A 1,006,296-nucleotide genomic window follows, 5' to 3' on the forward strand; every position below is an offset into this window, starting at 1 on the left:
TTGATGACATCACTGATGACATCACATGTCTGGCTCCCCCTTTTTTCCTTTACTGACATATCTAGGCCACATGGTTTTCTTCAGTAACAGTCAGGAATTAAAAGTGGAAAAGTTTGTATATTTGTAGACTTATCCTTCAAGTATGTTCTTACAGTACTTCCCTTAGGGTCCAGTCAAATCATGTGATACATATACATAGGGTAAGTAGCAGCTTTGAAACAGAGCAATCATTTCTCTACATAAAGGTAATCAGATAGGTTATGAACACTTTCTGCTACTACTGCTGTTTTTTTTCTTACTTCAATTTCCTTGTATTTACACCTATTTGTATGTGGTGTTGTCTCTTTTTGTTTTGTCCATAATAATGCAATTATGTAGTAAGTGGGTTTTATTACCTACTTATCACATTTTTCACAGTACGCAAAACTCCAATAAGAAAACAGTTATCATTTCACTATTCAACATGGCAAGCTTATGAATATTGCACCTCCAACATGTATGCTGTACACAATGCCTATGTTTCTACATGAGTACCTTAGTATACTGGATGGAACTTCATAATAGAATGCTATTTATATCAATGCATTGCTTAATGCACTAATTAGCACTTGATATTTATTCCAATGATCCTTGACACTTTTTTTATTAACATTACAATAAGAATCCCTTGTACAGATTTTTCATGAAAGGTAAATGCACATGTGATGTCATCAATGACATTTGTGATGTCATCTTTGATGTCCTGGGTGTTAGTCTTAGCAGTGCACAGTGGTGGCGCGAGTTATGGTTGCTTAGCTTACCATAAATGGCTATTTTCTGGGGTTTTTCGGTTTTACTTGGAACCATAACGTCCCTTTAACAAAGTTTTTTCATTGAATTTCATAGGTTTTTATTAGTGCAACTTAACCATAACGTCCCTTTAACCAAGTTTTATCAGTGAACTTCATAGGTTTTTATTAGTCCAACTTAACCATAACGTCCTTCTAACAAAGTTTTTTCAGTGAATTTCATTGGTTTTTATTAGTGCAACTTAACCATAACATCCCCTTAACAAAGTTGTTTCATTGAATTTCATAGGTTTTTATTAGTGCATGTTATTTTCCTTCAACTTACTAATATCATACTTACCAAATATAACAATATTTGTGTCCAATTTACAAAGTGTCACCTTAAAACTCTGCCATTTCCCACCTTCTAGAATCATTTCTAACACTTCTATACACTTTCTTCAACTATTTCAACTAGTTTTGCATCCGTAGATGTCTACGAACCTTTGACTTCATTGCGGACCTTCCGGACAGTGCCACATGATCATACGCTAGCGCGCGGCATGATGACGTGTCTAAGAACCCGTCCGCACTTCACAATAAGGTCCGTCCTTTGCGGACAGTTCGGAACTGCATTTTCTACTGATCTAGGAACTTTCAACCCTTGCACAGCTCCAACACCTATTCCTACTCATCCATTAACAATCTAGTACACAGTACATACTTTTAGCAAAACTGCTATTTCTCTTAAAATGGAATCAGCTAATGCCATCCCTCCTCCCCAAGAGACACCACTACGGCTGTAATCAAGGAGCATGAGAAACACTGCCTCCTACCTTAGAAATAACACACGCGCAACATTTTCCCCTGTCCACCTGCCCCTCCATATTAGTGTTTGGTGCCTCTTCCCTCATTTCCCATCCAAAAACAATAAAATGAATGTTCCTGTAGGAACCACCTTTCACAGTTAAAAAATAGAACTTCCTCTACCTCATCTTCTTTAACAAATAATGTAACCACACAGCCTGATGTCTGCGGGCATTGGTACGTTATAAATGAATGAATAAGGAGGGCTACAGACCATTATCGTCCTTTGCAGCCCCTGAAATGGAGGATAAAGGCTGTTAGCACCCCTGGTTCCCAAAGCGGGAACCCAAGGTGCTAAAACATAGATTTTTCTTCCTACAGCGGGACGCTTGCGGCATCCCACTCTAGGAAGGAAACTCCTTTTCCAAGACAGCCAACATGGAAAAAGAAGGCGGGGCTCCGAACACAGCCCCTCTTCCCTTGCCATGGCAGCCTGCAAAACCCTATGAACATATTACCACAAGCACCTTTTTCCCCTTTCAAACCTATCCTACCTTCGAATAACTTTACCACATAGCCGGTCCCAGGTAGACATAGCCACTTTAACACCATTTTTCGTCCCTAGTGGTCATGGCCAGTAGCCAGATATCCGCGTCATGACCTTATGCTATGACCCAGACAATCGGGCAACTGCCCACGGCCACAGGCTATACCTCAGACACCAAAGGTATATGACTATTTTTTGTACCTACATTATTACACTTGTCAAAACATAAAACACAGCTACATTTGCAAAACCATGCTTTAATGTCCTTGCCAATGCTCCTCACAAGTTTGCTCAAAACCCGCCCATGTTTTATTTTTTAAAAAGTGTCAAAATATATGTACATACAATAGTCATATAACTTAGTTCCCACTTGACAAAATCCATTCAGTCTTTACACAAACATTGAAGGAGGGGTCTATAATCTTTCTCAAAACCTTTGTCCACATTCGTCAAATAGCAACAAAGTTATGAGCCATCTAAAAATTTTGAGACCCCCCCTCTAATTTCGCCCCCTCTTGAGAAAATTCCACCAAACTTTAGAAAACCATTTATTTCTAGATCCAAAATCGTTTTGCCAAATGTTGTGCAGATTCGTCAAATGACACCTTATTTATATGCCTTTACAATATTTTGGGACCCCCCTCTAATTTTGCCCCCTCTTGACAGAATCCCACAAAACTTTGCAAAACCATTCAGGATTAGTCCTAGAATAAAAGTACAAAATAACATGCAGTTTCACTGAGTGGCGCAAAAGTTATAAGCCATGCAAAAACTTCTTTTCCCCAACCCTGTAATGCAGAAATAGGTACAGATGTCCCCGAACACCACAGGACTGTCCCAGGACATCTGGGGTGTTCACAAACACCACATGACTGTCCCAGTGCATCTGGAGTGTTTGCGAACACCACAGGACTGTTCCAGGACATCTGGAGTGTTTGCGGACTTTCGGGGGTGAAACAACCCGTTTTTGGCTTCTTATGGTCATATGCCATCCCATCCTCATCCCCCCACCTCCCCAGAGATTGTTTGTTGAGTTTGAAAAGTGAAATGCTGTTTTTTTTTTTAAATTCACCGTGCTGTTCACGGACCTCAAAAAAGTCAGCGAATCCAAGATGGCGGGCGTTTCAAGAAAACAGACGCATTTCACGTTTTCTCAGCATCCAATCAGCGGACACGTCCCGTTGTTTGCGGACTACGCAAAAGTCTGTGAATTTTTCGGCCAATCAGAGGCCAGTCCACGGACAGCACAGCCAATCAGAGGCCAGTCCGCGGACCGAACAGAGAAGTGAGTCCGCGGACCGAACATAGATATCTGTCATGATGCCTACCCCCGGGCATCCGGATCGAGTCCATCAGTCCCGGGAGCAAGCATCCAGATATTTATTAAAACCCTAACAGCCCGGCAGGGGGCTGTTTGGATTCAGTCCTGGCGCCTTAGGCGCCAGGCTCATCATAGAAATCAGTGCTGGCACCATAGGCGCCAGGCTCATAGAATTTACTTACCTTATGCAGACCATGCTGCAAACGAGTCCAAGCCAACATGAGGCCTGGATGTCACTATTTTATTACAGGGACTATTTTTCACTAAGGCGTGGTTCTGGGGAACTTCTTACCTGGGACTACTTTGCAGGCTATTTAAACCACGCCCGAACAGCAGCCCATGCTTCGTGTTATTCTGCATCCAGCAGCGTAACGCTCACCGTGTCTGCAAGTCAGCATCCAGTCTTCTGCCACGCCCACCTCGAATCCGGAGCTCCTAGACAAAAGGAAAAGAAAGGTGAAGAGGTTAGATCACGGACATTATTTGATTCCTTACCTGATTTCGGACCCAACACAGCTCCGAGCCTGGAAAGGACATTATTTCAGCACGCGTCACTTCGCCAGCAGCAACGCCACGTTATACTCACCAGTCCACAGCATCTTTCGACTCGGCGCTGCCTCCATCATTTTCTTCGTCGAAACCCAGCACCTGGGGGGAAAATAAAAGGAATAACAAGGTGAGCTGAGAAAACCGACAAAGACAATCTCGTACCACCATAGGCTTACCTGCTTTACCACCGGAGGTATTGTCCTTTAATTCACCGCATCTTCCTATGCCGCACCTATAAAGGGAGATCAAACAGCAAGTTAAACTCATGCAACTTTTACCGGACAGTGTTTGGTAATACAGACTCTTACCTGAACCCCATCAGCTGCCTCCAGGCAATATTCTTTTGGACCCAGCTGCAACCTAACGAGGGAATGGAACAAGAGTGAACATCGGACATATTGAACTCTTTGAACTTTATAGACACTGGGGTCAATATTCCTCCGGAACTCCTCCAGTACCTTCAAACCAGTGAAGTAACTGGTATCTACGCGTCCCTGCATGCCATGCAGGATGGAGAGCTCATCATTTAAAAACATAAGGTGAGGTTACCAAGAGGGGATATCGGAGGTGATTAGTGGGGAGAACGAGAACAGTTGGGGGGCCATCACTAAAGTCCACGGGTGGCTAAATCCCTTTCTCCACTTGTAGGAGAATACTTCTATGAGTCCAGCAGACAAGATTAGGCGGCCCAGTCCAGACAGTCATCTCTGCACTACGCATCACGTTGGTGGAGACCGCAGCTGTCCGGGTCCTATCGACGCCCCTGTGGGAACCAGGTGAGCGTAACAATATTACTAATTTTTTGTGACCTACTTTTTGTTCATTTTAAAATAAACTACTGGACGGATTTTCACCAAATTTGCAAAAGCATGCTTTTGGGACCAAGCCGCCACTCCTGCCGCAAATTTGGTGTAAATCCGTCCAGCGGTTTGGGCTGTAGGCGTCAATACATTTTTTCCCCATTCAGTCTATGGGAAAAAAGAAGTTTTGGGACCTCCCCTATAACTTTGCCCCCCCTAGACCAAACCTCACCAAACGTTGCAAAAAAATTCAGAGTGGGCCAAATACTTTTTTGCAAAGATTGGTGAGGATTAGTCCAGGGGGAGCAAAGTTATAAGCCGCCCAAAAAGTGCTCTTCCTATGGAAACAGCATCTTAACCATAACTACATGGCCACTAGTGTGGCCATGTAATATATATAATATATATTTGTTTCTGCTTTGTTTTTTGGGCGGGGGTTTCCACAGTGTAAATCTCACTCTTTATTTCACACAGTTATCCCTACAGAAATGTTTGCTCAGTCCTTGGTGTCTCTAGGGAAATCAGTGTCCCTTTTAATCTTCTAGCTGCTGATTGGCCATGGATCTCGTCTGCACTCTTCTCATTTCGTCTTCACCTTCATGCTCTAGAGGGTCTGGCAGGTGGTCTCTTCTTTGTAGTGCTTGGAGTTACTGAGGCAGATCCAGGCTCTTCTTCACTGAAGATTCACTGCTGTCGTAGAAACTTCTTCCACCAAAAAAGGTTAATTGAAGCGTGGCTGATGCCACTTCCCACAAAAGCTCTTGCAGACGATCTTGTCCCCTGGGAATAAAAATTGAGGTTTTAGCAACATTGCTGAATCAACTTGTTCAATGTCTTCATCAGTCTTCTTCCCCTGCCGTGCCCGCAGCTGTCACAACACAGATTTAACAGACTCCTACATAGCCATCCTATAATCATGCATTTCATTGCCAAGTACAATAGCTGCATTCTCTGTATCAGTGTGAGGTTGAATGGGAGGAGCAAGAGGTGTGTGCATTCGGCATCCCGTCACCAGATGATGAGGAGTCAGGTGATGGTCAGAGCCAGGCTGATTGTTTAATGCAAATAGGGATAGAGGAAGGCAATGGAGCCAACCCTTTTTCAGTGTCACTTTTAACTTGGCAATGCACTCCTTTAGTAGACTGTTGAGGCATTTGCAAATTCTGTTTGCTTGGAGGTGATTCGTGGATGAAAATGTATGCTTAACAGAATGTTAATGTGCTCAAATACTTAATTTACAAAATGCGGTCCACTGTCGGATCAGAGTACTTCACGCACTTCCCACCTTGGGAAGACCTCACGTATAAGGATCTTCACTGCACATTTGGTATCAGGATGTGTGTATGGGCCTGCTTAAATACATCAGGAAAAGGGAAAAACGACCACTAGCATATATCTATAGCCGTCGCAAATTTTGATCTTATCGACCTAATATACATGCAAATGCTGGAATGATCCATTAGGACGGGGTATTGTTTGCAACGTATGTCCAGCAGTAACCTACTGGCAAACAAAACAATGTATACAAAATTCTACCAGATGTTCTGCCCGGTTTGGAATAAAGCAACACTGCAAGATCGTTGCTGCAAGACAGTCTCTTGATGTTTGTGCTGGGTAATGCAGTTGGTCTAGTGCTATTTTGAGCAGCCCTAGAGACATGAATCATTTCTCTGTGCTGTACAGTCGGTGCTGTACAGTCGCAGCATTGCATCTGTGGGAGATAACATGGAATCATTTCCATAATTCTTGCTCTTCTGGTGGTGTTTTTCCCTGTAGTTCTACAATTTGGCCTCTGGGTAGTGTATTAAACCCTTCTCTCATCACCATGTTGCTTGCCTGTGTGTATCTTTTTGTGGCAGTCACAAAATCAGATACTACAGAAAAATATGCTGCTCTTTTGGCTTCAATTTTGGCAACCTTGTTACTGCAGGAAATCTAATCTGCACCTTTGGTGTGCGCTGTGCACTTCACCAAGGCGATGGCCGATGGGAGATGGGAGATGGAGTGTGTCTATGAGCTTGTCCAATAATGGCACATGCTGCACTGTTGTGCCATCTATGCCTAAGAAGCCACGCCTCTTCCATCGTGACAGTCATGTGTGTACTGTTGACATCATGTAGGTGGAGTCGAAATACAGTGTTACTGCCTCATCCTTATGTGCTTCAAGTGCCAAAATCAGCGCTGCCAATTCTGCTGCCCTTGCAGAGGAATGTGATGGAAATATTGCACTTGTCACTGTTTCAAAGTTGTCAGTCAGTGTTCATTTTATCACTCTCCCACTATGTCGCTCGCTTACCTTTGCTCTGATCAATCGACGAGGACCCGTCAATGAAGAGGATTGTCCCCCCTTATAGGACATTTGTCCACATAATCCCCTTCCTCCACTGGCTCTGCTACAAATGCGGCTGGATATACCACTTGACATCTGACCATTTTAATTGATGGGCTGGATATGATTACCTCATACCCAGAGGCTCTCTGTGTGGTCAGTGTGATTTTGGACCTTTCAAGGATGGCGAATAGGGCATGCTCCACATATAATGTGACTGCGCATCCCATGGTTATGCTGGCAGATTTCTCAATTGCAAAGGCTACTGCCGCCAATCCTTGTTTGCATGGATAATGGCCTCTCAATAATGGGTCTAGGATCCCACTGTAAAATATGAATGGTTTGTGTCCCATTGTAGTCTTTTGTGAAAGAACTCGCTGTCATCACTACTCCTTTTAAATGAGAAAATAGAAACAATTCCGCATTGTAGTCTGTGATCCCTAACACGGGGGCTGTGCCTTTTTCCATTTTTAATTCATCAAAAGCATCTATCATTTCACCTGTCCAGGCTATGTCACCGTTGTCTTCCTATGTTTCCTTGAGTCCTTTTAAAAGTGGCCTGACATACATACTGTAGTCAAAGAAACACAAATATAAAAACATTAAAAATGTACATTACTGTACTGTCAAGCTGTACCTTTTCTAAGTCCATCTGGTATTTAAAAGGCACCTATACAGCAGATGGTGTTTCAAGACACAACAAGACAAAGAGGGTGCAGGATGTGGGGGGGTTTAATCTTTAAATCATACACTGTGAAATATTTAACAGTGGAAAGAATATTACATAACATTGTAGCTGGGTTCGGGACCTCAACTATATTATTCAGAAAGTGTGTGAGGAGTGAGGAATGTGAGGCGGACAACTTTGTAATGAGTTTTCAACGTTTGCCATTTTATTAAATAAACAGGTTGAATAAAGTCCTCGCTATCCCTAGCCTAACGAGGATGTCCCTGCCTAAAACAAACTAAGGGAAACACTCTAACCAAAGGATATCTAACCCTAACACTTATAAAATAATCAAAGTAACAATGAATTATATGGCCTGTCAATCCAAAAAAATATAGAACATATGACTGGCTTCACAATGCGATTAATGTCTCTTGTAATAGTCTTGGTGAACTTCCCTTCCTCAGATCCAAACAAGGGTTTTCTCCGCAGTTCAAAGGGAAAACAAGGAAATCCATTGTTAACACTAATTCATAAGTTCTCACCCCTTGTGTGATAGGAATTATCGCAACAAAATAATTTGATCCGGATGGCCCACCACAATTTCAGAAAGAATTGTAACTTATCTTCAACCAGCTCTTAGAATTCTTCTCCAAATGTCACAACTCCACATGTTGTTTTCAATCAGTACAACTCTTTAGCACTTGCACCCTCCACTACCTGGTTTATCCTTTCACTAGATTTCTTCGTGGCAATCACCTCCTGCCCTAAGGGTACATTCGCCTTCCCGTTTACTTCTTCAACATGTAAGGCAGGCATGCTATCACAAGTATGACACTGACACAAGAGTTACAATTTCAAAACCTTTATGCAATTTTAGTAGTTTGGAAAAACGCCTATGTTGCCCTATAGCGGTGATGGGAGTAGTCTCTACCATCAAATAATAAAGAAAACACAGTCCTAGTCACTCTATGTTAAATCAAAATGGCATATACTAACAACACCTAATGCCTGCCCTATTTCTTATACAAAAAGTGTGTAAAGGGGAATGTGTATGCAAAGAAAAGTCAATGTTATAACATAAAGGAACAATGTGGCGGGGTCAGCTCTCCACCCCCATGTTGAACAGCACAGAGTAAGATGGCCCCCATTAACAGGATCACACACTCTGCCTCAGTTTATCAAAGAAGGCAGTTCAAAACGTGGGTCGAGGCCCGCCTGGTCTTCCATGTTAATGTCACTTATTCCAGCTTTCCAAAAGTACTTTCACAGTTCAACAAATGTTCACGTAGGTCTCCCTCTGTCGGGCCGGACCTCTCAAGGCATCAATAGTTCACATAGACCTCCATGAGTCGAGCTCTGACCTATCAATCAAAAAGTACCTGATTCAACATAAATCTCTCTCAGCCGGGCTAGGACCTTTCACAGATGTCAAAGACATTCCATTGTGTGAGGCTTTTACCATAGACCTCTGCATGACCACTTTGACTTTCACTTAAGCTTTCCATTAATGTTATTTGCCACAATTTCTCATTAGTGATTCAATAGCTCAATCAGAACCATTTAAAGAAATTGTCCTCTTCAAGCAATCACATTTTAACTTCCCCTTTCATCTGGGTTAATCTTGACCATTGCGCATTTAAGAGTTTGTTCACTTTGCCACTTTATAACCAGACATCAAACATTTCGTGAAGACTTTCAAGTGGGCTATTTCCTTTTGCCGGACCACTCTGCTACTCTGTATCACTGGCTTCACAATTATCTGTAACTTACAATTTCGTTACTGGTTAGCTTTCTTTCGCGTCTCATCAGCATGTGTGCAACCTTCAATCATGCAATACACTGTTGCATCTTCCATTTTTTGTTGACAAAAACCAGTCTTTCATTTCTTTCGCTAACTCACTGGTTGTATGCATTATTTTCTTGTCTTTGCAGCTTTGATTCATGAGTCCCTTTCCCGGCGGCCATTTTTATTAGCTTTTCATTTTTTTCTGTTTCGAAACGCATTTCGAAACAGAAAAAAATGCCATTAGTACCCTGGTCCAACGGGCCAGGGTACTAATGGCAATAAGACCCTTGGCGGTGGGCCAATACCGCCCACGGTAATGCCCCTGGGGCTTTGTTAAGGCCCTCGCTATGCTTGGGCCTGTAGCTATGGCAATACCTGGTGCGGTATTGGCCTGCTGCTTCGGGTCTTATTGCCACAATAAGCCATCAGGAGACCAGTGTCTCAGAGAACATTGAATGAATGAATGAATGAATGAATGAATGAATGAATGAATGTTTATTTTGGTAAGCAAAGCAAACCATGAAAACACAACAATAATAAATCAACAACATATTACAAACAATAATAAAAAATAATTAAAACTAGTTGCACATGCGTAAAACCTCCTAAAAACATCACCATGCACAGATTTAAACCAGCTTTAATAGAACACTTCTCAAAGAAAGGCACACTTTAAAAACATTAAATCCACCCACCACACCTGGACTGAGTCTGCCAATAACATATAATGAAAGGGCACCTTATAACATCGAATACCTTGACCATGCAAAACTATCTTCAATGTAAGCATTCCGATTAATGAGAAAATGGTGCAAAACAGAAGAAAACGCACTAAGTCTTCTTTCAGCGCATCACAAAATAGACATGATTGATCCACCATACCCTTGGATCCCCCATCCCCAACGCCACCACTGCTCTCACATTAATAGAGTTGAAATAGGCCCTGGTAAGAAGAATCATCTGTGAGGGATTCTGAGCCCAGCCCAGGTACTTCTGGAAAGTTAAACAGAGGATTTTCCCCTTCCTTCTGTCCTGTTTCCTCCCCTTGTGATCCTACTGCATAACACCAGTCCCTGGGTCATGATCAGGAAGCGACTGCCTTTCCCTGGCAACATAATGGAGGTCCCAGGCCAAGGTATTGGAGAGATCGCTACTGAGTCATCACAGGTGCAAATCCTGAATAAATCTCCATGACCGCCTGGTGCCATTTTCACTGGGTACACAGCCATTTTACATGGGGATTCTGATGACACTTATATTCCCGAGGGCAGCAATGGTGTCATAAATGCCTTCATCTGCTTCAATCGACATGGGATACTGTTTCACTCAAGGTAAAATAGCTCCTTGCTTCATTTTTATTTTGACTGCCCCCACCCCTTTCAGTAGCCCAACGTCTTATGGACTGCTATTCCACAATGTGATTGGTAAATGTGCCAAATCTTCCAAGACGAAGGTTGGTATCTTTTTTACCTGTGACATTCTCTGGGGTACTTCTCTGTTCTCAACTTTCAGCTAATATGTAAGACATATTAAACACTACTTCATCATCTGAATCATCATCTGTGAATAAGTCTTCATCTGTCAAATCAGTTAGTCTGTGTCCCTCATCAAGAGCTATCACTGTTCCTAGTGTATTCCCTCTTCATCAACTCTGTGCAAAATCACCCTGTCTTCTCCTACTACTGCTGATTTTAGCTCTATTGTGATCACTTGCCCTTTCTCCTCATCCATGGGTACTTCTAATCTGAATAAAAATTCAATAGGCAGTTGTAATACTCTACCCTGTATTCTTGCGAGTCATGCTAGCAGTATGGGTACTCCTAAAGCAACACTTCCGGGTCTAATGGCAAACGGCTTTGTACTTCATGACCATACATGAATCCCTGGGGGTTGAACATATTATTCCCTGGTCAGTGAATGATATGGTCATGTTCAGTTTGCTCATGAAATCTCTCCCCAGTATGTTAGTTGGTGTCTTGCAGGAATATAATAATGGCATGGAAAGGTTGTGCCCCCCTATAGTGATCGGCAAGTCATCAGTAAAAGGAGCCATACATGTTGCCCCAGGGAAGCCTTGTATGTTCATGGCAATGCCTAGGATTGGGTATTTTCCTTCTCTAACACAAGATCGAGTTGCCCGTGTATCTACTAAAAAGAAAAAAAATGTGTCACCTATTGTCACCCCAATCCTTGGATACTCTTGTTGGTCTGGTGTAACAGGTAGGACGTGGGCTGTCCTACTGTGGGTACATGTCCAATCTCATGCCAATTAAAGGATTGCCTCCCATTACTGCCACATCCCCTATCCTGGGTATAGGTGTTGTGTCACTGTGTGTTCCATGATGGCACAGCATTCTGGGGTTCTGGTGCCTGTGTCGGTGCAGGTGCTTGCATTTATGCTGGGGTCTGCAGTGTCTGCATTGCGGTTTGTTGTGCATGTATTGGTGCTGGTTGCATGTGGATCAGCATTCCTTTCTGCGCAGGTTGTATTTGTGGTGCTTGTGTCTGATACTGTGTCTAAACTTGGGCATAATACTCATGTGGTTCTGAGCTGTATGGGGTGGGTATGATTTCCCCTCTCTTGGGTTGGCCTCTTGCCAGTTTGGTGCATCCCTCCCCTACTTCTACATGTATGTGAAATGTCCTCCATCTTCCCGCATGTCCAACATTGCTGTGTCTGTCCCCCAAATCTAAGTTGGCCCCCATTAAATCCTCCTCCTGGCGTAGCTTCAAATCCAAACCCTCTGCCTCTGGGCTGCCCCCCTCACCTTTGTGGGTAATAGTTCTATTCTCCTCTTCCTGAAAATTCCTGTTAGCTGCTGGCTGTACCTGCTGTGCCCTTTGTGTGTAGAAATGTTCCCCTCCACTGGTCAATACTGCACCTTCCATTGACAATTTTGACAATTTCTTCTGCACTAGCTTTGCTTCCTCCATCTTCCTCTCCTCCTCATTCTTTCTGCTTCTCTTGCTTTAATCAACAATGATGAACAACAGTCAATTGAATCTCTGGCCATGGCTTCACTTCCACCCCGAACAATTTTTTCAATTGCATTTGTGCTACGTCGGGAAGCCCTTGGCATACAATCTGATATAAAATCATGATATTATTGTCCCACGCACGGTTGTCTTATTTCTAGCCTCCATTTCTCCTGAATTTCGTGAATATGCACTGTCAGATCTTCCTCTGGTCTCATTTTGCATGTCTATATAGCGCTTGTCTGGTGAGTCTAGGGATAGAGCCCTAAGTGCCCTCCACATGTTAGCGCAACAATTATTAAAGCGTGGACCATAATGGTAAGTGTTTTGTGCAGTCACTCCAGGATAGCCCGCCGAAGTCCAAATGTCGTCTTATCTCTCCCCTAATATAACAGCAAGCAAACTTTTCATGTCACCTCTTGCTGACGTCATTCCAGCTGTCATTATTTCTAATTCATAAATCCATTTTCCTGCCCCCGACATTAGGGTTGGGAGTTTGTAAACCAAATTATTTGTGTCCATTTGTGGCCACAGAATATACTGTGGCAGTCCTGCCCCTTCCACTAATAGGGGGAACTGTGTTCTCCCTGCACTCTGTCTGAGCGCAGTCATGCCCTTCATATGTGTCACTGCATCTGTCATGCTAACTTCTCAACCTATTTACATATGGTGTTTCATTCTCCAAACTGCTTAATCGCTTTTTTGGATGTTTAGGAAATTGACTAAGCTCTGTCCTACGCACTGGTTCTTCCAGAGCTAACCACACTACCTCTTTTCCTTGCCCCATGCTTGAAGAAGGGTCTTTTTCCAATGGGACTCAATCTATATGTTCCACCCATTGTTTCCTCCAATATGCTCCTTCTCCTACCTTGCAGAGACCCTTTCCTACTCTCCATCATGTTGTTCATACCATCCCTTCTGCTCCTGTACAGATTACTAACTATGTGTCGTATTGCTGCTTCTTCTTCTTCATCTAGAAGAGTATGGTTCTCAATGATTACATCGCCTTCCTTCTGACGTCTCTCTAAACTCCTTTCTCTTTCTCTCTGTTGTCGTCTTTGGTCCATCTCCTTGTCTGGGAATGTACATCCTCTAATAATATCCTCAACTTCTTTTCTCTGTCTTTCTCTACTTCTTTCTATTTTTCATTGCCTTTCGTTGTCCCTCTTTTCATCCTTCCTTCTTTCTCTTCCCCATTCCTCATATTTCCTTCTCTCCCTTTCTCTGTTTGCTCATCTCTTTTCTCTTTATCTGCCTCTCGCTTCTTTTCTCTGTCTTGCTCTTCTTCATTCCTTCTCTCTCTCCTCTCTTTTCCTGTTCTCTTTTTCTCTTCTCATGCTCCTTTTTCTCTTGCCTTTTTCTGTCATGGCCACAGGCCCCAGAACACAAAAACCACACCATCTAGTGGTGGGGGCAATGGGTCACTTGACTCACTTATGTCCCTTTGGCACCCATAAACACAGAGACCCTAGCTGGACTCAGTCCTGGCGCCCTTGGCACCAGGCTCATATAGAGATGTGAGCAGGAACACTTTATTTCAGTGCAGGAGTGCTTTTACTTTATTTCAGTGCAGGAGTGCTTTTATTTTACAAGAACTTTCCAGGAGTTGAAAGCCTTTATTCCAGAGACCATCCTCATGTGCTCCCTAGGCTTGGTCTTCATGTGCTGACTCATTGGGTGTAGCAAGGTGTGGCAGACAGGCTGAACCTGGTGGGTGTGGCTTCAGAAGCTCAGCTATATAAGCTACTCCATCCTTAAGGCCGGTGCTTCGCGTTACTGTGCACTCACATGCAACGTGACGCTCACTGCCACTTGGACCAGTTTACTTAGCTTTGAAACAAGGTGTTCCCCTACATACTCACCTCCAGGAAACCGGTGCTTCATCACTTTATCTGCAGACTCATCTCTTGACATCCAATCATCTTGATTTCAATGCCGCAGCACCGCGCTCCGCACCCATGAACTCGGACCCTGTGAAGAAGAAGACAGACAAGGTTAGAACATCCGTCCGAGGGCTGCGCCGCATTTGAACCCTACGCGCCCCCTAGTTAACAACTTACCAGCTACTGTACCATTGCAGCTTTGTTCCTCGTTCCCTCTGGCTGCCGCCTCGAGCTACGCAGATTCTGCCGGGCCGGCAACATCACCTGCAAGAGAAGAAAGCAAAAGCGGAACGGACAGCAATACAAGACAACAAACTTTACAATACAACAAAAACAGATGAGGAAAGACAAAGGCAAACAGGAACGCTTACCTGAAGTATAATGGCTTAGTCGCAACAGGACTGGACTACCACGTGCAAGAGACCAGTGAAGGAACTCGGTATAGATCATACAAGCGCCCCTGCCAGATGCAGCAGGATGGAGTGCTCGCCAAAACTAATCAACAGGTGAGCTTTCCAGAGCAGCGCATCCCACGGGTACCATGGTTTGGGAGAAGGGGTCTGGAAGGGGATCAGGCACACAAGCTGGCATACTCACGCGCCCTATTCTCCATTTAGGAGCAGTTCCGAGCAGCATCACCTATTACAACCAGTCACCACATAAGCTCAGAGGGCGAAGTCGGACCCGAGTGACCTCACCCCCAGGAAGGCTGCAACCGTGCCCCAACTCCTCTGCAGAGACCAGGTGAGCGTAACATTCTATGACTCCCATTCTCTTTCTTTAAAATCGTCCATGCCCTTTTCATCCAGTTTGAGCATTACCTGTCCTCCGACCCACTCATTCAGCACCATCGCTACATCGTCGCTGTCACCCTGCCCGTCTCTCATTCTCCGGACCTCCTCGGCTTCTGTCAGTTTTGCCTGCAGATCACTGCGCTCATCATATTCCCCATGTGTGGACACTGGCCTTTATCTGGTTTACTCTATTCATAATATCTTGACTGCTATACACGGGGGACACATATGTGGTGTTAGTGTATCCTGCCACTGCTTTTAAAACTCATAATGGGTATAATACCTGTGCTTCAGGGGATGGATCGCTACTATGGGGAGGAAGTGCCATGGGTGTTGTGTTCCCCCACCCCCGGTCATGCTGATTAAGCATTCATTCTTTTACACACCATTCCTCTGTCTATTCTCCATACACCTTCCACAATTTCAAAATGGCTGGTCTATTCTGTGACTTTTTCCCTTGTATGCATCATGCAAATATGTTGTCATGTGTTGCAGCACTGATTTGGAGTGAGTGCCCTCCTGTGGCCAGGGCATGAACTTTTTTAGGCCGATTCATGTAATATTTGTGCGCCGAAATGTGTGGCGCAAGCGTGAAAAAGCCAGCGCACGCGCGCGATTCGCACGCACGCGATTCATGGAAGGCTATGCGCGTGGCTTTCCCGGGAGCTCTGCCAAATCCACGCTTACCCTACATGTCACTGCGACTATCCAAATGCTGTGCGCGACACGCACAGCGAAAGCGCACAACTCCTAGCGCACACACCTAAAAAGGGGACCGAACCCGTGTAATGGGAAACAACTCATGAAAATTTAGGCATAACGGGGGAAGTACCACTGGGAAATACACGCAACGCCCACACAGTGTCACACACACCTATTCATGGAATCGAATAGGGAAAGCCTGCACCCGCCAAAAGACATGCACACGTGTAAATATGTCCGCCACACGAAAGCAGGCAGAAGCACCCCCACGCAGTATAAAAGTGTGCACAAACAACAAACAAGCATATACAGCTACAATGAATGTCCCATTTCTCGCAGCAGTGATCTTGGGACACCGCAGGAGGAGGAGAATAGCCAGGCCCCACATTTTTTTCCCCAGGACCAGCCTTTTTGGGATGCCTGATGACCAGGTCTATGGCAGGTATAGTTTTCCACCTCATATCATCCTAGATCTGGTTATTGAGTGGGAGGATACCTCACATCACCCACCTTGTGCTCCCAAGCACTGAGCACCTTGAAAGAGGTGCTCAATGTCCTGCATTTTTTGGCCACTGGGTCATTTCAGCGAACAACTGCCAGAGTCGGGGGCATCTCACAGCCCACGCAGTTACGCTGCCTACACCAGGTGGTGGCAATCATGACTTGCGCCCCTCAGTCCGCAGGCACATATACATGCCCAGAACACCCGCAGAAAGGCAGGCCGTGGTACAGGACTTCTATAGGTGGCACACTTCCCCAAAGTGTTTGGTGCCATAGATTGCACCCATGTGGCCCTACATCCACCTAGGGCCACTGAGAACATCTACCGCAACCGCAAGCTCTGGCATTCCCTCAACGTGCAGGTTGTATGCGATGCCAAGGGAATCATCACCTCTGTCTATGCAAACTACACAGAGTCCACCCATGACAGTTTCATATACAGAATGTCCACCCTGAGCCGGGACCTAGAAGCTGGGAATCATGGCAACACATGGCTCATTGGTGAGTACAAATGCCTGTGCACATGCATGCATGTCACACACAGACAAATACACCAGCCCAACTAATGACAACAATTATCACCTCCTCAGAGGACAGTGCCTACCCTCTGAGCAGCTACTTGATGACGCCAATATGGAACCCCACCACACCACCCCAGGAAAGATACAATGCAGCCCATATTGCAACTAGGACCATAGTGGAGCGCACATTCGGAGCGCTCAAGTCACGCTTCCGTTCCCTTGACCGCTCTGGCGGCCAGCTACTATATGCACCCCCAGTAGTGTGCAGGAGCATTGTGGCAGCATGTGTCCTGCACAATGTTGCAACACAGCGGGCGTACCAGTGGGCATGGCGGTGCCCCCACATCACCAACCAAATGCACAGGCGCTGCTCATGGGAGGGGAAAGGGCACGTGGAGAGGCAGCCCGTACCCAGCTTGTGGCCACATTCTTCACCTAAACTCCCACCTCAGCAGAGTGCACACAGGCCTGGAACAAACCAGGTGACAATCGATGATGACAAAGGGACAGTCAACTGTCACAACCTTACCACCCTGAGAATGTGTCCACGGAAGTGCTACATTGTGTGCATCCCTAGCTACTTAAACATAACCAATCCCGTGTGACCAAAAGGAACACGTGCCAGGTGCATATCCCACCACCCCCCCCCCTGCAAAACAGACCATGAAAATACTGGTATGTCACCTAACGCCTCCCAACCCTCATGACCCCCCATCTGCCACACCATGCCATGGCATGCAACGGCAAAACAGAAAACCAAATGCACAACACATGGCACAATTGTCATGTAGTGCCACGTGAGAAAAGTAAACAAGCAGTAGACAATTACACCTGACATGGAATCTGATGAAATGAGTGACCAAAGCCTCCCACCCACAAAAAGTGTGGCACAAATGCATGCCACCAGTGGTACTAGCAACAAAAGTCAAAATGCCTGTTGCCATGCACATTGACCAATAGAAATTTGCCAATAGAAACACTGTGTGCTGTGTGTATCCCCTGCAACACATTTCTCACCAAATAGCACAGTGAGTCTGCTGTGCATTGGTGAAAGCCCTTGAGCCTCATGAAGAATAAGCACAATCAACCAAAATTACCCTGTGATGCATGTACACGATCAAGGAATTGAAAGTGATCATACACTGCAGGGACACAGCATGCCTGAGAAGGCAATCTGGATGCACGTGTGTGCATGTAGTTGTCGTTGTTGGTGTGGGGGTGTGTTGTCTAAGTGTATGTGTCAGTAGCAACATACACTGAATACATGCATGTGAAAAGAAGTGACCCCCAGTGTTCTGTACAACGCACATGTGAACATTGCACCTGTGTACCCCTCAGTGTGTTAAACCAAACCAATCCCCTGACACCTCAAAAGCAAACACAACACAGGATCATCCATTGACCAACAGAACACATCATGTACAGAGTACCCCACATTGACCATGTCAGACAGTGACCAATCACTTTAGCCGTGTCCCAATGTGACATTGATACCACAAGAACCCCTCCCATCATCAGTGTGTGTTGCACATCCAAAGGGTGCACGGTACCGCCTACAGCAGGAAGTGCATCAACAACATAGACAGGTAAGTCACGAAAAACATCACAAGCAACATAATGAAATGCATAGCCAACAAAATACACACAAAAATGAAGTGCAGACATGCATTGGAGAAACTATCTGGAATACCCACTAGGGGTGTATACACAAGTAGGTCTGCAGACTGGCCACAGATATGACGGAAGCTCAATGTCCCTGTGTAAGATGCTGTCACGCCAAGCCATCCTTGCGAGCCCATGGAAAGGGGAAGCAGGAGTGGCATATGTGTCAGGACCCCAAGCCACAAACACATACACAAGACTGTATGGGCCCAGCTGGAACACACAGTGGATGCTTTCAAATGCCACAAAGCACCACACTGTCACATGAATGCACAATAGACAAACAATAATAGAAAACAAAAATAAAAATGGCCTCATACAACCCAGGGGGGGCACCCTGGAGGGGGGAGGTACAGGGTGCATCTCAACACCCACATGAGTAGATGTTGAGATAAAAAAGATCCTCCATGGGCTCAACGCCTGCACGGCCCGACCTATGTGAGAGATAAATCGTCGTCAACGTCACCCTCTGGATCTAAATCAGAAGGTAGACGTGGCACAGTTGCCTCACCATGCCTATCCGCAGCAAGCGTGCAGGTCTGGTAAGCCTGGTCCTACATGGCTATGGCACATAGGTCTGCATGCATCACATCACATGATACATGTGCATCCTCCTGCAAGGTCTCACGTGTATGATGGAGTCTGCCTGCATGGCCTCACATGACATACGGAGCATCTCCCTGGTTGCACGGAGTTCAGCCAAGATGGTGTTTTCAAGCTGCTCCATCCTCTCCTCTGTCCGCGTCCTCTGGGTCATCATGAGCACACCCAGAGTAGATCTGAGGGATTGGTGTTCTTCCTTCAGGGCCTCCCTGTGTGCCTCTGACTGAGCAGCAATTGCTTGGCGCAGAGCCACCATTTCAGCCCGGCGTGCTCTGTCGGAGGCCACCATGCCCAGCCTGAGTCAGCAGCACATGGACCACGTTGCCTGCTGCTGGAGCTGAACCTGCCTTGCAGGGTTGAGGATAGAACGGGCCACACTTTCCATGCCTTCAGCTATCATCTCAACTGCTCCCCCCTGTTGCTGCGCGATGGCATACATGGCCTTCTCCCACTCAGTGGTCCTCAGTGGTGCATGGCCACCGTGTTGCCGGACTCTACACCTGCCGGGCCCATGGAGCTGTGGTTCTTGCTGGGTTGGCACCACCTGCGGCTGCAGGACTGCATCCCTCTGTCCACCTGATGCCCCAGGAACATGAGCAACTGGTGTGGAGTGTGACCGTGCACCCATAACCACCACAAGCGGATGTTCCAACACTGCCTGGCCCCTTGAGGGCACTACCCTCACTGCAGGTGTCGCGGACAGAAGATCATGCACTGCAGGATCACTCACCAGCGACGACATGTCATGATGCACATCCAACTCAACATTGTGGTCAGAGAGTTCATCAGAGCTTGACTCATGGTCAGCCCTGGACACGATGGCCTGGAGCAAAAATGGGTTTTCGTGGTCTACCACCCCAAAAGCACCACTGGCGTCAGGTTGGTGATGTAAACCCACGACCATGTCTGGAATCACATCCTCATCCTCTGCCTCCAGTGTGTCATCACCTGTAACATAAACAAAAGAAACATGAGCACACATGTCCACAGCACATACCACACACATAGACATCACAACATCAACAGCCAACACTTGAAGCAGACATGTCACACACAACTCAAACTCTGACATGCATCCAGTCGCATTGCAATGCAAGGGAATCCCGAAAGCAGAAATGGATGTGTGTAAAATGTTAAATCCTACACATGTACTAAATGTTGCATCTCACCTGGATCACACACAATCTCTGGCAGGCACAGATCCAAGCAGGAAATGAGAGATGGCAACAAAGAGACGGCAGGTAGCATAAGCATAAGAACATGCATAAGCATGTGAACATGTAATATGCATGTTCACATGCAGCACTCACATCCATCACCAGTACAGAGTACATGATGCACCTACGCTAGTATGTTTCAATACAGTGAAGGGATGAACATGGGAACATACATGCCAGGTCATTTTGACATAGCAACATTCAGTAGGCATGTTGAAGGCCAGAACATGGTACAGAAGTGGGTGGGTGCAGTGCATGTATACCGCCTCAACTTCCAACATCAACACGTAAGTAGTGATGTCAATCCCTAAACATGACAGCAGTGTAAGGGCAAGTGCAGCCATCATGTGCAAAGTGCATGCACTGGGTTGCATAAATACAGTGAACCCACCACCCTTTGGGGAATTGCAGGGAGGCAGTGCATGGCAATGAAAGGTTGACCAGAGAACAGTGCATTGGCAGACAGTGTTGGCATGCATCAATTGCATCTCGTAAGTCAAATTACACTACAGCAGATGAGATGTGGACATGTGAGGAACCATCAGTAGCACACCCATGCATGCAGAAGCCACAACGCCAGTTGAACAGAGGCAGGGGACCTGTAACAGGGTGAGGCCTCTGTACAACACAGACGAGGAGACCTTAAACATGTACGTGATGAGGGACTGACCCAGAGTGAGCATCGAATGGATGACCAAATACCATGACACTAAAATAATCCTGGAGGCGTACCATGATGATATGCCTGTCAAGGACCCATTGGGGCATACATGGAATGCACATGGAGCATATATGGGCACTCATGTCCACGGGGAGCCACTGCCATCTGCACAGTCCGAGTGAGATACACTGCACCAAGGACGAAGTATGTACACTATAGTACGTGTTTTGCAGGACTGCAGAGGGAAGTGTGAATGTACACAGGAACGGGGAACAGGCAATACCAGTAGTCTAACATGTAACTCACCAGTGCCATGTTGAAATTGAGCTGCAGGGTTTTTGAGAGGCTAGGAAGCGTGCCCGTAAGGAGGACCACCTTGCAGGCTGTCCACACATACACGGCACTCATGTTATCAGATAGGCCGAGTGCTGAGTGCAACAACATCACTGGCCACATGCAGACATGTGAGTGAGCAGGAACATGATATGACATGAAATACTAATTAATTCATATCACGCTCAGACACAGGTGTTTCAGAGCGCAACCAGGCAAAGGGAGGGGAACGGGGGAGAAAACAGAAACAACGATCTTACTGGGCCCAGTGACATTGAGAATGCCCAAGTGCATGAGGAGTGAAAGGGGGGAAGTGCATGCGGGGGACACATTGGAGAGTGCAAAGCATATAAGAGGACAAGATAAAAAATGAATACATAAATACACATGGTGATCCAAAACAGTGGAAGTGCAGCCTGTGAGTGGCCAAGTGCAGGGTTAGAAAGGGAGTATCTGATAAGTGCAGAAAAAGAGGGGGGCCTGTTTGGGTACAGATACAAGCCCCAGTGCGAGGGGTGGCCAGGAGGCAATGCAGGAGGGTGGCAGGGTGAGCAGGTACCTGGGCCCAAGGGGCAGAAGGTGGCCAGGTGCAGCATTGCTGAGAGAGAAAGCAGATCAGCAGGGGAGAAGAAGGGCAAAGGCAGAGGCGAAGAGGAAGGTCTTGAGGAGCCTCCTGAACCATAGATGGTTCTCCTCAAGTTTCAAGGTGGCAGGTAGGCAGTTCCAGGTGGAGGCCCCCGCAGAAGATAAGGACCTACCACCAGCTCGTTCCTTTGAAAAAACGGCTGACACTGAGGGAGTTTGAGGTGGAGTAGCAAAGGGCTCTAAAGGGGAGGTATATACGGAGGGATAGTTGAAGGTAATTAGGACCCAGGCCCCAGAAAGCCTTGTGGACAATGCAACCACAGGGAGACAATGAAGGGATTTCAGAGGCAGAGCGATACGATGCCAGGGCTTGAGGCCTAGGACAAGTCTCCCAGTCTTGTTCTGGATTAGTTGTAAAGGGCGGTGAGTGGAGGAAGGTAGATTTAGAAAGAGGCTGTTAGATCAGCCCAACCTTGAGAGAATCTGAGCTTGGGAGACAAGGAGCTTCTGTGGAAAGGAGAGGAAAGGAAGAGTGCCCTTAAGGAGTTGCAGTAAGACGTTTGACTTTTTGGTGGCATCAGAGATGTGTGCAGAGAAGGAAAGTGTGGAGTCAAAGATGACCTTGAGGTCCTTAGCTTCGCTGGTAGGGGCAGGAGGAGTGCCAAGGGATGCCAGACAGAGAGTGAGGGGAAAGGATGGAGGGGGTGTACCAATGAGGGGGATCTCAATTTTGTTGGCATATACACAAAGATCATTTGCGGCACACCAATTTTGAATGGCGATTAGGCAGTAAGATATGAAGGAAGGAGAGGAGGTAGCTGGGGGAAGACTAAAAATTAGTTGGGTGTCGTCAGCATAGCACTGGAAATTTGAGGATAAAATGGAAGTGCAGTAGGCGAGAGTTGCCCGGTATTGATTGAATAGTCAGAGTGAGAGGTTAGACCCCTGGGGAACACCAGAGGTAGGGAAGGAGATAGAGGATAGGAAGGACCCAAGTTGTACCTGGGAGGGTCGATCAGAGTGAAAAGAGATCAGCCAGGCCAGAGCCTGATCAGTGATGCCTAGGTTGTCACAGAGACGATTTAGCAGGATGGAATGGTTGACTGTGTCAAAAGCAGAGGAGAGAACAAGTAGGATGAGGACAGAGGGAGTGTAAGAGTCAAGGTTGGAGAGCAGAACATGTACCAGAGGGGCAACCGAGTGACTTGCATGTGAGTAGGGTGCATGTGTGGTGATGAGGACAGTCCCTGTGTGCATCACATATCCTGCATGCATCACAACAGGCAAGCATCAGTGAAGCATTGCATGACTCACACATGACAACCATTTATACATAGCATGTAGTGGCAGTCAAGCACATCACATCACACAAGTCAAACACACATGTTCTGGACAAACACGCATCGACACTCACTGGAGGATGCATCATAATCCATCATCTCTCCCACTCCACGGATTAGTTCTGCCTCGATGAACTCTGCAGCAATCTCCTCATGCTGAGTGAGTGCATCCTCCTCTGGTGCTGGCCCACTGCCAGTCACCTGAGTCATGGCATAATTGGAGGCACGCTTTTGTTTTGCACAGTGTTGGAGGTCATTCCAACGCTTGTAGCAGTCTTGAGCTGTGCGCACCTTGAATCCCGCAGCATTCACACCATCTGCAATATGCTGCCAGTGGGCCCAATGCTGGGCAGGCGTAGTATGGCACTGTGGGCCCACTAGTATATCGCGTTTGTGTGCCCACACATAGCCCACAAGGAAGCCCAGTTCCTTCTTGTTGAAAGGCTTCTTCCTCGATGTGTCGGAGACCAGAGCCGTGTCTGGGGTCCCAGCCTCTTGCGCAGGAGCACACTTCCTACTCTTGGGCGGTGGCACGGACCTTGAGTGTCCAATGTCTCCCTGATCAGTAGGGGCAGTGGCGCTGGTGGACTGGACCAAGGGAGTGGTTGGTGGAACCAGGATGGAAGGCCTGGCTTGAGTCAGTGGCTGCTGTTGCCAGGACCCAGTGCCACATCTGCCGCAGTGCCAAGGTCTGTGACCAACACAGTCCTGGCTGGCAGACTCACAGCCGGGGTGGTGTTGGCTGCATCTGCCGATGCAGTTACCACCACCTGGCTGCTTCGGGCAGCAGATGTCACCACTGCCCTAGATACGTCTGCCTCAGTCACAGCAACCCTGGACACACGTGACATGTGCTTCCTGGCCACCTGGAATTCTGTCTGAGAGTCCACAGTTTCTAGCGCATCATGCACTGGCCGACCCTAAGCGTGGGTGGTGGTCGCCACAGCTTCACCAGCAGCTACCACAACCAGTGAGCCCATGACAGCAGATGTTACTGACTGTTGGGTCATATGGGCGCATGGGTCGGATGCAACAGCTGCATCTCCCTGAGCTACAGGGGGTGGTGGCATGGCTGCACCAACACATGGCTGGACATCCTGTCCCAGTGGTGCATCCCTGCCTCTTCCCCCTCTGTGGCCACCCTGGACTCCCTCTCCCCCCTGGTCAGCCCAGCCATGTCCTCAACCACACACAACACTGGGAGGATGCCCAACTTTGCCGCCTTGTACCTTTGGTGGCCTCCCAACCATGGCACAGATGGTATATTGCCAATGGGAGGTGCACTCAACAATTGTCCTGGGCAATTGGTATATAGTGGGCAGGGTACGTGATGTTAGGCGCACCCCTGTGCTCATGCAAGGCTGTTTGTGACCCTTGGTGATAAATGATGGGTTGCGCAACGTTCAGGCACCCCAAAAATGATGATAAACATGCACGCAACCCCGGTAGCCCACGTGCGTGGAATAAACCTCTCGTAGTACGCTGTGGCACCCAGGGACACAAAAACGTGTACGCGTGGAACACGCGGGCTACTATGACCTCGAAAATGGGTACGCGATATCCAGGGGAACCCACAGTGGGAAAAATAGCGTGCTCGACTCACCGTCTGCCTTGCATGGAATAGAAAAACACATCCGCTTGTGCGTGTAGGCAACACCCCTGCCAAAAGAAGAAGTACGAACTCTATCCGCTGTGAAGTAATCGCGTGTGAAACCACAAGAAGAGTACACACACGCATCAGTCTCCACAAAAATCACGTACAGCGAACTGTTGCCCACGCTCACCTTTTACCCGTGCCGAGGGAAATGCCCATGGCGTAACATCACGCACACGCTTACACGCTAAGGGCCTTTCCTCAGATTTCACGCAATCTCATGCTGATTTGCTGTTTTTGCACATGGGGATTCACTCTGCATCAAGCTGGCCACGCGACAACACACAGAAGACCACGCTCCTGCCCAGAAGGCCATTTACCTGCCCCTCAGAACCTTGGGGAGCCTCCTACGAGCCATCTGCTGCTGCCTGCCTGCCTGCCTGCTGCCAACATGCCCTGCTATTTGGTGCCTACACATCAGCCATCGCCAGGGGTCCAGTTGCTGTGACCATCCCTGCTGGAACAGAAGACTCCCGACTGGTGTGCCATCACTCCACAGCCCAGCCCCAGGACCCAGTTGCCCACTCACACCTGCCTCAGGGGTTGCCATGTCGGGCCAAACTCCATCTGGGACCAGTGGCGACCCCCCGGCAGAGAGGCAGAGGGCTGTCAGCTTCAGTGCAAATGAAGTTGCCATCCTGGTGGAGCAAGCCCTGGGAAATTATGATGCCCTCTTGACACCATCGCACGCCGACAAGGAAGGACGGGGGAGGATCTGGGAGTTAATTGTGGGTGCCATCAACGCTGAGGGGCTTGAACCATGCGACTTGAAACACATCCTGAAGCGCTGGGAGGACTACAATTCCAGGACCCTCAGGAAGGCCCTGCGCCTCTTGGATGCAGAGGATGCAGTGGGGTGCCAGGTCCTGCTTACCACTGACCAGATGAGGGTCCTGGAGCACTTTCGCCCATCGCTTCACCTCCAGGTCCTCGAGAGGCAGACCCGTCCGAAGTCGAGCAGTAAGTGTCCGTGCATTCTCAATCACCAATGTGCATGTTGAGGTGTGGCAGGAGTGTGCAGCTTGGACATATGTCTGACATGGCCAATGTATGGATGTGTGTGTATGTGCAGGAACATGACCGTTCTGCATGTGAGTCCAGTCATGTGTGGTGCAAAAAATGGTGTATGTGTACCGATGCATGATGTACAACTGCATGTGAGGATGCACACATGTTTGCAGCCTGTGTATGTCCTCAGCCATGTTTAGGGTGTGACACATGGATGCTCGTCCCACCTTCATGTACATGAAAAGTGTACATGTGTGTGTGTGTGTGTTTGGTATGTGTGTGACTGTGAGATGCCATGGATGCATGTGACACAGACATCTAGGTACCCGATTGGCAGATGTGACATAGTTGACGATGATTGCACTGTGACAGGAGGTAGAGATGGCTAGATGCATGTCTGTCTGGTGGCGTGTGTGCATGTGAATAGCATGCTCCATGATGCATGTGACGTCATGCCACCCTTAAGATGTTCATGCAGTTCCATGTGAATGGATGCAGATGCCTGTTGCATGTTCCCTGCTTGTCTGTGCATGTGTGTGGGTTTAATTGACCTGAGTGATGGGGAGTGTGAGGCCGTCTGTGATGTTTGACACTGCCACTCATGTGCAATAGTTATGTGTCTATCAGACCACAGTATGGTGCCCTGATGCCTGTGTTCTGTCTCTTCCTGTCTGCAGCGTTGACTGATGAAGAGAGTGGAGACAGCTCTGTGGAGCACAGCAGCAGGGATGCCACCGCCAGCCGGAGACACAAGGCCCTGCATCCCTCCCAGGTAATAATATCTTCCAGGAGTGAGTGAACTGGTGCTGTGTCCATGGCCGCAGCTGCTGAGGGGAGGGTCCAAGAGGCCAAGGTTGGATGTGGACTCCTCGGCAGATGAAGGGGCAGGTAAGCCCCCACAGGGGCATAGTACGGAAGACGGCACAGAGTCATCCAGGTTGGTGGGGGGGTGTGGTTGATGAGGAGACTGTATCAGACCCATGCATGAGCCCTGGAGGGGGTGGTTCCACTGGTGCAAGTGGTGCAGTCCAGGGACAGGGGCAGGAGGCAGCACAGGTCACCGTGGAGGTGCCTGTGTGTAATCCTGTCCCTGATCCTGTGACTGCATCATCCTGCACCAGCAGGGATGCCTATGTCCAGGCCCGTTCGCAGGTAGGGGATATGTCTACACCAACTGAAATTCCTCTACCTGCGGACGAGGCAAACCATGACAGGGTTGAGCCTGTCCTAGTCGGTGTCGCGTTGCGCACACGGGTGATTCGGTATGATGTGCGTGGTTCCAGGCAGGACAACGCACATCATTTCAGACACCTGTGTGGCCGCGTCGACTTGGTAGGACAGGTCGTTGGCACAGGGTTCCTCTGTGTGCTTGATGCTCTTGCGACCCCCTCCTCAACCACGACTGCCCCCAGGATGATGGAAACACCCTATGTGCCAGTTGTCCCTTGTGCCGGCTTCCCGGCCATGTCTCACCCAGACACCCTGTGGACCTGCCCCATCCACCGTGGCAAGGCTGTGTCAGGCTGAGAGGTCCTGTGTCCGCGGAAGCTGCTGAACCCCCGACAATCCCCCTGAAATGTAATTCTCAGAACTAGGTTTCAATTCAGCTCTGCTAACTACACCCCAAAGGGAAAGGGGGAAGTGGATAACAAAACAACACCAGGCTGACTGCGTCAAGACTAACCAAAGCTGAACCTGCAGAGGATATAAGAAAAGCAGATACAAATCCTTTTATTACTTACTCAACCTTAAGAGTGGAAAGACTTTAAATCCTTAACTAATAATTAAGAATCATACCTGGTTCTTCTCTTGAAATTTCTTAGAGAAGCTTGTAAAGAAGCTGAAAATCTCTCTTACTTGAGACTCTTGAAATTAACAGCAACTTCTTAATTTAAGCAAACCTGGAAAGTTTTGCTCTTTGCCTTTTTTCCAGAATTCACTAGTTGTGCAGTTAAATAGTCTTTATTTTTTCTTTCTTTTTCTTTCAAACTTTTCTTTTGTTTTCAAACTTTTTACAATTCAATAAAGTTTGTGAATTCTTGAGGAAACACGAGCAAAACACAAATGCGGATAATCACAGTACAGAAGATTTGCACGTTAAAAACGTCCTGTGTTGAAGAACACGCGCACTGTAAAGAAAGTCCATGCTCAAAAAAAACACACGCGCTTGTAAAAACACGCAAAGCGGAATTCACGCGCAAACGGAATATGCGCAAATAACACACGCACTTGTAAACTCCTCGCTGAAGAATTGCCGCGCCTATTCACACGCGCCTTATAACCCACGCGCAAAAAAGTTCACACGCGGTCGAGTACACGCATTAAAACACACGCTCAGGTAACCACACGCGCAATTGAGTCCTCGCGCTGAAGCACACGCGCTTGAAAACACACGCGCTAAAGAGTTCTCACGCGGCAAACAGATCCTCGCGCTTGGAAGCACACGTGCTAAGAGAACACACGCGCGAAAGAGTTCTCACGCGGCAAACAGATCCTCGCGCTTGGAAGCACACGCGCTAAGAAAACACACGCGCTTTAGAGTTCTCACGCGGCTAACAAATCATCGCGCTTGGAAGCACACGCGCTAAGAAACACACGCGCTATAGAGTTCTCACGCGGCAAACAGATCCTCGCGCTTGGAAGCACACGCGCTAAGAAAACACACGCGCTAGAAAACACTCGCTCGCGCAAAGTTCAAAAAATATAAATTTAAAAGTTAAATTTTACGAGTTCTCACTTAAATGTCATTAAGATAAACAGAGACGCAGTTTAAAACAAAGTCACTTATCTCCAGCACAATTTCTTAAAGATCTTCAGAGTTTCTTGTCTTCAAAAACGAATTCCTGTCAGCTGATAGCTTCTCCTGAAACCCCCAAGAAAGTAGTCGCTCAACTGCTAACGCCTGAAAGGTTAAAATCCGCCAGGCCCAAGTCTAAAGCAGGAGCAGCCACTAAACACGTCCTCTCAGCTGGGGTTTAGATGATGAAAGGCAAAGAGTGACAGTTTAGAATGTTCATTGTTGTTCAGCAGTGTTTTCCAACCAATCAGAGCTGTCACTCCATTTTGCCTTGGGTCAGAACCAGGATTCTGAATTAGGAAGTTAAGGCCAAACCAACTACAATAGAAAACTTCCCACCCACACAAGGCTAATCTAAAAAGGATAATAAAAGAGAAATAATGGGAAAGAAACTTGAATAAGGGAAAATAGCCTGAATAGGGGAAGGAAACCTGACAGTACCCCCCTCCTAATGCCCAGTCTCTGGGCCTACCTTATGTGGATTTTTAGCATGAAACTTAGCAACTAAACGGGGAGCATGTACATCAACGGAATCTTCCCATGATCGTTCTTCAGGTCCATATTCCTCCCAATCAATTAAATACTGCAACCTTCCCCTCACTTTCCTGGAATCCAAAATTTGTTTAACCACAAATTCCTCACATGAATCCTCCAAAATCACAGGGGAAGGTGGTGTTCTAAATCTAGTTCCTGAACAAACCGGTTTTAAAAGGCTAACATGGAAAGTAGGATGTACCTTCAAATGCTTGGGTAATTTCAATCATACTGCCACAGGGTTGATGATTCTCTCTACCTCGAATGGGCCTACAAATCGTGGACTGAATTTATTCTTCCCCTTAATTTTTAGGTACCGGGTAGAAATCCAAACTAAGTCTCCCTCCTTATAACTCCAAAGTTAAAGAACCAGTTCTGTGAGTAATAGGACCAGAAGATAGAGACGTACCATCAACAGCCCTAGCCTGCTCTACTACCTCTTTCTGAAGAATTGGAATTCCCAAAGATTTTGCCAGACCCCAATCCATGAAATTCCCGGTGGCACCTGAGTCAAGCATAACGGGACCATTTCCCTTACACTCCAACCCAAAGAACAAGGATACATTTACGGTTATATGGGGAACCGCTGTCTGCACAGTATTGGCGATCTGTTGTACCTTGACCGCTGAAGTAGAAGTCTTCTTGGGAGTGTAAGGACAGTTCCCTAAAAAGTGTCCACCTCTCCCACAATATAAACACAGATTGTTATCTCTCCTCCTAGCCTTTTCTTCCACAGTTAAAGGACCTTGGACCCTGGGAGGTGGATTATTCCCTTTGGATCTACTCTCTAATTTAGATCTATCCACTCTAAATAGAGACTTTACGTCACTCTGACAATGACGCCTCTCTGCCTTCCTTTCACTCAAACGAAAGTCCAATTGAACAACCAAATCAATCAGACCTTCACAAGTAGAAGGGCGTTCAACCACTCCAGACAATGCATCCTTTAACTCATCTCTAAGGCCCCGATAAAACAACGAGACCTGCTTATCCTCGGGCCACTTGCTTTCTAACACAAGGGACTTAAATTGTGTTATATAAGCAATCAAGTCTCTATTACCTTGTTTGAGTTCTAAAAGTTCACCATCCACTTCCAGAGATAACTGTCTTCTATCAAACATCTTTCGGAATATCTCTAAAAAACTGGTGTAATTTCCTAAGACCGTACTCTTTTGACTCACCAACAACCCTGCCCAAGCAGATGCCTCCCCAGAAAGATAGGACAACATAAAAGTTATCTTAGATGCATCCGAGGGAAATAATTCTGGTCTACTCATAAAATGTAATTCACATTGCGTTAAAAACACCCTAAACCTCTTGGGGTCCCCATGATAACGTTCTGGAGGCGCCAAAGGAACTGGCATAATTAAACTCCTTACCCCTTCTGCCACTGGAGGGGCCGGTTGTGTTTGTGGTAATTGATCTCCACCTTCCCTTTCTAACTCAGGTGGAGAACCAGCACCCCCTGAAACCTCATCCTCTCACCTTTCTCCCCTCTGTTGAATTTGTTTTACTTTAACACTCAAGTCATCCACCTTTTGACTAAGTAATGCATTTTCATCCCGATATATTTTCAACTCCTCCCGTAACTCCCTGATCAAAGATCCTAACGCCTCCATGGATTCGTCAGGGTTCATGACAGCTCGGGCGGACACAATTATTGGCCTTTCATTCTGTCAGGCTGAGAGGTCCTGTGTCCGCGGAAGCTGCTGAACCCCCGACAATCCCCCTGAAATGTAATTCTCAGAACTAGGTTTCAATTCAGCTCTGCTAACTACACCCCAAAGGGAACGGGGGAAGTGGATAACAAAACAACACCAGGCTGACTGTGTCAAGACTAACCAAAGCTGAACCTGCAGAGGATATAAGAAAAGCAGATGCAAATCCTTTTATTACTTACTCAACCTTAAGAGTGGAAAGACTTTAAATCCTTAACTAAAAATTAAGAATCATACCTGGTTCTTCTCTTGAAATTTCTTAGAGAAGCTTGTAAAGAAGCTGAAAATCTCTCTTACTTGAGACTCTTGAAATTCACAGCAACTTCTTAATTCAAGCAAACCTGGAAAGTTTTGCTCTTTGCCTTTTTTCCAGAATTCACTAGTTGTCCAGTTAAATAGTCTTTATTTTTTCTTTCTTTTTCTTTCAAACTTTTCTTTTGTTTTCAAACATTTTACAATTCAGTAAAGTTTGTGAATTCTTGAAGAAACACGTGCAAAACACACACGCGGATAATCTCAGTACAGAAGATTTGCACGTTAAAAACTTCCTGCGTTGAAGAACACGCGCACTGTAAAGAAAGTACACGCGCAAAAAAAACACACGCGCTTGTAAAAACACACGAAGCGGAATTCACTCGCAAACGGAATCACGCGCAGATAACACACGCACTTGTAAACTCCTCGCTGAAGAATTTTTGTGCCTATTCACACGCGCCTTATAACCCATGCGCAAAAAAGTTCACACGCGGTCGAGTACACGCGTTAAAACACACGCGCAGGTAACCACACGCGCAATTGAGTCCTCGCGCTGAAGCACACGCGCTTGAAAACACACGCGCTAAAGACTTCTCACGCGGCAAACAGATCCCTGCGCTTGGAAGCACACGCGCTAAGAAAACACACGCGCGATAGAGTTCTCACGCGGCAAACAGATCCTCGCGCTTGGAAGCACACGCGCTAAGAAAACACACGCGCTATAGAGTTCGCACGCGGCAAACAGATCCTCGCGCTTGGAAGCACACGCGCTAAGAAAACACACGCGCTCGAAAACACTTGCTCGCGCAAAGTTCAAAAAATATAAATTTAAAAGTTAAATTTTACGAGTTCTCACTTAAATGTCATTAAGATAAACAGAGCCGCAGTTTAAAACAAAGGGCCTCATTACGACCCAGGCGGTAAATTACCGCCTGGGTCGTACCTTTACCACCATGGCCTAAACTACGTTTAGGCCATGGTGGTTGGCGGACTTACCGCCCCATTCCGAGGTTGGCGGGGCGGTAAGTCCCCAATCCCCATTTACCCTTCCCCATTCCCATTTTTGCCCCATAGGGCATAATGGGAGTGGGGAAGGCGTTAATTACGCCACCGTAAATTACGGTGGCGTAATTAACAACAAGGTCCCTTAGCGCCATGGATTTTAACACCTGCTAAAAGCAGGTGTTAAATCCTCCATGGCGCTAAGGGACCTCGGAATCAGGCGGTAAGGGTCGGCGCTGTTTACGCCGCCGTAAACCCCTTACCGCCTGGGTCCTAATGAGGCCCAAAGTCACTTATCTCCAGCACAATTTCTTAAAGATCTTCAGAGTTTCTTGTCTTCAAAAACGAATTCCTGTCAGCTGATAGCTTCTTCTGAAACCCCCAAGAAAGTAGCCGCTCAACTGCTAACGCCTGAAGGATAAAATCCGCCAGGCCCAAGTCTAAAGCAGGAGCAGCCACTAAACACGTCCTCTCAGCTGGGGTTTAGATGATGAAAGGCAAAGAGTGACAGTTTAGAATGTTCATTGTTGTTCAGCAGTGTTTTCCAACCAATCAGAGCTGTCACTGTGAAACTCCATTTTGCCTTGGGTCAGAACCAGGATTCTGAATCAGGAAGTTAAGGCCAAACCAACTACAATAGAAAACTTCCCACCCACACAAGGCTAATCTAAAAAAGATAATAAAAGAGAAATAATGGGAAAGAAACTTGAATAAGGGAAAATAGCCTGAATAGGGGAAGGAAACCTGACAGTCTGGTAGAGAACACATCCCTGCCACAGTTGGGAGTTGGAGGACCAGCAGAGGTGGTCACCCCAGCAACTGTACCCCAGCCAGTGGAGGATGTGCAGGCACCATCAAAATAGGCACGTGCACTAAGGCCCCGGGTGTTTCCATCATCCTGGGGGCAGTCGTGGTTGCAGAGGCAGTTGGCATTGAGACAGCGGCAGGCTCGACGTGGGAGGCATCAGGCCTCAGGGCCATCTACATCACAGGGACAGGCATCAGCCTATGGGCAGGTGGACCCTGGACTACGTGTGTCTTCCGTGTGGCAGAGGTTGGGCCAGCAGATAGATGCAGAGCGGCGGCGGGCGGAGAGGGCACGGCTCACGATGGTCAGGGCAGATAACTCCATGCACTGGGCATTGAGGCGGGCAGCATTCCTTGAGGAGACTCGCAGGGAGTTGGTGGAGACCATGGCAACATTCCTGCGAGCCCTCGGGGACACATCCCAGGCCCGCCACCGGGACATCAACATGGAGTTCGATGATGCCCTGGCCAAAGACATTAACATCAAGAAACGAGCCATAGGACTAGCCCGCCGCCTCTGTAAATAGTTCCTTAGTGTTAAGTTTCCTTTCTATTTTCTTTATTTTATTTTGGAGGACATGGACATTGTTTTTGTACATAGTTGGACTTGTGTGGATTGTTTTTTTTATTTTTTCTTTCTCATGGAGTGATGGGTTTCCTTTTTTTATTACTATTTGGAACTGACTGCATTTATTTTGTGGAAGTGCATTTTCATCATTTACTTAGATACTTTTGATTCTATACTTCATGTGGATATGCCATTTCGTTTTGTTTCAGTTCATTGTATTTTTATTTGCATTTTTAATTTTTGTAAGGTGTCGTTTCTGATTTCACAATACATTTTCATTTGGTCCAATCACAGTGTTGTGTGCTCACATTTGTTTGTTGCATATATCATTCACCACTGGCTCAGGCATTTGTCAGTGCTGTGTGGCTATGTTGTGCATTTATATGCATGCATGCATGTGTGCTTCTGGGTATGGCATGCCATGGGGCCAGTACTGTGAGGTAGGGGCAATGGATGGGTATGGAATAGCATGGGGGGGGCAGTGGGTGGAGCCATTTTGGGGGATATTTGATATATGGTTTTATGTAATGACTATGGGTTTGGTAGGGGACATGAGTTGGGGCCTGCTGGCAGGTTGCCGTCACTGGGGGTGGGATGGGGGCCACATGAGTTGGGGCTTGCTGGCAGGTTGCCGTCACTGGGGTGGGGTGGGGCCACATGAGTCAGGGCCTGTTGGCAGGTGCCCGTCACTGGTGGGGGGGCATGAGTCGGGGCTTGCAGGTGCATGGTGCCATGTGGGCTGCCTTCGGGGCATGGTCAGGGGTGAGGGGCTGCCTGCGGGGCATGGTCGGGGTGTAGGGGGGTCCCTGTGGTATGGGCTGCCTCTGGCACATGGTCAGGGGTGTGCGGCTGCCTGCGGGGCATGGTCAGGGGGTAGGGGGGCCCCTGTGGTGTGGGCTGCCTGTGGGCCATGGTCAGGGGTGTAGGGGGGACCCCTGTGGTGTGGGCTGCCTGCGGGCCATGGTCAGGGGTGAGGGGCTGCCTGCGGGGCATGGTCAGGGGCGTAGAGGGGTCCTCTGTGGGGTGGGCTGCCTGCAGGCCATGGTCAGGGGTGAGGGGCAGCCTGCGGGACATGATCAAGGGTTTAGGGGGGCCCCTGTGGTGTGGGCTGCCTGCGGCCCATGGTCAGGGGAGTAGGGGGGACCCCTGTGGTGTGGGCTGCCTGCGGGCCATGGTCAGGGGTGAGGGGCTGCCTGAGGGGCATGGTCAGGGGCGTAGATGGGGCCCCTGTGGTGTGGGCTGCCTGCGTGCCATGGTCAAGGATGAGGGGCTGCCTGCAGGGCATGGTTAGTGGTGTAGGGGGGTCCACTGTAGTGTGGGATGCCTGCGGGCCATGGTCAGGGGCGTAGGGGGGACCTCTGTGGTGTGGGCTGGCTGCGGGCCATGGTCAGGGGTGAGAGGCTGCCTGTGGGGCATGGTCAGGGATGTAGGGGGGCCCCTGTGGTATGGGCTGCCTGCGGGCCATAGTCAGGGGTGAGGGGCTGCCTGCCGGGCATGGACAGGGTTGTAGGGGGCTGCCCTGTGGTGTGGGCTGCCTGAGGGCCGTGGTCAGAGGTGAGGGGCTGCCTGCGGGGCATGTTCAGGGGTGTAGGGGTCCCCTGTGGTGTGGGCTGCCTGGTGGCATGTGCACGGGTGATGGGGGGTCCGTTGTGGTGTGGCTGCCTGCTGGCATGTGCACAGGGGTTGGGGGAGTCGACTGTGGCATGGGCTGCCTGCTGGCATGTGCACGGGTGATGGGGGGTCGGCCGTGATGTCGGCTGCCTGGTGGCATGTGCACGGGTGATGGGGGGTTTGTTGTGGTGTGGCTGCCTGCTGGCATGTGCACAGGGGTTGGGGGGGTCGGCTGTGGCATGGGCTGCCTGCTGGCATGTGCACGGGTGATAGGGGGTCGGCCGTGATGTCGGCTGCCTGCTGGCATGTGCACGGGTGATGAGGGGTCAGCTGTGGCGTGGGCTGCCTGCTGGCATGTGCACCGGTGATGGGGTGTCGGCTGTGGCGTGGGCTGCCTGCTGGCATGTGCATGGGTGATGGGGGGGTCCGTTGTGGTGTGGGCTGCATGCTGGCATGTGCACGGGTATTGGGGGATCCGTTGTGGTGTGGGCTGCCTGCTGGCATGTGCACAGGTGTTGGGGGGGTCCGTTGTGGCGTGGGCTGCTTGCGAGATGCGTTCGCTGGTAATCCGAGCATGCAGAGCCTTTTTCACATGATTTGGCTGGCGCGAGCATGGTACGCGTATTCCGAGGGGTGTGTGTGGAGTTTTACACGCGATTGGGCTGGCGCGAGCATGGTACGCGTATTCTGGGGGAGCACAAGCAGTTTTACACGCGATTGGGCTGGCACGAGCGGGGTACGCGTATCATGGGGGTGCGTGAGGAGTTTTACACACGATTGGGCTGCCGCAAGCAGAATACGCATATCCGAGGGGTGCGCAAGGAAATCGTACGCCGCTCACGACAGCCAAATCACGTGTAAAACTCCTTGTGCACCCCTCAGAATATGCATACATGTATTCCGGGGTGCGCGAGGAGTTTTACACGCGATTGGGCTGGCACGAGCAGTGTACGCGTATTCCCAGGGAGCGCATGGAGTTTTACATGCGATTGGGCTGGCGCGAGTGGGGTACGTGTATTCCGGGGGTGCGTAAGGAGTTTTACGCACGATTGGGCTGGTGCGGTTGGGGTATGCATACCCAGCTTGCGGCAGCCAAATCGTGTGTAAAACTCCTTGCGTGCCCCTCAGAATATGCATACACGTATTCCGGGGGGGTGTGAGGAGTTTCACACGCGATTGGGCTGGTGCAAGCGGGGTACACGTACTCCGGGGGTGCACGAGGAGTTTTACACACGATTGGGCTAGTGCGAGCGCGGTATGAATACCCAGCTCGCGCAGCCAAATCGCATGTAAAACTCCTTGTGCACCCCTCAGAATATGCGTACACGTATTCCTGGGGTGTGCAAGGAGTTTCACACGCGATTGGGCTGGCGCGAGCAGGATACGCATATCCCGAGGGGTGCGCGACGAATGCGTACCCCACTCATGCCAGCCAAATCGTGTGTAAAACTCCTTGTGCACCCCTCAGAATATGCGTACAAGTATTCCGGGGTGCGCAAGGAGTTTTACATGCGATTGGGCTGGCGCGAGCGGTGTACGTGTATTCCGGGGGTGCGTGAGGAGTTTTACACTGGATTGGGCTTGTGCGAGCGGGGTATGCATACACAGCTCGCGGCAGCCAAATCGCGTGTAAAACTCCTTGCACACCCCTCAGAATACATGTACACGTATTCCGGGGGTGTGCAAGGAGTTTTACATGCGATTGGGCTGGCACGAGCGGGGTATGCATATTCTGAGGGGTGCACGAAGAACACGTGCCCCGCTAGCACCAGCTAAATCGCATGTAAAACTCCTCCCATACCCCTCAGAATATGCGTACCCTGCTCAAGCCAGCCAAATTGCATGTAAAACTCCTCGTACAACCCTTGGAATTTTATCACAATTCCACCAATATACAACATATCCCCTCTCCCTTCACGTTTTGCCAGACCTATGCTATACTTACTTTCCGTGGATCAACTGAGGGCCTTGAGTATCGGGTCTCCCCTAATCAGCCAGCTGCCCTCTGCCCTACGGTGGGTCGCACAGGGAGGGGACAGGAATTTTCTGGAAGGGGGCTCCTGTCGACCTCTCTCTAATCACGTGTGATACTGCTCTCCACAGGTCACCTCGTAGTTCTTCGAGCCACGGCGGAGAATCTTCGACAATGCAATGGCACCTAGCTAACCATCTATACTAAACAAGAGTGATGCCCTATGGAAATGAAACATCAATATTATGTTTCAAAAAAAGCGTGATGAGGGAAAGAGACTGCATCCTTTAAAAGTCATTTTATTCTATTATAATTTCATAAAACACATGGATAAAACATTTCCAAACATGTAATTAGAATGATTAAGACGACAATTCATTTTATTAATAATGCCCATTTTCAGCGTTTTTTTGCGCAAAGCGCATTTTTTGTGCAAAACAAAACATTATTTATGCAAAACAAGGACATACAACAGACATTTATTTGTGCTAACTGAAATTCTTACTAAATTCAGTGTGGCTCCTACTACTAGACCACAATTCATCAAAGGTTTACAATTGCCTAATTTTTAAATCATACTGCAAGTCCACCTTTGTACATCAACTATAGGTGTCCAAAGTTATTTTAACAATACTCCTTCGTATTTGGACTTCCTTATTTCATAGTTTCGACTTGACATCAGTTGGCTAGATCTTTCACAACCACTGGTCAACGTCTTCTTCAGGATTAGCCGACTTTAGCCCAGTTGTTACTCAAAGGCTTTGCCAATACTAAAATACAAAAATGACAATACCATAATGTTAAAACACTTAAAAAACACTTTAAAAAAAACAGTCTCTTAATCCTCATCATAGCCATCTCATTTTTCAATCAATCAAAAAGCAGGGAACAACAACTAATTTTATTGCTCAAAACCCAAATTCTAGGGGTCAAGCGACCTCCATGGACGGTAAATAAACTAATTACACTCTTAAGTACCGAATGGTTCAATCAGTCCCAAGACGCTTCATACTGAACGCAGGCACATTCAAATGCATACTCAAAAGCAGCTCATTCTAAATTTCTAATGTCCATTAATAACAATACAAGTCATTGCATTGTCCCACCAACTGCATTCAATAGAGGTGGATTAGCAACACCATTATGTCACATATGGAACGGTAGGGTTTCTTGTTCATTTCTAAATCTCAGGTTCCTAAACCCTAAGGGATCTATAAGTTCTAAAAGATACCTTAGTGATCTCTTTTATCAGTTCTTTTAATTATTCAATATAGAGGCTGGTACTGCGAATCTGTGCCAGAATGTAGAGCACTTTAGAGTTCTGCATAAATTTCTAGATCGTAGGCATCCGACTCGTCATTTTTTATTTCCTATCTGTAACACCATAAGGGCAATATATGCTAGGTTAAACTATTTCACATATTCTCTTTAACATAAATGATATAATTAGATTGTGTACGTTACTTAATAGCGAGGATCAACATTTTAAAAAAAACTTTTTTCTCGCTACTTGCAGTCTCTTCTCCCATCTATGTACCCTTTCAACTGATAAGGCAAAAACATGAGAAATTGCTTTTGGATTCCTACTGATAAGGCAAAAACATGAGAAAGTTGCTTTTGGATTCCTATGGTCTTATATTTCTCCATTATATATACTAAAGCAAGAAAACCCCAGAACAATTACCTTAGAGCGCTTCTGTTATTTTCTCTTGAGCGGAATTGCCCAAGTGAGCTTTTAAACTTGCTGCTAGAGATGTTTGCTCCCGTCTGCGTGCTAGCTAAATGAGAAAAAACATAAAATCTACATTTAGGTTCCTACGATCTAGCGATTCTCAATGTAGAATGCTAAGGTGAAGTCGTTACCTTGGTAAACTTTGGTTATTTTCTCCACGTTCTTGTCTCCTAGGCGTCCTCTTCCTAGGCACCGATGTGTTGCTGCTTTTAGATAGCCACGTTTACAAACCTGCGCGGCACAGAGATATCACTTCCATGTCGAGGCGACCTACTTTCTGACATCTATACGATTTTATTGCCGTATGAGGTTCCTGCGTAACGGCGGTCATAGAGTCGAACACAAAGGGCGACTCTCTAGAACAACAGTAGAAAGAGGACTATGCCTCTATTTCTTGTATATTTATTCGTAATGTGTTCCAAACACTACATATCTCAAGGCAAGAAACATACACATGTAAATACCTGGCCAGGGATTAACCCATTTGTTCCACATTGTTCCCAAAAGTGAACTTTAAATTGAATTTTGAAATGCAAAGCGAAACAAAGTAAACGTGCCGCATATAACTTGGAATATTTCTGAAATGCCAGATGTTTAGTCTAATTACACAACGGGCTGACGAATCCATGTGTCAGTTCCACTCTTCCTGTAAATTCAGGCCATCAGTGTAGCTCCGAGTATGGTAGAGCCACCATTGCTCCCTCTGTGACAACCTATTAGTGGTGTTAGGTGAATCTGTACCTATTACTTTTTCTATTTCCCACCATTTTAGGGCGTCAGGGCTATGATTGTATTCCAAGAAATGTGCCACAAGGGGTGCATTCAGTTGTTTATTCCTAATCTAAGATCTATGCTCAGTGATTCTTAGTTTCACTGGGCGCAACGTCTTTCCGATGTATGTTTTGTCACAAGGACATATAACTGCATAGATAACATTATTACTTTTGCATATTGTATGATCCCTCAGCATCCATTTTCTTTTGTTAATTGTGACATTGGTGCAAGCTACAGTCAACGCGCAATTGCAGCAACTCCTGCAAGGGTAATGGCCCAAAATGGGCAACATTCCCAACGTGGCTGTGATGGACAGTTGTTTATCTTGTATTGTATTCCTGTTTGCTTTTGAAACCCAATTTTCTTAGTTTTTTGCTTTTTTAAAAGCATACATGGGTTTGGCCAATGAAGGAAGATTCAGTTGGAGTAAATGCCAATGCTTGGCTATAATCTTCTTTATTTTGTTATGATGTGTATTATATGTTAATGCACATACAAGTCAATCACTTGAGGGTCTAGGTTTACCATCCTTCTTGGATAGTAATTCCTCCCGATGCTGATATCTAGTTCTTTTCCTTGAGTCTCTTATCAATTTAGTAGAGTACCTTCTGTTCTTTAGTCGTTCTTCTATAATGTCTGATTGTTTGACAAAGTCTTCTAACTTAGAAAAGTTTTGACGAGCTCTCAAAAACTGTCCATAAAGAATATTAGATCTAAGTGCTTGCGAATGAAAACTTTCATGGTGCAAGATAGTGTTCCTGTCTGAGTCCTTCCTATACAGGTCAGCTAATAAGACACTGTTATCTTCTTTAATTGGTTAATCCAAAAATGGAATCTCTTTGTTGTTAGATTGCATAGTCAATTTCAAATTAGGATTCAATTGGTTCAGCCAATCAAAAATGACATGATGGTTGTCTATTTTACCATCCCATATTTTCCGTATGTCGTCAATATACCTCTTCTAAAACTTCAATGCTTTTTTTAAGGGATTGGTATTGGCCAAAATATTGCATTCTTCAAAGGCACACATATATAATGTGGCGTAATTTGGGGCAAATGCAGCCCCCATTGCAGTGCCTTTGATCTGCATAAAATGAGACTTCTTAAATCGAAAAAAAAATTCTTGTCAATGCAATCTCAAGTAACTCCACAAGAGAATTACTAGGTATTGTGTCTCTATCTATCCTTTCCTCCAGGCATTTCTTAATCACTCTGAGAGAGAGAGAATCCAGTTGAGGAATATTAGAATACAAAGATTCTACATCTAGAGTGATCAACAAATCACAATCTGGATCAAAAGACAAAAGTTCTATAGCTCTAATCACATCAGTAGAATCTGCTAGATAGGTAGGTGTCTGTTTAGCCAACAGTTTCATAAAGAAGTCTAAATACTGGCCAATTGGTTCTAAAATATATCCACAAAGGGATATAATTGGCCTGCCTGGGGGATCAGTAGTGCTTTTATGTATTTTAGGCAAAATGTAAATAAAAGGAGTCCTGGTCTTATTTGGGTTCAAAAACATATAAATTCTTTTTTATTCAGAATCCCTTTTTCCAATGCTGCATTGCGCAATTTTTGAATTTCCTTTAAGATCAATTCTGTTGGATCTCCTTTTAATTTAACATATATCTCTGTATTATTTAACTGCCTCATCATTTCTTGATCATACTGCAATGTACTGCAGGTTTGAGCACTAAGGGCCAGGGGGACAGAACCACAATATATCTGGTGCTTGAGGTCTGGGTCAAGAATTGTTGTCTCGGTGCAAGTTGCCTGATCTGGAATGCTGGAATGCTGGTCGAGGTGCCTCGGACAGCGTTAGTGACTGCAGTGTGACAACAGTCAGTGGTGCAGCCGGTCACGGTTCAAGGGCTTGACTGTCTCAAAAATGTCCTTAAAAGATGGACGCTGGTTGATGATTGTTGTGGCACTACTCCTTCTTCGCAGGGCTTATGTCGTCCTTTAAGGCAGACAGCCTAAAGCTGAGGAGAGTGTTTGCAGGCAACAGCCTTGTCCTTTGTTCAGAAACTCTCTAGCTCTTCCCAGCTAGGAAGCTTGCTGGCAGAACCTAGCAGGACACGCTGTGTGCTGGCTGGGTAAAGGTTTTGGTGCTGCTGGACGGGTCCTGAGTCTGGTATCCCCCACTGTTCCCTGGGAAATGTTTAGGGGAGGGATCTTGCTTTCCTCTTGGAAATCCTGGCCTTCCTTCCATGGTGAAAGCTGTAAGACAATCTATAATTCCGCCAGGGTCCAAATTAGTCCTTGTTACACCTTTCAAAGTCGTCGGATGATCTGCAATGTGACAGGGCCAGCCCTCTTTCAAAGCCAAATGGGCCCCAGTGATTGGTGCAGACTAAGCCTACTTTAATGAACCAATCCTGGGTCCCCACCAGCAATCTTCTGTTATGCGTGAGGTCATAACCAGAGTGCTTTGTAACAGGAAAGGTAAGGGGTGACAATATGTAACACCAAGTCCCACCCATCTTCCTGTCTTTTATGGATCAAAGTGTCTCTCTGGTTAATTGAGCTGTCTGTGACTCCTGATCAAAGCGCAGGTCTAACTTGAAGTCTGTATCGAGAACAGACTTTCTGTTTCCTCAAATCACATACTTCTTCCCTCTGAAAGGGGGTCATCATGCAGGGATTGCCTACTATAAACAGTTGTACCAGACATGATGTTCACTACTCTTCATACAGAGGGGTGGGGAGCTAGCTTCAAGCTGACACATTGCATATCAAAAAGGTGTTGGGGGTTTACTGCCGTTTTTTAGTTCTGTGAAAAGGCCTCTTCGCAGGCCTGCTTCAATTAACTCTCATCAGTATGCGCTGACACCACAGAGAATTTAATATGCAGGGCGGATCCATGGAGCCTTTGATATTTTAATTAGGCTGGCCATGGCCGGAGGAAGGTGTTGCCTGACCCCTTCTTAAGATGCTTTGATGTACCCTTGGCTGTCACGTTCCAGCTGAACATCACAGGAGGACTACGCCGGTAGGCTGTGTCCCCCAAAGTACACTTGAATATGTTTTTGTAGTGCAGTGAGCATTGGTAAATGTGTACAGATTATCCCCACACATTTCGCTGACGTTTATCAACCAAAATTCCATTCCATTTCTTTAAAAAAATATCAAAACAGCCCAGTCAAGTGCACACTCCCTGTGCGGATGGTCGGATTCCTCACAAGGTGTGCAGGCATTAGCTTACCAAGCAGTACCGGATTACCCATTAGGCCCAATTACCAAAAAGGGGCCTTACAGCAGCGGATCACAATAAAGCATTGCAAGAAATTAAAAACGGATTGGGAGATAATTTGCAAGGGGGGGTACATTTCGATTGCCTAAGGGCCTCCTCATGGCTTAATTCGGCACTGTTTCCAAGGAACCAATGACATAATGTATTGCAAGTACAGCTGCAACAGCTTAAGCGGTTACATGCCTACCATGATACAGTACACACTCTAAACACTAAACCTACCGCATAATACAACAGGTAGGACACTCGAATGGCAAAGCATAGGCTGTCGGGTCGCTAACGAAATTCAGGTACGTCTTTAGACACCCATAATTTGAAATTCTGGAGCTCCCAGTTATGACATAAAGCGCTATGTACATGTAAACTAGAAATTGCCTGACCTTTAGTCCTAGTGTAAGCTAAAGGCCAATTGGCAATTTAATTCAACGGGTGTGGGACGTTCACGTGCAGATTGTCAGGTGGGAAGTGGAGATGTGTATTGTGGCTACACAGAGGCCTAAAGATCATACACATATCTTTCCTGCGTACAGCATTTTACAAAGCATTAATCATTTCTTTCTCCAAACCTACACTGTGAAGAATCTTAAGGCAGTAAAAGCCCTTCTCAACCTCTCTGGTATGTAACAGCTACTTTTCACAGCAACATTAAAACCACAGGTTGTAAAATGCATTCCTCAGGTCTGCTGTTTAAAGAAAAAATAACAAATATTCAACAAAATGTTAAATGTTAAAAAGTAGTATTTGAGCTTACTTTCCTATTGACAGGTTGGATGTTGGCTTTTGCTTGGGTTTGTGACTATAGGGCAATATCTAAAATAGTAGTTACAAAGAAAAAAATCATGTCAAAAGGACCTTTTTTGAAGAAAAAAAAATGGAGTCATATTTAACAGCTCCCTTTAAGAATGTTCAGGATTGATTTTCAAGGAGCCTTGTAAAACACTAGCCACTGCATCTTTGACTGAAGCCAGAAGTTAACCTTTGCTTGTGGAGAGGGGTATTCTCAGTTCCGTGTTCTGGGCCTCAGCAGAGGTCTTCAGGGGATGTGCACTTTATATTGATGCTACTCAAGGAGGTGTCTTGCCTGCATCCCTTTAAGGCTCCTCGGATATTAAGCCATCAGACTGAAATGTCGCTGCCATGGAAGGTATCAAGCGATTTTAACGAAAACGATAACATCGAATCACATTGAAAGTGATTCGATATTTTTTTTCAAAGGCACTATTCAACACTTTGCCCGAATATTCTAGGACTGGATTTTGATTATGTTGCTACGCCAGTCCTAAAATATGCTGGGGAGGGTGTTTAGTGTTTTAAACAAAATATCGAATCACTTTCGATGTGATTTGGTGTTATCGTTTTCAATAATATCACACAGATCTGCCATGGAAGTCTAGCAGAGGGTCTCTGGGCAGGGGAGGGTATACAGAGAGGACATTGTCGACAACAGACTGACGGGCAAACATCCAATCCAGAGCCATCCAAAGTGAAGAGGGCGTGTCAAAGGGAGTCTTCACATGACCATCTTACATTAGCCCTCCAGCTGGGTCGGAAAAAACACTGACAATCAGGATCTACCGTGGAGAAACTGGTGGCGCATCAATAATTTCTAACACATTAAGGCCAGCGATGTCAGTGAGAGTAAAAGGTTCTTGCTAACTGGAATGGGAGGTAGTACTGGGTGTATCCTAAGAGTAGGTTCTGTGGGAAAACATGAAACCTGGTTTGTTTTAGATGTGCCAGTCAGCGTAGCACAATACATGGATCTTCTCAAAGGAGGAGAATGTCTGCAATCATTGTGAGTGGGGCATTGTATAATTGATGGCTTTGTAACACAGACAAGAGGCCAATTTAAAGTAAACATTGTTTTTGGTTGCCTTTCCTGGCAAAGGAGATGGAGGGTATTCATTCCTCATTCCTCTTGTCCTCATTCCCATATGCACTGCCTGTAGTGCATGGCCCGCTGCACACTCATTCCGGTTCACGTTCCTCCGCGCATTGCTCCTCTACACCGATTAGAATCACAAAAGGGTTACTCATCTTACTCTTTGCCCGACTATGTGATCATCACTTTTCACCGGATTGTGCCCTAACAACATTGCCCAACCGTCATGTCTGTTACATGCCACTAACCAGTAATTGCTATGCTTGTACTTGACTATGCTTTCAAATATGCCTACTGTGTCCCAGTCGTCTATTATTGGCTGTGCTGCTATAACTCCAGGGAAGACATCTCGCACTGTGGCTACATTGATCTAACATGCTGCTAGCTATGCTGTAACCAGCCCCTCGGCAAGAGCCACTTAGTGTACCCAAGTCATAACGCATCTAGCCTACGGTAAAATTGACTATTGCTTGCATTTTTGGTAACATCTAACACCTATTGGCATTCATTATCCACTGACTCTGCCATTTGATTGTAGCATTTAGCACCTACCTGTACTGCCATTTGATTGTTGCATTTAGCACCTAGCTGCACTGCCATTTGATTATTGCATTTAGCACCTAGCTGCACTGCCATTTGATTGTTGCATTTAGCACCTACCTGCACTGCCATTTGATTGTTGCATTTAGCACCTACCTGTACTGCCATTTGATTATTGCATTTAGCACCTAGCTGCACTGCCATTTGATTATTGCATTTAGCACCTAGCTGCACTGCCATTTGACTGTAGCGTTTAGCACCTACCTGTACTGCCATTTGATGGTTGCATTTAGCACCTACCTGTACTGCCATTTGATTGTTGCATTTAGCACCTACCTGTACTGCCATTTGATTATTGCATTTAGCACCTAGCTGCACTGCCATTTGATTATTGCATTTAGCACCTAGCTGCACTGCCATTGGACTGTAGCGTTTAGCACCTACCTGTACTGCCATTTGATTGTTGCATTTAGGACCTACCTGTACTGCCATTTGATTATTGCATTTAGCACCTAGCTGCACTGCCATTTGATTATTGCATTTAGCACCTAGCTGCACTGCCATTTGACTGTAGTGTTTAGCACCTACCTGTACTGCCATGTGATTGTTGCATTTAGCACCTACCTGTACTGCCATTTGATTATTGCATTTAGCACCTAGCTGCACTGCCATTTGATTATTGCATTTAGCACCTAGCTGCACTGCCATTTGATTATTGCATTTAGCACTTATCTGCACTGCCATCTGATTATTGCATTTAGCACCTAGCTGCACTGCCATTTGATTATTGCATTTAGCACCTAGCTGCACTGCCATTTGATTGATGCGGTTAGTACCTAGCCGCACCGCCTTTTGATTGTTGCTCCTAGTATCTAGCTGCACTGCCATCTGATCGCGGCACTCAATATCTATGTTGCATTCAGCCTCTCCATGCCCTGACATCTGACTGTTGCATTCCACCTATACCCAACAGAATGTACCTACCAGGCATCCTCTCAGCACTGCTGAGAGTAATTCTCCACCTCATCTACTCATCCAGTGTAACAAGGCGCACCTCAAGCCTTGCCGCCACAGGCACCACCCCCATACCATCATGCCTTATTGTCATGATCTCTGCTTCCAAAAGATCAGGACTTGCCCGACTCCCTTGGAAGCAGACCCATAACCCCGGTTCCGAGTGCCAGCCAGTCCCAATTGGGACCTTTTGGACCCTGTCCTGGTGCCAGTGGCACCAGGCTCATAAAGATGCCCAGTCCCAGCGCTGGAAGCGCCGGGCTCATAATGCTTGGGTGGACTTACCTGCAGCAGACCATGCTGCTTACTTACCTGCCAGTTGAACCCCTGATCCTCTTCTGTTTGGGACTACTTTTCCTGTTGGGTGGGGCAGGAGCCACTCCCTAGGTTCAGAACACTGGAACTCTTCTGGAAAGCAGGAACTCTTTTCTTACCTAGGCGTGGCTGTGGAAGGAGACACCTAAGCACTACAGGAGGCTATTTAAACCACACCCGATGGATGAATCTTGCTTTGCGTTATTCTGCATTCTATGCAGCAGAACGCTCATTGTGTCTTCTGCTTCTGATCCTGGGCCTAAGGGAACAAAGGCTTACCATCCTGGAATCCAGTCTTCAGCAGCACCTGTAAAGACAAAGAAAGAACAGGTTAGCACTACGGTCTTCAGTGGCAGCGCATCTCTTACCTGGTCCATCGGCTGTCACCAACGCCTCGCGCTGCATTCCGACATCTGAAAGACAAAGGCTTACCTACTCTTTGCATGCTCCGGAGGTCTTCGCACTGCATTCCGGCATCTGAAAGACAAAAGCTTACCAGCTCTTCGCACGCTCCGGAGGCCTTCGGCGCTGCATCCCGCATCTGAAAGACAAAAGAAGGTGCGTTTAAAGACATTGGGCAACTTTATTACTCACGTGCCATTACTCCTTCCCACGCCGAATCCAGTGGGTATTCCAGCACCCTTCAGCTTCTCTAAAGCTCCGAACTTGTACCTGCAAGATAAAAGGGACAGTTAGTGCGCATCGTGAAGCAGGCTACAAGCGCTTACTTACGTGCTTCCAGGCGCTTCTATTCCTCACGCGGGTTCAATCCTCAACTCTCATCAGCCCGCCATCCGCCATCGCCGGAACCCTGCAAAACAAGAGATATCATTACAAAAGACTTTTAAGACATTTGAAGTGCCCAGAACTTACCGTTCGTGCAGTTAACGACGGACAGCAGTCCTCTGAGGTCAAGAGGCCTGCACCCTTATCCAGTGAAGAAACTGATTACGGCACCATGCCCCGAGGCAGATGGAGAGCTCGGCGTTCACTTACCTAAGGTGAGGGCGTTAACCTTTGGGGTTCTACAGGAGAAGAGAAAGGGAAGAGGAGAGAGGCACCCAATAACCCCAGTTCATTAATCCCATATTTTATATCTGCAGACATCTTACTCTTCGAGTCAGACATACAGTGCACAGAGGTCCAGCCCAAAGAGCCAACCGTGTGTTACACATCACCTTTGAAGATACGGCATTCACCCAGTCAAGACCGGCGCCTCTGCGGGAATCAGGTGAGCGTTACAGAACGCAAAGCCTACCGCTATGGAAACCTCGGATACCGACCAGCTAGCCCAGTTACTTGGGGAACTAAGAGCAGAAGTGCATGCAGCCCGTCAGGAAACGAATGCTCTAAGAAGGGAACTGATTATTTCCAAGGAGCGAACAGACGATCTCGCTAGACAATTGTTACAGTCACAAGCCGGACAAACTCCGTTACCCGCATCAGGGGCAAATCTTCCTTCAACATCCTCTACGAACCCAGTGCAGATCAACCTACCTGGGAATGTACCTCTGGCTCCGCCCGAACGATTTTCTGGTGACCCAAAGAGGTTTGCAGTATTTATTAATCAGTGCCGGTTGCACTTCTTATGCCGGCCAGCAGCCTTTCCAACTGATCAAGCTAAGGTAGCTTTCGTGCTTTCGTACTTTAGTGGCAATGCGGCAGACTGGTCGATCCCTCTAGTTAATCAAGATGATCCGGTTCTCCATGATTTTCAAGCTTTTCAGCTCAGTATGGAAAAACTGTTTGCAAGACATTCATAGGGGCAGGCCTTGGACAATGAGCTCCTTTCATTGCGACAGGGTAATCAAGACCTTTTGGCTTATATTGCGTCTTTCAACAGACTGATAGTGGAAACTCGATGGCCTGAGGACAAAAGGATTACGCTGTTTTATAGAGGTCTACGTGGAGAGCTCAAAAATGTGTTAGCCCAAGTAGTGAATCCCCCGCAAGACTGTTCGGACTATATTGACTTAGTCGTTCAAATTGACCACAGACTGCAGAACAGGAAGGCCGATCGTTCCAAGTTTGATGCTCGAATATTTTCCAAACCACCAACTCCTACCAAAGGAGTAGACTCCGGGGAACCCATGCAAATAGGGGGCCTGAAAGGACCACTAACACAAAAGGAGCAGGAAAGGAGAAAACAGCTGCAATTATGCCTCTATTGCGGAAACTCGGGGCACTTTCTTCGAGACTGTCCGGTGAAACCAGCCAAGAAGGCAGTAGGAGCTGCAGTTACCAGGGTCACAAACTCTGAGCAGGGAAACGACCTCGCCCGACAAGAATAGAGGTCCTCTTGCCGAGTGTTAAAACCAGTTCCGTGACCTCGCATTTCGTGATACCTATGGTCCTCATTAGCCCTGAACATCCGGATCGATTACATGCGATTGAAGCTTACGTCGACAGCGGTGCCATCGGCAATTATGTGGATCATGAAATGGTTTTGAGGATGAATCTGACTCTTTGTCCAAAGGCTGTAAAGGACGTCATTACTACGGTGGATGGTACGGAGATAGCCTCCGGACCAGTAACGCATACCACCCAAGAAGTGACGCTAGTAAGTCAAGATGGACACCATGAGAAGATCGTGTTCGATGTGATCAAGGCCCCTCAGTTCCAGATTATTCTAGGAATTCCTTGGTTAGAGAAGCACAATCCTCAGATCGATTGGCGAGCAAGAACGGTTCAGTTTCCAGAATGTGTCTCTACTTGTCACCCTCGACCTGGTGTTGCACTGGCAGCAATTTCCTCGGAGGCTCCCCAGTTACCTCCTGAATACCTAGAATTCCAAGATGTTTTCCGGAAGGATAAGGCTAACTCTCTACCTCCTCATAGGTCTGCGACTGCCAGATAGACCTGATACCTGGATCTACTCCTCCTTGTAGTAGAATTTATGCCCTCACCGAGCCTGAGAATCTTCACCTCCGACAATACCTGGATCAATACCTAGCGAATGGGTTTATTCGTCCTTCCAAGTCCCCTGCTTCCTCAGCTTTGTTCTTCGTTCCAAAAAAAGAAGGGGACCTTAGAACTTGTATAGATTATCGCGCCCTGAACCAGATCACCGTTAAGAATAGATATCCGTTACCTTTGATCCCTGAACTCCTGGACCAAGTCAGAAAAGCATGCATATATACAAAGCTGGATCTTAGAGGAGCCTACCACTTGGTACGAGTAAAAGAGGGCGATGAATGGAAGACAGCCTTCCGCACCAAGTATGGGCTATTTGAATATCAGGTCATGCCCTTCGGACTTTGCAATGCCCCGGCCGCCTTTCAATATTTTATGAACGATGTCCTCAGAGAGCTCATAGATGTGTGTGTTGTTGTTTACATTGACGACATCCTCGTTTATTCTTCATCGGAAACTGAACATCGGAAACATGTGAAAATGGTCCTCGAGAGATTGCGTCAACACAAACTTTTCGCTAAGTTGGAAAAATGTGTTTTCAACGTGACTGAAGTTGAATTCTTGGGATTCATATTATCACCTAGCGGAGTGCGTATGGATTCAAAGAAGGTCGATGCAATTCTCAAATGGCCATCGCCATCCTCCGTAAAAGGTGTTCAAAGCATGTTAGGCTTCGCTAACTTTTACCGCAGGTTTATCCCCGAATTCTCTCGAATAGTCCAGCCCATCACCGCCTTGTTAAAGAAAAACAAACGTTTTGAATGGTCTACCGAGGCGGAACAAGCTTTCCAGAATTTGAAGACTAGATTTATCTCTGCACCGATCTTAAAACATCCTCGCCCAGAACTCCCCTACATCGTTGAAACTGATGCTTCGAGCCTTGCCATGGGGGCAGTTCTATCACAAAAGGACCCAGTAACCAATCAGTTGCATCCCGTGGCATTTTGGTCCCGCAAATTCTCGCCTCCTGAAATCAATTACACTATTACTGATAAGGAACTTCTAGCTATCAAGTCCGCCTTTAAGGCTTGGCGGCATTATCTTCTGGGGGCCCGACACACCGTTACTGTGATTACAGATCACCGAAACCTGCAATATTTGAAAACCGCAAAAGCTCAATCCTCTAGGCAACTCCATTGGGCACTATTCTTTGCCGAGTTTGACTTCATAATTACCTATCGACTTGGTACAAAAAACGGTAAAGCTGATGCCCTTTCTCGGATGGGAGTAGAAGAACATTTGATCAATCCTAAACCTGTACCTATCATTCCCGAACAAAGAATTCTAGGTGTAATCGCCACACAATCCATTGAGGAAGTTAAGGATAAAGCCAGGCTACTGGTAATTCCAGCAGACATACAGAATTGGCATCTGCAGGGAAAGGACTTTATGGTGAAGGACAACCTATTATATTTCCAAGAACGGTTATACCTGCCCAGCACAGATTTACAGAAAAAGGTAATCTCTTGTTATCACGATTCTTTAAAGGAAGGACATCCCGGTATGACCAAGACCTACCTCGGAAAAGATCAAGCGCTACTTCTGGTGGCCGTCTTGGAAAAAAGATATCAGAGACTTTATAATGTCCTGTGGAGTATGCGCCCAAAACAAGAGTCAAAAGGAAAAACCAGCCGGCCTCTTACGCCCTATTGGCATCCCGCCTCGCCCTTGACATACGCTTCTATGGACTTCATCACCGATCTACCTCCATGCTCCGGATACAATACGATCCTAGTAATCGTGGACCTATTCTCCAAGATGGCGCATTTCATTCCACTCAAAGGCTTACCAACAGCAGCAACTCTGGCCCGAGAATTTCTCGAAAACATCGTCCGACTGCACGGTTTTCCTTCAGTTCTAATTTCGGATCGAGGTAGTCAATTTATTTCTCATTTTTGGCGAAGTTGCTGTCGGTCGGCTCAAATTGATGTGAGACTTTCGACCAGCCACCATCCTCAAACCGACGGACAAACCGAGAGGACCAATCAAACTCTGGAACAGTATTTACGCTGCATGCTACAACAAACTGAAAAAACTTGGAAAGATATCCTTTGGATAGCCGAATATGCCTACAATAACTCTGTCCACTCGGGAACTGGGAAGACCCCGTTTTTTCTTTTATACGTTAGTCACCCTCGAACCTCGGCGTTGGATCCACTCCAAGATCTTGGAACACCAGCAGTAGACCACCTGCATTCTACAATCACCCAAGCCTTTAAGGAAGCCATTTGTCACCTTCAAAGGGCTAAAGAACAATACAAGAAAGGAGCAGACCAACATCGGAAGGAATCCCCCCAATATCAAGTAGGAGATCAAGTCTGGTTATCCACCAAATATCTACCTCTAAAAGGACCACGCACATTCAACCCAAGATACCTTGGTCCCTATTCCATCACTACCATAGTAAATCCAGTAGCGGTCAAGTTGGACTTGCCCCCTCACATGAAGATAAATCCGGTCTTCCACGTCTCTCTATCAAAACCCGTGCAACCTCAAACCCGACTAACTACATCTCCAAAACCTATTCTAGTTGATGGAGAACTCGAGTTTGAAGTCAAAAGCATCCTGGATTCCAAGATCTCCAAATCTAAACTATTTTACCTGATTGACTGGAAAGGCTACGGTCCCCAAGAAAGATCCTGGGAACCTGCAGAATATGTCCACGCGCCTCGTCTAATCAAAAGATTTCATCGAACATTTCCTAACAAGCCCAAACCCCCGGAGAAGCCCGGTTTGGGAGGGGCCTTGAGGGGGTGTGCTGTCATGATCTCTGCTTCCAAAAGATCAGGACTTGCCCGACTCCCTTGGAAGCAGACCCATAACCCCGGTTCCGAGTGCCAGCCAGTCCCAATTGGGACCTTTTGGACCCTGTCCTGGCGCCAGTGGCACCAGGCTCATAAAGATGCCCAGTCCCAGCGCTGGAAGCGCCGGGCTCATAATGCTTGGGTGGACTTACCTGCAGCAGACCATGCTGCTTACTTACCTGCCAGTTGAACCCCTGATCCTCTTCTGTTTGGGACTACATTTCCTGTTGGGTGGGGCAGGAGCCATTCCCTAGGTTCAGAACACTGGAACTCTTCTGGAAAGCAGGAACTCTTTTCTTACCTAGGCGTGGCTGTGGAAGGAGACACCTAAGCACTACAGGAGGCTATTTAAACCACACCCGATGGATGAATCTTGCTTTGCGTTATTCTGCATTCTCTGCAGCAGAACGCTCATCGTGTCTTCTGCTTCTGATCCTGGGCCTAAGGGAACAAAGGCTTACCATCCTGGAATCCAGTCTTCAGCAGCACCTGTAAAGACAAAGAAAGAACAGGTTAGCACCACGGTCTTCAGTGGCAGCGCATCTCTTACCTGGTCCATCGGCTGTCACCAACGCCTCGCGCTGCATTCCGGCATCTGAAAGACAAAGGCTTACCTACTCTTCGCATGCTCCGGAGGTCTTCGCACTGCATTCCGGCATCTGAAAGACAAAAGCTTACCAGCTCTTCGCACGCTCCGGAGGCCTTCGGCGCTGCATCCCGCATCTGAAAGACAAAAGAAGGTGCGTTTAAAGACATTGGGCAACTTTATTACTCACGTGCCATTACTCCTTCCCACGCCGAATCCAGTGGGTATTCCAGCACCCTTCAGCTTCTCTAAAGCTCCGAACTTGTACCTGCAAGATAAAAGGGACAGTTAGTGTGCATCGTGAAGCAGGCTACAAGCGCTTACTTACGTGCTTCGAGGCGCTTCTATTCCTCACGCGGGTTCGATCCTCAACTCTCATCAGCCCGCCATCCGCCATCGCCGGAACCCTGCAAAACAAGAGATATCATTACAAAAGACTTTTAAGACATTTGAAGTGCCCAGAATTTACCGTTCGTGCAGTTAACGACGGACAGCAGTCCTCTGAGGTCAAGAGGCCTGCACCCTTATCCAGTGAAGAAACTGATTACGGCACCCTGCCCCGAGGCAGATGGAGAGCTCCTCGTTCACTTACCTAAGGTGAGGGCGTTAACCTTTGGGGTTCTACAGGAGAAGAGAAAGGGAAGAGGAGAGAGGCACCCAATAACCCCAGTTCATTAATCCCATATTTTCTATCTGCAGACATCTTACTCTTCGAGTCAGACATACAGTGCACAGAGGTCCAGCCCAAAGAGCCAACCGTGTGTTACACATCACCTTTGAAGATACGGCATTCACCCAGTCAAGACCGGCGCCTCTGCGGGAATCAGGTGAGCGTTACACTTATGTCCACCATCCACCGACCACGCTCTCCAGTATACCCACTCTGCCCCACCTCTCCATGCCATGCAGTCTAGCCACCAGAAATATCAGATCACGAGCCAGATTACCCAAAATAAATGAGCCTTTTGCCAGGGATTCAACCCAGTCTAAACTGACTAACCGAACCCTTCCTCTGTACAAGGACACTCCCACCAACCCTCCCTCGAACAATCCCAAGCACAACCTAACCAATAATATGACCAAATATAAGGCTCACAATACAGCCACCACACCTTCTAGTACAAAAACTACTGCCCCGCCCATTAAAGGCGCCTTAATTAATGCGCAATCTGTAGTAGCCCATGCTACACATATAGCAGACCTAATCCTAGAGGAAAATCTAGACTTTCTAGCCATCACTGAGTCCTGGCTCCATGCAGCCGCTGGCCCAGCCCTTTCGCTAGCTATCCCTGATGACTATACTATCCTCTGAGCGGACAAAATAGAATCCAGAGGCGGAGGCCTTGCCATAATTGCCAAAACACTCAACTTTAGACTTGACACCACAAACAACCTCACATCGTGCGAATCGCTCACAGCTAAGCTGCCTACTGCCAATTCTCAAACTATCACCATACATTTATTCTACAGAGCTCCCGGACCCTTAGGCTCCTTCGAGGAAGACTTCACCACTATCCTCACCAAAAGTCTAAAAAATACTTCACAAAGTCTCATTTTAGGTGATTTTAACCTAGGCCTTAAAGACCCCAAAGACCTCCAGGCTACCCCCATTGACAATACCTTGTCAGAATTGGCTTTACCCAAAGATTGTACACTCCTACCCACAATAAAGGGAGAACCCTTGACTGGGTAGCAGACCATAACTGTGTGGTTTCCATCACTGCCATCTCCCCTCAACGGTGGCCCGACCATCACCTCCTCACCTTCGCCCTCAAAGCCTCCCGCCCCACTTCCAATAACCTACTAGCCACAACTTCTTCCAAGGCTATTTAAACCCCACCCGAACAGCCACCCGTGCTTCGCGTTGTTCTGCATCTAGCTGCTGGACGCTCACCGTGTCTGCTCCTGCATCCTGACTTCTGCCACGCCTGCCAGCATCCTGGATCACCTGCAAAGGAAGAGAAGAAGAGAACAGAAGAAGAAAAAGTCCTTACCTGCTAAAATCCGCATCCCGGAGACATCTCGCCGACAATCCTGAAAAGGAAGACTTTTATTTAAAAGCTCATCGCGTCGATCGCTGCAGCGCCGCATTCCACTCACCTTTGCAGGGCGCCTCCATGTTCAGCAGCGATCATCCGGATACGCAGTCACGCCCCAGCGCCTAGGGAGAAAAAGACCAGAACAAAAGGTGAGAGAGAGAAGGGAATAAGGAAAGCTAAATCTCCATGTTAACACTTACCTGTTGATTCATTCCCTCTTCATTTCGGGTCTGCGCCGCATCCTGGCATTTCCGGACCCCGGCCCCTAAGGAGAAAAAGAGACATCAGCGTTAATGAGCGAATGAAAAGACATTACCAAAAAACGCTCATTAAAGACTTACCTGATTTCTACAAGGATTTCACCTCTCATCTCGGGTCGGTGCCTGTTCCCCGGCATTCCGTACCCCGGCCCCTATTCGGAAAAAGACACTAGCATTAGTACATTAATGCATGGACACAGGGGGAACCTCTTATCAAAAAAACTTACCTGGACGCCAAGCAAGTTTGGTTCTCACCAATCTGAAAATACAGTGAAGTAACTGGATACCAACGCGCCCCTGCATCAGAAGCAGGATGGAGAGCTCGTCCTTCCAGACCCTAAGGTGAGACGCTACGAGGAATCACATAAGGGTTTCGAGGAGGGTGAGAGGGGAAAGTGGGAGGCTGATTGCATTACCCCGCAGACAGTTAATCCCCTATTTTCACCTACAGAAGGATACTTCTGCGAGCCAGACAAGCCAGATTTGGGGGCCCGGTCCAGTCCGTCTTCCGAACCCTGCGCATCACCTTAGAAGAGGTCACAGCAGCGCAAACCAGGCCAGCGCCTCCGTGGGAGTCAGGTGAGCGTTACAGAACGCGAAGCCTTCCTACAAATTCCCACCCAGGCGCTATGGAAAGTTCTGAGACTGATCAGTTGGCCCAATTACTGGGGGAATTACGGCCCGATGTACATGCCGCTCGTCAAGAGACTAATGCCCTCAGGAGGGAATTAATAATATCAAAGGAAAGAACTGATGACCTGGCCAGACAGCTTTTGCAAGGTCAAGCTGGGCAAACTCCTCTGCCCGGTTCCGGAGGGAACCCCGCTCCTGTGGTTTCCAGTAACCCTTGCAGATTAATCTACCTGGAAACATGCCGCTGGCCCCACCCGAACGCTTTGCTGGGGACCCCAAACGATTCACCGTATTCATGAATCAGTGTCGTTTGCACTTCCTATGCAGACCTGGGGCCTTCCCTAATGATCAGACCAAGGTAGCCTTTGTATTGTCATATCTCAGCGGCTGCGCTGCTGATTGGTCAGTTCCACTGGTTACTCAAGATGACCCGATTCTCCGTGATTTTCAAAGGTTTCAAGCAAGCATGGAAAGGTTATTTGCTCGACACTCTCAGGGGCAGGCTCTGGATGACGAACTTCTATCCCTGCGACAGGGCAATCAGGACCTCCTATCCTATATTGCAACCTTTAATAGACTAATTGTGGAAATGGGATGGCCAGAGGATAAAAGAGTCACATTGTTTTATCGAGGCCTACGCGGAGAACTTAAAGATGTCTTGGCCCAAGTTGTAAATCCGCCCCAAGAATGCACAGAGTATATAGACTTAGTGGTCCAATTGGATCACAGACTTCAAAACAGAAAAGCAGATCGGTCCAGGTTTGAGACCCGGGTGTTGGTCAAGACCCATGCTAATCCCAAGGGAGTTGATGTCTCTGAGCCTATGCAAATTGGAGGGGTTAAAGGACCCTTAACTCAAAAGGAACGTGAAAGGAGGCGGCAGTTAAAATTATGTCTTTATTGTGGGAATTCTGGACACTTTCTACGAGATTGCCCGGCAAAACCGCCCCGAAAGGAGGAGCCACTGATAAAAACCATGAAGACTCTGTTTCGGAAAACGACTCCGCCCGACAAGTGGAGGGGTCCGCTTGCCGAGCTTGAAAACTAACTCTCAGACCTCGCATTTCATTGTGCCAATGGTTCTCGTAGATCCAGAACAGCCTAAGCGGTTGCATGCAATAAAGGCATACATCGATAGTGGGGCTATTGGAAACTATGTGGATCATGAATTGGTCTCTAGGATTAACCTCCCTCTCCGTCCTAAAACCAGCAAAGATGTCATCACCGCAGTCGATGGAACTGAAATTGCCTCTGGACCGGTAACACATTCCACTACTGAGGTGACTCTTATTGGTCCCGACGGCCATCTGGAGGGTGTTGTGTTTGATGTAATCAAGGCTCCACAGTTTCAGTTTATTCTTGGAATCCCTTGGTTAGAGACACATAATCCTCAAATTGATTGGTGAGCTAAGAGAATAACCTTCCCGGATTGTACACAAACCTGCTACCCAGAAAACCTGAAGATTAATCTAGCATCTGTAACCTCTGCCTCCATGCAACTACCTCCGGAATACCAAGACTTTCAGGGCGTCTTCCAAAAGGAACAGGCCAACACGTTACCTCCTCACAGATCGTACGATTGCCAAATCGATCTGGTGCCCGGTGCACAACCCCCTTGTAGCAGGATTTATGCCCTTACCGAACCTGAGAATCTGCATTTGAGACAATATTTGGATCAATACCTAGCTAATGGTTTTATTCGCCCGTCAAAGTCCCCGGTATCCTCGGCTTTGTTCTTCGTGCCCAAAAAAGAAGGCGACCTTAGAACTTGTATCGATTACCGCGCATTGAACCAGATAACGGTTAAAAAACGTTATCCTCTGCCTCTGATCCCTGAACTCCTTGACCAGGTGAAGGACGCTTGCATATACACCAAGTTAGATCTCCGGGGGGCTTATCATCTGGTACGAGTTAAAGAAGGCGACGAATGGAAAACTGCCTTCCGTACTAAATACGGATTATTCGAGTACCAGGTGATGCCTTTCGGATTGTGTAATGCGCCGGCTGCCTTCCAATACTTCATGAATGATGTCCTTCGGGAACTCATCGATGTTTGTGTTGTCGTATATATCGATGACATTCTGGTGTACTCCTCTTCGGAATCTGATCACAGAAAACACTTCAGGGCAGTACTTGAAAAACTGTGCCAACACAAACTATTTGCTAAATTGGAGAAATGTGTTTTCCATACCACAGAAGTCGAGTTTCTAGGTTTCATCCTGACACCCAAAGGAGTCCGAATGGACTCAAGAAAAGTGGATGCTATCCTCAAATGGCCATCACCTAGCTCTGTAAAAGGGGTTCAAAGCATGCTCGGCTTTGCCAATTTCTATCGCAGGTTTATCCCAGAATTTTCACGGATGGTACAACCCATTACTGCACTCTTGAGGAAAAATAAACGTTTTGAATGGTCTGAAGAAGCCGAGCAGGCCTTTCAGGATTTAAAAGCTAAGTTTACCTCCGCACCTATATTGAAACACCCGCGTCCAGATCTCCCTTATGTCGTCGAGACTGACGCATCCAGCCTAGCCATGGGAGCTGTCCTGTCCCAAAGAGATCCCGAAACCAACCAAGTGCAGCCCGTAGCATTTTGGTCCAGAAAATTCTCGGCACCCGAGGTTAATTATGCAATCACGGACAAAGAACTGTTAGCCATTAAGTCCGCTTTTAAAGCCTGGCGGCGTTATCTGCTTGGTGCTCGACATACCATCACAGTGATCACTGATCACCGGAATTTACAGTATTTGAAAACCGCCAAGTCTCAGTCATCACGGCAGCTCCGATGGGCTTTGTTTTTCGCTGAATTTGATTTTGTGATTACCTATCGACCTGGCTGCAAGAACAGCAAAGCAGACGCCTTATCCCGAATTGGAATGGGAGAATCTGATACAAACTGAGAACCAGTACCAATAATTCCCGAACAGAGGATTCTAGGCATGACTTTGTTACAGACGCTTGAAGACATTCAAGCCAGAGTGAAACAACTCCTGGACCCTACAACCTTACAGGATTGGATACAAAAGGGATCAGACTTTACCATAGATAATGGTTTACCTTATTTCCAAGGACGCTTATTCCTGCCACATAAGGAATTACACAAACTAGTTATTTCCGGTTATCATGATGCATTAATAGAGGGACACCCCGGTATTGCCAAGACAGAGGAAAAGGTGAAACGACAATTTTGGTGGCCCTCTTGGCGAAAAGATATTAAAACTTTTGTGATGTCCTGTGGTGTTTGTGCCCAAAATAAAAGTCAAAAGAAAAGACCAGCCGGTCTCCTTCAACCTCTAGACATACCGCCAGCACCCTGGCACACCCTATCAATGGATTTTATTACGGACCTGCCTCCTTATTCCGGGTACAATACTATTCTGGTAATTGTGGATTTGTTTTCCAAAATGGCCCACTTTATTCCTTTGAAAGGTTTACCTTCAGCTTCTGTCCTAGCCAAAGAATTCCTCGAAAATATTGTTCGGCTACATGGATTCCCATCTATACTAATCTCTGACCGGGGAAGCCAATTCATTTCCCACTTCTGGCGCAAATGTTGTCAAATGGCGCAGATCGACGTAAGATTATCGACCAGTCACCACCCTCAGACCGATGGTCAGACCGAGAGGACAAATCAGACCCTTGAGCAATACTTACGGTGTATGTTACAGCAATCTGAAAGCAACTGGAAAGACATTCTTTGGATAGCCGAATACGCATATAATAATTCGGTACACTCTGGAACTGGCCACAGTCCTTTTTATACTTTGTTTGGGCATCACCCTCGAACCTCAAACCTTGACTCACCTCAGAACCTCGGAATGCCTGCAGTAGAACATCTGCATTCTACAATTACCCAAGCCTTCAAAGAGGCAACTACGCATTTACAACAAGCCAAGAGAAAATACAAGGAGAATGCTGATCTACATTGGAGTGAAGCACCTCCGTATCAGATTGGGGATCAAGTGTGGTTAGCTACCAGACATTTACCACTCAAAGGGCCTCGAACTTTTAACCCAAAATATCTGGGACCTTATTCTATTACGGCAATAATTAACCCAGTGGCTGTTAAACTTGATTTACCAGCTAGTATGCGAATTCACCCTGTTTTTCATGTGTCACTTCTGAAACCAGTGGTACCCAGAACCCGACTACTCAAACCTCCAGAACCTATTCTAATAGATGGGGAGCCCGAATTCGAAGTGAAGAACATTTTAGACTCAAAAATGTTTAGGTCAAAACTGTTCTACCTAATTGATTGGAAGGGGTACGGACCTCAGGAGAGGTCGTGGGAACCCAGCGACCATGTGCATGCACCTCGATTAGTCAGGAAATTCCACCAACTCTTCCCAGACAAACCAAAACCCCCGGAGGGAACAACCTTGGGAGGGGCCTTGGGGGGGAGTGCTGTCATGATGCCCGCTCCCGGGGAGCCGGTTCAAGCCCTGTGTCCCCGAAAGCGGAAATCCAGTCCCCAAGGAAGGACCCAGCAACCCCATATAGGGGCCCTTTGGACTGTGTCCTGGCGCCTATGGCGCCAGGCTCATAAAAGACATCAGTCCTGGCGCCATAGGCGCCAGGCTCATTATGGAAGTGCTTGGGTGCACTTACCTGATGCAGACCATGCTGCAGGATCCCGGCCTCCTTGAGGCCTGAAAGGAACTACTTTACCTGTGGGACTAATTTACCATCTGGGCGTGGTCGGGGAAGGATACATACCTGGAACTTCTTCCAAGGCTATTTAAACCCCACCCGAACAGCCACACGTGATTCGCGTTGTTCTGCATCTAGCAGCTGGACGCTCACCGTATCTGCTCCTGCATCCTGACTTCTGCCACGCCTGCCAGCATCCTGGATCACCTGCAAAGGCAGAGAAGAAGAGAACAGAAGAAGGAAAAGTCCTTACCTGCTAAATCCGCATCCCAGAGACATCTCGCCGACAATCCTGAAAAGGAAGACTTTTATTTAAAAGCTCATCGCGTCGATCGCTGCAGCGCCGCATTCCACTCACCTTTGCAGGGCGCCTCCATGTTCAGCAGCGATCATCCGGATTCGCAGTCACGTCCCAGCGCCTAGGGAGAAAAAGACCAGAACAAAAGGTGAGAGAGAGAAGGGAATAAGGAAAGCTTAATCTCCATGTTAAGACTTACCTGTTGATTCATTCCCTCTTCATTTCGGGTCCGCGCCGCATCCTGGCATTTCCGGACCCCGGCCCCTAAGGGGAAAAAGAGACATCAGTGTTAATGAGCGAATGAAAAGACATTACCAAAAAACGCTCATTAAAGACTTACCTGATTTCTGCAAGGATTTCACCTCTCATCTCGGGTCGGTGCCTGTTCCCCGGCATTCCGTACCCCGGCCCCTATGGGGAAAAAGACACTAGTATTAGTACATTAATGCATGGACACAAGGGGAACCTCTTATCAATAAAACTTACCAGGAAGCCAAGCAAGTTTGGTTCTCACCAATCCGAAAATCCAGTGAAGTAACTGGATACCAACGCGCCCCTGCATCAGAAGCAGGATGGAGAGCTTGTCCTTCCAGACCCTAAGGTGAGACGCTACAAGGAATCACAGAAGGGTTTCGAGGAGGGTGAGAGGGGAAAGTGGGAGGCTGATTGCATTACCCCGCAGACAGTTAATCCCCTATTTTCGCCTACAGAAGGATACTTCTGCGAGCCAGACAAGCCAGATTTGGGGGCCCGGTCCAGTCCGTCTTCCGAACCCTGCGCATCACCTTAAAAGAGGTCACAGCAGCGCGAACCAGGCCAGCGCCTCCGTGGGAGACAGGTGAGCGTTACACATCACAGGTAATGAGCTACTTACCTGGTTGTTCTCTAGGCTCCCCCCTGTTGCGACTGATGTGGTAATGGAGTTGGGGGAGGAGGATAGGAAAGAGTACGAAAGTGTGAAACTAGCATTGATAGCTATATTCGGGAAGACCCCTTTCCAGTATTTTAAGAGGTTTAGAACCCTCAAAAAGCCTGATGGTACCCCTTGGGCTACTTGCGTGAGTGAAGGGTTGAAAATCTTAGAGGGATGGATTAAGGGTTACAAGGTGAACACTTATGAGGGTATGAAGAATATTTTTATGTTGGAGTCCATTTATGATGCCTGTTCTCCGGAGCTCAGACAGCACTTGGCTGATTCGAAGGAATTGGATTCCAGGAAGCTAGCTAAGGCTGCTGACTTGTGGGTTGCCAACAGGGCTACTCATAAGGATTCTGGGGCAACTCAGAAAAAGGATGAGGGAAAACAGCCTAAAAAAGACTCAAAAGAGAATTCTAATAACTCAAATCCCAAAGAGGGCCCCAAACAAAACCATAAGGGTAAGCCACAAGGAAAACCACAGCAGAATAGTGTACCTACTGGTGCCAAACCGGAAGGAGGCCAGAACAAGCCACCATTCCAGAAAGCATTCGGAAAATGCTTTGTTTGTGGCTCGACTGACCATGTGAAAGGAGATCCCAGATGTAAGGGTAAACCTTCAGGGGTCCAGCTTGTCTCCTTAGCCTTCGCTCCAGAGGAGGAAGTCCAAATGGCAAGTGGAAACTTTCTACTGCTGGCTGATGAACCCATTGGAGTCTCAGCCAGTGTTTCTTTAGTGTCTCTGGGTTTGTGGGAACAACAGAATTTAGATGTCTATAACTCCATCCCCGATAATACTAAAGAGTATTATAAGGACAGTGTCCAGGTGAATGGTCAGGAGACTCCTGCCATTAGGGACACTGGGGCCAGCATAACTGTGGTGGATAAATCTTTTTTTCAGGCTGAGGATGTTGCTAAGGCACCCAAACGCCTCACCAAGTTAGCTGGAGGGCCTGTGCAGATGCTTCCCCAATTACCAGTTCTCTCCAGTGTAACAACATAACTGTGAAGATACCTGTTAGCATACAGAGTGAGGTACCAGGACGTGTTCTGTTGGGTAACGATTTGAAACTCTCGGAGTTGTGTCGCACCCCCCCAGACCTCCTAGTAAACGGTTACAGGAGCTAACCAGACCTGCAAGGGAGAGAACCATGCGAGGTACTCTCCAGGAGATGATGAAGAAAGAGATCACTCCTGCTCCACTGGAATTGTCAGCTGCTGTCTCCAAGAAACCAGAAGCGAAAGGGAAACCTAAGACTTCTATACCGAAACCACCAGCCAGCATTTCAGTGCAGCCAACAAGGACTTCCCCGCGGTTGTCCAAAGTTACACCCATAGCTCCACCTCCAGCTGAGGCTGAGAGGGTGCTACAACCCTGTGTGGTAGAATTAGACTCTGAAGAAGAGCTAATGGAAGGCCAGGAACTAATTGGAGATATGGATCCTGTTGACCATCCTGAGCTGCAGTCTTTACTGGCAGAAGGTGGACCCAACCGGGCAGACTTCAGTAAGGGACAGAGAGAATGTCCAACTCTGGAAGGTCTTCGCCACCAGGCAGAAGCTCAGGCTGAAGGGCAAGAGCCTGGGAAATACAGGTTACACTGGGAAGATGGCCTCTTCTACAGTGAACTGACCGAGTCTGCACCTGGAGACTACAAACGACTTGTAGTACCCCAAGAGAACAGACCACAGTTCTTGCAGTTAGCCCACGAGATTCCTTTGGCTGGTCACTTGAGTTTCAAGAAGACTAAGGAAAGGCTCTCTCTCTACTTTTATTGGACGAAGAAGTAGAGAAACACTGCAGGAGCTGCCACACCTGCCAGACCTCTGGTAAGGTTGGCGCCAAGAATGTGGCACCTTTAGTGCCTCTCCCAGTTGTGGGAGTCCCATTTGAGAGAGTAGGGATTGACATTGTTGTCCCCTTGATCCTCCAACTTCCTCAGGCAACAGGTTTATACTTGTTGTAGTAGACCATGCTACTAGGTATCCTGAGGTAATTCCTATGAGGACTGTTACAGCTCCGCTTAACATACGTGTATTTCAGGGGTGCGCGGGAATTTCCACACGCGTTTGTCCTGGGTACGTGTATTCCAGGGGTGCGCGGGAAGTATCGCATGCAAATTCAGCAGGGTACGTGTATTGCAGGGGTGCGCAGGAAGTGTCATACGCGATTTCATCAGGGCACATGTATTTCAGGGGTGCGCGTGAAGTTTCACACGCGAATTCAGCAGGGTACGTGTCTTTCAGGGGTGCGTGGGAAGTTTCACATGCGATCGTCCTGGGTACGTATATTCCAGGGGTGCGTGGGAAGTATCACACGCGAATCCAGCAGGGTACATGTATTTCAGGGGTGCGCGGGGAGTACTACACGTGAATTGGCCGTATGGGTCCTCCCAGGTGGTCCCTCTACACCCTCCACGGCCCCTGCAGGCAGCCCACACCACAGGGGACTACCCTGCACCCCTGCTCATGTCCCGCAGGCAGCCCATCCACCATGGGCATGCCCCCCATCCCAGCCACATGTCACCTTGCACTACTGATCAACAACGCATGTCTCCCAGCACCCTCACCCCCCAGCACTGTGGGGCACCTGCCAGCTGACCCCCACTCATGTCCAACTCATGTCCCTCTGCACCCCCATCCCCCATCATCCAGGGGCACCCTCCACCATGCCCCCACTCATGTCTCCCAGCAGCCCCATCCCCAGCATCCAGGGGCACCCTCCACCAGGCCCCCACTCATGTCCCCCTGCCCCTCCACCCCCCAGCAGTGCACCTCCACCATGCCCCCACTCATGTCTCCCAGCACCCCCACCCCCTGCAGTGCAGGGCACCCACCACCATGCCCCCACTCATGTCTCCCAGCACCCCCACCCCCCGCAGTACAGGGCACCCTCCACCATGCCCCCACTCATGTCTCCCAGCACCCCCACCCACCAGCATCCAGGGGCACCCTCCACCAGGCCCCCACTCATGTCCCCCTGCACCCCCACCCCCAGCAGTGCAGGGGCACCCTCCACCATGCCCCCACTCATGTCTCCCAGCACCCCCACCCGCCCGCAGTGCAGGGCACCCTCCACCATGCCCCCACTCATGTCTCCCAGCACCCCCACCCCACCGCAGTGCAGGGCACCCTCCAACATGCCCCCACTCATGTATCCCAGCACCCCCACCCCCCAGCACTGTGGGGCACCTGCCAGCAGGCCCCCACTCATGTCCAACTCATGTCCCTCTGCACCCCCACGCCCCAGCATCCAGGGGCACCCTCCACCATGCCCCCACTCATGTCTCCCAGCACCCCCACCCCCCAGCATCCAGGGGCACCCTCCACCAGGCCCCACCCATGTCTCCCAGCACCCCCACCCCCCAGCACTGTGGGGCACCTGCCAGCAGGCCCCCACTCATGTCCAACTCATGTCCCTCTGCACCCCCACCCCCCAGCATCCAGGGGCAACCTCCACCATGCCCCCACTCATGTCTACCAGCACCCCCACCCCCCGCAGTGCAGGGCACCCTCCACCATGCCCCCACTCATGTCTCCCAGCACCCCCACCCCCCCGCAGTGCAGGGCACCCTCCACCATGCCCCCACTCATGTCTCCCAGCACCCCCACTCCCCAGCAGTGCAGGGGCACCCTCCACCAGGCCCCCACTCATGTCTCCCAGCACCCCCACCCCCCACCACTGTGGGGCACCTGCCAGAAGGCCCCCACTCATGTCCAACTCATGTCCCTCTGCACCCCCACCCCCCAGCATCCAGGGGCACCCTCCACCATGCCCCCACTCATGTCTCCCAGCACCCCACCCCCCAGCATCCAGGGGCACCCTCCACCAGCCCCCACTCATGTCCCCCTGCACCCCCACCCCCAGCAGTGCAGGGGCACCCTCCACCAGGCCACCACTCAATGTCCCTGCACCCCCACCCCCCCCCCCGCAGTGCAGGGCACCCTCAACCATGCCCCCACTCATGTCTCCCAGCACCCCCATCCCCCAGCAGTGCAGGGCACCCTCCACCATGCCCCCACTCATCTCTCCCAGCACACCCACCCCCAGCAGTGCAGGGGCACCCTCCACCAGGCCCCCACTCATGTCTCCCAGCACCCCCACGCCCCAGCACTGTGGGGCACCTGCCAGCAGGCCCCCACTCATGTCCAACTCATGTCCCTCTGCACCCCCAGCATCCAGGGGCACCCTCCACCAGGCCCCCACTCATGTCCCCCTGCACCCCTACCCCCCAGCAGTGCAGGGGCACCGTCCACCAGGCCCCCACTCATGTCTCCCAGCACCCACCGCAGTGCAGGGCACCCTCCACCATGCCCCCACTCATGTCTCCCAGCACCCCCACCCCCCGCAGTCCAGGGCACCCTCCACCATGCCCCCACTCATGTCTCCCAGCACCCCCCACCCCCCCGCAGTGCAGGGCACCCTCCACCATGCCCCCACTCATGTCTCCCAGCACCCCCACACCCCAGCATCCAGGGGCACCCTCCACCAGGCCCCCACTCATGTCTCCCAGCACCCCCACCCCCCGCAGTACAGGGCACCCTCCACCATGCCCCCACTCATGTCGCCCAGCACCCACACCCCCCTGCAGTGCAGGGCACCCTCCACCATGCCCCCACTCATGTCTCCCAGCACCCCCACCCCCCAGCAGTGCAGGGGCACCCTCCACCAGGCCCCCACTCATGTCTCCCAGCACCCCCACCCCCCGCAGTGCAGGGCACCCTCCACCATGCCCCGACTCATGTCTCCCAGCACCCCCACCCCCCCAGCAGTGCAGGGCACCCTCCGCCAGGCCCCCACTCATGTCTCTCAGCACCCCCACCCCCCAGCACTGTGGGGCACCTGCCAGCGGGCCCCCACTCATGTCCAGCTCATGTCCCTCTGCACCCCCACCCCCCCAGCATCCAGGGGCACCCTCCACCATGCCCCCACTCATGTCTCCCAGCACCCCCACCCCCAGCATCCAAGAGCACCCTCCACCAGGCCCCCACTCATGTCTCCCAGCACCCCCACCCCCCAGCACTGTGGGGCACCTGCCAGAAGGCCCCCACTCATGTCCAACTCATGTCCCTCTGCACCCCCATCCCCCAGCATCCAGAGGCACCCTCCACCATGCCCCCACTCATGTCTCCCAGCACCCCCACCCCCCTGCTGTTCAGGGCACCCTCCACCATGCCCCCACTCATGTCTCCCAGCACCCCCACCCCCCCCGCAGTGCAGGGTACCCTCCACCATGCACCCACTCATGTCTCCCAGCACCCCACCCCCCGCAGTGCAGGCCACCCTCCACCATGCCCCCACTCATGTCTCCCAGCACCCCACCCCCCTGCATGCAGGGCACCCTCCACCATGCCCCCACTCATGTCTCCCAGCACCTCCAACCCCCCGCAGTGCAGGGCACCCCCCACCATGCCCCCACTCATGTCTCCCAGCACCCCCACCCCCCAGCAGTGCAGGGGCACCCTCCACCAGGCCCCCACTCATGTCTCCCAGCACCCCCACCCCCCAGCACTGTGGGGCACCTGCCAGCAGGCCCCCACTCATGTCCAACTCATGTTCCTCTGCACCGCCACCCCCCAGCATCCGGGGGCACCCTCCACCATGCCCCCACTCATGTCTCCCAGCACCCCCAGCATCCAGGGGCACCCTCCACCAGGCTCCCACTCATGTCCCCCTGCACCCCCACCCCCCAGCAGTGCAGGGGCACCCTCCACCAGGCCACCACTCATGTCTTCCAGCACCCCCACCCCCCGCAGTGCAGGGCACCCTCCACCATTCCCCCACTCATGTCTCCCAGCACCCCCCAGCAGTGCAGGGGCACCCTCCACCAGACCCCCACTCATGTCTCCCAGCACCTCCACCGCCCAGCACTGTGGGGCACCTGCCAGCAGGCCCTCACTCATGTCCAACTCATGTCCCTCTGCACCCCCACCCCCCAGCATCCAGGGGCACCCTCCACCATGCCCCACTCATGTCTCCCAGCACCCCACCCCCCAGCATCCAGGGGCACCCTCCACCAGCCCCCACTCATGTCCCCCTGCACCCCCACCCCCAGCAGTGCAGGGGCACCCTCCACCAGGCCACCACTCATGTCTCCCAGCACCCCCATCCCCCCGCAGTCCAGGGCACCCTCCACCATGCCCACACTCATCTCTCCCAGCACCCCCACCCCCCAGCAGTGCAGGGGCACCTCCACCAGGCCCCCACTCATGTCTCCCAGCACCCCCACCCCCCAGCACTGTGGGGCACCTGCCAGCAGGCCCCCACTCATGTCCAACTCATGTCCCTCTGCACCCCCACCCCCCAGCATCCAGGGGCACCCTCCACCAGGCCCCCACTCATGTCCCCCTGCACCCCTAACCCCCAGCAGTGCAGGGGCACCGTCCACCAGGCACCCACTCATGTCTCCCAGCACCCCCCCCCGCAGTGCAGGGCACCCTCCACCATGCCCCCACTCATGTCTCCCAGCACCCCCACCCCCCGCAGTGCAGGGCACCCTCCACCATGCCACCACTCATGTCTCCCAGCACCCCACCCCCCGCAGTGCAGGGCACCCTCCACCATGCCCCCACTCATGTCTCCCAGCACCCCCAACCCCCAGCATCCAGGGGCACCCTCCACTAGGCCCCCACTCATGTCCCCCTGCACTGCTACCCCCCAGCAGTGCAGGGGCACCGTCCACCAGGCACCCACTCATGTCTCCCAGCACCCCCCCGCAGTGCAGGGCACCCTCCACCATGCCCCCACTCATGTCTCCCAGCACCCCCACCCCCCGCAGTGCAGGGCACCCTCCACCATGCCCCCACTCATGTCTCCCAGCACCCCCACCTCCCGCACTGCATGGCACCCTCCACCATGCCCCCACTCATGTCTCCCAGCACCCCCACCCCCCGCAGTGCAGGGCACCCTCCACCATGCCCCCACTCATGTCTCCCAGCACCCCCACCCCCCAGCATCCAGGGGCACCCTCCACCAGGCCCCCACTCATGTCCCCCTGCACCCCCACCCCCAGCAGTGCAGGGGCACCCTCCACCAGGCCCCCACTCATGTTTCCCAGCACCCCCACCCCCCTGCAGTGCAAGGCACCCTCCACCATGCCCCCACTCATGTCTCCCAGCACCCACCCCCCCCGCAGTGCAGGGCACCCTCCACCATGCCCCCACTCATGTCTCCCAGGACCCCCACCCCCCAGCAGTGCAGGGGCACCCTCCACCAGGCCCCCGCTCATGTCTCCCAGCACCCCCGCCCCCCCGCAGTGCAGGGCACCCTCCACCAGGCCCCCACTCATGTCTCCCAGCACCCCCACCCCCCCAGCAGTGCAGGGCACCCTCCACCAGGCCCCCACTCATGTCTCCCAGCACTCCCACCCCCCAGCACTGTGGGGCACCTGCCAGCGGGCCCCCACTCATGTCCAGTTATATCCCTCTGCACCCCCACCCCCAGCCTCCAGGGGCACCCTCCACCATGCCCCCACTCATGTCTCCCAGCACCCCCACCCCCCAGCATCCAGGGGCACCCTCCACCAGGCCCCCACTCATGTCTCCCAGCACCCCCACCCCACAGCACTGTGGGCCTCTGCCAGCAGGCCCCCACTCATGTCCAACTCATGTCCCTCTGCACCCCCACCCCCCAGCATCCAGGGGCACCTTCCACCATGCCCCCACTCATGTCTCCCAGCACCCCCACCCCCCTGCAGTGCAGGGCACCCTCCACCATGCCCCCACTCATGTCTCCCAGCACCCCCACCCCCCGCAGTGCAGGGCACCCTCCACCATGCCCCCACTCATGTCTCCCAGCACCCCACCCCCCGCAGTGCAGGGCACCCTTCACCATGCCCCCACTCATGTCTCCCAGCACCCCCACCCCCCTGCAGTGCAGGGCACCCTCAGCCAAGCCCCCACTCATGTCTCCCAGCACCCCCACCCCCCAGCAGTGCAGTGGCACCCTCCACCAGGCCCCCATTCATGTCTCTCAGCACCCCCACCCCTGCATCAATGTGGGGCACCTGCCAGCAGGCCCCCACTCATGTCCAACTCATGTCCCTCTGCACCCCCAGTATCCAGGGGCACCCTCCATCATGCGCCCACTCATGTCTCCCAGCACCCCGACCCCCCAGCATCCAGGGGCACCCTCCACCAGGCCCCACTCATGTCCCCCTGCACCCCCACCCCCCAGCAATGCAGGGGCACCCTCCACCAGGCCCCCACTCATGTCTCCCAGCACCCCCACACCCCCTGCAGTTCAGGGCACCCTCCACCATGCCCCCACTCATGTCTCCCAGCACCCCCACCCCCCCGCAGTGCAGGGCACCCTCCACCATGCCCCCACTCATGTCTCCCAGCACCCCCACCCCCCAGCAGTGAAGGGGCACCCTCCACCATGCCCCCACTCATGTCTCCCAGCACCCCCACCCCCCCCAGCATCCAGGGGCACCCTCCCCCAAGCCCCCAATCATGTCCCCCTGCACCCCCAGGCCCCAGCCGTGCAGGGGCACTCTCCACCAGGCCCCCACTCATATCTCCCAGCACCCCCACCCCCCTGCAGTGCAGGGCACCCTCCACCATGCCCCCACTCATGTCTCCCAGAACCCCCACCCCCGCAGTGCAGGGCACCCTCCACCATGCCCCCACTCATGTCTCACAGCACCCCCACCCCCCCGCAGTGCAGGCACCCTCCACCAGGCCCCCACTCATGTCTCCCAGCACCCCCACCCCCCAGCACTGTGGGGCACCTGCCAGCAGGCCCACACTCATGTCCAACTCATGTCCCTCTGCACCCCCACCCCCCAGCATTCAGGGGCACCCTCCACCATGCCACCACGTCATCAGAATCTAGATCCCTGGCCCTTATGGGCTGCCTCCACATGGCAAACACCCAGCCAAGTATTGCATCCACCCACGTAGAAATGCCAATTACATGATACAACCCCACACAATGGGTGCCAGTGAATGTCAAAACACATATCATGACATGCATGAAACCAATGAGTTTCACTACACATTGAAGTTTGATGAAGAAAATGTATTAAAAGCAACATAAATGGAATCAAAAATAAACAAACGACAATGGGAATTAAAAACAAAAAGCAGCATGTCTGTAAAATAATGTAAAACCACAAATCCTAATCCAAAGGAAAGGTGTCCAAAGTCACAGTTCAAAAAAGTAAATCGAAAGGAAAATCAAAACCGAAAACCATTGCTCCATGGGTAAATTCCAAATAAAAAAATAAAATCCAACAGTCAACTATATACAGCTTAACCAATCCAGGGTCCATGATCCCAACAGAAGAAATTAAACCTATCTACTAATACTACCTAATTTTAAAAATATTTACAAAAATGTGGTCCATTGTCCAAAATAAAACAGAAAAACCAAAGGAAACCTAACACTAACTACATAACTATTTACAAGGGCAGCGGGCTAGTCCGACGGCTCACTTCGGGATGTTCCGGGCCAGGGCATCATCGAACTCCTGCTCAATGTCCCGGAGGCGGTCCTCCTCCATGGCCCCGAGGGTCCGCAGGGCCCACGACATGTTCTCCTCCAACTCCCTGCGGATTGCCTCGAGGCACTTGGCCCGCCTCAGGGCCCTCCGCATGGAGTTCTCCGCCCTGACCATTGTGAGCCGTGCCTCTTCTGCCCGCTGCCGCTCCGCATCTATGGCGTGGCCCAACCGCTGCCACATGGAAGACACTTCCCCGTCCTGGGTCCTCCTGCCCTCCGGCCGATGTCTGCCCCTCTGATGCCAAAGGCCCCGAGCCATCATGGCTCCCACCTCGTTGCTGCTGCTGCTGTGCCCGTGCCCTGGCTCCTGCTGCCTGCACATCCTCCACCGGCCGGGGTGCAGTCGTTAATGTGGCCACCCCTGCTGGACGTCCGACTCCCGACTGTGGCAGGGATGTGTCCTCCACCAGCCTGGCCGCACCGTCAGAGGCAGCTCCACAGGGCACCCAGGTGACAAATGGGTGGAAAGATGGCACGGAGGACGACTGGCGCATAGGGTGTTCAGTTGAGGAGGGGGTCGGAACAAGCTCCAGCAAACGGAGGAATCCGGCCTGGGTGACCTGTCCCAGTAGGCCGACTCGGTCAATGAGCCATTCGAGATGACGTGCGGTCTCCTCATGAAAAGACAGCAGGTCACCTCGCATGGCCCGTTGACGCAACGCCACACCAGTCAGGACAGGCTCAACTTGTACCTGGATAGCTACGTCCGCAGGCAGAGGAAGGCCAGTTGTTGTAAGCTCATCCCCTGCCTGAAAACAGGTCTGGACGTAGGACGTAGGCATCCCTGCTGGTGCAAGATGATGCAGTGACAGGATCAGGGACAAGATTGCACACAGGAACCTCCGCAGCGGCCTGTGCTGCCTGCTGTCCCTGGTCCTGCACTGCACCACTAGCACCAGTGGAAACCCCACCTCCAGACCCCGTCTCTGTCGCTTGCACGGCCTCCTCCTCCACTAAACCCCCCACCAACCTGGATGACTCCGTGCCATCTTCCCCCGTTGGGCCCTGTGGGGTCCCAGCTGCCCCTTCTGCTGCCGAGGAGTCCAACTCCGACCTCCGCCTCTTGGACCTCGCCCCGGCAGCTGCGGCCTGGGACGCGGCACCGGACTCCTCACTCCCCGACGAGATGACAACCTGGGAGGGGAGCCGGGCCTTGCATCTCCGGCTGGCGGTGCGATCCCCGCCGCTGTGCTCCACAGCACCTTCTCCGCCCTCTTCATCAGTTGACGCCGCAGACAGGGAAAAATAAAACACAGGCATCAGGGCACTGTACAATGGACACATACACACATGACAGTTGTACATGAGTGGCATTGGCAAACCTCAGACATGGCATCACAATCGCCAACACACATGTCATTTCAACTCGCACACATGAGCCATACCGCAACCATATCGCAACAGCCAGCACCATCCATACACATACAACAGCATGAGCAGGCAAAGGTGACCCAGACATCACATGCAACACAGGGAGTGCACTACACATACACACACACCACCACACTTGCATGCATGTGTACACCTTTGCCAACTGTCACAGTGTTCAGAATGGCATCCATGTCACATCTGCCAATCAGGCTTCCACATCCCGCTGTCACATGCATCTATGCTGCATTACTGTTGCACCCTTGTCAAATACACACACATGCACATGTACACAGTGCTGATACATGCAGCTGAAACCAACATCCATGTGTGACATCACGAACACGCCTACTTACATACACATTCATCCAAACATGTGTGCCCACACAACTGCATTTGGCATGCAAGCCTACACACACAAGCACCATCCATGTCTCACACATGAGAGCCCTCGCATGTGTTAGCCTCACGGCCCTGTACATACTTGGCCCCATAAAAACACATGTGCAACCTGCACACTACTGGCACATCATCACACGAACAGCTTACAATGATGATGCATGTACACTTACCGCTCGACTCCAGACGGGTCTGCCTCTTAAGGACCTGGACGTGGAGCGCTGGGGATATGCGTTCCAGGACCCTCATCTGATCGTCCGACAAGTGGCCCCTTAGCATCCTCTGCCTTTAAGAGGCGCCGGGCCTTGTTGAGGGTCCTGGACCTGAAGTCCTCCCAGCGCTTCTTGACATGATGGAATAGTCGGACTGCCACCCCTCCACGTTGATGGCAGTCACAATGTCCGTCCAGATCCGAGTCCATCCTTCCTTGTCGGCGCGCAAACATCCGAAGAGGGCATCATACTGCCCCAGGACTTGCTCCACCAGGACACCAACTTCGGTGGCAGTGAAGCTGGTGCCCCTCTGCCTCTCTGGCCGGGGGTTGCCAGTGGTGCCAGATGTTGCATTGCCCGACATGACAACCCCAGAGGCAGGAGGCGGTGGGCAACTGGGTCCTGGGGCTGGTCTGTGGAGCGATGGAATCCCAGTCGGGAGTCTTCGGTTCCAGCAGGGGTGGTCACAGCAACAGCACCCCTGGCTGATGTGCAGGCAGCAAATGGCAGGGCACGTGGGCAGTAGGCAATCAGACAGCAGCAGATGGCAGGTGGGAGCGTGCTCGGGGCTCTGGGGGGCAGTAATTCGGCCTTCTGGGCAGGAGTGTGGTCTTCCATGTGCTTATGCGTGGCCAGCTTGATATGGAGTGAATTGGCACGTGAAAATCCAGCACGTCTGCGTGTAATTCGAGGAAAGGGCCTTAGCGCGTAAGCGCTTCAGCACACGTACGCGAATTCATTGGCCCAAAGGCCACCAGCGCGTATGCGCGTCTGTGACGTGTGCGCGGGCGTTTCCCTGTACCGGGTGCATGTTACACGTCCAATGACTGCACGTCAGAGTGTCGCCTCGTGTAATTGGAGGATGGGGCCTTAGCGCGTACACGCGGAAGTGATGCTGGACGTGTGGGCATGTTTAAAAGGTACGTGTAGAACGCCATTTCATTGTACGTGCTTTTCATGGAGAGCGAGTGGGTGAAATCTGTACTTCTTGTCGGTTCACACGCGATTTACTTCACAGCGTTCCAAGTTCGTACTCCCTGTTACCTCTGACAGCTTTTTCTCTTTTTTCTTTTTCCTGGGCCTGTTTCCTCAAACAGCGTTCACTTCTCCTGTTGTCCTGTCTCCTCAGACAGGGTACAATTCTTCTTTTGGCAGGGTTGCCAACGCGCACACGCGCATATTTTTCCCACGATTTTCCTTAGCAGACGGTCAGTCTAAGCTGCGTGTGACATGCATACGTTAATTTTTGTGTTTCTGGGTGCCACAGCGTAGTGCAGGTTTATTTTTCCACGCACGTGGTCTAGGAGGGGTTGCGTGCACATTATCTCCCTTTTTTGGGGTGCCTGTGCGTTGCGTGACCCGTCATCTTTCCCCAGGGGTCACATACAGCCTTGCTAGAGCACTAGGGTACGAATTCCATCTAGTACCCTACCCCTTTCACCCCCAATTGCCCAGGACAATAGTTTACTGCAACTCCCATACACACAACAACATCAGTGCTATGGTTGGGAGGCGAGCACGCGGTAAGGGTGGCAAAGGTGGCCGAGCCACAAGAGGTGGCCGTGGTGGATACAGTAGGGGACGTTGCCGGAACTTGCAGGGTGCCCCTAGCCCCCCATGTGTGGGTGACAAGTCAGGGACACCCATGCCCCCCTTCTGGTTGAGGGTAACGTGGCTGACACCATCCCTGCTCAGCCCTTGTTGGACCAGCCCATTGTGGCACCAGACCTGGCACAGGGTGACTCCATGGCTGACTTCCAGGTCAGCAGGTCTAGGCCACGTGTGCCGGTGCACGTTGGTGTCACCAGGCCACGTGGATCAGGGGCAGCTATGTCATCTGCTGCCCCGAGTAGGCAGGGTGGGGAGGCTGCAGGCTCCATCCACCCCAGCTCTGAGTCTCCCAGCCAGGACAGTGTCGGTCCCAGTCCATCCTGCTGACGTTCCCCCAGACTACATCACACTTCAGCTAATGCCTGCACCAAGTCCCATGGTGAGTGTTCATTCCCACACTCCTAGTCCACAGTCCACCTGGGCTCCTGCCCCTAGTGTCCAGATCAGGCACACTGGCAGACCATCGCAGACCTCCTAAGTGCACAGCTAATGATTGCTACAAGCGCTGGAATAACCTGAAGCGCAGGGCAAAGAAAAAGCTGGCCTCAAGTCATGCCGCAACTCTAGTGACTGGCGGTGGGTCTCCAGCAGAGGACATAGAACTCACTCCACATGAGTATGTTGCTGGGACCTACGTCACGGAGGAACAGATCCAAGGCGTGGGAGACCTGCCAGATTACGAGGCATTGTCCGGTGAGTGCACATGCATGTGTGTGTCATCCATGTGCAGTGTGTGTGTGTGAGGGCTTCTGATTGAGTGCCAGGTGAGGGTGTGTGTGCCTGAGTGGTTTGGGTCACCCATGTGCTTCATCCAATACATTCTGCGCACCAGGATTTGGGTATTGCAGTATCCCTTCTGGCAACAGTAGACATTCAGCCCAACCTCACGCCAGTTGCCCTTGAAGTGTCATCTTGCCACAACATAGTTGCGTATTGTTCTGTGTTCATTCAGGCTGATTGTCTGCATTCCACCACTTTCAATAGGCATTTATCAGTCCTATTGTCACATGTGTGACATGGCTATGGTGCATGCCATCTGTGTATTGGCATGTGTCATGTATGTGTATTGGACATGCCAATCACAGGCCAATGTGTGATGGCACTGCTAGCCAGCATGCAGCAAATGTGTTGGTCTTCCATCTTGGTGTCATCAATGTGTGTCATTTGCCTCCCCTTCATACTCAGTGACGGTGCATGCATGGGAGGGTTACAGTCATGTGGGACATGGGGCAATGAAGTACTGTTTCTGTTGCTTCTCAGCCCTAATTGTGTGCCATGGTGCTAATGCCTGTTCCCATTTCTTTTCTTTCATGTCTTTGCAGGGGATGACGCACTTGATACTGCTGGGGTTGTGGAGATGGTGCAGACCCAGGAGGGGTCTCAGGCCCGACCGGGCACCAGTGAGGGACATGGTGTGGTAGTGGGTGAGAACCCACACTTGCTGCAGAGCATCATCTCAAGGGGTGGCTCTGGGTGCACCTCTCCCGGGCTCTATTCAGGTGTCGATTCAGATGATGAGACCTATGTGCCGTCGCAGGTAAGTGTTTCTGGGAGGGATTCTGTACTGTCCAATCCACCTGCACCAGGGGTAGAACCCTCAATGGGGATGTCAGTGTTGGTAGGTCCGCCTTTGGTGGTTACGGATGCAGGGTCACACTCCGCAACATCTGATCCTGTTCCTGGGCCAGCAGATCAGAGGGGGAATGCAGTCCTGCAGCCTCAGGCAGTGCTGGCACAGCAAGGCGCAGTTCATCTTGCCCCAGACAGGTGTGGTGCCCGCCGACGCGGTGGCCGTACGCCACCTGGCAATACTGCATGGGAGCAATCCATATATGGTATGGCAAACCAACAGGCAGCATCATCTGAGATGATGGCTCAGGCCATGGATAGGGTGGCCACTTCCATTGTCCCCCAAGAAAGGCTGATTGAACAACTACAGCAGGCAACAGACTCCATTTGCCAGTCACACAGAGAGGACATGTTGGCGTCCAACAGGGACAGGCGGGCGGCACTGGAGACTCTGCGGGAAGCCATTTCTATTGGGTCCCAGGGCCACAGAGAAGCCCTGAGGGTGGAACTCTGTCAGCTCAGGGTAACTCTTGTTGAGCTTGAGGCTTCAACTAACACAAGGACAGAACAGCAGCTGGAGCGGCTCACATGTACGCTCTCAGCTGAGATGCAGGCAACTAGGGAGGAGGTCCGGGCATCCCGTGAGTTGTTGCATGGGGACCTCCGCACGATTATCCTCCAGAACCAGACCTTCCACACCTGCATGCTTGCTGCCATGGAGAACCAGACTAGGGCTTTGCGTGGGCTGCCTCCCATAGTGCCACCACCTCCTGATGCAGCTGCAGAGGGTGAGGAGAGCGACAGCAGCGAATCTCTCACAATAGGGTAGCCGTGCAGGCCATGATCCCATGGAGGTGTTTTTTTTTTCGCAAGATCCACACAGGTGGGTTTTGGTGTGCACCCTGTCCTCGGACCTCCTGGGTGGCCTCCCCCACCCTCCCTGGCCCATTCATGGGCATTTTTGATTTTTGATTTTTTGGACAGTGTGTTGCCTTGTGTGGCTCCCGTGGGCATACGCTGTATTGTGGCTGGGCACATGCAGGCTTGTCCTGAATTTGGGTCAGATGCTTGGGTTTGTGTGACACACACCCCTCCTGCTTCCCGTTTCCATGGGCTTGTAAAGGGTGTGCCCAAGTGGCATTGACTTACACAGTGACGTTGGACTCCCATTTGATGTGTGGGCAGTCTGTAGTCAATACTGTATATACATTCCTAGTGCATATTGTTGTTGTATTGTACACTGCATGGTGTATTGATATGTGCCTCTGCATCCATCTCATCCTCCTAATTTGCAGGTCCATTTCTCATGTCTTCACAAGGCGGGCTACTTTGGAAATGGAGTCATGTTGTAAGCAGTGCACCTACACTTTTGCGTGGCGCTAACACTGTACAGTTGGAAGTGTTCAAAGTGCTGGCATTATCAGGTAGTGAGGCTACCAATTTTTTAAGTCCGTACTGTCATGTTTATGGTAGGTTGGAGGTTGTGTAGGTGATTAGTATTATTGGTAAACATTTGGTAATGTGTGTTGTTGGTCCTGCATTACTGTGAGCATTTCATGTGTGGCCAGTTTCCATTAGGGACACTGTAGTTTGTGACACTTGTGTCATGTTGTGGGGATTAATTTGTTTGCTCTCACATAGCATGACATGCCATGGTGTGTTGTGTGGTGGTGCCGGGGAGGGTTTGGGTGACATGGCACTGTTCTCATGTTGTATTTTGCAAGTGGGTATTCATTTTTGCTGCATAGAAGTGTGTCTTTTAATGACACTGCATTGGTGGTGTTTGTGTAGGTAGGGATGCACACATTGTGACACTTCCAGATGAAAAATCTCAGGCTGCTATGGTTCTGACAGTTGACTGTCCCTTAATTCATCATAATTGTCAGATTGAGTCATCATTGATTGTCAGATGGTATGTGCCAGGGCTGTGTGCACTCCACAGGGGTGTGATTTCTATGTGAAGTCATTAGCCACCAGCTGCGTATGGGCTGCCTCACCCCGTGCCCTTTCCCCTCCCATGCGCAGCGGGCGTGCATGTGGTTGGGGATGTGGGGGCACCACCATGTCTACAGCCAGGCCCCGGCGTGTTGCAACATTGTGCAGGACACATGCTGCCACTATGATCCTGCCCACTACTGGGGAGCGTATAACAGCTGCCCGCCAGAACGGTCAAGGGAGCGAAAGTGTGACTTGAGCACTCCGAATGTGCGCTCCACTATGCCCCGGGTTGCAATATGGGCTGTGTTGTATCTTACCTCGGGAGGCGTGATGGGGTTCCGAATTGGCGTCATCATGTGGGTGCTCAGAGGGTAGGCACTGTCCCCTGGGGAGGTGGTGCTGGGGATCATTAGTGGGGTAGTGACATTACTCTGTATCTGTCATGCATGCGTGTGCTGTGGCATTTATACTCACCAAACAGCCATGCATCGCCATGCCGCCCAGCTTCCATGTCCCGGTTTAGGGTTGACATCCTGTAAATGAAGCTGTCGTGGGTGGACCCTGGATAGTTGGCATATACTGAGGTGATGATTCCCTTGGCATCACATACTACCTAGACGTTGATGGAATACCAGTGCTTGCGGTTTCTATAGATGTGCTCAGATGCCCTGGGGGGACGTAGAGCCACATGGGTGCAATCAATGGCACCTAGCATTTTGGGGAATTGTGCCACCCTGTAGAAATCCTGGCTGACAGCCTGCCTTTCTGCAGGTGTTCTGGGCAGGTATATGTGCCTGCGGACTGATGGGCGTGCAGTGATGATGGCCAACACCTGGTGTAGGCACTGTGACTGCGTGGCCTGTGACACCACCCCCCCACTATGGCACTTGTCCGCTGAAATGATCCGGTAGCCAAGAAGTGCAGTACATTGAGGACCTTCTCCAGGGGGCTGAGTGCTTGGGAGCACAGGGTGGGTGATGTGAGGTCATCCTCCCACTCACTGACCAGGTCGAATATTATGTGTGGTGGAAACCTGTACCTCCCATACACCTGGTCATCAGGCATTCCAAATAGGCTGGTTCTGGGTGTAAAGATTCTGGCCCTGACTATCCTTCTCCTCCTCCTGCGGTATCCCATGGCCACTGCTGCTAGGAACGGTATATTCATCCTGGCGTCTGAGCTTGTTTGTTGTTTGCGCACTCTTTTATGCTGCGCGGGACGTGCGCCTGCTTCATGCTGGCGTACGTGTTTCCGGATTGGACCTTTTTTTTTGGCGCGCTGTAGGCGACCGTGTAAATCTTCCCGCCCACCCCAGGAATACACGTAACACGCTCTCCCAGGCCCAGTCGCGAGTAAATATTCGCGCCCACCCCTGGAATACACGTACCCCACTCTCACAGGCCCAGTCGCGTGTGGAATTTCACACGAAACCCATAATACACGTACCCTGCTGATATCGCGTGTGGAAGTTCACCCGTAATACATGGACCCTGATGAAATCACGTGTAAGACTACCCGCGCACCCCTGAAATACACGTACCCAGGGAAATCGCACTGCTGGGGGGTGGGGGGTTGGGAGACATGAGTGGGGGCCTGGTGGAGGGTGCCCCACAGTGCTGGGGGTGGGGGTGCAGGGGGACATGAAGTGGGGGCCTGGTGGAGGGTGCCCCACAGTGCTGGGGGGTGGGGGTGCATGGGGAAATGAAGTGGGGGCCTGGTGGAGGGTGCCCCACAGTGCTGGGGGGTGGGGGTGCAGGGGGACATGAGTGGGGGCCTGGTGGAGGGTGCCCCACAGTGCTGGGGGGTGAGGGTGCAGGGGGACATGAGTGGGGGCCTGGTGGAGGGTGCCCCACAGTGCTGGGGGTGGGGGTGCAGGGAGACAGGAGTGGGGGCCTGGTGGAGGGTGCCCTACAGTGCTGGCGGGTGGGGGTGCAGGGAGACAGGAGTGGGGGCCTGGTGGAGGGTGCCCCTGGATGCAGGGGGGTGGGGGTGCAGGGGGACATGAGTTGGACATGAGTGGGGGCCTGGTGGAGGGTGCCCCTGGATGCTGGGGGGTGGGGGTGCAGAGGGACATGAGTTGGACATGAGTGGGGGCCTGCTGGCAGGTGCTCCACAGTGGGGTGTGGGGGTGCTGGGAGACATGAGTGGGGGCCTGGTGGAGGGTGCCCCTGCACTGCTGGGGGGGTGAGGGTGCTGGGAAACATGAGTGGGGGCATGGTGGAGGGTGCCCTGCACTGCAGGGGGGTGGGGGTGCTAGGAGACACGAGTGGGGGCATGGTGGAGGGTGCCCTGCACTGCGGAGGGGTAGGGGTGCTGGGAGACATGAGTGGGGGCATGGTGGAGGGTGCCCTGCACTGCAGGGGGTGGGAGTGCAGGGGGACATGAGTTGGACATGAGTGGGGGCCTGGTGGAGGGTGCCCCTGCACTGCTGGGGTGGTGGGGGTCCAGGGGGACATGAGTTGGACATGAGTGGGGCCTGGTGGAGGGTGCCCCACAGTGCTGGGGGGTGGGGGTGCAGGGGGACATGAAGTGGGGGCCTGGTGGAGGGTGCCCCACAGTGCTGGGGGGTGGGGGTGCATGGGGAAATGAAGTGGGGGCCTGGTGGAGGGTGCCCCACAGTGCTGGGGGGTGGGGGTGCAGGGGGACATGAGTGGGGGCCTGGTGGAGGGTGCCCCACAGTGCTGGGGGGTGAGGGTGCAGGGGGACATGAGTGGGGGCCTGGTGGAGGGTGCCCCACAGTGCTGGGGGTGGGGGTGCAGGGAGACAGGAGTGGGGGCCTGGTGGAGGGTGCCCTACAGTGCTGGCGGGTGGGGGTGCAGGGAGACAGGAGTGGGGGCCTGGTGGAGGGTGCCCCTGGATGCAGGGGGGTGGGGGTGCAGGTGGACATGAGTTGGACATGAGTGGGGGCCTGGTGGAGGGTGCCCCTGGATGCTGGGGGGTGGGGGTGCAGAGGGACATGAGTTGGACATGAGTGGGGGCCTGCTGGCAGGTGCTCCACAGTGGGGTGTGGGGGTGCTGGGAGACATGAGTGGGGGCATGGTGGAGGGTGCCCGGCACTGCAGGGGGGTGGGGGTGCTAGGAGACACGAGTGGGGGCATGGTGGAGGGTGCCATGCACTGCGGAGGGGTAGGGGTGCTGGGAGACATGAGTGGGGGCATGGTGGAGGGTGCCCTGCACTGCAGGGGGTGGGAGTGCAGGGGGACATGAGTTGGACATGAGTGGGGGCCTGGTGGAGGGTGCCCCTGCACTGCTGGGGTGGTGGGGGTCCAGGGGGACATGAGTTGGACATGAGTGGGGCCTGGTGGAGGGTGCCCCACAGTGCTGGGGGGTGGGGGTGCAGGGGGACATGAAGTGGGGGCCTGGTGGAGGGTGCCCCACAGTGCTGGGGGGTGCGGGTGCAGGGGGACATGAGTGGGGGCCTGGTGGAGGGTGCCCCACAGTGCTGGGGGTGGGGGTGCAGGGAGACAGGAGTGGGGGCCTGGTGGAGGGTGCCCTACAGTGCTGGGGGGTGGGGGTGCAGGGAGACAGGTGTGGGGGCCTGGTGGAGGGTGCCCCTGGATGCAGGGGGGTAGGGGTGCAGGGGGACATGAGTTGGACATGAGTGGGGGCCTGGTGGAGGGTGCCCCTGCACTGCTGGGGGGTGGGGGTGCAGGGGGACATGAGTTGGACATGAGTGGGGGCCTGGTGGAGGGTGCCCCACAGTGCTGGGGTTTGGGGGTGCAGGTGGATATGAAGTGGGGGCCTGGTGGAGGGTGCCCCACAGTGCTGGGGGGTGGGGGTGCAGATGGGACATGAAGTGGGGGCCTGGTGGAGGGTGCCCCACAGTGCTGGGGGGTGTGGGTGCAGGGGGGACATGAAGTGGGGGCCTGGTGGAGGGTGCCCCACAGTGCTGGGGGGTGGGGGTGCAGGGGGACATGAGTGAGGGCCTTGTGGGGGGTGCCCCACAGTGCTGGGGGTGGGGGTGCAGGGAGACAGGAGTGCGGGTCTGGTGGAGGGTGCCCCTGGATGCTGGGGGGTGGGGGTGCTGGGAGACATGCGTTGGTGGGCAGTAGTGCAAGGTGACATGTGGATTGGCTGGGGGGCATGGCCATGGTGGATGGGCTGCCTGCGGGACATGTGCAGGGATGCAGGGTAGTCCCCTGTGGTGTTGGCCGCCTGCAGGAGCCGTGGAGGGTGTAGAGGGAACAGCTGGGAGGACCCACACGGCCAATTCACGTGTAGGACTCCCCGGCACCCCCGAAATACACGTAGGCTGCTGGATTCGCGTGTGGAATTTCCCACGCACCTTGGAATACACATACTCTACTGAAATTGCGTGTGGAACTTCACGCGCACACCGAAATACACGTACCCTGCAAATTTGCGTGTGAAACTTCACGCGCACCTTGGAATACACGTACCCTGCTGAAATTGCGTGTGGAACTTCACGCACACCTTGGAATACACGTACCCTGCTGAAATCGCGTGTGGAACTTCCCGCGCATCCCGAAATACACGTGCCCAGGCCAATCGCGTGTGGAACGCACACGCTATTTTTCACACAGCGGGTGTCTGTGTTTGTCGGTACCCATTTGCACCTCATTTGTCCTAGAGGGCCACAGTATGGATCATTCATCATAGCTGTATATGGGTGCTTTTTGTTAGCGCACATTTTGGCGCACATTTATTTCAGGCGCAGGGACGCTAGCGCCTGCTTTCTTTTGGCGTACTTGTTTGGCCCTGTGCGTGTCTTTGACCGTGCGCTGGTTTGCCCTATTCGATTCCATTAATACGAGTTGTAGGCGAGCGTGTGGGCGTTCCGCGCACTTGCCTCTTGTAGTTGCCCCGTGACGCCCATATTTTCACGCGTTATTCCCCATTCCGAGTGTTACGCCCCGTGTTCCGCCTACTTTTGTTATGTGCGCCGCGCTATGTGCGATTTCGCAGCGGCCGTGGCGCACGTCGTTGGATGACCTGTGCGCCGGCGTGCGGCGCGCACTTTTTCAGCACACATCCAATATTTTTCTCGCGCACAGACTTCCATGAATCGATGTGCGCTGGTTTCCCTGCGATTTTCGCAGTTGCACTGTGATTTTCGCACTTTTACTGCGAATCGCACCTTTTGGCACCTCTGCGCCGGAATTTTCGGCGCACATTAATTCCATGAATCGGCCTGTGAAACTCTTGGTTCTCCACCCACTTAAAAGCTCTTAGATTAGAGAAACGCAAAAAGGAACAAGCTTGGAGACAATCACTCACAGAGAACAACAAGTTGATCCTCAATAAAATAGCCTCCACATACAAAAAAGAAATCACAATCGCTAAACAAGATTCTTATAACCAGAGAATAGCACAAGCTAACTCCAGTACCAAAGAATTGTTTAACATTATCAAAGAGCTGGAAACACCTGTCCCTATCCCAGAAACATGTGTGAAAGATAAACAATGGTGCACCAGTGTCCAAAACGCCCTCTCCAACAAAGTCGCAGGCCTGCAAATCAAAATTAACAACAAGAAAGAATCCCTAACTAATGCGGCCAATTCCACCAACACCCCCCCCGCCCTACACCCCATAACCCTACACCCAACCCACCTCCCCACTTCAGCTTCTCCAAAGTCTCCACGTTAGAAGTGGAAAAAATGGTCGTCGGTCTCAAACCTTCCAACTGCCAAGGTGACCCGTGCCCATTACAAGAGAGCACTCTCCATTCATTACCAAACTTATTAACGCCTCCTTCTCCTCAGGCATCATCCCCAACAATCTCAAAGAGTCTTGGGTTCTCCCTCTACTAAAAAAACTCTCCCTAGACCCGTCCACACCTACTAACTACAGACCCATCACTACCGTCCGTTTCTTGCTCAAAATACTAGACAAGACAGCGTACCTACGAATACAACAATACCTCAAACTAAACCCTCTCCTAGGAATCCGGCAATCAGCTTTTAGGCCCCAACACGGGACAGAGACTGCCCTCATCAATTTTAAGGCTCAAATTGATACCCTTAGAGATAATGGGAAAACTGCTCTACTACTTCTTCTTGACCTCTCTGCAGCATTTGATTTAGTAGACCACAAAATTCTCTGCAACCACCTAGACTCAGCAGCCCACTTCTCCCAAGAAGCCATTGGCTGGATTGAGTCCTTCCTGAACAACAGGTCTATGCATGTCTTTTCTGCCTCAGCATCCGCTGACCCCATCCCTATCACTTGCGGGGTCCCTCAGGGGTCTTGCGTCTCCCCCACATTTTACAACATGTTCACGAAGCCCCTGTTTGATGATCTCGATGGTCTGGGTATCATCTACACCAATTACGCCGATGATACCCAGATCCTCATCCCGCCGACGGGAAATTACAACAAGGATTTGGCCTTGGTGAACAGGGTGTACCTCATCATCCAGGCATGGATGGCCTCCCACAGTCTATGCCTGAATGATGACAAGACTGAACTCATTATCCTCGGGTCTACCCCCATCCTAAATAAATTGACCACAACTACACCAGCCTGATCATAGAGGGCAACCCTATCAAGGTAGCCAAGGAAGTGAAAACCCTAGTAATCTATCTAGACTCTTCTCTCTCCTTCCACAAACAGGTTAGCTCCATGGCCTCCTCTACAGCCTACACATGTAAGCCAATAAGAGTAGCCAAAACTTTCCTATCCACCCAGAGCTGCATTACCCTAGCCAGAGGCCTTGTACTATCAAAACTGGACTATTGTAACACCCTATACGTAGGAGCCAATAAATATGTTACTAATAAAATCCAGACTGTGCAAAACAATGCTCTTAGAGCAGCGCTCAGCATCCCTAAGAGAGAACACATTTCCAACATTAAAAGAGCCCATAATTGGCTCACCACCACCGACAAAATTCAACTCAAAGTAGCCTCCTTGACTCATAAATGCCTTAACAATGCAGCCCCCCGCTACTTAGTCGACAGAATAAAAAGACATACCTATAACCGTCCCACCAGAACCGCCAATGCCAACTTGCTCTCAGTTCCCAGGTTTAAACGAACCAAAACAGGTGGTAACAGCTTCCAGGTGAAAGCAGCCCAACACTGGAACTCCCTGCCACCTTCCTTAAGGACACCTCAAACCTACCCCCACTTTAGACGCAACTACGTTCAGTGGATAAAGGAAAACGACCGATAACTTATCTGCCTACCCTATGTATACTATGTAAATATGCTCAACCGTAAAATGTTTATCACTGCATCTGTCGTAACTGCCTTAACCATTTACACACTGTAAATATGTATCTATGTACACACTGTAACTATTGTACAGCAATGTAACCAAGCTGAGGATAACCTTGCTGCTCCTGCACCCTTATACCCTCGGGTCTGGCGTGCAATATAAATAAATAAACAAACAAACAAACAAACATTGGAATCACCGGAGTGGACATTCCTCTAATTTGGGAGGCCATAATATTTGGCAATGTGACCAATGATCCTGAACAAATACCTTGTAAAGTATTTCCTGCACTTGAAATGGTTCCTTTAAGGCAAGGGTGTCCAACCTTTGCATTAGCAAGAGCTACTTGTAGTTAATGGCCAATAGGCGGGAGCTACTGACGAGAGCTATTGAGGTGGTGAAGACTCTGAGTATGAGAATTTGTACCAGAATATTTTGTGCGGTTTATTTGCTCCTTATATAAACAAGAATTGGCAAAGCCAACAGTTTTAGCTTTTGTGTAGGCAAAAGACGGCAATACCATTATGGTATGACCTGACCATAAAATGGCAACAGCTTGAAACTGCTGCGAGTACCTGGGCATATGATGTCAGTGTGTCGCAAATGCCTGTCTACTACCTATAAACAAGAAGCCGAAACTGTTGGTATATCCACTGTTAGTTTTGAACTGAACTTCAGTGCAAGGTGCATATGCAAGGACACACATACTGAATATGAATCAAGTGGCTGGAGGCACACTTGATTAAGACATTTTATTAAGCGATCATCATGTTTACAACTGCAACTAAGCCACAAGCTCTCAGACGACTGTTTTGAAATAACTTTGGCAGGCCCTTAGAGGACGTTTGATGTTATTGCTTATTAGATCTTCCTCAAAGATATCCCTGAAAGATATGCTTTGGGTGGATAGCGGTAGGTAATGGGTAGTAATGGCCATATGGGTTAGCATAGACATGGACAGTCAATGGTAGGATAAATATCCAAAAATGACCCATAAACTGTGTGTTCCTCCTCATATCACATTTCGCTTCCCTATGTATTCCATTGCAATGTTTTGGTTTATATCGGGTGCTTCAGTGCCACCTAATAGCAAAACTGACAACCAGTAGTACAAAGATGGAGAAAACCGACACCTATTAACTTGCAAATTAACAATTCAGTTTATAAGGTAAGCATTTCATTTAATATTTTCACTCTGCTAAGCATTTTTACCTGCACCACCCGACCAGTGCAAAGTTCTCACACTGCCCTCTACCAGGGCTGTCACAGGGTGAGGTGTAGTCTGGGGCAAAAGATTTAGTGAGGCTCCATTATTTTTTGCACTTGGCCAGTGGCGCTGCAAACAAGTATATATGGAAGCACTCAGCAAGTTTTTAACTCCAATTAAGCCATTCACTCTCAGAAGACTGCTTTGAAAAATCACTGGTGGGCAGTTTGATGGTAAGGATTGAAAAAGGGTAGGTCAAAGACTACCCACAAGGAGGTGTTTTGGGCGATGAGGGGCAGGAATGGCCTTAGGTATTAGCATGGTCATGGGCAGTCAACGGGTGAGCAAATAACCTACCAAAAAACACCTACAGACTGTGCCCCATATGCCATTCCTCCCCATCTTTACTCAAATTCATTAGTGTTGGCTTAATAGCCCAAACTAACAAGAGTGTTTCCAGGAGGAGGCTTGTAACGTTCACAACTCACAAGTGCCCATGATGGAACATTTTGTTGTGCTGCTCTTTGCAGGTTTTCTCTCACAGGAATTGTCGCATAGAAGTAATTGATGTTTGCAAGTTTGTAAGTCTCGGGAGAATAGCTCAGGGGCAACGTGCTCGCCCTGGAAGCAAGACAACACAGAGCAATGCAGGTTCAATCTCTGGGTCTACGCTTAGAAACCTCTGGGTACTAAGCGCATTTTAAATAAGCTATCATATCATTACAAAGCGTGAGGGGATGACTTTTATTTAATAGCCGATGAGAACAACTCACCTCTAAGTTGTGTTCTGAGTTGCCTCGTTCTGTCAAGTCCTGAACTAGAGAATCACTAACAATTCAACACACACATTCTAACTGCATAATTCATAGTGTTTTAGAAACAACACACCTGCAGTGCTGGGATCCAGCCAGACCACTTTCAGAGTATGTGTGCGCTTGAATTATAACGGATTGGGATAATTTTTTGTACACCATATTTTGAAGATGTTTTTAGCCGTAATGTCACTCAAAGGAAAGGCTGACAATTTACTGTATGTTTTGATGTACTGTGTGCAAAGGGCTGAGGATACTGCTGTTTGCTGTGGCGAGCGTTACTTTCCATTGAAGAGGAGACTAAAGAGCTTTAAGAAGAGGAAAAGAGAGGTGCGTGTGCCTGTGCCTTTATTTGCCTGACTCACTTGGTCACCAGACTCAGGCTAACTGGTATTTAAGGCCGCCTCTTCCGCCCTTGTGGCGCTAAGCCCTGAGTGCAAAGGGCTGAGGATACCGCTGTTTGCTGTGGGCGAGCGTTACTTTCCATTGAAGAGGAGACTAAAGAGCTTTAAGAAGAGGAAAAGAGAGGTGCGTGTGCCTGTGCCTTTATTTGCCTGACTCACTTGGTCACCTGACTCAGGCTAAGTGGTATTTAAGGCCGCCTCTTCCGCCCTTGTGGCGCTAAGCCCTGAGTGCAAAGGTCTGAGGATACCGCTGTCTGCTGTGGAGAGCGTTACTTTCCATTGAAGAGGAGACTAAAGAGCTTTAAGAAGAGGAAAAGAGAGGTGCGTGTGCCTGTGCCTTTATTTGCCTGACTCACTTGGTCACCTGACTCAGGCTAACTGGTATTTAAGGCCGCCTCTTCCGCCCTTGTGGCGCTAAGCCCTGAGTGCAAAGGGCTGAGGATACCGCTGTTTGCTGTGGCGAGCGTTACTTTCCATTGAAGAGGAGACTAAAGAGCTTTAAGAAGAGGAAAAGAGAGGTGCTTGTGCCTGTGCCTTTATTTGCCTGACTCACTTGGTCACCTGACTCAGGCTAACTGGTATTTAAGGCTGCCTCTTCTGCCCTTGTGGCGCTAAGCCCTGAGTGCAAAGGGCCGAGGATACCGCTGTTTGCTGTTTGGCGAGCGGCGTAAGGAGTAAGGAACAGACTGTTGCACTGGGAAGTCATGGACCCATCTAACTTAAAGTCGTCATTTCAGATTTCCAGAACTAGAGCCCAAGTGAAAAGGGCCGCTAACTCTGATGTAATGCATGAAAAACAATCGAGAACCAAACAGCAGAGTCAATATTTTTCCTGTGGATCAGCTCATGACCAAACAGAGTCATCAAAATTTCCAGCTGTAGATTTAGCTACGGAGCAGATGGGAGAGGTGTTTGAACCCTCAGGTCACGAGGAGGAGAGCCAGGCTCCAAAGGCTCCAAAGCATACTGATTCAACGCCTTCACCCTCGCCCACACACTTAAAATCAATCCCTACCGCCACAGTGTCCCCCCCGGACTCCCTAATTGATCAAGAGGTGGAGGAGGGCTTGTTGATCACATCGGACAAGTCCCATAGAAAGGCCGATAAAGTGTTCGTCCCTGCGTGCAACAGGGAAATGAACTTACCGAGTAGGGGGGATGCGGTGCAGCGGCCCCTATGTATGGATGAGAGGTTGGTTGGATCGGCACCTGTGGCGGGGGACGTTGTTGCTGAGCAGCCGACAGAGGACGCGGCGTGGCCGCTGGAGGCGGCGCCCGCAGGTGACGTAGGAGGGCTTGGTCGGGGGGAGAGGCCAGCGACGTTGCGTGAGGCCGGCGCTGCTGTGGAGGCCTCGCGCGGAGAGGGCTTCGCGCTGCGCCAGGATGTCCCGCTGGATGTGAGTGTGAGCGTTGGTGCGGCTGCGCACCTCGGGTCCGCCCTTGACTCGACCAGCCCGTTGTGTGAGTCGGGCGTTGCCGGAGCGGTCCCGGTACTTGAAGTAAGGGATACTGACATGTCGCCCAGTTTATTGAATAATGAGATAAACGCTACTGAGAGCAAATCTTCTGCCTTTATTCCATATGCTGCTAGCCACACCCCCAAGCCGTCCCTTTCAGACAATCTGCAAAAAGACTGCCTTTCAAATAGAATAGGGCAGAGGGAAAGTGTTCAGAAAGAGACAGGCAAGTGTTCTTCCTCTGTGGTAAATGACGACCCCGTTTCTTAGCAAAAGAAACTCGTTAGAGGTGGTATCAGCAGTCTTACAAAATTTGATAAATTTGAATAAATCTAGAAGTTCTGATCGATTGGTTGTTTCTACTCCAATAAATGAAACTCCACATAAAGCCGCCCAGAAAAGGCCCTGTACGCATGTCACAGATACCAATCGAGATATTTGGGGATCGGATAATTATAAAAGATACAAACCACGAGAGACCGTGTCTCCTGCCAGCTCAGTACAGTCACAAGAGGGAATTGTGGCTGACTCCCAGAAAAGGGTGCCTACCCATTATCAAGCTAGACCATCTACAAGGAAAAAGAGTCAACTTAATAGAAGTATGAGTTCCCACCGCGAAGACTCATCAGATGAGTCAGAAACAACAGACTCTTCGATTGGTTAACGTCCATTTCCAAAGATTAGGAGAGAAGGGGTACGTTCCAGACAAAACACACGAGAGGCACTCGAGAAAAAGGAAAGTACGTATCCAGCTACGTGTGTCCACGTCCCCTCTAACGATCTACTAATGGCGCTAACATCTGCAGTGGCAATTTCCCTTACTCCATTCACTAAACTGTATGAAACATTAAACAACAATTTGAAGGATGTCACGACCTTGTTAGCAATGATGAACTCAAAACCTGTCCACTTAGAGGCAAAACAGGGGACGGATGGACTTAAACAAAATGAAGTGAACCATCAAATATTGTCAGGTATACAAGCAGTGAATGAAGCCAAACAAAATTACATGATTGACAAAAAACTATTCGCAGAAGTGGCGAAGGAAGCATTGGCTTTATTTCATCAGTCACATGTAGTGTAAAAATGTGAAGAGTTGAAGGTTGATGGAAAACAAAAAGACATAGGAAGTAAAGCCGCAATTTCAAACTTTGTTGCCGTAGTAAACTCTTCAAAGAGGCCCAGGAAACCTGTTTCCCAAATATAGTTGGATCAACCGTACAATTCTACTCTCCAACCTAACATCTCAACTGAAACTTCGCAGACTGAAGTGCCTGAATTGGTTAATGAAGGAGCTAAGGTGGCTGCTTTATTGACGGAGCCTGAGGTGGGAAAGCTGATGACGGCTAATAACTCATATGAGAAACATGACAATCAAACGAACCTGCTCGAAATTTTGTTCAATTCTGCTTTCTTACAGGCTCAAAATGTACTGAATCCAGCATTGGTGGATTTTCAAATGGCCTCCGGTTCATCCTCTGGTCAGGAAATAGTAGACTTGGTTGACGGCCCACAAAATGAGCTGCTTGCGTCATCAAAGCCAGCAGGACTATTACTCATTTTTGGAAATTCAGACGTAGAAGCTCAATCTACTCCGATGGTGGGTGTAAAGAAAAATCCTCCACAAACCAAAAAACTAAAGAATATGCCTGCTCGGAAAAAATCGCAACAAAAAGGACCCCGAAAATTTTTCCGGAATCTAAACATGTTTCAATTAGTTGACAAAGCTATTTCCACAAGCTTAAAATTAGCTGATACAATTAAAGAGACCAAAATCGTTCACCTCGATCAAGAGGATTTAAATACAAAGGTTAAGGAGAGTTTGCTTAACGAAGAGGACTTGACAATACAGGTGGACTTAATGGAATGATCAGTCTACGAAGACAAGGCTGAGGATGAAGTCGAACTGATGAAAGTTCCTGTGGAAATAAGTGACATTCAAAGAGCTGATGGAGTATCGGTGGACCCAAAATCTAATAACCAAATTCAGATATCGAGTGTCGCACAGAAGCGGCAGGTGCTCCTAAACAATAAAACACGAGAAATTAAAAATAGAGTGCGTGAGATAATTCCTCCTGTTATTGAGTCTAAGGATGAAAACAACAAACCTAGGAGTCCGGAGTTTATCACACTACAAGAAAAAAGAGAAAGACAAAGGACCCAAAATCAGGTGAAAACTGTGACTGTTGATGGGTCAAGTCAGGGTTGTCAAATGTGACAACTTTGGAGAGGAGAATTGAATCAGGGGAGAGTGCTAATCTAAACATTAAAGCACCCAAGCCTCAGATTCTAGACTTCCACCAGTCGGAATTGCATGCACAAAACCAGAAAAATAGGAACCAGTGGCCTCCGGCACGGTCAGTGGAGTTGTTGTCTCTTATTTAATTGATGATAGAGCGAATGGAGGGAACCGATAAACTTATTCTGAATCGAACAAATGTGCTAAGGTTGTTACATCATGTTCCGCGACTCCGCTCTCTCGAGTCGAAAGACTTGAAAATCATTGAATTCCCAGATGACTTGTGCACTGACAAGGTGATCATACACCTAAACTCTAATCTAATTGCAAACGTAATCCTGGACGCAGATGAAGAATTGCTGTCACTAGGTTTTGATTCCTACAAAGTGATGGACCCTGAACGATGTGGCAAAAAGAAGAAGAAAAATTCTATCAAGGGGAGCCATTGTCTTCTTGTAAGAGCGATTCCGCACCTGTGGAGGCCTTGAGAAAGAGTGATCAAACGCCCCAAAAATGGCAGCCGCAATTCGGAAAGAGCAAACTAATTCGTAAGGTCAATCAAACCGCTTCCCCTCTGCAAAGTTCGGCGGCAGTAATACAGGACACAAACATCAGAACATGTCCAATGGAGAAAATCAAAATCACCATAGACAACGGGAGATTATCTGATAAATCCTCTTTTCCACAACTCAGCAACCAAACTGCACAGACTCCCGGGGAAGACTGGAATTGGATGGCCTCTGCGTTAAATATGAATTTGAACAGTTAATGCCCAAAGTCTAATGTATCTCAGGAATTCACTTTTGCTTCATGGAATACACGTGGTTTTGTACATCTTTTTAACAACTGGGCCAATGAGTTACAATTGATCTGCCTCCAGGAAACCTGGATGTGTGAATTACCAACTATCACAGACTTTGAATGTGCACTGAACCCTGCTGTTAAGGCAGAGAAAGGCTGCCCGTTAGCTGGTCTTTTGACAATGATCAATCGGTCTTCAGGATACCGGTTGTTGAAAGCAGTGAAGCACACGCCTTACAGTCAAGTATGCGAGATAAGAAAATCCGCCGCTACTTCTCAGGCTTGCGATGTGATTCATATCATTAATATATATTGGAATCACCAACTTTGGGACACAACCCTTTATTGATCAGTTTACCACAATTCTTAATAATTTATTAGAATCCAGCACTGGAAGTGACTTGATTGTCTGTGGAGACCTGAATATTGAATTTTTTAACCCACAGAGCTCCCTTAAAGGTAATTTAGCAAAATCATGGTTAGACGAAATGGAAGTAAGGGGCTTCTCAATGCTAAATGGCTGTACGCAAGGTGATATTCCGGCAATGCCGACGTGGCAGCGAGAAGGCCAAAGTTCCATCATTGATTATATCTTCGTTTCTGACACCATGCACGGAAAAATCAAGTCTATGAAAATCCGGTCGATGAACAACAGTGACCATGAAATGCTGGAACTAATATTCCAAGAATTAAGAGGTGCGCAGAGTGAAAAATGGTGTGCAAAAATCTCAGTGGAACCAAATTGCCTCCGCTTAAAGTTGGATGAAAAGGAGGTAATCACAATTTGCAATCAATTTAAGTCAACAGGGAAGGAGATTGATTATGTGCCAATACTGTCGCAGTTCAAAACAAAGAATATTGGTATGAAAAATTGGTCTTTTCAGAAAAAGCATAGTTTTGACATTATGATAAAACAACGAAAAAGAATGATGAGAGCTGAAATTCGAAAAAATAATCACGGGCCATTGGGAGAAATATCAGCGAAAAATAAAGCAGCGAGACAATCCTATAAAAACTGGATTAAAAGCCATCAAGCAATACTACATCAGAATGACGCTGAAGCAATGATGAAGATTCTAATGAACAAAAACAGCGGGGAGTTTTGGTGAATAATCAATGGCATGGAAGCCCCACAAGTTGCTTTGCAAGCTTGCCCGGTTCCAGAAAAAGAGTGGGTGAATCACTTCACAGCCTTTTATCATAAAGATCTCGCTCCAAATAAGTCAATTTCCAATATAACATCATGGAATCTACAGTTCCCAAAAGACGAAATCCGTGAGACAATCGTGAGAGCAAAAAACTCTCGGGCACCTGGACCTGATGGGTTGTCGAACTGTATGATTAAACAGTTTCCTGACTTATGGGCCGATCTGTGTGGTGATCTATTTGCAAGAATTAACCTGCAAAAACAAATACCTGCCTCATGGAAGACTGGGATAATAGTACCCATATTCAAGAAAGGTAACAGATTATCACCAAAAAACTATCGGTGGCCTTACTTGACGGTCTGGGCAAGATTTTTTCATCTCTGCTGTAAAAAAAACTGATTGCATGGCCAAAAACATCAAATAGAGTGGATGAAAGACAGGTGGGTTTTGCGAAATCTGTTGGCTGCTCTTTGAACCTGCTTGTACTAAATCTGCTGAAAATGGAAGCCCTTAGAACAAACACGAGAGTGTATCTTGCCTTTGTCGACTTTTCCATGGCATTTGACATGATCGACCGTGAAATGTTGTGGCAAAAGTTAGAATTGTGGGGCTGTCCAGCTGGATTACTTGCAGCAATTAAAGAACTTCACAATGACACTTCAATTTTCATTTGGCTCGATCAATCTGGGACTTTATCAGCTCAAATCAGGATGTATAAAGGTGTCAAGCAGGGGTGCCCGTTAGCAGCAGCAATTTTCAGCCTCTTTATCTCTGACATTGGTGCCACGATTCAATCTGTGAGATCTTTTCCGCCAAAACTCAATTCATTGAAGGCAGGCTGGCTATTATATGCTGACGATTTGGTAATCCTAGACCTGACACCAATTGGGCTTCAACGTAAACTGGAAGCAGTTCAAAAATACGTGTGTCAGAACAATTTAAAGATCAATACTGCAAAAACTGAAATACTGGTCTTTGAGAACCTAAAAATAAGCCGGCTACAAAAAGGATCAAGACAGGTGTGGTCTTTAAATCAAGAGAAACTGCACATTTCAAAAAGCGTTAAATATCTTGCGATGATTTTGAATTCCAGTATTTGCGATGAACCTTGGGTAGCAGACTCAAAACGAAAGTGTGGCCAGCTGGCTTGTCAGGGCCTAGTGTTGCATAGAAAATATGGGCGCTTCTCAATGCAACCACTTTGCAACTTCTATGAACAAAAAGTGGTGCCGATCCTGGCCTACGGTGAGGAAAATGCTTTTGGCTGCCCGTCAACTCACTGGGCCTCACTAGAACACATGTTCTGGACTAAGTCCTTAAGCTTACCGCCCGGAATTTCATCAGCGTGTATAAAATATGAATTTGCTCTAATCTCATTGCATGCCAGCATATGCTGGAATCAGCTCACATTGTTTCAGAAAACAAGAGCAGAGGAAGGAATACTCCAATTCCATATTTTCCATCATGCTTCATCTAAAGGACCAGATATCCTTTCGCAATGGGTAAAACGATGTGAAGATCTTTTAGCAACGAATAACATCAACTTGAAAACTCTTCACACAAATCCAACGGCAGCCATAGTGACATTATGGCGTGCTGATTGGATAAATACGTGTACTGAACGTATTGACGCACACGCGATGAAAGATTCTCCCGCTGAAGCAAGAGGGTATGGTATCCTTCAAAAATATCTGACTCGCTTTCCGAATCCGAAAGCTAGAAGATCATTTATGCTATTCAGGCTAAATGCAATGAAAGCCAAAGATAGAATCTGTCACTGGGCTGGCAATGCAGGTCTAAATCCCATTTGTCGGTTGTGCAAAAAGGAGCCGGAGTCCCTTAGACATTTAGTTCTTTCTTGTGCAGCGTTGAAAGATGTAAGATCAATTCACTTGGGACGATGGCACGATGACCATCAGTCGACATGCGCTGATGAGTGGTGGCAGAGTATGTGGAACTGCTTGGATATGAAACTAATTATACCATTGACCTCCTTCCTGGCCGTCATAGAAGAGAGACTAAAAGACACTAATGAGTAATTAAGAGACGGCTAGCCCTAATGTTGTATGTTCTATACACAACAAAAAATTATTGAGTAATATTTAGATTTAGGGACAAAAGGGAGGAGGTTAATTTGGGGAGAAATGACAAAGTTCAATGTGTTATTTTTTATTTTTTGATGTAAAATATTTTGAAGGTTTGAATTTAAACCAATAAAATAAAAAAAAATATAAAAAGATGTACTGTGTTTAAACCTTGATGTTTTTCGTTGGTTCTTTGCTTCACTTGCACCCAGCATATTTCTGTGGGTATCACATTTCCTGTATGTGTTTTCATAATGAGAATGCTTTGCGTTTTATTGAATAAATGTGAAAGTTCATACACATTTTGGAGATTTAGCACAACAAATGCTGTGTTCTAATAAAATACAGAACAAACATATGGCCCGGTAATAAGTGAAACATATTTTTTGCCTAGATTCCTCTGCTTTTTTACACTGCAAGTAATTTTTCGGTTGTTTCCTGTTGGGACTCTTTCCGTTATATATATTCTTTATGACCTGACTTCAAACTCATTTGGATGCAGCAGTAAACTTACGTATTGTTGTGTAGTAAACCTCCCATGTGTGTTGCCCTTTAAGGGGATGTATCCCTCCCATGTGTATTGCCCTTTTAAGATGGGCCATGACTGGGTCATGGCCCAAGCTAATAAAAGGGAGCCCTGCAGGCACGTGGACAGAACGGCTGCAGACTCCAGAAGAGGAGCGACTGATTCTGTGTCTCCTTTCATGTGGGAGTCACAGGCCAGCATGCCCTGATGCCATGGGACCCTCGTTCCAGCACGTTGGCAGAGGCCCGCACGGTCAGGGGCATAGCTGGCTGTGCCCCCACCCCCATTGGTGCTGGTGTCCTGTAGTACCATGGGGCCTGCTGGATGTCCATATCGGCCCCCATAACACGTATTTTTGTTGTTATCTTTGCAAAATAACGTTCCGTTGTCAAGTCGACGACAGGGAGCTCAGCTAGCACTGCACCTGCATTTATAGTTGGAGAGTCCCACAAAATTGCATACCCATTGCCTCACATTTCATGTTTATTTTCACTTGTCTGGAGACTTCTATTCATATTAGTGTAATGATAACTTTTATATAACCCTGACTAACACATTATTGGCATTTCATGGAACTAAAATGCCTATGCCTATTCCAGGTGCCAGTATGACCCAGTTAAACGATACTTATTTCATTGGCCTGATGACGGTGTTGAAGGTGACGACGGAAAAGACCCAAAATGGAGACGGCACCCGATAACCGGGGCAGGCGCCTCACTCCTCTTCCCTCCCCACTGCCCTCCTGGGTAGGGGGGAGGTATTAGCCAAAAGAGTGCCAAACCGCTCGGAAAGCCCGCGAAGGGCAACAAAAGAAAGGGGCGGGGCAAGCCCCATATAAGCGGCGGGCATCCTGCTGGAAAGGACTTTTCGTTGGGATGTGCTGCCGGATTTTGTGAGAAGGAGCTAAGTGTGGGAGCACAGCGTTAGAGAGAGAACAGCCGTCCCTGCCCATAATCGTGAAGAGGCGGGGAGCAGGAGCAGCCATCGCCGCCTGAAGTACGGAGGAAACAGGAAGAAGGAGCAGCCCATCGGAGCCGGCGTAAAGATCAGCAGGAGCCGCGGTGCCAAAGCAAGAGTATGCGGACTTGGGGGAGGAGCCAAAAGGAACGCAGCTGCAGCAGGAACAGTCGGTTGTCGGCGAAGAGCTCGGAGCGGTCCCGGTAAGGCACAGTGTCAATCAAGTAAGGCATAATTTAAAAGCAAGAATTGAGCGGTGAGTGCCTGCCCGACCAGACATCCAGGCCGCTGAGGGGTGAAACTTTTTAAAGGGGTGAATCAACAAGGGCAAACTACTTTAAAAATAAGAATTGAACTGTGAGTGCCTGCCCGACCAGACACCCGGGCCGCCCAGGGGTGAAACTTTTAAAGAGGTGAACAGAGCAAAGGCATATACTTGTGACTGCATCAGGCAGCCTCTGGGAAGCATCCGGAATATTTTATGGGCGTGGGACTATTGTTGTGAACAATACAGGACAATACAATACAATACAAGGCTTGGTGAACAGCACGAGCATTCAGGGATTATTGTGAGCTGCGCAAAGCGGGCTGAGCTGGGTGAAGCCCTGCAGCACTAATCTGCTAGGGCTAAGGGGAGATGTGCAAAGCGGACTCAGCTGGGTGAAGCCCTCCAGCACGAATATTACAGGACTAGTGTGAACTGAGCAAAGCGGGCTCAGCGGGGTGAAGCCATCCAGCATGTGTTAGCCAGGAGTAGTGTCGAGCTGCGCAAAGTGGGCTCAGCTGGGTGAAGCCCTCCAAGGGGACAGCTGGTATATTTTTACTGCCTTGTGAGCAAAGAAGATGGAGGCACAGGGCTAAGGCTCTAAGGGGCTTACTTACCCTCAGAAGGACCTGGAGGCCTTCCTTGCCATCGCACGGATGGCTGCTGCCAAGCATGGCACAAACTGGATGGAGCTGGTGACATCTCAAATGGGGGCAGAGGTTGCTGGGCGCAACCAAAAGGCTGAATCACCTCTGTTGTTCCCATCCACATTGAATGAGGAGGCTTGGGTGGAAATACATTCCTTGGAAGAGGGTGAAGAAGAGCACCTTGAGGAAGAGGAGCCAGTCTACAAGAGGAGCCAGTCTCCAAGAGGAAGAGGGTCATGACAGAGAAAGCCAAGGCCAGCAGGCAACAGGCGGAAGCTGTTAGAAGACACAAAATGGCGGGCCCTAAAAGAAAGGGGAGGGTGCAGGAGGTTGAAGCCGCAATTGAAGCCGCAATGGCGCCTGTACCTACTGAGGCTCCAAGGAATCGTGGCGGCGCTCCCAGCGCTCCTGTAGCCAACCCGGCGGTAGCAGCAGAGGGCCCAACCACCCTGGAGACAGTAAAAGGTATGTTAATGCAGTGTATGCAAGCATGGGGAAATGGGAGCAATGGGCAAATGTTATGTAATAATATTAATGCATTTAACCAGTTGAGTAGAAATGCTGAGGCTGTTCACCTCCAAGGGGAAACCCTGGCATCAAGAGAGGTGGGCCCCGGGGCAGGTCATGTGGTAGGAGTGGGGCAGTTGGCGAATGGGAGGCCACCGCCAACAGCCCCTCAGGTGGTAGGACAGTCTTGGTGGGGACAAGGGTCAGCATAATCCTGGGATCCCCACTGGGTCGCCCCTTGTGGTGTGGATGGTCAGGGAGTGCAGCCAATAGCGACACCAACAGCCAGTCAGGTTCAGGGTGGAATGGCGAACAATATTGCGGTGTACAGGAGGCCTATGCCAGGCTTTGCCCCTGCAAGAGTTGCAGTGAATGCATTGGTATGGCATACACCCTTGGCATACAAGGAGAGGGTATGGTGGAAAGAATTCTTGGAAATCCTGCATTTGGTGGGGATGGAACCCGAGGGTGGAGGGTTAAAGGAATTAAGGGTGAGAGAGAGGGAAAAGAAAGACAGAGAGAGACCAATGGTGGAGGTCACTAGTCACAATTGGGTGAGGGCTTTTAGGATGTATGCTACCATCATGCTAGAGAAATTTCCACAGGATGAGGTGGCAATGATCGCATATGAGCAATGCATTCATGAGCTGTATCTAAAACATGGAAGGGATGCCTGGCTCAACTATGATAGGGGGTTTAGACTTAAGATGCAGGTGTGGCCAGCTATAACCTGGGACGAAGTGGATGTGGGCGGGTACATAGATAAGATGGTACCTGCCAGGGCGTCGGGAGAAAAGGTTCAAGTGGAGAAGCCACAATACGGAAAAAAACAAAAGGAAGCAAGCGTGACAATGACCCCTTTCAAGACACAAAGGTGTGGCATGATTGGGGGGATCTGAGTTCCCTGATCAATACCTTGCTGGCACCTGGCACAGCAAGGAGATACAAAGGGTGCTGGGAGCAGTTCGTGGCCTTTCAGAGCGAAATGTTAGAATCACTTAGGGATTTGCCAGTCCGGGCTTTTGTGGGATGGTGTTGGCAATCTGGGAGGTCCAGATCTTGCATGGCATATCACTTGGCGGCGATAGCGCACTACTACAAGTTGGGGGGTAGGACAGATTCCACAAAAGAGCACTACATTGTCCTGGCAATGAAAGGTTGGGCCAAGCAGGCCGAGAGGAAGCCTGATGACAGGCGGCCCATTGATGTGGGGAAATTGCACAGTATGATCGGATGCGTGGGAGGAGTGTGCCGGAATGAGTACGAGAAGGTCTTGTTTACAGCTGCCTTCACATTGGCTTTCTTTGGGGCGTTCAGGGTGAGCGAGCTGGTACTGGAGAATAAGGAAGGCAGAGGTTCTGGGTTCCTTAGGATGGGTGACGTACTCTTAGATGGAGGGCGGTTGAGCATCCGCCTTAGAAAATCCAAGACAGATCAGAGAGGGAAAGGTAGGATTATTACACTCAGCAGCACACAAGGCAGCAAGGTTTGCACGGTAGGGTGCGTGGCGGCGTATCTCCACCTGAGAGTTCCTACAGGCAAAGGGTCCCCTTTTCTCGTTCACAGTGATGGGGCAGCTTTGAGCCATTTCCAATTCAGGAGGGTCATGGACATGGCGCTGGTAAAAGCAGGAGTTACAGAAGGGGTGTTTGGGTCCCACTCCTTTAGGATAGGGGCAGCCACCTCGGCAGCAGAGATGGACCTAAGCGCTGAGGCGATCAAGTGAATTGGGGGATGGAAATCGGGATGTTTGAATAGGTACATAAGGTCTGAAAAAATATAGTGCTAACAGCTTCCCTCTCATCTCCTCCCTAGTAGCTGCGGCACAAAGAAGGAGGCGGTCTGTCTGGGTGGTGGGGCATTCATTTGAGTCAAGGGCTGGGGTGAGCTGGACGGCCGACCAGGAGGAGTTGACCGCTGGTGAATACCGGATATGGTGGCACGAGGTGCCCGGCATGAGATGGTAACAGCTGCAGGGGCACATGCACAAATTGCTGGGTAAGCAGCAAAAACCTGAGGTGCTGATCATACATTTCGGGGACAAAGACTTAACGAGTTTGGGGAGAAGGAGACTGATGAGGGAGATGATGTTATCCTTGCAGGAATTGGCGGAACAGCTGCGGGAGACCGAGATTGTATGGTCGGAAATCATTCCAAGACAGGAATGGAGGTGTGCTGAGAGTCACTCCAATGTGTTGAGTCTACACTACTGAGATCCGAACATGTGGTCTCGGCACAGGAGCGTAACTCATTGAACTACCGGTCATAGTCTGCGTTTTATGATGAACGTAGACATACATGCACAAACAATTTTGAACAGAAACCCCTTTGAATGCCTCCATTATTGGAAAAATCGGTTTTCGCAATCCTTATGGAATCCCAGCGACCATGCCTCTCCTGCCTATTGCATTTGACATTTTCTCAGGAATATCAAAGCAGGCACGGTCAGGCTGGGGAAGACTTCCTTAATGTGATTATTTCGCTATTCTGAAAAGCAATGCTGATCTGAGTTAAAAAGTTGGCATATTTCACCAAGTACGTGACTTTGTATTGTTTACATGAATAAACCACACATCTTTAAAAAGATCGCTTCATTTGAAAACGAACAGGGAGGTCTCAATGGGCTCCCATCAGCAGCAGCCAGCAAGAGCCCGGTCACCTCTGACCAGCGAACGGCAGAAAAATGGCAAATGCAACTCCCCAAATGGTGATTGGACTCACCCGATGCATGCGCAGAAGGGCGCCATCCACGCAGAGCAGCATGCAGGGCTAATTAGAAAGTCTGGTGCAGGCTATCTCGGGGGCCATCCACGCAGAGCAGAATGCAGGGCTAATTAGAAAGTCTAGTGCAGACTATCCCAGCAGCAGCAAGTGCTGTTTTATGCTGTCATTATTCAGTACCCTGCCATGGCATCAGAGCCACTCTCTTCCCCTACGTGAGCCTGTCTTCCCCACTGCAGCATTTCATGCAACCTATCACCATATCTGGTCGGTGGAAGTTACTGCCCCCTCCTACTTCTCTGATTGCACGCTCACTGGATCTGCAGTGCCTTCCGCAAGTACTGTCTGGAAAGCTGGTGTTGGTCAACTCATTACAAAAACAAAACATTTGCTTGTGATACACTCACCAGCCACACATGCATCCCAATAACTCACAAATACAGACTCAATGCCATGCCATGCTCACAATCTGACTGTGAACACACAACCCATAAACACGATGTATACCAACACACACACCTCAACACTAAGCACACGACATGCACAACAAAACCACCTACACGCAGCCCAGCCCCACCAACAAGCTGACCACACACACACACACTAACAGGTTGCCATTAACCAAATTTGGTGGGTGGGGAGTAGGTAGGGGCAGTGGGCGAAGTGTACGAAAAGAAATAGTGGAACTATGTTCCCTGCTGGCCTGCACCCACTCCCCCCCAACCCCATCATCACGTCCCCTCCCACGCACAATACAAACCCCCAAACACTTGCACCTGCTTTTTAAGGGAACGTTCAGTGCAGTGCACTGAAAGAGCAATCTGCAACGTCTTCCTACACTTTTATTTTAAAACGAAACCATTCCGGAACGGTTTCTTTTTAAAATAAAAGTATAGGAGCTGTAAAACGTAATTTAAAAAAGTAGAGGAGCACCGCTCCCGACCGCTCCCGCTCACTTCGACCACTGGGTAGGGGTACCTACCTTACTTGCTGCTGGATACTGCACATCCTCAGTACCTTAGGCCTATAGGCCCCTGCAGGCGCTGTTGTACTCATCCAAGGAGGGAAGGACCAGGCGACAACTCCGGCACACAACAACACGGCGCAAGTCCAGAGAATGTTGTAAAGGAACCAGGGTGCTCCTGCACCCCCAAGCGCTTTAGAATTAGGCAAGACCTCTTTTAGGTGCTATAATGGACTGGGGGGAGGAGTGGCACTTTGAAGGCTCTCATGAAAATATAATCACATACACAGACATGGACAGGCACTGAAAAAGGCAGTTATTGTTTAAATATAAGGTGCAATTAACTATTAACTGGATAGATTTGTAATGTCAGATCCTAGGCATTCTAAAATCTCAGTGCGGTAGATGCAAACTCCCCCTCCTTCCCGGAAAGAATGCAGCCTACGCTAAAAATGGACTACAGGCAATTCCACTGTGTTCACCACTAAGGCTGGCAGTACACAAAGTGACTCACCAGCTGTCTACTGACACTCAAGGGTCTATGCAGGCTAAGAATAGGGATTACATATTCTGTACGACAAATTGCAAAATGGGACAGATTATGAAAAGAAGGTGTGAATGAGACTACAGGGCCCAGATAGCATTAGCAGGAGGAGTGAAATATGGACAGAATGAATGAAAATTAGTTATAAAAATGTTTTATTTTTCAATTGGGCTAGGCTTCAAGGTTTGTAAAAGTCTGCACGGCTGCAGTGTGTTTCTGTATAAGGAAGCAAAATGTAGAGCAGCATGTTCTGACAAAACCGCTGACAATGAAGGAAGGAGGCTTGGGAGCATCCCTGTTATGGAATAAGGGCGGTTTGGGATGGAGCCATGGTCTGTATCCAGTGACGCCACCACAGCAAAACAGGACTATATACACCCCTGCCTAAAATCACTTTGGAAAGGAAGGAACAGAAGAGGGACAAGAGAAGACAGTTCAGGCAGTCCTTTGCTACCATACTCATTTTTGTAAGATTAAACTTGTTATCCTTACAAGATAGACTTTTTGCCTTATTTCCCTAGAGGGGTGTATCCTTTCTGGTGTGAGCGTAATTAGGGACACCCTTACAAGGGTTTGCCTCCACTCCAGAGTCCAGACACTCATTCACTTTCTGGTCTCCAACGCCTGCATCTGGGTCCCTACTGAGCTTTCCACCCATCACAACACTGAAGATTGTCATATTGCAGACCAGTGCTAGCTTCTCACACTGTTCACCAATGTGACAGTCGTACCCTGCATCATCAGCACCAACACTGCAGGTTTGTCCCCAAATCTCATTGTTTGAATAAAAGGTACACTCCTTTAATCCACGTAATGATACATCTGTGAAAGAAATGGTATGCAATTCACTAGAAAGTGTGGTCAAAACCAATCTTTGCACCAACTTGAGGTGACCACTGCCAGTCTTCATCTGAAGAGCACTGCAAGTTTCCATCCGTAGGACTGTGCCACTCTGAGGAGATTCTTGACATTTTAAGGGAAAATTTCAAGCAGCGTCATGTTAAACAGTGGCCCCAAGGCTTCCTAAAACCTTACAGTGAAGCGAGAAGGGGGAGTTGAGCAAGAATTTGATCTTTGATCTACACCCAGTCTGTTGTGGACAAAAATACACCCAGGAAATCAAACTGGTTGCTTCTGGGATAGAGGGAGCTGTAAACTGCATTCCTCACTTCAGCAACAGGGAAAGCAGCTGCTACAGAAAGCAAAACTCATGTGCTAATTTCAGCTGATCCTCTCCACCCCCACCTCCCACCAGCCTATCTAGCAACAACCGGAGTGGTGCTAAGGAGAAAGGTTCAGATTTTTCTTTTTTGCTTTATCAGACTTGCTCCTCTATACACATTCAGCTTTCACCTAACAAGGACCTTCAGGGTGCTGCTTTTACCAAGAGGGTTATCCCATCCACTGACCACTATAGCGTCCAAAAATGAGGATATGCCCCTGGGGAGAGTGCAGGAATGTGAGGCTTCATAGGGGATGTGGTGTCCAACAGAGAAATGGAACATGCACTATCTGCAGAAAGCATTGGCGAGGCCTCATCTAGGACCTTGTATCCAGTCCTGGTAGGGGCACCTGTGCAGTATTTTGCCCGGTTCTGGATGCCACACAATTGTGGAGGCTTCATATAGAATATGGCCTCGAGTTCTGAAGGCCACACCTGCAATATTGTGGCCAGTTCTGGAAAGTTATGTCCAATTGTGAAGGCCTCGACTAGAGTGTTGTCACCAGGTTTGGAGGCCACATCTTCAGTGTTGTGCCCATTTATGAGGAAAAAATCAAGTATTATGCCCAGTTCTTGTGGCCTTATATAAGCTAATGCATGGAGCCCTGGAGACCTTTATTGTAGCAGTATTTCCAGTTCTGTGGCTACAGGTATTTGTAACGGTTTATTGAGGGACCACCCTTAACACAGGGAGTTCCTTCCCTCCCCACCAAAGGTATCACGCAAACTAACTATTTAACAGATTATTTTCTTCAGCCCTATTTCAGACACTTAGCATGTCCCATGGTTACACCCCCCAGAGCTACAAATGAGGCAAGAACCAGGCTGGTGTACAGGAAATATATTGGTATTTATTTAAATAAAAGTAATAGAAATTAGCACAAAAATGTCAAACACCACTTTATCCATGGCACAACAAAATCAATTTGTCTCAGCATAAATAAATCACAAAAGTGAATTAAAAAGAACAGAATCACTATTCTTCAATTTCTTCCAATTTCACTTCAAGAAATAATGAATTATAAATGTAGTGGTGTGTGATTTTGATTTCCCTGTGGGCTTAAAGGACTAGCAGTAGGATTTCAAGATTGGTACAAATACATATAGCAATTATAATTCCGCCCACACTTTTGGTTTAAAATAAACACAGGGAGATTTAGCGGTTTGTTTTTCAGACCTCCCTTGCTATGGTCTATGTTGGGAAGTCAGACAGAAACATTGAAATTATTTGGGGAATTTTAGATTTCAGTGCCCCCTTACTGAAAGGCCTGTGTTCGGGATGCTGGATAAATAGGTTGGACTGATTTAAGAACAAAGACACCCCTCTTCCTTAAAGAAGTCGGGGCCAGCAGCACAAAAAGGATTAACCAATTAAATTATAGGGTATAGTTTTCAGCGCACACTGGGAAGTGAGCTTTGTTAATTTTGTATTTTGACAAAAGTCACCCCGTAGTGTTCTGCCAAATGTGGAATTAATTAATTAATACATTTAGTTGAATAGGCTAAGGAACTACACAGTTTTGTCCCCCCACTCCTCCCCACTCACTATAAAGGGAAAGGATTCAAGGCAAGCAGACTCCCCCAACTTTTGGTTTCCCAGGGCTCAGTTCTACTTACACAGAAAGCCTCTGTTTACAGTTCAGGAAATCCAGCTGCATCTCAGGACACTCTGAAAAGATATGGCAGGGGTCTTGTCACTACATTCTCAAAGATGCCCTTCCGCTTTCTAACATAGGACCCAGTCAGCTTTGAGGCCTTCCTAGAAATAGACAGCTACACCCATATGCACTTTCATCAATCTCCTCTGTTGTCTCCTTACAGGTGGTAAGTTTCAGCAGCCATCCTGATGGTCTGTCTCTTGTCTCCTCTCCTGTGTGTCTCCCTAATATAGCAGCAATGAAACCACCAATTTACAATCCTGGGGAAGTACCCTGCAATACAATAATTTCCGCAACTAGGATTGGACAGTTATCCTTCTCTCTCCTCCCAAACCCTTCCTCCAAGTCAGGATTGGTTTAGGGGTCTGGAGCAATTTATGGAAATTCCCATTTGCAATCTCCATTCGTCCTCCTTTCAACTTTTTGGCAACAACTAGTTATGTATCACAACTTCATAATTTTACTAACAACTACCATAATAAACTTAATTCAGCTAATCATGGAGAATTAGATAAGACAACCACCAAGTCTGTACCCTGCAGAACGGCCATGTGGCACCTTTCTGCTGTTCACATAAAAACCATAACAGTCACAAATATGTAAGTTATTACCCATATGCCTAATTGTGTTCTCCACGTGCTCACCAACTCTCACATTTGGAACATGTTCAAATCAGCCAGAAACAAATTTTAGATAGCCATTACAGTTCCATGAGTCGCAGGTGGATGAATTTTATATCTCCAAAATCGCCTGGAAATTACATAAAGAATGATACATAGATGAAATCCATCTGCATTATAATTGCTGAGAAAAAGGCCTCAATGATAATACTCCTTTTAAATTAATTGTGAATCTTTTTGTGGGACAAATGGCCCTCCTCCTGCCTTCTGGCCATTTGTTTTCACTGGGTCAGCCTCTACCCAGAGTTTTTTAATCAGTCTCCTTTGTGCTGGAAGCTTGCTCTTTGAAGCGGCTGCCCCCGTTTTCACGCATATTAGTCATGATGTAGCCAATCGGAACTTCTCCTACAGTCAATGGTTCAGAGCCAGCATGTCTGGAGAACACTGAATTTTGGCACCATTAGCAGGACACATTATTGGGAGATTTCCTTGTGAAGTTTCCCACCATAGCAAATCAAACACACTAACATGCTCCCTCTGCTAGGCCCAATCACTGAGTACACCCACCAATCGGTTAATCCAGCCACTCTGGTAGATCTATACAATGCCACCATCCTACAGGCCATTGACAATATTGCACAACTCAAACACTGCAAACCTAAACCTACAGTTCACCTCAATTCCTGGTTTATTCCTAACCTTAAAAGTCTAAGATCCAATAAACGTGCTGCCAAATCTCTCTCGAAAGACTCATCTACCAAAGCCAACAGTGAACTCTTCCTCACCTCTGCTAAAAAATACAAGCAAGCTATACTCCAAGCAAAGAGCCTAACGTACAATGAGCGAATAGCTAATGCCAAATCTGGGAGAAAAAAACTCTTTACCATAATGAGGGAACTCGAGTCACCAACCAGTCCACCAGAAACATGTCACAAAGATGAAACCCGGTGCACCTACATCCAGAATGCACTCATGGATAAAGTTGCAATGTGCCAAACTAAAATTACCAACAAAAAACACAAGGTAGTCACTCCAGATACTGTCATTGACACCCATAATTTAGGCATACCCCTCTCATCATTTGAATTTAGGCCTGTCTCCATCACAGAGGTTACCAAGATCATCTCCAGCTTGAAACCCTCTAGATGTCAAGGCGACATCTGTCTGGCAGAACGTGTCACAGAACTTGCCCCATTCATCACCTCTCTAATCAACAAATCATTTGCACAACACACCGTCCCCAAGAATTTAAAAGATGCTTCGGTCCTCCCACTCTTAAAAAAACCATTGCCGACCCTAACATCACGACAAACTACCGCCCCATTCCTACAGACTCATATCTCCTGAAAATCCTAGACCGTGCCACTTACCTTCAGATTCAAGAACACCTAGAAACAAATAACCTCATGGGCCTACGCCAATCGGGTTTCCGACCCAGGCATTGTACGGAAATGGTGCTCCTTGGCCTCAAATACCAAATGGACGTTATCATTGGCAATGGAAATCTAGTTATTTTAGTTCCCCTACACCTCTCTTCGGCCTTTGATCTAGTGAACCATAAAATTCTATGCCATCACCTAGCTAGTGCTGCCCAATTCTCCTCGAAAGCCATTACTTGGATAGAGTTCTTCCTCTCAGAACGCACAACAAGAATTTTTCCCAACATAGCAAATGCTGCCCCATCCACAGTTCTCTGTGGCATGTGCCAAGGATCCTGCGTGTCACCCACTCTACACAATATTTTTACCCAGCCTTTGTTTGACCGTCTAGACAAATTTGGAGTGTCCTATACCAACTACTGCATCACCCAAGAGACTACGACAAAGACACCACCAAACTCAACAATATCTATCAGACGATCCAAATGTGGATGGCTCAACATGAACTCTGTTTAAACAACTAAAAAACAGAGTTACTACTGGTTGGCACCCAAACGTGCCTTAAAAACTAGCATATTGCAAACTGTATATTGTAAATTGTATACACTGTAAATAACTGTAAAACTGTAAATACTGTCAAATTTGTAAATTCTACTACTGTACTTGTTCGCCTCTATGCAACCTATGTATAATGTCTTACCTCTGCCTGTCCAGCACTCAGATACCTATGGGTTAGGCGCACTTTACAAATGCTAAATAAATAATTAAATAGCAAAAGGGTTTGTCTTGGGCTGACATTTTTTCATGAACACAAAGTGGCTTTTCAAAATGTTACTTGAGTTTTGTATGTGAAACCTAATATACATTGCTATTTGTCAACCCGCATATCACATTTTTTTCCTGACATTTCTCTGTTGGCAGTGGCACATTTTCACCTTTAAACTGCTTTTATATGCACACACTTGTGCAAGCCATTTTTGGTGTCACTGTTTAAAAATCATTTTTTCCATGTGAAAGGGATCTTTGATTTTTCCTTATTTTTTAAATTAAAATGCTGCTTTTCCTTTGTTAGGCCCCTTTTTTATTTTTTATTTTTTTATTGTGTTTTAGTTTCCACAAACAACATGGTAGGCCCCTTTTCCACATGGCTCTTCAATTATACTTGAAAAAAATAAAGGCCAAGCCGTTTTTGCTTCTGTGTTTAAATTCCTGCTGCTCATGTGAAAGGGACTACATGCCCCTCCCCTGTTCTTTCATGACTCTTTGTTGGGGAAGAGAAGGGCAGAGTGTAACTTCATTAGGTGTCATTTCCTTCATCAGGGAGTGGGTACTCCAGACTCCCCTTTGGTCTCTGGTTTGGGTGGTATGATATGGCACCCCCTTTTCTTCCTTCTTTTGGGAGTAGGCACTCCAGCCTCCCCTTCCATCTTTGGGTTGGAGGGTATGGCACGGCACCCCCTTTCTTACTTTCAAGGTCCCTGGGGTTCTCACCGGACTCCACTCTCACCTCCAGGCTGGAAGTTAAGGAGGTTAGTTCTCTAATAAAAGATAGAAAAAGAGTTACATAGAATTTACAACAACAACAGCATACAATTATTACCTGACATTTTCACCATTTCACAAAACACATTTTATTTATTTTCTTAATTTGTACAGTTACACCAAGTAAATGAATCCCTGATATATATATATATATATATATATATATATATATATATATATATATATATATATATATATATATATATATATATATTAGTTTCCACCCAATTTTTCATCCTTCCTTTTCATTCATTCTTCAGATGGTTCCTCTGCTCGACTTTCATTTGGCTCATCAATCCTAAATCGTGTCTGGGATGACAGCTTTTCTACTGATTGATGTGGACCCATTTTACTTCCATCTGTTCTTGTAAGCAACAGGTGGTATTGTATCGACAATTTCAAAGGCACCCCGCCAGGATCAGAGGAATTACCGCTCCTTGGCCTGATTCCTTTGAAAATTGTACAGGTTAACCTTGTCACCTACTTCATATTCTTTCTTGGTGGTCTTTAGATCACAGTAGGTCTTCATTCCTTCAGCTGACTTTTCTAAATTGTGCTGAGCATCAGCAAAAGCATGCTGGAGGTGCTTCCCTACATTTTTTATGTACTCATGAGCAGTCCTATAAAGTAGATGCTGCAGGAACACCATTTTGCATCTGGTCATGAGCTCAAATGGAGACATCTTTGTTGCAGAAGATGGTGTAGACCTAATAGCCATCAGGACAAGCAGCAATCGAATGTCCTAACTGGGCCCAGAGTCTGCCAAAAACGTCTTTAAGATACTCACAATTGTGTTGTATCTCTCTACCCCTCCCACTTGAGGCTGGGCAATAGGAAATGTGGAGTTTTCTTTTTAACCCTAGAATCTCCCACACCTTTGCCATCACCTCACTGGTAAAATGGCTTCCTCATCCGACTCAATCATTTGCGGAAGGCCGAAACGAGAGTAGATGTGGTTGATCATTAGTGCATCAGCTGTCTCCACCTTATAATTTGGGGCTCGAAGACATTCTACCCACTTTGTGAAAAACATGTCACAATTAACATGTACTTGTTTCCTCTAGAGGAGTGAATCACTGGCCCGAAGAAATCGACTTGCAAATGTGACCATGGCAATGTCATTCCCCTTTTTGTAAGGGAGCTCTCTGTGTGAGTGAACTGGGTTGAAATTGCGCACACGCAAGACACCCTGTTAGGTAAGTGTTGAGGTACTGGCCCATGTGTGGCCAGTAGGCAACCTTGTGCAAGATTTTCCATGTCGTATGAAACCCCCTATGACTGGAAGTGGCCGCATCATGGGCGTGGTTCAACATCAAGCTTCGGAATGAGGTAGGTACCACCCACTGATCACTGCCAGGTAGGGCTCTCCTTACCAACAAACCATCTTGGATCTGGAACATCTTGGAAAACTTCAGCACCCGGATATCCTCTTTACCAGCATAATCCGACTCTCTTAGGGGAAAGCTTACAGGGTGTTCAATGTGTCGGTAACATTTCCCAATGTTCGTGTCCTCTTTCTGTGCAGTGATCAAATCTGCATCTGGGGTATCTTTACTCCACTGGGCTGTTGAGAGTTTGCTGTTAGGCTGAGTTTCTGTCCTGGTGACAGCTGCCATTTGGATTTCACCCAGCAGGGATTCCGTTTCTATGAAATCCCCATGCAGAGCTCTGTTTTTAGCCAGCTGGTCTGCCAGGCCATTCCCATTCTTATCTGGCACCTCTATCTTGGAATGACCTCTTATCTTCTTCCAACAGATGGTCATCTCATTGGAGGTCACCAGATCGTCGATTGATCAGTTTGGGATGCTTTAGTGGTTGTTGTTGGCACAAAGCATGCCTCAATTCTTCCAGTTAATCAGATGCTCCACAAACCCATTCCTGACATAATCAGAGTCAGTGATTATGACCAGTTCATTGAGTTGGTGGTGCACTGCAGTGAGGATGACTTGATAAACAGCCATCAACTCTGCAACCCGACTACTTCAGGGTCCTATTTTATAACCAGTAGAGGGTTCCGGGATGTCATTCACCCATGCATTCCCAATGGCAGCCACCAGTTCTTGTTCCTCGTAGTTATCAACATGGTAGGAGCAACCATCCACATAAACTGTGGGTATCACCTGACACATGTCCCCTTCATAGACCTTTGTTGGGGAAGTTAAGTACACTTCCATGTTGTTGTTGGTTATTAGACCTTCGTCCTCGAGAAAGTTTTCGTGAGCACAATCATGCATGTCCGCTAACCCTTGCGGTAGGGGGCATGTCTTGTTTTGGCCATATCTGACCTCAACAGTAAAGCATGGACAGAATCCAGAAAGTAATTCTGAAATGACTAACGTTGCCTGCCCGGATTCTGTCAGTTTGTAGATATTGCAACGGTTGGAGAGGAGTCTCGACAATGATGTGCTCCCCCTGTATGAATGGGGGGGTAATTCCTCAGTGCCTTCTCGCAGACATTGACATTTTCCTCAACAGAGGACAAAGTCTTGCTCGTGTATGAGATGACTTTGCTGACCTTGTCATGCTTTTGGTACAATAACGCTGTTAGGCAAGTATCTGAGAACCCCGTCTCCAAGAAGAACTCCCTGTTCTTTATGGGGTGGCCAAACAAGGAGCCTGGGAGAGGCTTTTTTTCAGTTGTTTAACTGCCTCAGATTATTCTGGACCCCACTCCCACTTGACTCTGGCCTTTAATAAATGGATAAAGGGTCGAGTGACCTCTGCGTAGTCTTCAATGAACTTTCGATTATAATTAGCAAATCCCAAGAAGGCTTCTTAATTCTCGCAGAGTGGTAGGGTCTTTTAATTTCAAATAATCTTCCACCTTCTTTGCCTGGAGATTAAGACCGTCAGGTGTGATCTCGTACCCTAAGATGTTCACTCTGGTCTTACACCACTGTGCCTTCTGAAAGGACAGTTTTGCTCCGGCCTTCTGCAACTGGGCTATAACATAGCGGATTTCTGCTATATGTTCACAGTTGGGCTATTGATAAAAACATCATCCACATAAGCCCGGTTTCCTCTTTTGCCCAAATCAGGCATGGCCTTATGTAGGAAGATGTTGAACTCATTGCCGGAGTTTAAGTATCCAAAGGGGGTTCGGGTCTATGTGTACTGTTGCCCCCCCAAAGGTAAAGGCAAACTTGTACTGGTCTTCCCTACTCACGGGTACTGTCCAGTAACCGTTGGTCAGGTCAATAGTGGTGTACACCTTTCACCCTTGGATCTGGGCCAGTCCCTGATCGATGTAAGGAAGGGGCCATCTTGACATGTGGACCCATTTGTTCAACTCCCTCAGGTCTGCACATAGTCTCCATTGGCCATTTGGTTTGATGATCCCCAGGACCGGGTTGCTGAAGGTACTTTGGATCAGACGAATTATCCCATAGGATTCTGAATCATTTCTGTGAGTGAGTCCATGGATGCAAGAGGTAACCGGTACTGTTTCACACATAGTGGAGCCATTGTATGGTCCATCCGAATTTGTATTTGTATTTTATCATTTATATAGCGCTTTACACCAAAGCGCTTTACAGCATAACAACAAAAATACATTAAACATGAAACATAGAAGCAATAAAATAAACATGATTCAAACCAGAAAAACAGCATGTAGAACAATTTACATTTGGGAAGGAAGAGAAGAGGAGAGGTATGGGAAGGAAGAAGGGGAGAGGGAGTAGAGGGAGTAGAAGGGAGGGTGGAAGTCAAAGGGGGGACACAGAAAGAGATAAAGGAACATGAAGGTGGAGTGGGGAGGAGAAAGAAGAGGAGGAAGGGGAGAGGAGTCAGTGTGGGGGGAGAAGAAGGAGTGTTTTTAAGGAGGAACGGAAGGAGGAATAGGTGGAGATGAAGTGTATAGAGAAAGGCAGCGAGTTGCAATGTAAGGGGGCAAGGAGTTGGAAGAAGCGGAAACGAGAGAAGGCACGGGGGAACAGATAGTAAAAACAGAGAGGAATGGTGGTTGAATGAATGGATGTGCGTCCACAGTCAAATGAGTCCACTGAAAAAATATCTTGGAATTCCAGTAAGACCTGTTTTAGCATTTGCCTTTGCTCCTCGGTCTCACAGGCATCAGCAAGATTGATCCTTTCCACAGCCATCTGCTTGATACCTGGAAAGACCTCGGGCTTGGCAATTTCAGCGGTTTCCTCCAGTTGGAGATTCAAGATAGTGGTCTTTGACTCTGAACACTACCTCCTCCCTTCTAATGTCACAGGTCAACTCTTCCACACCGTAAGGGCAGGAAGAGTACACCAGGAAATTCCACCCATGCCTAGTAAAACTCTTTTCTGGAGGAATACCGTCGCTGATGTCAATACAGTCGTTTGGGATTGGTCCCATGATTTCATTACCTAAATCAATAGAATAATGTTGGGCATCAACCGCCATTCCAATAAAGGTGTCTGCACCCAAATGGATAATTCGAGGGTCGCTGTTATCCACCAATATTCGAATGGTGTTGTGTCCTAGGTCTACTAGAGGTGTTGAATTTAAATACAAACCTTATTGTTGGAGAATGGAATTTAGATTTATATATCCATCCTGTTGTTTGAGGTTCTGCCTTGCTTAATTTTGAGGTGAAGAGTACATTGTCGCACCTGTTCTGGGAGGGTAACCTTTTCTCGCACTTGAACTTCAACCGCATAAGGCAGCAATTGAGATGACCGGAATGCTTTTTCAATGTTGTCAAAACCCATGGGGCTACTCCCCAGTCGGGACCATGCTTCATTATTAATGAGGTCCAAATTGATTGCAAATCGGTTGAGAATGGCACTCCCAGATAAAAAACAGATGGGACTTCTCTCACATCCCAACAATTATGGTCCATACTTTTGTTGGCAAAGGATATTTTTAGAATTTGGGGTTTCCAGACCTACTTCCCATTTGTCAATCAATTTAAACATGGGAATAGTCTGATCTTTTGGGCATTTCCTGAATATTTATTCGCTGACGAAGCTCCATCCATTATTCAGACATACTGGTTCCTCCCCCTCAATTACCTGAATGGGGAAAAACAACTGCTTGCTCTTTTTCTGAATGTCCATCAGACTTTCAGCAGACTCCTTGCCTGGTTTCACGAGACTCAAGGTTTCTCCTGATGTTGGACCGGTGTAAAATTGTAGGGTGTTCCCTTCCAGTGTGGATTGCCACTTAAAACTGGGAGGAAGGTTGATTTTCAAGAATGGAGAAGGCTTCCCATCACCAGTTTGTTCTCCTACAGAAATTACAGTGATGTATGGGACTTGGTTATTTTTTAAATGGAACTCTACATTCTTAGAGCTTTGATCAATTATGTGACAGGTAGCATTCAGGCTTACATAATTGGTACTCATTTTTAATTTGATAGGGCAGTTAGTCTGAGTCCAGAGTACCTTGTTTACACAGTCGATCAGAGGGGATAAACTCCTCAGGGGATCACTCCACTTTAAACAAGGTGTGCCCTCTGGAGTCACAAATATCATCAGATGTTTCAGCCGGTGCCGTCCAAATTTTATGTCCAGATCTGCAGTCCCTTCGACGAAAATATCATTCCCGTTGAAATTTTAGAGTTGTCCGGTAAGTGGGGTGAGTGGAACCTGGTGGCCCTCTCCCTGTCCTGAGTTTAGTTGGTCAAAGGTCCTTTTTTTTTTTTTTAACTTGTATTTATTAGTTTTACATAAATAATACATGAAGAAGTTAACATTGAATCTTATAACATTCCCTTCCCCCTCCCTCCTCCCTCCCCACGGGACGGATGGAGTCTTTTGTCCAGGGATCCTTTTATGCGTTGAATATATCTGAGATTTTTATGTTATGGGGGCACCATTGTTGCATAAAGTCTGACTGGAGGTATTGCAGGGTCCCTTCCCATTCCTTTACAAATTTGTCTCCTGTTCCTTGAAGTTTGTGGGTAATTTTCTCCATTGTTATATGGGCCCATACTTTCTGTAGCCAGGTGTAGGTCAATGGGGTATTTTTATTTTTCCAGTTCTGTGCAATGGTGGTCCAGGCTGCAATGAGTAGTCCCATGAATGATCTCCATTGCGTTTTGGTGTATTGCCTTGCTGTGTCGTCTTTGATTCCACAGAGCCACACCTCCTCCCCCATCAGCCCCACATCCGGGAATATTTTGCCCATCTCGTTTTTCACTTCTTCCCAAAAGGGTCTGATGCCTTTACAGTCATGCCATATGTGTCTCCATGTTCCCACTTCGTCACATCCTCTCCAGCAGTGGTTGGACGTGTTGGGGTACATTGAGTGGAGCCTCTCTGGGGTGTAGTGCCACTGTGTCATTATTTTGACCCACATCTCCCTAGTTTGTGCCGAGCGGGTCATTCTGGGGATCTGTTTCCATAGGTCCTCCCATTGTTTATCCGTTGGTTCCTCCCCCAATGTTCTGCCCCATTTTATTCTGTATGACCATTTAATGCTTTCCCCTTGTGAGTTTATGCATTTGTATAATGTTGATACCCATTTTCTCTCCCCCGTGTTGGATGTGATGTATGTTTCGAACCCTGTAAGGTCCCTGGTTGCTGCCTCGATGATTGTCGGAGAGTTTAGCCAGTGCTTTAGCTGTTCATATCTGTATCTATCACTTTTAGGGATTCTCGTGCCAGCCACGCACGACTCCAGGGGGATGATTTCCTTGTCCATAAACATCTCTCCTATTTTAGTAATGCCCGCCTTCTCCCAGGTGTCATATGCCCCTTGTTCCATCCCCGGTGGAAATAGTGGATTTCTACAGATGGGTGTAAAGGGTCCAATCGCTGTGGTCATTATGCCTTTTTTTGTTTGGCTATCCCATGCTTCTAACGTGGTCTTCATAATTTCGCTTAACCTTAGATTTTCGTGCCTGTGCTGCCTCTGTTTCCAGAGAAGTTCTACCAGTGGGGTCCTTGCTACTGCTCTGTCTTGTTTGGCCCATATCTGTTGCGGATCCTCCCCCACCCACTCCCTTAGAACTTTAAGCTGTGCTGCCTGGTAGTATTTTCTAAAGTGGGGTAGCGCCATTCCTCCTTCTCTGGTTGGGGCCGTGAGGACCTTCCTGGCTATTCTCTGTGTTTTCCCTTTCCATATGAAGGACGATACCAGTTTTGTTAAGGTTTTGAAGAACGTGTTTGGGACCCCCACTGGGAGAGCCTGAAAATAACATAGTACCTTTGGGAGGATGGTCATCTTGATTGATTGTATTCTACCCCACCAGGATATCTGTAGTGGGTTCCATCTGTTTAATTCCCTTCGGATGTTTATAATTAGCGACGGGTAGTTTTCCCCGTAGAATTGTTCTATTTTTGGGGGTACATTTATTCCTAGATATTTAATGCCTTTCTGTACTATCTTGAGGTCCAGTATTTTTGCCTGCCTTTCTATGTTCGTTCTATCCCCTGCCAGGATGAGGATCTCTGATTTTTTTCTATTTATTTTTAGGCCAGAGATGGTCCCATAGTTTTCTAGTTCTCTAACTGTGGCCGATAAAGTGGATTCAGGGTCCTCTAAGGTTATTAGCATATCATCTGCATACGCAATTACTTTGTGTTGCTGACCCGCCATTTCTATCCCTTTGATGTGTATTGATTCCCGTATTTTAATTAGGAGGGGTTCTAAGAAAAGAGCGTATAGTAGTGGTGATAGGGGGCAGCCCTGTTTCGTTCCTCTCGTTATCGTTACCTTGCCAGTGAGTTCGCCATTAATGGCTATTCTACTGGATGGGGAATTGTAGTTTGCTCTAATACTCGCGATAAATTTTTCCCCAAACCCCATGGATTCCAGAACCCTAAACAGTATGGACCACTCCACTCTATCGAAAGCCTTCTCGGCATCTACTGACAGTAGTATCGCTGGGGTGCGGGTTATCCCTATTTTTTCGATCAGGTGGGCTAGCCTCCTAGTATTATCGTGGGTTTGCCTGCCTGGAATGAAGCCTGATTGATCCTCGCTAATCAATTTAGGGAGGAGCGGGGATAGCCTTGTTGCCAGGATTTTGGTATATATTTTTGCATCTAGGTTGATTAGGGAGATTGGTCTGTATGATGCGGGGTTAGTTGGATCTTTGCCTGGTTTGTGAAACACCAGCACCTTCGCTTCATTCATTGTGGGGGTCACATTACCGGTGTCTTTGAATGAGTTTAGGAGTCTTGTTAGGATCGGGGTTAGTATGTCTGCATATTTTTTATAAAATGGTGCCGTAAACCCATCCGGGCCTGGAGCTTTGTTACTTGGGAGTTCTTTTATGGCTTTATTGACTTCTTCTTCACTGATAGGGGTCTCTAGTGACTGTTTGTCTTCTTCTGAGATTTTCGGGATCTTTAGGGCCTCTAAGTATGAAGTTTGGGCGTTTGTATCGGGGTGCTCTGTGGAGTAGAGCGTTTGATAAAATTGCCTCATTGTTTCCCCCATGTCGTGCGTAGAGGTTTGAGTGGCACCTTTCGTATCGCATATGGCCTTAATTGTTGTTTCTTTTTGTTTCGCCCTTAGTTGTCGCGCCAGGAGTCTGTCTGCTTTGTTCGCTCTTATATAATATCTCTGTTTCAGATAGAGTAGATTCCTTTCTGCGCCCTTTGTACGTAACATCTCTAGTTGGCCTTGTGTATGTTTCAGAGATTTTTTCAATATCTTTGTGGGTTGAGTCGTCAATTTCTCTTGGATCTCCTCGATTGTTTTTTCCAGCTCTTTTTCCCACTGATCCCTTTGTTTATCTCTCGTGATTTTCATCGCTATCATCTTCCCCCTCAAGACTGCTTTAAACGCGTCCCAGACTGCGCTCATTGCGACCTCCCCCGTGTCATTTTGTAAGAAGTATTCCGCTATCATTTCCCTTATGGCCTCCCATGGCACTGGGTCATGGATCAACTCCTGCGGTAACCTCCATTTCCATAGCCCGCTCTTCCTCCCTGGGAGAGTCACGTCCAACCATAGAGGGGCATGGTCCGAGAGGGCTATAGAGCCCTTATCTAGTCCTTGTATCTTTCCCAGTAGTCCCACTGACACCCATAGATAGTCGATCCTGGACATAGAGCTGTGAACATGTGAGAAATAGGTGTACCCCCTTTGTTCACCCTTCAGTTCCCTCCAGACATCATTCAGAGCCATTTGGTCCATTTGCTGTTTCAAACGTTTTGATGGCGCCCCCTGTCCATGTGTGTTTCCTGTGCTCCTATCTAGCTTTGGGTTCCACGCCAAATTAAAGTCCCCCCCCAGTATCACCTCCCCTCTAGCGAAATCTTCCAGTTTCGATAGTGCGTTTCTGAGAAAGCCATCCTGTCCCTGATTGGGTGCATATATTGAGGCGAGCGTTATGCGCCATCCTTCGATCTCTACGTTGGCAAAGGCGTACCTTCCTTCCTTATCAGTCATAGTGTCTATTGGTTTTATGTCCTTTCCTTCTTTTATCGCTATCAGGGCTCCTGCTTTTTTTTCTGTTGTCGTTGCCTGTGCCCATATTTTATATCCTTTTATCCGTATTTTGTGCTTATCTTTAGTTTTGATATGGGTTTCCTGGAGGAGTAGTACATCCGCCTTCTCCCTTTTGAATTGTTTCTCCAGTTTCGTTCTTTTTGTTGGGTGGTTCATGCCCCTGATATTGTAGGTCATAAAGCGTATCATCCCCATTCTATTTTGTTTGTATGCCATTGCCTCTGGTCCCCTCCTGTTCCTGATTTAGCTCTTTGTTTCTTCCGATCCCTTCCCTTCCCTTGAACTTCCCTTCCCCCCCAACTTTGAACTTTAAACCAACCAAACTTTCCCCCGAGTAGGGCGAGGGTTCCTATTGACGCTAGGGCGTTGCACCCTTCGCTCCCTGCCCTCCATACCCTCGGGGGGTATGTTATGGGGATTCCTAAACCCCACTGATCCATTTGTCTTTACCTGGTTCCCGACCGTTGGGTCTCGACCAGGCCGCCCTCCTTGAATTGTCCGTTCCGGTCCGTTCCCATGTTCCCCCCCGACTGGGTCTTCAGTGGCAACGTATCCATGTCTGTTCCCCAGGCATGTGTTTTTCTTATACTCCTCATGGTACCTTTCTCCGGGTGTCTCTCCCTGGATTTGCCTTCTTCTGCTTGCTGGATTCCCAGCCCATAGGTTTTCTCGTTCGTTCTCTCCTGTTTGTGGCCTCCCCCTGCTCCATCTGCTTCATCTCTTCATCTTGTAGTCCCATCGTGCTGAGGCCTTCTTCCAGCGTGGTCACTCTTTTCTGTTTTCCTTCCCATGTGAACAGCAGCCCAAACGGGAAGGTCCATTTGTAGCGGATTTGTTTTCCTATTAGCACTTTCACCAGTGGGGCCATTGCTCTTCTTTTTTGGAGGGTTATTAGTGCTAGGTCCTGATACAGTTGGATGTCTTGCCCATTCATTTTAATATGTTCCAATTCCCTGGCTCTCCTGAGGATCTGTTCTTTCTGCGGGTAGGAGGATAGCGCCACCAGAACATCACGTGGTCTTTCCCCTGGGGCCCCCGCTCTTTTCGGTCCCACCCTGTGGATTCTGTCGATTCCGATATCCTCGATATCTTGTGTTCCCAGGATGTCTCTGAACACCTCCTTCACCGCCTCCTTCAGATCTTTGTCCAGCACTGATTCCACCATATTCTTGATTCGGATGTTGGAGCGTCTAGAGCGGTTCTCTAAATCCTCACATTGTAGTTCCAAGTTGTGAGTGAGTGTCACCAGGTGTTCTTGCGTTTCGCTTGTTTGTCTCGTGTCTTCTTCAAGACTTTGCACCGTTTTTTCCACAATATCTGTTCTTTCTTCTAGGTTGTTTATGTCTGTTCTCATGTCTTGTACCGCTTGTTTCATTTCGTTCTTCATGGATGTAAATTGTTCCTGAACTGTGGACATGAATTTTTCCTGCAGGTCCATGAACCAGGTTTGCATGTCCTCCCTGGTCAGTGGTTGCTGTTGTTGGGATAGTGTTTCTGCTTCTCCCGTGGGGTCTCCCTGGGTTCTTCCTCTCGGTTGTGGTGTCCCCTCTGTTGACCACATCTGCAGAATGTCGGCCCCTTGTTTTGCTGTTTGGGGAGTTTGCTGGATGGGGTTCCCCTTTCCTTTTGCCCTAGACATGATAGGGCGCTCCGTCTAGTAGACTATATGGTTCCTTCGCCCTCTTGTAACCCTTCGATGGGGCCTCTCGCTTTCTTGTCCTCCGAGGTGTTCTTCACTGTTGGGGGTCCTGCTGTATTATGTTTCACCTTCCTGGGTTTCCCCCCTTTCCACCCCCTGTCTTGTTGGGGGACTTGTGAGGTGAGTCCTTATGTCCCAGGGGGAATCTGGTTGGTGCCGGGGAGAGGTTTTTTTTTTTTTTTTTTTTTCTTCCTGTGAGTCCCCCCCCCCCTGGGGTATGTGCGCCTGGGCTGGCGCTTAATTCCTGGCCCCCCCCCGGGCCTGCTCACCTTTGCCTCTGTGTCCTCCTGTGCGCTCCGTGCAGGGCGGCCCCCGCGGCCCCTCTCCCGCGGTCCGCCCTGCTCGCGCTGCTTTCTCCCGGCGCCGCAGCTGCTCCGCTGCACGCCGCTCTCCCCTCACCTCGGGGCGGCGCGAGGGCGGCTCCGTTCCTCGATCCCGCTCACTCGCTGGTCGATGCCTTCCAATCTCCCGGCGCCGCGCCGGAGGGCCCCCTGCGACGCGGGAGAAACTCTTTCGGTCCCGATGGGGGAGGGGGCGGTTGCCTCGCTCCTCGTGTGTTCGGCGGCGCACGTCTATTCACAGCGCCTGCTTCTTCGCTGGGGGGGGGTGTATGGGGGCAGCTTGGTAGTCGGGGGGGGGCCGAGGGACGGCCCGTCACGGCTTCGGTCGTGCTACTTTCGGCGGCCCGGGCGGAGCGCGGTTTAGCTGCGACTCCTCACCCCGGCGGCCATCTTGGATCTCTCCCAAAGGTCCTTTTTAACAGGAGGGTGGCTTGTGATCCAGTATCCACCAGAGCTGATAATTAACATTGACCCTGCACCTTAACCGGTGCATAGAATTGCCCTTCTTTCTCCTCCAAGGTGCAAAGAAAGTGTAAGTTATTTGACAGCCGGGTGGTCATTTTCTTAATATTGAACTCCAACACTGTGATCTTGGTCAATTTTCTGTGTCGGAGTTCGGGAATCTGTAAAAAGAAAACTTAGCAACTCTCAATGGGAGTTGTTGGGGAAGCCTACCTTTCCCCGGCTCCTTGGGTGTCCCCCGTTACCTGGCAACAGTTCTCAGAACCTGTTTGGAGACAGGACACCCCCTCTGTTTCACTTCTGTGTGGCTCACATGTTTGGGTTTGAAATGTTTCAGGTTCGGTCTCCATACTTACCCTGTCCCACTCAGGGTCTTTTCGGACCCATTTTTCTTTGGGAGGGATCCCCCCATTTTTGAAAGAGAAGGTCTGCTTACCTGAATCCTCCAGGGATTCTTGTCTTTCAAAGGGGATTATCTGGAGTTCCTACACAAAGTGGGCTCTTCATTGGCCTCTCCTACTTACCCTTTGCTTTTTGGGTTTTAACATTTCAGGGGTAGAAGAGACTCTTTCAGGCTGAGAGATTTTCAGGGGTTCTGTTTGAATGAGAAGGTAAGCTTCCTCAAGAGCTTGTCATCTCTCCTCCACAAAACCTGTGGTTTGGCAGAGGTTTCCTCCCGTCATTTCCCCATGGGGCATCAGACCTCAGTGTTGAGGAATTCTGGGAAGCAGGGTTCGGTTGAGAGATGGACTGAGCCCTCAGCATGCACCCCAGATCATTGGCCAGTTGCTGGACCTGTCGCTCCAGTTGCAAGATCTTGTCTGGGTTGTAGGAAGGTCTCAGGTCATACCTCTGCTGCTCCTGAAAGGGGTAACTGTCCCTTCTGCCGGAGTAGCTCCGGTACTGGGAATTCCCCCATAATTTTCCATCCTGAATCCCACTTCTCCCACGTTCAGGGATGTATTTTCCTGGAACCGGAGAGAGAGAGAGAGAGAGAGAGGGAGGGAGAGAGAGGGAGGGAGAGAGTGAGAGAGAGTGAGAGAGAGAGAGAGAGAGAGAGAGAGAGAGAGAGAGAGAGAGAGAGAGAGAGAGAGAGAGAGAGAGAGAGAGAGAGAGAGGATTGTTTTGGAAGTTCTGGTTTGTGGGATATCTGGGGCAAAAGTTCAGATTGGGAGGTGGAGTGATACTTATCTCCTGAGGGAAGTTTGGAGGAAAGTTTCCCGGGCAGTACTTACCTGATTAGTCCTCCCTCCTTGGGTGGGGGAGTGTTTACATACCAGGATTGGTTTAGTACCCTTGTACCTAGGACATATATAGTTGGCAGGGTCAGAGGAGTCATTGTTCTGGGCCCCCGCCTGACTACCATTCGATTGGGCTTGGTTGGGGGCAGTGGCGGCTGGTGAATTTTTTGCCTGCAGGGCCATAAATATGTTTCCCTGATATGGCTGAGGGACCGAGAGTAACGAGTGAGCCCACACCACGCAAGGTCGGTTGGGGGGGTTCTCCCCCCAAGGTTATTTTTAAATAATGGGTGAAAATGGTGCATTTTAGAGCACACTTTTTTAGAAAAATTGGGTAAAAAGCCAAACAGTTTGCAATTGGGTTTTGTAAGTTAACTCATGAAAAAAAATCCAATAGATGCAAGTCACCAACAGTGCACAGGAGCATTTCTCCAACACATTTTCATAATGCCTTTTCTCACATTGTGTGCCAGTATAAAACATTTACACGATCCACCAGGGGGCGCAGAGATGGACTGATGCATCTCGGCTCGTCTCCCCAGCAGGGCACTGATCGAGGGACCTGAGCCCCCCACGACACCCCCGGAGTGAAGAGCCGACACCACCCACGCCAGTACGAGGGTGCCGGGCACCCCTGGTCCAATTTTGAGCCTCGGACGAGGTGCGGAGCCGGAGATCGGAACCCTCGAGTTTCGAAGGTCGGAAGCCCCTCCCCTCTGCGGCCCCGCGGCTCCGCGGAAATCTAAGGCGAGCCCGGGCCTGAGTGAGGCCTGTAGAGGGCCCTGGCGACCCCCGGCCGGCAGTTCCCGCCCCGGCCCTGAACCACCTGGCGGCGGGACGACCCTGGGGGCAGACGCGGCTGACCCGGGTGCGGGAGGTGTACGGAAAAGCGGAGGACCTCCTTTAAAAAAAAAAAAAAAAAAAAAAAAAAAGGAGAAAGGAGCGAGCGGATCCCGGCGAGCCCGTGAAGAGTGATCATACGGCCCAGGCGGCGGCGCAGGAGACAGGCGGTGCCTCCCGCATGCCAGAACGTGCCACATGCGAACTCCCACAGGGAGGTAAGGAGGATCGGTCCGGGGCTAGGTAACCTCCGGTAGAGTGAGATTTTCATAGGGGGAAGCAGGAGAAAGGCGGAGGTGAATCCCCGGCGTGCAGGTGAACCCCGAAGGGGCCTGGGGCAACGAGGCTTCCACCGTGCAGCGCACTCCCCAGCCGTGCTCGGGGGGGCATACGAGGCCCGGCTGAAAGAGAGCACCCCCAGTAAGTCACGCGAAGAGACAGGCTGAGGGCCCTGAGACTTCTCCTTCACGCGAACACCCCCGGGGGCAACAAACACTGTCACGGCTTCCGAGGGAGGGAAGTCGAACCATTTGAGGATCGAGAGGTGCGGGGGGTCCCCTGTGGAGACGAAACTTCCGGGGCTGCGACCCAGCCCTTTTGCCCCAAAGCAGACAGGGCCCCCCCCCACGAGGGTGATAAGCAGGCTGCATCACCCACGAACATCTGGGGGTAGCCCCCGGGGAACAGAGGAACCCAGGGAGAGCCTATGAACTGGAGAGAATCCTTACAGAAGTTTCACCGCCCGCCTCCCGTGCCCCTGACAGCCCCTGAAATGGCGTCTCAAACGCAACAGGAATCTGCGGATGCAAGCACGGTCACCAGGGGTATGGCGGCCCTATTGGAGGAAATCAGAGGCTTCAGGGCAGATATTACCCTAAGACTGGATACCCTAGACAAAAAGGTGGACAATATCGATGACAGGGTCCAGGCATTGGAGAACACTACAGCCTCGAACGACATCTTCGAGACACAATTTGACTTGCGCCTGTCCGAGCTCGAGAGAAGAGAAGAGAAATGTTCCTTAAAAATTGACGATTTGGAGAATAGGGAACGCCGCTGTAACCTGCGCTTCCTAGGCTTCCCGGAACACGACGGTGAAACGCAAGCAGACATTATCAAGGCCGTTAACGAGGTAATAAGAGTACTTTTTGAGGGGGCCAACACCAACGAACCTACCATCGACAGGGCCCACAGAGCGGGGGCATCATCCAGAGGCCCCAGATCGGTCTTGGTCCGCTTTCACTATTTCTCTGAAAAAAGCAGGATCCTCGAACTGGCTCGCAAGCAGGGCCCAGTGGAATGGGAGGGGGCCCAGATCTCGGTGTATCAAGACCTGTCGGCCTTCACCCTCGCAAGACGCCGCCTTTGCTCCCCGCTGACAAAAATGCTCCAAGCTAAGGGAGTCCGATATAGGTGGGGGTACCCTTTTTCACTCTCTTTCGAGTTCGAGGGCTATAAATACGCCTTGATCACTGAAGGCGATATCCAGAGAGTATCCGGCGAACTATTAGACAATGCAAACACGGAGCTGGGAGACCGGGATCAGGAGCGTGCCCCGACGGGCCCAAAAGGGAATAAAGCTCAAAAAGAAAGGCACAGAGTGCGAGGCCAAAGGAAATTCAGGAGAGTGGCCCCAGCGTCGCCGGACCAGCAAGGTAGCTGAAAAGCGCTAATGGAGCCCGACGAATAACTCCACGATTGACACTGTGAAGGGAGGGTGGTGTTTCGATTCATGAATCTCATTGACCCTGGGGGTGGGGGGGGCTCGAGTTGTTGTTTATGTAGAGTTAATGAGCCCGGAGGGGGGAGACATTGGTGGCCTGGTTGGGGTTTCTGGACGATGCCACGACACAACCAGGCGATTAGGGGGAAGGGGGGAGGGGGGGAGGAGGGGGGGTTGGGTTGTTGGGGGTACAGTTATGGTGCACCAAGTTTTAGGGATTCTCTTGCACCCCAGGGGCGGTCTCGAGCCGTCTACGGGTTGCTAAAGCATTGGGGGAGTAATAACGCTTGCTGTGTTGAAAGAGGTATGAGCCTCGATCCGCATTCTAATGGATGATTCTCTCCAATCCTTGACAGTGGGGTCACTGAATGTCCGTGGACTCAACTCGCCCACAAAAAGGTCACTACTTATAAGGGAATTTGTGAGGAGGAGGCTACACTTCCTCTTCGTGCAAGAGACTCACTGGGTTCGGGGGAAGGAGCCTAAGCTCAGGGCTAAAACCATAGACCAGGTGTATATGGCTTCTACCCAGGCAAAGAAAAGAGGAGTAGCTCTACTGGTGTCCCCCGGGGCCCATTTTGGGTTTAAAGCTTCAAAGACAGACCCTGAGGGGCGGTATCTCATGGTAAAGGGGGATGTACGGGGCCGGTTGTTCACCTTGGTTTGCATATACGCCCCAAACGAAGCGCAGGACACCTTCTGGGAGAGTATGAAAGGGAAAATAATGGCATTCGCTGAGGGTACCCTTCTGGTGGGGGGGGATTTCAATATGGTGCTTTGTCCCGAGAGGGATAGGAAATCAGTTAATTCTTGCCCTAACATCGTTCACTACAAAAAGCTGGCGCTGACCTTTCTGGAAGTGAATGGAGAACTGGGCTTATGTGACACCTGTACACCTGAGAAAGGTCGGCACCCTGGTTACACATTCTATTCGAAGCCACATGCTGTCTTTTCACGTATAGACTACATCCTGGTAGATTCCTCGCTGCAGGGAGAGGTCTCGAGCATAGGAGTAGAGACCGTCCCTTGGACGGACCATGATATGGTAAGGATTGGGATTGGCCTCCCCCCTCCCCCGGCAGCTGGATCTAGGTGGAGCTGTAACGACCTTCTCCTACAGGACAGGGAGATACGCCAAACCCTCCTAACAGCCATAGAAGACTACTTTACCCTTAACGACAACGGGGAGGTTGGCACCATGGGAGTATGGGAGGCATTTAAGGCAACTATTAGAGGCACCCTTATAGGCATAGGGGCGGGGAGGAAGAGGGAGAGGGACCGCGAAGAGAAGGTGCTTAAGGGCAAGATAGAGGCTATTCAACCGGGAGGGAAGTTGAAAACACAGATGTTTCCTGGGCAGTGGGAGGAATTGCAGGGGCTGCAAGACAGGTTGGCCGACCTTCAGGTGGGACAAATGGAAAGGAAGCTCTCATTTTTGAAACAAAAGTATATGGAAAAGGGGGAAAAGGCCGACAAGATATTGGCCTGGAGACTCCGTGAACTTAGGAAAAGCAGGAGGGTGAATTCAATCCACACCCCGGAAGGGGACTCAACCGTGAGGGACTCCAAAATAGCAGAACAATTCAGGTTATATTATGAAAAGCTATATTGCACAGAATATTCGGGGGATGGGAGGGACATTGACAGATTCTTGGATTCTCTCCCGGTCCCGGGCCTCCTCCCCGACAAAGCCGAGGCGCTAGAAATACCCATTTCCCCTGAAGAGGTAATAGATACTATAACTTCTTTAAAGAGCGGCACTGCCCCGGGAGATGATGGCTTCACAGTCAAGTTTTATAAGACCTATAGGTCAACACTTGCCCCATTCTTGGCTAAGATGTTCAACGCTGCACTGGACCAGGGTACTCTCCCGCCCACGATGATGTCAGCCTTAATTGTAGTCCTACCTAAAGAGGGCAAGGATCCCGCTTATTGCCAATCGTATCGCCCCATATCACTCCTTAATACTGACGTTAAAATATTGGCCAAACTCCTGGCGAATAGATTAGCGAAGCACCTCCCGACCCTAGTGCATGGGGATCAAGTGGGCTTCATCCCGGGGCGCCAGGGGTCAGATAATATAAGGAAAACCCTCGACCTTATGCACGAGGCATCTAGACAGGGAGTGGAGGGGTACCTCCTCTCGCTAGACTCAGAAAAGGCCTTCGACCGCGTCGAGTGGCCTTACATGGGCAAGGTTCTCCGGAAGATGGGTCTGGGAGAAAACTTTTGTGGGTGGGTTGCGACTCTATACAACTCGCCCTCGGCGAGAGTGTTGGTTAACGGGGGTACCTCAGAGCCTTTTTCCCTTTCCAGAGGCACCCGGCAAGGCTGTCCCCTGTCACCTCTATTGTATGCCCTGGCAATGGAGCCCCTGGCCATAGCGGTCAGGAACGACTCGGAAATCACGGGAATACAGTGCGGTGAGTGTGACTTTAAACTTTCCCTATTTGCAGACGACATACTGAGTTATTTAACCAATATTACAAAATCCCTACCGCGGTTGTTCGATCTCATACATTATTTTGGCTCCTTCTCTGGGCTGAGAATAAACACATCTAAATCAAGTGTCATGCCTATGGGCGCGCTGGACCAAGACATCGGGAGCAGAGAGGATATTCTGGGGGTCAAAATTGAACGAAAATCCACTAGATACCTGGGCATCACCATCCCCAGAGATTTATCACAACTATACCTGTGCAACTTCCCGGGGATCCTCGCCCAGGTCAGCAGCGATCTTAAAAGATGGGCACCCCTCACACTTTCTTGGTTGGGGCGCATGGTCACGATAAAGATGAATATCCTGCCACGCCTACTCTATCTTTTCACAGCTCTTCCCGCTGTGATACCCGAGACCCTTTTTGAAGTGCTCCAATCCCGTATCCTCCATTTTATTTGGAACGGTAAAAGGCCAAGGGTTAAAACATCCACCCTGACCCTCCCAAAGACTCATGGTGGCTTTGGACTCCCCGACTTCAGGATATACTACAAAGCAGCGCAGCTCAGGGTGATGTTGGAGCATATGCGGGACGAAATGCGAACGTACTGGACGTATGTCGAAGACATTCACGCTCACCCGAGAAAGGTTAGGGATTTTTTTTGGACCGCTCCTAGGGCTATCCCCTCACAGCTCAGAGGGCATCCTACCCTAGCAGCCCTGTGGGCGCTATGGAAACCCAGTAAAGCTAATAAACTACTGTCCACTTGGCCTTCGCCGCTTTCTTCGCTCTGGGGGCCTCCCATTGACCTGGGCACAAAGGGATTCCGCGACACTCAGGCCTGGTCTGATATGGGGTTGGAAAGAGTCTCCCAACTCTCACGCGAAGAGGGCTTCATAGAGTATGACGCCTTGGCCGAGGCTCTGGTGGATAGGCCCCCCACGGTCTTCGAATACTTGCGGTTGAAAGGGATTTTGACCCAACCCCGGTGGAACGAACAGCTTAGTCGCCCCCTCACCCCATTTGAACTCATATTGGCTAAAAGTACGTCTCGAAAGGGCTCTCTGTCCAAGCTTTATAGTGTATTGATAACATCAGATCTAGAGGGTAGGCAACCCTTCAAACGCATATGGGAAGAGAGGTTGGGGATGACACTGGATGATCACACTTGGAGGGCGGTTTTTAAATGCATCTTTATGGGTTCCCTGTACACGGCTGCCATGGAACACAGCTTTAAAATCCTCCACTCTTGGCATCGCCCCCCGTCCCTGTTGTCCAGGATGTGTCCCCCTTCTGCCCTAGGGGATGTCACCAAAGGGGAACCTGGTTTCATATGTGGTGGAGCTGCCCTGTAATACAGGTTTACTGGACGGAATTACTTAGTTGGATCAAAGACATTGAGGGGTTTGGTCCGTCCCTGCACCCGCTGGAGGGCCTACTGGGTATCCCCATGCCCGAGTCGGAAGTAAATGTTTACCCCAAGGTCATCGGTGCCATGCTGCGGGCAGGGAGGTTGGCGCTTGCCCAAAAATGGAAGAGTGTCTCGGCCCCCTCCAAAGAGGAATGGCTCTGCAAACTCAGGGTGATTTTTACATATGAAAAACTCACGGCAATAGTAAATGACACCATGTCGGATTTTGCACAAGAATGGACTGCAGTTCTATTGCATGATGACTGTGTTTCCATGCGCCTGTAAAGGGGAGATTGTACGGGAGAGAACAGGGCACATCCCTTCATAGCCCTCAAAGTCCCGGTCTGGCCCTCACCTAATGGTTTCCCGGTTATACCCCACTGTTTCAAGGAATACTCCTAGCAACCACGTGGTACGCAAGCGTTCTTCCTTATGTTATAACTACTAGCAACATTTCTAAACTTGGCATGTTAATCGTTTGGGGGGGAGGGACGGGAGGGGGGAAATGGGGAAGGGAGTTAAGGAAATGAAAAAGGAAAAAGTTACTGATAATGTGATTCATTTTGCTGTTTTTGCCGGTTGGGTCGGCCGTTAGGCCCAGCCTAATTTGTAAATTGTCAATAAAAAAAAATTAAAAAAAAATTAAAAAACATTTACACACTGGCTGTGCCCATACATTTGAATGCAACATTATACCCTATTATTCACATGTAAGAACATGCTCATGTTTGCTTTGTGCATAATGTCAGTAATGATACTATAAGAAAACAAATCCATGTTTGTTCTGCCAAGTGCAGAAAAGTGACATCTTGCTTCATAATAACACTTATCATGTTTACTTTACCAACTGGCTACCTCAGGCTATCACCTCTCCCAGGCCTCCTGTAGTATCCAGCAGCGTTCATATCACCACTCTGGTTTTGACTGCATTAGCATCTTGATGACAAAGAGCTGACTGGCTTTTCAGCTGACATTTAGTGTTTCAGCAACCAGTTGGCTACCTGTCCTGTGGTATTCTGATTATTAACCCCCATTCCCTTTGCATTCCTTTATCTCTATAATACATGCACTGCATGGGTGCCTCAGACTGGATTTCCCAGCTGTAGGCACGGGGAACCCCAAGCATCATTTTAAAATGGGCCTCCATTAGCCAGACACATCTGCAGCCAGACCTGCTTTTGGCGCAAGTGGTGATTTACTACAACAGTGTAGGTAAGCATCTGCACTGGAAATATGACGGATTGGGATGAAATCCTAGTAGCCGAACACTTGAGCGATCACTTTGTTTCTTAATTCTGGCCTCAAAAACACCTAAAAAGGGTTGCGTTCAACCCCTTAAAAAAGTGGGCGGACGCTGTACACCCACGTAACATGTATCGTAAATTTATGCCCTGACAATCAGCACAGGGCCAGAACCAGGGGAAACAACCCCTCTGATCTCCAAAACTACAACCTCTAAAGCCACAATACTCTGTTTTATAAAGAGAACTTGAAAAACACACAAACCACGGTAAAGTACCCACAGAAATATATACATTCTTATAGAAATATGCTAGGCAAAAGGTTTACAATTGTGGCATTAATCACCCCACCTTAAATACAAATATCAGAATGCAATTCAGCAGAAAGCAAACCAAAGGTAATGTGTGAAAAGGTTAAGTGTTTGAGTTTCAATGTTTGACAAAGGCATGCTTCACACATGTGAGTAAAATGTTACATTCTACCCAAAATGTACGTGTTTGGCATGGTAAATATGAACATGTGGTAATAAGACCGATAGTTTAAAACGGTGTTCTGTGATATGCTTAATCATCCTTGAGGAAGGCACAGATTTTTACTAAGGCAGTTGAGCTAACTGGTGCTTTCCCTACAGCGAGGAATTTCTGGGCCGCATAACCTACGCCTGACTAGGGGCACTGCATATTTATTGACTGTGGCATTCCTGTTGGCGAGATTAGGGGGCTGGGGAGGGTGTTCCAAGAAGTTGAGAGACGTATAGAGAGATGCGTTGAGGAGACTGTGCAAAGTGACTGCAAGGTTGGGAGCTGCCGACTTCAGTGTTTCTACAAGGAGAAATAGCTTGTTGTAGGGCTGTCCGTACCCCCGCGATGTCCCATGAGCCCCACACCCGCCACAGACTCACACAAGAGACATCCGTTCAGTTCGGGCTTCCCGGTCGCACTGACCACTGGGGCACGCTCCCTTTATTTAAAGGCACGTGACGGAGTGCAACATCACTCTGCCACGTGCCAAAGCCCTTAAGGGGCAGCACCAGACTCCTCTTTTTGCATACACAGAGGGGTGGGGGCAGGGCAGGGGGGATTTGGGGGGGGGGGGGGGTGTGTGTGTGTGTGTGTGTGTGTGTGTGTGTGTGTGTGTGTGTGTTATATATATATATGTATATATATATATATATTAGTAGTAGTAGTAAAAGAGACAAATGGGAGCAGCTCGCTGTAAGAGCCATCAACAACGCCAATTGACCTTTTTAACTGTTCGCAATAATGTGTTGTCTGCAAACATTTCTGATAGGAAGCAGAGGCAGCTGCGGTTGTAAAACATTCTTTCATTGGCTTATTCAGACAATTGCAAAATAAAGTGTTGTTAATGTGCATAGCACTTGTACAAAAGTACATCAAATTATGAGTAACAAAAGTATAAGTTCGTGCACTTTCTGAATGTAAACTTTGCCACCGAAGTCTTTTGAAATCCCCCCTCAGCAGGGCGAATTTAAAAAGACTTTAGTGCTGATAATATATCGCTAAATTAATGAGTACTGAGAACAGATCCAATTGCTGTGTTAACTTGAAAGTAAGAACAGAGGATGCTAAACAACACTGTGTTAGCTTAGATATCTCTAAGAATCGACCTTACCGCCTTGCTATCAACACAACCTGAATGCAGGATTCACTGATAGCATCTGCGCTATTTACATTACTATAGTGAAGACTGATCTTCAATATATAATTGTGCCATGTCTTGAGAACGACCAAGGGTCGAAACACGCGTCAGCAATGGCAAACAAGGAATATGCAAAGAGAATATTGAAACACTAAATTCAATATTTTGAATTTGTATTCATGGCATCCAACGGTTGCTATATGTTTTCTAGATAAGCGCACACATCAGGAAGCACCACTCTTTCAGGGTAATTCATAGAATTTCGCAGAAAAGTGTCGCAAGCGGCTGGCGCAGAGTGTCCGCGTGCGATTGACTGCGCCAGGCACGTGCGCTAAAACCGATTTCCGCGCACAGCGTATTCATGGATTTCAGGCTCCCAAACCAGCCGTGGCGCAGAGTATCGCAGCGACCCTGCAGCAGCGCCAGTAACGCCCCCAAGAACGCCCTCGCGCAAGGAAAAGCCATCAAAATCGCTAAATCATCGCAAAGGGCAGCGCTAACCCTGGACCAGTCCACAGGGCTGCCAAACAAGGAACGCAAAGCGGGTAACGTGCATATCAGGGGTACGCGTGAAGTTTTACACGCGATTAGCCAGGGCACGTGTATCACAGGGGTACGCAGGAATTATCACACGCGATTTGGCTGGGTACGTATATTACAGGGGTGCGCGGGAATTATCACACGCGATTTGGCTGGGTACGTGTATTCCAGGGGTGCGCGGGAATTATCACACGCGATTTGGCTGGGTACGTGTATTCCAGGGGTGCGCGGGAATTATCACACGCGATTTGGCTGGGCAGGTGTATTACAGGGGTACACGGGAAGTTCTACACGCGATTCGGCTGGGTACGTGTATTACAGGGGTGCGCGGGAATTCTCACATGCGATTTGGCCAGGTACGTGTATTACAGGGGTGCGTGGGAATTATCACACGCGATTTGGCTTGGTACGTGTATTACAGGGGTGCGTGGGAAGTTGTACACGCGATTGGCCAGGGTACGTGTATTACAGGGGTATGTGGGAATTATCACACGCGATTTGGCTGGGTACGTGTATTACAGGGGTACACGGGAAGTTCTACACGCGATTCGGCTGGGTACGTGTATTACAGGGGTGCGCGGGAATTCTCACATGCGATTTGGCCAGGTACGTGTATTACAGGGGTGCGTGGGAATTATCACACGCGATTTGGCTTGGTACGTGTATTACAGGGGTGCGTGGGAAGTTCTACACGCGATTGGACAGGGTACGTGTATTACAGGGGTATGTGGGAATGATCACACGCGATTTGGCTGGGTACGTGTATTACAGGGGTACACGGGAAGTTCTACACGCGATTCGGCTGGGTACGTGTATTACAGGGGTGCGCGGGAATTCTCACATGCGATTTGGCCAGGTACGTGTATTACAGGGGTGTGCGGGAATTATCACACGCAATTAGGCTGGGTGGGTCCTCACAGGTGTTCCCTGTACACCCTCCACAGCCCCTGCAGGCAGCCCACAAAACAGGGGACTACCCTGCACACCTGCTCATGTCCCCCTGCACCCCCACCCCCCAGCCACCAGGGTCACCCTCCACCAGGCCCCCACTCATGTCACCCACCACCCCCACCCCCCAGCCACCAGGGTCACCCTCCACCAGGCCCCCACTCATGTCTCCCACCACCCCCACCCCCCAGCAGTGCAGGGGCAGCCTCCACCAGGCCCCCACTCATGTCACCCACCACCCCCACCCCCCAGCCACCAGGGTCACCCTCCACCAGGCCCCCACTCATGTCACCCACCACCCCCACCCCCCAGCCACCAGGGTCACCCTCCACCAGGCCCCCACTCATGTCTCCCACCACCCCCACCCCCCAGCAGTGCAGGGGCACCCTCCACCAGGCCCCCACTCATGTCTACCACCACCCCCACCCCCCCGCCACCAGGGGCACCCTCCACCAGGCCCCCACTCATGTCTCCCACCACCCCCACCCCCCAGCCACCAGGGTCACCCTCCACCAGGCCCCCACTCATGTCTCCCACCACCCCCACACACCAGCAGTGCAGGGTCACCCTCCACCAGGCCCCCACTCATGTCTCCCACCACCCCCACCCCCCAGCAGTGCAGGGGCAGCCTCCACCAGGCCCCCACTCATGTCACCCACCACCCCCACCCCCCAGCAGTGCAGGGGCAGCCTCCACCAGGCCCCCACTCATGTCTCCCACCACCCCCACCCCCCAGCAGTGCAGGGGCAGCCTCCACCAGGCCCCCACTCATGTCTCCCACCACCCCCACCCCCCAGCCACCAGGGTCACCCTCCACCAGGCCCCCACTCATGTCACCCACCACCCCCACCCCCCAGCCACCAGGGTCACCCTCCACCAGGCCCCCACTCATGTCTCCCACCACCCCCACCCCCCAGCAGTGCAGGGTCACCCTCCACCAGGCCCCCACTCATGTCACCCACCACCCCCACCCCCCAGCCACCAGGGTCACCCTCCACCAGGCCCCCACTCATGTCACCCACCACCCCCACCCCCCAGCCACCAGGGTCACCCTCCACCAGGCCCCCACTCATGTCTCCCACCACCCCCACCCCCCAGCAGTGCAGGGGCAGCCTCCACCAGGCCCCCACTCATGTCACCCACCACCCCCACCCCCCAGCCACCAGGGTCACCCTCCACCAGGCCCCCACTCATGTCACCCACCACCCCCACCCCCCAGCCACCAGGGTCACCCTCCACCAGGCCCCCACTCATGTCTCCCACCACCCCCACCCCCCAGCCACCAGGGTCACCCTCCACCAGGCCCCCACTCATGTCTCCCACCACCCCCACCCCCCAGCAGTGCAGGGGCAGCCTCCACCAGGCCCCCACCCATGTCCCCTATCACCCCCACCCCCCCGCCACCAGGGGCACCCTCCACCAGGCCCCCACTCATGTCTCCCACCACCCCGACCCCCCAGCAGTGCAGGGGCAGCCTCCACCAGGCCCCCACTCATGTCCCCTATCACCCCCACCCCCCCGCCACCAGGGGCACCCTCCACCAGGCCCCCACTCATGTCTCCCACCACCCCCACCCCCCAGCCACCAGGGTCACCCTCCACCAGGCCCCCTCTCATGTCACCCACCACCCCCACCCCCCAGCCACCAGGGTCACCCTCCACCAGGCCCCCACTCATGTCTCCCACCACCCCCACCCCCCAGCCACCAGGGTCACCCTCCACCAGGCCCCCACTCATGTCTCCCACCACCCCCACCCCCCAGCCACCAGGGTCACCCTCCACCAGGCCCCCACTCATGTCTCCCACCACCCCCACCCCCCAGCCACCAGGGTCACCCTCCACCAGGCCCCCACTCATGTCTCCCACCACCCCCACCCCCCAGCCACCAGGGTCACCCTCCACCAGGCCCCCACTCATGTCTCCCACCACCCCCACCCCCCAGCAGTGCAGGGGCAGCCTCCACCAGGCCCCCACTCATGTCTCCCACCACCCCCACCCCCCAGCAGTGCAGGGGCAGCCTCCACCAGGCCCCCACTCATGTCACCCACCACCCCCACCCCCCAGCCACCAGGGTCACCCTCCACCAGGCCCCCACTCATGTCACCCACCACCCCCACCCCCCAGCCACCAGGGTCACCCTCCACCAGGCCCCCACTCATGTCTCCCACCACCCCCACCCCCCAGCCACCAGGGTCACCCTCCACCAGGCCCCCACTCATGTCTCCCACCACCCCCACCCCCCAGCAGTGCAGGGGCAGCCTCCACCAGGCCCCCACTCATGTCTCCCACCACCCCCACCCCCCTGCCACCATGTGCAGCCCCCACCAGGTCCTCACAATGTGCGTAATGGTCAGCCTCCACAGCCAAAAAGCCCTACCAAGTAACCCATTCACCCACATGGAAATGGAAATCACATGTTACACCCCCAATGTTCATGAAGCAAATGAACCCATGTCCGTCACACACATATTTTCCAATTGAATGGGAAAACACACAACATGACATGCATGAAACCAATGAGATGAAACCACACAGTGAACAATGTAAAAAAAAATGTATTAGAAAAAAATACGAATGCTAAAGAAAGAAAACTAACTACAATGTAAATGTGAAAAAAGAAGCTGCATGTCCGCATAAAAACACAAAACTAGAAAATCTAATCCAAAAAATTTTGTCCAAAGTCAAATGTCAAAACTCTCCGTGCAACAAAGAACTATGTACAAAAATAACAAGGGTCCATCATCACAACAGAACTAAGGAAACCTCCTAAAAAACCTACCTAAATATCAACTATATACAAAAAGTGGAGCAGTGTCCGTCGACTCCAAATCATAAGAAAAAACAAAGGAAACCTAAAACTAAAGAACTATATACAAAGGCGGCGGGCAAGTCCAGCGGCTCACTCTGTGGTGTTCCGGGCCAGGGCATCATCGAACTCCTGTTCGATGTCCCGGAGGCGGTCCAGTTCCATGGCCCCGAGGGTCCGCAGGGACGACGCCGTGTCCTCCTCCAACCCCCTGCGGATAGCCTCGAGGCACTCGGCCCGCCTCAGGGCCCTCCGCATGGAGTTCTCCGCCCTGACCATTGTGAGCCGCGCCTCTTCCGCCCGCCGCCGCTCCGCACCTATGGCGTGGCCCAACCGCTGCCACACGGAAGACACTCTCTGTCCTGGGTCCTCCTGCCCTCCGGCCGATGCCTGCCCCTCCGATGTCGAAGGCCCCGAGCCTTCATGGCTCCCACCATCTTGCTGCTGCTGCTGCTCTGCCTCTGCCCGTGCACTGCCTCCTGCTGCCTGCACATCCTCCGCCGGCTGGGGTGCACCTGTTGATGTGGCCACCCCTGCTGGACGTCCGACTCCCGACTGTGGCAGGGATGCCTCCTCCACCAGCCTGGCCGCACTGTCAGAGGCAGCTCCACAGGGCACCCAGGTGACTGATGGGTGGGAAGATGGCACAGAGGACGACTGGCGCGTAGGGGGTCCAGTTGAGGAGGGGGTCGGAACAAGCCCCATCAGACGGAGGAATCCGGTCTGGGTGACCTGTCCCAGCAGGCTGACGTGGTCAACGAGCCATTCGAGATGACGTGCAGTCTCTCCATGAAAAGACTGCAGGTCACCTCGCATGGCCCGTTGACGCAACGCCACACCAGCCAGGACAGGCTCAACCCGGACCTGGATAGCCACGTCCGCAGGCAGAGGAAGGCCAGTTGACGTCAGCTCATCCCCTGCCTGAAAACGGGTCTGGACGTAGGCATCCCTGCTGGTGCAAGATGATGCAGGGACAGGATCGGGGACAGGATTGCACACAGGCACCTCCGCGGCCGCCTGTGCTGCCTCCTGTCCCTGGTCCTGGACTGCACCACTAGCACCAGTGGGATCCCCACCTCCAGACCCCGTCTCTGGTGCTTGCACGGCCTCCTCCTCCACCAGACCCCCCACCAACCTGGATGACTCCGTGCCATCTTCCCCTGTTGGGCCCTGTGGGGTCCCAGCTGCCCCTTCTGCTGCCGAGGAGTCCAACTGCAACCTCCGCCTCTTGGACCTCCCCCCGGCAGCTGCGGCCTGGGACGCGGCACCGGACTCCTCACTCCCCGACGAGATGACAACACGGGAGGGGAGCCGGGCCTTGCGTCTCCGGCTGGCGGTCGGATCCCCGCCGCTGTGCTCCACAGCACCTTCTCCGCCCTCTTCATCAGTTGACGCTGCAGACAGGGAGAAACAAAACACAGGCATCAGGGCACTGTACAATGGACACATACACGCATGACAGTTGCACATGAGTGGCATTGGCAAACCTCAGACATGTCATCACAATCCCCAACACACATGTCATTGCAACTGGCACACATGAGCCATACCACAGCCATATCGCAACTGCCACCACCATCCCTACACATACAACAGCATCAGCAGCCAAAGGGGAGCCATACATCACATGCAACACAGGAAGTGCACCACACATGTACACACACCACCACACTTGCATGCATGTCTACACCTCTGCCAAGTGTCGCACTGTTCAGACGGGCATCCATGTCACATCTGCCAATCAGGCTTCCACATACCGCTGTCACATGCATCCATGTAGCATCACTGTTGCACCTTTGACAAATACACACACATGCACATGTACACAGTGCTCATACATGCAGCCGAAAACAACATACATGCCTGACATCACGGACATGTCTACTTACATACACATTCATCCAAACATGTGTGCACGCACAACTGCATTTGCCATGCAAGCCCACACACACAAGCACCATCCATGTCTCACACATTACAGCCCTCGCATGTGTCAGCCCCACGGCCCTGTACACCCCCACCCATACTCCACCCCATACAAACAGATGTGCAACCGGCACAATGGGGAATGATCACCACACGCCCTGCTCACAACCAGGATGCATGTACACTCACCGCTCGACTCCAGACGGCTCTGCTTCTCTAGGACCTGGACGTGGAGCGCTGGGGATATGCGTTCCAGGACCCCCATCTGTTCTTCCGACAAGTGGCCCCGGCGCCCCTTGGCATCCGGTGCCTTCAAGAGGCGCCGGGCCTTGTTCAGGGTCCTGGACCTGAAGTCCTCCCAGCGCTTCCTGACATGTTGTAAGTCCCGGACTGCCACCCCCTCCGCGTTGATGGCAGTCACGATGTCAGTCCAGATCCGAGTCCGTCCTTCCTTGTCGGCGCGGGAACTTCCAAAGAGGGCATCATACTGCCCCAGGACTTGCTCCACCAGGACACCAACTTCGGTGGCACTGAAGCTGGTGCCCCTCTGCCTCTCTGGCCGGGGGTTGTCAGTGGTCGCAGATGGTGTTAGCCCCGACATGACAACCCCAGAGGCAGGAGTGGGTGGGCAACTGGGTCCTGGGGCTGGGCTGTGGAGCGATGGAATTCCAGTCGGGAGTCTTCTGTTCCAGCAGGGGTGGTCACAGCAACAGCACCCCTGGCTGATGTGCAGGCAGCAAATGGCAGTGCACGTGGGCAGCAGGCAGTCAGGCAGCAGCAGATAGCAGGTGGGAGCGTGCTCGGGGCTCTGGGGGGCAGTAATTCGGCCTTCTGGGCAGGAGCGTGGTCTCCCGTGTGCTCACGCGTGGCCAGCTTGGTACGGAGTGAATTGGCACGTGAAAATCCTGCACGTCAGCGTGAAAACCGAGGAAAGGCCCTTAGCGCGTAAGCGCGTCAGCACGCATACGCGATTCCATTGGACCAAAGGCCCTCAGCGCGTAGGCGCGTCTGTGACGTGACCCGCACGGGTGTTTCCCACACAGCACGTGATGACAGCACACGTGGAAAGACTGCACGTCAGAGTCTCATTGCGTGTGATTGGTGGAAATGGCCGTACACCGGGATACAGGTGCGCTGACGTACTTGCGTGTGTAAGTGTCCGCGCACACCTCATATACACGTACATAGGCCAATCGCGTGTACACGCACTTTTGTCCAATTACACGCGATGAGACTCTGACGTGCAGTCTTTCCACGTGTGCTCTGTCATCACGTGCTGTGTGGGAAACACCCGTGCGGGTCACGTCACAGACGCGCCTACGCGCTGAGGGCCTTTGGTCCAATGGAATCGCGTATGCGTGCTGACGCGCTTACGCGCTAAGGGCCTTTCCTCGGTTTTCACGCTGACGTGCAGGATTTTCACGTGCCAATTCACTCCGTACCAAGCTGGCCACGCGTGAGCACACGGGAGACCACGCTCCTGCCCAGAAGGCCGAATTACTGCCCCCCAGAGCCCCGAGCACGCTCCCACCTGCTATCTGCTGCTGCCTGACTGCCTGCTGCCCACGTGCACTGCCATTTGCTGCCTGCACATCAGCCAGGGGTGCTGTTGCTGTGACCACCCCTGCTGGAACAGAAGACTCCCGACTGGAATTCCATCGCTCCACAGCCCAGCCCCAGGACCCAGTTGCCCACCCACTCCTGCCTCTGGGGTTGTCATGTCGGGGCTAACACCATCTGTGACCACTGACAACCCCCGGCCAGAGAGGCAGAGGGGCACCAGCTTCAGTGCCACCGAAGTTGGTGTCCTGGTGGAGCAAGTCCTGGGGCAGTATGATGCCCTCTTTGGAAGTTCCCGCGCCGACAAGGAAGGACGGACTCGGATCTGGACTGACATCGTGACTGCCATCAACGCGGAGGGGGTGGCAGTCCGGGACTTACAACATGTCAGGAAGCGCTGGGAGGACTTCAGGTCCAGGACCCTGAACAAGGCCCGGCGCCTCTTGAAGGCAGCGGATGCCAAGGGGCGCCGGGGCCACTTGTCGGAAGAACAGATGGGGGTCCTGGAACGCATATCCCCAGCGCTCCACGTCCAGGTCCTAGAGAAGCAGAGCCGTCTGGAGTCGAGCGGTGAGTGTACATGCATCCTGGTTGTGAGCAGGGCGTGTGGTGATCATTCCCCATTGTGCCGGTTGCACATCTGTTTGTATGGGGTGGAGTATGGGTGGGGGTGTACAGGGCCGTGGGGCTGACACATGCGAGGGCTGTAATGTGTGAGACATGGATGGTGCTTGTGTGTGTGGGCTTGCATGGCAAATGCAGTTGTGCGTGCACACATGTTTGGATGAATGTGTATGTAAGTAGACATGTCCGTGATGTCAGGCATGTATGTTGTTTTCGGCTGCATGTATGAGCACTGTGTACATGTGCATGTGTGTGTATTTGTCAAAGGTGCAACAGTGATGCTACATGGATGCATGTGACAGCGGTATGTGGAAGCCTGATTGGCAGATGTGACATGGATGCCCGTCTGAACAGTGCGACACTTGGCAGAGGTGTAGACATGCATGCAAGTGTGGTGGTGTGTGTACATGTGTGGTGCACTTCCTGTGTTGCATGTGATGTATGGCTCCCCTTTGGCTGCTGATGCTGTTGTATGTGTAGGGATGGTGGTGGCAGTTGCGATATGGCTGTGGTATGGCTCATGTGTGCCAGTTGCAATGACATGTGTGTTGGGGATTGTGATGACATGTCTGAGGTTTGCCAATGCCACTCATGTGCAACTGTCGTGCGTGTATGTGTCCATTGTACAGTGCCCTGATGCCTGTGTTTTGTTTCTCCCTGTCTGCAGCGTCAACTGATGAAGAGGGCGGAGAAGGTGCTGTGGAGCACAGCGGCGGGGATCCGACCGCCAGCCGGAGACGCAAGGCCCGGCTCCCCTCCCGTGTTGTCATCTCGTCGGGGAGTGAGGAGTCCGGTGCCGCGTCCCAGGCCGCAGCTGCCGGGGGGAGGTCCAAGAGGCGGAGGTTGCAGTTGGACTCCTCGGCAGCAGAAGGGGCAGCTGGGACCCCACAGGGCCCAACAGGGGAAGATGGCACGGAGTCATCCAGGTTGGTGGGGGGTTTGGTGGAGGAGGGGGCCGCGCAAGCACCAGAGACAGGGTCTGGAGGTGGGGATCCCACTGGTGCTAGTGGTGCAGTGCAGGACCAGGGACAGGAGGCAGCACAAGCGGCCGCGGAGGTGCCTGTGTGCAATCCTGTCCCCGATCCTGTCCCTGCATCATCTTGCACCAGCAGGGATGCCTACGTCCAGACCCGTTTTCAGGCAGGGGATGAGCTGACGTCAACTGGCCTTCCTCTGCCTGCGGACGTGGCCATCCAGGTCCGGGTTGAGCCTGTCCTGGCTGGTGTGGCGTTGCGTCAACGGGCCATGCGAGGTGACCTGCAGTCTTTTCATGGAGAGACTGCACGTCATCTCGAATGGCTCGTTGACCACGTCAGCCTGCTGGGACAGGTCACCCAGGCCGGATTCCGCTGTCTGATGGGGCTTGCTCCGACCCCCTCCTCAACTGGACCCCCTACGCGCCAGTCGTCCTCTGTGCCATCTTCCCACCCATCAGTCACCTGGGTGCCCTGTGGAGCTGCCTCTGACAGTGCGGCCAGGCTGGTGGAGGAGGCATCCCTGCCACAGTCGGGAGTCGGACGTCCAGCAGGGGTGGCCACATCAACAGGTGCACCCCAGCCGGCGGAGGATGTGCAGGCAGCAGGAGGCAGTGCACGGGCAGAGGCAGAGCAGCAGCAGCAGCAAGATGGTGGGAGCCATGAAGGCTCGGGGCCTTCGACATCGGAGGGGCAGGCATCGGCCGGAGGGCAGGAGGACCCAGGACAGAGAGTGTCTTCCGTGTGGCAGCGGTTGGGCCACGCCATAGGTGCGGAGCAACGGCGGGCGGAAGAGGCGCGGCTCACAATGGTCAGGGCGGAGAACTCCATGCGGAGGGCCCTGAGGCGGGCCGAGTGCCTCGAGGCAATCCGCAGGGGGTTGGAGGAGGACACGGCGTCGTCCCTGCGGACCCTCGGGGCCATGGAACTGGACCGCCTCCGGGACATCGAACAGGAGTTCGATGATGCCCTGGCCCGGAACACCACAGAGTGAGCCGCTGGACTTGCCCGCCGCCTTTGTATATAGTTCTTTAGTTTTAGGTTTCCTTTCGTTCTTATTATTATTTGGAGTCGACGGACACTGCTCCACTTTTTGTATATAGTTGATATTTAGGTAGGTTTTTTAGGAGGTTTCCTTAGTTCAGTTGTGATGATGGACCCTTGTTATTTTTGTACATAGTTCTTTGTTGCATGGAGAGTTTTTACATTTCACTTTGGACATATTTTTTTTATTTGATTTTCTAGTTTTGTGTTATTATGCGGACATGCAGCTTATTTTTTCACATTTACATTGTAGTTAGTTTTCTTTCTTTGGCATTTGTATTTTTTTCAATACATTTTTTTTTCCATTGTTCACTGTGTGGTTTCATCTCATTGGTTTCATGCATGTCATGTTGTGTGTTTTCCCATTCAATTTGAAAATATGTGTGTGACGGACATGGGTTCATTTGCTTCATGTACATTAGGGGTGTAACATGTGATTTCCATTTCCATGTGGGTGAATGGGTTACTTGGTAGGGCTTTTTGGCTGTGGAGGCTGACCATTACGCACATAATTGGGGATTGTGAGGACCTGGTGGGGGCTGCACATGGTGGCAGGGGGGTGGGGGTGCAGGGGGACATGAGTGGGGGCCTGGTGGAGGGTGCCCCTGGTGGCTGGGGGGTGGGGTGGTGGGAGACATGAGTGGGGGCCTGGTGGAGGGTGACCCTGCACTGCTGCGGTGTGGGGGTGATGGGAGACATGAGTGGGGGCCTGGTGGAGGGTGACCCTGGTGGCTGGGGGTGATAGGGGACATGAGTGGGGGCCTGGTGGAGGGTGACCCTGGTGGCTGGGGGTTGGGGGTGGTGGTAGACATGAGTGGGGGCCTGGTGGAGGGTGACCCTGCACTGCTGGGGTGTGGGGGTGGTGGGAGACATGAGTGGGGCCCTGGTGGAGGGTGACCCTGCACTGCTGGGGGATGGGGGTGGTGGTAGACATGAGTGGGGGCCTGCTGGAGGGTGACCCTGCACTGCTGGGGTGTGGGGGTGGTGGGTGACATGAGTTGGACATGGGTGGGGGCCTGCTGGCAGGTGCCCCACAGTGCTGGGTGGTGGGGGTGGTGGGAGACATGAGTTGGACATGGGTGGGGGCCTACTGGCAGGTGCCCCACAGTGCTGGGGGGTGGGGGTGGTGGGGGACATGAGTTGGACATGGGTGGGGGCCTACTGGCAGGTGCCCCACAGTGCTGGGGGGTGGGGGTGGTGGGGGACATGAGTTGGACATGGGTGGGGGACTGCTGGCAGGTGCCCCACAGTGCTGGGGGGTGGGGGTGGTGGGAGACATGAGTTGGACATGGGTGGGGGCCTGCTGGCAGGTGCCCCACAGTGCTGGGGGGTGGGGGTGGTGGGAGACATGAGTGGGGCCCTGGTGGAGGGTGACCCTGGTGGCTGGGGGGTGGGGGTGGTGGGAGACATGAGTTGGACATGGGTGGGGGCCTACTGGCAGGTGCCCCACAGTGCTGGGGGGTGGGGGTGGTGGGAGACATGAGTTGGACATGGGTGGGGGCCTACTGGCGGGTGCCCCACAGTGCTGGGGGGTGGGGGTGGTGGGAGACATGAGTTGGACATGGGTGGGGGCCTGCTGGCAGGTGCCCCACAGTGCTGGGGGGTGGGGGTGGTGGGAGACATGAGTGGGGCCCTGGTGGAGGGTGACCCTGGTGGCTGGGGGGTGGGGGTGGTGGGAGACATGAGTTGGACATGGGTGGGGGCCTACTGGCAGGTGCCCCACAGTGCTGGGGGGTGGGGGTGGTGGGAGACATGAGTTGGACATGGGTGGGGGCCTGCTGGCAGGTGCCCCACAGTGCTGGGGGGTGGGGGTGGTGGGAGACATGAGTGGGGCCCTGGTGGAGGGTGACCCTGGTGGCTGGGGGGTGGGGGTGGTGGGAGACATGAGTTGGACATGGGTGGGGGCCTGCTGGCAGGTGCCCCACAGTGCTGGGGGGTGGGGGTGGTGGGAGACATGAGTGGGGCCCTGGTGGAGGGTGACCCTGGTGGCTGGGGGGTGGGGGTGGTGGGAAACATGAGTTGGACATGGGTGGGGGCCTACTGGCAGGTGCCCCACAGTGCTGGGGGGTGGGGGTGGTGGGAGACATGAGTTGGACATGGGTGGGGGCCTGCTGGCAGGTGCCCCACAGTGCTGGGGGGTGGGGGTGGTGGGAGACATGAGTGGGGCCCTGGTGGAGGGTGACCCTGGTGGCTGGGGGGTGGGGGTGGTGGGAGACATGAGTTGGACATGGGTGGGGGCCTACTGGCAGGTGCCCCACAGTGCTGGGGGGTGGGGGTGGTGGGAGACATGAGTTGGACATGGGTGGGGGCCTGCTGGCAGGTGCCCCACAGTGCTGGGGGGTGGGGGCGGTGGGAGACATGAGTGGGGCCCTGGTGGAGGGTGACCCTGGTGGCTGGGGGGTGGGGGTGGTGGGAGACATGAGTTGGACATGGGTGGGGGCCTACTGGCAGGTGCCCCACAGTGCTGGGGGGTGGGGGTGTTGGGGGACATGAGTTGGACATGGGTGGGGGACTGCTGGCATGTGCCCCACAGTGCTGGGGGGTGGGGGTGCAAGGGGACATGTGTTGGTGTTCATTAGTTCAAGGAGACATGTGCCTTTGCTGGGGGGCATGCCCATGTTGGGTGGGCTGCCTGCGGGACATGACCAGGGATGCAGGGTAGTCCCCTGTGGTGTGGGCTGCCTGCAGGGGCCGTGGAGGGTGTACAGGGTACACCTGGGAGGACCCACACTGTCAAATCACATGTGGGACTCCCCGGCACCCCTGAAATACACGTACCGTGCAGAAATCGCGTGTAAAACTTCCCGCGCACCCCTGAAATACACGCGCCAGGCTATTCGCGTGTAAAACTTCCCGCGCACCCCGAAATACACGCGCCCAGGCTATTCGCGTGTAAAACTTCCCGCGCACCCCTGAAATACACGCGCCCAGGCTATTCGCGTGTGGAACTTCCCGCGCACCCCTGAAATGCATGGGCCCAGGCTATTCGCGTGTGGAACTCCCCGCGCACCCCTGAAATACACGCGCCCAGGCTATTCGCGTGTGGAACTTCCCGCACACCCCTGAAATACACGCGCCCAGGCTATTCGCGTGTGGAACTTCCCGCGCACCCCTCAAATTCACGCGCCCAGGCTATTCGCGTGTGGAACTTCCCGCGAACCCCTGAAATACACGCGCCCAGGCTATTCGCGTGTGGAACTTCCCGCGCACCCCTGAAATACACGCGCCCAGGCTATTCGCGTGTGGAACTTCCCGCGCACCCCTGAAATACACGCGCCCAGGCTATTCGCGTGTGGAACTTCCCGCGAACCCCTGAAATACATGCGCCCAGGCTATTCGCGTGTGGAACTTCCCGCGAACCCCTGTAATACACGTAGCCCGCTCCCCCAGGCCCGATCGCGTGAGGAACTTCCCGCGCACCCCTCAAATTCACGCGCCCAGGCTATTCGCGTGTGAAACTTCACGTGAACCCCTGAAATACACGTAGCACGCTCCCCCAGGCCCGATCGCGTGAGGAACTTCACGCGAACCCCTGTAATACACGTAGCCCGCTCCCCCAGGCCCGATCGCGTGTGGAACTTCCCGCGCACCCCTCAAATTCACGCGCCCAGGCTATTCGCGTGTGAAACTTCACGCGAACCCCTGAAATACACGTAGCACGCTCCCCCAGGCCCGATCGCGTGAGGAACTTCACGCGAACCCCTGTAATACACGTAGCCCGCTCCCCCAGGCCCGATCGCGTGTGGAACTTCACGCGAACCTCTGAAATACACGTAGCCCGCTCCCCCAGGCCCGATCGCGTGAGGAACTTCACGCGAACCCCTGTAATACACGTAGCCCGCTCCCCCAGGCCCGATCGCGTGTGGAACTTCCCGCGCACCCCTCAAATTCACGTCCCCAGGCTATTCGCGTGTGAAACTTCACGCGAACCCCTGAAATACACGTAGCACGCTCCCCCAGGCCCGATCGCGTGAGGAACTTCACGCGAACCCCTGTAATACACGTAGCCCGCTCCCCCAGGCCCGATCGCGTGTGGAACTTCACGCGAACCCCTGTAATACACGTAGCCCGCTCCCCCAGGCCCGATCGCGTGAGGAACTTCACGCGAACCCCTGTAATACACGTAGCCCGCTCCCCCAGGCCCGATCGCGTGAGGAACTTCACGCGAACCCCTGTAATACACGTAGCCCGCTCCCCCAGGCCCGATCGCGTGAGGAACTTCACGCGAACCCCTGTAATACACGTAGCCCGCTCCCCCAGGCCCGATCGCGTGAATAACTTCACGCGAACCCCTGTGATGCACGTACCCTGCAAATCGCGTGTGACACTTCCCGCGCACCCCGGTATACATGCACACGTATTTTTTGTCAGCGGGTGTCCGTGTTTGTGGGTACCCCTTTGCACGTCATTTTTCCTGGAGGGCCACAGTATGGGACATTCATCATGGCAGTATATAGGTGCTATTTGTTGGAGCACCTTTTGGCGCACATTTCTTACAGCCGCAGAGACGCTACCGCCTCCTTTCTTGTGGCGGTCGTGTTTGTGCCTGTGCGCTGGTTTGAGCGTGCGCTTTTTTCCCCTATTCTATTCCATGAATACGTGTTGTAGGCGAGCGTGTGGGCGTTCCGCGCACTTGTGCCCTGTACTTCCCCCGTGACGCCCACGTTTTGGCAAGTTGTTCCCCATTCCGAGTGTTACGCCCGTGTTCCGCCTACTTTTATTGCGTGCGCTGCGCTATGTGCGAATTTCGCTGTGGCCTGTGCGATTTTCGCTGTGACCTGGCGCACGCTGTTAGATGGCCTGTGCGCCAACGTGCGCCAACGTGCGCCGCGCACTTTTTTATCGCACATCCGCTGGTTTTCTCGCGCACGGCCTTCCATGAATCGACGTGCGCTGCTTTTCGTGCGATTTTCGCACTTGCACTGCGATTTTCGCTATTCCACTGCGATTCGCACGTTTTTGCCCACTTGCGCCGCGCTAATTATTCCATGAATCGGCCTCTTTGTGTTTTCAATTCGTAGAGATTTAGGGGTAAATCTCAGCTTTCATACAATTGTGCAGCTGTTTTACATATCAGACACCTGAGCGCATCCAATCCAGATGTCCCCATCCCTCCAATCAGGTACTGCTTCATCAGAACACACTAGCCACACACCCACGAATAAGTACATGGAAATGTTTACAGACATTTTGCCAAAAATGTATTTATAACAGTAACTTGTTTATTTGTATTGCAAAATACATTACAATATGTAACATAACTAAAATCAAGTCAAATAACTTTTTAATAACATCAAAACATGGCGGCCACCATTTTGGAAGAAAGAATGGCTAGCAAAGTCACCACACTGCTAAATAGTGCAAAAATAGGTGTGTTGTGGGTGGAGATGGGTGGGAATGTGAGGAAAACCCTATAGATTCACTTGGTGATGGGCATTAAATGTGTGGGACACATAGCAAAACTACATGATAATCATCCTCATATGTCAGCCTGCTTCCAGGGCCCCTATTTCAAGCTCTCATGTTAAAGCTCTTACTTTAACGACAATAGTTTTGGCTTTATAAGTAGCACTTTCAGGGCCACCTTATAGCCAAAACTAAAAAGGAATAACATATGCATTTACCATGATATTAATAACATCAAAAACAACATTATTTCATTCTTTTGTATTAGTAATCTCCTAAAAATTGTCAAGCATATCAGGATGAAGGAATGAAGGAAACCATTCGAGACATTCGATGTGAAGACTGACACTTCATGCTATCACCAGTGCTCAGCAATCTCGTGTGTATCTTGAAACAGCAAGAGCACTCAGATGCTGTCAGATGGGATCAAAGATTTCAGTCTGAAAATGGCAGATTCGCAGAGATAGGCAAACACATTGGCTGACAGTTAAGATAAAAAAACTTGTCATAGTTTTTGCACATAACTGCACACCAATACGGCAGACATAAATTCAGGACAGTTTTTAAAATCTCTTCCAATAGACTAAGCGACAGGAGTCACTGCGCCCTTCACAAATGCACCATCTGTAAAAGCACATACATTAAGGAAATTCAAAACCATCTGGAAATCCGTGGAATTGATTACAAGGACAGGGGGTGCAACAATGCATTGCTTCCTTCAGTGCTAGGAAACTGACAAAGTAAATGTGGCCAAAGCTGACGTGATGATTCTTCGGCCATCTTAGAACAGTAATCAAGAGCAATAAACACCAATCTATGAAACAATTCTGCATTACTTTCGAAAAATCCTCAGAAAACACAAGGCACTCCATCTTTAAAGAAACATAAAATGCTAGCCTTTCCTCAAGTTTGTGATTTTTTTAACAAACAGAATTTGTATTAATGGATAACTGATTAAATGTACAATGTTATCAAGGGTTTGTGTTGTATCCCTCTGACCAGTTTTGGTAAACCACCAACACCTCTTTCTGAAGACAAAAGCTTGAGTAGAATCTTCTGGGATCCAACGGGTAAGTAGTGTATCAAAGTCCTGCGTCCAGCTGACCAGAATGATGCAGAGAGTACAATCGTTTACCACCCTGCAAAATGACCCACAGCCATAGGAGCAATAGTTCATAGTAGAATCATCTGGTGCTGTGGTCTCCAAATTCAGAACAACACACCATGCCAGGTTTTCAAAGTAACCACTGGGTAGGAAAATAACTCCTGATTATATTCAATATATTCTGGGTGAACATCATGAAAATATGGAGTAGATTTGGCTCTTGGGAACTCATCTTGGATACCCTGGGACTAGAATAATGCCCTTTATGCGTTATTACCAAAAAAGAAATTGCAAAACACAGAATGACACGGTTGGATTGGCCACATGTCTCTAGAAACATGATCATATTTTTTAGGCTAGAGCTAATTCCCAATGGCTGCTGGAAGAAGATCAAATTATGGGTGTCCCTCTGTACTCATCCCTAGACATAGATTCAGGAGGATCCTGTAAGCAACATTTGTCTCACCTTTGGCAGCATCTGAACCAAACTGAGACTAGAAAAGACAGACTCTTCTTAGCCCAGGTTTATGGTACAGCCACCCACTCATTACGTCTTGAAATAATTTGCCAGCCTTCAAGGGAAAAGCTGAAGAGCCACCTTATTTTTTTTTTATTATCTTTTTATTAGTGCAACATTTCATTAGCCAACTATCTATCTTTTCATAAATAGCTGTAAGGAAGGCATGGTATCAAAGTAAGACAGACACAAGTGACCACAGTTCAAGGGTGTTTATTGAACCTTATCAAGAGTGTGCAAAATGCCTATCTAAACCTAAATCTAAGATGGGAGCAAGCTACGACCATCAAATAATAATAATACAGTCCTAGTGGAGTCTTGTCAAAATAAAAGGGCCTATACTAAAAAAAAAACTACTGCCATTCCTTACTGATAAGTTACAAATAGTGTTGGGTGTCATCTAAGTCCAACCGTAGATACCTTTCTGAAGTACACTCTTGACCGTTTTTATTGTGTATCGGCTGTGCGGGTGGAGCCCTCGCCTCAATTTTCTTGGTTAGTTGAAGTAGTGAATGGGAAACGTCCTATAGTCAGGAAAAGAGTTTTGTAGTAGAAAAGGCTGTACTAGTGATGAAGTGAGCTAGAGCAGCAGTGCTATAGTGGAAAGCATTGCGCCCCTTCTATGCTCGAGTGGTGGGGATATCTCAGAAATATTGGCCGGCAAGAGTTTTTGATAAGATGCTGTCTTTTGGGTAAGACTGAGAAGTAGAATTAAAGCAAGTAGCTGAGTGAGGTAATTGCGGTATAAACGAGTATGGTGAGTGATTGTGGAGAATGACTAAGAAACTGTTACGCTCACCTGGTATCCACAGGGACGCCACTCAGCCCTGGTTGGTTGCCGGAACCTTCTCCCGATTTCCGGATGGTGTCTTCGGAGGAGGTCTAGCCTGAGGACACAGGAGACTGGGTTCAAAACTGGCCGACTCAGGTAAGTATCACCCCCACACCCTTTTGGCTTCAGCCCCTTAGGCCCTCTCCTCACCTTGTTACTGTATTAGGCGTGCTCTCCGTCCTGCCTTCTTAGCAGGGGTGCGTAGTCTTCAGTGGACGTGGGAGGCTGAGTTACTTCACTGGCGCGTGCCTGTTCAAGTGTCTTTAAGGTAGGTCTTATTGCAGCATTTTTGTATAGCGCTGATTGCCCTTGCCTGCCTTTCTTTTGTGATTAACAATGTCCTTTCTTTCTCTCTGGGTGTGCGGGAGATTTGGCGTGGTGTACTGGTTGGTTAGAGCACCGCCGGTAATGATGCCGCAGGATGTGCGCTGTAATGCGGTAAGTAATGCGCTGCGCTGTTCTGCTTTTGTCTTGCCTTGCTAACCTGTGTTTCTTCTCTTCCTTACAGGTCTCGGTCCTTTCCCAGCGGGTGAGGAACTCCAGAGCCATGCCGGCCGTAAGGTGAAAAGCCAGGTAAGCTTCCTATAATGTTCGGGGCTTAAGTGATGCCAGAATATGTCTTTTCTAATGTTGTCTTTCTCCTTTTCCTTTTCAGGTTGCTTTGTTACGGTAGGTGTGCGGAGCCCAGAAGAAGCTGTTCACTGGAGAGCGGATGACAGGATGGAGATTTCAGGTAATATTCGATTAAAGATGTTCCTTTTGTCTCTTCTGCAGGCTTGTTGCTCTGAGGCTCGTGGGTATCACAGGACACAGTGAGCGTCACGTTGCAGTCTGCAAAGTAACGGGAAGCGTGCTCTGTTGCTTGGGTGTGGTTTAAATAGCCTCCCAACAAAATAGTCCAGGTAAAGTAGTCCCAGGCCACCACACCCAAAACACTATACCACATAGCTTAGTTCTTTAGGAACCAAGCAATGCGAATGCCTCCATGTTAACTGCAGGCTTAATGAAAAGTATTCCCCCTTCAAACATGTTCTCCATAATGAATATGAGCCTGGTGCCAGCGGAGCCAGGACTGACTCCAAGAGAGTCTTGGGAGTGGATGCAAGGCCTTCAAGGCCTTGATGGAGTCCTGAACCCTGACCTTATCTGGGAAGAGGGCTTGCCAGTGGGGGTCTGGGGTAAGGGTTGTGACAGAAACTGGGTGAAGGTAAAAAGGGGTTCTTTTAGTGAAACTTTTTTGTGCCGCGGGTTCGGCTCAATATTTGTTCTGTGAAATTAATTTTGATAACTTGGGGTGGCGTACGGAAAATCCATTGAATCTTTTGTGCCAGGTGTTGCCCGGCTATAAGGTGAACATTCTAAAGTACCATAGGGAATGTTTGCGGGAAAGTAAGGGGAAAATGATCAATTATTCACCTGTCGAGGGAACCTATGATACAGGGATATTGCAGAACCTGCATACCTTTTTGACTACAAAGCACTAGGCCTGAAGTTAGAGAAGAGGTTAAATACCTTGGAATTATGGATCATGTATGAAAAAGGTAGGAAGGGCCACAATGCTGATATCGAGGACGGAGAGCCAAAAAAGGAGGGTGCAGGAATTCCTTCTGCACCACCCTTATATGGGTGCTTATGGGTGCTATCCTTTATCACCAGCAGAGAGGTACAAAGACCCCGAGTTTGTGCCAACATTTTCTCCAGTGCCTACTCCAGTGGTTGCGAGACAGACACAAGTAACGTTCCCATCAGTTACGATTTTTAAGAACTGGGTTCTTGAGGAAAATGGAAGGGTTAGTCCCTCAATTGTTAGGGCTGCAGAGAGGTTGAAAATGGAGAGTGGGAAGGGGATAACTCCCTGACTGCTTGCTTAGCAGGTAGATTAAGGGTGGAGGAGCAAGAAAGAGTGCGGCTGCAAGTCAGAGGCGTGGACGAAGGATTGAAAATGGGAGAAAAAGAAGAGCTTAGGCCTTTTCATGCTAGGATAGAGGATAGGCTGCAGAGAGTGGTAGAGACACAAGAACGGGGAAAAATGAAGGAAGCGCTAAGGCTAGCGGAGGAAGAGGTAGTGTTGCTCCAGTGGCAAAGAGATGAAGAGCGGAAAAAAGTGAGAAGATAGGTAAGAGATGTCGAAGAAGGTGGAGATATGGGCAGGCTCTTGTTAGGTTGAAAAAATCGGTTATGCCACAGGTGCAGGATTTGGGCAGGGAGGGTGGGAGATGGCACCCTATGGCAGTGCTGATTATGCTTCCGTGCCTTTAGAAGGGTCAGGGGATGTAGTCGTAAGAGGAGAAGATGAAGAGGGAAGGGAATCCGATGATGAGCAGGGAGAGCAGGGTGTAGGTGCCCTAGATCCCACTTCAGTAGCAGTGATAGAGAGCACACCATGGAGCCATAGGACGCAACAGGGCACTTGCATGGCTGTAGCAAGTAGTAGGAGAGAGATGGGGAAGCCCCAGTAAAAACGGGTGTAACTCAGTTTCCGTTGCTCCAGAAGGGTCTGGGAAAGGTGCATTATGTCCTGTGGTCACACATCGACTGGAACAACTTGAAAACACTCCCTTCTCTCAATGCAGGGGCAGGGAAGTGGATTTATGCATTAGAGAAACACACTGCTGGTGTCACATGAAGAGCTTATTCACAGTCCTAATGGGGTAGCGGTCAGATGAGCTTTGTAGGAGATCAGGGTATCCAGGAGTTCAGTTGGATACAAATGCCCATATATATTACAGGGTGCAGGTATGGAGGGTTTGCAGATTACATATCCTGATACGGTTGATATAAATTTGATATAGCCAAAATGATGAACGATGAAATTTGATGATGATCCTGCTGCACACATCCAGTCATTTCAGGAGATGTGGAAGGCAGAGACGGGAGAAGCGTGCAACAAAGCTGTGGCGATTTTCTACCACATGTTAAAGAAGGGACTTCTGTAGGAAGTCCAGCATGATTTAGGTAAAGTGGTGGGAATGGAGGCCAAGAGCTGGCCAGAAATTCAAGCACATTTTGTGTATTTTGTGTGAAAGAAGACAAGAAAAAGAAAAGGAGGGCATAGAACAGGCACAAAAAGCAGAGGCTACGCTTGTTCAGAAGAAATTGGAAAAGATTTGTTTGGAAGGGGCAGTAATTATGAATTCTATGGAAGGCAATTGGGACAATAGGCACAGGTTCAATCAGGCATGTCACAGGGGTGGATGGGTGGGTATGCTCCCGGTCCAAGGCCAATGAAAGGACTTCCGTGGGGCAGGGGAGGATTTCTACGGGGTACTGGGTCTTTTGGCAGGTTCGGAGGAATGAGTCCTCAGTTTAATGGGCCGATGGGAAATAATTATGGAGGATCGTGTTGGGTTGTGTGGAAGGTTGGGACAAGTGTCACAAGATTGTCATGGCAGGCCACAGTATTTTAACATTGGAGCTCAACAGATGCAATCCCTGACCCTGCCATATGCCCCGGGCAATCGCAGCAGGCATGGGTTGAACAGAACCCAGTGACTGGGGCTGCACAGACCTTTGGGCTCCCACCAACCATGCCAGTACAAGTATTGGTGCAGACATGGGACAAGAATCCTTTACCCCCAAGGAACTGTCACTCACCATACTGGAGCAAGTTTTTTTGGACGGAGTCCTTTTCCTCTCCCCAGTGCTAATATGTACCAGGAGTAGAACAGCCCACAGGGTTCTCTGATGTGTCCAGTCTTGTTCGTTACCACCAATATGGAAGAGGAAGCCCAGGTAGGTGTGCAGGTAGGTGACTGAACGTTCTGATGCATGGTCGACACAGGTACTACAAACTCTTGCATTAATGAAGGTGAGTTCCCCTCGTCAGGCAGAACGAGGGACAAACAGGGATTCTCTGTGGGTATCCTGTTGGTTCCTTATACTGAAGATCTTCGTATTAAGGTAGGTACTAAATATTGATCTGCCCCTTTGTTGTATTGTAAAGACACTTCAGAAAATCTTTTGGGAAGAGGCCTCCTGAGAAAACTGCAGATGTTGATTGCCTTAAAAGAGGAAGATATATTATGCTCGACTCCAGGTTTGAATCTGGTAATAGAAGCAGCGCGTTTGCATGCCTATTGTAGTGACAGCGCAATCAGGGTGAGTTTCTGTCCATTCAACATTGTTTCTTTATGGGCTGATTCTTTTGTTGAGTTGGGTCCCAGGGATCAGAAACCAGACATGCTGGGTACCGATGGAGGTTTTATTTAATCCAATAGCTCTCAGGAATGATGACACAGACAAAGCAGTGAAGGAAGCAGTTTATTTACCGCTTACAGATTCCCAGAAAACAGAAGCCATGTCCCAGCAGGTACAGTTAGCCTCATACACCGCAGTCCTGTTGCTTCAGATCGTAGAAATACAAGCGAAATCCTCTAGAGAAGAACAGGAGATCTGGAGAAAGAGAGGATGTGTTCTCTCACCCATGGATTTGCTGTGGAGACAGGAGGTGACGGGGAAGGTAGTAATGCCCGTAGAGCTGCTTCTTTTGGCTCTAGAGCAACTACGCTACCCATTGCATACTTCTCGGTGACAAATTGCAGCAGAACTCCAGGAGGAATGGTTTATCCCGAACTTACAAGGACAGGTAAGTAGTTTCATTGGGAATTGTGTAGTGTGCAAGGAATTCAATCCGGAAATACCATGAGGTCGGTAAGAGGGGGGGGTCCTGCCTAGGCCCTCTGGGCCATTCAAGGAGCTCCACATTGACTTTGTGGACATGATTACGAGGTGCAGTAATTATAGATATTTGATTGTGGTTGCTTGTCCATTCTCCTGGTGGCTTGAGGTTGGTCCCTGCGTACATCCGGATGCTAAATCCGCAGCGAGATTTCTGGTGAGAGTGGTATTTCCACGGAGGGGAATTTGTGAGGTTCTAAAATCCGACAATGGTAGCCACTTCTTTAATGTCTTGCTTGCAGAAATTACTTCACCTTTAGGGATCAAGCACAGGTTATACCTGGTTTACCACCAGGAGGCCTACAGGATTGTGAAGAGGCTCAAAGGGGTCCTTACATCCCATTTAGCCATACTGTGTAATGGCTTAAAAAAGTCCTGGTACCACTGCCTTCAGCTTGCACTGTTTTATTTGAGAAATCAGCCAGGGAAAGACCATCATTAAGCCCTCATGAAATCATGATGGGACGTAGGCTAACCACACCTCTCTCACCTGCATGCACAGCATCAGACACACTCAAGACCGCATAGGTCCTAGGAGAAGAATATAGGGAGTACATTAGGGCTTTAACGAAAAGTGTTAACATTATATCTTCACAGGTTGTGTCTTCTCACCAACAGACAACAGGAGAAAACAGCAAAGCTACCGACAATTAACCCAAGATACCGCTGTTCCTGGCAGATTGCATCTTTATCTGCACCTTTGTGCAAGCATGGAACGAACAGCGTTTCCATGGGCCTCACCAAGTTATCTACTCAACTCCAACTGCTGTGATGGTGGAGGGCAAGAAGAATTGGATTAATCTCAGTGATACCAGTACCCATCCACCGACACAGGAGCAGGCATAAATTTAAGTACGCCTGAAAAAGACTCACTATTCATTCCAGTGCAAAGGCGGGTGTGAACAAACATCTGGAATTTGAATCTTTTTGTTTAGGAAGGAAATGTCTAAACTTGTAAATGGTGTGAACATTTATGTTTTTATGGTCCTTACGATTGATTTCTCATCATGTCTGAAGATGGCAACCAGTGTAAATACAGAAACTTTACATTTGTCTAGTTCTGTGCAATACAAAGAAATAATGTTAAGAGAAAGAAGAAATATTAATAATTATGTTTTGTATAATGGGGATGAGGAACTAGATCCCACAACAATTGTACATGATTTCGCAGCAGATAATATATGTTATAGCCACGTGAGGAAGGTGGGGGAAGAGAGAGATCCGTAGGATATTGCTACATCTGCTTTCTCAACTTCCATGCTTCTAGTATCCCTATGGGGTTTATCCAGAGTGAGGTAGAGTTAGCAAATGCGATATGTCTAGTGCACATAGCCTTTTGCAGGGTCAAAGGGCAGTTCAAAGGGCAGTCAATTACGGCATTAATCATACCAACCGATGACGACTGTTCAGTTGCCGAGTGTTAAGAGCAGAAAAACATACTGTGTATTCAACGAGCCCAAATGAATCTGGAAGGGGCTGTTTTTTCTAAAAGATCAATGGAAGTAAGGGGTGAAGGGTTGCAGAACTGGAGGAATGAGGGGATTCTCAGAAGAAGGGGTGCCACAATTAAACCAAGAATGTAGGAATGTGCTGAGAAGTTACTTGCAACATCTGATATGGCTCAAGGTTAAGATACAGACCTTTACCCATTGTTCCCTGTGTTTTAAGGGGGATGGCATGGTACCCTTTGGCACAGATGGGAACTGTAGCTGCATGCTGTGCATCGCTGATGTAGCTGGAGGTACGGCTGCCCTTCTTGACAATTTCTGGACCTGTGGACCAAATGCACAGGCCTCCAGCCTGGCAAGGTGTCTGCAGTTTCTCTAACCTTTAAGTGGCAGCTCTTGTCATCCCTGAGGAACATCTAGTTTTGACTCATCCAATGCCTGAAGTTAAATCTGTGCCCCCTTTGTCCCCTGTCCCTTGTTTCCCCTTCATCAACTTACATGGACAAACCAATGACTATGATTGACGATGAAAATCAGGAACAATTGCAACATAGAAGGCAGTTCAATTATCTTTCACCCACATCATCAAAAGCGGAATTCCTGAACGATACCGGCTGTTCAGCCACATCAATGTGAATCTGCATTTTCTTGGTTAGCATAAAGTAAATCCATTCATTCATTAATGTAAACTCTGTTTAGCAGTATGGTTTGTTTTGAGCTATCATGGATCAAGATTTGCTGAGAGCCATGCAGAAATATATCATGTATTATAGCAAATTCTAGTTTCTAAGTGCTAAATGTGTTCCTCTGCCAATGCTAAAATGCTGAACGCAGCTGAACAGTGAAGAGATGTTATTTAGAAGACTGTGTCTTTTGGCGGACTGTCAACTATTCTCAAGCAGAGAAAACAGCCTTGACTGCGGAGAAAGAGATAGCATGACTTCAAATGTTTTCATTTTAGTCAGGATTAGAATGTCTTATACCAAAGACAAAATGCTCACACAATATCTCTTGCTTTCTCAGAATATTTCAGAACACATCATTGTGTTCCAGTACAGCAGATGTTATAAGGAAATGTATGTATGTAAGGAAAAGCAATGGTGTTTCTCTGAAATTCTTCTACGCATGTAATGTACATCATTGCCACTATAAAGAGTGAATTTCTTTCCTGTAGCAGGGGTGGGGTGCTTAGCTTATTAGTGAGCAGCTGACTTCCCCTGCTATGCATAATAAACTGTGTTTCATTTACCATCTATCTCTGTGCCTCTTGTGATCTTATTTTATATTCATAGGTTTATAATTGTAGGACTTACATGAAGACTTTTTTCACTTCTCTTCTGGCACCTGGTGTCCAAGCAGCGGCAAATACCAAATGGCTCCAGGTGACCAGATACTGACTCTCCTATTTTTGTCTTTGTTCTTATTCCTTTCTGTTCCTGTCAATTGCTCTTATGGTGTTGCTCTGCCCAGGTACCGAAAGCAGCTGCCATGATGACTGTGACCCTATCCAAGGCTAGGCTAACTGCCATTTCATCTCACTTAGGAACTCAGACTAAAGCGGTTTTGTGTCCTCCACCAAGTCGTGAGAATTGTGTGGAGTAGTGGGTAGATTGCGGGCATGGTGAGGGGATATGTTGGGGTTGTTCAGTGGAGGAGTAGGCTCATATTGGGAACGGTGTGAGAGATGGTTATGGAATTGTTCCCCAAGATGATTATCATGATTTATTAAAGTATTAACTAAAGGAGGACTGTTGGGGTGGTCATGAAAGGTCCCCATGAGCAAGGGGGTTTATGTCCCATACACCATATAGATGACTAGGGTTGCGGCGTACTGAGCACTATGTTGCAACTGCATATGTATCTGCAGTGTTACTTTTTGTTTAGAGCGGATACATATTAGCTTGCACGTCAGCAGAAAGATAAAATGTTAAAACCACCAAATGTAACAAACACGATTCACGCATGGGGTGCTTTGAAATACATGGAAACAGAGACTGTGAATGTTTTGAATGCGCATGCAAGGTAGAGGACTGCTCATAGAGAACTGTAAGGGAGGCATGGTATCAAGAATAGACAGACAAAAATGATCACAGTTCAAGGGTGTTTATTAAACTGTATATGCGGGTTGGAAAAATGGCTAATCTAAACCTAAATCTAAGATGGGAGCAAGCTACAACCATCAAATAATAATAAAGCAGTCCTAGTGGTGTCTTGTCAAAATATAAAGGACCAATACTAAGTAAAACCTACTACCAATCCTTACGCTAAATACAAAAAGAGTGTGGGATAAGGTTCACAAGAAAGAAAGAGTGTTCCCAAAGGATAAGTCAGGATGCGTCAGCCGGGGGTCTCCTTTCCCCATGTTTTTGAGCACGGGACAAGGCAGGCCTCCTGAGCACAGCACACTCTCAAGCTTTCCCAGCACGAGACGACAGTTCTGTTCTCAGCTATCAGAACCGTCGATGGTCTCTTTTCTACAAAAAGTCTTTTGCCTTCAAGGACCTGATGTATTCAAAAATAACAAATAAAAGTTCCTTTCCAAATGTACGTGTGTTGATGACTTTTCATCCCAGGATCCCCCTCTTCCGGACTCAGATCCACAAACAGTTTCTATTGATATCAGGACCTTTGAAAGGTTAGCTTTCTTGCTTCCGATGGCCTGATGGTTTACACAATAACAAAAAAAGTTCCTGGTGGATTGCACTCGAGGTGATGATTCTTCACCCCTGGTTCCCCTTCATCTGGGCTCAGACTCCTCTCGAATACCAGCCTCCCTCATGTCTGATTCACTCTGGCTTATATTCAAAGTGATTTCTCAGTTGCATTCATGTGTCCTTGGGGTGATTGCTTCTCACCCCTGGATCCCGCTCTTCCGGGCTCAGACTTTTCAAACATTTGCCTCCCTCCGTCGGGTTCACTATGGCATTTCACAAATCAATTTGTCTTTTGGCACTCACGAATCTTAATGTCTTTTTAAACAGTTCACCTTGGACATCCCTCTATTGGGTTCACTTTTGTCAACACACTGTTCCTTGGGACTTTAGACTTCACCCCTCATTATTGGCATCCCCCGTTGGGTTCACTCTTGCCACTTCACAATTTTGTATCAGAAGAAAGTAAAAGGAATTCACTTCCCTTACTTTCTCCATGGTTTGTTGGGCAAATACTTTCGACCAAGGGATTTGCTAGACCCCTGTATGACCATTTTGACCTTTTTCATGCGGCTCCCCTAGGGCCTTCTGGTATCAGTAATTTCATTCAATGCGGGATCAACTAGTGTCTCTCGAGTGAGCACCCACATGGTGCCGGACCCCTCTGCAGCTGGTATTCCCTTAACAATTTACAGTTCTTTGAACTTTCCTCCATGTGCCACTTTGTGACTTTCATTCAACACAGTTTGGTTTCTTTATCGGTTCCCCTTTGACTCACCGGCTGTGATGAACTACTTGGCTTTCCAGAATATCTTGAGTCAAAGCCGGTACCACGGTAGCAGGCATCTTCCCCTGTCCTGCTTATCAGTGGAGGCACGCTACATGTACTGTTGACATCTGCTGCAACACACTTGGACTATTATTTGTGGTTTTACAATACCTTCCACGGAGGTCTCGCGGGTCTGGGTCAGAAAGGGCAAGGTTTCTTCTCTCCTTGTCAGCCTTTTGGTTCTCACTGCCTTTCTCCTCCTCTTGAACAGCCGTGCTTGGATAGCTGTCTTGGCGTGTGGTCTGCCTTGTTCGTATTGTGCTCTCGTGCTCCACCTTTTATCCTGTGGGGAAGGGAACGGGCCGTCATGTGTGTGTGATCCTGGTCAATTCCCTGATTTTGCTTGACCCCTGTGTTGGGACATGTCAGGTAAACAGCTTAGGTGTTTGTCCGTCGTCTTTCGCTGTGTGTAAAATTGTTTGTGTCGGAAAAGGGGCACGGATAGAGTGTTTCAGTATCCTATATGGTGGGTTGGGAAAAAGGTGTTACAAGAAGAGGGATACCGCGTCCAACCCGTCGGTGTCCCACTTCCACTCCCTGAGGACCCCCCATCCAGTTGATCCTCCCTCACTAGTCAACCCCCAGGAACTGGATCCAATAGCGATGGTCGTGTCCTGGCCACCTAGATGACAGACTTCGGGGACTAGTCAGGAAGACACCTTCAGATTTCTCACAGAACGCACTGTGAAGAAAATATGACAGTTGTTAAACACAAATGCACACTGATACAAATACATAGGGAATTCATGAAACTAAATGTAGTGAGCTTTTTACAAATGATTGCAAACAGCTCTGACTGCCGTGTTTTAAAGTGAACTTTGACTTTTGAGAAACTGCTTCTTCAGAGTTCAGATGCCAGAGGACAGGTAATAAGTAACTTCAACCTTCACAGTCAGCTCAGAAGAGCCAGCCATAAGTTTTTATTTTGCTATTTTGTTCTGACCAGCATTAAACAATGGGGTGACTCAGCGCTCAAGGCTAAAGTGATTGAAACCCAGGAGTTTCAATTGTATTTTCAGATGTGTTGTGTGCAATGAAATGGCAGTTATTTAGATTAGAATGTTCAAATGGAACCAGTGACCTGGGCAATGAGATAGTTATCATTAATTTAAAGAGACATTATTTACCCAGCCTTCTTCATATTGCTTGAAATATTAATGTGAACCATCTGCAATTAAAAGCTAAGGTTAAAAGGGCTTAGACCAGTTCTTAACAGTAATGAATTATGTTTGCATACAAATGTTTAACCATGTGCTGATGTCATGACCTACCACAGACGAATCCTAAGAGGAGGTGTGTTCTACACAATGAGCTGAAGATGGTAGCTAAGATAATGGCTGCCAAAAAGAGTGTAGGAATTGGAGAAAGATGGGATTTCTTTGTGGAGGTTTCGGTCAAATGGCATGTGGGGGTGGATTCTAATAGAGTATCTGGGAGTGTTTTAACTGTTGCAAAAATGTTATATGAGATGTCAACTGATGTGGTTCATTGGAACTTGGATTAGATTGGTTCTACAGCACCATCTACGTGCTCCCCGGACGATTGTACAATAAACTTGCTTTACGTACAAAACGTGCACTCGTTCCTCAGGTGGTGGGCCCGCTTGGGTTAAGGTAACTAAGGGGTCTGCCCCTACAGGACCAATATCCCTTATGTACTGAGGCGAGGGAGAGACCAACTCACTCAATGGGAATCCTTGAGATCAGTGCTGGGATGAGGAAGAAATGCGGAAGCATAGAGAACACTAATGAAAACCTGAGTGAACGGTCAAGTCTTTTCCAACCTCTGATTGGGCAGAACCCATTCAAAAGAGAAGAGGGAAATGATGGCTGTGAGAGAGATCCTCCCTGGAGAAACTGGGTGATTCAGAGGCAATCAGAGAGTGAGAGTTGGTCAGAAAGCAGAGATCGGACTCTTTAGAGCCATCACGGAAGGGTTCGCCAAGCACGGACCAAGAAGCGGGAGTCCAGCTGAGCAAGAGAGTTGGTACGTGCAGCCCGAGGGACTGCAAGCCGCAGAACAAGAAATGCTGCGCCGATGCTGCCTCAACGGGATAAGCCATAAGAGAACTAGATAAAAAGAAAGGGAAGCCTGCAACTGACAGGAGATCACCGACAAGGATCTCACAGGTATCTGGGCTGCTGGGGTGGTTGCTGGGACCCACAAAAAGCTCAGAAGCCATAGTCAGTGGGTCAGAGACCTATACCCAATAATGAGTAGCATCCCCAGGCATCTTCACAGTCACAGTACCTGGTGGATTGCTAGGTCGGGTCTGCCCAAGTACAGAGCGGAAGAACCACTGGTCTGGAACCCGACAAAGAGAATACCTGGCAGGATAGTGAATCAGGTATGTGTATTGGGATCCTTGAAGAGCCAAGAATGGTCAGAGGTTCACACCCAATAACAATCTACTTCTAAACTTATCTTCATAGTCACAGTACCTGGCAGGGTAGTGAACCAGGTGGACTGTGAACACTCTGAACATTGTGAAAGGTGCCAAGGGAAGGGAGCCATTCTCTTGGCATTGTGAAGAGCCTGAGAAAGGCCAGGTGTAGGATGGCATTCTCCCTGATGTTGAACATTGTGTAAGAAGCTAAGAGAAGGGAGTCACTCTCATGGCATTATGAATTACACTGCAAAGGTTAGGAAAAGGTCCTAGCATTGGGAAAATCACTGTGAAAGTTTAGGGGAGGAAGTTATCCCCCTAACACTGGGAAGATACAAGACTTTCTATCTGCCTTGCAGGAACCCCAATGTAAGGAATATTTCGAGACTTTCTTTAAGAAGAACATTTTATTTGCATCATCAAGAAGTGAACTTTGGGCTGTCGTCCAGAATAGGGTAGCCATTCTTCTGGACAAAGAATATCACCTCTTTTCCTTTGTTTAGTTTATGATGTAAGGTTCGGAAATAGGTTTGGACACAGGACGATGGACTCTTTTGCTTTAGACGGACATATGGACTCCTTAGTATTTAGTTGAGGAAGAGAAACGCCTTCTTAGAACTAGTGTCAGATAGGGTCTTCTCTTTCATTTGCTTACTGAAAAAAACATTTAGCCATACATATGCCACCTGTGAGTCAGTTGCCTACTTCTACACCCTTACAAAACGGACATATGGGTGGACTGTGACCAAGTCAGGGTTGGCTTTTAAACACTCCTTAGATGTGGGAGCTAGGGTCATCGATGGGGACTACGGAGGGGAGGTGAATGTAGCCCTCTTTAACCAGGGAACTCTCACCTACATCATAAAACCCAGCCAGCTGATAGCCCAATTGGTATGTGAAAAGATGTGAATCCCAGAGATTGATGAAGCAGATCTTGACACCAGAAGACTCCCAATCCCTAGGAAGCCCAGGCCTTTCATTATGGGGGGTCACAGAATGCAGACCTCTTCTGGAGCAGGTTTGTAAGAACGTGGTCTGTAAAGCTGAGAGCCGAACTCTGAATACCCCCACCCCCTTTTTTATTCGCAGGAGAGGGCTCTTGTACCAAGTGTACATGAATCCAAAGGGGAAGGTGGTACCAATTATTACCAGCTCTTGTTCCTGAAACAGTTCCTGAAAGAGGCAATCTAATTAGACCACTCCAACATGACACCTTGGGCTAGAGAAGATGCAGAAAAATATCCTCAGCAGAGTCTAATGCCCAGTGTGCATGCCCAGGTCAACAGGGTCTGTGTACTCTGCCCTATCTGCACGAAGACCCCGCTGGATGCGATTATCAAAATCCTTTCTAAAGAATCAGCATTGACATCATGGAGCCCATCTGGGACTTCCAGGGCTGGGGACAAGTACATTGTAGCAATCCTGGATTACGCTACCAGATACCGGGGGATTTTTCCTTGAGGAACAACACCACCAAGGCTATCCTCAAGGTGCTTATCCCATTCTTCATCTGAGTTGGCTTCCCAACAGAGATACTCACTGATCAAGGCAGCAGTTTCAAGTCAAAGCTGATGGGGGAAATGAAAGACCTAATGAAGGCCCACAGAATGTTGGTATACCATCCTCAGACAGACAGTCTGGAGGAGAGGTTTAACCAAAATCTTAAGCGCATCCTGAGAAGGTTGGTCACCATCGATGGAAACTTCTCAGATGCTTTGAAACCACAGCCATGTTTGCTGTAAGGAAGACACCTTAATCATCCACAGGATTCTATGGCCAGTACCCCAAAGATGTGCTGGATATTAAGAGAGAAGAGTGTGAAGACCTTGGTGTAGACAGACCAATGATAACCTCATAGTACAGAACACTGGGGAATATCTTTTGAAGTTTCACACATTTTCATAGTTTCATAAAATTGAAACTAAAAAAAATCTTATCTCAGACACTGATCCCATTCAGGTCCCATCCCATCCCATTAGGAAGGCACTGCCCCAATTTAACTTCACTCCCCTCTCTATCAAAGAAGTCGAGACCATCATCTTGAAACTCAAACCATCCATTTTGCAAGGGAGACACCTGTGCAGCCCCACTCATCAAGGAGGCAGCCAAAGAATTGGCTCCATTCATCACCTCTCATCAATGCATCATTCAAATCTAGTATAGTACCTAATAATCTCAAAGACGCCTGGGTACTCCCATTGCTAAAGAAACCTTCACTAGACCCAAACAACCCTTAAAACCACAGATCCATCACAATGGTTCCTTTCTTGTTAAAAATTCTGGACCGAGCAGCTTACCTCCAGATACAGCAACATCTGGAAACTAATAACCTGCTAGGACTGACACAATCTGGATTCAGACCCAAACACGGGACAGAAACAGCACTTATTGATCTCAAGACTCAAATCCAGACCTTGAAAGACAAGGGAAAACTCGCCCTGCTACTTTTACTTGACCTATCAGCGGCATTTGATCTGGTGAACCATAAAATACTATGTAAACACCTCTCATCTGCTGCACACTTCTCAAACCAAGTGAACGCTTGGATTGAGTCCTTCCTCAATAATAGATTTAGGAGGGTCTTTGCTCCTTCAGCCTCTGCCTCACCTTCTCCAGTGGCTTGTGGGGTTCCACAAGGGTCATGTGTGTCCCCTACTCTCTGTAATGTGTTCACTAAGCTTCTATTTGATAGACTTGACTATCTGGGTGTCACATACACTAATTACGCGGATGACACCCAGATACTCATCCCTATCACTGGTGATCACATTGTAGACAGTAAGACCCTCAACAACATTTACCTCATTATACAAGCATGGATGGCGAAGCATGGACTCTGCCTCAATGATGAGAAGACAGAGCTGCTTCTCCTAGGATCCTCAACTAACCTGAATAAACTGGGTGTAACATTCTCCTCCTTCAATATTGATGGCAATATAATCAAAGTTGCAAATTAACAAGAGGGTCCTGGGAGTCTCTCTGCCAGACATTAGTCCTGGTTGGGAGAGCCTTACTCAGATTCTTTAGCTCACTATCTTTCACAGAGGAGAAATTTCCAAAACATATCAGTCTTTGTCCTGCCCTGGGGCAGTCCAGCACCAAAATGCTAGGCAATTATCCTCTGAACAAGAGAACCAATAGCAACCCCAGACACGTGTTTCAGTCTGGTTGGACCTCGTCAGTAGGGTGGAGCTGTGCCTCTAAGAATAGTGAGCAAGGGGTCAACGTCTGGATTCCCCTAGTAAATTAGGGTGAAACCCAAAGCTACTTAAATTATGCAAATTAACAAGGGAGGTCCTGGGAGTCTCTCTGACAGACATTAGTCCTGGTTGCGAGAGCCTTGCCCAGATTCTTTAGCTCACTATCTTTCTCAGAGGAGACATTTCCAAACAAATCAGTCTTTGTCCTGCCCTGGGGCAGTCCAGCACCAAAATGCTAGGCAAATATCCTCTGAACAAGAGTACCAACCGCAACCTCAGACACGTGTTTCAGTCTGGTTGGACCTCGTCAGTAGGGTGGAGCTGTGCCTCTCTAAGAATAGTGAGCAAGGGGACCACGTCTGGATTCCCCTAGTAATTTAGGGTGAGACCCAAAGCTACTTAAATTATGCAAATCACTATTGTAGGCCTGTCTGTATTACTAGTTGTATTCCTGTAATGTGTATGAAAAGCGCCCTGATGCCCATGGGCTTGGCTGTCCTATAAAAATAAATAAACTAAACTACATGGAGAAGGTAGGAAGCCTGGTGAAAGCCCACTTGTAAACAACCCAGGACGCCAGGAGAAAGCATTCCAGAGAGAGGCCAAGCTACGCACCTTTCAAGTAGGGGAAAGGTTATGGCACTACTCACCACCACTCAGAAAAAGCTACTAATTACAGAGGTTGTGTCTCGCCTCACCTACAATGCACAACAGGCCAATAGATGAAAACCACTACAACTTAATACAGCTCCTGGCTATATATCAGAATACCAAAAGGGAAACTCCTTTACTAACTCAAGTCCAAGGGGGTGTCACCATTTCTCCAGGTGTCTAGACATCCAGACACAAAGAACAGGGCAGAATTACTGGGAAGATATACGGATGTCTTCTCCATGAAGCCATGAATGGTACCAGGAGTGGTACACAAGATCCAAATGCCATCCAGAAGAGTGATCAGACTGAAACCGCACTGGCTGCTTGAGGCCATAAAGAAAATAGTCAAAGAATAGCTCAAGTAAATGCTAGACATACGAGTAATGGAAAGATACGTCAGTGAGTGGTCATCTCCAATTGTTCTAGCACCTCAGCCTGACAACAGCTGGTAGTTTTGTATCAACTTTCAAATTCTAAATTAAATATCTATGTTTGATACATACTCTATGCTTTGGATCAACACACTGGTGTAGACCCTGCTGGCTGCCAAAGGTAATTGGCTGGTGCCTTGCCCTGGATGAAGATGCCAAGTGAACGACTGGCTTCTCAACACCAGAAGAGCTATTTCAATTCTTGTTCCTACCGTTTGGCCTGCATGGGGCTCCAGCCACATTCCAGCAATTAATGGACACCTTTTCACTCCATGTCGGACCTTCGTGGGCATCTACCAAGACCTCGGAGATCACTTAAAACATCTGACAGTGGTCTGTAAACAACTAAGAAAGTCCTACCTAATAGCTAACTCATTGAAATGCCATCTGGCCCAGTCATCCATAAAATACCTTTAATTCAAGGTGGGAAATGAATTGGTGATGCCTCAGCACAGCAAGGTGGAAGTGGGTCAGAGTCCCTCAACAAACAAGGACATTCCGGTTTTCCTCAGGCTGGTGGGATACTACCAGAGGTTCATTCACACCTTTTCAGAACTCGCACCACCTTTGACAGATAAACTGATCAAGACACATCCCAATCAGGAGCGCTGGATTCAAGAGCTTTGGAGAAACTAAAGACAGCACTATGTAAGAATCTGGTGTTGATCATGCCTAATTTTACAAAGGAGTTCTTGTTTCCGACTGACACCTTCTCAGTAGGATTGGGTGCAGTCTCGTCACTGGTCCAAGGTGCAGAGAAGACGTCCATATTGTATTTCAGTGGAAAGCTCCTGAAAGAGAAATTATTCAGTGGGGGAAATGGAGTATCTTGTTAAAAGATAGGCCACTGATAGCCTTCGATACTACCTTACAAGATGAAAGTGCAAATTAATCGTGGACCATGCTTCCTTGGTCCCAATGGCCTTGAAAAAAGACACCAACCCTTTCTTTTTGACATAATTATTGGCCTAAAGGAATCCAGTCTCAATTTCCCCCCCCAGGATCCCCATGCAGTCAGATTTCCAGAGGAGGGGACTTGGAGGAAAGGGCAGAGGCAAACATGTGATATGGCCAGAGACCTAACCCCATCAAGAGAGGATGGGGCCCCACCGAACATGGGGCAGGAGGACTACCATGGGGTTACTCAGAGGCTGTCCCGCCACAGAGAATGGGCATGGGAGTTGGGAGGGCACCAGTCTTCGTCCCATCTACCTGTGACTACCTGTTCTGCACGATGCTCATCTGTGTTCTCCCTGTCCTCTCCCAGGACCAGTGTTCCTAGGCGTGGAGACATGGGTCAGCAGCTCACCAGAGAGAGATGTAGCAGCAAGTGGAGTGGCTCAGGAATGGTGCATGTATCAAATTTAAATGAACCAGTGGTCGAAGTGCATAGGAGCGGTTGGGAGCATTGCTCCTCTACTTTAAAGTTTTTTTCATTCCTATACTTTTATTTTAAAAAGAAACAGTTCTGGGGTGAATGTAAAGGAAGAGCTTGCCCCTCTTCAGTGTACTGTATGATCTGATAAGCAAGGGCCAGCCTTAAGGCAGGGCCGCCCGGGCGACCGCGCCGGGCCCTATTATCCCCCGTCACACTAGCTCGTGGGGAGTCTTTCAAGGTCTAGTCAGGTGCCCTATTAGAATTAAATGCACCCGCCCTTAGGCACGGTGAGCATTTAATGACAATAGGGCGCTAATGCTTTCGCATTGGTGCCGATTGAAAAATGTGGCACCTCCTCCTGCCCCGCATGACATTGGTCATGCGTGGTGAGGGGGGGTTGCCAGATATTTGTTTTTCTGCCCGGGTCGCTGTCGCTGCTAAGGCTAGCTCTGCCTGCGAATTGAGCAAAGGGTCCGGCTTTAGCAGCATGTGTGGCATGCCCTCACAGTGCGCATATGTGACCACACCCGGCTCAACCACTGTGGCATGCATTGCACAAGCTTAGATTGAGTTTACCCGCGGGCACTCAGGTCTGTCGCACAGATAACAGGAAAGTTCACCTGGCCCGCCCCAGCATGGTGATAATTTAATCTATTAAGAAAGTCTTTATTAGGCTTTTTCTTCTGCTGAGATAAGGGGATACATTGCTTCTTTGTATTCCTAAACTCTTTTTCACACGCTGTAAACAGATTCCTGAAATCTTACAACTGCCTTTGATTGTCTTTGACTTCCCACAAATGCCCATCCATTGCTGTAAACCTGTGAACGTATGCAAGGGGTCATGTCTGGGGCCTGGGACCCCGCTGCATCCAATTCTCACTCCCTAAATACCTTCCTGCTAGAGCCCCTGGGTCTACTAGCTCCAACTCTCTGCAGATCCGACGCTTTTCCAAGCAGAGACTGGGGGGTAGATCTCTCTCCACCATAGGTGCCTCCCTCCGAAATGGCCTCCGTGCCCCTTTCAGACTTGAGCCGGATCTCCTTAATTTCCAGAAGCTTCTCAAGACCTTCCTTTTCACTTCCTCCTTCCATCTCCCCCTCCCCTGCAAATTTCCCCATCTGCCTCTTCACTGGCTGCTTGTTTCCTTCCGATTCTTCAGGGTACCGGCCCTCCTCATCCAGTCCACCCCTGCACTTGTCTGTCCTAACCCCGCCGACCACCCTAACCTGCACTTGCCCTTCCAGTCCCCCTCCCCTGCACTAGCCTGTCTGGGCCTGCACCCCTTGAGCCGTTCCAGCCACCTACCTCGTACTTTCTCGTGGACCCTCCTTCGCCTGCACTCTCTGCATTCCACTGGCTCTGTCCACCTGCCTTCCCCTGGCACTTGCTTTCTTATGTGCCCTCCGCCCTGACCGGCACTTAGCCCCCTTCCCTCTCCCCCGCACTTCTTGTTTACTGCACTTGCACAATCCGAATGACAATAAATGTCAAGGGAACACACAAGTGCAACAAATCGACTCAGAAGAGGCATCAAGGTGCTCAAGGCAGATTTTAGTTGCAGGCCAAGGCAAACTCTGGGGAACAGCCAGGAAATGTTTTGTGAAGATGTAGTGGACAGACTCATCACAAATTGTAAAAGGAAGAGAATTTCAAAGAGTTGAGGCCCGGAGAGCAAAGGTGTAGCCACCCCATTAATGTCTTTTGAATTTAGGAGTAGTAAAGAGTTTAACAGAGTCGGAACAGAGATGTTGTCCAGGAAAATGGGCCCTTATTAAGGGTGAACTTGTTTTGTAGTAGGCCTTATGCGTTAAGCACAGGGCTTTGAATTCCACTCTTAAATACGGTATTACCCAAGTTGACCGGGGCTGATTTGCCCCCAACCGATTTGGCCGAATTGTTCACAACCATTTTGGCCGCAAATATATGTGGGTGGTGGGTTTGAGGTAATAAATGATATAGAGGGTTGGGGGTGGCTCAGGGGGTTTCCCCCCACATATATGTGCGTTCAAAATGGTCAACAACAAAAAAATAGCCAAATCGGCCCCAGGCAAATTGATACGAATAAATACAGGTGGCCAATGCAAAGACCGAAGAGAAGGGGATGGGTGATCATATTTCCTAAGATAAAAATTCTGCCTTACAGTCTCATTTTGGATACATTGTCATTTAGATAGAGATTTCTTAGCAAGCCCCCAAATGGAAAATATTACAGTAATCAAGATGGCTGAATAAAAATGCATTTATAAGCCGCACTCTCAGAAAACGAGAAATAGCCCAAGAAGTTTGTCAGAGTTTTTAACTTGAATTAGTAGCTACTCAACAATGTACTAATCTGTCCCTCGTACTAATCTGTCCCTCTAAGGACAGTTCAGGGTCTAACCAGACTCTTACATTGCATACTGAGTGTGAAGGCTTTGGATAGGATGTCATTGCAGATGGTCATAAATCCCACTTTCCTATAGATTCTTGTGTGGGTGAGTTAACCTTATTTGGTTTGCAGAGAAGATTTCTGCTTTTGGTTTGTTTAATTCTAGACAGGTTGTTGTCATCGATCTCTTCAGTAATTCAAGGAAACTCTTGAATTGATCAATCAGGTTTGTACTTGAATTGCCCAATCGCAGAATTAACTGGGTGTCGTCTGCGTACATATAACAAATCATGTTAAAGCTACACACTAGTTCTGCCGGAGGAGTCATGTAGAGATTAATAAGTGAGGGTCTAAAGGAGGATCCCTAATGGGCCCAGCAGGAGACATCACTCATGGGTGAGGAAATGAGGGGGTGTACACTATTTGTATGCGGTTGATCAGAAACGCTTGTACCCATTCCCACATGTTTCCCTGTAATCCAAGCTTTTTGGATTGTAAGGAAGGCATGGTATCAAACAGTAAGACAGACACAAGTGATCACAGCTCGAATGTTTATTGAACTTCAGTTTGGTTTGAAAAACATCTATCTAATTCTAAATGTAAAGATCGGAGCGAGCTACGCCCATCAATAATAACGCACTCCTAGTCGGGTCTGTCAAAATAAAAGGGCCTGTACTAATAAACCTACTGCCAATCCTTACGTCTAAATACAAAGTGTGAGAAAGAATGTTATGCAAAAAGAAAAGTGTTCCAGAAATGATATGTTAGGATATTCAAGCCGTTGGCTTCCCCTTCCCACGTTTTCAGCACGGGACAAGGCAACACACTTGAACTTAACACACTTAGCACCTTAAAACCTTCCTTTTTAAATAGTAGCCTTCGAATCTGTGGTACCACTCTTACTGATCCCCCGGTTTCTTCAAGTCTTTTCTTGTCGTGTCTGCACCCTCACACCCATGGGTTTATGGTTGCGCAATATAAATGTTATAAAGTAAAGTAAAAGTAAAGCTTAGCACACTCTCTGGCTTCTCTAGCACGAGGATGCAGTTCAAAACTCCAACATCAGGGGCTTCTGGGCCAAAGTCTCTTTGCCATTCAAAGTCTCTTATTTCAGAGGGCCTGATGCAACACAACAAACATTAAAGTTTCTTTCTTCTTAGGATTTCAAATATACAACTTCTCGGATGCTTTACTGTTGTCCCCAGGTCCCCCTCTGCTGGGCTCAGACCCACTTTGACAAAAATCTTGGGCTAGTACCCAATATTTCACATATACAATTTCTCGTTTGATGTACTTTTCATCCCGGGTACCCTCTGCCTGGCTCAGAACCACTTTAAACACAAAACCTTCAATTGGTCTCCCTCCGCCAGACCTCAGACCCGCTTTGACACAAAATCTACAATTGGTCTCCCTCCACCGGGCTCAGACCGAATATTTCACATATACAATTTCTCAGGTTATTTACTGTTCACCCCACGTACCCTCAGACCCACTTTCACTTTAACACAAAACCTTCAATTGGTCTCCCTCCTCTGGGCTTGGACCAAATTTCTCTACTTCATCAAAATCGAAGACTTTCAACTGTGCGCAGGGTTTTGCTTGACCTGTCGCAAAACCACTTCGATTCACAATTACTCGTTCTCTTCTTGACTTTTTTCTCACTTTCACTCTTGCCACTTCTCAGCTGGATACCTTACAGAGACCTTCGATTGAACACCCATGCGGTGCCTGACCACTCTGTCAAAGGTATTGTATCTCATTTTCAAAGCTCAGTCACCCATCAGAAGTTCAACTTGACTTGCGTCTCTTATTACACACGCTTTCACAATGTTTGTTCCAGCGCCCGCCATACAATGTTGCCACTTGCAACTTTGGCTTCAACACAGACTGGTCTGTATCGGTCTCCCCAACTCTCTGGCTGTGTTGATTTCACCTATGCTCTTTGTTGTTAGAGCCAAGGACGGCACCACGCAGTAGGTGATTCTCCCCGCCTTGATTGTTGACACGGGAGGGTCTCGGGCATCTCTGACACAAAATGCGGGATTCTTCGGCCTGGTTTACTGGTCTTATGCTTTCTATTCTCAAAGTTTCTGGAAAGTATTGTTTCCTTGTTGAAAAGGTCAAGGGAACGACCCTCCTTGTGATCCCCTTCTGTTTTGCCATCTTTCCTCTCTCATTCAGCTTCTGTCTCGAAACTGCGGTTTCCTCATGTGCTTTTCCTCACTCCGAGTGTGCTCTTGTGCTCCGCCTTTTATTCGTGTGGGGAAGCTTAATGTAAGTCAGGTGTGTGTTATGCTCGGTAATTGCCTGACCATTGTATTGGGACATGTCAGGAATATTGCTCTGGTGTTAGTCTGTTTTCTCTCATAATGGGCTGTCCGCGAGAAAGAGTTCATGTTGTAAAGGGGGGATAGAGTTCCTAAATATCAGAACTGGCAGGATGGGGTAAAGGTATTACAGGGAAGAGGATACCACATCTCACCATTAAGTGTCCCACTCCCAGAAGACCCCTCACCCAGGTGTTCCTCCCGCACTGGTCCACCCCCAGGAACTGGATCCAAAAGTGATGGCCGTGTCCTGGCCACCTGGATGACAGAGCCCTGGGGACTAGTGGGGGAGACACATTCTGGTTTCTCACAGGATAAATTTAAAGAGAATATTTTAGTCAACCGTATCAAAGGCTGTACATAGGTCGAATAAGATAAGTATGCCAGTACCTCTTGCAGCCACCCAAGATCTTAGATCATCTAACACGGCTAACAAGACTGATTTGGTATTATATCCCGGGCAAAAATCTTTCTGAAAGTCACAAAGCCAGGCAGCTTCTTAGACAAAAGATTGGAGTTGTGATGTTACCACATCCTCTAATAGTTTCCCCAATATCAATATAAGGGCATTGTGAGATCAGCTGGTAATTATGGCCTGTGTAAGGCCCAACGAGAGTTTATTTTAGAAGAGCAGACATTGCATCTTAAATGGGTCAGCAACTTTGTTCATTAGCAAATAAGTGATTATTAAGGAGACATAGGTTGGCGATTACAAATTATCTTAATTGTTTGAGTATTCTGGCTGGGCAGATGTTAAGAGGTAAGCGTGAGGAATTGCAAGATTTCAACAATTTAAAAAAAGCAGAATGTTTTTCGTTGCTCACAATCTCATACAGAGCAGAAGTAGATGCAGGTACAGAAAGTGAAAAATGAATAGATTGAATTTATTTTCATAAAATTGATAAAGATCCTCACAGAGCTTTTGAGGTGGGGGTACTGTACTATTCAAAGGAGCAGAGGTGCGTAGTTCACTTAGAACATTAAACAGCTCTTTACTTATGGTGGAGCCAGTTAGATCATAATTAACACAAAGGTATTTACAAGACCATGGTTTGCCCTAACAGTCAGGTTTTACCACAAAAGAAGGCAAAACACATATGTACAATAGTACTAACCAACAGGCTTCTTTTATAAACCCCTCATTAAACAGTCTAAACATGCTAACTATTCCAATTGCAATCTAACTGGCTCTGCATTCAAATGGTGGTCATCAGAGGAAATGGATGTACAACTACTAGTAGAGACACAAGGATAATAAGAGTTTTTCATTTCCACTGCCTAGTTGGTAACTAATTCTAGGTGACGCTGGTGTGGCGATTATCTAAAAGTAGATAGAAAAAGAAAAGAAAACAGGCAATTGGTTGCTGGATACTCCCAAAATCACTGTCTTGAGGTTTTTCCTCTTAGACCACTCTCTTTCACTCATAAATCAAAAAGAGAACATATATGGCATTGTTCAGTAGTCTATTTGTATGTACAATTCAATGTATTAGCCTATAGACAAACTGAGTTTGTTTCCTAAGTTCTCTAAAATTAAAATTAATGTTCATTCTTACAGTACCCTTGGCTGGGGCTTCCCTCTGGAACAGCCTCCCTGCCTCTCTGAAACTTGAGGAGAACCATCTTCAGTTCCAGAAGCACCTCAAGACCTTTGTTTTTGCTTCGGCCTTTGTTCTTCCTCGCCCCTGCTAATCTGTCCGCTTTGGCACCGGGCACCTAGTTACCCTCTGATTTCAGGCCCAGACCCCTGCCCTCCCAGTCACACACCCACACTGCCTCCTGGCAACCCCTGCACTTGGGTCTGTATCTGCAACCCCACAGTCCACTTCTAACACTTATCAGACACCCATTGTCTACACCTTACTCTTGCACTTACCACCTGCAGGCCGCACTGCCTGTTGTTCTATCACAGGTTCAGTACTTTCCACTCCCCCTTCTCTCTCCCCTGCACTAGCACATTCTCAATCTCACTGCGCCTAGTAAGATTGTTGTTTTGTCCTCCCTTGTTTCCCGTCCCTTGCCTCATCGCACTCTGAAACACTTTTGTATGGGGCGATACAAATAAAATATCATATCATATCAGTAGGCTCAATTAGTTATGTTGAAGACATTAACTCTAGGCTCTCTCGCATTGATTACTAACAATCCACGAGAAGCAGAGTCGGAAATTCTTGGTAATTTTCTGAACACTATGAACACTATGGATTATGAAAAAATGGTAACAACATTACTTGATACCAGAGAAAATTACCAACTCTTAGCAGGCAATCCTACACCTCATTTGAGAATACTCATTACAGGAATAGTGGAAGAGGCCCCATATGAAGGCTATATCAGCTCTAAAGAAGGTGATTTTTTTATGCCGCAAATTTCCCAAAATATCAGCATTCTATGCTTTACCTAAAGTCCATAAAGGCATATCTCCACCACCTAGCCGTCCTATAGTGGCTGGTATAAACTTCATCTTAGAGACACTATCTCTAGTTTGTGGATTTGTTTCTGAAAACAGAAGTGCCCAAAATGCGTTCATATTTAAAAGACACAACTGGCATTCTTAATTTTCATTAAAGAACTACAATTCAATCCACAGACACAGTCCCTTATCACTTTGGATATTGAGTCATTATACAAAAACATCCCCCAGATGGAGACATTGTTGATTATCAATAAGGTACTCCAGTGTCTAACACCTCCCTTAGAGATTCCAAGAATATACATTTTACAATTGGCAGAAATGTCACTAACCAGAAAGCTTTTTATGTATAAGGACAGTTCTTACAACAATGTTCTGGGACTGCAACATTGTCACCCTCACTGGTCAATCTATATGTGGCAGACTTTGAGGACAGACATTTACCAAGATGATAACCCCTTGTAAAACCACATTTCGCTATGGACACGATACATAGACGATATATTGGCTGTATTCACTGAAGATGAGAAGTCTGTCAATGACATTATGGGATGGCTTAATTCATGCAACAGATATCTAAAATGTTCCCATACTCACATTAAAGATGTCACCCATTTTGTCGATGTTGAAATACGAGCAGCCGACGACGGTTCGACCACCACCATTTTCCGTAAACCAACCGATCGGAATTCCCTTTTGGAATACTCAAGTTTTCACCCAAAAAGCCTCAGAGACAATTTACCATTTGGCCAATTCCTAAAATATAGGAGGAATTGCTCAACATTTCAGGAAAATGACACAAAGGCCAGTGTCCTAACTAATTGCTTACAAGAGAGGGGATCCCCAGGCAAAATTATCAAACATGCCAGGAAATGAGCTAGGAACATCCCTTGAGACATTACACTATTGAAGCAAAAAAAACAGAGGGACCACAGCACATCACAGCAGTGTTTAGCCATTCCAATAAAATCAACAGAGTAAAAAAGGAAATTTTGAAATGAAGGCCAATACTGAATGTGGGATCTATCAATCTACCAACACCCAGATTTGCGATTAAAAAGAGAAACAATCTATGGGATACACTAGCACATTCATATCAACCACCAGATCCGATTGTGCAGCAGGGCACGCTATGGGATGTTGCACCACCTTCTGGATACTCAGAGTGCGGGCAATGCAATGTATGTCCATTGACCACATGTTCAAAAACCTTAGACCTTGGACTGAAAAGACCATGGAAACAGAATTCCTTCACAAATTGTAAGACTTCAAATGTGATATATCCGATTAAGTGTCCGTGTAAATTAAAGTTTATTGGGATGACGAGCAGGCCCATCAAGAAATGTATCCAGGAGCACATGTCCTGTATCAGACTGAACTGGGAACATGCGTCGTTGGTGGCCCATTTTCAACAAAAACAACATGTAACCACAGATATCCAATGCGCATGGAGAGAAGGGGACATCCAATCTATGCTACTTAAAAGAGAGCAAAATTGGATATTTTGCCTGAACACCGACTATATTGGTCTTAAGGAAGCAATACCGTGGCAGACATTAGCCAAACAACAGTAAACTGACCCCGAATCCTGGTGTTCAAACATCTGCATCTGGTATTCATCTAATTTGTGGAGGACAATAGAACATGAACCGGGACAAATATGTCCCACATAGTGCACCCCCTAAAAATCAGCATGCACAATTTCTGACTGTTGCAATGCAGTTTTTAGGAAATGATCTGGATTGGCCAAAATATTTAAAACATCTAAAATAATTTAAATCTTTAATTTCTTCCCACAGCATTGCAGCAAGTGCCATAGAATTCTCACCTTTATGAAATTAGCCAATATGTGTTTATATCCACTATACAGCAGCTTTTTTCGGCAAATGCATTTTGCCTGACTTGCGTGTCCTTTCAAGACGCTCCCTTGCGAAGCGTTAGTCACGTTTCACAGACCGTAAGGTATGGAGCATGTGACTACGTCTCGATCTAAATACGGAAATAAAAGAAGTTTTCTGTTTGGATGCGCTGCTCAGTTTACCATCGAGATGGCAACTGTGGAATGACACCAGGAGAGATCCCATAAAAAGTAAGGAAATATGCGAAGCGGCTTACCCATGCTAACACTCCTGGTATACTGTCAGCGTTGAGCTGCATTAATTGAATTAGCCATGTTATTTTTACATATTGATGCAGAGTAGTAGAAGCAATTGGATTCAATGTCGGAAGGGCACACTAATTTAACTGAATGTGGCGCGCTTCTCCCATTGTCTTTCTGCTATATAGGGAACGTGTATGGGTAGAAGAACCATTGCGGTTGCAGCACATGCCTTTAAAATTATCTTCCATTATAATCCAGCAACCTGTCACACGGGTGTGATCCAGATTAGCAATTTCCCTACATTTGTTCTATTTTGAAGACAATAGACATCCTGTAAGCTGCATGACAGCCATTCCCTTCTAAATCTTATGGGAGAAAAGGTGGATGTATTCCACTCATGCATTTACAAAGTTGAACAGTTACTGGATGGTGTGTTTTATGTGTTTTCTGAGACATAATTGTGCTGTTAGGAAATACACACTTGAAGCTCATTTTCCTTAGCTAATTTATTTTGCCTTTGCAATTGAGCCGTGAACCTGCATTATATTTTGTGCTTCTTAAGTATGGCAACAGAGGATGGGGCGGTAACATATTAAACATCTATCAGCTCCCTTAGACATCAGTGAGCATACCACTGGTTATATAGAACACTGTCCTGAAGAAAGTGGTTCTAATGAGCATACACCACTGAAACCGGTAGACAGTAGAAGTTGCAATAGGAGGCAGTAATTTGCTTACCTAGCCAAGCAGCTCTGACTCTACGCTCCTCGTGGATTGTTAATAATCAATCAGAGAGAGCCTAGAGTTAATGTCTTCAACATAATAATTGAGTCTACTGTAAGAGTGAACATTCATTTTAATTTGAAAGAACTTAGGAAACAAGCTCAGTTTGTCTATATGCTAATAAATAGTATGTTTACCTACAAATAGACTACTGAACATTGCCACAGATGTTCTCTTTTTAATTTATGACTGAAAGAGAGTGGTCTAAGAGGGAGCTGTAAGGAAAAACCCCAGGACAGTGATTTTGGGAGTATCCAGCAACCAATTGCCTGTTTTCTTTTCTTTTTCTATCTACTTTTAGATAATCGGCACACCAGCGTCACCTAGAATTAGTTACCAACTAGGAAGGAGTAGATAGAAAATCCTGCTCTCCTTGTGTCTCTACTGGTAGTTGTACATCCTGTTCCTCTGATGACCACTGTTTGAATGCAGAGCCAGTTAGATTGCAATTGGAATAGTAAGCACGGTAAGACCGTTTAATAAGGGGTTTATAAATCTGCAGCTGGTGTGAATAGGACAGCCCGAGATTGTTAGCATGTGCTTTTCTCTAGGCTATTTCTAACTTGCCTGGACTGCTAGTGTATAGTAAATCTAAAATTTCAATTTCACCCAGTTCTATCACAACATATTTGTCCAGTTAAATGTATTTAATATTTATATAAGACATTTTTCTTTACAATTCAACAGTTCAGATATTTCTCAAACAATTATACATTTAAAACCTTATTATAAAACCAATCTTAAGTGCAATGTGCAATATAAAGTGTCACTGTGTGCATCTAATTCTATTCACCTCTCCTATTGCAAATCTTACATTTTAATCACAGATCTATTTCATAAATCTGATATCAATAAAAATTGCCCAACATGTTTCATTCCACTATCTTTGAGTTTGAATCTAGGGAACTTCTTCAGGGGCTTGGTACATGCTTCTACTAAGCTGTGATATCTGAAAACTTCAGTCGCCTTTGACTTTTCTATTTCCGTTTTACTAAGGCTACTTCTCTGTGCTGCTGGGAGCCCCACATTCTATGGTGCTTCTTTTTGGTTGTGGTTTTGCACGTTTATACTACACTGACTTAGGGTTCACCTACTGCAATCTTTTGTATTGCTTCAGTTGCTTCCTTAATAGGACTTAACCTGTCATTATTTACAACTAGGTGTCTTATTCCATATTGGTAAAGCCTGCATTGTGGCATATTCTTCTACTTCTTTGCTGTATGCCTTTTTTGACTCTCTGTGGGCAAAACATATAGAAACAATAATTTTATGTACTGAATCATTCGGTCTGTCTCTTATATCCATTATCAGGTTATTTTAAAACTTACTACTGTTCTCTTGATTCTTGTATTTAGCTGGTCTTGGTCTAGTCTTTGCAGTCCGCTTTATTGCTCCATCAATATGAAAAATTAGATATGGCACACTTACATATAATTTAATTATAATCATCCAGCCTCGAGCACACAGTTTAGTGCAAGTGTATTCTGATTTGACTTACTCGTCACTTTGGCGATCTGTATGTGTTTATTGTGGTCTGTATCTCACTTCTACATTTGCTTGAGATGGTCTACCTGAGACTCGGTTCCTCATCACTCTCTTCCTTGTCCTGTTTACCCACGGTCGTCTATCTGGGATTAAAACAATGTGTTACTTAAATATTCTAATCAAGAAGATACATTCCCTCGAGGTGACCTAATTCATCACGGTTAGTAGTTCACTTACTCGATATTTTGTGAGGTTGACTGCGTGTCACGCTTACTCTGCGGCTTCTCGTTCTCCCGGTCTACTATCTCGAAATCTCATCAGAGTGTTTTGTTTCCCTAAGTAACGTTGTCATGTGCCAGGGGGAAGTGCGGAAGCTAGTTGGTCTTCTAACATGGGGGCCATCTTTTGACAGTTTACTCCTCACTCTACTATATAGAAGGATGAAATCTGTGGTTGTTATATTCCTCTAGAGGCTCACTAATCCGTAGTTAGCATAAATGATATGATCCTTATCTCTGTGCTCTTTTTTTATTAGATTTTTAACATAAGATAATTGCACACATTTTATTTTTGTAGTTGTAGCAGTAATACTACCCTTGCTGTGTTTTGATATAAATATTCCTCCAATTAGTCAGACCGCATTTTTTGCCTCCGTTCATGAGCTTCTTCCTGCATGGTTTTTAATCCATCTTCTTTTTCCAGTCTGATTTTACTCAAATCTGTACTAGCATTGCCATGGCTACTTCAGGACGGATCGAGGGTGTATCTGGTTACTGTCTCGTTATGTTATGGACTTCATTAATTGCAGTCTGGATACTTGTAATATTCCCTTATTGATTGAAACATATTTCTCTCTCTGTACCTTCTAATATAATTAATGCAATGCCTGTCTAATGTTGTACATTCTTCTAGGGGATTGGCACTATTGTATAGTGGTTGCATATCTTTTCATAACTATTTTCTATACTGTAACTTATTGTCATCCTTTCAAAATCCAAAGGCCATCTTTTTGATCTACCATTTCGATCCTGTCTTATAGTTGGATCTTATTCCATTCAATATTTTATTCAGCCCTATCTGGTCGCATTTGGTCAGTAAAATTAGTTCTTGCTCCTTCCTAAAAAGCGATCTTTGTCAGCACTGGTCTCTTTACTTCTTATTATTCTGTATAGCACTGTCCATTTTATTTCTTCACAGGTGTGTTCTAATCATGGGAAGTGATCTACCATCAGTGCTTCTTTTATTTTATTTTGAATACAACTCTTAAGTTCACTTATCGTTTTGTAAATTGTTCTTAAAGTCAATGATACCATTTTATCAGAGTTTTTTCTCTATTGCTCTTATATTCCAGAATTGCTTCCCTATTATTGTTCTTGGCTCTTTGCAGGATTCTTTTACTAGAAGTTTAGGATATCCTCGTTTTAGCAATTTACATTTGAGAAGATCTGCATCTTATTCGTGGTCAATTTTTGCCATGCAGTTCCTTTTTATCCTCAAAAATTGCCCAAAGGGGAGGTTTTCTCTAGTGTGTTTTGAGTGAAACCTCTCGTTGTTCAGTAGGGCGTTTTTATCTGTTTATTGTGATGGGGTTCAACCGCAAGTTGTTTCTTTTCAATGTTCGCGTAGATGGTGATGTCCAGATAGACAATCTGCGAAATGTTATAATTCATTGTGAATTGCAGACATTTATTCTAGTTATTAAGCCACTTCACAAAGTTGGTTGTTTATTCCACTTCACTCCCTTCCCATATTAAGAATACATCAACGATGTTTTTCTTTAAAAAAATTTTATTGGTTTGTAATTCAACCTTTAAAATACATAAATGTTACAAAACAGACAAACAACATTCATCCATTTCCCTTTCCCTCATTGATCTACAGAAGTATAGTTTCCCACTGTCCCAGGAGAGATGTAACACATCCTCAGCCGTTATTTATGGCTACATTAGGGGTCAGCAATCGATCTTCAATTATTGCTAAAAGATGTGTTACAGGCAAGACTAGTTTCATATCCCTTCCATTAAACATTTGTTGCCACCAATCTTCAGCGTCCATTGACGGATGGGAGTCACTCCAAGGGCCCAAGAGACGAGTTCTTTCCGTTCTTAGCCCAACGCAGAAGAGCATCAAATGTTTCAAAGTTTCAGGTGCTTGAAGACAACAGCGGCAGGTTGGATCTAAGTTTGCATATGTTGTCCAGGCCCGTAGCCGCTCTTTTGTTTTAAACCCATTTAGCCTGAACCACATGAGCAGTCTTCGGGCGTGCGGGTCTGGAAACAATTCAACGTATTTTTGTGGGTTGTTATATGCCCGAGCTTCAGTAGGAACCTCACACATTATTTTAGAGGACGTTCTTTTTGAACATGTTCGTTCTCAATCCTCTCGCCATATTTTTATTTTTGCTGCATTCGGGTTTCCTTGGAGAGTATCTATCTTAATGTCATATTCAGACATAAGAGCTTCACAGCGTTTCATCCATAATGCCAGGATCCCAGGTCCGGAGGAGGTCGCACTGTGGAGTACGCCAAATTGCAGAATCTGTTCACTAGTTCTCGTTTTCCGATAAAGTGATAACAGATTCCAACAAACTCTCGCATGAATTGAGATCAATGATAGTTCGTATCTTATCGAGGACGTAGCCTTTCCTTTTGGCAATTTAAGGACTTTGGTCCAAAAGATGTTCTCAAGAGTAGACCATATCTCCCAAGTACAACCCAACGCATTTTCTGCCCCATATGTAAGTATAGGTATCACCTTTTGCTCATAAAAACGTAAGACTGCTTTCAGAGAAAATTTCCCATATTTATTGTTTATCACCTGCGCTTGACACGCCAATTGTTTGCATTTACGTTTAATCTCAATTTTCCATGGTTCGTCACTGAGGCTGGAACTGAGCATCATTCCAAGGTATTTCACATTAGGCGAGATAGTTAGCTTTTCTAGGTTTAATGACCATGTTAGATTTTTTGCAAGCCTAGTTTTGCCACTTTTTGAGTCTTTCAAAACCAGTATTTCACACTTCTTTGTGTTGATAGACAGGTGGTTTTCGATCACATATTTCTGGATTGCATTAATTTTCCTCTGTAAAATAATCGGTGTTAAATCCAACAATATAAGATCGTCCGCATACAACATCCAGCTCAACCGGGATTTATGGATCTTCGGCGGAAAGATGTTTAAGCCTTCAAAGGAGTAGCCAATATCAGAAATGAACAACCCAAATAATGCCGCCGCCAGCGGGCAGCCTTGCTTGACTCCCTTAAAGGTGTTAATTGGATGAGACAGCGTACCAGTTTGATCCAGACAAACTCTTATAGAGGTTCCAGTGTGTAAATCTTTTATTGCGGCAACTAGGTCTTTCGGGCAGCCCCATTCTCTCATTTTGTTCCATAGCCGTGCACAATCTATTGTATCAAATGCATGAGAAAAATCAATGAAAGCAAGATAAACCATTGTTTGGGTTCTAATTGCTTCCATTTTAAGTATATTTAACAACAATAGATTCAACGAGCATCCAACTTGCTTGACAAAACCAGTTTGTCTAACATCTACGTGTTTCGAATGAGTTGCTCATTTGACTAACTTATGCTGCAACATGGTCGCGTACACCTTCCCTAAGAAGTCAAGCAAGGGGATCGGCCGGTAATTTTTAGGGCATGTTCTGTCCCTTTTTTTAAATATGGGGACAATCACTGCTGATTTCCAGGATTGCGGTGTCTTTCTTTGGAGATTCACTCTCGCAAAGAGATCCACACAGAAGTCTGCCCATAGGTCTGGATGTTGCTTGATCGTGAAGTTAGTCAAACCGTCAGGACCAGGAGCCCTGGAATTTTTGGCTTTCTTGATTATACTCATGATCTCCTCTCTCGGAAAAGTTAATGACCAACCTGCAGCACAGTGATCGTCCAGGTTAGCGTCACCTCCAGAGTCTTTATATAGTTCTTTGAAGTGTGAAATCCATGTTGTTTCAGATACCATGGAAGCTTGTAAAGCTGACTGGGATGCCGGTGTGTTGTTAATGAGCTTCCAAAAATCACGGGATTTCTTGGTATGCAGATTTCTTAACATACATTCTCAGTCGCCTTGGGTCATAATCACTTTGTAAGATTTAAGCCAGTTTTTGTAGTGTTGCTTCGCCTTTCTTATCTTCATGCAACGTGTCTCTGGGGCGTCAGAGCGTGCCTGCCGTATTATCCTTCTCATACCCCGTTTCTGTTGTAATACAGCCAAATCAAAGCAATGGGTTCGGTTCGACATAGTATGTTTAGAGCCACCATTCTTGGTTCTAAAGTTTGCCAGTAGCTGAGCATATTCTAATGTCGCAGTATCGCTATTGAATTTGTTTGTTATGAGTTCAACGTCCTTTTCAGCTAAACACAGGCGGACTCTACTTGCTCCCACATCGACTTTCACCTGCCATTTTGGTTTAGCACTTACATTTGTACTTTTGAATTCCATCTTTAATATTCCATGGTCGCTGTTTGAATTTCGTTGCACTTTTAATGAAGTTACCAATTGATGGAAATCGGCAGTGACAAATATATAGTCAATGGTAGAACCCTGATTTCCACGGTTCCACGTCAAAGCCGGCGGTATGTCGCCTAGCGTGCAGCCATTAAGCACCTGCAAATTTCTTACGCCCAATTCTTTCATCCATTTAGTTGCCAAATTCTTTGTCTGACGAGATTTAGATTGAAAGCAGTCTATATTCAGATCGCCACAAAGGACTATATTGGCTCCTTCTTGCTCAACCAGTAGGCGATCAATGAGACATGTGACCTCGTCAATAAACACATTGGTTCCAGCCCTCACATGATTCCAATATAAGTTCAAGATAGTTATTTGTTCTTTGTTACTTGAGTGTTTGGCCAATTTGACAATCGTGGACTCTTGGATGAAAGGTGAGTGATTAGTCGATTTTTCAATGCTATATCCGGATGATCGTCTTACTAAAGTTATAAGACCAGCCATAGGACGGCCTTTCACTGCTTTTATAGCTGGATTTATAGCTATCTCAAAATCTGATGCGACAGGGCTACTGCTTAACCATGTCTCTTGCAAGCATACTATGTCCAAACCTCCCAACCACTCAGTATTCATCAAATGTGTGAAGCCCCGTGAATTCCAAGAGCCTAGTACGCAGTGCTTCACGGCGTCAGCATCCTGGCGTTATCGTTCACAACTATTATTTAGCGTGCCGACCAACCATTGCCATTCAAATATTTCACCCTGAATGCAGGTATTTGTAGGTGAATTGGGCTCTGCGACGCCTTGTCGCATTTTACCTTGTATTGTTATAGTGAGTTTGTCGCTTTCACTTTCAGGTACATATTTTTTATCTTCGTCCGACAAGACCTGTTTTTTTCCACGTTTTATGGTCTTGTTTTGAGCCATGTTTTCGCCAGAATTTTTATCTTCGTCCATCAAGACCCCTTTTTTTTCATAATTTGAGGCCTTGTTTTGATCACTGTGTTCGCCAGGCATGCTATGTTTTGTCGTAGTTGGCCCAATCAGTCGTGTATTGGCTAATTCAGTTGATAATACTGCCCGATTTAATAGGATAGAGGTACTTAAGGCTTGGGGCTCTGTCGCCATTTTAGGCTCACGATAGGCTCCAGAATCCCCATCGTCTAATTTATAGACATCAAAACCCAATGAAAAAAGTGATACATTTGCCTCCAAAATGGAGGTAGCTATTAAGGACGAAGTGATGTGTAAAATCACTTTATCGTTCTTTTGCTCGTCTGGAAATTCCACAATCTTTAGATCCTCAGTGGTAACTGCACGTAAACTCGGTACATGATGAAGTAGCTTAATAATGTTACGCCTGTTTAAAATCAACCTGTCAGATGAGTTTAATCTCTCAACCATCAATCTGACCTGAGGCGCTAGACCATTGGCCGTAAGGGCTTTGTTCCTTACACCCGTGTCACATTCGTTAGTGGTGTGTTTAGCCCGATCGAGCCTGTGCCTGTCATTTTGCATTACAAGCTGCATTTCTTGCAATTTAACATGTCTATATGATTGTTTTCCGTATAGTTCAATCTCAGTCTGGTCTTCGGGCCCCCTCCTTCCAGGATTAGTAGTACAGGATCGAAACTTCTTATCCCTTTTTTCCTGCGTGGTCCGGAGGGTCTGGTTGTTTAAATTTCCCTTTATCGGCGTTAATGCTGTTTTCACTTCGTGGTTACTAGCCAACCTTTCAAACAGCTGCACTGGCTTTATCATGACGTCTGGCATGTACTTTAAGCAGGTTCCGTGTAGCTTGTTACGTTTTTCTTGTAGAGTCAAAAACATTGGACTTTTTACCTTCTCAGTCATATGCGCTGATTGTATTGCCGTTTCGTTGGTATAAAGGGCACTGTCAGGACACTGAACTATTGCAACCTGACTTGCTGCAGTAGGCTGTACCTTCCGTTTCACTTTTTGTAAAACGACAAATCTGCCGTCTATGCAGTCTTTCTCCAGGAAGAAGGCTTTAGGACTCTCTTTGTTGTTGCTTTGGACTTTATCAACAAGAACAGTTGGCTCTTCAAGATCTTCATATTCTGGCTCATTATAAGTTGACATATTTAGCAATTCTGATGATATTTCAGACACCTCTATGATTTCATCGCTTGAGCCTTCTTTCGTTGCGCTTTCGTTCGTGGGTAGAATGAGTGATTTTTTTGATTCAGTCGAAACAGACTCAATCTTTCCATTGGCAAGTACGTGTACCACTTTAATATTCCTTAAAAATTTTCTTGCACCGTGCATTTTTTTTTTCTTTTTTGCTGGTTGATTTTTTGTTTTTTTGCACTGCTGAATTATCTTATTTTTTACAGGTTCCATACTAAGTGGTTTCGCAACTTGTTTTTCAAATAATGGAAATAACTTTGGCGCTGGATTTGAGATCGCTATTTCCTCACCTAAGCCAACTTTATTCCGTCCAATATTACTATTAGACGTAGATTCGTCTCGAGTAATTTCAAGTGCCGGATTTGCTGAGCTGCGTGCTTGCACAAACGCAGTGTGAAAAGACACATCAACAATTTCCTCAATCGGCAGTATAACCGGGCCCAAATTTCCTGCACTCGACAACCTTATAGAGTCTCTTGCTGCACTATTCTCTGGTTTATCTATAATTGAAATCGGATCTGACTGCCGGGTAGACGACTCTTGAAGATTAAGTTTTACACCGTCAGACTTTACATGATTATCCTGAATCACCATGTTTGCAGTCTGTAAAACGTTGTTAGGTACACATTTGTTGGGAGCCTTGATGTTAACTTTTAGTAGAGTTTGTTCAGAATGTATTTCAGGATTGGGTACTTTGTTTATAGGATTCGGAGACTCTATTGCTTTCGTGTTACAGGTTAGGGCAGGTTGTACACTGGCCACAGATTTCTCACTCAACTCTCCGTTTTGAAGGCCACGTGTGTCTTTTTTGAACAAGGCAAGAGCTTCTTTAGCGACCTCTGCAAACAATTTTTTGTCAATTGTATCATTCTTTTTTTGCTCTGGTAACAGCTTATGCCATTCGTTGCACTTTCCAAAACCCTCGTGCATTGAGCGGTTAGTGTTGGCACAAATTTGTTCCAATTCTACAACTTTCGAATTTAGCAAAGCCACTACTGTAGTTCAATCTCTTGTAGCATCATATAAATGTTCATACAACTTTGTGAATGGGGCCAAGGAGATAGCTAGTGAGGACAAAATCAATGATTGTAAATCTGAAGAGGGCATAGCATTACTTGTTTCGGGACCCTGTGTCAATCTTTTTGTACACTTGGGTAAAAGGTCGAAACTACATCTTTTTCTCCTAATTTTAGGGAATGGTCGTTCCATAAACAACGAGTTTGTTGTCTCGTCTCCATCAGAGTCATCAGTATTAGAAACCACAGATCCATTAGCGTTACTTGTACTTTGATTTCTGCGATAGGCACAGTGTTTGCCACTAAGCAGACTTTTCTGTGATGATAATGGTAAGCCTGAAGTGTCGTGAGCATATGCAGACAATGTTTCATTTTTCGACATTTTTGCACATTTGAAGGGAACATCCACCAGGGTCATCTCACATGGATCAAGTAACACGTTATTAGACCTTTTCAAAAGAGCTTTTGAGCTTCCTTCATCAATAGGAGGTGTGGCCGCACTCGCACAATTTTTGTTGCCCTTAGTCAGGCTAAATAGAGTTTTCAAAACATTGTTTGCGATTTCCAATGAATCGCGTCGCATATTGGGTTTTGATGTTAGTTTTGGAGATGTTAACAAATCAGATACCATCTCTTTATTTAAGCCGGTGACCATGTCTGCACCCCACTCTTCACCAGTATTGGTATTATCATTGGGCTTAGAGGTTCTTAGCAAGTCTAGTGGTGAACCGACGGATGTCATCGGGGCAGCCGGGGGTCGTGGGACCAATCGACAGTTGACTCTAGGAGAACTCGTCTCCAACGGAAGCTCGACGCAGGAGTCTCCATCGATTTTGCTGCACTTGGCAGCTCTGGTCTCAGTCCTCAAACCGTCTCAGTTGACGCCCCCAACTACGCACCTAGGTGGCTCACACAGCGTCGACAAAGATCTGTCATCAGCGTCAGCCGGCACATCCCCGACGCACAGAGTCTCTCCGTGCTCCGCGACTTCTACGGCCTCCCACGGCAACCCTCCGGGCTCCACAGGGCAGTCCACACTCACCGCCACCACCTCAGCACCGACACACCCCAGAGGTAAGATTACCGGTGATTGTGAAGTTTCGGATGGGGACTTTATTGGATTTTGTGATGGATTTAAAGTTCCGCACGTACTCGATGCCACATCCCCGTATGCTGTCTTATGAATATTATTATAAAGACTAAGCGTAACTTCATCAGGATCAAACTCAAATTGTGTGATCTTGTTTTGTGTGCATCTATCCTTGCTTTTTGTCGGGGAGTCATGCAAGACAGCGAGATTATCATTTAAAGACGTAGGCACTCTAACAAACACATCATTGGCCATATTAGCCAAATCTGACTGTTGCAATGGTGACAGTGTGGTCGAACAATTGTGTGTATTTGGGATGAAAAGGGGAGCAGTCAGTTCACTTGTGACCTCACATGTAGATGTACACGAGTGATAATTACTTTCTTTTCTTGCGTGGGTATGCTGTGACTCGAGAGTTTTAGTGCTGTCTGCGTGAACCTCGCGTCTCTTTTGTGCCCGTGTTTTCAACATTAAGTGGCAGGGCGTACCTTTTACTTGTGTTTGTTGTGTTTTCTCCGCCACACTCATGATGGAAACCGTCGTCGGGGGCACTCCGTCACCCGCCACTCGCCAAACAGCCCAACAGCTTTCCTTGTCAGCCCTTCGCTCCTCAGGGCTTAGCGCCGCAAGGGCGGCGGAGGCGGCATCTTAACCCCTGACCCAGCTGACCACCTGACCAGGCAGCTATGGGGTTAAAGGGGTAGGCACACGCACCTCCCGTCAGGTCCGATGGTCCTCCGATGTTTTTCCGCAGCAAATGCCGAAGAGCAGCACAGAATAGGCACTCGCCACAGCCCAACAGCTTTCCTTGTCAGCCCTTCGCTCCTCAGGGCTTAGCGCCACAAGGGCGGCGGAGGCGGCCTCTTAACCCCTGACCCAGCTGACCACCTGACCAGGCAGCTATGGGGTTAAAGGGGTAGGCACACGCACCTCCCGTCAGGTCCGATGGTCCTCCGATGTTTTTCCGCAGCAAATGCCGAAGAGCAGCACAGAATAGGCACTCGCCACAGCCCAACAGCTTTCCTTGTCAGCCCTTCGCTCCTCAGGGCTTAGCGCCACAAGGGCGGCGGAGGCGGCCTCTTAACCCCTGACCCAGCTGACCACCTGACCAGGCAGCTATGGGGTTAAAGGTGTAGGCACACGCACCTCCCGTCAGGTCCGATGGTCCTCCGATGTTTTTCCGCAGCAAATGCCGAACAGCAGCACAGAATAGGCACTCGCCACAGCCCAACAGCTTTCCTTGTCAGCCCTTCGCTCCTCAGGGCTTAGCGCCGCAAGGGCGGCGGAGGCGGCCTCTTAACCCCTGACCCAGCTGACCACCTGACCAGGCAGCTATGGGGTTAAATGGGTAGGCACACGCACCTCCCGTCAGGTCCGATGGTCCTCCGATGTTTTTCCGCAGCAAATGCCGAACAGCAGCACAGAATAGGCACTCGCAACAGCCCAACAGCTTTCCTTGTCAGCCCTTCGCTCCTCAGGGCTTAGCACCGCAAGGGCGGCGGAGGCGGCCTCTTAATCCCTGACCCAGCTGACCACCTGACCAGGCAGCTATGGGGTTAAAGGGGTAGGCACACGCACCTCCCGTCAGGTCTGATGGTCCTCCGATGTTTTTCCGCAGCAAATGCCGAACAGCAGCACAGAATAGGCACTCGCCACAGCCCAACAGCTTTCCTTGTCAGCCCTTCGCTCCTCAGGGCTTAGCGCCGCAAGGGCGGCGGAGGCGGCCTCTTAACCCCTGACCCAGCTGACCACCTGACCAGGCAGCTATGGGGTTAAAGGGGTAGGCACACGCACCTCCCGTCAGGTCCGATGGTCCTCCGATGTTTTTCCACAGCAAATGCCGAACAGCAGCACAGAATAGGCACTCGCCACAGCCCAACAGCTTTCCTTGTCAGCCCTTCGCTCCTCAGGGCTGTACCTTTTCCATGTTTTGATTTTATTTTTGAAAGGCTTCAGGTCTGTATTTATATTTTAGTCTCCTCTAGAGTTTCTACATATAAATTAGCTAGACTTGGTGCTACTGTTGCCCCCATTGTGGCTCTGTGGATTTGTCTGTAAGATGGATCTAGAAACAAAGTAATTTTCCGTCAGGGTCATCTCTAAACTTCACATTATGAACGAATTTGGGGTTTCATGCGATATAATAGTTCTTCTACCATTAGGAGAGAATTTGCTTGTGGAATCATAGTGTATAATGACTCAATGGGGCTCATTATGAGTCCGGCAGTAGCCGTGCTGGAAGAAACGGCACAGCTGCCGCCGGGGTCACTTTTTTTCCGGCGTCTGGCAATGTGGAATCACTGGGGCATTACAGCCCCAACGGTCCATCCGGCCAGGCGCCAGAAACAAAATATTCCCCATTCCCATCGAGTCACACAGGACTCGATGGGAATGGGAAGGATGGTAGCACCGGCACTGTTACTAACGGTGCCGGTGCTACCGTCATGGTCAGCGAGTGGGTGCCGTTCCGTACACCAGGTCAGACCTGGCGGGCAGAAAGGCACCCGCTCGTAGAACTAGTATGGTGGTACGGTAACAACGGTGCCGGTAGCTTACTACCGTACCTCCATACTTATAATGAGGTCAAATGTCTAGGCTGACCAAGGTTTCTTTACTCTGGTTGTATGGCATACCTTCTACTTCTTTGATTATGGCCGTGGTATCTTGCACATATGACTTCATTTGTGTTACATATGGTCTGAGGTAAACATCTGAAAATTTGAATAGTGGTTCAAGGACAGAGTTGATTCCTGAAACAATTAGTCTTCCAGGTGGGTTATTTACTCTTGTGTATTTTAGGTAACGTATAGAATAGAGGTACTCTGGATGTTTCTTTCACCAAGAAGGTTGCATCTTTTTTGCAGAGTCAAGATCTAAAGCTTTTTCTACCTTAACCTTGATCATACTTTGTAATCCTTTCACAGGGTTGGTTTCTAACTTCTCGTGTGTGCTCCAGGCTGGATGATTACAATTAAATTATAAGTAAGTGAGCCATATCTCATTTTTAATAGTGATGGAGCAATAAAGCGGACTGCAAAGACTAGACCTAGACCAGCTAAATACAAGAATCAAGAGATTAGTAGTATGTGTTAAAATAACCAGATAATGGATATAAGAGACAGACTGAATGATTCAGTACATAAAATGATTGTTTCTATATTTTTTGCCCACTTAGTCAAAAAAGGCATACATCAATAAAGCTGAAGAATATGCCGCAATGCAGGCTTTACCAATATGGATTAAGAAACCTAGTTGTAAATAATGACAGTTTAAGTCCTATTGAGGGAGCAAACAAAGCAATACAAAAGATTGCAGTAGGTGAACCCTATGTCAGTATAGTATAAACATGCAAAAGAATGACCAAAAAGAAGCACCATAGAATGTGCAGCTCCCAGTAGCACAGAGAAGTAGCCTTAGTAAAAACGGAACTAGAAAAGACAGAGATGACTGACGTTTTCAGATATCACAGCTTAGTAGAAGCAAGTACCAACCCCTGAAAAAGTTCCCTAGATTCAAACACAAAAATAGTGGAATGAAACATGTCGGGCATTTTTTTGTTGGTATCAGATTCATAAAATAGATCTGTGATTTAAATGTAAGATTTCCACTAGGAGAGGTGAATAGAATTAGAAGCACTTTAACACGAGAGACACTTTATATTGCACTTAGATTGGTTTTATAACAATGTTTTAAATGTATAATTGTTTGAGAAATATGTGTTGATATCTGAACTGTTGAATTATAGGAACAAAGGTCTTAAATGAATATTAAATACATTTAACTGGACAAATGTTGTGATAGAACTGGGTAAAATTAAATTTTAGATTTACACACTAGCTGTCCAGGAGGGGACCCCCTTGCTGTGTGAAGAAAAGGTACCCTGGGATCTCCCATAGTTTAAGTGAGTATTTTTAACTGGCGACAACGTTTTTTGGCCTCTCTCACTTGGTCGTGGTACCAAGGTTTAGTAGATTGTGAGATCTTTCCAGAAACAATCTATTTTGCGGGCACAAGAATCTTAGTGTTTGATGTAGATAATCAGTAAAAGCTGTTACTAAATTTGACACATATTGTGGTACCAGATCTGACCGATTTAAAAAGGCAGGAGAAAGGTTCTGAAAAGCCAGACCAAAGCGTGACCAAAGTTTTCAACAGAAACATTGGACAATTTGCACATCGTAGTTGACATGTGTTGGTATGGCTTATTGAAAGTTAAGTTAGAAGCCTAAGTTTAAAGAGAAGTAAGGTTTAAGTTAATTACCTGCAACTATTGTTCTCCAGCATGGGTCTGGCATGAATTCACATGCTCATGATTATTCCCCGTCGTCAGGCCGGGAATCCTCGGTAAAAGAAAAAACAGTTTCACTTTCACTTAAAAACTGCATTTCTCCTCTAAACCAATCACTGTCCTCTGAGTCATACTGCCCCCATCCAATGACAGTCCTCTCCCTAAGCCCCTCCTCTGGCAGCCATCTTCAGATTTCATAAGCATGTAAAGTGGCAGTATGACCAAGAAGAGCTGCAGAGGGGCGGGAGGGAGGGTTTGCATGTAAATCCATGCCAGACCCATGCTGGAGAACAATAGTTACAGGTAAACAACTTAAACCTTCTCCAGCATGAGGTCTGGCATGGATTCACATGCTCATGAATAACAAATACATAGCAGTACAACATTACACAACCATGGGAGGCTCAACAGAAGCAATTAACTCTTACCTCTGGAACAAGCTCACCTAAGCGAACATGTTGCGTAGCACTGCTTGGCTGACTCTGGACTCCTCCTGGGAATCCCTGTCAGCGCAGTATAACTTTGTGAAGTTGTGCGTGGACCTCCACGTAGCAGCCCTGCAGATGTCCAGCAGGGCACAACAGACAGGAGCGCCGTCATTGCAGCAATCACTCTGGTGGAGTGGGCTACAGACGGCCGGGCAGCACTTGGTTCACCAACTGATGACAGTGTGTGATGCAGCTGGAGAGCCACCTTGAAATGGAGACTTGGACAAGGCCTTGCCATGGTTCACAGGACCAAAGTTCACAAACAGTTGTGAAGTCTTCCAAAAAATCTTTGTGCGTGTCATGTAGAACTTCAGGGCATGAGCAACGTCCAGCGAGACAAAGGTTTCGGGAAAAAAACAGGTAACACCAAAGGCTCGTTGAGGTGGAATTCCGACGGAACCTTCGGCATGAAAGAGGGGTGCATACACAGCACCACCCTTGATTCATGAAAAGTCAGGTACGGTTGCTTGCAGGATAGGGCCTGGATGTCACCAACCCTTCTGCCAGAGGTTATGGTCTCAAGGAAAGCCGCTTTCCACGAGAGGAACTTGAGAGGGGCGTGATGCATAGGCTCGAAGATGGCCCCCACGAGCCTCGTCAGATACACATTTAGTTCCCACGCCAGGGCACAAGCCTTCACCGGCGGGAAAGATCAGAAAGGTTTTTTGAGAAATTCCTTGATGAGTCGGTGGGACCAAAGTGAATATCTTCCTGGAGACCTGTTGTAGCGGGAGATAGCCACCAGATGTACCTTGATGGAGACGTGCGCCAGTCCGGCCTTGGCCAAGGATAGAAAGTATGGAAGGATCTGTGGGGCCGGCACCCTCACTACCCATCCTTCGGCCAGCTATTCCGAGAGGGCACGAATCAGCCATTCCTCCAGGTACGGGTATACGTGTATGCCCTGTAGACGCAGATGGGCTTCCACTGGTGCCAGGCATTTCATGAACACTGTGGGGGCTGACTTCAAGCCGAAAGGTAGGGCCTTGAACTGGTGGTGCTGTCCCTGCACCACGAAACGTAGAAAGGTCTGGTGAATGGGGACATGGAAGTAGGCATCCTCCAGGTCCAACAACATCACACCCTTTTTCCAGTTGGCCGAGCATGTGTTGCAATGTTGCCGGTTGAGAATGCTTGTGCTGCGCAGCTTTCTTCTCCTCCATCCGCGGCTTCTCGGATTTCTCACATAGTTTAGCCGGGGTAGATTACTTCCTCTTTGAAGAGGAGCTTGATGATAGGCTGGCAATGGAGGCGGAAGGTGATGCTGATCGAGCCCTATCCACTTTGGGACCCGCTTCCCCTGCAAACCTGGTGGACTCGGACTTGCGATTCTTGGCCTTGTCTTGGGCCCCCTGGATGAAGCAAACTCAAAGGACTTAGAAGACCGCTCCTCAGACCGGCCGGTCCTGGACGAGGCATGACCCTGCTCGGAGCACGGGTCAAGGGCCTTGGCGTTAAGCCATGCCACCAGCCTACTGTGCCTGTCCTTTGTCGTTTTCTTGGAGAAACCAAGGCATATCTCACACTCTGATTCCTTGTTCCCTGGGGTCCAGGTGCAGGCAGTGGAGGCATTTCAGGTGTTTGTCCTCCACAAATACATTCTGTAACCCGTGCAGGGCCTGAAGAGGGTCGTTCCCTCCTTCTCCTCCATCATGGTCGGAGGGCACAAAGTAGGCCCAAGAGGCCATGTAGAATCTTCGATGCATCTTCATCCTGGAGGGGCGCAGAACTTCACAGACAACGGTTCCCTGCTGTCGGCAGATGAAGAAAAGTGCACACAGGCTTCTTTGAAACAAAAATAGAACTTTTCCTGTTGAAAACGCGAAATAATGTACAAATAGCTCAGAGAGCAAATTCGAGGACTCCCAACACTGAAGCGTGCAGTAGAAATCTGAAGATGGCTGCCAGAGGAGGGGCTTAAGGAAAGGACTGTCATTGGATGTGGGCAGAATGACCCAGAGGACAGTGATTAGTTTAGAGGAGAAATACAGTTTTTAAGTGAAAGGTAAAGTGTTTTTTCTTTTGCCAAGGATTCCCAGCCTGACGACAGGGAATATTCATGAGCATGTGAAGCCATGCTGGAGAACACATGATCAGACCAAGCCATGGTAAATTGTTCTCCCATCACTAGTAGAATTACAGAAAATACACATCAAGATTACGTCCAGAATAATGTTTTGGGAACTTCACCTACTGAGACAAGCCTAATACAGACATGCAATCTATCCAAGGGGAAACGCCGGCATGAGGAGGACCAAGATAGGTGGAAGAAGGATGTGTGTGTGTGTGTGTGTGTGTGAGAGGTGAGAAAAACGAAGGGAGATTGTAGGAGGTGTAAATGAGAGTGATTGAGAAGGGTGACAGAGTGAAAGGAGGGTTACTGTGGGAGAAGGTGTGTGTGGAGTGTAATATAGTGGAGCGTAGGGGGAGGAGAGTGTAGTGGAGAGCAGGAGTAGGAGGGTATAGTAGAGAGTAGTGGGAGGTGAGAGCTGAACACAGAGTAGTGGGAGGAGAAAGTAGTAGAGAGTAGTGGGAGATTGGGAGAGTAGAGGGTAGAGAGTGTAGAGAATGAGGTCTGAGGGTGGAGGAAGGCAGTAGTGGCAGTGAGAGTAACATCAGAGGGACAGAAAAGAAAGGGAGGAGAGACAGTGGGAGAAAGAGAAGGAAAGGGAGGGAGTAGGAGGAAGGGAGAGGAGACAGAGAGAAGCTTATGTTAAGGAGCACAAAGGTTTGAGAGGAATGGAAAGTGGAGCCTGGGTATTTGGAAAGCACTTAACTCAGTTTCTAAAGATCATTGTGACTTTTGTGGACCCCGTGTATAAGAACCACCTAGGAATCCCCAGCCAGAGGAAGTGAGATTGAAAAAGCATTTGGCTTCATGCCATCTTAAATGCTAAATCAGACCTCAGATAGTAGGGGGCTACCGATCTCTAGTGACAATCTTGGGGTCTAGGGAAGCCTGGGCTGAAGAGGGAAAAGCACATGAGAGACAAGATATAGAGAGAGACTGTCCTTAGTGTGCCCTTGTGTGTTCGGTATGTTCTTGAGGCCATCTGTGACACTTGTTATTAAGCACATTGATGGGAGAATGATAAATTAGCAACTGGGGCTGGCACCACATCCAAACAGCTAGCTTGAATCGCAGGCTGAATCTCACAATCCAAGCCTGCGTTCCGAGCAAGCTGAGAACTGCGGCCGTCTGGCCCTGCCATTTTGCTACCACCTCCCTTTCCCTACAGGCTCCACTCACCCACACAGCTCCCACCCCATCTGATTCATCTGGCGGCTGCGCCACCACCCCTGTGTCACAATAGAACTGGAAGACGGGCTCTGCATGGAGCGCTACCTTCCATTTCCATGGCAGCCATGTTAGGTAAGTATTTCTTTGAATTAACAGGACGCAACAAACGTGTGTCCCGTTCATCCAAACAAATTGATTGCCATCAGCACCCGGATTAAAAACCCAGAGTGCTAATAGCAATAACATCCTCGCTGGTACAGTGGAACGAGTGGTAACAGCACCAGGGACTATCGTTTGGCCCTGGGCTGTTACCACCCAATCGGGTACGCTGGCTCGGGTGTGATTCTTAAATAAACTAAAATTCTCTGGTGACAATCTTGGGGTCTAGAAAAAAGAGAAACAAAGTTGCAAATTGTGGCCATATTGAACAGACTATGATTGGTGCACTGGCAAAAAGAAAGTAATAGTGGTAAGTGAAAGTGGAAAATTATAGATACACATGTCCAAATGGCTCTGAGAAACTTCAGACTCAATGGCATGTGAGTAAGACAACATAAAATAATGTTACACTAACATTGCTTAAATTGTAGGATTTAAACAATGAGAGGGGCTTGTTAAATTTTGGTGAATTTAAAACTGAAGTAGGGAAACATGGTGATATGGGATTACATAGAGACTGAACCTAAAATGTCCCCTTGTGGGAAATAAAGTACCAAAGAACTATGAACAGACTGAGTCTGAAACTGTAATGCCAAAGAACTATGGAGAAACTGTGACCTTGAAACTTTGTTCATAGTGCTAGACAACTAAGTAGAGACTGTGAGCCTAAAATGGTCCATTCTGGGAAACCAAATACCAAAAAACTATATACAGATCAAATGTGAAAGTGTAAATTCAGGGAAGTGCCATGCCAAATAACTATACACATGTGAATCTGAAACTGTGCATTCTGGGAAATGTAGTTCCAAAGTATTGCATATAGGCTAGATCTGAAATTGTACTTTCGAGGAAGCAAAGTAACTATGTAGAAACTTTGAACCGAAAACTCTGCATTCTGGGATATGTAGTGCCGGAGAACTATGCAGAGATTTAAAATGAAACCGTGCACCCTGGAACATACAGTGCAGATGAACTTCGTGAAGACAGGAAACGACATCTTACACATCATGCCACAGAACAAACAAGGGGAACTGTGATGATAGCAGTTACAAAAGTCACCCTGAATAAACCCATTTTTAAAAAGTTTCTATTAATAAACTTTTTTACATTTTGAGAGTGGATACCAGAATGCCACAGCTACTTATATTCCAATTATGTTGGCATATTTCCATAATTGTATTGTTAATCATGTATAGGTTTCATTTACCCTTCACGCAATGGGCTGACCATTCTGTCTTTACCTCCCTATGTTGGCAGCTATTTCGTTTCCTTGAACACTGCAAGGGTTTAGCATTCATGTTATTTCTGTTTCCAATCCAAAGTTAAATCCTCTGATTCAACCATTGCAGCCAACTATAATACATTATGAGGCCTTGCCATGAGAATCCAGAAAAGAATCCATGTTAGAAAGGAAACATGGAACATCCTACCCCGCCTGCAAGACTCGATGCAGAGGGGACTCCGATTAGGACAGGCAAGGCTGCATCAACTCTTGCAGCTCGGGGAAACACGTGGGAAGTGCTGAGAAGCAGAAACCATTTTCTGGAATGGGCAGGTCATGTTGGAAGAAATGAGGGGAATGCTGTTTGAGGTCGCAACATCAGAGGATATACTGAAAGACTAGAGAAGGGATAAGTGGGGGAAGTTGTAATTGGGGACTGAAGTAGCAAGTAGGGGACGCAGAGTCAATCCTTTGAAAGCAAGTCGCCCCCAGCCATTGGGGGGTCGGGTTTTTTCTGTAGCAGGTTCTTTACTTTGGAACTCCCTTCCTCTAGCCTTGAGACTGACAGATGATTATGTTAAGGTCTGAAAGGCTCCAAAGACCTTTCTTTATCCTCAATAGTCTTTTTTTTGCCTTGGCTGTATGTTCTAAGCTATTTTCCTCCTTCTTCCTTTTGTTCTGTAGGGTTTCCCTTGCACCTACAGCGCCAACATACCTCCGGGTGTTAGTTGCGCTTTATCATAACTTAACATATTTCTTGAAAGATGATATGGCTACCTGTAATTGCCCAATGAGATCCAACATATATGGCTTATGAAAGTACGGCCGGGAGGATAGTTGACATGTTACGCACTCGCCTCAGACATGGGGATGGCCTGCACTTTGTAAGTTCGAATACCAAGAGTGTCAACTCATCCATTCATCCATCTGAGGTCGATGGACTGGGTAATAGCAACAGCTATTATGGCAGTGCTTAGACGCTGAAAGAATCCGCCCTAGCGCACTGCCATGATTAGTTATTTGTTTGGTGTGAGACCACTGTGCAGCAATGGCAAGTCAGGAGATTGAAGGATGATGTGGTACCTTGCCTCTCGCAAGGTGTGCCTGAGCCAGCGACGACAAGGAGCAGGAACCAGGCTGACTCAGGTATGTAGAAAACGGAAGATGCTTTATTTAACTCTTAGTTGCATAGATACAGTTAGGAAAGCGAGAGAGAAGATCACATGCATCTGTTCTGGTTCCCTGCCCAGCTCCCAGTCTCTAACCGTCAACCTTGGAATCCCCAGACCCCAAACACTCCACCACGCTTGCTTACACAGACACACTAGCATTCAAGATACAACAGATGACATAGCACTCCAGTGCCAGGTGACAGAGGTAAAATATGGATTGTGGAGCCTGGTCCTCCCTTATATGGGGTGGTTATGACGAAGTTTGTGTCATGATTGAAAGACTGATGGAAGAGGAGTGTGTTTGGAGTCTTCTTGACGGATATGCTTCCTGAGGCCTAGCACAGTTGTGGGCCCAATAATTGGATGTTTTTAGTGAGCGACAGTGCTACTTATACTACATATTGAGAGTAATAATTACCTATACAGGCCCATGGGTGTCGCTACTACTATACTGTCTAGTGGAGGTCCTATTTTTCCTTCCTATTTCTGGTCATTATTACCTATCCTGCCTTATGGTGTCCTGCATATTTATTTATTTATTTATTTTAATTCTTGTAATGCGCCAACATGCCCGTAGGCCTCAGGGCGCACATAAAACTGAACAAAACAAACAGACACACATGGCAGAGAAAGAAGAAGGGTCAAAGAGTTATTCCAGATTGAAGAAGTGGGTTTTTACAGCACGTTTGAATACAGTGTAGTCCTGGATCTGCCGCATCTGGGCTGGGAGTTTGTTCCATAGAAGGGGACCTTGAGCGTCAAGAGTGGTACCTCCAAATTTGGCTGTCCTGTATTTTGGTTGCTTGAGAATAGTAGCAGAGGATGAATGAAGGTTCCTCACGTTGGATTTAATGCTAATGCGGGCTGACAGATAAGTAGGGCTACAGAGGCTGAGGCATTTGTGGGTCATGGTCAATATCTTGTGCGTTATCCGATGTTTAACGGGAAGCCAGTGAAGTTTTTTCCTAAAAGTGGATATGTGTGTACGACGGGACTGATTGAAGATATTACGCACAGCATTGTTCTGAGCCACTTGTAGTGATTGGATGTTGGAGGCTGTGGTGCCCGCTAGGAGGCTGTTGCAATAATCCAATCTTGAATTGATCAATGCAGTGGACAGAAGGGCACAGTTTTCTTCCGAAATGAATGGTCGAATATAGCCTATTCTTTTATTCATAAGACCGCAACTAGATTTAATGCTGGAGACATGGGACTTCATAGAGAGTTCTTCGTCAAGATCGACGCCCAGGGTCTTGACTTTCTTCTGGACGAGAATGGTATTGTCGGCAATATGGAAACTAGCATAGTTGGAGTCGAGTTTCGCCCAAGTGTTTTTGATGCCACGATGAGGAGTTCAGTTTTTTTGTCGTTCAGGGCGAGAGAATTGCAGGCCATCCGGTCTTGTATGGCTTTGTATATTTTATTGATGGTTACTGTATCGCTGCTATAGGAGCCACTCAGCTGTATGACCACCTGAGTATCATCAGCGTAGTTCGTGTATTGCACTCCTAATTTGTTTAAGAGGTCAAGAAGGGGACGGATATAAAGATTGAAAAGTAGAGGCGATAGACAGGAGACCTGAGGAACTCCGCATGTCTGAGATATTGGAGAAGATTGATTATCGCCAACACAGACCCTCACCATTCTGGGACCCAGAAAGGAAGCAATCCATCTGGATGCAATTACGGAGCAGTTGGCGACCTCGCCGAGCCTTGACACCAGTAAACTGTGATCAACTAGGTCGAAGGCTGCGGAGAGGTCTAGTAACATGAGCAAAGCAGCTTGATTATTATCAGCTATGCTAGCTAAGGTAGATTTAAGATCTAGCATTGCTGTCTCAGTCCCGTGACGAGCCCTATAGCCCGACTGACGGGTACCCAAGATGTTATATTTTTCGACATGGGCTTGTAACTGTAAATAGGCAAGTTTGTCAATTATCTTGAGAACATATGGCACGTTGGTAATGGGGCTGTAATTGTCTTTGTTCGCTGGGTCAAGATTTTCCTTTTTCAATAAGGGTGTAATCCACGCTGATTTTAACAGTTCCGGTACCAGGCCCTCATCAAAAGAGAGATTGACCAGTTTGGTAATCCATGGAACCAGAATTTCTAAGGACTCCTTAAGAGTGCTTGTGGGGCAGTCGTCAGCAAGACAGGACGTGTCTTTAAGGTCCTTTATGATTTTGAGTACTTCATCTTCGGTGTAGTGTGTGAAAGAGAATTGAGGGATATTGTTTTTGCAGGTATTGGGAAGAACAGTGTCTGTGGGGGTTTGCGGGGATGTTACAATGCCTAGGGCTTTGTTTATTTTTTCTTTGTGAGAATCAACCGTGAGTAGAAAGGCATCGTGTATGCCCTGACACCATTTATTGTCCTTAATGATATTATTAGGGATTGGGGGCTGATTTTGGAACTCCGCTAAGATTTTGAAAAGCTCCCCAGTGTTGGATTGAGCATTCACTATCCTTGCGTTATAATGTGTGACCTTAGCTTCTGTGATGAGTTTTTTGTAATTGAGGATGGATTTTATGTAATTGATTAGAGTGTTGTCGTTGGGATCTTTCCTCCAAACTCTTTCGAGGGCTCTTTTTTCTTGTCTGGCCACAAGAATTTCATTAGTGAACCAGGTGTTCTTTGTGGTTTCGGTCTTTATTGTCTTCATTTTCAGTGGGGCAAGGTCGTTAACTGCTTCTTGGATGTTAGTAGACAGATGATTGATATGTTTCGAGGAGTCAACAAAGTTGTCAAGGGGTTGAAGTTTAGAAGACAGCAGTGTGGCAAAATGTGGAGCTGTTAAATTTTTAAGGTTGCGAGACATTTTCTGGATGCATGGGTTGGCATTAAGTTTAGGAGGAGGGGAGGGTAGTGAAGTCTTGGCTTGAATAAGAAAGTGGTCAGACCAAATACATGGTGTGGCTGAGATGTCAGAAATATTGGCATTTTGGGACAGGAGCCAATCTAAGGTATGACCCTTACTTTGTGTGGGGGATTTCATCCACTGGGTAAGGCCAAAGGAGGTGATAGTATCCATCAGATTGGTGCCTGCTTTATCCTGTTGGTCGTTGGTATATAGACTAGCAGGAGTCATCACTATCTATGTCTCACAAAGGAATGATATTGAATGCCAAGTTTAGGAAATCATAATTATCGATACTGTCCAATGGGTGACATTATCTAAACTGCCTGAAATGGTGTATACTAGAGGTTATTATCTCTAGTGCCAACAGGGCCGTTGGTATATTGCCTAAAAGCGGAGGGGCCTTAATTCCCTATATTGCATAATGGGTCCACAAGCATAGCTCCTGATCAGGTGCCAGCTCACAGCTACTTGTGTTGACTAATGGGGCAAAGCCTATGCGACTTGATGGCTTCTCACATTACCTATATTTCTTGGTAAGTGGCATGGCTACCTACACTTGCCTAATGAGGCCATACTTATAGGGATTATCAATGTATGTCCAGGAGGATAGCACACAGGTTAAGTGCTCGCTTTCCTCACAGACTGCACTTGGCAAGTTCAAGTGCCAGTAGGGTCAGTTCATCCATTCATCCTACCAAGGTCGAACAACTGTTACTGGACAATAGTAACAGCCATTGTTTCACTGCTTAGAAGTGGGGGTAATCAAGCATTGCACCCCACTTCTCACAGAGCATCCCACCAGGTCACTCCGCACTGCCTACCATCAAACATATCTTCTTGCTGAAATCAGAGTCTCTACACTATGCCTATGGATGCATAAACAGCTGGAGTTGTGCACCACATAAACCCATTAGTTTCCATTTAAGGTGGACATGGGGACAGAATGATGCTGCTGAGATGTTAGCGGAGGGCGGTAAGATGATCTGTAATGCATGGACTTCTACACATCTGTACCTCAGGCGCACTGCCGTGTTTCATTCTCAAGCTTCTGATGGTCGATTTATAGTGGCTCTTTGATACAAAGGTTATATTCCTGGAATGTTTCTGCCTGTGGCACATTATAAAACTGCTGTTGTAATTTGACAACTTTGTGTTTAATAACAAACCTTAACTGATTTATTACAATCTTTTATGCATAACCTTCATAGGGTGCCCGTGCATTGCTAACTGATTGGTAATTAGCACTGATGGGGAGACATAATAGCAGGGTTAGAAATTGAGGAGGCCTGGGAGCTATTAAGCTCCTGCTTGTAGCCTACTAGTGAACTGGGAGCTATTTAGCTCCTACTTGTAGTCTAGAAGTGAACTGGGAGCTATATAGCTCCTGCTTGTAGCCTAGAAGGGCCTGGTTAACTTGACACCAGCAGCTACCAGGAGCTTCGTTTGGCTCCCCATGCCAACTGGTGCCAAACATACATATATTTGGCACGAGATTAAAATTAGCGTTAGGGCACATCTATACGACATTTAAAGCGTAAGGGGTCATACAGAATGAACAAGATATTACCTTAGATTGACAGAACCTTATGTACTAGGTCCTCGTTCTCCAGTGGGAGATACTGTTTGCTGGTTGGGGCCGAATACCAGGAGTTGCCTTTAGCTCCTGCTTATCCAATCTTAATGTCGATCCCTGTAAGAACATGGTGGCGGGAACAGTCAGCATACAGATTGGGGCAAGCAAACTTGCCTTCAGCAACAAAACCTCTTATCACTAAATAGGTCAAAAAATGGACGCTCATTGCGTCCAGGGCCTGGACAGACTCCTCAGAACAGTATAGCCCTTGGGTAACATTTAGGGGTTGGCCAAATGGACGAATTACACTGTGCAGAATCGATGGCAAATGTCAACCGCTTCACCATTTCGCGAGCAAAATAGGCATCTTCGTTAGGTTTTTATATGCAGAATTTCCTATTTTGTGGTGTTTGCATCGGGTGCGCAGATTTATTAATTTTTTAATGCCTTTATCTGTACTTTCCAATTCATAGCATCATTTTGCATCATAACACAATGGGCCTCATTACAAGTGTGTTGGTCTGGAAATAAGGGTGCCGGTAGCAACGTACCAGCACCCTTTCCGGACTACCACACTACAAGTCTGCCTGCAGGGGCCATTGCGCCCGGCAGGTCTCACCTGCTAGGCCCAACGGTCCCGGTAGGCAGACTTGTCACAGAAGCACCTGCACCGTTAGTCCTATGGGACTTTATGGGAATGGGGACATATACTTTCCCCTGCCTGATATCCCGAGCCGCCGGGACTTGTAATGTCCCAGTGGCAACGGGATATCAGGCGGCGGAAACAGTGTTACGAGTTCGGCGGCAACCCAGCAGTAGCACCGGCGGGCTACCGCAGAACTCGTAATGAGCCCCATTAATGATTCTTATCTCACCTATGTCGACACCTTGCTAAAATGTGAGCCATGACAATCAATTAAAAAAACTTTTTTTTAAAACTGAATCAGCCCAAAAGTTAGTGTAAGATTTTCTCCTAGTAGGATCTTTGACCACCAATTGTTTATCGAGTAAGTCGTCATTTCTGTAAAGCATCGCCCCATGTGTCTGGATCTTAACCTGGTCAGGCCTGTGCATAGCAGGACCATGTGCTTCAATGTTTCTGCCGTCCCTTCCAGCTTGCAAAATATGCAGCTAGGATTATCATCCATCTTTTTGTTGACCAACAAGATCTCCTTTGTCAGGAACATGTTTAAGCGAAATCTTAAGAATTGCTCTTGGTATTGTTTGCTTGGGAATTTGACCAAGTATTTCAGGATGGAGTTGTAATCCTAGTTTCACTATTCAGGCTCGCGTATAGTTTGTCTTTTTTTCTTGTGAAGTCTGTCTCGATCCAGTCATGTTCCCATAGCTTTTATTTGGCATAATCTGGTTTTCTCTCTAGCATTTCCTGAGAAACTCCCAGGTATTCGAGAGTTTTAAAGCATCTTTCTTTCCACTGTTATAAGGGAAATCTTTTCTCATGTTATCGGTGCGTAGCATCTGATATGGAAGAGGCGTTTCTTTTGTAAGACATTTCCTGTATAGGGCAAGGTGTTCCCAGATTGTCATGGCATAGATTGATGTCAGGCCTGGTTCGTATATGATGATTGAAATCAGAATCCAGGTGCAAGATTTGCCTTCAAAATATACCCTTTAGTGATGGCCATGAGTCGCAAGGAGTAGACAGGAAGGACTCTGCCCCACATGTTAGTACCGGAATTACTTTTGCTTTCTAAAAAGTACTGAAATTATTGAAATTTTCCATATTTATCATTGATCACCATTCCTTGAGCTGTTAGACTCTTAATTTTGGTTCTTAGTTTTAGTTTTCGTGTTTGCTGTTAATGCTGGAATTCATGCAGGTTGCCAGTTAAGTTATTTAATTTGTTTGAGTCAATTCGTTCCGCCATACATACCATCTAAATGAAGGTCCACATCTTCCTCTTAGTGATCTAAATATCAGGATGTTTGTCTTTTTGCGTTAATCTGAAGACCATTTTTGATAACGTACTCTTGTAGATTATACAGGCTTCATTGGAGGCCCATCAAAGTCTGACCAATTATTACCAGATCGTTGGCGTACATGACCCATTGTAGAGTTTTACCGTTAACTTATGGAGGAAAGACTCAACGATTTGTGGGGTGCATTTAAAGGCCATAAACAGAAATCCCTTTCACCTGAAAAACTGCATATGAGCACTGCCACCAAAAATGGCCATGCTTTGCTTGCCCTGTCACATGAGTGGCAAGCAGTTGAACACTGTAATCCAAAAAAAGGCCCTGCATTGCATTTGTTTCACCTGAATTACAATGGGTATGCACTTCATCCAAAAACGGCCGTACGTTGCTTTTGTTTCACCTGAATGACATGAAGTTATGCACTGTATCTTAAAACGGCCCTGTGTTGCTGTCGTTTCACCTGAATGACATGAAGTTATGCACTGAATCCTAAAATGGCCCTAGGTTGCTTTTGTTTCACCTGAATGACATGAAGTTATGCACTGCATTGTACTTTTAATTCACATGAGGGCAAGAATTTTAATCCTACAACCACACATTTCTGGTCAACGGCTGTGGGGGATAAAGCACCCCTCCCACAGAGGGGGACAGATCCTCCCAAATGACATTAAAAGTCTGATTCCATTTTTAGGCATTTTTGCAGCAATTAGAATGAGAAATAATTCAATTTTATGCTATGTTTTAATGCAATTTCCAGGTGCATTTTCCTAGGACTTTAGGGACTGAAATGGCCAGTTAAGACTAGTTTCTGGCTGCTCCGAACATGTGACAATTTTGAGATTTTGAAATTAGGAACATGCTTGATCCCTTGCGGAGTCATACTGTTACACATTTTATGAAAATGACAAAAATGTGCCAAAGGAGCATGCTACCTCATACGGAGTTGGCGATCAGCTTACCTAAATCCCTATGACCCACAAAAAATGCATATCTATTTTATATGGCCGGAGCTAGTAGAAGTATGAAGTTATGGGATATAACTGGTTTTAACTAAAATGTGGCCAGGAGGACATGTAATAGTAATAATTGCAAATAGACAGATGGTGCTCTCTTCCCTTGAACCAATCATGCCAGGGGGCTGAGAGAGGAATGGTAAACTGTCCTATCCGAGCAGTAGGGGTAATTACAGAGTACTCCCCCTAGATTGTAACATGAGTGATGTCATTTGTGCTATATAAAGGGGACTTTACTAGGTTAGGACAAAAATCTGGGGAGACAGGAGGAGGTGGCTGAACCATACCATCTTTGAGAGTGCAGTGACCAGACCCCTTGCCTAGCTGTCCAGAGTGTCCTGAGATCCAGCTGGCTTTTAAGAATCCCAAACCAAGGCTTACTTTGCAAGTAGCAAATACCCCAGCCTTAAATTGCTTAAGCCCTTCCTTTTGTAGCTTTGCACCCAATAATTCCCCAATTGAAACCCCCATAGAAACCCCCAATTGAAAACCCCTATTAAAAACCCCACATTGCTAGTGTAATTCAGGCTTCCGTCACCTTCCTATAGAAGAAACTGTGTGTAGCCTGTGTATGTTCGCATATTCCCTTTGGTAAACCTCTCACTGTCTGTGTAAATCCATAGCATATTTTTAAGTAAATCAATTAATTCCCCCATTGAAATTCACAGTACAAGTTGGTTGAAATTCTAAATGAACCACCTTGTCCTTGGTGTCTTTCTTTAATTACTATAGTCATTAAAGAATCAGCCTTCTTGCAACTGAAAAATGAGTTTGTCCGTGTATTGTGTGCATCCCCACACAAATTCCTATTTGCATCTGTCCTATTAATAACCCAAACCGTAGTCTCATTGAGAGCATTCCCTTTTGCCTGTTAGGTGCCTCTTTCCATGTCATTGAAAACCAATTTTCCTATTCTGAGCTATACCCCTTCCCTGAGCTGCCTGTCCTTGTAAATCCAGTGTAAAACAAATTTCCATTGCCATTGTATTTTTTCCTTTTGCATTTGTTCCTCCCAAAACCGATTTTCCTACTTTATTTCTCCGTTGCCCTGGTGTGCTGATTAGTAGTCTCTAGGCTTCCCTATCTCCTCAAGTGCAGCAACACAAATTTACTTTCATTCTGTCCTATAGCAGTTGTGAGTAATAATCAAAATCCCATTGTGCCGTTTTGCTCCAAAAACAGATTTTCACTTTCTTTGCTGGCTTCCCATCTTGGGGTGGTGGGCTTTAACCCAAATCCAATTTTCTCTTTCTATCCCTACTCCTTGCCACTGCCTTCCATTCAAAGGAATCAAGTTAGCTGATGTTTGAGGGTGAGTGCTGCAGGGCGAAGTGCTAAACCGTTGGTGTTATCTCGTTATACATTTTTTCTTTTTCTGTGGTGACATTAAAGATTGTGAGAATTGTAACAGGATATCTTAACCTAATTGTTTTGTAGAGATTAGTGCATTGTGTTACCACAACATTATTGGCGGTGAAATTGTTTAATTTTCCTTAAATAATAAATTCATAAAAATCTTACTGATACATACCAGCCTGATTCCTAATCCATTGTGACACAGGGTGTTTGTGGAGGCTGGGTGCGAGACTGGTTGGAGGCCTACTAAACAAAAGAATCTGCAGTTTATTAAAAATTAAAAGCGCTTTATTGAACGCCACATTAATTGTCGGGGAAGGAGTCCCTGGCTGGAGTGTGCCATGTAATAAAACCATGACACAGTAGTCATTGTGTCATGTAGGTCCGATAGAAAAAGATTGAATAAAATTGGGGCCAATGGGCATCCTTGTTTCAGTCCTTTAGATGCATGCATTTCTTTGGATAAATGACCCTGAGAATTCAATCTTATCTGGACTTTAATCATGGAATAAAGGGCCTTAATGGCCGTCAACAGGTGCGAAGGGCAGTTCCATGCCTCCAGTTTTGCCCATATAATGTGCCTATCTATGCTATCGAAGGCTTTCTTGATGTCTATGAAGGCCAAGTAGATTTTGGTGTTATTTTTTATGGTGTTTAGCTTCAAGAGATTTAGGAGGAAGAGATTTAGTTGGGTTCCCACACCTTTTATAAAGACAGATTGACAGGGGTCACATTTAGTCTCATTAGTTACCCAATCTAAAGATGTTTTAGAACTATTGCCGCAAACAGCTTGCTCAAGAGGGCAGTAGGGCGGTAGTTGTTTGGATCCGCCATATTGCGTCTTTTAAATATTAGGACTATAATTGCTGTCCTGCACGAATCAGGCAGTTCTCTCGTTCGCATTATGTTTGTTTGTTTGTTTATTCATTTGTATTGCGTGCCAGACCCGAGGGTATCAGGGCGCAGAAGGTTACAGGAAAGTTCACAGCTTGGTTACAGACAAAATACAGTGCAGTAGAGGCAAAATACAGTAAAAATAAAATGCATTACAGATAAAGATCAGTATGGGACGTACAATCAGAACAGTGATATGCAGTTTACAGGTCCTGCAAACTGGTAAAAGGCCATGGGGGTTGAAGGAAGTAGGGCAAGGGTCCTGCCTTACTGGTCATGGGCTCTGATCCAACCGATAAGATTCTGCCTGAAGTGAGGAAGTGTCTGGTCTGTTCGTAGGGAGGGGGGTAAAGAGTTCCATAACTGAGCCGCTTTCACTGGAAAGCTACAGCCTCCCACCTTAGAAAGTTTAGTTCTTGGTACAGTGAGGCAGTTCTTATTAGCTGCTCTAGTGGGCCGAGTAGAGGATTTTCTGCAGAATCGTTCGCTGAGGTAGAGGGGGGCTGCATTATTGAGAAATTTGTAAGTTAGTTTAGCAATTTTAAGTTGTATTTTGTCATTAGTCGTGAGCCAGTTGTTTTGTCTTCTTAATTCGGAAATGTGTTCTCTCCTGGAAATCCCCAAGGCTGCTCTAGGGGAATTATTCTGGAGGGTTTGAATTCAATTGGTAATGTGTTTATTAGAGCCAATGTAGAGAGTGTTACAATAGTCTAGTTTAGACAATATAAGGGCTCTGGCGAGGGTGGAGCAGCTATCTGTAGAGAGAAACGCTTTGGCAGCTCTAATGAGTTTACAGGTGTATGCAGTCGTGGATGCCATGGAGTTGACTTGTTTGGTGAATGATAGTGTGGAGTCAAGGTAATAACCTAACATTTTAACCTCTTTGGCTACCTTGATGTAATTGCCGTCGATTATAAAGGTGGAGCAGTCAGGTTCTAATTTTTTCAAGTTGTGAGTGGTGCCCAGGACGAGTTCTGTCTTGTCGTCATTCAGGCGTAGACCATGTGTAGCCATCCATACCTGGATGACGAGGTACACCCTGTTCACCAAGGCCATATCCTCTTTGTAATCTCCAGAACGTGGAAAGAGAATCTGAGTATCATCTGCATAATTAGTGTAGGTGATACCAAGATGGTCCAAATCATCAAAAAGGGGCTTAGTGAAGATGTTATACAAGGTAGGCGAGACACATGATCCCTGGGGGGACACCGCAGGTAATGGGGGTAGGGTCAGCCGCAGCTGAGGGAGAGATGACTCTCATGGTCCTGTTAGGGAGAAAGGATTCAATCTAAGTAAGGACTTCCTTAGGGAAATGCACAGCTGTTTTTAGGTGACAGCAAAGGACCTTGCGGTCAACAAGGTCAAATGTGGCTGAGAGATCTAAAAGGAGGAGAAGTGCTGATTTCCCTTTACCCCTAAGTACATCAATTTGGGTCTTAAGGTCAATTAAAGCGGTTTCTGTTCCGTGTTGGGGATGGAAGCCTGATTGTTGAACTCCTAATAGATGGTTGCATTCATGAAATCTTTGGATTTGTGAATATGCGACCTTGTCTATTATTTTAAGGAGGAAGGGCACTGTAGTAATGGGTCGATAGTCGGGATGGTGGGGTCTAGCATTTGTTTTTTCAAAATTGGGAGTACCCAGAATTCTTTGAGGTTGCTAGGGATGGAGCCAGATGTGAAGGAGGTATTAATGAGCTTTGAAATGAAAGGTGCCACATCTCTTGCTGCATCCTTAATGAGTTGAGCTGGGCATTGGTCGCCCTGACAGTTCGAGGGCTTAAGTGACAATATTATTTTTTCCGTCTCTAGAATGGTGACCTTGGAAAAGTTAAAGTGAGTTAAGGGGTTGAAGAGGGTGGTAGATGTAGGAATGGAAAAGGGCATAGTGGTGATGGAAGCTTTTTTTGTTGTAATTTTGTCTTGGAGGGATGTTATTTTGTTGGCAAGGGCAGCTTGAATGTTAGTACACCATATTTCATCTTTCGTGCAGCTGTCTTTTACTGGGATGGGCGTTTCTAATTCTTTGAGAATTACAAAGAGTTCTTTCATGCTAGATTTAGCTTGTGAAATTCTGTTGTTGGAAGACTCACATTTGACAAAATATATTTCTTTTTTGTAAACAGCTAAAATCTTGTTAAGATTGGTTCTGTTTTCTGGGGAGGGAAGTAGACGCCAAGTTGTCTCACATTTTCGTTTCTCCAGGCGTAAGGTTTTCAACTATGGTGTAAACCAGGAGTTAATGTGTTTTTTAGGTTTGCAGTGTCTCATTTTGAGGGGAGCGATGGTATCAAGTGGAGCCGTCAGGATCTTATTGTGTTCTGCGACTAGCGTTTTATGGTTGATGTTGTCTGGTAAGGCATTGAGGGTGGGGAGAATCAGAGGTAGGAAAGTATCCGTAGTTATATTGTTTTTATTCCTCGTTGCAGTTGGAGCAGCAATGATTGCGTTATTAGATAAGGGTTTGGTGGTGGTGGTGAGATTAAAGGATACTAGTAAATGGTCTGTCCAGATTAGAGTGGTGATGGCAGCAATAGTAGCGTTGCAGTTGTAGTCTGCCACCTAGTGCTCGAATACTTTGCTGATTAATGTAATGCATGCTTCTGGAGCGGTCTTTCAATCTCCAAATTGGCCAAAACAATAATGCCCCTCAAAGCAAAAACCGGACAAAACGAAATCAGCAGTAGTTTCACCACTCTGGAAAAGTGAGACTTTAGGCAAATTTCGGAGCAGTATATTTCACCCTTGCCCAGCAGTGTCCACTCTCTGCCTTCTCATAACATTAATGCCAATGGAGAGGAGATGATGGAAAGGTTGAAGGAGCAAAGTGCTCATCCCCTCTGAAGCACCGTCGGGGAAAGTCCTCAAGATCAAAGCCAGCAAAATATGAAAATGAACTACTCGGCTCTTCCAAATATATGTGGCTCAATCACACCTTTCCAAAATTGCAGTGTTTTCTTCTTGGCGGCCAGTAAATCTTTGCAAAGAAGCTCTTTCAATGCCTTCTTTATTTGTGACAGCACCTAATCCTAATGCAGCATCATATCGCACAAACTCAAGCTTCAGTACGTTCTTGTATTTTATTTTTATTTTATTGTTAAAAGCGCAGACCTAGCTTGAGAGAAGCAGAGGGATGTACCGGGTGTGGGTAGCCAGTGTATGGGTGTGATGATACACAGGGACGTCATTTGGGGGTCTCCAGAGGTCGCAAGTGCGACCACTGAGGTCTCCCTTGCGACCTCTAAAAAAAAAAGAAAAAAAAAATGTTTACTTTTTTTTGGCAATGCAAGCTCCTGGGCTGTGGCCAGCACCATGTGGCTCTTTAATTCAATTCTGGAGTGGCTAGCTTTCTTGTTCGGGCCCCTTAAAATAGAAGAAAAATAAGAACATGAGGGCCACAAGTCTAAGACTTTCAGCACTGAACCTAAATAAGAAAGAAAAGGAATGCCAAAAAATGTGTCTTTCTGCTATTCTATACAATAATTGCTAGACTCATTAAAGGTTTATTTCAGGCACACTTCAGGGGGTGAGTCACTGATTTAGTCTGTTCTCAAACGCGTCAACTCAGCCTTTCATCCTTCTGAGGTCGATAAATGGGTACCAACACAGGTTGGGTGATATTGGGTGTGTATTTCTTCTATGTAAAGCGCTTAAGCGTAAGTGCTATATAATAACACATCATTATCATTTGGTCATGGACGTCTGCTTGCAATCACAGTAATTTGGTAATATGGGCCTATACACACTGATCATATGGCGATCCATTCAGGTATGGAATGCACATTACATTATACATTATAGTGATATCGTAGCCATATTTTTCGTAGTGTACAATGCTATGTGATGCCACTTCCTGTTTTGTCAACGGGTGAAAGGTTGTGTTCCATCGCTTCCTGCAATATCACTTTGGGGTGGGGTCAAATGACATCACTTCCTGTGATGTCATCAAGGGTCTAGGGTCATGTGATGTCACTTCTGCTACCCCAGGTATTTTGGTGAAAGGACGTCCCTGATGATACATGCAGTTTTGAACAATCTCCTGGCCTGAAGAAGAAGACCATGTAGTTTGCATAGGAAGGGGGAAGTTTCGGTAAAATCTTCTCACGCCCGTTATATGATGTGCTGCAGGGTGGTGGACTGCTTTTAGGGGAGCCAAGTGAGCAACTGGGATCCCGGTAAGGAGGGCATTTCCCCCATCGATGTATGAGACCACCAGGTCGTGCACCATGGTCCCGAATTCCTGCAGCCGGGTGAAGGGTTCAATTTTGCAAAGGGTGGAGATTTGGATTTGTGTTTCTGAAAGGACAGGTTGCTGTCAATGTCGACTCCCCAGGAATTTACTGAATACAAAAGTTACGGATCAAATTCTTCTAGGTGCATATCATTGAGCCACTGTTGGTTAATTTGTTGTTTAGCGGGAGGACCGATGAGGACGAATCTGGTCTCTTGTTTCTTAGGAATTGACCTAGATGTGTTATTTACAGTAGTGATATTGGCAGCTGCATACGTTTAAGACCCACATTTGTGGGCAAGCTTGGCCGTCAAATGGAACTATTAGCATCCTGTCTTGTTGCTTGGTGTGGTAACACTTTTAAAAAAATAAACATTCCTTTGATGGAGTGGGTAGGGATGTGTGACCCTTTATCAAAGGGGTAGTGAAACAGTCTTAACATGGCCTACATGGAGGCGCCCATGGTAGGGGAGTCAGTCCCTTGTCGCTGTCCATGGAGGCTGGTGAGTGGCGGGAGGTGGTTTGGTGGCAAAGACCAGGTAATTGCTGAGAGATCAGTTAGATCTGAGAACGGGGCGGAGAAGGGAAGGCAAGGCCTGGGGGGGGGGACATGCAAAGGTGGTGCAGAGACAAGAGTGGTGGCACACCGATAACTGCAGGGGGAGAATGGCGTCAATAGCAGCCAGAAGCTCTCTTTCAACACAGATGTTTCTGTGCGTGCATGCCCACTGTTGGAGGCGCTGATTGGCTTCTCCCCCGCTCCAGGTGCTAATGCTCCCGCACACTGGCGAGAATGACTGGATGCTGCTATCTGGCTCATTAGCTCTTGTACTGGTGACTTTTCACAATAGAAGAGATATTATAAGCAGCTTTGTACCTTCACACAAGCGATAATGTCTGGATGCTGACTTCTGGCTTATCTCAAATGTATATCTTATCATCGCCCAATCATACATCCCTGCCCCGACTGTTAGACACCAATTATTCCTGTGATAGTATGACATCTGGCAAGTGAAGGAAAGTCCTGGAGTTTTAGATGTCTGTACAAAATACAATGATGTGGGTAAATTTGTTTCTGAAAGGGGAGTCTGCTAATCAGACCCCCTTTCATGAAGCGTTATGCCAAAAGCATAGTGCATACATGTGCCCCAGATGCACCAGTTCCCTGACAATGGAAACACCTGCTCTTCAACTGGCAGGTTCAACGGTCAAATGGACATTCCAGACAACTGCTGTGACCTAAAGTCTCTGCAGTCAGAGGTGACATTTCAACCTCTGATTGTTGGCGTATTTGTCTGGTGGCAAGTTAATCTATATGAATAAGCTATTATCTGTTTATGGTACGGTGACTTATAACTGAACACAATTATTAAAGCTGCAACAGTCTGATATCATAACTGTCAGCTCTGTATACCCAGCACAGATACATGAGGGAAATATGCATTCATGGCAGCCTATCTTCACTGCTCCCAGTGAGACAATAGGCAGGATGCAGGCCTCTTCTGATCCCCAGGGAAGGAAGGTAGCACCTCCCCTACAGGAGCTCCAACCAGATCATCTCCTGGAAACTCTGATTTAAAGGGCCACTTACATAACAAAGGCCAGTCTCATACCAGTGTGCTGCACACCAGTGCTGATGTCGCCAGTATGTGAAGGGTTACAGTAGCCAGAGAAGAAAAGCTGGGTCTAAGAAAGGGTTCCATAACCCCATGGGGTTATCTGTGCTTCCCTCCATTTCCTGCAGAACATGGCCCTCTGGGTATGATGCAAGGGTCACTTGTTACAGCGACATGGATTTGACCCCATAAAGCAGACATGCTTCTGTCCAATTTCCTGTGAAATTTAAACTTTATAACAAAGGGTCTCCCACTTCAACCCTTGTTCTTTCGTGTACACCAAGAATAATACATCTCTGGGACCCTATTGGGAATGCAGTCTATCCCCAAGTCCTCTGTCATAAAGGTGAAGGCAGGAGCTATCCAAGACAGAGGAAATCTCTGCTCACTAACCATCCAAAGGGCACATTGGGTGAACTGCTGCTTGGACCAGGATCTGCCACTCTGCCAGCTGTAATGTCTCTGGAGAATAGCTCATGGGAAACGTGCTCGCCTTGGAAGCAAGTCGACGTGGAGGAACACAGGTTCGATCCCTGGGGCCGCGCTTAGAAACCTCTGGGTATTAAGCATGTTATAAATAACAATTAAAAATTACAATGCAACCAGGGTCTTTACGGAGGGGTAAGGAACACCTGTATGTGCCAGCCTAACTCCCTGGACTGGGAAGTCTGGGGCTTCTAGCAACCACAAGCCCAATAAGAGCTGGATAATGTTTTTGCATAGCTTCCAACCACATTTAACACCCTTTGAGCCGCCAGGACCTGTGGTGCTACTTTGGCATTTGATGATGCCAAACTACCCCACCTGCACCATAGAACCAGCTCGATGCCATATTGGACCAGCAGCGCTCCTCGCTGCCTCGGTTCGAACAACAGCATACCATTACAGAAGCCTTCGAAGTGCCACTTCTTTGACCTGCTTCAAACCTTAACTCGAACCGCTGGTAGCCATTGCGACACACATCGACTTGATTTGGCTGTAACCTCGTCTTGAACTGACTCGACCGCTGACCAAAGCCTATTGGACCGTTTAAACCGCATCACTTCAAATGCTGTATCGAATTGATAGGCCCCTATCTCGAAGCAAACTCACCACATGGATCAAGGCCACTCACCACATCTCGAAACCGGTTCGACCTCAAGGACAGCCCAGAGAAGCCCAGTTTGACACAGTCAAAAAACCTAATATCAAGAACAATGTACTGTGGAGAGGCCCTGTCTCCCTGGTCTACTTCCTGTGACCATGGTGACTGTAAGCCCCTTTTCTTTAAAAGATATATGTTAGACTAACACTGCTGCAATTGCTTGCCTAGTCACCCCTACTGAAGCACCCAAATTGCTACTCTGTACAGGTTTTGCATTTTCTGTGTTCTCTTACAGGGGTGGGATTTTGCTTAAATTGGCTAAAGTATGTATATTTTTATATAACCTCGATTGGACTTTCTTTAATTTTGGAGTCTTTGTATTATTGCTTTTTGGGTTGCTACTGAGATCACTTCACACCGTTTCTAAGAGTATCACCCACCCTCGGCTCACATTACCACAAATGGCAAGGGGGTATATGTTTTATTTTTGTGATTGGGATCACTGCTGGGTTAGTGGGGCTGAGAAGGCAGTTTAACCACTACACATCCCTGTACACTTGCAGTGCAGGAATCATTTCCTCACAGTTCCCCTTTTACAACTCATTGACATGAGGGATTCACCTTATAATGGTTTATTTGTTCAATCTCTACTAGTCATCACATGTGTACCCATCATCAGTTGTGGAAATGGAAAAATGTAAAGGAGGATCCCACAATGGCCAGGGTGGGGGTGGAGCTTGGATGAGGGGTGGAGTTCCAAGGGGGCGGAGTTGGAATTTGAAGTCCACTCAAAGGAAATGTTCAAAATAATAATTTTTAAATGGGGCCGTTTTTGTTCATGCTGCTTCTATCCAAACTCCACATCGGTTCCAATTGAAAACACGTCCATGGCAGTGGTGCACCCAAAATACTGTTGGTAATGCAGTGATTTTTAGTACATTAAGGGATCCATAGACACGCTCTACAGTAGAAGGTTACCAGGGTAGCTCGGTAGGTTGACAGTCTGTTGCTGAGATGTTATACATTACAAACTGTTTGTTAATCTTATGAATTTTTGCAATTCCTTATAAAAAAAACAAATGATATACAATGTGTTTGGTCAGAGCAGGGGTTAGCTGGTCGTTTGCTTATATTTAGGGCAGAGGTGGGGGTATTTCTGCTCCTGTAGTGAAAATCAAAGGTTGGCACCCATGAACCCACAGTTTAATTTCCTAATAACTGCTGTCAGCACAACAGATGCATTTATTTGTGATTCATCAGTTTGATAAGCATATAACATCTTTATAAATATAACCTGTGATAAAATACAAAGGAAGGGGCACAATAATTACAGGGTATGTGTGTGGTAGTCCGATAAAAAAATAAACACATTTCAAAGAAAACTAGTGAATGCAGGTTTAAGCACTGTTTTGGAGTTTGGAAATTACTTTTTTTCCCCCTTCTATTAAAGTGTAAGCTGCACATTTTAAAAACAACAGTGTTCCCAGCAGGTAGAAAGCCTGTGTTTAACTGTGATGCCCCCCCCCCACCCCCCTCCCCCTCCCACCCCACCCCAGTTATAGTCACGGCCCATTAATTCCCGTGGTGTCCCTTTCAGACCAGAAGAAAGAAACATGCTCAGCAAATATAGCCTGCAAACCCGCGAGTGACGGCTGGAGAAAAGAGGACAGCGCAGATTAGTCCACCCAGCCCCCAGCTTCCCTGGGCGAACGGGCGAGGCTAGGGGAGCTGGGGGCTCCGTAACATCTTCTCCCGGCTGAGGCAGACATCTGATGCTGGATCTCGGACCCGCAATAGCCGGCCCATTGACGCTGCCGATCTTTAATGTTTCCAGTGCTTAGTATCATTGCTTTGTCGATCCTCCATGTCAGGTCCTGACTCTTTATGTCCATTTCCCCCCATCATCTTCAATCTGCACCTTTTTTTTTTCTAAATCAGAGTACGTCCGAGCCCCCAAATAATGCGCCCTTCAATGGCCTCAATTTTAGCCCAAACTCCTGCCCATCAGCATGCGCCGTGACTTACCGTCCCCTTTCCCATGACATGCTTCCTATGTTGAGGCAACCCACAGTTTCTTTCTTTGTGTGATTGAGGTGGAGAACGTGCCCCCACCCACGTTCTCCACCTCAATCACACACACTTTCCGACTGCCTCACAGTGTAAACTCGCCGAGTGAGTGCTGATGGGGTCCTGACTGTGCTCACCCGTGTGCAGCCACTAAAGGGGGAGACGGAACCTCAATCCCCTACCCAGCAGGCAAGCGAAACAGCCTGCAACTCAGGGTGAAGGCAATTTGATGAGAATGATGAAATACGTTTAACAAAATATCACGCACGCTTCATAGGAGCAGGTAGATTATATAAATACAATAATGTGGTCAGGTCCCAAAAATAAAAGTAGGGGTACTCATTAACATGGGTCATGGGATGTGACGTCACCAGAAATTAACATATCAAGGTGAAATATGCACATTTCAATTAATTCGCTTAGCATAACCATACACATTTCACAGGACGAATGGGCATTTGTCTTTCGTAAAATCACACACAAAAAAACAAGAGAGGACATTTTCTCCTAGTGTCGAAAAATGTTAAAAGGCGTCCACGTTTTAAACTCCAAGAATCAATGCCAATATTTTCCTTGGAGAGTGTAGTCACGAAATGTGACATTTCACCTTTACTCGTTTGTCATTTTTCACCTGGTCACATGGTGCAGTCATGAAGTACCCAACCTACTAACCTGAAGACCGCGGTTTGAATCCCCAGGTCGTGTTTACATTCCAATAAGTTACTTGTTTTATACATGGCTCTTAAATACCAGGGGGTTTGGAGTCGCCGCCCACCCACTGAAGAAATTGAAGTGTTTTTTTTTTTTCAACCAGTCTAATGTAGCTATGAAAATGAACCGTAGGTCATCTCTTGTACTGGTGAGTTCCCCTTAAAAAAAGAGATACAATGGGGCATTCTGTACCTTCACACAGGTGATCACGACTGGAGTAACTTGGCCGAAAATGCTGGGGTGGGGCGGGGGGATGGGGTGTAGAATAGAACATGACTTCTAAAGGAAAGGGGCCCCTACCAAATGAGGGGAACAAAATGGCGTGCCACGAAAGTTGAGGGGGGACAAACACCCTTGTCTCCGCCTTAAATTTCGCCCATGTGCTGACCTCTGCATCATCATCCTCTCTTGGATTAAGAAGTTTTCATTAGGGATGGGCATGTCAGTGTGCCAAATTGTAAACTTCAGTCATGGTTGTCCGGATATGATATGGCATCTATAGCTACAGTACATATGTATTGACGTCATTCCCATCATGATTAGGCACCCTTGACCCCAGCACAGAAACTGGTGAATTACCTACTAAAACAACATTTCAGCAACCTTTTCTTCCTACAAAACAACAGCTCTGTATGGAATCTCCACTAAACACACAAAACATGACGGCAGACCTGGTTAAGATCACCTGATCTTTCCTGGTCATATGAACCAGGCACAGGGCCTCATTCCGAGTAATCCTAAATACTGCCAAGCCGGTTTTAGCATCTCCGGCCGTGCGTGCAGCGGAAACCCCGCCAAACTACGAGTAGACGGACACGCGTATAAACCCATGTCAGATGCATCAATACCAGATTTGCGGTAGCAACGGATGAATGGATAAAACATCCGGCATTAGTGGACAAGAAACGTCGTCCCTACCGGATCCACTTTTTCTTCCAGCCTGTGTGCTACTTCTCCCCAAAATTTCTCAATTACTGGACATTTCCAGAACATGTGCACCATTCCAGCATTTTCTTCGTCACATTTGGGGCATGATTGTCGTCCTGCATTTTTAAATTTGCCTATCTTTTGAGGTGTCATATGATATGATAAGGCATTTGTAACGCGCCTATACACAAGTGTTTCAAGGCGCGAGTGGGTTATATATAATTGTATCTGTTGTAGCCTTGCATTCCTTGACACTTTATTATGGTGCCCTTGTGCTCGCTCCCACATCCCATCACTCATTTTGGCACCCACTTCTTCCTCCCAGTCCTGTCTCAGTTGTACCACTTCCTTCCCCACTTTGGTCATCATCATCTCATATATCCTGGATATCTCATGTCCACCTTCTGCTATGTCATATATTGTATCAATGGTGGCGTCCGGTTCATCTTTTAGTACTTCTTCAGACCATGTCTCTTTGATTCGCCGTACCACCCTATGATACGTAATATATTGTCCCGTATGTAACCCCGTTTCTCTTTCAACATCTCAAAGTCTTTTATCTTTCCCATCTGCCATATGTCTCCCATTGTTACTATACCCACCGATTCCCAGTGCTTCCTGATCGTCATCCTTAATTGCCTGTCTTTTCCCGACAGTGCAACCAGTGGCACTTGTGGGGAGCACGGGGATGGGTTCTCCATTACCTGGCAGGCCTTACGCCATATCTCCCACCCTAGTATCATCTTTGGGCGCTCTTCCATATCCCCTCTGGGCAGCCACATCATTTCTTTCAGGAAAAATGGGGCGCAATCCAGTCGAAACAACCTGGATTGAGAAGTTGGCCCTTCTGAGAGCCATTTTGTTACATATTGCAGCTGGCTTGCTATGTTTTAGAGTTCATAGTTTGGCAACTTTATGCCCCCTTTATCGTGTGAGTTTTGTAGCTTTCACACGCCAACTTTAATCCTGGTCCCCTGCCAAAGAAATTCCCTACATATACCCTGTATCCTAGCAAAGAATCACCTTGGTATCAGGTATGGGATGTTCCCAAAATAATGCAATAGTCTTGGGAGAACCACCATTTTCAGCATTTCCCCCTGTCCCATCATCGCCAAGGGGCGCTTTGCCCAGAACTTCATACTATTTTCTATACTCTTAATCGCTTCCTCAGTGTTATGTTGGTGCTCTGCCTCCACCGTATTATAGATATCTATCCCCAAATATCAGAACGTGTTGACCTCCCATGGTATCTGTAAAACAGGTAATTGATCTAACGGGATCCCTTTGTATCTGCCCCGAGGAAATATACAAGATTTCCTAGGATTCACTGTTATGACAGACAGCCCTGCAAATCGCTCCATCGCTTCCAAGACATATTGGAGGTTTTCTTCAGGGTAGCGTAGATACAACAGCATATCGTCTGCGTACAAGGAGACTAATTGTGGTTCACCTTCTATGTCAATGCCCATCATGTCATACTGCTGCCTCAGGTATATCGCCAGGGGTTCCAGGGCTAAGATGTATAGCATCGGGGACCACAGGCATCCCTGTCTAGTACCTCAACTGAGTTGCCACCTCTCTGATATTACTGCTCCTGTTTTAACCCTGGCTAGCGGCGTACTATATAATAGTCTGACCCATTGGAGGTATCCCGGTCCTATACCATAATTAGTCAGGGATGCAATCAGCCAGGGCCATTGGACGGAGTCAATGGCCTTTATTGCGTCCAACGATACAATTGCTAATTCGCCCGCATCCCCATTCGCGTGTTCAATGACTTGGTGGAGGCGTCTGAGGTTGTTGGATATATTCCTATTAGGGACATAACTGGTCTGGTCAGGGTGTTTTAGTTTACTAATAATCCTCTTCATTCTATTTGCCAGAACCGCTTATTCAGCATTGAGAGCGGTCTGTATGAGCTGCAGTCGTTACCAGGTTTATTGGGTTTAGGGAGCGGTATGATGATCGCCTCTCTAAGGGATTCCGGTAGCATGCCCACTTCGTATGCATCATTTAACATCGCTAAAAGCGGGGGGAGCACCTCATTTCTATACATTTTATAGAATTCACTAGGGAGTCCATCAGCCCCTGGAGTCTTGCAGGTGGGTAGTTGCACCACTACCTCCTCTAATTCCTCTAAAGTAATCAGGGCTTCCAGTTCCTCTCGCTCCTCTGCGCTAATTTGCAGCAACCCTATATCCTCCAGTGTTTCACTTATATTACTGTAGTCGCTTCCCTTCTCGTCTCCGTACAGGAGTTGGTCATTTTCTACAAATTCCTGATTAACACCTTCTTGGGTGTCCACTATGCGCCCATCTTCTTTCGTTATTGTTCTGATTGTGGTTCTCGGTGTTGGTACCACCAAGACCAGTGTCCTTCCCCAGCTTGGTTACCAGGGGAGGAGGGTCTTGCGTACCAAAGACATCTGCTGCAACACACTTTGGCTATTGTTCACAGTCTTATAATTCCTTCTACAGAGGTTTCACAGGCCTTGTTTGCCTGCGCCGTCTTTCTCCTCCTCTTGAACTGCCATGCTGAGTTAGCTATCACGTTGTATGGTCTGCCTTGCTCTTTGTGCGCTTTCGTGCTCCACCTTTTATCCCTGTGGGGAAGAGAAAGGGCAGTCAGGTGTGTGTGATTCTGGTCAATTGCCCGACTTTGCCTAGCCCTCGTATTGGGACATGTCAGGTAAAAACGCCTCTGGTGTTAGTCCGTTGTCTTCCATGTTGTGCAAAGGTGTTTGTGTCGGAAAGGGGAGGTGGGGGCAGTGTTTTCGAATGTCATACGTGGTAGGATGGGGAAAAAGTATTGGAAGAAGGGGGATACTGCATTTCACCCATCGGTGTCCCACTCCCCAAGGACCCCCCCCCCATCCAGGTGATCCTCCCTCAATGGTCACTGATCACCAGGAACTGGATCCAATAGCGATGACCGTGTCCTGGCCACCTGGATGACAGATCCCTGGGGACTAGCTAGGCAGACACCTTCAGGTTTCTCACAGCACCTAGAGTGTTATCATATGCATGGAAAATGCCTAGTTACACAGAAGCAGAAACTGTTGGACTTGCCAATGCTTGTTAGAATGTGTACCCTTGTCGTGGGCGGCTCATGTTGGTCTTGAAATGCCACTTGTTTATTATTCTGAGGTATGGTGATGGCAAGGGAGAACCCACACATTTGGATTTCTGTTGGGCAGCATTTTATCACATTGAATGAGGGGCCGGGCAAGACCAGAGACATATGATCCCTTCATTTATTCGGTTTGGAGGGGGGCCCAAAGGTATCTGTGTCCTGAGCCCCAAAATTCCTTAATATGGCCCTGTCTCTAGGCCATGAGGTGTAAAACCTATAATGGCCGCATTGTGGCAAATTGTGCATTGAAATAACATGTTCGTGGGGGTGGAGGCCATGTCAGCTACATATAAGTTGTAAAGTAGGACCCCTGTTTATTACCAAGATTCGGGGCAATAAAGTCAGAGATGAGACCCACCTGATTTAATCTGACTGCCACAGCAGTTAGTATACATCTCCTTGATGTAGTGGAGGATAGTAAGATCAATTCCCCAACTAGTCAATTGATCCCAAAGTCTCAAGCGGTGGACGCAGTCCAACGCACTTGACTAATGAATGAAGCATAAATCTAGCCAAGTGCCAGGATTTCTATGAATTTCTGCCATCAAATACTTCATTGCTCATATATTATGGGTAGTAGAGAGACCATGCTTGAAGTCAGTTTGGAACTTGCTTAAAAGCCGTTTCTCTTCAACCCATTTATTCATTTTAACTAGGAGGAGAGAGGCAACGATTTTACAGCTGGAATCAATCATTGCAAGCAGTCTGTAGTTACAATGAATTGTCCCTACACCCTTCTTAAATACAGGAATCAAAATAGACCTCCTCCAGCTATCGGGTATGATGCCACAAGAATAAAAGCAAATATCCTGAATAATAACTGTAACCATAGCTCCGGATTTTCTTTGATGACTATATTGGCTACACTGTCAGGGCAAGGGGCTCTTGAAACCTTCAGCTTTAGTATAACCTCTTTAACCTCTTCCATTCCAAATCCTGCGACTGGTTTGCTAAATATAAATTCATTCATATTTGGCACTTTATTAGAATCCGGTGAAGTCTCCCAACTGCTCATTTCAAACAGTGTTTCAACAAGATTCCTCGTCTTTGATTCTTGTGAAATAAGTTCCTCTGGAACACTGGGATTCCCAAATTCGTACCCAAATGGAGCCTGGCCCTCCTCTTCCTCAAAGATAGACACCATGGATTTAAAGAAATCCGGTCTAGGCAATGGTTTATATGACTTCGAAGAGTCAGTCGAGGTCTTTGTAGGCTTCAAAGACACTGAATGTGCCGATGGCGTTGAGGGCTTCGATGACTTCAAATAAGCGGTCAGTGAATGTCTCAATGACTTGCTTGAGTTACTCGATGGCTTCAACAGTTTAGGAAGCCTCGAGACCGGAGTTGAAGACCCTGAACCCTTTGCCTTTGAGGAGAAAGAGGACTTCACTCTTGATGCTCAGCAGCGTCAAATTGGTTCCAGGAAGCTTCTCAGCTCCTGCGACAGAGTTCAAGATGGGAGACCGCTGCGGGTATCCGGCGGCAAGCAGTTCGGCAAGCGAGGCCGGACGGACAGCTGCAGGCTCGCCTACACAGTGCATAAAAATTAAGGGATACCTGGTGTTTTGTCTATGGTCCTCCAGGTAAGTATATACAGAACAAACAAAATGTGGACCAACTAGACCAAAGATGACAGGATTCAGATTCAGTTTTCAATTCTTGCTAGTACATAATATTTATTTCACGTGTTCAATACAAAATTTAACAATCTTCTAATAAAACAGGTTCAACAAAAAGAAAAAGTTTCTCCCATCACACCTTGTTCACTCATAACTCAAACATACCATTTTCATACCAACATACATTGCCAACAAGAACTGGGTAAATTTCTATTCCCATAACATAATCCAGCATATAAATGTAAATTTGACACTCTTATATTTGTAGATGTGGCCCCCTGTATTTTTCCAGGGGTTAAATGTCTATCGTCGACACGTGTTTCGGTTGAAGTTCAAAAAATGGGCAGGACGATTAATGGGGGAAGTGGAGTCCTGCCCATTTTTTGAACTTCAACCGAAACACGTGTCGACGATAGACATTTAACCCCTGGAAAAATACAGAGGGCCACATCTACAAATATAAGAGTAAAATTTACATTTATATGCTGGATTATGTTATGGGAATACAAATTTACCCAGTTTCTATTTGGAATGTATGTTGGTATGAAAATGGTATGTTTGAGTTATGAGTGAACAAGGTGTGATGGGGAAAACCTTTTTCTTTTTGTAGAGCCTGTTTTATTAGAAGATTATTAAATTTTGTATTGAACACGTGAAATAAATATTATGTACTAGCAAGAATTGAAAACTGAATCGGAATCCTGTACTCTTTAGTCTAGTTGGTCCACATTTTGTTTCTTCTGGCCTACACGGTGGCTCGGGTCAGGAATCGGTGTATCTATGCTGGTTGGCGGATTTGGAACGCTGGTCGAGGACTCACGGTTCGACTGCTTCAAAAATGACCTTTAAAGATGGACGCTGGTTGATGCTTGTGTGGCACTACTACCTTCTTCGCAGGGCTCGTGGCGACCTTTCAAGGCGGATGACCAAAAGCTGAGGAGAGTGCTTGCAGGCAACAGCCTTTTCCTTTGTTCAGAGACTCTCTGGCACTTCACCGCTAGGCAGCTTGCTGGCAGAACCTAGCAGGGCATGCTGTGTTATGGCTACGTACTGGTTCTGCAGCTGCTAGACGGGTCCTCTGAGTCTGGTATCTGCCTCTGTTGCCTGGGAGAGGTTTTGGGGAGGGATCTTGCTTCCCTCTTTGAAATCCTGGCCTTCCATCACTGGCAGAAGCTGTAAGGTAGACTGTACCTTCAGCCAGAGTCCAATGCTGAGTTCTTATTTCCTGCTTCCAGTGAAGCCTTCAGTTGATCTAAGTGAGGGGCTCAGCCCTCTTTTAAAGCCAAATGAGCCCCAGTGATTGGTGCAGGCTAAGCCTACCTTAAGGAACCAATCCGGGGTCCCCACCAACAATTTTCTGTTACACGTGAGGTCAAGACCAGAGTGCTTTGCAACAGGAAAGGAAAGAGGTGACAACATGTACTCCTAAGTCCCCCCCCCCCATCTTCCTTTCTGTTGTAGATCAAAGTGTCTCTCTGGTTAAATGAGCCCTCTGTGGCTCTTGATCAAAGTGCAGGTCTCCCTTGAAGTTTGTGACGAGAGCAGACTTCCTGTCTCCCTTAAATCACATACTTCTCCCTCTGAAAGGGGTCCACTCTGCAGGGGTTTACTACGGTAAATAGTGGACCCAGACATGCCATTCACTGTCCTTCATACAGAGGGGCGGGAACTAGCTTCACGTTGACACATTGCATATCAAAGAAGTGTTAGTTTTCCTGCCCATTGTTAAGTTCTGTGACCAGACCTATTCACAGGCCTGCATGAATTAACTGTCGTCAGTATGCACGGCCACCACACAGAACTTAGACAATAGCAAAGGGTGGATACATGAAGCCTTTGATATTTCATTAGGCTGGCCATGGGAGGAGGAAGGTGTTGCCCTTCTCCTCTGGATGTTTTCGTGCACCCCTCGCTGTCACCTGTCAAATAAATGTGACAGGGAGGACTGGGGCTGTAGGCTGTGTCCCTCAGAGTACACTGGACTATGTGTTTGTTGTGCAGCAATCATTACAAAATGTGGGCGGATTAGCCCGAAACATTTTCGGAGGTAGATCTCCCATCATTCATTTTAATTTTTAAAAAAATCGAAAAGCCCAGGCGAGTGTACACTCCCTGTACGCATGGTCGAATTCCTCAGTCGCTTCTGATTTTTTTTTTGTGAGAGAATGACGAGCGTCGTGACCTCGATCTCGAGCGCTTCTGATGCCCAGAGTACTTTTTCTGAGTCAGAGGAGGATTTCCTTTTTCGAAGGGATAATGGAGGGGGATTTGGGAGAGGGCTTACCTGCTTCGAGTTTTCCCTTTCTTTTCCCGCAAGGCTTTGACCGTCATGGATTGGTACGAGCCACAGTAATCAACCTTGTGGCATACACCATAGGCAGAATCAGTGCGTGTGTCTGTGATGGACGTTTTTGCCCCACAATCTGCAAATCAATTTAAACCGGTCTTCGGTGTCAAGGACATGTCGAGTAGATGATACCGACTGATGAAGTAATACGTTATTTGAAATTTTGCGGCGGCAATGTAGCTCCAAAGCATGCTAGCATGCGGGAAAAACAGAACAGAGGTAACTGTCACCCAGTGTGCTACATATGCCAGCATCAAAGCCACGGCCAAGGACAGTATGGAGGCCATCAAGGGCCATAACACAATGCTGCACGATGCTCGACTATGAAAAACAAAATTTTGAAGAAGCAGACTTGGATATATCAAAGATGAGGAATATGTGAGAGAACACAATACATATATGCCTTTCAACTCCATTAAAGCCAAAAGATGAGTAATCTAATGTTTTGTTGGATGAGAAATCTAACAAAACAGGTATGTGATTAATTTGGGGTTACCCAATTAATCCTACCCCTATTTGGTTGGACTTCTAAAAGTTCACACTGGCATTTCAACTTTGTGTGCGTTTTGAGACTGATGGGATGGCATCGTCATACAACCCAATTAACCCTCTTACAGTTTTCCAATGCCAACATCCCCACCATACAAAGAAAAATGCATTTCCAGAGGCACATTATTTTCTGCCATCCCACTAACATTCCTCTTGTAGCGTCTCCTTTTGTCTACTTTGGGGCCAGAGGATGGGAAGCCATGTCCTGGCAATTTTACATCTGCTCTGCTGGAGAAAGGCACTAGTCTTTGGCTTTAACGGAGGCGAGAGTGCTGTGTCCATGGGTAAATGTACCGAGACAAGATGAACTCCTTGATATTATGCCTCCGCACACAAAGCTTACATGTGCCATTGGAGCCTTTGGTATGTATGAAAGGAGAAAATAATTAGATAATTAATTCTGTCGTTGAACTCAATACATTTACAAACACAAATCATATTATCCGACAAAAGATAAATAAGACTTTTAAGAGTGCAGGAAACAACTGTGAACCAATCATGCTTCTAAGGAGCCAAATCGTGCTGATTAACTGCTTGCAACCAAACCAGTGTTTTGCTCCCGTTTAGGTGCAAGAAGCTGTCGGCCATTCATCCCTCAACTTGTTGAAGATATCCAATAATGTTGAGGTGGTTGTACATGTGCATGGCCGAGATCAGTAATGTTGGTCACGGCAATGTGACATCCTGGCCAGTATTACAGTGCATCACTATAGACTCCACTTACTCGCTGCATGGGGTAGTAAGCAGGTACAGTCCAATAGGGATCCCTGCTTCTCCAACTGCCTCACAATTGGACAGACACGGTACCATACCATTGCCTACAAAATTCCACAGATTCAGGAACAGCCACACAAGTTTCTTTGCACAGCTTCTTAGACATATGAGCCATTTTACCAATTCATCTAAATGAGACCCATGCATACATTTTGTTTTCTGTACACACTCACCGTGTTTGCATGAGTGCAACTGACACAATGCTTCGCAGGTGAACAGATTGAGGTATTCGTTTTCTGACAGCAACAGCACTAGTAGTGGTGGTGAGCGGCCTCATGTGGTGAAGCAATACCTGTAGTCAGCATTGACCAGCTTCAGGACCTGCCTCCACAAGTCCTGCCAGTGCTTCTTGACTTCTTCAAAGCCGTGAGGTTTTCTGATCTCAGCGTTCAAAGCGCCATGCAAACCATCACATAGCTTGTTGTATTGGCAGGTCAAGGCCTTCTGTGCCGCTGACCCGAAGAGGCGGGCGACTCCTTCCTTCACCATGGTCCTGGGTGACAACCGATGGGTGTGGGAGGGCAGCTAGTTTGACAACAAGAAGGATACAGGCTCTTGACACACGAGCAGGGAGTTGGTGCACCAGGAGGCATCAGGCTGGACACCGGAATGAGAGGAGGGGAACATGGGGAAAGGAGGGCAGGTTGACAGCACCAGGAACCAGATGGTTCTGCCAAGAGCTTGGGAAGAGGGTGGTACAAAAGTCAGGGAGAAAAAAAAAAAAAAGAGGCTTCCAATCTGCAGCGGGGCTGGTTTGGGACTTTATTTTCCTTGTGGGGAGTTCATCTTACTATTTGGAGGGGCAGCCAGAGTGTTGTTCCTTGACCTCAAAACATGCAGAAGCAGAACTGCAGCAGTCAGTGTTTCAGGCAGACTTTCCGCCTTCAAACACGATGCACTTTCTCTGATCGGTTTGAAACTGCTGGTCGCTATTTAGCTCTTGCTTGCTGTCTAGACAGACAGCGCTACAGCTCCCAGGAGCTACTTTTGACTCCCCTTGCCAACGTGCACCATACACACATATCTATTGATATTATTCTGTATGTTTGGGAATGTGTATAGAGGAGCATATACAACATGTCAAAAGGATATGTAAAGCATGAACACATATAGCAGTAAAACATGTAGATTTGCAGCATCTAGTGCGCAAGTCACATTTACGGCACACTAGTAAGCTCCTGCATCCTCAGAGGTAACTTCAACTCACTGATTGACGCCCAATTCCCAGGTGCTGCTATGATCTCCAGTTCATAAAATCTTAATTTCGATACCTGCTCTGTGTATACACACTTTGCACGCAGTTCCACGTGCATGGCCAAATCTGATGGAAAATGGAAATCTGATGGAAAATGAAGAAAATTTGATGGGAAGAATGCCTACAACTGAAGCCAGCCTTGCAGCTCCCTGAGGATTTTCCACCAGCGACAAAATAAGGTGGAATGTGTGCATCGCTAAACTGATAGTGGGGGAGGGGTCTTTATACATGGGTACAATCACTCACACAGGTATGTGCAGTGCAAAAAAATATGGGTAGCTGTTTTAATGTGCTGTAAAACGCGCCAAGCCTAAGTGATGATTTTGCTAAGATTCATAACAATAAATGCACATTGTATCCGTCTCCTGGCATGATGAGGAAATTGGAGTGTTGTATTGTGCACCGCTAGACAAAGCCACAGGAGGACTGATTATGTCCTAGAGTCAACAATCTAGACAGGGACAGGTTTTGAAGTGATATAATTTCAAAGGCTCAGCAAATGACATGAGTCCTATAAATACTCTGGACCCAATAAAAAACAAAATACAAACAGGCCAAAATACAATTTAAAAATACAATTGAACTTTCTTCAATTTGGATATTATTTTCGACAGGTTTTGTTGATTATTTTTAGAATGTGTAGGAGATCATGTGATATAAAGCGAGGCTCGACATTAAAAGTCAATTTCAGCTCCCTGGGTAGTAGTGTTCGTCTGGGTCTCCACTCATTGGCAGTCCTGCGTGGCCTTTGCAAGGTTTGTATAGTCTAGAGTCTGCATTCATTGAGCATAGTTAAGTGGGACGGCTTTCAAACATAAAACACAAATCCATTGACTGGAATAAGCAAGGGCCAGAGCTCGAAAATCTCCCAGGGTAATGAGCTCGCACAGCCGAGATGCTACAAAGGACAAACATCCCAAGACTGAACAAATGCGTCCTTCCAAACGGTGCTGAGCCAGCAGCACAGGTGCAAAACAAGCACGTCGACAGGTTAAGAAGCCCTTCAGACACACGTCTGATGCCACAGTCACCGGGCTGGAATCTGGACCTTATCCGGAGCCAGCCATGCTGTGCTTCTTCACAAACTGCTTCATGCGTTTACACTTCTTCCTCTGGGACGTGCTGCCTCGAAGGACAACAAAAGTAAAATACTTTGAACCTGCAATAAAGGAGACAGGAAGCGTTATTTATTTTTTTTAAATTGCATTTCATTTTATTCAGACCACCTAACTGCAAAGAAAAATGAGCCCAATGGGATTCTCTGTGCACCTAGGAGGAGCAATCTCGTGCTTGGCACTTCCGGCCACGCCCTTATGAGTAATATGAAGTGCTCTTCTATAACATGTCTGACCTTTTAGGTGTGCCTTTGCCATGGTCCTGAAAGAGAAGGATGAGAGCGGTTACTGGGGGGGTACAAGCTGAGGGAGCAACAGGTGCAAAGCCTGTCGTGCTGAGTGCACCTACCAGAGCCCAGTTTCACATGATGTTTCTAGGTGGTTTGTAGCAAAGACATTTGGATGGTCGGGTGCACAAGATCGGTTAGATGCCCGAGCAGGATTACCTTGAGAGCTGCCGGTCTAAACCAAGGGCGAGGGTGCCGGGGTAATTACAAGCGGACAGAGATGCTCCAGGACTGTGCAGTGGGACCAATCCATGGAAACAAGGTGGTTAGCGTGGTGGGGTGCAAGCAGTATCAGAAGGTGGCAAGAGGTTAAAAAGGTGTGCAGGTTAGCTGGGGTGTACCCGCATCTTGTGCTATAGATACGGCGCAGGAGGGGGAAACGTGGTTACATCCAATTACAATATTGCATTAGCTTGCCTGAATCACGTTGTGCCTAACTGGATTATGTCAATTTACTGCTGATTTGCACAGTCAAGCTCCTTGTACTTAATATTGCATTCCTACACACTCCTTGTGACCTAATGTGTACTAACTAACGATCACTTCTAGCAATGTTTCTATCACTACTGCATGCAGTGCGCATGTTCTAGACCGCTCCCCCATCTAAGGTGACCAAATATAACTGCGTAGGATCGAAGTACATTCATATAGTAGTATTCCTCTTCTCTCACCTATAGCAAAGTATGTTATGCATATTACTAGCCATCATGTTCCCGTTTTGTGTAATGTACAATACAGTACTCTTCACAGGAGGTGCGTACATCGCACATGATAACGGTCTATCTAGAATTGGATGCCAGCGTCATCACCCTGCCCCACCCCATTCCTACCAACCACCTCACCTTTTCCTCCCCCCTCAGGAACAGGATACTAATAGCTCTCATATAGCCGCCACCAACCCAGAGCTGTCCGGTTGATACCCCCTAAGATTACTCCAAATGAAGTGACTATCAGTTCAAGCACCCCTATTCAGGGTAATGCTAGACGCACTAGACTCGGATCACAAACTAAACTTCTTCACCTAGACACCAGTCCACTACCAGCCGTCACCAACGTCCTTAAAACCAATGTAAAATCCACATTTTATCAGCCCAAGTCACCACCTAAAGCACTAACCAAACTGAACAGAGGTACTAAAGCCCCACCAATCTCTACTTCAGTCGACACACCACCATCAAATATCACTCCCAACCTCAAAGGTGCACTCATTAACGCACGCTCACTTGGAGCCCATGCCATTGAAATCCATGACCTCATTATCAACCAACTACTAGACATCCTAGTTGTAACTGAAACTTGGTTACACCCACCTTCAGGTCCACTGCTAACCCTCGCCATTCCACCTGGATTTAGCATTCTTAGGACCGATAGCTCCAGCACTCAAGGAGGCGGAGTTGCAATAATAGCTAAATCAACTCTGCAAATTAGGGCTTGCCCCCTTGAAGAAATAAATGGGTACAAACTCCTCCTAGCCAAATTTACCTCCAATCCAAAAACTACAATCAATTTCCTGGTCTTACACAGATCACCTAACAAAAACACTCACCCTGACCTAGACATCCCGCTCTTACTCTCCCCCATATCAAACCCAATACCAAATGTATCATACTCGGTGACATAAACCTAGGATACAATGATCACCAAGGTCATAAAGCTGCAGCCCTTCATGCGGCCCTCAAAGATATGAATTTCAAACAACTAGTCAATGCCCCCACCCACAACAAAGGTAGAATACTTGACTAGATCCTCGCTCTCAATTCACAAGTATCCATCGACTCTGTTCTACCTCTTGATTGGTCCGACCACCATATCATCAACTTCTCTATAATTAGCAATGCTACAGACCCCACTACTACTAAAAAATCTGATACCTATGAAAAAAGAGATACCAGAAAAGTCACAGCAGACAACCTTTCCACTGTTCTAAATGAAGCCCTGGTCTCCACCACCCTAACAGGTAACAATCCTAATTACCTGGCAGATTGCTATCAGAAATGTCTCTTAACCACCATCGACTTAGTAGCTCCTGTCACAACTAAAACTCGTCGCGCAAACAAACATACACGTTTTTGGTTCAATGATGAACTAGTAAATCTGAGACGCAAAAAAAATCACTAGAGCACATCCATAAAAAAACGAATACTCCAGACTCAGCTAATGCCTTTAATGAAGCCAACAAAGCCTATAAATTATCCATAATAACCCATAAGGCTGAGGCATTCTATTTGTGCATCAACAAGGCCTCATCCAACTCAAAGTAGTTGTTTACTATACTCAAAGAATTAGAAAATCCAAGTCAAGACATGTCACCTGTCAACGCCAGTAAATCATGGTGTACTACAATCCAGAATGCGCTAGCATAAAAAATACTACTCCTACAAAAGAAAATGATCTCGAAAAGACAACTCTTAGCAAACAAAAACCCACCTACCCTTACCGAGTACTTACCGAAAGAGAACGACTGCAAACCTTTCCACTTTACCCCGATCACACAAGAGGTTGTATTGGACACCATATCCAAACTAAAATCCTCCAATTGCAAAGGAGACCAATTTCCCGCTCACTTAGTAAAACTCTGTGCCCCCACGCTGACACCTATCATTACCAAATTTGTTAATGCCTCGCTCAATTCTAACATGGTCCCTGCTAGAATTAAAAAAGCTTGGGTGACCCCCCCCTCCTGAAAAAGCCAACACTAGACCCATTAATCCTCACCAATTACCGATCGATAACAACGGTGCCATTTTTACTGAAAATAATAGACAAAATAGCATATACCCAAATCCAGAGCCATCTAGAGCAACACCAACTCCTGGATGCCCGACAATCGGGTTTCACCCTAACCATAGCACAGAAACTGCACTCCTTGATTTAAAAATCCAAATGGATTCCACAAGGGAGGCAGGCAATCTTTGTCTTCTAATGCTGTTAGATCTTTCTGCCGCATTTGATTTAGTTGACCATGATAAACTCTGTGCCACACTATCCAATGACTTCAGATTCTCTAAGGAGGCAACCCAATGGGTTAAATCCTTCTTAGCAGATCGTACATCACGAGTGTGTATTGGGAAAGAGTCGGCCGACCCCATACCAGTCCCCATAGGTGTTCCCCAAGGATCTTGCCTATCGCCCACCCTCTACAATGCCTACACAAAGCTTCTATTTGCAGCACTGGATGCTATGGGTGTCATCTACACCAACTTCGCTGATGACACCCAGATCCTCATCCCCCTATCAAGTAACTATGAGCAGGATACCGTCCTCATTAGTCAAATCTATGCACTAATCCAAAACTGGATGGCCCATAATAGTCTCTGTCTTAATGACAAAAAAACAGAGCTTCTCATAGTAGGGTCCACAACTAAAATCAATGCCCTACAGCCTGAAGGCTCGACATTCAAGATTGATGGTACCAGGATACCAGTACTCAAACAGGTTAAAACCCTTGGTGTCTACTTAGACGCTAATCTAACAATGACAAAACAAGTTTATGCACTCGCCTCAGCCACATCTTACTCTGCTAAACGTAATGCTCTAAGTCGCCAATTTCTCGCGCCTAAAATGGTGTCACCCTCTCAAGAGCCTTAATACTTTCGAAGTTGGACTACTGTAATGTACTCCTACTAGGCACATTCAACACCAACCTTGCTAAATTGCAACTTATGCAGAATAAAGCACTACGTGCTGTGTTAGGAATAAACAAGTCTGACCACATCTCGCACATTAGGAGAGCTACCCACTGGTTACCTATCAAGGCAAGAATCATTTCCAAAACCCTATGCATTGCACATAAATGCATCGCCAATAAGGCCCCTAAATACATCAATAATTCAGTAACCAAAAAATCCTCTACTAGAACACTCAGATCTAGCAGAAATGCACTCCTTGATATCCCACGCTACAAAAGTTCCAAAGCTGGGGGCAGCAGCTTCAAAGCCCTGGCCCCTAAACACTTGAACACACTCCTGACAAATATAAGGAATGAAGAATCATTCCAGTGCTTTAAAAAATCTTTAAAAACTTGGTTATTCAACCAATTTGAACTGACCAGGACTACACTGAGCAGAGCCGTATTTATGCTAGCCTGGATAATAATTTGTCCCTGCATTATGTAACGACTATGTATTTTTTTGCTTGATGAAACTATGACTGTATTGCTTGACCTATACTCCTTTAATTGTAACCTAACTGTCTGTAACTACGCTGTGATACCTCTGGGTCTGGGCGTATAAGAAATGTTATAAATATAAATGAATAATACAATTACCAGGTTACTCACCGTAGTGACCACCTTACTCCTAGTCCATAGTCCAATTTCTTCCATACTTATGGGACATCTTTCCGTCCTGTGGGACGGGACCGGAGCACTTTTGTAAAAAGCATCCAATTTTTTTTCCAAAAATGTGTCCCTCCTCTCTTTCCTGCGCAGGGCCCGGCACGCAGCCGTCACCCCGCCCACCTTGGCTCCGCCCCGCGCATCGCCCACCAGTCCTTTTCTATCGCAGAGTCCAAGACCCATTAGCGGAACCTTATTAGAGGGGACGGCGGGCGGGCGTATGGAGGAAAGGGGACTATAGACTAGGAGTAAGGTGGTCACTAAGGTGAGTAACCTGGTAATAATCCTACGTCCCGTCCCCTTTCCTCCATACTTATGGGAGATTCCCAAGCACTCCTTACAGGAACTATGGGTGGATGGAAATACCCCTTACTGAAACAGGTTCTTCAGCACAGCCTGGCCGAACTGAGCGTCAGCCCTAGAGCTCATATCGAGGCAGTAATGCTTACAGAAAGCAGATGGGGAGGCCCAAGTAGCCGCTCTAGCGATGGACTCCCAGGGAACATACTTCTGAAAAGCAACCACAGCTGCCTTGTCTCGCACCTGATGTGCATGGATACCCTTAGGAGGTTTCAGCTTTTGGACAGTGAAAGATTCCGTGATACAGGCAGCAATCCATCTGGAAATGGATGCCTTAGACGCTGGCCTGCCCTGGGGTTTACCGAAGGTCACAAACAGTTGGGAAGAACTCCAAAGCTTGGCAGTCCTGTCCAGGTAGAACATAAGAGCTCTTCGGACATCCAGGCAGTGAGGAACCCTTTCCGCCTCCGAGGCAGGGTTCGGAAAAAAGACCGGAAGGGAAATCGACTGATTCAGATGGAATTCGGTCACTACCTTTGGTAGGAAAGCTGGGTTCGTCCGAAGGACCTCCTTGTCCTTGTGAAAGACCAAGAAAGGATGCTCCACCGACAATGCCTGGAGCTCACTCACTCTCCTCGCTGACTTAACGGCTACCAGAAAGGAAACTTTCCAGGACACGTACTTGAGGTCAACCGTAGCCATTGGCTCAAAAGGTTTATGGCACAGCGCCGTCAGGAGTACATTTAGGTCCCAAGGTGGGTGCAGACTACGAACCGGAGGGTAGAGCCATGTCAAACCAGCAAAATGTCTCTTCACCACCGGGTTAGTTAACAAATAAGAACACCGGTCTGTAGAGAGGTAGGCGGAAATCGCAGAGAGATAAGCCCTGCAGGACAAGACATGAACCCCTGAGTCTGCTAGGGAGGAGACAAAGGACAGCACTGTGTCAATTGTCGCCACCCTCGGGTCCAATTCTTTCTCCAAACACCAATGACAGAACCTGAGCCATTTACTCTTGTATTGGGATCTGGTTGAGGGTTTCCTGGCTGCCTGGATAATGCGCGTGTTATCCGCAGACAGACCCAAAGGCTCTAGAGCCGTGAACTCAGGCACCATGCCGCCAAGCTGGGCGATTGTTGGGAGGGGTGCCACATCTGCTGTTCCCCTTGGTGAAGAAGATCGGGAGTTACTGGTAACCTGATCGGCGGACACACCGACAGGTGTTGAAGTTCTGAGAACCAAAACCTGGCCGGCCACCACAGAACTATCAGTAGAAGAGAACAGTTGACAGAACTCTTCAACTTCCAAATTGCTCAATGAACCAGAGGAAGAGGCGGGAAGGCGCAAGCTCTCATGTTGTGCCATGGTATCTCGAGTGCGTCCCCCAGAGAGGAGGCTCCCAGCCCTCCTCTGGAGGCGTACTGAGGAAGCTTCTTGTTTACCGCCGTGGCGAAGAGGTCCACCTCCGGTGTGCCCCAACGTGAGAAAATCCATGATAGGATCTCCGCCTTCAACTCCCACTCGTAGCTGACCACTGTCCGCCGGCTGAGGGCATCCACAGTGACATTCAGCCGGGCCGGGATATGCACTGCAAGCAGCCAGACCCCATGAAGCATGGCCCACTCCCAAATCTGGATGGACAGATCCACGAGAGGGGGAGACTTCGTTCCCCCTTGCTTGTTTATGTAGTACATTGACACCGCATTGTCTGTTATTATGCGGACCACCTTGTTGACAATGAGAGGTCTGAACGCCTTCAGCGCCAGGAAAATCGCCAGAAGCTCCAATCGATTTATGTGCAGGAGCTTGTCCTGAGGTGACCAGAGGTCCGAGACCTGAAGAAGATCTAACGTCGCACCCCACCCGAAAAGGGAGGAGTCTGTCGTGATCATCACCATGGGGCTTGGGTCCTGGAACCCGACACCCACTGACAGGTTGCTGAGAGAAGACCACCAGTCCAGGTCCACTCCCATGGAATCCGGAATCATTATCCGTTTGGAATCCGGGTCCACAGCCTGACGCCAGGAATTCCGAAGAGCCATCTGGGTCCGTCTCATTTTGAGACGAGCAAGATGAAGAGCCAGCAGACACACGAGGCCATGAGGCCCAGAAGCCTCTGGAACCACCAGGCCGACATGCTCTCCGACTGCGTAAACATCTGACACAAGGCCAACAGATCCGCCATTCTGTCTCCGGTCAGATACACTCGGCAGTCTATCGTGTTCCAACGAAAACCCAGGAAAGTCAGGTCCTGTGAGACTGTCATGGAGGATTTCCGCCAGTTCACTGACAGCCCAAGATGGAACAGGAGCTGAAGGAGAGACTGGAGATTGCCCGCTGCTGCCAACGGGCAAGGGCTGCGTAGGAGCCAGTCGTCCAAATAGGGATACACATGGATACCCTGGAGACGAAGATGGGCCGCGATCACCGATATCATCTTCGTGAAGACACGCGGCGCCGAACTGAGGCCAAAAGGAAGCACCCGAAACTGGAAGTGCTCCTCTCCCAAAGAGAAACGGAGGTATTTCCTGTGTGGGTTCCAAATCAGGATATGCATGTACGCATCCTGAAGATCCACCACGCTGAGCCAATCGCCCACCTGCAACGAGGAGCGAATCTGGCCAGGCGTGATCATCTTGAATTTCTCTTGGGGTAGGGAAAGATTGAACTGGGAAAGGTCTAGGATGGTGCACAGGCCAGCCTGGTTGGGTTTGGGCACCGTAAACAGCCGGGAGTAGTAGCCCTCCCCTCGTTCCCCAAGGGGAACGGATTCCACAGCTCTGAGGAGCAGAAGTTTCTGAACCTCAGCCTTGAGGGAGGGTGAGCCTGACAGCTGAAAAGGAGGGTTGAGGGGTGGGGTAGGGGGTAAAGGTAAGCGGAAGCCCGCTCGAGCGACTGACAAGACCCATCTGTCTTCTGTGATGGTCTGCCGCGTCTCCAAATGAGACGCAATGCGTCCTCCCACCGGGGTCTCCTGCGAGCGCGGAAAACCCTCATTTGGCAGGTTTATCGGTGGCGGTGCCACCTGAACCTGATGAGGAGGCTGAGGAGCTGGAGACTACCGCGTACGCTGTTGTCTACGGTGGTTATTCCCCGCAGGAGTATCCACTCTGCGATTTTTGCAGTAGAGGAAGCCCCTAAAACCAGAGGAAGGTCGACCTTTGCGACAACGGCCTTTGAGTCTTGAAGGGAGGTTTAACCAGAACAGACAATGATTTGGCCGTCTGAGTGCTGTCTTTGGTTTTGGTGAGCTCTACATCAGTAGAAGAGTGAAAAAGCTCCTTACCATCAAATGGAAGGTCCAGAACCTTGTCTTGCACCTCCTTCGAGGACTTAGTGGCATGTAGCCATGCTTGCCGTGAGGTATCAACCCCTAGCATCAGACCCTGAGCCGAGGTGTCTACGTGATGAGCCGCAGCCTCCATGAGATCCTGGGCCAAGACCCTGGCATCGGAAAGGCCTCCTCTGAAATCCTCCAGCTTCTCGACCGGAATGTGCTCCTCAAACTCTGACAGACCTCTCCACATCCGCATCTAAGCTCCCGCCAAAATCAATTCTGCACTGGCCTGCCTGAGCTGCAAGGCTGAATTGGCAAAGATTTTCCTCCCTAGGGAGTCCAGGAGCTTGTCCTCCTTTCCCAAGACCTGAGTCGCCGTCGCGGAGGAGGGAGCTGCAGGTCTGGATTGCAACGTGGCCGCAGCCACCACTGTGGAGGAGGGAGGCAGACAAGACGACAAGGCCACTTCTTCCGAGGAATGTTGCCTGTACCTCGCATCAATCGTTTTATTTACAAAAAGTCCCGAGTGTGGCTTTTCCCAAACTCTTCGGACCTCGGCCAGAACGTCCTTCTGCAAGAACAGGCCAGTACGCTCCAAAGGAGACAAGGTGAACGCCCCAGAAAGCACACCCTCCTGCGGAGCAGGTGCCTCGGGCACCGGAACATCTAAGAAGCTCATCATGTCCAGTACCCGGTCATGGAAAGCTCTGGTAGAGCGGGGCAGGTCCTCGTTGTCCTGATCACCTTGAGGGTCATCTGACAGGTCCGGCTCCTGCTGAGCCGAGTCAGGCACTGCCTTGTCCACTGGGGACAATGGTCGCACAGGCGGAAGCGCAGGGGGAGGCACCACAGGTAAAGGAGGCGCCGGCAGAACCACCGACGGGACGGGTGGAGCCGGAGGCGCGGTGGACATTTCTCCTTGAAAAGCCCCTTGAAATATTCCCTCATGGGGTCGGTGCGCATAAGCGCTTAAAATTTACCGAAAAAGGCGTCCTCAGGAGACTGTTTCGGAACCTGAGGAGGCCTCTGATGAGGTGGACAAATCCAGGGACGCAACGGGGAAGGGTGCCACACCGGCCCCTCCGCCGATGTATCCACATAAATCACGGGAGCCGCCCCCGCGGGCGACGAAACGTTGTGCAGAAGAGGCATCCGGGCGTTCTAATCATAAACCGGCTGGTAAGGATGCGCACAAGGGACCTTAGGTTCACCCGAAGGACCGAACCCTACACCAGGGGCCGATGGCGTAGTTGTAGGGGTAGTACCTAAAATGGCCACTGTGGTCGTGGCGGGAACGGGCGCCATTTTGTCCTCATCTGAGGGGAACTGCGGCACGTGAGGAAGTGAGGCAGGGGTCCCCGTCGATGGATCAGGGGTCTTAATTTTAGCCTTTACGTAAGGAACCTCGGCAGAGCCGGTACTATGAGGCCTGGAATGTTTCTGCGACATACCAACCGCCAACTGAGCCTTCGAAGGAAGAGCCTCGGCACTGCCGGTAAAAGAAGAAACTTTCTTCTTTGCCCCCTCAACAGATCTGGTGTCACCACAAGAGCGGGAACGGTGCGCTGTCACCGACAGGGCTTTGCCCGGCCCCTCAGAACTGTTGGTAGCCTTAGCCTCTGTACGAGGGACTTCGGACCTAGGCCCGGTAGAAGCCTTATCGGCACGGGCCTCAAACATCCGTTCGGTAACCTCAAGCGCAGCCAAGACCTCGGGGCGTAGCCCGGTTTTGTTTTTGAGGAAAGCCGAAAGAGCGGCCTCAGAGCAAGCTCTGGTACCCCACGACTCAGTAGAACTGGGTCTACACACAGCCCCCACAGGAGGGGCCTCGGAGTGTACTCCGGTGATCACAGGCCCCTTACGGAGACCCTCGGAGAAAACTCCGGTAGAATTATTAGGCCCGACAGGCACCTCAGGGCGAACCCCGGTAACAGAGCGATCAACGCCCCTCCCGGCTCGAGAGGAACCCGGGAAGGTATCTTATCCCCCGGCCGGGGTGCTCTGAAAATTAAAGAACTTACCGGGCGTTTTTTCTTCTCGTCGATGAACGCCTGAAAATGAGAAGGAGGAGTCCGTCCGAACACCTACTCCCACCGCTCCAACCGACGTTGAAGTGCCCGGACCGAAAGGGAGTCGCAGTAAAAGCAGGAGTCCCAACGGTGTTCCGGACTCAAACACTCTAAACAACGAGGATGGGGATCCGCCCTCGCGAAGCGACGGTGACACGAACAGTCTGGAAAATCTAGTTTAAAAGACATAGAAAGACTAGTAAATGAACACTAGCGAGAGCCAGAGAGGGAAAAAAAGGGAAGAAAATCTTCCGAGGATGCAAGTGCGTCCGGCCCCGATCGTGTGGAGAAAAGGACTGATGGGCGATGCAGAGCCAAGGTGAGCGGGGTTACGGCCGCGTGCCGGGCCCCGCGCAGGAAAGAGAGGAGGGACACATTTTTAAAAAAATTTGGATGCTTTTTACAAAAGTGCTCTGGTCCCGTCCCACAGGACGGAGAAATGTCCCATAAGTATGGAGGAAAGGGGACAGGACGTAGGAGTATCATCGATACAGAGCATACTGAGTTGCGCATTACCAAATTGAAGGTGATATTTTTACAATTTGTATGGAGATGATAAGCAATTTAGAGACCAGGAATGGGTTGCAGAGATGTGCAATGTTCTCTCGTGGAAATATCAAATGGAACAAGACCTTCAGGTGGCAGGGCACCTTCTCTGAGAGATGGAGGGAAGCACGACTTATCCGAGCATGGCCCACCATAGCTAGAAAATCAAACAAGCACTATAGAAAATGATTATAAGCTGCCTCCATATAGAAAGACAATAGAACAACTATTGTTTGCCAGGAACATTGAAAGAAGGTTGAAGATTTTATTTCTTCAAAATGGAATGTTAACCCATTGCAACAGATTATGTTGGTTCAGTCAGCTGGTCTGAAACAATAAGAACGCACTGAGCAAAAGAACGGCCTTGGCATCTTGCGATCAACGAGGATGCCTGAACCAGTATTGATTGGCAATAAGAATGGCCATATTTAAAATCTAAACAATGTGCCTCATCACGAGTTTGGCGATAGCCCTTAAATCCGGCGGTAGCGCTGTTAACGCCAGATTTAAGGGTCCGCCAAATCACGGCTTCGGCTGATTTCCCCCCAGCTCTGAGCTGGGTGGAAATCCGCCAAGATTTTTCCGATTTTCCGTGCTTTTACCGCTGGCGGGAAATCTGCCGGAGGTAAAAGCGCAAAATTTCCCCATTGAGCCCAATGGGGAATGGGGAATTCCTGAATGGGCTCAATGGGGAATGGGGATTTCACATTCCGCCAAACCCATGATCCGGCGCTAATAGCGACAGTGGGTTTGGCGGTAGGGCTAATAACGCCAGCGCTATTAGTGCCGGCATTACTGCCCAACTCATGATGAGGCCCAATGTCTTGGATTGCTCCTGAAGAAGGTATGATTGAAGATTTAGAGCGTGCACCAGAGGGCTCTAATGATTGGTAGGTGACTTGTATATGTTATTGGTCCTGAGTGGAGTGCGAGGGCCTCTAAGAAGGGTGAAAGTCATCTAGCACACAATAGAGTCAAATGGGAAGGGCTCTAGTGATATTGTCCATGAGAAAAAAGGCAGTTTCACCTGTGACAGCGTGTCCATGCCACATTGCCTAGTTGGTACACATCACAAAGGGAAGCTTGCAAAGTAGTCTTTACAGGCGGTTAGAGTCTCCAGTGCAAGCTTGCTGATTGGCTAGCGAGCTAACAGTGAAAAGAAAAACCGAGTTGCAATGAATGCAGGCTTCTTTTGGCAGCTGGAATCTGCATTCTACGCAAGAATTGTTTAAAATAAGAAACCCCTTTCTAAAGCAACGTAGCATTAAAATAGGTCAAGTGATCTCTGTCTAAAGGGACCGAAGTGTACCACAAAATGGTGTACTTTAAACATCTTTAATGTATTTGTATTATTTGTATTATTTGTATGATGTATATGCTACTGTGCAATGAAACATTACGTGTTTGCTTAGCTTCGTATCAGATTACTTCTTACTAAACATAAAATACAATGTCTTTCATTATATCAAGCAAACCATGTGGGGCTTACGTAAAAGGTTTAAAAGGTACACAGAAGGTAACTATTATGGTATTTCCCTTGGACCGTGGGACCTTGGGGGGAATGGGGGGGGATTAATGTTAACATTTAAAAATGTTGTTATAAATCAGAAGACTCATCCCAAGGGAAGACATATCTTTGAGAAATTATAACGTTGACCATTAATTATAGAGGTTAAGAAAATGGCAGAACAGAGAGCATAGTTCGATAATCCATGGAGAAATTAACATTTATCAACACGAAAAAATAAAACTCAAGTTAACGTAAGTCACCCATCAGACCTGTAATGCACCATGACCAGCAACAAGAAGTCTTTCAGTTGCTAAGGAATTACAATTATCACGTAGACCGTATAGTGACCCCTGGCCTCTGGTCAAGGTAGCAGGCTCAGGAGGCAACTCACCAGACACCCTTCATGGGCTCCATACGGCAGTGTGTCAGAACGGTATAGGGCACCTGGGAGTCTGACAGGTTGGACGATCCGCCTGATATTTTCTGACCAGACTGAACCTGCTGAACTGACTGAGCAGGTACTCTGGGACTTTGCACTTTCCAACTATCCACTAATGATGAACTGCCAACTTTTTAAAATATGTAATGTAACAATGTAAAGTGTCTTGTGTAGACCCAGTGCGAGTGACCAAGCTGGGGGGGGGGGGGGTGGAGGGGTTAGGGGTATCTTTACAGTTAACATCTTTCCTTTTGTGTTAGTGACATTCAGCAGGGTTGTCTCAACAGTATCACTTGCTTCATACGGGTGTCCGTTTTGTAGCAGGATTTGGTGTCAAGTGCAGGATGGGCAACTCCTTGTCAAGTTGTCTGATAGTCATTTACTCATTTCCTCCTCATTCTCTTTTCCTTCTTTTGCCCAGTTGACTCGTTCACTAGGAGTCAAGGGGGCAAGTGCAGGTATTGTCGATGTAAGAGGGCAATGATTAAGGAGGGTTGCCTGGGCACAAGTGAAGAAGTGGAGAGTATTATATTTCTCAGAAACCTGCATAGTTCAAGTTCTTAACCAATACAAAGAACTCTCAGCATGCACATTTGCCAGAGGTTGGCATCTGTTGATGCAGGTATGTATGACACCAAGGTGGTCTAGGTAGTTCTGAAGTTCTCTGCATTGGAAAGGTGGCCCATTGCCCGTTTTTTATTGCCTGGTGTACTGCATGCCCGGTGCCAGAATCTTCATCTGTTTCGAGATCACATGATCCACATGGGTGGATAACACTAACTTCTAAAACTAGATATCTAGAATAGTCACCTATTACTACCAATAAATGCGCACCTCCAGGTAATGAACAATAATCTGAATTGACATTTCCCCACTGTGTGAATTCTTGCTGATAAGTGCAAATGGGTTAAGGATGATCTGGAGAGCCAGTAGCCCAACAGGAGACACAGATGACTATCACTTTTCCCAGTTTACCGTCCTTGAATTAGACCTCTTCTTGCAGGAATGCTTTGGGCCTTGCTGACCCATTGATGCCCCTCAAGGTTTAGCAAAACAACCATAAACAGAGATGCTGGGAGAACAATTTGCATCCCTCTGCGTAGTAGACCTTTTGTACAAAACCACTCTACAGATATGGCGGCGGTGGCAGAAAAGGTTGTGTTGACTTGAAAGGTCCCTTGATGCATCTGGTTGAGAAACATCTTCCACTGACCTGACTCCATCCAGAGAGCCTAGAAAGATCTATATGGATTATTTCTTCTCAGTTTCTTTCCAGGTCCCATACAGGCTGAAATGCTTTAGTAAGCTCCATCTATTTGCTCCATCTATTTCACCATGGGCACTTCCCTGTTCTTACACATTCACTTCTTGTTGTGTCGCTGGTTGTGGGTGTTAGGGAAAGGAAGTTTGCTGGGTTAGTATTCAAAATCTAAATTGTGGCCTAGATGGACAGAGATACTTCTCGATGCGTCCAGTTATCTGGGGCCTGTGCCTCGAAATATTGGTGCTTTACATCTGTTTCTGCTGCGAATTACTGTCAGAATGTGGTGCAATTCCTTGACCTGATTTAGATGTTAGTATCTGGTCTAGATTTGGAGAGACTGTGTTCCCGATTAATCTGCAATCAGGCCATTGACTGTGGGTGTGATGTGTCTTTCCTCATGGATTTCCTGATTTGGTAAGAGCAGATCTATGCCAATGAGAACCTGTCCTTATTTAGTTTTCTTTGTGGCCATTAAAATTGACCCCCACCAAGGGTCTTTTATACTTCCTTTATGATGCCAGCCAAGTTACTTACTGCACCTTGCCTCGCATGTGGAATGCTACTCTTCAGTGCCATATGGCACTAGTAGATATAACAAAGCAATTGCTCCACCTGGAATAATTTGCAATTCAGTACAAATCAAAGCATATTTTTAATCATTCGTTAAGTTGTGGTGCTATATCTCCAGAATCAATCCAAGAAAGCATCATCATCTGTGATGTCAACTTGAACCTCCTGGACACTTTCCACAAAGTGAGAACACTAAACAAAAAAGAAAAGAACTAAGCACACTAAAGAACAGCTCAGTAGTCAGTCCAGCACTAGTCAAACAATGATTAATAATTGATACAAAATCTCGCAAACATATAATCACAATAGAACCATAAACAGAACAGTTATAACTTATTGAAATGCCTTTTACACTGCACATTGTAAAAATACCTATTTTCAGGGGATGGGGGATCCCCGAGCCCCCTTTACCTCTCCTACTCTTAAACTCTCCTAGTCTCCTTCCTCTTTATCAAAATTTTAACTTAAATCTGTTTTTTTCTTTTTGTTTTTACACCTAAAACCCACCCCTATTATTACATTTTCTTTTCTTTATTTCGATATATTTTTTCTGCTTTTAGGTATTTTTTACCCACTCTGTTATTTCTTGCAATATCTTTTCATCTTTGTAAATTAATTCTTTATAATTTCCTCCAATACTATCACTGGATACCAAATCTATCAAGTCATCAATGGGTATATGCGAGCACTATGCCATCTCGTATTTAGGCTGTTGATGATAGACATGGAACACTTCCTCTTTGATGGAAGGCACCTTTGTCTCACGTAGGTTTGTGTCATCGTCCTCAGACCTGGATGCTTGGTTCTGGTCTGCAGACCGAAGCAACATGGTGGAGCTTACAAAACAGCAACGTGCAAGGAGTAAAGCAGGCATCAGACAGGACCCCCGATGATCTGGGACATCTTGCCACTGCAGGATCTGCATGGCACCATGGTCTTTGGGTGCCATTTATCACATATGTAAACCACTTTCTGAAGTAGAGTCTGAGATTTTGTGCTGCGTTGGTCTCCCTCAACATTCGGGATATTGCATTATCTGTGGTGGAACCTTTGGCTGCCCACCACTTGTGGTTGAGCATCTTTTACAATATCTTTTGCAACAAGATTCTGGGCTCTCGAAGAATGTGTTTTTGGGAGCTAAACTGACCCATCCGAGGATAACTTGGGAGCAAATTCCATCTTCTGTGTTATTGTTAATAGAAACTGGTGTTCAAAAACGAGTTTCCTTTTGTACCATTTGTACTCCGAAAAGGCAGTAAAATTCGAAAAATGAGGTTAGTTCAGTTTGCCTAGACACCTCCAGACGCATGTCTTGGAGTATTATACAAACCATTGGTCAACAAAGCCCATTATTAGTGGGACTGGAAAGGGATTCTGCATAATATAGTCAGAGTGCCAGTCTCTGATAAAAATACACATTTATATCATCTAAAGAACATTCTAAGTTTGAGTACTAAAGGAATGTCTAAAGGGAAATTACATTGCAGCCCGTACATTGGCAGAAGACGCTGCGGGCTGCACTATCTGACCCATGATATCCACAACTGTTCCTCCTAGCTTACCAGTGCATGCCACTGGTGGGCATACCAAGTTTGTTGTCTTAAACTAGTTTTTCACACGAGGTGTCCTCACTTGAAGCTGGTTTGAAAATGCACTATTATCCATTTTAAAAAGAATGTCAGAATGCATCCAACTCCATAAACTAGGGAGAGGTAGGGTGGGAGCCTGGATTGCCCTGGTGTACATTAAGAATATTGGAGGAACCCCCGTCTGAATTTGGCCACAAAAAAACTCTGACTTCTTTTGTCCATGGCTGGAGTCAGATGGTGCAGCCTGCAGCACAAACCCCGACTGAAAAACTCAGTTTAGAGGTATGGTTGGGGTCATCAACCTGCTGGAAAAAGCCATGTGGGGGGGGGGGGAATACCATGTGTAGCATCAGCGACAAGAGTGGGAACCTAACACATTGCACTGCGGTCTTAACTACAGAAGAAGATCCAAGCACTGGTGACAGCAGCAGAGTACCCACTGGATATCTGCTATCATTCCTGTCAACGCTGAGAACAAGGATCATGGGAAGAGACCAGAAGAAGGAAAGGATGAACTGCAATAATTGAGCTTAGTTCCCTAGAGAAACCCACCATCACCTGTGAAGCCAGGAGAGAGCACACAGCGAGAAAGTAAAAACTGGCGATAATCTGATCAGGCTCGTGGCAGATATCCCATAGAACTGCACCTGAATCATGGGTAAGAAGAGGGAGAATAGCTGGTAAGTCGACAGGAGAGTCCAAGGAGTAAAGCTGGACATCAGGGTTGTAAGGAAGGCATGGTATCATGGATCAAGATAGACACAAATGAGGCACAGTTCAAGGGTGTTTATTTAGCAAAGATGGTAGAACACCCATCTAGCCCTATATCTAAGGATGGGAGCAGGCTCACCATCATATAATAAATAACACAGTCCTAGTAGTGTCTTGTCAAATCAAAATGACCTATACTAAAAAAAACTATTCCCAATCCTTACGCTATAACAAATGTGTGAGGGTGTATGCGAGAGAAAACAGTGTTCAAGAAAGTGTGTGCGAGGATGACTGAACAGTGGAGTTCCCTTCCCCACGTTTTCATCATGAGACAAGGTGACACACTCAGGCTTTGGAACACTCTCTCGCTTCATCGGCTCGAGGATGTAGTTCAGGACATAAGGCAGGGCCTTCCGCGACAATGTCTCTTTCCAAAACAAAGTCTCTCATTCGCAGAATGCTTGGGCACACACAAAACAAAGTTCCTTCTCTTTAGGATCTTAAAGTTCTCAAGTCTGAGGTTCACAGTTCATATTGGGTCGCCCTCGGTCGGGTTCGGACCCCTTTTAAGCACAAAGTCTGAATAGGTCTCTCTCGGTCAGGCTCAGACCCTTTTAAAACACAAAGTTCACGTAGGTCACCTTCAGTTGGGCGCAGACTTTTCAAAGCACAATGTTTATTTACAGGTGTCCCTCAGTCGGGCTTGGCCCTTTCACAAGATTTAAAAGGTCCTGTAGGTCTCCCTCAGTCGGGCTCAGACCTCGCACTCACAACATTGGTATGAGTTTCCTTCCCCTAAACTTCCAATCCTTTCAATTCACAGTTTCTCACAGTCTTTAAATGTTAGTCTAAACATATTTTCGTTTGGGCACTTTCACTATGCCAGACCACTATGTTACTCTGTAGCATCTATAAACAGTTCACAAGTGTAAGGGGCAGACGTCTTCGAGGTTGTATTTCCACTATATGTCCCATAATGCACCTTTCCTGATGGTTAAATAGTGGATTTCATGCTCACAAGAAAAGTTCATATATTTCTGACAGGTTCCAGCTTCAGCCTCACACACGTGCCAGGTTTCCCCCTCACTCAGAAGTTCACCGGCCACGCAACGCTGTCGGAAAAAGACTCACCACTCCCAGATCGGAGGTCAGGGTCTCACCACCTGCCCCTCTGTCTCCCGGGGATCAACATCCACCCAGGGAAAGCAGCACTGGCCTGCATCTGGCCTGCCTCGAGCAGCTCTCCTCGCTTTTTGGCTCTCTCTCCAGGTGGCAAGCCTCCAGCCACACTGGGTCAGCTTTCCGGCGTCTCACTTTTCCTTGGGCCAAGTAACAAGTGGGGCTGGGATTGAGAAGGGGTCCACAATGTGCATTATCTAATGAACATTGTGGACCTCTCCTTTATGCTGTCCACTTTTGTTTTTTGTTTTCCACCATTTGACTTGGGACTCTTTTGCAGAGGGAATTAGCCATGTCACCCTTTGTCAAAATAAGTGTGGTTGAATTTCTATAACAGAAAGATTGCTGTTTTTATAAACCTTAAATTAATTTAAAAAAAAACAAACAGCAGTATAAAAAGCTAAACTACAGTACTAAAATATAGTGTGTGTTTATATATTGTACGTTGGTTCATTACATGGCATAAAGCAATATGGGCCGTGGATGTTTTTGACACAGTTAAATTAATTTGCATCCAAATAATGAAATCAGTAACTACTACAGACAGGATGCCCCCCCTAGAATGAATCTATTCATAGCCCACAGACCTGACCCTCTATTGAGTCATCCCTTCAGTTACCCCTGCACTCAGCCGCACAGCCTCCCATCATGTTGTCCCAACTGCTGCTCTCTGTTCTGCCAGGAACTCCACCTTTTATACACCCAAGTTTCTTTAAAAAGCTGCAGGTGTGAGTTCTGGGCTGGGTCTGCCTGTCCTTCCCTGACTATTAGTGGGACAGTCCAGTATTAACATGGGGCAGTCTGTTTTCTGTCTCTTAGTGTGGTTTTCAGTAATCTCTATTCTTCTTAGTCACCTCCTCTTCTTCTTAGTGATTATCGAAATTGGGGAGGGGGAGTTGTGATGGAAAATTTGTCCTTTAAAGGCAGAATGGGTGTGATTGTGATTGAGCACTTGACCCGGCTTGGTCACAGTGGGGCAGAGCCACTGCATATTACTAGAGGTATTAATTCTAGTTGTAGTACATGGGTAACTCAGTGGGGTAAGGGAATTATGGGAGTTGTAGTTTCCTGTCGTGACGGTAGATAGTTCTTGTACGGTCACGTCTGAAAAGGAGGGATGTTTTAAATGTCCTCTGTGTTAGAAGAGGGGGGACTAGGTTACTTTTAAGGGTCAAAAGATGGTTTGATTTCCCATGGTGTTCTCTTTTCATTTTGTAAGTTAAAGAGTTGGGGTACGACAGGATTCTGCTTACAATAACCTCCAAAGACAGAGGGGATATCGGGTAGGGGCGTGTCAGACAAAAGGGGGGGAAATACTGCATTCCACCCCCTATGCAGGTGATCCTCCAGCAGTGTCCACCACCAGGGTCTGATTCCAAAGGCGATGGCCATGCCCTGGCCACCTCAACAAAGAAGCGATGGGGTCTATATGTGAAACCAGCCTCCGGTTTCTCACAGGGACAATTGGGATTTGAACTATGAAGTCCAAAGCATTTTTTCGCCAGGACATTTTGAAAGTAAAAATCTGAAAAATAAATACCTTCATGGCAATTCAGGTTCTCTTAGTCCCTCCTTCACAACTGGTTGGGTATGCCTGCATGCAGGCGGGTCAGAAAGTGGCGACTTAAAAAAACACATGCTCTTTATTAGACGGAACTATATTGCACATGTGCGTCCCTCCACGCACCATCCCCAATCTTCATCCCTTGACCTGCTAGACCCGTGGATGAGGATAAAGGAAACCAAGTGCTCCCAAACGCTGAAGGACTGCCGATACTGCTGGGAAGAAGAAGCGGGAGAGTCAGAACTCTCACACTGCAAAGGCAGTGACAGCAGAACGCTGTCCCCAGAACTCTGAAGCCAGGCGAACAGCAGAGAAAGGCCGGGACACTTCTACAATCTGCTGGCGAATTGCAGCATACATGGAAGCTCGCGATGAAGCCACATATAGCCAGTGAGCCCAGCTGGGGAAAGTGGGATGCCGGGGAGCTTCACCGCAAGTGCCACGCACCACGGAAGAGGTGACAAAAGTAACACGCTGGTAAGGGGAGGGTCGCTAACCCATTGGGCATGAAAAGAATGGCACAGGCTGAAGTCTGGTGTTAGTCTAAGACCCACACCCCAAACTGAGAAACCTGTGAACTTTTGTGAGAAGCCCTGGCAATATTGTAAACCCAGCACGTGTGAACTTTTGTGAGACGCCCCGGCCGGACAGTAAAGCAGGCACTTGTGAACTTTTGTGAGAAGCCACAGCAGGATAGTAAACGAGGCACTTTTGAAGGAACCTGGCAGGGGAGTACACCAGGTGTTATGTGAGTCTGGGACCCACATGCAAATAGTGGAACTTTGCAAAGAGAATCCCAAGGAAGATACATGCCCTAGGATTTTTTTTTGTATTTGTTACACTGTCAAAGAACAATCCTACGGAAGATTCATGCAGTTAGGATTTTGAACTACTACTACAGTAAATTGCAACACCAAGAGGAGAGGGTTATGGGCTACAAGGAACTTGAGTTTTTTTTTGAACTATTTGTTTTGCTGGAAAGAAATCTAGGGAAGGGAGCCATTCCCAGTGTTCGGAAAGTGTTTCTAAAGTCCAATTGGTATTGAGCTCTACAAGACCTATCCCTTGGTTTTAGGGCCCCAACTTCTAATGTAGGCCTGTACTACCCAAGGTTGCTAAAGTGGCAGAGCAGACAGCCTTATCTTAAGAGGAGGAATGTGAGCTGTAAATCAGTACAGTGAAATCAGGACATACATAGACCCAAAGAAACACTTAAACACTTGTAGTTCTATCAAAAATATTGACTCTGGGACAAGCATTGTAGCACAGAATGTGGAAGATGGTGGGACGACAGGACCCATACTCTACTAATATACCCCTAGCAGCAGTTTGTGGCAGGAGGTGGGAAGAGGTCCACACTATCAGACAACACTGGGAACCATACAGGATAATTACATTCGGGTATCTGAACCAAGAAGGGGTACTGCAGAGCTTCCCTAAATTGACGAGCAGTATGATATCCCGGCGAGACAGTTCCCGACACATCACAGGGTGGACAGGATGGTTGTGAGTAGATGGCCAGCAGCGAGAAAGGGGATTACTGGGGACGCCATGCTAGACACGATATATGACTTGACGAAGGGCTGCAATGTTATCTCCAGGCTTTATGAATTAATATTGGACTCACTCAGTAAGCCGGAGCTCCGGGAAGGGCCAAGTGGAAGGAGGACATTGGGCGTGCTTTAACAGATGGGGAATGGGCTAGAGTGCTGTTGTATAAGAGGAAGGTGTCGAGGAATGCCAGATTCAAGTTAACACAGCTGCAGGTCACCCATAGCGCATATATGAAACCACACCCCATTTCATTATTTACAGGAGATGGGGAGCAGAAAGGCCTGAGGTGTGAGGACACTCTGTCAGACATACAACACATGTTCTGGTCATGCCCGGTAGTTCCTAGGTTCTGGCAGGGCATAGCTGACAGAGTCCAGAGAGCGGGGATAAATAATATGCATGAGTGGCCGCCTGAGGTGGGCTTACTGGGGCTGTTCAAACGTAGGCAGAATGAGACATATCTCTAGAATGAAAGACCTCATTTGTGTCCTAGCTAAGCGTAGGATTGCCATGGCAGGGAAATCAGTGGAGGGGAGGTTTGAAGAAATCGGCAGAGGCAGGGACTGTGGTGTGGCACAGAGCGGTGCGAAGTGGACAGAACAAAGGCTGTGATGGTATTTGAGCGTGGAATGCACTGGTCCAAAGGATGTTTGCGCGTTCAGATTATTGGCCCCGATTAAGCCTAGCTAGGTTGCCACAGACCGAACATATGAAGCATGAGAGCGGAACGTGACAAGGGTGCGTAGTAGGGGGCAATGGGGTATAAAGGCAGGGGCGGGCGGGACACAGGGGAAGCATGCATAGTTGGCAGTTTTCTCATTTGTTGGGGTTTGGCGGGAGGAGGGCACTGCACGGCAGGGAGCGTAGCGTTTCTGGGGAGGAAGACTGTCCCAGAGAGTGGCACCGCTGCAAGCAAAGAAGACATGTGGAGAACTGATTGCATGGACGGACAAGCATAGAGGTTGCAATCTGCACGTGTGATAGGGTTTTCTCTGAGTCACACTGGGCAATCTGTTGGTGGGTTGTATTGTTGAAATGCCAATAAAAAAAGTTTTGATTTTTTTTAAAGTTGTATCAAAAATAGTGGTTTATTTTATATACACACACACTGCAGTTATAAACTAAAGTAATATTGTACCAACTAACAATATCAAACATACATTTAGAATAACGAAAAATAAAGCAGGTGAGTACATTGTTATGTACTTTTCTTATCCACACACAGGGTGATGTCAGTCAGTTAAGTAAAAAAGCGACTCTGCATTATTAGGTAATAAGTCAGCTCAAAAATGTAAAGAGCAACAATTACAGGTAAGCAATACTGTAGCAACTCTTATAAGGCTTAGGCAGTAGTTTCCCTAAAAAGAAAGGAGTTCAGGTTTTGGAGGGAAACAAGCTATGCCAAAGCCAAAAGGATTAGAAGATTTACTGTAAGGGAAACAGCAATGCCAATGGGAAAGCAACAGTTCTGATGGAAATCATCTTAGCACAGGTATGTAACAAGTTAGTTGGTCTTTGTAAAAGTTCAGGAGCTTAGGAAAAGCCTTCCTGGAGGGGCACAGGCAGTTCGGCCTGGAGAACTGAAAATGAGTGAACACTCAAACAGTAGAAACAGTGTTTGGAGTTTGGAGTAGAAACTCCAAAAGCAAAGGAGCGACTCAAACTTCTCAAGATAAGTTTATTAAGAGCCCCAGAGTGTAGAAGATGATGCATCTGGATGCCTTCTGGATACACGGACGTAACCCGGTCTTCTAGTACTTGGTTAAGGTGACAAAAGGGGGAACCTGGATGAGCTCCTGCAGCAGTAGTCAAGAGAGGGACTCGCCAGCAAACAATTCTTCTTCCTCCTGCGTTGGTTCGTGGTTTTGGCGCCCTTTTCTCAGCACCAGTAGCTAATGATCACTGCCGGTTGGAATCTTCAGATTTTCTCGGTCCTGTACTATGGTGAGGGGACTCTGGGCGAGAATTTGTGCATCCGAAGTTCCAGCGAGATTCGTCAACGGCAAGGTAATGCAATGCACTTCAAGGTGGTCGAGGTACCCCAGGTATTAGGATTCTGCATCCCAGGAAGGCCGTAGGCCGTCGGAGATTGCTCACATTGAGGAGTGTCTTCAGGCTGGTTATGCCCACCAGCTCAGAGGAGGAAGTCGCCCTTGGCAGAGCTTCCCGATAAAAGAAACTGGGTCAGGACAGCAGTGGTACTTCAGCAGTGAATCTGCAGTTACTGGAGGTGCTACGGGCATCTGTTGAAGTGTTATTCTTCAGAGCTTCAGTTCCAGTGGACGACTTAGCCTTCTATCCCAAAAGCCTTGCCTGGACTGCAGGAACCCATTCATTCAGTCTTATGGACCTGTCATGCAAAACTCAAAGAGGACCCATCCGCACCTGGAATGGTAAAAGGGCCAACAAGGAACACAGATACAGAATATGGGGATGAGAGGACTGGGGCCTTTTTGGGACAATGGTCACCCATGGGTGCTGTACTGCAGTAGTGGAAACAATCTGCAAGTAACAAACACAAAAATGGTAGAAAAGTATCCACTGCCACCAGCCATTTAGGTTTGTCTGTTACTGGAACTATACAAGTTACAGGAGCGGTGGGAAAGGAGTTAACAGTGTAACCCCTCAGCACGCCACATAGGGTGGTGTGTGCTGGTCCCACAAAAAGAAAGTGGAGTAAGATGAACAACATCCTACTTTCCTTGATAACAGTAGTTCTCGTGGAAAAGTAATAAGAACATAAAAAGAGAAGCCCAAGGGACTCCCTAGCAACACTGCGCATAGGGTGCCTGGTGCTGTAATAATCCATTACAGATGCCTGTAGTGAAATACTTGTGGAAAGCATGACTCCATTGAAAGTAAAAAGAATTACAGTATCAGAAACATAGGGTTCCCATCTCAGAGCAAAAATAATGAGTGAGTAGTAAATGGTCCCACTAATTCAGGAGAAGAAAGCAAACAATCCTAGAAGTCCTGCAAAAGTGCTGGCGGTCTCTCTGGTTCAGGGGAACTGGCATAAGAACTGAACATTCTCCCTAAAACCCAAGAACTGTGAATACCATCGAAGTGGAAGTATTTTATGGGAGTTGTACTTTTTGTTGAACTTGCACTTTTCAAGCCAGAGACAATACCCTTAACTCCTTAGAGTTAGTTTTAGTATGCGAGGGCTAGGATAAGAATTCAGAGACACGGTATTTGTTTGCTCTGGACATCTTGACATAGGAAAGGCCCTTAGTTTTTGGTTGAGGTAGGGACAGTAAGACATTTCCCCAAACAACCCCTTTTATTATTTGAATAGTCCTCTCTGTCCGTGTCTCATTCCTGGTTCCTCACGATATAGACTCCGGTAGGTAAATGTTAGTGTATAATCGCACTAGAATTTACAAGTCAATTAAATTGACTGAATGGGGTCGGGACCAAGATTCAATGGAATGAGTTGGGTTATTCCAAATGGAGGCATCTGGGCAAGATGGCACAGACCTCCTGGAACTCTTCCCAAGTGCCTTACACACTTTCAAGACCGTTTTTTCTGTCAAGTGTATATGTATTTCTGCTTTAATCTATTGGCACCTTGCACAGCTCAGGGCCCATTAGGGGCCTCTCCATGGAATCTTTGACTTTACGTCTTTGTAAAGATAGGAAGCAATGTGAATCGCTAAAGCACTGGGTGATTGAGTGTCCTGCCATTTCGTCTCTTCGATTTCAATTATTTTTACTTTTTTCAATTTGTTTTTATTTTCACAACAGCAAATAATAACAAAATATGGTATTAATCTTTAAATCATGCTCCTAGTCAATCAAAGTCAAAACATACTAAGCAGTTCATCATAAACTATCACTAAATACCCAGTACAAGAGAAAGAATAGAAGTGTAAGAAGGGGAGAGAAGAAAAAGAAAAGGAAGAAAGGAAAAAGAAAGAAAACATCGAAGCCAAAGACAGAAAAAATCACAAATGTTAATAACCATGCAGCAGATACAAGAATATTAGAAAAACATTGTATAAAACTATAAGTAAATATACATAACAATAATATACAAAGCTAGGGATACATCATTCTTGAACAAAAGTCCAAACTCAACCATAGGCATCAAGAAAATAGCGCCAAATGTCCCAAAATTTGTCAATTTCATACTTGTTCTTGTAAATGGCTTTTTCATACGTTGAGACAGTAAGAAGCTCCTCCACCCAATCATCAATATTAAAGGAATGACTTGATTTCCAAGACCTCAATATTATTTTTTTTAGCAACCATGCATGCGTGCAAGAACCAAACTTTCCTGCCAAAGTCAATTTCATCCAGCAAAGAAATATCACCTAAAATGAATAAAGAGGCATTCATTGGAATTGCAATGTTTTAGACTAAACTCAATCGTTCACAAACCTTTGCCCAGAACTGCAAGACCAAAGCAAGTGACCAAGGGAACCTCTGGAGCATTTACACTTCCAACATAGATCAGTGTCCAACAGCTGCCTCCTGAACAACCTCTCCGGAGTCCAATAGGCCCTAGATAGAAATTGTGTTTGAGAAGCTCTGAGGACCCAATCCAAACTCACCAGACGAGTGTTTTCACAGCACTTACGCCAACATCTCAAGCCAACATCATCTCCTAATTCCTCTGTCCAAATGGTCGGCAGCCTTGGATCTCCTTTCCGATTAGCTTTCATGAATCCGTACATGGTGGAAGCAGGGTGTGCTGCACTCGAGCATATCTCAATATCTGCCCAAGCAGTACTTTGAATAGTCAATTGTGGCACCTCAACACAAGCTGAAATTATAATCTTCAATTTCCTATATTCAGCAAATGAACAGTCTGTCATGTCATACATCCGTGCAAGTTGAGTGTACGGCATCCAATTGCCACCTTCAAACAAATCTTTAAAATATTTTATACCAGCCACAAACCATTCTGTCCAAAAGAGGGACTTACCCTGGTATTTCAATGCTGGGTTATTCCAAATGGAGGCATCTGGGTGTAAGTAGGGATCAGTACCCATACGGCTCGAGAGTTCACACCTGCAGTCTTGCAAAAACGAAGTGAGTGCACTGGTCATTCTGGATTTGCATATTTTAGAAGTTAGCAGGGCTTTAGGGTCTAGCTGGGAAACCGCACCACACTCCCAAGACAACAGATTGGACTGTTCAGACTGATCATTGATAGAGTCAACAACCTTGCACAAGTGGCGAGCGGAGAATGATAAATAGTAATCTAGGAAGTTAGGCAAGTTCCTCCCCCCCCCCCCCCCCCCCCAAGTTTAATGGGAGTTGAAGTTTCCAAATCGCGAGCCTCGGAGGTTTGCAAAATTCTATCGACCTCCTTGAAAATCCTTCTTGGTATCTTAACAGGGAGCATGCTTAAGATGTCATTTATCCGAGGTGTCAGATTCATTTTTATTTCAATTATTTGAGAAGTTTGTAAATAGCTACTAGGATATATTGATTCAGAGTTTCTGGGAACGCTTGATGAGTGGGAATATGAACTTGAATAACATTGCTTTGGTTCATTATTTAATTAGGGTTATGTAATAATTTCAACAGCGATCACTTTTATTATGTTTTATATTTGTTGTATATTTCGGTGATATGAATTTTATCCTGTTTGTATGTTATTGTTTCTATTTTGTATCTTAGTGTAAAAATTTAAATAAACGGTAAACACTTTAAAACATCTATATTGACATTAAACTGCTGCAAGCGTGCAAAACTGGAAATCATGCAGTGAGATGTACAAATCAAATTGCACTGACCTATGGACAATACAACTGCTATGTTCTTGAATGGAACACAAACCAGGTTGCCACAGCTGCCCATGCATGCTTATTCCGATCTTTATATATAAAGCTGAACCAATGTTATTCCTATCTTTATATATAAAGCTGAATGTATGTATGTGTGTATGTTAGTCCGGCTATACAAATCCACAACGTTGAACCCACTGCTACCAACCTTTGTATGGATTCCTCATTTGTCTGGGGCATGATTGTAGTCTATGTTTGGATGCAGAAAATTCACTCCGTAGAAACCCTAATTTACTGATGCTCACCCCGATTCACTACAGTAGGTACTAGAAGGTGGCAAAATTTGGAAAAGTGTCTGAAGCAAAATGTTCGATATGTTGGTTATTCCTTTAAAATGCATTACTACTGTATACAGTTCGAAACTGTTTATTAAAGCATTTTTAAAGGGAACAAAAAAAAAAGAATGTTACTTTTTTTTATCCGCCACTCCAAATATGGGAAACAGCAAGGTTACAGTTTACTTAAGTTCATTCACGAGAAGAGAGCACAATCAATCAATCAATCTTTGACATTTTCTCAAATGTGCTGAAGCCATTGGGCCTCATTACGAGGTAGGTGGTAAAGGATTACCGGCACCCGTAAGGACACCGGTGCCGGTAATCCCTTACCACCCTATTCCAAGGTCCCTTAGCGGGTCCCTTCCTTAACGCCTGGTTTTACCGTTAAGGGACTTCAGAGCTAATAACGGTACCGCAAATTGCGGTACCGTTATTTGCTCCATCCCCATTCCCATTGAGCCCTATGGGGGCTCGAATGGGAATGGGGAATGGTTCCCGGAATGGGGACTTACCGGGTCCTCCAAGGTTGGAATGACCCGGTAAGTCCCTATTTCGGGAACTCGGACCCGGAATGCTAAAAGCACCATGGCCCTCCTACCTCGTAATGAGGCCCATTGAGTGACAAACATGCTGCACAAAAAACAAGCATGACTTGGAAAAGCTCCATCTGACGCAAAGCGAAATTCAATATCAAGAGCTTCTGAAACACAACAAACAGCAGCACGACTTGCCGACCAGAGGACAAGAGCAACTCTCGCCAGGGCAAATGAGATGCCAGAGCAAACTGAAGCAAGACTTGCCGACATGAGGACACAAGCAACATCCTCCAGGGCACATGAGACACCATTCGATCAGGACACCCCAGCTAGTATCAGAACAGTAGAAAGCAGTGTGTGCCATTAAATGAACAGTGGATGTTTTTTTAAGTTCAATCTGGTTGTGCTACACATTGCTTATAAATCAAGTGGCCACAGGCACACTCCCTAAAACCTTTATATTACATCAGGAGCAGATTTAAAACTGAAATTGATATATTGGTTATCAGAAGACTGCTTCAAATAATGATGACGGCCCCACAACAGAAGAGCTTGCTGTGAAAGGAGACCCTTGTGGGCGAGGATGGGTACCAAGTGGGCTAAAAACACACTCCCTTTAGAAAGCACCTAGGCGTGCACTGGGTGAGATCCTGCAGGTTGTGTGGCCCTCCTTTTATGCCATCACCCCCTCCCTCCTGGATTCTCTTTTTAAGCCAATAGTGTTGCCTTATAGACGGCACAAGGGCGCCACCTAATAACTGAAAATAAAGAATAAAAGGATTTATCATCCATGACAAGGCGTTTACACATCACCAGAAATGTGCCCTTTAACCACTTTTAAAACCTCTTGGCCAGTGGGTCTTTGTGGTTGCCTACTAGCACTAATATTAGGCAGAATGTGTAATTTAAGTGAGATTATATTTTCTTTGTGAGAATATGCCCTCGTGTATCTCTTGTTGAGACAACAGAGTACTGGAGGGAAGTCTGCTCATGAATGCTGTTGGGTGGGAAGGTAATGAAGGTTCGGGAGACAAGGAGTTGGTTTGGAGTTCGCAATGGGTGTAATGAAGATGTAGTCTGATTCTGATGGCCTGTAGGGCCAAACTACAAGCAAATTCCCCAATTCAGCATTTCTTGCTGCTTCTCGAGATCACCTCAGGGGATGGCTTCTCTATCCACTGGTTCTCAAATATCTCAAGATGATATCATCCAAAATGCCTGGGGCCCACCTGCCTTCACGCTTTGCCTCAGTTGCTGAATTGTTTGCATGTGGGCCAGCATGAAATGTCTTAATTGGCACATCATGTCGACAGGGCATATTCTGTATGTGTCCAGGGCCACTGCATGTGCTTCAAAGTATTTTCAATGTGTTCCTGAACCTCAAGAGGACGCACTCTAGGACTTTTTTCCTGGTGTGGATTACATTGCATTACCCCTGGTGTGTCTCAACAAGGTTCACCCAGGCTACTTGGTGGATGGTATGCTGGTGTGGTAGGGTGTTTGAAAGCATGGATAGGGGTTTCTACACTTGACCAAGACATTCCCAGGGTAGATTTTACGGTAGGAATACATCAAATAAATGCTCCATGTGCTTTACTTTCGGCAATTAGGTTGTGACCATTTTTAGGTTGTGGCCTGCAAATGGGATGGATTTGTCTTTGGCACCAATATGGACCGGAATCTCTGCTTTAGTGCTGTTAGGCAGAGGTAATTCATCCAGCCGAATATTAGAACATTCTTGTTTCCTTTGTTCGTAATGTAAACGCAAAGGATTTGAATGAGCCTTTATAGATCTGGGCTGAGCGGCATAGTGGGTGTTTTGAAACCTGAAGACCAACTTAAAGGCGAGAGTCCGAACAATGGTATGTAATAAGGTTTGAGGGCCCATAATGCCGGATACGACCAGAGGTCGGTGGTGGCACCATTGTAAGTAGGCACTGCCTGCTTACGCTGGTCTTATTGCCCTTAGCTCTATGGCTCGAATGTCTGCAGTGCTAAGGGGGATTAAGCCCTTCATTTGCCCGAAACGCCATGCGCTCCGAAAATCAGCTAAAAAAATAAAACCTTTTTGCCACGAAAAAGCAAAATAGCTATTTCATAAAAGCAAAAGCTTATGTTCCACTTACACACAGCAAAAAAGCTGGCGGAAGAAGACAGATGAAAAGTGAGAGAGGAGAAGAAACAGAAGCAAGCAAGTCATGTAGGAGCAGGTGTTTGACAGAAGAGGCGAATAGCTGGGTGCTAATCTCAGAGCGCTCTGTATGCTCATGAACACTCTGTTGCTCTACTGGACTGCAGCGTCTGACCCTCCTTTGCCAAACTCCAACACTTGCAGGTCAGAGAGTTTGGCATGGTAGAGGGAGAGGTAGGGGCTTAAATCAGAGCGAAACTGAGCAACCTTCCCAATGGAACAATGCTGCCATTCAGCTAGTTAGACCCTTGGAAGACCAGAGCTCTGTTTTAGAAGCTGGCCATTCTGTAGTAATCAAAACATCAGCATCGGTGCAAAAGTAACCTTCGGAGTTCATCAGTTGCAGGTAAGAAATAGGAAAATAATTCTTGTTGGGAAGCTCCCACCAGAGGAAAGGAGGAAAGGAAGAGGCAGGGGATAGCATGAAGGTGAAAGCAGGCTTCACCCATCCCTCTACTCAAGGCTGCAGTTGTAATGCACAGCAAGGAGACAAAGATGAAGGAAAAGTGAAATTTCTCTCCTCTGCCCTCTTGAATGTCCTTGCTCCAAATGTTGGCAGGGGCTGGGTGGTGATAAGGAAGATTCCTACCCCAATCTCTTCACCTATAGATCTGTTTGTAACCGAGTGGTAGTTTCAGTTGGGCTGCATGCAATATCATGTGCGGCTCTGTGAGTCACTCAAATACACTCAGCAAACAGGTGGAGTGCGGCAGAGATGCCAGGAGGTGGAGCCAGAGAACCCCCACCCCTGAAGCCCACTGCAAGGTGTCCACCACAGGGTTCTACTATCAGTACATCCTGTGCTGAGTTTAATAGCTATGAACACACAATTAGATGTAGAATAAATTGATACAGTAATATGATATGATACAATATGATATGGCATTTGTAACGCGCCTATACACAGTGTTAATAGGACACAATACTATAGATAGCATTAAAAGGAGGGATAGGGGATGTCTGAACCTGGGGCAGGAGGCTTGCCGGGCTGTTTGTCGAAGCCAGCTCTGCCCAAGAGGCAGGTGAGGGGGCTGACCCCTCCACATGTACATGGTTGAATGTACAGAGTACAACTTGGTCTCAACACCATACCTACCACCTCAGGTGTTGGCCAGTCATTTCTCTCCAAGAAGATCAGAAACCATGTAGCAATTAATGGCACCGGCAATCCAGCTGAGAGAGAGGCAGCATTGAGCCTACAGCAAGCTGATAAGTGCTCTTGGAACACATTGCATTTTTAAAATACTCCCAAACAAGCCCATCAAAAGCACCCAATGTTGCTATTGGTTGCTAGGCCGATAATCTGCTTTTTGGTGTCAACCTAATATACGATTCTTTAGGACTTGTATTTATGATAAATCATGTTTCAGAAGAGTAGTGGTACAGTGACCTGAGTATGCTCCCAGAATCGAACTTCAGAGGCTCCTCCCACAAGGCCCAGCGAAATTCTGATGCAGAGGAGATTAATGTTGATTTAATGTTGTAGTTGTTTTGTCTTTATTTGTAGTGAGAGGAGTTTTGACAAAAATCTCTGTGTATGAGGACATATGGACTGGCAGAGAAATCCTAGGTCTAGGTGGCTTCTGGCACAATACAAGAATAATGAGCACGGGTTGGCATACAAAGAGATTACCATTTATAGAATGCACATGTATGTACAGGTGGTGGGTCAAAGTGGAGGATCCTGGTTGGCAAAAGTAGGCAAGATAATTCTGCCAGATGACTCTGGTGTTCCTTCAAGGGAGAGAAAGTGCTTTCCATGGCAGTCTAGACTGCTGATGCAATGGGAATGCATTTGATAGGTATCCAACATGGGGGTGGCAGTAGGACAAAGAAGCAAAAACAGGAAATAGGGCACAGAGATTAGACAGGGAAGGGAGGTCCGGGAGCTCAGATTGAAAAGGAGTGGGGGGAGAGAGGCTGGGGGGGAGCAGAGTTGGATTTACTGCAGAGGAGAAATAACCTCCTGCGGAACTCAGAAAAGGGGAAGGGGAGACAAGAGCACATCTTCTATGGTGCCTGATCGATGGACAAAAGTTGTGGCAATTCTTTAATCTAAACTACAGGAAAATGCCTGAAGGGCTGCAGCGGAAATTGCCAGCTTGGTGAAATAACATAACAATCCTGCAGCACCTGAGATGGGGGGGGAGGGCATTAATTTATCATGGCGTCCTTTTTGTCCTCGTTTCTGAGTAGGTCTATAACTGGTGGTATGCCATGTGGAAACAACACATTTTGCAGGGGGTGCAATTAATTTTCAGTTACACCACAGCAGGACTTAAAAATTCAAATGGCGAACAGAAAAAAATGTGACCTTTTCCCAACAAGATTCCAGCCACAAGTGCTTTCTTCATTGCAAGCCTTTCACTTTGCTGCCAATCCTTCTTCGCCAGGTAGTGGCTGAAGTGGAAGGCTGGCCACCAGTCCTCCCTGGAACTCCACTCCGCCTGCAGCCATTCAGAGTGCTTTCTAGGACAGAACAAAGTAGACAGACATTAGGAGTAACCGACATTCAGTGGATGCTCTAGCTGGCTCACATTCAGTGGATGCTCTAGCTGGCTCACATTCAGTCACATTCAGTGGATGCTCTAGCTGGCTCACATTCAGTGGGTGCTCTAGCTGGCTCACATTCAGTCACATGGCTCACATTCAGGGGGCGCTCTAGCTGGCTCACATTCAGTCCCATTCAGTCACATTCAGTGGGTGCTCTAGCTGGCTCACATTCAGTCACATTCAGTGGATGCTCTAGCTGGCTCACATTCAGTCACATTCAGTGGGTGCTCTAGCTGGCTCACATTCAGTCACATTCAGTGGGTGCTCTAGCTGGCTCACATTCAGTCACATTCAGTGGGTGCTCTAGCTGGCTCACATTCAGTCAGATTCAGTGGGTGCTCTAGCTGGCTCACATTCAGTCACATGGCTCACATTCAGTGGGCGCTCTAGCTGGCTCACATTCAGTCCCATTCAGTCACATTCAGTGGGTGCTCTAGCTGGCTCACATTCAGTCACATTCAGTGGATGCTCTAGCTGGCTCACATTCAGTCACATTCAGTGGGTGCTCTAGCTGGCTCACATTCAGTCACATTCAGTGGGTGCTCTAGCTGGCTCACATTCAGTCACATTCAGTGGATGCTCTAGCTGGCTCACATTCAGTCACATTCAGTGGATGCTCTAGCTGGCTCACATTCAGTGGGTGCTCTAGCTGGCTCACATTCAGTCACATGGCTCACATTCAGTGGGCGCTCTAGCTGGCTCACATTCAGTCCCATTCAGTCACATTCAGTGGGTGCTCTAGCTGGCTCACATTCAGTCACATTCAGTGGATGCTCTAGCTGGCTCACATTCAGTCACATTCAGTGGGTGCTCTAGCTGGCTCACATTCAGTCACATTCAGTGGGTGCTCTAGCTGGCTCACATTCAGTCACATTCAGTGGATGCTCTAGCTGGCTCACATTCAGTCACATTCAGTGGATGCTCTAGCTGGCTCACATTCAGTGGGTGCTCTAGCTGGCTCACATTCAGTCACATGGCTCACATTCAGTGGGCGCTCTAGCTGGCTCACATTCAGTCCCATTCAGTCACATTCAGTGGGTGCTCTAGCTGGCTCACATTCAGTCACATTCAGTGGATGCTCTAGCTGGCTCACATTCAGTCACATTCAGTGGGTGCTCTAGCTGGCTCACATTCAGTCACATTCAGTGGGTGCTCTAGCTGGCTCACATTCAGTCACATTCAGTGGATGCTCTAGCTGGCTCACATTCAGTCAGATTCAGTGGATGCTCTAGCTGGCTCACATTCAGTCACGGTTACTGTCTATTTGTGCTATCATTTTAGTAGCCAATCATCGTCAAAAGAAATCAAACAATGCACAGGAACGTAGTGGGAGATGGTAACAGAAAGCCAGAGTGGTACATAAAATATATAACACTGTATATCCAACTATACATTAGAAGACACTTCAAATTTGTGCCAGGTCAGGGATGAAAAGGATTTGATGAGCAGCAACTAAAAGCAGCTCCTGGGTATCAGGCTTCAACAAGTAAGCAGGCGCTCTCTATGTGGCACAAGGAGCTTGTTTTTACATGCTGCAAATCTAATATTCACACGAAATGCATTTTGTCCATTATGTGTAAGCTTTAAATGACTTCAAAATGTGTCCTAAGCACTTTTATACAATTTACCAAACACTTAGTTAATGTTACATGGTTATGCAGCATTAGTTGGTCTGGTGAGTCACAAGTAAAGTCCTCTCTATATAAATGAAATTAAACTACTAATTATGCTGCAAGTTCACAAAATACATAGTACCAACAGGGGTTTGGCTGTAAACAATTAAGTACTGTGAGGTACATGCTGCAATGATACATTTCACTATTGACTTATGGTTCAGCAAATCTTCATTTTGGTTTGCGTAATGGTCAGTGTTAAGGTTAGATAAACGCCTAACGGGTACTTGGGGAAACTCTAAAAATTGACTTCTAAATTAAAGCGAGTCAGGATGGGTTGATCTTCCTAGTGATCTCTTCGTGCTTCCAGTGCTCCCCTCGAGGTCCAAAACCTATTATAACAAGTCTTTGCCTTTCCAGGGATGCTCTAATCTACAAAGAAATCACCAAATGATGTGACCAACAGAAATGTCTCAATCGTAAGCTTAATGGGTCTTTAGCTTCCCCGACTCTCCTGTGCTAATAAAACAAAACCTTCCAATGATTTAGCTAAAGCAAAAGTTCAAAATCTACTCTGCAAAGTCCTTCCCTATTCTAATGCAAAACAAAGAAGCGTGTTTCTCGCGTCTCTCACGGTTTTCAAAAGGCCCCCCTGAACCTTAGATTTCTGTATTCACCACAGATCCCTCCTGGACCTTAGAGTCAGGATTCATAATAAGCTCTCTCATAGGCCATGGGTTATGTAAGAAACGTGAGGGTATTCTCCCAAGCAGACCTCGCTAAGCCCTTCAGGTGGCTGGGAGGGACCGACACTCTCAGACCTCAACCCTAGGAATGAGCGAGCAAGAGAGGATCACCTGGATGGGGGAGCCCGGGGTTATGCTCAGGGGTATGGCCCAGGTGAGATGCAGTACTATACTGAAGAAATGGACAAGGAAGACTAGGTCCTCGAAGCTTTTATGGGCTGTATCAACTCGCCCTCCCTTCCACCCAATGAAACTCCTTTTCGAGAATCATCCATCCCCCTCTGCATCTGGTAAAACTATTAGACACCCTGTTACACTTAGAGGCCACATTCCCCAGAATCCCTATTTCCCTGTTTCCTACCTGAATACTCCCAGTCATTCTTGTTAACGTCCCTTTGATTATTCGTTCCTGAAACCCCAGTAAACCCCAGACAACACACTACCATTCCCACAATCCCCCCTGTTCAGGTCACGATAAAAACTATGGTCGTTTTCGTTCATTCCACAACCCCTACCAATCTCACTCTTGCTAAATTTACCCAACCCCATAATACGGGGCCTATAATCCCGTATAACACCTTTATTCAATCCTACCCCATATGATATTCAAACAAGGAGGAGGACAAACACCAGAGCCATTTACCTGATGTGTCACAACACAAGGGAAGGGGAAAGTCAGGCAACTGACCAGAATCACACACACCTGACAGCTCTTTCCCTTCCCAACAGGGATAAAAGGTGGAGCACGAGAGCACCATACGAGCAAGGCAGACCGCACGACAAAACAGCTATCCAGGAACAGCAGTTCAAGAGGAGGAGAAAGACCGTGCAAACTGAGAGGGTGACAAGGAGAGAAGCAACCTTGCCCTTTCCGACCAAGGCCCGTGAAACCCCTGTGGAAGGAATTGTAAGACTGCGAACAGTAGCCCAAGTGTGTTGCAGCAGATGTCAACGGTACATGGAGCGTACCTATGCTGAAAAGCAGGAGATACTCGCTACCGTGGTACCGGCCTTTACTCCTGATACGAAGAAGGCCAATCGGTTCATCACAGCCGGTGAGTCCAGGGGAGAACTGATAAAGAAACCGAACTGTGTTGAGCAAAAGTAGCAAACGGCTGATTGCAGAATGTACAAAGAACTGTTGATGTAAAAGGGGAAAAAAGCCAGCAGCAAAACTCTCGGCGATTACACGATTGTTGAAACTACTGTTAGCAGAAGGCCTTGGGAAAGGCGAGAAGAGGGTCAAAGTGGTCATACTGGGGTCTACTAAAATCCTCTGTACAGTCAAAAGTCTTTGACCGGCAGATGATCGTAAAGAAGGGAAGTGAATCCCACATCATAAGAAAATAGAAGGAACTGTGAGATGAGCAAAAGTGAACCCGAAGGACGGATGCCGATGAAAAGGGGGAAAATTCTAAAGTCCCAAAGAACAGTGTGTTGACAAGAGTGAAACTGGCAGAGGGTGGTCCTCATTGAACTGTTTAAATAGACATTAAGATTTGAGAATATAAGCAGATGAGATTGTGTTGAAAGCCATAGTGAAGAAACCGAGGGAAGAAAACAGTTGAGCGGGATCTGCGCCTGGAAGAGGGGGATCCAGGGGTGAGAAACTCACACCCCAACAATACGTGAATGCAACTGAGAAATAGTTTTTGAATGCAAGCCAAACTGAACCAGACGGAGGGAGGCGGATATTCGAGAGGGGTCTGAGGCCCAGAAGAGGGGGACCCAAGGGGTGAAGAATCAGCACCTCAAGTGCAATACAAAAGGTTTGTTTGTTGACTTGAAATCTATCAAGCCTTTGGATGTAGGAAATCTAACCATTGAAGGACCTGATATTGTTAAGAACTATTTGGGGATCTGAGCCCGGAAGAGGGTGAATCCTCTGGTGAAAAGTCATTACCCAATGTACATACCAAGACAAACTTGTGTTGTTATTTTGAGTACATCAGGCCCTCTAAGGCAAGAGACTTCTTTCAGGGCAAGAGACTTGGCCATCGACGGTCCTGATAGCCTCTCGAACTGTTGTCTCGTGCTAGGAAAGCTTGAGCATGTGCTGTGCTCCAGAGTCTGCCTTGTCCCGTGCTCAAAACGTGGGGAAGGGAGACCATGACTACCACATCCTGAAATATTATTTGTGAACGCTTCTTTATTTCTTATGAGCCCTATCCCACACTCTTATATATTTGGCATAAGGATTGGAAATAGGTTTTTCTTAGTATAGGCCTTTGTATTTGACAAGACGTCAGTAGGACTGCCTTATTTTGATTTGATGGTCGTAGCTTGCTCCCATCTTACATTTAGGCTTAGATTAGGCATTTTTCCACCCTACATATACAGTCCAATAAACACCCTTGAACTGTGATCACTTGTGTCTGCCTATTCTTGATACCATGCAATCCTTGCAGCATACACAAAAAACCTCCCTCCTAGGTCTTGGCTTACAGTGTCCACAACATGCCTCTCGCCTCCGACTTGAGTACAGGACTTACAGTAGGCCTCTCTCATAGGCCTCATATGGAAGCATTCACAACAGGCCTCTCTCCTAGGTCATGGGTTATATAACTCACAGTAGGTCTCTCCCATAGGCCTTGATATTAGATTCAGCTGTCCAGTCCCCCAAGGAGTTGAGTGGGGCAGTGGTGGCTTTCTGGGCAGCCCTTCCCCTCCAGGGCTTAACAGCTATCCACCTCTCCTACCGGCCCTTCTAAGCTTACATTGCCTTGCTCCCTGCAGAGCTCCAGAATCCCCTCTTGCTTCAAGGGAGCATCAGTATGTACATCTGTGTAGAGGAGGAGCCAAGTACCCCCACTCCACCTACCACGCCTATATTACCTTAGAAGTATGAACCAAAGTATGTGACTTATATTACACCAATCAGAAGGCAAGAAGAAGAGCAGCGACTCTGTGCAGTACCCATAAGAATACCTATACCTAAGAGAATATGTGAAGTAAAGTATCCATTAAGGAAACCATACCTACATCCAAGACAATATGATGGCCATTTGAATGCGATTACTGATGAAACAAAGAAACTGGATGACCAGGATGAATGGTGACGTCGTACGAAACTGAATCAATTCCATGTGTAGAAGATAATCCGACCCGAGAGGCAGACAATTTATGAAGAATGAAGAAGTACTAAGGATAAGTGGCATTTTGAGATCAATATGAAGAGATTAATGCCATATGCATGATGAAGATACTTAGTTAAACTTCTACAGATGCATGAAACGCAAGCAGCAAAGCAATCATGAAGCTAGCCAAATGCTTATAGTGAATAGATTGCGGCAAGCGCCAACATATACATATATACCTCAGATACATATGGATTGAATAAAGAATGAAGGTTCCACTACGTATATAGCAGTCTTGAACAAATGAGGAAGGCCTCAAATTCAGTATCGCAGTTACAAAAACAATTGAATTAAACAGAATATATTTCAGCTAAGGAGTTGGATGAGCCAAAGAGCCAAGGTCTTATCATAACTAAAATTGGCTGACATTAGATACAATTAACGTGAAAGAACAGAAGCTCCTGTTCAAGAAGGTCAAGTGAAAACAACAGACGTCAGAGGACTCTTGGGGGGGAAAAAAATCGAAAACAAAAAAGGCTCAATTCATGGTGTCCAGTCACGTGATGGAAGAGAGTTGGACGCATGAGGAGATCACACCTACGCATGGAAGCCAGACAGTACCCATACTCCTTAAAATAATCCCAGATAACAGTACAGACTCAAGGCCAACGTCAAACACTAATTGCCACTGAAACATTGAGGTGATGAAGGAAATGTTATTTTAATTGGTGGGAAGCTGGTAGCAAGACAAGCTCACCCGCACCTGGTTGTTCAGTTTGCATGCTGCGCATGCAGGTGGAAAGTTATTGACGGGGTTAGAAGCCAACCAATTGTAGAGGACCACGTCGCTGGGGTCTTATAGTTTGTGTAGCCAATGGGACATCATACATTTAGTGACATTCATAGTGGCCATCTTGAAGGGAGGGCTTAGTTGCCCCCACCTGATTTATATCCAATTCTTTCTCTTTTACTCTATACAGATATTACACCTATACTTAGTAGTTCAATTAGAGCCAATCCCGCTTCCCGATAAGTTTTAGAAGTTTGCCTAGTAGGATGACGTTAGTAATGATGCAGGTCTACACGTCAGTAGTGACACATGTGACCTATAGAAATACTGTTTTTTCTTAAATTAGTTGAGAGTTGAGTATCCAGCAATTGCTGATGTTCGTTCTACTCCCTGTTTTACTTACTTACATTAAAACAGACTAACTTTTACCAAGCTATTTATGTCGTCTGAATTATTGATGTTTGATTAAAATCTGCATCCCCATCCATCTCAAGGGTATTGCTACTCATCTTAAAGGGTTGGAAAGTCTCCAGTTCACTTGGTAGTAGAGGATGGTTAGATAAGATACCATCGGCCATCGACATAAGTGAACTTTATGGTCTCTGCAATATCGCACAACCTTTGCCATTCGGCTGACAGGACGTGAAGCTCCCCATAGATTGTGGTTAGAATAGAAACCAAATCTTGCAAGTTGGGTGTGACGGGACCCCTATTTTGAAATAGGAACCCCTCCCACATCTATGCGAAGCCGATCAAAAAGCAGCTCAAAGAGGCGGTAAGAAAGGCGGTGATCCCGAGGGTCTGAAGATGAAAAGATGCGAACGGTGAGTGAATAAGACCAAAGAGAGTGGCAAAAGGGATGCATGCGTAGTAAATAACGGAGAGTAACGGAGGGAGGCAGGATAAAATATAATGCAAGAATAAGAGAGTAAAATATATGTATATGGGAAAGATACTGACTTGAGTGTTTCCAAGTAATATATGAGGAAAATAGTCGTGAGGTGTAGCCACGCTATAAGGATACGCCCTGTTCCTAGATTTTAAAGAATGCTAGCAGACGCCTCAATTCAGAGGGCCCTTTTATGAGGGACATATAGGAGACGAGATAAGTTTAAAGACTTTAAGGGAATTGGCTTAAATTCCAGTCAGAACAAGAATTGTAGAGGGTAAGACGAGTCCTAAGGAAAAGGATTGTGAGGTGCACGTATATGTGACCGGTCAAGTCTGTCTGTTTTGTTTTATGTGGTTGAAAAATGTGATGACCTAAGAGCTGGAAAAATAAATGTTTTAATTGATAAAGAAAAGTGAAAAGTTAAGACGCGAAAAATGAATATTTTAAGATTAAACTTTGATGGGTTTTTAGCAAGATTAAAGTAAAATATTGTATTATAACAGGATTGGAGCCTGCGACAATTGGTGCTTGCTCATAAGTGTATGTTGATTGAAATATGAAATTGAAAACTGTAACTAGAGCATAAGAAAAGTGATAATAAAAAGAGAAAAGTTAGAAATGGAAGAAGTTACGCCATTAGTGCATCTTTGCAAACAGCTACCAAAGCATGCGCTTAAACTTAAACAGTACAGTGCAGAATGGGTTAAAGGGACTGCAGACAAAATGTGTATGCTGTGGCCCCAAGGCGGGTCATTATCGAGAACAGTGCTACAGCATATGACGACATATGTACATGCTGCGTACACAGGAAAAAAGTTAGAAAAGCGCATAGCGAGTCTAGAGCTTTAGAAAATGTATGAACACGAGAAGGAGGAGGAGCCTCCTTTAGATTAGATACTCAATATATGCAAGGAGGGGGGTGAAGAGCCTTCTGCTCTGCCTGCCCCATCTGAAGTGAAAGACGAGATGAAGAAAGACGAAGGGTTATACCCATTAAGAGAACTTAAAGCAGCAACAGGATATAATAATCCGTCATATGAGTCACCTGCACAAAGTAGTGACGAGGGCCCAGAAAAAGACAAAGAGAAAGATATAACCTCCAAAGTCCTCAGGGACAAGGAGAGACGTGATAAGGAGAGAAGTGATCAAGCAAGCACATCTCTGGACAAATGGAGAGAAATAAATAGATGGAAAGGAGATCAGGATAAAACTGATGAGATAGCACTCGTACAGAACAAGTGGATGGGAGGTCAGATTTTACTTAAACTCGATGGTAAAGGCATCAAAGATATAGAGAAAGGGGAGATCAAGATGAACAAAACAGAAAAGACAAAGAAAGGGAGGAACGATTGAGAGACGAAGGAGCGAGAAGAAAAGATAAAGACAAGAACAGTTATATCAAGATGAGCAAGCTAAAAAACAAGAGCAGAAGAACAAAGAAAGCATGATAATAAAAGAAGAACAGCTGAGGAAAAAGAAAGACTAAAGGAGAAAAGAATAGAAGCCGATGAACAGGAAAGGATAAGAGAAAAAAGAATACAAAGGCGAAGGGATGGGGAAAGGCAAAGGGCAAATGAACAAAGGTATATGAAAAAGAAAGAGGAAGATAAAATAAGAGAAGAGGCGATAAAGCGCAGAGAAGTCGATGATGACATAGAACACAAAAGGAGACAGAGCACACAATCTTGAGTATTTGGAAAGGGAAGTAGCAGATCCCAATCCACGGGTAGACTGGGAAGACAGAGGAATTCTTTCCCAAATCATTTCCAGGCACGTCTGGAGTAAATTTAGAAGACGAATTTGATTCGCAAAGCATTGAGGAAATGATCGATAAAGTATATCATGAAATGCAAGCCCAGAAAGAAGCACAAAGGAAGGGAAATAATGAGCGTCTTAAGAGTATGCAGTTGTATGACACAGAGGAAGCCTCCTGTAGTACGAGACAGAAGGAGCTGTCTTTAGACAGGTTAACATTAAACAGAGATAACGATGAGAGAAGTTGTATAAATTGGGCACAAGTAGTATCAGACAAAGAAAGGGAAACCTACTCGAGGGAAATTAGGAGTTTCATATGTGAGCTAGAAGAACATCCACCTTTGGATAAAGTAGTAAGATGGTCGGATTTAAAATGACCTATGTCTAAGGCATCAGAGCCACTGACACAGTCAGAGCAACATAAGGGGCAACCCCATGGTCAGAGGGGGGAGTTTCCACCCTATGTAAGCAGGCTAAGGTCATTGCCAGTTAGACGGTGATGTGGGAATATTACTCCAGCAGTAGATAGACAAATGATGAGAGATGAGAATGAATTTGGAGCATCGCAGTTCCCCTCGTTAGAAAACAGAGGAGCAAGGCCACAGTGTATACCATGGCCCCAAATGGACAGGGAAAACTTAAAATGTAAACTCCCTTTACTTTAACTTCCGGCGCTGGAAAATGGATCTTCTAATACTCCTAATTGGTGAAAGAGCTGATGACATATGGATGCGAGCAGGTTACCCTAGTGTGACTACAGTCAACACTGTGCATGATGGAGCACTGGTTAATAACTGTAGAGCATCGATTTGGAAAGTGCTTCGTGTGCTATATGCGGACAGGTCCGATATGGGAGCTATAATGACAAGAAAGATGAAAGAAGGAGAGGATCCGTTGCTATATATTCAAAGTTTTCAAGACGCATGAGCGCATGAAACACAGGAGGCTTGGGGGACTTCTATACCTTTATTTTACCATATATTATGCCAAGGGCTGCCACAGCAGGTGCAAAAGCAGCTCAAGAAATTGGTGGGGATAGAAGCAAAACCATGGTCGGAAATTCAGTTGGCCATTGCACATTATTACAGACTCCTACAGGATAAGGATCGCAAAAAAGACGATGCACGAAAAGGTGAAGAAGCAAAGTTAGTGCAGAAGAAGTTATCCAAATATGCCATTGAAGGGGCAATGTTAACTAATGTGGGCGATTCAAATCCACAGCAAATAGTAGATATGCTGAAAGTAAATATCCAAAGACATTTTGATCAGACAAATAATGGATATGCTCCAAGAGGAAGGGGAGATCAAGGGAGAGCTTGGCAAGGTAATCAAGGATATTGCCAGAATAATCAAGGACGTTTTCAGAATAACCAACAAGGGTTTCAGAGTTTTCAAAATGGTAGTCAAAACATGCAAAATGGGCAGATGGGAAGACAACCGCTTGTATGTTGGACGTGTGGAATGACAGGGCACATAGCTCGTATATGTAGAAGCCAAGGGATGGTACAGAATGCTCAGTTTTCTAGACAGGGAATGCCAACTCCCCCTGCATATTCACAGCAGATCGGAAATGGAGTTGAGCAAGATTAAACAGTGCAGCAAACAACGCTGAGAGTGCACATCAAGTGACAGGTAATCAACTGCAAGGACAATCGCAGCAATCTCCTATGCAACTTCAGCAAAACACAAACACAGAGCAGCCTACGACGCATAGAATAGGAGGTGTCACTGTTGATGGTGGAAATCCATTCACGAGTGATGTAGTGGGGCTGTACCCGCAATAGGACAGCTCACTGGGGGACCTGATGTGTTCAGTGCTATCTATTACGCCAAATCTTCGTGAGGAGCCGAGGACAGACGTAGTTATAGGCGGCAAAGCTTACTCCTTAGTGGACACGGGTGCAACGCGCTCGTGTATACCTGAGGCCACATTTTTAATGTCTGGCGATACGATGAATACTCAGGGCTTTACAGGAGCTACAAGCCGTGATCCTTTTACAGAAGAATTACCAGTCTCCATAGGAGAGTGTGATATGAAGGTGCCACTGCTTTATTCAAGGCAAATACCTGTCAACATATTAGGACGAGATTTAATGACAAAAATGAATATGACCATTTCATTTACAGATGATGGCATAGTATGCTCGACACTGGGAATGCATTATTTAAACGTGTGAAAAATGATCAGGGCATACGCCGGATAAATAGCGCCTAAGAGCAATACCTTTGGAACCCGAAGTGTTCCATTATGGGATATGCATTCTGCTAACATGGCTGCCAGGTCTAGTATGCAGAACCATGAGAATACCAGATGAGTTTCTATTTAGACCACAGATACCTATGGATGAAGAAGAAGGGCAAATTTCCCCTTTAGACATAGTTAGTCCGAGGAAATATGGCTTTGCTCGATGCAACTGATGACAAAGGTCGACAATGGTGTACAGTAATTGCCATTGAGGAAGGCAGCTGAGTGACTGACATCACTGATGACAATTTGTTCGGAGATGACAAATCTGACGATTTTGTAATATTTTAAATTTGCATTACTTATTGAGTCAAAGCGATTAAGAGAGGTCCTGCAGTGAATGATGCTAGCAAAGAAGCGTCCTGAATATTTTGATGAAGATATGGCAAAAGTGGCAATTTCATTATGGACTACTGTCCCCTATGACGTAGGCTTACTGAAAGGAGTCGGGGAAGTGAAGATTAAACTGAAACCGGGAACAATTTTACCTCAAGCACGGCAATATCCCATGTCTCGAGAGGCAGATGAAGGAATTTTCAAGACGATTTCCGCCATGATGGACCAAGGTATCTTAGTGACATCAAAATCACTATGTAATACATCAGTTTATCCTATTAAAAAAAATCAAAGGGGGGTGATAGCATTTAATACAAGATTTAAGACCAATAAACAAGATCGTAGAGGCTGAAATCCCTCTAGTTCCTAACCCGTCCACGATTCTATGTAATATACCTGTTGATGCACGATATTTCATGGTGATTGAATTAAAAAATGTGTTTTTCTCAATCAAATTGCATAAAGACTCACAAGATTTGACATTGTTCACTTTTAGCCAAGTGCGATTAAAAAGCACAAGGCTGCCCCAGGGGTACTGTGAGTCCCTATCGAGTCCTCCAGGTGGACTTGAGCAATATTTCTTTAGAAAGCATTGTGCTGTAATACGTAGATGACATTTTAGTTTGCAGCACCACAGAGGAAGAGTGCAGACACGATTCTGTTCAGCTGATGATAATACTTGCTGTCAAAGGCTATAAAGTTGACAAGGAAAAGTTACAATATTGTCAACAAGTGTTGCACATAGGCCAATTGATTTCACATGAGGCAAAGAAAGTTACTTCTATAAGAGCCAAGGCCATTTTAAAAACAGCCAAGCCACACACGATAAAACAACAAAGGATTATGCAATTATGTCCGAGCATGGGTCTTTGACTACAGTTCGTACACTAGGCCGCTTTTGCAGGCCTTAAAAAAGGTACAGGCTACGAAAGAGAAAATCGTGTGGACTGAGGCAATGGAAAAAGGGTTTGACAAACTGACAAACTGAAAAACGCCATTTGCATGGCTCCAGTTTTAGGGATTCCCAATTATGCAGAGGAATTATTTTTATTCTCGCACACAGATGGTACTTTTATGACAGCAGTACTTACACTGAGTACTACATTGGGGTACAAACCCCTTGAATACTACAGTGGAATTTTGGACCCAATAATGAGAGATCACTTTCCATGCGAACAAAGTTTAGTAGCCGCTGCGTTCGCCATAGAGAAAGCTACAAACATAGTGAAGGGATGTTCCATGACATTATTTGTTGAACATGCATTATTCGCAATTTTAAAAAAAACAAAAAGGCACGTTGACTACTCAAAGGGCTTCTGCATATGAGGTAATCAGAACGACTCCAGCGATTAAAATCGTCCGATGTAAAATAGTGAATCCAGCTATGTTTATAGCTGAGCCAATCACAGAAGGAGAGCCTATGCACGATTGCGCAAACTATGAAGAGTTCTGTGATGAGCTCCCTAGAGTAAAGGAGAATGCACTCGTAGGGGGAGAAATTTTCTTCATTGACGGTTCTTCAATAATCGATCAAAATGACGGGCAAAGATATACAGGCGCTGTGGTAGTGAAACATTTGACAAATGGAGAATTTCGAGTGTTCGTAAGTACTCGATTACCATCTCATTATTCAGCCCAAACTGCAGAATTATTGGCGTTGATACTTGCAGTCGAGAATCACGCAGACCAGGAAGTGACAGTGTACAGCGACTCGGTTTATGTGATGTTGACGGTACGTAGAGGATTAGCACACTAGAAAAGGAGGGGCTACCTCCGAGCGGACAGCACGCCAGTGCAGCACACAGCCTTTTTGGATAGGCTCATTAAGGCACTACAAACCCCATTGGGCATAGCAGTCATTAAACGCGCAGCTCACACAAAAGTGACTGATTTTATCTCAAGCGGAAATCAAGCAGCAGACGCTGAAGCCAAGCGCATAGCCAATACAGATATAGAAATGGTGAATGTTCAAACTATTGATATAAATTAAAGAATGATTGTATTGTTAAATATGGACGAGCGATATAATGCCTAAAACACAGATAACAGAGCTCCAAGGTGAGGCACCGCAAGAAGAAAAGAACTTGTGGAAGTGAAGAGGGTGTTCTTTAAACCCCTCTAAAGCATTGTGGTGACAAGACAGCATTGGCAAACCAGTAATGCATATAGCCTTATTAAAGATAGCACTAGAACAACTACACTATCCAGCACATACAACTAGGAAGAATCTTGCTTTAACCATTGCTGAGGATTGGTTTGTACCAAACCTAATGGAACATGTTGCATTTTCTATGGTAAATTGTATTATTTTCCTGCAGTTCACGACTGGGTATATGCTATGCATAGTGAGGGGGATGATCCCAAAACCAAATGGCCCTTTTCAGCCCTTACATATCGACTATGTTGATATGATACAAGTTTGTAATGGATACAGATACCTTTTAGTTGTAGTATGTCCTTTCTCCAGATGGATAGAGGCAGGTCCATGCACACACCCAGACTCTACGTCTGCAGTCAAGTTTTTGGTGCGTGAAGTGTTTCCCAGATGGCAGGCGTGTGAAGTAATGAGATCGGATAATGGACCTCATTTTGTAAATGCAGTTTTCGAGCCGATCACTTTGCTGCTCGGAATAAAACATACGTTTTCTTTGGCTTATCCGCAAGGAAATGGTATCTGACAAAAGCTCAATGGCCTGTTAAAGGGAAGAATCAGTAAATTGAAGCTTACGTTGAAAAAAGGGTGGTTGCACTGCCTACCACTTGCATTGTATGCATTAAGGAACCAACCAGGTTCTGACCACCATCTCACGCCGCATGAGATTGTGACTGTCAGAAAAATGAGAACGCCTTTAATGCCTCCATCCAGAGTTAGAAGTGATGCTCAGCCAACATCAGAAGTGTTAGGACTTGAATTACAAAACTACTTTAACTGTTTAACATCTAGTTTTTCTGTGATTTCAGGACAGTTGCAGAGATGAGGGTGTACAGCAGTACAGAACACAGAAGGAGATGCTTCAACAATCCAAACTCCCAAATTTATACGCCCAAGAATTAACCCAGGTGACAAGATCCTGATTCGTAATCACACAAGGAAAAAGTGGGACGAGCCCCGCTTTCAGGGTCCTTTCATTGTCAAGGACGTCACACCATCTGCTGTCAAAGTGCAGGGTAGGTGAGCTTGGATCTTCCTGGCCAATACAAAGATCTACGCCGGAGAGAGACCTCTGCTTACAAACCACTGTGAAGAAGCTACAATCATCGGGGAAGAACCACAGCACATGCAGACGAGATCCATGACGAGGAAGGACGACGCATAACCTGCCAAGTGGAAAGCGTGAAAAACACGTTAGTGGACTGTGGCTTGATTTGGACACTCCATTTTTAGCTACAAATAAAAGGGTAAAAGGACACATTCGAACACTGTGTATCTTAGTTGCAGGGTTAAGGGAAGATCTGCATTCTTGAAAGCCGCAGTAGGTTATTTAACTTTGAACTGAGGCATGTTTAAAGCCTTGATAAGAAAAATTGAAAAAGGTTATTAACTTTGGTCTGAGGCACACTTAAGCCTTGATAAGAATAAGGATATGCCAAACTTTGATCGTGGACACAGCAAATGGAAAAGAATACAGTATCCAGATTCATTCCACAAAGAGCTTTTGTTTGGAGTTACTCCTGGTGCTACCCAGTGATGACCTTTCTAGGCACATACTTACGTACTTTGAGTTGATATTACGTACGTATCCGTGACTGGTGGGGAGAACTTGTCGCATTACAAATTTTTATTGTCAATACTGACAACGGAAAAAATAGTTAAAAGACTGCTTCTAATCATCGCTGAAGAGTTTTTGAAATTGCCGGAGTACAGTGAAGAAAACACAAATGCCCCTATCACCCGACGCAGCACATAGAGTGGTCAGTGTGGTGTTCCTTCGTTTAATTGAAGACTACCCAAGAAATACTACAAATGTGAATGCGATCCTGGAGGGCATCATAATCCAGGTGGTGATCTATTAAGAAAGAAACCACAGAGCTTTAGAGAAACTTCTCCGAGGGACAGATTGAGGACGTGATAAAACTTAAAACTTTATTCATGCTGAAAGTGAAGCTACAACGTCATCTGGTCTGAAGCAGATTCGATGCATCGATTGGGAACTGGTTAATGAAGCAGAGTTCATCGCACCCACAGAAATCATCTTTTTTCACTATAAAGGAACATTTGCACCGCAACTGGTGGAGAAATTGTTTCCAGAAAGCAGCTAGTGATCAAGGACGAATGCTGTTTCCAGAAACAAATCTAAAAATGCAGGGCCATTAAAGATATTTTTCCTTCCTTTGCATCAAATGATCGAGATGGGCAACCAGAGCAGCAATTTCATGCTGTCCCAAGAGGAGAGGCGGTCACACTAGAACCAGATGCTGTAAACATACCATTGTATTGTTTACACATGTATTGTACAGACCCTCCAGTTAATTGCGTTTTTGCTATCCCGCAAAATGCTGTGAAAAACGGCTGTTTTAAAAAAGTGCAAAAATTGCCATTTTTGTAAAAACACCCATAAAATTGCCATTTTTGCAAAACAAATTTAAAAATGAAAAAATACCTAAGGGGCCAGTTTCTCAACTTTTTTTTTTTTACTCACGAAATGAAATGTGCAAGAACATTTCATCTCTTGTGCAAAAAAAAGCAGTCCAATCCACAAAGGACATCCGAATGAACGCATCTTATATGTGCCCATTCAGATGTCCTTTTTCACCCCTTCACACAAATCATGGGCGTTTCTGCCCATTTAAAAGTGCATCCCAAACTGACAAACAAGATGCACTTTTAAATGTGCAGATATTGTAGGCAACCCTATGTGCCAACTTTGAATAGGTGCATGAGGGGTGCCACTGAATTACACGGTCTTTACTGACCCTAGTGACTCTACTTTACTGCCCTAGCAATACTTTTTTTTTAATTCATTTTTTTAAATGTGACAGCTGCTGTCTCACTTGCATTTCTGTTCCCCAAATGGGATAGAAATGTGTTTTTTGGGTTGCATTTTACAGTGGCAGGACCCTTAAGGGCCAGTCACAGTGAAATGCATGGGGAGCCTGTAGACTATTGTCGGGAGAGCAATTCCAACACAATCTCCAGTGAACCTCCAGTAAACCTCCAGTGATATTTTTTGGGTGGGGCTCTGGCATGTGTGGATTAGCTTAAGTGTCTTTTTCTGCTTTCATGTTGCAGGTGGAAGAGTTAGTAACTAACTAGAGCCTCATGGGTATAAAAGGGGGTGGTGTTGAATAATTAAATGTCTTGGACACAAGGGAAGCAGATGAACTGGAGACTTTCCAGCCCTTTAAGATGAGTAGCAAAACCCTTGAGATGGATGGGGATGCAGATTTTAATCAAACACAATTCAGACGACACAAACAGCTTGGCAAAAAATGTGTCTGTTTTCATGATATTAAGTAAAACAGGGAGTACAATGAACATCAGCAATCGCTCGATACTCAACTATCAACTGATTTAAGAAAAAACTATTTTAATAGACCCCATGTGTCACTACTGACATGTAGACCTGTGTCATTACCAACGTCATCCTACGTGGCAAACTTCTAAAACCTATCGGGAAGCGGGATTGGCTCTAAGTGAACTACTTAGTATAGGTGTAATATCTGTATAGCGTAACAGAGAAATAATTGGATATTCAAAAGGAGGTGGGGCAACTAAGCCCTCCATTCAAGATGGCCACTATGAACCTCACTAAATGTACGACGTTCCATAGGCTACACAAACTATAGGACCTCAACTACATGGTTCTCTACAATTGGTTGGCTTCTAACCCCCGTCAATAACTTTCCACCTATGTGAGCAGCAAGCAGACTGAACAACCAGGTGCGGGTGAGCTTGTCTTGCTACCAGCTTCCCACCAATTAAAAGAACATTTCCTTCATCACCTCAATGTTTCAGTGGCAATTAGTGTTTGAAGTTGGCCTTGAGTCTGTACTGTTCTCTGGGATTTTTTTAAGGAGTATGTATCCCATACTCCTTAAAAAAATCCTAGCTTCCATGCGTAGGTGTGATCTCCTCATGCATTCAACTGTCTTCCAGCACGTGACTGGACACCATGAATTGAGCCTTTTTGTATTCGATTTTATTCCCCAACAGTCCTCTGATGTCTGTTTACACTTGACCTTCTTGAACAGGAGCTTCTGTTCTTTCACGTTAATTGTATCTAATGTCAGCCAATTTTAGTAATAAGACCTTGGCTCGTTGGCTCATCCAACTCCTTAGTTGAATTATATTCTGTTTAATTCAATTGCTTTTGTAACTGCGACACTGAATTTGAGGCCTTCCTTGTTTGTTCAAGACTGCTATATACATAGTTTCTTCTTGCCTTCTGATTGGTGTAGTATATGTCACATACTTTGGTTCATACTTCTCAGGTAATGTAGGCGGGGTAGGTGGAGTGGGGGTACTTGGCTCCCCCTTTACACTCCCCCCCCTGGTCTGAAAAGGTGCCTCTTAGGGATCCATATTTTTATGACTCCCTTCAGGCATCCACCTGACTTCACATGCTCATCTTTGTTCCATGTCATGAGTGTGCGCTGTCAACTTGGACTGCAGTAGATCATTTTACCACATATTTCCTATGGTCCTTTGGATACAGGAGCTTTGTTCCCTCAGGTGCATGGATGCTAGTCTTCACAAAGTCTATGATCTCTTCATGAGTCGAGTCTTTAGGTTACCATCCTGGTTCAACATTGATCATGATCTTCATTCCTATGGCTTTATTTGCTGCCTTTTTGCATTGTGAGATTATTATCTTGATCACACAGAATCCAAGCATCACTAATAATAGCAACACTCCAAGAAATTTGAACATATCTGCCATCCATTGTGGAAACCGTGAGAAGAGATTTCCAAACCAGCTGTCATCAGCAATATCTTCTACTTCTTCTATCATCTGACCATGAAGTTTCGTCAGCATGTTTATGGCCTCTGTCAAAGTTCCATTCTCGTCATCGTGAGAAGGTATACATGTGCAACATGATTCTCCAATTTTGGCACAAATACCTCCATCCATGGCTGTAATCATATCCAGGACGTATCTGTTCTGGAGAGCCATTAGTCTTACAGCTCTCAGTTCTTCTTGGATTACATTAAATCCTTTTATAGTTGTGTTAATTGTCTGCAGCAATTCCCATCTGGTGATTTGTAACCACTTGGTATTTACTCTAACCTGGAATCCTGGCATAAGATCATCGTGAACACTGATGAGGTCTGGCTGAACAGCCTGTGTTCATAAGGAATGGCATCAAAGGCTTCTATTGATTTAGCAGAGAACTAATTCTCTCTCTTTATTCGACTTATCAGTTCCACAGATCTCTTCTTCCTTAGATAAGCATCTGCTTTGGGAAAACTGTCAATGTTCAGGTCACCTTTAGGAATTCGCCAATGCAGGAACATGCACATTCACCAATGTGCAAATTCCTCCCCAGTCTTTAGGCAGTCTGATGTAGGCTTTTGATCCACAAGCCCAATAGTGATCCATGATTACTGCTGTTCCATGCACCATTCATGGTGCATCGAATATTTGTCCACAGTTCTGATGTTCTCCCATTTTTCTTGTACCATTGTTTCTGAAGCAAAACTTAGAACTTTCTAATGGTACTATCTAAAATGGTTCTCCCCTGTCTTCGACCCATGTCAGTAGTTTAGCAAGGCTTGGCCATAATGGTTTGCATCCATTCTGTACTTTATCAATAGTTGGTTGGCAACAGCCAATAACTACCCATGCTCTGCAGATTACTACTCCTTTTCCCCATTCGTCTGGTGAGAATACTGTTCCCCAAATTTGCATTTGTCCTCTGTTCTTCCATCTGCAAGCTTCTTCTGCAGATTTTCCTTTCATATGAAGTTTTTCATTCAATTTTCATCTAATACCAGCTCCTTTCATTCCTGGCTTCTCAGATCTGATCACGTGATTTCTCGTATGGGCTCTGTTTCTTGTCTTTATATCTTGTATGTAGTCATCTTCATCTGGATCTGTCTTTTCAGTTGCCCATTTAAGAGAAGCATCGCTTACCATAAATTGACCTCTTGTTTTACAAAGTGCTATGTGCCATAGGCAATGCGCTGTCTGGACAACAATTTCAATTGCTATGAAGATTTTTGACTTCCCCATGCTATATGGCAGTAGTGCACACACGAAGCAGTCTTCATCTGATGTCCTTCTTCGAACTTCTTTCATGTGTTGGTACCATATGTTGCTTCCCAAGTGTACTGTGCTGTCTACATAATCATTCAGTTCATAATTGTCTTCTTGGGTGCTTCCTTGAATTCTCAAAGTCTTTTTGTAGTTCGCTATAACCACATCTGTAAACACATCGGTACAACTTCTTCTGGCTGGTTGATTTGCAGGAACATCCATCCGGGTTCCCCGAGTAGAAGAAAGTTCAGCAAGTCTTTCTTTATCCCTCTGTCTCTTTCTGGCAATGGCTATGAACGGCCATGTTGACTCTGCTATCATCTGTGCACGTGATTGTCTTGTGGGACTTGTGCTTGGGCTTCTTGTCACTGGATCAGGTGTGTCTGCATGCATTATCTGTGTTGGCCCAACCTTTGTCAATCCCTTATTTTGCTCGTTTTGCTGACCCTGTCTCTGGCGTTCAAAAGTAGTGTTTGAAACACGTGCTATGTGTGATGTATTACTAATAACATCCATTTCAATCTCAGGTATGTATCCATTTTTTCCCAGGACGGGAATGACTACCAATGGCCTGGGTTGTTTTGTAGTTGCCACGTTTACTTTTTCCTTCTGCTCAGACACATATATAGGAACCTTTGCTTCGTTTGCTCCTATATATAAAACAGTTCTTACTGCTCTGCTAGTGAAAGTAATATTAGTATGAATACAAATGTAATGCAGTTACTTAAACTATGGGTTTGCTGAATGAGAGGCATGCCTTTCACCTTCGCAAAACTTCGAAAAGAAGATTGCACCAAAGGATTTTAATAGCAAATACCTGACCACAGAAGTGGGGACAGCACATTGCACAGTACAGGGTTGAACTAAAGTAATATTAGCACTGAAAAAATGTGCATAGCTCTGTAATACTAATATTCAATGTGACACTTACAAAAGAAAATGTTAACCTGGTCTGGCTCGAAGCACAATAACACTGCTGTAAAGTGGCCTTGGGCCAATGGGGGAAGACATTAAGGACTTGGGAATGGTGCGGGCCTTAAACTGTTATGCTATTTGATGACTCCCATGGTATTGTCACTGCTTCCACAGGGGAAGCCCCTTCTCATGGAGCCAAAGAGGAGCGGATGCTACTGAAAGTCCCCCTGGGGGTGCTACTCAGTGGGTGGATCTCATGGGGAGGGGAAACCCTCCAAGGGACCAGTGAAAAGAACACTGTATTCACCCCCACCATTGTTGTCCCTGTTGTCCTTATGTCCCACTCAGTCCCCTGTGGTCCCCCATACCTCTATGTGTTTCAGTAGTGTACAGAGTTTCATTAAACATACTGGGATGAGGAAGAGTGAAGTTTACCCCGGTAAAATAGAAGTCACAACTGACAAGAGGAAGATGGAGCCAGGAGGCATAAGTCCACTGCAGCACCAACACGCACGGTACAGCTTACAAGAGGCAGCTTCAATCATAAAAAGGGAAGAAGGACTCAGGGCGTCAAGCCAGCCCTGGAGGAGGGAGAGAAGAGATGCCCGACCGGTGAAAGCGAACCAAGAATGAGAACGCACGCAGCCAACGACATAGGGAGAGCCTAACGATACGCAGCAGCTGCAGACAGGATGCCGAGCGTGGCAGCGACACAGAAGCCCCACTTTGCCTCCAGGAGAGACCAGAGACCACACCCAGACTTCCCAAAAGTAGGGAAAGGGTCGACTAATGGGGCCCAAAGAGAGCAAAAAGGGGATAACACAGGGATTATACAATTGGATATGAACTTTGTGAAAAGGACTGTCAACAAGTACCTGGCAGGAGAGTACACCAGGTATGTTCAAGTGGGCACCAGGTGAAACCAGTATATGGGTCCCACAGAAACAGAAGATTAGGGTCTGGGACCCATATGAAAACAGGGTAGACCCGCCAGGAAAGTATACAAGGGTCAAGGACCCAGACCAGCACAAAGATATATATATATAATCAGTGAGCTGAAGCCCAGAGTGAATCGGGGAGACACAGAGAAAGTGTAAAACGATCTGGAGCTCAAAGAAAAGAGAAACCAGCGAGACCCAGAAACAGTCCCGAGAGATTTGGGGTCGAGAATAGGCGCTAGAGATTCGAACAAGGTGTTGGGGAACCCTTTGCCAAAACGAGAAATACGTTTTGGAACTCTAAAGTATATAATCAAGTCTGGCAAGATAGTGAACCAGACTTGATGCTACATTGGTGACCTGGAGATATTTGCAACGTTGAGTTTTTGTAGAGAATATAGTCTACGGTCAGGTCTGGCAGGCTAGTGTACCAGACTTGATGGAACATTTATGAACTGAAGAGCAGACAGAAGAAGAGAATCCCTCCAGAGGCCTGGGGGCAACGGTGTTGTTTATATGTTGGAATTAACATTCAAGAAGTGAACTCTGAAGTTAAAGATTATTTTACAAGATCGAGCCCTTGGAGTCTATATCCAGATTGAGAAGGGTCTCTTTCTGGATTAATAAGACACCCAGTTTGCTTTAGTTAGTTTAGAGTGTAAGGGAAGGAAATAGGTTTGGACACAGGACGGTGGACATTTTACTATACGGACATCATGACAAAGTCCTTAGTATTTTTGTTGAAGTAGGGCAACCCCTCATAGTAATAGGACAATATAGGCTTTTCTTTTTCCTTCACTTTTATTAATAAAAGTCTTTGCCAACAAACATGCCACCACTGTGTCAGACTTGCTTCTGCACCCTTACAGCTAGCATAACAATCCAGCTAAAACTGGGAAGACAAATTGCCCATTAAAAAGGTAAAAAAACACACCTATACAAGAGACTGAAAGACAGATTGCATGAGACCTCAAATACCAGGCACGTTGCAGGAGAACACATGGCTACCTATCAGCTCAGTCAGTATTAGAATGGCATGTTATAAAGACATCAAAGCATTGACATTGAGCCTTGACACAACACTCACTGGCCCATCATACAGTGCACCGTGCCTTACAGGGAGCAGATAGAGAATTTAGCACTGGTCAAAAGGTTAATAGTAGCCACTGTAGAGAGTTTGTGGTCCCGGGATCGAGGTGATCTCGGATTGGCACGGCCCCGGTTTTCTCTCCACAATGCATTATTGGTTGTTAAAAAAAGAAAACCGGTAGGGGTGTGATCAAGATGGCGCAAGGACTGATCTCAGAGCGAGAAGTGACCGCAGGAACAAAGGGGTGCATTCTTGTGGAGGGCCAGGCGGCTAGGAGAGGCGTGAAGTGCAGATCCCCACCCTAGGGGGTTTCGGCCCCTGGATGTGGGGAGTGTGACCAGTGCTGGAAATGTAAAACAATTTACTTGGATAACTCTCTCATCCTTGGAGGGGTGGGGACGATGGGCGTGGCCACAGGCCAGGTCATGCAATACAGTATCTCTTCATAGAACCCAATTCATGGTGATTTGTATAAAAGCAAAGAGCATTTTTTTGTAACTTAGTTTAGAAAAGAAAAACAAACTTTTTGTCACAGTTTACACAATTTTCACAATTGACATGTTGCTTTCTTCACTTCTAATTGACATTTCTGCATGCATCAAGATGCTGTTAACCAGGATTTAGTGGTTCCTTTGGGTCTGGCATAATACTATCCATAAAATGTATTACTCCACATGTCAATTGCTGATTTATACCTGAAAGTAACTCCACCACTCCTCCATATTAACGTTCTTGGGTGCATATTGACCAATGTGTAATTTGCATGGATTGGAGATTGCTGTACAGCTTGTCACCAGGTGTTTCACAGACTATTTTGTGATTGCAAAAGCGGCATAAGTTATCTGTTGTATTGCTGTCTCGCGTCAGAATCAGTATCTCTTTAGTTCTATAGAGATTCAATCGCAATCTGATAAACTGATCTCGATGGTAACGGGAGGGAAATCGACACAGATATTTTGGAAGGACACCGATTTCATGCAGAGAAAGGCCAAAATCACATCTTGTCTTCAATTGCATACGTTTCTCTTCGTTTATAATTCAATTCCATCAAAGCCATTTTTTTGCGATTTGTGGCATGTATAGCACTTTGTCTAACGGTATCTCTGCTTCATTTAGTATCTTTAGTAATTTGTTTTCCCATGTTTTTAGGAGATCATTCAGGCTATGCGTTGATTTAATTCTTAGAATCTCATAGGGTTTTACTGTGGGTTCAATTCGCATCTTACGAAGAATCATTATAGATTTCCATAGGACTGTCCTGTATAATGAGACAATACTTAGCTCGTGACGAATGGCAATCATTGATACATTTTGAGGAAGCTTCAGCACCTTCCGCCAAAACTTAGCTTCTAATTGGTCCCAGAATTGAGCATTGATGTTCCATCCTGCTTCGCTGCCGAATGTTATTGCAGGGACCACTTTTTGCTGATAAAATGTTAACCCTGGGCACAGAATAAATTTCCCAAACTTGGCGTGGAGCTTAGCTCTTTGTAAGGCGAACATCTGCATTCTGGACATCAGGACTTGCTTCCAACTCCAGTCCTGGAGTGAAGTGTTAAAGATTACTCCTAGATAGTGTATTCTATCAATTTGTTGCAGGGGTATATTATTTACTGTCCAGATGAAATTCTTGGATAGCGGATGTGATTTTCGACCAAAGGATATTATCTTTGATTTTTGTACGTTGATTTCTAGCTCATTTTCTAGAAGGTAGCGTTGTAGAGCTGTGAGTAATAGTTGTAGGCCTATTTGTGTTAGATCTAAAAGCACAATGTCGTTGGCATATATCATCCAACTAATTTGCTCGCCATTGACTTTGGGAGGAAAGGTCCTGGGTTGCAATAAATTCTTAGGTAGATCTGAAATGAAGAGTTTAAACAGGAGTGCCGCTAAAGGGCATCCCTGTTTTACTCACCGTTCGGTCGATAGATCTTCAATAAGGCCTCCTTGTTTGTTTAACCTTACTCTTATCGAAGTGTTTGAATATAGTGCTATGATCGGCTGCAGTAGGCTATCCGGACATTCCCAGGCCTTCAATTTCTTCCATAAAGTCTGTCTATTAATGCGATCAAAGGCCTGTTTTAGGTCGATGAATGCAAAAAATAGTTGCTTGTTGTTTTTCAGGGTTTCAAGTTTGGTTATATTGAGCAGCGTCAGATTTAGCTCGACTCCTACTCCTTTGGTAAATCCCGTTTGCCGATTATCTGTCACTTCTGCGACTTCTGCCCATCGTGCCAGTTTTCTTGCAAGAAAGTCGCAAACACTTTCCCCAAGGTATCAAGAAGGGCAATTGGACGGTAGTTTGCATGGTCGTCACGATTGCCCTTCTTGAATATCGGTACAATCACCGCTTTCTTCCAAGATTCAGGGATTAATCTTAACCTCACAATCTGGTCAACCAGTTGCTTGATGAATGCAGCCCATTGCGGTTTGTTTTGTTTAAGTGTCATGTTTGAAATGCCATCAGGGCCTGGCGCTCTTGAGTTTTAAAATTTTTGAATGGCCCTTTCTATGGAGTCTTGTGTTTCTATTACGTCCCAAAACGATGTTATCTGGTACCAAGATGGCTTTTCTAAAGATGTTTTAAATGCAAAAACAGACGAGAAGTGTTTGATCCAAATTGCTACGTTTACACCATTTGACACTGAGAAAGTTTGCTTTAGGTGCCCAGTGTTTAATATTTCCCATATATGTCGACTGTCCTTTAACATGTTTTATTCATATTTATATAGCGCACAACAGCCCGAGGACATCGTGGCACTTGTTACAGTACAAAGCTTAGTTACTTAGTTACATGGTCATTAGCAATATATATACACAGGTTGCAATATAGCTACATAGTCATTAGCAGTATATATACAGCCAAACAAATAAATAAATAAAAAGTTATATTACAATATACATGGCAGAAGTGGAGGAGGCAGTCCTCCACTTGCTAGTTGAGGAGAGTGGCCTTGAGGTCGTTGCGGAAGACAGAGATGGAAGTTTCAGCTCTAAGGGTGGCAGGGAGTGAGTTCCAGAGTTTCGGTGCAATATAGGAGAAGCCTAGACCTCCTGCCGTGGCTCTCTTTATGCGTGGTATGTGTAGCTGGTTGGTGTACTGAGCTCTGGTGGGGCGAGTGGATGTGGTCCTTGATATTGCTTCAGATAGGTATGCTGGAGCGGTTTTGTTGATGCACCTGTGAGTGATGGTGAGGATTTTCAGAGTAATACAGTCTTTGACCTGGAGCCACCATGCTTCACGTCTGGCGTGGGATATATGGTCTCTTCTAGGGATGCTCATGGCGGCTCTGAGGGCATTGGTTTGTGTGGTTTGCAGTCTGTGAATGTTTTTGGCGGAGATGCCAGCTAGAAGGGCGTTGCAATAATCGAGTTTGGCTCCAATAGTTGCTCTAGCTATGGCCAAGCAGTTGGGCGTGGATAAGTAGGGTTTAATGGCATTGATGAGTTTGGTGCTGAACGCTGATGCAGAGGCTATGGCGCTGACTTCTTTGTTCATCGATAGATTTGCATCAATGTGAACACCTAGAGTCTTGACAGAGGATGATACGGAGATGGTTGAGTTGTCTATGTTGAAGTTGTTGTATTGGGGGCTTAGTTTAGATAATGTGTTTGTGTGGCCCAGGATGAGAATTTCAGTCTTCTCCCCGTTAAGACAGAGGCCATTGATTGCCATCCAAGCTTGGATAGTGGCATAGATGTTGTGAAGGGCCGTGGCGTCTTGGGGATAGAGTCCAGATAGGGGTAAAAGTACTGCCGTCTGCATAGTTTGTATATGCAACACCCCTGGAGTCAAGTAGGTCGAAGAGGGGTTTTGTGAAGAGGTTATAGAGGGTGGGGGCTGTACAAGATCCTTGGGGGACACCGCAGTTTATAGTGGTCGGATCTGTGTTAGCTGTGTCGGAGTAGACCTTCATGGCTCTTCCTTCAAGGAAGGAAGTGATCCAGGATGCTGCTTGATTAGAGATATGGGCTGCACATGATCAATTGTAACATTTCTTCGGCCTGATCTTGCTCTCGAATCTTGTTAAATGATTTGAGCCAGTTACGATAACGCTAGCGTCGTTTTTTTGCCAGTTCTATGTGGTTTTTGTTTTTCGATTTTCTTAGGGTTCAGAGATCACTGGCTAGTTCTTTTTTTGCTTCCGCTACAGTTGTACTGTAAGGATTATTTGGTGCCAGTGTCTCTGTCTTATTACCAATTGTTCTTGTTGTGAATTGATGCAATAAAGGTTCATAATTCACTTCGAGACCGTGGTCATTCCTACTATCCATTTTGGCAGTCAAATATGTTATTCGATTTGCATTTATTCTGAGTCTGTTTCCATTATTGATGGTCAAGGTTTTCGTTAGACCAACGCCAAGATAGCAATAATGGATCATGATCACTTTTCAGTGTTTTTATTGTTGTTAGTTTGGCTAAATTGTTCAGCAGGTTTCTCGAGGTCCAAATGTAATCGAGTGTTTTAGTAATTTTACCTCTGTGCCACGTTTTTGCTGCTGGGATGTCTCCTCGAATGCAGCCGTTCAGCATTTCGCATTGTCGTAAGGCCATCTCTTCTGACCAACGTTGTCCACAGTTTGTCTGATTCTCTGACTGACGGTGATCTCTTACAGTGATCAATTCATTGGTTTCGTTGAACCAGGAGAAGTTTAGGTCGCCACATATCACGATAAAGGGATCTTCAAAGGTCAGTAATCCATTATCAATTTGATTAGTTACTGTTGAGATTAATTCATGTTGTGAAATCATTGCTGGATTACAGTACAGATTTATAATAATTAACTGTTTTGCACCTTTTAGGTTCAGATTACTTTGTTCTAATATATTAACTTGTGTGAATAATTTTGGATTTAAGGAACTTATCACTTTCAAGTTATTGTTATGCTTGATCATGGTGATTAGCCTGAATACGGTCTTCCGAATAGGTTTTTCCCTGCAATAATTGGTAGATTGAGTAGCCATCGCAGCCATGTCTCTTGCACGCAAATTATAAAATGATCGTTATTTATCGGCAAGTCATCATCATGAAACAGATGGGTGAATCCTCGAGTGTTCCAGGACGTTAGCAGGTGAGTGACCTTAGAAATTTCCTTTTTATGCTAATTATGGCTTTGCTGTTCTTTGTGTCGCGCTGATTGGGAGTTTGACTGTGTTTTATGCGTTTTTTTCTGTCGAACCTGGGAGATCGTTAAATTGGTTCCACAGCTCTTGTCGTTGTGCGTGTGAGGTATTTGAGGGCTGTAATCGCTGATTAGCTGCTTGTGGTTCAGCGGGGATTCAACATCGAAGCCAAAGAATATTAGATCTTCCTTGGCTTCAATTATGGATTTAGCAACAAACTTGGATCTCATATGGAAAATCACCCAATCTGAGCGACATTCAGTTTTGTATTCTACAATCACGATTTCGTGCGATCTTATGGTCCAGAGAGCTGGGATGCTGTGCAGTAACTTCATTATGTTATTTCTATTTAGGTTCACCTCATTTTTCTCTTCTAAGATGTACTCCAATTGTATTTTCCAGAATCCATTTTTGGAGTTAGAAGTTTGTCTCTTCCCTGACTTTTTTGCTGTATATCTTTCTTTTTGCAGTCGTCCTAGTGTTTGTTTTGCGTTTAGTTTTGAGAATTTCAGGGGACTCGTGTGCCTGACATTTTTCAGATGTGGAACTTCTTTTTCGCAAAGGCTACCCTCCAAGATTTTTACTTTGACGTTTGGTCTCTCTAGTTTGTTCAGTTCCACTTCTTTGAAGCGTTCTTTTGGTAAGATTTTATGAAATTTAAGACTTTCAGGCCGCGTTTTCTGTGTGCCTTGTTTATGGACTGGTGCATTTTCTGTTTCCTCCACGATTTCTGAGTCATCGTCTATGGAGTAAGTTGAAAATTTGCATAAGTCAATCGAGGCGTAGGAATTTGAGGATTCGGAATCTTCAACCTCGAGTCTTGGTATTTTGTTGGGATTTGGAAAGACTTGGGACACAACTGGCTCGATTGGCATTTGTGCTGGCTTGGTAGTTTTTCTTGCAACATCAGTGTGGTCAAAAAGCCCAAGCTTCGGCGGAGTTGTAAGATTTCTGATGAACTTTTTTGCATTGTTAGTTTGGGCTTTTTTTTACCATTGGTTTCTGATTGTTTTTTTGAGGAGGCTCTCTATGTTTGACTTTTGCAGAAGATTTTAAATCTGCATGCTTCAATATCAATAGAGCGGTTCCAGTGAAGATTCCGAATGACGCTTTGTTTGATGTTATCTGTTTTTCTTGATTCGACATACCATATTTGGTGTTTTCATTTCCAGCCAAAATTGAGGTTTTCTGGACATCCTTGCTTGGCATCATTGTGATTAAATCAACGCCAGCTCCAGTGGTTTCAGCAGCAGTACTGCCACTTGCACTCGCGTGTTCCTCTGTAGCACGCGAGTTCAGCTGGACTTCAATTCCTTCATTTGGTATTACTGGTATCTTTGATGATTTAATCACTATCGTCTGGCAAGATTTTGCTGCTGTCCTGTTAGCCAAAGAGGACGTATCAATCGGTGGCAAGATCGTTTTCCCTGCTTCTCTTTGACAATTGCACTCGTATAGATTACATGCTGATTGTGTGGGTATATTATGTCTGAGCCACTTCGTGCATTCAATTACTGCTTCAATTAGATCAGCCTTTTCGCAGGCTTCACGCTTTGTTAGCTCGTTTATTCAGGATTGCCATTGTCTCGATGTTTCTGTTTCATAATCCAGTCTGTGTGTAAGGTGTTCAGAGAGTTTTTCTAGAGACTGCAGCTTGTTATTGATCGTAACTAGTAATGAGCTTTGGCCTTGGATTGAGTCATTTATTGGCTTGTAAAGCTTCATGAAGGGTATTAAGGCAATAGAGGTTGCTGCAAGTATGTTGTTATGAATCTGCACACTTGCAGCTATTGATAAGTTTCCATTAATATTTGCCTCTTTGTCTGTTTGACTTGTTAACAAAGTTGTTTGTTGTTGTTCTGATGAATTTCTATTCGCGTTAACTTCTGGTGTCGTATTTAGAGTGCTTCGCGTTATTTCAGCTTGAGAGTCCACTTGTGGTTTAGTTGCTTGTGGCCTGAAAAGTGTATTTGCTTGGATTTTGTCCTGTGGTTCCTCTCTAGCCGGGTGTTGGGGCATTAGTTCTCTCAGGGGTGGACAGTTTGATCGAGCCAATCTCTCTTTGGTCCGTGGGGAATTGGCATATTTCTGAGTGTAGCTGGCCTCTAGGCATTCATGCATGGTTAGGAAGTCAGCTTTTAGCCGCTCAGTCAGTCTTGCTTCACGTGCAGCTGCCTCGATTCCAGCTATGTTTTTCAAGTGTGAAGGTAAAGTTTGAGTAGAGATCACTCTGGCTACGTTGTGTCCATTTGTTGAACATTTCGTTGTGTTTTTGGTAGTTTCATGGTGCCCTACACGTTCTTTATCGTTTGGGATAGGGAGAGTATTTTGTGGATTTGAGCTGTGACGCTCTATTGAGCTGCAGCAGTACTCGCTCTCCATCTCCCTAATTCCCTCGATGTTGGATGGGGCATTTAATCCTGTGTTGATTTTCTCATTTGCCGCATTCAAGCGATGTGATTTGGATTGCATCGGGGTCAAATGACCGACTTCTGCAGCATGATGGTTATCGATTAGTGCACTGATGTTGCTCTCATTCAGTACGATTTCTTGAGAACGTTTCTCCAAGGCAGAACACACACGCAGACGCGCACAAGGGTCACAAGAATCGCTGATTGAGGGTTCTGCTTCAAACGGCGAGCACAGTTCCAACAGGTCTCGATCAGTGATATCCGTAACATCAAAATCAAAGGGATTTTCTTGTGCATCAGCATAGACTGAGGAAGGGGGAGGGTCATGAAGAGGTGGTGGTTTAGTAGACGCGACCGCACAGTTTATCTGATCGCTTAACTCGCATATGGCACGGCTTGTTGGAACATTGCGACCATGCCCTCCCCCATGCTGGCATAAAACTGACGATGCCAGAGAGGCCAACGAGGGAACCATACAATCACCGATCGCAGGGATTGTCTGGTCTTTGTTAATGTTAATATCATTAGTAGGCAAATGTGTGCTTACCTCCAGCGTTAAGTCGCTTTGATTTTCGCTTTGATTTTCAAGTCTACACCGTTGTTGCAAATGTTTGTAGCGTGTTTGAGGGTCCTATGAGCAACACAGTATGCTTCATAGTGGGGAGAGAGACCGCTTCCTGACGCGGGCTGAAGCAGACTGAACTCTGCCAAGAACTCCGCGCCACGCTCCGCGCGGGGAGTTCACTTATGAAGGCTGGCCTTAGGATTAAAGGTACAGGAACACAGAGAATGCCCAGTCGCTGCAGCTCCTCACAATAGTCTCCAAGCAGGAAGCAGACAACCCTGCCACGAATTCCGTGCCGCGCTCCGCGTGGGGAGTTCACTTATGAAGGCTGCCCTTAGGATTAAAGGGACAGGAACACAGAGAATGTCCAGTCGCGGCAGCTCCTCACAATAGTCTCCAAGCAGGAAGCAGACTGAACTCTGCCACGAACTCCGCCTTTATGAGCATTGTGGGAACATAAGAATGTCCACAATTTAAAATTTGAAACATGTCTTATAGTGATTCAGTAAAAAAACACTTCTGAGCAAATAATGGAAGTTGGGCTCTGCAGTTTTAATTGGTCATACTACTCACCCTAGGAAAAAAATGTTGTACATTACAGGCCATATATACTAGTTTGGACAGCTGCAACAAGTATGTGAGCCTTTGGTTGTTTCTCTATTCAGCATTCCATGCCAAGTCTACTGAAAGTGTCTGCTTTTTTAAATGTGGGTTGCTCGTGCAAGTGATAACTCGGCTGCAGGACAGATCTCACTGGGAGTATCCTGTTCTAAAGCAGAGTTATCACACACAGGAGCAACCCACGTTTCAACTAGCAGACCGCTTTAAAAAGACTCAGCAGCGCTGCATAGCCTTCTGAAAGGCGTCTGCTCGCTGAAGCATGGGTTGCACATGCGTGCGATAACATGGCTTCAGAGCAGATCCATTGAGTGTTGCGAGTCTGGCGACAGGGCAGCGCTCTGGCAAGGCAAGTCTTGCCGGAGCGCCGCTCTGTCTTGCTCAGGCACATTTCCTGTGCAGAGTGTGACCTCCTACAAGTTGGCAGGGAGAGGGGCCATAGCCCACTCACAAAACTAAGCTTGGTCCCCAACGGGCTGGATTTGAAGCCGAGAAGTGTAAGCAAGAGTTTATGGTAAAAAGAAACTGCAGCTTCGGCCTGGCCCCATGAGACCCAGATAGGAGCAAAGAGTGAAAGAGGTTGGCTGACCAGGCATGCAGACCCAGTGCTGGCTGGATGCACACATCCCCAGCCGGGGCTCTGAGGGACTGGCAACAGGCACAAGGGCCTAAAGGCACCTCTGTAGTAAGGGAAAAAAAGTATGATGTGAAGAAGCCGTGCAGGGGGGAAATGGAGAGAAAAGGAAGAATTTAAATTAAGCCTCTATGAATAAACTATTGTCTGATGCAGACTGGGCCTTGTCAAGAGGAAGTCAATAGAATGAAAATAAAAGATTGCAGAATAAGGGGACAGAAGTAGATTGGTTGGAGAGATCGATCTGTACGCTAAAGGAGAACGTCCCTAGGATATTGCAAGAGATAAAGTAGCTGTGAGAGGCAAATCTATCCCTACAAATAAAATAAGAACTTAAGGGTGATGTTCCTAAAGGAAGACTCTAAGGTGAATGATATGAAATCGTTTATAGGACACATATTTCAACAGATATTGAAGAGCACTGAAGACTAAGTGATTAAGGTGGCGACGATGAGGCGACCCCCAAAATATTGTGGTTAAGTTTCAAGAGTATGCAGTGCAAGAAGAAATTCTGAGCTAAGCTAGGAAAGCCATGCATATTATCACAACAGTACCATTCAGATTTTCCAGGCCAGCTCCCCAGATGAAGATCAATTAGACCTGTGACTGCAGAACTGAACTAACGTTGAATTAGAGATAAATTATTATGGCCCAATAGCCTCCAATTCCAGAACAACAAGGGGATTAGCTTTTACACTGCAGAAGGGCCAAAAGTGAGGGGGTTACAATCAAAGAGGCAGCAAGATATAGTGCAACTTTCGATTCAGTTACTCCTTTGGGCGACATAAGAGAAAAGTAAGAGTCGAAAAATTTAGATGGGTTCATACACAGACTCAGAACCAGGACCGGAGTTAACTTTAGTGAAGTTGCATCAACATTTTGGCTATTATTCTCAATGACGCATTATGGAGAAGTAACCTGTGAGGAGAACGAAATAGGAAAACCCAAAATGGGGCTTCTCTGTCCTTTGTTTGTTGTGCTCCTTCACAGATTACTAAAACAATTGCTAATGTTGCCCACCATGTATGGGCATGGCGGGCAGCATTAATTAGAATCCTTGGGAATGTCATCATCTGCCGACATGCATTACACAGAGTTCCTGGAGGAGGCAGGAGCAGACCTTCCTGCCATCCCGCAGCGCTGTAATCTACTGATGGAAAATATGTGCCCATCAGTAAATGATGGTCCATATCCCTTCTCCAACCAGATCAAATGTACCTCCGTTGCGTGTTCTTGCTCACCTCTGGGGATAGAATAATTAAAAAGGCTCTGCATAGTATGTGCCGCCATTTCTTCAATGAACTCCAGATTTGCGGTATCAAAAACCTTCCTTCTACCGGCAAGGAAGCAATAGGAAGAATGTATGTATGTATGTGGAAGAGAAGATGGAGGCATAATTTACTCTACCCAGGTTCCAACAAGAGCCCACCCCCAGGCAATGAAATTAACTGAGGAAAAGAAGAATCAGGAGATGCCTTAGAAGAGAGCTGCGTAGCTAAGTGCTAGGCTTAACCCCAACAGAGGTGCTAACCTCAACAAACACAATGTAAAGTGGTCAGAGATTAAGAGGTTGGGGTCCGTGCAAGTGAGGCAAAAATAGTACGTATGTATTAATCAAATGGCATGACCACCTGACTGTCAAAATAGAAGCAATCAGAAGAAAAAACACATTTTATATATGCGCAGCCATTTATTTTCCAAGTTTACTGAACGGATGATGGAAACTGTTCAGAAATCGGATCCTAAGCTGCGATTGTCCCTGGTCGTACTTAAAAGAGCTCGTCCTGCTTGAAAAAATGTCGAGCTAATTTCAACTAGGTGAGCTGCCTCCTTCACTTACACGAGTTACCATTTAGTACACATTCCTACCTATATTCGCATCAGTCTTACGTTCTTTATTTGAAGGGCCTCTGCAATCTGTGCTGTTGCTATTATAAAAGCATACTTGCGTTGCCGCATAGAACTGGGTGGCCTTTTTTTCGGATTGGATCACAAGCTGTAATTGAATAACAGGAGTAAGCGAGTCTGCAAGGAAATCAAAAACTCAAAATCATGGCAGTCGATGTGAGTGGAGTTATTTGGCAACCACAGAAGCCCAATCATTATAGCAGAAAGTACTATGATCTTTAAGGGACCATTCCATACTGGTGTGACACAAGTTTACAACGCTCAGATAACAGCAAGCTAATCAGAGAGGCACTAGCAGCTATGTGTGCTCTCCACTCACTGCTGTGTGCTTTTTAAAGAGGACACAATAACGACATTACTTGAATCCCTGTGGTCCACCAAAGAAAGCTTCGTCATGTTCTTCTTTTGCCCATTAAAGTAAAGTTGCAGACATACATTAAACGGATGTAACACGGTAACCGTGTCTTCACAAACAGCGGTTATTGTGTAAGGCTTCATAAAAAGAAAAAACAACTACTGTCGCAGGATATTTACCCGTGAAGGGCAGCTTTCATTTGCTTTGCTAAACTGTTCCAGGCGCCCACGTGCTCCTTCCAGCTAGAGAAATCCAAGAGACTGAAGAGGACCTGCAGCCCCTGCTGGCGGTGTTCCTCCTTTCCTGAAATTGTGAGAATAGCCGAGGTCATTGGAACACGCATTAGTTAATGTAAAGAGCTGTTCGTGAAGAGGTTTTGCATTACATTTGCCTAGTGTCACCCTGAAAGCACACTGGATTTCCTCTCTTTGATGATCCAATGCACTGTTAAGGTTCCACTGGAGGGGCATACATGTTTCGCCCCAAATGTGTCCGAGTAACTGAGCAGTGTGAGGGAATTCGAACCAACCAATCGGGGAAGACGGTGGTCTCTGCCTTCGAACATTTTTTTAAATAATGGGTTATATAGCGTATTTTACAGCACACAGTTTGCAATAAATTGGCAAAAAACTTTGCAATTTACAATTGGTTCTGTAGGGTAGCATGGAAAAATCCAATATACGCTGGATTATCAAGCGTGTATTCAAAATATTTTAATGACAAATGTGCTCACAATATGCCTGCACTGACAGTGTAAAGCATATTTTCATGTTGCATGTGCCCACATTATATGCAGCAATGTCGCCACTGTAAAATCTTTTCATGCTGACTGTGCCAAATATAAATCAGCATACTACTTTTCCAAGCTTGCCTTCCTCAATAAATGACAGCATGCTACTGTAAACACGCACTAATTCTGACACTGGGCAATACGTGCCAGCATTATCCGTTAAATAGTTTTGCAGCCAGTGCCAATATATGCCAGCCTTGCTTGTAAAACACATTATTGTGATCCCTCCACACAAACACACACACCTGCACATCCACCCATATACCACTCATGCCAGAGTGCTTCACACCTTTCTTTTTTGCTCTTTTTGTGATCTAATCTCTATGCTTTGCTCCGAAAATCCTCTGACCATAGGCTGCACTCAAAGTAGAACGACGAAGGGAGTGAAGCTCGTTGTCACCTCCCTCTCAGAGTGCCACCTCCACAAAGCCAACAGTAAGACGTATGGAGGGGTCTAGTAACACATGACAGAGAAGTGATAACCAGTAGATAATTGGGCACCTCAAAGCAATTGTATTGCAGTAGGTGCTTTATACATGAATACATAAATAAATAAAAGAAGAGATGCTGTTCACCAACACCCATTATGCACCAGCCTCCACTTGCTCATCACCCATGCTATTACATCGCATTCCGTTTTAAAAGATCTGCTTTTGTGATGGCCATTTGATTTAATTCCTCTCAAGGTGGCACCCGAATGGATAGCTATTTTTTGAATCCATTTCCTGGAATATATTGTGTATTGCGTCTGTGGCGTAACTACCAATCAGCCACAACTTTCAAAGCATTACAACCAAGTATGAGCAGGGACGCCATTTCGCCAAAATGCCAAGGGTAGCGGAAGTGATATCACCGGACCCATGACCTCTGATGACATCACAGAAAGTGATCTCATTTGACCACACCCCAAAGTGATATTGCGGGAAGTGATGGGACACGACATTTGACCCCTTGGCAAAACAGGAAGTGGCATCACATAGCATTGTTCGTACGTACACTATGAAAAATATGGTTAGGATATTACTATAATGTGATATATATTTCATACAAGAATGGATCGCCATATGTATCGTTAAGATCAGTGTGTATAGGGCCATATTACCAAATTACTGTGAATGCAAGCAGACTTCCATGGCCAAATGATAATGTGTTATTATATAGCACTTGCGCTTAAGCGCTTTACATAGAAAAATATACATACAATATCACCCAACCTTTGTTGGTACTCATTTATCGACCTCAGAAGGATGAAAGGCTGAGTTGAGGTGTTTAAGAATAGACTAAATCAGTGACTTACCCCCTGAAGTGCGCCCGAAATACACCTTTAATGAGTCTAATAATTATGGCATAGATTTCCAGAAAGACACATTATTTGGTATTCCTATTCTTTCTTATTTAGGGTCACCGCTGAAAGTGTTAGACTTGTGGAACCCCTGTTCTTATTTTATTTTTAAGAGGCCTGAGCAAGAAAGCCAGCCAGTCCAGAACAAAAGAGCCACATGGCGCTGGCCACAGCCCAGGGGCTTGCACTAAAAAAAAAAAGACCTTTTTTAAACTTTTTGTTTTTAGGTGTAGCAAGGGAGACCTCAGGGGTCGCAGTTGCGACCCCTCGATGACGTCCCTGAGTATGAGCACAAAGCATCAGTGTAGGAGCAGCCAGTAAGTGCAGAGCGCAGGGTTTACCTACTGATCAAAGCTCACACACTTTGCTCCCTGGCACCTGCACATCAGCAAGGTTCTCCCTCCAAGCAGTGCCATGCTCTCTTCCACTATAACCACTCTCTGGCATCACCCCTGCCAAATCCCATCCCCGCCTAGCACTTCCTGCCAAATCCAACCCGGGCCTGGTTTGCATCACCTCTGCCTTGAAGTGGCAGCCAGGTCAAAAGAAACTGGGCTCCATTTTTTAGCTGCCTTTCCATTTTCCCTGGTGGGTGCTTTCCCAGGAGCCTTTAATTCATAAATGGAAAGCATTCTCAGGAGCTACCCGCCATGTCGTGGCTTATTAAGCGGTCACCCTCAACTCAGGGAGTTCCTTTCCACCCCAATCAATGTGGGGCACAACAAAGGACTATGATTTTGATTCCGCTTCTATTTTTCAAGGCCTTCAACCCGTCTCACACCCAACCTCAACAAATACCCGGTGCCACAATGGACTAGGAAGCAGGCCGCTATGTAGTAAGAATATATATTTATTAATTTATTTAAACCAAATTTGACAGATTAACATCAGCCACCAGTGCCGTGGCAACACAAGAACAAAAATGACTTCTGTAAAGCAACAACACAGAGATAATACTGAGATATGCAGTGACAATTTCCCACCGCTTTCTTTTAAAATCACCCACCAATACAGAAAAAGAACAATTCAAGACACACAGTGATTGCTGATTTGGTTATAATACTTTTTCTCCCAGCAACCCTCACCCCACCCTCCAAACATCAATTAGACTTGACCCCTCTGAACTGAAGGCCAGTGGCAGAGAGCGGGGAACACAATGGGAAAACCATTTTGGGATTCTGATAAAATGCACTCTTTGGAAAAAAGGATTCAAGGGGAAAAATCGTCTTTCTACTTATTACCAAAGATGCAATATGAGGGAAAGAAAAGCAATGGGAAAATTCGTTTTGCCACACTAAAAAGAACAGGCAGTGCTTTTGTGGTTTGGGTCGTTTTGCACCCTGCACACTCACATGGAAACAGGGTTTTGGGATTCATTCTTTTGGCAAATCTTTAGGTCTATATCAGCTCAAAACACACTTGGAAGAGCTTGTTCGTTTCGAATGCCAACAAAACACATCCCGCAATTTCTATAGGGGAATTAATTGATTTACTTTAATTAAATATACTAAGGATCTACACAGACAAACAGGATATTTATATATGGGGAAATAACTAAAATAATACTTGAAAAATGCAGGACCTACACACTATGGCATTGGGGATAGTTTTACTTACAGGAGAGGCCTTGTAATGGTAACCAGGGAACAGCAGGGCACCTCTGGGACAGCAAGGGTGTCAGTCAAGGATAGACTCCTCTGAATCCTCCAAGGGGTCTCAGTCCGCTTCTATGTCTTCTGGTCCCTGTCTCCAATGCAAGATTTGGGGCCTCTCTGCTTGGATGTTTCTCGCAAGAGTTCAGCAGCAGGTTATCTCCCGGAATAAGTAGGAAAAGCACAGTTCTAATGCAAACTGTTCTACTTATAGGGCAAATTACATCACACTCTTGTCATTATTCCCGTGAAAGGGATGGGTTGGTTTTCTCTACCCACCTCCCACCTGTGTGTTAATAGGACAAGGAGATGAGGGGTGTGAGTTAGGAAAGCAGTGTGAGGATAACGCTTTGTCATCCCAAACTGACATGTGGGCTCAGCCTGTTTCAACTCTAAAAATCTATCAACATGGCAAATACCTTAATTTTTCTAATCTTCACATGTACGGATATATATATTATATATATATATATATATATATACATATATAAGAACTACATTTGAAAACAAATCAGATGATGCTAATCTGAAGTCGGCACGCCCTTCCTATGCAGAGATACGGGTTTTGTTAATTTACTCAGGAGCCGTATCAGTGAAAAATATGCCACTTCTTAGTTCCCATGTTAATAATTTCCTTCACCCTCACGCCAACTTTCAAATCCCTCGGAATCGAGGGAAGGCCCAAATCAAATTTTCATTAATAATTGAAGTTATGTTTATCACACAAACATCGTTTTAGTATGGTTCAAAGGGGGTTACTATCATCTTTACTAAAAGTCTGGAATGACAGTTGTGACATATACGCTGCCCTTTTTATGCAATAATATGTATTTTTCTATTAACCTATTAACTCAACTCCAGCCTTTTCCTTTGTTCTCTTAAGTTGCATTTACCCTTAAACATGTGATCAACCAGAGGCTGGCTCATGTTTCGCCTCCCCCTTCAAGGCCTGTAATGGACCCGATTGCAACTCTAATGGAAATTTGATGGGAATTGTGACCTCAAGGCCCCTTCTGCTGGTCCCTTCTGCTGAAAGAACAGGCATGGCCTTATGTGTTTCAACCATGGTTTCAATCTAGGCAGTGTTTCTCTTTATATATTTCTAAGCAATGGCCCTGATTGATGGTTGACACACAGACCTCCAAACCCTGAGCCAGCAGAGGAAAGGTCTTTGAGGTTTAGTTTCATCTCTAGAAGACATGACCGATTGCATGTAAGATTCTGCAAGCAATAGCTTTTAAACTCACACACAATGCATTTTACATTACATTTTATAAGGCACCTGGGCCTTATATCCATATGTAATGTACTTCTTTAATCTCACAGTTGCAAAATACATGTGCATCACATCTGAATTGTCCATATGTATAGGGCAGTTATATGAGAAAGCCATGTTCAAACTCTGAAAGTCTAATGAGCACTTCTCTTAGCATACTGTCATTTGGATGAGGAAAAACAGAAAGGAAGTTCTTTTATTTCTTGTAAATGCAAGAAGCTTGGCTTCAATTATGATTTTGTGGTCATAGTCTCATGGTGCATAAAGATATTGTACACGCTGCGGTCTGTCTCTTTAGGTAAAAGTGCAGCACTCCATGGATTTAGTAAAACAGCATTGTCAGCCACATGTCTTTCTTTTCCTTGCTGAAATGCATTGCCCATATCTTCACACTTTTCAGATTTAAGCCCATTTTCTTTCCTTTGAGATTTAGGCTGCTAAATTACCCCTCTCCTAGTCTACCTTTAGAAGGAGTCAGAAGAAACAAACGCAACTGGATAGATTATCCAATTCATCTGTCCAGGTAATTATGCCAAACAGGTAATCATTTAAAAACACGTTTAATCTACATTTAATTCAATACAAAATCGTGCTGTGTGTGCCATCCAAAAGGCATCACAAACATTTAAGAAGAATTTTATAAAAAGAACAATTTCAGGAGAAAACAGTCCAGAATTATCCCATTTTTATACCAATCTTGACTTGTGTTAGTAGGTGACATTCATAATTTATCACATTGACAACAAAATGTGTTACCAAAAACTAATAATAGCAGGGGAGAACTCAATGTACAGCATTAGCTGAAAGTTCGTTTGAAAGAAAGACAGCTTAGTTTGGGTGTCTGTGAGATGTCTACATTTGTTTCGGCTGAACAGATGTCGTCTACACCTTCCCTGGTGTTCCGCTGTTTATGTTATGGCCCTCTTCAGGACGGTATGTGGTTATTGGTGAGTTGACAAAAAAGTTCAATATCGATCCCCGATGTGTCAGATAATAGTTGGAAACTTTTTTAATCATAAAATGGTTAGACTAGAACATTTGTCATTTGCACCAGGATGTCACTTCCTTCTTGGTGATTGCATTTTGTGCGTTAATGGAAATCCTGTTTTCATTGTTTATTCTGGTTGGTAATTACTCAGAGGTTCTTCAAAATAGTAGCGCAGGACCTGCATAGATCCGGCGGACTTTTTGAAGATTGCTGCGTCGTTATTTGGGTGGAGATAGGGCTGGAATGCCGGCATTTCGAGAACGAGGATCTTGGAAGACCTTTCCATCACAGATCGAATGCGAAGAGAGAGGAAGCAGCGAGGCAAGACGGGAGTTCCTTCGAACTCTAATCCGCTTAAGTGGGGACTTTCCAGCCCTATCTCCACCCAAATAACGGCGCTAGGTCCTACCATCCATGGGTAGGAGAGAACAAGGTATGAAAGCAGAGAGCCCCAGTTACTCAGTGTGGGTTCAAGAAGTTTGTGGCAAGTGGTAGGAGAGTGTTAGAGTGCAATACGAGGATCAATACGGTGGTTTTGGAGGTGAGAAGGGGCAAAGGCAATGGTAGAGGTGGTAGTAAGATAGGAGGAAGTGGTGATAACAACAGAGGAATAGGCGTTATAGGTGAAACCCCAACATCTGAGAAAGAGGGAAATGCGCTAGCTAGAATGGTTGGCCAAAGGCAGGGTGAGGAAGCAGGTGGAGGTATGAAACCCAGACAAGGAGGGCAGAGGAGGAGCAGTAGGCAGGTTATCTGTGTAGGGTCCCTGAGATTTGAGGCAGGATAGACCCCAGAATCGTGAAATTAAAGAGGCCAACATTCAGTGGCAGACACACCTGGACCCTCCATACATCAACGTAAATACTGCAGAAGCGTCAGCAAGTAGTCTAACAGACAATCCAACTGACTGACATTTAGGGCCTATAAACAAGGTCAAAAGATAATGTTTGGGAATCACTTGGAAACCCCACACCACCACTGGGAGGTAAGATGTTACCACACCCAGAGCAAGGGACTTAGCTATTTTTTACCCTAATTTTCATTGACTTGTGTATCAAATGTATCAGAGGTTTGTAAACTATCCTTCTAGAGTCAGTCTTGCGCGAATCCCAGGTGGGTCCCAGGACACACTTCAAACAAACTTGCTTCTGGAATGGCCAGGATAACTTCTCCTTCCCTACTTCATTGGTGTCTATCAAAATCATAACAAAAAGGTTCCATACTTTCAAGGGTCTCCTTACAAAGTTCACAAGGCTTCAGGGTACAACTCACAGCACCTGACGTATGCTGCTTGGCTTTCATTCATTTTGTATCTGGTTGACCCCGAGACACAGATATCCCAGTCCTCCTAGAGCTCCTATATGTGCCACTGTCCACCATCAGTTCTAGATCTAGTTGGAGCATCTCTTCAATTTGAGGACAAAGCTAACTGGAGTTGGCTTCTCCAGTGCCCACAGACAATATCAAGATACTCATCGGCTCACATTCTTGGGGTCCCAATTTCTTCACTCTCCTCAACCTCTATATAACATAAGGCCTCATGTATAAAAACAGTACAAATGTAATAGACCCTACATACTCTTAAGCTTCCTGTACGCCCAATATTGGTGGTAAGCACAGCACATATACAGGTAAGTGGTGGGAAGAGAAAAAGGAAACAGACAACAGTAAAGACATATCGTGACAGCATCATGGATTGGATGACCCTGTGAGGGGGGACCCAGGATGTTGGAAGAGTGAGGAAATAAGGGCTCCAGGCAGCAGTGATGAAGAAACAGTAATTTATTTTATTACAGCGACAGCGGCCTATGAGAGCCGAGTGCCAACATGGCTCTCTCCCTGCAGTCTCTACTGTCTCTCATCCACATTCTTAGAATAACATTCTTAGAACCTAATGAGCTCATAGTGCAGCTCAATGTTTAACTAGGATCTGGTAATACATTTTTATGAACTTGTGTTATGATGTAAGTGCAAGTTAAAACATCTCATCCCTTATGTGCATACAGCTGTTTACTCCACATAATAATCCTGAAACCAGCCGGGTTTGTTCTTGACTCTATTTGAATGTGTCTCTGCTGCAGACCTTGAATTGTTGTCATCCTTGGAGCACTTTCTATGACACTAGACTCTCTGATACTGTTATTAGCAAATTCACCATTGTCATGTTCACCATTGTCATGTTTATCATGTGCATTGTCCTTCATGCATTCTGGACATTTCACAATTCTGGACATTGACCAACACTTCCCCCCCCTTCTACAATTACTACATTGTTTCTTACCGCAGATATTTTCTTGGGACCAATGTATTTGCTTTCTACACATTTGGGAGTGAATCTAGGGTTCTTTATGAGAATACAATCTCCCACTTTCCAGGTATTACTTTTGACACTCTTGTCCTCATCAAATCTTTCTTTGTACACATCCTGTGCTTCTTTGATGAGTCATAATTCTCTTGCGATCAATGTTGGAACTCTTGGCTAAGTCCATCCACCCTGGACATAGTTTTGTTCCAGGTTGTCTCCCTCTCAATGACATGAACGGAGATACATTTGTAACCGAGTGTGGTGTGGTACAGTAGTTCCATATCATTTCTCTTACTACACCAAACCATCTTAGATTAGAAGCCATGGCCAATTGCAAACCACCCTTTATGAACCTATTGGCTCTCTCAAGGAGGCCGTTGGCCCTTGGATGATATAAAGCAGTTCTAGTGTGTTTGATGCAAAATTTCTTCAAGAAAGTTAACATCCTTTCAGAACAGAATTGTACTCCGTTATCAGTGATTAATTCTGTCGGGAAACCCTCCCTGTAAAACACTTCCTCGAAGAATAACACCATCTCTGCAGTGGTTGCCTCACGCAAAGCCTTCCATTCAATCCATTTGGAATGGTAGTCTACTAACACAACAATGTATTTATACCCATTGTCAAGGTTTTGTAATGGTCCCATCAAATCAACTGCAACTTTTTGCCATAGTTCACTCGGTACTTTGACAGGATTTATTGGTACTTCTCTAACCATCTTGGTCTTGTCACTCTTACCACACTCTCTACAACCCCTAACACACTTCTCTGCATCGCTGTCAATCCCGGGCCACCAGAAATATTGCCGCAAATATCTCTTTGTTCCTCCCATGCCCAGGTGACCTTGATGTGCTATATTCACTAAATGAGATCTGACTCCACTGGGGGGTATTATCCTATTTCCTTTTCTAAGTTTACATCCGTCCTCAGACATACTTAGCTCGTCCTTCACACCAAAATATCTGTCAAACTCTTTTCCCACAATATTCTTGTGAGGCCATCCTTCTCTGGTCCAAATCATAACTTGATTCAATATTAAATCCTGCTCACCAGATCTTATCCACATCTCTTTATCAATGGCATCATGCTCAATTTCTGCAATGCTCACATCTTGAAATTCAGGTGCTCCCTCCAATTCACCATCACACACAGGTAATCTGGATAAACAATCTGGTACCACATTCTCCCTCCCGGGAATGTAACACACCTTGAAATTATAACCCAAGAGTTCTACCATCCACCTCGAAACTCTTGGAGACCCTTTGCCCCACTCAGAACCGTTCATCAATTGAACCAAAGGCTTGTGATCTGATCTGACAATAAAGGGCGACCCCATAGAAAGAACTTGAAGTGCGTGACTGCCCAAAATACTGCTAGTGCCTCTCTTTCAATGACCGAGTAATTTTTTTCTGCTCCTCTAAGTGGCCTGGATGCAAATGCAATTGTGTATTCAGTTTTACCTCAGTCAAACTGAGTCAAAACTGCTCCTAAACCAAGGGTACTAGCATCAACTGAAAGCAACATTTTCCTGCCAAACATGAATCCACTTAAGGATGGGGCCTTGACTATACAATCTTTGATTTGCAAGAATGCTTCCTGACACTCTTTGGACCATGTGTACTTCACGTTCTTTTTTAGTAACTCCCTCGATGGAGATGAGATGGATGCAAAGCCATTCACAAATTTATGGTAATATTCCGCTAGTCCCATGAAAGAACGTAGTTGGTCCTTGTCTTGGGGCTGAGGAGTATTACTAATGCTTTCTATGAGTGACTTTATGGGAGAAATACCTTCTTTCGAAACTTTGTGTCCCAGATACTCCACTTCAACACTTATTTTACATTTGCTTCTTTGGACCATTAACCCAGCCTCTTTCAGTCTGCATAGTACTGCCCTAAGTACTCTGTCATGCTCATGCTCATTACTTGCAAAAATCAGAATGTCATCTTGAAACACCTTAACATTTTCCAACCCCTTTAACACTTCCTCCATCACCTTTTGGAACACAGATGCGGCCGAGGCCAACCCAAATGGCATGCGATTGTATTTATAAGTGCCTTCAGGTGTGATAAAGGCAGTGAGATGTTGCGATTCTCGGGAAAGGGGAACTTGGTGATAGGCAGCAGAGAGATCAATGACAGAGAACAATTTGGGTTCGCCAAGAGTGGAGAGTGTCTCGGAAATGTTGGGAAGGGGATGTCTCTCCACCAGAATATTGTGATTAAGACTGCGCAAATCTACACACACTCTTAATTTACCATTATTTTTGGCCACTAAAACAATGGGGGACAACCACTCTGTGGCCTCAACAGGTTCAATGACACCCTTATCTACTAAGTTATTGAGTTCACTGCGTAGTTGCGCTCTCATGTTTAACGGCACATGTCTCACTTTATGAACAATAGGCTGAGATTCTTTCTTTAGTCTAATATGGTGTTCGAAGTTCTTGAGTCTGCCCAGACCTTCGGTGAAGACCTCTGGGAACTCTCTTGACCACATATCATCAATCTCGGCAATGGTGACAGGCTCAGTGGCGCTAGCTTGCACCCCGACTCTCAACTTCCTTTGTTCCTCCCAACCTAAAAGGGAGGCTCCCTTTCTTGCAACCAAAATGTCAGCTATGCATTCTCCACCTCTGTATTGCACACTTGCAGTAAACTGTCCCAGCATCTCAATTGGGGATTCCGCATAGCCACAGGGCCGAATTCTTGGTGGATCCAGCATTGATTCATCTTTTTTTAGAACATCTTTAAATGTCTCTTTAGAAATGATGGTCCATGGGGAACATGTGTCAACTTTCATGAGTATTTCTTGACCATCAATTACAAAAACATCTGTTGGACCTTTGCCGTCTCCTCCTCCAATGGTCGAAACCTCGAAGACATGTTGGGGTTGTCTTGCGAGGAATACACCTCCTGTATGTTGTAAGCTGAGTGAGCACCACCTTCTTAGTTGTCTCTGGTTTCTAAGAGATTTATTGATGACCTCTTGCATACATTAGCGAAATGTCCTCTGGTCCTACACTTGAAACATTCAGCATTCCTTGCTGGGCACGAAGGGTAATTCGGACCATGCTTGACACTGCCACATCTGGTACACTTCGCACCCCATGTTCCTTTCCTGCTTGTATTGACATTAAGTCTCTTCTTGTGATCAACTGCGCACACAGCTTGGGTACTCTGTTGGTCAGACTTCAGTTCTTTGACACATTGTGAGGTTTGTTCTATGCTTCTGGCTAGGTCCACTGCTTCATCCAACTTCATGTCTTTTGCCAACAATTTCTCCTGTATCCTAATATTATTTGTGCACCTCACTAACTGATCTCTAATTAACGAGTCAGATAGATGTTCGAATTCACAGGAGTGGCTTAATGTTCTTAATGAGGCTATGTACGATTCCAAGGATTCTGAGGACTCCTGCGTACGCTGAAAGAACTTGTGCCTCTCGAATGTAACCTTTTTCTTAGGCTCAAAATGATCCTTGAGTTGTTTAATCGCAAGGGCATATTCATCTGTGTCCTCAGCTTCACCAGCTTGTGCACTGCCTAACCCATCAAACACTGCATGGCCTTCCACACCAAGATTGTGAAGTAATAATGCCTTTTTGCGAGTTGAGCTGAATCTCTCTCCTCCCATTGCCACCAGGTAGTTTTCAAACATGTCTTTCCACCTGTCCCACCTAACTTGGGGGCGTCCAGGTTCATTCAAAAATGACATTGGCGGAGGTATTGAAGCTGCCATGTCTGAAGCGGTAAAAAGGTGGTAAAGAGTGGGCTTGCTGGATGCAACCAATAGACTCTGGATCAGTTCAAGTATGCCCAGTGGATGCACAGACTGAGCAGTGACAGTGCTGTGCTATGCAGACAAAGGGATCAGTCTTGTATGAGTACAATCCCTTGTGTATGATGTCACAATCCTCCTTACATCAGTCTGAATTGGAACATGATGGCTGCTCATCCACAGAATGGATACATGTCATAATGGCTGGCTCCTGAAACTTGCCAGAACTGCATGGGCAGGTTGCTCAGCAACGATAATGTCAATGCTAGGGATCCTTGAAAGTAAACACTGTTGCTTTGAGACAGAGTCAATACAGTAATGGGGAAGGCAAGATTACCCCCCAGGGGACGCGCCTGCTGACCTGTTCCGCTCCTCCTGACCTTCCTGCAGCGTCCGCTGTCGCACGGGAGTGTGGAATAATGCAGGCCGCGCTATGACGAGACTTCAAAGGAGTAGGGAGACAATGCTGAGAGCCATCCTCGTCGCCAATGAGGAAATAAGGGCTCCAGGCAGCAGTGATGAAGAAACAGTAATTTATTTCATTACAGCGACAGCGGCCTATGAGAGCCGAGTGCCAACATGGCTCTCTCCCTGCAGTCTCTACTGTCTCTCATCCACATTCTTAGAATAACATTCTTAGAACTTAATGAGCTCATAGTGCAGCTCAATGTTTAACTATGATCTGGTAATACATTTTTATGAACTTGTTTTAACTTGCACTTACATCATAACACAGAGCCCCCGCATCTGAGCCCCCAGATGTGTGGCGATGTGTGTATGACTTAGCACCCCTTCCCATGCCCTGGTGTCTACCAGCATCTGTTCTGGCTAGGTCTCTCTCTCGCTCTCTATAATCTTTCAGATGGTTCCTAGGAGGCACCAACATCCAGATAAAGTGGCACAACCAGCATCACATTGCACCTGGACCAAATGGAGAAGACTCAGCCTGAAACTGGAGGAACAGGTTGTTTAGCCAAATAGAAATTGACCCAGGCATGCTACAGGGGAGCAGCAGAGCTGAATCCACAAGTGAATAACACAGCCATAGGGGAGACCAGAGTACCCTGCAACAGGGCCTTGGTGGACTGTGACTTACTTGGTGCAGGAAAGAACAACCAACAATCAACCACAGTGACCAATAGCGCAGAGAGCTGTGACTTACGTAGGACACAGAGTGGGTGGCAATAAGAGATAGCTTCTCCAGGCCAATGTGCGGGCAGTGATGGACTGGGATATCCCCACTACACAGACTGAAGTGATAGCCTTCCTGTGCCTCACGTGTTACTAGAAGCCTTTCATCAAGGGGTACGGGACCCTTGTCTTCCCCCTTAATGATGTCACATCTACAAAGTTGCTAAAGAAGGTCACCTGCACCAAATGTGGCAGAGCTGGAACCAGGAGAGAACAACACAGCTCTGCCTGCCGGACATCCTTCCAGAGCTTGAATGATGGCTTATGCAAGACTCTAGTGTTAAATAACACGGATTATGGGCAGGAATGCATCATTCAGATGCCTGTGAATTTGGAATTGGTGCACTGCTAGCAGAATAACTCTGAAGAGTCTGACGAATCGCAGGATTTAGTCACTTGTCCCCGGGAAGGAGCCTTTCCATATGAGGCTAGGGATGTGAGTCCGCTCCGCAATACTCCCCCCTAGGGGAAGAGGCCAGCAGCACCTCACTGGGCGAGATTCCCCCCATGGTGACAAGGACTCCCGCTCCGATGAGAAACTCCCTGCCCAACTCACTCAACAACCCAACTTGATCAATCCTGTTGGGAGAAGACAAGAAGAAACACTATACATCTGCTACTGTGATGTGCCATATGAGGAAAGGTACCCGTCTGGTACTGTAACGAATAAAACCAATGGATGAATAACGAGAACCAGTCCAACACAGAATAAGGACTAACATTGCACAGGGGAATCCGCAGCACAACGTCATAAGCATTGAAGGAGACTCCGGGGAGAGAGAAGCTCAGGAAGTTCAAAGCTGCACTGGCAGCAGAATGAGTGAAGCAGAGAAGGCTACACGGCTTCCTACGAGCAGAGGAGGCTTACGCTCAAAAGTGCCTGAGCTGCACCAAATGGGAGCAAGGCCCTGGAAAGCCAAGCAAGTGAGTCCACGCCGTGAGGACGAGCCAGGAGAAGCCATTGGGGAACATTCCCCAGACAAGGAAGCCAAACACAAAGTAACTACACAGAGGGTGTCAAGGAGAGAGGAAGAGACTACCAGACTTGCCACCCTGACCCAGGGAGAAGAGTCTTTGTGACGCAGTCCCAAGACCACAAAGGTAACGGGAAGAGCGGGAGGCCCATGGAGGGTAGTAAGTATAACGAATATGATACTCGTATGTGTCTTACTAAGACGCAGAGAAACCAGAACAGTGAGAATCACTACTGGGCCCACCATAGCACAGCAACGAGAAGACTGCAAAACATTATTGGGACAATTATACTCGTCCCAGCTGGAGGACAAGTAATCAAGAGATTGAGAATCAGTACTGGAACCATCATACTGGTCCCAGTGAGAGAAAAAGGAACCAGAACAGTGAGATTCATTACTGGGCACTTCATTCTCATCCCAGTGGGAGACCAGATACTGAGAACAGTGAGAATCGTCAATGGGATCATCATACCGGTCTCAGTGAAAAGCAAAGCAATAACAGGGTAGATAACTGTAATCATAAGAAGATTGTTTATAATTTCCAAGATATAAGTTTGCCATCAGAGAAAGAGAAACTTTCAAGTACATGTAAGAAAGACAGATTGAAAGAACCTCCAACCTCCAGAAAAGGAGGACCTCTGAAGAGGATCTTACAAAACCAGCGGAAGGGAAAGTCCCCTAAGTGAACTGAACGGACTGTTGCAGTTGATCGTCAAGAACTATTTAAAGATCTTTAATTGAGAAGACATTTCTAAGAAAGCAGTCCCAGGAGAAGGGAGTCATTCTGTGGGTCTTTAATCATTTTGTAATAAGTGGTAGGGTCAGAGTAGCTTAATTTTGGACAGACTATTACCTGGACAAGCACCCTAGTTAGTTGCGTTAGGAAGGGAAAGCACAGCATTTTTCTTATGATTTGAATAAAACCTTGTTAAAAATGGAAACAGCTAGTCAGTCTCCTTCTGACCACCCACAAGCGGTAGAGCAACATTGCGCAACCCTTAATAGGTGCTTGACCAAGCAAGAGCACAACAGGGCCACATTTGAAAAAGTTGTCTTGGCGGTAGTTTGGCCCTCACGTCACTGTTCAAACAGATCACAGGCTTCTTAGGTGGTGTGTGGCCACTGCAGTTTGTCAATCAGGATATAGGTAAGGTGTCACTTTGTGTTTACTGGTTTCTTTATTAAAAAATAGATCTAACTGTCCTTAAATGCCTTTTATTCCCATCTCAAAGAAAATAAAAAGAAGTCAAAAGGGTGCTCTCCAGGCGGTCCTACAACATAACCTCTGTACGTCATCGAGAAAACCAGATCTATCCTGATCTCGTTCCCTACCACCATAACAAAACAGAAGCCAACATGAAAAAAGTTTGGGGTCCCACGTGAGGAAACTGAGGTGGGTTTCTGGTCCAATGGGTCTATTTCTCAAGAGACAGGCCCCTGTTCAGTTCAAACAACCAGGCAGCAAAATGCCTCTCTCACCTTTTTCCAACTGAGTTGTTGCACTTGCTGAAAGAAAATTCATTTTCTTCCCTCTTCGGACTTCGTCTGATAGTTAATTTCCATCTCAGGCTTCTGATACCCGTAGCACTGATGTGATTGGAAAGCCCTGTCTCGGGTACTCCACTGGACATACTTTCTAGGGCTTTGCACAATTAACTCTCCACTCCTGATGTCCATCTCCCCTCCCTGCAGTGTCTGGTTGTACACCCTAACCTGTGGTGCTCGTTCTTTGATCGAACTCCAGTAGCACTGCCTCTTACGTCGCCTTGGTGTCATCTGGCCCTCACACTGCCTTGCAGTCATTTGCTTTTCTCCGCCTTGGGGTGGTCTGATTCTCACCCCATCTTTGGCCCGTTGGTTTTCACCCCACCTTGGGGTTGTCAGTTTCTCACCCTGTCTAGGGTAGTTTTGTTTTCCCCCCCCGAACTGGGGTCATTTGGTGGTACCACGGCTTAGGGTTACCTGCTTCTCAACCCACCATGGGGTAGTTTGGTTTTCACTCCACTATGAGGTTGTCTTTGACCTTGCCACCCACCTCCCGGTTTCCCAGAGCATCTGCTGTGAAGTCATCCGGAAGTAGACTCAGACAATTGAATAATGTTTGGGCTATAAACCTTTATTAAATCAAAAGGAGGGTTGGAAAAAAGGGCTAACTTTCCCTATGCTAAGGTGGAGTTTCCCTACCCAAAGGAAACTAAGGATAGTATGTGTCAGGAAGTCCAAAGCAAATGTCTGTCCTTGTCCAAAACCTATACTTGCCCACACATCTAATTGTATACAATGTGTAGGGATGTCAGAATCAAAACAAGTAGTGTTCAATAAAAGCTCAGCGTTTCTTCCAGCTCTCGTTTTGTTAAGGAGATTCCCTTCCCCAAGCTTTCAAGTCTTTCAACTTTCCAAAACAACAATTCCTTGGGACACTTCCCAGATCTTCTGATTTGGTTACCTATCACCAATTTCATATCGATCAGTTCGTTTATATGTGATTTTACCAATGGAAAATTCAGTGGTACATTTAATTGCAACCAAAATACCGGAAAAAAAAACAATTTTTTATTTTTATTTGGGGTGTTCCCCACAAAGGCCCCCGATTTTCTACCCTTATACAGCCACCGCAACCCCATCCCGACTCATTTTAACCCCTTACTCCACTGTTTTTCTGTATTATGGTATTCAGTGAAATGTATTTCCAGTTAATTGACTGGATAACATTCAGTTCCTTAATTCAGATCACACAAGATTTCCTTGCTATTCAACCCAAGCTTTTTTGTGGGTGCTTTCAGTGGCGTTTGCATTAAGTGCACTCGGTCTAGGCGCAGTTGTCGGACCACACAGTCCACCCATTACAGGTGACACAACCAACACACCTTTCTTGCTTCTTTTTCATAGGCATATTGTCACTGCTTCAGCTTTACAGTGGTGCTTGATTCATTATCATTTCACATCCTCATGATACCTTACCATGGCTTGTTTGGCATCATTCACTTGTTGCTCTTTCACATATTCTCCTGGCTCTTGCCAATGCTTGCTCACTCAAGTTACACAGTTCTTTATACGCTTATCGCTCTTGCCAATGCTTGTTTGTCAATGCTTCTTTTCTCAAATCACACAGTTCCGCATCAGGAAGTGCCACAAACTTGCTTTCAATCAGATCAGTATTCAAAAAGTATTTGCTTTCATTCAAGTCTGCATTCATTAAAGGTTTTGTGTGCTCTCCTGCTGTCCCGGGTGACCAGCTTCCTCAGTTGACTCACTGGTCTGAGCTTATTGCGGTCCAGCGAGGCCTCCAGCCGCCACAAGCTCTTTCTCTCTCGTGTGGCGCCTTGCTCCGTCTTCCCAGCAGCTCTCCATGGCTTTGCTCACACCACCGATTCTAGGCTCGCAGCTCGGGCTTCACACTGCAGCTTTGCCTGGTCACGCCGGTTCCCTTCCACGGTCTGCCACCAGCCTCCAGCTTCCTTCAGCCTCACTTCCTGCTGCATACATCTTAGAGGGTTTCTCAAGCACTCTGTCTGCCACTCCGCTTTGCAGGAGAGGTCTGCAGTTGTCCAGCAGTCAGCAGACCTGCTTCCACAGTGGACTACATTTTTGATGTAATTCTGGCTTTTAAACCTCCCGCCAGGTTGATTGGTTCAAAAGGGACTAGACCACTCATTGCTGAATCAGGAGACCAATTATCAAAAAGGGCACCTGGTTGATGCCTTGCTCTACCCAAGTGGGTAATAACGTATCAAGAACAAAATTGAGCAAGGTCATGAGCTTACCTGACTGCTGAACGGAGAGCGAACACACTCCTTTGTGGGTTACACCTTCGCGTGGTGGTGTGACTGAATAGATTCTGGCAAAAATGTACCAGGGCATTTCTGAGCACTGCAATTGGATTTTTAATGGAATTGCAGTTAGTGTTAAAGATACACTTGACTAGGAGCAACATAAGATATATCAGCATTTACAAATTTTCACGGTGTAGTACCCAATTCATAGGGAACAAATGTTGAATATTTGTATTGTCTTTCTATTGCTTCTACGTCCACTAAGGAGTCCTTGGGAAGGAGACTAGTGGACTTAGTGAGGTAACAGCATATTAACCAGCACAAATGCATCAAAACAATCTAGGGTTTAACAACAACAACACACACAATATAACAAGTCAACACGACAGTGTTTCGGCCAAAAGGTGAGCTGGACTGAGCTCTGATGGTGTGGCCTTCATCAGGACGAGATATGCCATAGACAGAAGTATCTTATGAGGTCTGTTGGAGTAAAGAGACAAGAGTGTTTTAGGAGTGAGTACATTCACATGTATCTAGCAGAGGTAGGTGACTAAGTACAAAAAGGAACCAGTGCTTACCGGATCTTGGGAGTGCAGTGGCTCGAGGAGTTGCAGTGTCAAAATACACTGGGAGGATTTCAGGGTCCTAGGTGTGGCCATTCCTGTGGAAGTAGGATGGACACATGGGCTGTGATAGGCAGTTAATGCTGAGAGTGGACTATAGGCCTGAGAAGAGTGGAACAGGCTTACCTATGGGTGGCCTGTTACCAGGAGACACTTCATGGCACAGGCTAGCATAAGGAATATGCTGTGGTTGTCCGCGGGCGTGGATGGTTGCGGGAAGATAGACAATGGAGGCTCAAGTAATGAGCTTCAGGGTATTGCGAGTACTGAGGTGCACGTGACAGCTGGTGATGCGTGCGGGGTCTCGATCTTGTTGTACCAGGAGCAATGAATGGCAGTGGATGCGCCATACGTGTAGTGTTTAGGGAAAGTGCATGCAGGCCATGGATGGTTTTAAAAGGTGACTATGCAAGGATCCATAAAAAGGATGTGTGCTAGGATGCACTGTGCGTAGTGCATCCTAGCACACGTGGTGTTCGTTCTCCGTTCAGCAGTCAGGTAGCTCATGACCTTGCTCAATTTTGTTCTCGATATATATGAATCAAGAGACCTGCATTACTCTTGCTGGCCTCCTCCTCGTCCCAGTACATAACTGGTATTTGTATGTGTGTTTCTCTAGTTGGTCTCTTCCTCGTCCCAGCACCAAACTGGTGTCTATTGGGGAATGTTTTAGAGGAAAAATAGGGAAAGGATTGACAATGGCCTATAAAGGCTTGGTGGTAGCAGACTCATTCTAAAAGAGGAATGGGGATACCATGTCTCACCCAAGAGTGCCTCATCCCCACTCACCAAGTCTCCTCCATCCGGGTGATCCTCCCTCACATATCCACCCCCAGGGTCAGGATCCGATAGCGCCAGCCTCTCCATGCCCACCTGGGAGAAGGATATATTGGGAAAAGAAGTGAGGACGCCCTCAGATTCCTCACACTGCATACCTTTGTCCTTGGCGGCGCTCCTCTGGTCAGATGTTTTGAGAATGTGGTGCAGCCTAGGTCATTCAGATTCCTTTGACTCTCCTGGAGCTGGGGCTCCCTTCCTGCCAGCTCCTGGCACGCTATCAGTGGCAGCTTCACATCTCGCTGCCATTCGGGTTATCAAGCTCCTTCCGCTGGATCTCTAGTCCCCTAGACTTCTCTTTCTTGGTTGCAGCAACTTTCCAGGAGGCGTCCTCTCCCAGAGGGAGGGTTCTACCAGTATTGGGACCCAGTGCGGTGATGTGTGCCCTGTACCACATACTGGTTAGCTATTGGCATCAGTAGTTAACATGCCCCTTAGTCAATCTTGGCCCTGCCCCTTCCCCATACAAGGACTGAGGCATCACTCTACCTTCGGAAATACCTTCCTACTCGAGCTCTTTGCTCCTCCAGCTCCAACTCCCTCAGGGTCAGTTACTTCTCTAAGCAACAATTTGGGGGTAGATCTCTTTCTTTGGCTGGGGCCTCCCTCTGGAACAGCCTCCCTGCCTCACTGAAACTTGAGGAGAACCATCTTTGGTTCCAGAAGCACCTCAAGACCTTCCTCTTTGCTTCTTTCTTCCTCTCCCTGCTGATCTCGGTTTCAGCACTGAGCACCTGGCTACTCTCTGATTTCAGGCCCAGATCCTTGCCCACCCAGCGGCACACCCGCACTGCCTCCTGGCAACCCTTGTCTGGGGTCTGTCTCTGCAATCCGACAGTCCCTTTCCTGCACTTATTAGACACCCGTTGTCTGTGCCTTATTTTTGCACTTGTCACCTGCTGGCTGCACTACTTGTTGTTTTTGATCACATGTTCAGCACTTTCCACTCCTTCCCCTGCCCCTTGCACTTTACCCCTCCCTCTCACATACACTTGTGTGTTCTCAAGGTCACTGGGCCTAGTAAGATCATAGTTTTTGTTTCTCCCTTGTACCCCTCCCTTGCCTCGCCGCGCTCTGACGTATGAGCGTAATATAAATAAAATGTCATAACATCAATGTAAAAATCCCAGAGAATACAGCATTAGTGCTGGGATGCTCAGGACAGAGGGTACGATATGCAAAAGGTAAATGTCCCCAACACTCGTAAAGGAGGAACAACTGCTTCCCTGCAAGTGTCCTCTAAATCCTGCATTTGTTCGAGCTAAACAAAGCTACCACTGGCATTTCAAGTGGAACCCTGTAGGCATGTTTGGCACAGGTGCCTAAGAAAAATGTAGTCCACAGAGTAGTAGTAGGCATTATTACAAATTCTGCAGCACTCAGCAATGTCACCCAATAGTCTCGTTATTGATTGATGGTGCATTTAAGGCATTGTTCTAGAAAGCGATTCAACCCCTCTGTTTTCCCATCCTTCTGAGTGCTGTGGAATAGGCTTTTTCAATCTGTAACAAATGGCAGGTTGCTTTCCAGAATCAGGATGTGAATGGACTTCCTCAGGCAGTGCTGTTAACTGGGGAAGTCATAAGATATTGAGCATCATTACAGCGGCGTGGTTAAAAAACAGAGGAATCAGAATGGTTATTCTGTAAACGCTGCATTACCGCACCACCATACTACAATTATGGCAGTGAAGTGAGGATTTGCCTCCAGCAAAAAACTGGAGGTAAATCCGCCACTTTACAGCTAAAAATCGGCGTAATTACTGCTGGCGGTAATTCCACCAAATTCCCCATGGAGTACTACTGACTTCAATAAATGGTGACTAACATCACCGACCACCACTTGTAATCAAGAGGTAAAACCGCCGACCAAGTGGCAGTAACAGGAATTCTGTTTGGCGGTATTCTGGTTGATTCACCTCTGGAATACCGCCAAACTCGTAATGAGGCCCATTGTGAAGCAAGAATGTTGCAAGTTCAGAGGCTTTGGAAACACCTGCAAAAGGAACAAAATGTGCCATCTTTGTCAAATAATATGTTATACACTCCAATGCTGGCGAATCAGTAATGTTGATATGTGATGCTAAGGTTCTCTTGGAGTAGACAGTGGGATCAATTAATTGATTAACTGTAACCCTGAAAGAATGTGGGGATCTCAGTTTTCACTACAGACCACCAAAAATAATGCTGAATATGCCTGAATGTCTTTTGTACCCTTCCATGTCCAGTGATCATAGAATCATGGTATAATTCCATCAGAGCCTCCTGTAACACAGTCCTAACTGGATACTTAAACCACAAATTATGCAAATGATGTAACCAGGGAATCTTGGTAGTTGTTGATAACAGTTTAAGATTAATAGGGGTAGAGGGTGCCTGAACTTTAGCTTCTTGATCTTGTAGGCAGAGATCTGGCACTTTTTGCATCACAGGGACATACTTGATCAGGAAAGTAAAATGAGGGGGAAAAAACAAAAGCCTCCTTGCAAGTGTCTATTTGAGGCAACAAATATTCTTCAGATGTTGTAGGTTCTTGTGGTCTGAAAAGGCCTGTGTAGGTTCCTTTTTTTTCTTAGAGCAAATTACGCCAATTAATAAAGGTTTCCATTAATGCCAACAATCCCTTTTCTAAGATGGTGCAATTACACTCCAAATTGTTTAATTGGCTTGCATCATATTTCACTGTAATGGCCTCTCCTCCTCCTCCATCTTTGCACCAATCGCAACATCATAGGTATCTGCTTCTATGATGTATGGAAGCATTGGATCTGGGAATTGATGCTGAAACAAAAGTGCCTGCAAATCTTATGCATCTGGAGTCAAGTGACAATTGCGCCTTGTGCTTTGCGTGAAGTGTGCCATAATTCCATAAAACCTCTCATGAATCCCCTATAATAGGAGGCAAAACCCATGAGTCTATAGAAATCCTTAACATCTGATAGTGAGGGCCAATCCAAGATCCCTTGGACCTGCGATCTGCCTTTCTCTGTGCCTTCCTTATTGTGCTAACTGCATTGCTGACCTGGTCAAAGGGAGGTGTTTTTCTAGATTAACAGGGGGTTTGATAAAAAGGGTTTTGAGGCGAGGCAAAGCAAAGGGGCATTCCTCTTCTGGCACTGACGGACGCAGGAGGCAGAAGTGCTGGTTGCTGAGCAGACTCAGTCCGGTGCTTGCAAGCTGACTGTCTGCTGGGCTAGCTAAGGCTGATATTGAGGCTGTCACTCTCCTGGGTTGACGATCCTAAGAAAAACTACAACCTCGAGAATCCTTATCTGGGTTGACCCTGTGCAAGGCAGGCAGAAGGGCTGAGGAAGACTGCACCCCAAAGCTGGGCCGGGAATATCACCAACAGATTTAGGTAAATATGAGGCGAATTGAGTTCAGTTCATTTTAGGTGCTGCATTAGAGATTCGAATTTAAATGTACATGTCATTCTGTGTTCCTACTTCTCAAAGTCTTGCTGTTTTTTTTACAAACAGTATTTGTCTTGCCAAGTCTCACAAAACCAAGGTCAATTGGCAGAACTTTGCACAGATAGAGAGTTGAAAGCCACTGCAAAATAGATTTGCTCAGACTGTGACTTATAACATGGGTGTATGGGTCATTCTGTGCAACTTGTATACCAGTGTATTTCTTTTTGCATTCAGTCTCATTGATTTGACATGCATAGAGAGATGCAGACGTGCAATAAGAAATAGCTCAAAGAAAAGTAGCCGCTGTGCATTGTTTTATCTAGACAGACTGAATGAACGGGCTGTATTTCAGTTGCATGCTTTACATTTGTTGAAAGTCAACCAAAAGGGCATAATGTGGTATTGTACATAAGATACCAAAGGAGGGCATGAGCCATCTATTAAGAGTGTATTAAGTCTAGTATTTGTTTTTTGTTAGTGACCCTAGTAAAGATGATTACTAGGCACTATTCTGAAAGGTATCAGGTAATAATAGCCCTATATATATGGTTGCTGTATATAATGTTGCCGGGAAACATTTGTGGTGACATTATTTAGAGGACCATATGGGATATATTACTCACCGTAATCGTATTTCCGATGCTTGTATCTGCTTAGATTCACATGCTGTGCATAGGCCGACATCTAGTGGAAGCTGTGCAGTATTACAGTTTGTTTTTCGAAACTCGAAAAGGGGCGTCAAACTAGGGTGTGCCAGTAATACTATCCCTAGTGTGACGTCCACTGTACCCATGATCCCTCATGCGTATAGGACCCTCAGACAGTATTTTTTCTGACATGAGGTAGCATGAGGAGTAGCGTGAGTACAGAGTATCCAAGCAGATAGATAGATAAGACTACAAGCATCCATGCGCCTTCTCTCAGAGGGGAGGAAGGGCGGGCGCATGTGAATCTAAGCAGATACAAGCATCAGAAATACGATTACGGTGAGTAATGTATCCCTTCTGAGGCTTGTGGAATCTGCTTAGATCACATGCTGTGCACGATTAGCGAGCAGTGTTAGAAGAAGGAGGTGGGATGTGAGAAGGGTCAGGAGCGAACAAATGTCTTAGAACCGCTTGTCCCACTTGAGTATCTGTCTTGGAATGCGTGTCAATGCAATAGTGCTGAGTAAAAGTGTGAATAGAGCTCCATGTAGCTGCTTTGCAAATTGTGTCAAGGGTTACATTTGCAATGAAATCCAGAGTGGCCCCTGTGTCTCTTTTAGAGTGGGCCCTTGGTGTAAAAGGCAGAGTTATCAGAAAGGGAGTAACACAGTTGGATACAGTTGACTATCCATTTAGAGATGGCACCTTTAGAGACGCAATCTTCTTCTCTGCCTGTAGCTACGGAGACAAACAGCTGATCTCTCTTTCTTAGCGGTTTGGTCTTGTCTACATAGTAGAGGACTGCTCTTCGCACATCTAGTGTGTGTAGTTTCACCTCAGCAGAGCTTTTGGGTTCTTGGAAGAAGGTTGGCAGTTAAATGGACTGATTAACATGGAATTTTGAAACAAACTTAGGTGAGAACCTAGGGTGAGTCCGTAGAACCAGTTTATCCTTATGAACAGTAAAGAAAGGATCCTGCACTGACAGAGCCTCAATCACTGACCCTTCTTATGGATGTAATGGTTACTAAGAAGGCAGTTTTGTAAGTCAGGTATTTGAGACTAGGTTTAAGCATGGGTTCAAAGGGGGGTCCCATGAGTTTAGCAAGCACCACATTAAGGTCCCATCATGGTGGTGGTCTAGAAATTGGAGGGTGGAGTCTCTTCACCCCTTCCATAAAGGCTTTGACAACTGGCATTTTCCACCATGACACCTTGTTATGGAAGGCGGTGTAGGCTGACAGCGCCGCCAGGTGTACTTTGAGTGAATTAAATAGCAACCCTGCATCCAGTAAGTGGAGCATATAGGTGACAATATTGGAAGGGGTGCAATCAACTGGGTTGATTTTGTTTATTCTGGCACCAAATAACAAATCTTTTCCACTTATCAAAGTAACAGTGCCTTGTGTTAGGTTTCCTTGATTCTTTTAAAATATCCATACATCTCTGTGGTAAATTGAGATGGCCAAACTCTATGACTTCAGGAGCCATGCTGCCAAGTTCATCGAGTTGGGTTGAGGATGCACTGTTTGCCCTCTGTGCTGGGAAAGTAGGCTGTACCAGCATGGGAGTCTCATGGGTTCGCACACCGCCAGTTTGCGCAAGTGTGGGAACCACGTTTGTCTCACCCACATGGGAGCAACTAGGATGAGCGTCATCGATTCCCTGAGTATCTTGTTGACCACCTTCCTTATCAGAGGGGTTTGTGGAAAATCGTAGGCAAACATCCCTGACCAGTTCATCCATAGGGCGTTCCCCCTGCAGCCTGGCTGGGGGAACCTGGATGCGAATCCGGGGCATTGTCTGTTTTCGCTTGTGGCGAATAGGTCTATAGTGAGGAAACCCCAGTTTCTACTGGGAGGGGGTCTCTGCTCAAAGCGTCCGCTAGTGAATTGAGATCCCCAGTAACATGTTGAGATGACAGGTAAATGTTCCGTCTGAGTGCCCATATCCAAATTTTCTAGGCAATCCTGGACAGATTTGGTGAACGAGTGCCCCCGTTGCTTTATGTAAAACATCACTGTCGTGCTGTCTGTTAGGATCTGCACTGACAAGTTCGATAGGTGGGGTTCGAACGCTCGAAGCGCTCTGAAGACTGCCAGAAGCTCTAGCAGGTTGATGTGATTCTTGGCCACTCTGTGAGACCAGAGGCCCTGAGCTGTGTGGTGAAGCAGGTGTGCTCCCCACCCTGACAGGGATGTGTCTGTAGTGAGTACGCCTGTATATCTGGATCGTAAGAGGGTTGCTCCTTTGAAAGATTTTCTTTTGTCCATCAGCGAAGACTCTGGACTAGTGTTGGCGAAACGACCACTAGATCGTCCCACTGACCACTTGCCTGAGACCACTGTTTCACCAACTATTCCTGCATAGGTCGCATGCGCAGACGTGCGTGGGGAACCAGGTAAATGCATGACGCCATCATGCCTAGCAAACAACGCTTTGCGATGACCTTATCTGGCGACCGGACTGATATTGAGGAATTTGCCACAATAGATTCCGAATTCTTTCCTCTGATGGAAAGGCCAACCCCTCTTGAGTGTCTAGGACGGCTCCTAGGAATTGTTTGGAGGTGCTTGGCACCAGGCTTGATTTTTTCTCATTGATTGAGAAGCCCAATCGGAAGAGGAGGTTGATCGTTCTTTGAATGTTGGATCTGCAAATAACGGGGGTTTCCCCTGTGATGAGCCAGTCATCCAGGTAAGGGTACACTGGGATAGCTTCCCTGCGTAGGTGCGCCACCAACACCGCCGCCAATACCTTGGTGAATACCCTTGGAGCCGAGGCTATACCGAAGGGCAGCACCTTGAACTGGTAGTGCTGACTGTCCACCTTGAAGCGAAAGAATCTTCTGTGCGCTGGGAACATGGAAATATGAAAATAGGCATCTTTTATGTCCAATGTTGCCATGTAATCTACTCTCTTTAGTAGGGGGATTACCTCTTGGAGTGTAGTCATGCAAAATTTTTGAGGCTTGACATACTTGTTTGCAGGGCGTAAGTCTAATACTGGGCGCATTGTTAGATCTTTTTTTTGGCACAAGGAAGAAAGTTGAATAAATACCCTTGTTTACCTGGTTGCCCAGGACGAGTTCCATCGCGTCCATTGCAGATAGAATGACGATTTCCTCGAGGAGGATTCTTTGGTGTTCCAAGGAGTGTATTTTCTGTCTTGGAGGATGGTTTTGAGGCGTTCCAACAGTTCAGTAAAGTATCCCGCGGACACTGTGGACAGCACCCATCTGTCCGAAGTGATCCCTTCCCATGCCTGGGTGAAGGTGGAAATGCGCCCCCCTACTGGGGATGCATGGGAAGGGAACCAGAGCGGAATGTCACTGTTTGTTGGGGGGTGTAGCGCCTCTACCTGGGCTGCCTCTCTCCCTACCACAGCCCCTCTTTTGACCTCTGGCGAAACCCTGTGAAGCCTGTTGGTTGCCTCCCCACGATGCTCCTTGCCCTTGAAAGTAATTAGACCCTCTCTGGGAATATTGCCCGCGAGAGCAACGAAAATTATTATTCCCTCGTTGGTTAGTGGGTTTATTAGTTAATTGTCCAAGGGACTTTAGAGTATCGTATTCGTCCTTGGCTGTTTTGAGTGCTTCCTCCACCGCTTTCCCGAACATGCCGGTTCCACCGGCATGTCGATGAGTGTAGCTTGGGTCTGGGGTTTAAACCCAGACTGTCTCAGCCAAGCGTGTCTCTTGATGACTGTGCTCTCTGCGATGCGCCAGCCTGCATTTTCTACTGCATCAAAGGTCACTTTGAGAATGCACCCGGACACCGATCTCCCTTCCGACGCAATCTGGGCCAACTGGCCCTTTAGAGGTTCAGGTGCGGAGGCAATGAGGACAGCTACCTGTTCCCATTGGTGACAGTTGTAACTTGCCAGCAGAGTGGTGGTATTAGCCATTCTTGCCTGGTAAGCGGAAGTGGAAGCCACTTTCCTTCCTAGCCCAAAAATCTTTTTGCTCTCCTTGTCTGGGGGAGCTTCAGAGGATGCTAGAGGTGTCCCTGCCCTCTTCCTGGTGGTTGTAACCACCAATGAGTGGGGTTTAAGCTGACCTCTTATATATGGTGGGTCAGAGGGGGTGGCCCTGAATAATATTTCTATTCTTGGGTTAACTGCCCGGGTAAGATTAGGGGTGAGTAGAGAGGGGTCAATTCTACGTTGAATAGACTTCAGAATATGTATGGCTTGGGCAATGGATTTTCTATCCCCCATAATTTGCTCTGCAAAGTCCCTCTCTTCTTGAGCCCCTTGAGTGTCTATCTGAAAATGGTCTGCAGCTCTAGCTAAGACCTCGTTCAGTAACGGTTGATTGTCCACATGTGAGTCATTCACTGGTGGGTCCTTGGGAATAGGAGAGTCGAGACCATAGGCCCCTGCCTCGAATTCCTCCTTCTCATCCTGGTCCTCATCGTCTCTGTAATATTCCACCCCTGCCTGGTCGGCCAGTATTTGTATGTCTAAATCTTCAAGATACTGATAAGGTTCAATAGTGTGTGGGTCTGAAATCAGGCCCTGAACTGGCGTCTTAGTACGGGGCTTTTTGCTAGGAGGCTGAAGGTCTTTGGATCCGGAAGGAGTAGAGTTAGCAGGGGTGTTCTGATAGTTTAGGAAGTAATCAGGATTTTTCTCATAAAAATTTGCCATAAAATACATTCTCCTCATCACTCTGTCAATGTCTTCAGAGCTCCATTCTTTGGAACTGGGAATGACCACTTCCTGCTGTGGTTCCTCTTCTATTCCCATATCCTGGAGAGTGGGAGGGACAACTTTAGGCCTAGTGACAGGGGTCTTGGAGATGTGTTTCTCCTTCTGGACTTGGTGTACAGAAGCTTTTTTCTGTTTGTCCCCTTTCCCGTGTGTAGAGGCATGTTTCCCTGACTCTTTGGCTTTCCCCTAATCTTTCGACGTCTGGCGTCAAGATTCGGAGGTTCTGGAATCTTAGAGGAGGGACGTCGAGACTCGGAGGCAGACGTAGAACGAACTGCCGGAGTCGACTTTGAATGTGCTGTTTGGGGGTAGAGGTCGGATTTGTCTTCTGATGACCATACCTCTGTGACCTTAGATAGTGTGGCACTCTTAGCAATCAAAGATGGTTGCTGCATGTCATGGGGCGACCGTGACTTGGAGCGCCCAGAGGATACCGATTCTGCGGACCGCTCTCTTTGTGCCTTTTTCTGCCGATCACTCGACACACGTGTCGAGTCTCGGGTGGGGTTAGTGTGTTTAGATGAAGGTGTGTGGGAGTGCTCTTGCCGCCGGGTGTGGTCCCCATAACTGCCCCACCGGACAGTCCTCCGAGGTCGGGGGCTTGCGCTCGGGCGTCGAACGACACCCCTGTGCCCTTGCCATCCGATACGGCGGCGTTGCTGCCATCACTGAAGGAACCCACCGCGTCCATGGCCTCGAGCTGCCTGGCGTAATGGGCCCAACGTTTGGTGGAGCTGTCCTTAAGTATTTTAGCTTTAAAGAGCTTACACGCTCTGCAATTTGCTTCCGGGTTGTCCCTAGGCAGACACAGATTACAGGTGTTATGCTTATCTACCCAAGGGAACTTACGGTTGCACTTGGGGCAGAATTTAAATGGAGTACTCTCCATATGTTAATATATGGCTGTGGGCGAGTGTATGTAGGAAAATAGCGAGTGCGAGTATGTCCACCCCCCACTCTCCCTACTTGCAGGGCCGAGGCCAGAGGCCTTCCGAGGCCCGGGCCGAAGCCAGAGGCCTTCCGAGGCCCAAAGTCCATCATACAGTCTCGACGGCTGTTCGCTCTCCAGTACCAGCGTCGATCTTCGCAGTCTTGACGTGGGATTTAAAGAACAGGAATTTTAGATTAATTTATGATAAATGCCTGAAAGCCAGGGAACTCCGCAACTATGCTTCCGACAAGTATGGTGAAAAAAACAATCTGAGGGTCCTTCTTACACGCGTGAGGGATCATGGGTACAGTGGACATCACACTAGGGATAGTATTACTGGCACGCCCTAGTTTGACGCCCCTTTTCGAGTTTCGAAAAACAAACTAATACTCTGCAGTTTACACTATAGATCGGCCTATGCACAGCATGTGATCTAAGCAGATTCCACAAGCCTCCGAAATATATATATATATATATATAGGGACAGGGGAAGCAGGGGTTGCGGGAGTGTCCCCCGCATGTTCCGTGTAACAATGTCCCCTCAAAAACCAGCCTTTTTTCCGCAATTGTTTTGGATGGCGATATTGTTGAGGGGACATTATTACATGGAACCATCTGAAATTTGTCTCCCCACTATAAAAATACCCCAACAAAGTTAACCACAATATATTGCCAAGGACTATAAAAATATACCACAAAAATACCACCATAGCCAAAATACCACAATGTAATAGATATAAACCCAAAATATATCTACCACTTCCCAGTTTGCACTTACTCTCTTTTGTAGAGTGACATGAAAAGGTAGGATTGGATCCCTTTGAGGACCTTTGTCCAGGATATCTTTGAGGTCATCCTGTTTGAACGGGGGGCAGGCCTGCTCCATCCCAGAAAATCAGTGACCCTGGTCATTAATTGTCTGTAAGAGGCACCGGTGTGAGCACCTGGGTCCAGCGTGCCAAAATGCAACTCTGGTGAGGTGTCCACCCCACTAGCTGTTTGTCCTGCAACCTAGATTCCTCCAATATAAAACTACCAGGATCATTAGGTGAGCCATAGTGTAATCCAAAAGGTGGATCATTGTCGTCTGAAGGCTCATAGTCTTCATAAATCGACGCAAGAGATTTAAAAAAAATCCATTCTTGGCAATGGTGTAACGGACTTTTGAATGTTTGATAACGGCATCTATGGCTTCGATGGTTTTGAGCCAGATGACAATGGAGTTGTTGGCATCGATTTCTTCGATGACAACGTCGTGGGCGTCAATGGCACTGAGGACATTGATGGCTTTGACATCGACTTGTCCGTGGACTTTGTCCGTGACGGACTTCGATGACTCGACAGATGACTTTTCATCATGTCGAGGCCTGGACGGCTCTCAATGAGAATCTGGCCATCGTCCTGGGCTCGAGGATGTGCAGGATTTGGCTCGAGCCCTTTCTTTACTGGCTTCAGAAGGCGCGGTAGGAGCAAGGCCTACTTGATTCGAGGGATTCTGACTCTCGAAAATGTTAAGCATTTCCTGCCTGAATTATTTCCATTCAGGCGGAGTAGAGGCCTTAGTAGGGTAAAATATACTCCTCTCTGGAGATGAGTCGGACGAGGAAGACGAAGCAGGCGATTTATGATGCCTTTTCTTCTTCGTGGTGAGAGCCACTCCGCAATCTACACCTTTTAGTTTTCTTACGTCGAGGAGAGTGGTCTCTCGCTTCGTCAGAGGATTGTTTTTTTTGACGGGGTAGTCGAAAGAGATTATTTGGGGAGTCTACCTACCTGCAATTTCCCTTGACGCTCCTTCAGAGCTTTTCTGGTCATTGATAGACACGATTGATAGGTCAAGGTCTTGTGCTCCAACCCAAGGAACCACAAGCACACCCAACGTGGGTCAGTCAGCGAGGTTTTTAGCGCTGCAGTCTTGGCATTTCTTAAACCCCGTCTTTGCCGAAGACAAAGACATTTTTCACAATTTCGAAGTAATAATGTGAAGCGTGCCATAGTTCACAAAGCAAAAACTTACTTGGAAAAATGTAACTGAAGCCAACGGGTGCAGCACGTTCCATATATACCTTCGAAGACATCCTCGAGACCGAGGTCCTCGAGGGACATTGAGTCGACCGCATCGACGCACAGTGCCCTCTGCCGAAAAATGTTTCCGAAGCAGCTGTAGCTGGATATAGGAAATATCATAGATGAGGAACACGTGGGAGGGCACAATCCATTTGAAAATATCCTTCCAGGTGGGACAGGTGAAATTGGATAAAGAAGGTCGCTATCTATTGGTTTCAGGGCAATTGGAGGAAACACAGGTTATCCTAGCTTCAGTATAAGGACCGAACTGCACAAAACGATTCTCCGTAAAATGCTGGGGGAGCTCATAGCATTTGCGATGCAACATACTCCAAGAGGGAGATTTTAATCTTCTGTTGCATCCTAACTGTGATGCATCTAAGGGGTGATACTGGGCAGTGGCGAGGCCCTTGTTGAGCAGATTGCTGACTCCAACATGCTGAATGCATGGAAGCATACCACATCCAGCGATTCAGGAATATACTTTCTTCTAACATACTCTCTGTATATATTATAGAATTGATTATTTCTGGGTTGTGGAGGAGCTAGTCCCAAGGGTTAAACGCGTGAGCATTGGTACAACAGATTTTTCAGATCACGCCCCAGTTCTAATTAACATTGATATTCCCTCCAGAGAATCAGGGCACAGATACTAGAAACTCAACAATCCCTCCTTAGCGATCCGGTAGTGAGGAGACAGAAAAGGCAATTAAGGATTTATTTTCTTTCAAACCCTTGGCCAAGTGCCAGAGATGGTGAGATGGGACGACTTTAAGACCTACATAAGGGGCATAATCCTTTATAAAAGCTGTGGCACTCAAACGCAGAAGGGAACAGACCACAGCTCTGACCCAAGAGGTTCAAGAGAGGGAAAGCGAGTATAGGGAGACAGGCTTGCATAAAGCCTTTGAGCTATGCAGGCGGCTAAGAGGCAAGTCAATATGCTTGAGACGCCTAGGGCCGAGTACTCTATGATTCGCTCAAAACAAAGATACTTTGAAGAAGGCAACAAGGCTTGGAAGCTTAAACAAAGAGCTAGTTCATCTCGAATTACAGGAGATAAGGGGTGTAATGGTAATATGGTACTTGGAAGCAAGGCGATCTTGGTTGAGTTTGACAAGTTCTACAGAGCCTTGTACAGGACTGAGCAACCAGAGTCTGAGAATATAGAGACATTTTTGAACAGCTGCTCCTTGTCTAGGTTTACAGAAGAGCAGACTGTCAGTCTAGAAAAATCGATACCTCCACTTTGTGACCGCAAACGAATTTTGGTGGCCGTGGGCCAACCGTCTCATGCACGATATGACAGAATATAGGTTTTCGAGTTTGCCAATGAACGGCCATTTTGATTTAACAAGAATCGCAATTTTGTTTTTGTAACGCTCACCTAATTCCCGTAGAGGCGCCGGTCTTGACTGGGCGTATGCCATATCTTCAAAGGTGATGTGTAACACACGGCTGGCTCTTTGGGCTGGACCTCTGTGCACTGTATGTCTGACTCGAAGGGTAAGATGTCTTAGGTAAGTGAACGCCGTGCTCTCCATCTGCCTCGGGGCAGGGTGCTGTAACCAGTTTCTTCACTGGATAAGGGGAGCAGGCCTCTTGACTTCAGAGGACTGCTGTCCGTCGTTTACTGCACGAACGTTAAGTTTCGAGTAATTCTAATGTCTTTAAAAGTCTTTAGTAATGATGTCTCTTGTTTTGCAGGGTTCCGGCGATGGCGGATGACGGGCTGAAGTGAGTTGAAGATGGAGCCCGTGTGATGAATAGAAGCGCCTGGAAGCACGTAAGTAAGCGCTTGTTGCCTGCTTCACGATGCGCTCTAACTGTCTTTTTATTTTGCAGGTACAAGTTCGGAGCGGCTGCAGGGTGCCGGAATACCCATTAGGTTAGATGTGGAAAGGAGTAATCGCACGTGAGTATTAAAGTTCCCCAATGTCTTTAAACGCACCTTGTTTTGTCTTTCAGATGCCGGAATGCAGTGCGAAGACCTCCGGAGCGCACGAAGAGTAGGTAAGCCTTTGTCTTTCAGATGCCGGAATGCAGCGCGAGGCGTTGGTGACAGCCGATGGACCAGGTAAGTGAAGCACTGTCACTGAAGACCGTAATGCTAACCTGTTCTTTCTTGTCTTTATAGGTGTTGCTGAAGACTGGATTCAGGATGGTAAGCCTTTTTCCTTAGGCCCAGGATCAGATGCAGAAGACACGATGAGCGTTCTGCTGCAGAGGATGCAGAATAACGCAAAGCAAGATTCATCCATCGGGTGTGGTTTAAATAGCCTCCTGTAGTGCTTAGTGTCTCCTTCCACAGCCACGCCTAGGTAAGAAAAGAGTTCCTGCTTTCCAGAAGAGTTCCAGTGTTCTGAACCTAGGGAGTGGCTCCTGCCCCACCCAACAGGAAAAGTAGTTCCAAACAGAAGAGGATCAGAGGCTCAACTGGCAGGCAAGTAAGCAGCATGGTCTGCTGCAGGTAAGTCCACCCAAGCATTATGAGCCCGGCGATTCCAGCGCTGGGACTGGGCATATTTATGAGCCTGGTGCCACTGGCGCCAGGACTGGGTCCAAAAGGTCCCAATTGGGACTGGTTGGCCCTCGGAACCTGTGTTATGGATCTGCTTCCAAGGGAGTTGGGAAAACCCTGACCTTTTGGAAGCAGAGATCATGACAGTTTTCTAACCATTGCTCATTGCTTTCTGTTCCTATTGCTTTGCAGTATATTTTCCGCTTACACTGCTCGACTGTAAAACATTGTTGTCTGTATGTGAAAAGGACAAGGCCGCAGGGCCGAGAGGATAACAAGAGTTCGTTGAAACACAAACGTAGGCAGCGCCAGGAAGAATGCCCGGCCCCCTCCCGAATGTAGCCTTGAAGCAGAGCTGCAGGGCTTTTAATCATTTCGCAGCTGCCAGCCAGTCTCGTTATATGGTAGAATATGTTAGAATAATACCGCTAAAGGCTTGAATTATGCTTTTCTTACGGCCCCCCCTTTGCTGAGCCCGCTAGAGCAGGTCGGCTCCCAGGACGCGAATAGCACCTAATAGATAGCATGGTCCGGAATGCAACTCCCCCCCCCCCCCCGCCGTATGTAGCTCGCTTCCAAGAACAGAAGCGCTGTGTTCTATTCAACAACTGAAAGATGCCTTCGCACTCACAAATTGCAAATTGTTACTAGAATAGATGTTTGAAGGTGTCATAGTAGTCGGAGATGTCCATCATCACACCAAGTTCAAAGAAACCCAATAAAGGGGGGTGTTAAACATGTCATAGCTGATTGTTTGATATGCATTTTGTATATATGTAACTGATGTACGTAATTCACTCTCTTGCGTCCCTTGAGGTCTAGAGATACACGTTGCGGGGCGTGAGACCGAGTTCGCCAACTGAGACTTTTGCTTTGTAATAAACCCTAGCTTTGGGAATACAACCTCGTGTCTGGCGTATCTATCGTGTGTGGTGACTCGCCTTGTTTCCATAGATGTCAGGGTCCCCTAGGGCCCCCTTTCAAGATGGCGCCCTAATAGGGACCCTCCCCCACTTGTTCCATCGCATAACGTTGTAATTGAGTAAGGCGGAGAACGGCGAGGACGGGACGATCGAGCCGGGATCAAGAGGTGTTCGGGGCGCCCTGTAAAAGTGATGAGACTCCTTTGCAGATCTGCACACATCTGATCGACGTGCCTGGCTAGAGAACAAGGAGGCGAGTGTCCCAAAACGAGGCGGAAGCCAAGAAACGCAGACACGACGTCCTTTGGTGTGTCAGTATACAGACAACTTGATTTATCAGGTAAGTCATTCCCCGATTCAAAGTGATCTGGTATTGGTTGAGAGTTGACTTTGCAAAATCAAACGCCCTAGGTAAGGTTGATTAACCAGGGGGATGGTTGAAACATGCCTGGGGTATTGTCCACCTTAGCAGGGTTTTTCCGCTGTTGTAGACAATCTTTGGAAGATGGCCAAATTGTACCACCTGGGGGAACGCCAGCGTATGAGATGTATGTGAAGTATCGAGTGGGTGCGATAATATTCTGTGAGACTTGGCATAGGCAAACCAGAAAGTAACAAGACCATCAGTGGCCGATTAATGGTAGTTTTGAGATAGCGAGGATAGACAACCTGGAAAGGGTGTTGATAAGAAAGAAAGCGCGTCCTGCAGCGTTTGAGACTATTAAAGACTGGAGAAAGGAAGCAATGCTCCGATTTAAAAGCAGAGCAAAGCATGCGCGCAGGCATAAATCGAAAGGTGAAGTAGCGGAAGAGAAAGAAGAGGAGGAGTGGACTGAGAGTCTAAGAAGGGCAGGTAGGTGTGACCAGTTGAATATACAAAAGATATACCCACAACGAGAATTACACATAGCAGATGAATTGATAGAAAATATATTGACCCATACAAAACAAGGCCCAAGATCAGAAGTAAGACCAGACACGTCAGTAGCTATTGCCCAGACCCCGCCCGTAGCTCAAGCTCCCCATCCGGTAGCTCAAACCCTCCCACAGCCACAGACCGCGCACGTAACACTTCCTATTAGCCAACCAGGCCCACAACAGACACTCCCTGTTCCCATTGTCCCATCAGCACCTCCCGCCTCAGGCACAGACTCGGTACCGTCCGTTCCTCCCGGGGTTGAAGTTGAAACCACGGGGGCAAGAGGCGGGACTGACCAACAGGGATGCACGAGGGTAACTCGCAGCGCAATCAGCAAAGAAAGGAAGGTGGAATTGCAACAACAGGCAAAGATGTACACAGACGGGAATGATGGGACGGCAGCAGTGGCTTCGATATAGGACTTCCGTAGAAGCAACGAAAGACAGGTAGTGTTGGAATGCATGGGTGAATATTTGGTGGAGAAATGGAAACAGCTAATTGGGAAATTACCACTGCAGCTATTAGCACACTGTAGGGAGAGGGATGAAGAAGGGAGAGAACATGTATATAGACTTTTTGAGCTTAGAGATGAATTAGATAATGATAATGGCGAAATGTTTCTACACCTATCAAAATGTTTACTACACCTGCGTACAGGAGTAGGGATATTGGGAGACTTGGGAAGGGGGAAAAGGGGTCGCATAATAAACGGCAGCAGTTACCATCGCCGGGGCATAAGGAGATGGTGAACGAATTATCGTTGCTAAAACAGTTGGGGGCAGACTTGAAAGAATGTCTAATAAGAACATAGGTACTATTGCAGCAAGTAACAGGACATAATGTTTGTTGTTTGTTTGTTTATTTATTTGTAGAGCACAGCATACCTTAGGGTAACAGGGCGCAACAGAACAAGTATATGCGAAGCTTAGTTACACAAAGAGATATACAGTTTGCATACAGGTAATAATTAGTTACATAAGGAGATATTCGGTTTACAAGCAGGTAATAATTACAATGAAATTGCAATGAAATATATCTATAGGGTACTTAATTGCAAGGATGGTGTGCAATAGGAGAGTGTACAGACAGTCTCCGGAGAGGTATTGTGTTCAGAGTTTGGTTAGAAAGTGCACATATGTGACGAGAGTGAGAGGAGGATAGGTGAGAGATAGTTAAGGAGGCTGGAATAGAGTGAAGATGTCGAGTCACTACAAGTAGCGAGTACTTTAGGCAGAATCCAGTCGATACTATCTCTGTTCAAGTAGAGGGTCAGTTACAAGTTGTTGTTTTTAACCATGTAATGGTGTTGGATCTAAACTTGCGGTAGGGTTGGTCTGCTCTCATGGTGGGAGGTAGGGAGTTCCACAATTTAGCCGCTTTCACCGGGAAGCTATTACCTCCAATAGTGGAGCGTTTGAAGCTGGGTATAGAAAGCTGGTCTTTGTTGGCTGTTCTCATTGGTCTAGAGGAGGTTTGTTTGTGGAATCTCTCCGCCAGGTAGGTAGGTGCGGCATTGTTGAGGGATTTGTGCGTCAGTGATAGTGTTTTAGGAGGATTTTGTCATTAGTTGGGAGCCAATTATTTTGTCAGGAAGTCTCTGAGATATGGTCTCTTTTAGAAATGCCTAAGGCTGCTCTAAGGGCATTATTTTGTAATGTTTGGATTCTTTTAATTATAGTTTTAGTCTATCCTAGGTAGAGGGCATTACAGTAGTCAAGGCGCGACAGGATGAGGGCTCTGGCCAAAGTAATGCAGCTACTGTCCGATAGGAAAGGCTTACCAGTGCGTATGAGTTTGCACGTGTAGGCGGTGGAGGATGCTAGGGAATTAACCTGCTTGGAGAATGTGAGTCGAGGTAGAAACCGAGTGTTTTCACCTCGCGCTCCACCTTGATGATGTTGCCGTCGATTATAAATGAAGAATAGTCGGGGCCTAGTTTTTTTAGGTTGGATGGAGTACCCAGAATGATGAGTTCAGTTTTATCATCATTCAGGCATAGACCATGAGTGGCCATCCATGCCTGGATGATGATGTACACTCTATTCACCAAGGCCAAATCCTTTTCATAATCCCCTGAAAGTGGGAGAAGGATCTGGGTATCGTCTGCATAGTTAGTGTAGGTGATACCGAGATGATCCAGATCATCGAAAAGGGGCTTAGTGAAAATGTTGTAGAGTGTGGGTGAGACGCATGAACCTTGGGGCACACCGCAGGTGATGGGTATGGGGTCTGCAGCTGCTGTCGGAGAGAAAACTCTCATGGTTCTGCCATTCAGGAAGGATCTGATCCAAGTAACAGCGTCATCAGAGAAGTGTGCTGCTGTGTTTAGATGGTTACAGAGAATAGTATGGTCGACTAGGTCGAACGCAGCTGAGAGATCTAAAAGGAGGAGTAGGGCTGATTTGCCGTTATCTTTAAGCTCGTCAATTTGAGTCTTGAGATCGATAAGGGCAGTTTACGTGCCGTGCTGGGGACAGAAACCTGATTGTCTGGCCCCTGCCAATTGGTGACGTTCCAAGTGCTTTTGTATTTGTGTGTATGCTACCTTATCCAGGATTTTCAATAGGAAGGGCACCGTGGTAATTGGTCTATAGTTGGTCGGTATGGATGGGTCAAGGGTAGGTTTCTTTAGGAGGGGGAGTACCCAAGATTGTTTCAGGTTAGTAGGGATGATGACGGTAGCAAAGGATGCATTAATGAGGTTGGCTATGAATGGCGATCGGTCTCGGGCGGCATCCTTGATAAGCTGCGCGGGACATAGGTCGCCTTGGCAATTGGAGGGTTTAAGGGATAGAATAATTCTTTCCACTTCACAAATGGAGACTTTAGTAAAGTTGAATCTGGTAGATTCATCTATGTTGGCATTGCCAATTGTTTTGGAAGGAGGCAGGTGGTTTAGGGTGTTTTTTTTGCAGGTGATTTTGTTTTGAAGGGTAGCTATTTTATTAGCTAAGGCATGTTGGATGCCTTCACACCATTTCTTATCTTTCGTACAGGTGTCAGGTGGAGCTATCGGGGTCTCAATTTCTTTAAGGATGGTGAAGAGTTCCTTTAAATTTGATTTGGCGTGGGATATGCGAGGGTCAAAGGATAAACGTTTCGCTAGGCAGATTTCTTTTTTATAGAGGGAGGACAATTTGGAGAGTTTCAGCTTATTGGCTTCTGTCGGGTGTTTTTTCCATGTGGCCTTGCAGTTTCTTTTTTGTTGTCTTAACGTTTTTAAAAGAGGAGTAAACCATTTGTTCAGGTGGTTTTTTTGCTTACTTGGTCTGAGTTTGGCAGGTGCGATTTGGTCAAGGGAGGTGGTCATGATTTTATTATACTCATCGACCAATTTCTCAGGTTCTGTATTATCTGGGAGTGAATTAAGGGTGGGGAGTAATACTGGGATGAGCCTGTCCACAGTGATGCACTTTTTGTTTCTCGTTAGAGTCGGTGGAGCCCTAACGGTGGGAGTCGGTGGGGGTCTGTTGGTGGAAAGCGTAAAAGATACAAGGTTATGGTCGGTCCAGGCCAGTGGTGATATAGACAGAATGTTAGCCTGACAATTGTAGTCTGCCACCCAGTCTAGAATTCTGCCTTTGTTATGGGTGGCGGTATTACTTCTTTGGGTGAATCCCAATTCTGATAGAGCATTAGCTGTTTTGGTGGCAAGCTGGTCGGACTGGTCATTAAAGCCCATGTTGAAGTCTCCGAGTAGAAGTACCTGGGAGGAGCTTTTAAGGTTGCTCGATAGGATAGCATTTAGACCATCAACAAAAGTTGCAGATGGGCCTGGGGGGCGGTATAACAGATGGCTATTCAGGGTTTGATCATTGGTCAGAGGGACTTTTACAGATAAGGATTCACATGAAGGAGTAACGATGGGGGTGGAAGGTCTCATGGCAAGGCAGCATTTGTTGATAATAGCGATGCCGCCTCCTCTGGACTGAAGTCTGTCATGTCTCAGGATGGAGTAGCCATCAGGGACAGCTAGCATGAGCATAGGGCCTGCAGCGGGATGTAGCCACGTCTCGGTGATAGCGAGGAAGTCTAGGTCATCCTTCTGAATCAGGTCAGCTATTTCCGTGGCATGTGCTACCAGTGATCTTGAGTTTATTAGGGCTCCTTTTATCTGTGGGCTTGTCGTTGTTGGTGTGGCTGGTTGAGGTGTTTGTAGAGGTTTTGGTTTGCAAGGATTAACTAAGTGTTTTGATGGCCTAAGGCCGTAAGAGGAAGGCGAGATATTTAGGGTCCTTGTGGCTCGGGGAGTACAGAGGGACCTAATGGGAGGCTCGTAAATTTTGGCTAGTCTCGCTCGGAGGCGTAGATTCCTGTCTATAGTAAGGCAGGGCTTGCATAGGAAGTTTGAGGAATCTTCCATGCTTGTGGGAGATGTGGTAATAGGGTTGGACACAGTGGAGGATGTCAGGATGGGCAGTGTCCTATTAGTAGGGAAGTTGAGTGCCATGGTGTGGAGTGTTATACTTAATGTGAGGAGTAACATATGAGTGGTTTGGAAGGTTACTGAGGGGGGCATGCTGATGCTCGGTGCCTTGAGGGCTGCGCACCGCTGGCATGTGAGGTAGGTGTTGCAATATTGTGTAGGGGAGCCGTGTGATGATAGACAAGGATGTAATGGATACTACGGTTCGGAGCATCCGACTAGAGGCTAGATATGTGTGTTGCGAGCAGCAGAGGGTTAGCATTGACTGTGGCTAGTGAGCAACATGAAAGTTATCTGCCAAAGTAATATAGTGGTGTAGTATCAACTAGACTATGGACTGCAGGAAAAGTAGACAACCTAGGCAGAGGCAACAGGAGTAACACATGCTAAATAACACATGCTAAATAAGATCAGTACCAAGTGAGATACAGTGGGCAGCCTGGCAGGGCAGCAAGAGTAATACATGCTAAGTAACACATGCTAGTAGCACCGGGCAGCAAGAGTAGCACGTACTAGGTAAGATCAGTGCACATGCTAAATACAATCAATGCTGAGTAGGATGCGATAGGCGCCCTAGGCAACAGGGCAACAGGAGTAATGCATGCTAAATAAGTTCAATGCTGAATAAGATACAATAATATAGGGCGAGGGAACGCACAAGGAAGGAGTAATTCGAGTATGCATGGGGGAACAGTGGGACCGAATCAGTGTGCGTATTGTAAGGAGGAAGGACATTGGCGAGCGCAATGTCCGCATCTACAGAATAGAAATGGGTCTGGTCAGAGGAGACAGCATAGAGGACACCCAGGAGCGAATGGACCAAATAGGAATAGTATGCAGCAGCATCACAATAACGGAGGTAATCAAAACCAAGGCCAAAACCAAAATGCCCCAACCCAGAGTCAGGGACAGCAAAATCAACAATATGGAAACCAGAGAGGGGGAAATAGAGGAAAGAGTGGGAACGTTTTCGATACACAGCCAAACACGTATTACAGTAATAGTAATGATTACACATCGGACGATGTGTTATTTCCCCAATAGGACAGCCCAGGACAGGGTTCGGAACCAGTGTCTATTCCCGTGAATCAGAGAGGACCCTACGTAGAAATGAGAGTCGGGAATGAGGAGCTCTGCTTTCTTGTAGATACCGGAGCACAGAAGTGTTCAATAGACCATCACTTGGTTCCGGATATACCACTGTCAGGGCAAAAGAATATTTCCGTAGGGGTCGCAGGTACACCAGTCATAAACCCAGTGTCCAAACCAGTCCCAGTTACTATAGGACCATTCACTGAACATTGTCCTTTCCTTTTAACAGAAAATTGTGGGGAGAACTTGTTGGGATTGAACTTGTTGAAAAAACTAGGTTCCGTTATACATTGCACGGCAGACGGAGTGTTACTAACTACTTGGCCATACGATGCCCCTGTGTCAGAATTCATGTCCGAAGCGTTACCAGGGGAACTAAGTAAAGTACCAACCTGTATATGGGCAATGCATGACAATGATGTAGGATGTTTAAAGATAGAGCCAGTAAAGATCATTTTGAAAGAAGGTGTTATCCTACCGCGAATACCCCAATACAGAATTTCGGCTGAAGGTGAGAAAGGATTGAAGAGATTTGGTGAAATTAGGGGTAATCGAGGAAATTACAGGCAGTACATGCAACGGCCCGATTCTTCCGGTTTATAAAAAAGGAGGTAATGAGGTACCATACCGTTTCATAATTTATTTACGCGCATTGAATAAGGTAGTAGATCCACAATTTCCTCTAGTGCCAGACGTCACTACAATATTGACAATGATACCTGTTTCAGCAGAATATTTTAGCGCTCTTCAGTATTCCAGTGGACAAGGACAGCAGATATTTGTTTGCGTTCACATTAGGAGGACGATCATTTACATTCACGCGGATTCCGCAAGGTTACACGGAAAGTCCAAGTATTTACAGTAGAGCATTAAAAGAGCAGCTAGACATGCTGGAATTACCTGTGGGTTGTGTACTCTTGCAATACATAGACAATCTATTGCTAGCTGCAGACACAGAGGAGATTTGTAAAGAAAGCACTGTATTACTACTGTCACACCTAGCGGCACATGGCCATAAAGATAGTTTGAAGAAATTTCAGTATAATCAAAAGGAGGTGGCCTATTTGGGCTACCTACTTTCAAAAGGAGGGAGAAGACTAACGCCAGAACGCATAGAAAGTATTTCTTTTATGCCTATTCCAAAGACACAAAAAGGAGTCAGAGCCATAATAGGCATGGCTTCCTATTCCCGACAATGGATTGGTAATTTTGCGTTAATTGTGAAGCCGTTGGTGAATTTAACTAGAAAGGATGCGGTTATGAGGAATGTCAGAAAGCATTTGATGGATTGAAAACTGCATTATGCCCGGCTCCAGTTTTGGGTATGTCGAACTATGGGAACATTTTTAGACTATTTGTGTGTGAGAGTGAAGGATGTGCATTGGCGTTTTTTGACACAGGAACAAGGTGGAAGAAATAGGCCGTGCGGCTATTTTTCTTCTGCGCTGGACCCTGAGCGGACGCACTACCACGATGTTTGCGATCTGTCGCGGCGGCTGCTGCGTCAGTGAAACAAACGGAAGGGATGGTATTGGGGCACACTTTAATTTTGATGGTGCCACATGCCATAGACGTTCTATTTAATAGGACACGGACGCAACACCTCACCTCTGCTAGATTGACAAGATATGAGATTATCTTGTTCGCGCCCCATATCCAAATTATGAGGTGTAGCGCTTTGAACCCCGCAGAATTAATGCCACCAACCATAAAAGAAATTGGCAAGAATGAATCACCCACCCCCCCCCCCCACGATTGCTTAATGGTCACTGAGGAAGAAACCAAGGGGAGAGTTGATTTAAGTGATATCCCACAGAAAGAGCCAGATGGAGAGTTATTTTGTGACGGCTCATGTTTTAAATTACCAGATGGCACGACAACTGCCGCGTATGCTATCACTAGCCTAGAGAGCGTTGTAGAAAGCAAAAGAATTCCCTATAATTCAGCACAAGCCGCAGAAATAATAGCATTAACTAGAGCCTGCGAGATTTCTGAAAATTTGAATGTGAATATATATACTGATAGTCAGTATGCTTTTGGAGTGGTTCATAACTTCGGTCGACTCTGGGCTGAGAGAGGGTTTTTGACATCACATGGCGCCAGAATTCAACATGGCCCTTTGATTGTACGATTGCTGTCTGCACTCACGTTTCCAAAGCGCCTAGCAATAGTGAACTGCAAGCACATAAAAAAGTAACATGCAAAGTAGGAGAGGGAAACACGTTTGCAGACAGAATTGCGAAACAGACGGCCACTGATTTGAATACCAAAATGATGACGGTTCAGACAGAGGAAGTACCCTGTATGATAGAAGATGGAGTTGCCACTGTCAAAGAAATGCAGGCCGAAGCTACGGCCAATGAAATACAGGGGTGGGCAGAGGGATCTGCTGAGTTGGATCTGGAGGGTTGTTGGGTGGCCAAGGGAACTAGAAACTAGATGTTGCCAAATTCATACGTGACTGCAATGGTCACAATGGCCCACAGCCCTACGCACATCTGTGCAAAGAAAATACAGCAACTTTCTACAGTTTGGCAAGAATGTAAACATAAAAAAGAATGCAGAGAGGTTGGTGCAGAACTGTATCACGTGTTTGCAACACAATGTAGGGAAGGGAACAGTGACTCCAACAGGCAGTTTTGGCCCGCCCTCCATGCCATTTGAGGCGATTCATTTTGATTTCATAGAGATGGAGAGGTGCCAAAACTTAAAATACGTCTTGGTTGTGATCTGTGCATTCAGTAAGTGGGTGGAGGCATATCCCTTGAAGGACTGCACAGCAATGAGCACGGCAAAAGTAATGTTGAAGGAATACTTTTCCAGATTTGGCTTGCCCCGTGTCCTATGGTCTGATAATGGACCACATTTTGTGGGTGCAGTGGTATTACAGATATGTGCTGGTCTACAGATTGATAAGAGATTCCATAGTTCAAGGCATCCGAGTTCTGCCGGTCTTGTGGAGAGGCACAACGGGATTCTTAAATCAAAGATTAGCAAGATTTGTGCGGGAAGCAAGTTGAGTTGGGTGGATGCATTATCAATAGCACTATTATGCATGCGTACGTCTGTACAGGCTAAAACTGGGCTCTCCCCGTACGAGATCGTGATGGTGAGGCTGGCAATTGTTTGGTGCGCACCTCAGCCAAAACTACTTAGTGAGATAGAACATCCTGTGCTTAGTACTTATTGTGGCCTTTTAATGCAGAAATTGCGTTTGATTCATCAGCAGGTGCAGGAGGCATTACCAGTGAGATACACCGGTCCAGGGCACGCGCTGGAGCCAGGAGACTGGATGCTGCTAAAGAATTTTTAAAGAAAGTCAACATTAGCACCCAGGTGGCGCGGGCCCTATCAAGTACTCTTGGCGACGCAGACGGCAATACGGGTGGATGGAAGGAAGTCGTGGATCCATGCTAAGAAGATTCCAACTGCACTGAAAGACTTGCCTGACACTGAAGACCGGAAAGAGACAGCGGTCCCAGAAACGAAAGAAACTGTTGCCAGTAAGCAGCCACCTAATCTGCCAAAACGAGAAGTGAAACTCGAAACAAAGCCTGAGACGATTGCCAAAGAGAGGGAAGGGCAAAGAGTGCCCCAACGTTGCCCAGCAGAATCGACATCACTGCTGGCCGACGCGAAATCTGCCTTGCAAATACCAGCAGAAACAAATCGTGTACCCCTTTGGCGCCCACCAGCACTTGCCAGCATGCCAAAAAACGGATCTGCATCATTGGTGCGGCGCACACCAGCACCTGCAGTAGCGCCACAGGCTGACTTTGAGCCTGAATCTGGAAGTGCACCGGCACTGTTCACGGATCATACGATACCAGGAGCAAGGCGATACAACTTGCGGCCTCGGAAGACAAAGTGATCCTCAGTTCTTTTTGGTGTTTATGTCAACCTCTGGTTCAGCTCATGGACGGAGAAGGAACCAGAGGTGTAAAGGAGAGAAGCGTGAGAATTGTGTAAATCGGACAATTCTAGACTCGCGGCTCCTCAGTGCGATCATAACAAGTACATGTGTCCTGAACCAGAGCGGACAAGCTGGGCGCACATGATACTAAGGCGATAAGATAACTGATCAAAGGTCCTCTGAGCAGTATAAGAAAGGACAAGTGATCTCGCCTAAAAACGAATAATCAAATCCAGGCTAAAAAGGACAGGCAGAACTGAACTGTGACAATTCCATTGAACTTATTAACATCAGAGCAAGCGCGACGAAGAGAGATATCCACAACGAACTGTGATAACAAAGAAGGACGACGACGGGAAACATGCCGGGACCGGTTCCAGCCTCCTCCTGCACCACCACCGCTGAGAATGAGTCAATTATAAAGACTGTAAGCTTAAGAAAAATGCATGGTAAAACAAATTGTATGCTGGTACTGACAATAATAATGTGCTTTATGAGCGTGGCAGCACCAATATCGACAGCCCTAATTATTATGGTGGGTGGAAACAATACACCCATTAGAAATGTTTTTACCAATAATTAATATATCCACTACTGAAAGCCCGGTTCAGGTGATCACTTATACCCTGCCCAGAATGGAAGAAAGACACAGGGAAGGTTTTGGAAATAACACTTTGCTGTTGATCATGAACATGACACATGCAATTCTGAAGAAAACAAATTGCTGGGTATGTGCCCATTTACCACAGCATGCTGGGAAAGGAATAGGGTGGGTTGTGCAGCCACTACCATTAAGTTCTGCATGTAGTGCATCTTTAGGTGCAATGTTCTATGGGAAATGTAATGAGAGTAATACGGGTCAATTAGACAGAACCAACATGAATGAGTTTGAGGAGATAATAATGAAGCCTGTGGGCTGTTCCATTTTCCATAAAGCACAAGTAATAGCCCCAGAGCCCACGAGGAAAAGTACACGAAAGAGAACACGACAAAATAGACGAGATAGATTGTCCTCACCAGAAAAAACATCTGTAATGACGTTTCGTGTAAGAACAGAAGGGGACAAAGATGCAATTCCCCCATTTTACACAGTGAATTATAGCCGAAGAACTGTCCCTTTTTGTCTAAAAAAGAAAGGCTCTTTTTCAGTCGGAACATATACTGGTTGCATGAATACAGTGGTATTAAAATGGGAAATAGAACCAGTATATGTAGGTGATCCAGTTTATTTTATATGTGGAGAGAAAGCATATCCTTGGTTGCCCAGAAACTGGGGAGCTACAGGTTACCTAGGGCTACTGTTCCCAGGAGTATTCCTCTTAGAAACAGCAGCAATGGTCAGATTATCCAGAACTAGAGTCAAAAGGACTGACAAGGGTGTTTTAATAGCAACTGATGTAGCAAAATCATTCATTCCATTCTTAGGGCAGATAGTGAACTCCTATAATATAAGGCAACTGTCCAGAATCCTAAAAAATACAATAAACACAACAACAGATATATTATTTAACATGACGTTGGAAGAAAGAGGAATCAGGTTAATGACACTGCAAAATAGAATGGCTCTCGATGTGATCCTGGTTGATCGTGGGGGAATTTGCAAAATAGTGGGATCAGCATGTTGCGTTTATGTCGATGACTATTCCCCCACGATCTTTGAAGCAATAAAGAAAATGCACGTCCTAAGCTCTGAATTCCCTACTGGAGAAGGGAGCTGGGGAATAGGATCTTGGTTTTGGGAAATACTACGTTCTTGGGGATGGAAGTTGATCTCAATATTAGTAGTGGTGTTTGAAATATTCCTAACGTGCTGTTGTTGTATACATTGTTTACCCATAGTTTGCGCTGAGGTAACTGAGGGATGTACGGAAGGATGTATGCATATGACGACAAAGAAAAAACAACCTCATGATCGAACTGACACAGACCCAAATGAGATGAGAGCAGTAAAAGAGTTGATGGCAATAGATATTGATGAAGAAGATGATGATGTCTACGATAGCATGCAAAATTCAGACATAAGTACTTCAGATTCATCATCACTAGAGGAGGTTTCAATAAATAGATGAGATGTTTGGCATACGGCCAAAGGAGGGTTTGTCAGTCTAGAAAAATGGATACCTCCACTTTGTGACCGCAAATGTATTTTGGTGGCCGTGGGCCAACCGTCTCATGCACGATATGACAGAATATAGGTTTTCGAGTTTGCCAATGAACGGCCATTTTGATTTAACAAGAATCGCCATTTTGTTTTCTAACCATTGCTCATTGCTTTCTGTTCCTGTTGCTTTGCAGTATATTTTCCGCTTACACTGCTCGACTGTAAAACATTGTTGTCTGTATGTGAAAAGGACAAGGCCGCAGGGCCGAGAGGATAACAAGAGTTCGTTGAAACACAAACGTAGGCAGTGCCAGGAAAAATGCCTGGCCCACTCCCGGATGTAGCCTTGAAGCAGAGCTGCAAGGCATTTAATCATTTCGCAGCTGCCAGCCAGTCTCGTTATATGGTAGAATATGTTAGAATAATACTGCTAAAGGCTTGAATTATGGTTTTCTTACGGCCCCCCTTTGCTGAGCCCGCTAGAGCGTGTCGGCTCCCAGGACGCGAATAGCACCTAATAAATAGCAAGGTCCGGAATGCAACTCTTCCCCCCGTATGTAGCTCGCTTCGAAGAACAGAAGCGCTGTGTTCTATTCAACAACTGAATGATGCCTTCGTACTCACAAATTGCAAATTTTTACTAGAATAGATGTTTGAAGGTGCAATAGTAGTCGGAAATGTCCATCATCACAACAAGTTCAAAGAAACCCAAAAAAGGGGGGTGTTGAACATGTCATAGCTGATTGGTTGATATGCATTTTGTATATATGTAACTGATGTACGTAATTCACTCTCTTGCGTCCCTCGAGGTCTAGAGATACACGTCGCGGGGCGCGAGACCGAGTTGGCCAACTGAGACTTTTGCTTTGCAATAAACCCTAGCTTTGGGAATACAACCTCTTGTCTGGCGTATCTATTGCGTGTGGTGACTCGCCTTGTTTCCATAGACGTCAGGGTCCCCTAGGGGCCCCTTTCAAGACAATGCAGCTTAATCAGGAAATCACTAAGGGAGAAATGTTGAAGTTGAGCTCATCGCTGAGGGTGGGCAAGGTCCCAGGCTTGGACGGTTTTATAGCTTCCTACTTGAAACAGTTCAACAGTTTACTAATCCCTCTTCATAGCCTATTTAATACTATGTTCACATAGTGTGCCTCTGCTCACTCCATGGGGGAGGCTAAAATATTGTTGATGGCTAAACCAGGCAAGCACCCTAGCCTCCTATAGACCTATAGCTGTGCTTAACACAGACATTAAGCTATATGCTAAAATCCTAGCTTCCAGACTTGATAGAATCCTTTATGCGAGGGAGGCAGGAGTCCAATTATGTGCAGAAGATTGTTGATCTCATTGATATTGCACGCACATAGAACGGGAACCCTGTCTCTGCTCCTGAGTTTAGATGCCAAAAAGACGTTTGATCATGTTGCGTGGCCTTTCCTGCGGAAAGTACTTCAGAGGTTTAACATGGGGGAAGGTTTCATTAGGTGGATCTTTGTTTTATACTCATGTCCAGTTGCTAGGGTCGCCGCTATGGGGGCTTTGTCTTTGGAATTTGCACTCTTGCGTGGTACTATCCAGGGGTGCCCCCTTCGCTGTTACTGTTTGCCCTCATCGTGGAGCCACTGGCGTGGAGAATTAGAGCTGAAAAGGGAGTACATAGTATCCTGTATCATGGCAAAACTTTCAAGTTGGAGCTATTTGCGGATGATGTGATCCTAACTCTCTCAGAAGCGGAGACCACAGTTGCTTGACTGTTTGGGATTTTAGAGTCCTTTTGAGAGATTTGTAGGTTCAAGGTGAACCTAGATAAAAGTGAGGCACTTAATATTAAAGCCAGCACAGAGACAGTGGCTCTCCTGCGAAGTACAGAAACTATCCGGAGCTGTTTGCAGAAATCAAAACAGATTTACAGTCATGGGGGATGAGGGCAATCTCATGGTTTGGCAGAGTCGCCGCAATGAAGATGAACATCCTTCCGAATCTCGTATATTACTTTCGGGCTCTCCCGGTTGCAATTCTCGCTCAAACTCTGAAGAGGTTGCAGCAGAACATCCTGGAGTATTTGTGGAAGAATGGGAGGGATAGGATTTCCAGGGCAACTGTGTGCAGGCCCAGAGAGGGGTGGTGGGATGGCGCTCCCAAACGTAAGGAGGTACTACCAAGCGGCACAGCTGAGGACAATTCATGAATCGGTTAATACACGTACATCCAGGAGTTGGTGTAATATTGAGGATTAGGAGGTCGCCAGTAAACCAGTTAGATTCCTTCCGTGGCTCGCGAGGCATGCCAGGCCCCTGAGTTTATATGAATGACCTGCTACTAAAGGGGACCATGCAGGTTTGGGGTGGTCCGGTTGTGGGATTGGGTCTATCATCTTTTCTTTCTCCACTCACTCCTATCCATCATAACTCTAACTTCCAACGAGAATGGCCAAATTCGGTCCTTTGAATCCTATAAGGAAACATTTGGGATTGGCAAGAAGGACAGGTTCCAGTACTGCAGCGCCGACCATGGGCAAAAGAGCCACTACAGAGAAAAGCACCCAGTAGGCCATTAAAAGAATTCCCAAAAATATTTTTGTACTGGGTGGCTCCACTAGGCTTATTTCTCGTCTTTATGCTAGTCTCTGCAATAAGGGGCTTCAGTCTCTGCCATCATACCTCCAAGCCTAGCATAAGGAGCTGGGTTTAGAGCTTCCATTAGAGAGCTGGAAAGAGGCATCCAAGGGGTTGACTAGGAGCGTACGTTATGCAGAAAGGATTCAAGTTTCTGGCTAGAGGGTACCTTTCCCCGAATAGACTTAAGCACATCAGGGAGGAGCAAGGGGACAGTTTGTGAAGGAGTGGATGTGGTGCGTAAGGAAAATACTTGCATATCTGGTGGCAAGGTCCAAAGGTCAGCCGATATCGGTTTGAGGCGCTGACTGTACTGAATGCTAAAACCGGAGCGTCATTACCCCGGGACCCAGTAGTATGTCTGCTAGGGGTGTTCAGAGGCGGTAGGGGGTTCTCACGCTGTTGAAATCCATCCTTAATGAGAACCATGCTTTTGATCGCAAAAGCTACAATAGCAGCATATTGGAAGTAACTGAGGCCACCTACGGTGGAGGATTTGTGGTGGGCATGTATGTGGTCGGTGGTAGCGACTGAGAAGGTTATGTACTATTCAGAAGATCAAATATGGGCGTTCTCTGGGAGGTGAGGGACCTTTCTGTCATGTGCTCGGATGCACAATAGAGACTTTACTTGCCCTACAAGACTGAGGATTAAGGGGCTACTCAAATGCTCTTAATGTCCGTAGCAACCCTTTCCGTGGACATAGGAGGAGGCAAGGATGGAACACGGTGGGTTGCTGTTGGGAAAGGGGAACAGCTAAGGTTTCCATGTTATGGTTTTATTTCTATTTGTTTCACGTTCTGTTCACACACCCGTTGGGTTATTTGAACAGCAGAGGAATGAGCACTGTCTATATCTATCTTGTGCTTTTATGAAATGTCAATAAAAAAATATTTCAATACAAAAAAAGAGTTTGTGTTTTCAAATCAGCTATTCTCCCTTTGTTTAACCAATAAGGCACTTTTCTGTACAGCGCAGACCCAGAGATTCAATTTACCACTGGGACCACTTCTGCTTTAATGCAAGGTTCAGGGAGTGTTGAACAGTTTGCAATTTCATTTTCAAAAGGAACCCCTCCCCATTAGAGGATTTTTGGGTTTGGCAAAAAGGGATATAGGTGATCCACAATTACTTTAAACACTATCATTATCAGCACTGTGAAAGATATCGGAGATTTCAAATTTCCCAGAGATCGCTGCCGTGCCCCTATGGCTATTTGGGAGTTAATTAAATCATTAACTAATCAGGAAATGCTATGGATCTACTTCTGGATGCCCATCCCATTAATGTCTATATAGGGGGAAGATCTTAATGCAAGTAGACCCCTACCAATGGTTTGTTCTGTTGGAATAATGCACTTACTTTGAATCTCTCTGGGTTCTGCACAGGAGCATCAGGAAGCCATCTTAGGTCATCTCATGGGAAGCATAGGGGCTTGGTTGGACTGCCTCTCTTGGTTTCTGACATGGATGGCAATCCAGCAACAACCCTTCTGTCTGCCTCTTCTGGTCCCAGTCATGAATGGCCCTCCAGCATCCCCTCCTGTCTTTCCAGATTTTAGTTCCACCTTTCTTCATGGACATTTTAGTTCCCCTTGTCCTCGTCTGATCCGGTCTGCTCCTTCTGTCCAACCATTTCCCTTTTCCACTGTGCATCCCATTTTAAAACCTCATAGCCACCCTCCAAACTATCTAAATTAGGGTGTACCAGCTTATTGGCTGATTATTTTTATTGGACATCTATTGTTCTTCCCCCTCAACAAGGTCTAGCCTCTTCCCGATGATTGGTCATCTGGTCTGCAGGCCCCATTTCTGGGAGTTCTTACTGTGCCCATCTGAAATTACATTTCTAAACAACTCAAATATGAAGTTGAGAAAATCGTTAAAAATGTTGCTCTTTAACTAAATCGTTGACCTTTCTGGAGAACCCGGTCCCAGAGATGCTCTCCTGAGTCTCTGGATCCACCACAGTCACAATGTTATTTCCGTGCAAGTATACGTTATGTGTAACTGGTTCGCAACCGCGCCTGGATGCCTTCGAGTTTAGGCGCGTTACAAATGTAAAAATAAAATCCATAAAAATCTTCCACATGTCACCACCCATACATTTTTAAATTGGTCTGATCATACCGATCGCAATGAACTAGGTCTGGTGTTGGCAGGTGGTTGCCTGCGCAAACACCTTTTGTGATTTCCACAAAATGGATTAAAGTTAGAATCTTATTTTACCTCATAACTTTGGTTCCCACAGTCGACTTTTGAGGAGAGTCCTATCAACACATAGTGCTCTTTATGTGCCTTTCAGGAAGATATGAACCATCACTGTATCTGTCACGGTTCCCCATTTTATGGGCAAAATATGATTTCCCATTGAGCCTGTTGTAATCTAATTATATGCATACTTGTAGCTTCAATGAAATAGAATATTTCTGTTCCCAAGACCTGTGAGACAGCCTAGTTTTCTCCTCTGTTGACATAGTCTGCAATAAAACCCCTTTACATTCTTCCACGGCTAATGACCTGAACATTTATTTCCTCATCTCATTGGGCAGAGAGACTACAACTCCGCCTCCTGGGATCATATTATCTGCGGTTGCATGTCAAATAGGTTTCAGGCCCCAGACCCCATCACTGAACTGAATTCAATGTTGGATATTTTAGAAAGCTCACATCCATGGGTTGTATTTTTGTTTACTCAATGGACACCAGTCCACCCCAATAGACGTCTGTCCCATGCCCAAGCTACGCCCGATTCCTGGCTCTGCTTAACTTCAAAGGGGTTTGACCACATGGTTTTTGTAAGTGAAGTGGGGAGGTGAACAGTGTCTGACCTTTGCGATTTGATGGAACAGGTTCCTTGTGTGTCCAGGCAGAGCTTTTAAAGTCAGCTTCTCATGAACAAAATTATGTTTTTTAAAATACATCCTGTTACATTTGGCCTGTTTTCACATCTCGAAGTAACTACAACACAACACATTTCACTTCCATTTCCCTCATGCTGCTTATCTCAATATTTTTCAACAGGTTAACAGAGTCACTCCTTCCTTGCAGTATGCCTTTGAATTACTCTGACATTTTTGATTGTGCCCTGTTCAATCAATGCTGCAGAATGCACAGAGTTCTCCATACCAGTGCATTGTCTTTTTGGCAAAGCAGTACTCCAGTGCATCAGTCATCTGTTTGAAAAATGCATGTAACTTCTGGCCCGGTCACGTGAACACGGGACCCAGTTAGTTTTCCATATTTCAGCACCTTTGGCCTAGCTTAGCCTGATGCAGTTCACTTGTATCCTGGGACTGAATATAACCCACACTATACTGTAATACATTACCAGTAATTTAGAAGGTTATCTAAACAGGTTTAATTTTGTGCTTGAACATCATGGTACATCTCATGTGTAAGATTGAACGATGGGACACTTTGTACTAACCCCCGCTCACTCAGTATCCCCCTCAATGCTCAGGAGCTATATTTAAAGTCATTTCTGATCTTCAAATGTTTACTTTGAACCCTGCTCTGTACTCAAATGATGCATTTTCAAAAACAAACCTGATTCTTGAAGCAGCATGTTCAACTCCAACATCAGTTCATGAGACGGAACCAGCTGGTGCAGTATCTGAAAAACAGATCTTATTATTTATTAATTTAATTTATTTTCGCATTTATAGAGCGCGCACAAGCCCACAGGCATGTTAGTGGGTTTAAACTCCATCACTCCACACACCTTTTACCGACTGATTACACTTCTCTCCTCTTTGCTTCTAAACCCAGCTTAGTCTGCGTGTGGTACTTCAGCCTGTTTTTGCTTCAGCCCCTCTAAATGTATTTCGGCAACCCAGCAGCTTTTTTTTAGTTAAGAAGGTGCACACATTTTATATAGAATGATCACTGGAATATTTGACAAACCAATGGACATCACAATTTTTTGCTTTTTCTGCAACCTGCGTCTGCACGAAGGAATTACACTCTAAAAACAGTAACAAGTTGCACCACATTACCACAGAAAAATAATGGGTTCTGTAAATAGCAAGAGTGCCACGCTGCTAACCCCCTACAACCATCTCCTGAGTGCAGACATTTTTTTTTAAAGAAACGCATTATCTTCATAAAAGAGTATTACACATTAAACAATTAAAATCAATATAAGAAATATTTCCCATCCAGTGCCCCTCTTGCAGTTCTTTGACTAGACAGTGTCACCACCCTTGTCATGATAGTATGCATAAAAGAATGTAAACGAAAGATGCTCAATTAGCCAGATAAAATGAAGGTGGTGAACTCTATTGGTAATCATATATATAATACTTGCAGAAGTCACCCATACATTTTTGTCTTGTGTGGCTTGCAATGAGAGTTCTCAAAGTTCTAAAGTTACAATAGCCTTTTGACAGAACATTCATTAATACAACAGTTCAGTACATTTAGCCTATTTTCAGCAGTTGCATCTTAGAAACAGGGCACACATTAACAGATATGGAAAATGCAGTATATTAGGAAAAGGTGATTACAAAGCAAGACTGGCCGGGCCGGTCTAATTCCCCATGCTCCTACAAATAGAGAAGGAACAGTAGAGGGGCTCTCACACTCTTCATTACTTGTGTAAAGGGTAATCCAGATGTGAACCCCTTGCTCACTGTGCCTTGGAGAGGCTCAGCTTCACCTCAATGAGGAGGCCCAACAAGGCCAAAACACAGGTCTGGGGTTGCTGATGGTACTCTTGTTCAGAGGGGAATTGCCTAGCATTTTAATGTGAGTGGGACCAGACGGATATGCAAATCTATATTTCTCCTCTGTGAAGGGTGCAGTGAGGTAAAATGTGGGGGCGTAGACCCTACTGAATGGATGAAATTCCATAGAACAGGTATTTTATTTATTTTATTAATTGTGCATTTGTAAGGCACTTATACATCAAGAATATGTGTTTCAAACTACTCACAGGGCAGAGGGGAGGTAACATGGGAACAAACGCAAACAGAACACTGTTGAACAGGAAAAGGGTGGTCCTACTAGGCCTTGTGAGCATTCAGAACGTGCAAGTGAAGGGAAAGAGAGAAGGTGAAGTGCTAGCAGTTCCACAGAGGGAAGTGCCAAGGAGTCAGTTGAGTGCAGGTAGTGCCTGGCAGAGATTGCTTGGTACAGAGTGATCACCTGCCATAGTAAGCGCAGGCCAGTGAGAACTTTAAGGAATGCATGGTACCAAAAGTATGACGCACACAATGAAGCACAGTTCAAGGGTGTTTATTCAACTGTAAAATGGTTGACATAAACGCCTAATCTAAACCTAATATGGGAGCAAGTTCCGACCATCAAATAATAAAGATAACGCAGTCCTATTGGAGTCAGGTCAAAACAAAAGGACCTATACTAAAAAAACCTATTGCCAATCTTACTCTAAAGAACAAAAGGGTGTGGAACAACGAGGTGTGGAACAAAACCGTCTGAAACAATATATCCAGATAATGGGTAGTTAAGGATTGCTGAACTTTGACTTTCCCTTCCCCACGTTTTCAGCACGGGGCAAGGCGGAATACTTGAGCTTGGCATCCACTCCAAAACCTCCCGAGCAAGAGGAGCCAGTCTGTGGGGTAGGCCAAGGCCTTCTAGGCTAGTGTCTCTTTTGATTAACAATTTTTTTTTAATAACAAATCAAAGTTCCATGGGTTTTCTTTCTTCTTTCTTTCTCCAGTAGACAACATCGGGTGGAACGTCCACCCCGGGTCTCCCTCAGCCGGGCACGGACCCCTCTTTACTTCACTGCTACTATAGGCTCGCCTCAGCTGGGTGCGAGCCTAGTTTTCACTTTCCTGCCACTCGTTTCACAGATCTCCCTCAGTCGGGCTTGGACCCGTCAAGGGCCTTTAAAGGTTCATGTAGGTCTCCCTCTGCCAGGTTTGGACCGCCTCAATCGAAGTCTTCCGAGTGTACATGGGATTTTCATTGACCCCCGTATGACCACTTCGATCACTTTTCACAGTTCACTTCCACATTCACTTTTACTTTCCCTCAGTAATATTCTTATCAGAGACCTTCTACTGGACACGCATGGGTTCCGGACCACTCTGATTTAAGGTAATCCCTCCATGTACAGTTCAAAGGATGCCTTTCCAACACTTTTGCCGCTCTCAACCTTCTTTTGACAGACCGGTATTGCAAAGTTTCTTCCGACTCACCGACTGTATTGAAGGCTTGGTCTGCAGCCTCGATCATGGAGCCAAAGACGATACTCCGGTGGCTGGAGCTCCTCCCTGACTGGGTTAGCTGTGCAGGAGGGCCCCGACATCATGCACAGTCTATGTAACAATTCCTGGTTTCCCGCTTCGGCCAGATTTGCGCTACTTGCCACGCTCTCTGAGACATCTGATCAGCCGGGATATGGGGCAAGGGCTCCACCCTCCTTGCACACCGTCTTGGTTCCACCGTCTCTCTCTCTGGGCTCAGCCTCTGCCTGGGAAACCTTGCTCCACCATGTGCTCTGCCTCGCTCCTGCTCCCTGAGTGCATGGGTCTGAAGTAGGGATCCTCTGACGGTCTCAGCCCTGCAGCCACCCTCCTGGCTTCCCACGAGCAACTGATTTCTCTGTCCTTTTAAGGACCTGTGTGATGTTAACAGGCTGCAGGTGTGTGGTTAGGGTTGGGCCTGCCCGACTCTGCTTGGCCTTCTTAGGGTGACAAAATGGCGGTCGTCCATAGGAGTCAATGGCCCAGGGATTCCTATGGGTAATCCTCATTGCTCCCGATTTGTTCTTCCACTTCTCCGTCATGTCGGCAGGGTACGAAGGGTGAGGATTGTGGGAGTTGTAGTGGTTTGTATAATGGGGTGGAAAATTAGCTTGAAAGGGTTACAAATAGAAAGAACCTTTCGGATAATGTTTCTTAGGGTTCTGACTTGGAGTGGGGAATTGGGAATAGTGAGTGGGGAACTTCATATGGATATATGTGGGAACGGTTCTGCATCGAAAAGGACCTGGTCAGGATGAGGTTCAAGTAGAATGAAAAAGCTGAGAGGATATCGGGTGAGGGCATTGGAAGTGGGGAGGGAGAATAGCATGTCTCGCCTAATGGTGTTCTTGCCAGTGTCCCCAGAGGTCCTCAACCCAAGTGATCCTACCTCGCTTGTCCTCCCGCAGGATTGGAATCCAACAGCAATGGTCTGCCCCGGCCACCTGGGTTTCAAGTTTTCATAGGGAGAACACCCCTAGGTTTCTCACAGAACACAGGCCAGTGGGTGCCTGAAGGCAAGTGCTGCGGTGGGGCGGAAGGCTGAGGGTGATTGGGAGGAAGGCCGGGACCCAGAGGGACACATAAGGTCCCAGGCCGCCAATCTCAGCAACTGTGGGGTTATTAGCAAGGGAGTGGGAGGGGGAAGGAGGAGGTGAAGAGGAAAGTCTTGTGGAGCTTCCGGAATGTGAGATCTGGCTCAAGACAGAGAGGAAGGGGGGGTTGTTCCAGAGGAGGGCGACAGCCGAGGAAAGAGATCTGCCACCATCTTGCTGCTTAGAAAAGCACCTGACACAGAGTTGGAGCCAGAGGAGAGTACAAATCTGGAAGGGAAGTATTTAGTGAGAGCAAGTTGTAGATAGATTGGTCCTTGGCCAACAACCTTATGGATGATGCAGAGGGGTTTGAATTTGATCCTTGCAGCAACTGGGAGCCAGTGGAAGGATTTAAGGACTGCAGAGATACAGTCCCAGAGTTTGAGAGCAACGATAAGTCTTGCAGCCCTATTCTGGGCAAGCTAGAAGGGGCGGAGAAAGGAAAAGGATGAGGCTGTTGCAATAGTCCAGCCTAGAGAGTACCAAAGCTCTGGAGACATTGAGCTTCTGAGGGAAAAGTGAGGAAACGAAGGATACCTCTGGGGCGGTGCAGTTGAAATTGGGCCTTCTTGGCAAGGTCCAAGATGTGAGGGTGGAAGGAGTTAGAGGAGTTGAAGAGGACTCCAAGTTGTCTGGCTTTAGCTGCAGGAGAAGGCGCAGAGCCCATGGAGGGTGGCCAGAGTGAGGGGAGGAAAAAGGGAGTGGGGATCCCAATAGGAAGGATCTCAGTCTTGCTGGCATGGAGGCACAAATCGCTGGATGCATACCAGGACTGAACGGCAGATAGGCAGTCGGGAATGATGGAGGAAGTAGTGAGAGCCTCAGAGGGAAGTTTGAAGAAGAGTTGGGTGTCATCTGCATAGCACTGGACATGAGGGGAGAAAGTGGAGATAAGGTGAGCAAGCGGGGCGAAATAGATGTTAAAAAGCCAGGGTGAAAGGTTAGAGCCCCGGGCAATGCCACAGGTGGAGATGGAGGTAGAAGAGGAGAATGTGCCCTGGATGACCTGGGAGGGATGGTCAGTGAGGAAGGAGGTCAGCCAAGCCAGTTCAGTGCCCGTTCCCAGATACCAAGGGTATCATGTAGCCCTTTTATGAGGATGGAGTGGGTGACCGTATCGAATGCAGGGGAGAGATCGAGTAGAATGAGAACAGCAGGAGAGTTTGTGTCAAGAGATGCAAGCAGTTCTTCACAGGTGTTCAGAAGAGCAGTTTCCGTGTTTCTCGATGCTCGTAATCCAGATTGATGGTCATGTAGGCAACCAACGAGTTCAGTATGCTGGGCCAGTTGGGGCCAAACCAGCTCCTCCAAGAGTTTCCCAAGGAAGGGAGTGGTAGAGATGGGACGGTAGTTGGCCGGACTTGAAGGGTCGGTGGAAGGCTTTTCAGGAGGGTGCGCACAAGAGAGTGCTTGAGGGAAGAGGGGAAAGACCCAGTAGCAAGGGAGTGATTGCATAAATCAGCAAGTGCAGGGGCAAGGGAGCCTATGTTGTCCTCAATAGTTCTGGAAGAACAGGGGGAGACCTACATAGAGTGGATAACCATAGTGATCTAGAGAAGGAGGAGAGAGGCTGAGGGAGGTTGGGGGCCAGGTGGATGGGAGGAGGGAAGGAAGAAAGAGTGCTCAGGATGTCCTGAGTTTTAGCAGTGAGGTGAGTATTCAGAGCAGTGCAGAGGGCTTGAGAGTGAAAAGGTGAGGCAGGGACTGTAGTGGGATTGGCTAGCTCCTTACAGATTTTAAAGAGTTCAGCCGTGTTATTGGATGTTCCAGAGACATGGGCCTGGATGTGGGCCCTTTTCTTAAAACGAATGGTGAGATGATATTGCCTTTTGAGAAGGCTGCAGTTTCAGAGGATGAGCCTGTGGTCTGCCACTTCCGTTCTACAGCTCTGCATTTGCGCTTCAAGTGTAATAGTTCCGAGTCGTACCAAGTGTTTCAGACAGATCCTCATGACTGGGGCGAGAATGTCAAAGAGTGTTAGAAATGGCTAGATTGTTAAGGATTTCAATCAGGTGATACACCCTGGTATCAGCCTAGTATGCAGTGCAGAACTGAAATGCTTATTTTGTTATACATAGGTTCAATATTTGAGAGATACACCACTCATATCAGACCCCCTTTTCAAATACCCCTGGTCACAATGGACCAGGAACCAGGCTGGTAGGTAAAGGTAATATTTATTTAGAAATTCAAGAAAATCATACACTTTTTATTATATGGAGCAGCATTTGCCAATGGGGTGATAAAAACAATATGAATGTAAGCAATGTACTTAGTTTAACCTTCGATTAACACAACTACAAAACACCAGGGAATAGAGACACTTTTGAATTTTGGGAAAGATGGCACTCAAGTTAGGATTTCCCCCTGCAATATTCCTCAACCCACAAATAATCAATTCTAAATAGATATAAAGAAGCTTCAGGTAATCAGGAGTGAGGAATAAGAAACAGAATTCGAATCCAACCTTCCCTCCCCAAACGAGAGAGAAAAACGGATTTGAACCCTTGCAATGTTAAAGTGACACTCGGAAATGGATGAATAAAACAATGAATGTGTGCAAAAATCCTTAAAGAAGTACAATTCTCTACGGGAGCAACACTGGAAAGTTACAAGCAATCATAAGCAATAGATTGAGCCAAAGCATACAATTGGAAAATGAATGGAAGGTTTAAAACAATTGAAAGTAAAAATAACACGTAAAACTTTGCAAAAATGCTCATTCCCGCTTGAAATTAACCAAACGGTTTTTAATAAAAATGTGTAAAATATTGTGGTTTTTGGGTTGGGGGGGAGCGATGGATCCTAGGTACCATATGAAAGTGAAATGAGGTCTCTAGCTGTTAAATTGAGTGAGTTATGCAGGATCTATTGAGGTGCGTTTTAGGAAAATAAAGGCAAGAAAAAGGAACAAATCCATTTTTTACAAGGACGGTTTTACTTTACACTAGGGCATTTAGGCTAGGCTACCAGCTTGAGACACAGTAAGCTCTGGAGTTGATCCGCGGAATCAACCCCAGCACCTCCACGCCTGCCCTTGCGGACCCAGTCCGATTACCCAAGGGAGGATTAAGGGTTTAGGATTTCACAAGACAAAATTATTAAAGATATTGGCACTAGCACAAGGAATCAAAGGCAGGGTTTCAAGAATGATTGTGACAACATTACAGTTATCAGGATAAGGATTGGATGACTTAGAGATTGGGATGGAACAAAGCAAGGCAAGGTTTACTATGTTTCTATGGTTCCTATTGATACTCACAGTCCACTTTTAGTTTGGATTTTGGACAGTCAGCGCTCTGGATCACCCACGGATCTGGTCTAACACAGGGCACCCAGTCAAACTCAGCTGGGCAGGGACTGGATACCAATGGATAGTTCTTCTGGATTGGCAGTTCTGGTTACTGGATACTATAGGGCATCAGGATAGCAGTGAGTGGCAACAAACCAGGTAACTTCAGGATGCTTCCTCAAAACATCACAGCGCTTCCCATGGTTATGGGGATTATTTTAGAATGGAGGCCTAGCTGAAGCAGGATCAGCAATTGCTTGGCCTTGTGGTTGGGATCTGGAGCTTAGATGCAAGATGAAGACAGGAACAGACAGGAACAGGCCGCCGGCGTAGGAATCAGGAATCAGTGTGTGTGTCCTGAGTGCTAGTCAGGGGCCCTTATTTATAATGCCAGATGACATCATTACAGTATATGACAGGGGCAGGATTCACTACCCACACCCTTAACAATAGGATTGGGCAAGGGCATAGTCTCCGCCTTGCTCACAATTGGTTGGATAATAGAAAACTGATGCCATGTTTATGAGGTGATTTTTACTGTATCTAGAAACTCCCACATTTTCTTTACTGAAAATCCAATTTTGCCAAAAACAGATGTTTATGCAGTCGCCACCTCTTAGTAAATCAGAAACACAGGTTAGATGTTTTGTGCAGCACAGATTAGTCCAAACCTCCAGTCTGTGTGACCTTGCTTCACCTTTGACACATTTTGGTAATTTTACACATTAAAGATTTGGCCCAAAATTCCCCAATTTTATACACAGATGTGAATTGTCGCATGGGATGTATGTACAAAATTTGACATTTGCAACATGGATGCTTTTCTGATAATACAACATATTTGACAGTTTCTGTCCAGAGTGTGTCACGACATTCTACCAAGTTTTCAAACACAGCCCACAATTCCACTTTTACGCTGGGAAAAGTCCAAATTTTCACCAATTTTGACAGCTGAGAAGTCTTTTTAAAGTTCTTTCTACAATAGTCTTAAGACAAATGGGAGTCATTGTCTGTAATTTGTTCGTCCCAGCTAACACCACCTGGTAGTTTCTTTCAAGCAGGATGGGGGCCTCTCTCTTAATTGAAGGTTTTATTGCCCTGCTCACCCAGGACTGCTATTGTCCTAGCCTGGAGCAAAGACGATTGTCTGATGAGCATGTGAAATCCCTTTGTCCTCGTCCATTCAAAGTCTTTCAAGCTGGCAATTAGTGCTTTCCTGTGCCAGGACTTTATGGTGTGCCTCTCTTCCTGAAGGAAGTTACAGGGCTGTAACTTGAAGAGCAGAATTTTTTTTAAAGCTTGCCAACTTAGCAGCCCCCATCTGCCTTTGCAAACACTGCCTTTGCAACCAAAGGTCCTTTTCCTGGAAGCATGTGTTTTATCAGCACAATGATACATGACACTAACCAGGCGCAGATATTTAGAAGTTCTTTGAAGACGGCTGATGTTTGATACATTGTAGAAAAATATGCATGCTTTTCCTTGCGAGTGAAAGCAGAGTCCTTGGTTGATTTTTCAAAGTTGCTTTTTGACTGGAGCGGTCATTCAAATGAGGCCCGGTTCCTCTGAGACATAATCAATGATCCTGGACATGGCAGGGCTTTTTAAATCACAGTAGTTTTATGAAAAATTGATAGCGCCAAGCAGCGCTTTTAAGGTTGAAAAAGGTGTCATTTTGAAATGGGAATTTTGAGATTTCCAGCAAGGCAATGCTGCCTCTTTCACTTAATTTGTAGAAGAATATTGCAGAGCACACTGGCACACTCATGCAGTGTGTACTCTGTTACTCCCCGCCTGAAATGTGTGAGGCAGGGTGATGCAGCCATTATTTTGGTGGTTGTAAAACGCAATTTTGAGATCCTGGTGCTGTTTCTTGCACCAATGCAGCAAGTGATGTGGTAAGGCACATCTGAGTGGGTCAATATATCCCACACGATGGAGGTTGTGGAGAGCAGACTTGGAGGACGAGTCTGCAGGAGGAGGGGAAGGTAAGATGAAGGTGGATGCGAAGGCAGCAACTGACACTTGTTTCATCTGGAGTATGTCCGTGAACGAGGTTGGCAGAGATGGCAGAGGTGTGGTCAGAGTGTTGAGAGGGCCCAGGTGGAAGGAGGGAGTGGTCAGACCGGGAGAGCCAAGTGGTGGGAGGGGCAGAGAGAAAAGGATCTGTGGATAAATGCATTAAGGGTGTGTCCAGCCGAGTGAGTAGAACCAGAAGACGGAGAGCGAGTTGCAGAGGTCACAGAAGAGCTTGGACACCATGCTCGAGTCAAGGTGGAGGTTGATGTTACCCAGTAGAAGGAGTTTAGAAGAAGATCTAAGGAGAAAGGAGGAGAAATAAGCCCATTCAGAGAGGAACAATTTGATAGAGCCAGGTGGCCTATAGATAGTGGCAATGGTTGGGGAGGAGATACGAGAGATGACCAGCTTGCAGACCAGGCTCTCGAAGGAGGAGTATGACTGGGTGGGTATGAGGGAAGTAGGGACCCACTCACAGAAGATCAGGGCAACCCCACCACCGGAACTGCTAGGGCGAGGAGTAGGAATGAGTAGAAATGATCTTGTAGCCAACAGAGTCAAAAGCAGTGACTGAGCTGGTATTGAACCACATTGCGGTAAGAGCGAAGATATTGAGGTCAATGTCTTCAAGGCGGAGGCAGATTCCGCAGAGTGTTTTATAGCGGAGTAATCATTAAGCGTGGCCAGATGAAGCAGGTCTCTGCCTTTGAAGGTTTTCTGAGGACGGGTACAGGGGCGTGGTACTCCAGTCAGAGGAAGGGGAGGAGGGACAGAAAGAGAGAAGGAGTAGCAGGCACAGCAAGGAAATCAATGAGGGACAGCCGGCGGGTCAAAGAGGAGGAGGTTAGGTTGAGGACCCTGGGCCATGACAGTGCCATTGTGATAGACATTAATGATAAACCTGGATGATGAGAAGCCTGACAACAGTACTTCCCATCTAGTGCCCCCATTAATGGGTGAGGATAGGAAAGGAGAGAGAGCAGAGATAAGAAGGGTCTAGAGATCTGGAGAAGGGACAGAAAAGAGAATATCAGTAACAATCTGTCTGGAAGTTGCGCTGACATATGTGTCTGCAATGGGTAGACCAGGGTTGGTGGTCAGGAACTCTTTTTTAAACTTTTTCCTTCCAGTCTTTGTGAGAGAAGGAGGATAGGTCATAGTAAAGCAGTTAGAGTAGATAGGAGAGATAGTGAGTGTCATAGGGTGGAGGAGAGAAGGATGAAGGATGAAGGATGAAGGGGATGGGCACAAACTCACCAGGCGGACTAGTAGCCAGAAAAGGAGAGCAAGCAGATGCAGTAGAAACACTTGCGTCCAAAAATGGGTGGGATGTACAGTTTTTAAAAACACACCTAGATTTGAAATTACCCAATCAGCACACTAATATAATGCAAAATAAGGGAGTGTACAGTTGGTAAAACACACCTAGATTCGAAATTTCCCAAATGGGGTAAGATAAAGAAGGTATAGGTTCTGCAATGGGGGGGGAGGGGGCAAGGCTCCAGGATAGTCACAAGTTCTTGAAGTAGCCGGCTGCATGATGGGGGACTCATCCATGAGGTTGGAGGTGGTAGAGCGTGAGGTACTGCGTTGGACAACAGGGCGTTCCCTCCGATCCTTCCCAGGCACAGAAGGGGCCTTTGAAGAGGGCCTTGGGGGCGGGGGCGGCTAAGATGCCTGGCAGCTCTCCCATTGGCCATATGATGAGGAAGTGGGCCAATCACGGCTGTTGCGGTGCTCGAGGAAGGTGAGGCACTACGGGCGGGGGCCATGATGCACAGAGTGCTCACTGATGGTAAAGCCCAAGTGGGCACCGTGCGCACTCTGTAGCAACAAAGTTAGAATAACGCTAAAGCGCGTTGCTGTGTGCACAAGAAATAAAATAGCTTAGAATGCCCCCATATGCCCTCTGACATGGAAGCGCCAATGAAATTGCCCAGAAATGGAACGATAGCCCTCCTGGGCTTACCTAGCAGTATGGATTATGCTGCAACAACGATGCCGCCTCGTGGAGTTGAAATGGCAGAGGTGAACTCCCCCCCAGAGATGTAGGTGGAAGGAGAGGAAGTGTAAAGTCCAGGGCTCCCACACTTCTTTGAAATGCTTCTAAAGACATCTCCTCCATTTTCACAATAGAAATGTGCTATCGGAGCATATTGTGTTTAATTTATTAGTGTTTCGTCTTTATTGACCTCTGCAACTACAGTGAGCGGCAAACCATTTTGATATATCGATTCAGACAGGCTTTCAGCAGTAGACCAGTTTCCTCCCAAACATTAACAATGCACATTTTATCGGAGTACATTAAGAGCATTGAAAATCATCAACAGAAAATGGAGGAAGGAGGGTCCAAGTCTCTTAGAACAATACAATGTGCCTCCTATGTCTACACCCTCTACTTTAAACCTTAAGTGGGACTGGGTGAGCTGCTCCCCACTGTTTCCTCCCCTCGTTGCTTGTAGATCCCTTGCTACCAAATTGCCCACCCTCCTCCTCCCCTCTCCGTTATCTCTGCTTGCCTCACCGCGTCCAACGCCATATGATTTGTAAAGTGTTCAGTTGCTTCCCGAAGCAAGACCTGCACACAATAAACACCCTGATATTATTACCAATAATAAGAATAAGAATTTCGACCTTGCTACACATTATGATATCAAAGTCTCTCAACTTGCTCTGTAGCCTGACACTGTTCCAGGAAACTACACGCATGATACTCCCATCTACAAAGGAAAGGAAATCGCATCTGGCAAACTGTGAGACCTACATATGGAGAGAGTGGAGGAAAACTGCTCAAAGAAGTACAAAAAGCCGATGTCAAGATCTCTGCTTCCAAAAGGTCAGGGTTTTCCCAACTCCCTTGGAAGCAGATCCATAACACAGGTTCCGAGGGCCAACCAGTCCCAATTGGGACCTTTTGGACCCAGTCCTGGCGCCAGTGGCACCAGGCTCATAAATATGCCCAGTCCCAGCGCTGGAAGCGCCGGGCTCATAATGCTTGGGTGGACTTACCTGCAGCAGACCATGCTGCTTACTTGCCTGCCAGTTGAGCCTCTGATCCTCTTCTGTTTGGAACTACTTTTCCTGTTGGGTGGGGCAGGAGCCACTCCCTAGGTTCAGAACACTGGAACTCTTCTGGAAAGCAGGAACTCTTTTCTTACCTAGGCGTGGCTGTGGAAGGAGACACCTAAGCACTACAGGAGGCTATTTAAACCACACCCGATGGATGAATCTTGCTTTGCGTTATTCTGCATCCTCTGCAGCAGAACGCTCATCGTGTCTTCTGCATCTGATCCTGGGCCTAAGGAAAAAGGCTTACCATCCTGAATAAAGTCTTCAGCAACACCTATAAAGACAAGAAAGAACAGGTTAGCATTACGGTCTTCAGTGACAGCGCTTCACTTACCTGGTCCATCGGCTGTCACCAACGCCTCGCGCTGCATTCCGGCATCTGAAAGACAAAAGCTTACCAACTCTTCGCACGCTCCAGAGGCCTTCGGCGCTGCATCCCGCATCTGAAAGACAAAACAAGGTGCGTTTAAAGACATTGGGGAACTTTAATACTCACGTGCCATTACTCCTTTCCACATCTAACCCAGTGGGTATTCCGGCACCCTGCAGCCGCTCCGAACTTGTACCTGCAAAATAAAAAGGCAGTTAGAGCGCATCGTGAAGCAGGCAACAAGCGCTTACTTACGTGCTTCCAGGCGCTTCTATTCATCACACGGGCTCCATCTTCAACTCACTTCAGCCCGTCATCCGCCATCGCCGGAACCCTGCAAAACAAGAGACATCATTACTAAAGACTTTTAAAGACATTAGAATTACTCGAAACTTACCGTTCGTGCAGTAAACGACGGACAGCAGTCCTCTGATGTCAAGAGGCCTGCTCCCCTTATCCAGTGAAGAAACTGGTTACAGCACCCTGCCCCGAGGCAGATGGAGAGCACGGCGTTCACTTACCTAAGGTGAGAGCGTTAACCTTTGGGGTTCTACAGGAGAAGAGAAAGGGAAGAAGAGAGAGACATTCAATAACCCAGTTCATTAATCCCATATTTTCTATCTGCAGACATCTTACCCTTCGAGTCAGACATACAGTGCACAGAGGTCCAGCCCAAAGAGCCAGCCGTGTGTTAGACATCACCTTTGAAGATACGGTATACGCCCAGTCAAGACTGGCGCCTCTACGGGAATCAGGTGAGCGTTACAGCCGAATGGGTGAAAAGGATCCCACCCCATACGAAGCCATGTTGAAGAACTGAGGTAGCATAAACACCACATCTGAGGCTTGCCCTATTCTGCACTTGTATCTTTGGCTTATCTTCACCCATTAGCGTAATTCTGCTGTATGCCATAGCATTACTTCCAGTAATGTCTAGAGTAACCTTTGTAACGATGTACCTGTATGTAACATGTTTTCTGCCTTAAGTTATTTATTTATGACTTTTTTTTTATTCAGGAGATCCCTGATAAATTTATCGAAAGCTTCAGTGCTTTACTAGTTAAGCAAACGTCGCTTTTCTACATTTCGTGCTTCCCAGGTGCGCTATGTTTTTAACTTCCACGTGACAGATGACAGCTCTGAGGTCATCAAGACTTTGCCTCTGTCCCTATAGTCTGGACTCCGTTGATTTTCTGCGTGGGTGAGGTTCTGTCGCCGATCTGTCTGAAAGTTGCCTCAATTAAATTCACCATTGCCACCGACCACCTAGTGGATTCCCCTGATATTAATCTGTTCCACAGCTCGTTCTCTTGGAACATCCATGGATTCTCCATCAACGGTAGTAGGTGAATTGTTCCGTTATGTTTGTTGTTTTGACAGTCAAGTATTAAATGCTTCAGAGTTTCTTTCACTTCCGTTTTTTTGCATAGTCTACATTTGAAGTTGTCAGAGGCAGCTCTGATGGTTTTTATTTCCCGAGTCAGAAGTAGGTTTAGTCTTGCTTTCATGAGCAGCTTTCTTTTGTCGGGAAATTTTTTACAGTACTTAATTGGGGATTTTACTTTGTTGAAAGTCGGAGGGAGATGAGTAAGGAGTTTGTTATTTGTTGCGAGATCGAGAGTTTGTGTCCAATCCGTTGTTACGATTTTTTGCTTGATTGTCAGGGTTTTCTTTGAGCTCTTTGACTGAGCACGCTATTTCCTGCAGTTTCTCTCTCCTTTTATTCGTCCATTTTTCCAGGGATGCGCATTTTGCATTGTCCATCTCGTCTTTGATAATGTTGAAGGCTGGGAGAGACTCTTCTAAGATAGATTTCCTAAAGAAATTCATGGCGGCTTGGTCAACCATGGATTCGAGAGAAACTAGGCCAGCTCCCTTCTGATTGCCGCCATTGAAGTTGATTTGGGAGCTCCCAACACTGCTTTCCAAATTAGGCATTCTAATCTGGTCAAAATTTTGGCTGGGATGGAGAGCGAGACTTCCATTCCGTAGATCAGGGCAGGGGCCACTTTACACCCTTGTAAAAGTTTATGGCAGGAGTCAGGGAGAACTTGCCAAACTTTTTATCGATGAGACGCATTTGCGGTGTTAGTCTTTTTGCTTTGTCCCATAGGGTCTTTTGCATCGTCAAGGATGTATTTGAACTGTCCAGGTCAACTCCCAAATATCTGATGGATTTTACTGATTCGATTTTGACGTTTTCCAAGAACCATGCTGGTTTCTTCGATTTTTTATTCAGCGCTTTCTCGATCGTCAAAACTTTCGTTTTGTTTTTGTTGACGACGAGGCAGTTTTGGTCGATGTAATTGGCCAAGTTGTTCAGTTTTCGCTGTAGACCAATTATGGTCTAGTCGATTAAGATGATATCATCTGCGTATAGAAGTCTCAGTATGGTTGAATTGCCTATTTTAGGCGGGAAGCACCTGACTTCAGTTTCGGAGCATTGGAAGTCGCCTAGGAAAGAGATGAAAAGGGCTGGTGCCAGGGGGCAGCCTTGTTTGACCCCGCGGGTTACCTTAATCTCTTCAGATAAGAGTTCCTTGTTGGCTGAGTTTCACTCTTACAGTGTTTTCTGAGTGAAGTGCTTTAATCGGATCCAAAACTGGTTGAGGCCTGTAATTTGGCCCACAGAGTGTTGCGGTCAATTTTGAAATGATCCAAGAGAAGGGAAGCATAAATCTTGCCGATGACGTCCAGTAAGGCGATAGGCGTGTAATTGGCCGGATCTTCGCGGCAACCCTTTTTGTAAATTGGCACGATTACTGCTTTCAGCCATGACTCTGGAATTTGCTTTTTGTTCTTGCATTCGGCAAAGATTTTGCTAATCACCGCGGTCCATTGGTCAGGAAATTGCTTCAGTGTTACGTTTGTCAGGCCATCGGGGCCGGGTGCTCTGGAAGACTTTAATTTCTTGATTTTTGCTTCTATGTCTTCTTGATTAGTTAGTTAAATTTACACAGCTTAAGTTCGTGTTTGTTTGTTTTGGCGGTGATGGTTTTTTGGCCTCTTTGAATTCCGACGTTATGTAGGATATCCATTTCTTCTGCGTTACACAGTTGAGAGGTCTGTGAATGGGCCAACTTTTTTATCAGTTACCAGAATTCACTTGATTTTTTTGATGCAAGTCTTTTCATCATATGCTCTGCGTCATGTTGGTATTGGAGTGCCTTATGTTGCCTTAGCCAGTTGCGGTACCTTTTCATCTCCTGCTGCCAGATCTCCCAGTCCTCTATGCTGTTCGATTTTTTTGCTCTTCTTTTCAGACAGCGACTCATTTTTCTTTGTTTGACCACTTCTTCGTTAAAGGCGTGGGATGGCTGGGCTATTTTATGGTTTTTTCCCCAAGGTTTTTTGTATGGCAATAGGAGCGGTGTGTAGTCCGGTCTTTCTCTTATGTTTTTCTGCTTGTCGGACCCAACTTTCTTCTCCCATGCGAGCCCGATTTCCAGAATGTCGTTTTCCGTTAGCCTTAGTCGAGAACTCTGGCTGCTAACTTCAACTATATCGGTTTTGCTGTTCTCAATCCCTGCCAAGAGCATGTGATCAGATTGTGGTCGCTATTGTTGGTTCTTTCAACTCGGAACCTTGTTATGAATTCAATTAGACCCGACGAAATACAGATGTGGTCTAGTGTAGCGCTCGACGATTCGCGCTCCCGGTTGGGATATTTATTTGGTTCGGGAACAGGATGTCAATATTTTGAATATCTCTTCCTGTAATTAGCTCCTGCCAAGCTTTCCCTCTGTTCCTGGTGGAGTCTGATATTGTAGAGTGTTTATCAGTAGGGGGATTTGACTTTTGGAGGTTGCTGCAGTTTGCGTTAAGGTCTCTGCAGATTATGATTTCAATGTCTTCGAAGTCCTCGTAGAGCTGGTCAATCGTGTTGCCCATGTTTGAGCAAAACGTTTCGGTTGACATACGCTGTGGATTCCAGTAACAGTTGATGGCTAACTTTTTTGCGAGACCTCCGCCGTGTTTGATGTCCTGTCGGAACCAAGTGGTCAAAGACACCATCATTTCATATGCTTCCTTCCACTTCCTCAGTTCTTCCAGGCCCAAACCTATTTTGAATGCCGTCAATAGGCCCGCTGATGGTCTTCCCAACAGACCTTTCACTGCTGGCGAGATTTGTACTGTGAAGCCGTCGAGTGTTGGTTTAGCCATCAACCATGTCTCTTGTAAGCATATTATGTCAAAACTGCCAAGGTTCACGTCGCTCAACTGAGTAAGGTGTGCGTGGCCTCGGGTGTTCCACGATCACAGGCAGAAAACTTCTTTTGTGGCCCATTCCTCTTTAACGTTTGAGACGTGGCAGTCTGAGAGGGCTGGCCCGGGTCGTTGCTATTTTTTGCTGTTCTTGTTCCACGTTGATCTCAGCCAATTCCAGAGGCCTTGTGTTTTGCCCAATTCAAATGTTTTTTTTGTACGTTTACTCTCGTCTGGCTTTACTGATGAGTCCTCTTGTGAGCGGTAATGGTGCTGGTCCTTTCTCTGGCTTTTGTCTTGAAGCTGGACAGGATGGTTGACGATTGTTTCCTGACCTTTTGTGAGGGCTGGATGCTTTTCGTCTTTATTTCTTCCCTGTTTCTTTATTTCTGTCAGATAGAAGCCCACGTCTTTTAGTTCTTGAAAAGCGTGCTGATTGACTTTTTTCCCGCTGTCTGATTCTATATGGATAAAAGCTTTGGCTCTTTTGTTGCTGTGGTATGGTTCTACTAGTTTGATATCTTCTGATTTCAAGTGCCTTAACATTTCAGATTTGTTCATTATCTGAAGTATCGCCGGACGGTTGAGAGGAACGTGGTCCTTCTTTGGGTCTAGTTCTAATTTAAGTAGACAAGACCATGTGTTTCCTGGATGGCTGTCTTCGCCTGTTTCCGCCGGTTTTCTTGTTTTCCTTCGTGTTTCTGAGTGTCCAGGTGATTCTTTGTGTTTATGCTCCTGCTGCTCTTGTCGTTTAATTGGGATTGAGTGACTCGTGTGATAGTCTTGATAACTCGTCGTGTTGGTGGAGTTACGCCTTTCATTTGGCGAGGTTATATGCCTTGTTTTTTCTTGTGATCCCCAGTTTGGTTTTTCTCTCTCTTCTTTTTTATCTGAGGATTTTAATTCCGTTAAGAGGAAGCCCATCTGTTTGATTTCTTTGAAAGAAAGGTAGTCGATGTTTTCAATGGCTTCAGCTTTAACGTGTAAGTATGCTTTGGCTAAATTTCCACTGTGGTAAGGTTCAACACGCTTTAAGTCTTCTGTTCCGATCTTCCTTAGGGATTTAGTTTTTCTCATTAGTTGAATTACGGTCGAACGGTTTAGGATGATAATCTTTTTCTCTTTCTTGTTGTTCAAGTTTAAAGAGACGGGTCCCTCCCTTTATATTTTGATGATGGACATCGGTGCTACTTCTCCATCTAGTCTTTGATTTTTCTTGTTCCTTATGTGCGTCTTGTTTTTTTCCCTGGGCGTCTTAGCATGATGCTTTTCTTGACGTCCTCCTCTGTTTGTTTCGAGGTGGGGGTTCTCTTTTAGTTATTTGGTGGGGTCGTCCCTCTTGGGTGTCACTTTGGTTATTCTCTGTGGGGTAAAATAGTCTTCTGTATTGATTGAAACATTCATAAATTGAGATAAGTTCATTAGGACTTTGTCTAACATAAAATCTTCTGTGGTTCCTGGGGAGATTATAATGATTATTTCTTCTGTTTGGGTCTCGGTCGGAAGTACTATCTGTTCTTTGGGTGTTGATACCAAGTGTACCGTTTTAGCCCTTGTTTTTTCCAAGTCAATGTTTTTGTTCTGAACCGCTTTGGTTTGGCTTTGTTCCGACACTAAATTCGGGCAGGATATGTTAGTTTTATCTAACAGCTGTTCGTGAACCAACTGGGTTGTTGATGGCCTGTCCCGTGGAATGTGCTGGACATTGGAAAGCCGTTCCAAGTTGGCGATCTTATTTTCCAATTCTTCGATTCTTGTATTTCGCGTTTGCCCGTTTTTCTGATCTTCAATCGCCGTTAGGTAACTCTCAACATGGGCAATTTTCGTAATCATGTTTGTCAAGATGGCCGTATTGTCTCGAATATCTTCTTTTATTGCCTCGTACAATTTGCAGAAGGGTGCTAGTACTGCTGACATGATTGTGATCATGTCCGGCTTGTCGTTTGTGGTGGCTTTCTGCATTCCTGCTGCTATGTTACTGGGGCGGCGGTTTTTTGGCATAGAATAAGTATTGTCCAACCTTTTTTGTGGAATCAAAGGATCTTGGTTTGGGTGTTCCGTTGAAGCACTTTGATCGTGGTCTGTTTTTAGGCTTTTGGAGAGTTTTTGATTAGGTAATTCAAGGCCATGTTGGCGCGCCTCGCCTTCCATAGTCGTTGCTGGCGGCGTCTTTAGTAAACCTGTCACCAAATGTGGTTTGGTCCATGCATATCTTCGCTCTTTCACTCCTGTTGAAGGGTTTAGGTCATGATCGTTTTTAGAGCTTTGCAGTAGGGTGATTGTGTTCGTTGCTTGTTCTTTCTCTGGGAGGTTTTCGAGTAGTGGTTGTGCTGTTTGTGGTTGAGTTAAATCTAAGTTGTCGTTTGTTTTTTCCAGAATTGCCTGAGGAGTGGCGGTTTTTCTGGCTTTTTTGGGTCCAAATTGAGTCAGTAGTTTTCCGCTTGCTGCCTGGGGGCAGATCGTGTGCTATTTCCAGCATCTCCGCATCGGAGACTTCGAGCTCTGAGGTTAGTTTCCTTTTGTATTGTTGTGTGAAGAAGGCCTTTAAGGGGCATGAAAGAAGGGGGTTTGGTAGGGTGTTAAGCTTTCTCCTTCTTTTGTTGACTGACTAGTTTGTACTCCTTTGTGACCTGTTTTGATTAGTTTGCGAGCTTTCCCAACCCTTTTTTGGGTACTAGTTTTTTTTGTAGTGTTTGTTTTACGTCTTTTTTTGGTTTTGATTTCTTATTGTTTTTTTTCTTTGAAACGTTTAGTGTTGATTTTGACTGTCCTTCCTCAAAGTTGTTTGCAGAGTTTTCCGAATCGTTGGCTGACTCTGGGTTGGAAATGTCTTCTATCGTCGAGCTTGTGACCACGCAGTTATTGGGTGTGTTAGAGACCTGCTCTTTAGCACTCGTCGTTAGATTAGTCTGCATGGTGGTCTAAGGTTTCTGTTGCTGTGCAGGCGGTATGGAGGCGACTTTGTCTTTTTCCAGCCGGTGCATCAGTGCCTTTGTTGTTGGGCCCGTTCGAGGCTGGTCGATGTTGTGGAGTTTCAGGACTGGGTTAACGTTTTTTCCCCTCATTTTGTCGGCCGCTATGGCCTCTAAGGGTCTCTGTGTGCTTGAGATCTTTGCCCCTCCTTCATCTCTTGCATGTTTTGCCGGAGGGGGGCGCAGTGGGGTGGGCTATTCCCCCACTGCTTCGCATGGGGAGTGACTCCTGTTCCCCAGCTTCTTTCGTGGACTCCGGACTATTTTCACCATTTTGCAAGAGCAGTCCTTTGGTGGGTTCACTTTTCCCCGCTCCGCCTACGGCGTTCTGATCCGCCTCGAACAGGGGCCGTCCTCCGACAGCTCCTGCGTCGAGGTCGCTCACCAAGGAGGTGGGTGGAGAATTGCTTGCGGCTGCGGGCGGGGGAAAGGGAGGCTGTTCTGTCAGTTTGACAAACTCCGTGGGCCTCCGCTCCTGGATTGCGCCCGCGATGGTTCCCCGTGGTCGTTCCGGCTCAGACCTGACCGCACGGGAGTCGTCAGACATCGCAACTGGTGTTGCTGGGGCCGGGCGAAAGACCTCGCTGGTATCGGTAAGGTTAAGTGCACTGTTTCTTATTTCTCTTATCTTTATAGTCTCAACGGGCTTGTGAACTTGGTTTGCCGTTGTTGTCGACATAGGGTGAATAGTTTTGGACTTTGTTGGGATTATCCCATCTTGGATGGTCGGCGTAGTAAGCGTGTTTTGAGACTCCTCGCACCACTTCACAGAGTCATTGTTCATTATGCTAGATTGTGCGGGGTATACGGAAGCCGTACTAGGTTTTCTAGCGGATTTCGTCCTGGGGCGCACTTCGGGGACCATTTGGGTTCTGCTACGCATCTGCAGTGGACTGCTGCAGACTGCTCCACGAACTCAGCTCCCGAACTCCGCTCACCACTCCGCGGTAGGATTGGGCTGATAAAGGCTACTTCCGCAAAAAGAGGCAGATGGGCTGCAAGACTGCTGCAGACTGCTCCACGAACTCAGCTCACCGCTCTGCGGTAGGATTGGGCTGATAAAGGCTACTTCCGCAAAAAGAGGCAGATGGGCTGCAAGACTGCTGATGACTGCTCCACGAACTCAGCTCCCGAACTCCCACTTTGTTAAAACCGTGTCTCCCTTATGGGAAACTTGCTATCCTGTATGTAACCATTTCCTTGCAAACTATGCGCCCAGATGCCCCAGGGCAAGGTGCGCAATACAAATAAAATAAATACAAAAATACAAATACAAATCAGACCCTACAGCATATTGTGGTCCTGCTTTCCACATTTTGCGGCAAGAAAAAAGGAAATACTGATGCAAATATATATTCTGCTGCATTTATGTTTAAGTAAAATAGTTTTAGGTAGATACTCATTTCATTTCAAAAGGTACATCTCTCACAAAGGGAGTTCCTTCATATAAATGATATGTGGCGCTTTGGGCCAGCTCTCCTGTGGGAAGTGGGCATCAGAAATCAACATGGATTTGTCAGTCTAATTATAAGTGGCAGATGGGTAAAATACTATCAGGCCGATACATGGAAATACAGTCAAAAGTATCGCACGCGGCTGGCGCAGAGTGTTCCCGTGCGAATGTCTGCGCCAGCCGCGTGCGATAAAATCCATTTCAGCGCACATCGTATTCATGGATTAATCCTCCAAAACAAGCCGTGGCGCAGAGTATCGCAGCGACCCTGCAGCAGCGCCAGTTACGCCCCCAAGAACCCCCTCGCGCAAGGAAAAGCTATCAAGATCGCAAAACCATCGCAAAGGGCTGCGCCAACCCTGTACCAGTGCGAGAAGCAACACACGCGACCTGGGGGAGCGTGTAATTCAGGGGTGCGCGAGAAGTTCCACACGCGATTGGCCTGGGCGCGTGTATTTCAAGGGCTCGCGGGTGCTACCACACGCGATCGGGCCTGGGGGGAGCGTGTGCGTGTAATTCAGGGGTGCGTGAGAAGTTCCACACGCGATTGGCCTGGGCGCGTGTATTCCAGGGGCTCGCGGGTGCTTCCAAACGCGATCGGGCCTGGGGGGAGCGTGTGCGTGTAATTCAGGGGTGCGCGAGAAGTTCCACACGCGATTGGCCTGGGCGCGTGCATTTCAGGGGCTCGCGGGTGGTTTCACACGCGATCGGCCCTGGGGGAGCGTGTGCGTGTATTTCAGGGGTGCGTGAGAAGTACCACACGCGATTGGCCTGGGCGCGTGTATTTCAGGGGCTCGCGGGTGCTTCCACACGAGATCGGCCTGGGCGCGTGTATTTCAGGGGTGCGCGGGAAGTTCCACACGCGATTGGCCTGGGCGCGTGCATTTCAGGGGTGCGCGGGAAGTTCCACACGCGATTGGCCTGGGCGCGTGTATTTCAGGGGTGCGCGGGAAGTTCCACACGCGATTGGGCTGCGTGCGGGTATTAGGGGTGCGTGCAAAGTTTTACACGCGATTGGGCTGCGTGCGGGTATCAGGGGTGCGCGCGAAGTTACACACGCGATTGGGCTGCGTGCGGGTATTAGGGGTGCGCGCAAAGTTCTACACGCGATTGGGCTGCGTGCGGGTATTAGGGGTGCGCGCGAAGTTTCACACGCGATTGGGCTGCGTGCGGGTATCAGGGGTGCGCGCGAAGTTTCACACGCGATTTCAGCAGGGTACGTGTATTTCAGGGGTGCCGGAGAGTCCTACATGTGATTTGCCAGTGTGGGTCCTCCCAGGTGTTCCCTGTACACGCTCCACGGCCCCTGCAGGCAGCCCACACCACAGGGGACTACCCTGCATCCCTGGTCATGTCCCGCAGGCAGCCCACCCAACATGGGCATGCCCCCCAGCAAAGGCACATGTCTCCTTGCACCAATGATCACCAACTCATGTCCCCTTGCACCCCCACCCCCAGCATTGCGGGGCACCTGCCAGCAGGCCCCCACCCATGTCTCCCAGCACCCCCCACCCCCCAGCAGTGCAGGGGCACCCACCACCAGGCCCCCACCCATGTCTCCCACCACCCCCACCCCCACCCCCCAGCAGTGCAGGGGCACCCACCACCAGGCCCCCACCCATGTCTCCCACCACCCCCAGCCCCCAGCAGTGCAGGGGCACCCACCACCAGGCCCCCACCCATGTCTCCCACTACCCCCACCCCCCCAGTCACCAGGGGCAGCCTCCACCAGGCCCCCACCCATGTCTCCCACCACCCCCACCCCCCAGCAGTGCAGGGGCACCCACCACCAGGCCCCCACCCATGTCTCCCAGCACCCCCACCCCCCAGTCACCAGGGGCAGCCTCCACCAGGCCCCCACCCATGTCTCCCACCACCCCCACCCCCCAGCAGTGCAGGGGCACCCACCACCAGGCCCCCACCCATGTCTCCCAGCACCCCCACCCCCCAGTCACCAGGGGCAGCCTCCACCAGGCCCCCACCCATGTCTCCCAGCACCCCCACCCCCCAGCACTGTGGGGCACCTGCCAGCAGGCCCCCACCCATGTCCAACTCATGTTCCCCACCACCCCCACCCCCCAGCACTGTGGGGCACCTGCCAGCAGGCCCCCACTCATGTCCCACTCATGTCCCCTTGCACCCCCACCCCCCAGCACTGTGGGGCACCTGCCAGCAGGCCCCCAACCATGTCCCCCTGCCCCCAGGTCCTGACGATACACAATCATGGCAGTAATGGGCAGCATACCCAGCACAAACACCCAGCCAAGGATTGCATCCACCCACATAACAAATGCAATTACATGATACAACCCCAATGGCAAGTATGTAAATGAACACATGTCCGTCACACACACATACACAATGGGTGCAAGTGAATGTCAAAACCTATATCATCATCATCATCATCATCATCATCATCATCATCATATCATGACATGCATGAAACCAATGAGAAAATACCACAAAAGAAAGTTATAAAAACATGTATTCTCGAAGAAAATGAAGTAAACAAATCAAACATACAACAATGGGGATAACAAAATAAATTGTCCATGTCCGATAAGTAATGTAAAAATCCAAAAAACAAAGGAATCCAAAAACTAATGTTGTCCAAAGCAAAATCATGGTGAAACAAATAAGGGAAAACCATTGCCTCATGGTGAACACAAATATAAATCAAAAAAATGTATTTTAAAAAATCCAACTGTACACAAGAATATTCCAGGGTCCATGAGCCCAACACTATAAATGAAACCTACCTAATAAAAAAACTATATACAGAAAAGTGGCCATTGTCCGAGCGGTCCAAAAAAATCTCAAAAAATAAAGGAAACCTAACACTAACTAACTAAAGAACTATATACAATGGCAGCAGGCAAGTCCTGCGGCTCACTCTGTGATGTTGCCGGCCAGGGCATCATCGAACTCCATGTCGATGTCCTGGAGGCGGGACTCTGTCCTGGCCCCGAGGTCTCGCAGGGATAACCCCATGTTCACCTCAAACTCCCTGCGAGCTTCCTCGAGGCACTCAGCCCGCCTCAACGCCCGACGCATGGAGAACTCCGCCCTGACCATGGTGAGCCGCTCCTCTTCCGCCCGCTGCCGCTCCGCACCTATCCGCTGGACCAACTGCTCCCACACGGAAGACACTACCATCCAAGGGTTCTCCTGCCCTCCGGCCGATGCCTGCCCCTCTGATCTTGATGGCCCCGAGCCATGATGCCTCCCACGTCGAGCCTGCTGCTGCCTCCGACGCCACTGCCTCTGCCAGCACGACGGCATCCAGGCTGATGGAAACCACCGACGCCGTCGTGCACGTGCCCTGCCCGATGATGCCGTCACATCCTCCATCTGCTGGGGTCCAGTTGCTGTGGTGTCCACCCCTGCTGGACCTCTGACTCCCGACTGTGGCAGGGATGGGATCCCCACCGAGCTGGCTGCATTGGTCAGGGCAGGTCCACAGGGGGCCCTGGTGGCATCTGGGCCGGAAGACGGCAAGGAGAACGACTGGCGTATAGTCTCCACAGAGGAGGAGAGGGCCGCCAGATTGGCCGACACATGCAGGAAACCCCCGAACATGGACGATCCCAATTGGGCCACGTCGGCACGGTGCTCTTCGTGATGACGTGCGTGCTCCTCCTGGGAAGCACGCACGGCATCACGAATCACAGCTGTGCGCATCGCGACCCCAATCAGGACCTTCTCCACACGGCCAGGGGTCCCCTCGTCCGCAGGTGGAGGGGAGTCAGATGACATGGACATCCCCTCTACCTGCGGACGGGCCTGGGACGGGGCATCCCTGCTGGTGCAAGGTGGTGCACCCACAGGTTCAGGGACAGCGACATGCACAGGCCCCTCCACAGTGACCTGTGCTGCCTCCTGCCCCTGCCCCTGGACTGTACCACTTGCACCAGCAGGGATGCCCCCACCAGGCCCCATGTGCGCCTCAGTGGCGGCCTCCTCCTCCTCTGTGGAAACTACCAACCTGGATGGCTTCTCACCGTCTACCGCCGTGGCAGTGTAACGCTCACCTGATTCCCGTAGAGGCGCCGGTCTTGACTGGGCCTATACCGTATCTTCAAAGGTGATGTGTAACACACGGCTGGCTCTTTGGGCTGGACCTCTGTGCACTGTATGTCTGACTCGAAGGGTAAGATGTCTGCAGATAGAAAATATGGGATTAAAGAACTGGATTATTGAATGTCTCTCTCTTCTTCCCTTTCTCTTCTCCTGTAGAACCCCAAAGGTTAACGCTCTCACCTTAGGTAAGTGAACGCCGTGCTCTCCATCTGCCTCAGGGCAGGGTGCTGTAACCAGTTTCTTCACTGGATAAGGGGAGCAGGCCTCTTGACTTCAGAGGACTGCTGTCCGTCGTTTACTGCACGAACGGTAAGTTTCGAGTAATTCTAATGTCTTTAAAAGTCTTTAGTAATGATGTCTCTTGTTTTTGCAGGGTTCCGGCGATGGCGGATGACGGGCTGAAGTGAGTTGAAGATGGAGCCCGTGTGATGAATGGAAGCGCCTGGAAGCACGTAAGTAAGCGCTTGTTGCCTGCTTCACGATGCGCTCTAACTGTCTTTTTATTTTGCAGGTACAAGTTCGGAGCGGCTGCAGGGTGCCGGAATACCCACTGGGTTAGATGTGGAAAGGAGTAATGGCACGTGAGTATTAAAGTTCTCCAATGTCTTTAAACGCACCTTGTTTTGTCTTTCAGATGCGGGATGCAGCGCCGAAGGCCTCCGGAGCATGCGAAGAGCTGGTAAGCTTTTGTCTTTCAGATGCCGGAATGCAGTGCGAAGACCTCCGGAGCGCACGAAGAGTAGGTAAGGCCTTTGTCTTTCAGATGCCGGAATGCAGCGCGAGGCGTTGGTGACAGCCGATGGACCAGGTGAAGCGCTATCACTGAAGACCGTAATGCTAACCTGTTCTTTCTTGTCTTTATAGGTGTTGCTGAAGACTGGATTCAGGATGGTAAGCCTTTTTCCTGAGGCCCAGGATCAGATGCAGAAGACACGATGAGCGTTCTGCTGCAGAGGATGCAGAATAACGCAAAGCAAGATTCATCCATCGGGTGTGGTTTAAATAGCCTCCAGCAGTGCTTAGGTGTCTCCTTCCACAGCCATGCCTAGGTAAGAAAAGAGTTCCTGCTTTCCAGAAGAGTTCCAGTGTTCTGAACCTAGGGAGTGGCTCCTGCCCCACCCAACAGGAAAAGTAGTTCCAAACAGAAGAGGATCAGAGGCTCAACTGGCAGGCAAGTAAGCAGCATGGTCTGCTGCAGGTAAGTCCACCCAAGCATTATGAGCCCGGCGCTTCCAGCGCTGGGACTGGGCATATTTATGAGCCTGGTGCCACTGGCGCCAGGACTGGGTCCAAAAGGTCCCAATTGGGACTGGTTGGCACTCGGAACCTGGGTTATGGATCTGCTTCCAAGGGAGTTGGGAAAACCCTGACCTTTTGGAAGCAGAGATCATGACAGTCAGGCCCCTGTGGGGGCTCACCGACCCCTTCCGCTGCAGCCGTGGGGGCATCCCCGCCGCCTTGCTCCACAGCGCCGTCTCCGCCCTCTCCTTCACTAGCCGCTGCGTAGAGGGAGACATAGAACACAAGCATCAGGGTACTGTACAATGGTCCCCTAGACAGGAAGCAATAGCAGATGAGTGCCACTGTCAAAGTACACTTCCATCATGTCACACCACAACACATGTGTCAGTCCAGGCAAAACACACACAGTGACAGTCATGGTGCGTGCCATGGACATTTCAATACATGTCCAATGGACTCTCGAATCATACAATGTTATTGTTATTGTTATTGTTATTTTGCATTTATATAGCGCCTTATATACCATTGGTATGGTCTGAAGGCGCTGGTAGGTTGAACGCCCTTGGGAACCGAGGTTCTGGTCAGTGGAGAGATTAGAGAGGGTCAAAGGTGCGTGTGCGCACCAGGTATGTGTGCAGCTGGTGCGGCATTTTTGTGGTAGCTGCTTCCTAGCGATAGGTGTGGTGGTTGAGGAATCAGGAGTATGTGTTCGGTCTGGCGGGAGTTATCCAGTCCGATTGAGGCAGCGTTAGACCTGACGAGAACGCTTGGCTGGGGGTGGGAAACCAGCAATGTTTATTTAGAGTGATGGGGAGTGAGTGGTGGATGTTGATATGAGAACAGTTATACCGAATGGTGTCATAGTATCTCTGTGTTCTACTTGAGTGGTGGTGTAAGGAGAGAGTAAGCGTGGGCTGTGAAATGAAGTATGCTCTTACAATGGTTCCTTGCGTTCCACATCAAAGACTGCACATCACGCAATCCACAGGGGTCAGGTCCGGTCCGTGCGATGTGTTTTGTTTCTCATCTGCTCTTGTGCTCTATTCATCGGGTCAGCGGGTTCATCCGTATAGCGTACTCCTCCATCTAGCATAATCATGCGTTCTGGTCCATTCATTCATTTGTTTCGTGCGTTCACCCGCTCCCCAGGCTCATCTGTTATGCACTCATTCGCATCAGATGCTCATCCGCCACTTTGTCAGTTCTGCATTCGTCAGCTCCGTTCACTCTTCCGTACAATGTACTTATCTGTTTTGTGTACTCGTTTTCTCGCTCTTATTTCTCGTTCGTTTGACGCATACGCGTTCTCTCGCCATACTCAGTCGCTTACTACACTCGGTCGCCCGGCATACTCAGCTGCTTGCCATACTCAGCCGCTCGCTACATTCCGTCGTTCGCCAGATTCAGCCGATAGCTGTACTCAGTCGTCCCCCAAGCTCCTCCGCGGTCCATGTTCATCCCCACATTACACTCAACCGTTTTCTACATTCATGTGCTCTCCAAATTCACTCAGCCGTATTCTACACTCATGTGTTCTCCACATTCATCTGTTCAGCACATTAATTGGCTCTTCGTATTCGTTCGTTCTGTACGCTCACCGTCCTTCCGCAGTCATCCGCCCTCCGCAGTCATCCGCCCTCCTGCAGTCATCCGCCCTCCTGCAGTCATCCGCCCTCCTGCAGTCATCCGCCCTCCCGCAGTCATCCAACCTCCCGCAGTCATCCAACCTCCCGCAGTCATCCAACCTCCCGCAGTCATCCAACCTCCCGCAGTCATCCGCCCTCCGCAGTCATCCGCCCTCCGCAGGCATCCGCCCTCCGCAGGCATCCGCCCTCCACAGTCTTCCGCCATCCACACCCATCTTCCAAGGGCATTCGCCCTCCGCCGTCATCCGCCCTCCGCCGTCATCCGCCCTCCGCCGTCATCCGCCCTCCGCCGTCATCCGCCCTCCGCCGTCATCCGCCCTCCGCCGTCATCCGCCCTCCGCCGTCATCCGCCCTCCGCCGTCATCCGCCCTCCGCCGTCATCCGCCCTCCGCCGTCATCCGCCCTCCGCCGTCATCCGCCCTCCTCCGCCCTCCACAGTCATCTTCCACAGGCATCCACCTTCCAACAATCATCCGCCCTCCGCGGTCATCCGCCCTCCGCGGTCATCCGCCCTCCGCGGTCATCCGCCCTCCGCGGTCATCCGCCCTCCGCGTTGATCTACCCTCCACAGTCATCCGTCCTCAGCGTTCATCCGCCCTCCACCGTCATCCGCCCTCCACAGTCATCCGCCCTCCACAGTCATCCGCCCTCCACAGTCATCCGCCCTCCACAGTCATCCGCCCTCCACAGTCATCCGCCCTCCACAGTCACCGTCATCCGCCCCCACAGTCACCGTCATCCGCCCCCACAGTCACCGTCATCCGCCCTCCACAGTCATCCGCCCTGCACAGTCATTCGCCCTCCACAGTCAACTGTCAGCAGCGTTCATCTTCCACTCGCATTCCATTCGTTGGTACTCGGTCGGTCTCCCACTTCAGGCCTCTCACCCTCCACATTCCTCGGCTTTCCACATTCTTCCGTTCTCCATACCCTGTCGCTCCCCCAATCAGTCGCTGCTACTTTTCTTTACTCATTACGCGCATCTGCTTTCCACGTTCTTCTGCTCTTTGTTCTCTCTTCGCTCAACAAGCTCCTTCGCTCTGCATGCTCTTCCATTCTCCACCTTCCTCCACTTTTTACACATGGCCGCTCTCCATACTCGGACCGCTTTCTACAGTCAATTGGTTTACACACTCATCCGTCACCTCTATTGATTTTGCTCGTATTATTCATCGGGTCTCCAGACCCAAACGTCTTCTAGACGCACTTGTCAACCGCTTCCATCCTCCCCATTCATTTATACTTGTCTAGTCTCATCTTTATTCATTCGCCCTTCTCACTCATCCGTTCAACACACTCATCGGCTTTCCAAGCTCGTCCACGCTCTATATTTTTTTTTTTTTTTTTTTTTCCCAGTGATCAATTCGTGTTATTGACTTCACTGTTTAGATCTACCTTACTCGTTTTAATTTCATTTTGTGAATATTTGATACAATCGGTTTTTGTTATTGCTTTAGGTGCTTCGCTGGGTCGGTGTTATTTTGATGATGCTAGAACGGAGCCGGTTGGGTTTAGGGAAAGAGCCAGGTTTTCAGTAGTTTGCGGAAAGCTGTTAGCTCCTCGGTTAGCCTGATGTGGGGTGGGAGAGAGTTCCACAGGGTTGGGGCTAGGGCTGAGAATGATGCTCCGCCTAGCCTGACTGAGTTAGTCTTAGGAATTACTAGGAGGCCGGCTGTGCTTGATCTGAGGGTGCGAGTGGGGTGATAAGCTATTAGTTTTTCTTGAAGGTATTGTGGTCCAGTTTTATGTACTGCTCGATGGGTGAGGCATAAGGTTTTGAAAGCTACCCTACGGGCTACTGGAAGCCAGTGCAGTGTCTTGAGGGCTGGGGATACATGGTCTCTTGGACCAAGCGAAAGTAACACCTTGGCCGCCGCGTTTTGTGTTCTTTGAAGTTTGTTCATTTGGTAGGCATGGATTCCGAGGTATAGGGGGTTGCCGTAATCCAGCCGTGAGATGACGATTGATTGTACCGCAGAGACTGTTAGGAAATGATAGATATGGAAAGATGCGCCTAAGGTTTTTGAGGTGGTAGTGGCAGGACTTTGAGACATTGTTGACTTGGCGCGAGAGTGTTAGGTCAGAGTCTAGGGTGCATCCAAGATTTTTCACTGTGTTGGAGGGTATCGGTGAGTTGCCCATGGCGGTTGGCCAGGGTAGGGGGTAAGGGAGAAGATCTGGGTTGCCGCATATCATGATTTCTGTTTTGGAGGGGTTTAACAGGAGGTGGTTTTGGGTCATCCATCGTTCAATGTTAAGGAGGCAGGTTGCCAGGTCTGGTCGTGAGTTAGGATTCGTGTTCAAGAGTTTTAGAATTAGTTATGTGTCATCGGCGTAATTGTAACATAGGATGTTGTGTGCACGAATTATCGGTGGGAGGGTGGTCAGGTAGAGATTGAAGAGGAGGGCAGATAGACACGCTCCTTGTGGGACTCCTGTGTTGACTGGTCGTGCTTGGGAGGTATAGTTGGAGTGTCGTTACTTGGTGCCTGTCCTTGAGGAATGAGGCTATCCATTTGAGGGCGGTTCCACGTATTCCTAGGGAGTGGAGGCGATCAAGGAGTATTGAGTGATTGATCGTGTCAAAGGTGGCTGATAGGTCGAGGAGGATTAGAGCGGCGCATCCCGCGGCGTCAGCAGTCATTTTAAGGTCGTCCCAGATATAGGTTAGGGTGGTTTCAGTTCCGTGACAAGTTCTGAAGCCTGATTGGGCGGGGTCTAGGAGTTTGTTGGCTTCAACAAAGGCGTTAAGTTGAGAGTGGGCGGTTCGATCAATGAGTTTGGCGAGGAACCTGGTGTTTGATATGGGGCGGTAGTTTTTGGGCTCGAGCGGATCGAGCGAGGGTTTTTTTTATCAGGGGTTTGACGTGCGCCAGTTTGAAAGCGTCTGGAAAGGTACCGGAAGTGAGGGAAGCATTTATGATAGATCTTGCGTGTTCTCCTGCGCAGGTGGAGGCAAAGATTTCTTTAAGGGTAGTGGCTGGGCATGGATCCTGTGGTGATCCGGATGGTTTGCGGGCAGATAGGAGTTTGAGAAAATGTTCTGTTGTTAATGGACTGAAGGAATCGAACGTTGGTTGCGTGGGGGTTGCAGTTGACGGGTTGGGTGGTACGGGCTGAGGATTGTCTGGTGGCTGTAAGAGTGCTAGTTTGGAGGTTAGAGTATTTGTCCTTTCTATAGCCGTGGAGTAGAAGTGGAGGGAGAGTGAGTCGCAGAGTGATTGTGATGCAGTCGGGATGGTTGTGTTACAAGCTGGATTGGTGAATTCGGAGATAATTTTGTGGAGTTCTTTACTTGGGTTTTTGCAGTTTAGGATTCGTGAGTTGTAGTGGGCCTTTTTTGTTTTCCGGATTTCGGCTTTGTACCGATACAGGTGTCGGGCCAAGGTGGTCCTGCTCTCATGGGTTTTCTCTTTATGCCATTTGCGTTCTAGGTGTTTGTATAGTCGTTTAGTGGTCTTCAGCTCAGGAGTGAACCATCTGGGGAAAGGGCCACGGCGGGTTGATGGTTTGCAGGAGGGGGTGAGGCGCATCAGAGATGCGCTAAGCCAAGAATCAAGGGCCTCAGGGGTGAGATGGTTGTTGAGAGGGCAGGATGGTGGTGGAGACTGGAGGAGAGCCTCGGCTAAGTCTGGGGTGATTATTAGTTTCTTCCAGCATTTGCCTATATTCGGAGGTTCGGATATGAGTAGGGGGAGGGGTTTGGGTGAGTGGATGGTGAAGGAGAGAATGAAGTGATCAGACCAGATAATAGGGGTGGGCGGCATTAGCTGAATCAGGTTGTTGGAGCTAAAGATGGCATCAAGAGTGTGTCCTTTATAGTGGGTTGGTCCGTTTATGTGGGGTTGGAGGTTAATTGCATCTAATCCGTCAGCCAGGGAGTATGTCATAGGGTTGGTGGGGATGTCGAGCCATATGTTGAAGTCTCCAAGAAGGGTGAGGTTGGGATGGTTTAGTTTGAGGGTGGCAATAGAGTCGCAAAGGTTATTTGCGAAGTGTCTATCGTAGCCTGGGGGCCTGTAGATTATTAGGAAGCTATGTGTGAGCGATGGGGAGAGGGATAGTTTAACGAGGAGAGATTCGCAGGATGGAATGGAGGGTTGGTTATCGATGATTGAGGCGCGGAAGAGAGATTTGTAGACGAGTGCTACCCCTCCTCCCCTGGACGGACGGTTCATTGGGATGAGGGCGTAGTTGGGGGGGAAAGGCTTCATTGGCGATTGGGCCGAAGTCGTCAGAGAACCAGGTTTCGGTGATGAAAACTAGGTCTGGTTTGTCAGAGGTGAGGAGGTCAAAGATGGCATGTCTGTTTTTTGCTATTGATCGGGCGTTAAATAGGATGCAGTTCACAACGGCAGTCGGGGATGATCTTTGTGGTGGAGGGGGAGGGTGCAGTGGTGGAGAGTTTGGGGGGGGGGTAGGTTGGGTGGTGATAGATGGGAATAGTGGGCGAGCAGAGAGATTGGCAGGCTTTGGGAGGGGTTGGGAGGCTGCGTGTGATAGGATGGACGGGTTTTGGAAGGGGGATTTGAGGGAGGGATGTTGCCGGTTAGGAGTTTCAGTTGCAGCTGATGAGAAATCGAGGGAGAGGGGTTTCAGGCGGGGGGAAGCCACGGGGGAGAGGGGGGATTGCAGGATAGATGTGATTGTTCGAGATAGGGGGGGCGAGGAGTGCTGTGAGATTGAGGGGGACCAAGAACGTTTCCTCTTTAGTTTCCTTGCTGCGACTGGTGTGTGGGAGAGGGTGGGGGGGTCGGAGGGTGATTGGGAGGCAGCTTCGGTTCTTGCTAGGGCTAGTCGTGCAGTTTTTAGGGAGGGGAAGGGGTGAGGTCGAGAGGGGATGATGGCAGGGGTATAAGGGGAGGGCGGGAGTCGGGTGATTGCAGGGTGGGGTGTGTCAGGTATGATAGCGAGGGGAGCGGGTATGGGTAATGCAGGTGGGTCGGGGGTGGGGTTCAGGGGATGAGTGGTCTTGGGGTGGGTGGCTCGCCATCGTGCCCCCCTTGCTTGGTGTTTGGAGAGGGGGAAAAGCAGGGGGTGCGAGAGAGGGAGGGGGGTTTGGGAGAGGTGGGCAGGGACGGAAGACAGATCGGAGATGGTGTTTCTGACTGATTCTGGTGGAGTGGGTGCACTCATGATTGGTGCGAGTTTTATGATTGGTTTAGGAGGGTTTTCTGATTGTAGTTCTAAGGTCGGTGATGTCACGCTTTTAGGCACACTTCTGGGTTCAACTGTTCAAACCTGAGATCCTTCCTACAACATGAGATGTGACATCCAACTCCCTCCCACTCCAGACCGGAGACCCTTCCTATAGCATGAGATTTTCAGAGAGGATATTGGGCGCAGCTTCTAATTGCAATTTTGGGGAACAATTTTAAATCCTAGTTTCTTAGAGAGGCTATTGGGGCAGCTTCAGAATACAATTGGGAATATTTCTAAATGCAGTTTTCTTAGAGAGGCTAATTGGCACAGCACCTAATGCAGTTAGGTTTAGGATTCTAAATGGAATTGGGGACACTCCTAAATGCAGTTTTCTTCAGGGAGGCTATTGGGTGCAACACCTAAATGCAATTGGGAGCACTTTTAAATGCAGTTGCGAATGCTATTAACTGGTATTAGGAATATTTCTAAAGTGCTACTTTCCACAGAGAGGCTATTGGGCGCAACACCTAAATGTAATTTGGGAGCACTATTAAATGCAGTTGTGGACACTACTAAATGGTGTTGGGAACGCTTCTAATATGCAACATTCCTCAGAGAGGCTATTGGGCGCAACACCTAGATGCAATTGGGAACATCATTAAATGTAATTGAGGACACTTCTGGATGCAATTTTTTATTAGAGAGGCTAATGGGCGTAACTTCAGAATGCAGTTGGGATTACTTACTAAATGCAATTGGGATTAGGTGAGCGGCTATTCTAAGAGCAATTGGGAACACTTCTAAATGCAACTTTCCTGCGGGAGGCTATTGGGCGCAGCTTCAGGATGCAATTTGGAACATAGCTAGATGCATTTGTGAATACTTCTAAATGCAGCTTTCCTCAGAGAGGCTAATGGGCACAATACCTAAATGCAATTGGGAACACTATTAAATACAGTTGGGCACACTACTGAATGTACTTGGGAACACTTCTAAATGTGAATTTTCCTCAGAGAGGCTGTTGGGTGCAGCTCCTGAATGCAATTGGGAACACTTCTAATCCAATTTTCCTTAGAGGCTATTGGGCACAATATCAAATGCAATTGGGAACACTTCTGAATGCAATTTTCCTCAGAGAGGCTATTGGGCGCAATTCCTGAATGCAATTGGGAACATTTCTAATCCAATTTCCTTAGAGAGGCTATTGGGCACAATATCAAATGCAATTGGGAACACTTCTGAATGCAATTTTCCTCAGAGAGGCTATTGGGCGCAATTCCTGAATGCAATTGTGAACATTTCTAATCCAATTTTCCTTAGAGAGGCTATTGGGCACAGTATCAAATGCAATTGGGAACACTTCTGAATGCAATTTTCCTCAGAGAGGCTATTGGGCGCAATTCCTGAATGCAATTGGGAACATTTCTAATCCAATTTTCCTAAGAGAGGCTAGTGGGCACAATATCAAATGCAGTTGGGAACACTTCTAAATGCAATGCAATTTTCTTCAGAGAGGTTATTGGACGCAATACGTAAATGCAATTGGGAACACTTCTAGATGCAACTTTCTTCAGAGAGGCTATTGGGCACAACACCTAACCGCAATTGTCAGACATACAGTGCACAGAGGTCCAGCCCAAAGAGCCAGCCGTGTGTTACACATCACCTTTGAAGATACGGTATACGCCCAGTCAAGACCGGCGCCTCTACAGGAATCAGTGAGCGTTACAGCGCCCCCCCCCCGCTTTCTTCCTGGCCGCCGCAGAGACAACCGAGTCATGGGACTCACATGCATCATGGGTCATGGGTCATGCCTATCACATGCACACACTTCACCTCAGTCACATCCATCTGGCCCCGTACACCCCAATCACAGTGCATACAAGGATGACTAGGCTGCATCAGTGAATCTGTACATTGTCACAGACATGTGTCATGCATCCGTGGCACTCAAGTCACAGACACGCAGGTCAGGCACACAGACATGGATACCACATATGTATCTGGCATCAGCACCCATCCCTCGCCCCCACCCATGTCCAGGAACAGAGACTGCCATGCTCTCATGTGTGCAATCTGCACAGGGCTCCCCATGTCGCATTCAAACACATGCAACAACCGTGCGATTCACACATTACAGGTCGCACATGCATTCCCATGATGTCCCTGCACACATACATGCGTACATGGCCTATGTCACACATGCAGGCAAGTATCAGACAACCAGCACACTGCAACACGCCCTGTCTCACACAGCAATGCTTGGCCACTTACCGCTCAACTCCAGACGGGTCTCCCTCTCAAGGACCTGGGCGTGGAGCGCTGGGTGTACGCGTTCCAGGACCTTCAACTGGATGGAACTCATGCGGCCCCGGCTCCCCTCCACGAGGCGCCGGGCCTTCATGAGGGTCCTGGACCTCAAGTCCTCCCAGCGCTTCTTGACCTTCTGGATGGTGCGGGTTGCCACCCCCTCCGCGTTGATGGCAACCACACAGTCGGCCCAGATCCTCTCCTATCCTTCCCTGTTGGCGCGGGACGATCCGAAGAGGGCATCATACTGCCCCAGGACTTGCTCCACCAGGACACCAACTTCGGTGGCAGTGAAGCTGGTGCCCCTCTGCCCCTCTGGCCGGGGGTTGCCACTGGTGTCAGATGTAGATGTGCCCGACATGGCAACCCCAGGGGCAGGAGTGGGTGGGCAACTGGGTCCTGGGGTTGGGCTGTGGAGCGATGTTATTCGAGTCGGGAGTCTTCTGTACCAGCAGGGGTGGACACAGCAACTGGACCCCTGCAGATAGCTGATGTGCAGGCACCAAATGGCAGGGCACGGTGGCAGCAGGCAGGCAGCAGCAGATGGCACGTGGGAGGCTGCTCGGGGCACTGGGGGGCAGTGATTCGGCCTTCTGGGCAGGAGCGTGGTCTTCCGTGTGTTTTCGCGTGGCCAGCTTTATACGGAGTGATCTGGCACGTGAAAATCCTGCACGTCAGCGTGAAATTCGAGGAAAGGGCCTTAGCGCGTAAGCGCGTCAGCACGCGTACGCGATTTCATTGGACCAAAGGCCCTTACAGCGTAAGCGCGTCTGTGCAGTTTCGCGCACGGGCGTTGCCCTGGCAGGGCTTCTCTGTACGTGCTTTTCGTGCGGTGCGTGCGTTTTCCATCCGTTGGGGTTCACTCGCTATTACTTAGCAGCGGGTGTTGGCTACGCGTTCTTCTACATGCAAAGCAGACGGTGAGTGGTACCCCGCTCCCCCAGGCCCCATCGCGTGTGAAACCACCCGCAGGCCCCTGAAATACACGCACCCCGCTCCCCCAGGCCCCATCGCGTGTGAAAACACCCGCAGGCCCCTGAAATACACGCACCCCGCTCCCCCAGGCCCCATCGCGTGCGAAACCACCCGCAGGCCCCTGAAATACACGCACCCCGCTCCCCCAGGCCCCATCGTGTGTGAAACCACCTGCAGGCCCCTGAAATACACGCACCCCGCTCCCCCAGGCCCCATCGCGTGTGAAACCACCCGCAGGCCCCTGAAATACATGCACCCCGCTCCCCCAGGCCCCATCGCGTATGAAACCACCCACAGGCCCCTGAAATACACGCACCCCGCTCCCCCAGGCCCCATCGCGTGTGAAACTTCTCGCGCACCCCTGATATACACGCACCCAGCCAAAACGCGTGTGAAACTTCTCGCGCACCCCTGATATACACGCACCCAGCCAAAACGCGTGTGAATCTTCTCGCGCACCCCTGATATACACGCACCCAGCCAAAACGCGTGTGAAACTTCTCACGCACCCCTGATATACACGCACCCAGCCGAAACGCGTGTGAAACTTCTCGCGCACCCCTGATATACACGCACCCAGCCAAAACGCGAGTGAAACTTCTCACGCACCCCTGATATACACGCACCCAGCTGAAACGCGTGTGAAACTTCTCGCGCACCCCTGATATACACGCACACGCTCCCCCAGGCCCCATCGCATGTGAAACCACCCGCAGGCCCCTGAAATACACGCACCCCGCTCCCCCAGGCCCCATCGGGTGTGAAACCACCCGCAGGCCCCTGAAATACACGCACCCCGCTCCCCCAGGCCCCATCGCGTGTGAAACCACCCGCAGGCCCCTGAAATACATGCACCCCGCTCCCCCAGGCCCCATCGCGTGTGAAACTTCTCGCGCACCCCTGATATACACGCACCCAGCCAAAACGCGTGTGAAACTTCTCACGCACCCCTGATATACACGCACCCAGCCAAAACGCGTGTGAATCTTCTCGCGCACCCCTGATATACACGCACCCAGCCGAAACGCGAGTGAAACTTCTCACGCACCCAGCCAAAACGCGTGTGAAACTTCTCACGCACCCCTGATATGCACGCACCCAGCCAAAACGCGTGTGAATCTTCTCGCGCACCCCTGATATACACGCACCCAGCCGAAACGCGTGTGAAACTTCTCGCGCACCCCTGATATACACGCACCCAGCCAAAACGCGTGTGAAACTTCTCGCGCACCCCTGATATACACGCACCCAGCCAAAACGTGTGTAGAACTTCTCGCGCACCCCTGGAATACACGCGCCCAGGACAATCGCGTGTGAAAACACCCGCGAGCCCCTGAAATACACGCGCCCAGGCCAATCGCGTGTGGAACTTCACGCGCATCCCTGAAATACACGCACACGCTCCTCCAGGCCCGATCGCGTGTGAAACCACCCGCGAGCCCATGGAATGCACGCGCCCAGGCCAATCGCGTGTGAGATACTTCTCGCGCACCCCTGAAATACACGCACACGCTCCCCCATGCCCGATCGCGTGTGGGCCTTCTCGCGCGTGTAGGACTTTGGCACACATTTTTTTTCCTGCGCAGGGACGCTACCACCTGCTTTCGTGTGGCGGACATGTATGGGCCTTTGCGCGTCTTTGGCCGTGCGCTGTTTTTCCTTATTCGATTCCATGAATACGTGTTGTAGGCGAGCGTGTGGGCGTTCTGCGCACTTGCCTCCTGTACTTCCCCCGTGACGCCCACATTTTCACGAGTTGTTCCCCATTCTGCGTGTGACGCCCCGTGTTACGTCTACTTTTGTTCTGTGCGCCGCGCTATGTGCGAATTTGCTGGGGCCTTATCACACGGCGTTCGATGAAATGTGCGCCAGCGTGCGCCGCGCACTTTCTCAGCGCACATCCCACATTTCACGCGTGCCTGTGCTTCCATGAATGGATGTGCGCTGTTTTCTGTGCGATTTTCTGCGATTTTTTCTGTGCCACTGCGAATCGCACGTTTTCGCACGCGTGCACCGGTTTTTCCGCGCACATTATTTCCATGAATCGGCCTGTATATTTTGCCCCCTCATAGCAGCAAATCAAAAAATTTGTGGCACATTTAAAGATGACAAATCGTGTGCTTTTTTGTTGCAGGCGGAAAATCAATATAAACTGGATGGTCTGTTTAAAGTACCAAAGCATAGCCATTCCCAAAAAATGTTTCGTCATACACAAACCAATAATACTTCCAGAAAGAGGGATTCCGAGAACAAGAAGCAGGCAAACGCACGTCAATGAAGGTGAGCAGCTCAGGCTGCTATACGCACTGCATAGCTGCATTACATGGCATCGTGGCCAGAAAGGTCTGCGCCAAATGGATGCAAAGAGAACTCTGCACTCTATTTGGGCATCATTTTGTTAAAGCCATCCATAACCATGGAAGCAAAAATACTTTGTGTAGGTCACAAAACGTCCAAACTTTATACTGTCGAGTAACACCAGCCAGCCAGGGTGAGAGGTCCGGTGATCGAGAGATGAGGCTCTTTGTGTCTAGTGCTAGGGAGACAGGCAAGCCCAGTCCATGTTGCACCTGCCAAATACATTCTCTCACTCGCACACATATATGAAGCCAACAGGAAGCACTTTCCAAGTTATACAACGGCAAGCCACTCTGGACAAATGGCATTTCCTGGCCATGCTGCAGGCCATATTCACCTGTATTCCCAACCGTTCGCCTACTGTCAGGATGGGAGGGCAATGCTTTCAAGGATTAAGTTTATACTTTCCAAAAAAGTCACTGTTTTCCAATTTTAAAGAAAGTAGACTTTTCAGCATAGAACCATAAAAAGACATGATATTTAAGTTCACATCCTATAGGACAAGTTAGTGGATCCCTCAAGTGTCAAATCCACTCACTTTCCCCCCCAAAAAAATATCTTGACATCATGGTGAAAGCAATGACACCGAGAGATTGGTTTTAATACAATTGCAATATGAAAAATATGACAAGAAAGTGTTCTCAATGGGCGAGTTCTCCAAAATGTTTTTTTGTCCAGGGATTTCGGCCGGTAAACTACAAAGAAATTATCAACTTAAAAATACTTTAAATAAAAAGGGTGATATAGAAAAGGAATAGTGACACTTTAACAACGTAAGATTTTCAAAGTAAAAAGAACCATACATAAACTGAAGGAGAAAAAAAGTGGAAAAGGTAACAGCATATGTTTTGAATCAAAAATGCATTAAACAGTGGGAGGGGGAGAGGGACGAAGCAGAGGTGTGGGGTTTTACGCCGCCACCAGCTCGAGACAGTTAAAATAAAGGTTTTACTTGTTTTTGGCATGATGGAACTTTAACCGTTTCATTATGTGCACACACTTTCAAATAGACTTTGCAGAGAATTTCTCCTCGTTAATATAAAGCTTCAAACAAATGTTTCAAACGGTTTAGTTTGCCAACACAATATTTCAATAAATTCTCCCAAATTAATTTCCATATCGGAGGTGTTTCAACGAGTGCATTCATTTCTGCAAAGTTTACATCTGATGCGCTTTACAGCTCCGCCTGCGTTTGGCCTCCCATTATGTATGTGTCTGGAGCATGGGCGCGTCTCCACTTAAAAAGCTTACGAAGAACTAAGTGCTAAAGGGTTATTCTAAGATGTAGATGGCAGGTGCCTATAACAGCAGAGCAATGCGTGAGCACCATGGGGGCAGGTACAGCCCGCCTCCATGGCCCCCGCAGACAGGCGCACATCTCACCAGATTGCAAGCTGCAGCTGATTGAAGACTCAACTTTCTAGACTTGTCCCTCTGCCAGGTGTTGACACGCCTTCTGTTAATGGGGTCTTCGGGGAAGATTTTGTCTGAGGCGGCCTCTTGCAACGTTCGCATTTGTGCCTGTTGCGTGGAGGTGCGGCTTGACGTATTCTGTGTGCTCACTGCAGAGGACGCCAAGGGTTTTTTTTTCCAACTCGCCGCGGCGTTCCCGCATCGGACCTGTATCTCGAGGCGGTCCTGCTTCCCAAGGCGGAATCCCGGCGTATGTCTCTAGAATGGCACCCGTATGCGTTCCATAGCGGGGGGGCCGAGGGGAGACCTTAACAACGACGGCAGCTGCAGAGGCGCTGGGGGGTCAGACCTGAGCGTACTACGGTGTGGCAGTACAGTGTGGCCATTGTTTGGAGCAGGCTGATTAAGCTACGGTGCTGAATCTGAGCACTTTGATTTAGCTGGCTCGCTTCACTGGGCCAGTTCTCCTTTGAGCTAGAAGGAGAGGTGAGTTGAGCAGGGTGATATATTTGGGGGGCGGTCCTCTTCCTGCTTGGTTCTATTTTTTCTATAAGTGCAACTTATGCACATATATAGTTTCTTGGCTGTCAAGGTGATTCACCATTCCTAGCTGCATTTGTTTACTGACTTTTCCCATCGGCCCTTAGCAAGGACTATTGGCTTGGGGTCAGGCAGGGAGGAACATTGGGCTTGGTGTTTAAGCCCCGGAGACTGCAGGCTTCTGCCTTTGATCTGGGGCAATTGACCATTGTCATTCACCGTTGACTTTGGTCGCCGAGTGAGAGGAACTGCCTGGCCAACTTGGGAGGACGCTGGCATACCATTTTCTTTCTCCTCGGCACTCTGAGGAATAATTACTCCTCGCTTTGATTTTAGTAACCTCTCTGCAATCTTGATCAGAATATTTCCTTATCTCTGACTAGTGAACTCTTGGTGACCACTGGTCTACAGCGCCAACATGCAGCGGGGGAAACGGTCTGCCCACTCTATCTACAATTAGCGGAAAACTAAGATCCAACCTATAAAGGAGAACCGGGAAAACCCATAAGAATGGTGCCAAACCAAAGAAAAATGCTAAATACGCCAAGCCGGTGGTGCAAGGTGCTATCGCCAAATTTTTCCCAGTGAATCCTCCCCCTGAAATTAATTCCACCGCCATTGAGGAAACTGCAGCCCTCGTCCCAAGTGACTGCATTTCTCTGAACACCACAAACTTTGACGACATTGATAACAACTCCCTCCTAGATCTTTGTTTGAACATACAGAGAGGGATGTCGGCACAAACACCACAATTGGCAACAAGTGGTATAATACCCCCCCACTGGAAATAACATGAGCACTCCCCCCGGCCTGCACAATTCAGTGGGGAGTAGTGGCCGATTATCTGCTTCGCCCAATCTAGCTATGGCATCTATGGAGGATGTTCCGGACAATGAGGATGACGTGAATATTAGACCACATCCTGGCGCAACTGAGATAGCAGAGCTGCAATCATCAGTTGCTGCTCTACAATTTGCGCTTAAGATTCTGTTGCAAATGGCTGGGCGTATTTTGACAAATACCAACATCCTCACCCAGGCAATAGAACTGAAGGAACATCCCCGTGAAGAGGCCGAAGTCAATTTATCTACCGCCATACATCTAGTGGAGGGGAGGGGAGGGGACGGAGGACCAGGGAAATATAGTAGGGGCTACCGCTGGGACACTTGAATCCATTCCCAGTGTGGCAGCCTCTGATGTACCCTTCGAGATTGAAGATGATCCAGAGTCAGAAATAAGTGCCTATGCGTTCCCTTCACGAAAAAAACGTATATTGGCGAAAAAGGCACTTAAAAATAAGAAAGCCAAAATAAAGATTGCTCCCTCCATGGTGGTGCCACAGATAGCGCAGGAGACGCGCACAACAAAAAAAAAGCTAGGAAAAGACTAGCGAGAGCGGCAGTACGGGCGGCAACGACTAAAGGTCTTCTCACTGACTGGCTTGTGCCGGGAGAGAAATCTATCAGTATGGACTCAGATGAACCCCTCATAGTTGCCGCGGAACCGGGGATCGAACTCAGCTCGCCTACAAGATCTGTGCCACACTCGGGGTCGGTTGAGGAGGAAGACACATTAGTTCCTGTACTGCCTGACTCACAGAGCGAACCCAAGGACACCAATGATAAACGCATTTGTTTTATTAAGAACTTATATTTGAGCAGCAAAAACACGCTCAGAATTATTACTCAGACTCTATTATATTCCTCAACTTCGTGTCTTGAAATCTGACGATTTCCTGTTTGTCGAGCCTCTGAATGGTCCCAATCCCTGCGTCTCTGCCCTACACTGCACTTTTTTATCGACAGCTCGACTGATCAGGAAATATAAAGAGGAATTGAGGGCAGTGGACATTGACATTGATGTGGATCCGAATGAGAGTGAGCAGGGCAAAGACCTTGAGGACATTACCACTCTGAGCTCCTCAACGAATGATCCTGAGCTTGTGGCAGGGAACAATTTAGCACTGGCCGAAATACAACAAGTCCTAAAAACATTTTTGGAATCCCTCCCAAGAGCCCTTCAGAACCTCTGATCCTTCTCTCTTCTCACTTGGAACTGTAGAGGCTTTGCCCATTTACTGAGGCCTGACGGTTTTGTAGACTTATTGTCTAAGCACAGCTGTATCTGTCTTCAGGAGACCTGGGCACTGGACCCTTTATTATTGGACGGTTTTGTTATGCATCAATCTTCTGCAAAAGGGGGTATTAAGGGTCGCCCATACGGGGGTTTACTTACAGGGGTGGTTAACACAGTTGTATCTCGTAGGATCCAGTGTAAATGTGAGTAGAATCTTTTGGCAGTAGAGGTGGAATACAGGGAAGAAAGTGGTCTCTGTAGGTTCCTTCTCATAAATGTGTACAATCCACCTTGGGCGGTAGTTAGAGAACTCTTACAAGAAGCTTTACAGGAACTAATGTCTTCTTGGTCACTGACGCCTGGTAATGATATAGTGGCTGTTCTGGGGGATTTTAATTGCCATATGACAGGCAATATACTTGCATCTTCCAACCCTAAACTCCATGCAACATGCTTAATGACCCATGATAAAAGGGAGACTGAAGGATTAGGATGGCTTAAGCTGTTTGATTCCTGGACCTAGGGATGATCAATGGACGCACTCCCGGGGATAGGCCTGGGAAACACACTTGGTCCAATGGTATTTCTTCCAGCACGCTGGACTACATATTCATGTGCCCCACGATGCAAAAGTTGTTGATATGAGGGTGATGAACAATAACTAGAGTGACCACGCGTTGCTTCACTGTGCAATTTGTCTCCCTAGCCCTCCTGTTTTATTATCGAATATTGGCAGTATCAACCTTAATCATGCAGGGTCTAGAATAGCCTGGTCTGAACAGAACATTAGATCGGCCACTGAAGCCCTTCAACTTACTTTTCCTGGTGGTCTCCCTGATTTCAACTCTATGACCGTCAATGCCATTGAGGATTGGATACTGGCATTCTCGGCCAAGCATGCCACAGTGAAAATGGGATATATGCTAAGAACTGAGGGCAGTAACCCTCCTTATAATAAAGGAATTAGGGATGCCAAGAGAGGGATGAGAGCGGAGATACGGGGTATCAAGACCTTGAACTTGCCGGTCATCCTCTAAATTCTTAATCGGTCGTAACTCAGGGGAGACGGAGCCCTTTATCTCTTAATAAGGTGCCCTGTTATCCTCCCTTTGATGTTTCCGCTGAGGCCATTCTGAATAAGATAACAGGTCTGAAGTCTCCCAGAGCACCTGGCCATAACGTGCTGGCAAACGTAGTTATTAAGAACTTCCCTGAACTCTGGGCCGACATATTCTCCCTACTCTTTGTAACAATCCTAGCACAGGGGGTTATTCCCCAATCTTGGCAAACAGCTATTCTCATTCCGGTGTTTAAAAAGGGCAACCGTGCTGATATGAATAATTACAGGCTTCTTTCCATGTTAGATATTTCAGGCAAGCTTTTTGCCTCCTAATTGCTAAGTGAATTGCAGAAATGGGCAGAGGAGGCAAACATTCTCAGTAGATTTCAGTGTGGATTCCGGCGGAACTTCTCCACCTCGCACAATCTACTGGTGATGGATATACTTCGCACACGGGCACTCCATAAGGGACAACCTCCATTATATAAACTATACATAGACTTTAAGGCTGCCTTTGATTCTATCCACAGAGCTAGACTTTGGGTGAAGCTTGAAGCAATGGGTTGCCCCGCTGGTCTCCTTTACTATCTGAGACTCCTGCATCAGGATACCACTGCCCGTCTCAGACTCAATCAGGAAGGTTCGATGACCAGAAAAGTAATTCAAAATAGGGGGGTAAAACAGGGATGCATCACTGCACCCCTTATTTACAATCTGTATGTGCACGACATTCCGGCCGCTTTGGCTGGTGCAGAGAACTGCCCTCCTAAAATAGGTGAGGCACCTTGCGTAGTTTTAGCGTACGCAGACGATCTGGTTGTATTTGATAACACCATAAGTGGGCTTCGGCGCTCTGCGAATATTCTGTGGGAATATGCTAGGACTAATGGATTTACCATTAATTTAGATAAGACTAAGGTGCTTAGATTCAACAGGAAAAGAGCATCCCGAGTAAATCTGATGGTGCAACTAAATCATATACCATATGCTCCTTCCTATCGTTATCTGGGAGTGGAAATCGAGCCCAATGGTGATTACCATCAATGTAGACAAGGGCGTAAAATCAGGGCGACGCAAGTTACAGCATTTATAGCTACATTTACTAATAAACAGGGGGGCTTCACACTTTGGGGGACACGTCACCTATACCTTCAAGTGTTTACCCCCATGATCATTATGGTCTCGAGTCCCTCCTCTCATTTGATCTAACTTGGCTCCAAGTGATGAAGGGCAAATTTTGGCGTTGGTTATTGGGATTGTGCCCGGGAGTTCCTATGGCCGTAATAAGACTCGAATTGGGCCTTCCATCATTGAAAGCCACGGTACTCAAAAGAAGGGCAGAGCTGTATCACAAAGATGATCAGCAGGGCTACCAATCCCTTATTGACAGTGATCCACCAGGAAATGGCCAAAAAGTATACCACTTCACCTTTAATCAAAGATATGGAAAATATTTTGGCCGACATAGGCTGGACACACAGAGGGATAGCCTTTTCCAAGGAAGTTCAAAATGCTCTTGGGAAAAGGGTAGACCTATGGGACTGGCTCAAGAATTTTGCACATTTGAGCACTCTAAAGTCCTATCATTTCATAAAATATAGATTATACACTTTTATGAAACCCCAAGCGTACCTTAATCTTTGTCCCACAAAAAGGCTCAGACGTTTTATTATTCTGCTCAGATTAGAACAGCTGCCCACTTGGAGCAAATTGGGAGCTAGGGAAAATATCCCAGCCCTAGAGCGAGTCTGTCGCCTGTGTAAATTAACAAAATGCCTGGAAACAGCCAAACATCTCCTGACGGAATGCTACTCATTAAATTGCATAATACTATTACATCTTGGTGAATTTGAACATAATCCTTTAACTATATGTGAAACCCCATTCTGGCTCTATTGCACAAATTCCTGCAATATGCATCTGCTCATTGCACTCAATAACGTCTGGCAACAGATCGAAGTAAGATTGGGTTCTCTGATCTGAACAATGTGAGAATGGCAGAGCTTAGAAAAGATATGCTAATATGGACTTGGTGTAGGCTCTTCGCTAACTTTTGGTTCCTTAAGAACTTGATTAAGTAACTCTGTGGAGAGTTGTGCTTTTTCTTCTTTTTAATTTAATTTTATTAGTGTATGTCCTCAAGTGTGTACAGAATTCTAGGAAAATTAGTAATATAGACACATTTTTTGATGTAATATGAGATGTATTAATATCTGCCTATTTAAACATCCGCTTTTACTTCTTTACTTATCTATCTATAATATTCTTTTAGGGCTTGTTTTTGCCTGATTTGGTATTTATGTATTAATGTATATAACATTTGTTGTTTCTTCTTTTTAACATGTGTAAAGTTTGAATTTATTTTCAACCTATATCACATTAAAGAAAACATTTTTTTTAAAAATGGGGTCTTCTCTGCGATGGCCACAGCCCTTTCAACTAGGGGTTCCCATGGCCGGGTAAAGTAGAAGGATGCCTCTGGAGCAGAATACACACAGTACTGGCTCTGAAGGATGCTTCATAAAACAGGCCAAAACCGGGACTGAATGCAGCCCTGCAGCCCTGTGTGTGATGATCGCTACCGCTGAGATCATTTTACGGCACATACATTACATAAGGATGATACATTACTGTAAAATGTGTTAGAACAACTAATTAAATGTACACCCTATGTAAAATACATCAAACAAGGCGTATAAGTTCGTTTCCATTACAGGGGGGAAAACAATGGGAAAGAATAGGCCAGACATACCAGTCCAATCATACTCACAAACAACAATACAAGATCATTACCCTTTAGCATTCAACAAACATTGAGAACATGTTTTCACATTATGTAAAGGTTTTCCTTCCAAAAATAAAAATCAACCATACGACAGTATGACAGGCAGACAAACATTGATATTCACGTTCACTGACCACAAACAAACTAATCTACTCAATTCAGTAATTGGCCCAATCAACGGTGGACTACCCTAACAGCCTTCTAAATGGGCTACCCAAGAAATAATACAAACAAATATAGTCTGCTGTCCACCTGCAGACCATAACAGGGTGCCTTAAAAAGCCTAAGCGGACTCCGGAACCCACAGCAAGTCAACTTCAAGATCCTGTGTACAACTAGGAGAGTAGCTTGCAACTTGGGAGCACCTGGAGACCAAAATACATCCTCAAGACACCAGAGACCCTGCTCCTGGAACACAGAACCCCCCTGGATCCACTAGATTCAGAAAAAGGACCCAGTCGGGAGCTGGCTGGCTTTAAATGCCCTATCCCAGTAACTAAAAACTGCAACACAATCGTCTGAAACAAAAAGCATAAAAAACTCCGGCTTTCAAGAGGGCCTTTCCGTGAAAGCTAACAACCCAGTGCTATAGAACCTCTGGTCAATTGGAACACACTTATACGGATCCAAAACAATTACCAACCAAGCCAGGTGTAGCGTCTTGAACAGCATGTGTAAGGTCTTGCCAAGCACACGCTCACCTCCCCTCCCTTCCCTTCTCTTCCAAATAGCCTTGTCCAATATGGGCTCAGAATGATGCATACATACAACGCTTTACAAAATATCAAATACCAGAACAAAAAGAAGAATCAAGCTACAGATCCAAACCATCTGTAGGATGTTTTTTTTCAGTCTTAGAGGGCTTGAAGATTTTTCTATGCCCATTGGGTCCCTTTACATCAAGCAGCAGGAAATTGACCTGCCTCAATCAAGATCGTAATTTATAGTATGACATCTTTTTTATAGCGCTTCATAATTTTTCCCACATGCTTTTATGCACTGACAAAAGAGTTTTGACTAGGATTCGTACCCGTGACAAAGTGCTGAGCCATCGTGTTGCTTATAATCAAAAACAGCAAAGATTTTGCAGAGTTTGTTTACTGGGCTCAGATCAATCCCTGGAAAACCGGTCACAGTCCTTTCTCCCTCCAACAATACCAACAGGTAGTTCGCAGTGTACCCTCACTATATTCACTTGACCAATACCAGTCATTCTTTTTCAATTCTAATTTATAAATTTTAGTTCGGGAGCATTATAAATAAAAAAAGAACAATAACTTTGCATAGGACAACCTAGATTCCGGTTCCCTTGTTTAATGCTAACGCTAAGTAGGCTACACTGAAGGGCTCACTATATTTTCAAAGCAGTCATTACTTATTGTTAGTTTTCAAGTTCACAAAACACAACTGGCATGTATCCAACAGCTTTACAATTAGAAGACAGCAATTGCTATGTTTAATTCATGAATAATACAAAACAGTTATAAGGTGTCAAAATATTAAAGTATTCCAATGTGGCTGACCTAGAATTGTTTAAAGGCTATTTCCAATGTATTACAAGCAAAGATTACCCCTCCAGAGAGGTGAGTGGGAGCTTTAGATAATCACGTGTGCTCTTGTATAGCTCGTCATGCCGGACGCTTTGACCGACTAAGAGCTTTCCTAAAAGTTCTTATTATTACCCCCATTGAATGGCACTCAATTTGCTGTACTCAAAGGGATTAAAGGATACATCAGCCATTCCCTGGTATTCTAACTTACAAAGGGCAGCCTGGCAGCATTTGAGAGGTGAGCATTCTACCCATGAACTATCCACTCTGACAAGATACTAAAAGCAGATTCAGGGAAGAAATTAGCAGTTGTATGAACTTTCTTATATTTGCATACATTCTCTGAGGGTTGAGTGTTCACAGCAGGAAGGAGTAGAAGGGAGAATAACCCAAAGCTAAGCAACAGAGTTTCCCCGCAACATGCCTGGCCTCACCCAGAACGAGACGTGGCAGCGCAAGATGCCAATGTGTGGCTAAGATACAGTGTAACAAAATGTATAGCATTGGACAGGGAGGATAGCTCAGGGACAACGTGTTTGCCAGTGCAGAACAACACAGGTTCGAATCCCGGTCACTCAGCTTAGAGACTGGTCCCCGGTATTAAACACGTTATAAAAGATTAACAAATTCAAACATCCTACTAATTATCGCCTCATTACAACAGTCCCATTTCTACTCAAAATATTAGACAGAGCAGCCTACCTTCAGATACAAAAACATTTGGAATCCAACAACTTCCTCGGACTGCGCCAATCTGGATTCTGGCCAGGTCACCGCACTGAATCAGCACTTCTAGACCTAAACATCCAAATAGAGGAGTTTAAAGACCATAGCAAACTAGCTCTCCTTCTCTTACTGGACCTTTCAGCAGCCTTTGATGTGGGAGAGCATCACATTCTCTGGCACCACCTCTCATTGCCAGGCTACCTCTCTCCCACAGCTACAGCCTGGATCTCATCCTTCCTCTCAAACAGAACAATGAGCGTGTTCTCAAGACTCAGGTGCATCTCCCACGCTATATAATATCTTCACAAAACTGCTCTTCGACCTCCTCAACACCCTGGGCATAACTATGCAGACGATATCCAGATTATTTTACCCATCTCAGGCACTTATGATAAGGACGCAAATACACTGAGTTCGATCTACTAAACTATTCAGGCATGGATGACCTTATACTCACTATGCCTCAACGATAACAAAACGGAGCTGCTCCTGATTGGCTCGCAGTCACTGCTAAATAAAATGGATGGAGCATACAAGTCATTTATCACTGACAGAATCACCATACCAGTTTCCAAAGAAGTGAAAACTCTGAGGGGTACCTCGACTTCTCTCTTTCACTAACCAGGCATGTAAACGCTATTGCCTCTTATGCAGCCTACACCACAAAACCTACTAATGCCTGCAGACCATTCCTCTCCGCAGACTGCTGCATTACTATTGCAAGAACCCTCAGTCTCCAGATTAGACTATTGCAACGCCCTCTTAGCTGGAACTGCCTCCTGTAGTATTAAACAACTTCAGGTCATACAGAATAATGCGCTAAGAGCAGCTCTTAACATCCCTAAAAGAGACCCTATCTCCTCAGCCAGAAGAAACGTACACTGGCTGCCTGTTCGAGAACGCATTCTATTCCAAACACTTATTACGGCTCTGAAACACTGTACCTAAATACCCGTCACAAAAATCTGCCAAACCACAATCTACCAGGCCCACTCAGACTACCTACTCACAACGCCTTTCTACACCCAGGTTCAGACTACAAAAACAGGGGGCCTCAGTTTCAGACTGTGGACGCTAAACACTGGCGTGCACTTCCCTTTCCCCTTTCCTCCAAGTTTAGAACCCTTATTTTGGACCTTCCGTAAATGCCTAAAAACATGGCTTTTCTCACAAAGCCTATAAGTCTGTTTTAGCCCTACAGGACCTGCATCATTCTTGTGTGTTCTCTGATCGGACAATGTTGTATGCATTAGTGTTCACTGATTACTTAACAATATAATTATGCCGTCTGCGCTCTTATCACCAGGTTATGTTTACTGTAAGCAGCGCCTAGATGCCTCTGGGTGCGGTGCACTCTACAAGTGCCAAAATAAAATAAATAAATACATAAATAAGAGATTGTTCACAGAAAGTGGTTTTTAAAACGTATACTATCTTCTGTGAAGTATCGGTTTGCTGGTTGCAGGTAAGTACCTGTTAATAAGATTATTTTAGTGAACAGAGATTGTTTTTATACCAGTTAGTCACCCACAGTGTTCGATGTCCAGCAGATAATTTGGGGATCAAAGCAAATCGGCAAGAGAACCTAGGATTTCAAGCCCTTTCTGCTGGGACTATGCTTCTCCAAGGTATTGGCTTCTGATTGGTTGAGCTGGATGGGCCTCATTACAAGTTTGGAGGTATTACAGAGGAAAATCCTCTGAAATACCACCAAACAGATTTCCCATTAGCGCCACTTGTTCAAGCAGAATTTCCGCCTGATCACAAGTGGTGGTAGCAGTGTAAATCCCAATTTATATTGGGTCCATATGGACCCAAAGGGGCTTTTTTTTGCAGAATTATCACGGCAGTAATTCTACCAGTTCTGCTGATTTTTTGGCGTTGAGTGGCAATATTTACCTCCATGGTTTTGCTAGAGGTAAATCTTCCACTCAAAGCCAAAACTCCTAATTTGGTATGGTGGTAAAATTGGAGGTAATTACGTTACTTCCAATCTTACCACTTACTGCCATACTCGTAATGAGGCCAACAGTCTTGATGCTGTGGTACCGCCCACTAATGTCAAAGATGGGTTCAATGCTAAGCACTGACCTCAATCTCGTATGGCATTATTTGAGAGTGTACCGCTAAATGGCAAACATTGTAAGCTTGAGAAGTCCAAGTTCACCAGTGGCAGGGATTGTTTTTGGTTTCTCAGCCGGTTCAGGTAGCTACACAAATGCTACAGGCAAGCAGGATGACAGGAGGCCATCTGGAGAAGGTGCTGAAGAATAGGCATGGTGAAGTGTCACATGTGGGATACAGTGCACCTGTGCTGTTCGCTGTTGGTACGGACATGGTACCAGACAGATTAAGTCATAGTCCAACTCTGACTAGGGAACACCGCTCAGTGCAACCGAACCCTGTAGAGTTCTTTTTGGTTCTTCAATTCTTTAGAAACAGGACTTGCCCTTAATTCGTTAGCAGTGCTCCGTTTTTCAGTTTTCTCACCTCTCTGTGTCTGATCTGTGCAGGAATGAGGACAAGGCTTCTTCTGGGGATAATGACTCCTCAGGACTTTCAGCCCAATTATGCCAACACGGGAAAGGGCACCTTTCTGCCATTAAACGCTGCCCCCTCCAGCAATGTGGCATCTGCAGACACAGGCAGACCTGTACTGTTAGGCTAGTTTAAGCAAGTTGTTTTGGAGGAGAGGTTTCTCATAGGTTTCTTTGGTTTGGTTACCTGTTCTTTGTACCTTAGGAGTTGTTCAAGGGTAAGACAGTTTACTGGAGCAAACTCAAAGGTTAAATAAGACTATTAGGAACATAAGGCAAAATCATCATCCTATAAGAAGGGTGCATCCATTCTAAAATATGGCAGCCACCACAGTGAAACGTTAAGGAGTTCATGCTCCGGCAAACAATCACAATGTGGATTCTGTTGAGGAATTCCAGCCATCATTCACATACCTGAGCAGAACTGGACCTCACTCTTCCGAGGCTGGCTAAGACCACATGTGGCCTTCTGCGCTGGTTTCCTTTGTGTGAAAGGGTGTATCTGTTCATACTGGATTTCTAACAAAAGGATGCCAATCAGGGCATTTATAAAGTAATGTCTACCACCAAACAAATAGAGCACAGCTAACTGTGATGTGACTCGCACAGGAAGACCGTCCCCGATTATGCATCATAGGGAGAAAGGGGTTAGTAAACCAATCAAGGAAAATATATAAGATATCTCACCAGTCAGAGTCTAGAACCCCTCCATCACACAAATGAAAATCTGGTAGAAGGAAAAAAACAGTAGACAGGCTGTCAAGTGTACACCAACTAGGGTGCTGAAAAATGTACATTAACCTTCTGGAGTAATTTATGTAAAGATTTAACAGGGTTGACCAGTTTGCTTCCCAACCAGTAACCAGTCAGTCCTGATGACCTAATTCAGTCCACAAGGCGGCAGGACTTGTTCAGACGTTTCCAAACTACTTGTTGACAATAACTTATACGATTAAGAGCTACTAGTAGAACCCTAAATAAACATTATTCAAATGTGCTTATGTATTCCCCACAGTCTCCTCCTACTCACCCCCAAGGAGCTGCCCCCTACTGCTCTCTGGCAAGCATCCCAGAGTCACTCTCCATTCCACTCAATCCACTGTCTCATCCTGCCCATTTACACCACAATCCCGGCACCCCTTCAAGATCTCATTTGTAGTAAGGGTGTGTTAAGGACGAGTCGGTTTGTTTATTTTATTTCTATAGCGCTCCGGACCCGGGAGTAAAAGGGTGCTTAGTACAAGTTACAAGGCACAGTACATGATAGTAAGCAGTAATAGTTGAACACAGTTATATACAGAGTGGAGGTAATAGCAACCAATAATGACAAAAATGAGACATGTGCAATATGTACAGTTTATAGCGAAGTCTAACTTCAAGGTTGACTTTTTGTCAGAAGCCACCCAATGCCAAGTTTTCTGAACGACTGGAAGGAGTTGGATGATTTAATATTCAGTGGCAGGGCGTTCCAGACTTGGGAGGCGAGGACAGTGAAGCTCGAGCCTCCAGCTCTTTTAGAGGTAAATCTGGGTACTGTGAGACATAAGGTATTGGAAGATCTCGTTGTTCTGATGGAAGATTTCATGGTGAATTTGTTAGTAAGGTAGGTGGGGGCTAGATGGTTGAGAGCTCTGTAAGTGAGGCAGAGAGTTTTTAGATCGATTTTATGTTGGATAGTGAGCCATTTGCATGTAGTTCTGGTGGCAGAGATGTGCTCACACCTGGGAATGTTTAGCGCTGCCCGTAGCGCATTGTTTTGAAGGACTTGGAGTTTACTAATTATCGCTTGGTTGGCCCCTAAGTAGAGGCTATTACAGTAGTCTCACTTAGATTGTATAAGAGCTCTAGCTAGCGTGAGGCCACTGTTGGGGGAAAGAAATGGTCTAGAAGCTCTAATTAGTTTTCCTGTGTAGGCAGTGGCTGAAGCGGTCGAGTTGACTTGCTTAGTGAGGTTAATATTGGCATCGAGGTAGCAGCCAAGTGTTTTCACGTTTTTGGCAACCGGGATGGTATTGCCATCAATTATGATGTTGGAGTAGTTGGGACTTAGTTTTTGCAAGGTGTTAGGTGAGCCAACAATGACCAATTCAGTCTTCTCGTCATTCAGACAGAGGCCATGTGTGGCCATTCATGCCTGAATGACAGAGAAGATTTCGTTGATCCTGGCTACATCAGTATTGTAGTTGCTCGAGGTGGTAAGGAGTATCTGGGTGTCATCCGCGTAGTATGTGTAGGTGACACCCAGACGATCCAGTTTATCAAAGAGGGGCTTTGTAAAGATATTGTATAGGGTGGGTGAAACATGTGAGCCTTGTGGGACACCGCAAGTGATAGGGATGGGGTCTGCTGCTGCCACCGGAGAGAAGACTCTCATAGTTCTATTGGCCAGGAAGAACTGTATCCACGTGACAGCAGAGGGGGAAAAGTGGGCGGCTGAGGAGAGGTGGTTGCAGAGTATTTTATGGTCGACCAAGTCGAAGGCTGCTGAGAGATCTAAAAGGAGTAGGATGGCAGCCTTGCCCTTGTCTTCAATTTCATCAATCTGACTTTTAAGACCAACAAGGGCCGTTTCTGTTCCATGTTGAGGCCGGAAGCCAGACTGACACAATCCGAGTAATTGGTTGGACTCTAGGTAATGCTGAATTTGCAAGTAAGCAACATTGTCAAGGATTTTTAACAGGAAGGGAACGGTTGTGATAGGCCTGTAATTTGTGGGGATGGCTGGGTCCAAGGTCTGTTTTTTTTAGTAGCGGGAGGACCCATGATTGTTTCAAATTGTTGGGTACCGAACTGGTGGAGAATGATACGTTTATGAGCTTGGAAATGAAGGGGGCGAGGTCTCTTGCTGCATCTTTTATAATCTGTTCGGGGCAACTGTCCCCTTTGCAGTTTGACGGTTTGAGGGAGGTTATGATTTGTTTGCACTTCTAGTACGGTTACTTTTTTTAAGGTGAAGCTATGGTTAGTGTTAGTGGTGGTGGGTGGGCTAGGGATAGGGGGGCTAGGGGTGGGGCTACTATTAGAAAGTTGTAGTCTTTTATTTTGTTTGCAAGGGCATCTTGGATACTAGTGCACCAGAGTTGGTCCTTCATGGACAAGTCCGTAGGTGGATTGGGGTTTTCTAACTCCTTCAGGATGGTGAATAATTATTTGGTACTGGAGCTTGCATTACTTATTCTTGTATTGTAGGCTTCCTTTTTGGTGCAAATTATTTCTTTTTTATAAAGGGAGGATGCATTTGTGAGATTGATTTTGTGTTCCTCTGATGGGTTCATTTTCCAAAGGGTTTCCATTTTGGACTTTTTATTTCTTAGTATTTTAAGTTCTGGTGTGTACCAGGAGTTAAGATGTGCTTTGGGTTTACCATTACGTAGTTTTAGAGGGGCAACAGGGTCAATAGCTTTTGTCATGGCATTATTGTAGGTCTCCACTAGTAAGTTAAGGTCCGATGTGTTGGGGATCATGTTTAGGGTGGGTAGAACCAATGGGATGAGGGCTTCAGCGGTAATGTTCCGCTTGTTTCTCGTCAGACATGCTGGTGCAGGAGGGCACTGTGTGTGGTGTGTGTTATTAGTGCTAATGTCAAATGAAAGTAGGAAGTGGTCGTTCCATATAAGTGGTTGGGGGTCTTTGCAGGTAATGTTACAGTTGTGGGCAGCAAGCCAGTCTAAGGTTCTGCCTTTCTGATGTGTAGGTAAGGTGTTGAGTTGAATGTAGTTGTGTTCGCAAAGTGCATTAGCAAGGGAGGATGCTGGGGTGTCGTGAGGATCATTGTATCCCAGGTTAAAGTCACCTAGAATAATATTCTGTGATAAAGGTTTAGATTTTTCAGCTATGAGGGAGGTTATATCTTCCTCGAAGGAACCTATGGGACCAGGGGGTCTGTATAGTAGTTTCAGGGCGATAGTATTCTTAGGAGTGGTTTGAATTTTAATGGATAGGTGTTCACAAGAATTTAGAGGAGGGGAGGTCACAGATCTAATGTCAAGCGCGGATTTGAATATAAGTGCTACACCTCCTCCACGGGCATTAGGTCTGTCTGCCCTGAGGATGGAGTAGTTGTCTGGAACCGCGAGGGTTAGAGAGGGACCTGCTGCTGCACGAAGCCAAGTTTCTGTGGTGGCGAGGAAATCCAGGTCTGCTGAACGGATGATGTCGGCAATTTCCGTAGGGTGGGCCACAAGGGATCTAACATTAAGTAGGGCTCCTTTCAGTGGCACAGTGTTTGCAATGGAGTTTTTATTAGTGACTTTAGTTGTAGGATTGTTGGTCATTTTGCTGAGTAGTATGGGGAGTCTACAGCCTAGTCTGTCGTTCCGGGTCATGAGGTTAGGGTAGGCTGTAGGGCGATATTCTAGCATATTGCGGGAGTTCTGGATATTGTCAGAATGGTCATCTGTGGCGAGGTTAGGTGGAGGGTTACCTAAAGTAACCTAAAGATATGGGGAGGCAGGGGTGTAGGAGTAACGGCGTGTGTGTGGAGGGTGGGGTTTGTGTGGGTGCTTGCCAGGTGCACACACTTGAGAACATGGCCTTTAGCACTTTCAGAGATGAAATAGACAGATGGCCTCTATGTTTTGGGAAAATGTCTAGAGCCAAACGTTAACATTCATCCCAGAATTCACATAGAGAAAAATAGAAAAGAGTACATTGAATTACAACATGGTAAACACACATCCTCTGTTAACCTATCCAGTGAATGAGTACCTACTTGATTCCTTTCTAGTAGGTCAGTATATCAAAGTAACAAACAAATACTATTCACATTTGGGCACTTTCCCAAAGACCGTAGGAAGCACCAACTAAGACACCAAAGCAATTGATGGATAGTGTCTCGATTGTGGTTTTACAATCACCCAGGATGAGGAATAAACAAAAGATGACCGCTAACAATGGTTGAACTGTAAATAAAAGAGGCCTGTTGCAGATGTATCCCCCACCTCTTTCCTTGAAAGTTCTATACTAATTAGGCTTCCATCCCCTTTCCACCTGTAAGGGCACAACAAGTCTTTAGTCAGGATATCGATGTTATTAGCAATTTTCTTTGGAATTCTCTTTTTTCACACGTTATATAAACAACAACAAAATCTTGCTTGGTTTTCCCAGGATGTCATATTACTATTATGTTAATAGGGTTGCCTTGGTCATTTCTTGTGTGGTCCCCGTCCCCAATCCTGATTTGCCTGCTGGTGAATGGAACCCCATGTAAGCAAATTTCACAAATCAGTTCTTTCCTGCTGCATAAGGCAATAAGGCAAGGTCTCTGGTACCAATCATCCCTATACGGTTCTATCCCGGTCTGACTAGCAGCCCTTTTTCACAAAGCATGTCTCTAGTTCAAATAGCCACTGTTGGGGACATGACTTGTGTTACTCAGTCTATTGCTCCATGCTGGCCTCTAGATGGATAGCATCGCCAAGCTGAATCGAGGACTCTTGTTGCAGAATGTGCGCGCCTTGAAACACTTGTGTACAGGTGCGTTAAAAATGCCATATCATATCACATATTTCTTGAGTAAGTTCCACAGCATCTCCCAAAAGTAAGGAATGCCCAAAGGATGACTAGGTGCAAGTATGGGTCCTCGTTCACCTCCTTGACTTGGAGCCCTTAGCCCGCTACCTCAAAGCCCAGTCTTGCTCCCCTCTTTGTTGCGGTGACTCACTTTTACCTGGCCCGAAACTAGCCCACACTTCTAGCCCTGAAACTGGCTGTAGTCTAACATCATTGAGATTCTAGCACTTGTATGTTCCTCCTCATTTCTCCACGATAACAACTATGCTTGTGCTGTCTGACCTTCTTTTTGGCACTCTCCCTGCATCTCCAAAGGACTTCCCACTGACCGCATCTCTCACTGTTTTTCTTCTCCGACTACCTAGCATTCACCCTTCTAACTTCTTATATTCCTTTCTTCTGAGGTTTTACATTTTCCTCTTCTTCCCCTCCTTCACTGCCTCTGCTTCCTTCCCTCCTCTTGGCTCTTTAACTTCTTCACACTCATGTCTCCCCTCTTCCTGCACCCTCAAATCCTCACACTCCCAACTGTCCTGCTCCTTCACTCCCTGCTTCACTACTCCAAACTCCGACATCACTGTGTTCCCTGTGTGGGCTTTTATAGCGGTTCCTTCCCTCCAGCTGTGCTAGGCTTGTGTTTAGGTAGTTCAACTGGGCATGATCCTTTTCCCTACTTAGGCATTGGTTGAATTGCCTGGGCCTCCACATACCAGTTGTATCTGCTCTAATTTTCGCTTCAATGCTAGCCAAGCCTCTAAAAGGCTGGTCTGCCATCTTGGATCTTGCTGAACCACATGCATACTGGGATGCGCTAAGCTCCTTGAACAGAGCATCTAGGATCTGCGACTACTGCATGGTCCACTGCTTATTCGCGGTGGGAGCGACCCAAAACGAGGGAACTTGTTATTACTAGATTGTACCTTGGAAAGATTGACAGATCTAAAAACACGCGAAATATTCCTGGTCATCACCAGGCCATCACATGTTCTGCAGCATATTCTACACTTGGATATATCGCTGCAAAGGAATGCCACTCTGAGACACCACTGGTTTTTGGGGGTATTGCAGTTAGATTTAGCCAACTCACGGGTGTGAATAGCCTGAGCACTCGGGCTAAGTGGAATTATGGCATTACTATCTGACGTTTTGACAAACGTAAGTTCAAGAGAAAAATAGTCATGGATCAATCCAATCATCTCATCTTGGTTGGCCTCCACATTCAATGAAGGAGCATTAAGCCTCCAGTCTCTTGTCCTCGATTTCATGTGGCCCCCCAGCTTAATTATAGTACTAATCAGACCGGGACCTAAGAATGCAACTGAGAAAATAGCTGAACAAGTGCATATAATGAAGCAGGAAATGAGGAAAGCCCAGCCTGACATTGCTGTGATAGCAACCACTAGAGATAAGCGTATTTCCGGTTGATGCACATATCGAACAAGTTACTTTCTTACCTGGTAACGTTCTTTCGATGGGATGGTCCGACGACGTATTCCATATCTATGACAGGTAATGTCCACAGCTGTGCTTCTTCGGAAAATCTTTGGCGTCTGCGTCGATGACGTCGATGCGCCGTCCCCGAGGACCTCCTCCGACGGCACCCGATGTGATGTGATAAGTAGGACGCACAACGCCCATAGCCTCAGTTCCGTTTTTTCCGCGAACGTGTTCGCTTCGTGAATCTCGGTACGCCTCGACTCGGAGTTGCTGTTTTCTTTCTCGGTTCGTTGAACCTGTTCGGTTGGTGTGAAGACCTGTTCATGGCGATGTCTTTCTCATCTTCGACCCCGCGTCCGGGCTTCAAGAACTGCAGGGACTGTTGGTCCAAGATGTCGGTTACGGACTCGCACAACGCCTGCCTCTGGTGCCTCGGGAAGGCCCGCGATACGGACGACTGTGTCGACTGCCAGTCGCTCACTGCGAAGGCCTTGCGGGAACGCAAGAAGAAACTGTCGTTAGGTCGGGTGTCTAAGCCCCGGAAGTCGAGGTCTTTCGACCGATGACTCGAGGGGTGAGACTCTGCGTCGTCGTCAGACGTCCGGTGGGTCTCCTTCCAGGAGTCGGTCTCGCCACTCCTCCGCCTCTTCTAGTCATTCCAGGAAGCGCCGGCATAGGTCGCCTTCCCCTTCCCCGTCCTCTTCCGAGGACTCCGCCCATCGGCAGGTCGCTTATCCCACCATGCAAGCGACACCGGAGGAATGGGCTGTGTACATTACCTGTCATAGATATGGAATACGTCGGAGGACCCAATCCCCTCGAAGCTATATTACTTAAACAAAAGTCCTGCACCATTATAGAAATAGATGCGCAGATCTTAGTATGTATCTCAGCCAGAGGACCTGGGACAGATCTATAAATGTGAAATTTTAGTCCCCACCAATCACTGAAGGTGAATGAGAGATCAAAAGCAAAAATGAATCTAGGGCAAGACTGTCATCAGCAACAAGGTAAGACACAAACACAAAACATCCCCACTAAGCATACAGTTCCAAGACCCATATTCCTTTTTAACACACAGTTTTTAAGCATCAGACAGTCTTGTTTCTGGATCAAAATACCAAAAACCCAGACAGTGGTGTGAACAACCTCCATGGCTTTGGAAACTGACATTAGAAATACTGATGCCTGCCATAGCCATTCGTGGGGCTCTTCCAACAGGCAGATTAGAGCTATAGATCTGGCCAAACAAAACATGATCATAGGGCGTTTCCTAAGAGAGACCACATTATTTACATTTAGAGTCTACATTTTAGGCAGACAAGCTCTATTCCCCTTGTAGACATCGGAGACAAATGCATGCTCAGGTTAAGGATTATACATTGCAATCTGGCATCCAAAACTTAATAACTATTGCTTGAACCACCATCTTGCCCGGGCCAACCCTTTATACATTCAGAATTCCTTCTCCTCCATTGACATCACCCAAACAACCCACCGCTTGCCATTTCCTGTGCCCCTTTTATTCCTCCCTCTTGCCCCTCTATTGGTTCTCTTCCTAAGTTGGTTCCCCAGGCCAACTGCTGCCTTGCTTGTCCCTAGGGGTGGGTAACAGATAGGGAAATGCATACAATGGGCTGTAACCCCCCCCCCCATCCTTGGAGCGCACCTACCCAGGCATTTGATAATGGCAGACAACTCTGAATGCAATCAATGTCCCAATTCGTGCCAGGTCTGAACGAAGACTCGTCAATGCTGGATTGATATGGAAACTGCTCTGTGGTCCTGCTGAAGATAAGAATATTGCTGCAGTTTGTGTCGCACTAAGCCTTAGGATTGCCAGCTTGATGTGCAGGCCACTCCATGGTTTTGGTGCAGGTAAAAGACTTGGCACAGTTCATGATGCATAGAGCGCTGGGATTGCTGGTTTGCTGTGCAGACCGCTCTGCAGTTTTGCTGCAGGTAAGATAATGTCCACAGTTCTTGTCGCTGAGAGCACAGGGATTTCTGGTTTGTTGTGCTGGTTGCTCCACAGGCCTACAGTTCCTCGCTACTCCTATCCAGGTCGGCCTTTTAGGCGATGTAGAGTTATGGGAAAAAGAGAAACAAACTGGCCAGCATACTGCAATACATGTGTGGGGCAAAAAAGGTGGAAAAAAGGTGGTACTTATTTCAGTCATGCAGGCAGAGGTAAAAGGGACAGAGACTGAGTTTCTCCCAACTCTCACACCCCCACCTCTGAGGCAGGAGTGGCTATGGTGAAAAACCTCTTAGGCCTCCCACCACAGGTTGAGAGGGATCCCCTGTAACAGTATGTATATATGATAGGTTGCTTAAAATTGGGCCACATCACCAAAGGCGTAGACAGGATAGGGTCGGAGGGGACAAGGCCTACCCATAATCTGTAAATGCCCACTCAAGAGCGCGGTGTGGGCATTTACAGATGAATTTTACTGCGGTGGGCCAACCAACCTTCGATTCAGGCCCCTCTTGTTAGACAATCCTGGCTACGCCTCTGCACATCACTACTCTCTGCTTACATCCTTTCACAAATGTTAGTTTTTCACCAAATAACAGTAACCCTCAGTAGCACACTTTCACATTGGCGCTCCCTTCCTTTTCACCACCGTAGGAGGAGCAAAGCAAAGAGGAATAAAAACGAGAGCCAGGAATTGTGATCGGCCGAAGGGAAAAAAACCAAGGCATAAATCTAGGAGAATTAAGAACATAGGCACTGTTACTTTTATTCACTCCCTTCAGAGCCTCAGCCAGAGGTTTTAAAATGGACGCAGGAGTCTTTTGACCATCCCAGATCCATTGGGCCGCGGTGCTTAACTTTTGGTAACCTAGGGTGAGACACCAGTCTCCTACGATAAGCAATCGGTTAAGAACTGCAAGAATCGAAAGACATCTGAGGTGTGGGTGGTCAGGGCAAGTATCTGGGTACAGACAGACATGTGGTCTGACCCTGTGTTAACTTCAAACCACTGAACCCCCTCAGATTGCTCGATCTGGGAAGATAACTCCCAACAGGCCACAGTCCTCTAGAAACCTTATAGTAGCCCATGCAAACATGCCCAAATGGATAAAAATGGGCCACCATCTTTGTGCAGGGGAAGAAGCCTGAAAAGCTTGCTGGAAATTCTACTGTTATCCAAACAATTCATATGCCAAAACCGATAAAATGGGCTCCCATTTTCCTGCAGCGGAAAAAGCTGGATCCCCAGGCCACGATGGGCAGCAGCCGATTGCTAACTTCTGAAGGGCCCAATCACATATGGAGTACTACCTGTAGGGGTGGCTCATCCCCTGGGATTGACATTTTTGGGGACCTGTTCATCGGTTAATGAAAGGTGTGAAGAGGTAGATCCTCCGGCCATTAATCAGTGGCTGAGGATGTGGAGATAGCTCCCTTTTCTATTCCAAGACTATGGCTGAGGTGCTCTGTGAAAGGCAGTGAAATAACCCTTTGAATCGCAGAGCCATTTTAAACTTTTCCAGGGAAATTCTGGATCTGGATCTTTTCTCCACTAACAACAATGAGTTTGTCCAGTTCCCCTTTGATGACACTGTTTCACTGGTGGAGTTGGGATTGCGATCAAAGATTGGGGCAAATGCCTTCCTGTGGTTTGTGGCGACCTTGGGAAGCAGGGCTTGGAGGTTTACACAACTCTACTGGTTAGGGAATCAAGGGTGACATCCGGGGGGTCCCTTGACAGAGGAGACACAAACTGGGAAGTCCCCCAGTAAAATACATATACTTGAGTTAGCTTTAGTAAATGGGAGGTCTGATCCACAATGCGAGTCACAAATGAACGTCTGGTTTTTGCTTCCCAAAATCTTGAGTCAAGTTTTTCAGAAGTTGGGGGTGTGGGTTGAGTTCCTCTAGTTAAAAAGGAGTGGCGGTTCGCAAGCTGGAATACGAGGGGTTCCAGTTCTTTTAAGAACAGGACCATGAAAGGGGCAATTTTTGGTTGCAATGATCTGATATTCTTCCAAGAAACGTGGTTTGTTAACTCATTCTAGATGGGGGCTTTACTATCACACATCAAGCAGCATTGCATCAGTGGGTGGAGGAGTCCTTCAAGTGGGCTCATTATTGCCACTCGTAACTCTATAATAACAGAGATGAACAAGTTACATCTTACCTTGTAACGTTCTTTCGATGGGATGTTCCTCCGACGTATTCCTTCTCTTAGATATTTCTTTCCAGCTTTGCTGGCCTCGGAAATTTTTTCTCTCTAGAGGGCGCTGTGCGTCGACGTCTGCCGAGTCGATGTCCCTCAACAGCCGCCGTGTCGACGTCATCCTGCCTATAAAGGCCGCGCGCAGCGTCCGTTGCTCAGTTCCGTTTTGTAGCCCACAATAATTCTTTCTGGACTCAACTAATCACCCTGAAGGAGCGTAAGCTGCAACAACAAGGGAAGTAGTACTGCGGGGATGGATGGGAGGGTCGATAAGGAATACGTTGGAGGAACATCCCATCGAAAGAACATTACAAGGTAAGAAGTAACTTGTTCTTCGAAGGGATTGTGTCCTCCGACGTATTCCTTATCTTAGATAGGCTCCCATAGCAGTATTCTGTTATTGGAGGTGGGAGTACTGACTTCATGCTTCCTCTTATTGATGAATAGAGTGCAATACTGCCCTTCCAAACCTAGTTTCCTGAATGGAGGAGGAATCCAAGTTGTAAAACCGTGTAAAGGTATGGACGGATGACCATGTGGCAGCCGCACAAATGTCTCGAACTGGCACTCCTCTTTTGAGGGCCGATGAAGCTGCGATACCTCTGGTCGAATGAGCCCTAAGATTTTGAGGGGGCTCTTTTCCTGCTAGTTTATAACATTCCAAAATGGCTAAAATAATCCATCTGGAAATGGTCTGCTTAGTTATCGGTAGCCCCAGCTTGTGACCTCCGTAGCCTACAAACATCTGGTCTGCTTGTCTTATCCTAGCCAGTCTACTAATGTAAAAACTTAAAGCCCTTCTTGGGTCCAGCCTGTGTAACCTCTCTTCCTCTTTCCCCGGATGGGGAGGAGGATAGAAAGATGGAAGGGTAATCTTCTGTGTGATATGAAATTCAGAAACCACATTTGGGAGGAAATTAGGCTTCACTTGCAGAACAACTTTGTCTTTGTGAAAGATTGTATTAGGGGGTTTACAAGAAAGAGCTTGTAACTCGCTCACCCTTCTAGCAGATGTAAGTGCTACTAATAAAACAGTCTTAAGGGTAAGAAATCTTAACAAACAAGAGTGGAGTGGTTCGAAAGGTGTGCCCATCTGGAAAGTTAGGACTAAATTTAAATCCCATAGGGGAACCTGGAATGGTCTTGGGGGATAAACGTTAGTTAACCCCTTTAGAAACTGTATTACCAAGGGTAACTTGAAATAGGATGGTTCTTCCGCAGTGCGCTTAAAGATGGATAACGCTGCGAGATAGCCCTTGATGGTGCCAACTTGAAGGCCTGAATTCGCTAAATAAAGTAGGAACGACAAAACCATTGGTGTACCACATGAAAAGGGATCGATATTCTTTTCCCTACACCAGCTGCAAAATCTGTTCCAACGGCAGCGGTATAAAGATTTTGTTGCTGGCCTTCTTGCCGAAAGCAACAACTCCATAACGTCATCAGGGAGGTCCCAATCCTTGTACCTCAGCCTTTCAGAAGCCAAGCGTGAAGGTTGAGGGTTTTGATGTCTGGATGGAGAACCTGACCTCCCTTCTGTGAGAGCAGATTCTCTCTGAGTGGAAGTCGAATTGGAGGGCAGATGGACAAGTCTAGAAGGTCCGGGTACCACGTTCTCCTGGCCCAATCCGGGGCAATTAGGATCATGGTTTTCCGGAATCTTCTCAACCTCCTGATCATTTGAGGAATGACAGGGACCGGTGGAAACGTGTACAGGAGTGGAAACTCCCAGTCCACTATGAATGCGTCTCCCAGAGCTCCTCTCGGGGGAAATTCCCTTGAACAGAACAGATCGCACTTCCTGTGGACACTGGTGGCGAGCAGAGCCACCTGAGGGGTTCCCCAAAGGGCGAAGATCTCTTGAAGGACTTTCTGAGCTAGTTCCCACTCGTGGGAGACTGTGCTCTGCCTGCTCAGAGCGTCCACTGTCAAGTTCTTCTCTCCGGCTAGGTGAACTGCCGATAGAGCGATTCCTTCTTGGATTGCCCAAAACCAGAGCTGCATCGCCTCTCTGCACAGAGGTAGTGATCCTACGCCTCCTCTTTTGTTGAGGTAATGCATGGCCACTGTGTTGTCCGTCATTATCAGGACATTCTTTCCTTGTACAGATGGCAGAAAAGCCTTCAGCGCAAGTCTGATGGCCCTCAGCTCTAACAGGTTGATATGTAGTCTGGACTCCGATGGAGACCAACGACCGCTGATGGTCAAGTCGTTGGCGTGGGCTCCCCACCCCGTGAGTGAGGCATCCGTGACTACTGTTATCTCCGGCCAAGGTTGCCAAAACTGCTCTCCTTTCAGAATGTTCTCCTGACAGGCCCACCACTGAAGGTCTCGAGCCACCCTGTCGGGAACCTGAAGAAGATCTGTCATTCTCCCTGAGAATTGTGACCACTGAGTTCTCAGTGCCCACTGGAGAGATCTCATTCTCAGGCGAGCCTCTGGCACTAGGAAAATGCAGGATGCCATGAGGCCTAGCAACCTCAAAAAGTCGAAGGCTGGGAGACTTTGGGCATTTTGAAACTTGGTGACCATCTGTAGAATATCTTGAGCCCTCACCTCTGGTGGCGAGGCTTTTCCCAGGGAAGTGTCCAGGATCGCTCCAATGAACGGGAGTCTCTGCGATGGTATCATTTGTGACTTCTTTAAATTGAGGGAGAAGCCCAGTCTGTGAAGGGAGTGGCAAACATGATCTAGCTGGATCTGAGGTTGTTCCGAAGATACAGCTCTGATCAACCAATCGTCCAGGTAGGGGTAGACAAGAATCCCTTCCCTCCTTAGACTTGCACCCACTACCGACATTAACTTGGTGAAGACCCTCGGGGCGGAGGTCAGCCCAAATGGCAGCACTCGAAATTGATAATGAGAGTTGCCAATTGCGAACCTCAGGTATTTCCTGTGTTTGAGATGGATTGGCACATGAAAATAAGCGTCCTGAAGGTCCAGAGATACCAACCAGTCCTGGAACTGAAGGGCCTGAAGGATCTGAGAGAGAGTTACCATCTTGAATTTGTCTTTCCTGAGGAATTTGTTCAATTCTCGCAAGTCCAAGATGGGTCTCAGTCCTCCGTCTTTCTTTGGTATGAGAAAGTAAGGGGAGTACCAGCCCTTGTTCCTCTCCGCTACAGGTACCGGTTCTATGGCACCTTTCTCTAGCAGGTCTAAAATTTCCTGCAAGAGGAGTGGATCTGGAGCTTTTTGAGAGCTGATCCCCGGTGGATGATCCTCTGAGGTATGCGTAGGAGAGGCAGGCAGTAACCTTGTGCAACTGTCTCCAATGCCCAAGCATCTGACGTGATAGCCTGCCATTCCACCAAATGTTGAGTTAACCTGCCTCCTACAGGTGTCTTGTGAGGGAAGTTCTCAGAGTGGTTTTGGGGCGGCTGATGCAGATGCCGATGGTAAAGAGGCACCTGCTGTTGCTGCGGCTTTTGAATATCTACCCCGTCCACCTCGGGTAGTTCTTCTTTGTCCCCTTTGAGCCGGTCGTCCTCTACCTCTTCCGAATGCGGAGTAGAAGCGAAAGGACTTGCCTCTCGCTGAGGTTCCTGTGGGGCGAAAAGGTGTCTGACGGATTGCAGCGCCTAGGGATTTTGCTGCTGCCTTTGATATTTGCAGTTTTTCTAAACTGTCATCCGACTTTTTCCCAAACAAAGAAGAGCCATCAAATGGCATGTTCAAGAGCCTGGCTTGCACATCTGGGGCAAAACCAGACTTTCTCAACCAAGCAAATCTCCTGGTTGTTGTACTTGCCGCCATTGCTCTGCTGATACTGTCAGCCGAATCAATGCCCGTCTGGAGGGATTCGCACATAGCGTCTTTACCGTCCTTTATATTTAGGAACGCCTCCCTTTCTTCTCCCTCCGGGATGCAGTCAGCCGCTGTAGAAGCACACTCCCAAAGTGTATGGCTAAATCTAGCAAGGGTGCAAGTAGCATTAATAGATTTTAACGTCATGCTACATGCCGAAAAGACTTTCTTAGCCAGAGCATCGTATTTTTTATCGACCCTGTCCTGTGGGACGGTAGGGTAAGAAGTCTTGATGTCAGTAGAAGATGCTGCCTGTACCACCAGACTTTCTGGGTATGGGTGTTTGGACAAAAACTCAGGGTCTGCAGAAGATACCCTGTATTTAGTAGACAGTTTATTTACTGCCGGGACGACATCTGGGGTTTCCCAGTTCGTCATTATTTTTCTTTGAAGAGCTTTATGAAAAGGTACTACAGGATCCTCCTGTGGACCTTTATCAAGAATATCCGTGAGGTCATCCTGTTGGAAAGCCTGTGAAGGTGTTGACCACCCCATAAATTCTGTAATCCTGGCCATTACGGCTCTATAAGGGGTTTCAGCATGCTCCCCCGGGTCTGGCCTAGCGAACTCCACATCTGGGGAAGTGTCTAAACCACTTGCCTGATGTAAGGAATCATGGAGTTCCTTTAATCTGTGTTCCTCTGAGGATAACTCCTCTTGAACTGGGGTTGCAGATCCCTGCAACTCAAATGTCTCTTCTTGGTCAGACAGTTCTCCCTCTTCCATAATTGAGGACATTGTTCTCAATTGGTCTGAACTCACAAAGGGTGTGAAACCCATCTCCAAGGCAGAGGGTGCCAAACTTGTCGTAATCGGCCTCGAAAACGTCGATGTCGTCGACGCCGAAGGCTTCGAACGTGGTGTCGAAAACAAAGGTGGAGGCCTCGAGGTCCTCGATAGAATCGGAATTCTGCTTGAGGATATCGACAATCTCGACGACATCGTCATCGAAGACCTGGGAATAGCCACTGGGTGTGCCGCAACCGTGACTTTCCTTGGCGTCGACGCCGGTGTTGAGGATGGCGTCGAGTCGACAGACCCGTGTGTCGAAGGTCCCTTCGACTACGGCGTCGAAGACACCGACCTCGGCGTCGACGGAACCTTCGAAGAAGGATTCGAGGTCTTTGCTTTACTCGAGGGTTCGTGACGCACTCGAGAAGCTTCCTTCGCCGGGTGCTACGACTCGCGGCGTTTTGGACCTTCGGGTCTTTCGACCAGAGCATCGCTCTCGGCAGTCTTCGAGGGGGTCGAGGCCGCTTTCTCGAAGACGCTCATCATATTTTTTCGGAATTCCTCCCATTCAGCCCGGGAACTATGTTTCGTGGGGCAGGGGATTCTCTTAGGTGAAACAGAGGAAGAGGAGGACGAAGAAGGGGATCTTCGGCGTCTCCTTTTCGAGTGCTTCGATCTCGAGGAGTGATGGGACCCGCTTCGAGACCTGGAGCGCGAATGGTGACGAGGAGACTAATGTCTCGACTTCGTCGAGGAAGAAGAAGCTTTAGAAGTCTTACCTTTTTCCAGCTTCCCCCTACACTCCTTCAGGGCCTTAGCTGTCATGGACATACAGTCCTCGCACTCCGAACAATGGTGTTCAGCTCCCAAACACCACAGACAGACCCTGTGAGGGTCCGTCAGCGACATCTTTTTTCCACAGTCTCGGCATTTTTTAAAGCCGGACCGAGGGGTCGTCGGTTCAGACGAGGAAGCCATCGAGTATGGCTCGAATATCTCGAGGAAAATGGAATAATATCTCTACGAAACTGAGCAACGATATTCCGAGGCACTGAGTAAGCGCGGAAAAACGGAACTGAGCAACGGACGCTGCGCGCGGCCTTTATAGGCAGGATGACGTCGACACGGCGGCGGCATCACTCCATCGACTCGGCGGACGTCGACGCGCAGCGCCCTCTAGAGAGAAAAAATTTCCGAGGCCAGCAAAGCTGGAAAGAGATATCTAAGATAAGGAATACGTCGGAGGACACAATCCCTTCGAATGAAGCCTTTCCCTCCAAACCAAAAGGAATATTGGCAGCCACATTGGAGATACGATGCACAGATCAGGTGCAGACACTGATAATTATGAACTTATATTGGAACCCTGCATGCTCAGAGCAGACAACCTTCATGAATTACGTATCAGACCTACTGGTTAGGGTAAATTCAGATAATTCAGGAGCCAACATTCTCCTGGCTAGGGATTTTAAATGCAGAGTGCATTGTTACACCAACCTGTCAGGGTAGATCGGCCACAAAGCGAGTAATGGCCGGAGGGGGGATAGGTATCTTTCTTCTCAGAATGGAATTTGGTAATGGTGAATGATGCAATAGAGGGGGGATGTTCCCCCGGCTGCAACCTGGAGAAGGTGACTCTCCAGTTCGACCATTGATTATCTGTTCCTGTCCCTTATGCTTTTTGAGATACGTAATAATTTCCAAGCCAAGGACTGGGGAAGCAGTGATCATGGTTGCCTGGAGGCCACTGTGACCTGGGGTCTATCGAGGCAACGGCTAGCCCAATGCAAGCAGTAATCGTCAATAATGGGAGGAACAGGTACATGAAGTTTGAACGGCATGGCATCCACTTAATTAGTGAGCTCCAAAGATCCTGTAAGGGGATGCCCGATTCTAGGCTAAAGTTTAATTGCAGTCCATTAAACTTTCAGGAGTTTTTGTGGGCTATAGACTAACCCCCTAGGACGAAGTTTCGCAAGCGCCCCACACATCAACATACATTTGATGAAGCAACATGGGCAAGAAGAGGGAGTTGGGTAGAGCAGTAAAGGAACTGGGGCGTGGAATTTTGGAGTCTGAGGAATACATGGTAAGACTGGGCAATCTCATGAGGGACTATAGGAACTGGTCCCGGCAACCAAGATTCCTCCGCCTCCAAAAAGATAGCAAGCTGATGTTCGGAACGTTGAGTAAGAACAGCTCGTACACTTTTTGGGCCCTCCTTAAACATTGAGAGGTCCCACAGGTAAGCCTCCAAAGTAATGTGATGGCAGAGTTAAAATGGTGTATACATTTTAGTGCCCTCTACAAAAAGGTTTCCAAAAAGTCCTGCTTCAGGATCCCCAATACATCCTGGGAGCTGGAGTATTCGGAGAGTCTCTTATTCAACCTGATCTGCAAATCATCTTCCTCTAGAGCGGCAGGGCCAAATTGTTTGACCCATCAAGTCCTCAAGGAAATGTAACTATGTGGTTGTGGATGTTAGCTCCTGGCCAAAAGACAGTTTCCTCCGTCTTGGAAAACCTAAATAATGATTCCAATCTTCAAGGGGGAGATCGGACAGATGCAGCGAATTATCCATCCGATCGCCCTTAGAGGACGTAGAGAGTAAAATATTTGTCGGGCTACTGCTGAGAGAGCTGGAGCAGTGGGCCAGGCAAAATAACATATTGTCAAGATTCCAGAGAGGTCTTTCCACGGCATTGACTGGGATAGCCCTGGGTATACTCTACGAAACATCCTGAGTGATGGCTGGTCCGGCGCCTTATGGAACGTGGATAGACCTCTCCAAAGCATTCAATACAGTCAATAGGGATCGGCTTTGGGGAAAAACTGGAGACTTGGGGCGGGGGCGGGGGGGTTGGCGCAAGGCTCTGTTGGTCATGTTGTCAATTTTGCATGAGGACATTTATCTGAGGGTTAGGTTAGACACCAGGGGGCACCTGTCTGACTTGGTAGAGGTTGAGAGGGGAGTTAGACAGGGGTGCTTAATTGCTCCCTTCCTCTTCAACCTTTACCTTGCAGATTTGGGGAAGGTACTAGATTTGTCTGCATTGGCCAGCCCCAAATTAGGTTTCTGACCCATTAGATGGCTGGCTTATGCCAACGATATCGTCCTCTTTGATTACACTGCAGGTGGCCTGCAGCATCTTTTGGTTTTCCTGGGTCGATAAGCAAAAGAGAATGATATGCTAATTGACTCGGGGAAATCAGAAATATTGGTCTTTAAAAGACCAGGTAGGCAGATGGCCAATTGCAAGTGGACCTTGGGCGAACATATGATCCCGGTGAGGTGGTGCACTTGGGTTTCTCACTATAGACTTCCCCCGAAATGAGCCAAATTGCCATGGACTTCATTGGGAAGGCTTCCCAATTAACATGCCAGATGGGGAAACTCATGACCACATTTTGTAAATATTCCCTATTGCCTTTGATCAAGTTCTATACCGCCAACGTCATTCCAATTATTCTGTATGGTCTCGAAGCCAAACCTCTCACATGGAAAACCAACTGATTAAGACTGGAGGGTCGAATATGGAAGAGGGTGTTGGGCCTCCCCCAGAATTTACCAATGGCCATTTTAAGATAAGAGTTAGGTTTAAGGTCTCTCCGGTCGCAAGTAGAATGGAGGCTCATTTCACTTTACAGATCGATCATGGACCCACAGGCAAACTCTCTTTATGAGGATAATGGTATGCATTTTGAACATCTATCATCACCATTCCTGCTCAACCTGAAGTCTCTTGTGTCCGGGGTATTGCCGGAATGGGACGGTGATGTTGAAACTCTAATCACCAATCCAATGAAGGTGAAGGGCACCTTGACGCGAACGGATTGGATCCGTACGATTAACAGCATGCGCAAGTTGACCCTGGCTTAATCACTATTGCCTTTTGATAAAAAGATTGGTTTCTTACCCAGATATCTGAGACGTTTCCCTATATCAAGGGAACAATGGGTATTCCTGAGAGTCAGACTTCGCCTGATACACACAGGTGAAATGTTTTCCCATTGGGATTTGAACACAGAGGCAATAAAACACTGCCCATTTTGAGAGGAAAAAGAGTACTGTCGCTCAGACTCATCCTGGTGGAGTGCCGGGGTACGCAGGACATAGGGTGAAGTTTCTCTCGCAATTTGTGAACAGGGAAGATTGGTTGTCATCAGAAATCTTTCGGGATAGGCTAATAGCGGCCCACGAGACCACATTGACTATACATGATATTCAAGTTCTGCAGGCTTGTGGCCTAATATATACTCAATATTCTGCGTTTAGTGGCGTGCCTTGAATCATCTTACCCGCTTCGTGTTCCTAATAAAAGAGGAAACGTCTAGGCTTAGACTGGATTGTTTATGTGAATTGTGTTTTTTAATGAATTTCTTTAATTAATCTTTTTTTTTGTAATGTGAAAAGTCGATGTTCGGCTATGGCGCAATAATAAAAATAAAAAAATAAAAAAGTACCCCTCAGTATCACACTTAGACATTGGAGCTCCCTTCCTTTTCAGCTGCGATGCCAACCTTTGTTCATGGAACCCAAATACCTTTGTATTCTGCATCTTGCTTAAGGGCATTTAAACGTTCTCACAGGCAATTTATAATGCATCCGTTTCCCTTTCCAAAACCCTGTTTCCCTTCCCCTTCAATTACTCCCTCTTTACCCCGCCCCTTCTCTTTGTAAGGGAGAAATGTTTCAAACCCACTGTTTATTCTTCTGTATAAAATGTTCTGACATTGCTTTGGGTGCACTTGCACTATAAGAACTAAAATAAAAAATACAGATGGTTCTTTTGCAGTGTTCTGAATGCTCACTCTAGGTGAGGTGCTCAACACTGACAATTGGGTTCAGTGCAGGAAAACATCTTGAAATTGAGATATAAGCCATTAATATATCAAATGATTTAGGCCTCGAATCACAGAAGTGTTTAAATGTGTTGCAATGAGAAAGCATGAAGCCATTTTTCTGGGTGGTGCCATTTTTGCCAAATCAAAACACTTAAGGAAAACAAACTCTGCACGTCTTACCATCAGGACTTTTATCAAAGACTCTGTGGGTTCCCCACTTCTCTTCAGGAATGCATACAAAAACACATGCGCATTAGGGTTGGCTGGGTACTTGCTGTCATAAGCATAATCGTTCAGCAGTCGCTGGACACCTTCTGGGTCCCCATAGAACTCGAGAAGCTGTAAGAAACGGAAAAAGAATATCAAACACCAAAAACTGCTGGATGATCTAGTGACAATCATAGTTTTCTTCTGATCTGTCTTTTGCTATTGGGGTCCCAGATCCTCTGGTTCTCAAGTGGGTGCTGGTGCCAGACACACAATATGTGGTCTCAAGAGCTTGGTTTTTCTCTCTTGCCAAGCATATGCTTCCTTTTGGACTGTCTGTTTCTCTCAGGATACCAGAGCTTCTTATTCTCTGGCTGTCATATGGGTGCGGGTCCTAGACGTGCAATAATGTCTCTTGCCTGCTTGCTTTACTCTCCTGCCAAGCATACAAGTATTTTTTTCTTTCTCTCATATTCTGGGAGTGCCAGACCCTCTTATCTCGTGTTCGGTCGATGTTCCCAATCTCCTCCCAGACCTCTAGCACCTCTCTGTCTGCCTGCGTACCTGTGATTTGCGTCTTCCAAGCACCGGTGCTCCGATGTGTAGCACCAGCAGCGCTCCGGTGTTCCTCTCGGGCCGGCGGCGGTCAATAATTCTTCCTCTGGCTGGATCTTCCATCTCCAGCTTAATTCGGGTTCCTCTCCTCGTCGGCTGTTGCTACGCAAATCGCTGCTCCCCTCTCAAGCTGCGCTTTTGCTTTCCAGCAGCTTGAGGGACGTTGGGACGTGTGGAAGGTTAGTCAGGCAGCGTACGAAGTAGCTCCTTCTCCCTGGACTATCTTTGTGCTTAGCGCCTCCTGGTGCGTTTCTGTGTTCGCCGGGTTGGCGTCTCCTGAGGTTTCCTCGTCGGAGGATGGCTCTTCCCATGTTGGTTTCCCTCTGCTATTTTATACTTCCTTTGACCACTCAAATGACATGAGAGACTAGACGGTTCACTCTGGTCCTCTTGAGGGGTCTTCATACTCCTGCTCATCATCTTCTTCACCGTACTTGAATTGGAGCTAGAGGGAAAGCAATTTGTATTTTCAGGGCCACTAATCGGGTCTAACATACTAAGATGGTTGATCTTACAATAAAACATATTGGCAATGGTTGGAAAAAGGGAAGGAGAGTCGGCGTGGGGAAAGAGGGAGGATCTAACAAAGCGGAGCTATACCGTGTTCTCAGGTGAAGTTGTCCCTAGTCCCATAAGGAGCTTCCTCTCCCATGTGATCCTCTCCCAGTGCACCAAATCCAGGGGGACTATTATACGGTGGACGCACTTCCTGAAAGGTCACCCACTAGGGGAGAAGTGAAAACTCACAGATTTATCACACTGGTTAATGTTAGTCCTGTCAGCCCTTGAATGAGGCTTAACCTAAACCATTTATTTTATGCTAATGGATTTTATTCCTATTACCTCATTAAAGTATCACTTCATCTACATTACTCTTTTGAAGACTAACGTCATGTAAAAATATATGATCAACATATTTGCTTTTCTAGACAACATGGAACAACTTCTGACATTGTTTTATAACCCACTTAATCCCAACTTCTCATTCTAGTTCTAATTAAATGCGGCATCAAGCCCTTTGATACAGATATGTCCATTACCCTCCTTAAAAAACAAAAAACATTGCACACATTTATTTTAAACCATACTTACCCCTGTGCCCCACAGGAGTAGTAAAAGAAGCTAATTACAAACTACCACCCCCCACCTTTGCCTGTTTTGGACAGACTGATGCCTTGCTTTCCTCACCTCTAGGTATATTCTTAGAACAAAGGGGCCTTGAAATTAACAGTGAAACGATGAAGCGCAAGCAGCGTTTGCAGTTGTGCGAGTCTTATAATGTGCATCATCACAGGAAGCCTTCAACAACTGGGACGCAGGCTGGGCTCAAATGAGGGAGGTGGAAGAGGTATGTTTTTCTTTATTTCTAAATGTATTGGGCACGGACCCTACTGGCGTGTATTGTTCAAGATGTATTGATTTATGTATATACTTTTGCTCTTAATATGCCTGAACAGAATCAGGTATTTGTTTATTATTATATGTTCCTTTGTATGGCTGTTTTGTCTGAGTGTGACCTTACTATGTCTTACTATTCTATTTTAGATCAAGTCTATTTTTCCACTGGCTCCACATCATACACTGACCTATTTCTGACCTATTTCTTTTACTTGTTATTGCTTTAGAAATGGAGAGAAATTAAAAAATGGAAAGACTGTTCTAGTTGAGCTATGAAGCCATTATCATTTGTAGCTCGGAATGTAAACGGATTGAATTGCCCGCTTAAGAGGGAAAATAATTATCAAGGATTTGGAGGAGTAGGACGGATATTGTGTTTCTACAGGAAACTAATTTGCTTGGGTGCTCCCAAGATTTTCTGTCTCCTTCCAGATACACACATGAACTATGATTCAAAATGAAGATTGGCGAGCATATTGTTCAGGAGAGGTTTGAATGTACTGGTGGAAAAGTTAGTAAAAGATGATGAGGATCGAGTGTTGCTACCTGATATGGTTTATGATGAGAGAATGACTATAGGCTCTGTTTGTGGTACTTGCTCCCCTAGAGTACCTTTCTTTAGAGATTTCAGTTCCATATGTGTGGCTTACAAGGTGAGAATATGTTTTATTTATTTATTGTTTACTTGTTAGGCACTTATACAATAAGAATATACTGTTTCAAAGGCACGGAGGGAGGGTACATTACAACACGATATTAAGAGCTGAAGGGAAGAGGGACGAACCTACTATGCCTTGTGAGTATTCAGAATGTGCAAGTACAGAAAGGAAGAGGGAAGAGGCGGTAAGTGCTGGAGAGTCTGAGCTCGTAGAAGAGCCATGGAGGAAGTGCTAGGAATGTGGAGTGCTGCACGGCCTTGTGGATGATGCAGAGGGGTCTGAATTTGATCTGTGCAACAACCAGGAGCCAGTGAAGACTTTTTAGAGCAGGAGAGATGCGGTCCCTGGGCTTTAGGCCAAGGATGAGTCTTGCTGCTCTATTCTGGATAAGCTGAAGGGGTTCCAGAGTGGAGGAAGGAAGATTCAGGAGAAGACTATAGCGTACTGGGGGGGATTGTAATTGTGTACTGGACTGTAAAATAGACAGGTCTGCACAGTGTCAATTCACGGGTTTGGGAGTGAGTAAGGAATTTGGAAAGTTTTTTCAAAAGTATGATGTAGTTGACATCTACAGGATAATGCACCCAACGGGGAGAGAATTTACATGTTACTCACCTGTGCACAATTCGGATTCAAGAATCGACTGCTCGTTAGTTTCAGATAGGCACATTAGTCGAACTGTTTGTACTGAGATAAGGGAGAGGGTGATCTCAGATCATGCGCAGATTGATTAGCAGTTGCATCTCACGGATATGGGATCTACAACTGTCAGGTGGAAAGTGCGTACAGGAATTCTCATTGATTCATCAGTGACTACAGGCATGATGACTTATTTAAATATATATTTAACGAAAATAACAAGACAACTGATAGACTTGTAGTTTGGAATTGTTTTACAGCAGTAGTGAGATGTGAATTGATCAGATTATTTCATAACAGGAAAGTGGGGCTAAAGGAGTTGAAATTATTAGAAGACCATCTCAAATATCTACAACAGAGATGTGCTATTTCAAGCTCGGAACATGACAACTGAAGAGAGTGAGAAAAAATTAACTTTAGAAAATAAGATCGATTAATTGAAAGGGATTTTTTGGTGAAACAAATATTCTAGGAGACTGGTGACAGAAGTGGAAGACTATTGGCTAACCCACTTAGAGGCTCCAGGTGGAAAAATGTTGAAGAATTTAGACATTTGTAATCGTTTTCAATCGTTTTATGAACTATTGTATAAAGAGGATACATTTTCGAGCCAGACAGATCGACACCTTTTTCAGCAAGATTGAACTCCCAAAACTATCTGCTGAAGGAAAGGATAAGATTGATGTGACAATAGACATTGCTGAGGTCCTAGCTGCTTTTAAGCAATTTAAAGCAGGGAAATCGCCGGGGCCCCAACGGTCTACTGACTTAATTTTATATTTATTTTGCAGCCCAATTGTCGCTTCTTTTATGTGACTTGTTTTATCAAAAATATTTTAACGGGTCAATGTGCCAGAAAATAAAAAATAATCTTTCACCACACTGATCCCAAAAACGGGTTAAAACAATAGACAATGCAGTAATTAAAGGCCGATTTCGCTTCAAAATGTAGATGTTAAAATCTTCACACAAATATTGGGTAATAGGCTGTGATTATATTGGGAGGCTGATTGATGAATCTCTGGAAGGTTTTACGTCAGGTAGGTATGGTTATAACATTTGGATGGTTCTGGATGTACTGAAGCTCCATAGCAATGTAATGTCAGACTCTGTGTTGGCCTTTTTTGATGCAGAGAAGGAATTTGATTGAGTGAATTGGAGGTTTTTAGAATATACATTAGGTAGAATGGGATTAGGTTTGGTGTTTATGAAGGCCATGAACTACTTACATTGTGGTATAAGTCCAAGCCAATGGTATAATATTGGATTCGTTCCTGCGATCACGAGGCCGGGATGTCCATTATCACCATATTTGTTTAATTTACCCTTAGAACCGTTAACAGTTTATATTCGGCAGGCCAGAGGGATACCTGGGATTCATGTGGGTGATCAACAGATTAAGATATTAATATATGCTGATATGACAATGCTCCTAACTATTCCAGAACACTGCAGCTCACTAGTCAAGTCTATTTTGAGGAAGTAGGGAAATTGTCAGGACATAAAATCAATTGGGGTAAAATATTCCCTCTAACAATCACGCGATGGGGGAATTCTATTGTCATGGAATTGCAGATGGTCGCCAGTTGTGGTGCGATATTTAGAGATACACATTATACGCGACCTGAAGAAATGTGTTGAATTTAATGTTGACAAAGTGGTGGAGAAGATCTTGAATGATGTTAGGAAATGGGAGGGATTGACAGTGTGTCAGCCAAGGTGATCGCTATAAAATTTGTTTTGTTGCCAAAGGTTTTATACATAATGCAATCGCTTCCGCTGCCATTCTCTAAAATGTTGCTGCAGAGAATTGATAAGGTCTTCCAAAACATTTTGTAGGGGGATTGGTAAATGTCCAAATATTCCTAGGTTTATTTTATTACGTAGCATCAAAGAGGGGGGGGTTGGTTTGGCTACCCGGATCTTGTGAAATATCACAGAGAATTTCTTACTTAGAAAGGCAACTCACTATTTTCAGGTATGAATTGCTATGCAACCACTCTGGTTGAAATTAAAAAGAGAAGTATGTAAGTCTTACGCACTGGATAATCTATACTCAATGGAAAAACTGATAGGAATGAAAATTAGATTGATACCTGTGACTGCCACAAGAGCGGTTTTAGTGACATGGTTTGTGGAGAATTATCAGCCTATGGCTACATTGCGATGCGTTGCTGGGTTTTGCCTTGCACATCTTTTGAAAACATTAAATACTCTTCTAGTTGCTGATTATTTACTAGCTCCTGTGGCCCTTCTTTCCCCAACAATCGCAGGAGCAGCTGTGATTCCCCCTTGGCCTGGGCTGCTGCTCCATCTGCTCTCATTCTAAGTCTGAGTTCAAGAGTTGAAGCAGACTATGGACACTATAAACATGGTGTTGGATGCTGCACTTGTCTCGCCAACTCTCTCCCAAATTATGAAGTCGAGTTTGGTTTCATCCAATAAATCTTGACCGGACTAAAGGCAATAAAGTAAATTGCGATAGCTATGGCAATTTCTAAGGCAGATGATGGTGGATAAGGTAGCCCTGCACGCGGACCAGTCTATGTTGAAAGATTTTCAGTCTCGTTACACCTCTAGTAGTGGGGTGCAATTATCAAACATCCAGGACATGTTTGTGAAGGAAATCATGCTGGCCCCTGATGTCTCCTGACAATATGTCTGGTGTTGCTGGCAGAAGACCCGTCTGGCTTAGGATTTGAGAGAAACCTCCACAAAGCCTTTACTCTGGAAACTACCCTTTCTGGGTCCGAAGAAATGTAGCCAGAAAATTGGTCATGCAAGCGGCTGAAGTAATCCATACCTGTGCGATCCTGGAAAAAGTGGGGGGGTTGAAAGGGCAGGTCTAGGGTACCAATTTCTCTATACCCCCTTTGCAGAATCTCGAGGTCCCCAGAGGGGCAGATTCAATGGCAGTAGAACCAATCGCTTGGTGAGGATTCTCCATGGTCATCAGGTTCAGGTGCTATGGAGGATTTGAAGAGCCCAAGCAATTCCCTAGAGGAACCTGTTGATCAGGAAATAGCAAATGACCAGTCATACGCTTCAACAGATGACAACAGATGACTCAGTAACTAATATGGAACCCCTATTGTCTACACTGAAATCGCAAGCAGCCTCATTGAAAAATGGCAACAATCTGGCCAGGGTGAAACAGCTTTACAATAGAAAGCTAAAAGAAAATGTCTCACAAACAGGTCTACACCGAGGGAGAAAAGTAAAGCGCATGGCCCAAATCACCCATGACCTCGGCAAAGTTAGGGGGAAGCTAGCCACGCTAAAAAACACTACTCTTCCACGATCGGTCTCCCCCAAAAAACCAGCCCACGCGGCATTCACAGAAGTGCAACAAAAGTTTCAGAATCAAACACCAATTTAGCGCTACACCTCCAAAGAGGGGGGCTCACCAAATTCTTTCCTATATAAATTAGCATGGGAGGAAATTTAAGAAGCGAAATCTCTGACGCCGAGCTGTTAGAGAGTTCCCTGGATGAGCCGCCAACCCCTGACCTAGCTTCAGAGCCAAATCAATCTACTCATAAACGGGCTCCAAATCATGACAACACATCAAGACATAAGCCATTCCATCTTCAACTGTGGCACTTTAAGTCGGCTTTGATTGCAGACACGGCAAGGTGTATACTCTCCACTGGCCCGAAGAAATCGCCTAAACCAACTAACATTAACATGCCCTCACACAGGGTCATTAGCGAAAGACAAACAAATGGCACAGCCTGCCCTATAAACACCAACTCGGCACGGAGACCTGACATAGATGAGCGGGAAGGGCGATTAAAGGAAATTAAAACCCAGCCACCACCAGAGCTCAGCCCCTCTTGGGACCCCACTTTGGAAAAACAACCAAAAGGACTTGCTTGAGGATACTTATGACGTAAACACGATGGGGAAGCCTGATACTCTTTCCACTAAAGACAACCAACAAAGTGATGATCAGAGCCACATCCCCCTGAATTCTCCTAAAATCGCCCAGTCAAAACCTCAAAAGAATACGACTACATTCAGCCAAGAAACTCAAACACCATCTTCACCTATTAAACCTCTCAGAAGAGGTCAGAGACCCAGTGACCCGCTACGAGCCAAAGATTACGATACTCCAAATAAAAAGCTGGACTTGTTTTTCATCATGTCTACACCAACTATCGCCCTGGCTCCCTTCACAAAACTATATGAGGCACTGAACGATACTCTAAAAGACCACCTGACAATGGTGGCTTACATTCAACCAGATTATCCGTTGTTAAAGGATATATTACTGCAATTGAACAAAAAAAGTAATTAACACAAGATTAGACTACTCAAACCCAATTATGGAGGTCGCCGGCCCAAGTAATCGCCTACACTCAAACAGACTTTCCAATACCAAAACCATACATCTTCACAGCTCTCCGGACCCGAGAAAAGACAGACGATGTCCGAGAAGTCCAGCCTTTACATCCACCGTCGAGTCTCCCGAAAAAGCCCTCGAAAGTGCAATCAAAACCCCAGCAACAAATTTGGATTAGTCCTTCCAAGAGTGTGGAACCCGACAAGCTTCACCCTGGCTTGAAGCTTCTTTTGCCGAATAAAGGGAGTCAATTAGTACCAAAACCTAACACCACACAAAAGCGCCTGAGAAAAAATGGTTGTATGCTCCCAGAGCAGGATTTAACCATACAGCCCATAACTGAGGACCTACTCAAAACGAAACCCATAGACCAATGAACGATACTCCCTCCAGCGATGGGAGCCAAACTGCAAAAATCTAATATGGTAAAACAACCAGTGCTTTCCTTTAAAAAAAGAACCATGCTTAAAGTTCATAGACAACTGCAAACTGCGCGGTCTGGATCACCTACATGTACTCAACCCGACATAGCGCCGATTTCACCAACAGAAAGCGATCTGATGGAAGCAGCCCTCGACTTACACGCCTGCTCTCTACAGTCTGAGGAAAAAGAGCCGGACAAGAGACAACGTGGCAAAAGGAAAGCGGTCTCCCCACCTCCAAGCCCTTTGCTCTTGAAATCTGACCTGGAGAACTCTGTTGGAGCTTCAGGAAGATTAAGCGGCCTCCTCTCGGAAGAAAGAACACCACGCTGAGTAAACATGAGGTTCTATACTCCAGTGGTAAACAAGCTACGAGAGACTTTACTCCCATAAAGAAGTTGGGTACAGCACGTTCGAAAACTGAATTCCCATAAGGAGGAAGAGGCCTGTGAGCACTGACCGACCACTAGACAGGAGGCCAAGGGCAGCTTTAGATGGAAATCGAAGGTTCATGACACTCGAAGATCAAACTCCTCTCTGAAGATAAGAAAGAGGCATGACCATAAAACCACCAATCCTATCGAGATAAATGAGGGGGAAAGACGTAGATCTGCTAGAACAATGAGATCAAGAACGCCAACACGAAAAAAGCCGTCATCAAGTCGCCCATCTGGCTTCTCAGTTAGAGGTTGGGACCCTACAAGTACAAGGTCCCGGCAAACTGTAGCAGAGAAAAGGAGAAAGTTAACGGGATCAGCAAGATCTACTAAAACACGCTCATTCATCCTCGAGCGCCTGCTAGATGACGGAGAACACATCATATTAAACAGGACGAGGATGGTGGCTCTCCTTCACCACATTCCCTCGCTGAAAACTCTCATGTCTGAGGATATTGACATCTTCGAATTTCACAATGACAAGGAGGTGGATAGAGTGTATCTACACAGAGAGGCCCCCGGAGTCAAAAAACTGTTACTAGAAGCCAGAAATTAAGAACATTGGGATACGACCTTGAGGAAATAAAGCATCGGCCTAACGACAAGAAATCGCCCTCAAGAGATTCACCAAGCCCCAATCAGGACAAACAAAAATCGTCTGCTAACAGATATGTTAAAACTCAAGTCGCCGCCAATTCTATGGCAACGGATGATAGAAACTCTGTTTACCAGAATCATAGGCTCCATGCGGCAAGAACAAAGAAGACGAAGTCAATACGGAAAGAGCAAAGACAAGGCAATTAAATCTCTGTTTCCGTAGCCCACAAACACATGTGAAAGAAGAAAGGTCGGGGGTATCGATCAACCCCCCATAGCCCAGATCAACAAGTTGCCCGCTACGAAGGCACCACAAGGAGAGCGGAGGGAAGTTCAACGCAACATGCTCGCCTCTTGCGATTTGGTCAGCAGCGACAAAGATAACCTTTGGCTAATAAAAGCCTCCAAAATGGACTATGACAAGTCGTTCAAAAACGAACGAATCCCAAGTGGCCCTGGAATATCACAATAACTCAAGACAAACCAATCTCCATGAACAGAGATACAGCAACAAGAACTGTTTGCTCGAAATGGGACTGGTTGCCAGAAGTTCTAAGCAGAGCCAAGCGATCCTAGCAACCAAACTCCCTGTCGGATGACATTTCTTCAGCTCCATCGAAGCTCAAATCAACTTTTCTGTCCACTCAAATAACCATAGGATCATGGAATACGCGATGCTTTGCGCACCTAACAAGCACTTCCGACGTTAATCTGGGCAGTTTCGATATTCTCTGTCTCCAAGAGACATGGTCTACAAAGGAACCGACCATTGACGGATGCGACTTGGCCTTTTCTCCAGCAATTAAATGAACTCTTGGAAGACCAAGGGCCGGCCTGATCACAGCCATTCGCACTGGCAGAGCTCTGCACCTCGAGAAAATTCTCATATGTGAACCACACATATTGGCCACCATCATTTTATGAACACCGACCTATCATCTCAAAAATTCCTAGAAGAATGAAAAGTTCTTGCTGATCAACCTCTACTGGAATCCGAAAGACCCACCTTACAACTTTATTAATCCAAAAAATGAAGCTCTAATGATCAACTTTAGAGACAAGCATCAAGCAGACCACATTATAATATGCAGTGACCTGAACAACGACTCTACATATGTAAATTTGACCATTGGATCTTTCAACTTGATCTTGGAAGCAAGAGGCAAACCCTGACGGCTTGTATGGAGGCTAATGATATGCACAACCTGCACTGCTTCTTGACGCCAGGACCCCCCTCAATCGCCACATGGGAAAGTCAAGGCCACAAAGCAATGATTGACCATATCTATGTCTCTCGATACCTCCTGGCAAGATGGCAAGAATGAAGGCCTTCGAGATCATACATACTTGGAACAGTGACCACACCCTCTTGAAGGCAAGTTGGACTCAAGGGTACTTGGAGAATCAATATATGACATCCAGTGGGACACTAACAAAGGAGGAACCAGACTACGATTAAAGACACGAACAATAAACGTCATTACAAAAGAATACTTGCAGGCCAGAGCAAAGATCAACGACGCCACAGAAATGGCCAATCTCGACTACTCTCCTCTCCTAGTACCTTACATGTTTCCAACAAAGGGGGGGCCAAAGGAATACTTGTCATCAACACTCTAACAACCAAATCCTGAAAATACAAAGAAGAGCACTTCGTAAGCACGTGAGGAAAGCCAAAAACTTTCCTCCGAGGTGTAACATCGAAGAAGCTAGCAAAGCCAAAAAGGGGTACAAAATCTGGCTGAAAGGGTATAAAATTACCTTGTACCAAGAAGACTCTGAATGTATGTTACGAACACTGAGTGGTAATCAAAAGCATTCTAGTCACTAATATCTGCGGTGGGCCAAGTAACCCAAGCCTCTCTCAAACAGTGTGAGCAAGAAGTTATGGATATCACACTTTTCAAACTTATTTAGTCAATTACCAACAACATCTAAGAGAGAAAAATTCACTGCAGAAAGAGGAGACATTGAGCTAGACAAAACTACGATTGCAGACAAAATCGGCAAACTAAAATCATTCCGAGCCCCAGGTCCGGATGGGCTTTCAAATGTCGACCTCAAGACTAATGTCGAGGCCTGGGCCCTGTTGATATCAGAAATCTTCAAAGTTTCATCTCTAGAACGACCCCCCCTTTCATGGAAGACAGCTAACATTGTTCCGATATTTAAAAAGGGAGACAAAGGGGATCCATGCAACTATCAGCCGATAGCTTTGCTGGATAGCATCGGGAAAATCTTTGGCTCATTCCTCTTAGACAGATTTAAACTCTGGGTGACATCTTCAGCCGGTTTCGACCATTTTCAAACTGGTTTTACTCAAAACATGGGAACTACAGCGGACAGCATGATGCTCAGCATACTGAAGGCCAAAGTGGTCGAAGGTGCGCCAAGTATTGTCCCAAGCCTTCGACAGAGTCAACAGGGACAAATTGTGGGAGAAACTCTACAACTGGAAGTGTCCAGGATCCATTCTATCTCCTATCATAAAACTTTACTCAGAAACATCGATGAAAGTATGTCTCAGTGGCTCGGGCATCCTTTCAGAGAACATCTCAACGTATAGACGAGCACTTTATAATGCATATACAGGTGATTATCAAGACGCAGAAAAAGCTATCAGAATCTTCTCGCCAATAGTGGGGAAGGAAAAAATAAGCAGGCTATTATATGCCGACGATATCATCCTGATAGATCAAACGGCTGTGGGATTACAAAGAAAACTAGACAACTTTGTACTATATCTGCAAACTAACGACCTCGAGATTAACATCAATAAAACGAAAGGGATGTCTCTGGAAAAATCAGCTAAAAGGAGGGACACAAAGACCTGGCACCTAGGAGGAATTCCTCTTGAAAAAGTCTAATCCTTCCGGTACTTGGTGGCTATGTTTAGCAAAAACAATCTTGAAGTAGCAATGCAAGATTTCATGCATACAAAGACCAAAAGCTTGATCAACCAAATGAGAATGCTCGACAAGAAATGTGGTTGCTTTTCCATCTAAGTGGCTTTGAATTTCTATAAAGCAAAATTAATTCCTGCGATCGTTTACGGTGCAGAGGCCATGCCAGGGATACCCACCTGCATCTAGAGAAAGCTGGAAGGTTCCTTTTGGAGTGCAGTGTTAGGTCTTCCATCTTCGACACCAGTAACATTAGTCAGGAGGGAACTAGGACTAACTTCATTGGAAGCCACAGTAGACCTCAACAGTCTAATGCTCTTCAGGAAAGTCCACAGCTCAAAAGAAAGAATGTAGGAGATCATCCACGAAGAACTAACAAAATGTTAGTTAAATGGTCACTCAAAAACCTGACACGTTTAGAAGAAATCTGAAGCTCGCAAAACGAACTAATCAACAACCCTACGAAAACATTGTGAAGACTAAAAGAACAAGATTGGTGCAATACTCAGGACGTGGCCATGAAATATAACTCCACAAGTCACTTACCAGTCAATATTCAAAAACTCAATGAACCAGTGAGATACCTGTTGAAATTTCAGAACAAAAAACTGCGTTCAACCTTTATGCGAGCCCGATTGAACATCTTAAAAACAAACTAAATCATTACTACCAGAGACAAAACTAGAGCGAGTGGATGCAGATTCTGCAACCAGACAAATGTGTGCGAAACCTTGACACATTTGCTCCTCGAATGTAAGGACTTGGCAACAAAACGAAAGTCCACCTTGACCACCTAATCACAGACTACTTTAGCATGAACGAGGAACATTGGTGGAAACACCTAATGAATGGGGCCAACAGGAAAGCCGTCATAGCAGTTGGGAACTTCAGACAGAGCCACGACTTGGACCAACAAAAGGAAAAGAAAAAATGGGTGACTGGTTACCAAAAACGGATAAAGGACTTAACAAAACAAAGCGAAGGCTATAGTAGGGGAAATAAAATAAACTCAAGTCAACCTTGTAAAAACTGGTAAAACAGTTAAATCAAGTTAAAAAATAAAAAATATACTAATGTAGTCTAAGTCAATTGCCCTTAGCAAATCTAAAGGGAGGCCAAGAAGAAAGGGACATTGGAGAAACTCCCCATCCTATATGGGGCTGAGTCACAGGGAACTGGGTTGGTCCATCATCTACCAGACACATCTCCCATAGGCTGGATGAAGTCAGATTCCCTGTGATCATCCTCGCATCAGTGATGCTGCATTTCCTTAAAGCACAAGGCTAGGTATTTGCCTGAAAAGTTGGTCCGGGACAACAGGTCTGGCCACACCGACCATTTGTCATGGAGTAGAATTAGATATTTTATTATATTATCTTCAATCCCAGGTTTCTCTTCCTCCAGGAGTGCAAGCTCATTTCATCATAGGTTTCTAAGCCTCCTGGATTTCTCCAAAGGGGGTTGCACGTGGTGAGTAGGGAGGCCTTGTCTAATACATTTATTTCTTACTACAGGCTGTACGTGGTTTACATTGCATCTGCTGTCCAGTCTTGCATAAATGAATGATTAATCGATTTAGATGTGTGATTAAAGCATAATGCCCTAGGCACTGCACCGCTGCTGTTGGTCAATTTAATAGGGTAATCTGGCAATATGTTTTTTTTTTTAAATAATTGTATTGGTTTTTACAACAATCAACATTCAACAAAACCAGCAGTATTTATCATAATACTTTTAGCATCATGTACATATCGTTAAGTCTCTACCGCTTACCCCTTTCCCTCCCCACAACTTGAGCCTACTCCACTTCGCAATCTGCTCCTCCTTCCTCCGGGGGAACCTCCCCTTGCGTATTCTCGAAGGTTTCCTGATCGCTTAGCACTCCTGGGTGGACCCATACAATGTGGCCACTAAGTGTTTCCAGGCCGCCAGGGTTCCTGCTTCCCCCTCCCCTCCCCTTCTGACCGCTTCATGCCATACTGCCATTTCGGCTTCGGTCCATTTCTGGAGGTCACTCCACCAAGTTCTACCTTTGGTCTTTTGCATGCTTTCCACCCCATGGCAATTCTGCGCTTGGCCAGTATATATGTCAAGTCCTTAAGCTTGCTCACGTTTCAATTGGCGCGGTCTAGGGAACACCCCTACCATGCATGGACACACTGATTCAACGTTTAGTTTGATCCCTTTCTCCTTTAATCAGTGGCCTACTTCTCCCCAGAACTTCCCAATTTCTAGACATGCCCAAAACATGTGCGTCATCCCCGCGTTTTCTTCCCCGCATTTGGGGCATGTCTGTCATGCAGCGTTCTTAAACCGAGCTATCCTCTGGGGGGTCATGTATGCCCTGTGGGTTACATATAGCTGTATTTGTTGTAGCCTCATGTTCCTAGACACTTTTTATGGTACCCTTGAGCCTGCTCCCATAGCCCGTCACTCATGAGTTTCCCGGCTTCCTCTTCCCAGTCTTGTCTTAACTAGCCCACTTCCTTTTCCACCCTGGACATCAGCAGCTCATAGATTGGAGAAACCTCATGCCCTCCCTCTGCTATATCATAGATCGTTTCTATGGCTGTGTCAGGTTGATCTTCCAGTATTATTTCAGACCATGTCTCTCTGATCCGCCGTACCATTCTAGTATAAGTAATATACTGCCCTACGTGTAAACCCGTTTCCTCTACCAGCACCCCGAATTCCTTTACTTCTCCGTCCTGCCATATGTCTCCCACTGTTGCAATCCCTGCAGGTTCCCAGTGCCTATGAATCGTCTTCCTCAGTTGATCTGGCAATATATGTTGTACTGGTTTCAGAGTCCTCATTTCTTAAAGACGAAGAAATAGGATGAAGGGATAATATCTAGTTTCATAATGATAATCCTCGCTACTTTGACTCGTACTCTTCGGCATCCCAGCCCTACATCCCAAACTTCCACCCAGGAGGTGGTATTGCAGACTGTGTACAAGTAGTTCTGTGGCAAAGGGCATTTCATACTACTCGCCATGGTTTGGAGGGGGTTAGTTGTTAGGGCAGTATGGCACCTGGGCCGAAGCACTGGATGCCTCAGTAAGGACCTAGGAAAAAAGGGGAGGACTCAGATTAATGAGGGTTGCTGGTAACTCTATGCATTCCCTTAATCTAAGCATCAGCAAAAACCCTACACATTGCATTTTTCTTGGCCAAAGAGTAATGGTGCCTGAGGGTTGTTGGCCATCTATGGTGGATAGGAGCCGGTTACACTTACAACAGTAACCCATTCACCAATATTTTGCATTGTATTGTATCATGCATGAGCTTCCAGCTAAGCCTAACACTAAAGTAATTGTGGCTTCCATATGGGATAGGGCCAAAACAATGTCATTAAACAGACACATTAAACATTTTGCAGTAAGTGAAAGTAAGTGACACACAATAATTAAATGGTAAGCACTGCAATGTTTCTTTATTCAAACTCCTGCCAATAAATATTATTCAGAGAAAATAGTATTCCAATAATACATGTTATGAATGCTCCTCTAAATGGATAGTCCGTAGAGTCACGTCTTTTTTAGAGAACTGGAATTTAAGGTGGCAGTCAAGCGAATGATGAGGAATCAGATATCAAACAAAGCCACCATTCAGGAAACTTATTATTGGAGATTTTTATAATGACTAAGGGCAAAGATCTGGGATTTATTTTCATGAGACAGCCTCTTTCACAGTCTTAGCTTTTCTGTGTAAGCAAAGACATACATACTTCAACATAATTCTCCAATGGTAATATTATATGGACTACCGAGATGGTAATAGTTCCTAAATTGGTAAATCTTCAGTCCCTCAAATCTATGTTTGTTTCAGATAACTGTATGCCCTTAATTGGATCAGCGAGACCCCCTGCAAAAAGTCACACCAACCACCATCTCCTACTTCTTTCAGGATTGCTACTTACCTCCGCTCACTAATCAGCAATCTGTTTCTTCAAAATATCATTTTTTTGAATTCCAAGCCCACCATATGCTTTGGGAAAATGACTAACCCCTACACTTCATGCTGGCTATATATTCCATGTATCGGGCAGACATCAGAAATAGTCTGCCTGTGGGAAATAGCAACCAACATTGCAACCTTCTGTGTGAAAATGAAAGCACCAAGGTATGTTATGTTAACTCTGCTTATAAAGCCTAACTGTTATAACCTCAAAGACACCCTTGAACAGTGCTAGGGAGAAAGTTCTACAGTTGGTTACTTTGTGAACAGCCAGGATTTTAACCTAATACGAATATTCAGCAGCTATCACTGATTTAAAGCCCAGAGGAAGGGAATTTCAAAAATAGGCGACTTAGTCTTTTCAATTCAGGTCACCTATTTGGCTGCAACAGAGGGAATGGGGAAAATCAGTAATCTGAGGTTGGGAGCCTGTCTGCATCTGGCTGGCAGCACACAACACTGCATGGTACCCTGAAACTGAACTACGTGTGAAGCATAACGTTAGGTCAGGAATTTCTTTTGTTGTTATCTTTTGACTAACTCTGGTAGTTGCTAGTCTTTTTTGCTGGCCGTAAAGTATGTTTTCCTATTTTTCCATCACTGAAGACTGCAAATCACTTTTAAATGTGCGTTACTGGCAGCCCATGCAGCTAAACAGGACATGGTTACTGTAAAAGTGCCACATTTTGTCCCTGGGAGAGTTGAATTTGGCAGAACTGTATACTTTTATGTGGTTTCACTGTGGAATATCTTTTTTTGCGGCCATGAACATGATCAAAATGGCTACCTAGCGTTTTTAGAAGTCCTGTGACCTGGCCATTGTCTTTGTGTACCTTCTTTGAGATTTCCATCAGGAATGGCCATCCATGCCCATTTGCCTAAGTTAACCCACAAAAACCTGCCAAAATTAATGGAATCCAGTTTAGGGTGGGCAAAGGTCTACAAGCCACTGTCAATCCAAATATCTTTGTGTTTGTATGTGAAGCACGAGTGAGGTTGGCCCCCAGTTTGAAAAATGGCATCACACGTCACAAACCTTTCCAGTCTTATTACCCGGAACTGCTCTTGAAAAAACTGGAAAAAGAGAGAATGCAGAGAATCCTGCTGGACCTTCTGTACCTGGACTTCTAAGCCTCCTGAAGGGAAAGCTCTGCTCCTTCCTGACCAGAGTAAACCAATCTCAGGTGGTCCCTTCCATGATCTAACATTCAGATCCTCCTCCTCTGTAGCCTTTGTTTGCTTCCCTGAAGCCTCTGGAGGATATGCATTAGTGAGCCAGATATTGGAGCCAATGTTGCGTTGATGGAGACCAGACAGCATTGCTGTTCACAAGTGCTGATCCATCCCAGGACCCACCAGACACTGGCTGCATCTGTCCATCCTCTGAGGGAACTCCTTTGCAGTGCAAAGTTCCGAATGCAATCTCTGCTGACCAAAACCAAAGGTCAGCACTGTGATCTCACTGCTGCTGTGCCTGGATCCATCAACTTGGGGGTTATCTCACTGGGTTCTTGAGGTTCGTGAGTTCTGTTGCTAGTGTCTCCTCCTGCTGTCCTTGTGCCTGGAACCATGACCGGTGGAAATCAGACGTTAGATCCAACCTCTGCACTCTCGACCCTTGCACCTGTTCTTTGCAGAAGCCTCGTCAACAACTTGAGAATTTTCTCTCCTGAATCTGTTGGTGGTTCCTTCTTTCAATACTTAGTGGCTGCTCCCTCCTGCAGACTCTTCCTATGTATTGTAAGGAACTCATGGTGGCAACAGTAAAGACAGACACAAGTGATCACAGTTCAAGGGTGTTTATTAAACTGCATAAAATGGGGGAGAAAAACGCCTAAGCTAAACCTAAATCTAAGATGGGAGCAAGGTATGAGCATCAAATAATAATAAGGCAGTCCTAGTGGCGTCTTGTCAAAGTAAAAGGGCATATAATAAAAATAAACATTGCCAATCCTTATAGCTATGCTACAAAACAGTGCGGGATAATGGTCACAAGGATGCCATGGACGGGGTCTCCCTTACCCATGTTTTTTAGCACGGGACAAAGCAGGCCTACTGAGCACAGCACACTCCTGAGCTCCTGCAGTACGAGGCTACAGTTTCTTGTAGCTAAATCCAGACCTTAAGTGGCCAAATCTCTTTCCTAAAGTCTCTTGCCTCTGAGGGCTTGATATTTCAAATTTACAAAACATCTGCAGGGGCCGTGTGCAAGCCCGCAGCACTAAAGCCTGCTCTGAATACCATGCTGGCACCACCCCGACCCTTTGTACGCAGGGATGACTGCTCAGGAGGTCGTCACTCCACGTGCAGGAGCCCCCCTGGTGCGATTGCTGGGATCCCCGAGCCACAGGATCCAGACAGGCCGATAAGATCCAAACTTCTGGGACCAACGGACAACTCGTGAAACAGACCCGGACCCACCCCAGAAGTTTGAGGGACATCAAGACGACGCAAGAGTGTGGAGGTGTGGGTTCCATTGATTGGGGCGTGTGCCCGACTCTGACACGTAAGGCCCTGGACAGAAGGCACAGCTTGGTGAACAGATTGTGATTGGGTCTCCTAGAACTTTGCCTCGGAAAGACCCACAGAAAAAGTGGTGCCCCCAGTACAATCAGCTCGCAGGAGAACAAGTGGTCCTTCTTGGAGCCAACGGCAGCCACTGTTAGGGTGGGTGGGCTGGAAAAGAAGCCTATTGACCCCAGAACTCGATTAGCGAGATACACCTATAGACCAGAGGCAGTCTCAGAGGATTTATGAACACCTGGCACCATGTCGCAGGGCAATGATGAATCAGCCGCAACCAAAAAAGATGTTGCAGCTCTTATGGAAGAGATAAGGAACCTGAGAGCCTATATCGGGGGAAGAGTGGACAAGATCACTCAGAGGATTGATAAGATGCAAGAAAGGCTTGAGGGAGTGGAGCACAATCAGACCTCTTTTGACACCCTCTAGACACAAATGAACGCTCGACTCTCAGAGGTGGGGCAAAGAGAAGAGGAGACACTCCTAAAGATGGACGATTTGGAAAACCGGGAGAGGCGCAACAATCTCTGCATCTTTGGGATACAGGAAAGGTAGGTCGAGTCCGACGCGAATCTCAGGAGAGTTCTATATGAGATCACAAAACTCATTTTTGATAATGATCCAGTGGACAAAGCAAAGAGTGAAAGGATCCACAGAGCAGGAGCTGCAGCAGGAGGTCCTAGGTCGGTCCTGGCCTGATTCCACAGCTATGGTGACAGATTGAAGATCCTGGAGACGGCGAGGACAAAGGGCCTGGTTTTGCAGGGCACTTCAAGGATCACGGTTTATCAGGACCTCACGAAGTGGCTCAATGAGAAGGGGGTGCGCTACAGGTGGGGGTTCCCATTCTCTCTATCCTTCGAGTTTGGTGTTCACAAGTACCGGCTGTCCTTGACGGATGATATACACAGGGCCACCAGGGAGCTCACAGGCTCGGGGGAGTCACCACACACCTTGAGGGAAATTAATGATGAGGGTCATTGGCAGTTGAAGGGCCCGAAGGAGAGGTGTCCGGGCTCCCGGAAATACAGGAAGCTGTGCACCCCACCGGGATTGGATCCATGAATCTGAGATGTCATATGGCTAGAAAATTGACAAGCTTGCTGTGTGGTTGACACTTGGAGAGGGTCTTGGGGGTGGTAGAGGCAATTCAATCTGTCACTGTTGATTGGTTGGAGAGTTGTTTTCTCACAAGCTTTTTCACGTGGGGGGGTCTTCAAAATAAAGGAGGCTATGTTTTGTTATGTTGAGCGATTGATGGGGCATATGTGTGGTTAGGAGGTTTATTTAGACTGGGTTCGGGGATCGAGATTCCTGGTGGTTTGGTCTTGACCTGGCGCTGAGTCCTGGGAGGAAGTGGACGCCCGAGGGGGAGGGCGGGGGTAGGGAAAACCATCGGTATAGGTCCCACTTCACCATTTAAAACTGCACAGTACAGTTCACCTCGAAACCCACTCACTTGTTGAGTGGCAAAAAATGGGATCACAAACAGACGCCTGGATGGCTTTAACCGAAGGGGTCCCCAGTGGGGACACATTAAAAGTGGGCAATCTCAATGTCAAGGGGCTCAACTTACCCACGAGGAGGGCACTGGGGGCAAGGGAGCTCTGGCAGGCGGGACTTGACATTGTTTTTGCATGAGACCAGACTCTCCAAAGGGGAGGAGGGGCAGATCCCTAGTGCGCAAATAGGCAGCCAATATTGGGGTTCGGGCCCTTTGAGGAAGGCTGGGGTAGGGATCCTAGTGAATAAGGCATTGAGAATGGAGATCAGCAGGGTTTTGTCAGATGCAGAGGGGCAGACCCTGGTGGTTTCGGGAAACCTAAGGGGAGAACACATCTCGCTGGCCACAGTCTATGCCCCAAACCAGGGACAGCTCAGATTCTTGAAAAATGCTATGGCAAAGATACTGGTTGAGTGTACAGGCCACCTCATTCTTGGGGGATACTTCAACTTCTGGGCAGAGAAGGAACTCGATAGATTGACACTACGGGACACAGAACAAGACCTGCCCGGACCGGGAAACCATGCATTCCAGGCAGCTCTAGCTGGCCAAAAGATGAGAGATATATGGCGGCACTTCCATCCCCGGGAAAGGGGATACACCTTTAACTCACCACCACACAGAACGTATACCCGGATTGATTATATCTACATATCTAGGGAATTGTGGGAGGAAGCCAAAGACTGAGATCTCACAGATCTCATGGTCTGACCGTGACATGGTCACAGTGGATCTCTATTGGGGGGGGGCTGACACCCAAGGGGACGAAGTGGAGGTGCAATGAGTCCCTCTGGAAGGATCCCTTATTCAGTACAGAGATGATGGAGGAGATCAGGGAATATTTTAAAACAAACCACACTGGGGAGGTGGCGAGGGACATTGTCTGGGAGGCGGGTAAGGCTACGTGGAGAGGGATCCTGATCAGAGATGGTTCATGGAGAAATAGGGTACAGTGATTAATAGAGGGCAGGCTACGGGAAGACATCTTAGTACTAGACAAAAAAGCGCATGAGGAGTCAGGTAGACGAATGGAACACATTATGTCTGCAAGGGGTAAGCAGGAGGAGTTGAGACTATTGGAAGAGGGGAAGATAGTCTGGAAGCTCCAATAACTAAAGCAAAAATTATATGAGAAAGGGGATAAAGCGGATGCCCTATTCACTGCTAGGTTGAGGGGGCAACCGGCTGAAAAGGGGGTCACCGATATAGATGGGGCGGCGGGAGACTGTACGGCAGGTGCTTTCTCCACCTTCTACGAGTCCCTGTACGCTTCGGAGGTGACCGAGGACGCGACGACTCAGACCGGTACCTCAGAGAGATTCACCTGCCAAAACTCTCCCAGACAGATTGAGAGATATTAAATGCGCCCATTTCAGAGGAAGAGTCAAGAGAGCAGTGGGCAGACTAACACTTGGTAAAGCCCCCGGGGAGGACGGATACACAGCAGGGTTCAACAAGTCCTTTCTCCCAGCCCTGTTACCCTTCATGATGGAACTGTTTAACGACATATTGAATACAGGGAAGGCCCCAGATTCTTTTGGGAGGGCACTCATTACTGTGATCCATAAGGCCGGGAGGGATCCCCGGAGCTGCGCCCCTTACCGTCTGATTTCCCTATTGAATATAGACGCAAACATTTTTACCCAGATCATAGCATCCAGACTAGAAGGGCACATGCCGACATGGATCTACCCGGACAAGGTATGGTTTATTAATGGCAAACAGGGGGCAGACACAATGAGGAAGACTCTCCACATGATCCAGGCAGCCCAGAACATGGCCGGGGACCCAACGCTCCTATCGGTCAAAGCAGAAAAATCATTTGATAGGGTTGAGTGGAGCTTCCAAAGAGCCGTCCTAGTCAAATTTGGGATAGGAGGACATCTTCACTGGGGAATACTTTCTCTCTATGAATCCCCTGGTGCCTGTGTTGCAGTAAATGGGGGATACTCCCGCTGGTTCGAACTGGGGAGAGGAACGAGGCAATGCTGCCCTTTATCCCCGATATTGTACGCCCTCTCGATAGAACCTTTAGCCCAAAGGATCAGGGACGACCTAGGGGTAGAAGGATTCCGGGTGGGTGGGGTGGAATATAAAACCCACATACGCCGACGACATGCTTCTGTATGTCAGGAACCCGTTGCAATCTATACCGGTGGCACTCTCACTAATTGAGCAGTACGGTCAAAGAGCGGGATTAAAAATATAACACGGCCAAATTGGTACTTCCCCCCCATACAACTGACTGAAGACGGGGCAATAAAAAGGTTCACCCCCCTGGGAATGCAGACAAGGCTGGATAAAATGAGATACCTGGGCATTGAGGTTACTAGATCCTGTGGGGGACTAGTCAAGGCTAACTCCCCACCCCTTAAGAATAAAATCCAAGAAGAACTGTTGAAGTGCCTGGGAAGTGCTGTGGCTGTTTGGCTGTGGAACGCTGCCTCCCTACCTGCATCGTTATTGTTGTACTCTTCTTTGCCTTGGGCCGCGCAACAAAGCAGTCGGCAAGAAGAAGCGTGAGGGAAAACACCCAAGTAAATATAGACTTCACGTACTTAGTACGACTCTTTGGACTTGTTGGACTTGTGCTCGCTACTGCTCTGCACGCATTCATTTTTTAATTAGGCGCCAAAATGTGTTTCTTTTTTTTTTCTCCAGCTCCGCCCTCTGATCCGCCCACTGCATCCCGGCCTTTCCCATATATACTCCGGTGCCCGCGCATCTGGCGCGCGCATCCGGAAGTGCTGTGGCTGTTTGGCTGTTCGGCTGTTCGGCGGTGCGGGGGGTGCCCGTATAGTGATTTTTTTCCTTCACAGAGGTATTGGTGTTGTCCGTTTAGAACTGTTAACTGACTGTGATAGATGGGAATCGTGCTATTACATGATACATCACCAAAGGTTCCCCTGTTAGCCTGACAATTTGTTGTAGGGAATGTGTGTGCTTATTGCGAATTAATTCCACTTCCCGGGGATAGATTAAGTCACTATCTATATACACTCCCTAATTTAGTGATAACAACCAGCAGACTCCAAATGTTTTCTTTCATTATGGCTACTGGTCTGAGGAGTTTGAAGAAACTACAGGACCCACATTGCCTCACGGGGACAATCCATACCAGTGGGGTGTGCCCGTCCTCTACTATGGATGATGATATGCTGCCACTATATTTACATAGTGAGATGGTGGATGAGGCTGATAAAAAAGACTCAGGCATACCAGCAGATCACAAAGGGGGGATTCTAAATGAAATGGGAAAAATCCCAAAAAATCTGGTAACTGCACAGGTGCATACCTCCCCTATTAGCCTCGTCAAATATGACTCAATACCCAAATATGCCGTAAAGGACCTTAATGATATCTTGCATTCGGGTGAGTCGTATGATGACCCCGTTGTGGAACTTAGGAGACAGATGAATAATGACATATCTGTTGTATCAATTAAAGGGTCGAAAGATAATGCAATGGATTGTTCTATGATGGGTCCCACCATTGAAGCCGAACTGGGGAAAAGGGTGCGGCTTTCGCTGGGCCCCTCGACCCCAGTGAATTCCAGAAACATGGGTCGTGAAGACGTATTTATGCTTAGCAATCCGTTAATAAAAAAATCTAAGGTAATACTCCCCTATCTGAAATCAGAGGATGGTGTCAATACAATGGCACAATGGGATCCTGATTTGGCATCAGATTACCATATAGAAAAACCTAAAATGATCTCCTTAAAAAAGAACAGTCCCCAATCGGTCATTGATGCTCGAATGAAACTCGATATACAGGAGTTCCAGTCGACCTCAAATGATAAAGACAAGGAGTTCTCGTCCCCTGTGGTTCAATCAGATTTATTAGAAGGGCAATCACTAAACACTGACTTTCCTGTAATAGCAAGAATTCTAGACCTATCCGATAAAGGACATGAACGGTCACACTGTGAGATTGGTCTTTTGAGAAGATCAATTGAAGAACTTGTGAACAAAACAAATCGAATTGAGGGACTATTATTCACGTGTGAAGCAGTTGCCACCCTAACAGGGAAGTCTTGCACAGGGAAAACCTGGGTGGATAAAACAACCCAATCCCACAGTGAGCCTGACTTATCGGGTAAGGAGAAGAAAACCTTTGCTGAGGTTACCACCGTGAAAGTGATGCAAACTATATATTGTCAGACGGATCCTTTTCCCCAGATTGAGGCGGGGTCCATAAACATGGCTACTTCAATGCAAAAAATAGAACATGATTTTAACGACCTGAAGGATCTTTTTGGGACCTTGAAACATATGGGGTCTGAAGCTTCTTCAGGTCAGGTTCCATCTAATAATGAGTCCCGATAGCCCCTCTCCCTTGACGGACCTAATTGATCTTACAGATGATTGTGTTGTGAGAGACGGCTCGCAAGTGCAGGCTGTAAGAGAGGTCGATGACCAAGAGAAATCTATAGTTGTACTGACAAGAAGAGAAAAAAGATTAGCTATGAGAGCTCAGAAAAGAAGGGCCAAAGCCAATGCCACAATAAAAAAAAAGAAAATGGTGAATGAGACTATAAAATCTGATCAGGACCGCCCCTCGCAGGAATCTCCGGGTACTCATAGCGAAGAGGGGGTCATTGATTTATCCCAATTAAATGAGGAATCGAGAGTTCATCTTGATCATAAACCTAATGGTACGGCGGTTGCAGTAAAGGGCCAAAACATCTCCAGTTTAATTTCCAAAAAGGCGATGGTCCCTGATCTAAGCATTCCCAATAGAAATTCTAAAAAAAAATTACTGCAGGCCTCAGATGTGGTGATTGCTACCGCTCAATCTTCACTCTCACAATTTTATCCTATGGTCCACAAAACCACTTCTATGAATAAAAATAAAAAGCTCTCTAATGAGCACTTGGCAATTAAGCAGATCTTAAATTCACAGAATGAGTTGGGTGAACCCTGGATGATGGGGTTTCTGGGCAAAGATGAACAATGTGTTGTACCTAGTACACATATAATTCTGTACAGTCTCATAACAAAGTGGCCTCAAATATTGCAGATTCTAAAAATAATGTAACCCCGCCTGTAGCAGCAGGGGAAGTGTTGCCTAAATCATCTCCTGATCTAGCGGCTAGTGAGGGGGTAGTACTTGAGACTCAAAATGTTGATGTGAACCAAATGGAAAACAGGGAAATACTAATCACACCTGAGATGCCGCTCATCCTGGGATGGGAAAACGACCCAAAAATTAATGGTAAAATCAATCTAAACCACTCCTTATTAAAAGCATTTCATTCTATTCCATCGTTGAGAACGCTGTGTTCGGATGATATTGACTGGGTGAGACTAACCCATGCCACAATAATAGAATGATTTGTGGATTTCACTCATTGCTGATTATGAAACTGGTATGGGAGCAGAGGGAAAACCTTAGGTATGTTGGTTTATTACCCTGCCTGTTTCAAACCGATTTGGAAGCTAAAACATTTCTTGAAATGCCAGTCATGAAGGTTGTTAACGACCAAGCAAATGGAGCAACGGGTATATCAATGCTTTCTAATGATAATATGATCAAACAATTAATGGCATTGACTGCCGCTTTGAATGGTTTGAATAGTACTCTCTCTAAGGCTGTCTCGAAAATAACTATGCCACCTACCTAATCAAAACTGTAATGAGTTTAATATCCTGTGCCGCTCATGGAACAGCTGTGGCCTGGCTAATTTTTTCAGATGGTGGGACACAGCGAAAGATACATGTCATTTGGATGTCATTATATTACAACAGACAATGCATATGTCGCATTTTAATGTTGAAGGTTTTGTATGCCACTCTCAATCTGCTAAAAGGGGGAATTTGGGGAGGCCTTCAGGAGGTTTGGCCATTCTTATCAATAACTCCTGTAAGCTTAATTCAAAAATGGTATTCATCAGGTGATCGAAGTTGGTGATCAAACATCCCTGTATACATGGTCTCGAGGAGGGTTATTCTCCCATATTGATCATTTTTATTTGTCAACTTCATTGTATAACCTCTGCGATCCGATCACAATTGAAGATTTGGGTTTTGGAGATCATTGTGCTATTTCCATTAAACTTGAATTCAGTGAATGGGATTATACTACTTGTCCCGTTCTTACTCTTGTGGATACGGACAGACCGGGTCTGTCAGTTAGATGGTCTGCATCCACATGTCATCAGCTTATCTGGCGGATGAAAAATGATCCTATAATCATGGATAATCTGTCTCATGAAAACATGGACGCACCCTATATGGATGCACTTCTAACCAAGCAAACTAACTTTCATGTATTGGCCTTGGTTAAGAAGACGGCTCCTGTCAGTACCGATAAAATACATGAGCATAAATTTAGCATTGATATATTTAATCTAAAGAAAGTAATCTTAGATATCTTGCAAAAACCGTTACTGACGGGAACTCCTATGGGGTCTCAAAATTCAGAATTTTGCAGACATACAGAAATTCATTGAAGAGTCTCAAAGTTACTCAATACCTAATAGACAACCAAAATATGATGTACCATCTGCTGAAATGTGACACACGCAACATTTGGGCTATACTAAGATCTATAAATCATGAAAAGACTGGCCTAAAGGAAAATGCAATTGTGGGTTCTGTATGGGAGGATCACTTCAAGTCAAAATTTACATTGCCTACTGATATTGTGAAAATAAAAATACCTCGTACCTCAATTGTTTGGTTAGCCAGCAGTCCTTGGTCCCATAATGATGTTGAAAGGGCAACCATGAAACTAAATGCATCTAGAGCGGTTGGCCCGGATGGAATTCCAGCATGCCTTTTAAAATCAGATATAAAGTTCTGGGCTAGTATTATAAAATATAAAATTGATATGGTATTTGCTATTCAATCTTTACCTCAGGCATGGTGTGCCGCTACGATCAGTCCAATCTATAAAAAGGGCCCTATTAATGATCCAAATAACTTTAGGCCGATAGCCCTCACGGATGCCTCCTCGAAAGTATTTTGTCATCTTATCTTAGAGGAGCTCCTGGAGTACATGTATGTTAATGCTACCCTATCAAAATACCAAACTGGTTTTCGTCGCTCGATGGGGTGCTCCCTAAATGCTACAATTATATCTCACATTCAATGGAACACCAAACATAATCACACGGGTGCAGTCTATATGGCTTCTCTCGACCTGAGTGCAGCTTTTGACTCAGTGGTGAGGGAATTATTGTGGAAAAAAATGCTACACATGGGATTCCCCTCGTACCTGGTGTCGCCTATTGCCCCTCTGCATACTTCGACTTATTATAAGGTCAGATTAAATTGAGCAGGCGCTACCACCGATGTTATACCAACTAACATCAGACTTAAACAAGGCTGCACTCTTGCAGCGGTATTATTTAATCTATATATCTGCGATATTGAGGATTGTTGGACAGAGGTCATCAATTTCCCTGTGAATCTGGGGGTGCTGAAACTCAATTACGTGGGCTTTGCCGATGATTTATTATGATTTGATAAAACCCCCTTTGGTCTCCAAAACAAGCTGAATTCCTTTTCCTTATATGCATCAGAGAATAATCTAAAAGTGAATCAGTCTAAATCTAACATACTTGTTTTCACAGACGGGAAAAAAAGGCATATCGGTTTAACTGGTCTATGGATGGTATTCCTATTGAGGTAGTAAAATCTGCTAAATATCTTCATTATACATTGTCCCCCCTTTGGTCTCCAAAACAAGCTGAATTCCTTTTCCTTATATGCATCAGAGAATAATCTAAAAGTGAATCAGTCTAAATCTAACATATTTGTTTTCACAGACGGGAAAAAAAGGCATATCGGTTTAACTGGTCTATGGATGGTATTCCTATTGAGGTAGTAAAATCTGCTAAATATCTTGGTTATACATTGTCCGATATGTACTCATCGCAATGGTGGAAAAACAAACTGTATGAAAAAGCTAGGCCTCTAATCTCACAGATGAAAATTATCATGAGAAAATATTGCGGCTTTTCCATATTATCTGTTTTGCAATTTTATTTACTTAAAGTGGAACAATGCATACTATATTTTCTTGATATATGTCTTTATGAAATTGAAGATGTTCTTGATTCATTACAAGGTGGCATATGGAAGCAAGTATTGGGTTTGGCCACCTCAATTCCAAACGATATCATAAGACATGAAATAGGACTCCGTCGTCTATCTGTAAAATGGCATTGGCGGATGCTTAATAATTATGTTAAGTACCTAAACCCACCAGCCAATAGTCTTTATGAAGATCTAAGCAATCAGGTGCTGCTTAAACATCCTCCGTCCATATTAGCATTTGTGGAAAAAAGGAAGGATATTGTGTCCGCTACACTAATCCCAGAGGAACATCTAATTTTGGGTTTACCTAGCTGCAAAAGGAAAATGCAGCTATATTACTGGTGTTATCAATCGGACAGAATAAGTAGGTATATCACGTATCAGGAATATGCTCAGATTAGAAGGAAATGGGGTACTTGTCCGAGATATCTTATACAATTTCCATCAGCTTCAGGTAGAAATGTATACCTCCGCTTCAGACTGAACCAATTTCATACAAATGAAAGATTAGCCCAATGGGGAAGATGTAATGAATCAACAAATCCATGTGCTTGTAGATTCTGTCAGAAGGTTACTATGGTTGAATCTTTACAACATCTGGTTGTTTTCTGTGACTATTTTGAGATATTGAGAATTAGTACTCTTGGATCCTACTTTGATCCCTCTTGTTTGCTGGCAAGAATGACCCTCTGGTCTAGGTGTATGATAGGCAATAGTACCAAAATGACTATGAACTTGATTATGTTACTGTGTGAAATTGACAAGAAATTAAAGGATATGAATCTTTTATGTACATAGTATGAAATCACTAAACTACTAAGGTTAATAAGGATATTATGATCTGGATAGGTTCATTTTTTAGTTTTGTCATATTTATGAATAATTTATTTTAAAATAAGGAAATGTGACTTATCACATATGAATTGTAGCAAAAGAATTGTGTTTATTTGCAAGGAATCAGAAATGTTTTTTATACTGCTGTAAATATATGTTTAAAATCGTGTGTAAATTGTAAAGGTTTGTATGTTACCAAATACAATAAAAATAAAAAAAAGAAGATCTGTTGAAGTGGGGTAAGCTCACTTTGTCATGGCTGGGCCGTCTGAACACTCTCAAAATGGTGGTTCTCCCCAGAGTCCTATATGCGTTCCAGATGCTTCCCATTCGTATTCCGGATGGATTCTTTAGAAAGATCCAACATGCCACCTCACGATTTATATTGCAGGGAAAGAAAGCACCGATCCCGAGATACCCTGGTCTTACCCAAAGAGAAAAGGGTGGGTGGGCCTCCCAGACATTAAGTTATACTACAAGGCGGCGCAGCTCAGGGTCCCTGCAGTGGGCGGTGCTGGACAATCTCCTGCTGTATCCGGCAATGATCGGGGAGTGGCTGTGGGTTCCTAGAAACAGAATTCCGAGGAGGATCCATGACCACCCGATCGTTGGTACCTTGTGGGACATCTGGCGTCAAGGGGGTGGGGAGCATGAGGGGGATTACCACGTGACCTTCCCCGCTGTGTCTTTTATGGGTCCCAGGAGTCAGGGACATGATACCTAACCCTGAGAGGTTCCAAAAATGGTGCGAGGCCGGGCTGGGGAGGATAGGTCAACTCTGGAGGGGAGGCAATTTTATAGCCATAATGGATTTGGAGGAGGCATTGGGCATAAACTCTTTATTCACATATCTTCCGTTGAAAGGGGCTCTTACAGGTGCACATCTGAGGGAAAGGATTCAGAGGGATCTTACACCTTTTGAATTTATTTTAGATAAATGAACAGAGATGAAGGGGCTGATCTGAGCCATGTATGGTGCGTTGGTCGGCTGAGGCAGGGGATCCACGGACAATCTGAGGGAATTGCTAGGGGCAGGAGCTGGGGATTTGCATTGAAACAGATCTATGGGGCAGACTGTGCAAGGGCATCACACGGACATCAATCTCATGCCAATATAAACTTCACTCCATCAAGTACTACACAGATGGCACTATGACCCAGTCAGACTCTCCAAGATATACGAGTCCCAAGTGCTGAAGGGGATGCGGGAGTAATGTGGATTACTGGCATATGTGGTGGAGCTGCCCACGGGTCCAGGTCTATTGGGACGAGATCCTGGGGTGGATAAAAGAGATGGATGGGATCGGGAGGCCGGAATCACCCCTCATGGTTTTGTTTGGGATTTAGGGGGAGGAAGGCGAATACACAAGGTTACCTAAAATGGCAGCAAGGGTATGTATAGTCACCAAATGGAAGAACAAGTCCCTCCCTGGTAACAGTGAATGGATTAATGTGGCAAAGAACCGGTATGCAATGGAGAGAATCACAGCGGATCTTCATGATCTGGTGGGCCCGTGTGAGATGAAATGGGCAGAGTTTATCGAGAAGTACATAAAACAAGCTACATAACCCCCAAGTACTGGACTTCGAGCAGATGTGGGTGGGTGGGAAGTACCCAGAACTGTCAATGACTATCCCACCTGGGGAAAGGTCCTTCCGAAAGGGAAATTCATGGGGTTCCCCCCAAAGAGGGAATCTCACTTTTTGGGCTATTTACATTGGGACGCCACTCTGAGGGAGTTGCTAAATGATTGACCTTTTGACATTAATCTTTGTGGAGCCATTGGGCTGGAGGACCAAACTGTGCAAGATACAAAAGTGAGGGAAGTACCAAGGAAGGGGGTTGGGGGAAGAGATTGGGGAGTTAATACACACTGTTTCTAGTCTTGCATTCATGGATGCCATTGAAATCTGGGTTCTCCGGACTGTTTGTGATTAAAATGTGAAATGGTTTAAAGTTTTAATAAAATAAAATTTGAAAGGACAAAAAAAAGTGTGTCAGGAAATGGGGTGGTAGGGGGCTTCTGAATATTCTATGGGGTAGGATGGGGAAAAGGTTATAAGGAAGGGGGTTCCACGTCTCACCCGTCAGCATCACACTTCCATTAACCGAGGACCTCTCATCCAGGTGATCATCCCGCACTGGTCCCCCCCTAGGAACTGGATCCACTAGCGATGGCCATGTCCTGGCCACCTGGATCACAGATCCCTGGGGACCAGCAAGTGAGACACCTTCAAGTTTCTCACAGTACCAAAAACACAAATGTCTGCATTCCACTTGTGCGGTAATGTCTGCAATCTTCATCTGTGTGCCCCTTCTGCAACAAATCTCAGGGCTCTCCTCTCCAGAGGACCCTACTCGCATCTATTCAGCATACTGTTGCCTTCTGTTCAGCTTCTCTGAGAACCTGCTAAACTAACCTATAACCAAGAAATACCTATTGACTTTGCTTAATGTTTTTTTGGCCAAACAGTTACACTTGCTAAAATGCTGCTGAAGTTATAAAAGGTAATCCTGACAGAATTAGTGTATACTTGTTTGGTTTATTTGTTAGTGCCTTTAAAGGGATCATCTTACTGTTGTAATAGTTTATGTCTACTGCTGAGTACTTGCCTTTTATGTAGAATTTATTTTAAACACACCTTATTATGCAGATTATGTTTTTCAGTAGTATACTTTGTGGACCTCCCATTTCTGTTTGCGTATGGAAGCGTAAACTGGTCTTCATTATCATCAGTCATTCCTCACGAAATTGAAATGTTGATTGCTAAGTCACACCACCATTTGTGAGAATCAGTTAGAACGAAAGTAACCCGTGCCTAACACTACAGATTGCTCTTCTTAATTTCCCCAGCATTTAAGGCTTTACATAAACCATGTGTTTCTTGTTGGCAGCCAGTGTACGCTACACAACATTGGTTCAATATGATCACAGAGAGGGGTTTGCATCTGTGCACTACCGGATGCCTTTTGAAGATGATCCAATCACTTGATATGTCATGCTGGAGACCAGATTGCTACAGTTGGCACATCCCAGTATGGACTGGGCCAGCTGTGATGAATCCTACAGACTCCTCACTAATTCCCTGCCTAAAGTCTCCTCAAATGTGGCCAGGGAAAAGCAGACGCTTCCTTATCCAGACCTTGTGGCTGGTATTTTGCTGGAGGATCACCTGGGCGGATAATTGGCCCAGGGGAATGAAAGGAATCTGTGGTATGAGACATGTTCTTTGCCTTCCTCTACGGAGGATGGCTCTGCAACGCCAACATATGTAATGGCTTGTTGTAATAGCCATCTTGCTTTTCCCCAATATATACATACAAATAGGGGTCAACCCAATCATACACTCCTAGCCCTAGGGAAGTATCAAACCCCTTCTAAAATTAGGGAGACCTGTAAAAGTGAAAACCTCCCTAACCCAAAAAGGAGCAGTGAAAGGAAATTTGGAAATAACACACGCGTAAAATAACTGCCTTTCCCTGTACAATCAAGGCTAATGACTAATTCATATGGTGTTCCTTTAAATAATGTTATAAGGAACAAACTGGCATTTAAAAATAAAACAGAAATAAGAAAACCTAATTTGCCATTAGGGACTTTAAGTACAATAATTCCCTAGGTACGGGACGAAGAAGAGGGCTGAAGTGGTACACTGTTGTAGTAGTGGTCAGCTCATTAATGCAGATGACTCACACCAGAGGGAGACTGAGGCTTAAAATGCCCCCTCAGTAGCAGGCTATAGAGTTGGCGTTGTTGGTGAAGAGTAGGGGAAATCAGTAGCAGAAGCAGCATGGTGCGTGCTAGCTGTCCAGGCAGAAACTGGAGAGGATGCCGTGACCACTGCTTGGCAGATATCAGCTGCCGGTCCTGAGAGGGTCGGTGGCCCCAGAAATCTGAAGTGAAGAGGTCGTGCAGCGAGAAGCGTGCAGGAGGAAAGCGTTCCCACTTGTGACCTGTTCTGCAGAGGCTGCGCAGCGGGAAGCATGCAGGGGGATGTCGCAGGTGGCTGGCGTTTACCCGAGGACCTCAAGGCTCTCTCCGGTGACTGGCGTGCACCAGAAGGCCTCAGAAGCAAGCAGAGCACCAACTGGAAGCGGCATGGGTGAAGGCAGACTTGCCGAAGCAGCAGAAGTTCTATGAGGGGCAGGGGGGGAACAGAGGTGCAGGTCTGATCCGATGAGTTCACAGGTTGTCAGTAACACTATAGTGCTCTGTCCCCCCTGCGAGTTGGAAGCCGGCGTTCGGCGAAGCGGGCATTCGGGGAGTGGGAAGCACTCATGTAAAAGCAGAACGAGTGCAAGCAGCGCACGTGTGTGAGTAAAGTGATTCCCAAGTTAACTCTGAATAATGCACTAGGGAAAGGCAGCAACAACATATTATGTCAGAGCCAAATGACTAATCTTGATATATGATATGATATGATAGGTTATTTATAACGCGCTTAATACCCAGAGGTTTCTAAGTGCAGACCCAGGGATGGAACTTGTGTTGCTCTGTGTCGTCTTGCTTCCAAGGCAAGCACATTGCCCCTGAGCTATCCTCCCAAAGTGTGAGTCTGTGGAAAACCCAACCAACCATGGGGGCAACTTTGTTAAGAGTTAATAAGCATTACCCAAGCGAAGAGAAACTGAAACCAGGGCAAACACAATCCAGGCTAAATTGCCAACAGCAGAAAGGGGCTAATGCAAGGTCTGTAAACTCCGAATCGTGTTGCCCATATTGTGTACAACATCTGGTGCAAGTTGGGAGACACACTGCCAAAACCAGGGGAGAGGCAGCGACCCTATCCCTATCAGTCTTTGGTTGCTTATGGAGTGGGGAAAACAAGAGTACAAAAAAGGCTGCCCTTCTGAGAAAAGATATCCAGAAGGAGAGGAGCATCATTTTCAGAAGAGTACTAAAGAGCACCAATGTGAATCTGGTTTTCCATGAAAGGTTGTTGAATGTTTTGAAGCTGCAATATATTGAATGCTGTGACGCTGTCGAAAACCTCTTGTCAGTTGGCTTTGACCAAAAAGCATTTGAAATTCTGACAGTTTGGCAGGGGAGTATATCCGAATGACAAGTCTTTGGAGATAACTGGCCTGGCAGGGAGACAAGCCAGTGGAAGTTGAAGGAGTGCTACTCAATGTGGTCCCTACACAGACATTTTATGTTAGTAGTGTTGGAGGAAGATCGTGCAAGGCTGTTGCAGTGAAGTTGTATTTATTTGAGTTGTCAGAGTGGAAAATGATCCTGACCAAAAGAATTATTGTAGTTATTGAGGCACTAAGAACCTGTTTAAGGAGGAAGAACCGTATATCTTCTGTGTTGGAACTTTCTGTTTAACAGTTGAAATTGCATCGAACTGCAATGGAACTTTGTTACGAAACAGGATTTCCTTGGGATCTTTTCTTGAACTGTGAAGAAGAATCACATTTAAACCTGGGGAACGGGAGTCACCCCAGGTTATGAATAGAGACTGGTTACATTGTGAACTCAATCATGATTATTTTGAACTGCCATGCATTTCCTTGTTTATTTGTTATATGTATAAGTGTGAGGGACAGATATCCTTTGTTAAAGTGTTTCCTTTAGTTTATTTTAGGCAGGGAAATCCTTGTCACGGTATAGTTTAGTGAGGTGTTCATCACACATAACAATATAATAAAATGGCATTTGTTCAGAAAACTTCACAACATGGACCGCCTCACTTTTCCGATTCCTCCCACGGCAGTACAGTTTCCTACAGCCTATGTTTCAAGTCAATATAGTGAAAGAAATACTAAATTGATCCCGATGTTGTGATAGGCACTCATTTTGGAACTGCATACTGTGCACAGTTTTCATACATGCAAATATATTTCACCTGACACAAGAGGGCATGGCACATGCCAAAAGAGTAGGCCATATAGTAGGCACTGTGGTAGAATGGCACCAACCACCAGAAGCTCAGTCTTTTTGAGATTCCGTTTGAGGACATTCCTACTTATCCACTCACTCAGAGCCTATACTTATAATGCCAGGTGGTACCATGGAGAAGGCCAAGATATAGATTTCAGCTAGAGAATCAGCTGTGTCTTTTCAGCATATCTGTAAAATGGAAAACCATAGAAGGGGACCAATACCTTAGAGACATTCGATATAGTTAACCACCTATAGCTTAGGTTAGTAATTTTTTTTTTAAATATATTTTTTATTTTATTCAAATCAAACAACAATGCAACAGAACATAAATAAACACATTAAACAACATAAACACCGCAATCCCCGCCCCTCCCCCCTATGAGCCTGTATGGTTTTCGCAATCAGTATCCGCTTCGTGCGGCAGGGTATCGTCGTCCTCGGATTCAACAGGAGCCGGCACTGCTCCAAACAGTTCAGCTATCAGTAATTTCCATGCCGTGAGGGAGCCCATTTCTTCATCCTCCCCCGCATTACTAGCATCTTGCCACACCACTGTCTCAGCCTCCGCCCATTTTTGTAGGTCCCTCCACCAGACCTCCACCCGTGGCTTATGACACTCCTTCCATCCCATGGCGATCCTACGTTTCGCAAGCACATATGCCAAATCTCTCAGTTTCTCAACATGTTTGAGTTTTCGCGCTCTGGGATACCCCCCCAGCAAGCAGGCCCAGGCCGAATCTACTTTGAGCGTGACACCCTTTCCTGCTAGTTTCTGCGCCACTTCACCTCAGTAGCTTGCGATTACTGGGCACGCCCATAACATGTGTATCATGTCAGCATTCTCCTCGTCACACTTAGGGCACGCCTGGCGTCCAGTGTTCCGAAACTTGGATATTCTCAAGGGGGTCATTTATGCCCTATGTGTTATATATAGCTTTATCTGTTTGAACCTGGCATTTCTCGACACCTTCTTGTGATATCCCAACGCACGTTCCCACAGCCCATCTGCCATCGGGGCCCCCATCTCTGTTTCCCATTCCAATCTCAAGTGCACTAGGTCATTCCCGACCTTAGTCATCAACATCTCATACAATCTAGAGACCTCATGTCCGCCCTCCGATGTGTCATATATTATCTCAACCGTAGCATCCGGTTCATCCGCCAGGATAGTTTCAGGCCACCTACTCCGGATCTCCTGCACTACCCTATGATAAGTTACATATTGGCCTCTATGCAATCCCGACACCTCCTCAAGTTCTTCGAACTCCATAATGGTCCCGTCCTGCCAAATGTCTCCCATGGTGACTAGCCCCACTGACTCCCAGTATGTCCTGATGATCGCCCTCAGCTGCCCGTCTCCCCTCGCCAGTGCGACCAGTGGTATCTGCGGAACACACGGCAATGGGTCTCCCATCATCCGACAGGCTCTGCGTCACATGTTCCGCCCCAAGGCCAGCATTCTAGGACGCTCCCTCATGTTTGCGCTGGCCACCCAGATCATCTCCCGCAGATAAAAGGGGGTACAGTCCCTCCCGAGCAGCCTGTGTTCAGGGGTCTCATCATCGGAGAGCCACCTGGCCACATATTGCCGTTGCGCTGCCACATAGTAGGCTTCAAAATTCGGCAGTTTAATATCACCTTTCTCGTAGAAGTTCTGCAGCTTCCATAATGCAACTCTGTTCCGGGTACCGTGCCACAGGAATTCCCTGCACATACTGTGCAGCTTTACAAAAAACTTCTTGGGTATCATGTATGGGATGTTGTTGAAGTAATGCAAAAGCCTAGGTAGTACCACCATTTTAAGCATAGCACCCCGGCCCATCATCGCTAATGGCAATCTCTCCCAGAACCTCATGCATTTCTCGATCTTCCCAATGGCTAGTTCAGTATTGTGCCTATGTTCTTCCTCTATCGTGTGATACACGTCTATTCCCAGGTACCGGAAAGAGCTCGTCGCCCACGGGATCTGCAACACTGGCAACCTCTCCACAGGAGACCCCACATAGCTACCCAGCGGAAATAGAGTAGATTTCTGGGGGTTCACCGCTATACCGGACAGCAGGGCATATCTCTCCATCACCTCCAAGACATACTGCAGATTTTCTTCCGGGTTTCTCAGATATAGTAGCATATCATCTGCATACAGGGATATAAGGTGACACTCCCCTCCCACCTCGATACCGATCGGGTCATATTGCTGCCGGAGGTAAATTGCTATGGGTTCGAGGGCCAATATGTACAACATTGGGGACCAGGGGCACCCCTGCCTAGTGCCTCTGCCCAGCTGCCATCTTTCCGACACCACTGCACCCGTGTGGACCCTGGCCAGTGGTGCACTGTATAACATCTCGGCCCACCTCATGTAGCCTGGCCCCATTCCATACCTTCCCAGGGCCGTCAGCAACCACGGCCACTTAACAGAGTCGAACGCTTTAACCGCGTCCAATGCCACTATCGCCATTTCACCGTCATCACTACACCCCCATTCGACCACCCGGTGAAGGCGTCTGTGGTTGTGAGTGATGTTCCTGTTCGGGACATAGCCCGTTTGGTCAGGGTGGATCAACTTGCCGATCACTCTCCGCATTCTGTTAGCCAGGACAGCTGTCAGGATCTTGCTGTCCTGGTTCAGCATCGACAGGGGCCTGTAGGAGCCGCAACTGTGTCCCGGTTTATTGGGCTTAGGGAGCGGTATTATAATCGCCTCCCTGAGTGACTCTGGCAACCGTCCCACCTCGAACGCTTCATTAAGCATTTCTAGCATGGGCGGGAGCACCTCCTCTCCATACACTTTATAAAATTCACTAGGGAACCCGTCTGCACCTGGAGCCTTGCTGGTGGGTAACTGCCTCACAATCTCTTTCAACTCTTACAGAGTGATCAGAGCATCCAACTCCTCTCTCTCCTCGTCACTGACCTTAGGCAGGCCTGTATCTTCCAGTACCTCGTCTATCTCCTCCTGGCTGCCCCCCTCACCATCCTCATATAATGCCTTATAGTATTCCACAAATGCCCTATTTACACCTTCTTGGGTGTCCACCTACTCGTCCTCTTCATTGATTACCGATCGAATCGGGGATCTCGGGGTTTCGCTCTTGTACAACCACGCTAGAAGTCGGCCCGTTTTGTCTCCTCCCGCATGCTGTCTCTCTATATACTTTTTATAATTTAGGTTACAGAGCCTGTCCCAGTATTCTGCACACTTCTGTTGTAATTTGGAGACTACCTCCGTATCGATCCCATCCCCTTCCAACTCTCTTTCCAGCTCAATCTCAGCTCTATGCAGATCAGCTAGGACCCCACCCATCAGTCCCTTTGACTTTGCAATGGCATCCCCCGCATTACGACTTTAAAAGCTTCCCATAAAGTACCAGCCGACTTTACACTACCAGTATTCACCTCAAAGTAAGCAATAATCTCCTCCCTTATGTCTTCTCTGAAGACTGGGTCCTTGAGCGCCTCCGCCCTGAGGCGCCATGTTGGTATGCGCGCCCTTGGGGGGCAATGCTGCCACCGCAGGACCAGGGGCGAGTGATCAGAGAGAACTCTCGCCCTGTAGTCTATATGGTCGCACTCCGCGACTACGTCCGGAGTGGCAAAGAAGTAGTCAAGCCTCGTATGCAGTTGATGCGGAGCCGAATAGTGAGAGTATTGCCTCACGCCCGGGTGTCTCGCTCTCCACACATCTACCAGGCCAAAGTCCGCTAGCAGCGTCTGCAATACTTTGGCCGCCGGGCTGGGCTTGGTCGTCTTATGATCTGACCTATCCTCCCTAGGATTCAATACACAATTGAAATCCCCACCCCAAATCACCGCACCCCCCACACCGACACTGAGCTTGGTACACAGCGTCCTAAAATATGCCGCCGTGTTTTGGTTGGGAGCATATGTGTTTACAATGCATACTTCTTTGTTCTCTAACAGCCCTCTTACTATGACCAACCTCCCGTCCGCCTCCACAACCTCCTCAGTTAGCTTAAATGGGACATGTGGCGCCACCCAAACCAGTACTCCTCTAGCATAGGCAGAGTACGTTGACCCCACCGCTGTCCCTTTCCATTTCCTCCCTACCAGCTCCATTTTCTCTCGCGTCAGATGCGTCTCCTGTATCAAGGCGACGTCTATCTTTTGTCGCCTCAGATGCAGCATGACCTTGTTTCGCTTCAAATAACTGTTGAGCCCTCTAACATTCCACGTTAATATCCTTAGGTCCCCCATGGTTCATCAATAGTTTCCCTTCCCCTTTCGAAGCAACCCTCCCCCCCCACACCAAGCAGACACCTAATTCTAGTTTCTCCCCTCAGGCTCATATTTAAACTTACACACCCCAAAACCCCAACCCAACCAACTGCCCAGCTCCATCCCTGGATCTCAGGCATCCCCGTGTTTGGTTCTCCCTGGGAAACCAGAGTAGAGAACCCGACAGGGTGTCACCCCACTAACAGTGACTAGACTGAACTCTAAATGGGGTATAAAGAACGGCCCCTGGAGGCACCTTCCTCTCGCAGCCGTACCCGTGCTCACGGACCATGTTTCCTAACAACTGACACATACATGTTCTCCAACTGCTTCAATGACTATATTCAAGTCCCACCGTTCGCAGCCCGACCGGGCCCACAGCGTTACTTATCTCATCCTAGTTCATCTGCCGTCTGGACATCTGGCTCTTGAGGGCAGTTTTGCGCGTCCAGCCACTCCATAGCATCCTCTGGGGTATCAAAGAACAGCATCCTGTTCTTAAAGAAAACCTTTAGTTTGGCCAGGTAGAGCAGCATGTATTTGTACCCGACTTCCCGCAATCTCCTCTTGACGGATCCAAAGTTCATGCGACTGCGCTGTACCTGCAGGGTATAATCAGGATAAGCAGTTATGTTCGCCGCTCCTCGTTTTATTGTTCCTCCCTTGCAGAAGTGTTCAAGGATCCTTTCCCGGTCCCGGTAATTGAGGATCTTGGCGATCACCGGCCTGGGCGGATTTCCCGGCGGCGGCTTCCTAGTTAAGGCCCTGTGCGCTCTTTCCACAGCAAAATCCTGCGACAGGGTGCCCCCTGTGATCTCCTGCAGTAGCATATTTTCAATGAACTCTGTAGGGTTGTGGCCCTCGGCTCCCTCCGGCAGGCCCACAATACGATGTTGTTCCTCCGGGTGCGTCCTTCCGCCTCCTCCGCCCTACTCTCCAAGTTGCCCACACGTTGCACCAGGGCATGGAGCTCACGCTTTTGTGTAGCACAGTCTGCCGCAGTAGGGCCCATTTCTTTCTCCAGAGTCTCCGTGCGCTCCGCCAGAGTCCGCACGTCCTGCCTTAGGAGGTTCGCGACCTCCTGCACCGCCCCGACCTGGAGTTCCATTGCGGTCTTCAGTTCCGTCACAGCCAGCTGGAGCTTGGTCTCCCAAGCCACTTTCAGATCCGCGATCGCCGAGAGGACCTCCTGATTCGCGCCCCCCGCGGCCATTTCCCTTGCTTGAGCTTTGTCTTTACTTCTGGCTCCGTCCGGGCCAGGCGGTGTCTTGGCGTATTCGTCGAGCGTGGGCTGTTTATTCTTCGCTCTCAGGAGCTTATTAGACATTTCTTCCGTCAAAGGCAGCCTACTGTCCGCGCTGGGATCTACAGCAGGATGTCACAGTGCGCTCTTTAGCTGTCCCTTCACTATCGTTGCATTCCTGTCACGAGGCTCCTTTGTTCCCTGGCCCCTCCGACCATTTTGTCTTCTTCCTCTGCCTTTCACAGCCCCATGATAGGCCCGGTTGCGCTTCACCCTTTGAAACGTTCTGAGGGCGCACGTGTGTTTCCAACAACCACTGGGATCTTTATCTGCGCTTTAGGCCCTTCGCCCTCCTGCAGTTCCGCCATCCGATGCCATATCGCGGGCTCTCACCACCAGCTAAGCCCGGCCTTCACCCCCTCTATCTCCAGCTGTATGCTTATTAAGAGCTAGCGCTTGGGCTACGAAAGGTCAGGGGCCCCGCTCCATGTCCAGACGCACACTCCCTTGCAGCCTACACGTCAGGTTACAAAGTACCTCTGGCCAGGCCCGGCTCTCTTCCGGGTACACGCTGTCCACCTCGCGGGCCTAAGGCTGGATACCGGATGTCCTTAATGTTCACGACGCGCCCGATCCATGCCCCACCAATGCCGCTTTACTCCGTTGCAATCGCCAGGCACCCAGGCCAGCCACTCCTTTGTTCCTCAATTATGCGGCGGCGGCCATTTTCTCCTTCTTCGCGCTCTCGCCTCCAGATTTTCTTTTAGCTTCTAGCAGCGCTTTCCCGGTGCGGGCCCGTGTCAAAATGTATCCACACGTGCACCCGAGCTTCATGTACGCGATCATCTTTGTCTCAACCGAATTGCATCGGTCCTTGCACGGTTTTCAGTCGGATAATGTGCGGATCTGCAGGAGCCCCCGTATGGACACGTCTTTTCACATGGCTTCCTGGCCACGCCCCCCCGCTTAGGTTAGTAATTATGTCACAAAGTTGATCAGTTGTCTGCAAACGGTCATCAGGAGAAACAATTAGGTCAAGTGTTAGTATCCCAGAACGGATAGGCTTGCATAGAAAATAGAAATGTTGGTGACACAGCTGGAAAAGCAGCCCACCAACTAGGGGAGGGCAGGTAGTGGGTCTATGAAATAAATACATACAATAAATAATCTAACTATAAATAATGCATATAAGAGAAGGTGGATCAAAGTATTCAAATGGATTTGCAGCCAAAAAATGCATCTCGCGAGACAATGTCACAATTGAAGTGGGTGTAGTGGACAAAGGCATGGCAACCAGTCCGGGCCAGGAGTTGGAACCGTTGGAGAATAGCATTGTAAAGTTTGGGTTTATGAAACCATTTAGGTCTGTACGCGATGAAGAGCAAGTCAGTCGTAAAAATGCAAGTAATAAATGTCCTCCCTATGATTAACAGCAGAACCAACACTCATCAATAAATCTCATATGCAGTATAGATGCAAGAGGAGATGAGACTGCGTCTTCATTGACCAGCATCATGGAATGAGGCAAGTAGGGCAAATGAAGCTATGGTGGGGGCCGGCATTAATGCATAACCTGTGCAGTCTTACTACTGTGCTGGTACAGAGTACATGAGTAACCATATGGTGATCGAGTTAACTGCATCTCTTGTTCTCCAGCATGGGTCTTGCATGGATTCACATGCTCATGAATATTCCCTGTCATCAGACTGGGAATCCTTTGTAAATTTAAAGCAGTTTAACTTTAAGTCAAAAACTGCTTGTCTCTTCTATAGCCGCAGGGTCACGTTTTGAGTCATACTGCCCCAGCAAATGACACTCGTCCTCCCAAGCTCCACCCCTGGTGGCCAGCTTCAGATTTGGTTGTGCACGTAAAGTGGCAGTATGAACCAAGAAAAGCCAGAGAGTGGGAGGAGGGTCCGCAAGTGAATCCATGCCAAACCCATGCTGCAGAACAAGAGTTAGAGGTAAGTAACTTGTTCCTTCTCCAGCATGGGGTCTTGCATGGATTCACATGCTCATGAATAGGATTACACAGCAGTACAAATACACAACCACAGGAGGTAGCAAGGCTCACAGAAGCAATACACATACCTCTGGAACAGACTCACCTCAAACAAACAGGCTGTGCAGCACAGCTTAGCTGACTTGGGACTCCTCCCTGGAATCCCTGTCGACACAGTAGAATCTTGTGAAGGTGTGGGTAGACCTCCACGTAGCAGCCCTGCAGATGTCAAGCAGGGGAACACCAGAGAGAAATGCTGTCATTGCTGCAATGGCTCTGGTGGAATGGACGCTCAGCCTGTCTGACACCACACTGTAAATCGTTTCCACTTGTGCTTGTAGTAAGCCAACATAGAGGGGGCCTGGATTTGGCTAGGACCTTCTTCAAAGGCAGTGAATACTGTCCAAATTCTAAGGCTGCAGGAGCCAGGGCATGAGACTCAGAGAGGTCGTGGAGCAGTATTGACCCTCCGTCTCTGGAGAGAAGGTTGGGAAGTGAAGGCAGTTGACAATGATGACAACTGATGAGACATAGGCAGAATGGGGTCGGGTTACACTTGGCCCTCTTCCTGATGTGAGTAAAACCCCTCTGGAAGGACTTCAGTACTGGTGTACATTGCTGAGCGAAGTGTTGTGCAGTCTTGGTGGGCCTGGGCAGGAAGCCCAGAGCTGGAGGCATATCTCTCACTAAATCCGAGCCCTTACCGAAAGTGGAGATAACTGGTGCCTGCGAAGCAGGAAAAGGTGTAGTTGTTGATGGGACTGTCGTTGGAACTGCTGACGGATGTCTAGGCAGCAGGGAAACCCCGGGTGTGGTAATCGTTGCAGTGGTAAAGGTGACCACCATGGACAAACCCTTTGGTGTTGCAGCTGTCGAAGGAAGGGGGAAGGGCAGACTTTGTAGACAGAGTTGTTGACAGGGCGGTCGTAAAATGGACATCGGCCTTGGTGGATGAAGTTGTCTACAAGGCTCGGGCCATCAAAGTCATCTAAGACGGTAGAGCCAGTGACTTGTCTTTCGATGACTTGCTCTTCACCCAAGACCTGTGTTTGGACGCTGACACCAGGAACTTTCTTGCGGACTGAGGTAGCTCGACCGGCCTCTCTCCAAACTGAGTTTCGCAGCCATCGCAACCATTGACTAGGAAGGCAATGAAGCGTGTTATTTAACCCTTTCTGAATCTTCGCCAAGGAAGCATTCTCATAGGACCTCTAACTCTTTATTAGAAGGAGAACGCTCTTTGGACCTGCCGGACATGGAAGAGCCTGGTCTATTCCAAGAGGCTGCTTCATAGGCCTTCCCCCTCTTCAATCCATGCCACCAACCTCCAAGGGCGGTCCTTCTGTTTCTTCAAAGAGAACAACTGGCAAACTAAACATCCGTTCGCATTGTGGTCGGGATGGAGAGAGTAAATGCACTTAAGGTGCCAATCCTCGAAGATATTCTTCATGCCGCTTTTTTCACAGGGCATTTCTTTGTGGCATCCGCCATGGTGTTAGAGCAAGGCCTAGGACTAGGCCTGTGCCTGTGGTGTCACGAGCTGGAGATCAGACGATGGACTGAGGATCTTCTCTGGCAACGGGATCCCACCGCCGGTAGTCACAAAATAATGGTAGATGATGAAGACATTTCTCAAAAATAGCTAAAAGCTATCCATTTTTGAGAAGCGAAACACGAGAACTCCCAACACCAGAAATGTGAAGTAAAAATCTGAAGATGGTTGAGCTTAGAAAAACGAGTGTCATTGGCTGGGGCAGTATGACCCAAACGTGACACTGACAGGCTATAGAAGCGCCAAGTAGTTTTTGACTTACTTAAACTGTTTTAAATTTACTGTGGATTCCCAGCCTGACGACAGGGAATATTCATGAGCATGACCCATGCTGGAGAACAAGAGTTATAGGTAACTCCAACACCATGCGGTTACTCATGCTAGTACTCCAACGTCAGCACAACGTCAGCACAATAGAAAGACTGGACAGGTTATGCATTTATGCCTGGCCCGCACCACAGCTTCCTTTGCCCTACTTATCCCATTTCATGAAGCTGGTAAATGGAGATGCAGTCTCACCATCCTCTTGCATCTGGACTGCATGTGGAATTTATTGATGAGTGTTGGTTCTGCTGTTAATTATAGGGAGGACATTTATGACTTACATTTGTATGACTGACTTGCTGTTCATCGGATTCCTCGCTTACAGAGAAATAGTTTCATAAACGTGGACTTGCCTGATGAGAAAATTCATGGGCATGTGAATCCATGCAAGACCCATACTGGAGAAGTGTGCATCTCCTATCGATAGATGCAGCAGGAGCACATGGGTTTATCTTTAGCCTGCAGATTTCGCATATAGCAACTTGAGCCCTTATGAGGGCTGATAATAAAGGAAATGGAAGAGAGACAAAGACTAGAGCAATACCAGTCACCAATGGCCGATAAGGAACCTAAGAGACTGTGTTGAGAATGTGGCAAACATTACAATAAATATTAAAACATTTAAAAACTCAAATTCAGTTCTGCTAAATTTTGAGGCACATACAGTGACACAAAGTAACGAACATCAAGCCACTCATCCTTGCATCATTAACCTTAAAGAGTGCTGATAAAAGAAATAGAAACAAGAAAAAGACTAGAGCAAACAAAGTCTCCTTGGACAAATAGGGAACCCGAGAGCCTGCATTGAGAACGTACAACAGGTGACAATACTAACTTCAAAGCAACTTTGAATAAGAATCCTCATTATAAATTGCCTTTGCTCCATTTTCAAAAGTAGTTCTTTTTAATGAAGAATTAAAATCTAGCACAGTTTTGATTTGTAAGCTTACATCTGCATAACTCTGGACAAAGGTATCCCACACTCCCGGGTACTGAATGATCTCTTTGAAGGCTCCAGTAGCCTGACGGAAGTGACTGCTCATCTCAAGGGCATAGGCCGATTCAGACATGTAATCCACTTCTGAAACGCAAAGACATATCAAACGGGGGTTAAAACACATCAAGAGAACTGAGCGTCAGGCATAAATTACATAATCAAGCTGCAAAGTAATTATAATTTGCTTACTTTTAATATATTAGTCAATTGAGGGGTGCTTCATGTTCAAGGAGCACACATGTGCTTACATGCATTTGGTGTTTCTTGAGCAGTTACCATTATTTATACTGTGGTTCATAAGGTCTTGAAGGATAGATCAAACCTCAACATCTTTCCTCTGACAAAGCGGTACATATTTCACAATATTCTAAAAGTGGTCTATCTATGGCTCGATTTGCCTGCCACCAGAGGTATCACATCGGCACACAGTCCAAAGAATTTCAAAATATATATTTCAATTTTTCTTTTATTATTTTCACCACATTTACAAATACAAGTGTAAAATGGAACACAACATTATCACAAATTCATCATAAAGATTTATTTTTTACAGTAAGAGCAACATATCATTCTGAGGTATAAAATGTGCTTTAACCTCAATCCTTTCAAACCAAGCAATAAGCTATGAACTCACATAGCACCTCTATTCCATTATTCACTAAAGGCTGGCGTTTCCATTTTTTAAACAAACTCTGAACATATCACTCTGGTATGTTCTCATCACCTACAGGTCCGCATAGGTATAGTGTTATTTTAACGTTTGTCCTCCACAAATATTTATTCTATATTCTTTCATTTTTGTCTATTCTTGTTAAAAAACAACAACCAGTTGTGAACACAGGGTCAACAAAAGGTTGTTTACCTAGACTTCCTTGAGGGTAATAAAGTGTCCTGACACAAGTTACAACAAATGATGGAATGTTATGCTTTTCATTAATTTAAGGTGTCAGGATGCTTTTTTTTTTTTTTTAAATAGCGTTCCCCGGCACTTCACACGAACGCTGCAGGTTCTTCTTTCCTGAGTTAGTCCCCAGGGGACCTTTTCCTTTTTCCACTTTCTCGCTATTTTCTCTGTCTTTTCTTCAGGGATAGGGTACCCTGTTCACTAATCTGAACCTAGGGATATAGTGCCCTGATCATTCTCCCAAGCATAAAGTGCCCTGCTCACTAGTCCGCACCAAGACATACATTGCCCTACTCACTCCTCAGTGCCTCTGCTCGTTCTTTTTCTTGTCAGGGCCTCACCCTTGGTCAGAGCCTTAGTTTTCACCTCCTCTCTGGATTTGCAATCCAATCTTTCACTCCAGGTCTTACAGCCAGCCCAGCAACCTTCCTCTCCAATCCATCTTCTTTCTCTTTAACACTGCAACTCAACTTCGATGTACCACAAAAGTTCCTTCCACCCATGTCATGGGAGTTGGCCATTTCACAGTGCTGGAACTGAACACAGTTAGACTAAACATATAAAAACAAGTCAGGCAGAGGTTAGATAGTTGGTGGGGTAGATTGTTAGATCATTTGAATAGGAAGGTTTTTAGCGCTTTACTGAAAAGTTTGAAGTCTGGTTCGAGCCTTAATGCCGGAGGCAGGGCATTCAAAAAGAAGGCTGCTTTTGCGGAAGAAGATCTACCAAAGCAATTGGTATGCTTGACCGTGGGACCATGCTATCAGACCTATGCTGGAAGAGCACAGGGACCTGGTGGGTTGGTACAATGGTTTCAGATACTCCAGTATTTGGCCATAGAGACAACATTGAACCATGGTGCCCATTTTGAATCCAATACGTTCCCGGATAGGCAGCCAATGCAGTTTTCTCCTATGGGCTGACACGTGTTCTTCTGCGAGTGTTGCCAACAATACGAACTGTTTCGTTTTGGATCAAGTGACATCTCGTAAGGTTGAAGAGTGAAGCTCCACTTAGTAGGGCGTTGCAGTAGTCCAATCTGGTCAGGGTGGTAGCTCGTACGATAGTGGCACAATTCTTCTCAGAGATGTAGGGGTGGATATTCTTGAGGAGGTGTAGGTAATAATTCCACATGTGATTTACATATGCGATCGGGGGATCTGCATTAAGAGAGGCCTCCAACTGAATCCCAAGGTTTTTACTTTCTGTTGGATTTTAATTGCATTCTCACTTATTGGGAAGCTGCTATAATCTGTGCTCAGTTTGTCCAGTGCCTGTTTAGATCCAAAGATCATTAGCTCTGTCTTGCTGCCGTTCAGGCCAATGTAACCATAGATGTTAGACAAAGTTTTAGAGTCTGTGTCATGAGTTCCAAGACAATTTGGGTGTTGTCTGCATAGTTTGCAAAAAGTACACCCAGATTGTTGAGGAGTGTACAGAGGGATCTGAAGTATAGGTTGAAGAGTACTGATGAAATAGAAACACTCCGTGGTAATCCACAGCGGATAGGTGTTGAGGAAGAGAAAGCCGATCCCCACTGTATTCTGGATTCTCGATTACAAAGGAAATAGTGGAGCCAGTCCACAGCTTCCCTGGAACAATGACCTGGATCTTTTTAGGAAAGTAAGGAGGTGTTCATGGTCTATCAGATCAAAGGACGCAAAGAGGTCCAGTAAAATCAACATCCCAGCCTTCCCTCTGTCCATGATCTCCAGCATTTTGGTCCGATTGTCTACAAGGCTGTCTCAGTACTGAATGATGGTCGAAAACCTATTTGGCATTTGTGTAGGATACAGTTGGACTCCACAAAAGGTTTGTAGCTGGGTGGTGTCGAATTTGTCTGGTATTTTAAGAAGAAACTGACAGCTGGTAATAGATCTCAAGTTACTTGGTTCTCTCTGATCAATGTTAGTTTTTTTTTTTTTGGGATGGGGGTGACTGAGCTTTTGATGTTGTTAGGTTCATGATTATCCCTAAACGAGGCGTCGACTAGGCATGTCAGGAAAGGAGCGAATAGGTCTTTATGCTCCAGGATCAGTTTTGGTGGAAGGAGATTGAATGGGCAAGAGGTGGGGCGCATGGAGGACAGCATGATGCATATATCTTGGACAGATATGTGGGTAAAGGTAAATTCCTGAAAGTCACATCCCTTTGATTATAGAAAGGCCTGTTTCATGAGGGAGGAGTTGCAGTTTTCAGCTGCTGTTATTTTGGTTTGAGACTAACATTTTTGCATCAAAGCTGGCCTGAATTGTCAAGCAATCTGGGCTGATGGGTGTAAAGGAGATCTGAGATGCCTTGGGGTTTTCCAGGGATTTTAGGATACCTGAAAGCTTCCCTGTGTGGATAGAAGAGGGCTCAATTTGGGTGTTAAAGAAGTTCATTTTTTGTGTCCAGGATTAGCGATTTATAAAATGTATCAGCCTCCTTCCAGGCATTGCGGGTGTCATTATATTTGTGTTTAACCCAGCGAGATTCTAAAGTTTGTTTTTGTTTCCTCAGGAGTCCAAGTTCCAGGGTGAACCAGGTTTGGTGGGTTGGATTGTCTCTAACCTGTTTAGTTTTTATGGGGGCTGACTGGTTTAGCATTTTGGTGAATGTGTCAGAAAAGGAAGCAACCATGCTATCAGCTGGGTCCTCTGGATGTATCTTGGACATAATGTTGCTTAAACAGGACTGTAAGTCCTGATAAGGGATTCCTTTGATATTACGACTAGTGACCGTTTTTATATGATTAGCAGAATTGGGCAATGGGTAGAAACTCTGGATGTTAAAGGTGATAACAACATGTTCAGACCACATGCAGGGACTGGTTGAAATGCTGTTAACTAGGAGTTTCCTTGCAACAATCCAATCTAGTATGTTATTATTGCTGTGGTAGGTTCATTATTCTGTACTTCGTGCTCTATGGAGAGAAGAGAGGACTCCAATTCAATGGCTTCTCTATCCAGTGAGTTGCCTCTCCATCAATTCAAATCTCCCAGGAAGAAAGTGGCTGTGTTAAGGCGGGTCAGGCTGTTTAAAAGTTTGGTAACTTCATTGTTGAAGTCAGGCATTGGGTTTGGGGGCCTGTAGATGAGAATGAGGTTTATGCAGCTATTGTTGGTTGGGCTATTTTGACATGAAGGATACATGACACAGGGGCTGGAAAAAGTCCTAGTTCAGTTTTGGTGACGATTGCCACACTGCTACTGTAGCCGATGCTGCGCAGAAGAAAGAATCCTATAGGAAGTGCTAGGCTAATAGATGGCCCACTTGAATCACAAATCCAAGTTTCAGTGGTACAAAGTATGCCTAGGTTGTTGTCAATTACTAGGTCATGGAGGTCTCAAGCGTGGCTGATCAATGATCTTGTGTTAAGGAGCACGATTTTTAATGTGGATTCCTTATTTATGATCCGGTGAGTTTTTGCGTTTTTGTACTAAGTCGAACGGGTAGCACAGGGGCATATTGTTGATTGAGTGGGGAGAAGGGGAGGACGTTACAGACTCAGGCACTGTGTGATTTGTGCAGTTAAAAGAATGAATACCAAGAGGTAAAGAACCGTGGATCGAGTTCCCTGGATCCAAGGTGTCTCAAGTATAATGGAAAGGAATTGTGGGTTGTTCCGAGTGGCTCGTGTGCATTAGAACTGCTATGGAAGTCTCCCGTCTGAAGGACTGCAGGAACCTGTTATCCGTAGTCCGTGCCGGTAGTGTTAGTGGCGGGAAAAGGTGTTTGGAGGCTATCAAGTTTGATCAGCTTTAGTTTGTTAATTTAAGCTAATTGAGTAGCTCTCAGTGCTGTCAAAGATAATGGCACTCTAGGGGGGTAGCCCATGTTGGCCACTGGGATTCTGATAAAGTGTAGCAAGGGTAACAATCCGGGGAGAGTCAAAGAGAGCACTTACTTGTGCAGAGTTTCACCGCAACACTGAGTACGCCGATGACCGGCGAAGACTGGCTTGGTGCTGAAGCGCCTGATGGAACAGTTAATGCCCAGGGTTACATAGGGAAATGTAGTTAGGCAAGCGGCTTGTGCGCACAAACAAGTTTAAAAAGTATGACAAATGGTATCAATTGCAATGTTCAAATGCTAGAAAAGAAGTGAGACTAGCTTCCCAATGATTGGCCAGAGGGTTCAAATGCGAGCTCTGGGCATGCTCCATGACAAGGATGCTTTGTAGTCCCGAGTTCATAGGGAAAATCTTTAAGTCGGGCCACTTCCATCATGAATCACACTTCAGTCTCTCTTTGCTGCTGGCTGGGAAGTAGCTGCTGGTCTGTTCCCCTGTCGCAGACTGGGGGTTAAGCTTCTCTGAATTTCACTGTGTTGTCCTCCTGTGTCCAACAGCTCAATGGCATGTATTAAGCAATAGTCCTATGGGGTGGGAGTTTGGAGAATGGTTAGCCTTTGTTTGGTGCAGAGCTGGTAAATTTTCCCTTGCTTTTAATGGATGCCGCAGCTGCAGTTGTTTCGGTCTCCATTGTGCTGGCAATTGTGAGGGAGACAGGCGTTCTCTCCTCCCCAGTGTTCCTGGTAGTATGGGAAGCAGGGCGCTGTCTGTGAGTCCATTAACTGTAAAGGTGAGGCCTGGGATACCGGATATCACTCAATATCAAATGGGGCAAGGCTGCGTGTTATCTAAGACTGGTCCCTTTGGTTGTAGGAGTAGCAGGGGGTAAAACACTTCTATGGGCTACCCAGGTCCTTCCGGTTATCTGCCCGAGTCCCAATCTGTAAATAGGTTTTGCTAGTCCAGCACGGGGGTTCCTCTTTTTGCAAAGAGGGACTGTGGGAGATTTAGTCCCTTTCTTGTTGCTTTGGTAACAGAGTCTTGGCCATCTGTGTTGTGTATGGCTTGGCTTTGCAGAAGGAATGTTGTGATTTCATGTGGAGTGTTTATGCTTTAAAAGAAGAATCCACGCATGAAAATAGTAGGAAAGTTTGGTGAACCTGCTGCGGGGGGTGCAGGAGGAAGGAGAAGGAGAAGGACAACACTGCCCCCACAACAAGTAAGGCCCATCACCCAGGACGGAAAAAGGGGGAGGTAGCGAGCCCCTAAGTGGAAGGATGGTATGTCCTCACCATTGGAAGCAGATAACCTGCCCATAATGAGGAGGAAGGGAAACCTTGCACTGGATAGGGGCTGTCCCACGGACTGGAAACTGGGGATGCGCCCATAATAAGGAGGAAGGTGTGCCCCCAAGTCGAGGATAGGAGCTGTACTGCTTACAGGAAGCTGTGCCCTATTTGCTAGGAAAGACTTGCAAAAGTCTTTTGGACTTTGGCAGCGTTATAAAACTGCATGAAAGGATCGTGTGCCCCGGTTCTTGCTAGAGATATATTTATGTGCAGTGGTACAGCCTAGCAGCTGTGTAGAGTGCCAGTACCTGCTGTGGCATATCTGGCAGTTGAAGGCAGAGCTCTGCACTGAGTAGCTGCTTGGGGTTAAGTGATGACATCACTGACTGGTGCGGGGAGTTGACAAAGCCGTGGAACGCTCAAGGTTCGTGAAACAAACTGAACGCTTTGCTGCCGGTGATCCGTCAATACGAATGACGTACTTGTCCATATCCAAGGACAGAGCGGCTGGAGTTTGAAGTAAAGGACCCTTTCTGCGTGTACAACGCAACCAGGAAGTCCAATCGCAGTGCACTGCTCTGCGTGGTGTACGGGACAGCCAGGTCGGGGCTGTGGTTGTCCGAGAAAGGAGGAGAGCAGTATAATAGAACTTGTTCCTGGTCGCTGCCGGGTCATTTTGTGGGAGGATGCATGGTGAATATGGCGCGGTCTGGTAACGTTTGTTTCTGTAATCTGCACGACGGAGCGGTTTAGACATGGTCTGGTAATGGTATGCTGAGAGGCTAATGGCGGGGTTTAAGCTAATGGATCAAGAGTAATACGGCGTGGGACAGACTTGTGAATGCTAGAACTGGGCAAGATGATGTCGGATAGCGTTTCTTAACAGTTAAAGGAAAAAGGACATGTGTATCCTTTAAGATATGTCCGTATTTATGTTCTCTCCCTTATGGGCATGGTAAACGTTTGGTCTGTTATCTGGTGTTCTTAGTGTGGCTGGGTTGGTGTGGCTTGTATATGGTGTGATGTTCTTAGATTTAAGAATTTTGAGGATTTGCAGCTTACAGTCACATGAGTTGGGATGGACTTTCGGCATTTAAGTACAAGTATCATCAGCATGGTTGGTAATTGGTGTCATTTGGCGCATTAATTCTTCTGGATGGGTGTTGTTGGGTGATTTGAGCATGTATGAAGTCACAGAATTAACTTTGAGGATTTTCAGCATGTAGGTCGCCATTTGCAACATGGACTTTTAGAATTGGATTTAGGTCGGGTTCATGGCATCTAATGTTCAAGAGACTAGATGTATATTTTTTTTTGAGGATTTCACATTTAGGTCGCTAAATTGCGACATGGACTTTTAGGAATGGATTTGGTTTGGGCTTCATGATATATATATTGTGTTTTATAGAACAATTCTATGTAAACTGTATGTTATGTGATGTATGGTTTACAGTATGGAACTTCTGTATTGATACGGGCAGTTTAGTCATTTGGGGTGTAGCGCCTTCAATTATCCCTTGTATTGGTGTCAATATGATTCTCTAGTGATTGAGGGGATACAGCCTCCTGTGTTTTTAGTTTTGGGTGAAGCTTATATGAAATGTATGAGTATGTTTGCTGATGGTGTGAGTGCCAGGTCAGCATGTCTTACCTCTCAATGTGGTTGCTGGGGGTAGCGCCTTCAGGCTAATATTCAGTATGAATGTGGATGGGTACGCCACAAGGGTATTTGAGAGGCAGTGCCACATGGTAAGGTATCTGGGGGTAGCGCCTCCAGTTTGGTATTGGTGTGACTGTGATGAGTCGCGCATGGTTAAACAGTGTACGTGAGTTTCTGGTGGTAGCGCCACCATTTCTGTCGGCCGTGACTATAATGAGGTTATGCATGGTTCTCCCACGTATGGCTGTGTGAGGTGGTAGTGCCACCAATTGTCGGGGCGTGACTGAGGTTAGTCATGCCAGGTAAATGGTTTGGTATTTGGGTGGTAGCGCCCCCAGTAGGTGTAGTGGGGTGACTGCAGCATAAATCACGCATGGTTATTGGTATGTGTGTACGGGTGGTAGCGCCCCCGGTGTTGGTATGGGCGTGTCTGTGGTATTAGGCATTGCATGGTCACACATTACCCGACTTTGTGGTTCATTTACCACAAATTATTTTTTCTTCTATGTGCACATGCGGCTGTGTTCAGCTGCACTGTGTGCCCTTCTATGACTCTTTCCATCCTCATCAGGGTCCGGAGTGTGACAGTGATATTGGTTGTTGGTCCCGGTGTGCCTGGCCAGTGCATCGGGTGAGTGGTAGACTGTTAAAGCACGTGTTACGTGCTAGCCCTGATGATGTGAGTCGGTGTGAATGTCTTGTGTTGGTGTGTGTGGAGGTGTGTTGTGTAATGTCTTGCGCTGTTGTCGGAAGAGGGGAAATGTGTTGTGTAATGCTTTGCAGTGTGATGTGCAATGTAAGGGGAGATGTGTTGTGTATGGCTTGGCTTTGCAGAAGGAATGTTGTGATGTCATGTGGAGTGTTTATGCCTGAGTGATGGAATGCATGGGTGAATGTTCAAACCTGGTCAGTTGGTGAGCCCTCTGCCTGGGTGATGGGCTGCCAGTGTTTTATTGTCCTACAAGTAATCTAAATGTTACATGTTTGACTGATATGAAGATGTCTATGAAGCTGGAAATAAACTTAGCATGTCAATTTAAGAAAGCTGGGAGTCGCTTCGTTACAATCTGGCCCAGAGAGGTGTTTTACAGCCTTCCCTGCCTAGGTGACCTGACTAGGTCTTCTATAAGGTCCATCCCCTCTCTGAGTCCACAATTCAGTTCCTTGGATCCAGTCAGGGTTTTTTCAAGCAGGGAGTTATGGAACATGTAGGTTTTTGAGGTTTGTTTATCCCAAAGGGATTTGTCTATGACCAGAGGTTTACTGCAAACACATGCTGTTGTGGATCTGGGGACACCACAACCTGAACGATGTGGTTAATTCATTGTGGTCACTTCGCCAGAAGGTATGCAGCCACAAAAGGCCCAATTCATTTACTCTAGCCCATCACGTCAGACGGACTGACTGTGAGCGGTGTGTGGGGGATGAAGTGAAGGGGGGTGAGGGGGGTGAAAGCCAAGGAAAGTGCAAATAAACTGAAAAGTCATCTTTCTTTAATTTCAAAGTTCATATTTATCATTTTATATTTAATTCACACTCACACTGCAGTGTTGCTATATTGTATACACGTTCCATACACGTTTGTATAACCACTTATCGTTGAAACGTATTTTGTTATACAAACACAAAATATCCCTTCCATGCTTAAGACTATTATAGTACCCACAACTACCGAAGATGGGGGAAAACCATTTAAAAAACATCATACTTTCACTATATATGAAAGGATGCTGCTTCAAACACCCGGTATGAGTGATGTATGTTTATTCATCAAGTTATACAGCATAATAAACAGACCCCCAAAATCCTCAAAAACTTTCATCACCAACTGCCTCCCCACTGAATGCAAACATTCCATCTCTGTCCTGCAAGCCCTCATTCCATCTTGCTGTTCCACATTCCACGGAGCAAGCACATTCCAACAATATAGTTAGTGGCTGCGCATGTTTATTCATCAAATACATTAACATGTGATCTTCACTCAGAAAAATGTGTAAAGAATCTTTGTTGTGATGCAGTTTAGACAAGTCATTTTCACCGCTCATAATTTGTACGCGCCAACATTTCATCATGACAATTCAATTGGTCATAGACATGTATTAAAGATAGACCACGCTGTCAAGATACAATCAAGGGTTCAGTGTTCAATGTGATTAAGTTGGCTGGAGGGAATTCTTGATCTTGGTGTAACCATGTTAGGGCAGCACTAAGGAATATCAACCTTGGGTACCTGGTAGACCATTGAAAAACTATCTGTTGCAGTAGTGAAGACAGCTCAGCATGACTGGGTCATCTAGGACTTACTCCAAAAGGAGACCCTTTCTGGACTGATAGATTTTAAATAAACTAAGTGCTAGCTTTGAATCTTGCCAATATTAAATTTTGCGTGTCAAATCCCTTTTTCTTAAATTTCACCTCAGGATTCTTCCCCCTTGGCAAGCTTTGCCTCAAACTTGTCTGTGGGCAATTTGCATAAATATAATGCCTTTGTTGTTTGACCTTTGCCGCCTTTACTAAGGCAAGTGATCTCAGGACTTTGAAGGAGGAATTGATTCTTTGAAATTGTACCACTAGTGAGCAAGAGGCTTTACCAGTTAAGCAGGGGAACACAATCTGTCACATTGGCCCCCTGTTTAAGAATTGTGGTAGTACATGCTTTTTTCTTTTTTATATGATTTTTATTAGATTTTAGTAAAATACCAATTCTGTATAATCTTCGATAACAATCAAATGTTAACAGTAGATCAATAAAAAAAATGTATGAAGTAACAATCAGTTAACTATGAAAATCGAACAGTATATGTGTATTGGATTCAAAAGTAAGGGTGTGGAAGGAGGAGACGGACAGAGGTGGCATAGTCTTGGGCAAAGACTTATTTAACAAATGTAAAGAGAAATCCCCATCTTTCCCTAACCCTAAGTGGGGTTTCCCTGCCTCAACTAAATACTAAGGAGTCTGTCAGCATGTCAGTCTAAAGAAAAGAATCCACATCCTGTGTCAAAACCTATTTCCAACCATTACACTTGAAAACAAACTAAAGTGATTTACTGCCGTCTAAGTCCAGAAGAATGACTCCCTTCCTCCTGGACACATACAGTTTGATATGGTTGCCAATTTCCAGAAACAGGTGGAATGGTTCCCTTCCCCTGGCCTCTCTTTGGTTTATTTTCACTGTTCAACAAAGTGAGGGGAATGTCTCCCTTCCCCTGGCCTTTCCCAGTCTTCTCTTGGCAGTCCAATGCAGTTTGGGGAATGTCTAACTCACCCTGGCCTCTCTCTGGCCCTTGGCCATTCACATCGCATTGGGTGGATGGCTGCATCCCCTGGCCTTTCCCATCTTATTTTATTCACAATGCCCGGGGATTCCGGTTGGCGGGGGTGGGGGGGGGTGTTTCCCCTGGGTTTTCTCATAGGCGCAGTCTACCAGGCTCAAGACCATGTCAGGTACTGAGACTATGAAGATCAACTATGAAGCTTGACTCATTATGGGTGCGGGTCCCAGACTCACACCTTGCTTTATGCTTTCTCCTGATAGCCTTGGTCCACTCTCCTGCCAAGGACTACTGCTGGTTTTCCAATATGCAAAACTTCCTCATCTTATCTCGGGGTCCCAGACCCTAGATTCATGACTTTTCTGTTCTGTGATCTCCTAACCACTTTCTAGGTGCCCTGGTGCCTCCCCGGCCACCCTCATCCCTCTCTTCATGGTCCGCGTTGGTCCAGGTCCTCCTGGGACCAATGTGCTACGATTCTCCTTTGTCTGCGGTGACCTTGCAGCAGAAACCTTTCTCCAGCTGGCGTGGCTTCTGCTTTTCACGCTTGTCAAACTTCAGGTATGCCAGAAGCTTCTTCGTTGTTGCACGGTCCTTTCACAGGGGAGCCACTGTGCACCAGCGTGCTCCCACCTCAGCATCCCCGTCTGCCTTCTTTCTTCCTGGATGGTTGGACCTCTGCCAGCTTCACCAGGACGGCCTCAACAACATTGTTAGTCCTTCCATTTTATTTGCACTAAAACAATAGGACTTTGACAAACACTAGACCACTCAAAGCATTTTGAAGAGAAGAGGTGTGCTTGATGTCTCCACACCTTCTCCTCATCACAGTATCACTTCTATGATTTTCCCAAGAGTCAATAGAGATCCTCTTTGTCTCAGTGGTTGGTACAGAATTATGTAGATCTTATTCCACCTCGTCTTAGTACTTTCTAAGGAGTTGTTTTCTTCTACCCTACAGGTATACATAGAAGTATTGGGTAAAGGTGAGGAGGGTAAGAGAGAGTCATTAAGTGTTACTCACCCGAATGACTAAAGTACTCCTAGTCCATAGTCCCCTTTTCTCCATCCTGTATGGGCGTCCCTCGCTAGGGACAGGAACGGAACCTTTTTAACCAGAAAAATAACACTTTTCCTTTAAATGTATACATGCACTGGGGCACGACACTGGGAGCATGCGCTCCCCTAACCTCACCCACTAATGCCACGCCCGATTCTCCTTTGACGCATCGGCTGTATTGAACTGTTCAACCTCGCTCCTCTTTTTTAGGAGGGGAAGGATGGTGGGACGTATGGAGGAAAGGGGACTATGTACTAGGAGTACGTTAGTCACTCCAGTGAGTAACACTTAAATTACTCCTACGTCCCTTCCCCTTTCCTCCATCCTGTAAGGGTGACTACAACTGATACAACCACCCTGGGAAGGAGAGCTTGAACCTCTAGGCAAACAGATTACGAGGACAGCCTGGCCAAATGCTGCCCCAGCCCTGCAACTGGCATCTAGACAGTAGTGCTTGTGGAAGGCCGATGGAGTAGCGGTTATGCTCACCTGGATCCCACAGGGGTGTCGATCGGACCCGGACAGCTGCGGTCTCCTTCAACGTGATGCGTAGTGCAGAGATGACTGTCTGGACTGGCCCGCCTAGTCTTGTCAGCTGGACCCGAAAAAGTATTTTCCTGCAAGTGGAGACAGGGATTAACCACCTGTGGGTTTTAGTGATGGCCTCTCAACTGTTCTCGCTCTCCCCCACTAATCACCTCCGTATCCCCTTAGTACCCTCACCTTATGTTCGTAAAAGATGAGCTCTCCATCCTGCGTGTCTTGCAGGGGCACGTAGATACCAGTTACTTCACTGGTTTGAAGGCGTTGGGAGAGTTCCGGTAAGTATTGACTCTGGAGTCCCTGGCGGGATTGGTAAGTATCAAGTTCAAAGAGTTCAATGTGCCCGATGTTCACTCTTGTCCCCTTCCTTCCTTAAGTTGCAACTGAGTTCGTGAGAAGAAGGTCTCGTAGCTGCTGCTGGCGTTCAGGTAAGAGTCTGTTACCCAACGCTGTCCGGTAACTATTGCATGTGTTAACGTGCTATTTTTCTCCCTCTTTACAGATGCGGCATATGAAAATGTGGAGAGTTATGGAATAATACCGGCGGTGGTAAATCAGGTAAGTCTATGGTGGTAAGAGGTTATATTTGTTGATTCCCTTGGCTCACCTTGTTTTTTTCTTGTGTCCCCTAGGTGCCGGATTACGGCGAAGAAATGATGGACAGTGCCGGATCGAAAGATGCTGTGAGAACTGGTGAATATGGTGCCGTGCTGGAGCTGGCGAAGCGACGCGTGCAGGACTGATGTACTTTCCAGGTCCGGAGATTAAATGGTTCTGGAATTAGGTGAGGAATTCGAAATAAGTTTGTTTTCTAACCTTGTCCTTTTCTTCTTCTTTATTCCAGGAGCACCAGATTTGAGGCGGGCGTGGCAGAAGACTGGATGCTGGCTGCAGGCACGCGGGCGTGCCATAAGACGGGATGCTGGCTACAGGCACGGTGAGCGTCACGCTGCTGGATGCAGAATAACGCGAAGCATGTGCTGCTGTTCGGTGTGGTTTAAATAGCCTCCAAAGTAGTTCCAGGTAAGAAGTTCCCTAGAGCCACGCCCGAGTAAAAAATAGTTCCTGTAACAAAATAGTCCCATCCAGGCCTCATGTAGGCTTGGACTCTTTTGCAGCATGGTCTGCATCAGGTAAGTAAAGTCTATGAGCCTGGCGCCTAAGGCGTCAGGACTGAACCCAGACAGCCCCTAGCCGGGGCTGCTGAGTTTTAAACAAATGGATGCCTGCTCCCGGAGCTGAGGGCCTTGGTCCTGATGCCCGGGGGTAGGCATCATGACAGCAGCCCATTCCACCGCCCTGCTAATCACTTGCCACAGTACGTGACATTGGAAGGCAACAGCCGCTGCCTTGGCCCTAATGGCATGAGCGTGCATGCCCATTGAGGATTCTTTGTGCTGAGTCTTATATGCCTCCTGGGTGGCTGCAGCCATCCATCTTGCTATTGTGAGGAAACCACAGTGGCAACAAGTAAGACAGACACAAGTGATCACAGTTCAAGGGTGTTTATTGAACAATAGATTCTGTATGCAGGTTGGAAAAACGCATAATCTAAATCTAAAATGGGAGCAAGCGTCGACTATCAAATGAAAAATAAGGCAGTCCTAGTGGCATTGTGTCAAATAAAAGGGCCTACACTAAGAAACCTATCGCCAAACCTTACAATGAATACAAAAAAAGGTTGTGGGATAGTTCTCAAGAAAAGAAAGAAGTGTTCTCAAATAATATGTCAGCATGCAATAGCCTGGGTCTCACTTCCTCGTGTTTTGAGCACGGGGAAAGGTGGGATCTCGGAGCACAGTATAGTATCGGGCTTCTACAGCATGAGATGACAGTTCTAATGGCTGCTTTCAGGACCGTCGATGGCCAAATCACGTTTTACTTGAGCCCCTTGCCTTCTAGGACCTGCTGTCTTCAACTAACAAAAAAAAAAAGAATTCCTTCAACAAATGAAAGTTTGTTTCCACTATTCGCTGGGTGATGGGTTTACCCCTGGTCCCCCTCTTCTGGGTGCTAACCCTTCATGTATCGTATTCCACAAATCTTAATGTCTTTTTAGACAGTTCTAACTGACATCCCTCGGCAGGTTCAACTTTTTCAACACACTGTTTCTTGGGACTTTAGACTTCACTCCTCTTGGGATTCGCTTACCTTGTGTTTTCTCACTGTGGGATTCACTTCCCTTTCTTTTACTTAGATTGTAGATCAAAGTCTTTTGATTGTACAGAGATTTTGCTTGACCCTCAGTATGACCACTTTGACCTATTCCGCTGGCCCTATTATGGCCTTCTGGTATCTGTAGTTTCTCTCCTATGGGGCTCGACAAGAGTCTCTTGAGTTAACACCCACGTGGTGCAGGTTTCCCTCTGCAATTGGTTTTCCCCTCTAACACTTGTTACAGTAATTTCACAGTTCAACTTGGTTTAAACTTTCCACTTTGCGATTCTCAGAACAGGAGGAGGGGGTAATGTGGTTTCTTGTATTTGTTTAATGTATCTCTCCCTGTTATACCACTTGCTCCCCCGGAAACAAATACATCGGGGTTGGACCTGTTGTATACACAGCCTAATAAACAAAGGCTTCATGGATCCTCTGTCTGGAACCTGAGGGCATCCTCCCATCTACTCCCCTTGGGACTTCCTCTTAGGTGGCCAGGGAAGGGCCATCGCTCTTGGATCCCGACCCCGAGGGTAAACATGCAAGAAAGGTGCCTTTACGTGAGCCATGGTATCCCCTTTCCCTTGTCAGAATACACCGTACCCTCCCATGACCTTTGTAGGTTATTACCAATTTTCCCAACTGTCACACACACCAAGTGTCCCATATTCATATCCCTTCAAGACTGGGAAGAGGCAACTAAGAGTGATGCACACTCCCCTCTGTGCACACCACTTTGCTACTGGGAAGAGGACTGTGGAACACTACTCTACGGGTCAGGCATGTCCCATTGCCAGAAGTAATCATGGTCATGCAAAGATCTTGCACCTGCAGCTAGTTGCGTGGCTACAGGTGCATGCATGGAAGAGAGAACTGTTTGAAAAGGAAGATCCACCTGGGAAGGAAGACGCAGCAACCCGATGCTGAGCAGGCTGGAGAGAGGCAGGTGAACAGGACGAGAGCAAGAAGGACGCCGAGGACAGGAGGAGCCTCGAGAGGGTCGAGAACACTGAAGAGCCCTGAGCCGCGTGTCCCCCGCTTGAGCTGAGGGATACAGAAGTCTCCAGGAAGTGCCAAAAGCAGCAGGAAGTCACATTAGATGGACTGCCTCTAGAAAAAGGCTAGAGGTATTTGTATTAGAGTGACACAGTAACTGGTCACCTGTACTGATTGAGAGCTCCGGTTAAACACTGCCTTATCAGTGCCAGGGATTTGTTTAGGTTCTGGAAGCACAATTGCCTCACAAGAAAATTTAGACAGCATCTCACAGACTTGCCCTGGGTTCCTTCCTTGGTTTAAAAGAGAAAAAAACAGCAGGTAATTGAACTAGAAACGGGAGCTATATGCACAGACTTTAACTACCATATGAAAGAGGAGTCAATCAGACCCTCTTCAATACCGCAAACACCTCTGTAATCCATCCGCTGAAAAGTCCACACTGATTGCAATGACCTTACCAGAATGTTCTGCTCCTGAAGCCAGTGGGAGGCACCCCCTAATGTTTACTGAACATAGTCCATCACTATTCTGCCGCTTGTGAATCCAGTTTGATAAGGGGTCAGGAATAAGGATAAAAGCCCTTGAACAGACATGGGTAGGGATTTTGTAAGAACCTGGGCATATGCCATCAAAAAAAGGGGTTGGGCCTGGAGCCGTTATGCATTTGGGCAATAATGCTTGGAAAATAGACGTTTGTCATATTTCCAAGTCATGCTCCAGTTGGCACAAAGAAATACATACATCAGTCAACATTGAGACCATCAAGTCAAAGAGTTACTTATGAAGTTCACCTGAATAGTACCTATTTGGACTCTGCTGCCTTTTGGGGGCACTGATGGCCAGGTAATTCAGCTTCTGTAATATGGGAATCACGCGTAGCTGACTTTGGTTATCCTTGGTTGGTCGTCTAGAGTCAAAACCTGCAAATTAATCAGATATGCCACTGGAAGAAGATTTAAAGCATCTCCTATATTTTTTTATATCCGTTAGTGCTATACCTTAGAAGGTCTCTTTAAGGCAACATTCAGCCCTCACACTTTAGTTTTATACAGTGGGAAAAAGAGAAGAGGTCTTCCTTTGAAACTGCTTTTTCTGACTTCCAGTATCACTGGGCACTAGTATCAGAAAAGTGCCCCATTCCCTTCATACCATATAAGGAAACTCCCTCGGTCTACAGTCACCTCAGTTTACTGCTTACAACTCATCATAGGGGAGAAGAGAACTAATTAAAACCTTGGTGAAGCAGTGGGGCCACTACCATTCAAAGCCCCCCTATATTAGACAAAGGTGTGTGTGAAGGTGCATCGGTGAACAGAATCCCAGAGGTCTGTCACCACATTTTGTACCTGGCGCATTTGCGTTATATCACTACTAACAAAAATGATGCAACTTAATGAAATCTGCTGTTCACTTGAATAAAACATTATGGTGGGAAATGCAAGTTACTCACCGTAATGACTAGAGTACTTATAGTCCATAGTCCCCCCTTTCCACCATCCTTGTGGGCATCAAACATGGGGACAGTACCAAAACCTTTGGCCGCGGGGATGCCCCGCCGAGGTCCTGCCCTCCGGCACCTCACCTCGGTCACCTTTGAACACATTAGATAGCTGGCTATTCTTAGTACATATTAGCCTTTGGCATACTAGCAGGGTAGGGTGGGAATGCTCTAGTCACTACGGTGAGTAACTTTAATTACTCATACGTCACATCCCCTTTCCTCCCTCCTTGTGGGCGATTCCACCATACAAGACCATAGGGTGGAGCTGTGAAACCCTGCCTTTGTGAACAGTGCTACTCTATCATCAAACAGTGCACCTGGCATGCTCAAAGACTGGCACTGGGAGACCAGATTCTAAACCAACCCACACATACTGGACTCACTCCCGGTCACGTCATTTGCTCCCAAGGCATCCACCCTCGCTTTTGAACTATAATGTATCCCTCCCTGTACCTCGCACTACAAACCATGTCAATTGAAATAAAGTGGGACAACCATACTCTGAGATCTTTTATGGCCGGTTGGTTTATGGTCGGTGGTCTGCGGTCAACTGGTATCATGGAATTCAAGGGTCTCAGAACAAGGGCAGTTGTAGGCGCCATAACTTGTAGTTAGCTGGGTGGGTGGTCGGAGTCCTGCTTCGGCCTGTATGTCATAACACGTTCACCAAGGCGCCCAGTACTGTCTCGTGGCTTGCAGGGCACATTCTTTGTAGAACAAACATATTGGCAACAATCTTGGAACAAAGAAGGGTCTCTGTGGAAGTAGACAGCGTGGGCCTCTCTCATCAGCGCTTGGGCCTAACCAGATTTCCCCTTCAGGCTTGCAGCCTGTGTCTAACACACTAAATACTGCATGGCCGTGCAGGCCCTGTGCTTCAGCTATGGCTACTAGATCTATAGAAATTGTGTTCGCTTGCTTACGTGCACTATGTCTAATATGTGTAAACCGTATACAATATTATGATTGTGTAGGGACTTTCAGAACAACCCCCTGGTCTGTTATAGTTCTTCCAATGGGGCTTGCTTCACCTTAAAGTGCCTAGGGTGGGTGGGATGGGCGTTGTCTCCTTCCCAACAGAATGTAGGGTTGTTTCTTTAATGAATATTAATTCCGCTTTGCGTCTTACCTTTGTAACTTCGTGCACTCCACAGGGTCATGGCCAGCCACCTGTAGTCAGCACGGTCTTAATACGTTGCTCTTTTCTCCCTAGAGGGCTTTCACCGCCCTCCTCACACTGTAAGAGCGGGGCCTGCGTTTGACCATTGATGCTTCAAGTGCAGGGTTGCCGACTTCAAAGCTGTCTGTGGTGTTACCTTGGTGTTGTCTTATCCCCGTTTGATAACTCCTCTTTCAGCGCTGTTGCCCGGTTCCCGTCGTAGCTGCGTAGACTCAGATTTCCAGAGGCTGTATGTCAATTTTAATAAAAATGCTGTTAATTCTCAGGTGTTTCATTTTCTCCATGGAGGCAATATTTCTGTGGGTCCTGGTTTCAGCCGGCTTTCGAACTCCCCCCCAGAGGTGTTCCTTCCTTCTCCGTGTCAATAGGTCATTTTATTTTTCTATAGCTCAATGGTATTCCTAATAATGTCGGGGAAATGCTTTTCTCCCCCCCCCCTCCTCAGCAGCTGTCGAGTGCAGGACGCGCCAAACCTCTTGTTTCTTCCTTTAATTGTGCTGCGCGCCACAATGTATCAGCCCGTCCTCTCACTGGTCATAACTTTTGACAGCTGCTTTCACCCACAATACAATGTATCTTCTCTGCAGCCATCTGTTGCCCCATGCAGTGAAGTTCCTGTCGTGTTCCCATTGAGACAAAGTATCTGCTCTCCCGAAGCTTCTTTTACACTTTTTTGAAGTCCCTCCTTCGTCCGCCGCCACACAATGTTCCCCTTCTTTCTTCCTTTTACAGTATGAAAACTGTTTCTACTTCTTCAACGTTTACTGCTTCAACCACGACCACTACTGTTGCTGCTACCACTATTAGTACTACTACTACTATACCCACCCGTGTTCTGTTTTCTGTAGGTTTATATGGCTAAGTGAGTTTTACTTCTTTTACAACAACTAGAACGTTGGTGACACTTTCCTATCACCTCTCCTTGGGGCCCGCTCGTCACAGTGCTTATCTCATTTATAGTTGGTGTTTTCTTTTTCGCATATTTTGGTAAACGTGTTCAACATAGGAGTAGTGTTTGGTTGCCGACAAAAAGTGGTGAAAACCTTAGATTCATCACAGACTCCATAGTCAATACAGGGCTGCAAGTTGCCTTCCTGTTTAGGGACAAAGCTGGGAACCTGGAGTGTCCTGTAGAACCCGGTCTTCCGCTGGAATTGGGGAGTATACTTGACCGGAGGGTATTTTAGCTCCCTCCTCTAGTCCTACAGGAAGTCCTACAGGAAGTCAGAAGGTCGATGAAGAGGGAGATGTTCCAGCTGTTTCTTGTCAAATACATCGAAAAAACCTCGATATTCAGAGGGTAGTTCTGGCGGGATGGTATCAACCGACTGGAATTGTGTTAGTAGTGCTTCTGCAACGTGGGCTTCTCTGGCTCACAACTCTCTCTGCAACATTAATCGCCAAAGGCACGATGGTGTTCCTGGTGTCTTCGTCCTCACTCTTCTGCATACACGACTACAGATAACTTCTACTACTGCCACTCCACTTCATCTGCACCTGAAGGGGATTTAAATAGTCAAAATTCCCACTCGGGTGTGGATTGTACAGAACAGTAGACTAGACTGCGTATTGCAGTTCTGTGCCTCTGAGCTCCTCTTCCTCGTCAGAGTACCTATGGCATTATGGGACTTGAAGTCTCCAACATTCTGATTCTTCTTTTTTTATCACAGTGTTCAGGAGGAGAGGAAATTACTGACGGGCCCATTGGTCAGTACTCATCCTCGAGAACTTGTAATACAAGATAGCTGCACCATGTGAGGACAAGGTGCAGGATTCACATACTCCAGCACAACTCAATAACCAGGACTCAATAAGCTGGCAAAGAGAAGTCTGTTTAATGATACATACATCAGCATATGTAAATCAGCAGCATCGCAAACACCAGTCTCGCTCCGACTTGCAGTCAAACAGCCGTTTTTATAGGCTAAACTCGTCATCAGTGACGTCTAATTAAAAAAAAAATCATCATGCAATATAATTGGTTGGGAAAGGTAACTTAAGTATAGGTGCTATATCTGTATATGACAATAACGCATGCAGATTGGTTAACTCTTATCAGGTGGGCGTCACGCCCATCCCTCTACATCACACGTGATTGACATCACTACAAGTATGACGTTCTATTGGTTACAGTGTCTATAGGACCCTAGATTACATGGTCCATTGTGATTGGGCAAGTTACACCCCTAAGCATAAATCTCCACTTTACTTAGCAGCATGCAGAATAGACACCCAGGTGCCCGGTATCCCAAGATTCACCCTGGAAGGAAGGCCTGGATCTGGGTGACATCAGACAGTGGTAAATCTTCGCGCCTGGCTGGTCACGTGTTGGTTCACCATGAATCTGCTTCAGTTTCCAGCTTTTCGTGTATTTAATTCTCCTTGTAGCCTCACCACCTGCCCGGGCCTCCTTATCTTGACCTTCACAGGGCAGGCTGGTATGCTCTGAAGTTTCGATTCTCCTTAGCTGAAACTCGCCTCCCTCTCTTGGGTCGACTTCGATTTCCCAGGCCTGAGCCGTCCTTTGTTGAGTTTCGATTCCGCTCTTTTCTCTTGCTTGGGCTTGGATATGAAACCCGACCAGTTATGCCTTGGCCGCCTGGGCGTACTTCTGCTTTTACAAAATGGAGATGCACGTGTACATTGTGCTTTATTGAGATAGATGTATAGTTGGCGCTTGCCGCTCTATTCTTCTACTAAGCATTGCAAGCAGTATTGATTTCTTAGCTTCTTGCGTTCCAAGCCTATTTACACACATTAGCTGGTTCGATTCTTCCATCTGGTTTCACAGCTATGATTCTTTTTTACGGTTCAGCATTGTTTTGTCTTTCGTCTCTCTTGTATTTATTTTTAATGGCTGCTTGCGCTGGCGTGTTACCTTTGTCCATGTGCGAGTTTGTCCAGGCCCGCGTTTCGTTACCATTTGCCTTCCATCAGGGCTCTTTGTGTCTCCTCATGGACAGTCTGCAAATACTTATCATTTCATATCAGTGGCTGGTATGGTTGTCTAATGGGGTACTGTGCTGCCCAGGGCTGTCTGGTTATGGGCGCTTCAACAGGTACAGCTCTTCTAATGTACACTGGGCAGTCCCAGTGCAGCTCTTTGTTGGTTCATCTGCTCCTCATACGTCACATACCTTGGCGAGTACTTTACTGGTGCCTCGAAATGCGGGGCAGGGGTGCAGGCCATGTCTGGAACCTCCTCTACAACATATTTCGGCTTCACAATATGCCATTTATTCGCATTGTGCAAGTGCAGTAACAAGAAGTGCAGGGGAGAAGGAGAAAAGGGGAAGGTGGGAAGTGTCGGTCAGGGCGGAAGGCCCAGTGAGAAAGCAAGTGCCAGGCGTGGCCAGGTGGAGAGAGCCAGGGGAAGCAGAGAGTGCAGGGGAAGGAAAGTCCACGAGCTAAGTGAGAGGTAAGGGGCTGGAAGGGCTCAGGGGTGCAGGCCAGGCTACTCCAAGAGGAGGGGGCCCGGAAGGGCAAATGCAGGTTGATGGGGGGGGGGGGGAGTGAGGGGAGACCAAGTGCAGGGGAAGACTGGTTGGGGAGGTCCGGGTGCCCTGTAAGAATCTGAGAGAACCAGGAAGTCAGTCAAGAGGCAGGCCTCGGAGATTAACAGGGGAGGGGGGAAAGGGAGGGAGGAAAAGGAAGGTCTTGAGAAGCTTTCGGAACTTCAGGCAATCCAGCTCAAGTCTGAGAGGGGCAGGGAGGCCATTCCAGAGGGAGGTACCTGTGGATGAGAAATCTACCCCCCACTCTCTGCTTGGAAAAGCGTCTGATCTGCAGAGAGTTGGAACTAGAAGACCGAAGGGCTCTAGCAAGAAGATATTGAGGGAGAGAGTTGGATGTAGCAGGGTCCTAGGCCCCAGAAAGCCTTGAGGATGATGCACAGGGTCTTGAACTTGATCCTCACAGTGGAGAGATTTTAGGACTGGAGAGATGCAGTCCCTGGGCTTGAGGCCAAGGATAAATCTTGCAGTCCCATTCTAGATTAGTTGAAGGCGGTGAAGGGCGGAGTTAGGCAGAATAAGACCGTACGGTCACTAGGGAATTTCTTTAGAGGATTCTCCCAATTCTCCTGATCTGAATGCCCTCCCATGTGATCCTCCCGCAGAACACTACCCCCACGATCAGGAAGCGTCTGCCTTTCCCTGGCCACATGAGAAGGGTACCAGGCCAGGGTTGGTGGGATGATCACCTGCAGTTCATCACAATATTGTCATTATATTGACGAAATTATGGAATGCGGGTTAATTCGCCATTCCAAGTTTTCAGTGTCATCACACCTCTTTTTTTGAACCCAAAAAGGCGCCTGCATCAACTATGAAGCCCTTTAACAAAGTCACTGTCAAGAACCGTTTCCCCCTGTGCCCTTGATATCCATCCTGTTAGATCAAGTTAAGATGGCCCCAGTCTATACCAAATTGGACTTACGAGGCGCATATCATTTGATCAGGGTTAAGTAGGGGGGCGATCGGAAGCCGGCATTCCGGACAAAGTTTTCCTGTTCGAATACTTGGTTATACCTTTTAGAGTGTGTAAAGCACCGGCCGCATTCCAGCACCTCAAGCAGGAAGTCCGACGTGGGTACATCGACATGCTTGTAGTGGTCTACTGTGATGAATCCAATGGACTCATCACTTATTCTCCAGTGGTAACCTCCTCCTATCTGGCCAGGGGACGGCGGCTGCTACCTGATCCTGACCCTGGGGATGGTTATCTGAGGGAGGATCACATGGGAGGGGGCAGCTACCAGGGAGGGGTGATGAATCCATTGGATGAGGTGCAGTATTCCCCCATTATGTCTGGCAAAGACCTTTTAATATCAAAGTTTTTGGTGACTTGTCAACCCACAAATCCCCCCTATTGTGAAAATCAGAAGCCCTATCCTTTCTGTCACTCTAGACAAAACCCTATGTATACTTTAAACACTCAGAACACATGTAAAATAATGTCTGTTTCTGTCATTTCTGCAAGTGACGTTTTTGAACATCATCATGTTTTAAATCCAATTACATCTATGGGCTTCATCTCCCATAAAGCCTCAAGTACTGAGACGAAGAAGATGAAGGAAGAGTTAGTGCAGATTAAGCAACGTCCAAAGACCAAGATGCAATCACACTCGATTGCCCGGGACATTTAAAAATGGCAACCGTGGCATTTACAGAGACGGTACTGGAGAGAACCCCAGAGGAGAAGACAGGCATTTTTATGAGGTGGCTCGAGAGAACAAAAGCTACAGACACCGACTTGGCGAGGAGAAGGCGAAGTGCTGCCGCCTAGCTGAAGGATCTCGGGTGGGCCGAGAAGCACAGCAGAGTTCCTGGAGGTAGAGTTGTGTCAAGAAGCAGCGTTCTCCGGTCTTGGATGCAGAAGGAGGCCGGCGAGTAGCCGCGGACCCACAGGGAATACTGAAGAGATGCCTGCATTGCATGGGAAGCCAATCCAGGAAGGAAGCTTCACTGCAGAGGCACGCTGTGAGTTGGGGACACCACAAGCCACTGGTGAGTCAGTCCAGAGCCATTGGGGAGCCTGGACGTACCAACAAAGCAGAGAACAAGTGAATGAACTATGTGAGATTGACATTTTGAACAATATTCAAAACCGATTCAAACACCGGCAAAACGTGCAAGGTTTAAGAGCAAGAACATTTGAATACCGACCAGAAAAAGTACAACAAAATCTGAGTATGTATGTATGCATGAGATGTCAATGTGGGAGAGCTGAAGCAATTGTTACCCTAAGCAAAAACACTGAACAGAGCAAAAGCAGATGCTGTTGTGATGTATGGAAAGTAACAGTAAAGCTAATAGAGAAGTCCTGGTAAAGAGAAGACAAAAGGCAGTTGACATTTGGTGGGAGTTGAAGGATACCTGGCAGAGGAGTATACCAGGAGATCTCTAATAACACCAGTGAAAGGATTCATGGCAGTGCAGCACATCAAGCAATTCATTGAAGTTGTGAAAACACTATACCATTGTGGCAGGATACCTGTCAGGGAAGTATACCCGGGGATCTGAAGAACCCATGAGAGGACACTTGGCAGAGGATTATGCTAGGTAATCCAACAGAAGTTGTAAAGAAAAGTTTAACAGGGATAGCAAATACCCGGCAAGGAAGTCTGGAAAATACATCAACTAAATCTGCAAGTTTACAGAACGAGAACTTTGTGAAACCCATACATAGACGAACGACATTGTTCAAGAAAGACACTTTTGCTACCAAGACATTGACGGATGCTTTGAAAGAAATTGTGTGAACAAGAACTTTCTGAATCCAGGATAAAAGCATCATAAATTGTTGAAAAAGACACTTTTTGGTGACCTTAAGGAACCGTTGTTTAAAAGAGACACTGTTGGCCCTCCTATTACAAGGGGAAGGGAACTATCCTCTGGTTTCAAGGATTTCTCTTTGGAAAAACACTTTTGGATGTATTCATTATGTTTTGATTATAAACACTTTTTCCACTAAACATAGGTCAGAGAAATGTCCTTGCACTCTTGTTTATTTCTAGTGTGAGGGTCAGTTTAGAGTGTTTTGGACACAAGGACAGTTTCTACATTACCAATTACTTGACACAGACCGATTCTTAGTTTTAGTTGCCTGAGTAAGCGACCGCCTTCCTTAGGATAGTGCTAGAGAGGCATTTTTCCAACCCATTTCTTTTAAATAAAATGTCTGACAATGAGAAGACTGTACTTTGTGTCTGCCTCTCATTTCTGACCCCTCACACTAGATTGATGATTTATTGATTTATTCTGACTCCAAAGAGCAAAACGTGCAACACGTTTGGGCATTGTTGCTAAGACTTCGGGAACACAGACTGTATGCCAAACTCGAAAAAGAGTCTTTTAGACATGAAGGATGTGGAGTTCTTGGGGTATATACTGTCACCAAATGGCACTCCTACAAGAAAAAAGAAGGTCCAAGCAGTTACTGAATGCCCTGAAACCCGATGTGAGAAAAATATTAAGTCCTTTCTGGGTTTTTCCAATTTCTATAGCAGGCTTATCGACAACTTTTCATTAAAAATCACCTCTATCACAAGGCTGCTAGTGAAAACCACTCGGTTTGACTGGGAGCAGAAAGAAGAGCAAGCTTTTCTGGCTTTGAAAACAGCATTTACGCAGGCCCCAGTGCTGCACCATCCAAATCCAGAGATGGCTTTTGTGGTGGAAACGGACGCATTCAAATAAGCGCTAGGCACCGTCCTGTCGCAACAAGATAACGAAGGAATTACACATCTAGTAGCATATTACTCCAGGAAATTAACAGTGTGTGAGCAACCTGACTCCATCACAGACAAGGAACTTTGCTGAGTGGAGGCATTCTCTCATGGGGGCCCGTCATCAAGCAGAGTTATTAACCAACCACAAGAACTTACAGTACCTCAGGACAGCCAAAACCCTGAGTCCTAGAGGCAGTTAAGATAGGCCCAGTATTTCAGTGAATACATTTTTGTCATCACATATTGTCCAGGTAGAAAGAACAGCAACGTGGATACCTGGACTCAACAAGAAAGATCACCCAATAGTAGGAGCCAGGCCCATAATACCAGTAGACAAAATAATTGGGGCAGTCACTACAAGCATCCTAGAACAAATAAGATGGACTCTCAAAGATTGGGTGGCATTGGACAATAAGAGGACTATACGGACAGGGTTCCCCCCATCAAGGGGTTTCGATTTAGTCGATCATCAACTACTGGCGGATAGACTAATCACAATCGGCAAATGTTCCCCTGAAGCCTCTGCCTGGTTCAAATCTTTCTTGGGTCCACGGAATATGAGAGTTACTAAGGATAATGCTCACTCCATGGCTTCCCTACTATTATGTGGTGTTCCACAAGGCTCATGTCTTTCGCCTCTACTCTTTAACATTTACTCTCGTCTTCTCTGCGCTCTTCTGTCAGCCCTGGGCATTTATTTTGCCAATTACGCTGACGACACGCAGTTTGTATTAAACTCACTGGTGAGTATCTAAAAGATGTAGAGTACATCAACTCCATCTTTGCTGAAATTCAGAAGTGGATGGCGTTAAACTCTCTAGCCCTCAACAATGCAAAAACGGAGCTGTTGATTTTAGGTACCCAGCAGAGACTGAAGAAACTTGACACAAAATATGACAACTTTTTGATTGGTCAACATATCATTTCTGTATCTAATCCGTAAAAACCTTGGGAATCTATTTTGACCCGCAGCTATCCTTCACTCGTCAGGCCAACTACCTCAAATCCTCTTGTCATGATTATATTCGGCTTTTATGGCAGATTCGTCCTTATCTGTCTAAAGAGAACCTTGCATTGATCGCAGCTGCAATTGTAAACTGCAAGCTGGATTATTGTAATAGTCTGATGATCGGTACCTCCCAGGCCAACATTAAAGCTTTGCAGATTATACAGAATAATGCAGTATGCGCTGTAATGGGCCTTAAGCGAAACATGCACGTCTCCGACGCCAGGCGCAGCCTTCACTGGCTGCCAGTGAAACATCGCTTACACCATAAAGGCTTAACCACTGTGTTTAAATGCCTACATGGTCAAGCTCCATCTTACCTTACTACTAGGATTAAAAAGAAACCAGTCACTCGTTCTCTGCGCTCAAGTAGCAATACAGTCTTGGTTCAACCTCCATCTATTCTGAAAAGATTTGGGGGTATTAGCTTTGATTCTTGGGCCCCGGCTCTCTGGAATGTACTCCCTAAATATCTTACTAATAGTGAGACTCTGCCTATTTTCAAAAAGAAACTGAAGACCTTCCTGTTGGACAAAGGATACGACTTATCTATTTCTTTCAGTACAGCTCTCTCGGCATTGAAATCAGTTTTCCGCTATATCTCCTCATTCTGCTGGCCTTTGTGAGGTTTGGGTTTCCTAAGTCTCCCTGTTTCTTTGTTTTTCCTGTTTTATACTGTTTTCTGTTGTCTGCCTTCCCTTTTCCTTCTGTTTGCGCCCTGAGGCCTACGGGTTAGTGGCGCAATACAAGAATGCAGATAGATAGATAGATAATGCCAACCGATTGTTCTTACTCTCTCTTTCCTACTCTGGGAAAATAGAACTAAGCCCTGTGGTGGTGTCATGATGCTCACTTAGCTGCCATTCAGGGGGGATGAAAGACCAAGCAGATGTTGGGTAGATATTTCTAGTGGCCTCACATGGGTCAACCCGTGTATGAGCATATTCAAGAATGTGATGTTTGTACGAGGAACAAGGCTGATCATAGGAAAGGGATGGGCCTTCTACAACCGCTTCCAATGCCTCCATTACCTTGGTCACATATATCAATTGATTTTGTGACTGAACTGCCAATGGAAAAGGGATTTGACACCATAACGGTAGTGGTGGATTACCGCACCAAACAAGCTCATTTCATCCCTTGCCAAGGAAGTTCCAGTGCTGGGAACTGGCAGAGCTATTCCTACAGCATATCGTCCGGTTGCATGGATTGCATACACATATTATATCGGATGGCGGTTCCTAGTTCACATGCTGGTTCTGGAGGGCCTTCTGTGACATGTTGGGAATCACCTGTTCTATATCTACGACACACCATTGTTCAGGGGGTGGCCTTAGAACTCACCAGTAAATATTTACAAAACGAGTTGAAAAGTAGTGTACGCCAGGCAAAAAGTAAAAGTTTTATTCAGGGCCCCAGACGCAACTGGGACAGCAATATTCAAACTGAACGCAGAACGTGCTTTCAAAGAAACACTGCTAAATCAAAAGCTTTTATAATCATCTAAACTAAATAAACACTTTGCAACATTAAAATGCCTCGCCACAATAAGCTGATTGGTGAAATTATATCATACCCCTGTAGAAAGGCATACATTATCTTGGGTCCAGCAAACCTTAGCACACCACCCCCAGTTTCCCATTGTGATGTCACCCCCAATTCCCATTTCATAGTGCCAATTCATTGAAACATTTGAGATGACCAGCAGATCTTTATTCATCTGACCCGGTCATCTCATCTACGTTCTCATGAGAAAGTCTTCTACCATGACACTGTCAGAGCTTTGAACCAAAAACAAGTTACCGTCTTAATGTTGCACATTAGGAACACTTCAACCTTCTTCCCAGGCAGTGATCTACTCGGGGCAATTTGAAACTGCCATGGGTTTTCTGAAACCGTCACTAGATCAGGAGTCATAAATTAATATGCCAAATTATACAATTATTGTGCATTCATTGCCTTTCCACTGCACCCATGAGCTCTGTTTTAGGACCTCAAAATTAAGAAAGATTGTTCGCTTCCTAACGTGCGATCCTGAGATTTGCAATGTGCTACCAGCCACTGTGGCTTCTAAGCAAATTAATGAAACAAGCACTTGTTTTAGAAAAGCATGCTTTGAGGCCTGTTTGCATCGCCTCAGCCTAATGCTAAACCTTGTATACTTACCTGTGACCCATCTTTATTATATATGTTTCTGTAACATGAAATACTGTTATTGTAGGGCATTCTCCAGCCTAGTTCAAATTATTGTGTTGCTAACAAGGAAGCCCCCTCCCCGTTCAGAGTGCTACTCCCGCAGCTTATAGGTTTGTGCCTTTTTACCGTGCTGAACTTTTAGCATTTTTAACACGTTATTCCACCCTTTTATTGATCTATCAATAACTATTTATCCCTCCCAAGTTCCTTTTCTGCTACTTTATTTTTATGAATCCATATATGTTTTAATCTCATGTCACCCCCAGCTTCTTCCCAACTATCCAATTATCCCCCACACATATACACCCCTCTCCATCCTTAAGACATGAGATCCAAAAAAACTCCTCAGTTTTCTAAATCCTCAGGCTGTGTTCTGACCCAAAAATCAATATCGTCCTCTGCATTTTCCCTAATTGATTAATTAGTACCATTGTCTTTTTTATTACCCCTATCAACACTCAGGGGGCAGCATAACTCTTCCTCTTTATGGTTAGAATAAAGTCTCAAAATATGTTTGCCAATGCAGAAGGTGACGAACATGAGGACCAACGTGGGGACAGTCACTTTAAATACTCCAGAAAGCCAGGTGGGCACCCATGAGAAAATGCTGTCCAGCCAGTTACTGAACTTCACTCCAGTAGCTTAATTTGTCATTTCTTTGTGGAGTGTCTGTATTTCCCGATAGCTTTCAATGTTCCATTCAAAGTCTCTCCATCGGGTCATACGGTACAACAGCTGCTCTCAAACTTGGCACACATTTCACCTTCTACAGCAGTTAGAGGGTCAAGAACATAGTTCTTCCTTTATAGAATTTAGCCCTTTTGCTGTTGAATTGGCAGCTCATAACGCGTAAACTGAAGCCACTTTGCATTGGCTGCAGCCTGTAAACCTGGAAGCAACAGGGATGTGGCAGCTTTGGAGAACAACCAAAATTCGTCAAGGATAGCGGCCACATTTGCAGCACTCTTTACGGACCAGTAGTTCTCTCTTACCGTTCTGCTTAGCGATTTTTGCATCTCACTTTGCTGCGCCACTCTCTCCTATATCACAAGTTCCACAGCAGTGCTGCATCAAGGCACCACCAGGGCAGGGCTGTGCAGAGTGACTACTGCACAGAACCCACTCCAATAAGGCGGAAGCTAGGCATAGGCCTTCAATCCAGCAGCCCACCACACGACCACTATAGCCGCTGTCCCCAGCATCACCTCAGAGACCACATTTTGCTCAAACCCCACCAATCCTTCAGCATGAAATTGCATTATCCCCCCCTCTTATTTGCCACCATACCACACTGCACCTATTATTCTCATTAGTGGTCTGGAGTGACACCAGGGAATGCTTTGCCACTCCTTATTTATGCATTGGAATTTTTTGTGTTCACTTATTTTTAGCTCCCCCCTTTTAGTACCTTCTGTTATATATTCTACTATCATATCTTTGGTCTCACTTTTTTCGGCCATTCTGTGGAGTTTCACTTAATTATCGCCATAAACAGTTTCCCCTTCATCCACCCACTGGACTGTGACACTTGCTCCTTGGAATAAACCCCTAGTTTTACAGAGGGATAGGTGCATTAGGCATCATACTTCCTCATAAGACACACCCGGAGGCAGGAAGAGCTTGGGCGCCCCCATTACGTGTGGGATGAGTGAGCAGACGTAGCATGTGCCGTTCACCCTTTCTCTTCCCACCTGCAACATTTAATCGGTTGCCAGACATTTGGTCGAAAAAAATTGGTCGACCAGACAAATGGTCGAACCAATTTGGTCGAAAACCAAATGGTCGAATTTTTTTTTTTTTTTATTTTAACCCTTTTTTTTTGGGGGGGGGGGTTCCCCCCCCCAACCCCCTTTTTTTCTCTAAAAACCCCTTTTTTTACTAAACGAAAACCCGAAAAATAAATATATAAATAAAAAAACAAATTCGACCATTTGGTTTGACCAAATTGCGTCGACCAAATTGCAGTCGACCAGTTTTTTTTCGACCAGTTGACTGGACACCATTTAATCGTACCAGACATAACCGGATGACAACCTTTGCCCTTTTTCAGTGTTATAATGAACCCTCTTCCTCCATTACATTACTTTTTCCTCTAGTCACATTGTCATTTAACTGTGTACCACTTTTTTCTTTCAAAATCAAATAAAACTAAAATATTAATCCTATACTATTTCATTTTTGCCATCTGCTCAGAACGACATTGTCTTTAAAAACACTCTCTCCTACCTCCTTAGCTGGCTTTCTATAAAGTCTTATTGCTAAAAAGAAAGTTAATGAAAGTTTGCAAATACTTCCCATTATGCTGTGCTCTGTTACTGTTCTCAATGGGAGGTGTTGCCCTGTTCTTTGCGCACGTCAGTGATGTGAAACCATGCTCGGAGACCCTTAATCTTCACAGCTGTCAGTGTTGCATAAGTCACTGTGTGAGGACCGATGAAGCGCTCCTCTGTCCACTTCCTGAAGTGTTTTTTTACATGCACCCTGTCCCCTGGATAGAGAAGTGTGCTAACGGAAACTGTCCTACTTTATCACTTCTTTGCTCTGCCCAAGCTCTCAGCCTTGTCTGCAGGGATATATATTGAAGCGATTTTGTACGTTCTGTGAGATACGTGTGAAACTTTCACCCCAGAATTTTAGCAGAGGATTTGCGCCAAAGATTGTACGTGACAGAGGGGTAGACGCATGCATTCTCTGACCTGTAACAATCTCACTTGGAGTGAGATGATGGTCTCTTCCAGGCGACATGTGCAAAGCGAAAAGTGCAAGAGGTAAGCAGTGCAACCAAGATTTTCCAAGCGTGTGAGTTAGCTTTGCAAGGTGCATTTTTAATAGGCCATTCATCTTCTCAACTAAATCATTGGCTTGTGGGTGATAAACCATGCACAATTTGTGCCTTATCCCCAGGAGAGCCGTTATTCCTTTTATCAAATTGTTTAGAAAATGCCGACCATTGTCAGAGCGAATTTCATCTGGGATCCCCCACCTTGGGAACACCTCCCTCAAGAAGAATTTTGAACCTAAACGGGTGTCAATATGGGCACAGGGACCAACCTCAAGCCAACGTGAAAACAGACACACCACAACAAGCATGTATCTGTAAGAGGTACATGTATCTTGCATAGCGAATCTATATGCAAGTGCCAGAAGGACCCCTACGGGCACGGCAGTATTCGTTGTACTAATCTTAAAGTGTGACCCGGTAGGAATTTTTGGCAAATCATACAATTGCTTACACATTCAGAAACATTCTTGTAATAGTTTGGCACAAACCAGTCTTCACTTATCCCCCGCAACCATATGCTGCTTCGATATGTGGGCAGGGTAGGGGAGCTGTTCTTGTGCTACTTGCAAAAACGTTTTTTGGCATTACCACCTTGCCTGTGCTATCTGTGAGAAACCTTAAGGGGTCTCCCAGACTAAACTCTGGGGATCCGTCATCCAGGTGGCCAGGACACAGCCATCACTATTGGATCCAGTTCCTGGGGATGCACTAGTGAGGATCACTTGGATGGGAGGTCCTCAGGAAGTGGGACACCGGCAGGTGAGATGCAGTATCCCCCTTTCTTCAACACCTTTACCACATCCTCTTCCGTAGGACATTCAATACCCCCGACCCTGCCCTTTCCGTACACAAATACTTTCGCACAACGGATTAACACCAGAGATGTTTACCTGACATGTCCCAATACAAGGGTCAAGCAATTGATGAGAATCGCACACACCTGATGGCTCTTTCCCTTCCCCACAGGGATAAAAGGTGGAGCAAGAGAATACAGTACGAGCAAGGCAGACTGCAACAACGAGACAGCTATCCAGACCCAGAAACAGTGTGTTGACAAGAGTGAACCGTGCAGAGGGAGTTCCACTGGAACTGTTTAAAAAGACATTTAAGATTTGCGAAGGAAGGAAAGGGGACTGCGCCCCGGAAGAGGGGGACCCATGGGTGAATCCATCACCCGAGAAATACATAGAACAGAACTTTGTTTGTTAGTTAGTTCTTTTCTGGGTAGCCCTGTGGTGAAAAGCAATCACCCAAGGGTCAGTGCCCCGAAGAGGGGGTCCCAGAGATGAAGAACCCTTATCTTAAGTAAAACCAGGAAACAAACTAATTTCGTTGAAGGAACTTTTGTTTTGTTATTCGAGTAAGTCAGACCCTCAAAGGCAAGAGACTTGGCCATCAATGTTCTGGATAAACTGGAACAGAACTGTTGACTCGTGCTGAGGAAGCTCAAGTGGTGCTATGCTCCAAGATCCCACCTTACCCAGTGCTCAAAACGTGGGGAAGGAAGATCCAGGCTACCACATCCTGACATATTATTTATGAAGACTTCTTTCTTTTCTTGAAAACTATCCTACAACTCTTTATTAGTTGTAAGGTTTGGCAATAGGCTTCTTAGAATAGACCCTTTTTATTTGACATGACGCCACTAGGACTGCCTTATTTCATTTCATGGTCGACGCTTAGATTTAGGTGTAGATTAGGCGTTTTTCCAACCTGCATACAGTTTAATAAACACCCTTTAACTGTGATCACTTGTGTCTGTGTTTACCGCTGCCACCATGAGGTCCTTATATAATCATACTGCCAAATTAAATCTGTTGGGGACAAAGAACATCCTCTTTTCTTCCACAATTCTTTTTCATCATCTGGTGCTTCTACCTACAATTATATTATTTGTACTATTGGGGTTGCATTAACATTGTCGGGCAATGCATCTTTTTCCTTGCTAGTTTTTAATCAATGCCATAAGAGGTATATGTTCTCCTTTGCCAGGGAACAGCACATGTGTCCTTTCTGGCAGATATGCTGCTTATTTTGCCGTTTTGTCTGCTTTTTCATTACCCAATTAAATTAAATCTTGCCCTCCTGTGTGGTCCTTGTACTTTATTAAAGCCAATTCTACTGGGAGTGGTAGCACTTCTAATAGTTTACACACTAGTGCTGCATGCTGTACTGGTGTGCCATCACTTCTTTTGAACCCTCTCCTTTCCCACCTTGCCAGTCCTGAATGCACAGTGGATGTTACATATGCAGAGTCAGAAAAGTTGTTAACTGCTTGATCCTCTGACATACCTAGTGTCTCAATTAATGCCACTAATTCTGCTGCTTGTGCAGCGTAGTGTGCTGGCAATCGTGTTTGTGAGTACACTATCAACTCCTCTTCCTTCTGTATTCCTTGTTTGTGGCCCATTACTGCTGAACCAGAATGCCTTGGTCTTGTTCTTTGGTCGATACTTGAGCGTCCATCAATAAAAATCAGGCCCCCACCCCTTCAATCACTTCCTCTTTTACCAGGAGCATACCTTCATTCCTGTCTATGCATACTACGCAATCATGTATGTAACCTCCCTCCTCAATTTTTTCTGCAATTAATTCTGATGGGTTTATTGTTCTGCACCTCACCACCTCTATTGCAAGGTTTGTCAGTATTACTTTGTACCATGAAAATCTCAGAGTTGCCAATGTTGATTTGGTCCTTTCCATTATTGCGAACAGGGCATGTTCCACATACAAAATTACAGGGAACCCCATTGTAATTGTGGAAGCTTTCTCAATCGCAAATGCAGCAGCAGCAAGTGCTTGCTCACATGAGAAGCCCTACTGGATCTAGTGATCCAATAATAATAAGCCAGTGGCTTGTGTCCATGTCCCTTCTTTTGTGTCAGTACAGCCGTCATTACCTTACCGTCTGAATGGGAAAACAAGTGAAACTTCTCTTTGTAATTAAGTGTAGCCAATACTGGTGCCTTTGCTAACTAAGTTTAAAGATGTGAAGGCAGGTGCTCTAACGCACGTTTTCACGACTTCATCAATCTTCAGGGAGGCCGAGTTACTTTGTTTTTTCAGGCGGGTCTGCGTTTCTGTTTCAGGTGTGACAAGTTATGTAGCTCTGAGGATTCTGGTACTTGTATTTTTCGCACTTGATTTTGCTGGCAGTGACTGGAAACAAATCCCTCCATAGCACAAATGTTCCCCTTGATGGGGGGAGGAAAGCCATGGTTGTGGCTCTCCAATGTAAGGCATGATGATCCTGCTGCACTGCCTTGTGAGCCCCGGACTCCTGGAACAATGTTTAAAGATGTGAAGGCAGGCGCTCTGTTACCAGTCTTTAGCTTCTCCTCCTAATGCACGTTTTCATGACTTCATCAATCTTCAGGGAGGCTGAGTTTCTTTGAAGTCATGAAAACGTGCATTAGTGCGCCTGCCTTCATATCTTTAAACATTGTTCCAGGAGTCCCGGGCTCACAAGCCAGCCACAACCATGGCTTTCCCCCTCCCCCATCAAGGGGAAGATTTGTGCTATGGAGGGAGTTGTTTCCAGTCACCTGCCAGCAAAATCAAGTGCGAAAAATACAAGTACCAGAATCCTCAGAGCTAATTAACTTGTCACACCTGAAACAAAAAATGCAGACCTGCCTAAAAAAACAAAGAAACTCAGCCTCCCTGAAGATTGATGAAGTCATGAAAACTTGCATTAGGAGGAGAAGCAAAAGACTGGTAACAGAGCGCCTGCCTTCACATCTTTAAGCTTTTGCTAACTAGTTCATCAAGGTTTTCAACCATTTCAGCAGTCCATTTAATGCTGCTTTTGTGTTTGAGCTTCTTTTAGTACTTGCAGTAATGGCATTGTATAAGTGGAGTAATCAAAAACCCATACCCTGCAATAGTTTCACAGCCCTAAAAACGTTTGCATTTCTTTCACTGTCCTTGGTGCGGGTCTTTTATAGATTGCCTCAACTCTCTCTGGTGGTATTTTTCTCCCATCTGCTGACACAATCTTGCCCAAGTATACTACCTCTTTTTGGCAATACTGCAATGTGTCTTTATCCACTTTGTACCCTGTCAGCTAGAAATGTTGTGGTGTCACTGAGTCCCTTCTGCATTCCTCTTCTGTTGTGCTACACACTAAAAGGTCATCCACATATTGTATCACTGTACTTACAACCTGTAAATTGTTCAAATCCATTTGTATTATTCTGTTGAATATGCTGGGTCCCTCGCAGTACCCTCGAGGCATTCTTGGATGTTCGAATCTGGTCCCACGATAAGTAAACGCAATGAGATACCTGGAGTCTGGGTGCACGCCAATGGATAAAAAAAGCATTTTTCAAATCTACAACTGTGAAGTACTGTGCCTCTGCTGGAATGCTGCAAATAAATGTTGCAGGGTTTGGAACTAATGGGTATTCTTCATCTGTGTTTTTAATGGGGCATACATCCTGTTTGAAATATCAGGCCCCTCCCTTTGATAGCCGTATTGAATGTTGATGAGGATTCCTGTATTATACCTTGCTGCCATAGGGCATGCAATGTCACATATATGCTCTCATCTCGGGAAAAGGGGCATTGTTTTGCTCATGGTTACAGAACTCCTTTTATTTTGATATGTACTGCCCCTGCTCCTTTTAGTATGCCCACATCATGGGGTCCTTTTGTCGATAGGATATTTGGAACCTTCTCCAGATCCTCCTGCAAGTATTTTATTTATTGATTCACCAATTGTGTCATCTGAGACACTGCTCTTTCTTTTATGTGCACTGGACATGGTATGCTCGGTTCAAACTCTACCTCATTATCTTTGGTAGTGAACAATTCTGTGTCTGTTACTCCTGCCAGTGTCAGAGTGGGATTGATGCATAGGATTGATCGCCACTCCATTTTGTCATCATCAGTAGCAACTAATATAATCATTTCTTTTCTCACCACTACTTCCTTTAGGTATATCAGTGTGTGTGTGTGTGCCTGAAGTAATAGTGGAGGGGCACCGTGGTCTGAACAAAAATTTATTGGATAATCAAAACACCTTTGCTTAAATTCCCGATATCCATCTCATCAGCGAACAACACTTGGCAAAGAACCTTCACTTGTTTGCAAAAGATTAACAAGTTACTTCTTACCTTGTAACGATCTTTCGATGGGATGTTCCTCCGACGTATTCCTTATCTTTGATAATTCGTCTCCAGCTTGCTGGCCTCGGAAATTTTTTCTCTGTAGAGGGTGCTGCTCGTCGACGTCCGCCGAGTCGATGTCCCTCGACAGCCACCGTATCAGCGCCGCCGTCACCATGCTCATAAATAGCCACGCGCGGCATCCGTTGCTCAGTTCCGTTTTGTAGCATAAGATAAGTCATGCCTGAATTGGTTATTGACCTTGAAGGAGCGTAAGCTGCAACCACAAGGGAAGTATTACTGCGGGGATGGATGGGAGGGGCGATAAGGAATACGTCTGAGGAACATCCCATCGAAGGAACGTTACAAGGTAAGAAGTAACTTGTTCTTCGAAGGGATTGTGTCCTCTGATGTATTCCTTATCTTTGATAGACTCCCATAGCAGTGGCATGTAATTGGAGGTGGGAGTAATAATGTCATGCATCCCTTTTAGGAATGAACCGAATGTAATACGAATTTGCCAAATCTGGTCTCTTGACTAGTGGAGGAATCCAGGTTGTAAAATTTTGTGAATGTATGTGCGGACGACCATGTGGCAGCCGCACATATGTCTCGGACCGGTACCCCTCTTTGGAGGGCCGAAGAGGCTGCGATACCCCTGGTTGAATGAGCCCTAAGATTTTGGGGTGGCTCTTTCCCTGCCAGTTTGTAACATTCTAGAATGGCCAAAATAATCCACCTGGAAATGGTCTGTTTTGTTATGGGTAGTCCCAACTTGTGTCCTGAGTATCCTACAAACAGTTGGTCTACTTGCCTAATCCTAGCCAGTCTGCTGATGTAAGAGCTCAGAGCTCGCCTTGGGTCCAGCCTATGTAGCCTTTCTTCCTCTTTCCCCGGATGGGGAGGAGGGTAGAACGAAGGTAATGTAATTTTCTGAGTGATATGAAATTCAAAAACCACATTTGGGAGGAAATTAGGCTTCACCTGTAGGACAACTTTGTCCTTATGGAAAATTGTATAGGGGAGTTTACAAAAGAGCTTGTAATTTGCTCACCCTCCTAGCAGCAGATAGTGCTACCAATAGGACAGTTTTAAGAGTGAGAAATCTCAGCGAACAAGAGTGGAGTGGTTCGAATGGAGTACCCATTAGGAAATTTAAGACTAAATTTAAGTCCCATAAGGGAACTTGGAATGGTTTTGGAGGATAAACATTAGTTAATCCCTTGAGAAATTGTATTACTAGAGGTAGTTTGAAATACAATGGTTCCTCCGCAGTGCACTTGAAGATTGAAAGCGCTGCGAGATAGCCTTTTACAGTGCCAACTTGAAGGCCTGAGCTTGCCAAGTAGAGCAGAAACGATAACACTGTTGGTGTACCACATGAAAAAGGGTCGATATTCCCTTCTCTACACCAGCTGCAAAATTTGTTCCAACGGCAGCGGTATAAAGACTTTGTTGCTGGCCTTCTGGCCAAAAGCAACACCTCCACGACGTCATCAGGGAGGTCCTAATTCTTGTACCTCACCCTTTCAGAAGCCAAGTGTGAAGGTTGAGGGTTCTGATGTCTGGATGGAGAACCTGACCTCCCTTCAGGGAGAGAAGATTCTCTTTGAGTGGAAGACGGATTGGAGGACAGATGAACATATCTAGAAGGTCCGGGTACCACGTTATCCTGGCCAAGTCCGGGGCAATTAGGATCATGGTTTTCCGGAATCTTCTCAACCTCCTGATCATTTGAGGAATAACATGGACTGGTGGAAACGCGTACGGAAGTGGGAACTCCCAGTCCACTACGAACGCATCCCCTAGAGATCTTCTCGGGGGAAATTCCCTTGAACAGAACAGATCGCACTTCCTGTTGGTGCTGGTGGCGAACAGATCCACCTGAGGGGTTCCCCAAAGGGCGAAGATCTCTTGAAGGACTTCCTGAGCTAGCTCCCACTCGTGGGAGACTGTGCTCTGCCTGCTCAGAGCGTCCGCTGTCAAGTTCTTCTCGCCAGCTAGGTGGACTGCCGATAGAGCGATTCCTTCCTGAATTGCACAAAACCAGAGCTGCATTGCCTCTATGCACAGTGGCAGTGACCCTACGCCTCCTCTTTTGTTGAGGTAGTGCATGGCCACCGTGTTGTCCGTCATTATCAGGACATTTCTCCCCTGTACTGATGGCAGGAAAGCTTTCAGCGCTAGTCTGATCACTCTCAGCTCTAATAGGTTGATGTGTAGTCTGGACTCCCATGGAGACCAACGACCGCTGATGGTCAAGTCTTTGGCATGGGCTCCCCACCCTGTGAGTGAGGCGTCTGTGACTACTGTTATCTCCGGCCATGGTTGCCAAAACAGTTCTCCTTTCAAGATGTTCTCTGGATAGGCTAACTATTGAAGGTCGTGGGCTTCCTTGTCCGGAATCCGGAGGAGATCCGTCATTCTCCCTGAGAATTGCGACCACTGAGTTCTCAGTGCCCACTGAAGAGATCTCATTCTCAGGCGAGCCTCTGGCACAAGGAAGATGCAAGATGCGATGAGGCCTAGCAACCTCAAAAAGTCGAAGGCTGGGACACGTTGGGCATTTTGAAACTTGTTGACCATCTGCAGAATATCTTGAGCCCTCACCTCTCGTGGCGAGGCTTTTCCCAGGGAAGTGTCCAGGACCGCTCCAATGAACTGGAGTCTCTGTGATGGTATCATCTGTGACTTCTTTAAATTGAGGGAGAAGCCCAGTTTGTGAAGGAAGTGGCAGACATAATCTAGCTGGATCAGAGCTTGTTCCAAAGATACAGCTCTGATCAGCCAATCGTCCAGGTAGGGGTAGACGTGGATCCCTTCGGTCCTTAGACTCGCAGCCACTACCGACATTAGCTTGATGAAAACCCTCTGTGCGGAGGTCAGCCCAAATGGCAGAACTCGAAATTGATAATAAGAGTCGCCAATTGCGAACCTCAGGTATTTCCTGTGTTTGAGATGGATTGGCACATGGAAATAAGCATCCTGAAGGTCAAGAGATACCAACCAGTCCTGGAGCTGGAGGGCCTGAAGGATCTGAGAGAGAGTTACCATCTTGAACTTGTCCTTCCTGAGGAACTTGTTCAATTCTCGTGAGTCCAGAATGGGTCTCAGTCCTCTGTCCTTCTTTGGTATGAGAAAGTAGGGGGGAGTACCAGCCCTTGATCATGTCCGCTACTGGTGCCGGTTCTATGGCACCTTTCTCTAGCAGGTCTATAATTTCCTGCAAGAGGAGCGGATCTGGAACTTTTAGAGAGCTGTGCCACGGTCGCTGACTCGGAGGGATGTGTAGAACGGGTAGGCAGTAACCCTGGGCAACTGTCTCCAATGCCCAAGCATCTGACGTAATAGCCTGCCATTCCGTCAGATGGCGAGTTAACCTCCCCCCTAATAAAGAAGAGCTGTCAAAGGGCATATTCAAAAGTCTGGCCTGTACATCTGAACCAAAGCCAGACTTTTGCAACCTCGCATGCCTGCGGATTGTCGTACTTGCCGCCATGGCCCTGCTGATACTGTCAGCGGAATCTATGCCAGTTTGAAGTGACTATTTGCCATCTTTGATGATGTTAAGGAAGGCTTCCCTTTCCTCTCCTTCCGGTATGCAGTCAGCCGCTGATGAAGCACACTCCCACAGTGTGTGACTGAACCTGGCGAGCGTACAGGTGGCGTTGATGGATTTCAACACCATACTACAAGCAGAAAAGACTTTTATTGCCATATAATCGTACCTTTTGTCATCTCTATCCTGTGGGACAGTAGAGTAAGCAGATCTGCTGCTTGATGAAGTTGCCGCTTGAATCACCAGGCTCTCTGGAGTCGGGTGTTTTGATAAATATTTAGGGCCAGCCGCAGCTACCCTATACTTGACTGCAGGGATGACCTCAGGAGTTTCCCAATTAGATGAACTATTCCTTTGCAAGGCTGAATGGAAGGGGACCACAGGATCCTCCTGTGGACCTTTGTCTAGTAGGTCTGTCAGGTCATCCTGTTGAAAAACAGGTTAAGGCGCAGACCAACCCATAAATTCAATAATCCTTGCCATCAGGGTTCTATAGGGTGTTTCGGCATGTTCCCCTGGGTCTGGTTTGACAAATTCCACTTCTGGAGAAGTGTCCAGCCCACTTGCCTCATGTAATGATTCCTGTAGGTCTTTCAACCTTCTTTCCTCAGAGGTAAAATCCTCTGAAACAGGTAGTGTGGTCCTCTGCAACCCGAGGGTTTCCTGGTCAGAATCCTCCCCTTCTTCATAGATTGAAGATAAGCCGTGGTACTCTTGACCTCGGAAATGGTGTAAAACCCATTTGTAAGGCAGAAGGAGCCAAACTCGTCATTATTGGGCGAGAAAACGTCGATGTCGTCGACGCCGATGTGACAGGCTTCGGAGGCGCCGAGAAAGGCGTCGAGAAAACTGGAAGAGGCCTCGAAGAACTCGAGAGGATCGGGATCCTACTCGAGGATGTCGACGACGGTCTCGGCGTCGTGCCGGAGGCTCTTGGTATCACCGTTGGCTGTGAAGTAGCTGTGGTTTTCTCTTTCATCGGCGTCGATGTCGGCGTCGACAATGGCGTCGATTCGATCAGCCATTGCGTCGAAGAACCCTTCTACAACGGCGTCGATGGCACCGATCCATGTGTCGAAGGGATCTTCAACGACGGCGTCCAAGATGATGCCTTCTTACCAGATGGCCCGTGGTGCTCTCGGGTGGATTCTTTCACTGGGTGCAGCGACTCGCAGCGTTTCGATTTTTTGGGTTTTTCACCCGGGGCATCACCCTGAGCTGTCTTCGAGGGGGTCGAGGACGCTTTCTCGTACATGCTTAGCATTTTCTTCCTGAATTCCTCCCACTCAGCCCGAGAGCTGTGTTTTGTGGGGCAGAAGACCCTTTCTGGGGAAACAGAAGATGACGAGGAAGGGGATCTTCGACGTCTCTTCTTTGAGTGTCTAGATCTCGACGAATGGTGGTATTTCGAGGTTTTATCTGACTGAACTGAGCAACAATATTCCGAGGCCCACGAAGCACGGAAAAATGGAACTAAGCAACAGACGCCACGCGTGGCTATTTATGGGCATGGTGACGTTGGCGCCGATATGGTGGCTGTCGAGGGACATCGACTTGGCGGACGTCGACGCGCAGCGCCCTCTACACAGAAACAATTTCTGAGGCCAGCAAGCTGGAGAAAAATTATCAAAGATAAGGAATACGTCGGAGGACACAATCCCTTCGAATTGTTTTTATAAATCACATCCCAGCAGCACCCGTACCCCATACAAAAGCACCTGTGTGTGCGTTGGTATCCCGCTCATCGTGCTGTGTGCATAGTATGCCAGTATCAACACTGCCACCCTGGCTAGTTACATCCCAGGTGTGGTGCACACCATCACTGCCTCTGAAAATAAAATGTTGGTGTTTAATTTGCTTAGTCAGTCTCTTCCTTGAATGTTGATAGGTGTGTCTTTCGAATACAATAATGGCACTACAATATGCTACGTCCCTATTGTTAATGGTAAATCTTTAGTCAGAGGAACCTTCAAAATTGTCCCTGAAAAGCTGTGTGTCCAAATCTGTTTTTGATAATGGGAATCTGATCTGGTCGTCCCACTCTGTCCTATTTGAACTGCTACCTCAGGCACCTCTTCGGGATCTTCAGTTACTGCTAGGACAGGGCACACTTGCACTTCCTGTGGGCACCCTTATTGGGAAAATGTGTTTGCAGAAGACGTGAATGGATTGCCGCCCAACACTGTCACTCCTGTGTATTGGGGCACTGCATTCTGTCCCAGTATTTTTACTTTTTCTTGTACATGTGTCTGTGCTGGTGCTTTAAGTATTCTCACTGTACCTGGCGTTCCCGCCATCTCCCTACTTTGCACTTGTCCTTGTCCCTGATCTGGTATAACCTGTGTCTGTGTGGGCAGCAATCGCAGCTGCTGCTGTGTGATCACTTGCATCTGTTGAGGTGTCTGCATCTGCATATATGCCTGTTGTTGGTGCACTCCTTGCTGCCCTGTTTGTGCAATTAGTGAGCATGTTCGGGCAAGATGACCAAAGTTGCTGCACACAAAACATTGTCATCCAAACTGTGACCCCATACACCCCTGCACCAAACCCCCCTTCCTCTTGGATAATATCCTCTTCTGGTACTGTCCCGTGTAATTGCTTACTCCTCCCGCATATGAAAACCCAGGCTGTTGTGCGTCTGAAAATGCTGGTTGTTGCATTGTTGCATCTGTACCGTCCACCACTGCTGGTTATATGGTGCTTGCATGCATCTTCCTTGCTATGCTGCCACTGCTACTGGGAGCTCCCCCCTTGTTGGTCGTGTGGGACAACAACTGGTCCCGTGAGCACTGCTCCTTCCATGATTATTTTAGCCAGCTTTTTCCCGCTTTGACTGTGTTGTCGGCTATCTCCATCTTTCTCCTGCTTCCTTTTGCAATAGTGCACAATAGTTGGCTGCATCTCAGGCCATCCTTTCGCTTCTATCCTAACTATTTTTTCTAGAGAAACCTGCACATCCGCAGGGAGTCCCCTTACTAAGATGTGATAAAACAGAGATAGTTTGTCGTCTCAAGACTGTTTATTTTCCTATGTCCACATCTCTTGTATGGTATGTTATGTTATGTTATTGATATTTATCAAGCGCACGTACACCCAAGGGTATCATGGCGCTAAGAGAGAGGGAGGAAAATGGAAAAAGCAGAACAGAGAACAGAACACTATTTAAACAACAACGTTTTCAGAGTCCGCCGGAAGGTGAGATGGCCGATAGTCTCACGCAGGGGGAGAGGCAGATTATTCCATGCTTTAGCAGCTGCTACCGAGAACGAGCGGCCACCTTTACGGGCAAGTCTGAAGCGGGGCACCATCAATCGATGGGTCCATTGAGAGCGAACCATATATACTCTGCAGGATCCTCATCTGGCTTAATTTTTCATGCTAATATTGACCCCATATCCGACGTATCTGGATATATCTCTCATAGCTTTCCACACGTGTGCTCAATAATTGTTAAAGGGTGCTCAATCATGTATGTTAGAACGCTTTACCACTGCATATCACGCCTGTTGCCAAATGTCACTACGTTCCCCCACCAATACCGCCAGTAAACTCGATGTCTCCTATGGCAAACTGACTCCCTGCTTTCTCCTTCTCAAAAACATGAATCCACTTACTCGCCCCCACCATTAGTGAAGGTAAACTGTAGACCAAATGATCCCTGTCCATGGTCTGCCACGGTACGTAATGCACTTCTTTTGCTTTCTGCAAAAGGCGCATCTGCGTTCGCGCTCTGAGTTTATTCCCTTGCTGTGGTCTTTTTGATACTGCCATTCTAGTCTTCCTACTCCGAAGCCTATTCCCCCAAGTCCACCAATGATTCCTCTCATTCCTCTTCTTCCCCTTCGTTTCTTCTCCTTCCCCATCTCACATTTGTCACATTGCATTTGTCGAATTCGTCATGGTCGCCGTCGTTGCTGTCCTCCCAATCTGTCAGTGCGATCACCCTCTATCGTATCTAGTTCGCCGTCATCCAAGTCATGTCCCATCTATCAATTTTAATTTGTATGGGTAATTCTGTCCATCCCTGCTCGTCTGCTATCTTTCCTTTTCCTTCCCTTTTTTCTCTATCTACCTTTCCATTGCTTTTTCTGCTTTCCTGAACACCGATTCAAGTTGCTGTTGTGCGCTCTTCTTAATGTCCACTAAATATTTATTTTTACCCTTCTCATCCTTATTCCCAGAGTTAGTTCTGCACTCGTCTTTCTTTTTGTTTATACTCTCCTTCTCTTGAGATGCTCGCCTAGGATTTGAATATCCTGCAGCTGGTTTCAACAGTGGGTACATTGCATAGGGAGGAGGTGGCACACTCCCCTTCTCCGTTTCTTTTTTAGTTTCTTCGTACAGTTTCCAGAATCCTAAAATGTCCTAACTCTTTTTGAGCTTGTCTCCTTTATAGGAAGCCGACAGGTAGGAGTACATACAGTTGATAATACTTTTTTTGAATGTTCCCTCCCCGGGCCATTCCTGATAACACTTCCCCACTGTGTCGTTTACCCACTCGAAATGGTACTTCATTATTTTTATCACGATAGTGGGGCAACCTTTTATACATATGAGTAAGAGGTGCATCCATGAAATAAAACTACTTTTTTTTAAAAAAAAAACACTTTCCCCTCCCGCTTTTACTTTTTAACCCCTCCTAATTATCCTTCCCTTTTCACTTACCCCTGCTCCTACTCATACACAGCCGCTCACTCTCACCCTTACCCTTTTAACTTTTTCCACTAACTCGTTTGCACTGGCCTTCTCCACAGGCCCGCCCTCTCACTGCTCACAACCAATGGCCTTCTCCACAGGCCCACACTGTTAGTTTTGATTAGTATACGAATGGCCCTCTCCACAGGCCCATCACCTTAACAACAATGTCCTATGTTAGTATATCGAGAGTGCGATTGCTCCACCCTTTGTTCGAATGCACCCCCTGCATGTGCTAGACAGCTCTTTTGATCTGTACATGCTTGTTCGGCTCTGACCCTTCCGTAATTTTCACAGCCACAATAAATAAACTGCGACAACTTCCACCTTATCACGAAAAACTGCTGGCGCATTTGCTTCTTCCCCTTTTTTGTTCTCTCTTTAGTCCATAAGAATATAAAAAATGATGCAACTATACCAATTGCCTGTACTACGTGCAAATCTTGTCTAACAAGGTCTGCCATTTACTACACAACCCTCTGCTCAAACGCAAATGTGCCACCTCGACGAGAGAAGGCCAGGAGAAAAGGCCTCCTGTGCTCTTTGAAGCTCCGCTGCGAGCACGTTTCCCCACACGCCAGCTGGATGCCTCATCAGCTGTTCTTTCCTTCGGAAACAACCGTGTGTTCCGAGGAAATCCTTGCCGCCTGGAGGAGCCACAAAATGGTTGCCGTTGCCATGGAGACATCGACACCAATAACTGCTGCCGAGCAGTTCACCGCCGCAGGCCCAGGCTCCCATTTGCTTTGTCCGCCTGCCCGCCCATCCCCTCCTGCTTTAAATGGAGGGGGAGAGGGCCGAGAGGCGAAGCCGACGAGAGAAGTCCAGGAGAAAAGGCCTCCTGTGCTCTTTGCAGCTCCGCAGCGAGCACGTTTCCCCACACGCCAGCTGGATGCCTCATCAGCTGTTCTTTCCTTCGGAACAACCGTGTGTTCCGAGGAAATCCTTGCCGCCTGGAGGAGCCACAAAATGGTTGCCGTTGCCATGGAGACATCGACACCAATAACTGCTGCCGAGCAGTTCACCGCCGCAGGCCCAGGGTCCCATTTGCTGTGTCCGCCTGCCCGCCCCTCCCATCCTGCTTTAAATGGAGGGGGAGAGGGCCGAGAGGCGAAGCAGACGAGAGAAGGCCAGGAGAAAAGGCCTCCTGTGCTCTTTGCAGCTCTTCGCTGCTCGTCTGCCGTTTGCCCGAAACCTACGCCGCACCCAGAAGGTAAGAAGCTCTACCCTTGCAAGCTTCTCTCCAACCCCTGCACCACCTCAAGGCGCTTCAGGTTGCGCGCCCATACTTTGAAAGCTGCCTTCAGTTCACAGCCCATTCCCACGAGTAGCCGTTAAATGCGGCTATGCTCACGCACTGTACAACCCTCCTCACTCGCTGATAAGGCCAGGCACCCCCGCAAAACCTCAAAGCCTGCATCCACTTCAAGTACTACCTACACAGCCACCAATAAAGTACTTAACTTTTTGTACAATTATACCGCCTCCATAACCAATTTGATTACAAATGTGTCCACCACCGCTGAAAATGTGACCCCCAGTGTAAAATCTGTGATTTGCAATTCTTCTACCACCATTTTGAATGCTAGTGTGCCGAATGCTATACCACATGTGTCCACCACCTCCGAAAATGTGACCCCCAGTGTAAAATCTGTGATTTGCAATTCTTCTACCACCATTTTGAATGCTAGTGTGCCAAATGCTATACCACATGTGTCCACCACCGCTGAAAATGTGACCCCCAGTGTAAAATCTGTGATTTGCAATTCTTCTACCACCATTTTGAATGCTAGTGTGCCAAATGCTATACCACATGTGTCCACCACCTCCGAAAATGTGACCCCCAGTGTAAAATCTGTGATTTGCAATTCTTCTACCACCATTTTGAATGCTAGTGTGCCAAATGCTATACCACGTGTCCACCACCTCCGAAAATGTGACCCCCAATGTAAAATCTGTGATTTGCATCTCCCCTAACACCCAGAGCTCAACCCCCCCCCCTCCACCAAACCCTCTCTCATCATGAACCCCCTCTCAGGCACTACTGAACCCCACATGAAATGCGCCATGATTAACGCCAGGTCCATCAATGCCCACGCCCTAGACATACACGACCTCCTAACCTCCCACAACCTAGATCTACTCATGATCTCAGAAACATGGCTACATGATGCCTCCGGCCCGGCACTATCCCTCGCTCTACCCCCTGGCTATTCCATAACTAGACAAGACCGCCTCTCCAAAGGTGGAGGTGTAGCAATTATTGCCAGAGACTCGCTCTCTATCAGAAAGATAGAGAAATCCCTGGCCAACAACAACAGCGACTACCTCCAAGTTAAAATAACCCTCTCTCCCCATTGCACCATTACTGTGCACACCATTTACTGCCCTCCAGGCCCAACAGGAGACTTCCAAGCCTCTCTCATCCACCTCCTCTCTGACAACCTCAAAAAACAGTCTAAAGCCATTTTCCTCTGGGACGTCAATCTAGGGCTCCGGGATAGTAAGGACGTAGCAGCAAAATCCCTTGACTCTGCCCTCAATGATCTAGGCTACAAGAACACCATCCTTAGCCCTACTCACACTCAGGGCAGAACGCTTGACTGGATAGAACAGCATAACTGCCCACCCATCACTACAGGTAACAATCCCACCCCGTGGTCTGACCACCACATCATCACCTTTAGCATCCTCACCACTAGCTCCCCTGCTGCCCCCTTGCCTCAACCGCTCCCACCTTGCCTCGCCAGAAGCTCCCGCCAGCTCACTAAGGAAAGGCTACTGCCCTTCCTCCAAGGCCCAGCCTTCAGACCACCTTTTTCATCAGACCCAGAAACACTCACAACAACGTATGATACTGCCATCAAAGCAGCTATCAACTCCATTGCCCCTCTCAAACCGCGCAAATCCAAACCCACTACCCATTCCAACTCTTGGTTCACACCTGAGCTCCTCACACTCCGCAACGAGAAAAAAGCTGCACTCACACAGTGGCAAACGTCCCACTCTGAAAAAGACAAGATGATCTTCAAAGCCCTATCCACCAAATACAAAAAGGCAATCACCCAAGCAAAGGCCAAATCCTTTGAATCCAGAATCTCGGAAGCCCAATCTAGCACCAATGAAATCTTCGCCATTTTCAGAGAGCTCGAGACACCCACTCCCGCCCCCCAGAATCTCACCAAAGACAAAGACTGGTGTGACAAAATACAAACGGCCATGCAAACCAAATTAAGCCTCCTCAAAAGCAAAATACTAGCCACTAAAAAGCCCTACCCAGTAGGCATATCCCTATCCCATCACCCGCCCCGGATCCCCCCCTACCCTTCTCCTTCAAACCCATCCAAGAAAAAGACATCATCAACATTATGAGGAACATCAAGCCCTCTAACTGCAAAGGTGATGCATGCCCAGCCTCCATTATCAAAGACTGCACGGAAGCGCTAGCGCCCTTCCTAACAGCCTTCGTTAATGCCTCCTTTACCACAGGGAAAGTCCCCGCCTCCCTCAAGGAAGCTTGGGTCCGACCTCTCTTGAAAAAACCAACTCTCGATCCCACCTCCCCCAAACAACTACAGACCTATCACCACTGTCCCATTCCTCCTCAAAATATTGGACAAAGCAGCCTACTTGCAGGTCCAGCATTTCATTGAAGAGAACAAACTCCTTGGACTCCGCCAATCTGGCTTCCGTCCTAGACACGGGACCAAAACCGCCCTACTTGACTTGAAGAACCAAATGGACGATGCTAGAGACATGGGTAAACCAGCACTTCTCCTACTCCTTGACCTATCCGCGGCATTCGACCTCGTGGATCATGGCGTCCTATGCCACCACCTTTCCTCCACCGCCAAATTCTCCCCAGAGGCCACAGCTTGGATCACCTCCTTCTTACAAGACAGAACCATGCAAGTATTCTCTGACCTAGCCGCCGCATCCCCAACTACTATACTTTGTGGTGTACCCCAAGGCTCCCGTCTCTCCCCCACCCTATACAACATCTTCACACGACCCCTCTTCTCATCCTCGACGCTATGGGCATCTCATACACCAACTACGCCGACGACACCCAGATCCTCCTCACTCTCACAGCTAACTATGACACCGACTCCCTGACCCTCAACAACCACTACAACACCATCCAAGCCTGGATGGCTGACAACTGACTATGCCTCAACTCTGACAAGACGGAACTCCTCCTGGTAGGTTCCCCCGACACGCTAAAAACCTAGATGTCCAATTTAGCCACTTCACCATTGACTCCATTAAAATCCCGGTCTCCGATTCTGTCAAAACTCTGGGAGTCTACCTGGACTCCAGCCTATCCATGGACAGACAAGTCAACGCAATAGCATCCGCAGCTGCATATCATGCTAAACTTATCAACGCAATCAGGCCCTTTCTATCCAAAGAGAACTGCACCAACATAGCCAGAGCCATCACCGGCTCCAGGCTAGACTACTGCAATGTACTCTTTCTAGGAACCTCCAACAAAAACTTAGTGAGACTACAAGTAATACAGAACAATGCTCTCCGGGCAGCCCAAGGCATTGCTAAAAGAGAACACATCTCTGAATCCAGAAAACTAGCCCACTGGCTCCCAATAAAGGAAAGGATCGTATTCAAAGCCCTGACACTGACCCACAAGTGCATTCACTTCACTGCTCCTGCTTACCTTTCTCAAAGGATCCACCCTGTCTCCACCACCAGGCCAACCAGATCCCCGTACACCAACATGCTCTCTGTGCCACTAGTAAAAAGAGTAAAAGCGGGTGGATCCAGCTTCCCCTACCTCGCGCCCACCCTCTGGAATGCCCTACCTCCCACCATCCGTGGCGAGGACTCCCTCACCACCTTCCGCAAAACACTGAAAACTACCCTCTTCACATAAGGACCGACACATCAGCACAAATACTTATCATTTATGTTTGTAATTTACGCCCAAATGCAATATTTGTAACAGTATGATTTCCTGTACTACTCATAATGTGTCAACAATCGCTATCATATGTACCATGTAACTAAGTTATTGCAAGTAACAGCGCCTCAATGCCCCTGGGCTGCTTGCGCGCTATATAAATTTAAATAAATAAAATAAATTACTACTTATCGTATAAATGGACCTTAAAATCTAAGACTACTACGGCCAATCGCCCTCCACCTCCTGAGGGTTCATCCTACACATCATAAAGATAATCCCTCCCACTCCATGTGCGTTCATGCATGGGCACCCTTGTGTATCCTTTAGAAGATTCTCCACTCCTCTCGACCTCAGTCTCCCTTTAAAGGTCAGTACCCCTTCAGAGTGAAGGTAGCACTCTGACCAGGCGGACCTTCGGAAGCTCTGCGTCTACGTCTGCCTCCTCGAAATTTGAGCTCTTAGCTCAGCGGGGGGCGTGCAGTGAGGACGTGACTGTGTGAAGCTCCCACTGTGATCCTGATTGATCCTTGCAGCAGCTTCGATTTATTGCTTATACCTGCTTAAAACTACACCCCTGTCTGGGGGAAACCAAGGCCGAGCCTACTAACCTTCACCCGACACAAATTGCAGCCGGCAGAGGGACTCATTTGTGTGGAGTTCGGAGCCCCCCTGTGCTGCAAGATGGTGGCTGCTGTGTGATGTGCGACTAACACATCGACCTGCGGCGGGATCCAGCTGCGTACCTGGACCTCCCTGGGACTTGCTGGCGGCGCACGTGGCAGCCACGCTCCAGTCACCGAGGGAGCTGATCCACGGGGACCCACTTGTGCTGCTCGGTGGGCAGGCTGGGACGTCCTCCTCGCCCCTGGGTGGTCTGGCTCAGAGCTGCGATGCAGTGTGAATATATCTGTGAATATATCTGCCCGCTGCACTTTGTGTAACATTATCTGCTTGGGGAGCGGTTGGTGCCGTGAATTTGATAAACGGCGTTGAAGCACCCAGCTGCTCGTACTTCGAGCGGGCCCACACATATCACTGTGGTGGTCTTACTGAAGAGGCGCTTTGCCTAGGATCCATCCACCACCGCGGGAAGTCAAGGTAGGACTGCTGTGAGCCCATGTCTTCTCCCGTTGTTACACTCACCTGGTATCCACGGGGGTGCCACACGATACTGGATGGAGGTCTAAGCGCTATCCCAGACCCCTCTCTGCTTGGTTAAGTGCCAGACGTTGGTTAGCACCTATAACAGGAGAATGGAGGGTTAAGATACTGGTTCTGTAATGGGTGGACTCCCACCTCCCTCTGCTCCAAATCCCCTCCCTTGGGGTTATTGCTCACCTTAGGTTTTTGTGCGTTGATCTCTCCGTCCTGCGTGGTTGGTGCGGGCGTTCCATGGACCCATTTGCTTCACTGGTCGTGTGCCCTTATGTAGGGTCCAGACCGTCTGACTCCGAGTCTGCTTGCTGTCTTCCAGGTGAGTTATAATGTGTTTTCCGTCTTTATTCTGTCTCTTTCTTTCCTTCCATTTTCTCTGTCTTCTTGGCGTCTTGCTCCACTACGCTGTTCCCTAAACAATGTCCCTTTTTGTTTTCACAGGGATGGTTGCGATCTCGGAGTTGCCGCACCGATGGCGAACACCACAGTGAGTTATTGATGCGCGGAGCGCTGCGCTGTTTATTTGTGTTAATTGCTAATCTGTGTTCTCTTCTCTTCTTTGTACAGGTTGCAGTGATGTTCCGGAGTGATGAGCGATTGAAGCGCTGCTTGCCCAGGTAAGTGTTTTGTTAATGCTGACCTTGTTCCTTCTACCTTGCAGGTTGTGGTGAAACCCGGAGATGGGCGAGGTAAGAGAAGCGCAGGGTGCTGCCAGGACTCGCTGTTTGCCCAGGTGAGAATTGTTATTAATGCTGTCCTTGTTCTTTTACCTTTGCAGGTTGGGCCGAACTCCGGAGATGGGCGAGGTAAGCGAAGCGCAGGATGGATTCAAGGCTGGTTACTTCACAGGTAAGTGTTCTTGCTTGCTAATGCTGTTCTTTTTCTTCCAGGTTATTAATGGAATCCGGATCTAGGGCTTCAGGACCGGCCCCCGGAGAAGCAGATGAGCAGGAGCTGGACAAAGTGAACGTTATGCTGCAGGAGTGCAGAATAACTCGAAGCGTGTTCTGCTGTTTGGGTGTGGTTTAAATAGCCCGGGTAAAGTAGTTCCAGGCCAAGTATTTCCAGGCCCAGCCACACCCAAAACACTAGACCGCATGGCTTGGTTCTACAGAACTGAGCTGTGTAATAGGCCTCCATGTAGGATTAAGGTCCAAAACTGGTATTGCTTTATTACTGATAAAGAGCCTGGCGCCAAAGGTGCCACGACTGACTCCATGTATGTTTGTGATGGAGTTTTAAGGCCCGTGGGGCCAGTGTGAAGGGCTTTAGCGCCATTGCTGCCAGGGGGCTGTTATACCTGTGGGGGCCAGGGGCATGGATCGTGACAGCACTCCCTCCCCCCCCCCCCATAAGGCCCCTCTCAAGGTATTTCCTCTGTCTGGCCCTGGTTTGGTCAGATGGTTCAGATGAAATCGACTTACCAGGAATGCTGCATGGATGTGCTCGCTAGGCTCCCATGTCCTGTCCTGAGGGCCGTATCCCTTCCTGTCCACTAAGTAATATAACTTAGACCTGGTGAGTTTAGAATCTAGGATGTCCTCGACTTCAAATTTGGGCTCTCCGTTAACCAGTACCGGATTTGGTGTTCCAGGCTGAACAGGTTTTAAGAGTTACACGTGGAATATGGGATGGATCTGCATATTTGGTGGTAAAGCTAGTTTTACTGCCACAGGATTTATAATAGCCTTGATGGTATAGGGCCCTAGATATCTGGGACGAAATGTTTGAGTACCTCTTATGGGCACGTGCCGAGAGGCCAACCAGACTTCATCTCCGACTTGGTAGTCTGGGGCTTTTCTTCATTGTTGATCAGAGAATCTTTTCTGTCTTTCTTTGGCTTGGATCAAGTGTTCTGCTGCCTTTTTGAAGGCTTGGGTGATGGCTGTATGTAAAGTCTTCACAGCAGCCATTTCCAAGGCCATGGGGGTATCTAATTCTGAAGTACGTGGGCGCCTTCCATAAACGGTATAGAATGGACTCTGTCCGGTACTGGTGTGTAGCGAGTTGTTGTAGGCATATTCAGCTATCCACAGCACATCCTTCCAGCTTTCTTCCATTTGATGTAACATGCACGGTAGGTATTGCTCTAGTGTCTGATTCGTCCGCTCCGTTTGGCCAATAGTTTGGGGATGGTGACTAGTGGACAGACGGATATCGATTTGGGCAATTGCACAACTCTTCCTTCAGAAGTAAGACACGAACTGACTCCCTCGGTCAGAAATCAGGACGGAGGGGAAACCATGTAATCGTAGGATTTGCTGTAAAAACACCTTTGCCAGACTGGATGCGTTTGGTAGACCCTTAAGCGGAATGAAATCGGCCATTCTAGAGAATAGGTCAACAACGACTAAGATAGTGTTGAACCCTTGACAGGGAGGCAGATCTGTGATGAAATCGAAGGAGAGTGCGCCAAGGTGCAGCTGGTATTTCCAGGGGTTGAAGAAGGCCTGCAGGTTTTTGTTTCTGGGATTTATTCTGTGCACAAATGCCACATGACAGAATATACCTTTCGCCAGGTCGGCCACCAATAATTTCTTTTCACCTTGGCTAGGGTCTTAGCAATTCCTGGATGTCCTATCAGGGGGTCGTGATAACCAGAAATGACTTGTTCTTTTAGTGCCTTATACGGTAGATAGAAACGCCCTCTGAAATACAGGAGTTGGTTCTTTGTTGTGTAATGTTCACCTTGCGTGGTCCAGTCTTGTAGAGCTTCGGTATTCATTAGGAGCCGAATTTCCTTTTGGAGATCGTCCATTGATAACGTTGTTGTAAGTCCTAGTAGTTTGTCACCTGGAATAATGGCCACCGGGTCTGGGGTTGAATATGCGTTCTCCTCAATACCCATGCGGGATAGGTCGTCGGCTTTTCCGTTCTGGACTCCAGGTCGGTGAGTGATTATGTAATCATATTCTGCGAAGAATAAAGCCCATCGGAGTTGACGGGATGATTGAGCCTTTGCCGTCTTGAGGTATTGTAGGTTGCGATGGTCGGTGATTACTGTGATGGTATGTATGGCGCCTAGGAGGTAATAACGCCAAGCCTTAAAGGCTGTCTTGATCGCTAGGAGTTCCTTGTCCGTTATTGCATAGTTATGTTCAGGTGTAGTAAATTTTCGCGACCAAAAGGCCACGGGATGTAACTGGCCTGTTTCAGGATCCCTTTGGGAAAGAACAGCCCTCCTTGCCATGCTGGAGGCATCCGTTTCCACTACATATGGGAGATCTGGGCAGGGGTGTCATAGCTCTGGGACTGAGGTAAATCTTTTCTTCAGTTCCTGGAAGGCCTTCTCCGCCTCTTCTGTCCATTGGAACAGTTTGTTGTTTTTCCGTAATAAAGAAGTGATCGGGTGCACAATCTGGGAGAAACCCGCGATGAATCGGCGATAAAAGTTCGCAAAGCCGAGCATATTTTGGACACCTTTGACTGAAGACGGTGATGGCCAGCTAAGGATGGCATCTACTTTGTGCATTTCCATCCGGACGCCTCTGGCAGTGAGGACAAAACAAAGAAACTTGACTTCGGTGACATGGAAGGAGCATTTTTCAAGTTTGGCGTATAGCTGGTGCTGTCAGAGTTCTGCAAGGATAGAGCAAATGTGCCTGACATGGTCCTGTTTAGAAGAGGAGTACACCAAGATGTCGATGTAAACTAAGGCACATACCTCGATCAATTCCCGTAGTATATCATTCATGAAGTACTGGAATGCGGCAGGAGTGTTGCAAAGCCCAAAGGGCATCACCTGATATTCGTACAGCCCATACTTAGTACGAAAGGCGGTCTTCCATTCGTCTCCTTTCTTTACACGCACAAGATGGTATGCCCCCCCTCAGGTCCAATTTCGTGTAAATTTGGGCATCCTTGACTTGGTCCAGCAGTTCTGGGATAAGGGGTAGGGGATAACGGTTTTTAACTATTACCTGGTTTAGTGCGCGGTAGTCAATTCACGTTCTCAAGTCCCCCATCTTCTTGGGTACGAAGAAGAGGGGCGAGGCTGCTGGGGATTTGGACGGGCGGATAAAACCGTTTGCCAGGTATTGGTCCAGATATGATTTCAAGTGGAGATTTTCAGGTTCGCGAGTGCATAAATTCGACTACACAGGATTTGTGCACCAGGTACGAGGTCAATATGACAGTCATATGCCCTGTGATGGGATAAGGTATTAGCTTGTTCTTTTTGGAAAACGTCTTGAAAATCGTGGTATTCGCTTGGTAGTGTACTTGTTACACCTAGTACCAACGCCTCTTTACGTTGGACAGGTGTCTCTGGGTCAGACGATAGCATTTCCACTTGGTAGGACACATGAGCACACTCATTGGAGAAGGCTAATTTCTTGGCTCGCCAGTCGATGTTAGGATTGTGAGCCACCAACCACGGCATCCCTAGAATCACCCGGAACTGAGGGGCCTTGATAAGGTCGAAGGCAATGCCTTCCCGATGTCCGTCTTGGCACAGAAGGGTCAACTCTGCTGTGCGTTGAGTTACAGGACCAGAAGCTATCTCCATGCTGTCGACAGTGGTGACCTTCTCAGTTGTCGTTTTCTGACAGAAGGGAACCACCATCCTTGTTGCCAGGCCTTGGTCTATGTAGTTACCAACGGCTCTGCTGTCTATGTATGCCTCCACAGCATGCATCCGAGACGGTTGTTGGTGACTGATCAAAATCACAGGCAGGGCAAGGTGTGAGGTATGTGGCTCTTTTCCTTCGCTTGACAAACGGACCTCTATGCTTGCCGTGCCTGGAAGGTTTCTGACTTGTTCTCCTCATTCTTTCGCTGTAGCTCCAACTGCTCTCCTATGGGGTTTTACAGGACATTCTCTGAGAAAGTGACCTGATTTCCTGCAGTACAGGCATAATTGCTGTTGTCTTCTTTTGCCTCTTTCGGCCTTCCAGGTGAGTTATAATGTCTTTTCTGTCTTTATTCTGTCTCTTTCTTTCCCTCCGTTTTCTCGGTCTTCTCGACGTCTTGCTCCACTGCACTGTTCCCTAACAATGTCCCTTTTTGTTTTCACAGGGATGGTTGCAATCTCGGAGTTGCCGCGCCAATGGCAAAGACCACGGTGAGTTATTGATGCGTGGAGCGCTGCGCTTTTTATTGGTGTTAATTGCTAACCTGTGTTCTCTTCTCTTCTTTGTACAGGTTGCAGTGATGTTCCAGAGTGATGAGCGATCAAAGCGCTGCTTGCCCAGGTAAGTGCTTTATTAATGCTGACCTTGTTCCTTCTCCCTTGCAGGTTGTGGTGAAACCTGGAGATGGGTGAGGTAAGAGAAGCGCAGGGTGCTGCCAGGACTTGCTGCTTGCCCAGGTAAGAATTGTGATTTATGCTGTCCTTGTTTCTTTACCTTTGCAGGTTGCAGCGAACTCCGGAGATGGGCGATGTAAGCGAAGCGCAAGATGGATTCAAGGCTGGTTACTTCACATGTAAGTGTTCTTGCTTTCTTGCTTTCTAATGCTGTTCTTATTCTTCCAGGTTATTAATGGAATCCGGATCTAGGGCTTCAGGATAGAGCCGCCGGAGAAGCAGATGAGCAGGAACTGGACACGGTGAACGTTACGCTGCAGGAGTGCAGAATACCTCGAAGCGTGTTCTGCTGTTCGAGTGTGGTTTAAATAGCCAAAGGCGCCAGGACTGACTCCATGTCTGTTTCTGATGAGTTTTAAGGCCCTTGGGGCCAGTGTGAAGGGTTTTGGCCCCATTGCTGCCAGGGGGCTGTTATACCTGAGGGGGGTCAGGGGCATGGATCGTGACACCCGTTTCCTTGGCTCTTGCCCCTGCGGCCCCTACCTGTGCACGACCCATGCGCACACGCTGCATCATAGGGGGACGCAGCCTAGCGGTCCTGTGACAGCCCGGCTCCCGGAGTAGCTGCGACCCACATCACTGTGCTGGTTTCACCCGCTGTGATGGCGGGGTCTGCCGGGCCCTTCACAGCCTGTTAACACTGGAGGCACTCACTAAAAGTATCCAAACACTGCACCTATAGTGTGCCTATTCATATTTGCTATACCATAACCATTCTGTGGTCTGCCTGTTGTGCTTGGTCACCTACCGTGGCTAGACCCCCCCTGTGTCCATGTGGCAGAGGCCACACAACCAAAGTTTGCGCCACAAGATACACAATCTTGATCCACTGCCTCCTTCCTCCTGGCACTTACCGGGTGGTGTGTTGTTGCTTACATCTTGACTTCTTAACTAAGGACCTCCAGCAATGTTGCCTACGAAAAACAAGGGGAATCCCACCATTATGAACTTGTTTTCTAACCAAAATAAGACCTCTACCGTTCCTCAAGCGTCTGGCGCTGACCAACTAGCACTGCTGGACACCACCCACGACTCACAAGACAATCTAGCCCTTGCTACGATTGCCTCCCTGCAAACCTCCCTGGAAACCAAAATAGACGAGGTCAAAGTTGATGTGCAATTGCTCCGGCAAGATGTCAGACAGTTGGCGGAAAGGGTATCATCTTCGTAATCGCTGCTTAATGACACTGTAGTTACTACTAAAGACCTAGAGGTCAGGGTCAAGGAGCTGGAGAGGAGGAAGTTCTCTCTGGAACAATGTGCAGAGGATGCTGAAGGCAGATCACGGAGGAGCAATATAAACATGATCCAACCTCCTACATTGAAAATCTGTTGCTACAGGGGATTAGTCCTGGCAAATTTTCGCAAGGCTTCGAGGTCGAGAGAGCCCACTGATCGCTCCAGAAAAACCCACCCCCAGGATCTCACCCTAGGCCTTTGATCGCTAATATCCTCAACTTCCTTGATAAGGAGGTGATTTTGCATCACTCCAGGGAGGGGGGTGAGATATCACGAGAAGGTTAAAAAATTGCCATTTATCCAGATTACACCACTGCAGTACAGAGGGCTCGAAACTCATTTGTGCCTATAAAGGCTCGGCTTAGACAATTATGCCTTAAATACATGCTCATATATCCTTCGAGGCTGAAGATCCTTTACAATGGTAAATCACACTGACAGTCCTGAAGCTGTGAACATGTGGATGGAACACAACAACCTGTCTTGTAAAGGTGGCCTTGGTACCTGACAAACTGAATGTGGGGAATAACTCCCGCCAACACTACCGTCTCTTAGAAAATGCTGACCACCCTTTACTGATGTGGGTACATTTGTTTGAACAGTTGGGCTGACACAGGGCCTATGCTCTGCTTGTAACCCTCCGGACTAGCCTGATCCGGACTACTGGTGTTCCTTTTGGTTTCCCTTATTTAGTGCTATTTAATCAAATATTTGAATCCACTAGGTATGTCCTATCTGTTCAGTGGGGGAGAAACCCAGTTAGCCACTGTTAGTACTACCGACCCACTCCCAGTTGACACTGGTGACTGACCTGCTGCTAGTCCCACTACATGGTACACAATGGCCACCCTAAGCCTTGGTAGTACCAGGATGCCTGAACAATATGGTTGTGTTGGGTAATGCCACAGTTCTGTTTATGTTATGCACTGGTTCATTCTATACATCGTGGCTCACTAGGGGATGTATCCGGATTGACCAAGGGATACTGGGGCAACAAAGGAAGCTTTAATAGCTACCATTAGAATACTGTCTTGGAATGTGCAGGGTCTAAATTCCTACCTTCGTAGCAATCAGGTGAAATCCTACCTTCAGCGCAGGAAAATTTCTATAGCTTTACTGCAATAGACCCACCTACCAGCAGAAGAACAGAAGGCGCTTTTGAACCACTGGCGGGCCACGGACTATGGTTCTACATACTCCACGTTTGCTATAGGAGTGCTTACTATTCGGGTTTACATGCAACAAGGGGAAAAAAATCTGTATTATTAATTCATACTTCCCAAATCATACCGTCCTTTCCCATGTTCGCTCGCTTTGCAACCTTATAACACCCAGGCGAGAGGGGTTCATTATTTGGGGGGGAGGGGGGGTGACTAACTGTGCTAGAGATCTGATGCTGAATACGTCCTCTCACGACATTAACTGACCTAGATCTGTCTGACATCTGGAGAGAATTACACCCAACCACCAGAGGGTGCTTTTTATTCGTCTCCCCACAAGCTCCACACCAGGATTGATGACCTTTTTACCGGGGTGGGGCAATTCGCTGAATTCTGCAGCGCAGAGTACATGGGCTGCACTATATCGGACCACTCCCCACTGATGGCTGAATGGAACTTTACAAACCACAGACCTCCCGTACCAACATGGCGCATGCCTACTGACACTCTAACTGACAAGGTTTTCAGGAAATAATTTTTAACCAATTTCTTAGACATCAATGTGGGCAGCGTAGAGAGCTGAGGCACCATTTGGAAAGCCCTGAAAGTGGTAACCCAGGGAGGGATTGGGGGGGGGGGAAGGAGAGGAAGGGCATCCACCGAACGTTGTGGGAGGAACTGAAGGTCATAGAGGAGATTAGAATACTGGAGACCCAGCCCCCCCCAATCACCAGGTGACCGAGGAAAAACTAGCTGTAGCTCGCACCCAGTATCAGGAAGCATGGGGGAGACTAGGTTTGACTACACCACACGCACGGCCTGTACCCATGCAGAGAAGAACAAATCTGGGAGGTTACTGGCTTGGCTTTGCAAACGCGAACAACCTAGACCCACCACCACACTACTTCTTGACAAGTGCGGGGCACCGTGAGGATGCCAACTTGCGATCAATTACTTCTTTGCTGCGTATTACACTCGAATATACAGTCATGACAATCTGGTACCCCAGGAAGATATAGCAGAAGATCTCTCACTAATTCGACTGCCGAGGCTCACACCTGACCAAACGCCCCCTTAAACCAACCCATCACTGTGGAGGAAGTACGCAAGGCTATCACATGCCTCTCCAACTGTAAAACGCCGGGAAGTGACGGGCTCCCGCCGGAGTTCTACTAAGCCTATAGATCTACCCTAACCCCACCACTTCTGAAAGTCTTTGAAGAGGCTTCTGAAACTGTTTTGAAACTGAAATGAGAAACCTATTTGGGTTCTGAAATTACAGACACTGAATGGGACCGCATGCTAGATTTCCCTAAGAATGTATCCCGTAACGCCAGTTTTAGACTGCTACAGATTAACTTACTCGATCGTACATATATGACCCCCCAACAGAATAGCTAAATTCAGTAACAATACGCAGCCCACCTACCGATTGTGTTAGCAGGACAGTGCTCACCTTATTCATACGTTTTGGAAGTGTGTGAAGGTGCAGGTGTTCTGGTCCCGAATTGAACAGGCTTGCAGAGGAGCTGGTGTCATTACATACGACTGGTCCCCCATCGAGTGCCTGTTAGGTGCATACCCCAGATGTAGCAAACACAAACATGTAGTTGGATGTATGGACCTGGCATGCATACTTGCTAAGAGAAGGATTGCTATGTCCTGGAAATCCACAGGTGGCCCAGAGTAAAACTGTGGTTTCTCGCATTTGACACTTAAGCAGATACAAGGGCTTGGGCAGTGGTATTGTGACCCCAAGAAGATAGTTTGATGGACACTTATGAAGCTTGGAAAGCACTAATCTTTGATAGGTTCCAACCATCGGATGACATACCACCTTGAATGCCTTAACTGCCCTTTTGAAGATTTACTTTGATTAATTTTGTTTTCACCCCCACTACCACTGCCCATACCTAGAATTACACCCTTCGGTGAGTCTATCGCCCTTTGATCATCGCATTGCCCTGGTCTGTGAATCACACCCCCCGATTTCTTCCTCATACCGCGAGCTAAGTCTATGTATGGAAAGTTTGTGTTCGTTTTAAGTTTATGATGCAAAAAGCCTTGAAGGGACCAACCTGCACCGATGATTTCTGGAACCTGGCATGTACCATCTCTTGGTCACTCTGATTTAAATAAACAAATAAAAAAATAAAATGAGGACTGGTCAGCAAACGCAATACCGAACTCCTCCGGGAGTACGGCTGGAATCCCCATGCCTGGGCCTCCAAAATGTTTCGCGGTCTCCTCGGAACTCACCAGTAAAAAATTACAAAAGTAGTCAAAAAGGAGTGTACGCCAGACAAGCAGTAACGCAGTTTTATTCAGGGCCATAGATGCAGCTGGGACAGCAATATTCAAACAGAACGCGAAAAGGCGCCGTCATAGAAACGTCCCTAAATCAAAGGCTTTTACAATCATCTAAATGAATTAACATCAAACACTTTGATTCTTGAGTGGAAACATTTTAATGTTGCAGATTGGTGAGATCATATAATACCCCTATAAAAAAGTGCAAACATTGGGCCTCATTACAAGGTTGGCGGTCCTGTAATAACGATACCGGTAAGGGAAAACCAGCATCGTTTACCAGACCAGTGTATTACGACCCGCAATGCCGGTGCTACCGGCATCACCAGGGACCTGTTGTGACTGCATAGCACCAACCCGGAATGGGCGCAGGCACGCGGCAGCCGTGCCAGTAACAACGGCATACCTCAAAGTAGGGCACATTACGAGTTGCATGGACAAGCACTTACCGGCACCCAGATTCCGGTAAAACGGGTTACCACAATGCCGTTCACACTGGCATCACGGGGCAGCCATTAACAGCAATCTGCTGTGTCCAGACCTGTCACAGGTGCACACAATCAGCACAGGTGGAGGCAATGGAGTGTGGCCCAGCACATAAGCAGCACACCCACACACCACACCCCTTCCAGGTCTAAAATGATACCACTAGCAGTTGCTATACAGGAGCTGGAGGACATTCCTGCACTGATACTCCTTGAGCAGGCAGTAAACCATGGAATGCAGAGGAGGAGAAGGAGGGTGAGACTGGGCCAGCAGATACCACCAGTGCAGGCAGTGGTACCCCGCAGGCAGCCATCAATCCTACACATAAGGGCCAGTCCATTAGACTTAACCCCTGCACAGATCCAAACCCTGTACCGCCTGGACAGGGACACCACCACCATAGTGGATCTCGGCCATGATAAACTGATCAGTCTGATCAACAACCGCACCACCATCCCCCCTCTGCTGAAGGTAGTGTCTGTGCTCCACTTCCTGGCCACAGGCACCTACCAGCACACAATGGGTCAGCTGCATGGCATCTCACAACCATGTTTCTCACGTGTGCTGAACCAGATTCTGGATGCACTTCAGAAGCACGCAAGGGCCCACATATCCCTACCACGCACTGCAGAGGAGGTGAATGCCACCAAAATTGCATTTTATGCACTGGCAGGCATGCCAAAACGTCATTGGTGTCCTCGACTGCACCCATGTGGAGCTGGTAGCCTGGCATGCCGTGGAGGTGGTCTAGCGTAACCGGACGATATACCACTCCCTCAACGTCCAGATGGTGTGTGATGCAAGCAAGATAATTACGCATTGCTGTGCTAAATACCCGGGATCCACACATGATGCAATGATGCTGCGGAACTCGACGCTTCCCCACTACATGGAACGACACGCTGCACAACATGCCTGGCTGGTGGGTATGTCGGACCACAGGGCCATGGGGGTTGTTGTTGGAGGAAGGGACCACAAGCATTTGCAACCTGTCTGCTGTATGGGCCATGGGGGTGGTTGTTGGGTGGGGACACCATTCTGGGTGGCAAATACCACTGTGACCCAAATGAATTCAACAGAATGCATGAGACTGACAATGGATGCAGATGGCCGCACAGCGATGTGTAAATGGTAGCTCTACACACAGCGCCCACCCTGCACATGAACATGGTACACCATCTCACCAGAGCAACGGGTACCACAATGCACCATCCTGCAGTCAGAAAGCAGAATTCACATGAGCGCAGCAAAACACATCACAGGTCATGCAGCCATGACTGCACAAAAAAACAATGCCTCTCAGGGAATTCCCTGTCACTGCGCCTGCACGACAGGAACACCACAAACCACCATGCAATCACGTGCAGCCGAAGGGACACCTATTAATCCTATGTCACATGCATGTAGAAAACAAATTCCATCAAGTAGTCAACATCACCAACATATGTGCCAGTGGAGCATGAACAATACACAGTACCTCAGTTCCACCATGCCAGTTGACACCTTGTGATGCAGGGTAGCCCCTGAGGCTGTGGCTCCTCACCCCTGTCAGGCATCCACTGAATAGGCACAAAGAGGACTACAATCGTGCACATGCACGCACGCGTGTGATGATTGAGCAGACTTTTGGCCTGTTGAAGGCACTGTTTCGTTGCCTCAGCAGGTCTGGTGGTGCACTCATTTACGGGCCTGAGAAGGTGGGCAGGATAGTACTGGCATGTGCCATACTGCACAACATGTGCATCCGGCGCAACGTACCCTTGCACCTTACATGGACCAAATACCACCGATGAGGAGGAGGATGATGACGAATATGCTGCACATCGGTCACGTCACAATGTGCGTGAGGGACATGCTGTACCCCAATCTTTGATTGCACAATATTTTTGATGTACTGCGTTACAGAAGGCGCTGGGAACGTGGGACACTGGGCACTGGGATTGGGGGACACTGGGCACTGTTGAACAATGAATTGACACACACTCAAGAAGCAATGTCCAGTTATGTTTTTTTATTTTAGCACAACAGTTGTATTGATGAAATTAAACTATGTACATGATTCAATGTTGCCCTCCACCCTCAATACAGTACATACTACCCCCCAACCCCCAGCCCCCATGCCCCAAGATCCCCACACACCCACCCCCATGCCCCAAAACCCCCATGTCCCCTACCCCCCCATGCCCCAAAACCCCCCACACCCACGCCCCCTCCACCCAATACAAGTTCCACTGGACTCCCTCCTGACATGTCCAGGTGTTCCAGGCCATTGATGCCCCCTTTTAGATGGAGGGGGTTGTACTTCCGGCCGGAGCATACAGCGCAGGGACCTGCGCACAGGGCTCGTCTGTGTCGAGCTCGCCGGTGTTGAGCTGGTCGATGGTGGGTCTTGTGGTTCGGCCGGGCCAGGATGTTGTTGGGCTAGGTTGGTAGCCAACTGGTTCACAGCCTGCATCATGGCTGCCATGCCCCCACGCACCCAGCTGGCCACATGGTATACTGTACGGGTAATTGCCTGGGTGTTCTCCTGATTTGCCCCCCCATGTGGCTTCCCCTTTGGCCAAGTATTGCTTTACCATGTTGTGCATAGCCTGCAGCCGCCCCTCCATGCGGCTCAGCTGTCCCTCAAGGTCCCGTATGGATGACCCACCTGATCGTTGCACGGGAGGTGGTGTGTTACTCCTCACAGGGCTGAGCACTTGTTGGTACATCTCCTCCCCAGTACTGTGTCCATCAGATCCCTGTCCAAGAGAGTACTGTGGGGTTTCCTGCATGCTTGGTGTGCTGCACGTCCTCCGACATGCATGGTCCTGTTGTGTTTGCGTAATCCAGCCCCTCGTCCTCCTCCGCGCTATTCTGTGCAGATGTTGCCGCCTCAACCATGTCACTTGTCGCTGTTGAGTGCGGCCCCTCTACATCACTGGTCGCTGTGCACGCATCCTCGTCAACATGAGGTGTCTGCTGGGGGGCCAGTGTTTCCTTTGGTCTGACCTTTTTGGCTGTGGTGTCTTTTTGCATGTGTGCCTTGATGGCACCGATTTCTCCGGCCTGGGGCTACTGACTATCTGTTGCAACTGGCTGCTCATCTTGGTCTCCGGCCTGTGCGCCCTGTTGGCCACTGGCCTGTGGTTTTGCAGTGCTGGTTTTGCTTGGCCCGGCCCTAGATGTCGAAGGCCTGGTGGCGTCATCGTGCCTTCTGCCCATGCGTGCAGGTGTTTTTTTCTGAGATTCGGCATGGTCTGCATCGCTGTCGGAATCTGTGCCTGTGGGGGATGGAGAGGCAGGGCATCAGTGATTGGTGAATTTACATCCTGCATACATCGATGTTGGTTCAATTTCAGTCATTTGCATTGTTGTAGTCATATTGGAGGGGCGGCCATGGTACTTGCACGAGTTGGGGGTGGTGGTTCGTGTTTTGGCATCATTCTGGTGCAGCCACGATGTCCATGGTGTCTGTTGGGTGGCCTACAGGTGTGTCGTGGCTTGCGTGCTGTAGCCATGGCTCAGGGGCTGTGTGCCATGTGCTGTTTGGTTGTCTCTCCAGTGTGTAATCGGTAGTGGAGATGTGTGCCACATGCATTGAAATGGAACAGTGGTGAGGCTGGCATCTCGACGGTGATGTGTGTGTGCATGCATATGTTGTTTTTGTGTACAATTGTGGGCTCATGTGGTTTGTGGCATTGGGGTTTGTTGTTGCTCTCATCTACTTGCCATCTGGGATACACCATTGTACTTGGGACATCAGGTGTGTGTGTCGCTTTTGTATTGCTAAAAGGGTCACTCACTGTTATCGGTCGACGATGGGACTCCCGTCTCCGCATGCCCGACTCCCTCTACAGCCTCCATGTCGATCACAGAGCTACAGGTCTCCTCCCACCGTGCCAACTTGATGGGTGAGGAGGATCCACCACCTGTTGCCTGGCCTTGGCTGCGGTTAGCGGACAAGATGTTATGCACACACAGCCGCAGATCGTCCCATCTTTTGCAGCAGTCTTTCATACTGCGTGTGGTTGTCCCCACGGCAGCGACCTTCCTGGCCATCTCCTCCCAGATGTTGTTCTTCTTGATTGGCGCTGCATGCTGCAGGTCGGAGCAAAAAACATCTGCATGCTCGACAAGGCTGTCAGCAAGCATGTTTAGTTCCTCGTCGCTAAACCGGGGCTTGCGCAGGTGAGGTGTACCTTTTCGGGTGGCCTTTGACCTGTTCTAGCTGGCAGAGTACAGAGTTCTCAGTTCTCGGTCCTGTATGCGGAGGATTGTAATGGATTGTGTTTTTCAAGATGGCCGCCGGCGCAAATCCTGTTCCGGCGCAATGCCGTTACTTCCTGTTCCGGTATTAGCGGTACCGATGTCAGCGGTGCCGGTCTTAGCGGTGCCGGTGGTGGTGTCTGCTTTGATGATGATGCTGCTATCAGGGGGTTTGTGGCCCTTACCGGCATGCCGGTGCTGCCGTTACCGGCATACCGGTATGCACGTCCACACCTACTCATCTACACATCTACCCTAGATTTCGGCAGCAATGCTACACGGACACGGTAGCACCGGCATGCCGGTAATGATGATTCCTTACCGCCAAACTCGTAATGAGGCCCATTATCTTCTATGATTGGGTCCCGCAAACCTTGCCACACCGCCCCACCCCTGGTTTCCTGTTGTGACATCACAATCCAACAGCCAATTCCCACATCATAGTGCCAATTCATTGAAACATTTGAGATGACCAGTGGATCTTTATTCTTCTGACAGGGTCATTTCATCTATGTCCTAATGAGAAAGCCTTCTACCATGAAACTGCCAGAGTTTTGAACCAAGAACAAGTTACCGTCTTAATATTGCACATTAGGAACTCTTTGACCTGTACTCGGGGGCAATTTGAAAACTGCTAAGGGTTTTCTGAAACCGTCAGTAGATCAGACTTTGTAAATTAATATGCTGAATTATAAAATGATTGTGCACTCATTGTCTTTCCGCTCTGTTTTATGACCTCAAAAGTAACAAAGATCGCTTCCTACCATGCGATCCTGGGATTTGCAATGTGCTACCAGCAGCTGCGGCTTCTAAGCAAACTAATGAAATGTAAACCCCTCTTTGAAAAGCATGCTTTGAGGCCTATTGCAATGCCTCAGCCTAATGCTAAACCTTATATACTTACCGGTGACCCATCTTTATGATCTGTTTCTGTAACATGAAATACTGTTATTTTAGGGAATTCTCCAGCCTGGTACAAATGACTGTGTCTATCAAGGAAGCCTCCCTGTTCAGAGTGCTACTCCTGCAGCTGATAAATGTGTGCCTTTTTACAGAGCTGAACTTGCATTTTTACCACACTATCCTCAAACATACAAGCAAACAAAGGGTAAACCAGACCAGTACCTGGGGGGCCTACTGGCAGTGATGGCAGATTCCTGGGTACAAACCCTATGGCTGGCAGAACTTGCCTACAACAACACTCAACATACGTCCTTAGGAATGTCACCCTATATGTGCCTATATGGAGCTGATTGCTTTGTACCGGAAGACGTGCCCGACACTAGTAACGTCCTAGCAGTGTCAGATCATAAACAGGTGATTCTTGATCTACAGAGCGAGACCAGACAAAACCTTGAGAATGCACAGAATCAGATAAAAATTAAAAAAAGGCATAAGGCTCCAGATTATTGGGTGGAGAACAGTGTGTGTTTATCCATAAGGAACCTACAGATGGCGGATTCAAAAAAGTTCAAGAAACAGTATATTGGCCCGTATGTGATTGAGAAATGTGTCTCTTCTACAATGCGTCTGACCTTGCCTTCTTACATGCGCATCCACCGGGATTTCCAGGTCTCGCTCCTCACACCTGCATTAACCAGGAAACCACCAGTTCTACTGAAAAACAGACAAGAAGAATTCGAGTTACAGTGAATTGTGGTACAGCAACAACTGTGCCACTTTGTGGAATGGAGAGGATATGGACAGGAGGATCATTCTTGGGAACCCGCCAGTGGTGCACGCACCTCGTTTGATAAGGGTGTTTCTCTGAAGACATCCTGGTAAACCGGCCGTTGGAGAGCCCTTAACAAGAGGTGGAGGCGGGTGGCGACTACTGTCAGGAATGTAGGAAGTGGGGGACTTAGGCTTTAGGCCCCAGACTACATTACCCAAAACATCTGGCTACTGCATTTAAGGCCCGCCTTGGCAAGTGTCTGTTGCTGGTCATTGACGTACACGGAAGGTGCAAGGCAGGGCTCTGTTGGTGAGCTATATCATGATCTGCTAACTGGTATCTCGCTTCAGCGGCTTGCCACCAACACGCCCCACTACAGTGCAGAAGCAGTGTTCCTTAGCAGCAGCTCCACTCCGGTGGCTCACCTCCAGCATCCTTCGCTACACCATGGCAGCAGTTTCACTTAACCGCACTCCCGCTGCAGTGTCTCGTCGCAGCACGCTTCACTACATCGTGGCTGCGGTATTACTTACCCACAATTCCATTCCAGCAGCTTGCCTCCAGCATGCTTCGCTTCACCACAGCAACCATGCTCTTACCTGCAGCTCACGCTGTGCGGCTTGTGCTGCAGCCATTAAAATCACTACGGGGACCGTGTTTCTCAGCACGCCACTCCAGTGTTCACCCTTCTGAAGATGCTATCTTTAAGCCCTGGGGACTCCAGTCAGGGGTTCCGGGGCCAAAGACAAGTGGTGGCATTGAGGAGATATGGGTTGGAAATAAGTACATCTATGATTAAGAGTACAAAAGAGCTAGAAGCTGCACATTTTCTTTTCTAGAGTTGGAGTGGTGTAAGACAGCAGCTAACCTGTGAGGAAATAGGTTATCCCGGGGCATGGACTGTAGGAATTTGTGGCTGTAATCTTTGTATCCTTCTGCAACCGCCTGCTACAACTATATGTTCTGTGTGCTTTCAGCATATGTACATGTCTGCTACTTGTGGCATCATTAAACTGCTATGTTTGTCAATGCTTTGCAATATGTCTCGCTTATGAGATATGAGGTGTTTGGTCGCTCTCGAAGCATGATGTGTACTGTGAGAAACCAGAAGGTGTTTCACCTGCTAGCCCCCAGGGATCTGTCATCCAGGTGACCAGGACACGGCCATCGTGATTGGATCCAGTTCCTGGGGGTGGACCAGTGTGGGAGGATCACCTGGGTAAGGGGTCTTTGAGAAGTGGGAGTGAGACAGTGGATGGCGAGACGCGATATCACTCTCTTCCCTGATCTCTTCCCTGTAACACCTTTGCCCTATCCTACCAGGTAGGATATGTGGGAACCTTGGCCCATCCCCCTTTTCCTTCTCCAGCACTTTCACGCGGACAGCTCGCTCTGGGAGAAAACATACTCACACTAGAGCAGTGTACCCGACATGTCCCGTTACTATGGTCAGACGAAGTCAGGCAATTACTGACAATCATTTACACCTAGTTCCATTAAACATCCCCATAAAAGACGGAACACGAGAGCACACTCTGAGTGAGGCAAAGCACGTGAAGGAACAGCAGTTTCGAGTCGGCAGCTGACCAAGGGGAGAAAGACGGCAAACCCAGAACCCTAGGAAGGGAAATACTCTTGATCTACCCTTAATCTTTTCAGCAAGACGCTGTTACTTTCAAGAAACCTTCATGGCAGAAAGTGTATGGTCAGGAAAACAGACTGAAGAATCCTGCATTGTGTGTCGAAGATATCGAGGGCCCTCCCGCTTGAAACACCAAGGCGGGGAGGAGCAGCAGCAGCTGTGGTATCGTCCTTGGATCCAAGAACAAAGAAGTGCAAAAAAGATCCACACAGCCGGTGAGTTAGGGAGGCCGATGCAAGACAGGTCTGTGTTGAAGTCAAGGTTGCAAGCAGCAACATTGTATAACGAGCGCTGGAACGAACATTGTTGAACGCGTGTGATGAAAGACGTGAGTAAAGCTAAACTGCTGCTGAATGTTTGAACTTAAGAAAGCAAGATACGATACCCTTGACAGAGTGGTCCAGCACTGTGAATGTGCTCAATCGAAGATCTCTGCAAGATATCCCGCCAATAGAAATGAAAGTAGAAGATTGATGAAAACAATTGTGAAAAGTTAATTGAAGAGGTCCTGCGACGGTTTAAGCAAAACCCATTGCACATTCGAAAGTCTTTGATTTTGGTCCATGGTCCAAGCCCGAACAAGGGAGACCAAATGTAAACATTGTGATAAAAGGAGATCTCAGCCTGAAGAGACTCACAATGAACACTGACAGCGAGAACTTGTGCATGTAAAAATCCTGATAGGAATGGAACTTTTAGACTTTGTTATGACAGACCCTCTGCAGTAAGAGACGGTTATTGGAAAAGAGGCTTTGGCAGAAGGCCCTGATGTCTGTGCTTTGACCTGTATCCTTGTAGCCGAGAAGCCAGAGTGTGTGCGAAGCTCGAACGTGCTGCCTTGGCCCATGCTGAAAACGTGGGAAGGGAAGCCAACTGCTCAACCGTCCTGACATACTATTATTTCTTGAACACTTTTCTTTTTGCATACACCATTGTCCCACACCCTTTTGTATTTAGAAGTAAGGATTGGCAATAGGTTTATTGATATAGGCCCTTTTAGACTAGGACTGCATTATTATTTGATGTCTTAGCTTGCTCACATCCTTAGATTTAGGTTTAGATAGGCGTTCAACCAACCCATCTGAAGTTCAATCAACACCCGTTAACTGTGATCATTTGTGTCTGTCTTAACTGTTTGATACCAGGCCTTCTTTACAGTACTTAGGAGTACAATTTAGGTCCAGGTTCAGGTCTCATGTTCCAGGTGAGTATCAGTTGCCGCAATTAAGAGTGTGCAAGAATACTTACAACAAAATGTAATGTGTTTGTTTCGGTTGTTCCCTCATACCTATGGCAATACCTCTTCCTACTCCTCTTTAAATGTTCCTTAAACTCCCTTCCCTATCCACAACCTCTACCCCACCTTCTCCCTCACCCCCTCCATTGGCTGCCTCATGGTGCCCTGTTCTTACAAAAGCACGGCACAAAAGGTAGGAGGGTCGTTCTACATTCGGCTTTCGTGGTTGGTCAGGGGGGTGAATTCTTCTACACCACCCTTTATATGCTGATAACCACATCCCTGCATATCCACAAACATACTATGGTCTCAATTACATTCAGGATGCCAGACCCAACAGTGAATGAAAAGATAACTCCGATAACATAAGCATAAATAGACCGGATAACAAACCTAAACATCATCGCATTGCAGTGTGGAATCACCTCAGCAGAGGAACCGGATATCAACAATCTGAGATTGCTTGCTGCCCTTCGACCGCAAGTGAAATAATCCATTGAGCAATCAGACTGACATGGGAATCTAGTTTCCATCTTAACACAGACAGGCAAATACCCTCAAATAACTTTGAGGAGTCTGTGAGTGCTCGTCAAAAGACCCAAGTAAACATAGCCAATATTCCAGTCGACCACCATCTCCTAAGGAGGAAGCTGGTCTTCACGTTATAAGCTTTAACAGAAAAGAAATAGTGTTGTGCACTTGAGCCAAATGTTGTGTTCAGTGGGACAAAGCGCATTAAATCCATTTTTGTTTTGGCCCAAATGTCTTTTAAAATCTCTTCAACCAAATTTTTATTGGCTCGCCATCGTGAAGCTCATGTCCCACTTTGCCAACTACAAAAATGGCCTTGCTCCTTCAGAAAAACGTTATTCACCAACCTTAGAAAAGAATGAAAGCATTCCTGCCACAGATGGTCTCCCCGGACATCAGCTCTTGCCTAATCACATTCCCCGACAGTAGACATTAATATGATGATATAGACAACTGTCTGTGCTTGTAATAAAAAAGCAAGTTTCTCTGGTATTCAGACACGAATAATCCAAAAGGACTAATATTTAGATCCTAACAGAGCCATTAATACAGCATCGACAGGCAAAATAACAAAATGAAGGACTCTACAACATACCATTGTCCAACATGAACTGCCTCTTTTCTGCCCATTTCTTGTAGTCCAACAATGCTCTATGAGCTTGAATGAGTTTAATCAGTTTCTCTTCAGATGCTGACCTATCACCATATCGCCAGCTCTCAGCCACAGTGAGATGCCTGTATGCATCCTCAGTCATTCCAAGGCATAGGAGGTGGAAAACATGCTCTAGAGACACCTGGAAAAGTTAAACAAGAAGTGCAGTAATGAAGTTAATTGATTCCAGTACTTGAAAAGCATTATTTTTAAAGAACACCATACATGCTCAGTTGTGCAAAATAGGACCCAACCAGGAAACCACGTTTGTGGGAAATCTAACACTTTGTGAGAAATAGTTCTTGCTTGCCAAATCTAGGGTTACATTGTTGCAATGTTCACAAGATTACCATGAGGAAAAATCACAGGTCACGTGAATTTGGATGGGCAGCCTAATTTAACACCAACCACAAGGACTGGCTTCACTCAGCAAGTGTTAGTCTGCCCCTGCTCCTGGACAGTGACAAATGAGAAAGGCAGGCTATAGCCACCAAACAAATTTGAGATAAGGGACCTGTAACACAAAGGAGGTACAATATTTTGTCCAAGGATCAAGCCACATCGATTAAGAAAGTAAGCCTACGAACGTTGATTAAGAAAGTAAAGATCCAGTTCTTCTGGTACCAAATTCAGTACCTCGCTGCATCTCCCAGATTTCCACTCCTTGACTTTATTTGACTTTATTTGAAACAGTAATTCAGGAGGATGCCCAGTACATTTATTTCTATGCGTTACTACATTTGTCTGATAATAAATGTGACTGATAGGGAAGTATAATTAAATAAAGCCTTTGACACTTCACTAACATCATAGGAATATAAATCAAACGATTCTTATAGTTGTCCAGTATGTGCTATTTAATCAGTAACCACTAGAAACCGGGCACTGCATGTTAAAAGAGTGATTGATAAAGGGCAAAGACACAGTTATTAAATCTTCAGAAATCTAAAAACATGCTTGCTTAGATTAGTTAGATCAGGAGGGTTAAAAGAAGTCTGCAATACTTGCAAGCAGCAAAGCACAGGCCTAGCAATTGCTATACTGAAATAAGCACGATTATACTCCAGTTCAGTTTCAAAAGTGTATTATTTAGCATCTAAACTGAACCCTCACCTCACCTTCTATAGTATAATATTGTTGTTTATACTGGTGTTCGGGGAGTTGACACAGTCCACCATCTTTGGACAAATGAGAAACTATAGTAACGGTGCAAAAGTAAGACTCTGGCACAATGCTATTAGAATTTTGGATATAGACTTTTATTAATAATGGGTTGGAAAATGCCTCTCTATCCCTAAGGCTAAGAGGGGCTTCCTTACCCCCAAAGGAAACTAATGAGATTGTCAGGAAGTCCTAAACTAAAACGTTGTGTCGCAAAATCATACTTCTGTCCCTAACTCTAACAGTCTAGTATACAGGTGCAGGGTTAGTCTCCACTCAAAAGAGTGTTTTCAAACAAGTGAAAAGTTTGTAGCTTCGATGACTGTAAAAGGTGTTGCAAAAATAATGTTCCAAAATAAGTTCCAATCATAGGGGTATACTCCCTAAGTCTCTGAATAATTGGCAAGGCGCTGTCTGTTTTCACAGTTCCAGTTTCATACTAGCTTTGTACGCTTCATTCCCACCCGAAGGTTCCCAATGTTATTTTTTTTTAAACAATCTTATGAGTTTTTACCATAAACAATCGACATTAAAAAAAAAAAAACTTGCAGTACATAATAATATTTTAACATCTTGCACTTATCGTTCAGTTTCTACTGCTTACCCTTTGCCCTCCCCGCAATTCGAGAACTTTAGGGTTATAGTTCTTTCCCCTAGATGTGTTTGATGATACAACTCAGGAAGAACTGTTTCTCAGCAGCACAGTTCCAAGTAGCCTACCAGCTTGATATGTTCTGTTGCCAAGCTTAGGATTCCTGTAGTTTTGATCCAGTTATTTTCAATCTCTTATATGGTTTGCGAGATCCAGGCTCGCAATACTTTTTGTGACGTGTTTAGTTTCCATACGTGGTTATCTTTAGTGTTATCCCTTGGGGTCTGTGACCCTCCTGGATCTAGACCTTGGTTTCCCATGTGGGTGCGAGTCCCAGACTCACAATTGTGCTTTGTTACTACTTGGTTCACTACCCTTTCGCACTTGCTTCAGGGTCCTAGACTTTTCCGAATTTGTCATTTGTCTCTTGTCCGTTTCAGAGTCGAACACTGTCTTGGTTTTGAGTGCGGGTCTCAGGCACGCAATGTTTTGTTGCATCCACCTGATTCACTTTCCAAGCAGGTTTGCAACTCTCATTTGTTTCAGGGTCCAGGAATCTCATGGTTTTGGATGCGGGTCCCAGACTCGCACAGGTGTGTTGTATTTGTTTCTTTCAATATCTGGCCAAGCATACAACCATCTTTTGTTTGATGCAGGTTCCCAAACCCTCCATCTCCGGCTCTTTAGCTCACCTTTGTGCTTCCCCTGACCTCTACAGCCCCAGGGCATCTGTGTACCTGCTTGTCTCCTTCGTGTTGGTCTGCTGTTTCCTTCCCAGAGGCTCCGGTAGCGTTCCGGTGTACAGCAGGGTCTGCAGCCTCGATGTACACGAAGGGATCTTTCCCGATCTCGTGTTCTGTTCCGTCGTCTCTTGTCTGGTTCTGCTTCCCGCTTGTCCTCTGCGAGAGACGGCTCTCACTCTCTTTCGTGTCTCCAATGCTTTTGTTTGGGCCTGAGCTTGAACTCTGTTGCAACTCCCACATTGGATTAATATGAGCCCTCAAGCCAATAACGGACCTTTGGAAACTACACCGGCCATTGAATTGCTCAGACGTGATCTTCATACTCCTGGCCATCATCCTCATCATAGTACCTCCTGGCAAGCTAACTGCAAAATATTTTCTATGATCAGTGATGTTCTGCATGTCAGCTTGGCTGTATGCATAATACTTTATACTGTATAGGTCTTCAATATTATCATGTAGGTTAGTTTTATAAACTTGACCGTAATATATATAAGCTGTATAGAGGAAGGGGATAGTAGGACTTAGTCTTGGAAAAGGGGTAGGGTGAGGTAAACATGGTTGTGCCATGTTTCCTGATGATTATCGTCCCCAATCCGATAGGGGGATTCCTTACCCGTCTAATCCTCCCTCGGTACACCACCTCTAGGGGGACTATTGTACTGTAGATGCACCACCCTGGCCGCATGGGAAAGGTCAACCACCTCCCCCCCCCCCACCCCCAGGGAAGAAGGGACAAGATCCTCAGATACGTCACACTATGTTCTGGTTATAAGGTCAGCAGCTTTGCTGGCAGACTGCCTCTGTACCATTTCCCCTCCAATCTGTTTAATTTAATGTAGATGATTAGAACTCTATTCAGCTTGTTTCTAAGAACTCTCAAAGTCAACAGAGAAGGACACTACAGTGCATGGAAGTAAAGTTCTGGGTTTGAAGAATACAAATATTTTGGTCAGGTGGGGAACCTAGAATCAGAATGCTCATCTTCAAAAGTCTGAAGTTCAGCCACTCTAGCCCTCCCCTCTTAGCAAGTATGTCCGTCAACTTATCCATTGCACCTCTTTCTCTCTCTCTCTCTTCCCTTAACCATCCCTCCCTCCCCCCTCCCTCCCTCCATGCCCTTTGCCCTAGACCCACTCTTGTGCTTTCTTGGCCAATGTGGTTGGTGCAGCAGAATGGAGTTTGGAGGAAAGTTCAAATTTGAGTATGCTGCTATTTCTTGGTGGGTTTGCAGCTGGATAGTTCGGTGTGCTTGTGCTGTTCAAGTAGCGCTACAGTGTTCCTTTGTGGGAATTGGAGCGGAAGAGATGGTGAGGAAACTTTCTATGGAGGAGTGGTTGATGTGTGAGAAGAACAAGTTACTTCTTACCTGGTAAAGTTCTTTCGACGGGATGTTCCTCCGACGTATTCCTTATCTTTGATAATACGTTTCCAGCTTGCTGGCCTCGGAAATTTTTTCTGTAGAGGGTGCTGCGCGTCGACGTCCGCCGAGTCGATGTCCCTCGACGGCCACCGCATCGGCACCGACGTCCTCATGCCCATAAATAGCCACGCGCTACGTCCGTTGCTCAGTTCTGTTTTGTAGCATAAGAAAAGTCATGCCTGAATTGGTTATTGACCTTGAAGGAGCGTAAGCTGCAACCACAAGGGAAGTATCACTGCGGGGATGGTTGGGAGGGGCGATAAGGAATATGTCAGAGGAACATCCCGTCGAAAGAACGTTACCAGGTAAGAAGTAACTTGTTCTTCGAAGGGATTGTGTCCTCCAACGTATTCCTTATCTTTGATAGACTCCCACAGCAGTGGCATGTAATTGGAGGTGGGAGTGAGAATATTATGTATCCCTTTAGGGATGGACCGAATGTAATACGGCCTTGCCAAATCTGGTCTCTTGAGCAGTGGAGGAATCCAGATTGTAAAATTTTGTGAATGTATGTGCGTACGACCATGTGGCAGCCGCACATATGTCCCGGACCGGTACCCCTCTTTGGAGAGCCGAAGAGGCTGCGATACCCCTGGTTGAATGAGCCCTGCGATTTTGGGGTGGCTCTTTCCCTGCCAGTCTAACATTCCAGGATGGCCAAAATAATCCACCTGGAGATGGTTTGTTTTGTTATGGGTAGTCCTAACTTGTGACCTGAGTATCCTACAAACAGCAGGTCTGCTTGCCTGATCCTAGCCATTCTGCTGATGTAAAAGCTGGGTCCAGCCTATGTAGCCTTTCCTCCTCTTTCCCCGGATAGGGAGGAGGGTAGAACGAAGGTAAGGTAATTTTCTGAGTAATATGAAATTCAGAAACCACCTTTGGGAGGAAATTAGGCTTCACCTGTAAGACAACTTTGTCCTTGTGGAAGATTGTATGTCAGGGTTTACAGGAGAGAGCTTGTAGCTTGCTCACCCTTCTAGCAGATGTTAGTGCTACCAATAGCACAGTTTTAAGCGTGAGAAATCTCAGCGTGCAAAAGTGAAGTGGTTCGAATGGAGTGCCCATTAGGAAGTTTAAGACTAAATTTGAGTCCCATAAGGGAACCTGGAATGGTTTTGGAGGGTAAACAGTTAGTCCCTTGAGAAATTGTACCATTAGAGGAAGTTTGAAATACGATGGTTCCTCCGCAGTGCGCTTGAAGATAGAAAGCGCTGCGAGATAGCCTTTTACAGTGCCAACTTGAAGGCCTGAGTTTGCCAAGTAGAGTAGAAACGATAACACCGTTGGTGTACCACATGAAAAAGGGTCGATATTCTCTTCCCTACACCAGCTGCAAAATTTGTTCCAACGGCAGCGGTATAAAGACTCACCCTTTCAGAAGCCAAGCGTGAAGGTTGAGGGTTCTGGTGTCTGGATGGAGAACCTGACCTCCCTTCGCGAGAGAAGATTCTCTTTGAGTGGAAGAAGGATTGGAGGACAGATGGACATATCTAGAAGGTCCGGGTACCACGTTCTCCTGGCCCAATCCGGGGCAATTAGGATCATGGTTTTCCAAAATCTTTTCAACCTCCTGATCATTTGAGGAATAACAGGGACTGGTGGGAACGCGTAAAGGAGTGGAAACTCCCAGTCCATTACGAACGCATCTACTAGAGCTCCTCTCGGGGGAAATTCCCTTGAATAGAACAGATCGCACTTTCTGTTGGTGCTTGTGGCGAACAGATCCACCTGAGGGGTTCCCCAAAGGGCAAAGATCTCTTGAAGGACTTCCTGAGCTAGCTCCCACTCGTGGGAGACTGTGCTCTGCCTGCTCAGAGCGTCCGCTGTCAAGTGGACTGCTGATAGAGAGATTCCTTCTTGAATTGCCCAAAAGCAGAGCTGCATCGCCTCTCTGCACAGTGGCAGTGATCCTACGCCTCCTCTTTTGTTGAGGTAGTGCATGGCCACCGTGTTGTCCGTCATTATCAGGACATTTCTCCCCTGTACTGATGGCAGGAAAGCTTTCAGCGCTAGTCTGATCGCTCTCAGCTCTAATAGGTTGATGTGTAGTCTGGACTCCGATGGAGACCAACGACCGCTGATGGTCAAGTCGTTGGCATGGGCTCCCCACCCCGTGAGTGAGGCGTCCGTGACTACTGTTATCTCCGGCCATGGTTGCCAAAACAGTTCTCCTTTCAAGATGTTCTCTGGATAGGCCCACCATTGAAGGTTGCGGGCTACCTTGTCCGGAATCCGGAGGAGATCTGTCATTCTCCCCGAGAATTGCGACCACGGACTTCTCAGTGCCCACTGAAGAGATCTCATTCTCAGGTGAGCCTCTGGCACAAGGAAGATGCAGGATGCCATGAGGCCCAGCAACCTCAAAAAGTCAAAGGCTGGGAGACGTTGGGCATTTTGAAACTTGGTGACCATCTGTAGAATATCCTGAGCCCTCACCTCTGGTGGCGAGGCTTTTCCCAGGAAGTGTCCAGGACCGCTCCAATGAACTGGAGTCTCTGTGATGGTATCATCTGTGACTTCTTTAAATTGAGGGAGAAGCCCAGTCTGTGAAGGAAGTGGCAGACATAATCTAGCTGGGCCTGGGCCTGTTCCGAAGATACAGCCCTGATCAGCCAATCGTCCAGGTAGGGGTAGACGTGGATCCCTTCCCTCCTTAGACTCGCCGCCACTACCGACATCAGCTTGGTGAAGACCCTCGGGCGGAGGTCAGCCCAAATGGCAGAACTCGAAATTGATAATGAGAGTCGCCAATTGCGAACCTCAGGTATTTCCTGTGTTTGAGATGGATTGGCACATGGAAATAAGCATCCTGAAGGTCCAGAGATACCAGCCAGTCCTGGAGCTGGAGGGCCTGAAGATCTTGAACTTGTCCTTCCTGAGGAGCTTGTTCAATTCTCTTAAGTCCAGGATGGGTCTCAGTCCTCCGTCCTTCTTTGGTATGAGAAAGTAGGGGGGGGGGGAGTACCAGCCCTTGTTCCTGTCCGCTACAGGTACCGGCTCTATTGCACCTTTCTCTAGCAGGTCTATAATTTCCTGCAAGAGGAGCGGATCTGGAACTTTTAGAGAGCTGTTCCCCTGTGGATGACTGAGGAATGTGTAGAAAGGGTAGGCAGTAATCTTGGGCAACTGTCTCCAATGCCCAAGCATCTGACGTTAAAGCCTGCCATTCCGTCAGATGGTGAGTTAACCTGCCCCCTACAGGTGTATTGTGTGGGAAGGGCCTCAGAGTGGTTTGGGGGCGGCTGATGCAGATGCCGAGGGTAAAGAGGCACCTGCTGCTGCGGTTTTAGTACTTTTGACCCATCCACCTCGGGTGGATCTCCTTTGGCCTCTTTGAGCCGGCTGTCCTCTGCCTTTCCGAAATGTGGAATAATAGCGAAAGGACTTTCCTCTCCCAGAGGTTCCTGAGGGGCGAAAAGGAGTTTGGCGGATAGCAGCTCCTAAAGATTTTGCTGCTGCTTCAGAAGTCTGTAACCTTTCCAGACTGTCATCAGCCTTTTCCCGAATAATGAAGAGCCGTCAAAGGGCATATTCAAAAGTCTGGCCTGTACATCTGGAGCAAAGCCCGACTTTCGCAACCACGCATGCCTGCGGATTGTTGTTCTTGCCGCCATGGCCCTGCTGATACTGTCAGCGGAATCACTGCCAGTTTGAAGTGATTCGCACATGGCATCTTTGCCATCTTTAATAATGTTAAGGAAGGCTTCCTTTTCCTCTCCTTCGGGTATGCAGTCAGCCGCTGATGAAGCACACTCCCATATTGTGTGACTGAACCTGGCGAGCGTACAGGTGGCGTTGATGGACTTCAATGCCATACTACAGACAGAGAAGACTTTCTTCGCCATAGAGTCATACCTCTTGTCATCTCTATCCTGTGGGACAGTAGGGTAAGCGGTCCTACTGCTAGATTAAGTTGCAGCTTGAACCACCAGGCTCTCTGGGGTCGGGTGTTTTGATAAGTATTGAGGGTCAGCAGCCGCTCCCCTATACTTGGCTGACAATCTTTTATTGACCGCACGGATAACTTCAGGAGTTTCCCAATTAGATGCAATTTTCCTTTGTAAGGCTGCATGGAAGGGGACCACCGGGTCCTCCTGTGGGCCTTTGTCTAATACATCTGTTAGGTCATCCTGTTGAAAAACAAGTGAAGGCGCAGACCAACCCATAAATTCAATAATTCTTGCCATAAGTGTTCTATAGGGTGTTTCGGCATGTTCCACTGGGTCTGGCTTAACAAATTCCACTTCTGGGGAAGTGTCCAGCCCACTTGCCTGATGTAGTGACTCCTGTAGGTCCTTCAGCCTTCTTTCCTCAGAGGTGAAATCCTCTGAAATAGGCAGTTTGGTTCTCTGTAACCCGAATGTTTCCTGGTCACAATCTTCCCCCTCTTCATAAATTGAAGATAGTCCAGGGTACTCTGACCTCTGAAATGGTGTAAAACCCATCTCTAAGGCAGAAGGAGCCAAACTCGTCGTTATTGGGCGAGAAAACGTCAATGTCGTCGACGCCGAGGTAACAGGCTTCAAAGGCGCCGAGAACGGCGTTGAAAAAACTGGAAAGGGTCTCGAAGAACTCGAGAGGATCGGGATCCTACTCAAGGGCATCGACGACGGTCTTGGTGTCGTGCCGGAGGCCCTTGGAATCACTGTTGGCTGTGGAGTGGCCTTGGTCCTCTCTTTCATCTGCGTCGAGTCGATCGACCATTGCGTCGAGGAACCCTTCAACAACGGCGTCGATGGCGCCGATCCGTGCGTCGAAGGAATCGTCGGCAACGGCGTCGAAGATGATGCCTTCTTACCTGATGGCTCATGGCGCTCTCGGGTGGAATGTTTCACCGGGTGCTGCGACTCGCAGCGTTTTGATTTTTTGGGTTTTTCACCCGGGGTATCACCCTCAGCTGTCTTCGAGGGGGTCGAGGCCGCGTTCTCGAAGACGCTTAACATTTTCTTTCTGAATTCCTCCCACTCAGCTTGTGAACTGTGTTTAGTGGGACAGGAGACCCTTTCTGGGGACACAGAAGACGACGAGGAAGGGGACCTTCGACGTCTCTTTTTTGAGTGTCTTGATCTCGACGAATGGTGGGAGCTACTTCGAGATCTAGAATGGGAATGTTTTCGACGGCGAGGAGACGAATGCCTCGACTCAGCCGACGAAACTTTCGAGGAGGTTTTGACTGACTTGCCTCTCTCGAGCTTCCCCTTGCGCTCCTTCAAGGCTTTCGCCGTCATGGACATGCAGTCCTCACACTCCGAACAATGGTGCTCGGATCCCAAGCACCACAAGCAGATCCTGTGTGGATCCGTTATTGACATTTTCTTACCGCAGTCTCGACATTTCTTGAAGCCGGATCGCGGCGTCGTCAGTGTCGATGAAGAAGCCATCGAGAACGATAAGGTATATTCGAGTAGATATAGTTAGTTATCCTGACTGAACTGAGCAACGACGTTCCGAGGCCCCACAAAGCGCGGAAAAACGGAACTGAGCAACGGACGCAGCGCGTGGCTATTTATGTGCATGAGGACGTCGGCGCCGATGCGGTGGCCGTCGAGGGACATCGACTCGGCGGACGTCGACGCGCAGCGCCCTCTACAGAAACAATTTCCGAGGCCAGCAACCTGGAAACGTATTATCAAAGATAAGGAATACGTCGGAGGACACAATCACTTCGAATGTTAGAATGTATCTATGGGGACGGAGCATGTGAAGTGGGACTGTGCCTATGAGGAGATGAGAAAGGTGAATTGGAGCACTATGGGGGTGAGTGGAGTATGAGAGGGTGGTTGGGTGCATGATGTGTGAAGAGGTGCATGTGGGGATGTTGGAGAGTGGGGATATGCCTTTGGGGTAAGGCCTGTGAGAGAAAGGTGTGGATGGGTTGGCTATATACGAGCTACACAATGTCTGAGCTGTTTGATGTGTAAATTATTAGTCATCCTTGATCGGATCATTATGGATAATCCGTAATGACAATCCTCTGCCTGCACTCATTATTGCAAATCTGCTGCCAGTTGATTAAAGCAACTCCCATACCTCTCATCAATATTGATAGCCCGGTCTGGTGGTCACATTGTAATAACGCCTGAAGTTGCTGCTTTTGCTAAGAAATTGCCTGCTGGTCAATACTTCTAATTATTCTGACCAATATTCATACTGAAAGATTGGGCATCGGGGCACACCCTGTACCATGCCGGCTATATCAATTCCTGGTGTAAATATGTGTTGTATCATGTAGGCAACCAATGTGAATGTTCCCTCGGGCACGAAAATTATTGAAGCTGCGTTTCAGTATTGGTTGTTATAAAGTGTGCAGTTCCCCAGGTCTTTTGTTCTTATTGCTTTGCCAGCGTGATTACTGCTGTATTCAAACACGCTAGGGTCTCGACCCTCGATAATTTTAATTGCTTTTGTATTTGAATATGTTGGAGTCTGAGCCGACACCTCACCAGAACGGTCTTTCTCAAGGCTCCCACAATATCAATGTGCTTATTATGAAGCTTTTCGTATGAAACATAACAAATAAATACCAGTAAAAACCATCAAACTATGTCAGTGTCATTGGGCCTCATTAGGACCCAGGCGGATTTCGCGGTGCTAAATGCACCGCGAAGCACGGCGGAAAGCCGTCGATAGCGCCATGGGGGTTGGCGGATTTACCGCCCCATTCCGACCTCGGCGGAGCGGTAAATCCCCAATCCCCATTCTGCCCTTCCCCATTCCCATTCTTGCCCCATAGGGTATAATGGGAGTGGGGAAGGAGTTAATTACGCCACCGTAAAATACGGTGGCGTAATTAACAACGAGGTCCCGTAGCGCCATGGTTTTCTCCGGCTGGTAAAACCAGGCGGAGAAAACCTCCATGGCGCTAAGGGAACTCGTAGTACGGCGGACGGGTCCGCCGCGATTAGCGCTGGCGGAAACCCGATCCGCCAGGGTCCTAATGAGGCCCATTGTGCTGTAAATCACACGCATCCAGTAAAAATGAAACATAGCAGAAATGACAATAGAGAAACATACCAGGACATCCCCAAAGGTGTGATGTGGTGGTGGTGGTGAGAGAAACGGAGAAGGGTAGAAAATAAAGCATGTAGGTTAGCAGAGTTATACCTACAGATGTGTGTATGAATTATATTGCTACAATGGATATAAGATAGATCTTACCTAAAAATGAAATTTAGTGCATGACTGCAGTAGCTTGCATGTCTCATGAGTATTTTAGGGCCCAAGGTTCGTCTATTTCCTTCCTGCCTTGTGCCTCTGGATCTCTCACAACGCCGGCAACACAGGCTGATGAACGGCAGCCCATGAGTAGGTACTTGCTCCCATGCAGTCTGCTGCAGCACGTCTGCCTTTCCTTGCTGCTTTGCCCTTCGCTTCACCCAGACTGTGCCTTCTCTCTCCGACTCCACACACAACACCTACTGATTGTCGGTGGAAGTCATCTTTAAATGTCCCGTGCAGCCGATTTATCCTACAACAACTAGACCGCACATTGTGTTTAGAGCTTCTCTCAATCCACATTTACTCCTTGTCCCCCTTCTTCGTCTCAATACCAGAGGGACTATGGGAGTTGGAATCCATAGAATTAACAGGTTTTAAGGAGATTCTGTTTGGGATTCTTGCCTATTATGATATCATCATAAATAAGAGATGTTAGTGGTGTTTCAGGTATTTGTAAGCTATGAATAATATCCTGTTGATGGTATTTGACAAGGGTTGGGGGATTTTTCCAATTAGAGGGATGTGTATGATAACAATAGTCCAATAGTGATCTTGGGATTGTAGGGTCTTTCTCACATTGTGGAGAAGAATACTGCGTCCCTCCTGAGGAAATCATCACATCTTCCCGACAGCCATCTCCTCCCATGTGATCCTCCCTCATACCACCACCTGCAGGATCAGGTAGCGGCTGCTGTACCCTGGCCACATAGGACGGGATTTTAGGCTGATGATCAGTGATGACTCCACAGCATTCATTATACCAGTCACTGGACGAAAGCAACATAAGGGTCAGCAGTCATTATAAACAAGCTTGGATAAGAGTGTGCGCTTTCATCCTACTCACATGGGATCGCGCTTGATGCTACCTGCTCCTCTCTGTGTGCATATCTTCAATTCAGTATGTGTTTTTAGAGAAACCCTTCCTGAGGACAGTGTGTGTGTTTTAGAGAAACCTTTCCAATAATTTTGGGGAAGTGTTAGTTACATTTTTTTAACCTGCCGAGTGTTTGGGACTAAGAGTTAGCAACATTTTACCTCCCTTGACGCTTGTTGGACTGGGAGAACACTGCTTGATGCAATTTAACTTTGCAGACGTTTGTTTTCCTTCTACCGGCAAAGGGGGAACTAATGCCATCTATTTCCAGGGGTCACATGGGCTTTTATGTTTGTTTTCCTTGGCAGAGGGGCCAGAGAAGACAAGAAAACATAATAAACCCATTCTCTGGGTTATTGCATTGTTTTCGCTTTGTTCCATTAAAGTGAATGCGGCCTGTGTCTTTCTCATGACAAGAGATTAGATTGGACTACAAGGGGCTTTTTGCTCACTTGCACCAAGGAGCCTCCATTTGAAATGGGATTTCAGGCTCTGGGGTTTGCGGCTCCCAGGTAGGAACTCCTAGTGATCCAATGACAGGTAAGCAGGCACAGATCAACACAGTCAGAAGGCCTGCTTCATTAGTGCCAAATTCATCCAATTACATATCCCTCAGACCTCTTTGCTCAGCCGAAGACAACCTTTGTTACACCCCGGAAATCAAGGCAGTGCCAGGAAGGGCTTGGAACGCACTCTCACATTTTGTAAAAGCTCATCACAATGGCTCTTCCAGAACCAACCTCCTTCTTTAGTGTAGTGAATTCCAAGGACTCCCCTTACCATTATATGGTAGTAGCGGGGCGCTAGGAATAGGGTTGGCCCAGCCACCACTTGATGTGCCTCCCAGAAGGGGGCATGCAGATGGTCCCGAGTGGGCCACCAGCACTCCTTTTGATGCAGTATGGTTCCATTGGGGAACCTTGGAGAGAGACGACTGAGAAAAATCATGATGAAGACGTTTACAATACCCTTCATTCTTCATGACCGTGGGCCATCAAGAAATAGAACATAAGTTACTGGAAGGAGCACAGCCAAGAAACATCATGGGAAAGCCGTGCAGAGCACCGCCCAGCACAGAACCAGCAGTGAGAGTCAGAAGAAAATAGAGAAACCTTGTGGAATTCAAGGATGGTGCTGAACGCCATTAAAACCTTTAATGCCTCACCCACTTTCACGTTAGGAGACAATCAATGTACTTAAAGCAAGAGCCACTCATTTATGGTGGGCAAGTACTCCACAAGCGGGGACATTAGATAAAGATTACAAATCACCCTGTAAAGAGGAAAAGAAACCCAATAACAGGAAGTCAATAGGAATACCTGCCAGGGATCAGGCCGATCCTAACAGCAAAAAAGGAGTTGTAGAACCTTAGAACTCCGGAGAAACCCAGAGGAGAGAGAGGAGTAGGTTTATGCTCACCCCCTTGTTGCTGGGGGAGAAGCCTTTGGAGAACGTGATAAGGAGGAGGCAGCCATGCCCAGTATAGCTCCCTTGCTTAATACTGAAGGACAAAGTCAGGCAAAAGTACATTGGGAAACACGGTACAGTCTGGAAAGGATAGGACGCCCTGTAAGCCTGAACCTCTTCCTGAATAACGGTGCTGACCAGACAGTTTGGCATATCCTAGGGAATTAAAGGGAAACCACTAACCTGACCCTTCACCTGCAAACCTGAGCCCCAGGGGAAATATCCAGCCTATGGCAGGGGGCTGCCCAAGAATATAGATCGCCTGTCAAGAAACCAGAGGAAAGGAAAGAAGAAATATTCATCCATGCAGGTCTCTTGTAGAAAATTATACATTTCTACAAGAGGCCCACCTCAACAAAGCAGAAGCTGACAAGTTGACGCGTGGCTGGGTGGGGGCTGCTGCACACTCACCTCAAGGGAAACTGGGGGGTTTCCACTTTAATACACAATGGGTCCCACTTCAAATACTATGCACGCACAGCGACAAATACAGAAGATTCGTCCTGATACAAGGACGGCTTCTAAACGCCCAATCACATTGTTAAACATTTTTGCCCTTATGACGAACACCCTAGCATACTTTACAGACACATTTACAGAATGCGCTCAACAGATGAGCAATCTCACCATAATAGGGGTAGACCTGAACATTACCCTAAACCCGGACCTAGATCGGAAAAAAACAAAACTCGCCAACATAAAGAAAAGACTACCCCTCAAAACCCTAATGACGGATCTACACTTCGTAGACGTTTGGCGGTACTCCAATCCAAGCCAGCAGGATTTCACCTACTACTCTCACTCCTACAACAGCTACTCCCACCTTGACTATTGGCCGCTGCCCACGAACGCAAGCTACATGGTCACAGACTGTAAAATCGAACCGATCACCCTATCGGATCACACGCCAGCTGTCCTTCACCTCACAATCCCAGATATGCCCAGTAAACTCCCGACATGGCACCTAAACCTCAGTGCATTACAGTACCCTCACATAGTAGAACACCTGATAGACGACATTGAGGGCTTTTGGGTGGTTAACGAGAAGCCGGGCTACTCTCTATATAGGTCCTTGGATGCCTTTAAATCCTACTTGAGGGGACAATGTATATCGCGCAGGGCACACAAACGCAAAGAATGGGGGAAAGGGAAGCCCAACTACTAGCGGAACTGAAACAATTGTAAAAGAGGCATAAGACAACATAGGACAGACAGATATGGCCCCAAATTCCAAAAAGTCGTCCCAAAATCAAATAATTCACCCCCAGCAGGGTGCAGAAATCATACACCAGCTGGTCACAAACCACTATCTAGAAAGAGATCGACCCCTGCAAAGGATGGCCCTGGCCCTCAAACAACACCAATCCACACAGATAATCGCAACCATTATGGACAACACCAACAATTGGGTGGTGGGGGATGAGCAATTCAACGAAAGATTTACTGAATTCTACCGCAATCTATATACCGCCACTGACACATGTACACCACAAACCATAGAATCTTTCTTAGATACGATACCCATCCCCAGAATACCAATAAAACAAGCCAAAGACTTAAATGCCCCTATAAGTACTGCCGAAATCACCCAGGCAATCCTATCCCTGTCCAAAGGGAAAGCGGCAGGCCCCGACGGGATCCCAATAGACCTGTACAAAAGCCTGGCAGAGGGAATCGCTCCCAAGCTCACTGCGGTCTTTGAAGAAGCACTGACACACATGCAGCTGCCAAAATCCATGCTAGGAGCCAATATCCTAGTATTCCACAAAAATGGCAGGGACCCAAAAATGTGCGGCTCCAACCGACCCATTTCATTAATTAATGCAGATGCCCAAATCTTAGCGAAGTGCCTGGCCCAGAGAATAGAAAGCCCCCTACCACAGCTAGTACATAGTACATAAAATTCACACGGGCTTCATAAAAGGGGGACACTCCAGCGATAACATCCCCAGACTCTTACATGTGATAGCTGGGGACAGGGACCCCCCAAGATGCCATCGTGGCGGGAGACACAGAGAAAGCGTTTGATAAGGTACAATGGGAATTTATGTTTCGGGTCCTCCCCAGATATGGCTTCTCACCATGCTTAATCCAATTGATAAAGCTTCTATACACAAACTCAACAGCGTTGGTGGTCACTAATGGAGTGGCCTCTGTGGAATTCGCCCTACAATCCGGCACCTGGCAAGGCTGCCCCTTATCGCCGCTTTTATATGCCCTATCCATCGAACCCATGACGATTAAGATGCGCCTTGACCCGACATGGCTGGGCATACTACAAGGGACGGCACAACAAAGTATCACTGTATGCAGATGATTTACTCATATACATCAGCAACAGCTCGAAATCTCTCCCATACATCAAATCCCTTCTACAGGACATAGGCCCCATGGGAGGATACAAAATAAACTGGAGCAAATCCGAAGTAATGCCCCTCTGACACTATATCCCCTGGGACCCGGGAGGAGTGACCCTGTTCACCCTCCAACTACAATTTATAAAATACCTGGGAACGTGTATTAGTGCCTCAATAGCAGAACTCGGAGACCTCAATTACCACAAAATCCTCGAAAATATCCAAAACAACATGGAGAGATGGGACACGCTGACCCTATCCACATCGGGGGGGATTAACGCACTAAAAATTAACTCCTTCCCAAAACTGATCTACCTAACGATGATGCTCCCAATTGGACCGACCCCCCACATGCTGAAAGAGCTAGACAAAGCCATTAGCAAAATCATCTGGTGAGGGAACAAAGTGTGGATTCGTCTCCCCATACTACAGGCAAATAAAACCAACGTGGGTATGGCAGTCACCTCACTCAAGGCATACAACCAGGCAGCCCAACTGAACTGGGTAAAACGGTGCCTGAATACCAACAATGATACCAGCTGGCGCATCATGGAGCCTGCAGCTTCTCCAAGCTGTCGTCAGCATTTTCACCCCAAAAAAAGTTCAATTGAAGGGCATGTCTAGCAAACGTGCTTAGACATCCGCCGTAAATCCTGACTTCCTGAGCCATGACATACGCCTTAGCACAGTGCTGGCAGTCATGGATCTGCTTACGGAGTCCACAGTATCCAGGATGGACTGTAAAGATTGCTTCATGGCATGTTAACATGGGGGGGGTGGTTCCTGCACTAAACTGTCATCCGCCGCGACTGGCGGATACTTCTGCGGTATCGCTTGCAGTATGGGTTTAGAGACTGGTAGTCCTTCCTCTATTTTTACGCTGCTAGCGGCCGTCCCAGTTCCCTCAGCGCGGAGCCCACCGGGAGTATTTATTCCTCCTCCTCCCGGTGGACGCTGCGTTGCAACCCCTCTGGATAGTGTTCCCAGCTTCCGGGTTTACGCTTGCTGCTGACACTCCGTCCGGATCGTCGGTGCCTTTGTCTGCTACTGACTTCGTCCTATGTACGAAGTTTTCCTTCTCTTCGCTACTTTGTCTCTTACCGGTTTCATTCCGGTTCCTTCGCCCGGGTCGCGTCTCCCTCCTTCGAGACCCGGTGCCTTTGCTCTTTCTGCTTTCTCCTCTCCGTTCCCCTGGTCCCCTCTCCAGTTGGATTTCCAGTCTGTTTCCTATTTTCGTCTTTCTTTTCTCTTACCCGAGTCCTGTGCTCCCCGTGTCCTGCCTGGCTGCATTGGATACCAGCCACGCCTTCTGGCTTCACGTTTGCTACAGATCCTCGCTGTTTTGAGTCCGCGCCTCTTCCAGCTACAGCCTTCCTTTCTGTCTGCAACACCACTTCGGAAGTTCCTACTTGGAGTCGGACAGAGTGCATTTCGGCGCCTGACAAGGGGTTTTTCTGCCGCTTGGCTTTTTCCCTTGTGTATCGGCTTGTTCCCGGAAAGAGAGCCACAGGCTTGCTGTTCCATCAGCTTTCACTGTGGCTTCCCTCCGTGACAGGCAATTACCACCAAAAAAGGAGAAAGACTACCTCACCAGACGAAACCTGTCCTCCGAAGGCTTCGACTCAAGCAGCTCAGGTGAGGAGAGTGTGGAAGCAAGGGGTGAAGTGGGAGCAAAAGGGTCACAGAAAGGACAGATTGCAACGCCCAAGCATAACAAGATGTCGGCGGAGGAACAAGTTCAAGAGCTTTGGAAAGCTTTCCAAGCTATGTCCGTAGAGCTACGGGGAGTGAAGACAGAGCGCTCTTCTCAAACAAATGTTATCGGCTAGAGAACATCCTCCCGTGGAATTACCTCCCATGCCACTCTCCTCGGGAAAGTTTGATGGTTCTCCCGAAAGGGTAAAAGAGTTCCTGGATGCTTGTACCGTCTATTTCACGTTTAGACCCGGCACTTTCGCTACTGATCAGGCTAAGGTTGGATTCCTAATCTCCAATATGACTAGGAATGCGTTGGCGTGGGCAACTCCATTGGTAACCAGTGCCAATGCTATACTGCATGACTTTACGGGATTCCAGAACCTGCTTAAACAGACCTTCGAAAGACCTGAGTTGTCTTTTACTGCTAGTGAGGAACTGTTGGACGTCAGACAAGGTTCATTGGACGTCTTATCCTACATTTCTTCCTTCAAGAGCTTAGCGGCTGGGGCAGGTTGGCCAGAACCCGCCCAGTACGCCATCTTTCGGAGGGGCTTAAAGGAGGAGATTAAAGACGAACTAGCCAGATCTCCTCGTTCACCAACTTTTTCTGATCTACTCGCAGCCGCTCTCCACATAGAGTTTAGACTCCAGGAAAGAAGATCTGAACGTCGCAAGCAACGCACTTCAGGATCCTTGTCGGACCCTCTTTCGCATCCTTCCCCTTCTCTCTCTTCCTTCTAAGTCTTCAGACAAACCTATGCAAACTGGAGCTACTAGGACACCCCCATCAGCAGCGGAAAGACGAAGACAGAGAGAAAAAGGACTATGTGCATACTGTGGTTCAGATCAGCATCTCTTGAAAGACTGCCTGCAGGTACCCAACAGGAAATCGGGAAACGACTACCCTCGGCGCCAGTAGGGACAGGCAACCGAGGGTCACCAAGTTCCATTTCTCGTCCCTACGTTTCTCTCTCAGCGTCAGCTCCGGATTCCCAAGAAGATTCGAGACTCATGGTTCTGTCCGTGGCCCTCAAATTGCAGGGTAAGCAAGTCAAGTCATTAGCCCTGTTGGACTGCAGAGCTGCAGGCAACCTCGTTGATACCCTGTGGGGTGATAAAGTAGGCCTACGCAGGATCGCCCGTCAAGAAGGCCAACAGGTCGAAGGTGTAGATGGATCCCCTTTGTCCTCCGGTCTAATAACCCATTCCACGGAGGATCTGTTCTAGACTATCAACCATCACACTGAAATGCTGAAGTTCGACATCATACGAGCAGCCCATTTCCCCATAATTCTTGGGATTCCTTGGCTCCGGAGACACAATCCTCGTATTGATTGGACGAACAACCAGTTGAGCTTTTCTTCTACCTACTGTACCACCAATTGCCTTCCCTTAAAAGATTGGTGTGATTCACAGTCTGTAACAATCATTCCGGATACCCATCTTGGAGTGCACGCGCTACCCCGATTCTGCGCACCTTTTGAAGAAGTGTTTCAAGAGAATCATCACGCCAGATTACCCCCACATCGACCAGAGGACTGCACCATCGCCATTGAGACTAACGCTCTAGTGCCATTTGGAAGAATGTTCTCCCTCACACTGTCAGAGAAACAGGTGTTAAGAGGTTATCTGGATATCACCTTGAAGAATGGCCTCATTCAGTCCTCAAAATCCCCCGCTGGGGCTTCTTTGTTCTTCATTAAGAAAAGAGGTACCGACGAGTTTAGGCCCTGTATAGATTACAGGGGTCTAAATAAGGTCACCATCCGGGATCGCTATCCGATGCCTCTCATCACAGACATCATTGAAGCAGTCCAGGGGGCTAAGGTGTTCACTACACTTGACTTAAGGAATGCATACCACCTGCTCCGCGTAGCCAAATGGCGATGAGTGGAAGACCGCCTTTCGCACTGCATTCAGATTATACGAATACCGTGTAATGTCATTTGGCCTGGTGAACGCTCCCGCGGTATTTCAACGGTTTATGGACTGAATGTTTTCCGACATGCTCACCATTTCCGTAATTATCTACCTGGACGACATTCTCATTTTTTCCTACAACATGGAAGAACATATTCCTCATGTCACTCAGGTTTTGGATCGTCTTCAAAGGAACCAACTTTTGGTCAAGGCCGAGAAGTGCATTTTTGCAGTTCCTTCGGTACCATATCTAGGGTACATCTTATCAGCTGAGGGTATTGCTATGGATCGCAACAAGGTTCAAGCTATTCTTGACTGGCCTCTGAGAAGTACAAAGATTCCTTGGTTTATACAATTTCTACAGACGATTCATACCAGACTTCTCTGAAGTGGTGTATCCCATTACCCGTCTACTCAAAAAGAATCCTCTCCCTTTTCACTGGTCAACCGAAGCTGAAAGTAGCTTTTCCCTTCTCAAAGGACTCTTCTGTTCTGCCCCTATACTATGGCATCCGGACCAGACATTACCCTTCATCTTGGAGACAGATGCCTCTGCCATAGCCATTGGAGCAGTTTTGTTACAGACAGTTAATGAAGTGGAACATCCTGTAGCTTATCTGTCCAAAACCCTCTCTCCCAGCTAACTAAACTACGCGGTTCCTGAAAAAGAACTATTGGCGATGAAGTTAGCGTGCGAAGAGTGGAGGCACCTTCTTATGGGGGCACGACATCGGTTTACCATTCGGACAGATCACAATAATATGAGGGTATTGCAAGACATGGAGTGTTCAAATTCCTGACAGGCCCGGTGGGCTTATCTGTTTTCTCAATACGATTTTCTTATCACCTACATTCCCGGAACTTTGAATCGCTTGGCTGACGCACTGTCCCGCAAGGATAGGAGTAAGGAGAAGTCTTCAGATCGCTCGAAGCCACTGTTTCAGAGGAACCAAATCCTGGTTCTAGTAAGCTCTTTCCTTCAAGAGGTGAAAGCCGCGGTCAGACTGGAGTATGCTCAACTACCGCTTCATCCTAATTCTCATTATCAGGAGAAAGATGGCTGGGTATTCTACAAGAATTGTCTATACATCCCATCCGGTCCGTTACGCCAGAAGATATTAAACTGGTGCCACAATCCTCGCACTGCAGGCCATAGAGGCTCGGAAGGTACCATGGAGCTGATCTCAAGAGTGTTCCTCTGGCCTAATCTGAGAAGAGAGACGTTAGATTACATATGAGCATGTCCCACCTGCGCCAGAGCCAAATACCGTACAGGCAAACCCCTTGGACTACTGACACACCCACTCGACCATGGGGACTTATATCCACGGACTTCATAGTGGATCTGCCTCTGTCCGAATCATGTACATGTATAATGGTCACGGTGGATACGTTTTCAAAAATGGCACATTTCTCTCCCCTTCCGGATCTTCCCAGCGCAGCAAGAATGGCTGAGGTTTTTGCCAGAGACATCTTCAAATTACATGGCATCCCGGATAAGATTATTTCTGATCGAGGGAGCTAGTACATCTCGAAGTTTTGGAAGGCTCTTTGTGTCAGACTATGCATTGAAAGAGTGCTTTCCTCAGGATTTCATCCTCAAACCAACGGCCAGACCGAACGCCTCAATGCCACTTTGGAGCAGTATCTGAGATCAACGTCAATCAACACCAGGACAATTGGGCTTCTCTGCTTCCCACAGCGGAGTTCACATACAACAACACCAAGCATTCTGCCATCGGTCTTTCCCCCTTCTACTGTACTTACAGGGTTCACCCCAAAGCATTTCTGCTCAATGTTCCAAGTCTCACCAACTACCCGGCTGGAGAAGAAGTTCTACAGAACATTGCAGCAGCTCAGACCTCCGCTTTATGAATCGTGGAAGACAGTAGAAGACCCAATAAGGAGCAGGCCGACAAGCATTGCAAAGAATGCCCGAGGATGGAGGCAGGTGACAAGATGTTGTTGTCCACCATATTTTTGTCCAAATGGACAAATCCTTCTAAACTATCTCCTTGTTTCTTGGGTCCTTTTCCTGTCCTCTCTAGAGTCAATCCTGTCACTTATAGGCTTCAGCTCCCTTCTACCCTGAGTCACATTCATCCAGTTTTTCATTCTTCCCTTCTCAAACCCTTCATACCCGGCCCACACTGCAAAACGGTTCCCCATCAGTTTCTCTTCCCTGAGAAGAACAATGATGAATATGAGGTGTCCACCATACGGGACTCTAGGTATTATAGAGGTTGTTTGGAATACTTACTGTCTTGGAAGGGTTACCCGAGTCGGAGGACTCGTGGGAACCCGCTTCACAGGTACATGCCCCTAGGTTAATTTCCAGATTCCACCGCTTACACCCAGGTAAGCCGGGGTTTTCACGCACTGGAGGGGGGCATACTGCCATCCGCTGCTGCCGAGACTGGCGGATACTTCCGCGGTATCGCTTGCAGTATGGGTTTAGAGACTGGTAGTCCTTCCATTTCTACGGCTCTAGCGGCCGTCCCAGTTCCCTCAGCGCGGAGCCCGCCGGGAGTATTTATTCCTCCTCCTCTCGTTGGATGCTGCGTTGCAACCCCTCTGGATAGTGTTCCCAGCTTCCGGGTTTACGCTTGCTGCTGACACTCCGTCCGGATCGTTAGTGCTTTTGTCTGCTACTGACTTCGTCCTCTGTACGAAGTTTTCCTTCTCTTTGCTACTTTGCCTCTTACCGGTTTCATTACGGTTCCTTCGCCCGGATTGCGTCTCCCTCCTTCGAGACCCGGTGCCTTTGCTCTTTCTGCTTTCTCCTCTCCGTTCCCCTGGTCCCCTCTCCAGTTGGATTCCCAGTCTGTTTCCTATTTTCGTCTTTCTCTTCTCTTACCTGAGTCCTGTGCTCCCTGTGTCCTGCCTGGCTGCAATGGATAACAGCCACGCCTTCTGGCTTCACGTTTGCTACGGATCCTCGCTGTTTTGAGTCCGCGCCTCTTCCAGCTACAGCCTGCTTTCCTGTCTGCAACACCACTTCGGAAGTTTCTACTTGGAGTCGGACAGAGTGCATTTCGGCGCCTGACAAGGGTTTTTTCTGCCGCTTGGCTTTTTCCCTTGTGTATCGGCTTGTTCCTGGGAAGGGAGCCACAGGCTTGCTGTTCCATCAGCGTTCACTGTGGCTTCCCTCCGTGACAGGCAATTACCACCAAAAAAGGAGAAAGACTACCTCGCCAGACAAAACCTGTCCTCCGAAGGCTTCGACTCAAGCAGCTCAGTTGAGGAGAGTGTGGAAGCAAGGGGTGAAGTGGGAGCAAAAGGGTCACAGAAAGGACATAAACATTCTCTTTTCCAATGAGTCAACCTTCCTATTGTCCTTGTTGGCAGGAGTTGAAGGGTAAGCCGCAGACTTCGAGGATACCGTTGCGGCTTGAACCACCAGGCTCTCTGGTGTTGGATGCCTGCTGAGAAAGGGAGGGTCTACTGAAGCTGTTCTGTACTTCTTAGTTACCAGTTTGTTAACAGGGGGTATAGAATCTGGTTTCAGCCAATTTTCCATTACTCTCACCCTTAAGGCAGCATGGAAGGGTAACACAGCTTCCTTTACTGGACCACTATATAAAATATTGGTAAGGTCATCAGTTTCCACAATTGCAGTGGGTTTTGACCATCCTAAATATTCAGAAACCTTCCTTATCACGGACCTATAGGAAAGATCAGAATATCCAGCCACCTCTGGGTTACCAAAGTCAGTTTCAGTAAATGTCTCCCAACTGCTTGTCTCTTTTAGTGTCTGTACCAGCTTTTGCATTTTTGCCTCTGGAGATTCAAGCTCTTCTGGGACATTGGGTGTTCCAAACTCATACCCAAATGGAGCTTGGTCTATCGCTACATCCTCCTCGAAGATGTAACCCATAGACCTGAAGAAATCTGGTCGAGTTAGAGGTTTGTAAGACTTTGTTGAGTGATCTATAGGTTTCAAAGTCTTCAAAGGTCACACAGGAAGGATACACATGAGACTCCCTATTGTTCTTCGTAAATGCAGATAGGTGGCTCGATTTCCCCAGCTCCTTGAGAGGGGCACTCGGTGGAGCCTGCCTCTGAAAAATGTCAAGCATTTTTAAGTGAAAATCTTCCCATTCCGCTTGAGTAAAAGATTTTTTAGGGAAAGACACTATCGGGAGAAGAGGAAGAGGTCGACGAGGATCTGTGACCTTGCTTCTTTCTTTTTTTGTGAGAAGATGAGCATCGGGATCTCGATCTCGAACATCTACGATATTTAGGATGCTTTTTCTCGGGGATACATCCCTAGAGTATCACCTTGGGGGAGGGTCCTTGGGTATTGGGGAGAAGATATCCACAGGCGAGACATGGTATCCCCTGCCCTTTTCTGCTGAGAATCAAACCCACCCCACCTTTGTAGGCTATTGTAAACCATCTTTTGGCATTTACCATCATTTAAATCATACTAGGGTGAGGAAGAGGCGACTAAGTAGTGAACACTAACAACTCATTTCACCACTCTGGTACTGGGACGAGGAAGAGGCCTGAAGAGTACTGTGAGGGCCAGGCATGTCCCAATAACTATGGTCAGGCAAGTGAAACAGAGTGCTCACACCTGCAACCCGCAGTTGCAGGTGTATAAAAATGGTGAGAAGCAGCAGATCAGGGCTGCAGCTGGGCCAAAGAGCGAGGCCATCCAAGGTGCAAGAGGCAACACATGGGGCGGTGAAAACGATGCAGAAAAAAGAAAAGCCAGGGCCATTGTGTGCAGTGAGAGGTTCTGGGTGAAGCCTGTTACCGTGTGTTCCCTGTTAGGAGTGGGGAAAATCTAGGAGCCACCGACCGCTACAGGATATACCAGAGAGAGAGCGCCGCTCGCTGGAGCTCATCGGGAGTGCGAGAGGAGTGAACGAGAACCCGCGAAGGAGACCAGTGCACGCGGGGGAGCGGCCACATACCGGCGAGCGACAGGGAAGGTTCACTCAGGCCATGGCGTTCCAAGGGCATGGTGTGGGTGATGGCTAATGCCGAACAAAGAAAGATACAAGGAAAAGGGGTCTGAAGACCAAGAATTTCAACTATTTGCCAAACATGAAACTAGTGTTTGAATAATTATGTATGGGTCGAAACACCAAAGATGAAATATTGAATACTGAACAAAATGACAAGCATGTAAAATGTCTGAATGCTGAATTGAAGAAACAATGAGAAAATTGCATGAAAACAGAACGTGATATGCTTTTGAAAACAAGATTAAATTCAAGAAACAGCAATGGCAAACAAAGTAAAAAGTGCAGAAAAACAATTGGATAGCGTGAAAGCAAGTAAAAGGCATCGGATGAATAACTGGACAGATGCAGAAGGGATTTGATTTGATTCTGAGTAACTTATTACGCGCACCAGACGGAATCAACCAAATTCGGGCGCAGATGGTAACTGTAAAACTCGAGGGTTTCATAAGAGAAGAGAAAGAGGGAACCTAGATGTCTGCCTTGGTTTAACTCTTTACATTTATCTAAATAAAAAATGTTTCAGTCTCTTTCTAAAGAGATCTAAGCTTTCGCACTTTCTGATTTCGAGTGGAAGTTGATTCCAAACTTTAGGGACATAAGCATCAAAGCTTCAATCTCCTCTTGACGTACATTTTGTTCGTGGGATGCAGAGTAAGAATTTATCCTCTTAACGTAAACTCCTTTTTGGCTGATAAAATACAATTTTATCAGCTAAATATGCGGGGGCAAGTCCTTTAATGCATTTAAACACTAGGCATGCCATCTTAAATGTATTCCTGTCTTCCACCATCAACCAGTGGAGTGATCTCTGAATTGTGAAACTGTTGAACTTGGGGAAGGCAACACCAAGACACTTTTGGTGGAACTGTCTAAACGTGTTGAACTTGGGGAAGGAAACCCTGAGCCCATTGTGTGGCACTGTTTTGAACTTGGGGAAGGGAGCCAAGAGCAGGCCTGGAGCAAGCTTAGTACTAGTTTGGACCCTTACTTTGGTTGCGGACATCCCTACACATTGTTTAGCCTTAGTTGTGAGGTCAAGTATAGGTTTTGGACACAGACAGACTTAACTTGAACTTACAAACTTAAGTGGACCGTACTGACTCAGGCTATCCTTAGTTTAAGTAAGGAATTCCCACCTTAGTATAGGGCAAGTTAGGCCTTACACCATCCTGACATTTGAGTTAATGAACTCCTCCTTGTTTTAACCTTCAATCTGTGTCTTGCTACTTGATGCCTTCACAGTGGCTAATCATCACAATTCCATCTACTGAGATGCATGGTTAATTTTTCAGACTATCTGTGATTCGTGGCTAATCTTCAGAGGTCTATCCAGTTGTTCACAGTTCTACTGTGATGCCTGGTTAGCCTTCACAAGTCTTTCAGGATGTGACCCATTGGTTAATCTTCACAGGTCTATCCAAGTTTGACCCGTGGGTAGTCCTTGCAATTGCTAAATGCGGAATGCTCCTACCTTACACAATTAGGCTAAATGCGAGATATGGCTAACACTGTATTCATGTGTAATCCTTTGGAAAGTCTTTGGGACAGATTCTTAAAACATTCTCAAAACATTTGTTGGCACTAGTAATGAGATGAGTTAGCGCATCTGATCACTTGTGCCAGAAAAATGAGCACACCCATTCTTGAAGGGCACCTGAATGAGCGCATCATAGATGCATTCATTCAGATGCCCTTCTTCACCCCTTTTGCTGAAATCAGGGGGCATGTCCGGGAATTTAAAAGTGCATCCTGAATTCACAAACTGAATGCGCTTTAAATGCCCAGAAATAAAGGTCATCCCTATTTCGGACTCTGATATTGAGTTTTTTTTTTTTTTTTTTAAACACGACTTACTGAATATTTTAATTATAGAAAAGGATAACCATATAACTCTCCCTATCCTAAGAGGCACCCCCTACCTAACAAAACAAATAAGCTACTCAGCAGCCATCAGTGAAAGTCTAAAGTAATCAGTCCACTGTCAAAATACCCTTACCTGACCCTAATAACCAAGGCCAAGAGAATGACTCCATTCTCGTGGTAGGATCACTTCTTGTAAAATGACAGTTCAATAGGATATCTTGAAATAGTCTTTGGTGACAGCTTTTATCAACTCAGATAGTTCATTCAGATCTTTTATGGGCTTTCTTTTCTCCTGTATTATAGTCATCAGCTTCTTGCTTACTCTCTTTGGAAGCACCTTTATTAATCGGATGGTCCATCCTTTCCCCCGATAAAGTTGTTAAGAGATTTACAAATCTTTCCTTTGATGCTTGATTTGTGTTATGACTTCTTGATGTAATCTCTCTGGGTTAAACTGAGCATGAAGATTCCCTCTTCCGGGTATGTGTGATGCTTTCTTTTCTCTCACTGGGACGAGTATGAGCATTGCAGTAATGATTTTCATTCACTCTTATAAAGGATCCAAATGATATACTCTTCTTTACTGGGGCGAGTAGGAGTAATAATTATAATTGTTTTTTTAATAACTCGCTTAATGCAGGAGAACAGTTTCTAAGCGCAAGACCGGTGTTTGAACCTGTGTAGCTACGCGTTGTCTTGCTTCCAAAACAAACGTATTGCCCCTGAGCTCTCCTCCCGGCCAATTCCAATAATGATCTCTACTGGCTTTACTCGTTGATAGTCTTTATTTATACTGGGACGAGTATGAACATTCCTGTCGGACACAGTCATTCCACTTCAATTATTGTGTTTCATAACAATTTACCAATTTGAAACAAAACAATGACATCACAAAAACATTTTAATTTGCACATTCAAGTAAATATGGCAAAATAACTTTAACTGTTTTTCAGTATACAAATACGAAAACATAAGTCTCGTCCAATTTGTGACTTCACAAATTATTCAACTCGAGAATTTTTACACACAGAACAACTTTCCAGAGTAAAAAAAGAACACAACATAATCGGCTCTCCGCTTTGCCGACTTCAGAAAAAAGCCTACATTTCACATCTTTAATCATTTACACAAATCACAATCATGCACATCCATCCACGTTACTTAAAAAGCAGTTTAACAACATCAACTTTTGAAGTACATCTGGGCCCACTACATTTGCTTTTAGTTACTTATCATCCAACCTAATGTATCCAGTTAATCTTGATGGCAACTGTAAGCAAGGCATGGTATCAAACAGTAAGACAGACACAAGTGATTACAGTTCAAGGGTGTTTATTGAACTTCAATTGGGTTTGAAAAACGCCCATCTAATCCTAAATCTAAAGATGGGAGCGAGCTACGACCATCAAAAATATAACAGCACAGTCCTAGTAGTGTCTTGTCAAAATAAAAGGGCCTATACGAATAAACGTATTGGTCTCGGGAGGATAGCTCAGCGGCAACGTGCTTGCCTTGGAAGCAAGACAACACGGAGCAACACAGGTTCGATCCCCGGGACCGCGCTTAGAAACCTTTGCATATTAAGCGAGTTATAAATAACCTATCATATCATATCATCCTTACTTCTAAATACAAATAGTCTGGGAAACAATGTTATGCAAAAGAAGTGTTCAAGATATGATGTGTCAGGATATTTAAGCCATTGGCTCCTCTTCCCCACGTTTTCAGCATGGGGCAAGGTGGCACACTAGAGTTTAGCAGACACTCTGGCTTCTTTAACAAAAGGATGCAGTTCAAAAACCTCAGCATCAGGGCCTTCTGGCCAAAGTCTCTTTACCATTCAAAGTCTCTTATTTCAGAGGGCCTGAGGCCCCCCTCCGCTGGGCTCAGACCAAATTTATCTACTCTTCCAAATCGAAGACTTTAGATTGTGCGCTGGATTTTTCTCGACCCGTCGCAGGACCTCTTCGATTCCCAATAATTTGTTGTCTTCAAAAACCTCTTAAATGTCACTTCTCAACTTGATACCCGACAGGGACCTTCGATTGAGCACCCACGCGGTGTCAAAAGTATCGTATCTTTTCCTTTCAAAGTTCAAACACTCATCAACAATTTTACTTGCGTCTTTTATCTTGGGCGTTTTAACAATGTTCGTTCCAGCACTCGCCATTTAATGTCGCTGCTTGCAGCCTTGGCTTCAACACAGACCGGTACTCTATTTGTCTCCCCAACTCACCGACTGTGTTGATTTCACCAACGCTGCCTTGTTCCTGGAGCCAAGGATGACACCACAGCAACTGCATCTTCTCCCCGCCTTGATTACTGATGCAAGAGAGTCCCGGGTATCTCCGACACACAGTGCAGGATTCTTCAGCCTGGTTTCCTGGTCTTATGCTTTCTATTTGCCTGAGCTCTTGAAAGCAATGGTTCTTTGTAGGAAAGGTCAAGGGATTTCCCTCCTTGCAGTCCCATCCTGTTCTGCCGTCTTCCTTCTCTCGTTCGTTCAGCTGCCATTTCGAAATTGCTGTTTCCTCATGTGCTTTGCCTCGCTCAGAGTGTGCTCTCGTATTCCGCCTATTATCCGTGTGGGGAAGCTGACAGGTGTGTGTGATGGTCAGTAATTGCCTCGCCTGACCATTGTATTGGGACACGTCAGGTACACTGCTTGGGTGTTAGTCTGTTTTCTCCCATAGCGGGCTGTCCATGTGAAAGTGTTTGTGTTGTAAAGGGAGGGTAGAATTCCTACGTATCTCACCTGGTAGGACAGGGTAAAAATGTCACAGGGAAGTATATACCGCGTCTCACCATCCGGTGTTCCACTCCCCCAAAGACCCCTCACACAGGTGATCCTTCCGCACTGGTCCACCCCCAGGAACTAGTTCTAAAAGCGGTGGCCGTGTCCTGGCCACCTGGATGGCAGATTCCCAGGGACTAGTGGGCGAGACACCTACTGGTTTCTCACACAACGCTGGGCAAACCATGCAGAGTGGCTAATGGCAGTGGTCTTACAGCTTTTCTTTTCTTGCGCCGTCACAAATGGCACTGTCATCCATTGGATTTTACTAAAATATCTTTAACAGCAGGCTTCAATAACTGGAACCACCTCCAAAGCTGACTAACTTTAGTCATATAATGCACTAGTTCCTTAAGGGTTTCACAGTAATGGCTCACAACTTGGAATAGTTTTAAATTATGGAATAGTTTTAAATTATGGGTGTTTATGTCATGCAGCAGCCAGGGCGACTGTGGAACAAGTGGAGAATTGGGCGCCACCCCGTACAAAGACGGCTGAATGGGAAGCATATCCAGGACAACAGAAGATGCGGTCTAGTCCTCTACCAACATGGCGGCCGACGTATGCGGAGTTCCTATAACTGTCATGATCTCTGCTTCCAAAAGGTCAGGGTTTTCCCAACTCCCTTGGAAGCAGATCCATAACCCAGGTTCCCAGTGCCAACCAGTCCCAATTGGGACCTTTTGGACCCAGTCCTGGCGCCAGTGGCACCAGGCTCATAAATATGCCCAGTCCCAGCGCTGGAAGCGCCGGGCTCATAATGCTTGGATGGACTTACCTGCAGCAGACCATGCTGCTTACTTGCCTGCCAGTTGAGCCTCTGATCCTCTTCTGTTTGGAACTACTTTTCCTGTTGGGTGGGGCAGGAGCCACTCCCTAGATTCAGAACACTGGAACTCTTCTGGAAAGCAGGAACTCTTTTCTTACCTAGGCGTGGCTGTGGAAGGAGACACCTAAGCACTACAGGAGGCTATTTAAACCACACCTGATGGATGAATCTTGCTTTGCGTTATTCTGCATCCTCTGCAGCAGAACGCTCATCGTGTCTTCTGCATTTGATCCTGGGCCTAAGGAAAAAGGCTTACCATCCTGAATCCAGTCTTCAGCAACACCTATAAAGACAAGAAAGAACAGGTTAGCATTACGGTCTTCAGTGACAGCTCTTCACTTACCTGGTCCATCGGCTGTCACCAACGCCTCGCGCTGCATTCCGGCATCTGAAAGACAAAGGCTTATCAACTCTTCGCACGCTCCGGAGGCCTTCGGCGCTGCATCCCGCATCTGAAAGACAAAACAAGGTGCGTTTAAAGACATTGGGGAACTTTAATACTCACGTGCCATTACTCCTTTCCACATCTAACCCAGTGGGTATTCCGGCACCCTGCAGCCGCTCCGAACTTGTACCTGCAAAATAAAAAAAAAGTTAGAGCGCATCGTGAAGCAGGCAACAAGCGTTTACTTACGTGCTTCCAGGCGCTTCTATTCATCACACGGGCTCCATCTTCAACTCACTTCAGCCCGTCATCCGCCATCGCCGGAACCCTGCAAAACAAGAAACATCATTACTAAAGACTTTTAAAGACATTAGAATTACTCAAAATTTACCGTTCGTGCCGTTTACCGACAGACAGCAGTCCTCTGAAGTCAAGAGGCCTGCTCCCCTTTTCCAGTGAAGAAACTGGTTACAGCACCCTGCCCCGAGGCAGATGGAGAGCACGGCGTTCACTTACCTAAGGTGAGAGCGTTAACCTTTGGGGTTCTACAGGAGAAGAGAAAGGGAAGAAGAGAGAGACATTCAATAACCCAGTTCCTTAATCCCATATTTTCTATCTGCAGACATCTTACCCTTCGAGTCAGACATACAGTGCAGAGAGGTCCAGCCCAAAGAGCCAGCCGTGTGTTACACATCACCTTTGAAGATACGGTATACGCCCAGTCAAGACCGGCGCCTCTACGGGAATCAGGTGAGCGTTACAGAATGCAAAGCCTACCACAAAACTCCCGTCCAGGCGCTATGGAAACCTTGGATACCGACCAGCTAGCCCAGTTACTTGGGGAACTAAGGGCAGAAGTGCATGCAGCCCGTCAGGAAACGAACGCTCTAAGAAGGGAACTGATTATTTCCAAGGAGCGAACAGATGATCTCGCTAGACAATTGCTACAGTCACAAGCCGGACAGACCCCGTTACCCGCATCTGGGGGAAATCTTCCTTCTACATCCTCTATGAATCCAGTGCAGATCAACCTAGCTGGGAATGTACCTCTGGCTCCGCCCGAACGATTTTCTGGTGACCCAAAGAGGTTTGCAGTATTTATCAATCAGTGCCGGTTGCATTTCTTATGCCGGCCAGCAGCCTTTCCAACTGATCAAGCTAAAGTAGCTTTCGTGCTTTCGTACCTTAGTGGCAATGCGGCAGACTGGTCGATCCCTCTAGTAAATCAAGATGATCCGGTCCTCCATGATTTTCAAGCTTTTCAGCTCAGTATGGAAAAACTGTTCGCAAGACATTCACAGGGGCAGGCCTTGGACAATGAGCTTCTTTCGTTGCGACAAGGTAATCAAGACCTTTTGGCTTATATTGCGTCTTTCAACAGACTGATAGTGGAAACTGAATGGCCTGAGGACAAAAGGATTACGCTGTTTTATAGAGGTCTACGTGGAGAGCTCAAAGATGTGTTAGCCCAAGTAGTGAATCCCCCACAAGATTGTTCGGACTATATAGACTTAGTCGTTCAAATAGATCACAGACTGCAGAACAGGAAGGCCGATCGTTCCAAGTTTGATGCTCGAGTATTTTCCAAACCGCCAACTCCTTCCAAAGGAGTAGACTCCGGGGATCCCATGCAAATAGGGGGTCTGAAAGGTCCTCTAACACAAAAGGAGCGGGAAAGGAGAAAACAGTTGCAATTATGCCTCTATTGCGGAAACTCAGGGCACTTTCTTCGAGACTGTCCGGTGAAACCTGCCAAGAAGGCAGTAGGAGCTGCAGTTACCAAAGTTACAAACTCTGAGCAGGGAAACGACCTCGCCAGACAAGAATAGAGGTCCTCTTGCCGAGCGTGAAAACCAGTTCCGTGACCTCGCATTTCGTGATACCTATGGTCCTCATTAGCCCTGATAATCCGGATCGATTACATGCAATTGAAGCTTACGTCGACAGCGGTGCCATCGGCAATTATGTGGATCATGAAATGGTTTTGAGGATGAATCTAACTCTTTGTCCCAAGGCTATAAAGGACGTCATTACTACGGTGGATGGTACGGAGATAGCCTCCGGGCCAGTAACGCATACCACTCAAGAGGTGACGCTAGTAAGTCAAGATGGACACCATGAGAAGATCGTGTTCGATGTGATCAAGGCCCCTCAGTTTCAGATTATTCTAGGAATACCTTGGTTAGAGAAACACAATCCTCTGATCGATTGGCGAGCAAGAACGGTCCAGTTTCCAGAATGTGTCTCTACTTGTCACCCTCCACCTGGTGTTGCACTGGCAGCAATTTCTTCAGAGACTCCCCAGTTACCTCCCGAATACCTAGAATACCAAGATGTTTTCCGGAAGGATCAGGCTAACTCTCTACCTCCTCATAGGTCTTATGACTGCCAGATAAACCTGATACCTGGATCTACTCCTCCTTGTAGTAGAATTTATGCCCTCACCGAGCCTGAGAACCTTCACCTTCGACAATACCTGGATCAATACCTGGCAAATGGGTTTATTCGTCCTTCCAAGTCCCCTGCTTCTTCAGCTTTGTTCTTCGTTCCAAAAAAGGAAGGAGACCTTAGAACTTGTATAGATTATCGCTCCCTGAACCAGATCACCGTTAAGAATAGATATCCGTTACCTTTGATCCCTGAACTCCTGGACCAAGTCAGAAAAGCATGCATATATACAAAGCTGGATCTTAGAGGAGCTTACCACTTGGTACGAGTAAAAGAGGGCAATGAATGGAAGACGGCCTTCCGCACCAAGTATGGGCTATTTGAATATCAGGTCATGCCCTTCGGACTTTGCAATGCCCCGGCCGCCTTTCAATATTTTATGAACGATGTCCTCAGAGAGCTCATAGATGTGTGTGTTGTTGTTTACATTGACGACATCCTCGTTTATTCTTCATCGGAAACACGTGAAAATGGTCCTCGAAAGATTGCGTCAACACAAACTTTTCGCTAAGTTGGAAAAATGTGTTTTCAACGTGACTGAAGTTGAATTCTTGGGATTCATATCACCTGGCGGAGTGCGTATGGATTCAAAGGAGGTCGATGCAGTTCTCAAATGGCCATCACCATCCTCCGTAAAAGGTGTGCAAAGCATGTTAGGCTTCGCTAACTTTTACCGCAGGTTTATCCCCGAATTCTCTCGAATAGTCCAGCCCATCACTGCCTTGTTAAAGAAAAACAAATGTTTTGAATGGTCTACCGAGGCGGAACAAGCTTTCCAGGATTTGAAGACTAAATTTATCTCTGCACCAATCTTAAAACACCCTCGCCCCGAACTCCCCTACATCGTGGAAACTGATGCTTCAAGCCTTGCCATGGGGGCAGTTCTATCACAAAAGGACCCGGTAACCAATCAGTTGCATCCCGTGGCATTTTGGTCCCGCAAATTCTCGCCTCCTGAAATCAATTACACGATTACTGACAAGGAACTTCTGGCTATCAAGTCTGCCTTTAAGGCTTGGCGGCATTATCTGCTGGGGGCCCGACACACCGTTACTGTGATTACGGATCACCGAAACCTGCAATATTTGAAAACCGCAAAAGCCCAATCCTCTAGAAAACTCCGTTGGGCATTATTCTTTGCCGCGTTTGACTTCATAATTACCTATCGACCTGGTACAAAGAACGGTAAAGCTGATGCCCTTTCTCGGATGGGAGTGGAAGAACACTTGATCAATCCTAAACCTGTACCAATCATTCCCGAACAAAGAATTCTGGGTGTAATCGCCACAGAATCCATAGAGGAAGTTAAGGATAAAGCCAGGCAACTTGTAACTCCAGCAGACATACAGAATTGGCATCTGCAGGGAAAGGACTTTGCAGTAAAGGACAACTTATTGTATTTCCAAGAACGATTATACCTACCCAGCACAGATTTACAGAAAAAAGTAATCTCTTGTTATCACGATTCTTTAATGGAAGGACATCCCGGTATGGCCAAGACCTCAGAAAAGATCAAGCGCTACTTCTGGTGGCCGTCTTGGAAAAAAGATATCAGAGACTTTATAATGTCCTGTGGAGTATGCGCCCAAAACAAGAGTCAAAAGGAAAGACCAGCAGGCCTCTTACGCCCTATTGACATCCCACCTCGCCCTTGGCATACGCTTTCTATGGACTTCATCACCGATCTACCTCCATGCTCCGGATACAATATGATTCTAGTAATCGTGGACTTATTCTCCAAGATGGCGCATTTCATTCCGCTCAGAGGCTTGCCAACAGCAGCAACTCTGGCCCGAGAATTTCTCGAAAACATCGTCCGACTGCACGGTTTTCCTTCGGTTCTAATTTCGGATCGAGGTAGTCAATTTATTTCTCATTTTTGGCGAAGTTGCTGTCGGTCGGCTCAAATTGATGTGAGACTATCGACCAGTCACCACCCTCAGACCGACAGACAAACCGAGAGGACCAATCAAACTCTGGAACAGTATTTACGCTGCATGCTGCAACAAACTGAAAAAACTTGGGAAGACATCCTTTGGATAGCCGAATATGCCTACAATAACTCTGTCCATTCGGGAACTGGGAAAACCCCGTTTTTTCTTTTGTACGGCAGTCACCCTCGAACCTCGGAGTTGGATCCCCTCCAAGATCTTGAAACACCAGCAGTAGACTACCTGCATTCTACAATCACCCAAGCCTTTAAGGAAGCTGTTTCTCACCTTCAATGGGCTAAAGAACAATACAAGAAAGGAGCAGATCAACATCGGAAGGAAGCCCCTCAATATCAAGTAGGGGATCAAGTCTGGTTATCCACCAAATATCTACCTCTAAAAGGGCCACGCACATTCAACCCAAGATACCTTGGTCCCTATTCCATCACTACCATAGTAAACCCAGTAGCGGTCAAGTTGGACTTGCCCCCGCACATGAAGATACATCCGGTCTTCCACGTTTCTCTATTAAAACCCGTGCAACCTCAAACCCGACTAACTAAATCTCCAAAACCTATCCTATTTGATGGAGAACTCGAGTTTGAAGTCAAAAGCATTCTGGACTCCAAGATCTCCAAATCTAAACTATTTTACCTAATTGACTGGAAAGGCTACGGCCCCCAAGAGAGATCCTGGGAACCTGCTGAATATGTCCACGCTCCTCGCCTAATCAAAAGATTTCACCGAACATTTCCTGCCAAAACCCCCGGAGAAGCCCGGTTTGGGAGGGGCCTTGAGGGGGGGTACTGTCATGATCTCTGCTTCCAAAAGGTCAGGGTTTTCCCAACTCCCTTGGAAGCAGATCCATAACCCAGGTTCTGAGTGCCAACCAGTCCCAATTGGGACCTTTTGGACCCAGTCCTGGCGCCAGTGGCACCAGGCTCATAAATATGCCCAGTCCCAGCGCTGGAAGCGCCGGGCTCATAATGCTTGGATGGACTTACCTGCAGCAGACCATGCTGCTTACTTGCCTGCCAGTTGAGCCTCTGATCCTCTTCTGTTTGGAACTACTTTTCCTGTTGGGTGGGGCAGGAGCCACTCCCTAGATTCAGAACACTGGAACTCTTCTGGAAAGCAGGAACTCTTTTCTTACCTAGGCGTGGCTGTGGAAGGAGACACCTAAGCACTACAGGAGGCTATTTAAACCACACCTGATGGATGAATCTTGCTTTGCGTTATTCTGCATCCTCTGCAGCAGAACGCTCATCGTGTCTTCTGCATTTGATCCTGGGCCTAAGGAAAAAGGCTTACCATCCTGAATCCAGTCTTCAGCAACACCTATAAAGACAAGAAAGAACAGGTTAGCATTACGGTCTTCAGTGACAGCTCTTCACTTATCTGGTCCATCGGCTGTCACCAACGCCTCGCGCTGCATTCCGGCATCTGAAAGACAAAGGCTTACCTACTCTTCGTGCGCTCCGGAGGTCTTCACACTGCATTCCGGCATCTGAAAGACAAAAGCTTACCAACTCTTCGCACGCTCCGGAGGCCTTCGGCGCTGCATCCCGCATCTGAAAGACAAAACAAGGTGCGTTTAAAGACATTGGGGAACTTTAATACTCACGTGCCATTACTCCTTTCCACATCTAACCCAGTGGGTATTCCGGCACCCTGCAACCGCTCCGAACTTGTACCTGCAAAATAAAAAGACAGTTAGAGCGCATTGTGAAGCAGGCAACAAGCGCTTACTTACGTGCTTCCAGGCGCTTCTATTCATCACACGGGCTCCATCTTCAACTCACTTCAGCCCGTCATCCGCCATCGCCGGAACCCTGCAAAACAAGAAACATCATTACTAAAGACTTTAAAGACATTAGAATTACTCGAAACTTACCGTTCGTGCAGTAAACGACGGACAGCAGTCCTCTGAAGTCAAGAGGCCTGCTCCCCTTATCCAGTGAAGAAACTGGTTACAGCACCCTGCCCCGAGGCAGATGGAGAGCACGGCGTTCACTTACCTAAGGTGAGAGCGTTAACCTTTGGGGTTCTACAGGAGAAGAGAAAGGGAAGAAGAGAGAGACATTCAATAACCCAGTTCCTTAATCCCATATTTTCTATCTGCAGACATCTTACCCTTCGAGTCAGACATACAGTGCACAGAGGTCCAGCCCAAAGAGCCAGCCGTGTGTTACACATCACCTTTGAAGATACGGTATACGCCCAGTCAAGACCGGCGCCTCTACGGGAATCAGGTGAGCGTTACAATAACAACGCTCAGCACTGTGCGTCGTATCGTTCTCTCTAGGTACTCGCACTGCTGCAGCCCTCGCAATCCCTCTGCTCTGTGCTCCAGCATTTCTCCGCCCGTAGGGTTTTTCTGTTCTACCTCTTCGTCTCTCTCTTTGTTGCCTCCAGTTTTCTCGCTATCTCTCTACTTTTCACACGAGTCCTTTCGGCTTGTACCTGTCTCAGGTAGATACGTCTCTTGTTCTCATTTCATCGGCACTGCCACCTTTACTATCACTCTTGTTTTCAGTCGGACTGACGCTTGCCGTCCAAACAGGCTATTCTATCCTGTGCATCTGCACATCCTAGACCCGCTCTGGTTTTCTGCTTTCTTTATGCTTTGCATCTCTACTGGTCGTAAAACCCAGCCTCTTATCTTTTGTTCCGAAACCTGTTATACTTACCTGAATCCTGCTACTTGACCTAGGTGGTCTGCCTTCTTTGCAGAGGGTTCCTCCTCTGCTAGTAGTGGACTATCTTCCTACCTCAGATATTTGGACTGCCTTTGTTACCTCCTTCCGGTCACATTGTGGAGCCTGAAAAGGAATACAACCCTTCACTCCGGAAGTCGTATGGGCAAGGACATTAACAAGGTTTATTGGTGCTAGGAAGCTTTTTCCCTGTGTCTGAGGCAGGCTCCCTGGTGTTCCCTTTGGCCAGGTATCACTAACCTTTCAATGTGGCCTCTGGGGGAGCCCGTCCTTACTTACACGAGAAGAAATCAAGGGGCAAGAAGAGCCAGGAAGAAAGGAAGACCCGGCCTACTCCTTGATCGACAGGGGGGTTACGGAGGGTTCTCCGGACAAGGCCAGGTTTGACAGTTTAAGATCCCCTTTTTAAATAGTTTTATGTCTGGAACAAATACAGTGTTGTTCATTTTGGCTAAAGATAAACCTTCTTAAGGATAGTAAACTGCACTAGAGTACCTGAATAATTTTGAAGTGCAGTGAAAAAACCACATGCAAGGAAAGCGTTTTTACGTAGACAAAATTGGGAGGGACACCCAAAGTTCAGGTGGTAATAGTTTTTACTTAAATAATTTGTGGCAGAATGAGGTTGCATATAACTAGATTACAGCATTATGAGAAAAAAACCTCTTCATATTAGCAATGTCTGGAGACAGCAAAAGACAGTATTCATTCTATACTTACACTAAGGGACATTGGGATTACAATCCTGGGCAATGAGGTTCGGAAGAAGCCACAGGCCTCAGTGCTACTTTGCATTTATTTTAGTTTATTGTCTCCCTTTTCCATTTTGAAAAATGTTCAGACTTTTTCATCCCATGAAGCCAGAAATTTAGTTGTCACAGGGTTTGATACAGAATGAGGTTACACACAAAGGAAAATAACAAAAAAGGACAGGAAAGGGGTTTGGTATGACACCAAAAATAGGGGTTACCTCCACCTCAGTGTCTTCCAGTTGCAGTTCCATACACAGTCTTCTAAAGGCCTTTGGACACCAAGACAGCACAGGAGACAGCTGGGTTTAAGGAACCCTGTTTCCTCTTTTGGATGGCTACTCACAGTCGCAGGGAAGTTCATAGTGTTCCAGCACATGGTATCCTTGGTTATAGTCTGGCCATCCAAACCATGATAGTTTTCAGATTTGTGCCTTGGCCTCATCACTTCCGGTCTGGTGAGATGGTCTCGGGTAATGGATGAATCCCTCGTGTCCTCAGGGGTCCACCAGCTGGGTAAGGTATGGAGACCTCCTGCCTTAGCAGGCACTCCTGTGCTAGTACTTTGTGCAACATAGATAAGTATTCTCCAACCACAAGGCTACTTCCAGGTAGTAGAATGTCCTCTTCTCCTAACCCCGGCCGCATGATTGGGGCAATAATGGCTCTGATTCTCAGTCACTTCCTCTTTATACGCGTATGCCTGCCCCTCCTTTTCTTCAATTGTTTAAAATGCTCATCTGGCCCCTACATGGGTTCCCCATGTCCAAGTCAGGCAGGAGGACGACAATGGCTTTGAGCCAACATTCCATCTGCTAGATTTGCAGGTAATTGCCCCATCCTTTGTGTGCCTGCAAAAGTAAATGGAAGCAGTGTTCTGCATTCATGCATAGAGCACGAGGGCCTTCTCACAGTCTCCATCCGATCTGCCAAAGGATTTCCTCTCCATGTTAAAAATGCATGCCAGATTTCATCAAGCTGACTCACTCGGAGCATGGACTCCAGCTACCAAATGGACCTGGGAAATGACCAAAAGCGTACAGTGAGGGTCATGTTCTCTTGCCATCTGCCTGACCACTGTAAGGGTCTTATTCCTCTGAAGCTTTGATTCCTCTCACTAGCCACGGGTTTCCTTGTACTCGTTATTTGGCCCTCCCTGAATAATTTTAGAATGCACGTGACTGTGGATCACTGATTATCTTCTCTTGGCTTGGATGGAAGGGAGGACATGGGGGAATCCCCCAAGTACAGACTTCAGAGTAGCATCACAGAGTGAGTAGCTCCATTTTGCTCCCAGAGTTCAGCAGGCTCTCCTCAGTGGATCCATACCAAGTGATTTTATCAGACTTGACATAGTTGTCTCTTTATGACCATCCATTTGTTTGTTGTGGCTGCCACACCATTTGTTTGTGCAGGATGTGTGGCACAACCTGTTATGTTATTTTAAAACTGCAATAAAGACCCAGCATCAGAAGTAGTGTATTGCTTTTCTTTTTTCTATACTTTCATTTATAGGAGTTTCATTTGGCTTATGCTTAATCTATTAATTTGATCAGCATGATTTATGCGAGTAAACACGGTCCCTTTAATGTTCCAAAATGTTTAGAAAAGTCAACAGCTTGACTCAAGAGTAAAATCATTCTTACTATTAAAAGTAAACCCAGAGCACCATCAATTAAATCCGCAATGACATATTTACCTTCAGATAGTTCTTGACTCCCAAGTTCTTCATTCTGTCTGCAAATGATTTCACATCTTCTAATGTGCTTTTTGGATGATGTAATAAAACTTCAGTTCCTAGTCTCCAAATGACCTGCAAAGTGAAAAAACATAAAATATTTAATTCCGAATCATTGACGTCCATAGTTGGAAGTTGCAGAGCATTATGGCACATTGTTGGGGTGTTTCAATAATTCCTACACTTGTGAAGTTAAGGTTGAAGCTCTGCCGTAAAGATCAATTTGTAAGCATAGAAATCGGCAGCTCAAAGTATACAGATTGAGAAGTTTTTAGAAACTTCAAAAGCCTGCCTAGGGTGAAGTATCCAACAAAGCTCCTTGATGCTCAAATTGAGAGGAACCCAATCCTACTCCATGTGCATATCATGGTGTTGCTTTTCATCTGGATTTAACTGCACTCATCAACTGGGAATAAAAAAAAAACAGACATGTGAAAATCTGGTGGATCCTTAAATGCATTCCTGGCCAGGAGTTACAAAGCTGGCTTGTGCCAGTCAAAAGAGGAGCATGACAGAGACGCTGCAAGTAAGAGGTGCCAGTTCACAGATGAAAAGGATTTGCCAGGGATCAGAGGAGCCGGAGGCACTAGGGCCCAAAGGAGGAATCAGTGTCCAGAGAAAGAGGAGCGATGGTGAATGCTTCAGGCCTGCCAGGTCCTATTAAGGCAGTGGAGGGTCCACACTGAGAGACCACTTGGATTAGAAGAAATTTAACATCCCACAGAGGAGGCGCAAGGGCCTCCTGAACAAAGGCTAAGGTTCAGGACAGGCAATGTCCAGGTCGCAAGAGGTTAAAGGGCCCTCACTGAGATATGGGAAAATGTGCATGAAAGTGGTCCTGGGACCTGTGCAACAGTTGAAAGAGGGCAGAACAGTAGACACTAGTGCAAGGGAAAGAAAATGATCTGAGTCTAAAGGGGAGGTTTTACACAACAAAAACACTGTTGCTTCGAGATGACTAATTGTAAAGATCAATTCAGCTATCTTATTCTATTGGCCCTTGAGTTATTTTATTTGGGTTTTGGAAATGTTACCATGGGCATTTTACCGCAGGCCACTTTGTTGCATGGTAAGGTGAGTGGTGGGGGAAGCCTGGGTGCTATAATGATATATGATATGGCATTTGTAACGCGCCTATATAACGACTCTGGGGTTGCAGTGGTGCAGAAAAAAGGTACAAAGTTGCCCTCCTGGGCATGGGCCTAGAAAGGGTAAGTCATCCACCAAACAGGTGAATTTATTAATTTCATTTGTAAAGCGCACATACAACCCGAAGGCATTCAGGCACTGTTTCGGGTACAAAGTTCTAGTCAAGCTAATAGGTTACATACAACGTTGCATACAAGTACAATGTGACAAAGGGTGACTAAGCGGCAGTTATCACAGAAAACAAACAGTCAGACATAGGTGTAAGAACTAGCAATTGGTAACACAAAGAGTCAAACATAGGCATAAGAACCGGCAAATGTCAGGTGGCAATTAATATCCCGAGAAGGCAGATGTGCGGTGGGTCAGATAGTTACTAGTAAGATTTATGTAAAGAACTGAGTTTAGGACTTTTCTGCCCTCAGGGGGGCTAGGGGGTGTTATTCCAGAGCTTGGCCACAAGGTTTGGGAAACTGGATCCTCTGGCTTTGCATCTTTTCACTTTGGGAATAATTATACTGTGTATGGGGTCCTAGTGGATCTGGAAGAATGGGCACTTATTTTGGACCGGTAAGGTGGTGCTGTGTTGGAAAGACAATTGTGGGTAATGGGTGGTGTCTTGAAAATGATCCGGTCCTGGATGGGGAGCCCGTGTGCACCTCTTCTGGCTCTTGAGATGTGCTCTATTTTTGGGGTGTTCAGGGCTGCTCTCAGAGCTTTATTCTGGATTACTTGCAGTTTGTGCATGTTTCTGGAAGAGGTGCCATTGAATAGGACGTTGCAGTAATCAATCTGTGAGCCAATGATTGCCTATGCAATGGTTAGGCAGTTGTTTTTGGAGAGGAATGGTCTCGCTGCATTAAATACCTTGGCCGCATAGGCTGCTGATGAGGCAATGGCACTAACTTGCTTGGTTATGGTAAGTGAAGCATCTAAATAGACCCCTAGAGTCTTTACAGTGTTAGAGACAGGGATCGAGCAGTTGTCGATTGTGAAGGCAGAGTATTGAGTGCTGAGGGACTTTAGGGCGCTTGGCAGGCCAACAATCAAGATTTCTGTCTTGTCTCTGTTAAGACAGAGGTGATTGGCTGCCATCCAGGTCTGAATTGTGGAATAGATTGTGTTAAGGGTGTTAGAGTCTTCTGTGTTATTGCCTGAGAGGGGATCAAGATTTGTGCGTCATCGGCATAGTTAGTGTAAGTTATGCCGAGTGAATCTAGAATGTGGAAGAGGGGCCTGGTGAAGATATTGTACAGCGTAGGGGCAATGCAGGATCCTTGTGGCACACCACAGGTAATTGGAGAAGGAGAGGCAATGGCCGTCTCTGAGAATACTCATCACTCTTCCATTCAGGATGGATGCAATGCAGGCAGTGGCTGAGGGTGCGAAGTGAGCCTGAGTGGTGAGTGGTGGCAGAGGATCTGGTGATGTACCAGGTTGAAAGCTGCAGTAGTGCCGACTTGCCTTTTCCCTGCTGATTTCATCTAACAGATTTTTTAGATAAAATAGGGCAGATTCTGTGTCGTGAAAGAGGTATTTATGATGGCTGTGATTATGGGGCCGAGTATGTCGGCACAGTCTTTGACGAAGGGCGCAGGGCAAATGTCACCTTTACATTTTGAGGGGTTCAGGCTGTTAATCACTTTGGTGACATTAGTTTCAGGGAGGTCCCTGAAGGAGAACTGTGATTGGGGGAGGTAAAGGTATGGTGTGTGCAGTTGTTGTTAGAGGTCATGGGTGCTATGTTGAAGGTCGCTTGTTGAGCGAGGATCTTCCTATTCAAGGTGTTCATTTTGCCAAGGAGTGCCTCTTGGATGCTCGAGCACCAAGTCTTGTCTTTAATGATGGCTGTGGGTGTAGCAGCAGGGAATTCGAGTTCTCTGTAGATGGTAAATATTTCTTTTGCATCTGACTTAGTGTTGCTGAATCTACTGTTGAAGGAGTGGGACTTAGATTATGGCTGATTTATACAGTTTAGAGGCATTGGTGAAGTCCTGTTTAGCAATGATGGTGGGATCTTTTAGCCAGGTTAATTGGGCTTGTCTTTTCAGGGTGCGTAGCTCAAGAAGGTCAGGGATGAACCATGAGTTGGAATGTCTGACCATCGTAGCTTTGTGTGGTATTAGGGGGGCTAGGGTGTTCACTGCCTTAGAGAGGACTGCAGTGTAGGTATTGACTACTGTTGTATGGTTTGAATTGAAGGGAGCCTGAAGGCAGCGAGTGTTGATCAGGGGTAGGATGTGGTCTCTGATGAGCTTCCGATAGCTCCTTGAGACAGCAGGAGAAAGTGGGTTGGGACGAGGTGAAAGCTTGTTTGGCTGTGTGATGGAGAAGTGGATAATATGGTGGTCCGACCAAGGACAGGGTGTGTACGCGCTAGCGGCAATTTGGCAATTGTGATCTGCAATCCAGTCCAATAAGCAGCCTTTGTTGTCTGTGGGGTTAGTGACGCACTGGGTGAAGCCAAGTGTATTAAGTGCGTCAGACAATGATATGGAGGGTAGGTCATTCGGGTCATGTAGGCCCAGGTTGAGTTCACCTAGTAAGATTATTTTTGAGGATGCTTTGAGCTTATCCTGGAGGATATGGAGTAAAGATTGCCCAAAATCTGAAGAGGGGGCAGGAGGGCGTTAGCTAAGGTGAATGGTGATATCCCAGGTAGGGGAAGGTGAGAATTTGAGAGAGCGAAGGTCCGTATTCCCATCAATGGAAGTGCACATTTGTCTAAGGGGGGATGGAATCTCATAATCATTGCGACCCTGCCTTCCCTTGGATGTGGGTCGGTCGTTCCGTAGGATAGTATATCCAGTGGGTAAGGCTAGTGCAGGGCCAGAGGCTTCATGAATCCAGCTCTCAGTGATGGCTAGTGTGTCGAGGTTGTATTTCATGATCAGATCGTGAATATCGATTGAGTGGGTAGGAATGGAGCGAGCGTTGATCATGGTGCATGTCAAGAGTGGCTGTGGATCAGAAGGCTGCGTGACAGAGCCTTGAAAATGGGTTTGGGCTTGAGTTTGAAAGGCAAGGTAGAGAGGTGGTGGAGGTGTCCGCAGTAGCGGTGGTGTTTTGTTGGAGGAATTGTGGCTGGCCTTCTGTTTGCCAAGAGCTGAGCGGTTGTGAGTTGTGGATGATTGCGAATGGGCGTAGATATAAGAAAGGGTACAGACCCCATAACAAGTGCAATCATTGTATTGCCCCTGAGCCACCATGACAACAAATCTGAGAGGCCCAGGTAGAGGAGCACCATCTGAAACTAATGAAGGAGACTGGGCAGGACTCAGGAAGGGGAGGTGCAGGGGAGGTTGAGGAAGAAGGGAACAGTGAGAAGACCCCTTATCCTTTCAGTTATAAAGTTGGGGAACACGGTGGTGTTCATTCTGAATGAGCCTATAAATCCACCCAAGCAGACAGCCTCTGTGTTTTTGATCAAGGCTTCTTGTGAAGGGCCAGAAATGTGAGGCGGATAACTTTGTGAAGGGGAGGTCTTTCAAAAGATGCCATCTTATTAACTCAAAAGATTAGATAAATGCCTCACTATCCCTACTCTGACAAGGATTTCCCTGCCTAAAATAAACTATGGAAAACACTAACTAACGATTTCTGTTCCTCACACTTATACATACACCAACTCAACAAGGTAATATATATGGCAGTTTAAAAGCAACACATATAACAATTAAATTCACAATATGACAACTGTCTCGTCTTATAATATGCATGAATTTCCTTTCCCCAGATTCAAGCAGGAATCTGGTCAACAGTTCCAAATGAATAACGAAATCCTGCCTTGTATTCCCTCTTAGCAGTTCTAATGCAATTCTTTTCGCAAAACACAAAGTTCCAACACGCCAGGATTGTTCAACAAGGTTTCTCTCTCTTCTGCTTGTGATGTTATGCAAAACACCTTCTTCGCATAAACCAAGAACATTTCCTGAGTTCAGTGGAATTAATATGAAATGTCTTTTCTACAACCACATATATGTATACAAACAACATTAGACTGCTGCAGTAGCTTATATAACACTTTCTTCAGAAATAAAGTTTGTCAGGATGATTCATAAACACCACTTCATAGCACTTTATCAACTTCCACCTGGTTAACTTCCATGCTAGGCCTACTACTTCAATGATAACTGGTTTACTCCCATGCCAGGCCTACTACTTCAAAGCTCTATGTTTGGGTATACTCCCCTGCGCGAACAGAATAAAGTGTTACAAGTGCTTCTGTGGTTAAGATTGACTTAAAACAACTTCACAATGTCTCTTGCTTCACAATGCCACGTTTTAAGAATTTCTTCAGGGAAGACAAGATTAACATTGGTGCTCTTTATTACACTTCTGTGATTTCTAAAACCTCTGCAAGTTATGCTCCACTCCTTCGGATTATCCTTTATCACAAGGGCAGCCTTCTTTCCGCTCTTGTTTCCCCACTTCATTAACCAAATACTGACAATAATATGGTCTCACTCTCTTCTTTGGCAATGTGGGTGTATGCACTTCTTTAATTATGGACAACAAACTTTACAAACTTTTGGAGCCTTATTTGGCCCCTCTTGCCTTTGGCAATGTGTGTTAGTTTTACATTTCCTTGTTCTAACTTTCTTTTTGTTTTGGCAATGGCAGATTGTATTGAGATCTGAAATTATTGTCACCGTTGTTGCTGGTTTTCAAACAAACCTGCATGCCTAGAATCACAGTCAGTTTGTTCTACAAAATAATGCTTTCTCTGCTTTCTGTCAGTTCGGTATTCAAAATTGCCTTCTTTTGTGGTTTTCCCTCTACGTGTTTGCTTTCTGTTGTTAAAGTACCTGTTCTAAGCACGCAATCGGTTACAGAGTGCTCCAGAGTCAAAATAGCTTAGTGAACTCACTGGGTATGGCGTGCGCATCAGTTTCCCTCGATGCTCCAAGGTCCTCCGCCTCTGCTGCTCCTCGCAGCCAGGCAATCTGTTACTTCCAGTCTGCCGTGGCCCATGCCACTCGCACACACAGCTTCCTCTGCTCCAAAGGCTCTACGGTGCTTTTCAAACTTATGCTTCCTGCTGCACAGCCTCTGCAATTAAGGCTTATGCTGGTGAAGACCCTCTCAGGACCAGCCAATGCTCGACACTCGGCAGTGGTCCTGGTGTCGTCTTTCTCCTCCAGTCTCTGCTTCTTCTGCAACGTGGAGAGTTCAAAACTCCTCCACCTAAGACTGCTGCTCTGCTCCTTCCTCATTGCCTGCACCTGAGGAGGCCATTAAAGTGTCCCTCAGGTGTGGGTAATTTCCATTAACAAGCTGCACTTTGTAGTTGTGTTCCTCTTCAACGCTCTTCTTCGTCCCAGTACTTCGGGTATTATGGGAATTCTAACTATTTTGCAAAAGGCCAAATAGAAGGATGGGGTCTCGGGGAAGTTGAACAAGGGGGTTTCCCCCTTCCTCTTGACCTGCTCCCCCTCTCATGTGATCCTCCTGCAGAACACAACCTGGATCTGGATCAGAAAGCATCTGTATTTCCCTGGCCACATGAGAAGGGTCCCAGGACAAGATTTCTGGGGGAATCATCTCTGATTCATCACATTCTCCAGTGGATATTGATAATTTTCTGGTTCGCGTGGTAAGAAGGCACAATAATCCAGGTGGTTCCTGGGTTCATGTGCTTTCTACGGCCCAGAGTGGGAAATGAGTGGCAGAATGCCCAGGTTGGGTCCATGCCTGGCAACCATCATTACAAGGAGCCCCTGTGCATTCAGTCTCCTTTTTTCCAGTGTAAAATGCAGGCAGAACTTCCTTGGGATTCATGACTCTCGCCTGCATCAAATTTAGATATGGGTGGAGATGTCCATCCTCCGTCATTGATCTTTGCCATTTTATGTCTCATTCAAAATGAAGCAGATGGTGTTCAATAGATTATTCTTGAAACAAAACCAGGCACAATTTCTCTATGTATTCTTATTTAAGGCACACAAATTTAACAAGGAGTATTGAATAAATTGAGAAAGTCACCATACTTTTAGAAATTGCCTTATTAATGAAAAGAAAAACAAAACAAAAGACTTCTCCCACAGTTGTACACAGCTAATATTAGGCAGCTAAATGTATATGCAAAAGGTAAGAGAGCACAAAGATGCTAAGCGGTAGAGGAACAACTACTTTCTGGCAATGTATTCCCTACCTTTCATCCCAAGTGTCAATAAGCTGTCCCCACTGGTGTTCTGCTCGCTGAGATTTGGGTAGAGGGTACTGGGGGAGCTAATCTTGGAGCCAATGCGGTCATCCCTTGACAACTGGAGCAGGAACAAAGATAACTTCTAAAGTCTCCTAGAACTAATATTACAATCCTTCCCTTAAGGAAAAGCTCTGGGGAAGGACAGCCTAAATGCAGAAGAAATAGTCCCACATCTCTTGAAAACCATGTTTGAGACCTCCCTTCAGTTTAGCACTTTTCCCAAAACCACCCAGACAGCATCAGTGACTGCACTGTTAAAGTCTAATAAACCAGACCATGTGTATTGCTGCTTTAGACCTATTCCACCAACAACCTATCTACTTATATTAAAAGGGCAGATGTAGGTCTGTCCGATGCCGTCATGCACAGTACAGGCTGCTCGAACGCACCAAATGTTCTGCTCGAGGGAACTGTTGCCCATGGATGTACAGTGGTCCAATTCGCATAGCTCTGCCGGCCAGATTGCACAGCGAGTAGAGCGCTCGCTTTGACATCTGTGCAGAGCCTGCTGACACAGGTTTGAATCCCAGCAGGGCCAAACTCGGCCTTTCATCCTTACGAGGTCGATAAATGAGCATCACACACCATAATATGTAGCACTCAGATGCCTGAGGGTTCGTAGCACTATATAAATGCTAAATTATTATTATTTACAGTGGTCCTCCTGTTGTCACTGCTAGAGGTAGCTGTAGGCCTAGTATATGTATAGTGGGCCTACTATGTCAATGAAAACCCGCATTTTGGCACGTGTACACAGGCCTGTACACAAGTAATTAAAAAGATACAAGATAGAATATTGCAAAATGCTTGCTCCTCCTCACTCACTAGTTCAAAATCAGGCAGCGTGCAATGCAGGCTGCTCCATACGGAATAATCTATGCAGATTTTCCTTATTGATGTACAATATAAACCTGGCACTCCCTGCAGAACAGCTACCCTCAAATGGACAAGGCGTTTGATTGGTGGAATGGCCCTTCCTGCTAGAGGAGCTACGGAGGTCAGGCATGGGGAAACAATTTATCCCCTAGGACCATCTTCTTTTCACATTCCCGGGAGTAATGGTATTGCAGAATAGGAAACTTCCAGAGGGTGTTCTACCCAACAAGGTGCCCTAGCCATGCCTGTACCCTCTCCCAACTTCTTTTTGCTCAGGCCACATAACCCATTGTGTTACCTTAGGGAATATCATTCACACAGGAGAATACACACATACTCATCCACAACCTTTGTTCCCAGTATGCGATGACATGTTATCATGTGAAAAACATCCATCCTGCTCCCCTCCCCAAGTAGAGGATGGCACAGTACTAGGTCGAACCCCATCTTTACTCTTCCCCATTTACATTGAAGGTGACAACAGACATTTAGATGACGTTTGAGAGACAGTTTCTGACCCACTTTGGAAGACTAGGGAAAACTACATGAGGGGATTTGTATGCAGATGGCATGTTTCTGTCAACTGAACGTTACAATCAAGTTAAATGCTCCAACAACTGTCTTAAACATAAAGCTTCTTCACACTTCCAGGGCACAGATACCGGGCACACTGCAGGAACCCCCTTCAGTCGACCATTGCTCCATTAGTGACAAACCCTCCCAGATACACCCACATAGCATACAATCGCTGGTAGGGTAAGCCCTCATAAGGCGTGCAATAGATGGGAATTGCTACTACATGCCCAATTCTCAGGTGGAACCTGCCTTGCAGGCAGTCAACATTCATATACCTTAATTGAAGGCGCTAACCTACTCCTTTGATATACCTACAGCAATACTCCCACCATTGCTGACATGTGCATGTTAGGAAAGATCTTTCCTTTAGGCAACGTTCCCTCCATTTAAATGGACCCCCAAACTTTTGCTGTTTGTGAAGTCTGTTCTGACTTTTTCCAGTGAAGTGAAGCCTTCAGCTTTACTCCATTGCACTTTTGCTCATTGTTAGGTGGAAACTGATTAGTCCTTAAGACTGTTAGTTCTGGGAAACCGCTTTCCCCTTTTCTTGTTACATGTTATTTATTTTGGATCACTGCACAATGCATCTTAGAATCTTTTTTCTATGACCCTAGGCTAATGCACTGGATTTTTGGCTACCTGTGCTGTGCCTAAAAGGCACGCTGGTGGCAGTTTCATTTGTACTATTTTTGCAATACTTTTCTCTAGACCTACCAAGTCTGGTTAGAAACTATAGCTAATATCCCAACATGGCCGTGCCACACGGTTTTTGCTTGTTCTTTTGGCCATCTTGTTCTGTCACCTTCTTCCTGCCCTGCCAAGTCAGGAAATGCCTTTTAAGTGCACGCACTTGCAGGGGAAAGCCTTGGTTTTCACAGGTTAGTGGAGGGCCATGTGTGTGTGTTCCCAGGACCCTTCTGGTCCCAAGCCACATCCTGGTGCCTGAAAGTCTGGTGTTCATGCTTGCATTTGACCCACCATGGTCATTGACTGGACCACTGTTGGTGTGCATGAGTGGGGCAGATCTTGCCATTGGAGGGCTGACTCTGATAACTCGCCTGACTTTGGATAAGAGGAGCCAAGTATTTGTATTTATTTGTAATTTATATAGCGCTTTACGCCAAAGTGCTGTACAAAAGAGAAACACTTTACGGTAGAATAAAAATGAAAAAAAAAAGATTACTCAAAAATGATCATGGTCGTCAGCCTAATTGAGGGAGATCTTTCTTAAGAGAAGTGTGGAATAAAGAGGAAGAAGTGATAGAAGTGATAGAGCGAAGTGAAAAGGAAGAGCATGCAAATGAAGTGGAGCTGATAAAGTAAAAGAGCCAAACCATGACTGGGCACACGGGGGGCGAGGAACTGATCAAAGAAATTGAGATTGGGAATGGTGAGAACAAGAAGGACAGTAAAATGAGACAAGAGATTAAAGATAAGAAGAACAAAGTCATGAAGGTATTTGAAGACAAGACATAGAAAGTGAAATGTAAGACGAGAGTGAAAGGGACGCCAACCAAGAGAAGATAAAGAGGGAGAAATAGAATTTCAAAGAGAAAGAAGATATAGAAGACTAAAAGAAGCATTAAAGACCAATTTAAGAGGTGCAATGTGAGATACAGGAAGACCAAAAAGATTGATAGAACAATAATCTGAATATTATACCGGTGATAGCAACAGGCGCACTAAATGATAGAAATATGAGAAAAAGATACATCAGTTTCAAGGTAACGACCCACTTTGCGAGCATAGGTTGAAGTACGAAGTTGAGAAGGGGAAGTGAAATAAAGGGAGGAGGAGAAGGGGGAGGAATAGTGTTAGCAGGACAAAAAGAGGACCTCAGTTTTAGTTGCATTTAGAACAAGAACATTTTCCGACATGAAAGAATTGATAGCTAAGAGGCAAGAAGTATGATTATCATGAATAGTGGATGTAAAAGAGGAAAAGGGAGCATCATCCGCATAGCAGTGATGGGATAACCCAAAAAATGAAATGACAGCAGCAAGAGGAGAAGTATAGAGAGAGAAAAGAAAAAGGTCCCAAGACAGAACCTTGAGGAGCACCATGAAGAAGGTAAAGTAGGAAGACCCAGGCCAAGATCCCGGAAAATGTTTGATTAGATAGATGCAAGCGGAACCAAGAAAGAGCAGAACCAGAAAAGCCAAAAGATGAAAGAAGATAGTAATAGAGTATGATCCACAGTGTCAAAAGAAGCAGATAGAATGAGAAGATAATTATGTTTAGAGTAGCAAGCAGAAAGCAGAGAATCACAGACAGAAAGAAGAGCAGTTTCAGTAGAATGGAAAGGACAAAAACCAGACTGAAAGTGAGGAAGAATAGAGTTATCAGATACAAAAGTGGAGACATGTGAGTAAACAAGATACACAAGTAATTTAGAAAGCTATGGGAGAAGAGATCTAATGAAGGTTTAAGATAGGAAGAATAGAAGCATGTTAAATGAAGAAGGAAAGATCAATGTAAGAAAAGAGATATTGAAGAGAGAAGAATGATAGCAGACTAGGGAAGGATAGACTTTAGGAATAAGTGAAAAAGGAATCGGATTAGATGGGGAAGCAGTAGGATGGGCTATGTTTAGCAATATCAAAGTCATTTGAAATCTGAGAGCAAAATTAAATGATGAAGCTGCGAGAAGGGGATGAAAAAGATGTAGAAGAGGAGGAAGAAGGAATAATGGGGGTTGAATGAGTGGCCACTTGAAGAAAAATACAGAGCAAGATCAAAAGCAGTTAAAGTAGAATTAAGTGAATAATCAGGGGAGGGAAAAAAGAAAAAGGGATAAAGATTGAAACAGTAGTCTAAGATGAGTAGATTGAGCCTGTAAGAGATCAGAGTAATAGGAGAGTTTGGCTGAAAGAAGAACGTCATCGTAAAACATGCGCTAGGAAGAATATGACAAGCGATCTACGTCAGAAAAGATTTTACGCCAATGTTTCTCAAGGCAGAGAAGGGCTTGCCGCATAGCGCCGAAGAGGGGAGTAAGCCAAGGCTGGGGCGGTTTACGAGAAGAATAGAATGATGTAGTGGGATAAAGAGAATCCAACGGATTAGAAAGAGAAGGCAAAAGAATTGAGGCAGCCCCATCAACGGAGAGAGCAGCAAATGAAGAGTGAGAAGGAGAGTAGAAATGCAGGATGAGAATCAAAAAGTGTTAAAGACATGTAGATCTCGGAGATAAGCCGAAGTTTCAGAAAATGAACTAGGTAATTGAGAAGGAAGAATAGAAAAGAAGAGAAGATGTTTGTTAAAGGAGTAAACTGGGTGAACAGAAACAGAAGATGTAGATAGTGGTGAGGAAAAGAGGAGATCTAAGCATGACCAGACACATGAGATGAAGAATTTCAAAAAGAAGAGAGATCCTGCATTACTGAAGAGGAGTGAACAGATCATGGACCCATCCGAAGAAGGCCTTGCAACCAACTTTTGCTGCTGTCCTGGAAGAGCCCTGTCTGGCAAGAGATCTTTAGAAGTCCTTCGTTGGACCCTGAGAGTGGAGGAAACATCAATTCCAGACATCTGCATGGTGTCCTGTGAACGAGAGCCTTCGGAAGTGCCCGCTGAGCCAATCTGTGGCTGACGAGTTCGAGGTTTGGGCATCCGCGCTGCAGACGTCGCTGCTTAGCGTTATGACTCAGAACTTTGAGGATCCACAGATGGTGCACCTGGAGTCATCCCTTCCAAACGTGATGGTTCCAGCATCGAGTTGACCCGGGATAGGAGGCAAAGTCCTACACAACAGTTGTGTCACCCTGCGTCATCTTGCATCAGTGGCCATTGTCTAAAATAGCGTTCCTGCATCCAGTCCTGTGCTGAGAGGGGCCCTGCTTTCAGTTTTTCTGCATTCTCCATCCTGAAGAAATTGCACTAGCATTTGTCACCGACTGGAGAGGTGTTTGAACCTGCAACCCGTGGGCATCAAGGACCGAAGCAGACAGCGGGAAACACAACCTTGGACCATCTTCTGGTGACTTGGCAAGTCCTAAGAAGAATCTGATTTTGGGCGGTGAGTGACAGTGGTCCTTACCTGACACCTGACTCCCCCTTTTAAAAGTTTGGTAACTTTCAGAAGGTTTTATAACAGTTTGGCTTTGCCATTGCTTGCTGAAGTATTCTGAAAGTCGAGAACAGTTTTGGTACCTGCAACAGAGTGTCCTCTAACTCTTGGAACGATACCCAAGTCCCCAGGACCCCTACCCTCGTTTTTTCCCGCTTCACAAACTTCCCGAGAACTTTTCTGAACTTTTGGGCATAAGGCCCCATTCAATATAGGGCTAGACTTCTGGAGATAGGGCTTTATGTTTCTTGGGACCCGACAGTGTTATATGACTTACTTACCTTGCCTTTTAGGTGTTGGGTAGTATTTCTGGTATTATTGCACTGTCTAAGTGGCTGTTTGTATGCGTTTTATAATAGTTTGTGTGACAGTAACTACATGCTGACAGTAATTTTTTATTGTGTGTTTGGCCATGTGTCATGATGCCTACCCCCGGGCATCAGGACCAAGGCCCTCAGCTCCGGGAGCAGGCATCCAGACATTTGTTTAAACCTCAGCAGCCCCGGCTAGGGGCTGTCTGGGTTCAGTCCTGGCGCCTTAGGCGCCAGGCTCATAGACTTTACTTACCTGATGCAGACCATGCTGCAAAAGAGTCCAAGCCTACATGAGGCCTGGATGGGACTATTTTGTTACAGGGACTATTTTTTACGTGGGCGTGGCTCTAGGGAACTTCTTACCTGGAACTACTTTGGAGGCTATTTAAACCACACCCGAACAGCAGCACATGCTTTGCGTTATTCTGCATCCAGCAGCGTGACGCTCACTGTGCCTGCTGCCAGCATCCAGTCTTCTGCCACGGCCGCCTCTAATCCGGAGCTCCTAGAATAAAGAAGAAGAAAAGGACAAGGTTATAAAACTAACTTATTTCAAATTCCTCACCTAATTCCGGAACCATTTCATCTCCGGACCAGGAAAGTACATCAGCCCTGCACGCGTCGCTTCGCCAGCTCCAGCACGGCCCATACTCACCAGTTCTCACAGCATCTTTCGATCCGGCACTGTCTCCATCATTTCTTCGCCGTAATCCGGCACCTAGGGGACACAAGAAAAAACAAGGTGAGCCAAAGGAATCAACAAATACAACCTCTTACCACCATAGACTTACCTGATTTACCACCGGCGGTATTATTCCATAACTCTCCACATTTTCATATGCCACATCTGTAAAGAGGGAGAAAAATAACACGTTAACGCATGCAATAGTTAATGTCAGCAGCAGCTACGAGGCCTTCTTCTCACGAACTCAGTTGCAACTTAAGGAAGGAAGGGGATAAGAGTGAGCATCGGGCACATTGAACTCTTTGAACTTGATACTTACCAATCCCGCCAGGGACTCCAGAGTCAATACTTACCGGAACTCTCCCAACGCCTTCAAACCAGTGAAGTAACTGGTATCTACGCGCCCCTGCAAGACACGCAGGATGGAGAGCTCATCTTTTACGAACATAAGGTGAGGTTACTAAGGGGATATCGGAGGTGATTAGTGGGGGAGAGCGAGAACAGTTGGGAGGTCATCACTAAAACCCACAGGTGGTTAATCCCTGTCTCCACTTACAGGAAAATATTTCTTCGGGTCCAGCAGACAAGATTAGGTGGGCCAGTCCAGACAGTCATCTCTGCACTACGCATCACGTTGAAGGAGACCGCAGCTGTCCGGATCCGATCGACACCCCTGTGGGGTCCAGGTAAGCATAACACCATGTAATAAATGTTATTTTCTCAAGGAGGACCTTTGGAGTCATTGTAGACCCCTTATCAAGCTTACCCTTCCTCAGACTTATGGGCTCAATATATGTTTGCCGGTCTGGAAAAAAGTGCTGGTAATAACAGCTACTGGCACTTTACCGGACAAGCAAACTACAATTTGCTTATGTGGGTTACCTGACTTCCCTCCAGCAAAGAGCTGGAGGTAAATTAGGCCCCCACTGGCAAAACACAGCCCGTATTTCCGCTCCATGGAGGCATATGGGGCTCTATGGAATGAGGAATTATCCGTATTCCTGCCACCTGTAATATCCCGGTAAAACTGGGATATCAAGCGGCGGAATTGGTAATACGCTGGTTGGTATCCCGACGGATTTACCGCCTGGATACCAGCAAACCGATAATGAGCCTTGTGCTCTTCTGCTACTACTGCCAGCCTTCCAGCTCCTGCTCCAGCTTCTTCTTTCTTTCCCCTCCTGCTGCAGCCTTTTATGCCTCTCAGGTGGGGCAACTGAGTTCCGGTTCAGGCCCTTACTGTTAATTGCCTCACCCTGGCAAAGGCTGTTAGGGTTACTTGCCTGTCCTCCACTTCTACATGCCTCTTTAGCCCTCTTCTTCATCTCAGTCCCTATAGGATTCTGGGACGTGTAGTTCACTTTAGAAAAACAAGGTTTTTCCATTCCTAGTATAGTGTTAAGGGTAGCTTTCATTCTCAGTCATTTTAACATAGGGGTTATAGGCTTTACCGTTATTAGAGAAAGAAGGTGTAGAGAAGGCAACAATTCTGCCATTCCTTGTAGTGTATTGTGGAGGGCATTTGTTTTTAGGGATACAAAAGATTTGTTATTTTGGCATAAGATACTGTGGAGTTACAACCGTAGGATTTACCATCTAAATTTTACCAGGAGGTTGAGGGATATCAAAATGACAATAAGCCATAGCCTCTTCTGGCATAGTAGTAAGAGTATCCCTTTCAGAGAGAAAATACTGTCTCTCATCCCAACGAATCTGCTCACTATCCTGGGCCCGGTCCCAGGTGATCCGCCTGAAGTACTGCACCCCCAGGATTGGGATCAGGAAGCATCTGCCCTCCCCTGGCCACCTGGGAGGAGATTTTAGGCAGGATTTTAGTGAGGCATCCGCAGGATTCTTCACTATGCGCATCACACCACTCCACAACAGACTATTTAAGTGACAGACATGGCACGAGCACTATAACCCTGCAATACTTGACATGAAATCTTCCAACGGTAAGGGGGAATACAGTAATAAGCCGACGATGGTCCGTACCCCACACACCAATTCAAGTGTCACAGCTGACTGACACTCTGGCCAGGCCGCCCTCTCCTGCATGCAGGAATGGGAGTTGGTCGATCCGGCGCACAGAGGGTGGAGCTAAACCACACACCATCAGTAGCAAACGCAGTCACTACGATGCACGGCCAGTCCAGTCGCCCAGTCTCATCCATGCCCATAAAGGCACCTGTGTTCTTTCTGCCACCGGGAGTTACATCAGGAGCAACACAGCACCCAAAGATAATGACTGTGCGATGCGCCGGTGTCATTGAATCAGTCTTCAACCAATTTGCCCTGTATCAAATAGGGAAGCGAAAGCAAAAATAACCTCTCCCCACACAGAGCCAGACAACCCTCAGAGCTTATCTGTACCGTTCCAGGAGAGTCCACCTCCAGGGATCAGTACCACATGGCGCACAGAATTGGAGTCCTAACCCAAGCTGCAAGAATGTTCTTGTGACTATGAAGGAGTCCAGGGAGGCTGGGAACTTCTGCGTAGCGCATCACAGGGCACCAGGCCTCTACAGTAACGTTATGACGCATCAACCCAGTGTTCAAGTAGAAGAAAGGACCCACATGAACGCCTTGCATACATCATAAGGCAGCACGCGAGACAACACAACCATTGTAGGGTAAAATGTAACATAAAACACCATTTAAAACAAAACTACTTCCCCTCCCAGATATCCAATATAATGTAAAAAATAAAATAAAATTAAAAAAAAAAAAGAAACAAAAGCCTAAAACAATAAACAACAGAATCAATGTCCGGGTTTCCTTGAGTGGGACACCTCCAGCATCCCTGAACGCACATTGGCTAAAATGTCATGTGCTTTAAGGTGATCAGTAAAAGAATGAGTGGAACCATCCACAATGACTTTAAATATAGTAGGATAAACCATGTGATAGGAAAGGTGCTTTTCCCTCACCACTCGGAGTTCATGAACAATTTCCTCTGGCTCACAATCTCCTTACAGTAATCATTAAAGAACATGATTTTACACTTTTCACCCCATCACAGCTCCCCCAGCTCTCTGATCTTTCTCATCAAAAACTCCTTCCCTGGGAATCTCAGGAGCTTCACCAAAAAGGAGCAGGGGGCTGGCCAAGTGCAGGCTTTGGGACCAAAGTGCGATGAACCCTTTCAATCTCAAGAAGTTAACCTGGGGGAAGGTCCACCACCGGCCTTGGTAAGGTTTTTTGCAGAAAGCCAATGAGGTGTCCCTTCTCTACACCCTCCGTAAAGCCAGTGATCCTAATATTGGAGTGCCTGGAGTAGTCCTCTTGCTCAGAGAGTCTCTTGTGAGCAGCATCCAACATTATTGTCCAGTGTGAAACTTACAGTGTTCTACCCAAACAGTGGAGCATTAAAGAAAATAACTTCATGAATTTGCCAAATAAATTAGGAAATCATTCAGGATTGTTTCTATCGCTTTCAATAGATCACACATTAAAGCATTTTAACCATCCCATTCATTATCCAGGACATAGAGGTGTGTTTCCATTAGCATGTTGGGTGCCAATAGTGCACACTAGAAGTAGTGCACACTAGATGTAGTGCAAAAAGAGAAGCCAATATTCCTACTAATGCATCTGCAGGAAGAGGAGAGGCCCATTCTTACCAATCGTATCTAGGCAAGTACCCCAGACTTCTGGAACAACAGCTGTGTGCATCGATGGAGCACAATTTGCCCCAAGCCTCTGTGCCCACATGGGCAGACTGTAGATGTTCAAAACTTCTTTTCGTCTTCTTTGAAGTGTGCTACATAAACCTTGGTTCAAGTGTACATGCGCAAGAGTCTTGGGCATGAGCATGTGCACTTGCAGCGTCCTATTCGGCAAGCACTTTGCTGACTTGCCCAATTGGATGCATTGCTAGACAAATGTGCGTGTTACTGAGCACTGGGTACAGCAAAGCTGTCCCAATGAACACAAGAGTTGGTGAGAAGGTACAACTAAAAAATGTAATACTAATGGAAAGGCATCTCTTGTGATTAAATCCGGTTCTTCACTCGGCTTCCCCTCGTTGGATGCAAGGCCATCAGCCATTGTGGGCCTTGTTAACATCAAATACTGGGAAATACATTTGTAATCAACCTTCATTTATGGCCAAATAGCATCTCAGATCCAGCGAGGGGTGTACTGGTTGTGGAACATTTACCCAAATTAACCTTGACATAACACTACAGCTTACATTTCAAAATCATGGAGATCACATTATATGTGAATAAGCCCATTACTGATCCACCACATAGCACTGAATCCAGTGATCAGAGTGTGCATTCTGCATTTAAGCATGATCAAAGTTAAATTAATGCAGGCACAGCCCCGAGTATGTAATGGGGTTGGGGGGGGGGGGTGGAAGTTATCCATTAAGAGTTGTGTACGATTGGTTATTTGAAATGAGAGCGGTGCAAAGGCCTGCATGATGTGGTGGGGAACAACAATTATTGAAAGAAATGGTGATCGTTTACGATGCACTTTACCTACTTTCTTTCGGTCTAGAAAGTACTTTTGTAAAGCAGTGTTGGTCGGTAGAGTGGGGGTGAGGCAGGGCCTAGTGTAGGGTGTGTATTGAGGGAGTAAGAGTAGGGAGGAACAAAAAGGGGGCGCATTATGGAATGTGAGAATGGGTGGGGGCATCCTCACACATGAGTGTGTCCTCACACCTACTCCCCTTGGATCCCCTTCTCCGGTGGCCAGGAAAAGGCCATTGCTTTTGGATCCTGACCCTGGGTGTGGAGATGTGAGGGAGGTTCACCTGGGTGGAGGTTCCTTGGGGATTGGCGGGAGGATATTCCTAGGCAAAACATAGTATCCCCTTTTTCAAATGAGAATCAACAGATGAAGAAGAGGCGACTAAGATTATTACACACTAACCAACCATTTCACCATTCTAGTATTGAGACGAGGAAGAGGCCTACAGACTGATGTAAGGGGTCAGGCATGTCCAGAATACTTCCCTAGTTGTAGTCAGGCAACTGAGCCTAAAGACTCACACCTGCAACCTGTTAAACGGTTGCAGGTGTATAAAAGGTGGAGTCAAAGACCAGCAAGGGGGCCTGCAGACAGAGAAATCCTGGGGAGTACGAGCCGGCCAAAGGTGGTCCTGTTGGGGAAAACAGGACGCTGGTGAGAACTGAAGAAACTGTGGTGCTAGGGCCAGGGAAGGGCAGTGCGAGGGCCACAGTATTGGAAGCCTCTCTGCTCGATGCCTGCATCAGGAGCTGCAGGTCGAAGAAGAGATCCAGACGTTGCAAGTCAGCGTCCGCATGATGCGAGCAGATCTGCCTGCGACTTACTGGGGGGGGAGGGAGGAGAAAAGAGAAAGAGAGAGAGAAAGAGAGAGAGAGCAAGAGAGAGAGAAAGAGAGAGAGAGCAAGAGAGAGCAAGAGAGAGAGAAAGAGAGAGAGAGCAAGAGAGAGAAAGAGAGAGAGAGACTAACTGCGCGTGGGGCTCACCATGCGCCGCAGAAGTGTAAGTACAGCAGAGCAGGAGGTGACAGCCACCCGGAGGGGACGCTGGAGACCGGTGAGTGAGGAAAGGGGATCACTTGAGCCGCGGCGCTCCTGGGGCTGTTACGTGCCAAAATGGAATGCCTAACGAATGAATGAGAATTAAGGTGCAAGATACAGTGAACCAAAGTAAATGGTTTTTGACGATTACTGCAAAGTGTGAGCAAACAAGAACTGGAAACTATTGAATACTGAATGGAGTGAGCTTTTGGTAAACATATGAAAGAGCTTTTAAGGCGCCAATGTGCAAAGGATAAGTTGGTGTGAAAAGCAAATATCATATATTGCAAGTTAAGAGCAAATCTGATGAAATGCAATATAAAGCAAGAATGGAACATTGCTAAAGAATGTGAAAGCAAGGTGATGAGGGGAAAAGATCACCACAAAGTGAACCGTATACCTGAACTCATAGTGGCAAATTCCACAGACTGTCCAAGAGTGAAACACGTTGTGGCAAAGCCAAAAGACTGGCAAAGAGCGAGCCAAGTGAGTGTGAACCAGAACATGCAGCTACAGATGAACTTGTGTGGGCAAGCAAGCCTAGGGTGACCAGTTGCGTGACCTGTAATGTGTGGACCGTGTGGTCTGAAAACTGCACCTAGACTAGGTATACCCTCTCTGTGAAAGCGAAAGAAAAATACAGAAGAGGAATTACAAGTGCCTTATAGAGATTTCAGAAGTGAAGCAGAAGGAAGCAATCTGAATGAACTATCAATAACTAGTATAAAGCTGATCTGGAACTGGTTTTGAATATTGAGAGACCGACCTTAAATACAAGTTGGCAAGCGGAGCAAGCTGGTGTCTTGGGGAAGGAGTATCCCGAGACTCATTTTGAACTGTGTTTCTTGGGGAAAGGAACCCTGAAATCTCGTTTTGGAACTGTGTGGTCCTCTTGGGGAAGGTAACCCAGAGAAGCCTTACGCGACTTGGTGGAACTGTCTTGAACTTGGGGAAGGGGAGCTGGAAAGTAAGCCTCGAGCTGGGAGAAGCTCAGAACCTTCTTTGGAACACTATTTCTTTGGTTGCCAACATCCTACACATTGTTTAGCTTTAGTTGTGAGGGCAAGTATAGGTTTTGAACAGACAGACTTTTAAGTTGAACTTACTGACACAGACTATCCTTAGTTTCTTTAGGTAGGGAAATACCACCTTAGCATAGGGCAAGTTAGGCCTTCAACCATCCTGAGATTTAAGTTAATAAACCATGTTTTATTTGACCTTTGAATCTGTTGTCTGCGTCTGGAGGTTGTCCTTCCATGAAGCAACTTGCTCACAAGCATAAAAAAGAGAATCTATCTCCTCATTTTAAATTCAGTTTTCTTATTATTTTTATAGAATTATTCTTTTAAGATTCCGTTGGAAACTGATGTGGACGAAGAAAGTGCTTTTGAGGAGAGGTACCTCAGCTGCTGCAACGTGTAGATTCTGCAAGAACAAGGACATAGTGGAAACTATTACACATTAGGTTTCGCATTGAATGTACATTAAACGCAACACCAAACGTTGGCTTCATGACCTGGACACATTGACAGCTTAACATCTTAGAGCTTAGCTTTACTGCCTACCCACTGTACATATTGTAAATAATATAACTATCTGTCTCACCTTCGGCCCACCGCCTTAATTGCAACATGTATGCTTGTACCTGTAATACCAATGTATGTATTTATTTGTAACCGCAACTATTGTAACTGTTGCCTACTGCTTGCTAATGTAACTGTACTCTTATGTAACATGATCAAAAGACGTATGTGCCCGTATGCCCCTGGGCCTGGTTGCGCTTTATAAATAAACCAAATACAAATACATAGAATGGCCTATTGGAGAACTTATTTTTGACAATTAATTGGAATTATGATGAAAATGAGTGGAGACGATGCTGATTTCACAGTGGTTTCTTTAACACATATATTTCAACTAATGGAATACAAGTTCAGTTCTGCAAAATAGGTTCATTCAGCTGGTTTGCTTTCAGGGTTGTCTTCTCCACTTTCAACCATGTTCCTTTTACCTTTCACCAGGGCCCCCTGGTCGTAGCGCAGCTGTCAGGTTGAGCAATGAGGTGCCATTAACTTTAAGGATACCTTCTTTTCCTTGTAGTGGGGTCTCTCCGGCCAACCTGGATCACTCTCCTGCCTGGAGGCCACCCCAATGCTTTTCATGCACCCTTTTCCTTGATAGGTCTCTTTTCCAAAGACTTGGGGGACTTTTCTACCACTTTGTTTCTCATGCGCAGCCCCTCTTCTTGAGGATTTCTCTTTTGCTCACACTTCCGACATTCACACAGCTCCCCTGCTCGCAGAAGCTTCTGTCCTTCATACATGACAACGTGTAAGCGTACACACGACCACTCTTTGACTATGTTTCACTGTATTGATCTATTCATGGTTTGTCAGTTTTACCCTACGCATCTCCCGTCTTACGCGCTTAGGCTGCTTCGTTGTATCTCATTCAGTTCACAAGCACACACCAGTCCTCCTCTGCGATTGACTCACTGTTTGTGCTTTTTCCTGGTTTAAGGCCAATGTCTTTGCCGTCTGAGGTCAGGGTTTCACCACTTGCTCCTCAGACACTCCTAAACTCCAGTCCTGGCCCAGGGGAACAAGCATATCACTGCAAATTTCAAGGGGAATAAGCGCGGCTCCCCGCCATGGGCCCTCTTATTCTCTTGGAGATACGGTACTCTAGCCACGCTGGCCCCGAACGCTTCTTTGTCCAGACCTTCAGTGTCTCAGCGTTCCAACTTCCATCTGGTCCTGGGCAGCCACAGCTCCTCAGCTCTCCTCCCAACTTGCTCTCCTTGTAGAAACAGTGTGCTCTTTTTATACTTCCATGGGTGCTTAACAGGCTGCAGGTGGGTCTGGTTGATTTCCATTGCATGACTTTGCCTGTCCTTGTTACAGGGACATGTTCATTGAGTATGAGGATATGCTGGTGTTCTCATCTTTTTTGTCCCAGTACAATAGTGCTGTTTCATATACAAAGTCTGCATTCTTCCCAACTCCCTCTTCCTCATGACAGTACCAGAGTGATATATGGGGAAATTAAGATCGTGTGCCTTAGCAAAGCCTATAAAGGTTGAGGGGGGGGGGGGGGGGGGGGGGGGGGGGGGGGGCTTGGATAGATCAGTGTCAAGGAAGGGGGGAATACCATGTCTCAGGTCTAGGGGTGTCCTTATGATAGGAAAGTGGTATTGCTGCTTTGTTTCTCTCCCCTTTCTCAACATTAGGGTTTGAGGGGAAAGTCTGGAGGTAGGGCAGGACATGCATGACAATATCCTATGGTAGTAGAGGGACGGTAGGATAGTTCGGGACTAGAACGGTGGGTGATACCATGTCTCATCCTTGGGCATTCCCTCCCCAGTGCAGGAGCACCCTCTACTCGGGTGATTCTCCCTCGCTTGTCCACCCCCCAGGATCAAGATCCAGAAGCGATGGACCTGCCCTGGCCACCTGAATAAAGGATCCCTGGGCACTACATGTGAGAATGCCCTTATGTTTCTCACATAGGTGATTTTTAAATAGCAGTTTAGATAAACCAGGTCTCATTGACCTTGTACTTTCACATTGTTCTGTATTAATGGTTTCCGTTTGCTTGTGGTTCCCCTCTTTTCTTTTACAATAAGGGGGTATTTCCCTTTTCCCAAGGTAGTATTAGCCAACCTCTACAAATCTCTTTATTGAGATTCTCCTCTGTTTAATTCAAAATATTTTCTCTTTATAGTCCCTGCCTTTAGGCATATATATCACCCCGCCTTTCTCCCTAAGCTCTTTGCATATAGTTTTATTTTCCTCTCTTAATTTTTATGGTTTCCAGGTTTATCTCATTCCCATCTTTCAATTATCTTGCTCTCCATGTTATATTTTCGTTAACTTCACTGTCACGAGTATGAGCAGTCCCATAACTATCCTCATTCAATTCTCTTGCTTTTCAGGTTATACTTTCATTAATTTGACTGGGATGAGTATGAGTATCCCCATAATGACACCCCAGATCTCACATTTTCCCCATTACCTGGTATTTTCAGGGATAATGTCACCGGTACCTCTCTTCGCTCAGGGTTTGTTCCACTCTTCGCCTGCGTGGCTTCTCTGACGACTCCAAATTCCTGTACTCTGTATTCTCCTTCTGGAAGGACGTCCGGCTCTTCGGGTGTTGGGATGTTATGTGGCTTCAATCGTGCAGTGGTCTCATAGAGGTTCTGTGGACCGCCAGTCCACCACAAGATCTCTCTGGTCACACCACCACCATATGGTTCTCGGTGTCTCCACATTCCAGGGGACTGCACACCAGCTCCCTGCCTTTGGTATGCGAGCAGTTTTGAAACTCACTGGCTTTCTTGGTCTCACAGTCTCCTCCTCTATCAGGTACTATGTCGCCATGCGGCTTCCCTGGCGGACGTTTGTGCTTCTCCCTTTCTCCCCTTGTTGCAGCGTCTCTCCTTGCTCCATCGTCCTCGTCCCAGTTAAAATGGAGCTTTTCATTTAAATTGACATGCACAAATTCTTGTTGACAGTAACATGGTTGTTTTCGCCTCATACAAGTCTAAGCATGGTATTCCTAAGGAGGTTATTTCAGGCTATCCTTTTGGGAGTTCCTCACAGGAAGGGGAGTCCTTGACCCCACAGGGGGAGTCTCCTCCCTGGCCACACAGGAGCGGTGGAAGGGGGTGGGGGGCTCCTCCTTGCAGAGAGCAGACATATGTCCACGATTCGTAACAATAGCAACTTTAACTGTTTTTTAAAGTAGCATTTTTTTCCAATGTAATTATTATTAAAAAAAATGTCAATGTTTAAAGGAAAAATGTTCTTATCATTTTGGCCTAAGCATAAAGTGGTAATGAGGTACTGTGAAATGGAGACGAGATGTCCGGATAAAGGTCATGACCCTTTTTTGGTAACCTTTGGATGTATGTACAAGATATTATGAGTGTTTTGCTTTTTTCGTATACTTCTGCTTGTCCATAACAATACACATTAGGAGTTTGCTGCTTATTAATATGAATAAGCTTGTTCTTTACATTACACATTAGGAGATTAGAAGTGTTCTGTTTGTTACATTTTACACATGTTCTATGCTATCGCTTGCTCGTAATAGTACACAATGCAAGCGTTGTGCTTATTCATATGCTTGAGATAGTTTGAAATATTGCACATTACACATATCCACTACAAATACACATATCCACTACAAACATTCTTCTATCCAGCAATCGAAAGGCATGTGCATTTCTTTGCACAGACAGAATGTTCCATTTGTATGCATCCGTTGTATGCTCATATAGGACATTAAACATTACGAGTATTCTGCTGGGGATATCCAGAGATTGTGTTGAGGGTGAGGGATGCCAGAGTAAGGGAAATGAGGGAAAGTTACAAGGATGAGGGAAGCTGTGGTATAGAGTAACTGATGAGGAAGGAGGATGCAGTGGTACAGAGGGACTATGATAAGGATGAGGGATGCAGGACTAAAGTTGGACTTGACAAGGATGAAGGCTGTAGTGGTAATGAAGAAGGGGGTGCAGTGGTAATGAGGGAATGGGCCGAGGAAAGGAGTTGCAGTGATAAAGAGGGATGAGAGATGCAGAAGTAATAAGGGATTGTGACAAGGATGTAGGGGTTGGGGTCATTAGGAAATCTATGGGATGTGGTGGTAATAAAATGACTTTGACAAGGGTGGGGTTTGCAGGGAAGATGAGGGACTGATGGGCGATACCAGGGTAATGAGGGACTTTATGAGGCGGGATGCCAGAGTATGGTTAATTAAACTTTGCTGGTAAACTTTGAATGTTCATATATGGCATTACACATTTTTTGCCCATTTGTAGGCTTCTGCTTGCTCATATTAATAAACATTGAGTTTTTGGCCTATTAATACGAGTTCTATTTCACATTACCAGTTTGCTGCCTATTTGTTTGCCCACGTATGTTCATCATATTACATTTTACGACTGTACATATGCATATGCTTCCATGTTACATTACACATTGAGTCATCAAACTATTAATATGATTGTGGTATGAGTGTTCAGCTCATTCATATGCTTCTGCTCGTTTGTAATGTTAAACAATAGCAGCGTGGTGCACGTAATATACATCAATTCATGAATGCAAGCAAATGCATTCAACAGTACTTAATGTAGGAGAGTGTTAAGAGTTATCAGGGCGTCTAGTGATCAGTAACTGATTAGATATTCTTTGAAGTAGTCTATTGATTTCCTTTCCGAAATTCAGGACAGACGTAGTAGCCCTGATGTGTTTGAAATCTAGTTGCATAGTATAGGTTAGTAGCAGAGGAAGTCTTGTTTTCCTATCTTGCATTCCTTGGTTTGCAGGCTACCAATGCTAAGGTTCCTTGTGTTACAATGGCCCCCACAGATGGTGAGAGAAGCTTTAGATGTCACTAACCTGTAAGTAATTAAGGCTCGAAGGGATGGGGCCTGTGAAGGCAGCCAGTGCAATTCTTTCAGGAGGGAATTAATGTGGTCAAATTCCTTTGCATATTTGAGGAGACTGGCTACCACATACTGCAGTGCTTTCATCAAGGATGTGATCTTTCACAGAGGGATGAGTTAGTACAGACAGTTACCATTTTCTAAGAGATTTGAACCTTTATGGCAGGGTGACTATTGATGGTGAATCCAAGAGACGTGGCGCTGAGAGGGAGAATGGTTAAAACTTAGTCAAGCTTAATTTCCGTCAGCCTGCTTTGGACCTCAGTGTGTTTAAATGGACTTTCGAGCAGGATGAATTTGGTCTTCATGGAGTTCGGATTAAGGCAGCACTTGATATTTAGGTCTGTACAAAAGGTGAACTTTCAGGTTCAGACTTGACAACACAGTTGATCTTCAGATAGAGCAGAATGTCATCAGAATATTGGTGAATCTTGATGTCATACTTGTGTAGCCCCAGTTTTCCTGCCCCAACCCAGGCCAGGCTGTCTCATTCCTTGCCCAGGTCAGGTTCAGTGCCCATGGGAACTATCAACTCCACGGCTCAGAACAGCAGGTTAGGGAGGAGTGTTGAACCTGAAAATAAAATCTTGTTGTCGACATGGATGGTATAAAGCGCACGCAGCAGGTGTTGATTTCAGTTCCGTTTTTACATGTATAGGATTTCCTACACCTGACAGTTACTCCTCCTGAAGGAGCAAAGACTGTAATCACATGGAAAAAGTCTACTGCGGGGCAGGTTGGATCAATGAGGAATACGTGGGAGGAACATCCAGTTGAAAAAGAACGTTACCATGGGTAACTAACTTGCTCTTCGAATGGATTGTGTCCTCCCACGTATTCCTTATTTTATGATAAACTCCGAAAACAATGTATGAATTTTCAGACTCATGATAATTTAGAAGTTCCTTTATAGGTCTGTGTGCATGGAATGTAGCAATGCTTTTCCAAATAAACCTTTGTGGCTTGAGGAAGAGTCCAGATTACAGTGTTTGGTTAAAGTGTGTACGGACGACCATGTGGCTGCCGCACTAATATCTTTAATTGGGACTCCCCTCTGTAAAGCTGAAGAGGTAGCCGTGCCCCAGGTCGAATGAGCTCCAAGACCCCCCCGGAGGATCCTTTCCAGCTAATCTGTAGCATTCAGATATTCCTAAAATGATGCATCTTGAAAAAGTTTGTTTCGAGATTGCCATACCCAACTTGTGGCCCATGTAGCCTACAAAATGTTGTCCATCTGTCTTAGTTTAGATATCCTGGAGATGTAGAACGCCTTGGATCAAGCCTGCGTAACCTCTCCTCTTCCTTTCCAGGATGAGGAGGATAAAATGCAGGTAGAACTATTTTCTGAGTTAAATGAAACTGGACACAATCTTAGGTAAGAAGGAAGGTTTAACCTTATGTCTTTATAGAAGATTGTGTAAGGAGGCTTGCAGGACAAGGCCTGAAGTTCACTCACCCTTCGGGCTGATGTGCTGGCCACTAAAAGGATGGTCTTTAAAGTTAATAACCTTAAAGGACAGGAATGTATGGGCTCAAAAGGAGCACACATTAGAAAGGTCAACACCAATTTGAGGTCCCAAATTGGGACTTGAAAAGGGACCCAAGGAAATGTATTTGTCAGTCCATTTAAGAATTGTATAACTAGTGGGATCTTGAAGAGAGATACCTCTTCAGAGGAGCACTTAATACAGAGCGCTGGCAGATACCCCTTAATTGTACCGACCTGAAGCCCCAGATTAGCCAGGTGTAATAAGAATGATAACACCATAGGTGTACTGCATGTAAAAGGATCACATTCTTATCCCTGCACCAGCTGCAGAATTTGTTCCAATGGCAGCGGTACAAAGATTATGTTGCCGAAAGCAAAACCTCCATTACGTCATCTGGGAGGTCCCAATATGTCTGTGTGTATAATATATATAAATATATATGTGAGATAGAGAGAACAGAGGGAGAGAGACACTCCAGTCGTGAATAGATCCACCGCCATATTCTCCATTCCGGCTAGGTGAACTGCTGATAGGGGGATTCTTTCTTATATTGCCCAGAACCAGAGCTGCATTGCCTCTTCACAGTGGTAGTGACCCTACACCTCCTCTCTTGTTGAGGTAGTACATGGCCACTGTGTTGTCCATCATTATCAGGACATTCTTCCCCCCCCTCACATTGGGCAGAAAGGCCTCGGGCGCTAGTCTGATTGCCCTCAACTCCATAAAATGTATATGTATTTTGGACTCCGATGGAGACCAGCGACTGCTGATTGTCAGATCGTTGGCATGCGCTCCCCACCCTGTGAGTGAGGCGTCCTTACTACAGTTATCTTCGGCCATGGCTGCCAAAAGTGTTCTCCCAGAATGTTGTCCTCGCGGCCCACCAAGGGAGATCCTGTATGACCCTGCTTGGAACCTGAAGGAGATCAGACATCCTGCCTGAGAATTGATACCATCGAGTCCTGAGAGCCCACTGGAGAGATCTTATTCTCAGGCGTGCCTCTGACACCAGAAAAATGCAGGATGCCATGAGGCCGAAAAACGGCAGAAAGTCGAAGGTAGGGGAAATGGTATATGTGTAATTCATAATAGGTGGGGTGTGGGGTAAGGGTATAAGGTAGGGTAGGGAGGGGAGGGGTGAGCGGTGGTGTGGGGGTCTCGATCGCATAAAATAAAAAGTAGAAAAAGTAAAAATGATTTTGTTTTTCGGAGAAATGGATCCGATGAAATCTCAATTAGAAGAAATATATTCGAAGAAATCACATACATCCGAGAGTGACATTTGTAGCCAAGATGTTCCAGGGCCTGATCGGTGGAACTGGCCCTGATCAGCCAATCGTTCAGGAAGGGGTAGACATGAATCCCCCCTCTCCTGAGACTCACTGCTACCACCACCATCAACTTGGTGAAAATCAAATGGCAAAACTCGAAACCGATAATGAGAACCGCCAACGGCGAACCTCAGGTACTGTCTGTGCTGTTGATGGATTGGCACATGAAAGTAAGCATTCTGAAGGTCCAATGATATCATCCAGGCCTGAAGATGGAGGGCCTGAAGAATATGAGAAAGGGTAGCCATCTTGAACTTGTCCTTCCTTAGGAACTTGTTCAAGTCTCTTAAGTCCAAGGTGGGTCTCAATCCTCTGTCCTTTTTGGGAATTAGGAAGTATGGGGAATACCAGCCCTTGTTCCTCTCCGCTACAGGTACTGGTTCTATAGCACATTTCTCTAGCAGAGTCAAGATTTCCTGCATAAGGAGCAAATCTGGAACTTTGACAAAGCTATTCCCCGGTGGATGACTGAGGTTTTTTTCCAATGCCCACGCATCAGAAGTAATGCATCGCCATTCTGTAGTGAGACTCTGCCCCTCACCGGGTTCTTGTGAGCTAAGGTTTCAGACATTTTGAGGCCACTGCAGCAGCGGCTGATGGTAAAGTAGCCGCTGCCTGGGTGGTCTTAGTACCTCTTCCCCGTACACCACGGGGAATCTATTTTTCTACCTCTGATTCGACAGTCCTCCCCCCTTCCAACTGAGTAAAAGCGAAAGGACCTACCCCTCCAAGGTGTCCTAGTGGGGCGGTTTTGTGGCTGTCTAATCGGACCCTCCAGTTTATAGCGATTTTGCGATCACACAAAATGCAGCGAAAACGGCCGCTTTGCGCAAAATGCAGCGAAAACGGCCGTTTTGTGCAAAATGCCGCAAAAATGGCTGTTTTGCGCAAAATGCTGCGAAAACAGCCGTTTTGCGCAAAAACAGCCATTTTTGCAAAAAACACATGCAAAAACTACAATAAAAAAATATATATATCCTCAGGGTCCCACATTCTCAAAACTTATCAAAGCAAGAAATGAAATGCGCAAACACATCTCATCATTTGCACCCAAAAAAAGAGCAGCCCAATCTACAAGGGACACTTGAATGGGCACATTTTATAAAAATTTGCCCATTCAGGTGTCCCTTATGGATTTTATATGCGCGCCCATTCAGATGGCCTTTTTCACCTCTGAGTAAATCAGGGGGCGTTTCTGCAAATTTAAAAAAGCGCATCCTAAATTTCCACGCAAGATGCACTTTTAAATGTGCAGAAATTGTAGGCAACCCTACGCGCACGGGTGCTGGGGGTGCCATGACAGGGGGCCTCATTACAAGTCCGGCGGTAGCCGTGCCGGTAAAAACAGCACGGCTGGCGCCAGAGTCATTTTTTTTTGGCGGTCCCTCTGGCCAGACGCTGGAAAAAAGAAAATCCCCATTCCCATCGAGTCCCATTGGACTCGATGGGAATGGGGAGGACAGATGCACCGGTAGTGTGTGCAACAGTGCCGGTGCATCTGTCAAGGTCTGCGAGCGGGTGCCGTTCCGCCCGCCCCGCTCGCAGAACTTGTAGTTTGCCGGTCTGGAAACAACGGTAGCGGCAAGTTTACCGTTACCGTTGTTTCCGGACCGGCATCCTCATAATGACCCCCAGGGTCTTTCTTGACCTGGTCATGCATTTGTTTAAGGTATGAACTGCTGCTATGTTGCTTGCATTTCTGTTCCTCAAACATGACAGAAATGTGTTTTTTGGGTCGCATTTTACAATGGACGTGCTGGGAGCTTGCAGAACACTGTCGAGAGAGCGCTTCTATTCAAGGTACTACCCATTTTGACCACCAAAAATCAATTGAATGGTACAATTTGACCGATTTCGCCATTACCATTTGATCTATTTTTATAAATACCGAACATGTGGAGCGGGGGTTGCAGGGGTGTCACTCGCTCCTTATGTTTAGTATTTTGGCCTTTGGGGTTGCAGGGGTGTCCCCGGCTTTCTGAAAATTGGAGGTGGGGGTCTGAAAACAAAAACATAAAAAGGGACCCTGCAACGTCGGATCCGTCCTGCGTTAGAGGGACGGATCTGACACCGCAGGGTTGGAGGCGAAGCAGCACCGACCAAGCAGTTATCTAAGGGAGGGGCTGGGTTGGTGGTGAAAGGTACATTTTGGATTGTTTGGCTGAAGTACAAATCTATTTGCAGCAAAATTGACTATGGTCCATTCTGCCGCAAATAAATACACTTCTGTCAAACAACGAAGAACCCTGTTCAATGCAGCTGTGCAGCGCACAATTTACAGATCATCCTCGTGGAAATGCGAAGGTCGTCTTTGAGAATAAGGCGACCTGCTCATTTCCAAACATGGGTTATCTAAAAATAACATATCCTTGGCTTAAATGTCCGATTTTTTGAGGATCATGGTCAAAATCTACATTTTAAAAAAATGGTCACACTATGAAAGGGAAAGGAGAGGGAGGAAGAGTGATGGGTGAGTTGTGACATGATAGGCAAGAAAGCAGTGGGGGAGCAGTGGGTCAGAGGAGGTAGCAGTGCACAAGAGAGCGGAGGAAGCAGTGATGTGGTGGGCCAGAAATCTGAGAGCAAGCTGAGGTACAGAAAGTAGATGGAGTGTGTGGTCATGGGGAGCAGTGAGCCAGAAAGCAGAGAGGAAGCGGTTGGCCGGAAAGAGGCAGCGAGCTGTAGATTGGGAAAAAAGATGAGTGAAGAGTGCGATAGAATGGGAGAAAGGATGCAAGATGCAGAAGCAGCACAAAAGAAAGAAGGACTGTATATTGCGGGAGGAATTGTAGAGTGTAAGGTGTGAGTCGGGAGTATGATTTGGAGTTTGGCAGGGGCGGGGAAGTGCAAATTGTGACTTGACAGTGTGACATAGTATGTAAGTATTTGTATGACAGAGTGAGAGGTTCAGGAATGCAAGTTGCAATGGGAAGTTGGTGAGCTGTGTGTTAGTGAGAGAGGTGTGTGGGTTTTTGGGGGATTGCAGAACATAGAAGGGGAAAAGTTTCAGCATTACAACTGATAATGATCAATTTAGTTAATACTATTAAATAGGCATGCACATTCAAACAAAAATGTAGCCAAAAAAAACTGTTCTGCCAAGCCAGAGACATCTGGGATTCTTCCTATTAAATTAATACAAAAGATACATATAATGACACTGACTCTCTTTCAGCCTTGCATTCTTCCCCTTTCCTGCAATGTGAAATCTTACACCCTCCAGATAATAAAAAATGTCCTGCATAAATAGCGCAATAAATAAAGGTTTGTGCCACAAAATTTGCCATTTCATGCCGCAAAATTTGCCATTTCATGCCGCAAAATCAAGGAAAGTCTGTCTAATAGCAGCATCAAGGGATTTGGCTACTGCTTTGGAGGTCTGCAGCTTCTCCAGGCTCTCGTCAGCCTAGCTACCAAATAAATGTATGCCGTCAAAGAGCATGGTAAGAAGTCTGGACTGCACATCTGGAGCAAAACCAGACTCTTAACCAGGCAAATCTGTGCGTTACTGTACTAGCTGCCACTGATCTGCTGATACTGTCAGCAGTGGCGAGACCGGTCTGGAGGAATTTGCACATTGAGTCTTTCCCATCCTCGACTAGTTTTAAAATCTGTCCCTTTCCTCCCATTAGCGCATATGTTCAGACGCCATTGCTTTACATTCCAAAGTGTAATACTGAACATGGCCGACGTGCACATAGCACTCACCGACTTTAGGGCCATACTACCTGCAGAAAAAACTTTCTTGGCCAAAGCGTAACGCTGGTCATCTCTGTCTGGGGGAAAAGTTGGGTATACATTTTGTTTTGGAGGTGGACGTGGCAGCCTGCACTACCAAACTTTCAGGAGTCAGGTGTTTCGTCAAATAACCAGGGTCACTACTGGACGCTCTGTATTTAGATGTTAGTTTTTTTATTTACTGTCAGAATAAACTCTGTCGTCTCCCATATTACATTTATCCGCCTTTTCAAAGCCACATGAAAGGGGCGAATAGGATCCTCCTGGGGTACTTTATCCAGGATATCTGTAAAATCACCCTGTTCATATACAGGTCTGGGTCTTTTTCCACCCCATGTATTCAACCACCCTGGACATTAAATGTCTGAAAGACCCCTCTGCATGGTCAGTAGGATCACGTCCCCCAAATTCTAATTCTGTGGACGTATCTAGTCCACTTGCATTTTGCAGGGACTCCTGTAGATTTTTGATCACAGGTTCCTCTGAGATCAAGGGTTCAGGGACCCCAGGTGTTCCATATTGTAGGCCAAAGAGACGTGAATCAGAGGAATACTCTACATCCTCATAAATAGAAGAACGTGATAAAACAATCCTTTCCTGGTAGTGGAGTGAATGATTTTTCAATAATCTTCTATGGTGTCACCGAGATTTGACCCTGAAGATGTCAGGGGTTTCAATGCTTGTGGCGTCGAGAACTTTTTAGGGTCAGATGAGGAGTCTTTCGGCACAGATCACGTCAATGACTTCTTCCTCGAAGGAGATTGGTCTCGACTCGAGGGATCATTCGACTGCTCGAGGAGTTTTCTTACTTGCCTCCAGGGCGCACAGGTTTTGCACTCATCTTTTTTCTTGTAGAGTTTTCTGACCTGGGCATGGCTTTCATGAGTCTTCAAGGGGGTCAAGGCCGCATTCTCGAATACCTTCATCATTTTTACTTTCGGAGATGCTGATTTCGTCGGGCACTTGACCCATTCTGGGGAGGAACTCGACGGCGACCTATGGTGCCTTTTCTTCAAACGCTGCAATGACGATGTGTGGTGAGAGCCACTGCGTGATTGTGATCTTTTTGTGTTCTTTTGACGAGGAGATATATTCCTCGACTCGTCTGAAGATCATTTTTTCGACAGAGTTGTCGATGGGGATTTAAATATACCTGCTGTTCATTTTCCTCTTCGCTCTTTCATGGCTTTCGCCGTCATCGATAAGCAAGCCTTACAGTCAAAGTTAACATGAGTACTCCAGGCTCCACAGACACACCCGATGGGGGTCCGTAAGGGACATCTTCGCCCCACAGTCCTGGCACTTCTTAAACCCCAATCTTGGAGTTGATGAGGACGCCATTTCTAAGTAATTTTATCGAAGATTCTCGTAGGGAACTGAAGCGCACTGTATCCAAAGCGATAGATTTTATGGAAAAACAGAACTGAAGCCAATGGTTGCTGCGCACGCTTTATACCATCGATGATGTCGACATCAAGACAGAGGCCTCTGAGGGACATCGAGTCGACACGCAGCACCCTCTGCTGGAAACAAAAATTGCGAAGCAGCTGAAGCTGGATACGGAAATATAAGATGAGGAATACGTGGGAGGACACAATCCATTAGAACAGGAGTTACAGGTAAGTAACTGGTTCCTTGTCCAGCATGTGGTTTTGCATGGATACACATGCTCATGAATAGGATTACACAGCAGTGCATATACAAAACCATGGGAGGTGGCAAGCAACACACGTATCCCTGGAACAGGATCATTTCAATGAAACAGGTTGCATCGCACCGCTTGGCTGACCCGGGACTCCTCCCTGGTATCTCTGTCGATGTAGTAGAATCTAATGAAGGTGTGGGTAGACCTCCACGTAGCTCCCCTGCAGTTGTCGAACAGGGGAACACCAGAGAGAAATGCTGCTGTTGCTGCGATGGCTCTGGTGGAAGGGACTCTAGACCGGCCTGGAAGAGGTCTGTTGGCCAGACGATGACAGTGCATGAGGCAGCCAGAGAGCCACCTCGATTTGGAAGGCTTAGGCAGGGCCTTCGGTGTCCCATAATTGACGAACAATTAGGAAGTCTTCTGAAAATCCTCTGTGTGTGCCACATAAAACTTCAAGGCATGACCAAAGTCCAGCGAATGCAATGCCCTTTCAGGAGGCGTAGACTGGTTCAGAAAGAAAACTGGCAGAACCAAAGGCTCATTGAGATGGACCTCCGAGGGAACCTTGGGCATAAAGGGGGGTGGGTCCGCAGCACCGCCATTATAGCGGGGAAGGTCAAGTACGACTGCTTGCAGGAGTGGGCCTGTATCACCCCCAACCAGCCTGGCTGAGGTGGGGCCACACGAGAGAAACATCAGAGGGGCCTGATGCATCTGTTCAAAACGAGGCCCCATGAGCTTAGTCAAAACCATGTTGAGCTCCTAAGCCGAAGCAGGAGCCTTCACTGGAGGAAAAGTCCTGAAGAAGCCCTTGAGGAATTCCTTGACGAGCCTTTGTGACCACAGCGAGCACTTAGCAGGTGCCCGGGTGCCCGGAATATGGCAGGTAGATGCACCTTGATAGATGTGTGAACCAGATCAGCCCTGGCCAGTGAAAACAAGTTCAGAAGGAGCTGCAGAGCTGTGATTCGCAGAGGCGTAATCTTCTGAGTTCTGCACCACACTGTGAAGCATTTCCATTTGTGGTTGTAACAAAACTCCATACAGGAAGCCCTGGCTTTGGCCAGGATCTTCTTGCATTCCAGCAGCAGGGAAGAATGTCCAAACTCTAGGGCTGCAGGAGCCAGGCCGTGAGGCTCAGTGATGCTCAGTCGTGGTGCAGCATTGTTCAGTTTTCTCTGGAGAGAAGATCTGGAAGTGGAGCCAGCCGAATGGATGGAGCCACTGACAGACGGAGCAGGTCCAGATACCAGATCGGACGTGGCCAGGCCACAGCAATGAGGATCACCTTGCAATGGCAATGTCTGAGTATGTTGATCACATATAGCAGGAGTGGAATTGGCGTAAAAAGCGTACAGGGAGAGCCCTTCCCATGGGAACTATAATGCATCCCCCAGGCTCCTCGGCTGAGGATACCTGCTAGTGAATGGGAGGGGTCAGAAATGCGACACGGGCATAAAAAAGGTATCATTTTCTCAATGTTAGCCATTAAAATAAAAAGGGGTGAGGTAAACACCTATCTTTCCCTATCCTAACGAGAATGCCCCTACCTAGGAAACTTAAACTAAAGACAAATTACCTAGTGTCCAAAAAGCATCTGACCCTCACACTAATAAATATAAAAAAAATATACAAGGAACATTTGGCTGTTTTCAATTCAACAATAAATGGGAAAGGCTCAAACTTATCAGGTTTTTAAAGTACTCCCTGTGACCAGAGTTGGGCTCCCTTCCCCTGGATCAATTCAGGAATACCTTTTGTTCGGATTCCACAATGTAGTGTTTAGTTCAATGCAAAAGGTTTTCCCCATCCACTGCTTCCTTCCACTTGGTAAAGTAAATGTCTCTTCCACAAAACACTGGTTCATAAACCAAGGCAATTGATAACCTTCACACAATGTCTTTATCAAAACTATTCTTTCAATTGAATACTTTGGTCAGGATAGCACAGCAACTACCTTTGTTAATGCAGTCTGTCAGCATGATCACGTTCAACTTATCACAACCACATTTCTTTAAAGTAACTGTTTCTTTCCTGGTGTACTCCCTACCAGGACTTACTACAAATGGTCCCTTTGCTGGTTCGCTCTCCTGCCAGGAAGAAAACACATACTGCTACCGTTGATCTCTTAGTGGCAATATGGGTTACAGATTTCCCCCGAACTAGTTTCTCAGAATAGGAGAATTGTGCTCTTGTTGGCCTTTTATCTCTTGGTCATAATGTTTGCTCTTCTGGCAATGTGGGTTACTGGTTTCTCCAAGTTAACGTCTCAAATTGATAACTGCATCCTTTTTGCACTCCTGCTTCTTCATGTTAACCTCTTGGCAATGCGGATTATAGGTTTCCCCAAGTTGACATCTCGGGGGAATTGCACCCTTTTATATTTCACCAATAAAGGGGTTTTCTCAGGTATCCAATTAATACTCCTTGCTCTCCCCCCCCCCACCCTCTCCTTCGTTTACTTTGCTCTCTGGCTCATCGTGACTTAATTGCGGGAGCGGAAAATGCTTTAAAGCGCCCCAGTGCCCTGTATCTCCTCTGAGGCTCAATGGCTGCTGTTGGCAGCTTCAGCGTCCTCCCCAGGTGCTGCACGGCATAGCAGTTCTCCTTTTTGGCATCTCAGGGACCTCTTTGGTTCTCTCGTCATCTGGGTCTCTCTCACCGGGAGCCTCTGTTGCCCCGTGTTCAGCGACCATGGCTCTCCCGGTCTCCAGTCTTCCTTGCAGGCACTGCCTCATCCGCTTCTTTGTCTCTCTGCACACCTGCTGCCTTTCGCGCAATCTGACCAAGCCACAGATTGAGAGGGTGTTCATTTCACCTGCAGCTTCAATCATTTCAATGTCTTCCTGCACTGCTTCTGCTGCTCCTTTCCTCCACAGCTGCGATTCACTTTCAGATTTAAATGTCCCACTCTGGTGCTTTGCCTTAAAACAACTAGACTGCACATTATCTTCAGTGGCACTTTTGATCTTCATTTACTCATTTTTACCTTATTAAAGTAAGGTGATGTCACGTGCATAGCAGTTACCTTGGTTTGCTGTACTTTACCATATTCCATCAATGCTTCAGGGAGAATAGGGAAATCATGAGTTAAAGGGGTCACCAATTCCCCTTGATAGGAGTCCCTCCCATGTGATCCTCCCTCATGATATCACCTCCAGGGTCAGGATCAGATGGCAGCTGCTCTCCCCTGTCCACATGAGAGGAGTCCCCTGCTAGGGTTTTAGGGAGGGTCTCACTAAATTCAAACAAACAAACCTCTGGCCCATGGCGTTGGCCGCTGTCGCCAAGAGGTCGATCTGGGGTTGACCCCACTTGCAGAAGAGATGGGATAACTGCACCTGGCAGGAACGCAACTCCCTGATGGAAGAGTCTGCAATGTTGTTCTTGGTGCCCGCCAGGTGAATGGGGACGAGGAACATGTCCTGAAGAATGGTCCAGTGCAACATGGACTGGGCATCCAGGGAGAGCACAGGGGAGCGTGTCTAGCCATGCTTCCAGATATAGAGCAAGGTGGAGTTGTCCGGGAAGACCTGCAGCACCTTTCCCAGCAGCTTAAGTTGGAACAATTTGAGGGCCCAGAAGACTGCCTGAGCTCCAGGATGTTTATGTGGAGGTCTTTCTCTGCCGGGAGCTAGAGTCCTCCATCCGGTGTGAGCCGCCCCTCACCCAACCCTTCCCGGGAGGCATCCGTGGTGACAATGGAGTTTGAAAGGGAGCTCCTTGCATGAGATGTGGGCGCATACCCCACCATCGTAGAGCTTGTCAGAACTCCTGGGCAAGGCCAATCACGTCTGTCCGAGCACCCGTGACCTGCAGCCACCTCACAGACAAACTCTTGGAGATGCCTCATCTGTAACATGCAAAAGGGAACGAGGGGGATGCAGGAGGACATCATGCCAACAGCGACCTAATAGAGCGTACTGTTGCGGAGTGCACCAATGACAAGCAAGAAGTGTTGCTGCTGAAGAACGTCCAGCACCGGTTTGTCTGTGGTGATGTTTTTTCACTGTTCAACAAAGTTCACTAGCTGGCCTCCCACTGGGGTGCGAAAGTGGGGGCATGGATCCCAGGCCAGTTCAGAACTGCTTGGGCGTCTGAGTCCTCACCCATGGACGATGACGACACTGGCCCCCCGCTGCTATAGGCCTGCAAGCGCCCCCTGTAGGCTTCTTGGGTGTTTGAGCAGGAGAGCCGGTAGGGGATAGCGTACCACTTGGAGGACCTGGAGACCATTCCTTATGGCAAACAAAAGGACGACCATCTCCTTTGCTGCAAGGTCCCCAGAGGCGCATTATCTATCTGTCTTGATAGCCGGACCGCTTCATCCACTACCTTCCAGAATAAGTTGTCCGCATCAAAAGGCATGCCCTTGGAGGGCTGTGACCAAAGACACCTGGGAGCGGAGCCGGGACCCTGTATTTATTTTCCAGCTGGTCCCTCTTGGAGGGTGTGGTACTTGGCGCCTTCATAAGGACCAATCCTTGCTCCCAGACGTCATCCAAAAACAGAACCAACATGACGGTTTTCCACAAGGACTCGTGTCGCTGAAAGAGGAACTCCTCCTCTGGTACCAGACTGACAGTTTGGATGCCCGTGAGCTCATGACGTTGAAGGAGTCAATCTCATCCGGTGGCAAAGCCCTGCTTGGCTTGTCGGTACCCAGAGGCTCTCAGTCAGCAAGGAAATACTCCTTAAACTCATCCGTATGAATAGCTGTGGTGTCTGTGCCAGTGTGTGCGCAGTGGTTCTTCCTCTACTGGGGTTAAGTCAGCTGACACATTGGCCTGCAAGGACTTGGCTGATGCTTTGGCTTGGGAGGGCTTTGCTGACGCTTTGGCCTGGAAGGACTTGTCTGAGGGGGAATCCTGGTCAGATGCCTGGGAGGACTGCGGGTTGGCCCAGGGGCCTGAACAGCAGGCAGCCTTTGCTGAATTTCAGCCGTCAAGGTGTGCAGGTTGGTGAGAATGTCCAGGGTCATGTCGCTGGGTGCTGGCCTGGGTGCGAACGGTGCATCTGGGAAGGGGTTTGGGCTGAAACATCTTTGAGGAGCAAAATGCAGGTACGGTTCCCGGCTTGGAGAACCTTCCTGGAGCATGGGCCTGTGGCCCCCTCCATGGTCCGAGTAAAAATCCTCAGGCAGATGTTCATTCTCCAAATTACTGTAGAAGGTCGGAGATGTACTTGTAGACCCCACTGGGGCCAGTAGACACCCCTCAAAGGGTCAAGGCACACAGTCTGACAGAGACAGTAACTCCCTCACCCTACCCAAGTCCTTCGGGAAGGAGGCGATGATTGGAATTTGCAAAACTGGTGTCGCCGCTGAGGAGGTCGTGGTTGGCACAACAGACTGAGGTTGTGGAGGCAAAGCCACCCTTGGTGTAGCCTATGGTCATCGGCAAACTTTTCGTCGGCGAAGTAATAGCCGATGTCATCGATGAAGTGGTGGTCGTCAACGAAGCGCTGTCGACAACATGGAGGTCTTTGTCGTCGACAAGGCTGTGGTCCTAGTAGACGAAGACGGGGTCCTTGGGACCCAAGCTGACTAAGAGGGAGGAGCCTCGACGGGCCTCCCGCAGGTCTCTCCAACAACTTTTCCATGGAAGAGGACTTGTGTTTGGAGGGGGTCAGGGACTTCCTCGCAGGGGGCACCCCTCAGCCGGTAGGATTACCATCGCCTGTGCCGGAAATGGGGAGCAATCCCTTCACAAACTAGATCCTGCAGTGGCTGCAACCTTTGTGGAAGCAGATGCGTGATGTTTTGCCTTCTTTTGGATCCCCTCAGAATGAGCATCTTCAAAGGACCTTGAATTCTTTTTCCTCGGATGGAGCACGCTCATAGGACCCATCAGTCCTCAACAAGGCATGACTGCGCCCGGAGGCCACGTCGGAGGCTTTCTCTTCCTTGAGCAAAGCCACCAACCTGCGATAGCGATCCCTCGTTGTCTTTTCCCGTAAAACCGCGGCAGATCCCACATCAGTCTTCATTGTGGTCCCGATGCAGACAATAAAGCACTTGAGGTGCCGATCCTCAACAAACGTTCTTCGAGCCACAAGATTTGTAGGCCCTAAAAGGATTCCTCTTGCCCACTTCAGACATCGAACACCCTCCGGAAACTCGTGGAGAGAAGATCCAATGATGAACACTTGATCTTTGTCAACAATGGGTCCCCGCTGCCGGTAGTCAATGCGCAAAGGTTGACGATGAAAGGTCGAAGAAAACTATTGAAAAAGTATCCAAAAATAGCAAAGTCACAATTCTCGAAGAGCAAAGTGAGACGACTCCCAAAACTGAAATGTGCAGTAGAACTCTGAAAATGGCCACCATGGGTGGAGCTTAAAATGAGGACCGTCATTGACTTGGGGCAGTCTGACCTGAAACACAGCGATTGGTTAGAGGAGACTAGCAGTTTTCAGTCTAAAGCTTTGTACAGAGGATTTCCAGCCTGACAACAGGGAATATTCATGAGTGTGTTGGGCTTCACCAGGCTGCCATGTTATTACCAATTAGTGCATAGGAACACAGCTTGCTGAGTTACGATAGGGTTAATGACTTTTCAATGCGGTCACTGAATTTTCACAGCTTTTTGTTTGTTTTGCTTTCAGACAGCACAGTCAGTAGACCTGAAAAGCTTGCTTGCTAAGGGTTACCTGATTTTCAAAGCCTGCAGAATTTAGCTTTCCCGCGAAACGCTATGCATCAATAGGCACGAGATGGTATTGAGAGTTTACATTGACCTTGGTCAATGTGATAAGACCGCATACCAGAGCGCTCATCCCAGGCTGTGTCTAGGCAGGTGTGGCAGGAGTGAGGTGGACACAGGTGCAGTACTTTTCCATCAAAAACATTTTTTTGTAGAAACTTTGAGAAGTGTTTGCGTAATGTTTGATGGACAGGCATATTCCATCAAACCTGACACCTTCTGAGGGCAAGCGGGGCTTTGCCAGTGAACTTGTGTCGTGTACATGCAAAGTTTCTTGGAGTCGAAGATCTCTTAAGGTTGTCCTCAAGTACTGTGTCTCGTTGGGTGCTGACCAGAGTCCAGTCCCGTGCCCAGGTGAGGGGATACCTAGAGTAGCTACCAATATCTAAGAAACTTAAGATTGTGCTCTTTTGTAATTTGCATTTTCCCCATTTGCCAACAAAGTCCCATTCAGTTCACAGTAATTATTTGTCATGTTATCTACGTATTGTTAAATAAATGCAAACTATAAAGTGGTTCCTTTCTTCCTGGGTGAGTTCATTGTTTCAGCAAAATGTAACCTGCTAAGTGGTGTGCTTGTTTTGGGTATGTTCTTATTTTACGCACAAAGACATAGGACACAGGCCAATCACTGAGTCAATGCTGGTCAGCTTGCACGGTCGTCTGCAGGTTATCAGCGGGCTGCTTGTCTTCGTAGAAGTCTTGGCTCCAATGTTGATCTGAAGAACAGTTGCAGACGTCCCTCTTATTTCACAGATTCAGGCTGGGGCCAAGCCCATCGACGGTAAGGATCTGCACCATTCAAACGGACAGGGGCTGTCCACTGGTCACCACATCTGCCCAGCAGCAGACTTTCTGGTGCCAGAGTTTGTGGATTGAGACTAAACAGTCCCAGCCCCCTGCTCTAGCTCACAAACCCCCTTTGCCCATGAAAGCCACAGCTTTCCCCGGGAAAAGGATTTCCAAATAAAGCATTTCCTGTTCAGAGAAGGCAGGAAAAAGGCCTAAGAACAATATGCCTAAAGAACAAGTAAACAATGGTGTGGCACAGGCTTCTTTGGGTGCTAGCCACGAAGTAAATGCAAAACAGCACGTCAAAAATAACAAAAGAAAGTATAAAAAAAGAAGGAAAAAAAAGATCCCACAGCTGCCACCAGCGTGCCTTAGGCACATTGACAAAGTAACCAAAAGGCCATTATATGAAAAGATATAAAGGATGCAAAGTATCCCAACGGTACTGCACTGTGCATTTTTACAAATAGATGAATTCAAAAGGAGACATAGGGCATTTTTTACAAAAAGAATATCAAGGGGACTTTGCGTGTTAAAACATTTTTGTAGATCAAGCCCATAGTCGCTCAATACTGAATTTTGGGGACCAGTCAGTTTCCCCAGAATAATGCGCAAAACAGGCAAGGGAAGTAAAGCTTACTGACCTCCAAAATTTCTGGACATGGTCCAAAAGAAGCAAAAAGAATCGGGTCTGTGAGGGGTCGGAAATGCAAGATGGACAAGTAGATCGAGTTCTCTCACAGGTAGCCATTTATTAAACAATAAGGGTGAGACAAATGCCCATCTTTCCCTAGCCCAACAAGGATTTCCCTGCCTAGCAAACTAAGGCTAAAGGAAAATGACCTAATTTCGAAAGATCTCTGTCGCTCACACTCATACATACAACAAAATCATACAGGGTTTATCTGGCTTTGCACACTTCATAAAATAGCATTTAAATTCCAAACAAAGAAATTATAAACATAAGTCCTTGTAACAAGGGTTAAATTCCCTTCCCCGGATCAATTCAGGATGTTTAAAACCAAAGTAGTTCAAAATCAAGAAAGTTTTTTCACTAGCCAAGTTCCACTTGAAATATAGCACAACGTTCTGTTCATTCCATATGTCCTTGACTTGGCACTTTATTTTCAAGTAAGACTTCCCACTCTTCAACTGCTGTTTGACAAACCAAAAAGACTTTGGGGCTGATTCATGGAATTTTTGCACTGAAAAATGGCGATTTGTGCGCCATTCTGCCCGCAAATCCCAATTTGTTAAACAGGGATTTGTGGGCAGAATGGAGCACAAATCTCTGTTTTTCGGCGCAAATAATTCCTTGAATCAGCCCTTTTGTCTTCATATAACAAGTCAGTATGCAATGTAATTATTCTCTTCTCTGAAGACCAATCACTTTACATTAAATCACATTTCTTCTTCAGAAGCAAAACAGTTTTGTCAGGAGGATTTCCGCAATAGTTCATTAGTACACAACAATGTATATATCACTGTCTTTCCACCACAACCTCTTAACACATTATAGTACTTTCTTCTTCCTGGTCTACTCTCCTGCCAGGATCAAAACTCCTACTACTAATGCAGATTGCTTCAAACTTTCCACACTTAAATCTTTCATTGGGAAAGTAAAATCAACAACTGCTTCATAGATGATTCTTTTGAATTTCAACAACCGCAATATAACTCCTTCTACAAGGATACAGTACACATTGACAATGTGTCTCACACTGATTGGTTTGCCCTAGGCAATACAGATTATATCTCTCTCCCACTCAATTTCTACAAGCAGGGCTTCTATTCTGCCATCTTTGGTTTTCTTTAATTTCCTTTCTTTGGCTTAGGCAATGCTTGTTATAACCTCCTCTTTTATGTGATCTTCCTTTCTGTAAACCACATTCACTTTGTTTGAATATTGTCCCATTTTGGCTTTGACAATGGTGGTTACAATATTCCTTTTCACTCTCTCTTAAGTTAAGAGTTGCACACAAATTACCTTAATTCATTAGTTCGGTATTCAAAACTTCCTTCCGAGCCAGAGTTCTGTTTTGGAGCACCCTTGGGGTCACCCAACCAAGGCTAACTCACCAGTCTTTCCACACTACTCCACTGGACCCGCTGCTCCTGGTTCTTCTTTCATCAGGGAACACAGGTGTCTGACAGCTCAGGTAACATTTCCGTTGCTCTTGTCTCCTGTAATTGGAGCTGCCTCTGCTCTGCTCACACTCTGGTGAACGCCACACACTGGAGCAGCATGCAGGACCAGGAGAGCTTCTCTCCCTTGGGGCAGCTAGTTCCTGCACTGCTTCATGCTGCACGTTCTCTGCATCCTACAGGACTCCTGACCTCTGCCACTTCTTTGACACAGTGTCCTGCTTCCAAAGCAGCGGCAGCTCATTCTCCTACTTCTTGCTTAGGCTTCCGCTGCTTCCCTCTCATTGCCTGCACCTGAAAGGCCTTTAAATGTTGAAAGGTCCAACTCGGGTGTGGGACATTGCAACCACTAGACTGTACACTACAGTCGGTAACCCTGAGCCCCTCTCCCAAGTACTGAGATCATTATGGGACTTGAAGGCCATAAAATTCATATTCGTTTTTGTCTCAAAATGTCCAACTTTACAATATGAGGTAGAATAATTGGGTACTCCCCTATTTTTGTTTATGGGGGTCGAATCTGTACAGTGGGGAGGGTTATACAAAGACGACAAAGGAAAAGACAGATTGACTACCCCTCTCTACAGGTCCCTTTTGTATAACAGGCAGGAGGATCAGAACCTATGTCCTTTGGTAGATTGACCACCTATTGCCACTTTGGCACTTCTCTGTGTCACAACACTTATTTCAAAACAATTCTCTTTATTTTCTTTTTTTTAAGCATTATAAAAGACATTTCATCATTTACTTAATAACCACAACATTTACCACTTGCATACAACAATCTTCTTCACTTTATGGGGTCATTTAATTTTGCTTTTGGTCGTTTGGTTATGCACAAGAGATAGGGAAAAACATCTTGGGCTCCCTAGTTGGTCGACATAGGTTTCAGCCCTTTATACGTGTACTACTCCCTCTCAAAGGTTGTCACTCAATGTGATTGTTGTGCCATCTTCAGGACAAAGCAATATAATCATGGAAGTCAATTCCATTCCCCAGTGGTAGATCTTCTAATCTGTTGTCCACACATTAGTTTTCGGGACGTCTGAGCCACACTCTGACATGTGTTGTTGTCGATCTACACACAACAGGACAGACGGCTTAGGAACTGGTCACAGTTAACCATTGAGAAACCGAACGGCACTGAAATAAAGGGGGCTCTTCCTCGATACATCTATTTGCCCACACCACCAAAAACCTCCAGGTGGAGAGAAGCCAGCATGCCAATTAGCAGGTGTGAAACGCCCAAGAGGGGAGAAGCCAGCACACAAATAAGCAGTGGCAGCAATTACAAATACATCACTAATAGGACCTGAAGTTAAGAACACCACATGTCAGAGTGTGGCTCAGACGTCCCGAAAATTAATGTGTGGACAACAGATTAGAAGATCTACCACTGGGGAATGGAATGGACTTCCGTGATTATATTGCTTTGTCCTGAAGATGGCCCAACATTCACATTGAGTAACAACCTTTGAGAGGGTGTAGTACACGTATAAAGAGCTGAAACAAACGTCGACCAACTAGGGAACCCGAGATGTTTTTCCCTATCTCTTGTGAATAACCAAACGACTGTTGTATTCCCTAAGAAAAGCAAAATTAAGTTAACCCATAAAGTGAAGAAGATTGTTGTACGCAAGTGGTAAATGTTGTGTATTAAGGAAATGATAAAATGTCTTTTATAATGTTTTTTTCAAAAAAAGAAAATAAAGAGAATTGTTTTGAAATAAAAGTGTTGTGACACAGAGAAGTTCCAAAGTGGCAATAGGTGGTCAATCTACCAAATGAAATAGTAGGTTCTGATCCTCCTGCCTGTTGTACAAAAGGACCCTCTAGAGAGGGGTAGTCTATCTGTATTTTCTTTTGTCCAACTTTACAATATGCCATTAATACGGTATGATCATTAGGAAGTATTTTCCTCATTCTTCCTGACCTGAACCTCCCCTAATGTGATCCTCCCACATAATACCGTCCCAGGGTCAGGATCAGGTAGTGGCTGCCTTTCCCTGGCCACATGAGAAAGGATCCATGCCAGGGTTTCTGGGATGATCATCTCCGATTCATCACAGGTGCCATCGGAATCTATGGAGGGAAAAGGTACAAAAAGAAAGCTTTCCTAACACTCTGACACTGCATAGCGGTTATATGAGGTTTCTTCAGAGGCAAGATTTGCCAAATCAGTGTTCCTGTGCCTGGCTTTCCAGCTGTGACGAGACATCATTTTCTGCCCACTCCCTCTCTGGTCCTTTTTCTAATGCTGGGAATATCCTTGCAACCACGGTTCTCTCTCTACCCACTTTTTTTCCTCTTCCACCCTGCATCTCCCACAGCCCCTGGTCTCTCATCTACCCTATTCAATTTCCACCGGCATCCCCAGTCCTTCCACTAGCCTCCGCCCCATTCACATCCCACCTTACTCTTCAACCCCAGCCTCAGCTCTCCATTCCGCCATTTACCTTGCCAGTTCATCCACACTGGGTAATCCGCGATTAGCACATGTCCCATTTCCTGGTACTGGTAAACCGCCTTTCAAGAATGGTGGTCTGTTTGAAAATAGATCATGCTAAAAGACAATCCACCAGCCAAGCATTGAACCCCCTTGGCCATGTTCTTCCCACTCTCCAGGCAGGTACTGAAGGCCCCTTGCTCCGCTCTTCAGAACCTCAACTGCGCTCTGTGAACCACTAGTAAGGCTGTGCACATCCCAGGCCATACTGTGCATACCACTCCCCTGCAGTCATCTGCACTTTCAGCAGAATATCTCTGCACATATGGGCTCCGAGGTGAGGGAGAGGAAAAAGTCTACAGAGGGAGACTAAATGGACATACAATGCCATTTTCAGGAAGAGAGAAAATAAGAAAGATATCTTTTGCTGCTCACCAGCATCTGTTAACGGGGCGAATACTCCATCTCTGCACAAAAAGATAATCAAGAAGCACAGAATTGCCAACTGAATAACAGATGGGTGCAGAAGCCATAACCCTGCAATGTCAGTCATCCTTAACAAATGGGAAATACACTAACAGAGAACCTGCAGAGATAGAGCATGGAGTCCGCCTGCTATTAAGTAGACCATTGCTCCTGGACTACTACTCAAATGCTTAAAAGGAAATATTTAAAGCTTATTATATTAAAAAATATAAATAGCTTGCCTCATTGGTTATTGATAATTAAATGTATTGAACCACCATTTCAATGATATAGGCGTGTGCGTGATTTTGTGTGTGTGTTGGGGGGCAGAGGAGATGGCTGAAATGTGAAAGGCTCATGATCAGACAATTAGGCAGGATGTATACATCGAGTAGATACAGAAAAAGATGCAGGCACTAAAAGGGAAGAGGTGAGCCTGGTAAAACCGGTTACAAATTATGAACAGCCCAATCAAGATTTGTTTTCTGCATGTCTTCACATAAACATCCGCAGAAGTTTCTTACCTCAGGAGCGGCTCGCAGCTTGGCGGTAGAGGTGTCCTCAAGGGTCTGAAAATAACTCTTTAGGAGTTCTGCCGCTTGCTCCCATTGGTTCTGGAAAAGGGCATTATGAATTTGATGCAAACAAAAGTCTGCTGTTTCACGGAAACCTCTTCCACAGACAAGCTCTGCAAAAAAGAACAACCTGTTGAGGTTGGCAAAACTCTTCATTCTGCTTTAATCACAGCATGTGTGGGTTACGTGCGCTTAGGGAATGTTTATTGGCATTTCGTTGGTCTTTGATGGTGTATGCCTTTGAATAGAGCTTTTTATACATATCTTTGAATAACATTTTCCATACATTTCTACTATGTGCTTTTGGACAATAATTACTTGAATTACTACAAATATGATCTCTCTTTGTGCTATACATTGTTGATCCCCATTGATCCTATGGTTCAGAGTTGTTAGATTGGGGTTAACTCATACTTGTGTTGTGTTCATCTCAGCAATGACAGGGCATGCTTAGTGCAACTACTACAAAATTCACTTTTGAATTAGGCCGTTGAAGTGACAATTCAACAACGATCCTTCGCATCCATCACTCCTACCCAAACATTCTCAATGGCAGCCACAGCTGCCCACTCAACCTTTATCAGGAGATTCTTTAGTATCACCTCTGCTTCCGACAACATGCTATCAACTGGCATGTTTTTGGGCTTCAATAGCCAGTAATGGCAACCAAAGGCTAAATCGCCTTCCGAAAATCAAGTATTCAGACAGTTTACCAATACTGCCAGAGTAGTCAAAAGAAAATAGTGCACTTGAAAAGCACCAACCTCGTCTGGGGTTTGAGAGAAACCAAAGGGTGTCTCACCCGCTAGTACTCGGGGACTTGTGATCCAGATGGCCAGGACACAGCCATTGCTTTTTTTTTCTTTTTTTTTATAAAATCTTTATTTGTTTTTAGTCAAAAAAGACCTTTACAAATATTTTGCTCTTAAGTTACATTCACAAGTAAGTTACATTGTTTCAATTACGGAAATCAAAACATAAAAACATTTAAACATGAAAACAGAACATGAGAATAAAATCAACAAAACCGTTTCACCTTAACTAATAGACTGAGAAATACCATAATTACACGACTCTTTCGATTTCGCTCTAAATGATCTTCAACAATTTTGCTGTTTTAATTATTGATGAGTTTGTGGAACCCCACATACATCTTGTCCAGATCCATTCTCTAGCTGTATATGTATTAGCTTGTATAAAAGAATTCATCATGTTGCAACGCTCGCTTTCAAAGTGAGAGCAATAGAGGAAAAGATGTTTTAAAGTTTCTGGTGCATGAATGCAAAAGCGACATAGTTCATCGATCTGATCTAAAGTCAGTTGGAGCCAATGTTTTTTTTCTAACTCGTGTATGGAAAAGATCAAAACGGAATCGCATAAAGGTTTGGCGAATTTTGGAACAAGGACAGTGTTAAATACGACATACAAGGTACTTGCCGATGGACAAATTTACTATATTCTGCAAACGAAGTATATCTTGCTATCTGCATACAGGTTTCTGCCCAATCATGTTGGAATCATTTTTCTTGATTTTTTCCTGACAAAACTCCAGGTCTGTAACAGGGATGTTGATCTTTTCCATCACCAAAAACATTTGTACTTTAAATTGATTCATTGAATGGATGTTATTCCTCCTTAGCATTTGATTTAGGTCTATGTATAAGGAATTTCTGGGAGGAAACAATATTTTTGCAAAATTCAGCAACAAACGCCAACTATATCTCGGAGAAAGCGAAGTGAGGCCAAATTTGTGTCTAGTAATGGCGTTTGGCATTGCAGAGGGGAGCCCTAACGTAGATTTGTCCTTGAAGTTGATCTAAAAAAGGACCCAAATCAAAAAGAAAAAGCTTGACTCCATATAACAGAATAGCCACCACTTTTATCAAATAAAATTCTTGGAGAGGCGTTAAGGAAAAGTTACAAATTTTATGTAACAGAATCTTCATTTAGCATTTTAGGGGTACAGATTTGACTAGGAAAAGATCCTTCATTCGTTTATACGTCGTATTCTTAGATAGTATGAGCCCCAAGTAAGGTAGGTTAATGGAAATTGAAATGGGTGAAGTGTCAAGTTTCCATACAAATTGACGTACCTTCTTTTTGTTTGAAAATATAATTATATTAGATTTTTGGGGATTAACAGTCAAATTGTTTCTCTTGCAATAATACATAAAGCTTTCTAATTTGGATTGAAGCCCAACCTGGGTACGATCGAAGAGCAGAATGTCATCTGCGTATGCTAACCATGACAAAGAAAAATCGCCAAATCTAATTGCAAAAGATTTGTCTGTGTTCCAAATGTCCTCTATATCAGAAAGATAAATGTTAAACAGAATGGCTGCAAGGTTGCAACCCTGTTTTACTCCTGTGAAACATGGAATAGCCTGTGTTAGAGAGCCCAATCTGTCAATTCTGACTTTAAAATTTGTTTGAGAATGAAGCTTTTGAATAAGTGTGATAAGATATTGAGGGAGATTGGACTTATGGAGTTTCTCCCAAAGTTTGCCTCTAATTACACAATCAAATGCCGCTTTTAAGTCCAGAGAGGCAACAAATATAGGGCTGTTAGCAGGACTGCTGGCATGTGCAATAATATGTGCCAAGAGACACGCATTGAGGGGAGTACCCATCCCTTTACGAAAACCAACTTGAGATCGGCAAAGAGTTATTTGACCATGCAAAACTTTCTAATTCTTGTAGGATCAATGAAGCAAAAACCTTGGCTGCAACATCAATGATCGCGACCAGTCTATAGTTATTGGGATCTGTAATTGAACTTTTTTAATGAAGCGGAATGATAATTGATGTGAGCCAAGAACTGGGTATTTTTTTAGACCGTAATATTTCTTGAAACATGCTCATGAAGATGGTAGCCCAGAAAAGCAGATCATCCTTAATTAAACACGGGGGTAGTCCATCAGGACCAGCACATTTGGACCCTTTTAGTTTCTGAATTGCAGCAAGGATATCCGAGTTGTCCCAAGGGCAACGATCAAGGATTAGATGACATTCAGGAAGCTGTTCAAAAGAAGTGAATTCTTCAGGGAGTGCATATTTGCAAAGAAAGAAAGAAAACCAAGTTGTACTGTCTATACAAGAGTCAAATTCTTGTGAGGTTACTTTATCAATTGATCTTATACTTTTCCAGATCTCTTTAGATTTACGGTGACATATTAAGTTGGCAATTCTTTGATTTTGCCGTATTTGTATAAAATCCTGGTCTCCTTAAGTAACTTTTTTTAGTTGACTATGATAGTTTTTTTTAGAAGGATAGGTTCAGGATTGAACAAATTCATCCTGGACTTCCTTGCCACACGCAACTCCCCATTTTGTTTTCTTTTTTAGCAAGGCTACCGTAGTGTCAAATGCTCTTCGATCATCTTTCTCAACATCTTGCCCAATCACTTTTTTATAGATATCACACAAGTGTTTAGCAATCATGTCCAAGTTCCACTGTAGAATTATAGAAAAATCAACAGGATCTCCACTTATACAAGACCAAAAATCTCTATTTACTAACGCTGTAAGTTTCCTGCAGGTTAATGGAGACCAATTGATTGAACAGCGTAGTCCGTTACATTGAATGGGTATTAGCTGGGGTTCACTCAGAGATTTTATAAAGAAGTTTGAAATGGAAGTTGTTAACATTAAATGGTCCCCCAAATTAGACATGATGGTATCGACCTTGGACAGTCTGCCAGAAAGTTGTACGGTGGAAAACATATGATCGATTCAAGACTGAGCAGCGCCCCGTTTCCAAGTAAACCTCTTATGAGTGTCTGCTGGGGATGTTAGAACGACGTTACATGCTTTAAGAACATTTCTCCACACATTCCCTTTCTGTATAGAGGCATGTAAATAAGACAAATTAGAACCCATACAGAAGGGGTTGGATCCAAACGCTGAGTTAAAATCACCTCCAATGAGGATTTCAGCATCAGGAGCTTTATTAAGAGCCTCATTAAGGATTTCACCAAATAGTTCACCCGCAGATTCAATGGGATATTGCATGGGGTTCCAATAAAGTGAAATTAAGAGAATGTTTTCTTTCAGATTCCCATCAAAAGTGATATCACAAATTAGACACAAATCACATTTGTAAACATTATTAAGAGTGAATTTTAACCTTATATCAGGCAGGATCATCAACCCCCCTGTAGGTCTACCTTCTGAACCTTTGTTAGCATGATGAAAGCATACAAAAAAACCATCCAATTCTACACACTTTAATGCCATGGTCTCCTGTATAAGTAATATGTTGGGCAAGTGTTCTGTTTTTACACTATCTCTCCATTTTACCAAATTACAGAAGCCACAGCAGTTCCACGACACAAGGTCATGAATTTATGATTCGGCCGTGGAGTTGGTGGTATTAACTGCTGTTTTGATCAGAGGTTCAAGCCATTTAAGCCCGTTTAGGGCGTTTGTAAGGGCAGAAAGTTGTTCCATCATATTTTTATGATGATCGTTTGGGCCTTGCGTGGAAAGAATGAGATCACCATTCACTTTCGGAGGAGGAGGTTGAAATTCCAAAAAGTCCATTGCTGTTTTTAGTTGGGGGAATCCAACCATTTCAAGACCTAAAATTAGGTCGGCCTGGTGCTCCCAAATCAGTTTCGCGATAATGGGTAATAGCATTCTGGACAACATTCTGTTATTGTTCTCATTGGGTAATCTAATCCACTCAATGTCATTGTTAACCAGGCTTCTAAGTGATGGAATCTTATAGAGTGAATTCATTAAATAAGATTGATTGATACGAGCCATGCCATTGATCTTATTATCACTTTTCCAACCAATTCTGTTCTTCATTTCACAAGGTATGTTCTGAAACTGTTGAAGAGTATCCTTAAGTGTATCTTTAAGGGTAGTCTCTAATAGCTTTTTGATGACAACAAGTTCCTCTTCTTCTGCTTCAGTAGCACTTCCGCAGACTTGGTGTGGAACTTTTGTAGATGTCGCAGTTCCATGCGTGGTGTTTGATTTTGGAACGATCTCTGAAGGTCCATCCACTTCGCCGCGGGCAGAAGATAAGGGTGTAATCAAATTTTGACCTGATCCTTCCTACATTGATTTTGGTTTCCAATGTATCCTTGTTTAATATGAATGTCTAGACGGCCTTCGCCTTCTTTGGGAATTGCTTCCAGAAGTGATGCTACTTTTTCTAATACTTGCTTGGTTGTCTCAGCCTTTAACCTTTGTTCATCTTGCGCACATAGAATTGGTGACTCACGTGGGCATCCTTCATTACCACTTATTTCCCCGATTTTTTTTAACCCATCGGTTTTCTTTGTAGAAATGTCTGTGAAAAATCGAGTTAGGATCTTTTTTTCGATAGACATACTTAAATCTGATTCCGTGTGGTGTTTTCCATCTTTCTCGCTGACCTTACTATTTACAGCTCTCAGATTCAAGTTTTGTTTTTCATTTGTAGTCGTCGCCTTTTGTAAAGCGATTACTTGTATAGTTGATGAGCTAAATTGCAGTGCTGTTTTGCTCTCCTCATTTAATTCATTTAAATTTAAGTTTTGTTCCGAGGGAGCTACAAATGTTGTTACTTTGCTTGGACATGTTTGTACTGCATTAGAGCTTTAAGATGATTTTTCTTAGATCTCCTTGATAAGTAATAGTGATTTTCCTTTGCACTTGAACCATCTTGTTGCGAATCGTTACTTTTGTCCTTTTCGATTAGTTTTATCAGAGTCGAGGGACTATCAGGAGTGCATCCAGTCCCACTTGTGTTCACAGCGGTAACTTCCTTGGTTATGACCATTTCTCGGATTTTATCTTTCAGTTCCATTTGACCCAGTATTTTTTCAACTTGTGATAGTCTATCGTGTTGCAACTTTGCAATGTCTAGATAGCCCATTTTTACATTATCTGCAAGGGATGAAATGCCCACTCCTGAGTTTTCTTTACCACTAAGTATTTGTGCATATGTAGTTGGAATTCCATGATACAGAAATGGCTCATTTGTAGTTTGCGAACCAGCTTTTTTTTTTCCAGATTGCCTCTAGAATGAAACAGATCATTTTTTAATAATGAAGCTGTCCTAACATGGCAATCAGAGTGATAGATGTGGCATGCTTCTTGTGCCAAAATATAACCGTCAATTTTTGCTAATTGTGTGGTCTTTGTCACAAGATCTTTTTTGATCTCTTGCAGGAGCAGATGGGAATATTCGTGCCCTCGATCGAGTAAATTTAGAATTCTTGTAAAAATGGGAAGATCATCAATCTTCTGCTTAGGCCTTTCGTCTACAGGCATTTCTTGTGATAAAGGCAAGTCTGGTAGATTGGAAAAGTTAAGGACTGGAACAGATGTATTCGCATTTCTCTGTTCGAAGGATTCATTCTGTGTGTTTGTTTTGTAAATATAATTCGTAGTGGGTGAACTGGTCATGGGCATTTGTTTGCAGCTCGCATCTATGTTTTCATTCCCAATACATGGATGATTTGCATCGTTAACACTTGATTTATGGGAATGTACATGCTCCATCCGCATACCGTGTGTAGAAATACCGGAGTGGAGGGCCCGAGCGATAGCCTAATTCTTTTGTCTAAATCCGTCATAATCGCTGGAGCAAGCAAGGATATGTCGGAAATAGGAAGATACTTGTTTTCATGTATGTCATCGATGATTCTTTGCACATTAAGTGTGTGTTCATCAGCAGCAAATGGATCGTTCGTAAGCTCTTCATTAACTTTTTTTAAGGAACATATTTTTTTTGGGCTAGATGCCTCAGCTTTGCTTTCAGGTATAGAAGTCTTCTCATCTATTTCCTCAGCGTGACTTGACATAGATAAGAAGGAAGGTTTCCCGTTCAGCGAGGCAAAAGGAGTAATTTTTTTTTTTTATTTACATTTTTTGGTGAATCTGTTGATGAAAGCATTTTTGTGGGCCCCACCTTCCTCTTTTTGCCGTTTCTGAGAACCGATTCCATATAGTGGACACTGGAAGCGTACAAAAGATCAGTACTCTTAGGCAACAGTGAGGAATGAAAATAACACCGCTTTCACTCGATTAAGTCGAGTCTATTACTTTGAAAAAAAAAAGCAATTCAGTCCCTGTTTTCAACAGGAATGTTCCCCCTACCGCACCCAAAGAAGGCGTTAGATAACAAGTAATAAGCCCCGCTGCTCGCGCCGCGCACCGCGAACAGCAAACAGTACTTCGGTGTACTTTGCGGTGCGTGGCGCGGGTGCGCGAGGGCTCTGCTATTAGTTCTTGCAGAGGGGGCGGTGCAGCCAGAAGGGGCGGTATCCAAAATAGAGGACACACCTTTGGGAGGGGACAAGAGAGAAATAGAATGAATGAGCAACAAAAAACACTACAGCGGCACAAGCAGTATACACTAGTAAGTCAAACAGAATAGTTACGCATAAGCAACGTGACCCTGGTTTTGAATTAGCTACAAAGCGTGGGAACAATACAATGCTGAATACGTAACTTAACCACTAAGACTGACACGATGACTACATGTCTTAACGCACTGTAGCTGTCACGTGGGCACAGCGTGCAAATGTCCCGTTCTTAATGTTTGTAGTTTAGAGGAATATGCTACGAAAGCCCACACAATGGGTATTCACCTTGAGAGGAAGTCAGAGAAAGTCCAGGCAACCAGGTGTTGCCGACTCAGACGTCCTGAGAACTTCCAGAGTTCCGTTGGTGTAGAGCCAAGCCGCGGTCTCCAGAAGCAGTGTAATCCGTAGCAGCAGCATGAAAGAGGATAGCGCACAAGCCCACAGCAAACAGTACTTCGCGGTGCGCAGCGCGGCTGCGCGATGGCTCTGATATTAGTTCTTGCAGAGAGGGCGGTGCAGCCAGAAGGGGCGGTATCCAAAATAGAGGACACACCTTGAGAGGAAGTCAGAGCAAGTCCAGGCAACCAGGTGTTGCCGACTCATCGACGTCCTCAGCGCTTCCGGAGTTCCGTTGGTGTAGGGCCAAGCCGCGGTCTCCAAGAAGCAGTTTAATCCGCAGCAGCAGCAAGAAAGAGGATAGCGCACATGCCCGCAGCCTGCAGCAAACAGTACTTCGGTGTACTTCGCGGATCACCTGGGTGAGGGGTCTTCAGGGAGTGAGGGTGCGGCAGCCGATGATAAGATACGGTATTCCCCCCTTTTTTGTTCCTCTAACCCACCATATTCGTTAGGATTCTCTCAGGTACCAACTCCCCTCACCCCCCTTTTACACAAACACTGGGCCGAGGAAGAGGGTAACAGAGTAACAGGACTTCCTCTCATAAATCGTACTGGGCATGTCCCGCTAATTGAGTCAGGCAAATTCAGGCACTTGACTCCAAGTGCATACACCTGATACCGATTAGCTCTCCTCACACAGATAAAAGGCAGACCTTGAGACGCACTCTGAGCAAGCCTGATAACGAGTATGTGCAGAACTTTCGGGACAAAGGCAAACCTACTGGAGAAGAGCGACGGACCAAGGGATGCGAGCAGAGGGTCGAAATTCCCAAGAGTTCCCTACTGGAGGTCTTTGCCTCGGACAGGCCGCAAAAGACACGTGGAGAAGGCCAGATCCCACATTAGAAGGCAGCATTGTGTTTCAAGGATGCTAGCGACCCTCCAGAGTGAACAGCAGAGTTGGGAAGGCGAGGCTAAGGCTGTGGTACTAACCTCGACTCGTGAATGGGAAAACGAAAAAACAAGAAAGAAACGCACACAGCAGGTGAGATGGCAAGCGACCTGAGAGACCGGTGTGTGTTAAAGAAAGTTTGAAGTGGCAACATTATATCACAAGTGAAGGCTTCCCGTATGTGGATGAGACGTGAAGAAAGGTAGACCTGTGAATGAACTTTGAAGTAAGTGCAGCTGTAAAATCAGCGATACTGAGTAACAGAGTGGTCCGGTGAAAGGAAGTAGCCCACTCGCAAGTCTCAGTGAAAGGTACATTGTAACGATAAAGCGAATGACATGCAAAAGCAAAGTAAGCTAAATTAACTCCTAGAGAAGGGGAGAGTGAAAGTCGAACCTGGGACTGAGTCGAAGTGGTCCTGAGGACGTCTGTAAAGAAAGCCATGCACATTCAGAGTTTTGGACATCCGAAAGCGGTCTGAGCCCGACTGAGGGAGACCCAGATAGGGGAACGGAGCCCCCTTGCAAGTTTTGATTGAACTTCGTTCTGAGCAAGGCGGTTGCCTAGAGCAAAGCACACAATCTGGCTTCTGCAGCACAAGGATACAGTTCAAGACCTTTTGTCTCTTGACTCAGAGGTTCTGGTATACACAAACAACACGAAAACGTTCTTTTCCTTTTTCAGTATTCCATTTGGGTGTTCACCCTGGATCCTCTCAGCTGGGCTCAGATCCCTTTCTTTCACTCGATTAGTCTCCCTCAGCCGGGCTCGGACCAATTGTGATGTACTTTAAACTATCCAAGACTTTCAAATGTGCACAGGGTTTAGCTTGACCTGTTGCATGACCCCTTCGATCTCAATATTCCTTTTTCTCACACTCCGCATCAGTTGGATACCTAACAGACTTTTGAATGAGCAGACCACTCTGTGTATGCTACCTTTTTCTTGGCCTCCCAAAGTTCAATTATAAAGTTCAACTACTCCTTTGGTTTCCAATTATATCCGTGTCGCTCTTTGCAAACTCCTCACACACTGTTCTCTTTGTACAATGTTGCCACTTGCAACCTTGGTTCAAAACACAAGCTGGTTCGGCATCTATCTCTCCGACTCACTGACTGTGCTGCCTTTTCTGGCGCCGCTTTGTTGTTGGAGCCAAGGACAGTACCACGGCAGCAATCGCTCCTTGCCACCTTAGTTATCGACATGGGTGTGCCCCGGCTCATTCTGACAAACTGTGCAGGTTTGATCAGATTTAGCACCTGGTCTTCGGTTTCTTACTTTCCAAAGCTCACGAAAGTAACGGTCTTTAGAGGTCACGGGTACTTCCCTCCTTGCGACTCTCTGGTTTCGCTGTCTTTCTCCTTGTATTAAAATACCATCTTGAAACTGCTGTTTCCTTGTGCGGTTTGCCTCGCTTAGAGTGTGCTTTCATGCTCTGCCTTTTCTCTGTGTGGGGAAGTGTGAAGGAGGTCAGGTGTGTGTAATAATCCGTAATTGCCTGACCTTGCCTGTCCATGGTGTTATCACCCGCCAGGTAAACGGCTCTGGTGTTAGTCCGTTGTCGCTCATGGCGAACTGTCTGCGAGAAAGGGTTTGTGTCGAAGAAGGGGCGAGGGGATGTTGAAGGTTGTTGGGAATGGGATACCATGGGATACCATGTCTCACCCTCCGGTGTCCCACTTCCCCTCCCAGAGGAGCCCTCATCCAGGTGATCCTCCCACACTGGTCCACCCCCAGGATCTGGATCCAAAAGGGATGGCCTTGTCCTGGCCATCTGGATGGCATATCCACAGCGATTGGCGGGTGAGAAACCTTCAGGTTTCTCACAGTTAGCATAGGCCATTTTGATTTGATGGAGTCCACTAGGACTGTTTTCGTTTGATGGTCGAGACTACTCCCCATCTTAGTTAGTAGGAGTTTTTCCAACCACAGAAACTTAAGGTTTTACAAATTGTACCTATTGTGTCAGTGTCATACTTGTGATACCAGGGCTCCCCTACAGATGGGACTAAGCCCGATATGGATATTGGCTTGCACTTTTGTAATGCCATGACTGGCTCTAAAACCAGTGCTCTGGCGAATCACCCAGGGCAATACCAGTGGTTACAATTCATTCAAAAGCTTCCATCTACCACTCGTCTGTGTTGAATTAGGTTCAATAGTACCTACACAAGTCTATCGGTGATTCAAGAACAATTCCCAAGGAGATTGCTATGCTTCCCGCAGTGTTCTTATGCCTTCCACCTTGCATCTTAGACAGGGAATTAGTATTTTCTGCAATTATATTTGCACTCAACATTTGGCAGCATAGTGTTTTGTATGGTGAACCCATGTGCAACCTTTGTTTATCCTGTTAATAGTTATTATTTCAAAAGTGGGGTCACGCATAAAATTGCATGTCTAGCCCTGGGTTTTTTTTTGGGCCCTCCCCCACTGGTGGGGCCATCACCACTAGGCCAGGATGGGACTACGCCACTCCCGCAGTCCAGCTGCAAAGGAAGAGAGCAATATTTAAATAATTGTTTTCAGTTTTTCTAACTAAACAGGAGATGGGCTACATGATGTGTTCTTATACCCAAAGTGGATGACACCACTCTTGCAGGCTCCAATAGACTATAGTATCCATTTACCCAAAACTAGGTTAGACGAAAACAATAACATACTACTTAAAGCCATTTATTATTAACCCTGCTTGTGCTAACCCACTAGCCCTATGCTCTCCACAGCCTGTCTGCCTCACCCTCACAAGAGTCAGAGCAGACCCTATGAGATGGACGTTTGGTTAGGAAAGATTAATCCTTTTGATGTTTGCTTTCCCTACATAGACATCACTGGGACACTCTGCATTTTGTTATTGTTTTGAACCGTTCCTGATTTTTGGAGGCAACATAAGCCTTTTTGCTCTACTTACCTTGCTACGCTCATCTGTTTTGAGGGCACTGATCAGTCCCTTTGGCTATCAGTGCAGGAGAACTCTGTTCTCCATAGTAGAATTCCCTATTTATTTTGTATCTGCACATTTAACCTTCTGTGAAGTGCGGTAGAGACACAGAGTCTCTACAGGGGTTTTTGGTAACTTTGCGATTACTTACATGATGTGTTCAGGATGGGCAGTTGGCAGTGGATATTTATATAGCGTCTTCTTTTCAACAGTCTAGTGCACTTTTGCATTTTAGCGCTTAATGCCAATTAGAGTACCATATACTGTGAAATGGCTGTGCCATGAGATTTTCAGTTGTCCTTTGGCGATCTTGTACTATGACCTTCTTCCTGCCGTAGAGTGGATGGATTTTTCAATAAATGGGCAGTCCTTTCTTAGGGAAAGCTCCAGCTTTCACGGGCAAAGTGGCAGTCTGTGTGTCTGACCGGATGTGGAGGCTGGTCAGTCTGGGCCCAGTCCACATTCATGCCAGAGTGTCTGCTGCGGGCCAGAGGCTTTCCACGATTTGACAGCCGCTGACAAGGTTATATGGTGCAGTGGTTTGTTTCAGTGGAATGAGGCACATGGAATGTTTTGATAATTAGAGCAGTTGATGGTGAGGGGATGTGAGCAGGGCCTGCAACTGTTCTGAGATTCTAACTAAATAAAGACAATTCCTGCAGATAGACAAGGTGCAAAGGATCTTCTTACGTTACAGAGTGGCGCTGAGCTGGAAGAGAACAGGAGCTGGAAGCAGCTCTAGCACCAAAAAGACAACAGATGCGTGCATAAGAGCATGGACCCCCACTGGGAGCATGGAGGAGGTGCGGACTGCTGGCACACCACAAAAGATTGAAACCAGGGCGAGCGACAGTGTGGAAAACTGAAATTGGACATAGAAGGTATGCCTGCAATGCTCACATGAGCGCAGCGCGGAACAAGCACCACAACAACAGAGAAGTTGCCTAACGACAGCAATGCTACAGTGCATCACAGCTGTGCGAGGAAGCAGGAGTAAATGGATGTGTGAGCGAGTGAGGTGCAGTGCCTTGTAGTGGTGAACAAGGAAACTATGCTGCAAAAAAGCAGTAAAGGAGCAAACAGCAAAAGGAATATACTATAAAGATGTCTGACAAGATGGGGGTGCTACAGAGCCCGGTCAGGATGGCTGCAGGCCTGCGAGCTCTAAGGCAAATTAAATATATCCAGGCTTGATCCTGCTTCATCCTTAAAGCTGTGACCCCCGTTTGGTTTGTGTGAGTCGGAATAACGACACGTGGAAACATTGGAGACTAGAGGTGCTCTGCCGAAATCGGACCACAGGGTCGTGGTAGGCTGAAGTGGAGAGCCGACGGGATCATAGAACAGGAAGCGGAAGCCGACTGAGAGCAGTCTGGGTCAGAGGTGCAGCGAGTTTGAGCTTTACATATAGCATGGCCGGTTCATGGCTCACCATCCTAGTGTACCGGGTTAGTGGCACACCATCAACACTAACACAGAGATGCTGGTCGGGGCTGCCTACATGCCTGCTGAGGCAACCTCGGAGGAGGAGCGGAAGCATCCGGACTCTTCCCACGTCTCGATATTCGAAGATCAAAAAGGTGGGAGCGATGCCCGGTGCCCTCCCGACCCCCCGAGGAGTGCAGCGGACCGGGTAGGGCAGTCCTCTCCTTGCGGCACCGCCACAAGACCACAGAGTAGGTCTGAGCTCCAGCATTAACTGCATACTGGCCCCACAGAGATAGACCGAGAGGTGCCCTGGAGAGGAGTGAGTCGGGCACGACATGGAGGCACAGTGAAAAGCATGTAATCCGTGGGCTATCAGTGGTGTTGGCCTCACACAGGGAGCTGTGGCTGAGGAGCACACCCTGAAGGAAGCGAAAACGTGGAGGAGTGGGATACCACAGACAGGCCTGGAAGAAGGGAGGCATCCGGGGAGGACAATAAGCATAGACTGAGGGGTGTAAAAGACTTGGAATTGTGTGCACTGGCAGGGACCTGCATGCCGAGCCACATGGTGGAGCACTGAGGCCGAACACACTCTCAGGCTTTTGAACCCCGCGATCGGCAGCTGGAGGAACGTAACAGCCCAGGACCCCATATTATACCAGATAAAGGTATACACTCTAGGGGAGGTCACGCACAGCCCAGTCTCCAGGGAAGCCTCCGGACCTGAACTACTGGAGAGCCTCAGTCTCACACGGCTAGAATCACAAGATAGAAACATGTCCAAATCTCAAAAATCTGGGAAGCAGCAGTTAAAACTTCACTTTGAAACTTCGACCCCAGCCAAGACAACAACATGGGGGAGAGCCCCATGACAGAGGCCTTGCAGGGCCCCGATGCTGGACCAAGGGGGAGCATTGGGTGACATAAAAAAAATATTGGTGCAAGTACAGGCGCGCATTCAATCACTAGATAGCAAAATGGACACCCTTACATGTAAAGTAGATCACATGCAGGTCCACTTGGATAAACATGGAGAGCGCCTGGATGAGCAGGAGGGCAGAGTGTCCACAGTTGAGGATGACACCAATACACTTGTGTACAGGCGCATTATGAATGCCATATCATGCAGCCATGAGGGGCCTGGCCACAATCAAAAAGACAATCAAAGAGCTGACTGATAAGCAGGATGATCTCGGCGAAATAATCTAAGCATTGTTGGAGTGCTTGAGTCGGCAGCCCAGCGGGACATGGAAGGGATGGTGGAGAACCTGCTGAAAGAGGTCCTGGGGGGGGAGAAGAGTTCTCAGCGGTGTTCACTGTAGAGAGAGACCATAGTATACCAAGTGGCAGAAGACTGGCACCAGGCGCCCTGGCTCAGCCACTGATCGCCCTGTCTGCTTAACTACCGAGACAAGGACCTGGCGCTGTGCAGAGCCAGAGAGAAGGGCTCCTTGTCATATCAGAATTCCCCAATCCGTTTATTTCCGGACTTTACGGATAAAATACAGACATCCAGGAAAACATTCATTGACGTCAAGAGGAGACTCAGAGAAAAGAACTTGTATGCCTTGCTATTTCCGGCCAAGTCACGAGTGGAACATGATGGACGAGTACTCTTTTTCCACACCCCAAAGGAGACAAATGCCTTTTTGGAAACTTTACCTAGAACGCCACATTGCTGAACGAATAAAAGGAACTGGGAAGAGACGATTCTTAACGGGAGCACCAGCAGTCAAAGTATGATACAGTGCTAAGATTTTCTGACTACCATTGCCGGCTGGGGGTCGAGCACAGTTATAGGTTGCCTGGATGGCTGGGCCCTGGCAAGCCCCATAAAGGGAGCATAAGATATTTATTATGGCTAGAGGGGTGGGAATTACTGGCAGGTTGGGGTTGCTGGTGGGTTGGAGGGTGGGGAAATGGGGGGGGGGTTTCTGGTTGGGGTCTCACAATGGATTTGGATGTTACTCTTGTGTTGTTTTAAGGATTGGGACTACATCGCGACCTACAGGTCGGAATGTCTCGGTGGGCATAATGTCATTATGGATACAATATGGCTCAGTCACTTAGGTACAAATGCCGTGGAACGTCAGGGGTCTGAACTGCCCGTCCAAATGCTGCCGTTTTACTGTACACGCAACGTCACCAGATAGATGTGGCATTCCTTCAGGAGACCCAATTAACCCCAGAAGGGGAATCAAAATTTTGAATGAATTGGGGATGCCTCCTACTCCTCATAATCCAGGGGGGTATGCATTCTCCTGCGTGCTTCAGTGGGGTTTTGCCTAAACTCTCTGGTCAAGGATTGGGAAGGGAGAGGCCTTTTGGTGCATGGCACTATACAGGGTCGACTAACCACTAATGAATTATTATTAATTCATTTAATGACCCAACCAAAACACAGCAGAGTCCATGGGGTGGATTAATCAACTGGAGGGACTGTCGCCCAGAGAGATTGTATGGGTAGGAGATTTTAATGCAGTCTTGGATCCTGACCGTGATAGAACAGCAAGGGCCTGCAATTCATCAATCCCAGTGCGAAATGCAAACTGCGGGACATGTGTTGGGCATGGGAAGTGGAAGCCATTTGGAGGATCAGGCATCCTGGAAGTGCAGGGTACACATTTCATTCATTGGTTCATAACTCAGCCTGCCAGCTGGATGATTTCCAGATCTCTGACTTAACAGTGGAAAGGGTCTCAGAGGTATCCATCTTAGCACGCACCTTGTTGGATCATGCCCCGGTGCTGCTGATGCTGGAGGTGACTTGTCGAGAGGATGGGAGACCACCATGGGTATTTAAAAGCAAAGGGTTGTCAGGTGGAGTGTTCCGAGAGGACCTATCTAAGGCTAACGACACTTTTTTTTTTAACATAATGAGGGATCAGTCAAGTCTCACGCAACGCTGTGGGAGAGCTTTAAATGTGTTATTAGAGGGGAGTGTATCTCAAAAGAAGCCGGGCTGCTAAAACGAATTCGTAGACAATTGGCAGAACTGGAGACACACATTCAACAATTGCAGTCAATGACGCCTACATTCATGGAAGAAGCTGAAATTTCCCAACAAGAGGTGAACGACTACTTCGACCAGGTAGCGATATATTGGTGCACGGACGAGGAGCGGGAGTGCCTGGGTCGCCCTTTGGCATTGAGAGAAGTCCTGTCGGCGATTAAATCCCTACCTTCTGGGAAGGCTCCTGGCCCAGACGGATACACTGCAGAGTTCTATAAGCAGTTTACTGCGAGGTTGGCCTCCCACTTGTTCGAGGTGTATCTTCAGAGGTTGAGGAATGGTAGATTGCCCGATTCACCGAGGGAAGCAATTGTAGTGGTCCTGCTGAGGCCAGACAAGGAAGCGAATGACTACTTGTCTTATCGACCCATATCTCTTATTAACCTAGACAATAAGATCCTGGCAAAGATATATGGTCTATATATGTATGGGTTACGCAGGATATTCGGGTTAATGTCTGCGAGACAGCAGGACAACTCTCTAGTGGCGGCACTCCTTGACGCCACAAAGGCATTGAACTCTGTCGAATGGCCCTTTCTGTTTGCAATCCTACGTAGAATGAGGCTGAGGGAGGGATTTGTTTCCCTAGTTTCATTGTTGTATACCCTGCCCAAAGCCAGGATTAGAGTGAATGGTCTGTGCACACCCGTAATACTATTGAGAGGGGCACGCGGCAGGTGTACCCTCACTCACTGTTGCTATTTGCACTGGCAATCAAACCCTTAGCCGAGTTGATCAGGGACCACCATCTGGACAGAGTGCAGCTGTGTAAGCACAAGTTGATAGTCTCTCTACGTGGACGATATAATGCTTTATGTCAGGGATCCGCAGCATAATCTAGACCCGATCATGGTGGATGTTGACCGATTTGGGGACTTCTCTGGGCTGAGAATTAATGCCACAAAATCAGTTCTCTTTTCGCTAACGGAGGGCACAGAGTATTTCAGGGATCGGTTTGGGTTCCAATGGCATGGGGTATACACGCAATATTTAGGGATAAATATAGCCTGAACCTCTGGTGAGCTCTACAAAACAACTATCAGCGAGTGTTGGGACAGGCCAAGTTGATGACAGACAGGTGGATGAATTTGCCACTTAACCTGTATGGGAAAGTACCCTTGGTTAAAATTGTGTTATTGCCTCGGTTTCTATATGTTTTTCTTAAGATACCCCTGGCAGTGTCGAAGGAGTATTTTAGGGACTTAAGGTCCACAATATTGCGGTTCATATGAGCCAGGAAACAGGTTAGGATTTCTTCGTAGAAGCTAGTAGCGCCACTAGAGGGAGGGAGGCTGGCACTCCCAGATTGTACTACGAAGTGGCGCAGGCAGGGTTACTTTTCCACTGGTATGGGAGCCAAACGGATAGGGGGCATGTGGAAGTGGAGTTGGCACTTGCGTTCCTGTTCTTTCTGCGTTCGGTTATACGGACAGCGCCAGATGGAGCCACCAGAGTAACTAACTGGTTGAGCTGACTTGCAGAGCATGCGTCCGTTTAGAGAAAAAAGCTAAAGGGGAGGTTATCTACTCCCCGAATCTCCCAGTGATTTACATACAGTGGATCCCATTAGCCAGTGAAAGACACTATGTTACATGTATGCAGCGGGCTAATATAACATGCTTTCGGGACCTGTTCCCTAATGGGCAGTTCCTAACGCTGGAGGCAATGAGAGGTATGGGGGGGTTCTCTCTACTATGGATGCGTTCTTATACTTTCAGCTGAGGAACTCCCTGAAACAATTGTTCCCAGGTTTTCCCCAAGAACCGGTAATAGCCCCAATACTAGACAAAATACTCAGATGGGTTCACGAGAGACGGGCAATATCTACACTGTATGTTACTTGCATGGAAGATAAGGTAGGGATGTATGTCCCTCACGGAGCAAATGGAAAGTTCGTTGGGATGTGTATTATCAGATGAGGCACTGAACTTCTGCTGTGCGGAAACGAGGAGAGTGGCCATAAACTCCAAATTCAAACTGACCCATTTCAAATATTTGCATCAATTTTACTACACAACAACTTCACTACATAGGCGACACCCGGGAGAGCTGCACAAGGTGCGGCGCAGTCCCAGCTGACTTTCTCCAGTTGGCATGGAACTGCCCAGTAATTCTGTTTTGGGAAAACGTCTTTGAAGTTTTGAGTGCGCTAGTGGGAGACAATGTGGTCCCGAACCCACTAACTGCGCTGTTAGGACATACAGCTCAGATCCCAAAAGGGGTGAGAAGATTGGTCAGACTGCTACTGGTTCTGGCAAAACATTGGGTGGCAATGGAATGGGGCGGGACCCAATCTCCGAGAGTGGAACAGTGGCACACAGATATTCTGTACTGTAACGAAATGGAGTCAGAACTTGGTAGGATGTCACTTTCCCAGACCAAACCAAGGGACATCTGGGGTCTGTATGGACACTTTCTGATTGCCTCTTCTCAGACACGAACGGAGGATGCTAGACATTCCCCCCAGGGGACCTACACGATCAGCATTTGATACAGCAAACTGGGATTAGTGGAGAGATGGAGGTGTGCCTGATGATTCTAGTGGCAGACAGCTGACCAAACTGCTTATTGTCAAAGATACTGGGGAGCTATGCTGTGATGTATGAACAACTTGAGTAATTGGGGAGAGCCCACTAATGCCACGGTTTTACCCAAGAGTTGTTACTCCTTGCTATGTTTTGACTTATGTGTTGTTGTATGACATTATTGTAGCTGCGCAAAGCTGATAAGAAATGATTTTTTTTTTTTAATAAGGGCTGACAAAGTCTAAACAAGGCAAGAGTAACAAAGTTAACTTGCAATAACTGTTGTGAGTAAAGTCACACAAATACTAAACAAATATGGCCAACATACTAGGACCAGCATTGCTCCTATCGACCCAAGGGGAGCCCACGGTGAAATAGAATGATTGGAAGGAGGATTCCTGAAATATGTACTAGTGGTGAATGGGCCCAATTACTCTGTTTACAGGAAGAACGTTCTTCACTGCTGTTTGGGCCATGCTGGCCAGGTTACCGGAACCATAGACGGGCAACAGAAAACATGCAATGAATGCTTGAGAATTGTTGAAACTTGAATGTCGTGTAGGCAGAAGAGTCCTCTGTCCCCAAATGCCACACAGAGAGAACTCAAAGTCACTCCCTGTGCGACCGTTGAGGCCACAGGTAGAGATTGTCAACTCCGGAACCGCAAACCTCTGGGACCCCAATCCGCTGCAAGAAAATACTGATTAAGTACCAAGCAAATGACAGTGCCAAAATAATGTGAAAAGGTCTTACCAGAGGGGTCAGGAGAAAGGCAATGAACCTATGAGGTAGGGGTCCGGGACTCAGGGGGGCAGGTAGACTGTAGTCCCAAATAATGGCGTGAGAACCACCTGATGACAAGAACGTGGTTTGGTAACTGTGGAGCTTGAAAGCAAGAAGTTCCAAATAAGGCCAGATGCAAAAGGGAAATCCGTGTTGCAGTCCAAAGAGCAGTCCGAATTCAAACAACAGGCACATCCAATGTAACAAAGCCAGTAAGGTAATCCAAGCGAAGTCCAAGTAAACAAACTGAGGTCAAAAATCCAAAAGAATCAAGAAATCCAAATGAACCTGTGACGCCAAACCGGTTGCAATGAACAGCTGTGAAGCAGCGAGTACACGGAGAGCTGTGTTTAAATACTCGCGGTTCTGGCATTACTTCCCATCACATGACGTGCTGCCGCATCACGTGAGTGGATTTCCAGGTCACGTGAGCACACAGCGCTGGTCAAGCGACGCAGAAGCATAGCAGCATTCCGCCGATAACCTAGGCGCCAAGGAAGCTGCCAGTGCAAAAAAGGACGCAATCTGGAGAGCGTTCTGTTGCGGGTGAGGCGTGCATGTGCACGCGAGTCTTCAGGGGGCCCACGTGAGTGCCGGAGTGTGAAGGGGGAATGAGATGGGACAGAGGGAGCGGGGCGAGCTACAGTGATTCTAGAGTTTTGGACATGGTGGGCATGGGCAGGAGTGGCAGTATTGTCAGGTAGGGTGTGACACGAATAGCCTGGCGAAACCTGACAACCATTTTGAAGTCAAAGAATAAAATTCTAGCACATTTTTATTTTGCACCAGGGAGCAGAAAAAAGGTGAAACAATAGAATCATTTGTGACACTGCTGCGAGGGCTTGCTTTGAAGTTTGTCTTTGGACTTTGCCTGGAATAATATTTGCAAGACCAACTAATGATACAATTAATAAAATACTTGGTCAGGGAGAACCTCTGGAAGGGGAAAGATTCCATGCTAGACCGGGCTATTAAGATAGCAAAAGATGTAGATGTACTGAATCCTGTATCGAGGAGCTTGTGGAAGCAAATCAAGGACAAACCAATAGAGTTGCAGGAGCTACGCAAAAGGATACATCAAAAAGATTAGTATGCAGCACAGCAATGAGAGGCAAGTCAATGTGGCAAGGAAAAAGGTCAAGGATGGCAAACGAGGGATGACTCACGCTCTGACATCATGAACATGAGGGCGGAGGGCAGAGGGTATAAGGTCAAGAGGTGTTTTCGGTGTGGCAGCACCAAACACCTACCTATGTATGGCAGTACATGTACAGTCTAGAGAGTCTGGAATGAAGGGACATTTAGCCAGATGCTGTAGATCTGTGAGGGGGCACAGTAATATGCTGAATGAGGTAGTAAATCAGAAGACAGTGGCATGGCTTATGGGGTTGAAAAAAACTATTTTATTAATGCAATCAGTGACACCAGGAGGAAAAAAACTGTACACCCATATCAAAGTGAATGGAATAGAAGTTTACATACTGGTCGATAGTGGCGCAGATTATACATTGCTGAGTAGTGGTACGCGGATGACGACACTAGGGTGTTAGACATTGAGAAGAGTAAAAGCAAACGCATCATTGGGTGAAGTACCGATCATTGTCATTGGAGAACTAGAAACAGTTTTGGAATTTAAGGACAAGTGCATTAAAGGACCAGTTTATGTGACTAGTTTGGGAGGAAATGTAGTGCTGTGGGACCACCAGGTGGAACTGGGGGATCAAGCTAGATCCTAACAGAACACAACAAGTGTATTCGGTAGAAGAAACTAGTCAAATCAACACGGAGGAGGAGGAGGATATTGTCAAGTTAGTACCAGAGGTATTTATCAATAAGGTAAGTTGTTTAAAGGGCTTTGTTCATAGGATCAGATTGAAAAGGAACACTCTGCCAACTATGGCCAAGCTCAGAACAGTACCCCTAGCATTGAGGTAGAAGGCGAGCTTGTTACGTTACAAGCAGAGGGAATAATTGAACCACCAGATGCACCCGAGTGGGTGAGTCCCATTGTGGTTTTGACACAACAACAGGTTTGGATGCCCAGGGGCACAGGCAGCAGTAAGGGCAATACTAATTTACACCAAAAAACAAAAACCTGCTACCATTGGCTGATAGCAAGGTGGTTAAATGATTCAAAACATACCTGTGTCAACCAGTAATTCAAACACTCAATGAATCAATCTGAAAATGTTAGAAGCCAGAAAAAACACACAAGCCCATTCGGATATTTGTGAAAGGTAAAAAAGTTATTTTACTGGTGTTAATGCATTGAGTAGGGGAGATATATAAACATTGCATACTACATTTCCCTAATTATAGAATTCACTAAACAATGTTTTGTGCCCAATATTCCAGATATGTAACTACAGTATAAGAATAAACTGTAGTCATTCACTGTGAAAGGGGAAAATAAATTGAAACGAACAGTTATTTAAAGGTGTAAAATACCCTCTATTTCAAAAGGTGTGCAGGACCAAAGCTGGTCTTGAAAAAGTGCAAATAAAACGTGGTGGGTACCTACTTCAAATAATGATTCACTTGTTATGAATAGGAATAATTGTTATTCGACCATGTCGTTTAAAGTTCTAAACAAATGTAGATTGAATCACTACTTTACAACCAGAAGAAAACCCTGTCATTCACAGAGCTAAACTTTACAACCAGAAGAAAACCCTGTCGTTCACAGAGCTAAACACGTATAGATATGATCACTGTTTTACAACTAAAATCTCTGAGTGTTGTCTATTAGGAGACAGAACAACTCTGCTGTTAGCAGTTCATAAGGGGTATTACATAGTCTGCTCTCCAATATGAATAAATGCAAGTGTCATGCTGGACTTCTGGAGAGGACCAAAACCATAAGTAACCTGTACGCTTCCTTATTTGAAAGTTTTCCTATGCTGTTTCCTCAGCCTTGGAAGCAAACACCAAAGGAGTCTGCCATTGTGATTGTGAGGCAGTCAAATCGAGCCATAAGATTGCGCATAGACTTAAGAGAACATTATAGCAGAGAAATGTCTGTTACTAAAGATGAATTCATTTCTGTCAGATTTCGGGAGCATAGAAAGTCACGCTCCTCGATCTCAAATCGGTGTATTAGGTGAAATTATAGCATGAAACTTCTGAACTCCCCTTCATAACACCAGTGGATTTGTTCTGCTGTGTATGCATGCCATTTGGACTAGCCTCAGCAGCCAGTCCTTTCCAAAAGAAAAGCATACATTGTTGAATGGATTGAGTGGTGTGAAATACTATCAGGATGATATATTGGTGTGGGGTAATAGTTATGATAAACACAAAGTGATGGACGTTTTACTAAGGTTATGAGATGCTGTACTCACAGACTTTGGCGGAATGCACATTTAGACAAAATAAGGGGGATTATTTGGGGCATGAGTTTTCAATGCAAGAGGTGCAACCAAAGATAGACAAATAAGACAATAGTAGAGGTGACTAGTATAGTTACTGAACTAGAATTGTCTTTGTTTCTAGGATTAATTGAATATTATTCGAAATTTGTAGATAGCTCAGAAGGTTGAGCACTCGCTGCTGCAATCTGTGTGCAATTTGCAGGTCGCAGGTTTAAATCCCAGCAACTCCAACTCAGCCATTCATCCTTCCGAGGTCGATAATTGAATTACAACTTTAGTTGGGCGATATTGTATGTAAATATGTTCTATGTTAAGCGCTTAGGCCTTAGCACCATATGAATAACACATCATTATCATAAGTGGGAGTACCACAAAAGGTGTACTCTTCATCTGATCACAGGAGTGTGATGAGGAATTTCAAGGGATCAAAGAAGAAGCAGTTAAGGTACCTGTATTGAGAGGAATTTGTCACAATAATGTACACAGATGCCTGCAATTATGGTCTGTGAGCTGTACTGATGCAGAGGGATAGGGTAGGAAGATTTACGGTAGCATTTAACTCCAGGACGTTGAAGGAGGTAAGGTATTCGGTCATAGGACAAGAGGCGTTAGCATGTGTGTCAGCAGTTTCCAAGTTCAAAGCATATTTAATAGTTAACAGAAGGGGGTAGATGCAGTCTGCAAGGATCGCAAAATTAATTACCAGTTTACAAGGTTTGAGATTTGTGGTTAAGCATGTAAAAGGAAAGAAAAATCTAATTGTGAATGGGTCGAGAAATGAAGTAAGAGCAGATGACTGAAGTATTGTCTATTTAAAGTAATATGCAAGATATAATCGTAGTTGTAGGGGGCATAGAGAAAGACCTATGTATGCGACCTGCCAAGGAGAGGAGTTGTATCTCAAATTAAAGAAGGCATGACACTGGGTTGGCAAATGATGAGCGAGTATAGTGAAATTAAAGATTATAAGCAAGTAAAGGATGAAGTGGGGATTCAGGGTGGGCGGATTTGCTGGTGTCGGAGATTAGTGGTACCTTAAGCCATGCACAATATGGTGTTGGCGATGGGTCATCAAGGGCATCTGGGAATTGGGAAGAGCAAGGCAATAATTTGCACAGGCTTTTGGTGGCCAGGTATGGATTCATTGATAGAAGGGTACAGAAATGCGAAGAATGTAAGGAGAGTGATAAATAATAAAGGTTTAAGAAACCACCTATGGTAGTACCTCCAACAAATAGAAGTATTCTGGATAAGATGACTTATAACCTCTTTACTTTAAATGTGTGCTAGATAATGTATTGGTGGCTATTGATTTACTGTCTAAATGGCCAAAGATATGCATAATGAATGATATATCATCTGCAAATGTAATCATGTCTATAGAAGGTTGCATGTACATTCGCCGCTAGGCCTTTTTTTTTAATGTGTTTTTACAAAACTCATGAAAAAAAACGTTTTTTAGATTGATAAAATCCCTCCCAATCCCCCCCCAAAAAAAGACATCAGCGGACAAACGACTGTATACCCTATGGAATGCAGATTCTGGGAGGGAGGGATTTCCCCCAAAAGTACTAACGGACAATGGACCCCAAATGGGATCCATTGAGTTTCAGCACTTTTTAGCCAAATGTGGTATCAATCATGTGACTACAGCACTAGGCAATCCAAAGGGTAACTGGTGCATTGAAAGGACAAATAGGACAATGATGGATGCAATAAGGATGGCAGTTAAATTCAGGTGGTGACTGGGTACGTACTGTAAGGGTGCAGAAGTACGAGAAGGACACAAAGGTGGCATAATGGTTGCTATAAACGTTTATTTGGTTCAAAAGAAAAGGGGGAAAAACCTACCTATCCCTAATCCTAAGAGGGCTTTCCCTGCCCCAAATAAGGAGACTGTCAGAATGTCCAAAACCAGAAATGTCCACTGTCGTGTCAAATCCTATTTCCCTCCCTTACACTTATAGACAACTAAAGGTAAAGTCTCTGCTGGGTCGAGAAGAAGGAATCGCTTCTTCTGGACAGAGAATCTAAAAAGTCTCTTGAAAATGTACCAGGCGGAAGGGTCCCCTCGCCTTCCCCTGTTTTCTCTTGAGGTTTTCAATGCCAGACGGGAATGATTCCCTTCCCCTGTTCTCTGCTCCTCAAATGCCAGGAGGAAAGGATTCCCTTTCCCCTGGCCTTTTTGGGTTTTCTTGGGCGTGGCTCATTCACCAGTTACTGCAACAAAGAAGAGGGGTGATGCTTCTCTTGGTTCTGGAAATACTTAATTCACTATCCTGCCAGGCATTCATGTTGTTTCTTCCCTTCCCCTGCTGTTCGCACGATAGACTTGGTTCACTATCCTGCCAGGCACTTTCTATCACTCCACTCAGTGATTTGTAGCTTCTACTGCTTTCCGGGTGCCAGACCATTCTTTCTCGGCTTTTACGAAGCCTCTCTACTTGCCACCCTCTTCTTAGCTCCTCTTCGCCCGGTTGGTAACCGGTGTACCTTTGGACTTGGTACCGTAGGTTCTAACCTCTCCTGAGCATCTGTGGTTGAGCATGGGCTTTTTCCAGCTCTCAGTGACCTTGTGTGCAGCGGATCTGCAGCTTCCCCGTTTCTCTAGGCGGCGCGGTTCTCGTTCAATGTTCTTCCCCACCCTCAGAGACTCCAGAAGCCACACTGCCACTGGCCCGCCACTCTAGGTCAGCTTCTGAGCATTCAGCCCCCGGCTCTGTGCCTCGATCTGTGCTTCTCCTTCCTGTCTCACTTGGCTTCTCGCTGTTCCTCCTCGGAGGGCCACACAACAGGTTTGCGCCTTCCTTCTTTTTTACCACGACTACCAAGACTGTCCATATTGACTAGTCCGCTCCTGTTGGTTCCGCTGGGTGCTCTTTAGCACTTTGCACTTCCTCGTCTCAGTTAAAACATTGTTGTTCAATACTAGGCTAGTGGCAGTCTTCCTCATCCCATTTTTGTAAAAGGATTCACATGGGTAGTCCTTACCCTTCCTCGTCTCAGTATAAGGCAGTGAGATGGAATGGCCCAACTTACACATGTAGATAGAGGTATGTGGGACTATGTTACCCTGCATAGTGTAGGAAGGTGATAGTGTAGGAAGGTGAGGTAGGTTGTAAAGGGGTGGGTGGGTACCATGTTCTCCCTAACATGTCGTCCCTCGTCTCATGTGATCCTCCCGCAATGTACCACACCTAGGGGGACTTTTGAACTGTGGCCGCACCACCCTGGCTCCATGAGAAGGGCCCCCTTCCCCCATGAAAGAAGGGACAACAACTAAGGATTTATCCCAGTGCACTAATGGAAAGAGTGTTTCAGTACAGAATTGCACTGTATGGCACGACAGTTGGGACAGAAGAGCAATTGATGGCGAGTGGACATGAGCAGGCACTGGCGCTGTGAGGAGACTAAATAAAGAGGCATTTCCTAACGATATTCGAGGTGTGAAGCATCTTCTTGCGTTACATGTTCCATGCCATTGGTGTCCACTGGGTAAATGCTTGGTTTTGTAAGCATGTTAGTTTGCAGAGTGAAATGCGTAAAAAATACTAGCTTGCTTGTTGGATGTTTTTGTGGGTGATGGGTTTGAGTTTATCATGACAGTAAGATGGGGTTTTGTGGAGGATGGCCTTGAAAACCATGCAGGCTATTCTTAGGGGTACAGGGAGCCAGTGGAGCTGGGAGAAAGCTGGGGCGATGGGTCAATGTTTGTGTAGTTGAGGATGAGCCTGGCTGCTGCGTTTTGTATGGTTTGCAAGGGGGAAAGGGTGCTACTGGGGAATCCAGTGAAGGGAACATTGTTGCTGTCCCGCTTGGAAAGAACTACTTCTTGGACTGCTTTACAGAAGTCATCGAGAAGAAGGATGTGTCTGTTCTTATGTACAAGATGTCTTTGTAGATTGCATGTTTTGGTGAAGCCAAGGGATTTGACAAGTGTGAAGAGGGATATGTGTGGGTTTTCCGTGGAGAGTTCTTTGAGCCAGGGAGTGAGTTTGTGTCTGGGGGGCAGATGGAGATATTCTGTTTTGGAAGGGTTGGGTTTGAGGATGTGGGTGGCCATCCACATGGTGATGTTGGAGCAACAGCTTTTGAGGGTGTAGAGTTGAGAGGGAGATGAGATTTTGAAGTACATTTGTGTGTCGTCTTTGTTTTTGGTGGAAATGGGTGTTGTGTTTGCGAAGGGTCTGTCCAAGGTATTCAACATATAGGTTGAATAGGAATGGAAACAGGGGGCCGCCTGGCAGGACACCGAACGTGAAGAGGGTGGGGTTTATCGTAAAGGGGGCACGCACACAAAGTGTGTCCACTCAGTAAGGAAGGAGGTGAAACAGTCGAGGAAGGTGCCTTAGAGTTGCATCCTGTGTGATAGGATGTGGAGTAGAATAGTGTTGAAGGCTGCAAAGAGGTCGAGGAGTACGAGTAGTGCTGTGTGTCCTTTTGTCTGTGATGTTGTGGAGATCGAGGATGTGAAGTGTAGAGGTCTCGCTCCTGTGTGCATGTCGAAAGTCAGATTGAAAGGTGTTAAGTAGGTGGTTTGTGGTTATGTGTTTCTGCAGTTGGATAGTGACAAAGTGTTCTATGATTCTGGTGAGGTATGGCAGAATAGTGATGGGCATTACTTTTCAGGGAATACGGTGGGGGGGGTCAAGAGATGTATTTTATGAGGCGGTGCCAGATTTGTCCAGTTTTAAGTGCAGAGGGCACGGTGCCATTTGAGAAACAGGAGTTGATGTCGAGCCACTGGGGAGCAAGAGTGCCAATGCATTTGGATGCATGCGGCTTGAGGTGGGCATGTATCATCAGGAATTGTGCAGGTTTTGTTTTGATAGGAAGGGTGATGAGGGTGTCTGTGTTGATGGAGTGGGAGGTGTCCCACGTTTTGGGAATTAGGGTGTGATTGGGAGAGCAGAGGGAAGGGACTGTCTGATGTAGTGTATTTTGTAGTTGAAATAGTCTGTGAGGGCGTTGCACACTGTAGTGGATGGGGGGTGTGGAAGAGGTGGGTGGTGGTTTGGAGAGGGATTTGGCAGTGTTAAATAATTATCTGTACAAATGGTTGCGGATTGGTGTTCTTGAAGATAAAATTGCATGTGGCTGTTTTGTTTTTGTTGCAGCAGTGCTCAAGTGGTGTTCTAGTGGCAGGGAATGGGCTTTTTTTGGCCATACTCTTCTAGGCGTCTGGCTTCCTGCTTGATATACAGAAGATAGCTGTTGAACCATGCTTTATGGTGGTGGCTGAAAGGTTTGAGATTTGAGGAGGGCAATTTTGTAGAGTGTCTGTGATGAGGATGTTGCAATTTCTGAGTAGAATGGAGGGATGTGCGTGGGGCAGAGGGGCTGGTATGACTGATGCCAAGTGTGAAGGGTCAGAAATGTGAGCTGGGCAAAAGGTTGTCATGTTTGTACCAAAGATATTTATTAAAACTAAAAGGGTTGGGAAAATGCCTCTCTGGCCCTACGCTAAAAAGGATTTCCCCTGCCTATAAATCAAAACTCAGGATCTGTCTGAGTCAGAATGTCAATAACTGAAAAACCGTCCTTGTGTCCAAAATGTCCTATCCTGACCCCCACACTATAAACAAATGACAATTTGTAAGGAAAATATCTTCAATTGGCCAAAAAGTGTTCACAATCGAAATAAGTAGAATTCCAACAAAGATTTTCTCCAAGGCGGAATCCCTTAGTTCCAGAGGGTAGATCCCTTCCCCTGGATTCTTAATTATAAGAAGAATTGTCTTGTTTGGATTCACAAGATTCCTTTTTAGGCAACCAAGTCTTTCTTTCATGCTGCTTTCTCCTTGGTCTGTATAGCAATGTCAACATTCAACTTTCCAGGATTCAGTAAATAAACGCCAATCTTTCCTTTAACATTTCTTGGGGGCTTGCAAATTGCATTGTTTACTCGCCTGCCAGGTTTCTTTATGCAACGCCAAATGCCTGGTGTACTCGCCTGCCAGGACTTTTTATGTCAATTGCTTGCTGTCTTGCTTGCTAGGATTTCTCATGTACTTTTGCTGTCTTGCTTGTCAGGATTTCTCATATACTTCGCTCGCCTGATGACTTTGGTTTAAAAGGACTTCTCATATGCTTCTTTGGATAATCAATATTGTAGGTCTGGCTCTCGGGTTGAGAAATATGCCCTAGTTAAGGTTTCTTTACCAATATTCACAGTTAATTGGGGTTGGCCTTCTAGCATTTTGGTATTCAAACAAGCCTTTTGTCGTATTCACAAGGCTATAATGTTCAAAGTGCTGTTGGAACGGTCGCCGGAACGCCCTGGGGTCCCCACTGGTTTTCAGCAGACTCACCAGTTTTCTCCAGCATCTCCAGTCGGGTTTGCTCTTCTGTGTGCTGCTTCAACCCGCTTTCCAATCTGGAGGCTGTAGACTTTCTTGCAGTCTCCCTCGTGGCTGCGATTGCATACCCGTTTCCCTTTGGGATCAGGAATGGAGAACGTCAGCCTCTCAACTAGCGAGGAACCAGGACCTTCCTTGCGACTCCGAGCGTCTCCACAGCTCTTCAGTCTCCAACTTGGCATCTCTCCCATGGCAGCCTCTTCTGCTCTGAAGTAGGTGATCTTCATGTAGGATTACTCTTGAACACAAGCCAACATCTTCCCCTGCACTGCCTCTCCGAATAGTGCACTTACCAGATTTAAAAAGTCCTGCACACAAGTGCTTTGGAAAAACAGCCTGCCTGCACATTGTGGTTCATGGTCATGGTACACAAGTCTATCTCTTTCATCCTCCTTGTCTCAGAACTTGGGGAAATCTAGGAGTTGAAGTTCATAGATGTTGTTAAACACATGGCATTTGAATAGTTCCGTTTACTGGTTTTACTTAATGGAAATTTAGAAGAAAAGGGTGTTATGTTTAAGTAGTGTGAGTTGATGTTATGGTTGAGTGACTGGCTAGAAAAGTATGAATAGGGGTTGCTTCTCCTACCAGTGGTAACATCTGACAGTATGCCATGAGGGTCTGGGGCATCAGAGGAACGTCCGCATGAAAAAAGGTTCTTGGGTATGAGGGGGGTCTACCTCATGGGAAAGGGCGAGATACCGCGTCTCACCCAGTGAAGTCATAACTTCTCCCAAGTATCTATCTCCTACAATATGATCCTCCCTCAGAAAGCCACCCCCACGGTCATGATCAGATAGCGGCTGCTGTTCCCTGCCCACCTGGGAGAAGGTCACCGCTGGGGAATCCATGATGACTCCACTGGATTCATCACATAAGGATGTGTCTAATTTGTTTCTCTGGCTGAAGGTGCGGGCGGTAGCAGAAAGGGGAAACTTGTTTGGTAGAGTGTGCTTGAAAGGCATAGCAAAGTTGTCTGACCACGACACCCAGATTCATTTTTCCACACACATGATTTTTGCTTGAAATCAAAAAGGTAAACGTGTTGCCAGCTGTGTCTGTGGGGTAGGTGATGAGTGCTGGGAGAGGTGTCATGATTCGACCTCCCTGGAAGCTGTGGGATCAATGGAGGAAGAAATGAGCCACTGCGTTTCGTGTGAAGTCAGGGTAGCATTCCAGTGTTTTGTTCTGACTTCGCGATGACGTGTTTAAATATGCGTTGGAACTTGCACTCGGCGCATTGCATCCCTGCTCTTTCCTACGGGTTAACCCGCTGCTCGAGTGTTCCGCATTCAGCTTACTTTCGCCTTTCCTCCGTTCTTACTCTGCTTTCCTTCTTTCGTCACTCCTAGGCATTCTGCTTCCGAGCCTCTCCTCCCGCGTTACTCTTAACGCTTCTCCCGGCTCAGCGGCTGCAGTTCTTACGGAAGTTCAGTGCCTTCCTCCTTTGTTTCCTTTCTTCCCTTCCTCTGCCACTCCACTTACCTTCGGATTCCCTTCCATCAGTCACGGCGACTCTTGTTCCGTCTTGTTGGATCCTCTGCATCTGGTCCGCCAAGCTACCGGTTCCAGTGCATTCTGTAGTTTCTACGCTCACAAAGGCAACCAACAGAGAAAGAAGAACATATTTACCTGGGAATTCGGAATTCAACCATTAGAAGGTCTACAACAGGGTTTTTCAGCAAAGCTTTTCCCTGAAGTGGGGTGGACTCACTGGGAGCCCCTACTGCCGGTTTACTGCCAATAGGCAGTGTGGCTTCCAGAGGAACTTATCCTAAAACCTGCAAAGAAAAGCCTAAGAACTCCTGGCGAGAACAAAGACATATATCTTCAGAGAGCTCATCCGACGAAGTATCCACAGGTGAGGAGGCGGAGGACGTGGGAGACTTAGAGGGTGAATCTCTACCAGCTGTCAATCCTGAGAAGAAGTCATAGGGGGTGAGTGGAGGGAGAATACTCTTTAATATGGGTTTGCTGTCTGGATGGGAGCTAACAGGGCTAAAGTCGCCAAGGTAGATATTGATGCAGGAGGAGCTGTAGATGCTAGTTGGGAAGGCAGTCCAGTCGGTGTAGAAATCGGGATTGTGCGTTACGGTGGTATATGAGGTGTAGAACGGTGGGGTTTGGGTGAGATGGAGGGGAGCAGGTGATAGATTGCTTCAAGTGATGTGTATGGGGGTGGGGTTGCTAAGTGCAAGCGACTCCTTATATATGATGGCAATGCCAGCCCCGTGTTTATGTAGGCGTTCTCTGTGGTGGATGAGAGCGTGTGGGGGAACCAGGTCAGGGATAATAGATGTGTGGTGGGTTTTGAGCCAGGTTTCTCTAAGGAACAGTATATATGGGGAGTGTGTGCTCAGGAGTTCATTGATTTCATGTGTTTGAGCAGGCTGAGAGGGGTAGTTGAGAAGAAAGCAGGGGTGTGCAATTCGTTGTTAGGTAGATTTTCATTTTTATGCACAATCTCCTCTATATGCGACTCTCCCAGCACTTTGTGCTGGACTACTGGATTTTTGGTCTGTTCCCCTGAGTGAGTGCGAACATTTTTCCACACACGCTCATTCCTTTACCCTATCTTTTGGATACGTTTTATGGCATCCGTCTTTTGACTTTTGCATCATAAAGCACAATGCATAAAATAAGCAGTGTCGCATAGCAATTTGCTATGCAATTCTATTGATTTGCTAATTACACTGACACTTGTGTAGTACAACTTGATATTTAAATTAGTCTGTTCAAAGAAAGCATAGCTCACCCTGCTTCCTCTTGCTCTCAGGGGTCTCTACGCCATCTTTTATGTGTTGGCTGCAAATTCAAAGGGGCTAATGGAGAGAGAGTGCAACAATAATAATCTCCTCCACTCTTAAAAGGGCAAAGGCCATCAAAAATTATCAGTACCACAGATGGAGGCTCTGAGTACTAATGGTGATAAATACAGCTTTCATGGGTGTGCAGGGCTAAAATGATGTCCTTGTGCCTACCTGGCTTGGGGTTGAGGTTATGGGTGGCCCTGCCCTCCCCTGAAAGTGGTATTTAACGTTATATTGAAAATCATATCAATGACAGGCAAGGCCCATCATGTCCACCGGAAGCTGGCAATTACCCTGCCTGCCGCCAACACCGTACTACATACTTCGTCTCAGGCGATGACTTTCATTTAACATTTGGATTTATGAAACAGCTGAACTTCTTGCAGAGCAAATGATAGGTCAGGCATGTGGATCCTAAAATATACGGACACTGCCCTATGCAACACCGACTGGAGCAGCTGCACAGACCCTTGCACTGAAAACCTGTTTTCAGAGCCTTTTTATCTATTTATCTGTGTCCATTCAGCAGCTAACCAATTAGCAAACACTCATCTCACTAATGACCTACTCTTCAGCAGTACACAAAAATGCCACATACCATGGTCATTTTATGTCTTGGGTATGAATAACTTCTGGTGACATTAAAAATATTAGTACAAAATTGCTAAGCAAATATGTATGTTTGCTATTCAAGACATTTTTAATTAGCAAACTCTGCTCATCAATTTTGGAAAACTAATGTATGCCTTTGTAGCACCCTTTGGGCTTCCATTTCTTTCTGTTTTATAGGATAGATTGATCCTTCCCATCTTTTATATTGTGAGATCAGTCCACACCACCTCATGTAGAGTGCTGAGGGGTTACACTGTATCCCCTTTCTCACTGCTCCTGTAATGTTTTGGTTACAGTGACAAGCTAATCTGAAAGGCTGGTGGCAGTGGTTTTAGTCTACCTACTTGTGTGCAATGTTTGCTACCTGGCTGCACTCACAGCCACGATAATGTACAGAAGGGTCACCATTGACCCAAAATGGTGACCGTATTCTTTTTTCGCTATTTCTTGTTTGCTTGTCCCTTCTTGGTCCTTCTGCCCTGCTGGGTGGAGGAGGTTGTGCTTTGACTTTTGTCTTCGGCAGGAATCTTTTGTGAAGCCCACCAAGGCTCCAGTGTGTTTGTGAGGACAGGAAATGGGGGGGGGGGGGGGGAGGACTCAAAACTCTGATGTTTTGTCTTCTGGTATGCCTGCCTGGAACCATTTCCAACTGGAGGGCTGGCTTGTCCCAAAAGGATAGCCACATCCCACAGTTTGAATGGTACATGGGTGCTGACTGGCTGGGTTCCTGCATAAAAGGCATGGATCCTCAGGCTGAAGACAAGATGACCCCTGGAACAGAAGAATCGAAGAGGAAGAAGAGGAGAAGTTGTCCACAGCCACTTACAGATGACCATTGATGCCTTCTGTGTACTCACTGCTGTCTGACCCCATCTTCCAAGCGTCAGGGGAACTCCTAAGAGGATGACTTTAGACTGGTGGGACCAATCAGTCTTGAGACAACCTGCTTTTTGAGCCATCCCACGACGGGGTTGTGACCTTCACAGGCTGAAAACCACCAATACCCTGGGACCTGTGGCCACGTGCAGTGCATAGTCTTCTGCAGATCGAAACCCCCCGAAACTTTGGTGGACTCCGTCCGGACCTCTCCATGTCCCCTCACCAGAATGCAGGACCGGGAAAGTGAGATGAATCGATCAGGGAGTAATCGTTCTTCACTGGTGCTCCCCAAAAGGCGCCAAAATCACAGACATGAAGAAACCCTTGCTGAAAGCCTCTTCACTCAACTGCTGCTGTGAGATCCACTCCTGTGTCCCTTCATTCGTCTGCCTGATCAAGAATCCGGTGACTGGGCCTGCTGCTTCATCTTCACCCCTCCGCTTGGTCGCCTGTGCTACAGAGGTGCCCTCCACGACCTCCCCATCGTCACTGTGCTACTGTGTGCCCCCATCCGCTCCCCTTGGTCGCCTGTGCTACAGTGTGCCCCCCACCACCTCCCCTTGGTCACTGTGTGCCCCCCACCCCACCCCTTGGTCTCTGTGCTATTGTTTGCCCCACACCCCCTCCACTGGTCGCCTGTGTTTTTGTAATTGCCTTGTAATTTCCCAATGATTTGACACTTGCATTTATGTGCTGCTGCCGCCCTGTAAAATGGGGTTGGCACCATGTAACTGCCTACTGCTGGACTCGTTGCCTAATACTGGACCTTGCACTGGTGTGCTGCTGCCGCCCGGCAACATGGGGTAGGCATCATGCATCTGCTCGCTAACTTCTCACTTGCATTTGTGTGTTTCAGCCGCCCTGTAAGATGGGGTTGCCACCATGTATTTTGCCCACTGATATGTCACTGCACTCATGTGCTGCTGTTGTCCGTAACTTGGCACCAAGCTCAATGGATGTAATCGCCCTGTACTTTTCTTTTTTTGCACTCTCCACATGATAGATTACCTTGCATGTTCTGTGATAATGTAATTCTCTTCGTACGCTTCCTTTTCTGTAACCTGAAGCACTGAATATAAGTTTAAGGGCCGAGATACCTTAGGGTTTTGCATGCTATACAAATAAACAAACAAGCAAACAAACTTCTATGGGAAGGGCGGGTTGGGGGATTTCTGTTGGGTGTGTGGGCGGGGGAGGAGAACTTAAGGACAGGGAACGAGCTTACATCCACGCGCTAATGTGCATGGTGCAGGAGACAGGAGAAGGCAGAGGTGAGATGGGGTATGGATGAGAGATGGTGGAACTTAAGATAGCAACCTGGAATGTCAGGGGGCTCAATAGTTACTTGAAGAGGAATGAGATCATGATGTATTTGTAGAGGCAGAGGATAGACATCGCCCTATTGCAAGAAAAGCACCTTACAAAAGAAAAACAGGATATGATTATTAAAAAAATGGAAGGGGACTACCATAAGGACAACATATTCAGCATACGCCAGCGGGGTGATTACTTGGATAGCACCGCATGTCCCCTTCCAGTTATTACAATCCACCGCAGAATCAGATGGGAGGATGGTGGTGATACTGGGATTGATAGAAAATGGAGAGCTATGCATCATCAATACATAAGCCCTGAACCAGGACACAGTGGCCTATTTCAAGGCCTCATATAGTAAGGTTAGTCCGTACCTTGGGGGGTGGTGATATGGGGCGGGGGGGGGGGGGGTCTTTAATTGCAGGTTGGATCCTAGGGTAGACAGATCAGACAAGAAGCTAGACAAACCTACCCTGGCAGCCAAAACCCTGAGGGCCCTGATAGGAGACTCATCTGGAGGATGGAGGCTACGTCACCCACAGGAAAGACATTCTCATTACTTGGCCCCACAAAACTTGTTCACACAGCTAGATTATATGTTTGCTACCCCGGAACTGATGGGGGAGCTAGGGCGGTCGGAATACAAGGTGAGGGTCCTCTCGGGCCACTCGCTGCTGATCTTAACATGGCAATACGTGCCTCCCAGAGTTAGGATCCCAACGTGGCGGCTTAGGGCCGAAGCATTGAAAGATACAATGTTCAGGGAGGACCTGTGACAGGAAGTGGTAGAATACTTCGAAAATAGCACTGGAAGCGTAAAATAAGCAGGCATCCTATGGGAGGCATTTGAGGTGGTGGTGGGGGGAGCAGCAATTTCCAAATCCAAATGGCTACAAGGAGGCATAACGCAGGAGCTGCAAAAGGCAGAGGCTAAATTAGAAGCATTTATGAAGAAGGGTGAGAACTCCCTTGAGGAGGCCAAAACCATAAGCCAATTGCAGCTAGAATGTAGAGGGCTCTGGGAGAGACTATGTACCTTAAACTACAAAAAATAAAATCAATAGAGAGGCAGCATACTGGCGGGGAAAAGCCTGCAAGATTGCTAGCGTGGTTATATAAAAATGAGACTCCCAGATTATCGATCAGAGTAATAAAGGGGGAGAAGGGACAGATTTACGATACCCAAGAGGACATGAACGGGGAGTTCCTTAAGTTCTATCAACAACTGTATGGAAACGTTGAAGGGGTTAAATGGAGCGAGATGATGGAAACACTAGAGGATATTGGCTTACCTAAACTGAGTAGCAAAGGGAGAGAACCTAGAGGCCCCAACCACACTAGAGGAACTAGAAGAAGTAATTAAGTTATTACCTACCAGTAAGGCCCTGGGAACGGACAGACTCCCTAGTGAGTTCTACAAAACGTATAAGACGGAAGTGCTCCGCCCGCTACTGCCAATGTTGAACGAAGCGCTAGAAATAGGGACATTGCCAGAATCCCTGAGAGAGACAACTATTATCCCGCTTCTCAAGCCGGGCACGGACTGTGGGTCATACAGACCGCTATCCATGCTGAATCAGGACAGCGAGATACTTACAGCTGTGCTGGCAAATAGATTGAGACAGGTTATCAGCAAACCTATACATCCTGACCAGACCGGATATGTGCTGCACAGGAGCATCAGAGTCTAAGAAGGCTCCACCGAGTCATAGAGCAAACGGAAGGGGACTCACAAGAAGTGGCAACTATCTCATTAGACGCGGTGAAGGCCTTCGACTAAGTCAAATGGCCCTGGCTGATGGCAGCCCTAAAGGAATATGGCATTGGGAATGGGTACCCGAGGTGGGTGAAATTACTGTACAGTAAGCCACTGGCCAGAGTCAAGACGGGAGCAATCATCTCAGAGAGGTGGCAACTCAGTAGGGGCACCAGACAGCCCCTAGCGATATATCGGAGGCAGCAATACGAGGAAGTGGGAAGGGGGGCCACATCCCACATCTGATATAAATGTATGCCGACGATATGCTGTTATACTTGAGGTATCCGGAGGAGAACCTGCAATATATCCTAGAAGTAATGGAGTGATTCGCGTTGCTCTCTGGCATCACAGTTAACCATAAGAAGTTGTGTATATTCCCCCTGGGGAGATACAAGGGGATCCTGTGAGAACATCTACAAGTACTGCAAATACCCTGGGAGACCAGAACCTTCAGATACCTGGGGATTGATATCTATCACACGGTAGAGGCTGAATACAAACATAACACAGAAGGCAGTAGGAAAATTTGAGAATAGCATGAGATTCTGGGCTAAGCTCCCTCTGGCCATGGTGGCACTATTGAAGATGGTAGTATTGCCAAGGCTGTTACATTTTTTGGGGGGAATATTCCGTACATGATACCCAAACGATTCTTTGTTATGCTTCAGAGCATATTTAGAGGGTCCATATGGCATAATATCAGGAATAGAATAGGCCTGTGGAAACTGCAGAATATGTATGACAAAGGGGGCATAAAATTGCCCAACTTTGAGGTTTATTATCTGGCCAGCCAATTACATTATGTGGCTACGTTGTCAAACGGGAAATTATATCGTACCTCCTATTGCAACGAATACATGTACATTGGCCTACGCCAAGCTGCTTGTAAGTCACTTGCGAAGAAATCCGTGTTGCAAGGTCCTGACCTCAGAATCAATGTAAGCTGCCATTTTAGGTCAAACCGCCATTTTAGGTTCGCTTTGTAAAGTCACCCTGTGAGTTAAAATGGTGGACGATTTAATTCCGAAAAAACAACGTGGCCGTCTCGACCTCTGTGTGTAACTAATATATAACTTGCCTGCAGGCCACTTCTTGAGGTCGTGAACTGAGACCTTGCCCTTCGTTGACCTGTGTGTAAAGGATTACTCGCGCCAATTAAACTAATCCGCGAGCATATGTTAAGAACAATGTATTCTAATACTGAACTGAGAACACTTGCTTAATTACATTGTATTAATGTTTGAGAACACAAGTATGAGTAGTCCCAAAATACACAGTTGCCATGCAGGCTTGTTGACGAATGTATTAAAGGCGAACTAGTTACATGTGGATATGCAAACTCGGCATGAACCCTAGATCAGTAATGCATTAGAGGAATATTAACCCGAAGTAGGGTTGGACATCATGTTCGCAAATAGTATAAAAGAGTGACGAATTTGTACAGTGTCTCTCACTGAACACACTCAACCACGCTGGAGTTTGCTGTGTTGTACTGAGGGCCGATAGCTATCGGATTTTTGTTTTGTTCTTTGTAACTGATTCAGTATAAATTAAAGATATTTGTATGTTCCTTTGTAACCCGTGTTCGGTGTATTTCCTTTTGGGGTACTCCGCCTCGACATTTTGATTTTGTTTTCACAGTTGGTGCCTGAATAGGGACCCTCAAGATTGATGCCAGATTATCGAAGGTTGACCCTCGCTATCGGACCGGGATCGGACGGTGTGACAAAAAGGGGCCCCCACTGAACGACACGCGACACCTCAGCAGCGCTGCGCGACCCAATCCCTGGACGATTAGCTGGTGGTCCGAGACGGCATCTTGACGAGGGTCCACTTGTCGAGGCGGGCAGATTTGCCGAAATCACCAAACACGAGGTAAGATTAGTTAGGTAAGATTCTTTGTAATCGGATCCCTATAATTTGATTTTGGCGTATTGTATCTGCAGACACAATTATTGACCAGGTAACACCAATAATTTGATATGCCTGGGAAATTGTCTACCTGCTTCAGGGCGTTGTTCCGCAGCGATAGACAATCTTTGGAATTTAGCCATCCAGCACCACAGGAGGGGTCGCCGGCGTGTACTATGTACTGCAAGCATGGCATTGGAAGTATAGTGTTTAATGATATTTGGCACAGACGAACAAGACATGCCTCCGAACTTCAGTGGCCAATCAATGGTAATTTTGAGATCCCTCGTAATGAGTATTTAGAGTCAATTCTATTAAAGAAAAAGGCTAGACCTGCAGCATTTGATGTTTTGCAGAATTGGAAAAAAGAAGCGTTGCAGCAACTTAAGAGTAGAGAAGAACATGCGCGCCGTCATAAAACATTCTGAGTCAACTAGGAATATGGATAGGGCTTTCTCACTTGGAATTCAGAAAATCTATCCTTCTAAAGACCTTCATGTTTCCAACGAATTCATAGACAAATTGTTAAATGAACAAAGGCCTGGTGCCTCTGCGCCACCTCCGTATGTTCCTCTTCCTGCTGATTTGCCTCTTCCTCCTGTTATTCCAGCTCTTCCTGCTGTTGTTCCTGTTGTTCCTGCTCCTCCTAATGTTCCTTTTCTTCCAGTTGCTGCTCTTCCCCCTGTTCCTCCACCTCTTCCTATTGCATTAGTAACAGTACCTCCATTGAATTTGCCTGCTCCCCCTCTTCCAAGTGGTCCTGTGCCGTTTGTAGTCGATCAGGGTGCCAGGTCAAGGGTTGTCACTCGCAATACTGTACCACCAGAGAAGAAACGGGAGTTGATTGCATGGGCTAAGCATTGTATGGAGAGGGATGATCAAGCGAATATTTTTGCAAGACTTTTTAATATGGATAATTTTCCTGAGAACATTTTTTTTATTAAAGGTTTAGGGATTAATTTATGTATAATGTGGGGCAAATTAAATAATACAGATCTCCCGCAAGGGTTAAGGGATCTAAACACATTTTCAAGAGACACTGGGGAGAAAGTAAATGAGCATGTCGAGAGGTTATTTGAGTATAGAAAGGAGTTGGAAAGGTTACAGAATGAGGATGACGAGGGGAAAAGTACGTATGTACAGAAACGGTTCCTTCCTAGTCGAAAATCGATATCTGAGGAAGCACGAAATTGTACGAAAGACGTGCTTAGATGGATTTCAGATATGTCGATAACTCCAGTTGAGGTATATGACGCATATAGTCAGTATATGCCAGAAATGCAGAGGAAAGTGATACAGGTAATGATAGAGTACCTGCAGGATGATTGTGTAAAAAGAAAGATTAGTTGTCCCACAGAGTTATTGAGTATTTATAAGAGAGCTTTTTCACTTGACACTTCTTTGACTGCTTTAGCGCTCGACTTAGCTCTGTTGCTTAGTAAGCATTCAGAGTCACCTACTTCTCAGTTGCCTATGAGAGAGGTTCCTCCGACATTTGTCCCGAAGGTTGAGATTGCGGCTGATCCTGCAGCAAATGTAGTCGCTGTGAACATTCCTGCACATTATGTATCACAGTTTGTTCATGTCCCATTCTCAAGACAGGAAGTGAATACTATTAGACAATCTATTCCTGATATTAGGAAAAATCCGACAGCATTCTATAAAGAAATAGAGTCCGTCTTGCAGTCCTCAGTGTTTACCCTAGGCGATATTGATTTGTTATTTCCTGTACTCCTGCCCGTAGATTTGTGGAAACAAGTTAGGACTATAGACAACGTACCAGGGTTGGGATATACATGGGTGAACTTAACTAGATTCGATGGAGAAAGGCCAGTTGGTGAAAGACTGCCCCAGGTGATACCAACTTTGCCTGATAGAATCATTGCAAAATTGAAAACCATAATTCCTGTGAAAAGAATTATTTGGGACAAACTTACGGCCTGTGTCCAAGGGAAGTCTGAGGGTGCTACCGAGTTCTATAATCGGTTCGAACAGGTATTCTCGGATTTCAGCGGACAAGACTTAGGCACAGAGTCTGGGAAAAGGTTATTTGTGGACAAATGTGTGTGTGGATTGCTGCCCGACACCCAGTCACAAATTATGTCTTCTGAGAGCGCTTGGCAGGCGAAGTCCCAATCAGAAGTACTGCACATGGCTCAGTATTACGAGAATCGTGTCAATAATGAAAAAGATAGAGTCGAGAAGCGAAAAGATGATTTAAAGACTAAAGTACTATTACAGCAAATTGTTAAGAGGCCCCAGAGGGGGTAGTTCGCAGATTAGAGGTCAGTATGTTCCACAAGGGAATGTGCCCTTGGGTCCTGTGTGTCGACAAGAGGGTCATTGGTGTGCACAATTCCCCGTCCTTCGACAGTGGTCGAATAACACATTTGGGAATATGGGTAGACGATCCAGAGGTCGCCCGGGTGTAGGGGGCCCTGGTAGAGGTCAGTTTGCACAAGATCCTCAGCAACCTTTTTCACAGGATAATCAGACTCAGAGTGTGGATTCCAGGAACATATTTGATCATCCTTCTGCTTCATATCTATCTGAAGAGCTCCCTTTTGATGATATTCTGTTTCGTTAGGATTGCCCGAAGCAGGGTTTGGAACCTACACCTAGTCCCGTCAATCAGAAAGGTCCCTACGTTGAAATGGTGGTGGGAAATAGGAAACATCCGTTTTTAATAGATACTGGAGCACAGAAGTGTTCCATTGATCATTCTCGGGTTCCAAACATTCCACTGTCAGGGCAAACCAATGTTTCTGTAGGGTTTTTCGAACACACCAGTTGTTTGTCCAGATTCTTCGCCGGTACCCATTTCCTTGGATCCCTTTACGGACCACTGTCCATTCCTTTTGACTTCGAATTGTGGAGAGAATTTTCTGGGCTTGAACCTGTTAAAAGAATTAAATGCAGTAATTTATTGTTCTTCTGATGGAGTGCGCTTGACGATTTCACCGCAGCAACTTTCTGTCTCTTAATTCTTAACCAGACCTTTGCCGCCAGAATTCAGTGATGTACCAGAATGCTTATGGGCTGTTGACGACAACAATGTCGGTGTTTTATAGATTGAGCCTGTTAAGATAGTTTTGAAACATGGAATTGAGCTGCCACGCATTCCCCAGTATAAAATTTCAGTTGAGGGCGAGCAAGCTTTGAAATGCATTGTTTCGGATTTTGTGCATCGCGGGGTGATTGAGGAAATTTCAGGAAGTTTGTGCAATAGTCCGATTTTACCCGTGTACAAGAAAGGCGATAATGCAATTCCATTCCGTTTCATAATTGATTTACGTGCCATTAATAAAGTCATCGCGCCGCAATTTCCAATTGTGCCTGATGCGACGACAATATTGACCATGATTCCAGCTACAGCTACTTACTTTAGTGTTGTGGATCTAAAGAATGCTTTCTTTAGTATTCCTATACACAAGGATAGTAGATACTTGTTCGCGTTCACCTTAGGGGGACGCTCGTTCACATTTACTCGTGCACCTCAAGGGTACACAGAGAGTCCTAGCATCTACAGTAGGGCTTTGAAAGAACAGCTTGATACCCTTGAATTGCCCACTACTTGTACATTGCTACAGTATGTTGATGACTTGCTTTTAGCTGCTGATTCTGAGAGCGCCTGTAAGGAGGGCACTGTATTGTTGATTATTCATCTAGCTAAACATGGTCACAAAGCTTTGCTTAAAAAAATTCGATATTTTTGCCAGGAGGTCGCCTATTTAGGCTATCTCCTGTCAAAGACACGAACACCAAACCTAGATCACAAATTATCATGATGGGTGATTTTAACTTGGGACTCAATGACCCCAACGACAATCACGCCGCCTCCCTTAATGACACCATCACCCACCTGGGCCTCACCCAACACATTAACAAACCCACTCACACTAAAGGAAGATCCTTAGACTGGCTAGCAGATGCCAACTGCAATCTATCCCTGACAGGCATCACACCCTGTGCTTGGACAGTCCATCACCTCATCACCTTCTCTCTACCTGGGACTACACCCTCAATGACACCACCTCCCAGGACGTCTCAAATAATCTCCAGAAACAACTAACATCACTATCGAAAACCTTAGACCATTTCTCATGCCCATCTCTAAAGCCAACCTTCCCACTCAGAATGACAACCCGTCCACTCTGGTAGATCTCTACCACAATACATTGGAACTAGCACTCAACCAGATAGCTCCACTCAAACAACGTAAAGCCAAACCTATTGCCCACACTAACAAATGGTTCTCAGCAGAACTAAAAGATCTCCGCAACCTTAAAAGAGCTGCGGAAACCAGATGGAGAAAAACTCCTTCTCCATCCACTAAAGACAACCTCACTACAGCTACCTCTAAATCTGCTATCTTAAACGCCAAAAAAGAGATTTATAACACAAGAATACACAAAGCCAAATCTGGCACGAAAGAATTATTCTCCATACTAAGAGAACTTGAATCGCCACTGCCACCCTCAGAGGATTGCACTAAGGACATACATGGTGCAATAATATCCAACTTGCTCTCTCTAACAAACTTGCCTTGCTTCAAGCAAAGATAGAAGCCAAAAAAGCCAACTTGGTCACCAAAGATATCCTCACTAGCAAGAATGACCACACCACTCCAAACTGCCCCCCTTTCCATTTCTCCTCAGTCACTGAAGAAGAAGTAGTTAAGATAATCGCTAGCCTTAAACCATCCAATTATAAAGGTGACTCATGTCCCGCCTCTGTCATCAAAGATGGAGCTAAAGATGGAGCTCCCCTCATCACCTCACTGATCAATTCTTCCTTCAAGAACTCAGTAGTCCCTAATAACCTCAAAGAAGCGTGGGTCCTCCCCCTCCTCAAAAAGCCCAACCTAGACCCTAACACCCCTACGAATTACAGACCCATCACCACGGTCCCTTTCCTCCTCAAAATACTAGACAGTCGCCTACCTCCAAATACAACAACATTTGGAAATCAATAACCTCTTAGGCCTGCGACAATCCGGCTTTAGACCCAGGCACGGGACCGAAACTGCCCTCCTGGATCAAAAAATCCAAATGGATGAAGCCAAAGACAAGGGCAACTTGGCTATCCTGCTGCTGTTGGATCTCTCTGCGGCCTACAACCTGGTTGACCACCAGATCCTTACACAACACCTTTCCTCGGCTGCCGCATTCTCACAGAATGCCACTAATTGGATTCAGTCATTTCTGTCTGACAGATCGACTAGGGTCTTCGCCCCTTCAGCGGCTGCTGACCCTATCCCAATCCAATGTGGAGTTCCCCAAGGCTCCTGCATCTCCCCCACACTTTACAACATCTTCACAAAGCTTCTCTTCGACCGTCTTGACGAACTGGGTGTCAGCTACACTAATTATGCAGACGACACCCAGGTCCTCATCACACTCACTGGCTGCTATGAAGAAGATGTTGCAAAGCTTAACAAAATGTTCCTAGAAATCCAAGCCAGGATGGCCACACACAGCCTCTGCCTTAATGAAGATAAGACGGAACTTCTCATCGTAGGCTCCCAGGCCCGCCTCAATAAATTAGATTCCAAGTACAAATCCTTCACCATTGATGGCAACATCATAAAAGTCTCCAAAGAGGTGAAAACATTAGGCGTGTACCTCGACTCCAACCTATCATTGAAAAAACAAATAAATGCCACCATCTCATCTACCACATATACCAACAAACTTATCAATGCCTGTAGACCTTTTCTATCATCTGCCAGCTGCCTCACCCTATCCAGAGCATGGATTTTGTCTAAATTAGACTATTGTAACACACTCTTCCTAGGTACTACCTCCAAAAATCTAGACAGACTCCAGATCCTCCAAAACAATGCCTTAAGATGTGCCCTTAACCTCCCGTGCAAGGCGCACACATCTCCACGGCGAGCAAAAATGTCCACTGGCTCCCAATACGAGACAGAATCAAGCTAAGAACTCTTGTCATTACACACAAGTGCCTCTCACCGACTGCCCCGCCATACCTATCCGACAAATTCGCTAGACACAGCACTTCTAGACCCACCAGAACTCCCTACTTGCACCAACTCAAGGTCCCTAAATTCAACCTAAAAACAGCAGGAGGTTCCAGTTTCCCGGTTCTTGCAGCTCAATGTTGGAACACCCTCCCTCTTGCAATCAGATCGGAAACTTCCTTTTGGCCATTCAGAGCCATGGTGAAATCATGGCTCTCTGCCTAAACACGGTGCTTAGGTCTTAACTACACCGTGAAACGGATCACCATGTAACCTGATCCGCTATTTTCTATTGTATTATTTTTTACTTTACCATTTGTCTGCACAATTGTATGTATGTACTTTTCCTGCTGTGCGCAACGATATGCAACTATGCTGTCCATATGATTATGCGCCCAGCTACCCGAGGGTTCGGTCGCGCTCTATAAATAAACTAACTAAACTAACTAAACTAACTAAACTAACTAAACTAACTAAACTAACTAAACTAACTAAACTAACTAAACTAACTAAACTAAAAGGAGAGAAGAAGATTGACACCGGAACGTAGAAAACACATTTCTGGCATGTCTGTCCCAAATACACAGAAGGAAGTTAGAGCCTTGATAGGTATGGCTTCTTACTGTAGGTTGAAGATCCCAAATTTTTCACTGGTGATCCAACCGATGTTGGCTTTGACAAAGAAGAGCATTTCTTCGCCATTGCCGTGGAATGCGGAACACCAGCAATCGTTTGATTTGCTCAAGACTGCATTATGCTCGGCACCAGTTTTGGGCACACCAAACTATGAAAAAGCCTTTGTGTTGTTTGTGCATGAATGTGATGGATGGTTTTTGGCTGTATTAACGCAGGAACATGGAGGGAAGAATAGGCTGTGCGGTTACTTTTCTTCCGCCCTTGATCCTGTAGCATGCGCTTTGCCAAGATGTTTGCAAGCTGTTGCTGTTGCTGCTGCTGCGTCTATAAAACAGAGTGAAGGAATGGTCCTAGGCCATGATCTAACCTTAATGGTGCCTCACTCTGTAGATGTTCTACTGAACCGAACTCAAACGCAACACCCCACTTCCGCACGGTTGACAAGATATGAATTGATCTTGTTTGCTCCTCACATCCAAATTAAGAGGTGTTGTGTTATTAATCCGGCTGAACTCCTACCTTTCCTGCAAGGTATTACTTGCGGCGATGAAGTGTCACATGACTGTCTGTATACTACCGAACAAGAGACAAAGGGCCTCATCACGAGTTGGGCTGTAGCCCTTAAATGTGGTGCTAAGGGTATTACCGCCGCATTTAAGGGCTGGCCCTATCACGAGTTGGGCGCTAAATTGGCTGTTTTACCTCAAGCTTTTTACAGTATTACAGCCGGCTGTATTAGCCCGCAGTATTAGCACCGGAAAATCCCTATTGGATCCAATGGACCCAATCAGGAATGGGGATTTACCGTTAAGGCCCAACCGGTGATCCGGTGGTAATACCACTGGACCGGTCGGTGCTAGGGCTATTACAGTCGGCGGTATTACAGCCGGGAATACAGCCCAACTCGTGATGAGGCCCAAAGGGTAGAATTGATTTGAAAGATACTCCTTTGGATAATCCGCAAGGAGAGCGGTTTTGTGATGGCTCCTGCTTCAGACTTCCGGATGGTACATCCACAGCTGCTTATGCAATCACCACATTAAGCACGGTTGTGGAAACCAAGAGAATCACGCATAACTCTGCGCAGGCTGCAGAGATTATAGCATTGACCAGAGCTTGTGAACTTTCCGGAAGGCTTACAGTAAACATATATACTGATAGTCAGTATGCCTTTGGGGTGGTCCACAACTTTGGGAGACTTTGGTCAGAGAGAGGGTTCTTAACTTCACACGGCACCAAGATCCAACATCGCTCCCTAATAGTACAACTGCTCTCAGCGCTTGCGCTCCCTATTCAGTTAGCCGTCATGAAATGTGCAACACATCCAAAGATTACAGATGACATAGGCAAAGGGAATGCTTTCGCTGATCAGCTAGACAAACCGCTACCAATCTCCTTACGGAGATGTATGTTTCAAGGGAGACTGTAAATGCCTATGCAATGGACGAGGGTATTCGGTCTGTACTGGATATCCAAGCTGATGCCACCTTAGAAGAATCCAAGAGGTGGGCTGAAGGCTTGGGGAAACTCGATGATGATGGGTAATGGGTGGACATAGTTGAAGGGAAATGGCTACTACTTGGCGCTTATGTAATGATGATGTCATCATGGCACATGGTCCTATGCATATATGTGCCCAGAAGGTCACAAAAATATTAGAGAAAGTTTGGGCAAATGACAACATTTCGAAAATTGCCCAGTGCCATGTTCAGGACTGCATGATTTGCCTACAACACAATGTGGGAAAGGGGACAGCAACTCCTAGGGGAAGTTTTGGGCCACCCTCTGTCCCCTTTGAAGTCATCCATTTCGACTTTATTGAAATGGAACGGTGCAACAATATGAAGTATGTATTAGTGGTCATCTGTGCTTTAAGTAAATGGGTTGAGGCTTTCCCTGTCAAAGATGCTACAGCCATGACCACTGCGAAAACCATGTTAAAAGAATACTTCCCGCGGTTCGGGATACCAAGAGTCCTCCGTCGGACAACGGTCCACATTTTGTCGCTGCTGTAATTCTGCAGATATGTACGGCATTGCAGATCGACTAAAGGTTCGATTCAGCCAGACACACTCAGAGCGCCGGACTAGTAGAAAGACACAATGGTATCATCAAGAACAAGCTCGCTAAAACGTGTACCGGCACTAAATTAAAATGGCCGGACGCCTTACCGATCATGTTATTAGCCGTGCGTACAACCCCTCAACTTAAGACTGGGCTCTCTCCATTTGAGGTGGTAATGGGGAGACCTGCCAATATCTGGAATCTTCCTAAATGTAGATCTTTGAGAAATGTTGAAAATGTATTACTTTCAGACTATTGCAGCCAGTTGACTAAAAACCTGTATTTGATTTATCACCAGGTGCGAGAGGCTTTACCTGTGTGATACGAGGGCCCGGGCCACAGCATAAGGCCTGGGTGCTGGGTGCTGGGTGCTCATCAAGGCATTTGAGCGCTCTTCCTGCCTTGTACCTCACTGGCGGGGCCCATTCCAGGTCCTGTTGGTCACACAGACGGCGGTGCGGGTCTCTGGCAGAAAGAATTGGATCCACGCGTCGCATGTCAAGAAACTTCCTCACCCAGTGCCACACGATACAGAAGAAACAGAACCCCTCGCTAACACTGCAACCAACGATCCCAAAGCAGTAGATAGCACTGAGAGTTTATCAGAGAATCTTTCTAAGCCCGTGAGGCTTGGGAAACCTGCCATTTTGTCTCCACACTCTCCAAAAGTTTTGCTTCCGGAAACTGTTTCAAATTCGGCATCTTCACTTGTTTTTGATACGTTGCTTCCAATGGGAAGTGACGACAAATTGTTTCCGGATCAATCAGTACAGGGAAAAGCAAGGTACAATTTGCGTCCAATAAAATAGACTTACGGCACGGTTTTGCTGTGCATCTGATAGACTTACGGCACGGTTCGGCTGTGCATTCGGAGAAGGAAAGGATCATCGAGGGCTTGTTTTTGCCCAAATTTGATAGAGTATTCTGTTGGCCAGGGTTGTGGAAGCACTAAAGTCGCGGCCGGGACGTCACCAGCAACGAACATTGGGGGTTTCCGTTTGAAGACTATAAATGCCTGCCACCGCTCGTATGGGACTTGTAAATGATTGTGTGACCAACCGGGATAATGAACAAAGAACTTGGGCCCCGAAAAAGTATTGCTGTGTTTTTATAATAATATTTGGTTTTATAATAGTCACTTTCTTAGACTTACGGTACCTTGAGGAAACGCATCCTTTGGAATCCTTTTTACTGACTGAAAATGTACCTACTGTTCCTACTCCCTTTGTACATTTGCATACTCTGTCCCCTAGGGACTCCCAGCATAGACAAAGGTACCACAATAATACTCTGCTACTTATCATGAATGCCACGCATGCCATTTTTAATGAGTCTAACTGTTGGGTCTGTTCACATTTGCCGCAACACTGGGATAAGGGGCTAGATTGGTATATTCATCCTTTACCTTTGACAACTGCTTGTTATGCTTCTCTTAGAGAAGTGTTCTTTGGCCGTTGGAACGATAGCATCTCGGGGAACTTTGATGGCACTAATTTGAAGAGCTTTGAGAAACGTGTTCTGACTCCCCTGGGATGCTCGCTTTTTGCAAATAGGAGTAAGCTCAATGTTGCTTCTATTAGGCCTTCTGATAGACTGTCTCGTCCTTTCCAATCTTAGATTTCCTTTAAGATGGCTCCGATAGGCAATAAGGATGCCATGCCTCCTTCTTATACTGTTAACCATAGCCCCGATTCAGTTTCTTTCTGCAAACAGAGGACTGGCACTCAGTCAATGGGAGATTTTAAAGGTTGTGCCAACGTTGCAAATTTGACTGGGGAAGACAGACCTTTGTATGTAGGCGAACCTGTCGACTTTGTTTGCGGTAATGTAGCTTTTCCATGGTTACCCAGGGATTGGCAGGGAACCTGTTATTTAGGGATCCTGTTACCTGGGGTGTTTATAGCTAGTACAATAGAGGTTTCAAAGATTCGTCCACGACGGGACGAGAATGGTGACACTCCAGCACAAATCTTGGGAGATATAGCAAAATTAGTTGTGCCATTTTGGGGGAAGATAGTGAATTCTGAAGATATCAGAAGACTAGCGAGAGTACTGAGAGAACCATCAACCGGACCACGGACATAGTCTATAATATGACATTAGAAAAGAAAGCGATAAGACTAGTAGGACTTCAGAACCGGATGGCATTAGATGTCATTCTGGCTGAACGTGGTGGAGTGTGTAAATTAGTGGGGTCCGCTTGCTGTGTTTTCGTGCAAGATTCCTCCCCAACTATCTTCAAGGCAATACAGTATCTGCACGTTCAGAAGTGCATGTTCCCGAGGGAAACTGGGATCTTAGCGCTTGGTTCTGGGACTTCTTGCGATCTTGGGGTTGGAAGGTACTTTTGGTCTTACTGATCATTTTGGGAATTATGTTGTTCCTTTGTTGTTGTATCCAGTGTCTACCTAGTATATGTTCGATGCTAGGGGGATGTTGCGCACAAGTGCTGGGTACGATAGGACATAAAGTGTATGCCCCAGATAAAACTTTCAAGGAATACGTGTTAAAAGATATTTTAGCGAATGACCTGATGGCAATAGATATTTCTGACGGCGATTCAGGGTGCATGGACGATGATACATGGAGTTATTTGCAAGGAGATCCGAAGTAGTTTAGCACTTGGCATAGGCCAAAAGGAGGGTTTGTCAAACGGGAAATTATATCATACCTCCTATTGCAACGAATATATGTACATTGGCCTATGCCAAGCTGCTTGTAAGTCACTTGCAAAGAAATCCGTGTTGCAAGGTCCTGACCTCAGAATCAATGTCAGCTGCCATTTTAGGTCAAACCGCCATTTTAGGTTTGCTTTGTAAAGTCACCCTGTGAGTTAAAATGGTGAACGAGGTCATTCCGAAATACAACATGGCCGTCTTGACCTCTGTGTAACTGATATATAACTTGCCTGCAGGCCACTTGTTGAGGTCGTGAACTGAGACCTTGTCCTTCGTTGACCTGTGTGTAAAGGATTACTCGCACCAATGAAACTAATCCGCAAGCATATGTTAAGAACAATGTATTGAAATACTGAACTGAGAACACTTGTTTAACTACATTGTATTAATGTTTGAGAAGACCTGTATGAGTAGTCCCAAAATACACAGTTGCTGTGTAGGCTTGTTGACGTATGTATTAAAGGCGCACTAGTTACATGTGGATATGGGAACTCGGCATGAACCCTAGATCAGTAATGTATTAGAGGAATATTAACCTGAAGTAGGGTTGGACATCATGTTCGAAAATGGTATAAAAGAGCGACGAATTCTAATGTACAGCGTCTCTCACTGAACACACTGAACCACGCTGGAGTTTGCTGTGTTTTACTGAGGGCCGATAGCTATCTGATTTTTGTTTTGTTCTTTGTAACTGACTCAGTATAAATTAAAGATCTTTGTATGTTCCTTTGTAACCCATGTTCGGTGTATTTCCTTTTGTGGTACTCAGCCTCGATATTTTGATTTTGTTTTCACAAAGTGGTTAATGGAAGACTCCACGTCGGAGTCCAGATTGTGGAGGTCTGAATGTGCACCGTTCTTTTTGAAGGAATGGATATGGCTGCCAAAACCAGAGCTAAAAGGGTGCGCGAGGATGTTAGAACTGGGATGGAAGATGTGGCGTAAGGCTTGCCAGGCCATGGAGAACCCGACCACGTGTTCTCTGCAAGTGCCATTAGTGGCACTGACTGAAAGAGGCGAGCAATTGAGGAAGACAACCGGTGGGCGTCGCAACGCTGGGGGGGATGTATGGCAAGAGGGGAAGGTAATGGAATTTCGTATATTGGCAGAAGAAACAGGCCTACACTCAGGACAGTATATTACCTACATCAGATTAATACAGCGGGTGAAAGAGACATGGTCTGAAATAGTGCTGGAAGACCAACCCGACACGGCCATAGAAACAATTTATGATATCTCGAAGGGGGTTGGGGGGGGGCACAAGGTCTCCCAAATCTATGAACTACTGATGTCCAGGATGGGAAAAGAAGTGACCCAGCTGAGACTGGACTGGGAAGAGGAAGCCGGGGATCCCGTGAATGATGGGCTGTGGGAGAGGTTCCATAAAAAAGTATCTAGGAATGCAAGATTGCAATAGATCCAGCTATATGTTACCCACAGAGCATACATGACCCCCCCCAGAGGATTGCTCGATTCAAGAGTGCGGAAATACAAACATGTCCCAAATGAGGGGAAGTGAACGCAGGGATGATACATATGTTCTGGGCATGCCCGGAAATTGGGAAATTCTGGGCAGAAATAGCTCACTGCTCAACAAAGAAGGGGATCATGCTAGATGTGGAATCTGTGTGGGCATGCATGGTAGGGGGATTCTCTAGACCGCGCAAACTGAAATACGTAAGTAAATTCAAGGACTTGGCCTATATTTACGAAGCGCAGAATTGCCATGGGGTGGAACACAAACAGACCGAGGGTAGAGGTCTGGTGGTACGATCTCCAGAAATGGGCAGAAGCAGAAACGGCGGTATGGAGTGAAGAGGCCAATAGAGTGGGGATGAGGAAGTGGGAACTTTGATGGCCTGGAGACAACTAGTGGCCACACTCTCAGGGACCACCCAAGTCTGCCTAAGTGATCATGATTCCTCTGAGAATACAGAGGGAAAGGCACCGATAGAGGAAACGACAGAGGAGAGTGAAGTGGAGTAGGCTCGAGTTAGGGGGTGGGAGGGTAACGGGAAGACGTGGACATTGTACTACACTGTATATGATGCTTGAAGTAACATGTTACGCACTGTTGGGTTTGTTTTGTTGACTGGTTGTTGTAAAAATCAATAAAACTCATTTTAAAAAAAAAAAAACAAACCAACTCCTAAGGTAATGCAAGACTCTTGGTAGAATTTACCTAAAGTGGTTTTGCTGATCCTGTGTTGCCGGAGTGCTGATTTGTGTGGTTGGGCGTTTGCCCATACACGTTTGTCCAGGCCAAACATTTGTGAGCCTACAGTGAGACTTCTCTGAAGTCTCTGACCCTTTTTCCAACAACGATTGTTATTTACTTGCTACCGAAGACTTCCACTGGAACTTTTAAACTTTTTACCCGTTTTGCCCTCCAATCTGGCTCTGAGACACTCATAACTAGATACGGGTGGACTTTTAGGCAACTGTGAAACTATTGCAAAGCATTTATTTTCTGTTGGTTTTGTTTCATTTATTTTACCTGAAACAATTAATCTGGAAAGTTATTACAAAAGTTTTACTTATCTTTGAATTTCATACTGCCATTCTAAAAGGATTACAAAGTGGTTTACCTCCTGTTAATAATGCACTGGTTTTTCGGTTATAGTGTTTATCTTTCACCTTTATCTTAGTGTATACATAAAATAAACCATTATTTTTATAGAATTCTTAGTGTGTCAATGTTTCTTTAGCCGATAAGTTCTTTGTACCACCTACAGCCCAGTCTCCCTCCCAAGATAAGCCTGGCTGCTCAGCCATTGCTACCAACACAACTTGTGTGGTTCAGGCCTATACTAAGAGTTGTAACCCCAGATCCAATGTGCAAGTTTTCTCAAGTCCAACCTTTTGGTGGGCTTTTTGTAAAACTCCCTAACCGTCGTTTTTGTTTGATTTGAATTTTGGTTGTGTGCTTTGTATGGGACATGTTTTGTGGCAACCAGTGGAAAAAAAGGGCTAACAGGGAATGAAAGAGAGAAAATGCAAGAACCTTTTCTTCCGTCAACCCTCAACAGGCATTTCACGCGGTTAATAGTACCATAGTGGATCCGATTGCAGGTGTATCGTGACACTGTGTAAAGCTTTCCAAAGTAAAGAGGCTCAAAGCATACAGAGAGTAAGGGAATAATGGCGACACGATCTCCACAGTCCTCTGGGGGAGTCGGGTGGAGGAGGACGTGTGCAGATTCAGTATATAGGTCTGCAACAAGCATATATGTCGCCAGCTCTGGAGCAGAAAATGCATGCGCAAGCAAATACTAAATGCCCTAAATGTGTATGCCCATGTGCGACCTTCATTCATATGTGGTGGGAGAGGGCCCTCCAGTGCGAGCATTTTGGAGAGGCTCTCGGGTTGTGAGCTGAGCTTGCAATCAAAGTAGGACTACTGAGGCGAATACCCATTAAGAAGAATAGAAGGTGGACAGGAAAAGTCAACTGTTGCGCCTCACGATAGCGAAACGGCAATGACCTGGAAGCACACTGGCTCACTGTCAAAATGCAGGGCCAAAGAAATTAACAAACGAGCAACTGCTCTAAGGGATTTAAGATTAAGAAAAAAATAATTAAATGAGCCCGATGAAAGGGTAATACGGAATGAATTGTAGATGAGACGAGATAATTGTTAAAAATTAATACGCAGGTATACCATGACCTGTGTGATGTTACGAGCGGGGGCAGATTGACCTAGAGGCAGGCCCTCACCGCTCGTAACGTTCGGGCCTCTTCGGGCCCCCTGTCGCTGCGCACGACGCAGCAGAGTCGCCAGCACACAAAGGAGACGCGACCACCGTGATCGGTTTACAACTCCGGACTGGCGCTGTGACGCCAGTTCCTGTTAAATCTTTATTCTCCTTCCGTGTCACGTGACCTCCGTCTTGTGGGGCACGCGACACCACATTCCTCCCCAAATTGGAGGTGTTTGCACGGTTGTCAACAAACATACATCTTAACTGGTACTTAACATTATGGTCAAACTTGCGGTTGCAAACATACATCTTAACTGGTACCTTAACATTATGGTCAAACTTGCGGTTGAATTCAGGGTTCGTCTCGGTGTGATTTTGGCTGGCTTATTCTGTCCATTACGTATCCTTTGAGGCGGGACGACAGTTTTGGCTTCTCCCTCAGATGATACCGTGTGCTCTTCTTCTCTGGCGCGTCTGCTTTGGGAGTCTCGGTCTCGTCTCCCCCTGTTCGCTGGTGTGAACTGTCTGATGTTCCTAGAATGGCTATGTTTCTTGGCGCCATTTGGTCGGGGGGTGAGGGCGGTGCTTCTACTTCTTCTCTAGGAGACATTGGTCGTTCTTCCCACAGTTCTGGGGGTACCTTCCTGAAGTGAGATACGTTCCTCGTCACCGTCTCCCCTCCTCGGGTGGCTGTGACCATGCTGTGGTTTGTGGTGCTCACCGTCCATGGTTGGAGTTCAAAGTTGAGGGACATCTTTTTTTGTGGGGCTCGGTTCTTGACGATGACTGTGTCTCCTGGTATCAGCTCTCTGTGACAGGCTCGCCTGGCGATGCTTTCTTGCTCATTTCGCTTCCGCCGCATGGCGTCCATGGCAGGGATGTCTGGTTCCGGTGCTATCCATTGGGGGTGTACGTGTAGTTCTGCCTGTACTGCCTGTATGGGTACACCTAGCATGAGGGCCGCCGGGCTGATACCTGTGGAGGAGTGTGGGGTTTGTCTGTGTGTTCTCAGGAACCGGTAAACTGTTTCCAGCCACGGGCGTCCTTGTTCTTTGGCGATCCTGATGACTTTGTTGAGTGACCCCATGAACCTTTCGGCGTCTCCATTTGCTTGGGGCCACCTCGGGGTGATTCGCTGGTGTTTGACATTTACCTCTTTGAAATACTTGCGTAATTCTTGACTAGTGAATGATGGTCCGTTGTCACTTTTCACTTTTCTCGGTATCCCGTGTGTGGCAAATATCTTTTCCAGTGTGAGGATGGTGGTCTATGCATTGGTGGATGTTACGTGTTCCACTTCCGGGTGTCGGCTAAACTCGTCGATCACTACGAGGAGATATCCTTCACCGGCAATTGTGCAGTGGTCCATGCTGACCGCGTCCCAGCGTTTGCAGCTTCTTGGGGCACTGCTGATGGGTTCAGGGTTTTCTGGTCTCCTGGATGCTTGGCAGGCTGCGCAGGCATCTACTAACTCTACCACCCTTTGTTGCATGTTCGGCATCCACATTCTAGACTTCAGATAGGCGTTGGTTTTAACAATACCTTGGTGTCCACTGTGTGCTAGGAGGAGAGCTCTTTCTTCTAGTGACTCAGGCAATACGATCCTGTGTCCTTTGAGTAGGACACCTTCTGGGGCTACCGAGAGTTCATGTCGAATCCCAAACAGGGCTCCGAGTTTGACTTGGGCTGGCGCAGTGCGCTGGGCCATTGACGTGAGAAAGGTCTTCCAGTTTCCGGATCGGACGGTATTAGTGGTATGTTGTAGGATGGTGTCTGCTTCCGTTTCGGTGGCTATTTCGTGCAGGGTCAGGGCCCGTGGCCTTGCGCAGGTGACTATGTGGCAGACGTGTTCGTCGGTTTCTTTTGCTTGACGCCGCTCTCTGTTGGTGGCAGGCCGCGGGTGGCGGGATAAGTACTCTGCTGGGTTCTCTGTTCCTGGGCAATATTCAACCTCGATATTATAGGGTTGCAACTGCAGCATCCATTTCTCTGTGCGCGCTGGTGGGTGAGGAGCAGACCCCCGGAATATTGGGATCAGCGGTTTGTGATCTGTGAGGACTTTTGCTCGTTTGCCTAGCAGGTACACTTTGAAGTGTCGGCATCCCCAGAGAATGGCCAGGGCTTCCTTTTCTATGTGGGCATAGTTTTGTTCAGGTTTTGTAAGAGCTCTGCTGGCAAATGCAACGGGAAACACATTTCCTTCATTGTCGGTTTGTGTTAAGACTGCTCCGAGGCCGACAGGGCTGGCGTCGACCAGAAGCTCGGTTTGCCTGTCGGTGTTGAAGAACGCCATGGTGGTGGACGTGGAGAGGGTGTCTTTCATTTGTTGGAACGCCTGCTGGTGAGTTTCGGTCCATTCCCACTTTTGGTCTTTCTTCGTTAGTTCTCTGAGTGGGCTTGCTGTGCTGGCGAAGTCGGGGATGAAACGTGCACAATACGTCGCCATTCCCATGAAGCTTCAAACTTCGGAGGCTGATTGGGGTGCTTTGGTGTCTTTTATATCTTGTACTTTGGATGGGTCCGGGGACACGCCCTTGGCGCTGAAGATGTATCCGAAGAAGCATAGCTCTTCTTTGTTGAACTCACATTTTTCTGCGTTTAGCGTCAGGCCCGCTTCTTCCAACCTTGTTAGGACCGCTTCCAGTCGTTTGTGGTGATCTCTTTTGTTCGATGTGTATACAAGGATATCGTCACTGATATTGGTAGTGCCTTCTAACCCTGTGATAACTTTGCGGATTTCGTGCTGGAACACTTCTGCAGCAGATGATATTCCGAAGTTGAGTCGTTTGTACCTCATCAGGCCGAGGTGAGAGGAGAATCTGGTGATATATTTCGACTCTCTGGACAGTCTCAGTTGGTGGTAGCCTGATCTGAGGTCGAGTTTGCTGAAGATAGTAGCTCCTGTGAGGTCTACGATGAGCTCGTCTATCGTGGGTGTTACATGACGTTCTCTCCCAATGGCTGCGTTGGGAAGCCTCATGTCGATACAAATTCTTACTGCGACTGGTTGTTTGGGCTTTTGGGCTACTACCATGGGCGAGACCCACGGGGTGGGTCCTGACGTCCTTTCAATGATTCCTTCTTCCTCTAGCTTAGTTAGTTCTTTTTCCACGGCTCCTCAAGTGGAACGGGATTCGACAATGCCTTACTGCCTGAGGTTCAATGGTGGGGTCTATGTGGAGCTTGATGGTTCGCCCTTTAAGACACCCGATGCCTTGGAACAATTTCTTGTGTTTTTCTAGCAGGTTGTCAAGATTGTCCTGTTGGAGCCCGAAGCGAAGTGGATCAGCTCTAGCTTTTCTGCTGTCTGTAGATGCGCGCTCTGTAGTTAGTGTTTTTGTGACCAAAGTCCGACTTGAACGATCCTTGTACGAGCAATGGTTTCTTGCTTCCCTAGGCATATAGCTGAACTTTTTTCCTCTGGAGCGTGGGTTTCGGGCGAAGTTTGTTGAATGCCGTCACTGGCATGACGTTCACGGTTGCGCCGGTGTCGATGACTACCTTCAGGGGTGCTCCGTTGGAAAGAACTGTGCACGATGGTCTTTTCCTTTTACGTGCCCGATGTGGTTCGATTGCTGAGATCAGGTGTACTCTGTGTATCCGTTTACTTCCTTTCTTCCGTCTAGGTTTGTCTCTCCTCTCTGGGGACGAGTCGTCATCGCTGTCATCGCTGCTGCTCGTGTCCGGGGATCTTTGGAGGTCGTCGACGGCTCTAGCTTTACCTTTCCGTTCTTGTTGGCGGGAGAATTCCCTAGGCGCGAACTTTTTTCTGCGATCTTGCGAGGGCTGTTGTGTTGTGTCATTTTTGTTCGGTGGGTTCAAACAAACTGCAGCGTAGTGGTTAAGGCGATTGCATTTTCTACACGTGGAACCCCATGCTGGGCACGAATCACCTTTGTGCCATGGGCCTCCACACCATTTGCAGTTTCTGTCTCGCCCTTGTGTCGTGGTGGGCCTTTGGCTTTGTTTCATGCGATTGCTCTGGTGCTTGGAAATGGCTGCAACGTCTTCCGTGGGTTTGGGGTTGTCTAGCGGCAGTCTTTGGATCGCAGCTTCCATGATCGCTACTTGATCATCCGTTTGTTCACGGAGGCGTGCTATTTCTAGGATGCGAGAGAGACGGATATTTTTTCGGACAGGATGGCTCGTCTTAGTTTTTCTGAGGATATCCCGTTGATGATCTGGAGACGGATGGCGAACTCCTCATCCAGGAACTCTCAACCTACTGCCATTTCTCGTAGGCGAGCGTGGAATTTGTCCACGGTCTCTTTCTCGCGCTGCCTCGCCATGCAGAAATGAAAGCGTTCGTAGTCTGGGTTGAGGTCAGGTTTGAACATATTCGTAAGTGCGGCTTTGGCTGCGTCATAGTTGTTGTCGTTGCCACGGTTTGGGGTAGCGTTGAATAGGCGTAGGGTGGCTGCTCCAATGTTGAGTAGGAGGAAAATGCGCTCTCTTTTTCGCTATGGTAATGTCTCTCGCATCTAGATGCATCTCAAATTGTTGTAGCCAGATCTCCCACCTATTGGCTGCACCAGTGGTAAAAGGGTCGAACGGTGGCATAAAAGTTGTTTGTGTTGGGTCTGGAGGGTCCAGGGCGAGGCTCCTCCTGGATGACGAACCTATGCTGGCTCTCGTAGGGCTGGTGTTTGGGCTGGACATGTTCTAAAACGCACCTTGCTGTATTGTACTTTCACTTCTTCCTTGCCAATATACTCCTTACTTGGTTTTAGGGCGTCGTAACTCTTGTGGTGAGGTGGGTTTTGTGCCCTTGGTTCTCCGCACGTGGGGTGCCTGGAGGTGTTGGGGGAAGAGATGCTTACTGTGCGTTAGCTTGTTGAGTTTCCTCCACTGCTTCCTATGGAGATAAAAGGAGTCCTAGGAGTGGTTGTGTAGACTTGTGGCGCGCAGGAGTAATGGTCTGTGTGATGCACAGCTTGTTCATCGGCATGTGTGATGCTCCTGCACGTCGTGGGGTCATCGTGTGGTCTCACTGGAATGGATTGAGAGGAGAAATTAATCTGTTCCTCTGCGTCGGTGAGCGGATGAATGATACGCGGCACCGCGTGTGTTTTGGAACGCGGGTCGATCCCGCTTCGTCGCCAGTGTGCTGTTACGAGCGGGGGCAGATTGACCTGGAGCCAGACCCTCACCGCTCGTAACGTTCGGGCCTCTTTGGGCCCCCTGTCGCTGCGCACGACGCAGCAGAGTCGCCAGCACACAAAGGAGACGCGACCACCGTGATCGGTTTACAACTCCGGACTGGCGCTGTGACGCCAGTTCCGGTTAAATCTTTATTCTCCTTCCGTGTCACGTGACCTCCGTCTTGCGGGGCACGTGACACCACAACCTGCTCTACTCGATTGATGACAAGCAACTGTATAGTTGTTTTACATTGTTACTGCTAGATTATAAATAAAATGTAACACAAATATTTTAAAATAAATAAAACGTTAAAAAAATATATAAGTGACATCCTCCATACAGTCCGGGGCCCCGATGAAGTTTTCCGGCTGCCGAGTCGCCAGAAAGCAGGCCAAGGTTAGGTAATGGCAGCTTAGGGGCTATATGCGAGGTTCTGCATCGGGCACGAATGTAAATGTTAAAAGCGAAGGGCGAGTGAGAGGAGAATGCTTGTGGCAATCAACAATTTATCAAAAGCGAGAAAATAGTCCCAATTTCACCCTCGCTCAGACCGATGTTTTTTTTTTTACAACAAAGCACTTAAGCAAAAGACAGCTCGCTTGATACCAGACCTGCTGATAACAACCGAGCAAATGAAGGCCCCTCCCCCATATCGAGCGCCGCAGAGAGGGTAAAACATACTAAGAATGGGAGATGCACAGTTCTGTGCTCACAATCTCATTTCTTTTATTTTTTTTTATTACGAGTATATAATCACCGAAGTGATTTTTACAAGAAGATGAGAAAAGAAAACTTCGATTATTTCTGAAGAGAAACTTCACAAAAACTGTTTTGTCCAAAAGTCAAAGCAAAAAGTCAATGCAGAAGTCAGAGCTGAAAGAAGAAGAAGTGTGAAGATTAAAGGTGAGGGCGAGGGTGGAGGCGCCAGATGAGATCACTTCCAACCATCGTGGCAAAATTCACCGACCCACCCACCACCAAGAGGTGTCACCCCTTGTGCATTTCTTTTCTAAACCTAGTCAATTATTGTAAGAGTTTGATTAAACTTGTCTTCTTTTGGTTCCATTTTCTAACTAGGCACCATAGAATCTTCATTGCGTTTCATATTTCAACAGATACTCTGGCTCCAAATGCACAGAAACGTATATATTTAGAGGACTTTTCTTTTGTGGAATGGAGCAGTCCTGATTTGGAACAGCAGATGGCGACCTAACCTCACAATATAATCCCGGGAAAAAGCAGGCAGGGAAGTTAAGCTCAGCTCACCTTTTACTGCACACAAAGCTTCTCAAAGTTAATTTCCCCACTAGAGCAAGAGGATGACAACACAGACACGTCGTCAGGATCTTTTTAATCATTTCAGTTGAAATGGCCCCCGAGCCACAGGAGGACCCTAGAGCAGCTGCCCCCACGTTGGCAGTCTCCTGGCACAGGCGACATGGCAACCTAGTGCTTTCGATTGGGGACGTTTAATGTGCACAAGTTGAAGGCTGCCTTTGTGGTGCCTTTGCGCCTCTAAGGTTTCCAGCAGCGTTCTTAACATCAGGGTGCCGTTTTGCTGTGGTTTCGTACACATGTCCCGTGCTGATAAAGAGCAGTAAATGGCTTTTCAGTAGCCATTTAGTGTTTTAGCTACCTCCATTACAATGTATGCATGCTTCGGGTGCCACAGGGTGCCCGCCTCGCAACTCAACTCCAGCTCCTAAGCAACAGGACCATGTTCAAATGGGCCCCTACAAGCCATGACTCATCTTTAGCTGGCTTGGACCACACAGCTGCTTTCGGGACAGAGTGGCTAGTAGAACCGCTCTTTCAGACTAATGATGTGAAAGGAGTTCCTGTCTTAAGGACAGGGAATGTTGGAGGAAGAGGCTCAGCTTACTTACTGCTAAATTTCATTAGTACCCGGCGTGGGTGTGTCCACGGGATACACGTAACGTGATTGGCTCGTTTCCGAGCCATACTGTTGTAGTGCATCTCTGAGTGGGTGACATCACTGACCTGGAATGCTGTGATGTCAGTGAGTGTAGAGTGCTATGTGTTATGTTCTGAACAGGGGTTCTAAGAGTTACAGTTGACAATGTAAGCTGGTATGGAGGACGTGCCGGTGTCTTCCTGGCATATACCTACCAATAAACCTACAAGTAATGTACCTGCTGGTCCGGGTGTTGACTTCTGGTACCAAGTTATTTCACTGGCGACAAGGATGGGATCCTGTCGAGGAGGGGGCAGCAGTTGAAGTCCAGGAACATCGCCCTCCATGTACCCACGTCCTATGGGTGATGCCAGTTATTGTTTGCTCTTGGTTTCCTGAGCTGGGGACAGAGTCTCAGCAGGCCGGGTGGTGCTGAGGCCGAGTGTCCGGGTGTTTGGGAGAGGAGCTGTACTGCACTCATTGCCGTTGTGCAGAGTAAGGGGTTGGTGTGGAGAAAGTGCCTCTTTGAAGTCCATGGGGAGCCAGGGCTTGAGTTAATCGTGCTCCCCAGTAGGGGGGAGGGGGGGAGATGCACGGCACACAGTACGGTGTGCAGAGGAGGAGCGTGCCCTTGGTGGGTGCTCCAGCAGTAAGCTGTGTCCCAGCACTGTGCGCCTAAGCAGGCCGGGCGGTGCTTATGGACGGTTGGAGTGACATGACAGGAGGCGGAAAAATCGTGGGAGCGTCATAGTTTCCACAGTGTTGTCCTGGCTACTCCGCACTGAGCGGGGCCAGGTACGTTCTGTTAACTGTTGGAGGTTCGGGTGTCTGCGGAACTACATCGTGTTGTTCGGTGTGCTGTATGGTGCGGCGGAGTACGCATTGCCCCGGTTGTGCCATGGTCAGGTGGCAGAAGGGGGCAGAGAGAGCGCCTGAGGTGAGGTTTCTTTGCGCTGTGGACAGAATGGAGTTTGCCATGAGGAATGGGGGGCGGAGATGCGTCCTCTGCGGCGCCCACGGCCAAATGATGATGATGATGTTTCGTCGTTGCGGAGCATTCCAGCTGGAACGCAGAAGAGGTTACGAACGCGCTGCGGGTAGCGGCGTTCGCGAGCGACATATACAACACAGTACGGGCCCAGACGAAGAGTGGTGCATGGGACTGCTCCGGGAGTTCTGAGAACAGGTCAGTCAGTGATGTTGGGACTTGTAAAATCTGTGCTTCAGTGACGGAGACAAGTGGCGGCTGGGAAAGGATGCTATGGAGCACAGTAGTGGACTGTCACGGCGTTTGACGAGGGACACTCCGAGGACAGCGTGTTTTTCTGGAGTGGCTGGCCTGAATCCTATCCTAGAGACTAACAGAAGTTGCTGTGTGCTGTTTGGAAACCTGTCGACTTTGGATTCCTGTGTGCTGTTCTACAAGAAAAGGACAACATGTTTCTATTAGGACAGTAGTAAGAGTATGGTGTCAGGCCGATTGTGTGGTGTCCCCTTTTTTGTGTCGTGGCCCGTCTGTGTTTTGCACTGGTGCATGTGTGTGTAATGGGCCAGTGTGGATGGTGTGTTTGGTGTCATGGCCCATGTGTTTGGACATTGTTGGATATTGTTTATAATGTGATTCGTTGTATTTGTTGCCTAATCTGATTTTTCTTGCACGTGGGGTCTAAACTTGTTGGGCCTGGAATCGTGGGTGGTTTGGACTCGCGGGAGAAATGTATCAGCGTTTTGTTTTTACGTTTAGTTTTACCTCTTAATGATTTTACTGGAATATCATTTACCGCAAGGACCATACACTGGTGTTAATCACTGTACCATCACAGCCTTTACGTCGTCCAGTGATGTCATCTGTACTTTTTAATTGCCGATATTCCCGTTTCATGCTACGTCAGGGTTCACTAGGTGTGTGTCCTCTGTCTCGTATGCAGCATGTTTATTGTGCGTGAGGAGGGGTGGAAGAGCTTAAAGTGTATCCCGTAGTGGGAATGGAAGCATCACTACGTTGGCAGTGGTCAGGAGCTGTTTGTTCCATTTTGTGGGGCGGTGGTCCCGTATTGCGACAGCGATGAAGCCTGGCCTGGCTAGGGGTCCCATATTCTGGTGGTGGTGTGCCGCAGTGTCGGACTGGCTGGGGCTAGGGGCCCTTAGGAGTTAGCGAATAGTATTTTTGGTTGCAGTCATAGGGTATTACGAGGAATTGGTGGTGTGTTTGGTGCCAGTTATGGAAGCTTGGTTTGTTGCCAGGGGTCCCATATCTGGTAATTGCTTCCGGTGAGAAATCTTTTTGGGGCGAGGTGTTCCATGGTGGTATTGATAGTGATGTTTTGGCAGGGACTAGGGGTCCCGAGTGTGTGTAGGGGTGTACTACAGGTGCAGCTGTGGCAGGCTGTGATGCAGATTGGCAAGGACCTGGGTTCCTTGGTGTACAAGTGTGCAATGTAATTGTCGGTGTGTTAAAGTGCATTGTCGGCAGAGTTCTAGGTTCAAATGTGGTGTTGTGTAGGCGTATTTTGGCACGGTTAAGTTTCGACTGTGTTTGTGATCGTGTTCGCGTGTGTAGGTTCTCAATGTGGAGAGTCTTTTGTTGACTGATGTTTAGTGGGGATGTGCGTGTTGTTGCTCTGTTGAGCTGGGGTAGTGTCCGTGGGTGGCAGTTCTGGTGCCCAAGGGTGCAGACTCGGGTGGAAGTTTGTATGTGCACAGAAGGTTCCGGATGTTAGTGTAATGTACTTTTGGGGAATGCTGGGGCGTGGCAAGTCCTAGGTTTCAAGGGGCAGCTTGAAATAGCTGGTAGTGCGTAGTTTGATATTTTTGTTCAAGTGTTTTTCCAATCAGGTTTTAGGTGAGGTGTTATCCCTTTTTCTACTTCGGTGGGTTCCTCATTGGTTGTGGCTTTGTGGGGACAGAGTGGGGTTTGAGTGTATACTCGGCACGATTTAAGGGCAAGTTTAATGATAACATTTTTTATTTGCTGTCATGGTTAGGGTGCAGATCTTGGGGTGCCACGTAGGTTTATGGTTGTGCCGTGGTTTTGGTGTTAAGTGAGGTGCAGGGTTTTTATTGTTTTAGGTTGGTTGGCATCCAGTCTTAGTAGTATGTTGTGTTGGTTTTGTGGTGTGAGCGAGCTCCAGGTGCACAGTTTCTTCTAGGTATATTAACGGTGTCCATTTGGGGTCTGGTGTGTTGGTGCATTTACGTGCTGGCCACACGTACTTGTCGGGGATTGTTCTGGGCAAAAGTATTAGGGTGGTGAGATCCTTCTTGTTTCGTTTCAGAAATGTAAGCAGGGAGAAGTGTTGTAGGTTATCTCCGAGTGGGTGACATCACTGACCTGGAATGCTGTGATGTCAATGAGTGTAGAGTGCTATGTGTTATGTTCTGAACAGGGGTTCTAAGAGTTACAGTTGACAATGTAAGCTGGCATGGAGGGACGTGCTGGTGTCTTCCTGACATATACCTACCAATAAACCGACAAGTAACTTATCTACTGGTCCGGGTGTTTCTGGTACCAAGTTATTTCACATACCACAGTGTAATCCCATGGACGCACCTACATGCCTGTGTTTGTTTCCAGCGGGGAGAGGCCTGGCAGCCCCTTAGCCAATGAAGAGTCTCATAACGGGGCAATCCCCGCTCCAAGTCTCCCCGAGGCTGGATGCTGCCTTCGTCCCCCACCGGGTACTCAGGTAAAACATTTTTTTCCCTCCACTCTCATCCTCTCCAAACTATATCATCCCCACCCTCCCAACCCCACTTACCTTCTTTTTTATTTTTCTCAGGAGCCAACGCACTGGGAACATTTCTGTTCCCAGCGCGTCAGCTCCCGATGGGCCGCCCTTTCCCGTTGCCCATTTTATTAGACTTTTTTTTTTGTTCCGAAATGCGGTCTAACAGGCCGGGGTACTAATGGCTATAAGTCCCTTGGCGGCAGGCCAATACCGCCCACGGTAATGCCCCCGGGGCTTTGTAACTACAGCCTAAGGGGCATTACCTGGGGCGGTATTGGCCCGCTGTCTCGTTGCTTATTGCCACATTACTCCACGTCCAGCTGTTCCTCATCATAGTACGTAAGAATAAAAGCCATCTTCCAATTTCATGCTCCTTCTCCTTTCCTTCTAGGCGGTATATATCTCCTTCTAACCCACAACCCTTAGTTCCTTAATCACCAAGTACAATGCCTCACTCCAAGCCACCATATGAAACTCTGGTGTTGACACACTAAAAGAGCTCACAATCTTGCAAGTTATTCATCTACAGCATCTGGCCAAGGATGCACAGTGCACATCCTGCCAAACCAGGTTTTGCATTTCAGATACCCTTTTGCAAGCTCTCCACCACGCTTTCCATTGGCTGCACGCCCATTCCGCACCACCATTCTCCACTTTCCTGGGTACCAATCAGCCAGCATATTGTTTGGAACATTTCCATATTTTATGTTAAACAGTTTTTAAATTGAACAACATTTTTTTCATGGAGGCCTTGGATGTGGCCACCAAGAAAGACAGGAGGCATGTAATGCTGTGCCCAGCTATGGTCCCTCTAAAGGGTTCTCAGGGATAGGCTGAGCTTGGCATACACCACTTCCTTTCAAATGTAGAGTCAGTGGCTATGGTCAACAGTCATTAACTAGAATTGGTTAAATCCTTATAATAATAATAATGATTTTATTGTGATATAGTTCAAATCTGAACTTTACACAAATATTATAAGTACATCCATTAACTTAATACATAAAATCACAACTTCATAAAGAATAGAATCATATGTATAAGGTGAGGTTCAGAAAAAGGAAGTCACAAAACATAAGCTTAAAAACGTAGAGACATAAGAGTCATAAAAATGTGGCACAAATGATAAACAATCAGAGTGATACCAATTCCAGGAGGTATTAAGCCAAGTGCTCCTCCAGCCCTCACAATCGCGTCAATTAATGGCGATAGTATTCCTAATCTTGTTCCACGCCTGGCACAGTGGGATATGTCTGCTTCAATGGCAAACTATTAACGTTAGGCCATACCCTTTATAGTGCCAGCTGCGTCCCAATAGAGTCTGAATGTAAGCAGTAGTCCCAGAAGGGCTCCCCCATGATAGAGTCATACTTATTTACCAAACTACCCAACAGACACATGTAGAGTGGATTCACTCTACATGAGTTAACACGTGCCTGGTTGTCTCCAAATTGTCCCCTGTCCCACAAATACGGCAGCACCCATCTTTGGACAAAATGCCCGGCCGCGGGCCAACAACAGTTAGTACCTGTAGTTGATTGGTACACAGCCTAAGCATAAACTGTCACACCTCTGGTTCCGGACAGATCATAAGGTAGTATTGGGTCTTCCTATATCTGTGGATGACGTGCGTGACAGCCTCATACCCCTTCAGGGTTGACAGATTAGTTTAATTCTGGCTCCAGTCCCATCTATTCATTTTGTGCATAAACATTTTTTTCAAATGCACAAATGGCATTGTTCTCTTCTTGTCGTGGGACCAGTCTATTTCAGTGAATAAGGACTCATTTAGTTGTTTATAGCTAAATCCATGTAGGGCCTTTTCAGCTTCAAAGGTATTGCCTGCCAAGCCAAGTAATTTACAAGTTAGTGTAGTGAGCGCCTTCAAATAGAACACACCTCATGCTCGCAGAGCCAAGCCCTTAAGTGAAATTAAACCCAGCTCCAACCTTAGAAATTGAATGGGGCAGGCAGGTCCCATACCCAGTACGGCCTGCCAATACTGGCCCTCCAGAATATTCAGCCAATTCAGGTCCTGCATTGCTAAGGCCTCTAAGCCATACAGGATGGCCGGTGCAAAACACTGCTGGTAGAATTTTACAATCCCAGCAATGCTACACCCCGCTGTCCCCTTGGTGAATTTACAGGCATGGAGTGTAAGAAGTTTGGCTTGCCTCTTTTTTTGGGTGATGATCAGGCTGTAATTAGGGAGAGCGTCAAATTCTAAACCCAAGTATGGATAGGATTGATCATTACTAATCCTACCCAAACGTGTCTCAACCCCAGAGCGGCTCTATTAATCGCCACTATCTTCGTTTTTCCCAAATTGATAGTTAGGCCCAGTTGGGGCGAGTAAAGGGCCAACTCCTCTAGCATGCTTTGAACACCCGATAATGTTCGATCAAATAATATAAAATCGTCAGCGTAGAGCATACCTACTATAGGTGTATCTCCTAGTTTAGGAGGGCAGTTTGCTTCAGAGGTCTTCCATGGAAGTAAATCAGCTATATACAGATTGTATAGCATGGGTACCCCCACACATCCCTGTTTAACTACCATGTTAATACAAATGGGATCTGTAGCTGCTCCTTCATTTTCAAGTCTAACTCTAGCACTGTTGTCACTGTGCAAGGTCAGTAGTACATGTGGTATCCAGCTGGGGCAATGTAGTCCACTTAGCTTGGCCCAGTGTCTCCCGTTTGACTTGGTCGAAGGCACTACAAAAATCAACAAATCTCTATTACTCAGTGTGGTGTTAATTAGTTGGTCCAGGACCTGAATGTTATGTGTTGTCCCGGAACCAGGTCTGAAACCGAAGATTTTGTTTGCTACCACCCAGGTCTCTAACTCTCTTAGGACAAGTGTCATAAATATCTTACTAGTTACATCAAGCATGGAGAGAAGTCGGTAGTTGCCAGTATTACACCAATCTCCTTCTTATACACCGGTATAAGTACCGATCTTCTCCACGTCGACGAGATAATGGCGGATCTACAGACACGTGAAAAAAGTCAGAAGCACCTGCGCCCAATTATCCGGGTCCTTTTTTAACACGGAGTTCGCTAGCCCATTTGGACCTGGCGCATTAGAGGGCTTAAGGTCCAAGATGGCCCGCTTTACCATTTTATGGCTTAATGGGAGGGGCCAAGAATCAATTTGCATCACAGTAGAGGGGGTGGGCACGTTGACATTAAATAACTTGTTCTTAATATGTTCTGCCCACTGCTCCCCACCAATGGGATTCAAGATTTTTAGCCTCTGCTCTCCTCCTGCCTCACCTGGAGTTTGCCAGATCTTTTGTGCATTTCTACTACAAATGGTCTGTATGAAATTTTCCGATTTCACTTTTTGTTAGGACTTACGATAATGGCCTAGCCAAGTATGATACTGGCGCTTGATATACTTGATCTGGATCACCCTCCCATACTGACTTAGCATAACAGGGTCAATCGCTCTACAAGCTCGAATTTCTCGCCGCATTAATCATTTGCGGTCCCAGATCTTAATATTAAACTGGCTTCTATCTACTGCTTTCCATCTGATCTGAGCAACCTGCGGTCCTTTGAACAGGGCCTGTGTAAGGGATTAAATCCACACCTCATTCTCCTCCGGGTTTTTCCCCCAGAGTACACTATTAATCCAACAACCCACAGGGAAGATCAGCAAATTAATTCTGTCAATATTGGTCTGGGTCCATCGGATCCAGTTGCCAGCATGGTTCGGTATCACATCACTACAAACATTCCCAGGTCCCCTTTCCCCAACCCCACTCGGTCAGGGTAACTGGGGCATGGTCACTAAAAGAGTTGAAAGCAACATGTAATTCAGTAACTTTGCCCAATAGGCAATCTGACACCACCACATAAACTAGGACCGCCCTCTTAGATCCCAGTGTCCATGTCATTTGACCAGGAATATCCCCAGTAGTACGACCATTCTGAAATGTGCATTTCCACTCCTTTAGGAAGTTCATCCAGAGTTTCCCCTTTGGGTTGGAAGTGCCTTGTGGCATGCTGCAATAGTCGACTACATTGGGATAGTTTCCATAACCCCCTAGATCCACACATTCAGATCTCCACATAGAATGACTGGATTACTTTCCCTGTCTGTATTTCATTTCATTAATATAATGTCGAATTGATCACATATCGGTTCAGTGATTAGAGAGCCCGGAGGATCATATACACCAATGATTAGCATCTCCTGTTGATTTCCCCCTCTCTTTGGCAGTGTCACTGCCAATACATTACCACCAGGTGTGGGCACGTTGACTAATCTTGGGTCATAGGTAGACTTTACTCCCACCAGCAGACCACCCTTAGGGCGCCCCAGCTCCCCCTTGGTGGCCAATGCCTGGAAAGTTACATAGCCATCGAAGTTTACCTCAAAGGTAATCCAAGTTTCTTGTAATATGAAGATCTCATGTGAGAACAGAATATCCTGGGCACCGTCCTCACTTAATCAATGGCTGAAACCCCTAGTGTTCCATCTCACCACTGTCCAATTTCAATCCAGCAATGTTTTAGTAACAATCATATTCTTTAACCATTTAGAGCAGCCTTCCGATGTGCTCTCCCTGGTTACCGGTACATCGAGGACGTAACCTAAATAGCCGAGGCATGCAGCTTGCATCCTAATAAGTGCAATAGTCTCGGGGAGGCTGCAATGGACTTGGTAGTCTTGGTGCTCAATGTGCATAGTAGTTCCACAAAATCAAAATCGCCCGTATTAAATATCCTCAAAGAGGGCACCTTGTTAAACAAGGATAAGTGCACGGCGCGATTTAACTGCTGCCCATTTGCAACTATTTGCAACTATCTGTGGTGCAATAGTCAAGGTTTTCTGAGGCAATAGGGGCGAAAGGGGAGGGACGGGAAGGGGAGTAGATAAGGGAACTATTGCCTCAATTTCAATATTGCATGGGTCAGAAGTGGCAGCTGTCGATGGTTGAAGTTGCCCTTGAGGAGAGATACTAGGTCCTGCAACATGATTACAGGCTGCAGGTGTTCGGTTTACAAATTTATCTTCCTCCAGAGGGAGTGCCGGGTCAATAGAGACCTCCTCCATTAACCAGCTTGTAAGAGTACCCACAGTCTGTGCCGACCGCCTTTTGCGCCTCACAGCTCATTTCCATTGTTTTTTAGACATATTAGAGCTGCTTGGGCACAACGTTGAGTTCAATTGCGGGTGATTCACATCCTGCTTGTCCCCTAAAGGAGGTAGGTCTGAGGCGGCTTGAAATTGTGTCTGAGGATTTCTGCTTAAGCCTCAGCTGTCGTTTAGATAAACATGGATCGACAGGCACAGGATCAGACAAACCATTAATCAAGGCAGCAAGCGAAGGTGGCAGTGGCAATACATTGTTCACCCCCTGTGGTTCCACAATAGCACAATCAGGGGTTTCCTCTGTCACTGGAGGAGGTATTTGAGTAGCTTCCTCCCGCAGATCAATAACTGTTTTTTCTGTGGGCTGTTTGAGGGCTATTAAATGTTTATGTAGAAGTGCAATGGCTGCCCCCTAAAGTTTCAAATCAATGAATTGTGCTACATAATTTTAGTAAAGTTTTCACACGAAATTTAAAATTCCATTATTATGGTTTGTGGAGGTCTCATGCGTACTGTATTCATCTTCAGTAAGGGCACTTGTATGGCCTGCAGTATCATAGAAAGGGTTCGGACTAGCAGACAGCCTTGCAGCCACCCCTGTGCTAGGCAGTGGAGTATTCCTTATTTCAGGAGTCAAAGGAATACCCCCCCCCCGGCACCTCTGCAGGGGGCACTGTTCCCAGCATTGCATCACTCTTCGGTGCCATTAATGCTTGTTCCTCCTCTCCTGGTGAGGGATCTAATCCAGGGGACTGCAGACCCAATTGTTCTTTAGCCACAACCCCTCCTCCCCCCCCCCACCCACAATTGGGGAGGCGCATTCCTAAGGGCATAGCATAATTGTAGCAATGAGTCATGGTCGAGATCCAAAAGGTAAGTAGCTGTTTCCAGCCTCTGCTAAAGGTGGGATAATGTCCTGGGCGGGAAGTGCTGTAGCAAGGGCTGGGGAGTTAGCTGGGAAAAAGGCATCCAATGGGCCTTTTGTACCAATTCCTCCTGTGGATTTGGACCCTTTTTCCCTCTTTTACCCTCTTCACAAGCTCTTCACTGATGTCCTTGGTCTATTTTGCTGAGCGCAGCCCATAAGGTTTCTTACCCCAAGGGCCCACCGCTTTACAGCGACTTGCCGTCTTTCCTGCCATTGCACGCTGAGTAACAGTGTAAAGTTAAGTGCTAATGAGGCGGGCTATGGCGGTATAATTCCGTCACACTCCCCCCACACGACGCACTCCCACTTAAGAGCTGCTCACCAGTCCCCTTTGTTTGGAACGAAGTACTGTCCACCACAAGCCAGGGAGGCCACACGGGCGTGCCTACAGCCAACAGGCAGTAATTATGGAGACTTGAGAATATGCTGATAATTAAGCAGCAAACAGCAGATTTATAGTCTTTATATAAAGAGTACCTGGATTCACTCCCGGCACGGCTCCGCAGGCTCCACAGGGGAAACTGGAGACACTGCACACACTGCACGCTTTGCGTGAGAGGGGGTATTTAAGTCCAACCCCTCTCCCGGAGTAGAGGGTAGAAATGGAAAAGAGGCTGCTCCGCCCAGTCCACCAGACATATAGCCTCTCAAGACACTGGAGAAACACCTCCAAACGGTTCGGAGCTCAAACAAAATCTTTTCTACTTCCGCTAACCCACAAGCCACCGAACACCGAACACACTGCAGCACACCGCTTCCAGTGGAGTTTTTGTAGATGGTGCTGTCTCTGCATCCACTTGCAGAGACAGAAAGAGGGCTTACAGGGAGTTTGCAGAAAAAAACCGAAAATCCTCCACAGCAAAACGGCAGGAATGGCAGAAGGAAACACACAGCAGCACTTCCACTTATAAATCCTTATGTGAAATGGGGAACACAACCGAGTAATGTGCTGTTATGTCCAGTACTTGACCCTGGTCGAGTGACCCTTGTAAGGGTGTTGAGGATGGGAGCCGGCACAAGGATGGCATAGTTATGTTTACAGATGTGTAAATAAGAAAAGGTCCTTACTATCCATATCTGCCAAGAGGGGTTTCCCCTGCCTCAAAACCAATACTAAAAGGGTACCTCAGAAGGTCAGTCAAATTAATCTCCACAGTCGTGTATCGCAACCTACTTCTATTCCCCACACTACAACTAAAGGATACACTAACAGAAAGTCCCTTCCTCAGGAGAATGTCTCCCTTCTCCTGCTGCTCAGATAGTGTCCAAAATAAATTCTCCACAATTGCGAGGGGGAATGACTCAGACTGTATACAGTTTCACCTCCAGGAGAATGACTCCCTTCCCCTGGTGTCTCCAGCATAACTCTTCGGACCAAGAGAATGCCTCCCATCTCCCGGTATTACTTGGTACCATTCACAACGCCGCCAGGGGGAAGAACTCCTTTTCCCTGGTGTTGCTTGGTACCATTCACAACAAGGCCAGGAGGAATGACTCCCTTCCCCTGGTGTCGCTTGGTACCATTCACAAAAGGGCCAAGGGGAATGGCTCCCTTCCCCCTGCGTCTTTATCACAACTCCTGGCTTGGTATCAGTGGAATGACTCCCTTCTCCTGGTGTTGCTTGGCACAGTACTTTCTCACTGATTTCAGCTTGCAGTACCCTTTTCCACTCTGGGGTGTTGTTAGCAAAGTCCCAAATTGTATTGTAGTCCCAGCCCCTTCTCTGGTGGTCAGTGGTTGTCTCTTTCCGACTGTGACAAGGACGAGTTCCTCTTATAATCTCAGTATTTGTTTTCGGGTCCCAGACCCTGTTCTGGTGGTCAGTGGGTTTCTGTCTCCCACTGACACGAAGAAGACGATCCTTAAGGTACGTCTGGCACTGGCTAGGCTCAATAGTTGGTCCACTCCCACTGTGTTTAGGGAAAGCTATTAGAGCATCACCCGCCCATTCCAGGGACAGGGTTCGGCTCCAACAGCTCTTCGGGCTTCTCTCCTTACCAAGGTCTGCAGAGTAGAGTCTCCCGGCACGGCTCAGCTTACTTCCCTCTCTTGGTCGTGTGCTCGGGTCTGCACCTGCAGACCCAACTGAGAATTCCCACAGCTGCTCACTGGTGTTCTCTGCGTCTTCCGCCCACTGGTCCACCATCAGGATTTGAATCTCCAGTGTTGGAGATCTGCTACACCTGCTTCCTCTCAGGGGTGAGCTCAACTCAGCTGGGCTTGACACATTTGACAGTCCCTTGTCCCTTTTTATACATTGTATCCAGTTCCTCCCATGCAGATTGTAAAAGTCCTTCATACCTGTTAATGACTCAATCTTCATGCCTCCTTTGTGCAACCTCGTACCATGTTAGCACAGTCAAACTTCAGGTCTTTCTCGTCCTAGTACTTTTGGCTTCATCTACTATGTTACAAAAATACATTAGGTTTGTTTTCAATGTAGTGGTTCTGAACATTAGGGAGAGGTAGGGAATGTCAAGGAGTGACAACATGCAATGGGCTGTACGCCAGGCGATTGTCTGTCCCCAGCATGGGTGTCCCGCACAATAAAAAAACCCTCCACGTTAAACCGCCCCTAGGGGAACTTCTAGGTTGTGGTTACACCTCCCTAGCCTCATGGAAAAGGGCTCCCCTCTTGGGGAGAAGTGACAACACCTTCTGAATAGTCACAACCTACACTTATTATTAGTGCAAGTTTGCTTAACATCACGTGTACAACCCGTAATAAAACTCCTGGCTTATGCCTCCAACAGGACATCTAGGTAAAAGGAGGTAAGGCTGTGTAATGTGTGTTGGGAAGGAGCCAGGGTCTTCCTGCACCCCCACGTGTTTTATAATTAGGCAAGACCTCTTTTTTTTAGGTGCTATAATGGCATAGGGGGGGAGTAGGGGCACCTGGAAGGCTCTCTCATGCAAATATAATAGCATACAAAGACATGGACAGGCACTGAAGAAGGCAGTTATTGTTGTAACATAAGGCGCAATTACCTATTAGCTGGATAGATTTGTAATGTCAGATCCTAGGCATTCTAAAATCTTAGTGCTATCAAACTCTCCCCTCCATCCCAGAAATGCGGCCTGTGAGATTCTAAAATTAAACACATGCACTTCCACAGTGTCTCGTCACTAAGGCTAGCACTGGCAGCACAAACTGACTCACCAGCTGTATACTGTCTGTCAGGGGTCCATGCAGGGTAAACCTGGGATTTACATGTTCTGTGTGTGAAAATGCAGAATGGGACAGATTTTGAAAATAAGGCGTGAATGACACTACTGGGACCAGATAACATTAGCAGGAGGAGTGAAATATGGACAGAATGAATGAACATTAGATATACAAATGTTTAGTTTTTCCTGGGGCTAGGCCGCAAAAGTTTGTAAAACTCTACAGGGCTGCAGTGTGATTATGAATAAGGTAGCAAAACGTAAAGCAGCATGCCCTGACATAAACTGCTGAAGGCTTTGGAGCACCCCTTTTATGGAAGAAGGACGGTTTGGGATGAAGCTATGCTCCTTACCCAGTGATGCCACTACAGTAAGACAGGACTACTTTGGCAGGAAGGAACAGAAGAGGGCCAGGAGAAGACCGTTCAGGCAGCAGAATCCTTTGCTACCATCCTCATTGTGTAAGATTAAACTTGTTATCCTTACAATATCCCTTTTTGGAATTATGCCCCTAGAGGGGTGTATTTCTGCTGGTGTGAGTGTAATTAGGGACACCCTTACATGTGGCAGGATTATTAAAGCAGTTATAGTGCATACATTAATTGAATTTTAATTAGAGGAAGAACTAATGAATCCTTACGTTTATTTGGATGCCTTTGGATGTTGGGCAAACGGATTCCAGAGGACAACGGCTGGGTTGCCTCTTCTAGAGACTCCACCAGAAGCTCCTCCATATCTGAAAGCAAGCAGAGTTCACATTATTTAAGAAAACATATTTTACAGCTGCCTCAGAGTGTCTGCCAATAGAAACTTTGCTAACATGTGCTTGTTGTTTTTGTTGGTTAGATGGGCATCAGCATATTGTGGATTACTATTTATAATATTTTGTATTGGTATTAAATATGGTAATCAGAAAACAAAAGAACTTTATGGTAAACAACCATATTTAACAAGCTAGAAGGGGATTGCGTGTATGCATCTCCAATATCCATAAATTAACAATTCCTATTTCTGTACTCCACCTGCTAAAGCTCTGCTACTGGGGCCAGAGGGGAGGGAGGTAATACTGGGGAAACAAATTCTAATTAAATGTCCTTGAAACATGTGCCATTTAAACAGCTCTAGTGAACACACAGCAGTTAAGCCCTTCACCCTGCCCTCTGAGACACCAACACCTTTATGGGCTATACAGGGGCTAGAGTGTATTATAATCCTATAACCCCTTTAATAATGTTTGACCTGGATCCTGACACATGCTATGCCCAATTCCATGGAAGACAGCGCAGAGGTGCGTAAACCAGCCCTCTAGGGGACTGCCATTGAAGGAACCATATCAGGAGAGAGTCTGCATGAACCCCGCTACCGCCAAGGTCGCAGTGAGGTCCACAGTATGTTCTTTATGTATGCAAACTCCTTCAGTTTGTAAAAAGTGATGATGGCAAGATGTCCAAGGATAGCCTGGTTGCTTGAATTAACGCATAAACCCACAGTGATCAGGACATGAACGTTTTTCCATAACACTGGTGATCATACCTCCTTTCTGGAAGTGTGCATGATATTTTACTTACTGTTCTTTGAGATTGTAGGTCACATTTACTTCTTCGGGGACAGTATTGACGGCGTGGGCCAAGACGAGAAAATTGAGGTGCCCGCTCTGCGTCCCACCTTCTTTAGGGAGGTTAAAATGCTACCTCTCCTAAGAGATCGAGAAACAATGCGTTTCACACATACCAAAATATGAACCCATTAGTGTAATGTCAAATATCAGGTTTTAAATACTAGCATACAATATGCTGGTGCATTCATTATTAAAAGTGCCTGCTAGCTGGGTAAAGATTAAAAAAAAATAATAATACTCTAAGCTGCTCCCTTTTTTTCCAGCATGGTTTTGTTTGCAGACTCTGATTGCAAGGTAGCCAGATGCTTAGGTTGCTCCTTTACCTTCTGACTTTCTTCCTGTGCTGTTGAGTCTGGCTTCAAAGTCGGTTTGGAAACGATTTCTGTTTTTACTCCTGCTCACCTTCAGTCTTTCCTCACTCTCGGTTCCTTTTCTGTTTCCCCATCAATTGCCCGGGGTCCGCCTGGGGTTGATGGGTCTAGTGTCTCACCTCGACTACATAACAAAAATAAATATTGTGCATTTTTTAGCATGTCCATCACTATTGACGCTTAGCCGAGAAGCAAATGTTCAAAACCATTTCCTGACATTGTCAGCTAGTTATGTATTATGTTGCAAAGTATTTTCATTCTCCCTCGGTCACTACACAAGATCAAGAGTAACGCTATATATTTATAGTAGCACGCGTCAGAGAAGCAAAATCCACTCCTCAAACGTTGATGAAAGAGATACACATAAGACCTGTAAATAAACAAGGAGTTCTAAATGCTCAATATTGACAGGAAGAATCAACCGCTTTTTAGTCTATGTCTCGGAGGTGTTGTTTCAGACATTCGAGTGCGACCAAAAATAACACCCGGAATGTGGGATGAGGCGAGGATTACATTCTGGGATGGACACAGTAAGGTGGGAGGGAGTATTTTACTCCCAATTGTATATTTACGCAGTAAACGCAATTTCAAAGGAGTACACGTGCGTCAACTACTTTGCAAGAGAGTAAACGTATGTGAGCCGACGTGCAAAAACGATGGAAATTACCATCAGGCGGCAGCGGTGCAATTTGTCTCAGAAGAGCAAGTTTCTCTCACAATTAACAGATAAACTCAGGGTAGCACAAGCAGTCTCTCACAAACTGAGCCAACCTTGCATGCAAAAAATGGGTACAACTCGGCAGCAAACCCTCTGTACTGCTTCGCTCATACAGAGCGGGTCAGCTGGACTAGTAGCAGTGTAGGCTTCCAAAATAAAACATGCATTAGAGCAACAGCAATGCAAGCTTTCGTCATATACAGCAGCTGGATTGGTTCCATGTGTTAATATCCCCGCAAAAATATCGCCATACAAAAATATCGCAATTTTTTTGCGCGATATTAAGGCATGTAACCTGTGGGGGACACCCCTGCATCCCCGGCTCCCAAAAAACTCTAATATTATCCCCACTAAAAATATCACCTATGGCTGTTCCCGACGACCATATATACGGCAATATTTTTGGTGGGGCATAATATTACCGAATACCGCTGGATCAGTGAGAAGTAAAGCCAGGGTAGAATATACCCACACATAGAGCAGATAAGGAATGGGTTTCCGCAGTGGAAGTTGCCCTCACATACAGCAGGTGCAACATATGGAAAAGCTATGCTATGGAAGTCAATAGATCATGCTTTCCTCACACAGTGCAAGAACGTCATGATCTCTGCAATGCGGGATTATCACAATTAGCACAGATACATTGTGGGTCATTGCAGTGCAAGTTCCACAAGCGTATCGCAGCAACTTCAAGGAACAGAGCAGTGTGTGGGCTGCAGTGATCCAAGCTACCCTTGTGTAGAAAAGGTACAGCATAAAGACAGCAGTGGGAGCACCAACTACATAAAACAGGAACCATGAATTGCTTCTGCAGTGCAAGTCCCTCACAGCGGGAACTCATAGAATTTGTATCTTTTGAAACCAACAAACCTCCACGTAGTAGGATTTAGTAAACCATTACTACAACTCATATCTTTTAAGTAAGGCAGGTCTAGCTAGCACTTTACCTCAAATAAATGAGCAATTTGCTATTCAACAAAGTGACCTACTTCAGCAAAAGCACTCAATTATCAATGTAAATAGATTTTTAAGTTGAATATTTACCAGCACTATAGACACACATTGTGCCCAAAAATCAGATAACTTGCATTTAGTAGGAATTACATTTTAGAACAAATGATTTGTGTGTGAATTCCGGAACACACTATAGCGGGTTCACTTCCTAAAGCATGTGCAGAGTGGGATGTGAATATACTGCTGTAGGGTAAATGACTCATTATTCCTCTGCAAAAGGACTGCACATTGGATCTCTTCCGTATAGAGTACAGCAAACATGAGCTGTATTATGTGTTCGAGGCTTGATAGCAGAATGGTCTTCTCTATGATTTACAAAACTAATTTCCTGGTGCTGGTACTACTGAATGGTATGTCACTGTTGTGAGGAGAGTGCATAGAGGCCAAAATGTACATCTACATGAATGGTCAATTGTTGACTGGACAAGGGTTGCCTCAGATCCTTCAGAGGTCTGGAACCTACTGCCTAAGGTCATAATAATCACAATGCTCAGAACTTGGAGTAATCCTGCATGAAGCGATACATAAGTTACATAATGTGACAGATCAGAAGAAGGACGTGGACTCATTGTATTCATTTCACAGGTTTAATTATTAAAGAAAAGGGTCAAAGGCCAATCTATCCCTAAACTATAAGGACACCCTACCTAACAAAACTAAGGTGCTCGTCAGTGAAAGTCTCAAAAAGGGATCTGTGCGCCGTCCAAATGAATCCGATCTGTCCCTATCACTAACCTCATAACTAAGCACTCCCCTCTCCTGGTATGTTTGCTTCTTGCAAACTTCAGTTCAATAGGTTATCCTCAAACAGTCCCTGGAGACTGCTTTTATCAACTTGCAGTTTATTTACTACTTTCCACCCTCTTTTTCTATGGTTATAGGTTTCTGTTCTTTTCTGGTTTTCCTTACTACTTTCAATGTAAATGATACCGTTTCTCTTTTCCCCTGGTAGGGTTGAAAAATCTCTTCCCGATTGATCGGAGTATGAACATTCCAATACCGATTCTCATTCCCTCTTCTGGTAGTGAACATGTTATTTTCCTCTCCCTCCCCATGGGACGAGTAAGAGTGTTCCATTAACTATTCTCATTCACTTGTTTTGATATCAAAGTAATGTATTCTTCTCCTTAACTGGGACAAGTATGAGCCTTCCAGTAATGATTGGTGTTCGCTCCCATGGAATTTAATATTACATCTCTTTATTTATACTGGGACGAGTCTGAGCATTCCAATAGGGATTCTTTGTTCCCCTCCCGGTCTCCCATCTTCCCAATTACCTTTGGCTGGTAGGGATAATGTCACAGGGTTCTCAATACTCTCCTGGTGTTTTTCTCCCACTCACACTGTCTCTCACACCCTCCATCCATCCATTCTGCCCTCCCCTCAAAGCGATATCTGTAGTGTTTATGGGACCCCATGCTCCACCACACGCTTCTTGTGGTCACGCCACCACTCTGTCTTGTTTGCTGCCCAGCTATTAGGACGTGGTGCGTCTGACTCCACTTCTCTCCTTCCACCGATTCCTGTTCTCTCTCCAATTCAAGATGCGGAACATCCAGCCTCTACTTCGTGTCAGTCTCCCAGCCGCTTCATAGCTCACAGGCTTTCTCCGCTCCAGGCTCCTCCCCTTTCATATGCTACATGGCCGTGGGACTTCCCCAGCAAAGCTTTGTATTTCCCTTCTCTCTTTCGCCCATGGATTCTTTTCTCCTCCACAGGTCGTCCTCCTCATCTGAGTTAATACATTTTCCTTGGATAAAGAAATATTTACAGTTTCTGGTTTACAGTAGCACATACTGGTATTTTCTTCACAGGAATCTGTAGAGGGTCTGTCTGAAGAGGTAACATGGGTATATTCTTGAGGGAATCTCCCGGTGAGGTCCCACTTGCCTCGCACCCTAGGGAGGGTGCTGCGGAGTGGGCTCACCTCCTTAGCATCACAGGGGTTGAGGGGCTCCCCCTTGGGGAGAAGTGACACATTCTCGTGATTTGTCACACTAGCTATCTGGATTACCACTACAGGGACATTTTTTGCTGAGTTTCTATTTCAGCTTGTGACCAGGTCAGGATCACAATCCTGTCAGGAGGGACATGGACCCCCCCCTCCTATCCTGGAACAGGAGGCTTACCAGCAGTAAACCCAGAGCCAGCCCTGTCCCAGATGCCGGGAGTGGGGCATGTGGGAGATAGAGGGGGACCAGTCTGTCAGCCCCATTGTAACGCTATGAGGACTCCCAGTACTTTTTCTGGCCAGTGTGCTTTGTCTGTTTCTACAACTGAGATAACCTGGACCAGAGCGAGGGGAACAGAATCAAGAACAGACATGAAATGGATTTTAATTCTTCAACAAAGATAAGGCACCCAACACTAGACCCATCAACCCCAGGCGGACAGCGGGCAATTGATGGGGAAACAGAAAAGGCACCGAGAGTGAGGAAAGACTGAAGGTGAGCAGGAGTAAAAACAGAAATCTTTTCCAAACCGACTTTGAAGCCAGACTCAACAGCACAGGAAGAAAGACAGAAGGTAAAGGAGCAACCTAAGCATCTGGCTACCTTGCAATCAGAGACTGCAAACAAAACCATGCTGGAAAAAAAGGGAGAAGCTTAGAGTATTATTATTTTTTTTAATCTTTACATCTGTGTAACACATTCCCTGGGGAAAATACAGGCACCAATTAGCCCATAGAGTCAGGTGAGCACTGCGGCCAATGGTTCAAGGTGAAGGGGAAGACAGAACCAGCAGGAAAATCAGTATATAAGGAGAGAGAAAGTGTGGGGGTTGCAGGAGTGAGGTCAGGTGGTGGACAGAGACACCAGGAAAAGGACAGATGGTGGAAGAGTTGATGGCAGAGTTGGAGCAGAATGCAGTTGAGGTATTTATGAGAGAGAGAGTGGTGTCTGTTGTATGTAAAAGGTGAGTGAGAGAGAAAGGAATACTGAGGAAGCAAGAGGGAGAGTAGAAGTGCAGGAGGAAAGAGAGAGAGAGAATTATAGGGAGCGTGTATGGTAGTGGTGTGGCAGTAGTGGTGAGGGTGGAATAAATCAGGAGGGGTAGTTGGAGAGAATAGTGTGGCAGTATATATTAAGGTGTAGATAGTGTGTTCTGTACAGCAGAGAGGTGAGAAGGGGATATAGAGAAGTGAGGAAAGGGTGTGTAGAGACGTAAAGGGTGCGAGTGCACACATTGGAGGGACAGAAAGAGGGAGAGGAGGGAGTGTGAGAAAAGGCAGAAAAGGGAGGGATGAGAGTGTGGGTGAGCAGGGCACCATATCCCAGAGAGGGTGAGCAAGGCACCATATCCAAATCCATGAGAGAGTGAGCAGGGCACCGTATCCAAATCCACAAGAGGGTGAGCAGGGCACTATATCCAAGAGTAGGAGTGCATGAGTGAGAACGAACGGACTAGGGTGTCTGCTACTGGCACCAACCTGAAATCATTTGTAATCTGTGGGGAAGGGTAAGGGATACCTTAAAAAGTCTTGCAGTGTTTGGAGTGTTTGGCTGAGTGTTGGCCATGCTGCTGTGTGCCGTGAAATTATGCTGCATCAACACAGAGTCTGTTTGCTCTGTCTATCTGGCTGCCGGAGGAAGAAAGGAGGAGCTAAATGGCACAAAACACCCACCACAAGCGGAGCGCGGTGGAGTGTTCAGCTAGAGGGGCACGGCTGAGGGAGATCTGAGGCGAACACGTTAACCGAACTTTGTTAGCGGAGTGCATTCAGGCATTGCCTTGAACTCAGTACGTCTATTTGCTACCCGGTCCTAACGAGAGTTGAAGGAATAACACACTCGAGTAGAAGGACCAACACACTTGCAGTCAGCAAATTAGCAACTCACTGCACGTGACCACATCGAGGATGACCCAAGATAAGTAGAGGGCATTAGACCACGAGAGGAGGGGACCGGAGAAGAGGCGAGTGACCTGAGCATTAATCAACCTTGCCCGGTCAACACCATGAATGTAGTCATCGTCGCAAGCACTGCAACATACATGGCAGAGGATTGCAACATGGCAGAGGCACAGACTTTGGAGCTTCCTCCCGTTGCATCATGACATCAGAAAAGATAAACATGCCATAACCCTAAATAATGTCAATGGGGGCTCCCAAGAGGTACCAGAGGACGCCAGTCATTTGAGACCCTAAAGCCACCTTATTAAGTGAGCCCCAGGGAGAGCCTGTAAATCATTTGGAAGCATATCAGGGGTCACTGCTGAGACCAGAGGTAGTGAGGGGGGCGGAGGGGGTGACCAAAATATGACTGCTATGGTCCCCACTGACCTTAACCCCCAGATGGCAGCTGTGGATAAGCAGGTGGACATAGAGAGGGGGGGGTGCTCGCCGACCCTAAACAACGTGAGGGGCCCTCTGAACGAGGTACGAGGAAAGTGTTCCCCCAGAGGGAAGGCTAAAGTATGCACTATACCCCCCAGAAAGTATTCGGCCTCACCGTACCAATACTCAGAAATAAATAGCTGGAAGCCTAGAGGACTGTCCAGGTTTGCCTCGGCTTTCGACAATGGATTCGCTTACCTGGGATCTGTGCCATCTTACCAGGGCTTGGTAAGATTCAGGGGCAATCAAGTAGCTGAATATTTCCATGAAGTTGCTCCCACGAACACAGACCGGGAGGCTTATTGATGAAACACTGAAAACCTCACATTTACACAATCCTATTTTACATGGGCACAAACAGTGTGCATCAGTGAAAGACTTGAACCAATCGCTGCAAGGTTTTGAGGCACAAGGGAACGCCAGATGAAATGAGAGGTTTCCATGAAAGCCCCCCCCCCACAGCGTGGGAGGAGGCAGCCACCCAAACAGACCAGGACGAGAATAATTGCGTCAGGGGGCAAAATCCAAGCCAGGAGAGACCAGACAAAGATAATGAGTTCCCAATTATTACGACACTGACATCCACCCTGGCGCCTTTCATGAAACTCTACGAGCAAGTAGGCGATCAGTTAAAGGATCAAACGACAATGCTGGCAAGGCTTTTATTACAGCAATACAGAAAGATATGGGCTAACGTGGCGGGTTTACTCCATACAATTTTAGATCCACTGAAAGGAAAAAGAATCTCGTCGGATGTCAAGATGCTTCGATCCCCCAGGGCCAAGGATCACAAAGAAAAAAAACCTGAGTTGGCTTGTAACCCGTTTGAAGGTATAGATCCCAGAACATTAGGGGCCTCGGGGGACAAGGGGAAGGTGAACATTCTGATAAATCATTGACCGCAAAAACAATTGAACTAGAGGCGGAGAGGGGTTCACCTAATCAGGCCCCAAGTCGAGCACAAATGTACCAATTGAAAAAGCTACTACCGTCCTGCAATCCCTGGAGAATGTAGAGCTGGGAGAGAAGATGGAGGAGCGGATGAAGAAGCCGGAATTACCCCAAAGCCACGCAAAACAACTATGCCCGATTTTCATGAAAGAGCAAAACAGCCAAGGTTTAAAAGTTGATAAAAGTGTGGTCAAATCCAAAAATGATCCAAAGAACAAGGGAGCTATGACCTCTGCGGTCGAAAGGAAAATGCAGCAGATACAAACATTTTAAAAACAGAAATTACTTGCAAGGCAAAGAGGAATGGTAGTTAAGAAGTTTATTAGTAACATCTCAGTAGCAACTAGGAAAAGCCCCGATACTCTAGAGGTGACTTAAAAGCTCGCTACACAAAGCTGTCTCATCCCAACCCACTCGTCAGTAGGGGTTCCATCCAGGCAGGGCCAAGAATCAGTCCGCACAGAAGAACCAGGCAGCCACTCGATGGACCTATCGACTTACTCAATTTCGGATTACATCTCTGACGAACAGAACGAGAAGGAAGACGAAATCAACGAAGATGAACCAAATTATCTAAGAACAAGGGTGGGCAGACAGATTGGTCTGAGACCCCAAAAGGACCTATCCATTTACAAATAGAAAGCGTAAATGATCGTAGGACCATAAATAAAGACCAACCCCTTAGACCTCCACAAACAAATCCTTGTGTAAACTGGCAAAAGGATGGGATTGTATCTGTTACTAATGATCGGGGTACTGTGGACAAAATTAAGTTGGGAATTACAACCGCCATACACAAATTAAAGGAAGCGGAGGGGGTATTAGGATACAGTGGATTGAAGCACCTAAACCCACCCCTGTACAGGCTGCCCTGGACTAAATTCAGATAGAACATGACAAAAGTTATCGAATCACACCGCTAAAACTACCACGTTCATCTGTGAGAAGGGAAAGGAGCAGGAACTCTCAGGATTGGGAGGTGAGGGAAAAGAGAAGAGGCCCGAGACATCCAAAAACCTGTTATCAAGATGGTCTGCTGTTAGAAAGGATGACCTACCCTGAACAGAACAAATGTTATAAGACTATATCATGTTCCTTCGCTCAGGCCCCCAACATCGGACGATCTGGCCATAGTAGAGTTTGTTGACGAGTATAGATTGGATATAGTAATTATCTTTCCTACCACTCCACTGATAACACAACTCTTAAAGCTGGAAGTTGCTTCATTAAGATCACTGGGGTTTGATCTGATGGAGCAAAACATTATAATAAGACCATCTAAACCATCACCTCCCCACCAAAGAGATGACCAGAAATATCAGAAATCCTCAAGGGATGGTGTCAATCGTGGGTGGTCACCCAACAGACAATCTGCTCAAAGACCTGTGAACAGAAGGAAAGATCAATATTGGCAGAGTAGTCGGAGAGAAGACAAGGAGGAACTCCACAATAGATATCACAGTCGTAGCCCCTATAGCAGGAGAAGCGATCGAGGAAAAGCGACCGAGAGACAAGATGGATCGGAAGAAAAATGGAAATGGCTGATGGGGTTGGTCACAGATAAAATTAAAATGCCATAGATCTCGCGACCCACTGAACTTAAGCCCCTCACTGTGACCAGCTGGAACACAAGGGGTTTCCTTCATCTAGAGTTCATCTACTGACTAAAGGAGGCAACAAGATAAAAGAACATCATAAATTCTGCCTCCAAGAGACTTGGTTAAGAAATTTGCCTCCGATAGATGGGCTATTCCTCCCATCTTAATCCAGCGATCAAAGTGGCAAAGGGACGGGCCACTTAGGGTCTTCTAATTGTAATCAAAAACCAACTCCAACTGACTATATTGGAAGAACTTTCCCCATCCCCTCTAATCCAAATCATGGTGGGAAAAATGGACATGGAAAATGCTAAAAAAAGAAAAATGCTGATCCTTTTTAATCTCTATTGGAATCCGGCAAGTATAGCCAGTCTGAATTTCCCTAAACAGGTGGCAAACTGGATTGATGTAAGTTGAAATGGAAAGACCTTGGTTTGTGATATGTGTCGACCTGAACTCTGTTTGTATTGACAAACATGGAGAACAAAGCAATCATCAGTCTATCAGTGCTACGACTCCTGAAAGACGAGGATCTACGTGGAAGGAAACCATCTATCTAAAAGACCTGATAATACTGAATGGAAACACAACCAGTGACATCACTGCAAAGATAATCCGAAAAGGGAAGAGCGGGGGCCAGGTGTAGATTATATCTGCATCTCTGGAGAGATGGTGGATGCATCAAATAGGATGATAGTGGAACATATGGAGGACAGCGACCACAATTTACTATCTGCTAACCTTGACTCCGGTTGCCCAAAACAACGGCGACATCCATTATATGAACCTGGATGTATCCTTGGGGAGGAATACACTTAAAATTTCTACGCAAAAAATAGCAGGCTTGACATATCGTATAAAACCTATTAAACATCCACAAGCTGAGGGAGTCCTGGACACAATAGACTATCTGGGCCTATTTAAACTATTTGAGGTAAAAATGGGTGGAACTGGTAAACAATCGCCCCTACATCGACATGCATACAATCAGACTGTGGTGAAAAAATAAATAAATAAATTTAAAAAAAGAAAGAAGATCAAGAAGCAAAAATTGATTTGCTAAAAAAACGATCATTCAGCAACTGCAGTAATTTTGCGACATACAATTCACCAACAGTTCCATAACTGGCTACGGCGAAGTCTTTCAGATAGATACTGAGAAGATGCGATCTTTACTCAGAACCAGAAATACAGCCGAGATGTGGCGGTTGATAAACCAGCTGGACACCTCTCAGAAGGCTCCAATTCTGAACCGGATTCCGGCTGCCACCTGGATAACACCTTCCATGACTGAACCCTGAGACAGACTCGAACCTGGAGACAGACCCGACAAATTTACCAATAAAGATGTCCTGGGACCGGATTGAAATTTACCCAGCGGCTACTGCCGAGATTACCCATAAATCCTCCAGCTCAAGTAATGCCATTTTAATACATTTTCATTTCTTTTCCTATATAATTAAGTCACAGAAAATCCCAAAATCATGGAAAGAGTCCATTATCATTCCGGTTCACAAAAAGGGCCCGCGGTCAGACCCTGTCAATTACCAACCAATAGCCCTGTTAAATGTTCCTGGGAAGATTTTTGCTTCTCCAATATTGAAACCCTTACGAAAATGGACCATTACTTCGGGCCACAGGGACATCTGGCAATTGGGTTTTGTAAGAGGAATGGGAACAAGTATAAATATCTTTATCATAAATCTGAGAGAGAAACAAAGAAACGAACATCTATATTGCGTTTATTGATCTAATGCAAGCGTTTGATTCAGTCTCTTGTCCGATATTATGGTCCAAATTACATCAGTGGGGATGCCCGAAGTCTCTGTTGGCTCCAATCAACTGGAGTGGCATCTTAAGGGCATGAATATACCGGTGGCACATTCCCTCACTTATCTTGGGGTATGCCTAAATACCAGCGCGATCGACACCCCGGGATACAAATCGCCTACAAGGAAAGCCCGAAACCTAGCAGGCCAGGGGAGGGGAGGATACTTCTCAAGAGGTACTGTGGCTTCTCCATTGATTAAATTGTATCGGTCAAAAGTGTCACCAATCCTAACCTATGGTGCTGTAACTTCCCTCAGCTTTAAACAGGAAAATTGGCCAAAAATAGAAGGTGGCTTTTGGGAAAAAGTACTGAGTATTCCAAGAACCACCCCAATACCAGCCGTTAGGATGGAACTTGGCCTCACCTCGCTAGGGGCAATAGCTGACTGGAAAACCTTGGCGTTTTACCCGAAAGTGCATTGATGATCAGGTGAAGGGTGGCTTAATGGAACATAAGGAGTCAGCTCTGATAGAATGGGAAGTCAGGGTGTGTCTCATGGACCTGTAGGTTGTCTAAAGCTGAAGATTCGAGAGAAAGTTTTAAACATGGTGGGAAATCTTGCTATCAGGAAAATAAATTCCTATAACCTTGACACTGGTCAAACTTTTAATATTATTCAAAAGACATATTAGCTGATAGCTCTGGCTGAAGTCATGGAACTTCTTGTTCCGTAATGTTTTCTTTTGTCTCATCTTGTTTTATTTTCTTTTTACTGCTTGAAACGTACGCTGGTGAAAGGTTGTCGATATGTATAACCAATATGCACCACTTAAAAATTTTGAAAAATAAATAAATAAATAAATAAAAAGTCTTGCAGTGAACAGGCTAGATGTGGCCTCTGCCTTTGGGACCTCACCACTAGCCAGAGAAGATAGATAGGAGGGGTTATCAATCTCTAGTACAAAGCCCACTGGGGATCAGGGAAGCCTGGGCTAGTATGTAGTGTGAAGGGAGTCCAAATGGGTGTGGAGGGGTGCGGGGATGGAGAGAAAGAGAAAGATGGCCTTTTGACCCCCCCCACCACATAAGACCAGTCCTTTGCATAGATTTCATAAAAACCTAGGATATGTGTGATGAACCAGGAGCGAGACGATGACACAGAGTACTCTTAGTGATTGCTATAATCTTTTATTCAAAATAAAAGGGTTTGGAAAATGCCTCACTGTTCCAGCTCTAGAAAGCATTTCCCTACCTCAACCAAAAACTAAGTCTGTCCTGCGTCTAGATGTCCAAAGCAAATTGTGCCGTGTCCGAAATCCTGTCTGAGCCCTTACATTCTAAAAGAAACTAAGGTGCTAAGGGTATTGGTTTGGCCTTGAAAGTGCACAAGTTCCAAAAGAAAAGGATAACTGCAATAAAAAAGGTTCCAAATGGATAGTATTCACAGTTCCACGGGATGGCTCCCTTCCCCAGGTTTCTCTTGAACACAAACAATAGTTCAACAAGAATAACCAAGTTCTTTAAAGGTCAAGAGGACAACTCCCTCTCTTCATATTTGCAATTTACTTCACAGACTTGGCTTTGCCCGGTATACTCTCCTGCCAGGGCTTTCTTATACAACTCAACACTTTCTCAACAGGGTTGCGGGTGCCAGACTGGCACAGTTTCTCAGGCCGCAATCCTTTTCCATGCATTCAACTATCGCTCTCTTCCAGGGCTTCTCAACCTTCACCCGGTGCATGGAAATGCTCCCAAAGCACTGCCGGCATCCAGTCTTCATCAGCTCGGCTCATTGGCTGTGTTTGGCTGCTTTGCTCTTCCTCATGCAGTACCGTGAATGCTGCCGTTCGATAGGGAGAACGACCAGTTTCTTCTTCGCTCTCAGTCTGGTCATTGCAGTCGAAGGGAAGCCTCTTGCTCTCAGCCCCCCCACACCCACGGCAGAGCAGAGGCTCTTCAGTTCCTTCTCCTCTGGAACGCCCATAAACCCTAAGCGTCAGATAGCGGTTGGCCTGCTCCTCCCTCTTAACCGAGTTCACCTACTGCCGTCTCCCTGAACTTCCTCCGATGCAAGCTGCCTGCTCGTGTCGAGTACCTCTTTCCTTCCTGCATCAGCTGTGGGGAATTTAAATGTCCCAGCATAGCATGTCTCCTCCTAACAAACAAGAGCGCAGTTTGGGTTTCCGCGCTCTAGTGATCTTCATAGCTCCATTCCTCCTCCTCATCCCAGTATTTCCAAAGGACTCATATATGGGAGTCATAGTTTGATGTCATTCTATTTTTAGGATATTCAGTGTAATGTAGAATGCTATCAGCAAGTCTTGTTGGTTGTTGCAGAGGATTACTACAGTAGGCCATCCGGGCATGGGGAATGGAGGGGGTATCCATAAAAGGAAACGGGGATACCGTGTCTCATCTGATGACGCTCTCCCTTGCCCGAGGGATGTCTCCTCCATGTGGTCCTCCCCTATAGCCTCCCCCAGGTCAGATCAGGTAGTGGCTGCTGTCCCCTGGTCACATGGGAAGAGACAATCTCCGGTAAAGGAGTGAGGACATCCTCAGATTCATCATAGCAGTCTCTCAGACTTTTAATTATTCAGGCTGTGAAAAGCTGCAAATGTAAAATAAACTCATTTTCTTTTTGTTTGTTTTGTAACAGCACTTGCATTGGTGTAAAAGAGAGCACATCTCACATTCCAGGCCCACTGGCTCGGATTACCTTCAAGACGCTTCCATCACTCATAAGTGCCTGTCGCTTTCCACCCCTTCCTACTTGTGTGAGAAACTTCTCAGAGCCACTTCTGCTAGACCCAAGAGAGCACGCCACGCCAATCAACTGTACATTCCCACTATAAACACAGAGTCAAAGAAGGCGGCACCAGCTTCCCTCACATTGCTCCCAAACTATGGAATGCCCCATCTAGCACCCTCAGGGCAGGGACGTCACATTTGTCTTTTCGGAAAACCTTAAAAACTATGCTATTTAAGTAACCCATCCCTTCCCACACCATTCTTCTGCCATAGTTCTCCCGATAGTACTCTCACCCTCCGGCTTATTTAACTCCTGTACCTATATAGTCTCCCCCATGCTTTTTTCGTTATACTATTGTCATTAATCTGTATTACCTTACTGTTAGCAGGTTCTCTGTCACCATGAACCACAGTCAGGCCGTCTCTCTGATGCCTGTGTTCCCTCCCTGCTGCTCTATTCATGTAACGAAGTAAGCTTGCCTGTAACAGCGCAACAATGCCCCCAGATTGCTTGTGCACTATATAAATGTTAAACAATAAAATAAAAATGGGCTACGAGTCAGGTTTTCAATAGCTTAAACAATTTAGGTTAAAATTATTTTGTCCTGCTTAATAAAAAAAAGCAGGTACACATAGCTAAAATATTCTTTCATACACATTTTATTATATTATCCAATGTCTCATAAACCAACTGTGACAACGGTTTTTAGAAGAAGTAGACATGAAAGCTACTTCAGACAGCTCAGGCTAGCTGTAGTTAGACTCTGTTGTCATCCTGGGGGAAATTCCACTTTTCATTTTCCAAACAATTTATCCTGAATCCAGTTGCTTACATATGGGCTTTTGTACATATCCTGAACCTCCATGTAGAAATCAGTGCTAATCTGTGGCTCTTCCCTTTGCATACACCACTTTATCTATCCGTTGTGATTAGTCCGACAGAAAATAACCCTCTCATATCCAGTTCGGGACGAGGAAGAGGGAATCGTGCCCGGGAAGTTTAAAAAGCAGATGAAGCAAAGAATGCAAGTCGGCTGCTGTTGTTGGCAGGAGAGAATGAAGTCTCACTGTTAAGTTGAGAAAACCGACAGGCGGCTTTTCGCATGGTGGAGTCAGAAGGCTCGCCATCAAAGAAAGCAGAAGCTACTGCCAAGAAAAGACATGCCGTGGGAAAGCCAGGAGTCGACGGGGACTCCTGGGCATTCGCAGGCGATTGCGAGCAGCACATTGCTTACCGGAGCAAAGCAGATGGGTGGAAGCAAAGTGGCGAGAGTCAGAGAAACCAGGAGGAAGCGGTCAGAGAAGAAAACCAATAGAAACGCTTCACCGGCTAACCACGGGAGAACACAAACACCACCAAGAAAATCTCATGAGTCTGCCCAGAGGCAGTGGGGACACTGGGGCATATGGGTGGCCATACCGAATGAAAGTGAATGAAGTATTAGCAACCGAAAGAGAAAGAACTTAACCAAAGGGAATTTGAACTACGAACTAGACACATGAATAATATGCATTTGTGAAAATATAGGAGGAAACAAAAAAGGATTCCCACATCCGAAGGACAGTCAGAGACAAAGTATGATATGAGATATGATAGGTTATTTATAACGCGCTTAATACCCAGAGGTTTTTAAGCGCGGACCCGGGGATCAAACAGGTGTTGCTCCCCGTCGTCTTTGTTCCAAGGCGAGCATGTTGCCCCTGAGCTATCCTTCAGAGACAACTTTGGAGAAAGGCAGAGAGCCCATGTGATTACAAGTGTGAGGATCCTAAAAGCTAACGCCATATTGCCCTTTTGGATGTAGCTGGGAAAATCTTTGTATCATTGGTATTGTGTTGCCTGATGGATTGGACCGACACTACTAACCAGACAGGGTTTGTTAAGGGACTGGGGACAAGCGTAAATATCTTCTCCTCAATACACTTAAGGGTAGAGTCCTGAAAAACAAGTCAAAACTGTATTTGGCTTTTGTGGACTTGGCTTTCAACAGCATCAATCGGCGCCTGCTATGGGCAAAGATGGCCAAGTGGAACTGCCCTAAAGACATACTAGAGGCAATACCGGCCCTATATATAGCCATCACTTTGAAAGTAGGATTAAACTCTGCAGGAGCCCTCTCAGGTGAGATAGCTACATCCAGGGGTTTAAGACAGGGCACCTGCTTTGTTTAATCTTTTCATCTCAGACCATGCTGCCCCTCCCTCGCCCCCTCGAATCGAAGGGTCACTGACATGCTGGATGCTGTACGCTGACAGATGTCGTCCTTTTGAACCAAACAGCAATCTGACTACAGCGCTTGCTTAATAAACCAGTGGAGTATGTCCAGAACAATGGTCTGGCAATTAACGCATTCAAATCGAACATTCTTATCCTGCAATCCAGTCATGTGAAGTGGAAGAGGACCTCAGTGTGTAATTGAGGAAGGAGCCAATAGAGCATGTTGAAATATTTAAATACTTGGGAATATGAGTTAATACGAGCTTAGCTGATTCCCATAGTGAGAAAGTACTTCGAATGAAAGCCAAAAACTTGGCCGCCAGGCCAGAATACTTAACAGGAAATTCTGTTGGTTCTCGTTACTGCCACTACTTTAATTTTAGAAGTTGAAAGCAGTGGCAGTGCCGGCATATGGATCTGAATCTTTGTTGTTCCGGCTATTTACTTGTGGCCTATCCAAGAAGGTTTTTTTTGGAAACTGATCATTGGAATGCCAAGGTCAACACCAACCCAGGTCATACACCATGAACTTGTATGTTGATTTTTCCCTATTTGCCAAATTTCGAATCTAGGTTGCAGCATACTTGTGCCTTGCAAACTACCCAGTATCAGTAAGTTCATGCTAAAGTTGCCCACTATCATAACAGAATGCATGCACTGCTAACCTTAACTATATTCCCATTCTGCATTATACCATCTGCCACCCCTTGCACTAAAGGTCACTACATTAAGCTTGATGAAGGGTTAGGTAGACTGAGATGTCCTCGTCACCACCCTATCCCCTGCCCTACACCATTCCTTCCCACACTACCCCCTTTTCCCACACCAATCACAACCAAATTACATCCAGCCTCTACTATGTGCACTACACACGATAAGTTGCCCCCGTGCGTATAGCCTCAACCACCTCCCCTCCTGACATCTCTGAGCACAACGAGAGACTAACCAGCAGACTACTGTCCAGCAGGCACTCAGCAGTAGAATATACCCATAAACTCATACGCCTAGATCGCCCCAGATGCACTGATAATAATCGTAGGCGCAATAAGAAAAGGTGTACAGCCCCAGGGAACAACCTAGGGGATATTAGCCCTAGTTCACCAACGAAGGACCCACAAATACGCCCCACTAAGGGAGCTTTATTGAATGTCAGGTCACTGGTAGCACACGCAACTGAGATTGCCGGCACTATTGTGAACAATAATCTTGACTTCCTCGTAATAACAGAAACCTGGCTGCATGAGGCAGCAGGCCCTTCTATTGCCCTAGCTGTCCCAGGTAACTACTTCATTCTCCGTGTAGACAGACCCACGGCTCGCGGAGGAGGAATAGCCATAATCTTTAAAGCCACTCAATATAAGACTAGCCACCCCTACGTCGCTGGCATCATGTGAACTCCTCTCAGTAAGTTCCAAACCTCACCTAACAGCACTATCAAACGACACATCATTTACAGGCCTCCAGGACCCCCTGGGTCCTTTGAAGAAGATATCACAGCCCTAGCAGCCGACGCCACCAAACCCACGGCGCAAAATATCATTTTAGGAGATTTCAATCTCGGTTATAAGGACACTAGCGACCCACACGCCATCTCTCTAGCCTCTGCACTACTAGAACAAGGCTATACTCAAATTAACACCAAACCTACCCACGCAAAAGGGTTGAGGTTCTCAACTGCACTATCACCCTACTTGATCCAACACCACTAGTATGGTCAGACCACTAACTTATCACCTTTGAACTGCTTATCAGCAACTTGGAAAAGAAAAAGCCCATTATTGCTCCCCCCTGCCTCACAAGGAATAAACGTAACATCACAGCAGATGCTCTAGTTCCTTTGGTAGCCCCCATGCTCAATGCCTTACCGGACTCCAACGATCCTAACACTCTATGAGACCATGACTAAAGCCATTGATGCTATTGCCCCGCTAAAACTATGAAAAAGCAAACCCAAAGCCCATCCTAACTCGTGGTTCACTCCAGAGCTAAAAACACTCTGTACTGAAAAAAGAAAAATGGGAATCACGCTGGAAATCATCCCCTACACCGGATAACAAAACTAACCTTGCCATTATCACTGCCACTTACAAAAAGAAGATAATCCAGGCCAAAAAAGAAACCTATAATGACAGAATAGCCCACGCCAGCTCCAGTACTAAAGAATTATTCAACATTCTAAGAGAACTAGAGAACCCCAACCCACCGCCAGATACATGCACTAAGCATAAAGCCTGGTGCACCAGCATTCAGAATGCCCTTTCCAATAAAATTAAAGGACTGCAAACCAAAATAGCTGACAAAAGATCCCAACTAACAGTCATCACACCAACACCTACCCCTACCCCTCACATTAACTCAGGTTTCACATTTAAAAAAGTCCCCATTCCTGAAGTCCACAAAATCATTGCATCTCTTAAACCATCTAACTGTAAGGGCGATAGCTGCACAACCCAGATTATAAAAGATGCTGCCAGAGACCTTGCCCCATTCATCACTAAACTTGTAAACTCCTCCTTCTCTAACAACTCCATCCCTAGTAACCTCAAACAGTCTTGGGTTCTACCATTATTAAAAAAACAGACCCTTGACCCGGCTATACCCACTAACTACAGAGCAATTACAACAGTCCCCTTTCTACTGCAAATCTTGGACAGAATAGCATACTTGCAAATACAAGACTATCTTGAAGCTCACAAATTACTCGGTACCCGGCAATCTGGCTTCAGACCCCAGCATGGAACTGAAACCGCACTTGTCGACCTTAAAAGCCAGATCGATGAATTAAAAAGACAAAGGAAAGATGACCATTCTACTTCTACTCGACCTCTCTGCGGCCTTTGATCTGGTGGATCACTCCATACTTTGCAACCACCTATCCTTAGCAGCCCATTTCTCCAGTTCTGCAGTTGCCTGGATCCAATCTTTCCTCGCTAACAGAACTATGCGCGTGTTCTCACCTTCAGCAGCAGCTGACCCCATCGCTATCACCTGCGGAGTCCCTCAAGGATCCTGCGTCTCGCCCACTTTGTAGAACATTTTTACAAAGCCACTATTTGACAAACTGGACCGTCTGGATGTCACCTACACAAATTATGCGGATGACATCCAGATACTCCTACCCCTTTCAGGAACCTATGATATAGACGTTGCACGGATTAACAAAGTCTACATCATCATTCAGGCATGGATGGCCACACATGGCCTCTGCCTGAATGATAGACAGAATTACTCCTAGTCGGATCATCTAATAACCTTCTCAAACTAAGTCCTCACTACACAAATATCCTCATCGATGGAAACAGTATACCCATTGCCAAACATGTAAAAACTTTAGGTTTCTACCTCGATGCCCAGTGTAACCTAATTAAGCAGATCAACATGACCTCATCGGCCACAGCCTACACAGGCAAGTTGATCAGAGCCTGTAGACCTACTATCCCCCACCAGCTGCCTTACTCTGGCGAGAGCGCTTCTACAATCTAAATTGGATTATTGCAACAGCCTTTATCTAGGAGCAAACAAAACCATCTTAAATAAACTCCAGATCATGCAAAATAACGTGCTCAGGGCAGCGTTGAACATTCCCAAAAGAGAGCACATATCAGAAACCAGAAAGCACTACAATTGGCTCTCTATACATGACAAAATTGACCTAAAAACTATCTGCCTCACTCATAAAGCACTTAACCACCAAGCCCCCAGCATCTCACAGATAAATTCTTATGGAAGGTTCCCAACAGAATCACTAGATCATCCAACATACCATGTCTGGCGGTGCCCAGATACAATCTAAAAATAGCCGGAGGCTCCAGCTTCCCGGTATTAGCCGCCCAGCTCTGGAACACTCTCCCTCAGAATATTCAGACTATTCAAACCTTCAACAAATTCAGAAGCCATGTTATCACTTGGATGCTCAACAAAACACAAAATGACAGCTCTTGATACCACCGACCGTTAGGAGGTCTGCACAACTAGTATGTGTTATCCATCCTATACTACTGCTATGACCTATGTATAATATGTATATATGTACCATTGTAATTCTTCCTTGAATGCGCAAACTGTATTCATATACATAACTGTATATGCTTTGTTTTGTAACCATTACTATCCTCTAGCGCCCAATTACCTCCGGGTCAGGTGCGCGATATAAATAAAATAAACAAACAAACAAACTAGGATGATTGTCCTTAATAGCCATGGTAGTGTTTATTGGGCAACTCTCCCTCGATGTTTGAGATCTTGACAAGCACATTAGAAACTGCTAAAGAACAAATCTTTGCAGGCCTTCTCCCACTCTGCTAGGGACTATTGGCTAATCTATGTGTCACAGAGGCCGATTTGATCACAAACCCAGATATGGTTCAGGCAAAATTGTGGAAACAAGACTAGATTGCAACACAGGACAACTCTAAAATGGTTAAACTTTTCGGTCATGTCAAATATCAAGTTAGGTAATATAGGTTGTTCCAAGATATTTATATACATTTCCAAACAGCCAGTTCTTTAGAACAAGGATGAACCTTTCTTAACAAAAGAGGTGTTAGCAAGCAGATCAGGGACCGAGCCCAAGGACCTCAAGTGTAGATACTGTAATGATGCAAAAGAAAACATTATACCACATTCTGCACAGGACTAACTTCTTTGAGAACTAGGCACTGGAAATTGTCTGGAAAAATATTGCACTTTAACCGCAGAAGAATGGTGGATTATTTTAATAAGTGGAGAATTAACCTCACTACTTTTAGCAACTGTAAAATGTTTCGATTATATATTTTCTTAGGATATTTTTCTGTAAACTATCAAATAGTTGTGTTGTGGTTTTAATATTGCTTAGATATATGTGATTGTGATATTTTGATATTTGAAACAAATTGTTAACATATGTTATTGAGATACCTGCTGAGACGTTTGATGTATATCATATGCTAATAAATAAAAAGTGAGAAAATACAAGTCCTGCCAGGAGAGTATGCTAGGCAATCACAAGGGTGCGACAGCAAGAAGCCTTGAAGAATATACCAGGCGGCTAAACTTGTGTATAATAAGAGGCCCTGAGAAGAAACATCAAGACTGAGAGAAGGATTGTGTTAATTAATAAGGAGATGCTGGGAAAAGGCAAAGAGGTCCAGAGAAGGAAGATCAGGACTAGAAAAAAAGTGGTGTAAACTAAGAAGGAAAAAGCAAAAGCCTGGCAGGAAGGCATACAAGGTGCTCACGATGAAAGACACATTTCTACATTAACCTTATTGTTGCCACAAGAGGCAAAAGAAACGGTTATATGTGAAACCTTACAAACCATCGAAGAATCCAGGGGACGGTCGCCACACTCTGGAGCAGAGACTTCTTATCCTTAAGGACCCTTTGAGTTGGAAACATTTATTCTTATTTTGGGAGCACATTTTTGGGAACCTTCCAAAAGGGAAGATATATTTCCTATTTCCTTAAGAGTTTAGTTTTAGTGTGAGGAACAAAATAGAACTTTGGATACACAACGGTATTGTTTTGAACATTCAGACACCAACGGATGCTTAGTTTCTGGTTTAGGTAGGGAAATTCCTCTTAGAGCAGGGTCAGAGAGGCATTTGCCCCAACCCCTTTTTCTTTGAATAAAAGTCTTTAACCAAAAACATGGCAAAATTGTATCTGTGTTTCATTCCTGACTCTTCACGCCGTACATCCACAGATCATGCCCAGTGAGCTACACTCTTTCCAGTCCCAGCGCTGTCCCTCACTCTCGTCACAGATCCTCTTTCCACCTCAGACCCACTTTCCAATACGGATACCAAAGCTAAACCTATTGGTGTTTGTTACATTTTCCTTTTCCAATTTTAATTCAACACACTATGTACTTAATTGGTTTGATGCACAAACGCCATTAAAATAGGGATGAATACAACTTTTAAAAAATAATTATTTAAACAGCCAAGACTTGAATGCCTTTCAAAAGAAAAAAGGAATGTAGCCTTGAAGTGTACCTTAAGTGGTAAATCGTGCAAGGAAAAGAAAACATCTATTGTCACCAGTCTTCACAAACATGAACATGGCATTTCTAAGTAAATGTGATGTGCAAAAAACAGGTAGCAGCCTATTGTAGGTACAAACGGCACCACTTTCACTTACTTAGGTCACACACTGAAGCCAACTGTCCATGACAAGCCACTTGGAAGAAAAGCTCCTAGACATTCTTTTTTGTAAGCCATATCTGATTTGCAAATATGAAGCACCACATAAAAAGGTTTCATACCATTATACTGGCTGATCAATATTATTCCAAAAGTAACAGGTGCAAACCCTCCTCCATGTTCAAACCGTGCTAACTAGAAGACTGGCATTCAATATTCGCCTGGCCTTTTTTTTCGGTTACCTCCTCTGGTTCTTGCAGTCACCCTCGCAATACCAAAGCATTGATAATGGCTTAAGTTTGCATTGTATATGTAAGCACAATTCTCAGCTATGGTTCACAGTGTGAATTTGTAATTGTGTGTGTGTGCCAAAGCACAATAAAAAGAAAATATCAGTTTTAATATAGCATCAAATGTCTTTATAGTACAAGAACAGTTTCCTTCACCCCTGAGAATTGAGAGCCAAAAAAGGATTTTGTCACTTTTTCCATAGCGTTTCAGAGTGTCAAACTCTTTTGTATTTAGGAATGAACATTGTGAGGAATCTGAGGGCGTCCTCACTTCTTTCCAAGACATATGCTCCTCCCATGTGTCCAGAGAAAGGCTGTTGCTATCAGATCCTGACACTGAGGGTGGATATGCGAGGGAAGATCACCTGGGTGGAGGAGGCTTGGGGAGTGGGGATGAGGCACAGTGAATATGTTTCCTAACAGGAGAGTTTACTGGGAAGCCGGTGTTCTTCATTGCAAGCAAAAGCTATTAAACAAGTGAATGGTGATAAAGCCAGCAACAATAAAGCTTCAAGGGCACTTGAAAGGATAATAAGTATAATAAGTCAAGCCTTAATGTGAAGCTGGAACAGCGGCAAAATACCTATGAAGGAAAAGCTTGGGGAAGGGAACCCCTTTTTTTGTAAAGTGAGCTGTTTGAACCTTGGGGAAGGGAAAACCCTTACTCATCCAAGAGCTGGAAGAAGGTCTGAACACTTTATTTGAAGTGGACATCCCTACACATTGTATACAATTAGATGTGAGGGCAAGTATAGTTTTTGCACACACACAGGCATTTGCTTTCGACTTCCTGACACAGACCATCATTAGTTTTATTTAGGTAGGGAAATCACACCTTAGCATAGGACAAGTTAGGCCTTTTTCCAACCTTTCTTTTTAGTTAATAAACGTTTGTGTCCCAAATCCTATTCAGTTGTCTGTGTCTACTTCATGATGCCTTCACACATGCAAACTACAAATGCATCAGTGATTCAAATCCCATTAACTTCATTTCACAGTGTGCATATTGTAGCATTTAACAGAGCCGACCTACAACCACCAGCCACCTCCTTGTGGCGAGTTGATTCGACTGAAATTCAAGCAGCAGCATCACTTCATACATGGAAATTGTGTTAAGTAGAAAGCAGGTCTATGCTCATTACTGAAGGTTTGTAAGAATTCACCTGCCCAACACTGCCTGTGAAGTACTGATTGGGTTTCTCCAAATCACATCTACTGTTTCAGGTCTCACTTTCATAAACTCGATTTCCCAGAAAATATTTCTGACTCCTACATTTCAGAGGAAAGCGTTAGCAAAGGTTTATACTGATCATAATTCATATAATAAGCTTCTTCTAACAAGTATTCCTTCATTGGTCCTGGATTTGTCTGGATGGTTTACTAATAGTTTAGCTTTAAATAAGCTCTAGTTTTCACCTAGGTCCCAACTTTAACCACAGATATTAAATTGGCGGCCCACTACCAAGGTCTCTTCACAGAAGTTTCCCCATCTATTTTGTTTTGCCATGATACACAGTCCAAACCCCAAACTGCAGCACCATATATTCAGCAACTGAAGCTTACATTCTGTTGAAGGCTTTGATATAGGGTATGGAGGCTATTGCCCCATTGTTTGACATGCCAACGTATGGAGGTTGTTAACACACTTTTGCTTGATGTTGTTTTCAGGAAAAACGTTCATTAACATTTTACTATTTTCTTTTTGTTTTATTCGTTTTTTCAAACCTTTAACAAAACAAGAACAACAAGGTCAACAAGATCAAAAGTCAACATAGGCCTACTACTCATTTTGGCGAAGTTTGTCATTGAGCATCCCTAGCAGAAAAATTCTTTCAAGCAAAGTCAACAGTCCACTATTCACCCAGCATCTTCATCCAATGTATGATCAGTTTAACAATACCATATAATGAGCAACCTCTCTGCTATTAAATCAGAGATATTACCGTCCATCCCACGATCCAGCCCCCAATCAACATTATCTCTCTTCCATGATTAAACACAACATTGAGGTTTCTGAATTTAGACACCCTCCCCAGCTTCGCACCTCGCAAACATCAATTGGGTACAAATGGGATCTATGCATTAAAAACCTTTGTTTCCCTACTGTTAATCTCCAATTCACTGTCAATGGCAAATTGTTGGACGCAGTCAGCTATCTGATGGCCTATCTGTGCTACATTAAGCAAGACTAGCCATCCACTGTAATTATATTAAAATACTGAAGCCGTTTTAGATCATTAGGGATCTGGAATCATCCAAAAAGCCTGAAGAAAAGAAAAACATATTACGAAAATCTTGTATAGCCTAGTAATTCGAACAAATATGCCATACAACACATGACAGGGAAGAAGGACAGCAGGGGCTGCGGTGGCGCCCCCCGCACCTTTATTCACTGTAAAGTGAGCAGGGGTTACGGGGGTGTCCCTTGTTCCCGACTCAATCAAAAGAAAAAAATAAATAAAAGCAGACCCTGCAGCAGCGGTTCCCAAGCATGCAAGTGATGGGACCCAGCACTGCAGAGGGACGTTGGTGACGGCGATAAGTAAGGGGGTGGGGGCAAGGGCAAAGTCTGAAATGTGAGAGAAGACAAAGTTATTTGTGGAAAAATAACTCTTCTTTTCTCCCTCGAATATTTCAGCTTTGATCGTCCAACAACAATCCAGGATCTCTGCCAAATACAGACTGAATAATGGGGTGGCCAGGAAACACCCCTGCTTCAAGCCACAGTTAGCCACAGTAGCCCTTCTGAGTCTGCTCTTCTTTTCCAAAACGCTGCCTGGCCGTCGTGGAGTTATGAAGCAATAGCAACATGGTCAAAATTGCCAGATAAATTCCCTAGTCTTTAAATTTAACCCAGAGCCTTGATTGGTTAACCAGAGTAAATGCTGTGGTTAAGTAAATGAATACTACATAAACTGAAGGACATTTCTGCTTGGTTGCTTAATTCAATACACAAGCCAGGATCAAGGAACACACAGTCCTAAAAGCAGTTGCAATAAGATGTATTCCTATCTAGCCCACTTCCACAAAAAACAGCTTTGCAATTATTTTAGCCTAAGTGTCAAGCACAACAATTAATCAATAATGGAAGATGTTCCCAATTCCCTTTTACAAATAATCATTGTTGCTACTCTTCCAAGACTTTTACCCAGCCGCTCAATCCCAGTGCAGGAAATAGCTGGGATATTAAACTCACCCACAAGATGGAAACCTGCTACACTAACAGATTACACAGTCCATTTGACCCAGGGTACTGTGAATGTTTTAGTTGATCAATGATAGATTTAGTTTAACCACAGCAAGTTCAACCTTTCGGGGGGTGTTAGCCCTGTTCCTAAGGAGAGGGATGCTGCAATATTACAAAAGACGGAAATGGTAATATGATCCACCCATTCCAATTTCGGATAGAGCAGTCTATGAGTTTAATGAACCCGCTCATTAACGGACTTCCAAAACCAGAGAGAATCGTGCTGGGCTAAGATGTTAAACATGTTCTGTCACAGTTCCATAGCAACATTGAACTTGTTATACCTGTTCCAGTTACAGTTTATTTCATTGATTTTTTTCAGTTGAATTCCAATCTAAAGAGTAAAAAAGAGCAAACAGAGGCTCTCAAACCCGGCCTGATATTAGCTTGCACTTGCGCGTGTATGTGTCCAGGTTCAGTGTAAATACTGCACCAGGTAAATGCAAAGATTTTCTTCCTTAGGCAAAACTGCCACCCCAGTCATGCAGCCGATTTCCTCATTAAAACTATGAGCATTCTGGGATCAGACTTGCGTGATCTATATTTTTGATCCGTTCAAACAGCAACCATTGTCTCACCAGTTTATAAGCAAGTTCAATATTCTCAGCCAACCATGTAGCTTTGTTATTTTTCCCCCCGATTCACCATACTTGGCTATTGTAACATTCAAAAGGGATGCAGAACATCAGTCAGCCTCCATTGAAGAACTAAGGGTAGATGATCATTTCCTTCACTAAACAGCAGAGACAGTAAATCAGCTTTCATCACTTCTTTACCATAAAGGAACATATAGTCTATTGTGCATGCATCCCCATTGGTGACCCTATTAAATTAAGCATGTCGACTGCCAAGACCATTAAACCTCCCCAGATTCAGAGATTACAGGAGATTATCCCATTCCACATCAGTCTTTTATCTGGGTCCCAGCATGACAGATGGACTTCTACTCCAGAAATTATTCAAAAACGTATTGTCAAGTAATCAATGATATTCATCAGACACTTTGCATTAAAGCCTCCTAAGAAAGTATATTGGCCTATGGGTAAGATATGACTGAGAGTCCTCCACGATTATTGTTACAGGTGAAACAAAAAGACAGTAGCCCTGGAGGACAGCAAGACCTACACTCAGGGCTCCTGGTCGGATGAGGGGAAACAGCCATCCTCCCCACCCCCCGGCAAAGTAGCCAGGTGAAAAGGAGGGAGGAATGTCACCGAGTCCTCTCCCCCCCGGGCTGCAAGGAAACAACAAGACATAGGTTGGATATGCACAGAAATGAAGCACATAATCTCCCAAGTCTTTCCCTAGATATATCACATCACGCACCTGGGTAGTGAGCAGGTTCAGCAGTTAGAGGTATTTGCACGGGCTTAGGATGTTGAAGCCAGATTCCATAAACCAGAAGGATGTTCAAGCCAATATCCACATACCGGTATATCGCCTGGTAAGATCGGGAAACCTGGACGTACCAATGCAATGATGCTGGAATAAACAGTTCACCAGGGGCCTGACCGGACAACACAAGAGCATGACTAAAGATGATAGGAACAAAGTGTGGCAAACCTCCAAGAACTGAACTTAACAGGTCCTCAGATGGAGTCCCAAGTAAGAGAACACTGGAGACCCTCCAAAAGGAATAAAAAAATGCACCAAGTCAACAAATAAGAACATCCATGACCCAAGTTAAACAAAATACCATCCTCGATCCAAACTCGGAAGCAGTGCACACAAATGAGCAGATGTCAGGGGAGATCCACAGACTATCAACAAAGAACAAAGAAGGAAGCAAGGCCGGCAACAGGAGTTCAAGCGAAAGTGGGATAGGAACACAGCAGAATTCTGGAAAACCGGCACCAAACACCACGCGCAGTAAAGTCTGTTGAGAAGCGCCCAGCATCCTTAAAAGATGCACCCATGAAACAGTCCCAGGAGGATTCCAGATATTAATCATAAAGCTCCCAGGGCGGGAATGTGTCTTAACTTCAACAAGACCTTGGAATATGCTAAATGTATCTGTTGAGCCAGTTTCATTATTTTATGCATGTTAACTATACCTATAAGAACTCTCCCCTCCAATCTACCCTTCATTGATCTAATCCAATGCTCATATCAAGTTTATACCATCAAGAAACAGTTGTGAAGTTAAACATACTTGAGTAAACAAAATTAATTCATACGCCAATAATAATGCGAGGACATCCAATGAGTGGCCTCAATGCTAGACTAATGTGATGCTAAAATTTGTTGGGGCCTCAACGGGGTCATTGGTTACAGCATTTCCAGAAGCCGGTCCAATTTTGTCATTCCGCAAACCCCAATCAGTCTGTGAATCAGGTCAGGGGCGGGGCTGGATCAATACTTTTCCACTTAGTGCACGTTAATGACCAACGTCTCTTTGTAACTTGTATTACACAGTCTTGTCCACCTTTTATCTAAGTGACCTGACATTTGATTATCAACTCCACTTATCACCCCATTTGTTGTACAGTATGAACTTCCAATATTATTGGGACATCAAATCCCTGCCTACGGGGCCCATGTTGATGTAACAAAAATCCTGTGGTAACAGAAACAGTCACCGGAGAGCAATCTAGTGTCATCAGGAAATACCACCACATCAATACTTTTATGAAGTAGAACACCACATTTTGGGCTATTTTGCAATAAAGAGAGGACAGTTGGACAATCAACCGGGGGAGACTTCTCTTCTGGAAACAGGTAAACAAAGCTAATTCTATCCGAAATTTCAGAACTAGCACCTGGGCTTTTGCTCAAGACAGCAATCAAATTTGGGCCTTGGTGAAAATTGAAGAGCAATTCATCATTAATCAACTCGCAAACAGGAGGAAAGCTCAGAGTCTTCGACATTTGAAAGTACTGTTTCTTTTGGCATGGCAGATACCAGAGAAAGAACTGTGGTAGATTCTAGTTCTAATAAAATACGATTCTAGTTCTAATAAAATACTTACTCCAGGAGGCTCACATCGAGCATTGGTCTTTTAATTGGGGATGGGTGCAGTACATTTTAAAGGTTTCCACACTTTTCTTGCGAGGGTCCAGCTTCACACTCCTACCAACAATTATCAAACTTTGGCAAGGTCTTAGATTACCGTAGACTGGGATTCGAAGTCTAGCAAAGCCCCCAAATCATGACTTCCTTCAATAGCTATACAACAAGACTAAGAACATGGCGTGCCACGGAAAGAGAAGTCTAAATGCAAAAGTTAATCTGGAAATAAATTGTCTTGCGATACAGAGCATTGACTCATGACTCTCCGTACCTGCCTTTTTCTGCAAAAAGAGGATGGAAAGAGTATGTAAAAAAATGCGATAGGACAATGATTAAATATACTGCTGCTGTATCGCACGAGCAAACAGGAATAGAGCCATCAAGTCAGCTCTCACAATTTATAAGATGAAGGCAAGGCAGGCCTCACTTTATGGTGCGGAACAATGGGGACAATCGAATACCCATAGTTAATGGTCTCTGAAAACATGCTTCTAAAAAGGGTTGTTAGGCCTTCCTAGATCCACCACGACGAGAGCTTTATATCTCGAACTTGCTTGGACCGAGTATGACAAAATGGTAAATTTGAAAAAGATTTATTTATTGGATCAAACGCTGGGCACGGCGCAAGCTGCAAAAATATAATGATGCCGTGATTGATGTGCAAAAGAATGAAGGGAACACATCATTACCATGGTATGAATATCTAAGGAAAACGCTAATCAAGACATACTTGGGACAGACAAGAACCAGTATCCATTACGAAAAATATGCATCCACAAATGGAAATCGCATATCATCACTGGGTTGAGGAGAAGTCTAGAATTAAGGCATGTGGAAATCACCCAATGAGAGATTACCTCAAGATAAAATTAGTTCTCGACTACGAGAATCATCTTGACGAAGTGTACCCTCCTTACACACCAAGTATATTTATCAAAATTCGATTGGAAATACATTTTACCAACTGATGTTCTCAAATGATGGAATTCCATGAATCCTGAGGTGTCCAGTATGCAAAACAAATAAGAAAACCCCAGAGCACTTCGTTTTATGAATATCTAAGGTGCCCAAACTTGAACAAGACATAATTTGCCATGCAATGTTGTAGGTTTGCTAATTAAATTTGACATTTGTGCAGCACAGCTAGCTATATAAATTACCTTGTTCAATGAAAGCACAGGTGCTCCCTTGCCCTCAGGGCTCTCGCCACCCTCTTTTCTCTATTCGCTGCAAAGGGGCTAATGGAAAAAGAGTGCAGCAGTAATCATCTCCTCCATTCTCAAAAGTCCTAAATACCTGTGTGAAAGTGCTAGGCACCAAGAGTTCTTTCCTTTTCAAATAATTGCAAACCAGAAATAATTTGGATGAACTATATCTTGTTTGGCAGAGACCAGTATGCAACTTGTTGTTTTTTTAAAGACATTGCTAAGAATATACTTCTTATATAATTCATAATTAGAGTATTGCTACAGTAAAACACTTGCATTTTCTCCACGTTTTTCAGTAAGGTTTAAGTGTACCTAAATCTCATAGTTGTCAACTATATTTCGTTTTGTTGGGGAAAGTGCATCATATTGACAAGTGGACGCTTTTTAAAAATGTACACTATTACACAGCCAAATGGTTTGGATGGCAAATCTAGTTCTGTGACCATTGGTTGCAAACATATGCATGACCAAATCAATCAACTTACGCAGAAGTGGAGTGTGTCCGTAATCACTGCCAGAACATCCTTAAATTCCTCTTTCAACCCACTATAGAATAGGGAAGCCTGCTTTTCCTCCAGCCAGCCACTTTCTAAAACCAGTGCCCTGAACTGAGTTATGTACAAAACAATTCTCCATTTCCCCGTTTTAGTTCTAGTAGTTCTCCATCCACACTCTGTGTTAAAGTATGTCTATCAAACATCTTCCCAAATTCAGCCTTAAATGTGACTAGAATTTTCAGTTCAGTGGTACAGAACAGGCTGCTGCTTCCCCAGACAAATATGATGAAACAAATGCCACCTTTGATCCTTCAGTTGGGAACTAACCTGGCCTGCATAAGAAATGCAACTCGCATTGCATTCAAAAGGTCTTGAATGTACTCAATTCCCCCTCTCTGGTATTGCTAGTAAAATTAGGTGTGAGATTCCCTGACCTACAAATTGACACTCTACTCTCTTCTCCTACTGATTTCTCCCATCTGACCTAGCGGCTGCCTCAGGGATTAACTCAGGGGGCCTAATAAACCTGATGTCGAAGGCCTCCCTGGGTTCTGTGGTTCGGCAACTCCAAAGACTAACTACTCTAATTTTGAACTAAGGAGACCAGTTTCTCTCCTAGAAGCCTTCAGCTCATCTCTCATTTCCCCCAACACCATTCCCAAAGAATCTAGGGTTAATGCCTTCTCTGTCTCCATTTCAACATGGGCAGGAACTTTAACGTGGGCCTTTCATCCTATGATGGCCTGTTAGGAAAGGTTTGTATGCAGTACCCTTAGGGTGCACTACAACAACTCTGACTACAGGTAATAGGAAACCCAACCTTTTGTATAAGCTAGTGAGGTTACCAGACATTTGGTCGAACCAATTTGGTCGAAAACCAAAATGGTTGAATTTTTTATTTTTTTATTTTCACCCTTTGTCGTTTTTTTTTGGGGGGGGGGGTCCCCCCAACCCTCTTTTTTTCTAAAAAACCCTTTTTTTTAAAAACGAAAACCCGATATATATATATAAAAAAAAATAAAAATTCAACCATTTGGTTTTCGACCAAATTGCGTCGACCAAATGTCTTTCGACCAGTTTTCAGTCGACCAAATGTCTGGACACCGCTTGTACTACACAGTTTGGTAGCATGCTGACCAGCCAGGCTCATCTCAAGAGGGGTCAATGTGAGCTGTAGGGAAGTTACACAGAGATTCACAGTGACAAGTATTCAAATAAACACTTACACACAAGGTTTCTTGAATAAACAATTATTAATTTATCAGTCAGTTAGAGTAAGCCTTCTTCAGAAGGGAGCAATATAAAAGTAACAATCAAATACACTTCAAAAAACAAACTCTTAATATTCTAAACTCAGAGAAGACCCTTTTGGGATGGCCCACAGAGACACACCCTCAGGTGACTTCAATAGCTAAGGTGCTGGGGACATTAATATCTTACTGTTTGCATTCAGAATACTGTTAGAAGTTTATAAAAGGAAAAGGTTATTAGAACAAAAAAAGACCACAAATATTCTTAAGCAGGCAAATACTTTTGGACCCCCTAAGCAGAGTCATTCAGTATAACAGGCTAGGCCAATGTCAATGGGCAAAAGTCTTATATAGGATGAAGCACCTCTGGTAGGTAAGTAGAAAAGTCTTTGCACAATGTTTTAGAAGTCTTCGAAGAAAAGAAGAATCAAATGTAGGGCCACAAGCGTATTAGACTTGTGAGTAGTAGAAGACGCAAGCAACTATACAATGAGAAGTTCTCTCAGGCTTTACAGTACCTTTGTATTGAAGAAACAGTGCAGCAGATGACTTCTGTTCCTATGCAGCTCTGCAGATCTCTGGGCCTCTGTCGTGGGGACAAGAGGGAGGACTTCTGGCGACTCCTGTACTGCAATGGGACGGTCACCGCTCGCAACCGGAAATCTTTCCAACCAGTGGCACTTCAGTGTTTCAGCTCCTCACGACTACCGCAAATAGCAACACTGCTGTTTCTGGCTATCGAGATGGACTTTCCTTGCTTCTGGGGTCCCGCACTCTGTTGAGGAGGCTCAGGCTTGGTCAGTCCTGCTTCCTGGCCAACTTAAAAGCAACGCACACAATCTCGTGTTCCTCTCCCTGGCTATTCGGTTTCCAGCAGCAACTCTGTGGAAATTCAACCAGCTCTGAAAAGGATGTCCAGGTGGCTTACACTGGAGTTGATTGGTCCCACCAACTCAAGGGGAGAAGTCGTCCTTGCAGGGGCTTCTCTGTCGGTACAAATTTGGAGTTTCAGCACAGCAACAGGGCTTCACCAGGCAAACCAACGGTCCAGGAGTTGCAGCAGGTGTCCTCTTCAAGTTCTTCTTCGGTTCCTTCGTCAAGTGGTCGACTCTGCCTTCAAAGCCAAAAGCGTTGCCTTTATTCTGTTCTCTACCATTCATTCCAGCCTAGCTGTCAGTCACCCAGCCGGGTGGCTGTCCTTGCCAGACAGTCAGCCGGCCAATCACTACACAGTGCATTTGGGTCTCCTAGGAGACTGAGCACAGGGAGTTTCAGGCACCTCCCTCACTTCTGCCCACCCCAGACACCCTGGAGCCAGAGGCGTGCTTCACTCGTGAATCCTGCCAAAGGCAAAGTCGAACAATGGGACCAAACCTGGTTTGGCATGCAGAGTCAATCTCAAGAAGGACCTTTCCATAAAGAAATGGCGAAAGAAGAAGACAAACAGGGCCATTTTGATAAAAATGGCACCCTTGGGTGCTTTACTGCAGCTGCGAACGCAGCCCACAGTAAATCCACACCACAGTAGTTCAAACGAAACCACTGCCACCAGCAATTCAGTTAGAAAAGGGTAACAAAAATGTTTACATGAGGAGCTAGCCAAAGGGGAAACTAGGTAACCCCCTCCAGCACCCTATTGTAAAATAGTGTGTGCTGGTTCCAGAAAGTTACAAATGTAAGTGAAGTCAATTTCACTTTACTGCTCTGGGAAACAGTAGCTTATCCCAGAGAAGGTATTTAAACCTTTGGGAAATCTGAAGACTTCCCTGTGCCACTGCACTGAAGGTGCTGTGGGACACAATGTAAAAGATGATGCCTATGGAGGTTCTCAGACTCCATAACCAAAAGAACCACAAAGTTCGGAAATCACATTAAACTACATGAGTGGGAAAAATGGTCTCACTCTCTCCAGGTTAAAAGAAATCAAGTCCTCAAAATCCAGCAAAGTTGCTGGGGGTCTCTACGGTGGAGGGAATTAACACATTTCGAGAATTCTCCCTAACAGGTCCCAGCTTAACTCTCCTGCAGAAGTGAAAGATGTACGCCCCACTAGCCCCTTCAGAACTGTTCAACCCGAGTGAATGACTAAACTATGGGAAAGACAACCCTGAAAGGAGGGTTGGGGGGGGGAGAATGGGACAAAATAATAAACCTCCAGATAGGGAGTTGTGGGGGTGGTTTAATGTGGTAGGACTAAATGGGGAGGGACCCCCCCCCCCCTCTGAGGACAAGGACGATCACCTAGGGTACAGTCCATTGAGCAATGCCACTCACCAACATTCCCTAGCCCCCTCTCCACTCCATTTTATTGAGAGTAATCCCATATATGTTGGCAACACATGGAATATAGCTAAAGCAAAAAGTACTAAGACGAAGAAGAGCACCGAAGACATGAAGATCATGGACTGTGGTAGTGCTGTAGTGCTGGAACGAGGTGGCCCTGAAGAGGTATGAAGATCAAGTGGTCAACAGAAACAAAGGACTTTTGACAATCTTCTAGGGCGGGACTGGCAACATTGTTTAAGAGGAAATGATGGACTAACAGACCTGTCAAGCTCAGCAGGAAGAGGCAGCAGGCGTGGAAACTAGCGGGAGTTTCAAACGTTGTCGGCAGACCAATGTTTCAGAAGAACGGAAGGCAAACCGTTGAGGGAGTTCTCAGTGGGTGCAGCTGGAGCGGACCCAAACATGGAGAAGGAAAGAAGAGCCAAGCAGCACAGCAGAGCACAAAGCCATAGAGGTGCTGTTGAAGCCAGAGAAAGAAGACCGAAGAATTGGAGCCATGAACCCCAGTCCCAAGAAGTCCCTATGGTGTACCGAACACCTTCAGAGGGTAACGGGAGGTACGAGAGACGCTGCGGGCACATGGGGGTGTAAGAGAGATGGGTCTGGGACCCCACCAATTGTGTACCTAGCATCCGAGGAGAGCTTCATCATCGCAGTGGCAACAATAAACCCATTGTGACGAATCAACTTTCGGGGTACCAATTTTTTTTTATGGTCTGGTTTATCTCAAACCTTTCAATGTTTGATTACACAGGTATGGAGAACGTCAAAGGTCAGTCGTTGTCACTCTCATGGGTTAGAATGTTTGTTTGGACTGCGTGTCTGTTAGGCAGAAACCTGTGCAGTTCCCTTAGGGACCACTGCAAAAGATTTAGGACTACAGGTGGTTGGCAGTAAACCCAATTGGTAGCAGTCTGTACCGCCCAGATTTACCTGGTAGCTGTAGCTGAGCAGTCAGACTTCTCTCAAGATGAGTTAGGCAGTATACACAATAGGTACAGTGATACAGTAGCACAAGCAAACACTGACCAGAGCTTTGGTGTACAAGTATATAATTATTTATTAAAAGACACTTGTAAATTACACTAGCACAAAGAGAGATAACTAAATTCAAGACACAGTCACTATTATATATATACAACCCTAATTACTTATTAGACAAGTCTTAATAAGAAACACCACTTATTTTCAGACAGAGGTGAGCGCTTAACATAAGATGTCACTCTAATAAGTTGTTTAAAAAGGGAGGGAAAAAGGCAGAGTTAGGAAAGCACACAATATTCAATACTTAAGAACCACAGTGAGGCAGGTTAGGCAAAGTCTACTGGGGAGCAAGGAAGTTCAAATGCCAGGCCCACTCTTAGAGAGAGCAAGCGAAATGTGTCTAGGATCACACAGTGGGGTTATGCCCAAAGAGTCTTTGTAGAAAGTTCGCAAAAGATTGAAATCAAGTCAGGAAAAGTTAGTTAACAGGCCCCAAGCTAGCCCAGGTTAGAAAGTCGAGGATTTACTGTCACCCCGAACGATCTGTCGCAAGGGAAGCCAGGCGGGACACAGTACCTGAAAGTGGGAAGAACGCTCCAGCGGGGGCAGTTGTTCCTGGAAGCGGGCGCAAGTCAGTGTTTCGTCCAGAGGAAGAGGAGGTCTCGACGTGAGGGAAAGCTGAAGGTCGTTGCACTGCCAGGGAAGAAACCAGCCGCAGAGTTTTCCGGTTACAAGGTACCACCCTGTTCTTCGCGGTAGTGGTGATCTCTGGTATTCCGGTTGCCGGGGTGCTTGGCACGGGCAAGGCGCCCACGAGATGGTCCATGAAGGCGAAAAGACGGGCAACTGGTTATCCCCACCAGTCAAAGGAAGAAGACTCTCCGGACTGGAGATCTCCTCTGTTGTCGGGAAAAGTGGTGAGACGGTTCCGCAGGGCTCCACCTGTGATGTCGTCGTTGCAGGTCGGCTCGGCTTCTCCCTCCTCGGATTCTTTAGGTCCTGTGGCGACTTCTGAAGTTCCAGTCCCCAATGCCCTGCTTTTATGCAGAAAACCCCCATTCATTCAGCATAGCTGTCAATAAAACGTGGTAAGTGGTTGGGCAAATCACACAACAGTGCGACTTGAGTTGCCGAGGCAACTCAGTCCAGGGTGCCTAAACCCCCTCCCACACCGCCTGTGGTACCCAGAAAGAGTGGCACCACTTTTGGAGGCTTCTGTGGAGAAGCCCGCCAAAAAGTGGAACAAAGGGCTCGACTTGGGTTGGAGTCACAGAAGCGAACACAAACGCCATTTTGGAACCAAGTTTCGGCAAAAATAACCAACTGGTGAATTAATATTAATTTAATAAACCGCCGGTATGTTCGAGGCTATATTAAAAAGTGGTAGCCTCGAACAATGGGAAAATCCCATAGGAATATATTCGCGGTTGAATATAAAAAGTAGTATTCACTGCCACCAGCCAAAACTGGACAGTGCCCCCTCGAACAACAGACCCCGGGGCAATCGAATTGCCCCGACCAGTATGTCCACAATATGATGGTTTGTACTGATTCTTTTCACAATTTGAGACTAGTAAAGCCAATGGTGACTTTACATGCCCCCGGAGACAGTAGTCAGTCCCAGGGTATGGAGTCTATGCTTGGGGGTCGCTACGACACCCCTGGGTTACGGCACGGAGGGTGCTGTGTAACCCACATACCAAAAACACATGAAGCCCTATGGGGTAAAGGACCCCATAGCCATTAAAACACATACAGGGTCAAAGGAACACCTCAAATCATGTCCAAGAGTGGGAGGAAAAGAGTCTCACTCTTAGCAGGAGAAAAAAAATAAACCCCAAAAATCCAGCAAAGCTGCGAGGGACTCACTAGGTTTGGGAAATTAGCCTTTACAGAGAATTCTCCCTAACAGTGTCTTAATGTTTCTTGACCTGTCTCAAGTTCCTGAATGCCAGTTAGCCCAATTTCTTCCAGAAATTTCACTGTGGCCAAGATCATGTTGCTGGGGGTCTCTGGAGCCAATAGAGACTGTTTTCCTCATAATCGCTCTTAAGTACTTTTGTTCTGCAATCGTGGAGTTGTTTGTATTCAATAGTGATATGGTATCATGTTTCTTTGGTTCCATCATTGCAAAAGCGACCCGCTGGGGTATAGGTTAGGTCTTTGGATTGGCGGTGGAGTACATCAGCTGTTGGGAGTATGTTGAGTCTGTATCGTGGGAATAAGTCCCTGAAGTGGCGTGATGGGAATTTGGTTAGGTATGGGGGAATTGAGTTGATTGATCATCTTTTGGAAGTGCAGTGGATGCTTAGCTTGGCGATCTTCGGTTAAGATCCAGTCGTTTTCTTTCAGCTTTTTTTTTTTTTTCACTGCGTTGGGATACATGATCAACGTATCGAGTGATGTCCCAATGGTCTCGATCCAAAGTGTGCAGTTCTGTTTCCATTTATTTAATGCAAGATCTGAGGTCTGGTATCCCCGGTCTCTGATAATGTCTAAAGATGGTATGTTGTTAGACATGATTTTCATGTATAGTGAGTGTTTTCCAGCGTGCATTAGATTCAATTGATTGGAGGCCTAGCTTGTATCTAAATCGAGGCAATTGGGAGGCTAGTTGGTAGTCTTAAGGCTCCTCTCCAAAAGATGCATTCAAGATGTCCCAAATTTGCAACGGCAGGGCTAGAAATGTTTCTGCTCCATAAGTAATTATCAGTAAAGGCTTTTGCTTGTAGAATGCAATGACAGGGGTTAGGGTAAAGGTTCCATATTTTCTGAGAATGGCCTTGGCTTATGTTAGTAGGGATTTGGTTTTTGATCTGAGTACGTGGTTCCACTCAGCATTGCATTTATTAAAACAGTACACCCAGGTACATTATTGAATTGGTTTAGTCAATAATTTCATTGCTTAGTTTCCAAGTGAAACGTCCCGTTTTTGTCCAAGGGCATTTGGCTAGACTTGCTTCATGGTGTATGTTTTCAGCACGTTTATCTTCAGGTTGTTTAGGTCAGTGTATTGAATGGGATTATTAAGTCTACGTTGGAGCCCAATCAGGGTTTTAGCCATGAACACCAGGTCATCAGTATAGAGGAGCCATGGGGCTTTGTTCTGAATTTTCTGTGGATAGGCTATGACTTCTTTTTGAGCAAATTGGAGGTCAGATATATAGAGATTGAATAGCATTGCTGATAAGGGACAGCCTTGTTTTAGTCCACGATAAATTGGTATTCAGTTGGTCAAATCACCATTTTTGGATAATCTTACTTCGACAGATGTTTCCGAGTATATTGCTAGGAGGAGGTCTCTTGGGCAGCCCCATGTTTCTAGTTTTCGCAATGGTTCTCCCCTGTTGACGCAGTCAAACGCCTGTGCTAGGTCGAGGAAGGTTGAATAATAGCATGTTTTTTGTTTGAGGACTCAGGAGTTTTAGTACGTTTAGAATGAGGAGATTCAAGGATGTATCAACTCCTTTCACAAAGCCCGTTTGTCTGCTGTCGAGTGTTTACTACGGCCCATTTGTTAAGATGTCGCAAGAGAACTGGGCCGAATATCTTGCCTATAACATCTAGCAGGGCTATTGGACGGTAGTTCTGGGGGTCTTCTCAGTTTTCCTTTTTAAAAGATGGGGATTATGATTACCCTTTTTCAAGGAATATCAGTTCTGCCCAGGGCTTGCTGTGTTCTTTTAGGATGCTGTTTGTAAATCCATCTGGGCACGGGACGCATTGAGGTTCTTGATCATCGTTAGATGTCAGCGAGTGAGCATTCAAATGACCATGGCGGTTGGGGTCCAGGAGGAGGTTGCTGGATCTTTCTGGACTGGTGCAAATAGCTTTGTGAAGTCTGTTGTCCAAGATTCTTCTGAGACATTTGAGGCCTGGGTCTCTACTTGAAATCGTCCATCGTTGTTAATGAGTTCCCAGAGTCGTCTGGTGCTTTTTTTGTCCTAACGTCATTAGCATTATTTATGCGTCATGTTGGGCTCCCTTTGACGCGATCAGCCAGTTTTTATATTTTTGTTTCCTTGTATTGAATATGTTGGAGCATGTCTGGATCTTTCTTTGCCATGATTTCTCTCAAATCCTTCCGCATGCATTTTTTTTTTCCATCTCTGACTTGGGGGTCGTTTAAGGGCCAGCACTTCAAAGATCTCTTGATCTTTATCAAGTTGTTGGCTTGGTAGGTTGTGAGCATCCATGTGCATTCAGATGTATCCTTATCTTTTTTAAATAAGGTTTTTGTTTGTCATCTTGGGGATATCTTGAGCTTTTAGGCATATTTTGTTACTTCCTTGTCCTACTTGGATCTGGTAATCTAATGTTTTCATCTGGTCTGGTGTTGGGATAATGCAAGTGATTGCAAGAAGGTTACGGTCGCTGGTTGGCATCCATATGATTTGGAATGTATATATTATGAGGAGGTTCAGATGTGAACACATAATCTAGGCAGGCTGAAAGGTGTCCCCTGTACCATGCATGTGTCCCTGGAATATCCACCACAGTTTGAGCATTAAACATGTGCAAGTCCCAATTTGAGGTTTCAACTGTCAATCTGAGTGGGTTGAGGCTTAGCTTCCCTTTCGGAATGATTCTCCCGTTGTTGGCTATGAATTTCATTTCCTGTTTAAATCACCACATATTACGATGTGGGGGTCATTGTTGTTTAATCGTGAGTCGTCCACGAGTTCCATTACCATTTTGACAAAACTGATCAAAATCTAATGTATCTGCGCTTTTGTAGATATTGCAGATGATCATTGTTCTCGTTTCTTGGCTGTTTGTGACCAAGTCTCACAATGCCAGCAGTTGTATGTATGGGCTTGGGTTGCAGACCTTTCCCACTGTTAGGGCCAATGATCTTTTAACGTGGGTAGATGTCCCGAGTAAGGTCTACTGCTTGTCCCTTTTTATGGCTCATTTTAGGACAATCCTAGCCGTTGCATAAAGGGGTTTCTCACCACCACGTTTCTTGGAGGCAGAGTAGGTCATACGTTTCCAGTTCTGGTGTGTATGAGCTAAAGAGGCGTGAGAAGACTCAGTAGTTCCAGGAACCAATTAAGAGACATTTTCTCGTTCTGGTAGCCCGGCTCTAGTAGGCTTTTGGAGAAGCTGATAGTAGTGCTTTGGAGAGCCAGGACCAATCCTCTTGTTTGTTTGTCTCATTGTCATTTCAAGCGGTTTGTTCACTGTCGGTTGAGATAAGCTAGGTTCAGATAATCTTTAGAGGGACGTAGGTAGACATTTCTGAAAACGTGTAGATTTGGGTGTGGGTTTGCATTGGTGTTGACGAGAGGTCCTTGAAGTGGTTGTTGTGTGTCGGTTGCGTCTGGTCCAGTTGGTTATAGATTTCGAAGCCCAGGCGATGGAAGTCTTCTGCACGCTCCAATAATGCCTCTTTAACTAAGCTGGATTTCAAGTGGAGCATCACACAGTGTGCACATCTTTCACTGACAAATTGTACGATTTTTATGTCATCTATGTTAATATGTCTGAGGTAGGGGCTATGGTGGAAGCGTTTTAGGACTGATCTTTGGTTTAAGATGAAGTCATTTTCTTTGAATACTTGTTCCACCGTTATTAGTTTGGTTTTGGGTGGGCGTGTGTCTACTTTAGGTCTTGGATTTGTTGTATTCTAATCATGAGTGGGTTCACAAGTAGTGTGCGAGGGGTCGGTGTCAAGACCCCATTTTTTATTGGCTTTTTGCACCGCTCTTCTAAGGTTATGAAGGCGTCTCTTCAGGCCAGAGAGTGGGATAGTTTTGTTGCTTTGTTCATAGAGAGATCGAGTTGGTAACAAATTGTTTTGTTGGCGAGGTTGGAGAGAGTCGTTTGCCGGTGGTGGGAATTCTCCCTGGTTACTCCTCTCTGGATTCCTTTTCATTCAATGCATCCACTAGGGTTCTTAGGTCATCCTGGTCTCTTTGAGCATTCAGAGATCGGGCTCAGGGCTTCGTTGTTTTGGACAATTATTGCGTCTTGATCGGCTTCAGTAGTGGATCTCGCTGTTAGGTTTGTGATGGATGGGTTTCCTCTCAATCCGGTCTTTTGTTCTTGGGTAGGTGGTATTCTTTTATTTCTTCAAAATGCACATGAGCCATTTCTTATTGCTATTTTGATGTTCAGTTTTAGTTTTTTTTGTCAACTGTCGGTTAGGTTTGTTGGGCAGTGATGGGATCTTCCTGCTGGGGGAGTCTGTGAAGATTGCGAATTGTTTCCCACCAGGTTGGTCACCTGCCCGTTCTTTTCCAGACAGGGGTTTGATTGATGGTGGACAAGAAGATGATGTCTCGTCTAGGTCAATTGCTAGTATTATTGATGTGTTGATGATTGGAGTGGTTTCTTGTGGACACCAAGTATTGGGAGGTCGGGAGGAGGCTGCTAGCTTTAGGGCTGGTTGCCAAATTTGAGTCATTTCCGATTGTGGAATCTGAGGTTTGGAGGACACCCCGTAAAGACGCTGGTCTCTAGTGTTGTGTGTGGATGGTATCACCAGTTGTTGTAGTTTCACGTCTTCTGTTGGCTGGGTGGTGATGGGGTGGCGGATCTCATCTCGGTTCTTCTCAGAGTTGAGGTGGTGCATCCATTTACAATTTGAGAATGGTGGCCATCGGGGCTGACGTGTCGGATTCATCACATTGAGCGAGGTCGCATAGCCTATTTTCACACATCAGTGAAGTTTCAGCCTCTTTATCTATTCTTTTGTGGGTTTTGGTTGTATATGACTCTAGAGTGGTCTGTTTGGTATGAGGTCATGGCCAGAAGTGTTGCTGGGTCTTTTATGGCATTGTGTATGGCTTTAATGGCTTTAATAAAGTTTAGTAAAGGGGGCAAACGTGATTGTGAGGGCTGCCATCATGGTGGCATGGAGGCAGTTGCTTCGGGAGAGAGGTGCACTATTTGGTTTGATTCATCTTGGGGATGTCCTTTGTCAGCAGGCGAGTGTCGCTCTGCAGTGGTGTTTCATTTGGTAGAGCTGGTTAGGCTTAAGGGGATCGGCTGGTTGTTGGGCAAGTGAGGGTCGTGCAAGGTACAAAGCTTGCCTTTGTGTCTCGATTTTGGTTGCGTTGTAGGTCGTCCGGTGGGGGTTTCAGGTAGGATCTTGTCGGCTACGCAGGCGGCATGGCTTGCTTGGATTTGGTCGGGGTCTCAATGAGTGGGATTCCCTTTGCAGGTGGGGTGTTTGAATTTCCATCTGATGTGGACTGGTTGTTGGAAAATGCAATCTTGTCTTTTACAATGGCTGTCTCTTTTTAGTCGGTCTGCCAGACAGCTTTGTGGTGTATTCAGAGGTAGAGTGGTGGGGCTGTCTGGACCGCCAAGGCTGTTTATTTGTTGCGTGGCACTGTCCAATTCTTCTCTCCCGAGTATTCAAAAAGTCGTTATAGCGAAGTGCAGATGGTGTTTTCACATTATTCATGTTTGGGAGTTCAAGGCGCAAGTTTCTGAGGGCATTTTAGTTGTTGGTTGTGGTTTTTCCTCGGAACTCAAATGAGTTACGGATCGCGATAATAGGTGTGGCACATCTAATGGATCTTTATTGGGGGGTCATCATTGTTGGTGACTTCCGGAGAGACTAATTCCAACACCCCCTGCACAGAGGAGCTAGGACCCCGGCCGGCTCATTTGATCAGATTTAGGATTGGTGTCTCAAGCTCGTGAAGTTGCGTGTTGGTCAAGCATGGAGCGTTACAGCAGCTCCTGGCATGGAGCGCCATGTTCGTCTCGGGGTTCACAAGATTCTGTTTGTTATTGATCTGAGTTGGCGAGTCGCCAAAGGGTGTTGATTGGCGGTCGATCTATTGTCTGAGGGCCACATTGTAAATGTGCTTTCAGTTCTTTTTGGGATTGAGGAACATTACAGTATGAGGGGTGACTCGGTCTGGGTTAGTAGGCACTGAATTGAAGTTCCAGGCTTGACTGGAGAGCTATGGACCGGGGTCTTGGGTTTTGGATCAGGGTTCGGTGATGGAAGGTATGGAGCCATGTTAGACACAATAATGGGGGGGTGTGCACGCGGGGAGGCGATCGCATCATCGCTTTGAAGTTTGGTGGCCGTCAGGGGGGTGGTGGCGCAGTGATAATGTGGAGTGTTGGGCATGTAGAAGGGTGCTTTGCTGGGTAGGGGTCCAGAGGCATGCTTGTTAGCAGAGTCACTCACCACTTCTTGCATGGGTGGTATTCTTCATGGGGTTGTTGTGTCTCCATGTCTCATATCCTGCCTGGTGATGGGGCCATTGATCGACATTGGGGGGTGTGGCTCAGCACCCAGAAACACAGAGGAACACTTCCTGAGACACTTCGCGGGGCAGCTGCCTCGTCCTTGGTTGTAGGTTCAGAGACCTTCTGGCACTTGCTATCCAGGAAGCTTGCTGCAGCACCTAGCAGGGCATGCTGTGTGCTGGCTGGGTACCGATTCTGGTGCTGCTGGAGGGTCCTCAAGAGTTCTTTTCTCCCTCTGTTCTCTGGGAGAACTTTAGGGGAGGGATCTTGCTTCCCTCTTTGGAGATTGTGGCCATCGTTTACTGGTGGAAGCAATAAGGCAGACTGAACCTTCAGCCAAGGTTGAGTTCTTCTTGCTACTTCTTGAGAAGTCTTCAGATGATCTGCTTAAAGAGAGGCTCCAGCACTCTTCTAAAGCCAAGTGGGCCACAGTGATAGGTGTAGGTTAAGCCTACCTTAAGGAACCAATCCTGAGGTCCCTACCAACAATCTCGGGAAAGCGTGAGGTCATAACCAGAGTGAAAGCAGGAACAAGGTGAACCCCATAACTAAAATGGCAGAAACGTTCTCTCAACATAAATCTATGGCCATATTCCCTTGTGACACCAAGTCCCACACATCTTTCTGTCTGTTGTCTTCAGATAGTCTCTCTGGTTTATGGTCTTCTCTATGTGGTCCCTGTTAAAGCGGCAGGTCTCGTTTGAAGTTGCAGTGAGACCAGACTCCCTGGCTCCTGCAAACCACATTACCGTTCTTTAGGAACAGGGTCACCCTATCGGGGTGGCTTACTGTAAACAACAGTCCAGGACACGACTGTTACGAACACCGCACAAAGGTGGTCCGTGCTGAGCCGCTGGCGCTTTAAGCCATACATTCACAACATTTCTCCCAAGATGGCGCTGTGTGAGCAAACTGACTTTCCAGTGTTCACACTGTAACCTGTAATCTCCTCCCGCTGTCCAGGTAACGGTATGTAACCAACCGAAACGGAGACCGCAGTGCGTTGCTACTGCTCATGGTGGTCACGCTCCGTAAATTCCCACATAGGAAACTCATGTTTCTCTGTCCGTTACTTATTACCTCTTACAGAGGCTTCCTCGTACTAATACCTTCCTTTCCAACATTGCCTTTTTCCTAGACGCTTCCCCCTCATAGAAGACCACTCCTCCGAGCTAACGATAGCATCTACAGCTGAATCTGCCACTCGAGTCTCCTCGGTCCTGTAGGTCATATTCTCTTATTCTCCTGTCACACATTATACTATTCCTAACGGAGCGCAGTCTCTTACTTACAACTACTTTGCCATTCAATCTAGGGATCAGCAGACTTCCGGACTACTATTCTCAGAGTGCAATTCTGGAAACCCCCTTTCATCCAACCCACGCCTTTAACAGGTCGGTTAGACTTCTTAACACTCTTCTCTCCAATCTGTCCTCATCCTTTCAAACAAATACTCACCTATTTTACCTTCTCATCCTTAAGCTCCTGTTAGCTGCTGATACAGCCCCGCTCCTGTTCCCGGACATCGAGGGTGTTCGGTTCCGGGTCTAGAAGGAACTCCTCCCAGGAAGACGACCGGGATCCAGTCTGCTTCCTGATTCACCTCCACTCTCCAGCGACTTAGGGTTTTCTCCCTTCCGAGGGTTTCCTCTATTCCCCAGGTTGGAAGCGGGGAGAGGGTGAGACAGGTGAAGTCTCATTCGCTTCATTCCGATTAGAAGACAAGGTAGGAACCATTTTTGTCTTGTTGTTTTAGGAAACACTGAGTGTAAACCTTGCTCTCACAGAAAAGTGTTGGTTAAACTTAACAATGACAGCTCACTGTCATTGATAATGAGGGCGGGAGCTGGCTTCAGGTTGACACAGTTACACATGAAAGGTTGTTGGGTTTTCTGTCTCCTTTGTTAATCTCTGCACCCCGGCCCCATGTGCGCCTGTTTGAAGTACCATATATTGGTATGTTAATCGCTGCCAGCAGCTGTAGGGCATAACTAAAGAGCAGGGTGGATTTATGGAGCCTTTGTTAGTTAATCAGGCAGGCCATGGCAGGGGGGGGAGCTTGTCCCCCCCCTTTCCTGGAGATGACATAGTGCACTCCAGACTGTCACATTCTAACTAAATATGACAGGGCGGACTGTGCCGGTAGGCTGAGTCCACCCACAGTACACAGGTCTGTGCGGTTGTCATGGTGTGAGCATACAAAGATGTGTGTGGATTAGCCCCACACATTTTCCTGAGGTTGATCTACAATAATTCCATTGAATTAAACATTTCCAAAAGCCCAGGCGATCGCACCCCCACCATGTGGATGGTCGAAGTCCTCACAACCACTGACCACCAGAGACAGATCGGGGCTCCAACCATTGCAAACCCGACATCCAAGGAGAGCTTCCTGATTGCAGTCGTAACAAGCCCACCGACTAACAGAGATGGGTCAGAGACATTAACAAGTGTGAACTGAGCGTCCAAGGAGAACTTCCTTGTTGCAGTGGCAGCAATAAGCCCACTGACCAACAGAGAAGGGTCTGAGACCCCAACATAAGTGGACAAGGCCTTCGAGGAGAACTTCCTCGCCGGACAGGCCAAAATAAGCCCAGTGAACACCAGAGAAGGATTTGGGACTTTGCTAACACCAAGACAGGATGGCAAAGTATACATCAAGATGAAGATTGCGAGAGAGAACTTTTTAGACACCAGGAGAAGGGAGTCAGTCTCCTTGAAGAGGCTAAAACCATTGCACCATGCTCTAAAGACACATGGGAAAAGGGAGTCATTCCTCATTGTCAACTGTACAGACCAATACCAGGAGACGGGAAGTCATTGTTGTGGTCCAGAACTGGGAGTTGTGCTAAAAACACCAGGGGAAGGGAGTCATTTCCCCTGGCATTCTTGTTGCAAGAGAACATTTTTGCAAACATTATCCGAGTATCAGGAGAAGGAAGACAATCACCTGGAGAAGGAACATTGTTGGATTATGTTTTAGTTATAGTTTAAGGGATAGAAAGAGGTTGTGACAGGATGGTGGAGTCTGATTTTGACAGACCCTTAGTATTAGTTTTGAGGCAGGGAAACCCCTCTTAGAAGATAATGCAAGTGTACAGAAATAAGGCTTGGACACAATGGTGGCATGTTTTTGGACAGAAACCTTTATTATTCAAGAAAAGGTTGGAAAAAATGCCACTGTCCCTAAAACTAAGAGGGATATCCCTGCCTCAAAGAAAACCAAGGAAATTGTCAGACTGTCCAAAACTAAAAAGTCAGTCCTTGTCGGGTCTCAAAAGCCTACCTCTGTCCCCAACACTAACTGTGCAAGAAGTCTCTCGTCTAAAAGTAAAGTGTTCATTGCGGTTTCAACCAACAGAAAAGTTCCCAGTCTCTTTGTTAATCAAAAACTGATGAAATATAGAAATGTTCACAAATGTAGAACTCCAAGGCTGACTTCCCCCCCCCCCCCTCGATGGATTCTTGTACCATTTCCTTTCCTTTTTGGGCCTTTCAGGGCTGCATCTTCTTCAGCAAATGTAATGGGATAAATCCAAAGAATAGCTTTCTTGAATCCACACTGGTTTATCCCAACAACTTTCAGCTTCTTGACTTCTTTACGAATCGTGGGGACGGAAGAAGGGCAAGGCGTTACACTGCTTTTCTTTAACGGCCTGTGCATTATCCTGTTCCTCATGGGGTAGACTGCTATTGGGCAATGGAGGGCCTTCAAAATGAATATCACTGCTTTCCAACACAAGCCCCTTGTCCGCCGAGGGCCTTGCCAATGTTGCAGGCAGTTCTTGCACTTTAGAAACTAGCCATTCAACCCAGTGTCAGCTAGAATTCTGGATTGCCTGGGCAATTCAACAGTTCCATGCAATAATGTCCCCGCAAAAATGTCTCCTGACAAAAAAGTCAGTTTTTTGCTGAGACATGATTACATTGAACATGCGTGCGGCACCAGCACAAACACAGGCGTTTTTTTTTTTTTTTATAATGTGAGCAGGGGACATCCCTGCAACCTATCCCCATACATTATGTCACTGTGTATAATGTTACCAATGGCTGTTCCCGGTGACATTATGTATGAGGACATTATGTCGGGGGACATTATTGCCCGATACCAATTCAACCAGGTTAAAGTCCACCCTATTTCTGTACAACTTTGAAATTAAATTACCCTTTTCAAAATTCTTAAATACTCCTCAGAAAAATTCCAGTTTCTCAAATAAAAACAAGCGACACTGATCCGGAAGCTCGCTAATGACACAATATTGCTTAAGTGAGCTCCCAAAGAGCTTGTTGCCTTTTTCTGTTCAGGATATGCCCCCCAGGACCAGATTCAGGATGGTGCTTACGTATCAACTCCTGCCAAAGGCCCTCCTTGGCCTGGTACTGAAGTCCAGCCTTTGATGCTGGAGCCCACATAGGAGAACCATGCTGAAAAGCCTCCTCATGGCGCCGCCTATCGTGAAATGGGATGGGATGAACGATGCTGAAACGCCAATACTAGCAAGGGCATCAGAAAGGATGCCACACATGTTCTCCGGTCACCGCCTGGAGAGCTGCTTATACCTCAATTTCATGGCCTGGGACATGAAGACCACTTGGACTGCCGCTGCCAAGGACCACCAGGAAGGATGCTGGGGATGTTCACTAATCACAACCAGTGTGGGGAAAGCTGCAGAATACACTCCCTCTGGTGCTGCAGTGCCAGGGAGTTTGTCACCTGATGTTCCAAAGTAGGAGAGTCTGCGCCAAGAATCACCACACGCTGATGGACTGACGTGAGGTTCAAGTCCTTTGCAGCAATGTCGTAAATGGACCAGCACCTGAAATCTGCCAGAGGTCACCTGAACTGGAACTGCCACATGCCCCACACTATTGGGGTAGGTGCCTCATGCACCGGGGGGAAGGGGGCAACCAATCCAACCCCTCCAAAACAAGCCCCTTCAAGTGAGCCAGTGATGCAAATGCTATTGTCAGATTTATTGCTAATCTTCCCGTCTTTCTCAGAATTGGAATTGCTTGAACCATGTTCCCCTTCCTCCTCACCTGATTCTCCGGATGAGAGTTCTTGTCTTCGCCCCTTTCTTCTGGCGGTCTTCTTTTTTGAGAAGAGATACGGCCTTCTGCAGTTGGAAGCCCCCCTGTCTCCCTGAAGACACAGGGATGTAAGGGACCTCCCACCGAAGAAGTCAATAGCGAGGAAAAAAGCACAGGCTCAAAAAAACCTCTCTGATAGAATCTTGAGTTGGAAGGTAGGCTTTCAGTGACCAGGGAGCGAAGAATCCACTTGTGGACTGGAACGATGCAGAGGAAGTCTCTTAAAACACACAGAGATGGAATGGAATATCTTTCCTCCTGCAGGCTCCTGAAGATAAAGTTCAAAATGTGACCTCTTATGTATCCGCCACGTGGGAATGAAACCAGAAGTTAAGCAGCACTAGAAAGGAGGATTGCGAAAAGAAAGCTGAAGAGGGAAGCCAAAAAAGATGAGGCCAAGGTAGGCAGGCAAAGAAGAAAATAGGGGGGGGGGGGGGGGAGACCAGTAGGAGCTCAGGTAAGGACTGTCAAAAAGACATGAGAGGAGAGAGCGGCAAGGAAGCCAAGAGGAAAGCGGGGCCGAAGCAGCCGAAAAAATAAACGTGGGAAGAACAGAAGCCTAAATAGCGGCAAAGCGGGAGAAAACGAAAGTGAAGGCTAAACAGAATAAGCAAAGAAGGAACCGGGCTGAGACCGGTGAATGGCCAAAGAAAAAATGCAAAAACAGCTGAGAGCGGGCTCAATGCAAGTATGGAGTGTACAGCAAACAAACGTTGCAACGCACCGAACAGAACATGAAGGAGGGGCTAAATATGGAAACAGGCAAAGGGACGAGGGAAAGACTAGACAGATACTGGAAGAGGGAAGTTCCGGAATGGAACATTCTAATGGTGACGAAGTCGCCAACGGTCTCTGAGGCGCCAAGGAAAGTACCTTGAAAGCGGCGGCATGACAGCTATTCAAGCCTCTGCATGTAATGTCTGCTCCTAATCTCTTTTAACAATGTTGAGAATGCTTACCGTGGCAGCATTACTGCAACAGCTGACTACACATCCTCTTTGCATTTATATCAGACTCAGACCCATCCAAACTCGTTGCCTCATTATAAACCCACTCATGAATTTGATGATGCGGTCCAGCAAAAGAAATCCTTACTACGCAAGCAGAAACAGATTGTTCTGGCCTCTAACTTTACGAACAAGCGTGAATTGATTAGATCCTTACAATGCCGCTATAAGAATTGGCTTCGTGCCCGCCGAATGGTCATGCTGCAAGCTGATGGAGAGGCCATGTTGCGTAGTATCTCACAAAAAAAAAAAAAACACTGCTCAGATATGGTCTCTCATCAATAATGCCAACAATGCTGCTCAAAAGCCGGTACAATTAAAATGGGGTCAATGAGAAAGAGTGGGTGCTGTTTTTCACTAATCTTTATGCGAAACCATCACTCAATCAAGATGGACAGATCTCTGAGGTGCCAAAATGTGAGGGTTTAGTAATCTGATGTTCAAGCAGCATCCTCCTCTTTGAAGACCCTAAACAAGATTTTAGACCAATCAAATAATATCTAACAATACCTTTGTCATGGCGCACCTCGGTGATGGTTCCCATCTTTAAAAAAGGGTGATCGCTCACTTCCTAGCAATTACAGACCCATTGCACTTCTGGACGCGCCTGGCAAGCGCTTCTCTAAATTCATTTTGCGGGACTTCAACAAATGGTCAGCTGATCATCAAAAGTGGGACCCTTTTCAAACAGGATTTATCCCAGGCATGGGCACTTGTGTGAATCTACTAACACTCACATCACTTATAGAGCATCATTGCATCGCGAACCAACCAATATATGTCCCCTTTGTTGATTTAAGAGCCGCCTTCGACTCTGTTTTGCGGGAGCTCTTGTTTCAAAAACTGCACCTGCTTGGGTGTCCCTCATACCTTTTTCGCTCATTGAATCCCTCCACACACAACACCATACGTGTGAGACTAACATCCGATGGCAAACTTTCTGAACCTATTAAGAAGTTTAGAGGGCTGAGAAAAGGTTACATTGGCCTCGGCTCTCTTTAACTTCTTCATTTCACATATTGGAAGAGCTTTTTTACATCTTCTCACTGACCCTCCTAAACTGGTGAACAAAGCGGTTTTGTTTTTGCTGTATGCCGATGACCTTGTGCTTGTTTCTAAAACACTGAAGGGTCTGCAGACAGCCTTGAATGCCTTGGCCACATAGAATGAAGACAATCTTCTCACCATAAATCTAGAGAAAACCAAGATCATGCAGTTCATTCCTCCCAAGAACTCCATTAAGAGAACCCCGAAATGGTTTCTGGGGGGGAACCCAATTCGAAATTGTCAAACATTACATCTATTTGGGCACCGTGATCACCAGTCAAAGAGGATCCTGTGCTCACCAACAATTATTACAATATAAAACTATTACCTCTAGTCATCCAGCCACACTAATACAAGCCAAGTTTGGTAAATGTACTATTGTGCCAGCCTTGACTTATTATTGACAGAAGAAGTGTTTTGGTCTAGGCTTGAGGGCAAATACTGGCGAATAACTCTGCAGCTTCCACCCTCGACTTCAGTAGCCTTGATTCTTAATGAGTTGGGCCTGATCTCCTTGTTTGCTCGGTACATGTGGCTGTTAGTTGCTCTATTTAGAAAATGTCTGATAGTATGCCTAACACAGAACAAGTTTGTAAAGCTATCAGAATTAGTCCTTTCTTCAACTGATCTTTCATCTTGAAGTGGCGAAAGTTAGTCATCTATGCCCTCGCACTTGCAGAGGTTTCACTAGTCACTCTGATTCAAAATCCTAATAAAGTTAAGACAAAACTCTTTAAGAGTGACTGGATTAACACTAGAGACACCTGTTGCCAGTATCGAGATTTCAACCCTGATCGGTTTGCCATAAAAAATATAGCGTACCCCAGCCTTATCTGGTACAATCTCCATCGACCCTGCACAGAAACAACTTTGTTAGTTTGAGGCTGAACTTGTGGCCAACAAGATAGGTTTTGGCGCGACGTAAAATTATCAAGAGCACAGATGCAAGAGACAAGATCATGAATAAACGCTAAGCCATTTCCTGACTGAGTGTGATGCAAATATTGACCAACGACGCACACACTTTAAATATTTGACGGAACTGTTCCGATTCCTTACTCCTGAAATTCTATGGAAGATAATACACTCTAGAATTTACACCCAGACTAGATTAAGGGCCATTGCGTTTCTTCGTGGTCTGAAATTGCAGGAGAGCAATTAAAGTACTGTCAATAAGACCACGCTAAATCAGGAACAAGAATGACAACAGTCTAGTAGTTGTGAGTGTTTGTGGACTAGGATTATAGATGGCTGTCCAAGAACTGTTTAGACCTAACTGTGATTAGAAGTTGATTTAAAAATTGGATAGATTATTCTGGGTTTGTGTTCAAAAGTCCTTTTGTGTTTGTTTTAAAATTAGTTATTTTTGTCTTTTTTATGTGCCCTCTCCTTTTTATAATTGTCATGTGTACAATTAATTTATTATGCTTTTTTTATATGATATTGTCAAGTTGATTTATATCAGCTATGTCAATAAAAAAAAATAAAAAAATAATGTCTGCTCCCCTAATAGAGTTCCAGACAGTGCCCTTCAGGCTGCACCACCCTTGGGTATCATGCGCCATCGTCCAGTTATTTTCCGGTCTCCCAAATTCTTGGGCACCCCCACCGGTCGACCAGATCTTCCATGCATGTGATTACCTCACAGAGTGTGCACTAAACATGGAATTTGAAACAAAACACCCATCGTGTTTAGCCCAAAGAGAGCACACAGTAAATGTATTGAGCACCCTAAACATTTGAGGGCTACTCTTAGTTCAAAAGATGGAAAAGGTTGCAACAGCGATCTCAAGCTACTGCTATGAGATACAAAATGTTCGATTTGTTTTGTCTGTTTAGCTTGCATTCTGCTACCAGTAGTCTGACTTCCTTGTTACAAAGGCAGGACTGGACTACACATACAGACAGTGCGGGGGAAAGGCGGATCTGGCTGAACATCTCACATGTCAGGAGACAACTTACGGGATACATGATGTTCCATGTCCGAATGAAAACTGAATAAAAGGTTTTAGGGTGGCGAAAACACACATCGCATAACCGTGGGTGACTTAAGCTGACCCACGTTAAGCGTAGCTTACTTATAAACTGGCCATATTGTCATTGGCAGCCATAATGTATGATATAAAACTCGACGGAACGCATCGGGGAGTCAGACTTATTTTAGCTGTATACCTTAGGAGGAGTAGCTCGGGAAACATGTACGAGACGGATGCACCGTGAACTCCGAAAGCAGCATGAGTTGTAAAAACGCATTTGGGCTGCACAAATACAGCAAAGCATCCTACCGCACTGATACATCAGAGATGGGGGGGAAAGAGTAGTATTCCATCCAGAGGCGTTCACTCACCTCACCCTGAACACTCCTCTTCCATCCACCCAGTGCAGTGCGGACTGCATGCAGCCTGGGTCTCAGGATCAGCAAGCACGCCTGCTGTGGACATAGAAAACAGACTTCACGTGATATTGAAGATGGTAGAGCCTAGTTCCCGTCTGAGAAACGGACCGTAGCAACGGCCCGCCCCTCCTCAACATTACGTCACTTCCAACATCAACACTGTGATTTTCACGGGCAATTTTAGTGTGCGGGAACTGGAAGTCTCTTCTTGCTGGTGGTGCAACCGGAATCTGCGTGCCTTTGGCTGGCAGCGGTGACACGGTGGGCATTTTCTTCGGGATACCGGGAACGTGCCTGCAAGACTCGCCCCCCCCTTCCCACGCAGCGTGCGACTTGGTCTTGTCTCTCGTCGTCATTTTTCTTAGCGGGAGACTCTGGCTGCCAGGTTGCAGGAACAGCAGCAATATGTGTGTTCTTGGCTGGCTGAGAGTACAATTTGCGTTTTCTTCGGGATACTGTGAACGTTCCTGCAAGACACCAGGTTGAGACAGGGAGCGGAAAATTACATTTACTTTAAAAATCATGTTCAGCTATTCAACGGAGGACTAGGAACAGTGGCGGTGGAAGGTGATGACTAACCGATGAAAGGGGGCTAATAGAGTAATTTAATGTTTGATGAGAGTATGTTTGTAATGGGTAGGATGGGTGTTTTGGAGGCGGTTGGCTGGGGCTATCTGCGTGTGGTTCGGGAGAGGCACGTGAGCTTCTTGATGTGGGTATGCAAGGGGAATCTTGCTATGTGGAGGGAGGATTGGGCATTATGGTATTGGTCTAGAGGGAGGGATGGGGCATCTTGGTGGGGTTTGAATCGTTGGATGGGGCACACTGGTGTGGGCCTGATGGAGTAGGGCACATTGATGTGGGTCTGGAGAGAGGGATAGGGCTCATTGGGTCTGGAGGGTGGTATTGGTTCATCTTGGAGTGGTCTGCAATGGATGGATGGTGGCACATTGGTGTTGGTCTGAAACGTATGGGGCATCTGTTGGCCTGGAGGGTGGCATGGGGGCATCTTGCTTTGTGGGTGTAGGGATGGTGGTATCTTGGTGGGTTCTGCAATGGATAGGGGCACATTGGTGTCAATCTGGAACCGTTATGGGGCATCTGTTGGTCTGTAGGGTGGGATGGGGCATCCTGGTGTGGGTGGGATGGGGACATCTGTGTGCATCTGGAGGGTGGGATGTGGCCTCTTGGTGTGGCTCTGGGGGGAGTGGATGGAGGCACATTGGTGCCAGTTTGATGGGAGGGACTGGGCTAATTGGTGTTTGTCTAGAGGGAGGGATGGGGCCTCCTGGTTTGGGTTGAATGGGGACAATGGTGTGGCTCTGGAGGGAGGGGATGGGGGCACATTAGTGTGGGTTTAGGAGGGACAGGCACATTAGTCTGGGGGAGATGGGGGCATCTTGGTGTGGGTCTGGAGGGAAGGATGGTGGCATCTTGGTGGGGGTCTGGAGGGTAGGATGGGGGCATCTTGCTGTGTGGATGGAGGGATAGTGGCATCTTGGTGGGGTCTGCAATTGATGGGGGCACATTGGTGTCGGTTTGGAACAGGTATGGGACATCTGTTGGTCTGGAGGGTGGCATAGGCCATCTAGGTGTGGGCTGGAGGGTGTGATGGGGCATCTTGGTGTGGGTCTGGAGAGAGGGGATGGGGCACGTTGGTGTGGGTTTGGTGGGAGGGATGGGGGCATTGGTCTGTGTCTGGGGGAGGGATGGGGCACATTGTGGGTCTGGGGGCGGGATGGTTCATCTAGGTGTGAGTCTGGAGGGCAGGATGGAGGCATCTTGCTGTGTGGATGGATGGATAGTGGCATCTTGCTGGGGTCTGCAATGGATAGGGGCACATTGGTGTTGGTCTGGATCAGGTATGGGGCATCTGTTGGTTTGTATGGTGGGATGGGGCATCCTGGCATATCTGTGTGCATCTGGAGGGTGGGATGGGAACATCTTGGTGTGGCTCTGTGTAAGGATTTGCTCACTATGCTGCCTTTCAGCATGATAGGCGGAGTCCCAAAACCAAAGGCCAGGAAGGTAGCGGTCAGTTGACGAGTTCTTCCCACCAATGTACCCCTCTGTTTTCCTTGTGATAATAAGCAGAGGTGTCAATTAATTGGAAGATGGGGGACACACACCACAATACCACTGTCTGCAAAGAAAGGCAGAAAGGGACACTGTTAGACTGCACAGGTAACCACAAACGGGTATACAAAGCAAGAATTCAGGTCTGCTAACCTCTATTCGAGTAGTGGTTTTCCTTAAGTGGTTGCTAGAGGATAATAACAAGTGTGGGTTACCTCAGGAGGATAGCTCAGTGGCAATGTGCTCACCTTGGAAGCAAGAAGACATGGAGCAACACAGGTTTGAACCCGGGTCCGCGCTTAGCAACCTCTGGGTATTAAGCGTGTTATAAATAACATATCATAGCACAACAGGTTTCACTGGGTTCTTCCCAGGATGGGGTTTGCCTAGAATCAGAGGGATAACTATAAGCTGATGTGATGGCACAGGAGCGGCTATGAACAATAGGGGAGTGGTTCTTACCAATTGTAATCGGGAGCTGAGAAGATCTACTGTGTGGCAAGTCCAAACCTACCCAACGGCACGAGGACGCCTTCCATTCCAGCCCATGCATAGAGAAGTCTCTACTCCATGCACGGATAGGAAGCGAAGCACCGATGGCGTTCACAGATGAAGAAACCGCCGCACTAAGGAGCGATGTTAGATTCCGGATGAAAAGGTTAGTTCAGTGACGTCCTGACAGTCCGTTGTGCAGTAGATGCAGTAGAAAGGCAATTGTTCCCAAACGTATTCTGTGGTCGGCTTGGGCAGGCAAAGAGGTACCAGTTCGAAGAGCAGAGCGGTCGTGAAGCAGGAAGGGTCAGTTCAGCATTCGAGCAGCAAGATATCAATTTGTCGAGCAGATCAGTCCGTGAAGCAGGCAGGGTCAGTTCATACAGGGCATACACGGCACATTTGAAGGGGCAGGCAAAGGCAGATCCAGGTAACGGATACGGCCCGTAACATAGATCAAACGGGACAAGGATTGCAAAGAAGTTCCGGAAACAACTTCAATCAGACGCGCCGGATGCTGGGAGAGGGCGGACTTAAGTCCTCCATGACATGTGATCAGCAGAGACGTGCTTTCTCACTCTGGCCGCGTGACGAAGCATATGCCTTGGCTTCACTAGTTTCCACGGCAACCTCCATCAAGCAAAGAATAGTGAACTTCGTGCACGAGAAGAGAAACCTTCTGGAACCCGGGAGTCTGATCTTCCCGGCATGGGGTGTGACATAGTGACTGGTTTTCCTCTTGGTGCATGCAGCAGCCTGGCTACACGAATGGGTGGATTCTTGACACTCTGGAGGGAGTGGATGGAGGCACGTTGGTGTCAGTTTGATGGGAGGGATGGGCGACATTGGTGTGGGTTGGATGGGAGGGACGGGGCACATTGGTGTGGGTCTGGGCGGAGGGATGGGGCATCCTGGTTTTTATGTGGGATGGGGGCACGTTGTGGGTCTGGAGGACAGGATGAGGGCATCTTGGTGTGGGTCTGAAGGACAGGATGAGGGCATCTTGGTGTGGGTCTGGAGGGAGGCGATGGGGGCACATTGGTGTTGGTCTGAAACAGGTATGGGGCATCTGTTGGTCTGGAGGGGGGTGGGGCATCCTGTTGTGGGTGGAATGGGGACATGTGTGCATCTGGAGGGTGTGAATGGGGGTATTTAGTGTGGGACTGGATAGAGGGGATGGGGCACATTGGTGTGGGTTTGATGGGAGAGACGGGGCATATTTGTGTTGGTTTGGGGATAGGGATGGGGCACATTGGTGTGGGTCTAGGGCGAGGTGTGGGTCTGGAGGGGGAGGTATGGGGACATCTTGCTGTGTGGAGGGACTGATGGTGGCATCTGGGTGGTCTGAAATGGATGAGGGTGGCATGGGTCATCGAGGTGTTGGTTGGGAGGGTGGTATGGGGCATCTTGGTGTGGGTAGGATGGGGACATCTGTGCATTTGGAGAGCGGGATGTGGCATCTTTGTGTGGGTCTGGAGGGAGGAATGGGGGCATCTTCCCATGTTGAGGGACTGATGATGGCATCTTGGGGTTGGGGGGCCTGAACTGGATAAGGACACATTAGTGTAGGTCTGGAACAGGTATGGAGAAACTGTTCTGGAGGGTGGCATGGGTCCTGTTGGATGTGTGTAGGATGGGGACATCTGTGCACCTGGAGAGTGGGATGTGGCATCTTTTTGTGGGTCTGGGTCTGGAGGGAGGGATGGGGGCATCTTCCCATGTGGAGGGACTGATGGTGGCATCTTGGGGGTGGGGGCCTGAACTCGACGAGGGCACATTAGTGTAGGTCTGGAACAGGTATGGGGCATCTGTTCTGGAGGGTGGCATGGGTCATCTTGGTGTTGGTTGGGTGGGATGGGGCATCTTGGTGTGGGTGGGATGGGAACATTGTGTGCATATGGGGAGTGGGATGGGGCATCTTTGTGTGGGTCTGGAGGGAAGGATGGGGGCATCTTCCCATGTGGAGGGACTGATGGTGGTATCTTGGGGGTGGTGGGCCTGAAATGGATGAGGGCACATTAGTGTAGGTCTGGAACAGCTATGGTGCACCTGTTCTGGAGGGTGGCATGGGTCATCTAGGTGTTGGTTGGGATGGCGCATCTTGGTGTGGGTGGGATGGGAACATTGTGTGCATATGGAGAGTGGGATGGGGCATCTTTGTGTGGGTCTGGAGGGAGGGAGGGATGGGGCAAATTTGTCTGTGTCTGAAGGGTGGGATAGGGCATCTTGGTGTGTGGAGATGGATATCTTGGTTTGAGTCTGCAGGGCAGGGCGGGGCATCTTCCTGTGTGGAGGGAGGATGGGGTATCATGGTATGGATCTCAAGGGGGGGATTGGTGGCATCTTGGTGGGGTCTGGCATGGAGGGTTGGTGGCATCTTAGTGGGCTCTGGAATGGAGGGATGGGGCATATCGGTGTGGGTCTGAGAGGATGGGATGGGGCTCATAGGTGTGGGTCAGGAGGGAGGGATGGGTACATTGTCGTGGGTGTGAAGGGAGGCATGGGGCACATTGGTGTGGGTCTGGAGGAAGGGATGGGGCACATTGTTGTGGGTCTTGAGGAAGGTGGAGTCTGAATCGGAGGGGGGCATTGTTGATCTGGAATGGAGGGACGGTATAATGGGGGCCATGTCAGGGAATGATGGAGCGTGTGGGTCTGAGTGAAGGCTGGAGCACTCTGGTGGGCTTCTGGGTATGAATGGAGGGAAGGGGTATGTATGTCTGGAGAGAGGGATTTTGGTCTATGGGAGGGGTGGGAGCATGTGTATGTCAAAGGGAATGGGTAATCCATGTGTGGGTATAGAGAGACGGCAGGTGGCACAATCTGAGTGCAAGTCTGGAGGTATAGTTGAAGCCTATGGGTGTGGCTCTGGAGAGAGGGGTGGATCCTCTTGGTGTAGTTACGGAGGGACGGATGTTGGTTTCTTTGTGTGGGATCAGAGGGAGGGATAGTGGCATGTGGGTCTGGGGGGAGGTGGCATTTGAATCTGGAACGTGTTTGGAAGGAGAAAGGGGGCATTTGAGTGTGAATTTGAACATGTAGGGCTGGGATATCTGCTTGTGAGTGGGGACAAGAAAGATCATTAACAGCAGAGCAGCCGGAGGGAGAGCCATGGGCCCGACCTCGGTTGCGTTCCAGATGCACACACCCACAGCCTGGGGCACCCCTCCCCCTACGGTCTGGCCAGCAGAGAGGTCCGGGTTGCGTGGGCAACCAAAATCCCATATCTGCAGCAGTTCTCCAAGGTGAACAGCCTCTGCCATGTTGGAACAGTGTAGGTAAGGGAAGTCGGCAAGTTGGATCCGTAACTTCGGGAAGGGCTGGATCGGTCAGGCTGGGGTGCAGGGCTGGCTGCATGCCGAAGCTGGACAAGGCGTCTTTCCCCCCCCTCCCCCTGGATGTGAGCCGGGCCCTTCCTGTGAATTGCCCCAGCTGCAGTGGTTGCCTCTCTCCATTCCCCTCCCTGGGTTCGGGCCGGTGTTCTGCCTTGGCTAACGCTTAGCAGCTGACTTAGAACTGGTGCGGACCAGGGGAAACTGACGGTTAAATTAAAACAAAGCATTGCGTAAGGCCCACTGTGGGTGTTGACACAATGTGATTTCTGCCCAGTGCTCTGTATGTCAAAGTGAAGAAATTCACTGAAGCATGGGTAAATGGCAAGAGTAACTTTGGCTCCCTTAAGGTAGCCGTCCTGGAGCTCTGGGGATGGGGGGGGTGTTTAGACCTTTTTCCTCTGGGCAGGGATGGGGACCCTTCCAGGGTCCCCCAGGACCGCCGCTAGGCATGGGAATGGACGACCCACATATGCCAGACAGGTGGCTGGGGCAGCAGCCATGGTCGCCCTGGAGCTCTGGCCGGGCCAACTTAGAGCTTTCCCCTCCAACTTAGAGCTTTTCCCTCTGGGCAGGGACTGGGGCTCCCTGGGACTGCCACTGGGACGGACGCCCCACGCTGGAGACAGGCACCCAAAGCCGGGCCATCCCAGGGTCTAGAGGGGACCCTTTTAGAGATTTTCCACACGGAGAGGGACAGGAAACCCACTGGGGCTCCCCGTGATCGCAGTAAGGCTTGGGGACGGTGGACGCATATGGGAGACGGGCTCCCATGGCTCACAAACAAAGCAGTTACCTAACTGATATTATGTGGGACTTTTATCCGTCCAGCACGGGACAGAGTCCTCCAAACGGGACCGTCCCGCAGAAAGGGTGGCCCCTATCTGCGAGTCCTGCCATCTGGTAGATGACCATAGGAATGAATGCAAGGACGGGCCGGGCTGCTCTGAAAGTCTGGATGGGCTTCAATTACACATTTTTCTCCAGTTGGGTCTATAAGGAGCCGGGGTGCTTTTCGCTTTTGCCAACAGGTCCCCCTCTGACACTCTTGGTACACAGATTACAATAAAGCTTGGACACCTTCCTCCAGATTACTATAGACAGGGTGTGAGGGACTTGTCTCCGCTCCACTTGGTTCTAACTGCCCAGCCCGGACTCCATGGTGAAAGTCCCCCCGGCCGGCCGGGGGCCGTGCCTCACGCAATGCCCCAGCAGAGACTGGCCTGCTGGGAGCACTCTTATCTTGAAGGACCGTGTCCTCTGATTGGTCCTCTGGTCACACATGCTGTTAATTCTTTCTCACAGGTCAGATCCCAGCTTCTCTCAAACACTCATTGGTTGTTACACTTTTGAAAAACCCTCTTGTCCTGGCTAATTTTCGTTGCATTTTGCTTCTTCAATTTCTTAAGCTTTTCAAAGCCTTAATCTGCCCTCTCCTGAGTTCCTTTCTTAAGTCAAGATATTAGCCTTTCTGTCTGCGGAATCTCAGATAAGTGCAGTATGTCAAATGGGCTATCTTCAACTGAAATCCATTAGTAAGGTCCTTTGTTTTTTCCTTTCTCAGTTAGGTGCCCCTGTGGTGCCCTCACTTGTTATGTCCTCCATGGACCAATGCAACGCCCTATTTCTGACACAACTGGTCTACCTCTTTTTGCTCCTTAAAGTCCTGCAAAATTCTGCAGCCAGAGTAGCCACTTCCACACCTAGTTGTGCCCACATTACTACAGTTGTGCACTATCTTCATTGGCTACCCATGCCAAGCGCATTCAGGTCAATGCCTTTTATGGAACTGGGACAGAATATCTACAGTCCAAATTCTGTCTGTACATTCCTGCTCGGACACTCCGCTTGGCAAATGCCTGTCTTGTTTCTGTCCCTCCCCACCCCCCCGATTCAAGGCCACTCATATTGGGGACTAATCCTTTCTGGTTGTAACGCTCACCTGAATCCCTCGGAGGCGCAGGTCTGGGCTGGGGGTTCTCGGAGTCTTCTAGGGTCACGCGCAGGCCTCGAATGCCACCCTGGAAAGGCCCTTTCCTCACTGAGATCTTGATCTGAAGGGTGAGGTGTCTGCAATTATGAGAGCAAGGGGTTAATATTGATATATAAGCCTGACTGGGTAAGCTGCCTCCCCTTCCTAGTACTCCCAAGTAGTTCGTAGGCTAAATGTGCTCACCTTATGTAGGTGAAAGCAGAGCTCTCCATCCTGCGTCTGTGCAGGGGCGCCGAAGCCAGTTACTTCACTGGTTAATTGTCCAGCCTCTTGGTTGCAGAGGATGAAGATTTGGAGCTAGGCCGTTGTTAGCAGCACGAACGGTGGTTGCTTGAATATGGAGGTCCGGAGAGCGATGGAATGGCGAAGGTATTGCAGGCAAGTAAGTAGAAAATGTCAATTAAAGTTAAAAGCACTTCTTAATGTCTCTTTTCCTTTTTCAGGTCGCAGAAGCAGCTGGGTAGAAAAATGGATTTCGAGGAATGCACCGAGGAGTGAGAAAGATGAGCGCTGCCCAAAACACGTGCGTATAGATGGAGTTTTGTATTTCTTAATGATGTCCTTTTGTTTTGCAGATGCGAGTAGCAGCGTCAGCGGAGGCGAGAAGAATGCAGCGCAGGTAAGGAAAGTTTCACGGAGGTTTACTAACCAATGTCTTTGCTTCCACAGGGTGCCGGAAAAATGTAAAGCTGCAGCCCGTGGCTTGAGATGCACCGATGGACTGGGTAAGTGCTGCGCTGGTTTTTATCTCGTGCTAACCTGGTGTTCTTTTCCCTTTTCAGATGCTGCTGAAGACGAAGATGGCATTTCGGAAGGTAAGATTGCGGATTTCTCTTCCCCAGATGCAGAAGTTGAAGATTCTCTGGAGCTGACACGGTGAGCGTCCTGCTGCTATTGCAGAATAACGCGAAGCACGTTGCTCTGATCGGGCGTGGTTTAAATAGCTTACTGGAGTGCTTAGGTGTCTCCTTCCACAGCAGCCTCGCCCAGTTAAGAAGTCCCAGCTTCCAGAATACTTCCAGTATCCAGTCCCAGGGAGTGGTCCTGGCCACACCCAGAAGGTAAAGTAGTTCCAGCCGTGGATGGATGAGGATTTCATCCTGCAGGTGAGTGAGCAGCATGGTCTGCAGCAGGTAGGTCCACCCAAGCACCATTCCTTACATCATGAGCCCGGCACGTCCTGTGCCGGGACTGGGTCCCCTTATGAGCCTGGCGCCACTGGCGCCAGGACAAGGTCCATAAGGCCCCTATGGGAGCCGATGGGTGCCTGGAAATGAAGTTGTGACCCAGCTTCCGAGGCAGTTGGGCTAAACCTGACTCCTTGGAGGCTGCGGTCATGACAGCACCCCCCCTCAAGGCCCCTCCCAAGCTTGTCTTTTCCTGAGGTTTTGGCTTATTGGGAAAAGCCCGATGAAATTTTCGGACTAGACGAGGTGCATGTACATATTCTGAGGGTTCCCAAGATCTCTCCTGGGGTCCATATCCCTTCCAATCAATCAGGTAGTATAGTTTTGTTCTGGAAATTTTGGAGTCCAGATGTCTCGAATTTCAAATTCGGATTCCCCGTCAACTTGGATTGGCTCAGGAGGTTTAGTCAAACGGGTTCCGGGTTGCACAGGTTTCAGGAGAGAAACATGGAAGACAGGATGTATCTTCATTCGAGTAGGTAATTCTAGTTTGACAGCCACTGGGTTAATCACGGCCGTGATCGAGTAGGGTCCTAAATATCTTGGGTTGAAGGTGCGTGGCCCTTTTAAAGATAAATGTTTAGTGGACAGCCAGACTTGATCTCCTTTTTGATATTGAGGAGCCTCTTTTCGATGTTGGTCTGCTCCTTTTTTGTATGATTCTTTAGCTCGTTGAAGATGAGCTGTGGCTTCTTTAAATGCTTGAGTTATCGTCGAATGCAGATGGTCAACAGCAGGTGTTCTGAGAGCTTGAGGTGGGTCCAGATTTGAGGTTCGAGGATGACTTTAATACAGCAGGAAAAAAAGGGGTTTTTCCCGTCCCAGAATGGATTGAATTATTGTAAGCGTATTCAGCAATCCAAAGGACATCCTTCCAAGTACCCTCGGATTGATGCAACATGCAGCGCAGATATTGTTCTAAAGTTTGGTTAGTTCTCGCAGTCTGCCCGTCGGTTTGAGGGTGATGGCTGGTGGAAAGTCGTACATCAATTTGTGCTAAACGACAACAACTCCGCCAAAAATGGGAAATAAATTGGCTCCCTCGGTCAGAGATTAGTACTGAAGGGAAACCGTGCAACCGGACAATGTTTTCAAGAAATTCTCGGGCTAGAATGGAAGCTGTAGGTAAACCCTTCAGTGGGATAAAATGAGCCATTTTTGAAAAAAGGTCCACGATCACTAGAATTGTGTTGTATCCGGAGCAAGGAGGTAAATCCGTGATAAAATCCATCGAGAGCGTGTGCCAAGGGCCTGGTGGAATGTCTATTGGACGTAGTAATCCTGCTGGTTTTTCCTTCTGACTCTTGTTTTGTGCGCAGATACCACAAGAAGCCACAAACTCTTTAACATCTTTCCTCCAAGATGGCCACCAAAAATGCCTTTTAATTTTCTCTGAGGTTTTGGCAACTCCAGGATGTCCTTCCATTAGAGAATCATGGTAGCAGGTGATGACCTGTTTTTGCAAGTCAACGCAGGGTAAGAATAGTCTTCCTTGGAAATACAATAGGTTCTGATCTATTGTAAAATCCTTTCCTTTCAATTGCCAATTCGATGAATCTTCGGGAGTTATGAGTTGATTGACCCTTGCTTTAATCTCTTCGAGGGATAGTGTGTTGATTGCTCCTAGTATCTTTTGTTCAGGAATTATTGGCACCGGCTCCAGATTAGCTGTAAGTTCGTCTACCCCTATCAGGGAAAGGCCGTCTGCTTTTCCGTTCCTAACGCCTGGTCGATATGTGATTACAAAATCGAATTCTGCGAAGAATAAAGCCCAGCGTAGTTGCCTCGAAGATTGAGCTTTAGCTGACTTCAGGTACTGGAGGTTACGGTGATCCGTGATTACAGTTACTGTGTGCCGGGCTCCCAAAAGATAATGCCGCCAGGCCTTAAAGGCGGACTTAATTGCCAAGAGTTCTTTGTCCGTAATTGTGTAGTTGATCTCAGGAGCCGAAAATTTGCGAGACCAAAAGGCTACAGGGTGTAACTGGTGCGTTTCGGGGTCTCTTTGTGACAGCACCGCCCCCATTGCAAGACTGGAAGCGTCTGTCTCGACGATGTAGGGAAGTTCTGGACGGGGATGCCTTAAGACTGGAGCAGAGATAAATTTGGCTTTTAATTCTTGGAAGGCTTGTTCGGCTTCTGGAGTCCACTCGAATGTTTTATTCTTTTTCAGAAGAGCCGTGATAGGTTGGACTACCCGAGAGAATTCAGGAATGAACCTTCGGTAAAAATTAGCGAAGCCCAGCATGCTCTGTACACCTTTCACGGAAGTTGGGGAAGGCCATTTGGTGATAGCATCCACTTTTCTTGAGTCCATGTGAACTCCGTTGGGTGACAAGATGAATCCTAAAAATTCCACTTCCTTTGCGTGAAAGGTGCACTTCTCCAGTTTAGCAAACAAGCGGTGTTGGCGAAGTCTCTGTAAAACCGCTGTGACGTGTCTACGATGATCAGTTTCTGAGGCTGAGTATACCAGGATGTCGTCAATATAAACGACTACGCACACATCAATAAGTTCTCTGAGGACATCATTCATGAAAAACTGGAAAGCGGCCGGTGCGTTACATAGTCCGAAGGGCATTACTTGATACTCAAATAATCCATATTTAGTGCGAAAGGCCGTCTTCCATTCGTCGCCCTCCTTAATGCGTACCAAATGGTAAGCTCCTCTGAGGTCTAACTTTGTGTATATGCAGGCGCCTTTTACCTGGTCCAATAATTCAGGAATCAAGGGCAACGGGTATCGGTTTTTGACTGTAATCTGGTTCAGGGCGCGATAATCGATACAAGTTCTTAGGTCACCTTCCTTTTTCGGGACGAAGAACAAAGCTGAGCAAGCCGGGGATTTCGAGGGGCGGATGAATCCGTTAGCCAAGTACTGGTCCAAGTATTGCCTGAGATGGAGGTTTTCTGGTTCAGTGAGGGCATATATTCTACTGCACAGAGGGGTGGACCCAGGTATTAGGTCTATCTGGCAGTCGTATGACCGATGCGGAGGCAGGGTGTTGGCTTGATCTTTCTGAAAGACGTCACTGAACTCTTGGTATTCCAGAGGTAATCGGGGGTCCTCGGAAGTGATGGCTGCTAGCTTGATTTCGGGCTGAGGATAACAGGTTGAAGCGCATTCTGGAAACCGAATTGAGCCATCTGAGGATTGTGCTTTTCCAACCAAGGCATTCCCAGAATTACCTGAAACTGCGGGGCCTTGATTACATCAAACACGATCTTCTCCCGATGTCCGTCTTGACATAACAACGTTACCTCCATGGTGGTATGAGAAACTGGTCCGGAAGCTATTTCAGTACCATCCACTGTAGTGATTACGTCCTTTACCATCTTGGGACGTAGGGGAAGATCCATCCTGATAGCCAAGTCTTGGTCCACATAATTACCAATTGCTCCGCTATCAATGTATACTTTGGTAGCATGCATGCGATCTGGTCTATTGGGACTTATGAGGACCATAGGCATTACCAAATGCGAGGTCAAGGAACTGGTTTTAACGCTCGGCAAGCGGACCTCTACGCTTGTCGGGCGAGGTCGTTTCCCGATTCCAGTTTCTCAGCATTTTTATCAGAAACTCCTACGGTCTTCTTGACCGGTTTCACTGAGCAATCACGAAGGAAATGTCCAGAATTCCCACAGTATAGGCACAGCTGTAATTGCCTTCTTCTTTCCCGTTCTTTCTGAGTTAATGGTCATTTTACTACTCCTATTTGCATTGGTTCCACGGAGTCATTCCCTTTAGCGGAGCTCTGAGGTCTTGAAAGTACCCGGGTTTCAAATCTGGATCGATCGGTCTTCCTGTTCTGTAGCCGATGATCTAATTGGACTACTAGGTCGATATAATCTGAACAGTCTTGCGGCGGATTAACCACCTGTGCTAAAACGTCTTTAAGTTCCCCACGTAGACCTCTGTAGAAGAGCGTGATTCTCTTATCTTCAGGCCACCTGGTCTCAACCACCAGTCTATTAAAGGACGCTATGTAAGCCAGGAGATCCTGATTACCTTGTCTGAGTGACAGGAGTTCATTGTCCAAGGCCTGCCCCTGTGAATGTCTTGCGAACAACTTTTCCATACTGGTCTGAAAGTCTTGAAAGTTATAGAGGAGCGGGTCATCCTGTGTCACGAGAGGAATGGACCAATCTGCAGCACTACCGCTAAAATAGGAAAGTACAAACGCTACCTTGGCTTGGTCCGTTGGGAATGCGGCAGGTCTACACAGAAAGTGCAAGCGGCATTGATTGATGAATACTGCATATCGCTTTGGATCACCGGAAAAACGTTTGGGCGGGGCCAAAGGCACATTCCCTGGCAGATTAATTTGCACCGGATTACTTGAGGTTGTAGGAGTGCCGCCCCCTCCATAGAGAGGCAGTGGCGTCTGTCCCGCTTGAGCCTGTAGCAACTGTCTGGCCAGATCATCCGTCCGTTCCTTGGCAATGATCAACTCCCTTCGTAAAGAGTTTGTTTCTTGGCGAGATGCGTGTACTTCTGCCCTTAGTTCCCCAAGCAATTGAGCCAGTTGATCTGTGTCCGAGGTTTCCATTGCGCCTGGGTGGGAAAATAGCGGTAGGCTTCGCGTTCTGTAACGCTCACCTGAATCCCTCGGAGGCGCAGGTCTGGGCTGGGGGTTCTCGGAGTCTTCTAGGGTCACGCGCAGGCCTCGAATGCCACCCTGGAAAGGCCCTTTCCTCACTGAGGTCTTGATCTGAAGGGTAAGGTGTCTGCAATTATGAGAGCAAGGGGTTAATATGGATATATAAGCCTGACTGGGTAAGCTGCCTCCCCTTCCTGGTACTCCCAAGTAGTTCATAGGCTAAATGTGCTCACTTTATGTAGGTGAAAGCGGAGCTCTCCATCCTGCGTCTGTGCAGGGGCGCCGAAGCCAGTTACTTCACTGGTTAATTGTCCAGCCTCTTGGTTGCAGAGGATGAAGATTTGGAGCTAGGCCGTTGTTAGCAGCACGAACGGCGGTTGCTTGAATATGGAGGTCCGGAGAGCGATGGAATGGCGAAGGTATTGCAGGCAAGTAAGTAGAAAATGTCAATTCGAAGTTAAAAGCACTTCTTAATGTCTCTTTTCATTTTTCAGGTCGCAGAAGCAGCTGGGTAGACAAATGGATGTCGAGGAATGCCCCGAGGAGTGAGAAAGATGAGCGCTGCCCAAAACACGTGCGTATAGATGGAGTTTTGTATTTCTTAATGATGTCCTTTTGTTTTGCAGATGCGAGTAGCAGCGTCGGCGGAGGCGAGAAGAATGCAGCGCAGGTAAGGAAAGTTTCACGGAGGTTTACTAACCAAAGTCTTTGCTTCCACAGGGTGCCGGAAAAATGGAAAGCTGCAGGCCGTGGCTTGAGATGCACCGATGGACTGGGTAAGTGCTGCGCTGGTTTTTATCTCGTGCTAACCTGGTGTTCTTTTCCCTTTTCAGATGCTGCTGAAGACGAAGATGGTATTTCGGAAGGTAAGATTGCGGATTTCTCTTCCCCAGATGCAGGAGTTGAAGATTCTGTGGAGCTGACACGGTGAGCGTCCTGCTGCTATTGCAGAATAACGCGAAGCACGTTGCTCTGATCGGGCGTGGTTTAAATAGCTTACTGGAGTGCTTAGGTGTCTCCTTCCACAGCAGCCTCGCCCAGGGAAGAAGTCCCAGCTTCCAGAATAGTTCCAGTATCCAGTCCCAGGGAGTGGTGCTGGCCACACCCAGAAGGTAAAGTAGTTCCAGCCATGGATGGATGAGGATTTCATCCTGCAGGTGAGTGAGCAGCATGGTCTGCAGCAGGTAGGTCCACCCAAGCACCATTCCTTACATCATGAGCCCGGCACGTCCTGTGCCGGGACTGGGTCCCCTTATGAGCCTGGCGCCAGGACAAGGTCCATAAGGCCCCTATGGGAGCTGATGGGTGCCTGGAAATGAAGTTGTGACCCAGCTTCCGAGGCAGTTGGGCTAAACCTGACTCCTTGGAGGCTGCGGTCATGACACTGGTCTCCGCTGCCCACCTTTTGGAATACTATTCCCCTGTGATTTACATGCCTCTGAGAACTATCTCTGATACTAAAAACATATATTTTCTAGCTCTTTCCATGCTCATTGTGCTAACTAGCGCTAAGATGCTTTGGGTGTATGCTTCAGTTTACAAGTATTGTTAAAATAACCTAACACATGAAAGATATACAATTAAACCTTGTGAGCCTCTGTTCACAGGCTCAGAAAGAGGGAATATGTTGTCAGGAATTGCAGGGTTGAATAGAGTGAAGCAACCAGACTTTGCAAATGCCTTTTAACCATACCTGAGCAAGGCCCTTGTGACGGCCTCCAGTCTATAAGGTTGAGGAGCCTAATGGGGCAATGGGAGGTCAGTGACCTTTATAGCTCAGAGGAACAGGCACACCATATGCATTGACTAGCACTCTAAGCGATCTGACATTGAAGGCATTCTGCACCATCTGGCAGGTCACCACTGCGTGTTGATCTACACTGACAACACAACAACTCAGTTTTATGTCTGCATGAGGTCTGCAACTCTCTGCATGTTTGCACTCAAGTTGTGGGGCTGTTGCCTGCAATGTTTTCTGAATGAGGTCGCACGTTGAGAAAGAGGAGAATGTACGGGTGGATGCTCTGAGTTACAAGTCACATGTCCCCAGTGAATGGGAACATTGTGTCAAAACATTACAGCCAATCTTCTGAGCTTGGGGTGCGCTGACCTAGAAGAAAAAGTGTGCTCTGTATTCATCTTGGAAGGTGAGGGGGAGAACTTTCACCGGGATGCCTTTCTCCTCACTTGAGATGGCAGGACTCTCCACCATTCCCTCTAGTGCCCTCCACAAATTGAAGCACACCAGAAACTACCATCTAATCCTGATTTCACCGAACTGGCTCAAGAGATTGTGGTATTCCAATCAGAAAGTGCTGGGTTCGGAAGCCCTGTGGAGACTACTATTGAGGTTGGATCTTTTCAAACAATAAAAGGGATGCGGGGAGGGGTCTTGTACCTGAGCACAAATCTTTCCTTGATGGCCTGGTCCCGGAGGTCTGTGGTGACCTGCAATGAGCAGTCTGACTAAAAGCAGGCATCTATTTGGTTATAAACATTATTTATGGATAAAAGTATGCAAACCCTATCTTGCCCATAACTAAAGGTGGTTCCCTACCTCAACAAAATTAAAACATGTGCCTGAAAATCTGTTGTGAAAATTTCCATCCTAGTCAAACTTCTAAACTTTCCCTGTTTCTACAAAACAAACAAGTAAGCTAACCAAAGAGTTCTGATCACAACCCAGGAGAGTACAAGTCTCATAATGTTTTGTGTTCACAAACTTCCACACTTGCAACACAACCTGGAGAATGGCTCCTTCTATCTAATGTATAGCTTACGCAGATTCCTCCTAAGTATACGTCAGCATTAACCCCTTTAGTGCCAAGGACGAGGTACCCGTTCTTGACATTACCATTACCATTGCAGTGCCAAGTCCTTTTTGGCACTGCACTTGCACAAAAGTGAAATCTAACCCCCGGGATATGTGAGTAGGTGGTTCCTCCTCACGGCCCCGGGGGTTAGATTTCCTTCAGTTTCACCTCAGCGTGCGCTGATGTGAAACTGAAAGTAATTTTCACTGTAGCAGCCATTTTCGCTGCCGCGGTGAAAAGAGAAGGTGAGTGTCCGCCTTCCTCTCCCTCGACCTGCGGCACAATGCATGGCCCCCTAGGCAAGGGACAAAAAAAATTGTTTTGTGGCCATGCATTATATATAATGAAAAGGGGTGGCCCTCTCCCCCCCACCCTAAATGGATGGGTGGGCGCCTCGTGTAGCCCTCCCTCAGTGCAGATTTCTGCCCCAATGAATGGGGTACATCCATCCATTTGGCAAGGGGCAAACAAAAAACTGAAATTATGTTTGGGGTGAGGAGGCACTAGACTACCAGCCATATACAATGAAAGGGGAGTGGTCCTTCCCCCCCCACAGTGGATGGGGTGCACCTCATGTAGCCCTCCCTAGGGCATATTTCTGCCCCTAGGAAGGGGTACATGAGATGCCCCCCTATCCATCCATTTGGGGTGCGGGGAGAGAGCCACCAGAAATCTTGGCAACCCCCCCTAAGCATGGGGCAGTATGTTTTGCCCCCCTCCCTCCAGGGACAGATGGGCACAATAATGTGCCCATCTGCCCCTAGGAAAGGGGAAAACAAAAAAAATCAAAGCTCATGGCACCCTAAACCACCTAAAGCTTTTCTGTTTGGGGAAGTAGTGGCACAGTGCTGGGGAAAAGTTGTAACACAGGCCAGCAAGAACTCCAGGATGGTTGGAGGTGATGTCCCCAGCCAAGGGCATCTGTTTCCCATGTGGGTGTACCATCCCCAAGCATGGCGGCAGCACCAGGGAGCCCCTGGCAGGGTCCCCTTCCCTCCCCAGGGGGAAATATTGTAACGCAGTCCAGCCAGCGCTTCAGGATGGGTTGGGGTGATGTCCCTGGCCTTGGGCGGCTGTCTCCCATGTGATTTGACCATGCCCAAGCCCAGCAGTGGTTCCAGGGAGCCCCGGCAGGGTCCCTGGCCTTTCCCAACCCACCGAAACACGCCAACAACACATGTCCTACCTTCCCGCGTTCCCACAGGTGTCCTTGATGAAAACGGTACCTCACATGTGTGTGTGCACCTACCTGGGGCAAAAGGAAAAGGTGAAACCACTGCAATCCCCCAAAGGGTTTGGGGAGACAACCTACAGATTTGGGCCTGGGGTGTTGCAGCCACCCAGGAAAACAGGGAATCCCATCCATTTCTGAAAAGAAGACACCCATGGCAATCCACAGAGGTCTGACTTGCGGCAATTGCCCCAGAGGTTATTACCCACAGGCCCCTGCAAAATCCGAAATTTGACAAAAAAATGTCTGTAAAATTGTGTGGGGGGGGGTTTGCCAAATTTCGGACTTGGCCGGGGATTGTGGGTAATAAATTCTGGGGCGATTCACGCAAGTCAGACCTCTGTGGATTCCCACAGGTGTCTTCCTTTCAGAAATGCATGGGGTTCCCTGTTTTCCTTGGTGGCTTCGACACCCTAGGCCCAAATCTATAGGTTGTCCACAAGAGGAAAATCCCACAAAATCTGCTCCGCTGAAACACTTGGGGTTACCACTGGTTTCGCCTTTTTCCTTTGCGCCCAGGTAGGTGCACCCACACATGTGAGGTACCGTTTTCATCGGTACACTTGTGGGAGAGCGGGAAGGTAGGACATTTGTTGTGTGTGCTTGGTTTTCATAATGTATTCATACATTTGCTGCTGCACTTTGTCACACAACCCTTTCCTTTCCCAAATGTGCCCTACGTTTAGTCGCTGCTTTAGGCACTATACACTTTTGTAACCTGCACCAGCCACCTACCATTCAAAAGGTCTGCCTGTGCGCTTTTAAAAAAATGTATGCTTGCCATTCCTCACCACATTTGTTTTCCTTATTTACACATGCTAAGAATGTCTATTTAGGCTGTAAGCATACACAACCTGTGTACCAGGGCTCCATTTTTGGCTTGTGGTAATGCGTGTTCTGTGAAACGTTACGAAAAATCTGTGATTTCCTACTGGGAGAGTCGGGGGGGAGAGTGGAATGTAGCGGGGCATTGCTTTTCTCAAAATTCACAGAAGCCATTTCCTTACCGGGCCAACCATGTCTACCACATACCTTTTTTTTATCTGTCATTTTCCCCCAAACTATGGACATTTTCCATACAGCTTTCCTACCCTCCTCTTCCATTCCGTCCACACATGTCCTATTTGGAAAAAAAAGGACAAAATCACCCCACCTCTCACAAAATGGATGGTAACCATTTTCTTGGTTTCCACTCAACCTGTTCTTGAACACCTGGAAAATGGCAAATTCAGCACAACAGTTCCTAGCTCTTAAAAGGAAAAAACCTCAGGCTTCTTTGTACATCATTTTATTGGAATTTTCTGAAAAACACAAAATGTTCTCCCTTTTTGGTTATTTTATCTCATCCTCATACAGCAAACTAGGATTCCTTGGTAGTGTTATGACCACCTACATGTGGGAAGACACAGGGCCAAATTTGGGCGAGATATCTCATGTAACAAAAAAGTTACAAGGGACTGAATGGAGACATACTGTAACGCTCACCTGATTCTCGCAGAGGCGCCGGTCTTGACTGGGCGACTACCGTATCTTCAAAGGTGATGTGTAGCACCCGGTTGGCTCTTTGGGCTGGACCTCTGTGCACTGTATGCCTGACGTGTAGAGTAAGATGTCTGCAGATAGAGAATACGGGGTTAATGAACTGGGGTTATTGGGGTGTCCCTATCTCTTTCCTCTTCTCCTCTCCTGTAGACCCCCAAAGGTTAACGCTCTCACCTTAGGTAAGTGAATGCCGAGCTCTCCATCTGCCTCGGGGCAGGGTGCTGTAACCAGTTTCTTCACTGGATAGGTAGCGCAGGCCTCTTGACTTCAGAGGACTGCTGTCCGTCGTTTACTGCACGAACGGTAAGTTTCGAGTCATTCAAATGTCTTTAAAATCTTTAGTAATGATGTCTCTTGTTTTGCAGGGTTCCGGCGATGGCGGATGACGGGCTGAAGTGAGTTGAAGATGGAGCCCGTGTGATGAATAGAAGCGCCTGGAAGCACGTAAGTAAGCGCTTGTTGCCTGCCTCACGATGCGCTCTAACTGTCTTTTTATTTTGCAGGTACGAGTTCAGAGCGGCTGCAGGGTGCCGGAATACCCACTGGGTTAGATGTGGAAAGGAGCAATGGCACGTGAGTATTAAAGTTCCCCAATGTCTTTAAACGCACCTTGTTTTGTCTTTCAGATGCGGGATGCAGCGCCGAAGGCCTCCGGAGCGTGCGAAGAGTTGGTAAGCTTTTGTCTTTCAGATACCGGAATGCTGTGTGAAGACCTCCGGAGCGCACGAAGAGTAGGTAAGCCTTTGCCTTTCAGATACCGGAATGCTAACCTGTTCTTTCTTGTCTTTATAGGTGTTGCTGAAGACTGGATTCAGGATGGTAAGCCTTTTTCCTTAGGCCCAGGACCGGATGCAGAAGACACGATGACCGTTCTGCTGCAGAGGGTGCAGAATAACGCAAAGCAAGATTCATCCACCGGGTGTGGTTTAAATAGCCTCCTGTAGTGCTTAGGTGTCTCCTTCCACAGCCACGCCTAGGTAAGAAAAGAGTTCCTGGTAAGAAAAGAGTTCCTGCTTTCCAGAAGAGTTCCAGTGTTCTGAATCTAGGGAGTGGCTCCAGCCCCACCCAACAGGAAAAGTAGTTCCAAACAGAAGAGGATCAGAGGCTCAACTGGCAGGCAAGTAAGCAGCATGGTCTGCTGCAGGTAAGTCCACCCAAGCACACCCAAGCATTATGAGCCCGGCGCTTCCAGCGCTGGGACTGGGCATATTTATGAGCCTGGTGCCACTGGCGCCAGGACTGGGTCCAAAAGGTCCCAATTGGGACTGGTTGGCACACGGAACCTGGGTTATGGATCTGCTTCCAAGGGAGTTGGGAAAACCCTGACCTTTTGGAAGCAGAGATCATGACACATACCGAAATCACCAAACAAGGCTTTGGCACTGTGGGGGTGGGGGTGGATCCTTGGCAGTTAAGGGGTAAATCCTTCATCTACATGTTTAATTCCTTCCAATGATTTGGTGTTCTCTTTACTTGAACACTGTCTTTCATCTTGGCCCCACTTGGACGAGGGAGAGGCTCCTTGAGTCTTTCTCTGTTTGAACCACCAATTGCTACTCAATACCACAGTCTTATGGAACTGACCAGGGAATTGCTTCAGAAAATGGTTTTCTTCTTTTGTCTCTGTTTCCAGTTCATAAGTTGCCCTGGCCCCCTCCTGGGCTTATCACTGTTCCGTTTTCCTTCTCTCAGGGAATTCTTCACCAGTTTTGCCATAGGTCGTAGGTTTGATGGTCTACTTTCTTCTTCCACTCTCCTTCGGCTGGCCAAACTTTGCGGCCTGTCACTCTCTTCCTCTTTCCGCTCAACTTTGTGGTCTGTCACACTCTTGTATTACTCTTCTTCGGCCCGCTTGACTTTGTGGTCCTTTATGACTAAGGATCAGGGTGCAAGTTTACAGATAAACAGTTCACCCGTTACAGGTCTCGCAAACACCACAGTTTCTCGTACTTCCCACATGGCTCTTCCGTAGGCTAGTTCTAATGGTGTCGTTCTTGGATCGTATGATCCACCCGCTACAGGTAACACCACCATCGCACTGACTTTCGACTTCAGGTTTGCTGGCTCTCCACTGATGGATGAGACGGTTCCCTTGCGTCCCTTTGGTTCAACTCCAGCGCTTCAGACTGCTGTCTCGCTAGAGCCTCAGAACGCGGGCTTTTTGTCAGCTTTCTTGCTTGTCGGACTTTCTTCCCAGAGGTAGCTCTCTCTTTGGAGGTGGTTTTCCAAGTCCTTCTTTACTGTTTGTCTTAAGTAGCTGGGACTGCCCTAGCGTAACATCAGTCTGACTGAGAGCAGATAGTTGAATACTTCATGCTTGACTGTAGTGATCTTGGTTTCCTCTTCATTCCAGTCCTTATCACAGGGAGACTGACACATTACAGTAATACATGGTCCCTGATTTTATCATGTGTAAGGAAGAGTTGGGTGTTATTACCCCTTGTGATTGGAGTTAAAGGCACCGTATCCCAAACTCTCATCCTTATCCGCAGGCAGGGAGTTCCTCCCCATGAGGTCCTCCCTCATGCTACCACCTCTAGGGGGACTATCAGTTAGTGGCCGCACCTCCCTTAACTCCAAGAAAGAGTCTCCCCCTGAGGAGAAGTGACAACATATGAGGTATTGTTACAGGATTTAGGTTACAGTCACCTGGGACCCTCTCAAAAGAACATAGGGAGCATTAGGGCCACTAGGAAGGATCCCAACAGGTCACAGTACGCAAGTAAATGGAGGTGTTGTTATTATTTTAAAATGTAATATAGTGCTAACTAAGTCCAAAGGGGGTCTAGGTGTTGTTGCCACTGGTGTTTTAGGGAGTGAGAAAAGCCCACCGCAGGCAAGACTGAATTATAACTCCTTCATCACACAATTAGTGGAAAGTGGTGTGTCTTTGGTCTCTTATATAACCTATTTGGCAGCAATCGGGGCATATTAGAACAGCTGACTGTGGATGCTGTCATTTGTAAATCAATTAATTTGGAGCCATGTTAACGGACTACATAGATTTCCTGCCAAAGAGAATACTGCACAAGCAGTGGGACCTCAATGTGGTTCTGTCGGCGCTCATGTGAAAACTGTTTGAACCACCAATTGTCAATGGTTGCCGTTAAAGGTGGACTTTTTGGTTGCTGTCACCCACGCCTGCCGGATAAGTGAGCTTCAAGCACTCCATGCAGAACAGCCTTCTATTATCCTCTACAGGGAAATGGTGGTTCTCAGAATGTACCCCAATTTACGACCAAAGGTGGATTTTGCTTTCCACGTCAATGAAGAAATGGCACTACCAACTTCTGCAAAATCTCACTGTCTGCTGTGCAGCGACACATCTCAGTACACAATGAACTTCATGGGTATAAACTCACTAATTGATTTAAAAAAAAATACATTACTACCTTTATTGAAATCAGCAATACATGTTGCTAAACAATAAATTGACACACTGAGTCATTTTCCTCAATACGTCAGACACAGCGTGGAGCATAAATAAGTGAATTGTTTGTGAAAAAATAAAAGTAATGCATGTAATGTCACAAAAAAAAGCAGGTGCACGTTCATGTAGAAATACGTCCCACTCATTTTGCTGAGCTCACAATGACTTATTGCAAAACACTAACCGCATACATAACAAAGAGCTCATCAAAAAAACAAGAATACATATCAAAACGCATAAATGCATGTTAAATCCTGACAAAACTGCCTTGTATATACAAATCCATTATACATCCGAATAAAAGTGCTGAGTACTAAATGTGTCATAACGTCCATGCAGAAACATATTACTTCACCGAGGCAAATCGTAAATAGTGAAAATGCCTGACTAAAGTGTAAGTATAGCAGACACAAAAAGTGCCAGGTGCACTTTAGAAAAGTGTCAAGTGTTGCTGGCTTCCTTCCACTCTAATCACATGTTTAATTTTAGGCAATGTGAGTTTCCTTTCATGTTATTTTAACTCACTGTCCTATAAATCCATATTTCAAGTGAAACGTTTTGCTTGGAAATGTTCTTTCTGAGATCTTTAGTTGTCTATAGTTTACCCGTATTTGTTCACACTACAGCACCATTATGCAAAGCAAATAATTTATAGATCGATAATTGCGTCACAAACCTCCGGCACTGTGTATCAGCGTGCCCCTGGTGAAGGTGTGAAGTCGTGATATCTGTTGATCCCTATATTACAAGAACAAAGTGAACAGCTACTCCACCCTCAGATCTCCAGATCCATCAGAACTCTACTTACAATGCAACTATAATCATTAAAGATGCGCAACGCCTTTTTATTTTCTTTTTGCATAAAAGTTTGTTTATTTCTACTTTTTATGCACAAACCGTATTAGTCATGGTATCTAAAAATACATACATATCATAACAAACACAGGACATATGACAAAACATTTTCAATATACTTGGAGGCTACACTTGTTCTCAAGTATGCTTCCATTGTAGGGGTAGTATTTCAAGTACTCTAAATGCAATCAATTATCTTGATCAGGTTTTAATCAGTGTTCTGTACGGTGTCGGCTGTCAACCATCACAGTTTTGGTATAGTACTGGATTTCACAACAATCTCCCATAACTAGATCACATTATTTTTTGTTAGACAATGGTTATTCGCAGGTACACAAAGTAACCACTTTTCTATTGCTTCATAGGGTGTTGTTTTAACCGTTGCGTTAACATTAAGGGCCTCATTACGACCCTGGCGGTATGGGTTTAATGGCGCCGGTAGAGCTGCTGGTGCCGTTAAACCCATACCGCCCTATTACGCAGTCCCCTAGCGGGACCGGCTCTGGACGTCCGGTTTTACCAGACGTCCTTAGCGGGTCCTGCGATGGGGCCAGCATGCTAACAACGGGCCTGTCATTAACAGGCCCGTTGTTAGCATGCTCCCCATCCCCATTGAGCCCTATGGGGGCTCAATGGGAATGGAGATGGTCTGGGTTCCCTGAATGGGGAAATACCGGGCCCTCCAAGGTCGGAATGGCCTGGTATTTCCCCATTCAGGGAACCCGGACCCGAGTTTGGAAGCAGCCATGCCCTTATAAACGGCATGGCTACCTCCGAACTCATAATGAGGCCCTTCTTTTGTTACTGGTTCGCACATCCATGGGACCATACCATGCGATGTTCTAGTGGGCCTCCATCAGGGCGAAAGAATAATTGATTGCGAGAACTTAATCAGTATCCTAACCCTTTTGTGTAATCTGGCAGTAGCTCTCAGATCCTGGGGAAACAGTAATGTCAGATGGATCCTAGTTCCATTCTTCCACTCTGGTGATCTCTCCTGGAGCAGTATAATGCCAAATGAATGCGGAGTGCTTCTGAACGCGACTCAAACAGCGTGCCCTGTCAATCCTGTTCTTGTGTTTTTCGGAAAACCAATTTGTTGATCCCTTACAGGAAATATTGTGATAAAAGATTGTGAACATTTACAATATTAAAGTTTCCTTTTTCCGTAAGCAAATTCTTGCAGCATTTAATGTGCAGTTATGAGAACCGTTTTTTTCCACAAATGTGTCACTATTAGGCTTCTTTTTCTTCCAATGTCCCCAGGTAAAGCAGGTTCACTATATGGCTCCACCAATTCAATCTTTGGTTTTAAAAAGGCAATTGCCAAATATTCTGTGTAATGTGTAGTATGCATCCAGTCTACACATGTGTATGTACTGTTTGTTGCTTTACAGTGTACGCACGTGTCATAATAAAAAAACTTCCATTACCCAATTGTCTATTTCTTTAAGCTAATGTTATTCTTTTTTATAAGGTGTGTAGATTTGTATTATGAATATTAGTGAACATAACACTAGTTAGCAGTATCATTAAAGGTTTATGTAGTTTGGTCGATCCCCCCCAAACTGGTTGAAATCCCCCCTTAATTTCTTTTAATTTTTTATACCACCACAGGTAGATGGTGGGTTGGGGTCAGGCCATGTTGGATTGTGTAAGGGGTGGGGAGGAGGATCGACCTATCCCACATTCTGACATAAAATAAAATAGGTACGAAACATTTGGAAAATATGCAACTAGTTCAGTTTCGATTAGAAAACATAGATCCATAATTATGCCTATGGATAAGATATCTTACACTTTTGTCCAATTAAATGGTTATAATAAATCTTGAATATGATAAACATGTAAGAACCATGAACTGGTAACTGGAGTAATATAATGAATGAAAATAAGGCCTACTTTAACAATATAAATACTTTAATGGAATATAAATTACTGAAAATATGAAACCGTCAATGAAAAGAATTACCTATTGAGTACAACAATGAACGGAGTGACAGCATAAAAAAGGAGAGAACTGTGACCATGTTTTGAGGTGGACAGATGGGAATGGAGCTAAGAGACCCTGGGGGGGGAGGGGGCGTACCTTCAGAAAGATAATAGCCAGTATATAAGGTATTCCCAAGGCATGTACCCTATCCACTTTCTTCTTTGACAGGTACCAGTCTGTAATTCAAGACCTGGTAGAGTTTTGAATAATGGACAACTGCATTAGAAGACCAAAAGGTCTGTGTGTATCGTCTTTGATCCAACTGAAAGTACATTTGAATGCACAGTCTGCAGGATGGACTGTGCAAAAGCCATACTTGAGCTTGAGGGTATGCAATGAAGTTGGCAGATGAGGAGGTTGAAGGTTCGCAGAGTTATTGTGCAGCTACCTGCAGAAGGCACTATGGTGATGTCAGGCAGCTACCACGACAGCGCTGCTTGTCTTCAAGTTGGCAGCTGACAATTTATAACTGATACAAGCCACTAGATCTGAAGATGATGAGTTACTCAGAAGAGCCAATCATTTTGTCACGTACACACAAGGACCTGGGTACATTCATTAACACCGTTTTTCCAGGTTTAAAAGGGGCAGGACTATACAGGGAGGCTTGGGTCGAAGGCCTATTATGGGCGTTTGGAAATAAGCGTTGCAGTAAAGAGCGTAGTAAAAGAGGAAGAAGGAAGGCAAAAGGAGAGTAAGACTTAAAGAGAGGTGGATGGTAGAGAGGTGATGGGAGAGGAAGGTGAAGATGTGTGAAAAGGGAAATGGCAGAGCAGCGTGAAGGGGGAAAACTAGCAAGGCGGAAAAGGAGCGAGATGGAAGGTGAGACAAGAGAAAGGAGGACATTATTTGGAGAACAGTTTGAAAGGTACTGACAAAATCAGTGTAGAAATATGAGGGCCACCGATGGAGGAACATTTTGGGAGAAGTACCGAGGAAGAAAAGGGAGGTGGAGGAAGGAAGAAGTGCAGAAGGTGGACCCTGAAAATAAGGTCAGTACTGTGGAAGAAGGCCTTTGTCCGATAAAAAAGTATGCTAGCTGGCACCTGGTTGCACATAACTAGCCCATCAAACAGACCCTCCATCTTATAGCGATTTTGCGATCCCGCAGAATGCCGCGAAAATGGCCATTTTGCGCTAAATGCCGCAAAAACGGCCGTTTTGTGCAAAAACAGCATCTTAAAATAATTGTTTTTTTTTTACATTTTTTTAAAAGTAATCTGCAAAAATTACTGTTTTAAAAAAATAATACTCAGGGTGCCAGGTTCTCAACTTTTTTTTTTTTTACACAAGAAATGAAATCACTTGCTCCCCAAAAAAGTGCAGCCCAATTCACAAGGGACACATGAATGGGCACATTTTATATTTGTGTGCCCATTCAGATGGCCTTTTTCACCTCCTACATCAAATAAAGTGGCTTTTCTGTCAATTTAAAAGCGCATCCCTCATTACCAAGCAAGATGTACTTTTAAATGTGCAGAAATTGTAGGCAACCCTACGCGCACGGGATGTGGGGCTGCCACTGCATGACAGGGTTTTTCCTGACCCTGTCATGCATTTCTTTTAAGGTATGAACCGCTTGCATTTCTGTTCCTCCAACAGGATAAAAATACATTTTCTTAGGTCGCATTTTACAGTGGCATGCACCTGGAGTGCCTGTCCCTGTGAAAGGTGCTGGGAGCTTGCAGAACACTGTCGGGAGAGCGATTCTATTCAAAGTACTGCCTATTTTGATTACAAAAATCTATCAAATGTTACAATTTGACCAATTTCATCCAGTACTATTCGATTGATTTTTATAAATACTGAACATGTGTTGCGGGGGTGTCACCCGCTCCCCATGTTCAGTATTTCTGGTCTAGGGTGGTCAGTATTTTTGGTCTAGGGTGGTTGCAGAAGTGTTTTCCTCTTTTTCCTCAAAATTGGAGGCGGGGACAGAAAAAAAAGAAAATAACGAAAAAGGGACCCTGCGGAGTCGGATCCGACCCGTGTTCGAGGGACGGATCTGGCACCGCAGGGTTGCAGGGGAAGCGGCAGCGACCAAGCAGTTAAGTAGGGGATGGGGCGGGGTGGTGGTGAAAGGTACATTTTGGGTTGTTTGGCTGAAGTGCAAATCAATTCGCAGCAAAACGGACTATGGTCAATTCCGCCGCAAATAATTACACGTCGGTCAAACAACCCAGAACACCATTCAAGGCAGATGGCCAGCGCACAATTTGCGCTACAGCTCAAGCCTGTGGAAATCTGCCGGTCACCTTTGAGAATAAGGTGACCTGCACGTTTCCAAAAATGGGTTGTCTAAAAATAGCATATCCTCCGTTCTTTTTTTAAATACCCCATTATTTGAGGAACTGGGTCAAAATCGACATTTAAAAGAAATTAAAAAATGGTTAAATTATGAGAGAGAGTGAGAGTGATGGGTGAGATGTGAAGCTATAGGCAAGAAAGCTGAGGGATAGCAGTGGGTCAGAGGAGGAAGCGCTGCACAAGAGAGCAGAGGAAGCAGTGATGTGGTGGGCCAGAAATCTGAGATTTAGTTAATACTATTAAATAGGCATGAACATTAAACCAGAAATGTAGCCAAATCAAACACTGTTCTGCCAAGCCAGAGACATCTGGGACTCTTCCTATTGAATTAATACAAAAGATACATAATAATGATACCCTGGCTCTCTTGTAGCCTTGCACTTTGCCTATTTCCTGCAATGTGGCAATCTTACACCCTCCAGTTAATACAAAATGTCCCGCAAAAATGCTGCAATAAATAAAGGTTTGTGGCGCAAAATTTGCCATTTCATGCCGCAAAATCCTGGAAGGTCTGATCAAAAGTAGAGAGGGGTGTGGAAAGGCGAGGAGGAGTGCAGTACCCTGGATAAAATTACTTGACTGTGGTTTAACTCTCAAAACCAAGGTGAGTGGTTCCTCTATTTGGTTTCTGGCCCTGCCGATGCATTGCATCATCAGTTTCTGGCCCCTGAAAGGGCTTGTCTTTGACTTGAAGCCCAGGAGTGCAAACATGTCTTCAAGCCCAGGACAGACAAATGTTCTTTCTGGCCAGGAGAGAAAACAAATCTTCATGCCTAGTAGGACCAATGCATCGTCAATCCTAGGAGGGTCAACCCATGCTCATATAGAGCACTAGAGGGGGACCTAACTGAACCATTCACACTTGTCAATACAATTCTAGGTGAGTAATATTAGAATACGGAAAGTGGACACAGGAATAAAGTTCTCTAGAAGAAAGGGGGCCTCTTTACAAGTGTTAGGAATGTCAGCAGAGGGAATGTTATGGGTGTGCTATGTGAACAGAGAACACTAGAAGAGAATGCAAGGCAAGTAGTACGGTGGTTGTTGTGAGGGTGAGGACAGAGAGTTGTTACTACATAAAGATGAACTGAAAGGAAATAAGTCGCACATATTGGCTGTGTCCTGGTTCGCTTCCTTAACTGGTGATAAGTTGCAGCAATGACAAAGAGCTTGCACTTGCCAGTGATTGTGGTTGCCCTGGCTGAGCAGGTACAGGGTTAGTTGCGCAGTCAAATGGTGGCTCATTGGGACTCTGCAGGCCTGTATTGGGCAGTATCTGGGCTGTGCGTGAGCCTATGAACACACAGGAAACTACCTAGCACCATAGCGGTGCGTGCACGCAACAACATGTGATCCAAGGACGCACCGTCCAGTGTTGCCAATTGTTACCTGGATATTTGAGACATGATAAGGAGTTGACATGTCTGTTGCTCAGCTATGTAACAAGCTGAAGGCCTTCACTGCGGGCACTGCGCACCGTACTGTGCCCTTCCCACATGCAGTGTAGCGACCGAAAGAAACACTTGCACACTTAAAGAAGGGAGCATGCCATAGCACAATTGGCTGTTACTCTGAGAGAACTGTTTTCATTGGACCTTAAAAGGGAGATAACAGAAATGTGTCCCTGTGATCAAGGTGACAAATACCAAGGGCAGGAAAATAGGGAAGCAGCAGAAACTAATTCAAAGATTGTGGCAAACACACCAGGCACTGGGTTATTACTAGGTTATTAAATGGAAAGAAGGATTTCAGAAATATATGTTGGCAGTATATGGTCCTAATTAATTGAGTAAAAACACAGAGGCACTGTTTCATTGACTAGGTTGGGCTGGACAACACTTTCTTAAGACGATCTGAATGCATCGAGATGAGTAACTGACTCAGTTTGATATATGCATAGCCAAGATGGACAAGCATTACGAGGTGAAGGGGAATAACATTTTGGCTTGTTATCAGTTTTCCATCAGACAACAGAAGTATTGTGAGACCATTGAGGAGTTTGTTACAGCACTTAGAGGTTGGCTATAAAGTGTTGTTTTGAACATTATCAGAAAGAGTACATTCGGGACAAGATGATTATCAACAGGAGAGCAAGATGTCCTCTCGTCGAATGGGAACTAGCCTATTCACACTGAAGCATCTATTTCCCATTAGAGAAATGGCCATCCAACCTTGAGAGGCAGAAAGGTCCTCTCTTCTAATGGGAACTAGCCTATAGAGAACCGGTCCTCCAACCTGGAGAAGCAGAAAGGTCCTCTTGTCTCATGGGAACTAGCCTACTCACAATGAAGCATCCATTTCTCATTAGAGAAACAGCCCTTGCACCTAGAGAAGCAGAAAGGTCCTCCCGTCTAATGGGAACTAGCCTATTCACAATGATTCATCTATTTCCCATTGGAGAAACAGCCCTTCACCCTTGAGAAGCAGAAAGGTCCTCTCGTCTAATGGGAACTAGCCTACTGACAATGAAGCATCTATTTCCCAGTAGAGAAATGAGCCTTCAACCTGGAGAGGCAAAAACGGTCCTTTCGTCTAATGGGAACTAGCCTATTCACAATGCAGCATCTATTTCCCATTAGAGATACAGCCCTTCAACCAGGAGAGGCAGGCAGGTCCTCTCGTTTAATGGGAAACACTGAAGCATCTATTTCTGTTACTCACCCCTATAGATGGTGAGATTTGGCGAGTGAAATCTCTTGATCCTCAAGTTCTCAGCCTTGGCAGACGAGCCTAGGTTTCCCTAAACCCAAGCCTCCTCATTTGAGGGAACTCTTTTCTATGATACGCCCCTCTGCTGTGAGAGCAGAACAGAGGGGTAGATCAAATAAAAGAGCAGGGCACACACACTGCCACGATACCAGGCTGAAAGGGAAAAAGAAGAGGTTAATTGGTGTCAAATAATTGTTTCCCAAATACTCTACCAACACTGATAACCACCTGTCTCCCTTCCTGGAATCAAGCTCATGGATTTAAGCTGGAGAATGACTGTCTGAACACAGGTTCCTAAGAATGACAAGATAATGAGATAACCAAGACAATCTAAGTTGGCTATGCTATTATATTATTAGAATATCAGGTGGAATAAAATTAGTCTTACCAGTTCTTATGAAAGCAAGAACAGAATGTTGAAGGCTGTTTGTTGCAGGAGGACTGTAATTAGTTCACCACAATTAAACAGGACAAAATAAAAAAGGGAGAAGTTAGTAAGGTACTCAACCCGGGCGGCACGAGGGTCGCACTAGAGCCGGGATGGTGCACTGTCCGAGTTCAATGTTCAAGAGCAGTTGTTCAGTCCTTGAGGATTTCAGGTTAGCTTGTGTGCAGATATTTCAGATCAGCAAGTGAAAGTAAGAAAGGTGCTTGTGAGTCACTAAGGCAGGTAATGTCAGGAGATTGCGCGGAGGCAGGAGGAATGCAGTATTACGTTGTTTGCGGGAGTAAATGCAGGTAATGTCAGAGTAGCGTTACGTGGCGGAACTCTTGCGAGGCTCCGGTGGACAATCACAATTACTACGAGGGAGCGTGATTGCACTACAGTCGCCCAGTACCAGGGAAACAAAAAGCAGTCCGTATGGAGGCAAGGTCGGCAATAGTTTGATCAAGCAGGTTCCTGTGTGAAGACAATAGAACTCTGTTTGAACAGGCGAAAGCCGGCAACATTTACATCAAGCAACTACCTGGGAGAAGACAATAGAAGTCCGTTTGAACAGGTGAAGGTCGGCAGCAGCGGGTCCAATGATACCAAGTCGGAGGCAAAAGAAGTTGATTAAGAGAAAGCAAGTTGAAGAATAACTTTGAGTAACTGACACACAGTTTCCACGTAGTACGCAAGCTAACTACAATCAGAAGCAGCGTCCACTGGGCTAAAGCATTTTTTACGCTTTCGTTGAGGACAGAACCTACGAGAGCCAGCAGCTGCCATGAACACCTGACTCAGTGAGATAGCCATGGCAACATCTCTCCCTGCACAGAGACGCTGCAGCTCGCCTCCAAGACAATTGCCAATGCCTAAGGAAAGGAGCAGTGAAGCGACGAATCCTAATGTTAAAACGAGGGTTTGAAGCCTGAATTCGGGCATGGGGACCCCGAACCACAACAATTTCCCATTAGAGAAACGGCCCTTCAACCTGGAGAAGCAGAAAGGTCCTCTTGTCTAATGGAAACTAGTTTACTCACAATGAAGCAACTATTTCCCAATAGAGAAACGGCCCTCCAACCTGGAGAAGCAAAAAGGTCCTCCCGTCTAATGTGAACTAGCCTACTCACACTGAAGCATCTATTTCCCATTACAGAAACGGCCCTTGAACCTGGAGAAGCAGAAAGATCCTCTCGTCTAATGGGAACTAGCCTTCTCAGTGAGAATAAGCTAAAACCCATTATTATGCAGGACTTGGCCATTAGGGGCAAAAAAGGCTGTTTCTCCAATAGGAACTAGCGTTCTCAGTGAGAATAATCTAAAACCCATTATTATGCAGGACCTGACCACTAGGGGAGCAAAAAGGGCCCTTTCTCTGATGGGAGCTAGCCTTCTCAGTGAGAATAATCTAAAACCCTTTATTATGCAGGACCTGACCACTAGGGGCAAAAAGGGACATTTCTCTAATAGGAACTAGCTTTTCTCATTGAGAGTAATCTAAAACCCTTTATTATGCAGGCATTGACCAGTAGGGGCAAAAAGGGCGATTTGTCTAATGGGAACTAGCCTTCTCAGTGAGAATAATCTAAAAACCATTCTTATGCACAACTTGACGACTAGGGGCAAAAAGGGCCACTTCTCTAATGGGAACTATCCTACTCACAATGAAGCAGCTATTTCCCATCTGAGAAATGGCCCTAGCAATAAAAGGTCAGTTTCTCAGATGGGAACTAGTATCAACCTATTTAAAATACCAGAACCTGTCTGTGTTCCCATCCACTCCATTCTCTCCAGGATTCCCCCAATCTATGGCTGATTGGATGGTGTGCACTTAGGCCCCGACCCATCAGGAGAGGCGTGTTTTCAGGCAAACTATGTGGTTCCAACTTAGACTAAAGCAGCAGAGTGTTGAGCTGGCTGTTACAGGTCTGCGGCGGTAATCGGTATCCATGGGAGCCTCCTCCCGCCCACAGATGCAATCGGACACTGGTCGGCCAGTAACGCCCCTTTTACTTATAGGCACGTCACTCCGCTGCGTGCTGAAACCCTTAAAGGGTAGCACCACACTGGCGATGTGATGAACTGACCTACGCATTGGCGTGCTCACCAGAAAAGACAAGCACACGTGGATCTGTGACCAATTCAGGGTTGCCAGTTTGGGATGTTTCCCCCACAATTGGGCTACTAAAAATCCAAGTATGCGTAAAATTACGGGAGTGTGCGGTTTGAAGATTGTTGGGCTGGTTTGCACGGAAATGCTTTTAAATTGAAATATGTGTTTATATATTACCTGAAGAGGTGTGAGTTGGACAGAGGTCAAAGTGGAAGGGAACTAAAGGGTACGATATTCCCTTACTTCTCAGGGAAATAAATCATAGTTTCCTTACTTTATGTGACCTGGAGTACCGTTCCAGGACGGTAGGTGTTGCATGGCACCCCTGCAAGGGGCCATGGTATCTCCCAGTGTGCTGTGGTATGGTCACATGGTTATCCATGTGACCAACTTAATAAAAGGTCCGAGCCGCCTCCGGCTCGGCAGTCGAGACCAACGAGACTCCATAGTTTGTGTGTGTGTTTGTGTTAGCGCCATGCTGGCGCCTCACCACGTGTGCTGGGCCCAAGGACGGGGCCCAGCTCCAGGACGGTGCCCCTGCCGGGAAACGCCGTCCAGACGGTGCCCCTGCCGAGCAATGCCATCCCTGTGTGTTCCCCTGGCACTGTGAGTCGGGCCAGGGTGGCGACCCCGGCCTGGGTGCCCCCAGTGCCGGGGCAGCGGTAAGCCGGTTGTCACCCGGCCATGTGCGGAGCTCCGGTGTCCCCGGAGCAGGTGGTATGAACCCCCACCCCTAATCTAAACTGGCTGGTCCCCCCAGGATGGTGTACGGTGTCAGCTGCATGACAACGGAGGCAGCGAGCGGGCGGGGCCCCGTCCGTTCCAGAGAGCGGGTGTAGTGCTGCCTGCCCCTACCCGCGGTGAGGAGGAAGAACAAAGGAAACGCGGCCCGCGAAGGAGTGGAGAGACGGGTCGCAGCGTCGCCGCTCACATTGAGGTGGGCGGCGTCGGCTGCATGAGGATGGGAGGCTGCCCCCACCACCACTGGGAGGGAGGAAGCTGTTTTCCCCCATCCCTGTGAGGAGAGTGCCCGCGGCGTCAGCCGCAAAGAGGGGGAGGATTGACCCGTGGCATCGGCCGCGTTGTGAAGGCGGAGGTGGCCGTGTGGGCTGCCCCCACCCTATCATCTGAGGGGGAGGATGCCTGGCGGCCTTGGCTGCAGTAAATAGAAGAAAAGGGCTATGGGCGGCGTCCACCGCAGCCATAAGGTGACGCGGGGGCCGCCGCACAGCCGAGGCGGCCCCTGTGAAGGGAGATCTGCGCCCCTCCCCCAGAGGAAGAATGCGGGCGGCCATGCTGGAATAAGGAAGTGCTGCCCGTCCCGCACACACGAGCCGCGGAGGAGAGGAGTGGCGGCGTGCAACGCAAAGAAAAGAGAAGGGGCGGGCCCAACTTCAACTGGGCCCGCAGGTGACCTCTCCCGCAGCAGCGGATGGTGCAGATGGAGCTCCTGCCCCCAAGAAGATCTGAAAGCGGCTGCAGCCACGATGAGGAGGTGAGCTGCCTGCCCCTACCCCACTGAGACATGGAAGAGTGGGTCGTCGGCCGCGGTGGTGGAGGGGAGGTGCAGGCCTCCAGAGGAAAAGGATGGGGATCTGCCCACACCGCGGGCGGGCCGCATTTTTCAACTGGGCCCGCGGCGGAGAGTGAACAATAAAAACTGGGATGCCGGCCAACATTCAACTGGCCCTTACAACAGCATGGAAATGAGGGCAGCAGGCATGGAGGAGGGTTGCAGCTCTCATGAGTGCTTGTGCGCCCTGGGCTAGAATGAACAGTGACTCAAGGGCACTGGCCTGCCATCCGGCCACCAGCCCGTCATTCGGTCAGGATTCGATGATGAGTCCGGGCACCCGCCGGAAGGGTGATCCACAGCACCCCGCCAAGAAGAGCTGCGGGAGACATGAATGGCCAAACATAATGCCAGCAGCCCCCATGTGAAGGGGGAGGCGTGTGAAGTGGCCTGTTGTCCATCACCGGTGCCTGGCCGTGGGTTGCCCCCATACAAGTGGATCTTGGCCGATGTGGCCCCTGGCCCTCCCCAGGTGCGGCTTTGCCGGTTTTGTATAACCATGATGTGACTTTCCTAAAATAGACATTGGTGAGGACGCGAGCTGGTTTCCTGCGACTCCACGAGTGTGGAAGATGGACACCATCATTGCCATCCCCATGAAGACTTTGAGCCGGCAGACACGGACTTGCTTAAAATGGCCCAGTTAGTGAGCACTGTAATGTGGTGCACACCCGTACACGTGGAGTGCGTTATGTTGTGCCAGTAGCTCTCAGTGGTGCCTTTTTAGTGACATGAGAGCCACTCACCCAGGTTAATAAAGGGTGTGTAAAGTAGTAGAGTGGCTCAAGTAGTAGTAGTGGTGGTTATGTTGGGATTTCGGGGTTTTGTTTTGTTGTTATGAAAAATGAGGAGTGTTGCATGGCACCCCTGCAAGGGGCCATGGTATCTCCCAGTGTGCTGTGGTATGGTCACATGGTTACCCATGTACCAACTTAATAAAAGGTCCGAGCCGCTTCCAGCTCGGCAGTCGAGACCAACGAGACTCTGTGGTGTGTTTGTGTTAGCGCCATGCTGGCGCCTCACCACGTGTGCTGGGCCCAAGGATGGGGCCCAGCTCCAGGACGGTGCCCCTGCCGGGCAACGCCATCCCTGTGTGTTCCCCTGGCCCTGTGAGTCGGGCCAGGGTGGCGACCCCGGCCTGGGTGCCCCCAGACCCGGGGCCACGGTAAGCCGGTTGTCACCCGGCCATGTGCGGAGCTCTGGTGTCCCCGGAGCGGGTGGGATGAACCCCCACCCCTAATCTAGCGGCATGATCGCCGCACCTGTATGTGCACTGTCGGGTGCCACCAGTCCGAGTATTGGGCTGCCCGGTGATCCGGAGCAGCCCCCAACAATAGGAAAGGCCACTTTAAAAAAATAAAAATAAATAACAGTTCCGCTGCTGGGCATTTGAACTCATGCTCTGTTAACAATCCTTTGTTGAGCCACATTGTGCTATCTCACAACTGCTGGCTAAACTTTATTTAAATCGACTAATTACCTTTAGTTTAAAGGGGTATAAAAGGGAGCTCAATGTATAATCTGCACTTCTCCAGGAAAAGCACCCCTTCCACAAGTAAGTCAAGAGCTGGTTGACAAACACACACACACTGGAGCCATAGCTCTCAACCATTTGTGTGGCAAAGGCGGGTGAAAACACCCGATTTTGTTTTTGGCGGGTGAGACGCCCATTGGAATGAATGGTCGTGCAGGAGGCTTGGCGGGTGAGTCAGCTGTTTACAAGGCGGGTGACACCCGCCAAAAGCGTGTGAGTTGAGAGCTATGCTGGAGCGTAGTCCAGGGTGTTGTGAGGTCTCCTTTAAGAATGTGAGTCGTAACTGGCTCCCAATAAAAGGAGCCTCAGCCGCTGCATGTGTCAGTACAGCAGCAGACTCTGTGCCTGGAAACTCTGGTGTCTGTGTCTCCTTTGGGCCTGCAGGTTGATGCTGTGTGATCACAGTACTGCAGCCCCCCTGCTGATCTGGGTGCCCCCAGATGTGTGTGTGTGTAACCTGGGTATCTTCAGGCCACTGTCCAGCCATGTGCCCACAGCCACACCCAGAAACCTGGGTGCCCCCTGGCAACCAGGTAAGTCTGCGTGACCACGGCAACCCAACTGTTAGCGCTGTGTGACCACAGCAGTATCCTGGGGCGCTGAGTGACCACAGGTCCAACCCATAACAATGGTGTTGATGGGTCTGTAGCCCCGCAAGGTTGGTGTAATGTCCTATTCCCATTGTCATTGACAAATGCCAGGAACTGCGTCTCCTTTCTATTGTTTCAGTTGTGGGCTGCGACCCACGTGGTTGAAGGGGTGGAGCTACCGCCAAGTGGACTGTTCGCGCTTGACTTAATAAAGAGTCGGACGCACATCCAGAGTCTCCGCATCTTATTGAAGTAGACTGATTTATTACCTGATGTTATTGCAGCTCCTGCTATATTACGTGTATGCGCCACAAGCCCAGTGCACATCTAACAATGTCGACGAGGACCGTTTGAGGCAGCACCCCGACACTGATCTTATCAGCACCAAAATCATCACACTGTCAGCGTGAAAATCACGGCGGCAACTGAGGCCCTTGATGCCGGTGCTGTCTGAACTCCATGCGAGCAACATTTATCCTACAAGTAATAAGTCCCTGCCACATTACAACCTGCCAACACCGCCACAGAGGAAATGTCCTTTTTCTCTAACAATACGCGCATCGCATATTACATGTGCACAACGCTAATAAGCACGTGTGGCACCTGCAGCAATACACAATGCTGCCATCCAGTGCACACGGTTTCAGACCCCTTCAACAGAGACATCAAAGGCTGCCACACACTACACGTACCGCTCCACGGAGTACTCATCCACCACAAGGCTCAGTCAGTCCACTGCAGTACAGGCCCCAGCACCTGGAAGGCAACCAGGATTACCATCACTACACCAGTGAATAGCCATCAAATTAAAGACCTGCAGAACCATGTCTGAAGGTAACACAGACAGCGGAATACTGTGCCCACCATCCAGCTCCACGCCACCTCAAACCCAGAGAAGATGGTGGCTTTGAATACCTACAGCTGCAAGCCATGCAGCACTTTGATATTGCGGACACCAGCAGTTTGGCACTCAAATGGGCCAGGTGGCTCAAAGAATTGCACATCTACATTGACGCATCAGGTGTGCGAGAGGAACGCCGACTACAAGGTATTTTATGCATTCATTGGGTCCTGTTGTACGAGCCGTTGTATTTGAAATGCCAGAAACCAATATAGACACATTTCAAGGCATAATTGACTCATTAAATGCCTATTTCACACCACTGAGAAACGTAGACTACGAAAGCCACATTTTCCACACCACCACTCAAAGTGGTGAAAATATGGACAATTTCGTAATGAGACTAAGAAAAAGGGTTAAATATTGTGACTTTGATTGATACCCGACAGAGGAAGCACTTAAATCACAGGCTATTGCAGGCTGTGAATCCCCTGACTTTCGCAAGAAGATCCTCCAAAAAAGCAGAACACTGGAAGACATATTGCAGCTAGCAAGAGCTGACTTTGCCTTAGCATTACAAGCTGAATCATTAGGCAACATCAAGATCACACAGTTTGCCTCAACTGCGACGGTGTGCCCCATTCGCACGACAAGTGACACAGCAGAAAAAAAAAATGCTACAGAAGCAGATTAAAATGTCCTCATGTAGGGCCGTGCCCGGCCATAGGACATCACTGTGACAAGTGCAGCGGCGAAAATCACTTTCAGTCCATCTGCAGGAACATTAACTTCTTCCAACCAGCTGAATCAAGCAGGGATTCCTGGAGACAAGATGGCCGCAGCTCAAGGCGGGAAAGCCCAAGACCACGCATGTGGCGCTCGCCTGCCGTCAGCAGGCACCACTCTCACAGCACACCACGTGAGCCGCCACGAGAAGAGAGACAGCGAGAAGAAGGGAGAGACAGTTCCAGTTATTACAGGAGCAGGCATGACTCCCAAAGAAGGAATTCAAGACAAATGTTTAGATACCTAGATGACTAACCACGCCGAAGACGTGCCTCGCACTCATCCTCTTCCAGTGGAGACCGCAAAAGAGGTTACGTCCACGCCTTGGTCAACAGCGTAGCAACAGAATACAGTCCCACATTACTGCTTCAACTAAATGGACAAAACCAAGAATTTCTGATAGACACAGGTGCAACCGTGAATGTAATTAACGATGATGCCTACATGTCACTCGCTACAAGAAAATCGCTACAAGAAGCAGACACGCTAATCTACCCCTACAGATCAAACAAGCCCCTCGATTGTTGAGGAATGTTCACAGCAGCATGCCGATATAAAGACAAGAGTCAAAGAGTTCAAATGTATGTCATAAAAGGAGAAGTACTAGGGTTGAAGCATACTTAGCTTTAAGTCATCCATTCAAATGGGTCTCATCCAAATCATGTACCAAATCATGTCAGGATACACAGCCAGCCCGAAGGACATGATGCAGAAAATGTTTCCAGCTCGCTTCAAAGGCCTGGGAAAACTAAAAGATAAGCAGATTAAGCTACATATAAACCTGCACATTCCTCTGACGGCTCAACACTAAGGAGGCATTCCCCTCAACCTTCAGAGGCACGTCGAAAATGAAATTCAATCTTTACTGCTACAAGACATCATTGAGCCAGTATCAGGACCAACGCTGTGGGTATCTCCGATCGTACCCATGCCCAAAAAGCAAAATAATGACAGCATTCACATCTGTGTCGACATGAGGGCCCCAAATGTAGCCATAGATCGGGAACATCACCTCATCCCCAGGTTGACTGATATGATGCACCTACTCCATGGGGCCAAAGTGTTTTCAAAGTTAGATTTAAACAAGGGCTACCACCAGCTTAAATTGCATCCATCATCAAAATACATCACCACATTCTCAACACACTTGGGGTTGTTTAGATACAAAAGGCTCAGTTTCTGCCTGTCATCAGGGGCTGAAATCTTTCAAAATGAGATTCACCAAGTAATCAAGCACCTTCCAAATTGCCTAAATTACAGTGATGACATTTTGATCTTTGGCACCACCCAAGAAATTCATGATGACCCCCTGAGAAGAGTGTGCATGGCCCTCGAGAATGCCCATCTCACACTCAACCCTGACAAATGCAAAATCAGCAAATCCACACTGAAATTCTTTGGACACATATTCTCGAGCTACAGTCTTCAACCCGACCCTGAAGAGGTACAAGCTCTACTGTAGACCCCTACGCCCACTTCTGTGTCAGCAATACGCTCATTTCTGGGAATGGCAAGTTTTTGTTCGCGCTATATTCAAGACTTTGCTTCAGTAAGTATGCCCCTCCGACTACTCATGGGGAAACATCAAGAATTCCAGTGGTCAAGTGCATGTGAAGAAGCCTTTCAGAAAATCAAAAGGCGCATCAGCATCATGCATGGCCTACTATGATCCCGATCTGAACACCGAGCTGATAGTAGACGCTAGCCCAATGGGGCCGGGGGCAATACTAGCTCAATCCAAACCTGGCGCATCACCAAACTCTCCTAGACGCATTGTGGCATATGCAAGCCGCAGTCTGTCTGCCACGGAGTGCGCATACTCCCATCCTGAAAAGGAAAGCCTGGCAGTCGTATGGGCATGCAAACATTACCACCTGTTTCTCCATGGACGCCCATTCACCGTAATCACTGACCACCAGGCCCTCACCACCATCTACGGCAAACCAACGGCTAGGATTCTGCCACGCATTGCCAGGTGGGGTCTAAGACTACAAGAGTACTCATTCAAAATCATTCACCATCCGGGAAAGGACAACAACCCGGCGGACATTCTATCCAGACACCCTCTTCCAGCTCAGGATGAGCGACAGTCAGCCAAGGCCAATCAATACTTCATGGTATGCAGCGTGCTCCCTAAATCCATCACAACTCAACTGCTAGAAGCGACACGAAAGGTCCACCTCCTTCAAACAATACAAGAGTGTCTGAAGTCTAACTAGTGGCATAACAGATGGAAAGATGGGCAAACATTATCACTAAGTGACGAACAACACTTCCGCACCTCCAAACTCATCAGACTTACACTGTCAACATCGTCGGAAGGCCTCTTACTAAAAGAGAACAAAATTGTCATTCCATCTAGTCTTCAGGAACAAGTGTTAGCCATTGCACACCAGGACATAGGAGCATAGTGTCGACCAAGCGGCAGCTCAGAACCAAAGTGTGGTTTCCCTCAATGGACGAAAGAGTAGAAGAATTACTAGGAAAGTGTCTTGCCTGCCAAGCAGTTGCCCCAGGCACATTCACAGAGCCACTCAGAGCATCTCCAATGCCCCTGCAAGTGTGGGACAAAGTAGCCATTGACATGTTTGGACATCTTGCGAACGGCAAATATGTGCTGGTGGTTCCATGTCATTTCATCGCGGGATGTTTTTTCGCTGGGTTTTTTACTGCTGATTTCTTTTGAAAAACTCATCGCATTTTTTGTTTTGGGGGTTACGCCTCCAAACCCCCCATCGACTTTAATTTTTTTAATATCCCCGTACGCCCACACCCAATTTATATAATTTTTTTAACCCCCCCCAAAAAATGCGATGATTTTTTTCAACAAAAAAAATCAGCGGTAAAAAAACCCTGCGAAAAAACATCCGGCGATGAAATGATGTCGTACTGTGCTGGTAATTGTCAATGAGATGTTGCACTTTCCTGAAGTACACCTCATCCACTCCACCAGTGCCCAAGCAGTAATACCGGCTCTGGACAAGACTTTTGCAGACTATGGCATCCCATCCGTCGTAAAGTCAGACTACGGACCACCTTTCAGTGGACATGATTTTGCCATGTTTGCAGAACATTTGGGCTTCAAGCATCGGAAGATCACGCCGCTGTGGCCACAAGCGAATGGAATGGCAGAGAGATTCATGAGCAATCTCAAACGCAACCTCCAAGTGTGTTCAATTACCAACGGTTCATTCATGCAGGCCATCTGCGCACTACTATGTGAATAAAGGAACACACCCCATAGTTCAACAGGAGAATGCCCGTCCGCCCTGATGTTTGGGCGAATAATAAGGACCACGCTGCCACACAACCCCCATGCTCTTCTGCCCACCACATATGTCAACACTGCAAGAGCAAAAGACAAAGAAAGCAAAACAAAAATGAAAGAATATGCTGACACCAGAAGACAAGCACGACCAAGCTCCATTCAAATCGGAGACCAAGTTCTGGTGCAACAGAGTCAATATGCCAAAGACATCCCAGCGTTCACATCAGAACCAATGACCGTAACTCACATACACGGATTAATGATAACGGCTGCAAGCCCTCAAGGCACCATCCCACAAAACTCTCGTTCTTCCGGACCTTTGGGGGCGACCGCAAGCAAACAAACACCACATTGACCACTGCAGAGGACTCATCGGACATAGACTCTGAACACCGAGAGGAGGACAGAGATGCCAACGACAGTGACAGTGATAACGCACACATGAATGTTCTTCCACCGGCACGCAGTCTGTCACAGAGGATCCTACGGAAGCCATTGAGATGGATTGAAGAGATGAACTAAGTAACCTAGCTACATGCTAAGTGGGGGGGAGATGTAATGTCCTATTTCCATTGTCATTGACAAATGCCAGGAGCTGAGTCTCCTTTCTATTGTTTCAGTTGTGGGCTGTGTTAGGCAGAATCACATGCAGTACCCTTTGGGAACACTACACGCTATTAAGCCTACAAGTGTCAGTACAATTTCGCTTTTGGTACAAGTCTGTACTACACAGTTATGTGGTAGCAGTGGCTGAGCAGCCAGACTTATCTCAAGTGTCTAGTGAGCAGTAGAACAAGTTACACAGAGGACCAACAAATACAGTGATTCAAATATACACTTACTCAAGGTTTCTTGGTAAAAGAATATACATTTATTTACACAGTCAGTTTGAAAACATTACACTAGCAGAGCAGAGCAGCTCAATATCAGACACTAATATACTACAAATACACAACCAATAAGTTACTGAACAAGTTCAGCTCCCCTGAAGTGGGAGCAAAATGGCACTTCAGATACTTTAAAAAGGGATAAAAAGACGTGATTATAAGAAAAGACAGCCTAAATACTAAATACTTTCATAGGCAGGGCAAATGGTTTCAGTAAACTACAACCAGCAATTCAGTTCATAGGCCTGGGCCAAAGTCAATGGTCCAGAGTCTTTGTATAGGATAGCACAGTCCTGGTAGCAAACAGTTAAGTCTTTGCCACAAAATTTAGAAGAATTTGGCTAGGCAAAAAGTTTGACAAATGTTTAGGGAAGGACAAGCCTTCGAAGTTGGGAAAGTTCCATTAACTTTTGCGATGGCCGGAAAGATTTCCGGACCATGTTTGCACAGTACCTTTGTATTGAAGAAGAGCTGTAGCTGAGGCCGTTGTTCCTGGCAGTTCGAGCAGATTTCGCTGTTGCTGACCTTCAGTCGTGGGGACAAGAAAAAGGACATCGGGAGGTTTCTGCACTGCCTAGGGATGAGACCACAAGCTTATAAAACATTGGTTTAAGGTGTGAGTGCCTTAAAGCCCAAAAACTGGTATCCTTCCCACTGGCTATACAGATTTCCACCGCACTCTGCAGAAAATCCGACCAGGAGGGGACGGTGTCCAGGCGGTTTATGAGTTGGTTGTTCCCACCAAACTCAAGGGAAGAAGTTAACCTTGAAGGGCTTCTCTGTCAATGAAGTTTAAGGCAATTCGGACCTGCAGCAGGGCTTCACCGGTCATCCAGGAGTTGCAGCAGTCCTCTTCCTTCAGCTCGTCTTTGGTTCTTTCGTTCCACTGGTCGACTCTGCTTTCCAAGTCCCAGAGACCGGCTTTTAAACAATTTCTCCCCATTCATTCCAGCCTGGCTGTCACTCACACAGCAGGGTGACTGTCCTTGCCGGACAGCAAGCCGGCCAATCACGCCAGAGTGCCCTCAGGTCTCTTAGGAGACTAAGCACAGAGAGTTTTGAGCACCTCCCTCACATCCTGTCCACCCCAGACACTCAGACGCCAGAGGAGGGCTTCAGCACTGAAGCCCGCCAAAGGCCAACGAACAAAGGGATCAAACCTGGTTTGGCGTGCAGAGACAAACACAAGAAGGACCTTTCCTAAGAGAAATGGCAAAAAAAGATGACTGGAGTCTGTTTTTACAGATAGGTCTTGGGCACCATATTGAAAAACATGGCTGACCCGATTTTTAGCTACCATTGTTCGCGGTCGGTAAAAAGCATGGTATTTTGATCTAAACCACTGCCACCAGCCATTTAAAGTAGGAAAGGGTAACATTTCACTCTATAGGAAGATAGGGTGTGCTGGGTCTGTAAATTCAAAGGTATTGCCCCGGGTGAAGCAGTACCCACTATCAAAAGAGACGTAGGAGGGAATAAAGGACACAATACAGGCCCTGCTCAATCAAGGGATAATAGTGCCATCCACCTAACCATGCAAAATGGCGATCTACCCTGTCAAAAAGGCCACAGGGGCAATTAGAGAATGATCCAGGATTTACGCCCCCTAAATGATGTGGTACAGAATGAATTTCCTGTGCTTCCAAACCCGGCCAATATTTTGTGTAGTATCCCCAAAGAAGAAACCCACTTTACAGTGGTAGATCTAAATAACGATTTCTTCTCGATACCTTTGCACCCCCCGACTCACAGTACCTCACCGCCTTTACACACATGTTTGCCTCAGGGGTACTGCAAGGGCCCAAGCAACTTTAACAGACTACACGCGGCCCTAGGTAACATTCAAGCTCCCAGCACAGTCATCCAGTAGGTAGACGAGGTGCTTGTAAGTAGCGACAGTGAGCTGTGAGAAACCTGAAGATGTCTCACTTACTAGTCCTCAGGATCTGTCATCCAGGTGGCCAGGACACTGCCATCACAATTGGATTCAGTTCCTGGGGGTGGACCAGTGTGGGAGGATCACCTGGGTGAGGGGTCTTTGGGGATTGGAAGTGGGACACTGAAGGGTGAGATGATGTACCCCCTTCCTTGCCCCGTAGGATATCTAGAAACTCAACCCCACCCCTTTTTTGACACAAACACTTTCTCACAGACCGATTACCATGAAAGACGATGGACTAACAACAGAGCTGTCTTTCTTTCTCTATCTCTCTCTCTCTCTCCCTCTACCCCCTCCCCGTCCATCCCTGGTTTTCTGCCCTTTTGTGTGCATTCTTTTTCCCTTTCAGGAAGAAGACAATGGAACCAGCATCATCGGATACATCTATTTATACTAGTAACATTGTTAGCTATCAAACTGTTCCTAGATGTTCCTATTCATATACATGTGGATTGCATTTTATTGCAGCACTATTTGCTATTTTGATGTTTGCACTAGGAATTTACTCAGGAGCTTCTTTTATATGGGCAGCCCAACAGAACTGAAACTCGGTAACGAGCATAATAACAGCTATAACAAACCAAAAAGTGCACTTGCATATATTAGTAATAATATGAGCGTGATATTAGAACACCTTTTTCCATTTATTTTTAAAAGTGTTTGCATAACATAAGCATTTATGATGACAGTAGCGGAAGTGTTGTTAGAAAATCCATACAATTATGTAAAAGAAGGAAACGGCAAGCATGAAGCGCGAAATACGACCCCTTCCACAGGCTTGGCCTCGATGTCATTGAGGATGTACGACATCCGGAAATCTCAAATAGTTAGTAGACTGACATGAGTGTGGTAGGAAGGCAAACAGCAAACGGTAGCTGCTACGTCTGTTCACTAATCCCACATGCATCAGAGGCACCCAAGGTATTAGTACCACCGGAAGTACCAATTATAAAGGTACATGCCTGGTTCCTCTTGCGCTATGTAGGATTAAAGGCACCTTCTAGGCACACAGAGAACGACTAGAGCTCATCGCTCCACATCCTCTGCAATGTAACGACAACCCAAGAGACATTAAATGCCTGCAGCAGCCATACTTGGTCATTGAAGGACTCAAATATACAAACAGCAAGTGGACAGAAACCACACTTACTTGCCTGGCAGAACGACTATTAGGATACGAGGAGGAACTCCTGGCCCATGTGTTTGCTACCTGCACACAAATTTGGACAGAGAACATTGCCAAACTGACATGGATTGCAGCAATAGAGAAACCAGTGAAAGTGCATTGAGAAGAAACATATGAACTTTGCTTCCACAGTGAAGGAACTATTTTTATCGATTCAAATGTGAAGTGCAATATGACCCTCCTCATCTCAGACCTGAAGAGAGGCATGGCAGTAGTAATGGATTACTACTGGGTCTGTGGCCAACAGGCGTGCTTACACCTCCTACCATCATGGAGGGGCTATTGTTCGCTGGACACGCTGCACTCAGCGCTACTTGTAATCCCAGATGAACACTTAAAAGGGGGGGTCAATACCTGACACAGCCTCAACAGTTTCCCCTGTGTTCTAGGAACCGTACCAAGTGCCGGCATCTGAATTTCACATCGTCCCTGGGAAAAGTCAGTATGAAAAACTGCAAAGGAAGAAGAGATCATCAAACTATCAAAAGACTCAGCTGCATTGCTTAGGGAAATCCCTGAAGAATACCGATTGTTCAGCTCAGCTGAAACTTTTTTCTCCTCGCTTGCTACCCAGCATACAGGCAGCAGATAATGCAACATGGCTGCAGATAATATGCTTGGAATTGGTCCAGTTGGCAAACAACACCGAGCATGGGTTCAAGGTCATAAAGGTCGAGCTGTGTGCCCTGAAGTTAATGACTATGCAGAACCACTACATCCTTGATATGCTCACGGCAATTGAGGCGTGTGCTGAAAAATCGGGAATTCATGTTGCACATTCGTGCCTCCCGAAGACGCAGAGAATGAATCATTGTCTCACATAATAGTGGCAGTACACAGTCTGGGAGTGCGCATGAAAAAAGAAGCTGGTATCCATGGGGAAGATTGGTTTGACATCACCTTTGATTGGGCTCCATCCTGGCTAGAAGCCATCGTGAAGATGCTGGTATCTGTCATTGTGTTCATCTTTGTCATCTTGTGCACCTGCCAAATGGGTCTCCGGTTTTGTGCCAAAGCAGTGCCTGGTAGCGCAATGATGATGGTTTCAATTGGGGCTCCAAAAGCACCACGCAATACAAAGGATACTGAAATACAAACAGACAATTTAATTCCTCGAATGCTCACTATTCCCTATGGAGACAAAGTAGACCGCTTATACCACACCATCATTGTCCCACCCCCTAACCCTGAAAATAATGAGGAAGTATGAGTTGATCTAGCAGGAGATGGGGGATGTATTTATATGACATGCACACCTGGGGAACATGCGCAAACAGGAGAAAGTTTGCGGTTAGTATGTAGGGCCCCGATGCCACTAAACGGATGTCGACCATATGAGGCTGCAGTGAGAAGGGAGAACAAGTGCATGTGTAGGCAGAGTTTGTTACTGTAGAAGTAACGAAAGGGGGGAATGTTGGGAAGGAAATGAACCTATCCCACCCCACTAGGTGCTTTAGGGTGAGGTGAATCCCATGAGGAAACCTATGATGTGCCAGGGGATAGAGGGGCATACCAAGAGATCCTGCACAGACATAATATGATGCGGATTGTAGACATTTAGACTTAGTGTGTGCATATAAAAAGGCACAATTTTGTAGCTATGGCAGAAACATAGGGTCTGCATGGCAGCGCATTGGACAAAGGCCGCAAACCTGATGAAGAAACCTGAATAGGCCCAAACGCTGACAAGAGAGAGAGAGTGGCACGATTTGCTTCCTTCGCTCCCGTTCCCACCACTTGGGGGCATGATTTGGGGTTTATTCCCTACTGGACTTTCCTCCCAAACCTTATGCTACAGTGCTGTGATGAATTGTGAGCGCTAAATCCTTATTTTCCAAGTTACTTCCCTTCCGGATACATTCCAGGTTTTTGGCAGCCAGTATGCTGCTTTAATCAAATGACTATGCTTCCCAGAATGCCTGGCCCACAGCTTCATCTCCATCCTTGCAGGACAAGGCTGGGTGGAGGATAGGCAACGCCTGTGGCTGCAGGTGCAGCAAGCAGCACACCTGTGGCGTGTGCTCGTTAAGCAGGTTTAAAAGCCTCAGTTTGCTTCAGTCCAGCGCTGGTCATTGATGCAGTGTTCCTGTTTGTGACTGGTTCCTTGTTCCTGGTTCTTAGTCTTATGCCTAGTGCCAAGTTTATATTCCTTGTTCCTTATCCTTAGATTTCGAATTTATGTGCTTAATTGATTTCTGCTTCCCAGATTCCCTTTCCATCTTCCTCTGTTAGCAGGCAGCTTTTCTCAGTGCTTTCCCTTTTGGTGCAGCCCAGTTTGCCTGTGTTCTATATTTCTTTGACTTTGTCCTTTGCTGTTGTAAACCTTGATACTTTAGTCTTTCCTCTTTATAGATTAGCTTCCTGCCTTTTCCTTGGATGGTTGGAGGAAGTTTGCCCTTGTAATTTCGTTTTCCCTGCTCCTGTTCCTTTACTTTCTCTTGGAATCCATTCCATGTTTTCCCTTGCACCTTTGCATATATTTCCCATTGATTATTAGGTATGGTGTGCGGTTGTAGCTAGCTCCTGTGTGAATGCCTATCTTTTCCTCACTATTCTGTAATCACTATTCCTACTTGCCCCTTGTCTTGAGTCTTATGTATTTAGTTATCCTTCCATTGCTGTTACAGCCTTTCTGGGTCCCTTTTTGATCAACAGGGTTCGGGGGCTTGCTTATTTAATACCATCAAGAGTGTTAGATCACAGATCCTGTCGTTGCTTGCCCTCTACGTGGGCTTAGTGCTGTCAGTACCTGTAATAGCAATTGTGGGTAAGGAGCTTGTCGACTTTCCTTGCAGTCATAAGGAGCATCTAAGTGCTTACCCCACATCCCGTTTCATATATTTGTATTGTTGTCACACTCTGTTTGCACTCTTGGGTTTTAGTATACATGAGTCTTGGTTCCTGTGTGCATGTTGTTTGACTCAAAGCTATTCACTGTGTGATTTTGTGCACATTTCCCTTGCCATATTCACTACCTTTATCCTTACCTGACAGAGAGACCCATGCTGTTAATTTCCACAGAAATCCTCCTTTGTTCTGCAACTGTTGCCAATGCGTTTCGTCCCGACGAAGAATGTATCCTGCAAAGCCACGAGACAGTGCTAGGTGCCTCACTGCACATGTTATAACTGTCATGATGCCTACCTCTAAGGAGCCAGGCCGGGCCCAGCAACCCCAGAGGCAGACATCATTTTCCCCAGGGAAGTCTCAGCAGGCCCAAGTCGGGGCCCTTTGGACTCAGTCCTGGCGCCTTAGGCGCCAGGCTCATAGAAGAGGATATGTGTTTAAGTGCTTGGGTGCACACTTACCTGATGCAGACCTTGCTGCTTCATCCAGGCCCTCTTGAGGCCTGAATGGGACTACTTAACCTGTAGGACTACTTCACCACCCGGGTGTGGTCGGGGAAGGATACATACCTGATTGGTGGAAGGATCATACCAGGAACTTCTTCCAAGGCTATTTAAACCCCACCCGAACAGCCACACATGCTTCGCGTTGTTCTGCACCTAGCAGCTGGACGCTCACCGTGTCAGCTCCAGCATCCTGACTTCAGCCACGCCTGCCAGCACCCTGGAACACCTGCAAGGGGAGAAAGGAAGAGAATAGGAGAAGAAAAGCCTGTACCTGCTAAATCTGCATCCCGGAGTCATTTCTCCAACGGCCCTGAAAAGGAAGACATCATCGCTGCAGCGCTGCATTTTACTCACCTTTGCAAGGCGCTTCCATCTTCAGCAGCGATCTTCCGGATTCAGCTACGCCCCGGCGCCTAGAGGAAAAAAGTCAAGAACAAAGGTGAGAGGGAGAAAAGGAATAAGGAAAGCTCAGTTTCCTTTTAAGTCTTACCTGTTGGATTATTCCCACTGCATTTCGGGTCCTGCCGCTTCCTGGCATCTCTGGACCCCAGCCCCTATGGGGAAAAAAGACAAAGACATTGAATGAGCGAATGCAAAGACATTACCTGAGCGCTCATCCAGAACTGTTTCACTTCGGGTCGGCGCCATATCTCCGGCACTCCGAACCCCGGCCCCTAAGGGGAAAAAGACATAAGCATTAGCGCTTGCTGCAATTAGACAACGAACATTATTATTAAGCTTGAACTTTTGAACAGAACTTTTACAGCGCCTTACCTGAACAGTCAAGCTTACCTGAACTCCCATCAATCCTCAATCCAGTGAAGTAACTGGGTTTCAACACGCCCCTGCATCAGAAGCAGGATGGAGAGCTCATCCTTCCAAACCCTAAGGTGAGGCTTCACGGGGAATCGTGGAGGAGGTATCGTGGAGGGTTGGAAGGGAGTGGGAGGCTTGAGCATTGTTCCACAGTTGGTAATACTCCCTTTTCACGCACAGGAGGGTATCCAACGAGCTAGGGAAGCCAGAATAGAGGGGCCCTTCCTGTCCATCTTCAGAGTTCTGCGCCTTCGACGCTGCGCCTCCGTGGGAACCAGGTGAGCGTTACAGAACGCGAAGCCTTACCACAATTTCCCACCTGGGCGCTATGGAGACTTCTGAGACAGATCAGCTGGCCCATCTTTTAGGGAAATTATGGGCAGAAGTGCACTCAGCCCGCCAGGAGACTAATGCTCTCAGAAGGGAACTAATCCTATCCAAGGAAAGAACTGATGATCTGGCCAAAAGGTTATTGCAGGGCCAGGCAGAGCACACTCCTTTACCTGTTTCCGGAGATATTTCTACAACAATGGGTTCGAATAACCCGGTACAAATCAATCTACCTGGACACATGCCTTTGGCCCCGCCGGAACGTTTTGCGGGGGATCCCAAGAAATATGCTGTTTTTATGAACCAATGCCGTTTACACTTTTTATGCAGGCCCGGGGCCTTCCCCAACGACCAGACCAAAGTAGCCTTTGTACTATCTTACCTCAGTGGCTGTGCTGCCGATTGGTCTATTCCATTGGTAAATCAGGATGATCCCATTCTCCGGGATTTCCAGGGCTTCCAGGCCAGCATGGAAAGATTGTTCGCTCGACACTCGCAGGGACAGGCCCTTGACAACGAACTGCTATCCTTACGACAAGGTAATCAGGATCTTTTGTCCTATATCGCCACCTTTAATAGACTAGTTGTGGAAACCGGATGGCCTGAAAATAAAAGGATCACATTGTTTCATTAAGCTTCCTCTCCGCCCGAAAGTAACCCAAGATTTAATTACTACAGTTGATGGAACCGAAATAGCCTCAGGGCCTGTAACGCATTCCACAGTTGAAATCACTCTGGTGGGTCAGGACGGACATCGGGAAGCAATCGTGTTTGATGTGATCAAGGCCCCACAATTTCAAGTACTTCTTGGAATCCCTTGGTTAGAAACACATAATCCGAGAATAGACTGGCGAGCAAAGAAGATAACTTTTCCTGATTGTGAACCAACCTGTTACCCAAGGAATCCAGCTATGGGTCTAGCCTCTGTAACTTCCACCCCTGTACAGCTACCATCTGAATACCAAGAATTCCAAGACGTTTTTCAGAAAGAGCAGGCTAACACCTTACCTCCCCATCGATCTTACGATTGCCAAATCGACTTGGTACCCAATGCACAACTACCTTGTAGTAGGATTTATGCTCTTACTGAACCTGAGAACCTGCATTTGCGCCAGTATTTGGATCAATACCTGGCCAATGGTTTCATTCGCCCATCAAAGTCACCAGTCTCTTCCGCTTTGTTCTTCGTACCTAAAAAGGAAGGAGACCTTAGGGCCTGTATTGACTACCGCGCCCTAAATCAGATAACGATTAAGAATCGTTACCCTTTGCCCCTGATACCTGAGCTTATCGACCAAGTAAAAGATGCTTGTGTGTACACCAAGCTAGATCTCCGAGGAGCTTACCACCTGGTACGTATAAAAGAGGGCGACGAGTGGAAGACTGCATTCCGCACCAAATTTGGGCTCTTCGAATATCAAGTAATGCCCTTCGGTTTGTGCAACGCACCTGCCGCCTTTCAGTACTTCATGAATGATGTTCTTCGGGAACTTATCGATGTTTGTGTCATCATTTATATTGACGACATCCTGGTGTATTCCTCCTCAGAATCTGATCACAGAAACCATGTTAGGGCAGTTCTTGAGAAATTGCGCCAGCACAAATTATTTGCCAAGCTCGAAAAATGCGTTTTTCATACCACAGAAGTGGAGTTTCTCGGATTCATCCTGACACCTCAAGGAATCCGAATGGACTCGCGGAAAGTGGACGCCATTCTCAAATGGCCATCTCCTAGCTCTGTGAAGGGAGTGCAAAGCATGCTTGGCTTTGCCAATTTCTATCGAAGGTTCATCCTGGAATTTTCTCGAACTGTTCAACCCATCACAGCTCTCCTAAAGAAAAATAAACGCTTTGAATGGACTCTTGAGGCTGAACAAGCCTTTCAGGACCTGAAAACCAAATTCACCTCTGCACCTGTATTGAAGCACCCGCGCCCAGATCTCCCTTACATCGTCGAAACCGATGCATCCAGTTCGGCCATGGGAGCTGTCCTGTCGCAAAGAGACCCAGAAACTAACCAACTACACCCTGTAGCCTTTTGGTCCAGAAAATTCTCTCCACCTGAACTCAATTACGCAATTACCGACAAAGAACTACTGGCTATTAAATCAGCTTTCAAGGCTTGGCGTCACTATCTTCTCGGTGCAAGACACACCATCACCGTAATTACGGACCACAGAAATTTGCAGTATTTAAAGACGGCCAAAGCTCAATCTTCGCGACAACTCCGATGGGCTTTATTCTTTGCGGGATTTGATTTTGTAATTACCTATCGCCCTGGCTGCAAGAATGGTAAGGCAGATGCCTTATCCCGGATAGGCATGGAAGAACCCAATTCGAGTTTAGAACCTGTGCCAATCATACCGGAACAAAGAATTCTGGGCTTGACTTCATTGCAAACCATTGAGGACATCCAAGCTCAAGTAAAACAGCTTTTTGACTCTTCTGCCTTACTGGAATGGAGTCAAAAGGGTCCTCACTACACCGTTAAGGATGATTTACCCTACTTCCAAGAGCGGTTATTTCTGCCAAGTAAAGAATTGCAGGAACTTGTCATTACCCGTCATCATGAATCATTAATGGAAGGACACCCCAGTATCGCGAAAACAGAAGAAAAGATCAAACGCCACTTCTGGTGGCCTTCTTGGAGAAAAGACATAAAGTCATTTGTGTTGTCTTGCGGAATCTGTGCCCAAAATAAGAGTCAAAAGAAAAGGCCAGCCGGCCTACTTCAACCTTTGGACATTCCACCAGCACCTTGGCACACCTTGTCAATGGACTTTATAACTGACCTGCCTCTTTGTGGTGGTTACAACACGATTCTCGTAATAGTGGATCTATTCTCCAAAATGGCCCATTTTATCCCTTTAAAAGGATTGCCGTCAGCTTCCACCTTGGCCAAGGAATTTATGGAAAATATAGTGCGGTTACATGGTTTCCCTTCCATATTAGTCTCAGACTGTGGAAGTCAATTTATCTCCCACTTTTGGAAGAAATGTTGCCAACTAGCACAAATAGACGTGCGGTTATCCACCAGCCACCACCCCCAGACCGACGGACAAACCGAGAGAACCAATCAGACTCTCGAGCAATATCTGCGGTGCATGTTACACCAATCCGAGTTGAATTGGAAGGACATCCTTTGGATTGCAGAATATGAATACAACAATTCAGTGCATTCTGGAACCGGACAGACTCCTTTTTATACCCTGTATGGTCACCATCCTCGGACCTCTGACCTAGATCCACCTCTGACCCTGGAGATGCCTGCAGTAAATCACCTATATTCCACAATAACCCAAGCCTTCAAAGAAGCTACAACCCACTTACAGCAAACCAAGAAAAAGTATAAAGAAAACGCTGATTTGCACCGAAGTAAAACTCCTCCTTACCAAGTAGGAGATCAGGTATGGCTAGCAACTAAACATCTACCCCTCAAGGGTCAGCGAACTTTTAATCCCAGATTCATTGGGCCTTACCCCATCAAAGCTATTATCAACCCAGTGGCCTTTAAACTCGATTTACCATCCAACATGCGGATTCATCCCGTTTTTCACGCATCTCTTCTAAAACCAGTACAACCTGGAACCAGACTTTCTGAGCCCCCAGGCCCTGTCCAAATTGATGGAGAATTAGAATTCGAAGTGAAAGACATTTTAGATTCCAAGATAGTTAAGTCGAAAATCTTCTATCTTGTTGATTGGAAAGGATATGGACCTCAGGAAAGATCTTGGGAACCCAGTAACTATGTTCACGCACCACGATTAATTCAAAGATTCCATCGAAGATTCCCGCACAAACCAAAACCCCCGGAGGAAAAGACCTTGGGAGGGGCCTTGAGGGGGGGTACTGTCATGATGCCTACCTCTAAGGAGCCAGGCCGGGCCCAGCAACCCCAGAGGCAGACATCATTTTCCCCAGGGAAGTCTCAGCGGGCCCAAGTCGGGGCCCTTTGGACTCAGTCCTGGCGCCTTAGGCGCCAGGCTCATAGCGGACCCCAGTCCTGGCGCCTTAGGCGCCAGGCTCATAGAAGAGGATATGTGTTTAAGTGCTTGGGTGCACACATACCTGATGCAGACCTTGCTGCTTCATCCAGGCCCTCTTGAGGCCTGAATGGGACTACTTAACCTGTAGGACTACTTCACCACCCGGGTGTGGTCGGGGAAGGATACATACCTGATTGGTGGAAGGATCATACCAGGAACTTCTTCCAAGGCTATTTAAACCCCACCCGAACAGCCACACATGCTTCGCGTTGTTCTGCACCTAGCAGCTGGACGCTCACCGTGTCAGCTCCAGCATCCTGACTTCAGCCACGCCTGCCAGCACCCTGGAACACCTGCAAGGGGAGAAAGGAAGAGAATAGGAGAAGAAAAGCCCTTACCTGCTAAATCTGCATCCCGGAGTCATTTCTCCAACGGCCCTGAAAAGGAAGACATCATCGCTGCAGCGCTGCATTTTACTCACCTTTGCAAGGCGCTTCCATCTTCAGCAGCGATCTTCCGGATTCAGCTACGCCCCGGCGCCTAGAGGAAAAAAGACAAGAACAAAGGTGAGAGGGAGAAAAGGAATAAGGAAAGCTCAGTTTCCTTTTAAGTCTTACCTGTTGGATTATTCCCACTGCATTTCGGGTCCTGCCGCTTCCTGGCATCTCCGGACCCCGGCCCCTATGGGGAAAAAAGACAAAGACATTGAATGAGCGAATGCAAAGACATTACCTGAGCGCTCATCCAGAACTGTTTCACTTCGGGTCGGCGCCATATCTCCGGCACTCCGAACCCCGGCCCCTAAGGGGAAAAAGACATAAGCATTAGCGCTTGCTGCAATTAGACAACGAACATTATTATTAAGCTTGAACTTTTGAACAGAACTTTTACAGCGCCTTACCTGAACAGTCAAGCTTACCTGAACTCCCATCAATCCTCAATCCAGTGAAGTAACTGGGTTTCAACGCGCCCCTGCATCAGAAGCAGGATGGAGAGCTCATCCTTCCAAACCCTAAGGTGAGGCTTCACGGGGAATCGTGGAGGAGGTATCGTGGAGGGTTGGAAGGGAGTGGGAGGCTTGAGCATTGTTCCACAGTTGGTAATACTCCCTTTTCACGCACAGGAGGGTATCCAACGAGCTAGGGAAGCCAGAATAGAGGGGCCCTTCCTGTCCATCTTCAGAGTTCTGCGCCTTCGCCTCCGCGCCTCCGTGGGAACCAGGTGAGCGTTACAATAACAACCAGGGCACAGCAAGCCTCCGACCCCCACCCAGCCAACTAAACGTTACAGCCCCTAAAACTGTCCAGGTCCCAAGACTCCTGAATTCCAAGATGCCAGTTGACCCCAGGTGTCAAGATTCAACACTAGAGGGATGAGGGTACGACACCCTCCCCCGAACCACAGAAGCTGAATAGATCGACCACTCCACCCATGGTTGGCACAGGCTCCTGATACTAGAATCACAGGGTACCACGTGGCAGCCGCTGGGGGAAGGAGGGATTAGGGAGAGGTTGTGGATAGGGAAAGGAAATTGGTAACACCGGAAAACAGGGTAAGGTGGTAAAAAGGGAAAAGTCAAAACACTTAGAACTGCCTTGTAACACCAGTCTGCAGCAACACGTATACACTGTAACACCTGCATGCACCCTTCTTAATTCCTAAGAACAACTCCTACCCTGTACGTCATAACACAACCTGATGCTTTAGCAAACTTAGCCACATGAAGCATATACATTTAACATAAAGCGTGTGAACATTTCACATATGAATACAAAAACATATTGCCACACTGACATAGTAAACTTGACATGTAGCACAGTGGGACTTTGTAACACTTAATAGCTAAGCAAGCGGTAATGAAACAAACACGGGAATGTCTCCCTTCATGAATGAGACAAACACATGGCCCCGTGGGCGAGCGTAAGCACACATAAAGCAGAACATGGAATAGAGCGTGTTAATGCTGCCCATAATGCTCCCAACTCGAGCGTGATACCGCAGTGATTGTCTTTAGGCAATGGGGAAGGCGAGTTTCTTACGGAGCCATTCTGTCACAGGTTTCCCCCTTCTTACCTGTTTGTGTTCTTTCTTCGATGGAGTTTTCCTGCGTACGGTACGGGTCTTATATAAGCCTGCGCGAATGTCCTCGGCTTCCAGCGTGCATTCCGCGATCCGAGACTTGGATCGTTCAGAATGTCTGGGAATTTCTGGAAACAGCAAAGCTTACACGCGGCAGAGTGTACGCGGAGATCCGGGAAGAAAAAGGAGGGCAAGGGAAAAGGAGGTAGGTGGAGGGTTCAATGGAGCCAGGGACCAGGAACAAGAAGTTAACGAGAGCGAACTTCGTTAGCACACGTCAACCACAGTAAACAGTAGCGCTGAGACGCGCAGAGCCGCAGGGGCATGGCCGCTTTATAGAACGTGATGCGTGCAACACAGAAACTGGTGCGCAGCGTTCCGTGGTCAGTGGCCATGTTGGATGTACTGCTGCATGTAGGCCTCTATGGGTCAGGGACCAGGAAGTCCAAAAGGGACGTGTCCGATGGTTCATGACAGCATGCCTCCTCCGAAGGCCTGTTCCTCCGGGTTTGCCGGGGTGTATAAGGTGGTACCTTTTGAGTAATCTGGGGGCATTAAGGTTTGTGAATGGTTCCCAGGTGCGTTCACTGGGAGGGTACCCTTTCCATTCAACCAGATATTGCAGCTGACCTGGTCTGTACCAGGAGTCACATATTCTGGACACTTCGTATTCCAGCTGGTCATTGACAATCACTGGTGTAGACCTTGGAGCAGTCCGGGAGAACTGGACGTATGGTTTCAGTAGAGATGTATGAAACACTAGCTGGACTCTCCTCCAGGAGTCTGGTAGTTTGAGTCAGAAGGCCACTGGGTTAATGAACTCATTTATGGAGAAGGTACCATAGTACCGGGGGGCCAACTTATTTGGTCGTAAATGTCGGGGCATTAGTTTCGAGGATAGCCAGACCTTATCACCTACTGCCTAGGAGGGCCCTGGTCTTCTTTTGGAGTCTGCATAGAGCTTGGTAGTAGCTCGGGCCTTTTCAAGGTGTTCCTTGGCTTGTTTGTGCACGTTGATGAGGTTTTCAATCCAGGAGTCGAGTGTAGGGACTGGTGTACGATGTGGAAGCAAGGATGGGAGAACCGTAGGATGGAACCCTTGGTTACAGAAAAAAGGGCTGGCTTTGACAGCCAAGTGATCCGAATTGTTATAGGCAAATTCAGCCACAGGTATCAAAAGTGACCAATCGTCCTGGACCTTGGTGGTGAAACAACAAAGATATTGCTCCAGGGTTTGGTTCACACGTTCAGTAGCTCCATTGGTCTGGGGATGATAACCTGGGGAGAGGGCCCGTTGGATTCCTATTATACTGCATAGGTGTTTCCAAAATTGAGATATGTATTGGGGTCCCCTGTCTGATATGATTTTGGAAGGGAGTCCGTGAAGTCGGAATATGTGTTCCAGGAAAATTCCAACAAGTTCTGAGGAAGATGGTAGTTTGTGTAAGGGCGCAAAGTGAGCCATGTGAGTGAACAAGTCAATGGTAACCATGATAGTTGTGTATCCCCTGGAAGGTGGCAACTCTACAATAAAATCTGTAGCAATAAATTCCCAGGGCCTTGTTGGTAGTGTGGGTTGGAGTAGGAGTCCTGCCGGTCTCTTGTTGCCATGCTTGTTTTGATTGCAGAATGCACAGGTTTGGATATAGCGTTGGACATCGACTCTCATTTTAAGCCACCAAAACTGTCTTTGTATCAAACGGAGAGTATTGAAGATGCCACGATGTCCTGAATGGAGGGTATCGTGGCAGAGGTTCATGATCCTTTGTCGCAGTTTTTGTGTGGGAATAACCAGGTTATTGCCTTTAAACAGATACCCATCCTTTGTTCTGAGATTCCATCGATTCTTTCCAGTAAATTCCTTCCAGACCTCGGAGGACTGGGTTTGAATCCGAATGTCTTCCAGGAGGCTGATTGTTTGGGCTACAAAAATTGTGTGAGAAAACATCTTGGCAAAGGATCTATCTTCAAGAGTTTCATAGTCGGGAAGTCAGGACAAGGCATCAGCAATTATGTTGTGAGTCCCAGGAACATGTTGTATTTGGAACTGATACTGTGCGAAGAAGAAGGCCCAGCAGGCTTGACGACTATTCCTACATTCCATGGATTGTATCACTTGAAGATTCCGATGGTCCGTAAGGACCTGAACAGGATGTTTTGCCGCCAAAAGTAGATGACGCCACTCTGTAAAGGCTTGACGGATGGCTAACAGTTCCTTTTCGAGGACAGAATAATGAGTCTCACTGGGAGTTAGAGTTTGCGAGAGATAAGCGATGGGGTGTTCTAATTTGTCCTCAAGTTCCTGCTTGAGAACTGCTCCGATGGCGTAGTTAGAGGCATCCGTCTCCGCTATGAAAGGTCGATCAATGTCTGGTTGAGCCAAGATGGGGGCTTGTGTAAACTCCAATTTTAGTCGTTGGAAGGCTCTTTCTTGGGCTGCTGATCAGAGAAAGGGAGTATCCTTCTTCAACAGTGTAATGATCGGTTGAACTATCTCCGAGAAGGACGGTATAAATTTCCGGTAAAAGTTGGCAACTCCCAAGAAGGTTTGAATCTGCTTCACGGTGGTTGGGACTGGCCAGGATAGTATGGCTTTTACCTTTGAATGGTCCATTCCGATTCCTTCAGGACTGAGGACGAATCCTAGATAATGAACAGTAGAGACATGGAAAAGGCATTTCTCGGATTTAACCAGGAGTTTATGTTCACGTAACCGCTGTAGGACTGCCTTAACATGTTCTTCATGCTTGAGATGGTCCTTGGAGTATATTAGAATATCATCCAGGTAAACTATGATGAAGAGAAACAGCATATCGGAGAACACTCGGCCTATCAAACGTTGGAAGACCGCCGGGGCATTGGTGAGTCCGAAGGGCATAACCAGATATTCAAAATGTCCAAAGGGTGTTCTAAAGGCTGTTTTCCATTTGTCACCCTCCTTTATACAGATTAGATGATAGGCACCTCTGAGATCCAATTTCGTGAAGACTACTGCTCCTCTCACCGCTTCCAGAATATCCGAGATTAAGGGTAACGGATAACGGTCCTTGAGGGTACATTGGTTTAGACCACGATAATCAAGACAGGTCCTAAGCTCCTTGGTATCTTTTTTGGGAACAAAAAACAACGAAGCTCCTGCTGGAGATTTGGAGGGTCGTATGGTGCCATTTTCTAGGTTGGTATCCAAATATTCTCGTAGGGCCTTTTTCTCTAGCTCGGATTGTATGAACATCCTTCCAAAGGGGATTACTGCCAAAGGCTCAGTATCTATAGCGCAGTCTTCAGGTATGTGAGGGGGTAGAGACTGAACAATAGCAGTTGAAAACACATCTGTGTAATCCTGATAGGCCTGAGGAACCTGGATAATATTTGAGACTGTGAATGGGCCTTGCTGTTTTGTGGGCGCCTCTTCTGGGGAGGATGGCGAGGAATCCATGGATAGACAATGAGATATACAATATTCAGAACCAAGAAACAAGGATCCTGCTGCCCAATTGATGTATGGGTTGTGTTTCTGTAACCAGGGCATACCCAGTAGCATTGGATAATGGGCAGACTTTATGATGTCAAATCTGATATTCTCTCGATGATGGTTTATAGAAAGCTGGATCTCTTTGGTTTATAAGGTGATGGGTCCTGAAGAGAGGGGTCTTCCATCGATAGTTTCTATAGGCTGCATGATGCCCCGAGTTTATTTTTGGAATGTGGTGGGTAGTGACCCAATCTTGATCTATAAATATCCCCATGGCCCCACAATCCACTAATGCCAGAATAGGGTAGGTTTCTTTCTTGGAAGGCGATAGGAAGGCCTGTAAGATTGCTTTGTCCAGGAGAGTTCAAGGATGGAACAGAGGTGGAGCGAACATCTCTCTCCCAAAACTGCGCTCCATGTAGGATCGGGAGCTGGCATTTCCCGAACGCTGTGGGGGAGCCAAGGGACATTGTCTCACAAGATGTTTGTCTGAGGCACAATACATACACAACCCAGTGTGAATCCGTCGCATTCTTTCTTGCAGGGATATGGGTCCATGGAAGGCCCCCAATTGCATGGGTTCTGGGTCTGTAGAGGGGGCAGGAGATGGCTCAGGTTTAGAGGAAGGTTCTATGGAGCCTTTTTGGCAAGTCATCTTAGCCTTATTCTTCTCCGCCTTCCTTTCCTGGATACGGAAGTCTATTTGTAAGGAGAGATCCATAGAGCCTGGAAGGAACTTGGGCGAGCTACCGTTGCTAGCTCATCTTTGATTTCCTCATTCCATCCTCTTTGAAAAAGGGTAAAGCAGGCCTCCGGGGACCAATCTGCGTCCTTGGCCAGTTGCTTAAAGCGTGTCACATAGGTCAGCATATCCTGGGAACCTTGTTGGAAGTCCAGCAGCCGCTCCTGGGCATTGTAGACCTGGTCTGGGCGGTCAAGCATGGCCTTTAAGGCTTGTACAAAACCATCATAGTCATCCTGGAGGGCATCTCCATAGTTAACCAAGGGCGTAGCCCAAGTTAGTGCATTCCCTGAAAAATGCAAAATCATAAAGCCCACTTTTGCTCTGGGGGTAGAGAAGTAATAGGGCTTAAAAGTAAAGTGGACTAAACACGAATCAAGGAATCCGCAAAGGTTTCTTGATGAGCCCTCATATTTATCCACTATTCCGCCCAGCAATACACTTTCTTTGGTTGCGGAATCACGTGATCGGACTAACTGTTTTAATGCGGCATTCTCGGCCTTGAGATTCTGAACTTCTGTTGTTAACTCCTGCATGCCGCGCATGAGGTCTTGCACAGCTGCCTCCATATCCGTATCACTGTCGGTTTGCTGGCGTCTCAATCTGTCACAGGTTTCCCCCTTCTCACCTATTTGTGTTCTTTCTTCGATGCAATCTTCATGCGTTCGGTACAGGTCTTATATAAGCCTGCGCGAATGTCCTCGGCTTCCAGCGTGCGTTCCGCGATCCAAGTCCTGAATCGTTCAGAATGTCCAGGAATTCCTGGAAACAGCAAAGCTTACACTCGGCAGAGTGTACGCGTAGATCCGGGAAGAAAAAGGAGGGCAAGGGAAAAGGAGGTAAGTGGAGGGTTCAATGGAGCCAGGGACCAGGAACAAGAAGTTAACGAGAGCGAAGTTCGGCAGCACACGTCAACCACAGTAAACAGTAGCGTTGAGACGCACAGAGCCGCTGGGGCATGGCTGCTTTATAGAATGTAATGTGTGCGACACAGAAACTGGTGCGCAGCGTTCCGTGGTCGGTGGCCATGTTGGATGTTTTGCTGCATGTAGGCCTCTATGGGTCAGGGACCAGGAAGTCCAAAAGGGACGAGTCCGATGGTTCATGACACATTCTGCATAAAATTGCCTTTAACCGTCCCTACTAGCTTTATGCCCACTGACTTCCCTGATGCCTGTTGCCTGCCAAAAGTTAATACAATCCACCAGGAAAAAACATGCCCATATCTCATTTCCCAGCACTTAACTGATGGCTCGGGCCTCCCGTGGGAAATGACCCGAACCAAACTTAGCAGCGCGTTCAATCCTCCAGAGAATGCTCACTGCCGCCGCCCGGAATTAATGTAGTGGAGCATTCCTTCAGCGTTCCTCAGATCTCCAAAAGTTCTCCTACATGCCATCGTGACCGCCCGTGCTGCATACTCTCAATAAGCCACACCTGCGCACGGCAGCCGGCGGTTGAAGTAGGAACTGCAATCAGCCTTCAGCTGTTAATCCGCGCGAAGCACGAATGACTACAGTTTTTCACCAAGCATGCTGGGAACTGAAGTCTCTAGAACCCCACATGTTTCCTGACTGCTCTCAAGCCCCAATTACTGACACCAGGCCACCAACCATAAACCGTACAACCATAAAAGATTTAAAAGAATGATCCCCCTATCTGTACTTTACAATGGCATGATTTGTGTTGCGAGGTGCAGGCAGGGATAGATTATACTTCAAAAGTGAGGGTGGAAGCCTTGGAAGCTGGATGACGCAACTGGGATGAGTGAAATGTGTGTGGGTCTGTACGGAAGGCATAATATCAACAGTAAGACAGACACAAGTGACCACAGTTCAAGGGTGTTTATTGAACTTCAACAAGGTATGATAAACACATATCTAATCCTAAATCTACAGGTGGGAGCAAGCTATGACGATCAAATAATAATAACGTAGTCCTTGTGGTGTCTTGTCAAAATAAAAGGGCCTATATTAAAATTATCTATTGCTAATCCTTGCCTCTAAATACAAACAGCATGCAGGATAATGTTACAAAAAGAAAGAAGTGGTCAAAATGATGTCTGGATGTTCAGGCCGTGGGCCTCCCTTCCACATGTTTTTAGCACTGGAAAAGGTGGTTCACTCGGGCATAGCGAAATCTCTGGCTCCTTTAGCACAAGGATGCAGTTCAATCATAACATAAGGACCTTCTGTATGTAAGTCTATTTACTCCTCAAAGTCTCTTCATTCAGAAGGCGTGATGCAACCAAACAAAAATGATAAGTTATTTTCCTCTTTGAATTTCTACATCTATTCACTTTAGGTGATTGTCACAATGTTATATGTGAGGATAAAATAAAACACTGACGCAGTAGTATAATATTAACAGTTAAGCTTTAATTAACTTTTTTTTTCTCTTTCTTTTCTTAAAAGGATATGCAAATTTGAAGACTCTTCAAGGAATGACAGGAGATTCTTCTTTACTCCGGTAAGTAGTTTCAAAGAGCTTTCCTTTTGTTCTTCTTAACTTCTCATTCTTCCTCTTCTTCTGTCTCTTTCTTTATTTCCAATTTAATTTCTTTACTCTTTATTCTCCTTCTTTCTTTCTGTAAACTTATTTTCTCTGAAACTCGGGTTAACCGTATTCTCTCAGCTCTAACTGTCTTTAGCAACACCCTTTTTGTAAGGATCAGGATCTGGTCTTCAAAATTAGTGTTCTTTTAATAAGCAGGCATTAATTCGTTCGACAACAGTATGCCAATTACTGTACGATACTCTCTGCCAGTTTCGTTCGTACAATTCTTCTATAAATTGTTAGTTCCTCATGCTTTGTAACTATTAATTATGCGCTACAGCGCCACAAGGTATTCATATGTGGCAGTTCATTCACTCGGCTCGACTCACTGTCTTTGTTTACTTTCAGACACTTAACTTTGACGAGAGCGTCCCTCTCTCGAATAACTCCTACCCAGCTGGGTGTTACCTTCTTATGGTTCGCCTTCGGCGGCCTCGCCCCTCTGCAGCTGAGCGTTACCTTCTTCTGGTTCGCCTTCAGTGGCCTCGCCCCTCCGCAGCTGACACAGCCTCTCTTCGGCTTCTTGGGGTTGTTCACGGCCCGATTTGGTTTCGATTGGGGAACTGAGAGTCAGCTGTCGGGCAGGTTCCAACAACGCGGTGTGAGGGTTTAGACCGTGCCTTGAACCCAGTCGGCAAACCGCACCCGCTGATCTTGAGGCAACAAAACAAAACAAACGTACGTTGAACAAAATATTCAATGTCAAACTTCCACTATCACAAGCGCCACGGCGCAATGTTTTATATCTGTTCAGCAACACTGTTTTCCAGACTCTTTCAATACGCCCATTCATAACAGACATTTTCTTCTTCCTCCAAAACTGTTCCCTGGCAACAACAACAACAGAGAGGTTTTAGATAAAAGGTCCTAATCTCTTTATCTCTGAATTTCATTGGTGGAAATATCTGTCAGTCAGTTCCCCATTCAATGCATATGTATTCTTAACCTTTCCCAGTGCTATGTATCCTGCTAATGCCAGAGACCACTTCACAGCGATTCACTATTCACCCAGATCCCCCTCAGTCAGGCTCAGATCTCTTTAGTACAATGTTTGTTCCCTTTTGATCCCCCTCACTCTGGCTCAGATCCCTTTAGCGGAATGTTTGCAGGATATTCTTTCCGGAGACTCACAGTCCACCCCGGATCTCCCTCAGCCAGGCTCACATCCCTTTTTAAACACAATTAGTGTCCCTCAGCCGGGCTTGGACCAATTTCAAACAAGTATCAAAGACGTTCAAATGTGCATGGGGTTTAGCTTGACCCGTTGCAGGACCACTTTGATTTTACAATTCCTTCTCTCTACATTTGTCCCCTATGGGTTTGGATACCAAAGGGAGACTTTCGAATGAGCACGCACTTGGTGCCGGACCATTCTATTTACAGTATCTATCGTTGCTTTAAAGTTCAGTCACTCATTTAGTGCATTAATTATGTACACATCACTTGCCACATATACTTCATGCACTGTCCTCTTCAAATTCCTTGATACAATGTTGCTGCTTGTATCAGTCTCCCCAACTCCCTGGCTGTGCTGCCTTCACTGGCTTCTCTTTGTTATAGCAGCCAAGGACACTACCATGGCAGCAAATGCATCTCCCCACCTTGACTTTCGACGCGGGAGAGCCCCAGATACCTGCGACAATCAATGCAGGAGTCTTCAGCTTTTATTCCAGGTCTTACATTTTCTATTCTTGATGGCTCATAAACATTATGGTCTTTCGGTGAAAAGGTCAAGAGCTCTTCCTTTGTGCTCCTTTTTGGTCTTGCTGTTGTTCGGCTTGCATTAAACTGTCATCTTGGAACTGCTGCTTTCTTGTGTGCTTTGCCTCACTTGGAGTGTGCTCTCGTGCCCCACCTTGTATCCATGTGGGGAATGTGTGATGGCAGTCAGGTGTGTGTAATGATCAGTAATTGCCTGACTCTGCCTGACCATCGTTTTTGGACATGTCAGGGATACGGCTCAGGTGTTAGTCCATTTTCCCTCACAGTGAGTTGTCCATGAGAAAGTGTTTGGGCCTCATTACGACCCTGGCGCTAAGTGAAAAACGATGGCGGTAACTGGTTACCGCCATCGTTTTCCGCCAGGTCCGATCATGACTCGTGACCGTAAACTACGATGCCAATAGCGGCATCGTAGTTAACGCTGCCGCTAACTGCGCCAAGGGTGCGCGCACGCGACCGCCCACACCGTACTTAGCGCCATGGCGGAAAGGTACGCGAATGCCGACCCAAGCGGACATGCACCTAGCGCCATCACCGAGGCCGCTAAGTACCTTACCGCCATGGTGCAAATAACGCCATCGCGAACCAACCGTAAAGGGCCATGTCAAGTGTATGCAGCTGCCACAGGTGCACAGAAACAGCACAGGTGAAGGCAATACAGACTCAGGGGAGTACAAAAAGAGCACACCCCACCCCTAACCACACCCAGTCACACTCCACAATGATGCCAATACGACTAGCAATGTTGGGGCTGGAGGACCTGGTAGCAATGCATGTGCTACTACAACAGCAACAACAACAACAGGCAGCACAGAGGAGACGCAGGAGGAGAAGGAGGGCAAGGCAGGCCCAGCAAGCCCCACCAGCACAGCCAGTGCCACCACGCAGGCAGCCCCCAATCCCACGCATCAGAGCCAATCCAAACAACCTCACTGCTGAGCAGATCCACACCCTGTACCGTTTGGACCGGGACACCATCACTGCCATCGTAGACATGACGCACGACGACATCGTCAGCATGATAGCAAGTCCAACCGCCATCCCCCCCCTACTGAAGGTAGTGGCTGTACTCCACTTCCTGGCCACAGGCACCTACCAGCACACAGTGGGGCACCTGCATGGCATTTCACAACCATTATTCTCACGAACACTCATCCAAGCGCTCGATGCCCTCCTCAAGCACACAGACGACCACATCTCAATACCACGGACTGCCCAGGAGATAGCAAACACCAAAGTGGGTTTCCATGCACTAGCCGGCATACCTGGATGCATTGGTGCCATCGACTGCACCCATGTGGAATTGGTGGTTCCACGTGCCATGGAGGTACCGTACCGCAACCGGAAACAGTTCCACTCAATCAACGTGCAAATGGTCTGTGACTCCAACATGATCATCACACATTGTTGTGCCAGATTCCCCGGATCAACCCATGATTCTATGGTCCTGAGGAACTCCACAATACCACGCTACATGGAGCGACATGCAGGCCCAAGATCCTGGCTACTCGGTGAGTGCAATGTCATGGAAGTGGGCATGGGAATGACGTACCAATGCATACTCCACCTGGCAGAAAGGGGGGGGGGATGATGCATACTCCACCTGGCTGTGAGTAACACAGAGAACGGAGACAGAGGAAGGGCACCCACAATGCACACAACCCCACTGCATGCATAGGGTGATGGCATGCAAAACAGGCCATGGCAGCAATGAGCATATACTGGTTGCATTGTGTGAATCAATTAGTGCATGTAGAAGTTAGCCAAGGTAACAGTTCGATGCCAGCCAGGGTTGAACACCATGTTCCTGATCAGACAACATGACTGACACAATCATTCTCGCCTACATACAGGTGATGCAGCCTATCCCCTGAAGAGGTGGCTCCTCACACCAGTCCGGAACCCGCAGAACCAGCACGAGGAGGACTCCAAACATGCACATACACGTACTCGTGTGGCCATAGAGCAGACATTCGGCCTCCTGAAGGCACGGTTCCGAAGCCTCAGCAGGTCTGGTGGGGCACTCCTGTATGGCCATGAGAAGGTGGCAAAGATCGTCATGGCATGTGTCATGCTGCACAACATGTGCGTCAGACGGAATGTGCCCCTGCCCCCTGACGCAGAACTGCAACCACCTGACGATGAGGATGAGGAGGGTGCAGATGGGGCGCCACCACATGGAGGAGGCGATGCACAGGAGGGGCCTGCCATGCGCCGAAGTAGCATCGACCACTGCTTCTAGCACACACGGCTGGTGTTCATCGCATGGAGACTGCACTTGGGGCACTCTGGTACATGGACACTGTGGACTGTACACCAATAAAGCACACATACGCAATGAAAATGTCCACACATAACTTTTTAGGAAAGAAAAAAGTGTATTGGTAAAACAAACTGTCGTGTCACTCCCCCTCCCACCTCCCCCCTGCACACCCCAACACACCCCCTCCCACCTCCCCCCTGCACACCCCAACACACCCCCTCCCACCTCCCCCCTGCACACCCCAACACACCCCCTCCCCCCTCCCCCCTGCACACCCCAACACACCCCCTCCCACCTCCCCCCTGCACACCCCAACACACCCCCTCCCCCCTCCCCCCTGCACACCCCAACACACCCCCTCCCCCCTCCCCCCTGCACACCCCAACACACCCCATGTAGGTGTCTACAGATGCCTGTGACAGTGTCCACAGTCCCTCACAAGGCCCCTCTCCCGGCCCCCGGGGCACCCCTGGCTGTGGAGCGCAGGTTGCGTCCGGACCGTCGCACGGGGCTGCTCTGCACAGAACTGGCAGTGGAGGATGTCCCTGGCTGCCCCTGTGCATGCTGCTCCTGTAGTGTGTGGTTGAGGTCAGTGACCGCACGACGCAAGCCCGCAAGTTCGGCACAGATGTCCCTTGACATGGCCTGCATGGCATCTCTCAGGGTGGCAGTGCTCTGCGCCACTTCGGCCCTTAGGGTCTCCGTGGCCTGTTCAATGCTGGGCCCAGCCCCCACACATTCTGCGGCATGCTCATCCAGCTTTGCCGACAGCTGATGCTGCCGTTGAGTGATCTCCTCTAGGGAGTGCTGGCCGTGCTGGCCCGCGGCCAGTGCAGGTGGAGTGATGGAGGGGCTGCTCCCCTCCTGTGGAGTGTGGACAGGGCATGGGGTGGAAGGCCACTCCTCTGCCTCAGTGTGCCCCTGTGTGTCACCCTCATGGGGGCTGGCGTCAGAGAAACAGGGGGAATGTAGTTGGTCAGTGGGGCTTCTGACCTCCTGCTCCATGTCCGAGTCAGAACATGCAGCTGTTGCAGCTGTCTCCCCGATGTTGCTGCTGGCCGCTGACCCCCTGCCTTCTGTGGCAGGCAATGTCGGTGGAGGTGGAGCAGCTGCTGCTGGCCTGCTGCCGACAGGGGTGCTTGCCGGTGGGACCTCCAGTATGCCTGCAGTGGGACCTGCTTGTCGTGGGGTCTGCCTCACTGCAGCTGAGGTTGAGGGTGCAGGGACGTTGATGTTGGACTTCGCCCTCTTCGGCGCAGGGGTGTCCTGGTCCTCTGGGTGTGATTCAGTGCCTGTGGTGGAGCAAAGGTGGGAGGCCGTTATTGATGGGTCTACGGACTTTGGAATGACAATGGTTGACATTATTTTGGCCAGTGGATGAGGCAGATTACAGGCAGTGCCATGCAGGGTGTCTCCTTCTAGTGTGGTGTGTGGACGCAGGTATGCGGGTGCCAGCAGTGTATGCAGGGTGGTGCTCGCATGTGGCTATGGCCAGTATTGATATGTGTTGCATTTACACTCTAGGGCAACCTTGTGCTACACATGATTGGACTGCTGTGACTGTGGCATGTCTTGTCAGAGGCACCTACCTTCATCGCCTGATGTCGGGGCTCCCCTTTCCATCCCTCCAACACCTTCGATGGACTCCATGCCGATGGTGGTAGCACAGATCTCCTCCCACGGTTGGAGTTTCAGGGGGGATTCCGACCCTCCACCGGTTCCCTGGGCAAGGTTGCGGTTTGCTGAGATGACCGCTCTGACCCGTATGCGCAGGTCATCCCAGCGCTTCCGGCACTGCTGTGGGGTGCGGGGTACGGTCCCCACCGCGCTGACGCGCTCAGCCACCAGGGCCCAGATGGCCTTCTTCTTCCCGATTGCTGTCCTGGTCATTTCAGGGGAGAACACAACACCTGCGTTGTCCTGCAGGGTCTCTGCAAGCATGCAGAGTTCCTCCCGGCTGAATCGCTCCTGGCGCTGGCGGTCACATGCTTTTTTGACGCATTTCGGCATTTTCAGGGAGTTGGATGGGTGGTTGTTTGGTTGGGACAGGTGTCAGGGTTGGGTCTGGTGTTGTTTGGTAGGATGGCAATGGATTGTGTTTTTAAAGATGGCCGACGGGATGCTTCCCGTTCCGGCGCGATGACGCTATTTCCGGTTTGGCCTTTTACGGCCAACGTAATTTACGGCCGCCGCTAATTACGGTGGCCGCAAACTACGGTGGACGCTACTTACGCTGGCGGAAGGGCACCTTGCTCACTCAACGATGGCGGTAGGGGCCTTTTACGCCATGGCGTTAATTGCATTACCGCCATGGCGTAATGCTCGTGCGCGATGGGTCGTAATGTGGCGCTCTTTACGCCATCGACTCACGGCGTAAACGCTCATTACGCCATGGCGGTAATGACGGGCGATTAGCGCCAGGGTCGTAATGAGGCCCTTTGTGTCAGAAAAGGGGGCGGAGGGTTAAATCCCTATGTATCCTACCTGGTCGAATGGGGTAAAGGTGTTATGGGGAAGGGGATACTGCGCCTTGCCGTCCAGTGCCCCCACTTCCACTCCCGAAGACCCCCCATCCAGGTCCACCGCCAGGAACTGGATCCAAAAGTGATGACCATGTCCTAGCCACCTGGATGACAGATCCCTGACCTCGAGCCTCCCCCTGTACCATTCCATGATCATGCCAGGTGCCCTGTGTAGTAATAGAGTAGCACTGTTAGAATATTACATCTAATTGTTTTTTCGACCTTGGTTACCTGGAGACTATGAGCCCAGCTGACCCCATGTGATGGAAGATGGACAGACAGGGCTGGGGGCCAATGGCCTGACATCCCCTATGGAGTGGGCTGACCATGCATAGGGTCGCAACAAGCCACGCAGGTTTTTACTGTATATCAATGATGCTGTGCCCCTTTATAAGCTCTAGCTTGCACCCTTTTTGCTCAGAACCTTCCTGAGCAGCAAAGTTCTTTGCTGACACACCTATCATTTTGTATAAATAAAATGTGTCATCCTTGCAAGAATCTCTAGGCCTTTGTTCTCTAGTGGGTTTTTCTGGTGAGCGCATATAGGGGCGTGCTTTCATCCGCAAGGTGCTGTCTCAGTTCTGGGGAGCAGACATCAAAAATACTTCAAGTAAAAACAGATTTCTCATTCTTTCAAAAGAGCTCACCTTGTAACCCTTTAACCGCCCATCTAAGTTCTTCAGGCATTCACACACCCAGGTAGCCCAAAGAGTCCCATCCTTTTTCTCATGGTCTCTGAACCTTTTTAGATATTGGGAAGGAGTCTTCCCTAACCTGGCTGTAAGAGCCTGTTTGACTATGTTATAGTTCTTTCTGTCTTCAGCATTCAACTCCATGACAGCATCACAACCATTCTGGGAGAGCCTAGACCCATGGAACTAAACCATCCCCACTAATATGTTGCAAACCACAATTTAACTCAAATGTACTCAACCAATACAACACATCAAGCTTTGGATCATATACACTCAGCGCCTCTCGTGGAAGGCGAAGTTTCTTGGGACCATCAGACTGGAAAGACCGGGAAAAGGAAGCAGAGTCAAGGGACATTTTCTTCATCCCATATTCATGTTGCATTTCCCTATCCCTGTGCCTTCTCTGTTGTTCTTTGTACTCAGACTGAAGAGTCAGGTTCCTGAATGCAAGTTCAATTTTTATTTTCTCAGGTGATATATAATCTGGGCTTATATTGTGACCCAGCGGGGTGATGGTAGGTGGTAATTGAGGTACAGGGGGGGCTGTCGAGGGGGGTTGACAGCATCTTGAGGACCCTCTCCACCTTCTGATCCATTAGGCAGGTTAGAACTAAGCTCTAAACTTTCATCCTCAGAATTCTCTTCCATATGAATGTTGGCAGTAGGGGTTTTAGGCCAATCATTTTTTCTTCCCTTACAACTCAAACACCTTGGTTTACATACATCTTTCAGTTGTTCTACTTTCAGTGATGTAAGGGCCTGTTCAATAAAATTATCCATTTCCTTCACTTATAAGTTTACTTTTCTTTAGTAACGCTAACTGGTGTTAGACTTTATAAGACTTATCTCTTGGTATTAGGGATGCAGCTCGTAATATAGGCTTGTATTACACAAGTTGGTAGAGTGGTAGAGAGGGTGAGCAGCCAGGCTTATTTTAGGCTTATTTTAGGAGGGAGGTATGTGACCAATAGAGCAGTACAAATAAATCAGTACTTAAAGTTATATTAAAATAAATGTATTTATATATACACAAGGAACACACACAAATCTAAAATGCAACAACTAACAACATCGAATTAGAAATGGAATCTGATTGTAAAAGGAACACAACAATCAGCAAGCTGCGTGAAACAATTACCATGCCATGCATTGCATTTCTCTTTGTGCCTGTGGACATTTTATTTAGTACTTTCTTATTAATTTGAATGCTGGAAGGTGTAAGCTTCCATTAACGCTGGAGAAAATGAAGCAACAATCATAGGGGATCCGTTTCCAAGTCCTGAAGAGTGGAACAACTGGCAATAAAGGCGTTTACTGCCACTTTTAAGGCCTGCAGGATTTAATATGATTTGGCATGCTAAGTTTGAGAGCAGAGCAGACTCAACACGTTTGCATGTTCTTCCTGGTGCCCCGCCAAATATGCTTAATTTTCCAACACTGTGGGCCTCATCACGAGTTGGGCGGTAACGCTGGCGGTATTACCGCCGTCGCTATTAGCCCTACCGCCAAATCCCCCGGCGCTATTAGCACCGGATCATGTGTTTGGCGGAACGGTTAGTACCCATTCCCCATTGGGCCCATTCGGGAATTCCTCATTCCCTATTGGGCCCAATGGAGAAAATTCACGCTATTACCACCGGCGGAATTCCCACCGACGGTAATAGTGCCAAAAATCGACAATTTTGCTGATGATTTGGCGGACCCTTAAATGCGGCGGTAATAGCATTACCGCCGCATTTAAGGGTTACTGCCAAACTCGTGATGAGGCCCTGTGTACTTTTATGCTGGCAGAAAACCAATAGACACCTATGGAACCCGCCTTACCTTTACACCTAGTAAAAGCAGGCAGATTCCAAAGGAATACATGTAGATGGCTCCCACAATCGTTAATTGTGATAGGCATTTACACTTTTCCAGACATTTAAGAGTGAATGCCGTTTTGCCAGTTTTTCACACTATTTAATTTTCCACTGCGTGGTGGAATCAATTAAAATTGCAGTCAAGGACCCTTGCTCAAAAGTGTAACTAGAAGTGGTCCCCTCCATGCAATTTAAGATGCAAAAAAAACCTACCCCCTGGCATTTTTTAATCAACATGTTTCTACAGTGATGTATACTTTGTCAAATTGGTTTATCATGTGACGTGTGCTCTTTTTAAAGTTATCCATACAATTTGAGGTATTGTTTTAGGGTTTGAAACCCAAACATTAAGACATATTTCTACCAACATGAGCTGACACGATACTAGGTTAAGTACCTACCAGTAAAATAAACAAATAAATTCCTGCTTCACCACATCAACAAAGTGTTTCACTTTGTAGTGTATGCTATTCTAAATAAATCGTCAGTCATGGTTTAATAGAGTAGTGTTGCTGTCACCGGGATCGGTGATATCTTCGTCCGAAAGTGTAGCTTCTGAAATCTCCCCCTCCCCCGACTCCTCACCTTCTTCTTCCTTCCAAGAACCCTTCTTTTCTTTTCTTCGAGTAGACACCTTTTTTTTATGAAGATAGGGACGACCCCGGAAGGAAGCCACCGTGCTCCCCAAGAAGGGAGAACAGGGGGCCCACCCCCGGGATCGACCAAGAGGGGAAAAAGCCTTAGGCACAAAAAACCCCTGTAGTATCGTTGGGTGTCTTGGAGATGTGGAACCAGGAGTTCTTATAAGGTAAGATTTGGTAGCAGTGGCTGGAGACAACACGTGGAGTGAAGACTCAGAAAACACAGGCAGTCCATTAAGAGGTCCGAGGAACTGGTACACAGGCTAAGTGAGGAAGTACTAATGCAGCAAGCAAAGGCAGTCCAGGGGAACAGGCCGGAGTCTGGTACACGGGAGGTCACAGAAGCAATGCTGAAGGTAGGCGAAGGAAGAGCGGAGAGAGTAACAGACCGGAAAAGGAAAAGAGCGGTAAGTGAAGATGGGAAGGTGGGAGGGGAAGCAAGATGGAAGGAGGGCAAGGGAGAATACTGCGGACCAAAAGAGAAAGGGAAAGGCAGACAGGTACAGCGGAAAGAAAAACAGAAAGGTTAGACAGGGTACGAGGACCCGACCAGCAGCAAGCGAGAGAGCAGCACGAAAGCCACAGGTAGCAAGCAACACAGCCTACGGACGAAACCGGAAGCGTTGCAACGCGTCCGTGACCCGGAAGTGGCCGGTTAAAACACCGGGCCGCGGAGCGTCTAGCCAATCGGAATCAGCAAAAGGGAACCAGGAAATAGGGGGCGTGGCTGAAGCGAACGAAGCTAGGTTCCGCGTCGCCAGCGGCTCCATAGACGCCAGGAACTCGGCGGTATGACAGTATGCCCCCTCCTATACGCTCCTCCTCCGGGTTTCCCTGGATGGAAAAAGTGGTATTTGCGAAGTAGGACAGGAGCATTAATGTGTGAGATGGGTTCCCAAGAGTTTTCCGAAGAAGGGTAGCCCTTCCACTTAACCAAATATTCCAGCCTGCCCTTATGATACCTGGAGTCACAGAGTTGGGCGACCTCATATTCAGCTCGAGTGGAACCCTGGGGAATAGGAGTCTGTCTAACCTGTCGTGCCCATGTATCAGCATGAAATGACTTAAGTTGGGAAGCATGGAAAACAGGGTGTACCCTTTTTAGGTTATTGGGTAGTCTTAGGCGAAAAGCCACAGGATTGATTTTCTGTATGATCTCATATGGCCCTAGATATTTTGGAGATAACTTGGAGGGATGTACCCAACGAGGTAAATATCTAGTGGAGAGCATAACTTGGGTACCCACATCCCATCCTGGTACAGGTCTACGATGTTTATTGGCTTGAATGCAATATCGGGCTTGGGCTGACTTAAGGCCTTCTTCTACCTTCTTGTGTGTCTCTCTAAGGAGGGAGAGTGAAGAATCTACTGAAGGTACGTTAGTAGAAAGGCCCGAGACAGGAAGAATGGAGCGAGGGTGAAAACCATAAGTACCAAAAAAAGGGCTGAACCCCAGAGCTGCATGTGTGGAGTTATTATAAGAGAATTCAGCTAGAGGGAGTAGTGTGCACCAATTGTCTTGTTGGTTGTTGATAAAGCATCTTAAGTACTGCTCCAGGGTTCCGTTCAAGCGTTCAGTTTGCCCATTGGATTGTGGATGGAATCCAGAGGTGAGAGCTCTTTCTCATTGTAGGCCAATAGAAATGTCTTTGAAGATAGTCATGAGTACCAGCCACACCCCTGTGTCCTCCTAGTTTAGAGTCATGACACCAGACAAGTGCGGTTCTACGAAAAGCCGGAGTGGGTAGATAAAGTTTTCCTCCTACTAGGTAAAGACCGTTCCTGATTTCATAGGCCAGATCTTTAGAGTGTTTTTCAATTTCAAAACGACCTCCAGAATCCTCCTGTACCTGTTGAAGGAATTTAGAAATTATTCCGATAGTCCTGGACTGGGGAAACATCCTACCGAAGGGTACCAATGCACCTGGGGTGAGATCAATGCAACAGTCTTCAGGCCGGTGAGGAGGGAGCTCTACGGGTATCTTTTCAGTTGCCACTTCATTGAACTCCTTCAGGTAGTGGGGAAGACAGTGCACCGTTTTGACTTCGCAGCTATTAGTGGTCTTGACGGTCTCGAATCTTGGTTCTGGCAAACATTCCGATTTGCATAGTGAGGACTGAAAGCTAAGTAGGTTTCTAGACCAGTCTATACAGGGGTTGTGTCTGCGTAACCAACAGATACCCAGGATAAGAGGGAAGTGAGCAGCTCTGATAATATCGAATGTGATACTTTCGGTGTGTTGTTGGATGGATAAAGTAAGTGCTTTAGTGGTATGAGTGATCAAACCCGAGCTCAAAGGTTCGCCATCAACTCCTTCCACCTTTTGATCTTCGTTTTTGGCTATCCTCTTGACTCCATGTCGTTCTGCCCAATGGGTATCCATGAAGTTTCCTGCTGCTCCACAGTCGAGTAGTGCTAAAGCGGTTACTTCTTTGGGGCCTACTCTGAGAGAAACTGTGAGCACCATCAACCGGGAGTCCTCAGATGTTTCTGTAGAGGATACAGAAAGTGGTGCGTAGGGACTAAAAGCAGCCCCTCGGTAATGCGTCCCAATGCTTACCGAGGGCGAGCGTTTCATGATCTTCTGGGTGGTACTTCCGGACAATCTCTTAATAAATGTAATGAAGATCCACAGTACATGCACAAGGAACCCTCCCTGCGCCGTTTCCTTTCTTCCGGTGTCAGTGGGGCTCTGGTGGTTCCAATCTGCATGGGTTCTTCTTTAGTTGTCCGTTGGAAGGGTATGGACGCTGGTGAAGGAGTCTCCATGGGAGGGGGTACGCTTAGCCTGTTCTTCCTCTTTTCTTGACGTCTTTCCGTCATCCTGAAGTCAATTCGGAGGGTAGCTGTCAGAAGTTCGGCGAAAGACACCGGTCTTTCTATTCGGGCAAGTTCGTCCTTCAATTCCTCCCTTAAACCTCGCCGAAATATGGCATACTGAGCCTGTTCCTGCCAACCTGCCTCTGCAGCCACCTGTTTGAAAGTGGTGATGTAGGTCAGTAAATCAGAATTCCCTTGACGGATGTCAAGGAGGTCCTCCGAGGCCAAGTATGTACTCTCTGTTTGCAAAAAGGTTTGTTGAATCAGGGCCTTAAAGGCATCGTAGTCCTGTAAAACCGGGTCTGACTGGTTTACTAGAGGGGTAGCCCAAGCCAGGGCATTTCCGATCATGTGGGTGATCATAAACCCCACCTTGGCGTGATCTGAGGCGAAGGTCTGAGGGCGAAAGGTAAAATGAAGATTGCATGCGTCCAGAAATTCTTTAACCTTCTTTGGGGATCCATCAAACTTCCCTGATACTAGGGGAAGTGGAGGTAAATCGGCTAAAGGTCTTTCTCTGTCCGTCATACGCTGTTGAAGGGTGGCGTTAGCAGTCTTAAGGTTCTGCATCTCTAGACTTAGACTTTGTACAGCGGCTACGAGTTCTTGTACCTGCTGTGGGGTGGCCATCTCTTTTTGGCGTTGCAAACTGTCACCGGGATCGGTGATATCTTCGTCCGAAAGTGTAGCTTCTGAAATCTCCCCCTCCCCCGACTCCTCACCTTCTTCTTCCTTCCAAGAACCCTTCTTTTCTTTTCTTCGAGTAGACACCTTTTTTTTATGAAGATAGGGACGACCCCGGAAGGAAGCCACCGTGCTCCCCAAGAAGGGAGAACAGGGGGCCCACCCCCGGGATCGACCAAGAGGGGAAAAAGCCTTAGGCACAAAAAACCCCTGTAGTATCGTTGGGTGTCTTGGAGATGTGGAACCAGGAGTTCTTATAAGGTAAGATTTGGTAGCAGTGGCTGGAGACAACACGTGGAGTGAAGACTCAGAAAACACAGGCAGTCCATTAAGAGGTCCGAGGAACTGGTACACAGGCTAAGTGAGGAAGTACTAATGCAGCAAGCAAAGGCAGTCCAGGGGAACAGGCCGGAGTCTGGTACACGGGAGGTCACAGAAGCAATGCTGAAGGTAGGCGAAGGAAGAGCGGAGAGAGTAACAGACCGGAAAAGGAAAAGAGCGGTAAGTGAAGATGGGAAGGTGGGAGGGGAAGCAAGATGGAAGGAGGGCAAGGGAGAATACTGCGGACCAAAAGAGAAAGGGAAAGGCAGACAGGTACAGCGGAAAGAAAAACAGAAAGGTTAGACAGGGTACGAGGACCCGACCAGCAGCAAGCGAGAGAGCACCACGAAAGCCACAGGTAGCAAGCAACACAGCCTACGGACGAAACCGGAAGCGTTGCAACGCGTCCGTGACCCGGAAGTGGCCGGTTAAAACACCGGGCCACGGAGCGTCTAGCCAATCGGAATCAGCAAAAGGGAACCAGGAAATAGGGGGCGTGGCCGAAGCGAACGAAGCTAGGTTCCGCGTCGCCAGCGGCTCCATAGACGCCAGGAACTCGGCGGTATGACAGTTGCTCCATATATAATAGCGACCCTTCATATTCACCATTCACAGTTGCAGATGTTGTTTGCAAATATGTTTGTCACCCTAAGGATATTGGTTAAATCTCCAATTGCTGTTGCACCCTGTTTCCCTGCTGCATATTCGCACTACCTCACGCACTTAATTCAAATAAAAATGTGCCTCGAAAATGCAGCAGAGAAATAGTGTTTTGTGCTTTAAAATTACATTCTTTGAGTTACAGACGGTCCCATGCCATGCTGCAGTACTCTGGTGGAGGACTTCTTTCATTACAAGATGCCAGGTGCCCATGCCCTTTCGCCTTCGCTTCCTTCTTTGAGTAGCCAAAGTGCTCAGGGAGGCATTGTTGCAGTGCACTGAAGCACTGACGTAACGGGGCCCCCTGCTTTGTGTGGGGTCCCACCAGCACATGTCCTGGGAGGGGGCCCCACTTGGAGAGAAAAAATGAAAAATATTGTTCGCAAAAAACTTTAATTAAAAAAAAACACTCTTTTAATTAACTCTGCATTCATAAATAAATTATTTCTGTAACAGAAATAATGTCTTTATGCAGGCAGAGTGACTGCAAAAAGAAACTTTCCATGGCATGGAAGACCCTAGGCTGGAGGCCTCCATGTCATGAGGTGGGGGGAGCCCTATGACTGCAAAAAGAAATAGTTCATTTTTGAAGTCACTCTGCCTTCACAAAGAAATTATTTCTGTTATAGTTCGGGCATTAACGGAAAAAGAAATGTTATGAAGTTAGAGTAACTTCAAAAAGAAACAATTTCTTTTTGAATTAATAGGACTCCCCTCAACCCCATGATGTTCGCATGTGTGAGTGTATGGTGAAAGGGTGCACACTTAAATGTACGTGCGGCTGCCTGGGTGTACCTCTATGGTGAAAGGGTGCACACTTACATGTATGGATGGCTGCCTGGGTGTGCCTGAATGGTGAAAGTGTGAACATTTAAATGTATGGATGGCAGGGTGTGCGTGTGTGTGTGTGTGTGTATGGTGAATGGTGTGTGTGCTTGTGTTCAGGGGAGCAACAAAACCTACATTTCGGGGGGCTAACCCTTCAAATGTTGGAAGAGGCGCTAACATCACAGGCATTGGGGGATGGGGCAAACACATTTGTGTGGGGGCATCTAATTTCTTTACACATTTTAATGAGACTATTCTAGTGCAGCTTCAATGTTGCAAGCAGTTAACTCTCTCCTTTAAGTCTGAAAGCACCCACTTATGGACTGATGTGAGAATGAGTGGTCTCCTGTTCCCTCGATACCCTTCCAATCACTCCACTGGCATTCAAGTACTAAACCCACATCACTATTTCAATTGCCTAAAGAAAATTGGAATTTGAATGCAGGTATATCAGTGAAATGCTTTATGTTAGTAATTGCTGGGCTCTTGTTAACAGCAAACCCAGGTGACGTTTAACATCTGTGTCCTATTCTGTCCAGCAACTGCTCTGAAGGTCAGCCAGATTGAGTCAACATAGCCCCAACTTTTAGGTGGGTGGGGGAGTGCTGAATTCCAGTCAACTCAATTGTGTTGCACCACTACTTGTGTTTAATGCCTTGATTACTTTTTGTTATCTTCATTACTCCTAGCCCTATTCTTCCTCGTCACAGTACTTCTGTATGAGGCAGTACTTGTGTATGAGGCACTCTGCCTCATATACAAATACTGGAATGAGGTAGAGGTACATGTAGGTAATGCCTGACTTAGCTAACTGTAATCTTCATTTTCTGATGCTTATGAATCTGCTTAGAATCACATACTGTGCATATAGTCCGGCATCTAGTGGTAATCACAGACTATTGCATCTTGTCTTTCGAGGATGAAAAGGGGACATGGACATGGGCGTGCCTGTAACACTATCCCTAACGTGACGTGTAGTGTACCCAAAATTCCTCACACGTCGAGGTCCCTGAGAGTGTGTTTGTTTGCCCAGCTAGCTGGTCGCCTTATGTAGAGCTCTTGCAAATTGCTAATTAAAATCTTTGTCCACGACCTCCCGTTGTTTATATATATTCATCCCCTTCATCGACGACTATTTATCTGCCTCCACCAAAGACTGCAGAAGACAACCCCAGACTTCGACCGCTAGTGCTTTGGTCGACGCTGTCGACTGCTGGACGGCCCTTCTGGCCGGCCTATACAGTGGGGAGAGCGGAGTCCAGGTTTTCTATTTCTTTTCAAGAATGTATTTCCTTCTCTCCTCTCTTTGCCCCTCTGTTTTTGCCGTCACTGTAAACCTGAGGTATGGACAGGACACCTTTTAAATTTTGCCCTTCTTGTTTAGGCAAGTACCCTTGGAAGGACACGCACCAGAGGTGCAATAAGTGTCTCCCTTGTGATCACCACGAGGCATCCTGTCGGTCTTGTCAGCTCTTGCGTCCTAAGATGATTAAATTGCGCTGAGTTAAAAAGTAGGCAGCCTACGCCATGATGCAGGCCGAGGGTAGCTCCCCCGCCGCCACAAGGCCCGAGAGTGACACGGAGTTGAGTGACAGCCATGGCTCTGATACGGATGCCATCGACCTATCATCGGAGCGACCACGCTCTGAGTCGTCCGGCCCAAGCAGGCAGACCAATGGCTCTGCTATGGGGAGGTGTACATCCCGGTGTCAGGGACACACCTACTACACACAAGGCTAAACACACAACCCCCCGTACCACCTCAACAAATTAGTCGGGACGGTCCAAGACGCCAGCGGGTATGCCGATTTCTTCTACAGAACCAGCCGATCCATGGGGTCGGCAGCCCTCCCCGCAACCGCGTAAGCGGTATGCGTCTGGGCATTCCACAGACAAGGGCGTCAGCACAAAAATTCATATTGCCGGCGAGACGCCTCTCAAGAGCGTGCCGACGCAAAATGTTCTGGCAATGTCGAAAACTACAGCGAAGCCACTAGAACAGCCGAAACCTCTCCCAGAGATGCCAAAAATCTGCGAGAGTCTCGCAAATATTGTTTTGGCGGCCAATAAGCCAAAGACAGGTCGAAAGACACGTCGACACACCGAGAAAGGCAGGAAGACTACTCTGAGGCTCCCCAGCTACTAACTAAGACCCTCTCAGATAAATCTTGATGGTCTAAGCAGCTCTTTCCCACTCTAGACCCCACTGGATACGCCTTATGGACCAGGGATAGGTTTGAGGGGTGTATGAATAGGCTTGCACAATAAGTGGACTTTTTAGAAAGCCCAAAACGACTAGCGGGGAGGACCTTTACCCCACTGTGTTAAAATGTCAGTGGATTTCCTGTTCTCTTCATGAGAAGGTGTTTGACTTAACAGATCAGGAAGAGGTTCCTCAGGACCCCTTTTTACAGGAAGATGATCCCTTTGAGGACCCCACTGACCAGGCCCCAGATTGGGGTGATGAGCCACCAGTGGATAACCCACCAACACCCCAGACCCAGACACAATATGTATGGATCCTCCCGCACCTCCACCTCTTAGAAAGGCATCTCCCATAGATGACCAGATGGCATTTAATGCCATTCTGAAAAAAGCGGCTGAACATTTCAAAATTACCACGCAAGAAGCAGTGCAAGACTCTGACTCTGTGGAGGATATTCTGAAGGAGAAGCCACCTGCCAGTCAGGCTATACCTTTACTGAACTCCATTAAAAGGCGTATCGCCCCATCCGATTGAAGACCTACAGTGGGTTGACATCTGGTCCCGGGCTCACACCTCCTCATCATGCATCACGAATAGAGAGTGCGCCTACAAGATCCTCCTCCGGTGGTACTACCCTCCCCTAAGACTCCACCACATGAACTCCACGATCAACCCTCAATGCTGGAGGCAGTGCGGCCAAATAGGCTCCTTCTTCCACATGTGGTGGTCCTGCCCCAAGGCCCAAGCCTTTTGGAAACAATGCCTGGCGACGATAGCGGACATCACTCAGGTGCGACTGCCCTTAGCCCCCGAACCTATCCTCCTTGGAGCACCGATCCCCGGGATCTACCCCAGGTCTGGCCCCAAGGCCAAACTATCATCACAATGCCTACTTGCGGGCAGGAACGTGATAGCCCGCACCTGGAAAACGACGGAAGGCCCTCTCATGCCTTTCTGGTGGATGAAAGTCTGGGACATCCTGATCGCCGAGAAGGTGACGGCTGCCGGAGCAGGCACCTTGCATCGCTTTCGCAACATCTGGGGTCTGGTATTGGAGTTTGACCAACGGTTCCCAGCCCTTACTTTCAAGCCCCAACTGGCCAGGAGAACTATTCAGGATGGAGACCCCCTACAGGGAAGTGAAGAAGGTACTTGAGACCGAAGGGTGGGGTGGGAGGAGCGTCAAATGGTATTACTGTATGCTACATGTCGCAAGTGATTAAGCTTTGTATTACCATAACCTGCCTGTTTAAAAGAAACACGTAAAAAAAAAAAGGCGTATCGCCCCTTCCATACTGACACCATCACAAACAAGGGCTGTGAACCCATGGGTGGAGAACATTTTTCGCCCCTTCCCTACAGACCCTCCCTACATTCAGGAACATGCCACCCTGGATTCCCTCGTTGTCACTAAAACTAGAAAAAGAGTGGCCACCGGACAAGGTCTGCAAAAAACGGTCTGCCCTGCGAAAGCGTATCACTACTGCTGCAGACTATTCCGGCTTCATTGCAAACAATAACACACTGTTGGCCAGCTATTGTGATGTTCAGTGGAATCTGCTCCAGGAGGGCCTGCAGGAGGTCCCCGAACCAGTACATTCAGGTTTGCTCGTGGTTGTGTCAGACGGGAGGCAAGTTAATCATAATATCCTTAAGACCACCCTGGATGCTGCAGAGACAGCAGGGAGGACTCTGGCCCAATGTACCCTTTTGAAGAGGCACACATGGTTGAAGAACTCAGGGTCAAGCCAGAAACACAAGCGTCTCTCATCAACAAACCGGTGGAAGAAGCTAACCTTTTTAGTAAAGCTGTAGATGAGACGCTGGAAACTGTGAAAAAAGAACATGAGAATTTGAAATCTTTAAACCAGATAACTCAAAGGCCCTTTCAGCAGCGAGGTGGGAGTTCTTGCTGCTCCTTTCGCGGACATTCCTACCCACGTTCCCCACACAACCAATATGGAACGGGTAACACATAATTTTCAGGACAGGGGTCAGCTGCCTCAAACCAGTTTCCGCCTACAGGACTGCGCCGTGGCAAAGGAAAGGGTCGCAGTGCCACCCCTAGAGGCTCCCCGGCCTCCTATCAGAAATGACTCACAGATCCAGTTCCCCTCCCATGCCTCCCCCGTCGGGGGATGTATAACATCATTCTTACATGCATGGGAGGGGATTACCACAGACCAGTGGGTGCTCAAGACCGTCACCCATGGTTATTGCATCGAGTTCAGCCGGCCACCTCGATTTAGACCACCAAAGCCCAGGCGTCTGACACCGGGACACCTGAAGATTCTGCTGCAAGAGGTTGGGATTCTGCAGGAAAAGGGTGCAATCGAAGCTGTCCCCGTTCTATAGGCAAACAATGGTGTTTATTCAGTGTACTTCCTTGTACCCAAAAAGGATCTCACCATGCGCCCTGTGCTAGATTTGCACCCAGCAAACAAATTTGTCAAACCACAAAGGTTTTGAATGATAACGCTACAAGAGGTAATCCGTCTCCTAACACGGGGGGGGTTCCATGGCAACATTGGACATGAAAGATGCATGCTTTCATATTTTGATGTTGACGGCACACAGAAAATACCTAAGATTCATGATAGAGAACAGACACTAACAGTTCAAGGTCCTTCCCTTCGGCATTGCCTCGGCCACAAGGGTATTTACAAAGGTACTAGCAGTTGCAGCAGCTCACCTGCACAGGCAATCCATCCCAGTTTATCCTTACCTAACCGACTGGCTCATAACAGGGGATTCTTACGGAACATGCCTGTCAAACACCCAAAGGACGATAGACCTACTCTCCAGTCTGGGATTCTCCATAAACGAGAAGAAATGCAGTTTAAACCCTAGCCAAGTCCAGCAATTTCTAGGGTCCCTAATTCAGACAGAAGACGGCCTTGTATTCCCCTCCAATGAGAGGGTTCAAAACATGCTGTTTCAAATCCCTCAATATGTAGCCAGTCGAGAGGTGACAGTATGCAAAGCCATGCGACTGTTAGAAATGATGTCATCCTGCATTTATTTGGTACCTCTCTCACATTTGCACATGTACCCCATGCAAAAGTGGCTCAGCAGCCAGTGGTGTCAGGCCAGCGGACAATGGGATGATCTAGTGGTTGTCTCAGCAGCCCTCATTCTCTCTCTGCAGTGGTGGCCAAGGGAAAACCTCTTGAAGGGGAAGACCTTCACCACCCCCACAGCAGAAGCCACTCTCACTACGGACACAACTCTCACGGGGTGGGGGGCTCTTCTCGATCAGCAGATGGCACGCAGCGTTTGGTCCCCAGAAGTAGCATCCAACCACATAAACCTATTGGAGCTGTTAGCAGTGTTTGAAGCTCTGAAGGCTTTTCAGACACAGTTGCAAGAAAGACAGTACTGGTCCTCACGGACAGCACCACAGCCATGTATTACCTAAACAAACAGGGGGGGGCACACACTCTCCAGGGCTATCCAAACTGTCCCAGAACATTTGGAAGTGGGCTCTCAAACACGAGATGTTCCTCCTGTCTCAACACGTTCTAGGGGAACTCAATCTTCTGGCAGACGTGCTCAGCAGAGACTTCCCTCTACCCACAGAATACGAATGGTGACTACACGTAGACATCGTCTCCAACATTTTTGCAGAATGAGCTTCCCAGAGATTGACTTGTTCGCAACTCGAACTCACAATGCCCAGATTACGCCTCCAGGAACCCTCAGAACCGCTCCAAGGGGAACGGTCTCTGGATAACATGGTCAGGGAAATTTGTTCATGCTTTTTCCCTGACTCCCCTACTCAACAAGATAGTGCACAAGATGCACCAGGAACCAGTTACCATGATAATGGTGGCCACGATGTGGGCCCGCAAGCCCTGGTTCTCCCATTTGATGAAGATGTCGATCTCATCTCCAATGAAACTGCCTTGCCAATAAAACATGCTATTGCAGGACAAGGGGGAAACACTTCGTCCATGCCTGCAAACTCTCAACTTGGCGGCCTGGCTCCTGAAGTCATAGAGTTCGGGCACTTCCTGTCAGGCTTCAGATCTACCTCCCCCTTCTCCTCACCTGATTCCTCGGAAGTTAGCCCCTTCAGGGCAGCTTCAGTCTTTCTACGGTCCTTCTTCTTCTTGGGAGTCTTGACCTTGGGTGTCCAAACCTTCTTCTCGTGTAAATAAGGTCTTTACACCTAGTAAAAGGTGGCCGCAGGCCACCTTGGCAGAGATGGAAACCTGCTTTTGGGGAACCCCGAGGGACCAGCCTCACTACCAGGGAAAAAGCCGAAAGGCAGAAAAAACCCTGGAGACGATCTTGATACAATGTGATTGAGCAGGTTTCCAATGACCAATGTCCAACGGAAGAAACACATCCGTTCCGCTGGATAGCCAAAAATCCTTAAACTGATTAAAGATCCAAGGTAAAATGATGTGTAGAAATAGGAGTAAGATAGACCAGAAGGGAAGATAGTGGAGAGTAGTAGAAGAAATACTACAATAAAGCAGACAGCTGTTTCTGTAAAAATACGAAGGCAAGTAAAAAGAAGCGTAAGAAAGGAATAAATAGAAGCAGTAATGGTAAGTCGGAAAAAAAGAGAAAGCAAGACTTGCTGCACAAGTGCACCAGTGTGTGCAAGCTTACAAGCGAGAAACTGCAGACGCCGTGAACAGAAGAGTCCAAAAATTAGCAGGAGGAGAAAGCTAGCCGCTCGCGTCCCTGGTGGGTGTAGACCGCAGAGCGAGAAATGGCAGGCACCGCTGCGTAGTTCTGAAATGAGCAGAAGGAGGAGATTGCTGCTTGCGTCCTAGGCGGCGCCGGCTGCTGAGCAAGGAAGGGCAGGCACCGAGAAAAGAGAGACAGAAGTTAGATAGGGGAGAATTATAGCCACGCGCAAACGAACACGGGCTGGCTGCAAAATATATATATATGGAGGAAGACGGATGGCAAGCAGAAAGGGGAGAGAACACGAAACAGTAGAAAACAGGGAGGAACCAGAGAAGGAAACAAGAACGTACGCTACAAGAGGTACGGAGCGTTATAGCAGGAAGAACAGATACAATGCACCGGCTTGGGGGGCGGAGTCGGAATTTATAGGAACCAACGCCATGTTGGGTGAGGACTAGAATGTTGAGTGAGGAAGTCAAAGCGTCCAACGGTTCCAATTCTTCCACCCGCTGTTCCTGGCACTTCCACCTTCCGCAGAGATGCATGGACATACTTAGAGAAGCAAGAAAGCCTAACACCAGACATTGCCACTCTAATAGGTGGAAATGCTTCATCATCTGGTGTAATTCCAAGAGCATCAACCCCATAGACTGCTCTCCTACTCATATTGTACTATACCTTTGTGCAAAATCGAGTGCAGCCGCCATTGTGCACCACAAGCACCCTGCACACTCCATGATGACCGCCCAGGCTTCCTGCACCCTTCCCAGCCACTGCCTCGGACCCAGATGCCCTGTGATTGGCTGCCAGTCCTACTAACTAGCCAATCACCCTCGCCCGCTGGCGAGCGCCGGCCCACGAAGGAAGGCACAGGAAGAAAGGCACCTGACTGAGCTGACCGAGCGTGCCGCGCTGCGGGCTGCCCAAGGTCTAAGCTCCCTTGTCGTGCCTTGACTCATCCCCCTTCCAGGATTACTGCTATGACGGTGAGACACTCCACTGACAATTTTAAATGTTAACATCCACAATATGATACTACAAGCACCCTTCCATTCATACCAGTGACTCGTATCAAAACTATTAAGCATAGCGTTTTACTCGCACTGCACTACCTTCTTCCTGTATCCCATATTTGCCGCCCTATGCATGGATGTGTTGTCTTTACTACTTGACTATGTTCACTACTGCTCCAGACGCCATAGCGTACCGTTTAGCATTATTTACTACATTTAACCACTGCACTGCCATGTCTCTTCAATGTTACTGCTGATTCATTAATTCTCTATATACACAGAAGTACATAGCTGGCTTGCAAGGTATTGAGTTAGCACTGTTACTGCAGCCATTTCCAGCACACAGGTGCACAGGCGCATTTAGATTATTTGATGTGTTTAGTTAGCTCTGCTATTGCCATCTCCAGCCCACAGATGCATAGGCGCATTTAGACTATGTGATGTGTTTAGTTAGCACTGCTATTGCCATTTCCAGCCCACAGGTGCACAGGCGCATTTAGATTATTTGATGTGTTTAGTTAGCTCTGCTATTGCCATCTCCAGCACACAGGTGCACAGGCGCATTTTGACTATTTGATGTGTTTAGTTAGCTCTGCAATTGCCATTTCTAACACACAGGTGCACTGTCGCATTGAGACCGTCTGAAAGGTTGTTAAGAAGCCCGGTCTGTACTATTACTACTCAGCACATAACTGATTTAGTACCCCTAGCTCAGTGGTAATGTGTTAAGTAAACACCCTCGTCGCTACTCAGATCTGCACTTCTAGATCCTTAACCACGTAGTAGCAGCCTTCTGCTCTATTACCGGCCCAGACCCATTCCATAGGTGTGACATTCCAGTTACACTACGGCTAGCCGGCACCCAGCCAGCCCTCCTCACTTATCTAAACCATGCCAGGTTGGTTACTACTCATGATGTTTCCATTTTGTATTGTACCGTATGATACACCCTGCACAGGCTCCCACCTTATTATCCATGATAATGGTCTCTCCAGATTAGCATGCCCCCGCCACCACCCCATCCCCTGCCCCACACCCTTCCTGCCACTGACCAGTCCGTTCCCCCAACATCACCAGTTGATCAATGGCCCTACAGACCACATAGGGATTCAAAAGCCACAAAGAACCAGCTCACCCCACTCAACTACTACCAATGAACCACCTAAAATGACTATTCCAGTCCTCAGCTCACTCAGACGTTCCAGACTTAGATCACGGACCGTCACCACGCTATGCTCTCCGATCAAGAACCGCTCTAAAGTCAAAGCAAACAAAACAAATCCCTCTACTAGGACCCTTAAGAACCCAAAGACTCAGATCCCGATTCTTAAACCATCCTAGTATAAGTGCCTCCTCCATCTCTGCCATCATAGGAAGCTCACCTCCACTAGTGACCCATTCTAAATGCCCCAAAAGGATCACCACACCACCACAAGAGCCATCCCCTCCTATACACCTCAAAGCAGCACTCATTAATGCACGGTCCATACCCGCTCATGCCACAGAAATACATGACTATATCACGGAACAACAACTTGACCTACTTATAGTGAGGGAAACCTGGCTCCACCAAGCTTCCGGACCCTCACTATCTATTGCCATTCCTCCAGATTACATCATCCTTAGGACTGCCTATAAAAACTGTAAAGCAGCAAACCTACAGAGTCACAGCAGGCCTGGATTCCCACAGGGCGGCTTGCACCAGTGAAGTAACTTGGTCGCTGCTCGCCCCCCACATCTGTGCGCCCCTGCCACGAGGAGCAGGAAAGAGAATCCACCTTTTACAATATTAAGGTGAGGAGAAGGCCCAAGGGGGAGGAAGGAGTTGAGGCCAAGGGAGGTGGGAAAACATAAAGACAATATTGTATTGAATCCAGCTCTCCTATATTGCAGACCCATCTTTAACGAGAGGCCTTACCAAGGGACCGGGAGAGGGTTTGAGAGTGCAAATCATCCAACCAGGGCTGGGTGGTGTCCCCGTGGATACCAGGTGAGCGTAACAGTTGGGGTAGGGGTGGGAGGAAGAGGGGATGTGTGAGGAGGGGGCGGATTGTGCGACAAATCATAATTGTTGTCCATGTCCAGGCTAAGCAGGTATAATATGTGGTATTACTGGCTAGAGAGGCATTTTGGTGCAGCCAGTCTAGTCATTTCTTACTGTAGCATTGTATATTCCTCAGCTTGGTAAGACTTTATTTTTCTTTTTTTTGCTGGGCATTTCGGATAAAGCAGTCCTGCTAAGTGTTATTACCTGGCTAGATTGGCATTTGGGTGGTACTAGTCTAGCCATTTCTTACTGCGGCATTGTATATTTTTCTCGGCTTCTGTGATAAAATGATATGACATAAGTCATTCATAACGTGCCTATACACAAGTGTTTCTAGGCGCAACGAGACAAGGGAGAGAAGATAGAGGGAGGACAAGACAAACGATCTTACTAGGCCTTGTGTAAGTCAGATCGTCCACGTGTGAGAATGAGAAGTGCAAGGGGGAGCGAAAAACAGGGCAGCAATGCTCTGAGCAAGTGCAGCCAGGGCAGCACGGCTCTGGGTAGTGCAGGGAGAACAAGGGACTGTAGGGTTACACTTACAGCCCCTAAGTGTGTGGTAGGCCCGGAGGCAGTGCAAGGGTGACACCCCTTTTTTCTATCAATTGCCACCTCTACAATCTGAAGATCCAGAGGAAGTAGAGTTAAGAAGATGTAAATGTCTGATGAAGTGAATGTATAAGTGATCAGTGTAGATGTTTCTGGGCGAAGTAAAGGGGGGATACTGGCCGTGGGGGTGTCCTCTCTGTGCTTCAACAGCAAGCTTGTTATCAGCTGAAGGCAACATGTTCTCTCACCTCACGTGCATCTACAGGCCCCTTTGAGGATGGCATCCCTAGTGTGATAGAGCGTGCAGCCTGGCATTTTTCAGGACTCCGGGACCAAGAAAGCTGGACTACCTGGAACCATAGACCAGTTCCATGAGCTACCTGGCTGTGGTCATGTGTAGGGTCTCCAGACCCCCCAATAGTTCAAGAGGCCCCACCTGAGTAAGGCGGTCCTTCTGCCTAATCCTTGCGTTCACTTCCTTAGGGAGATAAGGATATGAGACCCAGAAGCCACGTGGAGGATAAGCAGGATCCACCATTCTAGAAAGAGTGTAGGACCAGTCACCACAGCAGGCACCATTTCATATTCAACATGTGCTTGCGCTCCATGAGCGAAAGAACGAACAGAAGAAGGAACACACTGTGCAGCCGAGCACTTCTTCACCCCTGTGGGCTCACGTCACATCTCAGTAAGAAGGTGTTGGAGAATAGGCCAACCGCGCACAGTTGCAGAGCTGCGACTCGCAGGACTTCCACTGACTCTAAGCTGGCCTCTGAAGTATGTGTGGTGTGGACAGGTGTGCCGCATCACCTGATTACAAGCTTAGACCAATCAGAGAGAATGAGGGAAAGCTCCACAACTTCAGCACCACTCTGCATGTGGTGACGCTACAACGCGGCCAGACATGCACTGGCAAATGGCATTGTCTACCACATTGCAACAACAGCAGTGCCATGCTGACTGGCAATACTTTCTGCCATTTTGTCTTTAGATTTCTCATTGATTTGGTCCCTGGTGTGGTGAAGTGCCAGGCTATTATGCAGGTCTATACAAAATGGACGAGCATACTCGTCCTTGGCACTTAAGGGGAAACGGATGTTGAATGGAGAGGTTAAGGTCGTCATTCTGTTTTGTTTATCTAAGTTCTGTGTCATTGGTGGAACTCCACTTGAATATGCATTGGAAGAACGGACCACTGTGTGTGGGTGTGTGTGTGTGTGTGTGCACACCAGCGCGTATAGTGGGGATTGTGAAGAGCAATCATTAAAGGATAGTTCCGGGACTTTTTTTTATTGTCTCTACGGTTCGGCCATGTGTTTTTAAGCATAACTCGGTAGATCGTAGAAAACTTTCCTATGGACCTTACCCGACTTTTCGTCCATTAACGCACTCGAAATCAGCCGCCATTTTCTGATAATCCTATCATTTCCCCCCATCGCCCTGGCTCACCTGCTTTTGCGGCACTAAATCAAATCCCCCGCCCCTGAAACAGACTTGATCAAAACATTCATATTCCCCGCCTCTATCCGTGACGTGACTGAGCTGCGTAGGCAAACGCGCCCAGGCGTCTTCTACGCGACTCCACACAGAACCCGGAAACCAACACAGATCAGCTCACACAACACAGCGCGCCACAATTGGGAATATGAAACTGTACTTTTAAATTAAACCGCAAGATTGTAAATTTGGTAAAGTACATTTATTTGACATCAAATGTTTTGAGAATATTCAGCGATTTTCATTTTTATTTGCTCACGTTCCAAAAAGTTCGTTTTGAGGCACGCGATGTTCCTTTGCTGTACACAGGGTCTTAGATCATCTCACAATACAGCACCACAATTCGGAATATGAAACTGTGGTTTAAAAGCAAACGGCAAGATTGTACATTTGGCAAAGTACATTTATTGGACATCAAATGTTTAGAGAATATTCAGCGATTTGCATTTATCTTTGCTCTCGATCCAAAATAGTTAGTCTTGAGGCAAGCGATGTTCGTGTGCAGTACACAGGGTGTTGGTTTACGATAAAATAAGCTCTTCGGTCGCACTGATAATCGCATGGCTGTTCCAACAACGAGGCACTAGGCCACCACAACGGTCTGTATGTTGCATGTAGCCGTTAGTACCGCGTAAGGGCATACTTGTACTTGGCGATCGTCCCATAAAATGGTCAGGGTGGTAACGTTGTTCACGCGGAGAAGCAGCTGGCGGTTAAAAAAGCCATCCGCCGGTGTCTGGTACTCGTGACACATACAATAATGAAGGATGTACCTGTTTTAAAAACATAAAAAATGAAATTAGTCTCACCATCAGATCTTTATTAAAATTATTCATTTTATATATTAGGTCGGGAAATTATTTCATAGCTAGGACAGTGCAACTGGGTATTATACGTCAAGGGGGGGCTGTAGGATACTGAGACAGTCCCCCAGTGCAGGGGTTGACAGGGAGGCAGTGCAGGTGGAGAGTGGAAGGGCCCAGGACCGAGGTCGCAGACAGTGGACCAGTTGTAGCAGGGGAGAGGGAGAGAGAAAGCAGAAGCAAAGAGGAAGGTTTTGAGGTGCTTCCGTAAAAGGAGATGGTTCTCCTCAAGATAGTGCGCGGTACAAAACAATATGCCACATAGAACGAACAAGTACAACTTAACCCGTCTTTAAAGCTACTGTATAGTAATTAAATTGCGGTATAAACTCATCTAAAGAGTTACTTACATTATTTTTCCATTTTCCATTGTGTCTGTGCGTAGGGCAGCCCCGAAATACCACTCCTTCTATGCCGACGTTATTTCTTCTAATGAACGAACATTAAATGGCTTTCGTTTCTGAAATTATATTCATTATCGTTTCTTACGTTATTGTCCCACACCCCCAAAAAGAAGTCTTTCGGGATGGTCCCGGCCTGTCAAGGTCAAATAACAATAGAACCTTATACTGAGTCGTGGGCCATTCCGGCACCCGAGCAAAAAATCAAAGCAGCTGACCTTCACTTTGAACGAGCACACATTCCTAGTTAGCTACATTCAGTGTAAGGCCATCTCACAGGACTTGAAATTTACACTCCATCTTTGCATTTTGTCTGCGTGCATTTGCAGCCCCAGAGAACCATAAATACGGAGACATTCTATATTTTTTGAAAAATGATTTATATTACTGTTTGGTTTAATTTAATGCGCAAATGAACAAGGTTGGATAGACACATTGCATGTACATTGATCAATCACTTTTATTTACACAATACATAGTTACACATATTCAATGGGCCTGCAACATGAGGAGACTCCAGAGCAAAGTCACAGGTGACACCCGGGTGGTTCGCACAACTGCACGGTGAAGGGAGGGGCAACGGTGGAGAGACACATTGCATGTACACTGAGCAATCACTTTTATTTACACATTACATAGATACACATATTCAATGGGCCTGCGACATGAGGAGACTCGAGAGAACAGACAATCAAATTACAATCATTTAAACCGTGATGTGTATTTCTCAATGAGCTCTTCTTTAGGTGGACATGGAACAGAGGCAATGTTGGGTGGCAATGCAGTTGTCCCCTGCACAGGTTCGTTCACAACTCCATGTATGTGCCTATCTAGGACATCAACAATAAGTCTCTCAATAAAGTCATATTGCATATCCTCAAACGCTGGTTTGATAATCCATTGTTTACTTCTTTTAGTGAAGGCCTTATTGTAGCGAAGCGTCCCTAAAGTTCCGGTCGTCCTACTTTGTTGACGGCCAACATTATGGTTATGTGCCGAGACCGCTAGAAGAGTCCGATTTATCATGCCCTCCATGCCAAAATGCAATCGTTTTGGCCTGTACTTTAGGCACATATTGTGGAACACCTCCAAATCTCCTGTGTGGCAGAATTCCGTGAGTCCCCTCAAATCTCTTGTTATAGTTTTATCAAATACAATCTTTTCAATGGCTTTGTGAGTGGGTGATGAAGGAATCAACCACTTCTTCTTCCGTGCCTCCTCTGTGGACAAATGGCCATGTTCACAATTGTGGAAATGTTGGTTTGTGTTCCAACGGTGAACGTTGCTACAGTGTAGCATTACTGACCGCCATTTTTCCAGTAGAATTTCCAACGACCCTCCACATGTTTTTGAGCTCCACCAAAGATGGTTGCTGATTGACTTGGACCACTGTGAAATACCTTGCATATCTTTTTTTTTACCTGCAGCCGACATTTTTTTATTGATTGTTTTTGCAAGATGCCAAACGTCAAATTGGTGATTTATATTTTTGTACTCTTCTCTCATTGTCTTGGCAATTGAAACGTGTCTGTCCGTGGCTATCAGGTCGATCACCATTCCCCGCGATTGTAGTTCTTGCAATGATGCTACAAAGCCAACTTTCTCCATGGCCACTGAGGATGTACTTTGTGACACCTGCACGACCACCGAACTCACAATTTTCTTACTTTCCATGTCCTGAAAGTGGTAGGTGCAGTACTTGGCTGAAAATCCTGTGCTGTTGCACTGTCCATCACCGGCTAGCCTGAACCGTTTGCCCGCGAATGTACTATCAATAGACATTTTTTCCATTCTCCAAGCTTCGCTAATGGCTGGGAATAGATAATCGGTTTGGTATTTGTAGAACTGAGTTTTCGCAATGAAATGGATTCCCACAAACTGAAAGAAAGACTCTAACTTTTTAAAACTTGAACCACTAAAAAGTGCAGCCGCTGCACAAAGTAGATTGCCTGCTGGCAGTTGCCCCAGCATGGGTTGTGCAGACCATGAGAAAGGATGATATTTTGTACAGGTGGCATGTATTTTAAGGTTAGTGCCTCGAATTGCACGAGTCACATTAATCAATGGCTCCCCACATACTTCCCCACCAACCGAATGCCCACATTTCATCCGAATAATAATATCAATCAAACAACTATCGAATACAATGAATTTGGCCTCTTTCCTTATACTGTCACTCTGCATCCCAGCTGGTTCTGCCTGTAACGTTGAGGACATGTCACTCACATGAAAGGTAGAATCTCTGATATCGTCTTCCGCTATGTTCAGTGATATTGATGGTGTTTCATTGTCGTCCACTTCATTCTCTTCCATTGCAACATCTGTTCCTTCTCCGGCGATGGGTGAATAAAACAATTTCTTCAACTGTCTCGCGGTCTTAGTTTTTGCGGGTGTGGATTCTGTGAATTGATCTCCGACTGCATCCGAACTACCAGGAGGACATTCACTATCAATGGCTGGTGGTGGTATAGCTCCGTTGTCAATCAAGGTTTGACAAGCAACATCTCTCGTTCGCTTCACTGTCTGTGTAGATCTAGTTCGTACACCCACTCGCAACTAGAGGACAGATTGGAAAAGGGATGTTCAGTTTAAACACAACTTACAGTATTGAACTATTAACAGTGAAAAACAACATAATATAGTGACCAGGACGCTTACCTTCTTTTGCTTTCTTTTCTTTGAAACTTTCTTGCCTCGAACTTCAACATCAGGACGCTGTTGCTCCGACTCGTGTGTGCATGTCTCCACTTCCTCTTGCGCTGCAACGACTATATTTTCATGATAAGCACATCCATCACGCACCGACGCTCCATCGACTCCCTGAAACATAGAACTTTCATTAGTATGTATAATAATATCGAAAACACAAAATGTACTTGGGGACCAATACCCACGTACATCTCAATAGCAAAACACGAATGAACGCTTTGTGTAGAACATTCAAACGACAATTATTCACGCATTGTTGATCTAGTTAGATGGAACTGTCAAGATCCATACCTCGGGCTACTCATAGACTTCCATTGATGATATTATTGAAGATGATGCTTCAGTAACTCCCTGAAACACACTAATTGCATTAGTATGGTTTTCTATTTTGTTAAAAAGAACATAAACTTTGTGCAGGCGTCAACGGCTCATCTAAATAGACCTGCCCAAATGATCAGTTGTCTAAAATAAATAATGGATATGTAAATATGATTCGATTTGCTCGATCGTTGGAAGTGTCACCACCCAGAGATCTGCATCAACTACTAGGGGTGATGTTCTTGTAGAAGAAGCTCCGTCATCTCCCTGAAACATAGTACTTGCGTTAATAAAGAAGGAAGTATAGCGGATGTAATCACGTCATATGATTTCGCTTGATCGAACTGTCAGTATCCATACCTCGAAATGCATAAGAACATCAAGGGACGATGTAACTGCGGTGCACACTTCTGCAAGCTGTTGCGCCGACCCGTAACTGCATGCTCCCCCTTCTTCTTGGATTAATGCTCCATCGACTCCCTGAAACATAGGACTTTCATTAGTAATGAACACAATATTGAAAAAAGAAGACACATAGGAGGGCGACGACAGAAGGACATATCAATGGCTAAAAACGAAAGAAACATTGTGTGTAACAATCACGCTACAAGAATGCAAGATCTGATGATCTCCATCGATGGAACTGTCCGGAAACGTACCTCGAGCATCTGAGTGACATCAACGGTTGTCGTCAATACGTTGGACTCCTCAGCATCTCCCTGAAAGACAGTACTTGCATTATTTTGGATAACAATAATTATAACTGAAAACAAAGACTAGAGGACGAGTACAAGGGTGTACCATTAGGTAAAATAATTACACGATAAATTAAAACTATTGATTTACATGCCTAAAACAAGTCAGTCACAGAATAGCCAAGTAAGATTACCCGATAGGCGCTTGAAGTGGCTGATGACTGCAATAACGACACGGATGGAGAATCTTCCGCCTTCATATTGAGTGGATACATAAATGGGGAAATTATTGTTCGCTAATGCTACACACTACCGCAAGGCCGAGAGATAAATACGTAAACTTGACTCACCAGTGGAGGGATGTGGACGAATAGAGTGGGAATAGCGGTTGAGAGCAATTTTCGCCTCGCTCGCGGTGTGTTCTTCTTTATTAGCAATGATGTGGAGTACATGTCTGAGCTAAAGTGCCTGCTGCAGATGCGGTATCGATCACCCCTCTTGTCCGCAAAGACTTCTAGGACTCTACTTTCAAGCTCAGACGGTGGATATCCGCAATATCGGACCCATTCTCTTATCTGATCTATTGTCTTAGGGAAAACATGCATTATAGTACCTTCATATTTATTATGGGTCTTCGAAGGGCAACCGCCAATGGAACAGGCAGGCATTGTGGAAAGTTCTGAAAAGTAAAGATCAACAATTCTCTATGAATACCAATGTAAACTCAGAACATGTGACTAGTTCCTTGCATGTACTGTCTTGAAAAAAAGAAATTGGACGCAAAATGATTATGGTACATGGCCTTACCTTGACGAACAAACAGTTAGATGCAGGGATCAGAGTAGTTTCTTGTCGTAGAACAGGGAGCAGTTCACAGGTTGCAAACTGACGAGTTTCCTCGAAGTGGTCACAGAAGTTCACAGAGACGAAGAGCAGATAACCAGCACCTTCACGGGTTGACTAGCAAAGCGCAAAGAAGTTCTCATTAGAAATATGAAGTGGGTTATAAAGAATTCGAAACAGGGGTGTGTTTGTGAATGAATGACGTGTATATGTCGTGGCATTATGCGGTTTGCAGGGGGCCGTCCAGCGTGAAGGGGGATGCTTGGCAGGAGACACGGGGTCTGGAGGTAGACATGGGAACAACAACCCATGCTCTATAGACCACTTTGAAGTGTACATGGTCTTTGGCACCTCTTGGCCTTTATCGCTCCCTGACAGCTCCACTTGCCAGCACAAGTACCCCGGTGCGAACTGCCTTTGATAGGGCGGGGGGGGGATTGGGGCGGTAAAATAAAATGCACCCTTACTCTTTTCATCAACACGTTTCTACAATGATGAATACATTGTCAGGATGACTTGTGCATGTTTTACGTAATCTGTATCAAATTGAGTATTATTTTAGGCATTCAAAACCAAACTTCAACACATATTTGTACCACCTTGAGCTTGGAAGATGTGTGGTTAAGAATCTAAATTTCAGACTGGGCTAAAATTCTGGCTTTACCATTTAACAAATGTGTGTGATCCTGGACAAATTATTTAATTTTACTATGCCTTGCCTGCTAAAAGTAGGTGGCCCTAGAAGTGATTCAGTTCGCATTATAAACTATTCCAAAAAGTCTTGCTAAAGGTTTAATAGATGGGCAGCACAGGCATTAGAACCCACCAACAACACACATCCACATCTTTCTTTGAAAATATCAGGCGACATTTATTGAATAAAATGATGTAATTCAATAACAAATCAAAGTAAACACATCAAACAAAAAGTCATCATGGAAAATTGCATATTATAAACAGTATTTATATAGTATGTACCAGACAATGATGTACAGGGGCATGTCAGGTGAGCAAGCCGGTCTCCTCCCTGCCACACCCCACCAGGAGCAATACCAAGAGGCTGGAAACACCTCAACCTGCACCGTCTGCCTCCTGATGCAGCTCTCCAAGCCCTAGCATTCTATCCTACATGCCATCACTCCCTCGCACCCTCAACTTAATTAAAATGTGCTGCAAAAATGCAACAACATATAAGATGTTATGTTTAAAATTGAATTTTGTAAGAAACAACATCTCCTATTCCTTGCTTCAGTATTCTGAAGGGGGGAGGGTCAATCTTTCACAACAAGATGGAGGTAGGACAAAGCACCTCCTCCTGGGCCTGCTGGGAGTAGCCACAGTGTTCAGAAAGGCATTGTTGGGCGAACACCATCTGAGATGGTACAAAGACTGGGGGCCTCAGTGCTCCGCCCTTTCAGAGGGGGAGGAGGAGGCATCACCCTCGATTTTCCCCAGCCATGTCAAGAAAGGCATGCTGGGAGCTGGTGGGAGTAGGGGGGAGTGGAGGTAAATGGGAATGGTGGTTAGAGGAGCTGAAGGAAGGTGACTTGGGGTGAAAGGTGAAGGAGGATTGGATATAATAGAAAGGGAAGAGCAGATGTGAAGGGAAGATAGGTAGCTTGATGTTGCAACACTATGTTCCTTGCTGCTCTTTTTGCTCTGTACTGTTTTTTATAGAGGGGTGCAAATGCATTTTTCCAGACTTGGAAATACATTTTTTGCTGGGTCACGGATGTGGGAAATCTGGTTCAACGCCATCACTTTATTTAGGGTACTCCTAGACCCACACCCATTGGAATTTGGGCCCCCTGGTCACAAACCTGGTCCACCCAGTTAAGAATTCCTGGAGCCGGGCCTGCCCCAAACTCAAAACCTGCTACTCATCAATGCCACCACGGCATATTGAAAACAACCATTTATATTGCCGAGTCCTGGTTCATCTTCATAGCTTCACACGTACTCGATGTCGTCATTGCATCAGGATTCAGTCGCCATCATGTGTGACACGTGTGAAGGGTTAGTGGTGACTTTAGTGTCATTCACATGATGTCCATGGCCTTGCAACCTGCAGGAAACCACCACACAGGCATCCAGGGAGCTCCTTGTCTGCCACTTCCTCATACCCATGCCCTAACTCCTACACATCGCCTCATCTACCCCTTCCAGCCCCCAGGTGCTACCACAGGGTTTCTGGATGACATGATTGATTTAACTAACAGCTCAGACTAACACTAACAGCACGTCACTGGCCTCACTTCGATTCAGTGGGTAGCACGCTCAACCTTGTCCTAGCCTCATCCCCACCTGACAGCTGCAATTTAAACAACTGGAACGGTTAGATGAAAGCCTTGGAGGTCAGCGTTCCCTCGCAGCCACCACGGCCGCCCAACAACAGATGCCAAAAACCATTTTGCCTTTTGTAACCAAAACGTGAGCACTCTCACAGACCTTCATACGCCATTAAAACAGCATGTAAGGGTGAAACTACCGGCTCCGTGGAACTCTCAAGAACTCATGGACAGCAAAAGGGACAATCGCCAGGCAGAAAAGGCACAAAAACAAAGCACCCTCTGATCTGGATGAACTCACTCAATGTTACCCAATATTTACACTGCGCCTCTCATCACTGCTGTATTGTAGAGACACCCAGCTACAGAATAAAGACGTCCTTTAGTGTGAATGGGAGTAGCTGCCCTGTGGAGTAACTTTGCTGAAAATGTTGGGGGGGGGACATGACATCTGCACAAAAGGTGCCCCAGCCAAATGAATGGGGACAAAATGGTGTGCCATGAAAGTTGGGGGGGGGGGACAAACACCCTCCCCCCCCCTAAAATTACGGCCATGTTTCTGCCCGAACGGCGGGAAGACCTCCTGTTTTGGCCGTCACCTGACACGGTGCCGACACACAACGTAACATCCCCTTCAAGCTCCATCTAAACATGAACCTGCATAACAGTAAACATTACAGAATAACAAAAATGCTTGCAGATCCCGACTATCACTCCAGCAAATAGTCTTTGAGTCTCTCTGGAGGTCAGTGGCTGGAACACTGGGGATTCCTCGCTGGACCTGGCTCAGGGTTTGTGGTGCCCTATGTTTCTTGGCCATTGTCACTCTGAGCTGTTCCCGTCCCTGCCGATCTGTCGTCCTCTTCCAGAACTTGGGGACTGGCGCTGCTGGCCTCTGTGGGCCCTCCTGCCTTGGTGTGCCCATGATGCGGCAGAACCAGCTGCAGTTATGGGTGAGTGATGCACTTCCTTGAGTCGCAGTGACCACGGTCACTTGCCATGCCGTGACTCTCCACGGAACGGGAAGTGGGGTAAACACAACTTGTGTGTAGGGTTCTTTGCCATGGTCAACACGTGATCTCCAACTTCCAGAGGTTGTTCAACCAATCCACGGCGTATCGACTCCCTGGCATTTGACTGCTCGTGCCGTCGCTGTATTGTGCCTGGCTCCATCACACCGGGCTGCCGGACATCGTGTTCGGGGATGGTTGACTTAACCTTTCACCCGCAGAGCGCCTCTGCCGGAGAAACCCCTGTGGTAGAGTACGGAGTGGTGCAGTAGGGCAGCAGAAATTCCATGAGTGCGGGCTCCAGCACCTGCCCCCTTTCCAGGGCGATGCAGAAGGTTTTGTTGAGGGTCTGCATACATCTTTCAACATACCCGTTGGCGCGGAGTCAGCAAGGCGTGATCCTGCGGTGACGAACTCCATATGACTCAAGGAATCTGGCCAGCACTTTACTTTGGAAGGGAGACCCGTTGTCTGACCTCACTGAGTCTAGGAATCCAAACGTTGCGAATATGTCTTTCAGCTGAACGAACCAAAATGGGCATGGATTCCCGGCACTCTAGTGACTCACAGAGACAAAAAACCAAAGGGGAAAAATAGTGGAAGTGTATGACCAACCATTTCATTCACGCCCAATAATAATGGGATCATGGAATACGAGAGGCTTTCGTCATTTATTAAAACCCAGTGATGTCAACTTAAGTGACTACGATATTCTATGTCTCCAAGAGACATGGTTAACAGAAAAAACGTACTTGGATGGTTACGAAACTTTTATTTCACCAGCTTCAAAATGGTATAAAGGACGACCATCTTCAGGTCTAATAACTGCGATACGATCTGGCATCGAAATCCATCTCATCAAGACACTTGTTTCAAATTTGTTCTTCCAAGTGTTACTACTAAATTGGATGCATGTAGAGACACAAGGAGACATCGACTCGGGAGATATCATGATAATAATCAACACATACTGGAATCCGCTAGCCATGAGTAATGAGAAATACTTGGAAATGGCAGAGAACATAATGGATGACATATAAATAGACTTTCAACCTAAGTACATAATTATGTGTCGTTACCTGAATGCAACTTGCCCAAAATTGTCGGGAGAAAAGAGTCAATGTAAAAATCAAACATCAACAGCTGAGAGAGGTATTCTGTGGTCATCATTGATGGACTCCCGAGACTTATACAACCTCCACATGATCTTGGATAGGGTATTGCGTCTTTACATCTAATGCATTACCTTCGAATGCCTTTCCATCGAGGCATTTGCATCGAAAAAACATGCATCGAATGCATGAGGGTTTAGTTTAATTTTAATGGGTTTTAAAGGGTAAAAAAGGGTGGGTTGGGGGACTCCCATTAAACCTTTTTTTAAAAAGAAAATGCATTCGATGCACATTTTTCCGATGCACATTTTTCGATGGAATTGTCCCTCAATGGTAATAATTTGATACAAAGACCATAAACCGTTGGAGAGGGATACACAATTAGTACCGACTTGGGAGAGAGATGGCCACAAAGCAGTAATAGATCACGTGTTTGTATGTAGAGAATGTCTACCGCTTATTACCAACTTTGAAATAATTTGCACTGAACATAGCGATCATAATTTGTTTACTATACGATGGAACACAAAGCAAGAAATTTGAAGAAGAATGGAGGCTGAAGTAGAGGACTGTAACGCCGGTACACATTTAAGACTAACCACAAATTCCTTAAAAAATGTAGCAAACTCTTACACATCAATTACCGCCTTTATTAAGAATGGAACAGATGACTTGAATATTGATTATCATCCACTTCTAACTAACTACCTACCACACAAAGAGGAAAAAAGGAAACAAAGTTACATCTAAACCTAATTGCCACATGTATGATACATTGTCAAAAATCCACGGCAATTACTTGACCACGTAGTGTAGCCGGAGATTTCTTCCCAACAACGCTACTGACTGGCCGCCTAATAACAGACAGTCTGTGGCATTCTTTGAAAGATGGAAATCCACGAACCGCCAGGAGGGTCCCAGAAGACGCCCAGAGGATCAATCACAAGGTTATGCCAGCAACTCCAGGACCCTATAAAAACACCCTGATTAAGTAACAGCACAATGCAAGATATTCGTAGAGTACTATAAGTAGCAGAACCAACCTCTAATGGCAGGAAGACAGGAGCCGGTAAGAAGTGCAGGGAAAACTATCCTCCTTAATTCTGTGACAGAGCAAACAAAAGACAACAGAATAAGTGGTGGAAGTTCTAAAGGTTCGAGAAATATGTGCAATGTGAATTATGTATTTTACCATGGACCCAAGGAATGTCAGCATGGAAGAACATAAGTAAATGCCGTATCCAGGTAGCAACAGCCCATCTGTGCCCGACGACACGAGGACGCCTTCGTAGAGTCTCTAGTTCCAAATGGGATGACCCGACGAAACGAGGACAAACAGAAGCACACCAAGCAGGCAGTCACTAGTCCAAGGTGTACGACTGGAGGGAAACGGAATAAGGGCTGATGTTACACTGAGATACAAGCACTTCAATTGGGAAGTAGTAGTGAAGGATAAGTCAAACAGGTCCGGTACACCGTGGTTCGTGGGAAGCACCAGAGACGCTGTATAGAAACGAACAGCACACGAAGCAGACAAGGGAGCAGCAAGACAATCCAAAGGAAACGTTCCTGGGTCGAAATACCAAAGTTCCAATAATATCCAGGCAAACAAAGCAGACAAGGAGTAGGCAGGAGACTGATCCAAAAACAAAGTCCGAGGTCGAGGCAGCAGAAATCCAGAAAGTTAAAAAAACAGGAAACAAAACACACTTCCACATAATCAGAAGCGCTGGACCCATGGCAATCAAGCACTAAGTAATGCAAAGTCACATGACATGGATACGAACGTGATGACGAAACAATCACGGGCGCCATAGTTTCCATGCCAACCGCCAGGAACGACCGTAACGTCCCATAGGCTGAACCCTCTGGGAAATGTAGTGCAAATCATGACTTGGTGTAAAACGGCGAAGGTTCTTATACAAAACGAGTCACTTCGCCGTCAACTGAGGTCTGGGTGAGATGAGTGTGTGTTTACTCATAGTTTGTGAAGTATCATGTAAACTAGCAGAGCCCGTGATACCTTGTGTGCGTGACTGGAGTCTAGTGGTAGGTGGATACCTAACATACATTATTGGTGGCTGAAAGGAGGAAATTAAGAGCAGTGAAACGCTTGGCAGCAAAAACTAACACTGCTGAACACATCGAAAAGTCTATGACGGCCAGAAAAATGAATAAAAGATGGCTGAGAATCCAGCGACTAAAAATGTACCAGACAGATGCAGGGTAAAGGCTGTGAGTAATCTCTGGCAGAAAATAGAGGGAAATTTGGTCCCTAATAAAAACAACAGAAAAAGACACAAATGATTCACTACAGAATAACGTGGGTGAACAAGTGTGGATTGACCACTTTTTGACTCTTTTCCAAAAGCCAGCCGGGGATCAATGCATTACTCGAGAGATTACTTTAACATCATGGGATGTACCATATGATGTAGAATCTATCAGGGAGAAAATATCCAAATGAAACACCTCAAGGGCCCCAGGCCCAGATGGAATTACTAACGCAGATCTTAAAGCGCACCCAAATGAATGGGCCACTTTTTTCCACGAGGTCTTCAAAAAATGTATAGAAACAAGATCAGTCCCAACATCGTGGAAGACGTCAACAGTGGTGCCAATTTATAAAAGTAGTCCAAGAGAAAACTCAAGAAACTACCATCCAATTTCCTTACTAGATGTTATCAGTAAGGTTTTTGGCTCATTGGTGTTGGATCACTTTCAATCATGGGTTAGATCAGCGGGTTGTGCAGACCCTTTCCAAACGGGCTTTGTTAAGGGCACGGGAACAACAGTGAACATTCTACTTCTAAGTGCCATGAAGGGAAGGATCATGGAAGTCAGTCCCAGGATTTTTGTAGCGTTTGTAGACCTGGTCCAAGCGTTTGAGGAGGTAAACCGCGAAATCCTGTGGAAAAAATGACTAGATTGGAAGTGCCCACCAGAGTTTCTGGAACCAATATAAGCACTCCACAGAAATACATCCATGAGAGTACGGTTGAACCGAGCTGGCACCCTATCTAAAGAAATTCAAACAGCAAGAGGTGTAATGCAGGGTTGTCTTCTCGCCCCAGCACTCTTCAACTCATACCTAGGAGACATCCAGGAAGACGACATAAGATCTTTCCCTCTGCCAATAGGAAACGTTAAAGTTACACGCCTCCTCTACGCTGACGACCTGATCTTATTATATCAAACAGCGAAGGGCTCCAGCGGTGGAATGCATCATAAGAAATAACCTGGAGATTAACAAAAATAAAACAAAAGTCATGGCTTTTGAAAGATTGGTGAAAAAAAACAGAGAAATTGCAATGGTATTAAGAGGGTTCAAAAACTGAACATGTAAGAGAGTTCAAGTATCTTGGGGTGATATTGAACAACAGCTCAGTCGAAGTCCAAATGCAACTGTGCCTTTTTGAGAAAGCAAAGAAGTTAGCAGCACAAGCAAAAGTGATCGACAACAAATTTGGACGATTCTCCATGACTCCGACTATAAAATGCTACAAGGCGAAGGTTGTTCCTACACTGACATATGGTTCAGACGCATTGCCAATGATCCCAGAAAAAAACCCGATTGAGATTAGAAGGCTGTTTTTGGCGTTGAGTGTTAGGGCTTCAGACGTCCACTCCAATGGCATCAATACGCCGAGATGCAAGCTTACTCTCACTGCAATCAACGGTAGAAAGGATTAGCCTGATGGTGTACAGGAAAACCATCCTATTAAACCATACAACATTTTTTGAAATCATTGACATTGAAAGTGAAAGGAAAAAGAACAAAACACTAACACACTGGGTACAGAAAATAGGGACATACTAGAAGAGATACATTGTACGGAAGAAGACCTTAAGCAAAATCCAACTAAGGGGAAGAAAAAACGTGAAGAATGGGATTGGATAAAAACAATTGAAATAGCATCTAAAACCAAACTGACGTCCAGTCTACCAATGAATACGAAGAGATTGCACCAACTTCCGGCATACACAGAGAAATTTCAGAATAACACTTTATGAAAAATCTTCTGAGGACATGTTTGATCTTGCTTCCGACCAACGAAATAAGGGCTATAAGAGGAATGTCAACCTCAAATAAATGTCGATTCTGCAAACAAAAATGGAAACAACAAGACACCAGCTGCTATCTTGACTAGGTTTGAGTAATCCATGATGAAGAAGATTGGTGGACCCTTTTAATGGGTGGAGAAAAAACATCTTTCGTGATAGCAGTAGCGCAGTTTTTTCAAAACATTGACATTCAAAAACAAAGTGAAAATGAGATATAACGAAGGACTCACATGACATGAGCTAATTTGAGGACGCCAGACTGAAGGAAAGCCCTTCTATTGTTTCCAGCGCTTATTCTTCTTTTCCTTTTCTTCTGCTACTTCTGGGGAATTAAGTATGAAATGTTACATTACAATTTTTTTACCAAATTTAATTATTTTCTTCTTTTAAATTGGATTGGATGGAACTGACTTGTAAAAATTGTTTAACGATTGAAACAACTAATAAAAATAAAATAATAAAACATTTCTTTCAGCATCAGGACCATGGATCTTGCTCCCGTGGAGTCAACGAAGTGTACCATTGGAGACCGTGAGAACTCGTCCAGCACTATCAGGAAGTGCTGTGATTGAAGGACAGTGCAAAAATCCATGCACAGGGCATTCCACGGGGTATGCGCTCATGTCAGAGATGCAATGCGAGGGCACTTTGGCCAATGGCCTCGCTGCTTGGCACCATGTGCACGTGGCAATGGTATCCTCCACCTTCCTCTCCAACTCAGGGAACCACACCTTCTCACAGAGTCATGTAATCATTTTCGTCACCCCTTGGTGGCTAGCGTGTGCCAACTCTATCATCTCCTCCTGGGGAGATGTGGGGATCACCAGCTGCGTTTCTCTCAGCAGCACATTTTCAGGGCTCAGTGTGAGCTCGCCCCTCACCTTTCACAGACCGCAGAGAAATGCTTGGGCTTCAGGTGTGCGATGCTGCGTTATGCTCAGGAAATTTTTCCAGCACCCTGACCTTAGTTGATCTACCATTTCCGGAACTCCCGAATCTTGACGGGTAGCCTGTGCGATGTCTGCGACCGACATGGATCTCGGGAGCGCCGCTTCTGTCACCATTCTTACGGTGACCTCTGTGTCATCCATGATGGCCTCGCCCTCACTGTCTGGCCCTCTCAGATGGCGAGACAAACAGTGCATCGGATTGTCAGCTCCCGCTCTGAAAACCAATGTCACAATATACTTCTGTAACTAGAGGAGCCAGCGCTCAAGTCGGATAGGCGGTCTGGGAGCAGAACCTCCCAAATGGGCACAAGGGGCTTGTGGTTAGTAATCACTGTAATGGAGTGCCCATAAATGTAGATGTGCTTGCACCCCCACAGTACCACCAGCGCATCCCTTTCGATCTGCGAATATCTGCGTTGGGTTATGATATGATATGGCATTTACAACACGCCTGTACACAAGTGTTTCTAGGCGCGACAAGACAAGGAGGGAGAAACATAAGGAGGACAAAACAACGATCTTACAAGGCCTTGGGTCATTCATATCACGCAAGTGTGGGGAAGCGGGAAGGGGAGAAGTGCCAGGGGGGGGCGAAGGGAAAGGTGCCGCTAAATCCATAAGTGCAGCCAGCAGATGGCTCATAAGTGCAGAGAGAAGGGACTGCAGGGTTGCAGGAACAGACCCTTAAATGCTGGGGAGCCCGGGAGGAGGTGCAAGGGCAACTGGAGATGCAGGAGCCTGGGCCCAAGTTCAGAGGGTATCCAGGTGACCAGTGCGCAGAACAGTCAGGAACATCAGTAGGGGAGAGGAAGAGAGAAAGCAGAAGCGAAAAGGAAGGTCTTGAGTTGCTTCCGGAACCGGAGGTGGTTCTGCTCAAGTTTGAGAGAGGCAGGAAGGCTGTTCCAGAGGGAGGCCCCAGCCGAGGAGAGAGATCTGCCCCCAACTCTCTGCTTGCAGAAGCGTCTGACCCTCAAAGAGTTGGAGGTGGATGAGCAGAGAGCACCAAAAGGAAGATTTTTTTTAACAGAAAGTTGGTGGTAGAGCGGTCCCAGGCCCAAAAAGCCTTGTGGAGAATGCAGAGGGTCTTGAACTTGATCCTTACAGCCACGGGAGCCAGTGAAGAGATTTCAGTGCTGAAGAGATACGATCCCTGGGCTTGAGGCCAAGGACAAGTCTTGCAGCCCTGTTCTGGATAAGTTGTAAAGGTCGAAGAGTAGAGGCAGGCAGAATTAGAAAGAGGCTGTTGCAGTAGTCCAGCCTAGAGAGGACCAGAGCTCTGGAGACAGTGAGCTTCTGGGGGAAAGTGAGAAAAGGAAGAATAAATATGAGGAGATGCAGCTGATAGTTTGATTTCTTAAAGACGTCAGAGATGTGAGGAGAGAAGAAGAGGGTGGAGTCGAAGATGACATCAAGGTTCTTAGCCTCGCATGAAGGAGCAGGAAGAGAGCCCAGAGTGGGCGGCTAGAGAGTGAGAAGAAAGGGGGGGGCAAGTGTCCCAATGTGGAGGATCTCAGTCTTACTGACATTAAGGCAGAGAGCGTTGATAGCACACCATTCCTGAATTGCGGCCAGAGAGTCTGGTATGAGAGAAGAAGCAGAGGTGGCTGAGGGTGCCTGAAAGATAGCTGTGTGTCATCTGCATAACACTGGATATTGGAGAAGAAAGTAGCGATACGGTGGGCAAGTGATGCCAGGTATTGGTTCAACAGCCAGAGAGAGCGGTTAGACCCCTGAGGAACACCACAAGTAGAGCGAGAGATAGAAGAGAGGAAAGACCCCAGTTGGCCCTGAGAGGGTCGGTCAGCGAGAAAGGAGGTCAACCAGGGAAGGGCTAATCAGTGAAAGCCAGGTTGTTGCTGAGACGTTTGAGCAGAATGGCATGGTTGACAAGGTCAAAAGCAGAGGATAGATCAAGCAGGATGAGGACTGAAGGGAGATTAGAGTCAAAATTGGAGAGCTAGGCTTCATAGGTGTACAGGAGAGCAGTTTCAGTGCTTCTGGCAGCTCTGAAGCCAGGCTGGTGGTCGTGGAGGCAACTAACTGATTCACTATGCAGATTAAGCTGGGAGATGGCCAGCTATTCCAAGTGTTTGCCCAGGAAAGGAGCTATGGAAATAGGGCTATAGCCGGAGAGGAAGGATCGGCTGAGGGCTTCTTTAGAACAGGTTGCACAAGGGAGTACTTAAGGGGGAGGGGAAAGTTCCAGTGGCAAAAGATTGATTTCAGAAATCGACCAAGGCTAGAGGAAATGTGTCGATGTGGTCCTTGATGGTTCTGGATGAGCTGGGGAGAATCTGCTTTGAAGAGACTTTCATAGATCAGACTTGTTTAGAAACATCGTCAGCGGTGAACAGGGGAAAGGAGGAGAAAGGAGGAGGAGAGACGGCCTCAGATGGGCCAGAAGTGGTAGAGGAGGAAGAAGAAGAGGTAGAGGAAAAGAGGGTGGGTCAGGCTTGGAGTGAGTGCCTTGCTTGCAGAGGCAACCGGCTTCTTTCGCATGACTCCGTCACATGAAGCAGCACTGCTCCCAGTCCCACTCGACTCGTATAGACCATCACCCCTGATTCTTTAGCAGGGTCAAAGTACACCATTGTGGTGTCAGCGGTGAGAGCCTCTTTGGTTGCATCAAGTACCTCCTGCGCAACCCTGCCTCACTGCCAGTCCTGGTCTTTGTTTGTGACGATGCGTAGGGGCTCCGTGAGAGTGTAACTGCGAACTTCCAAAGGCGACGACGAAGCCGATGCCGCTTTAATGTCCTCCACCTTCTTGGGGTCGGGTGAGAGTCCCCCGTCATGGGAAACAAACCCCCGAAAAAGTCCACCTTGATTTAGGGTCAGCCCTTGCTGCGATAGCCTTCCCAAAACCACTGCGAGCCTGGCAATGTCGAATACACGTGCACGTCGTAGCTCACATTGAGAAAAACGCTGATGGTGTGCTGAAACACTTCGGCCACAGACGACACACCGAAACTGAGACCAATGTGAGACGAGAATTTTTTGCTAGCCCTGCACTCCACATGCAGGGGAATCTGGTGATAGCCAGCTTTGAGGTCCAGTGTCGAAAACAGTTGGAATCCACGCAGGTCCGCCAAGATGTCTTCTAAGGTGGGAGTATGATCTCTTTCTCTCCTGATTGCGCGATTGGGTAACCTCATATCGACACAGATGCGCACCTCCTCCGGGCATTTCGGCTTTGCTGCCACTATGATCGGTGACACCCAAGGCGTGGGCCCCTCAACCTGTTCAATTATACTTGCCCCTCCAGCTTGAGGATCTCCTCCTCCACCTTTCATCTCAGATGAAGTGGTATTCGTCTGTAGCGCAGTGCGACCGGCTGAATGGTGGGGTTGATGTGTAGCCGAACCGCATGCCCCTTCAGGCATCCTACTTCATCGAACAGGCCAGGGAACCATTCCAGCAGACATCCGATGTCTTGGCAGTAGATTTGGAAGGCAAAATGTACAAGCCCTAGGTCTTGTGCCATAGCACAGCCAAGTAGAGTCTCCTTTGCTACCAGCGTCATGTAGAATGTGGCGTCGACCCTGGAATCCTCATGGCGCACCATAGCAGTGAATGACCCATTCAGCGGCAGAGGCATTGCCACATTTTACATGTATATGCATATTCAGGGCCTTTGCAGCATCGGTGTAGGGCTGAGCTTTTCGAATTCCGCAGCAGGCATCACTTTAACCGATGCTCCTGTGTCCACAATAATTGACATTTCTGCATTCAAAATCAAGATCGAAGAGCAGGGTTTTCTGCGTGGTTGTCTCGAGTCCAGACAGATAGCTGAGGAGAAGAATGCCTCCTCAATATTACCTGTCCCTTTCGTTCTCGATAGGACTGGGGATCCTGGTCGTGAGTCATCATCCACGGCGGCAACTTGCCGATATCAGCGCTCGGTGGCGTCAGGGGCGGTCAGGACGCCTGTGCAGACTGCCACAGGGCCCTACACATCCGGGCATAATGATAACCTTAATGCACGTGGCCTCCACTGCCGCGCAGGTTTGATCATGATGCAGTGGCCCTCCGTAGGCATCAGGCGGCTTCTGCCGCTCTTCCGGGGTTTCTGGTGGTTCTGTCTCCCGCACCTTCTCCAGGATCTTGGCGACCCCTGCAACGGCACTTCTTGCACGATTTCGGGTCTGCCACCTTTTGAACCCTCCTCCATTTGTGCCGCCCTAAACGCAGACAGTTCCTGATTCGTACCCAGCTCCAGTATCCTGTGCAATGGGATATTGGTTTAGTTTAGAATCTGGTGGTGCAGTGCCGCTGACGAGCAGTGTTGAATGATTTGTGCTCTTATTTCATCTGTTTCATCTGCTAGTTGATATGTCATGGCTAGCCTGCGTAGTTGTGCGTGATATGCATCCAGAGACACTGCTGGGTCTTGGTGGGCTTTGCCGCAAGTGAAACCTTTCGTAATCTCAGTTAACTAGCAGGCGGAAATATTCTTGCAGTGCCTTTTTGGCTGCATCATACGAATCGTCCCGAGGCCGCAGAAGCTTGAAAATGTGATGTACTTAGCTGCCTGCATAAAACAGGAGCATGGCCCTCATAGCCATGGTGTCTGTCTCTTTGGGGGTGGCAAAGTACATTTCTAACCTTTCCACACACATGTCCCACCTTGGGCTGAGAGTGGCAGGTGCTCCTGTGACGTCAAATTTTGGTATAGGACAACTAGTGAAGCTCTTGTGTGCCTCACGCGGTGCGACACTGCTCGTGCGCCCATCACTCCTCAATGCCGACAGCCTGGATATGGTGGGTACACCCCTCTCATTCTCCTGATCAACTTCACCCATGGTAGCAGGGCTATTTAACCTCCTCCGCAGTCTTGGTAGTGCAGGCCACCTCACACTCTCTCGGTGGCATGAGCACCCTCGAATCACCAATGAGGACTGTTAGCCAAGTTGACAGCCTGGCTCTTACCATACGGCACTCTCCAGTCCACCCCACCACCACCTGTGGCCGAGCATCCACGCAGATGAGCTGCTTGCGGGGTAGCACCTCCCTTGCTGTGGTGAAGATAGATGTGGGGATGGTTGCAGGGCCCTACTGTAACACTCCCCTCTCTCTCCTTTGCTTTTCCATGAAAATATAATTCACTGCACTCCTGAGCACAGACTTATCCCCCCCTCACTCAGCCACACAGAGAACAAAGCGGGCTGCCAGGCCGAGGCACACCTCCGTGCTAGTGCTCACACTGCCTCGGCCGGTGTAACGGGGCCCAGCAGCTGTTGGGGGGCCGATCAGTCGTCGATCTGCCGGGGGTCAGCAGGCGTGGCCGGAGCTTGCACAAAGCATGGCACACAGGGACGGATCAGCTACCCTCCTCGTCACTTGTTGTATTGTAGAGCCAGGGGCAAATTACACCCCGGGGACCCCAGAAAGACAGGCACACCACATTCCTGCTGTCAAAAAATCCTATCACTTAAGTACGGACTGAGCCTGCGCACGCAGGCTCAGTCAGCAAGATAGGATTTTCTGACAGATAGGAAAAAGTGACGTTACACCGGCATGCATTGTAACAATCACTGCAGTGGTCTTACGGTGCCTGGCCTTAAAACAATGTTGAAAATTAGGACACATATTGATTACTCTGCCTTCTTCAACAGAAAATCTATAGATTCAGGCCCAACTTGGCTAACAAACTCGCCGCCATCCTTGATTTTATTTTGTATTTTGTTTATTCTTGCGCTGATAGTTAAAACCTTACACAAATCACACCAACAACAAACACTCCATAAAACGAATTATGAACAAGATTAATAAATAACACTCCTAAAACACAGAGATAAAACGTATCAAAATAGGCAGAAGTTAAAACTGAATCCAAGCTCGTAAGGTTTTTCAAATGTAAAATTATCAAGCCATAAATGCATCCAAATTTAAAATCAATCACTTAATTGACCTTACAAATGTCACTACTGTAATTAAATAAGCGAAAGCGACCTTGGTCCTGCTATACAAGTTATTCTACAGATCTTCGAAACGGGTACTCTGCCCAAACATTATTTTGTCTTTAAAAATGTAAAATCTTAGGCGATGTACTGCAGGACAGTACATGACAACAAGCTTTAAACTTTCTACAGCATCTCCATGGTTACAGAAAAGACATATTCGATACAACGTGGGCAGTGCATTTCTTATGCCCTATATTTCCCTAGTTGGGATCAAATTAAGCCAATTTTTTATTTTCCCGTGCCAATTTAATTTCATTTTACTTTATTTTTTTTTATTTTTTATTAAGTGTATTTGGTTTATTACAAACCTTTCACAATTAGCAAAAGAGACTTTTTCTAACAAAGAGATCAAACTTAAATAAGAGATCAGGCGTAAGAAAGTACAGATGGAAGATCAAGGATAAAACAAACCCTTAATAAAATGAAATCTAAAAGAGATCTCCAAATTGCGCAAGAGTTACTTGAAAAGTATATAGAAACAAATTTTGAACACATTTGATGATAAAACAGTACATCTTCTTAGCTACACCAAATTAACTTTTTTGCATTGCATCTTCTTCGTCGCAGTGATCTAGCTTTTTAAGGGTTTGTTCTAAAAATGTGACCATTACAAAGTTTATTCTTGGAGTTCGACAGTCATATATTAGACTCCACCATTTCTCCGAGTCTAAGCCGCATAAATCGACGATGTTACTGTTTAGATACAAATTTCTGAGGTCTCTTAGCTTTGTGCAAAATAATACCAAGTGACTGAGAGATTCTTCACTTCTTTTGCACAATCTGCACCTTGTGCATGTGTTTTCTTTGGTATATCTTGCATTCGTTGTTTTGTTTCGGAGAACATTTAATCTAAAACGCAAGAGTAGATCTCTTTGTTTACAATTTGGAAATTTTCTCAAATAGTTCGGTATAATGGACATCACACCACAATTAGTTTTCGAGAGTGTATGAGTTTTTGACAATGCTCTTTTTATTTCGGTGTTTGACCAGTCTTCTGCCCATAACATTCTTTTGACGGCTATTGGATTTTCTGCCAATGTTTGAATTTCCAGATTTAACTCTTTTAAAATTCGTTCATTGTCTCTTTTCCAATCTTCCACTACCTTTTCTTCGAAATTGTTGTTTTCGCAGAATATTTCGAATTGAGGAGGCATCAAGTTGATCATTGTTTTTCTGTATAGCATCAGCTTATTATAGCAGATGTGTACATATAGAGCAGTCAGGCCAAGTTCATGGCGAATTACCGTCATTGGTGTCGCTTTCGGTATCGGTAGGATGTTTTTCCAGAAAAGCCCTTCCAAGGTATTCCAGAATTCCTTTGGAATATTCATACAAGTTTCTGCTCCATATGTTAGCGTTGGTATTACTTTGAGCCTGTAGAATATTATAACAGGTCGGAGCGAAAACTTTCCGTATCTTTTGTTAATGATGTTTGCTTGTGCTGTTAGTTGTTTTGTTTTCGTCTTTAACATCCTTTTCCAGGGCTCTTCATTTTTTATTCCACTTAATTGAATGCCCAAGTATCTCATTTCATCGCATGGTTTTATTAGCATTTTGTTCACTGTCCATTCCTCGTTCTTACTTTCTTTCCATCTTTTATCACCGATTATCAATATTTCAGTCTTGTGTGCATTTATTTCTAGGTCCTTTTTTTCTATATATTTTTCAACCTGATTTAAAGGTCTTTGAAGACCAATTTGTGTATGGTCTAATATTATCAGGTCATCTGCATATAGCAGGTGGTTGACCGGTCTGCCGTTTAATCTTTTTGGAAAAGTTCTACTGTTTTCCAGGCAGTATTGCAGGTCTTCAATATAAAAACAGAAAAGAGTGGCTGCTAGCGGGCATCCTTGTTTAAGGCCTTTTGTTGTTTTTATGTCCTTTGACAGGTTGCCACCTTGGTCTAATTTAACTCTTATTGATGTTTTGGCATGCAGTTCCTTGATTGCTTTCAGCAGGTCTATAGGACAACCTTTGGAGGCTAGTTATTCCCAAAGAAGACTTCTATTTACACTGTCAAAGGCTTGGCGCAAATCAATGCTGGCTATGTATAGTTTTTGTTTATTTGTGTATGCTCTTTTTTTCAACAATCCTAATATCAGGAGATTTAAATTACACCCTACATTTTCAACGAAGCCCGACTGCCGTTTATCGTACATGTTTGTATCTTCGATCCATTTTTTCAATTGTTTTAACAAAAGGGTGGCGAAGATCTTTCCGACACAATCTAACAAAGCAATTGGACGGTAATTTTTAGGTTCCATCCTATTACCTTTTTTGAAAATTGGAACAACGATAGCCGACTTCCATGAATTTGAGATTTGTCCCCACATAACAATTCTCTCGAACAGTCTTTCACAAAAAATTGCCCATTTCTCTGGATCTTCTTTTAGCACCGCATTCGATAGGCCATCTGGCCCTGGAGCTCTTGAGGAGCTTGCTTTTAGAATTAACAACTTTATGTCTTCCTTATCGAATGGGATATTCCAGGCTCCTGCTTCATTTTCATTTGTGTTATTTTCGAAGTTCGGTTTTTCTATCTCATTGAACAATTTTGTGAAGTGTTCCATCCAAGCAGTTTCTGATATTGGGTCCATAAGCGCCGCTGCTGATGATTGTTTTTCATTTAGTAGGTCCCATAATGTCCTACTATTTATGTTGTTCATGGCTTTTTGCATGGTTTCAGCGTCCTGTTGTAACAACTGTGATTTATAGGATTTCTGCCAATTTTTGTATTTTTGTTTCCTTTTTCGCATCAGTTCTTCTATTCCTTTGCTCTTTTCTGTTTTTAATACGTATAGATCCTTTCTCAGTTGTTTCTTTTGTATCGTCACCTTTGGATCATATACATGTCATTTTTTGACTCTCGATTTTGTGAATTTCCCTGTGCTTTGTTTAAATATCTGTAGAGATGTATCATATTCTACAGACATTTTTTCTTTGTCTTGCCACTTTTCCAGATTTTTCAGTACAGTGTCGAAATCAGCCTTAGACAATTTAATCCATGTTCCAACTCGATTTTGGTATCCCATATTGGGTTTGCTCTGGTTTTCCAATGAGAAATCGCGATAATTGGTTCATGGTCGCTGTGGATTGATGGTATTACCCTGAAGCTCTGGATTTTCGCTAACAGCTGTTCAGAGACAAACATAGTCCAGTATGTTACTCACATTGTCATTAGTCCAGGTCTTAGATGGCGTTATGTCTCCTTTCATGTTTCCGTTTAATCTATGCAGTCTCCTCGCTTCCATTTCTTCATTCCACGTTTTCGCACACTTGCATTTTTGACAATTTTTTTGATTTATTCCATTTTGTATTAATTTAATTTTACTTTTATAGTGCTATAAGCTAGAGTGCTTTTCCAAAATTATAGAATTAGTACAAACTATTGAAATGATGACAAAACATACACAGAACAGAATACTATCACAGCAAGACAATAATGTTTTAGCCGGTCAGATAGCACAGCCAGTAGAGCGCTCGCTTTGACATCCATGCAGAGGTTCGAAGGCAGTACCAAACTCAGCCTTTCATCCTTCTGAGGTCGATAAAAGAGTATCACACACCGTGGGTAATAATAAGCAGCTCTCAGATGCCTGAGGGTTCGTAGCGCTATGTAAAAATGCAAATGCCAAATGTTAATGGACCATGAAGCAGTTCGTAGTGATAGTCAAGATAAATGTGTACACTGCAAGACAACGTCAGGCCACCTCATCAGATAAGTTTAGAGGACACAAACGTGGGTGGGAGGTCCAGCCTAAAAAGTTCTAAAAGTACAAAAACGTCAATGCCAAATAGAACAGGTTGCAGTACAGAGATGAGATAGGAGGCACACTCTGCAAATAGTCTAAGGCAGCTGCACTCCCCAGACCTCAGCGCCAATCTTACATTCCTTAGACCCACCAAATAAGAGGATGGTGGCCACCACTTCACCATAATCAAATTAATTAAGGGCCAAGCGCTCCTGCCACACCTCCATTTAGTTCCTCTATCAAAGGACCTTGCACTCATCTCTCAAAACAGCCTTAATAAGGCTGCTTCTCGAAAAAACAAAAAATAAATTCAGAATAGCTGACAAACTATTACCCGGTTACAACGTTCTTTCCAGCGAAAATGTCACCCTGCAACTGCACGAACAGATCGACCACCGGGTATATTACCGAAGTACCAGCTCGGGTTCATAGCTAGATGTAGCTCCGCAACAGCAACCATAGAGGGTATTGACGATGTCTTGCATGTTCGGGAGGGGGGGGTCCATGTCTCCTAGTCCCTCTCGACCTCGGAACGGTTTGACCCAGTTGACCACGACTCATTTCTCACCACACAAAAGGGGTTCACAGACTCCACACTCAACAGGTTCACCTCCTACTTCTTGGACAGGCACCATCTTGTGGATCATGCAGTTTTCCCTCAAGGGTCCCTCCACTCACCAGTCATCTGTACCCCTCACATGTTGCTTGTAGGATATCTCCATACATGAATAGGCAAATGACACACAAAGGCAGAAGCCGACAAAGTCAGCCATGTCGACGATATGTCATTGCAGAAACACTGACCGACGCTCATTTAATGCTGGATGTCAAACACACACACACATCTGAAGTTCATACTAACCTAAGCAGAGTCTGTCCGCCTCAGCAATCTAACAGACATAACATAGGCAGTCAGGCACTGCTTGCCCCCCCAAGCGCACTCCCCTAGCTTTGACCTGATGTTGGCCTTGTGGTGATCCACACCTGAACCTTTAACAAATCAAGCCCAGGCATATTTTATTTGAGGCAAAACAAGGCTGCAGTTTATTAATTCTTTGCACAATGTTAATATTGAACATATAAGTCAACACAGACCACTGGCAGCGACACACTTCTTTCTTGCAGCATCCCCCTCATTCTTGTCTCGTCAGCTTTCTTTTCATCATTGTACCACTTTTTACTTTTTCTATAATCCAGGTCTGACTCCTCCAACCTTCCTAGGCATCACACTCAGGACGAATGTGTACCTGGTATTGGGCTGTGTGGATCACTGTTATCTCCTTCTCGTTTCACCAGCCAGGGCTGGAAGTTGAAAACAAGGGGAGTGCACCTCTTTCCAGACCTTTCCGCCCCCGCCTTGTTACTGTTAGGCTAGAGAAGGGAGTTATTGCTCATGGCCATTTTTCCTCTGCAAAGAGGCTTCTTCCTTGCTCGATAGTCTGTGTGACTGCCATCTGTGACAAGACAAACAATAAATGTAGCATACCTACAAAGATAAAACTCTTAGGGAGTGGTGGATGGGACTAGCTACCCTGCTGCTTGCAGGGTAGGAAGAAGAAAGAGGCAGGTCCCACCCCGTGCAGCTATTTAAAGGCCCTGACCCCAGGCCTCTGATGTCACCTAGAAGGTGTGAAGACGACTTTGCCCTTCCAGTTGCGAGCCCCTCACCCAAGGGGCAGCCTCTCCTTCCTGCCCTTTGCCCATCACCACCCAGGTCACATTAGCTTTGTGACCCATGTGTATCCCATCCTGTGAACGGAGGTGGTGGGGCCTGGCGCCCTAACGCCACTCTTTCAGGATGGCTGTGCCATCTCGCAAGACACATCAACTCATGGCTAGCATGAAGGCTTCAAAAATGAAGTATGAAGGTGGGCACTACAATACTGCTCATATATCCCAAAAATATGTATTCTTTCTTATAAAATAAACAAACTTTAGCCTGGGGCTACCAGTTATGAGGAGGTCCTATGGCATAAGGACCAAATAGTAATGAGCAAAAAGATAGAGTTGATCTACTCTATCAAAAAACTGGTGCTTTCAGTTGGCCCTAGGGAGGGCTGCACTTTTAGGACTCCTATACGTGACCTTTTGTTAAAGTATTTGCAATCAATTATCACCATCAATGGTAATTCTTACCAGACGGAAAATGCTGTGCACTGGAAGCCGTGTTCGCACGAACACGTGCGCAAGTGTTAGTTTCAGTATTTAAATGTTCCTATGGTGACCAAACGGCGTCGTGTCGAGGCACGTACGCCTTGGGTCCCACCCCCGTGTCAACACGGAGGGCGGGAGTATCACCATGGAGAAACACTAATATCTAAGCATGGATTGCTCGTTGTTGAGCGACTAAGGCTCGAAAAAATGTAATTCAAAGCAGACACATTGAAATGCAGCTGCTGCTTGAGAAAAAGTGGTTTAAAGCAGGCACGCTGGTACAGAAACCATGATGAGGAAACTGAGTAACGGCAGAGCTGATGTAAAGTTTCATGCCTTAAAACCTCTTTAGATATACTGAAAAATACATGGAGATAAACACACATTTAAATTGCACGTGTTAAAGCAAAATATGACATTAGTGACTCTGATCTGTGTGTCTTCCAAAATAACATAATGATACAATATACACAGGACACTGGAGGTACAAAGCCGAACAGGGACTCCCCTGGTGCGTAATGAAACGCCCTCATGGGGCGTGTCACAATGGTCAATGTCTCTATCTTCAAGTAATTAACAATGCTAATTTGTAACAGTCTTATATCAATATGTAATGTTCAAATGTCATTCGAAAACTCAAAAATGTATTAAAAAAAACACTGCGATTGAGGAATGCCCTATGTGGCATTATAGGTCATACCCTTGATACCATGAGAAAGTGACTGTAAATCATCACAAGTAGCAAATAGTTTGTAGTTTATCATCACATGTAGCAAACCCTAGATGTAGATAAAAAGTAGATGTTAATAATTACAAGTAGCACATGTAATTTATTTCTTCATTGATGCCCTTCAGTGCCAAGGGGCCCAAACGATCAATCCAAAACGTTTCGCGTTGATCAAGTCTTTTTTGTAGGTTTTCATGTTTGTTATACCTCTGAACCACTTCCAGAATCACAAATTTAATCTGTGCCACACTGATGTTTCTCGCACCAATGTCTTGCTACCGCTGAGGTGGCTGACCGGTTTATGATACAAGATCGATGTTCATTCCATCGAGTTTTGGCAGTGCGTTGTGTTTGTCCAACATAGAAAAGTCCACATGGGCATTTGATCCCATCTATAATGTTTTGGGTGTCACATGTAGCATAATCCTTAAGTTTAATTTTCTCTCCAGAGTGGGGATGGTTGATAGTGGATCCCTTCATGATGTAGTTGCAGTTACTGCAATTGAGGCACGGGAATGTGCCAATGCGGTCTGTGATTTTCTTCTTACCGGCTGGTTTGGTTTTCACTAACTTGTCCTTTAAATTTTGACTGCGTTCATAAGCAAAAGTTGGAAGTTCTTTGAATAAATGTTCTATTCTTCGATCGCAAGTTATTGTGTTCCAACTCTTTTTGATTATTGTTTTAATCGACTGCTTTGTCTTGAATACTTGGATACAAAGACCAATGGGGGTGTGGATTCTTTTTAGGTCTGAGGTTTCAATAATTCTTTTCTGTCTTTTGTAGCTGTGCGTAGAGTTGCTTCTTCTATTTCAGCCTAAGAATACCCTCTCTCCAAGAATTTGTCTCCCATATCTTTCACTGCTTTTTCATAATCAGAAGGGTCACTGACTCTCCTTTTCACCCTTAACATTTGGCTATAAGAGAGATTTTTGATTAAACTAGGTTGATGGAAGTCTCTTTAGTAAGTTGTTGCAGTCAGTACTTTTTTCTGAATATTGTGGTTTGGTACTCATGATTCGTGATCCTTATTTCAACATCCAAGAAATGTATGATTTCTTTTGAGTGTTCATGTGTAAATTGTATCCTTGGATCTATACTGTTCAGGTAGTTGAATGCAATTCAGTTTCAGTATTAGTCCAGATACCAAAGATGTCATCAATGTATCTGATCCATAACCCTAAATTGTTGTTCCAATTGTGGTTTTTGAGCACAAACTCAGTTTCAAACTTGTGCATAAATGAGTTGGCATAAGGGGGCGCCATGGTTGCCTCCATTGCGGTACCAGCTACTTGAAGAAATAATTAATTTTTGTATTGGAAGTAAGAGTTATTACCAATAAATTCGAGGAGTGCCATTATAAACTCTTTCTGTGCTGGTATTTCATCTTCTTGCAAAAGTAACCATTCTACCGCTTCTTGGCCTTGATCATGTGGAATAGATGTATATAGACTTTTGACGTCTATGGTGAAAAGAATATGGTCAGAGTTGAATGGTATTGCTTCAAGTTGTTGTAAAAAATGTGTGGAATCTTTAATACAAGTATTTGTTTTTTGGATAATTGGTTGTAGAAAATAGAGGTTCAAGGACGCTGTCCATTCCAGCTACAATTGGTCTGCCAGGTGGCTTGAGTGAGCCGTTTGGTCACCATGGGAACATTTAAATACTGAAACTAACACTAGCGCGTGTGCTCGTGCGAACACGGCTTCCAGTGAAACAGCATTTTTCGTCTGGTAAGGCAGGCTCTGCTCTCTTTGCACTTACGGCTTAAAATTTCAATTGTATGATTACTGACGAGCTTCCCTGTGGGTTTTATAGGAGCCCGCACTGCAACTTGTTGCTTCTCACACAAGGTGGAGAAACGTTAGATACTTAAGGTATGAGATCTATTCCCATATGTTTTTGCTTATCAGCTAGAACTAATGTACAAAAAGTCATTGACAATGAGTTTGTTGTTATTTTCTCTTCCCGCTTTTTTATGTTTACATCATTTTGGACACTGGGAAATGGTATGTGAATTTTTTTTTCAATTGTAACAATGTGGTCACTTAATGGTTTATAATTATGTAAAACGTGTAACTGTTAATTGATAACAGAATGGATGTACCGCCCTGATGAAGGTTTTTGTAACCGAAATGCATTGGCATCTGTACATGCAATCTAAACTAATTTTGGCGCAGCCTCAGTGAATATGACACTACAATAATATTCCTATAAAAAAGCTTCGCAAAAGGGATGTGAATAAACATTTCCTGGAATGAATTACCGTTGATGGTGATAGTTGATTGCAAATACTTTAACAAAAGGTCACGTATAGGATTCCTAAAAGTGCAGCACTCCTTAGGGCCAACTGAGAGCACCAGTTTTTTGATAGAGTAGATCAACTCTATCTTTTTGCTCATAGCATGAAGGCTTCACAATAAAAGTAGCCTCAAGCACCAAATCATTAGGATTCATCATAAGCTGCACATTCGGTTGGATTTGACATTTCCGCATATTGAAGGCCAAATACAAAAAAAATCTGATTTTGTGTAGTCTTCAATTGCGGAAATATGAAATATGGTTGTAGCGGAAAGGGGTCTCACCAGCAAAAACCTTCACAGAAGCTGATCGCCCGCCCCTCCCCTGCACCCATCCTCTTCTGTGCTTGTTGGTTATTTTAGAGCCCTCGTTTCCTTCCCTACCAACTCCCTTCCCCACCCAAAACATTTCCTGCAAACCCCACCACAAGCACGCAAACATACACACATTTACCCAATCAACTGCACCCTGCTTTTCCCACCACAAACATTCTCCTCTCCCCTCTCACGCAGACACAAACATACCACATACAAGCATACCACACACCACTTACCTCGGCCACCCCTCCGATTTCCTTCTTCCGCGCCTGTCAGCCCGTGCGCACTCGTGTGCGTCCAGGCACATGGTGGTTTCATTTAGCAAGACCACTCAGAGCGGTCTATCTAAATCGATGTTATTTTTTGTTTAACTTACGATTTTTTTACTCCACACCACCGATTCCGCTTCACCCCATTGCCAAAATGTCCACACGATTTTTTTACTCCACACCACCGATTTTGCTTCACCCCATTGCCAAAATGTCCACATGGCCTGGTAGCTGTTATGGGGGACTGGGGTCTCCTGCCCTTGCCATTGTTGTAGTGCCCCGCCACAGCAAGGCAACACACACACAGACAAGATTTTCTGGCTGTCTGTATTCTTTTTGCTGACAGATTTTATACATCAGCTGTGATTATTGGAAAACTGAGGCTCGAACCTCATTTCTCCATCTTCTCGGGTTGAGTATGTAGTTGTGGGTTAGGATTCTTCGTGGTCTGTGTGGACTTGTCACAGTAGGGCTAGTTTCACAGGGTGTTCACTGTTATGGGGTGGGCGACCGCTTGGCCCTTTTATTAGTGTGGGCCACATGTCTACACAAATGGCTCCAACATGTAACTTGGCACGAGCCACAGTGCTCATGCTGACGTCACAACAGTGGCCAGCTAATGTTGCTGTGAAAAGTAAAACCGTGTTTGCTGTTGTGTTGTGCGTGGTCATCCGGCACCCGTGAACCCCCCAAGCCAAACAGCGCATACGAGGCGTGATGCTCTCTGCCCGGGCACCACAGGTGCACTGGTGCTCATGTGATCTGCCCCCTTTAATAACCCACACGCGGCGGAGCTACATCACTCCGCCATGTGTGTCTGATTTAAAGGTACAGACACCACACTCCTCCTAATAATAACCAACAGGTATAACACATTTAACCATAACAACATTTCACTGCAAACATTTCCCCCAGCCATTGCTTTATTCAAACAGGCACCCGTTGTCCCCCACTCAGTCCGGTGGACAGGCTGCGCAAGTTCAGGGGTCCAACGTATAGTCATGGAAGTGTGCAGGCTTCCCCCTTCCCTCTCTCTGGGGATATCTCCTGCCGCCATCCCGGCTCCGACTCTCCTCACCTGCGTCCCCTTGACCAAGGGAATTTGGGGGGTAACCAGAGCCACCGCCCTTGTTGGGCACCTCATGACAGTCTCTCCTCAGGGTCACCTCTGGCCTGGCATTCACATTCACTTCCGCTCGGCTGGTGTCCCCCACCTTCTTGAAGAAGCTGGCGTTCCTTGTGACAGTTACAGTTCTGTCAGATGCTGTTACCATGGAGCCGTTGATGGCAACAACATCCAGGGGGTTGGGCTCATGAGTCAGGGACAGCTTGCCTTGAGGGTGGCGGTTTCTCACCAGTACCTCATCTCTAGGGCTTAGCTGATGCTGTCGGAGGCCCCTCCTCACGTTCTCGCCGTCTGTCCTTGCTCTTCTTTCCTGTTCGACATGACCATCGTCGATCACTGCTGGCTCCCGGAAACTTGCGTCAGGTATCAGGCCCCTCGGGCATCGCTGAAACATTGCCTCCGCCGGTGCCACTCCGGTCGACACATGAGAGGTAGCTCTATACTCCCTCAGGAATTGGTATAGTGCCCGCTGAAGGCATTGGCCCTGTCCATGGGCAATTCTGAAGACTTTGTTGAGGGTCCTCATAAACCGCTCCGCCTCGCCATTCGCACGCAGCCTGATGGGTGTGATCTTTTGGTGACGGATCCCATAGTCCTCCAAGAGCTGTGCAAAACTGTCCCCTTGGTTCGGTGGTCCATTGTCCGAGCACAGAGTCTGGGGCAGCCCATGAGTGGCAAAGATCTTCTCAAGAGCCACTGCGACCATGTCAAACGACACCGACTCAACAAGCTCAACTTCGGGGTACTGTAACAACTCGTCCATTACCACGAGGAAATGAACGTCCCTGCCAGCTGACCCTAAAGCAGCATTTATGATTTCCCAGGGCCGTGTTCTTCAGTGCATGGCTACAATTATGGGTTCCCGCTGTGCTGGGGATGCTGCTTGGCACCAAACACAGGCTGAGACAAATCCTTCCACCAGCTTCTCGAGATCGGGGAACCGCACCTTCTGCCGCATTCTGGCTTTTGTCTTGGCCATGTCCTGGTGTCCCTGGTGTGCCAGCTCAATGACCTGCTGAAGTTTGCTTGCCGGCACCACAATGCGGTCTCCACGGAGAAGAAGCCCAGACTCTGCAAATGTTAGTTCATCCCTCACTCTCCATAGCTGTTCCAATGTCGTCTGCGCCTCTTGGGTTCTTCTCCAGAGGGTTTCCACCACCGACGTCCATTCGCCTTTTTGAAGAGCCCCCTTGAGCACCTGGAAGCCCTCATCCACCTCCGCCAGCCCCTCCAACTCCAACTTTTCTACTGGGAACACACTCCTCTACGGCATCCCTGCTGCAACCCTTACACCACTCAAAGCAGTACATCAATTCAAACACAGCTCTCCCATTCTGAGGGAGCTGCATCTGGCACCTATACCAGCCAGATCATCTTTGAGATGGTGTGTGCCACATACAAGGATGTGGCTGTCCCGACACTGCCTTACCTAGTCCAAAATCGTGCCCTCTCCAGAGGCCTGCTGTGAAAGACAAACAAAACATGTCACACAAATGTCACGCAGGAGTGAGAGAGCGGTAAGGAGAGGGAAAGTAATATAGTGAGTATGAAGGGATGAATTGAAAAGTTTCAGAGAAAGCACGCTATAAGGGGGAGGCATTTAGGAGTGTGTGGTGAGGCAGGGGATTGTACATGATCGGGGCGGGGAACCGTCGGAGGCCAGAATGTAGTTTAGGCAAGTAAAATAGGACCAAAAACGCCCAAGATGGAGGTTTTGCAGGGCTGTAAGCAACCAAGTTGTAGTGTAGCTGGTTAAACCTATAAATTGGGTACTCCCTATTTTTTGTTATCGGGGGGGTCGATTCAGAACAGCAGGGAGAGTGTTTAGAAAAAAGGGAAATACTCAGATCGTCTACCCCTCTTGTAACGCTCACCTGATTCCCGCAGAGGCGCCGGTCTTGACTGGGTGAATGCCGTATCTTCAAAGGTGGTGTGTAACACACGGTTGGCTCTTTGGGCTGGACCTCTGTGCACTGTATGTCTGACTCGAAGAGTAAGATGTCTTAGGTAAGTGAACGCCGAGCTCTCCATCTGCCTCGGGGCAGGGTGCCGTAACCAGTTTCTTCACTGGATAAGGGTGCAGGCCTCTTGACCTCAGAGGACTGCTGTCCGTCGTTAACTGCACGAACGGTAAGTTCTGGGCACTTCAAATGTCTTAAAAGTCTTTTGTAATGATATCTCTTGTTTTGCAGGGTTCCGGCGATGGCGGATGGCGGGCTGATGAGAGTTGAGGATCGAACCCGCGTGAGGAATAGAAGCGCCTGGAAGCACGCAAGTAAGCGCTTGTAGCCTGCTTCACGATGCGCACTAACTGTACCTTTTATCTTGCAGGTACCAGTTCGGAGCTTTAGAGAAGCTGAAGGGTGCTGGAATTCCCACTGGATTTGGCGTGGGAAGGAGTAATGGCACGTGAGTAATAAAGTTGCCCAATGTCTTTAAACGCACCTTCTTTTGTCTTTCAGATGCGGGATGCAGCGCCGAAGGCTTCCGGAGCGTGCGAAGAGCTGGTAAGCTTTTGTCTTTCAGATGCCGGAATGCAGTGCGAAGACCTCCGGAGCATGCGAAGAGTAGGTAAGCCTTTGTCTTTCAGATGCCGGAATGCAGCGCGAGGCGTTGGTGACAGCCGATAGACCAGGCAAGAGATGCGATGCCACTGAAGACCGTAGTGCTAACCTGTTCTTTCTTTGTCTTTACAGGTGCTGCTGAAGACTGGATTCCAGGATGGTAAGCCTTTGTTCCCTTAGGCCCAGGATCAGAAGCAGAAGACACGATGAGCGTTCTGCTGCAGAGAATGCAGAATAACACACAGCAAGATTCATCCATCGGGTGTGGTTTAAATAGCCTCCTGTAGTGCTTAGGTGTCTCCTTCCACAGCCACGCCTAGGTAAGAAAAGAGTTCCTGCTTTCCAGAAGAGTTCCAGTGTTCTGAACCTAGGGAGTGGCTCCTGCCCCACCCAACAGGAAAAGTAGTCCCAAACAGAAGAGGATCAGGGGTTCAACTGGCAGGTAAGTAAGCAGCATGGTCTGCTGCAGGTAAGTCCACCCAAGCATTATGAGCCCGGCGCTTCCAGCGCTGGGACTGGGCATCTTTATGAGCCTGGTGCCACTGGTGCCAGGACAGGGTCCAAAAGGTCCCAATTGGGACTGGCTGGCACTCGGAACCGGGGTTATGGGTCTGCTTCCAAGGGAGTCGGGCAAGTCCTGATCTTTTGGAAGCAGAGATCATGACAGCACCCCCCCTCAAGGCCCCTCCCAAACCGGGCTTCTCCGGGGGTTTGGGCTTGTTAGGAAATGTTCGATGAAATCTTTTGATTAGACGAGGCGCGTGGACATATTCTGCAGGTTCCCAGGATCTTTCTTGGGGACCGTAGCCTTTCCAGTCAATCAGGTAAAATAGTTTAGATTTGGAGATCTTGGAATCCAGGATGCTTTTGACTTCAAACTCGAGTTCTCCATCAACTAGAATAGGTTTTGGAGATGTAGTTAGTCGGGTTTGAGGTTGCACGGGTTTTAATAGAGAGACGTGGAAGACCGGATGTATCTTCATGTGAGGGGGCAAGTCCAACTTGACCGCTACTGGATTTACTATGGTAGTGATGGAATAGGGACCAAGGTATCTTGGGTTGAATGTGCGTGGTCCTTTTAGAGGTAGATATTTGGTGGATAACCAGACTTGATCTCCTACTTGATATTGGGGGGCTTCCTTCCTATGTTGGTCTGCTCCTTTCTTGTATTGTTCTTTAGCCCTTTGAAGGTGAGAAACGGCTTCCTTAAAGGCTTGGGTGATTGTAGAATGCAGGTGGTCTACTGCTGGTGTTCCAAGATCTTGTAGTGAATCCAACTCCGAGGTTCGAGGGTGACTACCGTATAAAAGAAAAAATGGGGTCTTCCCAGTTCCCGAGTGGACAGAGTTATTGTAGGCATATTCGGCTATCCAAAGGATATCTTTCCAAGTTTTTTCAGTTTGTTGTAGCATGCAGCGCAAATACTGTTCCAGAGTTTGATTGGTCCTCTCGGTTTGTCCGTCGGTTTGAGGGTGTTGGCTGGTCGAAAGTCTCACATCAATTTGAGCCGACCGACAGCAACTTCGCCAAAAATGAGAAATAAATTGACTACCTCGATCCTAAATTAGAACTGAAGGAAAACCGTGCAGTCGGATGATGTTTTCGAGAAATTCTCGGGCCAGAGTTGCTGCTGTTGGTAAGCCTTTGAGTGGAATGAAATGCGCCATCTTGGAGAATAGGTCCACGATTACCAGGATCGTATTGTATCCGGAGCATGGAGGTAGATCGGTGATGAAGTCCATAGAAAGCGTATGCCAAGGGCGAGGCGGGATGTCAATAGGGCGTAAGAGGCCGGCTGGTTTTTCCTTTTGACTCTTGTTTTGGGCGCATACTCCACAGGACATTATAAAGTCTCTGATATCTTTTTTCCAAGACGGCCACCAGAAGTAGCGCTTGATCTTTTCCGAGGTCTTGGTCATACCGGGATGTCCTTCCATTAAAGAATCGTGATAACAAGAGATTACCTTCTTCTGTAAATCTGTGCTGGGCAGGTATAACCGTTCTTTGAAATATAATAGGTTGTCCTTCACCGTAAAGTCCTTTCCCTGCAGATGCCAATTCTGTATGTCTGCTGGAGTTACCAGTAGCCTGGCTTTATCCTTAACTTCCTCTGTGGATTGTGTGGCGATTACACCTAGAATTCTTTGTTCAGGAATGATAGGTACAGGTTTAGGATTGATCAAATGTTCTTCCACTCCCATCCGAGAAAGGGCATCAGCTTTACCGTTTTTTGTACCAGGTCGATAGGTAATTATGAAGTCAAACTCGGCAAAGAATAGTGCCCAACGGAGTTGCCTAGAGGATTGAGCTTTTGCGGTTTTCAAATATTGCAGGTTTCGGTGATCTGTAATCACAGTAACAGTGTGTCGGGCCCCCAGAAGATAATGCCGTCAAGCCTTAAAGGCGGACTTGATAGCTAGAAGTTCCTTATCAGTAATAGTGTAATTGATTTCAGGAGGCGAGAATTTGCGGGACCAAAATGCCACGGGATGCAACTGATTGGTTACTGGGTCCTTTTGTGATAGAACTGCCCCCATGGCAAGGCTCGAAGCATCAGTTTCAACGATGTAGGGGAGTTCTGGGCGAGGATGTTTTAAGATCGGTGCAGAGATAAATCTAGTCTTCAAATTCTGGAAAGCTTGTTCCGCCTCGGTAGACCATTCAAAACGTTTGTTTTTCTTTAACAAGGCGGTGATGGGCTGGACTATTCGAGAGAATTCGGGGATAAACCTGCGGTAAAATTTAGCGAAGCCTAACATGCTTTGAACACCTTTTATGGAGGATGGCGATGGCCATTTGAGAATTGCATCGACCTTCTTTGAATCCATACGCACTCCGCTAGGTGATAATATGAATCCCAAAAATTCAACTTCAGTCACGTTGAAAACACATTTTTCCAACTTAGCGAAAAGTTTGTGTTGACGCAATCTCTCGAGGACCATTTTCACGTGTTTCCGATGTTCAGTTTCCGATGAAGAATAAACGAGGATGTCGTCAATGTAAACAACAACACACACATCTATGAGCTCTCTGAGGACATCGTTCATAAAATATTGAAAGGCGGCCGGGGCATTGCAAAGTCCGAAGGGCATGACCTGATATTCAAATAGCCCATACTTGGTGCGGAAGGCCGTCTTCCATTCATCGCCCTCTTTTACTCGTACCAAGTGGTAGGCTCCTCTAAGATCCAGCTTTGTATATATGCATGCTTTTCTGACTTGGTCCAGGAGTTCAGGGATCAAAGGTAACGGATATCTATTCTTAACGGTGATCTGGTTCAGGGCGCGATAATCTATACAAGTTCTAAGGTCCCCTTCTTTTTTTGGAACGAAGAACAAAGCTGAGGAAGCAGGGGACTTGGAAGGACGAATAAACCCATTCGCTAGGTATTGATCCAGGTATTGTCGGAGGTGAAGATTCTCAGGCTCGGTGAGGGCATAAATTCTACTACAAGGAGGAGTAGATCCAGGTATCAGGTCTATCTGGCAGTCATAAGACCTATGAGGAGGTAGAGAGTTAGCCTGATCCTTCCGGAAAACATCTTGGAATTCTAGGTATTCAGGAGGTAACTGGGGAGCCTCCGAGGAAATTGCTGCCAGTGCAACACCAGGTCGAGGGTGACAAGTAGAGACACATTCTGGAAACTGAACCGTTCTGTAACGCTCACCTGATTCCCGTAGAGGCGCCGGTCTTGACTGGGCGTATACCGTATCTTCAAAGGTGATGTGTAACACACGGCTGGCTCTTTGGGCTGGACCTCTGTGCACTGTATGTCTGACTCGAAGGGTAAGATGTCTGCAGATAGAAAATATGGGATTAAGGAACTGGGTTATTGAATGTCTCTCTCTTCTTCCCTTTCTCTTCTCCTGCAGAACCCCAAAGGTTAACGCTCTCACCTTAGGTAAGTGAACGCCGTGCTCTCCATCTGCCTCGGGGCAGGGTGCTGTAACCAGTTTCTTCACTGGATAAGGGGAGCAGGCCTCTTGACTTCAGAGGACTGCTGTCCGTCGTTTACTGCACGAACGGTAAGTTTCGAGTAATTCTAATGTCTTTAAAGTCTTTAGTAATGATGTTTCTTGTTTTGCAGGGTTCCGGCGATGGCGGATGACGGGCTGAAGTGAGTTGAAGATGGAGCCCGTGTGATGAATAGAAGCGCCTGGAAGCACGTAAGTAAGCGCTTGTTGCCTGCTTCACGATGCGCAGTAACTGTCTTTTTATTTTGCAGGTACAAGTTCGGAGCGGCTGCAGGGTGCCGGAATACCCACTGGGTTAGATGTGGAAAGGGGTAATGGCACGTGAGTATTAAAGTTCCCCAATGTCTTTAAACGCACCTTGTTTTGTCTTTCAGATGCGGGATGCAGCGCCGAAGGCCTCCGGAGCGTGCAAAGAGTTGGTAAGCTTTTGTCTTTCAGATGCTGGAATGCAGTGTGAAGACCTCCGGAGCGCACGAAGAGTAGGTAAGCCTTTGTCTTTCAGATGCCGGAATGCAGTGCGAGGCGTTGGTGACAGCCGATGGACCAGGTAAGTGAAGAGCTGTCACTGAAGACCGTAATGCTAACCTGTTCTTTCTTGTCTTTATAGGTGTTGCTGAAGACTGGATTCAGGATGGTAAGCCTTTTTCCTTAGGCCCAGGATCAGATGCAGAAGACACGATGAGCGTTCTGCTGCAGAGGATGCAGAATAACGCAAAGCAAGATTCATCCATCGGGTGTGGTTTAAATAGCCTCCTGTAGTGCTTAGGTGTCTCCTTCCACAGCCACGCCTAGGTAAGAAAAGAGTTCCTGCTTTCCAGAAGAGTTCCAGTGTTCTGAATCTAGGGAGTGGCTCCTGCCCCACCCAACAGGAAAAGTAGTTCCAAACAGAAGAGGATCAGAGGCTCAACTGGCAGGCAAGTAAGCAGCATGGTCTGCTGCAGGTAAGTCCACCCAAGCATTATGAGCCCGGCGCTTCCAGCGCTGGGACTGGGCATATTTATGAGCCTGGTGCCACTGGCGCCAGGACTGGGTCCAAAAGGTCCCAATTGGGACTGGTTGGCACTCGGAACCTGGGTTATGGATCTGCTTCCAAGGGAGTTGGGAAAACCCTGACCTTTTGGAAGCAGAGATCATGACAGTACCCCCCCTCAAGGCCCCTCCCAAACCGGGCTTCTCCGGGGGTTTTGGCTTGTCAGGAAATGTTCGGTGAAATCTTTTGATTAGGCGAGGAGCGTGGACATATTCAGCAGGTTCCCAGGATCTCTCTTGGGGGCCGTAGCCTTTCCAGTCAATTAGGTAAAATAGTTTAGATTTGGAGATCTTGGAGTCCAGAATGCTTTTGACTTCAAACTCGAGTTCTCCATCAACTAGGATAGGTTTTGGAGATTTAGTTAGTCGGGTTTGAGGTTGCACGGGTTTTAATAGAGAGACGTGGAAGACCGGATGTATCTTCATGTGCGGGGGCAAGTCCAACTTGACCGCTACTGGGTTTACTATGGTAGTGATGGAATAGGGACCAAGGTATCTTGGGTTGAATGTGCGTGGCCCTTTTAGAGGTAGATATTTGGTGGATAACCAGACTTGATATTGAGGGGCTTCCTTCCGATGTTGATCTGCTCCTTTCTTGTATTGTTCTTTAGCCCTTTGAAGGTGAGAAACAGCTTCCTTAAAGGCTTGGGTGATTGTAGAATGCAGGTAGTCTACTGCTGGTGTTTCAAGATCTTGGAGGGGATCCAACTCCGAGGTTCGAGGGTGACTGCCGTACAAAAGAAAAAACGGGGTTTTCCCAGTTCCCAAATGGACAGAGTTATTGTAGGCATATTCGGCTATCCAAAGGATGTCTTTCCAAGTTTTTTCAGTTTGTTGCAGCATGCAGCGTAAATACTGTTCCAGAGTTTGATTGGTCCTTTCGGTTTGTCCGTCGGTCTGAGGGTGGTGACTGGTCGATAGTCTCACATCAATTTGAGCCGACCGACAGCAACTTCGCCAAAATTGAGAAATAAATTGACTACCTCGATCCGAAATTAGAACCGAAGGAAAACCGTGCAGTCGGACGATGTTTTGAGAAATTCTCGGGCCAGAGTTGCTGCTGTTGGCAAGCCTTTGAGCGGAATGAAATGCGCCATCTTGGAGAATAAGTCCACGATTACTAGAATTGTATTGTATCCGGAGCATGGAGGTAGATCGGTGATGAAGTCCATAGAAAGCGTATGCCAAGGGCGAGGTGGGATGCCAATAGGGCGTAAGAGGCCTGCTGGTCTTTCCTTTTGACTCTTGTTTTGGGCGCATACTCCACAGGACATTATAAAGTCTCTGATATCTTTTTTCCAAGACGGCCACCAGAAGTAGCGCTTGATCTTTTCTGAGGTCTTGGCCATACCGGGATGTCCTTCCATTAAAGAATCGCGATAACAAGAGATTACTTTTTTCTGTAAATCTGTGCTGGGTAGGTATAATCGTTCTTGGAAATACAATAAGTTGTCCTTTACTGCAAAGTCCTTTCCCTGCAGATGCCAATTCTGTATGTCTGCTGGAGTTACAAGTTGCCTGGCTTTATCCTTAACTTCCTCTATGGATTCTGTGGCGATTACACCCAGAATTCTTTGTTCGGGAATGATTGGTACAGGTTTAGGGTTGATCAAGTGTTCTTGCACTCCCATCCGAGAAAGGGCATCAGCTTTACCGTTCTTTGTACCAGGTCGATAGGTAATTATGAAGTCAAACTCGGCAAAGAATAATGCCCAACGGAGTTGTCTAGAGGATTGGGCTTTTGCGGTTTTCAAATATTGCAGGTTTCGGTGATCCGTAATCACAGTAACGGTGTGTCGGGCCCCCAGCAGATAATGCCGCCAAGCCTTAAAGGCAGACTTGATAGCCAGAAGTTCCTTGTCAGTAATCGTGTAATTGATTTCAGGAGGCGAGAATTTGCGGGACCAAAATGCCACGGGATGCAACTGATTGGTTACCGGGTCCTTTTGTGATAGAACTGCCCCCATGGCAAGGCTTGAAGCATCAGTTTCCACGATGTAGGGGAGTTCGGGGCGAGGGTGTTTTAAGATTGGTGCAGAGATAAATTTAGTCTTCAAATCCTGGAAAGCTTGTTCCGCCTCGGTAGACAATTCAAAACGTTTGTTTTTCTTTAACAAGGCAGTGATGGGCTGGACTATTCGAGAGAATTCGGGGATAAACCTGCGGTAAAAGTTAGCGAAGCCTAACATGCTTTGCACACCTTTTACGGAGGATGGTGATGGCCATTTGAGAACTGCATCGACCTTCTTTGAATCCATACGCACTCCGCCAGGTGATAATATGAATCCCAAGAATTCAACTTCAGTCACGTTGAAAACACATTTTTCCAACTTAGCGAAAAGTTTGTGTTGACGCAATCTTTCGAGGACCATTTTCACGTGTTTCCGATGTTCAGATTCCGATAAAGAATAAACGAGGATGTCGTCAATGTAAACAACAACACACACATCTATGAGCTCTCTGAGGACATCGTTCATAAAATATTGAAAGGCGGCCGGGGCATTGCAAAGTCCGAAGGGCATGACCTGATATTCAAATAGCCCATACTTGGTGCGGAAGGCCGTCTTCCATTCATCGCCCTCTTTTACTCGTACCAAGTGGTACGCTCCTCTAAGATCCAGCTTTGTATATATGCATGCTTTTCTGACTTGGTCCAGGAGTTCAGGGATCAAAGGTAACGGATATCTATTCTTAACGGTGATCTGGTTCAGGGAGCGATAATCTATACAAGTTCTAAGGTCTCCTTCCTTTTTTGGAATGAAGAACAAAGCTGAAGAAGCAGGGGACTTGAAAGGACGAATAAACCCATTTGCCAGGTATTGATCCAGGTATTGTCGAAGGTGAAGGTTCTCAGGCTCGGTGAGGGCATAAATTCTACTACAAGGAGGAGTAGATCCAGGTATCAGGTCTATCTGGCAGTCATAAGACCTATGAGGAGGTAGAGAGTTAGCCTGATCCTTCCGGAAAACATCTTGGTATTCTAGGTATTCGGGAGGCAACTGGGGAGTCTCTGAAGAAATTGCTGCCAGTGCAACACCAGGTGGAGGGTGACAAGTAGAGACACATTCTGGAAACTGGACCGTTCTTGCTCGCCAATCGATCAGAGGATTGTGTTTCTCTAACCAAGGTATTCCTAGAATAATCTGAAACTGAGGGGCCTTGATCACATCGAACACGATCTTCTCATGGTGTCCATCTTGACTTACTAGCGTCACCTCTTGAGTGGTATGCGTTACTGGCCCGGAGGCTATCTCCGTACCATCCACCGTAGTAATGACGTCCTTTACAGCCTTGGGACAAAGAGTTAGATTCATCCTCAAAACCATTTCATGATCCACATAATTGCCGATGGCACCGCTGTCGACGTAAGCTTCAATTGCATGTAATCGATCCGGATTATCAGGGCTAATGAGGACCATAGGTATCACGAAATGCGAGGTCACGGAACTGGTTTTCACGCTCGGCAAGAGGACCTCTATTCTTGTCGGGCGAGGTCGTTTCCCTGCTCAGAGTTTGTAACTTTGGTAACTGCAGCTCCTACTGCCTTCTTGGCAGGTTTCACCGGACAGTCTCGAAGAAAGTGCCCTGAGTTTCCGCAATAGAGGCATAATTGCAACTGTTTTCTCCTTTCCCGCTCCTTTTGTGTTAGAGGACCTTTCAGACCCCCTATTTGCATGGGTTCCCCGGAGTCTACTCCTTTGGAAGGAGTTGGCGGTTTGGAAAATACTCGAGCATCAAACTTGGAACGATCGGCCTTCCTGTTCTGCAGTCTGTGATCTATTTGAACGACTAAGTCTATATAGTCCGAACAATCTTGTGGGGGATTCACTACTTGGGCTAACACATCTTTGAGCTCTCCACGTAGACCTCTATAAAACAGCGTAATCCTTTTGTCTTCAGGCCATTGAGTTTCCACTATCAGTCTGTTGAAAGACGCAATATAAGCCAAAAGGTCTTGATTACCTTGTCGCAACGAAAGAAGCTCATTGTCCAAGGCCTGCCCCTGTGAATGTCTTGCGAACAGTTTTTCCATACTGAGCTGAAAAGCTTGAAAATCATGGAGGACCGGATCATCTTGATTTACTAGAGGGATCGACCAGTCTGCCGCATTGCCACTAAGGTACGAAAGCACGAAAGCTACTTTAGCTTGATCAGTTGGAAAGGCTGCTGGCCGGCATAAGAAATGCAACCGGCACTGATTGATAAATACTGCAAACCTCTTTGGGTCACCAGAAAATCGTTCGGGCCGAGCCAGAGGTACATTCCCAGGTAGGTTGATCTGCACTGGATTCATAGAGGATGTAGAAGGAAGATTTCCCCCAGATGCGGGTAACGGGGTCTGTCCGGCTTGTGACTGTAGCAATTGTCTAGCGAGATCATCTGTTCGCTCCTTGGAAATAATCAGTTCCCTTCTTAGAGCGTTCGTTTCCTGACGGGCTGCATGCACTTCTGCCCTTAGTTCCCCAAGTAACTGGGCTAGCTGGTCGGTATCCGAGGTTTCCATAGCGCCTGGACGGGAGTTTTGTGGTAGGCTTTGTGTTCTGTAACGCTCACCTGATTCCCGTAGAGGCGCCGGTCTTGACTGGGCGTTTACCGTATCTTCAAAGGTGATGTGTAACACACGGCTGGCTCTTTGGGCTGGACCTCTGTGCACTGTATGTCTGACTCGAAGGGTAAGATGTCTGCAGATAGAAAATATGGGATTAAGGAACTGGGTTATTGAATGTCTCTCTCTTCTTCCCTTTCTCTTCTGCAGAACCCCAAAGGTTAACGCTCTCACCTTAGGTAAGTGAACGCCGTGCTCTCCATCTGCCTCGGGGCAGGGTGCTGTAACCAGTTTCTTCACTGGATAAGGGGAGCAGGCCTCTTGACTTCAGAGGACTGCTGACCGTCGTTTACTGCACGAACTGTAAGTTTCGAGTAATTCTAATGTCTTTAAAGTCTTTAGTAATGATGTTTCTTGTTTTGCAGGGTTCCGGCGATGGCGGATGACGGGCTGAAGTGAGTTGAAGATGGAGCCCGTGTGATGAATAGAAGCGCCTGGAAGCACGTAAGTAAGCGCTTGTTGCCTGCTTCACGATGCGCTCTAACTGTCTTCTTATTTTGCAGGTACAAATTCGGAGCGGCTGCAGGGTGCCGGAATACCCACTGGGTTAGATGTGGAAAGGAGTAATGGCACGTGAGTATTAAAGTTCCCCAATGTCTTTAAACGCACCTTGTTTTGTCTTTCAGATGCGGGATGCAGCGCCGAAGGCCTCCGGAGCGTGCAAAGAGTTGGTAAGCTTTTGTCTTTCAGATGCTGGAATGCAGTGTGAAGACCTCCGGAGCGCACGAAGAATAGGTAAGCCTTTGTCTTTCAGATGCCGGAATGCAGCGCGAGGCGTTGGTGACAGCCGATGGACCAGGTAAGTGAAGAGATGTCACTGAAGACCGTAATGCTAACCTGTTCTTTCTTGTCTTTATAGGTGTTGCTGAAGACTGGATTCAGGATGGTAAGCCTTTTTCCTTAGGCCCAGGATCAGATGCAGAAGACACGATGAGCGTTCTGCTGCAGAGGATGCAGAATAACGCAAAGCAAGATTCATCCATCGGGTGTGGTTTAAATAGCCTCCTGTAGTGCTTAGGTGTCTCCTTCCACAGCCACGCCTAGGTAAGAAAAGAGTTCCTGCTTTCCAGAAGAGTTCCAGTGTTCTGAATCTAGGGAGTGGCTCCTGCCCCACCCAACAGGAAAAGTAGTTCCAAACAGAAGAGGATCAGAGGCTCAACTGGCAGGCAAGTAAGCAGCATGGTCTGCTGCAGGTAAGTCCACCCAAGCATTATGAGCCCGGCGCTTCCAGCGCTGGGACTGGGCATATTTATGAGCCTGGTGCCACTGGCGCCAGGACTGGGTCCAAAAGGTCCCAATTGGGACTGGTTGGCACTCGGAACCTGGGTTATGGATCTGCTTCCAAGGGAGTTGGGAAAACCCTGACCTTTTGGAAGCAGAGATCATGACACGTTCTTGCTCGCCAATCGATCTGAGGATTGTGCTTCTCTAACCAAGGAATTCCTAGAATAATCTGGAACTGAGGGGCCTTGATCACATCGAACACGATCTTCTCATGGTGTCCATCTTGACTTACTAGCGTCACTTCTTGGGTGGTATGCGTTACTGGTCCGGAGGCTATCTCCGTACCATCCACCGTAGTAATGACGTCCTTTACAGCCTTTGGACAAAGAGTCAGATTCATCCTCAAAACCATTTCATGATCCACATAATTGCCGATGGCACCGCTGTCGACGTAAGCTTCAATCGCATGTAATCGATCCGGATGTTCAGGGCTAATGAGGACCATAGGTATCACGAAATGCGAGGTCACGGAACTGGTTTTAACGCTCGGCAAGAGGACCTCTATTCTTGTCGGGCGAGGTCGTTTCCCTGCTCAGAGTTTGTGACACTGGTAACTGCAGCTCCTACTGCCTTCTTCACCAGACAGTCTCGAAGAAAGTGCCCCGAGTTTCCGCAATAGAGGCATAATTGCAGCTGTTTTCTCCTTTCCCGCTCCTTTTGTGTTAGTGGTCCTTTCAGGCCCCCTATTTGCATGGGTTCCCCGGAGTCTACTCCTTTGGTAGGAGTTGGTGGTTTGGAAAATACTCGAGCATCAAACTTGGAACGATCGGCTTTCCTGTTCTGCAGTCTGCGGTCAATTTGAACGACTAAGTCAATATAGTCCGAATAGTCTTGCGGGGGATTCACTACTTGGGCTAACACATCTTTGAGCTCTCCACGTAGACCTCTATAAAACAGCGTAATCCTTTTGTCCTCAGGCCATCGAGTTTCCACTATCAGTCTGTTGAAAGACGCAATATAAGCCAAAAGGTCTTGATTACCCTGTCGCAATGAAAGGAGCTCATTGTCCAAGGCCTGCCCCTGTGAATGTCTTGCAAACAGTTTTTCCATACTGAGCTGAAAAGCTTGAAAATCATGGAGAACCGGATCATCTTGATTAACTAGAGGGATCGACAAGTCTGCCGCATTGCCACTAAGGTACGAAAGCACGAAAGCTACCTTAGCTTGATCAGTTGGAAAGGCTGCTGGCCGGCATAAGAAGTGCAACCGGCACTGATTAATAAATACTGCAAACCTCTTTGGGTCACCAGAAAATCGTTCGGGCGGAGCCAGAGGTACATTCCCAGGTAGGTTGATCTGCACTGGGTTCGTAGAGGATGTTGAAGGAAGATTTGCCCCTGATGCGGGTAACGGAGTTTGTCCGGCTTGTGACTGTAGCAATTGTCTAGCGAGAATGTCTGTTCGCTCCTTGGAAATAATCAGTTCCCTTCTTAGAGCATTCGTTTCCTGATGGGCTGCATGCACTTCTGCTCTTAGTTCCCCAAGTAACTGGGCTAGCTGGTCGGTATCCGAGGTTTCCATAGCGCCTGGGTGGGAGTTTTGCGGTAGGCTTTGTGTTCTGTAACGCTCACCTGATTCCCGCAGAGGCGCCGGTCTTGACTGGGTGAATGCCGTATCTTCAAAGGTGGTGTGTAACACACGGTTGGCTCTTTGGGCTGGACCTCTGTGCACTGTATGTCTGACTCGAAGAGTAAGATGTCTTAGGTAAGTGAACGCCGAGCTCTTCATCTGCCTCGGGGCAGGGTGCCGTAACCAATTTCTTCACTGGATAAGGGTGCAGGCCTCTTGACCTCAGAGGACTGCTGTCTGTCGTTAACTGCACGAACGGTAAGTTCTGGGCACTTCAAATGTCTTAAAAGTCTTTTGTAATGATATCTCTTGTTTTGCAGGGTTCCGGCGATGGCGGATGGCGGGCTGATGAGAGTTGAGGATCGAACCCGCGTGAGGAATAGAAGCGCCTGGAAGCACGCAAGTAAGCGCTTGTAGCCTGCTTCACGATGCGCACTAACTGTACCTTTTATCTTGCAGGTACCATTTCGGAGCTCTAGAGAAGCTGAAGGGTGCTGGAATTCCCACTGGATTCGGCGTGGGAATGAGTAATGGCACGTGAGTAATAAAGTTGCCCAATGTCTTTAAACGCACCTTCTTTTGTCTTTCAGATGCGGGATGCAGTGCCGAAGGCCTCCGGAGCGTGCGAAGAGCTGGTAAGCTTTTGTCTTTCAGATGCCGGAATGCAGTGCGAAGACCTCCGGAGCATGCGAAGAGTAGGTAAGCCTTTGTCTTTCAGATGCCGGAATGCAGCGCGAGGCGTTGGTGACAGCCGATGGACCAGGTAAGAGATGCGCTGCCACTGAAGACCGTAGTGCTAACCTGTTCTTTCTTTGTCTTTACAGGTGCTGCTGAAGACTGGATTCCAGGATGGTAAGCCTTTGTTCCCTTAGGCCCAGGATCAGAAGCAGAAGACACGATGAGCGTTCTGCTGCAGAGAATGCAGAATAACACAAAGCAAGATTCATCCATCGGGTGTGGTTTAAATAGCCTCCTGTAGTGCTTAGGTGTCTCCTTCCACAGCCACGCCTAGGTAAGAAAAGAGTTCCTGATTTCCAGAAGAGTTCCAGTGTTCTGAACCTAGGGAGTGGCTCCTGCCCCACCCAACAGGAAAAGTAGTCCCAAACAGAAGAGGATCAGGGGTTCAACTGGCAGGTAAGTAAGCAGCATGGTCTGCTGCAGGTAAGTCCACCCAAGCATTATGAGCCCGGCGCTTCCAGCGCTGGGACTGGGCATCTTTATGAGCCTGGTGCCACTGGCGCCAGGACAGGGTCCAAAAGGTCCCAATTGGGACTGGCTGGCACTCGGAACCGGGGTTATGGGTCTGCTTCCAAGGGAGTCGGGCAAGTCCTGATCTTTTGGAAGCAGAGATCATGACACCTCTCTAATGTCCCCCAGTGGATACCAAGCAGATACACGTGTGAAGCCCGACAGTGGAGTTAAGGGTGCTGTAGCTGTCATACTGTTTTTGCTGTTTCTGCTGCGTTCTAAGGGCTTATATAAGGCTGTAAAATCTATGAAGAACAGAATCTGGCAAAGGCTGTTGTTATTATATAGAACATTCTTTGTCTCTGGCGACTCTAATTCAAAGACTGGCTCTAGCCCTTTCACTACATGTGACATAGCAGTGCTGCTTACCTGGTCCCACCTGACCCGGGAGCCCGCCCCACAAGCGAGATTCATAACAAGGTTTCAGTGGGGCCTCCTATTTGCCCTGATGAAGGCGGCTCATTAAGAGTAACATTGATCCAGCTGATGTATTTGGAGTTGGACATTTCCTCCGCCGAAACGTGCATCATATGCAAGGGGGTGATTTGCATTGTCAAAGATGCCTTGGGGTCTATGGACTATTTACTGACAGACCCACACTCAATACCAAGTAACCTGGCCACGGTCCCCCTGCCACGTTGGCACCTGAAATATCATTTGAAAAAATCATTTGAAAGACTAGATGTTTTACTAAACAAGGCACCTATAATACCATCTGCAAAATTCAGATGTTTGTACTGAATACGGTGGATGGGTAGCACCCTACACCCATCACTGCACTTTAGCATAGCCTTTATGATCTCACCAGTGATATATGCCATGTTACACGATCAAGGACTATGTACTGATTGATGTATTGAAGCAAAACTGTGATTTCTATGTTGCCGCTTTTTTCTTCTATTTATGTCTAAGAGAATTTGAATTTTCACACAGACAATATTTGTAAATGTCTTCTTGTTTATGTTTGAATGATCTTTGTCTCAATACAAACCATGTTTTATTCATTACCATGGCTGTATGTGATTCTCTTTGCTTAAACCTCACCTCCTTGGAACAGAATTTTAGAGTTTTTGTTCCCAGTAGTACCACCAATATCAGGATTCCCGTCCACTAGGATATAATTGTTTCATTCATTGATAACATATGGGAGCATACCTGATCAGTAGCAGTACTAATCTTCTTGGTTTAGATACACGTGTATCTACTTAATCATTGTGTAGATGAACCAGCTCTTATCAAGGAAACAACTCTTCTATATATCAAACTATACACTTGTATGAAATCAATCTTGCTTTAAAACACACATAAAAAACCTGTGATCACTTGTCACCTATACATAAACCATAAAATAAAACCCGTCATATTCTGTAGTGCATACAGGCGGCTTATTACGTTCAACAAACATTTTCAACACAGTTGTAATGATTTAATCAGAAAACCTTTTTGAAGAAACTTTTTGCGGGGCACATGAATTGACCATTAAGCATTCACACTATCACATTCATTGAATTAGTGTAAGAGGGATTGGGATAGTTTGTGATCTTTCCTATCCGCCCTGTGCTTTCTATTCTGTTATATAGTGATGGTCAAATATAATACATTTGATGCAACCAATGTTTTCATGTTGCAATTGATATAAGAAAACAACCAAATGAATGCTTCCCTTCACGTTGACATATATTTTGGCCTATATAACTTGTACTGCACAATCGCAAGTGCTGTCAAACAACTTGTTTCTCAGGCCATCTTCAGGACATAACAATTTCTCTAGGAATTCCATTCATCCCCCATTTTGTGAGTCTTCAATTTCGATCTGGTGTCCAAACTGCTGAATTAGGGACGTTGAGAACGATGGATTAGACCACTGTGCATTCAAGGTCTAATATTCAAGTGCCCTTGGCTGCCTTTAGTATTATTTCAATATGGATGCCTCAAAATTCTTGTTTCCCGGAGCAGGTCTCTGTGCACCTCCACTTGTCTGCCAGGGTTTCCTCTCTTGGAACAGTGGGGCTGGCACTGTTGATTTTACAAGAGCGCCAAACGTGCATCTGTTCTCATAAAGTTTCAGCCAGATTGACACTATGGTGGTGCACAGAGACCTGAACCCGGGAAACAAGAATTTTGAGGTATCCATATTGAACTAATACTAAATGGCACCTCATTGAAAGGTTCTCTGAGGCTATTAGCATATCGATCCTTGAATATATCCTGAATAATCTTTCTCCCCTGGAATCAATACCTTTGAATGTTTAACACTGTCTATGTAGGGAGGGCCTATCCTATCAAGATTAGCATCCAGGATTTCTCCCTCCACAAATCCAGTCAAGACTGGAAAATATGGAACTAAAAATTGACTCTGCCTATTGTTATGGGCATGAATCGCAGCTAGAGTAAGAATTCTACCTTCTGCTCTTCCCTTTATTAAGAGGAACCTTCCATCTAGGTTTCCCCACTCAGCAATTAACTGGAAACTAACACTTCTGTGCACTGTTAGGAAAGATGTTCTTATTGATGTTGCTTTCCTCCCATAGACTTCTATTGGACACCCTATCTATTCGCTATTGTCTGCTCCTGACCTGACTTTTTGGAGGTAGGTAAAGCTCTCTGCTTTACTTTCCGTGCTCTGTGATCACTTTTGTGGGGAAACTGATCATTCACTAAGACTATCAGTACTGGGAGGCCCTGTCTCCTGTATTGGAATTCTTGTATTTTTAAAGCTGCACACATCACCTTAATGTGAAGTGTGATAAGGATACTTTGTACCCTTCTAACATTTTCTTTTGTAACTTTGTAGTTACAAATACAATGTGTCCAGCATGGATCTTTGTCAGCGGATATTTTTCTACTGGGTTTTTAACATTTTACTCATGCACCTTTTTATTTTACTGCATAATGCCATTAAGAGTTCCATATACTAAAAAATGGCTGTGCTACAAGATTGTCACCTGTACTTTGGTCAATTTGTTCTTGGTCTTCTTACTGCACTCTCTGGTCTAAAACTGACATATATGGAAAGGACATATATGGAAAGCCTTTTCCCGGCAAAGCTTCTGCTTAAATTGGTGGTCTGTGTGTGTGGCAAGATGTGGGGGGCTGGGTCTGCCTGAGCCCAATCCACATCTGAGCAATAGAACATCTGTTGCAAGGCAGAATGTGTGGCCAGAGCCTGTCTATAATTCGACATCCCAGTTTGAATGATATGATATGATATGACATTTATAATGTGCCTATACACAAGTGTTTCAAGGCGCGACAGGGCAAGGGAGGGGAAGCAGTGGGAGGATAAAGACAACAATCTTACTAGGCCTAGTGACATTGAGATCGCGCAAGTGCAGGAGAGACGAGAGGGGAAAGTGCAAGGGGAGGCAGTGGAAGCGCCGGACATAGGATCAAAAACAACAAATAGTGCGGCCAGCAGATGGCAAGTGCAAGGTGGCAGGTGGCAAGTGCAAGGGTTAAAAGTGCAGACAACGGGTGTCTAATATGTGCAGGTAATGGGGCTGTAGGGTTGCAGATACAGACCCAAGTGCAAAGGTTGCCAGGAGGCAGTGCAGGAGTGCAACTGGGCCGACAGGGACCTGGGCCAGAATTCAGAGGTTAACCAGGTGGCCAGTGCAGTATCACACAGGAGATCAGCAGGGGAGAGGAAGCGAGAAGGCAGAAGCATGGCAGAAGGTCTTGAGGTGCTTCTGGAAACGGAGATGTTTCTGCTCAAGTTTCAGAGAGGCAGGGAGGCTGTTCCAGGGGGAGGCACCAGCCGAAGAAGAGATCTGCCCCCAACTTGTTGCTGGGAGAAGCGACTGACCCTCAAGTAGTTGGGGGTGGAGGAGCGAAGAGCTCGAGTAGGAAGATATTTCCGAAGAGAGCGTTGGAGGTATAGTGGTCCCAGGCCCCAGAAGGCCTTGTGGACAATGCAGAGGGCCTTGAACTTGATCCTTGCAGCCACTGGGTGCCAATGGGGAGATTTCATGGCTGGAGATATACAATCTCTGGACTTGAGTCTAAGGACAAGTCTTGCAGTCCTGTTCTGGATGAGTTGTAGAGGACAGAAAATAGAGGCAGGCAGATTTCAAAAGAGGCTGTTGCAGTAGTCTAGCCTAGGGAGAATCAGAGCTCGAGACCGTGAGCTTCTGGGGAAGGTAAGGAAAGGAAGAATACCTCTGAGGAGGTGCAGTTGGTAATTTGACTTCTTAGAGACGATAGAAATGTGAGGAGAGAAGGAGAGTGTGGAGTCGAAGTTGACCCTGAGGTTCCTAGCCTCAGAGGTGGGAACAGGAAGAGGGTCAAGGGAGGCCGGCCAGAGAGTGACAGGAAAGGAAGGTGCAGGTGTGCTGATGAGGAGGATCTCAGTCTTACTGGCATTAAGGCAGTGATCATTGGCGGCACACCACTCCTGGATTGCAGACAGATAATCCAGAATAAGAGAGGGAGAAGGGGCAGGAGAGAGGAACCTGAAATTTAGCTGAGTGTCATCCACATAGTACTGAAAGTTGGAGCAGAGAGCAGCAATGCAGTGGGCGACAGGTCCCAGGTATTACTTGAACAGCTATGGAGAAAGGTTAGACCCCTGGGGAACACCATAGGTAGCGAGTGAGATAGAGGAGAGGAAGGACCCAAGTTGGACCTGGGAGGTTCAGTCTGACAGGAAAGATTTCAGCCAGGCAAGAGCCTGATCAGTGATACCCAGGTTATCATGGTGCCAATTGAGCAGGATGGCATGGTTGACCTTGTCAAAGGCAGAAGAGAGATCAAGTAAGATGAGGACAGCGGGGTAATTAGCATCAAGATTAGTGAGCAGTTCTTTGCGGATGTTCAGGAGAGCATTTTCAGTGCTTCTGGCTGCTCTGAAGCCAGACTGATGGTCATGGAGACAACCAAAGGATTCAGTGTGAAGGTTAAGCTGGGAGATGGCCAGCTTTTCAAGGAGTTTTCCCAGGAAAGGAGTGAGAGAGATTGGCGATAGCTGGACAAGAGGGGTCGGCTGAGGATTTCTTGAGAAGAGGGTGCACAAGAGAGTGCTTCTTGGGGGAGGGGAAGGTTCCAGTGACGAAAGAGTGATTACAGACATCGTCCAAGGCTGGAGAGAGGGTGTCAGTGTGGTCCTTGATGGTTTTGGAAGAACAGGTAAGAACCGGTTTTGACAAGACTTTCATAGATCAGACTTGTCTGGAAGCCTCATCAGGGGTGAACAGAGGAAAGTCATTGAAGGGAGGAAGAGGAGAGGTGGCAGCAGGGAGGCTGGGTAGAGGAGATGGTAGAGGGAGAAGGAGGAGAGGGCAAGAGGGCAGACAGGATGTCATGGGTTTTAGAGATAAAATGAGAAGCCAGGGCTGTGTACAGGGCCTTGGGGAGGACAGGAGAGGTAGAGTCTGCAGCAGAATTGGCCAGCTCCTTGCAGATTTTAGAGTTCGGCCGAGTTGTTAGATGCCGCAGAGATGCGGGCTTGGATGTGTGCTCTCTTCTTAGTGAGGACAGAGAGTCTGTATTGCCTTTAGAGCAGGCGGCAGGCAGGCCAGTTTGTCAGAGGATGCACAAGATGCCAGCCATTTCCTCGGTGGATGAGGGGTGACTCTAGTCCAAATCCTGGATAAAAGGAGGACTACTGCAGCCACTTGACAGATTATCATTGGAGCCAAGACCCCTAGATGAAGGGCAGCCCACTGTTGCAGATGACCAGCATTGCCTCCAGCCATGTCCTGGTAAAGCCCTGCTCCATTCTCCTGATCTCAAGAAGGGCGTCATCGGTGCTATGACCCCTGGACTGGTGGAAAACACCTTTCCCGAACCCTGCCGAGCATTCATGCCTTCTGAGCCTTCAAAAGAGTCAGTGGATCAACTGGTGGACTGAGCACCTCACTCTTGGACCGCCTCGCTGCAGCCAAGTGCATGCATGAAACTTCGTGGGTTCTCAGCTTGTGTAACAAAATGCCTGCTCCTATGGTTTCATCATTCCTGACCAAAGGAAATATGTGCAGGGCCTTGCTCCTTTGTTTGCATCATGAAGATTACCTGTCCCAACCTGATTGTGGTGACTCCCGCTGAAATCCAACTTCATTGTGTCATGAGGTGTCCTGGGTTCACTTGTTCCATGTAGGCCATCTTCCTATCGGGCCAAGGGTGTTCAGCTTTCCAGTCCTCAGAACTGTATCCCTGGAGTCTGAAACCGCATACTAGTCAGATCCAAACCCAATGGCGAATGTTACCTCGGCCAACACAGCCCCTGGGGGGCCCAGCAGATTCAGGACTCCTTAAGTGGTTGAAGAAGAAGAGGAAAGGGGGGTGAGTTTGCAGAGATTATTCTGGCCCCCCTCTCACCATAGCGCTGTATGGGCATAACATCCTAACCCTCTCTCTCTTTCTCATTCCTCACTAATATCGGTGGTCGTCTGGTCAAGCACCCACACCCGACCCCCAGGCTTTAACTCTAGTGTTGGGATTGGGAAAGCAACTTGTAAGAACCTTACTTACCTTTTTAATTCATCTTCTGGAACATTTACTCTCAAACGTTGACTTTGGCAACTCTTGTTCACAATTCAATAGTAAACCCGCCAGCAAAGTATAATGGGTATCTTGATTCAACAAGGTGCTGCATATTATAGAGCAAAGTGGAAAGTTCTCACCAACCCAAAGTAGGACTTGTATTGGCATATATTGTGGAACTTGTAACCTTTGGGCACTAGGCTCCAATTCCTAGCAGGACTGGACTTATTATGAACTAGGGACATTGTTTTAGGTTTTTCTGTGCGTGTTCTCTCTAATTTATTTACCTGTCTAAACTGTTTCTAAATTACTGTTGTTTTGCATTTCTCACTTGCTTTACTACACACAGTTATTTACAATGTTTTAAAGGTAAAGTATTGTTCTGTTAGCAGAACCCTCCTCCCCCTAATGGGGAATGTATATATGTGTAGGATAGTAGATGTGTGATAATACTGGCCCAAGGTTTTTATTGCTTAGAGTGAATATTAAAGGCCTGATAAATAATTGTATATTTTGTACATCTTCTGTCTACCTAGAATTACTGGAGTGCTCTGTGTGTGCCTCATTTTAGTCTTAGACCACTCTCACACTCTTCTGAGTCTACGCCTTACTGCTCTACCTTGACTGGATTTGGCTAGACATTCATGTCTCTCCTGTTCACCATATTAGTTTGGCCCCTCAGAATCCACCCCCAGGGTTGATTCTTAAAATCCATCTTAACATGTACCAAGATCACAACTCCGCACTTCTTTGCCTCCATTGAGGACACAAATCTCTGGGTAAATAACGTACTATGTAAACTCAGCTCATCCTTCCTAAGCAAGTGCATCACTTGCAAAAAGGCAAAATCGGCAACTAGCGCATTTATTTGCTGCATTATCATATAGAGATTTTGAGGGGAATTCAGACCCCACACATTTAGGCTTATACAGCTGTGGCCTATCATTGGGACATCAGTGCTCCTATCTTAAATTTAAGCACATTCCAGTCTCTCACGGGAGGTGATCAGGCTCCTATTCCTACTACAGCTATCAGTATTCACTGAATACTCTCTTCCATTAGATAAAGACCTGCAATGGAATTGATTCACCACCCCTCTGCCCCCAATAACCACCTGACTGGCCCGGTCATATACTCGGAAGACAGAGGTCAAGAAAACGAGTAGGGCAAAGCTCCAGCGACCCTCCGGGAGCATGAATCATGTCATTTTTACAATAAAGTTCACCCAACAATATTTCAAATACAACTGCGTCTATTTAATCATCCCTCTCTCGAACTTGGTAAACAGCCACAATATATGTCAACAAACATCAGATCAATTTAGTAGTTTGGGGTAAACAGAATGAGCCGTTGTACAGTGCCTACAATTTTAGTTGAAATGCCTAGATTACAACTGAGGAATAGTAACGAAAAATGTATCCCCAACCCTTCCGGCCCCTTCTAACCACAGGGCTCCGACAGAGTACACCCACAATGTAGGTAGTTCAGCCCAAACCCATATCCCGCTCTTCTTCAGTTTTCTTCGATGCTGGTGTGGCACTGGACTTCCACCTACTCATTGGCTTAATCCACTTTGGTTTGCCATCCAGTGGTTTGCAGTCCGCTCTGTGGCATCTGAGGCTTGATGGTTTTTGATTCCTACAATGGCAACCACTTCATCACTAGCAGGCTCAGTCTTAGAAGCTCCCCTCAGTTAAAACATAAGTTTACATGGGAACCAGCAGCAGTATATTTGTTTTTCTCTTAAGTATGAGACTGCCTGCCCCAATTAGTTCCACTTTTGTAAAGTGGATCCCAATAAGTCTTTCCCACTACTTCCAGGCTTTTCGAAGGATTTCTTTCTTGGTCTTTGAAAAATGCACCTTTGTCACAACATCCGGCAACAGACATTTTAATATGCTGGTAGGAGGAGTAAACCCTATACATTATGTCCAAAAATCAGATCAGAAGGCAGCTGAAGAAGTTCTCTAAATATATCCAGCATATAGGCAACCAGGTCTGACTGACCAATCTTAATTCTCAAATTAATGTTATTCCGCCAGGATCTATTCTCTGCCTATCCAGTAATGTTTGGTATTGCAGTTCCAGCTAAGGGATTCTTCTGGCCAATTGGCCTTGCTCATGAGAATATTCATATTAGGCTACTTCCAGGGCTCCCACACTCACCTCTGCAGCGTGTACAGTTTTGTTGAGATACTCAAAGAGCGTGCCACCTCCTCTTTTAACACTGTGGTCCTCCAAAAGCTTAGCAATGTCAGCCTTGGCAGTTTCTCTGCATGGTCTGCTACTTGCAGGGGCACAGTGTGCACTTTTACAGTAACACCCAAATTGATCGGAATAAACTGCCTGTGTAAACGTTTTGATCGAATTGGGTCTTACCGTTTTGTTCAAATCCAAAAATATAGAACATAGGGAGTGGGGTCTGCGGAGGTGTCCCACACTCCCCGTGTTTGGTATTTGGGGGTTTGGGATGCAGGGGTGCCCCCCACTTCCCTACCATTGGTGGCGGGCGACAGAAAAACAAATGGGGAATTATACTGCGGGCAGTTCACCCGTAAACAAAACAAGCACAAACTAACAACCCAGATCCCACTTTTGCTAGTGTGACTTGACACTTCGTGGACTGCTAGGCCTGCAGCAACGCTGTGCAAACCACCATGTCCAATCCTCTGAAGGATTTAGGAAAGGTTCTCTGTATCAGGAGCTTGTTCACCTAAGGCTTATAAAGAAAATCCAGGATCTCTGGCACATTTCCCAGCAACGTACTAGAAAGAAGATTACATTACACCTGTATGGCAACACCAGGTAGGTTTTCTACAGGTACAGGACCTAGTTATCCCACATTGGTTGGAAAACAAGAAGTAACATCCAGAAGAGCAGCCACACGGCTAGCCCCAGAACCAAGCTACAGATTAACCAATCAAGTTTGAGGCGCAGCAAGTCGAGAACCACAAGAACAAATATTAGTATGGCCACAAGTATTATCTAAATCCATCTGCTTATTTGGAGGAACATCGTTTACTCCACATCTTTTTCCCTCTAACAGTACCAAATCCTCATATTCCCTATTGGGCCTCAACCTCTATCATGGCGCTATTCAAAGAATGTTCAGGAATGTGGACTGGGGTAATGGTTTACTCCGCCCCCTCCACCGGCAACCTGGAACCAGGGCCGGTCTTACAACAGATTGCACCCCAGGCGGAAGCATCGTTGGTGCCCCCCACTCCCCTGACCTGTGATCTCATGCATTGTCATGGGCTGAGCAGCGGGAGTGGGGACTATGATTTAACAAAATTGTTAATGCTGGCATCTGCTGAATTTCATGAACCTCAGAAAACCGCAGTAAGAGGGCTAAACTCAAACAGGGCTGGTTATGTTAGTATGCTTTTGCTCTTCATTTTTAGTAACAATGACCAGTTTGCTGCTGTGACTCAGGTCAGAGAATCGACAATTTCAGATCTACACTAATGTCATTTGTAGGACCTCAAACATTTAGCCACTCTTAAAAGGTGATGAACTGGTCTTGAACAGTGTTACTCGAACCTCCAAGAACAAGCACCAGCAACATACCCACCGATAGCTGTACAAGCCCGTCTATCTCAGCATTAAAATACATGCATTTATGCTATATGTATAGCATCAAATATTTCACGGGAAGTTAAATATATTTAGGAGGGACACACATAAACAATATCACTACTCCATGTGAGTGGTAAAGTCTTCTTTAAACATATGCATAGAGTTGACATGCATGTACAATTCAACATAGCTCCCAATGTTAATGTTGGAGAGGTGGCGTTCTAAAATTATGACATTACAATGTGGACTTTACATTGAAACACACTGCAGAGTATTACCGCGGCAGACAAATGGCAGTTCGAGTATTGGGGTTTGTTTTGCTCATGCTCGTGAACTCTCAAAATTCTTAAATGTTTCCTTCGTGATCACTCATTTGAGCTCCCGACAGCACCATGAAACTGTAAGATCGCAAAGAAAAATGATGTGTACCATCCCAACATAAAAACAAGATGGAAGACAACCTTTTCTTGGGACTCGTTTACTTTTTGCACAAATTACTAGTCGCGTGCTGCTTGAATAACAGCGGCCCTTGCACATTGTGCAGTGTATAGACACATTTCATTTCAAGGGACTTGGAGTACTGCGGGTATGAGGGGAAGCATCTCCAGTGTACCCCAAGCGTAGTGCGCTTTGCCCTCCACCATCACCCCCCCACCCCCAAGCCTTGCAGCCTTGCACTTTTTTCACATTCTACATTATGGTAAAGAACATTGTCCCGAGCTTGGGAGAGAAATGGACTATGCAGAAGGAGCTGCCTCCCCAGGGTGTGTTTAGCAGCTGGTGTATCAAATGCAGAAATGGGTGGCATCAAGAGCCCCATGCTCTGAAACACCATTTGCGCATTGGTTGGTCACATGACAGAAAGTGTGAGCAGGTGATTCCCCAACATGTGAACCATTCTTTAGAGACCTGGCTTTGATTAATGTGGCGTTAGCTAGTCATGGCCATTTCCCAGCGTTTGTGTTAAAGGAGATTGGAAGCTGCAAAGTGCGGGGTATATTAAAGGGCATGAATTGATGCTACAGCATGTCACCCCAATGGAACAAAGAAAGTGAAGCATGCATCCTGCAAGCTGGGTATTTGCATTATACGGAAGACGGGCCAACCGTCCACGGAGACGGTTTCTACTATAGTTGCTGAGTCGCTTTCCCAAGCTAGCTGCTGTGCAGACTTCGCTCAGCTTTTGGTCCAGCGCCTGCATCCATCCTTCACACCATCATTCACAAGGCGCGTTCGTGTAGGTGTTTGTGTATCTCGTTAGACTAGCGTGATTGCTATTCCAAACAAAAGAAACACAAAGACACAGAAGAGTATAAAACAAGTCTGAGCGAACAGTGAAATGTATGAAACTCTTGCACTAAAATAAAGTCAGCAGTGCATGCCCAGGAAAGAGGGAACGACGAACAATATGCTCGGGAGCGGGAACTAGGGGGACGTAGTAACCCCCAAACCGGCCCAAGCATGGAACCACCCCCAGGGCCTCGCCCTTGAAGTGATTTTGGCCCGGTCACGTGCCGAATGGCAGACGGCCGAACCAATCCAACCCCGCTGGAACATGCAACTGTCTAAGATCTGCTGACGGTGACACTCTGCCCAGGTCTTTCGAGAACCGGCCTTTTGATCACCTGAGGAGAGTCCACCACCAGTGCTCGCTTCCTTTTTCATGACTACTTAAGCCTTGACAAAAGTATCTAGCTTTGTGGCCTCAGAGGCTGTTCTTGGTAGACCTAGTCATCTCCGCAATACCATTTTAAAATAAGTAAAACGCCTATGCAGCAATAGGCCTCACCTGCGAGGACGGGAGCAGAAGGAAAGAAGTGTGCTTGCCTCAGCAGGCTGTAGTTACTGCCAGATTTCCTGAAACAAGGCCCAATCAGCGAGGGCAGGATGCGGCAACTTTTTATATTTGCCGATTCTGCTGCTGCTTGGCAGTGTGCGCTTGTGATGGAAACAACTTCAGGATTTAGTGACCCAATCGCTCCTCTTTTTTGTAATGGCCGGGGCCGACAACACCAGCCAGCACCAATCGATAAACACTTCAGTGTCAGTGCGCGCCCATAGCCTGGAGGAGAGCACACCGCACGGGGCCGGGGGAAGGTAATAAAGCAACAAATGTTGCTAATTTATTTGCCAATTGCCCTGCCCTGTCTGAGGGCCGAGGCCAGGCCCCTTTCTTGGCCCGGGCGAGGCAGGCATCTGCCCGGGGGGCAATAGCCCCAGGGGGCACAATTGCCCCAGTCCCTGGAGCCTCTGTATGGGATGGAATTCCCCAGTTTGTGGGGCGGCACATTGATGTGGGGAAAGTTCCAAAGGTCAGGTGCTGGCATTGCTCCTTCCGACTGTAATGTCACGTAGTACTAAAGTACTACGTGACATTACAGAGGTCAGAGGCTCCCTCTGACCACTTTTGTGCCACTTGGGGTAGGGGGCATAAGCACACCAATAAAAACACTTTAGGTCCCCCTGCAGCTAAGGCCAGCCCCTTTCTTCACAATGCCGGCAGGAAACTGCTAATGGTGGCCCATTAGTCACTAAATGGTTTTGTGCTGGCATTGAGATGGGAGAGGAGGTGCAGTGGGCTGTGGGGAGTGGGCGTGCCTTGCAGGTTCGCACCGTGGGCCCCGACACCGTACAAACAGAGACCCGTTTGGGCCCATGGTGCGTCCCTGCAAGCCCAGAAAATGGCCAAAATAATAGTTTAAAGTCGCGCTATTTCTTTCATGCCACTTATTTTCCAAACTATATATCAATTACACTTTAAACCACTTCCATGGCACTGGTGATGAGTTACTTCACTATGCGGATAATAGTTTTGACCAGTGTTGCTGAGTAAATATTCTTTATTTATTTTTATTTTTTTTTATTTGATATAGCTGGTAAACCAACTTTTCAAATATTTACACTCATTATTTTTTTAAACTTGCACATCCACACTTACAACAATAAAAGATAAGTAAATAATTATTTGTATCTCATTAAAAATAATTATGAGGCAAAATAAAGCAGAGTAGAATGAATAATTATGTTACAACCATCAGACTACCATTCACTTCGAATTGATACAGACAGTCTTCGTAACAGGAAATATTAAATTAAGAAATTGCACAATTGCGAGCTGTATAGTTAATTTTGGATTAGAAAACAAAAGATTCCATATTTGCCTAGAACTAGTACCGCTCTGAACCAATAATTTACTTCCAAAGCATTTCACTCTGAAGTCATGTAGAGCGGGGCATTCAATTATAAGATGTTGTAATGTTTCACATTGTCCTTTGTCATTACAGTGCCGACAGAAGTTCTGGTCCTTTGGTATTACTTTCCTTCTATGTAAAATCTCATTAGTTTCATATTGATTTAATCTGAATCTTAGATATTTCTGACGGGATGCAGGTGATGGGTATTTTAGCAGATACTCTGCTATTACCCCATACCTTTTGACGCCAAATGCCTCGAGGTTAAAATCCTTGAGTTTTGAGCAGATTGTCGTGTTGGATATCCAGTCTGCTTGATAAATTTTATTTTTGGCACGGTCAGGGTTTGTCAAAAGAAGCTCGATCGTTACTGAAGCATTAGAAACCGCATTTAGCGTATGATTTCTCCACTTCAATGACATACCAATTTTGGAGGTTAATAGGTTTAGGGCCAATACATTTAAAAGGCTGCGTTTCCCTATATCATCCAGCATTTTTCGTAGAAGAGCACATTGCTTCCATAGTACATGGGCATATAGGGAGACCAGACCCAGTTCATGTCGCAGTATGGCAAATGATGTTCCAGGAGAAAGTGTTAGAACTTTTTTCCAAAATCTGGCTTCTATGCTATCCCAAAATTTACGAGTTTGTGGTGCCAAGGCCTCGACACCATATAGCAGAATTGGAATTACTTTGGCCTTATAAAAGTGCACAATATGTTTCACTGTGAATTTCCCGTATCTTCTAAGAATGATTTTCGATTGTGAAATCAAGGAGCTTAATTTAACCCTAGCTTCAGTTGTCGTAGTACTTAGGGTTTTTTTGTGTTCAATGTAAACTCCGAGATATTTATATGTGACAACTTTGGTTAATACACAGTTTTGAAGGGACCACTCGAAATGATATTTTTTTGAAAAATTGTTATTACAAAATAGAATTTGGGATTTAGCTGTGTTGATCACAAGGTTATTCGATGTTGTATATGAGCCTAATTGACTTAACATGTTTTGTAAGCCTATAGGTGTGCAGGATAATAGTAGCAAATCATCTGCGTATAGTAAATAGGGAACCCTTTGAGTTCCTATGCGAGGCGCATCTGTTACGCAGTTCCTTAGTACAGGGCCTATATCCAGAATGAAGAAATTAAATAGAAAATAGGCAAGAGCACAACCCTGCTTCACTCCTCTATAGGTATGAATGGCTGGTGATAATCTTCCGCCCATATTTAATTTAACTCGCATGGATGTAGAGGTGTGTAACAATGTCACTAGGTTTGTAAGAGAAGTTGGACACCGATGTTGTCTAAGCTTAGTTATTAACATGTCTCTATCAATGTAGTCGAAGGCGGATTTGAAGTCGATGAACCCCAGATACAAGGGGAGTCCACCATCAGCTTGCTCCGATTGAATCATTGAAAGGGCTAGAATGTTCGGTATTGTGCCCATGCCTTTAACAAAGCCTGACTGAAATAAATCTCTTAGGCTGTTTTGATCTACCCACTCATTAAGCTCTTTTAGTATTATTCTACAAAATATTTTCGCCAGAGCATCCAATAAAGACATTGGGCGATAACTCGTTGGTAAATATTCTTTATTTCTGCAATGTTTGTCGGGTACATGGAGACGGATAATTTATTTATTTATGCAATGTTTGTCGGATACCTGTATCCGACACACATTACATAAATAAATAAATATGCAGGTACCCGACAAACATTGCATGAATAATAATAATAATAATAATTTGGCATTTACACTACGAACCCTCAGGTATCTGAGCGCTGCTTATTATTACCCACAGTGTGTGGTGCTCATTTATTGACCTCGGAAGGATGAAAGACTGAGTTTGGCCCCGCCGGGATTCGAACCTGCGTTAGCAGGCTCTGCACAGATGTCAAAGCCAGCGCTCAACTCTCAAAGCCAGCGCTCAACTCGCTGTGCCACTTGACCGGCTAAACACTTAACACACAATAAATAAATAATCCTGGTCCATGTATCCTTACAACAGTTAAGACTTTACTGTATCAAAGCATACACTCGATTCCCATTCAAAGAATGTTAAAGTGATTGTTTATTGGGTTCAGGTGTCTCCTTGTCATTGCCCTTTTGGCTTAGGTTGCCTCCAAACCCCCTTCAGCATCTTGTGTTCTTTATTAGTTGTATATACTGCATCCTATGCCATATTCATTGTCTCTTGGTGTGCCCATTCCTCATTATCTTCAGCCTAAGTGGGATTGGGGCATAAAATTGTCATGAGCACCAGTGAAAAAGTGGCACACCGTTGCAATTCAAAATGACTGTTTGACTTTGGGTAGGATTTCCTTAACGGTGTAGTTTGGGAATGGCGCGATTTCCTTAACGGTGTAGTTTGGGAATGGCGCGCAGGGTGCAGTGGGAGTGGCGCACGGGGTGCGGTGGGAGCCGTGCGCGGGGTGCAGCGGGAGTGGAGCACGGGGTGGAGCGGGAGTGGCGCATGGGATTGGGTGCGGGGGGCGCATTCCTAGTGTTTCGCCCTGGGTACCAAATGGACTAGAAACTGCCCTGGCCAAGGCCACAGCCTGCAGCAGTGCCAGTGGTAGAATACACGTGTAACACGTACATTTCCTAACATTATAAAAATGAACATGCGCATTCATTTTTATAATGTTAGGAAATTAATGTGTTACACGTGTATTCTAGCACTGGCACTGTGGACTGCTGGTGCAGCACCCCCTAGAGCCTGACTGACGTCAGGCAGCCGCCTGGGCTGCCTGACGCAAAGACCGGCCCTGCCTGGAACCTCAAAACGTTGAGTCCAAATCGGACAGGATTCACCAGGATAAAAGGCTGCAGTAGTTGTGAGCCACAGGGGCAGGACCATAATCTAGCTGGAAGATTCTTAATTCCTATAATGTGCAAGACTAAAAACCCTCTGCTCAGTAGTAATTCCTGGCACAACAGCGCTCAAGCTTGTTACCAGTGAGGAATGGCACTGCTGTATGGATCCAAACTCTGTGCCAACACTGTGGACTCATCATCCATTATGGTTTATCATAGATGCCCAGTAAAAAGACTTCATGCCACAATAAGAAAAAGCTGGGATACACACTGTCAAACAGAAACCGCGCTTCCTCTTGACAGTTCAAGCCAGCCCAGGAGCATTCCCTCAGCTGCAACAGGCAGCTGATGGAGGGCCCCTGGTCGAGTGCAGCTCCTCCATGATGGGCGAGGGCTCCGGAGGGTGGATGCCCCTCACCCATTATAGATGAGCTGCTTCTGTTTGAATCAACCACATATGATTTGAAATGATCACTATGGGCATAGATAGGCACAATCTATCTATGCCTATCTATGCCAGTAATGGTCACTTCAAATCACATGCATGAAGACTGAAGTGACCATTACTGGCATAAATAGGAAAGCTCCTGCATGAGGATGCTGACACAACTTATCGATAGCAGCAGTCTCTGCAAGGGATTTAAAGTGACACATGCCCACCCACCCATTCCCAGACACACAGTGATACCAATATACTGTGACGAATCCTTGGATGTCATGCCTTCTTCCATGGGGGTGAACCCTTCTCCTGTGGCCATTGCGGTGCAGCCACAGTCCAATAATCCCCTTTAGGGTGGTGCACCGCGGGAGAATCACATGCCATTTATATTGCGCACATTCACCCAAGGGCATCTTGGCGCAAGGATAAGCTGGGTACAGGCTTTTTTCACACTTTATGAGATTGAAGATGATGCTCCGTAGCCCTACGTTCAAGGGGCAGACCATTCCAGAGATTGGCAGCTGCAAAGGAAAAGGCTTATATACCGACCCACAGAACCCTGTGGGATGTATTTACCCAGGCATCCGAGCCCTACCTCAAAACTGGGCATTACTGACATGGAAAACATCATGATGGCCAGAGCTTCCCAGAAAATGCACAGGGAAATGCATGAAGAATAGGCTGCCACCCATTTTTGCCGATGTTATGGGCACAGAAGGACACTGCCTAAAACCACCATTGGACTACCCACACAGTAGTCTGAAACCATTGGGAATGGCAATGCTGATTGCCAAAAGCAAACCCATAACTGTTGGGAATTCATTTTCTTAAATCCCAAAAAGGGGTGCAGTACCAGTACTCACCACTATCCAAAAGCCGGCGTTTTAAAACCACCAGATTTTACTTTTTTGTAGAAAACTGAATAAATGAACCCAAAACATGCCAAAGAAAGACTTACTGAGAGGTGGATCCAATGTAAAGTTATATTCTGAAGTGACTTGAAGGTTTATAACAAGACTGGCTGAGCTGTGGATTTCAGCAGTTTAAGTAAATTTGGACTGAAAGACACTACAAATCTAAATGTTTAAAAGAAATGAGTGACCTACTTTGAGTGTCACATAGGTTGCAATTGTTTAAATGTCATAGTTTTAAACTTAGAATCAGCAACCTAGCTGCATATGTAAAAAAAATGTCTTGACTTAAACTGGGGAACAGAAATGACATGTAGCTAAAAACTGGCTTAAAGAGATTCCAATTTGCCTGGCAACTACCCCCATCAGGAGTGAAACTTGAGTCACAGCTGTGTTCCCAGGCCTATCTGCCTTTTGCTGGCCACACTAAGGATATGCCATCTCTCTGATAATTGAATTAAGGGGAGCCCCCCAGAATACAGGAGCTCTGAACAAAGCCCTCTCCTGACTCAGGCAGATGGTTTATTGCAGATATCGTAAAAGTAGCTTCCTCCTGAAGCAAAGGGGAGGGGCACTGCCTGTGAGAGCAAGCTGGCTTGGCAGAACTGGAAAAACCAGAAATTCAACCTTGTGCTGGAGGAAAACCACACCCCTTTGGGGCCAGAACATAACTCTAAAAAGATGAATAACTCATAGTACGGACTTGTGAAAATTATTTAAATGATACCATAATTCTTGTGATTTTTCTGCCCACATTTTAAGACATGCTAGGACCCGGTGGTATGTTCAGGGGGGTTTTAGCGGAAAAGAGGATATTACTCAAAATGTGTGCATGTGAAAAATCTGACACTTCATCAACTAATGTCCATACTCCTTGCGCACATGTGTGTAAATTTGGGGTAATGTACGGTATCGCAAACCAGTTAAAAAGTGCAAAATATTGCCATTTCTGAATGCAAGCTCCCAGGAAGAGCAGAGTTTGAACAGCGGATACCTCCTGTGATATGTGAAGGGTTCATGTAATTTTAAACAAATGTGTACCTGTGCAAATATGTTTTTTGAGCAAATATAGATTGTGTGTAAAGTTGACAGGGGTGGGTTCTCTGTATCATAAACAGACCTCACCATGATGACACTTCATTTCATTCCCCCAATCAAGTGGAAGCGGATGAAGTGGCCAATTACAAGTGGAGAGGGGCTGGCTAGTGATGCTGCTCACACACACCCATTTTCAAAACACATAAAAGCAGAGAGACAGGACAGATAGGGACCTTCAAATCCATTTGCAGCTGGAAGCTCTGCCGGGAAAATCCATACTTTACCTCCATCAATCTCCAGAGAAAGCTGTGCAGAAAGATCCAGACTTTAAATCCCTCAATCTTCAGAATCCAGAGAGAGAGCAGACCCAGATCACTGTGAAGTGCAGAGACCAGAGTCCAGTTTAAAACCTGACCAGATCCGTGGCGAGGTCCATTTCACTCAAGAATATAGTGTGAGTACCTAGAAAACTGTGCAGAACCAATCTCTTAGTTAAAATAATATAATTCAATCCTATTTTAACCTAAGTAGAACTGTCTCCTAACTGTCACCTGTCATTTGAAAAGCTGTCACCTGTCATTTTCTAGTTGCAAGCTGCACTTGTCTTTTTGAACTTTAAAATTTCAAATCTGAAAAACGACCTTTATTTAATCGCTCATATCTCCGTGACCGTTTGTGCTAGAGACTTGCAGTAACTTTCATCTGGAAGCTGAGATCCTAAGCTGTCTTAGGACCCCAAAACGATAGTGATAGTCCTTGATTTGAAAATTTCTCCACTTGCAAAAAGATAGCTGCTTTTGCCTTCCGTTAAAGAAAAATCGTTTGCCTCATAAAAACTATCCCTGAATCATTGCTAGTGTGAGCCTGGAATAATATTAACTTGATTTCACTCACCCTGAACCTCCTAGAGGGAATTAAAAGCATTTTAGCATATTTTTTTTCTACATTGTCAGCACATTTAAAAGCATTTGGGCCTGTGTTTTCAACGTCTGTAGTCTAAGTTGCTGGGTAAACTGAATTACATTTGAATTGCATTTCTGAGAATTGTGTGCCTTCCTTCCATTTCCTTGCATTGCATAAAAGGGGGGGGGGTGAATTGTACAAGAAAGTGATTACATTGTTTTTGCTGAAATCCTATCAAGTTATTTTCTTTACTGCATTTCATTCCACATTGCATCCATTTGAAACCATAAAAGTATTGTTGCTACCTTATCCATTTCATGTCAACTCCTTAGTGATTATAAAGAAGTGTGCTAGTGCCAGATTCTCCGTTGTTAATCTTTATCATACCAGATTAAGTGTGATATCCAATTATTAATTTATTATAAAGCGTGATATAATATATATTGTTTAAGTTCTCAAATAAACCTTTTAACTTGCAAAACAGAACTACTTCTTGGCTCAGTGGGGTCAGGAGGATTCCAACAGAGGGGTGTTATATAGGGGTAGTCATCCAGAACGCATGAACTGGACATAAAGATATATCAATAAGGGTTTTCATTCAGTATTATAGACTAGGCGTTGACTTAGCTGTAGTGTTGAATTGAATCCTCTTACAAATTGGGGGCTCGTAGCCGGGATTCTGGGTTAGAATACCACTTGTGCAGCTTAATACAGTGTGCTAACTGACGGGATACATACATCAAGTCGGATCACCACGCTGCATTACGCTGTGAAGCATTCCTCAAAAGGGACACTCCAAGAAAAGTTCTGTTCTGCAAAAATAAAATACTAACTTCTGTAAGTCAGGACAGAGACCAATCTCTAGAATGACGACCTTGGTAGATATGAAAATAGCCAGAGAGCACTTCTTACATAAACTATTTGTGAGAGGTGAATGGGCTGAGCAGGGCCAGGAGGCCTGGTTGCAGGCCATCACGCGACAGGCCACTGAAACAGGGTCAGACTTATGGAGAGATCAGGGTCCATTACATGTGGCCCTGAGTGAACTATATATGGCTCCTAAGGCCAAAGATGAACACAACAAGATTGTTAGGATAGCGGCATATTTATATTTATATATGGGAGCCATACAGAATAAATGTGCTGAAGGCCATGATCTGGCAAAAAGGCAACAGATGGCGTTAGAGAAGGCCCAATCTGATCTGGACTCTTCTGAGCAAAGGCTGCACAGAAGCCAGGAGTCAGAAAATGAGACCAGCCAGTACATCACGAAAATAAAGGAGGATATGGATGTGCTGCAAAAGGAAAAGTCAGAACAGGATACCAGATTTCGGGCCTTGCAGAAGGAACACCAAGAAGGTTTGGACTCCCTACTGCAAAGCCAGAAACAGCTGGAGCAACAACTGGACTTCAACAGGGTATGTGCTGAGCAGGTAGTCACCCTGCAAGGCCACCTAGATAGGGAAAAGGCAGAAAGCAATAAACTGATTCTGAAAGACCTGGATACCCAGGCAGAGTTTGATGAAGAGCGCCGGAAAGCTGGTGCCCTTCAAAGGCAGAGGGACGACCTGGCAGCACAGATGCAGGCTCTCAGTCAGGAAAGAGACACTTTAGGCCAGGAAGTCTGCCACTTAAAAAAGGAAATTGAAGAAAATCACCTGGCCCTTCAGGGGCTGGGAGACCTCCAAAAAGAAAACCAGAACTTGGTAGAGCACACCAGAAGGGTGGAAGATGCTCTGGCAAGAAAGGAGCAGGCCGGTAGGGATGGGACTCAGGAGGTAAACCTCCTGCAGCAAAGACTGGCCCAGTTCTCCAGGACCAACCAGGAAGCACAGAGGGAAAATGAGGCCCTCTGTCAACACAATGATAGGCTCCAACAACAGGTAGTGATGCAGGAGAGACTGATAGAGTCTAGTAAGGCCTTGACTGAGGAACTGAAAGCACAAATGCAGGCTCTTGCATTGCAACAGGGAGCAGGGGCGGATAGAGATGAGGTCCGCTGGGAAAGAGAGACTCCTGACCATAACCTCAGGAGCCCTAACACCAGGGGCCTTCATCTCTCCCAGTCCCTGGACTCTACCACCCCCATGTCCCCTGGCTAACATGAGCACAGGGCCACAGGGATGACAGATTACTATCCAGCTAAAAGTATGGGGCTCATAGGCCAGTACCACTCAGGAATGGAGGGGTGGGCATCCGGGTATGGGCACCCAAGTACAGTACAGTTCAGTGGGGAACCCCAGGAGAGTAGGCCCATTAAGGGCATCCTGAAAACCTCTGCCCAGTTAGGTCAGTGGAGGGGGTACCCATCAAATCCTGGCAGCAAGGAGGAATCTGAAGACTCCTCTGAACTGCGCAGGACACAGGAGACCAGGTCCCCACATTCTGCCAGCCATTCCCAGGCTCGCAGAATCCGGGAAAACCTGGAAGAGCAGACAGGAACCTCTGGGAGCAGTGCCTCTGAGTCAGAGGATGAATGGACAAGGGTTACCCGAACCAAAAAGGCCAATAAGGCAAAAAGGGCCTTGCTTAAGGACCCCTTAAAGCAGATTAAGGCGATCAGGAGCGTCATCACGCCTTACCATAAGAACGCTAAGTATTCTGTTTGGGAGCACTTAGAGTTGTTTGAGCAAATGATGGAGACTTTCCATTTGAAGGACAGCCAAAGCTGTATTCAATATGTAAAGTGGACCTTCTCCCCGGAATACTCCAGTTTCTTTGCGGGGCTGGAGGACCAAAATCATTTAAGATGGTCCACCTATAAGGCGGCCATCTTGAAACATTTTTCCATTCATAGAAATCCTCAAGAGGCTCGCAAGGCAGCCTACAATTTGCAATGTGGGGAGGATCAGGCCCCACAAGAATTTGTGCAAGAACTGAAACGTGCTTTTGCGCAGACCACCAGAAGGGTGCGCACAGACAGTAGAGAATTCATAAATACATTTTTTCATGCCTTGCCCAAATACATAATGACCCAGCTCGTGAGGGATTTTCACGAGAAAAGATCTTTAGACTGGGTCCTTGAACAGGCTACCCGGATCTATGAGGTGCAGAAACCGGTAGATAGCAAAAATAATGCTCAGAAAAACCCCAAAGCCAACAGCACCCCTGCTGCTGCCAAGGTGGCAGAGGTAAAGGTCACCCCTGTTTTGGATTTGGAGATGGGGGGGGCCTAAAAACCTACCTGCACCTAATAATGCTAGGCCCAGAAGGTCCTCGGGCCAGTCACAGACAGGGAGCCAGGGAGGCAGCCCCACAAATGGGGTCCCTCGCTCTCCTGATTATGTAAGCCCCCGTTACAAGGGAAACAGACCCATCCTGGGTTATGTGTGGACTCCTCCAGCCCAAGGGGGGAGATCCAGCCAAGAACCTAACCCAGGGAACTCTCCTCCTAACTTCCCACAGGAGGGCAGAAACTCACCAAACCCTGGGCAGAACTTCTTCCCCAGGTATCCACCCAACTTCCAGCCCCAAAATCCTCCATCCTTCTTTCCCCAATTCCCTGAGCCCAGACAACCTAATCCGGGAGAGGGGAGGCCAAGGGTGGAGGGGTACCCAAATCTTCCCATCCCGGGGTATTACCAGAGGAGGGACAGCTACCCTTCCCGGGATCAGCCCAGGGGAGAAAACAGGGCCCCGTATCAGCCTGAGCGGGTTTCCCAGTTAGAGCGCCAGGTTCAAAACATGGCGCGGGATCTGGGTCACATACTGAGGGCTCAGCAGAACCCTCAGATGGGCGTGCCGGCGCAGAACGCACCCAAATCTGGACCGGGTGCTCCAGAACAATGACGGGGGCAGCACCCCGATAACTCACCGGTTCCCAGGGAGGAGGCACAAAGGGAAGGGGGGTGTAAAGCCTTGGAGGAAGCTTCCTTCCTCACTTGTAAACAGCCCCTGGAAACCCAGGAACCGGAAACAAAATCTCTTGCCCCTGAAAGTCTGCCTCCTAAGGAGCAGAGGGGTGGTAGGAGAAACAAAAGACCCAAACAGACTCAGTTTGAGGAGGAGGTACAGATCTTCCAATTTGAGGGAGAGGGATCCTCAGAGGATCCTGGGAAAAGGATCTTCTCCTTCAGAGAGGGGGGAACTCCTCCCAAAGAAAAATGGGTCCCTAGGGATGCAAATCCAGACTGGGGAGATGTGGAGACTGAGCTACCGCCGCCCACCATCTCATCCCAGAACCAACAGCAAGAAAATCCCCTGGTTCAAACCCATCCTGGTGACTGCCTCCAAAAAGGGGGGGGCGGCCCGGAACCGGAGCCAGGGGAACCCACAATGGCTCTGATCTCCAGTTGCCAACTTTTTCTTTCAGATTCCCAAGGCTCTCCACAGAAGTCTGCCCAAATTTCTTCTCTTGCAATGTCCAAAACCAGAAAGCTAGCCCACCAGTTGTCCAAAAATGTGCATTATCTGTGCCCCCTTGAGGAGAAGGAGGGAAGATATTATGCCCCGGTACAAGTACAGGGGCAGGGTACAATTTTGGCACTGGTGGACACTGGATCTCAAGCTACCCTTCTGTCCAGAAGGGCATTTGATGAATTGAATGCAGGAAGGGGAGGGAATTACCAAATTCCTCTCACCTCACTTCCTGGACAACTCCAGAACTTTGACGGGAAGGAAATTCCCGTCGAGGGGACGGCAGATTTGGACATTAAAATTGGGCGACACAAGTTGAAACACCCGGTCATAGTTGTGACTCCAGAGGGCACCCCTTGTTTACTAGGGAATGACCTCCTGAGAAGGTTGTCACCCCTAATAGATTGTGTAAACAAGGTCCTCTGGACCCAGACTAGCCGACCAATAAAATTAAAACAGAGTGTCAACCATGTTAGTTTAAACGGCACCTGCCACATGGTTGAACAAAAATCTGACCAAGTAGAATTTCACTTCCAGAATAGCCAAATTCCAGACGTGACAGTAATAGCAGTAGGACAACAGACTGGTGATGGGGGGTCCTCTCTATTTCTGAAAATCAACCTTCCTTCCAGTTTAAGGTGGTATTCCACACTGGAAGGAAACACCCTGAAATTCTTTACTAATCCACAATCAGAAACTCCCACTCCTACAGTCCAGAAAGATGTGAAATCAGCTCAGAGCCTGGCTGATATTCAGCAAACTGGAGAGCAGTTGTTCATCCCTGTTCAGTTAAATGATGGGAAGGACTCTGTTCTCGCTCGAGTGTGTGTGAACAACGGTAAGAGCTTCATCAGCGAAGCCATGTTCCGCCAACTCCCAAAAGATCCAGCCATTCCCACATTCAAACTGATAGACAAATGGGAAATGGACCTGGAAGCACCTAATTCCAAACATCTCCTGCCAAGCAGGTGTATGCTCAAAATCTCCATTGGCAACAAGAGCATAGTCCACAATTGTTGGGTCGCGCGAGACGTCCCTGCCGCCTTTTACTTAGGCAGTGACATTCTCAATCGCTTTGCCATTAGTTTGGACCTAATAAACTTCAAAGCTTGGTCCCGATTAGCGGATAATCCCATGGGCTTTGATGATCCAGAAAAAGCATTTAGGTCAGCTCAATTGCTACCTTATGCAGTTGAAATTCAGATCAAAGAGGAAGTCACCATCCCAGAAAGGACCCGACAATTCTCCCTGGAAGTGAAAGTTAAAAGGGGACAAGAGTTGAAAAACCCTGATGCTTACATACATCTAAATGCTACTCTCCAACAGCAAGGGTTGGGGTAAACCCAACTCCATTAGTCAACATAGAACATGACACCATTCTAATAGAGGTGGATAACAGCGACTTAAAGAGTATTACTCTAGCCGCAGGCACCATTATTGGAATGGCGGTTGATGACCGACATTTTTCCATCGACTTAGTAAATGAACTGTTAGGACCAATCCCCAAGGACTGTTTTGACAGTGACAGTGATGACAATACAACACCAGAGAGGATTTTTACCCGGCATGGGGGGAACCTCCTGGTGTACACTTCCTACCCCTATGGTAAGGAAGATGTGACTTGTGACTTCAGGAGGGATGAGGTGATTTTCCAGGTCCATGAGGGCTGCCTTTCCCACCTGAAGCCTCCGGTCCAAATCAGCACTCTGACCAGGGACTTCTCCACCCAGCTGGAGGAGGCCGCTGAAATAGCCAAACCAGAAGTCTTTCCAGGCTTCAGGCAGATGGTGGAAGAGAGAGTCAACCTAGCTGACGCCTGTGTGACTCTGGAACAGAAGCAAAAGTTGAAACAAGTTTTCTTGGATTTCCAAGATCTCTTTGCGGTAGACTCATATGACTGCGGTCGCACTGACATCCACACAACAACAATCCCCACGGACCCTGGCATGACTCCAGTGTTTATGAAGCAATATCGCTTGCCTCTCGCATCAATGGAGTCCCTTACTGAAATAATTAAGAACCTTGAGTCCAGGGGAATAATCCGTCCAGTCCACAGCACCTTCAATAATCCGGTGCTGGGAATATTGAAGCCAAACGGCCAGTGGAGACTCTGTGCTGACCTCAGGGAGCTCAACAAACGGGTCCATACTTCCCGATGGCCTCTTCCCTACATTGACCAAGGGCTGGCCCAGATCCAGGGGTCACAGGTATTCACTGCAATAGACCTGACCAATGGATACTGGACTGTGCCTGTCAGTAGGGAGGACCAATACAAACTGGCTTTTACCTTTGGGGGCCAGCAGTACACATGGACCCGGACTCCCTTCGGATACCTCAACTCCGGTAATGAGTTCAATATTTTCCTACATAAGGCCATGCCCGACCTGGGTGCGAGGGGTAACATGGCTTATGTAGATGATGTCCTCATCAAAAGCTCAACTGTTGAGGAACACATAGCGGAGATCCGTTATGTTCTAACACAGTTGAGGGCCGCCGGAGCAAAACTTTCCTTTCAGAAAGCACAGTGGTGTAGAACCCGTGTTAATTTCTTGGGGCATGAGATTACTCCTCAGGGTCTCTGTCCCCAGGAAAAGAAAGTGGAAGCACTTCAGAAACTGAAAGACCCCACAACTCTGCGGGAACTAAGGAGCCTCCTTGGACTGACTAATTACAGCAGAAAGTTCATTGAGGGCTACGCAGAGATCACCAGACCCCTGATTCATCTCCTGAAGGGGGGGGTCAAGTGGGAATGGGGTCCAGAACAAGCCGAGGCAGTAAGACAACTCAAGAGAAGCCTCTCACAAGCGCCTTGCCTAGCTTACCCTGTCAGAAACAAGGAGTTCTTCCTGGAGACGGGGTTCTCTAATACGTGCTTGACGGCAGTATTATACCAAAAGCATGACAAGGTCAATAAAGTAATCTCCTATGCGAGCAAAACTTTATCCTCTGTGGAGGAAAAATTCAACGATTGTGAGAAGGCACTCCTGGCAACGGTGTGGGCATTGAAGAATTACCGCCCGTTTATCCAGGGGGAACACATCATAGTGGAGACTCCACACCAGCCTCTGCAATATCTCCAAAGTGACAGAATCCGAGCCGGAAATGTGAGTAATTCCCGAATTACTTCCTGGATTCTGTCAATGCAAGGCTTTCCTGTGGAGGTCAGATATGGCCAAAACAAGAAGAGTCACCTCGCGTAAGGTCTGGCTGACTTGCATGATTGTGCCAGAGAAAACTGTCTCGAGGACGAAAGTCTAAAAATCAAGGACAACATGGAGGCATACCTTAATTCCCCACACAAAGTCTTTGAAGAGGACAAGTGTGAGGGAATGCCCACTGTCTATGTGGATGGATGCTCGTACCATGTTGACAACAACGGGGAGAAAGAACTGGTGGCCGGCGTAGGGAATGCATGGGTGAATGAGTCCCCAGAACCCTCCGCTGGATACAAAATTGGTCCCCGAAGTAGTCAGGTGGCAGAATTGATGGCTGTGCATCAAGCCATCCTCACTGCTGTCCAGCATCAACTCCACGAACTGGTCATAATCACAGATTCGGATTATGTACGGAACGGGTTCGTGGAGCACCTGGTTAATTGGAAAACCAGAGGCATGTTATGTGCTAACAACAAACCCTTGAAACATGGGAAGTTGATCCAAAACATTGATGATCTGGTCACCTCGAATGAGATGACCATCTATTGGAAAAAGATCAAGGGTAATTCAAAGTAGAGGGACCAGACAAAACTGGAAACGACTTAGCTGATCAGCTGGCCAAAACCGGGGCCATCCAAGGGGATCTAATTGAGATTGAGTCCCTGTTGGGGGAAATCCAGGTCACTGCTATCACTAGGTCCCAGACAAATGCTTAGAACAACCTTTCAATTGCACAATGGAGTAAGGAGACCCCTGATGCTGATTTGATAACCGCTCAGAAGGGGGATCCAATTATTGGTAAGTTTTACCAACACCTTGAGGACCCTGAGAACTTTCCCCTGACGGATACCGATTAAATTGGGAAAGAGGACCTAAGAGTGTTGATGAAATGTCCAAAAATGTTCCGGATCCAAGACGGTTTGTTGGTAAGGAAATCCAAAGCTGGCCACGATCAGTGGGTGGTTCCTACCTCATTCCGAAGCCTGATGTTAAGTCACGCCCATGATGCGGCTACTGCCGGTCATAGGGGGTTTCACACAACACTGGAAATCTTAAGAGAGGTTGCATACTGGCCACACATGGGGCAGGACCTCGACCAATACTTGAAGGGGTGTCTTGTGTGTGCACAATTTCAGCCATCATCCCTCACACACCGTGCGCCTCTCCAAAAGCGGGGGATGACACTGCCATGGTCAGATTTACAAATCGACTTTGTAGGCCCCGTGATTCGCTCCGCGGGGGGGAATAAGTACATGTTGACCGTCACATGCTTGTTTACCAAGTGGGTGGAATGTCTCCCAGCCCCAAATTGCAAGGCAGAAACCGCAGCTGCCTTGATGATTAACCACATCTTTTCCCGTTTTGGTCTACCTCAAAGGATGAGTCAGACAGAGGTAGCCACTTCACCAGTGAAGTGATGACAAAGATGTGGGAGATACTGGGGGTCAAGAGAAAGCTGCATATTGCTTATAGACCAGCTTCTTCTGGGGCAGTAGAGAGATATAACCGAACCATTGTGAGCATATTAAAAAAGTTTGTGGCAGATTCTGGGCCAAGTTGGGATATCCGATTACCTCTGGTCCTAATGGCCATCAGATCTACCCCTTCATCTGCAACCAAAATGTCACCATTTGAGTTGATGACTGGACGCAAGATGGTGCTTCCGCAGCATTTGCTCTATAGGACCCAAGAGCAGACACTGATAAATGCCTCCACAACTCATGAGTACGGGGAGAATTTAAGGAAACACCTTCAACATGCTTTTGCTTATGCTCAGCGGAATCTAGAAAGATCGGCTGATAGCATGAAGACCCATTATGACCTGAAAACTTCCAGGAAGGAATATCAGGTGGGGGACCGGGTCTATCTATACAACTTCCAAAGAAACCAGGCAAAACAGCGCAAATTTTTGCCTACATGGAAGGGACCCTTTGAGATCATCGACAAGATCTCCCCTGTGGCCTACAAAATCCACATCCCCAAAGGTCCTTTGGCAGCGGGGGAAGACAAGTGGGTCCACATAAACCAGTTGAAATGTTGCCATCCCAGGCACACTCTGCAACAACTGGAGGAATCCTCTGGAATCCTAGCGGGTACTGTCTCAGACTAATTCAGTTCCAACCATAAAACATACCACATCTAGTCTCTAAAATATTGTGATTTGCATGAAACTGTCTCTTAGTTATACTGTTTTTTTTTCAAAATAAGAATGTAATGTTTGTTATGATGAAATGCATATGCTGCCCCACTATCTCAACAGTGGTGGAAAAATGTCTATGAATAGGTATTGCCGCTCTTCCTTTGTCGCCCTAGGAGAAAGAAAACCTGGAGACGGGCCAAGGAGGACGATCCGGAGACCGGGAGCAGAGACGCAACGGGCCCGGGGTACCGCCCAATATTCCCATCAGGACCGGCGAGGAGAACCGATCGATCCGACCGGATGGAGAAAAAGATGCTGAACTGTGCCATCTATTGGAAGAAGATGAGGAAACATCCCAGGTCTTGCGAGTCCCATCAGTGAAACCGAATGGCCATCGCAAGAGGGGGGCTTGTGGGATGTATTTACCCATGCATCCGAGCCCTACCTCAAAACTGTGCATTACTGACATGGAAAACATCATGATGGCCAGAGCTTCCCAGAAAATGCACAGGGAAATGCATGAAGAATAGGCTGCCACCCATTTTTGCCGATGTTATGGGCACAGAAGGACACTGCCTAAAACCACCATTGCACTACCCACACAGTAGTCTGAAACCATTGGGAATGGCAATGCTGATTGCCAAAAGCAAACCCATAACTGTTGGGAATTCATTTTCTTAAATCCCAAAAAGGGGTGCAGTACCAGTACTCACCACTATCCAAAAGCCGGCGTTTTAAAACCACCAGATTTTACTTTTTTGTAGAAAACTGAATAAATGAACCCAAAACATGCCAAAGAAAGACTTACTGAGAGGTGGATCCAATGTAAAGTTATATTCTGAAGTGACTTGAAGGTTGATAACAAGACTGGCTGAGCTGTGGATTTCAGCAGTTTAAGTAAATTTGGACTGAAAGACACTACAAATCTAAATGTTTAAAAGAAATGAGTGACCTACTTTGAGTGTCACATAGGTTGCAATTGTTTAAATGTCATAGTTTTAAACTTAGAATTAGCAACCTAGCTGCATATGTAAAAAAAATGTCTTGACTTAAACTGGGGAACAGAAATGACATGTAGCTAATAACTGGCTTAAAGAGATTCCATTTTGCCTGGCAACTACCCCCATCAGGAGTGAAACTTGAGTCACAGCTGTGTTCCCAGGCCTATCTGCCTTTTGCTGGCCACACTAAGGATATGCCATCTCTCTGATAATTGAATTAAGGGGAGCCCCCCAGAATACAGGAGCTCTGAACAAAGCCCTCTCCTGACTCAGGCAGATGGTTTATTGCAGATATCGTAAAAGTAGCTTCCTCCTGAAGCAAAGGGGAGGGGCACTGCCTGTGAGAGCAAGCTGGCTTGGCAGAACTGGAAAAACCAGAAATTCAACCTTGTGCTGGAGGAAAACCACACCCCTTTGGGGCCAGAACATAACTCTAAAAAGATGAATAACTCATAGTACGGACTTGTGAAAATTATTTAAATGATACCATAATTCTTGTGATTTTTCTGCCCACATTTTAAGACGTGCTAGGACCCGGTGGTATGTTCAGGGGGGTTTTAGCGGAAAAGAGGATATTACTCAAAATGTGTGCATGTGAAAAATCTGACACTTCATCAACTAATGTCCATACTCCTTGCGCACATGTGTGTAAATTTGGGGTAATGTACGGTATCGCAAACCAGTTAAAAAGTGCAAAATATTGCCATTTCTGAATGCAAGCTCCCAGGAAGAGCAGAGTTTGAACAGCGGATACCTCCTGTGATATGTGAAGGGTGCATGTAATTTTAAACAAATGTGTACCTGTGCAAATATGTTTTTTGAGCAAATATAGATTGTGTGTAAAGTTGACAGGGGTGGGTTCTCTGTATCATAAACAGACCTCACCATGATGACACTTCATTTCATTCCCCCAATCAAGTGGAAGCGGATGAAGTGGCCAATGACAAGTGGAGAGGGGCTGGCTAGTGATGCTGCTCACACACACCCATTTTCAAAACACATAAAAGCAGAGAGACAGGACAGATAGGGACCTTCAAATCCATTTGCAGCTGGAAGCTCTGCCGGGAAAATCCATACTTTACCTCCATCAATCTCCAGAGAAAGCTGTGCAGAAAGATCCAGACTTTAAATCCCTCAATCTTCAGAATCCAGAGAGAGAGCAGACCCAGATCACTGTGAAGTGCAGAGACCAGAGTCCAGTTTAAAACCTGACCAGATCCGTGGCGAGGTCCATTTCACTCAAGAATATAGTGTGAGTACCTAGAAAACTGTGCAGAACCAATCTCTTAGTTAAAATAATATAATTCAATCCTATTTTAACCTAAGTAAAACTGTCTCCTAACTGTCACCTGTCATTTGCAAAGCTGTCACCTGTCATTTTCTAGTTGCAAGCTGCACTTGTCTTTTTGAACTTTAAAATTTCAAATCTGAAAAACGACCTTTATTTAATCGCTCATATCTCCGTGACCGTTTGTGCTAGAGACTTGCAGTAACTTTCATCTGGAAGCTGAGATCTTAGGCTGTCTTAGGACCCCGAAACGATAGTGATAGTCCTTGTATTTCCTCTGTAATCGCGCTCGGCGCATTCGCAAATTTAGCCGCGATTTGACATTTTGCCGCGATTTGAAAATTTCTCCACTTGCAAAAAGATAGCTGCTTTTGCCTTCCGTTAAAGAAAAATCGTTTGCCTCATAAAAACTATCCCTGAATCATTGCTAGTGTGAGCCTGGAATAATATTAACTTGATTTCACTCACCCTGAACCTCCTAGAGGGAATTAAAAGCATTTTAGCATATTTTTTTTCTACATTGTCAGCACATTTAAAAGCATTTGGGCCTGTGTTTTCAACGTCTGTAGTCTAAGTTGCTGGGTAAACTGAATTACATTTGAATTGCATTTCTGAGAATTGTGTGCCTTCCTTCCATTTCCTTGCATTGCATAAAAGGGGGGGGGTGAATTGTACAAGAAAGTGATTTCATTGTTTTTGCTGAAATCCTATCAAGTTATTTTCTTTACTGCATTTCATTCCACATTGCATCCATTTGAAACCATAAAAGTATTGTTGCTACCTTATCCATTTCATGTCAACTCCTTAGTGATTATAAAGAAGTGTGCTAGTGCCAGATTCTCCGTTGTTAATCTTTATCATACCAGATTAAGTGTGATATCCAATTATTAATTTATTATAAAGCGTGATATAATATATATTGTTTAAGTTCTCAAATAAACCTTTTAACTTGCAAAACAGAACTACTTCTTGGCTCAGTGGGGTCAGGAGGATTCCAACAGAGGGGTGTTATATAGGGGTAGTCATCCAGAACGCATGAACTGGACATAAAGATATATCAATAAGGGTTTTCATTCAGTATTATAGACTAGGCGTTGACTTAGCTGTAGTGTTGAATTGAATCCTCTTACAACCCAGATCTTAGGAATTACCACCAGGTTTGTAGTGGCAGAGCAAAGTGATCGTCCAGGAACATGGTGACAACATTTTTCTCTAAGATATTCAGCTCCTTGATCATAAAAAGCCTAATGCACCAGGCAAAGGGATTTAAACTTAATTCTTTGATTCACAGGGAGCCAGTGCAAAACCCGGAGTACAGGACTAATATGTGCTCCATAGGGAGTTTCAGTCGCCACCGGAGCAGCAAGATTTTGCAGGAGCTGCAGACGATGGGTAATGCCAACAGGTTGAGCCAGATAGAGAGCATTACAGTAACCAATACAGCTAGTGATAAGCAAAAATACCACCAGCGGACGCAGATTACAAGGAAGGAAAGGGAATACCTTCTGAAGCACTCTGAGAAGAAGATTTTGCAGACTGCACTCACTTGAGGAGCCATAGAAAGTGAGGAGGACAGAAGAACTCCAGGATTTTTGACAGTGACCACGGAAGTAGGGAGATCACCCAGTGAAGAGGGCCGAAATGAAGATGTCCATGAAGCTAAGCTAGAGGAAGAGCCCACCACCAAGACCTCAGTCTTTTCACCATTCAGTTTAAGCCAGTTCGCACTCATCCACTCCCCAACTGCAGGCAGGCACGCACGCAGCCCTGCCGACTCCTCAGTTTGGTCCTGACCTAGACATACTCGAATCTGGGTGGCATCAGCATATGAGTAGCACCGGAATCCATGAGAGCGGATGGGGCAAATCAGCAACTGAATATAGATATTAAAAAGCATAGATTACAAAACAGAGCCCTGGGGAACACCACAAGATAATGCACGTGAATATAGAAAAGGTGATAAAAAAAAGTGATTGGCTCCTATCAGTCAAAAAGGAAGGGAACCAGGCCATGAAATCTCCAGAGAAGGCTTCCGCTGTGAACCGGGACAGCACGATGGAGTGGTCGACAGTGTCGAATGCCGCAGAGAGATCTAATAGAATTAGGGTAGCCACTCCCCCGGTCAGCCAGCAGTGTCTGATCATCAACCCCAGACACCAAGACACTCTCCATGCCCCGACCCAGTCAGAACCCAGACTGAAAGGAGTGATGTTTCCAGCAAAGAGGACCGAAGAGGAGACACCAGGGATTCAAGCAGTTTCATAAGAAAAGGAAGGAGTGGAAATGGACGATAGTTAGCCAACACAGAAGTGTCCAGCGATGGCTTCTTCAAAAGAGGAATTACGGTTGCAAGTTTCAACTCCGCTGGGATAATACCCATCTGACAGGATAGATTAACAGCTCCTGTCACAACCGGGATAATAGTCTACATGATTAATTTCAGTGTGGCCATTGGGATCAGGTCCGAGGGAGCCGCAGACCTGAGTTGCAAGACTGCCTGTGTGACCTCATCCTCAGAAAAATCCAGGAAAGTAGCTCATGCTGTGATGGGAGAATCAGCAGAGTGTGGGGACAGAGAAAAAGCCTACAGCAGGTTGTAACAGAAATGGCTGCCCGGATATCTGTCACATTGGTCTGAAAGAGAGTCACATAGTACCTGAGATGGCAAAACCCCTGGGGATAGATGGCTAGCCAAAGAAAATTATTTAATTGCTGAAAAATGTTCCATAGACTGGTTAAGAGCATGCTCAGTTCTTTGAGTAAAGAATACTTGCTTGGCCACACAATGTCCTGATGGTATTCCTTCATAAGTTGACGAAGGGTCTCCTTTTCTGTGAGGCTGTAGCTACAGCACCATTTTTGTGCTCCGCCTGCTTGACTCGCAACCAAAAGGCCTTTCATTTTTCCATGAAGCAAGGCTCAGAGGGACGCCTACGTGTTCGTATAGGTTGAAGAGAAGCTAGGAAATTAGCCAACTCATTAACAGGTAAGAGAAAGTGAGGACAAACTAGTAGGAGAACAGCTCCTGCATTTGTCCTCAATCAAAGATGACAACCGCTGAGGTTCCACATTCTGCCAGTATGAGTTACGTTTTAGGGACGTCTACGGAGTATAAATTGATGGTAACTATGGGCCCCATTAAGCGGAACGATATCCGATTATCATCTGATCAAATCTCAGGTTGATTGAGAGTAATTGAGATAGTAGCAGTAGCAGAGAATATTAGGTTGAGAATGCCCTCCTTGATATGGGTTGGCTCAGATATAAACTGGCACAGTTCCAAGTCCTCCGTAGCCTCATCAAACTGGGCTAAGGCAGATGGTAATAGGGTATTGAAGCGCATATTAAAGTCGTCCAATAAAATCTTGTAATCTCTCATGCTTCCATGTATGTGAGCAAATTAGAACTTTGTCCTCCCCTAAATAGTACTAAGACAAAAATAACATTTGTAAAACCATAGAGAAATGTACTGAGACAAAGAAGATGCACAGATTGTGAAAGAGCACCCTGCAGAACCACAATGAGTACACCAACCTATTCAATCCAGCCAAACCCAGCTATGAAACAAAAAGGAAAGAAGGACTTCCTATGGAGAGCAGTCCTCCCTGGAAGGGCTGCGAAGGAAGGCACTGGGCCTGATCACAAGGTGGGTGGTAGCCCTTAAATGCGGCAGTAATCGTGCATTTAAGGGCTGGACCTATCACAAATCTGGTATGTTTACCCCCAGCTCAGAGCTGGGGATAAACACACTGAGCAAATGCCCATTTTTGTCACAATTACCACCGGCGGTATTACAGCACAGTTATTGCGCCGGCAATTCCCCATTGGGTCCGATGGAGCAAATGGGGATTAACAGTTAGCAACCAACCCATGAACCGGCGGTAATACTGCTGGACCGGTGGGCGCCTATGCTAATATAGTTGGGCGGTATCCCAACCGGGATACCGCTCAACTGATGATCAGACCCACTGTGTCTGCCGGAGAAGGGGAGAAAGCAGCGATTGCCAGGAAGAAGCCGAAAGGTCTGTAGCCAGTCCTGAGACAGAGGAAGGGGCGGCAGGCTGGTGGATGCAGGTGACAGGTGGTCCTGAAGCTTGGGAAGTGCGACGGCTTCCAGAAGGACGGTTGGTGCTGTGGAGCAGCTGCAGACCCAACAAAGGCGCCACAAGGCTGCGGGCTGACAGAGGAAGGTGGGAGAAGGTGGAAGCCCTCGTGAACTAGGTAAACAAGTATGCAGAGGGGCAGAAAGACGCTGGGAACCAGAGAAGATGGTGGCGAGTAGAGAGGGGGGAGAAATATGCTGAACCTAGGGTCTGGGACCCTGAAAAGCAGAGAAGGTGGTGGCAAGCAAAGAAGGGGGAGGAATACCCCAACTGAGGGTCTGGAACCCTGAAAAGCAGAGGACATCGTGGCAAACAAAGAAGGGGGAGAAATACCCTAAACCTAGAGTCTGGGACTCTGAAAGTAAGAGGAAGCAGTGGCAAGCAGAGAAAGTAATATTGAAGAAATGTTCAGACCTTTGGTAATATATGGTAGTGCTTGGCAGGAGAGTAAACCAAGCCTACCTAGAAGGAGACGTACCGAAGACATGCAAGTCTGGGACTTACACCCATAACAGAAATACATCAGTTACTCATCCTCATAGTCACAGTACCTGGGAGAAATATGCACCAGGTCCGCTGTTCAATAGGTAGTACTTGGCAGGAGAGTACACTAAGCCTACCTAGAAAGAGAACTGTTGAAAGCAGGCGAGTCTGGGACTCACACCCACATAAGAAGAACAATCATTACTCCTCTTCATAGTAACAGTACCAGGAGAAGAGTGAGTACACCAAGTCTACCTAGAAAGAGAACTGTTGAAAGCAGGCGAATCTGGGACTCACACCCACATAAGAAGGGCAATCATTACTCCTCTTCATAGTAACAGTAGCAGGAGAAGAGTGAGTACACCAAGTCTACCTAGAAAGAGAACTGTTGAAAGCAGGCGAATCTGGGACTCACACCCACATAAGAAGGACAATCATTACTCCTCTTCATAGTAACAGTACCAGGAGAAGAGTGAGTACACCAAGTCTACCTAGAAAGAGAACTGTTGAAAGCAGGCGAATCTGGGACTCACACCCACATAAGAAGGACAATCATTACTCCTCTTCAAAGTAACAGTACCAGGAGAAGAGTGAGTACACCAAGTTTACCTAGAAAGAGAACTGTTGAAAGCAGGCGAACCTGGGACTCGCACGCATATAAGAAGGACAGTTGTTACTCCTCTTCATAGTAACAGTACCAGGAGAAGAGTGAACCTGGTTGGCTGTGCAAAGGAAGAGAAACCTGGGAAGGGAGACGGCCTCTGGGATTTGTGACATTGTGGAAAAGCTAAGAGAAGAGCAACATTCTCTTGGATCTTCAAGGAAGTGGAAAAGAAAGCTGGGGAAGGCAGTCATTGCCCCTGGGACTTCTGAACATTGTGAGAAGTCAAGAGAAGGGAGGCATTTTCTTGGCCCCTGTGGAACTTTGTTTGTTTTTGCACCATTTGAAACTTTGTGTGATGAACTTGGAAAAGAACTATGAATGACCCTCTGAGAGACAACCCACTTGCACTTTCTAGTTAGTTGTTAGAGTGAGGGCTAGAGTTAGTGGTTTTGACACGACAGTGGACTTAATTTGACATCCTAACTGAACCATTTGAGATTTGTGTTGAAACAGTGAACCCCCACTTAGCGTTAGGGCTACTGAGGCCTTTCCCCAACCCTACTTTAATTTAAATAAAAGTCTGTAGCAACAAAAATGCCACCTGTGTGTCGATCGCTCACTACTGCACCCTCACAATATGTATGCATGCATACATACATACACAGCTACTCACTCAACTAGTCCTGCACACACACTGCATTACAAGCCTACATTGAAACATACACATAGATACATTTCTAATTGAAATATATGTATATGTATGTTCAACTACATATATTTAAAATACATACATATACATGAATTCATAAATACATACCTACAAACACACAGCACTTATCTTAGTTAGGTCTTCTTCTGGCCAGGTCAGGCAGGACAAGACAAGCAGTATGCTAGGTGCATGCCCCGGACCTGAATCCACAGGGCGGGACACCGCCACACAGGGCACAACACTGATGTGGTTGCCATTGCAACCCTATGAGTTGCATTGTGCGCTGCACAGGACGGTGCACCACTCACAAAGTTATTTTTTGTCAACCTATTCTTTTTATTGAAGAAACAAGATACACACGAGAGGGGGCATATCAGCCGAAAGCCCACGCTCACTAGCTAGACAGCTAGCCAGCGCTGATATTACCTGGGCACCAGGGAGAAGCCAGGGGGACTCTGCTACTGCATAACCCCCTCACCCCCTACCTCCACCCTAGGGCTTTGCATGGCTGCCTCGAGCCCAGAGTCAGAACGGTTAATCGACCCCCAGGAGGCCCCATGAACTACATTTGCCCCATGCACCGCTTAGCCACGCCCCATTCAGTGTTGTATTTATGGAATTTCCATTCAGATAATCTTGCTCTGTGATGCTTTTGTTTGAAGATAATACCAATAAACAAAAAAGAATGTTGTAAAATGTTGCTAATGAATGCAGTACAAACATTGTGCAGCATTATCAGAGGGCATAAACCAGGCATGAGTGGTTTCCTCATACCAAGGCATTGGAATGTGCACAAAACCATACAATGAACTCCATCAAGTAATCGCAGTAAATGATAAACACCAAACCATGGGATGTTCATACTTTAATTACACTTTAAATATCGAAGAGAACCTGCAGTTCAACACACCAAAGTAAACAGAAATGTTTAATTAAAATGTCACAGCTTGCAGAATTCAATATACGAAAGCCAACATTTAATTAACTCAGTTCACCTTTAAGAAAAGTTAACCTTTAACTCTACCTTTCAATATATTAAAACTTGCATTGCAACAAAATCTCATATTTCACAAAAGTTCACTTCAGGGAAAATGCTTTCAGAAAAGGAAAGTGTGACAAGACAGGTCTACTTGTCGCATTGTGTTTAGAACTGAGACAAGACGTTAACGTATATTTCAAGCCTGTTTATTAAGCTCCAATTGAAGCAAATAATGTGTCGGGATAGTGAAAAACTCTGCAATATAAAGTGTCAGAGCGGTAGCTCCAGGTGTGGGGTGTGGTAGGGCCGAGCAATAACACTTGTGAAACGAGATAAATGTGTTAAAAAAGGATGGCCCTACCACCTTATGGGAACTAGGGAAACATCTACAAACAATACGGACAGTCCAAAAGCAAACAGAGTCAGGGATGGGACACCACGAAGTGTGGCTTTCTCCAGGTGTGAAACACCTCCAGTGATGATTTCCAAATCATAAAGTTCTTAACCCAGACTTAAGGTTCCTTTTCTGTCCAGGGACACCCAAATCTATAAAACAATGTCCAAATACTCATTTTAATGGGTCCTTAGCCTCCTCGCTACCCTACGGTATAACACAAAATGTTCCATGGAATTGCCAACAGAAGAGTTTGCAAATCCGACTCTCAAGTTTCCAACCCTATTTTAACACAACAAAACAGAAAAGGTCTTCTGGGAAGGCTCTTCCACAGGGAAGGCCCAGTCTGGACTCTTTTTCCATCTTCCTCCATTCACGATACATCTCAATACCGTGCCCACTTATGCAGGCTTCTCTTCCTGTCTTCACCTCAGCCTCGTAGCTTTCCATTGCAGGTCTTTTCCAGACCTTTGGTTTCTCCACATTCACTTTAGGTCTCTCCTAGAGTGTCACAATGCAGGGAAATAGGTTAACACAGAGTACTCACCAATGAAGGCTGCCACCATCCAGAGCAATGGGTTAACTGAGTACTCACCAAGGATGTGTGAGGTTTAACGGTTGCTCAAGTTGAGTATGTGTCACGTCTCCCACCACACACCCTGCTATACATCCCACGGGGGCACGATCTAACCCACTCTCAGTCCCCATCCACCAGGGCATCCAACACTTGCGGTTGTGCACACAGAAACAACGTCCTCTCGCCAGACACATTAGAGCAGTGTGTGGCAGGCCGGGAGTTTACCGACCTTCCCTTCGTTGGCAGCTGCAAGGGAGACTCCCGTTTACTTGGAACAGTCCACATCGTTCAAGGAGAACCAGGCGTCACGTGATGGGATCAGCACGACAACAACATGGTATCACGTGACAACCCCTCACACTTCCAACGCTTCTGTGTTACACGTCACGTGACTATCTAATAGTTTAAATGCATTGGAAGACACGGAAGCGTTGCTTCACAGCTGATTTCGTCAGGACTGTTTGGCGCTCTCGCTCATTTGTTTGCAATCTCGATTCTACGACCACGGACTGTTTTTCGCCAATGTTGCGTTCGGGCCTCGCGTAGTGCCGGCTTGGGCCCGAACGTGAGTGGCCGTGTGTGTAGGCCGCTCTGGCGTCGCTCCAGCAGGAGCTGACAAGAAAAGAAGCACACACGGAGGTTGCTTTGTGCCCCGGAACTGCCTCCTTCACTAAGGGGCGGGGCTTTTATTCACTTGCCCTGCGTCACCGCGTAGCGGGACGCAGGGCGGAAACACAACATTCCTCCTTTATTCCAAAATGAATAAAACCAAACACAAACATGCATCAACTATAGATCTGTTCAAATGACAGACCACCGTTGCATTAGTGGATCAACATTAGATATAGATGAATAAACATTTACAGCAGAAAAGTGCCTCCCACATTCTAGTCCTTGGGGGCCCACACTGGACATACATAGTCTTTTAAATGAGCTGGAGGCCGGGTGGCACATCTCAGGCTATAGCCCCCGCTCTGTGACCGGGGTCCCACTGTCTCACAGGGTGCCTCACCTTCAGTGTCCTGCTCACCCATCTCAGGCTCACTCCACAGCTCCCATGCTCCATCATCGGCTCTTTCTTCTTCGTGTGGATATACTGTCCCTCCGCCATCCGGCGTAGAGGTGTCAGCTTCTTGGGGCTGTTCACCATCAGTCCACAGATTACAGGGCACAGCTTTAAACCATGCTGCATTACGTGTTACACTTTGGTGTCCTTTTTGTGCTGTAAGCATGGTGCCTTTTCTTTCCTTGATGACCCATGGGGATGGCTCATACCAAGAGTTCAACTTGGATCTGGTAGGATTACGCAACATTATCACGTGGTCACCCACTTGAAGATTTGACTGCTTGGCCCTTCTCATGGTGCTCATGTGCTCATTGGCTTCTGTTCTTCTTCTTTCTGTTCGTTCAGTGTCAAACTTATCCGGACTTCTGTTAGGGAGGTGCGGTATGGAAGAGTTGACCAGCACACCAAACATTAAGTCTGCTGGGGGAATTCCAGTCGTGCTGTGTGTAGTCACTCTATAGTTTCGTAGAAACCGATACAGATCAAGTTTCCAAGAGCTGACATTTTCCCTCGATATCCTCAGCACTTTATTTAGTGTCCGCATAAAACGTTCCACATCTCCATTTGCTTGGGGCCATCTTGGCATTATGTGGTGATATCGTATGTTTAGATCCTGTAAGTAACGTTTGAATTCTTCCCCTTGGAATGGAGGGCCATTGTCACTTTTTATTCTTGTGGGTAAACCGTGTGTCGCGAACATTTTTTCAATCACTGGAATTACCACTTCCGCGGCTGTTGAGTTCACTATCTCTACTTCAGGGTAGCGCGAATAGTCATCAATAGCCACTAGGAGATATAAGTTTTCCTGTATTTTGCAAAAATCAATGCTGATAGCGTCCCATCTTCCACATCCTCGCACTGGTGACTGAATCGGCGTCGGGTGTGGTGGGGCACCAGTGATTTGGCAAGGTAAGCAAGTGTTGATGAGTTCTTCGACCATGGCATCGATTTGTGGAAACCACACTCGGTATCTGATGCAAGCTTTTGTTCGTGCCATTCCTTGGTGGCCTTCGTGTGCCAACGCTACTATTCTTTCTTGGAGACTCATGGGGATGATAATGCGGTCTCCTCTAAGGATCAGGCCCTGTTCTGTAAGAGATAAGCCTTGCCGTACTGTGAACATCCCTTCAAGAAATGTTTTGGCTTCTTGTGTCTTGTTATGAATGTTCTTCAGGAAAGAATTCCATTCACCTGATAAAATTGTGTTTTTCACCAAGTCGCAACATTGGTCCTTGGGTGTTTCCTCTGCAATCTCCTCGCTGCTGACCGCTTTTGGTCTCATTTCACACACCACTTGGACCTCCTGTGTGGTTGCTTCTCTGGGATGCCTTGACAGAAAATCTGCTGGATTTCCAGTTCCTGGTTGATATTTTAGTTCAAAGTCATATTGTTGAAGATGCAAAAGCCATTTTGCAATCATGGCCGGAGGATGGGAGGAGGTGCCCATGAATATGGGTAATAAAGGCTTATGATCGGTATATGTTGTGAATTTCCTGCCATACAAGTATAGGTGAAAGTGTCTAAAGCCCCATAACACAGCAATGGCCTCCTTCTCAATATGAGAGTATCGTTGTTCAGTCATAGTGAGAGCTCGTGATGCATATGCTATCGGCCTTTGTACCCCTTCTCTTGTCACCTGAGTCAGTATGGCTCCCAGACCTACGGGACTGGCATCAACATACAGCTCTGTAGGAAGTGTGTGTCATAATAGGCCATTTTGGTGTCCGTTGATAAGGATTCTTTAATGTTTTCAAATGCTTCTTGACACGCTAGCCCCCATTCCCACTTTGTGTTGGTTTTAGTGAGCTCACGCAGTGGTTCCGACAGTGTAGCTAGATTCTTGATAAATCTTCCACAGTATGTGGCCATCCCTAGGAAACTGCGCACTTCCGTCGGCGATGTAGGGGGACTGGCTGTTTGAATGTCAGCAACCTTCTGTGGGTCCGGCGAGATGCCCGTACTACTGAATGTATAGCCGAAAAAAGACAACTCTGTTTTGAAAAATTCACATTTTTCACGGTGGATGGTTAGTCCAACACTTTCCAATCTGCCGAGGAGCATATGCAGTCTTTTCAGGTGTTCGTCTCTGTCAGCTGCATGGATTAAAATATCATTGCTCACATTTAACACACCCGGTATGTCCCTTATGAGCTCTTGAATAGTCTGCTGAAAAACTTCCGCTGCTGAGGAGATCCCAAAACTTAAACGTTTGTATCGTCGCAGACCAATATGTGTTGAAAACGTTGTTATGTACCGGGATTCCTTATGTAATCGTAGTTGGTGATATCCAGCCTTCAAATCTATTTTGGAGAATACTTTTGATCCCGTGAGATCAGCCACGATCTCATCCAGTGTTGGCGTTATGTGTCGCTCCCTCTTGATTGCAGCGTTGGGTAACCTCATATCTATGCAGATGCGGACCTTCCCTGGCTGTTTTGGTTTTTTTGTGACAACCATTGGAGAAACCCAAGGTGTAGGTCCTGTTACCTCTTCGATTATCCAGGCCTTCTCAAGCGTTCTTAGTTCTTTTTCCACTTGCTCACGCATATGGAATGGTGTTGTTCGGTGTCTGACAGCCTTTGGTTGTATGGATTCATCTATGTGGAGTTTAATGGATTTTCCTTTTAAACACCCGATTCCTTTCAACAGGTTGGGGTACGTTCCCAGGAGTTTTTCAACCTCTTGTGCTTCATTCACTTTGCAAATGAATCTCACCAACCCCTGATCTTCTGCTGCGTCACCACTCAAAAGGCACTCGATGCCAGCATTTACTACATATATTTTGGATGTTAAACTGTTTTCGCCATGCTTAAGAGTGGTGCGGAATCTGCCCACCACAGGTAAGGGTTTCTTACATCCATATGCAAATAGTAGCGTGTCCGTGTTTTTGAGGTCTGGCTGAGGCTGTAGTAACCGGAAAGTGCTTATGGGCATAACATTGACTGATGCCCCCGTGTCGATGGTCATCCACACGTGCTGGTCCTGGATCATGACTTGGCATTTTCGTCTCCTGCGGCCTTTTCTTGACGTGGTTTGTTGGTGATTAAGGGCTGAGACCATATATACTTTCCTCCCTTTTCTCCAATTTTCCTTGATCGCCTCTTGAGGTGCTGCATTCATGTCATCTCCTTCGTCCTCAGTGGATGAGTTTGTGGCCTCTATTTGTCGGGCTCCAGCTTGTTTCTTTTTCTTGTTCCAACTTTTCTCATTGGCGTGGCGTGGTTTGTTTGTTGATGGTTGAGCTCCTGATGACCGGCATACTTTTGCATAGTGGTCCATCCTACCACATGCACCACACGTGGTCCCTTGTGCCGGGCAGTTTTGCCGTCCATGTCGAGGACCACCACACCATCCACACTCCATTGGCCCTGGAATTCGTGGTTGCCATCGGGTATGTATAGTGTTTCCCCCAACCTCTTCTTTTGTTGAGTGACGATTGGCGACATGAGCCACTATGGTTGTTGTGAGGGCAGGTTGTAGTTTTTGAAGCGTTGTGCCCATGTGGGCTGCTCTGGCATGTGCTAATTCTCTCTGGCGACCCAATTCCAGAATGCGTGTTAGCGTGATACCTCTTTCACTTAATACCATGCTTCTCAACTTTTCCGATTGGATGCCATTAATTATTTGTCTCCTGATTTCTTTCTCAGTGTCTGTGAATTCACATGAAATGGCTAATTTTCTGAGCCGGGTGTGATATGCATCAAGGGTCTCCTCCTCTGCTTGAATTGTTGTACAGAATATGAAAGTCTCATAATCCGGGTTGAGTTGTGGGAGAAAATGGGCCGTTAGGGCATCTTTGGCCTGTTGGTAAATGTCCTGGCCATCGTCAATGGTTAGTGAGTTGAAGATTCGCAGTACTTCATCCCCGACATTTAACAACAAATGTGATCTCATCTTCCTGACAGTAGTAATATCTTTACAATCCATAGCCATTTCAAATTTTTTAATCCATAACTGCCATCGGGGGCCAACCGATGAAGGATCCGTGAAAGGGTCAAATGGCTGTATCATTATGGATGAGCTGCCCTGTGATCGAGTTTGTGGCGTTGACACAGATAGGTTGGCGGCAAGTCTAGATGGTGTGCTCGGCCTGGGGGTGGACGTTCCAGTGGCCATGGCGTGGCCTCCCTCTCCCCTACCAGGGAATTTCTCCTCACCTCAGAGCATTGACTGTGGCTCCTCCTGCGGGCGATAATTTCCAGCTGGTCTCAATTGGACTGGGGTTTGTTGTTTGTTTTCCAGTGTCCCTGACACCATCAGTTTATGTGGACATCCTCACTGCTGTCCTTGTACCTGTGTATTGGCCCATCAATGTCCCGGGCTTGCTGGGTTTACAGAGGTGACTTGATCACCATTTGGCAAAGCACAACGTGCGCGCGTGATGGCTGCACATGAAAGAGAAACATTTTTTTTTTTTTTTTTTGGGTGGGGGGGGTTTGTCGTGTGGCCCACCCCCACCGGGTGTTCAGAAATTATGTGCGTCGCTTCAAAGCACACGTCCGACGATGTGTGGCACACGTGTTCAGATCCCGTCCCTCGTCGCCAATGTTGCGTTCGGGCCTCGCGTAGTGCCGGCTTGGGCCCGAACGTGAGTGGCCGTGTGTGTAGGCCGCTCTGGCGTCGCTCCAGCAGGAGCTGACAAGAAAAGAAGCACACACGGAGGTTGCTTTGTGCACCGGAACTGCCTCCTTCACTAAGGGGCGGGGCTTTTATTCACTTGCCCTGCGTCACCGCGTAGCGGGACGCAGGGCGGAAACACAACAGAAGACACGGAAGTGATGCTTCACAGCTGATTTCGTCAGGACTGTTTGGCGCTCTCGCTCATTTGTTTGCAATCTCGATTCTACGACCACGGACTGTTTTTCGGATTTCTTTGTCTTTGCCCTACATCTGTTTTGGAAACCATTTGGATTATCCTGTTGCCAGACCTCGGACCTTGCACATCGAGCTGTCTCACGGATTACGTCTTGCTTGGAACACTTGGCCTTTGGCCTTATACTGGCGTTTACCTGGTTGTGCACTCAGGACTACCACGAGCCACGTTTTGTGCACTTCACATTGTTTCAGGTGCCTACCTGGTACTTCCCTGTCCCAGGCCCCGCTGTTCCTCTTCGCCTTGAGGTTGACGTTCCCAGTGCCTATAGGTAAGCAGGGCTCCAATTGTTTCATGCTATTTGTCTGCCACATTGCATCTCTTGATATAATTACCCATTGCCTTACAGCGCTCAAGGGGTCCTTCTGGCAGTTCCTGGTTCCAGACCTGACGGCTCACTACACCTGTGTCCTCAAAGACTGAGCAGGCATTACTTTTATTACTGTCTGTGTGGTACTTGGGAACGGAGGTATATTTTAATCGGCACGACCATCAAGATTACAACAGACTGTGAAGCCTTCTTGGTCGTCCTGATTATGAATCCCTCCGCCGGGGACCCTGTGACTGCTCTAATGCAGGCTGTTGTGGACCTTAGGACCGACATGGCCGCCGCCACGACGGCCATTCACCATCGCCTCGATGCCTTGCAATGTTCACGTTAACCTTTGCTAGCCGATGCCGAATTTGGGGACTCCAACCCTCAGGCCCCTCAGTCCCAGTCTGCCCCTACTCCATCCACAGCCCTCACTCCAGTACTGCTTCCAACTTCATTCCCTCTTGCTGCCCCAGAACGATATCAGGGTGATCCCCGGAAATACTGCACGTTCATAAACCAGTGTAAACTACACTTCTTATGTAGGCCCCGGGCTTTCTCCGACTCTGTCACTAAAGCCGCCTTTCTTCTGTCCCATTTATCCGGTGTGGCAGCCACCTGGGCAAACCCATTATTGGAGAATGATCATCCTGCCTTGTACGATTTTGATCTTCTAGTAACAGAGATGGCAAAGGTTTTTGATACCCGGTACAATGCTCAATCTCGGGATTTGTAACTTTTAGATCTCTCACAGAGTAGGCAAACACTGATTGAATACATCACCCGATCCAACCAACTTGCCGCAGACACTTCTTGGCCAGAAGAAAAGAAAGTGATTGTTTTTTACAGGGGTTTATGTAATGCCCTGAAAGACGCTCTCTCTGTGGTTCCAGCCCTTCCCTCTATTTTTTCAGATCTGGTTGATCTTACACTGCAGGTGGATGCCCGTAGAACTGAGCGTGAGGCAGAAACCTTTTTCTCCAACCAGTCATCTCCAGATACAGCATCCACTAGCTCTGAACTCATGCAAATCGGTGGGATTCAGAGCCCTATAACACAGGCCGAACGGGAGCGTAGAAGAACCGATAATGCTTGTTTTTACTGCGGTATAAACAGGCATTATGTAAAAGAATGCCCCCGTCGACCAAAAAACAAGAATCCGGGTTTTCAGAAGGCTCGCCCATAAGACCGGGGGTACGGGCGAGCACTTCCTTGACCCCCACTGAACCCGTCTTTGGTCCCATCAGACCTATAGTGGTTGATGCCTTGTTGAAACCTACCAGGGAGATAACACACGCTGTACACATTGTGATTGATTCAGGGGCCACTGGCTGTTTCATCGACATTGCACTAGCCCAACATCTCAATTTACCATTGATCAAGAAAGAACATCCAGAACCAGTACAAGCGGTTGATGGCACCTCCCTTGCTTCTGGTCCAATCAAGCATCAGACTGCTCCTCTGGAAGTAGTAATTCAGGACACTCATAAACAAACCATGTCATTTGATCTTATCACCACCCCGCAGTTTGGTATCATACTGGGTATTCCCTGGTTGAGACAACACAATCCATTGACAAACTGGGGAACCGGACAGGTGACTTTTGAATCGGAGATATGCCAACATTTCTGCCTAACAGAACCACTATCACTTGCCTCGCCCGCCACTATACTCGGCGCTATGGCCTCTTCTCATATAGAAGACATAGGGCCTCATTACGACCCAGGCGGAGGACCATGGTGCTAATAGCACCATGGTCCATGCCGGTAACTTACCGACTCCGCCATGGAGAAAGGGGAATTACCACCCCATTACAAGGTTGGCGGGGCGGTAATTACCCCTTCCTCCATGGCCCTTCCCCATTCCCATTTTTGCCCCATAGGGCTCAATGGGAATGGGGAAGGCGCTAAGTACGGTGCCGCAAATTGCGGCACCGTACTTAGCACCAAGGTCCCTTTGCGGGTCCCTAGCCGTTAAGGTCGGGTCCCGCAAAGGGACCTCGTAATTAGGCGCCAATAGGTTAATGGCGCCGCAGCCTTTTACGGCGCCATTAACCCATTAGCGTCTGGATCGTAATGAGGCCCATAGTCCCTGATGTCCCCACATCACATACCGCGGGGGCTGTAATGGCTGGTATCCCCATTGAATACCAAGAATACTTAATGGTTTTTGATAAGGCCACAGCAGAGGGTCTGCTTCCGCACAGACCCTACGATTGTCCTATTGATCTTATTCCCGACGCACCGATACCAAAGGGCACAATATACTCATTGTCGCAATCAGAGGAACAGGCTTTAAAAGACTATATCCAGCAAGCCCTATGGTTAGGTCATATCCGACCCTCCTGTTCTCCAGCTGCCAGCCCAATCTTTTTTTCGTGCCAAAAAAAGAAGGAGACCTACGCCCATGCGTTGATTATAGACGCCTGAATGCCATTACCATAAAAAAAAACGGTATCCCATTCCACTCATCTCCACGCTACTAGACAGGTTGACACGTGCATCCATTTTTACCAAGTTGGATGTGCGGGGGGCGTACAACCTGATCCGCATGCGTCCTGGAGACGAGTGGAAAACGGCATTCTGTTCCCGACAAGGCTTGTTCGAGTTACTGTAATGCCCTTCGGGCTATGTAACGCCCCCGCTACATTCCAGCGCTTCATCAATGAAGTATTCACTGACATCCTTGATATATACGTAGTGGTCTATTTAGACGACATCCTGATTTTCTCATCCTCCTTGGAAGAACATGTCGTTCATGTCAGAGAAGTCCTAACACGCCTCAAAAGAAATGCCTTGTTTGCCAAACCGGAAACTTTTCATTTTCACTCGAAGGAAGTAGACTTCCTGGGTTTTCATATAACACCGGGAGGCCTATCCATGAATCTATCAAAGGTCCGTGCTATCACGGAGTGGCCTGCCCCAGTCAACATCAAACAGCTCCAATCATTTCTTGGCTTCGCTAATTTTTACCGCGATTCATCGCCGGTTTCTCTGCCATCATTTCTCCACTAACCACCCTGACCAGCCCTCTTGTCCCTTTTTCTTGGACTTCTGAACATCAAAAGGCCTTTGAAGCACTCAAGTCTAGGTTTGTCACAGCTCCTGTATTGCAACACCCCGACCCAGAACTCCCATTTGTCTTGGAGGCAGACGGCTCCTCTTTCGCACTGGGTGCAATCCTTTCCCAGCCTTGCCCGGCCACAGGCCGCTTGCATCCTGTAGCGTATCATTCACGGAAGTTCACACCAGCCGAGTCTCATTACACGGTTACGGAAAAGGAACTACTGGCCATAAAAGACGCACTCCAAACATGGCGACACCATCTTATTGGGCAAAACATCAGACAGTGGTATACACGGCCCATAAAAATTTACAAGATTTGGCTACGCTTAAGTGCGTGAACAGCAGACAAGTACGCTGGCACTTGTTCTTTGCAGTGTTCGATTTCATAGTGAAACACAGGCCTAGACTCACCCATGGTAAGGCAGATGCACTTTCTTGCTCTCCTGGGGGGATTCCCTATCTTTGTTCCCTGACACATTATTAGGTAAGGGCCACGTCATTTGTATGTGTACACCGTCCCCTCCCGTGCTTTCTATCCTCAGACGATGGGTCTCCCAACATCCACACGCATTGGCAGAATGGGACGTGGTTCTCCAGGAGGGATTACCGTTCATTCAAGCAAAGCTATTTCTCCCCACATCAGATGTTCGCAATCAGGCACTCGCTTGGTCTCATGATGCCGCAATCAATGGGCACCCAGGCCAACAACGCACCCTGGAACTATTGTAGTGTTGGTGTTGGTGGCCTTCGATGCGACGAGACATAGAGAATTATGTAAACACCTGTTCTATTTGCGCACAATGCAAGTCACGTACGGCCCGTCCACTGGGTTTGCTCCAGCCTTTGCCTATTCCCCCCAGACCTTGGCATACGGTCTCTATGGACCTCATCAAAGATCTACCCCGTAGACAAGGCTATAACACTATCTGGGTTATTGTTGATTCTTACACCAAAATGGTCCGCTTTATACCTTGTACGGGTATACCTTCAGCCCCAACATTGGCCCGTTTGTTTTTCAAGTCAGTTTTTTGTCTCTTTGGTTTGCCACAGGTCATAGTGTCAGACCGCGGCTCGCAGTTTACATCTTGTTTTTGGCGTGCTCTTACAAAACTCCTGGGTATTGATACCCGCTTCTCCTCAGCCTACCACCCGGAAAGTGATGGGCAGACAGAGAGGGTGAATCAGGCCCTTGAACAGTACCTACGCTGTCTAACCCTCCAGTACCAAGACTCCTGGTTTAATTTGCTCCATCTTGCTGAATTTGCTTATAATGATTCATGGCATTCGGCTACAGGCTTTTCTCCTTTCTACTCCCTGTATAGCCAACACCCACGTGCCCTTCCTTTTCTGATTTTTCATCTGCTACTCCTGATGCTAATGCCTGTGCCCGCGACCTGGTTGCAGTACATGCCCAGACCCTTGTCCATTTGCACGAGGCCCAAGTGGTAATGAAAAGAGGGGCAGACAGGAAACGGGTGGCAGCTCCTGACTATCATGTGGTTGATCGCGTTTGGTTATCGACTCACTATTTGCATATCCCTGGCTGTCACAAACTACTACCCCGTTTTGTTGGCCCCTACAAGGTTGTGAAGATCCTGAATCCCGTGGCATTGCGCCTTTCTATACCATCTACTTGGCGGATTCACCCAGTATTTCATACCTCACTCCTCAAACCTTGCCCCCCTCCTACCCGTATCAGTGCTCCTCCTGCCCCTGTCTCTGTTTCCTCCCCTGATATTTTTGAGGTCAGTGCCATTATGGGTTCCCGTTTTCACAGGGTTCGGCTACAGTATCTCGTGGACTGGAAGGGTTATGGTCCTGAGGATCGCTCTTGGGTCCCTTCCCAGGATGTCCATGCCCCGCTTCTGGTTGCACATTTCCATCGGGATTTTCCTTTCAGCCCACGGGAACGTGGGCCTTTGAGGGGGTCACTGTCACGTCTCCCACCACACACCCTGCTATACATCCCACGGGGGCACGATCTAACCCACTCTCAGTTTCCATCCACCAGGGCATCCAACACACACGGTTGTGCACACAGAAACAACGTCCTCTCGCCAGACACATTAGAGCACTGTGTGGCAGGCCGGGAGTTTACCGACCTTCCCTTCGTTGGCAGCTGCAAGGGAGACTCCCGTTTACTTGGAACAGTCCACATCATTCACGGAGAACCAGGCGTCACGTGATGGGATCAGCACGACAACAACATGGTATCATGTGACAACCCCTCACGCTTCCAACGCTTCTGTGTTACACGTCACGTGACTATCTAATAGTTTAAATGCATTGGAAGACACGGAAGCGTTGCTTCACAGCTGATTTCGTCAGGACTGTTTGGCGCTCTCGCTCATTTGTTTGCAATCTCGATTCTACGACCACGGACTGTTTTTCGGATTTCTTTGTCATTGCCCTACATCTGTTTTGGACACCATTTGGATTATCCTGTTGCCAGACCTCGGACCTTGCACATCGAACTGTCTCACGGATTACGTCTTGCTTGGAACACTTGGCCTTTGGCCTTATACTGGCGTTTACCTGGTTGTGCACTCAGGACTACCACGAGCCACGTTTTGTGCACTTCACATTGTTTCAGGTGCCTACCTGGTACTTCCCTGTCCCGGGCCCCGCTGTTCCTCTTCGCCTTGGGGTTGACGTTCCCAGTGCCTATAGGTAAGCAGGGATCCAATTGTTTCATGCTATTTGTCTGCCACATTGCATCTCTTGATATAATTACCCATTGCCTTACAGCGCTCAAGGGGTCCTTCTGGCAGTTCCTGGTTCCAGACCTGACGGCTCACTACACCTGTGGCCTCAAAGACTGAGCAGGCATTACTTTTATTACTGTCTGTGTGGTACTTGGGAACGGAGGTATATTTTAATCGGCACGACCATCAAGATTACAACAGACTGTGAAGCCTTCTTGGTCGTCCTGATTATGAATCCCTCTGCCGGGGACCCTGTGACTGCTCTAATGCAGGCTGTTGTGGACCTTAGGACCGACATGGCCGCCGCCACGACGGCCATTCACCATCGCCTCGATGCCTTGCAATGTTCACGTTAACCTTTGCTAGCCGATGCCGAATTTGGGGACTCCAACCCTCAGGCCCCTCAGTCCCAGTCTGCCCCTACTCCATCCACAGCCCTCACTCCAGTACTGCTTCCAACTTCATTCCCTCTTGCTGCCCCAGAACGATATCAGGGTGATCCCCAGAAATACTGCACGTTCATAAACCAGTGTAAACTACACTTCTTATGTAGGCCCCGGGCTTTCTCCGACTCTGTCACTAAAGCCGCCTTTCTTCTGTCCCATTTATCCGGTGTGGCAGCCACCTGGGCAAACCCATTATTGGAGAATGATCATCCTGCCTTGTACGATTTTGATCTTCTAGTAACAGAGATGGCAAAGGTTTTCGATACCCGGTACAATGCTCAATCTCGGGATTTGTAACTTTTAGATCTCTCACAGAGTAGGCAAACACTGATTGAATACATCACCCGATCCAACCAACTTGCCGCAGACACTTCTTGGCCAGAAGAAAAGAAAGTGATTGTTTTTTACAGGGGTTTATGTAATGCCCTGAAAGACGCTCTCTCTGTGGTTCCAGCCCTTCCCTCTATTTTTTCAGATCTGGTTGATCTTACACTGCAGGTGGATGCCCGTAGAACTGAGCGTGAGGCAGAAACCTTTTTCTCCAACCAGTCATCTCCAGATACAGCATCCACTAGCTCTGAACCCATGCAAATCGGTGGGATTCAGAGCCCTATAACACAGGCCGAACGGGAGCGTAGAAGAACCGATAATGCTTGTTTTTACTGCGGTATAAACAGGCATTATGTAAAAGAATGCCCCCGTCGACCAAAAAACAAGAATCCGGGTTTTCAGAAGGCTCGCCCATAAGACCGGGGGTACGGGCGAGCACTTCCTTGACCCCCACTGAACCCGTCTTTGGTCCCATCAGACCTATAGTGGTTGATGCCTTGTTGAAACCTACCAGGGAGATAACACACGCTGTACACATTGTGATTGATTCAGGGGCCACTGGCTGTTTCATCGACATTGCACTAGCCCAACATCTCAATTTACCATTGATCAAGAAAGAACATCCAGAACCAGTACAAGCGGTTGATGGCACCTCCCTTGCTTCTGGTCCAATCAAGCATCAGACTGCTTCTCTGGAAGTAGTAATTCAGGACACTCATAAACAAACCGTGTCATTTGATCTTATCACCACCCCGCAGTTTGGTATCATACTGGGTATTCCCTGGTTGAGACAACACAATCCATTGACAAACTGGGGAACCGGACAGGTGACTTTTGAATCGGATATATGCCAACATTTCTGCCTAACAGAATCACTATCACTTGCCTCGCCCGCCACTATACTCGGCGCTATGGCCTCTTCTCATATAGAAGACATAGGGCCTCATTACGACCCAGGCGGAGGACCATGGTGCTAGTAGCACCATGGTCCATGCCGGTAACTTACCGACTCCGCCATGGAGAAAGGGGAATTACCACCCCATTACAAGGTTGGCGGGGCAGTAATTCCCCCTTCCTCCATTGCCCTTCCCCATTCCCATTTTTGCCCCATAGGGCTCAATGGGAATAGGGAAGGCGCTAAGTACGGTGCCGCAAATTGCGGCACCGTACTTAGCACCAAGGTCCCTTTGCGGGTCCCTAGCCGTTAAGGTCGGGCCCCGCAAAGGGACCTCGTAATTAGGCGCCAATAGGTTAATGGCGCCGCAGCCTTTTACGGCGCCATTAACCCATTAGCGCCTGGGTCGTAATGAGGCCCATAGTCCCTGATGTCCCCACATCACATACTGTGGGGGCTGTAATGGCTGGTATCCCCATTGAATACCACGACTACTTAATGGTTTTTGATAAGGCCACAGCAGAGGGTCTACCTCCGCACAGACCCTACGATTGTCCTATTGATCTTATTCCCGACGCACCGATACCAAAGGGCAGAATATACTCATTGTCGCAATCAGAGGAACAGGCTTTAAAACACTATATCCAGCAAGCCCTACGGTTAGGTCATATCCGACCCTCCTGTTCTCCAGCTGCCAGCCCAATCTTTTTCGTGCCAAAAAAAGGAGACCTATGCCCATGCGTTGATTATAGACGCCTGAATGCCATTACCATAAAAAAACGGTATCCCATTCCACTCATCTCCACGCTACTAGACAGATTGACACGTGCATCCATTTTTACCAAGTTGGATCTGCGGGGGGCGTACAACCTGATCCGCATGCGTCCTGGAGACGAGTGGAAAACGGCATTCTGTTCCCGACAAGGCTTGTTCGAGTATACTGTAATGCCCTTCGGGCTATGTAACGCCCCCGCTACATTCCAGCGCTTCATCAATGAAGTATTCACTGACATCCTTGATATATACGTAGTGGTCTATTTAGACAACATCCTGATTTTCTCATCCTCCTTGGAAGAACATGTCGTTCATGTCAGAGAAGTCCTAACACGCCTCAAAAGAAATGCCTTGTTTGCCAAACCGGAAACATTTCTTTTTCACTCGAAGGAAGTAGACTTCCTGGGTTTTCATATAACACCTGGAGGCCTATCCATGAATCTATCAAAGGTCCATGCTATCACGGAGTGGCCTGCCCCAGTCAACATCAAACAGCTCCAATCATTTCTTGGCTTCGCTAATTTTTACCGGCGATTCATCGCTGGTTTCTCTGCCATCATTTCTCCACTAACCACCCTGACCAGCCCTCTTGTCCCTTTTTCTTGGACTTCTGAACATCAAAAGGCCTTTGAAGCACTCAAGTCTAGGTTTGTCACGGCTCCTGTATTGCAACACCCCGACCTAGAACTCCCGTTTGTCTTGGAGGCAGACGGCTCCTCTTTCGCACTGGGTGCAATCCTTTCCCAGCCTTGCCCGGCCACAGGCCGCTTGCATCCTGTAGCGTATCATTCACGGAAGTTCACACCAGCCGAGTCTCATTATACGGTTACGGAAAAGGAACTACTGGCCATAAAAGACGCACTCCAAACATGGCAACACCATCTTATAGGGGCAAAACATCAGACAGTGGTATACACGGCCCATAAAAATTTACAAGATTTGGCTACGCTTAAGTGCCTGAACAGCAGACAAGTACGCTGGCACTTGTTCTTTGCAGCGTTCGATTTCATAGTGAAACACAGGCCTGGACTCACCCATGGTAAGGCAGATGCACTTTCTCGCTCTCCTGGGGGGATTCCCTATCTTTGTTCCCTGACACATTATTAGGTAAGGGCCACGTCATTTGTATGTGTACACCGTCCCCTCCCATGCTTTCTATCATCAGACGATGGGTCTCCCAACATCCATACGCATTGGCAGAATGGGACGTGGTTCTCCAGGAGGGATTACCGTTCATTCAAGGAAAGCTATTTCTCCCCACATCAGATGTTCGCAATCAGGCACTCGCTTGGTCTCATGATGCCGCAATCAATGGGCACCCAGGCCAACAACGCACCCTAGAACTATTGCAGCGTTGGTGTTGGTGGCCTTCGATGCGACGAGACATAGAGAATTATGTAAACACCTGTTCTATTTGCGCACAATGCAAGTCACGTAGGGCCCGTCCACTGGGTTTGCTCCAGCCTTTGCCTATTCCCCCCAGACCTTGGCATACGGTCTCTATGGACCTCATCAAAGATCTACCCCGTAGACAAGGCTATAACACTATCTGGGTTATCGTTGATTCTTACACCAAAATGGTCCGCTTTATACCTTGTACGGGTATACCTTCAGCCCCAACGTTGGCCCGTTTGTTTTTCAAGTCAGTTTTTTGTCTCTTTGGTTTGCCACAGGTCATAGTGTCAGACCGCGGCTCACAGTTTACATCTTGTTTTTGGCGTGCTCTTACGAAACTCCTGGGTATTGATACCCGCTTCTCCTCAGCCTACCACCCGGAAAGTGATGGGCAGACAGAGAGGGTGAATCAGGCCCTTGAACAGTACCTACGCTGTCTAACCCTCCAGTACCAAGACTCCTGGTTTAATTTACTCCATCTTGCTGAATTTGCTTATAATGATTCGTGGCATTCGGCTACAGGCTTTTCTCCTTTCTACTCCCTGTATGGCCAACACCCACGTGCCCTTCCTTTTCCTGATTTTTCATCTGCTACTCCTGATGCTAATGCCTGTGCCCGCGACCTGGTTGCAGTACATGCCCAGACCCTTGTCCATTTGCGCGAGGCCCAAGTGGTAATGAAAAGAGGGGCAGACAGGAAACGGGTGGCAGCTCCTGACTATCATGTGGGTGATCGCGTTTGGTTATCGACTCGCTATTTGCATATCCCTGGCTGTCACAAACTACTACCCCATTTTGTTGGCCCCTACAAGGTTGTGAAGATGTCAGGGATGACACTCTATTAAGAGTGGCACAGGACACCCAGAAAGGGTTTGGGTGGTTGTGCCAAAATAAAGTGGACAGATAAGTACACACACAGCAGAAAGGAAAGAGAACGAAGAGTAGGCAAGAGTAGCAAGGAAAAAGGTACAGAATGAATTCCCTCTTGGGGTGTATGCAGATATAGGAAATGAGTATTCCACGAACCTTAGGAAATACTCTAGCCTTCTGCACAGTTTGCTATAACAGAGGCCCACGCTGTTTGCTCATGGCTTGGAACAGCAGCTATGGGTGTCTGTAATGTAGAAACGAGACAAGGGAAGGGGCAGAGGTTGACTGATGGGAACCAACAGACAAGCTCTGTAGAAAAGGGTCTACAAACAGTACAAGAGAAGATACTTACAGACAAATCCAGGAAAAGGAGGTTGATAGCAAACTAGCAGAAGGAAATGAAGGGAAAGTCGTGTAACAGGATTGGATTGCAGAGGACAGTAAGGAACAAGGTTGAGAGCTCAGAGGAGCAGGAAAGCAATGAGCAAGCCCACAGGAGCAGGGCTGTAAGGTAGAGAGCCCAGAGGGAAAGGGCTTAGGGCAGCAGAGTAAAGCAAGCTGCACGGCAAGGAACCCAGAAGGGCCGGGCAGCAAGGAGTGAGCCCTGAGGGGCAGGGCCGCTGACCGTTGAAGGTTGCAGGGGACGGTAGAGGGCTGCTAGGCCGAGAACCCAGCGGAAAAAGGTAGGTAGTAGGCAGCGGAGCGTGATAAGCTGCAAAGTAGGAAGCCTAGAGGACAAGGGCTGTAGGCAGCCGGAGTGAGGCAGGCTGCAGAGCAGGGAGCCCAGAGGACAAGGGCTGTAGGCAGCCGGAGTGAGGCAGGCTGCAGAGCAGGGAGCCCAGAGGACAAGGGCTGAGGCTGGAAAGCAGCAGAGCGTGATCAGCTGCAATGTAGAGAGCCCGGCAAGGCAAGGGCGGAGGCTGGAAGGCAGCAGAGCGTGATCAGCTGCAATGTAGAGAGCCCGACAGGGCAAGGGCAGAGGCTGGAAGGCAGCAGAGCATGAACGGCTGCAATGTGAAGAGCCCGGCAGGGCAAGGGCGGAGGCTGGAAGGCAGCAGAGTGAGATCAGCTGCAAGGCAGGAGCCTGGAAGAGCAGGGCTGAGGCAGGGAGCCCAAAAGGCTAGGGCTTAGGCAGCAGGGTGTAGCAGGCTGCAAGGCAGGACGCCCAGAGGAGCAGGGATGAGGCGGGGAGCCCAAAAGGCTAGGGCTGTAGGCAGCAGGGTGTAGCAGGCTGCAAGGCAGGACGCCCAGAGGAGCAGGGCTGAGGCGGGGAGCCCAAAAGGCCCAGGGCGGAAGGTAGAAGGCCGCAGAGCGTGATCAGCTGCAAGGCTGGAGACCGCCAGGGCACTGGAACAAAAAGCAGGTGAAAGCAGGAAACCGCATACAAAGTTTGTAGCTCAAAGCAAAAAGGTGCTGGAAGGACTCTCAATGCAAGAGACTGAGCTCTCGCAGGCAGCAGCCTTTATACTGCCCAGCCCAGCACAGAAGCAGGCTAATTGGTTGCACCTGGCTCAGCACACCTGCAGACAATCGGCCACCTCCCTCTCTGTTCCTGAGCTGGTGGAAGCAGAGCAAATCCCTAGGGCTTCTCGGGATTGTAGTTCTGATGAAAAAAAAATAGGAATAGCCAGGAATGGATGGTTATAGCCAAGTGCATTATGGTAAGTGTAGTTTTCTGGGAAAAATAAAAAGGCACCAAAGTCTTGCAAATGGGAAATAAAGTCCAAATAGTGAATAGCGGTTGATCCAGGAGTTTTCTGTAGATAAATGAATAACAATTTGTCCATATTGATTGCCAATGTATGCGCCCATGGCGCAGGCATGACAGTATGCCCCTCTCCAGGCCCCTCTCCAGGCTCCCTGAAGACTGACCAACAGGAAGAAGGTCTGTCACACCGTGAAAGAGTCTTATTCCAAAAAGGCATATCATGAAGCACAAAAAACTGTTTAAGGTTGTAATGTGGGAGTCTTGAAAGGTGGAGACGGTATCAATGTGCTGAACCTTTACGGTAGAAATCAGAAAAGACAAAGTCTTTGGAGCACAACACCCAACAGAGTGTTCATGAATAGAGGAACTGTGAATGTCTGTTACAGGTTCCATGGCAAAGCTTGCTTTGAAAGGTGACAGTAAGGTGGTGAAAGGTGGAGCCAGAGGTACAGCAGAGTTGGTTGCTTTAGCAAGGTTTCCCAAGGCAGCAGACACAGCAATGGCAGAGTCAAGATTAGCCGCAGAAACGTCAGGAGTCACAGTGGCGGGTTCTCCATGATTTGTAGGAATTTCAGAAGCCACCGCAGCAGAGAGATCATGAATGGCTGTGGATAGTTCCGATGCTGTAGCAACTGGGAGAGTGGGTGCCATAGAAGAACCAGCGGACAGGGACGCACCTGAGACTGATAGAGTAGAGTCTGGTAGTTTTAGTGCTGCAGAGGCGCCAGCAAGAACAACCGGAGTTGTAGTCCCAAAAGAAAAGTTGTTATCTGACTTAGCAACAGGTTCTATCCATGCAGGCAGAGAGGAAGGGGGTGCTTCTGCTGCGAAAAGAGAGATGTGAGCTGCTGCAACAGTAGCAGATTTAGAAGTATTAGCAGGAGGAGCAGCAGAGATTGGGCTAGCAGATACAGGAACAGGTAATAAGACAGATGTGGGGTCATGATTGGGTAGGCGTTCTGAAGGCTGATCTTCAAAGTCTGGTGTGCTCAAATTACTTGGTGGGTCTGGGGTATTGACTGATGGAAAGGCTGGATTCCAGGCAGGTACCGGGTATAGTTCAGGATTGGAATCATGGTCTAGAGTCCCAGAACCTGAGTTACTGTGGTTGGAAAGTGAAAGAGCTGTGTCAGACTTTAGAAGGGATGCATATGCTAAATTTAGGTCTTCCATCTGCTTGGTATAAATCTGTATCCTTTTCTGCGTGGCAATTCCAGGCCTTACCATGTTGATCTCTAAAGACAGTATTTCGGGTGTAGGACATTGTGTCAAAAGGTCTGGAATGTTGTGTCCCTTCATAGAATTTTTACTATGTAAATAAACAAAGTCATCATAGAGATCTTCGGTCTTTCTTTTAAGGCGTAGGAGTTTTTCTTGTAGCAGGTATGTTTCATTAGCCTGATCTAAAGCTTCAGAATCTGGTGTGGCAGAAAATTCTGTTGTAGCAATGGGAAGACTGACCTTAAGGTTATTGTGGTTGGTAGATACTGGGGAAGTATTAAGACCACCGATGGTCAGTATTGGTCTTTTGTACCCAGGACTAGGTGAACTAACCTCAGGATACATAATACTGTGTCCTGTCAAATGAGGGTTTCCAGTAGACTGTGGAGCTTGCCAATCAGATCTTGAACATATCACTCTAGCAACAGCGTACTCTGGTTTAGAGACCCCCACAATGAGTGCAATATCCTTGGCTGTAACAGTGTTAGAAAAATTATCAGGCTCAGGAGTGTCTTTCACTGTTTGGGCTAACAAGATCTGTAAGAATTCATTATCTTGCTGTAGCTCTTCAACCGATAAGGACTGCAGATCATAGTCGCAAATGTCATAATAGTTATACATGGAAGAAGGGTCAGCAAGCCAGTGAGTGTAGTACCGTGCTTGTAAATCTTTGTTTACTAAGGCAAGACTGTTCTTTAGACTAAGGTTCTTGTTTGCTGTCTTTAGGGAAAGTATAGATTTTTGCAAAGGTTTCTTAACCTGAAAGGAAAGCATCCTTGGTCTGTGTGTGCCTTTCCTGCCTATGGAACAAGACATTTCTGGCTCGTACATTCTGTCAGGGATGACACTCTATTAAGAGTGGCACAGGACACCCAGAAAGGGTTTGGGTGGTTGTGCCAAAATAAAGTGGACAGATAAGTACACACACAGCAGAAAGGAAAGAGAACGAAGAGTAGGCAAGAGTAGCAAGGAAAAAGGTACAGAATGAATTCCCTCTTGGGGTGTATGCAGATATAGGAAATGAGTATTCCACGAACCTTAGGAAATACTCTAGCCTTCTGCACAGTTTGCTATAACAGAGGCCCACGCTGTTTGCTCATGGCTTGGAACAGCAGCTATGGGTGTCTGTAATGTAGAAACGAGACAAGGGAAGGGGCAGAGGTTGACTGATGGGAACCAACAGACAAGCTCTGTAGAAAAGGGTCTACAAACAGTACAAGAGAAGATACTTACAGACAAATCCAGGAAAAGGAGGTTGATAGCAAACTAGCAGAAGGAAATGAAGGGAAAGTCGTGTAACAGGATTGGATAGCAGAGGACAGTAAGGAACAAGGTTGAGAGCTCAGAGGAGCAGGAAAGCAATGAGCAAGCCCACAGGAGCAGGGCTGTAAGGTAGAGAGCCCAGAGGGAAAGGGCTTAGGGCAGCAGAGTAAAGCAAGCTGCACGGCAAGGAACCCAGAAGGGCCGGGCAGCAAGGAGTGAGCCCTGAGGGGCAGGGCCGCTGACCGTAGAAGGTTGCAGAGGACGGTAGAGGGCTGCTAGGCCGAGAACCCAGTGGAAAAAGGTAGGTAGTAGGCAGCGGAGCGTGATAAGCTGCAAAGTAGGAAGCCTAGAGGACAAGGGCTGTAGGCAGCCGGAGTGAGGCAGGCTGCAGAGCAGGGAGCCCAGAGGACAAGGGCTGTAGGCAGCCGGAGTGAGGCAGGCTGCAGAGCAGGGAGCCCAGAGGACAAGGGCTGAGGCTGGAAAGCAGCAGAGCGTGATCAGCTGCAATGTAGAGAGCCCGGCAAGGCAAGGGCGGAGGCTGGAAGGCAGCAGAGCGTGATCAGCTGCAATGTAGAGAGCCCGACAGGGCAAGGGCAGAGGCTGGAAGGCAGCAGAGCATGAACGGCTGCAATGTGAAGAGCCCGGCAGGGCAAGGGCGGAGGCTGGAAGGCAGCAGAGCGAGATCAGCTGCAAGGCAGGAGCCTGGAAGAGCAGGGCTGAGGCAGGGAGCCCAAAAGGCTAGGGCTTAGGCAGCAGGGTGTAGCAGGCTGCAAGGCAGGACGCCCAGAGGAGCAGGGATGAGGCGGGGAGCCCAAAAGGCTAGGGCTGTAGGCAGCAGGGTGTAGCAGGCTGCAAGGCAGGATGCCCAGAGGAGCAGGGCTGAGGCGGGGAGCCCAAAAGGCCCAGGGCGGAAGGTAGAAGGCCGCAGAGCGTGATCAGCTGCAAGGCTGGAGACCGCCAGGGCACTGGAACAAAAAGCAGGTGAAAGCAGGAAACCGCATACAAAGTTTGTAGCTCAAAGCAAAAAGGTGCCGGAAGGACTCTCAATGCAAGAGACTGAGCTCTCGCAGGCAGCAGCCTTTATACTGCCCAGCCCAGCACAGAAGCAGGCTAATTGGTTGCACCTGGCTCAGCACACCTGCAGACAATCGGCCACCTCCCTCTCTGTTCCTGAGCTGGTGGAAGCAGAGCAAATCCCTAGGGCTTCTCGGGATTGTAGTTCTGATGAAAAAAAAATAGGAATAGCCAGGAATGGATGGTTATAGCCAAGTGCATTATGGTAAGTGTAGTTTTCTGGGAAAAATAAAAAGGCACCAAAGTCTTGCAAATGGGAAATAAAGTCCAAATAGTGAATAGCGGTTGATCCAGGAGTTTTCTGTAGATAAATGAATAACAATTTGTCCATATTGATTGCCAATGTATGCGCCCATGGCGCAGGCATGACAGAAGATCCTGAATCCCATGGCATTGCGCCTTTCTATACCATCTACTTGGCGGATTCACCCGGTATTTCATACCTCACTCCTCAAACCTTGCCCCCCTCCTACCCATATCAGTGCTCCTCCTGCCCCTGTCTCTGTTTCCTCCCCTGATATTTTTGAGGTCAGTGCCATTATGGGTTCCCGTTTTCACAGGGGTCGGCTACAGTATCTCGTGGACTGGAAGGGTTACGGTCCTGAGGATCGCTCTTGGGTCCCTTCCCAGGATGTCGATGCCCCGCTTCTGGTTGCACATTTCCATCGGGATTTTCCTTTCAGCCCATGGGGACGTGGGCCTTTGAGGGGGTCTCTGTCACGTCTCCCACCACACACCCTGCTATACATCCCACGGGGGTACGATCTAACCCACTCTCAGTTCCCATCCACCAGGGCATCCAACACTCACGGTTGTGCACACAGAAACAAAGTCCTCTCGCCAGACACATTAGAGCACTGTGTGGCAGGCCGGGAGTTTACCGACCTTCCCTTCGTTGGCAGCTGCAAGGGAGACTCCCGTTTACTTGGAACAGTCCACATCGTTCACGGAGAACTAGGCGTTACGTGATGGGATCAGCACGACAACAACATGGTATCACGTGACAACCCCTCACGCTTCCAACGCTTCCGTGTTACATGTCACGTGACTATCTAATAGTTTAAATGCATTGGAAGACACGGAAGCGTTGCTTCACAGCTGATTTCGTCAGGACTGTTTGACGCTCTCGCTCATTTGTTTACAATCTCGATTCTACGACCACAGACTGTCTTTCGGATTTCTTTGTCTTTGCCCTACATCTGTTTTGGACACCATTTGGATTATCCTGGACCTTGCACATCGAACTGTCTCACGGATTACGTCTTGCTTGGAACACTTGGCCTTTGGCCTTATACTGGCGTTTGCCTGGTTGTGCACTCAGGACTACCACGACCCACGTTTTGTGCACTTCACATTGTTTCAGGTGCCTACCTGGTACTTCCCTGTCCCGGGCCCGCTGTTCCTCTTCGCCTTGGGGTTTACGTTCACAGTGCCTATAGGTAAGGAGGGCTCCAATTGTTTCATGCTATTTGTCTGCCACATTGCATCTCTTGATATAATTACCCATTGCCTTACAGCGCTCAAGGGGTCCTTCTGGCAGTTCCTGGTTCCAGACCTGACGGCTCACTACACCTGTGGCCTCAAAGACTGCGCAGGCATTACTTTTATTACTGTCTGTGTGGTACTTGGGGACGGAGGTATATTTTAATCGGCATGACCATCAAGATTACAACAGTATGGCACCCGAGCTCCGAGAAACTCAGGTCTCCTTCCAGATGATACGCCCCACCAGCTGATAATTAGGGAATAGCTAGGGGAGTAAATCACCAGAAAGGCTGAGTGTCAAAGACCACAGGAACACCAGGCTGAAAGCAAGTAAGGATGTACAGATCAGTAGTGTCCTCGGATAGGTTATTGTAGCCCCCGTAGAGAGAATCCATTGACCTGGGTGTGGATGTATCCAGGCCTGCGGGTAAGGGAGTGAGAGAGTCTCCTTCTGGAATCTTCCCTGAGAAGGCAAGTTAAGTATTTGGAAGGAGTCGGGTCAGTGGACTTACCCCTAACCGCACCCCACCCCTCATCCCAAGTATCAGAGAACCTAGGCTGGTTAAAGTATCTGACAGAAACAGCAGCTAGTAGTCCAACAATGAGTCCAGGTTGAGTAGCAGAGAGAAGAGAAAACAAGGAGGGGAAGGTTAGTGAGGAACTATACCCGTACGGCACGAGGAACGCACTAGAGCCAAGTTGGTGCACATTGGAAAAAGCAGCAGAACGTCCAACAGCCAAGTGCACTTGTACACAGTAAGAGGGCATGGAGTAGTATCCAGAAGAGACAACGTGTGAAGAGAGGAGAGGAAGAAATCTTTGTAGCATTGAGTGGAGTCCAGAAGGAGCAACAACTACACAACAGTATGCAGCACAAGGACCTCCCCAAGTAAGGAATAGCGGGGAGACGAGGAAGATAGCTTACCACTAGAACGGTGACGTGAAAACATACACTGGGAGATAACAAAGCTGAGTCCAAGACAGGCCGTGGTCGTTTCCATGCGGTCAAGATTCAAGACGAATCAGTATGCAGAAGGAATCCGGGGACAGGCCGATGATCAAGAGATGTTGGACAACAACGAGACCAAAGGCCGGTGACAATGGGCAATCCAAATAACAGACAAGGTCGGCAACATGATTTTAGCAACAAGGAGTTTACAGGAACAGGAACAAAAGAACGTATTGTAAACTCTAATCAGAAGCACCCGACCGCGGGATGAGCAGTGTTTTAGGGGTGTCTGAGATACAGCGTTGACTAGGCGATGCCGCGTTCCGTGTCACGTGACTGGGAAAGGCTACGGAACGCATCGTCGTCAGTGAGCATTTGGTATATACCCCCTGTTGCCATGGCAACTTACCAAACAACTTCCAATGCACGTAAACAGGACTAAGAGAGGCCCGATAATTCAATGAAGGGTGGAAGCGCCATGATGGGAATGTGTTGTTGGATCTGGCTGGGGGGCCGGGAGGCATGACACAGAGCTTGAGTTTCTCACCATTCACTTCAAGTCTATCCCAGACCTTGGGTTTCCCAGCATTTATTTTAACTACAAAGGGTATTCCCCACCCCATTTAGGGTAATGTTTAGGCAGACAAGATAATGTTACCCTTCTGCCTGGGCTCTCTCCTCTTCAAAGTCTTCAGGAACCTTTCGCCTTCAGGCTTTCTTTTGGTTTCATTGTTTCGTGCTGAGATCCTTCCATAGGTCCACTCCTTCATTCAGCATACCCTTTTGTGGGTCGATTCTCAGATGTACCTTTCTTCAGAGAAACTGTTTCTCAGCAGTTAAAATGTGTACTATCTCTTCTAAGGTAGTGGTTTCCCTGTATCCTAGTGATCAACAGGATTCTCCCCAGCTTACTTCAATCTTCCATCTATTCCCATCTCTCTGCGTTAACCCTCTCTCTTTAATAGTCTCTCAAGGGCCTTTGTAACTGGCTCGGCCCTTGGGATTGGCTGGGGCCACATTTGGGATCGTTTTGAGGTTTCTGGATTCACTCTTGGTTTGTGCTTCCCCTTTTATTTTAAAACATTTCTTTACTCGGCCTCCCCTAACAGATTTCTAAATCTCACACAGCATAAAAAGAGATTGAAAACCCTTTTGTTCTGCCTGTTTTGATAACTTCCTGTTAAACTAGTCCTTACCTCTTTCTATTGACTGTTTTCAGATGAGCGCTGAGTATCCATGTTTGGTAGTTGCGCCTGTTCATACCGACTAAATTGAAATCCGTTTTTAATGGTTGTCTCTGCATTGGATAATGATGCGATTCCTCACACCTGTATGTTCCGCATCCGTACATGGGACTCGTAGCTTTACTGCCATCTTGGAATCCTTCCTGCAAGAGTTCAGGCATTCATGGTACTCCGCGGATGTGGGATCATGACCCTCTGTCAGAAATCCTTGGCAAATGCATGACCACGTAGTGTAGCCGAAGATATCTTCCCAACAATGTCACTGACTGGCCGCCAAATATCGGACAGACTGAGACATTCTTTGAAAGATGGAAATCCACGAAAATCCGGAGGAAAACCAGATGACGCCCCGACGGTTAAACAGCAAGGGATGTCAGCCAATTCCGGTAACCTATAGAAAAAGCCCCGGTTAGTTATCAGCACAATGCAATGCAACAGTCGTAGAGTACTAAGTATTAGAACCAATCTTGTAAGGTAGGAACACAGGAGCCGGTAAGAAGTACAAGGAAATCTATCCTCCATAATTCTGTGACAAAGTAATCAAGACAAATATGATAAGAGGAGGAAATCCTACACATTTGAGTGAGCAATGTATGTAGTGTATGATGTACCTTACCATGAAACTCCAGGAAGTCAGCAAGAGAGGTTTATCCAAAGATGCCGTACCCAGGTAGCAACAGCCCAACTGTGCCCGACGAAACGCGGACACCTTCGTAGAGTCACTAGTTCCAGATAGGGAACCCGACAAAACGAGGACGCACAGGCAATACACCCAAAGAAGTCTCTGGTCCGAGGTGTATGTCTGGGGGAGGCGGAAAAGGGCTGAAGTAACACTGGGATACAGGCAACTTGCTTGAAAAGTCGTGGAGAAGAGAAGGTCAAAGAGGTCCGGTACACTTGATCCGTAGGAAGCACAGAGAACACTGCACAATACGAGCAGGGCACGAAGCAGACAAGGAAGTAGCCAGGCAGTCCAGGAAAACGTTCCAAGGTCTAGGAGCCAGAGAATCCAAACAATCCAGAACAACAAGGCAGACAAGGATAAGGCAGGGACAATCCGAAACACAAAATCAAGGGTCAAGGCAGCAGGAATCCAAACAGTATTCAAAACAGGAAACAAGGCGCACTTCTGCGTTAATCAGAAGCGCTGAATCCAAGGCAAACGGGAACTAAATAAGACCAAGTCACATGACAAGAATTCAAACGTGATGACGAAAACATCACGGGCACCACAGTTTCCAGGCCAACTGCCAGGAACGCCCGTAGCGTCCCATATTTTGAGCCTTCTGGGAAATGTAGTGTACATTAGCACTATGTGTAAAATGGCGCAGGTTCTTATGTAGAACGAGGCGTTTGGCATTTACGTGAGACCCCGGTGTGAAAAGAGTATGTTTCCTGCTATATTGCGAGGTATCTAGTAATTTAGCAAAGCCCCTTAAACCCCGTGTGCGTGAACGGAGCTTAGTGGTAGGTGGATTCCTAACACCCTCAGCATCTGGCTATATCTCGGTTCAACCCCTGGGATTGCAGTTGTTACATTACATTCTTAAGTGAGTTTGTGAATCTCCTTGATCATATTGTGAAGACTATGTGCTTCATTTTAAAAATGGTGGGCTGGTCTGGCAGTGCCAGATTACCAAATTGGCCAGTGTGGTTTTACTGTGGGCACTGTGTGAACCACAAAGCAAGACACAGAGAACAGATTCAGAGTTCACAATAAAAAGGTTTATTAACTCAAACGTCAGGATGGTTGAAGACCTCACTTGCCCTATGCTAAGGTGGGATTTCCCTACCTGAACGAAACTAAGGCAAGTCTGAGTCAGAAAGTTCAACTTAAAATATGTCTGTGTCCAAAACCTATCCTTGACCTCACAACTAAAGCTAAACAATGTGTAGGGATGTCAACAATAAAGAATTGGTGATCCAAACAAAGTTCTGAGCTTCTTCCGGCTCCTAGCTTCGATTTTCAGCTTCCCTTCCCCAAGTTTAAGAAAGTTCCACAAAAGTCTTGTGATTATCATTCTCAAGTTCAAAACAGTTCCACAGAAAAGGGTCATGAGGGCTCCGTCCTCAAGACAGCATTAAAGTTCATCAAGTCTTCAGGGTTCCCTTCCCCAAGACTTCAACTTGCCAACTTATACTTGGTTTCAGTCTTTCAATGTTCAAAACAACTCAAAATCAACTTACCTCTCCTTCTGGATAGGCTTAACAATTCAACCAGCTTACTTGTTATTGGTTTGCTTCAACAAGGTCTGTGGCTTTCACACTTGAGGGTTGTACTGTGTTGTAGGATATTTATAAAGTGCAACATTTGCCCGAAGGCATGTTGGTGCTCCTCGCAAGATAGAGAGCTAGGAAAATTTAGAAAAGATAGGGTTTCAAGGCATTACGAAAGGCAAGATGGGCACCTATGGCTCTAAGAGAAAACAGGAGAGAGTTCCAAAGACCAGATGTGACTACAGAAAATGAACGCCCACCAATTTGACTGTATTTGACCAAAGGGACAAGGGGAACACAGGCATCAGTAGAGCGCAGGGCCTGGAGCAGCGCCTGGAATGGGAAATAAGGTCGAAATGTAACAACAAGATGGTCAGCTCCTTGGCCATAGAAAGCCTGATGCACCAAACAAAGAGTTTTGAAACAAATGCGTTTGGCCACAGGAGCCAGTGAAGATTGCGAAGAACGGGAGAGATGTTAGAACGGCGAGGTGTAGAGGTAGCCAGACGGGGAGCAGAATTCTGAAGAACTTGAAGACGCTGTAGAATATAGGCAGGTTGAGCAAGAAATAGAGAATTACAGTAATCAATCGAAGAGGTGACAAGAGCAGAGACTACGGGGATACAGAGATTTTCAGGAATATAGGGAAGGACCCGACAAAGGAGCTTCAGCTGAATATAGCCCCGCTGGCAGATTGAACTTACCCGTGGCTCCATAGGCATGGTTCCCTGGTCTAGGCGCAGTTGTCAGACCACACTGTACACCCACTACAGGTCACACAACCAGGAACCCAAGGCCCACACAGGTTCTTCTGTATCTGCCCCTGTGTGGCTGTTCACAAAACTTCTCCTTGATAGCCTCTTGGCTTTGCCACACTGTGTCACATCTCCTTGGCCAACCCTTGGACTTGCAACACTGTATTGATACATAAAGTTCACTTTGTGGTGATTCGTACTCCTCTACCACCTTGCGGCCATACTCTCTCGCAGTCTTCCACTCTTGCCTCTTAGTTTGCTTTCAAACAGGCAATATTTACACTTTATATTTAGTTGTCATCTTGGTTGTAATTTTGCCCCATAAGGTTTCATTTAGTTTGGTATTCAATATTTGCTTTGCTGCTTAAATTTCGCCCAACCCGCGGACTTGGGTTCATTTTATTAATAACATGCAGTTTTGTTTGTTCGGCATTCGCCTTGCTTTCCCCACAGCCCCCAGGAGTGCCCCGGTTCGAATGACTCTCTTCCTTCACTCACCAGTCCCTGGTGTTCCCTCCGGGCAGCTGTGATGTTCGGCCTCGGCTCCACCCACTGGCTTTCCTTTAACTGCGAGCTACGCTCATACTTCTGATGCTCTTCTGTCCTTGCCGATGTAATGTCACTTTTTGCTATCTGTCAGAAAATCCTATCGGTAGGAAAATCTGACAGGAATTGTAATGTCATTTTTTGCTACCCGTCAGAAAATCCTACCGATAGGAAAAAGTGACATGGTAAGAAAATCAGACAGCCTGACCTGTCATTTTTTCCTACCCGTCAGAAAATCCTACCGACAGCAGGCATTGGGCAACCCACCCAGGGGTAGGAAAAAGTGACGGGGTAGGAAAATCTGACATCCTGACCTGTCATTTTTTCCTACCCGTCAGAAAATCCTACCGACAGCAGGCATTGGGCAACCCACCCAGGGGTAGGAAAAAGTGACGGGTAGGAAAATCTGAGAGCTTGACCTGTCATTTTTTTCCTACCCGTCAGAAAATCCTACCGACAGCAGGCATTGGGCAACCCAACCAGGGGTAGGAAAAAGTGACGAGGTAGGAAAATCTCACAGCTTGACCTGTCATTTTTTCCTACCCGTCAGAAAATCCTACCGACAGCAGGCATTGGGCAACCCACCTAGGGGTAGGAAAAAGTGACGGGGTAGGAAAATCTGACAGCCTGACCTGTCATTTTTTCCTACCCATCAGAAAATCCTACCGACAGCAGGCATTGGGCAACCCACCCAGGGGTAGGAAAAAGTGACGGGGTAGGAAAATCAGACAGCTTGACCTGTCATTTTTTTCCTACCCATCAGAAAATCCTACCGACAGCAGGCATTGGGCAACCCACCCAGCGGTAGGAAAAAGTGACGGGTAGGAAAATCTGACGGCCTGACCTGTCATTTTTTCCTACCCGTCAGAAAATCTTACCGAGAGCAGGCATTGGGCAACCCACTCAGGGGTAGGAAAAAGCGACGGGTAGGAAAATCTGACAGCCTGAACTGTCATTTTTTCCTACCGGTCAGAAAATCCTACCGAGTGCAGGCATTGGGCAACCCACCCAGGGGTAGGAAAAAGCGACGGGGTAGGAAAATCTGACAGCATGTCTGTCCATTTTTGCTTCCCATCATAAAATCCTACCAATAGCACATTTTGACCGTGTAGAAGGAAAGTGGGGGTACATTTCAATGGATAGGCACATTTGACAAGCTGTGCAGGGGTAGGAAAATATGACAGGGTAGGAAAATATGACCGCATGTAATGTCATTTTTTTTCACCCGTCAGAAAATCCTACTGATAACACATTTTGACATCACATAGTTTAGAAATCCTTGTAGCTGGTTGGTGCGGCCCTATACATAGGCGGCCTGGTCCACTGGGGATGCTAGGCCATTGGTCCCAGCTTCTCCTGCTCCTCTTCTTCCACATTGGATTCTTCTTCATACGCCATCAAGCGCAAAGCTCATAATTGGTAATTACTATAAGAATTCACTATTTGTGGCCTAATGTGCACCTGGTACTGCAGACATGAGAGCAGAGGCTACTTTTGAGGTCAAGATAACTCCAAACCTGTGCTTGATCCCAGACCGTCAGCGCTGTTCCAGTTCTTCCCACCCTGAGCTTAAATTAGTTACTTTCCTTGCAGCACAACTCACAGGGTCAGGGATCCTTGTGATGGATTAGCACATATGGCAGTTGGTCTAGGGTTGACCGGTACACTGGGGTCTTGGGATAGGGCATCTGGGCACTATCACTTAGGGTTTGGACTGGTGAAGGTCGGAGGCTTGTACCCTCTTTCAGGTGGGATAACTTCTCACAGGGAGCTCTCTGCCCCCATTTGGAATTGCAGGGTGCATTTGTTCTGGCATACAAGTGCTAATAATATGAAAAACTGAGAGGTTTATGAATCTCTGCAGGTTTGGTCTTTCTCACTGCTGCCTAAGCTACACCCAAATGCAATGAAAAGTTGTCTTGTAGCCCTGAATGCTTTTGTACGGTCGAAGTAATACTTTAAGGCCCTCTTGACGTCTAAAGAATGTAATGCTGATTATTCACAGTATGTAAATCTATGAAAGATCCAATGCTGGAGAAAATCTAAAAAAGCAGAGGTGAGACAATTTGATAGGGTAGTAAAATATGACAACAAAAGTCATAATTTTTTCCTACCCATCAGAGACCACTATTTACAGGAAAATGGGGGGACAAGTGAGGAGTGCAAAGGACAACTGCGACAAGTGACAGCTTTGCCTGTGGGATTAAGTTTGCAGTCAACAGGTAAGTATGTGCTCTGAAATGGGCGAGTGCTAAATAAAGAAAAGGGGAAAGAGGGGCAGGGGTGGCAAGGGAGGGAGGGGAGTTACGAGTTAGAGATTTAAGCGAGGGACGGGGTTGGTCAGCGGTTCTGTCTCTGTGCAGCACTATGCTTGCAGACTTCTATGGATCAGCTGCTGTGAATAAGTCGTGGGAGAGGAGAAACAGGCTGCCATTAACATTATCACTGTGCACGGACTGCAGAGCGAAGATGCCGGCGACTGGAACCTCGTACTGGGGTTCTGACACCGACCTCCCCGCTCTGATGCCCGTGCTCACAGCTATGTGCTGTCAGGAAACTGGATGAGGAGGTAAAGAATGCTTCACCGGCACAGCCAGGACGCTAGTGCAGAGTAGTATCCGGTCACTGTGATGTCATGTAGACAGAGCACCTGTAATTAACTCTTGCTATATAAAGCACGATGCAGGTGTTTGTCTCCATCACACCCCTTGTGTTGAGTGCTTTTGTCTGGGTATAGTGTTGGGGGTTTGGGGAGGACTTGTCGGGTGTGATTTTTCAGGTTCAGGCGACGGTGGGGGAGAGGGGTACCTGAAGTAGGGTACGGGTTAAATATTTCCTAAAGCTTCTTGTGGAGGGCCAGTTGTGGGTTCTCTGCACCTCTGCTGAAACACCGCCTGGGGACTGCATGGGAACCCAGCGCCAAGTGCTGCTAACTATGAAACAGCTGGGTAGAAGTGCTGCTTTCCTCCCATGCATGCGTCATACCCTTGATGTAAAGTCCTGCCCCGCCTACCCCACTGAAAGAATTGCACTAATACTGAAACCAACGTTACAACTGACAGCACGCTACACATCACATCTTGCAAAATCAAAGTTATCTGGACAATTTTCAAGACATCCACAATGGAAGATCTCACTGCCATCCTCGCATCCCTCAAGACCATCTGCATCTGCCTCCCTCCTTAAGAGAGGGTCCCAAGAATGCCCCTCCTCACCCCCAGAAACATGACAGGACGACGAGCCAGGAACGCTCGCAGCCACCCATCTTATTATGGACGAAATCCAAGTGCAAAACACACAGACCCAATCCAGTGCACATTCTTACAGGTATAGGGAGACAACGGAGAGCGAGGATGGAAATACCCTAATACACAGTCTCGATTAAGCACCAAGAAGCCATGATGCTGATGTCATTAGTGACACCACGACTTAGCAGCATTAGTCATGAAGTACACTCACACTCCTACACCGCAGCACACAAACACACATTTGCATACACGAAGAACAAGCATACACAGCTCTATAGCTAGAGGACGGATACATATACATACTGTCAAAGCTTTTATTATTTTTCTCATTAGACAAATGCAGGAACGCAGAAATGCAAAGCAAGAAGAGATCCTGAGCAAGCCTGCAGATGCTTAAAGCAATTAACCCTATGGGACTACAGGAGTATATATGGAGCCTGGTAGAACCATGTGTGACTAACCTATAGGTTACCTAGCATAACACGGGCATGTAGAAATCATATTATAAGTCTAAGTAAAATTACAGAAGGCCTCAAGTTACAGAGCAAGAGACGAGAAGAGCTGATTCAGACTGCACGGAGCGCAAAGCAGGCTCACAGCCAAGGTCAGAGATACACGACTGCATTCCAAACTTTAGACAACAAGGGACCAGCTACAGAGAATTGGAATAAATCCTCACAAATGCAAGCGCAAGAGCTTGGCTTTGTTTCCAAGCACGTGGTGCAGCCGAGCCAGACAATGGACATTCACCCGTGGTGGGAAAGCAGACCCGATCCCAGCAAACCCAGACAAGGAAAGCAACGTAGGAGCGCATTCTCACAGGCAAAGGTGGTACACCATAAGTTACAATACAGACACATAATCGTTCACATTACCTTGAAGAGGTGCACAGAGAACTGATTGAGTCCCAGGCCTGGGGAGATCAGCTCTAACCAATCACAGAATAGAAAATCAGGGGGGTGGATGGCAAGGGGCAAGAACCAATGGTAAGCCCATTACTCTGCAGTAATTTAAAAGATAGTTTCTTGGGGACGGGACAGGCCACCCACCTGACATGCAAGGACCAGTAGAATTACCTCAATGGGGTGCACCCATAGGTATTACCACTCTCAATAGCCAATCATTTGTGGTGATAGGTTTTTCAGAGAAGGGTCCAGGGATAACGTAAAACCGCTACAAACTGTAACGCACACCATGGAATACTGAAAAGTACTGGAGACACTTGATTGTTTTGTATGATCCCTGTTGCTTTTTGTAATAAACTGCAGGTTGAACCTGCCATTGGCTGAGTCCTCCATTTATTCTGGGGAAGGGAGTTGGGCCCTTGAGAGTCAGGCGGACCCCCAGACAACCTCTGGCATACCTGGGAAAACTACCCCAACACTCCGTACTCAAGACCCTTTCTGGCTGAAGAATCCTCCCTTACCTGACAATAATTAACAGCTCCCAGCAAAACACAACTGTTCCTCAGGCAAGTGGTCTTTATAGAATCATAGTTGGCTAGCTAAACCCTGATTAGGTTTATAGCTCTTTGGTGACTTGTAGCCAATTACGAGAGCCATTCCGTTTGGGCTACGAGTGGAATAGGGGCCCAAGAGTGTTAGGCTGTTTGCCTACAAATGCACCCCAGTCAAAATTGTTGAGTGTAATACCAAGCATTCAAAATATATTTACTGTATACCGGTGTCCAGTCAAAGGATCAAAAACAAAAGAATCGAATAGAATAGTTTCGAGTCAAAAGGACCGAAAAAAAAAGGGTTGAATGCCTTTTTTTAAATGTATTTTTTTTTTGGTTTCCGTATAGCAAAGAAAAGTGTTTTTTACACCAACAACGGGGATTTGGGGGGGAGCCCAAAAAAATAAAGATACAATCGGCGCATTTCTTTCCATTTTGTTTTACGCGTGGGTAGTAATGTCCCTTAGTGCCATACTGAACGGAGATGTCCCCTTAACAAGGTCTGGCAAAGTCAGGCACTTGAAGCTGATCATGCCTACCTGCAGCGGGTTACTACTCCACAGGAGTACAAAAGGAGTGATCAGCGAAAGCAAGTTGTACGAGTAGAAGGGCGAGTCGGAGTCACAGTCCAGCCGGAGCAGCCAAGAAGGTGGAGAATGGGACGCTGAGACGCTTACCGACTGCAGAGTGAGGCTGCAAGAGGAAACGTGGCGAGGGAACCGTGTCTCCAAGGAGCCAGAGTCCAGAGAAGGGAGCCCAAAGACGCTGTGGTCCCTTTTGTGAGCATAAAAAGTTGCTTGTTCCCCCGGGCAGAGAGGTAACAGCTCAGGAGTATCTGAGGGGCAGGAGGTGAGACACTGACCTCAGCAGTAAGAAGCAGAAGCTAACCGAAGCAACAGCATGACCAGTGAGATTCAATCCGAAGAAGCAACCCGGTATGCAAGTGAAAGTTGCTGAATTTCATTGGGCCTCATTACAACTCAGGCGGTAAGGGATTTACGGCGCCGTAAACAGCGCCGACCCTTACCGCCTGAGTACGAGGTCCCTTAGCGCCATGGAGATCTTAACGGCTGCTTTTTGCAGCCGTTAAGATCCATGGCGCTAAGGGACCATGGAGTTAATTACGCCACCGTAATTTACGGTGGCGTAATTAACGCCTTCCCCACTCCCATTATGCCCTATGGGGCAAAAATGGGAATGGGGAAGGGTAAATGGGGATTGGGGACTTACCGCCCCGCCAAACTCGGAATGGGGCGGTAAGTCCGCCAACCACCATGGCGTAAAAGTAGTTTACGCCATGGTGGTAAAGGTACGACCCAGGCGGTAACTTACCGCCTGGGTCGTAATGAGGCCCATTGTGTCAATGCCAACGCGTGCAGGCAGCATGTTAATAGAAAGTTCTGAGTGAAAGCAAAGCGAAGCAATGAGATGCAAACAATAAGATAGTAAAACCTTGTATAAAAGTCGTTGCGCTGAAGAAAAAGCATTCTCAAATTGAAAAGTATCCATATTACTCGTTGAGATGAATGAAAGGAATTGAGAATGGCTATTAGGCCATTGAGAATTGAGAATCGCATCTTAGGCTGCGTGCTCTCCCTCGTATCTTATGTCCCAACTTTCCCCACGCACCGCCTCCCCTTCTTAGCTCCCGCCCAGATCATGTGTGTAGTGTCCTTGATGTTTTGTTTTTCTCCCCAATTGTTGGCTCATATTGCATTGCCTGCATTCCTGCTGTGTTTATTCCTTTACCTCTAGGTACCTTTTGTGATTGACTTTGTGTATTGTGTTTCAGGTTTTGTCTCCCCAAGGTTTTTGACCCACATTGCATTGCCTGCATTCCTGCTGTGTTCATTACTTTACTTCTGGGTTCCTTTGGTTGACGACTTGGTTCGCCCCCCTCTGATTTTTTTTTGTGCTTCTGTTGCTGTGGTCCATGTTTTGCACCTGATTTTCTGGCTGGTGTTTGCTGTCCACTGTTTACCTCTCCTTCTGTGTCCCTCCCTTCTTTTTGTCCTAAGCCCCTACCTCTCTGTCTCACCTATCTTCTCAAACTGTTTTTCTATCGACTATCCCATCTCTCTCAGTAAGTCTGGCAATAAGAAGTTCAAAGGGACATCTAGGTCTCCAACCCAGGCCTCCCTATCGCTGATACCTACACAAGTGCTTCCTCCAGACAGACCCTTAGAGGCATCCTCTTTGTTGTTCCCTCTGCAGGCCTATGGACCCCCCCCCATATGGTCTTGGTTCTGTCTCTTTTTTCCTCTTCTCCCATTAATGGTGGGACCCGGTGGGAAACCCTCCTGGCCCCCTTCCGCTCCTCCAAGACCATCATAAATGTCTACCTTAATGGCACCATCTAGGTCCAAGACCCTCAGGCCAACCTCCTCCTTTTTGATAGATGTTTCCTGCACCTTATAAACTTCCTTTCCTCTCCTGCTATCCCTTCTCTGGTTCCTCTGCCGCCTCTTTCCTCTGCCACCTCTATGGCTCCCTCTGCTTCTTCTCTCACCACCCTGCTGCCACCTTTAACCGCTACCCCTCTGGCACCCTGTTCCTCCGGCTACCTTGCCGTCTCCACCTTCCTACTCTGCCCTCCTTCGGCCACCTCCAATACTTCCGCAGGACGTACCTCTGACCTGTACACCTCCATGGAAGTCGTTCAAAGGGGGCAACCTCCAAATTGCTACTATTAACTCTTGCTCTGCTGTCAAACACTCCTCTGCCGTCTCCTGAAAGAACTTGATCTAGATGTTCTCGCTCTCACCGAGACGTGGTTCACGGCCAGCTCTGTCACAAGCTTTGACACTCTCCTTCCTGATGGCTACAAGATCATTTCGGAAACCAGAACCAACCGACCCGGTCGTGGTGTAGCCTTGATCTTCCCGTGTATCCCTGCTTCTTTCATCCCTTTGCAGCACTACTCCTCCTTTGAATGCCTGGTCTGCACCTCAATCTCTCCTGGCCTCTCCCTCACTGTGGCCACTATCTCCAGGTCAACTGGCCAGGTCACCCTCTTTGTCTCAGAGTGGCCTGACCTCTCCTCCTCCCTCCTCCCTCCTTTCCTCTATCTCTCAATGTCTCCTCCTCAGAGACCCTAGCATCCACCTGGATGCAACCTGCCCATCTCTCCCTCTCACCACTCCTCTCTCCTGGAGTGATCACTTTCTCCTTTCCTCCCACATCTCTTTCTACCCCTCAGGCCAAGCCGACCCATGCACTGCCACTTACCTTCTCGGTCATCTGCCATGAAGCGTGTGTCAGCGGAGGCTTTCACTGCTACTTTCTCTCTTCCTTCTGCAACTTTGGCTGACTCACATCCTGACACAGCCCTTTCTAACCTTCCTCTCTCTATCACTAACACTATTTATATCCTTGCCCCCGTCATGAGGATCCGCTTGAAGCTCAAATCCAAGTGCAACTCTTGGTACGACTCTGACCCGTCACCCATAAAAGCAAGTGCAAGGAGGCGGAGAGGAAGTGGATGGCATCAGGCGCATCCTCTGACAAACTGGCCTGTTGCCTGCTCCAAAGGCAATACAGACTCTCTGTCCTCGCCAAGAAGAGAGCTCACATCCAAGCCTGTGTCTCAGCGGCATCTAACATCTCGGCCGAACTCTTCAAAATCTGCAAGGAGCTGGCCAATCCTGCTGCAGTCTCTACCTCCCCTGTTCCCTCCAAGGCCCTATGCATGGCCTTGGCTTCTCACTTCATCACTAAAACTCACGACATCCTGTCCTCTCTCTCTTCTTCTACCTCCTCTTCCACTCCTGGCCCGTATGTGGCTGTCTCTCCTCCTCCTCCTTTCTCCAACCTTTCCAATCTTCACCCCTGACGATGTTTCTAGACAAGTCCGATCTATGAAAGTCTCGCCAAAGTAGGCTCTACCCTGCTCATCCAGAACCATCAAAGACCACATTGGAACCCTCGCTGTAGCCTTTGGCCATTTCTGCAAACACTCCTTTGCCACTGGAACTTTTGCCTCCCCCTTAAGCACTCCCTTGTGCACCCCTTTCTAAAGAAGCCCTGTGCCAATCCTTCCTCATTTTCTGGGCGAACTCTTGAAAAAGCTGGCCATCTCTTAGCTTAATCATCACACTGAATCTGTTGGCTGTCTCCACGACCACCAGTCTGACTTCAGAGCTGCCAGAATCATGGAAACTGCTCTCCTGAACACCCGTGAAGACCTCCTCTCTAACGTTCATTCTGTCCTCATACTCCTCAATCTTTCTTCTGCCTTTGAAATGGTCAACCATGCCATCCTGCATTGCCTCCGTGATAACCTGGGTATCACTGATCAGGCCCTGGTAAGGCTTACCTCCTTTCTCACTCACCAACCCTCTCAGGTCCAACTAGAATCCTTCCTCTCTTCTATCTGTGTCTCTCTACTTGTGGTGTTCCCGAGCTGTCTAACCTTTCTTCCTGGCTGTTCACTCCCTGGCACCGCTTGCCGACCGCATCGCTACCTTCTGGTCCAACTTTCAGTGTTATGCGGACAAACATAGATCTGTTGGGAGCGGTTTTAGAAGCTCACCATTTGCTCTGAAGAGTTATGACTTTTGAAAGTCTTCAGGTGGGGCGTGAACCATTTGGGGTACGGTCCTTTGCGTGAGGTTGCAGGGCGTCAGGGGGTGAGAGGAATTAGTGATTCTTTAATCCAGGAGTCAAAGGATTCGATGGTCAAAAGTCTACCACAGGTCGGCGTAGTTGGGGGACAGAGTAGCAGGGTTTCGGCTAGGTCGGGGAGTACCCTGACTTTGTTCCAGCATTTGTGATCAAAGGTGAGGGTAGGGGGAGCCGTGGTAGGATGGGCTGGTGTGTGGATAGAGAAAGGGATGGCAGAGTGGTCTGTCCAGATAAGTGGTTTGGGACTGGATGTAGAGATGAGGTCCTAACTGCTGAAGATCGCATCAAGGGTGTGACCACCTGAGTGAGTTGGACCTGTGCTATGACGGGAGAGGTTGAGTGCCTCAAGACTGTCGACCAGGGTTTGAGTCATAGGGTTGTTTGGCACATCAAACCATATATTGAAGTCTCCCAGTAGTGTGAATGTTGGGTGATTTACCTGAATGATAGCTACTGAGTCACAGAGATTGTTGGCAAAATGTCTGTCATATCCAGGGGGTCTGTATACGAAGCTGTGAGTGAGTGTTGATGCTAGCAAGAGTTTTACTAGAAGGGATTCACAGTTAGCATTGCATGTCTGGGTTTCAGTGAGAGAGATGGAGAAATGTGGTTTGTAGAGAATTGCCACTCCGCCACCTCTGGAAGGACTGTTGTGGGAGATAAGCGAGTAGCCATGGGGGAAGGCCTTGTGCGCGACTGGTGCAAAATCGTCGAAGAGCCATGTTTCAGTGATAAAGGTGAGGTTAGGGCTCTCAGAGGATAGGAGGTCAAAGATGCTGTGTCTTTTTTTCGCCACGGAGCGGGCATTGAAAAGGAGGCATGTGATTTCATGAGGTGAAGTTATTTTCTTGATGCTCGTGGCAGGGGGTGTTCGGTGTACATAGGTGCCCTTTGCAATGTTGGGAGTAGTCGGATTAGTCTGGCAAGTTGAGACTGACAGAGGGGTGGTAGTGGGGGGTTGGGATGTAGGTACTCTTTGGGGGAGGGGTGAGTGGGTCAGGTCGATGGGGTGCGGGAAGCATAAGTGGGCAGTGTTAGGTATGTTAGAGGGGTTGGGGGGATGGAGAGTGGTGCATGTGAGGTGTGTGGGGTCATACAAGTTGTTTGGAGTTTGAGTCTGGCGGGTGCTAGGGGTTTAGGAGTACTGGGTGAGAAGTCGAGTTCAAGAGGGTGAAGATGGGGCGAGGGAAGGGCCTGATGGCAGGGGAGGGGAGGAGAAGGATGGGAGGTTGGGCCGATGAAGTGGTGAGGTATGGCGATGCGAGGGAGAGGGCTAGTCACCTTTTCTGCGTTTTTTGGGTCTGACTACCAGGGGGGTGTGAGAGAGGGTAGGCGGGTCAGAGGGGAAGGAGGATGAGGTGATGGTTATAGAAAGGGCATGACGTGCTACTTTGAGAGACGGGAAAGGGTTTGAAGGGGGAGGTTGGTTGGTGGGGGTCGAGAGGGAGCTGAGGGTGGGGGAGACAGTGGTGTGGGAGATTGGGCGAGAGGGTTTCGCAGGTGAAGAGGTGGGGGTTCAGAGTTGTGTGGAGTTTGTGGGGTGCGGTTTGTCAAGGAGGTCCCAGACATGGCCTGCACCTCTTCCCCTCATTTTGAGGTACCAGGAACGTGCTCGCCAAGGTATGTGATGTATGAAGAGCAAATTAACCTACAAAGAGCTGCAGTGGGACTCTGCCCAGTATACATCAGAAGATCCATACCGGCTGAAGCACCCATACCCAGACAACCCTGGGTAGCACAGTACCCTATCAGACAGCCATACCAGCTGCTGATACGAAATGAGGAGTACCTACACACGGTCCACAAAGAGACCCCAAAAACCTTAACAGAAGGCCAGTGGAAATGACACATGGGCCTGAACAGATTCGAGAATGAACAAGAGCAGCTATCGAAGATAACACGCCAGTGCGAGTAACTACGAAATTGAATGGAATAGGCACAGAGAGGAGACAATGTTACAACGCCAGGAAACAGTGTTACGAGACCAGATGGAAGCAGCCGTCCTGTTAAACGCGTGTAAATAGGCTTGAAACGCAAGATGCTAAGAAATCGATATTGCTTGCAATGCTTAGTAGAAGATAGAGCGGCTAGCGCCAACCGTATATCTACCTCAATAAGGCACATTATACAAGTGCGACTCAATTTTGTAAAAGCAGAAAAGGTACCCAGGCGGCCAGAAGCCTGCCAGGCCAAGTTTCGAAACCCAGCCAAAGGCAAGAGAAGGAGCGGAATCGAAACTCAACAAAGAGCGGCTCATGCCTAGGAAATCGAGGTCAACCGGAGAAGGGGAGGAGAGCGTCAGCTCACAAGACTCCAACTTCTGTCATGATTCCTGCCCCTCATGTCCCCAGCCCTCCAAGATGTCAGGCTGGAGCCAGGCCACGATCACCTACATGGCCCTCAAGGGCCTCTCCATCCCTCCAAAGACCCACTTGGATTCAGACGTGGCGCTTGTGGCACCAGACTCACTCACTCCCATAGGATAACATTGGGGATTGGACTTGTAGTGCATTGATGGGGACAAGATGGATACCCCCACATATTTCGGTTCCCAGAACTGCATGTGCAGTCTAGTCCAGAGACACCTGGGATACCCAGAGACTATTTAAGCCACGCCCAGGCTGAGAAACATGCTTTGTGTTTTCTGCACCTACAGCGTGACACTCACCGTGTTCAGATCGGTCTCCAGTAGGCCTGCATCTTTCTTCTGCGCTCAGCTCCTGCAAGAACAAGAACACCGTTAGGAACAGCCTTACCTTGCGGCGCTTCTGCCCATCATTCATCACTCCTTCTGTTCTGCGGGCATCTTCGGCCATGTCATTCCCATCCCGGCATGCCGCTTCCTAAGGAAAAGGGAAAAGAACAGAAAAAAGGCATTAGTAAGCATTCAGCAAATCTTCGCTTTTTTTCAACGACTGTACGAGCTTCAAACGCTTACCTGAATCCCAGCTGCTCTGGGGGAACTCTGTCTCCGGAACTTTTCATCCATCTGCATGAGGGAAAAGAAACTCCAGGTTAGCGTGGAAACATCTAGAGGCGCCGCATACCGCACTTACTCACCGCATTTCTTCTTCATAACCGGCATCCACGCTGAAAACGTTGCGGCACCTAAAAGACACAGAAAAAGAACTCAGTTCAATACAAATACGAAAGGGTCCCCATCCCCAGACACCGGCCATCATCTAAGGAAGGAAAAGAACAAAGTTAGAGAACTGTTAAAACAACTCATTATACTTACCTGTCGGACTCTTGCCAGTGAAGTAACTAGGCAGCAACGAGTGCGCATCAATCAACGCGCCCCTGCGCTGAAAGCAGGACGGAGAGCACACTTTCCAAGAAAACAAGGTGAGCTGTGGATCATAGGGAAGGGTTGGACCCCAGGGAAGAAGGGTTTCAAGCACACAGAGACAATAGGGAGTTACACTCTACCAATCCTGTGTTTCAGGCCAAGTCTCCAGTTGAGTAGACACCAGGGAAGGGTTCGAGGTCGTAAGAGGTCAGAACAGGCTGAGTGACGTCCCCGTGGATACCAGGTGAGCGTTACAACTTTAGAGCATACCAGCCTGCCTCATGAAGGTCAAGATAAGGGGGGCCCATGATGGTGGCTAGGCCGACACAGAATTAAATGCACTAAAAGCTGGAAACTGAAGCAGATTTGTGGTGAACTAACACATGACCAGCCAGGCGCAAAGAAGTACCATCGCCTGATGTCATCCAGGACCCGAGGATGCCATAACTTTTCCTGATAGGAGACTACAGTTTTGAGGCCATCCCTAGCCAACTAATTGACACGTCACCCTAAAAGCCTGATTGATGGAAGGGAGGCAGGGTGAAACTTGGGACACCAGGCTCAGGGGTGTCTATTCTGCATGCTGCTAATTAAAGTGGAGATTTATGTTTAGGGGTGTAACTTGCCCAATCACAATGGACCATGTAATCTAGGGTCCTTTAGACACTGTAGCCAATGAGACGTTGTACTTGTGGTAACGCCAATCACGTGTGATATAGAGGGATGGGCGTAGACGCTCACCCGATAACAGTTATCTAATCCACATTCTCCATTATCATATACTACAGATATAACACCTATATTTAAGTTACCTTTCCTAACCAATCATATTGCATGATGATTTTTTTATAGAAATTAGACGTCAATGATGACGATTTGTGCCTATAAATTGTTGTTCAACTGAAGTTCATGGAAGTCGGAGCGAGACCGGTGATCGCACTACAGCTGATTCCCATTTGTTTCCCTGTTTGATGTATGTATCATTAAACAGACTTCCCTTTGCCATACTACTGAGTCCTCGTTATTGAGTCATGTCGGAGTAAGTCATTCCTGCACCCCCTGTCCTCACATGGCGCAGCTATCTTGTCTTACAAGTTCTAGAGGGTGAGTTCTGACCAATGAGCTCGTCAGCAAATTCCTCTCCTCCTGAACAGGTTGTCTTTGTGAGACCTCTGTCAAGGCGACGCTGCATTTGAGGAAGAGGAATAGGTGGTGAGGAGGAGTGGGGCTGATGTGGGGGGCGTGGATGGAGTGCGTGTTGGTGGAGGGTTGACCCTGATGGTGTGACGTGGAGCACTAGATATGAGTGTGGGTACTAGTGCAGTTGTCAAGAGGGCTTTGGCAGGGGCCGGGTGTGCTGGGTTGGGTGGGGTTGCTCTGGGGGTGAGTTCCTGAGTGAGCACACAGATGATGTGTTATTTGCATAGAACACGTGGTGTTTGGAGAGCCAGAGAGCTCCTCTGGCTTGTGAGGTGGAAATTGCATGGGGTGTAAGGGAGGGGAGAAGGGGATTGTGATCTGTAGATGCCTGAGGGAAGAAGGCCGGCGAGTGGGCTGGTTGGGCTGAAATGTGTGGGATGAGGTGCGCAGTGTTTGGCGCACCAGAGTGCTCCTCTGGTTTCAGAGTTGGTTGTGGGATGGTGATTAGGAGGTCAGAGGGGGGGAACAGAGTATCGGCGATCGAGTACAATGGTCTGAGTTGGCAAGTCGATGTGGGATGAAGGGGGGTTCCTGAAAGCGGGTGCTAGTACGGGGCGCAGGTGCTGGGGGTGGTGCATTATGGCGGGTGGGTGTGGTGCAGAAGGGGCAGGGTTGAGGGGGTGCAGCGGCGGTCTTTGTTGTCTAGACACCTAGGTTTCTCCATCAGGGAGGGGAGGTTGGTCATTATTGTGGGATGGAGCACATCAGCAGCTGAGTGATGTGTGAGTCAGAGAGTTGCTGCACGTCCAGAGGGCTAGGACCGAAGGAGTCGAGTCTGGGTCAAGGCACCTATTAATAAAATGGCAGGAAGTGTACTGAGCTATAGTGCAAAAGCAGCACTTAGGTTTGGGACATCTGGATAGAGGGAGAAAGGGCCTAACATGAGGGAACAACAGTAGATGCAATAACAGTGAATGCAATAGCAGCACCTAGGTTTGGGACGCCTGGATAGAGGGAGAAAGGGCCTAACACGGGGGAACAACAGTAAATGCAATAGTGGTAGTAACGGTAACTCAAGAGGCAGGCAGCAATCTGAAACACTAGCTGTTTGGCTGTGGGCTGAATCTAAGTGTGATAGGACACAACAGGTGGGGTTAAATTGAATTTCGATGGGTTTGGACATTTTACTGGGGAGCAGCAGGTGCTGGTCTCCTACCTTGTCGGTCGCTGCTGGTGGACGGCTGCAGGCACCACAGGCTAACACGGGCCAACATGGTCTGGAGCTGCTTCTTCGGGGGCTGCTGTCCTTTCAGTTGTGGTCCTGCCACCAATGCGAGGAGTCTTATCCAAACTGCTAGACCACACAGCATGCCTATGATTGCTTGTGTTCCCATAAAGGATGCTCTGTGACACTTCTGGTAAGTTGCTCTTATGTTCCATCAAGTTGTATCAAGTAGTTGCATAGGAACGTGGCAGAAACCCACTGGCTCCCACCACCCAGGCCTACCTCTCTCCAACTGCCTGGGCTGGAGCCTCACTCATACCCAAACATTCTAATCCCTCTCACAGCATTCTTATTGACCACAGACGTTCCATACCTTCTTGCAAGCACTATATAACACACCTCCCCTCTTTTGTACACACGCACACCAGAGAACACATTCAGACCATATACATTCTTCCAGACTCTACATAACACACCTCTCCTTTTTCAACACACCCACCAGGGCACATCTCGGATGGGATCTCACTCATACAAACATACAGGTGAGACAAAGCACACCACAAGCAGGGTCGGACTGGGACAAGAAATAGGCCGGGCACCCCGCCCAAAAAGTGCACCATATCCCGGAATCGCAGACTTAGGGATGTTGAAGAGGGGCTGGTAGTCCCATATGGGATTCTGATTGACGGCTGTTTGTACCACCCACTGGGAGACAGGCAGCCTTTGAGGCAGTGCCTACCGATCTAGGGTTGCAACCCCTTAGCTATTGTGACAAATCAAAGGTATTCGTCCCTTCTCTCCAGGTTGGACCCACCCCCTTTGAGGCTAGGGAGGTGAGTCCACTCCGCAAGACTCTCCCTAGGGGTCTGGGCAAGTTGAACCAAACTGGGAGTGACTTCCTCTTAGGGGACAAGTACTCTCATTTCCACGAGGAACTCTCTAGACCACCCACCTTATATGCATATATGTGACTGCCTTCCATAAAGAATATCTCTTTAAGAAGTGATCTGTATATAATTGGGATGAGTGGATCACAAGAGGAGAGAGATTATGGTGCACAGGGCACCCCCCCTAGCATAATCACGCCTTGGAGAGGCAGACTAGGAGGAAACCGTGGAACCTGCGACTGTTCGACAAACTGAAGAACGCCAGCTCAAGACACCGGAGGCCCGGCGAAGTAGACAACGGGGAAGCCGTTGTGAAGATGGGGAGAGAAAACCTGTCCGACGTGGTGGTGTGACCAGGACCATCCTGCGGTGTGCCAGACACCTGCCCAACAATGCCAAAACCACTACATCGTAGAAGCGCCGACACCTCCCACTGGCCAGCATCCCTCGACTACAGTAGCCGACAGAGACGCAAGGAACCGAATGTTGGAGAAACCCGGGACCGAAAACACGAGGCAGGTTACCCCAGCAAGTGCCGAGCCACGCAATGTCACCCGCGACAAACAATGGTACAGGGGAAAATAGGAGAAGCGGGAGGCCGCCGGGGCAACCTATTGTAAGGAGTGGAATGAGTGAAAGGCCTGAGGGCTACATTTGAATAGTAAACCTGAATAAGTCAATATATGAGGAACAAATGAAGAGCTTGACAAACAAGGGTGAGTGGGAAATGAAGGAAAGGTGGAAACGAATACCCTGGAAAGAGGGGAATAGCAGCTCAGTGTTGAAGGGGGGGAAGACCCTCCATATCCAAGGGTCAAAGGAATTGTGATTTGAAACTGCCAAGTGAATTAAATAACAAGTGAAAGAAACCAATATAGAAACCCAGGAGGGGGGATTCCTAACACAAATAAAACCTTAAGAAAGGTTGGATCTCAGGGTGTGAGAAACCTGAAAGTATAGTAAAGAATGTGAGACAGTATGTTCAGGAGAATCATTAGAAGCACAACACTAAAGAGAGTAAAAGACCAATGAACAGCTAGGATTAGCTACAAGAACTCATGAAGGAAACTCCAAGAGAGTGTCAAAGAAAATCAGCATAAGCAACATATTTCAGAAACAGAGAGATTTTGTTTATTGACGATATAAGGAGCTAAAATAAAAACCCTGAGAGAAAGCCACTGCCAAGAAGGCAAAAAGGGAAACGACCAGGAGATGAGAGACATTCTTTTGGCCGACTTTAATTGTTTGTGTTAGCGGAAGGGTCAGATAGAGTTGCTTTTAGGACTGAGGACATTTACTTGACACTTTGTGACGACAGACAAGCACCGTCAGTTACTTTAGTAAGGCAGGGAACCCCCTCTAGAATTAGGGGGAGATAGGCCTTTTCTTTATAATTTCATCAAGAGAAAGTCAACCTGTCCAGAGTATGTCTGACTCCTTCTTCCGACTCACCACATTATCCTGGATGCGTGTAGGTGTTCCGGCAGCAGGGGCCAATCCAGTTATATAGGTGTCTGGAGTGGCTCTCATCAGCTCAAGGAGGTCCCCCGTGGAGAGACGGGAAACACAGCAGGTTCCAAACACATTTGCACAGAGATACTGTTCACCCAGCAAGCCCACGCAGCGCTACCCATCCACAAATCGGCTAGGAGAGAGTCTTTATGGCAATGACACGTAAAACCTGTTCTCGTCTGAAATGCATAGCACTCCTCATAACTGCCAAACCAAAGTATCAAACCTTACGAAACATAAAAAACTAGCCTTACTGTATGGGTAATTGGAAAAGTTTGACCTTACAAGCTTGGGTGACAACTTATGATTTTCGCTACAGAGGATGAAATTCCAACACTGAGCAAAGATCGGGAGACCTGCCCATGTCCAGGTTGAAACAAACCATTTTAAAGCACGTTTTTCAGCAAGAAATGGAAAAAAAGCCACAGGATTAACTGGCAATTCTAAACCTAAAACATTTCTGCAACAGTCGCCTTTCCTCCGGAGCTGTCTTTCCTCGGCATTCTGCTTTTGGATCTCCACCTTGCCCCTACTTCTTCTGCACCTGCCAGACAGCTTTGCCTGTCCACCCCTCTCCTTCCCCCACCACCCTGCAATTAAGGCTCAAGTGGTCCAATCATGTGGAGTCCTTTCTACTTTGAAGTGATCAGCACGTGCTAATTTTACAAGACGGATGCTAACACTTCAGCGAGTCTCAGCCTAGCAGGACAGGACCCAGAAACCATCTCACGCCAAGTGATTTAAAGGCCTGCGGTTTAAAAGCACACAGGGCTCAATCCTTGTTTGTCCGTTTTTGGTCACCCTCATAAAATACATGCAGTATACCCACTGGGCAAATGACACTCCTGCCCTAGTGGATCTGGGATTACGGGGTCAATGTCTCCCATGTACTCAGTGGCTGTGTGGTACCTAAGCTTACAAGTGCACAACACACTGTTTGCTCATATAGTATAGAAGGAGCTCAGCCTGCCTGCACAGTAAGGATCTATAGGCGGTAGATGGGGTTGAGGGCGGCGAGTTACAAATAAAGTGACATATGCATACTTAACCACGGTCTGCTGGGAACATTGAATTAAACAACACTCAAATGTAATGAGGAAACCTGTTAAGGGATGAGCAGTTTCTGATGTTATTGATCCTGAGGTGGCTTTCTACAGCACTCTTTAGCTTTGATGCTGCATTCCTTCATTTTTTACACACACAAAATGTGCTTCTTGTCACCTCCTTTCCTCCTTCACTGTTCCCATTCCTCTGATTATCCAGGGTATGTATCTCAGCATGTGGTGCCTCCCTTTCAAGTCTTTTTTTTCCTTATTAGACAGGCTTTCATCCCGAGCCTGGTCGCTAGCCTGAAGCATGATGGTGTATTAATAGCCGAGATATTCCTGACTTAAGATAACTACATAATAAGGTATGGTTCAATAACTAGGCCGATGATACACAAGTACTCTTAAGGCTTGATTTTCTAGAAAGTGATCCCCCATCCCGATTGAGGAATTGTCTTACAGCAGTGGGGGACTGGATGGCCAATAAATGGTTGAAGTTGAACATTGCAAAGACCGCGATTATGGTACCAGGTGCCGCTGAATCGCAGGCAGCCTGTACCACTGACTTTTAGCCAGATTCTTTTGGCCCATGTCCAGCCCCTGTCAATTCTATCAAAAGTCTTGGTGTTAAAGTTCAGTCCTCAGGCTCCAGGGAGCTGCAGATTGCATCAGTATTCAACTCTGGGTTTTTAAAGCTTAACATTTTGAGGAAGACGCTGCCATTTTTATCCTCCGAGTCTCGAGCAAAGGTTGCTGCAGCTTCAATTCTTGGGTCTATTGATTACTGAATGTTGGCCAGCCAGCTTTCTTGGTTCAAAGAGCTCCTTCAGAATGCTGCAGCCCAGCTGGCTCGGTATCAGGTAATAATGTCCCCATACATAATGTCACCGGGATAAGCCATTGGCGACATTATATATGGTGACATTATTTATGGGGACAGGTTGCGGGGATGTCCACTGCTCCCCTTGTTTAAAAAAAAATAAAAGAAATTGCGGGTTGCAGGATTGTCTCCGCAGGTGCAATGTAATAATGTCTCCGCAAAAAACAGCGACTTTTTTGTCAGGAAACATTTTTGCAGGGACATTACTACATGGAACCGCTGGCTCTTGGAGTTGGTGGAATGTCCCTCTCCCAAGATCTTCATCAATTGCATTGGCTTCCTGTGCATAGTGGCATCGAGTTCAAGACTCTCTGCATTTCTCATCAGGCCTTCTATCAGTTCGGCGCTGAGTATCTGCAGATGAGACTCATTCCATACACTCCCTCAAGGCAGCTCAGTTCGGAGTCTCAAAAACTTCTGTTGGTCCCTTGCTTCTAAAGATCCGGGTCAGTGGTCGTGTTTTCTCCACAAATCATTTAAGAAGCATTCATGATCATTTAGCATTTTGGAAAGCTCTTGAGATTTAACGTTTGTAGTTTCTTGCTATTAGGATTTCTGGAGTGGACTCTCCTACAGGCTGTTTCTTAGCACCTAGATGCCTTCTGGCTGTAGTGCTGGGCTTTATAAATGCTATTAGATACATTACATTACTGTCACTTCCTCAACATGCTGTCATTCAACTATTCCATCATTCATAAAGACTGTTACAATGACAGCCACTCCATGCCCACACCTGTTGCACAATGATAAGACACCCACCCCATCCAACTGCCTCCAAATGCAGTCATTAACATTTACTTCATCAATCTGAGTGTGGGGGCTTTTGTGAACGCCAGACCCCGGACCGTTTACCTAAAACCAGAATTGAAGGTCCGAGATGTGACCCATCTCAGTGTAGAGAGTGCAGTGGGCCTTTTCTGCGTCTTATGTGAGCGCCAAGCGGCCGCTCACCCTTTGGGGCACCTAGCCTCCCACTGAGTGTGGTTGTGTGTCAAGTGAGAATCCATGAGCCTTTGGTTTTTTTGTTTTATTAATTTTTCATTTTTGTTTCAAATCCTAACATTCCATACTTCACAACGGTTTGTGTTCACAAGTTCATCAGCTGTAATTCCATATTAAACATTTCTCAGCCCATCGCCCAGAGATGCTTAAAACTACCACCATCACTTGGCCACATCCAGCCTTCCACTCTATTGAACTCTCACCAAATACCCGTCTCCTTCCCGCTTTCCTCCTTCCATGCCGAGCCATTTTTATGCTTCTCTTCGATTCATGGCTCCCAACCTTTCGTCCGTACTTGGCCAATTCCTGACTGCATTACGGGGGCTTTCAAATCCAGGGATGAGGTTAATTTGTTTAATATATGACCCCTATCTAGTTCCACCCCTTCCTCCTCTTCCAGATTAATATTCTTCTGCAAGATTTCCTTTCCACCAACCCCCATCGTTGTTTGTCCTTTATCCATTGCTGTACCTGCGGGCTTTTTGAGCATTTCCAGGATATGGCTACCTGTCTTTCAGCCAATATCAGCATAAATTGCATTGTCCTTTTCTGAGTTTTGCTTCTCTTCCCTCCCGCGAGCATTACCCACAAGCAGATAGACGTGTGCGAGTATAATTACTCCATAGTAACTCATTAATTCGGGCCCCTACCCCCATCCCAGTATATGATTATAGTCGAACATTAACACAACGTATACCAAAACTCTCCCTGGCCCTCACCACAACGCAGACGTTCATGAGATAGGGAATGATTAACTGTGTGTAGTTCTGCTGGAGTCATGCATACCCTGTGCAGATTACAGAAGTGAGTTACCTGAAACCTCCCCTTGACTGTTTGCTGACCTGGTTTGGACGTCCTCATTGGAGGGTGGGGCATTTGTAATACTAAATAAATGGGACATTTATTTTAAAGCAGCAAAGATTCACTTACTAATATCATACAGTCAGCTGCTCGGCAGCCAATTACCACTTAGAGACAGGCATTAAAGTTTAACGGGGCAACATCAATTGTTCAGCGTCCTTTGAATGCCACATGTCCCTTCGGGCTGTACAGGGGCGAGGGACCTTTCCGAAAGCTAGCAGCCTGTCAGCGGTACACCCCCTTTTGGTGCGGCCGTTTCGCTGCGGGCCGGTTCGGCGTGACCAGTACGGCGCGCCCATTTTGGCGCGGGAGCCTTTCTGGCACTGCCGATTTGGTGCGAGGGACGTTTGGACGTGGCTGACATTGCAGCCACGTCTAAATTCCCTCACGCCAAATTCCAAAGAATAATTCTTTTCAAATGCAGCACGTTGGCAGGAAATGTTATCGTGTTGCATTTAAAAAGAATTGTGGCTTTGGGTTGATGTAAACAGCAATGCCAAAAGAGGGTATACCATTTCTGCTTATATTTCTCACTTATATTTTTTTTTTTATCAGACTGTTGCATCATGATGGTTAAATATGTAATTTTGCTGCCCCATGCACAGGGCACTTAGGTCTAGTAGTTAAGTTCCAAGCCTCACAATCCTGGAGGCCATGGTTCGTGGCTGAGCTAAAGCTTTTTATTTTATTGTAGTTTTAAAATATCCCATTATTTTTATTTTGCAGAGAAAATAAAGAAAGGTTTAGCTCAGCCACGAACCATGGCCTGCAAGATTGTGAGGCTTGGAACTTAACCACAAGACCAAACTGCCCTTGTTCCTGGGGCAGCCAAATTACATATTTAACTGTCATGATGGAACAGTCTGATAAAAAAAAAAAGAAAATGGGTGCACCGAAAAAAATAAATAAGAAAAAATGGGCACACCGAACTGGCCGCTGCGCCAAAGCGGTCGAAGCTCTCGCCAGCTACCACTTCTCTGCTCCACCTCTCCTCCCACCCCTCCCAACTACCACCTTTCTCCTCCATCCCCTGCCCACTACCACCTCTCTCCTGCCACCATACCACCTCTCTCCTCCCACCATCTGCCCACTACCACCTCTAAACCCCCTGCCAGCTACCACCTCTCTCCTCCACCCCCTGCAAAATGCCACCTCTCTCCTCCACCCCTGCCCACTACCACCTCTCTCCTCCAACCACCTGCCCACTACCACCTCTAACCCCCTGCCCACTAGAACCTCTCTCCTCCCACCATCTGCCCACTACCATCACTCTCCTCCCACCACCTGCTCACTACCACCTCTAACCCTCTGCCCACTACCACCTCTCTCCTCCCACCACCTGCCCACTACCACCTCTAACCCTCTGCCCACTACCACCTCTTTCCTCCACCCCCTGCAAGATGACACTTCTAACAGCTCCCTTTGTCCCACTTTAACTCAATCTCTGCCACTGTCCATGTCACGTTTGAGCAAACATACAACATCTTTGCTGCATAAATATCGAGCACTTCTTTAAGGTCCCATGATGAATGCATCTTTTGTTGTAAATGAAAATACTGTGCGCTCTATTTATTGTGTCCCTTTCTATTGCCACACACCCCTGCAATGGCTCTCTCAAGAAGCATGACCCAATATTGTTGTGAACGTATTGACGTGGATTATTTGATGACTTCACCTATGTGGACTTCAGGCAGTGGACGAGTCGCTCTTTCTATATGCAGATGGCTGACTCCAATTACTCGAGAGAGGGTGTGATCACATCTAAAGCCCCCCTCGTGTGTCTTTACCCGCCTGAGCCCCCTCCCTCTATCCCGTGTCAGCTCTCTCTAAACTAAAGATCCCAGTCCGCTCCCACCAGCGTGCACATTAGCCAGTGCAGCAGGAGGCAGGCCCAGGCAATTGTAAGCAATATTCAATCAACAATACAGCTAAGTCAATGCCTAGTCTGGGATGCTGAGAAAAACCCTTATTGATGTATTTTTATATCCAGTTCAGTACTCTGGATGACAACCCTTGTATAACACCCCCCTCTTAGAATCCCCCTGACCCCACTGAGCCAAGAAGTAGGTTTGTTTTGCAAATTTAAAAGGTTTATTTGAGAAATATAAACAATATGTATATATATATATATATCACACTTCTATAAATAAATTGATAATGGATATTACACTTGTGATTATGAGCAGTAGTCAGCAAGAGGTAACTTATGAATAGGAACAGAAGAATAAGGTGGGAAAGAATGCTTTATATGGTTCAAGGAAACGCAAGGTGGAATAAAATGCAGTACAGAAATAACTTGTTATGATTTTAGGTAATATGATCACTTTTTCTTTTGACAATTCACTCCCCCCCTATGCAATACAAGAAATGGAAGGAGAGCACACAGTCTTCAAGAATCCCAACAAATCACACTTTATAATGCAATACACAGTTCCAGTCCTCCCAGCAAGCTTAGGGAAAACAGGGATGAGTTTTAAACACAGGCGAATTACTTTAATGTGGTTTGCAAGGAAGTGAAAAGGTGCTAAAATTGCTTTTAATTCCCTCTAGAGGTTCAGGGTAGGTGATAGCTACTTTATATTAGATCAGGCTCACTTTAACAATACTCTATGAATGATTAGCAGATTGCAAACGAATTTTAGCAAAGAGAAGCAAAAAGCTGCTGATATCTACAGATGAAGAAATCGGGCCAAATCGCAAATCGTGGAAAATTTCGCGAGTGCGTGTCTTGCGATTACGTAAAGGGAGTAGGAAGTCGGTTCTAGGTTCGTTGGAAAGTCTAGATTCTAAGCTTTCAGATGAAAGTTAAATCTCGTTCCTAGCACAAACGGTTCCGGAGATACGGATGATTTAATAAAGGTAGATTTTCGGATTTAAAGTAAAACTCAAAATGACAGGTGACAGCTTGCAGCTGCAGAATTGACAGGTGACAGTTGTGCAGCTTTAAAAATGACAGATGACATGATTTCTAGGAGGCTGTTCTAATTAGGTTAAAATAGCTTGAATTAGATTATTTTAACTAAGAGATTGGGTTCTGCACAGTTCTGGCGCATACTCACTCCTAATTTTGAAATGAATGGGCCTCGTCACGGATCTGGTCAATTGGACTGGACTTCGGTTCTCTCTGCTCGGCGGGTCAATCAGGCACCGGTTCTGCTCACAGCGGTCTGGGTCTCTCTGGATCTCTGGTCTGGTCTCTGGCAATTGTTCTTGGCAAAGAATTCAAACAGCTCGCCCGGCTGTGGAATACTTTGCAAATGATTTTAAAGATGCTGAGGCCTGCTGAGAAGAGTTCTCAGTTTGTGGGTTTAGGCCCTTGCTTTAAGTTCTGAAGTAAAGTTCTGGTCTTGGAGATTGATGGATGTGAAGTCTGGAGTCTCACGGCAGAGCGTCCCGGAGAAAATGGAATTCAATGTCTCTACCTGTCCCAGCAGTCTCTTTTTATGTGTTTTGGAAGTGGGTGTGTGCGTGGCCTAACTGAGCCTGCCCCTCTCTACTTGTCATTGGCCCAATTCTCCCCTCTCCCATGATTGGGGAATTGGGTTGTGAGTCAGAGTGATGAGGTCTGTTTATGGGTCAGAGGATCCTCCCCTTGTCAATTTGCCCACAAATCTATACCTGATCCAAATACATATTTCCCAGGTACACAGTTGTTTGACATCACATACACACATCATATATTACTAAAGATAGTCCCTGTCCCGACTCTGGCGTTTCTAGGAGCTTGCATTAAAAAATGGCAACTTATTTTCGATTTTAGTGGGTTTTGCAATATGGGATTTTCATCAAAAATTATACAAAGGTATATTTCCCTTCCACATATATCCCAGTAACTTTCCATGTCTCTAGTTTAAACACATTGTCTACAATAATCATAATTAGCGGGGTTTTGCCCCAGAACATGGTACAAATTGGAGTTTGGACTCAAATCGTGAGGGCATTTTTCAAACTAAGACTCTCAAAGTTGTACATTCCTGTCATTTGGTTACAATAAATTATCACTGTTTCTTTAAAATATATATTTGTTGCAATTCAACTCCCCAAAGTGTTTGGGTCCGCCTCCAGGAGTCTGGGTGGGTCAGTGATCACATGTCTCTCCTTGCTGGCAGAGGGCTGTTGACAGGAAACACTCAAAATTAACATACCCCATTCAACAGAAAGAGCCTTTTCTGTGGGCTCCAGCAGGCTGCCTGGAAGTCTCTCCTCAATCAATCAACAGGGTCATGTGATATCCTGCCTCCTGGTGTGGAATCTCTGAGGTGTTAAGGTTTCCCAGCCTCTTGGCCTCTGGGAACAGCAGGTGGCTAGATTTTCAATTAACCAACAAGCTTTGAAGTCCCTGCCCCACTTGCAACTCCTAAATACAGTTTCCCTGTCAGAGTTTAGACCGCTAGCGCCACCTTGGGGAATTTTCCGGTACTGCATCCATTTTTGAGTTGTCTTGAATTACTGCATTTCAATAGAGTGGTCTTTTGCTTGAAAGTATAGGACCCTTGCTTAACATTGTTTTGATGGCATCCTTACAGTAGAGTGGTGATGTGGAACCCCCCACAAGAAGGTTGTATCTTTGGAGTGGTCTCATGCCAACTGCGCAGTTCTCCTATTCTGGCGTGAATGTGGGCGGCGATAGCTCATCCCCACATCAATCCAGTCTATTGATTTAGTTTGTTCTGGGATAGAATAATGGGCGGCGACAGCTCATCCCCACATCTACCCAGTCTATTGATTCAACATGGGTCAAAACCCTTGACAAATCCCCCCGCCCGACTGCGTTTTGATTCAAGTCGAGGGGAAGTCGGGTGCAAAGGAGGTTTTGAGCCCTTGCGCTGGTATGTCCGCATTATCTTCTTCCAATTCTGTAGATGGCACAGTTCAGCATCTTTTCCTCCACCCAGTTGGATCGATCGGTTCTCCTCGCCGGTCCTGATGGGAATATTGGGCGGTACACCGGGCCCCTCGGGTCTCTGCTCCCGGTCCCCGGATCGTCCTCCTTGGCCAGTCTCCAGGTTTTCTTTCTCCTAGGACGACAAAGGAAAGCGGCAATACCTATTCGTAGACATTTCTTCCCCACCATTGATATAGTGGGGTGGCATATACATTTTATAGTCAAAACATTTGCGTTCTTATTTTAACAAAAAACAATTATAAGACATTTTTTATTTCCAAATCATAATATTTTAGAGACTATATGTGGGATATTTTAGGGTTGGAATTGAATTACTCTGGAGCGGTCCCCTCTGGTATTGCAGAGGACTCCTCCAGTTGTTGCAGAGTGTGCCTGGGATGGCAACACTTAGCTGATTTATATGGACCCACTTATCTTCCCCCTCTGCCAAACTGCCTTTGGGGATGCAGATCTTATAGGCAACAGGGGAGATCTTGTCTATAATTTCAAACGGTCCCTTCCATGTAGGCAAGAATTTTCGCTGTTTGGCCAGGTTCCTTTGGAAATTGTATAGATAGACCCGGTCTCCCACATCATATTCCTTCCTGGTGGTTTTCAAATCATAGTGCATTTTCATACTCTCAGCTGATCTTTCTAGATTCCGCTGAGCATAGGCAAAAGCATGTTGGAGGTGTTTCCTTAAATTCTCCACATACTCATGAGTTGTGGAGGCATTTATCAGTGTCTGCTCTTGGGTCCTGTAGAGCAAATGCTGAGGAAGCACCATCTTGCGTCCGGTCATCAACTCAAATGGTGACATTTTAGTTGCAGATGAAGGGATAGATCTGATGGCCATTAGGACCAGAGGTAATCGGATATCCCAACTTGGCCCAGAATCTGCCACAAACTTTTTTAATATGCTCACAATGGTTCGGTTGTATCTCTCCACTGCTTCAGAAGAAGCTGGCCTGTAAGCAATGTGTAGCTTCCTTTTAACCCCCAGTATCTCCCACATCTTTGTCATTACTTCACTGGTGAAGTGGCTACCTCTGTCTGACTCAATCCTTTGAGGTAGACCAAAACGGGAAAAGATGTGGTTAATCATCAGGGCAGCTGCTGTTTCTGCCTTGCAATTTGGGGCTGGGAGACATTCCACCCACTTGGTAAAAAAGCATGTAACGGTCAACATGTACTTGTTTCCTCTAGACGAGTGGATTACAGGGCCTACAAAGTCGATTTGCAAATCTGACCATGGCAGTGTCATCCCCCTCTTTTGGAGAGGTGCACGGATGGCTGAAATTGTGCATACACAAGACACCCCTTCAAGTATTGGTCGAGGTCCTGCCCCATGTGTGGCCAGTATGCAACCTCTCTTAAGATTTCCAGTGTTGTGTGAAACCCCCTATGACCGGCGGTGGCCGCATCATGGGCGTGACTTAACATCAGGCTTCGGAATGAGGTAGGGACCACCCACTGATCATGGCCAGCTTGGGATTTCCTTACCAACAAACCGTCTTGGATTCGGAACCTTTTTGGACATTTCATCAACACTCTTAGGCCCTCTTTCCCAATGTAATCGGTATCCGTCAGGGGAAAGTTCTCAGGGTCCTCAATGTGTTGGTAAAACTTACCAATTATTGGATCCCCCTTCTGAGCTGTAATCAAATCAGCATCAGGGGTCTCCTTACTCCATTGTGCAGTTGAAAGATCATTGTGAGCATTGGTCTGGGACCTAGTGATCGCAGTGACCTGGATTTCCCCCAACAGGGACTCTATTTCTATTAGATCCCCTTGGATGGCTCCGGTTTTGGCCAGCTGTTCAGCTAAGTCATTTCCAGTTTTGTCTGGTCCCTCTACTTTGGAATGACCCTTGATCTTTTTCCAGTAGATGGTCATCCCATTCGATGTGACCAGATCATCAATGTTTTGAATTAACTTCCCATGTTTCAAGGGTTTGTTATTAGCACATAACATGCCTCTGGTTTTCCAATTAACCAGGTGCTCCACGAACCCGTTCCGTACATAATCCGAATCTGTGATTATGACCAGTTCGTGGAGTTGATGTTGGACAGCAGTGAGGGTGGCCTGATGCACAGCCATCAATTCTGCCACCTGACTACTTCGGCCACCAGTTCTTTCTCCCCGTTGTCGTCAACATGGTACGAGCATCCATCCACATAGACAGTGGGCATTCCCTCACACTTGTCTTCTTCAAAGACTTTGTGTGGGGAATTAAGGTATGCCTCCATGTTGTCCTTGATTTTTAAACTTTCGTCCTCGAGACAGTTTTCTCTGGCACAATCATGCAAGTCAGCCAGACCTTGCGCGAGGGGATTCTTCTTGTTTTGGCCATATCTGACCTCCACAGGAAAGCCTTGCATCGACAGAATCCAGTAAGTAATTCGGGAATTACTCACATTTCCGGCCTGGATTCTGTCACTCTGGAGATATTGCAGAGGCTGGTGTGGAGTCTCCACTATGATGTGTTCTCCCTGGATAAACGAGCGGTAATTCTTCAATGCCCACACAGTTGCCAGGAGTGCCTTCTCACAATCGTTGAATTTTTCCTCCACAGAGGATAAAGTTTTGCTCGCATAGGAGATTACTTTATTGACCTTGTCATGCTTTTGGTATAATACTGCCATCAAGCACGTATTAGAGAACCCTGTCTCCAGGAAGAACTCCTTGTTTCTGACAGGGTAAGCTAGGCAAGGCGCTTGTGAGAGGCTTCTTTTGAGTTGTCTTACTGCCTCGGATTGTTCTGGACCCCATTCCCACTTGACCCCCCCTTCAAGTGATGAATCAGGGGTCTAGTGATCTCTGCGTAGCTGTTAGACGATCCTCTGCACACCAGTTCACTATGTTCACTACACATCAGAACACTGCTCACATTTCTCCACCATCCCCTCCCACGGTTCCAGGCTCAGGTGATTCGGTTAACCCAAAGAACCGAAAACCCCGTACCAGCTTTGGTGTACGGGCTCGATTGCAACCCTTTCTGCATTGGCAATTGCTTTGGAGAGCGTATAGCAGAAGGGGCGGTGTTACGTCACCACGTCGGTCACGTGATCCAGAGTCACGTGTCCTTGTTGGACGTCACATGATCCAGAGACGTCACATGACTCCCAGACACACAGTATAAAGGTCTGAGAGACAGAACACTCATTGCTTCTCAGCTGGCTTCAGACCCTGTTTGGCGTTACTACTTGCTCCTTGCTATCTTGATCACGGAACTCTACCTCGGACTCCCTCGGACACCCCTTTTGTACCTTTGCTTGGAACTGTTGCCCTGTTGCCGGATTTTGGACTTCACCTCGACTTGCCTTTGGATCATCCCTGGTTACCTTGCGGAACTTCTACGCCCTTTCCCTTCTTGGGATTCAAGTCAAGCCCTCTCTCCTACAGGTGGCTAACCCTTCATCCACGCTAACCTGCGGTTCTACCATTCCAGGGACCGCCGCATCATCTGAGTCTCGAACCTCTCTACTAGGTTACCTGGGTTACCCTTACACCAGATAGGTAAGACATTTTAGATCCTTTTGTTTATCTGACTGTATTGTGATTGCCTGGTACTTAACCCCGTTCCTTCTCGACAGCAGCATCGGTGTTCCAGAGGCTCCGTGGATCTGGGAAGACATCTCCCACCTGTGGCCTCAAAGGTCGCACAGCGGGTTTCTATTAAGTTCCCCTGTGCGTCACTTGGGGACAGAGGACTCATCGGTCTACACGACACTCAAGTCAGAACAGACTGAGAAGCCGTATAGTCGTGTTTGACGATGCAGGGATCCACGGAAGAACCCATAGCTGCTTTAGTCCAGGCAATTACAATATTAAGGGCAGATATGGCAGCCGCGAACACAGTGATCCACCAAAGGTTGGATTCCATACAGAGTGTTCAGCATTCCCTTCCTGCAGACCCTGAGTTTGGAGATGCCAGCTCCTTCACTACACCCCCTCCCTTGGCTACTTCTACAGTCCCAAATCCAATGATCCTCCCATCTCCTTCCCCCCTGGCTGCTCCGGAACGCTATCAAGGTGACCCCAAGAAATTCAGAACCTTTGTTAATCAGTGCAAGTTACACTTCTTATGCAGACCTTTGGCTTTTCCTACTTCCACTACTAAAGCCGCCTTCGCCCTCTCCCATTTAGCCGGAACGGCTGCCGCTTGGGCTAATCCCCTGCTAGAGAATAATAGCCCAGTCCTTTACGACTTTGATTTGTTGGTTCTAGAAATGTCTCGAGTATTCGATACTCGACACAAGGCGCAGTCTAGGGATTTGGAGTTTTTAGAACTGACTCAGGGTAGAAGGACTTTGATAGAATACATCACTCGTTTCAATCAGCTAGTTGCAGAAACATCATGGCCAGAAAACAAGCGGGCGGTGGTCTTTTATAGGGGGTTGAGTAACACCATGAAAGATGCTTTATCAGTGATCCCTTCTATGCCTACTCAGTATCAGGAATTGGTTGATCTCGTCTTGCAGGTAGATGCACGACGATCAGAGCGTAGAGCTGAATTGGGGGTCTCTTCCCATCCTACTCTTGCTAGTACTCCTGCTTCCAGTACAGAAGAACCTATGCAAGTGGGAGGTTTACGTAGTCCTATCACAACATCAGAGAGGGAACGTAGAAGGGTGGACAATGCATGCTTTTATTGTGGCACCACTGGACATATTGTGAAAGAGTGTCCTCGACGTCCCAAGAAGAGCCAGGTTTTTCGGATGGCTCGACCTTAGATCCGGAGAACAGGTCGAGTGTCCCGTCATCATCTCTGGGTACCTCTCTTGCCTTTGCTCGTGTCCAACCCGTCTCTGTAAAGGCTACTCTATGTCCCTCTACAGGCCTTCTTCATGCAGTCAATATCATCATTGATTCAGGTGCCACTGGTAATTACATAGATATTGATTTGGCCCATTCCCTCAACCTACCTTTAGTGGTAAAAACACGACCGGAACATGTCCAAGCCGTAGACGGCTCTGCATTGGTTTCTGGTCCTGTTAGACACCAAACTGCACCCCTCTTGTTGAACATACAAGAAACACACACAGAAACCTTATGTTTTGATTTAATTACCACACCCCAATTCGGTATCATACTAGGAATTCCATGGTTACGTGAACATAACCCACTGATCAATTGGCAGTCAGGCACTGTACTCTTCGAGTCCGAAGTCTGTCAGAATTATTGTCTCCCGGTCCATCAAGCCTCTGACACACCTTCTCGGGCCTTGGGAGCTTTAGCTCAACTCACTGTTGATGTTCCAGAGATTGTTCATTCACATACTGTTGGGGGGTTGGTGTCTGGGATTCCGCCTGAGTACAAAGCATTCGAATCGGTTTTCGATCGGGGCTCTTCCGAGGTACTTCCTCCACATAGACCATATGACTGCCCAATCGAAATACTTCCTGATTCCACTATCCCTTCGGGCAGGATCTATTCTTTGTCCCCTTCGGAGGAACAAGCATTGAAAGAGTATGTACAGAACGCCTTACGTCTAGGACACATCCGTCCCTCTACTTCACCAGCAGCTAGTCCCATATTCTTTGTACCCAAGAAGGAGGGGGATTTACGCCCTTGTGTGGATTATCGACGTCTTAACGCTATCACAAAAAAGGATAGATATCCAATCCCGTTAATCACCCCACTTCTGGACCATTTAACTCATGCTTCCGTTTTCACCAAGCTTGACCTACGTGGCGCATACAATTTAGTACGCGTTCGCGAGGGAGACGAGTGGAAAACGGCTTTCTGTACTCGTTACGGCTTGTACGAATATTTAGTCATGCCTTTTGGCCTATGTAATGCCCCAGCCACATTCCAACGATTCATGAATGACATATTCAGGGATATTCTGGACGTTTACATGGTTGTGTACTTGGACGACATCTTAATCTTTTCTCGTGATCTTGATGACCATGTAAAGCATGTTCGAGAAGTACTATCCCGTTTGAGAGAACATTCCTTATTTGCCAAACCTGAGAAATGTCAGTTCCATAGAACTTCTGTTGAGTTTCTGGGTTTCCACATAACCCCTGGGGCGTTATCCATGAACGAATCTAAGGTCAAAGCAGTATTAGATTGGCCAGTACCTCAAACACTCAAGTCCTTGCAGGCCTTTTTGGGATTCGCCAACTTTTATAGACGTTTCATTTCTTCTTTTTCCACAATTGTTGCGCCGCTCACGGCTCTGACTAGTCCTCAGGTACCCTATCATTGGCACGGGGAACATCAGGAGGCTTTTGAGGCTCTGAAAACTGCTTTCACTACCGCACCGGTACTCCAGCACCCCAATCCTGATCTTCCGTTCATAGTAGAGGCAGATGCCTCTTCTTTTGCTCTCGGTGCGGTATTGTCACAAACGTGTCCTACAACAGGCAAATTACACCCAGTGGCATACCATTCCCGTAAGTTCTCCAGTACTGAGACTCATTACACTGTTACGGAGAAAGAACTCTTGGCTGTCATGGATGCCTTTCGTGTTTGGCGCCATCATCTTCTGGGGGCCAAACATCCCATCACTGTATACTCAGATCACCGGAATTTACAGGATCTGGCCTCATTGAAGTGCATTAATAGCAGACAGGTCCGATGGCATCTTTTCTTTTCCTCTTTTGATTTTCGTATTATGCATCGTCCTGGCACTGCACATGGAAAAGCAGACGCCTTGTCACGTTCCCCAGGGGGGGTCGAGTTGCCAACCTTTCCTGACACTGTTCTCGGAAAGAGTCATGTGATTTGTCTTTGTACACCTTCATTGTCATTATTAGACTCGGTCCGATCCTGGACTAGCAATCATTCCGACCAGTTGCGAGAATGGGACCCCGTGTATTCTGATGGGTTGCCTTTCGTACATGAACGTCTATTCCTTCCCACACCTGACACTCGTAATCTGGCCCTTGAGTGGTCTCATGATGCCCCTTTTAATGCCCATCCCGGTCAAGAGCGCACTTTAGATCTTCTCAAGCGCTGGTGTTGGTGGCCCGCTATGAAGCGCGATGTAGACTGCTATGTCAATTCATGTGCAGTGTGTGCTCAGGCTAAACATCGGAGAGGCCGACCGGTTGGGTTGCTACTTCCGCTTCCAGTTCCTCCCAGGCCTTGGCATACACTGACTATGGATTTCGTTACCGATCTCCCCAAGTCACGAGGCTTTGACTCCATCTGGGTAGTGGTGGACACGTTTACAAAAATGGCTCGTTTTGTCCCTTGTAAAGGTATTCCTTCGGCCCCGGTCTTGGCGGACTTGTTTTTTGAACATGTGTTCATGTTATTCGGCCTCCCTTCGGTCATTATATCCGATCGAGGATCACAGTTCACCTCTCGGTTTTGGAGGTCGTTGACTAAATTGTTGGGCATTGATACCAGGTATTCTTCGGCATATCATCCTGAGACCGATGGGCAGACCGAAAGGACGAATCAATCCATGGAGCAGTATCTTCGCTGCCTTATATTGCAACATCAGACCTCCTGGTTGGCCGTTTTGCGGCTTGCTGAGTTCGCGTACAATAACGCGGCTCATTCAGCTACAGGTTATTCTCCTTTCTACGCCCTCTACGGCCAACATCCCAAGGTCTTGCCAGTCCCTGATGCTTCTAGTTCTTCGAATCCTGCGGCCACGACGTGTCTTAGGGATCTGTCTGCTGTACATGCTAGTACTGTGGTGCATCTCACGGAAGCGAAGACTGCCATGAAGGCCCGTGTGGATGGCAAACGTCTGGCTGCTCCCCCTCTGGTGGTGGGTTCTAGGGTCTGGTTGTCTTCACGTCACCTTCGCCTAGTGGGTTGCCGGAAACTGCTACCTCGTTTTGTCGGCCCGTATGTAGTCTCACAGGTAGTGAATCCGGTGGCTTTTCGTCTAGTGCTTCCTAGTTCTTGGCGTATCCATCCTGTGTTCCATGTATCCCTCCTCAAGCCTTGCCCCGATTCTGTCCGCCTTCGTACCCCTGTTGCACCGGTGTCCCTGTCCTCTCCTGATGTCTTTGAGGTGTCGGCCATTTTAGGGTCCCGATGGTTTAGGGGTAGGCTCCAATATCTGGTGGATTGGAAGGGTTACGGCCCGGAGGAGCGTTCATGGGTTTCCGCCTTGGATCTGAACGCCCCTCTGCTGGTGGCCCGCTTCCATAAGGATCATCCGTCCTGCCCACGGGGTCGTGGGCCGTTGGGGGGGGGGCTATGTTAGACGATCCTCTGCACACCAGTTCACTACGTTCACTACACATCAGAACACTGCTCACATTTCTCCACCATCCCCTCCCACGGTTCCAGGCTCAGGTGATTCGGTTAACCCAAAGAACCGAAAACCCCGTACCAGCTTTGGTGTACGGGCTCGATTGCAACCCTTTCTGCATTGGCAATTGCCTTGGAGAGCGTATAGCAGAAGGGGCGGTGTTACGTCACCACGTCGGTCACGTGATCCATAGTCACGTGTCCTTGTTGGACGTCACATGATCCAGAGACGTCACATGACTCCCAGACACACAGTATAAAGGTCTGAGAGACAGAACACTCATTGCTTCTCAGCTGGCTTCAGACCCTGTTTGGCGTTACTACTTGCTCCTTGCTATCTTGATCACGGAACTCTACCTCGGACACCCCTTTTGTACCTTTGCTTGGAACTGTTGCCCTGTTGCCGGATTTTGGACTTCACCTCGACTTGCCTTTGGATCATCCCTGGTTACCTTCCGGAACTTCTACGCCCTTTCCCTTCTTGGGATTCAAGTCAAGCCCTCTCTCCTACAGGTGGCTAACCCTTCATCCACGCTAACCTGCGGTTCTACCATTCCAGGGACCGCCGCATCATCTGAGTCTCGAACCTCTCTACTAGGTTACCTGGGTTACCCTTACACCAGATAGGTAAGACATTTTAGATCCTTTTGTTTATCTGACTGTATTGTGATTGCCTGGTACTTAACCCCGTTCCTTCTCGACAGCAGCATCGGTGTTCCAGAGGCTCCGTGGATCTGGGAAGACATCTCCCACCTGTGGCCTCAAAGGTCGCACAGCGGGTTTCTATTAAGTTCCCCTGTGCGTCACTTGGGGACAGAGGACTCATCGGTCTACACGACACTCAAGTCAGAACAGTAGCCTTCAATGAACTTTCTGCTGTAATTAGTCAGTCCAAGGAGGCTCCTTTGTTCCCGCAGAGTTGTGGGGTCTTTCAGTTTCTGGAGTGCTTCCACTTTCTTTTCTTGGGGACAGAGACCCTGAGGAGTAATCTCATGCCCCAAGAAATTAACACGGGTTCTACACCACTGTGCTTTCTGAAAGGAAAGTTTTGCTCCGGCGGCCCTCAACTGTGTCAGAACATAACGGATCTCCGCTATGTGTTCCTCCACAGATGAACTTTTGATGAGGACATCATCTACATAAGCCAGGTTACCCCTCGCACCCAGGTCGGGCATGGCCTTGTGTAGAAAAATGTTGAATTCATTGCCGGAGTTGAGGTATCCGAAGGGAGTCCGGGTCCATGTGTACTGCTGGCCCCCAAAGGTAAAAGCCAGTTTGTATTGGTCCTCCCTACTGACAGGCACGGTCCAGTACCCATTGGTCAGGTCTATTGCAGTGAATACCTGTGACCCCTGGATCTGGGCCAGCCCTTGGTCAATGTAGGGCAGAGGCCATCGGGAAGTATGGACCCATTTGTTGAGCTAACTAAGGTCGGCGCAGAGTCTCCACTGGCCGTTTGGCTTCAATATTCCCAGCACTGGATTATTGAAGGTGCTGTGTACTGGACGGATTATTCCCCGGGACTCAAGGTTCCTAATTATTTCAGTAAGGACTCCATGGATGCGAGAGGCAAACGATATTGCTTCACAAACACTGGAGTCATTCCAGGGTCCGTGGGAATTGTTGTGGTGTGGATGTCGGTGCGACCACAGTCATATGAGTCTACCGCAAAGAGATCTTGGAAATCCAAGAAAACTTGTTTCAACTTTTGCTTCTGTTCCAGAGTCACGCAGGCATCAGCTAGGTTGACTCTCTCTTCCACCATCTGCCTGAAGCCTGGAAAGACTTCTGGTTTGGCTATCTCAGCAGCCTCCTCCAGCTGGGTGGAGAAGTCCCTGGTCAGAGTGCTGATTTGGACTGGGGGCTTCAGGTGGGAAAAGCAGCCCTCATGGACCTGGAAAATCACCTCATCCCTCCTGAAGTCACAAGTCACATCTTCCTTACCATAAGGGCAAGAAGTGTACACCAGGAAGTTCCCCATGCCGGGTGAAAATCCTGTCTGGTGTTGTATTGTCCTCACGGTCACTGTCAAAACAGTCCTTGGGGATCGGTCCTAACAGTTCATTTCCTAAATCAATGGTGCCTGCGGCTAGAGTAATACTCTTTAAGTCGCTGTTATCCACCTCTATTGGAATGGTGTCATGTTCTATGTTGACTAATGGAGTTGGGTTTACACCCAGCCCTTGCTTTTGGAGAGAAGCATTTTGATGTATGTAAGCATCAGGGTTTTTCAGTTTTTGTCCTCTTTTAACTTTCACTTCCAGGGAGAATTGTCGGGTCCTTTCTGGGATGGTGACTTCCTCTTTGAGCTGAATTTCAACTGCATAAGGTAGCAATTGAGCTGACCGAAATGCTTTTTCCTGATCATCAAAGCCCATGGGATTATCCGCTAATTGGGACCAAGCTTTGAAGTTTATTAGGTCCAAACTAATGGCAAAGCGATTGAGAATGTCACTGCCTAAGTAAAAGGCGGCAGTGACGTCTCGCACGACCCAACAATTATGGACTATGCTCTTGCTGCCAATGGAGATTTTGAGCATGCACCTGCTTGGCAGGAGATGTTTGGAATTAGGTGCTTCCAGGTCCATTTGCCATTTGTCTATCAGTTTGAATGTGGGAATTCCTGGATCTTTTGGGAGTTAACGGAACATGGCTTCGCTGATGAAGCTCTTACCGTTGTTCACACACACTCGAGCAAGAACAGAGTCCTTCCCATCATTTAACTGAACAGGGATGAACAACTGCTCTCCAATTTGCTGAATATCAGCCAGGCTCTGAGCTGATTTCACATCTTTCTGGACTATAGGAGTGGGAGTTTCTGATTGTGGATTAGTAAAGAATTTCAGGGTGTTTCCTTCCAGTGTGGAATACCACCTTAAACTGGAAGGAAGGTTGATTTTCAGAAATAGAGAGGACCCCCCATCACCAGTCTGTTGTCCTACTGCTATTACTGTCATGTCTGGAATTTGGTTGTTCTGGAAGTGAAATTCTACTTGGTCAGATTTTTGTTCAACCATGTGACAGGTGCCATTTAAACTAACATGGTTGACACTCTGTTTTAATTTTATTGGTCGGCTAGTCTGGGTCCAGAGGACCTTGTTTACGCAATCTATTAGGGGTGACAACCTTCTCAGGAGGTCATTCCCTAGTAAACAAGGGGTGCCCTCTGGAGTCACTACTATGACCGGGTGTTTCACCTTGTGTCGCCCAATTTTGATGTCCAAATCTGCAGTCCCCTCGACAGGAATTTCCTTCCCGTCAAAGTTCTGCAGTTGTCCAGGAAGAGAGGTGAGAGGAATACAGTAATTCTCCCCCCTTCCTGCATTTAGTTCCTCAAAGGCCCTTTTGGACAGAAGGGTAGCTTGGGATCCAGTGTCCACCAGTGCCAAAATTGTACCCTGCCCCTGTACTTGTACCGGGGCATAATATCTTCCCTCCTTCTCCTCAAGGGGGCACAGATAATGCACATTTTTGGACAACTGGTGGGCTAACTTTCTGGTTTTGGACATTGCTAGCGAAGAGATTTGGGCAGAATTCTGTGGAGAGCCTGGGGAATCTGAAAGAAAAAGTTGGCAACTGGAGATCAGAGCCATTGTGGGTTCCCCTGGTTCCGGTTCTGGGCGCCCCCCCCTTTTTGGAGGCAGTCACCAGGATGGGTTTGAACCAGGGGATTTTGGTATTGTCGGTTCTGGGATGTGATGATGGGCGGCGGTAGCTCAGTCTCCACATCTCCCCAGTCTGAATTGACATCCCTTGGGACCCATTTTTCCTTGGGAGGAGTTCCCCCATCTCTGAAGGAGAAGCTCCTTTTCCCAGGATCTTCTGAGGATCCCTCTCCCTCAAATTGGAAGACCTGTACCTCCTCCACAAAGTGGGTCTTTTTGGGTCCTTTGTTTCTCCTACCTCCCCTCTGCTCCTTGGGAGGCAGGCTTTCAGGGGCAGGAGATTTTGTTTCCTGTTCCTGGTTTTCCAGGGGCTGTTTACAAGTTGGGAAGGAAGCTTCCTCCAAGGCTTTACACCCCCCTTCCCCTTGTGCCTCCTCCCTGGGAACCGGTGGGTTATCGGGGTGCTGCCCCCGTCATTGTTCTGGTGCACCAGGTCCAGAGTTTGGGGCATTCTGCGGTGGCATGCTCATCTGAGGGTTCTGTTGAGCCCTCAGTATGTGACCCAGATCCCGTGCCATATTTTGGACCTGGCGCTCAAGTTGTGAAACCCGCTCAGGCTGATACGGGGCTCTATTTTCTCCCCTGGGCTGATCCCGGGAAGGGTAGCTATCCCTTCTCTGGTAGTACCCCTGGTTGGGAAGATTTTGGTACCCCTCCACCCTTGGCCTCCCCTCTCCCGGATTGGGTTGTCTGGGCTCAGGGAATTGGGGAAAGAAGGATGGATGATTTTGGGGCTGGAAATTGGGTGGATACCTGGGGAAAAAGTTCTGCCTAGGATTTGGTGAATTTCTGCCCTCCTGGGGGAAGTTAGGAGGGAAGTTCCCCCGGGTCGGGTACTTGGCTGGATCCCCCCCTTGGGCTGGAGGAGTGCACACATAACCCAGGATTGGTCAGTTTCCCTTGTAGCGGGGACTTACATAGTCAGGGGAGCGGGGGACCCCATCTGTGGGACTACCTCCTCGACTCCCTGTCTGTGACTGGCCCGAGGGCCTTCTGGGCTGTGAATGATTTGGTGCAGGCAGGTTTTTAGGCCCCCCCATCTCCAAATCTAAAACGGGGGCAACCTTTACCTCTGCCACCTTGGCAGCAGCAGGGGTGCTGTTGGTTTTGGGGTTTTTCGGCGCGTTATTTTTATTTTCGATGGGCTTCTGCACCTCATAGATCCGGGTAGCCTGTTCAATGACCCAGTCTAAAGATCTTTTCTCATGAAAATCTCTCACGAGCTGGGTCATTATGTATTTGGGTAAGGCATGGAAAAACGTATTGATAAATTCTCTGCTATCCGTGCGCACCCTTCTGGTGGTCTGCGCAAAAGCACGCTTTAATTCTTGCACAAACTCTTGTGGGGCCTGATCCTCCCCACATTGCAAATTGTAGGCTGCCTTGCGAGCCTCTTGAGGATTTCTGTGCACAGAAAAATGTTTCAAGATGGCCGCCCTGTATGTGGACCACCTTGAATGGTTTTGATCCTCCAGCCCCGCAAAGAAACTGGAGTATTCTGGTGAGAAGGTCCACTTTACATATTGAATACAGCTTTGGCTGTCCTTCAAATGGAAAGTCTCCATCATTTGCTCATAGAGCTCCAAGTGTTCCCAAACAGAATACTTGGCGTTCTTATGATAAGGCGTGATGACACTCCTTATTGCCTTTATTTGTTTCAATGGGTCCTTAAACAAGGCCTTTTTGCCGTATTGGCCTTTTTGGTTCGGGTAACCCTGGTCCATTCATCCTCCGACTCAGAAGCGCTGCTCCCAGAGGTGCCCGTCTGATCTTCCAGGTTTTCCTGGATTCTGCGAGCCTGGGAATGGCTGGCAGAATGTGGGGACCTGGTCTCCTGTGTCCTATAATGCTCAGAGGAGTCTTCAGATCCCTCCTTGCTGCCAGGATTTGATGGGTACCCCCCCCCACTGACCTAACTGGGCAGAGTTTTCAGGATGCCCTTAATGGGCCTACTCTCCTGGGGTTCCCCACTAAATTGCACTGTGCTTGGGTGCCCATACCCGGATGCCCGCCCATCCATTCCTGGGAGGTACTAGCCTATGAGCCCCATACTTCTAGCTGGATAGTAATCTGCCATGGGCTCATGTGCGCGAGGGGACCTGGGGGTGGCAGAGTCCAGGGACTGGGAGAGATGAAGGCCTCTGGTACTGGGGCTCCTGAGGTTATGCTCAGGAGTTTCTCTTTCCCAGCGGACCTCATCTCTATCCGCCCCTGCTTCCTGTTGCAAAGCAAGAGCCTGCGCTTTCAGTTCCTCGGTTAAGGCCTTACTAGACTCTATCAGTCTCTCCTGCATGGCTACCTGTTGCTGGAGCCTATCATTGTGCTGGCAGAGAGCCTCATTTTCTCTCTGTGCCTCCTGATTGGTCCTGGAGTACTGGGCCAGTCTTTGCTGCAGGAGGGTTACCTCCTGAGCTGTGTCCCTATTGGCCTGCTCATTTCTTGCCAGAGCATCCTCCACTCTCCTGGTGTGCTCTAACAAGTTCTGGTGTTCTTTTTGGAGGTCACCCAGTCCCTGGAGGGTCAGGTGATTTTCTTCCATTTTCCTTTTTAAGTGGCAGAATTCCTGGCCTAAGGTATCCCTTTCCTGACTAAGAGCCTGCATCTGTGCCGCCAGGTCGTCCCTTTGCCTTTGGAAGGCACCAGCTTTCTGGTGTTCTTCATCAAACTCTGCCTGGGTATCCAGGTCTTTCAAAATCAATGTATTGCTTTCCTCTTTCTCTCTGTCTAGTTGGATTTGCAGGGTGGCTACCTGCTCTGTGCATGCCCTGTTGAAATTGATCTGTTGCTCCAGCTTTTTCTGGCTCTGCAGTAAGGAGTCCAAACTGTCTTGGTGCTCCTTCTGCAAAGCCAGAATTCTGGTATCCTCGTCTGTCTTTTCCTGTTGCAGTATATCCATGTCCTCTTTTATTTTAATGATATACTGCCTACTATCATTTTCTGACTCCTGGCTCCTCTGCAGCCTCTGCTCAGAAGAGACCAGGTCAGATTGGGCCTTTTCTAACGCCATCTGTTGCCTATTTGCCAGATCTTGGCCTTCAGCACATTTGTCCTGCATGGCTCCCATATATAGATACAAATATGCCGCTATCCTAACCATCTTGTCGTGTTCATCTTTAACTTTAGGAGCCATGTATAATTCACTCAGAGCCACATGTAATGGACCCTGATCTCTCCATGTATCTGACCCTGTTTCGGTGACCTGTTGCGCGATTGCCTGCAACCAGACCGTTTGGACCTGATGAGTCCACTCACCTCTCACAAATAGCTTATGTAAGAAGTGCTCTCTGGCTATTTTCATATCTACCAAGGTCGTCATTCTGGAATTTGAGTTCCTTCCTGACTTACAGAAGTTTGTACTTTATTTTGCAAAACAGACCGTTTCCTTAGAGCGTTCCTTTGAGGGATGCTTTCACAGTGTAAAACAGCGTGGTGATCTAACCGGATATGTGTATCTGGTCAGTTGGCACACTGTATTAATCTGCACAAGTGGTAAATCTAACCCAGAATATCCCGGCTCCGAGCCCCCACTTTTGTAAGCGATATTCAATGAACACTACAGCTAGGTCAATGCCTAGTCTGGGATGCTGAGGAAAACCCTTATTGATGTATTTTTATATCCAGTTCAGTACTCTGGATGACAACCCTTGTATAACACCCCCCTCTTAGAATCCCCCTGACCCCACTGAGCCAAGAAGTAGGTTTGTTTTGCAAATTTAAAAGGTTTATTTGAGAAATATAAACAATATATATACATATATATATATATATATATCACACTTCTATAAATAAATTGATAATGGATATTACACTTGTGAATATGAGCAGTAGTCAGCAAGAGGTAACTTATGAATAGGAACAGAAGAATAAGGTGGGAAAGAATGCTTTATATGGTTCAAGGAAACGCAAGGTGGAATAAAATGCAGTACAGAAATAACTTGTTATGATTTTAGCAAAAGGTAATATGATCACTTTTTCTTTTGACAATTCACTCCCCCCCTATGCAATACAAGAAATGGACGGAGAACACACAGTCTTCAAGAATCCCAACAAATCACACTTTATAATGCAATACACAGTTCCAGTTCTCCCAGCAAGCTTAGGGAAAACAGGGATGAGTTTTAAACACAGGCGAATTACTTTAATGTGGTTTGCAAGGAAGTGAAAAGGTGCTAAAATTGCTTTTAATTCCCTCTAGAGGTTCAGGGTAGGTGATAGCTACTTTATATTAGTTCAGGCTCACTTTACCAATACTCTATGAACGATTAGCAGATTGCAAACAAATTTAAGCAAAGAGAAGCAAAAAGCTGCTGATTTCTACAGATGAAGAAATCGGGCCAAATCGCGGTAAATTTCGCGAGTGTGTGTCTCGCGATTACGGAAAAAGTATAGGGAGTAGGAAGTCGGTTCTAGGTGCGTTCCTAGCACAAACGGTTCCAGAGATACGGATGATTTAATAAAGGTAGATTTTCGGATTTAAAGTAAAACTCAAAATGACAGGTGACAGCTTGCAGCTGCAGAATTGACAGGTGACAGTTGTGCAGCTTTAAAAATGACAGATGACACGATTTCTAGGAGGCTGTTCTAATTAGGTTAAAATAGCTTGAATTAGATTATTTTAACTAAGAGATTGGGTTCTGCAAAGTTCTGGCGGATACTCACTCCTAATTTTGAAATGAATGGGCCTCGTCACGGATCTGGTCAACTGGACTGGACTTCGGTTCTCTCTGCTCGGCGGGTCAATCAGGCACCGGTTCTGCTCACAGCGGTCTGGGTCTCTCTGGATCTCTGTTCTGGTCTCTGGCAATTGTTCTTGGCAAAGAATTCAAACAGCTCGCCCGGCTGTGGAATACTTTGCAAATGATTTTAAGGATGCTGAGGCCTGCTGAGAAGAGTTCTCAGTTTGTGGGTTTAGGCCCTTGCTTTAAGTTCTGAAGTAAAGTTCTGGTCTTGGAGATTGATGGATGTGAAGTCTGGAGTTTCCCGGCACAGCGTCCCGCAGAAAATGGAATTCAATGTCTCTACCTGTCCCAGCAGTCTCTTTTTATGTGTTTTGGAAGTGGGTGTGTGCGTGGCCTAACTGAGCCTGCCCCTCTCTACTTGTCATTGGCCCAATTCTCCCCTCTCCCATGATTGGGGAATTGGGTTGTGAGTCAGAGTGATGAGGTCTGTTTATGGGTCAGAGGATCCTCCCCTGGTCAATTTGCCCACAAATCTATACCTGATCCAAATACATATTTCCCAGGTACACAGTTGTTTGACATCACATACACACATCATATATTACTAAAGATAGTCCCTGTCCCGACTCTGGCGTTTCTAGGAGCTTGCATTAAAAAATGGCAACTTATTTTCGATTTTAGTGGGTTTTGCAATATGGGATTTTCATCAAAAATTATACAAAGGTACATTTCCCTTCCACATATATCCCAGTAACTTTCCATGTCTCTAGCTTAAACACATTGTCTACAATAATCATAATTAGCGGGGTTTTGCCCCAGAACATGGTACAAATTGGAGTTTGGACTCAAATCATGAGGGCATTTTTCAAACTAAGACTCTCAAAGTTGTACATTCCTGTCATTTGGTTACAATAAATTATCACTGTTTCTATAAATTCAACTCCCCAAAGTGTTTGGGTCCGCCTCCAGGAGTCTGGGTGGGTCAGTGATCACATGTCTCTCCTTGCTGGCAGAGGGCTGTTGACAGGAAACACTCAAAATTAACATACCCCATTCAACAGAAAGAGCCTTTTGTGTGGGCTCCAGCAGGCTGCCTGGAAGTCTCTCCTCAATCAATCAACAGGGTCATGTGATATCCTGCCTCCTGGTGTGGAATCTCTGAGGTGTTAAGGTTTCCCAGCCTCTTGGCCTCTGGGAACAGCAGGTGGCTAGATTTTCAATTAACCAACAAGCTTTGAAGTCCCTGCCCCACTTGCAACTCCTAAATACAGTTTCCCTGTCAGAGTTTAGAACGCTAGCGCCACTTTGGGGAATTATTCGGTACTGCATCCATTTTTGAGTTGTCTTGAATTACTGCATTTCAATAGAGTGGTCTTTTGCTTGATAGTATAGGACCCTTGCTTAACATTGTTTTGATGGCATCCTTACAGTAGAGTGGTGATGTGGAACCCCCCCCACAAGAAGGTTGTATCTTTGGAGTGGTCTCGTGCCAACTGCGCAGATCTCCTATTCTGGCGTGAATGTGGGCGGCGATAGCTCATCCCCACATCCACCCAGTCTATTGATTTAGTTTGTTCTGGGATAGAATAATGGGCGGCGACAGCTCATCCCCACATCTACCCAGTCTATTGATTCAACATGGGTCAAAACCCTTGACACAATGTGTGCTGTGAAAAGAAATGTACAATAACGTGCAAACCTTGCAAACATTTAGTGTGGGGGAGGAGGCTCACAATGGCACCGCATTTAGTGATTATTGCAATCCTGGGAGTTTATAGAATAAAAACGCATAGTGTCCGCTGGGTGCTTGTTTTTTCCGTCCGCTGGGTTCATGCTCTTTCCGTCCCTTTTGAAGTCGCTTGTGAAACGACTTCTCTTTGTTCTTTTATTTCAGTCAGCCTAGCTCACATAAAGTTAAATGAACTGCACCCCTGGGTCCCCAAAAAGACAGGAACACCACATTCCTGGTGTCAAAAAATCCTATCTGTTAAGTAATGACTGAGCATGCGTGCGCATGCTCAGTCAGCAGGATAGGATTTTCTGACACATAGCAAAAAATGATGTTACACCGGCAGCTCTGCTTTGCTTTCACAGATGCTGGCGACTGCTGCATTTCCCTTTCTTCGCCCGCAGCTTCGGCTGCGTATCTCCGACCACGGAGGCTCACAAACTTGTGGTTTTCTTACGGCCTACCTGCTCCTGGGCTCCACAGTTCCTTGGGATTGTCTGCCGGCGTCCTGGCTTCTCTGCAGGACCCACAATTGCTGCCTCCTTCCAAACAGGACTCCCTGCTGGTCTCTTGCACTCAGGATTCCCTGCTAGTCTCTCGCACCCAGGATTCCCTGCTGGTCTAATTGTTGCTGGTTTCCTTCCTTCTTATACACCTGCAACCACTTGACAGGTTGCAGGTGTGAGTTCCCAATTGGATTTGTCTGACTGCAATTAGAGTAGAACTATGGACATGCCCGACCTCTACAGTACTCTGCAGGCATCTTCCTCGTCTTAGTACCAGAGTGGTGAAATTACTTACTGGTGTTCACTACTCCTAGTCGCCTCTTCCTCATCCCAGTACTGTAGTAGGGTGAATGAGGGAAAATAAGGGGAGTTGTTTTACAACAGCCCATAAAGGCCAGGGGAGGCTTAGGTTAGTTCTCATAAGGGAAAGGGGATACCATGTCTCGCATGTGGGTGCCCTCTTACCAATCCCCAAGGACCCTCCACCCAGGTGGTCCTCCCTCGCTTCTCCACCCCCAGGTACGGGGTCCAAAAGCGATGGCCTTTCCCTGGCCACCTGCGAAGAGGATCCAGGGGGAATAGGATTGAGGATACCTTTATCATGAAGTAGGACACAGGGTTTTCCGTACCTGAACGAAACTAAGGAAAGTATGTGTCAAAAGTGTCTCATCACGGGTTGCGGCAACGATAAAAATGCATCAGTAATGCTATTACCAGCACATTACCGATCCACCCAATCCTAAATTTGGGTGGAAAGATGGAGATTTACCTCCAGCTTTCAGTTAGGGTAAATTTCCAGCTTTCTGCCATTTTTGGTGCTATTACCGCCTGCGATAATGTTGCAGAAAAGCCCCATATAGTCCTATGGACTCAAAATAAATGGGGATTAACAGCACCAGTGCAACTTGGGATCTGCCACAAATTGCACCGGACTGAGTTGCGGTAACGCTAATAGCATTGGGCAGTATACTGGCGCATTTACCGCCGGGATACCGCCCAACTTGTAATGAGTCCCAAAGAGTTCAACTTAAAGGTCAGTCTGTGTCCAAAACCTATCCTTGCCCTCATAACTATAATAAACCAATGTGTAGGGATGTCAAACTCAAAAGAAATAGTGTTTAACTCAAAGTTCTCAGCTTCGTCCAGCTCACAGCTTTCTTTCAGCTGCCCTTCCCCAAGCATAAGAAAGTTCAATCAAATAAAAGTCTCAAAGGTTACCTTCTCCAGTTCAAGGAAATATAGTTCATAACCAATCCCGGGGGTTACCTTCCCAAGTTTTAAGTTGCACAATCCAAAATGAAAAAGGCCTCAGGTCTCTGTTCCCAAGACAAGCACAGTTTCTCAAGTCTCAGGATTCCCTTCCCCAAGACTTCACTCACTTTAGTCGTTTTAAAAGTGTTGCACTGGTTTTGTTGAGCTTGTTTCGTGGTGTCCTTAGCTTTCACCATTAGGGGTCCTTTGGTCTAGGCGCAGTTGTCAGACCACGCAGTCCACCCATCACAGGTCGAGCACCCAGGATTCCTGTACTCTCGGTGGGCTAGTTTTGAGGTGTCCTTAGCTGTTACCATTCAGGGTCCTCGGGTCTAGGCGAAGTTGTCAGACCACATGGTCCACCCATCACAAGTCGCGCAACCAGGGTCCCTGGACTCCTCAGCCCCAAAAACAAGTACCTTGGCAGTGGCTCCTGTGCGCCATGTTATTTTCACTTGACTCTTCTGTACTGACCTCCTGTCTTTAGGATACAATCTTATATTCCTTTGGCTTCTCTTTGGTTGCCTCATGGCCCTGCCACCATGTATCACACACCGTGGCATCGCCAGAAATCAAATTTAGTAGGTGCACAGAGGTGGGCCACAGACAAATTTAGGGGGACACAGACAAAAGTAGGGGGCCGACCTATAAAAGGGCAATGTGT

The 1,006,296-nt window shown here is 46.8% G+C and overlaps 1 protein-coding gene across 4 annotated transcripts; it reads right to left on the minus strand.

Annotated features, from left to right (window-relative positions):
* Positions 1–228,938: 228,938 nt before the first annotated feature.
* TAF1A (TATA-box binding protein associated factor, RNA polymerase I subunit A) lies at positions 228,939–753,129 on the minus strand. Of its 4 annotated transcripts, XM_069608605.1 has the most exons (12): positions 700,979–701,122; positions 700,606–700,733; positions 699,678–699,773; positions 625,640–625,803; positions 578,474–578,587; positions 538,570–538,768; positions 467,101–467,231; positions 421,995–422,153; positions 349,712–349,778; positions 296,533–296,656; positions 261,904–262,058; positions 228,939–229,635 (listed from the first exon to the last, which is right to left on the minus strand). In XM_069608605.1, exons 3-12 carry the CDS (start codon positions 699,769–699,771, stop codon positions 229,526–229,528), a joined length of 1,317 nt encoding a protein of 438 aa, XP_069464706.1. In that variant the 5' UTR covers positions 699,772–699,773; positions 700,606–700,733; positions 700,979–701,122; the 3' UTR covers positions 228,939–229,525. The 4 variants fall into 4 exon arrangements, with proteins under 4 accessions (XP_069464706.1, XP_069464705.1, XP_069464708.1 ...); XM_069608604.1 differs by lacking the exons at positions 700,606–700,733; positions 700,979–701,122 and adding an exon at positions 752,990–753,129; XM_069608607.1 differs by lacking the exons at positions 700,606–700,733; positions 700,979–701,122 and adding an exon at positions 748,538–748,702.
* Between the last annotated feature and the right edge of the window lie 253,167 nt (positions 753,130–1,006,296).

The sequence above is a fragment of the Ambystoma mexicanum genome, chromosome 4q (genome assembly GCF_040938575.1).
Source record: "Ambystoma mexicanum isolate Mex_15411 chromosome 4q, UKY_AmexF1_1, whole genome shotgun sequence".
Taxonomy (NCBI): domain Eukaryota; kingdom Metazoa; phylum Chordata; class Amphibia; order Caudata; family Ambystomatidae; genus Ambystoma; species Ambystoma mexicanum.

Bases quoted from the DNA above. Each gene is read 5' to 3' on its own strand.
- TAF1A (XM_069608604.1), bottom strand. From the start codon at position 699,771: ATGGAGGAGCTTCTGGTGGAGTCTCTAGAAGAGGCAACCCAGCCGTTG. The intron at 349,779-421,994 runs GTAAGACGTGCA...TCTGTTTTTCAG, and splicing joins CTTTGATAAAAGTCCTGATG to ATACTGCACCAGCTGGTTCC. The intron at 262,059-296,532 runs GTAAATATCCTG...GTTCTGTCCTAG, and splicing joins ATGAAAGCTGCCCTTCACGG to AAAGCACTCTGAATGGCTGC.